At 44.2% G+C, this 1,153,433-nt stretch overlaps 1 protein-coding gene across 1 annotated transcript; it reads left to right on the top strand.

Annotated features, from left to right (window-relative positions):
* The first annotated feature begins 227,926 nt into the window (after positions 1–227,926).
* Positions 227,927–1,094,812, top strand: SYT12 (synaptotagmin 12). Its single transcript, XM_078682889.1, has 8 exons — positions 227,927–228,023; positions 543,036–543,097; positions 675,315–675,508; positions 812,036–812,428; positions 965,671–965,886; positions 970,782–970,902; positions 974,745–974,878; positions 1,089,198–1,094,812. The coding sequence occupies exons 2-8, from the start codon at positions 543,064–543,066 to the stop codon at positions 1,089,369–1,089,371; spliced, it is 1,266 nt and encodes a 421-aa protein (XP_078539015.1). The 5' UTR covers positions 227,927–228,023; positions 543,036–543,063; the 3' UTR covers positions 1,089,372–1,094,812.
* Positions 1,094,813–1,153,433: the final 58,621 nt, after the last annotated feature.

Raw genomic sequence — 1,153,433 nt, 5'->3', positions numbered from 1 at the left:
GGGCTGGCCCGGCTCCAGGCACACCAGCGCCTCACAATCGCGGCTTGTAGCGAAGTGCCTCTCCAACCTGCCGCTCTAGCTGATTCACAGCATCCCTCCAGCTCTCAGGCCGTGCAATCAGGCTCTCGACGCTGCCTGCCGCAGGTCACACCGCCCTCCCGACAGCCCAGCCCGCCTCAGATCGGAGTGAAGTGCAAATCAATATGGTAATTACATTCCCATGCTGAACCGCAGCCAGGCTGGTGTGTAATAGGCTTCAACACATTGACAAAGCCAACAGCTCTTACATAGGCGGGACCTGGCTTTGCCAATGCTTGCTATATATTTTCAGTTTTATATAGGCTATCTCGACCGAAGGTATTGGAGCGCTTTATATGAGCAGCGGTGACATCACACGCGGTCACATCCTATTTCAGGCACAGGAGATATAGTGGTGTGCCGAGGATCACAGGATGTTGAGACGATGCGAGACTCGAACTTGTTTCTTCAGTGCCACAGTCAGCCGCTCTGGTCCTTAGGCCACGTCCTCGCGGTGTTGCCTTCCCATCCGATATTACTCTTGTGGATTGTGGGGTACGCTTCAAAGCGCTGCACGTACCCCTCCCCCCCCCCCCCCTCCTCCATGTTGTCCTGTGGATGTGGGCGACTCTGAAGCCCATGGTCCGCTTCAAGGCGCTGCACCAGGGTCTACAGACATGTCCAAGGTCAGAGTCAAGGTGACCCCGTTGAACCCGGCTCCCTGGCCGTCCTCCGCCGAAGCCTTAACCCCAGCCCTCTCCCCCCGCCCCCACCGCGTTGACAGGCCAGAGTCTGTCTTCAAGGCGCTGCATTAAGTGTATACCAACTTTGGCACTTTCTATGCAGAGGGTGGGTGTGGCGGGAGCTCCGAGCCTCAAGTCTTCGCTTCCAGGCGCTGCATTGCGGTTACACCTTTTCTGATCCATTCTCGGCAGGCAGCGCTTGGGGACATCTCAGAGTCCCCGGTCTCGCTTCAAGGCGCTGCATTGCATACATCCTCTCCTTACATAAGTATCTTTCGTTCCCTTTTTGTAGGGGAGGAGGTGCGAAGCCTCTCGAGGCGCTATGAAGATTAATAAATGTTTTATATTTTTTTACTTTCTATGTCTGTCTGTTACATGGTTACAAGACGGGGGATCTTAAATGATTTTATATCTATGTATTTTATGGTCCCTGCCCTTTCCCAGCCTGTCCTCTCCCAGCCTGTCCTCTCCCAGCCTGTCCACTTCCAGCCTGTCCTTTCCCAGCCTGTCCTTTCCCAGCCTTTAAACTTCCAGCCTGTCCACTTCCAGCCTGCCCTCTCCCAACCTGCCCTCTCCCAACCTGCCCTCTCCCAGCCTGCCCTCTCCCAGACTGTCCCCTCCCTGCCCTCTCCCAGCCTGTCCCCTCCCTGCTCTCTCCTAGCCTGTCCTCTCCCTGCCTGTTGTCGTGTCCCGGCGGCAGCAGGCAGCAGCGTGCACTGCGTCCCCGAAGTAACAGCCCTAAAGCAAGCAAGAAGTACGCCCCCCTCCCACCAATCCCTGTTAGGTAGTGGAAACTGTCCAAACTGGGGTGCAGACAGCCCCTCTCACCTTTCGGCCTGGTACCACTGCACCAGCCGCACTACTTCCCGAACTGACCGTTCTCCACTTCAGCCCCGTCTAAATTACAATTCATGCTTGTGACCCTTTTGCCTGCTTGTGCTTGTTTTCATGACCCTGTTGCCTGCTTGTGCCTCCGTGTGCCCCTGTTGCCTGCTTGTGCCTCCGTGTGCCCCTGTTGCCTGCTTGTGCCTCAGTGTGCCCCTGTTGCCTGCTTGTGCCTCCGTGTGCCCCTGTCGCCTGCTTGTGCCTCAGTTTTCGTGCCCCTGTTGCCTGCTTGTGCCCCTGTTGCATGCTTGTGCCTCCGTGTGCCCCTGTTGCCTGCTTGTGCCTCCGTGTGCCCCTGTTGCCTGCTTGTGCCTCTGTGTGCCCCTGTTGCCTGCTTGTGCCTCTGTGTGCCCCTGTTGCCTGCTTGTGCCTCCGTGTGCCCCTGTTGCCTGCTTGTGCCTCCGTTTTCGTGCCCCTGTTGCCTGCTTGTGCCTCCGTGTGCCCCTGTTGCCTGCTTGTGCCTCCGTGTGCGCCTGTTGCCTGCTTGTGCCTCCGTGTGCCCCTATTGCCTGCTTGAACCTCCGTGTGCCCCTATTGCCTGCTTGTGCCTCCGTGTGCCCCCGTTGCCTGCTTGTGCCTCCGTGTGCCCCTGTTGCCTGCTTGTGCCTCCGTGTGCCCTTGTTGCCTGCTTGTGCCTCCGTGTGCCCCTGTTGCCTGCTTGTGCCTCCGTGTGCCCCTGTTGCCTGCTTGTGCCTCCGTGTGCCCCTGTTGCCTGCTTGTGCCTCCATGTGCCCCTGTTGCCTGCTTGTGCTGTGTGGGTGTGTGTGGAGGGCTCTGTGTGGCTGTGTGTGTGGGGGGCTCTGTGTGGCTGTGTGTGTGGGGGGCTCTGTGTGGCTGTGTGTGTGGGGGGATCTGTGTGGGTGTGTGTGTGGGGGGGGGCTCTGTGTGTGTTTGTGTGTGTCATTTGCGAGAGATAAAGCTAGTGGCATTGTAAATGACAATGCCATTATTTATGTTAAAAAAACATAAATAAAAATAATGTCAAGAGCAATGCCAATAGCTCTAACTTTAACAAAGGCAAAACCATTGCATTGTAAATGCTTGTTTCTTTCATTCAAGTGCTGTAGAAAGGGGATGGTTAGTAGACCGACAGAGGGCAGACTTGCTGTCCTTCGGTGTTAAGCAAAGCGGCATACTCGTGCTGCCCCAAAACTTTGTTTCCGTTATAGGCGGGGACATTTCTGTGTTTTCTAGAAGTGACAGTAGTTGCCAAAGAGTGAACGTGTGCGTTGCGGTGCGAAAACCGAAAATGTTAACAGGTAATATGTAAAGCCGTACTTCTGATGAGCTCCCCGTGGAGAGGAGTCACGAGGAGATATCATTCTGCATCAATCACATCGTATAAGGCAGTTAATGGCTAAGTAGTGAGCTCAATTTTGCATGGAAACCAGAGAATCTTGTATTTGCGGTGCCTCTCCTTTTGGCCCGCGCTTGTTCAACAAACAGAACACATGTATACTACACACGTACCCCCCCTTCACGCGCACAATCACTTTTTATGGTCTCCTTATGTGTAATGTATACGTTGTGTCGCCAAGCTCACAAATGAGCGATGCACAGCTGCCCAACTCAACTGCCTTCGGATGTTTGAAATGACACGGATACACGCGGTTAGTCCATTCAACTCGGTGGAAGACTAACACAAAGCCACCCGTACTCTTTAGTAAGTGTATTTCGAGTTTATTAATCGATTCATTTGAACTATTTTGTTTGTTTCTCAAAACTGCATCCTCCTTTTGCGGTCTCGCATGCCCACCATACCCACGCTGTCCCAACCCTGCTCACACCAGTCAGTCCATCATTGCCCCGGCTACATGAATTATGTGGGACAGGTGAAGTCTCCGACTCTGCCGGGGTGCTCTTTGGTATATCTATGATGCTACAATATCGCTCCCTGAGCACCAGTAGTTGTAATAGAAGCTGCAGGGCTGCTCATGGGATCATGAGAATAGCACCTTGGGTACCTACTATTATGTCTAGATATGCCTTAATAAAGGTGTAAAGTATCCACAGTGTGATTATCCTAGCCAAGGCACTGTTATCACAGCGGGCCCAGCCCCCGGATCAGTTAAAGCCAGCCCCCAGTTTGAAGGTCACTCCTCTACATATATGCCAACTTTGACACCCCCACCAATCCTCAATAGCACACAGTTCAGAGGATTCTGAAACTCGCCAATGAATACTCCACAACAGACACGAATTGCAAACCAAGTTTGATGTGGAGGAAAATATCGTGTGCATATCCAGATGTTCACTCATCCTTTTGACGCAGGGCCACAGCCTTGAATACTATTCCTTTGGGTGGCTGCTTGAATTGACACTTCAGGTGCCCGTGCTATCCACACCCCTGCGGAAGTGCCCTTCAGTTGATCAGCAGAATACTCTCCATGTTCAGTATAATGCCTGTGTGACAAGCAGGTACTTAAATCAGAAGGGTTACCAAAATAATGTGACAGTGGAGTATCGGATTGAGGCATGGTTGACTAAATCAAGCAGCAAGCAATGGTAAATTATGCACCACTTTTTGTTATTACTTCGTTATTTTGTACTTTTTAAAGATGGTTATACTGTCGGAAAAAATGTAACTTCATTAATGCTAGTTGACAACCAAATACTAGTGAACCTATGCAACAGGACCTTCCGCTGCACGTGAACACTTTGCCATGTTTTTAGTAACTTGTGATCAGTTTGAGCTAAAAACACTTTTTTGCTGGGATCTGCAGATAATGCAGTAGATGGATTAAGTGGCCAATGCAGCAAATACATGTTTTCCTGGAAAAGACTGTGCATCCACCTAATCCAATTATTCCAGGGGCCCTCACAATAAGCCGTGAAAATTGAAGAGTACTGAAAGTGTCTAAAGTTGTGTGTGGCACTGTGCAGATGCATCCGGCGTTTTCATTTTGCTGTATATAAATTTCAAAATACTAGATCCAACAGAACATTGACCACTCTTCCAACAAATGTCGAGGAGGGCCAGAAGGAGCAGCAGTTGTGGAGAGGTAAGCGGAGGTCCCCTTACATGAGACACAATCACAGGGACCCGGCGAGGGGGAAGCTCTGGGGTGAGTCGAGGGTCGCAAGAGGCACCAGGTGGAAGGAGCCTGACCCCAAAATGACTGCAAATCATGGGAGAGTTGCACGAAGGTGGGCCGGGCAAGGGCTGTGCCTGTCACTAAGACGGCGCCCGGAGCGAAATTTCGTTGCTCACATCAGGATCTCCACAGCGCAAAAGAATAGCAATGAGACGGTTTTTTACACTTAGTCCTACAACAGCCTCACTCACACCGAGACAATTGCGTGGGGCAACATCTGAGCGCCCTACAAGACTGGTCCTACACATTCTATATACCTGACCTTAAGATGGCTGTCCTGTCCCCTGGAAGCAATGCTATCGAGCATATCAACCCTAAAGTAAGTCTTAGGTCCCAATAACTCCGGGATGGGTGCTGCCAATTGATCTATGACGACTCCCCCTGGACTGAAACCTTGAACATTGTACTCACCTCGGAGCCGAATCAACATGGTCCATGCCCGGTGGAACTTTGATAGAACTTTTGATGGACCTTTGACGATGCCCCCTGGGCGGATACTAAAACTGTTTGTACTTACCTCTGTGCACGAGCAACCTTGGCTGATGCCCGGTGGAGCTGTCATATGCAGCTATAGAGGACTCTGGACCTGGTTTCACCCCTTCAGCCGTCACCTACCCAGCCGGTGAACTGACATTGTTTTTCCTCGTTCCCCGTTGTTTCCTTCCATCCACCCCCCCCCTACGTGATTCTTTGATTTAATTGATGTAACTATGTAACCTGTAACTCACTGATCCTCATGTAAAGCGCTCTGATACCTCCTGGTCTAGCAAGCGCTATATAAAACTTTTAAAATAAAAATAAATTTCTCGGTACTGCGCATCCCTTCAGAGTTCGAGTGTCATCGTGAGTTTACAAGAATACAATAAGTTTTGGTTTACAACTGTCCCTTCTGAAGTATAAACATAATCAGGCAATTTAACACACATTGGTACAGGTATGTTCTCACTTAATACCTCCCACTTTCCTACTAGCATCTAGCAGCTGGAACCCCTGAAAGTGCAGTGTTAAGCCCATGGTAATAAAAAAATAGGATGGAGGTTAATAAGTATTCAGATAGTCACTACTACTATGATTTAACTACTGCACCCAAAGTTACATAAAAATAATAAGTTGTTTGAGGTCTGATGTCCTGCAAAAATAAACATCCATAAGTAGAGATTTGAGTAATGTCTCATGGAGCGCCAGGAGGGTCTTAGAAGTAATAGTATTTAGATTCCAATCACTGGGTCACAGTAGAAAACCCCCCAAATAACAATATTGTCCTTCTTTTGCAGGCAAATAACCCTCATCCACAAAAGGTGCTGGAGTAACAGTACTGGTCGGTAAATTTATATCCAACAATGTATGCTAATCATGCACCTTACCAACTTAGAAGAATCGTCAGCTGTTAGTAAACCCTGTTCTATCCTTTCTGTCTCCGTAGGTACCCGGTGAGATTAGGAATACCTGTAGAATCACCAGGGAGACAGCAGTAGCTACATGCCAAAGCAGGACTAATACGAGGAGATTCACAGCGGATTAAAGTTGGAAGGAGAACAAACAGACATCAGCAATGTGGTAATATTGCCTTTTAGCAAAGAATTATAGTCACAAAAGACTCTTGGGAGCAGATTTTATATTGCTGCACCCAAGAATCTCGACTGTGACAAGTGCAGACTTCCTGGAGGCTGTCCGACACAGGGAGACACAGAAACATTAGACCGCGTCCCCAGCCTCGGCTGCCTCCTTTACTTCACTTCCTGGTTTGGCAGCGACACGTGCCCTGAGTAGTGAGGGGTGGTAGCAGCCATGACACCTGGTCCCGCCAAGCCACCTGACTGGGACCTGTCGGTTGGGTAACTCAGACTGGCGAACTTGGCATATCTGAAGAGGCTGGCTGCGGGCTGGAAGGCCTTCAGTTCTTCAGCAGACCTGCTCCCTCTGCAGGGCTCAGAATGTCTGATAGGACTCTTCCCTTTCTCTAGTGTAGCTGATGGTGATGAACTGTGGCTCAGAATGGCACCTCTCTCCGATCTGTGTCTGACACAGATCCAGTCACACATGACGGACAGGGACTTACGTATGCCCAAGCAACCCCAATGCACCTTGGTCTAGAGGTGAGGACTGAAATGGCACATGTGGGTGTTGGCCGCTCTTACTGGCTGTGTTGTTGTTTCCTGACCTCCGGACTTGTTGTTGTCCTGAGACTGGTACCTTCAACCAATGGGTCATGATGCCTAGTGCCCAAGAACCTGCTAGAGCCTTGCCATACACACAAGGAGTTATCCCTATCCAGTCCCCTCACTGTCATGAGTAATAGATTAACTGATCTGGGTCCACGGCAGAAGACATCATGCTGCTGTAGTGACACCATTGGGGTACATGGATCCAGTAAGGCCCTGAGACAATATCTATCCTTCTATACCATCATGAACTGCTGCTGCCCGGCCCAGCTGGGCTTTTTCTGCAGCACCTCCTACTCAATGCTTTTCTACCTGCTGCAGTGATGCCATGGGTGTACATGAAGGAGATAAGGCCCTGAGACAGTACGTACCTTGTTCTACTGGACGAATTAACCACTGAGCAGGTAGGCTGGGCCGCTTTGATGACCTTATAATCAACGTCCTCCAATTTGTCAAGCAGAGTCACTCATTGAGTCGGGCTGCTTGTGCAGCAGTTACTGGCAGTTATCTTTCTGCTGTGGGCCTATGGTGGGAAGTTGGACTGGCGCTAGCTACCATGCTCCATCCCTCTAATTGGATACGCTTCTAAATTGACACAGCTCACCTCCAGGCCTCCTGAGTTATAAGCCAGCAGAATCTTCTAGCACACTCCAGCACGTCTAAACGTCATGCAGAGGCTGAAGTTCACTAAATTGAGCACACACTTATCATCAGAATTCTAGGACCAGCTTAACCATTTTGGTTGCTTGCACACCCCAGTATATTTGTCAGCCACTGATGGGCATTATAGACAGCCCTCTTCATTGTTTGGTCTGTTGAGCCATTCACATTATTCTTCCAACCACTGTAGCATGGGCCAGTGGGTCAGGCCACTTCTGCCGTTGTCTAACTTCACTGTAAGTGATAGCATTGTGAATTGTCATAAGGAGTATGCCTGCGCACAAGGTAGGAGTCTTTTTCTGAAGGGGCTACTGTGTGAATGTGTGATTCTTGGGATCAAAGCTAGACTTTCAGGAAATTATTTTCATACTGGCAATGGCCCAGCAGCTCCTGCAAGATTAAAGGATTGCATAAGCCATGACAAAACGAGCATCAACAAATAGGTATAGCGACTGCTGCCATGCTTTTGACATTGCAAATAGTTGTTTAGTTATCTGATTTGTTAATGGAGGACACTAATGGAGGACACTAATGGTTACTAATGGTTATGCCTGAGCCTAGTTTTTAACCCTGTCTGAACACGGTATAGAAATAAATCTGCTTCTTCTGAGCTAGAGGCTCTGTTTTTGACAGAAACCTGGTTATCCTCAGCATCAGAACCGGATATAGTTCTAGCCCTTCCGCCAGGCTACCTAATCCAAAGACATGACAGACCCTCTGGAATAGGAGGGGGAGTCGCGATTATTTACAAAAACCATCTGTCCTGCCGGTTCATAGACAGTCAGGTTCAGGACTGTGAAAATATACACTTCTCCATCCAACTCTCCCCGTTAAAATCTCTCACGGGCATCCTTATCTACCGCCCTCCAGGAGCACAAGGACAATTTTGTAGCTCCTTGTTGGAAGCCACCACCTCGTACGCCTGTGTGTCCCCCAATTTTACTATATTGGGAGATCTAAATATTTACTTTGATGATCCAACAGACAAAGTGGCTGGAGACTTAATGTTAGATCTTGCCTCCTATAACCTTCACTTGAAAAATCATCGGCCTACTCATGCTAAAGGCCATATTTTGGACCCCATCTTCTCGAACATCTCCGAATTAGGCACAGACGAGCCCCTCCCGATCCCCTGGTCAGACCACTGTCTAATCCCTTTCAAGTGCCAAATTCACACTGACGCCCCAGGCAGACCCCCCATGCCACCCTTCTCGCCCATGGTCGAAACTAGATATGGAAGATTGGACACATAAACTTGAAACCACAACACCAGCCCTCGATTTAGATCCTGTCCTAGCTGACCAGCAACTTTCCATCTGGATCCAAAAATCCCTAGACCTAGTCCTGCCAAAAAAACCTCGCCCCAACAAAAATGGCAAATTTTAAATCCCCCTGGTTCACGCTAGAGTTGCGTGATCTAAGGAAGCAATGTAAAAGCTCGAACGTCTATGGAGGAAGGATTGGTCCACCAAGGGTAAAGGAGAATATAAATCAGCCATGAGATTGTACAAAGTCAGCCTAAAAAAACACCCAAGCCGCCTTCTTCGAAGGAAAAATCCAAGCCGCTGCCAACTCTGCAAGGGAAACATACCGCATCATCAGATCATTGATAAAAGTCCCAGAACCACAACCGACCACCGATCCCTCAGGCCTAAGATGTAATCAGCTAGCCGAGTTCTTCTCTACCAAGATTCTCACTATCCTAAAAACACTCCCGACCCCCAACCACCCCCCAGACTCTCCTTCCTTTGTCCCCACACCAGACACTCCTCACCTTGATTCCTTTTCCCAGTTAACTAAAGAGACATTTGTCACAATTTCAAATTCAATCAAGAGTGGATCACCAACAGACCCTGCACCCATTAACAAACTAAAACTGGTAACTACCACTGGGACCCCTCTCTTCACTAATCTAATAAACTCTTCCCTTGGTCAAGGCATCGTCCCTCCCAACTGGAAAAGGGCCACTGTCAGAGCATTGCTAAAAAAATCTCACCTCGACCCCTCAGATCTGGCCAACTATCGACCAATATCACTCGTACCCGGAATCAGCAAGGTTGCAGAGAAGTTTGTTAATCAACAGCTCTCCACCTTCCTTGAATCCAACGGTCTCCTGCGCCTCTCCCAGACAGGATTTAGGCCAGGGCAGGGCACTGACACCGCCCTCATAGCAGTGGTCGAAGAGGCGAGATCCATCTTGGACGCATGGGGATCAGTGGCAGTGATCCTCCTGGACCTTAGCGCCGCATTCGACACGGTGGACCACGCCATCCTTGTCCACCGGCTAAGTAGGGCTGGAGTCACTGGACTTGCTCTGGCCTGGCTCGAATCTTTTTTAGAGCACAGAACCTTTGAGGTCGCGGATGGAAACGCCCGCTCCAGAGCGTTGCCCCTTCAGTGTGGGCTCCCCCAGGGCTCCTCCCTGAGCCCCACACTTTTTAACGTGTATACGTCACCTCTGGAAGAAATCGTGACACCTTTTGGCATGAAGGTAGTTATGTATGCCAACGACACTCAACTTGTTGTCTCTCTAAACCAGTCTGCCCAATGTCAGGAAAACCTAGCTGCGTGCCTCAAGAACATCTCAAAATGGATGAGCGAATCTCTCTTCAAACTCAATGGGGAGAAGTCAGAGATTCTACTGTTGGGCTATCCTTCTAAACCCCCCACTAAGTTTCTGTGGCCACCCTGCATGGGAATACCCCCCACTCCAAAAAAAGAAATAAAAAGCCTAGGTATCTGGCTTGACAAGGACCTTAACTTTAAGACACAAGCCAGGAAAACCGCTGGAATATGTTTTGGCCTCATGCGTACTGCACGCAAAATTCTCCCCCTCATACCCTCTCAGACCAGGAAACTTTTCATTCAGGGCCTTATTATATCAAGGCTGGATTATGGAAACGCCTTATACCTGGGCGCTTCAAAACTGGTCATCAATAAACTCCAACAGATCCAGAACGCAGGAACCAGACTGCTTACTGGTACTAAACTTAGATGCTCTGGAAAACCCGCTCTCAATTCACTACACTGGTTGCCAATTCAGGAAAGAATCACCTTTAAAACCCTCTGCATTACCCACAAAATCCTTCACGGCAAGGGCCCCCCTATATTGAGACCCCTCGTCAAACCATATAAAGCCAGTAGACAGCTGAGATCCAACATCCTCTCCTTGGCTAGTGTCCCCAGAATCAAAAGAGCGCGTCAGGGGGTCGTCTTTTCTCATACAATGCCCCTAAATTATGGAATGCCCTACCTCTCAACATCCGGAGGGAAACTAATCTATTAGTCTTCCGTAAGCTATTGAAAACCTGGCTGTTCCCTTGAATCACCCCGCCCTGGATCTAGTCTGACAAGTCACAGCGCTGGGACGCCCACGGGTAGCTACGTGCTTTAGAAATCCAAATCAAATTCAAATTCAAATTCTGACTCAGTTTGTTTTAGTTGTTTCCCTCTTAAAATTGTCTCTGCTGTATATCAGTGCCATAATAAATAAACAGTGGCTGGAGCGAGCTCAACCCTTCTACTTTGTAGCATGCTGTGGTATTAGGTATGTGTTAAGGTGAAATAATACTTTGCGGTCTTTGGTCTTTTTTAGTGTCTTTGGAGAAGTTGCAGCTGCATTGATAAGCTCAGGGCTTTTTTGCTTTTTTACTGCCATACACATCTCACAGACATGCACACTCAATAAGCTAAGAGCTTTTACACTTTGTCACAAATAACTCACAGTTGCACACACCCACCGACTGATTTAGAACTATAATTCTGCCTACTAAGTAGGACAGTGTTTTATAAGAAAGGTTTTAGACAGGTTTTAGACAGTCAGGAGATGGTGTCTTGGATGATGACTGCTGCCCTGCCCTAACTCTGGCTATTGGGGACAGCTCTGAGAAAAGGATCAGATACTGTGACAGGAGCTGAGGGAGAAGAAAATGAAGCAGAATTTGGAAGCAATTTTTCAGTTGGTGGAGTTCTATCTGATGACTGGTCTTCCAGTGAGTTTGAGGAACATGGTCATGACACTTCCAGTGTCTCTTCGTAAGCACAATCTGTGCAGCGGAAAGACAGTAGCAGGGTGGACCAGCCCAGAGAGCAGGCACATACTGCGGCATGTAAAGACCAAGTGCTCTCTTGGCAATCCCTTATTTACTACATCTTCAAATTCCTCCGCTTACTGCGGATCCTGGATGTAAAGGTGATAGAGAAAATGTTTTACCCATATACAACGGTCATCTCTTTTTTGAATGTTGACTTCCTTGAGGAAATTGTGCATCAAACAAATTTGCATGCCAAATAGTTACTGAAGGAGGTACCCCACTTCACTTCGAAATTGAAGACATTTCTGGGTCTTAGCCTCAAAAGGGGGTTAGGCACAACTCAAGCATACAACCATATTTGTTTACTCACATGGTTTGGGTAATACCCATCTTTGCAACAGTCATGAGCAGAGGTAAAAAAAAATATTGCAGCATGTGCTGCATAATTCTACTGCAATGCCCCAGAACCATCTAGACCATGACAGGTTGTTATACATTCAGCCTGTCATGGAATATTTGTCTGCCAGGTTTTCAGAGATGTATACTCCTGGAAAGAACATAGCCATTGATGAGCCCTTGACCTTTTGAAAAAGGACGGCTGCTGTTCAGGCAATACGTTCCTAGTAAAAGACCTTGTTATGGCATCAAATTGTACATGCTCTGTGAGAGCTCTATACAGGGTAGGACTTAGCTTTACATCTTGTAGGTTACCCTGCCATGCTAGGGGTCATAGCAAATATTGTATGAGAGTTTGTCCTACCTCTACTTTATAAAAGATATAAACTGGATGTCTACAAGTTCTATACAGTGGACGAGACATATGCAATGTTGTCCCTGAGTTCACTAACGATCTTAGTAGCTTAGGAAGTGCTCTTTAGTTAACAGAGGATAGTCTTTCCAACCATGTTTACCTGAGTTTCAAAGTAGATAGGCTCACTCAGTTTGAGAAATCCAGACATCAATGAATCCTCGGAAACCCCCCAACTCACATCCATAAACCGGAACTACAGCGAGTGTGCTAAAAGCACAGTAAAGATGCATCTTCCTGAGCCTCAAGTGGTGCTCATGGGAGCCATAAATAAAGGTCCACTAAGCATGCATGTGGTAACACTTGACGGAGACAGAAACTTGACAGGCAGTAAAACTTAGTCAAACTCTTTTCCTTTGTGAAGGTTGTTCAGCCACTAATCATTAACACCTTATGTGTGTACAGGTTTGCTTGTGGTGTCTTTGTGTGCAAGTTGGTTGATAACTGGGTGAAAGGTAACTGAAGTGGCCAAAAATATTCCTTTTACGACTATTCCGGGGGTGACTGATCGTGTGATTCCCAACCAAGACCGCAGGCTAGAATTAATCATAAATGCGCATGAGGGTGTAGCATCTACCCATGCTGGTGTGGCAACAACGATTTCACTATTATAAAAATGCTATTGGTGGAATGGTCTGTATGAGCAGACAAAACAGTATTTCCTTAGTTGTGATATCTGCCATCATTTCACACAACTGCAGTCATCAATTCTAGTTTCAAACATACTGCTCCAATGCGTGCACCTAGATCATTGGGCCCTCCAAATATGGATGGTGCATTTAAATTGATTCTACTTGCAATGGATTCTCGCTCCAGATTTCTATGGGTGTGGCCATGCTCTCACTGTTATTAAAGGTTTGCAAGTATTCATCGGGACATATGCAGTATCTGCATTCCACTCGGACCAGGGCCCTGTTTTCGCTTTTAAGGCTTTCAGGGAAACTATGGCAACCATGAGTGTGGCTGCGAATTATTCCTCATCCTATCAATCTGAGGGAAATTCAATAGAGTAGAGGAAGAAACGTGACTTAAAGAAGTACTTTACATTTACAAAACAACAAGAACACCCTGTATGTCCATGCAAACAGGGGAATCAAACCTACCTTAGCAAATGTTCATATGAAACTCATTTTTAAGAAACAAATATTGGTTCCCAGCCTTTTGTGTACAGAATCATTCAATTAGTACACTTTTTTTTAAATTAAATCAGTACTACTCATGAATAGAGAAGTCTAGGAACGAGTCAGTGTAGCCAGTACTTCAAACAAATGCAGTTCAGCCAAACCGAGTTTAATTAGGACAAGAAATAGTAATTTGGACATATAAATGTTAGTGTTTCTCAAGGAAAGTGAGTGTACCCCAGGTGAAAAGATAAACCAAAATCAAGTATGAAAATGAGAAGGTGGGGGGCAAGTATAAAAAAAAATCGTTATATTGATTGCTTTAAAATGAAAGACAGCAGATTTCCCTTTCAGTGAAATTCAGGGCATAACAGAATAACATGGTCTGGGACTGCCGGCCACCTCCCCCCTTAACACACTGACTGAGTTACCTGATTCAACCAGTCAACACATGGGGTCTTTGGAAGTCAGGGGGTACAGGCCCCCCCCCGGCCGTATTTATTAAAATATAAAAACAAATCAAAAATTTTAATAAAATAAACATTTCTGACAATTATTAAAAAATGCACATTTCAGAACATTAGATTGACATCCGTTTCGACATGGTATGATGGGCTAACCTTAACAAATATCTAGTACAGCGTGTTTCCTAACCGAATCTAACATCCTGAAAATTAAAAATGCATTCTAATAATAAAGTCGTACGGCAAGGTCGCCAACCGGTGTCAGATCCTTTTACAGCTGCGCTCTCATGTTCGAAATGCGCATGCGCAACCCAGGGCACGTTTCACCCACGTGCGCTCCCTGAACTCCATTTAACCATAACAGGAGGGCCCAGACACTCGCGCACCTTAATGACGTCATAGTGTTGTGAGGGGTGGCTACCAGCCTGAGGAAAGCGTAGACTCCCTCCCCCGCAACCTTTAAAATACTGGATATCATATCCTGCCCCTGAAGTTCTGAGAGAGACCAATGGCCCTCCCGACGGGCGGCCCCTTTCGTGAATGGGCCCGACCCCCGTAAGGACCTTAAAATGCTGCTCACCGATTAATGACCTTACCGCCAGACACACATAATAAATACGACATTGCTATACTAAAAGGGAAAAAAGGCCTAAGGAGAAAATTTGTTAATACACAGCAAAGCACAAAACATATACATATATAGATATTCCTGTAAGCGGGAAAAAGGCCTAAGGAGAAAATTAGTTAAAATATCACAGCAATGCACAAAACATTTACATCTGTTCATTCCTCCAGTAAACGGGAAAAAGGCCTACTGGATCAAGCATAATATTCCTATAATCCGGCACATTGCTAAACATTATACCTACCATTGGCTGGCCCCAAGGTCTGCTAAAAAAGGGGATGGAGGGTGGGGAAAATTACACAGCCCCACGGTGGGGCGAGGAGCGAGCCTGGGAGCGCGGGCACAAAGAGGCCGCTTCCCGCGCTCCCCAGGCTCTTAACCCTTTCGCCGCTGCGGCCCCGCCCCCTCCTCCGGAAGCGCACAACTACTTCCGGGGCGAGGGCGGGGGCAAGCGACCACGAAAGGAACGGGGTGTGGGAGGGGCCGGGCCCCGCCATGCCTGCGTGGGGGCCGATTGGCCCCCCCCTTCTCTCATGGTCTGGGACTGCCGGCCACCTCCCCCCTTAACACACTGACTGAGTTACGTGATTCAACCAGTCAACACATGGGGTCTTTGGAAGTCAGGGGGTACAGGGCCCCCCCCTGGCCGTATTTATTAAAATATAAAAACAAATCAAAAATTTTAATAAAATAAACATTTCTGACAATTATTAAAAAATGCACATTTCAGAACATTAGATTGACATCCGTTTCGACATGGTATGATGGGCTAACCTTAACAAATATCTAGTACAGCGTGTTTCCTAACCAAATCTAACATCCTGAAAATTAAAAATGCATTCTAATAATAAAGTCGTACGGCAAGGTCGCCAACCGGTGTCAGATCCTTTTACAGCTGCGCTCTCACGTTCGAAATGCGCATGCGCAACCCAGGGCACGTTTCACCCACCCCCAACTCCATTTAACCATAACAGGAGGGCCCAGACACTCGCGCACCTTAATGATGTCATAGTGTTGTGAGGGGTGGCTACCAGCCTGAGGAAAGCGTAGACTCCCTCCCCCGCACCCTTTAAAATACTGGATATCATATCCTGCCCCTGAAGTTCTGAGAGAGACCAATGGCCCCTCCCGACGGGCGGCCCCTTTCGTGAATGGGCCCGCCCCCCCGTAAGGACCTTAAAATGCTGCTCACCGATTAATGACCTTACCGCCACAGGCCAGGTAGTTGACCGACTATCTGGCCCCCCCCAAAAACACCCCTTGTAGAAAGGTCATACTCTCCCTGCAAAAACTCCCACCCATGCCAGGATATTTCTTATAAAAAGGGCATTCCCCTCCTCTGTTAAGTGGACCCCGTCCCGCAGGTAGAAGTGCTCTCCCCAGATGCAACCATGAGGAATGGTCTGTAAGACCGGAGTTCTAAATAACTTGTCCAGCTTGTTGTTGACCCTCTTTAACGAGTTATTCAACGCGCTGACTGAGTCCCCCCCTCTCCATTGCATTCTCGGTATCAGCTGTGACCATACAACCACACTCCCCGGTAACCGCTTCGCTAGCCACCCTGCTGCTGATATAATCTCTTCCAGGAGGACCCTTCTACCCAGACCTGTCAGATCATTCCCCCCTAGATGAAGGATCACCGCCGAGGGAGGTGTAGTATGTCGTGTTAATAAGTCCGACATATAGTCCCTGAACTGATTGAGGCGGAGCCCCCCCTGCCATGGAAGGAGACCGTGCACCCCCTGCTCTCCACCCTCTGTTTACCTGATCCTGCAAGAAAAATAGGATTAGCACGCTTGACATACGAATGCCCCACTACCCAAACTACCACTGTCTTCTGCCTGTCCTCCTGGTTCCTCCGTGATGTAGATAAGTTACCTTGATGATCCGTGGGTAGTTTCCGTCCTGCGTTACAGGCCCGAGAAACTGTAAATAACCAGAAAAACAGCAGGTGTTAGAAATACTCCACATGGCGACAGCTCTCACAACATGTGCAACCGCACGTAACGTTTATAGGCACTTGAGGACCATCTCCCAATCCTTTGCACCCTAGTTGTGGTCAAACCCCTGGCCGTTGCTTCAGTGGCTGCCCCTATCCGGAAGGAGTGCGTCCCAAACTCTTTGTGGTTATAACCAGCCCTTGCCATACTCATGGCTAGTACCCTCTGAAACTGAAATCTGGTCAAAGGGGTCCCATCCCCATGCATTAGCAGTGACCCCCCACACTCCTGCGCCCGCTGTCTTATCAGTTCCTCCACATGTGTCACCGGGCAGCAGGGATTGTTCCTTGCACGATGTAACGCCAGGCTTTGGCCCCTAGCTTCCTGATCAGTTTTTGATTTCCTGATTATAATCCACATAGTGTCGCCCTTTATGCTGATATCACGCAGCTGAAGGCCGCCTACCCTATCACCTTTGTTGGCCGCCACCAGTTCGCCCACCCTGAATGCCCCATAAAAAGCTAACGAGAATGCTGCTTTAAAGAGGCCCACCTCGGACGTAGAGCTACATGTGTCCGGTAGAGCGAGGAGAACTGCTGATAAGCGTTCAAAACCTATTGGTTTCCTAGAATCTGTGGAAGGGGGCTGCATGCGCCGCCATCCCTTCAACGCCTTCTGCGCTAGGAAGCTGTTCGTAGGGTCCCGTCCCCCTTTAGCACGTGCGAAAAAGGAGATAGCCGCCTTGTGCCTGTTGGCTGTCGCCGCCGTGCGCCCTTCTCTGTGTAAGGTGCCTATGTACCCATTGAAGCTAGCTTCCAGAGTCCACGTACTCTCCCAGCCCTGGCCCAGAAAGTGACAGTAAGACCTGAACGCCCCTTCGTATGCCGTCCTTGTCTTGGGTGCTAGGCTGGCTGCCACGAGGTCATGTAGTTGGGGGCACCAATTTGCCAGAGAGTCGACGGGAAGTGGGCCGGGGTTGTCTCTGCCTCCGGCAAGTGATCCCTGAAAACCTGCATCTTAAAGCGAGAAAGGGCATCAGCTGCATTGTTTAACACCCCCGGGACATGTTTCGCCCTGAAAAGTATATTCAATGTCATGCAACACAGCACAATCTCCTTGATCAGGCGTAGTATGAATGGACACCTTGCAGCTTGTTGGTTGATGCATTCCACCACTGTCATATTATCTGACCAGAAGATTACAGATCGGTTGGCCAAATCATCCGGCCACACTTTCAGTGCCACCCAGATTGGGAAGAGCTCAAGGAAACCAATGTTCACCGTCAGCCCGCTCTCCTCCCACCAGGCGGGCCACTTCTGTGCCACCCACTTCCTGCCAAGGATTGCACCAAACCCTACACTGCCTGCCGCATCGGTCCACAAACCAAGGTCCTCCGAGGACAGCGTGGGTGCACCCCACAGCACTCTGCCATTGAAGTCCTCCAGGAATGCGATCCATATCCGCATATCCTGGCGAACCTCAGCAGATAGCCGTGTCCGGTGATGTTTCTCCCGAAGACCCCTCATGGCCTGTGCAATTGAGCGTGAAAAGGGGCGTGCCATGGGAATTACTCTTAATGCAAAGTTTAACTGCCCCACTGTCTGCTGCAACATTTGTAGAGTCACTTTCTTAGCTTGTAGGCATAGTCCTAGTGTATTCTTGAATCTTTGTATCTTTTCCTTTGGTAGTCTGAAACAGCCCTCTACTGAATCCAGCTCAATGCCTAAAAATTCCAGGCATGTTACTGGCCCCACTGTCTTCCCCTGCGCCAACGGGACCCCGAAAGAGCGCATGAGCACGCAAAATTCCTGCAATGCTGATGCACACTCCCGTGAACCCGCCGGACCCAGGAAAAGAAAATCATCCAGGTAGTGCATGACCCACTGGTGACCCGTACATTGTCTTAGGGCCCATTCCAAGAAAGAGCTGAACTGCTCGAAATATGCACATGAAATTGAACAACCCATGGGCATACACTTATCCATGTAGTACTTCCCCTCGAAAGAGAAACCTAAGAGGTGCTGGTCTTCTGGGTGAACAGGGAGCAATCTAAAGGCTGACTCGATATCTGATTTAGCCATCAGTGTTCCCGCGCCCAAACCCCTCAGCATGTCAGCTGCCTGATCGAAAGACGCATATTTAACGCTGCAAACTGATTCATCAATAGCATCATTCAAGGATATACCCTTAGGTGCAGACAAGTTGTGTGTGAGCCTATACTCTCCCTTCTCTTTCTTTGGAACCACCCCCAAAGGGGAGCATACAAAATTCTGAGTAGGAATCCCATGAAAAGGTCCCGCTACCCTACCTAAACGCACCTCCTTTCCTATTTTTGTCGCCACTAGCGTGGGATTGGAAAGGACTGACAGCTGATTTCTGCACTGTGGTGTCCCGACATAACCCCCAGCAGGAATTCGGAAACCATGTGTGAAACCCTCTTGCAACAATCTAGCAGAAGTGTGATTAGGGTACCTATTAAGCCAGGGGATCATAGCCGACAACTGAATGGGAGAATGTGCTATGATGGGATGAATCTTATTATTCAGGTTTCTTCCTACCCCTATTACCCGCTCCACTGCCTTTATTTCGGCATGTCGCCTCTGGGTGGGAAGGGTGCCCGCATAAGCTGCACGCGTGTCTGAACTTACAAGTGCCCGGTGCCCTGTTGCATGTCCGCCTGTTGAAGTCCCAGCATACCCCTTTCGTACCTCCGTTGCCCCTCTGTTTTTGGCCTGTCTCCCCACCCTGTGCTGATCGAAAGGGCTGCTGGAATGGCTGTTGTGGCCTGGGGGAATAACTCTTGTTCCAGGTAGTGCTAGTGCTTGCGCCCTGACCCTTCTCAAATTGCGAATGCCAAGAAATAGAATCCACGTTGTCCCATGTCAAAGACTTATCGAACTCTTTAGATTTTCTGAAGGCTATATCATATTCTTTCCAAACATCCCCCACATGATTCTCATGGTACATTGTGATTCTACTCTGATAGCAATTCATAGCTGGTTGCATTCCGGGAAAACGTTCACCAATTACTGCACCGTACACCGCAAAGGCCCTCACCCAGTTGATGATGGTTTCTTCCACCCTAAATTTGTACAATTTTGCTCTCCATTCACTAGGCAACATCATATCCTTCTGTGATTTAGCATACTCCCATTCCCTGTTATCTATCAGTAATGAAAAAATATTAACATATTTGTCAGCCCATATCATTTCTTTCACACTTTGTGACACATGTTGCGCTAGGCACTCCCCCCTGGAGGGCATTGTGCCCTCGCCCAGCAGTGGCAGGGCAATCTCCTTACCATTGTCGTTGGGTCGCGTCGCTTCGCCGCTCTTGGCAGCACCACCATCGTTCGTAGGACCTGTTTGGGGAGAAACTGGTGCGGGTGGCGTGCCGCCCCGACCACTAGCCAACAATATCTGAGTAATCAACGTTTGTTGTTCCGCTGTGAGGCTCTTATTGTCCGGCAACGCTCCCCCACCTAACCAGGGGAGGACAGCTGCTACCTGGGCTGCCAGTTCTCCCGAGACTGGACCCGGCGCGGCCAGGGAATTAGGGGCCGTACTTGGTACCGGCTCCCCTACGGAAACCGGAGTGGCCGGTGGTGCCGCTGGCGCCACCGATGCCGCCACTGGAATGGCCGGCACGACTGGCACTACCATTGGCACCTGGGGTACCGGTGATGGGACCACCACCGGGCCCGGAGGGGGAGGTGCCGCTGGGGGTACAGTCGGAGTTGGACTCTGCGGACGACCCCCCACCCTCCTATTTTTTGCGCGCTTGGGTGGTGAATCAAATACGCCCCTTGGTTTGGACGGTACTATCGTTCGCTTAGGTCTTCCCGATGGCCCGGCCTGAGCATCTACCCTTGCACCCAATTCCGCTACAGTCTTACCCAGCTTGTCAACCTTACCCAGTCGCTTATCCATTGCAGACATTCTGCGCATCATTTTTTGAAACATTAAACCCACGTTCGCATTCCCATGGCCCCTTCTTGCAGACATACTTATGAGCACACCGTGCTCCGTACCTGACCCAGTTGAAGGCGCCCGAGCTGGTATACACGGAAACAAGATCGTAAGCTTTGATTACCTGAAAATAGAAAATACGTTAAACTACAATCGTGGCAATTTATAACTTATTGACTGAACAGTCGACGCCCTTCTGACGTTTTGAGCAAACACACTACAGATCACGTGCTTATTAAATTGTCGATCAAACCTCTTAATAAATGCAAACTGAATTCAACACTTCGTTATGTGCCTTTAATTGCCACTTAAGTCAACTCCTTATATGCGGAGAGACAAATAAATCCCTTGAGAGGCCTGACTACGACCACCCCCTTTGTAAGGAGCACCACCGGTCTTGCATGTGTTTAAAGAGAGTGGCAGGGCACTTCACATATCACCAATTGCATCACATGGAAATATTTCTATACGAGGATTTAAAAGAAAATAAGCCTCTAGTCACGTTGCACATTTTAGATAATCTATGCAAAAAACAGTCTAGCCCTTTGCTATGACACAGCACAGTTATTCATTGAAAAGCGTTAAAACTGTAGAAAAAGCAAGTCGAAACAACCCTCACCAAGAGCAGGCCCCCCTGTAACTGAACAATCTAAAAACCCCCACACAAGGCAGCGCTCACGTGACTCGCTTGTACTGTATTTCAGAAATGCTAAAAACAGGAACACTTAGAAAAACCGAGCCAAGCCTGCCCCCGCGTTCGTGAAATGTTACAACAGGAAAACGAGTCTAACACTCCCCCACAAAAGGCAGCGCTCTCCCGACTCGCTTGTACCGTATTTAAACTGCTAACACAAAAAGTAAAGCCGAATAAGCAGCTCACTTACATGCGGTGAATAACCGCTGAGGGCACTTTCCAAACCGGCTTTCTACCACTGCTAAGCCGGTGTCTGGCCGCCCACCCGCCCCGCAAAATACCTCGTGTCCCGATGCTCCGGTAACCCCCGCTCGGCGGTGCGCCGCTGGATCTCCTCGCTCATTGGTCCCGGCCAAATTCTCCCCGCTCCGTCAGTGGGCAGCAAAGACGTTGTCCCGAGATCCCCCGACCAAAACACCGCAGTCCTCAGTCGGTCGGGCCCTTCAAATCGTCACGCCTCGATCACGGCAACACTCTCCTGTTCCACCACAACGCGTCGGCCTCAGATAAGGACACCCCCGCAGTCCTCTACCACGAAGCACACCTGCAAGAACAAAAAGAGAAAATTACACAGCCCCACGGTGGGGCGAGGAGCGAGCCTGGGAGCGCGGGCACAAAGAGGCCGCTTCCCGCGCTCCCCAGGCTCTTAACCCTTTCGCCGCCGCGGCCCCGCCCCCTCACCCCGGAAGCGCACAACTACTTCCGGGGCGAGGGCGGGGGCAAGCGACCACGAAAGGAACGGGGTGTGGGAGGGGCCGGGCCCCGCCATGCCTGCGTGGGGGCCGATTGGCCCCCCCTTCTCTTTCATTGTATCACATTTAAAAGAAACCATCTGTCTTTGTACATTTGTCGATGACATTTCGGCCCTTTGGTGAATAATTAGGGCCTCATCAGGACTGAGATGCCTGGTGTTTGGGGGGAAAAGTGGAGCTGGGGCAATTAATGCTTTGAAGCTGGGCAATGTGGAATAGGAAACAAGATGAAAAATAAGAATACGTACTGGCTGTGAGTAGAAGCCCATTCTGTGAAAGGAGTACCAATCGGTAATAGATCTTAATGGATCAATTTCTTGAATGTCAATGGGTGGGGTAACAATCCCCTATTATATCCCAAGGAAAATGCAAGAGAAGTTAATGGGAGGACTCTAGATGAAATGCTAGCTGAAATGTAGCCCAAGTAAATCTAATGACCGAGTATGGCTCAACTTACTCGAAGAGACTTGAAGAGAATTGGCTTAAGTGGGCTTTCTTTAGAATTGGAGAGATCGTATATGCCAGGGGATAGCCTTCAATTAGATATCGGCAGAAAACCTTCGAAAATAAAATAAAAACAAGGAAAATAGGAAGGGAAGTACTTGGTAGACAGATGTTTTTTGTAAGTGTCACTTCCAAATAGCAATTATTACAGAGGAATCGGTGAATTCTGTCATGAAGAAAGACGTACAGTTCTGCGTAAGTTCGGCTGTCAAGTGTTCACACTGTGCCTTCAATGTTGCAAAGCTATAGAAGAGGATGCCACTCGCGTAGCGTCCTCATGGTAGTGCACGTGGCAGGGGGAGGAGAGGGGCGTGTCGGTGGGTGCGGCCCACCGTGTGTAGAATCTGAGCATAGCTCCTAGCAATGGTGTGTGGACAGAGAGCTAGGGGCAGAAACCGACTGCTATTATCAAGGATAATGAGGTGTGAAAATTGTAATAAAAAATGTATATTTCGAAGTTGAGGGAGAATTAAAAAACTAAAATAAAATAAATTATTATATTTAGCGAGGATAGCGTCATTGAACCCTGGGTTGTGTAGCATTCATCTGAGTTCTTTGGGCAGCCTGATGATTGGCTACAAAGGGAGTAGTCCTCTGTGTGGGTTTCCATCAGGGAAACTGACAGGGAAAGTGGAGAGATGCGGGAGGGAAAATTGAATTATGCACCCCCTTACTGCAACTTCTAGCGCACTGTACAACCTGCCCTAATAGTGGCGAATAGACAAGAAACCAAAGTATTTCGGCGTATTTGAACCAAAGAGAGTACGCAAGCCTATTGCTTTGCTTGATAGCACAAGTACTGCCAGTAAGTGGGTATTGCCATTATTCTGGTATTTAGATCCTGCTGGTATATGTCATCGGATATCAGTGGTTGCAAGGAGAAAACATAAGACAAAAGACATTGTCACATTTACATCAGGTATTAGTTTTCACCAGTAGAAACATAGAGGAGACATAAATCAAAAGGCATTTGTCACATATACATATGAGTTAAGTTTTACAGATAGAACAAGGGGAACATCACTTTAAGTATTGGCAGATTATTTCATTAAAGTCACAAAATTATGCCATTCTTTAATTGAGTTTAAGCCTTTTCTAATTGCATCACAGGAATATATTCATTTTCATTCAAGTCTCTGTAGTAGATATTTCATATCTTTTCCATTTGGTGGAAGAGTCGCTTGTTCCAGAACTTGTCATTTTATGTTGTTCGCAGAGTGGTTTTTATCCAGAAAATGAGTCACCATAAGTGCAGTGACCACTGCGCATCGAATTCTGCTTCTGTGTTGGGAAATCCTTGCCCTGATTAGTGGAGTGGCCTGCCCAATATAGTTTAACTCACAAGGGCTCCAAATACATTAGACAACATTAATTGATTCACAGTTCATATGTTGTTGTAACGTGATTTGGACATCTCCATGTGTAAACGTTTTTGTGTTGGTGGTGAATTTACATGAAGTGCACCCACCACATTTATAGTGGCCTCTAATAGGCTCAAGGCCCCAAGTAGAAACTATGGTGTTGTTCTGTTTGCTCTTGTTTTTGTTTGCATGTACTAGGGTGTGTTTGATGTTCTTTCCCTTTCTAAAAGAAACAAGAGGAAGTTTGTTAAAGGGATGCATGGCTGAATGTGTTAACCAATGTTTCTTAATGAATTTCACAATTTTGGTGGTTTCTGGACAGAAAGTGGTCACACACACAATTTTGTACATTTTGGGTTTCTGTTCAGTTAGCAAAATCTCTTCCCTCTGGCTATACCAGCCTCTTTTCCATAGGGTTTCTCACGAGCCGCTTGGAGTATCCTCTATCACGGACTTTGAAACTGAGAATGGTACCCTCTCTGAAGAAATCTTCCTTGAGAGTACAGTTCATGCGCAACCGAAGGAACTGTCAATAAGGATGGCCGTCCTTAAGGGCACTTGGGTGAAAGCTCCTGTACTCTAGTAGGGTATTCCGTTCAGTTGGTTTCCTATAGAGATAAACAATCATGTGATTGTCGTTGGGTTTTATCTCTAGGTCAAGGAAAGGGATACATTTTTTGCTATGATTGGATGTGAATTTGAGGAATGGTTGGCATTTGTTCAGGTATTGTGTGAATGCAGACAGAACCAACTGTGTTCCCTTCCATACCAAAAACATATCATCGATATACCTCTTCCAAAATTGGATATTTGTTAGAAGGGGCAATCTCAGAGGGCCAGGTTATGCTCACCCGGTCACCCCAAGACCCACCTCTCCCACAGATCTTGCCGAGTCTTATCGTGAGGTCCTCACCGGGGAGGACTTCGAGTCTAGGATCGTACACACTGAGCTCACACCACACTTACGAACAGACACCACACCGTTGGGTTCTTAGTAACAAGTTCTTTATATAAGAAAATAAAAGAAGGCAGCACTCATATGTACACAGTGATCGACGGATCACAAAGTCGTTGAGGGTTCAGGAAGGGGAAAGCAGGACAGTCTTTTAGTCTCTGGGGCAGTACGGGGCGTACCCTACGCACAGCTCTCAATCCTCGAGCCGGGGGGTACGGACGATGATGGTCGTACTGACTGCTTCACCTCCGTCGAGTCGGCTCGGTCGTGATGGTGGTCTCGATGGTCCAGCCGGACCAGAGTACTCCTCGAGCCGCGACGAGGTCAGCAGGGCTCGATCTGGAGAAGTTCGTGGGGAGCCGCGACAGCGTCAGCAGGGCTCCGGTGGTCTTAGAGGTCGAGCCGCGACAGCGTCAGCAGGGCTCCGGTGGTCTTAGAGGTCGAGCCGCAACAGCATCAGCAGGTCTCCGATGGTCTTAGAAGTCGAGCCGCGACAGCATCAGCAGGGCTCCGGTGGTCTTAGAGGTCGAGCCGCGACAGCGTCAGCAGGGCTCCGATGGTCTTAGAGGTCAAGCCGCGACAGCGTCAGCAGGGCTCCGATGGTCCAGTTCCTGGTTGCGAGGAGGGAGCCGCGACAGCGTCAGCAGGGCTCAGAGGTTCAAGATGAGTTCTTCTTAGGGTCAGCCGCGGTCAGATCAGCAGGGCTTCAGGTCCAAGATACAACTGCCCGCTAGTTGTCAGGCTGGCCCAGATATAGTCCATTAGCCCTTTGATGTCCGGACCCTCGCAGGCGGAGGTCGCAAGCCCTGGGGGCTGGTCGTGGGCGAGGTCCGGCGGTCGGCTCTTTGATCCCTTTGAAAAGTAGGGTCCGGGAATTCCCAGACGCCCAGCGGGTCTGGAGCCAGCACTCGGGGAGGCCAGAGGTGCGATCGAATCCGGCCCACAAGGGAAGGCCAGAGGTGTGAGAGAAACCAGGCTCCCAGGGGAGGCCGGAGGTGCAATCGAAACTCCTTAGTCTTATCTCACTCAGGGAGCCCTTTACCCCCCAGCCGGGACTGGCGCACCGTTGGAGTCTGGGTTTCGCTGGGGGCCGGGGTCACGCTAGGCCCAGGGAGACAGGGATGTCGGAAGGGAAGATGGCGTCCGGGCCTTGTGGGGCATGAAATGTTAAGTGCTCGGAGCCGGGCGTGGGACGGGAAAGGCAGGCCTGGTCGAGGTGCTAGGGGGATCTAGGCTTAACTGGAGTAGGGCGACCAGGCTCGGGGTGCAGGCTACGCTAACAGGGGGGCTGCGCAGGGGGTTCGGGGTACAGGACTACGCTCACGGGGTGTGGAGGGACAGAGGCGAACCACGCCACGAGGCTGGGTCCAACACGCGTCCCCCCCAGCTGAAGGCGGGGAGAACTACCCATCCTCTTGGGGGTTCTCTTCGCTGAGGCGGAAAAATCGGGACAGGCCGTCTGCGTTGGCGTGGTCAGCACCAGGCCGGTGCTCAACAGTGAAGTCCATCCCCTGGAGGGAGATGGACCAGCGCAGCAATTTGGGGTTCTCCCCTCTCATCTGCATTAGCCACCGGAGGGGTCGGTGGTCGGTCTGGACCCGGAAGTGAGTACCAAACAGGTAGGGCCTCAGCTTCTTCAGGGCCAAAACCACCGCGAAGGCCTCCCGCTCGATGGTGCGCCACCTTTGTTCTCGAGGGAGTAGCCTCCGGCTAATGAATGCTACTGGTTGGACTAGGCCGCACTCGTTCACCTGGGATAGAACTGCTCCGATGCCATGCTCGTACGCGTCCGTCTGAACGACAAATTCTCGGGAGTAGTCGGGGGCCTGTAGGACGGGGGCAATGCACATGGCGTCTTTCAAAGTTTCGAACGCCTCTTGGCAGGTGGGGGTCCAGCTGACTTTCTTCGGCTGGTTCTTGGAGGTTAACTCCGTGAGGGGGGCTACGATGCTGCCGTACCCTTTGATGAACCTTCGGTAGTACCCCGTGAGCCCTAGGAATGCCCGCACTTCCGTCTGGGTCGTGGGGGCCTCCCAGGCCACGATTGCATCGATCTTGGGCTGGAGGGGGGCTACGAGGCCGCTTCCGACCTGGTGCCCGAGGTAGACGACGGACCCTTGTCCGATCTGGCACTTGCTTGCCTTAATGGTGAGGCACCATTGGATGGATAGCTCGTGCTGACTTGCATTTTCAGATCCTTCCCTCTCCTATAATCCCTGAAGTTGACTACTTGGTAGCGCGCTCGACCTCATACCAAACCCCTTTGACCTGCGTCCTTGTCTACCGCCCCCCTCAACTCACTTCATCTTTCATTCCTAGTTTTCAAGATCTCCTGGCTACTCTGGCGATAAATAATTCATCAGTCTTAGTCCTAGGGGACTTTAATTATTGGCCTAACGACCCAGCCGAAACCTCTTACTCCAAGGATTTCACTGACCTCATGATTAGCCTCAACTTTGTACCTCACATTCATAGCCCCACTCATATTCATGGTCATGCACTGGACCAAATCTGGGCCCTAAATGTCCCTACAACGCCCCCCACCATCTCTCCCTGCCCTTGGTCGGACCATTCTCTCATTTCCTTTTCCTTTGCACTATCCCCTGAGGTTAAGCCCCCGCTCCCCAAGAACACCTGGATCAGGAAATGGGGCAAAGCCGATATGCCGTCCCTCTGCTCGTCCTTGTCCGAGTCCAGCCCTGACCTCTCAGGTCTTGCAGCCTCAGACCAATTGGAATCCATCAATAATTGGCTGATTCAATCGGGCGACGAATTCGCTCCCCTGAGGCGGATTACGGTTAAGCGAGCCCATGCAGCTAATAGGTGGTTCCACTCTGACCTTAAGGTGAAAAAACTAGCTGCACGGAGAGCTGAGAGAGCTTGGAGGAGAGCCTATAGCCCTTTACTGAAATCCGCATACCATTCTGCCTTACAGACTTACAAAAAAGGCATTCTTGAGGCCAAGACAGAATACTACTCAGGAAGGATTTTAGCGGCAGAGTCCCAATCCAAAGAGATCTTTGCTACCGTCCATGAATTGGCAGCATCCGATAGAGTTACGACAACAGTCCCTCCTTCTCAACATCTCTGCGATTCGCTAAATGAATTTTTCATCGAGAAGGTCGCACAGATAAAAATTAATATACCACCTCTTTCGCTAACCTTTGTTAACCCGCCCCCTCCCCCCTCTACTTCCAAACTGGCTAGCATTCCTCTGCTGACCAAGGACTCACTCCTCCCTCTGCTTCGACGGGTGAAGTCGGGCTCCCCCTTGGATTTTGGTCCCGCCCATGTTTTAAGACAGATCTTCTCGGCCTGTCCTACCCCTCCCCTCACGTTTCTTAACGACTCACTAAGCAATGGTGTGGTTCCCTCCTCTCACAAATCAGCAGTCATCATCCCGATCTTAAAAAAAACTGGCGCTGATCCCTTGTCCCCAGCTAATTACCGCCCCATCTCCCTCTTGCCCTATTTGGGAAAGGTCTTAGAAACCCACATCACGAGTACCCTGAGCACTTATGTGGAGGCAAATTATTGCCTCTCCCCTTGCCAGGCGGGCTTCCGACCTCTACACTCCACAGAGAAGGTAGTGATCTCAGTGATGGACGGACTCCGCGAGGGCATTGACATCAACCTCCCGCAAGCCCTTGTTCTCTTGGACCTGTCCGCCGCTTTTGACACGGTGGATCATTCCATTCTTCTCACTCGTGTCAGGGCGGCGGGCATAGAGGGCTCTGCCCTCTCCTGGCTCAATTCCTTCCTGTGTGACAGGGCACAGGCTGTTCATCTCGCTGGTTTTACTGCCTCCTCACGAAAGGTGGAGTGCGGCGTCCCTCAGGGCTCTTCCTTATCCCCTCTTTTGTTTAATTTATACATCTATCCCCTTATTTTTTCATTGCAGCAGCTCGAGGTCACAGTGTTTAATTACGCCGATGACCTCCAGCTTATCTTTAATCTCTCTCACTCCCCCTCCTCTGTTCAGAATTTTCAAACCGTTATGTTATTCATCCAAGATTGGATGAACTGCAACCACCTTAAACTCAACCCTGACAAGACAGAGCTGGTCTTGACAGGAGGTGGTTGCAGCCCCTGGTCCCCCTCGTTTTGGCCCCTTTCACTTGGTGTCCCCCTCCTCCCGGTTCCTAAAGTTAAAACCCTTGGGATCTTTCTCAATTCCCAACTATCTGTAAACCCCCAGGTCAGTTTGGTGGTTTCCTCTTGCTTTTTTTCCCTCCGGATAATTAGGAAGATATCTCGCTTCTTCTCCCTCCCGGCACTGAAAATAATTGTGATGGCAATGGTGCTCTCGCGCCTTGATTATAGGAACATAATCTATAACGGCGCACCGGCCTATGCCATACACCGATTGCAGCTAGTGCAAAATCAGGCTGCCCGCCTGATCCATGGGCTGCCCAAATTCCATCGAGCAACCCCACTGCTGAAATCATTGCACTGGCTACCTGTGAGGGAGCGGGCCTTATTTAAACTAGGTTGCCTCACCGTCCAGGCTAGGATGGGCACTGCCCCCGAGTTTATATGCTCAGCCATCAAACCCTACCTGCCGGGCAGAGAACTCCGCTCCACCCACATGGCACTCCTGGTCACACCTCGCTTTAAGAAAAAGAAAGCAGGTGGGGCGAAAACTGCGGTCCTTGCACCTGTCTTCTGGAACTCCCTCCCCATGACACTCAGATCCGCAACCTCCTATTTGGAGTTCCGGAAGAATCTGAAAACCTTCCTTTTTTCCAGAGCTTTTGCTGCCTAACCTGCCCCTCTTGCTGCTGTTGCTAGTAGTAGCTCCTATAGCGCCATGAAACCGCTGGGTATAAGCGCGCTAAATAAATGCTTTTAAATTCAAATTCAAAGTCAGCACCGCCCAGAGGTGCTGGAGGTGCTCGGGCCAGTGGGAACTGTAAACTGCGATATCGTCCAGATACGCAGCACTGAACTCTTCTAACCCCGCCAGTACCTGGTTTACCAGCCTTTTGGAAGGTGGCGGGGGCGTTTTTCATCCCGAAGGGCATCACCCGGAAATGGTAGTGACCATCCGGGGTGGAAAACGCGGATCTTTCCCTAGCTCCCTCGGTGAGGGCGATCTGCCAGTATCCGCTGGTCAGGTCGAACGTGCTAAGGAAGCGAGCAGCCCCGAGGCGATCAATAAGCTCGTCTGCTCGGGGGATGGGATGTGCATCGGTTCTGGTGACCGCGTTGAGCCCGCGGTAGTTGACGCAGAACCTCAGCTCGGGAACAGCGCCGGGGGCGGCTGCCTTCGGAACCAGGACCACGGGGCTAGCCCATGGGCTGTCAGAGGCTTCGACCACCCCGAGAGCTAGCATCCTAGAGACTTCGGCCTTGATGCAGGCCCGCACTCTGTCAGGGACGCGGTAGGCTCTATGCCGTACTGGTGGGCTATCCCCGGTGTCCACGTCGTAGACGCAACAGCTGGTTACACCGGGGGTGAGGGAGAAGAGGTCCGAGAACTGTCCCAGTAGCTGGCGATAGTCCTCACGCTGCTCGGGAGAGAGGGAGGAGGAGAGACTCACACCCTCTACGGAGCCATCTTTTTCTTTCACGCACAGGAGGTCGGGGAGAGGCTCCGTTTCTTCTTCTTCTCCATCGTCCGTGGCAAGGAGCAAGCTCAACTCGGACCGGGCGAAGTGGGGCTTGAGGCGGTTCACGTGTAGGACCCTCAAGGGGTTCCTGGGGGACTGCACATCAATGAGATATGTCACCTGACTCTTACGTTCCACCACCTTAAAGGGTCCTGTCCACTTGTCTTGTAGGGCACAGGGCTCCACGGGGGCCATCACCCAGACCTGCTGCCCGGGCTGAAACTCGACCAGAGTGGCATTCTGGTCATACCACCGTTTCATTTCTTCTTGACTAGCCTCGAGGTTGGCCTCGGCCAGTTCTCGGAACTTCCTAGTCTGGTTCCTGAGGGCCAAGATGTATCGAAACACATCGGGAGGGGGCTCTAGGGCCGCCGTCTCCCACCCTTCCTTAACCAGGCTGAGGGGTCCCCTGACGGGGTGACCGTAGAGGAGCTCGAAGGGGCTGAACCCCAGGGACTTCTGGGGGACTTCACAGTATGCGAAGAGGAGACAGGAAAGGAGGACGTCCCACTTACGCCTCCGGGGCTCTTCGAGACCTATGATCATTCCCTTGAGGGTCAGGTTGAATTGTTCCACCAGACCGTTACTCTGGGGGTGATATGGAGTGGTGAATTTGTACGTCACCCCACACTGTTGCCAGAGGGACTTCATGTATTTCGAGATGAAGTTGGTCCCTCGGTCGCTGACGACTTCTCGGGGGAACCCCACCCGAGAGAAGATGGCCATGAGGGCCCGCCCCACTACGGGGGCCGTCACCGTTCGGAGGGGAATGGCTTCGGGGTAGCGGGTGGCATGGTCCACCAGGACAAGGATAAAGCGGTGGCCCAGGGAGGTCCGGGGGTCGAGGGGGCCCACAATGTCGATTCCCACCCTCTCAAAGGGGGTACTGACCACGGGGAAGGGTTGGAGGGGGGCCTTGCGCTTCCCTCCGCTCTTTCCGCTGGACTGACACGTGGGGCAGGACCTACAGTGGGCCTCCACATCGGAGCGCATGCCCGGCCAGTAGAAGCGGGTGACTAGGCGGTGATACGTTTTGTCTTGCCCCAAGTGTCCCGCCAGGGGCACGTCGTGGGCCAGGTTCAGGAGGAAGCCGCGGAAGCGTAGGGGTACCACCAGCACTCGGGCTGACCCTAGCTCGGCAGACTTTTGTTCGCTATACAAGAGGCCGTTCTCCCAATAGACAAAGTGGGAGCTGGACTGGTCACCGGCGGCCTGGGCGGCGGCCTGCTGCCGCGGCCCAACCAAGGATGGACAGGAGGTCTGTTCTAGGCAGAATTCTTCTCGGGACGGTCCTCCTTCCTGGCGCCACTGGGCCAGCTCAGGAAGGTCGTCCAAGCTCGGGGTCGGTTCAACGCCAGGGCCGAGGGAAGCTTTCCCCGGGGAACAGCTCAGGGGTCTCAGAGAGTACAGGGACCTCGGGGTCCTCGGGGGTAGCCGGTGCTGCCTCTGGGGTCGCCCCTCGGGCGGTCATCGACCGGGTGTTCACACAGGCCCATTCGGGCAGGCCCACCATCTCCAAGTGGGTCCTTTTCTCAACCCGCTGCCATGGGAAGCTCTCTAGATCGTTGCCAAGCAGGCAGTCCACGGGCATGTCGGAGCGGACCGCCACTTGTAACTCTCCGGAGACGCCCCCCCCATTCGAACGGGACTTGAGCTATCCGGCAGGTGCGGACGGAGTTATCAGCTGCGATCACCCGGCAGGAGATGTGGGGAACAATCTGGGCTTCAGTGACTAGGTGTCGTTTGACTGCGGTGATACTGGCACCGGTGTCCCGGAGCGCCCCTATGTGGTGGCCATTGACAGTCACCTGCTGTCGGTACTTCTCGGTGTTGTCGGGCAGGGGGGCTCCTGGGACCATCTCCCTATCACCCAGGGAGACTAACATCATGGCTGCGGGGTCAGCTCCCTCGAACTCCTCTTCCCCCTCCTCTTCTAGGGCTACCGAGGTGATGTGGCGCACGGGGGGCCCTGCAGCGGCAGGCTTCTTGAATAAAGGGCAGCGGGGGTCATTGACATAGTGCCCTGGTTGCTGGCAATGGAAGCAGGCTTGGCTGACTCGGGCCCTGGCTTGGCTGGGGGGAACCCTGCGCGCGCTGTGGGAGGCGAGGTGCCGGGCTGGTTTCTGGGGGGACTGCGCGGGGACCCTACCTGGGACCCTCTCTGTCTGTTCTGATTCCCCCCTCCCCTCTGGCCGGAAGATCCATGTTCGTTACGGCCAGAGTCTCCCCCGGGCCCCCGGGGTACTCTGGTGCTCACCCAGCAATCGGCCTCGACGGCCAGCTTACGGGGGTCAGCCAACTTGCTGTCCAGGAGGTGCTGTCGGAGTTCCACAAAGCAGTTCAGAGACAAATGTTCGTAGGCAATGAGGTCGATGAGCCCCTCGAAGGTGGATACTTTGCTGCCCTTGATCCACCCTTCCAGGGCCCGGATGTAGAAGTTGACATATTCCACCCATGTGGTGCCGGGGATCTTCTTACATTCTCGGAAGCGTTGGCGGTACATTTCAGGGGTGAGTACGTACCTTGTGAGGAGGGCCTCCTTCATGTGGCTGTAGGAGGTCTGTTCGGCGGAGGGTAGATCGAGCAGGGTGTCTCTCCCCTCACTCAGGAATCGCCCCCACAGCCCGGCTCCCCAATCTTTCTGCGGAACTCGGTGGGAGGTCATGGCGACCTCGTAGGCCCTGAACCATTGTTGGATATCATCGTTTTCATAATATTCTTTGACCACATCTTTGGGGATGTGGACCTTGGGTTCCACCGGGGGAACGGACTCTCGGGTCGCCGATGTTAAGTGGTCTTCGGTCCTGGCTTTTAGTTCGATCTCCTTCATGCTGCGCTCGTGCTCCAGCTGGAGTATTTTCCCTTCGTGTTCTCTCTGGAGTTTCTTCTCCTCCAGTTCTCCCTGCAGCCGCAGCTGCTCGATGGCTAGCTTCTTCTCGGCCAGCTTGAGTTCCCCTTCCATCTTCAGACGGGCTAGTTCTAGCTCGAGGGTTCGGTCGCGTTCTCGGTCGGTCATATCTTCTCGAGACAGACCTCTCTCTGTGCTGTGAGTCCGCGTCGGGGACTCTGCTCTTTCTTGCTCTGGGGCGTGGGTTTCGGTCAGGGGTGCTCCCCCTCCATCGGCTTCTGTCGGTGCTGGAGGTTGTGCTCCGGCCTCCACCCAGGCGGTTAGGGCTTGATGAAAGTCTTCTTTGGTGTTTAATCCTGTTGTCGGGATGTGGAGATCTTTGCAGAACTGCTTCATTTGTCGGTGCGTATAGTCCTTCAGGAGATCCACCCGGAAGGTAGTCTCGCCTTCCGCGATGCTCATGGTTGTTCTTCTTTGTTCGGGTAGTGTGTCAGTACTGTACGATCCCTAGACGTAGGTTCTTATCGCGACGCTGCCACCAATGTTAGAAGGGGCAATCTCAGAGGGCCAGGTTATGCTCACCCGGTCACCCCAAGACCCACCTCTCCCACAGATCTTGCCGAGTCTTATCGTGAGGTCCTCACCGGGGAGGACTTCGAGTCTAGGATCGTACACACTGAGCTCACACCACACTTACGAACAGACACCACACCGTTGGGTTCTTAGTAACAAGTTCTTTATATAAGAAAATAAAAGAAGGCAGCACTCATATGTACACAGTGATCGACGGATCACGAAGTCGTTGAGGGTTCAGGAAGGGGGAAGCGGGACAGTCTTTTAGTCTCTGGGGCAGTACGGGGCGTACCCTACGCACAGCTCTCAATCCTCGAGCCGGGGGGTACGGACGATGATGGTCGTACTGGCTGCTTCACCTCCGTCGAGTCGGCTCGGTCGTGATGGTGGTCTCGATGGTCCAGCCGGACCAGAGTACTCCTCGAGCCGCGACGAGGTCAGCAGGGCTCGATCTGGAGAAGTTCGTGGGGAGCCGCGACAGCGTCAGCAGGGCTCCGGTGGTCTTAGAGGTTGAGCCGCGACAGCGTCAGCGGGGCTCCGGTGGTCTTAGAGGTCGAGCCGCGACAGCGTCAGCAGGGCTCCGATGGTCTTAGAAGTCGAGCCACGATAGCGTCAGCAGGGCTCCGGTGGTCTTAGAGGTCGAGCCGCGACAGCGTCAGCAGGGCTCCGATGGTCTTAGAGGTCGAGCCGCGACAGCGTCAGCAGGGCTCCGATGGTCCAGTTCCTGGTTGCGAGGAGGGAGCCGCGACAGCGTCAGCAGGGCTCAGAGGTTCAAGATGAGTTCTTCTTAGGGTCAGCCGCGATCAGATCAGCAGGGCTTCAGGTCCAAGATACAACTGCCCGCTAGTTGTCAGGCGGGCCCAGATATAGTCCATTAGCCCTTTGATGTCCGGACCCTCGCAGGCGGAGGTCGCAAGCCCTGGGGGCTGGTCGTGGGCGAGGTCTGGCGGTCGGCTCTTTGATCCCTTTGAAAAGTAGGGTCCGGGAATTCCCAGACGCCCAGCGGGTCTGGAGCCAGCACTCGGGGAGGCCAGAGGTGCGATCGAATCCGGCCCACAAGGGAAAGCCAGAGGTGGGAGAGAAACCAGGCTCCCAGGGGAGGCCGGAGGTGCAATCGAAACTCCTTGGTCTTATCTTACTCAGGGAGCCCTTTACCCCCCAGCCGGGACTGGCGCGCCGTTGGAGTCTGGGTTTCGCTGGGGGCCGGGGGCACGCTAGGCCCAGGGAGACAGGGATGTCGGAAGGGAAGATGGCGTCCGGGCCTTGTGGGGCATGCAATGTTAAGTGCTCGGAGCCGGGCGTGGGACGGGAAAGGCAGGCCTGGTCGAGGTGCTAGGGGGATCTAGGCTTAACTGGAGTAGGGCGACCAGGCTCGGGGTGCAGGCCACGCTAACAGGGGGGCTGCGCAGGGGGTTCGGGGTACAGGACTACGCTCACGGGGTGCGGAGGGACAGAGGCGAACCACGCCACGAGGCCGGGTCCAATAATATTGATTTGGAACGGGTTTTGCTCATGCATGACAAAGTCATCTTCAAATTTGCCAACATACAAATTGGCTAGATTTGGGGCAAAAATTGCTCCCATGGAAGTGTGTGAGCACTGTTGTTAATAGTCATGGTTGAACAGAAAGTAGTTTGTGGTGAGAGCTATCTCCAGGAGCTCTATCACGGAGTCAGTGGGCTCTTTGGCCGGTGCTGGACGGGTGTCAAGGATATTTCTTATGCCCTCAATGCTGTCTTGTTGAGGAATATTGGTGTAGAGCAACTCAATGTCAAGAGTAACTAATATTTCTTGCTCTACATCAAGGATAAGCCTTTAATTAGATTGATCATAAAGGTACTGTCACAAACATGTGCATCAAGGCACGGTAAAAAATCTTTGATGAAAACATTTATATATTCACCCAAAGGTTCCAGAATAGAGTCACACCCTGATAAAATAGGTCATCCCGGTGGGGAATTGTAATTTTTATGGATTTCCGGGAGAGTGTAAAGAACAGGAATCCATCGGGATTTCTTGTTGAGAAAGTCAAATTCTTGTTTTGTGAAGAAACCAGAATTCAAGGCATGGGTATTTGCTTCCAATATTCTGGTTTTGATCTCCTGTGTCAGATTAGTTATTAGCTTTTTATAATGATCTGTGTTGGAAAGTTGTCCTTTTATTTCTAGCTCATAGCATTACCTATTGTGTATGACGCCTGTCTCTCCTGTAGTGTGATGTTATATGGGGTGAACGATCTTGTTGTTCTGAGAATGTGCACGTCATTGAGCACTGCTTTTTCAAAAGCCAGTATTTCTGCTGGCATTCTGACATTCGGGGAATATATGTGGTGGGAGACCTCAGGAGGGAAGCAGAAGGGGGGGGTTGTCAGGCAGGAAATGTTTGAGTTTATTAGTTCTGAAGAATCTGTTTATAGTTCATATTGAATTTGAAAGTAGTCTATGTTTTCAACAGGAACAAAGGAGAGGCCTGTACTAAGTAGTGATATTGCCCCTGTGCCCAATGTGTGATGGGATAGATTGAAGATAGGAATACATTGTGAGGTATCGATGTACTCTGTTCTCTCTGGAGTTTGTGAACTGGGCAATGTTTCTGATAAGAAATCAGTATGGCCCTCTATTGCCCATATGGGCCCCATTTGTAATCTTGGCTCCGAGTCTGGCGGCCTCCTGAGTACTGGTTCCAGATCCTGCCCCTGTTCCCCCCACCTCTGTCTGTGACCTTCGTGGTTTGGCCTAAAAATTGTTTGGTCCTTGGTTGTGAGTCCTTTCTCCTAGATCATCTGAACTTTCTGTCCCTCACAATTATTCAGAGAAGGTCAGCCGCCTGTTGTCCTTAAATTTGCCCCAGGTCACTTGTCTGCATGTTTGTTGGGCCTGAGTATAATAGTTGTCAAGAAGATATAGGTATGCCTTTTCTTTACTAAAATTCTTAGTGTTCTTCTGGACTTTGTCTGCTTTTTTTGGAAGTTCAATTGAGCTAAACTCTTAAATGTTTCCATAAAGTTTATATTGAAATTTAACTGCCATGGTTCGACAGTTCATTCTTTACATCACGTTCATAATGTTGGTTACATTGCTTTGTTCTATCTGCCTAACTATCGCAGCTCATTATTTCTGTGCAAGATTACAATTGTTTCAATAAATATATCTTTCCTTGTGTTTACCATAAGCATGAATTATTAAACAACGAAAGGAGTAAGATCTGTTTCCGCTATTCCCTGGGGGATCAGAGTGTCATGTTTGAGGTTGCCAAAATGACCTGCCACTCCAAAAGGATTCGAGTTTCAGGTGAGGCATTGTGAGCTAGCTGGGAGTTGGGTAAACAGTCTCTGATGATGTAGATGGACTCAGTCGCTGCACTCTGATGTCCTGTTGTCCTAATATGCAGTCCTACCTTTTCTAGTGGGAACCGTACAACAAAGGTATATGTGTGGATGCGTGGTAAAGGTATATGCATGGTAAAGACATGTGTGATAACAGAATTGCGTAATAAAGGCATTGCATGGTAACGGATGTGTGGTAAAGGCATGTGTTGTAATGCATGCGTTGTAATGCCATACAACCCCTTTTTCCTAATGCTAGCCCCTCCTATTCTTGATGCGCCGTATTCCAGTCACCCTTCAGCATGTGGTATGGGATGATCCATCTTTGGGGTCTTACTGGTCTGAAGTTCTGGGTAGGATAACTGCTATTAACGGTTTAGCTACCTTAATGAGCTGGGAGACACATTCTTTAGGGCTGTTTAGTGACAGAAAAAAATTAAAGTAGCTGCTCACTTTCGTGACCTTGTTCTAGTTACTGCCAATCAGGCAATCACAATAAATTGGAAGGCTGTAGTACCTACCAAACTAGGTGCATGGTGTTAAGCCACTATTGAGTGAGTCGAGGCCAAGAGTAAAGCTATACACAGGAAAGAGGCCAGAGGCTTGCATAGGCATCCATTTGATAGTGACTAGGGCACCATGCTTCTAAACTTCATAGAATGGTGGGGATTGGATTGGTGAGGGAGTATCCTGCATGGAACATTGTGTGGGTACTAATTGGGAAATCCATTGGCAGTTGCTGCTTGGGTGTCGAAGTTGAGAGGGACTAAAGTGATTACTCCTACCGTTGAGTCAAGGAGCTTCTGTTCAGTGGCGATGAGGATGGGATTTCGGCGCGCTCCCCTGGTGTGCCTCAGTGCCCTCACGTTGCTGGTTAAGAGTGCAGTGCTTCATTGGATTTTGAGACTTCAGGCCTGGTGTGGAGTATGGCATTTCATGGCACGAGTGAGGTTTACTCCTTTGTTTTCTGATGGCCGCTTTGTGCCAGTATATGCCTGTGCCAGTTTGGATTTGTCCAAGTAAGCGAGAGCCGCATAGCAAATCGCTCGATGTGCTCGAGCACCAAGCCCTAGTGGCCATAGAAGCACTTGCAGGCGCGCACATCCTCATTGACCATCTTGCTTAATCAGGAAGCCGCCCTGAAGTCATCTGGCAGTATCGGCCGTAATAATATGCACTAATGCGCGCACTGCCGCAATCATTTTAACTGATTATGAAGCTCCCTGAACTGCACCCTACTCACTGTAGAAACACACACATTCCATGTGCAAAGTGGCAGCCATTTTTGTTGCCTTGGACATCACTGCATCTTTTGCTACATGAAGATCTTATAGCGTCCATTTTGAGTTGGGAATTAACTCATTAAAACTAGATGTCACAACCAGCCGCGGCCCGGGGAGGGAGTAACGGTGGGGCAAGAAGGCGGGGAGGGGGAGGGGCAGGGTGGAGGGTACTAAAAACCGGCATATGGATAATTGCAGGTAAGTAAACAATTTATTTAATAAAACGAATTTCGTAGCGCGCACTGCATCGCATTTTGCGATGCAGGTAACGCTACGAAATTCGTTTTATTAATTAAATTGTTTACTTACCTTCAATTATCCATATGCCGGTTTTTAGCACCCTCCACCCTGCCCCTCCCCCTCCCCGCCTTCTTGCGCCACCGTTACTCCCTCCACGGGCCGCGGCTGGTCACAACGTATATCGTGAGGCCTGCACTAACGGCGACAGGCACGCTTGTAAATTAGGAACCTATTGAACTTTACCATCATTATAGACACTAGGAAGCCTTCATCAACATTCGGTGACAGGTGCACCTTTGTTTTTTAAAGATGTTTTCACACAACTTAAAGCATAAAACATATTATCAAGAACCCAGGACTAATTACCTGTGATATGTTCTCCTGTGCAAATAAGAGAAAGCTAAATCCTGTCCGTTTCACACACAGCATCCAGGACAAAAGTGGTTATTATGGTTAAGATCACATTTTGCGAGTTTTATCCTGCATACTGTGAGGCAGCAACTCACCTACTGTCGCATTGTAGAAAGAATATTGACACCTCCGCCATTTCTTCAAGTTCCAGGCACTCCTCCATTAAAGTGTCAACAGTGGAAGGACATTTTTTAGGCTTATTTGAAAGCGGTTGATGGGGATATTTTCCATCAAAAAAGAAAAAAGCACTCTTAATATACAAACTGGTCTGAAGGAAGAAACATATTGAAAACTCTACTTTTAGAAGTAGTTAGAGTTCACTCTGGCGGAGGAGAAGATGATGATTCTGAAATGGTGGTTGATGATTATGCATCTATCTTCAAAACGTTGGATAAACGATTCAATCCCAGGCAAAATATAGTTTTGGAATGCCATAAGTTTCTTCAATGTTCTCAAATTCCTAAAGAATCAATTGACGATTTTGTCACCACTTTCAGAGCTCTTGCTGCTGCAAGCAATTATAGGGAAATCATGGACTAAATCATCCAGGATCAGTTGATCGAAAGGACAAACAATAAGAAAGTTCAAGAGAAAATGTTGTCTACTTAGGACCCTGATTTAGAAACAACTTTAAATCTAGCCAGAATTATTGAACATTCTCAATTTTGCAAGAAAGAAATGAACAAATATGTTAGCTCTAGTGAAGTGAATCTACTCAATTTGAAATAGAAAACAAAATAGCCTGGGAAAGGAGCAAGTGCCAATATTTTGCACAATGCTGTAATCATCTCATCTGGTTGGCCAGAAGGAAATCCCATGCCATTTGCACCAATGGGCTGGTTTTGCATTTCCTAAATAGCGATTCACCCTTTTTTAAATAGGTCTTTGTTATGCCGTGTATGCTGTCAACCTCTAGAAAGTGAACACTTTTCAGCCCTATTAAAGCACTGGTGGTGATGGGCTGCAAACATCAGAGCATGCAAAGTGGGTAAAACACCAGGACTTTAACATTATGGGGACCGAGTGTCAGCAGACACTGTCTGGTGCTGGCACAGTGCTCTAATTATAGATCATAGGGTAGAGGGACTGAAACTTGTCAAACAGGTCTAAAGGGGGATGGGTGAAAAGTTTCGGGGTGATTCATAAGCGGGGGCAGAGAAAAAGAGGGATCCTGAAACACCTTTTCCCAATGCATTTTTCCCTAGGGAAATTGAACAGTGATATTGCATTATTATTTGAGGGGAGGTGGGTGTAAGCCACCCCTCCCCGAGCCAATACATGGACCCGCGGACCTCATTTCCCGGGGCCTAAATAAACAAAAAGTTCTGTGGGTGCAATGCGAGACCATAGATAATGAGTAGAGCCCCTTGGGCCCCTGCAGCACTGACATCTCTACCTGCACCCATCCCAGGGGTGGTGGGAGTTGGCTGTATTGGTATGCCCCTGCTAGGCAGGAGCAGCTTTTCTATCTGCCACCATTGGACTGACGCAAACCTATGTACCCTGCCTAGGAGAGTGCAGGCAGGGAGTAGGATTTGTATTTCCTGCCCGCGCTCTTCCTGGCAAGGACAAATTGAGTGTTCTAGGGGATGAGTTTCCTGGACACTGCTCCCATCTTGCCTTGGGGGTTGGGGTTCCTGCGGCCAATATATGGTTTGGGGAGCAGGTCCCCACTACCCAAATGAAAAATACTTTGTTTAGGCTCATCATGACCATAGAAGTGAGTTATGTGGACTTCTCAAAAAACGGCTGTGTGACCAAAGGAGGTTTCTGCATGACATCGACTCTCCCAGAGTTGAGGGGACATCACATGAAGTTTTAACTTCCTGCTGGAGGGTATGGCTAGTACCTAGAAGACTGCCTAAATTCTTAGAGAGATTTGGAGGGTGCCTGGTCCTTCAGGAGACGAGACTTTCCAGAAGGAGAAGCCCAGCACGTTACCAGAGTGAAAATACCCAGAAGAAGCTGGCTCCAAATGGGAGTGAAATTAGTAGTTGTCTCTTACCAAGAGGATTCCCCTGGTCTCCTTGAGTGGTGCTCTTCAAAATAATAGGGGAAGGAGAGTTTTTAGAACTGTCGAGCACACATCTTCTCTGGGTATAGTAAGACTCCAAAAATCTTGTAAGTGTTCCCTTCCGTATGATCACCAAGTCTCAAATCGAGCCAGTGGAACCAAAAATATGTATGGTCATGAAGGGCATCCTTGAAAGGATGCAACAGCCCTGACCCACCGAAGTGGCATGCTTTAACATTGGGTTGTGCTCCCCACTGCGTGGGTGCTGCAATACCTAGCAGGTCCCACATGATGGCTTTTTAAGCAGATGTTTTTGTACTCCCTGCCTGGTATTTGCCACAGCAAATGATGGTGCCCTTTGTTAAGAGTTATTAGCAGAGTGGTAGATTGGGTGGTAAAGCAGATCAAATTAGGCAAAAGAGTGGTATGGCCCTTTCCACCATTGGATCAGACTTCACTCGCCAACCGAAGGAAAACTCTGCCCTTAGGGACAACAACCAACAGAGGTCACTGACAGCTGTCAGTGTCAAGAGCCATGGGCTGGGCCACCCACTGCCAGGTGAAGGATTGAAGTGGGAGCCTTGGGCAGGCCTCACTTGCAGCCATGTGGCCTGCAAAGAGTTCCCTACTTGGCCCTGAGGTTTCCCTGACATTTTGGGTTTCTCAGAGTGGGTGGCAACAGCCCTAGGTGTTAGGCACCCTACTTCCACTCTCCTTCCCACCAGCTCATGGATGGGAGGTATCCTGAGGCTGGCCTCTTAGCCACGGGTGTTAACCCTGATGCTGATTAGATACCTGGCCATCCAGAACTTCTCGGGGGAAAGCACCACCCCCCTCAAGGGTGACACACTCAGACTGTTTCATGCCTGGGTCTGCATGGTGCTGGTCCCCTGTCCTCTGTCTCTTTTTGGGACCAAGAGTCAATGTTGCTTTTAGATTAATGAGGGGCAGACACCTTCGCCATAACATAACTAAACATGTATTGACAAAGTCAAAAACTATTGGTTTTCCCATTCTTCATTTTCTTTTCTGTGACTTTCTTACATTAAAATTCAATTTATTAAATGATATGGGATTTGGGAATAACAGTTGTTAATTGCTTTAGAATAATAGTGTCTGTTAGGTATAATACTCCCAGCCTCCTGCTTAGACTATGTTATTAAAGGTGAGGCAAAGTTACCCTTAGTGAAACCTTTGGTGTGTTTTCTGTGTGGGAGCTTAGTCACAGTGAGTTTCCGACTTGTATTTATACCTGTAACTTGGCAGCTAGATTTTATATATCCTTCTTGAATTTAAAACAATTGCAGTTATCACTGTACAGACCTCATTAAGAGCGAGAAAGGAAAGGCAAATAATTGACATAAGTGAGTGAAATATTCCACACAGTGTGCCGGTCATTAATTAGATAGATAGCTATACGTTTTTACAATAAGCAATAAGGAGAATTCATCTAAATTGGCTGCACATACTTCCATTAAAACATATATATATATTTTTTTGATTTCTGTAATTTTTTATTGTAAAAATATATATATATTTACAGTGGAGGGAAGAGAGGAGAGGAGAAAAGGGCCAAAGGAAGAAAAAAGAGAAGGGTGCGGGGGGGGGGGGGGGGGGGGGGGGGAGAGTTAAGTGGCCGGGCATTCCCATTTAAATTCCATCTCGGGAACCGATTCTCTGAGAATGTATTACCAGTTGGAACCACTAGGTGGGGGTAATGGCGTTGCAAAGAATTCTCTAGGTAGACAGTGAAATGCACACTTAGTATAATTGGAATAATTTATTAGCTGAAAGTAAAGTAGTGAATTAGCAAAGCATTTAAATCTCTCTATTAATCAATGCAGCAAGACGACCAACGACTTAATCCATTACAATATGCGGACACTATACAGCTCATGATTTCATACAAACTAAACTGATGTGATTGGAGGCTTTGAGGTCCAGCGCTGCATACTTGCACAAGGCAAAATGTGATTTACATGTTACCGTTTTCGCAATGAATATGACAGAATATGTAATTTCCTACTTTTGCTCTCCTAATGCTTGAAAGTTCGCTTTAAATGAGTTCTTTAAATAAGCAAATGCTAATCGTGTTTCTTGTATGTATTTTATGAGTGCTGCGTATGGGTGTTGAGAGAGGATAAATAACAGGGGTGTTTCATTATCGAGATGGTTATAGTAAGTGTGAGAGTGTTCCTCAGCCGGTTGAAACAGGTTTTTCTGAGAGAAGGCACACTGCACTATTGGCAGGTAATCCGCAAGAAAGAGAACAGCACCAGGCCCTCCCTAGTACAGCGAAAAGCACGAACATTTAGGGTCAACTCAATAATTACAATCATTTCTGCAACCAGAACGCCCCTAATAATGTAAGTTATACAATTCGATTTATTACTGCAACTTCATGACAAAGAGAACCAGGATATGAAACTGTTCCTACTTTATCAGGACCTTGTGTATTTTTCAAAAATTTGGAGGGGGCTCCTTTGCCGAACTGCTCCTGTACAGTTGCCGGGATCCTACCACAACTGGCATTTTGAAATGTACTTAGTTAGGGGTGTGGAATTTAATAAAAAATGTACTTGTCCATGGGGCAGGTTGCTTCATAAATCTGCTTGTCCTTTAATAAAATCCACTTGTTCCTTTTGTTCCAGGCGGTGCAGCGGCAAATTATGGCAGCAATCTCAGTATATGAGAGCTATGTGTAGTGATTGTATGTTTCTTTAATGATTAATGGAATTGTATTATGCAATAGAATCTTGTTCATGGTGTTCTGCAGATTGTAAGAATGTCATGACTTCATTATACTGCTACCTGCTTGATCTGCTGCATGCACTTTTATCTCCTGTACCACTCTTCAAATAAATACTTACTATAATTTCCTATGATGTCATCTTATTAATGAAGAGGTCACTACAAATTTGGCGACGAGGATGGGATTCGAACCCACGCGTGCATACATGCAGCAGAAATTTCATGAAGCATTAGTTTAATAATGGGTCACTTTGTATTTCTTTTTGTTTGAAAAAAGATCTTTTATGAAGATATAATTCACGAAGTGGTCGTATTCAATATTCAACAAGTACAATATTTTACATGTTGTAAGACATCATTCACGAAGTGGGCGCATTTGATGATTCAACAAGTACAATAACTAACGAGTTGTTGGTTTTTTTGGTATTCCTTTTACATGAAGACATCATTCATGAAGTGGTTGCATTCAATTTTCAACGAGTACAAGAACTAACAAGTTGTTATCTTTGGTTTTCCTTTATATGAAAACATACATTATTCACAAAGTGGTTTATTCAAAATTCAGCTGTTGTTTCACGAAGACATCGTTCATGAAGTGGTTGTTTCAAATAACTGTCTAGTTATTGTGTTAGGTGTTTCTTTTTCACGAAGACATCAGTCACGAGGGAGTTGTTTCCAATAACTAACCAGTTTTGTTTCAGGTATTTATTCTCTGTAAAACGTTCAATTATGCCACTGACAGCGAGCGGATCAAGAACAGTTGCGACCAGAGACAAAAATCCATTGAGTATACAAAACAATTCCCCTAGAGAATTTTTGTCAATTTTTGGAGAACCGGCTGTTTCCTGGTTGGATTGGAAAGCATGTTTCTTAAATTACATTGCAAACTTAGAGGATGTCTACGGTACATTCTCTCCTGAAAAGAAGAAACAAATGTTATTATACTCACTGGGTCCAGAGGGTTTGCGCATTCTTGAAGTAATGCATACGCATGAAAAAACAGTAGGGGATTTGGATGTTTTTGAAAATGCATTATTAAAGTTGGATGATATTTTTTCTCCCTCAGTAGGTGTTGCTGAATTTGTGGAGGAATTTACTTCAGTTTTGAAAAGGTTAGCGAGGAAATGTGAATTTGCTAAATTTTACAATGATCTAATTCTTGACATAGTAGTAGGGCATACCAGGAACATATTCTTACACGACAAGTTATGGGTTGAGGGTTATAAATGTCTTAAAGATATAATTGCCTTAGTTAGGAAGACAGAAATGTCTAATCGTTGTTCTAAAGCTACGTTATCGCAGGGTAACAGGATGCAGGAGAAACTGTGGGGAAGGTGGTAGAAGAGGAAACAGGGTATGAGAATCTTGGAACCGATAAGTTTGAGAAAGTGAAAACTGATTTCCATGTTAGGAAGAGATTTGGGGATATTGAGAAAAAGAAGTGTAGCAACTTAATTTGTTTTGGATGTGGTAGTTATTCACATGCTGTTTTCTTTGAGAAATGCCCTGCTAGTTCTACCAAGTGCTGGGAGTGCGGATTGGTTGGACACTTTTCGCGAGTGTGCAACAGAAAGAACAAGAATGTGTTAAAAAAAAGGTGATGTATGTCCGACACAAGGGTAATTTTTCTTCATCAAGGTTGGACAAAGTGGATTTGGATGCCTCTAGTTGCTCATCATTTAATCCTTTTTGTGATGTTTCTTTGGGTGGAATTACACTACAATTGACGGCAGATTCGGGTTCACCGTTCACTGTAGTGCCACAAGAAATGTGGAAAAGTCATTTTGTGGACAAAATAGGAGGGTGGTTAGAACCCAATGATGTTACTGCCGAAAGTTTTACAGGCGGAGAAGTTGATATTCTAGGGTTTAGAACCCTCGTGTTTCGTTTTAAGGGAAGGCATGCTATGGGAAAAGTATATGTTGCAAATAATGGTCCACTTGTATTAGGGTGGAAAGACCTAAAGTTACTGGACATCAGCCGCTAAAGTTTTTCAGAGGTTAATGTCGAACCTTTGTGGCCACTTTTCTCAGGTCGTTGTCTTCAAAGGCAATATTCTGATTATGGGCATGGATAGATTCAGCAGGATACCTCTTTAAGGGAAGTTTTGTCCATTTCTCGTTGTTTTGGTTACTGAAAACAGCAATACGTAGCTTTCTTGCACTCATTTAGGGCAGGACATTTTTCTTAAGGTCAGACCACAAAACTTTAATTAAAACACTAACTATGGAAGATTTATCCTAAGCATCAACTAGAATAACCAGGATGTCTATAAGTCTCCAAGTTTTCGTTTATAATGTACAGTTTGTTCCAGGCATGTCAGTAGGCATTCCTTACCGATTAAAGAAATTGTCTGAGACCCAAAGCATGTTTGGTGTGTGATGCAGTATTTGAAGATACTCTCTGTCTAAGCTTATCTGCAGATGTTATGTTGCATACAGTTTCTAGTAAATTTATTCGGGATGGTATAAAAAGGTTAAAATAGAGTTATTCTGGAATGGTGTTTAAAAAAAAAATTTGAAAAATGTTGAACTTAGTCCCAAATTTAAGGTCATCCAAGAATCTCTTGGACCAAAAGATGTATTAAAATGTATTGATGTGAACATAGATAGACATGTTCGTAATTGTTTTTAATGTGAAACTTCGGACAAGGCACATAATTTTTTTTTTTAAATGCTTAATTCACTGTCATCTTCGTACTAGTTGGCCATAGCAAAGTTTTGCTATGGATATTATGAGTCTCATGATTTAGCTGCACTGAGTATTAGTGTACATTGTAGCAATCGTAGACTTATAGTTTGACGAACAATGGTGTCTGATTTGAAGCAGAGTTGATGTAGAGTTTCGTAACTAGTACAGGTAGTGAACAAGAATGTATTGCTTTACACTGTCCCAGGAGAAATTATATGGTTGAAAGAGTAGAATAGAATAAAATTGCTCTAGTAGGGAATATCTGTGTGTAAAAGAAAGATACTGCTAAATTAGAAAGAATTTATGTTTCTACACATAGTTCCATTTCTTGGGGCTACACGGTGAGCAAGTTTGTGAGGATTTAGACTCCTTTATCGGTGAAGTTAGGCGAACGCAAAAAAAATAAAAAAAAATAAGGAGTTCCTTGATAGCAAACATGGTACTAAAGAAGTTTCTGTGAGAGTTGGACAGTGGGCAAAAAAAAAAAAAAAATCTGAGAAATTGGAACCTAGATTTTTTTTTAATCCTAAGCTTATCACTAAAGTTATGCAGTATACTGTTCAATTTGGTAGATGGTAGCATACACCACATGAGTCGTATAGCTCTGGCAAAGGCTAATTTTGAGTCAGAAGACGTTGAGGATGGTTGTAGAGATTATTGGTGGTTAAATGTTTTTTTTTCTTATTTTAAGGAAGGGGATGTGCAGGGTGTGGCAGAGGCTTCTGAACACAATTGGTCAATTGGTGGTGTTAGTTCTGGTCCAGTTACCTCCTCTTTTAGTTCCACACATGTTCCAGAAATTCCTGCAGATGAAGTTACCCATGTTCTTTCTGCAGATGAGATACGCAATGCTGGAGTAACAAAGTCAAGCAGTTTTAGAAGACCTATTCGTACTCCAAGTAAATTTGATGATTTTGAGCGTTTGTAAATATTTAATAATTTGTTTTATTGATCTTATAAAGAAGGGGGATGTGTAGTGATTGTATGTTTCTTTAATGATTAATGGAATTGTATTATGCAATAGAATCTTGATCATGGAGTTCTGCAGATTGTAAGAATGTTATGACTTCATTATACTGCTACCTGCTTGATCTGCTGCATGCACTTTTATCTCCTGTACCACTCTTCAAATAAATACTTACTATAATTTCCTATGATGTCATCTTATTAATGAAGAGGTCACTACACTATGCTATTGCCTCTCTGATTATGCCAGGGCTCATACCATAGTAGTGTTTAAATGTGCTATTGCAAACTGGAAGCCAAAGGGTTTGTGCTGCAGGGGGTTGTGCCTACTTGTCCCAAGGACAAAATACACATGAAAACTTGTTGCCCTTGATCCCACACAATATGTCCTGGGCATCGGGCTATAGGAATTCCACATCCCTGTATTATATATTTAATGGTGACGAATGTTGGCACGTTTGGTGAACTGATATGGAGAGGATGCCCCGGTTCAATACTATGACACAGACTAGATCAGCTGTCAGATGAATAACAGTCAGCAGGACCACTGCACTAACAGAGAAAGCTGCAGAGTAAAGAAAATAGTTCTGAGAAATAGATCTAAACACTCCGAGTAGTGGAGCGGATAGGGCTGGCTTTATGGTAAGACGGTTTGCAGAATGGGAAGTCTTCTGGTGTAATGGAAAATATTACAAAGTTGTACAAGGCCTCCGCAGGCCAAAACATAACCTAACACATGACATCACTCAGTGGCGTCCCCCACTTAAAATCCCCCCATCCCCTGAAAAATAAAATGGTAATTTATTACCATTTTATTGTTCTTCCCCGTCCCGATCAGCAGCATGACACTCAGCAGGGAGCAGGGTTGGCTGGTATGGGCACTGTTTAACGGATCCAGGTGCTTAGTAGGTGCGGGTGGTCAGAAGCAACAGTCAAAGAGCCAGGTCTTCAGTTTCTCTGGGAATGTTGTGAGCCTGGTGGTTGCTCTGATGTCCTGGGGTAGAGCATTCCAGGTCTTGTTGCTAGGTAGGAGAACGAGCGGCCTCCTGTCCTGCTTCTGCGAAAGCGGGGTGTGTGTGAGAGTGATAGCTGGGTTGATCGGAGGATCCAAGTTGGTTGGTGAAAGTTTAGTCGGTGGTTGAGGTAGGCGGGTCCCTTCTGATGCAGCGTTTTGTAGGCGAGGGTGAGTATCTTAAACTGGCAGCATTTCCTGACGAGGAGCCTGTGGAGTTTTCGGCGGTGAAGCGTGTTGTGTTGTGGGAGCGGCAGCGACAGTTGAGAACCAGTCTTGCTGCAGCGTTTTGGATAGTTTGGAGCTTATATGGGAGGTGGGTGGAGATTCTGAAGTAGAGGGCATTGCTGTAGTGGGTGAGTTATGGTTTTCATGTTGGGGCACAGGTTATGGTTCGTCGTAGCACACTCTATCTGGCCAGTTTCAGGTCTTTTTATATTGTACTGTGTAACCATACCTTCACTTTTCCTGTACTTTTTATATGCAATTTCAGAGGTTTTTCTAACATATTTTGCGGTGTTGTATGCAGAAGAAGCCCTTACTTCCCCTTCACGTTTTTCAGAGTTTCAGTTTTTTTTCTTAATATACTATATCCATCTTCTATGAAAACTGCGCTGCTGCACATACATTTTACCATTTGTCAAATGTTGCTAGCTTTATAAGCAAATTTAAAAAAATCCCCCTCTCCTAAGAGATCAGATAATGTTCTGAAGGCGTGTACTTTTGAAAATGCCTACTTATCACAGTTTGTCACATGTAGATACACTTTACGAGTCAGGCTCCTAGAGGCCAGAACACTCTAACTGAAAATTCTAGTGCGTTTGTGCATGGTATGCAGTATGGGAAAACTATACACTTCATATGGTGGAGCAATTTTGTACAAGCTAGAAACTATACTGTGTAGTGCTTTTGTACACTCTAGGCACTGGTGAGATACAAACAGTTCAGAGAATATAACCTTTACTGCCATGCTAGGCACTACACAGGAGACCCAGAAGCATGCAGCCAGAATTGATCCCCGAGCTAGAGCTAAATTGTTTAGAATTGTATCTAGGAAGTGGTGACACAGAAGGCTGGCACTGAGCCAGTGCCCCGCCGTTCCATTACTGACTGTCCTGGCACAACGACTCTAGGTACTCAGTGGAAGTAGGTGGACAGTGGTACCCTGATGGTTGCCAAGGACTCACAGACTGTCAAGCCCAGGAAAACTTTCTGTGTCCAGACAGTGTCAGCTCCATGAGATACCTACTGCAGCTGGACAGATTGCTGAACTCATGTGCTCATGTTGGCAGATCTCTGGGCTGATCTGGGGCTGTGAGGTCTAGTTTGGGAGAACAGAGGCCTCGATTTCTGTGAGAAGACTCGACTAGCATAAGTCATGCCCAGACAAATGCTGACTGCATCCGCTCTCATATCAGAAGATGCAGGATGCTTTCATATCTAATCCGCATCGTCTAAGACAGCTTCAACATGCTGAGCAATGAGCATACATATAGAATGAATAATGAAAGATGGCCTGATCTGGGGGGAGCTGATCAAAGCCATATTGGGCAGGGCTCCCTCCGGGGTATGGGCGTCACAGTGTTTGCCACCTTTTTCTGCAGGAGTGAAGCAAGATATGCTACAAAGTCCACCTCTAATACTAGTCAGTCAGTCAGAGCGGGGAGTGCACTAGAGTGAGGGCTTCCCAAGTGTACGTGCGCTCTCTCAGACCCCGGGGTACATTGACGCTTGGAGCGATGTCTGGAAAAAGAAACAAAAGAGGGGGGCTCATTGTTTGCACCTGCCAATCCTTCTGCCTCAAAAAAGAGTGAGCCCGATATGGCAGTGGCTCCAGACCCAGATTTGGCAAAGGGGGAGTGAAAATAGTGAGGCAATGCTGGAGCGCCACAAGAAGGTTACCAGCCTGGACTCTACTATTCTCTCCACTGAAGGGGTGCGAGACAGGTTCTAGACCACACTTTCAGATGAGAGTACTCATCTGAACCAATTGTCAGTGGAGCCTGGGGTTTTTCATATACGATACAATTGTGGCCTCTTGCTGCTCTGACTTTCAGCAATACACAGTGTGTAGCACTTCAACACGGAGAGCAAAAATAAGCGCGACTGGAGAACCAAGCAAGGCAACCAACATCAGAATCCGTAAAATGCACAACATGGACAGGGCCGTCTCAAATTCCCTAACTAAAAACCCAGAGCCTCAGGGTGGAGGTGTGTGAAGGCCAAGGTTCATGATGGAGCAGGGTCAGTACTGATTTGCATTAGGTGGGCCTCTGTCTAGAGTGGCACAGTGGCTGAAAAATAATAGGCTGGAATGCTATTGATTGCCACTGGTTAGCCTATTTGCAAGTATTCATCCAATCACTTTGTGCTTGTTTGATTGGCAGCAGTTTGCATGGAAACGTGGGACTGGCACAGGTTTCCAAGTCTACTACTGCCAATGTTTATGATTTACAAAAAGCAGTACATTTGCACCATTCAAGGAGTGCTACTATTGGTGCAGATTTACTACTTTTTTGGCAAACCTTTCACTATATATATATATATTTTTTTTTTTAAGATTCCAATAAAAACAAGCATTTGCAAAGCATCAGTCCCACCTTTGGGACCTTATTTTTTTCCCAGACTTTTATATAGCGCGAACTAGACCCAACCCGAATCGGGTATCAGAGCGCCTTACATAGCACCAGTTACGTTACATGAGGACAGATACACATTCATTTTAGGCCCCGGGGAGATTAAGTGTTTTTCCAAGAATCACAGGAGGTTTTTTGGCGTCATCACTTTTGTGACGCAAACACAACGTTAAATCTTGCTAAATAGACCCCTCAGCGTTTGGTTACATGTATGTGGCTTAGCGTGGCTGGCTTAATAACGCTGGTTCCGACAGTTTGAGTTTGCTCGGCATTGGGACACACGTGCTTTGGCACTTTAGAAAAAGAATATGGCTCGAATGAAATTCGGCGAGTGGTGTTAATTCAGACCAGTCTTCTGGATACGTGATGTCAAGATATTAGATAGATCAGCATGCCATGGTGAGCGGTCAGAAGTGGTTAATAGTTTCTGGGTTTTAAACCAGCAAGATTATTTTCTCTAAGTGAGGGGGAACCCCAGGGTGAATGCGCCATGTTGAATTTGTGGGAATATCGTGGGTGTCCAGAGCATGGTAATGATGCAGCAAGTTGGGGTCACCTTTTGGACACGGACCTAGTAAACTAATAGAGTGTAACTGTACTAAATATGACTTTTGGGAATAACAGATGTTTTTTAATTTACCGTGAAGTGTTGCACTATGTCGATAGAGACTGTTTCCTAACAAACATGCTTCACAAAAAATGTGTTTTTGTGCTTGTACTTTCAGATGCCCCTGACCAAGGGAACCTTTTTTCCCGAAATGCATTGGGTTATGATAATAAATCATGGCATGAGGAACCCACCTTTTGCTGCTGTTGTTTTGTGAACGTGGACTTTAAGCTTTGCTCGGATAAAATGGATTGAATAAGTAGACAAGTATGAAATTGAAAAGCATGGATGAAAGAATATGATTAACTAAAGAGGCAAACTAGATGAATTTGATTCATTGGATTCAAGCAGTCATGGCTGTGCAGCTTGGCGGAACCGTAACTGGTTCCTTCGTATTTTGGCTTAATAAAGTGCCAGATGCTTATCTCAAGATAGGTGTGTGGCAATAACACATTATTCTACCTCATATAAAACGCAACATACAAAAAAACCTGAGAGTGGGTAGAGGCAAGCAACATGGGCAACAACGGATGGAGAGGGTGTGTGGGGGAAAGCAACACCAGCAACAAAGGAAAAAGGTGGCAGGTAAGGGCAACAATATGAGCAATAGAATGAAGGGATAAATGAGTGCAAACAATACGGACAACAACAGAAGGAAGGGGGGAGGTGTGGTGTGGTGGGGGCAAGCAACACAGACAACAATGGAAGGAAGGAGGGTGGGTGAGGGTAAGTAGTATGGACAACAACTGAGGCAAAGAGGGGATGTGGGCGGTTGAAGGCCAGCAACACAAACTACAATGGAGGAGGGGATGTCAGGTGTGGGCAAGAAAATAGAAAGCAGAGACGGGGCAGAAGAACACGAGGGAGCCATAGGAAAAAGACACACTCTAAGAGAATGCTTGAATGAAAACGTTGTGAAAGGACACAAGTTAAGAGTTCATGATCCAGAGGAGGTAAAACACATTATTAGGAAGGAAGCCTACAGAAGCAAACCTACAGCAAGCAAGCAAATGAGAGTCACAATGAGGCCAAATAATGGTAAGCAATGGGCAATCGCTAAGCTCACTGATAGAAAACAAAAGGTCTTGAAGAAACAGCTCATGCGCTATCTAGGCGAGATCAAAAAGAATAGTGCAGTAATGCTTGTCAAAAACATATTTTGCATAGGTACATGAATTATGGCAATATGAATGCAGTGCTCACTTTGTTAAAAAATAATTGCTGGGTCTCAGAAGTCTAGTCCATTGCTGACAGATGTCAGGGTGCCAAATACCAACGTTGCATAGTCTTGATTCCACTTTATGCCTCTTTAGTTCAACACCAGATATTTCCTGTTCCTTTTATCTCAGTCTTGATGGCTCTTTTACATCCCTAATTTCTTCCTTTGTCATTGTTTTTCTGTCTTTCTCTCCCCCTTTTTTGTTTTTCTCTCTCTTATTCTTGGTGAAAGTCTGAAGAGGAAAAAAAAGTGCTGGTCCTCACGAATGCCCCAACTGCAACTACTGGCTCACTATCTCAAATAGGCACTGTATGTATTTAGGTTTGATGGGTACTTATAGGTCCTAGACTATCCGTTATTAAAAACCAACTTTGAAACGGTCCCTATTGGGGCCTGCATTTATTAGACCTGGGAGGAATTATAATTCTGCTTGTGGGGTGACCTAATTTGGGTAACTCCGCATTATGGGGCTCATTAGGATCGCGGATTTCCCGCATCCTCCGGGCCGGCGGAAGCCACCGCCAGCCCGGAGGATGGGGGAAATCCGCCGCGGATGTTTTAAAGACCCACCGCCAAATTAGGATGGCTGGTGGGTCTTTGAATCTGTCCGCCGCTTTTCCGCCGCGGTCGCCTTCCGACCGCGGCGGAAAAGCATTAACATGGCTGGCGGTGTCTATCAGACACCGCCAGCCATATTATGATAGAGTAAAAAGTATGCTTTTCCACGGCGGCTTTTCCGCCGTGGAAAAGCATACGGACCTTCACTTCAGGGGCCCGTTGCGGGCCCCCTGGGTGAAGGTGGGGTGGGTGGTGCACATGGGGGGTACCTATGGTACCCCCCTGCATTTGCGTGTGCAAAGCGGCAGGCACCGCGCGGTGCCTGCTGCTTTGTGCACGTAAATGCCGTGCATGCATTTTTAACATTGCGGCGGGTGCAGCTTGAAGCTGCACCCACCGCAATGTTAAAGATAGAGGATGTGACCGCCACCCTGGCGGTCACATCCTAATCTGCCCGGAGGGACCGCCGCTGCCCCTGCGGACGGTCCCTCCTACTCTATGGTGGAGGACAGACTCAGGTCCGTCCGCCATCATAATCGGCTCCTAAGTTTGTAATATGGAGCTCCTGTGAAATTACCCCAATCAGAACATGGTGGAATAATTCTGCCATTCGAGACTTGTTGGGAAAATGCAAGGCTTCACAGCGCTCGCTTGCAAACGCAAGCGAGATTTGCAGGCTCCTCGTGCAATTTTCGGTCACGACAGAGCCTTCCGGTACAATTTTATAACACCGGCAGATGCAAGAGGTCCTTGTCAGCGAGGGCTGCCATTCAAGTAAAGCTGCGGCAGCTCGAGTAGATTTTCTACTTGAGTGGCAGCAACATCAACTCAAATGGCTGCATGATCTTGCGCAAAGCATGGTGCCTTTCGCGATGATTTTCAGCGCTGCAGCCACTACCTCCCATAAAACTGCAGCATGTACAGATTGAGCTGCATATTTCTGCACAGGGGTGTAGCTTGGTCAGTGAGATTGGAGAGGGGGGGGGTTGAGCTTCAGATATCCCAACCATCAAGCTGGCATATCTTTTTAACATACATTATCTGAGAAGCTGGACACGAGGGCGGCTTATGGAGTAGTGAAAAGGGACAGCAGTGCGGATTGTTAGGCTATTTAAAACAAAATATTTTAATATATAACCAACATTTTTAGAACTTCAAAATATAGAAGAAAGGGAGTGTGTGTGTTTTAGTCTGTGTGTAGGTGAAGCAAATCCTAGCTGAAATCTCACAGCCACCTCACCAAACCCGACTGAAAACTCCCGGAGTTCTGCCCACATCATCATTTCTCTATAGTAACTATTAAATCCTACAAGGTAATACATATCAGTGATGTGGCCTGTGTTTACATTTCACATGTTTTGACTTTATCTTACATTCCTTTAGGACATTTGCTTTTTCCAGGTGTGTTATTAGAGTCGTTTTCATTCAGTATCGAGGTAAGATTGAGTGCACTGCTAGCAATGCAGGTTTCTCACAGTACCTGTCCATGTGTCATAAAGATATTTATTTATTTCACAGGCTCATATATTTAGAAGTAAAACATGTTCAAATCGAATTATTTATAACAATACCATTATTGTTACTCATTTATCTGAAGCAGCTAACAAGCATTGACAAAGCCAAGAAGCATGCCATTTTTAGTGAGAAATACATTTTTGTGTAACATGTCTGGATGTGGTAACAAACATTTAAATCACAGAGAAGCATCTTTTAGAAGGTCAATGAAAATAACTGTTTTGTTTTGAACGTGTACTTGAAGAATTAATATTTCCAATGAGAAATAAGCCATTAATACAGAATGGATTGATTCTACAGCAAACATCTGAAGCTAAAACAGCACTGACTTTTCCAAAAGTTATTTGAAGACCAGAAAATAATACCATTAGTTCCAAGCACCACATTCACTCTGGAAAGGAAGTTGTTTACAAATGTGGTGAAGTCATGAATTTAATAAATAGAACAGTAATTATAGAAAAGACTGAATTGTTTATTTATGTAAATATTTTTATTAGCACAGGAATCTATATTCGAGATGCATTAACATTTATGGACTAAAGTATTAGTCACTTTGTCAATATAAATATTAATAGGAGTCCACAGCAGCATGAGTTGTTCCTTACATTTTTACATTTCTCTTATGTCTATTTAGATTGATTTAGTTAATGTTTAAATATATATCCATAGGAAAAACATTTTTTGTTTTCCTAATAACTTTGGTGCAGTTTGATGAACCTTCGTAAAACTTCCCCCAAACAGTTCTTCCAGCTCAGTTTCTTCCTGGAACGTCCCAAAACACGTTTTCCCTATTCCTTTTTTCATAGGAACTTAAGTCACAGCTACAGCTCAAACCACTTAACGGATTTACACCAAATTTAGCAAAAAGCTAGATCTTGGTCCAGAAAGAGTGCTGTTTGTGATAATTTTTGAGCAGTTAATGCTCTGAAACTTTTAATATTTCATGCTGTGGAGGATCCGCGGGGCTGACATATCTCATGTAGAGATCTGATTGGCTGCCATCACATCAACAACAATGAGGTGGCAGCGATCTTAGCACTCAGAACTAAGTCCTGAGTCATAAAAAAATTGTAAAAAAGACACAAGGGGTCATAGTAGGGATACTCTGACCCCCTAGGCTTGTTGGTGGGGTGAGAGGGGCCCCGCCTGGAACCAAAAACATCTTTTTTAAAGAGAGGTCCTACCTGGACTCGAAACAAGCCTCCTGGGATCCATTTAGGGGTTTCATCCCTCATCAGCTAGTATGCTTGTTTCCAGTCCAGAGAGGACCCGGCCTGGCAGTTTGAGCTGGACTGTTCCTATTGGGCGCAGGGTCAAGACTGATCTGCATATGGCTGGGTTGAAACTGAAATGGCATGGGGAGCAAAATAACGATGGATTTAGGCCCGGATCTCTGTACTGGGGTGAATGTATGACATTGTTCTGCATTCTGTTAATCAATTGTTCTTTTTAAATTTGTCACCCCGAATGGGATGGGTATGCCCAGACGAGGGTCCCTTGCGCTCTATGTCAGTGGAGTCAAGCTATCCTGGCTGATGAGGGGTGAAACTGTCTTAGGATGCTTGTTTCTGGCCCAGGTAGGACCTGGCCTGGCAGTTCGGTCGGGACTGTTCCTATTGGGCGCAGGGTCAAGACTGATTTGCATGTGGCTGCGTTCAAACCTGAATGGCATGGGAGCAAAAAGAAGATGGATTTAGGCACAGGTCCCTGTACTGGGTGAATGTAGGACATTCTCCAGCATTCTGTACATCAATTGTTCTTTTTGAATTTGTCTCCCTCAGTGTGATGGGCATGCCCAGACGTGGGTCCCATACTCTCCATGCCACTGGAGTCAAGCCATCCTGGCTGATCAGAGGTGATCCCCCCCGCTCCCCCCCCACCCCCCGAAACCGTTCCTAGGATGCTTGTTTCCAGTCCAGGGATTACCTGGCCTGGTAGTTTGGGCTGGACTGTTTCCATTGGGCAAAGAGTCAAGACTGATTTGCATATGGTTGCTTTCACCCAGAAATGGCCTAGATCTCTGTACTGGGGTGAATGTATGACATTGTTCTGCATTCTGTCCATCAATTGTTCTTTTTGTACCTCTCCATGATTAGGCCATCTTAGAGTCCCTATGCATCTGTCCGCGTCTGAACCGGGCCCAGGACCCATCCTCCTGGTTGATCACACCCTGAAGGATCACTAGGTAAGAGTTACTCCAGAGACCAATTGGTAAAGTTTTTAACTGTATCTTATTGAGCCCTACTACACTAGATATTAATCACTCCTGTACTGCGTGCAATACAAGGGCCATCTATTAGAATGCTTACAGGTGATTACACTAAATCATTCTCCTTGCCTTCCACACTAATTCAAATTAGATGGTCTTTTTATCACCACTAAAAGTGTTCGAAGGGAGCAAAACAATGCAAGGTTGCTTTCAATTTACTCATGCTTTTGAAGGACCACAGATTTCAGTTTTGTGGGGTTCATTATAAGGCCAAAAATAATTGAATTTAAACCCACCTCAGTATCAGAGTATAAAGATATATAAAAATTAATACAGAGCCGATGCTACGCATATAATTCATTCGGCACAAAAGGCAAAATATGATGAACTCCAAAACCAAAATGCAACAAAGAATAGAAGCTGAGTCCAATTCTCTTCTCATTAGAGAAGAAAAGAAAAGTATCTTTCCCTACACTGCTCTACATGGAAATCCTACCTATTTCCCCGATTCTATCCCAAAGGTGCCAGCACGTGTTGACTTCCTAAGAAGTACTCATGTCAAATCGGTCTATTAGCTATGGAGCTCGTACTAGGATGATCCTTCTCCTCTTAAAATAAGCAGAAGTCTCTCGAATCTGTCCCATCGCATCATACAAAAAGGCAATGTTCAACCCACAATACGTCATAAGCTAAACTTTTTAATTTGCAGCATTTTTCAGTAGGTTTCCACAGAAGCTCTAATTAAATGTGTTCAATGTTCAGTGACCTGGGTTCTCAGATAGGCCAGTCATGAAAGGGTTCTCAGATAGGCCAGACATGAAAGACATCCTCCCTTTTAGGCCTTCCAGCCTTCTTAAAAGATATTCCCGGTATCTCCTTAAATCTAAGAATAACAAGGTTGAATTCCTGCACCTGTAGTAGGATGAGAACATACTGTCTTTGAACAAAAAAAGGATTCATTTAAATATAACTCTTGGGCAACCAAGGAGAAATGAAACTCAAAACAACCAGCAGTTTAGGCCTACGATTCAGGCAACTTAAACTAGACACAAATTACATTGCTCAAATATTATTTCATCCTGCAAATTATGCGTACAGAAATTATAGGTTTCTTCAATACATGCAAAGTCCTACTTAAATGTGCACACTACATTTCGATGCTAATATAACTTTGATTAAATGCATCTTAATAATCATGAAACACTGCAAACGATAAAAATACATGTGAGTGCGTTTAAAACATGAGTATAGTGCACCCATCAATTTAGAGTGATGTAAGCGCTCTATCAGTTCCCCCTCTTATGACTCGTGTCATAACACCAATATTCTACCCTCTCACAGTTTTTTCCTTGTAGAAAAGACCGATTTAAACAGAAAATGTAGCTTTCCGTCCCTGTCTAAATCTTTCTAACCCTTTAAGGTGCTGATAATGACTGTCCTGCAGTCGTTTCAATTGCTGCTCTCATTTTTCTCAAAGAATTTTCATTATGACGTGCTCTTTGCCATTTGTAAGCCTTGATGACTCCCAATAGTACTATTATACCAATGACAGCTATTATGATAGGTTTTAAGATAAATCCCTTTATTCCTTGTCAAAGGCTTCCAAACCAGCTTCCAACCTTTCTGAAACTCTTACCAATGTGTTCCCAAAGTCCCTCGGCAGCCAGATCAACCAAATCTTGGTGTATCTCTGAAATGTTACTAATGTACTTACTTATATCCCGACTATTGTCAGGAATATAAGTACAGCACTGTTGAACTTTCAATAATTTACAGACTCCTCTGGCTTTTGCTAATAACACGTCTAAGGCAAGACGATTTTGAAGAACCATAGCCCTTATCGAAACCATCTCCTCATCTACAAGTAACACGTTTTGAGCAGTATTCAGAGAGATTATCCACTAGCTTTGCCAATTTTCTAATTTTAACATTATTCAAAATCACACTCAAGCTAGGTATCATGGCACCAAACACATCCCCAACAATTTCTCCTGCACTTACACTACTTTTCCCTCTGTGAGATCTTTGCCCTTCCAATGGCCATAAATCATCCACATGGAAGATTTTAGGAAATACCACAGCCAAATAAACATACCATATCAATTCTTGGGCAATTTCACATAAGCACTTTTTCCACACACAAAATACACATTTGGCGCTATGGTTAATTTATCCAAGAGTGCTTCTCTTATTGATTCCTCAATTAAGAAAATGTGTTCACAATCACTCTCACCCACATATAGACCCTTATTCATTCATTCATGCACAGTTTGCCTTTTTGCTGGAAATCTAAAGCTATTGGACCAGTACTTCCCTTTGCTTTAAGATCTAATTCTTCCTGCGCCTATGGAATAACTTTATGCTTTGGATGTGGTCTAAATAAAGTCTGCCTATGCCAATCTTCTATTTGATCTAAAAACTTCTTCTCAATGTCAGATAACAGGGAAGCATATGCTCGTTTGTTGTATGAGTATGTTGATACAATGGAAGCGAAAGACTGCTATCAGTTTCCCTGATCATATCTCTATCTTTTGTAGATCCCTCATCTATATCTGAAGCAGGTGGGATAGATGTTGCCTGTTCCCCCTTCTTTTCAACATCGTGAGACCCAACCAAGGATGTAACAATCACCACAGTTATGACAATAAGCATCACAACAATAAGGGTACCAATTATGCACTTCTGCTTGCGTCCTGAGTTTCCAGACTCCATTTTGAACCACTGTTGGATTTCTTGAGGCACAAACGAAATCAATAAAGTCTTTTTCCTTCTTTCTTTGCCTTATCCTGTTATTTACAATGTCTTTTTATTTACAAGTTTCCATTCGATTATTGCAATTGTCAGTCCAATAATACTAATCTGTTGAAGAGATGCTTCTTAAATTGAAAGTCCCTTATTTACATCTTCTTCCACTGGGGCCTAGGTTATCTTCTTTCTAAGGCTAATACGTTCTTCTTTCACAGTTAAAGCTTCATCGTTAATGATATTAGATCCAAGCTTTGCAAGAACAAGCTGTAGAATTTCTGCACAAATCTCTCCCATTTCCTGTGCAGGGGGCTGTCGACCAAGGGTAGGGAAAGCAACCTGGTTAAGGATCAGGAATCGCAAACCACTCACCCTAGGTGGATCAGGAACTGTCAGAGTCAGAATTCCAAAAGCATCAACTACAGGGACCAGCAACTAAATATCAATTGTCAGAGTGTCTTCTCCGTGACTCACTGTACTGGTCCCCAGCCTCCCGGATCTCCCCGGTCTCTGCATCTGCAGCCAGGTATGTCCTCTCAGAAGATGCATACTTTTGAGACCATACTCTCTCTCTTCTGGATCGCCTTAGACCATCCGGTGTCTCTTCTGTTTCACTTTGATCTGATTCGGACGTTTCAAGAATCTGAGCGAGATTCTTTTCAGGTGCAAGCCTTGCACCTGTGGCGCCGCGGCCAGGGCGACTGATGCTGGACGCTGGAGATCATGGTTTGATCCCTGGCTCCGGCGGCAGGGGTCTGCCCATCACCATGCGACTCTAGGCAATAGCTCGCTTAGTCTTCCCAATGGCCCCCAGCGCCGAGATACCCCTTCGGGGGTGATTCGTGCGCTATGCAAGTACTGGATTTACATTTACATTCAGTCCCTCTTTTCTTACTGGTCAAATCTCTATTTTGGCACCTGCTCTCCTCTCTTCTTCTCGATCTGATACTTCTGCACCAGGGTGTTCACTCAGATCTGGTTCAAAGTTCACTTCTGCAATCTCATCTATTTCAGAATCTGAACTCAACTCTAGAGCAGCTTGATCTCTTCTTCCTTGTTCAGTTGATTGTCCAGCCCCATCAGGAGTTTGTACGACTTGACTCGTTCCTTCCTCTCCTATTGCATTTTCAGTTGCACTTCTGAGAACAAGGGGAGTTGTTTCTTCCACAGGCTTTGGAACTTGACGGGTATGCGAAGCGTGGATCCTATTTGGCAATCCTCTACACTTCACCACTGTACTTGTGACCAAAATCACCTGGTATGGCCCTCGCCAGCGAGCATCAAGGCAGCTCTTCTTCAAGTGCTTTTGGACAAGCACCCAGTCACCAGGGTTAAGGTCATGCAGCAGGTCTCTTTCATATTTTAATATTTAAAAAACCTATATTTTTTCTAATTGTTTTTTTAATATTTTGCAACTCTATTATCCTTTTCTTTTACTTTAAAAATCATGTACTGTTTTATATCTTCCCCCCAAAATATGTATATCATTTATTTTGGGGGGGGGGAACCACAGTCCCGTACCGGTAGTCTACCAAGCTCGATCAGCATGCGAATCCTATCCACCACATTAAAATGATGCGCATTTCGTATCCAAAGGGTTTGTGGCACCACGTCCTGCATAACAACATATATATATGAGGTTGCGCCGGCTGCTACTTTGGTATGCTACGGGTAAGCAGTACCAAGCTGCGTGTTACATCATGTACGTATGGGGTCGTGCCCCCTGCGCGTTGCGTATGTGACGAGTGCACACAGCCACGCCCTGTGTTAATTCATTGACGGTGTCGCGCCACGTACGCCATTCCCTCAATTTTGTTTGTCTCAAAACTATATCTAAATAACTTTAAAGTGTATATGAGAGCAAGCGATAATCAAAAATATTTTAAACATTTATATATTTCTAACTGTAATAAACTCATAATATAATAAATATATTTACTCAAAATAACGCCAGGTACGGTCTCCTTGCGCGCTGGGTGCGCGATTGCCATGTGACCATAAAAAAAAGCATTTAATTAGTTCATAACATTTCCCATTGTAACAGTTGGAAAACACCACCCATTTTAGTCAATCTCTGTACTGTATTTGATGACACACACCGCTTCTGCTTAGAGAGCTTTTTACTAAACTTTTTGCAATGTACACATATCTTACACACAACATGCATCCATCATCTTCATCAATATTCATACTTTGTAAAGTAGCCTTCCACCTGTGATAGCCATACACCTGAAAGTCACATAACCGAAGTTTTTCCAACTACCAGAGGTAACATGGTTGCATACGCTCTCCACAGCACAATGTAATGTAGTACGGCCCAGAGGCAGTATCATGCATAGATAATAAACACAAAGACACATATAGATAGTGCAAGTGGGTACAGGCACGTGCGCTCGACTACTTTGTATTACCAGGGTCACATATCCAGTGACGTCTGTTCTGGATGCGTGTGGGGTGAGTGTAAAGCAGCCCTCAGGGAATGGTTGCTGCTAGCATCAACTACAACAGTAATCATTGGATCACACACAGAGATTCAATATTAAAAGAATCAATAATTTGTGCTGCAGCAAGGTAGGGACAGTAGATGTGAAATAATACAGAAAAAATTATATCGTAAAAGAACCACAACTTGTGCTATACTGAGACACAATCAATAGATCTGAAATAGTACACAAAAAGATTATATCATTAACGTTCCATCAGTTCTAGTGCACTCACATAGCCACATCAAAAGCATTCAGCATGTGCACAGCCAGCGATGATGCGTGCAGCAGGCGGACCGTACTAGGAGCAATATCCGTTGCCATCAACACTGCATCATCTGCAATAGCAACTCAATCTGAATTGTTAAGACCAGAGGCACTATTCATTAACGCCTCACAGCCACGTACCTTTGAATTCGAAAGCATGGAGTTGGTTGCACCAGATCGGAGAGGGTACACAGAAATAATCACAGACTTGAACTTCTGACATCCTCAATCATAGAATCAGGACCCTGTTTCACTGTTCGGACCTGCTGTACCGCGGTGTACTCCACCGACTGTTGTCAACCAAGCACAATAATCATGTGCAACAATTAGCTACTCAAGCACAGAGTCTGATGCACCTCAACGGAGGGATTTCTATGAAAACCAAGCAACAAGTAATATCGGACATCTTCCATTTTAGAATCAAAACACAGTTCCACTGTTGGGACCTAGAGTTGGTTGCACCTGATCGGAGGTGGTACACAGAAATAATCACAGACTTTAACTTCTGACATCCTCAATCATACAATCAAGACCCCGCTTCACTATTTGGACCTGCTGTACCGCGGTGTACTCCACCGACTGGTGTCAACCAAGCACAATAATCATGTGCAACAGGTAGCTACGCAAGTAAGAATCAGATGCACCTCAACGTAGGGAGTTGTATGAAAACCAAGCAGCAGGTAAAATCGGACATCTTCCATTGTGTAATCAAGACACCGTTCCACTGTTGGGACCTAGAGTTGGTTGCACCTGATCGGAGGTGGTACACAGAAATAATCACAGACTTTAACTTCTGACATCCTCAATCATAGAATCAAGACCCTGTTTCACTGTTCGCACCTGCTGTACCATGGTGTACTCCACCGACTGGTGTCAACCAAGCACAGTAATCATGTGCAACAGTTAGCTATGCAGGTAGTTATGGAAAACAAGGGTACCCCATTATGCGAACCAGGGGTTTAAGTGCATGTAAGAGAGACAATGTTTCAGGGGTGGCCTAAATAGGTCCGAGTGAGAGCAAGGAGTTTTTTGGTCTAGAAACTAAATCAAGAGGGAGCAGAATAAGTAGGGCAACATGTGTAGTTTTTAATCACACTTAAACAGAATCAAATTATGAAGATACGTTCAGGTGCTCACATAAGTGACAAGGTGTGTAACGTGACTGAGTGGGAGTGAAAAATATACGAAATATCACATATACAACAAAAAGAAATCCACAAGGAATATATACAACGAGGGGATTTTCATTGAGGGTCGACAATGTTTCGATCTTTATCTAGTCAAGATCATCATCAGGACAGGGTGAGCAGTCGAAAACTGGAGTAAAGGGAAGCTTAGATTAGCACTGTGCCCTCCTAGAAGTTTAGTTACAACAGAGCTTCTGTGCTCCCAGTGTCACGGAAATAACAGTTGACATGCATACTGCTTTCTGACTTTAATTACTAATTATTTCCAGGTGATTTGAAGACAGAGTGGGGCATTGATGGCATGCTGATCATCAATCAGTTCAAACTACACGCCGCGTTCCTCAGCTCAACTTACTATTTGGTAAAGGTAAATGAACAGTGGGGATGGGTCCGTAGTTCTCTCAGTAGGTTTGAAGAGTGAAGATTGCTTCACTCGGGATCGTGAAGGATCTGGGATGTGTAAGGAAAAAGTAGTGGTCAACCTGCTTAATTATAGTTAAAAAAGGAAATTGTGATAGGGGATATAATTTAGCCTCTTACTTTGTATTTACTTGACATGGGTGAACCTTCACCGATTGGTTCATGCGTCCCAGATGCTTAGGTGTGCTAGCTATAGGAGAGAGCAAGAATTCAGTGCCCACACATGGTTCAGATTAGGGGATTGAATAGTTGGTTAAAAAAATAATTAGGTTATCCTTACTCAGGTTACAGTTGAGGGGATAATTAAGATTGCAAGCGGGGTCGGTCATCTAAGTAAGATCCTAAAGATAAGCAAAAATTGCATAATTAATGTCCACACTTGTAGGGACTTAGGGGAGTTTCAACACGTTTATTTAACTGTGAGCTGAAGTGCATATATATAAAAAGAATTTAGCCCTGGACAGTCCAATCTGGTTTAGGGCATTATTTACTGTTGGAAGGGTACTTCCTTTTTTTAATTTTTTTTTTTTTTTTTTAATTAAAAGTTTTTATAAGTTTCCAGCATATATCACCCAATGTTACAGCACATTTATATGGTTTATAACATAACATATCTTATTCCTGCATTAAACATTCTATAATCAACTCTTTATGCATGCACTTTCTATTCCTTATGATCTTTAAGATTGAGTTATAGGCATAAACATGTTCATAAACATTTGGAGTCCTTACTACATCCACGCTAACCATAGTTTCTAAGCATTATGAACATCTGAGAACCTTCGCTATACCAATACGCCATTCCCCTCTTCCATCGATCTATAGGGTTCCATCTCTTCTCCCCCAGTACTCTAGCTCTCCGCCCTTTCTTATCGTATATTGCCTTCTCCAAATTAGTCATAGCAAGTAACCTAGCAATCCAGGTTCGAAACGTTGGTGGAGCCTTATCCAACCAAGCCTTAGCAATGCATATTCGATGCACTGCCATAGCAACAAATAAAAACTCTGTGAATTGGATCTCACCCTCCCCCGAAAGCCCAAGCAATATTAGTTCTGGTGTCATTACTGCTTCAATCCCTAGTGGTCCTTGTATAAAGGCATTAATTGCCGTTATTAATGAATGCAGTTGTGGACATTCCGCGAACATATGAACTATATCGGCATTCATTGAATCGCAGCGTGGGCAAGTTATTCCCGAGGTGCCGCCCCATTGTGCTATTCTGGCAGGAGTATGGTATAGGGAGAACAGCGTCTTGTAGTGCTGTGCCTGTAGCGTTGCTGAGCATAGCACAGTGCAACCTAGATCTAAGGAATCTTGAAAGATCTCGATAGAGGAGCCTATTTTCTCTCTCCATTTTGTAGCAAATTTTTCCCTATCATCTTTTTTCAGTGAATGTAGTTCTGCGTACAGGTACCGAATCGTACAATGTTGACTACGCTCTATATATTCCATTATCTGGCATTGCCCAAACCCTAATGTACCTCCCTTTTATTCATAAAATAGCTTCTCAGCTGCAGATATTTGAAAAAGCTCCCACTGGATAACTTATGCTTTGTTTGTAGCTCCTGAAACTGGAGGATACCTTCCTGATCATACAGGTCTCCTATTTTCTTAATACCCTTTTCCTCCCAATCTCTCATAACTGAATCCCTAAAAATATCCGCAGGAAGTGACTGATTAGTGTATAGACGTGTATATCTGTTATACCTTCCCAGTCCTAGTTTTTTTGAGACTGCCATCCATACTTTATATGCCGCCCTCAGTGTCTTAAACCTTGTGTGCTTAAAATAGCTAAAGTCAATTGTGTTTAGCAAGCCGTTCACCGCGTCTCCTCCCAGCAGTGCACTATATACATTTGTGAACATAGGTCCATTACCCCCATGCTCTATCCCACCTCCCCCTATCATCCCCTGGAAGTATTGTAGGGCCGCGGCCCAGTAGTAGAGTCTAAAATCTGGGGCACCCCATCCCCCTTTCCCTCTTGGAAGTGTGATGTGTCGATATGCTCTCCTTGTTTTCCCTTGTGCCCATATAAGTCTATTGAGGATTAACTCTATTTTGGAGAACCATAAGTGATCAAAGAAAAGGGGAATAGCTCTGAAAATGTAAAGAAATTTGGGAAAGGTGACCATTTTAATGAAGTTTATGCGGCCCATTAAAGTTAAATGCAGATTGTGAATTCTCTCGGTATTTTTCTTCACCTTGACTATTAGAGGCTCCATATTTATTTCCACCAACCTTTCTAAATCCGCAGTCACCTTTATCCCTAAATAGGTTGCCTCAGGGATCACCCCCACGTCCTGATGTACTGTGTTGTTATTCTGTACTATCTGTGTCTTCCCCTTATTAATCTAATATCCTGAGATTGCCCCAAAGTGTATTGCCTCCTGCTCAATTTCCACGATAGCCCTCCCTGGATCTGGTGTGATAATGGCCACGTCATCTGCGTAGGCGAATACCTTAAATTCCATATTGTGCAGTTTGACGGGGAGGATAGTAATGTTGCCTGCCAGCCTACGTAGTAGAGGATAAGGCGAAGAGAAGTGGAGAGGCGGGGCAGCCCTGTCGCGTCCCGCGCCTTATTCGTACTACTTCAGTATAGCCTTTGTTGATCCTAACCCTAGCTGTTGGGTTTATATATAGGGCCTGAATTGCTTGAATAAATCCCTGCCCAATACCAAACCAGGCCATTACACTCCAGCGGTAGTTCCAGTAGACCCTGTCGAAAGCCTTCTCCCCATCGAGAAAAATGGCCGCGACAGGGTCTCCTGCAACCTCGGTGGCGTCCAGTAAAGTTATCATTTGTCTTGTGTGTTGAGTGGTCCCCTTCCCTGAGATAAACCCGTGCTGTGAACTAATGACCAGGTTCTCTATCATCCTACCTAATCTTTGAGCCAGTGATTTAGAGTAAATTTTGGCGTCCGCGTTCATGAGCGTGATTGGCCTATAGGATCCTGGGTCTAGTGGTGGCTTATCTTTTTTTAAAATGACTATTATATGTGCCCCTGCCCAGGAGTGTAGAACAGACAGCCCTCCTTGTGCCTGCCTAAAGGTCTCGTGCATATCCTTCCCCAGAATGTTCCAGAAAGTTCCAAAAAATTCTCCTGGGATTTGGTCCGGGCCCGAGGCTTTTCTATAGGGAAGTTTCTTCAAAGCGTCATATATTTCTTGCATAGTTAGCTGATGAACTAGCTCGTCTTTTCCCTCCCCCGACAATTCTGGGTGTGGCAGTTCTGATAGGTATTCCTGGGTCTTTGTATTATTGTCAGCGGGCCCTGATCATATAATTTTTCGTAAAAAATCCTAAAGACCTCTCTAACTTCTTCCACCTTATTTACGACCCCGCCTAGCCCATCCTTTATTTCTTTTATTTCTCCCAGTGACGATCTTTGTCTTGCTCTGATTGCTAGCAAATGCCCAATCCTCTCACTATATTCGTAGCATTTTTCTTTCTTAGAGAGATAGTTTCCCGCAGCCTTCCTTGCTATGCTTTCGCTTGCTTCTGCCCTAGATATCTCAATCTTTAGTAAGATGTCCTCTAGAGGATCCTGTTTGACTATAGCCTCAATAAGTAGTTCTTCCAACTCCGCCACTTTTTTGATCCTTTCATCTATCTTTTACCTTTCCATCCTATCCCTATGCAGAGTGTAGCTCAGTGTCTCCCCCCTTACTGCGGCCTTGAACGCATCCCAAGTTGTACTTGCCGAAGCTGTTCCTCTGTTTGTCTCCCAAAAGAATGCAATCCATTCCTGCATATGCTTGAGATAACCTTCTTCCTTAAGAAGCCCTCTCTCGAAAGTCCACGTTTGTTCCTTCCTCGTTTTCTTGCTGAGGGCTATTATTAGGATGAGTGGGTTGTGATCTGACAGTATTCTTGGTGTCCTAACCAGCTGACTACAGCTTACCAGGGAGCTTGAAATAAAAAAATAATCTAACCTAGCCACCATCCTATGGGGTGCTGAGTAATACGTGCTCCCTGTACCAGGTGGGTTATTCTGTGCCCATAAATCCACAAGTGCATTGTTACGTGACAAGTTCCCAATCGCCTGACAGGTCTTCTTCTTTCTTCCTCTATATACTCCCCCCCGATATGCCTAGCCCATCCATACCATTGATGTTGAAGTCCCCACAGCAAATTATTGGTTCTGGCCACAGTGACAGTTCTGCATCTAGAAATTCAAAAATCTCTGGTTCGTCATCTGTGGAACCATAAACAGAGACTATAGTGCATCTCCCCGCATCCGTTTCACCCTCCACCATCACCCATCTTCCCCATTGATCTTCATTTTTCCTGATGACCCTGACCCCCCCTTTCTTAGCTAATATGGCCACCCCTCTTGTCTTTGTACATTGTCTTGTGTGGGCCAATACCTCGAAGCCTACCTGATCCAGCATAAATTTGTTTTTTCCCTCAACATGAGTCTCCTGTAGGCAAATCACATCTAATTTTAACATTCTAAGCATAGCAGCCACCTTCAGCCTTTTGCCTCGGTCATTCATTCAGACCGCAAATATTTATAGAGGCAATCCTCAGCGCCATATTTGTTTATTAAATTTTTCCTTTCCTACTACCAGCTTCCCTCTGCTCCTACAATGTGCATTCATCACCAAGCAAATATGTCCTCCATCCTTGTGCTGTAACAGTCCTATCAAAACCACCGTCCCCACCACCAGCCCCCCTCCCACCCCTGTCCCCCCGCCCTGTAAGAGACTCACCCCCCCTGCTACAGGCAAATAGGTCATACATGACCTATATGTGACTGCTGTAGTCTGTAGTGTCGCCTCCCTCTCCTTCCCTTTACCAATATGCAAAGTGACTTCATCTTTTATTTTTGTGTTGCATCCTCCCTACGTTGCCCTGACCCTTTCGGCTTTCTGTAAGCTCCGCTAAGAATTGGCTGGCTTTTATTTCTGACTGAAACATCTTGACCTCCCCTCTGGTTATAACTTTTAATCTTGCTGGATATAAAAGATATGCCTCTGAACCTTGAGCTTGAAAGGGTGCAATTAGCTGCCTAAGCCGCCACCTACTCTCAACAGTGACGTGGCAGAAATCCGGTCTTGAGAAAAAGGTGACCCCCTCAACTGTTTTCTTAGCATCTAGTCTGGCTTTGTCCATAATCTCCTGTCTCACCAAGAAGTTTCCCAGAAAAACTAGCATTGCCCTGGGTAGGTTATCCTGGTTACCATCCCTTCTCTTTTTGAGTGTGAGTGGGAATCTATGTGCCCGCTGGACCTCGGTCTCCCACTGCCAGTGTGAATCAGGGATAGCTCCTTTAAGTAACTTAATGACATATCCTCTGGGATCCTGCCCTTCCACCCCTTCTGCCAGACCTAGAAGTCTAATGTTGTTCCTCCTCTGGCGGTTTTCAAAATCCTCCATCTTCCATTGGAGATCCTCCACCCCTTTCTCCTGATCTGCTTTGAGAGTCTGCCAGTCCGTCGCGTCATCCTCCAACCTGCCCGTTCTCTCCTCCACTTGGGTCACTCTTTCTTCCACTTCTTCATACCTCCTACTCATCTTCCTTAGTGTGCCTTGAATCTTTTTCGTTGCTTGCCTTGCTCTCCGGCTTTCCGCTCTGGCTTCCCCCTGCATCTGTTTTAAGGTGCCGAATAGTAAGTCCAGTGTAGCATGTTGTGGGGATGAACCCCTCTTATTCTCTGGTGCTGCCTTTTCCATGGTAGTGCTCTCTTGATACACCTTTGAAGTAGCTGAGTAATCCCACATCAGCTTTTTACTCAGACTAGCAGGGGAGCCGCCTCCCGCCCGTCTCACCGCAGACTTCCTTCTTTTCTGCGTGCCTTTTTCCCCCGAGCCTGTGAGGCTCAGGTCTGAATCAGACCTCTCTCCCGTGTAGCTTCCCCCCTCGCTTGATGTTATATAGTCCGATTCCTCATTCACTGAGAAGAATTTGTCCAACTCCGGGGAGCCCCCACCTCTGGCCTCCCTATTCTCATCCGGTTCCTTTTGTAAATCCAGACTCACCAGGCTCCCCATTTTGCATGTGCAGTCTGCCTGCCCATCAACCCTGCCTCCACTTGCAGTATAGCATCCAGCATCTGCACATTGTTGGGGTTCTCTCCCACGTGAGGCACTGCTTCTGCCCCTTCTGCCCCCTCCAGTGTTCTCCCGCTCACCTCCTGCATGTTGTCCGTACGTGGTGTTGGAAGGGTACTTCCAGTAAAAGAACGTGCTTAGGTGACTGTTAACGTTCCAGCCAGTTTGTCGTGATGTGAAGCGGGAGTTGAATCATGGTGAAAATTAAATAAAAATAAATATTTACCCGTCCAATTGCGAAATTGTACCTCGGGTGTTTTAATCTGTGGAGAGAACCGGGGGGATTTAGGGGATGATCTCAATCCACAGTGTGTTTATTAATAAAGCATTAGAGGCCGAGTTTTGAGGGGGGGACACTTACTTTAACCTCGAGCTACGCAGCAGCAATGGCCTTCCTGGTCCTTGAGGCGAACTCCTCCGACGCTGTCAATGCATTAGGAATAATGGAGGGGTTGGCCGTGAGGATAACCTCTTCCGGGGCCAAGTTGAGTTGCGCGCATGCGCTGTGGTTCTATGGCCCGCCCCTATCCTGGTTAGTGTTATAATTGCGCGCATGCATCCTGGGTGAAGGTACGGCAGTGGTGTTCACGCTGGAGGTTCGAGGAGATTCTAATTCCCTTGCGCCGTGCAGACAATTGGTTTAAAGGTGCCAGGGCGTAACGTGCTCTTTCTTACTATATCATTCTATGTGACTGACAGTTGCATGAGCAGGGTTGGATAACATCTGCTGATGCTGGTTGGTGAATACTAAGCACACATATAAGGAGGCCATTTATATTAAAAAAGGGGATTAACATTATTAGAGGCATGCAGTGTTAATATACATAATTTCCATTAAGGGTTCTGGGCAAAGGAACTATTCAGTGGGTGTACCATGCTGCAGCACATAGCGAAGTATTGTAGCCTGCATAGACTAGTAGGTCCGTGGCGAACCCTTACAGACTATATATAGTCCTTACATTAGTTAAAAACATTGTAACATATGGATAGGTCAAGCATGCATAGCCTAAAGGAAACCTGTAGGCTATGTTCAGTCTTTTCATGACAACCACATTTTTCAACAGTTAACTGTTCGAACCTGCAGTACCGCAGTGTAGTCCAGCGACTACAGTCAATCAAGCCCAATAATCATGTGCAGCAGTTAGCTACGGAAGTACAGAGTCGGATGCACCTCAACGGAGGGAGTTCTATGAAAACCAAGAATCAGATCATATCGGATATCGTCCATTGTGGGATCAAGACACCGTTCCACCGTTCCACTGTTGGAACCTAGAGTTGGTTGCACCTGGTCGAAAGGAGTACCTTCATCTCCACTCTCAGATGCAGGTCTAACATCGTCCATTGTGGGATCAAGACACCGTTCCACTGTTGGTACCTGATGGATTACTGTGTTAGTAGTTTACAGAGTACTCCATGGTAATGTGCCTCAGGCTGGGCGCTGTGTTCCTGTGTCGCGGTAGCCAGCGTTGAACTCAGGAACCTTCTGACCTCGCAGACCTCGGCCCAGGAGCTTCCGCCGGCACGTGGTTTGCACTCTTTCACATAATGCGGTAGCAAAAGGTCAACTGTGGGGCATATGTGCGTTGCAGCGGCCATGACAGCTTCTGAGTACCAGCAGGCTGAAAGCATCATTCACGCAGCCACCTTCGCCAACGGGGTCAACCTCATGGCGGTGTAAGCTGCGCAGACCTGGCAGACACGTTCCCCATTCCTGAGCAAAACCACACCCACAGAAATGTGCCTTTTATTCGTACTCCTACGCTAGCCTTGCGTACGCCGAGCGAGCCCACTACGCTAAAGATTTGGGGAGCGGCGGGGGCACGTACAAGCTATGTTTTCGTAATCTTCCCTATTGACTGTACTATCATGGTTGCGTCCACTGTCTACTTCACTCAATAGACCATCAGTGTATGTTCACATGTACATGTCTGTGCTCTGCATACTCAAGTCTGTCCGGCACATCCCCTCAACACTTTGCATTGTATACTTTTATAATCGAGAATCACTTTCCACCTTTGCACATACTTTGCTACCCGCATTCTGCATTGTGTGGCAGAGGTGCCATGCCATGTTTGGTTTGTATACATGGCTAGCCACGGTCTCCACAGTACGTAGAGTCGTTGTGTCTGCTAAGTGTACATGTTGTTTGTTGTGTTGCATGTGATTATATAATGTAGCGCGTTTATTCACAAGCAGTGGTTTCTCCCATTTACACATTGTTGTCTTAATGAAGATACAGAACTTTTTCTCACAGGTGAAAAATGCGACCACAATGGCACTCATTGATTACTATACAAGAATGTCCAACTGCACGACGCTTCTAAGCTTACAGCCCCAAATCTTGCGTGCTTTCTTAAAACCACGCCAACTCCCACAATCAACCCAACATTCACACAGCTTTCTAATAGCACTTATCTGCTTCTCAATAACATGTACTCATGCGGAGCTGGCATACCGTCTGTCCATATTGTTTCAAACTGCGTAATTTCCTGTGGCAATGTCTATTCCCACCCACACAAAACAACTCCTAAGCTTCAACTTGACCTTCAAAACCTATGAAGTACCACAAAATAATATAAAGGGCTATACCTACCAATAGCCCAATCCCATTACCAAATAATCAGTCAGTTGGCAGTGAAGAAAGTTCAATCGTTTATTAAGCAATATACTCTATAAAGGATACCTATTGGTTCAACACACATATTCACTGTAAAAGAAAAAACACCAGTTGGCCCTCGAGCTCCAGGGAAGGACCATATATGGCACACATGATTAGTTTCAAAGCTTAACTATTTATTACTGGGAAGGTTCGTCTTGGTGCTCGGGAGTGTAGGGACGGCGCCTAGAGGAATGCGCTTATCGCACCCATAGCCAGATGCGACCTTCATTCCCAGGACAGTCGAGAAAACAATCTACTTTCAGCTGCTCTCAGGAATTCAAATGAACTGGGGCTTGACAACTGCCGAAGAGTACCACGTGATTACAGCCCTTGTTCGAGCAAATGTTCGAAAATGGCGTCTGTATGGTTTTTCGGCCTGCTCCTGTTATCAATGGATATGCTAGGAGTAAACAAATACTGTCCTTCCTAAAAAGCATATATGTATATATCAGAAGAAAAGGTACATGTAGATACATCATGCTAACATACTATAGGTCCGATACTCCTGATGTAAGGAAAATCTAATTTTTATCTCTCACCTACTTTGAAAACAGATTTCATTAAACTAACCAAACTGAAACAGCTTTTGTTCAGAACAGAAGTGTGAATCCACAAAAGAAGATTTCCCCTAGATGGTGTTCCTTAAGGTATCTTCAGAGTTAGGGGGAGATGTGTTGCCAATGGGGGAATCTCATAAAAAGTTACGGACTGGCCTCACACACTGCCCGGTGTCATGCTTCATCATCGGCTGTCCTCGCCCTCTAAAACTTGGTTTGATAGAGGGCGGGCATACACCTGGAGAGAGGGATGCACTTCTAAATCTAAGTGATGGCCGTGGGGGGAGTGAAAAAGTGTATTAAAAACCATTACCCTTGTCCATAACCTAAGTTCATTCAGGGATCAAAGGTATGGTAGTTAAAAGAAGTGGTCGGTGATATGGGACATTAATCTCCCTTCACAGTGTTATAAAAGGTCGACATGTTTCTGCTAAAGTGTCCCTGAAGGGTACGCAGCATTCTTCAGGACCAAAGGGGAGGTTATTACCTAGTGGTCCACTTCCCGGCATCTAGTGTCAGAAAAATGGACCTGCTACTAATGTGTGAAGGGGCTGCGAATTACAAGTACCCCTCTTGGTGTAGTAACCTAACAGAACGGAAATGTCCCTCACTTATGCAAAAGAAATGTATTGAATGCAGATAACACGAACTTCAAGTAAAATACAGTCCCTTTTAAATACAAACCTCCCATTACACTTTGTGAATTGTTATACAATTTTCAACACATCTCACACTCAAGGTCTGGCACACTTTTTTAACACGGTCTCCTCCGGCCTTCTCACGCTCTTTCAAACTGTTTTTGGTATAATACCAAACTTCATTTATTCGATCATCTATGGAATAACATGAACAGTGCCCATAATTCTCCCTCTCTTTGCGGCCATCCTACTACTATTTTTGCTTGTAAAAAATGGCTGCGCTCCCCGTGCTAACAACCATGTCCGACAGAATACGTCTCTACGCGAAGCTACATCAATACTGTCAAAAAATTGAACAACTTTTCGGTTGCCTGCCTCTATCTATTATCGGAGCCAGCTACAACGTGACATTTATTTACACATATGCAATCTGCGTACAACCATCTTTTTATTGCAAAACTTGCCTATTCGACTGGCGAATGGATCTATGCCTTGTCAACATCCCAACAATCGCTCCCGATATCCAGCATGTAATGGAGTATCTTGAAAACCATGAACTTGATTGTTCAGGCAGTGGAGAAATAGCAGATGCAATGAAAAAAGGTATTGTGGCGGAATGGGATTTCTGCGCAGCAGCAAAAGATCTCCTGCAATGTGCGACCTTTGACAACATTGCAGATTGCCTGCCAATTCAAATTGCCGCTCCAACATTCGAGGAACATTACTGTCCCTTCGAGGATATGAATTGGATGGCTTCACTTTTCTCACATGATGGCAACCATGACCTCTTGGAACATTACGTATCTCAAACTGCTGAAGAGCTTCCGGACTGCAATCTCCAAGACTTGTAAGAAATTCACATTATTCTTGGATTGATTTTTTCCAACTTTTTTGACTTTTTCCTTTACATTTTTTTAATAAACTTAAATTGAATTATTTGCATATAATAACTTTCTAAGTATGCTCATGCATTTGAACTCTGTTTTCATTATTGCCCCTTACGTCTCCACTCTAACCAGGGATCGGTGATGTATGGCCTATGCAAATACGCTATTTAATTGCTAAATTAGCCTAAACCAGACATCCATTTTGAAACCATGTCTATTCTTTGTGCATACGTCTCTCTGCCTGACTGTTATCCACAAAGCCCTTTCACGCAAATGTACTGTTCCTCAGCCTGTGCTCATAAGCTGGCGATCAAAATCAAAAAACACAACATTGTTTAGGAACTGGTTGGCACAGAGTGGTAATCGTATCCTACCTTTATTTTCATTATACAATTTAGTCATTCATGTCTAATAGCTATTGTTCATGTCATATGGAAATGTAACATGTAATGTGGAATTCACTGATGCAGGACCTTCAGTTTGAATACAGCAGAAGCGGTTGGAGTTTTCCTCAGCTCGATGCCTTATCTCTCTGCACAATACATTTTTTTTTAAATAGCTGAAGACAATAATGTATGGTTTGACCAGAAGGGTACTGAATGTGCTTCTCAGAAGCGCAATGTTTGTATGCCTCCTCAAAGTACAAATGTGGGTAGAACTATTCCCAATTCTGACATGCACCAGATTGAATCCACTGTACAACAGATTCCTGACTGTTCTACTGTTGATAAGTTTGTGTTACGAAAAAGCAGTACCAGGGTACCTAAAAAGTGTGATGATTACATTTTGCAAAATCTTTTTTTCCCTTTGTTTTCTAAAGGATAGACGTGGTAATCATATCCTACCTTTATTTTCCTTATAGAATTTAGAGTCATACAAGTCATGTTTCATTCATGTTTATGTCACATGGAACTGTAACATGTAATGTGCAATTAACTGATACAGGAGCTTACGTTTGAATCCAGCAGAACAGCTTATAGTTTGCCTCAGCTGGATGCTTTAGCTTTTGCACCAGTGGGTCCATTTATGGCACTTAAATAAAGACACTTTTTATATAACTTTGAAACTCCATCGCTTTATTACACACAGACACTTGCTTAGACACACCTGATTTCACCATTTGTCTTCTGTGGCATTGCAACATTCTGCATCATATTCTTCATGATTATTTCTTTATTCATGCTTGCTAAAACACTGCATTGGAGTCTTCAGACCGGTAGGGGTGAGTAGTTCGCTTCCCAGTCCCTGTATACTATAAACGCATACTAACACTACTTACACAGGTATGCTACAGCGGCCAGTATCCTACAGCGCCCACAGCACATCACTTTACAGCAACCAGCTCATGACTTAGACTCACAGTTTCATCCCAGAGTCTTCAGAGCGGTACCGGTGAGTAGTTTGCTTCCCACTCCCGCTATAGTCTAACACCACCTGCACAGCTATGCTACAGCGGCCAGTATGCGACAGTGCCCAGAGCACACATCAGTTTACAGCACTCAGCTCACACCTTAGGCGCACATTCTCATCCCCGAGTTTACCGGTACCTCACCTCAGCACCATCTCAGTCTAGGCAAAACAGCACTTTCACACCAGTAAGGATAAATACTTAGTTTCGGCCAGTATGCTACAGCGCCCACAGCACCTCAGTTTACAGCACTCATCTCATGGATTAGGCGCACGCTTTCATCCCCGAGTGTATCGGCACCTCACCTCACCACCATCTCACTCTGGGCAAAACACCACTTTCACACCGGTAGGGGTAAATACTTCGCTTCACACACCCTCTATAACACACCCTACCACCCTACAGCGCTCACAGCTCTCCTACCCTCCTCTTTCCTCCTCTTTTCACCCTTTTTTCCCCTTACTCGCATCAACTGAATCACAAAATGGCGGCACTTCCTAGTTGCAACCGCTGGCACCGCTCGCAACCAATGAGCAGCAAGCTCGTGCTCGTAACGCCTCAGCCAATCAGATGGCAGAATTCCCACATATAGATATCTGTATATTTAGATATTTCTCCAAAACTACTGAACAAATTTACACCAAATAAACAAAAGCGTGCTTTCTAGACCAAGGCCCTTCTTCCTGCCAAATATGGGGTAAATCCGTTCCCCTTTCAACCTGTAGCCTTGTCTAAAGTTTCCTATGGAAATTAACATTGAGAAAACACATTTTGGGACCCCCCTTTTTTCCCGGCTCCCCTTGGCGAATCACCCCCAAACTTTCAACATAGTAGCTGATATGATCAAAGAATTAGTTTTGAAAATTCATGAAGATTCATCAAACAACGCCAAAGTCATAAGCAAAACAAAAAATCCTCTTTCTATGGAAACTTGGTCCTAACTATAACTACCTACTGGCGACCGGTAGTAGGTAATATATATATATATATATATATATATATATATGTATATATATATATATATATATATATATATATATGAATCACCAAATGCCCAGAAGCTTTCAGGAAGGCACACAGCTGGAAGCCGACCATCCAGTCTGCAATGACCAGCGAACAAGGCGTCTGAGAACGCCGAAACGCGTTTGTATATCCTTTTTGGAATATGCACGTTTAATTACCATGTAAAATAAACTTTACCTGCGGCTGCAGTAAGAAGAAGAAACATTTTGGAGTCCGTCTCTCTTTTTTCCAAAATATTGGGACGCCGCGCGGCAAGCGGCGTGAAGAGTGGTCTACTGATATATATATATATATATATATATATATATATATATATATATATATATATATATATATATATATATATGAATCACCAAATGCCCAGAAGCTTTCAGGAAGGCACACAGCTGGAAGCCGACCATCCAGTCTGCAATGACGGCTCTCCGCAATGTGCCTCAGTTATCCGTTGTCGCCTGACGCGTTTCGATGCTATCAGCATCTCATCAGAGGCTTGCTTGTTACACTTCCTTAGAACAGGCTCTCTTTTATTTCTATTGTGCGCATGCATTGTCCACATGGTGCTAGGATTTTGTTGCATGCTGGGAGGTGAAGTCCATTTCTGAGCCAAAATATCTTCCCTAAGTGGGTTTCTATGGGAAATGTATTTTATTAAAAGCATAAGTTCTCCTTGGTAGGATTTGGCACATCTCGGAAAGTCTCCGTACTTGGCTTCCAGCGCCGTACTACCGCCGAACAGTTCCGCGGCACGGCCCCTCTTGGAACAACAATGAGGTGGTGCTCCTCCTACGACAAAGGCCGCCGTTAGAAAAATGAATCACCAAATGCCCAAAAGCTTTCAGGAAGGCACACAGCTGGAAGCCGACCATCCAGTCTGCAATGACGGCTCTCCGCAATGTGCCTCAGTTATCCGTTGTAGCCTGACGCGTTTCGATGCCATCAGCATCTCATCAGAGGCTTGCTTGTTACACTTGTTACTTGATATGGACGATATCATTTAAATTATCATGGTGTTTACCATGAATGTCATTTGGACAATATATAGAACTAGTTTCACTGCTGAGCTCAATCGTGATGACATCCCTCAATAAGAATTGATTATGAGGTAATAGTGCAATGGGTGGTCTAAGCCGATACACGGCTAAAATGAAATGTTTTGTTACAATTTTTGACAAAAGTAATTGAAAAAAGTAATTAATAATCACGTTTGAAAACTGTATGTGATTACCAACTTTGAAACCGTTTTTGACTACTCAAAGATGGCGCTACCTCAATGAAGTTTGTAACCAGTCCGCTTTCCATTCCATTTTGGCAACCAAGTGTGGTTTAAAAATGGCGCGGCGTCATTTTCGATGTTGAACCACTGACGAAGGGACGCAGTCCCGAAACGCGTTTGCTTAAAGAATAAAACTGTTGCTGCACTATTCTGAGCCCGTGAGTGCTGTTTCTTCTTTCCCAACCCGGCTGGGTATGGCTGAAGGAGACTGGAGCTATAATTTAATAATGCGGTACACCGCCGCGTCTTAACGGCACCCGACACGAAGAGTGACCCACGGTTTCGGTGTATCTGGAGCCTTAATCTTTGTGCGTGGGTGCACCACCGTCATCTGCAAGCGAGTGAGGAGGGGATTGGTAATCCACCATGTTTTGCAGTAGAAGATCTGGGAGAGAAAAATCTTTTGCACCGGACTTTGAATGACAATACGAAAGGATAAGTCAGAAGAGGAAGTGAGCGCTCCGCAACGAAGACGAGCGGTAAGCAGTACTCAAGTACTTCTCCTTAACTTTTGTTCGGGGCACTAGAACTTTGAATCAAATAATTTTTGACGGTGTGTCGAGGGCTCAATTTGATAAATAGCAGCAACAAAAGGAGGGAGATAAGGTTCCGGGCTCGGGACGCTAAACTCCATCAAGCATTGATAATGTTCAACATGAGTGAACGCAGAGACGCAGCGGGAGGTATGTTTAAAAACAAGAACCCGGACATAATGAAACCACCACCCACAACCACTGGTGAGGTCAAAAGGACCTTGGTTATACAATTTCAAAAACTAGAAAAACTATACGAAAAAGAACTACGAAAGTGGTGGGAGGGAACATCACTTCAGGGTTATATTGAAGTACAGCGAGTGCCCAGGGGGTTACGAATATTCACCGTCCCTGCCTATGAAAATCCCGACCCTCTCCTGCTAGAAGCTTGGGCTGCGCATATTGCCTTATCCTGTAAAGAGATGCTGGAGATTCTGGTGCAATTTGCCTGGAGTGACCGGGACAAGACGGTCAAGGAAATAGAGGCCCTAGAAGAAGAAATACTCAAGAATCCAGAGAAGGACGAACAAGATCTAATGTGCACAGCTATGAAAAAGAGACTACAAAAGTATGAGTCAAAAATTAAAATAAGAAAGCAGGAAAAATTTGATCGGGACGAGCATGATTATGCGATGGGCAGAGTACTAACTTTTGCTAAAAAATATGATCAGCCACGAAAGGACCTGGCAAAGAAAAATCTAACGCCATGGCCAACGTCCGAATCGAGAATAGAAACCTCGGACTCTGACGTCATTGTGAGTGAATTCTCTGGGGATGAAGTGACAGGCCCTTCCGACTCATTAGACAAGACTCCTTTTCATCTGGAGTTCAAAGTTATCAAGGAGAGTTGGTTAAGGGGCGGCAAAACCAAACCACCAGAAGAGGCAGACAAACAAGACGAGGTGGCTGGAAGAGGAAGGGGCAAAGGAAAAAGCAATACAGCCTCACGCACAACAAGAAGCAAGAGAGTAAACCGATAGTGAAACAAGATTCCTTAACGATTGTCAATCTCTCAAAGAGAGTCCTATCCCCTTGTGAAGAATCTGTTTTAAAACTCGGACTTACATTTTGCCCTAACGTACATATGGAATACACGCAAACAAGGATTGACCTTTACAAATTCACCAGGAAGGTCAAGTTGCATAAATATTTCAAAGTGAAACCAACAGCCAGAGAGGCTAAATATCTACGTGGCAATAAGAAGGGGACGGATCTCTTAACACTTAAAGATCTAACGGCATGTGAGCTTTTGGAGAACTTACGCCAAGGAAATGATTGTGAAACAAGTGTCTCAAACACGACCCTCACTCAGAGACTAGTGCATATTGGTGTTGATCAAGAGGTCCCGAACAGTGGTTTTAAATTACCTTCCAAATTTGTACCACAAACCACAACGGATGCAATCGACACATTCTCCGATGCTGTCATCAGGGATCTGATGACCATGAGAACAGGGACCAAAAGAGTGAAGGACAACTTCAACATCACAAAAAAGCAGAGAATGGCAATTAAGACCTTGGCAGATGACAAATCCATTGTTTGCAAACCCTCCGACAAAGGGGGTGTTAGACCTAGGGTTATTCTAGTCAACAAGTGGGTAACGTGTGCAAAGTGCTAAGGCTGCTCCAAGGAATATGCGTGTAAAGCTTGCGTAACCTTTCAGGAACTCAGAGCCCATCCATACCAAAAATGACACTACACCTTCTTTTTAGAAAAATAAGGTTTGTACTTTATAAAAATAGATTTTGTTCTCTTTGCTTTGTTAGTTCTCTCGTTACATCAGTACATCACCTTTTTAAATTAATGCAGATCAAAACACTTATTACCCTTCACATTAATAAAGTGAACAATCTTTCCTCTTTGCAGTTCAATCAGGTGAAAACATACAATTAGTTCTTCTTGACCTTGTTCTTAAATAAGGCAATACAATACCAGAGTAAGAGGTTCTCTCAAGACTGGGGTTTCCTGAAGGATAACCACTTGATACTTTACCCCTACGCGTGCAGGGTCAAGCGCTCTTATTATTCTTGGTATACAATACTTCAATAGTTCACACTGTTGCCTCACTGGAAGAGAATGAGTAAAATTACCATCACACTTTAGTTGATTCCTGTTGACACTCCCTCATTCTAGAAGGGCGACTTGGCAGGGCCAGTATACACTTATGCTGTACTATGGGATACTGCTACTCCTCCTTCTCTTGAACCGGAAGACCCAGCTCCCTAAGACTGGTACTTTTTAAACTGAGCCCCCCACTCTCTAACCTCCAACACCTCCCCTTACAGTTCGTTAATCCCTTGTCACTAATTCCAGTGAAGACAGTACTTAAGTTTCTTGAGACAGTTTCTAGTTCAGGTGGGAGGAATAATGCTGCTAACGTTTACTCCCCTCAGAGTTCTGAAGACACTCTGGGAAGCGCTGTCTCTTTAAGCGTCGCCTTCGCCCTCCACCCGATGAAGACCCAGCTTACTTTAACTCCGCTGGTGTCTGTCAGTGCTGAAGAGATTCGGCCTCCCCTCAGAGTCTGGCGATGGTCGAGCAGCGCTCCTCTTCCTTGGCTCAGATGCACCGGCGGTACCTCTTTCTACTGCGTTCCCAAGGCGCTGCTCCTCCCTCACTGCTGACGCCGGGAGTCACCTCCGGAAGCCCCGCTCTCGCTGGTGTCGATTCGCCAGTCTCCTTGGTGACGCCGCGGGTCGGCTCCTCCCGCCGGGGAACACCTCCGGAAGCCTCTTCCCTGCTCCGCTCCCGCTGGGGCCGGTCTGCCAAGCTCCCCTTCGTCACCGCACGACCGCTCCTCACGCCGGGAGACACTGGAGACTCTGCTCTTCACTCCGCTTGGTGAGTGTTCGATCACGCACCCAAAGCCGGCTTCGAAGCTGGAGGGCCGGCTCCACAGCCGATGAAGGGGGGGGGTTCTGGAGACTTTGAAGGGTCGGCAGTCCTCACTAAATATTCTTCCTCCCACTGCCAACCTTCAGAGAGGGTTTTCTGTGCACAAGGCTTGTGGTGAGAATTAACAACTTTGGACACAAAGGTTAATCAGGCTTCTGCCAGGTCAGGGTTTGGTCATCACCAGAGGGGTAGTGTCAGAACAGGTGATTGCCGGCCCACGAGTCGATCGTCCACTTGTAGAGCACCGTCCTCCTCTCAATGTTGCCTCTCTCCTTCCCTGGTCACAGGTTACTCTTCACAAAATGGCCGTGCTGGCCACTGGCCTTTTATAGGCGAGGTCCAGCCGGTGGGAAGGTTCTGGGGAGTTCTGGAACCTTCCTAATGTAAGTCAATGGGACAGCTCCTTTAGGGTGGCAGTTGGTGGCCACCATTTTAGGTCCCATGTATCTGTCTAACTTTCCATGAGGGTAACTAGGCCTCAGGGAGGTAAGGTAAAACATCCTACCCAAGGAACACCTAGCCCCTCAGACATTGCTGACAACAAAAAAATTCCAGGTGGACACAAAAGAAAAAGATGAAAATAGTGAGAGGCTAAAGGGGACAAAATAAATCATTTCAGTGAAGGGATCCTCAGAATCAGACAGGTCTCACACGGGGTAATATCGTGATTATGTCACATGAGAGCTATGTTGAGGAAGCCCAACGCCAACTAAAAGACACACACTGTTATGCAGAGATTGATTAAAAGGAATATCTAAAGAGCATTGAGACTTTGCATGAACTTTTGAGGAAATGGCATTGTAAACAACTGTTGGAATTGGAAGAATACTTGTTTTTAAAGACCGTTAACCCTATTCTACCCACATTTTACCATTTGCCAAAAGTTCACAAAAACATTGACAATCCCCCTGGGAGACCAATCATTTCCTCCATTGGCGGACTAACAGAGAACCTTTCCAAATTTCTAGATCATTATCTTTTCGAGTTTGTTTTGGATTTGAAGTCCTATATTCGAGATACCACAGACTTTATTGAAAAAATTGAGAAGTTGACATGGCAACCGACCTATGTAATGGCAACGCTTGATATAACAAGCCTATACACATGTATAGAGCATGAACAAGGACTTATCGCTGTAGATTACTTCCTGAGAAAGAAACCATTGAAATATGCAATGCATAATAAAATGCTATTAGAGTTAGTAAAGTTTTGCTTACACAATAACATCTTTCTTTTTCAGGAGGTTCTATATAGGCAACAGTCGGGGACTGCGATGGGTTCCTGCTTCACCCCCAGCTACGCAAATTTATTTGTGGGCTGGTGGGAGGAGCAGGAGGCTTGGGGTCCCGCAAACGCCACATGGAGTAACAAGGTGGTGACCTGGCACAGGTATATTGATGACCTGTTCCTGGTATGGAATGGGTCTATTGACGAGGCCAAAGAATACATTGAGTTGCTCAATCAGAATGTCTGTAATCTCAGGTTCACTGGGGATGTGAGTAAGACACAGGTCAGCTATTTAGATCTACAGGTGACAATTAAAGATGGTAAAATCTCTACTTCCCTTTACCGTAAACCAACGGCGGGGAACAGTGTTCTTTTTGCAACAAGCAGTCACCCGCGCAAATTGATCAATAGCATCCCCTATGGGGAGTTCCTCAGGTTAAAGCGCAATTGTACCCATGAGGAAGACTTCAATTCTGCAATTTCGGGAAGCATTGAGAGATTTTTGGAAAGGGGGTACAAATTGAACCTTCTACTTGACACACTGAATCGTTTAAAAAAAACTGCCACGTAGCAGTCTATTTGTGAAGAAGGTAAGACCAGATGTAGAAGGAAAATTTCGCATGGTTACTACCTACTCAGCGAATTCCGCTAAACTTAGAACAATCTTGACCAAACATTGGCATATTTTTAAAACGGACCATATAGTGGGGCCAGACATACCCCCAACCCCACAACTCACCTTTAGGAAAGCCAGATCCTTAAAAGACCAAATGGTTCAGAGTTATTTGGAACCTCTACGCAATACCAGAGGCACTCTGAAGGATGCAAAGGGCTTCTTTCCATGCGGAAAGTGTAAGGCTTGCGCCTTTAGCAAACGCACATTAACTTATCAAGTGAGGGGATGTCGGGGTGGAAGAAAAATCAATAAGTTTATGTCCTGCTCGACAGATCATGCTGTATATTGCCTTATGTGTCCATGCCAATTAAAATATGTTGGTAGCACAATCAACCCTGTAAAATTGCGAGTTTTAGAACATATGAGAGCAATTATGAACAAGGATTTCACCTACCCTGTTGCTCGGCATTTCGCAATTAAACATGATAGCAACAGGGACCTGTTGCGATTTTTCTGTTTGGATTGTGTTCCGGAAAGCCCAAGGGGAGGGAATAGATTATTGACTCTGAGAAGACTTGAATCACGCTACATTGTTGATCTCGAGACCAAGGCTCCTGGAGGCCTCAATATGGGAGAGGAAATGGGAACTCATCTTCGATGAATTATTCGTTTTTGTAATTTATGCAGTAGATTAAATTGGATTTTATAATTGTTTGATAATGGAATATGAACTGAACAATGAAACAAAAAACACAGGAAATATTGTATATCTATTGTGGGCGGTGATTATTTATGTCTGTGGCGGTTCTGAACACAGAATGGTTAAAATAAAATATTGAGAGGTGACCTCCGAGAGAGATAAGGCAGATGAAATTTAATGCAGCCATGAGGCTGCAATTGCCGATACACGGCAAGATAACAATATGGACGATATCGTTTAAATTATCATGGTGTTTACCATGAATGTCATTTGGACAATATATAGAACTAGTTTCACTGCTGAGCTCAATCGTGATGACATCCCTCAATAAGAATTGATTATGAGGTAATAGTGCAATGGGTGGTCTAAACCGATAGACGGCTAAAATGAAATGTTTTGTTACAATTTTTGACAAAAGTAATTGAAAAAAGTAATTAATAATCACGTTTGAAAACTGTATGTGATTACCAACTTTGAAACCGTTTTAGCCTACTCAAAGATGGCGCTACCTCAATGAAGTTTGTAACCAGTCCGCTTTCCATTTCATTTTGGCAACCAAGTGTGGTTTAAAAATGGCGCGGCGTCATTTTCGATGTTGAACCACTGACAAAGGGACGCAGTCCCGAAACGCGTTTGCTTAAAGAATAAAACTGTTGCTGCACTATTCTGAGCCCGTGAGTGCTGTTTCTTCTTTCCCAACCCGGCTGGGTATGGCTGAAGGAGACTGGAGCTATAATTTAATAACGCTGTACACCGCCGCGTCTTAACGGCACCCGACACGAAGAGTGACCCACGGTTTCGGTGTATCTGGAGCCTTAATCTTTGTGCGTGGGTGCACCACCGTCATCTGAAAGCGAGTGAGGAGGGGATTGGTAATCCACCACGTTTTGCAGAAGAAGATCTGGGAGAGAAAAATCTTTTGCACCGGACTTTGAATGACAATACGAAAGGATAAGTCAGAAGAGGAAGTGAGCGCTCCGCAACGAAGACGAGCGGTAAGCAGTACTCAAGTACTTCTCCTTAACTTTTGTTCGGGGCACTAGAACTTTGAATCAAATCATTTTTGACGGTGTGTCGAGGGCTCAATTTGATAAATAGCAGCAACAAAAGGAGGGAGATAAGGTTCCGGGCTCGGGACGCTAAACTCCATCAAGCATTGATAATGTTCAACATGAGTGAACGCAGAGACGCAGCGGGAGGTATGTTTAAAAACAAGAACCCGGACATAATGAAACCACCACCCACAACCACTGGTGAGGTCAAAAGGACCTTGGTTATACAATTTCAAAAACTAGAAAAACTATACGAAAGAGAACTTCGAAAGTGGTGGGAGGGAACATCACTTCAGGGTTATATTGAAGTACAGCGAGTGCCCAGGGGGTTACGAATATTCACCGTCCCTGCCTATGAAAATCCCGACCCTCTCCTGCTAGAAGCTTGGGCTGCGCATATTGCCTTATCCTGTAAAGAGATGCTGGAGATTCTGGTGCAATTTGCCTGGTAAAGTAATTGAAAAAAGTATGTGATTACCAACTTTGAAACCGTTTTTGACTACTCAAAGATGGCGCTACCTCAATGAAGTTTGTAACCAGTCCGCTTTCCATTTCATTTTGGCAACCAAGTGTGGTTTAAAAATGGCGCGGCGTCATTTTCGATGTTGAACCACTGACGAAGGGACGCAGTCCCGAAACGCGTTTGCTTAAAGAATAAAACTGTTGCTGCACTATTCTGAGCCCGTGAGTGCTGTTTCTTCTTTTCCAACTCGGCTGGGTATGGCTGAAGGAGACTGGAGCTATAATTTAATAACGCGGTACACCGCCGCGTCTTAACGGCACCCAACACGAAGAGTGACCCACGGTTTCGGTGTATCTGGAGCCTTAATATATATATATATATATATATATATATATATATATATTTAGAAATTCGTCACACTGCAGACTGAACTGCTCCCATCCAAACTGACGAAGAGTGGACCCAAAAGTTGCTGGTGCAAAAAAGTGAATTTTATTTAATAATTGCCAGCCCTGTTATATATATATATATCCAAGCAAGCAAACTCCTACCTTTAACCAGGAGACCATGCAAACAGTCAAAATAATACGCGTTCTCAGTAAAAACCATATCCTCACTTCCTGGCTTTTACTGAGAGCGCATATTATTTTGACTGTTTGCATGTATATATATGGCAAATGAATTTTCTATATGTGGCAACATTGAAGACAGACTTGTAGTTTTAAACGTATGAAACTGTTGTCTATGTCTATCATTTTTGTATGCCATTCTACATCAATGTTAAACGTCAGCAAATTGTAAACTATTTAAACCAATGCCGAACCTTTTACTTTGTCATGTGATCAAGGCCCATGGGAAGGGCCGAAATGCGTCATGGCGACTTGTGGCAATGATTAAATAAACCAGCACTCATCTGTGGTCCGTATCCGCTTCTTTGCCTGCGAGAAACTGCGCTAGGAAATCGGAGCTACTTGGTACATATGTACAAAAAGATGACGACGCCGTGTGCAATTTAGCAATTTTTATTTGCTGCCGCTACCAAAAGCGTTTCAACTGCCCCGCAGTCTTGTTCACGGGGTAGTTGAAACGCTTCTGGTAGCGGCAGTAAATAAAGATTGCTAAATTGCACACGGCGTCGTCATCTTTTTGTACATATTGAAGACTCGACTCGAGGAGTCCTTTCGACGACGCAACTCTTGCCAGGAAGCAAGGAATGCTCGAGTAACACGAGGTATATATATATATATATAAATATATATATATATATCCACACAAAGTTTACCCTGAAGCAAGGATGCAACTTCCCAGCTGGTTGCTTTTCAAAAGCCTTTATTTTCGAAAACCGGCCTTTTCAGCTCCAAACATTTACAAATCCTGACGCGTTTCAGAGCCCCCAGGCTCTTTCATCAGAGGATGACACTGCCAAACTGAAATGCAAGGTAGGCGCCATTGACTGCATGCATATTATATAAAGCCCACGTGGGCTTCTCATGTGAGTCACAATTGCAGCATGCTGGTACCTGTAGTTTTCACTCCAAGCAAAATCTTCCCCATGTGGGTTCAGTTAAGTGGCAATGTCCTTTCTTTTAAACGAATAAAATACCACAATGGGTTTCGGAATAAAATCCCCAGTTTTCTTTTTCCATAACACAGCTGCGCCTAAAGGTCATGAATGTTCAAACCTCTCGGGCCCCATTATGACTCCATGGTGAGGCATCCTTCTCGGCCAGGCTGCCGAGTTTAAATCCACACAAAGGTTGCCCTGAAGCAAGGATGCAACTTCCCAGCTGGTTGCTTTTCAAAAGCCTTTATTTTCGAAAACCGGCATTTTCAGCTCCAAACATTTACAAATCCTGACGCGTTTCAGAGCCCCCAGGCTCTTTCATCAGAGGATGACACTGCCAAACTGAAATGCAAGGTAGGCGCCATTGACTGCATGCATATTATATACAGCCCACGTGGGCTTCTCATGTGAGTCACAATTGCAGCATGCTGGTACCTGTAGTTTTCACTCCAAGCAAAATCTTCCCCATGTGGGTTCAGTTAAGTGGCAATGTCCTTTCTTTTAAACGAATAATTATTGCGGGTTTATATAGCGCTAGGAATCGACTCCCGGAGGAGTATCTCCACGCTTCGACCGCTGGGGAACCCGTCCTGGCTCACCCTGAGAGATGGTCCCTGATGGGTATCTCTAAGGTGCGACCAAGCATCCCCGGTGGTCTGGGGGGGCCGTTGTGAAGATGAGGCAAGCTGATGCCCAGAGTTGCCGAGTGTGGTTTCTGACTAGAGTAGGCACCGAGGGGAGAATTATCGAGTCCGCTGACCCTGGTCCACGACCCTGCCGCGTCGGGAATCGAACCCTGGTCCCGGGCCGTTCTCTGCTTACGGGTCTGCCGCCTCTAACCAGTGAGCCACACTTCTCCTCATACCACAGTGGGTTTCGGAATAAAATCCCCAGTTTTCTGTTTCCATAACACAGCTGCGCCTAAAGGTCATGAATGTTCAAACCTCTCGGGCCCAGGATTTGTAAATGTTTGGAGCTGAAAATGCCGGTTTTCGAAAATAAAGGCTTTTGAAAAGCAACCAGCTGGGAAGTTGCATCCTTGCTTCAGGGCAAACTTTGTGTGGATTTAAATTCGGCAGCCTGGCCGAGAAGGATGCCTCACCATGGAGTCATAATGGGGCCCGAGAGGTTTGATATATATATATCATCTACCATATGGCTCCCTCCTTTCCCGTGAAGGCGCTGCTGCTTGTGGTCGCGTTATTCCTGCAGTTGAGCCCAACTGCTGTCAATTTCAGCAAGGGTTCCCCGCCTCGGGGGAACAATGGAGTCGCAAACAAATAGAATCCACAATCCACTGCGGTTACGTTTTTTGTTGTGATTTATTTATCCATGGGGTCAAAACAAAATAACCAACGTGTTTCGACAGCGTCCGCTGTCTTGATACGGTCAGTATGTGTAGATAAGCTCACATATTTTGAATGTTCAACCATTTCCTGAAACTAAAGTCACGCCCCTTGGTGGGTGTGTCCAAAGAAACATCAAAATCACAATTTGTGATGTCAGACAGATAGGGATTGTGGGAATTGTAGTTAAATTTTAACATATCCTAAACTTAACAATTAAACACTCTTAGAAATCCGTTTCCCATGAACCTTGTCAATTTTATCGTCGATGTTGTTTCCAGAATTAAGTTGGATTGTATGATTTTAGCGTGCACTGAGTACCGCCCTCCAGTGTGCCAATTTATATCATTTTATGAAAGATGTTGTAGGTGTGAGCATAAGTTGTCCAAAGTGAGGGAAAATAAGGTGAAATTAAAATTAAGTGAAAATAAATAATTGAATTAAAATTAAATTATAAGTGATGTTATTTTAACATGTTAAGCGGGATGATATGCAGGGAACACAATATTTACACTATTTTTTTACAGTTCTCAGAGATGTATATACAATTCTTCCGATTGATTCAAGCCCAGCTGAGTCATTGTTCTGAAAGCCAGTATGTGTCTGGACTGTTTACGTCGTAAAAGTTTTTCATTGTGGCCACCCCTGTCTGATAAAGTCATTGTTTCCAGTCCCCAGAAACGTAATTGTTTCCAGTCTCCATCATGATTAGCCTCCATGTGTTTTGCAACGGCGTTGCTACTGTCCTTGTGAACCGTTGCGCGCACATGTTCCAGGATGCGTTTTTTTAACTCGCAAATGGTGCCGCCGATGTATCTCAGTTTGCATGGGCATTCGATCATGTATATAGTGTATTTGCTGTTGCAAGTTATACATTCTCTGATTTTCCAGATCTTTTTGTTGGGCGTAGTTATTTCCGTCGTTGGTTTTGCAATATCACATACCTTGCAATTATAACATTTTACGAAACCTTTAGTTTGTAACCATTGTTTCTTTTTGGTGGTCTTTTGAAAGTGACTGTGAACCAGTTGATCTTGAAGGTTTTTTGCCCTTCTGTACGTGATTACTGGATGTTTGCCCATTTTTTGGCCCATGGTTGGATCTAGTTGTAGGATTTTCCAATTTTTTCTCAAAATCTGATTTATCTGTTTGGATTCCAGACTGTAGTTCAAGATTAATCTAATTGGTTCCTCTTCCGTGGTGGTTTTGTCCTGTTTCTTTTTCAAACATTCTGATCTTGTTGCCTGATTAGCTCTCTCCCAACACTTTTGTGTAATCTGTTTATTGTATTTCCTCCTATGGAAACGTTTGATGGAGTTCTTACTCTGATTGTGCCACTCAGTCTCTTCGCTGCAAATTCTCCTTAAGCGAAGGAATTCCCCGCAGGGGGACCGGCGCCTAGCGCCGGTCCCCCTGCTTCTTCTTCTATGAAAATTACCTGGACCAAGTCTCAGCTTTTACAATTGAGACAAGCCATCTGCCCTTCAGGTAGGCGCTGCTGCCCCCACAGTCTAGAGAATCTTCCTTATAACTGTCCGTCTTGTGAATTCACTATTAATTCCTTGCAGAGCCACCATACCTCCTTAGGGAAGACTGTTAACCCCCAGAAGCCCCCGAGGTTGTTAAAAGCGGCGTTAATTAACTGTCGCTCTCTGCCTCGTCATACTAACGAGATTTGGCTATCTCTTGATACGCAGAACTGGGATATCCTATTTCTTACAGAAACTTGGATTAAAGATACTTCCAATCCTGATATATACTTAGCCACTCCCCCCGGCTATCGATTGACTAGTATCAATCGTGAAAATGACAAAACCGGAGGGGGCCTTGCCATTATTTTAAAATCACATTTCAACTTAACAGTCAAGAGACTAATGAACCTAGGGCTTATTGAAGCTATGTACTTTACAATTTCAGACTCTACTAGGATTATCTCAGCAGGTATCTTAGTATATAACCCACCTACTGCGTCTCCTTCCTCACTTACCACCCTGTTGCATTTAATAGCTGATCTCTCCTTAAAACATACTTACTTCACTGTTCTAGGAGATTTTAACTTACATGTTGATAATCCTTCCTGCACACAAGCTTCATGTTTGATTGATTTTATGTGTGGATTAACTTTGCCCCAATTAATTAAGGGCCCCACACACTTAGCGGGTCATACTCTTGACCTACTTTTCACCAACCATCCCGGTATCACTTCCCTTCCAGCTATACCCCTCACTTGGTCTGACCATTTTCTCCTTCCCTTTGAAATTACCATGCCCACTGCTCCGCCTGCTTTCTCTCGAAATAGAGAGAATGGTCGAAAATGGTTTAAAGTCACTTGTGATACAATTGATCCCTGTTTTTCTTACCTGTTTGACTCTATACAGATCTTAATGAGGAAGTTGTTAGATACAATACCGCTATCATTGACGCCCTGGATGTTATCGCCCCTCTCGCCCCGATTGCGTCTGCTAGATCTCGACCATCTGCGCCTTGGTTCTCTCCCTCTCTGCGGGAGGAAAAGAGCCGTTGTAAGCAGCTTGAGCGCATTTGGCGCCGGACCTATGACGTTGAATCCAAAACTATCTACAAAGCTGCTTTAAATAAATTCCAAAAATTAAAGCGAGCTACGATGAGAGGACACTTTGCACAGCTTATTCATGAAGCTGAGAATTCCACTAAAGCCCTATTTAAGATAGTGAAGGATTTCGTCCATCCCTCTGCCATGAAGACCCAGAGTGCCCCCAGTCAGACCCTATGTAACGGGCTCTCGGATTTTGTTCAGGACAAAATTTTGAAGCTATCCTCTTCATTTGATTCTACCTTGTCCTCTCTGCCAACTGTTGAGTCAGATCCTCAGCTATTCTCATTGAATTCCTTTGAAGAGCTCACGTCAGAGACCGCCACTGAGCTACTTGTTCAAGTTAGCTCAGGATCACCGCTGGATCCAGTCCCCGCCAAGGTAATGGGCAATCTCGCACCGGTTCTCATTACTCCCCTTCTCTCCCTTTGGAACACTTCTTTAAATCTGGGTCAATTCCCTACAGTATGGAAACAAGCCTTACTGGTGCCCATTTTAAAAAAAAGCGGATGCTGATCCTTTACAATTCAGTAGCTATCGCCCAATATCCCTCCTGCCCAAACCTGCTAAAATCTTGGAGAAGGTGGTGCAGAGGCAATTGGCCCACTATCTTGAAATAAACCACCTGTTGCATGACTCCCAGTCGGGTTTTAGAGCTGGTTTCAGTACAGAGACGGCTTTATTGGAAGTATCTGAGACAATACGTGAGTGTGCGGACAGAGGTGAGGAGGCCATGTTGGTCCTCCTCGACCTGTCCGCCGCTTTTGATACTGTGTCTCACAACATTTTATTAGATCGCTTACAGCAGCTGGGAATCGGAGGCACTGTACTTACCTGGATAAGATCGTTCCTTACGGGGCGGTCGCAGAGAGTACTCCTTCGGCCCTTTCAATCAGAGGATAAACCCCTCCTGTGTGGAGTGCCACAGGGTTCTGCCCTGAGCCCTCTCTTATTCAATGTCGATCTAGGCCCGCTTGCTAGGGTGGTTGAGGCATGGGGGGTCAGAGTGGTTTCCTATGCTGATGATACTCAGCTTGTGTTTTCTTTTAGAGACCACTCTGACTCCCATTTCTCAAACTTCCGCAACTGCCTTAGCAACATCTGTTCCTGGATGGCCTCTAACCACCTGGTTTTGAACACGGATAAAACGGAGGTCCTGTTTTTTAATCAAAAAACTACTCTCTCTGCGACCCTTTGGTGGCCTACTATTTTGAATCCCCCCCCGACCCCTGTTCAGGCGGCCCGTAATCTGGGCTTTCAATTTGATAATGCTATGTCTCACAAGGCCCAGATTAATAAGGTTACATCTGCTTGCTTTGGCAAACTCCGCATGATCAAGAAGATCTGTCCGTACCTTCCTTTGGATTCACGTAAAACTATTGTCCATGCTCTGATTACGTCACACCTTGACTATTCAAATAGTCTATATGCCGGTGCCCCCTTGTACCTTATTGAAAGGTTACAAGTAGTTCAAAATGCAGCGGCAAGACTCATCGGAAATATCCCTCTTCGTCAGTCTGTAGCAGCATATCGGAAAGAACTACACTGGTTACCTATCTCCTGCCGTATACAGTTCAAAGTCTTGACCCTTGCTTTCCGTGCCATTAATGACTTGGGCCCGGTCTATTTGAGAAAAAGACTCAAACTATCCTTATCATCTAGATCTTTGAGATCCAACAGCTTGCGTCTCTTAGTGGTACCTAGATTCCGCCGCTCCAGGTGTGGGGGAAGAACGTTTGGAGTAGTTGCTGCCAAGCTCTGGAACACTCTTCCTTTAGATCTAAGGTTCTGTGAGTCGGAACTAGTGTTCCGTCGCAAACTCAAGACTTGGCTGTTCACTACTGCTTAATATAGTTCTTCTAATGATCAGTAATCTCCAGCGCCGGGACACCCCCTTCTGGGGGTAGCCGTGCGCTTTACAAGCTTCTTAAATAAATAAATAAATAAATAGGGGATACTTGATATCAGTGACTGTTGATGGAAGCTGGTTGCTTCGAGGGTCGCGTTGGTTGCTGTACATTTTCGGTGGAGTGTGGTTTCTATGTGGTTGTTATTTACATATACCTCTGTATCCAAGAAAATAGCTCTGGTTTGGTTTATGGTGTAGGTGAATTTTATGCATAATGTGCTGTTGTTTAGTATGTTAAAGTATTCCAAGAATTTTTCTTCTCCACCATTCCACACTATAAAGAGGTCATCAATACACCTTTTCCAAGTTATGATGTATTGAGTGAAGGTTTGATATTTTTCATCCCATGCTATTGTCTCCTCCCACCATCCCATGGCTGTACAGGCATAATTTGGGCTGAATGAGAAGCCCATTGCGGCACCATTTTTTTGTCGATATAGTAGATCACCAAACATGAATATGTTGTTTGTCAGTAGGCTCTTTATCATCTCCATTAGCAGACATTGTGGTTTTGATAATGGATGTTCCGTTCATTTAGGAAGTATTTGCATGCACTCAAGCCCATTTCATTGTCAATGTTCGTGTACAGGGAGATCACGTCCATGGTAATCATGAGGAAGGAAAATAAATAAATATATATATATATATATATATATATATATACACATCCTCAATCAATTATTCATCAATATCTCCATGTATCCATCCTTTCGCCCATCCACTCATTCTTGTCACATTTCCTTACTTTCTCCCCCTGTTTTCTCCTCTACCCATCTTTTGTCTCTCAAAATTTACTTTTTCATCCCTTTCTCTTTTGCTCACTTTTTGTTTGTCCATTTTTCTGTAAATTTCCATATTGTAATCATTTTCTCACTTCTCTGTCTCCGTTTACTTGGCTATCCATGTTAGTTCACCTCCCACAGCCCTCGGTCATCATATTTCCTAAGGAGTATTGTTTACAAGCACTTAGAGCCTGATTATAGGTATTGTGATCCTAGGACTGCCAGACTCACTGCGCGCGGTGGTGGAATTCCAGCCACCACCGCACTAGCGTACTGACCGCTCTGTTACACTTTGGGCAGTCAGACCGCCATCGCACTGCTGCAACTGCAGGGGATCAGCGTTCCCTGGCAGTGGCTGGCCAGTCATGAGGCTGCAATATGCTGGCAGGACTGTCGCGGTCCTACCAAGAATATTACGAGTTTCCTCTGCAACACGGTTTTCATGGCAGTTTCTGCTCCATGAAAACCATGGTGGAGAGGAAACAAAGGGGGCTTTACAGGGCCCCCATTGCATCAGGGCCTTGGGGTGCATGCAGGTAGAACATTTTGTGCCCCCTTGTGTGCATGCACTCATTACCCTGGCAGCATGGACTATACCAGTCCATGCCGTTCAGGTACTGTCGTTGATGTTTCCATTGATGTGCCTATTTCACAGGCACTGCCATGGGACCACCGAAGAACCGCACACCAGTGATAAAAGTTGTAATCTGGCGGCTGGTGTGCAGACCGATTTGGCGGTGCAGGAGCAGGCCACTGGCATGGCAGTCTTGCTCCTGCACCATCAAACATGTAATCAGACTCTTAATCTGTAGACCTGCACACAGAAGAGGCAGATACACAGGTGATTCGCATTTTAGTAGGGCCCAGCTCCCCAGCCCATTGGGCCATTGGCAGCCCCCACTAAAGCTGCTGAAGTGGGAGGGTCATTATGCCATTACCCACGCCTCCTATCCATTTCACAAGGCCTGATTCCAGCCTAGCAAAGTATACCAGATCATTAATTGTCTTTTTGTGTGCTCCTTGATGTTTTCAGAAAATATACAATTACTGCCACTAATTAAAAATCTAGGACTTAGTCTGTTCGATCTTAAACATTTTTACCAATAACATTGTTGCCAGACTTCTTCAGATTGAAAAACAATGCCTAGCTAAATGTTTAGCCACCTACCTAGGGTGTTTGCACCTCTCGGATGAAGATTAAACAGGAGTTTTTGAGACCACACTACAGAGTTCTGGCTACTGTCTTTCCTGCATGAGACATGGAGGTATGAAGGTGAATCTGAGAGCCTACAATATCTTGGCCTGTTCATCGCATTTGACATGGTCCACGATACCTTGATTTTTGACCGTCTCTGTGCTACAGGACTTGGTGTCTCTGTGCTAAATGTTTTTCCTCCTTCTTGAAGAAGTCGACTGAAACTGCATCTCTTCCTCTCTGTAGCTTTTCTCTCACCTACCATAGTCAGCTTGTATATGCAGCCCATAGGGCAGATCATTATGTCTTTCGATTTGCCTGTGCTGATGGCAAACAACTTTCAATGAAATCTGATCAAACTTCTTCTAACTCCATTGCTCAACTTAAGGCATGCCTACTTGGCATTGAAAACTAGATGCCTACTAACTATCTGAAACCAAAAGGTAAAGAAACAAACTCCTTATAATCAGGGAAGCACACTCGTGAGAAAGGGCTGACTTTGAAAGTCCCCTTCTGACTTTGAGTGCTTCAGCCAAGAACCCGTGGTTCTTGATTGATCGAGCCAATCTGGAAGGGATGGTATTATGGTTTTCTGTAGCTCAAGCTGGTAAAGAAAATCCTGCATTTTATTTCTTCTTGCATACACTTCTCCACCGTTGGTTCATACATACTTTTAGATCTTGATAGGCCGAGCCTAGGCAGTGCATGCACTGTCTCTTCGACACATACTGTATTCACTCTGTGGGCTTACAGCCTGCCAATTACCTTTTCATTCCTCCTTTCAACTGTCATTCAAAAATTCTTGCTTGCGAGTGGTTAATCCTTCCTCTTTGTCCATCCTTTTTGTGTTTGGTTTACTCCCACAGAGAACCACCTAATTACCGTTAACACCGTTAACAATATGCTTCTGTGTTTATGTGTTCATTTGAGGGACTATTTTTTCTTTGATTACTGCTCGTGTCACTGTTTGCCCGTCTTCAGTGTTTCAACTTTGGTGCACATCATTTAATCTCCCCGGCCTATTCAAATACCAAGATGAAAAGTTAGATGCTTCAGATGCTGTTTTGAAAATCGCCTCTTTAGTTTTCTTTGACTTTAAAGTCCGAGGATTTACCCCAAACCCCTCCTGCTTCACTGCTTGGTGCTTTAGCAAGCCTTGGTCACCAGACCTTCAGCAGCCCAACCTTGCAGCACAGTTATTGGCAAGGGTTGAGAAATTCCTGTCGTATTTTATCTGACGCTTGTTTAATGTGAACTCGAGCAACCCAAAGGTGTTGGAGTGCTATACATGAGTGATAGTTGCATTACACTGTCTTGCCTTGCCCTCAAGATAATATAGACTTCCACAAAATACCACTCCTACATGGTGGCTCAGACTCGAGGCAGGAGACATAAAACACAACAACACCTAGAAAGGGGTTTCACTTTACAAAATGCCAAGTCTCTCTTTTTAGAATAAGGTTTGGGGTATATATATATATGCTTTATTGAGCATTTCTGTCCTGCTGTTTCAAGTGTGTGTTTCTTGTATCCCCTCTCCCTCAGTATATATCGGCAATCTTTTTTTCTCCAGGGTACTGGATTTACTCTGACCCACCGCATCCAGAACCAGCTCGGACGCCGCTGCACAATTGCAGTCCGTGACTGCACGGAGGAGTCTTGGGTCACTGCACCCGGGAGTTCAGGTCGGCTGGTTTTGGGATTCATGTGGTTAAGGCGTTTTGGGGACACAGGAGAGAAGCTTTCTTTCAACGTCGATACTTTCCAGCAAACTTGAGCCACGTTCCTAACTCTCTCCAGGACCCAGGATGGGACACATGGAAGCTGAGAGGAGACGCTTGCCCTGCACACCGCGTGAGGTGTATGCTGGGACCTGTAGTTTGCCGATGCAGCTACATTGGACTGTGGACTCTGACTCAGCCCACCTGGAGGCGCCACCAATGGCAGAACGGATGGCAACATATCATAACAGAAAGCTATATATATATATATATATATATATATATATATATATATGTATATATATATATATATATATATATATATATATATATATATATATATATCAGAAAGCTATATATATATATATATATTTTCAATAGCATCCAAGTTTTAACGCACTCTCAGAAGCCAGGGTTGTACACAGTGTTGCTTTATTGCTGTTACGCGCTTCGGTTATCATGGGAGGAATATGTGGTCCTAAAGAAAGATTATCCAAAACTTCCGATAATCTATTTTCTCCCGAAGATCCATAAGAACCCACTAGCACTGCCAGGGAGACCTATAGTGTCATCTGTAGGAAGTGTCTACGAAAATGTAGGAAAGCTCCCGTCGTATGTAAAGGACACTCAAGATTTCCTAAAAAAAGTTAACAACATAGACTGGAAACCAGAATATCTATTGATGACAATGGATGTTAACGCATTGTACACCATAATTGAACACAAACATGGTATTGATGCATGCATGCACTATTTAAATGAGCGTAATATAATGTACCTGGAGCACACGAGAATGATAGGGGACATGATAAGAATATGCCTAGAGAACAATGTGTTTATGTTCAATGGTGAGCTGTACAAGCAGACCACAGGTACTTGTATGGGTACGAGCTTCGCGCCGAGTTTCGCGAACTTGTTCCTAGGAAGATGGGAAGAGGAAATCCAAACAGACCCCCAATACATGCAGGCATTCAAAAAAGTCAAAGTATGGCTTAGGTACATAGATGACCTGTTTGTGGTATGGAGTGGGAGTGATGTGGAAGCTGAAAACTTTGTGGAACAACTCAATGCTAACAACTATAACATAAAGTTGACTCACCATAAGGACAGATATAAGGTTGAATATTTAGATGTTGAGGTCAGGGTGGAAGGAGACCGATTGGCAACTAAATTGTTCAGGAAGGAAACTGCAGGCAACAGTGTCCTCCATGCTCTTAGCAGCCACCCAGATACCCTAAAATGGAGCATTCCACATGGGGAGCTTCTAAGAGCAAGGAGAAACTGCTCTAATACAGAAGAGTACAGACAAGAGAGCAACAACATGATACAGAGATTTAGGGAAAGGGGCTACCCTAAATGGGTCCTAGATAGGGCCTTATCTAAAATGGAAAGTATAACAAGAGAGAGTACTTTGACACCAAAGGAATGTAAGGATAAGGAGAATGATACCACCAGAGTAATCCTAACTCATAACAGGGGGTCCCAAAATGTGAAGAAAATAATTTCAAGGAATTGGAATATTTTGAAAAGCGACCTCATTGTTGGCCCTAAACTGAGTACAAGACCAGCAATTACATACAGAAAAAGTCGGAGCTTGAGGGACATAATCACGAAGGGAGATATCACAGACTACAAGGATAGGAACCAACATAACCTTGTAGGATTCTTCCCGTGCGGGCACTGTAGAGCCTGCAGGTACAGTTCGATGCGAAAGGATTTTGAGATCCTTCATGGAACGAACAAGAGAAAGACTATTGGTCAATTTCTGACATGTAGCTCAACACATGTAGTATATGTACTTGAGTGTCCCTGTCAAAAGAGGTATGTAGGCAGCACAACAGTAATGGCTAAGAATAGAGTTATGCAGCACCTGAGGGCAATTACTAACAGGGACTCCCAATACCATGTTGCGAGACACTTTGCCCAATATCATAAATCCAATTGCAACTTATTAACATACTTTGCAATAGAACAGGTGAACCTGAACCTGAGAGGGGGCAACAGAGAGCTACAGCTGAGAAAGAAGGAATCCAAATGGATCCTAGAATTAGAAACAAGACAGCCTAATGGGCATAATGACCACGAAGAGCTAGCAGTACACCTGTATGATTCCTGAAGCTGAAAATTATAATACTTCATCAAGGGGAAATACTGTATCAATTGAAAAGTACTATGAATGTGTGACTCATTGGTATTAGAAATGACTTAGGGCTATCATGTTTAAGAGTTTCTCATCTATTGGTAATAAGAAATGCTTGAAAATTTATATATGTTTTTAACTGTGATGGTAGCGCATTTGTAATTATACGTTTGTTTTACTCTAACAGGTAGAATCAAGGAGCTCAGAGTAGATATCACGTGCACTTCACGAGCAATTGAACCTGTCACCTGGAAGAACTCATGACAAGATAGAGTAGAAGATCATGTCACTCAGTAATGTAATGATTTATTCACTTTAGTTCACGTTTGTTTCACTTAATGTTTTTATCAGCACTCCCCAGAGACATTGGACCCTTATGAAGCCACTAGGCGAAAGAATAGGGGTAACGAAACATACTAGCGCATTCAGCCACTGTGGCGAAGGAATGAGAGCGACAAATAATAATTGTACTTAACTTAGAGAAGTTTTAGGATTTTCTTGTAAGAAAAGTAAGACATCATGAGAAAAGAAATAATGTGAAATGGACACACTCAAAGATGTCAGCCAAAATGAAATGTGCAGTCCTGTTTCTATAGCCAGCACGAATTGTGTATGTAACTGGTGGAGAGCAGATGTATTGTTGTGTGAGCAAGGGAGCAAAGGCTTCCGAAACGCGTAACAGCAATAAAGCAACACTGTGTACAACCCTGGCTTCGGAGAGTGCGTTAAAACTTGGATGCTATTGAAAATTGAATATCTGGCGGGGCTCTGCCAGCACGACGCACCACCAGACTACGGGCGGTTTCCCCTGAAATGAGCCGCGGAGAGTGTAAGCATATATATATATATATATATATATATATATATATATATATATATATATATATATATATATATATATATATATATATATATATATATATATATATATATATACACATATATATATATATATATAGCTTTCTGACTTCTTGCAGGACGTCCAGTATTATTTGCTGCTTGTTTACTCATTATTATTATTCATGCATTTAACTGTTGCATTTACCAAGTGTGTTATTATTGCTGCATATAAATATTTATATATATATATATATACTGAGGGAGAGGGGATACAAGAAACACACACTTGAAACAGCAGGACAGAAATGCTCAATAAAGAACAGAGAAGATCTGATACAAAACAGTAAGACCTCTCAATCCAGACCTGACAAACACAATGATGGCAAGCCCAGAAGGATCACAGGCTACAGCACATATCATTCCAATCTGCGCAAGATCCTCTACAAACATTGGCCGATAGTGCGCACTGACCACACCATAGGGGCTTCTTGTGCCAAACTCCCCCAATTGACTTTCAGAAGGGCTAAGTCTATGAAACAGGAGCTGGTAACAACAGCGCCCTCACATGTAAAAGGTCCAAATTGGCTAAAATCCCAAAAAGGCTTCTACAAGTGCAGTAAATGCAAGGCCTGTAGACATGGCACCAACACAAAGACAGTTCCCTTAGATCTCAGAAAGACACCACTGGAAATCAGGGAGGACTTTACGTGCAAAACTGACTTTACTGTATATGTTTTAGTTTGCACTTGCAAAAAACTGTTTGTGGGGAGCACCATTCACCCAGCACATGTGAGGATCCTACAACATATACGGGCAATAGCCAACGACGATCCCACATACCCAGTGGCCCGACACATTAACACACAGCATGGTGGGAAAACAGAAGACCTCACATACTTTGTCATTGACAGTGTCAAAAAGAACACCAGGGGGGGGCAACCGACAACTGGCACTAAGAAGATTAGAGTCCAGGGGCCAGATGTAGGTAATTCTATTTTACCGACTCATAAATACCGAATTTTACCGATTCGGTATTTATGAATCGGTAAAATAGAAGTACCGAGATGTAGGTAAATCCAGATGTGGATTTACCGAATCTTTAAAAGTCGTATTTACCGATTCGGTAAATACCGACCGGTAATGCCCATTCATTCCTATGGGCTTTGAAGCCCATAGGAATGAATGGGCATTACCGGTCGGTATTTACAGAATCGGTAAATACCGATTTTCACAAGGGTGCAGGGGGTGTCACTTTGACACCCTCTAGCACCCCCAAAACAGGTCCGGGAGCCATGTGGCAGGCATACCTGCCCTAAGGGCAGGTCTGCCTGTCATATGGCACAGGTGTGCATGCACACCCGAATCGGTATTTTACCATCAAATAGAATTTGATGGTAAAATACCGATTTTGTAAGGCTTGTGGGACTCAGAAGAGTCCCACCTACATATCATATTTACCGAATCGGTAAAAATACCGATCGGTAAATTTACAGAATCGGTAAATTTACTGAACGGTAAATTTACCGATTCTGTAAATATCTGTCCCTACATCTCAAATTCCATTTACCGGTCGGTAACGGCCGAATTCGGCCGTTACCGACCGGTAAATGCCTACCTACATCTGGCCCCAGATATATTATTCTTCTGGACAGCAAAACACCCAATCCCTGACCCGCTCCCCCCTTTACATCGATCTCACATGTTTATACACCCAACACATAACTAACCCCACTACACCGTTCACGTTACCCTTTCCAAGTTTTCACTTCTTGAAAATACGGATACTTATGCACTTTTTTATACCGACTACCTGAGACCGCAATCACACAACCACGAGCACCCTCATTGGACGTCCTTTATGGCATCACAAACCTGCATGTAATAATTACTGTAAAGTCTAAGTCCCCCATGGGCAAAATCCTCTAAGGAACTTAGAATTTTTCCAGCAACATGCCAGTACAATTCCGGATCACCATCCTAGTATGATACAAGACACAACTGAGCTCGTGTGAACAAACAAACACATAACCAATGAAATGTTACCTACACACATAATCGAGTAGGCATGTGGTGTGTGACATATGTATTTACTTATTTTGTATCTTTTCAAAACTTATTTGTTTTTGTCACACTTTAAAATGTGTATTCGGGTTGGTGCCTTATTTAACAAATGTGTGTACATTTACATTTATATTTAAATGATTTAGTTTCTCCTGACAATTTCCTTTGTATTGGAGGGAACACTGCACAAACTCACCATGACCAGCATTTCTCGTTTGTATGTATTTTTTCCATTGCTTTGGCCGTGAAGTTGGTAACCATGACAATTCAGTTTTGTTTACACCTTGTTTTCTATAATACACTGCACTGTAGTGAATAGCGATGTTGTGAGCAAGGCGGACACGTACGCCGAAACGCGTCGTCCATCACGAAAGGAATAAAGACTTATCCTTGAAAATACCACATCCCACGGAGTCAGCGCCTGTTTTGTCATTGTTTGAATCAGGATTGGCAACAATATATATATATGATGAAACCATCCAGTGAATGTGTGTCTTTCTGAAAAATAAATATGTTTTATATATGTATATGTAAAAGTTGATGGAAGAATAAATGTTTAAATAAGTGTTTACATGTTGATTGGTTAACTGGCTTATTAAGTGTATCTTAGTGAATACATATATTAGTGAGTAATGTTTAAATATTTAAATATATGTATTAGTGTTTCACTTTAAGTGGCTGCATGGGTTGGTGAGTAGCTACATGTGTATGTATATGGGTTATTACATGTTTTTCTTAGTATCAGTATGAGTGTTTGTATGGTTTGGTGGGGGTATTACCAAGCACATAGATGCATGAATGACTGACTCTCTCTTTGTATGTGTTTTAAAGACAGCATATGTGCAGGGCTGTATGGGTGGATGGAGTGTGTATATGTGTGTGTTAGTGAGTGAATGAGGGTCTCACTAGTGTCTTTATCAGTAACTACATATGTATTAATCTAGTGTATGTGAATATTAATGTATATAAGTGAGTATATGTGAGAGTAAGAGATTGTAAGAGTTCCTGTTTAAATTAGTATGTGTTTCTATAAGTGATTGTTTAAGAGAGTAAGTATGTGTAAGTTTCTTTAGAAGCAAAGTGGTAGTGTGTGTATAGCTGTATATGTAAATAAATGGATGTTTAATAGTTTATTTGCATGTGTGAGTATGTGTCTTTTAGATGACTGTTGGTGTGTAACAGGATGTATAGGTGTATCACTACATATAATGAGTGAGTATATGTATGAGTGACTATATAGAACTGTTGGTGAATAAGTGGATGTGTATATAGATGGTGGAATTATTGAATTGGTTGTTGTTACTAGTATGGGTATCTCCATTTTTTGAAAATTTTAGTTTCTATTATTGAATATGTGCTTCAAGGGTTACATTACAGTGAAAGGAGGTTTGTCACTCTGTCACAAGGATGGTGTCATCAGTGATGTCATGAGTGATGTCACTGACCATCTCATGAGTGATGTAATATGTGACGTCATCAGCAGTGCATTGCACGCGCAAGTTATAGTGAGTCCAACTAACTATAACGTGGGAATTTCAATGGTTTTATGAGAGTAAAATTTCCAGCTAACTATAACTGGTGTGAAACCTATGGTTTTTTTCAGTGAATTTAATAGTTTTTTAAATGCTAATTCCTAACTATAACTGGTGTGAAACCTATGGTTTTTTCAGTGAATTTCAAAGGTTTTTTAATAGCAAATCTCTATAGGTATGAAATGTAATATTTTGTATAATGAATTTTATATTGTATAATTATGTAATACTATTTTTTTTATTTATTTATTTATTTTTATTTTTTTGCCCCGGAGCGCTCCCGGGGCGCGTACCGATGCGCTCACCAGTGAGCGCAGTGTTACGGCGCGTACCGGTGAGCGTCCCGTTAGCGCTATTGCCGCGAACGAAAACAACATTGTGACGTTTCGCGTAGCCGCGTCATGCGTCTTATGATGCATGGCGTAAACGCACCCGGAAGCGCCCGGACGTATACGATCGCGCAACGTCCTGACGCGCTTACGCTACGCGCCCCCGTAGCGTAAGCGCGTCGGGTCATGTGACCTGAAAATAACACTTATCATTGGTTGAGATCAGTTTTGGTTTCCAAATGATGAAGGCCCGAGCCATGTGACCTGAAAGTAACACTTTTCATTGGTTCAGGACAGTTTTGTTTTCCAAATGATGAAAACCCCACCTATTTTCCTCATTCTCACTTTGTACTTTGAGTGAGGAAGACCTGTTGAAAAACCTCTCTGTACCTATTTGTCTGAAAAATGGCTACAGTAGCAGCAGCTACAGGAGCATCTGCTCCACCTCCACCACCACCACCACCACCACCATAAGGACCACCCCAACACCACAGTGGTGTAGACCAAGAAGAGGAGGACGAGGAGGACCAAGAGGAGGGGGGGTTCCTACCAGAAGATAATACCCCATGTAAGCCAAAGGAGCACTTTATCTGGCAGTTTTTTTCTATCCCAAAGGACAAGAAGAAAGTTAATGCGCCAAAGGCGACTTGTTTAATCTGTGGTTTTGAACTTTCAAGGGGGAACCCTAACAAAAAATACTCTTTTGGCAACAACACCATGATTCGGCACATGCAACGCCGGCACCCTAATAACTATGCTAGGGCAGAGGTCAGAAAACTTGCCAGAAACCCTGCCCAATCTTCTTCCAGCACCTCCCAAAGTAATCAACCCACCCCATCGGGTCCAGAAGCGAGGGAGATGAGCACAACTATTCAAACCAAGTTTGCCAATTTTAAAATCGTTTGTATATTTTGTGGAGCGACAATATGCTATGGTGAGCAAAGCATTACACTTATCACCCGTGCTTGGGATCACCACAAGTGCCCGAAGAAACATTAATTTTTTCCAGTTTTTTTTTTTTGCTCCAGTTGAGCCATTTACAATTCCCTGTTTTTTGTTTCTCCCCATAAAAACTACAAAAAAATAAAAAACTGTTCTGAAAAGCCAAAAAAAGTAAAAAATGTTCCAAAAAAAATAAAAAAAATATAAAACAACAAAAAATAAAAAAAATGTTCTTTTTAGAACTACCTCCAATTTATAAAAAAATGCTACATTTTTTGGAAACTCTGTCATTCTTTTTTCTCCATGGTACGCTCCCCAGTACGCTCCCCGGTGCGCGTACCAGGCGCTCCCCCCCCACATCAAACCTAGGGGGTCAGGGGGGGTCTACCCTGCCCCCTTATGGTCATTTCCCCCTTTGTTTTTGCCACCTCTTGTGTCTCGGTAGGATCGCTCCGGACTGTTTGGAATGTTGACAGACACCCGAGAGCCAATCAGCTTTCCGCGCGCAAACTCGCGTTGCGCGCCGGGTGCGCTCCCCGGTGCGCGTACCGGGGCGCGCTCATAGATATATATATTTTTTTGAACCTAAATTACTCAAAATCCTCTGGAGCACATATCTTGAGACATAGCAAAGGCACATCGGGTTACCAGTCCCTACAATTTTGCCAAGTTTCGTGGGAATCCATTCAGCCATTCGGGCTAAAAGTGAGTCCAACCGCCCTACGGAAATTAACATGGGGAAACCACGTTTTGGGACCCCCCTTTTATCTCGGCCCCCGCTTAACGAATCCCCCCCAAATTTTCCGGGAAGGAGCGGAGCTGGCCACTTAATTTGAGAAATTTGCGGAAATTCGTCCACCGGCGCCAAAGTTATTCCCAATAGAATGTTGCGGATTTCCTATGGAAACTAGGTCCTAACTATAACTACCTACTGGCGACCGCCAGTAGGTAATATGTATATATATATATATATATATATATTCACTGAAAAAACCATAGGTTAGAGACCATATATAGTTAGCTGGACATTTTATTGACATCAAACCAATGAAATTCCATATATAGTTAGTTGCACTAACTATATATCGCGCACCTGCAATCCACTGCTGATGATGTCACATATTACATCATTCATGACATGGTCAGTGACATCACTGATGACATCACTGATGACATCACTGATGACATCACTGATGACATCTCAAATGACATCACTGATGACATCACTGATGACATCTCATTTGACATTACTGATTACATCACTGATGACATCATTCATGTGATAATACGATGAACCTCTTCAGACTCTAATATAACCTTAGATACACTCAGTGTAAACAGAGACTAACAGACTGTCACTCATCCATGAAGTTACACACACACCTAGTCAGTCATGCAAAGAATCAATCACACCTCCATTTTCTCAACTATACAGTTATACACACCTTACTTATTCAAACATATACTAACACATATTTACTCTCTTATACAATCCCGGATACAAGTTCACAATGATCCATACAGCCACTCACACATTCACTGGCTCTTATGCACAGTTATTTATATATGTCAACTCTCACATGTACTGTGTTTTACATATGTACTTACTTTGACATGTAGCACTGAGATATCCATTCATTCACCAATACACTCATGCACACTGTCAACCGCCCATACAGCTGTTTCCACATGCACTTTTGAACCCATACATCTAGTGAATCAACTGCTCAAACATCTATGCACAGAGTCATACACCTCCCAGCCACCCACACACACACTCAGTCTCCCATACAAATACTTGAGCAACCAATCAATAACCCATATAGTTACTCATATAGCTACTGATCAACACATGCAGCAGTTTACAGAACAACAGACATAATGATGCACAAATTAAAACAGTTTAATCACTAACCCATGCACTCATTGAGACACATTTAATCACTCATACAGTCAGTCATGCACCTACTAAATCCTTCATCCAGACACTTATACATCCACTCATTCTTCAATATGTAAGACATATTTTAACTTTACAGAAACATACAGTCACTGGATGTAGTCATCAGTGATGTCACCAGTGATGTCATTTGAGATGTCATCAGTGATGTCATCAGTGATGTCATTTGAGATGTCATCAGTGATGTCATCAGTGATGTCACTACCATGTCATGAATGATGTAATATGTGACATCATCAGCAGTGGATTGCGGGTGCGCGATATATAGTTAGTGCAACTAACTATATATGGAATTTCATTGGTTTTATGTCAATAAAATGTCCAGCTAACTATATATGGTCTCTAACCTATGGTTTTTTCAGTGAATTTTCAAGGTTTTGTAAATGCAAATTCCTAACTATATATGGTCTATAACCTATGGTTTTTTCAGTGAATTTCATTGGTTTTTTAAAAGCTAATATCTATAGCTGTAAAATATATTCTTTATTACGTGACGTATCACGTAGCCACGTGAGACGCCTCATGACGCGTCGCATAACCGTGACGTATCGGCTCTGCAGCGCAAACAAAACCCGTAACGTAAGCGTGCCGGAGCACGCTTACAGATATATATATTTTTTTTAACCTTAATTAGACAAAATCCACACCTGCACATATCTTGAGGCCTTGCAAAGGCACATCAAACAAACAGTCCCTACAATTTTGCCAAGTTTGCTGGAAATCTATTCGTTTAATTTTTTTTTACTGTTTCTCTTGGTTTTCCCCTTGTTACGCTTACCGGGACGCTACCCGGTACGCGAACCGGACGCTCCAAAAACACAAGATGGCGGACTCCCGTTATGCTGCCGGTTAGCTGCCCGGTTCGCGTACCGGGAAACGCCTCTACCGCGAAAAATCTCAAAATTTTAATTTTTTTATTTTTTGCCCCACGGGGGACTTTAATATCCCCCTCATCAATCCTAGGGGGTCAGGAGGGGTTTACCTTGCCCCCTTTCCTTCATTTTCCCCTTCGTTTTTCACCACATCTTGTCTCTCGAACCTACCGAGAGACAAGATGGCGGCCGCTCCGGACTGTTTACAATGTTGACAGCCAATCAGCTTCTCCTCAGACTCCCGTTACGCTGCTGGTTAGCTGCCCGGTTCGCGTACCGGGAAGCGCCTCTACCGCGAAAAATCACAAAAATTGGCGGCCGCTCCGGACTGTTTAGAATGTTGACAGACACCGGAGAGCCAATCAGCTTCGCTTCGCAAAGTTCCGTTACGCGTCAGGTACGCGAACCGGGGCGCTAACCGGAGCGCTGTTACAGATATATATATTTTTTTGAACGTTAATTTATCAAAATCCACTGGAGCACATATATTGAGACCTAGCAAAGGCACATCGAGCAAACAATATCTACAATTTTGCCAAGTTTCGTGAAAATCCATTCAGCTGTTCGAGCTAAATGTGAGTCCAACCGCCCTATGGAAAATTGCATGGGAAAAACGCGTTTTGGGACCCCCCTTTTTTATCGGCCCCCCCTTGACGAAACCCCCCCAAATTTTCAGGGGCTGCTCAGAAACAAAATGTTCCATTTTCCTGAAAATTTCAGCCAATTCCGTCCTCAAACGCCAAAGTTATTCGACATAGAATTTTCAAAAATCCCATAGGAAAAAAATCCTAACTATATATACCTACTGGCGACCGCCAGTAAGTAATATATATATATATATCAAGTCCAATATCTGCACTCCTTGCTGCCCAGAAAACACACAAACACCTCTTTGTGGAAAAACAGCCTTTATTTCCCTTCAAAAGGCATGAGTTTGTTTGCCTTTTGAAGTGAAATAAAGGCTGTTTTTTCACAAAGAGGTGTTTGTGTGTTTTCTGGGCAGCAAGGAGTGCAGCTATTGGACTTGATTTATGGGATCGCAACCCACACACGAACCGCCTTCCGAAGGGGCTGGGAGCATAGCGAGGCTTGGCAGCTGCCAGGCCATTTGGAATTGATATATATATATATATATATATATATATATATATATATATATATATATATATATATATATATATATATATATATATATATATATATATATATATATATATATATATATATACTACTATTATAAGAGAGAACAGAAACCTTTTGGCAAGGTAAACTCGGGAACCACAGCGCCAATCCACACACCCAATACATTGTTGTAATCCTCAGGGTGTGTAGATGGACATAGGCTGCATAAAATAAAAAAAAAACGTAAATAAAAAAATTAAACTTCAAAAACAAAGTAGTCCCCTAAAAGTGGCGCCGGCCGCGACGTAGCGCTGGCCGCGACCTAGCGATGTCGGCAACGTGCGTGATGACGAAAGGTGGGGAGGAGTGGTGACGAGCAGCGAGGAGTGGCGGTGAAGTCCGGAGCGCGGGGAAGAGCGGCGGCTCAGGCAAGGCAAAGGCAAAGGCGAGGCGGGAGGCGGGAGGTGGAGGCGGGAGGGAGGCGGGAGGGAGGCGGGAGGGAGGCGGGAGGGAAGCGGGAGGCGGTCTGGGCAATGTCGGGGCGGGCAAGGGCCAGGGCGGGAGTGCACCCAAGCCTGAAATGTTGCCCCCAGCCCCCTTCTGCCCCGGGAAACGCTGCCGCAATCCAGAAATGCTGCCCCCAGCCCCCTTCTGCCCCAGGCAACGCTGGGGCGGGCTGCTAGTATATATATAAACACACTAAATACATGAAATGGTTACTTTGGATGTGCACTCTAACTCACTCACACATCACAAAGAAAACACCTCAAATGACTGAAGCCACTGGAACCACGCATCACAATGGCACTAGTCACAAAAAATCACCTCACCTGATCGTTCACTCAACATCCTTGCCAACTCAAGCTGGAGGAGCCCGTTAACAGCCAGGCAATGGACTCGCAATCAGGACTCAAATCCAGATTCTTTCTTGTGGCAGTACGTCTACTCCACAAGTGAACTCCCAGACTGGCTGTCAACAACCCTCAGCTTTATAAAACACACTAGAAGGTTCACAAGTCTTCTCCCCTGCACCAACGAAGCTTACGAAGCCCTTCCAGGGTACATAAAACAAACTCTCACAAAAAAACAGCCTTGAACATGATTAATCCCAACAACTTTGGGCAGGGGGCTTGCTGGTAAACGGATGGGCGAGCAGTGTTTTGAATGCAAAGCTCTGGAGAAATGAATACAGGCCTAGGGGAGGAGGGATGGAAAGTCTCAATGGAAAGTACTTTACTGCTTTTTTTCATAGGCTGTTTAATACTCTAATACGCTATTGATGCAGTCACACACAGAATGTTATAGTGCTGTTGACCACTTCCAGTCACTTGTGTTTTTGTCTGTGCATTAAAAAGCCTAAGACTGTGTCAAGCAGGTATTCCTGAATCACACTACATGACTCAGTGTGTAGTAATTGTATATCTCTTCAATCCCTGGTGGCACAGCACCCAGGATAATGTGCTGAACGGCTAAACCCTTATAAGGTCCCAAAAGCGAGACCCATTGGCTATGCTTATGCTTTTGTTCATTCCAGCGCATTACACTCCATAGCAGACACGGTGGTTTCCTCCCCCTGCGTCTCGGGGCCACTGTGTTCACAAAGAAAGCAGGAGTTTTTTCTGCATCAAATGCTGCTGGTGAGATGTCATTTAGTAATCTGCAATCCATATCTGGGTGCTATCTGTAATAGAATGAGACTGGAGCTCCTGCTTTGATAACCATTATGAAGATGTATTGAGTACCTATAGATGATAGAAAGAAATTATGACATTGGTTTGTTTCTGTTTTTCATATTATTATTAGATACATAATTTGAGGGTGAAGTGCCTAGATTTACCATAAAATGACATTGACTAGAGACATATCTTTTAAATTCTACTACATAATGGTATTTTGCAGCATTAATACATTCAATGAATGCTACGGAGAGTCTTTACTTCCACTGCATTAAAAATTAAATCCTGCTAGCGAGGCAGAGTGCGCCAGGATTAAAAGCAATTCTGATGCTTTTTAAAATTAAGGCAAAGAATATTTCTCTTGGTGTGCTACATCTCACTCATAGGGGAAAGAATGATAAGGCAGCTTTCTATCATTAGGTCTGGTGTTAACCAAGGCCTTTTGCTTTTACTAAAACTGTATGTATAATACTTACTTAAAGGTCATTTCAGTCACCTCTTTTCATCCATCGGTCGTTTGTGTTATTCACATTTTTTTTACATCCACTATAGCATGAGACAATGGGTCAGCCTACTTCAGCCACTTGTTAATTTCACTTTGAGTGACGGCATATCATGCCACACAAGGTAGTTCCCTTAAGTGCCAGTGTTTTTTGTTTTGACTTGTAATCATTTAAATGTTGCTTTTGTGTTTAGAGATTAAGGTGAAAGTGTTGAAGTTTTTTTTCTAAATGTGCCGTTTTGGGTGGCACATTATTATGACAAACATAGTTATAACCGATGAATCATTAATATGCACTTGAAACTATTTTATTTGGAGGTTTAGGAGTGGTTTTTAAAAGGAGTTTAGTTGTGTCACATTTTTCTGGAGATTCCAGTTTATAAATATAAATGCTGTTTTAGTGTTCTGTTAATTTTGGCTCCTGCTCTAACCATTCCCAATCAATTCCCCCATGTGTGCCTTCCCTCACCACAGTCATTACAGATCACAGGTAACTGATGCAATTGACTATTTTCCTTAGAGAGTATGTATTGGGAATTAAGTTTTCTTCATGTACTGGATGTAACAGATTCAAGGACACATCCGCTGAATGGAAGTCCTGAAGTAGGCCTGCTAGCACATCCTAGAGTATGAGTCTGTTTTTGGAAATGTTTCATATTGTGTTGTAAATCTCCAGACTGTGCTGTTGCTGAGGAAGGTGATGGACTTTTCTTTTTTCTTAGAAATGGGTTAGTGATATATTTATGTTTATGATAATCATTACTCTGATTTGCTCAATGTGTGTTATCACTAGTCATGCCATCCTGTATTTGCAGTTTTTGCTCATCTTGTATTCATAAAATGTGTATACAACCCTTGGGAGTGAGCCAAATGTCCTCCCTTTCCACCAGATACTCTATCTTATTTATTTCTTGTATGTACCTATATTTAGAGATTTCCTTTCCATTTGAGATGTTTTTATGATTTTTAGCTGTTTTTGGGACTTAGAATGATGGTAATTTCTGACTCTGTACTCTGTATCTGAGCCTTCATGACATTTATTTAGCATCTTTGTGTATTGCCTATTGTGAGATTTTGTAATACAACCCTTACATGTTTTATTGATATAGAACTCCGTTATTGAGTGGTTCCAGTTACTAGTTCATTTACTGTGCTAATTTGTTAGGCATGGTGTTGAATAGGGTGGTAACTTTTATTTTCTAGACCAAGGGTGCAAAAGGTGTGCCACATGAGGTAAAGGTTTTAGGTAATCCAGAATATTGAGGTGCAGTCAAATATTGTGATTAAGCTCCCACAAAAGCAGGACAGGCTTTATATCAGATGAGTGCTCAGGCCCATTCCATGCTTTATCAGTTCCTGTCTCCTGACAATGCTGTTGTAAATTCCTTTTGAACTGTCCTTTATCTAGCTGCTGGCATTTCCGAACATAAGATTGTCCATTTGAAAGTATTCTATATTAGGTTACCAGTTTTGTTACTCTGCATGCAGTACATCACTATATCTCCCATCATCCACCTGCATAGGAAGTGACATCACTGAATTACCCATCATCTGCATAGGAAGTGACATTACTGGTTTTCCACCAAAACCTCTGTTAAAAGAAGCCAACCAAGATTACTTAAATTCCCATCACTCATCAACATAGGAAAGGACTTTAGGGCACCCTGAACTCCTCCCCCTCCCAGGACTTAATGACAGCTGCAGCATAGACATGCAGCAGAGGCCCACAGCAGACACGCTCAGCGGGCGTGAGGCTGATGCTCCAAAGGTAGGCTTCTCTGCAAACCCACTTCAACACCCACTCGTATGCAAGGCACCTATATATGGAACCTGCTTAGCAGCGACGCACCCGACATCCTCTTCATCACAGAGACCTGGCTTAACCCCTCAGGATGAGGACTTGCTGTTATCTACAAGGAATCCATCAAATGCACAACATCTACAAAGAAAGCCAACCCATTTGTGAAACACATGTACTTCAAGCTGCAAATGTCTGAAAACGTCACCCTGAACTTAACCCTCTACTACTAACCACCCGGACCTCAATTCACCTTTACCAACCTATTCACCGACTTTATTGCTCCACTCATCATCGACTCCAGGGCCTACATTCTCCTCTGGGACCTCAACCTTCATGCAGAAGACAGAAAACACCCCCTGCTCCACAGCACTCTTCAAAAGCTTGACCAACCTCGGCTTCACCCATCTCGTCTTAGAACCAATGCACACCACAGGACAAACACTGGAACATATCTTCACCACAGGCGACAGCATAAAATAGAACTCCACCACATCACTCACATGGACCGACCACTCCATCATCCACTTCCAAATCAACACACCGCAATCAACACCCTACCAATTTCAGCATTCCAAGGCCCAGCTGGGGCAAAATCACGGAATCAGACTGGCTCAGTGCCCTCATAATGGATCAACCTAGCCCCACAGACATCCTCGACAAAGACGTCAACAACTTCAACAACTGGATCAAGAACTGCGCAGACTCCATTGCACTCATCAAACCCAACAAGCATAGTATGTCAAACAACCAAGTCAGCTATTTCACAAAAGGCCTACAACACACCAAGTGACACTCTAAACAGTTAGAAAGGAAATGGAGAGCCAGCCACAACACCGCCAACAGAATTGCCCACAAGGCTGCACTAAGACACTAGCAAATAAGAGACACCAAGAAAAAAGCGACCTCATCGAAAGAAGCACCAACAGCTGTAAGGAGATCTTTTCAATCGTGAAGGATTTCACCGTGACCTCATCCACAGTCAACTTCTCTGCCTCTAAACAACCTTGCAACACCCTATCTAACTTCTTCCACATCAAAACTGCAACCATTTACAGCAACTCTCACACCTACCCAAACCCAGAGTACTCATTGCTAACTTGCCCACCATCAATAAAGATGGCCACCTGACCGAATAGACAACCCTCACTAGAAACGAAAATGCAGCAATCATACAGACCATCCACTCAGGGGCCCTAATGGACCCATGTCACCACCACATTTGCAACCTAGGAAAATCACCAATCAGCACCATCCTGACCCACATCATCAACACCTCCATTACATCTGCCACTTTTTCGAATGAATGGAAACGCCCAGAAATCAACTCCTCCTCAAGTAGCCCACAGCCGTCCCAAATCAATGTAGCAACTTTTGACCTATCTCCCTCCTCCCCTATCCGGCCAAAGTGATTGATAAGTCCATCAATAAGCAACTTATAGCCCACCTCAAACATCACCATCTTCTAGACAATAATCAATAAAAATTCAGAAAGAACCACAGCACCAAAACACCACTTATCTCGGTCTCCGACGACATCACCCTGGACCGAGGAGAAACAGTGACCCCCATCCTGCTCGACCTCTCTGCAGTCGTTAATGCTGTCTCCCATATCATGAGAAGATTCCACGAGACTAGCGTACAAAGCACCTCTCTCAAATGGATCTGTTCCTTCCTCACAGGAGGAAGTTAAAGAGTTAGGCTGCCACCCTTCACATCAGAGACTAAAAACCTGATATGCAGATTCCCACAGGGATAATTCATCAGACCCATGCTTTTCAACATAGATGTGACACTGCTCCCCAACATCATCCTATCACAAGGCATCACTGATATGCTGATTACACCCAATTCATTCTCTCCCTGATGGAAAAGACAACCACCACCAGAACCAACTTCACCAACTGCATGACTATTGTAGCAGACTGGATGCGAACCAACTGACTGAAGCTGAGCTCTGACAAGATGGAAGTACTGGTCTTCATCAACAAGACCTTCTCATGGGACTGCACCTAGTTGCCATCAGAGCTAGGACCAACACCTACATACTTTGCAATAAATCTAGGTATCATCCTAGAAGACAAGCTTAACATGACAGCTCAAGTTAATGCAGTGCGCTCCTGCTGCTTCCACATAAAAATGCATGCTGTGAAAATCTTCAAATGATTTCCTCAGAACACCACATAAGCACTCATCGCAAGCATGCTGGCCTATGGCAACACTCTATGCTGGAATCTCCAAACAACTCCTACACAGACTCCAGGCCATCCAGAATATTACCGCAAGCCTCGTACTCTACCTACCACGCTACAACCACATTACACTACACCTAAGGAAGCTTCACTGGCTCCCTATCCATAGCCAATTCACAGTTCTCCCTCACACATACAACGCCCTACACAACTCAGGGCCTGAATAGCCTCTTCTACTTTCACCAACTCACCAGACACCTACATTCTTCCTCCCTCTCACTCACACTGCCTGCATCGGCAAAAGCAAAATGTGAGGTCGCTTATTCTCCTACATCGGACCCAAGACATGGAACAACCTCCTTCAACACATCAAAGCCTCCTCCTCACTTCATGAGTTCTGCAAGAAGCAGAAGACCTGGCTCTTCGTATAAGCACAGCGGGGACCTTACACCTACACACCTGCCCAAGTGCCTGGAAACCCTCTCAGGTGATTAGTGCACTATACAAATCAACATAATGTGAATTTATAGGTGCACAATTCTTCAGAACATGTTTACTTTGAACTCAATTTATCATATTCTAATTTGCAGCACTTACAACACTTTTTAAATGTATTTCCTTCTTTCCTGCCTTCTTTCTTTCTTTCCTTCTTTCTTGCTTTCTTTATTTCCTTTTCATTTTCTTTCTTTCCCTTTTTTCCTTTCGTTTTTCTTTTTCTTTTCCTCTTTCTTTCTTTCGTTTCTTCTCTCCAAACTTCTTTATTTCCTGCTTTCTTTCCTTCTTTCCATCTTTTTACCTTCTTTCCTTCCTTTTTTCCTTCATACATTCTTTACTGCCTTCCTTTACATTTTTCTATCCATCTTTCTATCATTTTTCTTTCCTTCTTTCCTTTCTTTCCGTCCATCCATCCTTCGTTCTTTCTTTTTTTCCTTTCTTCCTCCCTTTATTCTTTTGTTTTTGCTTTCATTCTTGCCTACTTTCAATCTTTTTCTTGTACTTCTTTCTACCCTTTCTTTTTTGCCTTCTTTCCTTCTTGTCTTTCTTACCTTCATTCTTTCTTCCTTCTTTACTCTCTTTCTTCTATTCTTTCTTGCTTTCTATCTTTCTTTTTACTTTCTTTCTTCTTTCTTCCTTCTTTCTTTCTTTCTTCTCCTTTGGTTGTCTGTGTGTTTCTTGCTTTCTTTCTTACAGGCAATAGGCTGGCAGCCAAAAAGTATGACATTTTTAAGGGTTTTCAGCCACACTTCTTTCATTTGTGTGTAGTTGCGGCAATCACGTTTTTCTCAAACCCACTCAAACATGCATCAAGAGAGGATGCATCAGCCCCCACTTCAACCATTGGCTGACTTCACTATGAGTTACAGAGTATTGCCCTTTCAAAGGGATCATATCCACACACAAAGTAGTTCCATTTAGTGCCAGAGAGCAGTATTGTAATGTGTGTTTTTTTTAAACAAAAAAACATGTTTTTTTGCCTTCAGACAATTCCTTTTTAGACTAACAAACGCCTGGAAGCTTCCAGAACAAAAACATTTAGCAAAAACCATGAAAAAACAATAATTGCCAAAAGGCTGTTGGACAAAGTCATACCTCTTGGCTTTGCCAATGCCTGTTTTCTTTATTGCATTGAGGCTACCCGTCCCCAAATCACCATCACTAAGCAACATGCCTAGTATCAAAGTAGGAAGAATTATAATGTCTTGTGCAATAGACCTATTACCCTCATTCTACTGACTGTTGCCAAATGATGCAGTAATATCGCAAGTGGTATTACCGATAGGGCAGGGTTCCCTGGGTGCAAGGTGAAGTATTACAGTATTATTATGAGTTCCACAGGTCTGGGGGGTAATATGGTAACTAAGCATGTTTTCTTGTATTCCACGCTGCAAAACTCAAAACGATCCCTGTATTTGGTATGCACACATTCCACCAGGTTTGACCTGGAGATGAGTGTACTGGTATAATGCACGCTATTTTTGCACTGCATGGAATCCTGATCCAAGTGTAAATCCCTGTTTAAGTGCACATTGGGATTACTGGCCTCAGTCAGGAGTAAGATCAATATTTGCTAAAAGCACCGGGTGCACATACTTACACACAGTAAGGGTTTGGCAGAGCAGGCAGGCCTTATGATGCGCGCTGAAGTGTAGATTTGTCTCTTTCCACTGTTTTCTTTATTAATTGATGCATGTTTGTTCATGCAAACTAAGGACTCATGGCTTGATGGAAGGTGCTGTGCTCGGCCACGTCAGAGATACTGCACTTAATCCACTGTCTGCAGGAGCAGCCAAGGCAGGCTCACTTCCGGGACCCGTTGTCTCATCACATTGGGGAAAGGTTACATGGATGATGGTCGCCAGGTAATCAAGCATTAGCAAAGTCAATAGGTCTGGCTTTAATGTGATAAAAAAGGCGAAGACAGGCATGTACAAGTCACAAGTGATGTTTGCATGCAATGGCACATTAAAGACTGTCAATTCACATCCAGTTTTAACAGAAGGGCTTTTTATTTTGCTGTACATACACAATACAGGTGGTTTTCATACTGCCAGAATGTAAGAGTGAGTTGCACATGTCTGAGGGTATGCAGATATAATGTACAGTGGGATCAGTTCATTTCTGCATAATATCTTCATACCACGACCCTTCACAAACAGGGAAAGACGGTAGACCGAACAATGCTTCTCTTATGGCTTAACTAATCAAAACTATGCATGCTCCAAGATGTTGGTGCTAGTGCAGCCTCAGCGACATGGATGGTGTGTGTGTGTGAACCAGGATAGAGGTGGAAGTCCAGCCTCAGCGACATGGATGGTGTGTGTGCATGCCAAGATGTTGGTGCTAGGGCAGCCTCAGCGACATGGATCGTGGGTGTGTGTGTGCACCAAGATGTTGGTGCTAGTGCAGCCTCAGCGACTTGGATGGTGTGTGTGTGTGCACCAAGATGGTGGTGAAAGTTCAGCCTCAGCGACATGGATGGTGTTTGTGTGTGCACCAAGATGTTGGTGCTAATGCAGCCTCAGCGACATGGATGGTGTGTGCACCAAGATGTTGGTGCTAGTGCAGCCTCAGCGACATGGATGGTGGGTGTGTGCACCAAGACGTTGGTGCTAGTGCAGCCTCAGCGACATGGATGGTGGGTGTGTGTGCACCAAGATGGTGGTGGAAGTATAGCCTCAGCGACATGGATGGTGTGTGTGTGTTTGCACCAAGATGTTGGTGCTAATGCAGCCTCAGCGACATGAATGGTGTGTGCACCAAGAAGTTGGTGCTAGTGCAGCCTCAGCGACATGTATGGTGTGTGTGTGTGCACCAAGAGGGTGGTGGAAGTCCAGCCTCAGCAACATGGATGGTGTCTGCACCAAGATGGTGGTGGAAGTCCAGCCTCACCGACATGGATGGTATGTGTGTGCACCAAGATGTTGATGCTAGTGCAGCTTCAGCGACATGGATGGTGGGTGTGTGTGCACCAAGATGGTGGTGGAAGTATAGCCTCAGCGACATGGATGGTGTGTGTGTGTTTGCACCAAGATGTTGGTGCTAATGCAGCCTCAGCGACATGAATGGTGTGTGCACCAAGAAGTTGGTGCTAGTGCAGCCTCAGCGACATGTATGGTGTGTGTGTGTGCACCAAGAGGGTGGTGGAAGTCCAGCCTCAGCAACATGGATGGTGTCTGCACCAAGATGGTGGTGGAAGTCCAGCCTCACCGACATGGATGGTATGTGTGTGCACCAAGATGTTGATGCTAGTGCAGCTTCAGCGACATGGATGGTGGGTGTGTGTGCACCAAGATGGTGGTGGAAGTCCAGCCTCAGCGACATGGATGGTGTGTGTGTGTGTGTGCACCAAGATGTTGGTGCTAGTGCAGCCTCAGCGACAAGGTAGGTGGGTGTGTGTGCACCAAGATGGTGGTGGAAGTCCGGCCTCAGCGACATGGATGGTGTGTGTGTGTGTGCACCAAGATGTTGGTGCTAGTGCAGCCTCAGCGACATGGATGGTGGGTGTGTGTGCACCAAGATGATGGTGGAAGTCCAGCCTCAGCGACACGGATGGTGTGTGGGGGTGCACCAAGATGGTGGTGGTAGTCCAGCCTTAGCGACATGGATAGTGTGTGTGTGTGTGCATCAAGATGGTGGTGGTAGTCCAGCCTCTGCAACATGGATGGTGGGTGTGTGCGTGCCAAGATGTTGGTGCGAGCAAACTAGTATGAGAGAAGCATTGGGAATGATTTTGGAAAAATCAACAGAAGACAAGAGATCGAGGGAAAGTAAGAGGGGTGAGGGGAAGGGATGAGGGGTGGCGGTGGGGGTATGGGAAGGGAAGGGAGGTGGGAGGAAGGGGGAGAAAGGGGGAGAAGTGATAACGTGAAGAGAGTGGGTAGAGTGAAATGGAGTTACAAGTGTGGTGGAGCTGGGAAAGTTGGAAGAATTGATCTCTAGCAAAGGAGTTTAAGGCTGGATCTCCTGCTGCTGGCCAGGGATTCCATACTTAGAGAGCGTACTAATGAAAGACATTGCGATACAACTAAGAATGCTGTGCTACTCAATGAGTCACATCGATATCTGTGGCCTTTCTAAGGGTAATGGCTGCAGGACATGAATAAAATGATGTTTGCTGATCAGGACGACCCTAGTCTAAGGCACTTGATCATGAATGGCCATCTTGGGGCCCTACTGGATCGGTGTGCAAAATAACATCCTATAGTGTGCCATGACAGGGTCAGGCATACAATCAAGAGCTTTCAAAACCATTAAAAACATGTTGCAGTGCGAAAAGGGAATTCTTTCTGTTTTAATACATGTATGACTTAATAAATTAACCCCTTGGCTGCTGGGGCTATTCCCCTGCTGTGCTGGGGGGCGGGGGCGCGCACAGCGCCCCCATGCTCATGACGAGCTCAGCTCGTCATGAGCTACGGTGCTCCGGTGCTCATGACGAGCTGAGCTCGTCACGACCACGCCCGTTTAATGGAACGCTCAGCACAGCAGGGGAATTAGCCCAGCGTGCGAGCGTTCCACGGGCCATGACGAGCTCAGCTCGTCATGAGCACCAGAGCACCGTGGCTCATGACGAGTTGAGCTCGTCATGAGCATGGGAGGGGTTAAATGACAGTTGTCTTTGTATGCCTTTGCGATATAAAACAATCCCTTATGCATTCTAATGGAGGGAGAAGGATACACCTAAACAGATTCAAGATCTTGAATGTCTCACAATCGTATTCAGATCTGCCATTCTTTCAGCATGCTGCAGGATACTGTCCCTGTCTCTGTAGTAGGGCACAATTACAATGATAGCCCAGTGGGGAGCGGGGTGGAATCCAGGAGTCGACAGAGGAGCCAGGGCTCTATGTGCTTGCTCAATTACAAAAAATGCTGAGAGTCTTTCAGGTTCGAAGCTATCCCTGCTCTAATGTTTGGAGAATTGTCCTGCAGACTATTCTGCTGCTCGTTCTTTGAAGCCTACAAACCAGATATTGTTCCAGCATTGTTAGAAATGGGGTTTCTGGTTGACTAATCGTGATTGCTGAGACCTCGAAGGCCCCGCGCCCTTTTTCAACCACTCGGCAAATGCACCTCCTTGCACACTACTGGTTGGGGGAGGAACTCTCCTTAGCTGCTGAGGGTCCTTGTGGGGCAAAGAACCCCTATTGTTGCCACCAGTTAGTCCCACAAAGCAGGATTGCTGAGACCTCATCGGAGGCCTGACTCCTTTTTACAACCACTTAGGAAACCCACCTCCTGACACCCTACTGGTTGGGGGATGAAGCCTCCTTGGATGTTGAGGGTTGCTGGGGGCAAGAACCTCTATTATTACCACCATTAAGTGCCCAGCAACAAAATTGCAGAGACCTCATGGAGGCCCCGCCCCCTTTCTCAACCACTCTGCAAATGCGCCTCCTGGCACACTACTAGTCGGGGGATGAAGTCCCCTTGGCAGCTGAGGGCCATTGGGGGGACAAAAAATCCTATTGTTACCCCCACTTAGTTCTGCACAATGGGATTGCTGAGACTTCATCAGAGGACCTGCCCCCTTTCTCAACCACTCTGCACATGTGCCTCCTTGTGCACTACTTGTTGGAGGATGACGCCCCCGTGGCTTTTGAGAGTCATTGGAAGCCAAGAACCCCTATTGTTACCACCAGTATGCTACCCACGGCTGGATTGCTAAGACCTCGTCAGAGACCCCGCCTCCTTTCTCAACCCCTCGGCAAATGCACCTCCTGGCACACTACTGGTTGGGGAACGAATACCCTTTGACTGCTGTGGGTTGTTGAAGGCCAAGAACCCCTACTGTTGTCACCAGTTAGTCCCCCACAGCAGGAATTCTGTGACTTTGTCTGAATCCCTGCCCCTTTCTCAACCACTCTGCAAATGTGCCTCCTGGTGCACAACTGGTCGGAGGATGAAGTCTCCTTTGCTGCTGAGGGTCGTTTAGGGGCAGGAAACCCCATTTGTTGCCACCAGTAAGTCCCCCACAGCGGCACTGCTCAGAGCTCATTGGAGGCCCGCTCCCTTTCTCAGCCACGCTGCAAACAAGCCTCCTGGCGCAGTACTGGTTGGGGGAAGAAGTCCTAGCAGGGGTTTGTTGGGGCCAAGAAACCCTATTGCTACCACCAGTAAGTCTCCCACAGTGGGATTTCTGAGACCTCATCACAAGCCTCCCCTCCTTTCTCAACCACTCTGCAAACACTCCTCCTGGCACACTACTCATGTGGGGATGAAGTCCCCTTTGCTGTTGAGGGTTCAAGAAACCCTATTGCTGCCACCAGTAAGTACCTCACAGTGGGATTGCTGAGATCTTTTTGGAGGTCCCACCCCCTTTCTCAACCACTCATCAAACAGGCCTTCTAGCACACTACTGGTTGAGGGATAAATTCCCCTTGGCTGCTGAGAGTCGTGGGCCAAGAACCCATATTGTTACCACCTGTATGTCTCCCCCAGCCTAAAACAAGGATACCCTAATCAATACCTTGATGCTATACTGTAGAGGTACTTGCCAGTTCTAAACCTCTCTGAACCCAGCTGGATCCCTCTGTCTAGGCTCCATGGGGCCACTCAGCTAACCCATGGGAATCCTACTCCTTACCTGTGGACCCATCTAAACTTGAGGTTCCGTAGACATCTTAAAACCTGGCTTTTTTAGCTTCAGCCTACAGTTCCTGTTTTGTGTTTCTGTCTGGAGGATCTACAAGCGCTCTGAGACCTTCGGGTGATTTACGCGCTTTATAAATGCATTTTTACTTTTACTTTTACTTACTATACTATTTTGTTCACAGATGCATCTCAGTAGGTAGACAGTACCACCATGTCCAAAAAAGTGATGCATTCCATTCCACCCCTGGGGTCTGACTTCTGTCCCCAACTCAAGGAAAACTCAGTCATAAGGACAACAAGAAACAGAGGCCACTGATACCTGTCAGTTTCAACAGCCAAGTCCCAGACCATCCAGGGGTCTTGGTCCTCTGGAGTTTCTCAGAATGGGGGCAGAGCCCCAAGTGCCTTGCATGCTTTTTCCACTCCACCTATCACCACTTCAGGGCTTGTATCCTACAACTGGTTCTCCAACCCAGCGTCTGTACACTTGGGCTCAACAGGAGTCAGGGGTGAGTCCTTCCTCCCTCTCCCTCTGCTCCTTCATCTGGGGTTCTGTACACTCCTTTTGGGAGTGGTACCCCCAGGAAGCTGAACTATCAGTTTGCTTGTGGCGACCGCTCCTCCCATTTTTCCTGACACTGGGGGACAACTTATTTCCCAGAATACAGACAATTGGCATCTGGGGAAAGTTATGACCCTTCTCTGGGTCAGCTCCCGACCTCACTCTAGGGACACCAGGGACACCAGGGCCATAGGGTGGAAAAAGTCCTGCCCATGGGCTAGAGTCACCGGTGTACTGCCCTGGGGAGACTAGCTCTTCCACAGCCATGGTCCTGCTAACCCCAGTAACCATCAGAGAAGTGGGTGTGATCCCATGCACTCCCACCTGGTGGAAGTGACGACTCCCACCCCCAGGGACCACCAACGTACCCTCTGAGTCTATCTCCTAGCTGAAGAAGATCATGGCATTTTCTATGACTTGCCCCTGGGAACTACTTCCCCCTAAAGCCACACTGGCCACCCCTGTAGGGTTCCCACCAGTGGGTGGTTTCTGTGCACAGACTCCCACTGCTTGTCTCCTAATTGAGAACAATTAAAGCAGCGGGTTGGAAATGAGGCCCCTGGGGCCAATGCCCACCAGAATCTCACTCTCTCTTCTTGGAAGGGCCATGGGAACACTTTCTTTTGCCCTTATTTCAATCAATCAATCAATCACAGTACTTGTATAGCGCGCTACTCACCCGGGAGGGTCTCAAGGCGCTTGGGGGAAGGGGTTCGCTACTGCTCGAACAGCCAGGTCTTGAGTTGCCTCCTGAAGGCGAGGTGGTCCTGGGTCAGCCGAAGGTGGATCTCTCCAGATCTCCCCCTCACTCTGTTTGGAGGAACCTGAACCACCCTTTTTGGGGTCACCCCAGGTACTCTTGTAGACACTCTGGTGTTGACTCAGAGATCCGCCTCCTGAACAAGCTTCCTGGAGTAAGAAAGTTTACTATCCACTTCGCGCTCCTCAGTAACAAATTACAATTTAGTTGTACAACTCTGAATAATCATCTACTTTGCTGACCCTCTTCTAGCCCTTCAGTGCCTTACCAGCATATTATATGCAGCCAACTCAGCTCTGTGTGGATAGTTTGCGACTAGGCCTGAATCTCTGTTGGTATTTCTCATGTGGTAACTCAAACTTACTGATCAAAATTGGTTTTATTAGCAGTGTAACATGTCTGGTCATTCATCTCTAGTGTAAGACTGTCCCTCCCCACTGTGGGCATCTACCTCCATATAATACCACCCCCAGAACTCCTCTGGGACTTTGTGCAGGCTTAGAGCCACTTCATAGGCTGCAAACCACTTGTCAACATCATCCACCTCTACATAGCTATGCACCTGATCCTTGGGTATCTTGACATTTGACTTGAGTTAAGACACTGCAGGTATTCCTCCACCATTACTGTTGCTGGACCCCACTTGTAGGGCTCTTGTGTTTAGCTCTCTGAGACTAAGCTCATGGGACATCTTCCTTTGCTCCAAGGCTCTTCTTTTCTCTTTTACAGCCTGCCTTTTCTCAGTCAAAGCAAGTTTTTGCTATGGCTCCAACTTAGCCATATCTAGTCTCAGGATCCTTCCCTCCTGTGTGCTAGCTCCTCTGGGGATAGGTTTCTGGAGGAGACACTACACCTGGCTGGGGGAACCACTATTGGTTCCTGCAGGTCGTTCCTTCCCCCACCCCAAGAAGTGGTAAACCTCCATTTGAATTTACATTCAGATTATCCTCCTCCCCAATGATCTCTTGTTCCTCCTCCCCTGTATTGCCAGGTCCTGCATCCTGTGACAGCGTAAAAGATTATTAAGGAATTCCCAATGCTACCCTATGAGAGGATTAGGCCTCACAGTAGTAAAAAACAAAATAGGCTGTTTGTCACTACCAGGACATGCAAAACCTACAGGTACATGTCCTACCTTTTACTTACTTGCCACCTTGCCCTTAGGATTACTTAGGGCCTACCTTAGGGTCGACTTCTTTGTGATATAAGTTCAAGGCTTGGCAAGTCGTTTTAAATGGCAAGTCGAAGTAGCAGTAAACTGCACTCACACGCACTGCAGTGGCAGCCCTGAGATAGGTTAGAAAGCCTAATTCCGTGAGTGGCACAAAGAGTGCTGCAGCATGCTAGTAGCATTTGAAGTACAGGCCCTGGGTATATGGTATACCACGTTACAAGGGACTTACACGTAAATCAAGTATGCCAAAAAGGAAGTAAATTAATTATACCATGTTTCGAGGAGAGAGCATATGCACTTAAGCACTGATTAGCTGTAGTAAAGTTCTCAGAGTCCTATGGCCAACAAAAAAATTCAGCAAAAAGAGCAGGAGGAGGTCTATTTTCCAACAAGCGCAACCTGCCTTCAGTGTCTTCCAGCTTAAAATCATGCAGCGGTATCAGGTACACTTGGGTCTCCACTGTCTCCCTTAATCCCTTGATCTCTGTTTTCATGTCCTTAACTTTTTTATCCGTTCACAGGAACCATTCATTTACTTTGTTTATTTACTTGTGTATTTACTTACTTTACGGAAAAGATTCAATTCTATTGATATAGTCTCTATTTTATGTTCCAACCCATTTCTTGATTTATCTGTGGCTTCCAGTATTGACGAGCTGGTTCCTGCAACGTTTCTAGAGTCTCAACATTGGGGGAGGCCCGCGGTCCCTGCAGGGGACCCCATAGGAGGGAAAACCCCATAGTAGTGCGCAGGGAACCTCAGGCCCGCCTTGGGGAGGGTGGGTGGGCGGGGCCGGACATACAGGCCACCCCCCTTTCTTTGCTGACTATATGGGGCGCACGTCCTCCTTGGCGCCCTCTTTGCCGCTGCTCCTTGTCCCCGTTGGTCACTCCCGGCTGTCCCCGCCAGCCCAGTCTCAGGCCCCGAGCCCCCTCCGCTCCCTCACTTCCCCCCACGACGCCGGACGCGAGGCCCGCAAATTCACTCCGTTTGGAGGTAAGGGATCATTTTAGGCCTCCCCCCCGAGCCCAGTCCCCGGAATATCCGGGTCGACGGGCTGCGTGGTTGTACCATGGGGGAGCCCAGGATCCAAGTGGTTGTGTGTGCCGAGTCGGCGTCTTGAATGCTTTGGGAGGGGGGGGAAGGCGCAGGGTGTTATACGGGGGAAATAAATGGTGGCGCCGCTAAGTGTGGTGTGTCCATCCGGAAGACGGGGGCTGTGGCGGGGATCGGCGTGTGGGTCCGCCGCCACTGGCCATTACGTGACGCTTTATTTGAGTAAATTTAAGGCGGTAATGTAAATGTAAGGGCAGCGCTCCAATATGCGCGGATAATGGTCCTTTTACCACCCCGCGGTAAAGAAGACACGTGGGGTAATAAGGCCTAAGGCAACGGGCTCCAGCGGCGGGGCGGGTAATCGCTTAGTCTAAAGTGGTATTAAATGTATAATTATTGGGTGCCTGGCAGTTCGTCGCACCTCCCCCCCCCCAGGCCGGGCGGTTTATGGGTGCTGACTGTAGGAACCAGGCTTGGCCTTGGGAGCTCCTGTAATGCGCGCCAGTACCACATCCCCCCCCCGGGCCGGGTAAAGGCGCCGCTCTCTGGGCCAGCACCCCGCCACCTCCCCAGGCCGCACCCTGTGCTTCACGCGCCCTTTTCGGGTTCAAGAGGCGGTGCACAAAAGAAACAGGTTTTCAGGAGTGGCGCTGAGCCGCAATTACTGTCATCAAAGCTTGACGAGCATTACCTAGAAGCACTACCGAGCGGTGCCCCGGGGGTCCAACTCTTCTTACGTCCATTAATTCTCCTCCCTGTCGTTAATGTGCGTTTTTTACGGGGTTTCCCACATTATGGCAATGCCAATTTGTCTCTAAAGGCCGTTGGTATGCGGCTGGTTCGTTTTCATTCTGTGCCGGAGACTATTGCTTTAAATGGACCTATAGAAGTGCAGGTACTCCCTATTTAGAGTACCTTTTTGATCCTTAAAGGTGCCGGCTCTCTCCCATTAAATGTATTGCAGCAGTGCACGGGTGCCGCTCAAGGCACAAGCGCTGGACTTGGCCGAGTGGTCTAAGGCGCTGCGTTCGGGGCATGGTTTACTCTGGAGGCGTGGGTTCAGATCCCACTTTGTGGCCGGTCGCATTTGTTGTTGCGAGTTCTAAGTGGCGGAGGGTCGTCGGGGGGGGCCGTATGCTCCGCCGCGTGGGGCCCGCCACCAAAATCACCGCGTGGGGCCCGCCTCCGTCACCGAAATCAGATTGGTGTTGGTGAGGCGCATGTACATTTGCCCCGCTGCAACAGTACAGGGCGAACTGCAGTTAGATCACGCGGGCCTCATGCTGCTCGCCGTATGTGCTCCGCCGCCGTCATCAATTTCAATGATGGCCGATCGCCATTGTTTGTGGGAGTTCTCTGTGGCCTGGGTCGTGGTGATGCGCGCGATGGAGGGGTTATCTGCCGTCTGGGTCCCGCCGCCGCCATCAAGCCATCAACGAAAATATGGTGGTGGTGATGCGCGCGACGAGAAGGGTAGAGTGGCCTCGATGAATTACCCGCCACTGGCTGCATATACAATGGTCTTGCAAACGGCCGCCAAATTGGCTGATTTTACCGTCTGGGTCCCGCCGCCGCCATCAAGCCATCAACATAAATATGGTGGGGGTGATGCGCGCGACGAGAAGGGTAGAGTGGCCTCGATGAATTACCCGCCACTGGCTGCAAAGACAATGGGTCGCAAACCGCCGCCAAATTTGTCGACTTGATCAACGGGGGCGATTTACATATGCGCTGATCTCCGCGTGGGGTCCGCCGGCCGCATTTGAAGGGCCAGCATCGTCGGGGGGTCACGGGCGGTGAGGCAACCCCCTCCCCTTTTTTAGCAGCGTGGTCGGGGCAAACAGCGGCGCTGCAGTGCGCCTGGCCAAGCGGGGGTTGTGTGCATGGGCTGGTGCAGCTCCTGCTGCTGCTGCTCCTCGCTAGTGTTGCCTCAGTCTCTGCTCCCACTCAGGAGGAGGGGCGGGGCGTCTCGGCGCTTCGCAAATGGCACCCTCGGTGTGCCGGGGGAAAGGCAGCAAAAGTAAAGCCAAACGTTGGTGAGGTCCGTGTCCTGACTCTCACTGCTGGGACAGCTCCGGCTACTGCTGCTCCTCGCTGGGGTTGCCGCAGTCTCTGCTCCCACTCAGGGGGAGGGGCGGGGCGTCTCGGCACTTCGCAAATGGCACCCTCGGTGTGCCGGGGGCGGGGGGGTCAGATGGGCAGCTGTGTGCGTCTCTGTGGATTCGCGGTGGTCAGCAATCAGCGTGGGGCTGGAGATGGGACCGCGCTGGTCTGACTGTGGTCATCTGGTCAGGGGCACCATCTGGTCAAGGGGCATCAGGCTCCAGGTAGCACAGCCTCGCTCCGGACAAGCCAGATACGAGTCCCAGCCCCTTAGATGACCGCCACCCCCTAGTTCTCCCTGGACTGCTTCTACCTCCACTCCACGAATTTGGTTCACCGCTTCGAATTGCGGCAGGGCCAATTCACTTTCATCCTCCTGAGGTCGATAAACTGACAACAATTCCGTGGTAACTATACACATGCAGCTGTTTAACATCAACACGCCGCAAGCAGTGGGCGTGCAATTTTGCTTTGCACATGCCTGCTACTGGAGGGTGTGTCTGTTAGAGGTAGAGGAGCAGGACAAGGGTGGGGGAGGGCAAGGTTGGGGACCGCAGGCAGCGGCTGCTTACATCCTGACAGCACTGTGCCCGCATTCCCTGGCATCCATGCCGTAGCCCTTCCTCGTGGGCTCGGCGACCCCCCCCAACACGCCTGTGCGGCAGGCTAAGGATCCATGTTTACTTGAAGACGTGGAAGAGCGCTGAGCTGGCTGGGCCACCAACGCGCATTTAAAGATAAGGCCCCCTTTGGTGCCACCCCCCGGTGTCCTGGCTGCGACTGTATCGGGGGACTGAGCCTCCTCCCCCATTTAGCCTCGGATTAGTTCAGGTCGTTGCACCCTTCGTGGTCACGAGGGGGCGAGAAGTTTCGGGAGCTGTTATTAGCCTTGCGACGATCAATTTAGGTTGCGCATCAAGAGGACACGCGAATAAGAGGGGGATTTACATGATAAGAATTTAGGTTGCAACATAGACAGTGAATCAACTTTTAACGCTTACAGTGGAAAGTGTCGTAACCACTGGAATACATACCGAGGCAAATGCAAAGGTTCATGGCAAACATGCGACCAAAAACCCCGGAGTTTCACTTTTAGAGGCGTCAATTGCAGGGCCCGTTTGAACTCACACGAGAAAGGGGATTGAGAAAGGAGATTAATTTCTATTGGCGTAATTTTCAGCCTCTGTGACGCCGTCGTTTCAGCGTCGGTTACTAACTGAAAGGTTGGGAGTTCGAGCACAGCCAACTCCAGTTGGTAAACTCAGGCTCAAATGTCGGTGTATAAGTGAGCGAGACTGGAGTGGTTTCTCATTTACCCAATGGGAATGTGTTGTTGGTCCTCAAGATTGGCGAAATTGCTTTTAAAGAAGTTAGTAGCATGCATACATTATGTATTATGTCAACTATAATACCATGATCAGCCAAATACACAAGTTGCTGCTCACTGCTATTAAGACTTGGATGCTAACATAGGCCTCGAACAGGCATCTTCAAAGAATGATATCCATTGGGATCAAGCCCCGAGACCACGGATATCAGGAGCGGTGCAGGTAGAACGAAAGAGTAGACTGGGGGTAGCAGCTTCACCTCCTGAATGTACCAAATTGACTTCATCAGTGGGGGTAGTACTGCAACCCCTGGTTAACTTTAAAGAGACTCAATGGTCTAGGCAGATCAGGCCCCTAACATCTCCTGCTATCAGGAAGGACACATTACTTCATCTGGCCTTACATATTCATGGGCAACTACTGCCACTGCAAGCCATGCACACGGAAATTACAGTGCTTATGGCGACATGATACATAAATTTTCACAGAACTCAAGAGGGCATATATTATGCAAAGAAAGTGCAGTTGTAATTGAGTGTTCCTCTTTAAGCCGGAAAGTTTGCCATTCAACACACGTTCGTCCTGGGAAGCACCCCTCGACTTCTTCTGGGCTGCAAAGATGTACAATATTACATAATGTATCAAGGGATCGGCTGGTGCGGCCATTCATGTTTGCAGAGGGAGACGTTATGGAACGAGCTCCTCAAAACAGATACTTTTAATTAGGCCCGTCAGAGTAGGAATCCACTCTGGACTTTGCTAGCTATAAAGATTGTATTTAACTATACCTGCACATCCTGCCCATAGACAAGATGGAATCTCATTACAGATTGGAATGAACGCATAATTTATCTCAGTAGTTTCCACGTGTCCTCAGAGGACCCACAGCGGAACTTGAGCGGTGTTTTGATTCTCGCGGTGGACGAGGTCCGCTGCTTGAATTGCATGCACCCAGTCGGAAAACCCCCCGGGTTGGACGCACGTGCTTCAAGAAATGCAATGACCTTGAAGCCGTTTAGGCGTTAGGTCTCCATAGGAGGTCTACAGTGGCAAATAAGAATGCGGTAATGCACTTTCGGGCCGTTTATTCCAATTTTCAAATATCATAACGTCGAACGGGCTGGGGAATAGTACCGATTAATGTGCGGGTGCCTTTGGGTTTTAATGCACATCTTGTTAGTTAAAGTAATATTGGCGCTTCACAACTGACGGTGGCACACTTCCAAATATATGAGAAATGTTTCTAAATTTCCCGAACAGCAGTGATGCGGCTGCTCCAGGCTGTTCTCCAGTCGCGACGTCATAGTTTACTGCATGAGATAGCGCGTGGACATGAGATGGGGTTGGGGCTGGCACGAGGTGCGCCCTCTACTCTCGCTCAAGGGCTTGCACATGGAAGTCCTTGCACTGCTGTGAACAGCAAACTACCCTTATAGCCGCGTCTCCCTCGCGCCTTCCTCTGTCATCTGTCTTAGCCCGAACAGGAAGCAGGAAGCACCTGGTACCTCATCGCCACTCGCAATGCTACAATACCTTTGTGCTTATTCGGGGCTCGAACACGCAGTAGGAGCCTGGATGGGTTCCCCACCCCGTGGAGAGGGCGAATGACTTCTCCTCATCTCATCTGTGAGCTGCCCTGCCCCGCCTGCCTGCCAAGTTGCAGCAGCAGGTGATGTCATTGGGTTATTGTCAGTTACTGCCAGCCATGGGGGGAGCGCTCCCATGCCTTTGCGGAGACGCCGCCACAGGCCGGAGATGTGTACTCCGCTGCACCTCGAGGAGTTAGACTCCACCACCGACATTGAGGGGTATATCTTTGTGACTCAAAACTGGGTTGTAGATCCCCCCACAATCTACATTTCTTCCCTGGTCCTCGTATTAGACTTAGGGCTGCCGTGTCATCACACGTGCGCATTGCCTTATGTTATTCCTATTGAATTAAGTAATTGAACACTTCAGAACTTCCCTTCCTGTCGCACGTTACTTTGCCTCGGATGCAGTCAGTAAGTTACATTACATAATGACCATCTTCGGCTCCCAGGTAGGCAGTATCACCGTACAGTTGAAATCCCTGCAGCACCTGCCTGTACCTTCATCATAGCGATGCTGATGAACTGAGTTCATCGGGCCGTTTAACAGTTGCATCTGTTAGTTGTAGTGCTGTGCAGTGGTAAATTGACAAGGGCGGGTTTATAAGCAATTTATTTTAGAATAGTGATCATCCCTTTTATGCTGTGTATACTTCTACACTTGCTTTAGCTAAGTTATATATAATGGTGTTTCCGCTTTCGGTCATATGTTGTGATGCATTATAATGGGCATCAGCAGCCGGCATGGTATATAAGTTATTCCGTCCATGCAAGGGTCCACGTATACTGACTCTATTCGTGAGCGTTGATGTAGACATGCTCGACTCTTTCTCTGCCAAACGGTTATCAACAGTGAACTTGGGTGAATTAAGGCACTCCCAACGTTATGTCTGGGAATGTAAAGATCTCCGGGTTTACCGGGCCAAATTGCAGGGATCCTGGTAGTGTCACCGTTACTAAGAGCGACGCAGTATTAACAGCCTAACAGAGTCGCGGTAGTCATGCCAGATTTTGCGGGCACACCTCACGGTGCCCTGATCTGCAAACAATATAGACCAGAAGACATCTATATGATCTGGGGGTAAACTTCCGTTAAAGCGAAAGCAACGCAAAAGACACAACAGATTCAGTTTCCTCTAGTAATTCGCACAGGAAGGTCCTATCACTTGGCGCGCTGACGGATAACAGATTTATTATAAGATTTACCCAGAATGCTAGAGGCAGGACACGGTCCTGGTCAATACAACAGAAAGCACACCCCCCGGTTCACATAGAACCACCCCAGCATCCCAGACAGCTTCCATGCGATAATTGAGGCGAATTACCTCTAAGCTCAAAGTCAACTATGGGTTTCATAGCCTTGCTGCCCTAGATCACACCTGGAGGACAGGGTGAGAGCACATAATACTTTACCTGCGTGCCAATTGGGGGAACAACCACCAACTTACATTAGCCCTGACGGGATGCTCAGGTAAACAGTAAACTAGTTAAGCTATAGGATGTTGGTAGCCCAACCCTGCCAGAGCTCCTGGGTGATTGAGCTATTGCCCCCGTGCAGGCAGAGCAGCACCCTCAAGGGACTCATCATTAGGAGAGCTGCGGGACAGGTGTCCTTAGGGCGGTTGCAAACCTGTGCAACGAAGGGTTGCCGCAGACTTAGGGCGCCACAGACGCTGGCTAGTTAGAAGAAATAAACGGACTGCAGTTGACGTTGGAGTTCTCCAGTTAAGTAGGCGGTGAGCTTCTTGCAATGAGTTCATGCAACCAAGTGGGACAGGGGGACGACCTTGATATCCAATCATCAAGGCTCTTAGCACAGATGGTTATCCGCAGCAGAGATGAGATGATACAGCGAGGCCCCATGCAACCTGGAGAGTTTTGGCTTGACATGGGTGTCAGCAATTTAGAAGGCCGTTTTCATGCTTCAAGGGCTTTGGGTTAGGAAACATACCAGGGCCAGTTATAACTGGACAGGCGGTGTGCCCCACCACCTCCGTCCCAATGCCCTTGTCTTAGCTTCAGCCCCCTTTCAAATTTAAGTTGAGGCATGCCGGTGAAAGAGGGTAGACCGCTGCCGCGCACCGGACTCAGCGCACTGAGCAGTGAACTGGGATCACGTGCCTCTGATGGTCTGGAATGACTCCTGGCCCCATATGGAAAGGGGCGAGCTACCAGGAACACGGGAGGTTGCTCGCATGCGCTTACACGCATCCATGCGCAACTGGGAAGCACTACAAACATCCGGATGCGGATAAAAAGCTAACTAAAGTAACTAAGTGGGGATGTCGATTTTCCTCTTAGAATTGGGGGAAGCGCTAGAAAGAGCCGGACGTAGATAGAGAGGGAACTAAAGGCTACGTAGTGGGGGCTCTGGGCGCAGCGGGTGCCACGCCCAGGGCTGTGGAAAAAGGGAAGGCGACCCCCATACAGGACAGGCGCAGGAACAGGACCTGAAGCCACAGTGCGAGAGGCACCATACTGAGTCATACATAGCCAAGGGGCCCTTCTTGGGGACTTGGTTCAAAGGCACCCCGTTAGTCCTTAGGGCGGTTGTAACAAGAGCAACCGGGGGTTTGCTAATAACGCCCCTCCTAGCTGGGCAAGGTGTGAGTTGACTCTCCCTTGTTCAGAGGTGGGCGGGGCAGGTGGACGATAGGTCCACCGGGGGGAGGCTTGCCTCCCCGGTCGACACGTGGCCAGGGCCACTAGTGTCTGCTTCTTTGGCTCTACTTCAGGCGCCCTGCAACAAGGGGTTGCGGGGTGGAGGGGTCGCCTGTCAGTTAACCCGCTCTGTTATTTGTATCACAAATAAACCTGCAACTTTTTATTCCCAAACATACTTGTCTGTGTATTATTTGGGTGGAGGGTTGTGGGGCAAGGGTACCGATGCAACTACTATGCGGGAGGCCCGCGGTCCCTGCAGGGGACCCCATAGGAGGGAAAACCCCGTAGTAGTGCGCAGGGAACCGCAGGCCCGCCTTGGGGAGGGTGGGTGGGCGGGGCCGGACATACAGGCCACCCCCCTTTCTTTGCTGACTATATGGGGCGCACGTCCTCCTTGGCGCCCTCTTTGCCGCTGCTCCTTGTCCCCGTTGGTCGCTCCCGGCTGTCCCCGCCAGCCCAGTCTCAGGCCCCGAGCCCCCTCCGCTCCCTCACTTCCCCCCACGACGCCGGACGCGAGGCCCGCAAATTCACTCCCCTCCCTACCGCTCACCCGATGGAAGGGGGGAAGTGGGGAGGGGGGAATAGTAATGATGTCTTTGTCTTCCAGGTTGCAGGAGGAGTTACAAGGCGACCCCCATACAGGACAGGCGCAGGAACAGGACCTGAAGCCACAGTGCGAGAGGCACCATACTGAGTCATACATAGCCAAGGGGCCCTTCTTGGGGACTTGGTTCAACGGCACCCCGTTAGTCCTTAGGGCGGTTGTAACCTGAGCAACCGGGGGTTTGCTAATAACGCCCCTCCTAGCTGGGCAAGGTGTGAGTTGACTCTCCCTTGTTCAGAGGTGGGCGGGGCAGGTGGACGATAGGTCCACCGGGGGGAGGCTTGCCTCCCCGGTCGACACGTGGCCAGGGCCACTAGTGTCTGCTTCTTTGGCTCTACTTCAGGCGCCCTGCAACAAGGGGTTGCGGGGTGGAGGGGTCGCCTGTCAGTTAACCCGCTCTGTTATTTGTATCACAAATAAACCTGCAACTTTTTATTCCCAAACATACTTGTCTGTGTATTATTTGGGTGGAGGGTTGTGGGGCAAGGGTACCGATGCAACTACTATGTATAACGTGTCTTATGTTCCTCATACTGGCAGCAAATTGTTTCGTTTTCGCTTGCTGTGATGGGCTTGTCCCTGCTTATGATTAGTTGGAATGCTCTTAACTATGATCAAGATTCCCTACAGTCCCTGTCAACTGAGGGGCAGGAGGGTGTAATCGTTACTACCCCACCATCCAGCGTTAGCCAATTTACCACTTACAGCTTTTAGGAGGTGCAGGTCAAGCACCCTGATGGATTAGTTTCCTACTACAAGCTGGCCAGCCTCTTTTTCTTAAGCCGTAGCTGCCATGTGCTGTCCTGAATTCACACGGCCTGGCCCCATGAGGAGTGCAGATGCCTCCTGCAAACCTCGCCCCAGCTCCTCCTGTAAAAGGCCTCAATCTCGTGGCACATGGAGGCACGCACCTGCACCACATTGCATCCCCTCTTGTCCTCTCCTCCACTCCAAGTCCCTGGCTCTAGCAGGGCCACATCCTCTCTCATGCAGCCTGGAGCAGGCGATGAACCTCTCAATTTTTTCATTTATTCATATTTTGTTAGTATCAAAACATTCAGATCACAAATATATACATTTAAAAGTTATTTCATGTCTCGGATAAGTGCTGTCAATACATAGGTAGAGGCCCATATTAAAGGGACAAGGTAAATGAGGAACTCTACATATACAAAAACAATATATACATAACAATGACTCAAAATGCAAAAAACAACACAGAATGCAAAAATACAATAAATTGACGATGCACATGAAACTAAACAAAACAAACGCATAAGCGCGTTTCGGAACAAAAAAAACACATGATTCCTTCTTCTGATCGAAAACACATTTGTAGATGTATGAGGTGCCATCTGAACATAGTGGAGCAACCACCGGATATGTGGTATAACAGCTCACCAATAGTCAATTGGGTACGCACGAAGACAAGTCTTTCATCCCAAAGGGTGGCCATATGATACCAGTGAGGGCTCATGCAGTAGTCAAAATGTGCAGCGGTCCTGAGATTAAGCCAAGGATCCCGATAGTTCATAAAGGGCAATGCATGATAAGGTACCTGTACCGGTCAGTTAATAAAGGGCAATGCATGACAAGGTACCTGTACCGGTCAGTTCATAAAGGGCAATGCATGATAAGGTACCTGTCCCGGTCCACTCAGAGAGGAGATAAGAGCGTTATTGAGTAAAGGCGATCCTAGCCGGGCGATACAGTATGAGTCCCTCACACGTAAAAAGGAACCAGTCCACAGAATGAGTAAGGGGCGGACTCTTCACGGCATGATTGGAAGTAGTAGAAGGCTCTCACTCCCAGCCGAACAATGCATTGTAAAATGTCCAACGGGCGAGGTAACCAGGGCCGCAGTACCGGGTTGATCAAACGCTCCAGGAAGCGAGGTTCTGTTAACAAACGGCTAGGCGCAGAGAGGAGCGTTTCATCAACCCGGTACTGCGGCCCTGGGTTCTTGTGGTTTTTGGGGATTAGGTAAAGTTGGGGTAGTACGGGATAGTCACATTTAAGATAAACTCTTGTTTTGTGAGTAAACCAGCACTTTTCCAGTCATAGAGAGCTTTGTGAAATCTTTCTTTGATTCCTACTATTATGTTCGGGCTCACATGACTGTAACATTCTTTGTCTGATAGTTGTTTGTGGGCTTCTGTGTTGTACTGTTCCAAAGGCCAGAGGAGAACATTTCCCCCCTTGTCAGACCAACGCACTACCACATCTTGTCTCTGTTTGATTTTGTCGATTAACTCATTGTACTTTGTCATTTTGGTACGATAACTGCTCACAAACTCTCTGCTACTCTTGTATGCCGGTTCCTTGAGATCTTTGGGGACATTTTCTGCAAAAATATCCAAGCCATCCTTGGGAATCATGGGCATGAATGTAGATCTGGGTTTGAATGGTGTCTTAGTAGTACTGGATACTTCTAGGCCTGATGTTATGGCGAATTCCATTATCGTTTCTGGATTTACTGTGTCTTCCGTATTGACAAGGTCTTGTAAAAGGGCCATATCCCTTACTTACAGTTTGAGTTTTCTCACAAATTGAAGAAGGTCCACTCTAGTTTGAGCATAGTAAAAATAGTTTTTCGTGCAGAACTTGAGGTCTAGTGAAAGGGTCCTTTCTTCTTCTGATGAGAGCTCCATGTTAGTAAGAATAATTACTGTGTTCGCTGTGTCTATGTGGGCACTCATATATATATTTTATTATGTATGTGCTTAATTAAGTTAATTTATTATATTTGTTAAAATGGATATCAAATCTAATTTATTTAAAAAAAGTTATTATTTAATATATTTCATACTTATTATATATATATATATATATATATATATATATATATATATATATTATCTCGAGCTCCGTGGTTCCAAACCCTCCCGAAAAAGCACTCGCAGCAGGTTAACTTCTTTTTAGCAAAGTTTATTGCGCAGGGAATCAAATAAACAAACGCGTTTCAGCTTTTGCCTTCGTCAGTGTCAGCTGGCGGCGGCAAGGCGGAAGCGAGATAAAGCAAGACCCATTGAAACAAACAATGGACTATAAACTAAGATATATGGGCGCCATCTTGAAATGGTAAATAACCCAAAATTATAATGCACAAAGATCAAGCAATGTTTTGACCGGTCAACACAATACTATTAATCAAACAGCTCTATTTCATAAGAAAGAGCAAATATCTATACAATATATATACAGAATTTTACAAAATTAAGCCCTGGATGGGCTAATTCATCTTGTATATAAGCAATCCAATCTATATGGGTCGACCTGACCCTCATTGCAATAAATCATTACAGGTTCTCAAAGGGGAAGGGACATATCTAGGCTGAATAATACCATATAGCCTAAAACTAACATTTAATTAACAGAAATGCTGTGTACCATTGATGACATGCATCCTTATGTGTACTCTTACTAAATACCTAATGTCATGATCTACTACTATATTTAATAGCCCCTCCACCAACAGAAATTCCAAGTTAATTTCAAAAACTAAACAACTTATTCTCAGGGAAGACACAGTCCAATTCCAATCCATCATTATCAAATACTGTAACTCAAAGGTGTGATAAGAGTTCCTCTCCTGCATTAAGGCCTCCGGGTGATTTTGTCTGCAGGTCCACAATGTATCTGGACTCAAGTCGCCTTAATTTCATTTTCAGATCCCCGCCCCTTATACTCTGTGGGACACAGTCTAGGCTGAAGTAGCTTAGGAGGTTCCTATCACTAGTGTGACACAAGGCAAAATGTCGGGCCATCGGGTAGCTCTCATCTCTGTTAGCGATGGCCCTTTGATGTTCCAAAACACGTAATTTAACTGCCTTTGTCGTGCTACCCACGTATCTAAGTCCGCAGGGGCATGTTAGACAGTAAACTACAAATGTAGTCGAGCAAGTAATAAACTTGCTGATCCTAATCTTACTCTTTCTGTGTGGAACCACATATGACAGTACTCTCTGGCTGTTATTGCATGCCTTGCATTTCCCACACGGGTATGACCCATGCATGGCACGTAAATCACCCTTAGGCTTCTCTTTCTCCAGGTGACTTGTGACCAACCTGTCTTTAAGTGACCTTATCCTTCTAAAGGTGATCATGGGGTGTCTTTGTAGGTCCTTCCCTATTACGGGGTCGGATCTCAAAATGCCCCAGTTTTTGGACATGATGGCTCGAACTTTATTCGCTGCCACCGAATAGTTCGTTATCAGCCTAATGATACCACTCCCACCTCTAGGGGTTACTGTCTTTTTGTCAGTCAGCAGAGTTTGCCTGTCAATGGTTTTCACCTTGTGTTCAGCTAGTTGGAGTGTTTTACCGGAGTAGCCGCGTACTTTGAAGCGTGATATGCTTCTGCCTGCGGCTTCCGTAAAGTCCCTGTTCAGTGAGCTGTTGCGCTTGATCCTCAACAGCTCCCCGTAGGGGATACTCTTGATTAGGGAGGCCGGGTGGCTGCTCCGCCCGTGGAGTACAGAGTTACCCGCCGTCTCCTTTCTGAAGAGGGCAGTTTGAATTACGCCAGATTCCACAAAAACCCGGAGGTCTAGGAAATTTACTTCAGATTTGCTAATAAGATGTGTAAAATGCAGGTTCAAATTGTTCTGATTGAGTATATGTATATACTCTAAAGCAGAAGACTCTGACCCTCTCCAAATCAGGAAAAGGTCATCAATGTACCTTCTCCAGCATATTATTCTCTCAACAAAATCAGTTTTGTCATCAGCCCAGGCTACCTGCTTCTCCCACCAGCCCACGAATAAATTCGCGTAGCTGGGGGCGAAGCAGGTACCCATGGCAGTCTCCCTAATTTGTCTGTATCGTTGGTTCTGAAAGACAAAAATGTTATTCATTAGGCAAAAGGACATAAATTCCAAAAGCATTTTGCTGTGCTCCAGGTGACGTGCCGGGCGTAGATTCAAAAAAGTCTTTGTGGCTGCAATACCATCTTGATGACTGATGCTCGTATAGAGACTTGAAATGTCCATGGTTATCATTATAAAATCCTCTTCCCACTCCACGTCCTGTATCTGCCTGAGGAAGTCCTTCGTGTCTTTGGTATATGAGCTCAACTGAGCTACCCATGGAGCCAGAAAAGAGTCAATAAATCTCGACATCCTTTCGGTCAATCCTCCTATGGATGACACAATCGGCCTCCCTGGTGGTGCTGTGGAGTCTTTGTGTATTTTCGGGAGATGGTAGAAGCTTGGAAGCCTGGGCTGTTTGTTTTGTAGAAAGATATACTCTTCCCTTCCCAGTATGCCTTTTCCGTACCATTTGTCTATAAGAGAGTGATAGCCATGGATACTATCCAAGTATTCCTTCTCAGTCGCTGGCATGTAATTGTTTCTGTCCTGTAACTGACGAAGCGCTTCCTTGCAGTAATTAACTCGACTCTGAATAACAACGTTGCCGCCCTTGTCCGACGGCTTGATTACTATTGAGTCGTCCTGTTCAAGGTTGGTGATGGCCTCTCTCTGTTGGAATGAGAGGTTCCACCTAATTTTTCCTTTTTGATCTTCTTCGAGTCTAGACAAGTTTCGTAAGTCTTGAATGACCGCTTCAGAGAAAATGTCCATGGCATCAGTCGGTGTCTGGGGGAGGAAGCGAGAGGTCGGCCTGAAGGTACTCTGTTCCCCTACTTGGCTTATACCTAAGGTGATACCTCTTTCCGTCACATTCATAGGTGATATAGACTGGGAGCCACTTTCTTCTAGCAGATCCTCTAGTACAGCCATGCTCTCGAGATCGTTAATATTCATCTCTGTTGAAATGGTTTCAGTTGTACCTTCCACCCTTGATGGGGTCACGTTATCTCTCAAAGCTTTTTGTTTGAAATACTTCCAAAGTTTTAATTTTCGAACAAATAGGAACAGGTCTATCCGAGTCTGTGCATATTCATAACGGCCTGTTGGACAGAATGTAAGTCCTAGTTTCAGGACACTCTCTTCATTTTCTGTGAGAACTCGTGGTGATAAATTGATTATATTCAAATTTTCGTTTAGTTCTTCTTGGCCTTGGTCTGCCGACTCCTCAACCTTCTGGTGCCTCGCCCTCTGTCTCCTCCCTCCGCGCCTTGTGATGCGTCTCCGCTTGCAAATGAGGATTGGTCCGGGGGACGCTTTTTTCCATTCCTCAGCCAGGTCTGGTGGATTAAATCGCATTCCTCGCGAAAAGAAGGCGACTCGCGTCTTGCTCTGGTTCCTTGCTCTGCACCTGTTCTCTCCTCTTCAGATTGCTCCGCGCTAGTGGCTTCAGATTCGGAGGTGTCTCTGGATACAGGTGGTTTCTGTTGTCTCGCCCTCAAATCTCGACGGGGCGCATCGTATTTTCGTGCGAATGTTAATATCCTTCCTTGTTCGTAGTCGCGAGCATCGCGTTCAAACTTTTGTTGTTTTCTCAATTGTATTTTTTTCTCATAACTCGTGAGTCTTTTTTTCATGAGCTCCTTTTCCTTGTCTAGTTGCTCTTGGTCCGTCAGTTCTACGATCTCTTTCTCCAGTGCATCAATATCTTGTAATGCTCGCTCCCTATCTTTCCAGGCAAACTTAATGAGCAGTAAGAGCATTCCCTCGCATGAATGCGCTATATATTCGGCCCATTGGCCTAGCAATTCAGGGTCCGGATTCTCATATGCCGGAATTGTGTAGATGCGGAGACCGCGTGGGACCCTCTTAACCTCCACGTAGTGTTGCAGCGAAGTGGCCTCCCACCACTTCCGCGTTTCTCGCTCATATAGTCTCTCCAACAGTTGGTATTTATTTTTGAGTACAGAATGGGCTGTGTCTAATCCCTGTGAGGTGTCTCGTGCCTGCGGCCCCGGACGTCCCCCAAAAATGCCACTTGCCGCCTCACGGCGCGCTGTGTCGCTGAACAGATTTGTATTGCGCTGCCTGCTTCAAACGTGCCACAGAATCTCGGAGGAAGTCGGGTATCTCCTACCTCACACAGCCCGTCCGGGTTGAGCCGCTGCAGCAGTCCGTGACCCTCAGGACCAGTCCGGGTGATGTCGACTTCTCCTGGCGGTGCGTTCTCCTTTTCTAGTTCTCGCTGCTCCAAACTCGCCACTTGGAGACCGCACTCAGCCGAGTGGGTGCTTTTTCAAACGGCGGCGTGCCGTTTCATATGTCTCGAGCTCCGTGGTTCCAAACCCTCCCGAAAAAGCACTCGCAGCAGGTTAACTTCTTTTTAGCAAAGTTTATTGCGCAGGGAATCAAATAAACAAACGCGTTTCAGCTTTTGCCTTTGTCAGTGTCAGCTGGCGGCGGCAAGGCGGAAGCGAGATAAAGCAAGACCCATTGAAACAAACAATGGACTATAAACTAAGATATATGGGCGCCATCTTGAAATGGTAAATAACCCAAAATTATAATGCACAAAGATCAAGCAATGTTTTGACCGGTCAACACAATACTATTAATCAAACAGCTCAATTTCATAAGAAAGAGCAAATATCTATACAATATATATACAGAATTTTACAAAATATATATATATATGAAAATCGATATTCTGTACAACTATATTTTTTACATAGATATTTTTGGGGAGATTTTTTGTACTTACCTGTTTAAGTATAGGGAGTCGATATTTTTGCTTTCTATATTTTTACCTCAATAGTTTTTTCCTCTATGTTTTTGTAGTCGATATTCTGTCAGTGATCTACCACAGCGAATTGCGCTGCTTTGTCTTACTCCTTATCTATGAGGCTATGCAAAGCCATGCAAAGTGGCTGTGCCTGGCCTCAGAAATTAGAGTTTTGCGCTGCTGGAGCATCAGAAAAAGTGACACTGGTGACTCAAGCCTCTCATAAATAAGCCCCTTAAAGTCTTATGTAGGCTTTGGCAGGCATCCTGCGCTCCAGTCAGGGAGGCAAAGGTTGTTATTTCCGCTCCTCTGGCAAACAAAAGCCCACAAAATGTGTCGATCCACTGCCTGCCTGGCGTGAATCTGTCTAATGTAAAGGGAGCTGTCACCGTTGCTGCTCTCTTCACAACACTCAAGTTTGCTGAGTGGCTGCCATGTTTGAAGCGCCCACTCGTCATTTTTGTTGCAGAGACAACAAACTCCCAAAGCGGGAACGTTTTTTTTCTGAACAAAAACTAAATGCTTCTCCACCCAAGGATTTTTTCCTTGTGCATGGGGCTACTTAACTTTTTCCCTGTGACGGATGGAAAATAGGTGAGTGTTGTCCCACTGTCAATATTACACGAAACCATAAATAAATCCCTTAGATTAAACACACAAGACTATTAATTATTTTTTTTAATGGATGAAAAATTGAAAAGCGGGTCGGATCTTTAGGCTTCCTAGATGGGCTCACGCTTCCCCCCTGCTGCAGCAGCTGCACTAGCTCCCCATTAAACAGAGAGCAAGGTTCAAAGGTCTCTGCATTGCCCATAAAGCTGTTCATGGCCAGGCCCCAGTATATATCAAGGAGCAAGGGTACTATGTACCGGGACGTACACTTCGGTCGTCCGAGGCAGGTCTTTTGGCCTATCCACGGTTCAAAACTACATCCAAAGGTGGCAGAGCCTCTTCTGTTTTAATTCCTCAACAATGGAATCGACTGCCCGAGAATCTACGCAAGGAAACCACACTCCTCCCTTTCAGGAAACGACTCAAGCCTCTTCTGTTTAGGAAGGCTCTGGACACAGCATAAAGCCCCTCCAAGTGTTGTATTTGTGACCGTTGGTGGGTTTTGGCCACTCTCTCGAAGCACTAAGAGACCTGCTAGTGATTACGCGCTCTACAAATCCCACTTAACATTAACATTAACAATAGCAATGTAACGTTTTAGCCCAAAGTCCTGGCACTAAAGAGCACTTCTTTTTAAGAAGGTGTGGATATTCCACCAGACAGAATGCTGTCATTCACAGTACAAGAGATGCAATGTCTAAAGTGAGCAGACCCACCTCCTCACACTTTAAGCTGTGGAGGTCAAAAACTAAATGTGAATGACAGTTGAAGAGATCTGCGGTTGAAAAGTGCTAATTCGAACCCACTGTACTAAGTCTATATGCATGATTATCAATGATAGAAAGAAGAAGAACTTGCAAGTAGAAAGTGTAAAATGGCAGGGACAATACTGCTGCAAATATGGCCAGTCACTTTCCTTATTACCTCTTCTTTCTCTGACAAATTCTGGCAGTTGTGTCCTGGTTGCAACTCTATGTCTGTGAATACCATGCTCATTAGAAAGATTGTTGTGCCTACATTCATGACACATGTTATCTGCTGTATTGTGCTACGCTGGACTCTCCATCTCTGCCACCAACTACAGACCATCCAGAATGCTGCAACAAGACTCAACTTTGACCTCTCACGATGCACCTACATCACACCACATCTCAGAGAGCACCATTGGCTTCCCATACTTATGTATGCCAGTGCCAATTTAAACTGCTCATGCATGCATACAAGGCTGTGCACAGCATTTCAACAGCATAACTTAACAACCACCTTCACTTCCACCACCCCACCAGACACCTGCTCTCAGCCTCACTCTCACTCGCACACACCCCTGTATCTGCAAACACGGAGCAGGCGGTCTAGCATGCTCTCAAATCCCAAAACCTGGAATTACCTCCCTCTACACATCAAGGTCTCTTTCTTGCTTCTCGAATTCCGCAAAAAAGCTGAAGACATGTCTTTTCACCTAATTCTCTGAGGCTGACTTCCTACACCCTCAGTCCCACTCCTTCATATATGCTTGTTCCAGCGCCTGAATACCCTATCAGGTAATAAGCTGTGCTACATAAATCTACTTATCATAACATAAAATGGAGAGAGGAGGGACTGCTGTCTGTTTTCTCTTACCAGCTTGTATTTTTGCATCTCACAATCTTTACAGGTCTAGCTTTTATTCGAAATGTGGGTACTTTTGTGTGATCTTGTTTTCGCCTGTGAGACACCTGCTGCTGGTGTTTTTGTCAGTGGATGATGTGTATGCATTTATTTTATAGGTTGCTCAATAGAGCTAGCATAGATTGCTGGGATCCTCATGGAATGAGTGGTAAAGAAAACCTGCCTGATATGTCTCCTGTGCACATGTCTTTGTAGGCATATTTTATGCATCCTACAATGACATTGGTTTAGTGTTGTGGGAAAATCGTTACTAAATTCTACTTCTCCTGTGATCTTAGATTTGGTTGATATTGGTGAGTTGCCATAATATTTACATTATATTAGCTTTTGGGGGTCACATAAGCCCATATTAAAAACTCTATAGATATTACCAGTGTACCATCCCTCTAAGACATCAGTCTACGAGTGACTTTGAGCTGGAAAAGTGTTGCTTCGTTGCAGTAGGCACATAAGCCTTACTGACGGACATGAGCCACAAGGCACATCTACCATGCTCATTCACTCTCTGTTGTAACACGCTCTATCTCCTGCTCTCTTTTCTATATTCTACATTTGTGCACATTTTAGTTCACTTTAAAATAGCTTTACTGGGGAGTGGGGGAGGGGGTGGCTCGATGACGTTTGAGGATGACCGAACCTAGAGGAGCTGAATGATGGCTGCAAGGGTGAGTCGGGCCGCTTTATTTACAGAGTCTGCAAGAGACTCCCTGTGCGGCGGAACATGCAGTGACCTTTTTTCCTCATAGGCAATGGGAAAGCTGATGGAGATATTGCACCCGCCATTTTGAATCTTCACAGAAGCGGTTTATAAACTGCTCTGTGCTGCATTACCTCCATTTTTTTTTTATAAGTTGTATGAATGTATGCTTTTCAAGTAGAAGGCATTGATTTCCCTGACAATTCGGGCCCTCACTTATAATTTTTACTTCAGTGCTCTACATTTTTATGATACCAGGATTAAAGTTCTTGTCACAATAGTGTAGCATCACCTAGCAACTTCTGTATATCTTGCCTTATCGGGAAAAACAGACATTTTTAATTTCTTCCATCTACTATGCCTGTTTCTGTACATATATTTGCGGTAGGCACCACTCACTCATTCTCTGCTCTGACTAACATTATGGAGGGCTCATGCCAGAAGTCTGCCTCATCACCAACTTCTTCTTCTGCTGGGAATAGTGCTGCCACTATCAAAATGACATCCATGGTGAATTTGAACAAACACTATTCAAATCAACAAACAAGAAAAAAAAGATCCTCCTTATCCCGTTAAGCCTCCTACTACTATCTCAATAGAACTTTGACTTGAAGAAATACTCTCTTAAACCCTATATAGAAGCAATCAACAATAACCTTCTACTTGTGGATGATAAATGGTCACTCATGAATAGTAGAGTTTTACAAGTGGAACAAAGAGTTAGTGACCTTGAGGATTCGAAGCAAGCACTTCAAAATCTACACTCTTAAGTGTCCTATTTGAAAAGACACACTGAGGATTTGGAAAACCTTGATATAAAAAACAGCCTTCGCATTTATGGTTTGGCAGAAGGAGTTGGAGACTCTGACCCCATCTCTTTTATTCAATCCTTTCTCCTTAAGGTTTTAGATATTCCAGTCTCTTTATTGAATATACAGCAAGTACACAGACTGGGACACTCTTCTATTCATCCATAATCTTCGCAGAAACCTAGAGGAATTATCATTTTCTTTTCAGAATATGTTGTCTTTCTCAAAGTTATCAAAGCCGCTAAGGCCAAAGGTTGAATTTCATGATCTAGATCAAATTTATTTTATGCTCAGGATTTTGCCAAGTATATACAGTGGACAGGCAGAAGAGATTCCTGTGTGTGCAACCAGCTCTACGTTCTTTGAATGCCAGATTTGGCCTTTTCCATTCTAGTTTGTTTAAGGTGACTTACAAGAATAAGACTACAACATATGAAGACGCTCACTTTTGCAGCATTTTATTGATAGTTGCAGGGGAGAAGAGACACATACTTCAAAATTCACTCACACTTGATGTCTGTTCATTGTAGCGTTATGTTATGCTTCCTCTAACTACTTCATTGGCTTTAACATTTACATGTATGCAATTATTCTTTTCTCCCAGTGTGGAAACCAGTTCTGATAAACTATCTTTATCTCCCTTTAGGTATTCTTTTTTCATATGCTCCGTTTTATGTGGTCTGGTCTGCCCCTTGTCAGCGTTTTTCAGGTGCCAGCTGTATCCCTTTAATCAGAGGCTTCGTTGCTGGAATTTGGATGAAAAATAAGGTATGAAGGAAAATGCTGGTGGTCCTTGCGTGCCGTCCATTTGCTCAAGACCGCCCATGAAGAAGGGGAACAGCCCGAAATGCGTAGACGGTGAATTTGGATGTGACCGCGAGTGTGGGATTCCAGCAACGATTAATGTGTGCCTCCACCCAAGGGGAAACTCATTTTTTGCATCATAGTGACCGCCCCAGTCACGGATGGCACCCTCACTGAACTTGTGGGTCCGCTGTCGCCATAGATCAAGAGCAGCAATTGGAACAACTGTTGCTGATATTGTTTTTCCTACACTTTTGTTGAACACCCCAGTGATTATTTTCATTTTATTACAGATGGACGCTTTTGGCAGCACCTCATTTGAGGCTAAATTGTATGGTTGAACCACCAGTCCCATAATTCCTGTGATGACCAATTTCAGGATGAATAAAAAGAGATGAAGGAAAATGCTGGTGGTCCTTGCATGCCGTCCATTTGTTCAAGACCACCCATGAAGAAGGGGAACAGCCCGATACGCGTCGGTGATGAATTTGGGTGTGACCGCGAGTGTGGGATTCCAGCAGCGATTGATGTGTGCCTCCACCCAAGGGGAAACCCATTTTTGCATATATATATATATATATATATATATATATATATATATATATATATATATATATATATATATATATATATATATATATATATATATATATATATATATATATATATATATATATATATATCCCAACAGACTTGCCTGCTGTTTAAGATGACCACACACAGGCTAGTTCCATTTCTTGTTACCATTTATTCATCGAGGGCTGTCACAGTAGTCCGACATCACAGCATTTTTGTAAAATGTCCCGACGCGTTTCGTGCTGTGTGAAGCACTTCTTCATGGGGTGCTGCAATGTTCAAAACCAGCAGTTTCTACGCACCACATTTAAGCAATCATACCCCGCCCAGAAGGGCGTGGCCAGTCCTATGGCCTTGTGGTTAATGTAGTGCTGTATCTTACTTCCGTGAGTTGCCAGTTTAAACACGCTCTGTATTGATCAAATGATTCCTCAGTGGGTATGCTTGCAAACGCCAGTCTCTGAACAGCCTTATTACCTCGGCGAATCACACTCTCCCGACCTTCACGCTGAAACGCCCTGTGGCACCTCAGCAGGACTGTGTCAACCACAGCGGGGTCATTCTCACGGCTCAGGCAAACGCCGCATCAAATCCCAACAGACTTGCCTGCTGTTTAAGATGACCACACACCGGCTAGTTCCATTTCTTGTTACCAATTATTCATCGAGGGCTGTCACAGTAGTCCGACATCACAGCATTTTTGTAAAATGTCCCGACACGCTTCGTGCTGTGTGAAGCACTTCTTCATGGGGTGCTGCAATGTTCAAAACCAGCAGTTTCTACGCACCACATTTAAGCAATCATACCCCGCCCAGAAGGGCGTTGCCAGTCCTATGGCCTCGTGGTTAATGTAGTGCTGTATCTTACTTCCGTGAGTTGCCAGTTTAAACACGCTCTGTATTGATCAAATGATTCCTCAGTGGGTATGCTTGCAAATGCCAGTATCTGAACAGCCTTATTACCTCGGCGAATCACACTCTCCCGACCTTCACACTGAAACGCCCTTTGGCACCTCAGCAGGACTGTGTCAACCACAGCTGGGTTGGCAGTAGGGCAGCACGATGAGAAATTTCCAAGGGTACCAGCCGGGACTCTGTGGCTATTTTATTGCTATTTTCAGTTTAGGCACTCAACCATGCCGCACTTTGTTGATATATATCCTTTCCAACTGAATCTGAGTCCAAGCATGTTCGATATATATATACTTAAAATTTTGTGAACAGATTCATGTGATCAACTACATTGTATTTCACTTGTTATATACGACCTAGAGTATACTGATATTCTCTACTGGTGTACTCACACAGTAATTTAATACCACATATACTGAAACAGATATATACCTGTTTGCAGATTGGAAATTCCAATGACTTATCAGTTCCAACAGATGGCCCTCCGTGTTTTGCCTCGAACAAGTGCTGCCAATTTCTACTTCTAAGAATTTGTAATACCAATGTTACTTTAATATCTCACCATTGAAAATGATGCATGCCGATTGCTTCTGTATTTGACAGGGATTTGTCTTCTATTCTTCACATATTGAAATTTATGCATTTTTCATTGAATTAAGTGTGGCAACTATATTATGAACAAGAGAGGCAATCTTCCCTGTGGCATGATGCCAATAACCTTTTTTACTGACCATTCCAACATGTCTGCCATTACTATTACTTTCTGTTAGTCCTACCTTTGTGTTGACTATTGGTCTGTAGCACGTAAAACTTTATTTAACGCTGGTGTTCACCTTGTGAGTTTACACGTGAACAAGGCTTCTTTGCTGAAACGCGTTGTGTAATAAACTGCTTTATTGACATTTGGGATCCCTTTTGCCTTTTTGCCTGAGAGCGCAAAGACACTTATTCTGTGGATATTTTGAATACATATATATATATATATATATATATATATATATATATATATATATATATTACCTACTGTCGGTCGCCAGTAGGTAGTTATAGTTAGGATCGTTTTCCATAGGAAATCCGCAACATTCTGTTGGGAATAACTTTGGTGCCGAATGAGGGATCTGCCTGTAATTTTCCTTAACTTTGCCTCGCTGCGCTCCGCTCCTTCTCTGAAAGTTTCGGGGGGATCCGTCAAGCGGGGGCCGAGATAAAAGGTGAGTCCCAAAACGTGGTTTCCCCATGTTAATTTCCATAGGGCGGTTGGACTCACTTTTAGCCCGAACGGCTGAAAGGATTTCCACCAAACTTGGCAAAATTGTAGGGACTGGTACCCCGATGTGCCTTTGCTATGTCTCAAGATATATGCTCCAGTGGTTTTTACGAAAATTAACTTTGAAAAAATATATATTGGGCTACATTGGGCTATATATATGTTAGAGCCCAAATGTAGCCCAATGTAGCCCAAAGATGGCCACCAGAGACAAAAAAAAACAAATGTAGCCCAAATATCAGCCAGATGTAGCCCAACTATAGCCCAATGACAGAATGTCCCAGAGTGGACTAAAGTGTTAACACTTAAAACATTTAATTTGCAAAGGAACAAAATGAGGGGGTTCATTTTGCCATAGAAATTATGATTAGTGCTGAAGAAAGAAAAATTAGGGTACATTTTGAGTGACTTCTCAAATCCTCTTATATTTCATTAAAGAAATTCTGATATGCAGTCTCCCAAGATGGCCACCAGAGACAAAAGAGCCCAAATGTAGCCCAAATATCAGCCAGATGTAGCCCAACTATAGCTCAATGACAGAATGTCCCAGAGTGTTCTAAAGAACAACTAGAACGCTAACAGTCTTACTTATGACAGAAGTATGGCACACCTGAAGTCATCTTGATTGGAATAAAGTGGTAACACTTAATACATTTAATTTGAAAAGGAACAAAATGAGGGGTTTCATTTTGCCATAGAAATTTTATATATACAATCCTTATCGTGGTTGAAGGAGGAGAGCTAAACGGCATCGGGGTAAGCAGCACGAGTGGCAGATTACTTACATTCGGCAGCGTATACCTCGTAACATTTCGCATTATTATAATGTCGGTTGACAGCGTGAGGGAGCGGGAGGCTCGAGTCCATGCCATGTTTTCAGAGGAACTCCCAGTCGCGTCTGCTGATGTACGCGATAAGACAGACACACAGGATAATATCAACCCTGAATCGTTACACAATAAGATTAAAGCCCTTGAAAAGAAGTCACGCCAGGAACAAAGCAAATGGTGGGAGGCGAGGTCCCTGCAGAAGTATGCGGAAGTAAACAGGGTGCCGAGGGGACCACGAATTTTAACATCACCCACCTATGAAAATCCTAACCCGGATTTGATGCGTGAATGGGCGGAGAACAATTTGGAGGCATCGAGGCGCTCAGTCTTGATTCTTATTAAATATGCTGAAATAGATCGAGCTAAATTGCTAGAGGAGATAGCTGCTATGAATGAAGAACTTGAGGCATTAGGTGAATCCGAGGAAAAAACAAAACTCCTGAAAGAAATGTCTATTCGCCTAAAAAAAGAAGAAGAAAAGATAATTGCTCGCAAAACATACAAGTTCGCAAGAGATAGACAGGACTATCTTCTGGGGCAAATTTTCACTTTCTCGAGAAAATACGATGTAGTGAGAAAACCAGCTGCAGGCATACAACATAAGGCACAAGGAAAAAGGAATTACAAACGTGCACAAGCCAATACGGAGGACACAACAGCATCCGATTTCAGTTCAGAACCAGGAAGTGAAAATGAGCTGGAAGCAAGAAACAACGATACCACGGGCAGTAGCAAGAAACCATCTCCGGGTGAAGAAATTATTTTTTTATGCGAGGAATGCCTCCGTTCCCTAAGACCAGGGACGAAAAAAATTACAAAGAAAATGGAAAAACTACACCCGCAGAAGAAGGAGGAGGGCAAGGACATGGGCAAGGTCAGAATCAAGGCAACACAAATCAACAGAAGAGAAGAGGCAGGGGTCAATGGCGCAAAAAATGAGCGACTGCACTGATCAAACAATAGTCAATTTAACATCAATGACATTAACCAACAGGGAGGAGAACATCCTACGATTAGGTTTGTTTTATGCTCCCAGAACCAATATGAACTATGCAGCCACACGAGTAGACATTTATAAAGCAACTCATAAACTAAAATTAAAAAAGTTTCATAAAATGCGCCAGGGCAGCAAAATTGAGACCAGCTGCGAGGCGGAACAAAATTTCTCCTTAACTCAGGACCTTGATACCTTATGGACTAATGAAGGCAATGATTCCCTCAGCTATAATGAGAGCGAAGGCAATAGAACAACAACATTGCCTTCAATAACATCGTCCATATCAAAGCCACTTACCCCTTTCAAACCTCCATCAACGTTCTGCCCCATCATGCCGCGTGATGTAATTGATGTGTTTCAAGAATATTTAGTGAGCGACCTCAAGGATCTGCATGGCAAAATCAGTAGAACAAAATACAAATTTGACCAAACAACTATGGACTTTGAATCATTGGTGAATAAACTCAAGAAAGACAACAAAATATTTGTCCGCCCCAGTGACAAAGGGGGCAATATTGTGCTCCTTACTAGAACAGACTATGACAAGGAGGCCTATCGGCAGCTCAACAACAGGGACCATTATGAAAGACTCAAGGGGGATGAAATTAGGAAAATGCAAGAGGAATTTCATCTTTCCCTGCAAAAATGGAAATCACAAGAACTACTTAGCAAGTCAGAATATGAATATCTTAAGACGGACCACCCAGTGATACCCTCCCTATATTTCATCCCAAAGGTACACAAAGACAGGAACAATCCCCCTGGCAGACCCATCATCTCAGCCAGGGGGAGTCTATTGGAACGAACATCAATCTATATAGACTATTTCCTCCAGGAATATGTCCAAGGATTAAAATCCTATGTTAAGGATACGGGGGATTTCCTGTCTAAAATCAGCAACATACAGGTACGAGAGGGTGATTGGCTAATTGCCCTTGATGTGACATCCCTCTACACGAGTATCCGCCACTCAGATGGGGTGGCAGCTGTAGAGTTTTACTTGGGGAGGAGGGATGCAAAATTTCGTGTACACAATGTAATGCTGATTTCAATGCTGAATTTTTGCCTCAAACATAACATCTTCATGTACAACAGTCTGATCTACAGACAACTACAGGGAGTAGCTATGGGGGCCAGTTTTTCTCCAAGCTTCGCGTGTCTTCACATGGGAGCTTGGGAAGAACTGGTCCTCCAGTCCCGTTTCCAACAAGTAATGGAGAACCATGTCATTTGTTGGCACAGGTTCATAGATGACTTGTTTGTAGTATGGAGGGGGGAAAAGGAGGAGGCAATTACATTCATTGAATGTTTAAATGACAATGAATTCAATATCCACTTTACTGCTGAAATAAGTCAACAACAAGTACCCTTTTTAGACACTTTGGTATACATACGGGATAATGCTTTGGAAACAAAATTATACCGCAAAAGTACTGCAGGCAATACCACACTATATGCAGGGAGCACACATCCAAGCCACCTCATTATGAGCATCCCGTATCGGGAGATGCTGCGTTTACGCAGACTGTGCAGCAACGATGATGATCTAAGGGTAGCCCAAGAAGCAAGTGCCACAAGATTCAGAGCAAGGGGATATAGTCAGAAAACCATTCAGGAGGCAATCAATAAAACTGAGAAACTTGATCGCCAATCCCTACTAAATAAAAACAACGTATCCACTGACACGATCACTGAGAAAACAACTACAGATATCAGCCCTACTGCAGGAGTTGATGCTTTTAGGATTATAATTGGTTATAGTTCCCACCATAAAGAGGTGAGAAAAACTATCAATAAAAGCTGGCCCATGGTGTTACAAGACCCTATAATAGGTCACAATCTTCCGAAACGGGCCAACATCACCTTCAGCAGGGCTCCCAACATGCGAGATAGACTAGTGGATACTGGACCTGAGGTCATTGCCAAAACAGTATGGTTTCAAGATAAGGGAGGATTCCACAAGTGTAAATCTTGCAAAGCCTGCACTCATGGAATCAATCGTACCAGCTATCGTGATGGTTTCTGTAACAAGGAACACAAGATCACGAAAACCCTTACGTGCAAAACTGATTTTCCCGTATATGTTTTGGAGTGTGCATGCCCACTTCAGTATGTGGGCAGTACTAAGTTACCAGTACACAGACGCATACTCCAACATTTACGTGCAATATCAACTCAGGATAATACTTATCCTGTTGCACGGCATTTCAAGACACACCACAATAGTGACAACAAAGATCTCAAATACTTTGTGGTAGATTCTGTTTTGGCTAGTAGGAGAGGGGGGAACAGGGAGGCAAAATTGAGAAAACTCGAGACAAGTTATATACTACAACTCAATAGTAAACATCCAGGAGGTTTGAATGTGACCGAAGATCTGTACACCTGTTTACATTGAACTAAACTATCTCTGTAACAAGTTGTTATTTATAAAAGCCTCAATTTTGAGTTCATATGATACTTCTGATTAGTTGTTGGTATGTTTAGCAGATCAAATGTAAACTTGTGTTGTTGTTTTTAACAGCTCTCTCTGTGGACCTCCTAAAATGTTATCATCTTTGGGGAACAACCTCTAGTATGATTTAAAGAACTTACTCCCATTATACGAACTATCAATTGGCTATAATTAGCCATGAAGTATGGGTTAAACATGGAACGGAATCGTTTTTACGTCAGCAGAGCATGATTGGAGTTTGTAGAATTATCTACACAGAACCAATGTAACAATGTATGAATATTTTCAAGGTCTTTTGATATTATGTGTATCTGACGTAGTCTGCATTGATCTGATGTTCTCTTTAGGAGTGAAGTATAGATAAAATAATTTTAATTAACTGGGCCCAGTTAAATAGGTATAGGTAACGAAATGTCTGCAATCGCATCAGCAACACTGAATAGAAACAGGGTGAAATAGTAAAGAAACAAATCTCTGAGAAAAAGACTATATAAAAAACAAGAACAATTTGAATTGTGCACTAGTCACTTTGGTATTAGATGTGGACAGAATAAATTGTATTAAGTCAAATTTATTTTATTGATTTGGTAAAGCTATTAGGGAAAATGAGGTAATATCACTTTTGGATATTAACATTAAATAATATGGAAATATTAGCAGGGTTGGACGCAGGATATACATAATAAACTAAAAGAGATGATACTGTAGTAACAAAGTCATAGGAACTATTCAATCCGGTCCATGTATCAATACATTAAACAGTTGGAAATGAGGTATTTTATTACATGTATTTTAACTTGATATGGTACTATTTGATGGATGTAACAACTTCCTGACACAACAGTATAAAAAGAGTATATATATACTTTTCATTTTTTCATCTTTACATGTATGTATATTGTATATATTTTATAGGTATTATGTATATAGATTATGTCAATACGTATATATATTAGAATTATGAGCTGTTTTGCTATGCCACTGTATTTTACAGTCAATGTCCCCCTTAGAAAATGTTTTCTATTTCCATTTTTACTTTTTTGAATTATCCAATCACAATGGAGCACGTGCACTTTAAATAAGTCACTCTTACTCACTTTCGTTGTCATGTGAGCAAGGCACAGGGGTGCCGAAACGTCATGTTAACGACAGGCGAATAAATAATTGAAAAGCCGTAACTCTGGTCCGTGCTTTGTATATCTGCGCTAGCTGGGATTGCTACGCGCGGAAAATACTTTGGTTTTTTGGATATATATATATATATATATATATATATATATATATATATATATATATATATATATATATATATATATATTACCTACTGGCGGTCGCCAGTAGGTAGTTATAGTTAGGATCGTTTTCCATAGGAAATCCGCAACATTCTATTGGGAATAACTTTGGCGCCGAATGAGGGATCTGCCTGTAATTTTCCTTAACTTTGCCTCAATGCGCTCCGCTCCTTCCCTGAAAGTTTCGGGGGGATCCGTCAAGCGGGGGCCGAGATAAAAGGGGGGTCCCAAAACGTGTTTTCCCTATGTTAATTTCCATAGGGCGGTTGGACTCACTTTTAGCCCGAACGGCTGAATGGATTTCCACCAAACTTGGCAAAATTGTAGGGACTGGTACCCCGATGTGCCTTTGCTATGTCTCAAGATATATGCTCCAGTGGTTTTTACGAAAATTAACTTTGAAAAAATATATATTGGGCTACATTGGGCTATATATATGTTAGAGCCCAAATGTAGCCCAATGTAGCCCAATGTAGCCCAATGTAGCCCAAAGATGGCCACCAGAGACAAAAAAAACAAATGTAGCCCAAATATCAGCCAGATGTAGCCCAACTATAGCCCAATGACAGAATGTCCCAGAGTGTTCTAAAGAACAACTAGAGCGCTAACAGTCTTACTTATGACAAAAGTATGGCACACCTGAAGTCATCTTGATTGGAATAAAGTGTTAACACTTAAAACATTTAATTTGCAAAGGAACAAAATGAGGGGGTTCATTTTGCCATAGAAATTATGATTAGTGCTGAAGAAAGAAAAATTAGGGCACATTTTGAGTGACTTCTCAAATCCTCTTATATTTCATTAAAAAAATTCTGATATGCAGTCTCCCAAGATGGCCACCAGAGACAAAAGAGCCCAAATGTAGCCCAAATATCAGCCAGATGTAGCCCAACTATAGCCCAATGCCAGAATGTCCCAGAGTGCTCTAAAGAACAACTAGAACGCTAACAGTCTTACTTATGACAAAAGTATGGCACACCTGAAGTCATCTTGATTGGAATAAAGTGGTAACACTTAATACATTTAATTTGAAAAGGAACAAAATGAGGGGTTTCATTTTGCCATAGATGTTATATATATATATATATATATATTCACTGAAAAAACCATAGGTTATAGACCATATATAGTTAGGAATTAGCATTTACAAAACCTTGAAAATTCACTGAAAAAACCATAGGTTATAGACCATATATAGTTAGGAATTAGCATTTAAAAAACCTTATTTTACTCACACAAAACCATTGAAATTCCATATATAGTTAGTTGCACTAACTATATATCGCGCACCCGCAATCCACTGCTGATGATGTCACATATTACATCATTCATGACATGGTCAGTGACATCACTGATGACATCACTGATGACATCTCAAATGACATCACTGATGACATCACTGATGACATCATCCAGTGACTGTGTGTTTCTATAAAGTTTAAATATGTTTTACATATTGAAGAATGAGTAGATGTATAACTGTCTGGACGAAGGATTTAGTAGGTGCATGACTGAATGTATGAGTGAGTGATTAAATGTGTCTCACTGAGTGCATGGGTTAGTGACTAAACTGTCTTAATTTGTGCATCATTATGTCTGTTGTTCTGTAAACTGCTGCATGTGTTCATCAGTAGCTATATGATTAACTATATGGGTTATTGATTGATTGTCCAAGTATTTGTATGGGAGACTGAGTGTGTGTGTGGCTGGCTGGGAGGTGTGTGACTCTGTGCAGATCAATGTGTACTTGTATCAATGATTCTATAAGAAAGTAAGTATGTGTTAGTATATGTTTGAAAATGTAAGGTGCTCTATGTTTAACTGTATAGACAAGAAAATGGAAGTGTGATTGATTCTTTACAGGACTGACTAGGTGTGTGAGTAACTCCATGGATGAGTGGCAGAGTGTGAGTGTCTGTATAGATGTATGAGTCCATATGATAGTGTTGTAAAGATGAGTGATTGTATGTATGAATGATTGTATGGGTGAATGAGTGAATGTGTGTGTAGACGTAGGAATCAGTGAGTACGTATGTAGTAACTAGTATTGGTGTGTCAATGGTTTCAAAAATTATACTCTGTTTTTAACACTTGGTGAAACAGAGGTTATATTAAAATGTGAGGAGATGCATTGTATTGTCACATGAATGATATCATCAGTGATGTGGTCATTGATGTCAAATGAGATGTCATCAGTGATGTCATCAGTGATGTCATTTGAGATGTCATCAGTGATGTCATCAGTGATGTCACTGACCATGTCATGAATGATGTAATATGTGACATCATCAGCAGTGGATTGCGGGTGCGCGATATATAGTTAGTGCAACTAACTATATATGGAATTTCAATGGTTTTGTGTGAGTAAAATAAGGTTTTTTAAATGCTAATTCCTAACTATATATGGTCTATAACCTATGGTTTTTTCAGTGAATTTTCAAGGTTTTGTAAATGCTAATTCCTAACTATATATGGTCTATAACCTATGGTTTTTTCAGTGAATTTCAATGGTTTTTTAATAGCAAATATCATAAGCTGTCGAATGTCAAGTACGTGGTAAGTGAAAACATTTTCGTGTTTATGCACACTGATCTGCTTTGAATGGTGCCCCCCCCTCATTTCTATTAGGAGTACTCTCTCTTTGCACATAGTGAAGGGTAGTTAACGCAGGCCTTTGCCCCCGTTGTAATATGTCGTGCCTGCTTCTCTCTCCATTTGATTGATTGTTATCCAAGTATTTACTGTTTTAGAATTGGTTCTCTTTGGTTCATTCTCTATTTACAAACAAACACAGAGTCGCAATACTCTGTTTAGTCTTTGCAGATAACGAAAAATCGTGTAAAAAAAAAAAGAAAAGGAATCGAGCAAAATCAGTAGGCCACTAATGGGATCTCTTTTTGACCTCGCTAAAATAGAAACATTAGGAACAACCCCTCATGACAAATACAAAACTAGTGAAATGAACTGAACTCCACACAATGATGGCTGCAAAACAGCTCGGCTCCGCCACCCACCCCGCCCAAAATAACGATAAAAAGCGGCTGCCATGATTGGTTGCGGAATGGCCACGACGGAGCTACGAAATGGTGCTGCTCTCATGCTAACCCCAGCTTCAGTCTGAAACATCCAGAAACACTGTAGACTACCAATTCGATCAGTTCTGGTAGCGCCCCAATGTAACCCGGTAGAGAAGAACTAGCCCTCCCCTCTTTGACTAATGGTTCTTGTTGCCTGTCCCTTCTGTTGTCATTTAACAGAACTATTCAGCCTGCTGAAAGGGGTTGTGTTCCGACCGCTGGTTGGTGGACACATTTTGACTATATTCTGGACCTGCGTTGTCGCGTAATGCGTCATATGACGCGCCGCGTTAGCGCATCCGGAAGTCATCCGGGGCGCGCAACGTAAGCATAACAAGTCATGTGACTTGTTAATAAAACTTTTCATTGGTTCATTTTACTTTTCTTATTCTAATGATGAAAGGCTTGGTCATATGACCTAAAAATTACGCTTTTTATTACTTCCGAACATTATTTTTTCTTAAATATATGTTATAATGTTCCAGGCTAATGTACTTTCCCGGAAAATTTACAACTGTCCTGCAAGTAAAATATATTCTTTTTTCGAGAAAAAGAGCGTTTCTTCGTCCCATGACGGAGCCGTTGAGCAAAAGAGGGTCGACCTGCTGTCTTAGTCGCCGATACACCTGAATATGAGATTCTTATCGATCACTTTATGTTGCAGGAATAGAAAACACAACAGCCCTTGACCATTTATCTTTACTGCGTTCCTTCGTATTATACCTTTTACCCTTCATGTAATTGGTCTGCTTTATTTCACTTGCCTTTTAATGATTCTAAAACAGTGACTATTATTAAAAACTTTACCAATGTATATACTACTACCATGTTTTCTTTTAAAAACCTTTATTGTGAAAATTTCATTATACAAATACGAGCCTATAACCACGTGGGCCTGCCACAGAGCAAACTGTAATCGTATATGATGAATAGACATTTACACTGTAGAGGAACGTAACGGGTGGGCCATTAGGTTGCAAGAACTAAGGTGTCTAACAGTTACGGAATCGGTGGACGTACATTTTATAATTAAAATACGACAGGGCCAGTTACAATAAAATTATCTAGATATACATTTGCGGGCAAGTACCATGGGTGACGTTAATTCGAACTTTAAACAGTACAGTAATCAATAACACATCAGAACTTAATATCAATAGGGATGTCGAAATATTCAATCAATTCTCGTCCCCGCCCGCCATGTGCTTCAAAACTGCATACGTATCTCGTGATTTCAAGGTTCTGCAACCAGTACACAACAAGGAGTTACGAGTCCCATTTATTCCGGCGCCATTTTGGGCGAGGACGGGCAGGTCCAGGATATAGTCAAAATGTCTCTACCAACCATCGACTATGATGACGTTCATATGCTGTATTTATTAGAGTAACACTCATCTGTCCACATGAAATTAATTTGCCACAATCTAAACATGTCATTTTAATCTTTCCAAAGTTCTTCTAAATATTTGGGACCGTTTCCCTTGCCTCTGAAGCTCTCAGTGCCACTTCTTTGATGAATGTACTAGCAGGTCAGGGGTTCTCCTCCAAATCTCTCTTTTATGCAGCACTATAATTAATTGGTGCCACCTCTCCATATGACGATGCATGGTATAGTTACCACAACTATATTTTTTTTCGGTTCCTCTGGAGAGTTCATCGTGGCAGATGAAGCGTGTAACGTACCGGGCATTTACCTTTTTTTGCATGTACAGGAAAGGAAAAAAAAAATCGAGCGTCCGAGTTCTAAGGTGTCCCAGGGCCATTTTAGTGGACCAGGCCCAAATCCAAAGAACAGGCCGCCATTTTGAGAGTCCTCTTGCAGCCGCCTGTCGCTGTAGCATCAAGAGCAGCCGAAACTCAGCTGAATGGCAACTGAAACGGTAAAGGGGCGCCCCACTACATTTCAGCATTGTAGGATGACCACACCAGTACAGCAACTTGCTAGACATCACCTCGGTGCCATCCGGATCTCGGCGCCCCACTGCAGATGAAGTGCCTCTCAACTATGAAACCACCACGGTGACATCCGGATCTTGGCGCGTTGTGCTGCCTTCGGCCTATTCGCACATCGGTCCGCTACTGACGCCATCTCACAGGCTAATGGGGCGACCCACGCCGAGTTTCAGCATTGTAGGATGACCACACCAGTACAGCAACTTGCTGGACATCACCTCGGTGCCATCCGAATCTTGGCATCTCAACGCCTAGTGGTATCTTCCATACAGAAAATCTTGTTACGCTGCCTTTGGCCCCATTCGCACATCAGTCCGCAACTTAGACATCACCTCGGTGCCATCCGGATCTTGGCATCTCAGCGCCTTGTGGTGTCAGTCAGAAAATATTGTTGCGCTGCCTTTGGCCCCATTCGCACATCAGTCCGCTACTGACACCATCTCACAGGCCAACAGGGCGCCCCACGCTGACTTTTACCATTGTACGATAGCCACACCAGTGGCACAACTTGCTAGACATCACCTCGGTGCCATCCGAATCTTGGCATCTCAACGCCTAGTGGTATCTTCCATACAGAAAATATTGTTACGCTGCCTTTGGCCCCATTCGCACATCGGTCCGCAACTTAGACATCACCTCGGTGCCATCCGGATCTTGGCATCTCAGCGCCTTGTGGTGTATTCTCTTCAGAAAATATTGTTGCGCTGCCTTTGGCCCCATTCGCACATCGGTCCGCAACTTAGACATCACCTCGGTGCCATCCGGATCTTGGCATCTCAGCGCCTTGTGGTGTCTTCTACTCCGAAAATATTGTAGAAAATATTGTTGCGCTGCCTTTGGCCCCATTCGCACATCAGTCCGCTACTGACACCATCTCACAGGCCAACAGGGCGCCCCACGCCGACTTTTACCATTGTACGATGGCCACACCAGTGCCACAACTTGCTAGACACCACCTCGGTGCCATCCGGATCTTGGCATCTCAGCGCCTTGTGGTGTCTTCAAATCAGAAAATATTTTTGCGCTGCCTTTGGCCCCATTCGCACATCGGTCCGCTACTGACGCCATCTCACAGGCCAACGGGGCGCCCCACGCCGACTTTCAGCATTGTAGGATGGCCACACCAGTGCCACAACTTGCTAGACACCACCTCGGTGCCATCTGGAACTTGGCATCTCAGCGCCTTGTGGTGTCTTCAATTCAGAATATATTGTTGCGCTGCCTTTGGCCCCATTCGCACATCGGTCCGCTACTGACGCCATCTCACAGGCCAACGGGGCGCCCCGCGCCGACTTTCAGCATTGTAGGATGGCCACACCAGTGCGGCAACTTACTAGACACCACCTCGGTGCCATCCGGATCTTGGCGCGTTGTGCTGCCTTCGGCCTATTCGCACATCGGTCCGCTACTGACGCAAACTCACAGGCCAACGGGGCACCCCACGCCGACTTTCAGCATTGTAGGATGGCCACACCAGTGCTGCAACTTGCTGGACACCACCTCGGTGCCATCCGGATCTTGGCGCGTTGTGTTGCCTTCGGCCTATTCGCACATCGGTCCGCTACTGACGCCGCCTCACGTGCCAACGTATTTTCTCCGCATTTTATACCCTATGCCGCATAACAGGTCAACTTTTCATTGGTTCATTTTACTTTTGGTTTCCTAATGATGGAAGGCTTGATCATATGACCTAAAAACAACACTTTTCATTGGATGAAAACTTTTTTTTTTTCCCAAACGATGAAAGCCCCACCTTGTTTCTGGATGTTTCAGACTGAAGCTGGCGTCAGCATGAGAGCACCACCATCTCGTAGCTCCGTCGTGGTCATTCCGCGAGCAATCATGGCAGCCGCTCCCCACCAGAAGCCTGCAGGAGTCGGGCCCCCAAAACTTTTGATAAATTCTCAATGCGGAGGGGACGCTTTCGAGAATGGGGTCCAAGACCTAGCAGACAAGCGTCCGATTTCCAAGGTGTCCCAGGGCCATTTCAGTGGACCAGGCCCAAAAAGGAAAGAGCCTGCCGCCATTTTGAGAGTCCTGTGACAGCCGCCTATCGCTGCACCGCAAGAGTGGGCGCAACTCAGCTGAATTGCGGCTTTTGACACAGTGGACCAAAAACGGACGGAATGGCAACTGAAACGGTAAAGGGGCGCCCCACTACAACAGATGACACTCCACCTGGAGAGGCCCGTTCACACCGCCTCCCCCGGGGCGCCCCACGCCGTTATTCGGAGCAGCATTGTAGGATACCAAAACCAGTGCGGCAACTTACTGGACATCACCTTGGTGCCATCGTTCTGCTGCCTTGGAACTATTCGCACAACAGTTTGCTACTGATGACCCACCCCCCGCGACGCCCCAAGCCGTTATTTGCTGGGTGGCAACTTACTAGACATCACTTTCGTGTCCTCTAGATTTCGGCGCGTTCTGCTGCCTTGGAACTATTCGCACAACAGTTTGCTACTGATGACCCACCCCCCGCGACGCCCCACGCCGGAAATCTGGACGTTGTGCTGCGTTGGGACTATTCGCACAGCCGACCGCTACTTCGTTGTTTTTCCCTAAAAATGTTTATATGTTATTACTATTTTTGTTTTCTTGTATATATTTATAAATTATTAAAGTTTTATAATCTTACTACTTTGTCGGAGTGCTATATATTTTTAATGTGACACATAATTGTAAAAACTTTGATGTACAAAGAGTCATCCCTGGAATCTTCCGCTTCACGCTCGGTCCCCTCCCCAATCACAATACAGGATGGTTTTCAGATAATAGCAACGCTTCTGCTGTGACGGATCTCATCGAGTGTGGGCCTTGATCTACTATAACTCCTTTGAAGAGGGGTGATTCTTTACAGCTGTGGCCATAAACTACATCTGCAGGGCTAGCTGATAGCCTAGGACCGGCCTGGACAATCGGACACAGAGGAAAAGGAGTGTCAGAGGGTGCGGTAGTGAATAGGGCAAAAGGGAGGTGTCGGGCGGGCACAGGGTGTGATTCTCAGGGAAGAGCAGCGCAGATGGGGGGAGGTTTATTACCCATGCATAAGACAGAGAGCGGGGGTGACCACTGCCTGGGTGAGATGCTTGCGAGGGTGGGGAGCCATGCTAAGGATCGACAGCGTGCACAGAGTGGGTCTGGTCAAGGCATCTAAAAAGGCTGCCGTGCACGACAAAAGTGTGGCATTTGAAAAAAGACAAGATGGCGCAGACAATGTTTTTCAACACTTCCTGATTTCCTTCGAATAGAACGTTAACAGACGTTGGGGCATATTACCAAAGTTAAGCGATATTTATCCCTAACGATGCATTGCAAAGATTTTTTTACCGTCAGAAATTATCGCACATAAACCTTGCTATTATCAAGGTTTATCGCAAATACGATAAAAAACGACCGCAATGCATTAATATCGCTGAAAACTCAGCGATATTCATGCATTACCGAGCTAATGCTCTTAGCCATGTTATCCACCTCCCATTGGATAACATGGCTAAGAACTGCTCAGGGCAGCTGTTACTTTTTGGAGATATTCGCGCTTATCTCGAATATTTCCAAAAGTTGATAATAGGAGATAGCGATGTTAGCGACTGTTTCCAGTCGCTAACATCTTGGCATGCCCACTTTGCATGTCATTAGTGATAAATATCACTCACATGCAAAGTGGAGCCCAAGATGGTCGCTATCTCCTACTAGCCGTCGCTAACTGGTGTTAGCAACAGCTAGGTAATACAGATATAATTTTATCTCCGCGAAGCGGAGCGCTGTTACAGATATATATCTTGTTTTTGAACGTTAATTTCTCAAAATGCACTGAAGCACATATATTGAGACCTAGCAAAGGCACATCGGGCTACCAGTCCCTAATATTTTACCAAGTTTCGTGCAAATCCATTCAGCCGTTCGATTATTATTATTATTTTTTTTTTTTGCCCCGCGGGGCCCTTTTAAAACCTCCACATCAAACCTAGGGGGTCAGCGAGGATCTACTATGCCCCCTTATGGTCATTTGCCCCTTCGCTTTGGCCTCCTCTTGTCTCTCGATCCTACCGAGAGACAAGATGGCGGCCGCTACGTACTGTTTGGAATGTTTACAGACACCGGAGAGCCAATCAGCTTCGCTTCGCAAAGCTCCCTAACGCGAAAAGTACGCGAAGCGGTGCGCTGTTACAGATATATATCTTTTTTTGAACGTTAATTTCTCAAAATCCACTGAAGCACATATATTGAGACCTAGCAAAGGCACATCGGGCTACCAGTCCCTACAATTTTGCCAAGTTTCGTGCAAATCCATTCAGCCGTTCGATTATTATTATTATTATTTTTTTTTTGCCCCGCGGGGCCCTTTTAAAACCTCCACATCAAACCTAGGGGGTCAGCGAGGATCTACTATTCCCCCTTATGGTCATTTGCCCCTTCGCTTTGGCCTCCTCTTGTCTCTCGATCCTACCGAGAGACAAGATGGCGGCCGCTACGGACTGTTTGGAATGTTGACAGACGCCGGAGAACCAATCAGCTTCGCTTCACAAAGCTCCGTTGGGCGAAAAGTACGCGTCCTGGGACGCTGCCCGGTCCGCTGTTACAGATATATATCTTTTTTTAAACGTTAATTTCTCAAAATCCACTGGAGCACATATATTGAGACCTACAAAAGGCACATCGGGCTACCAGTCCCTACAATTTTGCCAAGTTTCGTGCAAATCCATTCAGCCGTTCGGGCTAAAAGTGAGGCCAACCGCCCTATGGAAAACTCAATGTTAAAAACACGTTTTGGGACCCCCCTTTTTTCTCGACCCCCCCTGGACGAAACCCCCCCCCAATTTTCAGGGGCTGCTCAGAAACAAAATGTGCCATTTTCCTGAAAATTTCAGCCAATTCCGTCCACAAACGCCAAAGTTATTAGACATAGAATTTTCAAAAAACCCATAGAGAAAAAATCCTAACTATATATACCTACTGGCGACCGCCAGTAGGTAATATATATATATATATATATATATCCACACAAGCTCCTTCGCAAGAAAAGAGTGGAGGCCACACCTGGGGACAGAATGGAAGCATTTATTTTTACAGGTTCGGCGAATGCATTTCGGCTTTGATTTGCCTTCATCAGCGCCACAAGTATCCTGGAGGCTTCCATCCACAGAAAAGTATTGTTCTGCTGCCTTATGTAGCCATGTGACTAAGGCACCACCCTCGATGTTAGAGCCCCACCTGTTGCAGATCATAGGCGTAGTCCTGAACTGCAACTCCCAGAGTGCAGCGCTTTGCCCCCAGGTAGGTAATGGAATGGAGTGTAAACCCAGTGGTCGGGTGGGAACGCAGGTTAGTAAGGATGGAATGCGACCCAGCTTGTAATAAAAACAATGTGCCTCCTTGTGCCCCCATACCGCTTCAGCCACAAAGTTCAAGTCCAATAATTCACGGGGGCCGCAGTGTCCGTGCACGCAGCCCAAGGCAAGGATAATATCCCTGCAACCGCTTTCATCATCTCCGAACATCGTGGCGGGCCCAGGCCATACCAATCCCTTGGTGTCGTAGAAGAGCCGAAGCAGAGCCAGAAAGAGTCCGGGCCCATTTGACGAAGCGGGGGCCTCCTTACTGCGTCTCTGGCACACACGCAGAAAATATCCACACAAGCTCCTTCGCAAGAGAAGAGTGGAGGCCACACCTGGGGACAGAATGGAAGCATTTATTTTTACAGGTTCGGCGAATGCATTTCGGCTTTGATTTGCCTTCATCAGCGCCACAAGTATCCTGGAGGCTTCCATCCACAGAAAAGTATTGTTCTGCTGCCTTATGTAGCCATGTGACTAAGGCACCACCCTCGATGTTAGAGCCCCACCTGTTGCAGATCATAGGCGTAGTCCTGAACTGCAACTCCCAGAGTGCAGCGCTTTGCCCCCAGGTAGGTAATGGAATGGAGTGTAAACCCAGTGGTCGGGTGGGAACGCAGGTTAGTAAGGATGGAATGCGACCCAGCCTGTAATAAAAACAATGTGCCTCCTTGTGCCCCCATACCGCTTCAGCCACAAAGTTCAAGTCCAATAATTCACGGGGGCCGCAGTGTCCGTGCACGCAGCCCAAGGCAAGGATAATATCCCTGCAACCGCTTTCATCATCTCCGAACATCGTGGCGGGCCCAGGCCATACCAATCCCTTGGTGTCGTAGAAGAGCCGAAGCAGAGCCAGAAAGAGTCCGGGCCCAAGTTTCGTGCAAATCCATTCAGCCGTTCGGGCTAAAAGTGAGGCCAACCGCCCTATGGAAAACTCAATGTTAAAAACACGTTTTGGGACCCCCCTTTTTTCTCGACCCCCCCTGGACGAAACCCCCCCCAATTTTCAGGGGCTGCTCAGAAACAAAATGTGCCATTTTCCTTAAAATTTCAGCCAATTCCGTCCACAAACGCCAAAGTTATTAGACATAGAATTTTCAAAAAACCCATAGAGAAAAAATCCTAACTATATATACCTACTGGCGACCGCCAGTAGGTAATATATATATATATATATATATATATATATATATATATATATATATATATATTCACTGAAAAAACCATAGGTTTCACACCAGTTATAGTTAGGAATTAGCATTTAGAAAACCTATTAAATTCATTGAAAAAACCATAGGTTTCACACCAGTTATAGTTAGGTGGAAATTTTACTCGCATAAAACCATTGAAATTCCCACGTTATAGTTACTTGGACTCACTATAACTTGCGCGTGCAATGCACTGCTGATGACATCACATATTACATCACTCATGACATGGTCAGTGACATCACTCATGACATCACTCATGACATCTCAAATGACATCACTGATGACATCATCCAGTGAATGTGTATCTTTCTGAAAAATACATATTTTTTATATATGTATATCTAAAGGTTGATGGAAGAATAAATGGGTAAATAAATGTCTAAATGAATGTTTTTTTTGTGTAAAATTGATTGGTTAAATGACTTATTAGATGTATCTTAGTGAATACATATATTAGCGAGTAATGTTTAAATATTTAAATATCTGTATCTGTGTCTCACTTTGTGTATAAGTGGCTGCATGAGTGTGTATATGGGTTATTAGTTGTTTTTTTGAGTATCAGTATCAGTGTCTGTATGGTTCGGTGGGGGATATTACTTAGAGCACAGATGCATGAATGAGTGACTCACTATTTGTACGTATTTTGAAGACAGCATGTGTGCAAGACTGTATGGGTGGATGATTGTGTGTATGGGTGGGTTAGTGAGTATTTGTTTTTATAATTGATTGTTTAAGAGAGTAAATATGTTTCCGTTTCTGTAGAAGTATGTGTAGTGGTGTGTATATAGCAGTATAATCAAGTAAATGTTTTTTGGATAGTTTATTTGCATGTGTAATTTTGTGTGTGAGTAACTATATGGATGAGTATTAGTGTGTAACAGGATGTATAGGTGTATGAGTACATATGATGAGTAAGTACATGCATGAGTGACTATATAGAACTGTTGGTGAATGAGTGGTTGTGTATGTAGATGTTGGAATTACCTAATAAGTTGTTGTAATTGGTATTGGTTTCTCCTTTTTTAAGAAAATGTTAGTTTCTATTTTTGAATGTGTGTGTCAAAGGTTATTTTATGCTGATAGGAGGTCTGCCACTTTGTCACAAGGATGTTGTCATCAGTGATGTCATTTGAGATGTCATCAGTGATGTCATGAGTGATGTCACTGACCATGTCATGAGTGATGTAATATGTGACGTCATCAGCAGTGTATTGCACGCGCAAGTTATAGTGAGTCCAACTAACTATAACGTGGGAATTTCAATGGTTTTATGCGAGTAAAATTTCCACCTAACTATAACTGGTGTGAAACCTATGGTTTTTTCAGTGAATATATATATATATATATATATATATATATATATATATATATATATATATATATATATATATATATGAAGACAACAGTCCTGAACCACAGCGCTTATCCAGCAGTTAAATCAAGTTCAGACCACAGAAGCGCGATAATTTAGATTCTCAGTGCTTTATTTCTCCGAAAAATCAGCATGACGCGTTTCGGCTGCGTCACTGCAGCCTTGTTAACATCATATATATATATATATATATATATATGAAATACATTTTAGATATCCAAATCATCTCACAATCCTGTGATGCAGAGGGATGGTGGGTTTTAGCATCGTTAACCATTCATAAAACATATTGTACTATTTTCAATATCTATGCCCCACCCATTTAGACAGGTCTTTCTGGCCCGATATTTTCACTAAATTATTGACCATCACTGATGATAATTTAATTTTTGGTGGTGATTCTATTATGCTAGACCCCTTTATTGATCACAAATCCGAAACAACATTTACTCCATCACCTTTGCACTCAAAATTCACTTCCAGTATAGCACAAAGATATCTAATTGATACGTGGAGACTTTGCAACCTTATATTACAACAATATACTTTTTTCTCCCAATAACATTTTTCCCCTATCCAGGATTGATTATTTTTTTCTCTAAACATCTCTCTCAACATATCATGTGTTAAATGCTGAAGCTAGATCCATATTAATATCTGACCATGCTTCTGTATCATTAGGTTTAGACCTTCTCTCTGTTAGTCTTCATAATAAGCACTGGAGATTTAATAGCTCCATTCGGCTCTATCCCACATTCACCCACAGTTTTGAAACTTTTATCACTAACTTTTTTCAAATAAATGACACACCAGAAATTCCCCCCTAGATTATCTGGGATGCTTTCAAGGCTGCCGCTAGGGATTTTAGAATCATATTGAAAAAATTAGAGCTATATACTTCACTTCTAAGTCTCAAACATGTTTCGGTGAGTTGATTAAAGTTACTTTTGAGTTTAATAAACATTCAATGAGTGATGGTGCCTCATTTCTTCTTCAATCTAGTGCTAAGTACAAAGGAGGACAAAACAAAGATGGGAATATTTCGCAAATTATCTTGAAGTAAAGAAAGATCGTATTAGGGTAGACTCTATTTTGTGCTATAATAATTACACAGTTCACAAAGAAGAATATATTTTAGATACATTTATCAATTATTATCTGTCCCTTTCTACTTCTGACTCAAATGCTTCTCAAGATTACATTCTCTGGTATTTGTCCTTCTTACAGATAGACCCACATAAAGAAATGCAATTTCCTCTTTAGATGTTGATATTACCTTTCAAGGAATTCTTACTGCCATGCAAGCCATTAAGAAAGTAAAAGCCTCAAGTTCTGATGGATTCCCTATAGAATTTTATATCCACTTCTACAAAATGTTACTTCCCAAGCTTAACAAACTTTTCACACAATTTACAACCATTAATACTTCGGTTGGCTCCTTTCAAGATACGTTTATTTGTCTCATCCCCAAAGAATATAAAGATCCAAAGCTAAGCAAAAATTACAGACCAATCTCTTTTGTTAACTTAAATTATAACATTTTTGCCAAAATTATTGCCCAACATATTGATCCTTTATTCCCTAAGTTAATTTGTAGAGAACAATCAGGTTTCATTAAAGGGAGGCACATCTCAGACAATACTATACTAATGACATTTTGAGGAAATCTAAATCCTACAAACACTCCTTAGAAGCCATCTCTTTGAATGCTGAAAATGTGTTTGACTGTGTAAATTGGCCTTTTATTTTCTCTACTATGTCATGGTATGGACGTGGCCCAAAGTTTATAAACGTAGTACGCTTATTATATTCCTCTCCCAAAGTCCTCATTTTTGTTAATGGGTAATACCATTTTCATTGCATAGAGGAGTCAGACAGGGTTGCCCCCTTTCACCCCTGTCGTTTGTTGTAGCCTTAGAACCCTTTCTATCTAAAATTCAACAAAATCCAGATATCCAATGCTTTCAACATGGGGGAAAACAAATTAGATTCTCTGTATATGCTCATGATATTCTTCTATTTATATCTAATTCACAATCTTCTTTACCAACTTTTCTGACTGAAGTTCCTAATTTCAGCTCTCTTTCGGGATATAAACTAAATTCTGACAAATGTGAAATATTTCTGCTTAAAATATTATGTTTCCATTCAGATTTCACCTCTAATAATTTTTACTGGAATCCTTATAAAATCAAACATCTGCATCTTTGGTTCACTGACTCAATAAAAGAGACCGTCTCTATTCATAAGAAGGCAGTTCTACTGATTTATTCATCCCTCACTTCCAAATGGAATCCTTGACTTTTATTGTGGTGGAGACATCTAGATACATTCAAGGTTATGTTAGTTTATGTGATTCTTTTTTGTCTCTCAAATATTCCTAATAATATACTGTCAGGATATTTTAGAAAAATATATTCAATCCTCTCAACTTTTTTGTAGAAGAACAAGAAACCTTGCCTGTCTCTTCAAATGCTTAAAAGACCTAAATAAGGGGCCTATTAGGATGGCGGACGGACCTGCGCCCGTCCGCCACCCCCGAGGTGGAGGGACCGTCCGCAGGGGCAGCGGAGGTCCCTCCGGTGCAATTAGGATGTGACCGCCACCCTGGCGGTCACATCCCGTATCTTTAACCTTGCGGCGGGTGCTGTTTGAAGCAACACCCGCCGCAAGGTTAAAAATGCATGTTTTACATTTACATGCACAAAGCGGCAGACACCACGCGGTGCCTGCCGCTTTGTGCATGTAAGTGCTGGGGGGTACCATAGGTACCCCCCATGTGCACCCCCCACCCCCCGACACCCTGGGGGCCCGCAACGGGCCCCCAAACACCAAAGACCACATGCTTTTCCACGGCGGAAAAGCCGCCGTGGAAAAGCATGTGTCAATGCACATCCTAATTTGGCTGACGGTGTCTTGCAGACACCGCCACCAAATAGCCCTCCACACCCCGCGGATCAGCGGCGGACGGACCTGCCGTCCAGCGCTGGTCCCACCGCTATCCCACCGCCATCCTAATCTGGCGGTGGGTGATGTGTGTGGCCGCGGCGGTGAATCCGCATCCTCCAGGCCGGCGGTGGCTTCCGCCGGCCCGGAGGATGCGGATTCACCACCACCCTAATCGGCCCCCTAAATTGGCTAGGGGTGTGCTAATTTACTTTTGTTCCTATCATGCTGCATTTTGTATGAAACAAGCCTCTTTTTCTATATCTGATGACAAATCTGTTCCATTTCCCTTATGGGTAGACCGTAAAGCTTTCTTCTTTCATCCTTTTTCCTTTCAGGAGTTTCTCTCCTTTACACAGAGATATTTATCTACGTCTCTTCCCATTCTTAAAAACGCAGGTAAAATTCTCAAGCCTATGTTTATCTTCTAGCTCTCAGATACAGAACAACTTCTTCACCCCCTCAATATGGTATAATAAACACATTAAAATAAATAACAAGATTATATTTCGGAAATCCTGGTATAAGAAAGGTTTACTTGTGGTACATCAACTTATTGACAATGATTCATGCCTCTCTTTTATTCAAGATAAATTACACTTTCCTCTTCCTCTCTCTTATAAAACTAAGCATTTTTCATTAATTTCTGCAATATATACAACATACCACCAAATTCAGTTCAATCATACACCTATTGCTATTTCTTCCCAATTGACAATACTGTTGGTATTCTCTCCCTCAGCCTCCCAAATTTATAAGGCAATCACCTCCTCTCCAGATAACCGAGATAATATAGATATTGAAACACCATGGGAAAATTAGTAAAATATCTTTCTTTCAGTCCCTTTATTGGATACAATTTGGCTTAAAATATGGAAATGCTCTAGGGCAGCTAATACCACAAAACTTTATTTTTCATTTATACCAGGCGTTTGATGAGTCCTAATACTTTGTATAACATGAGCTCAAACTTTTCTCCCTATTGTTAGTTAGGGAATATCTGTTCAGCTGGCTTAAAACATATGTTGTTTGATTGCCCTGCCAAACTATCAATTTTGGAACAAGTTTTCAACATAGATACCTAGCACCATTCACTTTTAAGAAACATATTTCTAGGTAGCTTATCAAATGATTTGTGTTTTTACCCAGCAAAGATCAATATGTGGGATTTATTACTTGCAGTTGCTTTCCAGCATATAACTAAATCATGGAAAACAGTTATAACATCTCCTTTTAAATCTGGAGGTATGATGTTTGTTACAACCATTGACTTGATAAACCATATGACAACGCCTTTTCGATTACTATCAAAAGAGATAATCTTTTGTTGGCAACGACGATTTCTTTGGATTGTCCTGCAAAATTCAACACATCACATAGTTCGCAGACCAAAGAGGTACCCAACCTTTGTAATATATGCTATTCTTCCTTATTGTTGTTGCTATGTTTTCAAAGCAATGAAAATATTTATATGTTATTCTATAATGTCCTATTTATATCCCTATCCCTTCTTATTTTTCTCTATTATCATATTTTATTTCAATCAATCTGTACTTGCTTTAATCGGCACATAAATAGCTGTAAAAGGTACAACAAATGAATAACAGCATCCCCCTCACTTAACCCCAAAAGAACCACCTAAAATCAAAAACTTCCATAATCATAAGATCTAACAGGCAATACCCCAAATAAAATAACTAGTGCGCTACCTTGTTCTCCTGGACTAACTGCGGCTTTTGAGAAAGCTCAAACCCTTCATATGTGTCTAAGAGGAGTGATCCAGCGGCGTACCAGCAACAGATACTCCAATACCATATTCTCACCTGGGCCCATAAACACACACACAATTTGAGTAAACCGCTGGAGTCAAAGTTTATAAATTTTTCATAGTTCAAGATTGATTATATTCTTACTCCTAACCAATCTTTCACTGATCAAAAAGGTCTTTCCACTGGTCGATGGACCATTAGTTGAACTAGGTGATGGTGAAAATTAACTAAATTCTAACTTTTATACTTTAAATTAAATAACCACAGCCTCTGGAAAGTTTAAATCTTTATCTAAATTATTTGCATGTGAACCGCTTCAAAGTACAGCACCTTTCACCATTACTCATAGGAGAGAAGGTTTAATTAATCAAATCATCAACAAAGACTCCAAACTTGCAATGACTTATGCTCAGAAACAAGAGGACAGAGATAAAAGAACATCTGCAAACTCACAAATTTGATATTTACCTAGAATGGTGTGAAGACTAACCCCCTGGCCAAAGGGCTGGTAGGGGTCCCCCGGGATATTTCAGGAGACAAAGACTTCAGGACAGGATTCAGGACAGGATAGACGACCTCTCTAGCACTGATGGTTACATCACAACCCTCTCTGACACCCTCTTCCTCCTCAAGATCCGTTCGCGATCTTCTTTCATATCCTAATAAATTTGGAGATTAAGCTCTGCATTCAGTTCTTCACCAGTATCACTAGCTACTTCGACAGCATCCAGAGCTCTGCAACATTCAGCATCGACGTCTCTCAAACTAACTAAAAACAACCTCAATTATACCTTTTTGTTCATCATGTACCACCCATTAATGTTTCAATTTCGTAAAAATACTAACTCTGATTGGTCAGGCAAGGGGGGAAGATCATCACACCATGCTTACATATCACTCTTTTCAGTTAGCCGTTTGTTAATAAACCCATCCTCTTAATTTGTATTCATATTTTATTTTCCCACCCGCATTCACATTACATTCGATACAAATGTTTAACTTTAATGTGTGGTCTTATTAATTCAGGTCTTGTACTGCCGGTTCTCAGGCTTCAGGCAGGCTGTGGCCTTGTACTCTTCTTGAACGACACGTCATCCTTCTGGGCTGACTTCCACTTGCCATGCACAAAACTCATGTGACACAGCTCACTACAGACATTCCCAAAAGCCCATATGCGCACTAATAATAAAGTCAGAAAGACAGATGTTACTTCAAGAATAAATGGTTTCACTGTATACCACCCATCTCTACTCTAATCCCCTTTACTTATTGATACTTTCCCCGCATTGGCATTAGTAAATTCACTCAATTTAGTTTCAAGCAAGCAGATGCAAAGCATGTGAGTCTTCAAGACTCCATATTAGTACCTTCTGCTCATGCACAAGAATTTCCCTCCAAGCGATAGCTCGTCATACTGCATAGATGCAGTTGACGCATGCGCAATAAAGATTTCCCATTCACGGCCATTTTAGAAATCCGCTCAAGTTATTCATGTTAGCAAACACATATGCAAGCTTCACTAACCCTCGTTTTTAAGTGGTGCGTATTAGTTTACACAATACGTAATTAGTAACATGTTAGGGAGTTAAATGAGAGGATTGCTTCCGAGCAAGTCTCTTTACTATGTGTCCTTGCGCCATCAGGAGGATGTAAAACAGTGCATCCTTACACATCCTAAACCCCAGGATTTTAAAATTGGTTTAATAAACAGTTTAAAATATGATCCGAAGTAAACACAAAAGAACATAAAGTGCATCATAGGTTGAATGAATGACTATCACAGGGGTTGGCTCCCTCTGACAGTGCCACCTGAATATTCATACTCAGGAAGTTCAGAAGCCTGACCACAGTGCCATCCCCAAAACTGACAAGCCAGAGACCGTTCCCACTGCAACCAAGGTATTCTGAAGTACAATACTGTCTTCCAAATTCATTAAGAATACAATATGTTTCTACAGTCTCCTTACTTAATTCATTTTCAGGTCTCAGAGAGTGTCCCAAAACTGAAAAAGCAGAGACCGTTCCCACTGCAACCAAGGTATTCTGAGGTACAGCACTGTCTTCCAAATTCATTAAGAATACAATACGTTTCTACAGTCTCCTTATTTATTTCATTTTCAGGTCTCAGAGAGTGACAAAGATCTACAAACAGTGACTTTACCTTCATTTATCAGATTTCCTGACTGTGAGTGGTGAATCAAACAGAGCTGGTGGGTTCAGTGCATCACAGGTTGTACGTTTATAGGCCAGCCATGGAATTGAGAGACCCTTATCCAGATTCAGGCAATCCTTGAAAATTTCCCTATTCAAGTTTCCCTTGGGATTAGACCACACCCTGGCCCACAATAAAAGGGGCACCAATTCGATCAGATTTTCAATATATGTAAGCAGGAGATCTGAATGTAAGATAAAATTAGAGTTTGCAGGGAGTAAATGCAAAATGTGCCTGCATATGCGGCTTTCCTCTATTTGAAAAGTAATGCTGCTACCAAAACTCCAGACCCCTATCCCATAAAGAGCTGCAGAAACACACTCTATGTTCTAAATAATGAGGATTGAGGAAATAGTACCCCTTACAACCAGTGGCGTAACGAAACATGAGGGGGCCCCCTGCAAAGTACATGGAGTGGGGCCCCCCACTTTCCGGACCAAGTAAGGAGCTTGCAGGCCAGCTGTCCACAACCATTGCGCAGTGCCAGAGAGGCCCCCTGGAGTTCGCTCCCCACCCTCACCTCACCATGGAGGTTGCAGGGGCTATTGTTACCCCACTGCTTATTGCCTAGGCTTCTAGAAAACTCTTTGTTCTGGAGTTATTTAGAAAATGCTAATTTGTAAAGTAAAAGAGAGCCCTAATCGGAGTGCAGTAGCCCTTATGTCCCTGGGTCCTGGCGCCACTGTTCCTGCTGCTCTAATGATAGCTAAGTCCCCTATTTTAGATGACTAAAGTGATGTACATATGTTATAAAATTGGGAATGTAGAGGGTTGCTTTTGCAGGTTTACAAGTACAAATCTGGGAAACGTTTTCTTGAGAGGTATCTTCTTCACTTGAGTATTGTTTACCCTTCTATAATCTTGGATTCCAAACTTTTGTGTATTTTCTGCTTCATTCCAAGTACTCAGGAAGGAAACTGCCCATGAGCTGAAAGCACTCCTAACGGTTACATCCAACCTGACTCTCCTTGATTCTTTCTTGTTCTTGGCTGCCTTAGCAGTCAGACACTGACAACCCTGTTAATGCCTGTCAGCAGTGCATTGAAACTCCATCACCTGACCTTAAAGATCCTGCCAAGGTAGTTGAGTTGTTACTTTCAGAATGTATTCATCTAGCCCTGGGGCCATTACATTGCTGGGGTTGGGCTTATTTCAGTACTTTATTGTTAAATGAAAACAGGATCATCTTAAGTAGGCAGCCTGAGAGGGCCTATCAGATTGTTCACAATAACCAAACTGGTATTATCAAGTAAAGCACCTCCCAAAAATATTCACATCTTAAACAAAGCAAACAACACTTAACCACAATTGTGCATGTTATTAGACATGCAATCACCAAAGGCACCACCAGGGGCTGCCACTGAGGCTGCAGCCTTCCCACATTATTCCCCAGACAATGCTGTGTCCTCAGCCCTTGCAGCCTTAGTTTCCTCTCTGAGCTGAGCACTAACCCTTGAGACTGCTCTAAAGGACTCCAACTCCACACCCAGTCAACATTGATCTGTGTTACTAATAAAAGTATTGCGCTGAGTCCCTTTTTACCTGCTCAGAAGCATCTGATCCAGTCTTTCTCTGAAGAGAAGGTATCTGAGCAGGATATTTAAATACCCACAAACCTTTATGTCACATCTACATTCCCACAATCCTTTCTTCTATTGCTGCAATCTTTAAATGCGATTTTCAATAATTAGGCTGACTTTTCCTTACATTGTAACATATTCCAAGTGTTTCATTTATATTTAAAATAAGCCACTGTACCTTTCAAAGGTTTATCTTTTTCCTGAGATGACAAGCACTAACCTTCTTTTGTAAAATAAATTAATAATAATACAAAATGTATAAAGCGCCTGGTTACTCCACACAGAGTGTTCCTGCGCTAGAAATTAATTATCCAGTATAGAGCCAAAATTCAGTCTACCCGCCCTAAATTTGTTTAAAAAGCCAAATTTTAAGTTTCTTACGAAAGACTAATCCTGAGCATTTCTGTCTCAGATCCAGAGGCATGGTGTTCCACATTTTGGAAGCCAGAAAACTAAAGGACCATCCTTCCACGGGTGCTTTTGGACGGCTCCTGCAGACTTAAGACTTCTTCTGGCTCGATAAGGCTTCACCAGAGAATATAGGTAATAAGGTACTTTGGGGCAGATGTATCAACATTCCATTTTGCGAGTCCATAATTGCGATTTATTGCGAATCGCAATTTCGGATTCGCAAATTGGGATGTATGATCGAAATTGCGATAAATGTGCGATTTCTTAAAAATCGCAGAATAAATTGCGATTTCCAAGTGATTCCTTAATTTGCGAATTTCGCAAATTAAGAAATCGCAAAAACTGGATCATGCAATGCAGGAACAGCCTAATGACATCACAACCAGGAAGTTCCAGTGATTGCTTGCACCTGCTTCCCAGACCCACACCCAGTGGCAGTTGGAAGAGTGTTGTGAGGCAGAGCAGACCTGTTGGAGAGCATAGGAGTCACAGAAGGCACAGGAGGAAATGACAGCTGAAAAGAGAAAAAGGAAGCAAAAGTTTTCAGAAAAGGAGCAAGAAATCCTCATAGAGGAAATGGTTTGTAACCATGAGGATCTGTTTGGAAAAAAATCACTAAAAGTTCCTCACTCAAGGAAAAGGAAAATCTGGCTGGAGATTCAGGAAAAAGTGAATTCAGTAGGAACTACCACTCGCTCCATTGAAGAAATCAAAAAGAGATGGTACGACATGAGACAGAGATCAAAAGAGAGACTGGCAGATAGAATCAAAGAGGCAAACAAAACAGGTGGTGGAACTTCTTCTGTGGACCAACCAACACCCCATGAGGAATTGATAGAATCAACCCGGCTACCAGAGAGTGTGAGTGGAGTGGCTAGCATTGATAGCTCAGACCCTACAACAACTACACAAGGTAAGGTGCATGCAAATTAGTTCAATGAATGTGTGTCATGAATGTGTGTGTGTCCTGTCCTCATACTCATTGCCAGATAAGTAGTAGTCCAGTTCCACTGTAAAACCAGAACTGAGCAATGCATCATGGGAGTTGTAGTGCAATAACGATATTCACACTTATCATCATAGTAACACATGTCTTCCATGCAAGTAGTACTTTGGGTTTCTAAAGCAGTGTAGTGCAAGTTTTTATTTGCAATGATTTCAATTTATTTTGAAGAAGCACAAATTCATTTTTCACACTCTACATCCACAGAACATACAAGTGACTACAGGGCAGAAATATTGGCTGATGCACGCTTTTCAGAGAACTGAGATCTTTACTCACTGCCATAAGCATTCAGCTCAAACCTGGGCTTGAGCCGTCTGATTTTACCAGTGCAAGTTTCTAAGGGACCATTTAAGTGTCACTCTTAATACCCAAACACCTCTGCACCCAGAGTTACTGGTATCCTGGGTATTGATAGCTTGGGAGAGAGATAGAGGGTGGGATGTATGTATTTGCTTTATTTCTTAATCAACTAAGCTCCGGCACACAGTTAAATCTTAAAAACATAAAAATGAAAACATTTACACATCACGTTGACCGCTTTTATTGTCTCTGTTTCTAATTGGCAGCCAACCGTACATTACTGTTGCCCATTACTCTGCCTGCGATGTGTTAGTCTTGGTAAATGAATGCTTTCAAATGGAATGTACCCTTTCATTGTTCTCTTTCCAATGTGTTTTCATTATCATGATTATGAATAATGGAAAGTTATTTTGTCTGTTTGTCGTCCTTCAAGGGTTCTGTCAACATATACTATTCCTACAACGAGGTGATGGTGTTTAAATTGAATCATTTATGTTGGTGAAATATATGCAATGTACATTTCGGAACTGAAAAAACAGTAATACCTGATGCAGTGTGAAACTGCATGTTACTTCAAAAGGAGTATCAAGTGGTGCAGAGGTATGTAGTCAGCTGAATTGAGATAGAGTTGGGCTAGCCATTGAAAGTTGAAGCCTGGATCTGGCTCAACTCGAGGTTCCATTGGAACCTTGAGCCAAAAACGATCCGAGCCTTCATATGCCTTCTGCCTGCCACCCTCGCTCTACCTTTATGGACAAAGAGGTGAAAACAGAACCTTAACATTTGAGATAAAAAGGAGAGATAAACAGATACCCATTCAGTGAATGATTAGTACAAAGTGGAACCAGAACACTTGGATTCAATGCGGCTTTCCCCGTAACTCAATTGTGTGATCTTAGGCAGATATTTCTTTTTACCTGCTTTTTCTTCACTATTGCATATAAAAGCACCTTCAAAAACGTGCAAACTGTCTTGCCTCTTAGTTCATTAATAGCACTACTGCCAGTGTGGGGGCAGGGGCAGAAATGGTTATAAATTCAAGTTAAAAACTATCACTTTTGATAAGTACGTCTCAGACAGTGTTTCCATGTGATTTATAATGTCACAGCTTCCACTTGTTCAAGAAGTATGATTTACATCGAAAACGTGTTCGCGGCCCTGCTCGTGCACGGGCTGTAAGAACCACCCAGACCCTTGGCCTGGCTCTGTCTTGGATCGCACTGTTAATTTATTGGATTGCTCACCCCTAAGTCGTGGATTCGTCTACCTACCTTCCATGAGATCATTCATAAGTTATTGTCTGTTTACTCCCTCTAAGTTCCATGTTTAACTTTCCAATGATGTGTTCCGAGGGAATAGTCCCATCGTTTCCCAAACCCCAAGAACCCCAAGAACTGCCTTTCGTGGGTAACCTTAGGCCTGCCTTCCGTGGGTAACCTTAGGCCTGACAGGCATGAACAGTAGTTGCCCGTTCGATTTCCTGAATACATTCTATGACGTTCATCACAAACAACACTGTTTCTTTAATTTATGGACCAAATGAAACTTCGAATTGAAGAAAGGTAACGGATATATTTCTATGTAGAATGTGTAGAACTGTGTCATGGAGAGCCCCCCTCTCATAGCTGCCAGGGTTTCAGATTGCTATGTGTGACATTTTCATAATTTCAGTGGGATTAGGAGTGACTTTTCAATGACCATGAGTGACACTATCTCAAGATCAAAATACAGCAATGAATAAGAGGGAAATATATAAATGTCAGAATTTACAGCCATATGAACAACGAGAAAAGAACTTTAAAACTACTGCAAAGCATCACTAGAAATTAGAGGGCACTAGTGTCCTTATAATGTGATCGTACTGTAAAGCTGGGCAGGACGGCCCCCCTGCTGGAGAGATCTCGTTTTATTTGGCGCTATAATGAGGCTGAGGCAAATTGCATACAATGCTCGACGATTAGTACGGAACCCCCTCCCGACCGACGATGTTACACTACACGCAGGCCCGGCTCCAGGAACTTTTCTTTGGGTGGGCCAAGGGCGCATTCGGGTGGGCCACTGCGGGCCCAATTTGTTGCTTCTGGAGGTAGCCTACAAGCCGTGATTACATCATATGTATTTGCAAACAGGCAGCATGATACAACGGATTGCTTCTGTGTGTACAAAGAGCATATGGAGAGTTATTTGAAAGTATGACCATGGTTTGGACCTAACTGCAAACCCTCGAATTCCGTCTGCCCAGGCAGTAAGAGCAATGTCTGGACCTAACTGCAAACCCTTGAATTCCAGCAGGCCAGGCTTCGACACAAGTACTTGAATGCTAAGCATATTATAAAGCGTTCAAGATTAAGGAAGTCCCTATTACTAAACAAAAGCCTTGACACCAGTTCCCCTCATCGCTCCAAAGCACCTCCCCCTCATGACCTCCTCCTCGGATTCCCTCCTTGCCATCCTCCACCACTGCCCTTCATCTCTCCGTAGCTTCTTCCCCTCATGACCTCCTCCTCAGACTCCCTCCCTACCACCATCCACAGTGTCCCTCATTTCTCCATAGCCCCTCTCCCATGACCTCCTCCTCAGACTCCCTCCCTACCACACTCCACCAGCTCCCCTCATCTCTCTGTAGCTCTTTGACCATGACCTCCCCCTCATACTCCCTCTCTACCACCCTCCACCAGGGCACCTAATCGCTCCAAAGCCCCTCCCCCACATGACCTCCTCCTCGCATTTCCTCACTGCCACCCTCCACCAGTGCCCCTCATCGCTCTATAGCAAAATCTAATTATACCTCATGACCTCCTCCTCAGACACCCTCCCTACCACCCTCCACCAGTGCCCCTCATCACCCCAAAGCACGTCCCCCATGACCTCCTCCTCAGACTTCCTCACAAACAACCTCCACCAGTGCCCCTCATCTCTCCGTAGCTCCACCCCATGACCTCCTCCTCAGATTCCCTCATTGCCACCCTCCACCAGTGCCCCTCAGTGCTCCATAGCCTCTCCCCCCATGATGTCCCCCTAGGATTCCCTCATAGCCACCCACCAACAGTGCCCATCATCTCTCCGTAGCCCCTCTCTAGTATGCATTTTATTTGTTGTCTAGCTCTACTCGTAGTGTAGGGTGTCACAGTACTTTACATCATGCACATATTATGCAGAGACAATGAATCATACAAGTTTGTAAATCAGCCTATAGGGAATGTCACATAAGCTAATGAGGATTACAAGGTGTAGGAATCACATGTCATCCATACTGCTGGGCAATATGTTTTAAGAGGGTTAGGTCTGGAGAAACACAAACACAGGATTTAAAGCATACCCCAGTGGTTGGGGGTTGGCTTTACTGATTAGAATGTATAATGCTCAAATACACTATTTATTGCAACTTTAGAATTATGGAAGACTGGGAAAATGTGAACTAACTAGCAATATACAAAACAAAAAAATCGAATTATACCAGTGGTTCCCAAACTGTGCGCCGTGGCTCCCTGGGGGGCCGTCAAACCTAGCCAGGGGAGCCACGCACCAAGCACTTTAATGTTTTTAATATTGAAGTGCCTGTTTGCTTCAGTTAAACAAATTAGACTTAAACGCATGATGTAGATGATTTGTAAGTGACATGCCTAAAGCTGTAAACGTAGTACTTAATTGATGACATGTCGCGGGAGATGACCTCCATATTTCACTGGATCCCCACGTTCCAACACTCCCAAAGTAAGCGAAAGATGCCCGATTAATTATTTTAGACTCGTTTACTTTTTTTCCAAATGCATTTCACACCAATGCAAATTATCCGAAAAGTACAGTTGTCCTGTCTATTAAACACACAAAGTATTCTTACGTTTTGAAATTTATACTTGAATCATAGGTACTTCCAGTACGCATTTCTTTCAGTACACACACATTTACAGACAGGCCTGCTCTTTCCTTGAGCACAGGGTACGGCATAATGCCATCATTTGGAATCAAGATAGAAGGACGCTTAAAAAACAAAATCAGAGGAATTTATTATGCTTGCATTGATTTGAAGGCAATTTTAGTGGGAAGACCGAAATAATAAAACTGTATGTGGTTTAAAAAATCGGGAGTCACACTGCTGAGACAGGTATGACATGGGTAGAAATGGCAGTGCATGCAAATATTCTTCAAGCACAGAAACACTTTGGTAATGGAGCCTACATGCATAGGGGTCCTAGCTAGCACTGTAAGTGGGATTAAAAAGTTTGAGAGGGTAGTCTAAAAAAGGCATGGGCAAAGAAGTGTAACTGGGAATATTTTATTAGAGGCGCCGCCTTAGTAATACGAAACACACTGCGTATATGATTATAATACCTTCATCAGCTTCATCCCAATTATTTTCAGGTAGAAAAATGCAAGTACTCCCAAAGCCAAGCTTACATTCCCCCCACCCTCCAAAAAAAAGTAACATTGGGGAGCCACTGTCAATGGGCAATGGGTCAAGGGAGCCGCGGGTTGAAAACGTTTGGGAACCACTGAATTATACCATTCTGGTTTGAATGCAGGTCTTTGATGACAGTCCATAGGTCACTGTCCTATGATAGGATTGTAACTTCTGAACTGCAAGTAATCAAAGGATCTCTGTGACAAAGGCAGTAACCCACTGAGCTACCCACGTTAACTACAGTTTTTCTGCATTTAAAAACTACAAACAGACAAAAGTTTGCTCTCCAGCAGGATCATTAATCCCCAGAGTTATCTAGACATTTTAATAGTTGTGGTGCCTCCTTGGCAGAACAAGTCATGATAATGATACTAACGATTTAAACAAACGATTTAAATAAAATATTCACAGCACACAAAGTATGTCTTGCTCACAGATGAAAAAAAAACAACAATAGCCACACATTCTCTTAACTGCTCCTTACAAACTCTGTCAGAGCCCAATCTGAGCAGCTCAAGGGGTCAGGAAAATGAACCCGCATAAACAAGCTCCTCTTCACCAGTGCCAGTGCTGAAAAGAATGAAATATCCACGCAGCAGGACCGTACACAAATCCAGTGCCAACGAAAGGATTTGTCACCTTGGCATTGCCCCTATTGTACCTGCATGAGTGGGTGGGGACACAGCTCACCTTTCTAATAGGAGATGCAGATGCGTGATTGGGGGAGCGAGCTTAGGACCAACACACAACTACTAAAAAAGGAAAATAACATTCAGAGAATGTTTTAAATTGCAGTGGCCATTTTCTGTCAGCCTTGCTGATGTCACTGCCAGGGCCAAGGTTCATGTTTGGGTGGACCTGGCCCACCCGGCCCACCCTCTAGAACCGGGCCTGCACTGCTGAAGTAGAGAGAGGCTGCTTGCTGCACAATAATTCATAGAGTAAATGAGATCATAGGCAGCCCAATGAAGGGTAATTTTTACATTTGAACATATATTAAAAACAGTTAAAACATCATACTTTTCCTTGCATGAATTGATTTGTATAGATAGGTAGCAGTATAAAAACACACATCGGGGTGATGCATATTAAAAAGCAGTTTCATAGAATCATGAACAGTGCGGACTCCATATTTTACAAAGATTGGTTTTAGAAAGGCTATGCGTACATTTCTGTACAAATTGCATATCAAAAGAAAGTGCAATGTACATTGTACTGAAGTGTCATCACATGGGCAAGGGTCAACTGGATGTTTTTTAGGAGACGGAAAGGCCACCAACTGGTGTACAATCCCGAGCCTCAACCTGGTTAGAATAAACTGATGAGTGGCTCTGGTCACTTGGCTTAGATACATTTGATAGCCTTCGTTACCCCTGAATTTATTATAAAACATACAGGTCGATAGTTGGCCACTACTACTCTTCCGTCTCTCTTCCCTGTAATTCATGAATGTATTCTTCATTTCCTGTTTTGACAATGCTGTAGCTGCATAGCGATCAGCAACAATGTTAATACCAAACATTTCCTGGAAACTACAGATAGTATATTTTAACCACGGGATCTTTAGGTGATTATCAACAGAGAGACAGTCATTAATAACTGCTCTGTTCAAGGCTGTCTCATCCTTCTGCCAGATCGAACACCATAACATTAGCGGCCTTAAAGATATCAAGTCTGACAGATAGTTGATCCCTAGCTCTCTGTGGGTTAAATCATTTGGGGCAGAGTTGGGTAGGCACAAACGTTTTTTGAGAAAAAGATTTTCCTCAACTTGCAAGCTACTGTTGGAAACGTGTCCCCACGCCCCACCCCATAAAGGGCGATAGACACGCATCGCGATTGATAAATCTGCAGCATATCCCTAATGCGTCTATCCCCTATTTTAGTCGCAAATTTGAATACCCCATGGGCACTTTTTGCCATCTTAGCCCGTACATTGATAATTTCATGTGTCCATGTACAATCCTTTGCAAATGTGATTCCCAAGTAACAAAATGTGTCAACTTGGCGAACCTTGTGCCCATCAATAAAATAAGTATGGGGTCTCCTGCGACCAACCACACAGGTCATGGTATAGGTTTCAGTTTTATTTATAAGTAGTTTCCTGTCCTTAATAAAAATGGAGAACCTATCCATCAGACGTTTAAGCCCAATTGGGGTCCTTGACAGTAACACGGCATTGTCCGCATATAACAATACCGGTACGTCTAGGCCATTAACCTTGGGGCATCTGCACTAATTGTTTTTAAAACTGCATCTACCTCGTTAATAAAAAGGGTGAAAAGCAGGGGGGCAAGTACACATCCTGGTCTTATCCCACGTCTAACCTTAAACTTTGGGGTACACTCCCCATTTGTACCGTACCGTACACTAGTGCGAAGGTTATCATATAATCGGGCTAGGAAAAAGACAATACTTTCTGGTTCCCCTATTTCTAACAACTTCATCCAAAGAATCGAGTGGTCTACCAAGACAAAAGCACTGCTTAAATCAGCAAAGCAGGCCCCTTTTGGCCTGTGTATACGTGCCAATGAGACGTTTTAAGGTTAAACACTGGTCCAGGGTTCCCCGCCCTTTCCTAAAACCGTACTGAGTGCTGGCCATAATACCGTTATCTTCTGCCCATTCTTCCAGCCTTACCAGTAACACTCTGCTCATAATTTTCCTTTCAACAATTTTGCATTTTTCACATCTACATCACAATACAAAAAATTCTTATATTTGCTAAAACAATCCACATCATCAATCCATACATACTATCATTCATCCTGATCAAACATTCAAACCCATCAGTCTCATGATCACAATACGCAGTATTTATTTACAAATCCTCTTTTTTGGTATACTTTTTACAATCTTTAACAAAAAACCATAGCAAAACAATTTAAACAATTGTATTCTCTGCTTCAATAATTTGGAACATTATTTTTAGATTTCACGTTCTTATGGCTAAACACAAGTTGGTCTACGCGTTTCGAACTCCTACTTGCTGTGGAGTTCTCATCAGGACCCAAAAGCTGTGAAAGAGAACAAAAAATCCTTCTTTAAACCTATAGCTCCTTAACAAAACTGATCAGCACTCACCACTTTTAGCTTGAGTATGTGCTTCTTACCTCTTACAATGAGAGCCTGACTGTTAGAAATGGGGTAGCCAATTCTACGGGGGTAGCATGGTACAGAGCGGGCAGGCCAAACTCCTGAGGACATGTGTGAAGCATCCACCCAGTACGCACAGACGACACACCAGGCACACCACAAAAGAAACACAACACCACTTTGGTTGGAAAAAGAATATTTTTGTATTAGGTCCAACCTGCAAAAGTAATCACAATAATCACAGTGGAGCGCCAACGGGCTCAGGGCAATGTGTACCAGGTGGATAATTTACAGGGGTAAGGGGAAAAAGAAGAAAATGGTACGTCCGTTAGATTTCAGGGCTGAAATAAAACAAAGCATTATCACATGACATGAAATATCAGCAATATCAATGCGAGGGAAAGAAACACTAGGCATGAAAGCCCATTATGCATAAACTCCTTAAGCCAGCAACACTGTGCGCATAAACATGGCATCAACATTAGGCACACTGGTGCAGGGGCAACATTACCATGAGCCTGGCACATTAGGCCTAGAAGGGTAACAGGGACACACTAGGCAGAAAAACATTCGGCTAGGCAGGGGCAAGCCACATTAGTGGGAGGCAATACAGTGGAACCCGGCATCCATACTTTAGGCAACATTTCCTTGGGTAGGCATAGCTAACAACCTGGAGCCTCAGCAAAATCAGTAGAACAGCATGTCATTAACCTTAACTCAGCTTCCTGCTAAGGGCAGGCTGGAGAGAGCACTCCCCTAGCCAGGGGTAACTCTTCCACAAATCTAGTCACCAAGGCTTAATTCGGGCTCTTGCCCCGTCCAGAAAATTCCATTAGTACAACTAGGGCCAACGGGGCCCAATGGCAGTTTCCCAAGGGGAGGGGTGATCTCGGTTCCTCCTCCTGGCTCCCTGGAGGCCCGCATTCACTCAAGCTGGCCGCCCTCCTCCCCCAGGGGTTACATTGTTCTTCGGGCCTACTCGGGCCCCTTGCGGCGGATCTGGCGGCTGTTGCAACACCCGGGGGGCACGTGCTCACTTTCACACCCTCAGATGGTGTCTGGGCCTCCTGGGGGTGTGGCGCCCCTCCTGGGCTGGTAGTGGCTGGTGGGGGAGCTCTCGCGCTCTCTCCGAGCGTCCACGCTGGTTTCTCTCCCAGTCCCTGGCCACCAGAGGCTTCCCGGGCCCAGGACCAATCACAGGCGGCAGAAAGGAGGCGCGCCCACGGCCTCCAATAGCAGCGCGGCCTGTGGGGGCGTGTCGGCCTCACCGGCTGCAGCCGGCAGCAAAGGCGGGCCGTGGCCGATGACGCGGCCGGGCGCCCCGTCACGTGAGGGTGATGGTGGTGGCTTCCGGGATCGTCGGGCCTAGCACAGCCTCCTCGCAATCCCCCAGCAGCTCTTCCCAGGCTCAGGGGGCCGCGCAGGGGAAATCACTGGTGCGGAGCAGGTCAGGCGCCAACAGAGGTCACGGCAGTGGGCACCCGGGTTGCGGCGGTGATTCGCGGCTCCAGGCGCACTCAGCAACAGCGCCTAATGACACCAGTAAACCCGGGGTGGCGGTGAATACCACAATCAGGGCTTCGGGGACACAGCGCGATCAGGGGCACAGCGCTTCGATGAGGCAGGGCTTCGATGGGCCAAGGAGCGCTTGCCCAGTATAGCGCTCAGGGACACCCAGCAGCAGTTCCCAGGGCAAGACAGCGCTTTAACACACACACAGCAGGGAAGTCTTGGTCACGGCGCACTGGGGACACAAGGCAGTCTCCTGCAGGCCAGCGCTTCCAAGGGCACAGTTCTAGGATGGGGAGCGCTTCCAGGCACACAGCGCTTCTTCTAGGCCCTGCGCTTCCAGACACACAGCGCAAGGGGCGGACAGTTCCAGCAGCAAGCCTCAGGGGCCCCAGGGTAACACTCCTCACCTCCTGGGGGGGGTCCAGTCCAAGGCGCTCCTTCCCTTCCAGGCACTTTTAGGTGCAGCGCTTGCGTGGCGCCAGGTCCCACCAACCTCAGGGACCTAGGGGGGCCCTCCTTCTTCAGGGGGCCGGGGGTCAGAGCAGCAGGCACTACTGGGGACAGGTCAGCAGTTAGTGGGAACCATCCCCCACTGTAGTGTGGCCCTCCTCCTACACAGCAGCCTGAACTCCTGCAGTGGGGCTTCCACTAGCCCCGGGGGCAGTAGAGGGGTTCTAGATGGGTGCAGGGTCCAGCACACAGGCCCAAGTGGCGGTTTCCCCTGGCAGCAGGTCCCCTCACGTTCCTGTCCCAGCTCTGTCTCAGCAAATGGTGGCACATCCCCCTTATTTATATCCCCCTCACCCCACCTTCCAGGCAGTGCCAGAGCCTTCGAGAATTCTCAGGCGAACTAGTTCTAACTGGCTCAGGGGAAGGAGTAGAGCACTCTGGGTGCCAGGCTTTCCCTCCAAAAGCTAGGATGGCTGGGTAGCAAACATCTAGAGCGCTAACCTACTGCAGTCAGGTGGCACAACGCTCAGCCATGGCATCCATTTTAAAAATTGGCAGTTCACCAGGGAATCTATGGATATCATGGGATTATCACAGGTATGCACACCATTGCATTACATGTTCATATTACACAGGGCATCTCATACCACACAAGGCCTATATATGTCTTTACCATGGGGAAGATATCCTACAATGGGGGGTGAAAAGCAAAATATTTTGGGGGAAAGGGGCCAAGTCCAACACAACTCCCCCCCAGCCAAAAGCCAGGGTAGACCAATCATTGCCTTGATGGGCTTCCCTGCTTGGGGGTGGAAAAAGGTGGACGCAGGGCTGCAACTGCAGGGGCATCTGAAGGTTCTTTGCCGTTCTGGAACCCGATGGTTCCCTCGCTCAACCCTCCCTTCACCAACCAAACCACCCCACTGAAGCTCTCTAGCGGGATGTGGCCAGGTCTGGCCTCTAGGCCATCCAGATGTCTCTGGCCCTTGCTCTCTCACAGAGAGGGGGGCAGTAGCCCCAGGCCCGTAGTACCAGTTGACCACTCTCCTTCTCCTCCGTGCAGTTCCAAACTGCCACTGGTCCTCCCACCTAGGGTCCGAACCCTCAGGCTAACTAGCACTCAGGGGCGAGGCTCTCCTCCCCCTACCTCTTCTTCTGGGGTTCCACCCGCTCCTACTACGCGGGACACCCTCAGAACACCACTCTTTCCCCAACCTGGAGTCGAAACCCTCAGGTTGAACAGGTGACAGGGGCGAGTCCTCCCTCCCCCTGCACACCCTCCCAGAGTTCCGCACCCTCCTAACTGGAGTAGTACCCCTGGAAGTCAATTTTGGGGGGACCCTGATTACAGACTTCCCACACGTCAGGTCAGGCAACCCCTGAACCTGGCACCCCAGTCCAGGATCTAAACCCTGCGACTGGTCAGACCCCCGAACCACTGGAGCTCCGATTACAGATACTCCGGGTTCTCCTGACACGAGGGGATCCCTGCCACTGGAAGGCACATCCGGACAGCATAGGCTCCCAACCTGGGGTTCCCTTCTGAAACTCTCCAGGCCATGTGACTGCGGGTGGGGCACCTCGGGACACCTCTCCATCTCACTCCTTCCTGTAGATGGGATGTGAGGCCCCATAACCCTCTCACTATCCTGGGACCTAGCTGAGCTATTCCTCACCTCTCCCGCCTCGCTGGGTCGGAAGATCCCTGCACCATTCCCTTCTGGATCACTCCCCAATGCCCTCTCAGACTCTCTGGCACTTACCCAAAGGTCTGCAACAAGTGATGACGCAGACTTGGGAAACAACTCCTTAGCATGTGCTCCTTGATAACTACATGGCTCAGCCCTTCCCAATCCTCTACTGCTCTACTCACCACCCAATTCTCCAATGCAGTCCAACACTCCTCTGCAAACTCACCCCGGGACTGGAGGGACAGTTTTCCCCTGCCCCTGAACACTAGTCCGTCCCCCTCTTCCTGGGAATCAGGCACCGCGTCCTGGGCTCTGGGAGTGGGACTCCCTGCACTGGAACTACTCTCGCTGCCACCACTGGATCCCACCCTCACTGGTGAATCCAGACCACAAAAACAACCACTCTCAGGGGACAACCTACCCACCTGAGCTACTCTCTCTCTGGCAAAGGCCCTCTCCGCCTCTGCCATCCTCTCTTGCGCTAGGACCTTTTCCGTCTCTAGCCTTTTCTCTTCCACCCTCAGCTGCGCTAACTCCTTGGCATTCCTGAGCTTCTCCAGCGCCAGCTGATGCTCCCTATCTTTCCTCCTATCTATCTACTCTTCTGGGGACAGGGAAAGGGATGGGGCAGTGCCCCCGGGACTGGACCCAGTGCGAGACTCCCTATCTATGGTGTTCTCATCAGCTACTGGCGTCTCTGCCCTATCAATGGCTTCCTCCTCTTTATCAGAGTAACCACCCTCCAGGGTTATGGACTAGGAGCCCTCTCTCTGGTCTCTACCAAATCCACCCTTCAAATATGCAGAGGGGTAATCAGACAGGTCCCCCCAGGGCTCTAAGGGTTCCCCCTCTTGAGAGCTTCGTAAAGGAACAACTTCCTTCTAATGTTGCCTACTGGGGGTATCCTTTCTCCTTGCAGAAACACAAAACTTCCTGGTCGGTGTAATCAATGAGGTCGTCCTCATTATAAACCAACCCCATCCTGACAAGGTACACCCGGGACACCACCACAGTGTAAAAAGGGGACAGAATTCAAAAACACTTTTCAGGAGGAAGTAATAATCAGAAAAGTGAGAGAGCACAAATCTGAAAAATGTATAAGTACACCGTATTTACAAGCACGTAGTGTTAGTTTAAATTGTATTGCACAAGAGTGTCAACTTATATGGTGAAAATATATGAGTGTTTGTTTTATTAGAATAGATACATATATATGTGTGGAAAACTAATGTAGAGATTGTGGAAATGTTAAAATGATGTTGGGGTCACACGTTAAATGAATAAGTGAAAACGAAATGTAATTCTGCAAACCATGAAAATGTGTAGGCCACATGGCATTTCACAGGAAACGAAAGATGCTGCTACACTTTTAGTGACGTGGATTTTAATGTCATTAGAGTGCAAATGTATTATTAGGCATAGTATTGAAGTATATGTTTTATAGATGTGTTGCATTATAGAAATGTGTGCTAGTTAAAGAATACTGTTTAAACCGAGTTAAATGTTTTCAGAGTGCAGGGACCCGCTTCATGTAAATCAAGTAGGCCTGAATAGATAATGTCGTTTCTTTGATCTGCAATGTGCTCGTTAGAGAAGAGGTCGAGAGGCACCAAGCACAAAGTTTTACACATGTTTTATGGCCTATAGATATAGTGGAGTCTGGAATTTGAGGCCCACTGTAGGATGGTCTGAATGTAGGTGCGAGGGGTCCTAATCAGTCGTAATGAATGGAGCCTTGTTCAGCGACGCCTGGCGCAGGCCTGGAGGAGGTTTCAGGAATTTCAGGGGGTACCAGCGAACTAAAGAAGAAGCCTGGGAACCAAGGTCAACTTTAACGAGGGTCCCGAAGAGTATCATCATGGAGTTTTGCCGCTGAAATCGGTACCACGTGAGGGGCGTCCCGAGGGGCGTTCCTATCGAAAATTTGATTTTGTATTAGGGAAAGCGACCCGGGGGGAGACAGAGCAGATGATTTTGGGAGCTTAAGAAAGCGGTTGGGTAGGCAGATAGGCTGATCACGAGAGACCGATTTACGGAAGAGACTAAGAGAAGTGCGTGATCTTCTTAGGAAGTCACCACAGCTGACACCTTTTTAGGTAAAGATCTTGTTAAGTAGGGATGTCACTTAGTCTAGTGTAGGGACAGACTAAACCTGTATTTTTCCTTTCTGTAAATGACTCTCAGGTTGCAACTCACAGCGATTCTTGCAACGCTCATGCTCTTTGAAGTAGTTTTGATAATTTCCTTTTGTCGTTTGAGGATATTCAGAGAGTATCTTTTTGTACTAATACCTGTATACCTTTTGAATCTTCTTCTGAGATGTTTGTATCTTCAGATACTTTTGACTTTGAATTAAACTTTTAACCTTTCCCAGTGGTAAGTGATTCTTTAGAGTGGTGTAAGTTCTTAATTGACTAACCTAGTAGTAGATTGTCTTTTACTCAATGACAGGTACCAACGATTCAGTCGACATGATTTGGGATCTGGTAAGGTAACTAGAGACCAGAAACCCCGCGTTAACAGTTGGTAGCAGTTTAGGATGGTTATCTTCTTGAGGAAGGTAATCTAGATAGGTTAGTTTACCCCAAGGCCCCTAGACATCGAGAGACGCGCAGCGGAAGAATCGTGCGCCGAAGGTGCAGACGGGGCAAGAAAAGCAGCAGTATCGGAGGAGAGTGAGTATAACAAGGGTCATGCGTGAACAGATTGCGGTGTTTGTGTGGTAATTGGATTGTAATGTCTTGCGGAGTTGAATGCCTGTAGAGTGATTGAGAGAAGGTTGTAAGCGCGCGCAACCTGGTAAACTGGTTACCTGGTAAACGGGTGAACTGGTGAATCTTAAGTTCAGGCCAGAGCTTAAGTGGTTTTGGGTGTATCGAACATCCAGAATAGTTGTCGACCATAGTGCGGAAGTCATGAGGTACCATTGACCGCCGTGGAACCGAGATAGGGGGAGTGCAAGAGTGAGTGTGTGAGTAACGGACGCTGGTCGAAAGTTACTGTGTGTAAGTAACCTATCAGAGAAGGCGATTATCTGGACGTAACGGAAAGACATTTCGTCAAGTTAAGGTGACAACTACAGAAAGACTGTGGGCGTACAGTCAAGAAAGGTGATCGCTTGGACAGAAGTAATCATTTTTCAGAGTATGAATGGGATGCACGCATGACCGAGGAGACGAGCTGAAAAGGGAGGGGAACTCCTGCGAAGGGGGACGAGTGACGTCGGTTAGAGCCGCGCTGTGATTGAGCGGTTGGTGTGACGTTAGCTAGAGCCGCGCTCTGGTTGGGCGGCTAGAGTGACGTCGGAGGACAGCCGCGATCGGATAGGCCAGTTAGTGAGAACAGCGCGGTGATTGGTAGATTGTCATCAGGAAGTAAACAAACGCGGAGAAAAGAGAAATCATGAAGTGCTTTAAGTGTTTGAAAGGGATTTTTAAAAGAAAAAGAAGTGAACATTATTACGGGGAAGAGGCACCGCCGGAGGGTACACCAGCTCATTATATGGCAGTGAATGTGGGGTTGCATACGATATTATGGATTGGGGCTTGGAATAAGCTTACGGAAGGAAATGAAGAAATGCAGTTCCCTAAGTATGGGACGTTTAAGTTAGAAGTGTTACATAGGTTAAAAGCAACCATGTCCTCGTTGAAACCCCCGCCTAGACCAACCCAGTTTGAGGCCCTTAATGCATGGATTAGGGCGGCGCACGACAGGAATTTGAACAGGCGTCAACAAAGATTGACTCGTTCGGTAAGAGCAGTGCGAGATTCTAAATGGGACGAAGAGGCAAGGAGTGGAGGTACAGACTACAGACGATGACGCTACCTTCAAGGTAGCCAATTCAAAATCTTGCATAGAACTTTATCCTACTCTGACTGTAGAAGATCTTCCCCAGGACCTACGAGATGCTGTGGCGTCAGGGGTATGGGATTTCACAGGCGAGGAAATAGGATTGATCAAGGGGGTAGAACCAGTGAAAATAATGGTAAAGCCAAATGCCGAGTATCCCAGAACGCCTCAATACAAATTGTCCCAGGAAACGATTGCAGGAATAAAACCTGTGATCGAGTCAATGATTCAACAAGGAATACTACAAGAAATCGTGGGAAGTCCTTGTAACTCCCCGATTATGGGTTTGCAGAAACCTAGTGGGAAATTCAGAATAGTTCAGGACCTTCGAAAAATTAACAATATAGTTGTCTCATGTTGTCCAGTGGTACCGAATCCATCAGTGATACTGTTTCAGATACCATGCCAAGCAGAATGGTTCACAGTGATAGATCTTTGCCAGGCCTTCTTTTCAATCCCATTGGATGAAGAAAGCAGGTATCTTTTCGCTTTTAAAATGGAAAATCGCGTCTTAACATGGTGTCGAATCCCACAAGGATTCACAGACAGCCCATCAATCTTCAACCAGTTGTTGAAGAAGAATCTCGAAAATCTAGTACTGCCGCAGAATTCGGTTCTGGTTCAGTACATAGATGACCTACTTGTTGCGTCAGAGACCGAGGAAGCTTGTACAACAGATTCCATTGCCTTGTTGAACCATTTAGCTGAAAATGGACATAAGGTATCTCCGAGCAAGTTACAGTACTGTTTGACAGAAGTACAGTATTTGGGGCACCGGCTAGAAAAGGGAAAGCGTAAGGTGTCTCCAGATAGGATTGAGGCGATAATGAAGATGAATGCGCCCACGACACAGAGAGAAGTTAGGATGTTCCTAGGAATGGTTGGTTATTGTCGACAGTGGATAGTTAACTTTTCACTGAAAGCAAAGCCCTTACGGAAACTGACGCACAAGGAGGTGAGTGATCCGGTACCATGGGACGATGAATGCCTAGTGGCATTCCTGCAGTTGAGAGACGACTTGTGTCGTGCTCCGGCTCTGGGGATGCCCGATTACGAGAAATCTTTTTCACTTTACTGCTGTGAGAGAGAGGGATGTGCTTTGTCAGTCTTGGCACAGACCCATGGAAATGCCCGTAGACCAGTTGCCTACTTTTCGGCTACATTAGATCCGGTAGCCGCAGCGTTGCCCGGATGTCTCAAATCCGTTGCTGCAACGGGTGTCAGCATTGAAAGGTGTGAGAGTATTGTCATGGGACACCAGTTAGTGGTGTATGTACCACATTCAGTAGAATTGTTAATGACCAGGACCAAGACGCAGCATCTGACCAATAGTAGGCTCACGCGCTACGAGCAAGTTATCCTTGCTGCGGAGAACGTGACCCTTAAGAGATGCTCTGTCTTGAACCCTGCTACTCTGATGCCACTACCAAGTGTAATAGAAGGCGAAGATTGTGAAGACCACGATTGCCTTGATGTGACTGAACTATGCACGAAGCCCAGACCAGATATCGTGGATGAGCCGTTGACTGACCCTGATGAAATATACTTTGTCGATGGCTCATGTTTAAGAGACGATACTGGTCGGTTGAGAGCAGCTTATGCTATTTGCACCATTACTGGAGTTGTGGAAGCCGCTTGCCTGGAAGGAGTACATTCCGCACAGGTAGCAGAAATCATTGCATTAACTCGTGCCTGTATAGCAGGTAGCGGAAGGAGAGTCACCATATACACTGACAGCCAATATGGTTTCGGTGTGGTTCACGATTTCGGGCAATTGTGGTCTCAGAGAGGTTACATGACCTCTTCTGGTTCGCCCATTCGAAATGGAGAATTTGTGCGACTGTTGTTGGAAGCATTACAAGGTCCAGCTGCCATTGCTATTGTAAAGTGTGTAGCTCACACTAAGAATACAGATTTTGTGTCAGAAGGTAACCGTTATGCAGACGAAGTCGCCCGCTATTGTGCGGAGCAGGACTATTCCTTCACAAAGATAGAAATAGAAGGGGCGGAAGAGAAGACAGAATTGAGCATGATGTTGGAAACAGTAGACACTTGGGAGGATTTAAGAGTGATGCAGGAGAACGCACCTGAAACAGAGAAAAAGGCATGGGAGATAGCAGGTTGCGTGAGAAGCGAGATGGATTTTTGGATTTCAGCAGATGGGAGGGCAGTGTTACCTGAGGAACTAGCGAATCCAATGGCAAGACAAATACATGGTCCAGTACACCTAGGAAGAGATGCTATGCTGAGAGTGTTTAGGCAGACTTGGTATTGCCCTAAATTTAGGATAGCGGCAGAATCAGTATGCAAGAGATGTGTTACCTGCCAACAGTTAAACATAGGGAAAAGAACACCAGTTACACTGAGTCACATTGGGAGGTCTGGGGGGCCTTTCAATAGAATGCAATTGGACTTTATTGAAATGCCAAAAATCAACCGCCTTAGGTATGTTTTGGTGGTTGTATGCATATTTTCCAGATGGGTTGAAGCATACCCCACACGCAGGTGCGATACACTCACAGTAGCCAAACTATTGCTCAGGGAGTTGATACCACGCTTCGGGGTGCCTGCCTCTCTGGAATCGGACAGAGGAACACATTTTAACAGCGAAATTGTGAAGATGTTGTGCTCTGCATTAAAGATCGATCAAAAACTGCATTGTAGTTATCGACCAGAAGCCTCAGGGATCGTGGAACAAGTAAATGGCACCCTGAAGAGTCAACTAGCTAAAGTCTGTTCATCCACATCTTTGAGTTGGCCAGATGCTCTTCCTTTAGTACTCATGAGCATGCGTAGCACACCTGACAGGAGGACAGGTCTCTCTCCACACGAGGTTCTGATGGGGAGGGCCATGAGACTTCCCACTGTTCCAACTGCTGCCTTATTGAACATTACGGATGATCTGATCTTGGATTACTGTAAGGGACTGTCTGACGCCATCCATTCTGTGTCCCTTCAGGTGCAGGCGGCTGAAGTTCCATCATCAAGGAACCTGTGTCATGATCTGTGCCCAGGGGACTGGGTGCTGGTCAAGAAGCAGGTCCGGAAGAACTGCCTAGATGTACGTTGGCGTGGGCCCTTTCAGGTAATCCTGATCACGAATACCGCGGTGAAGTGCGGAGGGCTGCCAAATTGGATCCATGCATCCCATACTCGGAGAGTTTCAGCACCTCTAGAAGAAACAGCTCCTCTCCCAGACGAAAGTCCAGTCGTGGAAGAAGAATCCCAAGAGGGGACCAGATCAGCTGTGGGGGTGTCGGAAGGAGTTGGGAACGCATCTGATCCTGAAGAGGAAGGAAGGCAGGACGGCAGTGAGACCGAAGACGCAACTGAAGGAGAGAGCTGCAGTGAATACGACTCAGACACAGATCAGTACCAGAGTGATCAAGAACCGAGTGTGAGGACGAGAAATAGGAGAACAAGGCGTGGAGCAGCCACCTGGCCGGAAAGAAGGAGGAGGCTAAGCTTAAGGTCAGCTCGGGAAGAAACGCTTGTTCCTATATCTGAAGACTCGGATCCGGAAGAAAATACCCAGGATCAAGTCCAGGAAGGTCCAAGAAGATCAAGGAGGGTACGAGTACCTAACAGAAGATACTCTACTCCTGATTGGACCTACCTTGTCGCAGATGTCCGTGGAGGGTCAGGGAAGTGAGCCTGATCAGAATTGAACCAATTATCACAGTGCAATTAAGGTTCCTGCTACCAGGAGTGGAGGCCGAAAGATTGCTGACACTCAACATCGCCTATCCTCCTCTCCTGAGCGGAATCAGAAAATTGATTTTAGAGACGGTTGATTTTCCGGTTTGTTGTTCACAATATCCAATATTGGAGGGAACTCTTCTTCGTTTGGAAATGCTTGAACGAGTAGTGGAAGTTCTTGGAACACTCATTGTCTTGGATTAACACTTTGTTGCGGATGTCTTCAAAGGGGCGCAGAACTGGGAAGGTGAAGAAAGTGATCTTGGTCAGAACGGACCCCTTTGTAACGGTGGATGTAGAGTTGATAGTACCAGGAGTGGAGATTGAAAAAACATTAACTCTTAATTTCGTTTGTCCTCTTGTCCTGAGTGAAATAAGAAGAATAATCCTAGAGACAGTCGAATTTCCATGTTGTTGTACGAACTGCCCAATACTTGAGGGAATCCTTCTTCGTATGGACATTTATGAGGATGTGGTGGCACTTCTTGGAACACGTATAGCTTCAGATTGATAAAAGACTTTTGAAAAGAACTTTGTAAATATTGTTGCAAGATAACCTAGCGCCGAGTGGAAGAAGAAAATGGTAGGGACTTCCTTTTAGCGGACGGAGAAGGGCTAGGGTTGTCTATTTTTACAGGACTTTAATGTTGTTTGCGGAGTAAACTGTCAGCTTCCAGGTGTTCAAAAGAAGAAACACTGTTCGAAAGAGAGACTTTGTTCGGAGCGAAGGAGAAACTGGTGCTAGAAGAACACCCAGAACTACACTGTTTGAGAACATGGAGGCCGGCAACCCGAACCGCAGGGCAAAATGTATAGTTGGCACACTTTTAGGGGTAGTGATTTCTCTTATAGTTTTAGTAGTTACTGTATCATATATAGTGGGACATGAAAATGAAACAAAGACAAGATTAGAAACAAAGAAAGCATCAACACAAAAACCTATCACTGTTGCTGAGGTAAAAGGAGAAAACACTGAGAAAGAAAAGGCTTTGTTAGATGCTGAGATCAAAAGATTACATCAAAGGGGAACTTTAGGTCAAATGCTTATGCCAAGTTGCTTTACGAATACATTGATGTCATGGAGGCGAAGAATTGCTACGTTTGTATGCAATTACCAGCTTCGGTAGATGAGGGTATCAGATACCATCATCTTCCATTGACATATGGAATCACATGTAGTTTGTTGTTAAGCATATTCTATGGACGAGATGGGTTTGAGTATTATTTCTCGAATTTTGACTCGACCTTGCCAGAGGTCCCAAATTATAAGCATCTGAACAAGTGGGACTATTACAAGAGCGAAGACAGATTACAGAAATGGTTCATTCCATGGAAAACGTTAGATACTTCACATGCCCGAAGAAATAATCTGACTTGTCAAGTGTCAGAAATTGAGAAAAAGTTTATAGGGCAGGTGGATACTAGATACAGGAGGCAGAAGATTCTAAAGGCTTCAGGACAATGGGAAACAGATTGGACCAAGGAAGAAAGGATACAGCAAAGAAAGGGTAGCTTTGGTCCAATTGCTTTAGACAAAGAGAAACGGGGGAAACTGTGCATTCACAGGAGTTACTCCTATTATGAGAATCTGTATGTAGGTCAAGTCAGTTGTGAACATGCTTTCCAATTGGAGTACTACTCCAAAGATTTTTTGAAAGAGATGCAAGCAATTCCAAATGTATATTTTGTATGTGGAAGAAATGCATATGTGAAGCTACCAGATAATTGGTACGGATCATGCTATCTAGCAATTGTCTTCCCCAAAATATATCATGTTGAGAATTTAGAAACGACAAAGAGAGGAATACCAACAAGAGGGAAGAGAGGGCTAGGTGCTGAAGAGGTAATTGGGGATGTATTTGGTGCTGCATTCCCTATCTTGGGATTGATACTGAATGACATCAAAATTAGAAGATTGGCTACAGTCGTAATAGGTTATCTGCCAGTACTGCTAGATCCTTAATGCTGGTGGAGGGAGAGATGCAATCGATAAGGGCAATGGTTCTTCAGAACCGACTTGCTTTAGATGTTCTGTTAGCCAAAGAGGGCGGAGTCTGTAAGGCCTTGAAGGTCCAGGAATGTTGCACTTACATTCCAGACAATTCAAAACCTCTAGAGAAGTACATACGAAACATTACTGCAATTCACCATGAAATTGAGGATCTGACAAAGGTAAATGTGTGGGAAAAAGTAGGTCATGGAATGGGTAAAGTTGGAGGTTGGTTTGCCAACCTAGGAAAGGGTATCGTTTGGTACATATTGAAACCCATCATCATAATTGTGATTTGTGTAATCACTTTGTGGGGATTGGTGCGATTGTATCAATGGTATAGAGCAAACAGGTTGCAGAGATCTATGAGAGAACAGGAGAAAAGACTAACGGCGATGCAAGATACACAATATAAGAGTCTGAAGGCATTGGAGACAATGAAAAGAAGTGGTACTGCCATGACTTCACTTTGAAGGGTCCTACATTTTAGAGATGTTGTTTTGATGGTGATGACGCCTGAAAGTCATCAAAGGGGGGACTGAGAGAGCACAAATCTGAAAAATGTATAAGTACACCGTATTTACAAGCACGTAGTGTTAGTTTAAATTGTATTGCACAAGAGTGTCAACTTATATGGTGAAAATATATGAGTGTTTGTTTTATTAGAATAGATACATATATATGTGTGGAAAACTAATGTAGAGATTGTGGAAATGTTAAAATGATGTTGGGGTCACACGTTAAATGAATAAGTGAAAACGAAATGTAATTCTGCAAACCATGAAAATGTGTAGGCCACATGGCATTTCACAGGAAACGAAAGATGCTGCTACACTTTTAGTGACGTGGATTTTAATGTCATTAGAGTGCAAATGTATTATTAGGCATAGTATTGAAGTATATGTTTTATAGATGTGTTGCATTATAGAAATGTGTGCTAGTTAAAGAATACTGTTTAAACCGAGTTAAATGTTTTCAGAGTGCAGGGACCCGCTTCATGTAAATCAAGTAGGCCTGAATAGATAATGTCGTTTCTTTGATCTGCAATGTGCTCGTTAGAGAAGAGGTCGAGAGGCACCAAGCACAAAGTTTTACACATGTTTTATGGCCTATAGATATGGTGGAGTCTGGAATTTGAGGCCCACTGTAGGATGGTCTGAATGCAGGTGCGAGGGGTCCTAATCAGTCGTAATGAATGGAGCCTTGTTCAGCGACGCCTGGCGCAGGCCTGGAGGAGGTTTCAGGAATTTCAGGGGGTACCAGCGAACTGGAGAAGAAGCCTGGTAACCAAGGTCAACTTTAACGAGGGTCCCGAAGAGTATCATCATGGAGTTTTGCCGCTGAAATTGGTACCACGTGAGGGGCGTCCCGAGGGGCGTTCCTATCGAAAATGTGATTTTGTATTAGGGAAAGCGACCCGGGGAGGAGACAGAGCAGATGATTTTGGGAGCTTAAGAAAGCGGTTGGGTAGGCAGATAGGCTGATCACGAGAGACCGATTTACAGAAGAGACTAAGAGAAGTGCGTGATCTTCTTAGGAAGTCACCACAGCTGACACCTTTTTAGGTAAAGATCTTGTTAAGTAGGGATGTCACTTAGTCTAGTGTAGGGACAGACTAAACCTGTATTTTTCCTTTCTGTAAATGACTCTCAGGTTGCAACTCACAGCGATTCTTGCAACGCTCATGCTCTTTGAAGTAGTTTTGATAATTTCCTTTTGTCGTTTGAGGATATTCAGAGAGTATCTTTTTGTACTAATACCTGTATACCTTTTGAATCTTATTCTGAGATGTTTGTATCTTCAGATACTTTTGACTTTGAATTAAACTTTTAACCTTTCCCAGTGGTAAGTGATTCTTTAGAGTGGTGTAAGTTCTTAATTGACTAACCTAGTAGTAGATTGTCTTTTACTCAATGACAGGTACCAACGATTCAGTCGACATGATTTGGGATCTGGTAAGGTAACTAGAGACCAGAAACCCCGCGTTAACAGTAGCAATAATCAGCAAAACAATAATCTCCAAGGAAAACTGTGATTACTTCTCAAAGCTCAATTTGCAGTGTAACCCATGGTCGCTGCGGTACTGCGCAAACACAAGTGCTATCCCACCGCTCGCCAACAATGTTAGAAATGGGGTAGCCAATTCTACGGGGGTAGCATGGTACAGAGCGGGCAGGCCAAACTCCTGAGAACATGTGTGAAGCATCCACACAGTACGCACAGACGACACACCAGGCATACCACAAAAGAGACACGACACCACTTTGGATGGAAAAATAATAACTTTTGTATTAGGTCCAACCTGCAAAAGTAAGACACAGTAATCACAGTGGGGCGCCAACGGGCGCCAGGGCAATGTGCATCCATACTTTAGGCAACATTTCCTTGGGTAGGCATAGCTAACAACCTGGAGCCTCAGCAAAATCAGTAGAACAGCATATAATTAACCTCAACTCAGCCTTCTGCTAAGGGCAGGCTGGAGAGAGCACTCCGTGAGCCAGGGGTAACTCTTCCTCAAATCCAATAACCAAGGCTTAATTCGGGCTCTTACCCCGTCCAGAAAACTCCATTAGTACAACTGGGGCCAACGGGGCCCAATGGCATTTTCCCAAGGGGAGGGGCGATCTCGGGGCCTCCTCCTGGCTCCCTGGAGGCCCCGCGTTCACTCAAGCTGGCTGCCCTCCTCCCCCAGGGGTTACCTTGTTCTTCGGGCCTACTCGGGCCCCTTGCGGTGGAACTGGCGGCTGGCGCGACACCCGGGGGGCGCGTGCTCACTTTCACGCCCTGCCACCGTATCTGGGCCTCCTGGGGGTGTGGCGCCCCTCCTGGGCTGGTAGTGGCTGGTGGGGGAGCTCTCGCGCTCTCTCTGAGCATCCGCGCTGGTTCCTCTCCCGGTCCCGGGCCTCCAGAGGCTTGCCGGGCACAGGACCAATCACAGGCGGCAGAGAGGAGGCGCGCCCGTGGCCGCCAATAGCAACGCGGCCTGCGGGGGGGTATCGGCCTCACTGTCAGCAGCCGGCAGCAAAGGCGGGGGCGGGCTGATGACGCGGCCGGGCACCCCCGTAATATGAGGGTGATGGTGGTGGCTTCCGGGCTCGTCGGGCATAGCGTGGCTTCCTCGCAATCCCGCGGCGACCTTCCCCAGGCTCAGGGGGCCGCGCGGGGGAAATCACTGTTGCAGAGCAGGTCGGGCGCCAACAGAGGTCACGGCAGTGTGTGCCCGGATTGCGGCGGTGATTCACGGCTCCAGGCATACTCGGCAACAGCGCCCAATGGCACCAGCAGACCCGGGGCGGCGGCGGCGGTGAGTACCACAATCAGGGCTTCGGGGCCCCAGCGCGATCAGGGGCACAGCGCTTCGATGAGGCAGCGCTTTGATGGGCCGAGGAGTGCTTGGCCAGTATAGCGCTCAGGGATACCCAGCGCTTGGAGGCACAACAGTGCTCACAGCGCTTGGGCCAGCAGCAGTTCCCAGGGCAAGAAAGCGCTTTAAGACACACAGCAGGGCAGTCTTGGTCACGGCGCTCTGGGGACACGAGGCAGTCTCCTGTAGGCCAGCGCTTCCAAGGGCACAGTTCTAGGCTGGGGAGCGCTTCCAGGCACACAGTGCTTCTTCTAGGCCCAGCGCTTCCAGGCACACAGCGCAAGGGGGCGGACAGTCCCAGCAGGAAGTCTCAGGGGCCCCAGAGTAACACTCCTCACCTCCTGGGGGGGTCCAGTCCAAGGCGCTCCTTCTCGTCCAGGCGCTTTTAGGTGCAGCGCTTGCGTGGCGCCTGGTCCCACCAACCTCAGGGACCTAGGGGGGCCCTCCTTCTTCAGGGGGCCGGGGGACAGAGCAGCAGGCACTACTGGGGACAGGTCAGCAGTTAGTGGGAACTCATCAAAACAGGTCGGTAGGTTTTCACCATACCCCACTGTAGCATGGCCCTCCTCCTACACAGCAGCCTGAACTCCTGCAGTGGGGCTTCCACTAGCCCTGGGGACAGTAGAGGGATTCTAGATGGGTGCCGGGTCGAGCACACTGGCCCAAGTGGCGGTATCCCCTGGCAGCAGGTCCCCTCACGTTCCTGACCTAGCTCTGTCTCAGCACATGGTGGCACATCCCCCTTATTTATATCCCCCTCACATCACCTTCCAGGCAGTGCCAGAGCCTTCTAGAATTCTCTGGCGAACTAGTTCTAACTGGTTCAGGGGGAGGAGTAGAGCACCCTGGGAGCCAGGCTTTCCCTCCAAAAGCTAGGGTGGCTGGATACCAAACATCTAGACCGCTAACCTACTGCAGTCAGGTGGCACAACGCACAGCAATGGCATCCATTTTAAAAATTAGCAGTTCACCAGGGTACATTTCTATCATGGGGTTATCACAGGTGCGCACACCATTGTATTACATTTTCATAATACACAGGGCATCTCATACCACACATGGCCTATATATGTCTTTACCATGGGTGAGACATCCTACAATGGGGGGTGAAAAGCGAATAATTTGGGGGAAAAGGGGCCAAGTCCAACACTGACGTTATGCTCGACGACGAACACTGTGAATCAAAACATGAATCAAACAATCAGTACTTGAAACAGTCTCATTCTGGGCTACCACTCCGTAATGACTGATCTCATAATTAACTTACTTAAAAACACCCATACAAGCTCTTCAGCAATTATTTTCCAATGATGTAGGTACCTTGGGAGCAAAAATACAATGCATTTTTGAAGATGGTCTTGTATTTTGGGAAAATACTGTGCAGGGGACTAAAAATCCGATGGACTCACTTGTTTTACTTCAGAAGTCTCCTTACGCTATTCAGTTGTTGCACACGCTCAGGGCCGACCTAAAGTTGAAAAATGAATAAGGGGTTGTAAGTGCGATGTTCCATTCTTCGCCAAATAGCTGGTAGATTGAAAACGGGTGGTCTCACTGGATCCTTACCTCTTAACGTTGCTTCTTAGGCGGACCGCTTAGAAAGGCTTGTCTCTCCTTAGCATTCTACGGGAACCTGCGAGGCCATTGGTAGTCAACGTAGTAAAATTCTGATTGGAGGGATCATGGGAGATGTAGTCTAAAGCAATTTTCACGATGACCGATGCTGAAATAAAATATATATTTGCACCATTTCTCATGAGTGATAGTGGAAACAGATCAAACCGCTACTGTTTCCCACATTTTGACAAATTTTGTGTGTACATTAACCATTCATCATAGTCCCTGAACGTGGTAATTTCCTGGTATGAAAATAATGGGAAATGTAGTCTCGTATGAGTTTCTAATTTATTTATTAAACTTATCTATTACCTGTTTTGGAAGCATCACTACACCATTAGCGCTCCACTACATATTTATACAAAAAATGTTGGGGGGGCTTCCTACCGTCGGTTGTGACATCATAAAATCCCCTGAAGCCCATAATGCACTCTTTGGTAAGTTGTATCTTGGGGAACCTAAGCAGACCGTATTTATTCATCCTGTTGCAGCTGTAAACTTGTTAAGTTGGGCGAATTTTGCAAATCAGCGGTTCGCAAATTCGCCCAAAAATCCGCGAATTTGCAGATTTTTCCGCAAAATCGCGGATTTTTTTGCGATTTGCACCATACTTAACTGGAGTACTTTCTACTGGCTAATCAGTAAGTGCTACCTCGTTGGGTAAACCTGTATCGTGCTTTTCCTACACTACAGCTGCGTAAAGGCCCAGAAGAGTTGTCTCCAGTGACCCCGTGTGTCTGTAACTTTGCCACCACGCTCATAGGCGCCGAGGTCCCTCGAGTGAGCTGTCCATCACAGTGGGGGAAAGGGCGGGAAGAGGTTGCATAGCCTAGTGTGTGTGGACTGGGGCCGGGCTTCTGTGCGAGTTCACACGCCTCAAGTTTATAAAAGGTCAGAGGCCGATCAGCGCAGCAAATGAGGAGAAAGCAGTAAGTGCTACCTCGTTGGGTAAATGTATTGTGCTTTTCCTGCTCTACAGCAGCGTAAAGGCCCGGAAGAGTTGTCTTCAGTGACCCCGTGTGTCTGTAACTTTGCCACCACGCCCATAGGCGCCGAGGTCCCTCGAGTGAGCTGTCCATGACAGTGGGGGCCTGCTTCGAGGGTCAGAGCAGGGTCAGAGAATAATTGCAAGTAGGCAACGAGGCGCCGCTCAGGAAGCACTTACAGGGTTACAGCAGGTGCCCAAGTTGAAGTTAATTTCTTTGTAACCATTTTACAAAGAAATTAGCTTCAATTTGGGCACCTGCTTTAATCCTGTAAGTGCTTCCTGAGCAAAATTCGTCCCGCTCGCAGATTCGCGGATTTAGCTGCGATTTCGCGCGATTCATGGATCGCGAAATCACGGAAAATCCGCAAATTCCGCGAGCGGAACGAATTTTCCGCCCATACTTAAAACTCGTTATCAGATCCCGAGCATACCTATTATTTTTTGGATTACTGAGAGCAACTTTGAGGGTGCCTTTTGATGGTGGACTAATGGTGTGGGGCCTAGATCATGATCAAAAGGATGTGTTTAATTCAGTTTGTAAATCTCTGTTATCTCATTTAGGCCATCGACTGCAGAATTGAATTTTACAATTAGCATAGCTTCTCTTCTGGATAACTTTGCATCCAGGTCTCCTCCCCTGAAATCATTCTCAACTTTCGAGATTACAGTCCATTTTAAATCAGTATCTGTATGATTATTCAGGCGCCAATGGTTGACTAATGGGGCCGTTTGGATGTTCTTTTTAATTCTTGATTTGTGTTACGTGATTCTTGTTCTTATTTCTTGGTTTGTCTTGCCAATATACAACTTTTTGCAAAATGCCCTTGCGAAAGATCCAAAAAAGAATAGGTATGCTCGGGATCTGATAACGAGTTTACAGCTGCGACAGGATGAATAAATACGGTCTGCTTAGGTTCCCCAAGATACAACTTACCAAAGTGTGCACTATGGGCTTCAGGGGATTTTATGATGTCACAACCGACGGTAGGATGCCCCCCCGAAAAAATTCGGTACAAATATGTAGTGGAGCGCTATTGGTGTAGTGATGCTACCAACAACAGTTAATAGATAGGCTTAACCACGAGTGCGGGAAACATCTGTTGCATGAGGAGCTTATTCACTCTCCTCTCAATAAATTACGATACCTTCTCGCACTTCCAAATTAGAAACCCATACGAGACTACATTTCCCATGATTTTCATACCAGGAAATAACCACGTTCAGGGACTACGATGAACGGTAAATGTACACACAAAATTAGTCAAAATGTGGGAAACAGTAGCGGTTCGATCCATTTCCACTAACACTCATGAGAAAGGGTGCAAATATATCTTTTATTTCAGCATCGGTCATCGTGAAAATTGCTTTAGACTACATCTCCCATGATCCCTCCAATCAGGATATGACTACGTTGACTACCAATGGCCTTGCAGGCTCCCTTAGAATGCTAAGGAGAGACACGCCGTTCTAAGCGGTCCACCTAAGAAACAACGCTCAGAGGTAAGGATCCAGTGAGACCACCCGTTTTCAATCTACCGGCTATTTGGCGAAGAATGGAACATCTACTTTAGGTTGGCCCCGAGCGTGTGCGACAACTGAATAGCGTACGGAGACTTCTGAAGTAAAACAAGTGAGTCCATCAGAATTTTAGCCCCCTGCACAGTATATAAATGTAAATGTAGAGTATTTATATAGCGCACTTCTACCCGGAGGCCTCGTAGCGCTGTATTCATACCGCTGTGGAACTCATCCTGGCTTTCCTGTGAAAAGTCCACTCCTGGGCACCCCCAAAGTGAAGCCAACCATCCACAGCACTGCAGGGGCCGTTGTGGAGATTAAGCAAGCTATTGCCCAGAGTCACAGAGTGGGACCCATGATTAGACTAGGCACCGAGGCGAGAATTATCCGGTCCGGGGAAATTGAGTCCAAGAGCTGCCGAGGCGGGAATTGAACCCTGGTCCCGGGCCAGACCTCTGCATCAGGGTCTGCTGCTCTAACCATTGAACCACGCTTCTCCACAATATAAATTCCCCAAATACAAGACCATCTTCAAAAACGCATTGTATTTTTGCTCCCCAGGTACCTCCATCATTGGAAAATAATTCCTGAAAAGCGTGTATGGGTGTTTTTAAGTAAGTTAATCATGAGATCAGTCATTACGGAGTGGTAGCCCAGAATGAGACTGTTTCAAGTAGTGATTGTTTGATTCATGTTTTGATTCACAGTGTTCGTCGTCGGGCATAACGTCAGGCGCTCATTGTAAGAGGTAAGAGGCACATACTCAAGCTAAAAGTGGTGAGTGCTGATCAGTTTTGTTAAGGAGCTATAGGTTTAAAAAAGGATTTTTTGTTCTCTTTCACAGCTTTTGGGTCCTGATGAGAACTCCACAGCAAGTAGGAGTTTGAAACGCGTAGACCAACTTGTGTTTAGCCATAAGAACGTGAAATCTAAAAATAATGTTCCAAATTATTGAAGCAGAGAATACAATTGTTTAAATTGTTTTGCTATGGTTTTTTGTTAAAGATTGTAAAAAGTATACCAAAAAAGGGGATTTGTAAATAAATACTGGGTATTGTGATCGTGAGACTGATGGGTTTGAATGTTTGATCAGGATGAATGATAGTATGTATGGATTGATAATGTGGATTGTTTTAGCAAATGTAAGAACACCTCAAGACCTGGCTATTCGAGCAGTAGCGGCACCCCTCCCCCTCCCTTCAGCGCCTTGAGACCCTCACGGGTGAGTAGCGCGCTTTACAAATTGATTGATTGATTGATTGATTGACTCGTAGTGATGAAGATTACTGCTAAGTAAATGATCAACTTCTGTAACACCCTGGGAATCCAGGGTATTGGTGGAAAACAATATAGGAGACCCCTTGGCCTGGGAATTGAAAGGGCATCCGTGGCACAGGCCTTCTGAGAGGGAATCAAGGAGCAGAAGAGAAGAAGGGCATTGAATTCCGTGGCTAACAGGTTTAGCCAAGGGAACCTGAACTTCAAACATATCTCCCAAAAGACAGTAGGGGAGAGACACAGAGCAGTGGCTGGTGACATTTGAAAGTGGTGAGGCGTAAAACAATTGTCGTACTTCACTGGGGCGAGCGAGCGAGCGGAGCGAGCGTGAACCACCTACGGAGGGGAGGGGGTTCTTTGTCCCCCCGAGAAAATTTTGAAAAAAGAGTGTAATTTACTGTTTTAAAATATAAGAAAATCAATGACAAGATAGCTGCTGAGCATTTGTGTGCTTGCTTAGAAGGCATCTGATGTAAAAAAAAAACATTGATAAAGGCAGTAGGTCAATGCCCAGTACAACAAGTGAGACATATTGGCTTGACAATGTTTTTTTTCTTCCTAATGATGCACAATCATACAGTTTGATTTAATCATCTATCAATAATACTGCTGTGCCATTCTATACTGATGTCAAATTTTGCACACCAAAAAAGAGCATTTCTGGTGCATAATGTGGTTCAGGAAAGGAATGAAAACTGGAGAGTTCAAGACTGCACGAAACATGGGGAGAAGCTTGAACGACCGTGCAAATTGGATTCTAACATTCCATTAACAATTCAAAAACCCAACAATTCAACTCTTCTGCAGCGCTTTGAAGTATTTGAAAGGAAAGGTGAAATGCAGCGCTTTATGAAACTCTGAAATGCGCTAAAATGCCATTAACAACAAATTACCAAACCATAACGCGACATAACATACCACATAACACAACATGACCTATCAGACCATAACATCCTAACTTGCAGCACAATTATCTGGATAGAATACAAACAACAGTGCAGACACGTACTAAGAGTACGGACGTGAAGGGACAGCCAGCCTACATTAGATCTGACATATGATGCTCTCTGAAAGCAGAAGGGAAGAGGCTTTTACAAAGCCTTGGCTCTTCCGGTCTTTTGTCCACACACTAGCTGAATGTGGCACACCGCACATAAGTTGTACATCTGAAGTAGGTTCATGGCGTCAAACATGCAAACGACGCAACAAACACATTTCCTTAACCCCTTCCCTGTAGGGCATATTCCCCCGCTGTGCTGGGGGGAGGGGGGGCGCACGCAGAGCCCCGGTGCTCATGACGAGCTCAGCTCGTCATGAGCCACGGTGGTCTTGTGCTCATGACGAGCTGAGTTCGTCATGACCACACCCGTTTCTTTAGAACGCTCGCACAGCAGGGGAATTTGCCCAGCGTGCGAGCGTTCCAACAGTCATGATGAGCTCAGCTCATCATAAGCACACGAGCACCGTGGCTCATGACGAGCTGAGTTCGTCATGAGCATGGAAGGTGTTACATTCCTGAGGGAAAAACAGAAGTTATCGGGAGACTATGTGCTAAGAAACCCGCCGTGTTGAATTTAGACACTTTGGTGTCCCGGGTTACATGAGCTGCAAGTAATAAATGAAGTTTCTGCCAGGAGGGGTCAAAACACAAAACATACACAGTTCAACTGTAGGGCGTTTACAGAGGCATGAGGTAGAATCCAGACTGCACAGCCTTGGTATTTAGCATCCGACCTTCGAATGCGCCAGAGCCAGGCTTCTGAGTAAACTCCCTTGCACTTATTTTGTCACTGTCCAGCGGAAGTCCTCTACCCCCCCCCTTGATTTCGATCTTGCCATTACCCTTAATTTCTCCCTCACTGTCATTTCCTGATTTCGACCTCACTATAACCCACTGATCTCTACATCACTCCCTCCTCCCTTTTCCTTCAATGTCTTCCTCTGATTTCTAACTCATAGTCCCTTGCTGATTTCTTTAGCACTGTCAGGCCCTCATTCCTCTAACAGGCAGCCCGATGTCTATCTTTATGTCAGACGGGGATTTCTCTTCCGACTGCCAGGCCACGATTCCTCTCAGTGTCACCCCGATTTTGCCTTCCCTTACGACCGCAGGCTATGTCTCCTGCGGCTATCACCAGAATTTCAAAGTCTATATTACTGTGTCGCCCCCTGTTCCTTGATTGGCATGTCACTTTCACCGCTGGTGCCGCGCGCCACCACCTGATTTCTAGCACTCAGCATTCCCGAGTCCTTAACTCAATGCCACCCTCCGATGTCTCATGCAAGATCCCCGTCTGCTCTTGTTTTTTTTTACTGCACCGCGCACCAATCACCTTCGGCCCACTGGCCGCGTAACGCATGGAGTGCACTGGGCACGAGGTACCCGGGTCAGTGCACAGAACCTCTATTTAGCTGCCACACGAACCCGAAGCCTTTGTTCCCAGGGCTACCGAGGTAAAAAGCCAAAGGCATTAATCCATCACTGCAATGTTTGACAGTGAGATAGTCTTCTATGAACTGTCTGTCCTTTTTCCGAAATGACACGACGGCCGGCGCACCTTTCACCTAGTTGAACTAGCCACTGTCGCGAGACCTACGCACCAAGGCCCGACTAGATACCAATAGTAACCCTGGCCAAAACTGTTCAAGCCAGTCTGACACTGCAGGCAGTCGCGATTAGAATAGGCTACAACAACTTCTACCACTCAAATTGAAAGTTCTCAGGAAAATACAGACAAATGTCCACTGGCAAAACCAGGAAGCACACAACACGGGGGGGCCTGGGGAATGAAAATAAAAATAAATAAACGTACCTGACTTCCGGTCCTGGGCCCTTGGCGCCTTGTTCACGAACAGCACTGGTCCTGGAGTGGCAACCCCTCTCAGCCAAACCTGGCGCTGGAGCAGCGCCAGGATTGGCTTAGGGCACCGTTACTCTCTGCCCGCCCGCCCGCCCATTAGGAGACCGAGGTTTGAGCCTTTGCTCAACCCTCGCTCTCCTAATGCGCAAACGCAGCCTCAGCAGACACTAGTACGCATGACTGGGCACGGTGGAAAAATTCACCGCCCTTCCCCAGTCATGCGCACTTGTGCATTGTGCTGCTGCTGCCTGCCCCTGGTGACGGTCTGACATCGCAATGCATGTCAGTCAACATGACGCCAGACCGCCCACCCACTTCAGACTATGAAGGGAGTGGGCGGTCCGACATCATGCTGACTGACATGATTGTCAGTTTTCCCTCGGCCTTTCTGAACTTAAGTAAACTAAGAGTTTACTTAAGTTCAGAGATGCAGAGGAAACTGCGGGCGTGGGCAGCTTGTGGGGCAACGCCCCAGCGCCCTTAATGGACGCACCGCCACTGACACAGAGGGACTGACGATGGGAACTGCCAACTGAGCTGGTCCGCAGGCCCATTCTCCCTCCCCCAACGATAGACCGAAGTCAGATAAAGAGGATTCTGCACTGCCCATAGCTCAATCTCCCGGGCTAAGATAAAGAGGGAGGGAATCATCCCCTCAGATGACATACATAAGACCTTGTCACCTGATTGTCTGTCTGGGCACACACGTCCCAACCCCTAATGGAAGGGAGGAAATGAAACAGAGTTGCTTGAACCACAGCCAGCTCTTTCCAGTTGGAAGAATGGTGAGACTTCCCCCTGCTCCACAACACCTGGGCAGTAAGACTTCCCAGGACTGTACCCCACCCCCAACTGCTAGCATCAGTGGAGATGGTCACAGGAGGGGGGACACGCAACTGATGACCTTTGTTGAGGCTGTCTGGGTTCAACTACCACTGCAAGTCCAGAGCCACCTAGCGAATAACAGGTACACAGGCCCGAAACCCTGAGACACAGGATTCCAGTGTTGCAGAACAGGATGCACCATGGGATAGAGATGCAGGCAGCTCCAGGGGACCATAGCCAGAGTGGACGCCGTCTTTCCCTGACATCTTAGCCACAGCCTCACTGGAGCAGACAGGTGAGGCAGGAGGGATGGTAGGTGCAACATCGGCTTGTCCCTGTGTGCTGGTGCCAGAAAAACCTCCCCCAAGTCCATCAGGAAGAGGGCAGTTATAAACTGCAGAGACAGGGATGAGTTTTGAGCAGAAATCCAAGTGTGCACTACAGGACACAGTCTTCTTCGACATCTTGGCAAGCTTTAGAAAGAGAAGAAGAGGCAATTAACCAAATACTGAGGTAGGGAAAAACCTGAATACCACGAGAGTGCAAAATACCCACCAGGGGAGCCAGCAGCTTGGTGAAAACTCTGGGAGCAGATGCCAAACCTAAGGGGAGAGGGCGAAACAGGTAATGGTGTCCCTCCACCGAAAACCTTAGGAATCGTCGATAAAGATGGCAGATTGGGACATGCAAATACGCATCCAACAGGTCTAAAGATGCGAATAACAGGAATTGTTTCAACAGTGGAGCGATACTCTGTAGGGTGACCATTCTGAAAGTCCTTGTGACCAGGAACAGATTCAATACCTTCAAATCCAACTCAGGGTGGTACTCTCCTGAAACTTTTTGTACTAAAAAAAGAATGGAGTAAAAGCCTAGCCGGTGTTCCCTCTGGGGAATCCTAACAACTGCCCCTTTGTCTAGGAGTTGCTGAATCATGTCCAACAGGTCAAGGCAACATACCATATCTTGTGGAAGTGGGGTCTCGCAGAAGAATGATCCAGGATTCTCCCCAAACTCCAAGCGATACCCCTCGGACACAACCTCTAAGGCCTAGGCATCTCAAATGTCCTTCTGCCACTGGTCATGAAAGTCCAGAAGGTGTCCTCCCACTGGAGAGGCACTCAGGAAGTCATGCTTTGGGAGGCTGGGGGCTAGCAGCAGAAGAGGAAGACTGGAACTGGGATTTGTCTGGATTTGGGGTGCCCCGGCAGCAACCCCCACCATGAAAGGGCTGAATTGAACCCCTCGCAGAGCTGGAAAAATCCCTTTAAACACAAAACCTCTGCCTCTCTGAAAGGGTCTTGCTGATGTCACCAATTTCTGGTTCTCTACCAATTTCTTGACCATCTCTTCAAGCGGCTGCCCAAACAGCTTAGGAACCTCAAACGGCAGTTTCATTAAAATAGCTTTTTGACCTGCGTGAGTTTTCCAGTTGCGCATCCACAGATGTATATGAGCAGCAACAGCCACCAATGAGGTAGCTGCAGAAGTACACAAATTGTCGAAGGACATGTCAGATGAAAAGCGACCTGTTGTTCCATCAGTGCCAGCAGATCCAAACAATCCAAATCCTCATACTTACGATCTGCCAAGGTCTGAAAGTCTTTGAGCAAAGACTGCATTGTATAAGTTATGTAAGTGTTCTCACAAACAGAGTAATTGGTAGCAGCAGTTCACCATTTAACAGCATCATCCACCTTCCTATCCGCCACACCAGGGGGGAAGCATCTTTGGAAACAACATTCCCCTGAGTGGACATGCCAGCCATCAGATTATCCAGCTTGACCAAATATGGAAATTCCTCTGCAAACTTGTCCGCTGGATAATGCGGTGATCGAAACCGAGGGAAAGCTGATTTATTCATTTCCTTCAACTCATGCAAAAGTACTCGCCTGATCACATTATGTAATGGCACAGTCTCAGGCTCCACCTGCTGATAACTCACCAAGGAATCATCCTCATCAGCTGAGGCACAAGCTGCAGGGAGACTCAAGTTTTCCCTATCATGCTTCTAGAGATCTGCCAGCTCTGAACCTTTTGAACAAAAGGGCTGTGCACCGCCTGTTCTTCTCTTTGTTTTACTGTGCAAACACGGGAATCACTCCCCTCCTGGAGTGTATCTGTAAAATCCTACTAGTTGCACACCTATGAACCCATAGGTGTATCTCCCATGGCACCAGTGTCAATGCTATGTCTACAGCTTTAAATTTAAGTCCAAATGACAAAGCTTCAAATAAAATTTTCTGTTGTTCAACACAAATTTATTTTTCAATCATATTCCAATTTGTGCGTGTTATTTAGCGACTTTCAAGTAGTTCCAATGCATTTCGGTGATTATTTCACCTTCTTCAGGGAACATCTACAAATAAACACAAATGTATACAATGTAATCGCTAAAACATAATTTTGTTACATTTCACATTCTCAATAACTCGTATCAATCTAGTTTGTACTCTCAGGTTATTCCTTTAAATTCATATACATGACTTCAATGTGACTACTATTTTGCTCGACATCGAGTGTAACTATCACCGTTATCAATAGACCCTTTTATACGCTCTGCCCAACCTGTTCGTTAATGTCTAACTTTTGACTTAAATGGTTCTCTGAGGGCGTGGGCCTTTCGTACACTCTGCTTGCCGCTTACGCGTTAGCTTGTGGCTGCGTTCGAATGCTTACCCGTTACTCAAATGCCGATTACTCTATGAAGGTTCCTCCCGCTTAACGCGTTCTCTCTATAATGGAACTTCCAACTGCCGCCGTGCTCCTAGCGCATGCGCAGGTGACCCTCTCTCTGATTGTTTTATAAACGTAGCCCGTTTTTTTTGAAACAACAAAACTTTAACAATCTGAATCTTATCTTCCCTGACATCTAGTTTAAATCGAAGTGGATTTGCGAGTAGAGATTAAGCAAAGACTCCAAAAGAAATATTGACATAACTAATAACAATGTTGATTAAATTCTGTCATTAAAGGTAAACAATGCTAATTCATAAATAGCACAAAAATTCAGTTCGTTCATTCAATCCATTCGGCTTGAGGCTGTTTAAATGATAAATCCAGTAATTCTCTCGTTTTAACAAGTTCTTTTTGTTCAGAGCCCCTTCTTTCTTGGGTACTGTTTCTAGTACGCATGCTCTCAATTGGTTTAGATTGTGTCGCTTTTCTGTAAAATGTGTCGGTACCGTGGATTTCGTGGAATGAGTTCTGATGTTGCTTTTGTGTTCTGTTAATCGCACTTTTAATTTTCTTTCGGTGTGTCCCACATATACGCTTCCGTATGGACATTTTAATAGGTATACCACATTGGTGGAATCACATGTGGCATTGACTTTTAAAGGTATTTTCTGACCTCTCATGGGGTGGCTGATGTTGGTGCCCTTAATGATGTTATGACAGTGTGCACAATTTAAACATGGAACTGTTCCTCTATATTTTTGTTTTGGGGTGATTTGCTTAGTTTTCTTCAATAGTTCACCTAGATTTTTGCCTCTTGAATGTGCGAATAATGGTTCTTGATCAAAGATTCCTTTAAAATCCGGCTCCATTTTGACTATTTGCCAATGTTTATATATTATGCCTTTGAATCGGGCGCTTACATTAGAAAATTTACTGACACATGTTAGTCGTTGAGGTTTTGTAACTGTTTTGTAAGTTAGTAACTCTTGCCTTGTTTTTGTTTCTGCTCTGGCTTGGGACTTCTTTATCATATCTCCTGGGTAACCTCTGGACACGAACCTTTCTGCCATGGTTTGCAATTGTTTTTGGCATTCGTTCTCCTCAGATACCACTCTCCTAACCCTGAGAAATTGTGAGTACGGGAGGTGATTCTTCAATGATGCTGGGTGGTGACTAGTATATTGTAACAAATTGTTCTTATCTGTTGGTTTACGATATAGGTTTGTGGTAAATTTCCCATTGTTCAGCGTGATCTCCACATCTAGATATTGAATGGTTGTTTTGTTGATGTTCCACGTGAATTTTATTCTATCATTTTGATCATCCAAAATTTTTAATTGGTGTTCCAAGGATTCCTGTGAACCTTTCCATATGATGAACATGTCATCGATGAATCTCATGTACGCTAGTAAGTGTGTCGCCCATTCTTGATTATGGTAAATGTGTTCCTCTTCAAAAGATGCCATAAACAAATTCGCGTACGCCGGAAAGGCGCAATTTCCCATAGCTGTTCCATTTAGTTGAATAAACCAACGTTTGTCATAAGTAAAATAGCTATTCATGAGGGTAAACTCCATCAGTTGCATCAAGAAAATTTGTAGGTCTTGTGGATAAGTACTTTGTAACAAGGCTTTTTCTATGGCTTCCAGGCCTTCTCTGTGTGGTATGGCCGTGTACAACGTTTTGACATCAATGGTCGCCATGATACAATCTGTTTCCATTTTTACTGCTTGTAACTTGACCAAAAAATCAGTCGTGTCCTTGATATAAGAAGGATTTTTTATCACCAACGGTTGCAGGTACTTATCTATGAATTTTCCAACCGGCTCATGGATACTCATCTTGGTGGACACAATCGGTCGACAAGGTGGTGTTTTTGGATCTTTGTGTACTTTAGGTACTAGGTATATGGTTGGACTTTTAGGATTCTCTTGTATCAGATATTTTTAGTTTTTTTCTTGAATGATGCCTTTTTCTGTAGTTTGACTTAATATGGTTTGTAATGTCTTGCGTATCTCTGTAGTGGGATCCTCATCTATTTCCATATATGTATTTCCGTCCCCTAAATGAATGTTCATGGCTTGTTCGTAGAACTCCTTGTTCATTACTACTAGTGCTCCTCCCTTGTCGGCCTTTTGGCATATGATTTGTTCGTTGTTCGCTATACTTTCTATAGCGCCATATTCCTTGCTCGACATGTTTGGATTTTTGACTCTCTTATTGGTATTGATTTGGTAGATTTCCTGTTTGCATAAGTTCTCAAAAAGATCAATTGTCTTGTGTGAGATAGGTGGCATATAGTTACTTGGATTTTTTAATCCTTTAAGGTCATCTTCTCCTGGTGTTGTTTTTTCTGTGATTACATTCTCGAAGAAATGTCTCAATCGCATCTTGCGTGTTAATTTGAAGAGGCTCACTTCTAATTCCAATAGGTTAGTGTGGGTACTGGGTACAAATGACAACCCTCTTTGTAATGTTTTTATCTGAAAATCGTTTAAATGGTAATCCGATATATTCAACACTAGGTTCTCTTCTATAGTTAATGTTGTTTCTTTCTGTCTTTCCTGGTTGTTGCGTTTCTCGTCTGTGGATGGCTTGTTTCTTTTGTTCTTGTTGCGTCCCCTCCTGGGTCTTCTGTTGCTGTTGGGCCTACGTCTAAAAAAGGCTCAGAGGTGGAGGGTTTGTCTGAGGGTACTTTCCTTGTGCTGTCTTTTCTTTGGTCGGTTCTATCACTATCTGTTGAAGAAGTATCTGTCTGAGATGTGTATTGCTTGGTTTGCCGCCTTCTGGCGTATACCTCTGCCCATGTATAGACCTCTTGTAGTTTATAATCGAGGGTATCTCGACGATATTTTCTTAGTTTACGTTCGTTTACTTCCTGTGTGTGCTGGGCTAACTGTGATGAGATGTGATCAAGAATTTTTTGTAATTCTTCTCCAGTGACTCCCTTTTTCAATTCTTCTGTTACTGTATCGATTTCTGTTTTTAGTTCTTCCAGAATTTTGGCCAGTTCTTCGATGATGAGGAGTATTAAATCCAAACTGCATTTGTTTAATATCGCAAACCATCGCTCAGTGAATGGTTTGGAGTTTTTGCACAAGGATGGTTTCAGGGCTATTCTGAGGCCTCTGGGGATTCGTTGTGCCTTGTGATATTTTATCATTGTATTCGCATGGAGTCGTTGGTTAATTTCTCTACGTGTCAGATACATGAGTTGTTTAATTTGTTGTTCCTTATTTCTCGTTACTTTTGGTTCCGTTATTCCTGCTTGTATCAAAGAATATATTTTTTCACTGGCTTCTGCCGTATATGCAAACGTATCAGCTCTTTGATCCGTAGAGTGCGTAATCTCTTCATATTGCATGTTTAACTTTGAAATAGGCGTGCAACTTCCCTAAGTGGGGGGAATTGCTACAAGCTTTTGAACAAAAGGGCTGTGCACCGCCTGTTCTTCTCTTTGTTTTACTGTGCAAACACGGGAATCACTCCCCTCCTGGAGTGTATCTGTAAAATCCTACTAGTTGCACACCTATGAACCCATAGGTGTATCTCCCATGGCACCAGTGTCAATGCTGTGTCTACAGCTTTAAATTTAAGTCCAAATGACAAAGCTTCAAATAAAATTTTCTGTTGTTCAACACAAATTTATTTTTCAATCATATTCCAATTTGTGCGTGTTATTTAGCGACTTTCAAGTAGTTCCAATGCATTTCGGTGATTATTTCACCTTCTTCAGGGAACATCTACAAATAAACACAAATGTATACAATGTAATCGCTAAAACATAATTTTGTTACATTTCACATTCTCAATAACTCGTATCAATCTAGTTTGTACTCTCAGGTTATTCCTTTAAATTCATATACATGACTTCAATGTGACTACTATTTTGCTCGACATCGAGTGTAACTATCACCGTTATCAATAGACCCTTTTATACGCTCTGCCCAACCTGTTCGTTAATGTCTAACTTTTGACTTAAATGGTTCTCTGAGGGCGTGGGCCTTTCGTACACTCTGCTTGCCGCCTATGCGTTAGCTTGTGGCTGCGTTCGAATGCTTACCCGTTACTCAAATGCCGATTACTCTATGAAGGTTCCTCCCGCTTAACGCGTTCTCTCTATAATGGAACTTCCAACTGCCGCCGTGCTCCTAGCGCATGCGCAGGTGACCCTCTCTCTGATTGTTTTATAAACGTAGCCCGTTTTTTTTGAAACAACAAAACTTTAACAATCTGAATCTTATCTTCCCTGACATCTAGTTTAAATCGAAGTGGATTTGCGAGTAGAGATTAAGCAAAGACTCCAAAAGAAATATTGACATAACTAATAACAATGTTGATTAAATTCTGTCATTAAAGGTAAACAATGCTAATTCATAAATAGCACAAAAATTCAGTTCGTTCATTCAATCCATTCGGCTTGAGGCTGTTTAAATGATAAATCCAGTAATTCTCTCGTTTTAACAAGTTCTTTTTGTTCAGAGCCCCTTCTTTCTTGGGTACTGTTTCTAGTACGCATGCTCTCAATTGGTTTAGATTGTGTCGCTTTTCTGTAAAATGTGTCGCTACCGTGGATTTCGTGGAATGAGTTCTGATGTTGCTTTTGTGTTCTGTTAATCGTACTTTTAATTTTCTTTCGGTGTGTCCCACATATACGCTTCCGCATGGACATTTTAATAGGTATACCACATTGGTGGAATCACATGTGGCATTGACTTTTAAAGGTATTTTCTGACCTCTCATGGGGTGGCTGATGTTGGTGCCCTTAATGATGTTATGACAGTGTGCACAATTTAAACATGGAACTGTTCCTCTATATTTTTGTTTTGGGGTGATTTGCTTAGTTTTCTTCAATAGTTCACCTAGATTTTTGCCTCCAAGTAACTATATGCCACCTATCTCACACAAGACAATTGATCTTTTTGAGAACTTATGCAAACAGGAAATCTACCAAATCAATACCAATAAGAGAGTCAAAAATCCAAACATGTCGAGCAAGGAATATGGCGCTATAGAAAGTATAGCGAACAACGAACAAATCATATGCCAAAAGGCCGACAAGGGAGGAGCACTAGTAGTAATGAACAAGGAGTTCTACGAACAAGCCATGAACATTCATTTAGGGGACGGAAATACATATATGGAAATAGATGAGGATCCCACTACAGAGATACGCAAGACATTACAAACCATATTAAGTCAAGCTACAGAAAAAGGCATCATTCAAGAAAAAACCAAAAAATATCTGATACAAGAGAATCCTAAAAGTCCAACCATATACCTAGTACCTAAAGTACACAAAGATCCAAAAACACCACCTTGTCGACCGATTGTGTCCACCAAGATGAGTATCCATGAGCCGGTTGGAAAATTCATAGATAAGTACCTGCAACCGTTGGTGATAAAAAATCCTTCTTATATCAAGGACACGACTGATTTTTTGGTCAAGTTACAAGCAGTAAAAATGGAAACAGATTGTATCATGGCGACCATTGATGTCAAAACGTTGTACACGGCCATACCACACAGAGAAGGCCTGGAAGCCATAGAAAAAGCCTTGTTACAAAGTACTTATCCACAAGACCTACAAATTTTCTTGATGCAACTGATGGAGTTTACCCTCATGAATAGCTATTTTACTTATGACAAACGTTGGTTTATTCAACTAAATGGAACAGCTATGGGAAATTGCGCCGCTCCGGCGTACGCGAATTTGTTTATGGCATCTTTTGAAGAGGAACACATTTACCATAATCAAGAATGGGCGACACACTTACTAGCGTACATGAGATTCATCGATGACATGTTCATCATATGGAAAGGTTCACAGGAATCCTTGGAACACCAATTAAAAATTTTGGATGATCAAAATGATAGAATAAAATTCACGTGGAACATCAACAAAACAACCATTCAATATCTAGATGTGGAGATCACGCTGAACAATGGGAAATTTACCACAAACCTATATCGTAAACCAACAGATAAGAACAATTTGTTACAATATACTAGTCACCACCCAGCATCATTGAAGAATCACCTCCCGTACTCACAATTTCTCAGGGTTAGGAGAGTGGTATCTGAGGAGAACGAATGCCAAAAACAATTGCAAACCATGGCAGAAAGGTTCGTGTCCAGAGGTTACCCAGGAGATATGATAAAGAAGTCCCAAGCCAGAGCAGAAACAAAAACAAGGCAAGAGTTACTAACTTACAAAACAGTTACAAAACCTCAACGACTAACATGTGTCAGTAAATTTTCTAATGTAAGCGCCCGATTCAAAGGCATAATATATAAACATTGGCAAATAGTCAAAATGGAGCCGGATTTTAAAGGAATCTTTGATCAAGAACCATTATTCGCACATTCAAGAGGCAAAAATCTAGGTGAACTATTGAAGAAAACTAAGCAAATCACCCCAAAACAAAAATATAGAGGAACAGTTCCATGTTTAAATTGTGCACACTGTCATAACATCATTAAGGGCACCAACATCAGCCACCCCATGAGAGGTCAGAAAATACCTTTAAAAGTCAATGCCACATGTGATTCCACCAATGTGGTATACCTATTAAAATGTCCATGCGGAAGCGTATATGTGGGACACACCGAAAGAAAATTAAAAGTGCGATTAACAGAACACAAAAGCAACATCAGAACTCATTCCACGAAATCCACGGTAGCGACACATTTTACAGAAAAGCGACACAATCTAAACCAATTGAGAGCATGCGTACTAGAAACAGTACCCAAGAAAGAAGGGGCTCTGAACAAAAAGAACTTGTTAAAACGAGAGAATTACTGGATTTATCATTTAAACAGCCTCAAGCCAAATGGATTGAATGAACGAACTGAATTTTTGTGCTATTTATGAATTAGCATTGTTTACCTTTAATGACAGAATTTAATCAACATTGTTATTAGTTATGTCAATATTTCTTTTGGAGTCTTTGCTTAATCTCTACTCGCAAATCCACTTCGATTTAAACTAGATGTCAGGGAAGATAAGATTCAGATTGTTAAAGTTTTGTTGTTTCAAAAAAAACGGGCTACGTTTATAAAACAATCAGAGAGAGGGTCACCTGCGCATGCGCTAGGAGCACGGCGGCAGTTGGAAGTTCCATTATAGAGAGAACGCGTTAAGCGGGAGGAACCTTCATAGAGTAATCGGCATTTGAGTAACGGGTAAGCATTCGAACGCAGCCACAAGCTAACGCGTAAGCGGCAAGCAGAGTGTACGAAAGGCCCACGCCCTCAGAGAACCATTTAAGTCAAAAGTTAGACATTAACGAACAGGTTGGGCAGAGCGTATAAAAGGGTGTATTGATAACGGTGATAGTTACACTCGATGTCGAGCAAAATAGTAGTCACATTGAAGTCATGTATATGAATTTAAAGGAATAACCTGAGAGTACAAACTAGATTGATACGAGTTATTGAGAATGTGAAATGTAACAAAATTATGTTTTAGCGATTACATTGTATACATTTGTGTTTATTTGTAGATGTTCCCTGAAGAAGGTGAAATAATCACCGAAATGCATTGGAACTACTTGAAAGTCGCTAAATAACACGCACAAATTGGAATATGATTGAAAAATAAATTTGTGTTGAACAACAGAAAATTTTATTTGAAGCTTTGTCATTTGGACTTAAATTTAAAGCTGTAGACACAGCATTGACACTGGTGCCATGGGAGATACACCTATGGGTTCATAGGTGTGCAACTAGTAGGATTTTACAGATACACTCCAGGAGGGGAGTGATTCCCGTGTTTGCACAGTAAAACAAAGAGAAGAACAGGCGGTGCACAGCCCTTTTGTTCAAAAGCTTGTAGCAATTCCCCCCACTTAGGGAAGTTGCACGCCTATTTCAAAGTTAAACATGCAATATGAAGAGATTACGCACTCTACGGATCAAAGAGCTGATACGTTTGCATATACGGCAGAAGCCAGTGAAAAAATATATTCTTTGATACAAGCAGGAATAACGGAACCAAAAGTAACGAGAAATAAGGAACAACAAATTAAACAACTCATGTATCTGACACGTAGAGAAATTAACCAACGACTCCATGCGAATACAATGATAAAATATCACAAGGCACAACGAATCCCCAGAGGCCTCAGAATAGCCCTGAAACCATCCTTGTGCAAAAACTCCAAACCATTCACTGAGCGATGGTTTGCGATATTAAACAAATGCAGTTTGGATTTAATACTCCTCATCATCGAAGAACTGGCCAAAATTCTGGAAGAACTAAAAACAGAAATCGATACAGTAACAGAAGAATTGAAAAAGGGAGTCACTGGAGAAGAATTACAAAAAATTCTTGATCACATCTCATCACAGTTAGCCCAGCACACACAGGAAGTAAACGAACGTAAACTAAGAAAATATCGTCGAGATACCCTCGATTATAAACTACAAGAGGTCTATACATGGGCAGAGGTATACGCCAGAAGGCGGCAAACCAAGCAATACACATCTCAGACAGATACTTCTTCAACAGATAGTGATAGAACCGACCAAAGAAAAGACAGCACAAGGAAAGTACCCTCAGACAAACCCTCCACCTCTGAGCCTTTTTTAGACGTAGGCCCAACAGCAACAGAAGACCCAGGAGGGGACGCAACAAGAACAAAAGAAACAAGCCATCCACAGACGAGAAACGCAACAACCAGGAAAGACAGAAAGAAACAACATTAACTATAGAAGAGAACCTAGTGTTGAATATATCGGATTACCATTTAAACGATTTTCAGATAAAAACATTACAAAGAGGGTTGTCATTTGTACCCAGTACCCACACTAACCTATTGGAATTAGAAGTGAGCCTCTTCAAATTAACACGCAAGATGCGATTGAGACATTTCTTCGAGAATGTAATCACAGAAAAAACAACACCAGGAGAAGATGAACTTAAAGGATTAAAAAATCCAAGTAACTATATGCCACCTATCTCACACAAGACAATTGATCTTTTTGAGAACTTATGCAACCAGGAAATCTACCAAATCAATACCAATAAGAGAGTCAAAAATCCAAACATGTCGAGCAAGGAATATGGCGCTATAGAAAGTATAGCGAACAACGAACAAATCATATGCCAAAAGGCCGACAAGGGAGGAGCACTAGTAGTAATGAACAAGGAGTTCTACGAACAAGCCATGAACATTCATTTAGGGGACGGAAATACATATATGGAAATAGATGAGGATCCCACTACAGAGATACGCAAGACATTACAAACCATATTAAGTCAAGCTACAGAAAAAGGCATCATTCAAGAAAAAACCAAAAAATATCTGATACAAGAGAATCCTAAAAGTCCAACCATATACCTAGTACCTAAAGTACACAAAGATCCAAAAACACCACCTTGTCGACCGATTGTGTCCACCAAGATGAGTATCCATGAGCCGGTTGGAAAATTGATAGATAAGTACCTGCAACCGTTGGTGATAAAAAATCCTTCTTATATCAAGGACACGACTGATTTTTTGGTCAAGTTACAAGCAGTAAAAATGGAAACAGATTGTATCATGGCGACCATTGATGTCAAAACGTTGTACACGGCCATACCACACAGAGAAGGCCTGGAAGCCATAGAAAAAGCCTTGTTACAAAGTACTTATCCACAAGACCTACAAATTTTCTTGATGCAACTGATGGAGTTTACCCTCATGAATAGCTATTTTACTTATGACAAACGTTGGTTTATTCAACTAAATGGAACAGCTATGGGAAATTGCGCCGCTCCGGCGTACGCGAATTTGTTTATGGCATCTTTTGAAGAGGAACACATTTACCATAATCAAGAATGGGCGACACACTTACTAGCGTACATGAGATTCATCGATGACATGTTCATCATATGGAAAGGTTCACAGGAATCCTTGGAACACCAATAAAAAATTTTGGATGATCAAAATGATAGAATAAAATTCACGTGGAACATCAACAAAACAACCATTCAATATCTAGATGTGGAGATCACGCTGAACAATGGGAAATTTACCACAAACCTATATCGTAAACCAACAGATAAGAACAATTTGTTACAATATACTAGTCACCACCCAGCATCATTGAAGAATCACCTCCCGTACTCACAATTTCTCAGGGTTAGGAGAGTGGTATCTGAGGAGAACGAATGCCAAAAACAATTGCAAACCATGGCAGAAAGGTTCGTGTCCAGAGGTTACCCAGGAGATATGATAAAGTAGTCCCAAGCCAGAGCAGAAACAAAAACAAGGCAAGAGTTACTAACTTACAAAACAGTTACAAAACCTCAACGACTAACATGTGTCAGTAAATTTTCTAATGTAAGCGCCCGATTCAAAGGCATAATATATAAACATTGGCAAATAGTCAAAATGGAGCCGGATTTTAAAGGAATCTTTGATCAAGAACCATTATTCGCACATTCAAGAGGTAAAAATCTAGGTGAACTATTGAAGAAAACTAAGCAAATCACCCCAAAACAAAAATATAGAGGAACAGTTCCATGTTTAAATTGTGCACACTGTCATAACATCATTAAGGGCACCAACATCAGCCACCCCATGAGAGGTCAGAAAATACCTTTAAAAGTCAATGCCACATGTGATTCCACCAATGTGGTATACCTATTAAAATGTCCATGCGGAAGCGTATATGTGGGACACACCGAAAGAAAATTAAAAGTGCGATTAACAGAACACAAAAGCAACATCAGAACTCATTCCACGAAATCCACGGTAGCGACACATTTTACAGAAAAGCGACACAATCTAAACCAATTGAGAGCATGCGTACTAGAAACAGTACCCAAGAAAGAAGGGGCTCTGAACAAAAAGAACTTGTTAAAACGAGAGAATTACTGGATTTATCATTTAAACAGCCTCAAGCCGAATGGATTGAATGAACGAACTGAATTTTTGTGCTATTTATGAATTAGCATTGTTTACCTTTAATGACAGAATTTAATCAACATTGTTATTAGTTATGTCAATATTTCTTTTGGAGTCTTTGCTTAATCTCTACTCGCAAATCCACTTCGATTTAAACTAGATGTCAGGGAAGATAAGATTCAGATTGTTAAAGTTTTGTTGTTTCAAAAAAAACGGGCTACGTTTATAAAACAATCAGAGAGAGGGTCACCTGCGCATGCGCTAGGAGCACGGCGGCAGTTGGAAGTTCCATTATAGAGAGAACGCGTTAAGCGGGAGGAACCTTCATAGAGTAATCGGCATTTGAGTAACGGGTAAGCATTCGAACGCAGCCACAAGCTAACGCGTAAGCGGCAAGCAGAGTGTACGAAAGGCCCACGCCCTCAGAGAACCATTTAAGTCAAAAGTTAGACATTAACGAACAGGTTGGGCAGAGCGTATAAAAGGGTCTATTGATAACGGTGATAGTTACACTCGATGTCGAGCAAAATAGTAGTCACATTGAAGTCATGTATATGAATTTAAAGGAATAACCTGAGAGTACAAACTAGATTGATACGAGTTATTGAGAATGTGAAATGTAACAAAATTATGTTTTAGCGATTACATTGTATACATTTGTGTTTATTTGTAGATGTTCCCTGAAGAAGGTGAAATAATCACCGAAATGCATTGGAACTACTTGAAAGTCGCTAAATAACACGCACAAATTGGAATATGATTGAAAAATAAATTTGTGTTGAACAACAGAAAATTTTATTTGAAGCTCTGAACCTTGAACATATCTCCCCCACCAACTCTCCTCCTCAGGATCAACCTCAGGCATCTCCATCTTCTGCCTGGGAATCTTAGGGGGAGGCTGCTCTTCCCGGGCCTTAAAATCTGACTTACCTGCAGCTTCAATCAAGTGTTGCAGTGACTGTAAAGAGGGCTGTACCGATGGACCAGTGTCATCCTCACAGGCTCCATAGTACTCAACTCCAAATGACAAACTCCGAGGATGCTGTGACACAAAGAATACATAAGCAAATTCCTGTTTTATACCAGCAACCTAGGACACCAGGTCACCTGACAATGGCCCTATGCGCCTCACAGGGGAAAGAGCTTGCCAGAAATGCCCCCACCTGCCTGCCAAAAGGACAGCCCGCAAGTCCTGGCTGGAGGAAATCTCAAAAATTCCTGCAAGTAGGGTGACTAAATCAGAAGAACTCCAGCCCAAGAAATCAAAATGCCTGAGTGCCCCTGGCCCCGCCTGCTAAAGCACAGAACCCATTGTGCGCAGGAGTTCACGGTCCCCATCAGCCCCGCTAAATCCAGACACCAGGAGGCAAAACACGCCGTGCCAAAGCACAAGGGTGGACAACTTAAACCAAGCCCAGCCAGCTACAGTTGTGCAAAAGGGTAGACCCGAAAATGAACAAAGAAATGCATAAAATTGCAATTTACCAAGAGAATGTAGACATTAACACTTACCATAAGTTGCAACCGAGCTTCAGACTAGGGTCTGTCCCAGAAAGAAAAAAACAGGAAGTGCTTTGTTAGTTGCTCCCTTTTTTTGGTGGCTCCTGGGTAATGGGGGCCATCTTGGGGAACTTTTTGAAAGACAAGGAAGACCAGGACTATGAGTAATGAAGATTACCAGTAAGTAACTGGGGCATCAGCTTCTACCATGAATGAGGCCACCTCGAGAGAGAGTGGGGCTTCGGTGCCCTACAGTGAAAATAGTGTGAAATCCTTACCTGGGCAATTCATGATTCTGATCGAAACAGGCACTTCATTTGCTGTTCACACTGTTACTGACGACTACTAGGCAAAGAACACGTCTGCTTTGAAACATACTTAGAACTGCTCAGTTCATTTATACCTTATCACAGCGTTTTCTTACGGGTTAGACCTTCCCCTACAATGTTCTTTTATTTTTGGCTTCAGTCTCTAAACCATTCGCACAGTAATACTTTACTGTTGTAGATTGATATGATGATGTAGTAAATACATTACCATAGGGGACAGAGAGATGTATTTATTCAGTACCCTAAAAAGTGAGAATATCTTGCAAAGTCTGGGAGTTACACAATAATCAGAAGATGGCTTCCTACTGATCAGTGAATTGAGGCATATCAAGCAAATGAGAAAGGAAGAGGCGTAAGGGCCAAAGCTGCTGACTGTGGACTGAGGAACTGGGGAATCAAGTTCGACTCTCGGCGTTGGCTGCTCATCCTGTGATTCTGTGCAAATCACTTAATCTCTCTGTGTCTATAAAGAATAAAAGTGAATGTGTCCTTGCATAACGTCATTTGTGCACCGTGGGTCGAGTTCGCGGGTTATAAATATGTAAAAAAAAAAAATGAATTACCCAGGATCACACAATGTGGTTCAGCGGAGAAGCTACGATTGTAACTCCTCGGATTTCCTGGTTGTACATACAGGCAACTGTGTAACCACTAGGTTTAATTTCTTTCACGTAGCAACAAGGGGCTTCCCTCAGATTAGATCATGTTTGTCGATGCTGATATTCCTTAAATGTTTAATGTTTATGAGCAATAAGAAAGTAACTTCAACCTTATCTTTTCTTTCTTTCCGTCCTGAGAAACATAACAATCCAATCTTATTACAGCTAAAGGGAAGATGTATTTATAGCCTTTGATATCAATGTATTGCTCAATACTAGAATTGTCTAACAGATTTAAACATTGTCTGCCGTGCCTTGACAATCCCGATGCCTGCTTTCATTAGTTTCACCTGCAGACCGAAATCAATCTAACGTCTTCCAGTGAACTTCCCTTTGAAAACACAGAGAAACTCTTGTCATACAGAAAATAAAGCAATGCGAAGGTGCCCGGTTTGGATGGAGACATCTTTCTGTCAGAGGGTTGGATGCTCGCGCCGCATTTCACGGAGGCTTCCCTGGAAGCACCGACATGTTGTGCTCTCTTCCCAGCCCCTGAGCTCTGAGCATTGCAGGGGTGGGCCTTCTGCAGTCAGGGGGTGGGCTTGGACGGACGTAGTGCTCGGCATCGCCCCCCTCCCCCGGCCGTCACGGGCTGGAGCGGGTCTGCTCAGTTATTCATCGCTCGGTGGTACCCAGGAGCCGAGCTCGCGCGGATGCTGCCGCTGCCGCTGGGGTTGTAGAGGGCGCGCGGGGACCGTCTGCAGAGAAGGCGCGCGGGCTGAGCAGGGATGAGCCTGTGAGGAGCCGGGATCAGCTGCAGATACAGAGCATCGCTGGTGCATCACACTCCGAGCCAGGTGAGGGCACTTCTCACACTGCAGGGCTGAGCTGAGACCCACGGGCACAGCGCGGGCATCACAACAGTAGTGAGAGGAATAGTGATTCCGAGTGTAGACAGAGCGTCCCCTGCTCTGCCCGAGAGGCTGGGGTGGTGTTTTTGAAAAGTGCCTGCGAGACGCCGTGTTCAGTGGAGGGCAGCACGGTGCTACTTCGGATGAATGAAATCACGACTGGCGTGTGTGCACTACACTAACGGGGAAGAGGGCTCTGCACACTCACACTAAAAGGCACACAGACCAAACATTACCCTGTTTGTGTACTTTCAGCACAGCACTTGGCTGTGCGACAAGTCAGCGAGAGGACACCCATGCCTGTGTACCTGCTGTTTAATCCTGAAGTGTCCAAAGACGGCTCCTGCCTTGTATGGGAGGATTAAGTGTGGGTCGTTGTTGGAATTGTAGACAAACAGGTATACCTTAAGATGCGTTGGGTGTTTTATAAGCTTCATACTGCTGTCCATGCGCGAGCCTGAGCCCTCTCAGAGAATGTAAACAAACGCTGTGTCTGAGACGGATCCAGATGTGTCCTCCTCTGGGGAGACCTCTCTGCCACCCCCTCCCTCCCCTAATCACCTGATCCCAGCCCTGCTGTTTTGGTCGTGGTCCCCTTTGCCTCTGGTGGGATCACGAGGATAGACTCGGGTTATACTGGTGTATTCTGGGACTTGTAGTCTTCTGGCTTCACTTCAACTGAACCAAATACTCATCCTCTGCAATGGATTGTAAAAATAAAGGTCAGGATTTTGAAATGGTGTCCCCGGTGACGCAGAGTCCTGTGGTAACCCTATGATGGAAGGTTCTATCGAGCAAAGATGATAACTATTGTGGAGAAAGATTTGTGTTATTGTACAGACTTTGCAAGAAATTGTACATATTTGTTGAGCAATAAGCGTTACCAGTAATGTGCAAAGGTGCGCAAAGGGGAGAGGGGTTGGCCTAACGTGTACACCCGAAGGAAGCCATGTTGGACTGTGCTGTGTATCATTGTGCCCCCTGTCTCTGCCGAAAGCAGCAGCACAACAGACACACACTCCTCCGGGCCAGGCTGTTCTAGTTTTTGTTTTCTCTTTGTGGAGCCCTGGCGCTTATGCTTATCACTTCCTGATTCGAGTGGGCTCTTTGCAGAGTTTTGCTGCTGGGCCCGCGGGGACCCACAGATTGAGCAGAGGGTTTCCCTTCCTGCAGGCTGCTCACAGCCTGTGCCTCACGCATAGTTTCATGGAGAGGCAGTTGGCACATTGCCAGCCTCCCTGTGTGGAATGTATGTGGTTATGTGTTCTTGGGCTATTGGTGGTCGAAAGCAGACTGTTCACCAATCACAAGAACAGGAAGCTGACAGTGTTTGGTATTTAAAGGCGACGAGAACGTCTGCTTTCGGCGGCGCTAGTATTTCTAGTTGCATGTCTGAGCAGCAGGGACATCATAAGGATTTGGGGGGCCCTGGGCCAATGTAATTTGGAGGCCCCTGTTTGGAACAGCTTTGAATTTATGATCCAGTTTCAGCTCTTTCAAGCCCTCTTTGGTCAGATCACTGACAGTGCACATCCACACTCGTCCAAATTCTAAATGTCTTTACATCTATTTTTAAGAGATAGTGATGTGTGTTTTCAACATTGTTATCCCACAGCTGCTCATTAATATTACTGCAAATATTCTCTGTGACACTCTCCCATTTCTCATATGTGAGGCCCTGTTGTGATCTAGAAGAAACTTTGTTATGCATGTTGTATGAAACATAAACACATTTGTCTGCAAAATGTCAGTACTGGACACATACATCATATTAAACATAAATAAATAAATAAGGAAAACACTATTTAAAACCATCTGTTTAAGAATTATTCAAGGTCATCAGGGCAAGACTCTACCCAGAGCAGAGCTGGCTCTATCAGGGCACTCCTGAAAGGCTGGGGACCTCTTTTCCAATGCCTTAAAGCGTCTCTGCTGAGCAGGGCGGCTTTTGGCATGGGCGGGCTGGGCCCAGGACTCTAATATTCAACAGGGCGGAAAAAAAACCTGCCAGCATAAGGGTCATATAAACAGCAATGCCCCTGTACCATAGCTCTAGTGATTTCCTTTAACGTGCTTCTAATCTTTTTTAATATGCCACTGCCTCTCATTTAGGGACTGTGTTGTAAATATGTTACACCTTTTCTGTGTCTATTGTTTAAGAATGCTTGTATGTATTCTGTATTGAGTGTTGGGATTATCTACAACAGACTGTCCTATGTAAAGGGGCTGCTGTCTCATTTCATTTACGAGAACCAGCGAGGGTGGCACATGTTTATTTCCACCCAAGGGCTAGAGCAATTAGGGCCCGGCGCTGCCCCTGACACCTGGCCCTGGTGAATCTGCCAACGGAAAAGGGTACTTCTCGGTGTGCCCTTAGCTGCCTCGGCCACCTGGCCTCACTAAACCCTTGTGCAGGAGGCCGGCCCACCATACACTCACTGCCGGGTCCCGTAGGAGAGATAGGTCCTTTGGAGGCGAAAAAACATTCCTGAGAGCGGTGTTGAAACTGCCTCGAAGGCCCCTTTCAGAGACCCCCTCAGCGAGGTCCTTCTACTTCATGTCATCAAAGTCTCCGTCTCTCCGACCACTGTTGGGATTAGCTTTTTTTACTGCCCCTCCCCCCCCTGCGGTGGCCGAATGCCCCAGTGAGGTAGATGTTTTATTTAAATGCATATGGGGACCGCATTGACCTAGCAACTGTCCCTTCCAGAACACTGAGCCTCTCTCCCTACGGCAAGGCAATGCCATACCTGCCTCATCACTCTGGGAGTCAATCGTCACACTGCGGAAACAACTGCATGGTAGGCCAGAAGAGGCTCACTCACCTGGAATGGAAGAGTTGTTCTTGTCAGATTATAACCCCCCCCCCTCCACACTTCCAGCTCCTGTCTACTACTCACAAGACTGCTGCTCTGCCATGAATATATGTCTTTACCACGAATACAAATACTCCGCATGGCATTACCACGCGAATTTTACTTCACAAGTGGCTTTACCACGCAGCTTTTTAGTACGCAGGTTCTAACATCGCATTTTAAAAACGTTACGTTCAGCAGCTCTTACTTCCATCCACCATCGAAATATGCGAAAACACGTCTACCAAAACTAAAAAAGGACTACAATTTTGACGTACACTGCCACGTCTTTGGTGCGGCTCTTTTCTTTTACTTTTTAATGACACTGTAGTGCGTTTTTTTCATTTATGTAGCCTGCTCGTTTTTTTTTTTTATAATGGGGGGGAGACCCCCCCTAACCCCCCCAACGTCACGTAGAACTTACAAGCAGGACGACCAAAAGGAATACCACTTGCGTGGTAAAGACGGTCGTGGAAGGCACCCGCGTTGAAGAGACGTTTGCTGGGTAAGTGGATCGTTGATAACGTCATGCGTGGAAAAGACTTCGTTGTAAATGATGTTTCCCCTCTGCCATGAGTTAGTAGCCGAGGGCACAGGTGAAGTGAGTGGCAACCACCTCAGGTCAACTCAAAGTAAACATTCCTGCACATCACATGAGGTGGCACCATGAGCACCTCTCAGGGCGGCACCCTCGCCACCGAGCGGCTACACACAAACGTATTCTTACACAAAGCCCAGTTTTATATCTCGAGGCATCGAGTGACTTTGCAGAAAATAGGTAGGACATTTGATGGCCGCTCACATGCTTCACCACGCCATAGGTACAGAGACAGACACACCATATGGCCTGGGTCATGGAATGGCCATAGCAGCCTCTGCACGCAAATGAAGCACTGTGTTTGGAAGGGGCATCGCTCCTTGGCTGCAAAGGTTTCTCCACCCAGGCTTCACTTTTGGGGTTAGTGTAGGATGTGCGAATTTAGGGGCCTGCGTGGTTGGGAGTGGGGAGCTCATTCTGAAGGCCCAGTGCACCATGCAAAAGACCTCTATGGATGACCCTACCAGTGACACAAAGCACTGTAGAGCCTTTACAGGTGGGGTGATGTTTGACCTCCTTGTATTATTCTGTTGAAAGGCAGTCAGGCCTTAGTCACCAATGCACTTACTGTAGTTGCTAAGGTTGAAAGTGCCCATCCTCTCATTCCAAAACACAGGTCTTCACGCATGTCCTCTCCATGCACGAAAACACTGGGAAAAGGGAGGCATAGTACCGGCGGAGATCGTACCGGAGCGCTGATTACAGGTGTAACCTCTGCACTGGAGAAGGTTACTCCGACAACACACCTTCAATTATTTCGTAGAGCAGGGGTGTCCAAGCTAAGCTGAGAGGGCTGGATCCATGTCAGATTTGCAGGATAAATACAGATTATGTAAATAATTTCCATAGGGAGTCACTGTATTAAACCATTTCTTTTGTGGATATCTGAGAACCTGGCATGGATCCGACCCTCATGAACCACCGTTTGACATCCTTGTGTAGAGGTGCCACTTGTCTTTAAATGACATTATTTCGGTCTCAGGGGGGACCGGGAGGTGGAATCCTTGATGCTTTAGTTCTGACCTCTTCGCACAGACGTAGGCAGCACAACACTTCTTACTCTTCGCTGGATATCACAAGGATTCCACTTTCCACAAACTTGCAATTTACCATCTCGCTCCTTCATGTTATTTTTGGACTTTCTTGGTTACATTTTAACAGTAAGCTCAGTATTCAGGGCTTAGCTAAGGCAGAGCATCTGTTACATGTTTGATCTCAGGATTCCTGTTCTGGTTGCTGCGGGCCGTCTTTCTGCCCTGCTTTCTTAAGGAAACCTCAAGTCGGAGAAAGAAGAGACTGAGACAGATGAGTCTGAAACAAAAATAGCTACAGGGGTATCCTTCTTCCTTCACCCCGTCCATTACAGGTGAATCGCTGTCATTTCCTGTCTTTATCGTCCTCCTACCATATACTGTTGTACCTTTTCGTTTATACCTGTGGTTTATGGCTAACCCTCTTCTATGACGTCTTCTCCCATTCAATGTATCTTTGACTGTTGGTATTTATTGTAAAGCACCCACATACCTTGCTTTTCTTGAGCGCTTTGTAAAACTGTTAATTAAATAAAAAAATCGCCACATTCTAGAAAAAAAAACAAAGGGTAGTACTGTATAGGCTTGGGATTTAAAAAAAAACAGTCAATGCCTGCAACAACACATGTGGGTGAAACATGTGGCGTTAGACATATGATGAGTGTGAGTCAAAAGAGTGAACAAAATATATATATATATGAAACTTCGCCTCAACACGTAAGACTCCGTCTTATTTAGAAGCAGAGCACTCCCACCCAAGAAGGGCCAGACCTAGGCTTTTTACACCCCCTCAATGCCCCAAGTCAAATTCACATCATGTTACTATTTTTCAGAATTAATTGGGATAGCATGGTAGGGTGAGCGCCTTTGACTCAGATGTACATATGTTTTTTCTGTGTTACTGTCAAATAAGAGGATCAAACCCCAGAACTCTGATGTAAATCAAACAGATATTTTGCTGGGGGAAGCACCATGAGTCAATTCACACAGTGCGGTGTGTTCCTTAGATGGTCAATAGTGTTACTGTTATTATGAAAGAAACGTGTCCCAAGTACCTTGTTTGCACTTTGTTTGTGATACTGTGTGTGCATGACCTTGTTACGTCTACTGGTTTGTGCAAGGGGAACTCTATCATCAATTGGACCTCTCACAGGAACCCACAGCTGCAGACCCAAAGAGGCGCCTTAGTACTACCATTTTGATCTTGTTTGTGTATACATTTCTACATTTTCCTTATCATTGCTCTGCTGTGATTGTTGCTGTGTTATGCTTCTCAAGGATTGAATTTCTGTTGAAACTTTACATGGTTTTCTGTGATTTAGAGCAGTGGTTCTTAACCTTATGACTTCTGTGGGCCCTCACTTAATCATTTCTGGAACCTGGAGACCCCCAATGAATCATTATTGGAATTCGGAAATCCCAACTGATTCATTACGGAAGCCGGGTGACCACAGCCTATTCGTTTTCAATAACTTGAACCACAAAACACTACACAAAAATTAAAGACACAACCATTCATCAAACAAATTTACACATTTTTGAATATTTAATTTTATTTTCAAACGCATATCAAAATGTAAATTTTAATGGAAAGGTTAGAGATTTTCTAAATTCAGTTCATCATCCATACTATATTCCTATTGGTGCCCTTTCTCGGCTCCCAAGAATCAAACCGAGGATGCCAACTACATCTTTAGCCTCCAATTTCCAATTCCTTCATCTTTATAGAATGCTTTAAAATGTTCAGTTTTGCTTGCTTCTTTATTCATATACACTTTATTAATCTGTTAATACAATTTCATTTTCTAATCAGAAGTGTACCCCCTTAGTGGGCTTTGCCGCTCCTTAGGGTCACAGGACCACAGGTTAAGAACCACTGATTTAGAGTAATTGTTTACCTATCTTTACAACTTAATTGCCTTCCTTTGGCCATAACTTAAACATTCAATACTGTCGATGTCTGCAGAAAATATCACCCACCCACTTGAGATCCGAGCTCGCTGCCTGTCTGGCCGATCGCAGCCAGTGCATGATGTACTGTGTTGCTAAAATCTACATCTGTGTCTTGATACATCGTCAATATCATATGCAAACCTCATGTAGGTTTCCTTTCTTTCTCCGACATCACAATTGTAGCAAGCACTGAGCTTTGTTCAAACGACAAACATAGGGTCTAATATGCAAATCCCATGTGCAGTGTCAAACCCTACGGTTTGCAAAATCACAGGATTTGCGACTGCAAAAGGATTGGTTAGAATGTACAAAAGCCCCTTTACAAATTGGAAAAATTATTTCTGAATTACTTTTGTGATGCTTTCTGAATTGCAAATAGAAGTGAGCATGAAATGGGTGTCCCCCTCCATTATCTGATTCTGAGAGTTGTATTGCACTCACAGACGCAAATCAATGACTAGTTACTGACCACAGCGTTGGGGGGGGGGGGACTGATTCACAAATGCTGATTCTTTAGGCTTTCCTGATTTCAGGCTTGGCGGACCGATATTAATGCTACCAGTGCGATGGAGTAAAGTACTCTGTTGCCCTGAAGGAGTACCTGCTTTCTAAATTTTGAGATGTCTGCCGACCCAGCTGATAACGTTTGCATTTAGAGGGACTGCCGTCACTGAGGTTACTGTAAGTAAATTAAAAGTTTGATGGACTGCCCCATCAACAACATGGAGCCATGCTGCAAAATTTCATTTTTTTTATTTTCAAAAAGTAATCCAAAAGATAGATTTTAATTTTGAAATAACAAAAAAACACTGTCTTCCTCGCCAATAAAGTTTTCACCCAAGGTGTGAGGGTCATTTTACAGTTTTCACTGTTCTTTACCACTAGGATTTACTTGCTGCTGATAGACAGTGAGAACTGGACATTTGTCTAGCCACACTAAATAAGGCGAGCAGACAAATGGCCAAACCTCTGATGGCTCTCACTGTCGAACTATCGGAGGTGTGTGTTGGCAGCGGAGGCGGAGTAGTCTCCACCGTTGATATATTTAAGGTCTGTTTGACTTAAAATGAGGTGGGCTGAACTTCAGTTTGGCATAGAAGGTACCTTCTCCGTCAAACTATAAATCGGGGCCTTTGTTCTCTTAATGTTCATTAGGCTGGTAGTTATGCACGCCCCTGTGACTCGAGATTATGCAACATGACCTAATGATACATAGGTTGCATTGCAAAATCAGAGATAGGTCACACATTTTCAATCTGTCTCTTTGAACATCACGCTCACTGTCATGAAACTGACCTCTGTGCTGAGCTCTGGTGCTTGTTATACTGCTCCACATCACTGCTTACCACCTAAGGACATATTTGTGAGTGTCTCACTAGAACCAGGCAGTAAAACGACAGTGGGAAAACCATTCGAGGTATTTCCACTGGTGGCTTTAGCACTTGATTCTGAGTTTTCCCACCAGTAGTAGGGAATAACATACCAAACAGCCTTTGTTACTGGAAAAACTGCACAGTATTCTGCCTGCCACACTGTTTTTGGGGTGTAAGCAGTACACATTTTGTTAACTCCTCCAAGTAATATCTAGATGAAATTGCACGGCCAAAACTGAGGTCTAACCAGATCTCCCCTTCCTAAAAGTCAATCACTGTTCAATGGCCTCCATGATAAGAATTATCCTTGCCCTGTCAAATATAAATATACGGTGGCTGGCTTTTAGTATGAAAGATAGCACTAAATGAAGATAATGCAGATGGAGGCAGCAACACTTTTGGGCACCATAGTGCCAGTCATAAGCACACCATCACTGATGAACCAGCTGGGAAGGAATTTAGTTGTAGAATTAACAAGACGTTAGACAAAAAAATGCCTCTGGTATTAGAGTAGTTAAAATGTTCACACATTGATAGCATTATGTGAACGGTTTTTGCAGCTGTTGTAAAACAAGGACTATCACAGTAAGTTAAGGGATGCACACCATTATGTTATAAAAGTAGATTAAATCAAGTAAAACACCATTATGGATTGTAGAGGTGGCAGAGATAGGAGGAACAGACAGGTGGAATTTTAAAGAAAGACAGCCTGGGTTTACAGAAACCTATATTTAAAAAAACAGACACAAGTCAAATTTGTTAATAGAACTGTTAGAAATGGGGGTCTCTAGTTGGCAATGGTTTGCACCTTCATCCAAATAGGGACCCTTGCTTCTAGTCAGGGTAAGGGGCTACACTCCTAAAATAACCCCTGCTCACCCCCTTGGTAGCTTGGCACGAGCAGACAGGCTTATCTCAGAGGCAGTGTGTAAAGCATGTGTGATTATATACAGTAATACAGTGAAAACACTACAAATGGGCACCACACCAGTTTAGAAAAATAGGTTCACTTAACACAAGACCAAACAACAAAGATCCACAGTACTGTAATCAAAACAAGTCTTTAAGTCTTTAGAATGATAGAAATAGCTTAGTTCAATGTAGATGGTAAATGCGACCTTGGATACACCACGCAAACAAACAAAAGAGTCACAGGGAAGGTGATACATCGGTTACTTGCTTCAGGGGAGGTGATGCGTTGGTTCCTTACTGCAGCGCAGGGGAGGTGATGCGTTGGTTCCTTACCGGAGAGGAGGTGACGCGTCGGTTTCTTACTGCATTCCGGTTACAATGCGACAAGATGGCACCGTGATGCGACAATCCGGTGCAATGCGACAAAATGGCGTCTTTGATGTGATGTGACAACTTGGATGAGATGCGTGCACGCCCAATGCCCATGCAGTGAAATCGATTAACTTTGGAGCCACGACTGCAAGCCAACCCTAAACAGTCACTATAGCAGGGGCAGTCTCCTCCTTCAGCTTCCTTGGTTCTTCTCCTTGGCAAAGGTTTGCCTTGATTCCTAGAAGTGATCTAAAGTTCTGGGGTCTGGGCCCCAATATTTATACTGCAAAATCCTCTGTCCTCTGAAGGCAGAGGGTGCCTGTGCCCAGCCAAAACCAGTTCTGACCTCCGGGGTGCAGATTCCTGGCAGGAGGAGGAGACAGCATTGTTTGAGAGCAGACTTGGCCGAGGTAGCTGAAAGGAAATCTCCTCCCCCTACTCTCTATTCTATGAGGGCTCAGGTCAGTGAAAGGAAATCTCAGCCCCTACTCTCTATTCAATGCAGGTTCTATTCAGCCCAGCCCTGACCCATCAGACTGCTGGAGCCAAGGCCCTCTCCAGCTCCCTGTCACTCACAAACCAGACATGGAATACACAAACCCAGAAGAGACATGCTGGATGGTTAGGCAAGAAAATACCTACTTTCTAAAAGTGGTATTTTCAAACACAGAATATAAAAATCACTGTCACTAAAAGATGTATTTTAACATTCTGAGTTCAGGCATACTAAACTCGAATTTCTAGCTTGTTCCCTAGGTTATTTAGGATTATAAGATGTTATAATCAAACTGCCCATTTCGGCATATATGAACAGGTAGCCTTGAAATAGTGAAAAATGAAACTGGCTGTAATTCACTACCAGGACATGCCACACACACCAGGGCATGTCCTACCTTTTACTTACAATGCACCCTGCCCATGGGCCTACCTTAGGGCACACATGGTGCACTGTACTAGGGTCTGACAAGTAAATCAAATGGCCAATCATGGAGTCACTAATCCATTACAACAATTTACAATAGGGAGCACTTGCACTTTGGCACTGAATAGCAGTGGCAAAGTGCCCAAAGTATGTAGACCAGCAAAAACATGGGCAGCAACAGCAAAAAATGGAAGGGAGACCCACGCCAATGGTGCCAGGTCTAGCAAGAACCAAAGCACACACAGAGGTGGAAACTGAGGATTCCCTGAAGCACAGACACAAAACATATATAGGTATATTAATAGAAGGAGAAGAGGTAGTATTGTGAGGGTGAAGACAGCACGCAGACTACCACTGGGAAGTTCCTGAATGCAAAATGTAAGATAGGTTTTTGCATTCACAAAGTGTGCATTAGGCTTAGGAAGATGCTGAGAGTACAAATAACAAATCACAATGCATTATGGTAAGATTATGAATCACAAATGGGTTTGCATCTCACAATCTCCACATCACATTTACTTTTGTAAGTACAGAAAAATGGATTGGAGTGGAAAGTCTCCCCGTCGTTGCAACCCACAAGCCAATGCATCATGGTTTATGACTGCTCATGCAGCCGTAAACCATTGATAGAGTATCGTTAGGTGAAAACAGACATATCCCTTTTCAAAGCGGAAGCAGTTCATGAGAGACCCTTAATGCTGTGTGCAAATGCCAGCTGTGGCCAAGAAAGGATGCTGTCAGTGGGCTTGCGAATGCTTCCTTCGCTCTGTACCACAATACACTTTTAGTGATATTGCAGACTGTGCCCATAAAAGGGAAAGGTGCTGTAATAGTTATGATTGTGAATGCCAGTACGGTGGTCTGATTCTAGCCTTACAAGTCTGTATTCAAATCCTTATTATTGGCAATTTTTCCGCAGCATTAGTACATTAAATAGTAAAACAAATATTTGGTTTGTATTGGACCCAAACATAGCACATCTGGCCCGAATCTTTATAACAATACTATTATTTGGTGTTCACAAACCAATGTGACGGTAGATGCGATCTCATTTACAAAATGCCTGTGAGTACACAACGTAAGGCACATAAGTAAAAACGTCTCCCTAAGGGGTTGGCCCTACTGTTAGCAAACCATCATTTATCAGTAGAGTCAGGATATCAAGTGACTGACAAGACCATTCATTTATCAGAAGAGGCATGTGTCAAGTGTTTGGCAAGAACTGGTGGCATGGTTGTCGAAGAGAAGAGAATATTGATAACAGAACTGCTCTAGTTTACACAGGCAGTCAGTGGAGAAAAGGGATATGATGGAGAAGCTCTGCACAAGGTGACAAAGAAAGTCACAGTTCAGAAAGAGGAGGCACTCAGCAATCAGAACATCTAACACCGAGGGCATGCAATACATACATTAATAGTAAAGAGGATGTGGAGTAAGACACTCAGGAGCACCATGCGGTAATACTGAAGCGCAGTAAGGTCCTATGTTGTTAACAATTCCCATGGCAAATATACACATGATCCACAACATGCAAAGGCAGGTTATGTAGAGTTATTACATATGGTTGTGTTATAAAAAGTAATATGAAGACAATGCTCATAGTGAAGGCAAACACCAAGATGTGTGTCAATTGTGCCTACAAATCCTGGCATTCACACAGGAACACTAAAGGCAGTAACAGCAAGGGTATAAAACACATCCATGATAGATTTGGAGCTAGAGAGAAGTAGTGCTTAACAACAAGGAAGGAAAACACATGGATCACTTGGCAAAACACAAGCAACAACAATGATGTTAGGATAATGGGAACTATGGCAGGCAGAACACTTAGAAATCAGGCAGTGGCAAAAGTAAAAGAAGGGTGGTAAAAGGGAAACTACGGAAGAAGTGAAAGTTCAAAGAATCGGGAAACACTGAAATACTGCCAACTCAAGAAACAGAGAAACACTTCAGGACAGTGGAGAATCAGGAAACAAGGACATATTATACATTAGTGAAGATTCTGGAAGCTAGCGAGCACTGCAAGGCAGTGCTGCTTCAAGGGACTAGGACACACTGAAAAAAGTGCATATTCAAAAAACAAAAAAGCAATAGTTCAGGAATCTATGGAAACAGGTTAGTCAACCAAGAACATTGCTACAATGACCAATGCTGGACCGAAGGAAGTGGATTAAAAGAGCTCACTGCTAGTGATCACATGCCTCACCTGCGATGAAGCTCGCACCTTCCAGCCACAGTCAGGGCTGGACTGGCCATAGTGGACACCGGGCGTTTCCCCAGTGGGAATGAAGGGTGGGGAGCGGTTTTCGACCGGTGACAGCTGTTTTTAGGTCTCGCTAGAGTCAGCGCATGCGCTGCTCTTGCGAAACATTTAGTAGCTGCTTAAAAATGCGCTACCTTGCCGGCCACCAGCGTGCTAGAACGCGCACAAGTGCGCGCGACGTGCACAGCACTTTTTTCTATCGCACGCGCGTGTGCGCACCACTGCCTTTTTAAACATTTTTTTATTGCCGTGCGGCGTTACTTGTACGGCCGTGCGGCTAAAGCTTCTTGTACTCGCTGACTCCACTGTTCTCTTCATTTCAGATCATTAGTGCACCGCTTAAAAGTTGACCTGGGAACAACTCATGCCCAAGCTCCTTTGCCGCTTCTCGAGCCATCACAATTAGGGCCTGCAGGTCCTTGTCTGCCTCACACTCTTTCCCAGGCCGGTGTGTCTCCTCCTATGCCATCTCTGTGAGCTCCTCTTCCTTTGCCCTGTATCGAGTGGGTTTCCGGTGCTTCTTCCTAACCCCTGATTCCCTCCTCACCATGCTCGGCATCCTGCTCGTGCCTTCCTGCTTCCGCCTTCGAGCCAACTGCATCTGCTCCCTCTGTGTCGCTTCGTTCACCCGAGCACTACACCTTTCCTTGTACTGCTTTCAAAGTTAGCAAAGTCATGCTTCCTTGATGCCACTGCTCTTCTGCGGGCAGTCATATGTTGTGGACTTCGGGAGGGGTGCCTGCTTTTGAGTCCACTGTACCAGCTTCAACGTTAGCAGGATTGGTGTACTTCGGCTGTACTGTGCCGGTTTTATGACAGCAACCTGACAGCAACTCTAGCGGTGAGCTCCGATTTCCGGGGATGAGCAGCTCAGTAGTACCAACAGCGATGATCTGTAACAGCAACATGCTGCCGCAGAGCTGTTCCCTCCTATCTAAGTCACCGAGAACAACATAGAGGTGTGTGTTGGACTTGTAAATGTAAATGTGTTGGACTTGTAAAGCGCACGGCTGCCCGTAAGCATACCGGCGCTGGAGACCGCTGGGGAACCCGTCCTGGCTTTCCCTGTGAGATGGTCCCTTCTGGGTATCTCCAAAGTGAAACCAGGCATCCCCGGCGTCTGTGGGGGGCCGTTGTAGAGATGAGGCAAGCTTAATGCCCAGAGTTGCTGAGTGTGATCCCTGGTTAGAGTAGGCACAGAGGCGAAAATTATCGAGTCCCGGGCCGTTCTCTGCTTCCGGGTCTGCCGCCTCTAACCAGTGAGCCACACCACTCCACCTGTGTCCTGAAGAAGCTAGAGTGAACTTCTAGCGCCACTGAAACATCATGCCGACAGCTACTAACTCTTATTTAAAAGTGCCTAAATTATGAAATGATGTGATGAATTTATTGGGATGTGAGTTTTAAGTTTTGTGATATAACAATGTAATAATGTATATTTGCGTCATGTAAAATTCTGTTTTACGTTGTGAATGTTTTTTTTTTACATTGTATAGTTTCCCTTATATATGAACATATGAGTAATTTATAATGCACAGCTAAATAGAGATTCACAGAAATTATTTTTGTGTACTAATATTAGGTCGTTTTCGATCCATTATTATCTCAAAGGGGAGTATTATTTGTTGCTCTATTTAGGGCATTTCAACACTGATGTGCCCTACCTGGGTTCACAATGTGAAGAAAGGCAGGCTCAGACCAGGCAAAACACTCCCAACTGCATTAGTGACTTTTTAGGTTCTTTCGAGACAACCTCCTCACTGCCCCCCACACACAGACTTTGGCGGCTTGTTTCTGTGAGACATAAAGATAATGGCAGGCTGCCATAAATTGGGAGCCAGCCAGCATTATGTTTTCACTGAATGTGTGTTCCCGTAATGTCAGCTAGAGCGTGATGGGAACACTTCCAGACTCCAATATTCTGCCAAAGATCTTTAAGTATAATGGGTGGTTCTCCGCCAAGTTGATGGAGGGAAGACCCAGTTGCTGACACCAGCTGTAGTGTATTGTAGTGCATGGAGGCACAGCGTGCTGATGTACACATCTACAAATAGTGACACCCTGCACAGCATGTTTTGACTACAATGTTGGTGGCTGAAATGCTCCGAAATTGGAAGGCACTGATTTTATATGACAGATGCCTGATACATGCCTTATCTAGATGGAGCCCTAAAATAAATAAGGTGGTTACTTTGCTGTGCCGTGTACCTAGCTGAATATGTGTTCAAGCTGCAAGTGGCATGGCTACCAGGTGATGGAGTGAGATGTGGCCTGCCGGAGCTCCTGGCAGGGCCCCTGCATCTGACCCCATCCTGTTGCTGGTATTTGGCCTCCAGCGGTCAGTGGCTCCTACTTCTACTGCTGGAGCTGTTGGGACAGTACAAAATGGCCTCTGAACTATCTGGCCGCTCTCCCACTAACCGCCTCGTATACTCCTGAGCTTAAAATTGTTTCCGGCAACTCTCTCCCCAGAACAGCATGTGCCAGATGCGAGTAGCGGAGACCATCGAAACACTCATAGGGCACTTACGGTTGCTCTGCCTCGCGAAGGCCCCCTTGAGACTCAGTGACTGTGTGATGGCCTGGTTGCGTGCTGTGTGGGCCGTGAGCCCACACTGGTTGTGGTGCAGAGTCCCTGGGGCACTACAGGGCTGCCAATCCCCCAGTGATCCAACAGAGGGTGGCGAGTGACTCATTCGAATCGAGTGGGCCCCTGAACTGTGCCAGCTGTGGGCTCCATCGTTTGTCGATGAGGCCGCACTGGGTGGTGTTGCTGGCTTGTCCCCTTTATCATTCCTCCTACGTGGACTCACCTGGACAGGGGGGAACACTTCTGAAGGTGGTAGGGGCTGGCTGGCTATCCTTCTGGTGACCATGGGGGACTTGTTACCCACTCTGAGCCCGCGAGGGATTGGGAGGGCCTTGGCCTTAACCTCTGAGAGACCTTGCAAGCAGAGGGCCTCATTTATGTACAGTGTCTTATCGCTACGTGAAAGCAGCGATGCAACACGTTTCATTGTGCCCTCCTTTCCTTAGCCATCGATGTGCCGTATTTACTGTATGGTACTCCATGTAGCAAGGAATGACATGCTTCGGGAAGAAACAAAAAAGAGTGTACACTGTTCCCCTAGGGTTAGACAAGTAATAAGGTCTCTCTCACAGCTAGCTGCAAGTCAGCTAGAGAGTGTGGGGGTGCCGGGTAGTCAGCAAGTTCCTTGACGGAACTAAGGAAGCCTCACACAACTGATGAGCTGGATGACATGTCTCATTCAGCCTACTGGGGATGTTGTTTATATCATCGGCTTCCTGCTCCTGCGTCGGGCCGGCGCTGCAATGCCCGACGGGTAACAACAAGTGTCACACTTTTGCGGAGGTCTTTTGTTCCTTGCCGTGATAAGTAGAAACTTGTGAGGCTTAAAAAGTGAGGTAGTGAGCAAAACGGTGAAAAATTGTTAAAAAAAGTTGGATAATCCACAGGGAAGTCTTTATTCAGGTGGTTAGCCACTTTATTAAAAGGTATAGGGAGGGGTACTGAGGACCGACGTAGCTATTGGTGTGGCCTCGTATCGACCCTCCATTTGGTCAACATGTTTCATGCCCAGCGGGGCAATTCGTCAGGACCGAAAAAATGTGCTCATATAAACCTAATGTGCCCCAGAAGGTGAGCTACAGGCTATTGGAACCCCTGTCACAATTTTGCGACGTGTTCCTACAGCCATTAGTGAAGAAAATCCCTTCCTTCCTCCAAGATACCAGAGATGTTCTACGTCTTATTGAAGATATGGACGGGAGGGAGAATGTTGACCTGATAGTGACCCTGGACGTAGAGGCACTCTACACTAATATCCCCCAGCAAGCCACCTTGGAAGCAGTGGAGAATGCCTTGAGAGCTGAGGAGTGGACTTCCTGCACGCCCATCTCTTTCATCATGGCCCTTGCGAGTATAGCCCTGACGGAAAATTTCTTCAGGTATGAATCGCAATTATACCACCAAATACGCGGGACATCCATGGGTTCTACCTTCGCGCCGAGCCTGGCGTGCCTTTACATGGCTTCCTTTGAGGAACAGGTCATCTATCCTGCGGCAACCAACCCCTTTCTTGAACAGCTGACCCTCTGGCGTCGCTATATCGACGACATCTTGATCCTGTGGAAAGGGGATAAGACTAGCTGCGAGGCTTTCTGCTCTTGGATTAACCTGCAGAACCCGCACCTTAAATTCACGGGTACCATTTCCGCCACTTCCCTTCCCTTCCTGGATCTTACCATCAGGCTGGAGCCTTCAGAGATTACCACCACTCTCTATAGGAAAGAAACCGACAGGAACAGTCTCCTCCCCTACCGAAGCCACCATACTCGAGCCTTGAGGGACAATCTCCCGTTCGGTCAATTTCTCCGGATTCGAAGAAATTGTACATCACTGACTGATTTTGTACGTGAATCATCGATCCTCCAACACAAACTCCAGGACAAGGGCTACCCAACCAGACTGTTGAACGCATCTTTTAAAAGGGCACGTAACAACAACAGAGAAGCTTTGCTGGAGTCAACTCCGAAGCCCATCAGTGATGTCATTACCTGTGTAACAACGTACACCAGGAACTCTACTTTCATCAAGAAAGCAATTAACTCACATTGGGGCACCCTTAACTCTGCTGGCCTGGATATCCCTCGCCCACGGTTTGCTTTTAAAAGAACTGCTAACCTCAAGGACACCCTGACCCACACTCGACCCAAGAAGGCAGGCACCCACCATGAGAACCCCTTGTGGAACCTGCCACCCGTGGTCGGACACTATAGGTGTGGCAGCTGCATCATCTGTCCACAAACCATACAAGGCAAAGATATCAAGCTGACCACAACGTTCACCTGGCACATGAACAGACACACTAATTGTAACAGCAGCCGCTGTATATACATGCTCGTTTGTCCCTGTGGGCTTAAGTACATAGGCATGACTATGCGAATTGTGAAAACAAGGATCATTGAGCACAACAGCAATATCCGCTGTATGAAAACACACACCAGGCTCTACGATCACTACAAAGAAGCAGGACACAGGGCAGACAACCTTCAATGGACAGTGTTGGAGTGTCATCCATCCATTAACGAACAAGCACTATATAGACTAGAACAAAGATGGGTGCACCGTCTCCAATTGGATACCTGTGGCCTGAACGATTCCATCCCGTGGAACCAACTGACAAGATGATTCCTCCCCCACCCGCCTGCCTAATGCCTCCGAGACTGGTCATCCTCCATTGAAAACACGGGTGTACCATGACTCTGCACGAGCACAACATATGTAGAGGCAGTCATTTTCTGAGTGGTCTATAGATCTCTGCCACCCCTAACATTAGTATGGCCAGCTAACTGTTCACTACATCCACCGGTCTACTAATCACATGGGCACAGCAGGAGCATCCCCGTCACTCCCTAGTGTTATTCGCCTAGCCACCCATGCCTCCCAGTACTAGTCTGGGGTTACTTTACCATCCCCGACTCCATATGCCATACACTGTGCTATTGTCCACCGCAGCGAGTCACTTGCCCTTCCATCATAGGCGGCCCACACTCGGGCGGCCCCCCCAAAAAATAAAACCCCCCCATTTATTACTGAGCAGGATGCCTACGTAGGTACAATGAGAGCACTCACTCTGACTGCGCTCTGTCCCATCAGGCTCGCGTTTCAGTGTTGTACGCAGTACCAGTTGAGCCACGGTATACCAGCCTGCTCTTGCCTCCCCCTTCCCTGCCCCCCCTTCCTCCCCACCGTACACGCCCAATCAAGCGCTTCCAAACATGCACCAAAGAGGTCAAGGGACTACATCTCCCATGAGCACCGTGATGCGGGCTCCGATTGGCGCTTTGGGCACACTGTCACCGCGGGCCCGCCCCCTCTCGGCCGGCACCCGCCCCCACCCCGCCCCCAAACAACCTGTTCTTAATGGCGGACGCGTGGCACACTCCTGACCGGCTGTTCCGCGGACATCACACGCCGACGGTGTGGGGGTAGGTGATACCGGCGATTATCTCACGCCGCTAAGGTAAGCGTTGCACCTCTGATTTATTGCTGGCCGCCGTTCCACTATGACGGCACTTTGGCCAAGGCTTACGGAGGGCGCCCCGCCTCGCCAGATTGTCCGGGTCATGACTTTAGCTGATTTTCAGCCGCCCCCCTTATGCACCCTCCCTGTCTATCTAGCGACTATTGGTAGACTTCCCGAGGATAATATCTACTCTGGTGCCTGCGAGCGGTTGATCCGTACCGCCGCTTTCCCACAGATCCTTGGCACTTGATGGCCTGGCGAGGCGGGGCGACCGCTGCACCGCTGATAACTTCTGGTCATGACTTTGGATCATGGCCCCCAGCAATGACATGCTGTTTAAATACTCCAATCCTTTTTCCCTTCCCTAGGGCTACATATCCCTAGCGCAGTCCCCACAGGAACTAGCCGCGAAGACTGCCAATTGGCTCATTAGGGTAGGTCTAATCATTGATACTGAAACCATCCCACTGGGTGCCTGCTGCGCCGCGCCCCCCCCCCATGTGGCTGAGTGGCTTTTGATTTATTTATTTATTTGTGTGTTGGTATTATTTTAGTTCTAGTGGCTCCATTGTTTAGTTAAACAACTGACCACCCTTGCTACAATTAGCACTCGCACATGCCCTGAACTCCCCGGGGCTATGTCCTGTTACACGTAATATTGGTCTCTCTCCACTCACCCCGTTGCACTCCATTAGCCCTCATAGACACCTAGTTTAATTTGGATAACTGGGTATGTGTTTGACTTTTGGGGTGATTTCACAGTGTTGCCTGCAAACGGTATAATCACTATCGGCATATTAGCAACTGTGATGTCTACTGTTCCCTTAGGTCTGACGGTGATGCAGTGATCCTCGCCTTCCTTAGACCTAGACCTATCAGGTTGTATCTATAATAGCCTGTAGCTCACCTTCTGGGGCACATTAGGTTTATATGAGCACATTTTTTCGGTCCTGACGAATTGCCCCGCTGGGCATGAAACATGTTGACCAAATGGAGGGTCGATACGAGGCCACACCAATAGCTACGTCGGTCCTCAGTACCCCTCCCTATACCTTTTAATAAAGTGGCTAACCACCTGAATAAAGACTTCCCTGTGGATTATCCAACTTTTTTTAACAATTTTTCACCGTTTTGCTCACTACCTCACTTTTTAAGCCTCACAAGTTTCTACTTATCACGGCAAGGAACAAAAGACCTCCGCAAAAGTGTGACACTTGTTGTTACCCGTCGGGCATTGCAGCGCCGGCCCGACGCAGGAGCAGGAAGCCGATGATATAAACAACATCCCCAGTAGGCTGAATGAGACATGTCATCCAGCTCATCAGTTGTGTGAGGCTTCCTTAGTTCCGTCAAGGAACTTGCTGACTACCCGGCACCCCCACACTCTCTAGCTGACTTGCAGCTAGCTGTGAGAGAGACCTTATTACTTGTCTAACCCTAGGGGAACAGTGTACACTCTTTTTTGTTTGTGCCCTGGACAAGTACACTGGACCCCTCTAAATATTGTCCATCTCCGTCCCCCCTTGTTGTTTACATACTTAGCGTGGGTTGCCCCCACGGGACTATTAGGATACCAAGAGTGACACTTTTTCACTGTCTTGGCCCATTACTGGGTGTTATCCCTTCCCCCAGTACACCGCACCTGCGGTTCTAGATTTTGTAAAATTTACATTCACCGACACTCTAATTAGCCACACCCTAGCCACCATGGAGGATGTACCAGGCCTCAGTTTTGATGACGATGCCATTGATGAAGCCCTACGGGCAGCCCCGAGTCTAATTACACTATCAGCTACGGCTACCTCGAGCGCCACTAATGACGATTGGGCCATACTCACTGCCCTTAAGAAAGAACTCATCAGGATCACTATGCATGGGATTATGATGACCGAGTACCTGCGAAATAAAATTGCCCCATTGGGCCTTATCGTGAATATCATTCCAAGACTCTTCCTTGAAGATAAACAGTTCAAGGTCGAGTGGGTACAAGTCTCCTGGAAATGTACCAAAGACCTGCTTTTCCTCATCGTACAAACATCCAAACGATTAGCAGAGGCCCTACAAGAGAAAATCTCAGCCATAGAAGCCACAATGAGAAGTACGGTCAATAAGAACACAAAGGCCAACTTTACCAATAAACTAGCGGAGATCAACCAAGAAATGGGAGACCATCATGAATATCTCCTCAATCAAAAAACTGCTAAATTACAGAAAGACATTACTAAGTTCGAGAAGGAGAAAGTCTATCCTTATTTGAAGGATGGCTTCAAGAATAAGAAGACATCCTACTCCTCTGATGAGAACACGGATAACAGCCGGCGAGGATCCGCCAGCAGTGACTCCAGTGGAGGATACAACTCCAGGAACAACCGGGCTCCACAACATTCCAACTGGCAACCAGGTTACCATCAAGGACCGGCCTTTCATGGCCCTCCACATATGGCACCCCCATGGCAATACCCCTTCTATCAACAGGGCCCGCCACAATTCTTTCCCTCTAATCCTCCACCTTTTCAAGGCAGAGGCTGGGGCAGAGGAAGAGGGCGAAAACGAGGCGGACAGAAAGGAGTACAGTGGCAGGACCAACCAACACCACAGACATCAGTGGAAACCAGGAGCTCCACCAGGGGGAGAAGAGTCTGACGGTAAACCTATCAAAGAAAGTGCTGACCCCTCTTGAGCTTCAAGTCCTGGAAAAAGGACTGGGTTTTGTCCCCACTCCCACCCCTGACGCTTTTCAAGAAATGATCGAGCTCAAACAACTGTTCAGAAAGATACGCTTGAAAGCTTTCTTCCAAGACAAACCAGAACCGGATACTTCTGATTCAGGTCTACGGAAACCTTCCACTTTTACCCCCACAGATGGGATGGTTCCCCCTGAGATCCTGACCTTCGAGAGAGCAGTCCTCCACACTCTCAATAACAAACCTCAATGCAAACAATTCAACAATCTAACCAACCTGGAGAAACAGGCCTGCCAGGCCCTGGGGAACGATAACACGATTGTCGTCAAACAAGCAGACAAGGGGGGCGCAACAGTAATTCAGGACTATGATGCATATGACCTGGAATGCAGACGCCAACTTTCCAACAGTACCCACTATAGACCCCTCACAATAGATCCTACCAAACGCCTGTCCACCACGATCATGAGCCTTGTGCTAGAGGGTGAAACCAACGAATGGTTGTCAAAAAAAGAGGCAGATTTCCTCATCACCACTGAACCAGTCACACCCTATTTCTATACCCTCCCTAAAATACACAAGGGGGTCATACCGGTACCAGGAAGACCTATCGTGTCAGGTATAGGCTCTCTTTTGGAACCCCTGTCACAATTTTGCGACGTGTTCCTACAGCCATTAGTGAAGAAAATCCCTTCCTTCCTCCAAGATACCAGAGATGTTCTACGTCTTATTGAAGATATGGACGGGAGGGAGAATGTTGACCTGATAGTGACCCTGGACGTAGAGGCACTCTACACTAATATCCCCCAGCAAGCCACCTTGGAAGCAGTGGAGAATGCCTTGAGAGCTGAGGAGTGGACTTCCTGCACGCCCATCTCTTTCATCATGGCCCTTGCGAGTATAGCCCTGACGGAAAATTTCTTCAGGTATGAATCGCAATTATACCACCAAATACGCGGGACATCCATGGGTTCTACCTTCGCGCCGAGCCTGGCGTGCCTTTACATGGCTTCCTTTGAGGAACAGGTCATCTATCCTGCGGCAACCAACCCCTTTCTTGAACAGCTGACCCTCTGGCGTCGCTATATCGACGACATCTTGATCCTGTGGAAAGGGGATAAGACTAGCTGCGAGGCTTTCTGCTCTTGGATTAACCTGCAGAACCCGCACCTTAAATTCACGGGTACCATTTCCGCCACTTCCCTTCCCTTCCTGGATCTTACCATCAGGCTGGAGCCTTCAGAGATTACCACCACTCTCTATAGGAAAGAAACCGACAGGAACAGTCTCCTCCCCTACCGAAGCCACCATACTCGAGCCTTGAGGGACAATCTCCCGTTCGGTCAATTTCTCCGGATTCGAAGAAATTGTACATCACTGACTGATTTTGTACGTGAATCATCGATCCTCCAACACAAACTCCAGGACAAGGGCTACCCAACCAGACTGTTGAACGCATCTTTTAAAAGGGCACGTAACAACAACAGAGAAGCTTTGCTGGAGTCAACTCCGAAGCCCATCAGTGATGTCATTACCTGTGTAACAACGTACACCAGGAACTCTACTTTCATCAAGAAAGCAATTAACTCACATTGGGGCACCCTTAACTCTGCTGGCCTGGATATCCCTCGCCCACGGTTTGCTTTTAAAAGAACTGCTAACCTCAAGGACACCCTGACCCACACTCGACCCAAGAAGGCAGGCACCCACCATGAGAACCCCTTGTGGAACCTGCCACCCGTGGTCGGACACTATAGGTGTGGCAGCTGCATCATCTGTCCACAAACCATACAAGGCAAAGATATCAAGCTGACCACAACGTTCACCTGGCACATGAACAGACACACTAATTGTAACAGCAGCCGCTGTATATACATGCTCGTTTGTCCCTGTGGGCTTAAGTACATAGGCATGACTATGCGAATTGTGAAAACAAGGATCATTGAGCACAACAGCAATATCCGCTGTATGAAAACACACACCAGGCTCTACGATCACTACAAAGAAGCAGGACACAGGGCAGACAACCTTCAATGGACAGTGTTGGAGTGTCATCCATCCATTAACGAACAAGCACTATATAGACTAGAACAAAGATGGGTGCACCGTCTCCAATTGGATACCTGTGGCCTGAACGATTCCATCCCGTGGAACCAACTGACAAGATGATTCCTCCCCCACCCGCCTGCCTAATGCCTCCGAGACTGGTCATCCTCCATTGAAAACACGGGTGTACCATGACTCTGCACGAGCACAACATATGTAGAGGCAGTCATTTTCTGAGTGGTCTATAGATCTCTGCCACCCCTAACATTAGTATGGCCAGCTAACTGTTCACTACATCCACCGGTCTACTAATCACATGGGCACAGCAGGAGCATCCCCGTCACTCCCTAGTGTTATTCGCCTAGCCACCCATGCCTCCCAGTACTAGTCTGGGGTTACTTTACCATCCCCGACTCCATATGCCATACACTGTGCTATTGTCCACCGCAGCGAGTCACTTGCCCTTCCATCATAGGCGGCCCACACTCGGGCGGCCCCCCCAAAAAATAAAACCCCCCCATTTATTACTGAGCAGGATGCCTACGTAGGTACAATGAGAGCACTCACTCTGACTGCGCTCTGTCCCATCAGGCTCGCGTTTCAGTGTTGTACGCAGTACCAGTTGAGCCACGGTATACCAGCCTGCTCTTGCCTCCCCCTTCCCTGCCCCCCCTTCCTCCCCACCGTACACGCCCAATCAAGCGCTTCCAAACATGCACCAAAGAGGTCAAGGGACTACATCTCCCATGAGCACCGTGATGCGGGCTCCGATTGGCGCTTTGGGCACACTGTCACCGCGGGCCCGCCCCCTCTCGGCCGGCACCCGCCCCCACCCCGCCCCCAAACAACCTGTTCTTAATGGCGGACGCGTGGCACACTCCTGACCGGCTGTTCCGCGGACATCACACGCCGACGGTGTGGGGGTAGGTGATACCGGCGATTATCTCACGCCGCTAAGGTAAGCGTTGCACCTCTGATTTATTGCTGGCCGCCGTTCCACTATGACGGCACTTTGGCCAAGGCTTACGGAGGGCGCCCCGCCTCGCCAGATTGTCCGGGTCATGACTTTAGCTGATTTTCAGCCGCCCCCCTTATGCACCCTCCCTGTCTATCTAGCGACTATTGGTAGACTTCCCGAGGATAATATCTACTCTGGTGCCTGCGAGCGGTTGATCCGTACCGCCGCTTTCCCACAGATCCTTGGCACTTGATGGCCTGGCGAGGCGGGGCGACCGCTGCACCGCTGATAACTTCTGGTCATGACTTTGGATCATGGCCCCCAGCAATGACATGCTGTTTAAATACTCCAATCCTTTTTCCCTTCCCTAGGGCTACATATCCCTAGCGCAGTCCCCACAGGAACTAGCCGCGAAGACTGCCAATTGGCTCATTAGGGTAGGTCTAATCATTGATACTGAAACCATCCCACTGGGTGCCTGCTGCGCCGCGCCCCCCCCCCATGTGGCTGAGTGGCTTTTGATTTATTTATTTATTTGTGTGTTGGTATTATTTTAGTTCTAGTGGCTCCATTGTTTAGTTAAACAACTGACCACCCTTGCTACAATTAGCACTCGCACATGCCCTGAACTCCCCGGGGCTATGTCCTGTTACACGTAATATTGGTCTCTCTCCACTCACCCCGTTGCACTCCATTAGCCCTCATAGACACCTAGTTTAATTTGGATAACTGGGTATGTGTTTGACTTTTGGGGTGATTTCACAGTGTTGCCTGCAAACGGTATAATCACTATCGGCATATTAGCAACTGTGATGTCTACTGTTCCCTTAGGTCTGACGGTGATGCAGTGATCCTCGCCTTCCTTAGACCTAGACCTATCAGGTTGTATCTATAATAGCCTGTAGCTCACCTTCTGGGGCACATTAGGTTTATATGAGCACATTTTTTCGGTCCTGACGAATTGCCCCGCTGGGCATGAAACATGTTGACCAAATGGAGGGTCGATACGAGGCCACACCAATAGCTACGTCGGTCCTCAGTACCCCTCCCTATACCTTTTAATAAAGTGGCTAACCACCTGAATAAAGACTTCCCTGTGGATTATCCAACTTTTTTTAACAATTTTTCACCGTTTTGCTCACTACCTCACTTTTTAAGCCTCACAAGTTTCTACTTATCACGGCAAGGAACAAAAGACCTCCGCAAAAGTGTGACACTTGTTGTTACCCGTCGGGCATTGCAGCGCCGGCCCGACGCAGGAGCAGGAAGCCGATGATATAAACAACATCCCCAGTAGGCTGAATGAGACATGTCATCCAGCTCATCAGTTGTGTGAGGCTTCCTTAGTTCCGTCAAGGAACTTGCTGACTACCCGGCACCCCCACACTCTCTAGCTGACTTGCAGCTAGCTGTGAGAGAGACCTTATTACTTGTCTAACCCTAGGGGAACAGTGTACACTCTTTTTTGTTTGTGCCCTGGACAAGTACACTGGACCCCTCTAAATATTGTCCATCTCCGTCCCCCCTTGTTGTTTACATGCTTCGGGAAGACACAGATGATGCCGCCGGGCGGGGCCCCGGGAGAGTGCCACTGTACTCCCCAGCAGCAGGAGAAGGAGGGGGTAGTGCCGCAACACTTCTCGAGGCCCCGCCCGACCAGCGACATCTTCGTGTCTGCCCACAGGATTGGGCAGACCAGAATGAAGAGCCAGCTCCCATGGCATCACGCAAGGGTGCTAGCCAGTCGGGGAGCCGTCGAGGGCAGCCGGGGGTGGGTTCCCCGAGCTGCCCTCCAATCTCACCTGGAGGCGGGGTGCCCAGGTGGGACCGGGCCCCCAAGAAGTTGTGATGGGCGTGAGGCCGCCCACAAAGGCTGCGCGGCTCTCCCCTGGGCAGCTCGGGAGCCGCTGCTTAGTTATTCACGCCATGTGTGAAAGCACCCCATAATGCCTTGCACAGCATACAGCAGCCGTCAGGACAACCTGCCTGTTTTTTTGTTTGTGGTGGCCCCAGGAGGATGGGACCACCACCATTTTCTGGCAAATGTGCAGGGGGAGCTGCAGGAGCAACGCAGACTTCCCCAGCACGAAAGTGAAATGTCCCCACCCTATCTGGGGATTGAAAGAAAAGAACCCCTCAAGGGCTCAGCCATTCTTCAACACCATCCTTGGGCTGGAACATTTGTTCTACAGCTGGGTGTGGGTGTTTGGGACTGCACCAAGGTATGAAGGGCTGAACTTGGGATGTCTTTGGAGAGGCATCCCCTAGAGGTGAAAAATGCTAATTAAATTGCAAATGTGTTGGTAGGCATTCCTGACAGGGTGCCTGGTTCTGTTATTATAAATGGGATGCCTTTTCGGGGCTGTGATTAACTTACATTATACCTGTTACCATATATCATAAGTACTGTCATTCTAAGTGATGCCTAGACATGTATTCTTGCTACTGCGTTAGTTGAACACCCCAACTGTCAGCCACTGTGATAAGTGGATATACTGTAGGGTCAGTATGAGATGCTCAGTCAGGGTTATGTGTCACTTTGGCAGGTGTTCCCATTATAAATGCTTGTGGATATAATGAGGGGGGCGCCACGGGATGGTGCCAGTGGGAAGGCCCCTCGCACAAGGTTATAGTCAACCCACTGCCTTTGGGGGCAAGGTGATGTGCATACATGTGAGTGGTGGTACTAGACCCCTCCCCCTTGCGGGAGGGGTGGGAATGTAATGCAATGTCAAAAATTATTTCCAGTAGTGTGTGTGTGTGTGTGTAATAAATGTACTCTTCCTTTTATAAAGAAAAGTACAGATTGGACAATTAATTAGTTAGTGTTATTTCTGCGTACCTGTAAATGGTGATTACTAGCCCACACCACCTTCCTTGAGTAAGCCTTAGACTGCTCTGCAACGTTACCCTCTGAGAGTCAAGCGCTAAAATGGAGTGTTTGGTTCCCAGTGAAGGACAAATGTAGACATATTTTTTATGAAGGCCTCAAAACTAATGCATCATTTTCCAACACTTTTATCTTGGTTATTGTTATTTATTTATGAGTACATTTCGCTCTGAGTGTGTCCAATTTTTATTCATCTCCTCATGTGTTGTCAGTGTCTCCTTTTTGTTTAGCTTAGTCCTCTGAAAGAATTTTATTTGAATTGTGATCAACTGCAATAAAATGTGTTGTGGAGAATTAATTTTGGCTAGAAGGTTTGGACCGAGCTCCTAATCGGAGGTTGTTCCTTCTTTGGGGGAAAACTAGGAGCAGCTTTCCTCAGCGTCACATGACTTCTCTCATATAGGCTCTCTAAGTATGGGCGGGGAAGGTTTTATTTTTTCCAATTTACTGAGCCAGTGTTTCTTTCTTTACATTAATCCATTTATATATTGTATTTTGTGTGGGTTTGTTTTCCTGGAAATCTGACTGTCATCTGTAATCAGAGAGGGACACAATTTATCTTGCTGCTGCGTTGGAGTTTAGATTATATTGCTTTGATCCTTTTTAATGAAATGGGTTTCAAAACCTCTATAACATTCTGGCCAACAAATGTTTATAATTTAATAATTTCTCACTTATTAGCTCATCAAAGTATTTTTGGTTTTATTTCCTTTCTTATTGTGAGCTTAAGCCCTTTCTCAAATCTAGTATATCTGTGTATTATTTTCCCAGTGGTTTTGTGCAATCTTTATAATTGACTCTCAGACCCACTTGCTTTATTTTAAAGTGTTCTTTTTGCCCTTAATTAGAATAATTAATTTTTCATTTATTTTCATTTATCTCGACTGTTAAGTATACCTTTCTGTATTTCCCCAAGGCTACAGCTTGTAATTAAATTGTACGCTCTATTATTCTCAGTTTGTGAGCAATAAGCTCTGGGCAACTTAGTGGCTGTCTGGGTGACCAAGAACCTCCTGAGGAAACTTATGTTGTACTTCTCACCTCCCAGATACTGTAAGAACCGCCTTGGCTTACAGGTTCAAAAAAGTTCATTACACACTCCGGTTATGGGAAATCTCCAATGTTAGAGATGGTGCGCCTTCTTTATATCTCCTGCCTCTCTCGTCCCTGTACTGTTTGTCTCACATTTCTCTAAGGCGGTGTTCTCCATCACTCCTGCCTGCTGCAGCTACAGTTTGCAATCTTTTGGACAGGTTAGCCGGTTTTGGGGTTCGGGATTCAGCCTACCGATGGTTGGAATCTTTTCTATCTGGGAGAACACAGAGGATCCAGCTGGGAGATAGGATATCAGGAGTGGGAGACCTGACATGTGGAGTCCCCCAGGGCTCAGCACTGTCCCCACTCCTGTTCAACCTATACCTTCAACCTCTGATAAACACACTAGCTGAAATGGGCTGCCGTGTGTTCAATTATGCCGACGATACACAGTTACTGTTGAGCATAGACAACACTATACAGGCTCAGTCACACGCACAGGAGGTGCTCAGATATACAGTCCATTGGATGTCCACGAACCTCCTAAAAATAAACTCCGAAAAAACCGAGGTGCTGATAGTTTCATCAAACTGCTCGCCCTGGAGTGACTTATATTGGCCTCAGGAATTGGGCCCGACCCCTAAGCCAGCCGACGCAGTCAAAAGTCTAGGCATTAAGATAGACAGTGCCCTCTCAATGGTCAGTCAGATCTCCACTGTGGTTGGAACCTGCACTGGCCTCATAAGGCAGCTGCGCAAATTAGTTCCACTTCTTTCCCAGTCAATGCTTCGCACGGTAGTTTCTGCCACCATACTATCGAGGCTTGATTATGGAAATGCGCTCTACCTGGGCCTACCGAAAACTTTAATCAATAGATTGCAGGTGGTCTTAAACGACGCGGCTAGACTCATCTTCAAACTCCCAAGAAGAGCACATGCCTCTCCGCTATTACAGAGCCTTCATTGGCTGCCAGTTGGGCAAAGGTCAGTCTTCAAAAGCCTCTGTATAGCCCACAAATCCATCTATGGACAAGCCCCGGCGTACATTAAGGAACGGCTAGAGATTTACAGACCTGAAAGAAGCCTCAGGTCCTCTGACGCCCAACTGCTTGTATGCCCCCGGTTCAGACTGGCCACAAAGGGGGGAGATCTTTCTCCGTCCTATTACCTAAGCTCTGGAATGATTTGCCTGAGGCCCTCCGCAAGGATGGCAATCTACTCCGTTTCAGGAAAGCCTTAAAAACAATTCTTTTCAGAGCAACGCTCAGCCCAGTCTAGTCTTGCCCAGTTCTTCCACTCCCTTTCGGCTAAATCGGTTGTTGTGTTTTACGGTCAAAGCGCCCTGAGACCTGCAGGTGAATTGGCGCTATATAAGCTGACAATAACAATAACAATAACAATCTTCAACTACCCTGCTCTGTTCTGTTCTGCTCTGCAGGATCTGCAGGTATCCTCAGTAGTCAAACAGAGTCCACACTTTCTCCTTCTCCATGTGGCCCCTTGTGTGCCATCTGGGCAAAGATCCCTGGGGAAGATTGCTCTATAAACAAGCCAGACCAACTACTGACCAGCTGTTGTTTCAGCTAAATTGAAAGGAAGAGCTTGTTCTAGGATGTCGAGATGTGTCACTACACTCGACCAGCGTCTTCCATCCCCTTGAGAAACCAATGACAAAGGGTTCCTATACACTTTACAGACAGGATGCTCTTCCAGATGTCAGGTCAAAAAGACCCATTGCATTTCAAATATTTATTATTAGATTTTTAAAATGGTGAGAGCAGAATATTGGTGCTTGAAGAATGAAGAGCAGTTTTTCAGTAGTCTATGTATAGGACTGTAGCTGCAGATTGTGAACTTCCAGGTTAGTCTGAATGGATGATAACTGCTTCACTAATGTATCCATTATTCAGGAACGGCATTCTTATACATCAATTTTACAGAGACACGTAGGACCAATGGCAGCAGGAAAATATATTCTGCAACCAGATTCCCAGCCTCAGATACCTGATTCTTGGTGTTTTGTTATTGATGTTGGGCATTGAATTGGAAGAGTGAGGGGTAAACAAAATTATCAGAAAGAACTGAATACTGCTTCCTTTGCATTGCAACCACTATACCTGCATCTTCTGGGTCACTCACCTTTTGATCAAGCACAACCTTGGAGGTATCTGCATAAAGCGACCAAAACATTGTAAACTCTAAGTCCTGCCACTGAGGAAATGTAATTGTTTAAACTGAGATCCCCTGATTCCAATATTCTGGTCTGAGTGATCTTAGAAGTTTGGGACCCACTGTGTTGTATGGTTCAGAGAGGTCTATTAAGATCAATGTAGCTGCCTATCACCAAGCCCTAGAAGCTATTCTCACAAACATAGTACCATTGATTCTATAATACTGTTAGGACAAACACCCAGTTGACAAATGGCCAAACCACAATGTTTCTAAAAATAACATAGAATTTGGTCTAATATTCAGGCTTTTAGAGCTTTGTCTATGTATGGTAACCGAAAAATGGGATGAAATGTTGTCACATTGTTTGGATCGGCTGTTTTGCAATGATGATATAGTCCTTATCTAAGTCATTTGATTCATGACCCACTCAATCATCAATTAAACAAGTGTGGCTATATTCAGTTTCCAGACTTATCAATGATCCTCAGTGAAGAGGTTGCTTTTAGCATTCTAGCTCATTTGACCATAAACTGTAACATCTGTATTGTGAAGAACATTTATTGTTTATAGAGGACGGACAATCTCCAAGGCTCTTCTTTGATACTCTCCTTGATTTGTCCAAAGTGTGCTAGAAATAATTTGAAAGTGGATTACAGAGTTTAAGGTCTTTGTCATTACATGATTACTTACAGAGATTTTCAAAACCGATTTAAAACAGCTCAACACTTTCATTTTTAGCATGAATCTATTCGCTCAATAATGTCTCGATATTGCCCTTTATGCCTTCACTATAAATGTCTTATTTTATGCTGTGTGCAGAATATGTCCAAAGGCATCTCCTGATTTTAGCCAAATAAGCTCCAAACTTCTTCCTTCAACTTTTACTTTCCTAATATCTAAGAAAGCCTTTGATTAGCTTTTTTCCTTGCATGAATCATTTTACTTCATAGGCATAGTGGCCCAAAGTGTAAGTATGCTTCTAGGAGAAGGCATTATAACATTTCAGGAGTTTGACCCTCCCTTATGTCACAGTCTGTGCCCTTCCCAGAGGTACAGGGGTCTGATTTCTAACCCCCTGTGCAAGTACTTAGTTCAGCGCAGCAATATGAATTAGACATTCAGTTGGACTACAACCCGTACACAACCCACTTAGCAGTAATGTGCAGGAACTGTTTTCTGGTCATGATCAGTCCCACTAGATGAGTTTCGGGACACATCAGAACTTCAAAATCTCTTTAGTTAAGGAATAGCATTTAAAAAACTGCAGAAATACTTTGAAACTTTTAAAATGCAAAAATCAATGCAGCAAAGCATGACATGATCAGTGTAAACAATATCAACATTCCTAACATGGTTAGCATGTTCCTGGCATCCTAACACCCTTTAGCTACCTCTAAATTGTATGCCTAATTTTAGCAGAAGTAATAAATAGCAAGATTGTAAATCGGGTTTCTTAAAATGTAACACACAACATACCTTCCCTCAGTATATAATAGCTGTTTAGCTATTCTCTCTTGCAGCTTTTACCTGGGTAAGATAAATAGTGCAAGGCTGAAGGCAACTTCTCTGCACCACTCTTAGAGTTGTCTCCCATTAAGGCTGGTTGTCACTGCAAACTAAGCCTGGGCAAAATTTAAATTACACCAGTGTAATTCATGTAATTTGATGTTACACTTGTTATGTGAAATGTGAATAAATGCACTATACACCACTTTGCGTAATAACGTGTCATTTTCCTTTACAGTGTATTGCGCAATTTACATTGAAAACATGGGAATGCAAGCCTCTGTTGTTCCTTGATGGTCTTGCCATCCACTGTTGTTCATGAGCGTTTTGTTTAAGTGCATCTTCACACCACAAATCGACACGAGGAGGAATTTTGAGCTACAATGTGGTGAAAAACGGAAGATTTGCATAAATGCACCCACTTTTAATTAAAAATTCTAGCTCTCATCAGCACCCAGTATGGCAGGGGCCGCAGGGGCTTCTAGGCTCCCTGTGCTGCCCTCAAAGATGTGGCCGGATGTAGGTGACCTTGCTGGTCATCAGGGCACTCACTGCTGAGAAAAAATGTGGGCTCCTTCATGCACCCGGTATGGGTACTGGTGGGAAGATGGCAGGGTGGGCACCGGGGTAACCAAAAAAGGAGTAAAAAAGTCTAAAAAAGAATAATAAATAAGCTGCAGATACCGCTCATTTAGTACTCACTGCTGTGGCAATGTAGTGCCCTTTAATGCCCCAGAGCTTTTTTAAAAAGAGAAGCAGGTGTATCACCAATCATTATCTCAATCAGTGATGTCATTTGAGATGACATCAGTGATGTCACTGACCATTTAATGAGTGATGTAATATCTGAGGTAACTATAACTGCTGAATTTCTATGGTTTTGTGTGTGTGTAGTCTCAGCCTAACTATAACATCCCTGTAACCTTTTTTTTCAGTGAATGTCTAAGGTTTTGTTTTAATTCTATTTCCTAACTATAATGTCCCTGTAATCTTTGTTTTTTAGAGAGATAGCAATAACTTTAGTAATATCAAAAAGTCTTGGCTATTACCAGATGTAAAAAGCAAAAGTGGCTCTTGATTACTCAACTGGGATGTGTTCGGTGTTGGATCAAATGATCACTCACCTGAACATATAAATACCATGATTTAAAAAGCAATCACATAACGTTCCAAATGTTAGCACAAATCTTCAGGTCTTGTCATGAAAAATTTAGACATTTCTTGCATTATATGGTTCAAATTTTATAAGTGACACATTGGCAAAAATTGAAATCTCCCAAATCTGAGAATGTAAAAAAAATGTATGCATAGACAATACATAAGAGGTGAAGACATGATACAACTTTGTAACACTCCATCACCACTACTTCAGGATTATCAATTGGGCTCTTATAAAGGAGGCCCACACTGTTTAGGCAGTCACAGATTGACACGTTGATCAACTATTCCATACTGGGTCCAGACCTGCTTGGGCCGAATGATCTAATTCGAACCAGGTGAATCTGCTACCACGATTCGCCTATTAATTTATTTGCCCTGACGAAGTTCAATCTTTTGAACGAAACGCGTTGGCTGATGCTTTGCACAATTTGATGGATTATTGAAATAAGATTTACTTTTTCACTAAGGAATTGACCGAGCTTCATTATTGAAATATACGTATCTGGGAGTGCACCGCTCCATTGTTCATGAAGTATTGTATATCTGCTCAGCAGTTTGAATCTCTCAATGGCTGGTGCAGGGGCTGATTGTGCATACCAACTTTCATCACACCACTGACTACTACTTGGGGAACATCGCGAAGAGGTGCGGCCTCTGGAGTCTGCCGTTGGTTCTTACTCTTTACTATTTGTTACTTAGATGGTTGAATCCTGAAGTCTTTAGAATCATGTTTGAATAACAGTAAAAGTCTCAAGGTTTGTATGTCACTCAGACTAGATTTTTATCCAGTGGACTGATGAGACCCTCTATTCAGTTTATGTAGCTCTTCAGTGAGTCATTGGGTGGGGTGGCTTGGTGAGAAATAACTACGATTCTTTAAACTGTTGTAGGTTGTCTGTTATATTGTTTAATAAACTTTCCCCTGATCTCAAGGTGTACCTTGCAATCATAGTCTTAGTATAATTAGCTGTGGAAGGCATAATCTCTCCCTGCGTATATTCAAATCTTCTGATTACACCCCTCCCATCGACATTAACCCTTAATCAACCACAGTTCTTGGTGAGCAAGATTCGTCATTCTTAACTCTGCCTGCTCGCTACAGTTGATTAGCTGTGGCAGCCTGCAATGTATGTAACTTAGGCTCTCATTATGAGTAGCCCTGGTTTATTTGCGAAAAGTATCACACACAATACAAACTGACATTAGGTGCAGATTATATTTCCTGTTATGATATTTTCCACTAAAATGCAGCATATTGTGTGAATTTATTGTGCTTACTGCACCAAAATCTGCATGTCCTGGCTTTTACTAGTCCTTTTCCCCTGATAAATATTGGCACGTTTGACCTGCAAAAATATTTCCTGGGGATGTGCTTTTTATCATCTCCAGGATGTGCCATGCACGGTTGTCTCTCCCTGCCGGATCGGAAGACTGGGGAGGACAATTAGGTCCCGTTACGAGTGAATTGTAAAGAAAAGATAAAGGAAAAAGATTTATATTTTCCATTGCGGCGTCCATGTGGGAACCCTGACCTTCCATAAGCAGGAATTTGCCAAATAGAAAAGCACATGCCCTGGATGGGAGCGTGATTTGCCAAATAGAAATGTACATGTCCTGGATGGGAGCGTGATTTGAACCCTAGAATATAGACGTTTCACGTATTGTTGATAAGAGACGTTGAGCCCTTATCTAGCTGGTGGCCCAATTGGAACACGGCCCATTACTCAGCGCGTTGCACCGGGACATTGTGTAACAAAAACAGAAGGAGAAGATTTATTTATAGGTTTGTCCAGGTGAAGGTGGCCGCATTGAGTTCATCCACTGAAACGCGTTGACGCTGAGGCTTAAGTCAAATTTGTGAAAGACGGAAACACACGGGGACCGAGGATTTATTCTCCTGCTCTGTGCTGTCTATTGTTTCAAATTAACGACCAGATGACAAATTAGAGTGTCTCATAATAATCTTTCCCGGGGGGTTGTTTCTATTCGAATATTTTATGAAGTTGGAATGTACCATGTTTTTAATTATATCTCTCTGAATGTATTATGGTGTATTTTATTGTATGGTTTTTTTTTTTAATTGTCTGAACTTTTATTAAATAAGCTTATAAGTGTTACATCCACAGTTAGTGTGTTCCCTTGGTGAGGTGTATTTGATTGTGATTATGTGTTTGATCCAGAGTCTCTAAAGGGATATTTATTTTTTGACTGATTAGTCTTCCTCCCTAAACCAGTAACCCAACTTCTTACAGCGATAAATACAGCAAAACTCATAATTCCAATATTGGTGGTAACTGGTTACCGCGCATATCGGAAGTTACTAGGCTACTCGTAATGAGGGTCTTGGCTTATAAAACAGAGGCTATTCTAGGCAGGTAGGGAAGACCAGCATAGGACAGGGGATTCTGTTATATGCATCTGTCTCTTGTACCCTCATCATGCAGTTTATAGGGCCAATAGCAGCATTCGCATGAACTTTAGACCCTTCAAGGGAGGCTGAATAACAGGCGAGGCATAGTCCAAATAAAATATATAATTCAAGATAGCTTCAATTACTCGAGTGGGGGTCCAGCAACTAAGCCCTGTAGCTTATGTTGAAAAAGAGACACAGTGATACCGTGAGACATGGATTATTCACTTTATACCGTTAGCGTAATATATGGAATGGTGATATGTTTTCTTGTTGTGAATTAAGAAATTAAATGAATTATAAAAAAAAATGCTTCAGTTATTCCACATTGTAGCCGTCCTCTGTCATGCATGTAAACAATATCATTTATTATGGAGGAATGGCTGACACTAATGCAAATTGCCGAACAGCCTTCTGTGAAGAACGGCACTTCGCACTTTACAAGCCCAGATATCATCATTGCCTATAAAACTGCAAGGGGATAGGTTATATTTTCCTGTTGAAGGAAAGAAAAACATGAAAAACTACCCTTAGTTTATCCGTGCCTCCAGAGAGAGAAAACAACCATTTATCAAGGATGGTGAAAGCTAGCCTCAAGTTTCTTAAAAAGATTGAGCAAAGGTCTTACTTGGTTCTCGGCAGCCACAAACACCATAGTTTGTCCTTGTCAGAACAGTTCTGAAATATTGTCCATAAAAAAGAAAGATTGAAGAAAGATTGACCTGGATATTGCTTCAAATATGAGCCTATAACATGTTTTTGCCCCTTACGTAAAGATTTGTGTCTGCTGAATCTGAACAGGATATAATACTATCTAACACAGACACTTGCCTTGGAGGGTAATGTTGATTTAAAATACGGCATTATATGACCCCTTCGGAAAGACTTTTCGTATTAGTGTAATTTGTTGCTCAATTCAGTGGATTTTAGACTTGCTTTCAATTTTAATACAAACATTAACCATGTAAACAGTGCACCATGGATTCAGAACACAGATGTTCATATTGCATCTCTTGATATTTTTTATTCAGAAGTCACAACTTGTTTACTGGAAATGATGAAAGAATATCAATATCAAATTTGTATAACATTGTGACCTTGAACAGAATTTTAATGACCCTTAACATTACAAAGAAGCACATATGGGAATTTAGCACATCTCATTGTGAAGGTGTGGGCGATCAAAATCTCCTGCTGTGTGTATAAAACAAATGGTGTTACTACTTGTAGCAGCTTCTGGCTTGAAGTACAATAGTATATTCAACATATTGAGGACTTTCCTGCAAAAGAAGAAGTCTTCAACAAATGGAGGTTTTTGCCATCTATCTAGAACTAATGCAGGGTCTCGTCAAGCAAAATAAAGATATGTAGTAACATGGTTTCCTTTACAAATAACAAATTATTTGAAACAAATATTTATATAAAGAGAAAACTATACTACTTATTAGCACTGGAAAGGCCTAATCTACAGCCGACTACCAGTTGAAGATGAAATGGAAATAAAACAGGCGGGTTCACAAAACAATTTTTAAAAGGCAGCAAGATAGTCCTACGTTTCAAGAAGGCATGTGACTTTTTAGGTATTCACCTCAAATCCCCCAAAATACTATACAAGTTGTACATTTCCAAGAACACCTCTGCTGCCCCTAACTTACTCCTGTGGATTGTCCTTTAGGAGGACAGGCTGAAGTGGACAGCCGGCAGGAGTGACTGCAGTACAAATGTGCACGAGCACACAGAAGTGAGATTCTCTTGTTTCTCCAGCAGGAACATATCTCTCGAAAATATAGCTGCAGTTATGTTATTTATGCCGTTTGTACAACTCCACGTGCCATTTCTTAAACCACAGTTAACTGCACAAAATAGATGAAAAAACATTTTGAACAGTTTGCAAATACCAACAAATTTAGGACTTTTGGGACGATCACCTTAATGTAGTATTTTCACCATATTTTCTCGGGTGATGGTGCGATTCAGAGTTATAAAATCATGTGATCCTGACATTGTAAATAGGGATTTGTGACTCTAAACAAACATTTTGTAGACATTACTTACATTTCCAAAAGTGATTGTGAATCACATTCCGTGTTGGTACAAATGGCTGCTTTTACCATTGTTAAAATTAGCTGAACTTTAGATTCTTCCTTTATCTTACTTAGAAATCGATTTCACATTTGAAATCCCCCAGGCAGCAAAACGTTTATTTTGTGGCGCATTGATGGGTTCTACTGACTCACAGAGTAGTAATACAAGAAAAGTTGTATCCCCCTCAAGTTGATATGATTGTGTACAGGAGCATCTCTGTTGACCATTTGTAAAGTTAGTAATTCATGTGGAGTGTGAATCTTTAGGAGCACCGATGGGATATGACCTTCCCTGTTAGCCAGAAACCGGTGACAGGATGCTTGTTTCCGGTCAGGGGAAGACATGGCTTGGCAGTTCGGCCTGAACTGTTCCCATGAGGCACAGGGTCAAGACTGATTTGCATATGGCTGTGTCTGAACTGGGGTGGCAAAGTGAGCTAAAGAACGATGATGGATTCAACCCAGATCTGTGACTGTGGGGTGAGTGCCTGAAAAGTTCCAGTGCTCCATCCATCATCTCCATGTGTTTTCTTTGTATCTCTCTACCCCACAGCTTTTCAAACTTTTCATGTTGGTGACACACCTTTTTGTGAAAAAAATTTCAGGGACACGGTAACGCGAGGAAGCGCAGAGAGGGAGCCCGAACCACCTATGGTGGGTTCGGGCCCCACACACAACCCCACACAGATCACCCCACAGACACACCACTCCACAGACACACCACCCCACACACACACACACCCCACAAACACCCACAGCCCCCCACACACACAACCCCACACACCACACACACCACACCCCCCCACACACACACACACACTCACACCCCACACACACACCCCACTCCCCCCACACCCCCACACCCTAGCACTCGGATTACTATATTTCCTATGGTCGTTATGCTCCAGGTGAAATATATTCCCCTTTTAGGGCTGCCAGAGTCTACCAATATGTGGGAGGTTGAAACGTGTTGAAACTCTCTTACTGGACTTGTTTGGAAAGAATTTCTCCATTATTTTCATTACTGAAAAAGTCCACAGAATGTTAGCACAAACTCCTGTGCCAAGGTAGAGCAACAACCAATACTTGCGGACGGCCGACTGAATTAAAGAGATAAAGATGTCACCCGGCATATGACCAGAGAAAATGGAGCACTGACGCCTCAAGATCTGAACATCTTCATGTAACCAGATTTTACATTGGTAATCCAGGAGGCTAAGAAAATATTTGCACCTGTCAAAAAGAAACTACAATAGCAGGTAAAATATTCTAAGCCTAGCGTCGCTGCAGTGGAGAAAGCTTTTCGCTGCTCTTTTTTGGCACTGTTCGATCTTGATTCAGCTGCTGACCGCATGTTGATGAATGAGTAATAAGATTAGACAGACCCATCTCTGAAATACTGTAATTGTTACATTTTGTTCGATTTGACAAAAGGCTCGGGCGACGAAAAGGTACCACACAACTTGAAGACATATGTCCTTGCTAAATTTACAAGGGGATTTGTTTAAAATGAGAGAGCTAAGCAAAAAAAAATGCCTGTATATCACCTTCACCGTGAACAAGAGAAAACAAATACAATTAACTTTGTTTAATGTTGCTGCATGCTCGATTTTCAAGGGTAAGAGCTATTCAGCGTCTGTGACTTTCGGAAAAGTACAATTGGACTATTTTTACAACCTTGCGTTGTACGCACGACAGGTATTACATCAAGCCATTCATATATTGAGACACTACTAGGCTCACAAAGCAAGAATTGAACAACGGCAAGACCCATCTTAACAAGTGTGAAAGAAAAATCCATCACTCCAGACAGTAAAACTTTAAGTAGAACAGAGACGGTTCTGATAATATTTCTACAAAACCTCAAGCATCTACACTCAAATAGATACCTTGTGCTGTTTAGTTACTATCCACCACAACACTAAGTACACGTCATCTGACAGTCCATGTCCATCAACCCACAACTCCCTCAGGGCTCAGAGGTAAATATGCAATTGCAGAATGTGGAGATCAGGTTAGAAAAGACTTCTGCCCTCATTCAACAGAAGTGCCAGAAAGGAAGGCAGCTTGAAGACATCTCCCTGTGGAGAAGTCAGGGATCAATGTACCAGATAGCCCTGAACCTGTTTGGAGCATTCAGAGTCATTGTGGTCCAAAGCTGTCAAATTCTGTTGAAAAAAATGTGGCTGATTGAAGAAGGTGGGAAGGCATAACAGATCATTGTTCCAGTGGACAAGCATTACATCACCTACAGCACTCTGCCAAAGAAACTCCAGAGAGCAGAGCAATCCTCGTTCTTTTCAGCTTCAGAGCTGTCCACCTGTGGATACTCCTGCATCCTACAGGGCTTCAGCCGCCCCATCCCTCGTCGTGTGTGGCATCCCGGGACCGCTCACAGCCGCACCGAGCACTTCACAGGTCTTTAAAGACCTTGTGCATGTTAATAGGGCTTTGCTGTTGTTTCACCCCTTCTAAGAGGCCCTGCAGCCTGGCTCTGCCGATTACCGGGCAGACATCAGATCATCGCATCACGCGACACACCTACATATGGGGCCCGACAAAGTAATGTGTCGCCCCACACAGTTTGGAAAGCTGTGCTCTATCCCATGGGACGGCATGTGTTTTTTTGTTGTTTTTACCTCGCCTAGTTTCTCTGTCCTCCCCGTGTGCTTTTTTCCTTTACTATTGTCCTCCACCATTCTGTTTGTCTCACTCCGTAACAGAATATTTTTGTAATTGTTTTATGAGGAGCCCTCAATCCTATTTTTTTTTGGCCCCTCCCATTCTCCGGCTGCCATAGCTTAGGCCCTTCTTTCTTCCTCGAACGTATCCCACTGCTCCGGCCCCTTCCTTTTTCATCTGTTGTGTGCATCACTTCAGTCCCTCCTCCTTTACTCTGATCTCTTCCCTGCTGCCCTTATCCCACACCTCCCTCTTCCCCGGTCTCTAGTCCACCACCCTTCATCCTCTTCACCCTCTTCCCATTTCTCATACAGCAGCCACTGCGGAGCCTGCTGCGTGAAGACAGCCCGCATCCTGACCTTCTCCATGCTCCATACATGCATAGACCCTCTCACCCACAGTAAACCAAGGCACACAACCACTGCATGTAGCCACACACACAGCTGATGCATGCAGACAAACAGACATATACAAAAGCTGCAAGCACAAAAACACATGTGCAGTTCCTGTAAACACAGACACAGACAGCCACTGCAAGGAGAGACACCCTGTAACCACTGATTCAACACATGCTATAATCCTCATTGAAAGGGATTTTAGATCTGGTCTCGATAAGCTACTGTTTTCCCCCAAAAAAACCATACACAATATGCATACTTGGTCATTTGGTCAGTTGCACCACCCATTGGTCTGTTAAACTGTCATTCACATTCCGCTTCCACCTCACCAGCATGGGGCAGTGGCTCAACCCATTTTACCTTCTGGATCCATTCACTTATAGTGAAAGCACAGTGCTTTTGTACATTGTTCAGATATTCCTAAAACAGACCCTTTTCAATTGCAAAACTGTTTCAAAGCCTGAGCAAGTTACCGAGCAATGCGAATCAATTATTCTGATTGCCTATCACATATACTGATTACTGTCACATGATTCATATCATATAACAATCGATTTAATGCACTGTGTATGTGATGTGAATAGTGGCATTAATCAATATATGTGATTGATTACTGATTTATACATTATTTCTTTCCACATATATCCAGGTCCCAGGCAATCGGAATAATTGAAACTCTTTGCATGGTAACTTGCTTCCCAAGAGATTATATCTGCATGTTATAATGTTGAGATGACCACCACGTTTCACAGTATTGTGGTTCCTAACTAATTGCCGTCATCTATTTTGATTAATGGCCTTTCTGTTTGATGATACAATGAAGTATATAAATGTAAATTGACATTGAGAAAGGTAGTATGCCGAAACGCGTCCATCGTTTGTTTACATGGCAATAAACACATTTTAGAAAAGACCCCCATGAGTGCATGACTTTCATTTCTATTTGGGAACGATGTACTGATATATATAGTCATACAACTATTCGTGGCACTGACGCTGCTGTTGATAATTCTTGTAAAGAGCAAATGTATTCCACCACTTATTCCTCTACCCATCCCACTCTCTTTTAACTCCACCCTTTTCTCAAAATCTCCACATTTATTATTATTCTTTTTTTAGGGGCAGTTGAAAAGTGCTAGTGGGCCGCTCACTTTTTTTTTTTTGCACAGTTGTGTGCTTTTTCCTACTTTTAAAATGTTTTCATTTTAATTTACCATTCCAAGCTTGCCTTCTGCATTTTAAAATAAGAAAATGGTCGCAGGTGCATCACAATGCTTGCGTTCATCACAATGCACATGTGTGCAGGCATCACGACACATGCACAAATCTGTGACCATCTTGAAATGTATTTCTTCAACATGAAAAAAACACTCCAAGATTGCCGGCTATGCATTCATGTGCATTCCTGTGCTAATAGCAATAAAATAAAGCCAATAGATTGGCCTTTCAGAGCCAAGACCTATTGGTTTTTCCAATGCTTCTTAGGTTTGACGTGTAATGGCACTTGTGCCATTCATGGTGAATATATTGTATTCCGTACATACTCTGTGGTGCTTTGGTCCAGCTCCTTATCCTTCTCCACCTCCCCTTTATCTACTAAGCCTCCAGCCCCTGGCTTGAGACATTGTCAGTCAAATCTTGATCAACCCACAGGAATATTTTAATTTCACCTTGTTTTTACTGGATGTTTTTGTGTATGCTTTCACCTCCACTGGAATCTATGAGAAACTATTTCAGTCTTCCCATATGTAGTTCTTTATCGCATGCATATACACATGTTATTTACACAGTGCAATGCTCATTTTAATGTTTTTAATACTGCTGCACACAATTTATAATGGCTTTTGTCAGTGGTTGACTGAGTGTCGAATCCATTGACTTTGCCAATGCTTGTTGATTGTTAAACAATTCCAAATGTCATGTGTGTGTTTAGTATTGGTACTATCATACTATTCTTCTTGGTTGCTTCAGTATTAAAGAAACGGGAGGACATGTGGCCTAGTGGTTAGAGCTGCTGACTTTGGAACATTGCGAACCAGGTTTAAATGCCAGCCGAGGCTCAATATCTTGTGATTCTGGGCAAATCATCAAATCTTTCTGAGCCTAAAAAGGAAAATAAAATGTGTAATGTTGTCTTGTCCTATTGTAAAGCACTCTAATGCCCTTGGGTCAGGTTTGCTCTATAAAAAACTGCAAAAAATGAAAGAGGGGAGGTGACCAATATCACAAGCACTGTAATCCCTTTTAGTTGATGATCATTAATCTTATTAAAACACGTTGCTTCAAAATCATTTTATAGTTCCAGGAATCAGTGCAATCATGCACAATACATTGAACTCCATGAAGTGGAAAGTTTGTGTGATTAGCAAGACTCTGAAAATCAACATTTTCAAAGTCTAGCTGGTTAAAGCTGGTCAAACCCCCAAATACTGCTGCATGCATTTGTTTCCTTTGCCTCTCCTACTTTTGGAACTCATATGTTAGTGAAGTCTCAGGATGTGAACGCAAGCTGTCAATTGTAGTACGTATATCACTGAGATAGTCTACATTAGGCCTGGGTGAAATTTTAACTACGCCAGAGTAATCGGAGTCATTTCAGTAATTACACATTACTTTTGTGTTGCGAAATTACTGAAATTACGCTAGTATGCCAGCTTGAGTAATTAAGAGTAATTTGGGGTTAAAATCCTACCACAGAAACGAAGAACTTAGAGGGAACCAGCGGCTGCTGGCTTCTGCTGTTTGTGTCCTGTAGAATTTGTGTTATTTTCTTAGTGCAAAATACATAATCTGGCCCATTTTGAATGCAAGAGTTTATTTTGCACTACAAAAATAGAGCTAAATGCTGAATTATGTATAAGAAAGTGCCCTCTTTTTGCATGGTTGACCCCACTTTTTGCTGAACTGCTGATTTCCTTTGACTGAGTGTGCCCAGGGCTCCTGCCAAACAGGTACCGAGGGCCTATGTTCTTTGCCTAAAACTGCATTGAAAACAAAACCCAATTGGCACTCTCTTGCCACAGGTACCCAGGGCACTGTGACCAGAGAAGGCCTCTTTTAGGGCTGCAGCACTTATTGTGCCACCCTTAGAGGCCATGTACCTTTACACCCACACACCACCTTTGCATCCATGTGTGCCATGCCTACAACCTACTGCTCTGGCATAGATCAGCCACCCCTCTAGCTGGGTGAACTATGCCAGCTGTGAGGGTACAGCTGCATGAGCCCTGTACCCCTACAGTGTCTAAGCCAATTCTTAGACATTGTAAGTCCAGTAATGCCATTAAGAATATATGGTGCTGGGAGTTTGTCATTACGAACTCCACCTTACCATATTGGCTTTACTGAAAACTGGGAAGTTTGGTATCAAACGTCTCAGCACATTAAACCCACACTGATGCCAGTGTGGGATTTAATGAAAAATGCACACATAGGGCATCTTAGAGATGCCCCCTGAAAAATGACCTACCACTAGTGACCAGGCTGAGTGGCTACTCATCAACTGCCACCACCAGACATGTCTCTGGACCCCTGGGCCGAGAGCCTGTTGCCCTTGGGGCCCCAAAACAATGCACATTCTGGGACGAGGTGCCAAGCCTCCTCGCCCAGGATGGGCAGGGTCCACGAAGGGGAAGCTTCAAAGGCTTGCTGCCTTTATGAGCTTTACCAGGCCTTTTGCTGCTATCAGCAACTTGTCCTAACCAGTTCTGACCCCAGTTTTGGGTGGGAGTACCAGCGGGAAAACCAAATGAGGAAGGGAGGCGTGCCCACCTTTGCCAACCCCACCCCTCAGATGGGGGAGGCGAGGTGAAGCACAACTCTCAGTACCTGCCTACTTGCAGATGAGAGATGGGGGACACAGCCAACCAGAGTGAGGCATATGCCCCACTCCCTGGAGGGTAGCTTAATAGCGGGTGTACCCACCCCAAGGAAGGGATCCATTGGTCCCAACCTTTACTTACCTGTAACACCCCCGTAGGCTAGTATTTAGGGGCACCCCTGAACCTTGCCTCCTCAGACAACAAACGGCCAAGAAGAAAAGAAGAATGAATGAACAGCCGTACTGAAGCTAAGAAGAGGAGGACACCCACTGGCTTGGCCCCAGCCCTACCGGCCTGTCCCCACCTTGAGCCTGCAGAAGCAAAACTCCGGTATGTCCTGCAGCCAACAACTTCAAGAACCCAGAGGACCTGCCCTGCCTTCCAAAGAATAGACGTTGTCCCCCGTGAACACCGGATTTGTTCACCCACAGACTCTGGCTTTGGCCAAATCCTCGAGTCTGCACCACTCTGCACCTGTCGCCCACTGCCTGAGTTTGAGTGGCCCAGCACCATGACGAGGTCTCCTCAGTGATCCTGACCTGAGATCTGGTGATCTCTGACCTGCCTCGAAGCCCCCAGCGAAGCCTGCAGCCTCTTTCTGGAGAATCCAGCGACCGGAGCTGGTAAGAGAAACCCGATGCCTAAAGACACCCCTACACTCGAAGTCCCAAGGCCTTGGGTGGCCCAACCAATGGTGTACGAGCATTTCCAGGCATCCCAACTTACCTCTCCAACTGGTGGTCACCTCTAGAAGATCTTCGTCCCCGAGCCTGCAGTCTTTATTGAAACCGGAGAATCCCCATTGAAACCAACAGGGCACCCGATTCCAAACAGTACCCTGCACCCAGCCGCCGCTGCGCCGCTGCAGGTGTACTTTGGGTGCTAACTCAGATCCCCCTTTGCTCAGAGCCTAACATCGGGAGCTTTGCTCCCACAAACCAATGGCCTGCTCGTAAGCAGCCACCAACCGGAGGCCACCTATCCCCTATTGGGTAACATTGGGCCTCAGCACTCTGCAACCAGCTGCCCTAGTGCTGGTGAGGGTGTTTTGAGAGTGCATCCTTGACCCTGGGGGAACCCTTGTTCGAACCCCGAAACCAACCCCAAAGACCGAGTACATACCTGGTAACCGATAACTTCATTTTTCTCCATATGAATCCATTGACACTTTTTCTCAGAAAAATGTTTCAAGTGTGGAGTTGACTTGTATGGAAACCTGAAAAATGTGCAAAACTGATTTTTCCTTACCTTTTCTCTAGGAAATGTCCCAGTGTGATATATAGGCACAATCTAGGCATATCACACTGAGTAGAAAAAGTAACAACAAATAATCTAAAAAGTACCTAAAAAGTAATCTGTACAGTAATTTCAATACCTTGACTTACCTGTATTTCAAACAACTGCATTTGAACTTGAATTCACTTGTAAACACTGCATAATATTTTGCAAAGCATTTATTTCACTTACCTGGCCATGCTTGGCTTGGTTCTGGAAATAAAATAACTTAATAATATTTTTATACAAACTAAATTGGTCTGAGTTCAGTCTTTGAGTGTGTGACATTATTTCCCGATTGAGTGTGTACAACAAATGCTTAACACTGCCCTTTGATAAAGCCTTACTGCTCGCCCACACTACCACAAATAGAGAGTAAGGTGCTATCTACTTTTACCTCTGCCTACCTTTGAGGTTCCACTGGACTCTGTGCACACTACACCTCATTTTGGTACAGTATTCACAGAGCCAGCTTCCTACATTACGCTTCTCACATAATTATGCATAATTTTGAGTAATTTTGCAGTAATTACTCTAGAAAGAATTATGCCAGTTATGCCCACTGCTAGTCTGAATAGTGTGCACTCAGCATCTATGTTGCTCCTAAATAAATTGAAAGGGATAAACAGTCAAGTTGCAGTCACAAATACATTTACAATGGAAAGACTCTTTGTGGAGACATTTTAAACCTTAACAAGATAGAGGTGATCAGTTTGGGAGACCAACACGTTTGATCAAAAGAAAATAGACCAGAAGCTTTGTTCCCACTGTTTTAGATTCAGATAATAATTTAGGGTTAATCATGGACAATAAAATGCATATGATACCTCAGATTGAAAAGGTATCCAAGACATGCTAGTTTCACATGGGGACTCAAAAAGTAATTTCACTTGTATTACTCTCCTAAGCAACTGCCTAGGATGTCATTGGGGAACTCACACATTGACAATGCAAGCAGTTTGAATCTACATATACCGGTCACTGGAGTACCCTACTGAAATAAAGGGGCAGATTTATTAACATTTTGTACCGGGTTTATGTCACAAAAGTGACACAGACTGGTACAGAGTGTATAATTAGAATTTATTTTCCAACATGCTGGAATGTGCCTGAAAGTAATAGACAGCAGCACTTCGTGTTGCTTTACATTACTAGAAATGAAGGTGGTGTTCCGTGGATGGTACATGGGTGACCCATGGAACCACCCGGGTTTAATTTATACAAAGCCCCATCTCTAACAATTCTAGATGGGATTTTCTGCTAAAAACACTTAAACGCCTCTATGACTTTGGAGTATACTTGGTGAATGCTTTTAATCCTCTAAACTGTTCTGACTTTCCATTGTGCTGCATGTACAGCACACTTCCAAAGTTGGGACAATTTTAAAGTTTGCCTTGTCATTTGTCTAGTTATAATATTTTGTACTTGAAGGGCACCATATTCTAAGTATGTATGTGCCACTAGGAAGCCTGTTTATGCACCATGGCTAGGGAGAGAGCAGGGCAGTTCTGCATTTTAGTAGGCATGGCACTTTCTGCCTCTCTCCATCTCACGCAGTGCAGCACAGCACAGCAACTTTGATTGCTGCCTTCTGTTGTGTGACATCTTTGTAAATCTGGTCCTTAGTATTTTAAGAAGAGATCAGCCTACTTTCTGTTCAGCTAATGTGGGTGTACATTTCCTTCGCACAATGGAACCAGTTCTGATCACAAGCAATCCTGCGAAAAGTTAGAAATATACTTCCACATGATTACCCCAGACAATAAGAGATGAAGAAAAATCCCGACACGAGAGTGGGCCCATCTGCGCCCATCAGAGTCCAAAGGAGGTTGGGCCACCCACCTTGGTTCATGTGAAGAGGTACTTTCTAGATGGGGTTATTTTGTGGCTACATAGGTTCACTCCCCATGGATTAAACATCTAATGCATCATAAATTGTTCAGAACATTCTGATCATTGGGGGTGACGGGCTGGGTGTCTATCTGAGTGCTTGCTATTATTGATTAAGCTAACATTATAGTTATAAGGTTCCATAAGGCTCTTGATTAATTGTGATTGCCGACTTGGCCGGTAGCATGGGAAAACGCAAGGCATCTGAGCCAGTCCAGGGTGCTTCTAAACACTGAAAGGCTACACATCACTTTGCAAATCAGACCGTGAATAAAATTGATTGAGGAGGTGGAATCTGTCATAACTGCTGTCACGGCCCATAATTGTGATGGAAAGGAAAAAGGTAGGGAACTATCCCACAATATAACCAGCTATTTTGGCAAAATAACATTGACTCATGAGGTTTCTAAGCAAGGATTGGATCCGCCTGATGCTTCCTTCCCTCGCTTACCTATAGCATATGAAAACCATTTTCTTCCCTTAGTGAAGCTGAATGAAGACCCAACAATTGCTGTCAACAGACCTGTACAGGCTCCCACAACTGAAGACCCATCCCTGGTACCAGCCGATAATGATAATTATGTCCAACTATTAAGGAGTTAATGGTGGAGGTAGGGGAATTAACATTGATAGTTGGCCATTTAACCACCAAAGTGGATCTGATTTTGTCATCTAAGAAAAAAACTATGCACATACAGGTACAGATAACCCACAGTTGGGACTAAAAACCAATGCTACCTCGCAAGATTCAACTGTTAACCTTGTAAAAAAAAGTATAGAGGAAGTCTCCTGCGTCCATCATGTCTTACTCAGGCCACATCTAACGACCCTTGCAACAATAGGGCAGCTAATAAACAGACACCCTTTGGGGAAGCATTTGGTTTTAACAACAGGAACTAATCTCTAACCCCCTTATAAATGAGGAAACTCGGAATAGGACTCTTCAAACAAGTAGATACTGTCCCACAGTGCCCGTTTAGTTATGACCAACATCCCGAAACTGCCTGAATCAATAGACCAGAAGATGAGGAGTCCATTAAAAAATAACGTAATCTACAGGATAAGGCATGTTAGGGGTTCCTGCTCTGACATTAGAGATGACAGGGCAGATTTTCAAGCCCCTTGCGCCCCTTTTATGCCGCCGTTGCGTTACTTTTGTGACGCAGCAGCGGCGCAAAAGATGCGGCATGGTGCGGTGTACTTAGAACGTGGCGCATCTGGGAGATGCGTCACGTTGTAAAGCCCTGCGCCAGAAGGAGGCGTTTCTGCGCAGGGGGCGTGTTCCGGCGCAGGAACGACTCCTAAAAGTGGCTGAGTGAAATCTACAAGATTTCACTCTGTCACTTTTGGGCCCATGCTGTGTCAAAACCCTGCACCTGCTTGAAGCAGGCGTAAGGATGGACGCAGCATTGTAAGAATAGGGCCCCCCAGAGCATTGCTGGAGCTGCGTTGCGCTTGCGACATATTAGACCTTGTCCCCCTAACAACTCGAGCATTCAGTTTAAGTATATGGGGCAGGGCGACTGAAGACAGCCTGGCCCAGGGAATGCAGCTATCCTGCTTGTAGTTCAGTCTGGACTGGACAATAATGACTGACTTTGTGGAAATCGAGGTAGTTGCATCACAGATGGTGGCAACTTATATGGCACCAGTTACTCTTCTAATGTACAATCCCCAAAAATCCTCTCTCACGTCCACCTGCATGTCAAATTGAGGGACTTAAATAAAGGCACCAAGTTGAGTTCAGCTGTCACCAACAAAGGGAATAGTACCTATTACAGAAGGAGAAGGTCAACAACTTTAACATACCCTTGGAGGACGTTTTGCAATAGTCCGTCAGCTGTGACATTTTAGAGGCCACACCCAATATGGCTACAGTTGACTCTCTTTATCTACGCAATATTCAAATAGATTTTAGCACTTCTGATATTTTATTTAACATCATAGCAGATTGTTCTGGCCCTCCTATTAGCCCCCTGGCTAATCTTTCATGATCTAAGGCCAAGCTGATGTTACCCCACTAGTGCAAATTTGTTGAACAACATGATATATGCCTCTTTCAAGGGATATGGGGTATCGAACCCCTGTGAAAACCTGGGTATCTACAATACCAGAATTTAGAAAAACTCAGCACGGTAGGGTGGGCTAGTAACATGAGTGACATAATCTTCCCTAAAATGTAAGATCCGGCAATTAGAGTCTGAGAGCCCAGATTTTCTAGGCATTGAACTATGTCTGAGGGGTTATGGGTGGCCTTGCAGCCCCAACTATCCAATTGCTTGAAGAAAACTAAGTGCTCTAAATTACTGTGTAACCCTGAGGATCTTTAGAACGGACCCCTATCCACTGTTTGTGTGTGGGGTGGCAAACTATCTGGGCTCGATGTGGGTGAAAAGAAGGTCTGGGCTTAAAGCTTTAGCATAGCTTTGGCATAGATCTGATCGGCACAACATATTCAAGAAGCTAGTGTGATATCTTATGTCATATCTCAATAGGTTTACAATACACTATTGTAAATCTAATATCAGTGCAGATTACATGTTTTGCTGCTAATTTTTTATTATTTTAAGATTGTACATATTTTATTTTGTTTTTGACATATTTTGTGATTTTATGGCTGAAGCCAAAATAAAGCTATATTTGATTTGATTTGATTCGATAGCAACTGGTACCATTGAGGTCTATATTTCTGCCTGTGGGTTTTAAGAGAAGAAGAAAATAAGCTCCTGCAGCACTTTTACAGATATATTTTACTTACAGCAATTCCAAAATAAGGCTACTATATGAGATATTTTGGAAGCTGATGAGTAGGTGTATCTTTGTGTGAGAAAGAGCATCCTCCGCTGTTGGGTCGGAGATCCTGGGCGATATCTGCGAGAAAGAGGGGGCAGATCGTAAGTGTCTGGTCGATTGGTGGAAGATCATGTGTTTTATGTATGTTGTTCCTTCGTCGTGCAGGTCACGGTATGCGTAGGTCAACACTTGAACTGAGATCTCTTCTAGATCAGGAGCCAGTGTAGCTTCCTGAGGAGGGGTGTGATGTGTGTCTGTCTGGGGAGGTCAAGGATTAGTTTTTCCGCTGAATTTAGTATTGTCTGTAGTCTCTTCAGGAGGCATACAGTGATTCCTAAATAGAGTATGTTCTCATAGACCAGACTGCTGATGACAAGCAAGGACTTGCCTGATGGTCCTTTTGGTGCCACCTGAAGATCTTGGGGAGCATGCATAGGGTGTGAAAGCAGGTGGATGGGACTTTATTTAACTGTTTCTTCATGGAAAGCTTGCTGTCCAAAATTATGCCGAGGTTGCAGGTGTGGTCTGTAGGGGCAGGGGGTAGGCCGAGTTCCGCAGGCCACTATTTGTAGTTCCATGGTGAGGTGTTGTTCCCAAAGATGAGGACTTCCATCTTGTCCGTGTTGAGCTTGAGACAGGTGTCCTTCATCCAGTTGGCGATGTTCATCATACATCTGTGGAAGCTAGCTCTGCTGGTGGAGGGTCTACTGACAGCGAGAGGATGAGCTGGGTGTTGCTTGCATTGGAGATGATGTTGAGTCCATGTGATCTAACAGTGTTAGCCAGAGGGGTCATGTGGGTGTTGAAGAGAGTGGGCTGAGGGACGATCCTGGGGACTCCACAGATGATCTTCCTGGATTCATGGCATATTGTTTCCTGCAGGATTTCTATTTTTCACACATTCCTAGCGTCTGCAGTAGTATCCACATATAAATATCACTAATGGCATTTGTTTTAGAAAACACCTTCAAAATTAGCTTTTCATTATTTTGGCAAGACGCAGTTCCAAACGCATTCAACTTCTAAAACCCCAGGGCTACAATGCAAAACAAATCCTTTGCCCATTTCGTTATGATTGGACAGCAGGTGATGCATGCCCTACTTCTTGTACCTACTTGCACATTGCATGTCTTCATTTACTGTTTAATAACTATTCAGCAGTACCATTGCATGCAGTATCAATTTGCAATGAGAAGGGTTTCTTTATTCGGATCTCTTGTGATGAGCTTACCTAGTACTTATCCGTATAACATTATCATGAAGTAGTCAGACACACAGTGTATACCCCATCTGCAGAAAATCCATCTTTTTGCCATATTTCTCTAAACTCGTTTGATTTTTTAACTTAACATGACCAGTGTTTTGCCACCTGGGCAGTTAAGCCTGCTAAACCGCTTCCATGGTCTTTCCTATAACTGAAATTATTTGCAATTCAATTGTCTTACTTTGCACTTTAGTAAGACAGCGGTATTGTGTCAACAGATGGTGCAAGGCGTACAAATGTCGAATGTAAGTCTGCAGAAAAATATTTCTCCACTTACATCTGGAGCAGAGTCAAAAACTGAAACATGGACTTACACTTGGCTATATATCAGCTGTTTTGAAGTGGAAAAGCCAAACAATTTAGTATTTAAAATGCCAGATTTACCTCTATGTTAAGCCAGTAACATACATAACTTATCAGCATTTTCTATGCAATGATGCAGCCAGCTCTTGCCTTTCATTAGTGTCATTTTAGTTTAAAATCTATTGTTCCTCACCGTTTGAGAATTGTGTAAAATGTAAAATTTGCTGCACATATGTATTAAAGAAAATAAACTCAAATTAACTCCTTGAATTTTTATTATCTGTATTGCTAAGATGACTTTTGTAAAGCTGTCTCATTAGTTGTCTAAACGTCTGACTGGTATGTAAATGGCGGCTTAGTGGCTTCGTTTAAATTGACATTCTGTGGCTCAAAGGTAATTGCCGGTGAACACACATCATTATCGCGCGAAGAGAAAACTTACAAATTTCAAAGCCTTCACCACAGAATGACCTTCCTGTCAGTGCAGTCTAGCTACATCTGTCTGCCAACCTATTATATGACAGTTCTTTTCTCTAAGGAGCCCTTATCCACATTGGACGTGAGGAGATGTGTGCAGAAGTGGAAAGTTGTTTGTCCCTGTGGGGGCCCGAGGGGACTGGCTGGGAACACCGTTTTGAGACAGAAAGAAAGAGAAATCTAAGCAATACTTAGAACTTCGATTTTAGGAAACTTTAGCACAAAGGATTTTTTTATTGTTTTTACGGTAAAGCACCTTGTCGGGACAGGAACTGGATTACAGCGCTTTAAAAAGGCAGTGAATGAGTGGGATCTTTAGTGGGACTCTGTTAGAGACCTTGGCAATCACTGCTATCTTCACTTCGCTTTTGAGATAGGCTTGAAAAAGGGAGAAGAGATGTCGAATGCTATTTACCAGAAGAATTCGGATTTGACTGGTAAAGGATCCAGGCTTACTCTGAATCTCTGAACCTGTAATCAGGTCTAGAGGCTAAGAAAGATAGACTCTTCTGACTCACAAGGGCAAAGGAGGCAAGGTATTTACACGGGCCCAATTAAAAGTCATGATGTTGGGGAGGGTTGAATGGGTGCTTGGCTGTGCTTCTGCCTACATCTTCTGACCTGGGCCCATATTCGATGTTCCAATATTCCTTTCCACGGCCATGGAATGTGGGTCCTTTGTTACAGCACCTACTGATTTCAGATGCAGGAACATGAATCAATGTGTGACCAGGTAGCGCGATATCCCCTGCTGCCCAAATGTCATTGAGCCCTTAGTTTGATTCAATGCTATTAGAATTCTGTTTTACTGTGAAAGTTCCAGTGACAGTTGTGCACATGGAAGAAAAACACCAACGGTGGCAACTGAATATTTGCTTGTGAACTTGGGTGAGAGTTGTGGGAATCCATTTCACGATGTAAACCCATCCCATCGCCTGGTGTCCAAGTAGAATTCTCTGAAACTATGTAGGGCTTTTAGATCACCAAACAAAAAGGTACAGAACGTTTCAGTGATGGTGACATGTCCTTGAAGCATGATACTGCAGACTGGTCTGTCTGAAGAACCAATCGTGAAGATCTAGACATTTTTTTTCAGCAATTGTTTAAATTAGAACATATGGGGGAAAGAGTATGGAAAAGCAATCCTCTAGAAATTACTCAATGTTAAACATATTTCCAGGGAATGCCCTGCTTTATTTCATTGGCAAAATCAAATTCACTGCTGCCATCCTAGTGGCCATTTTTGAAAATCAATTGTTTAATGTTCTTCCAAAGGCTGTTGATTGCTTCAAAAAACAACTCAAACAATTTTTATAATAGTCCCAGATCCCAACAGTAGAGGTATTTCATTATTGCATCAGTTTAATAAATACGTTTTTTTTCTTTTAACTAAATTAGTTTGGGTAATTTAATTTGCTTATTTGTTAACTATAATTTTATTTAGGTGTTGATGTTCATATACCACATGCAGTTTTCTCTAAGTAATGTCTTGCTACTTGTGCCTTTCCTACCAGGGAAACTCTAGGATTCTTCAAATAAACCTGCTTACTTAATTGAAATTATAACATTTTGATTTTGTAGGAGCTCAGTCACATCACACATTAAAAATGTGACCTCTCATTTCAATAGTTTAACAACTTTGATTCCTACATTCAAAATTAGCTATCTTCCGTGGTGTTAGCATATAATACTAAATCCATTTTTACCCATTTCATTTATTGGACTGCATGTAATGGAGGGCCTGTTTTATTGTGTTGACTCGCACGTGTGCACTGTAAGATTTTGTCTCAGTGCATCTATTTAAACCTTCTTATAGTATTTAAAACCCAATTAGTAGGACTGCACGTGGCAATAATCTGCATTGTGATTGTTCTCTTCATTTTGTGCCCTATTCGCAAAAGCAAATTTACATGTGTAGATTTACTCATGTGTAAATTTACTCCTGCACCCATGTGTAAGTGTACACTATTTCTGTAGTCACCATATATACACTTAAGTGCAGTCTTATTTGTCTCTGCCCCTTGAAATCAGAGAGTGGAGAAATCTGAGACAGAATTTAGGAGTGTCAAAATACTACAAGTAACTTTTTACATACAGGCAGAGAGCTTGGGCATCGGGATGGAGATCTTCTTATGATAGGGAAAAATACGTGTTTTACTTCTTATCAAATAGAAATATTTTAATGTGAAGTAAAAGAAAATGAATTTAAAATCATTATTAATAATCTAGAACTAATAAAATTAAATGCTACAGCACTACCGCACCTCAATTGAAGGTTAAATAAATAATTAGATAACTAAAATATATTAATTTAATGTAGAAGTATAACTTTTATAAAACTTTAAAAAAAACTCTGATAGTGACAGTGATATATATATATATAAATTCACTGAAAAAAATAAAATTTACACGGCCAATTTTTTTGTATTTTATTTTTTAGAGTTTTATATGCGCGAACTAGACCAAAGAAATGGGTATCTGAGCGCTTTACATGAGCACCAGTTTCATTACAAATGGACACATTCATTTTTTTAGGCACGGGAAGATTACGTGATTTGCCCTGAATCACAGGATGTTGAGCGTCGCTGCCGAAACTCGAACCCGGTTCCCCAGCTTTGAGGTCGACCGCTCTAGCTCATACAAAAACATGTCAAGAGTGATGTAATATGTGAGGTCAAAAGCAGTGCATTGCGGGGGCTTGAGTTATAGTTGGCTCTTCTAACTATAACTGCTGAATTTCACTGTAAAAACCTGAGCCTAACTATAACGTCCCTGTAACCATTGTTGTTTTTGTGAATTTCTAAGGTTTTTTAAATTCCATTTCCTAACTATAATGCCCCTGTTACATTTGGTTTTTGAAGTGCATTTCTATGTTTTTTTAACTAGTAGGCGCGTTTGCAGAGTGCTGGAAAAAGGGGGCTGGTCCTCTGCCCAGCACTCGAATCCTGCTGTGCAGGATTAACAGGAGGTACCAGGAGGGCTTTTTGGCCCCCAAGATCCCTAAGGAGTAAAGTGGACATCATCCCCCAACCAGTAGTGCACCACGAACCACGTTTGCCGAGTAATGGAGAAAAGGGCGTGGCCTCTAAAGACCTCATAGCAATCCTGCTGTGTGGGACTTCTTGGAGATAGCAGGGGGTAATTTATCGCCAATGATGTCCTTGGTGGTCAACTACCCCTCCTTTCACCTCCACAGAGCAGGATTGCTGAGACCTAGTAGCAGGCCATGATTCTTTCTATACCCCTCTGCAGACACGCCTCTTAGAGCACTACTATTATGGGGATGAAGTCCCCCTGTCTATTGAGGATTCTTCGGGACCAACTAGCCCACTGCGTCTCCTGGTGTGCTGCTGGTTAGGGGAAGAAGTCCACTTTACTCCTGAGACCCTCGGGAGGCAAGGGGGCCTCATCCCCCTACCAGCAGGACGCCGAGAGGCACATTTGCTGAATGGTGGAGAAAGAGGGCATGGCCTCCGACCATCTCCCAGCAATCCCACTGTGTGGGGCTTACTTAAGGTAACAGGAAGCCTAAGGACCCTCAGCTCAGGGGACTTCATTCTCATTTCGGCCTAGGGACACCATCTTTCCGGGCTTCCAGCAAGCGAGAGCATTTTTGATCTCGATTGCTGGAAGCAGAGAGTTTGCTATGGCTTGGTGGGAGGCCATAGCAAACTGCAATGTCCCAGGGGTGGGCCCCCCGGTACATTGCTGTAGCTGGCCCTGGGGGGTGGGGGTCCTCAGGGCCATCTTGGGCTCCAGGAGTGGTCCCGCGTAACTCCCCTCTAATGTAATTAAGCCCCAGGTGGTCTGTGCAGCCCTGTACTTTATTTTAAAAACTTGCCATGGGGAGGTGGCGGTCCTCGGGGCCGCATGGAGGGCCGGAGACCCCTCACGCATTTTTGTTTGAAATAACCCCAGGGAGGTGGCTGTGGTGGGCCATGCAGGCCCCTGCATCCCTTTTCTTATCTTTGCCCTAGGAGGATGCTGTCCCTGGGGCAGCGGGGGAGGCTGTGGGGCCTCCCCAGCATTATTTTTTAATTTGATCTCTGCCCCAGGATGGTGGAGGTCCCCGGGCCATTATTTAACAAATTGTCGGAGACCTCACTTTGTTTTTTAAAAGATTTGGGTGGGAGTAGCGGATCCAGCGCGACTCCCACCCAAATCTTTTTTTAAAAAAATGCTTTTTTGGCCTCTCCAGATGCCTAGGGGGGTATTTTTCTTGTTAATTGGTTCGACCCAATCACATGATGGCTTCCTGGTTTGAAGTGTTGGCAGCCTATCAGATTCTTGCACGAGATCGTAAGGGTTTGTAGATCCTTCGCATCCCTAGATATACAACTTGGATTTTCTTTAAATTTCTCTGCAACTACTGAACAAATTTACACATGTTAACAAAAAGTGTGCTTTCTGGAGCAAGAGCTACCTTTCTGTCAAATTTGGTGTAATTCCATTAAGCAGTTTGGGCTGTAGGTGTCCCTTCCTGTACATAAACAAACCTTACAAAAAATGCCATTTTGTCACTTTTATGTGTGCTACATGAAAGTGACAGAATAGCATTTCTAGGATTGTTTATGTGCAGGAAAGGACACCTTCCTACACCTAAACAATTCTCCCCTGCATGCAGACATCCTTGCATGATGGTGCAAGGGTGCTTGCTTTGGGGCTAAGTTGCTTAAATTAACACCATTGCAGGGGGAAATGCAAGGCTGACCACATTCTTATAAATATGGTGCAGTCTTACGTTTTAGATGTGGCGGAGCGTGGCGATAAGCCAAGGAGGCTAACGCCACGCTCCACCCCTTCCTTGTACATATCCCCCCAGAGTCTCTCTGATTCAGGGCAACCTTTATGGGAATACCTGTGGAGAACCAGAGCTTCAAAGGTCACGAAAAAATAGCACCATCAATGCCTCAAATTCCCATCTGACTGATAATTCGGCTTTTTCAAATGCATTCCAAGTGAATCAACAGGTTGTGGAATAAAGAGTCTGTTTTGGTTAATGTGTCCTTCTTTAAAGCCCTGTCCTTACCTGCATAAGGACTGAACTAAACATATGACAAAGAAACCTCTCCGCTAAGGCATACTAGATGTTTGCGAGGTTGGTTGCACGGCTTTAGTTATTATTATTTCTTTCTTGTAAACATACTGGGTACTCTTAGGCACAGCCAGCTAGTTATTTGAGTACAAAGCAAACTCAATGGATACTTAAGTTGATGAAAATTGACTTTTTATTTTTGGTCTAATGTCTTTTAGCTTCTAAATCTAGTTTTCATCTTGAAAAAAGAATAAACATATTTAAATGCGAGAGTAAGTGCTTTGCTCAAAATGCAAAGTGCACAAAGTATCTTCTCCTTGTGTTCAGCGTGTACCAGGACAAATGCCAGGCATTTATTTCTTTCCTTTCACAAACAAAGCCACATCAGCGAGTACACTGGGGTGGCAGCAGGATCAAATTTGTGTGTGTCATTGAAATGTCAGCATATGCTCTTCTTTTTACAGTTTCCTACTTACAACAACTAAGGAGCCCACTTTATGTTCACTACTGGATTTCTTTAACTGGGGGAATCCATGCACCGTAGCGATGCACAGTCATGATCTAATTTTTCAATGAATGTAATGTACGTGCTATTTGTCTTTTTAGCCGCTGTCTGAGGCTCAGCCTGTAAGATTGCTGAAATCTGTCTGCTTAAAAACATTCATACACTCACCCACCCACCAATTTCTCCATCCACACACTTATTATTCAACCATTCCCATTTGTGCTTGCCCAGCTATATACTCTGGGCCTTACACCACCAGAACGTCACTTTTTGTGACGTTCCACAGCGCAGGAGCCTGCTCCATATTTACGAGGCAGCATTAAGCAACTTTTTTGGCTTAATCCTGCTTGTAAATATCGTTCTCTTTAACTAATTTTTCTTCATTTAAGGGGCGTGCAATGGGTGTTGCTGGGGGTGTTCCCAGGAACATCCATGGCATTTTGACACTGCCCAGATTGACGAGAAATTGAAAATCTGATGCAGCGCTGTTGGAAGAGAGGGTCCTTATCCCTTACCGCCACCACCAAATGCTGGCGGCGGGAGTCCCTGTCCCACAAGGCTGTCGCGAAGTGCGAGATCCGTACTCATCGTTTCAATGTTAGACTAAGTAAGGACACCGTCTGACATAGCCCTGCTCACCCCCTTAGTAGCTTGTCACAAGCAGCTAGGCTTATCTCCCAGGCACGAGTGTACAGTATGTGCAACCAAGCTCACAGCAACCCATTAAGTCACCACAAATAGACTCCACACAAGTTTTTATAAAACAAGTATAATCTTTATATAAGAAGATATACGATATGACCACACAATACAAAACCAACATATAATAATGGGTAGCATACTTTCCGGTGGATTGGTAGGTTCTAATCCCAACCACTGCTTCTAACCAACAGTTAAGCTTACTTCTAACCTTTTCCAAAAGGTTAAGCAAGTCGTATTGCTAGAATCACACACGTTGCAAAAGAAAAGAAATACTGCAATGCGCAACAATATAAACCTGTACTGTACAATAGAGAAACAATGCCATACATAGAGCCACAGTCATGAAGGAATAATGCAATGCGTATCACTACGAGCATGCCCTATGCAAGGAAGAAACAAAGCAATGCGTCATGCTACAAACATGTACTGTTTAATGAAGAAATAATGCACTGTGCCCCGTTATAATCAGGTACTGTTTGATGAAGAAATAAAGCAATGCGCCATGTTACAATCATGTACTCTGCAAGGGAAAAATAACGCAGTGTGTAGCGCACCGAGCATTTAGTTAGTCAGGCACAAATAAAGTCAGGCCTAATACAACAGTTTGATAGTTCGTTAGCAGGAAATAATGCAAAGTGTAATACGACAGTTTGGGTGCTCCGTTAACAGTTGCCCCCAATATGGATCGATGAGGACACAAAAGTACTGCTTCTCACTCTGGCCCAAGTACTGCCCCTCCTTGAGCCAGCATGGGCCTAGATCCGAGCCAAAGCAACAGGCTTGCGCAGCTGACAGAAGCGAGAAGCTGAGAGTGTCCCTCCGGGCCTGCACCTCACCCCAGGTGGTGATCCATGTTACCTGAGGGGGCGCAACCCCACTCTCCTCTCCTCCTTCAGCGACTTGGGCCTTGATCCAGAGCTCCATCAATGGGCACGGCGAGCTCAGACCGGCAGCTCAGCTCCTCCAGGGCTGCCGGCCCGGGTCGCTGCTGTTTTACTCCGAGGGCCCAATGACCTGGCCCTCATTCCGGCAGTCTTAGTGGACACCGAGACCCACCCTCATCACTGTGGAGACTTACTTCAAATGCGATGCACACACTACCCAGGCACTCCTCACCAGCGCCTCTGGTTGCACCTCAACATGCACTCTGCGCGTCCGAGACTCGCCTCTCCTCTGGTGCACACGATGACCAGGTGCTCTTCACCAATGCCTTCGGCTTGCATCTTCATACGCACCCTGCATGTCCGAGTCTCACCTCTTCTCCCGGTGCACACAATGACCAGGCGCTCTTCACCAACGCCCTGGCTTACACCTCGACACGCACTCTGCACATCTGAGTCTCACCTCTTCTCCAGGTGCACACGATGACCAGGCACTCTTCACCAATGGCTTGGCTTCTTGGCTTACACCTCGACACGCACCCTGAGCGTCCGAGTCTCACCTCTTCTCCTGGTGCACACAACAACCAGGCGCTCTTCACCAATGCCTTGGCTGCACCTCGACACGCACCCTGCAAGTTCGAGACTCAACTTACTCCTGCGTGCCCACGATCACAAGGCACAACTTCTGAGGGTGTCAAGCTGCAAAAGCATGCACACACCGCGTTGCTTGGGACTTCCCCGGAAACGTTTATGTTCCTGTGTTTACCAACAGGGAGCCATATCACCTCAGGCCCATGGGATTCAAGACACTGGCACAAAGCACAGTCTTCGTCAAGCAGGGGCACCCAGCGCCTCCAAGCACAGCGCCAACAGCCATTTCCTTGGTTAGAACAGCAAACTGCAGACCTGCCCAGACCACGAAGCAAGAGTTGGTCTTTCCCCCGCAGTCTCTGCAGTTGCTCCTTCCTTATTAGAGGTTCCTCTTGACCATGAAATGGGTCCAAGCCTTTTCAGTCTCAATCCATTTCTGTTTCATTCCAACGTTCAGGTGTTTTAGCTTTCATAGTTATACCCCTTAATGTCTTTGAAGTTTGTTGTGCTCAGGGGTCCCTAACCCCTCCCTAAATAAGTTCTGGGTGCCTCCCTCCCAGTGTCACCTTTCTCCCTTTGATACTGGGGGTCTGGATCCTTAATCACTCAGCAGGAGATGGGTCAATTGGTTTATAGCACCAGCCCAGGCCTCTTTACCTCCCGGTCTCTCCTCCCTCTACTCTCCAGATGCAGGGCAGCCTGCTGCCATCTCAATCCCTCCCTGGGTCAAGACCTCTCCCAGCTCCTCTCACCTCTCAGATCCAGACAGTCAAACCACATTCCGCAGAGACACACAGAAATGCTTAAAGCGCAACACTCAGCCACTTTCTAAAAGAGTGGTTTCTGAACACACAGTGACAAAACCATTTTCATAGAAAGATGTGTTATGACACTGTGAGTTCATACATAGTAAACTTCACCTCTCCATTATAAACGTACAAAAAACTAGGTTACCAAAACACAATACCCAGTCTCTCCCATTCTGTCCTATGGGCAGAATGGCCTTTCAGCAGTGAAAAACCAACTGGAGTGTTTTTCACTGTCAGCACATAACACACATCATAGTATAAGTCCTGCCTTTTACCTACACTGCACCCTACCCGGGGGGTACCCAATGTGTATGAAAAAGGGAAAGTGAGACCTGACAAGTGGTTGCACTTGTCAGGACAACATGCTAACTTAGCAAGCTGTGCGCAGGCCCTACACTGCAGGCCTGAGTTCCCTTCTCCACACGCCTTTGCATTACTAGCCCTGTCACACACAGGGCACATCACTAGGGACTTTACTAATAAGGCCAACATACCAATCATGGCCAAACAATTACCATTAAACTTTACATAGGGAACACTTGTACTTTGACACTGATCAGCAGTGGCAAAGTACCCAAAGCATCTGAATTGGCAACTCTATGTCAGGTAAATGGTCTAGGGGGAAAGCAAAAAGTTAGGAGAACTTTAGCCAAAAAGGCCAAGTCCTACAAGAGCTAAAAACGTACTCCTCCCCGCGGAGGTGTAAGAGATGGAAAAAAACTAGGAGAAATATCTTTATTTTTCCTTATTTTTCCTCTGCAGCACACATCGAAAGAGTAACAAGTCTCTTGTGGTTGTTTTCGTGCAGGAAGGTTTTCCTTTCTGCACAAAAATATTCATCCCCTCAATGCAGGCACCCTTGCATCATGGTGCAGAGGTGCCTGCGTTGGCGCACGGCAGCCCACTGTGCGTCAGCGCAGGGGAAAAGGACAGAATTGTGCTGCATCTAATAGATGCTGCACATTCCTGCCCTTTTCTTTTGCTGTAGGGCAAGAGTTGTGGTAGTGCCCTACGGCAAAACCTCATAAATGAAGCCCTCTGAACCCACCAGTGGCTTAGCTAGACCTTTTGGTACCCCTTTGGAGGTCGGGGCGTTTGCCGCCCGCGACGGCCGCAGGTGAGAGCGGGAGGGAGTGTGGCGATGGTCCCTGCTTCTGCCACCCCGCAACAGAGCAGGTAGGAGCAGGTAAGAGCGGGGGAGGGCACGCTGCCATCCCGAAACTCTTGTGCCACCCGGGGCAGACCCCCCACATCCCCCTATGCAACTGGAACCCACTCATTCTTTCATCCACCCATACACTTGTTGACAATTGACTCCTTATAAAATTCACCTACGTACTCTACCACACAACTGCATGGGCTTCCAAACAATTAAGAAGTACTTCGACTTATATAACTCGGCCACACCTATTGGCTCCGCCAATGCTTGTTTTCGTATGTAGTTTAGAAATTCCGCATGCTATTGTAAAATACTGTTTCTAACCATGCTGTGTTTACTCTATGATTTATGTAATGTCAGGAGCTGCCCTCTCCTTATGGCGTTGAAAACACGAACAACACGACGATTTCAACAGCTCAGCTGCGCACTCTTATCGTGAATCCGACCCTCGGGTGGGTGTGTGAGACATTTCTAGCCCTGAGCTAGACATGGGCTGCTCTGTCAAAGATAACAGAGCGCACGGCGTGAAGAAACACATTTATCCTTGCGCGTCAGTGGACCATCTGTGGTCCTGAGTGAATTTACAGATATTGGCAGTGTTCAGCATTTCTGTCACGCTGACTATCACTAGCAGTCCATCTTGCTAGAGCAAATGAAAGCTGGCACTGTTTTCTTCCGATTTTACGTTTGTATTGTGTTTTAACCCCTTTACGATGTTTTCTACTTTTTTCCCCAAACGCCTTGGCGTTATTTCTGGTGGCACATGTATGCATGCAAACCTGCTGAAACTGTTTTCGATTTAAGACACTCAATTGGTGTCCTTTGTTACCACAAGAAAATAGCCCGCCTCTGGATCCCAGGGGCAGTATGGCGCTCCGAGCTGCCTCCACCTCGCGGTACAGTACGGAAGCCCTGCCTTAACTCTACTTATGAACGTCCTGGCTCTAGTGATAGACACGTTAATGATAATAAGAATATGCATTGTGTTAATCAGTTTCCAAAAAAAGGCAAAACTTAAAACAAGACTATGATAATAAGCGAGGGAAATATTGCTTTTACTTTTCGTTCTAAGTTTGATGTCGTTTTAGCTTTTCAGTAACAGGAAAGTTGAATACATAAATAAAACAAAAATCAAAGGTTTTTTAGGGCTTTAGCGGCTTGTGCCCATGTGAATGCACTGATCTGCTGATATGGTTAGGAAAAACCATGGGATAATCTAATATTATTATTAAACCATGAAAAAAATATATCACTGAGCAAGGGTTGAGAAAAGATGATAAGAAACTTTATTCGGTTGCTCACAATGCCCCTTCCTCCTCTTAACATTGTTAATAAATAGCAAATGATATCCTGCACTTATGGTTTATTTCATGGCATTTTTCATGTGTATTTGTTTTAACAAAAAATAATCAAACCCTGAAGAGGCCTCCTGTCTATTAGGCATTTTGTTTATTGTTGTATTATTGTAAGAAACTGGTATTTTACAATTGGACTGCAGTAATAAATTAGTGAATTTTCCTTTATTACTATGATATTTTGAAATAACATAGTATAGGGCCACATTTATTTTATTATCCATGGCATCGTAGTATTAGTCAGGTCTGAGTTTACTAAGGATTTTTTTTTTAAATCTAGTTTGAGACATCAAGCGAGGGCCAAGAAAAAAAGGGGGGGGGGTCCCAAAAATGCTTCTGTCCATGTTAATTCCCACTGGAAGATTTGAACTTCAATACAAAAGAACGGCTGAGCAGAATTACACTAATTTTGGGCAAAAGTTAGAACTTTACTCAAAAAGTATGCCTGTGGTGATTTGGTGTAAATCCGTTTTGCTGGTTTTGAGAAATTAACATTTAAATTAGTGCTCAAATTGGGCTGAGAGGGCTTAACCATCAGAAAAAGTTAGATATATATGGATGGTTGGTCCTGAAGTAGTCCTGCGGTACTCCAGTGGTACCAAAAAATAAATAAGCCCTTTTAATTGGCTGAGTGACCTCATGCTCCCATCTGTCATTTTGGTACCGCGATACCAGAATGATCTGATTGGCCCAGGGGCATTTGGCAGAGAGCCTGGCCAGAGGTCTGACCTTACCATCAATTTCCCACTGTTCATGACCAAAGGCTGTGTGCAGCGGGAAGTTGGGCTCTGTTGGAAGGTGGGTTATTAATAGTGGTAAATATGCATCTATCACTGGTAATAAGGCCACTAACATGGTCTAGGACTCAGTATAGGCCTCAATAAATTATTCCCATGCTCAAACCTTCGTACCTTGGCTGCGAGCAGGCGGGCTTATCTTAGGAGACAGGTATGTGAAGCATTTAAAAACACCAATTCAGTATATAATCAAGGCACAACACACAATACAAATCCCACACCAATCTACATAAATAGGAAGCAATTTTATCTTTAAAATGACACCAGAATGTCAAAAATCCAACTTAGGGAAGTAGAGATGAATTTCTAAAGATTTGGCACCATAGAGCACTTAGAAACCTACAGCGCCACCGTGGGACATTTGGTTGCACTTGGCAAAGTCAAAAGTCAAAATTTAAGGCTGACTGCGATGGAGACCTTCTCGGACACCCCTCGCAGTAGGCTTTGGTCAAGGTTTTACCTTCTGACTTAGAAACTTTTTGGGAGCTTTTTCTGCCAGGGTGACTTGATGCTCTTCACCAGTCCTGGTTTGATGAGAGTTCTCCGACTTGCTTTCTAGGGAGTTTCCAGTCAAGCTCTGGAAGTCGAACCTCTGGAGCTTTTCAGCAGGATGAACCAGCAGGGCAGGCCAGCTTGCGGTTGAAGGTGGCCAGTATGGCTCTTGTTTTTGAGTCGGTCCCCATTTTAGAGCCTTTTTTCAAAGTTGCTCTGAAATTTCTCCAAACATCTGCCACTTCTTCCTGAAATTCCTCTTGAGGGTCCAACGTGTCCAAAACACAAGACAAATGTCTGTAATCTCCAAGATGGTCCTTGAAAGGTGGGGACTTCAGTTCCAACAATCCACTGGGGCAAAACCCTTGGAAATCCACTGAATCCACTCCCGGTTGGGGATTCTTGGTGGTGATGATCCAGGTGAGCTCCCTTAACCTGCAGCTTGCAGGGAGTCCACTCCTTAATGCTTTAGAAGCCAGGTAAGTCCACAGGGGTGTAGTTCCAGATTGTGCAGCAGGTGCAGTCAGTCAGAGTGCAGGGCCTGATGGTGCAAATCAAATTCCCAGCATGGAAACCCTTCTTCTTCTTCTTTTAGTTTCAAGCAGCAGATCTGAGTGGCTCTGCTCTATATTCACAGTCACCTCTCACATATTCACTCAGTGTTCTATGTGGGTAAGCAGGAGATCACTCCTGTTCAATGAGATGCAGGGCAACACCCCAGAGGTTGACCAATTTCGAAGTGTGGCATAAGCTTCTCCAATAAAGCACTTTTCCTCCAAAATTCAGTATGGCCCAAATCTCAGCAGAGGAACAAAAACTAGTTAAACAAACTTCCAATATGGCTCATTTACATAGTTCTCTCATCTCCGTACCATCTGCAAATTCCTGCCTTAAGAATACTATCTTGTTGGGTCAGAGGGGCTTGTGTGTAGATGGACTTGGCATTCCCTGCCTGTCCTATTGCCCTTGGAAACTTCATGTTTTACAACCCCTCCCCCAGCGTAGGCACTCTTATGTAGCAGAGCTCTCTCCAACAAACAGCATCTCTCTGGGTGAGCCACTTATCTCTTCATCAAAGCAGCCTGGCTAATCCTGTTTACTCTGACCAATCAAGGAAGACCACAGGAAGGGTGAATTTTGGCTCACAGACAAGAAAGTCTTCTAACTTCTTTTTTCGTATACTTTAGGATAAATTAAACAATAGAATATTGTTGGATTTATCAATACCATTCGCCTAAGTCCTTGAATTATATTTTCTTTGATTCCTAGCAATAGTTATGCATTCATAAACTATTGCAATGTTATCCTATGTGGACAGGGATCTACAATGGGGAAAATGAAATATGTAATTTCTCCAACACCAGGGCATATAAAACATGTTTTATAAGCACCCTGCTTATAGCTACATGAACCCTGGGACTCCCAGGAGAGACTTTAGTCATGAATATGCAAAAATAGTGTAGATCCTCATTCCACAGTTCTCCTAGCACCATAGTCGATTTTGGGAGTCACTTTACTACAATGGGAAATGTGAAATGTGCAATTTCTCCATTCCCAGGGCATATAAAACATCTTTTATAAGGGCCCTCCTTATAATGACCCCAACACATTGGACACCAAGGGGATACCCTGGGGGTACCTGAAATGCCATAATATTGCAGTTTATCACTTTTTAAGTGCCCCTACCAGCTAAGTTGAGTTTGGTCACAATATACATTGAAAAGCAGTGCTGAAAACCGCAGGGCTGCTTTTAAAATGACCTCAGGCTCTCAGCACTGCACACATGCAAGTGCAGAAAAGGCTACTGGCCCAAATGAACATTTTGTGCATTATGTCTCAGATAGACAAAAAATGTAAGTGTGAGGAGTTGCATCATATATTAAACGGATGATGTCATCAGTGATGTCATCAATGATGTCATTTGAGATGTCACCAGTAATGTCACTGACCATGTCATGAGTGATGTAATATGTGACATCAACAGCAGTGCATTGCGGGGGCGTGAGTTATAGTTAGCTCAACTAACTATAACGGCCCAACTTCTCTGGTTTTTTACAAGTGAAATGTCCAACTAACTATAATATCCCTGAAACCTGTGTTTTTTTCAGTGAATATATATATATATATATATATATATATATATATATATATATATATACATACAATACCCTTTGAGGCATAGAGTGACACATAAATTATGCAAAAAAGAAGCAGAGAACTCTGGGTAGTTCTCAAGTTTAGGTGGAAAGCATCTCCTCTATAGAGCACCCTCAACACCAGCGACACACTAGATCTGCTCACCTCAAATGTCTGCTTTTCTATTAAAGTTTTTAAGCATAGGATTAGCACAGTAGAATCCACGCTGAGATAGAAAGGAACAAAGTCTTTTGCCATTTCTACAGCAAAGTTTTTAAGCATAGGACGAGCATTGTGTCTGTCCATGCTGAGCTCTAAACTGACAAGTCTTTTACCACTCCAGGCAAAGTATTACAGCTTTGAATTGGTAAAATACCAACCAAGTCAACCTGAAATTAATAAAAGCAACCCCTGACACGTGTTTTGCTCTCATTAGAGCTCTTGAGAGAGGTATAGCTTTGTCGAAACACAAGGGAGCACCCAGTATAACTCAAAACAATACCCTTTCAGGCATAGAGTGAAGCATAAATTAGGCAAAAAGGAAGAGAACTCTGGGTAGGTTTCAAGTTTAGGGTTTATGTACTCTGGGCACTTTAACACTGCTGATCAGTGCTAAAGTGCAAGTGCTCCCTGTGTAAATTGTGATTCTGATTGTTTATCCATGATTGGCATATTTGATTTTATGGTAAGGCCCTAGTAAATGCACTCTGTGCGCCAGGGGCCTGAAAATGGAGTGTCACTAATGGGCCTGCAGCACTGGTTGTGTCACCCACATGAGTAGCTCTGTATACATATCTCAGGCATGCCAGTGCACTGTCTGTGAAAGCAGTTTTGAGCTGTCATGTTGACCTGGCAAGTGCACTCACTTGTCAAGCCCAAACCTTTCCTTTTATTACATATAAGGCAACCCTAAGGTAGGCCCAAGGTAGTCCCATGGGCAGGATGCAGCGTATGTGAAAGGGAGGACATGTGCTGGTGTGTTTTATACATGTCCTGATTGTGAAATACTGCCAAATTTATTTTTCACTATTGCAAGGCCTGTCTTTCCAATAGGTTATCATTGGAGCTGCCTTGGGGAGAGATAGAGATCTGTAGTTTGGGCACCCGGCGGTCAGAATTTAAAAATACATTTTTTAGTGAAGTTGGTTTTTAAATTGTGCATTTGAAAATGCCACTTTTAGAAAGTGGGCATTTTCTTGTTTAATCATCCTGTGGAATCAATGTCTGGTTTAGATTGACAGGGGCTGTTTGTGCATTCACTCTAGACAGTCAAACAAAGGGAACTTTGCCTCTTGATATTAGCAAAAGCTAGCACATTGAGATGTTTAGTGCCTTTTCTTCTGTAATTATAAGTTGGTGCTGTTAAGGTGACCACATATCGAAAACCAAAAAATATAAAAACATTTACACAGTAGTAGAACTACACATTTACATCAACTGAGGTCTACAGAATTAATTATTTGACTGAACTCATCAACATAGAAAACACACAGAATGAAACAGTAAGCGAAATTAACACAAACATTTACACAGGGCACCATTTGAGGTTACCTATATTGCTTTTTATTAAAGTATTATTACTAATTCTGTACTGGAACATATGAAAATATGGCTTCCTCTGCTAAATATACTGAATTTTGCCAGGTCAGAAGGACAGAGAGACTGTCAGAGAGAATATAGGACACCTATTCACCCTATGTTTGTGCAGGTCACACACATACAGCATACAATTTATTGTAGCCCGGAGAAAGGTAAGCCCCATGGCAAATAGCGTTCTTTTGATATTCCCATTCACACATATACTGCTCCTTTATATGCAGCCAGGATAGCACAGGTTTCAATTTGTTATCTTTACTTTGTCTGGATTTGGTACTGCCATGACCCCCTGTAAAAAGTGCTGTAGGCCGTGCCTCCTTGAAACACTCAGTGTCAGTAGCCTGACTCTCCCCATCAGTAGTTGGGCTAAGAGAGTTCAGTGCACGCTGACCCACTCCAGGGTTCTTTTTCAAGAAAAATTCCATTTCGATTCTGATGGACTGATGCATCGTCAAAGCAGTCTCCTGCCAGTGCTTGAACGCTCTGCTCCTCCGTGACCTTTGTATGGTTCCGGAGCACGAAAGGCATGCGTATAGTCCACATATGCATCTATGACAGAAATTCTCCTCTGCGGCCCTTGGTTCCTCTGCTCCAATGACATATAGGGCTTTCACCTTTCCAAAAGAAAAATACTGACCATTAGTTCATGTTTTAGGGGTATGCAAATGCCCTGATGTAATGCTTACATTGGACTTTATGTACTATCATCTGTAAAAATGTGTAATATGACTTTTCTGTCTTTGTTTAATTTAAATATTAGTCAGGGATCATTAACACAGCCCAGACACATATTTTAAAGTGCTTTCTCCTTATATTTGCAGTTTGAAGTTTGTACTGCTAAAGGGGAAAAATACCACTTTTAGGTTATTTGACACATTTTTGTATCATCAGGGACATTAAAATACTGGGCATGCCAGGTGAAACACGGCCAGGTGGTAACCCTATTGACACACTGAATGCGAATCATCGCTGTGCAATATTGAAATACATGTATACAGGGCACCTACTGAACGATATTTGTACCTACAGAGTAGCTACTTAATAGAAAGCACTGTGGGGCATATTAACAAGAAAGGGCGTTACATTATCGCCGCTTTTATCGGCCGGAAACTGCCGATAAATCGGCGATAATGGGCTTAATAATATGCTTTATGAATTCCAATAGAAGCCCATGTTAGATGTGAAGACATCTAACATGGGCTTCAATTGGAATTCATAGCGCATATTATTAAGCCCATTATCACCGCTTCATCGGCAGTTTCCGGCCGATAAAAGTGGCGATAATGTAACACCCTTTCTTGTTAATATGCCCCTATGTTCATAGCAAAACAATGCACTGTACAAAGCCAGCTGCACAGGGAAATCCATAGAATTACAGATCAGCAACTTGTGTGTTTTCATCCAAAGGGTGCCAAGGCCAGCATAGAAAACAATAGCAAAGGTGACTTGTCACATTACTCACCTGGAATCCTGAGGTAGAAAAGCCTGTTATGTATGCCTCCTCTTGTAAGCATATATATATATATTTAAAAAAACAGCGGTGCAATGGAGAGGAGGCTTACGAGAGTTGCATACAAAATCTTATTTCTGAACCCCCCTCTCCGCTCTTTTAGTGGTCCTCCTCCTTTACATATATTTAAATAACTGGTCTTCCTCCACACTCTGGACAACACTCCCTCCTTCCCTTAACAAATCAAATGAAGATATCTAACTTTCTCTCATGCTCTTTCACTAAACATAGACAGGGTCTCGTGGCTCAGCGGACTAATGTGCTCACTGCAGGGATCTGTGTTTATTCTCATTATCACAGGTTCAAATCCTGTGTGGTCCTCTCCGCCTTCCATCATTTCAAGGCCAATATAATGTGCACCATTGAGTTGGGTAAACAATTACCATTTCAATGTCAATATATCCTATGTCCTTTATAGTGAATGTGTGCTTTACAAAAACGTATGCAATGTTATGATGGATGCAATATCCCAAATATTTAAAAACTTGTATCTAGTGACCTTTACCCTTTACTTCCCTCCATCACCCGAGCTTCTGCTCTCAATAAAAGAATGGAGAGGCAGCAGCTCTGACATGGCCACTGTCCGCATACAAATAATTCCCTGCCATCAGGTGAACTGTGCTGATTTGAAGGTGTACAGAGATGGGGTTTTGTGGTGCCAGAGCAGTATCAACTATTCCATTGACTTTCTCTGCTCTGCATAGATCTGCAAGAGGTAGATGAAAGTGGTGAAGACAGCTGATGGCCGTACGTTCCACCACTAGTTTCAGGACCACAGTGGCCTAAGGAAGTAGCAGCATTTAGCATGCCCTTCCACTGATTGAATGTTTGTGAATGTCATATCTTCCTAGAATGTTTTTCTGGGGTTTTTCATATTACAGTTGTGGTACACTTCAAAGAGGCCTCCCTTGTCTCATGCAAATGTTATCTGACACTTGTGCATTGTCCTCTTTTGTCTACCAAACCAAAGAGTCCCTGATCACAGGGGGCCTCTTTGAGACATGACTGTGTCAAAGCCTGTTTGACAGGTCTGCTGGGTTTCCATAGAACATTTGGGACACACTTCAAAGGGCAAAAATAGGATGTCAAAGCAATTCTTGTGTATTCCCTGTCTGGTTGCTGAAAGTTCAGCTTTTTTCTACCAAACGTCTGGCTCTGAGGTTGTTGTGGGTACAGTCCCTACCTTAAACTGGATTTTAGTGTTCCATATGGGAGGCCATTAGGATTCTCACTATAGACTCTCCCCCGCACCCCTCCCCCCACACACACAGCCCTCAAAGCCCAATTTGAGTGTGGTTGAGGGCTTTGGCCATCTTGAAAAATCCCAAGTCTGGAAGGGTTAGTCCTGGGAATCTTTACTTAATCACTGTCATTCCTACCCCCTAGCTCCTGCCAGGAATAAATGTGATATCTCCAGGAACCTTCTTCAGAGAACTCCTGAACCTCAGAAAGATAAGAGGACTGAACATGTGGTCTGCAGCCTGAGAAGAGTCATGGAGAGTGGGACCTGCTCTATCTCTTGTACCCAGAACAAAGAAGTTGGGTCCAACAGTCATAAGGCTTACCTCATGTTCAAGCTACAGGGATAAAACAAGCTCTAAATGAGTTTTCCTGCAACTTTTTAATTGATTGGAGGCTATTGGACCTGGACTTTACTGTATCTGACATCTTATGAGTCTATAAGAGCTTCCCCTGATGTGGTGGGGGCCTCAAAAGTGCACTCCAGCAGTGTATTGGGACTTAAAGGACTAAGGGCCAGATGCATCAAGCTAAAAACCGGTCGCAAAGGGGCAGATTCTCAGAATCTGCCCCTTTGCGACCGGTATTTTTGCATTTGGGATGCATCATCCCAAATGCAAAAATCGCTAATAGAGAATTCGCTAAATTGCGATTGTTTGCATTTAAGGAATCTCAAATTGAGATTCCTTAAATGCAATGCATGAATGTTTCAAAAATAGCGAATTCGCTAATAGGGCACGCAAATTACCACGAAGTACAACTTCGTGGTAATTTGCAAAAACTTAGAAAAATGCACTTTTGTGCATATTTTAAAGTTTCATATTGCGCACACACATGCCCTAAGGGCATGTGTGTGCGCAACATATGTGCACAGATCAAAATCAGGGGTGCAACAGGGTGTCCTTTGGACACCCCTGCACCCTTGAACTCGCAATCTCAATTTGAGAATCGCTAATTGCGATTCGCAAATTGAGATTGTCTTCCCATTCATTCCTATGGGCCTCTGGGCCCATAGGAATGAATGGGGAGGTATTCATTAATTGCAACTCGCAATTTGCGAGTCGCAATTAAGGAATTCTAAGGAATCGCTATTTTTGTAGTGATTCCTTGATGCATTCCATTTTGCTATTTCTTATTAGCGATTCCTTATTTTTCGCTAATAAGGAATCGCAAAATGGATGCTTGATGCATCTGGCCCTAAACTCTGAAGGTAAAATCCTTGACCAGGATGAACCTGGTTAGTGTTTTCGACCCACTTTCGATTGCGGGCAGCGTCAAATTACACTTAGGTCCTGTTCTACCACTACCTTTGACTATCATTGGCACTTTGTGCATCTTGGCACTATTTTTATTTAAACTTTAAAAATGCAAATCCCCAGTTCCCACAATTAGATTTTTGTCATGTTGGTGTCATTTTGGGATTTGTATTGTTTAGCATTACAACTTTATTACTGTTTTGGTACTGCATACATTTTTTGACATTGTCTCAAAGGTAGGCATGTTTGCTCTATGCCATAGCTAGCAGAGGGTTGAGCTAAGGATAAATTAGTGACTTTGCAGGTTCACCCTGACAAGGAATGTGGTTATAACCTTAAGTGGGCACCTACTTCCTCAACTAATACCCCAATTTCTTACAACACCATAAACTATTTATTTAACAGTGTTTGCAAATGTAATGCAAACAAAAACAAAAAAAGAATCCCACAACATTTATGCAAACATAGTTGAGGTACAATTTTAACACAAAAAACAATCAATGAAATGTTTCATACATGACATGTATCAAAAAATAAGCGTATATAAGAAGCAAGATAATTTTGTCTCTGAATATCATGGGATCTCTTGATTTTATGAAACGTATTAAGCACATGCATGCTCTCCTAGTCCCATCTGGCCTTATGCATTAATGTTTTGAAGTGCCCTTATATTTCATTAAAATGTGTGTTCCCAATTCTTTCAGAGATCTATTTTTGTGACCTTTTCACATGTTTTCACAAAAGTACCAGTCTGCTTAGGATTGTCCGAGACTTTAATACTTATTGAAAATCTTATTTGATCTACGCACTGTTCAAACCCTAATGCATCTTATCCTCTGTCTGCATGTGAGGAAAGGTGTCTTGCAGAATGATTTAAAATGTAACAGAAAAAGAAGAAATTACTATTCTCCTTTATAAAGAAATTATTGAATACATTTATTCATGCTGTTAATCAATTTTTGAATATTTCATAGGATGTGCTAACATTACACAGCTGACCTTACACCGCAGGTCTTACATAGGGAGTTATTACATTGCAGGTAGGTCATAGTTAGGTGTGGTAATAGGATTTCAACTTATGTTTACAAAAAAACTAAATGTCCAACGAATAAACAAAAGTTAACTTCATATTATACTTAGGTGTTGAAATAAGATATACATTGATAAATAATAACCCACCCAAAAAAACCTGAGATTTGCCATTTATTGTGTACTGAGCTATTACTTTCTCCCATACATTTTGTGCTTTTAACCTCACATATTACATCACCCATTACATATTAAATTACATAATTGATGGCATTACTGCATTTTTCCATTGTGTTGTAAATACCATGGAGCAGAGAAAGGACTGAACTGACATTGGTCACATAGAAATGAGGTGAGATGGCAAATTGTGAATATTCAAGAACATCTATTCACCAGCTGGGATTTTAAAATAATTAGATGTTTATTTAACCCTTATCTACTTATTTTAATATCAAATTATGACAGGATTAACAGTTAACATGGCACCAAAGCACATGATGAAATCAAATTTAAAATAGGTACGGGACAAAATTAATACACAAAGGTAATATAATTTTACCATAGACGATCCAGTAGTCGTAGTAATATGAAAATTGGGAGGTCAGTGGTGTTGCAGAATGTAAATGTAAATGTAGTTGAGCTTATATAGCGCACAGCTACCCGCAGTGGGTTTCCCGGCGCTTGCTTAGGGAACCCTTCCTGGTATTCCCCTGTGAGATAGCAGGGTATCCACAAGGTGAAAGTCAGGCATCCCGCCGCGAGGGGCCGTTGTGGAGATTAAGCAAGCTATTGCCCAGAGTCGCAGAGTGTGAACCCGTGAGTCGAGGAGGCACCGGGGCGAGAATTATCGAGTCCGTGGAATTTTTAGCCCAAGACACGCCGAGGCGGGGAATTGAACCCTGGTCCAGGACCGATCTCAGCTTCCGGGTCTGCCGCCTCTAACCCCTGAGCCACACTTCTCCAAAAGGAAGACTGGATCTGACTCCCACAAGTCCTAATGAGAGACAACAACGATTGATTAACAGTGGCTCTCCCAAGACACAATAACAACTCCGCACTATACTTGTCGCTATGTTGCCAGGCTCTAATAACTGTGTAACCTTTGTAACAATGTAACCTGCAATTATGGTCTGATACTCATGTAAAGCGCTCCGATACCTCCTGGTCTAACCAGCGCTATATAAAACCTTTAAAATAAAAATAAAATAAATGAACTTTTGTTTGTGGAACATAGGTGGCTTAGCACATGAAGAAAAAGTGAATTTCCTTTATCTTCCTACATTGAACATTACAGCCCCACTCAGAGGACACCATCCAAAGGACACGTAAAAGGAAAACTCACCCCTTATATTTCTGCACACTTTGCTTCTGAAGTTTAATTTGTTCAAACAAGTAGCCCTGCAATGCTTCTGATAAAAATATGGAGATAAGTATTGCATAAATAAGATACTGCTTGCTGATAAACATCTACATCAGCCCATTGCATGAGTAAAGGAAACTCATGACTACTAGTTACGGGTGATTTTACCTCCAGTCTCACTCATGCATTTTCGGAGGGTGATATAACAAGTTGGGAAGATTATATCTGGAGTACCCCAATACAATTGATATATCCTAAAAGTATTGAATGGAGGATTCTGAAGTGACAAACCAATGTCAATTCATTCCTCCATTAATAGTCATCAAATGGTAGACTGCACAATGGTTTACCTCTCCTTATTTTACTCAACTACTTCAAAATAATCAAACAATGCAAAAGTGATCATTTCCGCAAACAATTTTCAGATGACAATTTACTTTCCAGAGCTATTGGAAACTCATCCATGTGCTTTCCTACTTGTTGAAAAATGGAAAATAATCAGCTGAGTTGAGAATATTGATTTGCCTTTTTCACTCTACAAACACATTATATTAATTCATATGGGATATGATGACTCAATTGGCACAATCCATCAAGTTTAGAAATGGGAAGTCATAACAAGCTTGTTGATTGATGTGATTTATGCTGGTCTGAATAGGAATGGAGTACTAAACACTCAACTAAAATTAAGCAGAGTTGATTCTCACTCCTTTTTTCCCCTCATATCGACAAAAAGCATCTGCAATACTTTGTATAGCCGCCCTTCTGACCTGTGCGCCCTGCGGCATCTGCATTTGCTTCAGTCTGTAAACCTCACCAGACCCACACCTTTGTTGGTGCCATGGTGTAATCATCGGATCAAGAAAGCGAGAAGGAAAAGTCGAGCCCCAAGGCTCTACTCCATGTTACAAAGTCTAGCCAGATATTAAAGTTAATCTCCGTTCCCACTGCCTGATCCAAACGTGCAATTCTGCTGGCTGCCTTTACCCAATATTCCACCTTTGGGGATAGGGGATCCCTCCATTTTATGTAGGTTTCTCTCTGGGCTATCAGGATCAGGTATAGCAACAGCCCTCTGTGTACATTCTTCAGCCTCTTACTAATTATATCATCATCATCATCAAGTGCCAAGCTCAGAGTGATTTCTCTGCCGAAAATCCCCCTAAAAGCATTCTCAATTCCACCCCAATAGTCTCTCAGCTTCGTAAATTTGAAGACTATATGTAAATCATTGGCTCCTATAGAGTTACACCTAGGGCACTTGGGGGGTGGGGTAGGGGCAAACGTTGCTTTCTTGGCCGGTGTTCAATATAGGCGGTTTATGGTGAAGAATAGTTTTTTTCAGGTTTTCCGGTTTTACAAATGTATATAGGAGCCTCAGGGAGTATTCCCACACTGCCTCTATATCACAGTCCAGGGCCCCATTCCAGACTGAGTGTTGCAGTTGGCACTCCTTCTCATCTGCCTCCAAAAGCTTCTCATACCACTTGGATATCTCATTATTTTTAAGGTTAACATCTTGCAGAGAAAGCTCCAGCTCCCAGTCACTGCCAGGTTCTTTCTTTTCGGACTTAAACCAAGAAGTTAATTAATCCTGGAAAAAGAATTCCCTATCTTATCTCTTAGGACCTCCCATGGGTGTACACCCTGCCATGATATCAGGTCTGACCATTTCATAATGCCTGCATTTTGAATTGGTATGCTAAGGCTGTCTTACAGTTATAGCGGGGTCCCCGGAGATTCCCAAATAGGGGCAAAGTCTGAATAATAACCTAGGCCCCACCTGCTCCTAACTTTGTACCAAAGATAGAGAGCAGACTCCGGTATTTTTAAAAACACCTATGGGCCCCGAATTTATACAAAAACACTCCCCACACTCCTGCCTCACCATTTCGCTCAGGAGTCTCCCCCAGTTGAGTCGTCAGCCTTACCAAGCAACATCCGAATATTTTTAAACTGAAAAGCAGCACAGTACCAGTTGATATCGGGAAGAGCCAGTCCTCCTTTAATAAGCCTTTGTCTTAGCTTCTTCCATGCCAGCTTCGCACCCTTATAGGCCCATATAAAACTTACAATCTTCCCCTGGATTTTACTGATGTCTAACTTGGGAAAACCGAGGGGGCTGGCATTAACCAAATAGGTTAGCTTGGGTTTGGAAGCAGAAACCCGTATAGTTGGAGAAGGGAGGCCGCATTTAATTTTACCGATGGTCATAATAAAAGACCCGTTCAGGAGGACATCCCCTGATGATAGCGCATTTTGAAAAACCTGCAAAGACTGGATCTAAATACAGCGCTTTGCTACCTACCCGATGAAGGCGTTTTAAAGCCGAAAAATGAAACGGCGCGTCGACAACTGTTCTCTTGGAAATATTTTAATATGGATGTGTTTTTATGATATTGTGACAAGTGTTCGCTTAGAACCATTGTTCTCTGGGAAATATTTTAACAAGGATATATTTTTATGATATTGATTTGTGCAGAGAATTGTGTAATGTATGTAATAAATGATGTATTTGTATAACCGATTTGTTTTTTTTAAAGTTTTTTAAATTTTATTATACTTTTGACACTGTCGCATTGTTGTTTCATATTTGAGCTCTGACAACCTTAACATTACCTTATTGTAAAGGCCTGTGGATTTTCTCTGTTGTAGGGACATTGCAATTTTACTGTACTCCTCCCCTGTCCCGTATTGGATATAAAGGGGACCTCCTTCGTTTTTCCTCTATATATTGATCAAACAGTAAGGGAGACATGGGACATCCCTGTCTTGTTCCTCTCAATATATTAAAACTAGATGTCAAGATCCCGTTTAACAATATCCTGGCTGAGGCACCTTCGTAGCATTTTTCTAACGTGTGCATAAAAACAGAGCCAAAACACATTGTTCTCAGCACTTCCCACATATATGCCCAACACACTCTGTCGAATGCTACCACAGCCAAGGGCTAAACTCGTTCAGATGAAAGATCTATTGTGCCTATGAGTTGTTGGGTCTGTTCTTGAATATATCCTGTGGGGATAAATCCCTTCTGATCTGGATGGACCAATTGTGGTATAATCTTATACAATCTCCTTGCCAAAATGCTCAAGAAGATCTTATAATCTGCATTCAGCAGGGAGATCGGACTCTAAGAGTCTGCTCTAGAGAGATCTTTAGCGGGTTTCAGGATAAGCACAATGGTTGCCTCTTTCCAGGATCTAGGGACTTGACCCCCTAATTGGTAGATCTAGTTGAACAGAGTTTCCATTATCGGGACTAACTCCTCTATAAGGAGATGATACACTTCATTTGTATGTGCATCCGTGCCTGCTGCCTTATTCCTCCTACTTTTTCCGAGACTTAAGTGAATCTCATCTCTAAATATTGGGGCGTCTAGCAGTTCACAGCTGTGTGGTGTTAAAGTAGGTAATAATTTTTTCCTAAGCCAGATTTTAAGGGCCTCAAGGTTTGGGAAAACATCTTCCTTATATAGCTCAGAGAATAAGGTGAGTAAACAGGCTTGCATATCCTCAGGTTTATTAGATGTATATCCATTCTCATTTATTATTAATTCATTTATATGATTTCTAGACTGATCCGCTCTAGCCTTCCAAGCTAGGTGCGCCCCTGATTTTTCCCCATACTCAAAGTTTTGCATTGATTTTGCAAACCATTGTGCTTTGCACTTCTTGACATCCAGCTGCCTGTAACTTTGCCTCAGCCATCCCTGGGTTCAGCAGGGAGAACTTTGTCTCTATTTGGCCAATTTTGTCTTCCATTGTTTTAAGAACTTGGGATTCCCCTCTATTCTTGGTGCATATGAGACTATGTAAGGTGCCCCTCAAAAAAAGCCTTAAAAGCATCACAATCAAAGTCAAGAGAGGTAGACCCTATATTGACTGCAAAATACTCGAGACATGTACGTTTAAGGTCTCCAGCTATCCATGGGTCCATCAATATCGCTCTTTTAAGTGTCCACCTAGGTCTTGACACATGGCTTCTTCCTACTAAAGAAAAGGCAACAGCTGATTGGTCACTGTCCCCAGAGTGAAGCGAGCCAGAGTGAAGCGAGCCAGATCTGGGGGTAGGATGTTCTCTTTGAACACCGCCAGGCTCTGGAATGCGCTCCCCATCTCACTCCGATCCAACCCAGACCTCCTCTCCTTTTGGAAAAATCTAAAAACACTGCTGTTTGCTAAATCCGAAGTACCTTAGCCTCCCGTGCTTCCTTGCCTCAACCCAGCGCTTGGACGCCTACGGGCAGCAACCGCGCTTAATAAATATCGTTACAATTACAATTACGTTACAAGTCTGATATATGGCTTGGATGCACTTTAATCGATGTTATTGCCTTCATGATAGCTCTATCTGCCAACACATAATCTATTCTTGAGAAATTACCATATTTTCTGCTGTGGAAAGTAAATCCATTAATTCTTCACTTCTTAGCTCTCCATACAACTGAGAGTTCCATATCATGTATCATATTATTTAAAGCTTAATGGACCCGAGGCGCCCCTACATGTTTACTCTGATTCAAACTATCAAGCAAGGGGTTGAGCAAAACATTAAAATCCCCCCTATTATTATAGGAGCAGTTATCTCCATTAAATTCCATGGTAGTTTGCATAGGCATGCAGGGTCATCTATATTTGGGCCATAGAAATATATACAGGCTAGCACTATTCCTCCAACATCTAACATAGCTATGATCCACATCCCAGTATTGTCAGTTTTAAAAGATTTAATTACAAAACCAGCCAATCGTTTAATGAGAATAGCAACCCTCTTGCAGTGGACAGTCTGCTCTGATATACAAAAGAGTTCTATCCAGGGATATCGCCTGAAAGTGGAACGGCTCTCTAAAATATCAAATGAGTTTCCTGGATTAAGCAAAATTTGGGCTGAGCTCTGCTCTAAATATTTCATGACTAATCTCTGTCTGCGCATACATCTTAAACCATTAACATTCCATGAGATGAAATTTAAAACCTTAGCTCCCATTAGAAATAGTCATCCCTCCATGGATTGTGCTAATCACAGTTATAGTTATTGCGATGGTCATAGGGCTGGCTTCCTGATGTGATAGAGGATTTTTTTTTTAATATGTTCCCACTGCTCCCCACCCTGTGTTCCCCCCGCTTCCCCTCCCTCCCTACCCGGGTGCCCCAATCAACCTCCCGCCCCCCTGGGTAGCCCTCCCTACTATACTGGGCTAAAAGCCTAACGGGTCTCGCCCCTCCTGAGCAGGTTAATTCGTTACTTTTTTCACATTTTCCCTCCTCCATACCTTTATTTCACGTGATGTTCACCCGCAAATGCAGACCTTGAGTCCTTGGGGTGTCTATTCTTGTGAATACATTTATTTTAACTTCACAAGTACTCTTTGCCTCATTCCACTCAATCTGCTTCAGTCACCTGCAGCTGGCCAACCAATCCCACAGGTTTGCTATACAGAACCACAGTTTCCTATGGGGCTGCCCAGCGTGGTATTGTTCCATGTCCAACTTTCTACCTAGACCAAGATATATGAACAGTTTACTTTAAACTGACGGAGGGGCTACTCTGTCAATCCAGGCAGTGCCGAACCTCTCAGCAGGGCCGGCTTTAGCGCTGGTGGCGCCCAGTGTGACAATCATTTTTGGTGCCCCCATTCCCCATGACCGCCTACTCAAATTCTCTCACTAGCACCGGGCATAAGTGCCCCTTATCTCTCCAGTCATAAGTTATTGCTAAACGCAGTGCCCCCCCTGAAGTCGGCGCCCCCTCCACAGGGCAGCACCCAGTGCGGCCGTACTAGTCGCACTGCCCTAAAGCCGGCCCTGCCTCTCAGATTCATGCCTACCGGAGGGATCACAGTACTTTTATCTTTCCCGTACTAGACAGTTGCTATTGTTAACACTTCGGGAGGTATTTTTGACTGTTTTGATTTTGAAAAGTTTTTATTAAATTTCAATAACATACAACCTCGCTTGATAGGCACATGTGGAAATTATTAGCAAGAGCCCTTCGGGGCCTGGCAGAGCCATCGGCAGGAACACTGGGGGGTAGGAACAAGTGAGACCATTGCTCGCCAAGGCCGAACGAGCGACCTCTTGTACACAGGCCGCGAGCACTGAAGCAGCAAGTCACCGTGAGGCCTTTACGGAATTATAGAATTAGCTCTGTTGGCACCGGGGCGGGTCGGTGTGTTTCCTGAAAGTGTCCCAAGTGCCTGTAATGCATGCCGGACAAAACCGGCTGACGAGACACCTTAGCGCTGCGAACTGGCCAAATGATAGAGAAAGAACAAGCGTCAATACGGGAACCACCATACTCTGACGGCCTGCAGCGGAATGACTGCATTACTGGCAGGGCTTTACGTGGGCCGGGTCTCACCGGTCCTGAGCACCGGCAGTTTTTTCAAAGGGGGTTCGAAACGGGTTTCTATCGGGCTCTGTTTTGTGCCCTGGCACCGGCGGTCCGTTTTTTTCTGGACTGCAGTGACAGGCACATCGATGTGCGCGTGCTCACACTGCTCACTTCTCCCTAGTGGAGAAGTTACAGCATGACGTTATGCCAGGTGAGTTTTGTAGGGGAAGGGAAACCCTTTAAAGAGAGTCACTTTCTCTATGGATTCCCTTCTCTTTTTGAAATTTAGGAGCAGCAACATTGTTGTGATGTCACCTGGGCTTTAAGGGGCAGCTTTTTCAATATTATATGCAAGCCATAGTTGCTGCTTACTGATCTTATGCAGCTAACAACCATTCACAAAGACAATAGTCCTGACTTGTTGTAGGTATGATGTACCTTGTTGTATCATATATCTGGATGCAATGACAGAAAACAGTAAAATACAAGTCGGGCGGCACACTATGCTAAGCACAGATTTTTAGTTTATGTGTTTAAGCCGCGCCCTTAATTACATTGGCCACGCCCCAATGAGACCCCCCAGTTTATTTATCCCACTTACAGCCCTGAATTTACTGGGAACAACGACACACCTCTGTTTTGCACTATCTGAGTTGTTGATGACTTTCTAGATAGCGATAAGAATGAAACTATGGCAAGAGCTGCAGGAGCACGAGGTACCACTGACAAACAGCGCCTGAAAAAACGGGTGAAATTGACACAGGCCCCACAGGTGAATGAATTGATATAGCGTGATATATAAGTGCCCCAGGGTGGTCCTCTTCAAGCAGCCAGCCCTTGTTAATTGGCCCGGTGTAGAGGTTCTGGTTAACAATCCAAGCCTCATCTTACTGAAACACCGACTGAAAAAGACACCTACCAATACATCGTGCTACAACAAAAACACTCCTGACCCCAGTTTGGCGTAAAAGGCCATTTATTAGGACATGATTGCACATATTAACTTTATTAAATTTTAACATCAACTTTGCAACAAAGGCACGATCCCCCATACACCCATTCCCATTTCACCAACTTCCATTCCCCAACATCATACTTCGCTCCATCCTTCCCTGATCCAATCCTTACGGCCTTGCTGTCTCCCCATTTTCTCTTTCGTTACCTCCCCAACCCCCTACCCTGCACTTGCTCCTCACTCGCCATGGTACTGCATACTGCTTTTTGACCTGTGTTCCGTTCTTCTTCCCCTCCCCCAAGGGTGTGTAAGAGCCCGCATGTGATTCTCCACCCCTCAAGACTTCAGCCTGCGCCGCATGCAACCTATCCTAACCTTAGAAAATGCTGACTATATCAATTCTCCTGCACCACCTGTAATTGTAAGGTGGGAGGGCGGACAACTTTTCTTAACTAGCCCCTCTCAGTGATGTGCACGGTCTGGAAGAGGGAGCTCATGCCCTTCCGGACCCTTATATCCCCTTAACTAAACCAACTCCTCCCCCCCCAGCCCACCTATCCCGACCCATGTCCTGTTTTGGGCACGAATCCCCGTGGGCAAAGAGTAGTCTGCGACGTGCTTTTCCCCAGGAGCCAACATTGGCACCACCACGCAAACAGTTAGTCATGGAGCTGTAAAACAACCCAAATTGCAGTTCAACAGTAGGAAATTCCTGAGAACACAGGAAGGAGATGCGGTGAACAACTCAGTCCACATAATGGATGGAGCAGATAAAACACTTTCAGACCAAGACATCAAAGTTCTCCTCTTTGAAATAAGGGGCAGCTGGCATCCATGGACAATAAGTTAAATACTTAAAAAGCTCAAAGAACCAATGGAGAAAGCACACAAAGCAGGGATTAGTATGGTGGAGAGACGCATTAACCACACATTCAGATCCGCTATTTCTTACTGTCTCCATGCCTCTCAAGAATCATGACAACTCCCACACTCAACAATGGCACTGAATAGCTTATATAAATAGCACATTACACTCTGTACATCTGCATATACACCAGTTTGCATTGATTTACTTTTATTATTGATTGAAAGGAAGAGTCAATGAATTCAGAATGTTGTACTATTTATAGATACAATTTGTTAGCGGGATAAGCCCCTTACATTAAGGTCTCCAGCTTTACACATGGACCTTCTTTGAAAAGTGGGACTCCCTTTGGACTGGTTGTGTGCCACTATGCACCATCCTACTTCCCCGACGTGGAACACTCCGCAGTCTCCACAAACTAGTCCTTCCAGGACCTCACCCCGAAGCTGCCTGTTTACTCTTTTATTACATGTTTTTGGGGTTGGGACTGCCCTATATCCGAATCCGCGTGAAACACCTGTTGCACACACTTGCAATCCTCATGTAAGGCCTCTTTCAACGACGGAGCGCGCAGGGCCTGCCAGTGTCTGCTATTCAAATAAATACATCAATTAAACGACCTCTGTCCACGTCTTTCAAACACACGCCAGCATTAAACAGTTAGGAGACGCAATTCTCCTAAAACGTGCGATCACTTCCATTTCCTGCGTGCCACAAGTTAATTGGCTTCACCACTTCTCAATCAAGTTTCAAATAATGATTCTCCATAGTAACCACTTTAGACCGCCTCAGTAGGAGAAATGGCATTGCTGTTTGGTGAAAGATGTCCGCTTTAAAATGTAATACACATCCCATAATGCTTTTAAGTACGTAATACACATCACTCAGCTCTTCTTAAGTATAAACTGCAGATTGAAACAGTCCCAGTGGTCTTGGAAAATAGCTGTCATGCTGAAGCAGGTGGGAATCATTCATTTTTACTGATCAAGGCCTGAACGAGCTGGAAACCTACGATAAAGCCACGAGGACAAAATGTGAAAGTAATCTCACAGAACTGTTAAAGACTGTTCTGAAATGTGTGTCTTCATTCCTCACCCCTTCTGTTGGAGCCGTTTCAACACTGTGCAGCCGGAACCAGGCTCGATGCAGCCTCGCTCTCTTTCTCCAATTACAGACAGTTGTAGCAGGGCTGGCCGTTCCCTCTCTTCTGCACAGGCCCATCCCCCGAGGCCGCCAGGAGAGATGCGTTCACCACTTCAAGGATGCTCTGGGGATCTCTCTAACGTTTTGCAATTGCTGTGTACTTTTAGAATGTGCATTTTGCAGAGGGTTTAGGATGTGAAGCGTTTCTCTCCCTAGGGGAAGCGAGGGGTCTGGATGCCTGCCCGTCCTTCACTATGGAGCTGATTACCACAGGAATAGGATATTTAGGCAGTGTTCAGAGTTACCCAAAATGATGCACAGATGATGGTACACAACACAGAAGAGGCTGCATCTCAAACTACACATCCAAAAGTGGGGTCGAGCATTGCTGAAGCTAGTGTTGAATAAGTACAGTTCCAGTGTTTAAGTGTGGCGTGAACCAGGGAAGGACACAGAGACCCCCAAGCAGCAAAAGGAGAAATGCTCAAACCAGTCCTGATGTTACTTTTTTCCTCTTTTATTTGATTTTCTCTTTCTCTCTCTTTTCTCTCCCCCCTCTCTTTCTTACTTTTTTCTCTCCGTTTTCTTTCTCTTCAACCACGCTGTTTACGCCTTCATACACTCCAGGGCCCCAGAGAGAATGATGAGCCCGCTGTCATGGTCCCTAATGCTGGACCACAAGGTTTCCAGGCCACCTGCGAAATGTCCTGTATGATAATTGATAAATGGCCAGTTTGGCCCTGCTGAGGAGAAGATGTACGCACACTTTCCTATTGAAACAGGCCAACAACTTCCACATGTATTTAGGACTGTGTCATTATTTTGCTGAGAAACCTTAACTTTCTCACTTGTGCCACATCTAGGAATTGAATCTGCCAAAGTGCATCAACACAAAAGGATGGAAACTATGATGCTGGATGAGTGAGGGTGTGGGCGGGGTCACAAGTGTGTCTAACAAAACAAAATATTCAGTAACTTTTTCAGTCTTTCACCTTCAGGTAACTACGCTATCGTACACTATAAAACCTCTATTTGTTTATGCACCCCAGTGGTCTGTGTCTGTAACCAGAAAGACTGAACCCTGGTTGGTGCAGTGGAGAATAGTGACTTGTGTATGTTTAGTGATGGGAGGTCCCAATCTGTGACAGAAAGCAGTATGAATATGTAAGTCATTAAGTTTAAACTTGCGTTAAACACAGTAGAAGATAGGCTGCTATAAAATGCGCAGAAAGGTTTAAAAAAAAAAATGGACTTCCAAAATATAGATTGTAGTAATGCTCAGACTGTACATAGTGCATTTTTTTACAATTCTTCTTTAAAAGCATACATTTCAGAAGTCTGCTGTTAAGTCCCTTTGAATAACACTCAGAAAGAATAAATCTGTGTTATCAGGAAGCTTCAAGTAATTCCATCAATTAAAGCCACTGCTGGCTTCCAAACACCCTTTACAATTGCAGATTAACCAGCTGTGCACATTTACATTTCTTTTAAGCAAGCAAGCATCCTGGCAAGAATTCTTGTTTAGCTGCCTGCCCCTCCCTCGGTTTCTCAGGACTCGAGACTACCTGCCTTACACTTCAGTTAGACACACAATTGATGGATGGAATGCAGAACAAATACACCCCCAGTCAAGAGATCTGGGTTAAATCCATCATTCTGTTGCTCACCATGCCACCCCAGTTTAGCCCTCATCATATGCAAATCAGTCTTGAACCTGTGCCTCATAGGAACGGTCCAGCCCGAACTGCCCAGCCAGGTCCTCCCGGGACCGGAAACAAGCATCCTAGGACCGGTTTCAGGGTTTCACCACTCATAAACCAGGATAGCTTGAATCCAGTTGCACAGTGAGCCTGGGAACCACTTCTGGGCATACCCGGCACACTTTGGGCGAGAAAGCAAAAGACACACCATTGGTGGACGGAATGCAGAACAAATCAAAACATTCACCCACAGTCAAGAGATCTGGGTTAAATCCATCATTCTTCTGCTCACCATGCCACCCCAGTTTAGACCTGGCCATATGCAAATTAGTCTTGACCCTGTGCCTCATGGGAACAGTCCACCCCGAACTGCCAAGCCAGGTCCTCCCTGGACCGGAAACAAGCATCCTATGACCAGTTTCGGGGTTTCACCCCTCATCAGAAATGATAGGTTGAATCTAGTGTTACTTCAGTTAAAGCATTTCAACTGTTGGAATTAACCGTCCCAGGCAGTTGCCTTTTCATAGAAGCGGTTGAGTAACTCTTGTTTTTAAATTAAACATGTATGGGCGTGTCGTGCCCCTCAGATCCCCCTCACTTCGACAACTGGTCACCAACATGACAAGGTTCTGGACCATGGGCTCCTTCCCTCGATGCTGCTTCTCAAATGTCTTCCTCTTCACAATAAATCGCATTTAATTTCACTGAAGTCATATGGAGGACATGATAAAGACAGGGAGACTCCACCTGCAAGTAGGCCTGGGCGGTAAATTCCGTTCCGCTCGCGTAATTTGCGTAATTTGGGTAATTTTGCGTTTCGTGGAGAATGCAAAATTGCCCAAAATTCCGTGTTCCACGACATCGCGAAATGTTTTGCTTGTTTGCGTTGTCAAATGCGTGTTCGCAAGATATTTCCCCCCGAGCACGCAAACAGCTATTGCGAACAGTAAAAAAGCATCGCGAACAAGCAAATCCACGTGTTCGCAGAATTCTTTGGTGTTCGCAGAGATTTTTTACCGTTTCGCAGAGATTTGCGTAACGCGATTACGCACATTCCACCCACCCCTACTTGCAAGAGACGTGCAAAAAGCATGTTAAATCAGGTTCACCCTGCTAGAGGGATTGAAAGTATTGATTTGGTTTTGTGTAGTGTTGCTGGGTTCTATAACAAAAGGGGTGATGTGGAACATTTTTGACTGAACCTGATGTCATTGGGCATAAGGAAGCTCGTTTAATGATTTTGAAATAGAAAGTTTGGAAGTATTTTTATTAGTGCCGAGTGACCCAAAAGAGGAGACTTGGGGAAGTGGGGAACTAAATCTTAGGAATTATTTGTATTGTGGCCCGGCCAAGGTATCTACGTAGTAGTGAGAATGCCTTGGGTATTTCGCTGCCTGCAGTAGAAGAACAATAAATGCATTGTGCTGCTGGTCATTAATATATATATATATATATATATATATATACATATATATATATATATATATATATGTATATATATATATACCGACACACACACACACACACACATATATATTTATATATATATATATATATATATATATATATATATATATATATAGCCCTCAGGGATGGCCGTTTTACTTGTCTACGGCTGGCCTCTTACTGACCATATGGAGAAGCGAAAGTAATATAACCACAAGCACCCGTCAGCAACACGTTATACTAGTCCTATCTCCATCGAGAATTTGTATATTTGAATTCAATTTTGAGGAACATCGAGAGCAAACTATGCCTTTTGCAGCACACTTTTTCAATTTTTTTTTCCAAAAGGCCTTATAATTTCCATATAGTTTTTAGGGGTAACTATGAATTATTGGAAAACGCGAGAATATAACATTATACCTGGGATTACTGTTTCTCCCCTGCACAACCAATGCAATTTCTTTCAAGAATATTGTGTGCCAAACCTTGTGCCACAGGAGAAGCAGTGCAAATGGGACACAGTGTATCCACCAAACGTGGGCCTCTATTCCTATACAAAATCCAAAATTGGTGTTCAGAGGACCCATAATAGCCCTGGTCACATGTGCCAATGTACCTGCTGCATCAGTGATGTCTACTCAACACCCCTGGTAACCACTGAAACTAGCATTGACATAGCCAATGGGTCTCGCCTTTGGGACCTTATAAGTGTTTTAGCCATGTAACAGTTGATGTTGTTACACCAATGATATTGTGCTTGCATAACTAAATACTTGTAAGGTCCCAAAATCGAATTCTAATGGCTATGCCAATGCTTGTTCATTGTGTTGTTATTGCCCACATTTTTGCTGAATGTTTATGTTTGGGTATTTCTGAAACATAGTGGTAGTGCAGCAGACACCTGTATGCACATAGTATAAGTGCAGCAGACACCTGCATGCACACAGTGGTAGTGCAGCAGGCACCTGTATGCACACAGTGACACGCTAGTGCAGCAGGCTTAAGTATGCACACAGTGTTAGTGCAGCAGGCACCTGTATGCACACAGCGGCAGGCTAGTGCGGCAGCACCCGTATGCGCACAGTGTTAGGGCAGTAGGCACCTGTATGCACACAGCAGCAGGATAGTGCAGCAGGCACTTGCATGTCCACAGGGGTAGTGCAGCAGACACCTGCATGCACACAGCATGTGGTCAGTGCAGTAGACACCAACGTGCATAGAGTAGCTTTTTTAATGGAGTAGGCTTCTGTCTGCAGACAGTGGCAATCTAGTGTAATAGATGCCTTCCTTTGAAATGCCCCATTTAGTGCAGCAGACTGCATCACTTGTGCAAGGCACCCCTTGTGATCTACTTAGGGTTTAGTCACGTTTCCTACCATTTTAGTTAAAAGAAAAACATGTTAAAGGACAATATAATTGTAAACCGATTTTGCATTTCCTGTGGGAAACGGCAACGCTTGCACATCTTCGGAGTAGATACAGACCCCTATATCCCCTAAGAGGCAACCCCAGTTCCTGTTGTGTGTCTAAATGTGTGATGTTTTAATGCTCCTGAGAGAAGTCAGTGGGTCACATGTGCCTTTGTCACGCAGGCTCCCCTGGATGCAAAGAAAGTGCACATTGACAACATATTAAATACATTTTTCATAAAAATGGAGAGCCAAACACTGGATCTTAACAATATTACTACAGTCAAAGCCATTTGACCTTTATCTGGCCTTTAGCTTCATGGCTTATTTTCAATTACCCAGAAAGGGCAGCTATAAGCAACTATGAAAGGGCAGCTATTTCCTTTACAAACAAACCAAAAAAAGAGTACTTTGCCAACAAAAATGTCACGACCCTGCTGACCCTTTGCTGAACCCCCGGGTACTCCACGTCACTTTGTACCCAGGAGTGCCTATTTTCCAGCGGTTTACGCTGGGGCCAATGTGTGGTGGCTGGTAGTCCCCGGCTGCACTTCAGAAACATGCATCGCGGCGCTCTGGTGTCAAACTGGTGGTGGTTTGATGCGTTCCCAGGGACCTGGCACCGCTCCTTGCCATGCCTGCGCCTGGCAGCGGTGCCCCCGCCAGCAGCACACCTTATTCGGCCTAAAGCGGCCTACAAAAATCTCGGGTTTACTCAGCCCATGCATGCACTGTTCTCCAAATATACAGCAATGTTTAAAAGAGCGACCCCCGCAACTCGATATTGGAGCCGAGGGCCCCACCGGCTACGTATTGAACAATTTGTTTACAATGCCTGACACCTGGACATGAACCCGTGGTGCTTAGCGCGGCGTGCCTGTAACATTATTACAAAGTGGATGCTAATATGATATGGAGCAGCATGTATAGATGCTAAACACTAGACACCATTGTATGTTACATAGGGACGACCGCATGTTACGTGGAGGAGGTTAAAAAAAGATAGTGGTGAATCAGAAATACTGAGTAGGAAGAATCAGATGCAGGGTATCCAATATGAAAGAATATAGTGCACAAGAAAATAATAAAAAGTCATATGGAGTTGGAAAATGCTGTATAAGTGAATAATAAAATGTTATCCTGGGGAATGCGAACATATGACGCAAGAGGCTGTCAAAATATGAGACCTGGAGGATCCAATGCAATATATTAGTTAATGTAAAAGTGTACGAGATGGGCGTATATTATACAACAATAAAAATGCGTCTCACTCTCGGCGTAGCCCGCTGACGCAGGGTGAACAAGTGGGAGGGGAGGGAGAGTGCAGCCGAGAGCAGGGACACGCAGCATTTACCTTGCGGGAGCGAGCACACTAATTGGTAACACATGGCGACGCTCGCTTCCGCAAGGGAATCGCCAAACGTGCACGCGTTGCCATTGAAGGCATTGCAACGCGTGCACATTTTTAAGCAAAGAACCAAACCAATTTCAAGAGGTCTTCTCCTAAGCAACAAATGCGTGCTGCCTATGCGAGACCTAAAAAATGGAAATCTAAAATTACAAGCTGGGGGAAACCAGTCTAGTTTTGAATAGTGTCCCAGATGTGTACAGAACTAGGCAGTAAGAGAGCCCTCTGGAAAATAAAATACAATCGGATTTGATGTCGTTTTATGCTATGGTACTGTCATCGTAAACTTTGTGCTGTAATTTAACTTTTCAGTAAAAACAATGCTACAATAACTTTAGGATAGTTCACAAAACGTTTTGTTTTTGAGATGGTCAGTAAGACCAATTGTCGACTTTTCCAATGATCGTCAAAGCAAACTTTGTATATGAGCCTGAGTGTGGCTGGCTGCATAACTAGACCAGTTGTCTTGGTTCTTGTGTTTTAAATGCTTTCAAAAATACATTAAACACATATTGCAGTGTATTGGGCCTAGGACTCTGTAATTTGACCTGACTTTTCAGCATTTAAATCTGCACTTTTTATTGTTGTAGAGTTGTTGTACGCATACCTAGCACCACAACACTCTTGGGGCAACTGTTGCACTTTAAAAATAGTTAACATAACATGTCTACTTCTTTAATGACCTCTCATTGGGTGAGAGGCTTACCTTTAAGCACAGCTTCACTCTTGACTGGTCTCAGAGGCATTTGAATTAAATGGAGTATTTTGTGTGGCAGCAATCATGAGATCAAAGCTTACTAGACAGCATAGCTGTCTAGTTTGTTAACAACTTCTTGGGGCATTTTGAAAGCTTCCCTGGGAATGCATTCAGCCTATTGCTTTCCATTAACTTCGTGGTTTGTATCTCACAGTTGCTTGATTTCTTTTTACTGGCTTTATTGGTTTTTGGCTGTCCGGCTTGAGTTTGTCCCTCCAGTGGAGCATAGCATATTTACTGTATTTTTCTACAAGTGCTCACTTTCATAAGCAGGCCTTCAAATCTTGTTCTTATCTTGTCATATATGCTGCACATACAAAAAAAAGGTAAAATGTCAGGGTCTGTCTTCTGAGGGGGATTGGTGTTTACTTTTCTTTATCTGACTTCAAAGTAAGAGAATGGCGATTCTCCAATTACCTTGCGGAGAGAATCTTGATTTCATTAAAGACAATGGAAATTAACATTAGGCAATAACCTTTTATTGCTGCCCCCAACATGCAGCATTTTATAGAATATTCAATACACCAAAAGTAAAACATTCCAACATAGAATGTCGCAACATCATATAGCTCCATGACAACTGTGAGTCTTTCTCTTCAAGCTGCGCCAAAAACCATGCCTCACTTCAGTTCCCTTTGAAACTTATTGCAGAGTTATTTGAAAATAAAACGGAAAACAAGTGATACTGATTGGAAGTAAAATTTTGTGTTGCAAAATGTAATCATGGAAGAGATAGAAAACTGCATTATCAATCTTATTGTTAAAATCACTACAAGTTGTAAACAACATTATTAATTTATCAACATTTGTCTAATAATACTGTATTCTGAAAAAGTATTCCTAAACATTTAGGCATAGTAATGTTCATAACTTTAAAAGTTCAGAAAAACTGCATGGTGGGAGGGTTAATGTTAGCCTCCGTTGTCTTTAATTAAATCAAGATTCTCTTCGTAAGGTAATTAAAGAAGCGCCATTTCATTACAAGACCAGAGGTTACCATTACATAAATTTAAAGCTTTTCAGGGCCACATTGCTCACGTGTTCTACAGGTCTAAAGTAAAAATTTGCAAAAGAGCTAGCACTTGACCAGTCCGCTGCTTTAAGAATCTCTACAAGTGTACCTCTTACTGAGCATTGCAGCTCTTGAGGAATGTGTTCCAAATCTAGAAAAATATATAACTGCTTAGGACATCACTGTCCTCACCCATCTAGAAATGGTAGCTGATGTTACTGCTTTGAATGGTTTAACATATAAAATTTGTAATTGATCTTTGCCATCCGGTCTGTACTCTAACATGGTTTGTTCTTAAACTTTAATGCAACTAACCACACAACTTTTAGCAGTCCTCAAAAGCTGGATACAATTTGGTTTCTGATATTGTTTTTTTTCTTTTCCATATCTCAAAGTGAACCCCATCTGGAATGTAGTACCTATCACAAATCTCTAGGTATGTTATATCTGACACCCATCTAAATGATATTAAACATAGTAAGTTTGCCAATTTTAATGATATTTGCCTTCTGGAGAGGAAGCGGTTATCAGGTCAAGATACAAATAGATCATATACCAAATTGACATTCCATAATTAATTCTGCCTAGCCTTAGGTGGACATCTAAGTCTTATACCTTCATTACCCTGCAAACCAAGAGATCGCTACCAGTCGCAAAATCATTCATTAAAGCACATCCTGCCGAAATAGCTGACATGTAACAGTTTACCGTTCTGTAAGCCAAACCCAACCTCAATAAAATTGCAAGATCATTTGCTTCTTCCACTACAGGAGCTTCCACGGAGTCCACATTCCGCTCTAAGAACCAACTACACCATTTCTTCCATACTCCTGAATATCTCTTCCTAGAGCCTGGTGTCCATGATTCGTCCAATAAGTCCTTAGGCTTTCCTGAAAGCCCTGAATATCTTTTGGGGTTCCTCAAATCCTCGAAACAAGAAAGTTCAAGCTTTCTACTAGAATCAGAGGATGTTCCTCCCCATCCTGTCCTTCTAACAGACCTACAGTGCCCAGTATAAAGTGTGGAATTTCCATTGATAGCTCTATCACTCCTGGCAACCACACTTGTGTGTTGCAAAATGACATCACTAGTATGATTTTGAGACCTTCCTTCTGTACTTTCAACAAAGTTGAATAAGTGGGAAAGAAGGGAAAGCCTAATTGTTCCCTCCTTTTCAATTATGGAGTAAAGCATCTACTGCTGTGGCCTTGAGGTCTGGTCTCTAACTGTAAAATCTGTCTATCTGGTAAGTCATTCTGCTCGCAAACAGGTCTACTGTAAAGGAGCCCCATAAATCCTGAATTTTCCTATAGAACTTAGGGTTTAATTTCCAATCACTGGAATCCCAAAGATAACTCAAGTTCTCTCTGCTCTTTTGTTCAGGAGACCCAGAATAAATTCCGCCTTCAATAAGATCTTTTGACCCACAACAAAAATACCAATTATTTTTGGCTAGGTCAGGAAGATGTCTTGCTCCTATCAGGCGGGTGATATAGGAGACTGCTGTAAAATTGTTCTTTCGAGTGCCCTTCAAACTCATCAGGGCATTCAAGCCTGCTACCATCTCCAAGCAATTTCTGTGTAAGGAGACCATTTTGCCCCAGTCTCCATCTCTCTCAACCTCACATCCCAGCCCAGGTTGCTGATGTACGATTTTATTGTAAACTCTGGGATATTTCTAAAAATTGCTTTCCCATTCCAACTGTGCAGATTGCTCAACCACCATTGGAGGCCCTCTCGAACCTCATGGGATAATGGGACTGAGTCTGTATACCAAAGACCCGTCCTTAAACCCAAGGTCTTCAGTCTCTGAAGGGCCCTGTAATGCAAGGGTCCCGGGGAGACAGCTTGTATTGAGGAAGACAGTGATCCGACTACTCTCGCCAAACCTTTTACACTCACTCCATCTTTCGAAAGAAGTTACCTCTTTCTTTATTTTTGATAGCTTCTTTTGAGGCAGAAGCAACTGAGAGTTGATGGTATATGTAAATGTAAATGTGGGATACTTGTAAAGCGCACTGTTACTCTACCCGAGTGTCCTGGCGCTGTAGACCGCTGGGGAACCCGTCCTGTTTTTCCCTGTGAGATGGTCCCTTTTCTGGGTATCTCCAGGGTGAAACCAGGCATCCCCGGCGTCTGTGGGGGGCCGTTGTAGAGAGGAGGCAAACTACTGGTCATCCTAAGACTTTGATAAAGCATCAGGGGCAGAAGAATGAGCAAAAAGGAAGACTACGGAAGTGGTATAGAGCACCCTTCTGACTGAAACATAAATATTTCTGACTGTGTGGGTCTATCGAGATTGTGAAGTAAGCATCTTTAATCTCCAACTAGACAAGCCAGTCTCCCTCTTGCAAGATGTCCCTTAGAAGACGGATTCTACCCATCTTGAAGTGTCTGTAAATCACAAATTTATTTAGATCTTTCAGATTGATGACTTTGCCCTTGTCTTTCTTTTTCACTAGGAAAACTGTACTTACAAAACCTCCCTTTGAGTTGGTCACTTTGGGGATTGCTCCTTTGAGTAACAATTGCGTTATCTCTGAATCTACTAGAGCAGAATGCTCCTGGTCTAGGGAAAGTTCTCTTGGTTTCTTCAGTTGGTAAGGCATTTTGCAAAAGTCTATTTTGAACCCATGCACGGTTTGTAATACCCATGAATCTTTTGTTATGTTTGACTATGCATCTGGGAAATAGCTTGATCTCCCCCCTACCTTTAAGCAGGAAGAACCAAACTGAGGACAAAATCTTACCTTGATCACCAGATCCCTGGTATCTGCCCCTGTTGTTGCAAGAGCGTCGATTTCAACCTCTTTTCGGGAAGAAGTTGTTGCTTCCACAGTAACTCCCTCCATAACCCCGTTGGTCATTGCAATAGAATTGGGATATTTGCTGACCACGACAGACAGACAGTCCTCACCTGTTGGCCTGGCCAAAAACTCTACTGCTGAACATGCGTCACATCTTCCCCTGGTGCTCTGCTAAATGTTAAGACTGTAGAATCACATTTTCCTAGTTTTAATAAAGTAGTACGTAAGGCATCCCCCTGAGAATCCTTGTTGGCCAGGTCATCCACTTTTGGGTTTATTCTCATCAGAAAAGCTCTTTGCTGTTCTGATATTAACCCGGATTTAGCACTGTCCAGCTGAGAATCCATGTATGCCATGTCATCCAATTTTGGGTTTATTCTTATCAGAAAAGCTCTTTCTGAGATTAACCCGGCATTAGCATAGCACAGCAGACATGGAATGCGTTGGCTCCAACCCAGGAGGAGTTTGACATCCACTGGTACTCCCTCACATGAAGCTTCCTCGGTCATGTCTATAATCTTGGCAAGTGGACCTAAAGTATCAAGAACTTTATTTTCAAACTGTTTGAGACAGCGCTCTAGATCCTTTCTGCGGTCCCTTCCTGTTTTAAATAAAGTCATCAACTCCAGGTCTAAAGGTTGGAGTCATTCTGCACTCATCAGATGATGTGTTTCTTTGTCAAGTGAATTGCAAATCCACTGCTTGTTAAAGGCCATGACATGGTCCATAGGCCATCATCTGGACCCTGTAGGGTGTGTGATACGGGTGGGATTAAACATTTAACACTGGATGGGTCTCTTATGGCCATTGAGGTGGAAGGTTATTGTATGTCGCTGTCCAGGAGATCGTTATCAAACGTTTCTGTTGGGTCAAATATATATTCATCTACCTCTTCACCCTGATCCGTGTCAAAGGGGTATTCCTCATCAGTTATGAAACTCCGTTCCTTTGTGCCATGAAGGGTACTTGCTCCTTTTGTTCCGCGAGGGCCACTCATACTATTGCGTCAAGAAGTCTGCTTTATCTTATTGTGCCGCTATGGACAACTTGATCACCTGTGGCGCTCTGGCTAACCAATGATTGATCTAGTTCATTTGCAGTCTATGTTGTGTGCCCTATCTGAGAGTTGTTTAGATTTCTTTTAGATAGAGGTGCATCCTCTTATAAAAGATAATAGGGGGTCTTCCTCAGTTATAGTGTTGCCTTTTACCAAGTACAGCCTCGACCGCCTCCTTTAAGGTAGACTTAAATTCACTCTCAAGAATTTTTTTAAACGTATCTAGGTTAAGTGGTGCACCAATTGTGTCTTCTATGTCACTTTTTGACATTCCTACCTGGTTAAAACACCAGCTTACGTTCCAAATATATATATAATTATCTCTCACCTTTCCCTAGAAACCTTAGTAGGTAAGTAGGGATTTTATATTAATAAAAATACTTTTTTTTTTTGGTGACTCAGCTTACTTTCCTTTGAGACCGTCTGGGTCCATATTGTTTAAACAGTGCCACAGCTGACAAGCTGGTTGTGTCTGTTCGTCTTGGCTTAAGCATTGCCAAGTAACAAGCTTTGTTTGATGACAATGACTCCAAGTACGTTGTCTTACCTCTATTCAATTCCGCTTATTTGGGACGATTGTCCTTTATCGCGCACCGCTCCCTTTCACTGCTTCAAATGCAAGGTCAGCAGGAGGACACTTCTGTGTGAGAATTGTATGGCTCTGCTTCTCCAAGGCCCACTGGCAGGTAATCGCCAGTCAGGTCTCATCGGAGGCTGGAGGCTGCGGGAGGCGGTTCTTCTCCTGGGTTAGGAGGGCAACGCCTTACCTTGTCTGCTCAGCCGCGGAGCGCGGCTTCCACATGCTACTGTTGTTAAGTCTGTAGCGTCTATAGCTAAGAGCGAGCTCCTAAAATGAAGCGCTCAACAGGCATTCAATATAAATGAAAAATGCTCAAAATTACTCCAGCACATTACCCAACTATAAATTGGAAGGTAACCCAATGTAAGCTTCTATCTGTAAATCAAAATACACATATAAGACATGGTATAGTCTGTAGACAAATAAAAATGAACGTAGCTGTTTGAGGAGCAACAAATAAAAGAATGAGACTCACAGTTGTCATGGAGCTATATGATGTTGCAACATTCTATGTTGGACTGTTTTACTTCTGATGTATTGAATATTCTTTAAAGTGCTGCATGTTGGGGGTGCAACAACAAAAGGTTATTTCATAATTGTTGATTCTGGTCTTGTAATGAAATGTATGTGACAATCTTGCTGTGAAAGGAAAGGATTCTTTGTAGAACGCAATAAAATGTAGATGTCTGTAAATGAACTGGGTTGATATTTCAGAATATATCAGAATTAGGAAAGTACAAATGAAGTACATTTCTTGTAAAGCAATACACTAGGTGATGACATTTCCACACATTATCGTTTGTGCAGTGTAAACTGTATGTCTGTGTGTTAATGTAATGGCCATTTTAATTGACAATGTGCTGTATGTTATGGCAGTGCACTACCACTCCATGCATACATCACACTATACCACTCCATTCTACACCACTCCACTCTGTTCCACTCTATGCCACACCACTCCATTGTATACCACTCTACTCTACAACACACCACTCCACTCTCAATGCCCCATATCACTTCACGACATGCCAGTCCAGGACAGACCAATCTACTCTATGCCACGCCTCTACAGGACATGCCATTACACTCTACTCTATGACACTCCAGTGCTATATTACACTACAGGTCACAAAATTACAATTTCTTATACCGTCTCAAATACCATCAGGTAGGCACATATGAAGTGCTAGGAGAAGGGTACATACACGAGTACTGGGAATTACCATACAGATTTAGATGTAGAAATGGAGACAATAAAGTTTTTCTCAGCAGTTCAAACTGTGAAAGTGTCTTAAGTGGGTCCTTAGTTTACAAGGACATTTTGCTTCATGGGGTTTGCAATACTTCAGTTGCAAACTTGTCCCGTTACTTGAAGGGTTCCCCAGCTGCCGTGACTCACCCAGTGTTCAAGCTGCTCTCAAATGGGACTATTTGATGCTGAATGATCAAGGCTGGTCTGAGATGGTACTGGGCATTGCATATCTGGTCACAGTAAGTTCCAGTGTTACTTGTTGTATGCAAGGATTGTTTCCGCCCGCCCATACAGTTAGGGAGGCAATGCTATGGCCTTCATTGAATGTTTCCTTTATATGGTTTGATTCTCTGAGCAGACGGAACGCCATGCTTTTTCACAAAGATGTGGCCTTAACCCCAGCCTAAAAGACTTTTGATTTCTAGGTTTCAAGGTTTTCATCTGAAATACAGGCACTAGTCCATACTAACTTCCCACTTTTCAGACAATCTTCGGAGTCGTTCCAGCATTCATACACTCGTATTGGGAAGCGGTGTTGGAAGGCTTTCGCTGGTCCTACTACTTGTAGTGGGTACCCTGGTTTTAGTTTTCCTGCTTTACAATGGGCATCCCAGTTCATCGATAGATGGAAAAAGCACTGCTGGTGCTATGTTGTTGTGAACTCATGGTGCTCCATCAGGGCACATCTCGGCTTTGGGAGCTAAGCGAACATTGGTTCCTAATGTTCAGACCATTCTGGTTTGACTGCGTCTTGCCTGTATTCCGCTGCCTATTGTGCGGATACGAATGAGCGTTGGACCTATGTCTGACCCTTCCATTGGTTGCGCCACAGGACATAGACTTACTACTGGACCCTTACAGGCCCTTGTGCATCGGTGTCCTAAGCGTAGTTCCATGATGGCGTTCTTAGACCCTCCACAGGATGCTTCAGCTCCTGACGCAATGGACAACGGCTCTACAGCAGGCTCACAGGTGTCGAGAGCTTCCTCAGAGGCTGCTGTGGGAACTGGAGAAGATTACCTTCGCTCAATTGACCTCATACAGATACCATCGTCTGCGAATGCGAGTGACAGTGATGTTACATCTCCCACACAGGACACATAAAGATGTTGCTGTCCATGTGATGGGAACAATTAGGCCTTTTTTCCAAGACAAGCCAAATTTGAATGAGAAACATCGTTTTGTTTAATTTTCTCACTGAGGTACCATGGCTTTCGATGTGCTTGGTCAGTCTAATCATATATTGACTCTTTAGTGGACGTGTATAGCTTTTGAATTTTAATAGCATCTTTTTCTGTTTTTGTACATATAACATGTTTTTAGAGTTTTTAGACACTGGTTTTATGACAATGTGTTTATGCTTTTTAGCAGGCTTATTTTAGCATTAGTAACCTTGTCGACCTTCAGATAAGGAGTGGGTGTTATGTTTCCTAACCTAGGCCTAAGTAGCAAAGCAACCTTTTACCTACATTTGTCCTAACATGCTCTGCAAAATGGTTCTTGCAATTGCATTTTACCCAGTTATGTGCTGAATAAATTTCGATTGGTTTCCTTGAAACTAGCCGAATTTATTATGCAAGAGGATTCTTAGCATCATATCTTAATCCCCTGCACATGACGTACATAACAGGATTCACATGCTCTGTTGAAAAAGTCATAGCTATCTTCATCCTTGGGTGGCAGGGCTACTTTGCATAGTACAATTATTGATTTAGGCTCATCTACATAATCATACTCTCAACATATTGATTGTTGTAGAACCCCCAAGGTTACCTTTTTGGTATAAAAGAACCGCACCTTCACTAGATAAGGAGAGGAGACGCTTCTACGCTGACACTGGCATGGAGGTCCCTGCAGGCTGAGGCTTCAACATGCAGCGGTCTGACATCCCTTGCAGGGTGTCCAACTCGTGACCCAGACGGGGTCCTTCATTCTCTGCCATCAGGTAATGAGGTTGGCTCTTACCTGGGGATTCTTGGCTTCATACTCAAATACATGCTATGTAAATTAAGGTACACTTAGGTGGGGTACTCCTAGTACGGTAAGATTACTATTTTTATATATGCCTGCATATATTCGTTGCTTAGCACCATGGTAGAAATGTATCTACTGTTTACTCTGTCGTTGCTTGTAATCTCTTACATTTGCTTATGTCTATTGATTGTCGCAGCAAACATGTTTCATATTGGCACAGGTTCAATAAATACTTATTGAAAACGTCCCCAACGTTTATTCTGTGTACCTCTCTGAGATACGATTGACTGAGCGAAAAGTACCGTAATGTTTCCACAATCCCTGAAGGGTCAAGGGTTGTCATGTTTAATGGTTGCCAGAAACTATTTACTCCTTGGTAGGGCTCGGGGGCTTATAGTGGCACTGTGAGCTGGCTGGTTTTAGGCTGACATATCCTGTGGGGGTGTCTGGAATCCGTCTAGACACCAATCCCTCAGTTTATGTTGTCCAACAAACGCGCAGATCCTATGTATTTTTAGGAACTACATGACACCTGGACACGTCACTCCACGACATGCCACCCTACTCTACGCCCTTCCACTCTGTGCCCCTCCACTCCACAACACTTACCCCACTCCACACCACTCCACTCCAATCTACTCCAATCAAATGTACCCTGTTCTAAACCCACTCCACTCCAATCTCCACCAAATTTACTCCATTTGACTCCATCTTAATCTACCCCAATCCACTCCACTCCAATCTACTCCACTCCACTCTACCACATAACACCCCACTTCTCTTTATCCTGCACCATTCATTCAACCCCAATCTAACCCACTCCATTCTAAACTACTCCACTCCAATCCCCACTCCAATTTAGCCCACTCCACTCCAATCTAGACAACTCCAATTTACCCCAATCTACCCAACTCTTCTCCAATGTACTCCACTCCACTATAATCCACCTCAATTTACAAAACTTCAATCTACCCCAATCTAACCCACTCTAGTCTTCCCCACTCCACTCCAGGCCACTTCAATCCACCCCTCTCCACACCACTCCAGTTTAGCACACTTCTCTCCACTCGAATCTACCCGACCCTGCTTCAATCTACCCCACTCAAAACTGCGCCACTCCAATCAACCCCACTCCACTTTAATCCACCCCACTCCACTCCAATCCACCCCACTCCAATCTAATCTAGCCCAATCTATCCCACTCTACTTTAAACTACCCCACTTAGCACCAATCTCCACTCCAATATATCCACCTCAACTGCACTCCAATCTATCGCACTCCACTCCAGTCTATCCCACTCTTCTACAATCAATTCCAATTGACTCCAATCTACCCCACTCCACTCTAATCTACCCCACTACAATCTATCCCAATATACCCCATTCCACTCCATCCCAACCAACTCCACTCCAATCTACCCCACTCCAGTCCACCCAATCTACCCCCACCCACTCCACTCCACTCCACTCCATTGTACCCCACTCCCCACCAGTATTTACTCCTGTCTACTCAAATCTACCACACTCCACTCTAATGTACCCTACTCCACTCCAAACTACCCCACTCAAATCTACCACACTACAATCTACCCCAATCTACCCCACTCCAAAACAATCTACCCCACTCCACTTCAATCTACCCCAGTCTACCCCACTCCAATCCACCAATATACCCCACTCCAATCTATCCCACTCAACTCCAGTCTACCCCATTTCACTCCAGGGCTATCCAATTTTGCTCCAATCTACCCCACTCCACTCAACTCAAATCTACCACAATCTATGACACTCTAATCTACCCACTACACTTCAAACTACCCCATTTTGCCCCAATCCACCACACCCCATCCCCCGCTCAAGTCTACTCCACCACTGTCTAGTCTACCCAACTGCAATCTACCCCACTCCAATCTGCTCTAGACCACCCCAATGTACCCCTCTCAATTCTATCCCAATCTACTCCACTCCACTCAAATCTACCCCACTCCACTGTACTCAACTCAATCTACCCCACTTAACTCCAGACTACCCAACTCCACTCAACCCCACTCCAATCTACCACAATCTACTCCATTTCAATCTACCCCACTCACTCCAATCTACCCGAGTTCATTCCACTGCAATCTACCCCAGTCGCCCCCAATACCTTACTCCACTCCAATCTATCATATTCTTACACACTTAACCCCAATCTACTCTGCTACAATCTCCCCCACTACACCCAACTCCACTCAACCTCAGTTTACCCCGTCCACTTCACTCCAACTCCAATCTATCCCACTCAACTCCACTCCAATCTATCTCACTCTACTCCACTTCAATCTACCCCACTACACTCTACTACAATTTACCCCACTTTATCCCACTTCAATCTACCCCTCTACACTCTACTACAGGTTATCCTAATCTACCTCACTCCAAACTATCTCAATCCACCTAAATTTACCTCATTACAACCTACTCCATTCTACCCCAATCCACTGCACTCCACTCTATCCCAATCTACTCCACTCTACTCTGCCCCAATCTGCCACACTCCCCCAATCTGCCCACTCCACTCTACCCTACCCCACTCCAAACTACCCCACTCTATCTCAATCTACCTAAATCTACCCCACTACAATGTACTCCATTCTATCCAATCTACCGCACTCTGCTCTATCCCAATCTACCCCACTGTACTCTGCTCCAATCTACCACACTCTTATCTACCCCAATCTGCTCCACTCCACCCTACTGTACCCCACTCCACCCCACCCCACTCCAATCCACTCCACTAACCTTGAGCCATGCTGAACAGCAGCCACACTGGTGTACAACATGGCTAAAACACATTGCCGAATCAATTGGCTATCGCACAGCCAACACCTTTTTGGTTTGCCAATGCTTTTGTTTCCTTTTTACAAATGTTTTGTACTCACTGCTCAAATGTCACACATTTCGACTCCTCCAGAAACGTGAAATTTATGACCACTGTTTCTTTGGCAAAGTATAAGCCTGGCTATTATTTATTTATTTGAACTGCAAGGAAGAGTGAAGGAGTGAAACTGTGTGAAACATACTATTTAGTGTAAAGTATTTGCACAGCTCTCCTAATTCTAATAGTTGCCACTGTGTTTTTGCTTCAAAAGATATTCAGTCAAAATTGTTCAGATGTGATGTGTACAAATCGTTCTGTCACACAGAATGCACTTGTCTGTTCTTCAAAAAAGATTACCTACTTTAAAAAAAAAAAAGTAGAAGATATGGAATGGGTGTCTATTGGATATTATATTGTAGTAGATATATGTAAGGTCTGATAAGACTGCATCTGTTCCAGCCCTCCAGGTGGGCCACACTTTCATCCTTCAAACACCTAGCGCCACATTACAAATTGGCACTTGTGTAGAAGGTGAGATTGCAGGCCGAACATTACTGATTCTGGATGTTATGGTGCTTAAAAGCCAGGCATTCTTAAATGTAGTCCCCAGAATGGGGAATAAACATGAACACCAGGGATTAAAGGGTCTATTTCTTCTGTCAATCACATTTTTAACACCTTCTTCTCTTAGATTTACAACCTGCTTGATGTAGATTTGAGGGGGTTGGAGATTGGAGGTGGTGAGGAGGTGAGAGGGTATAGGCGAGCAGGAGAGTTTCTACTAAAGTGGTGGAGAGTATTGGATGCTACCCCTGTGCTGTGAGAGAGGGCCTGTAAGGGGCTGGGCAGATCTTCGGGCCCAGTATTACCCCACTAGGTGGTAACAGGTGTGAGAACCAATGGCGGCTGGTGCAGGTAAGAGCGGTGAGGCGGGCATGGGTGGGGCAGGGTGGGAGGAAGGAAGTTGACAGACGATGGAATAGGTAAAATTAAATAAATAAATAAAACCTATTCTGTCGTCTGTCGACTAAACACCTGCCCGCCCCTCTCCATCGCCCCACCACCCTTACCTGCACTGGCCGCGGCTGGTGAGAACACAGGCAACTCTGAATCATTCAGGACTGTATTACCCCCAGGATACTGCTCTGTCCGACTGGTGATAAGGGCCTTACTTGAACAAGTGTGCTGATACTGGACATTGAGGTTTGAAATGCCTGACAACCGTAGTGTTCCACCAACAAGTGATATTCTTACAACGCCACATTCAGGAAAGGAATGCATAATGTATCATTAACCCAGCTGGTATTGTAATTAACATTTGGACACCGGGTAGGAATGTGTACAATCTGTTCCACTAACAGCCTTAGTTAACAGCGAATGTACAGCTATCGAGGTTACTTGTTTCAAAACTTTGCATACTTTACTCTCCTTTGTAATACGCTTATGTGATGATTAATGGGAGAATTATATCCTCCCACAAAATCCTCCAAGATTCCAGGAAATCCTCCTATTTCATGGTTCAACAATGAGTCCCGATCAAATAAGGTGCATTTGAATACGTTTGTTTGAGGAGGGATTCTATCATACTCTCAGATAATTTCTCTAAAACAAATGTATAGAAATCTGAAAATATTTAAAATCTTTTGGTATTAATTTTAGAGTCAGCTAAAGAAAATGATATGGTCTAGCAATGGAAACTGGTGGTAAAGGGTACTGGGAAGCTAAACGTTTCATTTGATCAGCAGGTTAACCACTTGAAAACTGTTATATTTATCTTGGGCACTTTTCAGTTTCAAGAATGAAATGTACCTCTTAAGTATCTTACTTTCTTGAAAGCCTCCCATTTTGTTAAATTGGACAAGGCATAGGATCCCTGAGATATGGTGACCATACAATGTCCATCCCTGCCAAATGGGGCCTGCAAATGGGATATAGTGGACATCTCTAGTAATTGTCAGCTAGCCAATGTATTGGGCTGCAGAAAAAATGTGACGTTTTGTGTTGTCACCTAAATTTCTTTTGCTCAATGTTATTGCGGTTTTTACAGTCTGCACACTGGGCCACTACTGTCTAGTTCCCAGTGTATGTGTTCCGGTCCCTAAAACATGTATATATTGGTTACGCCTTTATTGGCTTATTTAACTTTCTTTTCAGGCCATAGTATATGGTGCAGAAAATACACCTATGGCGTAGAAAGTTGAAATGTAACTTCTGGACTGCACTGCCTATTGTGCAATCCACCTGTGTGACAAAGCAAAACATGGCTTCAGATCTACCATTGTACATCAACACTAAGAAGGAGTGAGAGGTTTGTAATGGGGCAGACCCTCAGCTTCCCAAACTATAATCCAAAAAACTACACTAAGGAGGGGTTGCCTCAATCCATTGTAGCCTGACTGCTTCAGTGTAAAATATCTAGTGCACCTTGGTAAAATAACCACTGTTAAGAGGTAAACACCTCCCTTTCAAATATTAGCAAATCACCACTGTGTAAGCCTTGTAGCACACCAGACAGTAGGAATGATATTAACGGTGTGACATGCAGAAAAGTAATATTACTATGTTCCTACCAAGGCTCTAAAATCAATTTGATCTGGCAGGCCTACCTGTCCTATCTAGATTATAATACTAATCCTGTAACCTGGGGATGGGACCAGCTAGAAAATTAATAAAACCACTACTTTTAATAGTTATCAAAAGCCAAATTCAATGGTGCAGTCAGCTTTTTAATAAGTATTATGGAAAGTTACTTGTAGAAAGTTACCCTTCACCTGCCTGAACTGTCAGCTGCTAATTGTTATTAGCCTCTATCAACTCCCAGCCTGTGCTCAGCCTGGGAAGACGTGTGAAGTTCCTACCTGAACAAAAAGAATAGGCTGACCTGAATGAACAGAGATGCCACCTCTGAGCTCAATAGAATATGCATGGTTGGGGCTGTTGACATTCTGCTGACACCACATCCTCAAAACTTGCCTGGCAGGTCTGTTGAGCAACAGGTACAATTTCGGCACTTGAAAGGGAAAGAGAGAACAGGATGAGAGGAAATTTGATGTGTACCCCCTGTCTGGTTGCAGAGGGGCCATGTTTTTGTACTACCCGACTTCTGTCTCTGGGATTTTTTGTGGGTACTGTGCCTACATCAAGATGGATGTTGGTGCAAGATGTGAGAGGACACTAGGATTACTATGGTAGACTCCCCACCTACACCCTCAGCCTCACATTCCAGATTTAGGGTGTTCAAGAACCTTCGCCATCTTGGGTTTGCCCTGACACATTGCATTTTGGAATTGTTTCCAGTGAAGCAAGCAGGAACTACTGCAAAAGTAGGTAGTTTAAGTGTGGGAACCTTTACTCCATTGGTCAGAGAGGAACTACACGTGTCTTAGGATGTTCCCCACCCACAGGCTCAGGAACCCTTAAAGGTTGTGTCCTCGCCTAGCCTTCCTCAGAACACTGATGGACTTGAGAATCAGCTTTTTCCTTTGACCGTCAATCCATTTTCTAATGATAGAAACCTTGCAAAACGATTGAAGCTCTATACTCAAGATGTTATCTGTGCACCATCCACTTGAAACAGGTTTCACTACTTTCTTCAAAACAACATTACTCTGTTTCTTCATTCAAATGGCCTTGTCTGCACACACATCGGTATCATAAACTCTGACAATACTGCATTATTGAATTTCAATATCACTATCTCCGTCATTCATACTCTTTCAGTGGAAATCTGTAAAAGAAAGCACCCTTCACATTTCTCCCCTAAAATTCATACATTTTAAAGTTGAACTCCACCGACATTGTAGATGGCCTTGCTAGGTTTTGCAGTGCACATTTTGAACAACTCACCCAATAGGATATTAGCCAAAGGCCGATTGTCAGTTCTTAGGAAAAACAGCCATTTCCAAAGCTATAACTTAAACTTTTCCACTCTGCAGACACAATACCCTCTTTCGACTTCCTTCATCGTTCTTGAAGCAAAATGAACTCTGGCATAGAGTAGCTCCAGCTAAGGGTTTCTGTCTATGGAAATCAAAATGGCAGTCCTCCTTTAGCATGGCCTCATTCACAAAATATGCGTATGAAATAAAGTTATTAGTGAGCCAAGTCTCCTGTAGACAAACAATAAATGTTCCTAAGTCAGCAAGAGAGGCGATTTTCTGTTCAGTGAAACCTGCCAGATTCCAGGATATTATTGTTAGCTTCTTACTAAAAAGGTATCTTAGAGAACTTTTTTGCTTTGTTTTCATTGATTCATCTGGCAAGCCAAGTCCAAGAATCCTCCTTGTCTGCAAATACTCAAGATTTAAATTCACAATTTCTAACTTGTGTACCATTAAAGTTAACATGAATAATTAAATAATTAAAATGACTCCAATTACCTGTACAGCTGGGTACACTTTCAGGAGAAATCTACCTAGGTGCTTCTATGTGAAATATGCAACTGTGGAAACTTTTTACATTTAAAGGAGGAATAATGCATATGGCGTAGCCATTTTTATGTAGAGTATCACACTCCTTCATGATTAACGAATAACCAAAATTCTACCCCTACCATGGACATATCATGTTTTTGGGGAAGGAAATCAGTTTTCATTTTGATGAAGAAAGGAATTGCAATTGAGGGTGAGTGTTTAAAACTTGAGGATTCTTTGTCTTTGTTACGGACTATTGTGATTTGGACAAAGATCTATAATTTCAATTATCAGTTAGAAATCAAATTAATTTATTTTTTCTACTGCTGTATTCATTGTCTCCATATTAATTGTAACTGCAGGGTCTAAAGGTATAAGTGGTCTAATCTCTGGTACTAAAATAATTACTTTAAATCCTGGAGCTTGAGAATTTACCAAGCCACCTTCATCAATGTAAGTAGGAGATCATTTAAAGGTATCTCCTGGTCCATAGGTGGTTCTACATTAATGGGGGATAGATCCTTCTTTACTTTGTGTTCTTCCTTTAAGTTGAATCTTATCCATTTTGGACCTTTTCTAGTGGTTCTGTGCTTGTGCTATCTCTTTTTCTGACTTCTTTTAATTGTCTGTTCATTTTCTGAGATTTCTGTAATATTTGAATCTATTTCAACTACCCCTTTTAGTTCATAACAATGTTTCCTGTTATTTATAATAGGTTGTTGTTTTTGAATATAGAAAAATAAGGAGTAGAAGTTGGATTTTGGCAACATTGAGAATCTTGAGTCTCTTCAGAGAACATTTTACGCTATGAGAAGCCTGCACCTAAATCCTTAGATTTCTGCTGATTTTTGTAACTCACTCAAACTTTCCCTATTTGGGTAGACCATGTTCTTCTTTGTTTTAAATCATTCCCCACCACTTTACTTTCCTTGTTCTGATCCTTTATTTGTCCACCCAGCTCACTTTCCTAGGTCACCTTTGATTGAATAGGGATGATCTTTTTGTGACGTGAGAGAGTTCGAAATTGCTGTTAAGGTTTCCAAAATATGTTCTGAATTTACTGTAGTTTTTTTAAAGAGTTGCATCATTGAATCTAAAATTCTCTTAAGAACTTGGGGAGCATCGGAGAACACAATCTCCTGAAGAATGATAGGAACAATTACTAGAAGGTTAAATGAACAAAAAAAGTAATCCATGTGGGCAAGTTCATCACTTATAGTGCTGTTGTAGAGTTTCAATGTCTCTTTTGGAGTTTTATTTCCCCTGCATAAGTTAATGTATTCTAGTCGAGATCTGGTAGAGTATAATCGATAGGAAGTACACCTGGTTGGTGATATTGATTGATTGATCCTGGTTTTGTAAGATATGTTTACAGGAGATGGTACATTTTTGTCTGCCAATTTCAACTGGGATTTTTCCTGAAAACCATCCTCTATATCTGTTATTCTGTGGGGTTCTTGTGAGTGAAGATCATTTTCAGCGTTTACTTTCCCTTGCAAATTCAACTCTTCTTTTTGAGCTGAGTTTTAACTTTGAAAAGATATCTGGAATGGAAGGAAGACCATCTAAAGAGCCAATATGAAGACGTTCTACGCCCTCCGTTTATTCTTATCCCTGCTAGTTGCCTTTCCACTTGAATAGATCGACTTCTACGTTTTTTAACAGTCATAATTCCTTCTACTTAACAGTACAATAGTGAGTATAAGTCCCCAGATGAGGAAGGAATTAATAAAGCTCAAAATCAAGATTTACTTCCCCCTTTAGTGTCTATGATCGCCACCTCCACCCACAGGAAAGACTACTGCAGAAGTGATGAAGGTAGAATAGGCACACCAATACTTTTTTAGGTCGAGCATTCGAGACCTCTTGTATATACTTTAGTATATGCTTATATACTTTATGTGTATGTGCTGGGCACAATAAAGACACTCTAATTTTGCACCAGTAATTTTGGGTCTGCTCTTTGTCATTTTGCTGTACGAGGAAAGCAAGTGGTGGTGGTGATTTTCTACATACCTTTATGTGTATGTACTTTGTGGGCTCTGGAGATCAGCCCTAGGACTTGTCTGCTTCCCCTTAGGGACTTTTTTTCTGTTCAACTGCCTCTATTTAACTGACTTGATAGAAAACGACCAGCAGAGAATAGTAAAATACCAGTATTGCTTTCTTCTGAGGGGCTTTCTTTTTTTTACATTTTTCTGGCAACTGCCTCTATTTAGCTTTCTTGGTATGAAACAACCAGCAGAAGTCAGTAAAATACCATATCACGTTAGCATTCTCTAGAATCCAGTCCATATAAACTGTCTTCCAGGAGCACCCTTAGACAATAATATTTTTTTCAAATCTTGTATTTTTAGTGATATGACCACCGAAGTCCCTGATTTTATATTAAAAACAGAGCTTGGACTATACCATTTCCAGATGAAAGGCAATATTTCTCTCCACGTGTTCGCATATCTGTCGTGTTATGCAGTTTAGTGCTTACTTTCTCTCTATGTTAAATAACAGAATATGCTTCAGCACCCAGGCTAAAGTGCTGCATAGCTAAATACATATAAGGTCGCAAAGGCGAGTCCGATTGCATTGCAAATGCTTGTTGCTTATTTTGATTCTTGCTTAATTATCAGAGGTATTTTGTCCTCTTTGCAGAGACATAGCAACACTTGGTCCAACAAAAAAACAGCCAGAAAACAAGATCTTCTTATCGGCCTCCCTATTTCACTCCTGAATTTTCTGAAGATTAGATACTCCCTCTTTTTAAGCACTGTAGAACTGCAGGTCTGCGGTATGTGCCTGACCTCAGCTCTCTGAAGTTGGATCACAATTCTCAGTGATATCCAGTAGTCTCGGGGCAGTCGTAGGAGCTGACAAGAATCTATTGGAGGAGGGCCCCCACTAAGGAAGCACTTATGAGAATGGCTCAAGCCTGCCGGCTGAGGGACTCGGAGGCAACACCAATGTCAAATGCTCCGTTGAGCTCCATTGGGTGCTTCGTTAAATAGTCCAGGGGATGTCAAACATCCGGGGCGTCTGTGTATTAGTCCGATAATCTGGAAATCTAAGAAACACTTTGGGCACTTGTGCGAATGTTTTTGTTGCTGTTACAGCGTCTCTGCTGCTTGCACACCTGAGAACCATGGTCCCTGCCCACAGGCATTTGCTGTTTTTTTTCACCACTCGCAAATCATATTTGGTGTTTACCCTGACAGACAAATGAGATTTCTTGTTTTTACTACATCAATAGGTGTTTGCTTTATTTTTGCTATGCAACGCGTTCATCCTGCTCACAGACATTTTCCAATGTTTAGTGCCACCAACCAATGTTATCATAGATAACCCAAGCTTAAGCCTGCATTTGAAAAGGGCAGCAGAGTATTTGTGACAACCCCTTCCCTCAGGCTGAGTAATCCCTCTCCTGCAAAGTACATTAAGAAATATATCCAGAACAAAAGATCAAACTATTGGAATGAAGTTGATTTTGGAAATTACCTTTCAAAAAAACTAAATAATCTCAAACCATTAATTCTCATTCTTAAAATTGTATTTTGTGTAAATTGTATTAATCAACATAATATGCATAATATTAGGTTTTCTTTTTACATCTGGCTGATTGCAAATGCCTATTAACAAACAAACTCTGGTCCAGAAGACACCTAGAATGTTAGTCTCATCATCTGTATATATTCTGCGTGTTTCCTGCTGCTTTCATTCTTTCACTCTCTGAAATAATTTGATTGATTCAATTTGCAAGAAAGCCTGGAGGAGAACCAATCCATATTGCATTTTCTCCACAGTGACTCACAAAACTGGCGCTTTTGCTCCCACCTCCTTCCCTCAGTTAAGAACAGATGGAACAAGACAGTGACATTTCAAATATTTCTAGCACTGGTTGCTGCTATTTCCACAATCTCTTCATCACATTCGTCTAATGATCTCCTGCCTCCCTCCCACCACACTTGCTGGATCGAGTTCAGAATTATTGTTGCAGGCCCTCTTATTTTAGCATGAAAAAGTTAACTCTAATGTTTGACTCTTTGTTACTTTTGTTGAAGTTCTATATGTTCTATAACACACTAGAAACATATACCAAGGGCCGTATTACATATAGTGCCCCGAGGGGCGCAATGGGCATTTGCGCCTGCTCTGCATGCCCCGGGGCACTTTGGTATTACAGAAGGGGCTGCAGACGCTTGTGTGTCCCCTTCTGTAATACTAATAGCACTGGCGCACATGGGCCGCCAGGCGCCAGCACTATCTTCAAGGGGGCATTTCTTCATTTGCATGGGGGCGTGCCCAATGAAAATGAGGGAATCTCTTTGCCGCTGTGCCTACGCTGTATTACCGATGCAGTCGCAGAGGCAAAGAAGCCCTCAGGAGGTGCACTGACAGTGTGCCACCTAAAAGGTGGTGCACTGTCAGTGTGGTTCGTGAGAGCTGCCATCTGCGGGGGATAACGTGGGTCCCATGGACGTCCCTGATATCCCCTTGCAGGCAGGGACAGTCACTGACTGAAATAGGGGGCTCTTATCATTTCGCTATGCCAAATTAATGTGTTCATTCTTTTTTGTGTGGAACTTTTGGGGGGGGGGTTGTTTTCCCCTGGCTTCACGCATTTACGATTCTTCTACTAAAGATGTTCACACTATTAAAGCCCCATTCACTGTCAAGATAAGATCTTTCCCATGGAAAAGGCAGACAGCTTCTAACAGTATGGTGGAATGCTTGCTTTTTATTACTTAGTTGTGTAAAGCAGATGATTTAGCTTTAGAACATATGTGGCATTTCCTATTGACTCCGCAGTTCCTTTCTTTGCACTTTGTAGGCATTATTGGATTGATTTATTCAGCTTAATCTATTTGGTCATTATGATGAAATTATAAATGTTGTAATAAACATTGCACTTTATAAATAAAGTTAATATACTAGAACTTTTCTACATTTACTACTAAACCTTGGAGAAAACAGGGTCGTGATTTGAATGGTGCAGAAGGTGCAGTAGCACAGGGCCCAGAAGTTTGTCAGAACTCCTCTAAACACATAATATTGCTATATTTGACTAGTAAGGAGGCAGTCACAAGTGAAGTTACCTTGCAGTTAAAAGGGACTTGATTTGAATAGTGCAGCTGGTGCAGTGGCACAGGGCAAAAAACTCTAGGGACCCTACTAAACCTAGATTGTTGCTACATTTTACTACTAAACAAGTAACAAGTGCATTTATCTAGCAGACAATAGGGGCATGATTTGAATGGTGCAGCAGGTGCAGTAGTAGCAGGACCAAAAGCTCTAGCACCTCACTAAACACCTGATATTGCTATCTTTTACTACTAAACAGGCATTCACAAGTGCAGTGAACTTACAGTCTACAGGGTCATTATTTGAATGGTGCATCAGGTGCAGTGGCACCAGGGCCAACCGTTGCCATAACTCCTCTAAACACCAAATATTTCTACATTTTACTACTAAACAGGCAGTCACAAATCCAGTTATCTTGCAGGCAGTAGGGGCATGCTTTGAATGGTACAGCAGGTGCAGTGGTACAGGGCCCAAAAGTTGTCAGAGCTCCTCTAAACACATAATATTGCTGTTACATTAATTAATTATAGTATTTCCCATTTCATTTTATTTGACAAAATTCTGCTATTACTTACACACACTTAAGTCACAGTACAATACATTGCCTTTTGGGAAGAGGTGTGGCGCCGCGGCCAGGGCGACTGACTCCGGAATCTGGGGATCACGGTTCGATCCCCGGCACCGGCGGCAGATTATCCCAGCACCATGTGACTCTGGGCAATAGCTTGCTTAATCTTCCCGATGGCCCCCAGCGCCTAGAGACCCTAACGGGTGATTGTGCGCTTTACAAATGTGGATATTATTATTTGTACATAAACAAGTCAAAACACTTTAACAGACTTTCTGAAACTTTTATTGTACAACTACTCAGCAAGCTTCAACTTTCAACAAAAAACAGCTTATTAATATTCACATAGGCGAAATCTAATGCATTTACCAATGCTAGTAAGGACTGACAGGGAAGAAATCCTGGTTTGGCTCTGGTTGATTGCTTTAGGAAAATCTACTAAGTTATAAAGTGTACGAAAGTCCTGTACCAATGTCATGACAGTGACATTCAGCCAGCCCTGGTTTTTCACCCAACAGCCATTGACCTGAAGGCTCGATATTTGGGAAAAAAATGAAAGCTACTCGTCAAAGCATCATACGTAGGAAGTTGACTAGAAAGTCCAGAGTGGCTGAAAGTCACCTTCATAAACTGTGGTCTGTTGACAACATAGACTGATAGCTAAATGGAATGGCACGAACCAATGTTCAATGTGGTTCTTATAAAGTAAAAGCTTATATTTGAGGACATTCTGAGCAAATAGAATGATAGAAGGGTAGCTGTGAATAACTGTGCTGCTTTCCACTTAAGGCTTTCAAGTGAGATCAAATAAACAACAAAAGAGATCTTCGAATTGTCTATGGTCTCACTTGGAACATCAAGATGGAAAATTCTACATTATTGCCAACCACCAAACTACAATTGTATATTGTGTATAATCCCTTCCAGCATATCCCACCTTCTAAATCATCCTCTTGAATCATCCCTAGGGGAGCTCTCCCCGCCCAACCCAATATAAATACATATCTGGCTTCCTGCCCCTCTGCATCCACCCTTCGCAGTACTGGCCCCTCATCCTTCATACAACAATTAAAAAAAATGCATCTGGTACCACTTGCCATCCTCCCTTTAACCTCTGTATCATTCCACCCCTTCCCAGCGCAACGCAGTGCTCTTGACTCTTAATTTGAGTGCATAGAGCTACTTCCATGCTGCCAGCAGCTCAGCGACGCTGTTCTCTGGCACAGCATCCATTGCCTGTCAGCGTCCATCAGCCCAGACCTACGGCTGACAGGAAGGCAGCGTTTCTGGGGACAAGAGTGCCACTAACAATCCCCTGGGTCTGTTGAGATGCTGGGGAGGTGGTGGGACCCTGTCCGACAGGGCATCAACTTCAGAGCCTGCCGTGTCTCCGCTCAGACGTCAGAGCAGTGAATAACTAGGGTTTGAAACCAGCATTTGTGATAATGATTCTCAACGAGAGCCATTCAGAACTCGTTCAGGGAATATATTCTTGTTTAGCAAGGATTATAGATCTATAATTCTAGAACGACAATTTGTCTTTTTTCTTGTCTTGTGTCTTGGGAGCACCGTGCGTTGCAGATGTTGCTCCAACCCACACTGACAGCTCCTCTCTCATGCTGTAATTTGGAAGGACAGATTTACGCATGTTGTTTGGCCTGATGGAGCGAGATAGAAAACAAAATTTTGTTTAAACTCGCAAAGTCACATTTCCATAACATGAATAAAATTATTAATGATTTGTGATATGTCGTGCTAATACAACTTAGATTAAACTTTACACGTGGGGGGACTAACATGTGTGCTCATAAACGTGCATATTTGTTGCATCTTTTTGTTCGTGCAAAATGATAAAATAATTTATTGTTTTCGTTTTTGTCATTACTAACTGCTGCAAACTTAAAAGAAGCATGTGCTTGTTTTGCTTTTCCTTGTCTGTGTGATGTCATTTCTACTATTCTAGGTGCATATGGGTCTCATAGAAAAACGGAGACTGGTAAATATAAACGCTGCTTTATTTGTTTGCAATGGCTAGGTAACATTTTGATTAATCGGGTGGGTTAATTAATTAGTAAACCATGGGGTGGATACAGAATATACTTTATTTCTTACATTAATACTTTTCTTGTGTTTGTTTTATACTAGAAAACATAAGTTGCCTGCTTTTGGGCCTAGTCATTTGAGCCGCAGAAAAAGAGCTAACCTATAATTCTGCAGAAAGTCACGAGACGCCCATTCTGAATTAAAACGATTATTGAAGCTGCATTCACAAAGCAAAAACTGATGAGCTGACATCATTCTGTCGGACATGGCCAAGGTCGAAAGTGAACATTTTGTCAGTCCTTAACTTGGCATCCGCGGAAGTTGTACTGAATGTCTATGGAAGCTGCGAGGATGACTTAATACAAAGTTGCAATCGCAGGAAGCTTCTGGCTTCACGTGGAAGAGACAATGGTCTTTGTAAGACATGATTTTGTGGAACTTTTTGAGAATCGGGTGACCTGTCACTTGTCACTCTCAGCCAATGGGACGTCGAGGATTTCTGAAAACTTTCCTTTGCTAGTTTAGTTAGCGTAGAAAGGTATAAAAAGTCAAGCCCTTAGGGTTGGGCTGGCTGCTGCTTTCTGACTTTCCGATGAGGGTGATGTGCTGCTGGACTTTGCGTGGAGCACGTAAGAATCCTCAAAGAATTTTACTTTAATTTCTGTCTATTTAGCTCAGTTAGGGAAATAGGTTTTAAAAATGCTTAACTTTATATATTTTCTTTAAATTTGATTCAATTGCTTAAATTGTATTTTCCTCTTATTTCTTACCATCATGCTTGCTTTATTGCAAATAAATTTCATTTATAAAACTTTCAACTTATATACCATAATTTAGAAAATAAAATCTTACTTTTGACAAACAAGCTGGTCTTGGCTATTCAGAAGTATAGGTTACCATTAGCTAGATCACGTCGCCTATGGTGGTCGTTTAAAAGATTTGGTTTTATTCAAATGACAATATTCTTTCTGCAAATGTATAAATATGTATATAGTTTGTAGATAATGTGTATATAGATTTATTCTGACCACCTGATTCAGTAGGCCCAAAATATATCAGGTTCATAATTGGGTCCATATTTAGTATAGAATTTTGTTTATAGATTATGAAGTTGGGTAGCGTAGTTTATGATATATTTTCTATAGCCCGCTGGATCAATTCTCTGGTAGCAGAAATTGATGGTTGCTAAGAGGTAACCAAGGTAATATGTTGGTTGCTAAGGGTTACGTCATGGTATGGAAATAGGATCGATGTTTTAACACATGTTAAGTTCGTTTTTCGTGCCTATCTGTAAGCTATACCGGTATAGATTGTGTGGCGAGAAATTAGTCACGCAAGCCATCTGTTCTGTTTGTAGTGATATCGCCGAATATCACAAGAGGTATCGCCGTGTACCATAGTGTTGTCGCCGAGCAGCACAGTTTTAGGGCTAGGTCTGAATCTTGTATAGTGAGGGTTTTCTAAGAAATCAAAGCAGCATGAGAATAGGGACAAAGCGCCTTCCATAAAACTCACTGTGATGAGAGTATTAGTTATATCCGAGCTTGAGTGAAGGGTAAAATTAACGTCGGTGCATGATTATCTATAAACAGGTTAGAGTCCTGTACGGGTACATGTTTCATATCTATAAACAGGTGAGAGCCCTGTACGGATAACGTCGTTATTTTGCTAACGGTGCATGATTTCTATAAACAGGTGAGAGTCCTGTACGGATTTCGTGTGTGTTTGAATTTAGGGAATTTTCCGTGTAAAAGTGCGAGTTTGAATTGTATTTTATGTTCAAGTGGAACTCTTAGAACTTTCACTTCGCGGTGGGTTCAGAGCAAAGCGAGTTCATAATTATACGTGTTAGAAGAGTGGGGTAAGGTTACTCTACTGACAATTGAATATTATCCTTAGTGTGAATAGCGCCGTCTATTCCGAAGTGTGGATACTTGAATGTATGTAAACTATCCTAATTAGTGAAACGAACAGATGTTGTCTTTATAGTGATTGTTAAGAATTAATTTACACTGAAAAGTGTCCTTAAAATGGCGCTGTGAAAAGATTTTGTGAAGGAGGGGCAAGCGCCTGGAGTGAGAAGCGAGAAACCGCAGCTGCTGTGTACGTCACAGAGCCGCGCTGGGATTGGGTGACCTACGTCACAAGCTGTATTCTGATTGGCTCCTGAGTCTCTGACGGCCTGTGAGCTGATTGGTCCTTCGGAAAATCTCCAAATTTATTGGTCGAGCTGAAAAGTGACGTAGCTCAACTGCCATTGGCCTGTTGGTGTGTTTCGCACACGGATTGGTTGTTTTGCGGAACATCCCGGAAATATTTTACGAACGATTTTGTGAATTAAATTTAACTTTTAAAAATGAGTTATCATTTTAAACATGTTGAGAAAAAGACAACATTATTTCAGAAATTCAAAAATTTATTTTCACCTGACAAGAAAATCGAAACGCGAGGTGGTAAACTACTTCATAAGTATAAAACACCTGCAGCGTACATGGAAGGTGAATACGGATATCATACTGTCTTATGGTTCGACAGTTGGAAACGATATACTAAAAACGATGGTGTTTTAGCTTGGCCTGATGATGGTTCATTTAATGTAAGAGTTTTAAGAAACTTACGAGAGAAAATGAATGCTCTTGTTCCAAAACCGAGACCAACTCAATTTGAAGCTTTAGTTGAGTGGGAAGACGAGATGTATCAGTTACAAAGAGAAGCTAGTGGAATTAAAAGACCTTCTAAAAATCCATCATGGAAAAGAGAAACTCATGAAGATAGATTGCGAATGTGGAGACAGGGAAACATGAGTGAAGGATTGTATTTAATTCATGAAATGGTAATGGGTTCTCCTACAGGGAAATCTATGGAAAGTGAATCTGAGGATGCAGTTATGGAAGAAATATATACAACTGCTAGAAAGAAACAGCCTAATCAGCCTTTGAGACCTCCTAGATCATGGTCTACTCCGGTGGTTTCTACTGAAACTTCACCGAGTGCACCTCCAATTAGTGAAGCTCCTAAACTTTATCCAAATAACTGTGAAATCACTGAAACTCCTAGAAGATCAGAATTCGAGAATGCTCGAAATGAAGGTAGACATTTTTCAATGACTCCAAGAGCAAGGGAACCTCCAAAAGATTATGCAAGAGAGACAAGAAATGTTGAGGATGTTGATTATAATGAATATATAAGGTCTAAAGAAGAATTCATTAAAAGAATGACAAAAGGCATGGAAGCTGTCACAGTACCAGTAACAATAGGTCCTGTTCAGCCTGTATTTGATCAAAGAGATACAAACAAAAATGGATTAACTATTCCTTTAAATACAGAAACTCAAAAGGCTACTGAAAAATTTTATTCAGACTTAACTGAATTAAACACTTCTAGATCGAGAATGCCTGATTTAACCTTTAATGAAGATTTATCTCCAAAAACACCAATGGGTGCTATGTCAGATATAGGGAGTCCTGAAGTCAGGGTAACCACACCAAAACTTGATGTGGCCAAATTAAAAGCGAATATCGAAGAATTAATAATTGGAACAATTGGCCCTGATAGTTTAAATTACTATCGGGATGATGAACTACTATTCATTTGCAAAAGTATTCAGTGGAAAACGAAAAATAAATATGATCAATTAGAGGACCTAGCTGCAGAACTTGAAATCGATGTAAGTAAACAAAAGAATTTTGCAAAGCATTACAGATTAGACTTTTCAGAAAGTGACATTGAGAGTTTGAACTCAATGGGAAGAATAGTTCACATTAAAGATTTGATTGTCTATATCAAAAAGCTAGGAGAACTGAACAAATGGAGAGTGAAATGGACCAAAAGAAAGGAAGATGAAAGATTGGAAAAATTGTCAAAACAATTTCCAATGAGAGAAGTTGCAGGTGGAGGATATGTTCATGTCCCATGGTCAAGACAAGACATTCTGTTATTCACAAATGACTTTCCAAAATTGAGGGAAAAACCAGTTGAGTGGTACAGGCAAGTTGATAGATTTATCAAAGTGTCAAAAGTTCTGTGGATTGATTTAGATGGATTTTTTGACATTGTAGTTCCATCTGATCTTTGGACAGAATGTAAAATATCTATTAGTTGGCCAAAAGCAGAACCTGAGCGAATTAAAGAAACAGGTGCCCCAAATCCACTTGTAATGGATTTCTATGAGAAAGTAATTGTTTGGATGAAAAACAAAATTCCACCCAAAGAAGTCGATTGGGTTAAAATAGAAAGAACAGAACAGGAAACAAAAGAATCAGTTCATTCTTTTTATGAAAGACTACTGTTAATTTTTAAACAATACAGTGGTTATGAAAAATTAGATGAAAAAGACATGAGTCATTTTATCTATAGATTTGTTTATGGACTAAAACCTGAAATTGGAGAAATGATCAGAACTAGTATTGTCGGATGGCAAGCACTATCTGTAGATGATATTCTAAGAAAAGCAAAATATTGTAGCGATGAATTAGAAGTAAAACAGAAGAAGCTGAAGGAGAAAGCCATGTGGGCTCAGGTAAAGGTGGCTGAGCAACAGATTGCCAGCATGGGAAATAAGAACACTAATTTTGTTCAAACTGGAAATACAAACCAGATACAAGGAAAGTTTAAAGGTAATAATTTCCCAAAGAAATTTAGCCCAAAGATAGAAGAGCTGAAACAAAGATTACCTTGTTTTAATTGTGGCGAAATTGGACATTGGAGGGACGAGTGTCCTCATCCTCCTAAAAACTTAAAGAATCCCTTATTGAATCCACAGATGCAGAATGGTGTTAACCTGCAGCAACAGCTACAGATGCAACAGGGGTTAAATGAATTTAATATTCAACGACAGTTACAACAACAGCAACAACAACAGGTGAATAATCGTCAAGACCAATTACCACAACCACCTTTTCCGAATTGTGGGGGAGTTCAAAAATATAATCCAAACGTGGGATTTCAGGGATGTGAACAGGTAATAAAACCACAAAAACAGCAAAAGCAGCAAAGGGTTCAAATGCAAAATGCTTCACAACAATTTTTATTAGCAGAAAGTCAAGACAGTGATTCTGATGATTATTGCTGACGGTGCCCGAGAGAGGAGGAAGAGTGTGTTGTTGGAGCCACTCTTGAGGTTGACCAGTCTGGTCCTTATGTAAACGGGAAAGTTAATGATGTAGACATCACTTTTCTAGTGGACACTGGTGCTACCCGTTCTACTGTTAGATCAGTGGAAATTGAAAACCTACCTCTCTCTGGGGATACCATCCAAGTTGTGGGAGTAAGTAATCAGCAAATTAAAACAGACTTAACTGATCCAGTACCAGTTGAAATTGGAAATTACAGAGACAAACACAGATTTGTGGTTTGTAATAGTAGTCCAGTAAATCTATTAGGCAGAGACATCCTATGTAAAATGAATTGCAGAATATACTGTTCTCCTGAAGGAGTTGAGTTACAAACAATGGAGGAAGATGGTTTGTACAGAATGACAATGATGATGATGGAAGCAGAAGAAACAAAATTGTTTCCTGCATTCGAAGAAAAGGATTTACCTGAAGAGCTAAAAGAAACAGTGAAATCAGATATATGGGATTTTACTGGGAATGAGATGGGTCTGATGAAAAACGTAGATCCTGTAAAAATTGCATTGAAACAGGGAATAGAATTTCCAAACACTCCACAGTATAAAATGAAAATAGAGACAATTGAAGGTATTACACCTATAATTGAAAAGTTAATCAAGCAAGGTGTATTAAAGGAAATGAAGAGTAGCTCTTGTAATTCACCAATTATGGGAGTTAAAAAGTCTAATGGAACATTTAGGATCGTACAAGATTTGAGAAAGGTTAATCAAATTGTTATTCCATGTTGTCCTGTGGTTCCAAATCCAGCAGTAATTCTATTTCAGATTCCACATGATGCTGAATGGTACACAGTTATTGACCTTTGCAATGCATTCTTTACTGTTCCCTTACACCCAGACAGTTATGAAATCTTTGCTTTCAGATTCCAAGGTAAGACCCTTGGATGGACAAGAATCCCTCAGGGCTATACAGAAAGTCCTTCAATCTTTAACGAACTGTTAAAAAGATCATTAGAAGATTTAGACTTACCAGGTAGGTCTACGCTGGTGCAGTATATTGATGATTTGTTAATAGCTGCAAAGACAAGAGAAAATTGTGTAACAGACACAATAATTCTGTTAAATCGCCTTGCAGAAGAAGGACATAAAGTGTCTCCAGCAAAACTACAGTTTTGCAAACAAGAAGTAAAATATCTTGGTCACAGAATTGCAAAAGGAAAAAGACAAGTAACAATAGAGAGAATAAAAATGATTCAAGCAATGTTACCGCCAAGAACACAAAGACAGGTCAGAATGTTCCTGGGAATGGTAGGTTACTGTCGACAATGGATAAGTGGATTTTCAGTAATTGCAAAACCACTACAAAGACTGACCAAATCAGATGTAAAAGATCCAATTATTCTCAATGATGCTGAGATGGAATCTTTTGAGAACCTGAAAAAGAGCTTATGCCAAGCTCCTGCTTTAGGTATGCCAAATTATGAGAAAGATTTTGAACTGTATTGCAGTGAGAGAGAAGGATGTGCATTATCTGTATTAATACAGAGACATGGAAATTTAAAGAAACCTATTGCATACTTCTCTGCAGTTCTTGATCCAATTGCAAAAGCATTACCAGGTTGTTTGAAAGCAGTTGCAGCTACAAGTATCAGCCTTGAACAAAGTGAAGGAATCATTATGGGATTTCCTGTGAAAGTTTTTGTGCCTCATTCAGTTGAAATATTACTGACAAGAGGTAAGACTCAACATTTAACAAGTAACAGATTGACAAAGTATGAGAAAATCATACTGGGAGCAGATAATGTTTCGATTTCAAGATGTTTGAATCTGAATCCTTCTACATTACTGCCTGATTCTGAAATTGTTGATGATATTGAAACTGAACATGAATGTTTAGATGTCATGGAATTCTGCACTAAACCAAGAAAAGACATCAAGGACAGACATTTGTCTGAATCGGATTTTGTCTACTTTGTAGATGGCTCATGCTTAAGATCCGAAGGAGGTGTCTTGAAAGCTTCATACTCAGTTTGTACAGTTGTAGATGTTGAAGAAGCATCATGTCTTGAAGGAGTTCGTTCAGCACAAGTGGCTGAATTAATTGCTTTAATTCGTGCATGTGAAATATCAAAAGATATTAGAGTTACCATCATTACTGATAGTCAGTATGGATACGGAGTTGTGCATGATTATGGACAACTCTGGTCACAGAGAGGATACATGACATCAACAGGATCACCAATTAAAAATGCAGTTTTCATTAGAAGATTAATTGAAGCAATACAATTGCCAAAAGAAATTGCCATAGTCAAGTGTGCAGCGCACACTAGAGGAACTGATTATATTTCCAAGGGAAATGCCTTCGCAGACGAAACAGCAAAGTACTGCGCAAGGAAAAATTATTCATACAATCGGGAGAGGAGTAAAGAAACTGATTCAAATTCATTAATGCTAACAACTGTTGTAGAAACATGGCATGAGATTAGAGATTTACAAAACGAAGCAGATGATGAAGAAAAAGACCTATGGTTAAGATCAGATTGTAGACCACGTGAAAAAGATGGAGTGTGGGTTTACAAAGATGGCAGAATAGTCTTACCAAATTGCTTGATTGCTGACATGGCCAGATTATATCATGGTCCTGCACATCTAGGAAGAGATTCTATGGTCAGACTTTTTAGAGAAACATGGTTCAATACCAAATTTAGAACCATTGCTGAATCTTTTTGTCAAAGGTGTTTGTCATGCCAACAAATGAATCCAAACAGAAAATCAGTGGTGGGGACAGGAATAATTGGTCGAGAGGGTGGTCCCTTTACCAGGTTACAAATAGATTTCATTGAAATGCCCTTACACAACTGTTTGAAATATGTACTTGTAATTGTATGCTTATTCTCAAGATGGGTAGAGGCTTTCCCTACACGACATTGTGATTCAATTACAGTAGCAAAACTAATGCTCAGAGAAATCATCCCAAGGTACGGTTTTCCAGTCACTATTGAGAGTGATGGAGGAAGCCATTTTGATAACAAACTGTTGAAGTTAATTTGTGAAGCTTTGAGCATTGAGCAGAAAATACACTGTGCATACAGACCAGAGGCATCAGGTGTAGTTGAACAAATAAATGGAACTATCAAAAACAGAATTGGAAAAATGTGTCTAGAGACAGGTGTTAAGTGGACTGATGCTCTTCCACTTGTTTTGATGTCATTAAGAAGTACACCAGATAAAAAGACAGGTTTGAGTCCTCATGAAATTTTAATGGGAAGAGTTATGAGGCAAGCTTTTGTACCTGTAGGTAAACTGTTGAGCATAAATGACAGTGCAATTTTGGATTACTGTAAAAGGTTATCTGATATGGTAACTTCTGTGTCTAATCAGGTGGGAACTGAAGCTCAATCAAATGAAAAAGTTTTGACTCATGATCTGAGACCTGGCGATTGGGTCAGAACGAAAGTACATCGGAGAAGGAATTGTCTATCTCCTAGATGGCAGAAACCTAGGCAGGTAATCTTGATCACTACTAATGCTGTAAAGTGCAGAGGATTGAAGCGCTGGATTCATCCAAGTCATACTATTCCAGTACCAACTCCTGAGAGTTCTGATGTTGAAAGTGATACCACAGATGATTCTGATTCTGAAGCAGAAGATAGAACAGAAGGTGAAGTAATTCCAGATACTGAAGATCGACAAGAAAGTCGACATCTGGAAACTGTGCCAGTGAATGGAAATCTGACAAGAAAAGACTTAGAAATAATTGAAATAGATTCTGAAGGTGAAGAGAATCTGTTAAAAGGAAAGATAACTGAGGATTCGGTTGTCTCTATTGAAGACAAAGAAGCTGAACCAAAAGAAGTTTCAGACCAGGAGAGTATCGAAAGGCAGAGAAGAAGCTCTGAAGTAAGGAACAAAAATCCGAAATCTGGGAAGCTAGAGGTAATTGAGGAAGAAGAGGAGAATGAATTACCAAGTACCAGTGATGGAAGACAAAGTGAAGTTCCTGAAGGAGTGAAATTGCCGAATAGAGAAGTTCCTGAGTCAATTGAAATTTCAGACTACGAAACTGAAGAAAGTGACGTGGAAGGTGGAAGTGAAAACGGAAAGAAAAGGACTTGGAAGTCAGAATCAAATAATTCTGAACCAAAGAAGAAGTACGTGAGAAAAGCAGACTACTGGCCTGGTGGAAGATTGAGAGTAAGATTGATCAAAAAGCCAATAGAACAAGTTGAAGAAATCAGTAGTCAAAAGAGTCCAGGAAAAGAAGTTGGAGTTGGAAGAAAAATTGAAGTGATATCGAGAAAAGGGAAGAGAATAATTAGACCAAACCAGAAATACAAGTCTCCTGAGTGGACTTACTTAGTAATTCCACCTGTTATTGACATATATGATAGTAGTGAAGAAGAAAACGAAATCCAAGAAATTAGTGACAATGATTGAAGTACAAAATTATTAAATTGGCAAAAGGCTGAAGAAATCCTGTTAGTTGACACAAGGTCGAAGAAAAACTGTTTAGTTGAAGAAAACTTATGTATGACATAAGGTCGAAGAAATCTTGTTTAGGATTATAAAAGAAAAATATATTTTAAAAGGGGGGTGTATATAAATTTTAAAATTTATTTTTATTTTTGAGGCTAAAACTAACCTAAAAATGCCTTATGTTAAGGAGAGCACTTCAAAGTGTTCTGTTTTTAAAAGATGCTGTAAGATGACTCTGGTATGTCTGCTCATTTTAGTTCTGCTCTGGTTGGTACTAGCTGTGATTATCCCTTTAGAAATGAATAGAGAATTACACAAAGTTAACATAACAAGCAAAGCTCTGGTTAGCCAAACTAAACATAGTGCATCTGCAAAAGTTATTGATCATCAGCCTAACATTCATCAAGATAAATCAATAGGTGATTTTTCAAGCAATACATTCACAAAGCTATTGAGTGAATATGTAAAGGTAATGGATGCAAAGGACTGCTATGTCTGTGTTAAGTTACCTGCTTCTGTTTCTGAGGGAGTAACATATAATATGCTTCCTCTCACTTATGCTGTTACATGTAGTGTATTAACTAGTTTATTTTATCAAACTGGTCGTTTAGAATATTACTATTCAAATTATGATGAAATTTTTGCTAATGTTAAGATTGATAATGCTTTAAATAAGCATAAGAAAGCAAAACAATTGAGAGAATATTTCCTTGTTACTAACGAACTCACTTACGAGTATGCTTATAAGAATAATCTAACATGTAAATTAAGTGCTGAAGGAAAGAAATTTTTGAATATGGTTGAGGAGAGAAGAGCAATTTATAAGAGAAATGAATTAGTCAAGCAGACTAAGTCATCCTTCTGGCAAAAAGAGGATGAGAAATTAAATGGCAAAATGCTTGAAAATATTGCAATTCACATAGACAAACCTATTAGTGGAAAACTTTGCATTAGAAGAGATAATACACTTTTTGATAATTATTTTGTAGGTGCAAGTAACTGTGAAGATACTTATCAGATTATGGGAGGTTGGGGATTTAAAGGTGGAAAAGATCCTATCTTCCCTGGAATTTATTTTGTTTGTGGTGACAAAGCTTACTATAACCTTCCAGACCATTGGTATGGAACTTGTTATGTGGGAATTGTTTTTCCTAAAGTGTTTCATGTTGACAGAGATTCAGAAGGATTGTTTAAAATTCATAATTATGTAAATAGAGCTAAAAGAGAAACTTTTACTGAAGTTCTGGGAGATATTTTTCAAGCTGTAATACCTTTTGTTGGTATAACCCTAAATGCAGGGAGAATCAGAAAATTGTCCACTATAGTTGATAGATTATCAACAGACACTGCTGATGGATTTCAATTAGTGAATGTTGAAGTTATTGCAATTAGATCCATGGTAATTCAAGATCGTCTTGCTTTAGACATACTTCTAGCAAAAGAGGGAGGAGTCTGTGGCATTTTACATGTCCAACATTGCTGTACATATATTCCTGATGAAAGTAAGAATATTGAAATGTATATTAAGAATATTACACAAATGCATTCAGAGATAATTCCTTTAGAAGAAGAAGATTTTACAGGGAAACTTTCAAAAAGGTTTCAAGCAATTAAAAACTGGTTTCATAATATCGGAAGTTCAATTCTTGGCAAGATTCTGGCACCTTTGATTATAATAGTATTCATTTTTATTTTGACTAAAGTAGGTTGTTTGTTACATAAAAGAAAGAAACAGTTGAGAGAAAAGAAGAGAATCTATAAACTCAGAAAAGAAGAGGAAAGGGAGATCGAGTTACAGGAGTTACATAGAGAGCGTCATGTTAATTGCAAAGATTATGCTGAAACAGACTTTTAGGTTTTCTAATACAAATGAATTTGAATCGATTTCTTAAAAATTTAATTTACCAAAATTTTGAGTGCTGGTGTGGTGATTTGTTAATCACCAGATGAGGGAGTTGATGGAGCGAGATAGAAAACAAAATTTTGTTTAAACTCGCAAAGTCACATTTCCATAACATGAATAAAATTATTAATGATTTGTGATATGTCGTGCTAATACAACTTAGATTAAACTTTACACGTGGGGGGACTAACATGTGTGCTCATAAACGTGCATATTTGTTGCATCTTTTTGTTCGTGCAAAATGATAAAATAATTTATTGTTTTCGTTTTTGTCATTACTAACTGCTGCAAACTTAAAAGAAGCATGTGCTTGTTTTGCTTTTCCTTGTCTGTGTGATGTCATTTCTACTATTCTAGGTGCATATGGGTCTCATAGAAAAACGGAGACTGGTAAATATAAACGCTGCTTTATTTGTTTGCAATGGCTAGGTAACATTTTGATTAATCGGGTGGGTTAATTAATTAGTAAACCATGGGGTGGATACAGAATATACTTTATTTCTTACATTAATACTTTTCTTGTGTTTGTTTTATACTAGAAAACATAAGTTGCCTGCTTTTGGGCCTAGTCATTTGAGCCGCAGAAAAAGAGCTAACCTATAATTCTGCAGAAAGTCACGAGACGCCCATTCTGAATTAAAACGATTATTGAAGCTGCATTCACAAAGCAAAAACTGATGAGCTGACATCATTCTGTCGGACATGGCCAAGGTCGAAAGTGAACATTTTGTCAGTCCTTAACTTGGCATCCGCGGAAGTTGTACTGAATGTCTATGGAAGCTGCGAGGATGACTTAATACAAAGTTGCAATCGCAGGAAGCTTCTGGCTTCACGTGGAAGAGACAATGGTCTTTGTAAGACATGATTTTGTGGAACTTTTTGAGAATCGGGTGACCTGTCACTTGTCACTCTCAGCCAATGGGACGTCGAGGATTTCTGAAAACTTTCCTTTGCTAGTTTAGTTAGCGTAGAAAGGTATAAAAAGTCAAGCCCTTAGGGTTGGGCTGGCTGCTGCTTTCTGACTTTCCGATGAGGGTGATGTGCTGCTGGACTTTGCGTGGAGCACGTAAGAATCCTCAAAGAATTTTACTTTAATTTCTGTCTATTTAGCTCAGTTAGGGAAATAGGTTTTAAAAATGCTTAACTTTATATATTTTCTTTAAATTTGATTCAATTGCTTAAATTGTATTTTCCTCTTATTTCTTACCATCATGCTTGCTTTATTGCAAATAAATTTCATTTATAAAACTTTCAACTTATATACCATAATTTAGAAAATAAAATCTTACTTTTGACAAACAAGCTGGTCTTGGTTATTCAGAAGTATAGGTTACCATTAGCTAGATCACGTCGCCTATGGTGGTCGTTTAAAAGATTTGGTTTTATTCAAATGACAATATTCTTTCTGCAAATGTATAAATATGTATATAGTTTGTAGATAATGTGTATATAGATTTATTCTGACCACCTGATTCAGTAGGCCCAAAATATATCAGGTTCATAATTGGGTCCATATTTAGTATAGAATTTTGTTTATAGATTATGAAGTTGGGTAGCGTAGTTTATGATATATTTTCTATAGCCCGCTGGATCAGGCCCAATGCTCACTTCTCCTTCATGCTACGCGCTTCTGGTTTTCACATCTCATTTTTTAGCTGTAAGGGGCAGGGAACATTTATCTTTCTTGACTCTCATTCCAGGTTCTGCAGAACAGGGCAGGGTATTTAATATAAAAGATATATTCTATTGCTTCAGGGAGTGCTATTCACCAGATGTGGTAAATACCTCCTATTCAGACTTTTTTTAGAAAGGAGACATAACATGCAGTGTTGGTATTGAACAACAGTAAATTCTGCATGGTTGACCTTTTTCCAACCCTTTTGCTGTGATAAATATGGTTGGTTTGACCTGCTGAAATCGGACTGGGAAAACCGCAGGGGTGTGATAATTATCACAGAACTCATAATTCTGGTCCCTGCTTGCCCAGGGATTGGAATTAAGCCACGACCCTGTAATCATGGCCCTGGTGAGGTAAATACCGCACTCCATTGCATACAAAACGGAATCAGGGTCATAGATTTCAGCAGCTCAAACCTGCTGATATTTATCAGGGGAAAAGTCCCAGATAAAATGTAGAAAGCTCAGAATAGGAGATATTTACTAGACACTAAATACAGTACCCCGGTGAAATGGTATTTAATGGATGCAGTAAACTCCACCCACCCCCCCTGTTCCACACATGTCGTAATCAGGGTCTATGAAGGTACAAAAAGCATTTGGACTGTTACAAAAAGCTATTGAAGGGCCTTTAAATAAACTGCTACTATTGGGCCTGCTGCACTGATTGTTCCACCCACACGAGTAGCCCTGTAACATGTCTCAGACCTGCCACTGCAGTGTCTGTGAGTGCAATTCTAAACTGTCACGTTGACCTGGCAAGTGAACCAACCTGCAAGGCCCAAACCGTTTGTTTTACTACATGTAAGGCACCCCTAATGTAGGCCGTAGGTAGCCCTAGGGGCAGGGAGCAGTGTATGTGAAAGGCATGTATTTTACATGCACTGATAGTGTATTACTGCCAATTTCATTTGTCACTATTGCAAAGGCTATCTCTACCATAGGTTATCATTGGAACTGCCTTGTAACATCTTCCAATTGTAACTTTAAATTGGGAAAAAATAGAGATTTGGAGTTTGGGTTCCCTGTACTCAGGATTTAAAAATACATATTTTAGTGAAGTAGATTTTAAATTGTGTTTTGGAAAATGCCACTTTTAGAAAGTTGGCATTTTTTTTGCTTTACCATTTTGTGTCCCTGTCTGCCTGTGAAATGAACATCTGGTTTAGACTGACAGCTGGGTTGTTTGTGCATTCGCTCTAGACAGTTACACAAAGGGAGATGAGGGTTGCCCTGCATATCCTGATGGCCCTCACCAGCCTGATGGGCATTCATAAGCTACAGTGGTGTTAGGCATTCTCACTGACACCTGAATAGGGCTGTGCCCGGTCTCTCACAATGCTGTCTTCGCTCCCCTGTAGTGTGTCTGAAACCAAGGCATGGCAGGGCAGGATTTTATGGACAGCAGAGACTTTCCTTTGAAGTATGCCTACTTGAAATCCCAAAAGGGGTACAAGTATTAGACCTATAATCCCACTTCTTTAGAACACTTCTGGACTGAGGACTTTGCCATGAAGAAGAGTTGAAGAGCTATCAGGAGGAGTACTGTCCCTTTGCTGTTTGTTGCTTTGCTGAGCTGGGCCATTGCTGCTTCTGTCTGTGGGCAGTAAAATAACTGGACTTTGCTTTTGAATCCTGCTTTTCCAAGGCTCTCCAAGGGCTTGTGTGCTCTTGCCTCCTGTTGGAAGTCTCAGGGCCATCAAAGACTTCACCTGCACCATCGCTGAACTCCACTGCTGGGAATTCTGGCCTGCCAAGTGGTGCTAATTCCAGTTCAGGGCCCTTGGAGGTTGTTCCAGCTGCAATAAACTGAAAAATCGACGCATCACCCTTCCAGTGCCTGTTTTTCCTAGGCAACAGAACAGTGCGGGAATAGTTTCCATGCACTGCCGCCCTGCGACCAAAGAAGTCGACCCATCGCCTGTTCCCAGCCGAGTAACCGCCACAGCCCAAGTCCAGTTTACAGTGTCGCCAATGTCCGAGACCACCGCGCCGACTCTGACACAGGCCCTGCTGTGTGGCTGAAAGAATCAATGCATCACTGATCTGCAGCTCAAAGAATCAACACATCGACCTCCAGCGCATCCGGATTTCCATGCATCGCGCCAAGTCTACCACTGCACCACCCGCAGACCAGAACTGTCTTCGGATTTTGATGCATTGCTTCTCCTTACAGTCCGAAACCGACGCAACCCTTCTCCTGTGTGCAGCAGAACTGACGCACCACTTCCCCCGGGGCCTCAAGAACCAATGCATCGCTGTGTTTACCGATGCTTTTTTCCTCTACAGCTGCTTTTCTTATTGGATTTTAATGCCTCAAATGTACTTTGTGCTAGAATCACCGCATCCATATAAATCTAAGGATAGAATTGCTTAAACCTTTGCAAAGTGATATTTTGCAATATGTATGTTGGATTGTTGTCGTTTTGGTCTTGTTTGGATAAAGATTGGTTATTTTTCTAACCTGCTGTGGTGTACATTTTGTAGTGTTTTCACTCTATTACTGTGTGTGTTTTGTAGAACTGCTTTACACATTGCCTCTGAGATAGGCCTGACTGCTCTTGCCAAGCTACCAAGAGGGTGAGCAGGGGTTATCTTGGGTGTGTAACTCCCTTATCCTGACTAGAAGGAAGGGCCCCTACTTGGACAGAGTGCATACCACTGCCAACCAGGGACCCCCATTTCTAACAATGTCCTTATGTGTTATAGTAGACAGATTACAGAGTGCAGGGTAGGAGTAGGCAAAATGCCTTTGGAACGCTATCTTATAAATACAGGTCATTATACTTTCTCTGTAGGCAGCAGTAAGTAATATTATTTTACGAGGTGCTACTTCAATGTATAAAGTGCACAAGTGCAGATCTTCTTGGCACTCACTTCTTACTTAAAAAAAATTGATGTCATCAATATTCCTCTCTAGCCTAGTATGTTGTCCTCCTTTATTACTACTTAAACTACAAAATGTAAGACAGATATTTAACAGCTCACGTCAAGTGGACTGAACGTGGTCATTTTGCTTATATAGGGCCAGATGTACTTAAATTGCAGTTACAAATAATGTGATTCTGAAAATCACAGGGTTTGCAACCGCAAAATGACATGTAAGTATTTACTTACACCCATGGGCATTTCCAAATTGCAAACGTGGTTGTGTGACACATTCCAATTTGCAATTAGGGTGGTGCATGTAAGGGGAGTCAATTCAATTTGTAAATCACAATGAGATGTATTGATGGTTTGCGACCGCAATTGTTTAGTTATGTGAGTGATGTGAATACTAGTATGAGTGATGTGATTGATGTGAGCTATGCATGTAATATGAGTGATGCACACTTTATATGTGGTCAATATGTACAATGTGAGCTATATAACACAAATCTGCCCATGCCTGTTGTAAAGCCTTCTCTTGGGGTGGTGGGACTGATACACTGCGTGGACTGCAGTGTGCCAGGAGGAACCACCACTTTGACTGTGCCTTGGGTGTGCTAGTCTCCTGGTGAAAATATCAGGGATACAAAAGATTTATGGGAGAAAGACCCTTGCTGGGTCTAACGGTAACAAACTGACCTCCTTTCTTTAATCTCCCAGGAGACTGTATGGAGTGCTCAAGGGTGCTCCCCTCGTCATTTCTGCAGCCTCAAAACCAAAAGTGCGTGTGAAGCATTACCTATACTGTTCAGCACGTGTGAACCATTTAGCTGGTGCTACCTTGCCGCCCTTTACTACTGAGGGATGGGAGGGGAGAGCAGAGGCAGGAGAAGCGCGCTCCCTCTTCCTGGCAGCTGGCGCATTCTCTGACAATAACCTGCAGCCGGGGCTCTGCTACGTGGTCCCAGGCTGCAAATAATCGTGACTACAAGCTGCTGATCCCACAGAAGCCTGGGGAAGCTTCCTCCACCTTCCCATTGTCTGGCCCTGCCCACTGGGAAGCCTGGAACCACCAGCGTTGCTTAGCATCGTCCCAAGGCCGGGAATGGAAGCCGCAACTCGCCACAGCCCCAACAAGCAGGACAACTTTGAGTACAGAGAGCGGTGAAGACACTCTCTGAGCACAGGACCCTCACCACCGTGCGGGGAGACTGGAAGCCCTCTGCCTCCCCCTCGATGCAGCTGAGGAGGTGCAGACATTAGGAAGCAGCTGGAGACCGGTCGAGGTCTCCCACCTCCCCCAGGGGTCTCCACAGTGTGCCGGTTCCCTGTGAGGGCCCTTGGTGAGGGCCTACCGAGAAAGGCCCGGCTCTGCAGTGTCATAGGCCGGGGAGGCACTGAGGGCATTTGTTGTGGTTTGCTTCTCCTTTCAATGCCTGCGTAGCAGTCCGCAGGCCCCAGTCGGCGGAGGAGGGGTTCTCCGGACACAATCCAACTTGGCTATTTGAATTGCGGCAAGGCTGCCTTGTTAGGGAGTGGCAAGATCGTGGGCAGCGGCAGGCTTGCCTGCTGTTCGGATGAATTGTTGTTTGTGGGCAGCTACAGTTCACTACCAGGGGCCTTTGTGAGTAGATGTTCGCCCCTAGGCCTAACAGGGGCCTGATGAGGAGGAGTGTGGCTCACTGATTAGAGCGGCAGACCCTGATGCAGAGGTCTGGCCCGGGACCAGGGTTCAATTCCCGACGCAGCAGGGTCCAAAAAAAATAAATGTCCACGGACTCGATAATTCTCGCCTCGGTGCCTATTCTAATCATGGGGTCCCATGCTGCAACTCTGGGCAATAGTTGCTTAATCTCCACTACGGCGGCCCACCCGCTGCGGGATGCCTGGCTTTCACCCTGGGGATACCCAGTAGGGGTTATCTCACAGGGAAAAGCCAGGACGGGTTCCCAAGGCAAGCGCCTTGATGCCTTCGGGTGATACGTGCGCTATATAAGTCGCAATACATTTACATTTACATGAGCTGAGGGCCATGATGTGTGCACCCCTTTCCAGTAGGTTACTAAGGATGACTATGGATTACGTGCATATCTAATGCGTTATGCTCCGAGGTGCTATAGGAAGTCTGTGGGCTAATGTACAAATAATATGTACCGGGTGTATGGTGGGCCTGAGGTGTTTAGGAAACGTACATACTGCAAGTGTTTACTTTGGTGCACTGTTGCTAATTATGTGTATGCATAATGTACTATGATAGGTGCTGTTATTTGGTTTGTGCTTGATTATGTGTGCTAAACACTCTTACCAGTAGTTACTGGATGCCCTACCTAACTTTGGTTTAGGTGATTATGACAATGGCCCGATTGGCCTACTGGTGTACATAATCACTATAAATTCATGACAAGTGCCTGGTGGCACAGTGTATATATGTGGTATGTTGTAATGTGTTTTATGGATAATACAAAGGCTATTTTTATATAACCTTGTGTGGAGTTTCTTTTGTGGTGTGCCTAATGTGTTGCTGCTGTGTGAGTGTGTTGCCTAAATGCTTCACACATTCCCTATGGGATAAGCCTGACTGCTGTGCCAAGCTACCAAGGGGTTGAGCAGGGGTTATCTTCAGTGTGTAACTCCCTTGCCCTGACTAAAGTGGTGGTTTCTGCCTGGCTTAGGCGCGTGTGCATGCCCTAGCCAACCAGAAATCCCATTTATAACAAGGTGCAACACAGGGCAAGGTAGCGTAGAGAAACTGAGTGAAGTACCCCTAAGAAACACAACCCTGTTATGAAATGGGTGTAGTGATTTATAGCTGTCCCCTATGCCTGCAGATCATTGATGTTGCTCATATTAAGCTCACTTATAAAATTGTTACTTATGTAATTTCTTGCCAACAAGTGACCTAAACAGGACTCTCCCCGCATGGAGGCAAACTGATTGAGTACCTCCACAGATTCAGCATATCAGCTTACAAACAGTATATAAAAAAAACATATCGAGAAAATGCATGATACTGTCCGGGCAGGGTTGAGTGCGATTACTGTGTGTACTACCTAACCAATATGTGCGGTGATCCTCAGGGAACAATAGAAAGGCATACAAAGTAATCAGTGGGCAGCCTCACAGCTACACAGAGGGAGTCAGTGCTGACAGAAATTGGTGAGCATGGAGCACCAAGCCTCCTTTTGAATCGGGTGAACATTTTAAAATGTCACTGAGATGGCAGAGATCTTAGAAAGGGGCTACACACATTTGCTTTTAAATAATTAAAGAATACTGCGCCACACATGCACATGTATTTTAATGAGAAAAGTATTTCCAACAGCAAGACTTCATTGCAGGGCAGGGACATAGAATATCACTCTCAAGGGGAAGTATGTGAGGTGCACAGAGTAGGTACTTTCAGCTCGATTCCTTTGTCTGTGTGGACGCGGGAGACAATTTTGACAACCCAAAACTTTACTTTCAACAGAAAGCCCACGATGAATCTGAAACGATTTTAAACCTTAATTTCATTGGACCATGTGTTATCAACATATCAGAAATACAGTCACTTAAGTAAAAGGGCCCATTCAATAACAGACTTCTTGATCAGCAGAACAGTTTAAAAGATTTATTCCAAAATTTCAAGAGATAAGTGGTACAGAGTCAATGCCATGAAGGCTGTCAGCAAATAGGTTATCACAGAGAGGGCCAAAATCTCAAATGCGGAGCAAATTCAATAAGGAAAGTGCAAGTATCCCTAGAAGCATCTATGTCTTTTGCAAAGTCTTCTGCCTGACCCCAAAAAATTGAGGATTTTTAATGAATATTTTCACATATAAAATCACCAAAGCCGCATATTCATCACGGGAATGATCAAATCAATTACATTCTCAGCAAAGCAGAGCACAGTTTGATTAATTGAGAATAACATGAACAATTACATTAAAAATATAAAAACACGACTCTGCCTGACTATGTGCTGCAGAAATAACAAACACTGAACTATGCAGAGGGAACACAGGGAAGGCCTCCATTGTGTAAAGCATGGCTGCTAGACCCAAATTGAGTCCTAGTTAACAAGGTCCAGGTAAACACACTTCTACACATATTGGACATTTATTTTAAAGATAGCTGTACTATATCAGTGTGTGCATTTGTAATTGAATGTACCTTTATATTCTGTGTGTTGCTAATAATGCACAGAAACATGAACAGCATACATTCTCAGCCCGTGTCAGTGCTCAGCTGTTCACTATACAGACTGTGATAGTAGACAGGCAAAATTGCATCACTCAGCTAACACAAGAAATACTGAGCGGCAGTCCAGAGGACAGAATGAAACGTTAATGGCAGTGGCAAGCAAGCTAATGACTGAACAGGGCTAAATAATTGCACCATCCTCTATATGCTATTTAATGGGCTGATTCAACATGTGAACAGCACTCTTAACTTAGCAATGGCTACCCTTTAGGTATATGCATTTTTATTTTACGTAATATTATTTTTAGTGATTATGTGAGGCTGGCAGACAACTAAAACTTCCTCTAGGCAAGACCTAAATAACCTCTCTATTTTCTTTAACCATGCTACTTCAAGGTTCTGGAGAAGGGAAAGCCCTTTAAATTGCCTAGCAACCACTTCCCTTACAAAACACAAAGGAACGTGGCTGTATTTAATCTCGAATGTTTTCTAATAAGTGCTTATGTATCTATCAAGCTATGAACCAGCTGATATATTTTGAGAGGGTGCTGGACTTTTCTTACCATCAGTCTCCTGTCGATAGACTGTTGTAGTAGCTTGAAAGGTAAAAGCGATTAACATCAATTTAAATTTCAGATTACAGTGTGATTTGATTTTTAAATTTCTAAAGCTTGCATTTGCCCTCAAGCGTCTTGAAGCTGGCATATTTCTACATCCAACTTCAAGACCGAAAATAATGAGACACTAAGAGCTACAGAATTTTAAAGAAAGTGAAAAAAGACAGTTTTTAAATGCTTACAAAAGTAAAGAAACCTAGCCTACTTTTAAGCTGCTGTTGTAGTCTATTCCAAAGAATGCATGTGGAATAAACAAAACTGTGACAAGCTCATGTCAGTTTCTCAGTTCTGGGAATGATCACTGAACTTGAGAAGGCTGATCATAATAGAGTTTTGGGGGAGTACCATCAAAATTTACTTTTGAGATAACCAGGGCCTGAGCCATGTCTGAGCCATGTAAAGATTGGTGTGCCAAACACACGGCTTTAAAGGCAATCCTTTTCCTAAAAGGGAGGCAATATTGTCTAAATATGTCTTTATGACCAGTTAGTAAAAGTCTAAAGTCTGTAGGCAAGTTTAAGAGATTTCAGACTCCAAGTCAAGCATATATAAATGAGTCACAGAAATATACTGTAAAATACAGAATTACTAATGGAAAACCAAAGTGTCTTTATCCTCAATAACAGGAAGCATACGAGGAGCTCAGTTGCCGTAATGCGAAATATGAGAAACAGAATCTGATGATTAGATTACAGGTTTCGATCCTCTTGTCTGTACCTGAGGATGTCTAAGAAAATCTAATAAGTCCTATTCTAAACTTGGTATCAGGAAAGCCATATTTAAATCAGGGAAGAAAGAAAGTAGTCAGCATAATAGAGACTTCAGTACAAGTTCTCCAAGTCAAGGGGAGAGCATAGCATCAAGTCACACAATAAGAAATATAGGAAGTGGTCTGTACCTCTACAAATCTAAAGTGCATCTGCTGTCTGACTAACAATACAAACACCTATGAACATATTCAAAATCTGCGTCATTATCTCCAGTAAAATTCCATCGTCTTCACAATAGAAATTGGCTACATCCTTTAATTCTCCCACCTTCCAATTGTAACATCAGAGCGACCATGAGCATCCATTTCAGCGATGGGAATCGGTTTTCCACTTTGTTAGCAAATCTCCTTCTTTCCAAAGTTCTCCTCCCGTACCTCATTATTTCTACAATACACAATACACCTTTCTCTAACTAATGAAGCCTTGAAACTGCACCTGCAGAGGAGAGAACATGCAAAGCAGGCAAACGTTCCCATTGAAATAACAATACAGAAGTCCAAAAGCTTAAGCCTTTTGGTCATGTTAACTTTAGCAAAAAAAAACTGTGCACCCCAATTTAATTATATATGACAACCATTCACAGTATTATAGCGAATATCTGAGGTTAGCTCAAGCAGGAATTATGATTAAATGTGTAATACAATTTCAACTAAATATTGCAGAACTTAAATTATACATGTGACCACATATGAGAACTAGGATTTCCTGATTAACTTGAACATTAATATGTGTATGTTAATAAATCTCTAACATACTATGATGATGCATTTCAGAAATACAATTGAATACTCCATTCTCACTAATGACATAAAGACACACTGAGTATATAAAGTGTTAAATGTACATGAAGATTTACATTTTTGGGACGTTTAGGGGTAAAACAAATATTACTCTGCTTCAATTTAAAAGACTGAAGAAAATTAAGCTTACTTCAGAACTTAAAATGTGTGAAAATAGAATGCTTTTCTGCTCAAAGGATAAAATGATATAAGTTGTATTAATGAATTAAAAATGAGTGAGAATAACAAAAGGGTTTTGGATACAACGGCTGATGTATAGAAAATTATAGAATTATTATTAGTGTTTTTTTTACAAATTAATTAAAAAGTGTGTGAGTACATTGTGGTGTCATTAATAAAGAAGACAAATGTGTACCACGTACAATGTGTTTGTTGTTCAGCTATTCTAGCTTTCCGGACATCGTAATACATGTAAATTTCCAGTTAACCTTAATACTGGATATACACATGCATGTGTCTGGTAAATAACGGTAGGTTTTATTTCAGTTTTGTGAAAAGCAGGAGAAGCACAATCTTTTTTTATTTAATGAAATGTTTTTTACAATATTTTCATTCAATCAATGTGGTTTGCAACTCACACACCCATACACACACACATACATATCTGAAATTGACAAACCCAACACATTACTCTTATACACTACTTTGCAGGCATACCTACGTCATCATTATGAGGTTTCCTTGAAAATTGGATATGATGGGATACATTTTATGCGAGTGGGAAAAGCATTTCAATGTTCTCTGGTATTTTTGTATGAAATTACTGTTGAGGTTGGCCATTTTCATCAAACTTGGTGTCCTGCATCTCAGAGACTTGGTTTGGCTGAGCAGTTCCAATATAAGTGATGAGTGTTGGGAAGAATTTAAGTTTAGGGTTTTGTATGGGAAGCATGTGGTCTTATTGGTAGGAAAAGATTTCATTTTACCAGTTGAGGGACTTAAGGATGTGGAGTGATGCTGTCTAATATTCTAGGCTACGAATCTCAAAAAAAAAAGAAGCTTAGTCTGAGCACTGCTGAATTAGAAAGTGTTTTAAATGAATTTTACTGTGCTCCACGGTTTTCTCCCCACTCAGGAGAAACGAGTAACAAAAAAGATCAGGCAAGTCTTTATTCGGCTTGACTCCTTGGGCACCAGTTCAGGCTGGATCCCCAGCAAATAAATCTCTTCAATTCAATTCCTTCGTTTCAAAAAGGTTTTTTTTATTTGTTATAATCCTTATTTTATACCACAATCTTTCACATGAGTTCATATCACTCGTGTAGTCATGATTACGATAACTTCATCCTTCTATGCATTTTCTATAATTTTATGTAAGAGTGGCCTCCTAATGCATTTCGGCGCTATAGCGCCTTTGTCAAGGGGTCTGCAAATCAAAAAATGAGGTTCATTAGTACCACTGTACTCTCGCCCACAACATCCTGCTAATAAATAGCTTCTAACATGATTATTTGTTCAAAAACATATAAATTCACCTTCTATACAAAACATTATACATTTGTAATTCCTATTTAAACCACTTAGCTGTTCTCAAGTTGTACATACCCTGTAACTCTCATTACCTTCTAAATATCGCGCATTTCAATATAACTTTCCTTAGCTCTCAAGTAGGATAAACACCGATAACATAAATAATTATCGTAACCTCTGTCACTTCGTTAACTGTTAAGGCCTCTCCCGGTACAAATTGTTTACGCTATCCTAACGTGGTCTTTCCATATGCCGCTTACCGTTATTCAAAAAGCTCCGCGTCCTGGTTTAGTTACTGCTCCGACGAACTCCGACCTTTAGATACAGAGTCGCGGGCGGGAAAATATATTCAAAGGGTGTTTGCGGTGGGCTTCCGCCTACGCCTACATGCTAAGAATGCCGGGAGGTTCTCCTTAAATTTAAAGGGCCAGTGTTCTAATGCGCTATGGTGACTCGGGGATGTGATCCTTACTCTAATTAAAGAACCAATGTTCCAATACGCTAGGGTCGCTAGGATATGTAACTCACCATGTATTTAAAGGGCCAAGGGTTTAATGTGCTAATGCGTCTTGTTGCATTAAAAAAATTTTTTGGTACATAGGTGACATAAAACGGTCAATACAATGTGCCATGACAAGGAATTCATAAAGTTCACATCCATCTAATCACAGGTAACATAAAAATTCCACTCTTTCATTAAGCCCCCCCGGTTTCAGAGTTCTCAGATGGTAAATCCAGTGGTTCTCTCTTTTCAGTAGTTGTGACTTGTTATTTATACCATCGTGTTTCTCTACAATTTCAAGAATGCATGCTTTCAATTGAGTTATGTTGTGGTTTGCTTCCATGAAATGTGTGGCTATCGTAGACTTTAACATTTTCGTTCTGATGTTACTTTTATGCTCATTGAGCCTTACTTTTAATTTGCGTTCCGTGTGGCCTACATAATATAGGTTGCAAGGGCAGCTTAATAAATAGATAACGTTTGTTGTGTCACATGTTCCATTGACTTTCAAATGAACTTTTTCTTTGAGATTGGAGGATTGTAACTCGTTACCTTTCATAATGTTAGGACAGTTGTGACAGTTCATGCATGGTTGGGTGCCCTTAAATTTCATAGTGCTTGTCCTCTTGCTGCTGGATTTCAATAATTGTCCTATATTTCTGGACCGAGTGTGAGCAAACAACGGTTCCTCAGCAAATGCTCCTTTAAAGTCTGGTTCTACACGCAAAATTGACCAATGTTTTTTTATGATACTTTTGAAAGCTTGACTGGATGTTGAAAATTTACTAACGCATGTAATGCGTTGCTCTCTGGTGATGGGTTTACTCGCAAAAAGCTCTTCCCGCGTTACCATGCCAATTCTTTGTCTCGCTTCATTGAGTATGGGCTGGGGGTAGCCCCTTTTGTGGAATCGTTCTGTCATTTCATTCAGTTGTTCCTCTGCTTTTTCTGGTTCCGAGACGACTCTTTTAACCCTCATCATTTGCGAATAGGGTAGGTGCCTTTTCAGCGATGGCGGATGGTGGCTATCATATCTAAGTAGATTGTTTCGATCTGTGCTTTTCCTGAATAGAGAGGTGGTAAATTTGTTCCCTTGTCTAGCAATTACCACGTCTAAGAAATTAATTTTCTTCTCACTCATCTCCCAGGTGAACTGGATACGGTCATCAATCTGATTCAATTTCTGAATTTCAGGTAGTAGTTGTTCTGTGGTGCCTTCCCAAGCAATAAAAATATCGTCTATAAATCGCACATAAAGTTTTATGTGTTTCTTCCAAGAGTCTTGATTCAATATGTGGGTGTCTTCAAAATATCTCATAAAGATATTCGCATACGTTGGAGCTGACGCGTTTCCCATGCTCGTGCCACTCTTTTGTATGTACCATTCCTCGCCATGTTTAAAATAGCTGTGCATTAAATTGAAATGTAAGAGTTCCATGAGGAAGACTTTCATGAGATCATCATACTCGCTGTTTAATAAAACTTTTTCGACTGCCTCCAGGCCTGACATGCGAGGAATAGACGTGTATAACGCCTTAACGTCAATGGTGGCCATCATTAAGGGTTGTTGTTCCGTGATATTAATCGAAGAAAGTTTTTTTTAAAAATCGGTAGTGTCTTTGATGTATGACCTAGCTTCCATCGCAAATGGTTGAAGATACTTATCCAAGAACTTACCAATAGGTTCATGTATGCTATTGCAAGTAGAAACTATAGGTCTGCATGGAGGGTTTTTTAAATCCTTATGTACTTTGGGTGTCATATAGAACGAAGGGCTCTTAGGTTCCATCTGTATAAGGTATTGCTTGGTTTTCTCTGTTATTGTTCCATTTTCAACTGCACTGGTCAGGATTTGTGAGAGGATGTTTTGAATTTCTTTCGTGGGATTTTGTTGTAATTTCATGTACAGGTCAACGTCCGCTAGGTGTTCCTGAATTTGAGATTCATAGTAGTTGCGGTCTAGTATCACCAGGGCACCACCCTTATCCGCTTTTTGGCATACAACAGTTTCATCTTGGCTGATGTTTTTAATGATTTTGATTTCATTAGATGACATATTCGTATGCTGTTTTTTATGACTACATTCCAGTTTTTGAATATCTTGCTTACACAGTATTTCAAATAAATCTATTGCCTTGTGGCTAACAGGGGCCATATAGGTGCTTTTGATTTTCAATCCTTTCAGTTGATCTTCAGTGTCACTAGTTCTGTCTGTTAAGACATTGTCAAAAAAGTTCCTTAAACGCAGTTTTCTAGTCAGTTTAAACAAACTTATCTCCAATTCCAAGGTATCGGTTCTGGTAGTTGGTACATAAGAAGTTCCTCTTTGTAGCGCTACTATCTCTTTCTTTTTTAAGGATTTGTGTGATATATTAATGACCAGATTTTCTTGATCAAACTCTCTTGTTATTATTGCATTAGCACATTAAACCCTTGGCCCTTTAAATACATGGTGAGTTACATATCCTAGCGACCCTAGCGTATTGGAACATTGGTTCTTTAATTAGAGTAAGGATCACATCCCCGAGTCACCATAGCGCATTAGAACACGGGCCCTTTAAATTTAAGGAGAACCTCCCGGCATTCTTAGCATGTAGGCGTAGGCGGAAGCCCACCGCAAACACCCTTTGAATATATTTTCCCGCCCGCGACTCTGTATCTAAAGGTCGGAGTTCGTCGGAGCAGTAACTAAACCAGGACGCGGAGCTTTTTGAATAACGGTAAGCGGCATATGGAAAGACCACGTTAGGATAGCGTAAACAATTTGTACCGGGAGAGGCCTTAACAGTTAACGAAGTGACAGAGGTTACGATAATTATTTATGTTATCGGTGTTTATCCTACTTGAGAGCTAAGGAAAGTTATATTGAAATGCGCAATATTTAGAAGGTAATGAGATTTACAGGGTATGTACAACTTGAGAACAGCTAAGTGGTTTAAATAGGAATTACAAATGTATAATGTTTTGTATAGAAGGTGAATTTATATGTTTTTGAACAAATAATCATGTTAGAAGCTATTTATTAGCAGGATGTTGTGGGCGAGAGTACAGTGGTACTAATGAACCTCATTTTTTGATTTGCAGACCCCTTGACAAAGGCGCTATTGCGCCGAAATGCATTGGGAGGCCACTCTTACATAAAATTATAGAAAATGCATAGAAGGATGAAGTTATCGTAATCATGACTACACGAGTGATATGAACTCATGTGAAAGATTGTGGTATAAAATAAGGATTATAACAAATAAAAAAAACCTTTTTGAAACGAAGGAATTGAATTGAAGAGATTTATTTGCTGGGGATCCAGCCTGAACTTGTGCCCAAGGAGTCAAGCCGATTAAAGACTTGCCTGATCTTTTTTTTTTTTTTTTATATTCTAGGCTGCCAGCCAAGAAGCATAGTTTTTAGCGGGGCCTTTTCACATTCTCCTAGCCTTTTTCTGTAACCTGGTGTTGGAGATATATGGCCTCTGAGCACTTTAGCACTGTGGTCCAGTGTAAAGTGCGTGCACTCTCTGTGCATGTGTGGTGAGATGGGCTTGCCCTCCCATAGGAATGCATGGGGATATGTGTGTCCATGGTAATTCCTGGTATGAGGGGAGTGCAGGGTCGAGTTTAGTATGTATAAACTTGTGAGAATAAATGCTGCACAGATTTATGGTGACTGGTCGAGAAATGCCAATTTTAGAAGTTAATTACAAAAAGGGGGTGGTGATGCACCATCAGGATTCAAGCAAGCCGGGCCGAAGACGGCTGTAATGCCAGAAACCGGTCCCCGGAAGCTTGTTTCCTTTCCAGTGAAGAATTGGCTTGGTAGTTTGGTCTGCCCTGTTCCCATGATGCACTGGGCCAGGGACAGACTAATTTGCATATAGCCAGGTTCTGAACTGGGATGGTGCAGTGAGCTAAAAAACGGTGATGGATCAAGCCCTGATCTGTTGACTGGGTAGGAGTGTTCTGATTAACTCAGATACTCTGTCCATCACCACCCCCTTTTTGTAATTATTTTGGCCACCATGAGTGTGGAAGGGTATGCTCAGACGTGAGTCCCTTGCTCATTGCACCATCAGGATTCAAGCAAGCCGGGCCGAAGACGGCTGTAATGCCAGAAACCGGTCCCCGGAAGCTTGTTTCCTTTCCAGTGAAGAATTGGCTTGGTAGTTTGGTCTGCCCTGTTCCCATGATGCACTGGGCCAGGGACAGACTACTTTGCATATAGCCAGGTTCTGAACTGGGATGGTGCAGTGAGCTAAAAAACGGTGATGGATCAAGCCCTGATCTGTTGACTGGGTAGGAGTGTTCTGATTAACTCAGATACTCTGTCCATCACCACCCCCTTTTTGTAATAATTTTAGAAGTTGGCATTTCTGTGTGCTGTGTGTCTGCCTGCCTGATGGGAATTGCACGTCTGGTTTGTGATTGACAAGAGCTGAGAGGTGTGGGTGGCTCCGGGAGACAGGTTGAGTCAGCCCAGTGGTGAATAGAGAGATCTGCATCTAGATGGGAGGGAGGAGTTGCACCAGGGACTTGAATAGGGCTGTGCCTTCCCTCCACAATGTTGGCTTCGCCCCCTGTGGTGTGTCTGATCACTGAGCCCCCACCTGACATAGGGAAGAGGAGCTGGGCAAAATATAGTGCTCCAAATCCCCCCTAAACCAGTTCTGACTGGTATCCCCAAGCCCTGTGCTGTGACACAATGGGAAATGTAGTATAAATATAGGGGCTGTGACCCCTTGAAAATGTTCAGTCTTGGTGTTCCGTTCCTGCTGGGGGCGTGCTGCGGCTGGCCCCCAGGGAGATCTGCCATGAGGCCTTGCCTCCCTGGGCCCTGCCTTGCCCCTGGACCTGGAAGACCTTTTAGGGACCCTATTTCTTTCTTTGTCATCTCCAGGACCTTCATGGAACTTTTGCTGCACTTTGGCGCCCTGGGAGCGCTGTGCTTTATTTCTTTTGTTTGCCCCAAGAGAGGAGAGCCTGGGGGCTGTGCAGCGCCGAGCTGCAGCCCTTAGAGAGGGAATCCCGGTGTGAGGGATTCCCCCGTAATGCCGGAATTGCGGGTGCCCCCCCTGCGTCTGCTGCATTTATCGCAGGTGCCTACCCCTCATTTTGCCACTTTGAGCGGGTGCCCACCCCGCTTTGAATTTTGAATTGAGAGGGAGCCTACCCCTCATTTGCCGACAGAAGAAACAAAATCACCGCCGCGGCCCGAGGGCTTTAAAAACTCCTTCTCCAGGCTGCCATCAGCGCGACCCGGAAGACAGGCGCCATTGCCTGGTTGGGGGCGGGCCAACTGGAAGCTGCGAGGGTCGCCCAATCACAGCGCGGCCCCAGGAGAGAGATCCCGGCAGTATGAGGAAGTGCTGCGGTGGGTAGGTGGGGCTCCCGTGATGAAAGGAGAGCCCCGCGTCCAGCAGCCCATGGAGATCGAGGTGGAGGGGGCTCAAGCCACATTGTCGGTGCCTGCCCCCGCCGCATTACAGAAGTGGCACCGGTCACGAGGGGTGGAAGGAGACCGGGTGAAGCCACAGAAAGGAGCGGAGTCCCGAGAGAGAGCCCGGTGAGTAAGGGCTGATCTCTATGTGGAAGCCGCATTCATGGTACAGAGACCCGTGGGCATTTCTCTGGACCCACCTGTGTAGTGTGCAGTGTCTTAGCGGCCCCACATGGCTGAGGGCCGCTCCAACGTGGACCATATTTTGTTTAAGGGCCCCAGTGGGGGTCCCAAGGGCCAGTGTGCCCGTGCTTCCCCGTATTGGCCATTTTTCTCCAGCTGCCCCACTTGGCTAGAGGGCAGCCGCAACACTATGGGGGCAAATTTAATTTAAAAGCCCCAGTGAGGCCCCGAAGGCAAAGATGTGCCAGGGCCCCTTTCCATGATTCTCAGCTGCACCGCACCAGCGTGGGCAGCTGCAAAGTTGGGCAAAGTCAGTGCCAGTGCCCCACACTTGGTCTGCACAGCTGCCCAGCAAGTAGTGGGCAGCTGCAGCGTTTAGGCCTGCGCAAAGTGCGCACCCTTGACTTTCGCTGCATAGGCAGCAGCCCTGTCATTCTGGACACAGGGCGTTTGAGCCCCTTTGAGAAAGCCAGTTGGCAAGGGGGACGGGGAGGTTTGTAGGGCGCCAGGCCCTAATGTAATTTATGCCTCTACTATGGTCTTTCTTAGGAGACTATGTGCTAAATGTGATTTATGTGGTGCCAAGAAATGCGATTCATGTAGTATGATTTACGCACCCTGATTGATGCCTCTAAATGTGGTTCTTATGATTATGAGGTTGTTGTGCATATCATGGTTTATGCTAAGATTATGTTCCACTGTGATTTATGTGTTATCAAAAGAGACTAGCTTAAATATGACCAATATTGTTAGGACTCTGATTAGATTTATCATGGGCACCTCGTTGGTGAGTTCATGAAGCCCTCACCCACCAACCTGGTTGGTGGCATGCTTCACCATCGGGCCCACCCAGTGACACCTAATGTGTCCCGGGTGTGCTGCGACGCCTGATTACAGTGGAGCTGGTATTTTACTGAGAGTGCAGTGTGAGGTGTAAAATGAAGTGTGAGTTAAAACGGCTTGGCGAGGGTCCCAGTACCCGAGGGTAAATTAAATTCTAATAACTGGGCTCCCATCAGCGGTTAAAATAAGGCTTGGGGATGTTTAAGGGAGGCGAGTTACTACCTCCTACATCCATCAGTTGGTCGACATGTTTCAGCCAGTGCCTTAAACTAAATCTGGCTTTCCTCAGGATCTTTTTAAAATAGAGTGTAGTGCAGGTTAAAAAGGAGTGTAATCCATGCTATGTGTTACACTCACTAAGGTGTTTCTCTAAATGTGAGAGGGGGGATTCCCTTCTCATATATGCGCTTGTATTTACAACTAACTCTGCATGTATTAGGCTTGTAGGAAAAGAGAGAGTTGACATTGCCAGTTACTGGGGACTATTTAAAGTATTGTCATTTTTAGCTGTTTATGAAAATTGTAGTATATTTACTACTTTATATGTCTCCCCTCCCCTCTACCCATGTATGTCTTACTTCACCTGTTCACATTATCTGTTCACAGGTACATTGAGACCGAAAACAAGAAAAGAAACAGGTTGATGATTTCCCTTCTTTCTGTTTTGTGCTTGCAATACTAATTGTAGACCTACGCCACTCTCACACATTTTTCTAGATTGGTCCTGAAGAAAGCCCGCAAGTCCGAATTCCGGCAAAGGGGCTGAAACATGTCGGCCATTTTACCTCACTAAATGCTAGTGCGCTCTGAATTCCTAGTTTTTCGATAGAACGCACATCTAGAGCATTCCCCAATCAGGGGCTACCCGAATCTAGATTAAATAAAGTTCTATGCTGGCTGTACGGGTATTTTTAATCTACACTTTGTCCACATCACTGGGTCACTACTGTATTTAAACCATGGGTAAGATCCTCCTGGTGGAGGCTGCATATCTAAAACGAACCCTATGATTATGCACACACGTGTCATATAGCGGAGAACCAAGATATACCGCTACCCAGACTACCCAACACGTGCATTACCGGAGACACACTACCCAAGTCTTGCATACCCTGGTTTATGCAGGACAAGTGATCCTTCCCCATTGATTACCCGTATAAAAACCTACCCTCACCTGGGCCACAGACATGAAACACTTTGACTGACTATTTATACAGCTAGGTGGAAGACAGGGGGGGCTCCTCCGCTAAGGCGGAGGAGCCTTGCCTCATTGCTCTGTGAGCAGGTGAATAAGGAAAAATAAAATGCTGATAACTCATTGTTATTATCATTTTATTTTTCCGTCCTTGCTCAACTGGGTAAGGGAGGGACGGGGCTGGTGTAGTAAGCTGTCATTTTATTCTTCATAGTTTATTGTAGTGTTTACTCTTCGCTGGTATCTTTGCTTGTGACAGGCACATTGTGTCTGGATATTAATGTTGTTTATAGGAATTGGATTTGTCTGAGCTTACCCCACAAGTGATCCTTATGATTGTTTCCCATCAGTGTTACTAAACTTAGGACCTGTTGAAAAGTATGTGATTACCCCCAGTTCCCTTAAGTCCTTGTCCTATTCATTTCAAATGGAGATACACCATCTCCCAGACAGAAAAAAAGAACAAAGGGAATGCTGAGCCCCCCCTACCCCATCCGTGCCGACATAATTGGATGAGGAATGTGGTGCACTGCTCCTGCTGGGCTGGAGTGGCACTGTTTCCTGCATTGCCGTCCTGCCTGCATGGGGGTGGAGGTGGTGGTTGGTGTCATGCCTCCCAATCTGCTGGGCTTACTGAGAATCCCGGGCTGTGGCTGCCAGCTCTTGGCAGCTAGTGTGGTTCCAGGGTCATGGTGCAAAACTTCCTGATTACTGGGCTAGGAGGAAAACATGCAGCTCCTGGGACTCGTGGATTGGTGTGTGGAAGCACGTGGCTGGGTGCGCCTCCTTCGATGCCTCTCTTCCGGTTGGGATGGAAGGCTGTGGCTCAGGCATGCCCAGGGCTGAGTGTGTGCCTGGGCTTTGCTGGACCATCAAAAATAAAAGGGTTGCTCTATGTCCTTCAGAACCTGGGTATATAATGATATAGACTACAATGCGTGCTGTCGGGTATTGCAATTGTTTTGTGTGCAAAAATAGTGTCTAAAATATATAACCAATTTATACAGATCAATGTATGGCCTGGAAAACCATGGAAGAAGTGTGGGGCTATATTTCTCCAATATTTCACACCCCATAATACAATTAATGAACAAGGATAGAGAATACACAACACAACCATTAATTATTTTGTATATTCAAAATCATATATGCAAATAATATGCATAATTTTCTTTGTATGTGGCTGCCATGAACATAGACCATAGAAATAATAAACAATGTGACTTGGTGAAAAGGTGACACAAAGTGCAAAAAGTGCTTGACACAACACAATACCGTCACCTACCGAGCCGGACATTGTTTTTCACGGTTCTTCACAGTTTTATCTGTCTCTCTCTTTCACTGCTTTGACTGCTGTGTTCCCCCTGGCGTACTTTCACCCTTAAGATTTACCTGACTCTGTCTGCTTTTCACTCCCCTGTGTACCTTCCCCCCTACCTTCCATTCCCCATAAGACGTGTGTCTTGGATATGCTATGCGCTAATATCCTATATTATTGTGGAAGCTCACGTTTTTCTCCTAAGCATATACTGGTAACTGCAACTGTAACTGTAACTGATGTAACTATGTAAAAATGTTCTGAAACAATATCCTATCTCATGTAAAGCGCTCTGATACCTCCGGGTCTAGTCAGCGCTATATAAAACTTTTAAAATAAAATAAGTGAAGAAAAAAAATGCCCAACATACATGTCTGAACTGGGGTGGCAGAGTGGGCTAAAGAATGGTGATGGATTAAACCCAGATCTGTTGACTGGGTGTGAGTGTTTGATTGGTTCAGATGCTCCGTCCATCACCACCCCCTTTTGTACCTCTTTGTTCGCCATAAGTTGGCAGGGTATGCGCAGACGTGAGTCCCTTGCTCACTTTGCCACTGGATTCAAGCAAGCCTGGCTGAAGACGGCTGTAATGCCAGAAACCGGTCCTAGGAAGCCTGTTTCCGGTCCTGGGAAGGCATGGCTTGGCAGTTCGGGCTGAACTGTTCCCATGAGGCACAGGGTCAGACTGATTTGCATATGTCATGGCTGAACTGGGGTGGCAGAGTGGGCTAAAGAATGGTGATGGATTAAACCCTGATCTGTTGACTGGGTGTGAGTGTTTGATTGGTTCAGATGCTCCGTCAATCACCACCCCCTTTTGTACCGCTTGGTTCTGCTTTCCCATACAAAAGGGGATGATGGACGGAGCGTTTGAACAAACAGTTCCAGCCCTTAGTGTGGCAGGGTATGCTCAGACGCGAGTCCCTTGTTCACTTGGCCACTGGATTCAAGATAGCCTGGCTGATGAGGATTATGAATTCGAAACCGGTCCCAGGATGCTTGTTTCCGGTCCAGGGAAGACATGGCTTGGCAGTTCGGGTTGGACTGTTCCCACAAGGCACAGGGTCAGACTGATTTGCATATAGCCATGTCTGAACTGGGGTGGCTGAGTGAACTAAAGAATGGTGATGGATTAAACCCAGATCAGTTGACTGGGGGTGAGCGTTTGATTTGTTCAAACGCTCCGTCCATCATCCCCTTTTGTATCGCTTTGTTCGCCCTAAGTGTGGCAGGGTATGCTCAGACGTGAGTCCCTTGTTCACTTGGCCACTGGATTCAAGATAGCCTGGCTGATGAGGATTATGAATCCGAAACCGGTCCCAGGATGCTTGTTTCCGATCGAGGGAAGACATGGCTTGACAGTTCGGTTGGACTGTTCCCATGAGGCACAGGGTCAGACTGATTTGCATATAGCCATGTCTGAACTGGGGTGGATGAGTGAACTAAAGAATGGTGATGGATTAAACTCAGATCAGTTGACTGGGGGTGAGTGTTTGATTTGTTCAAACGCTCCGTCCATCATCCCCTTTTGTATCGCTTTGTTCGCCCTAAGTGTGGCAGGGTATGCTCAGACGTGAGTCCCTTGTTCACTTGGCCACTGGATTCAAGATAGCCTGGCTGATGAGGATTATGAATCCGAAACCAGTCCCAGGATGCTTGTTTCCGGTCCAGGGAAGACATGGCTTGGCAGTTCAGGTTGGACTGTTCCCACAAGGCACAGGGTCAGACTGATTTGCATATAGCCATGCCTGAACTGGGGTGGCTGAGTGAACTAAAGAATGGTGATGGATTAAACCCAGATCAGTTGACTGGGGGTGAGTGTTTGATTTGTTCAAACGCTCCGTCCATCATCCCCTTTTGTATCGCTTGGTTCTGCTTTCCCAGCCTCAAGTTTATGATGGTTCAGTGTCCCTGAATGGTTCCTTACTTCCGCTCTCCTCTGCGGTCTGTTCCGTCTCTGGCTATCCCAAGGCTTCGGCTGTCAGTCTGGAAGTTGAGGAGAGGGGTGTTGCAGACAGAGGGCTTCCTAGACATCTAGCTGTTGCTATCTAGCAGTCCTTTAGGCCTTTCACTTTAACATTCCATGAGAGGCATTGGGGCCATTTTCAGCATTCGTGTGGCTCTCTTCAGTGACTCCCCTGGAGTGTTCTTTGATGGATGTGAGGCAGTTTTTATGGGACGGGTTTGAAAAGCGTTTGGCGGTCTCTACCTTGCCGGTCCAGCCAGCTGCCATAAAGGCATTTCGTTCCCCTTGGAGTAACCTGGATGATGGGAATGATATGGTGGCTCAGCTTTTACGTAACTTCTCCCTTTCTCATCCTTCGGTGAAGCCCATGTTTCCTTTGTGGGATTTGCCTCTGGTATTGAAAGCTCTGGTGTCTGCTCCCTTTGTGTCTTTGAAATTGGTGGCGATTAAGGTTTTTCACCTTCAAGGTGGTTTGTTTGGTGGAGGGTTGGCGAATTGGGAGTTTTGATTTGATGGCCAGGGATCCCTATTTGTCATTTTCTAAAGAAGGAGCGGCACTGCGTTTTGACGCCTCCTTTGTGCACAGGGTGGATTCTTAATTCCATAAATCTCAGGAGATCGTTTTACCTGCCTTGGTGGTTGGTTCTGGATCTGCGTGGGAGTTGGCTTTGTCCCTGTTGGAAGTGAAGAGGGCTTTGCAGGTCTATTAGGAGCGCACTCAGTCTTTTAGGAAGTCTGAGGGATTGTTTGCTTCTTCAAGGGCTTCCTCTCGGGTGGATAAGGCGTCTTTGCTGTCTATTAGTTTGTAAAAACAACAAGTGATGGACTGAATGTGGATCAATGTCACACACTCCCCCAGTCAAAAGATCTGGGCCCAAATCCATCGTTTTTTTGCACTCCACACCACCCTGGGTTAGACAATGGCGATATGCAAATCAGCTCTGACCCTGTTGCCCCATGGGAACAGTCCAGTCCGAACTACAAAAGCCATGTCCTTCCCAGAACGGAAACAAGCATCCGAGGACCAGACCGGTTTCGAGGTAACACCTCTCTTCAGCCCGGCTAGCTTGATTCCAGTGGTGTGGAGTGCCTGGGACCCACGTCTGGGCATCCCCAGCGCACTTAGGGCGGCAATTGCAAAAACAACAAGTGATGGACTGAATGTGGATCAATGTCACACACTCCCCCAGTCAAAAGATCTGGGCCCAAATCCATCGTTTTTTTGCACTCCACACCACCCTGGGTTAGACAATGGCGATATGCAAATCAGCTCTGACCCTGTTGCCCCATGGGAACAGTCCAGTCCGAACTACAAAAGCCATGTCCTTCCCAGAACGGAAACAAGCATCCGAGGACCAGACCGGTTTCGAGGTAACACCTCTCTTCAGCCCGGCTAGCTTGATTCCAGTGGTGTGGAGTGCCTGGGACCCACGTCTGGGCATCCCCAGCGCACTTAGGGCGGCAATTGCAAAAACAACAAGTGATGGACTGAATGTGGATCAATGTCACACACTCCCCCAGTCAAAAGATCTGGGCCCAAATCCATCGTTTTTTTGCACTCCACACCACCCTGGGTTAGACAATGGCGATATGCAAATCAGCTCTGACCCTGTTGCCCCATGGGAACAGTCCAGTCCGAACTACAAAAGCCATGTCCTTCCCAGAACGGAAACAAGCATCCGAGGACCAGACCGGTTTCGAGGTAACACCTCTCTTCAGCCCGGCTAGCTTGATTCCAGTGGTGTGGAGTGCCTGGGACCCACGTCTGGGCATCCCCAGCGCACTTAGGGCGGCAATTGCAAAAACAACAAGTGATGGACTGAATGTGGATCAATGTCACACACTCCCCCAGTCAAAAGATCTGGGCCCAAATCCATCGTTTTTTTGCACTCCACACCACCCTGGGTTAGACAATGGCAATATGCAAATCAGCTCTGACCCTGTTGCCCCATGGGAACAGTCCAGTCCGAACTACAAAAGCCATGTCCTTCCCAGAACGGAAACAAGCATCCGAGGACCAGACCGGTTTCGAGGTAACACCTCTCTTCAGCCCGGCTAGCTTGATTCCAGTGGTGTGGAGTGCCTGGGACCCACGTCTGGGCATCCCCAGCGCACTTAGGGCGGCAATTGCAAAAACAACAAGTGATGGACTGAATGTGGATCAATGTCACACACTCCCCCAGTCAAAAGATCTGGGCCCAAATCCATCGTTTTTTTGCACTCCACACCACCCTGGGTTAGACAATGGCGATATGCAAATCAGCTCTGACCCTGTTGCCCCATGGGAACAGTCCAGTCCGAACTACAAAAGCCATGTCCTTCCCAGAACGGAAACAAGCATCCGAGGACCAGACCGGTTTCGAGGTAACACCTCTCTTCAGCCCGGCTAGCTTGATTCCAGTGGTGTGGAGTGCCTGGGACCCACGTCTGGGCATCCCCAGCGCACTTAGGGCGGCAATTGCAAAAACAACAAGTGATGGACTGAATGTGGATCAATGTCACACACTCCCCCAGTCAAAAGATCTGGGCCCAAATCCATCGTTTTTTTGCACTCCACACCACCCTGGGTTAGACAATGGCGATATGCAAATCAGCTCTGACCCTGTTGCCCCATGGGAACAGTCCAGTCCGAACTACAAAAGCCATGTCCTTCCCAGAACGGAAACAAGCATCCGAGGACCAGACCGGTTTCGAGGTAACACCTCTCTTCAGCCCGGCTAGCTTGATTCCAGTGGTGTGGAGTGCCTGGGACCCACGTCTGGGCATCCCCAGCGCACTTAGGGCGGCAATTGCAAAAACAACAAGTGATGGACTGAATGTGGATCAATGTCACACACTCCCCCAGTCAAAAGATCTGGGCCCAAATCCATCGTTTTTTTGCACTCCACACTGTGGAAAAGTAAATTTTGCCATGTTCTGTGTCCCTACGTGTCATCCATCATATGTTATGTGTGCATGATTAAATATGCATATGTATTCCCCATGTCCGATTCAAGACACAATTACAGTTGTGTCCACCTCTAGTATGCCAGTTTCCAGTCCTCGTGAATACTACGAATGTCAGGCCTATGTAAAGTTATGTTGCCACGTTTCTCAGTGTGCACGTTATTCCATTATAAAGTCCCCGTTTCTAGGCCTCAAAAGGGCCTGGACACCAGATTCAGCTCCTGTCTCCTGAAGCCTCGCTGAGGAGGGATACAGCCCCCACCTGTATCCTCGACCCTTCACTTACTTCCTGCCTCGCAGTGCCCGGTGCAGCCTGGCTCAGTCTCTGAGTCTGCCAAGAATATGTTATGATTCCAGCTATCAGTTTAGTCCTCCTTCTCTGCATTCCTAAGCTACTGAACTGCATCAATAGTTTCCGTCATTGTCTAGCCTATTCGGCCCCATGTTAAGAGAAATACTGTATTTAATGGTCATTTAATATTCTTCATCACGCACTACATGTAGAATAAATGCATGCTCTAGCCTTAGAGTCTGTTAGCTTTTCCCCTCATGACTTCTAGTTTATATCAACATGTTCTCTAAACATTAGATACCAGATAGGGTTTAGGTACATGTCGCTCCGACCCTCCAGACTTTAGTCTCTGCTCCTAGCACAGAGTTCATAGCCCCCAGCTTCTCCTAGTAACACGTCATTGCCAGTTTGCGCGCACCACTAGGTTAGAGGTCCCGGCTCCTCAGGTAGCCCCCTCCATGGTTTCCGCCCCATTCATGACATATCCTGTTACGTTTGCATCACATGTCTATGTATACGCCCAGTTACACCTCTTTTCCCCCTTATCTTTCGCGACTGCTACGCGTCACGCCTTCTGCTCCACCCACTGCTACGCCTACTGCAATGTAATGCTATGTGTTTGCGTTATGTATATATGCTCATGTATTGTTATTGAAAGTCAGCGCGCTCATCCCAGACCCAGCCCCAGCAGCTGCTGGGCCCTGTCATCCTATTCCCATGCAGGTTGTCCTGTTCCTGTCCTTATGCTGTATTAAACCTGCAAACTCCTACTACCTCGAATCTTGACTCTTATTTATTGAGCTATCTGTTATGATATATGTCTAGTCAAAAATAGGGTATTATTTATTTATTTACCACATAATGGCGCCCGAATAGGGACTTGCCCTTTCCCCACGCGTCGGTGAAGCCACGCCGACCCCCTGACCCTCTGCAGTCGTGACGGAACTCTTCTGCGCAGTGGCAGATATTTCTGCTCAAGTATCCCTCAGGCCCACGGAGGAGACGGAGGAGGCGGTCCAGCATCCAGACGAGACGGTGGAGGAACGCGGCGAGTCCCGACCAGAGCCCAAGCCAAGAGTCCAAGGTCCGAGGTATCCGGAGGTCCACCCGTAACTGAAGTCCGAAGTCCGAAGTTCGTCGTCATCGTCGTAGCAGTCCAGTCCAGTCCGAGGCTTTCCGTTCTTGCTGCCCGGTGAGTACCGTTACTGGGGTGGTATCTAGACAGGGTCAATTTGATTGACTCTGGTCTGTGGGTTGGTGGTACACAGTCCCACAAACGAAGTGTTCACTTCGGTGGATACGGGTCCTGACGTGTCTCTTTAAGAGACCGGTAAGTTTCGTACTGTTTCAGCAGTGCATCTAGTTTCTGTTCTAGTCAGTTTCTGTTCTCGAGAAAATTCACGTGTTCTGTTCTCAGTATTTCCAGGTAGTATTCTGTCCGAACTGTTATTTTAAATGTTTTTCATGTATTCTAATGTCGTGGTATGAATGGGAAATAAGTATCGTGTTTATTGTGTATTGTATTGTGTCCAGATTACAGTTCAGTCATGCCCATATTTTCCAAGTTACGTCAGTTAAAGACTAGAAAGGGTCTGCTGGAAGCAGCAGTTCCCGTCCCGCCGAGGGACAGTCCAGGTCACTTTATGTATCAGAAACATGGCATAAGTGCCATATTGTATCTAGATTTATGGGTAGAGTATACCAAACAGTTAGAAGAAAAGTATAGATGGCCCGTATCGGGTACATGGGATGCCGAATGCATCATGCGAGTAGAAGAAGCATTATGGAAAAAGAAAGCCAGACAGTCACAGAAAGATGCCATCGAGTTATGGCGTAAGGAAGCTCATAAAAGAACTGAAAAAGAAATCAGAAAGTCAGAATTAAGTAGAGAATCCCAAGAGCGAGCCCAAGAAAAAGAATTAATCGAGATAGGTGAACAAGTCAAAGCCGAACAGTCAGACAGACAGAGGCATGCCCTTATTAAGGGTATGTATCCTCTTCTTGCCGAGGGCTTGCCAAAAGCGACCCCAGAGGCATCCAGTAATTTCCCGCCACCACTAGTCCCGACCAAGCTACGTCACAAACCGACGGCAGCTGATATTTTTATTTCGTCCTATCTGGACGACACAGTCCCTGAATATGCAAATCCTGTTCGCGCTCCGCCAGTCCCAGTAAATCAGGCACATCCTGCTCCTCCAGACACCGGGGCACCCCTTGCAGTACCTGCTACGGTACCCCCGGTCCAGCCAGCATTTCAATTTCCCGCTCCGCCACGAAGAATATCAGTCAACGATTCTAGTCTAGGGGCCGCAGGAGGAGGTCCTCCTCAAACCCCGCCGCCACACAAGCGTTTATCAGCACTCGAATTACATGCTCAAGCATCACAGCGTACTCCCAAGAGTAATAAGTCTGTTGCAGAAATCAGGCAAGCCCTTGGCGAATGTGCCTATGACCCAGTCCCAGGCGAGAATAATATGGTTTTATATTCAGTACGCGTAAGGAGGGTGACCGAGTATCTAGTCACCCTACCCAATATGAAAGAAGATCTAGACAGAATATATCGTTTCATCCGTACAGGGGATGACCCACAAAGTATTAGTGATGCCATGTCTCAAAGGAAAGCCGAGATTCAGCGTATGATATTAAAGTTTTTAATTAACTGTCTAATAAGAGAACAAGATTACCCGTCTAAAGACCCGGATGAAATGAAAACTCTAACAAAGTGGAGTGATAATATAGCCGAAGGAAAGCACAATACCATTGGTGCCATGGAAAGTATGTACAAGAAAATCCGTAGAGAGATAATAAAGATACACGAACAGCGTAAAGCAGCACAAGTAAGCGAGAAAGAAAGTCACTCTGATCCTGAAGAGGAAGACGACGAGAATACCGCCAGAATAGCGTATGTAGGAAAATCTAGATTTCCAGATCGCCATTTACGCCTAGAACACAAGCCAGTTTTCCATCATTCAGCACCAGAACAAGGTTCCCTAGAACAAGTATTCCAAGCTACCGATCACATTCTGAAATCACGAATCGGTTACAGTGAGTTAAGTACCATTCATGAACAAGAACTAGCCCGATCAGCAGTCCGATGGATTACTGATTCTACCACTTTTCCAGACGAAATAGTGGCACAAATGTTTCTGAAATTGCCCCCAGCCGAGCAACGACTGGTGGGTATGTATATGACCCAGCACCTCATTACTCTGTATGAGGGTCAACATTCTGATCCAGGCCCGTTACATGATATCCTGAACGAGTTACTCCAGTATAGATGGAGAGGTCTAGGTACCGATTTAATTAGTGTCATTCTAGAACAGCGCCACAAATATAGAACGTTTCTGAACCCGCATTTTGTTCATGTCTCACCCCCAGAAAGTAAACCCTTTTACATAGAAAGACAGAACCCGTTACGAGAAGTGCATCCAGTTAAGACAGAGGACGGTGAAATGCAACGAGTGTTTGTATACACCCCGATTACAAAGATGGAACTCCTCGAAATGAAGAAATTAATTCCCTGTCATGACAAAGATCCAGCAGGGTTCCATAGAGAATTAAAAGACATGCTCCGTATGGGAGAATACACTTACCCAGATATCATTAAAATGTTAAAAGTCCTGTTGCCCGCCGGGGTGTATGAAAAGCTCAAAGAGAAAGAATGGGAGGTGGGAGAGAAAAAGATCGATTGGGCAGTTCTAGAAGCTGAAGACAAGGCACGAGTACCAGGTACCGGTCTAGGAGAGAAATGTAAAGAATTACCAGAATTATTGATTCAAGTTCTACCCAGATTATTGACAACTAGAAAAGAAGACTGGGATGCAATCTCAGCCTGTAAACAGAAGCAAGATGAGGATATTAGTGATTTTTATTCTAGATTTGAAAAATGTTTTAGTATCAACAGTGGCCTCAAGACAAGTAGCGAGTCATACCCTCACCTTTTTGTTACTAAATTGGTCGAGAATTCAAGTCCACAAGTTAAAAATCGAGTTTTGAAAGTCGAAAGCACCTGGCAAGCTAATACTCCGTCCCAGATGCTCCAGATGCTCCAGTATCACCAGAATAGAATCAGGGAAGAGCAAGAACACGAGAGAAAACGTATGAAAGACACGAAAATGAAAGTATTAGTTGCACAATCTGTTCCTCAAGACAGTCAGAAGAGGGGTCCGAATCAAGCCAGTCATCCTGCAGCTCCCGTTAAAGGGAACTGCAATTATTGTAAACAGCCAGGTCATTTTATAAACGAGTGTGCAGTTCTGAAACACAACATAGCTACTGGTAAGACTAAAGAAAGACCACGTCCGCCTAGACAAGAACAAGTTTCACAGACTCCTCAGTCACAGAATGCACCACAGACAGTTACAGCACCGCAGCCTATTGCTGCAACACAGCATGTTACATCGCAGATGTACCAGTATGCACAGTCTGAGTATCCAGAGTACCAGCCATATTCATGAAACAGCCTAGAGAGGGAGGTAGGCTTGCCTCTCATCGAGATACCTGTAGATCAAGAAGGTCCCTATGTTCACAGTCAAGTATTAGGGAAAGACAGAAAGTTTTTGATTGATACAGGGGCAAGTAGGACCACAATTAGTCATGCCGAAGTTCCAGGGGCTCCGCTCTCAGGCTCAAGAAATGTTTCCCTTGGATTTTCAGGAAAGCCTATCGTTAATGAGATTTCAAAGCCAGTCACTCTAGAAGTAGGTCCATTGTCCCGCACTACTGATCTGTTACTTACTAAGTCATGCCCAGAAAATCTATTAGGCATTAAAACACTGAAAGAGTTAGGTGCAGTTATATGTTGTTCCCCAGAGGGAATACGTCTGTTCCTACGTGACTTTAAGGGTCACTATGTATTACGAGATTTTGATTCAAGACTGTCTAATGTTCCGCAGCATTTATGGGCGCAAGGTCCAACTGATGTAGGTTACATGCAAATCACACCCTATCGTGTGACTCTCAAGCCAGGTGTAGTGTTACCACGAATCAGACAGTACAGATTGCCACCTGAGGCTGTAGCAGCCTTATCCAAAATTATTGACGAGCTCATCGCTCAAGGAGTAGTTGTAGAAACTGACTCCAATGTATGTAATTCTCCGATCATTCCAGTCATGAAACGTACTGATCCAAATGCACCCCCAGTATATCGATTAGTGATCGACCTACGAGAGCTTAATAAATGTATTATTCCACAGTATCCAGTTGTTCCAGACATCTCTTCCCTATTGACAGCCATTGATTCCGAAGCCACGTTCTTCACTGTCATAGATCTCAAGAACGCATTTTTTTAGTGTCCCTATTCATCCAGACAGCCAGTTTCTTTTCGGATTTTGTTTAAATGGAAGGAGCTATATGTTTACACGCGCTCCTCAAGGTTTCACAGAAAGTCCTAGTATTTACAGTCAAGCACTTAAGAGACAACTAGACAACATTCACATGCCAACTGACACTGCCCTGCTCCAGTATGTCGATGATCTATTGATCACAGCCCGTTCCGAACGTGACTGCGAGCGAGCATCCCTTACGGTTTTGTATTTCCTAGCCGAGATGGGGCACAAGGTGTCCCCTTCGAAGCTTCAATTCTGTGTCCAGCAAGTGGTCTACTTAGGACACTTACTGTCCAAGAGGGGTAGGCAGTTGACACCAGACCGTATCCAGTTAATAGCGAGTCTTCCTCAGCCCAAGACCCAGAAGGAGGTACGTGCTTTTATTGGCCTCACTTCTTACTGCAGACAATGGATTCCTCAGTATGCATTTCTAGCCAAGCCACTGATACAGTTAACGACACAGGAGGCAGCCGTACCGACTGTCCTCCCTTGGACATCTGAACATACACTTAGTTTCAACGAGTTAAAGAAAGCCCTATGCCAAGCTCCAGTTCTAGCGACACCGAACTACAGTAAGCCTTTTACACTTTTCGTTACTGAACGTGAAGGTACAGCATTATCAGTTCTCACACAAGATCAAGCAGGACAATACAAGCCCTGTGCTTATTTTTCTAGCACATTAGATCCAGTCGCCCAGGCTCTGCCTGCGTGCCTCAAGTCAGTTGCAGCCACAGCACTAGCTATCAGACAAAGTGATTCCATAGTTTTAGGACATTCCTTGACAGTACAAGTTCCACATTCCGTGGAAGTTCTTTTGAACCGAACACAAACTCAGCACTTGACAATTGCACGTTTAACAGGTTATGAATTGACACTGTTCCAGCCACACATAGAAATTAGACGCTGCAACGTCCTGAACCCTGCTACACTGTTACCATCAGTTAATTCAAATCCTGACCCACATGACTGTGTGGAAGTAGTTAACATTACGACAAAGCCAAGACAAGATCTGACAGATATTCCGTTACCAGACCCCGACCTGACACTTTATGTGGATGGGTCATGTATGAGAACTAGTACAGGAGATTTAGTTGCCGCGTATGCAGTGACTACTGACACTGAAGTTATTGAGACACACCGCATTGACACTCTGTCCGCTCAAGCAGCAGAGCTAGTTGCTCTGACACAAGCCTGCATACACGCCAAGAACCTGAAAGTTAATGTTTACACAGATTCACGCTACGCATTCGGAGTTGTACACGACTTCGGAGTGCTCTGGCAGGAGAGAGGTTTCATGACTTCTCATGGAACCAAGATTCAGCATGGTTTCCTTATCCAAGCTCTGTTAGATGCCATACACTTACCGACATCCATTGCTATTATGAAATGCAAAGCACATACGAAAGTCACTGACATTATTTCCCAAGGTAATGATCTAGCAGATCGCACAGCCAAGCTTACAGCACAGACTCTAGACATTCCAGTCAACATGACACATACTCCAGATCCGATTACATGCATGACAGTTAAGGACCCTACACAAGATGTCATAGATATCCAGTTACATGCTACTCCCGAAGAAATCAAGAAATGGTCTGAACAAGGAGGGGTCCAGACAGATCAAGGATGGTTAACAAAGGGTAGAGCCACATGGTTTCTCCCCGACTCTATGGTTCAAGTTATCATTAATACCGCACATAGTCCAGCACATTTAGGAGAAAAAGCTATGTTAGACAGTATCCAGAACATTTGGTTCAACAAGCATTTACGAGCTGCAGCTAAGCAGAAAGTCCGTACCTGTATGATATGTTGTCAGTTTAATCCAGGTAAAAGTGTCCCGGTGGAACAAGGTGGCTTCCAGCCCCCTGACCACCCTTTTGAAGTCCTCCAGATGGATTATATTCAGATGGAGCGATGTCGAGGTTTCAAGTATGTTCTTGTAGTTGTATGCGCTTTGTCCAGATGGACAGAAGCATATCCAGTCCCAGATTACACAGCCGCGACCACTGCCAAGCAGTTGGTTCGTGAATTCTTCCCTCGATATGGACTCCCTAGAGTCGTATATTCTGATAACGGTCAGCCATTCTCATCTGAACTGATGAAGCACGTTTCCCTGTTGTTGGGGTACCAGTGGAAGTTTCATTGTGTACGCCATCCTGAAGCAGCCGGTCTAGTCGAGAGACATAATCAGACTCTGAAAATCCGAATTGCCAAAATATGTAAAGATAAGGGTGTGGACTGGCTAGTAGCTCTGCCAGTTGCTTTGTTTTATATGCGCATGGTCGCACATTCCAGATCAGGTCTGTCCCCGTATGAGGTCGTTTTCGGCCGCCCCCCTAACATGTGGGGTACTCCTAGACCCCGAAGTATTACCGATGTTTCAAGTAATATGCTGACAGATTACCTAGCTTCCTTGATGTCTGCCCTCAACTCATGTCGTTCACAGGTTGCCGCCTCATTTCCAGACAATACCGAGGTGGCACCGCATGAAATCGTTCCAGGATCCATGGTGATGGTCCGCAACTTTGACAGATCAAGTCCGCTGGAGCCTCGATGGAAAGAGCCCCGACAGGTCCTCCTCACCACCCGTACAGCCGTGAAGTTGGAGGGACGCAAGGGCTGGGTGCACCTTTCTCATGTTAAACTTTTTAAAGGACTAAAACCCGCCTTAAAGAACATTTCCCAGGATTCGAAGGATTGTCAAAATATTGTTTTCAAGGACTGTCCCGCAAAAGACATTGCTACAACCCCTCCCATGTTAGAGAAAACTCCGCAGCAGGAGTATAAACAGAAACTACGGTCTAGTAAAATAAGTCAGCCAGTTTGATTGTCTAAGTCCTCCCCTAGGTGAAACGGTTAGACTGTTTCTGACATGTATAAAATAGACCCCCATAGTGAGAGAGTTAGTCAAAACTCAATCCGATGTATCGTTTTTCTATGTTTCATATTGTTTTCCAGCCTTATGATTTCCTGCACCAGTTATGCATTTTTTCTATGTTTCCCAGTTTCACATGTAAATAAGTCTGCTAATGCTACAGTAGAGCACACGTTTAGTGATCTGCCCCCTCATGAACTGTCCTACCGCCTCGCTATGCGTAACAATACTTTTATCCGCATGTTGCATTATTCACACCAGACCAGCAATGCCACTAATTGTTGGGTGTGTGGTCGACTCCCCCCTTTCCAGACGTCAAAGGGAGTTCTGCCACTTTTTCCTTATCCTTTTTCACATAATGGTTCATGTGGAGCATGGTCCACGTTAACGTCATCCTTAACAGATATGTCTTTTCTTAACAGCACATGTTTCCCAGACAAGCAAGGTCTCCCTCACCGAACAGGTTTAGATCTAGAAAATGAAGTGTATAATTTAGGTAATTATTCGTCGAATTTCATGGTCCTGAATGTTCAGTCTGATACTACTCCAGACTTACCTGCTATTTCAGTACTACCAGTCAAAGGCGAATTATGTGTCCGAAATAATGGTTCCGTACATGTAGGACATAGTGATTGTACTACTGTTGTCAAGTATAGTGACAGTGGGAAATCTATTTTCAAAGCTTCACGTCATTCTTATTTTGTTTGTGGTCAAACTGCATATGTTCGTCTGCCCCTCGATTGGGAGGGAACCTGTTACATTGCCTTCCTACTGCCACCTGTTTTCCTAGCCCCACCTGACTACCATAGGAATTCCTTCCTAGTACATACTAGACACAAGAGAAACCTCCCGATTGTCGATTATACTGAAACTGCTGCAGAACAATTCATTGATATTGATAAAGGTGTGTTCCCTTATTTAGGTACAGTTGTAAACAGTAAGCTAATCCGTAGGTTAACAAGAACCCTTGAAGCAGTAGTAGATGAGACTGCCTCCGCTCTAGGTAACTTAACCGAAGAGCAATCCTTTATGAGAATTGTTGTGCTCCAGAATCGTCTCGTCCTTGACGTCATACTGGCCGATAGGGGCGGGGCCTGTAGAGTCATCGGATCTAGTTGCTGCATTTTCATTCCAAATAACGCGCCGTCTGTTTATTCAGCTATAACCAGACTCCATAAAATTGCCCATCTGTTACACCAAGATCCAGGCACCTGGACATGGTCCGGTTGGTTCTGGAATATAATTTCCGCCTGGGGATGGAAAGTCTTGTCCCTCCTAGGTATTGCAGTAGCGATCATATTCAGCTGCTGCCTCTGTATACAATGTGGCCCTGCGATTTGCGGCATGTGTGCTACCTCTTGTATTCCTAGTCCCAAGCCCCGTTCTAAATCCCGTTCTAAGACAATTCGAGATGAACAAATGGTCCTGTATGAAATGATAGATGGCATCATGAATATTGATGTTTCCTGATGGAAACGTAGTGACAAGGAGGGAATGTGGAAAAGTAAATTTTGCCATGTTCTGTGTCCCTACGTGTCATCCATCATATGTTATGTGTGCATGATTAAATATGCATATGTATTCCCCATGTCCGATTCAAGACACAATTACAGTTGTGTCCACCTCTAGTATGCCAGTTTCCAGTCCTCGTGAATACTACGAATGTCAGGCCTATGTAAAGTTATGTTGCCACGTTTCTCAGTGTGCACGTTATTCCATTATAAAGTCCCCGTTTCTAGGCCTCAAAAGGGCCTGGACACCAGATTCAGCTCCTGTCTCCTGAAGCCTCGCTGAGGAGGGATACAGCCCCCACCTGTATCCTCGACCCTTCACTTACTTCCTGCCTCGCAGTGCCCGGTGCAGCCTGGCTCAGTCTCTGAGTCTGCCAAGAATATGTTATGATTCCAGCTATCAGTTTAGTCCTCCTTCTCTGCATTCCTAAGCTACTGAACTGCATCAATAGTTTCCGTCATTGTCTAGCCTATTCGGCCCCATGTTAAGAGAAATACTGTATTTAATGGTCATTTAATATTCTTCATCACGCACTACATGTAGAATAAATGCATGCTCTAGCCTTAGAGTCTGTTAGCTTTTCCCCTCATGACTTCTAGTTTATATCAACATGTTCTCTAAACATTAGATACCAGATAGGGTTTAGGTACATGTCGCTCCGACCCTCCAGACTTTAGTCTCTGCTCCTAGCACAGAGTTCATAGCCCCCAGCTTCTCCTAGTAACACGTCATTGCCAGTTTGCGCGCACCACTAGGTTAGAGGTCCCGGCTCCTCAGGTAGCCCCCTCCATGGTTTCCGCCCCATTCATGACATATCCTGTTACGTTTGCATCACATGTCTATGTATACGCCCAGTTACACCTCTTTTCCCCCTTATCTTTCGCGACTGCTACGCGTCACGCCTTCTGCTCCACCCACTGCTACGCCTACTGCAATGTAATGCTATGTGTTTGCGTTATGTATATATGCTCATGTATTGTTATTGAAAGTCAGCGCGCTCATCCCAGACCCAGCCCCAGCAGCTGCTGGGCCCTGTCATCCTATTCCCATGCAGGTTGTCCTGTTCCTGTCCTTATGCTGTATTAAACCTGCAAACTCCTACTACCTCGAATCTTGACTCTTATTTATTGAGCTATCTGTTATGATATATGTCTAGTCAAAAATAGGGTATTATTTATTTATTTACCACCCTGGGTTAGACAATGGCGATATGCAAATCAGCTCTGACCCTGTTGCCCCATGGGAACAGTCCAGTCCGAACTACAAAAGCCATGTCCTTCCCAGAACGGAAACAAGCATCCGAGGACCAGACCGGTTTCGAGGTAACACCTCTCTTCAGCCCGGCTAGCTTGATTCCAGTGGTGTGGAGTGCCTGGGACCCACGTCTGGGCATCCCCAGCGCACTTAGGGCGGCAATTGCAAAAACAACAAGTGATGGACTGAATGTGGATCAATGTCACACACTCCCCCAGTCAAAAGATCTGGGCCCAAATCCATCGTTTTTTTGCACTCCACACCACCCTGGGTTAGACAATGGCGATATGCAAATCAGCTCTGACCCTGTTGCCCCATGGGAACAGTCCAGTCCGATATACAAAAGCCATGTCCTTCCCAGAACGGAAACAAGCATCCGAGGACCAGACCGGTTTCGAGGTAACACCTCTCTTCAGCCCGGCTAGCTTGATTCCAGTGGTGTGGAGTGCCTGGGACCCACGTCTGGGCATCCCCAGCGCACTTAGGGCGGCAATTGCAAAAACAACAAGTGATGGACTGAATGTGGATCAATGTCACACACTCCCCCAGTCAAAAGATCTGGGCCCAAATCCATCGTTTTTTTGCACTCCACACCACCCTGGGTTAGACAATGGCGATATGCAAATCAGCTCTGACCCTGTTGCCCCATGGGAACAGTCCAGTCCGAACTACAAAAGCCATGTCCTTCCCAGAACGGAAACAAGCATCCGAGGACCAGACCGGTTTCGAGGTAACACCTCTCTTCAGCCCGGCTAGCTTGATTCCAGTGGTGTGGAGTGCCTGGGACCCATGTCTGGGCATCCCCAGCGCACTTAGGGCGGCAATTGCAAAAACAACAAGTGATGGACTGAATGTGGATCAATGTCACACACTCCCCCAGTCAAAAGATCTGGGCCCAAATCCATCATTTTTTTGCACTCCACACCACCCTGGGTTAGACAATGGCGATATGCAAATCAGCTCTGACCCTGTTGCCCCATGGGAACAGTCCAGTCCGAACTACAAAAGCCATGTCCTTCCCAGAACGGAAACAAGCATCCGAGGACCAGACCGGTTTCAAGGTAACACCTCTCTTCAGCCCGGCTAGCTTGATTCCAGTGGTGTGGAGTGCCTGGGACCCACGTCTGGGCATCCCCAGCGCACTTAGGGCGGCAATTGCAAAAACAACAAGTGATGGACTGAATGTGGATCAATGTCACACACTCCCCCAGTCAAAAGATCTGGGCCCAAATCCATCGTTTTTTTGCACTCCACACCACCCTGGGTTAGACAATGGCGATATGCAAATCAGCTCTGACCCTGTTGCCCCATGGGAACAGTCCAGTCCGAACTACAAAAGCCATGTCCTTCCCAGAACGGAAACAAGCATCCGAGGACCAGACCGGTTTCGAGGTAACACCTCTCTTCAGCCCGGCTAGCTTGATTCCAGGTGTTTCCTCGAAACCGGTCCGGTCCTCGGATGCTTGATTCCGGTCTGGGAAAGATATGGCTGTTGTAGTTCGGACTGGACTGTTCCCATGGGGCAACAGGGTCAGAGCTGATTTGCATAAAGCCATTATCTGACCCAGGGTGGTGTGGAGTGCAAAAAAACGATGGATTTGGGCCCAGATCTTTTGACTGGGGGAGTGTGTGACATTGATCCACATTCAGTCCATCACTTGTTGTTTTTTGCAATTGCCGCCCTAAGTGCGCTGGGGATGCCCAGACGTGGGTCCCAGGCACTCCACACCACTTGGAGTCAAGCTAGCCGGGCTAAAGAGAGGTGTTACCTCGAAACCGGTCCGGTCCTCGGATGCTTGATTCCGGTCTGGGAAAGATATGGCTGTTGTAGTTCGGACTGGACTGTTCCCATGGGGCAACAGGGTCAGAGCTGATTTGCATAAAGCCATTATCTGACCCAGGGTGGTGTGGAGTGCAAAAAAACGATGGATTTGGGCCCAGATCTTTTGACTGGGGGAGTGTGTGACATTGATCCACATTCAGTCCATCACTTGTTGTTTTTTGCAATTGCCGCCCTAAGTGCTCTGGGGATGCCCAGACGTGGGTCCCAGGCACTCCACACCACTTGGAGTCAAGCTAGCCGGGCTGAAGAGAGGTGTTACCTCGAAACCGGTCCGGTCCTCGGATGCTTGATTCCGGTCTGGGAAAGATATGGCTGTTGTAGTTCGGACTGGACTGTTCCCATGGGGCAACAGGGTCAGAGCTGATTTGCATAAAGCCATTATCTGACCCAGGGTGGTGTGGAGTGCAAAAAAACGATGGATTTGGGCCCAGATCTTTTGACTGGGGGAGTGTGTGACATTGATCCACATTCAGTCCATCACTTGTTGTTTTTTGCAATTGCCGCCCTAAGTGCGCTGGGGATGCCCAGACGTGGGTCCCAGGCACTCCACACCACTTGGAGTCAAGCTAGCCGGGCTGAAGAGAGGTGTTACCTCGAAACCGGTCCGGTCCTCGGATGCTTGATTCCGGTCTGGGAAAGATATGGCTGTTGTAGTTCGGACTGGACTGTTCCCATGGGGCAACAGGGTCAGAGCTGATTTGCATAAAGCCATTATCTGACCCAGGGTGGTGTGGAGTGCAAAAAAACGATGGATTTGGGCCCAGATCTTTTGACTGGGGGAGTGTGTGACATTGATCCACATTCAGTCCATCACTTGTTGTTTTTTGCAATTGCCGCCCTAAGTGCGCTGGGGATGCCCAGACGTGGGTCCCAGGCACTCCACACCACTTGGAGTCAAGCTAGCCGGGCTGAAGAGAGGTGTTACCTCGAAACCGGTCCGGTCCTCGGATGCTTGATTCCGGTCTGGGAAAGATATGGCTGTTGTAGTTCGGACTGGACTGTTCCCATGGGGCAACAGGGTCAGAGCTGATTTGCATAAAGCCATTATCTGACCCAGGGTGGTGTGGAGTGCAAAAAAACGATGGATTTGGGCCCAGATCTTTTGACTGGGGGAGTGTGTGACATTGATCCACATTCAGTCCATCACTTGTTGTTTTTTGCAAGTCTATTAGTTTGTGGCACAAGCAGTTGATTGAGTTGGCTTATTCTCTGGCTGGGTCTTCTCCTCCTGCGGGTGCGCAGTGATGCTAGAGTAGGGGATAGCTGGCTCCTGGGCTGAATTGAGAGGAGTATAAATTGCTGAGGTCTGTTAGGCTGCCACTTGGGTTTCATCCAATAACTTTGTTTGCCATTATAGTATCCTAAATGTGTTTGGGGATAATGCAAAATTTCGGTTGGGAGTGTTGCAGGCTGTGTGCTACCGATTGTTTTTCTTTCCTGTACTGTTTTGAATAAATCACTTTGGGTGCTGCCGTATGTTGTGGTGTCCATTGGTGATTTTCTTTTTAGTATAAAGGACGGGTATCTGGCTTGGCTCCATTGGTAATGAATGGGACAAGGACTTAAGGGACCTGGGGGTAATGTCCGGTTACTTACTGGTAATATTCATTACTCCTGGCCCTGTTGTCCTCGTCTCATTCATTACGCTCCACCCTCCTTCCCAAAAGGCCGGCCTTCATATGGAGGGCTTGGTAGTTCAGAACGAATGCTGGGTAAGTATATGTTAAGTATTTCCCGTGGGAGGAGGTGGGGTAGAGGGATCAGCATTCCTGTTGTTCTTTTTTCTGTCTAGGAGATGGTATATCTCCATTTGTAATGAATGGAAGGAGGACAACAGGACCAGGAGTAATGAAGATTACTGGTAAGCAATAGGACATTTCATTAGGTGGAATAATAGTAGATTAGTTAATTACACAGTCAGTGTAAGCATTATCTAAACACTGACAGTAATACCACACTTCCTACATCGTTTGCCAACAAATTGCAGCCGCTTTTGCACTCTACCCTTAAAAGTATGCAATCACAGCTCTGTGCGGGCGTTAGGCTTTCAGCAGCTAAAAGCTCTTACCGTAATTAAGTTGTTAATTTTATATCCACATGGGATCTGCAAATAATAAGCTATTGATGAATTCAACCTGTGGGTCGATTCTAATCAAGATTTTGGGACGTCGACATTTTTTGGCCTTGGGCACAATTTAGACAAAGTAATTGATGAGGGAGTGACCACTGCCACGCCATATTGTGACATTTGTCTGATAAAAAGGGCCCGTATTATGTTTGAAGACATGTGCACTACTTGTGTAAGGTAGCCTACGAATTCAAAACCCACAGACGTGCAATCCAAGAAATGGGCATTTGATCATAATCTTTATTCAAAAGGGTATTCTGGACAAGGGCTTTTTAACCTAAATCTTAAAGCCCATTCTTACAATTATGCAGCACAGATGTGTACATATTTCTAAGGTCCCTCTTCCTGTCTTAGTTTTTTTTTTTAACAAAGACAGGGGCGTAGCTGCAATTAGTGCTGCAGGTGCTGCGGCGCCAAGGCTCGAATGTTTTAGGGAATTTACCCACATTATAGCTATCTGTTTCTTCCCAAGATGGGCACAAGGAGTAATTCCCTTCATTAAAGTGTGACCAACAACAACCTTGAGCAAGTGTTAGGTCTTCTTTATTCCCTCTTAGCTGGTCATTCACTCTCACCGCTCTGTCTGAGGATGGAAAATATATTCAGAATTCGTTTGAACACAAATTAGGCCACTGTTTTCAGCAAATCAGAGACCATGCTATGTTTAGAAAATCTTTGAAATCCTATTTCAGAATTTGAAGCCCTCTATAACAACTCATCAAAAATATATAAAATGGAAGCAAAGCACTACTCAAGCAACCAGACCCTGCGACAATCTCCTGCCAGACCCTCCAATTCCACTCTCTCTTGTCAAGAGCAATGACAGACTCAAATAATGCATAGCAGGCGTTCATTTTCATTATCTTTGGCATGTTTATTATTGTTATTATTATTTGACCCAAAGGTTGAAATAAGCAATAGTGTATTCTTATTCTAATCATAATATTCTTCTTATTAATGATAAGAAAAAGAAGAGTAAGAATAGTTATTAGAAGAACAATAATAATACCTGGTCTTTACATAGTGTTTCATATTGTTTTTTATGCTGTCTCTTTTTGTTTCAAATAACATGTATTCCTCTGACCGTGTTTTGTGGCACTTCTGAAGGATAGAAGGCTGAGTTGGCCCTGCCGGGGTTGCACCCAAAGGCTACAGGTCTCAGCGTACGTCAAGGGTGAGCTTTTAACTCTGTTTGCTTTCTCGTCATCCAGTAGTAACAAACCAACTGTAAACAAGCAATCAATGGAATGGAATGACCTGGCTAAGAAGCCGTCACGTCACATGAATGGCCTGGCCAAAACGCAGTCACCTCGTTATCACCAAGATTTCCTTGAGCAGGGAAGTGCGGATGTCAGAGTGAAGCCCTGAAAGGCTCATGCTTGCGAGTGCTTTAAGTCTAGCGACGGGAGCACGAGCACATGCATAGAAACGAGAAGCAGGAACAGATCTGGCCCATATTATCAGGCCACAGTGGACAATAAAACTTTTCTTGTCCTTTTTATGCATCTCTAGAGAGGACATAGATCAAATCCATGCGTGTTGAGGGAAGTGTTATGTGGTTTATTAAGTTGAGTAGAACATCATGTTTTTTGTGCCCTGTGCACATAAATCTTTGTGTCGCTTACAGTATCTGCTGGAAGAAATACTTGCACTCCAGCTCAGTGGCAATATTTCCCCCTGTGCACGCAGGAATTACACATAATTTGCTTTTTCCTAATTCTATGAAATTCTGGGGAAACGGGAAACGGGCATTTAGCGCTTTATTTTAGTACACAATGTACCCTCCCATCCATTTTGGATGCAAGGATGCATTTCATGCTAAAACAATAGTGCAAAAAGCAAATGTACATATATACACATACATACGGGAGCTGGTGCAATCACTGCCCCCCAAGTACAAATCCCATCCAAGGACCAGTGCATGTTACCTTATGATCTGCATTGGGACTCACCACCCAGTTCCGACACTGGCACCCAGGGAGGGTGATGGCAGGACAGCAGCAGGGGGTAGCCCCAGTGTCTCGCTCCCAGAAAGTGCTGGGAGTCTGCAGAGGTACCTGGTCGTCTATTCAATAAAATACAAGGAGCTGTAGAAGTGACATCATGAGCCCTTTGACCCTGGTGACATCATATAAACTGACCTCACATGACCTTTGACATCACAGAAAGTGTCACCGAAAGCGTCACTGATATCACATAAAATCCAAGTGCAACATTTTGAAAAAATAACAAGGCAGGTGTTAATGTTATCCACTCCCCATATATTAACTAGAATGTTACCACAATATGACAGGGGCTCACGCACGAGCTGGGAAATGCCTAGAATCGTGTACTGTATGAGGTGAGATTAAACGCGCACCTCTGTGTTTGACTGCGTAATTATTATGGAAGGCATGTTTAAATGAATGCAGCACAACACGTTTACTAAATATATAAAGACATCATTTACATCCCGGGGGAGTGCAGGGAGCAGCTAATGGCAGCAGGGGGAGGATCCGTCAGTTTAAGGTTCAGAATCATGACCCTTAATCTGTCCAGGTGTCAGCAGGCCATGATGAGCACAGATCGATTAAACCACAGGAGGTGCGCGCGCTGTGACCACGTGACGGGCGCGGACGTGCTCCGGGGATTTAAGGGGCACGTCTTGCGATGCCACGCGGCACAGACACTGCCTGCTACCAGGAAAACAATAACAACCCTGACGAGCGAGATATCAGTGTGTTAACTCGGATACAGCTTTCTTGGGAGGGAGGGGTGGGGGGGAGTGAGCAGACCAGGACACCAAGTAGAGTGTGAAAAAGGCCGCTTTAATGAAACAGGTGCACATTTACATAACATAACATAACCTCGGCAAATGCCTAACAATCTAAACCTTTACCAAATGATTGTATTATTTCTCCAACCTCCAAAACACCCGCCCCCGCCCCTCACCCTTCGTCAATCCCGCCCCCCACCCGTACATACCCCATCACATATTAAAACCATACAACAGCCTCCTTAAAATATTATAACTTCAACAGACCCCAAAACCATATCTCAAAACCCCACTTACAGCCAAAGCCAGACCAGATCCCCCAGCCTATGCCTCTAAACCCGAATTCCACCTAAACAACTTCCCCTGACAAAATCCAGATTCCAAACTATCAACTCCCATCATGCCCAACACTGTCAAATCCAAATAATCCGCCACCCAGAAAGCAGTGGGGAGGAACCCCGAACCCCACCTTTCTGCCCCCCAAACCACGATTGAGCCTCAGGGGGTGGGGGTTGTAGCCAATGCAAAAACAGGCTAAAGGAAGAAAAAACTGCCTAACTTAAGAAACTTTGTACCTTCAAACAGCGGGACAGCACCTCCCGCAGTTCGAGGAGATATAAGTCCATCCCCATCCGGGACAGATGAACTCCGTCACTGTGAAAAAAGGCTACAGCATCATAACGGATGTCACTATGAACAACCCGTTCAAACCCCAAATCTCTACAAAACCGAGCCACTTCCAGGTTAACCTTCCTGCGAGACTTGTCCACAGCTTTAGGTTTAAGCGCGTTCCTCCAACATCTCCTAGGAATCAATTCCGTCCAAATGACGTGACACCCAGCCCACTGCTGATGCAACAACGAAAGATCCTTCTTCATGGTTCTAAGAAGAACAACACCTTTAACCGAACACAAATCATTCTCCCCAAGATGTAAAACCAAAATATCCGGACACACCCCACCCACTAACCAAGAGTTAAGAGCCGGGATAAGATCCTTCCATAACATACCCCCCCTACCCTTCCAAACCACATTGAATAAACGGTCATTAAATCCAAGCTGAGCGCCAAAATAACTCAAACGAGCTTGAAGTTGGGCTCTTTTAACGAAGGAATGTCCCACAATCCAAATAGTCAGGAAGGCAGAACGCGGACCAGCCACAGAACCTGCAAGAAAAAGAAGTATCAGATAGGCAAAACAGAAGAAGACGCAGGCGCATCCGTAACTCCACTTCTTACATAGCGCTGAAAACAGTTGGAAGTCCAGCGCCCCAAGCGCATTATGTCCTCCCTCGACCAACCCCTGTTAAAAGCCTCTGTCGCAGCTCCAATCCTAAAAGAATGTGTGCTATAAAGTGATTCATCAAAACCCAGCTGACGCAGCGCTTTCCGCAACACCACGCGCAGTTGGTATGTAGTAACTATAGACCCATCTAAGTGTTGAAAAACGTTATGTTCCAAACCCCCCCCCCGATAACTCCCACCAGCGCCGCGCCCAACGCAATGGGCAAGTCTCCAATGTAGAAACAGCTTCCAACCAAATACCCTTGCCTTTTTGTCTCTGATCCGTCTTGGAACGAGAAAGCCAGATATGACCTCCTCTACTCGACAAACGAACATCCCCCCACAAAACACCTTTGTTAAACCTGTTACCCAACAACTCGGACACCCTAAAGGCTCCAAAAAACATCCATACCATCAAAGTGGCAAAAAGGCAGGCTTCCGACTTATCCCTGCAAACCACCGGCAAAATCGACACTATACTTGCCAACTTCTGCCAAGACAAAGGAGACCTTACCGCCTGAACACCTCCCCGCTCCCGAGCCCACCCCTCCAACATTCTCCTACCCAACTCCCCCGCCGACGGCGAGTAACCCCAAAACAACTTACCCATGAATGAAACGCCCGCTAACTTCCCAGCAATAGTAACTCTGGTCAAACCCTTATCCATTAGGCACAAAATAAACTGAACTACATCCTCCGACCTCTGCCACTGATGTTCTCTCATACAAGCTCCAGAAGACAAAAACTCTTGCCACGCCAACTCATAAGCTGTTCTAGTAGAAGGAGCCAAGGAACCTACCACCAGCTGAAGGACCCTGTGTTGCCTACCGTCCAAAGATGCTCCGGCATGGGAGTCGGCGTCTCGTCTGCCTCCAAAGCTAGCCCACGGAATCTCTCCCACTGTGAACGAGACAAAGCATCCGCAATGTCATTGTCCACCCCAGGAATGTGCAAGGCCCTAAAGCAGATGTCAAATCTAAGGCATCCTAGCACAAAGACCCTGAGCAATTTCAGAACTTGTACATCCTTTGCAGATTGTCTATTGATTACCTGTACCACAGCCAGATTATCAATCCTGAAAAGAACCTTCTTGTGGGCCAAATCCTGACCCCACAACGTAACTGCCACAACAACTGGAAACAGTTCCAAAAAGGCAATGCTCCGTCCACCATTCTTCCAAGTCTCAGGCCACTGTTGCGCACACCATTTCCCTTGCCAGTACAAACCAAAACCCTCGTTACCAGCCGCGTCAGAAAAAATCTGCACATCCCAGATCCAATCAACCTCCCTGTACAGCGGAACACCATTGAAGGAATGTAAAAAGGTGACCCACATCCGCAAATCCTCCTTGACTCCCGCAGACAGACGAATCCGGTGATGTGGCAAGTAACGACCAGACAGAGCCCTGCCCAGACGCCTACAAAAAGTCCTGCCCGCCCTGACCACCCTACAACCAAAGTGTGACCAGATTTCTGTGTAAAGAACCATTGTAGAAACGTACTAAACGTTTCAAACAACGCACATGACATGGAGCAACCCATTGGCAGTGCTTTGTCCACGTACCACTTCCCAAGGAAATGGATACCCAGAAGATTCCAATCTTCAGGATGAACTGGAAGCAATCTAAATGCGGATTTAATATCGCATTTTGCCATTAACGCCAAAGGGCCCGCAGCTACTACCAACGACATGGCCACATCCACAGAAGAATATGAAACAGAAGCCGCCTCATCATCGATAAAGTCGTTCACTGACCCACCTTCCGGCCATGACAAACGTTGGATGAGCCTAAACTGCCCCGGTTCTTTCTTGGGGACCACTCCAATGGGTGAGATGATTAAATTCTCCACAGGCCAATCATCAAACGGACCTGCTATTCTGCCCTCACACACTTCCTTATTTAACTTCTCCTGAACCACATCCTTATGTTCACCTGCTGATTTAAGGTTCTTTGACCACCGCCTCAAACGAGGCCCCACATAACCTAGATGAAAACCGTCCCTAAAACCTGACACCAAAAACTCTCGCAACTCAACTGACTCATAACCTTGTAACGCTTCCGACAAATGCATCACATTAACCGGTGTATGAGCCTTTGGACCCAAAACCTGATGAAGATTTCCCTCCCCTGGGAGCTTGAGGTGGCTGTGGCGTGGTGTGATGTCCTGAACTCTGTTGTGACCACTGTGGCCCACCTGGCGGCCTAAGCCCCCAACATCTAGACAACGGGTGGCTCTTCTTCCCACACTGTGAACATTCATGCCGGAATTTACAAAATTCTCTATTACATGTCCCTCGATTGAAGTCCCAGCAGGTCCCCACACCCGGCTGAGCTGATGTAACTGGCCCCACCCCTCCCCGGGTGGGTCGCGCCTGAAAGGGGCAATATAGCAAAGGCAAACCGCTGGCCGTAAAGACTGTTTTACCACTGGTTGAAGCACCCATGGTGTGTTGCCAAAGGTCTGTGTCCAATTCCCCCCATTTTGCCTCAGGGTCCCAAGCCAGACGCGCCCTAAATTCCTCATCATATTGCGCCCACGCAAAGTCAGTCCTCGTGAGTTGAGCCTTACGAATCACATCCATGTACTTAAACAGTGAAACGCAGCGCTCAGGGAACTTCTCACAGTATACACTGGCATAAATCAAAAAGGCCGCTGTCCAGTTTTCGATGGTCAATGGTACTTTAGGGCGCTTAGCTAGTTCGTACTCCTCCTCTTTGGAACCCTCTTTGGCCCGCACCTCCCTATGTAATAATTTTAAGAGTTCCACATACTCACCATTCCAAATTTTTTCTTTCGTGCTCAACATTAGATGAGCCCCCAATGGCTTAGTCACGCCCATATAAGGCAATTTTCTAATTTTCAGCTCCTTGCTATGTAAAACCTTTCCTGTTTCCACACCAACTGTAGGAGTCCCAATGTCCAATTTGGCACCCACCACCTTATCCATCCCCTCCGTACCAACACTCTGGTCTTTCATGTAACGGCCTTTGTACAGCGTACATTCCGACCCCCCAGACACTACATCGTCCCCAATTCCCACAGATACCATTTTGGGCTGTGCCCGAGGCTCCACATTCTCACCTGGACGTAACAAAGGAGGCTGACTCGACTCCGCTCTCCACGCCACCTGTGAAACTTCAGCAGCCTTCCAAGGAGCCCTCACTGAGGGGCCGAGCTCTCGTGATCTGGACAACGCCGTTCTAGCCTGCACCACCGGTGCCTGTGAAGAACTAAAAGATACATGAGACTGCCCCCCCCTAGACACATTGTCACGCACTTCACCCTCTTCAGGGCTATCCTCATCATAGTCCAGAATTAGCGATTCATCTAACTGTGTAGGGGCAGGCACCACCGCCTCCCTCTGAACCCGTTCCAGGGTCTGAGCACGATCACGGGCCTTACCAACCCTCAACTGTGAGCGAGGCGGGGAAACTGACTGTACACGCCTGTACACCCCACCACTAGAACCGCTCACACCACCTTTCTCCACCGGCAAAATTTGAAAACCTTGCGGAGCAAGAGAAATCGCGCTGGACTTGCTCTTGGGAACTGCGGTGTAATCCCTCGGTGGAGCCAGCGAGGTCGCACTTAACCTACTTACGCTGACTGCGCTGACATCCCTCGTTGGGGCCCCCGAGGTCGCACTGAACCTGCTTCTACTGGCCACGACGGGCTCCCTCGCTGTTACGGGACGTGCCGCGCAAGGCTCCCCCCTCTCTTCACCTTGGCGCAAATGGGCTGCCTTCCGCCCTACCAAGTCCGCTGGTCCAGACCGCTCCCTAACCTGAAAAGAAAAAGGCCGGACTGATGTGCCAGGTCCCTCACTACAAAAATAACTAGCAGGTGTAGGCACCTCTCCTGCCACCCTACCAAAACTCTTACCAACCTCCTGAAAATCAATTGAACCAACCAAATCCTTTCTTTTATGAACAGCACTCAAAGGAAGGGGAGGGGGGGAAGGCCCACAAACCTCCTCCTCACTACTCCAATCCAACATAGCCTGCAACACTGCGGACCCCGTACCTTGCCCCTGCGTACCCTGCCCCATGCCCTCCTTCCAAGCACTTGACAAAGTACTCCTCGCACCCACCTGTAAACCAGGAAACTTCAATTCCCCAGACCTCCCCTCTGCACTCCCAAACCCCCCACTCTTCTGTAAATTAGAAACGTCTTTCAACCCTTCTGCCCAGGACGGAAAGATATCCAAACCCCCCCATGACCGAACCCTAACCCCAGAGTGAGGACCACTCGACTGGTCCCCCACAGGAGCCGACCCCCCCACCCCTCTAACTACTGCCCCAGAAACAGCAGGAACCTGTGACACCATCAAAACCTCCTCCTTGCCACCAGGCTGTAAAATAAACGAACCCTCATGGCCCCCCATCTGAGCCCACTCACCCTCACCCACAGAACCACTACACACAGAGAACACCTCACCCCTAGTAGATAAAGAGGGAGAAAACAACAAAGGGCTAACAGGCACCCCAACAGAATCATCCACAACAACCCCCTTTGCCACAGAAACATTATCGATAATTGTTTGAAAAGGCGCACTGTGCGTGCGAGAAGGAGAAACCAATAACTCCCTGATAACCTCCCCTGGCGCTGACAAAGCCGTCTGCGTAGCCATGCCCTGAGAGGGAAAAAACACCTCATTATCCTGTACCACACGACCGCCCTGCCCTGGCGAAAAAGCTCCATCTTCACGCTCCAATACGGCCTCCACCGCTCCCCCGCCAGTGACGTCACTAACTGTCACCGCGGAGGCCGAGGCGGAGCGCCGCGTACAACCACGCTGCCTAGACACCCGGCGACCTCGAAGGACAGGAGCCGAAGCCGCTCTGACATGTACGGCTGCCCCCGGTCCTGAAACCGGCACAGCCTGAAAGCCTCCCGCACTCGTGTGCCCGTCCAACGAACAACCCTCTGCGCTCTGAGGCTCCGGAAGCCCAGAAACACTCCCCCGCCGAACCCTCACACCCGGGGCCGCTCGCCTGGACCTAGAGCGGCCTCGGTCACTTACCCCCTCACGACGCCTGCGCTTCGGAGAGAAGCACGCCGCCACCACCGCCGACACTCCCGCAGACGCGGAACGTTGAGGGCGCTGCGGTCCCGCCTGCTCCCGGTCACCTATGACTAGATCCAAGCGGCCCGCCTCGCTAAGAAGGCGTATCGCTTCAAGAACGCGATAATCCTCACCAGCCATGCCGCACAAATAGCGCACAAATTGACGACAAACAAAAGCTGACTAAGATCACACCCGGCCACCAGGTCACCTAAGCCTAAAATGGTGGCCGGGGGGAGGAGCCCATGACCCTTATATGTTGGGCTCCTCTCAAACTAAAATAAAGCCCAAAACCAGCCCAACGCCAGGCTGCCTCAAAATGGACCCCCACCCGCCCCTCCCAAACAGCCGGGGGGGGGACCTCCCGAGGGTCGGCTGCCCCCCCCCAAGCCCCCCTTAATTAACAACAGATTCAGAGCATGATGCGTTTTCGCTATGGTGTATCTGAAGGAGAAAGTAACAAGCTTCAATAATGTTTCCGGGGTTCTGTGGAGGAAGTGATTGCTTCCTTACCCCACCACAAGTGTTGCACAGATATTTGGAGTTATAATTATACATGCACAAACAAAGGCAGGGACATCTTAAGGATTTTGAGGTCCCTGGGCCAAACGTATTTTGGGGCCCCCTGTGCAGATTGTAGTGACCCAGAGTCACAGTCAGCAGTCTAGTGTTTTGTATGCCCTACACTAAACACCCACCCACCACTGATGTCACTGGTCAGGTGACACAGCTTTAATAAAAGGGGCCGAGCCCACGTGCTCTGGGCCAGTGGCGCCGCGGCCAGGGCGACTGACGCTGGAATCTGGGGACCACGGTTCGATCCCCGGCTCCGGCGGCAGGTTAGCCCAGCACCATGTGACTCTGGGCAATAGCTCGCTTAATCTTCCCGACGGCCCCCAGCGCCTAGAGACCCTTACGGGTGATTGTGCGCTTTACAAATGTGGACTTTTACCATGTAGCTCACGGTGTCTGCGTCAGTCCTTTCCAGCATGAGGGCCCAGGGCCCCCAACATTACATTGGCGACGAGGAGGGCGGACGCTAGCCACGCGTGCCGCAGATAAAAGAAAATCCCCGGAAAGAAGAAGGGAAGTGCCCATGTGCAGGGCACCCTCCCGGGGAAGCGCCGCCGCCCGCCGAGAGGCCTGCAGGGCGTAAGCCGAGCCCCGGGCCTGTCTGCAGACAAGAAGGTGACCGGGAGCCTACCCCACACCGTCTGAGCCAAGCCTGCACGGCCCCCTGCGTGGGGTGAAGAGGAGCGGACCGACCGGAGCACACCCGCGTCAGCCACGAGAGAGTGACCCCCACAGAGTGAAGAGCGGGCCGACCGGAGCCCACCCGCGTCGGCCGCGACTGAGCCCCCTGCCTGGGGTGAAGAGAGAGCCGTCCAGAGCCCACCTGCATCAGCCGCCACCGAGCCGAAACTGGATGCCCCACAGACGTGGCAACCACGGTGAGACCTCCGCGGAGCCCACCCGCGTGAAAAGTGAAGGCCTGTAGGCCGAAGGTGAGCCTGTAGAAGTGACCGATATCGAAAGCGGAGCCCACCCGCAACGGTCAGAACTGCATAGTGGCGGACGCCAGCTAGCGCCGCCGAGAACACGTGCAAAGCGGTGCCCACCCGCTACAAACATATACTGTGCCCCAAAAGTGCGAATAACGCCGGCTACTGCCCCCGTTAATGAGGCAAGACTCGCGGAGCCCACCCGCGGCCTGCCTGCAGCGTCCCCCGCCGCGCAGCGCGTGTGAAGTACAGCAGCGGGGGAATAAACTTTAAAGAGCGCCCGCAGCATAAGGAGAGCTGCCGGGCGCCGAGTAATTAATGCGGAGCCCACCCGCGATGTAATGCCCACACTGTCCCTGAACTTGGCCCCAGCCTCCCCCCTGCCCGCGCAAGGACTGTGTGAGGCTGGCGGGCGGGGGTAGGCGAGAGGAGTGCACACCCGCACAGAAATGCGAACACCTCCTCACCCCGCATAGCGTGTGGCTGCGGTGGCAGGGGAGGAGGAGTGAGAATCCAGCAATCCCGTTGCAGCCTAGACAAAGTAAATTACCGGAGTTGTAAGGGGAAACCAACCAACAAGCCGTGGCCGCCTGCCTCGCCTCACCGCAGATCCGTGCATGCGTGGCCAGGACAGATAATGGCCCGGAGAACACCGCCGACACCCCTCCCCCGCCGCACAGCGTTAGGACGCGGCGCAACAGGGTGCGAGAGTGCATAAGCAGCATCCAGCCTGTGGCCAAATGGAGTGAACCGTCCCCAGCGCCCTACCTGCCTCAGCACAGTGGGCAGCTGGCGGGTGCAGCACAGTGGGCAGCTGGCGGGTGCTCAGAACCGCATCCAAGGGGAAGGCAGAGCACGACAAAGAAGCACCCTGGAGAGGCCTGCAGTGTGAGCTGAGCTGCAGAGGCCTGCGGAATACAGCCCCACAAGAGGCCACGAGTGCCTGCAGCACGAAGAAAATCGAACACCAGCCGCCATGCGTGGGGGGGCAAAGGTGAAGCCTCACAAAGTGAAATCACACGCCACAAGGGACCGGGGATTTGCTCCCTGTACACCATAGACAGACATGCTTCAGCCATAAATCTCCCAAGGTTTTTGTGCCCTCCTGCCCCACGTGTGAAACAAGCTTACCGGAGAAGAGGTGGTGTCCTGCTCAGGATGCCGGTGGTCAGCAGTGGCTCCAGCCCCCTCCAGCTCACAGCCAAGCACCGGCAAAACAAACAGGGGCAGAGTCAGAGACAAGAAATGGATCCAAATCTCACGAGCAAGGAAACCGGCCAAGGACTACAGGGAAAGCAACACTGCCATCTCGGGACCAATCAAAGGTACTGCACCCACTAAGCAAATACACTGACTGAACCCAGGGATTTCCCCAGCATGAAACCCTGCCTTTAACCACAGCCCTGGTCACAAGGACAGTACCCAAGACAAGCCCGCAGCAACACAAGCCGAGGACGGCAACCACCACGGTCACTGCGAAATGACTAACTGCAGCGGAAGGCCACCACAGGAACACGCCAGAACACAGTGCAGGAACGCGCAAGGAGTGAAGAAACTCCACACCTCAGGACAGCAAAGCATTGCGCAGGACAGCGCAAGGAGTGAAGGAACTCCACACCTCAGGACCGAACAGCACTGCGCAGGAATGCACACGGAGTGAAGGAACTCCACGCCACCACGACCGAGTCACGCAGGGATCGCGTCCTCGGAGACCTGTCAGTAGGTCACAGCGAAGATGACTTGCCAGAAAGTCACCGCAAGATGCGGACCAGTCAGATGGTCACCCGGAAAAGAAAGGAAAGAAGACGCGGACCAGTCAGTTGGTCGCCCGGAAAGAAAAGGAGAAGATGACCAGTCAGATGGTCGCCCGGAAAGAAAAGGAGAAGATGATCAGTCAGATGGTCACCCGGAAAGAAAAGGAGAAGATGACCAGTCAGATGGTCGCCCGGAAAATGACCAGTCAGATGGTCACCCGGAAAGAAAAGGAGAAGATGACCAGTCAGATGGTCGCCCAGAAAGAAAAGGAAAAGCGACAGGAAGAAAGGTGCGATGCCCGGTTTTGGTCATCGGAAGAAGAGAAGGCGTGTCCTAAGGGTAGGACGCAACCAGGGAGACACGTGTGGAGTGCACGCCACACGGAGATGGCCTGGGTAGTGAAGATAAGAAAAGGGACCGACCACGTCGTGAAAGGAATGGAGGAGAAGAAGGGTAGTGAGTGCCACGGTGCCACTAGAAGATCACAAGAAGAGAAGAGGTGTGACCAGTCAACACACACACACCAGAAGAAGATGGTGACATGCACCAGAACACCGGAGTGCAGCGGAGAACAAGGCCTGGCATGAGCACCGGTGGCACAAGTCAAAGATATCCACCTACAAGCCATCCATCCAGGTGGCGATCGCAGAAGAGGGCAAGTTTGGACTGTTGACAACAATTTACCTTTGGGGTTGAGCGGAAGATTGGATGGTGAGAGTGCTCACACATCCGGCTGAGGAACTGACCACTCCACACCAACCCGTGGCAGCCCGAAAAGCAAAGGCCTCAAGGGACTCTGGTGGCAGCAAGTCCCGCAAGAGAGACAGATCTACAACGGTGCATCTGCAAAACCCACTGAGAGGAAAGCTTCACGTGCAAGAAAAGAGTTGACAGCGTAACCTTCAGGTGGAACTAGGACACAGCGGTGAAGATCGTGGAGCGCCCCGCTCACGGCCCGAAGGCTATGGTGGAGCAACACGACCGAGAACACCAGTCCAGTGGAAGCCTGGCAAAGAGGTCCTCCCAGACATCCTGTGAGAGAGGAATACCGGCGAGAGGGGCATCCTAGTGAGAGGGATGTATGCACCTACTCCTTTCATCTGCCCAGAAATACTTTGAAGCCTGCCCAGAGACATCCTCAAGGACCAGGACGGAAGAGGAGAACCGAGAAGACAAACAATACTCAGATCATGTCACCCTTCTCTCTAACTACCAACTGTCACCAGTGGTGCCAAGCAAAGGCAAGACCGAGAACAAGTCCAGGCGGCGCAGACAGAAGATAGGACCCGCCGAATAACGGCAAACCATGCCACAGTGACTCATGAGTCCTGGATGTAGCAACTACACCATCTGCGACCTGCAATCCACCAAAGAGACTCACTTCAAATCATACAGTCCAGTGTTATATTGTATGTACATTTTATTTCCCACAGGTTTGAACTTTGTCGTGGGGTTTGCGAACTGCACTTTTTCTCCCACAGGTTGGACTTTCTTTTGTTTTCATTTTCCCCCAAGTTTGGGAGGGGTGTAGTGACCCAGAGTCACAGTCAGCAGTCTAGTGTTTTGTATGCCCTACACTAAACACCCACCCACCACTGATGTCACTGGTCAGGTGACACAGCTTTAATAAAAGGGGCCGAGCCCACGTGCTCTGGGCCAGTTGTACCATGTAGCTCACGGTGTCTGCGTCAGTCCTTTCCAGCATGAGGGCCCAGGGCCCCCAACATTACACAGATCAGATTTGAATTTATGATCCAGTTTCAGCTCTTTATTGTCCTCTTTGGCCAGATCACAGTCCACAGACAAACTGGTTCGACATATAAATGTGTTTATCGTTAATATTCAGAAATAGTGATGAGTGTTTTCAATATTGTACCACACCAGCAGCTCACTAATACTACTGCAAATAATCTCTGTGACACCCTCCCATTTCACATAAGTGAGATCTTGTTTGGATGTAAAATATTTTTTTTAAGGATGTTGCATGAAACAAAAAAACATTTGTCTGTAAAATGCCTGTAATAGACTCACACCTTGCCAAATTAAAAATAAATTATAGGAAAACGCTATTTGCAACAATCTATTTAAGAATTATTCATGGTCATCAGGGCTAGACTCTGCAGAACAGAGCGAGCTCTATCAGGGGCGCTGGGCCAGAGCCCACTATGCCCATGCCTTAAAACGTCTCTGAACAAAGGTCATTAGAAGCGGAGCAGAAGTTTATGTCCACAGGAGAGGACGTGTGGGCAGGGATCGATCTCTTATGAGTGGCCCATTGCCGTGAAAATCAGCTGATTCAATGTGATGGTCTTTGTCCAGGAGCATCCCTGTGGCGTGTGATTTCACAGATATTTGAAATGATGGATGTTACCAGGTACAGGTGGCCATAAAAAGAACTTGAGCACCTTCATTCTTTTGGCTAAAAGTAAACGAAGAAGGCTAATACCAGAGGCCACAAACAGTGGAATGAGATTGCATTTTGTATGAATCAGATGAAAAAAACACAGGTTTAGATGGTGCCGGGTGCATGAGTTAGATGCCCCGTATTTGCCTTGTTTTTAATATTGTTGCGTACTTATGCTGCTATAATTTTTAAAATTTGCGTGCTACATGATTTATATGTTGCATAGGAATTTTTAAGGGTATATATGTAACCTGCACACCACAGTTTATGAAGCCTATATTCGGTTTCCTATTTGACAAATTGGTGCAGACCTGCTCCCTGACTAACCCCTGTCAGGTCTCTAAAATAACTGAACTCACAGACACAACTGTGTCTCATGCAGGAATGCACTGTTCAAACTTGCTCAGGTGCAACACGTTTTGTAGCTCTCTTTCAAATCATGTATCAATAAATGTGTGAGCATATACAATTAAATCCTCGTAAATTCCATTTTCTCAAATATCATTCTCATAACAAGACAGCAACTCAACATACTGTGAAATTCATTGTTATTTGTTTACTTTGATTTATAGCAGTACATGATTGTTCTGGTCTTATGTCTTACAAACGTATTAACAATTAATTCTCATTGCAAATATGGTTCAAATATTCATGACGAATGTCTGGTTAATACGAAAACAAGACAACAATTTCATCTGTGCTTGCGTTGATTCCCAATGCATTTCGATGCATCTGCATCTTCGTCAGGGGAATTACTGTGTGAAAAAATAATAATGATTTCAAAATAGTAGCCATTTATCCTAATGTAATCACTTATCATTTTGAACCTGTTATCTCATAAACAAAAAAACACATTGTTCCTCTAGGGAAAAAGGACATACTCTGCTGTATCCAAACATGCCAGCTGCCCAAGCAATAATGCAACAATTCCTACTGTGGTATCCCCTATCGAAATGCATTGGGAATCAACGCAAGCACAGATGAAATTGTTGTCTTGTTTTCGTATTAACCAGACATTCGTCATGAATATTTGAACCATATTTGCAATGAGAATTAATTGTTAATAAGTTTGTAAGACATAAGACCAGAACAATCATGTACTGCTATAAATCAAAGTAAACAAATAACAATGAATTTCACAGTATGTTGAGTTGCTGTCTTGTTATGAGAATGATATTTGAGAAAATGGAATTTACGAGGATTTAATTGTATATGCTCACACATTTATTGATACATGATTTGAAAGAGAGCTACAAAACGTGTTGCACCTGAGCAAGTTTGAACAGTGCATTCCTGCATGAGACACAGTTGCATAGGAATTTTTAACATTTGGCAAAACTGTGACCTTGACTTTGTGCAATTTCGCGCTCCTTGCCGCCACCACACCGCCTCTGCCAGCACCCAGTTCCACCACGGAATATCCCGCTTGTTGTGGAGGGCGCCGGCAAATATTTACCTCCCCTGCCCCGACGGGCTGTACAGAGTCATGTGGGCCCTGCTCCGTAGGAACACCGTTATTTAACCCAGATGTCTCTCTCCGCGAACAGCAGACACACACAGCGGGCGCGCGCCGAAGTCGCACCAAAGTCCAGCCCGTCTGCGCCCGTCCGCGCAGAGGATGGGCTAGGGGATGGGGCAGACGGGGAGGAGGCTGAAAATTTCACCGGCCCTCGAGTAAGTTTGACCTATTCCTATCAGGATTTTGCTGCACTGAAACCCACAATCCTGTCCTGCCATCACATTCTTCCCCCTGAGGCCTTCTTCGGGTCTCCCGGATGCCGTTGCTTTACCAGAAATGGTGAGCCTAAAATAGCTGATTATCTCGATATGTGGTCTCTAGCTAAACCCTCTATTACGTCTGCATTTCGATGCATCTGCATCTTCATCAGGGGAATTACTGTGTGAAAAAATAATAATGATTTCAAAATAGTAGCCATTTATCCTAATGTAATCACTTATCATTTTGAACCTGTTATCTCATAAACAAAAAAACACATTGTTCCTCTAGGGAAAAAGGACATACTCTGCTGTATCCAAACATGCCAGCTGCCCAAGCAATAATGCAACAATTCCTACTGTGGTATCCCCTATCGAAATGCATTGGGAATCAACGCAAGCACAGATGAAATTGTTGTCTTGTTTTCGTATTAACCAGACATTCGTCATGAATATTTGAACCATATTTGCAATGAGAATTAATTGTTAATAAGTTTGTAAGACATAAGACCAGAACAATCATGTACTGCTATAAATCAAAGTAAACAAATAACAATGAATTTCACAGTATGTTGAGTTGCTGTCTTGTTATGAGAATGATATTTGAGAAAATGGAATTTACGAGGATTTAATTGTATATGCTCACACATTTATTGATACATGATTTGAAAGAGAGCTACAAAACGTGTTGCACCTGAGCAAGTTTGAACAGTGCATTCCTGCATGAGACACAGTTGCATAGGAATTTTTTACATTTGGCAAAACTGTGACCTTGACTTTGTGCAATTTCGCGCTCCTTGCCGCCACCACACCGCCTCTGCCAGCACCCAGTTCCACCACGGAATATCCCGCTTGTTGTGGAGGGCGCCGGCAAATATTTACCTCCCCTGCCCTGACGGGCTGTACAGAGTCATGTGGGCCCTGCTCCGTAGGAACACCGTTATTTAACCCAGATGTCTCTCTCCGCGAACAGCAGACACACACAGCGGGCGCGCGCGGAAGTCGCACCAAAGTCCAGCCCGTCTGCGCCCGTCCGCGCAGAGGATGGGCTAGGGGATGGGGCAGACGGGGAGGAGGCTGAAAATTTCACCGGCCCTCGAGTAAGTTTGACCTATTCCTATCAGGATTTTGCTGCACTGAAACCCACAATCCTGTCCTGCCATCACATTCTTCCCCCTGAGGCCTTCTTCGGGTCTCCCGGATGCCGTTGCTTTACCAGAAATGGTGAGCCTAAAATAGCTGATTATCTCGATATGTGGTCTCTAGCTAAACCCTCTATTACGTCTCCGCATTCTCAGAGGGGGGCTTCCTTATTAATGCAAGATCATTGGTAAAGAACAATATCGCATTTAGCGATTTTGTTTCTCTTAGGAAGCCCTCATGGGTTTTCATTACAGAAACTTGGGCCTCCGACTCCTCTGGTCCTGAACTTGTGAACGCTATCCCAGTGGGCTATGCGTTAGCCAGGATGGACAGAGTGGGACGTAGGGGAGGAGGACTGGGTATCCTGTATACGGTTTCCTCCATCTGTCGCGTCAAAACTGTCTCCTCCCCGTTAGATTCCTTTCATTTCTCTATAACTTCCTCCCCCTCAGTCTCTTTTTCTGGTCTTCTGATTTATAGACCTCCGGGCCCGAGATCTGATTTTAGTCAGAATTTACTGAAAATTCTAGAACCTTATTTTGGTAGTTCCCATCTGACCGTTATGGGAGATTTGAACTTCCATTTAGAGGATTCAGACTCTAGTGAAACCCGCCTTTTGGTGGATTCCCTGGCCGCATGCGGTCTTCGGCAACTGGTAGACAGCCCCACTCATCGGGCTGGTCACACATTAGATGGGGTTTTTTCCAACGACCCCAAACTCACGACAGGTCCCCCCATTCCCCTGGTGTGGTCTGACCACCTAGCTGTCCCCTTGGAATTTAAACTCCCCTTTCCTTTTACTCTGCCGAGGGATCCCAGGATAAGGGAACCCAAGCGGAACTATAGAAGAATTTCCAATGACACCTTGGCCCCCTTGATGGCCAAAGCCAGGATAGCCTCCGTGGGGGATGTCAGTAGTGCTGCACTGGAGCTTTCCAACTCCATTGCAGGAGCAGTGGATCTTTTGGCCCCCGCCTCATATCGCTACTGCACTAGGAAGAGACCCTCGGCCCCCTGGTTTTCAGAAACACTCAGGCTCCTAAGGCAGGGCTGTAGGAAACAGGAGAGGCTCTGGCAAATGAGCTGGGATCTTAGGGAAAGGGAAAAACACAAACTCCTTCTTAGAGAGTATAAGGCAACAGTAATCAGGGAAAAACAGGCTCACTTCTCCAATCTAACGGCCCCCCTCACTTCCCCTAGGGAATTGTTTAAAATTGTTGATTCCCTGTGCACCCTGCAAACTCCTGACCCCATTGTAGGTTCGCAAGAGCTGTGCGATAAGACCTCTCTATTTTTTAATTCAAAAATAGTTGACATTCATGCCACTCTTGAATCACAAAGGGTTTTGTTGGCTTCTTCTCTCCCTCTGGCCCCATCTTTTATAGCATGTTGTAAAACTGATCCTCATGCGAGCCTGTCCAATTTCCCTCCTCTTTCCCTCCAGCAGTTAGACCTGCTTCTAAATAGGACTAAATCTGGATCTCCTCAGGACCCATGCCCTCTTAAGATCCTGAAGGATTGTAGGAAAGTCTTCATGCCCCTCTTCCTCGAGGTGATGAACCGCGCTATGAAGGAAGGCATCTTTCCATCTTCTTGGAAAAAGGCAGTGGTCAAGCCTTTGCTATGAAAGCCGACATTAGATCCAGAGATATTAAAGAACCTTCGCCCAATATCTCTGCTCCCGGCTCCAGCAAAGATGCTAGAGACACACCTCAACCAACATTTAACGGCCTTTCTGGACACCTCTGGGTACCTGGACCTGTCTCAACACGGTTTCCGGAAGTTCCATAGCACCGAGTCAGCTCTCACTGTGGTCGTAAACAACATTGAAGGTCGACCAGGGCCAGACCACTTTTCTGGTCCTGCTTGACCTGACAGCAGCTTTCGACACCCTGTCTCCCTCTATTTGAACAACTCGCCTTAGGGAGATAGCGGTGGAGGGCCCAGCGCTGAGCCTTCTGACCTCCTTCCTCAATCAGAGGGAGTAGAGGGTCAAGCTGGGAGAGTTCCTGTCCCCTGTTACACCTGTGCAATGTGGGGTCCCACAGGGGTCGGCCTAGAGCCCCACACTCTTTAACATCTATGTGGCCCTACTTGCCAGGCTAGTAAGATCCTTTGGGATGGAGGTGGTGTCATACGCCGATGACACCCAAATTATGGTGTCCCTCTCCCACTCGGTGAGTACCTCCGCTCTCAGCTTCAGGAACTGCATGGAGGCAGTTTCACAGTGGATGATCTTGAATTCACTGAAGCTGAACAGAGAGAAAACCGAGGTCCTGATTTTCGGTGGAGATCAGGATATTTGGTCAAGCAACTGGTGGCCCCCTTCTCTTGGAGCCTGCCCATTGCCCACGATATCTGCCCGGAATCTGGGCGTGATGATTGACACCTCACTTGCTATGGTCCAGAAGGTAAATAGAACGGTCTCCACTTGCTGGGGTGTTATCAGGATCTTGCGGAAAATTACCCACTACCTTTCCTTGCAAGCCCGCAAATAGATCGTGGTTGCCTTAGTCGCCTCACGGCTAGACTATTGCAACGCGCTCTACGCGGGCATCAATAAAGGCCTGATACAACGCTTGCAGACCATCCAAAACGCGGCAGCTAGGTTTGTGCTTGATTTCCCAAGCTTTTCCTCTGCCACCCCAGTTAGGAAGAGCCTGCATTGGCTCCCGATTCAGGCCAGGATCTCTTTTAAAATCCTGTGCCTTGTCTATGGGGCTCTGTCTGGCGAAAGCTCTGAAGGCATAAAATCTCTGCTGATTCCATACGTTCCCAGCAGAAACCTTCGCTCCGCCAGCAAGAATCTTCTGTTTGTTCCTTGGGTTCGCAGAGCTAGGTGGGGAGGAAGGGCAATTTTCCTCCTTGCCCCCTAAGCTGTGGAACACCCTCCCCCCTGAACTGAAAGCACAACCCTCTATTTTGTTTTTCAGGAAAGCATTAAAGACATGGCTTTTGCCCGAGGCATATCTGTAATCTGGCACTTGGCTCCTATATCATAATTATTTTTTGTTAGGCGCCTTGATGCCCGCTGGGCTAAGTCGCGCAATATAAGATGTCTTTCATTCATTCATTCATTCATATCTGAGAACCCACCCTAGACTAAGCACTTTATATGGATATCATCACTCACTGTCTTTCGCCAACTCACCCTGCACCTCAAGGATCACCTGTCCACCACCAGAGTCAATTAGCAAAGCCAGAGCCTGCCACCAGCCCTTCTCTGAGGAGCAGCCCCTGCACCTGCTGCTATCTAGTGATCCAGCGGCCTATAGAAAATATATCATAAACAACGCTACCCAACTTCATAACCTATAAACAAAATTCTATACTAAATCATGGACCCATTTATAAACCTGACATATTTTTGGGCCTACTGAATCAGGTGGTCGGAATAAATCTATATACACCTAATTTACAAACTATATACAATATTATACATTAGCGGAAAGAATATTGTCATTATAACAAATCCTAACTATTTAAACGACCACCATTGGCGACGTGATCTAGCTAATAGTAACCTACACTTCTGAATAATCAAGACCAGCTTGTTTGTCAAAAGTAAGATTTTATTTACTAAATTATGGTATTTCAATTGATAGTTTTATATATGTAATTTATTAGCAGTGAAGCAAGTATGATTGTAAAGAAATATGAGAAAAATACAATTTAAGCAAGTGAATCAAAGTTAAAGTAAGAATTTAAAGTTTAGCATTTCTAAAACCTAAGTCCCTAGCTAAGCTAAACAGATAGAAATTAAAGTAAAGTTCTTTGAGGATTCTTACGTGCTCCACGCAATGTCCGACAGCACTTCACCCTCATCGGAAAGTCAGAAAGCAGCAGCCAGCCCATCCCTAGGGGCATGACTTTTTATACCTTTCTACACTAACTAAACTACGCAAAGGAAAGTTTTCAGAAATCTTCGACGTCCCATTGGCTGAGAGTGACAAGTGACATGTCACCCACATTTCAAATCTTCCATTAAGTCACTTTTCTTAAGGACCATTGTCTTTTCCGTATGCAACCAGGAGCTTCCTAGGTTTGCAACAAATGTACAATAATGTTCTCGCTGCGTCCATTTGACTTCCGCGGATGCCAAGTTAAGGCTGACAAAATGTTCTTTTTCGACCTTGGCCACGTCCGACAGAATGATGATAGCACGTCAGTTTTTGCTTTGTAAATGCAGCTTTTGACGAACACTTTATTTCAGAATGGGCGTCTCGTGACTTTTGCAGAAGTAAATTTCAGCTTTTAGCAACTCGAGCAAACTAGGCCCAAAAGCAGGCAACTTATGCTTTCTAGTATAAAACAAACACAAGAAAAGTATTAATGTAAGAATAAATGTAGTTTCTGTATCCACCCCAGGATTTACTAATTAATTAACCCACCCGATTAGTCAAATGTTACCTAGCAAATGCAAACAAATAAAGCAGCGTTTATATCTACCAGTCTTCATTAATCCATGAGACTTACGTGCACCTAGAATAGTAGAAATGACATCACACAGACAAGGAAAAGCAAAATAAGCACATGCTTCTTTTAAGTTTGCAGCAGTTAGTAGTGACAAAAACGAAAACAATAAATTATTTTATTATTTTGCACGAACAAAAAGATGCAACAATTATGCACGTTTATGAGCACACATGTTAGTCCCCCCATGTGTAAAGTTTAATCTAAGTTGAATTAGCACGATATATCATAAATCATTAATATTATTATTCATGTTATGGAAATGTGACTTCGCGAGTTTAAACAAAATTTTGTTTTCTATCTCGCTCCATCAACTCCCTCATCTGGTGATTAACAAATCACCACACCAGCACCCAAAATTTTGTAATTTAAACTTCCGGGAAAATGATTCAAATTCATTTGTGTCATTTAATTCTAAAATCCAGTATCTGCAAAATCCTCGGAATTTGCATATCGTTCTCTATGTAATTCCTGTAACTCAATCTCCCTTTCTTCTTCTTTTCTAAGTTTATAGATCCTTTTCTTCTCTTTCAACTGCTTCTTTCTTTTATGCAACAAACAACCTATTTTGGTCAAAATAAAAATGAATACTATTATAATCAAAGGTGCCAAAATCTTGCCAAGAATTGAACTTCCAATGTCATGAAACCAGTTCTTTATTGCTTGGAATCTTTTAGAAAGTTTCCCTGTAAAATCTTCTTCTTCTAAAGGAATTATCTCGGAATGCATTTGAGTAATGTTCTTAATGTACATTTCAATATTCTTACTTTCATCAGGTATATATGTGCAACAATGTTGTACATGCAAAATGCCACAGACTCCTCCCTCTTTTGCTAGGAGTATGTCTAAAGCAAGGCGATCTTGAATTATCATGGATCTAATTGCAATAACTTCAACATTCACTAATTGGAACCCATCAGCTGTGTCAGTTGATAATCTATCAACTATAGTGGACAATTTTCTGATTCTCCCTGCATTTAGGGTTATACCAACAAAAGGTATTACTGCTTGAAAAATATCTCCCAGAACTTCAGTAAAAGTTTCTCTTTTAACTCTATTTACATAATTATGAATTTTAAACAATCCTTCTGAATCTCTGTCAACATGAAACACTTTAGGAAAAACAATTCCCACATAACAAGTTCCATACCAGTGGTCTGGAAGGTTGTAGTAGGCTTTGTCACCACAAACAAAATAAATCCCAGGAAAGATTGGATCCTTTCCACCTTTGAATCCCCAACCTCCCAAAATCTGATAAGTATCTTCACAGTTACTTGCACCTACAAAGTAATTATCAAAAAGTGTATTATCTCTCCTAATGCAAAGCTTTCCACTAACTGGTTTATCTATGTGAATTGCAATATTTTCAAGCATTTTGCCATTTAACTTTTCATCCTCTTTCTGCCAGAATTTTGACTTAGTCTGCTTGACTAATTCATTCCTTTTATAAATTGCTCTTCTCTCTTCAACCATATTCAAAAATTTCTTTCCTTCAGCACTTAATTTGCAAGTTAGATTATTTTTATAAGCATACTCATAAGTGAGTTCGTTAGTAACTAGGAAATATTCCCTCATTTGTTTTGCTTTCTTATGCTTATTTAAAGCATTTTCAATTTTAATATTTGCGAAAATCTCATCAAAATCTGAATAGTAATATTCTAAGCGTCCAGTTTGATAAAATAAGCTAGCTAACACACTACATGTTACACCATAAGTGAGAGGAAGCATATTATATGTTACTCCCTCAGAAACAGAAGCAGGTAACTTGACACAGACGTAGCAGTCTTTTGCATCCATTACCTTAACATATTCACTCAATAGCTTTGTGAATGTATTACTTGAAAAATCACTAATTGATTTATCTTGATGAATGTTAGGCTGATGATCAATAACTTTCGCAGACGCACTATGTTTAGTTTGGCTAACCAAAGCTTTGCTTGTTATGTTAACTTTGTGTAATTCTCTGTTCATCTCCAAAGGGATAATCACAGCTAAAACTAACCAGAGCAGAATTAAAATGAGCAGACACACCAGAGTCATCTTACAGCATCTCTTAAAAACAGAACACCTTGAAGTGCTCTCCTTAACATAAGGCATTTTTGGTTAGTTTAGCCTTAAAATAAAATAAAATAAAACAAAATTTTTAAAATCTAAATTTATATTTACACCTCCCTTTTAAAATATATATATATTTTTTTTTTTTTTAAAACCCTAAACAAGATTTCTTCGACCTTATGTCATACATAAGTTTTCTTCAACTAAACAGTTTTTCTTCGACCTTGTGTCAACTAACAAATTTTCTTCAGCCTTTTGCCAATTTAATATTTCTGTACTTCAATCATTGTCACTAATTTCTTGGATTTCGTCTTCTTCTTCACTACTACCATATATGTCAATAACAGGTGGAATTACTAAATAAGTCCACTCAGGAGACTTGTATTTCTGATTTGGTCTTATTATTCTTTTTCCTTTTCTCGACACCACTTCAATTTTCCTTCCAACTCCAACCTCCTTTCCAGGACTCTTTTGACTACTGATTTCTTCAACTTGCTCTTTTGGTTTCTTGATCAACCTGACTCTCAATCTTCCACCAGGCCAGTAGTCTGCTTTTCTCACGTACTTCTTCCTTGGTTCAGAATTATTTGATTCTGACTTCCAAGTCCTTTTCTTTCTGTTTCCACTTTCACCATCCACGTCACTTTCTTCAGTTTCGTAGTCTGAAATTTCAATTGACTCAGGAACTTCTCTATTCGGCAATTTCACTCCTTCAGGAACTTCACTTTGTTTTCCATCACTGGTACTTGGTAATTCGTCTTCCTCCTCTTCTTCAATTACCCCCAACTTCCCAGATTTCGGATTTCTGTTCCTTACTCTAGAGCTTGTTCTCTGCCTTTCGATACTCTCCTGGTCTGAAACTTCTTTTTGTTCTGCTTCTTTGTCTTCGATAGAGACAACCGAATCCTCAGTTATCTTTCCCTTTAACAGATTCTCTTCACCTTCAGAATCTATTTCAATGATTTCCAAGTCTTTTCTTGTCAAATTTCCATTCACTGGCACAGTTTCCAGATGTCGACTTTCTTGTCGATCTTCAGAATCTGGAATTATTTCACCTTCTGTTTCGCCTTCTGCTTCAGAATCAGAATCATCTGTGGTATCACTTTCAACATCAGAACTCTCAGGAGTTGGTACTGGAATAGTATGACTAGGATGAATCCAGCGTTTCAATCCTCTGCACTTTACAGCATTAGTAGTGATCAAAATTATTTGCCTAGGCTTCTGCCATCTAGGAGCTAGACAATTCCTTCTCCGATGTACTTTCGTTCTGACCCAATCGCCAGGTCTCAGATCATGTGTCAAAACCTTTTCATTTGATTGTGCTTCAGTTCCCACCTGATTAGACACAGAAGTTACCATATCAGATAACCTTTTACAGTAATCCAAAATAGCACTGTCATTTATGCTCAACAGTTTACCTACAGGTACAAAAGCTTGCCTCATAACTCTTCCCATTAAAATTTCATGAGGACTCAAACCTGTCTTTTTATCTGGTGTACTTCTTAATGACATCAAAGCAAGTGGAAGAGCATCAGTCCACTTTACACCTGTTTCAAGACACATTTTTCCAATTCTGTTTTTAATTGTTCCATTAATTTGTTCAACCACCCCAGATGCCTCTGGTCTGTATGCACAGTGTATTTTCTGCTCAATGCTCAAAGCTTCGCAAATTAATTTCATCAGTTTGTTATCAAAATGGCTTCCTCCATCACTCTCAATAGTGACTGGAAAACCGTACCTTGGGATGATTTCTCTGAGCATCAGTTTTGCCACTGTAATTGAATCACAATGTCGTGTAGGGAAAGCCTCTACCCATCTTGAAAATAAACAAACAATTACAAGCACATATTTCAAACAATTGTGTAAGGGCATTTCGATGAAATCCATTTGTAACCTGGTAAAGGGACCCCCTTCTCGACCAATTATTCCTGTCCCCACCACTGATTTTCTGTTTGGATTCATTTGTTGGCATGACAAACACCTTTGACAAAAAGATTCTGCAATAGTTCTGAACTTAGTATTGAACCATGTTTCTCTGAAAAGTCTAACCATAGAATCTCTTCCCAGATGTGCTGGACCATGATATAATCTGGCCATGTCAGCAATCAAGCAATTTGGTAAGACCACTCTACCATCTTTGTAAACCCACACTCCATCTTCTTCACGTGGTCTACAATCTGATCTTAACCACAAGTCTTTCTCTTCATCATCTGCTTCATTTAGTAAATCTCTAATCTCATGCCATGTTTCTACAACTGTTGTTAGCATTAATGAATTTGAATCAGTTTCTTTACTCCTTTCCCGATTGTATGAATAATTTTTTCTTGCGCAGTATTTAGCCGTTTCATCTGCAAAGGCATTGCCCTTGGAGATATAATCAACTCCTTTAGTGTGCGCTGCACATTTGACAATAGCGATTTCTTTCGGCAATTGTATTGCTTCAATTAATCTCCTAATGAAAACTGCATTTTTAATTGGTGACCCTGCTGATGTCATGTATCCTCTCTGTGACCAGAGTTGTCCATAATCATGCACAACTCCATACCCATACTGACTATCAGTAATGATGGTAACTCTTATATCTTTTGATATCTCACATGCACGAATCAAAGCAATCAATTCAGCTACTTGTGCTGAACGAACTCCTTCAAGACATGATGCTTCTTCGACATCTTTAACTGTACAAACTGAATATGAGGCTTTCAAGACACCTCCTTCGGATCTTAAGCATGAGCCATCTACAAAGTAGACAAAATCCGATTCAGACAAAGGTCTGTCTTTGATGTCTTTTCTTGGTTTAGTGCAGAATTCCATGACATCTAAACATTCATGTTCTGTTTCAATGTCATCAACAATTTCAGAATCAGGCAGTAATGTAGAAGGATTCAGATTCAAACATCTTGAAATCGAAACATTATCTGCTCCTAGTATGATTTTCTCATACTTTGTCAATCTGCTACTTGTTAAATGCTGAGTCTTACCTCTTGTCAGCAATATTTCTACTGAATGAGGCACAAAAACTTTCACAGGAAATCCCATAATGATCCCCTCACTTTGTTCGAGACTAATACTTGTAGCTGCAACTGCTTTTAAGCAACCTGGTAATGCTTTTGCAATTGGATCAAGAACTGCAGAGAAGTATGCAATAGGTTTCTTTAGGTTTCCGTGTCTCTGAATCAGCACAGATAATGCACATCCTTCTCTCTCACTGCAATACAGTTCAAAATCTTTCTCATAATTTGGCATACCCAAAGCAGGAGCTTGGCATAAGCTCTTTTTCAGGTTCTCAAAAGAATCCATCTCAGCATCATTGAGAATAATTGGATCTTTTACATCTGACTTTGTTAGTCTTTGTAGTGGTTTTGCAATTACTGAAAATCCACTTATCCATTGTCGACAGTAACCAACCATTCCCAAAAACATTCTGACCTGTCTTTGTGTTCTTGGAGGTAACATTGCTTGAATCATTTTTATTCTCTCAATTGTTACTTGTCTTTTTCCCTTTGCAATTCTGTGACCAAGATATTTTACTTCTTGTTTGCAAAACTGTAGTTTTGCTGGGGACACTTTATGTCCTTCTTCTGCAAGGCGATTTAAAAGAATTATTGTGTCTGTCACACAATTTTCTCTTGTCTTAGCAGCTATCAACAGATCATCAATATACTGCACTAACGTAGACCTACCAGGTAAGTCTAGGTCTTCTAATGATCTTTTTAACAGTTCATTAAAGATTGAAGGACTTTCTGTATAGCCCTGTGGGATTCTTGACCATCCGAGGGTCTTACCTTGGAATCTGAAAGCAAAGATTTCATAACTGTCTGGATGTAAGGGAACAGTAAAAAATGCATTGCAAAGATCAATGACAGTATACCATTCAGCATCATGTGGAATCTGGTATAAAATTACTGCTGGATTTGGAACCACAGGACAACATGGAACGACAATTTGATTAACCTTTCTCAAATCTTGTACGATTCTAAATGTTCCATTTGACTTTTTAACTCCCATAATTGGTGAATTACAAGGACTACTCTCCATTTCTTTTAATACACCTTGTTTGATTAATTTTTCAATTATAGGTGTAATACCTTCAATTGTTTCTGCTTTCATTTTATATTGTGGAATGTTAGGAAATTCTATTCCCTGTTTCAATGTAATTTTTATTGGATCTACGTTTTTCATCAGACCCATTTCATTCCCAGTAAAATCCCATATATCAGATTTCACTGTTTCCTTGAGCTCTTTAGGCAAATCTTTTTCTTCAAATGCAGGAAACAATTTTGTTTCTTCTGCTTCCATCATCATCATTGTCATTCTGTATAAACCATCTTCCTCCATTGTTTGTAACTCAACTCCATCAGGAGAACAATATATTCTGCAATTCATTTTACATAGGATGTCTCTGCCCAATAGATTCACTGGACTACTATTACAAACCACAAATCTGTGTTTGTCTCTATAATTTCCAATTTCAACTGGAACTGGATCAGTTAAGTCAGTTTTAATTTGTTGATTACTTACTCCGACAACTTGGATGGTATCCCCAGAGAGAGGTAGGTTTTCAATTTCCACTGATCTAACAGTAGAACGGGTAGCACCAGTGTCCACTAGAAAAGTGATGTCTACATCATTAACTTTCCCGTTTACAAAAGGACCAGACTGGTCAACCTCAAGAGTGGCTCCAACAACACACTCTTCCTCCTCTCTCGGGCACCGTCAGCAATAATCATCAGAATCACTGTCTTGACTTTCTGTTAATAAAAACTGTTGTGAAGCATTTTGCATTTGAACTCTTTGCTGCTTTTGCTGTTTTTGCGGTTTTATTACCTGTTCATTTCCCTGAAATCCCACGTTTGGATTATATTTTTGAACTCCCCCACAATTCGGAAAAGGTGGTTGTGGCAATTGATCCTGACGATTATTCAGCTGTTGCTGTTGCTGTTGCTGCAACTGTCGCTGAATGTTTAACTCGTTTAACCCCTGTTGCATCTGTAGCTGTCGCTGCAGGTCAACACCATTCTGCATCTGTGGATTCAATAAGGGATTCTTTAAGTTTTTAGGAGGATGAGGACACTCGTCTCTCCAATGTCCAATTTCGCCACAATTAAAACAAGGTAATCTTTGTTTCAACTCCTCAATCTTTGGGCTAAATTTCTTTGGGAAATTATTACCTTTAAACTTTCCTTGTATCTGGTTTGTATTTCCAGTTTGAACAAAATTAGTGTTCTTATTACCCATGCTGGCAATCTGTTGCTCAGCCACCTTTACCTGAGCCCACATGGCTTTTTCCTTGAGCTTCTTCTGTCTCACTTCTAATTCATCACTGCAATACTTAGCCTTTCTCAGAATATCATCCACAGAAAGTGATTGCCATCCTACAATGCTATTTCTGATCATTTCTCCAATTTCAGGTTTTAGTCCATAAACAAATCTATAGATAAAATGACTCATATCTTTTTCATCTAGTTTTTCATAACCACTGTATTGTTTAAAGATTAACAGTAGTCTTTCATAAAAAGAATGAACTGATTCTTTTGTTTCCTGTTCTGTCCTTTCTATTTTAACCCAATCGACTTCTTTGGGTGGAATTTTGTTTTTCATCCAAACAATCACCTTTTCGTAAAAATCCATTACAAGTGGATTTGGAGCACCCGTTTCTTTGATTCGCTCAGGTTCTGTTTTTGGCCAACTAATCGATATTTTGCATTCTGTCCAAAGATCTGATGGAACGACAATGTCAAAAAATCCATCTAAATCAATCCACAGAACTTTTGACACTTTGATAAATCTATCCACTTGTCTGTACCACTCCACTGGTTTCTCCCTCAATTTTGGAAAGTCATTTGTAAACAACAGAATGTCCTGTCTCGACCAAGGGACATGAACATATCCTCCACCTGCAATTTCTCTCATTGGAAATTGTTTTGACAATTTTTCCAATCTTTCATCTTCCTTCTTTTTTGTCCATTTTACTCTCCACTTATTCAGTTCTCCTAGCTTTTTGATATAAACAATCAAATCTTTTATATGTAGTATTCTTCCCATTGAGTTCAAACTCTCGATGTCACTTTCTGAAAAGTCTAATCTGTAATGTTTCGCAAAATTCTTTTGTTTGCTCACATCGATTTCAAGTTCCGCTGCTAGATCCTCTAGTTGATCATATTTATTTTTTGTTTTCCACTGAATGCTTTTGCAAATGAACAGTAGTTCATCATCTCGATAGTAATTCAAACTATCTGGACCGATTGTTCCGATTATTAATTCTTCGATATTCGCTTTTAATTTAGCCACATCAAGTTTTGGTGTGGTTACCCTGACTTCAGGACTCCCTACATCTGATATAGCACCCATTGGTGTTTTTGGGGATAAATCCTCATTAAAGGTTAAATCAGGCATTTTCGATCTAGAAGAGTTTATTTCAGATAAGTCTGAATAAAATTTTTCAGCAACCCTTTGAATTTCTGTATTTAAAGGAACAGTTAATCCTGTCTTGTTTATTTCTCTTTGGTCAAATACAGGCTGAACAGGACCAATCGTTACTGGAACTGTCACAGCTTCCATGCCTTTTGTCATTCTTCTAATTAATTCTTCTTTAGATCTTAAATATTCAGTAGAATCGACATCTTCAACATTTCTTGCCTCTCTTGTATAATCTTTTGGAGCTTCTCTTGCCCTTGGAGTCATTGTAAAATGTCTACCTTCATTTCGAGCATTATCAAATTCTGGTCTTCTAGGAGTTTCAATGATTTCACAATTATTTGGATAAAGTTTAGGAGCTTCATTAATTGGAGGTGCACTCGGTGAAGTTTCAGTAGAAACCACCGGAGTAGACCATGATCTAGGAGGTCTCAAAGGCTGATTCTTTCTAGCTGTAGTATATATTTCTTCCATAACTGCATCTTCAGATTCACTTTCCATAGATTTCCCTGTAGGGGTACCCATTACCATTTCTTGAATTAAATACAATCCTTCACTCATGTTTCCCTGTCTCCACATTCGCAACCTATCTTCATGAGTTTCTCTTCTCCAAGGTGGATTTTTAGAAGGTCTTTTAATTCCACTAGCTTCTCTTTGTAACTGATACATTTCGTCTTCCCACTCAACTAATGCTTCAAATTGAGTTGGTCTCGGTTTTGGAATAAGAGCATTCATTTTCTCTCGTAAATTTCTCAAAACTTTTACGTTAAATGAACCATCATCAGGCCAAGTTAAAACACCGTCGTTCTTAGTATAGCGTTTCCAACTATCAAACCATAAGACAGTATGATATCCATATTCACCTTCCATGTACGCTGCAGGTGTTTTATACTTATGAAGTAGTTTACCACCTCGCGTTTCGATTTTCTTGTCAGGTGAAAATAAATTTTTAAACTTCTGAAATAATGTTGGCTTTTTCTCAACATGTTTAAAATGATAACTCATTTTTAAGAGTTAAATATAATTCACAAAATCGTTCGTAAAATATTTCCGGGATGTTCCGCAAAACAACCAATCCGTGCGCGAAACACACCGACAAGCCAATGACAGTTGAGCTACGTCACTTTTCTGCTCAACCAATAAAAATGGAGTTTTCCTAAAGAACCAATTAGCTTACAGATCGTCAGAGACTCAAGAGCCAATCAGAGTATAGTTTGTGACGTAGGTCACCCAATCCCAGCGCGGCTCTGTGACGTACACAGCAGCTGCGGTTTCTCGTTTCTCACTCCTGGCGCTTACCCCTCCTTCACAAAATCTTTTCACAGCGCCATTTTAAGAACACTTTTCAGTGTAAATTAATTCTTAACAATGACAATAAGGACTCATCTGTTCGTTTCACTATTTAGGATAGTTTACATACATTCAAGTATCCACACTTCGGAATAGACGGCGCTATTCACACTAAGGATAATTTTCAATTGTCAGTAGAGTAACCCTTACCCCACCCTTCTAACACGTATAATTATGAACTCGCTTTCCTCTGAACGCACCGCGAAGTGACAGTTCTAAGAGTTCCACTTGAACATAAAATACAAATCAAACTCGCACTTTCACACGGAAAATTCCCTAATTTCGAACACACATGAAATCCGTACAGGACTCTCACCTGTTTATAGAGATCATGCACTGTTAGCAAAATAACGACGTTATCCGTACAGGGCTCTCACCTGTTTATAGATATGAAACATGTACCCGTACAGGACTCTAACCTGTTTATAGATAATCATGCACCGACGCTACTTTACCCTTCACTCAAGCTCGGATATGACTAATACTCTTATCACAGTGAGTTTTATGGAAGGCGCTTTGTCCCTATTCTCATGCTGCTCTAATTTCTTAGAAAACCCTCACTATACAAGATTCACACCTAGCTCTAAAACTGTGCTGCACGGCGACAACACTATGGTACACGGCGATACCTCTTGTGATACTCGGCGATATCACTACAAACAGAACAGATGGCTTGCGTGACTAATTTCTCGCCACACAATCTATACCGGTATAGCTTACAGATAGCACGAATAACAAACTCAACATGTGTTAAAACATCGATCCTATTTTCATACCATTACACTTTAGTAACCCTTAGCAACCAACATATTACCTTGGTTACCCTTAGCAACCATCAATTTCTGCTACCAGAGAATTGATCCAGCGGCCTATAGAAAATATATCATAAACAACGCTACCCAACTTCATAACCTATAAACAAAATTCTATACTAAATCATGGACCCATTTATAAACCTGACATATTTTTGGGCCTACTGAATCAGGTGGTCGGATTAAATCTATATACACCTAATTTACAAACTATATACAATATTATACATTAGCGGAAAGAATATTGTCATTATAACAAATCCTAACTATTTAAACGACCACCATTGGCGACGTGATCTAGCTAATAGTAACCTACACTTCTGAATAATCAAGACCAGCTTGTTTGTCAAAAGTAAGATTTTATTTACTAAATTATGGTATTTCAATTGATAGTTTTATATATGTAATTTATTAGCAGTGAAGCAAGTATGATTGTAAAGAAATATGAGAAAAATACAATTTAAGCAAGTGAATCAAAGTTAAAGTAAGAATTTAAAGTTTAGCATTTCTAAAACCTAAGTCCCTAGCTAAGCTAAACAGATAGAAATTAAAGTAAAGTTCTTTGAGGATTCTTACGTGCTCCACGCAATGTCCGACAGCACTTCACCCTCATCGGAAAGTCAGAAAGCAGCAGCCAGCCCATCCCTAGGGGCATGACTTTTTATACCTTTCTACACTAACTAAACTACGCAAAGGAAAGTTTTCAGAAATCTTCGACGTCCCATTGGCTGAGAGTGACAAGTGACATGTCACCCACATTTCAAATCTTCCATTAAGTCACTTTTCTTAAGGACCATTGTCTTTTCCGTATGCAACCAGGAGCTTCCTAGGTTTGCAACAAATGTACAATAATGTTCTCGCTGCGTCCATTTGACTTCCGCGGATGCCAAGTTAAGGCTGACAAAATGTTCTTTTTCGACCTTGGCCACGTCCGACAGAATGATGATAGCACGTCAGTTTTTGCTTTGTAAATGCAGCTTTTGACGAACACTTTATTTCAGAATGGGCGTCTCGTGACTTTTGCAGAAGTAAATTTCAGCTTTTAGCAACTCGAGCAAACTAGGCCCAAAAGCAGGCAACTTATGCTTTCTAGTATAAAACAAACACAAGAAAAGTATTAATGTAAGAATAAATGTAGTTTCTGTATCCACCCCAGGATTTACTAATTAATTAACCCACCCGATTAGTCAAATGTTACCTAGCAAATGCAAACAAATAAAGCAGCGTTTATATCTACCAGTCTTCATTAATCCATGAGACTTACGTGCACCTAGAATAGTAGAAATGACATCACACAGACAAGGAAAAGCAAAATAAGCACATGCTTCTTTTAAGTTTGCAGCAGTTAGTAGTGACAAAAACGAAAACAATAAATTATTTTATTATTTTGCACGAACAAAAAGATGCAACAATTATGCACGTTTATGAGCACACATGTTAGTCCCCCCATGTGTAAAGTTTAATCTAAGTTGAATTAGCACGATATATCATAAATCATTAATATTATTATTCATGTTATGGAAATGTGACTTCGCGAGTTTAAACAAAATTTTGTTTTCTATCTCGCTCCATCACTAGCCAGTGACGGGAGTACTGGCATCATTTCAGATAGCCCATCTGCCTCCTGGAGAAAGGAGGAAGAAATGGACCCTGATGGCAAACAGCAAGAAGTATCACATTGGTTGAAGGCTAACACTGGGATTAAGATTGCATAACTGAGTGCAGAAACTTTGCATGAGAGTGTTAGCACTGCATCTTTTCTAGGGCCGGCTTTAGTACTGGTGGCGCCCTGTGATGGGGGGTGAGTGTCTGAAAAGTTTCAGCGCTCAGTCCATCATCTCCTTGTGTTTGCCTTGTCCAAGTGAAGGATCAATATATTTTTAAACCTACTATTGAAACATATGCTTTAACCTACTAAAGGTACTACCCTTTCAAGATGGCTAAATATTTAGATTTTTAGCAGTTAATTGTATACTCACAATTTACAAAAACATTGGATTATTCAAATACCGAAACTCCTTCTTGTTGTATTTGCTCAGTTACTGATAATTTATTCCATATGCCCACGCGTTATCTGAACACAAATAATCTAACTAGAACTTCTTAAACTACCCCTCGCACCCACCCTAGGTCCCACTTCAGCTAAACTGGAGACTCTCCACAATTTAGTGTTGAGTGGTGCAGGCTTACTTTTAATCATATTTTTGTAACAGAGAAAGATGTAGCACACATTTTAATTCTTTTACTTTGGGTTGCAGAATTGTCATTTTATAACCTGGTTCCTGTAGCAGGTTTTCTCTCATGCACGTTCGGAGACACTATTCGATGTTCTGGAACTTTAAAGCTTCAGTCTTGTCAGTTGTGAGTGTCCCTAAGAGAAGATTAGTCGCCCCTTTTGTTGAGTGGCAGAAAAACAAGCACTGGCAGAGCCAATAGGTCTCTACTTTGGGACTTTGTAAGTGTTTACAGAGCTACTGGCTTTGCTAATGTATTTAAGTTATGTTGAAGAGCAGTTTGGTTTTTCCAGCCTGTTCAAAAGTTATAATAAAAAATTGTTATAAGCTTTTCTGTTTCCTTATATATAACCAAGAAGGCGGTCTGTATTACTGAATGACCCTATTAAAAAAAGAAACAACAGTAAAAATGTATTATAGTTTTTTTGTCTGTGCTATGCTGGCAAATTCTTCCTGCTTGTTGTAATGCTTGCTTTTTATATATGTATCTTTTTGTTATGGGGGCTATAGAAAACAGGAGGGTGGAGTTTGTGAAATAGTGTTTGTATTATAACATGAGTAGCAGAAGGACACTAGGAAAGAATGAAAATATGCCACATTCCGAGGGCAGACTTCATTCATGGCAATGGGTCATATTAGAAACTGTGGGGAATGAGTCTGAAATCAGTATAATTTAATATATATAGGAGCATTGAGGCCAGAGATAGAGAATGATGAAATGAAAAAGGGTATTTGTAGAGAGCACGGCTACTTCACGGAGTGTCCCGTCGCTACAGGACCAAAAGACACAGAGTAGTCAGAGTTCAAAATGGTCGTACTAAAGCCATAACAGAGGCATTATGTCAGGAAAAGCCATGTCTTGAGCTGTATCCTGAAGGCCCCGCCTAAGATGCATGGGTAGCCAAGACATAGGCGGGCTGCCAGCACTTGGAATGAGTGCCCGTCTGCCCGTGAGCAGGAGAATTTAGGAGTAAGCATCAGGGCTTGATCAGAGGACCTCAGGGCACGATGTGGCACATAGTGTTGAACCTGTCTCCTAAAATAAACGGCGCCCCTGCCATGAAAGGCCTGAAACGCCAGAACCAATGCTTTAAACGGGATTCTTCTACTTATTGGGAGCCAGTGCAGGGTTTTTAGGTGAGTAGACATGTGTCCTCTGGGTCCCACCATGAGAATAGCTCTAGCCGCTGCATCAGAGCCACCTGCAAGCGGTTGAGAAAGTACTCAATGATTCATTGAGTTAGATGGGTGTGTGAAGAGGCGAAGAAATAAACATGTTCAACACACAAGTTGCACTAGGCACAGCATGTTTAACACACGAGGCACTGAGCATGACGTGGTTAACAGGCAGGGTGCACTGAACAAGGAAAGTTCAGCACACGGGGTGCTTTGAGCATGGCTTGTTTAACACACAGGCGAACTGAACATGGTATGGCTAACACACAGCGTGCACCAAGCGCTGCGTGTTTAACATAAGGAGTGCTCTGGGCGCTGTGTGCATAACACTATGTGGTATCATCAGTGGGTATGTGTTTATTGCAAAAACCTATCCATATATGCATGTCTCCAGATAAAAAGTGAAGTTTGTAGGTAACTGCCTTATTTATCTAGTGGTAGTGCGAAAGGTTCAGAAAGTGTAAATATATTTTAGAAATTGGTGTAATTAATAGGGTGTTGATTTGGTCTAGTGTATTTTAATGGCCATTTAAGGTACTGGTTTTGTAAAAGCGCAGTAAAACATATTGGTATTATTATTATAACTGGTATTTACCCAAATGAACAAGAGCCTACAAAAATTCATATGGGCACGTAGGAGTAACTAAGAAAAGGGGTCAGTATCCATGAGGGGTTACAAATGAAGACATGGCCGTACTAAGGAGGGACTAACAGCCTATTAAGGAATCAGAAGACAGCATTTACGAAGGACAAAGACACAAGCCAATGAAAATATGGGCAGAGGAGTGGGTGGGGCTTCTCTCCCGTACTGTACTACAACAGTTCATCGCCAGATCATTGCCATAGCAGCGCATGCGCGCTGGCGCGACCGAAAAACATATTGCATGCATTTAGTCCAGTGTCTTTGGGTTTAATACTGGCGACGAGTTGCCACACAATGGATGCAACTCACGTTTGTTACCACTGCAACGGACATTGGTGGATTTAGAGCAGCATTTCAAAGCATGCCTGAGTCGCAGCTTGGCCAAGGATTAAGTTCGTTCATTGAGTTCTGCTGCCCTCTGTGGGTGTGATGCACACCGAATGCCACTGGTTTTGGGAGAGAGACACAAACTAAAAAGAATTTCAGCTCTGATCAGTCAAGGGACTATGGCATGATGTGCAGAACCGGCAGCACAACTGTGACATGTCCTGTGTCTCCGCCTATACATCAGGGTCATGCAAGCCCTGACGTGTTTCCTCTTACACAGCATAGGTGGCTAAGTCACACTTGAAAGAGCCATGCTGTTATCTCGCTGACAAGCTTTCGCTTTACATGCCATTGTGCCATGTAACAATGAGGAAAGCCACAATCTTTCTTCAGGCTTTCTTCTGATTGTGATCGCCGACGACTCCACTGCACATGTGCCACTGGAATATACAAACCTTCAAGTCAACCGATTTTACACCTTGGATCCACCTGGTAAAGTTTTGCTTGGGCAACTTTAGATGGCTTACCCAGTCTTCATTAAATTTCGAATGCACAAAGATTTTTGAGGTAAAGGCACCACTAATTGGAAAGAACAGTCTAAAGCTTTTAATAAGCAGCTAAATGCTGTCATCTACATGTGAGCATATGTTTGTAAAAATGATATTGATCATTAATTTGGGAATTTGCAAGAAGATTTTTTTTATCTGTACTACCTAGAATTCCGGGCAGAGAGAAATGTTATCGAAGGGATCAACTGGGGCACATGAGGCCGAGCTGCAATGGCCGCTCTTATCACAGAATAACAGTAGTGATACATAAACAGATGTACTCTGTTTTTTATAGCCGCTCAACATAGTTGCAGTCTGTGTTTACCAATAGGAACCTGCAGTAGTTAATTCGTACAGGAAAACCACCAGGCCCAAGTTCCAAGTCTCAAAGCCACCCAGTGACTCCCACTCCAGAACAGAATACACCAAGCTCGTGTGCTATTACGATGCAAATATGTTAAGTGGTGCCTGAGGAGAGAAATCCTTCTGAGAGATGTGTGTAGATGGGAGAGTTATGAATTTTTGCATCTTCTTCAGAGCAGGACTCACAAATTGTAGTGAATGAGAGGTATGCCCGGGGTGGACTGCCACCCTATCAGGGTCAGACTGGCCTACAGGGCAATAAGGCGGTGCCAGACAGGATGTTCTGACAAGTCAGTGTGTGAGCTTTTTTTGCTGTTTGTGGCCTAATTTATGGTCTGCTGGGTCCATTTTTACAGTAATGTTCCTGATATTAAAACAAGCATTGCTTGCAGCAAGCTCAGTCTTCCATACCATGCAAAACACCTAAACAGCGTGTCTTTACAAGTTCAAAACTACCCCAATTTGTACGCGTGCTTTTTGGCATTCTAAGTCACTAATGGGGGCCATTTTTATTTGGGTGCTAGGGCCTATTTTCTGTCCGAGCCCGCCCGGCACCTCACATACCTATCTCAATTACCTTGTTTTCTAAACATTTAGGGAGTTTCAAATTAATTACAGCAAGTGCACTATGATGTACTTTTCTCTTCATGGCATTGATATGCTTTTCTTAGTGTAGTTTCTCTGGTGTTTACATCTTTATGTTGCAGACATTTGAAAATATTTTTTCGGACTTTTTCAAATGTTTCTGCAGATTTTTGCTACCTGTACCCATAAGTGTAAAAGCAGATGAGCATTGCCAAAGAAACATCCTGTAGCCCTGTATGTGTGTATTAGGCGTATCATTGAGTGTCAGTCATATTATCAACTATTAACAACATGTTGCTTTTTGCACCCCCTATGAAGTTGAAGAACAGACGTATCTGGAGGACAGGTTTTTGGCAAGAAGGAGGGTACTCATCCTTTTGTTTAAAACCCCTCACTCACCAACCTAGTGGTGACATGCTTCATCATCGGGGTCCACCTTGGCGTCCTAGCGACACCAAGGTGTGCTACGACACCTGTACTACAGTGGAGCGGGTTGTGACTGTGGGTGCGGAAAAAAATGTTAAAAATTGTCCTGGTTGTACTCAAAAATATAGTTTTAATTATAGAGCAATGTATGAACAATGTTTAAAAATACGAGGGCGAGATCCTGGTAGGGGAGTTACGACCAAGGGATCTCTATATGTGTTGAGTGGTCAACATGTTTCTACCTTAAGGGCTATTGCCCGGTATTCATCAGGACCAGAAAAACAGGTGGACAGGAGGTGCGTGCTCCCTAAAAAGCACACCCGTGCCTTGATCCCCTGTGTGCCTACTGGCAAAATGGCCAGTGGTATATGCTGCTCAATAAAATAAGTGAGCAGACGAAATAGTGAAAAAGAGACTCGAATATGAGCTCTCTGGGCTTCAACGGGCAGGGCGTAGGTTCAATGCCTTAAGCGTAACATATTAGTTACTGGCAGGAAAGATCAAGTCCGACCTACTCCTAGCGTCCTCTGCTCGGCTAGTCGCATATACCACTGGCCATTTTGCCAGTAGGCACACAGGGGATCAAGGCACGGGTGTGCTTTTTAGGGAGCACGCACCTCCTGTCCACCTGTTTTTCTGGTCCTGATGAATACCGGGCAATAGCCCTTAAGGTAGAAACATGTTGACCACTCAACACATATAGAGATCCCTTGGTCGTAACTCCCCTACCAGGATCTCGCCCTCGTATTTTTAAACATTGTTCAGTTGCTCTATAATTAAAACTATATTTTTGAGTACAACCAGGACAATTTTTAACATTTTTTTCCGCACCCACAGTCACAACCCGCTCCACTGTAGTACAGGTGTCGTAGCACACCTTGGTGTCGCTAGGACGCCAAGGTGGACCCCGATGATGAAGCATGTCACCACTAGGTTGGTGAGTGAGGGGTTTTAAACAAAAGGATGAATACCCTCCTTCTTGCCAAAAACCTGTCCTCCAGATACGTCTGTTCTTCAACTTCATAGGGGATACTCCTCTCATTGTTTTTGATACATTTCCTCCCAGGGGAATAGGAGAAATCTCTAGTTCACTTTTGAGTGAACAAACTCCCTTACTCTCTTTTCTGTTTGTAACACGCTTTTTGCACCCCATCTGAGCTGCTTTGAACCTCATTGCTTTCCCAATCTCACCACTAGTTTTCCAAGAGTAAAAATATATTTACCTTCTGCTGTACAGTAGCATGTTGCAGAATCACATTTCTATGAAAGAGTGTTTTGAAAAGTACAATTCCTCTACATCTTTATCAAGGTTGTGTGATGTCACTTCCTGTGATATCATTGCTGAGAACAGAGCTTATATGAGGTCAATACTACCACTATTTGTCTTTGTGAAAATGGTAAGCATGAACTTAATAGCATTTTCAAATAGCCCACAAATCTCCAATGCTTCTGACAAAGACACAATAAATTGTTCATGTTTCTTTCTTGGGAAAAAATGGTCCTACACTATTTGTGAGTGCCAGATCCAACATGTTCCCATGTGCCTTTTATGCTGGTTCAGGAGTTTACCCGAGAAGCCTCAAGAATGCTCACTGTGCACTATGAGGCACGAGCTTCTCTTTAAAGTGCACAATGTGTCCATGCAATAGGTGCCCCCCCGCTGCTTTCTTTCCCTTTCTTGCCATTAGTGTTAGGGATCAGAGTCGCGATGGTGCTGAAGCCTGAAAAAGAATTGTTAAGTCTCTTCTGCTGCTCACATCGGATTGCATTTCATATTTTATGGCGGCTGGGAGTGAGTAATGGCAGCTAGCACAGAGAGACTTTGGTTTGTTGCCAGATTGATTCTAATCGGCAGCCCTAGAAAAAGCCCAGGCCTGAAGCGAATGCAGACGCTCATTGAATGTCTGAAAGCCACTTACACTGAGAAAGATAAATAGCTTCAAATAAGGTTTAAAAAGCGTAAGAAAGTAATTAGGTAAAACGTGCTCCGCTATCCATCTGCATAGAAGCTCACAATCAATTATTTACACCAGCTAGAATCAGGTCATGTGATACGCAGGGAGCTCGTGTGAAGACTTTAGCATACCAGGTTAAGTGGTATTTTGTCTCTTCCATTCTTAACAAGGGGCAATCTATCACTCCTACCCCTTTCAGACAGGGAGTGCGAGCAGGCAATGCAGGTGCGTGCCCCATGTTATTGCTTGGTAGCACAGGCCCTCGCCCATAAGGGGCTTATTTGCAAGCCCCTTACGCCACAGTATCTCACTTTCTCCCATATTAAAAGTGACACCTCGCAGGGGCGGCCTTAGGCACGTGCAATCTGTGCACCTGCACAGGCCTCCAAACCCCAGGGGCCACCACGCCAATATATATCCTTAATATAATAATCCTCTGAGGATGGATACATATTTGCATGGCGGGCCCTGGCAGGGATTTGGCGTCCACTTCCACTTCCAAACACCCCGATCCCCCCTTTTCACTGGCCTCCATGCTCCGCCCCCCCCCCCCAACCACCTCTTCTGGAGCCCCCTACCTACGCTCCCTGCCCAGGGCCGCCATGAGCCTAGAGCCGCCCCTGCGCCACGGCAGGGCAAGGGGCTTGTAACCCCTAAGTGCTTCACAGAGCCGTTTCAAAGATTGTCAGTGACAATTAAAATAAATCACAAATTACATTTATACAACCCCAACTACACCTGGCTGCTGGTGACACCAAAAACGGAGGGCCCCCTCAGAGAATGAGCTAAGTTTCGGAAGAGGCAACGATGATGTAGACAGCTCAGCTAACAGTGCGGCAAACAATTGTTAAACTCTATTCAGTTTTTGTCTTGCGAAGGAAACTGTCATAATAAATGCATCAAATGCACTCAGAAAGGATGTGAAGGTCATCTCACTTTCTATGGGGGACATCATCAGGAGGAGTTGTTGGTGCTGACGTGGAGCTCTATTAGGCATTCCTCCCAATCACCTGGAGCACGCGCAAACTCTTTGACAACACACAGTAACTGACACTTCCATAAACACACACACCTTATATATCTGCACATTGACAAAAGGCGAGGATTAAACTCTTCTTGAAGAATGACTTAGGCCCCGATTATGAGTGGCCAGGAGGGAAGGTGCAATGTATGGCACCCACTAAAACCTGTTTCCGGGGTTCAGAATTTGTACTATGAGATAACTTGCATCAAAATCTGCATGTCACAGTAAATACTCTTTTCCCCCTGTTAAATTCCGGCATGTTTCATCTGCTTAAATTATCAATGTAATGTTTGGGTGCGGGAAAGTTCACACTCCTTATTCATGCCCTCTGAAAACTCTAGCTCTCTCATATTCAGAGCCGTAGTCTCAGATCTAGACACAGTCTTTCATTTTGGTGCAATTGGTTCTATCTTCACACAAGATGATTTCAGTCTGAATGTAGTTTTTTAACGCAGTCGGATGTGTTGTAATGAAGCTCGCAATCTTCCTAAAATGTATTAGTGATTAAAGAAACATGAAAAATTTATAACTGTATATCCTGCCTGAGTGAATGTGGATTCAACACACATGACATGAAGTAGCTACAGGACTCTTTCTATCGGAATTATAAAGCACAAGCGGAAGAGGTGTAGCGAAGTGGCGAAGTGGCCAAGGTGATTGACTCCGGAGCACGGGTTCAGGGATCGATCCCCGGCGCTGGTGGCAGTTTAGCCCATCATGTAACTCTGGGCAATAGCTCGCTTAAACTTCCCAACTGCCCCCAGGGCCGGGACACCTCTCCGGAGGTAGCTGTGGCTTTACACAAATACTGATATTTCATTTCATTTACATTCCGGAGAGCACTGAAGATTAGTTCTGTGTGGTGCATACAAACGGACACACCCAACATAGGTGCACAAAGAGAGCGCACACATGCAACCTACTCCTGTGGACATAACGTTCACAAAGTACAAAGTACAAGCACACAGACCAATGAATGTATACCTGAGTGCACAAAGCCAACAGGGATGACATGGTGTATATCGGGGGGCACAAGGTGGAGACCATGAAGAGAGCAGTGAAAGATGTACATCCAGGGAGTGCAGAGTACAGTGTACAAGGTGAGCACACACAGTATTGTGTACCAAGGAAGCACTAATAAAGTATCTCAGATGATTATTGGATTATCCGCATCAACGGTGCTTTGAGTGATGGTTACAAAATTATTAAAAAAGACGAAAACATAATTAGAGCCCACCTGAACACACTAATTGCTTGCTGAAAAGCTACCCACCACAGACAAGAACACATCTCTGCCGAGTGGAAGCCAACCAGCACATTTGGGTCTCAAATTTCCAGTAATAAAAGACCATGCCAAAAAAGGAATACAAATAATCTAAAAACATAAAGATCTATAACATAAACGTACTTCACTGTAACCAAAAACCTAAATATGTGTCCTATTGAATTAGTATCTCATATACAGAAAAATGTGAAATCACTGAAAAACCAACAACAAACAAGAAACCTTCAACAGCTGCCAAACAAGAAAAACGAAGGCTTATATAATTATAAAAATGACAACATACGTAAAAAAAATATGAAATTAAATGTGTGGTAGTTTATTAATCGACCAATAGCATGATCATAAAAACAGCATAAAACAAAATACAAATACACATTATCCCATAGCACATAAGTAGAACATTTCATCAAGTTTTGGTTTTGAAACCCTGCCTTAAACAGAATCTATATTATAAACATTTTTGGTATTTAACAGTTCTAAGTAAGTAAATATTTATTTGTTGATTAATTAAAATCAGTACAAGCAATAAAAACCATACATGAACGATAAAAAACGACAGTATAACTTCAAAGTCACAAAAAAAAGGAAAAAGACTTGACCAATTCCTGTTTTAAGCAGCTACAGTGTAACATTTCATACGGCTAACATCTACAAAATCATTATGTACACAAATAAACAACCTGACACAGTTAACTTAGCAACAATAAGAAGCATGAGGAATAAGCAATATTTGTGGTAACAGTTCTTAACAGCTAAAATATATATTACATAAACCCGCAAATTAGATGTTATCAATAAACTTTACAATCGAGGTAAATTTACAGTTCTAATATAGCTATACAGAAATAAAAAAGACATGTTTAAATGGGTCCATCCCTGGCAATATTTCACATCAGGGCTTTCAATCTCTGCCACCAGGCAATAACAAATATCTTGTAATTGCAAAGACAAGCCATTGTGTTGTATCTGATTGAAATATACATAATGCTTCCGATGGGCGGGAAAAGGAAAGTAATCGGCAAGCTGGGATAATCCATGTTTTCCATATGTTACTGTACGCAAGACACAAAAAACAAGTGCTCAATTGTCTCTTGTACAGACAGACATATGTGTCACATAGGAGTGGTTGTAACATTGGCCCATATTCTTTTCCAAACATTTAGCGGTAAGGTCCCAAGCCTGAGCTGAATATAAAGTGCTCGTGCCCATGGTGGTTCAATTTCATCCATGAACATGTTAAAGTCAAAACAGCTCTTAACATTTAAAAATTGCAAAGTTAAAGTGCCACGTGCTACGGTTTCATTGCTGCAGGAATTGATAACATCCCAATATCTCTGCTTTAGCAGGGGGGACATTCTTTTTGTAATACAACCAGGGGCCTCCCACATCATATCCGTCACTTTTCTATTTGTCTTGGCTCTCCACTTGCTGGACTTGAAAAGCGTATCCCGGACTGTGTTTTACCCCCTGAAATCGAGCAGGACAGCAGGGGTTGCAGAGGGACGATCGTTGGAGGGACTACGAGTCTCAGGACCCTTTGGGCGCTCACACCTGTTCCCGCTCGTGTGCACCGCCCTACTGTTGCTGACGCCTTCATCAACCTCGCGGCACCCGCTTTGCGGGTGCCGCAGCATCACTTTCCTATTTTGTCTTGGCTCTCCACTTGCTGGACTTGAACAGCGTATCCCGGACTGTGTTTTACCCCCTGAAATCGAGCAGGACAGCAGGGGTTGCAGAGGGACGATCGTTGGAGGGACTACGAGTCCCAGGCCCCTTTGGGCGCTCACACCTGTTCCCGCTCGTGTGCACCGCCCTCTATCTTATTATCTATATTTAACTAGTCATCTGACCCGCTGCGCGGCAGCGCCGCGGAAGAAGCCCGGGACAAGGGCGGGGCCGTCAGTGGCCGTCAGGGGCCGGAGGAGGCCGGGCAGGGCCACCTCCCTCCCACCGTTCTAGCCTCTGTGAAGTATTTTATAAAGTGTATTGCTATTTCATTATTAATGTAACATAGGGCATGTTGTATCACCACACTATACGATTATTTTACATGCCAATGTCTACATGGTCAGGAATTGGTAGGAGGGTGGGGGGGGTTGCGTTAGTGGCACGCTAGATCAGTTTAATACCCGAGCATACTCGGTTCTTGAACACAAAATTGCTATCACCGAGCGGCGCCTTTCTACTGAACCACTGAACCGTAAGCGTTCTTCTTTGGGGCCACTAGCGTTGGCTGTCTCCCCTGCCAGCATTGATGAGCGCACTGAAGGCGTTTCACTCAGCAATGTATTGATTAGCTCATGCAGCACAGGGGTGAACCTTGAGAGGTCCGTTGTGCAAGGGCCTATAACCCAGATGGATCCCTTGATTCCATCGCAGACGGTCACCTCAAACAGGGAATACGAATGCACCAATAACACTACGCCCCCCAGGGTACTTTAGTGCAGTCAGAGTCACTGAATATTACAGGGCCTAACATAGCTCCTAATAAAAGAAAAAGAGTCGGTAGCGGCCAGAATGGGGAACGTCCAAAAACCTCTAGGAAATTTGAATAAAAAAAATATAATGTAAGCGAGAAAACAATGGGCCCGGGGAGGTTAGTAAAACCCATATTATTATCATCAAGAGTCGAATTGCCTGCCGGTAGTCCGGTTTCTCGTAACTCATCTGAGTCGCTGACCCCTTGCTTAAAGCCACTTTCTTCTACAGGCACTATACCCCAGACTCCTCTCATTGGCCATATAGAGCAAATTGCGAAATCACTTATACTTCTGATACTTGAGAGGGTAAAGGTATTGTCGGAGAGGCTGGATAGATTTGAACAAGCCACACTTGATAATTTTTTTCCCCTCAAGACATTAATTAAACTTCATTCTAGAAATAGACAGGATGATTGCGAACCAAGACAAAATGCTCTGGTAGATTCCACACCTATACTTGTGCTGGCATCGGCAAACACAGCCGCAACTTCTGGGCCTCTGTCCGAAACGATTCCTGCAGCAATAGACACTCCAACACATAGTGGCCAGCCTGGTAGAAAATCCACGACTTCAACCTCGGCAAAAGGGGTAAAAGAACTCCCCCGAGGCGCACCTGTGCAGGGCCGGGAAGCAGATAACAACCAAAGCCAAACAGCCAGGCATCGTAGCGATCAACTTACATTAAAACAAAAGCCTGGTATGGCAACGTCAGTTAACCAAAGTCCAACCAATATCAATCTGCCGCCCAAATGTCTACCTTATGTAGTGGTGTTAACTGGAGTTCCGCAGCTTAAAGACGGTAAATCGGAATCTTACCACAAACTCAAAAATAAAACTATTTATTGGTTGAATAAGAACAGACCGCTCCCGAGCCAAATTGATGGTCAGGTCCTCCTTGTAAGAAGGGTAAATTGGGTTGGCAACAGGATTAATGATACTTTTGGGGACTGTATCCTTGTTAATTTTAGGGAAGTACGTGTTACGAGGTTCATATGTAATCAACAGTTTGGCCACGTTTGTAGTGGAATTGGCATCTATGATCTGAGCCACTTCCACTTGCAATCTGCCTACCCACAGCACTTACAGAATCCCCATTACCAATGCTGGGGGGGTCGCAAGGTGGGCCTACCTTTAACAACCACTTTACCCACATGGCACCTCCCCTTAACAGAAGCCCTGACTTTTACGGAATAGATTGTGGATACTGACATGGTGACTACTGTCCCTTTAATTTGTCACTAAATGCCATTGATAGGATTTGGTCTGCTGGTAGCAGGATGTTTGCAGAACAGCAAGGGATCTTCCAAACCTCTGATAGTATTCTTCCAACTAATGTTGCTTGCCGCATAAATAGGCTAGTGTCAGAACCACCAATCACCCAGAGCAGCTGTGGGAGCCCTGAGAGAGAGGGAAAACCTCAGGAGACTGTCATTGGGATCGGAATAAATGGCATTCAGGCCATTTGCGACGAATCCCTTGAAATCAGTCCGACCCTGACAGATCAACTTACTAGGTTGAGAAATACTCCTAGCTTGCAGGCTATTACTCTGTTGCACTCGGCAACAGAGCTCACTGGGTCACGAGGCAGCTCATATCTAGTGCCAATACATATATCCCCGGATTTAGCTGTAGCTGACCCTCCTATAAAGATTCTGAGCTGGAATATAGCGGGCATTTCTAAGAAATTAAATCTGCCACATTGGAATATCTTGGTTGAGTCTCATACAATCTGTATTTTCCAGGAGACCTGGAGCCTGGTGCCCCACTATAAAGTCGGCTATAGCACCTTTTTTTTACCAGCAGTATCCCCTCCCACAGGGAGAGGCCGCCCTTCAGGTGGGCTCCTAATATGGGTTAGCATTTCCCTGGGATGTAGCACCAAGCAAATACAATGTAATTCCCCTGACATTTTAAGGATTTCAGTAAGTGGTGCACGGAGAGGGAGAACATTGGAAATATTTAACATATATGCCCGAGGCACTAAAAGTGGTGCTCCATCCTCCATAATTACACTTCTGGAAAACGAACTCAGGCAATGCCACCACAGCACGCATGTCCTGGTTGCAGGGGACTTCAATTGTACATTTGAGCCCCTTGCGGCAGAGGACATCCTAGATATCGCCGAGGATGATGCTAGGAGGGGTATTCCTACACTTGCAATCCAACCGATAAAGAGGTGGTCGCAACGGGCTATACAGTTGAACACACTAGTCATGGAGTTTGGCTTTAGAGCAGCAAATGGTAGAACTGTTTCAGATCCATCTGGGGCCCATACGTATAATAGGGTTAATCATTCCACAAGGATTGATTATATTCTCCTTGATTTTAAGCTTTGGCGCTTCATGCAGAACATGGAAGTTCACCCGACTACCGATAGCGATCACAATTTACTTTCTTTGAGTCTACACCCTCTGTGGCCGTGTGCGCTCGGTCCAGTAGCACTAATTGAAACAATGTCAACCTTAGAAGTCCATCCATCCAATTGTGGGAGGCGCCTGAAATGGTGCAAAGTTTCTTTGGATGAGGGGAAAGTCAAGAATATTGGGGCCCTCTTGCTAGCAGCCCACACTAAGTTGGATATGACCCCTGTAGATCGTTATGATCCATCTAGGGTGTCGGTAATATTTCAAGACCCCATTAAAGCGTTGGGTAATCTATTTTTAGTCCAAAAAAAAGGTGTGGCACAGAGAGAGCCCCATAAGCCTAATGGCAAAGAGAGAGCCCCATAAGCCTAATGGCAAAGAGGGCTGGTATACAACAAAATTCCGACATAAGAAATCTGCATTAATTAAGGCAGTTAAGTGTAAGTCCCAAGCACTGATCCAGCTGGCCAGGAAAGAGTATAAGCTGACTGTATTAGAAGCAAAAAAAGAGTGGGAGGACCAGTATTGGCAAGCACTTGGGAGAAATGCTAGCCGCTTCTGGAATATTATAAGATCTAAGAATAGACCTGTTAACAACCTTATAGCGTGCAATATTACAAGCCAAACGTGGTTCGACCATTTCTCAAAACTGTATTTGTGTCCACAGGGTGGCTTAAATTAGTCCATTTCTCAAAGCTTCTCGGCAACCTTTGGGGAACCTAACAGCTACCCATTTACAGAGAAAGAAGTGAAAAATGCGATTACGTGCATTGTGCCACATAAAGCAGCAGGTCCCGATGGTATCCCTGGAGACCTTCTTCGATCTGACCTGCCCAAATGGGGAAAGCTTATTTCCATCTTAATTAACGCCATTGATAACGGTGCCACAATCCCTGAGTCGTGGAAGGGGGCAGAGGTCGTCCCAATTTTTAAAAAGGGGCGCAGGGACGACCCTGCCAATTACCGTCCAATAAGTCTGATCGACTCCACCCAGAAGGTCGTTGGGAAGGTGGTACTCGAGAGAATTTTGCAATGGGCTAATGAAAATAAAATTCTCTCGGACTATCAAGCGGGATTTAGGGCTGGCACTATAGAGCAGGCATTTAGATTGCTACTTATTTATTGGAAAGTGGTTCTTATAGGAAAAGGCAGTCTTTACCTCTCGTTTATCGACTTAAAGACTGCCTTTGACATGGTGCCCCAGGTACGTCTATGGGGGATGTACGACATTACAACGCATGCTTTTACATCGCATGCTTTTACAATGCGGTTTTTACATCGCATACCATTACAACGCCTAGTGCTTTTGGGTGTTGGATAGTGAATAGTTTAATTTACTATTCCAACTCCAGTCCCCGTGGATAGTAGGGAAGGTTATTGGATAGTAAATTAACCTATTCCCTATCCTAGAGCGCCCCCCAGCGCAATGCGTTGTAATGGTATGCGTTGTAACAGTTGCGATGTAAAGGCACTGCGTGGTAAAAGTTGCATTGTAAGTGATGTTTCCCGTCTATGGGGAGTGTTGTCTGATATGGGAATTCCCTTGAATATTCTGTCAATATTAGTGAGGCTCCATAATGGTAACTTCGCTCAAGTGAGGTGGGGCCCACAGGGGCAGAAGACAAATAGAATTCCAGTGAATAGGGGTGTCCGTCAGGGATGTGTTCTTGCTCCCACTCTGTTTTCACTTTATGTAGGTGGAGCACCTGCTGAAAAGTCCATCTGATGCGCCATCCCTGGCGGGTGAGCGAATTCCAACTCTCCTATTCGCTGATGACACCCTCCTTATTTCTAAGTCCCCTGTGGGCCTCCAGAGCCTCCTAGATAGTTTCCAGTCCTTCTGTATCCTGAGAGGGCTTGTAATAAACACAGATAAGACCATGTATTTGGTACTGAACCCACCAAAAAAGCTTTCCCGGCCCCCAGTCTTGAACCTTGTATCATTGGAAAGGGTTACTGTATTTGATTATCTTGGCATACGCATATCCGACACCATGCAGTGGAACCCACACATTCAGAAAATGCTTTTATGCCCCAAAAGGGTAGTGGAGGCTATCCTCAAGACACAACGCTCTTCATCAACTAGACCCATCGCCCCGGTTATCGAAATATACAAGGCAAGAGGAGTGAGTTTGGCCCTATATGGAGCCGAACTGTGGGGTACAAATAATATGGAACAGCTAACAAGATCTGAAAATAAATTCCTTAAAGACCTAATGGCACTCTCTCAGAGCACCCCTTCAGTTCCACTGTTACTTGATCTGGGTGTCATTCGATTAATGACCTGGCAAAAGTCCGACCGCTCTTATTACGGGCTCGGTTGTGGCGAGTACCGGAGTCAGCAAAGTACGTGGAGGGTTTGTCGGAAGTAATATCCATGATGGGATGGCATAACATTAAGTGGCTTAAAGATGTCAAATCCTTGCTTTGTGATTTGGGCCTCAACGACGCAAGGGAAAATAGATCTGCCCCACCAAAAGCAGTATTGAAGAAACTTTATTGGAGTTGGGTATCTAGTAAAGGCAACTCTGATCCCAAATTAGGCAGAATAACGGATGACTTTTTGAGGATCAAGGATGTTGCATTTTGTGAACCCTATCTTGACATTATTCAGAACCCCTTTGATAGGGCTTTGTATTTCAAATTTAGGGTTGGCATATTACCAATACGTGAATTGACTGCTCGTTGGAAAGGCCCTTTTCAAACATCTCCTTTTTGCCCAAATTGCGAGTCTAGAATAGAATGAATCAATCGCACACATCCTGTTTGCATGTCCGGCATATAAATTGCAGAGGAACTGCTGGCTTAAACCGTTATGTAGAGAACTGGGTACTAGACACCATTCTGTAGCGCTGCACATTTTTAAGTCCGACACTCGATTATTGTATGTATGTGGTCTGTCGAAGTTTTTGAGATGGGCCTGGTCCATCAGATCGAAAAGGTTAAGAGAAAATATTTAATCAGTGATTTTACTTTTATGTGCAAGTAGTTCTTATTTTTCTACTTTGCATTTTATCCCTGATGTAATTTGTGTATTTTTTAAGAAAAATTGTGAGAAGTTGACACCTAGGTGTTCATGTTGATGAAAAACGAATCTTTTCATGATGTTAAAGTATTGTTTTATGCTCATGCTTTTAAGATATGTTTTTATCGAAATAAAGCCTTTTTCATACTCATACTCAAACACATCATATCCAGGCCAAGGCGATACAGCCATTCCCTAACCCTCTAAACCCAGAGCAATTCACCTTTCGTTTTTATAGGGTTAATAGTTCCACCACTGCCTCTTTTACATTGATCTCCGTATTATTAAGCGAGATTCTGACCCAAAACATCAGTGCTCTAAGGACAGCAAAGTGCGAGATAGATTCAACTCCTAAGTCGAGGCGCAGGGGTAAAATTGGGGTATTGATTGGGACATTAAGTATTGCCCTAAGGAATTTATTTACCACTACCTCTAACTTTTTAGTGTTCTCCAAACCCCAGAATTCGGCGCCTTACAAAGCTGCACATAGCCCTTTGGCCCTATGTATCTCCAATAGAGGAGATATTGGGCGATAGGTTGAGCATCTTAGCTTCCTTGCTGTTGCGCAGTCCACTAATTGTAGTGACAAATCACTCTTTTGAGTTCGGGGAGTCCATGCTAAGTTGTCACTAATTCTTACTCCCAGGTAGTCAAATACCTTAACCTGTTCTAATTGTTGGGTGCCCAATATCAACTCCCCCTTTGAACGTTTGTAGGGGTTAAAGACCATATATTTAGTTTTGGAGCATTTAATTTCAAGGCCCCGGTCTTTGCAAGCTTCTGCAAACTTATTTAAGGGGTTTTGGATACCCTTCTGAGTCTTAGAGATAAGGAGTGTGTTGTCTGGAAACAACAAGGAGGGTAAGGGACTGCCCACTAGTCTAGGAGGATCGCCTCCGCAATCATATAACTCTTGGATCAACCCATTGTTGTACAGGGTAAATAGAGTTGGGGCAAGCACGCACCCCTGGCGTACCCATTTGGAGATTGCAATACTATTTGAAAGGCTGCCATCTGACTTCCACCTAATTCTCGCACAGTTACTATCATGCAGGAGGACCAATAACTGGAGAAGATCATTTGGTAGTTCTAGTTTCCTCAATGTGGCCCACAATTTGTTACGATCGATAGAGTCAAAGGCTGTTTTAAGGTCAACAAAAACAACATATAGAATCGATGGCGCTTCAGGAGCTTAACTTCTTCCAAATTAATAACAGAAATCTAAATGCTTGGTCTAGGGTGCTTGTAGATGACCTAAAGCCAGCCTGCAGGTGGGAGATAACATTATTCTCTTATATCCAATTTTGGACACAGAGCAAAATAACTTTATAAAAGAGTTTCTTGGTGACATCTTTAAGACTTATCAGTCTATAATTTGAGGGGCCCCCTTACTCTCCTTTTTTAAAGATTGGTACTATTTCTGCTCCTTTCCATGTCGGGGGAATACCCCACCCTCGCTGGATGGCATGTAAAACCTTTTGAAACAAAGGACCCAAAATATAAGGCTCAGCTTTATACAAGTCTCCTGGGAGTCTATCTAAGCCAGGAGCTTTTCCTGCCTGGAGTAGGTTAATTGCTGCTATGATTTCATTTAGGGAGAACTCTTCAGTATTTCCCTTTATTGGCGCCAAGGTAACTTCCCCTACAGCTGCCATAGTTTCTTCTTCTAAAGCGAGGGGGGCCTCTCTCGTATAGAGTTTTTTAAAATAGTCTTCCCAAACCTGTGGCTGAATATAAAAGTCATCTTTACTGACCTGACTAACTGAACCTTTAGCAAGTAGGTGCCAGAATGTTTGACTATCTTTCTGTTTGGAGGCCTCAATCAATATATGCCAGTTATTGGCCTCCCAGGTCTTTTTTGCTCCAGCTTGTGCCCTCTTGTACAGCGTTCTACTATTCATGATGGCGTCTTGAACTCCTTGCTTTACTGCTTCTGTTAGGTTAGCCTTTGATAATCTACAATCCTCATTGTACCATGGGGCGTTGCTTCGTTTAAAAGTGTTAAAGCTAACAGATTTTCTACAATATTGCTTAATGCTATTGGACAGTTTCTGGTAACTAGCTAAGATAAGATCATCCTCATTGTGGTCTAAGTCGCTAACTTTCACGAGGGAGTGGGCCACTTCTTCATAAGTTTTTGGTATCGATTGACTTTCAGCTACCACACTGGGCCTTTTAACACATCTATTATTGTTTGTCGTTACAGTAGGTACTATATTGTTAGGGGTTTGACTCTCAAAGATTGGAAGACCAGTTAGCTCCAAGCAGAGAGCATTGTGGTCACTATCATCACAGGTTAAGACAGTCATATCCTTGACATGAGACCACATGTCAAGGTCCACCATGATGTAGTCTATCCTACTCTGTGTACTACCCTTCTTTAAAGTAAATTCTGCTGCCTCATCCACCGGTGTCCGCTCATTACAGGCACGTACCCCATATGCAAGGGTAAGGGACAGTACCTGCTGACCCACTTTAGTGAGTCTTTTAATGGGAGGATTAAGTTGTTTTTTAACACCCCTAGCTTGCTCTTTTTCCTGCACTAGCTCTTGGATATACTCCACCGGCCACCGGCTCGTAAGGTGTGTTAAAACCACCCGCAAGAATGAGAGGAGGGCCTCCACTACATTTCTCTAAATAGTCAACTAGCGTTGTTATTGTTTCTGAAGGCCTATAGTGGCTACTGAACCTATTGTAGATTTAATCAGTCTAATTTGAACATTCCTTTTTGACCATGACAGATCAATACAAAGAATCTACTGAGAGTCTACCCCCAGGATCTTGATGCTACAGTTCAGCGTTGTCCTGACCCAGATTATCAACCCTCCCGCAGGACTTCCCACCTTTGATGATCTGGATTCAATGCTAAATGTGGTGAACCCCACCCTGTGTACCTGCTCTGTTGCCCAGGTTTCATGGAATAGGCATAAGTGGTGACTATCAACCATCCTGCCCCATTCTGGATCACTTAGGGGCCGATTATGATAGCAGTTTTTCCGCATCCTCCGGGCCGGCGGAAGCCACCGCCGGCCCGGAGGATGCAGAAAAACCACTGCAGAGCCTCAAAAGACCCGCCGCCATATAAGGATGGCGGTGGGTCTGGGATTCCATTCGCAGCTTTTCTGCCGCGGTCGCCTTCCGACCGCGGCGGAAAAGCTCTAACATGGCTGGCGGTGTCTATCAGACACCGCCAGCCATATTAGGATGGTGTGAATGACATGCTTTTCCGCGGCGGCTTTTCCGTCGTGGAAAAGCATACGGAGTTTCACTTCGGGGGCCCGTTGCGGGCCCCCTGGGTGAAGGGGGTGGGGGGTGCACATGGGGGGTACCTATAGTACCCCCCTGCATTTGCGTGCACAAAGCAGCAGGCACCGCGCGGTGCCTGCCGCTTTGTGCATGCAAATGCGATGCATGCATTTTTAACATCGCGACGGGTACAGCTTGAAGCTGCACCCACCGCAATGTTAAAGATAGAGGATGTGACCGCCACCCTGGCAGTCACATCTTAATCTGCTCGAGGGAACGCCGCAGCCCATGCGGACGTTCCCTCCTCCTCAGGGGTCGCGGACGGACTCAAGTCTGTCCGCGATCCTAATCGACCCCTTAGTTTAGATTTAAAATCGGTAATATTCCATGATATGATCTGTAGTGCTTGATCAATCCACTCACTTCCCCATTGCCATTCACTCATTATGGAGTTCACATTTATTGGTGTCTGGGAGATTTCATGGGAGTTTTGCCCTATGAAAGAGATAATAACTAACTCTTTACCCATTATGTTATCAATAAATGTGTTTCCCTCAACATGAGTGATTATAGCTGCACTATCTACCGAGGCCCCTCTCCCTCGATTTAGTCAGTCAGGGCTATCTAAGTCAGTGAGAGCTTCAAATCTATTACTGACTTCCAGGGGAAAGTGTACTCGCCTTCTTACTGGATTATGCGATGGGTGGGCAATTTGCCGGGGATTTGACCTGGTCTGCTTAAAATGCCTATAGAAGAAGCCAAGGGGAATTAATTCGATTTTATATTCTAGTTCTTGTCCAGGTTGTTTCCTTCAGCTATTGAGTAATTGTCTTGCAAAGTCTGGTGGTCTGAAATGAATCACTACACAGTCTCCCTTTGTTGTCTTCCGTAGGGGTCCTATTCATTTTTCTCTCTTTTAAGTGGTGGTACATTAGTTAGGATCACCACGTAAGGGCAGCAGTCTGGGGGAGTTACATCATTGTAGATTCCTTCGCATAAAGGAACATCATTCAATTGTATATTTAAATGCCTAGATGGAACCACGTCTTTCCTATTCTGTGTCAAACTAGTGCTAGTAGGATCTGTATTTCCGTCAAATTTACGTTGCCTGGTGTTAGCCCTACTATTATCTACCAGTTTGAGCTGGTCACTCGTTTGTTTACTAGCCTTCACCAAGGGTTGCACTAAGTTACAATGTTGTCTTTCAACCTTATTGCTAACTTTCCCGCTGGCTTCACCCCCTTAATCATCTCCTCGTTGGATTACAGACCCAGAGCTTGATAAGCCATGATTAATCCATGATTAATTGGCTCCCTGGTTTGAATTGAGAATATCTTTTTTACGGATGTATGACATTACAACGCATGCTATTACAACGCATGCCCTTACGACGCAAGTTTTACTACACAAGTCGTTACAACGACTTGCTTTGGGGGGTGCTGGATAGTGAATAGTATAATTTACTATTCCAACTCCAGTCCCCGTGGATAGTAGGGAAGGTGTTGAAAACTATTCCCTATCCTAGAGTGCCCCCCAGCGCAAGTCGTTGTAAAAGTTGCGTTGTAATGGTTGCATCGTAAAGGCACTTCGTTGTAAAAGTTGCGTTGTAAAGGATGTTCCCCCTTTTTTACACATTCCACATCATTTCCTAAGTTATCAAGCCTATTCAAAATGGGTAGTAGTCTATTTTGCCTTATTTCATCAAAACCATCCAATAGAAGCTTGATGTCATGTGGGGATAAGATTGTAGGTGACGGAATCATGGGACAGGGGCTCATTTCAAATGGTGATACAACAATAGGTCTGTTACTATCCCCAGTGGGGGCCTGTCTCTATTTTCTCTTTGATCTGGTATTTACTATTAATTCAGGTTCTAAATGTTTAAGCTTCCTCTTTCTTTTAGCTGGGGGACAAGGTACTGTAGCTGCTTGGGAACGATTGGAGGGCAGTTCAGGGCTAACTAAGTTGTTTGTCAGTTCTTCTAAAATATTACTCTCTGGTGCAGCAGCCCTTTTTTGCCCATCAGTTGTTACAACCTGATTCAAACATATATCATAGACCCCCTCTATTGATAGACGTTGTTGAACTACAAGTATTTCTTTATCTATAATCTTTGCAGCTCACGTTAAAAAACTGTCAAGGGTTGAGTTCTGCATAGACCTTGGTGTACTCTCTCTCTCATCCACCCGCCATGGTCCAATAATGCTCAAGTTAAGTCAAGGTAGAATAGGAAAAAGTTGGGAGTGTTACGTGCTGCTTGGTGAGAGTCCCCATAGTCCCAATAGTTCACATAAAGCAGTTTCAGGAGAAAGTGAGCGTTAAAGTTTGGTTCAGTAAACAGGACTAAGAGAGTGGGCCCAGCCCAGCCTTATCCGGGCTTTGATGGGTGCAGACAGGCCCGCCCTTGGCCCGGGCTTTGTCCGGGCACCTCCCGCGCAGCAGAGGTCGAGGCTGCGCTTTGTAGCGCGATGGACACGGCTCCCTTCGAGGCAGCTGCTGGCGATTAGCACGATGCACCCTGCGACTTCAAGTCCTTCCAGGGTGTTGTATGAGCAAGGGTCAGTGCAACTCGGGGCACGCAGTTGACAGGGTGACAGGGTGTCCCTTAGCCCAGGAGGATCCCGTTGCAGATGTGTCAGTGGCCCAAAGAGCGTCCAGCGCCGCGGAGGTCTAGGCTACGCTTTGTAGCGCAATGGACATGCCTCCCTTCGCGGCAGCTGCTGGTGATTAACGCGATGCACCCTGGGATTCTGAGTACCACCTGTGTGTTGTAGGAGCAGGGGTCAGTGCAACACAAGGCACGCAGTTGACAGGGTGTCCTTTAGCCCAGGAGGATCCAGTTGCAGCTGTGTCAGTGGCCCAAACAGCTTCCCGCACCGTGGAGGTCGAGGCTGCGCTTTGTAGCGCGATGGACACACCTCCCTTCGCTGCAGCTGCTGCCGATTAACGCAATGCACCCTGGGACTCTGAGTCCTACCAGGGTGTTGTAGGAGCAGGGGTCAGTGTAACATGGGGCACGCAGTTGACAGAGTGTCCCTTAGCCCAGGAAGATCCAGTCGCAGCTGTGTCAGTGGCCCAAACAGCATCCCACACCATGGCGGTCGAGGCTGCGCTTTATAGCGCGATGGACATACCTCCCTTTGCGGCAGCTGCTGGCGATTAACGCGATGCACCCTGGGACTCCAAGTCCTACCAGAGTGTTGTAGGACATGGGGTCAGTGCAACACGGGTCACGCAGTTGACAGGGTGTCCCTTAGCCCAGGAGGATCCAGTCGCAGCTGTGTCAGTGGCCCAAACAGCTTCCCGCACCGCAGAGGTCGAGGCTGCGCTTTGTAGCGCGATGGGCATGCCTCCCTTCGCGGCAGCTGCTGGCGATTAACGCGATGCACCCTAGGACTCCGAGTCCTACCAGGGTGTTGTAGGAGCAGGAGTCAATGCAACATGGGACACGCAGTTGACAGGGTGTCCCTTAGCCAAGGAGTATCCAGTCGCAGCTGTGTCAGTGGCCCAAAGAGCGTCCCGCGCCGCGGAGGTCAAGGCTGCGCTTTGTAGTTCAATGCACACGCCTCCCTTCGTGGCAGCTGCTGGCGATTAACGCGATGTATCATGGGACTCCAAGTCCCACCAGGGTGTTGTAGAAGCAGGGGTCAGTGCAACACGGGGCACACAGTTGACAGGGTGACATGGTGTCCCTTAGCCCAGGAGGATCCAGTTGCAGCTGTGTCAGTGGCCCAAAGAGCGTATTATTTACTTATTGCAAAATGGCCAAAACACAGATAAAAGGGTAGCCTCTCTTAACATGCCTGGGATAAGTAGAGCACCACCAATCAGCAAACGCACTTGAAGTGGATACATATTATTCTAGCAGGAAGAACATAACCATCCCCCAAAATAAGCAGAAATCATAGTAATAAATATAATCACAACCTTAAAGAAGCTAGCACTAGCTCTTCAGCCCATACAGAAGCAAATATACATGACTACGTTTGTAATGTTCCTGAAGAAGTAAATGGATAATTACCATTAATCATAATTTAAAAAGAATAATATCAACAACTCGAGAGCAGAGAGATGACCCACAACTGCTCCTGAAAGATTTGTTAAGCTGACAAGTAGTGATTTATAATTGGCATTAATTACGGAATTGCTAATTGTGAATCGCTACTTCTAATGCATCATACCGTCTATCTCTAAATAGCAGTTTGTTATCATTCACAATTTTAGTTTACAGAATTGAAAAATGTGAGTCAGTAATTCGTGAATGGCATTTGTTTAGTTTTATTCAAATACATAGAAGGAATTTTGTTTCTTTCCTTCTTACATCAAATGTAAACCGGTGGAAAAAACAGGAACATTTAGGGTGAAGTATAAAACAGGAAACATTGGTTGGCCTATATTATGTTTTTCTAAACGTTATTACATTATATAACAGTAAAATAACTTACCTTAAAAATAGTTGTTTGTAATGGCTGTACTGCATGCTTTTCCAGAAGTAGTTCAAACAGCATCTTGACCTAAATTGTGTTGAGGTGGAGCAAGCTGGGTTTCTTCATCATCTGATTCATCATCCTTTGGGACTAATGATATGCATTTTCTATTAGCTATGTTATGCAATATTGCACAGCAGGCTGCCATTTTGCATATTGTCAATGGTATACACAGTGATGCATATCACTCAAAGTTATCCCTTAATCCTTTGTGTATGGTAACTGTCCGACTATACGCATAACCTTGAACAGAAGACCCTCATTAGGTAAGTTATTGACCCTCACCCACCCTGGTGTCAAGCTGTATCGTCTGGTCTCATCTTAGTTCCTACAAACCAGTATGGGCTCAATCATCTTGCAGTGTTCAATGGGTTCTACTAAAAAAACCTGAAGGACACCACAGTTTCTATTTAATATTTTGTTTCATCAGTATGGTTAAAATTCTCAGGTGGGCACTTTTAGAGGATACCATGTCCCTACAGCTTGATGTGCATTAACACGTTTCAACCCTTGCAATTCGGCCACTATGGGTCAGGGGCTTTCTTTGGGACCTATGAAGATGCCCTGGTAAAATGTAATTTCTATCCCTGTTTTCCCTGTACTGTACTTCAGGGTCACTGTCAGACAACACACAGGATATCATATATAAACAGCCCTATTTGCCTGTTACCTTGATGACATATATTAATACCTGTAATAGAAAAATAATCATAGGTAGAGGTAGCGAGTTTGGCATATCAATAGAGGTATGCTTGACTAAGACAAAATGAATACCCTCACACTTGCATACACTGAACGCATTAGAACAATCTAATATATAGGACAACCAATGCATCTTGTCACCTTCATGACAGACTTGTATACACATAAACTGAGCACTAAATTCCTGTCATAGTGCATTATCTAAAAAGTATAAGAAAGAGTGTCCTGCATTTCTTACCCTTGATGGTATATGTTAGTGTCCCGCCAGATCCGGTGTAAGGCACGCTCCTATCGCCACACTCTTGTTTGATACGGGAAAGTAAGTATCTCGATTATTAAACACAAGTTCCCTGTTGTTACAGTATAAACTTGTAGATATTAGAAATCTGACTTGGGACTCACCAGTCCAAGGGTCCCGTGCAACACCGGTTCGATCCCTGCTCTGTCTTTCGCTATGTTTTAATTTCTGTTGGGGGCACCATTATGAGCCTTTGTTTCTCAAAAGTGTCCCTCTCCTTCTATGCACTACTGGATGGGCCATCATAACGTGCATAGTAGCGTGTGCAGATTCTTAATTTGAAAGTGCCAGACTACTCTGCTGAGATGATTTTGGAGGCCCCCGTTCATTTCAATGATTAGGGCATAAACAAATCTCATGTATATGTATCAATATATTTTCTTCTTGGTACTTTATTCGATGTTTGGTACAAAAAGAATCTTCTATTCTTCAGCAGCAGAGCAGACAGCACAGATTATGCCAACACGTGTTTCCCTCCAGGAGTAACCGAGGACTTCCTCAGGGCGCTGAATCTGATATATAAACCTTAAGAGATGAGCTCAATGGCTACTTTCAAGAACCTTCATCAATAAAACCAGCATCCAATTGAAGCAGAGTCAAACGAATAGTCAAATAACATCCTCAGTTGATAGCAGCCACCATGTAGACCATTAGGAATATGACAAGGAGATTATTTCCCTTACTTATGAATACTGATTTGCCTGCCACAAAAGTACAATTATTGGATTTCTCCACTGAGGGTGACCAGGATACTATTCCAAAGGGCAAATATATGCAAGGGTTACAATACCAGGAATTGCTAACTCACATTAGGGAGATCCTGGGATATGAGATGGTCTTTCAACTGAGAGAGGAGGGGATTTATGTCCAATATGAATTGCAATCGACTGATTACTTGTCCTTTCATGATATATTTAAGAAAATGTTGTAAAAAGAATGTGAAGATATAGACAAGTCTAGGTGTCCTCAATTTCTCCACAAGATATATCTTCTGCAGTATTCTGATACAGGTTTTCATCAGATCCCCAAAGTAAATGCATTTTATTTTCAGTATGGAGTCTACCTCATCTCTGGAATCAGTAGTTCCTGTTGTCTGAACCATGTGTTAAAATAGTTGGCTTTGCTTTGAAATGGTCCTATGCAGCTATGAATATTGCAATTAAGATCTGTTCATGTGCAGCATATGCAGCACAGGTGCTGTTCAAGGACTTCCAATCTCTGTTTGATAGCCTCCAGGAGGGTGAAGAACACACACAGATATTGGCCAACATGGAACTTTTAGCTATGTTCTTATCTGATACGACCTTTAATTCCTTGTGGTCCTCTGAAACATCTACAGGTGCTTCTATAGCATCGAGGAGGCTCTTACAGCTGAAATTGTGGAGGCTGGATGCAGACTAGAGGTTACTGATGTGTTATGTTACGTTCTGTCATGCTATGCTATGCTGTGTTATGCTATGCCATGTTATGTTATGGCTGTGTCTGGGTCTAGGTAAAGAGGCCTTCCTTCAGTTTCTTGCAGAAACATAAGGTCTGAGGAGGCGGCTCTGATGTTTGGCGGGAAGTAGTTCTAGGCTCCAGGAGAAAGGTATGAGAAAGTTCGACCACTAGTTCTAGCTATGTAGATGTGGGGGGGGGGGGGTATGTGAGCAAGACACCAGCCATGCAGAGGTTTCTGGCCGGGGTGTGGAAACTGATGCAGCTGTGGAGGTAGAACAGGCCTAGAATCTGTAGAGATTTGAATGTATGCCTGAGGAGTTTAAAGAGTGTGCGTTTGTGAACTGGGAGCCAGTGGATGTGTCGTAGGTGAGAGGTGATGTGCGTGCTCCGCGGGAGCCTGAATGTGAGTAGGATTGCTGCGTTTTGTATGGTCTGAAATCTTGTGCTCACTTTAGTGGTGATGCCGACTAAAACTGTACTGCTGTATCCAGTGTGCTGTCGATATGTGCCTAAGTATGGTTCTGTGGGTGTTGATTGGGAGCCATTTGAATATTCTTTTGAGGATCTTGTGGGTGTAGAAACAGTAGGAGGCAACTGCATTGACTTGGGCATTGCGAGTTCTTTGTCCACCACTATTCCTAGGGTTTTGGCTTGGGAGGGTGGACTGGGTGCAGACATGAGATCTGCTGGTCACCAGGTGGAGTTCCATAGTGTGGTGTCCTCACCGGAGATCACCACTTCCGTTTTGTTTGTGTCAAGTTTCAGACAGTTCATCTTCATCCAACTGGTGACTTCAGAAATGGAGCAGGTGAAGTTGATCTGGGTGCTGAATGTTTTGTCTCCCCTTTTTTCATCATGAGCTTTGTGACCCACAGCTGAATGAGCTAATTCAGAAAACAACGGAAAAGCTCCATAAAAAATCTTTTCTCCAGAGACCCAATAGGCCCAAAATGCTCAACTGTCACAGTGTGTCTTTCGGGGCTAAGCCTGTGTTTTTTGCCTCTGGAAGCATGATTATGGATGAGAGAGTGTAAGAGGAAGAATCTGGAAACTGTACAGCAAGTGAAATCAGCTAGTGAAGGCCATATGTGTTGCATTACTTTTAAAAGATGGATATACTATAGAACTATAGGGAAGTCAACTATAAATATTTCAGGAAATCAACTTTCCACAAAATTCAGTGAAGAGAGACTCTATACTTCTTGGGATCAAAAATGTACCCATAAAAGAGAAATTATTGAATATCCCCATCTACAAACACATCTGGGAACATATTACATTATTTTCCTATTACCTTAAACAAATGAGAGATTTTGCCCAGTTCTGGATCTAAAACTGGTGGCACAATTGCATAAATTAAAATATAGTAGGATGCAGTTTAGGGAAGTCTAAACACTGAAAACACACATGAGTAATTTATCAAATAAAAAATGGTAGTTGTGATGATATTTAGTATATATTTTTCAAAGATATATACACAATATAGCATGTCCTATGATAAACAGAACCCAAGGGGAGCACATACATGAATTCCTTTACAAAACAACAATATACATTACAAAAACTGAAAACAAAAGGTTCCAACGCCCAAAACTAACAAACTCAATTTGGTTAAAACAAAGGGTTCAAACCAACCCTTCTGTTAAAACAATTAGGCTACACAGTTTGTTAAATATTGTCGATGACGTTTTGATGCTCTGTAGTATATTGGATTTCATCAGGACCATATAATGTGAGGGACACCTGTTGAAAGGAACACAGAAAATAACTTAATAAATGCCAACCTAAAGCTAAAGTCATTGGGAGAAGCCCGTTCAGGGCCATTATCATTGTGGAAATAGTGTGGCATGTGCTTTTAAGTCTGACTTTAAAATGTTTGAACATGGTGCAGTTAAAATAGATTTGTTGTTTTTGTCCAACTGTAACTCCAGGAATATCTTATCGTCAATTTGGTGCCCTAGTAAGTATAATACACTTGTTTTTTAATATTGTTGTGATAGATCAGAAAAACCATGATTCCCTGTAGCTATGTGCCAATTAGGGCAACTTAGAAATGTGGTGAAATAACATGCATGGGCTTCCACAAACGCATCACAAAATATGTAAAATTGAGTATCCATAGACAAATGTCACCAGAATATGGATGTTATACTGTATTGAAATGGCATATAGTGGTACAATTGGGATTGTTTTCTGTTTTAGCCCCAATGTAGTTGTAGGGTTACACCCGGATATGACTGAACAAATTTTGGCTAAAGTCTAAAAAATTAGAGCTATAGGATTTTGGGATCAATTTTGGGGGAGTGGGTTAAATCTGCACACTTTTAAAGCAGCACGTTTGGGATACTAGAAGGATTGAGATACTGTGTGATTTTATTGTGAGCAGCAGGTCCCCATCAAATCACCCATCTCTCAGTTTAAGAAATAATTGTTATTCACTTATTAAATAACTTCCCAACCTATACCCCTACAAACCTAGCAGCCCGCACCTAAAATAAAACTTACAAAATAAGTATTCTATAATTTACATATTAAAACTCATTGAAATAAAAAATTAATTAATAATGAAACTTCAAAACTTATTCCCCCTACAAACCTGGTAGCCCACCACTAAAATGTAAGTACAATAAATTATTATTCCATAATTTAAATGTTTAAAATTCAATTAAATAATTAATTTACAAATTACCATTGACAATTAATTAAATATTAAGTAATTTACTTCCTACCCCATACCCCTACAAACCCAGCCTCCTGCAACTTAAAATAACCGTTTAAATAAATCAGTATTCCATATTTTACTTAAACACGCATACATACTCCCACTTACATGCAGACTCCAAAGAACACACTCAAAACGATCAATATAAAAGTCATAAAGGGTGTTTATCTTTAAGTTTGAAGTGGTGAAGTGCTGTACTAAAGAGGTTTTATCATTACCAGGATACTCATTACATTGGCCATCTAAGAGTATGAACTCTTTTGTTTTTATTGACTTTAATGACATTACATAGTATGAAAAATATCTAATCAGTACTTGCAAATTATATAGTGAATGAGTACATGCACATGAAAATAGATCTAGTATTCCCTTAAGCAGTAAGTATGTAATCACACACACATATGATAATGGCCATATAGCTGGGACATCATATGGGGATGATGCAGTGAAAAAGCTTACCAAATTCTTTCCCTCCCAGTCACAATATATCAATATCTCTGGGCCCATTTTCTAACACCATCCAGATCTTAAAATTCTGTTATTCTTTACCCACTATCACCATGACTTAGGTCCTCTGATGGATCTTTTTGTTGAGCTGCTAGGGACTACAATACTCGGAAGATGCAAATAATTATCTTATGAGGACCTAGGAATAGTTATTTGTTAACGTAACCATAATTTTCTCAAGATTTTTTTGAAACAGAACCTTTCTTAGCCACACACGTAGACTCCTTGTGATAATAGATATGACCAAAAGAATGATACAGGATCAATAAAGATAATTCAAGAAAAACATTTATCTAATGCCTCAAATAGCATAGACAGATCAGGAATACATTTCAAGAACAGATTTTAATGACAAATTGTTAATGTAAGTAATCACACAGTTTAGCACAGATAATTTTGACGGCACAATACAGCCTATAGAGAGCATGTGGAAAAATACAAATTTAGCTATTAATTATACAATCCAAAGCAAGGCAGTTCGCTTCAGGTCTGTCTTCGAGTCAATCAGTTCAAGTTAGAGCTACAGCACCACTTGCCGTAGCAGGAGTCAAATGACCTCTCAGCCGAAAGGTTAATTCCAGCACAAGTTTGCCGGCCGGCAAAGAACAGGATTTGGAGTCACAGTTAAAAAGTTTAGTTCATTAGAGACAAATCCAACAGACCAAGTGGATAACGGATTTAGAACAAATAATAGGAATCAAGAGTAAAACTGGCAGCATATCAGGCCCCCGCCTCCTCCTCAGATAGAGCAATTATACTCCAAATGTTCCAGGATTACATCCATTAAAATATTTATTTCATCAGTTTATGGGGTTTCATTGGTCACTCACGGTGGGTGAGCGGTCATGGGGTGATCAGTAGATCATACAATCCCGTATGAATTAAATACTCCTTTTTTGTAAGTCTCATTAAAATTAATTATGCTCCATTTAGTTAGCATGTGGTCACTTCCACAGAAGTAGGAGGTACTTGTATTTGTCCATAGTCAATACGTTCCCAGGCACCTTCCCCTGGGTTTGCAACAATAATTGCAACATTTCCATCGAATATGCTTCTAGTGAGAAGTGAGTCCATTGTTAGCTCGAACAGAAGTGGAACTTTACAGAAAATCCTCAGAGGGCTTAGGTGACTGTCTCACATGATTTTACACTAGCTCAAGGAGAGAGAAGCTTTTGAGGCCTACATAGAATTTTTTTATTTTTATGAACGAAATGGAATCCACCCACAGGAAATAGGTGAAACAAAATGTATAGTCTTAGGTTTGGCGTGTTTCCTACTTTGGTGGGAAGCACATTGTGTTTTTAAAATACCCCTCACACACCAAAAGGACCCTTGCTTTTCATGCTTCAAAATAGGGGTCGTTGCGCACCTCTACGAAGCGCGGCGTGCTACTAACCAGCGGGTTAGCAGGAGTTTACCACTATGTGTAGTGTGTGAGGGTGTGAGTGGTAGGGTCAGGAGTGGATGAATAGTGAGTGTTAAAAAATACCTGGCAAGTGAGGACTACACGAATTTTAATAAACCTCCCTGCTGGTATTATTGAAAACTGTGAGGTGGAGGTTTGATGTATTTAATGTACAAAACCACCTGTGTGTATTTGTGTCAACATCTTTCGAAGCGTGGTGCTGCTTCTTCTTCAGGACGGGTACAAAGATCCCTGCCCTACTCCTATTAGACAGTTTAATACCATCAGCACATAGGGAATACTATGTGTAGCAATATATGTGTAAGATATTCCTATTATGGTCAATATTAATTGCGACAAGGTAATACCAAATTGTAAATTCATTATTTAGAAGTCCACGGCCTCATGAGCCTTCAGAGAATGCAGGTAACCCCTGTGCTAATTGCACTATGTGTGGGGATGTTACCTCAATCGGGCGTCTCCTCGGCGGCTCCGTCCGCTTCAACAACGGAGCCATGGAAGGGACGGTCGGGTGGACGGAGGTTTATTAAAAATTCTTTTTGTCCTCAGTTGCCAGGTATTTTTAACATTAACTATTCATCCCCTCCTGACCCTACCACTCACACCCTCACACACTACATATAGTGGTGAACAACAAGTGCTCCCACGTACCCGCTGGTTAGTAGTACGCCACGCTCCTTAGAGGTGCGCAAAGACCCCTGTGATGAAGCATGACACCAAGGGCCCTTTTGGTGTGTGAGGGGTTTTTTAAAAACACAATGTGCTTCTCACCAAAGTAGGAAACACACCAAACCTAAGACTATACATTTTGTTTCGCCTATTTCCTGTGGGTGGATTCTATTTTGTTTATAAAGTTATTGTCAGGGGAGACTGAATCCACTCCCTGTGTCCGGCTGGACACATTACCTCTCCACTCCCTCCTTTGGTATTTAAGCTACATAGAAAAATAGCTGAATCACTTGTTGTGTTAATATTATTGAAGAGCACAGATTTGTAAATGCATTTGACTTTTCTCATTAATTCGGTTATAAGTTCTCTTTATGATATACATGTCAGTGTTGAGTACTACTAACATTAGCACAATACGTGACACCTTTCAGTGCATGTACTATTTTCAGATGCGTTACAAAAATCCCACATTCATTCTAAGTCAGTTTTCTTTGCAGAAAGCATTTATCTACATTTCTCTAGTACCACTATGCATATATGCTTTCATTTTAATGCACATTTGCATATAGTTATTCACGAAAACTCTTCATTTTAATTTATATTTTCAACACTTAAATGCATTTGCAAGAATTTTTCGTTTTTTTCTCTTTGTTTACATTTTCATATCATCATTGTCTAAAACTCTGCATGCTTTTACGATGCAGTATGTGATCTCATGTTTTTGACCAAATAGGTTAACATGTCTCATCCAGTAAAAAGTGTCATGAATGATGTATCCAGGTAGGAATTGGTAAAGGTAGATGCCAGATAACATCTACGCTCCATCAGGGAAAAACTTGATGGCCTCCGCTTTGGCTCCCCAAGTATCATAGATCACTATCATGGGTCTTCCAGTCTGTCTTCTGCAGGTAGAGCAGTCTGGGAAATGGAGGTGTCCAAGTCAAGCTGTGCCCGATACGTTGTGAGCAGGCCCAGATGTCTTTGGGCCCGGACTTGACAGGTTGAAGACATACATACAGTTCACATTGATCATTGTAGGTAATCAAGTCTCGTAGCCAGTCGTACTTGGCCAAGACCTGCGTTCTACAGCAGCGCATGTCTACTCTCAACCTAGCCAGCAATAGCACCATAGCTACATACCTATGGGTGTGCTGTTGCACCATTTTAACATAATCTAGGAGATCCAGCTCTGAGTTTGTTGTTATTCTGCAACATATCATATCCTTTAGCGTGCAGAAGATCTTGCACCAATACTGATGTATAGAGAGGGAAGTACAGGCTAGGTGGGAAAAATCTACCAAATCTGCTCCACACCTCGGGCAGTTATAAGTTCTGGATGGGTGAATCCTGTGTTGCTTAGCAGTTATAGGATTAGTGTAGGAACTTGAAGGGTAAGAGCGGATTACAATGACTGAGTGCTATTTATCGAGTTTGTGTACAGCAATATGTCCATGTAGCTTCTGTAATTTTGCCACCAAGATTTCTTTACCAAACTGTTTATGATGTAATGAGTCCCATTTATGGAGTTTCAGTACTATCACATAGAGCCAAGAAACCAACATAATCACATTTGGGGACTTAATTACCTATGTCAATGGATCCATCTCCTGCGGCTCTTTTGGAAACCCCAGCAGATTTTCCTGAGCCATGTGTCGAAGCCTCATGTATGTGTAGGTGGTGGGGAGTGACCAGTCACTACGTTGAAAAGATTTATCGTGAGACAAAAATGTCCAGTTACTGTATAAGAGGTGAGTTCTGATAGCCCTGTACTCGTCAAAGAGCTCTGAACGCTGATCGCTTTCATTAATGGGACTAGAAGGTTATCTGCAAGTCTAAGAGCTGTGAAGTACAAGAAAGAAAGCCCCTCCATGTGTTTCATCTTCATCCAGGCCCAGGACTAGGCAGAGGTGCTGACATTGGCAGCACTGGGCCGGTGAAGTCCTGAGATGCCCACGGGGTTCCTGTATTTTGTTCTTTCTCTGGAATAATATATGGCAATCTGCTATCTGGGTGATATCACCATCTAATAAAATGTCCTTGGGCTGTTAGTTAATAAGGGGCTTATTTACAAACCCATTGAGCCGCTGGTGTACCCCTTTTTGAAGCACCTGCGACACAGTGTGCCTGCCCATATTTGCAATATTTGCAAGGCCATGTAAAGCCACCCTGCTTGGCTTTTCATTACCTTGTAAATATGCCCCGCTTTCATGCATTACTCTGCATGAAAGGGGCATTCTATGGGTGTTGTTGTGGATGTTCCCATGCAACATCCATGGAACCTGACGCATTTCCAGATTTCCAAGGTCTTGTAAACCTGGGAATGCGTCAGATTCCTATGCCTCCCCTGGGAGGCGTGAATGAGGCGCAATGAGGCGAAATACCTATATTTCTCCTCGTTTTTCCTTTTTGTCTGAGTGCTGCATTTTGCAGCACACATAGAAAGGGGAAAACACCTCTCATGAGGTGCAATAAACCAAGTCTGTATTCTTGGAAAAGCATCTTAGTTGTTAATAACAAATACAGTCATCTGATAAGGGGACCCAGATGGCTCTCGACCTCGAGGAGAGCTAGTGTGGGCCAGTGTGTATGTGTCCAGATGTCTGCTGTGGGAAGCGCGTGATCACTACTTGTGGTATGCCTGTTGTGTCCTGATTGGCTGAGTGTTCCTAACTACACGTGGCATCTTGCTATGTGGTATTTTTGGGAACACGTGCCTTTGGCCAAATGTGATTTATTGGGGCCAATTTTCCTCAGACCTGTTTGAAGTGCAACTCTATCTGTGGGATTGATCAGGGTTTTCCCAGGGTGCGCTTATTCGACCTAAGTGAGACCCCGCCTATGACCTGTAACTTGATAGGGTTGGGCCTGTCTGACCATGTATCTCTGACTCGGGATTGGTGGGGAGGTCACCATGGGTAAATCTGACAGCAATGATACAAGTGCATTAGAACGTCTACAAATAATGTGGTTATAATTGTTACCGAAATCCACAGTATTGTGCATACAGTTAAATTACATCGATATTGTCTTTACTGATATTGACATTGGTATGCATACCTATATCAGGGTGTATATTGACATTGTTTCTACATGTATCAACATTGTTATGCGTGCTTGAGTGTGGCATACATTGATATTGCATTTATTGGTATTGACATTGTTATACGGGCATAGTTTATGGCATACTTTGGCATTTCATGAATTGGTATTGCCGTTGTCGGGCCTGCAAATATCAGGGTATACATTGATATTGTATTCACCCATACTAACAATACGACAAAGATAGGTCATAATAGTAAACAGCAAAAGTAGCAATGACCTCCTCACTAGAAGTTCACTCAGGCCCATCAGGCGTGGTAATTCCGAATATGGATACGATGGTGACCCTTCTCAGTTGCATGGCCCGAGTACACCCCGGTCGTTTCCATTTCCCGTATCTTCGAACCTTCGCAAATCTGCTCAAATAGTGCACCTCCTTATCTTCCAATTCTGTACATTAATACAGGAATGAGTGTAGGTGCTAAAGAAGGTTTTCCCATGTGTCATCCAACAGCTCATCCTCCAAGTTTTTAATATTATCTCTGAGGAGCTGCAGCTGCCTCTGTATGTCTTTGAGGATCCGGATTGTGTTGCAGTGGCCATTCTCTGGATATGTGGTGTAAAGGCCTCCCACAGGGTGGCCATGGACGAAACGAAGCCTTTGTTAGGCTCAAAGTATTCAATGAAGTCTTCATTTCCTCTTGGAATATAGGGTAATGTAAGGTATATTGGCGAGGCACGACCGGGCCATTGTGATCTGCAGTTATACCGGTGAGTGATCAGAAAATGTTCTAAGGTGATGTGATACCTCACCCAGGAGCTTGTATCTGGTGTAATCAGCCCAAAGTCTATTAGAGAGGAGGAATTATCGGGTGGAGAAAATAAGGAAACCTCAGTGCTCGTGGGTGTATGTGCCTCTGAATGTCTACCAAGCAGAATGGGCCCGTGATCACAGTGAGCGTCTCCATGACTTGTGAATGTCTAGGACCCAGCCCGCTGGAGCAGTAAAAAGTAGGGAATTGTTATAAATTGTTGTAGTAAATTGAAATCACCCCCCACTTCTCCCCAAATAATTGTTACCCTATCAAAGCATTGTAAGATGGTATAAGTTCCAGAAAAAGTCCAGGCATTTGATGTTTGGAGTATGTGTATTAAGAAGCAACAGATTCTCATTTGCGGAATGTTCCTTGATGAAGAATGTATCTTCCCTTCCAATCTGTAACACATTTCTTAAGTTTAAAATCAATAAGTTTGGGAATAGGTATGCAGACACCCCTCCTAGAATAGGAGTCATATGAAAAGAAATATTGGTGTGGTTCCCATCTCCTGACCAGTTTAGTGGAACTCATTGGTGAATAATGTGTTTACCGGTGCATAGCAATGTCTATGTGATAGCGTTCTAGGTATGCACGTAGTCGTCCAACCTTACCACTGGTTTCAAAGCCTCTAACATTCCAGGTTAACAGCTTCAGAGTCTGGCTATCCAGTGACATGGGATTAGAGCAACAATATGGGCTAGCTAGGCTTTAAGCTATGACCCAACACCAGTGGTAGGGCTCTCTCTTTAGGTACTGCAAGGAATAGAAAGGAATGATGTCAAACTTTCAAACTTTCCCCATTTCCAACTATCAGTGCCATGAACACTATAAACTGAAAACCTAAACCTGTTCAGGCATTCATAGGATGATACACACCCAGTGCGTGGCCTTGTGTCAACCATTTTCGCTGGGCCTTGGAACAATTATAATTACAATGGAGTAATTAGAGTAATTTCATTAATTGTGCATTACTCGTGTGATGCAAAATGACCGTAATTACATGAGTACACCATCTTGAATAATTAAGAGTCATTTTGAACATACATCCTACCACAGGAGCAAAGGAACGACAAACTAAGAGATTGTGAGCAGATGCTGGCTACTGATGTTTGTGTACCATAGCATTTAGTGCTATTTTCGTAGCATCCTCTGGCCCATTTTAGATGCGAGAGTGCATTTTGCAGTAAGAAAATAGCGCTAAGTGCCTGAGTATGCTTCTCACATAATAATGCGTAGTGACAATTAATTTTGAGGTAATTACTCTCTCTAGAGAGAATTACACCAGTTATGCTCGCATTGCATTCTGTGGCCAACAGGTATCTTAAGTTGGTAAGTAATGGCATTGAGGGGCATTACAAAACGGCCAGTGGGGCCCATGGGGACAGTGCGATAGCAATCCATCAAATAGTAACAAACAGTAGAAAGGTAATTTCTGTGTCATTCTACATCACTCGTGGGGGCTGGTAGAGTAGGTGGCCCGCTATACCCTGCAGCACAGTTACAGCCTTGTGTGGATCCGGGGAAGCCAAGACATTTCTTACATATCTGCATAGCATCTACTGCTGTTGAGAAGATCTGCATCCTGCCGTTGAATCCCACTGACAATCTAGCTGGATACAGCAGAGTATATTTTATGCCTATGCCCATGCACTTGATGTCCATGACACAGCGTCGAGCTTCCTGCACATCTGGTGTGAAATTTGGGTGGATGGATACCTCTGAACCCTGATTTTGTAAGGTACTCTTCTCCTTGGCTAGGTGGAGCATGATGTCCCGGTCCCAATAATTCTAGGTCCTCATTGGTTGCTGCCAGCATCTGCATTTGATTTCGAGCAGGAAAACCTTTTAGGCTGTGGCAGCAGCGTCATCTTCATTATTGGAGATCCTCCAATCAATCAATCAGGGATTTATAAAGCGCGCTGCTCACCCGTGAGGTCTCAAGGCGCTGGGAAGGAGGGGAGGGGGGGCGCAGGGGTGGTTCAGTCGAAGATTCAGGTCTTAAGGTGCTTCCTGAAGGTGTGGAGGGTGGGGAGCATCTGACGTTGACAGGGAGCTCGTTCCAGGCATTGGCTGCGACATAGGAGAAAGTTCTTCCGCCTGCTCTGGTTCTGAGGATGCGGGAGTTTCTGCGAGGGTGAGGTCTGCGGAACGAAGGTTCCTCTTGGTGATGTGGAAGGCAACTCTCTCGTTGAGGTATTTGGGTCCAATGTTGTGGAGTGATTTGAGGCGTGGGTGAGTAGTTTGAAGGTTACTCTCTTCTCGATGGGTAGCTTGTGAAGAAGGGTTTTGTTGATCCCGGCATAGAGGGCGTTGCCGTAGTCCAGTCTGGTGGTTATGGGAGCGTGGGTGATGGTTTTTCTGCATTCTGAGGGTATCCATTTGAAGTTCTTGTGGAGGATCCGAAGGCAGTTGAAGCTGGTGGAGGTGATGGATTTGATCTGGCAGGTCATGGTGAGAGAGGAGTTGAGGATGATGCTGAGGTTCCGTGTGTGGGGTGTCGGGGTGGGTGATCTCCCGAGGGCGGAGGGCCACCAGGTGTTGTCCCAGGCGGAGGTGGCGGGTCCAAGGATAAGGACCTCGGTCTTCTCCGAGTTGAGCTTCAGGCAGCTGCTTTTTTCATCCAAGCAGCTACGTTCCTCATTCCTCCTGGAAGCAGTATCTGGTGTCTTCGGGGTTCTTTGTGAGGCAGAGGATGAGCTGGGTGTCGTCGGCGTAAGATACTATGCTGATCCCGTGTAGTCTGACGATGCCGTCCAAGCACATATTTTGCATGTCCAGGCCCTCAGTAAGCAAGTCAAGGTGTCGGGTCATAAAGTCTATTTTACGTTTGATCGGGCCAGCCCTGCCTTTAAGTCGAGTAATAGGGCTTTAGTATAGACCCAAGACTGGGAGCATCATCCCCCAGAACCCCCATACTAGTCTTTTCAGTTTGTGGATGTATAGCCACCAGTCACATGGCTCTCGAAGTTAATCCTGTTCGGTTTCTTCCAATCAGCCCTGCCCATGGCTACAGGTGATGGAATGCTCTAATGGGCCACACAGAACAGAAGATGAAGGAGCAAAAACTATCGCCTCCAAGTAAGGATGCAGTAAAGGGGTTTGACAGGTTTCAGAAGGTATGGAAAATCAGCCCATTAAGGAATGCAAAATTACTATTTTCTGGCACCTAGGTACGCATGCAGAACGTAGCACGGCAAAGGCCACACATACGGCCTCATAGAATGCGTGCCCCTGGTCAAGGATAGATTGTATGCAATCATACTTTCCATTAGAAGAATCCAAACATTCCTGGAAACACCGGCAATGCGTACGGTGTCATGAGCCGGGAACCACCGCGGACCCCTCTGCCATGGTTTGCTAGACACTCTGCTGCTCACCAGCCGACCATGCAGCCGCTGCCTTTGAGAGGAGAGGTTCAGGTGCAATTGAGGGCTGCCTCCAGGGCAATGCTCCTCTAAAACCCCCCTCACCACAGCCACTCGATTTGTTGAGTGGCGAGCACGGCAGCCTCAAGCTCGCCAGCGACCACTGTTATGGCTGGGCCTCCGAGGCCTGCTCATTTATGGCGGCCAGGCTCCACAGCATGGTCAGCACTGAGAGCGGAGGGACCGCAGGGAGCCATTGGTGTGTCCCACTGCATGTAACAATGCAGGATATAGCGAGGATGCACTTAGCAGGTGGCCATTGAGGCTGTGCAGCAGGCCACACACCCAAATACTATGTAATCTTGAATAGTAGTAAACATTTAGTTTAGATTTCTGTTTTGAGGGGAGCTTCTTTGCTGGCATTAAGTTTGTGTAAGATACAAATGATGCATGTGATGCGTCATGCTGATAGGTGGAGGGGGCCATCTTGAGAGTTTTTTCCAGCAGAAAGGCCCAGATTTAATGAAAGGGTGACTAGCTTATATAAAAGCTGAAATGAACACATAAGCATCACTTTCATGGGAAAGATATTTAAGAGAGGTCTTTTATGTTACTAGATGGCAATCAAAATCCATCCGTGCAGGTTAAGAAGTCTTTCAGCCAGCTGGAAGCAAGTGCAGAGAGAGAGACTCAATGTTGGGACTGGTAGCAGGCCATTACTGATTGATTAGTGAATATACAATCAGACGGCTGATGCCTCAAAATATTAGTGGGTTTACTTAGAATTTTGAGGCTCCATCGGTGCAACCACATTCTAGGAGATACTCCTTGCAAAGGATGTTTGCCCACGAGTGAGCATGCTAGTGTATCCCATTGTTTCACAGCTTCTCCATATTCTTTCCAGTGTTCTGCATTTCTGTATTGCAGTATATCTTGCATAAACCATTTTTTGCTTTCTGCTTTCTAGACTGAACTTTTTTGTATTAGAGCAAGGTGTCACTTTGCCAAATAGTGAAAATCGTGTCTTGTTAAAGATTTCAAGCAGCTTTCCACACGAATGTCTGTGATTCACATTGACTCTAACAAGCAACAACAAGCTGGAAAAGACTTCTGGCATGACCTATTTCTTTACTATTATAGTCTGTTTGATAGGTGACTATTGTCACAGTAAATGTTGGAAATGTGCCCTTCTTGCAGGAACACCCAAAATTGTTGCCTTCTGTTGCTGAAACACTTTTTGTCAGCCATACAACGCTGTAACCGTGATCCATGCTAGCAAAAGATAATGCTCCTATGCTCTCCTTTATTTTAAACATGGTAACATTGGAAAACACATCATTAGCACTTAAAATTACTATATGTCCCTAGTATATAATACTCAGAGATCCCACGGCCTGTAAATTAAATGCTACTTGTGGGTTGTAGCACTCATTGCGCCAACCACTAAAGTAGCTCTGTAAAAAATGTCTCCAGCTCTGTCCCTGCAGCCTGGGTGTGCAATTTGTTTGTGTTTACTCACCTTTATTTATGAAGCAAGGAGACACAAATATAACATATGTAAATCTGGAATCAACAAATGTATTAACAGTGTAAAATGAACTAAAGCGGTTTATCATTTTTATATTTCAGGGGAAAATAAGGGTGACAAATAGGGGGAAGGAGGGGAGGGAAGGGAAGTATAAACCAACAATCGAAGATCGAATAGCAGAACGTAGTAAATCAATAAACTATGAATCCTTAAAGTACATGATTAATCAAATAAAGTATATTGACAAAAGAGCTGAGTAAATTACAGATTACAGAGGTTTACGTTTCAGAATGGGTAGAATTAACATGTTGCTTAGTAACAATATCTAAGAAATGTGATCACCATGAGGATGTCTGCACGAGGCTTTATTATACACATTAGAGAAATTAGCTATGCATGCAGGTGTATGATATAACTTATGATAAATAAGAACATAGATTGAGTAGTGGAGACTGATCTGGAGATTTTAAGTAACCTACACCAAATGTTGTTCCAGAATAAATTGGCACATTCACATCCCAAGTTTGCTTCTCAACTAAGTTCTATCTTGTTTTTAGAACAAAAAGGATTTTGGATGAAAAAATAGATCAAAATAAGGGAGGCCTTGGGAGAAAGAGTAATAGGGAGACATCTGTGTATGCCAAAAGGAGTGAGGACAACTAAATGATTTTTGATATTGAGGAAAAGAGCAAGATTCAGTACCGTCAAAAAAGTCTCGGACCCACACTATATGCTTTTGTCTCCAAGACGTCCAATACAGAGGCCCATTGTTAATAGTGATCAGATGATTGTACCATAGAGGCGAATGCACAAAAGAATACCTGGAAAGAGTCTGTGGTTGATAATAAGGTTTCAAAAGTAGACATGTATATTTAAATAGAGGTGAGGATATAATGGTATTTTTAGAAGAGAAACAAAGGACTTCTTTGGGAGAGAACGGTGCAAGTAGGGAGTGTTCGATATCCAGCAATAGAGGTATTGATGAGGAAGAAACTGGAAGGGGATATTTAGAGACCTGTCTCAAACAGAAAGCTTTGTGATAGGACCGAAAGTGCCGAAAGCTGCACCTCATTCTGTCTTGGATTTCTCAAATTGCAATATAGAGATTCTGGATTTTTCTTATTCTAGAGAAATTTGGATAGAAGAGTCTATTCTTTTAAAGTATGTACGTGGTAAGTGAATTGGGATCATGAACATTATATATCGAATCAAGACGACCCCACCAAGACAGGAATAAGGGATTCCCAGAAGAGAGAAGTTTATCAATTCTGTTTAGTCCCTCTTTCATATTTATTATAACCGAACCAGAAATAGATTTGTTAAACTAGATATATTTAATGTTTCAACTACTTCAGTTGAGACCAGTAGAGTCAGAAGACTGTTTAAAACAGAATTTTGTAATAGGCAAAACTTCTGTTAATTTTATAACCTGAAACGGAGGAGAATTCAGAGATTTCAAGAATAAGAGCAGGGATTGTAACATCCAGATTAGAAAGGAAGCGAAAAGCTTCAGATGTTTATCACCATATTGAAAAAAAGACGTAAGATGATTCTTTCTAATTCGAGTTAAAATGGTTCAAGGGCTAAAACAAACAATAGGGGAGTTTAAGGGTAGCCTTGACGAACCCCGCAGTGCAATGGAAAATATTGGGAGACAGGTCCATGGATCAACACAGAAGCCATTCAAGCTGTATAAAGTAAATATATGAGTGAAATAATATTGGGGCAAAAACCATGCCAAGTAAAGATTTAAGGAAAATGCCTTTTTATCAACAATAGCAACAACAGGTAATGAATAGGAAAGAGATGGAGCTTTATTTAATATTATTTAATACATTTTAAAACTCAGTAGACCCTTAACAAAACCAGACAGTTACGTATCTATCAATTTGGGCAAAAAAGGTTCAAGTTGCAAGGCAAGTAGCTTGCCAAAAATGTTATATTCAACATTCACTAGGCATGCAGTCGGTAAGATTGTTGATAAAGCTCTAGATCTCAACGCCAATGTAAGCTCTTTCACTATCATTTTTGGCATTTTAGACGCTGCTGACTCCAGTTAAAAGCAGAATCACCTGCTATTTATGTCTATGTTATTGGTTTGACGAGAGGTGTGTAAAAATTGGATTCTTCCATCACCTCCTGAAGTAGACGATTGGGTTAGGACTATGAACAAATTTAGAAAGCTGGATGAATTGAGAGGAAACAGTTAACGTACGAATTATTGGGAATTATGGGACAGGGTTAGGTGGTAGGGCATTGAGGGAAGTCCAATGATTTAAACATACACGATCAAGCAAGTTCTTTCTATGGTGGCACCCCATTGGCACAAACTCGATGGATCTTGCTGGTTCTTATGACATGGCTCATTTCGCCTCTGTGGGTATTCTCCTGTGCACGATTCATAGGTGACCCTGTTTGCCATTAGCATAAAGATCGTATAAATGAGGACAAAAAAACATTCACCAGAGAGATGGGTCAAAAGTGTTTACATTGGGAAGGATCATGCCCGTCATTGTGAATGAGACACATTGTTGCTTCCTGAAAAGCACCCCTGCTGTAATAGAATGATAGGAACATTGAAAAAGATTAGGAAGTAAATCCATCTGGGCCTGGAGTTTCTTAAGTGCATTTTGTGCTGTTAGAATTTATTAGACCTATTAGACCTTTTCAAGGGGAGTGAAATTAAGCTTATCATGGGCAGGAGGAGGAGTATCATTGAGATAAGCCACTATGAAAGACGTTTGGGCTAGAGATTCAGGAGTATACACATTTTCATACAATTTCATAAAGTCCTCTCAAATACCCTGATTTTTTAATAAACGCTATCCCGTCAGATGATTGAATAGATTCAATGGAAGTGCGCTGTTTCCGAATTGTCATATAATTGGCCAAAAGTTACCCTACTTTATTACACCATTCATAATAACAAGCACTACTCTACAGTACAATGGAGGACACATAATCAGTAGTTATTTTTTTAAAGTTTAGCTTAGCACAAACAAGTTTTTGGAACTTAGAGTCCGAGAATTCATGTTCGAGATGTTTAACATTCTCTAATAAGGACGTGCGCTGTTTATCAAAGTATTTCTACTTTTTATAACCAAAATCAATATTAAAATCTTGGGCCACAGCTTTAAAGGCATCCCATTTTAATTGGGGAGTTGTTGCCGCACCTGCATTAAGCACAAAAGATTCATCAGCAAAGGAAATGAATAAGGTAGAGAAAACAGAAAAAAGTAAAAGAGAATTACTAAACCTGCATCTAGTCGATTTGGGATGTCCCTGGAGAAAATATACACCAGCAACAACAGGGGCATGGTCAGAAGAAATGACATTAGGTTCAATTTGGGCAGTAGTGAGATTTTGTGCTAGTGATTTACTGAGAAAAATATGATCTAAACGAGTGAGGGAACCATGTAGGGGAATTACAAAAAAAACTCTTTTGCAGGAAGATTCCATAATCTCCAGTCATCTAGTAGGTGATTCTGGGAACCAATAGATTGAAATGTTTTGAGTTTTGTGGGGAATAAAGCGAGCTTAGGTTTGTCTATCTATAGAAAGATCTATCATCTGCTTACAATCACCACCTAGAATGAAAAATGTATCTTTATATTGCAAACATTTCTCAGTAATATTATGCAAGAATAAGAAGTCTGGCTGAGTCAGACCATAAACATTGAAAATAGTGAGTGGAATATCATTAATCAGCAATTTAACAATCAACAATCTGCCTTCAGTGTCTGTTTCCTGAGTGAGAACAGTACATTTGAACTTTTTATGACATAAAATAATAACCCAATTTTTCTTTTTATGTGTAGGAGAAACAAAAACTGAGTCCACCCAGTTATGCTTAAGCTTTAAGGCCTCTGCATCTGTGAGGTGATTTTCTTGTAGGAGAACTAAGTCAGGATTTTCAAAAGCTAAATGGGATAGAATTCTATGCCTGTTTATGGGGTTAATAAAACCTTTTACACTTCAAGATCTAACCCTGAATGTAATACTCAACAAATAAATATAGAACTATATGATCATCAAAATGGAATAATAGGTAAAAGGGAAAAAGCAGGAAAACAGCCGAAGTACCAGATAATGACCAAAGGGAAACAGGATGATAGGAACAGAAAGAGGAGCCGAAAAAGGAAAAATAATGGAGCTATAGAAGACAATAAATGTCAAACCTGACGACTGAAATACATACCTTAAAAAGGAACAAGAAGGAAGACTGGGTGTGGACACACAGATAAAGACCAACAAGGGACAATACACCACTCCGGAACATCAAATAGAACGAATGTCGATAGCCTACAGGAGGAGTAAAAAGGAAGAGATCTGTACAACCGAAAAACAGTCAGCTTTTAACAACCTCAATAGGAATCAATAAAAGTTAGAGAAACAATAAACTATTGCATAGAAGGCAACGTGAGGAAGAAGGACCAGCAGGATCCATCTATAAAGTTGAGTGAGAGTTAATACGTCCAGCTGGATCATTAAAGGTAGTCGTATTATTCTTGTGTGTGACCTTGAAAGTACATGGGTAAAGTAAGCTGCAGCATGCACCTAAAGCTTGTAACAGAGGATGAAGTTCGAGGAATTCCTTCTTTTGTTTGGCTGTAGCTGTCAAAACACTTTGTGTCAGGAACATTTTTGCACCAGATCAGATAAATTGTTTCTTTAAATTGACAGCATTTAGATCTTTCAAGAGGTCTGTGACTTCTAAAAACAAAACAATCACTCCACGGGGTTTGGTTGGAGCAACTAAAGAAGACAAGTCAGGGCCCAGTCTCTGAGCATGCTGGATATTTAGATTACTGGATGAAGGTAAGTCCAGAAGCTGCAGTAGAAATCAGGTTAAAAGAATATGGGATCTTAGCTCCCCCAATACCTTCTGGAAGGCCATACAGACAGAGGTTAATGTGCCTATTCCTATTTACAAGTCCTTCTGTGCGCTTTTTAAACAAAATGACGTCTTTTTCTAGATCTGGTATTTCTAGTACAAATATACTGTATATCACTCACACGTTGCTCTACAAATGGAGGATCTTGTTTGATCCTTTTTATTGATAGAAGATGGTGAGTGTGGTTTCAATGGTGTAAGAGCTGAACCTGTAGAGTGACTTAGCCATGACGAAGGAGGAACTTGGTCCACCCACTACCCGTACTGCAGGGGATAAGCCTGAGCTTGATAAATTTATGGGCTGACCTTTGCTAGAATATAATATTTTCTTTAATCTGCCCATAAATTAAACAGCCGCATATAAACCGGAGGGCAGAATAACAAAGTTAATAGACCAAACAGCGTCCTCTTGGTCAAGAAATAATATAAAAGGTGACCCTAATACTTTATGACTGTGAAGTGAGACCCCAACTGTAAGCTGCCATAGAAAGTCACTGAATGAGCTTATGTATCAAGGAAAAATAAGAAGATTAGGCTCCTTATCATAATTACATGTGACAAAACTTAGATAACAACATGGAAAGAAACCCGTTGGAACACCACCTGCAGGATTCCCACATGACTGGTTGAAGTGCGCTTCACAGATTCTACCGGACGATGTAGAAATCAAAATGGAAGCCGCAACACTCAAAGCAACACCGTCCGTTCATTTCAATATAGGAAATACCTGAAAGGCAGTCAGGCAAAGCACACGTAGATCCCTAACTTCAAGTGAGGTGCGGAGCCTCACAGCTAGATGGCCATCTTTTATGGCGTCCTAGCCATTCCCCCTGGGTTTACAATTTTAATCTGCCATTTTGACCTGGCAAAACAAACCTTTGATAGGGCTTTCCCCTACCTAAGTTATGCCCTAAATTCTGACAGGGCGAGGTGCGTGGTATTTAAAAAGTAGGACAGGTATATTCATTGCTTTACATGTCCTGACAGTGAATATCCTTGAAGGCTTTTTTATAACTGTGGTAAGGCTTTCTATACCATAGGAAAACCCTAGGTTATACTGGAACAACTTAAAGTGCTCACTTTCAATTTTGGCGCAGCTCATAAAAATGGTTCAAGGATTCATTTTAAAAGTAATTTAAAACCCAACTTAATGGTTAAGTCCGATTTTACATCACTATTTTGTAAATCACACATTCTGAAAATGCAAATTTTCCTGTTTAAGACAAAAGCTAACCAGTACCAACTATACCTGCCCTGGACCATGCTTCTGGCCCCTGTTGGAATGAGTCCTAACACCCCAAGTGGTGCCCCTCATTTCTTGGACCCTTGGCTAGTGTAAAAGTGTACTCCTCCTGTCCCCAAATGGCAAAATGTGGGTCTTAGAAACTTTTTGCCAAGTTTACAACAGGGAAACTGATGGAGACCGGAATTGCCATCGAAGCTCCAGCCGTTGATGTTGAATCGTCAGTCAACCTCATCTTGCTGCTTTGCCCTACTGATTCATATTTGACTTCCTGAAAAGTTTCAAATTCAAAAAGTAGAGCGTTTCATTGGGAAAGATGCCGAGCAGCAACCTGTCATCATTGAGGCCTTCCTGTGCACATATGTGCCTGTGATGTATTTACTATGGGTACTGTATCGATCCCCCTATTTCTGACCCTTGTCTGGTTAATAATTAACTAGCAGCCATTCAACTGCACAAAAACCCGTTATCTGATTAGCCATACAACGGCACAGAAGCCCGTTATCTGATTAGGTCATAGCGCATGCCATCTCATTAGGCAAGCACTATTTCTCCAGCCCCCTAATAGGCATACGGTGTTCTCAAAACAAATCAAACCTACAGCGACCTGGGAAATCCCCGTATCAATTGTTTTGATTTAGCCGAGAACTTCAGTAAAGAATGTGCGAACGATCAGTTCGTATGACATCCTTATTGACGTATTTATGTCCATCCTTAGGTCAATCTCGGCACCTTTCAGGTATAAATAATACCGACATTGCCTTAAGCAAACACACGAGGTGGTGACAAGATTGGAGCAGCGAGACTTGCCGAGGAGCCCAGCTGACAGCGAAGCCCACAGACGCTGCCCCTCCTTTCTGACGCGCTGAGAGAGAGAGACGCTGCCTTTTCTCCTGCCGAGAAATCCAGCTCCGGCGCTTCCAGCCGCCCTTGCAGGCAGCTGGGATATCAAGCCCTGAGATAGAGATACCAGCCCTCCAGCCTTCTAAATCCCAGGTACTGAACTGAATAACCACTTGCAGAGAATTCTTGAAGCAGACTCTTGGCAAAGCAAACTTAACTTAAACTGCTACTTATCTACTCCCGCCCACATATTAGGCTTAGGTCAGGTACATTGGGGTAGGCGTAGTTAGAAGCACCAGTTGAGTACGATTAGTCAATGTATATATGTATGTGTCTATTTTTATCCATTTTAAGTATCATATGGCTAAGATATACAGTCCTGTCTAGGTAAAGTACCCGCAAAACGGGAACAAATTCCATTCTGGTTAGCACAAAAAATCACTCAAATAGAGGCAGTGTTCCCTGATACCACCTCTGTTGAGAAACAAAGAATTCTGACTATCTGTCTTCCAATGGGAATCGCACCACATGTGGAGGACTGTGACACTTGGGGTACGGTCTTTGCTTCCATTTACACAAAAACACATGGTGTCCCATCCATGTCAGTAATACCAGATGTGCTAAAACAAATTCAAGATGAATACGGTCCAGAACCTGCTTTAACTCTTGGTATGAAACTACTAAAAGACTTCAAGCAGGTCTCGGCAATATTATTAGCCAATATAAAGGGAGAAGCAGCAAATGTGGCGATCCGCCAGAGGTTGAAAGAAACAGATATAGCAGACCAACCATTTGAACTTGCCAGAATCATAGAAAAATCCTATGAAGAACTAGGAAGAGATAGTTTGGGTGGGAACCCAGTGAAACCCCAACTAATAGAAAATCCTGAAAAAGTATTTATTAAAAATAATCTAAACACTAAGAAGATCTGGGATGGAAATAAACAATCCACTCCCAAAGAAAAAAGATTCCAGTCCAGAGGAAGGTCTCCTCGGCGGAGAGAAAGATCTCCGGACCAAGGACACAAGTCTCCCCAGAGGGAGCCCTCTGAGAAAAAATACAACCTTAGAAATAGGGATAATCTGAAGAAACCTGATAGATATCAAGATATTGATACACGTCCCTCTCGATCTTTTCAGACTTCCTCGCAGAAATCGGAAAGAAGAGGACGGTCAGAAGACAGGGAAGAGCACGTCAAGTCCAAAGACAAGGAACCTGCTCATCAAAATAAAAAATTACAGTTTCCAAAAAAGAAGGTAGCCAGTATTAAAGTAATCAACCATGCTGAGAATACTGAGGACACAGCTGAAAAACAGAGAATGGGCTCAGACAATGCTAGACAGCGCAGCAGAAGTGAGCATAGCTCGCAAGATCCTTATGACTCATCTGGAGACAGTGGACACGAATGAATACATTCAGGTGGAAACTGCAGATACCAGAGTTAGCAAACCTCATAAAATATATGAAATAACATTGCGTATAGAGGGGGATAAGACTAGGAAAATAAGGGGTCTCTTTTGGGATAATCTCTCCAAGGGCTATGACATCCTTCTAGCTGAAAGAGACTGGCCACCAGAGTTTGTCAGGGAGTGCCCTCATGGCGAAGAAATAATTATGCCTGCCTTCTCAAATCATATTCCAATTCATAAAAAATATACACTTGCAAGAAAGTGGGCAGTAGCCCAAGCTCCTGCATTATATAAAAACCATGTGGGATGGGATGAGGACTCTCCTCCTCACAAAATCCAGTTAAAATCACAACCTACTGCACAGAGGCAGTACCCAATTAAGCAAGAAGCTAAAAAAAGGGTAAAAGAGATCCTAGATCAACTTGAATACCAGGGGGTGATTGAAACTTGCACCTCACAAATGAATAATCCTTTGTTTCCTGTCTCCAAACCAGATAATTCATATCGTCTTGTTTTGGACTACAGACACCTTAACTCATGTTGCAAAACCTTTGCAGTACAAACTCGCATAGTGCTGCACTAATGAATAACATAGTGCGCAAAAAATACAAAACAACATTAGACATCTCTAATGGATTCTTCTGTCAAAATATAGCACCAGAGAGCAGATATTTGACCGCGTTCTCAATAAATGGCGCGCAAAAAATTTCTGACGTTTGCCCCAGGGGTTCAAGAACAGCCCAGGATTATTTTCAGCAAGAGTAACAGAGTTACTACAAATATATGATGATGAGGCATTATCTTATGTCGATGACATCTATGTAACAGATGATGACTTGGATACTCACTTGAAGAGAGTGAACACCATAATACTTGGGTTCGCAGCAGAGGGTTACAAATTCAACTTTAAAAAATCAAGAATTACCCATCTAACTGTCCTGTTTTTTAGGATATGAACTATCAAGTGAAGGCAAAAGCCTGGCTGACAATTTCCTAGAGAAATGTGCTGTAATCCAAGCACCTAGAACACTAAAAAACTTACAATCAATTCTAGGTTTCCTAAATTTCTGAAGAACTTACATTATAAATTATGCAGAGAGAATTAAACCTCTCTATGATCTTATAAAACCAGATTTTAAAAGAATCAATTGGACTAAAAAACGCACAGAAATTTTGAGATCTTTACAAACAGATATGTTAGTTAAAACAAAATTACAAACACGTGATAACACACACAACCTTGTGATTCGAGTCATCCCAGGAAGATGCGGATTCACGTACCTAACCTCTAATGAGGGAGAGAAGGTACCAATTGCATACAAATCACATTTGTACACAGAAGCTGAAAAAATGTTCAGCATTAAGGAAAACATTGTTCATGCGGTTCAAACAGCTGTAGCAAAAGAAAAATACCAAGCCGACGGTAGACAGGTTAAAGTCAGAACAGCAGAATCAGCTTTTGAGGCATTAACAACACCATGTAATTTACCGACAACGGCACTGAATCCAGAATGGATACAATGGGTAAATTCTGTTGCTACAGACAAAGTAAAATACTATTTTGACCCGGAAATGAAAGAATTAAAATATCTAGAATATGAGAGAGAATACCCTCTGCCAATCGACATTCTGCCTTTACGACAGTACGCCTGTGTAATATATACAGACGGTCATGCTCAACCTTCAGTCTGGGGAGAGCTGGCTTACAACGCCACATGCGAAATTGTAAAAGACGTGTGGCGCGGAGGTAAATTGAGACCTCTATTTACAAAAACACACTCAGTGGAAAATAATTCAGAACAACAAACTGAAATAATAGCGTTAAAAATGGCGCTAGATAATGCCGATCGCGAATTCCCGACACTTATAGTGTGCGATTCGTATTACTGCGTCAAATCATACAATAACGATTTACAGAAATTGATTCAAAACGGTTACAAAGATGACACAGGTGCAACAATAAAGCAAAAAGTGCTTTGGGAACAAGTAGTTCTTTTACAGAAATAACTACCAAAAACTCACGTGATATATTCACTGAGTCATCAGCGTGATGGCGTTCACGTTGCAGGGAATTCATTGGCTGAGACAGCCACAGCGGTAGCAACTGAATCGGCTTCCGTAGCTACAAAAAAGCGTGCAGTAAAATACATTGACGGTGAAACTGTGCTGGCAGTAAAAACGTCATCAAAAGGCGACTGCTCAGCGCTACCGATCAATTACCCACTCAATTATACATACATAATCGATGCAAACTCAGTCCCTTTTGGGGGCGCTAGGGGGCGCACGGCGGAATGGCTGGGTAACTACACAGCTCCGCCAGACGACTCACGGACAAACGTGTTGAGTGTCCGAGTTGGCCACCCCTAATGATAGCGGGCACAAATTCGGTGGTATGAAGATCCCGGGCACTGAATAGCGCGGACACCGGCTGTGCAGAGGTGCGTCCTTGCTTTTAAAACGGCGAAGATCACGGGAGCCCTGGACAGGATCCCGCAAGATGGCGGCGGGCGCCAAGTGCGCTGAACAATCGAGGCACCGTTAGGACCCCCACAGCCCTGGCGACGGCATTTACCAACAACGCCAGGTGAGAAGTATCCGTGCAGGCGCGACCCGGATGACATTTGGGGACAATAGGGTAAAATGCCTGTGCTCCGCTGCCTAACATGTCAACACGGCCCCTTTAATTGAGACGGACCGGTCGCGCTCAAGATGGCGGCGCCCATGTACCAGATGGGGTGCGCGACGCGGTAATCAGCAACGGAGTGAGATCGCGCATAGCTACCAGGGAGGAGAACTACCGCGCGCACACAGGGGCTGCCTACAACTGCGGTATGCAGTGGGAGGAGAGCGTGTAACACCTGGCAGACTGAGACACGCATGGAGGACACGGGTAGCTGACATCGGCGGCCCCACCCCCCCCCTGCTGGCGTGTTGAGGATTCCGACGGTCCTGGTCTGGACGAGTAGTGAGGTGTCTCCGCGGCCACGGCGGGAGGAGAGGTCGGAGGGGACAGTAAGAACAGGGAGATCAACAGCCAGTACCGGAGAAATAGGCGGGCGGTCGTTGCCCAGTTCACCATAGGAGATGTCAGCGCAGCCCTCTCAATCTCACGTGGTGAATCAAGTCATTGTGCCATGTGGAGGCGTTCCCTAACGTGGCCCAAGTTCTCTGGCACGTGTGAGGCCCTCTAACGCTTGGCAATAATTACCCCCAGCACTACACGGAGGAGAGGTCCTACCACACGCATCAGTGACCACAAGAGTACGATAGCCCTGCCGGGGTACATGATGGTGGTACTCCCATTTCCCACACGGGCGTGAGAAGCAGCCCTTAGGCGGGAAGTCACGCAACTAAGAACGAGGGTGAGAGGCGCAGGGAAGCTGGAAGCCCGAGGAACAACGAGGTCTTCCACAAGACTAAATACAAGGAGTACAGCCGCAGCAGCGTTCATCAAGCCCACAGCGCAAACGACGACGCCGCAGTATAAGAATCACCCGACACCGCCAGTAATGGGGAAACCAGATAGGCAGCAGCCGAAGATCTCCTTTGACAACAGGAAAGCGTCGAAAGGCACGGAACAAGCGCCAGAAGGAGAGGGAGCAATGATGGCGGAACCTACGTCCACCATGGAAAAAATATTGCTGTCCATACAAGCTAATGTGCAGGACATTAACGGTAAATTAGACATTCTTACTTGTAGAATGGACGGGATGTCGAGCAAACTGGAAAAACATGATGAACGACTGGATGAGGCCGAATCGAGAATCTCAGCGGTGGAGGACGAATCACACGCCACGACTAGCAAGTGCACGGGTATGGAGCGTATCCTGGAGGTGATCAAGGCACGGGAGGAGGATTTGGAAGCCCGCTCCAGACGTAACAATGTACGCATAGCTGGCCTGCCGGAGACGACCAACACGGGCAAAATGGAGACCTACATTGAGCAGCTATGCAGAGACATTTTCGGGGCAGAAGCCCTATCCCATATCTTCATAGTGGAAAGGGCCCACAGATCGTTGGCACCCAAACCTAAAGTTGGAGCGACACCGAGGCCAGTGGTGGCGAGAATACTCAACTACCGCGATAGAGACACGATTCTGCGTCTTGCGCGCGAAAAGGGCAAAATCACGCACCAAGGCAACACTCTAGAGTTCTACCCGGATCACACCATGGCGGTCCAACAGGCGAGGAAAGAATTTGCATCTGTTAAAACTAAACTCAGGGACCTGAACGTGAAGTACTCCATGCTGTATCCAGCGAGGCTCCGAGTGACATGGAAGGACAAGATAGTGATTCTACAGACACCGAAAGCAGCGCAAGACTTCGTAAAAAAAATCATACAACACAACAAACAACGTGTACGCGAGGAGCAACAAGAGGACTCGGACGTGGCGGAGTGACTCGACACGGCCAATGCATAGGATATTTGCAGCCTTGTGCTCTGTTGGTGCAAGGACAGGTGAACGGGACAAACCTTGAGGAGGACGGGATAAACGTCGCATGCGCCTGAAGGCTCTTTTCCTCTCAGGCCTGACTAATGATATTTACTGCTATGAGCATGCAGGACACCTGAAAAGTTGGAGGTGAGACATTTAACCTCCTTATGTTGAGTCGTGCTGTGGAGATGAAACGACGGCACAAGACCGAGCACAACGGAGCTGGCTGAGTAGACATTGCCGACCCGGCCAAGTGAGCGAGGACTGGCTTCGAAGGAGGGTAACGAGTATGAAGTCGAATACTGCCAAGTATTGTATGTTGTTGTCCGGGGACAGCGGGGGGTGGATGAGAAGGACACGAATATTACACATGGTAATATAAACACAATGTGAGTCGTCTGCATCCACTACTGTGGGTGTAGAGTTGTGCCCCTGGCGGACCTCCAAAAGGGTATACCCCACCAAAGTTGTTCACAGGGTACGGTTAGTTGTTAAAGTTTATAAATGGGTCGATGGCTTCGGCAGAATTGGGTTGCTGGAGTGGGTGGGGGAGGGGGGAAGAGGGGGGTTGTTGAAGTTTTGAGACTGAGACAGATAACACGAGTGTATTTGTGGTGTGATGGTGGGCTGGGAACCGGGAGGGACCCCCTTGTTTGCGGATGGGTGTTGTGGTGCCATGTGGTGCGAGATGTCCTTCCAATGTCAGGATTGACAATTCACTCTCACTCATGGAGCAGGTAACAGGAGGCCACAACAAGAATCACATTAACCTCTTGACATGGAATGTACGGGGGTTGACTAACCCAAAAAAAATTCGTCAAGTTTTTGCTTACCTGAAGAGGTGGGAAATAGATATAGCGATAATACAAGAGACACATATTGCGCCACACACACGTGCTCAGATTGGAGGTAGGTGGGCGGAATCCTCCTACATGGCTAACTACTCCACCTATGCGAGGGGGGTGATCACACTGATACGGAAAGGAGTGAACTTCACAGTAGATAAGGTGATCTGCGACGCATGTGGTAGATATGTCATTCTGACAGGCACACTCAGGGGTCAAAAGATAACACTTCTAAATGTATATGGCCCCAACACTGACACCCCGGGCTTTTATCAGGAACTATGGTCACACATTCAAACATTGCCAGATACTCACATAATCTGTGGGGGGGACTGGAACGTAACATTGATGGAAGGGGTAGACCGCTCCTCTAACTCCCTAGAACCACATAAACATGCCAGGGCTACGCTGCTTCACATGATTTCAGACCTATCACTGACAGACATATGGAGGCTCAAATACACAGCTGAGCCGGGCGCAACACACGTTTCTGCGGCTCATAACAGCTGGTCACGTTTGGACTACTGGCTGGGATCGGATGCCATTGCATTGTGGACGACGGAGATTAAAGTCCTGCCAAGAACTCTGTCGGATCACAATCCTGTGAGACTGTCACTGGCACTACCGAACTATATCGCTCCTCCCTTTCACTGGAGATTCAACTCACGCGCACTCACAGACACGGTCTATACAGACACTATCCACGAAGCGATCAAAGAGTATTTCCTAATCAACAGGCCTACGGTGGAAGACTCGGGTCTTTTGTGGGAAGCATTCAAGGCCACATTACGTGGGGTGTGCATGAGCACGACGATTGGCATCCTCAAAGATATCAGACGACAAATTGCACGATGTGAGACACGCATGAGGGAGCTAGAACAGGCTTATGAAACCACACACAATGTCGCACACCTGGGCGAATTAAGAACTCTACATTCCGAACATCAGTCATTTGTAGAGGACGAAATCAAATACCTTGATAGGAAGATTTCAGCCAGATCGTATGGGGAAGGAGGCAGACCAGGTAATAGGTTGGCGGCCAAAATCTGTGAGGGTAAGGGCCATAAACCTGTTTTACGTGTTAAGGCAAAGGATGGGTCGACACACACACAGGCTACTGCCAATGTGGAGTGCTTCGCTGGAGAGTACGAGGAACTGTACAAATCAAGGCCGATCGCATCCAGAGAAGACACGTTTACCTATTTAGATGATGTGGCGATAGGATGGCTCTCGGATGGGCAGAGGGAAATGTTAGCATCACCAATAACAGTTGAGGAAGTGACGGACATAATCACCTCTCTTCCTAACGGTAAAGCACCGGGCCCTGACGGGTTTACTAACGAGTTCTACAAGAAGTATGCTGACCTCCTTGCTCCGCACATGGTGCGCATGTATGGTGCAGCGTTCGAGAACTCGGAACTCCCACCAACATTACGTGAGGCAGCCATCATAGCGCTACTTAAACCCGGTAAGGACTCGGAGATATGTGAGTCTTACAGGCCACTCTCACTTATGAATACTGACTCTAAAATACTGGCGAAGTTATTAGCGACACGTCTGAAGCCAATTATGACGAACTTGGTCTTGCCAGATCAGGCGGGTTTTATACCTACGCGATCCACTACCCACAACACTAGGTCGTTATTTGCATTGTCTCACTATCTCCAGCCATCAACCAAAGCTGTGGCGGTCATGTTAGATGCCGCCAAGGCTTTCGATTCCATCGAATGGGATTATTTACTCACTATCCTGCTCAGAATGGGGTTCCCCAAGCGCTTTGTACAATGGGTCACACTACTATACACTAATCCATGTGCAAGGGTGCGAGTTAATGGGTATGTCTCGGAAGTCTTTAAGATTCAACGGGGCACTAGACAAGGGTGCCCGCTCTCACCACTACTTTTTGCACTAGCACTAGAACCTCTAGCTTGCATAATACGGCAAAACTATAAGGCCTCGGCCTTGCAATTCCCATCCAGACCTTTGCATATCTCCTTGTATGCGGATGACATGCTTCTGTACATACGCGACCCTAACACCCACTTAAATCCAATTATGCGAGAATATATAAAATTCGGAGGACACTCTGGTTTGATGATAAACTGGGCCAAATCCTCTATTATTCCTTTAACAGACACGACGACCTCGCACGATACGGACTACCCATTGGAGTGGCAGTCAGAGCCGGTGAGGTATCTGGGCGTAATGTACCACAGAGATCCTGAGGTGGTGATTAGATCAAACTACGGCACGGCTGTGTCCAAATTGGACGATAAAGTGTCGCGCTGGATACAACTGCCTCTGTCATTGGCGGATCGAATAGCAATCGTAAAAATGAATATCCTGCCAAAGTTACTGTACCTCTTCAATAATATCCCGATTGAACCGCCTACGGCAGTTTTCAACAGCATCAAGTCCCTGGTTTTAAAACTGATTTGGGCGGGAAAACAAGCACGCGTGCCCTTACAGACACTCACATTGCCATACAACAGGGGAGGGTTCGGAGTACCTGATTTTCTGTTGTATTATTTATGTGCTCAAGCACAATACGCGGCATACTGGTTCCACGAAGTACCATATTTAACGCACACGGCCATTGAGCAAGGAGATGCGGCGCCCATCCCGCTGTCATCGATGCTCTCCCACACGCGCCCACCTCTGCACAATCGCGATATTAACACAATTGACACCACTGTTAAAGCTTGGAGGAAACTGGCAAGATTAGCGCACAAAGAGCCATTATACGCATCAGCGATGCCACTGCCTTACCACCAGGAACTTTCAGTCACGGGGGAGAAGGTGGGAATGTCGTTATTGCAACAGGTCGGAATAGGGACGATGGGAGACATGTTCCATGAGGGGCACTTTGTAGAAACGGACGACATGGAGTATATTCGGAATAAAACACCACTGTTCATATTCACACATTACCGGTTAAAACGGGCCGTGCAGACATACTTCCCCACTTTTCCAGAGGAACCGGAGAGCCTGGACTCCCTCCAAATGATCATCACTTCTCAAGACACATCACACCTGGTGTCTAGATTATACACAACAGCGCAGGCTGAAATACCAGGAGCGGGGGACAGGGCAAAAGAAAGGTGGGACAAGGTACTGGAGACATCACTAACGGAGGAGGAATGGCAACAAACATGCGCGCTAACACAAATCCTAACACCAAACGGCAATTTACGTATTATTCATTATAAATTTATTCATCAGGCATACTACACGCCGGCGCGTATGTATAGATTTGGCCTTCAGGATAATGACAGATGTAAACGGTGTAATATAGGGGAGGCAGGGTTCACACACCTGGCATGGGACTGTGCAGCGATACAAACCTACTGGGGGGAAGTCACTACTTTGCTGGCTGCCATGTTGGGAGTGGAGATGGAATGCACTGTTCGTGTTTGTTTACTGGGAATTATCCCACATTTGAGGGCCACAAAACGTAAATTCTGTGCAATAGCGCTGTTATTGGCCAAGAGACAGATCGCACAATGCTGGCATAGCAAACACAAACCCACAACGAGCAAGTGGATACTGGATATGACCAGCTGTAGAGACAAACTACAGACCTATGAGGAAGAGTTACCGGCAAGATCTAGGCCCAAAGACTTCTGGTGCTATCTTACAGCATATTTATTGTCGCAGAACACAGACGAAGAAGGTTGATTGTGAGGTGATTTAGATGGTGGGAATCAGTTCAGCAGTGGGACCCCCCGGGAATGGGCCAACATCGCTCCACGACACATTGGTACTAAATTGACAGAAACTGTAGACGTCTCAATGTTCTTTTGTTCCTATGGTGGATAGTTGTAGGTCCACAACTGTCGGGTTAATCTTGTAACTGAAAATTTCTGACTTTAAGACCTGCGAACTAACTGATGAGTCTCTATGCACATGTATGAGATGTTTTAGCCGCCGGCCCCAGGGTTGTAGGCACATGGCTGTGTATACCTGACTAAGTGTAATAAAGGTCTTTCAAAAAAAAAAAAAAAAAAAAAAAAAAAAAAAAAAAAACTCAGTCCCTTTTGCTCGAATCCCTGGAGTGGGGGATAGAGTAATTCCAAACACGGACAAGAGAGTCTTGTTAATAGTAGACGCACATATTGGCGAGGGTCTAAGACATCGCACAATTAAAGATTCTCTAGCAGAATTACAAACAACATACTGGTGGCCAGGAATGAGTCTGGACCAACACCTATTCACGAGGAACTGTCCAAACTGCAACAGAGATCGCAGTGGTGAACGAAACGGTATATTCCCACGGCTTTTCGCTCAATAAGGAATAGGTTACCAACATAAACACACCCAGTATGAATAATGCGTCATATTAACATGTAGAGACTATTTTCACTTATAATGTAAACCCCAACTTTCGGCTGACGTCGGAACTGTTATTCAAAGATTGGCGAGTCTATAATGGCATATACGCTAGAAGCATGTTACGTTCTGACCAAAATCTTTCCTTTAGCTCTAAAACAGCTTATGGGGGGTGCCTGGCCAGAATGAACATTGCATTGCGGGACTCTTCTCACTTCCTTCCTGAGGGAAACGGGATGGTGTAAAGAAAAAACCAAGGCATAAAGCAATCTATAACAGCAAAGGTATTAGGTTCGGGAGCTGGGTGGGTCAAACATTTAATAAGTGTCCAACGTAGTCTAAATAACCTGCCAAGAAATTCTCTGAGAGGTCTCAGTCCGTACGAACTATTGTTTGGGACTAGAATGTCAATCCAGGACTTAGATAGTCAGACTTCAGTGGTTAAAGAAAAATGCTTTGATATCAAAGATCGCTTGGCTATTTTACAGGACTTAAATGAAACAAGAAGAGACCTGAGCAACATAAAGTTGAAACAACAGCCAACAACCACTGAAGAAAAACCACCTGTCCCAGCAAGGCCTGTCTGGATTCCAAAAGTCGGGGATCTGGTCAGAGAGAAGATCGCGGTAAAGAAGGAATTTGGGCCTTCTTAAAGAAAAGCAGTTCCTGTCTTGTCTATCAACGGGACAAGATCAGTAGTACTACCGCCCCTTGCTGGTAAAAAGGAGAACCGAGTCATATCCATCGACCTGGTTAAACCACAATCATGTGGCCGATAACAAATAGTAGGCCAAGTGGACTCCCAAGAAGTAGCAGAACACCAAAGTTTGCTACATCCACAGAGGTTCAAACTGAAAGACTGATCACATTTGAAAAATCTACAGTGAAACAACAAGGACTATGCAACAAAGCAATGGAACTTAAACCTCTTAAACCCCAAATCAAAGCATTTCATCAAGAAACACCGACCTACGATGATGTAACTACAGACTTTTCTAATGAAACAAAGCAAAATCCAAAAGCAAAAAGTAATCCAGAAGCAATTGGAACAATTGACAGAACGGCATCCGGCTACTTCATCAACTTCGATGATTTTTCTGAAGATCCAAGTGAACCAGAAGTACAGCCATCAACAAAAACTTTTAAAGACAAAGCAAAGGAACTTTTTCTTCAACTAAAGGGAACCTATCTGACTTCTCCATGGATTGAAATTTGGGTGACATTAGGTGCATTTGTCCTCATACTTTGGCTCATCATGGAACTATGCTTGGGACATTTCATTGAGGGAAAATATGCTAAAATGGACACAGCAAGCCAGAAAATCAACTTGGTCCTTAAACCACACACATCTTCACACATCAAGAAAAGAGAACTTTCTTCAGTGAACTTCACAGCCAATCCTATACCAGGCGGTGTAGCATGGGACAATACTGATTATGAAATCTATGGCCCGGTTGAAATCCTGAAGTATCCACATCAATTTAAGATCTCGTTAAGTGACTTTGTAAAACCAAGCACATTTGCTGATGATTGGGACTTTGAAAGTATTAATGATATGATGTCTGACCTAGTAATGTCTGCTAAATTTACAGAACATGATTATTTGCAGGGTTCGTCTAATTATGATCAAATGTTCTGCTACAACCACTATGGAAACCATTATCTCCATAAATCTGCACAACCTAGAAATGTTTTAAATTATAACCAATGGGAACATTGTGCTACTCCTCCAAAGGGTAGTTCTAAAACATTTTATGATAAATATTCATATTTTTCAGGGTTTAACACAAGTAATGCAGAAACATTTTATTTCAAATTGTCGAATAGACACGTATGAAGACCATGCTTACAAACACGAAATTGATATATTCAGATTCATTTTTTGAGCAAATGAATACATTTGGTTTTGATTTCTGGAACAATAACATTGAAGCAAAAACTGTTTGGGGTACAAAAGATTGGCAAGTACAAGGTATAGAATCATTGTTCAGAGCCTGCATGATCCCAGAACAAATTATATTTTTGAATGACACTATTCAACAAACTACCTGTCTTGGCTTAGCCAAAATCAAAGACTTAAACAAACCGTCTATTCCAAAGCCAACAACGAACAGTAATAGCTCTATAGATGTTGAAATAGACGTGAACCATATTTTAAACCAAAACAGAACACATCCTGATTGGAAACAATGGTTGATCTGGCCCACAGACACAAATAACTGTCAAGACAGATTCCTGAACAAAATACAGGGGTTCAAATTGACCAGGCCAGACCCTAGATATTCCCAAAGACAACATCCAGGGATAGTAACTACTTACAGTGTGGGCAAGCTCTGCCTTCAATGGCTACACACATCCACACTGGCAGAAATTAAGCAACACCTAACTTTACTTCAAGAGGGTGCTGACTTGCGTGATTTCATTATGGGACCACGCAAACAGCGTCAAAAACGTTTCATAGCGGCCTCTATATATGCAGCTTACAATGAAGCTTGGAAAGAAACTCAAATTGAGACAGCAGAAAAACTACGGGAAATTGACCGTATTAATTTGGAAAAATCACTTTCTGTTGTGGACAATGGGTTAATGACTCTGTCCTCCAGAATATATTCACTGGACAGTATTGTGTCTTCAGCAATCGATATAATATCGCAAGACTTACTGATGTTACAACACGGTCAGTCCCAATTGCGTTCTATTGTACAACTTGGCTGGACGTTACAAAATCTGCGTTCAGGCTATGTGCCTTGGCGTTTAATCAACACAACGTCACTATTTAATATCTTTAACCTTACTGATAAACAAATCAGTTTGGCACAGAAGGGTGCTGACTATACAATTCTGAGCATTGAAAAACTTGAGAGATTACCATTGACAATGTCAGAACGACCTGTCATTGAATGGATAATACATGGGATAATTAATATCCCGATAACAACTTTCCAGTTTCAATACTGCCAAAAATATATACAGGCAGGCCAGTATGAAAGGTTGGGTAAAGGGTACATTAAGTCAACATGAAACCTGCCCTTTACACACACATGTGTTAGTAATAAAGGCCAGAATGTGTTTCTTAGTGGCAATAATTGTGCAAGGTCACTAAGCGGCACACTTCTGTGTCAGGGTATTAGTTTGCATGGAGCCTGTGAAGGGACTACAAATAACCTTTCATGTCACCAGCTAGGCACACCTGCAACACAAATAGAACCAATCTTTAAAAGACTCTCGAACAGGAGTTACATTCTAATTGTAGATCGCAGATGTTGCAGTCTGCTGCCCGGAAAACCTTATCTCATAACCGTGACTACGAAGGTCATGTGCTGTGAACGAGTATTGTTCCCAAACGATGCTCGAGACAGGGAGGCAAGGTTATGGCCCAGTTTGAAAATTTCTTCTATTTGAATTGATACTTTAAGCAGAATGAAGACTGTGCTCCTACAGACGCCAACCCGGTTAACGTCATCAAAAGAAACGTATGATCTCCAAGTTGCAAGGACAACTGCAGAGATTCATTCGCTGTTATCAACCAATTCCCCCATACATTTCGCAGAAATACTGAGCGAAATCTTAAATATTTCTGATACAAGTGGAATCTCGAGTGTATTTAAGACAGTGTTTTCGGGAGCTTTAACCCCATTCAAAGCCATCCTGGGTATTTTTCCTGATTTTGTCCATTCCATCTTTGGCGGACTTCCTCTCCTTTTGGGACTAGTGGCAGGCATCCTATTTTTGATCCTGTTACTTCGCTATGGCAAACCACATCACAGACAAGACACCAGCGACAATGGAAGAAACGATCCTAGCCATACGCTACAGGGACCGCATAACTAAAGTCCTTGGAATAGCCCGGCTTAGAGACCTGAACATGACTTGGTTTCTTTCATTTAGACTGATGTGGCAAAGTTGTGTTATGCCTGCATTAAGGTGCTTGCTATGCGGCTAAGAATGCGTGTTGGACACCTGTCTGACACTACAATCGGATGTGCCAATGGACGCAGAGACTTTGTTGGGTCCGGTAACGGCTCATGCATTGTACTGTCCCCAGCGGCTACCAATCCTGATGACGGCATTCGTGGAGACTTCACCACTACGATTGAAGAGTAGTGAAGTACAAGATGAAAGCAGCATCGATCAGGTACGACCTTCTGTCAGCTATGCTGATCGAAACATCAATGAAAGCAATCATGCTCATGAATGCATGTTAATTAATTTTTCCGAGTTAGTGGAACTTTCGCAAGAAGCAGTTGACAGTTTTTTCGAAAGTCTCAACAATATGATGTTTTCACCAGAGCAGAAAGAATGACTTTTAGCAAACTAGCACACGGCGTTCCCTACACCCTGAATTTGGCCTTCAACTTTGAAAATAAAGCAATAAGACATTTTCTCACCAGTTTTTACGGAGAGCGGGACATTTTTTTTTTCTTTCCATTTCCAAAAATATTTACGATTTTTTGGGACACTTATCTTCTGCTTAAAGTAAAACTATTCTTAGAGAACAAAATTTCTATTTTTAGCTACTCTAGAGACATTAGCTACCCTCTAGCATGTTCACAAGTATTTATGATTTTGTGATGAGATGGTCTCGAATTTTTTCTTCTGTATTAAGAGACATTTCATGTGTAATTTCCGCACTTCGTTCATGCTGATTTCAAAATATGCGTATTAGATTTTGCATTATTATACTGCTTGAAGTGCATATAGTAACTATACTCATCTTTTCGTGTATTTCGCATTTCCAATTTTCAAAATGCATTTGATTGTATTTTGGGGTGGTTCGGTATACACATGCACTACTAGTTTTGTTTACTATGCCTAGATTTGTAAATATGGACATAGATTACGTGGAGTGGGTGTGATGTATTTACTATGGGTACTGTATTGATCCCCCTATTTCTGACCCTTGTCTGGTTAATAATTAACTAGCAGCCATTCAACTGCACAAAAACCCGTTATCTGATTAGCCATACAACGGCACAGAAGCGCGTTATCTGATTAGGTCATAGCGCATGCAATCTCATTAGGCAAGCACTATTTCTCCAGCCCCCTAATAGGCATACGGTGTTCTCAAAACAAATCAAACCTACAGCGACCTGGGAAATCCCCGTAGCAATTGTTTTGATTTAGCCGAGAACTTCAGTAAAGAATGTGCGAACGATCAGTTCGTATGACATCCTTATTGACGTATTTATGTCCATCCTTACGTCAATCTCGGCACCTTTCAGGTATAAATAATACCGACATTGCCTTAAGCAAACACACGAGGTGGTGACAAGATTGGAGCAGCGAGACTTGCCGAGGAGCCCAGCTGACAGCGAAGCCCAGAGACGCTGCCCCTCCTTTCTGACGCGCTGAGAGAGAGACGCTGCCTTTTCTCCTGCCGAGAAATCCAGCTCCGGCGCTTCCAGCCGCCCTTGCAGGCAGCTGGGATATCAAGCCCTGAGATAGAGATACCAGCCCTCCAGCCTTCTAAATCCCAGGTACTGAACTGAATAACCCCTTGCAGAGAATTCTTGAAGCAGACTCTTGGCAAAGCAAACTTAACTTAAACTGCTACTTATCTACTCCCGCCCACGTATTAGGCTTAGGTCAGGTACATTGGGGTAGGCGTAGTTAGAAGCACCAGTTGAGTATGATTAGTCAATGTATATATGTATGTATCTATTTTTATCCATTTTAAGTATCATATGGCTAAGAAACCATATCAATGCTTTTACAGTATTATTTTATAATTCTGTTTTTACTGTATGCACTCTACTTAACAATAAGTATTGCAATAATAGCGATTCATTTCTCTTGTATGAGAAAAGAGATTGATCAATAAATAACATCTTTTATTGAACACGCCCGTCTCTTCCTTTTCTCTACAATCTGGTGAAACTAAGAATGCACTGAACTGACTGAGTAAAATAAGTTGTCTTTTGTTTTCACACGACTCTAGAGATACACTCTTGATTAGGGGAGAGCAAAGTTGTCATGTTCTATGGTTGTCAGAAACTAAATCCCTTCTTGTCTATCCAGGGAGGTTAAACTCCTCCTTGTCTATTCGAGAACGTTTCTAGTGAACTCTGAGCTAGCTGGCAAACACTAAACTTTAAGTCTAATATCGTCAGTAGAAGACCTAGTTAACCTCTGTCCTACGTCTATACTATTGAAGATATTATTCCAATGCGCAGAGCCTATTGGGATAATAGGAACTACACTACATGCCCACTTGTAGCTTTCCCACCGTTGTGATGACCAAACCGGGACCTCGCTCTTTAGCAACGTGGCGTCATCGAGCCCCGCTACGGATCCAGCTTGCCTCGTTGATGACCACTTTTTCTCCATAATCATTTTTAAGTCTGAAAGTAAACTTTTAATTGGTACACACCTGGTCCCTGTATCTGACCCATGCTCCATCGCAGTCGACCTTAACTTTTAAGTTTGACCCAGCATAGCGACTAGATAACCACGGTTGGCATTTTGGCAATATTTTTAATTCAAACTTTAATAATTTATATCTTTACCTCTACTAATTGGATTTTGTTGTTTGGATGTAATTATATTTATTAAAATGTACACTATCTTTCTAAAATGGTTTGGGATATTTCCTGTGTTGTCTTTTCACTATATTAATTTTTGAGTAGTGCATAAATACTTAATATAATGCCTATAAATTAAGCCTGTCTGTTCGTGCCAACTACCAGAATGGTAAGCACAGGTTTATTTTAGTGACTTTAATGGTTCACCCTGAAAAAGATTGCAATTATTATTTGAGCTGGCTTCTCACCCCTTCAACTAATACTCCAATTTCTTACACAACATAAGAGCTAAATTAAACTGTGATCTGACTATGATAAAGTTACCATGATCAGCGGAAAGAAGTCGAGCCTAAATATCACTATCTAGTCAAGGAGATTTTCCACTCTTGTATATGTGGCCTACAGGATATGCTGTTGATATTTTAGATCATCAACTATGTATTGAAACGCACAGGTGATGTTCTATCAGAGACAGAGGCGCAAGACAGGGAGGCCTCACTTCCCCTGCTATTTGCTCTGGCAGTGGAGACACTTGTAATATAATTGCGAGGTACGCTGCAGAAATGGGGAATCAGGATCGGAAATAATACAAATATTGTCTCAATGTACTCACAGAGAACGGCCCTTCCTCTGCTGCAGGAGCTGGGCTCATTTGGAGCCACTGCTGGACTCTGTATTAATAAAAACAAAATGGATATTTTTCCCCTGACCGGTTTGTTGGCAGTGGTGGCTGGTGACTTTTGAAAGTGGTGGGTGGGCGTAACAGTTCTTTCCAACCTTCAGGGTATGAGCGAGGCAGCCACACTCTCCCAAGGTCTGAACTGCACAATGCAGAAGCACAAATCCTGAGACCAATTCTGGTTACCCCACTTGACCAAAATGGATGATCCTAGGCAAATATTTTATTTCCCCAACCCTCCCTTTCCTTCGTTATCATATTGGTGCATTTGCTCTGCAGAAAGACATTATGCTTGATTTCATCGAAAATAAGGTTGCTTCATGTTAATATTGCTTAATGTATAATAAAAAACCTAGGCCACACACTAGTATTGTCATTGAGGTGTGTTCTCCTTTTCGATAGTCACAGTGTAAGTTTCATTAAACAGGCTGGCACACATAGATGTTTCTAAATGTACTTGAATCACGTTTAAAAGATCCATATTTGAAAACCAGAGCAGACACACATACTCTCTCTCATACACGTGCTCGCTTACACAGACACACAAATCTGCGCAAGTCAGCCACTCCTTATTGATTTGTGGGGCAGCTAACACCGGGGCTGAAATTGCTGTGCTAATTAATTACTGTGAGTGAGTAAGTCTGTGTATGCAACTCAAACATCAGCCTGCGGAGCGTCTCCTCCAAAATTTAGCAATGTTTACAAAACGCCAACTCTTAATCAGTATCTGTTCCCCTTTTGGTTTCTGGTTCCGAGGCCAGGTAATTGCATTTGACTCCTGCAGTTTACCACTGGCTCAGGATGTAAAATTAGGGTTGCAATGACAAGTAAAGATGTATGTGAGGGTGGGCTCATATTACCACCAGAGCTAAAGCCAATGTCTGCCTCAGGTCACCACATGCACACTCTACACATAAAGATCAGTTCCAGCCGCAGCTTGCTCTCGGAGAAGCATGTTAAACGGCATCCCGTAGTTTATACAGAAAAGTAGAGTTGAATCCGCAAGTCACTAACTCTTCTCATTGGTTTGTCAGCAAAGAAATAGAAATAAACTCACATACAGTATAGTGTGACTGCGGGCAACAATGCCAAGATCAAAGGAGAGTCGGTGGAGATGCTGGGACTGAGCCGCCTGCACTCCGCATAATTTCGACCCAGTGACTGCAGCCGGTGCCAGTGTCTGTCCCAAGCAGCAAACACATGGAATACAGCACACCTGCTGCGTACCTATTTTGCCGAAATTAGAGCTGCGCAGCCAAACTCTTCCACAGCCAACGCCCCCAGCTCCCATCATCCAATAAGGAGGCCTAAAAGTAGCACGAAGGCATGGGAGTGCTCCAATCATTGCCACCCACTACTCTGTCTTCAGATAGGCCAGCCCTGCCCCTTGCCATTCATTTCAATAGCGCGCTGCTAAAACCGCCTGGGCCGCAGCATAAGCGCCCCATTTAAAACCAACCCTTTGCTATTTTCTCTGGCCACTCCCTTAAGGCTGACATCACTGTTCTCGCATGTGCTTTGAGGGCGAGCAATAGTCCTTGCCCCGGCCAGCACATGCACAGGAGATCTCTGACCTCATCCCTTCCCCCCCAAAAAACCTGAATTTGTAATCACACGCAGCAGTGAGCACTTCATTTAAAGCTGCTGCATGGCATACAGTCTCTCTCTTTTATCTCCTCCCGTCGCTCCCAAAGCTAGTTCCGAAGTTCAGTTTGCACCAGGCCCGGCTCCAGGAATTTTTAATTGGGTGGGCCAAGGACGCATTTGGGTGGGCCACTGCGGGCTCGATTTGTCGCATATATGACTAGGCAGGCCTGCTTCAGGGCCCTCCTTTACCTCTTCTTAGTCTTACAAGGCCCAGTAAAACTCACTCTTTTCCAAATCTCTTTTTAATGTTAACACTCACAAAAAGTGTTTTTTCTATGTAATGTTCCTTTGATGGGAAGAGGGGGTTTCTGAGGTGGGAGTATCAGGCAAGTGACACTTCTCGGGCTCCCTCTGTGCGAGCCTTCAGGGAGAATCCCTCTGCATTACTACCTCCACCTGACCACGGACTCTTCAACGCACTCCCTTACAAGCTTGATTAGCCACTATTCCTCTCCAGTGCACCTTATCTCACAGATGACCTTGGGCCCCGCCCCATGTCAGGCACCATCTACCGGTAAAAACATTCGTAAAATCACCTTCATACTTTTGAATAGAGCAATAAATATAATTAGCACGCACTTTAAAGTATGTTCCACAGTGGCCCTATGGCCCGACTGCTAATTAAATAAACAAAAACAGAAAGGCCATGACAGGGCCGGCTTCAGCGCTGATGCAAAAGTCTTTTTTGGCGCTGCACCAAAAACCTCTTTCTCCATAAATACCTTTACTACCACCTTCCAACAGTGTACCTCATCCATCCATGCCCCCCCTATTGACATCTTCCTCGGATTCCCTCACTGCCACACGCCACAAGTGCCCCTCATCTCCCCATAGCCCCTCCCCTTTATGACCTCCTCCTCGGATTCCCTCACTGCCACCCTCCCCCAGTGCCTCTCGTCTCTCTGTAGCCCCTCCCCCTCATGACCTCCTCATCAGACTCCCTCAATACCACCATCCACCGGTGCCCCTCATCTCTCCCTAGCTCCCCCTCCACCCCATGACCTCCTCTTCGGATTCCCTCACTGCCACCCTCCACCAGCGCCCTCATCTCTCTGTAGCCCATCCACATCATGACCTCCTCCTTAGACTCCCTCACTACCACCCTCTACCAGTGCCCCTCATCTCTCCCTAGCTTCCCCCTCCACCCCATGACCTCTTCCTCGGATTCCCTCACTGTCATCCTCCAACAGTGCCCCTCATCGCTCCATAGCCCCTCCCACTACCTCCTCCTCGGATTCCCTCACTGGCACCCTCCACCAGCGCCCCTCATGTTTACGTATCCCCTCTCTCATATGCATTTAATTTGTTGTATAACGCTGCTCATATCAATGTAGTGTGTGTCAGTACTTTACACCACGCACACACTTACAGAGACAATGAATCGTGCAAGTATGTAAATCAGTCTACAGGGAATGTCACATAAGCCAATGAGGATTACAAGGTGTAGGAATCATAGGTCATTCATTCTGGTGGGTAGTATATTTTAAGAGGGTTTAGTCTGGGGAAACACAACCCTAGGATTTAAAGTGTATTCCATGGGGGCCAGCTTTACTGATAAAAATGTATATCTGCCAAAACATACTCATTTTAGCAACATTAGAATAATGAAAAGACTAGGGAAGTTCTAACTATATAACAAAACAAAAAAAGCGAAGTTCTAATTATACCATTCATGTTTGTTTGCAGCTCTTTGGTGGCAGTTCATTGTTCACTGCCTTTTGTTAGGATTGTAACTTCTGAAGTAACACAAGGATCTCAGTGACAAAGGCAGTAACCCACTGAGCTATCCACATAAAATACAGTGCGTCTGCATTTAAAAAATACTAACAGACAAACGATTGCTCTAAAGCAGGATCATTAATCACCAACTTTATCTGGGCATTGCCATTTTGTATTGTTTTATTGTTGACCAGCATCGGCTATGATGAAATGATAAAAACTGTTTAAATGAAGCACATACGAAGTATGTGTCCTGCTCGGCCTGTGCAGATTTTAAAAATAATTTTTTTTGTAACTCATTCTCTTACCTACTCCATTAGTCATACTTTGTGTCACAGCCTTATGTGATAAGCAGCTGCAGGGGTCAGGGGGTGACTAGGAATAAACAGACCACTTTTCCCCTGCGCTGCATAGATAAAGAAATATCAACGCAGCAAGACTGTAGGCAAAGGTTACCAAAGGTTACCGTTGTCAAAGAAAGGATTTGTCCCCTTTCACCATGCAGAGATGAAGGGGTGAAAAAAGTAAACAACGCCTAGTTAACACGTTAATGGTCTTTTAAAGACCTGTTAAGTACTTTGGTGCGGCTGCGATAATCTTAAACTGTCTGTGTGTGTGCGCCCGGGAAGCTGTCTCCCCGGGCTGACACACACGACCTGCGCGTTGCGCGCCTGCCTTCAAGCCCTCACTGCGAGGGCCAAGGCTCCTGTTTGGGTGGGCCAGGCTCATCTTTGGGTGGGCCGGGCCCACCCGGCCCACCCGCTAGAACCGGGCCTGGTTTGCACACAACCCAAGAGATCTTTATGCACATAATATGGGCAGGGTCCTTTGGGGTTGGGGAATCCATAAAGTTTTGGTGCACCTTACCACTGTCAGTTATGCACAGGATAGTCCTTAGTAAAATGATATTACTACCCAGATACTTTTATGTTAAGCAAAACTCCATTTGTTTACTTCCTAGCTCAACCTTCCAGACATTTATAAACATCTTAATTTGCTTTGTATAGACCCGCAAGAGAAGCAGGGTAAGCTTAGAGACCTTGAAATGGATAGGGAACAAGGAGGGTTAAGACTCCCAGGCCTGCATCTGTATGTATTACATTGCCAGATTACTCCAGCCCGCAACACAATGGTGTGCTTAGGGACCAACCTGGGGAAAAAAAACTGCTGGAAGGTACGTTGGATTGAGGTGTGATCCCTGATATCTTATAAGTGGACCTGTGTAGGAGAGGAATGCCCGTTTGTGGTGCGGCAGGTTGCAGAAACTTGGAAAGTGGCCATTAAACAGGTCATCTAAATGTAAAATTGCTGATTATATGATGGCTACGCCATTCTGTCTGATGGGTGTAAGACAATGGATGGTGGGGGCTGCCAGACATTGGGAGACCTGTATATGGATGAAACATGTCTTACTTTTGACGATGCAAGACGGACATCTCAACCGGGCCAGGGGCACTTTCTCCAGTCTGCCAAACTATCTAGAATAGGATATGCAATTTGGACATACAGAAAAATCCATGCAATTTGGAAATCTTTCCCTAAACCGCAAGCATTAAAGTTGATTCGCGATGCAGCGTCCATTATAGCCATCATTTCATGTCCCTATCTAGATTTAAAAAAGGGCAAAAGACACAAGCCATTTAAGGGGTGAAGTCTATGGATCATCGACCTCCCGGACCTGTTCATGGTTAGGGGATGGGCCAGGGCATGTGCACTGGGGCAAGATATGCCCTACTAGGTCTGTGGCTTGTATAAGGTGTGGTGCAAGAGAAGCAACATTTGTATATATGACCGGGGAATGCAACACATTTCAGGACTACTGGGCGACAGTGGTTAATCAGTTCAGGGGAGTGATGGTCGTGAAGGTGGAGATGATGATTAAATATTGTTACTGCGCTTGGTACCTAGGCCACAAAAAGGATGCAAAAGCAGGAATAGATTTGCACATTTGTGGTTGCTACTAGCTAAGATGTGACAATCCATACACTTTCTCTTGCCCACCCTCCACTCCTACGGGCACCAATATTCATGAATGGGAACCCTCAGTTGCGAATGGATGAATATTCAGAGCAGTATCTTGGGCTTTGGGGTGGAGGCGATTTCTCAGCTGTTAGAGGCTCCATCAGACCCATGGAACAGTGAATACCTAGATGGATAGTCATCGGAGAGTGAAAGATCGAATTGGGGAGCATGTGAACAGATGTAGACCAATATGTACAAGAAGCATAGGGGGATTATAAAAAAGTGGAAATTGGAAAGAAATTGACTGTCAGGTGTTAGGGGCCTGAAAATGTTTGCATTCGGCTAATGTTCCCCCTTGACCCACTTCACTCGACAGACAGAAAGAACTCAAACGGTCAAACTGGACAAACTGGAGACAGAAGCTTTCTCCTTATCTTGTGGAGTCCCCCAGGTGTCCTCATTAAGTCTGACGCTTTTTTACATTTATGCGTCCTCTCTGGCCCCCCTCATTGAATCCTTTGGTTTTAGTTTTAGTATGAAATCCTACGCTGATGACACCCACCTCGTGGTGGCAATACAACCTGAGCTGCTACAAGACACCGCATCTAGCCTACAGGACTGTATGAACGCAGCAGGAAATTGGATGGCACAGAACTGTTTAAAGTTAAACTCCAGTAAAGCTGAGGTTGTGCTCTTTGGCAATAATTCTATTTTCTGGACTCCGGACTGTTGGCCGAACTCACTAGGACCACTGCCATCCCCGAACAGGAAGGTGCAGAACCTGGGAGTTTGGATTGATGACACACTTAGCTTCAAGGACTAGGTGAATTCTGTGGCATTCACTACTTCGTTCATCCTCGGATCATGTAAAAAAATAATGCCTCTACTTCCTAAAGACGCATAACAAACAGTGGTCACTGCTTTAGTAATGTCCAGATTAGACTTTTGTAATAGTCTTTACCTCAAGCTACAAGAAGGATCAATGAATAAATTACAAATTCTGCAGAACGCAGTCGCCAGACTCCCTACGGGAACTCGTAAGTATGCATCTATCACAGCATCAATCAAAAAACTTCACTGGCTGACAGTCAGGAAGCTTACCCTCTTAACATAGAGGCAATGTATAAAGTATTTATACAGCACTTGAGCAGTAATAAAGTAAAAGCACAACACCATAAAAATCCGACGCCAATTTAGAGAAATAGAGTCAAATTTAATAAACTATTGGCACCAAAATGACAAAACTTCAATCAGTGGAAGCAGAGTTATGCACTTTCAGTGGTTAGGTGAAATAGTGTTGAGAAGCACAAAGCGCCAACTGCAGTTATCTGGCCATGCCGGACTTGGTCAAAGTCACAACTGCAGGTTGACCGCAATGGAGTGCCAGACGGATAAGGGAACCCAGTTAGTCATGCTGAGAAATATACCTTAAGTCCTAGTTGTGAAGCTTTGCACCATGCAGCAGCATTCCTGGGGTGATGTGTGGTCCAGTAAGCATCATGCAGCTGCAGTTCAAATGAGTTGTGTGGGCTGCAATGCAGACTTGCATCGAGGCTGCGATGCGCTCTATGAGTGCCGATGATGTGGTGCGAGGTCGAAGTGTCTACCAGCCCAGTGAACCCTGACAATGCTGATTGTACTACCCCTCCCAACAGTAGTCAAAGGGGCAATTTCCTTGCCCATGGCATGCTTGCTACGCCAACACAGGACACATGAGAAAAAGCTTTACAAATGGTAGACACTTTAAAGTGTTGGAAGAGAATACAGGACTAGGTTCTAAGAGAGGTTAGAAAGTGTGGATAGGTGCAGGATATGTTATGTTATGTTATGTTATTTATCTTTTGTACCACGCACAGCTGCCCCAGCAAAGGGGCGTCCTGGCGCCTTTAAGAAGGTAAACACAACACATCATCTAAAACCAGGAGCAAATTCCGTCAGGCAGATTAGGCAAACAGAAAAGTTTTTATTGCCCGCCTAAACTGCAACAGATTATCCATCGCCCGAAGCTCACCAGGCAAGGAGTTCCACAATTTTGCGGATAGTAGAGTCAATCAAATACAGGAGATTGTACAAAAAGCTGCATGAGAGTTGAAGTTGTAGAGTGAGAGTACAAATAACAAGGAGGAGCTACAAGAGAGGTGAATTGGAGGGGAAAGGAAATGTGGTGTTTGCTAGAATAGAATGGTTTGACAGTGGAGTTACAAGTGGAGATTAGATCAGTGAATGGAGACTTATTTGAACAACATCACATCCCAGAGTGAGATCTGGTGGAGTAGAGTGTCAAACGTGGGTCTGTTCTCTGAGTTAGTGCAGCCACCTTTACCGGACCTAATAAACATGATCCTGGCACAAGTACTTTTTTAGCTCTGTTCTGCAGATTTCAGAAGATGTGGAAAACCTGAAGCAATTGTGAAAAGATTTTTTGTGACATGTTGTGTTAGTAATGCTTGAAAGGTATTATTGGGGACATTATAGCTACATTTGCTTGACTCACATCTGGATATGGCTGACAATGTTTGCAACTCAGCTTCACATGCCATGGGGACGGGTGGCATTGTAATGACATAGGGATTGTGTGGTACAAATAGCAATGTCCTTCCTTCACAGAGCAAAACTATTACTGTCTCAGCCTCTGAAGGCTGTCTCAGGTGATAAGGCCACCTGTGGACTCTTAGTTACCCGAAGCAATCTACTGCACCAAGCGTGCCCAGGTTGATGTTGAGTCTATCTCTGTCAAGATTGTGTGGGAATTGTTACACATTGCCTGGTGGGGGTGCCTTGTGACACCTGGAGGGAGTTGCATACCTGACTGCTTTATTGGTTGATATTATCCGAATAAGGGGGGAGGAGCTGATTATCCCGTCTAAAACCTGGGCATTTAATGGTATTGCAAAGAACGGTTTCTCTGTAAGGATAAATCAAGCAATTAATTTGTCAACAATAGTCAACTTGGAGGTATGTCTAAAGCAGTGGGGTTTATGGGTCTGTGTAGATTGGTGTCATCCTCAATCACACTCTGTGTCATTTTTGGTGAGTTAGGAAAGTCCTAGAAAAAAAGAAAGATATATTTAAGTTCTGTGTTTAACTTGTCACAATTGCAGGTGCTTCAAAAAAGAGGTCAAATGTATGGCTCTGTCTTCTGACAAATTGGTGCTGGACTGATGTTTTTTTTTCTTTCTCTGACTGCAAGTGAGAGGAGTTTTTAAAGTGAGTTATGTGAAAAAGTGTAGGCAGCTTGCTCTGTATGATATTGCCACTAGGTGGTAATACTGAACACAGAGTCCAGGGGTTCCCCAAACATGTACAGTGCTCAATGTAAAATCCAAAATGCTCTATTAATAATGATTGTGTGGGCGAGCAGCTTTAGGCCTAACACAGAGGAGTGTAAGACATTTATTGTGCAACCTTGATCAATAGTGGACACATGACTCAAAAAGATCAACACCAAATTTAGAAAAATATACTTTGTTTGTATTTTATTTGAAGACCAAGATCTTCACAATCAGATAAGTACGTTTTTAAATATGAATACTTTTCACTTTCAAAAGTCGACAACTAGAATATTTTCGGTTCAAAGTTATCCTATGCAGAAAAATATATTGCAGATAAACAGGTAAGTATAACATGTTAAATTTACAGTCTTTGTGACCAAGTCAGCAACGGCAAAGGGTCAGGTGATTACCAAAACTTCACCACCAGCAGCACTGGGGCGGCTGGTTGAAGAGGTCAAAGTCATAGTTTGGCACAATGCATTTAATTGAAGACTGAGGGGTGCCTTGAGCCACACTGTTTGCAGGTTAGTAGATTGGTTGAAGGGCCTAAGCTTTGGGGGTAAGCACAAGCATGAGGGAGCCACAAAGCAGCACCAAATATACACCTCCGTGGCACAGGGGCGGCTGTGTGCAGGGTGACAATTTATCGCCAGGCCCCCAATGCTTCTCAATGAAGTTTCTTCTTTTGACAAACCGCTGCAGGCTTTGTATCGGAGGTTGCAGGAGGGAGATAAATGACAGCAGAGGTAAGTAGAGGTATAGGGGGTTGTAGGGGCAGGACAAATCCACCCGTAATAGATTAATGACCTTGAAAGATTTAGAAAAGTGTCATTAGAGGTCAAAGATCAATAGACATGATCCCTGAAAGCCAATTAAACCAATGAAAATGCAAGTATTTATCAAGACAATTACAATAATGCAACACTAGCAACAGATGATCCACAGGTAGTGCAATAACAACCTTGAAACACCTAAACAAGTATAATTAGAGGTAAAAAACTAAATAGGATGTAAGCACTCATCATGACAATTCAAGTAATGCCTCACTTGTAACAAATGATCTAACAGTAATGGATTAATGACCATGAAACACTTAGAATAGTGAGAATAGAGGTAAACGGTCAAATCATATGACCACCGCACCAATTTAACCAAGAAAAATGTAAGTACTTATCATGCCGACTCAAACGCTGCAATATTTGCAAAAATAATTCTAACCATAATGGAATAAACCCCTTGAAAAATTTAAAAATAAAAGCAAATAGAGGTCAAAGGTCAAATAATTTGGCCTCTCCAACAATTTGAACAAGGATAAAAATAGTACTTTTCATGTCAAGTCCAATAATACCACACTTTCTGAAACTGATCCAAAGAAAAACTAAAAAAGGGTTAAAAATGTGTATTTGGGGGTCAAAGGTCATGGCTTTATGACCTCTTATCAAATTTGACTAGCTGACCTGTTAGATCAGACAATGACCTTTTCAATGATACCTCACTTTGCAAAAACAATTTCACTGCTACAAAGATACATCCTTTGCACACTACCAGGAACTACCATTCAGAGTCAAAGTTCAAGTACTGTGACCTTCAAGAGACTATGCATGAAATCATATGCCCCCTATTCACAAAATATGCATCACTAATGTGCATAAAAGTCAGAAAATACATTTTGAGATGTTGACCATATCTGCAATAACAACATATGAAATACAACAACAGACGAAACAGCATGTTGACCATTTTGTAATATGTAAAGTGCTGTCAAAGGGAGCAAAAATATGTATATTCAAATCTTTGCTAGCAGTAGTCTCTGAAACATCCACTTTACTTCTGAGAACCAATTCTGCTAGGCTTATAACTTTAGATTCTGCACAACAATAGAAACACATAAAAAATATATGTGCTTTATATCGATGCCATAGTATGAGAAACAGCCATAAAACCACAAAAAGAAAATCGAAATCTGCCTTTTTACCTGATGAGCAAACAAAATAATAACTATTTCTGCTCTTAGAAAATACTATTTTTCTAATTACCCTACAAACACGGTCTTAAATTGTCATGTGACTTTAGGGTGTTTTATAAAAGTATGTTTTATGAATAAATTCATAGAACAAGAAGTTCTGAATCCAAAAATATATATTTTCCCAACATTATAATCATAAGCAAACACACTACAGCACGTTAACCCCTTGCTTGGGGGGCTGATTCCCCCCCTGTGCTGGGGGGAGAGGGGTGCGCACAGCACCCCTGTGCTCATGACGAGCTGAGCTCGTCATGGACCAAAGTGGTCGTGTGCTCATGACGAGCTGAGCTCGTCACGGCCACACCCGTTTCTGTAGAACGCTCGCACAGCAGGGGAATTAGCCCCGCGTGTGAGCGTTCTAACCGTTATGACAAGCTCAGCTCGTCATGAGCACACGGAAATCGCGGCCCATGACGAGCTGAGCTTGTCATGAGCATGGGAGGGGTTAAAGCAAACCACTCCAAAATGTAATTAGACGGCTTGGCACTGAAGGATTTTCAATGGGCTCTAATAGGATTTACAGAATTATCATCAAAGAGTATGTATACAGAGAGATTAATTACTGCTGCAGCATAGGACACATTTGAACCACACAATTTTAAACAAGCATTGGCAAAGCCAATATGTCTGGACTTGGCAAAAATTATGTTTTTATTTCTGCATGTTTTGCAAATATATACAATATACATTAAAGGTGGATGAGTAATAACAATTATAGCTACTGCCATCTAATCGTGGCATGCATATGATTGCAAAAATGAAAGTAAAAAATTACACAGCTTAAATATTAATAAATGGTAGAAATAAAAGTAGAGAATGGCCAACCAGCCCTGACAATGTGCAGAGTTCTTTCTAGGCACAGATGCACACATGCAAGAGAAAAATGCCATCACATACATTAAAGAGAGCCATTGACTCATGCTTTTGGCCGTGGTGCGGATAAGCAGACCAATGGCTGAAGAGGGTGGACCAAAGGCCTCACTAGCTATATATAAGTATGTTTTAAAACAAATTTGGCTGGTGATAAAGCTAAAGATGGCTTTGAGCAGACCTAAAGAGTATGTCAGTGCAAAGGAGGCTCCATATATATCTAAAGCATGTTCTGCATACCCTTTTGCCTAGGGCTTTCTCCCAGAAAACAAGGCTTATTGCAGCTAGCAGGTTCTGGATCAGTCATCAAAAGTGCTGGATAACGGGACTTAGCAGTGTTCATCTATTACAGCCACTCCAGACATTTCCCAGCTCTACCTGAGCACTTGAGCAGTAGCACAAGGGTACCAGATATGTATGAGCGCTACAGTCTTCTGCCTGGCAACAAGCAACATTGGTGTGACTCCTTGGAACCCACAGGTCTACCTGGAGTCAGACATGTACCGCATGGTTCCCCCATTGCCTGCAGAGAGTATGTGGCTGCTGCTGCTTGGACAACCACCACCTCTGTCCCCCGCAATGTGTGAGCACTCGTAGCTGGGAAAATAGGACAATAGGAAACTCAGCAGCTGGAATTGGTGGTGTTGGATGAAGGAATGAGTCATCTACCAGAGAAATCTTTTATATATTAATGAGCGAAGTATGCAGTTAACCTATATTTCAATCAATCAATCAATCAATCAATCAGTCACTTGTAAAGCGCACTACTTACCCATGAGGGTCTCAAGGTGCTGAGGGGAGGGGGATTCTGCTACTGCTCGAAGAGCCAGGTCTTGAGGAGTCTTCTGAAGGTGAGCAGGTCTTGGGTCTGTCTGGGTCTGTCGCAGGTGGGTAGGGAGGGTGTTCCAGGTCTTGGCAGGGAGGAAGGAGAAGGATCTGCCGCCAGATATTGTTCGTTGGATGTGGGGGATGGCTGCGAGGGCGAGGCTTGCAGAGCGGAGCTGGCGGGTGGGGGTGTAGAAGCTGAGTCTGCTGTTCAGGTAGGCTGGTCCGGTGTCGTGGAGTGCTTTGTGTGCCTGGGTGAGGAGCTTGAAGGTGATCCTCTTGTTGACGGGGAGCCAGTGCAGGTGTCTCAGGTGGGGGGTGATGTGGCTGCGATGAGGGATGTTGAGGATCAGTCGGGCGGAGTCGTTTTGGATGCATTGTAGTCGTCATAGGTGTTTGACAGGGGTTCCTGTGAAGAGTGCGTTGCCGTAGTCCAGCCTGCTGCTGACGAGGGCTTGGGTCACCATTCTTCTTGTTTCGGTTGGGATCCACTTGTAGATCCTGCGAAGCATGCGGAGGGTGTTGTAGCAGGCTGAGGAGATGGCGTTGACCTTCTCCACATGGAGACGGTGGAGTCGAGGATGAATCCTAGGTTGCGTGCGTGGTCTGTGGGTGTTGGTGCTGTTCCCAGTGTGGTCGGCCACCAGGAGTCGTCCCAGGCAGAGGGGGTGGGGCCGATGATGAGGACCTCTGTTTTGTCCGAGTTCAGTTTCAGGCGGCTGCTCCTCATCGACTTGGCAACGGCCTTCATTCCCTCGTGGAGGTTGGTTTTGGCGGTGTGCGGGTCCTTGGCGAGGGAGAGGATGAGCTGAGTGTCATCGGCATAGAAGATGATGTTGAGATCGTGCTGGCGGGCCACTTGTGCGAGGGGGGCCATGTAGACGTTGAAAAGGGTAGGGCTGAGGGGTGAGCCCTGGGGTACACTGCAGATGATGTCGGTGGCTTCAGATGGGAAGGGTGGGAGGCGGACTCTCTGGGTTCTGCCAGAGAGGAAGGACGTGGTCGTGGTCCAGGGCCTTCTCTCCTATTCCAGCTTCTTGGAGGCGTGTCTTTAGTGTGCGGTGGCAGACCGTGTCGAAGGCGGCTGACAGGTCCAGGAAAATGAGGGCTGATGTCTCGCCGTTGTCAAGTTGGCCCTTGTTGTCGTCTGTGGCGGCGATGAGGGCTGTCTCGTGCTGTTTCGTGCTGAGGTTTCGTCTGAATCCGGACTGGGACGGATCTAAGATGTTGTTGTCCTCGAGGTGGCAGGTAAGTTGCATGTTGGCAATTTTCTCGATGACCTTCGCCGGGAAGGGGAGTAGGGAGATAGGCCGGAAGTTCTTGAGATCCTTGGGGTCCGCCTTGGGCTTCTTGAGGAGGGAGTTGATTTTGCCGTGCCTCCAGCTTTCCGGAAATGTTGCTGTTTCGAAGGAGATGTTGATGATCTTCCTTAGTTGGGGTGCGATGGTTGCATCCGCTTTGTTGAATACGTGGTGTGGGCAGGGTTCTGATGGTGATCCGGAGTGGATGGAGTTCATGGCCGTGCGCGTCTCGTCGTCATTGACGTTCGACCAGAAGGTCAGGTGGTTGGTGCTGGTGGTGTTCGAGGGGGTGTTGGAGTCTGGCGTTGTCGGGCAGCCGCGGTGTTGAAGCTGTCACGGATTTCAGCTATCTTGCGGTGGAAGAAAATGGCCAGTGAGTCGCACAGATCTTGTGAGGGCGGGATGTCGTTGGTGTTGGCGCTGGGGTTGGAGAGTTCATTCACTATGTTGAATAGCTCTTTGCTGTCGTGTGCGTTGTTGTCCAGACGGGCTTTGAAGGAGGATCTCTTGGCTGTTCTGATGAGGTGGTGATGTCTGCGGATGGCGTCCTTGTGGGCTTTATGGCTGTCCAGTGTACGTTTGTCGAGCCATTTGTTCTCCAGTTTCTGGCATGTGCGTTTGGAGGTCTGGAGCTCCTCGTGAACCATGTGATTTCCTTGCTGGTGTGGTTTTTTAGTTGCTACAACTGTTTCCTTATATACATATATATACAAATATATATATTATATATATCCTCCAACTGTTTTTCCCTTTGCTTTGGAAACGCACTCAATGAAGCAAGCAGGGCCCCATCATTCTTAACGGAGTCCTTTAATAAAGTACAAACCCGGCAGTCCCTTTCAAATCTAATTAAAAAGCCCTATGCGTTTCGGTGCTCCTACACCACCTTGGTCACGGGCTGGCACCACAGGTTTCCAGGAGATTCACGCGGGTGCCAAGTGCCTATCTTTAAATAGCAATTACCTGCCCCCTGGTGGGCGGGCTCCGGTGCTATCAATTGCAAGGCATGCTGGGACTTGAAGTATTCCCTTGTGTGATTTTCTCCTCCAGTGGGTTCCGCCGTCCCCTGTTCATTTTGTGCACATTTCGTACCTTCCAGTGGGTCTTTGAAGGGGAGTCCGGTTTCAATTGCGGTTGAAACTTGTCATTCTGCTGTTTGCTGAGGTTCCAATACCTCTCAGCAGCGCATCACCTCTAGACGGTGGTGCGCTCTCCACGACCAAGGACTGGCCGTTTATATGTCCTCCAACTGTTTTTCCCATTGCTTTGGAAATGCACTCAATGAATCAAGCATGGCCCCATAATTTTTAACGGAGTCCTTTAATAAAGCACAAACCCAGCAGTCGCTTTCAAATCTACTTTAAAAGCCCTATGCGTTTCGGTGTTCCTGCACCTTGTTCATGGGCTGGCACCACAGGTTTCCGGCAGATTCACAAGAGCGCCAAGTATCCATCTTTAAATAGCAATTACCTGCCCCCTGATTGGCGGGCTCCAGTGCTATCAATTGCAAGGCATGCTGGGACTTGAAGTGTTCCCTCGTGTGATTTTCCCCTCCATTGGGTTCCGCCGTCCCCCGTTCATTTTGTGCGCATTTCATACCCTCCAGTGGGTCTTTGAAGGGGAGTCCAGTTTCAATTACCGCTGAAACTTGTCATTCTGCTGTTTGCTGAGGTTCCAATACCTCGCAGCAGCCCATCACCTCTCGACGGTGGTGCGCTCTCCACGACCAAGGACTGGCCGTTTATATGTCCTCCAACTGTTTTTCCCTTTGCTTTGGAAATTCACTCAATGAAGCAAGCAGGGCCCCATCATTTTTAACGGAGTCCTTTAATAAAGCACAAACCCGGCAGTCCCTTTCAAAGCTACTTAAAATGCCCTACGCTTAATAAAATGCTTTAAACCTAAAAAGCCCTACGCTTTTCAGTGCTCCTGCACCTTGGTCACAGGCTGGCACCACAGGTTTCCAGCAGATTCACGAAAGCGCCAAGTATCCATCTTCAAATAGCAATTACCTGCCCCCTGGTGGGCGGGCTCCTGTGCTATCAATTGCAAGGCATGCTGGGAATTGAAGTGTTCCCTCGTATGATTTTCCCCTCCAGGGATTGCTATTTAAAGATGGATACTTGGCGCTCTTGAAATTCACTGAAAAAACCATAGGTTTCAGGCACGTTATAATTAGAAATTAGCATTTAAAAAACCTTACAAATTCACTGAAAAAACCATAGGTTTCAGGGATGCTATAGTTAGTTGGACATTTCACTCGTACAAAACCATAGAAATTGCCCAGTTATAGTTAGTTCAGCTAACTGTAACTCATGCCCCCGCAATGCACTGCTGATGACATCATATTTACATCATTCATGACATGGTCAGTTACATCACTGATGACATCACTGATAACATCTGAAATGACATCACTGATGACATCACTGTTGACATCATCCACGTGATAATAAAATGCACCTCCTCACACTCTAATATAACCTTTGATACATCCATTGTAAAATACAGACTACCATTCTCGAAACCATCCACACACCAATACCAGTTACTAAATACGCACTCACTGATTTATAGGTCTACACACACATCCACTCATTCACCCATACAATCACTCATACATACAGTCACTCATCAATACAACACTATCATATGCACTCATACACTTATACATACACTCACACACCGCCACTCATCCATGGAGTTACTCACACACCTAGTCAGTCATTCAAAGAATCAATCACACTCCCATTTCCTCACCTATACATTTATACTCACAACACCTTACTTATTCCAACATATACTAACGCATACATACTCTCTTATACAATCACTGATACAAGTACACACTCATCCATACAGCCACTCTCACAATCACTGACTCTCACGTATGGTCATTTATATACTCCAACTCTGACATACATTGCCCTTTACAAATATAGTTACTTGGACATGTACACTGAGACATCCAATGTTAGTTATGTTATGTTATGTTAGGTGTTTTTCTATAGCGGCGCACAGCTGCCCCAGCAAAGGGGCGTCCCGGCGCTGCAAGATCTAAGTAGCACCAACACACCCATACACACACTCACCCACCCATACAGCTGTTTTTACATTCACTCTTGAACCCATACACCCAGTGAATCAACCACTCACACATCAATGCAGAGAGTCACACACCTCCCAGCCACCCACACACACACTCAGTCTCCCATACAAATACTCAGGACACCAATCAATAACCCATATAGACACGCATGTAGCTACTGACCAACACAACAACAGACATACTGATGCACATATTCAGACAGTTTAGTCTTTAACCCATGCATTCAGTAAGACACATTTAATCACTCACTTATACAGTCAGTCACGCACCTACTAAATCCTTCATCCTGACACTTACACACCCACTCATTTTTCAATACACCATGGCATATATATAAAACATATTTAAACTTTACAGAAACACACAGTCACTGGATGATGTCATCAGTGATGTAATTTGAGATGTCATCAGTGATGTCATTTGAGATGTCATCAGTGATGTAATCTGATTACATCAGTGATGTAACTGACAATGTCATGAATGATGTATTATGTGATGTCATCAGCAGTGCATTGCGGGGCGCTAGTTATAGTTAGCTGAATTAACTATAACAGGGGAATTTCTATGGTTTTGTACGAATGAAATGTCCAACTAACTATAACGTCCCTGAAACCTATGTTTTTTCAGTGAATTTCTAAGGTTTTTTAAATGCTAATTTCTAACTATAACGTGCCTGAAACCTGTTTTTTTTGTGAATATATATATATATATATATATATATATATATATATATATATATATATATATATATATCAATTCCAGCATCTCTTCCATTCGGATTCGAAAAACAGGACAGAGCGGGGCTTCGTTCTTTTCAAATCTTTATTGTCAGGCTAGCATGACCGGTTTCGGCAATACGCCTTTTTCAAATGCTGAATGTCCCGACATCTCTTCTCCCACTCTTAATTCTAATTGGCTCCGCCTTACACAGTGGTGGTTGGCTCCCCTGCACTTCACGCTCTCCTTTGCAATTAACAAGGCACTACCAGTCCCATAATGCTGCAAAGTGAGGCTTCCGTGCAGTGTGGTGGGATACGTGATGTTCTTAACATTATTCAAAATTATTTCACAAATCTTCATGCCCCATACTTTCATCCACCAACCTCTGTGTTCGAAAAAGTTCTCTCGAGACGCGATTTCCAGTGAAAGCGTCTCTGACTCTGATGCCAGTTCGTTGTTTGTAGTCATATGTGACTCTGCAGAGGATACGGTGGAGGGCCAGGTAATCATTCCGCTACCACGGTTAAAATCATCCAAAGTTCCCATGTAACCTTGGCCGCTTGTTGGAAAGGGTCCTGCCTGCGCGTCATAGGAAACGCGCTGATATCAATTCCAGCATCTCCTCCATTCGGATTCGAAAAACAGGACACAGCGGGGCTTCGTTCTTTTCAAATCTTTATTGTCAGACTAGCATGACCGGTTTCGGCAATACGCCTTTTTCAAATGCTGAATGTCCCGACATCTCTTCTCCCACTCTTAATTCTAATTGGCTCCGCCTTACACAGTGGTGGTTGGCTCCCCTGCACTTCACGCTCTCCTTTGCAATTAACAAGGCACTACCAGTCCCATAATGCTGCAAAGTGAGGCTTCCGTGCAGTGTGGTGGGATACGTGATGTTCTTAACATTATTCAAAATTATTTCACAAATCTTCATGCCCCATACTTTCATCCACCAACCTCTGTGTTCGAAAAAGTTCTCTCGAGACGCGATTTCCAGTGAAAGCGTCTCTGACTCTGATGCCAGTTCGTTGTTTGTAGTCATATGTGACTCTGCAGAGGATACGGTGGAGGGCCAGGTAATCATTCCGCTACCACGGTTAAAATCATCCAAAGTTCCCATGTAACCTTGGCCGCTTGTTGGAAAGGGTCCTGCCTGCGCGTCATAGGGAACGCCCTGCAATCAATTCCAGCATCTCCTCCATTCGGATTCGAAAAACAGGACACAGCGGGGCTTCGTTCTTTTCAAATCTTTATTGTCAGGCTAGCATGACCGGTTTCGGCAATACGCCTTTTTCAAATGCTGAATGTCCCGACATCTCTTCTCCCACTCTTAATTCTAATTGGCTCCGCCTTACACAGTGGTGGTTGGCTCCCCTGCACTTCACGCTGTCCTTTGCAATTAACAAGGGACTACCAGTCCCATAATGCTGCAAAGTGAGGCTTCCGTGCAGTGTGGTGGGATACGTGATGTTCTTAACATTATTCAAAATTATTTCACAAATCTTCGTGCGCCATACTTTCATCCACCAACCTCTGTGTTCGAAAAAGTTCTCTCGAGACGCGATTTCCAGTGAAAGCGTCTCTGACTCTGATGCCAGTTCGTTGTTTGTAGTCATACGTGACTCTGCAGAGGATACGGTGGAGGGCCAGGTAATCATTCCGCTACCACGGTTAAAATCATCCAAAGTTCCCATGTAACCTTGGACGCTTGTTGGAAAGGGTCCTGCCTGCGCGTCATAGGGAACGCGCTGATATCAATTCCAGCATCTCCTCCATTCGGATTCGAAAACCAGGACACAGCGGGGCTTCGTTCTTTTCAAATCTTTATTGTCAGGCTAGCATGACCGGTTTCGGCAATACGCCTTTTTCAAATGCTGAATGTCCCGACATCTCTTCTCCCACTCTTAATTCTAATTGGCTCCGCCTTACACAGTGATGGTTGGCTCCCCTGCACTTCACGCTGTCCTTTGCAATTAACAAGGGACTACCAGTCCCATAATGCTGCAAAGTGAGGCTTCCGTGCAGTGTGGTGGGATACGTGATGTTCTTAACATTATTCAAAATGATTTCACAAATCTTCATGCCCCATACTTTCATCCACCAACCTCTGTGTTCAAAAAAGTTCTCTCGAGACGCGATTTCCAGTGAAAGCGTCTCTGACTCTGATGCCATGTATATATATATTATATATACATATATATATATATATACATATACATGGAGAAGTGTGGCTCACTGGTTAGAGGAGGCAGACCTGGAAGCAGAAGTCAGTCCGGGACCAGGGTTCAATTCCCGGCTCGGCGGGGTCTTGAGTCCTAAAATGTCCATGGACTCGACAATTCTCGCTCCGGTGCCTACTCGATTCATGGGTTCACACTCTGCGACTCTGGGCAATAGCTTGCTTAATCTCCACAACGGCCCCTCGTGGCGGGATGCCTGGCTTTCACCTTGCGGATACCCTGCCGGGGTTATCTCACAGGGGAATACCAGGACGGGTTCCCTAAGCAAGCGCTTAGAAACCGCTTGGTGATTTGCGCTATATAAATTCCTGTACATACATACATATACATATATATATATATATTCAGTCCAAAGTGCCCCAAAGCAACGGAAGCGCACACGACATCAAAAGAAACCTGTCGGTTTATTCACAAAGGAAAACGAGTTACAGCATTACTGAAAAGTTCATCTCCGACGCGTTTCGAGGCTCCTGCCTCTTAATCATGGATCATTTCATAGTGCGTGGCAGATTGCTCTGACAGCCTGCTCCTTTAAATACCTTTAGTGGGCCTCATTGATTGAGTAGTTTGTTACGTTGCAGGCTGGGACTTGTAGTCAAGTTCAGAGTGAAAGTTTGTCACCCTTCAGTGGGTTCTGCTAAGCACCTGATATTCAATTTATTGTTGCCCTCCGGTGGGCCAGCATGCTGAACAAGTTCGATTTTTCCTCTTTTGAAGTGCTTTCACGAGTGCAGGCACAGTTCCCACTCGCAGCCTCTCTGTCATTGCAGGATGGTGCAGCTTCCCACGGCAGGGCTGCCGTGTAATATGTTCAGTCCAAAGTGCCCCAAAGCAACGGAAGCGCACACGACATCAAAAGAAACCTGTCGGTTTATTCACAAAGGAAAACGAGTTACAGCATTACTGAAAAGTTCATCTCCGACGCGTTTCGAGGCTCCTGCCTCTTAATCATGGATTATTTCATAGTGCGTGGCAGATTGCTCTGACAGCCTGCTCCTTTAAATACCTTTAGTGGGCCTCATTGATTGAGTAGTTTGTTACGTTGCAGGCTGGGACTTGTAGTCAAGTTCAGAGTGAAAGTTCGTCACCCTTCAGTGGGTTCTGCTAAGCACCTGATATTCAATCTATTGTTGCCCTCCGGTGGGCCAGCATGCTGAACAAGTTCGATTTTTCCTCTTTTGAAGTGCTGTCACGAGTGCAGGCACAGTTCCCACTCGCAGCCTCTCTGTCATTGCAGGATGGTGCAGCTTCCCACGGCAGGGCTGCCGTTAATATGTTCAGTCCAAAGTGCCCCAAAGCAACGGAAGCACACACGACATCAAAAGAAACCTATTGGTTTATTCACAAAGGAAAACGAGTTACAGCATTACTGAAAAGTTCATCTCCGACGCGTTTCGAGGCTCCTGCCTCTTAATCATGGATCATTTTATAGTGCGTGGCAGATTGCTCTGACAGCCTGCTCCTTTAAATACCTTTAGTGGGCCTCATTGATTGAGTAGTTTGTTACGTTGCAGGCTGGGACTTGTAGTCAAGTTCAGAGTGAAAGTTCGTCACCCTTCAGTGGGTTCTGCTAAGCACCTGATATTCAATTTATTGTTGCCCTCCGGTGGGCCAGCATGCTGAACAAGTCCGATTTTTCCTCTTTTGAAGTGCTGTCACGAGTGCAGGCACAGTTCCCACTCGCAGCCTCTCTGTCATTGCAGGATGGTGCAGCTTCCCACGGCAGGGCTGCCGTGTAATATGTTCAGTCCAAAGTGCCCCAAAGCAACGGAAGCGCACACGACATCAAAAGAAACCTGTCGGTTTATTCACAAAGGAACACGATTTAAACGAATTATCTTCTAACAGCCATCACACCCAGAGGAAGAAGCGGACAGCTTCGAAACGCGTTGGTGGAAGGTTGGGAAAAGACGGGTGAAATGCTACCTTCAAACATGAATTAAAGTATGTTCACATACCTGCTGCTGTCGAGTGCTTCTTTGCTGCAGGGCACTTTGGAGAACATATATATATATATATACATATATATATATATATTCACTGAAAAAACCATAGGTTATAGACCATATATAGTTAGGAATTAGCATTTACAAAACCTTGAAAATTCACTGAAAAAACCATAGGTTATAGACCATATATAGTTAGGAATTAGCATTTAAAAAACCTTATTTTACTCACACAAAACCATTGAAATTCCATATATAGTTAGTTGCACTAACTATATATCGCGCACCCGCAATCCACTGCTGATCATGTCACATATTACATCATTCATGACATGGTCAGTGACATCACTGATGACATCACTGATGACATCTCAAATGACATCACTGATGACATCACTGATGACATCTCATTTGACATCATTCTTGTGCTAATACGATAAACCTCTTCAGACTCTAATATAACCTTAGATACACTCAGTGTATACAGACACTCACACACTGCCACTCATCCATGGAGTTACTCACACACCCAGTCAGTCATGCAAAGAAACAATCTCACCTCCATTTCTTCAACTATACAGTTAAACTCACCTTACTTATTGAAACATATACTAACACATATTTACTCTCTTATACAATCCCTGATACAAGTTCCCAATGATCGATACAACCACTCACTCATTCAGTGGCTCTCATGCACAGTTATTTATATATGCCAACTCTCACATGTACTGTGTTTTACATATGTACTTACTATGACATGTAGCATTGAGATATCCATTCACTCATCAATACACTCATGCACACAGTCAACTGCCCATGTAGCTGTTTCCACATGCACTCTTGAACTCATACACCTAGTGAATAAACTGCTCACACATCTATGCATAGAGTCACACACCTTCCAGCCACCCCCACACAAACTCAATCTCCCATAGAAATACTTGGGCAACCAATTAATAACACATATAGCCTCTCGTATAGCTAATGATCAACACATGCAGCAGTTTACAGAACAACAATCAATCAATCAATCAATCAATCAGGTCATTTGTAGAGCGCACTACTCACCCGTAGGGTCTCAAGGCGCTGGGAGGGGGGGGGGTGCCGCTACTGCTCGAACAGCCAGGTCTTGAGCTTCTTCCTGAAGGAGAGGTGGTCTTGGGTCAGGCGCAGATTGGTCGGAAGTGAGTTCCAGGTCTTGGCGGCCAGGTAGGAGAAGGATCTTCCTCCTGTTGTCGCTCTTCGGATGCGGGGGACGGCGGCGAGGGCGTGGTTGGTTGATCTGAGGAGGCGCTTGGGAGTGTAGAAGTTGATCCGGTTGTTGAGGTAGCTCGGGCCTTGGTCGTGTAGGGCTTTGTGCGCGTGGGTGAGGAGCCGGAAGGTGATTCTCTTGTTGACCGGGAGCCAGTGCAGATCTCTCAGGTGTCCGGAGATGTGGCTGCGTCGGGGGATGTCGAGGATGAGTCTCGCCGAGGCGTTCTGGATCCGCTGGAGTCTCTTCTGGAGTTTGGCAGTGGTACCGGCGTAGAGGGCGTTGCCGTAGTCCAGTCGGCTGGTGACGAGGGCTTGGGTGACCGTCTTCCTCGTCTCGGTGGGGATCCACCGGAAGATCTTACGTAGCATGCGCAGGATGTTGAAGCATGACGAGGAGACGGCGTTGACTTGTCTGGTCATGGAGAGACTTGTCTGGTCATGGAGAGACATAATGATGCACAAATTAAGACAGTTTAGTCACTAACCCATGCATTCAGTGAGACACATTTAATCACTCACTCATACAGTCAGTCACGCACCTACTAAATCCTTCATCCAGACACTTATACATCCACTCATTCTTCAATATGTAAGACATATTTTAACTTTACAGAAACATACAGTCACTGGATGTTGTCATCAGTGATGTCATCAGTGATGTCATTTGAGATGTCATCAGTGATGTCATCAGTGATGTCACTGACCATGTCATGAATGATGTAATATGTGACATGATCAGCAGTGGATTGCGGGTGCGCGATATATAGTTAGTGCAACTAACTATATATGGAATTTCAATGGTTTTGTGTGAGTAAAATAAGGTTTTTTAAATGCTAATTCCTAACTATATATGGTCTATAACCTATGGTTTTTTCAGTGAATTTTCAAGGTTTTGTAAATGCTAATTCCTAACTATATATGGTCTATAACCTATGGTTTTTTCAGTGAATTTCAATGGTTTTTTAATAGCAAATATCATAAGCTGTCGAATGTCAAGTACGTGGTAAGAATTTTTTTTTTCGTGTTTATGCACACTGATCTGCTTTGATTGCTGCCCCCCACCCCTCATTTCTATTAGGAGTACTCTCTCTTTGCAGATAGTGAAGGGTAGTTAACGCAGCCCTTTCCCCCTTTGTAATCCGTCGTGCCTGCTTCTCTCTCCATTTGATTGATTGTTCTCTTTGGTTCATTCTCTATTTACAAACAAGCACAGAGTCGCAATACTCTGTTTAGTCTTTGCAGATAGCGAAAAATCGTGTAAAAAAACAAAAGGAATCGAGCAAAATCAGTAGGCCACTAATGGGATCTCTTTTGACCTCGCTAAAATAGAAACATTAGGAACAACCTGTTGAAAATAGCAATGCGTATGTATATAAGCGGCGTTCATTTGTGTTCACAGTACCCCTTGTTGATTGTTTCAATCGAGCATTGAATTGTTCGAAGTTAATTCTCTTAACGATCTTCTCTACCTGCAAACGAGGAAGAATAGGAATATTCTATCTCCCTTTGCAGATAGTGAAGGGTAGGTAACGCAAGCCTTTAACACGTCGTACCTATTTCATTCCTCATTGATTGATTGATTGTCCGAACATTGACTGTTTGGGAATTAGTTCTTTTTGGAGGTATTCCCTGTTTGCAAATAAACGTAGGAAAATCTTTGCAAGTAGTGAAAGGGTACGTAATGCGGACCGTTCTCCCCCGTTGTAATCTGTCATGCCTATCTACTCCCCACTGATTGATGCACCTTTTTCACCCGGACCATTTACTAGAGATACGTCATCTGGCCCGACCAGAGAGCACCCCTAGTGAAAAGGACATATGCAATAATAACGAAGTGATCACTGTATCCTGTTAACAGAAACTTTACCATGAAACAACCTGGAAAGAAAAAAATAGGAAAACAAAAATCAGTAGGCCACTGATGAACATGAACTTTTATTAAACAACGAACAAAGAAACGATAACATAACGTAATGATAAAACCTATTAATGTCCTAGAAACAAGAAAACGTTAAAATATGCCAGTGGTGAGAGACCAGAAAAACAGTAAGAGAAACCAAATCACCCCTCGCTGTCCCACCGCCTGCCACGCCAAAAAAATCGATAGACTAGGGAAAATGCAAGTCAGTAGAACATCCACCCCCACTCTGGAAACTTCCAAGGTGGGGCAGGGTTCCGGCTACGCCCAGCCGGGAGCAGCCCATATAAGGCAGGTCCTGCTGCCACGCCTCGGCCAGGAGATCCTAACGTAGGGTGTAGCCGGAGGAGAGGCCGAGACCAGCGGGACCCGGCCAGGGGATTGCCTTTACAACGCTGAACAGTTGCAGGGGGGGGGGATGTCTCCTCGACCCTCCCCTCTCTCTCCCAGTCCGGCCGCGGTGGCCCTTGAGAGTTGCAGGTAGTCCCGCCACATGCTCTTCCGGTCCGACCACCAACGGTCGGGGGGCCGAGGCCGACGGGATCCGGCTGCAGCCGATAAACCAAGAAACCCGTTCATGGGGCCAGAGCCAGGGGCGTCCGGCCGACATCCACCGGAAGCCCGGCCCGAAGACGGACGGGACACTTCTTTCTTTTATAATGGCTGCGACAACACTGGAGGGGGATGTCTTGCACATGCCTCCGACCCCCCCCTCGTCCTCATCGCCTGGTCCGGCCATAACAAATCTCAAGCGAGACGCCGTGGGGTGCACTGGGAGGGAGAGACGGTGCGAACAGGCCTCTCCCGCCTCCCCAGGTGGAGGCTTCCCAGCTGCACCCTCAGCGCTCCAGGCGGTGGCATCCTAACAACTACAGTGCTGCACAGTTTCGGAACGACCTAGATAACGGTTCTTCCACTGTGGCCATGCTGCAACGTCTCGCCCGGCAGGGTGGAGCCCGTCCGCTCATGTGACCCCGCGATCGCCGGTAGCTGCCGAACTCTCAAAATGGCGGTCGACCTGGCAAGAGCGGGCCCAACATAAAGAAATGGCCCGGTCACTGGTTGACTCCACCACCGTAGTCCTCCACGACCTTGAAGATTCTAGAGGAGCCGCGGGAGTCTCCGACCCCCGATGGGGAATGACTGCCATGATCGCCCGTGGAGTGACGAAACTGTATCCGCGGGACGTCGGCGCTCCCATGCTGGCGCCAGCCTCACTTTGAATTACTACAATCCTGCAGACCTTACTTCCGGTGAAAGCACAGTGTGACCCGGTAGGAAAAATTATTGCACCCCCTCCCCTTTTTGACTGATAGTTCAAACCACCGATCCTTTCCTTTGCCCTTTTAACGGAACTTTGGACTGCCTCCCCCTCTTTTACATTTTCTAGAGAAAACAAAACATTAACCACTACATTAGCATAGCAGTTGACACCAGAACTGTTTTCAAATTGAAAACCAACAACATCTTCAACAGAATCCTTTTTGTTTCTGCTGTGACCCTGCTACAGCACAGGCATTGTCCCCAGCAGTAATTCTGCAATGCCGGTAAGAATAGCTGTGGTGCCTACTGGACTCACTCACCCCCGCGGCGCCCCACGCCGTTATTTGCTGGGCGGCAACTTACTAGACATCACTTTCGTGCCATCTAGATTTCAGCGCGTTCTGCTGCCTTGGAACTATTCGCACAACAGACCGCTACTGACAAGAATATTTCATTATTGGTGCTGTCAATTTCAATAAATCTATTGGATAATTAAAAAGAAATTGCCACGGTCTCTTCGTTGTTTAAATGTTTTTACTGTTTTTGTTTTGTTGTATATATTTATATGTTATTAAAGTTTTATATTCCTACTACTTTGTTGGAGTGCTATATATTTTTAATGTGACACATAATTGTAAAAACTTTGATGTACAAAGAGTCATTCCTGGAATCTTCCGCTTCAGGCTCGGTCCCCTCCCCAATCACAATACAGGATGGTTTTCAGATAGTAGGAACGCGTGTGCTGTGACGGATCACATCGGGTGTGGGCCTTGATCTACTATAACTCCTTTGAAGAGGGGTGATTCTTTACAGCTGGGGCCATAAACTACATCTGCAGGGCTAGCTGATAGCCTAGGACCGGCCTGGACATTCGGACACAGAGGAAGAGGAGTGTCAGAGGGTGCGGTAGTGAATAGGGCGAAAGGGAGGTGTCGGGCGGGCACAGAGTGTGATTCTCAGGGAAGAGCAGCGCAGATGGGGGAAGGTTTATTGCCCATGCATAAGACAGAGAGCGGTGGTGACCAGTGCCTGGGGGAGATGCTTACGAGGGTGAGGAGCCATGCTACGAATCGACAGCGTGCAGAGAGTGGGTCTGGTCAAGACATCTAAAATGGCTGCCGTGCACGACAAAAGTGTGGCATTTCAAAAAAGGCAAGATGGCGCAGACAATGTTTTTCAACACTTCCTCATTTCCTTCGAATCGAACGTTAACAGACGTTGGGGCATATTACCAAAGTTAAGCGATATTTATCGCTAACGATGCTTACCAACCAATTTTTTACCACTAAGCATCGTCAGAAATTATCGAAGATAAACCTTACTATTATCAAGGTTTATCGCAAATGCGATAATAAACGGCCGCAATGCATGAATATCGCTAAAAACTCAGCGATATTCATGCATTACCGAGCTAATACTCTTAGCCATGTTATCCACCTCCCATTGGATAACATGGCTAAGAACTGCTCAGGGCAGGTGTTACTTTTTGGAGATATTCGCGCTTAGCGCGAATATCTCCAAAAGTTGGTAATAGGAGATAGATATCTTGCATGTTGTAATGCAAGTTATTGTGGTATATGGAACTCATACCATAATCTCTCAGGAAAGCAGAAACTGATCCTTTTGGGACCGCCTAAAAAGGCCTAGGGGGTGAGGAGTACTCTACTTTGCCCCCTTTTCACGTTCCGAACTATTTTATTTTACTCTCTTCTGTAATTACACAAAATACCAGCGATAAGATGCATCGGAGACACACAGTGAGAGAAAGGAGGCCGGAGATGAAGAAGACATGTCAAATACACATTGGAGATAATATAGTGGCAGAAGGGAAGTAAATATGAGTAAACTTACCATGTAACATAAAAATGTTGCACTCTATACTATAAGTCTCATTTTATACTACAATCACTTCGCTACAACCTCATAAATTAAAAATAAAAATAAATAATGTCTCAAACAATTTTTGATTTCTAAATATAAATTTATTCTTCAGAATTTTCTAAATTTGAAACAACTAGTAACATGTCCTCATCAGTAATTTCCTCTTCAATCATCTCATCTGGAATCTCCTCATTAAAAGTCTGCAATGATGATTCTTGTAACTCTATGGTCTCCAAACACTCGATAAATTCGCCATCAAGAGATTGATCAAAAAAATCATTCAAGTCATCTCCTCCTTCTGACAATATTTCATTATTGGTGCTGTCCATTTCAATCAATGTAGTGGAATCATTCAAGTCATCTCCTCGTGACAATATTTCATTATTGGTGCTCTCAATTTCAATCAATGTAGTGGAATCATTCAAGTCATCTCCTCCTTGTGACAATATTTCATTCTTGGTGCTGTCCATTTCAATCAATCTAATGGAATCATACAAGCCATCTCCTCCTTGTGACAATATTTCATTATTGGTGCTCTCAATTTCAATCAATGTAGTGGAATCATTCAAGTCATCTCCTTGTGACAATATTTCATTCTTGGTGCTGTCCATTTCAATCAATCTAATGGAATCATACAAGTCATGTCCTCCTTGTGACAATATTTCATTATTGGTGCTCTCAATTTCAATCAATGTAGTGGACAATTCAAAAGAAATTGCCACGGTCTCTTCATTGTGAGCCATTTTATTTTGAAATTGCTTGCTGTAAATTGCAGAAAAAAATAATCACTTTCATTTATCGTTTTTAGTAATACATAATATAAAACTAACTTCATCAAGTATTTAGTATAACAGAAGGACTGCAAATAAATAACAGAAAACATTTTTCAAATTATCTTCAAGTGTACAACATAGTTCCCCTTACAAATTAACAACTCACCTTTTTAAAAGTAGCAGAAGTGTTAGTACTGTGTAAATCAAACACCAGAAATTCACCACCAAAAATTCCTCACAAATGTACCTCAGACAGTAGTATCACAAAATGGCTGTGGTTTCCTCTCATTTGACATATATACATAACCAATTAACTTTCATCACACACAAATACAAAACCAAAGTAACATTTTAATTGGTTCTAAATTTCAACACTTTCAAATGTGTTTTCCCCATGCAATTTTCCATAGGACATTTACATACGTCTACAGCCTGAATGGCTGAACGGAATTACACCAAACTTGGCAAAATGGTACATCAAACCTAAGAGGTCAGGAAGGATCTACTATGCCCCCTTATGGTCATTTCCCCCTTCGCTTTGGCCTCCTCTTGTCTCTCAATCCTACCGAGGGACAAGATGGCGGCCGCTACGGACTGTTTGGAATGTTGACAGACGCCGGAGAACCAATCAGCTTCGCAAAGCTCCGTAACGCGAAAAGTACGCGAAGCGGAGCGCTGTTACAGATATATATCTTTTTTTCAACGTTAATTTCTCAAAATCCACTGGAGCACATATATTGAGACCTAGCAAAGGCACATCGGGCTACCAGTCCCTAATATTTTGCCAAGTTTCGTGCAAATCCATTCAGCCGTTCGATTATTATTATTTTGTTTTTTTTTTGCCCCGCGGGGCCCTTTTAAAACCTCCACATCAAACCTAGGGGGTCAGCGAGGATCTACTATGCCCCCTTATAGTTATTTCCCCCTTTGTTTTGACCTCCTCTTGTCTCTCGATCCTACCGAGAGACAAGATGGCGGCCGCTACGGACTGTTTGGAATGTTGACAGACGCCGGAGAACCAATCAGCTTCGCTTCACAAAGCTCCGTTGCGCGAAAAGTCCGCGAACCAGAGCGCTAACCGGTCCGCTGTTACAGATATATATCTTTTTTTAAACGTTAATTTCTCAAAATCCACTGGAGCACATATATTGAGACCTACAAAAGGCACATCGGGCTACCAGTCCCTACAATTTTGCCAAGTTTCGTGCAAATCCATTCAGCCGTTCGGGCTAAAAGTGAGGCCAACCGCCCTATGGAAAACTCATTGTTAAAAACACGTTTTGGGACCCCCCTTTTTTCTCGGCCCCCACTGGACGAACCCCCCCCAAATTTTCAAGGGCTGCTCAGAAACAAAATGTGCCATTTTCCTGAAAATTTCAGCCGATTCCGTCCACAAACGCCAAAGTTATTAGACATAGAATTTTCAAAAAACCCATAGAGAAAAAATCCTAACTATATATACCTACTGGCGACCGCCAGTAGGTAATATATATATATATATATATATATATATATATATATATATATATATATATATATATATATATATATATATATATATATATATATATTCACCAAATCTTCCCCCAGCAGAGGAAAGCAACGGGTCGCACAGCCAGTTTAGATTTACACAGCAATCCTTTTTATTTTGGCAATTCACAGGGCAAATAGCGCATTGATCTACGCGTTTCGGTGTCACTCCACCTTGCTCACGATCACCGGGTTTGCCCCACCCTCAAACATTTAAACACCATGTTTGCATTTTTTTCAACATTTCCTGTCACATGTACTAGCTAAGGATTATGGTCCTTGTAGTTTTTATGAATTGTCTGAAACAAAAGTATTAATAAATTTTGCACCAATTTACAAAATCAAAACTATTCAATAATATTCAAGCTGCAACACCTTCCCCGCCTTCAAATAGGCTGATATATCACGTTACAATTATTATACTGCCTTTCAATAGGCTTTGACTGTACACATTTGCAAAAGTGTTCACTTGATTCCTAATTGCCTTTAGCAATATTACAGGTGCACATGTAGTTCTTCAGATTGATTCAACCCGTTCGGGTGCATGGTCCTCAGGTTAATGATGAATCTAGACTCAGCTCGCCTCAGTTTTCTTGCTCGGTCACCTCCCCGCTCTCCTTTGGTGATTGTTTGTATGCCATAAAATCTTAGTTTTAGCCAGTCCCCCTGATGTAATTGTTCCATATGTTTAGCTATGGCATTTGAGCGGTCCTTGTGTATTGTTGCACGCATGTGCTGTAGAATGCGATTTTTTAATTCTCCAGTTGTGCTTCCTACATATCGCAAAGGGCACGGGCATTCCACTATGTATACAGTGAATGGTGTCTTGCACGTGATGCATTGTTTTATTTGCCATTTCTTTTTGTTGGCCAAAATGATTTCTTTCGTTGGCTTAGCGATCTGACACATTTTGCACCCGTGGCATTTCACGAACCCCTTAGTTTTCAACCAATCATCCTGTCGTTTTTTCTGAAAGTGGCTATGTATTAGTTGGTCCTTCAGATTTCTAGCACGCCTGTATGTAATTACAGGGTGGGTACCCATCAATTCTTTTGCGGTGTTGTCCAATTGTAGGAGTTTCCAGTTTTTTCTGAGAATTTTGGATATTTTGTCACTTTCTTGGGAGAAATCCATTATTAACCGGATTTTATCCGTTTCTGTGTCGTCCTGTTTGTTTTTTCTCTTGAGACATTCTTCTCTTGTTTTCATTTCCGTTTTTGTTAAACTGTTTCTCACTGTTTGTGATGGGTATTTCCTTTGAATGAATCTTTTCATTGTTGTTTCACTGTTTCTCTTCCATTCATCTTGCTCACTGCATATCCTACGGACTCTCAAAAATTCACCGTACGGTATGCTGTTTAGTAATGTTTTTTGGTGGAAGCTGGTGGCTTCAAGTGTGGCATTAGTCGAAGTTTGTTTGCGGTGGAGAGTTGTGTGTATCTGCTGGTTCTTGATATAAATTTCTGTGTCCAGGAAGACAACTCGTTCCTTACTCATGTTGTAAGTGAATTTTAAATTTTTCACACTATTATTCATTACTTGAAAGTATTCCTGGAACTCAGATTCAGTTCCATCCCAGATAATCAACAAATCGTCGATAAATCTCTTCCAACTCACGACTTTATTCACCGATGTTTCATTCATTGAGTTCCATGCCAATTCCTGCTCCCACCAGCCCATCGTAAGACAAGCGTATGACGGGCTGAAGGAAAATCCCATGGCTGTCCCGCTTCGTTGTTTGAAAATTTCTCCTCCGAAAGTGAAAATGTTTTGTTCCAAGCAGATTGTTATCATTTCTAGTGCTACTAGAAATGATAACAATCTGCTTGGAACAAAACATTTTCACTTTCGGAGGAGAAATTTGTCTTACGATGGGCTGGTGGGAGCAGGAATTGGCATGGAACTCAATGAATGAAACATCGGTGAATAAAGTCGTGAGTTGGAAGAGATTTATCGACGATTTGTTGATTATCTGGGATGGAACTGAATCTGAGTTCCAGGAATACTTTCAAGTAATGAATAATAGTGTGAAAAATTTAAAATTCACTTACAACATGAGTAAGGAACGAGTTGTCTTCCTGGACACAGAAATTTATATCAAGAACCAGCAGATACACACAACTCTCCACCGCAAACAAACTTCGATTAATGCCACACTTGAAGCCACCAGCTTCCACCAAAAAACATTACTAAACAGCATACCGTACGGTGAATTTTTGAGAGTCCGTAGGATATGCAGTGAGCAAGATGAATGGAAGAGAAACAGTGAAACAACAATGAAAAGATTCATTCAAAGGAAATACCCATCACAAACAGTGAGAAACAGTTTAACAAAAACGGAAATGAAAACAAGAGAAGAATGTCTCAAGAGAAAAAACAAACAGGACGACACAGAAACGGATAAAATCCGGTTAATAATGGATTTCTCCCAAGAAAGTGACAAAATATCCAAAATTCTCAGAAAAAACTGGAAACTCCTACAATTGGACAACACCGCAAAAGAATTGATGGGTACCCACCCTGTAATTACATACAGGCGTGCTAGAAATCTGAAGGACCAACTAATACATAGCCACTTTCAGAAAAAACGACAGGATGATTGGTTGAAAACTAAGGGGTTCGTGAAATGCCACGGGTGCAAAATGTGTCAGATCGCTAAGCCAACGAAAGAAATCATTTTGGCCAACAAAAACAAATGGCAAATAAAACAATGCATCACGTGCAAGACACCATTCACTGTATACATAGTGGAATGCCCGTGCCCTTTGCGATATGTCGGAAGCACAACTGGAGAATTAAAAAATCGCATTCTACAGCACATGCGTGCAACAATACACAAGGACCGCTCAAATGCCATAGCTAAACATATGGAACAATTACATCAGGGGGACTGGCTAAAACTAAGATTTTATGGCATACAAACAATCACCAAAGGAGAGCGGGGAGGTGACCGAGCAAGAAAACTGAGGCGAGCTGAGTCTAGATTCATCATTAACCTGAGGACCATGCACCCGAACGGGTTGAATCAATCTGAAGAACTACATGTGCACCTGTAATATTGCTAAAGGCAATTAGGAATCAAGTGAACACTTTTGCAAATGTGTACAGTCAAAGCCTATTGAAAGGCAGTATAATAATTGTAACGTGATATATCAGCCTATTTGAAGGCGGGGAAGGTGTTGCAGCTTGAATATTATTGAATAGTTTTGATTTTGTAAATTGGTGCAAAATTTATTAATACTTTTGTTTCAGACAATTCATAAAAACTACAAGGACCATAATCCTTAGCTAGTACATGTGACAGGAAATGTTGAAAAAAATGCAAACATGGTGTTTAAATGTTTGAGGGTGGGGCAAACCCGGTGATCGTGAGCAAGGTGGAGTGACACCGAAACGCGTAGATCAATGCGCTATTTGCCCTGTGAATTGCCAAAATAAAAAGGATTGCTGTGTAAATCTAAACTGGCTGTGCGACCCGTTGCTTTCCTCTGCTGGGGGAAGATTTGGTGAAATACTAAGCGGCTGGGTTCTGCCGCAGGATACCGCACATGTGAGAGCGCTGCACAAGCTCCCGAACAGGAACCGCTTTGGAGGATATATATATATATATATATATATATAGATTTTCAATATCAAAAAGTTCACGCGGCACACTTCTTGGCAGATAAATCACAGTTTAATCACACAGGTCTTAAGCAAAACTCCTACGCGTTTCGAACAAACGTTCTTGGTCACGGCAGTGTTCTACAATTAGTCCTTCTTTCATTTCTCATTTTATACTTTCACCTTGTATCTCGTGGCGGTGATGCATTATGGGCATTGTAGTTTCATTTACAGTTTAGTAACCTTTTGTTTTGTTTTTAACTTTATTTTCAGTTAATTTAAGTTGGGCATTTATGTGGGGAGAAATCTAAAGACTCAGTCCCAGCTAATACGTATTTGTCCTTTAGTAGGACATTTATTACGTATTATAATTCACCTTTATGTGTTTAATGTCGTTTGCGCTTTGTTATGCGCTACGATCTCAGGGATGTCTGATCCTTAGATTGAGTTGTTACTAGGGCTGAGTGCCCTTTGCCCCACATATGTGCCCATTCTGATATTTTTAATATCATTAGCCCATGTTATTAATTAAGTAAATTCACCAACTTCAGAGGTCCGCATTGTAAGCAAAACATACTGTATCTCATTTTTAACTTTACTACAATTCTTTTACAAATGAACATGCATTCTAAAATGTTAACAGATATGATTCGAATGTGTTTGTTTAACAATGTCTTTTTATTTAACCAAAAAATGTATCAACAGAAGTGCGGCACGGCCATGGGAGTTTCCTTCTCTCCAAGCTATGCGAATCTCATGATGGGGTGGTGGGAGAGGAACATAGCTTGGAGAGAGGAAAACGACCCACACATGGCAAAAGTAGCACTATGGGTGCGTTTCATTGATGATTTGTTTCTGTTGTGGAAAGGAACCACAGCGGAATTTGAGACCTTTTTCAACATCTTAAATTGCAATGATGTGGGTTTGAAATTTACATATAACATCAACCCAAAAGAAATTGAGTTTCTGGACATTAAAGTGTTCATAAAGGATAACAAGATTGAAACGACTACCCACAGAAAGCGAACGGCAACGAACAGCATCCTCCATGGTCAAAGCTTCCACCCCAAAAAACTGATAAAAAGCATTCCTTACGGAGAGTTTCTTCGTATGAAGAGAAATTGCTCAACAACAGAGGAAATGGAGAAAAAGTTTAAAGACACTGAAAGGCAATTTCTAGAAAGAGGCTACAACCACACAGACATAGCACATGGAGAAGAAAAAGCCAGACAAAAAACAAGATTGGAAACACTTACTAATAAAAAGAAAGACATTGAAAACGCAATTGAGGAACGACCACGAATGATTGTTACATACAACAAGGAAAGTCACAAGATTCAGAAAATTCTTTCAAAATACTGGCATATCTTAACAAAAGATCCAGATATTGGAAAGGACATTGGAACAGGCCCTCTAATTTCATATAGAAGAGCGCCAAACCTTACAGACCATTTGGTAAGAAGTCACTTTACATCAAACAAACCTACAGACTGGCTTAAAAAAAGAAGCAATGGATTTACAAAGTGCATGACCTGCAAAGCCTGCAAAATAGGTCAAAACACCACCATACTAAAAGACCCCTCTGGAAAAGATTTTACAATCAAAACAAAAATAACCTGCGAATCATCATTTGTGGTATATATGCTGAGGTGCTGCTGTGGAAAAGAATATATAGGCAGTACGAAATGCCCTTTGAAAAAAAGAATATTGGAACATATTCGAGCGATACAAAATGATGACAATGCCTATGCCATGGCAAAACATTTAAAACAACATGAAGGAAAAACATGGCAGGACATAAAATATTTGGGATTAGCGACAATTCCAAATCAAGAACGCGGGGGGGATAGACTCTTAAAGTTGAGAAGATTAGAGTCTAAATTGATAATTAAATTCAAAACAAAACACCCCAAAGGCTTGAACGCAGATGAAGAAATGCATGTTCATTTGTAAAAGAATTGTAGTAAAGTTAAAAATGAGATACAGTATGTTTTGCTTACAATGCGGACCTCTGAAGTTGGTGAATTTACTTAATTAATAACATGGGCTAATGATATTAAAAATATCAGAATGGGCACATATGTGGGGCAAAGGGCACTCAGCCCTAGTAACAACTCAATCTAAGGATCAGACATCCCTGAGATCATAGCGCATAACAAAGCGCAAACGACATTAAACACATAAAGGTGAATTATAATACGTAATAAATGTCCTACTAAAGGACAAATACGTATTAGCTGGGACTGAGTCTTTAGAATTCTCCCCACATAAATGCCCAACTTAAATTAACTGAAAATAAAGTTAAAAACAAAACAAAAGGTTACTAAACTGTAAATGAAACTACAATGCCCATAATGCATCACCGCCACGAGATACAAGGTGAAAGTATAAAATGAGAAATGAAAGAAGGACTAATTGTAGAACACTGCCGTGACCAAGAACGTTTGTTCGAAACGCGTAGGAGTTTTGCTTAAGACCTGTGTGATTAAACTGTGATTTATCTGCCAAGAAGTGTGCCGCGTGAACTTTTTGATATTGAAAATCAACTGAGACACGCTCCCGGTCTCACAACGCGGGCACCAACAGAAGTGTTCCCTCTGTGACGGGGACAATTGAGAGGATATATATATATATATATATATATATATATATATATATATATATATATATATATATATATATATATATATATATAAAATGAAAGTCACAGAGGTTCACCGCCGCCGCACCACTCGTCCTGGGTGCAATCCTACGCGGTGGTGAGCCACGATAAATGTAAACATGACATTGAGGAAGGCGTTCTACGCCGAAACGCGTCTGTCAGCATGAGAGGGGGGGGAACTTTGATAAATAAAATCGGGCCGTAGGAATCCTTGAGTGCGCCTGTTTTTGTTCGGCATAGACTTGCCGCTGTGTTTATTTATATATATATATATATATATATATATATATATATATATATATATATATATATATATATATATATATATATATATATATATATATATATATATATATATATATATATATATATATATATATATATATATATTTAGCCACTGAAGTCCGTTTCTTTTTCTCTTCAAATAACATCCAAATACGCAGATTTTTTTCAGGATGTGCCCTCCTCGACACCGAGAGGGAAGAAGAGATTGTTCTCCCGGTTTCCTTGACAACAAATCACCACAATGTATTTGCTCTATTTACTTTCATTCTGTGGAAAGAAGACAATGTTCAGATTAATATTACATTACCCTTGGGTCTCTGCTGGAGCCAAGATCAAGTTTCTGTTCACAGTAGATGACAAAGCCATTCCTTCAGCTTGGGAAGAGTTTGTAAACTGCCTGATCTATCCATATAGTTTAAAGAGTGATATTCTGGTGTGGGACAGTTGCAACATTTTAGATGCACAAGAAGTTTGCCAATAGATCCAAGTTATTGGTTCTTGACATTTCCAATGACTACAATGTAATGGGATTTGCATTAGAACATGTTTTAGAAAGCGTATTAAAGTAAAGGAACCCCTAGCATCATTTGTGAAGCAACTTAGAGTTCACCCGGGCAACTCCTATATCTCTGCACAAAACCTGTGTTTTCCAAACTTCTACTCAGGTGAAGGGATATACTTACAATCATCTTGGGCTAAAGAATGCCCAGGGGTCTTAGAGAAATTAAGATACTCATCTAAATGTAGAATTACCAAAGGGTTTCACGTCACCTGGACCCAGTGCATTTCGTTTAACAGGAAGTAGATTAGTTTCACTACGACTGAATGATGGCGACTAATTTACAAGAAGCTAGTGGTCTGTGTATGGAAAGCATGAGAAACCATGAGTTGTCCTAATTGTCAAGGGATATTTTGGTTACTGTCCTTGAAAGTGCTATCTAGTTTGCACTTTAGTTTCCTTGTTTGTGTACAGTACAACATTTATTTGGTGAAACAAGTGGGTGTAGGTAAAACAAGCACATTTAATGTAACAGGTGTTTCTAGAAAACACACACATGTATACCCAAAAGTAACATTAGGATTCTACTATTAGACCATTCAACTATTAGAACGGTGTTTGTGTGTGTGTGTGTGTGTGTGTGTGAGACATAGGAATTAACTGTATTAATGACAATATATATATATATGTGTCATATGAAAAGGTTATGTGCAGTAATGTGTACATTAACAAACAAAATGTGACCCAGGTGTATGCTCACTTAAAGGAAAATACTGTTGTGGTATTAGGTAATTCAATATGTAATCTTCCAAGACAGGTCCATACAATTCAGCCATTAGGCAGCAACAGTCACACGGAAATCCCACCACTCCTCACCATTCTAAATCACATGCGCATCTTCCACATTTCCCCAGTCCAACCTTACACTTCCCACCCACTTCCACCCGCAGGCAAGCATACAAATTCACCCAATATAGAAAAAGAACATTTGCTATAATAAGCAAAATATACAACTATGCTAGAATACATAACTATGCAGAAAAACACAGTCCCCAGTCATCAGTACACCTCACACTGCAGCAGCCAAAGCCACGGGTGAGCCTTATATCGATTCACGCATATCAGGTATCAAGGGACGCTTGTAGTTATTCTCCTCTTGTTTAGGACTGCTCGAGGAGGTCGTTGTGCCCATCATTGGACACATTAACATCCTATTTTAAAATCTTTGTTACATTCTCTTTCTCACAACATCTTTTACTCTACACCTTTACACTTTCTATAAGTGTCTCATCCTCTTTTATCCTTTCTGACTTGGACAATTTTCTTTCCCCCTTCCTTACTCTTCGACCACTCTTTATTCTGATCAAATCTCTTTCCTTACTCTTATTTCTCGTGTTTCTTTGTTTGTATTTCTCCTGTACTGCTCTTCTGACATTTTGTACCACCTTCAATTTGTCAATTGGTTCAAATTTCATGCTCATCCCTTGTCTATTGAGCAATCTATCAGTTATGTTGCCTCCCAATAAGAGAACTGGGGGCATGCCTGTACTGCTCTGCAGTGTGGTACATGCTGCTTTCACCAATTTCTCAATTCTTCTCACCAATCCAAACCTCTGACTAAAGCAAATTGAGATAGCTTGTTCATTTCCTGCTCAAATTATTCAACACATCTGGTACTTCTGGCATGATACAAGGACGTTCTAACATGCCTTACCCATATGGTGACCAAAACATCTTCTAATTCTTTGCTTACCAACTGTGGACCATAGTAAGTCACAGTCTGTTCTGCTTAGTATTTCATATTAACAACTTAGTTTAAGAGTTCAATGCCAGTCTTTATGGTAACTTTATCTACAAATGTTTACCTCAGGCTGCATTTAAGGTAGATCGAACATTCCCCTTTATTCCAAAGGGACCTCATATGTCGAAAGTCAGCTTTCCCCATAGTTGGTCAGTGACATCATGAGTTCAACCGAATGAGGAACAGCGACTTGAACTTATAACTGAAGGCAGATGCTATGCTTTCATGAAGTGTTCTACTGATTTATCAAGAGCCAGCCAACAAAGGTTTTCTCACATCCTATGCTTCTTGGGCTTAATGCACAGATGCTCTTCAAGATGAGTACCTTCAGTCTCCTTCCATTGGGTGCTGCTGGCCAAACCCAATCTCCTCTAGTTAACTCATCATCCACATGCTGATTGCTGATAAGCCCTTGCCCATTCAAATATATCTATGTACATTTACTAGATCAATATCTCTTTGCAATTCTGCCAAACATTCTTTTTTCCTCAAAGATCCCTTAGAAATACTTCCCACACTACTTATTACACTGATATTCCTCTACATCTTCTAAAACCAGTTTTACTTTAAACTGTGGTCCGGGGACCCCTGTGGTCAAAGAAGGTTACTCAAGGGTCCGCTACTGATTTAAAAGTTAAATAATATTAATAGTTTCATGAAATTTATATAAATAAAGAAGCAAAATGTAAAACTGAACATATTATCATGTGCTGGTAATGTGAAGAAACTTGAAATTGGAGGTTAAAAGTTAGTTGCCTCAGACTGAATCGTGGGAGCAGTGTAAGTGCATCAAACAGAATACAGTATGGATGATATGTGGCCTCAATCCTACCTTCACATTAAAATTAACATTTACATTTTTTTTCATTTGTTTGTGAATTAAATAAAACATTTAATCATTTGTGTATTTGATTAATGCATTTTTCTATTTTTGTGTATTATTTTGCGGTTTAGCTTAAATTGCTAGGGCCAGAGTCCCTGTCTTCCAGTAATGACTCAGTAGGAGTCCTCGGTTTCCAATAATGATTGAGTGGGTGGTCCCCGAGTTTCAAGAATGATTAGGTGGGGGTCCACAGTAGTCAAAAGGTTAAGAACCACTGTTCTAAAGCCTTGTTATTTATTTTCGGCAATGGCAAATATGATGAGCTGCTGGCTGTAATATTTATCTAGCCTGGAACATATTCTGGTTTTTAGTTGATTTTATATTGTCGATATTGTCATTTAGCTATGCATGTGTATCTCTGACAACTCCTTAGGGACTAAAGAGCTCAAGCAAATGTTTGTGGTCCTCATGGAGGACACATTCTGAGACCCACAGTCATATTCTAAAATTATACATCCCCATCCTATTTCTATTGCAGAAGAACTTGACTCTGCTCCACTCAGTACTCTGGAAACAAATCCCATACTTTAGTAAAAGTCCCATAGGGGCATGTGGTCGACAAAACAAGGCATAAGCAGAAGACAAAACTCCATCAAGCCTAACAAATAACTAAAAATAAAGTTTACTTTCTAGAGTGAGTCAATACACATATTTTCTTAGTGCCAGTGCCTCACAGTCTAATCTACAGTATCCACTTCAATTTTATATTTCTCTATCCTTCTTGTCACTCCATTGGTTTGCAAAATAGAAAATACTCCTTCTAATATGTAGCTGTGCTCCTTCACAATTGTACCAAAAACCTGCAAGTCATCCTGAAAATATGTAACTCCTGCAAGATCTCGTAGTAAGATGGGCATGCCCTCTGGAAACAGCTGAGGCTGATGCTAGCCCAAAGAGCATTCTTTTCTACCAGAGGACTCCCACTGAAGTCATGAAGGATGTTACGAGACATTACTCAGTTGTAGTTTTCCCTGGTGGTAGGCTGATGATATGAGCAATATGATGAACACAGTTGGCAGCCTGAGAAGGGTTAGTAGTTCCATGATGTTGGGTAGCTGGTCATTACCCACCCATGTACTTTTATTTTTGTTCATATCACGTAAATAAACACACATTCTTAGTTCACCACCCACTTTGTGTGCAATTATCATGGCAGCCAACTGCTCAGAACTTTCAATCTTTTCTATGATGTCTTGTCCATTACTTTCTCAAAATTCTTCTGGAAACCCTCATGCATGCACACAGGAACTTATTTCACTTTGTATGCATAGGGTACAATTATATCCTTCAATTATATATATATATATATATATTATTATATATATATATATTATATATATATTTTTTTATATATATATATATAAAAATATATGTATATATATACCATCTATTTCTCCCCCGTTGAGCCGCACACGGTACACCTATGCAGTAAGCATTTATTTTGAGTAATTGTTGGGCAGTATCCTAACGCGTTTCGTTCAAGTCTCTGAACTTTATCAAAGGTCCACCCAGGCAAGCAGGAACTGAGCGTGAGCCACAGATGAAGTTGATTTATTTATATCGTTTCCGGCCCTCTAGTGGATATCCTTGGTGTGAGGATTCGCCAGGCATGATGGACTCTGTGGTCCCGCGTTTTTAGTTCATTGGTTAAAAGCCCTTCCATCGGGTGATGCCCATGTTTTCAAATTTGTCTCACTGGAATTGAAGTTTCCAGAGGTGTGCCTCCTGTCGCAGTTCTATTTTTGAGGCCGCGTGGAACCATTCTAGACTCCGGTGTCTGGCGGCAGCCGATTACCCTGGAGTTCGTGTTACCGAGTCATCAGAGGTGGTCCAGAGTCGGGTAATCATCGGCGCGCTAGCTGGCGGTGCGTTGCTCTGCGACAGGACCACGTCGCTTAATATACCATCTATTTCTCCCCCATTGTGGAAAGAAGTTGAGCCGCACACTGTACACCTATGCAGTAAGCATTTATTTTGAGTAATTGTTGGGCAGTATCCTGACGCGTTTCGTTCAAGTCTCTGAACTTTATTAAAGGGCCACCCAGGCAAGCAGGAACTGAGCGCGAGCCACAGATGAAGTTGATTTATTTATATCGTTGCCGGCCCTCTAGTGGATATCCTTGGTGTGAGGATTCACCAGGCATGATAGACTCGGTGGTTCCGTGTTCTTAGTTCATTGGTTAAAAGCCCGTCCATCGGGTGATACCCATGTTTTCAAATTTGTCTCACTGGAATTGAAGTTTCCAGAGGTGTGCCTCCTGTCGCAGTCCTATTTTTGAGGCCGTCTGGAACCATTCCAGACTCCGGTGTCTGGCGGCAGCCGATTACCCTGGAGTTCGTGTTACCGAGTCATCAGAGGTGGTCCAGAGTCGGGTAATCATCGGCGCGCTAACTGGCGGTGCGTTGCTCTGCGACAGGACCACGTCGCTTAATATACCATCTATTTCTCCCCCGTTGTGGAAAGAATTTGAGCCGCACACGGTACACCTATGCAGTAAGCATTTATTTTGAGTAATTGTTGGGCAGTATCCTGACGTGTTTCGTTCAAGTCTCTTATATATATATATAATTTTAGCTTACTCAAGTTTTACAAAAAAAACTTTGATACATTTCCAGCCCCATTTATCGTTTGACACATATCTGATCTATTTGGAACATATAACTTGATCAGAGTGGTTGGGATCTAAAACTATAGCTAAATTCTTCTGCTCCTGCAAAAGACAAAATTCATCCTTGCAACATAAATTGCAGCTCCGCTCATGCTATTACCCTTGCAGCTCAGTCTAGCTTGGAACTCCCCTACAAACTAAGTTTACTTTTTGTAGTATGCAAACCTCAAAACCTGGACAGCATTCCCTCATTTAGCTTCTCTATTTCCTCATCATCAATATAAGAGTAAGGTGATTGAGAATCAACCATCCTTTGTTTTTCCACGTTTAAAATGTTCACTATGAAATGTGGGTGATTCCCTTTTTTCCTCAATGTCCTGTAAATACATATTATTCTCCTCACATTCCAACAACTGCGCAGTTTGTACCCAGACATTATTGGACTCCCCAACCCAGTTGTTTTCATTTCATTACCTCGTGCCCTACAACACGGCACGATTTCATTTATTGCAGGATTGGTCCATCCTGCCCAGTTTTTTTTTAAATGTCTGCATGTCTTTTACTGCCACTACAGTAACAGAGGCTATATTTGTCCACACTGAAACATTTCTACCTGGTGGAGTCAAATTTAAATTTGCCACGTGCTCTGATAACCATTAGCTATTGATTATCATTACTTGAAGTTATAGATTTTTTTGCAATTATGTCACAGCCTTCTCAATTTCTCTAGCAATTTCCACAGCTACTTCTAGGATAGTGTCTTCCATGATTATAAAAGACACTCCTGCACCTTCTTGCTGTTTGCCATTTCTATTAATTGATATAATTTCTTCTGTGATTGTACCTTGTATGCATGTATCGGCTGGGGATCGAAGTGTGGCATATAGTCCTCTACCAGTACCCTTTGTAAAAGTGCATGTCTTTCTAGAACAACATTCACTTTCAAATATTACATTTTGTCAAGCATACCTGTTACAGTGGCTATTCACCTACTATAACACCATCTTCTTCTTCCCTTATTGTCACTTCCACCTTAGGAAGATGCATTAGCACATTTCTTCCTTCAAGCCCTAAATAATGAATAAATAGGGATAGTTTTTTTTCTTCTGAAAGTACACCATCATCTATGGCATCTAAATACATGTAAAAACCTTTCTTTCTTTGCTGCCAGTAAGGCATAGAGGAGGACCTGGAGTTGATAAAATTGTGCTAGAGGACTTCTTGATTTATCTTAACAGTTATAGTTGCTGACCCACAAATATGCTGAAAATAAATGACTCTAATAGCATGATCTGCTTTGGAACTTTAGAATATAAAGACACACATTCAAAGATTGCAGCGCTGTATTGTGTATGAACACATACTACAGTTATATGTTAGGGCCCAAATAAAGACAGGTTGCTTAATATTCTGTGTTGTCTCTTGGTTAAGCTTGATTGAACCAGGGAATTTCGTTTCTCTCGTTAAGATGTAATTGACTGGGAAGACACTCCTTAGGATGTTATCTGCTTATTGTGTGCTAAGTTCCACTTCACTATATTACTAACAGCAGAATGTAGTTTCCTTTACTTGAGCCTTTTTCCCTCAAATTGTACAATGTGCTAACAATATGGTCATAGTATTCGATCAAGATCGGTTGTAAGCAATTGCTAACAAAACTAAATGAGTACGATAGAGAAAAATATCTTCTAGTTAATGCTATGAAAACAAAATGTATGATTTTTGGAAGGGATAAAAATCCTAGCGGCATGTGAATAAGCATAAAATTGGGGAAATTCCAAACTACAATTATTAAGAATTTTGTCTAAGTGACAGAGGAACATCTGCTACTATTTATTCACCTTGAAAAGCTTCCATTTGACAGTTGCTTTTCAGAGCTTGAGTAAGAAATTGCCAGGTTCTTTCGCTGAATCCATGCTAGAAGTTATGCAGGCCGAGTTAATGCTCACTCTTTCTTATGGTCAAATGGGCTATTTAGGATCAATTGCCCTCGGTTTAAAGATGTTGGCATACTACATAGCTTTTAGTTTTATTTGAGGATAATGTTTGTTGCAATTATCCCCCTCCTTTTAACGATACCTAGACAGGATCCAGTGTTGAATGACTGCACATTATCTTCAATTTGAGCCCAAAAAAATGAGGTCCTACTTATTTCACTCTAATTCTCCACCACACTGGTTAAAGACTGGCTGGCCTCTACTAATATTTTAAACTGAACTATGAACTTAATGGAAATTGCAAAATTGATTTTGTTTAATTTTGGACATTGCCTGAATCTTCAAAAACACATCAATATCATGGCCAGAAGACCAATTATAATCTCGGACTGATTAGTTGGATAAACCTTGTTTTACCAGAATAGGACCTTAAAGCAGTAAATCAGGCTTTGTTCCTCCTCAGATTCTGATTATCGATTTTGACTTGTATTTCAAAAATTCATGCAGAGTCTTACAGACCATCCTCAAATCTATAGTTCATGGTGAAGCCTGAATTAATTCTGGGACAGAACCCTTTAATCACTGTATCTCTATATTGATTATTCTGAGCAGTTCCCCATTGAAGCCAGAAATATGTGTAAGCCTGTGTACTTAGCACAGTACCTTTTTCATTCTGACCACTCCCTTATCTGCCATGAAACCTAAGGTTTCAGAAGGACTTCATCAGCTTCAGAGGTCTGCCATTCTTCTCCTTGAGATAATTGATTTCAACAAAAATGCATAATAAATCTTTCTCTGTCTGTGCACTTAAAATGTAAAACAGTTAGTCCAATATCTGTGCTTTTCCACCCGCTTCTTCAAAAAGTACTGAAAAACATTTTTCTCCCCCTCTCTCTCTAAATCCTTTCTTTCATCATTAAATCTGGAGTATAGCATTTATTACAGATGCTACCCAGATGGGGGACTTTGTTTCAATTGCCGAAATCAGATCTACTTTGAATTTATTGTGTTCTTGTACATCTGCCTCGCTTGTTATACCGGTTACATCTTATTCTCTATTTTATGGGGCCTTTTCCATGTATGTACCTATGCTATATTGCTGTATTAGGAGCTGTGTTGTATGTTAAATATAAGTGTATAGTTCTAACTAGCACTATAGATATATGTATGTAGGAATAGTCTTCTTTAAGAAAGATCTGATTATTCGCATATAAACTTTAAGTGTGCTTTAAGTGTATCACTTCAGGTTTTTCATATTTGTTTTATACTCAGTATTATTGGCACTTCTGCAGCATAATTTTATTATGCCAATGATCTATGTGTGTGCTGCGTCACTGGTGGGTCTAGGCACTACACAAGCAAATGCTAAATACATTAAAAAATAAAGACATTAGTTTTTCAACCTGAGCCCAATTGTTCTCTGAACGAATGCAGCAGGAACTAGTAGTACATGTTCACCATATGCTGACAGATCTGTTGGTAATCAAAACACACAGCAGTTCATTTTGTATTACTGTGGATTAGCGTAAGGGCTAGAAACAAACAGCAGAATATCATATTGTTACAAACATTGGTACCTCTGAAATATTATTACAACATTGTAGTAAACTTAAAATGAATAATTGTGTCCAATTTACTTGATGTTCTCAATCCTGTCTTAACAGCTTAACTTCCTTCCGCAGCACACAATTTGTATATTTCCATGTGCCTTATAACACTTTATTTTGCTCTGATTGTTCTCTTTTTTCATTATTTCTTTATTCATAGCTTCATTTCTTCCTTCAAAAAACAGATCTGCATTTATATTTAATTAAGCACACAAATGTGCATAGCTTTATGTTAAATTTCAAAGCAGTAGCCCAAAATGCCCCAGAGCTTATCCCACCATCAGCACGAGAAATACTGGAGCATCAATTCACAGGTGGCTAGATTAACAGATTCAGCAAAATAATGTGTCTCATTAATGTCCATCATTAAAGTAACAAGCCATATCTTTATTACAGTGATGTAAAATATTGATATGAAAGATTTCTGATTTTCTTCAACATTGATCATATTGAATATCTTCTTTTCAGGTGCAGAGTACAGCTTGGAATACTTGCCATGGACAATAATGTAGAAGCTTACCATATAAGTAGTAAGTACAAAACATTGTTTAATGTATATAAATGCAATATAAAATAGAAAAAGTGACAATAGATGTGAATACTGAGCCAAACAGTTTGTAATGGGAAGTAGTGCTAGATTAAGTGCCAACGGTTTAAGATAGGGTTAATTACAAGTCAAGGTTGAATACATGAAAGGCTGCTTGTATTACAGAACGATAACCGACAAATGGGTGCGATGTGCTAAAAAATTTAGCCAACAACAAACAGACAGCTCAGCTAGATATAATTGGTTTTAACAAAATACATGCTTTAAGTATTTTATTAAATTTATGATGAAAAATGTCCGGACAAAGGGTAATAAAGACCAGACTCCACAATTTGTCTGCTAAAAAGCAAATGATCTTTTTGCTGCACTGATCTTTTTGCTGCATGGTGCCACCAACAATCAAGCAGAAGAAGAACATGGAACCCAAGAAGGGAAGTACCTAATAAATTTGTCCTCCAAGTATTTCTGTACTGTTAAATTTACTTATTTAATTTATATAATTTGACTGCCCTATGTGTCAAGCAAAGTGCCACAAACAAAATTCGTTTTACTCCAAAGCAAGCGCTTCTGAATCAAGAGTGACAAAGTAAAGGTAGCTATAAGCTCTTAGTTTTAAACAAAAAAGAAACACATTTTTTGAACAACTTGTAGCTTTGTCAGTAATAAATTTAGGGGCTCCCCGGGTACAATAGATTCCTATAATCTAGACCGTGAAAGCATCAATAGTTGCACTGTTGACTAAAAAAAAACCCCAGAAAGGAGTCGATTCACAGACCTAATCTGAGATAAATTCCTAAATTTAGTACTTTTGGTATTCACAGAAGGCATTTAGAAGTAATAAAGTTAGGACTCCTAACTTTACTACTACTAAACTGAGATAAAATCCTAAATCTGTTACTTTTGGTATTCACAGAAGGCATTTAGTTGTAGTAAAGTTAGGACTCGTAACTTTACTACTACTAAATGCCTTTTGTGAATACCGAAAGTCGTAAAGTTAGGATTTTTTCTCAGTTTTGTAGAAGTAAAGTATGGAGTCCTAACTTTACTACTACTAAATGCCTTCAGTGAATACCAAAAGTAGTACATTTAGGATTTTATCTCGGATTAGTTCTGTGATTCGGCCCCTCAGGGTGAGTATTTTTCATAGTAGTTTGAGATATAAGAAACAAGTAGAAGTTACTTTCTTCACCTGCTCTGATAAAGAAAGTTTATGATCAAACACAAAAGCTACATTCTTAACAGATAAAATTTAATTTGGATGTCCAGTAAATATATTGACTCTGACCAGAATGAATAACTGACCAGAAAACTTAGCTGATTGAGTTGCAGAACCAAGAAACCCTAAAACAATGTTGACCCATGAAAGGAAGATTCTCATTTTACAGATCTTATGATTATCTTTCTCATGACTACAAATTCAAAACATGTCAACACAACATGTCATGGTCCCTGGCTGCCCCCATAACAGTACTTGTTTAATCCTTCTTTAATGTGCTCTCCCTTCAGTGGGTTAGAATGCAGTACACTAATTGCTCATTACAGGGATTTAATAATGATAAGGTATTAAGATCACATCAGAAAATTATTTTGATGAACTATCTTCCAACAGATATCGGATACCAAACCAAAAGGGAACTTACTATTTTTAGGAAACAATATATAAACTTGAATCATAGTTCCTGTTTATGTTCTAAAGATACACTTTTTTTAAAGAGTACATAAATACATGAAGATTAACAGTGTTATCCAAACCACACACGAGTAAATATGTGAGAATGGAAATTCATTGTTCCTGTAAGGAAAGAGTTAATATACACACATATATAAATGTCGAGGTTACATGGTAAATGCATTTCCTATATTGCTTTGAGTGCACTGTCCTCCTAATTATTTTAGATCACATGAATACATAATGCCCTAAGTAAATGTATATGTGGCCTAATCAATCATAAAAGAGTGGAACCAAAATTGCACTGCTCCACTATCTGCAATCATTGTAGATGTTGCAATTCTAATAGTTGTGCATCTGCTACACAAAAAGCATAAACTATAAGAAACACTTTTAAGAAACTAGACGTGGACAGCCTTTTCCATCATTCATTAGCTTATCATTAATAGCATAGGCGGGTACCACAATTCTGCAGGTCCATCCCTACCCAAACAGGAGCAGTCTGACATAAAACGATAGTTCTCTTCTCTTCACCAGAAGACGACAGGACACACCAGATGTTTTTGAACCTCAGTGAGACTTATGAGGGAGATTTTGTCTGAATCTCAATTGACATAATGCGAGGAGTTCTCGTCATATTAAAAATATGATGACAAAACGGAGAGAAATAAAATTAGGGAAATGCTTACGTATTGTCCAAGAACTTGGAATTAAGCTATACAGTATTTTTTATAATCTTTTCGGTTCATCTGTGCCACTATAGATTAGTCACCCATTGGCAGATTAGGCCAAAGCTGACCCAAAAGGAGTAGGCTTCCCCGATCTGCCAAACCCCATTCTCTCTCAGAGAGACAATGAGCGACCTCAGACACATTCTGTCTCATTAATTAGCTTAATAAAGCTTTGTGAAGGCTTCTTGACAAATGGACTTTAATTATTCATGAATCTTCATAAATCAATACCAGCAAATCTAGTTTTTGTAAAACATGCCGTTGATACATTTTTCTTGAAGAGATTACATAATTCACTTTTTACCTTTCGAATGATTTTAATTTTGAATTTTAATTTTTTTCCAGGCTTATATAATCCGAAAATAGCTACAATGTCCTCCTAATTTTTGTTATAACTTAGGTATCAATGTAATTCAGGGTAATAACAGAAAAATGTCCAAAAACATTTTGACTAGGTATCTGGAGATGACCCCCATCGCTAAAAAGTGCAAGCATTGTCACTGCCAATAAATCTGGCTTTACAAGAATGTTGTATGGAAATGTGAAGCATGACAAGTAAAACGCATGGAAATGGTTATGTATCTGTGGAAGCAAAGAACTGTGGATTAATATTGGTGTAGGTTAAAAGGTCAGGTGACAGTTGCACTGTCAAGCCAAACCTAAATATCCCTCCCATCTGTTCTGTTGCCAGAGAAAAACACCATACATTATCTAGTTATCTAAGACAATTTAATAGCATGACAATGTCTTGTGTGTTCAAGTTCAATCTTAGGCAACTGGATGAATAAACAGCTGTGTGGAGGGCAAGCACTTTTTTGTGTGGAAGCACACAATTTATGCCCAATCAAAACATGTACTGCTGGCTCCCAACATGTGGGCGGAGCCAAACCCCTTCTCTAGTAATAGTCACATAATTGTCTGGAGGCAGTCAGACCATAAAAAGGAATAGAAGCAAATCAACCAGTGAGACTTCCACATGGTTGCCTCTCCTTCACATTTAGCAAGCTTGCCACAGTGCCACCCGTTTATGTATTGTTCTCCTGTTTACTCACAAGCAAGGGGAAAAAATTACTGAAGAACTGCTAATGAACTGCTAGTTCATTAGCCCACCAATGGCCCACTTTGACTTCTTGAAGCCACATCGCATTTTCGTGGCAAATAATAGAGAATTCCAATAGAGGCAGGAGCATGAACGTTGCTTTCCTCTCTCTCTCTGTCTCACACACACACACACACACACACACACATACATGCACACACACACACACACTTATTACATGTCTGCTTAGGCTCTTTTATTACACGAAATGCTCTGGTATTTCACAGGCAGTCATGTAATATTTTCCATGTTTTTAAAGACGGCGTGTGCAGAGTTTCATCAGTGCCCATTTTTTTTTTATTACATCGGCAAAAATGCCTTCATGAAACCTAAACCAAAACGGGAACATTCAAAATGCAATTTGGGCGCACTGATTACTGAACATTGCAGGAAAAGCTTCAACAGTCTCTGAGGGAGTGTGCAATTACTCATTAAGACAACATTATTAGGCACATTTATTGACCCAAAAACCCAAGGCAAACAAAAGACAGGTTTGAACGTTTTTTTCGGATGGGAAAGATGTATTTAAAAACACGGAGGTGTGATGGAAGGCTGTTTCAGTGTTTAGCAGTAGCACGGAAAAGGCCCAACTGCCCGCATGGATGGACACAGCGGTGCAATGGAAGCAGCACTGATTTAGAAGAAGAGGGTCTCAGGGGGCAAGAATTGGTATAATGTGAAAAATTATTTTAATGATAAACAGGACCAGTTCATGATAGACCCAATGAGCCAAGCACTGGTGCTTAAAGCTGATTCTTTTTGTGATGGGGAGTCAATGCAACGATTGGAAACGTGGAGTGATGCGAGAATGAGACTGAAGGCTGAAAATCAATCTAACAGCTGTGTTTTTAATTTGTTGTGCTGGAGTTGCACAATTAGGTGGTAACTAGAGCCAAGATAACAGAGAGTTGAACTAGTCATGCAGCTTAAAAAAAACACTTGTACTACCAGACAGCGAGCAATTGGAGATAACAAGTGGATGAGATGTTGTTGACCTCGAATGTAAGAGACAGGTCTTGAATGAAACAGACACCGAGGAAATGGATGGGGGTGGCTGGAAGGTGCAAAACACCGAATTAAGAGGCCAATAACCAGCTGGCCAAAACTGAAACTAGTCTTTACCACTAATCAGAATTATATCAGTTTTATCTGTGTTGTGTTTGAGGCAACTGTCATTCATCCATGAGATGAAGTTGAAAATGCAATTTTTAAATCTTTCCTTTGCCACAGAGGTTTGATCATCAAGTTCGACCAAAATTTGAATGCCATATGTGCAACCAAATCAAATGAAAATGGAGGATTGAGTAAGTTGAGCCAGAGAGAGAGCGCATACCGATTAAACATAGTGGGGCTGAGGACAGAAACTCTGTAGGACCCCATGACAAAGTGAAATCTGAGCATAATGGGGGAAGATAGAATGCTTGGGCACGATTGTGAGGATATGAGAAAATCCAGAGAAGAGCTTCTCTCTGAATTGCAGATGCAAAAAGATGGTCTAAAAGATGGTTAAGTAAAACCGTATGGAAGAACAGGAAGAGATCCAGAAGGATGAGGGTGGCGTAGCTACCCTTGTCCACTTGCATGAAAGGGAGTATTATTAGACTGAGAATGAGGCAGATCCAGTACTTTTCGAAGGTCTCAATAGTAGCTGAGCCGTATCAAGAATATGATTGGACTCCAAAAAGGTATTCTGTTATTTTCATGCACTTTGATAGGGAGAGGAAATAGAGAAATGGGTCGAAAATGACTCAAGGCAGATGGATCTGCTGAATATTTCTTTAACAGAAGAAGCCCTAGGGCTTGCATCCAGGCAGTAGGAACATAAGATGTAGAAATAAATCTTATGTGAAGAGATGAAGACAATGGATGGGGTAGGGATCCCGAGGGGATCCAAAATGCATGAATAACCTTGCTCTGCATGGTCCAAAACTAAAGTTAGAATTCAGGATAGGATGGAAGCCCACCAGTTGCAGGGTAACAGGTGTGACGTTATCATTTCTAGCTGAAGATACAGGGAAGGCTTTGCAAGATTCAATGTTGTCAGCAAAGGTGGTGTAAAGATTGTCAAAGAGTGCTTGTGAGGACTAAAAACTGGCAGAGCAGCATTAGGGGTTGGGTAGAGAATGGACAAGCTCAAAAAAGTCATTTCTGGAATTGCGAGAGTAAAGGATGCAGGTTGCAAAATAATTGAATATAGAAGAATTGAGCATAGGTGGTTTTTACAATGAAGTTTGGCATCTCTGAGCTGTTGTATATAAAAGAGCACTGGAGGAGGAAGATGGTGTCCTCCAGAGGTGGATGCTGGAAATGTATATTGCAAAAATAGATCAATAAGGAGTGCTTAAATAAGAAAGGTCCAAATAATATACACCTTCTAGGCTCCTGTTCTGTTTTTGGTAGATCTTGCTTTATAGGAATGCTCATTTTACTTTAGTAAGCATCCTTCTTGTTAAAATAAATGGGCTATAATACATGCAAAGGTTGAAAATATATGTGTTATTATGTCAATGTAATTATCGTGTACAGTTTGTGATGAATATAAATGTGTTGTATATATATATGTATTTGTTGTGTATATGTAGTTTATTGTACAACCATAAAAAGAATTCTTTCTGTCTATGAAAAAATAGAACAGTAATCAAAAAATAATAATAATAATAAAGAGCTACTTAGTAAGTTCTTTCTGTGTCATTTAGTTTGGTTTCAGATGAACATAAAATATAGATTGGTTCCGATATGATTCAATTCAAGTAGGAAGGGATAATTTATTTTTCTCTGTCCTTGAAATAGATTGATTATTATTTCCTATGCATCAGTTTTTGTTGAATAAGGAATTCTATTGTTCAGCACACCAGCAATTCAGTTTTTACATTTGGCAAGGTTGTAATCTAAAGATGAGTTGAGATGGGGGGTCACATAGATGAGAGTGAGGCAGAAAATTCTTTACAGCAAGGTTGGACCAAGGACTTCAATTGTTTAGGCCTTTGGCACTCTTCGGACACAGTGGCTGGAGCTGTACATGGGAGGTGTGCAAACAAATGCACATGGGCTTTAATTACCAGAATATTGTCCTCCCATCCGACTAATTTAAATTGTTGCATGTTCTAAACTTTGAGGAACGAGGGCTGTGGCCAAGATGCTGTTGCTAGCCAAACAATGTACATCAGTAAAAACACTCAATGTAACCATCACGGAACAGGAAGACTACAACGAGAATCACACTGGAGCCCAGAAACTCTATGTGCCAAGACCGAACTTTTAATATGCAATACCTACTGGTAAAGTGAATTAAAAGTTAAAATACAAGTTAGAAATAGAAATACATACAATCAATACATTCAATAAAATATCGTTCAAGCACAGCCTGCTGGTGAGGTACTTCCAGAATGGAGGATTTAAGTAAGAGGGAGTTGTGGACTCTTGTGGAAAATACAAGGAAACTCCAAAAAATAAGGAAATAATGTTGACCAGAATTTTAGAAACACAAACAAACGCAGAGGGCGCTGTCATGCACAGGCGATTCTCACTGTGATTCCTATTTGTGGAAGCAATGGAAAATCTGAACATTCTAATGCAATGAAAGCATGCTATTAGCTTTTTATTTCTGGTAGTAACTTCAACAGTCTGAGCATAACTGCTGTCTATTGTGTAATCAACAGTCTAGTTATGAAAGCTGAGCATTCTAACGACATTCAGGGTCCAGAGTACACTTTTCCTTGCTGGTAGTGGCTTCAATAATTTCTAATTGTGTTTGCTAGGGTAGTATGTTGTAGCTGAAACCATATATGCTCAGCTACATAAAAAATACTTTTCTTTACACTGTTAACAACATAATAGTATAGTCCAGTATTCCAGTTACTCTTTGTAAAAAGCCTTTCCCTGTTTGAAAAATAGGTTTTCTTTCATGCTAATTGCACACAAATAAACAGCTAAAATAAAAATTACGGACATGTAATTGTTAGAAATGGGTATCTCTAGTTGGCATTAGCTTGCACCCTGTCCGAGTAGGGACCCTTCTTCTAGTCAGGAAAAGAGAGTTACTCACCCAGATAACCCCAGCTCACCCCCTTGGTAGCTTGGCATGAACAGTTAGGATTACCCCCCAGAGGCAATGTGTAAAGTATTTGTACATAACACACACGGTGAAACACTGCAAATGGACACCACACCAGTTTAGAAAAATAAAGTATCGTTATCTAATCCAAACAAGACCAAAATGACAACTATCCAACATACACAACTCAAAATATGACTTTTAAAAGGTTTCAAGCAATTCTGTCCATAGAACTCAATGAATGCAGTGATTTTACACAAAGTAGCTGAGATGCGTCAAAATCCACAAGACAAAACATCTGCAGAGGAGGGAAGTGTCGGAAAACACAGAGATGCACGGGAGGCGATGCGTCAGTTCAGTGTTGTGTCGAATCTGGACTGTAGGGGGATGCAACGTATCAAAATCTGGTTCTGGTCTGCGGGTGATGCGTCAGAAATATTTGCCACATAGGTGCGATGTGTGGAAATGCGGTTGCGCTGGACGATGATGCGGCGCCAGCAAAGAGACGCGGTGTCGATTTCTTCAGCTGTGGTTCCACGATGCAATGATTCTTACAGCAGGGCTTGCGTCAGACTCAGTGTGGGGGTCTCAGACTTTGGAAACATGGTGAGCTGAACTCGGACTGCGTCAGTTTCTTCAACTGCTGACAGGCACGGCATCAATTTGTTCAGCCACAGGCCAGTGGTGGGTGAAAATTGCTCCTGCGCGACGGCACTGTGTCGGAAAAAACAGGTGCTGGAAGGGCAATCCATTGATTCTGATGGTTTTAAGCAGGTCTTTGCAGCAAGAACAACTTTCAAGGGCCCAGAACTGGATTTGGCTCCACAAGACAGGCCAGAACTCCCAGCAGAGGGTTCAGAGATGCTGCAGATGAAGTTGAAGTCTGTTATGGCCCTGAGACTTCCAACAGGAAGCAAGCACACACAAGCTCTTGGAGAAACTTCACAAGCAGGTCCCAAAGCAAAGTCTAGTGTTTTCCTCTCCAAAGCTGAAGCAGCAACTGCAGGCCAACCCAGCAAAGCAACACACAGAAAAGGGAAAGTACTCCCCCTCACAGTTCTTCAGCTCTTCTCATTTGCACTGGTTCCTCTTGATCCAGAAGTATTTCAAAATTCTGAGGTTTTAGGTATGATACTTACACCCCTTTTGACTTTTGAAGTAGGCATTCTTCAAAGGTTTGTCTTTTGTTTTGCCTGGTCTTGGCTCCAGACACACCTGAGGGGGTGGAGACAGCATTCTGAAAGGCCAGGCACAAACCTATTCAGTTGCAGGTGACAGCTCCTTCCACCAATGTAGCTCAGGAAGGCCCATCAGCCTGGTTATGGGCTATCAGGATATGCAGGGCACACCTCAACTCCCTTTGCGTAGCTGTCTAGAGTGAATGCACAAATTGTCCAATGTCAGTCTAAACCAGACGTTGATTCCACAGGCACACAGACGCACAAGATGCTTAAACAAGAAAATGCCCGCTTTCTAAAAGTGGTATTTTCTAACACACAATTTAAATACCACCTTTACTAGAAGATGTGTTTTAAATCCTGAGCTTGGAGAGTCTGCTACAGCGGGACTCCAAAAATCATTTCTAATCAATACTCACCATTTCCCTGAAACCTTTAAACACACAAACAATTCGTCAGTGGGGCCCATAACACTGCGCGTTTACTCTGTTCACTTACACTAGGCTTCAGGGCTTTCGGTGAACTACAATGGAGAACTGCTGTAATATTTGGTGGAGTGTCTGAATCCTATCTAGTCAGTTATTATTTACACCTACAGTTTAATATACTTTACCATGGTTTATTCAAACATTTAACTATTCAGACGCACCACCATAGTGGCAATGGATCTGCTAGAAAGAAAATTAGGCGTAGGAAAATCACAAGACCAGCTTTTAAAATTCCATTTTCCCAATTTTATTAAAAGCAAAACTTTATTAATTATGACATTTATGTATTGATTAATTCTTTATTCAGTAAAATCTTAAACTTTATTTCAAAATGATCATTTTATTTAGAGCTCAGAAAAAAATCACTTATTTTAGAAATCAGTTAAAGTTTAGCAAAGAACAGATAGTTCCAAATTAATTCTCTCCTAACATCCCTAACTAATACCCTCATCTTATCCTTCAGTCCTGTAAAGCAAACAAATATATTCAAAGAGTTCTTACATCCAGGAGTCAGTCTTCAGTCGGGCAGCACTTCGAGTGGAAATCGAAAAAGCGACCCCCTCTAGACGAAACCAGGGGTTTTTATACACTAATTTCCTAACTTAATCTCTCTAAAAACTATCTACTATTACTTATTCAGATTCTGATTGGACAAGTTCGGGGTGGGTGAGCATCTCCTCACCATTACAACATCATTTTCACAACGATTCAGCAGAAAAATAAAGGGGCTTTGTTTTAGGACAGTCCATGGCCTAGTCATTTCCTTCAGTGGTAACATCAGGACCTTTCCCCAGGATCAGAACATTCAAACGTCCATGTTTGGCACCCATCCTAGGTTCCGGGGCGAGGTAGCCTTGAACCTCCCCGAGCACAGGCAGTTCACTCTGACTTGCTGGCTTTTGGCACGCCTGCGCTGTCCAGCTATTGCTCACGGTTTACCCGAGCAGCCATCTTTCATACAGGCCTCAGAGGCCACTTTTTGGAACTATCATAGAAACAAACACAAATTCATGTTAAATATAGAACTAAAGCCCTTTTATTTACCTCCCACTATACTAATATTTCCCCATTAGTTGTTACCTAGCAAATAAGCCACGCAAATGCGTTTTATACTTACATAATCGACCATTTCTTAGCGCAAAACGTGTACAATAAGCACATTTAAACTGCGTTTGTTTATATCTAAGCTGTGCATTAATTCACAACACGACAATAATACATATTAGTTAATTTTATTGCAACGTGCAGGCAAAATTAGTACTCCCGTGTGTAAAAATGTATGCATCTTATACTATAGTTGATTAGTTCACAAAACATACCATTAGTAAATGTGAACGTTATGGAACATTGACTTTGAGAGAGGTACACAAATTTTGTTTTTACCACCTCGCTCCATCAATTCCCTCATCTGGTGATTTTATCACCAAATATCTCTCAAAATTTTGATAAATGTAGCAGAACATGTTTCGAATTCTCTCGTTTAATATTATCTATACTTTTGTTTCATTCTCCTTCGAGTCTTTGAAAATCTTTTCTCTTATTTCTTCCATTTCTATTTCATTCTTTTCTCTCATTCTTGCCTGCTGCTCTTCATTCCTTTTTCTTATTGACTTTCTAAAATCTCTTCTACCTTTGTATAAACAGCATAATCTTATCACAAAAATTACTATCACTAAGATTGTTATCGGTATTAGTATTTTACCTACAATTGAACTACCTATTTCTTGGCACCAATGCTTAATTGCTGAGAAACCTTTACCCAGCCTTTCAAGGACACCTTCAACCTCCAGTGGTTCAATTTCCTTATGCAAATCTGTAATATTTATAATATACTTTTCAATATTCTGACTTTTATCTGGGATATAAGTACAACAATGTTGCACCTTCAAAATCCCACGGACTCCTCCCTCTTTTGCTAAAATTATATCAAGGGCAAGTCGATTTTGCATAACCATAGCTCTCATAGCAACCATTTCAGTATTGACCATCAGGAATCCTCCTGCAGTGTCTGTTGATAATCGATCAACTATTGCGGACAATTTTCTAATTCTATTTGCATTGAACTAAATTCCCACTGCTGATATCAGTGATCCAAATACATCACCTATTATTTCTAACACACTTTCTCTTCTTTTTCGACTTAAAACTTTACCTATCTCATGCTTTCCATTAGTGATTCTATCTACGTGAAAATTTTTAGGAAAGACCAAACCCACATAACATGTCCCGTACCAATGGTCTGGAAACCTATAATAAGCTCTATTCCCACAAATAAAATAAATTCCAGGAAAAACAGGATCATCTCCTCCTTTAAATCCCCAAACCCTTATAATTCTATAGGTGTCTTGACATTGACTTGCACCCACAAAATAATTGTCATACATTTTATTGTCTCTTCTAATACAAAATTTCCCTAACATTGGAGCGTCTATATTAATGGCTACATTCACATTCTTATCCTCAATATTCTCATCATCAAAAGTAAAATATTTAGATTTTGCATGTTTCATTTTCTCATTTCGTTTGTAAGCAATTCTTCTTTCCTCAACCATGTTTAGAAATGCCTTCTCCTCAATTCTCTTTTTACATGTCAAATTATTATTAAATTTTTATCACTAGGAGGGTTTTGTCCTACGAGTCCTGGCTGGACAATATACGTAGTATCAACAAACAAGAGTGCCAGGGCTCGGGTTCAACTCACAACAGCTTTTTATTTAGCTAGTGTGTACCTTCTTTTTATCGATTCCGAAGGTTTGTATTTTCATTTCAACATTTTCAAATTTCAAGATTATTTACATTTTGTATATGCTGCAGAGGATTAAACATTCCTTAAACAGTCAAAACAATACAAATATAAGTCATAAATAACAATACTTTCAAAAAGGGACAAATCATCACATTCATTAATAGTTGCACGAAATCAAATTTTTTATGTGGTCTTCAGAAAAGGAAAGTGTTTCCTCCTCTGACATGTTCCAACAGGTTATATTCTATAACCCGTTGTCCAAATTGCTGGAATGTTGTTATGGCTTGGTTGCCGAAAAACCCGTATTGTCCAGCCAGGGCTCGTAGGACAAAACCCCCAGCCATAACAACATTCCAGCAATTTGGACAACGGGTTATAGAATATAACCTGTTGGAACATGTCAGAGGAGGAAACACTTTCCTTTTCTGAAGACCACATAAAAAATTTGATTTCGTGCAACTATTAATGAATGTGATGATTTGTCCCTTTTTGAAAGTATTGTTATTTATGACTTATATTTGTATTGTTTTGACTGTTTAAGGAATGTTTAATCCTCTGCAGCATATACAAAATGTAAATAATCTTGAAATTTGAAAATGTTGAAATGAAAATACAAACCTTCGGAATCGATAAAAAGAAGGTACACACTAGCTAAATAAAAAGCTGTTGTGAGTTGAACCCGAGCCCTGGCACTCTTGTTTGTTGATACTACGTATATTGTCCAGCCAGGACTCGTAGGACAAAACCCTCCTAGTGATAAAAGTAGAAAGAGCAGGCAAAGCCTGCACGGGTTTTTCGGCAACCAAGCCATAAAAACATTCCAGCAATTTGGACAACGGGTTATAGAATATAACCTGTTGGAACATGTCAGAGGAGGAAACACTTTCCTTTTCTGAAGACCACATAAAAAATTTGATTTCGTGCAACTATTAATGAATGTGATGATTTGTCCCTTTTTGAAAGTATTGTTATTTATGACTAAATTATTATTAAAAGCATATTCATGTGTCAGCTCATCTAATTCAAAGAAATACTCTCCCATTTCCTTTGCAGGTTTTCTTTCATTCAACGTACCATCAATTTTTAATTTTGCAAATATTTCATCTACATTGGAATAATGATATTCCAATTTCCCAGTCTTATAAAACAAACTTGCAATTACACTACAAGTTACTCCATATGTAAGAGGAAGGTGGTGATATGTCGCCCCTTCTGACACTGATGCTGGCAATTTTACACAAACATAACAGTCATCAACATTCATAGTTTTAATGTACTCAAGCAACAACTTTGAAAAAGTATTTTTAGTAAAGTCACTGATAGATCTATCTTTGTTCGCCCTAAGTTGGCAGGGTATGCTCAGACGTGAGTCCCTTGCTCACTTTGCCACTGGAGTCAAGCAAGCCCGGCTGAAGACGGCTGTAATGCCAGAAACCGGTCCTGGGAAGCTTGATTCCGGTCCAGGGAAGACATGGCTTGGCAGTTCGGGCTGGACTGTTCCCATGAGGCACAGGGTCAGACTGATTTGCATATGGCCATGTCTGAACTGGGGTGGCGGAGTGAGCTAAAGAAAGGTGATGGATTAAACCCAGATCAGTTGCTTGGAGGTGAGTGTTTGTATTGTCAACGCTCCGTCCATCACCACCTTTGGTTTTTCTTTGTTCGCCCTAAGTTGGCAGGGTATGCTCAGACGTGAGTCCCTTGCTCACTTTGCCACTGGAGTCAAGCAAGCCCGGCTGAAGACAGCTGTAATGCCAGAAACCGGTCCTGGGAAGCTTGATTCCGGTCCAGGGAAGACATGGCTTGGAAGTTCGGGCTGGAATGTTCCCATGAGGGACAGGGTCAGACTGATTTGCATATGACCATGTCTGAACTGGGGTGGCGCAGTGAGCTAAAGAACGGTGATGGATTAAACCCAGATCAGTTGACTGGGGGTGAGTGTTTGTATTGTCAACGCTCCGTCCATCACCACCTTTGGTTTTTCTTTGTTCGCCCTAAGTTGGCAGGGTATGCTTAGACGTGAGTCCCTTGCTCACTTTGCCACTGGAGTCAAGCAAGCCCGGCTGAAGATGGCTGTAATGCCAGAAACCGGTCCTGGGAAGCTTGATTCCGGTCCAGGGAAGACATGGCTTGGCAGTTCGGGCTGGGCTGTTTCCATGAGGCACAGGGTCTGACTGATTTGCATATGGCCATGTCTGAACTGGGGTGGCGGAGTGAGCTAAAGAACGGTGATGGATTAAACCCAGATCAATTGATTGGGGGTGAGTGTTTGTATTGTCAACGCTCCGTCCATCACCACCTTTGGTTTTTCTTTGTTCGCCCTAAGTTGGCAGGGTATGCTCAGACGTGAGTCCCTTGCTCACTTTGCCACTGGAGTCAAGCAAGCCCGGCTGAAGACGGCTGTAATGCCAGAAACCGGTCCTGGGAAGCTTGATTCCGGTCCAGGGAAGACATGGCTTGGCAGTTCGGGCTGGACTGTTCCCATGAGGCACAGGGTCAGACTGATTTGCATATGGCCATGTCTGAACTGGGGTGGCGGAGTGAGCTAAAGAACGGTGATGGATTAAACCCAGATCAGTTGACTGGGAGTGAGTGTTTGTATTGTCAACGCTCCGTCCATCACCACCTTTGGTTTTTCTTTGTTCGCCCTAAATTGGCAGGGTATGCTCAGACGTGAGTCCCTTGCTCACTTTCCCACTGGAGTCAAGCAAGCCCGGCTGAAGACGGCTGTAATGCCAGAAACCGGTCCTGTGAAGAATGATTCCGGTCCAGGGAAGACATGGCTTGGCAGTTCGGGCTGGACTGTTCCCATGAGGCACAGGGTCAGACTGATTTGCATATGGCCATGTCTGAACTGGGGTGGCGGAGTGAGCTAAAGAACGGTGATGGATTAAACCTAGATCAGTTGACTGGGGGTGAGTGTTTGTATTGTCAACGCTCCGTCCATCACCACCTTTGGTTTTTCTTTTTATCTTGATGCAACTCTGGTTTGTACACATGAGTCTCATAAATCTTTTCTTTCTCACTTGGCTTATTTGAACTCACATTTGTTTTAATTCTGTTAAATTGCTCTGAAATGGAATCACAATAGCTAAAATTACCGACAATATAATCAACAATCCCATACATATTGCAAAACATCTACACCATTTTCTAAAAATAGAAGATTTAGTTTTATGGTTGTTCATTGCCATTTTCCCTAACACCGTTTCTTCGACCTTATGTCACTTACAAGTTGCACACCACTCAGTACACTAACAAGTTTTACTTCGACCTTGTGTCAATTCTATTCTGGATTATACTATAATTAGATTTTTCTAACAAGTTTTCTTCGACCTTTTGTCAACTCCGACCTCTCCTATATTTACAATATCCGTCTCACAGGACTTCAGACTTTTTACTTTAATATCATATACTTTTAGCACCTATCTACTATTTCTTAGTTGACTTCTTTACTCACTTTTTTCCAATAGGTTTTGGGTTGTACAGATTTTCTTGACTGCTATTAACCTCAACAATTGGTGGTAGGACAAAATATGTCCACTCAGGTGATTTGTACCTCTGATTTGGAGGTCTTACTCTTTTTGGCCTTTGTATAGTCTCTATTTTCTTTCCCAGTGTTTCTTCCTGGCTAGTAATCTCATTTACTTGCTCTTCTGGTTCTTTTGTTTTGTTCACTATTTTGAATCTCAATCCACCAGCTCCTTTAGGACAATTGTCTCCTTTGCAGACTTTTTTAGTCCTTGGCTCTACTGTGTTATGCTCTACTCTCCAAGCTCTTTTTCTTGGGCTTTTTCTTAATGGAGTTTCGTCTGCACTGTCATCAGTTTCACTTTCAGTATCTTCAACTGTATCATTGATTATGATTTTCACAATGTCTTTGTCTTCATCAGACTTAGCTTTCTCTTCTGTTACTCTGTTAGGAACACCTTCATAACTGGTACTTGGAATCTCATCCTTATTGTGTGTTACTTCCTCTTCCTCAGTCTCAGGATTTCTGTTCCTGCTTTCAGAGTTTTCAGTTTGCTTTTCAGTTTTCTCTTTTTCGACAGCTTTCTCTTCACTTTCTCTTGCATCTTTACTGATGTCTGTCTTTACCGATTCTCGATCTTCAGGTTGATCTTCTGAATCTAGTATTTCCACAATCTCCCTTTCACCTTCATCTTCAGACGCAGAACTGGCTTCTGATACTTCCAGATGTCGACGTTCCTGTCGATCTTCAGTATCTGTATTCTTTTCTGGTTCAGCTTCAGAATCAGAGTCCGTTGTACTTTCACCGTCGTATGGGTATTCAGGTTCAGGCACACGGATGGTGTGACTAGCATGAACCCACCTTTAAAGTCCAGCACACTTAACTGCAGTAGTACTGACCAAGATAACTTGACATGGTCTTTGCCACCTTGGTACCAAATAATTCCTTCTGCAGTGGAATTTCACTCGTACCCAGTCCACAGGGACTAGATCATGAGCTGGATTTTTCTCTTTGGAATTTGATTCAGTTCCCACCTGGTGGAGCACAGAAGTTACCACATCAGACAGATTTTTGCAGTAATCCAGTATGATGTCATCATTAATTGTCATCAACTTATCAACTGGTACATAGGCCTGTCTCATCACCCTGCCCATCAAAATTTCATGTGGACTTAATCCAGTTTTCCTGTCAGTTATGCTTCTCAGTGTCATTAAGACAAGTGGCAAAGCATTAGGCCACTTTAGTCCTGTTGCTAAACACATTTTTGCAATTCTGTTTTTAATTGTTCCATTCACCTGCTCTACCACTCCTGAAGCCTCAGGTCTGCAAGCCCAATGCAGCTTCTGGCGAATGTCCAGAGCTTCACAGATCATCTGCATAAGTTCATTTTGAAAATGGGGGCCTCGGTCTGACTTAATCGTCACCGGAAACCCGAACCTTGGTATTATCTCACGCAAGAACAATTTAGCAACAGTTAATCCATCATTTCCTCACGTGGGGAAAGCTTCCACCCATCGAGAGAACAAACAGATTATCACAAGAACATATCTGAGTCTGTTGCATGGAGGCAGCTCAACAAAATCCATCTGAACTCTTGTGAATGGACCACCCTCCCGTCCTATTGTTCCCAAACTTACAACAGTTCTTCTGTTTGGATTAAATTGTTGGCAGACTAAGCATCTTTGACACAGGCTTTCAGCAATCATTCTGAATTTAGGATTATACCAATTCTGTCTAAAGAGACGAATCATAGCATCTCTACCGATGTGGGCCTGACCATGATACATCCGGGCCATATCTGAAATCATGCTATCGGGCATTACTGGTCTTTCATCTTTGTAAACCCAAATTTCATCTTCCTCCCTTTGTCTGCATCCTGATTTTAGCCAGATATCCTTTTCCTCTGCTTCTGCCTCTTCCTGCATCTGTTTCACTTCCTGCCAAGTCTCAACTACAGTGGTTAGCATTAAAGGACTCGGAACATGTTCTTCGATTTTTTCTCGATTGATTGAAATTTGATTCTTTGTACAGTGTCTCGCAATTGCATCTGCATAACTGTTTCCACGAGTGATATAATCTTCACCCTTTTTATGTGCAGAACATTTCACCACAGCCAATTTTTCAAGTAATTAAATCACATCTATTAGAGTTTTCACAAATTCAGCATTCCGAATAGGTGTTCCTGCAGAGGTCAAATAGCCTCTTTGGGACCAAAGCTGTCCATAATCATGAACAACTCCATAACCATATTGACTATCAGTCACTATGGTTACTGAAGCAATCAATTCCCCTATTTGAGCAGAATGAATTCCTTTCAGACAAGATGCTTCCAACACTTCTGCCACTGTACAAACAGCATATGCAGCACTTAGAACACCACCCTCTGTTCTCAAGCATGATCCATCCAAGAACATTACAAAATCTGATTCAATTAAAGGTTCATCTTTAATGTCTGGGCGAGGCTTTGTACAATACTCCAAAACATCCAAACACTTGTGATCAAGCTCAACTTTCACTTCTGCCTCAATGGTATCAGGTAACAATGTCGATGGGTTGACATTCACACATCTGGCAACAGTCACAATCTCAGCTCCCAAAATTATTTTCTCATAACGGGTCATTGTGCTGTTAGTCATGTACTGTGTCTTTGCTCTAGTGAGGAGAATCTCCACAGAATGAGGTACATACACCCTCACAGGAAATCCCATCACAATTCCTTCACTTTGCTCCAGACTTAAACTTGTTGCTGCTACTGCTTTTAGACAACCTGGCAAAGCTTGTGCAACAGGGTCCAAAACAGCTGAGAAATACGCAATTAGTTTTCTCATTCTTCCATGTCTTTGAATCAATACTGACAAAGCACATCCTTCTCGCTCACTACAGTACAGTTCAAATTCTTTCTCGTAATCAGGCATTCCCAAAACTGGTGCTTCACACAATTTAGTTTTCAGCTGTTCAAATGCTTCCATCTCTGTTTTGGTCAGAACAATAGGGTCTCTGATTTCTGCTTTTGTCAATCTCTGCAATTGTTTTGCAATCAATGAAAATCCACTTATCCACTGTCTGCAATATCCTACCATTCCCAGGATCATTCTTACCTGTCTTTGGGTTTTAGGTGGCTGCATTCCTTGTATCATTTTAATTCTCTCAATTGTGACCTGTCTGATTCCTTTAGCAATCTTGTGGCCTAAGTATTGTACTTCTTTTTGACAAAACTGTAATTTTGATGGGGACACTTTATGTCCCTCCTCAGCCAAATGATTTAACAATGCCACTGTATCAGTTACACAGGCATCCTTTGTTTTTGATGCAACCAAAAGATCATCAATGTACTGCACTAACACAGACTCTCCAGGCATGCTCAAATTTTCTAGTGATTTCTTTAGTAGCTGATTAAAAATCGATGGACTCTCAGTGTACCCTTGCGGAATTCTACACCATGCTAGGATACAAATTTGGAAATAGAACACAAAAATTGTTTGGCGTTCTGGACGCAACGGAACAGTAAAGAACGCATTGCACAGATCAATCACAGTGTACCATTCTGCATCATGAGGTATTTGGTACAAAATCACTGCTGGATTCGGAACAATTGGACAACATGGGACAGGAATTTTATGAACCTTTCTCAGGTCCTGCACAATTCTAAAAGTTCCATGTGGCTTTTCAACCCCATAATTGGTGAATTACAAGGACTGCTCTCTATTTCTCTTACAATTCCCTGCTCAATCATTTTATCAATTACTGGAGTTATTCCTTCAATTACTTCTGCAGACATTTTATACTGAGGTATATTTGGGTAACTTGCACCTTCTTTTACTGTCACTTTCACAGGATCAACCCCTTTCATCCACCCTATATCTTTTCCAGTAAAATCCCACACTCTTTCTTTCACCGCCTCTTTCAATTCATCAGGAATTTTCTCTTTATCAAAAACAGGAAACAGTTTATCCTACTCTGCTTCAATTATGAGCATTGTCAATTTATACAAGCTATCTTCATCTGGAGTTTGCAATTCTACGCCATCTGGTGAACAATATATGCACAGTTCATCTTGCACAGTATATCTCTGCCTAACAAATTAACAGGACTGCTATCGCACACCACAAATCGATGCATATCTTTGTATGTCCCAATTTCTATTTCAACCGGTTTTGTCAAAGGAGTATTTATTTGCCTGTTAGCTACACCTACAACCTGGATTGTCTCACCCGAGAGAGGAAGATTTTGAATTTCCACTGATCTAACAGTAGAACGGGTAGCACCAGAGTCCACTAGGAAAGTTATTTCCACATCATTCACTTTTCCGCTCACAAATGGACCTGACTGATCTACCTCAAGAGTGGCTCCAAGCATGCACTCTTCTTCCTCCCTCAGGCACCGTCAGAAACTTTCATCCGGCTCACTGCCATTCTCCTCTTGCAACCAATATTGAGGACACAGATTTACTCCTTGCGGTCTTTTTACCTGCTCACCTCCACTGAATCCTATCTCTGCACTGTATCTCTGCTGATTCCCACTGTATGGCAGTGGCAGTTGCGGCACCTGACTTTGCTGATTTGCTATCTGCTGTTGTTGTGGTTGCTGCTGATTTACCTCAAACTGCACCTGCGGATTCAATGACGTATGTTCCCCATTAAGTCTAGACGGACATTTACACTCTCGTTTCCAATGCCCTAACTTGCCGCAATTGAAACATGGCATTTTCTTTTTTAATTTGTCAATATTCCCTACTAATTTAGGTTTGCCTTTAAAACTAATTTGATCCCCTACATTCTTACTCTCCATCTGTGCTACCTGTTGTTCTGCTACCTTTACTTGTGCCCACATGGCTTTTTCTTTCAACTTTTTCTGTTTTGCATCAATTTCTTCACTGCAATTTTTTGCTTGTCTCAGTACCTTATCTACTGAGCTCGACTGCCAATCCATCATGCTGTGCCTAATCATGTCTGAAATTTCCGGTCTTAATCCATATACAAACCTATACACAAAATGGCTCATATCCTTTTCATTCAGTTCCTCATAACCACTATACTGCTTGAAAACTAACAACAATCTTTCATAGAATGAATGTACAGTTTCTTTCGGCTATCGTGTGGTCCTATCTATCTTTACCCAATCAGTTTCTTTTGGAGGTATTTTATTTTTCAACCGCACTATCACTTATTCATATTTTCTCATCACATCTGGTGATGGAGCTCCTGTTATCGTGTCTCTAGGATACTCCTCCCTGGGCCAATCCACAGATATTTTACATTCTGTCCATAAATCTGTTGGCACCACTATGTCAAATAACTCATCCAAATCGATCCATAATACTTTTGACACTTTTACAAATCTGTCTACTTGTCGATACCACTCTACTGGTTTCTCTCTCAATCTGGGGAATTCATTTGTGAATGGCAATATATCTTGTCTACTCCAAGGAACAAGTACATATCCTCCTCCAGGAATTTCTTTCATAGGGAATTCAGTTGCCACAGTTTCTTTTTCTCTAATCGGAAAAGCTAAGGTGGATTTATCACTGTTTTCTTCTTTCTTCTTTGCCCACTTGACTCTCCATTTACCTACATCACCCCATTTGCGCAGCAGCAAAATCAAGTCGTTTATCTGAACTAGTCTTCCAGCAGTGTTCATGTTTTCAATGTCTCTTTCTGCAAAATCTACTCGATAAGTCTTCTGCAATGATTTTATTTTGGAAAATTCTATTCCACATTCACTTGCCACCTCTTCTAGCTGATCATGCATTGTCTTAGCTTTATTTTTATGTTAAAGCATAGTGTTATGCTTTTACATAAAAACATGAGCTCATCATCCTGGTATGTTTTTAATCTGTCTGTCCCGATCGTTCCAATTATTATTTCTTCCATATCTACTGTTAATTTTGCCACATCCAGCACTTTTGATTCCTGCTCTTTTAATTTTAAAGTTTTAATCCATTCACTCAATTCTTTATCTGATGGTCCTACAGGTGTTTGCATTCGATCTATTTTGTCTACACTTCTCTCTGGGGTTGGAGAGTCAGATTCTGCTCCTGTCGGGTATCTGCATGACAAACTTTGATTAAAAGTCAATTCTGGTGGATTTACATTTGTATTCCGCCTTATTTCTGACAAATCAGGATAAATATTCCCTTTTGCTTTCTGCAGACCTTGTTGTAACGGAATTGGTAAACTCGGCTCTTTTATTCTTTGATTTTCAAATACTGGTATCACAGGTCCTATCGTTACTGGGACAGTTACAGCTTCCATATTTTTAGTAAGGTTTTGAATCAGTTCATGTGCAGAACGTTCATAATCAGACATATTTGGCTGCACATCATTTCGTCTTTCAGCACTTAGCACAATTGTGTGTGAATCATTACTCTGTACAGGAGTACCTGTAATTCTAGCTTCTCCTATCGGTGTACTCGGGACATATCTTGTTTATATTCTCTCAGGGAAATCTCGGAAATTTGATGGCTGTCTTGGCGTTTCATTAACTCTTTCTTCTGCTATTGGGGCATTCGGGGTAGTCCATAAAGAACTCGGTTGATATGGTGGCGGTCTCCTATTTAATAGTTCTTCTAATACAGCATCCTCTGATTCGCTTTCACCATAACCTTGATTCCTTGACTCAACATTCTTTTTCTTTTCTGTGCATTTCCGTCCCTCATATTCTTCTACTAATCTGACTGGATACATGCCATCACACATGCTCCCATTCCTCCATCTCCACATTCTAGTCTCATGTGTTTCTCCCCATAAATCTCGACCTTTACCTCTTCGTCTGAAATGCCTGCTCAACCTCTCGCTTTCCATTTCATGCATCTCATCTTCCCACTCAACCAATGCTTCAAACTGAGTTGGTCTAGGTCTCGGTTCAAGTTTCATCATTTTGTCTCTTAAATTTCGCAAAATTGCCAAATCAAACGATCCTCCTTCTGGAAAGGCTAACACACCATCATCCTTGGTATACTGTACCCAATTCTCCAACCAAACACACGTATGATAACCATATTTTGATATCATATAAGAAGCAGGTGTTTTCGGTGAAGGAGGTATTTTTCCCTCTCTCGTAACTACCTCTTTGTCTTTTACAAACATGTTCTTCAGCTTTTTAAACCATGAAGGTTTCTTCTTGTCATCATCATAATAGTAGTATGACATTTTCAGTAAATTTCCCTGCTTTCAAAAGATCGCGTACTATTCTGTTGCTGTTTCCGTAACACCAACCTATCACAGCGCGATTCGCACTAATGTACCAATTAGAACACGATACGTCACTATAGTACTTAACCAATAGCTTTTGCTGCTTTTGTGATGAACCAATCAGCTCCTACTCTGTCTCAGTCACATGGACCAATCCCAGCGCGGCCCTTTTGACGTCACCAGTGCTCCGGCTTCTGCAGCGCCGACTGACCCTTCCTTTACAGGGTTTTTCAAGAAGCCGTATTTACAAGGTATTTTACAAAATCCGTTAGTAACTTACACAAAACAATACCATTTGCCTGTTTCGCTAATAAAGTGATAGATTTCTCAATCCCACAAGTATTCTGTAACCGGAGTAGACGACGCTTATGTCCTCAGAATTTTTAGACTCGTTAATAAAATAGCACTACCCTATTTTACCCTTCTATCAAGCAATAACGAACTTGTTTCTCCAGGAAAGCACATACAGAGATCCTTTTCACCTCCTTAGAGACAATCCCAGAGTTTCACCAGAACGCGTATTGCAATTTCATTTACACACGTTCATGCAGAAAACCCTATTCATATATACATGAACTCTGTTTTACCAGTAGGCAGTGCTTCTATCTAACCCACCACAGAATTAATCTATCGTTAGTAAAGTAGACGCCGCTCCTTTACCCTTCTTTCAAGCTCGGGTTAAGTCCTACTATTCTCCCAGCAGTAAGTTTTAATCAGGATACGCAATGATCCCTGTGCTTGAAGGCTAAGATTTCATAGACTGTCCTCACTATACATTTATCCTTTCACACCTAATGTCCCTAAACGGTGATATGCGACAATACCACCGCAGTATTCGACGATACTCCTTTTTTGAAACAGAGCAATGCACTGTGCGACTTTACTTGCCACACTTCCACTACCTGCAGACAGAGGCACTAGCTTCACGCAACACTTGGAAGCCTTTTCAAAACTACATATAACGTAATACGTACTCAACAGATGTTAGTCATAAATCTATACATCAAATTGTATATAGTACTTTATACATAACCCTAGCTAATTTCCTTAGCAACCACTACTCTGCTACCAAGATATAACTGCTACAGCGGGACTCCAAAAATAATTTCTAATCAATACTCATCATTTCCCTGAAACCTTTAAACACACAAACCATTTGTCAGTGGGGCCCATAACACTGCACGTTTACTCTGTTGACTTACACTAGGCTTCAGGGCTTTTGGTGAACCACAATGGAGAAATGCTGTAACATTTGGTGGAGTGTCTAAATCCTATCTAGTCAGTTATTATTTACACCTACAGTTTATTACACTTTACCATTCAAACATTTAACTATTCAGACGCACCACCATAGTGGCAATGGATCTGCTAGAAAGAAAATTAGGCGTAGGAAAATCACAAGACCAGCTTTTAAAATTCCATTTTCCCAATTTTATTAAAAGCAAAACTTTATTATGTCTGACATTTATGCATTGATTAATTCTTTATTCAGTAAAATCTTAAACTTTATTTCATAATGATCATTTTAATTAGAGCTCAGGAAAAATCGCTTATTTTAGAAATCAGTTAAAGTTTAGCAAAGAACAGAGAGTTCCAAATTCATTCTCTCCTAACATCCCTAACTAATACCCTCATCTTATCCTTCAGTCCTGTAAAGCAAACAAATATATTCAAAGAGTTCTTACATCCAGGAGTCAGTCTTCAGTCGGGCAGCACTTCGAGTGGAAATCGAAAAAGCAACCCCCTCTAGACGAAACCAGGGGTTTTTATACACTAATTTCCTAACTTAATCTATCTAAAAAGTATCTACTATTACTTATTCGGATTCTGATTGGACACATTTGGGGTGGGTGAGCATCTCCTCACCATTACAACATCATTTTCACAACGATTCAGCAAAAAAATAAAGGGGCTTTGTTTTAGGACATTCCATGGCCTAGTCATTTCCTTCAGTGGTAACATCAGGACCTTTTCCCAGGATCAGAACATTCAAACATCCATGTTTGGCACCCATCCTAGGTTCCGGGGCGAGGTAGCCTTGAACCTCCCCGAGCACAGGCAGTTCACTCTGACTTGCAGGCTTTTGGCGCGCCTGCGCTGTCCAGTTCTTGCTCACGCTTTACCCGAGCAGCCATCTTTCATACAGGCCTCAGAGGCCACTTTTTGGAACTATCATAGAAACAAACACAAATCCATGTTAAACATAGAACTAAAGCCCTTCTATTTACCTCCCACCATACTAATGTTTCCCCATTAGTTGTTACCTTGCAAATAAGCCACACAAAATGCGTTTTATACTTACATATTCAACCATTTCTTAGCACAAAACTTGTACAATAAGCACATTTAAACTGCGTTTGTTTATATCTAAGCTGTGCACTAATTCACAACACGACAATAATACATATTAGTTAATTTTATTGCAACATGCAGGCAAAATTAGTACTCCCGTGTGTAAAAATGTATGCATCTTATACTATTGTTGATTAGTTCACAAAACATCCCATTAGTAAATGTTAACGTTATGGAACATTGACTTTGAGAGGGGTACACAAAATTTTGTTTTTACCACCTCGCTCCATCAAGCCCAAACTCCAAATCACTAGCTGGTCCTAATAGAAATGTACACTTGTAAAATGTTACAAGGCAGCTCCAATGATTACCTATCGGCGAGCTAGTCCGTGCAATAGTGAAAACGAAATTGGCAGTAAAACACACCAGTACATCTCCTACCTTTCACATACACTGCACCCTGCTCATGGGCCTACCTTGGGACTACCTTAGGGGTATCTTTCATTTAGTTAAAGGGAAGGTTAGGGTCTGATAAGTGGGTTTACTTTCCAGGTCGCCATGGCAGTTTAAAACTGCACTCATATACACTGCAATGACAGGCCTAAGACAAGTTTACAGGGCACTCATGTGGGTGGAACAATCAGTGCTGCAGGCCCACTAGTAGCATTTGATTTACAGGCCCTGGGCACACACAGCGCACTTTGCTAGGGACTTATCACTAAATCAAATATGCCAATCATGGAGAACCAAATAGAATTACAATTTACACAGAGAGCATATGCACTTTAGCGCTGATTAGCAGTGGGAAGTGCCCAGAGTCCTAAAGCCAACAAAAAAAGGGTCAGAAAAATAGGAGGCAAAAGGGAAAAAGTCAGGGGATAAACTTGCAAAAAGGGCCAGGTCCAACAGTAATTTGTTTCAGGTGTTCCTATATTGCCATCTGTGGGTTCTGGTGATATTAACAAATGAGTGTTTTTTTGGCCTTATGATTGTTAAATGCCACCAGAACTCCTTGATATCAACGCCACTTCATATTACATAGTTATATCATGGTGAGCATTCCCGCACAAAAAGCGAAACGCTGGAATTTCCTCCTTTTTATTCTGCCCACAGAGCAGCTGTTACGTGGATGGGAACATATATAAAAGCACAGTTGCTTTTTGAAGCACGGTTATAGCTGGGCAATGTATTTACCTGAATGCTGTCTGTGTTCATGTAAATAGTTACATTTTTCGGACCCCTGACAGAGCACTTCAAAGCAAAGTCCCCAGCAGGGAAGTCCGTGCGTAGCGCCTGCTTTCATGGACCCTCTAGCATTCAAGATCCACACTCAAGCACCCCTGGTGAGAAGAATGTTTCCTTGAAGAGCACTGTCAGGGACCAGGCAATAAAATAACTTTATATAATTACCAGTAGGTGAATTAGGGTGGCCGACCCCAGACAGTGGCGAATGGCGCAATAATTTTCATTGCTTGCAATCGTCAATGCCCCCTTCATTCCTCCCTTTTTTCGATCTGTTGCATGTGGATGTGGAAGGATGGAAATTGGCCACAGATCCACATCCCCTTAACTCAGGTGGGAAAAAAGGAGTTTCACCCATCTCTAAATTCTATTTGTATTCTACCTTTTGTATTCTACCTACTTGATATTCAGCAGCAGGATGCCCACATGTGTGATAGTAGGCTTTATAAATACACATACCATAACATATTCAATGTTGAGCTATCAAAATTTGCATTTCAGGGGAATATACCTTATTCTGAGTAAAGCTATTTTTACCTTAAGGTGAGCAAGCTGAAGGGTGTGTTGATCATTTCCAAAGTTCCCTAATGGGTGAAAGCTTTAGGTATTTGTTGACAAAAGATTTCCTTCCATTTTATTCCATGTCCTCTCACTGTCATCGTCTTTTTGTGAAAAGGGTGGCACGGATATGTGACAAATTGTTTATTCCTGTATCCAGGGACATTTTAATGCATGGGCAAAGCGAAAGATTGCACAGGGTCCCCACCTGCCAAGGGGCCCCCTGATAAAGTGAATGGGACAGTCGAAATTCCTGTCATGATTACCTTGCTCATAAAAAACATTTTCATTTTCTAATTTTGCAGCCAAGCATGCTCAACAGAACCTTGGGCCTGGATTTACTAAGGGTTTATACTAGGGCAACGTCACATAGAGTGACACAAACAGGGCAAACTCTTTTAGGGGTATTTAGTTTCCAGTTCAAGAACATTTTTTCAATGCAAAAGTGCCCTTTTCTCAGTGCAAATATTGTTTTGCAATAATTTGCATTACGGGCCGTTACTTGAGTGTTTCTTGGACAGATTAGAGCAAAGCCAGAACTACTGAGATAGCCAGACTGCTGTGCATGAAAAAGCCTGCTTGAAGCAGGCACAAACACGAAGAAGTGCTTTCGTTTCCCCAAACATTTCACACATTGCATGTGTGCTGCACTGTACAGCACACATGCAATATGTGGAATGTTTAAGAATTTTCTAGTCATAGGATTTTTCTGGAAGAGTGCCCTTACAGCAGACAGCATGCACATACCTCTGCACAATGGTGCACAGGTTGTGCGTGGTGCTTGGCCACCGGTTTGTGCATCAGCCCAGGGGAAATGACCAGCAGTAGGCCATTTTGAATAAATATGGCACTGCTTTCTCCCCTTCGCACAATGTAGCTCAGCAACTTTGGTTGCTGCACTGTATGGCACTAAAAATAATGTATCTGCCGTAAGTGTGTATGCCTGGCCTGTCCAGCCTTAACCCACCCTCACACACTCAGGCAGTTGGTAGCAATTAAATTAAAAAATAATCTTTCTGCATCATTTCTCCTTCTTACTTCACCTCACCTCTTCTACCTTAATTAGCCCTCTCTCTCAACCTTTTTATCTCTACATTCTGTGCCCCTTCACCCTCTCCATCACAGCTCTCTCTATCTCACCTTCAACAACCTTGCCTCTCTCGCAATTTATACAGTATACCGGACTTGACTTCATCTCCCTCTACCTCTTTCATGACCTTGCTCATCTCTCTATCACTCATTGTGCCTTTCAATCCTCTCATATTTCCCATACATGAGCACCAGTTACACAAGGACACATTTAGTTTTGGTAGGCATTTATTTATTTAAAACTTTTATATAGCGCTGGCTAGACCCGGAGGTATCACAGCGCTTTACATGAGCATCAGATCATAGTTACAGGTTACATCGGTACAAAGGTTACACAGTTCTAAGAGCATGGCAACATAGTTACTTGTAAGGTCGAGAAAAACAATAAGCACAAAATACGTAAGGGAAAAAGAAGGCAAGGTGAGAGATTCAGGGGGGGTTGGAGTAAGGGAAGTAGACAGATAAAGAAGGTGGGAAAGAGGAGGGGAGGGGAGGGTGAGAGACATAGCCTGGGGAGAAGAGGGGAAGGGTGACGGGGACACAAACCGGTAGACGAGTCAAGGCAACGTCCAATGTCCAGTAAGCTGTGATCCCAAGGCATGGGGAGATTAAGTGATTTGCCCAGAATCACAGAATGCTGAGCTGACGCCGAGGATCAATCCGGGTTCCCCTGCTCCAAAGTTGGCAGCTCTAGCCGTAAGGCCACATCCTCTCCTCATTTCTCGCTCTACCTCACATGCTCCTCACTACATCTTTCTACTCCGCCGCTCTCTTGGAAGCCAACCACTCAATTTACCTCACGATCAGTTCTCTGCCTCTACTCTTCACATCCCCTTTCTCTTGGTCTACCTGTGATCCCTTTCCACCACCTCTAAATATCGTACTCCATTCTGTCTACCCATTGTTCTCGATCTCTACCCCTTTTTCTCTATCGTCAACTCCTCTCTGTCTCTCCCTCTCTCTGTCTCTCCATGACACAAACACATCTCTCTCTGGACCTCTTTTTACATTCCAACTTATCCCCCCACTTCAACTGTCTCAATCTCTTTCTCTCTGTCTCACCATCTCCTCCTTTTTCAACTCCTTAACTCTGTATGAACCTGACCTCTCTTTCTTCATTTTAAATAGGTCTCTCAATTTCCAATTCTTGCTTTGTACATCCCTTTCTATCCTTCACTCCTCTCTCTACCTTTCTCTTTTTCCCACTACTCTCTTTATCAGGCCCATTTTTCCAAACCTGTTGGTATTTTACTCTGTCTAGCATCTCTTTTTTTCCTGAAGTCTCTCCATCTACCTCTACCTGTCCTACCTCTCTCAACACACCCCTTGGAATACTTTTCTGTCGCTCTTTACATTTACTTTACTGTATCTATAACTCTCTTTCACATTCTAAAAGCTTGCCTATTTTGCAACCTCTTTTCTCTACCTACATCCTCCTCTTTCTGTTGCTTTTCAACTTTCCTTCTAGCTACCGCATGGGCCTCTATTTACTTTTCTTCTCTCCCTCTCTCCCATATCATTCTACTACATCAGCTTTATTACTTCTCCATGTACTTCATATCTCTCACTACACTGTTCTCCTTATGTCTCTGTCACTCTCATGTATCCTACCCATTCCGTTTCTCATACTAAGCAGGGTAAGCATGGGCGGATTTTGCGGATCCACGATTCGCGGATTCAGCGGATTCACGGATCGTGGATCCGCAAAATCCGCGGATTCGGCGGATTTGCGGATTTGGGGGCGGGGCTTCCTCGGGCGTGTGGGCGGGGCCAAACGGACGGGGCTTCCACGCGAGCGCACATGCCTCTTGTGTGTCTAAAAGGTCAGAGACCGATCAGAGCAGCAGATTAAGAGACAGAAGCCCCTGGTCACAGGAACAGCACGGGGGTTGTGCTCGTAAAAGTCAAAGATGCCCAGCCTCCCAACGCTCACGTTTTTTTTTGGGCTGCTGAATGAGTCACTGCATTTGCGCTTCAACTAGTTCCAGCGACCAAGTGTGTGTCACTATGCAATCGCGCCGAAGTGCGCAGGGGTCCCTTGAGTGAAATGTCCATCATAGTGGGTAAATGGCGGGAAGACGGTGCACACCTCGAGTGTGTGGGCGGGGCCAAACGGACGGGGCGTCCATGCGAGCATGCCTCTTGTGTGTATAAAAGGTCAGAGACCGATCAGAGCAGCAGATTAATTATTTAATTGTGCCAGGTCCGTCGTGCCCGAATGAACCCTGCCCTTCATATTTATTCAAGACGCCACTGTTGAAGTAATTTACGATGGCGCCGGCAAGCTGCCAGCGCCATCCTGCAAAAGTTACTTAATTAGCTTCAACAGGAAGCTCCAACTGCTAAAATAAAGCAGGCGCTCGAGCCCCTGCTGTATCTTATCTGTTAGAGCTTCCTGTTGAAGCTAATTAAGTAACTATTGCAGGATGGGCGCTGGCAGCTTGCCGGCGCCATCGTTAATTAGGCGCGCGCGCTTGAACTTTTGACCGCAAAATCCGCTCCGCTCGCGGATTGCGGATTTTCGGCAAATCCGCGAGAGTTCGCGGATCGCGGATTTGCCGAAAATCCGCAAAATCCGCGATCGGAGCGGATTTTGCGCTCATGCTTAAAGCAGGGTCACTGGGAAAAATCCAGAGAAGTTCAGACATATAAAGGAGAAAAGGGACAAGGCAGGTGAAGAGAAATTAAGAGACATATATTAGATTAGTGTAATGGTAATGGTGAAAATCCTCAGAAAAGGGCTTCTATTTTCACTGTTGCAGCAAAATGTCAGTAGTGAAGGGGATATATTTGTGCTTACAAATATTCAGCAACTAAAGCTACAATTCCAAGTGCTTTGTGCATATGTCATATTTTAATAAAAAGTACTAGTCCAATAACCATCTAACAAGTCACCCTGATGTCACAGATGTACCCACCGTGGGGGTCTACAGGGTACCCGTTCAAAGCAAAGGTTGAAGGGTGCACATGCAACAACTGGCACAGCGTCTTTGCAGCAATCCTGCCAAGAATGTCAAATTGGAGGTTACCAGGCGTTGCAACTGCGACCCCTAAGCCACCGTTTGTGGCCTCTGCGACCTTGCTAGCAAACCCTGGCAGTTTGGCAGACTTGGCAAGCACTCAGGTGGCATAAAATCAGCTGCAGCGTGAGCAGCAGTTGATTGCACTGCTGTGCTGAAGCTCTGCCTACAGAGAAATCATGATGGCCTGCAATCTGGGCCTGGGTGGGGGAAAGAACTCATATCACTCGTTGCTGTGGTGACTCTGGGCCGGGCTGGCTGGCGCAGTCCTTGATTTGATACATTGTATGTATCTGCTGCGGGCCTGGGCCAAGAAGGTCTGCAAATGAGCACAAAGCGCATGCAGCATGGCGGAGCATAATTGGACAGTAATTCCACGTGTCCAGTAACTCCCCGCTCTGCAGTTAGGAGCACCTGTGTGTTAGTGCAGGCGTGCACCTGCTGCAACCTAACCTGGTGCAGTATGTGTGCCACCGTGTTGTGGACCGCTGACCGGGTCACAGAGCCATCAATCTGGTAGCACAAAAGCACTACCAATGATGATGGCCCTAGCAAAAATTATTGACCAGCACCCGCGTGCCAGTAAAAGTCAAGCTGACATTGCACGCCCTCGGAGTCCAATTGGACTCATGCCTGCTGCATGGGAGCTGGGTGCCTAGACTCTAGAGTGACTGACTAAAATCACTGAAGTTCGGTACCGGGCCATTACTGATGTGCTTTACTTAATTGTCACTCTCTTGACGGTCGGACCTCGGGCGGGCCACAGAGCAGTTGAGGTCGTGTGAGAATGAGACTGACTGAGTCGTCTCATCGACTCAACTAGAGTCTCGACTCTCCAACTCCCCTTGTTGTGGTTTCCCAGTCCTTGTGACTCCTGTCAGCTGTGGGGCAAACCTCTATTAGAAGCAACAAGTAATATAAGATAAGATTATCTGTTTTTGGAGTTGACACAAGATTTTCAAATGCCCTGCTGCAAAACTTCCGAAATTGTTAAAGAGCACATATTTCAGGTTCAACGCTTCTAGCGGTCTAGCCATTGTTTAAGTAATGTGAATGACACATTAATTGCCATTGTTTTATGGCGAACACTGTATCCGTGTTGCATGTGCAACACATTGTTTGTTTTGGGCACCACTAAATCGAGAATGGCCGTACCGGGCACTTGACGAAGGGTGGGTAGTTTCACAGGAGCCTGGAAGGTTGGAGGGGGCTGGTTTTGTTAGTGGGGGGCTGGTTTTGTATCACTGCATCAGTTTTAAAAGCACTGCAAAGTTCCCTGTATATTCAGCAGCTTTCGGGCAACAATAAAAATGTTGAGTTAACTCTGGTGATTTATTAATGTGCCTTTTGGGGAGAGATGGGAGTTTTTCTAGTAGCATTTTTCACTTATCTATGGTAGCGCAGTGGATTAATATGCCTGCTGCAAAGAACGTGTACCATGCATAACAAAGAGCAATGTTTTATGTGGATAGCTAAGTATGTTACTGCTTTTGTCACAAAGATTCTGTTATTACTGTGCTGTTCATAAGTTACATTCGTAATCTACCACAGTGGGCTATGAACTGCTGTCTAAGAGTTGCATGCAAGCTGCATGGTACATGTTAAAAAGTAATGTGTTTTCCCAGTCTCTCTATCCTGATGGTGCTAAGAAAGGTTTGTATTGGCCGAAATAAATTCTTATTTAAAAAAGTCAACCCTAACCACTTTGTTATTTTCTGAATCCTCAGTTTGACCTGCTCCAGAACAAGCACTCTAAAAAAGGGCCAACCTGCATGAATGCAGTGGTGTAATGAAACTTGAGGGGGCCCCCCTCCAAGGTATGTGGAGGGGCTCCCTCCCGCAGTGGCGACTGGTGGCATTTGAAAGTGATGAGGTGTAAAATTTGTTTTGTAATGCATCACGGTGAGCATGCGAAAGCGAGCAAGGCCGAACAACTTAAGTGTTGTATGGGGGGATTCTCCTCCCAAGAAAAGTTTGAAAAAAGAGTGGGCAAATGGTGCATATTCAATCAAATTTGAGAAAGCAAGAAGGTTAATAAAGCAATTTGAAAGTGCAGTTATTACATTATTAAAGAAATATCATATAATAACATAGGTAGCTGCTTATTCAGTATAACCACAGCGCTTCATAACAGACTTCTCGATACAATGCTGAGTACTTCACACAGTTTTTTAATTAGCAAACACCCAACTACACAGGTAACAAACTAGCAGCATTCAAGAAGACATTTTCGGATTAACGAATTGCCTGCCTAGTGATGATGGGGATATGATACTCTACCTGGCAAATCACATGCCATGGGGCGGGGGGAGGGAGATAAGAGAAGATATGCATATTGTGGACTCATTTAGTTCACCATTCAAAAGATCACAGCAGGAGTCACAGATCCAGACCAGAAATATAAAGATATACAAAACTGATGCAACGACTTGAACATCCAAGCATTGAAACCATTGTTGTGAGCTTTTAGAGTCTGGGTATTGTAATGATAGTGACAGCAGGATATGCATACGTTAACGTATCATCGGTCTTCACCTTTACTTTACTTTGAAATATATAACGCCTTAGCAGTCGCCTTAGCCTACACTACAACTACAGTGTACACACTACACACAGCAGTATAAAACACAATTGCATGAGAGAAGGGCTATGGAGAGATAAGGGGCAATGTTGGAGTGCCAATGTGGTAGTGGGGGGGAAATCTGTGGAGAAGGGTTTTTTGGGGGTGGATCATGGGAGGGGAGTGTGCCAACAAACAATATTGCCCCAGGCGCCATCAGTGCTAAAGCAGGCACTCTCGCTGATCTTGTCTCGTCACTCGTGCCCAATGCCCAATTGATTCACACCAGAAAAATCTAAAATCCCTTCATAAAGCACCAAGCTGGCTTGAAATGTTACAGTAACTTCACAGGTAGAAAAATGTGTATCTAAAGTTTTGCTTTGACTTAATGTTACAATTGGATTCCATAACTTCCGTTGTAAAAGCTGCAGTTAAAATCAACAAGGATTTGCAATGCGATAGGTCTCGCATTTGCGAGAGATAGAGCTATTGGCGTTGTAAATCACAATGTCTTTTACCTATGTGGTTTTGCATGGAGCGTGATGGGTGCATGTAAGGTTGTGACTAAGTCAGTTACCTATAAAATAGTTCCCTTATAAACTACCAGTTAGGGTGAAGCAGCCAGTGTTAAAGGCCATACATCATTGTGTCTGCAAGAACAGTTAACCATGTGTTAGATGTTAATGGTAGACTGAAAGATGATAGACTTGGTTGGGGGTGATAATCATTCCTGCGACTGCAGTGTAAGAGCCTTATTTGTGTTAATATACTTAGTGAAAAAACAATGTTGAGAGCAGCAGAAATTGCATAAATTCACGATTGCAACTGGGATTACCTGACAGCAATTTAATTATTGGTAAATCCAATCAACAAGTACTGTATTTCCTAATAAATGCAAATGTGAAACATATGAAAAAATGGAGTTTAAAAAAGGTGGAGAACAAAAAGCAATGAGGGTTGATAGTTCAAGGGTGCTAGCGGCGAGTCGGGGAGGTCATGAGAGATATGAAGACAAAAAAATGGAAGAAAAATAGTTGAATAGAGAATGGAGTGGAGATTTAACAAATACATTGGATGCTGGATGGGAAGGAGGACTGGGATTCATAGTGGGCAAAAAAGCAGATATGTGGATGCAGGATCCCATACAAAGCGTTTTCAGAATATTCAAGGAAGTCTGTTTTTTAGATTGAACAAAAGGCATGCATGTAGTCAAAAGTTGAAGGTGGCTGGAGAAGAAAGTAGATAGAATTCAAAGATGAAAGAGTGTAGGGTGGTTTGCATGGAGAAGCATGAACAATGGTCAAGAACTGACATGGTTGTTAATGTATTCTTAACAAAGCGAGCATAATAAAAATGCCCACAATGTGCCTTGCCTTTAAAATGTGCCTTTCTTGTTTTGGTGATGTTTGGATGAGACTGCACAGTAGAGGTTTGCATCAGCTTCACCTCATCTATTTATTTAACTAAGCTATATGAAAGAGTGTAGTGCTGTTGCCAGCCATGTACACAGGTCTTGTCTAGTGTCCTGGTCCTGACTTTGCCACATGTAGTGGCTGGTTTCATAGCTGTAAAGAAAGCAGACAGCATGAAGCTTTGGATTCAAACCTCACATTTGATGCACATGGAGCACCATGGAGGAGGAGTCCACTCTCATAGATCATTGTGTGACATGTAGCTCTTTATGCCAAATGCTATTGGACTGCAAGATTTGCTACCTTTACAGACACAGTACACTCATTTTATCACTCTTGGGAGGATGAAGGTCTAAGTCTGTCTAGAAGGTATTCAGACCATAGCCTTTAGGTTTAATGCAGTGTTCTACTGATACTTTAACCCACTAAGTAACCCTACAAGAAAAGCAAGGGACACCTGGAGTTCTGGTGACACCTAATTCAAAATTAAACCAATGTGTCTGTAGCGTTACGCAAGCATGCCCCCGAAAGGAAATCATTAAGTGTTACATGACACCACCTAAAACACAGGCACAAGTATCAGAACTAGAAAAAATGTGCCATTGCAGGGATTTTCAGCTTTAGTGTGAAATGCTTTACGGAGCACTGCCTCCCAAATCACTTTAGTCCAGGAGCGATTTTTAACACAGCGAGTGGTTTGGCAGATGGGAGGAAGAGGTTTGCCATAGCAGAGATTGAGGGTGAAAGGCAATGGAAAATGGGACAGGAGGAATACCTGTGAGGCTGTGACTCCTGAATTTTTATGTCTTAAGTCCGGGCAATTTCTTTCTGAAATGCACAGGTGTTGCACACTGAGCATATGTGCCTGGGTGAGCGTTTAGGAGAGGCTCGAGTGTAGCAGCAACATGTATTTAAAAAACTCTAGGTCTTCACAGATTTTTAAAATTTACAATCTCCACAAAATTTTGAGACTTTTAATTGTGGACCTTCAATGTGCCTTACAGTTCCATATTCGAGCTCCAAAGCCCCATACAGTGTGGAGGCCTTGTCTGAATCAGTTCCAGAGTTCTAATACTGGCTTCAGCCTGCCACCCTTTCTGAACCCAGGATGTGATGTTACGTCCAGAGCTGCCTATTTAGGAACTGGGGAACCATGTTTAATTCTTACTTGAATTGTCTGCATTTCTGGGCATATCAGTTAATTTCACGTGTCTATAACAAGCATTTGCAATGCAATAGGTCTCGCATTAGGAAAGTTTGAGCTATTGGTATTGTAAATGACAAATTTTGTATTTATGTGTTGGTTTTGAAAATAGCTAAATTAATAGCTTTGTCATTTACAATGCCAATAGTTTTAACTTTCGCAAATGTGACACCTATAGCATTTGTAATGCAATATGTGTTGTATTTACGTGACTTAGATGTATTGATATTACAAATAACAATGGCTTTTATTTTTTTAATTATTAATATTTAAATTAAAGTTATTGTAATTTATAATGGCGATAGCTTAAACTTTTGTAAATAACTTTTGTGGAGATTATGTTCAGTGTATTTTATTGTGACGGAAATCCAAGAACAGAAGTGAAATATTACACTCTTTTTGTGACATCTATACTACTATAATAAAGTAAGAACTTTCAGGCTTTGAGGCGGGTAAACTTGGGAACCACGGCGCCATTCTAAACACCCGATACACCGTTGAAATCGTCAGGGTGTGTAGATGGTTATAGGCTATATAAATATTAAAAATAAACGTTATTTACAAAATGTATATTAAAAAAAAGTAATCCCTCCAAAGTAGCGCAGGCCGCGACGTGCGTGCTCACGTCAGGAGCACGGGGAGGAGCGGTGTCTGAGGAGCGGCGGACATGGCGCGGGGAAGGAGCGGTGACGTGAGGAGCAGCGGACAGGTCAGCGGCGCTGCAAGCAGCGGAGAGGCAGACATGGCGCGGGGGAGGAGCGGCGGTGGACAGGCGGTGAGGAGCAGAGCGGCGAGGAGCGGTGAACTAAGGAGCGGCGGCTGAGGTAAGGCTCCGCGGCGGCGGACAGGCGGTGAGGAGCAGAGCGGTGAGGAGCGGTGAACTAAGGAGCGGCGGCAGAGGTAAGGCTCTGGGGATAATGTCGGGGCAGGCAGGGGTCGGGGCAGGTGGGGGACGGGGCGGGCGGGGGCACGGGCTGCAGGGCAATGTCAGGGGAGGCAGGGGTAGGGGAAGCCTTAATGCTCCCGGACAAGGTCGGGACGGGCTGCTAGTTTGTAATAAAGCTTGAAACATTGAGAGAACATATTTGAACTAGTTGTTGTTGAATGGTTGCACAGATTGATGCTGTGGTGGCGCTGAGTGATGTTGTGTTGGCGACGAGTGATGCTGTGGCGTTCAGTGATGCTGTGGTAGCGCATAGTGATGCTGTGGTGATGCGATAGATAGAGGGAGGGTGATAGATAGATAGAGGGAGGGCGATAGATAGATAGAGTGAGATAGATAGATAGATAGATAGATAGATAGATAGATAGATAGATAGATAGATAGATAGATGGTTGTGTGTGGTTGTTGTGTGTTGTTGTGTGTGGTTGAGTGTGCTTGTGTGTGTGGTTGTCTGTGTTGTGTGTTGGTGTGGTTGTGTGGTTGTGGTTGTGTGTGTGGGGTTGTGTGTGTGTGGGGGTGTGTGTGTGTGGTTGTGTGTGTTGTGTTTGGGGTTGTGTTTGGGGTTGTGTGTTGTGTGTGTGTTTCTGTGTTTCAGAAAGTCTGTGGTGCAGTCATTCTCCAATGCATGGCTTGGTTCCTGAGCCCGAGGCCACAGAAGATTGCTGCAGGCTGCACTTCCATAAGAACTGAAGACCTCCTAAGCAACACAGCTACTGAAACATTTTTCCACCTTCATAACATAGGCAAGATTCGAAACACGTTAAATCATTTAATAAGTCATTAGTATTCAGTACACCAGAATACTTCAGAAGTCAATTATTGAGCCCCCCACTACTCCGTCACACCACTAGACATGCTACTAAATTTTGATAGCTGAACTCTATAATTTACTCAGGCATACCCCTGCGTAATCATACCTTCACCTTCATGAAGTCAGCTGTCTAACTTTCATAAACAGAGCCATGTACAAGCTACTGAAACTGGTAAACAAAGAAGTTAAGGTATTGGTTCCTAACTACCTGACACCATGTAACATTACACACCAGGTCAAACTTCGAGTTCCACTAAACAGAACACCTTCCGGTCACAATCACGTTTCTGCCCAAATTTCAGTCATTCTATCTGCCAGAACCACAAGCATTGCACCACCCAACTACCAGACATCTGTGGCACCCCTCTTCTCAGAGTTCAAAATAGCATTATTAGTACATTTAATTCTACTCAAAAGAAGTGATTACTAGCCCCTTCTTTTATGAATCTGTACAGTATGTATTTGCTGCATTAACTAGAGAAATAATTGTGGTATATATGGGTCTTCTTCACCAACCATTGTCAAACAGTCAGCACAATTTCTCTGCACCTCAACTGTTATTTCTCTAATCTATGTTAACCACCTCACGATCATTGATTTGTGGATGCGATCTTAAACGTTTCTAAAGAAAATGTTATTGCGGCTCAATAAATTAGAAAAATCACTCATATGTTAAGGGGGGCGTTACCAGTATATCATACTGGGAATTTTGTATTACCTTGAGACAAAATACAGTAACGCACTGCTGGCAAATGTGACAAACTCGACTGAAAATAAAGGAGTGCATACCTCATCTATTACAAAATACATTAAAGTTTCAAGTCGCACAATGTAATGCATTGAAATATCACAAATTTAGTGACTGAGAATTTTTACTTTTGTTAAGTATGTGCATTTGTTTGAAACATACCAACACATGAAGCTTTGGAATTAATGAGGGGAGAACATGGCGGCAGGCGGCTGAGCTGTCGTGGTGCTCCGTGAATCAAGCTACCGTTTGCCCCACCTGAACCCTGACGAGCTCGAAATGGCACGTATTTTTTCTCTACCGATTGATACACTATCACGGTGTCTCAAACTGGGTACTAGGACGCAAAAAAGAGCAAAAAAGCAAGGGTATCAGGCGTCTGCTTGGTAACTCTTCACAGGCACTGTGTGAATATACCTGGAGCGAGGTCTGTTTTCTGTTTCCATGACGGGACTCTTCGGCAGCATTTTCGGCGTTGGAAAGGGCATCGGTAGAGGCAGTGGCAGCAGTGGTGCAGTGTCCGTTCTTGTCGCTCCCGACCCCACAGGAGTTCCGCTGGTCCTGTGGCTGTGGTCCTCAGCCGCCCTGGAGCTGCGGCGTGGCAGGAAGGCACGCAGTTTGGTGCGCGCTTGGTGTACCAGTCCCACGAAGGCTCGGCTCCTCGAGTCTGTCTCGCAGGATACAGTGGAGGGTGTAAAGGCTTTGGGAGAGCCAGACGGCATTAAGGAGAAGTAGAAGGAGTCCTGTGTGGATAGGATGTCGGGTGATTCCGAAGAAGAAGGTTTGCACTTCCAGCGTTACCAGCAGCAGTCTAAAGGTAAGGGGAGAGGCACCCGCAGAAGGGGCAAGGCGCTTGTTAGAGCACAATCGAGGGAGCCTGCCCCCAGCGCAAAATCAATCAGTAACGTCGCTTCACCCACTGGAGGTAAGAGAGCCTCTTCTTATCTCTCGACCGAAGTTAAATCCAAGGGCGCTAGAGGGAAAGCTGAACTAAAACGGAACCTTACTGCTGTGTTTGATCCAGGTTCCAAAATCACGCCATCTCTTCGCTCTTACTTCAAAGTAGTCCCACAGGTTCTTCATCTCACAGAGGCTCAGGGCATGTCTACATTGATTGAGTCAGAGGTAGCTGTTCATGACTCTCTAGTTCCGGTCCCTGCTGTCCTGTCCCCTCCTGGTGGTGGCCTGGTCCCTATGCTAGCCGTTGACGCGTCTGACGGGTCCTCTGATGATACCACTATGGCATTGTCAGTTGTACCCTCACCTAGAATCGTATCTACTGATGCAGTTTCACCTTCCATAGAAGGTAGAGATAGTTTGTTAGTTGACAATGCCTGTTGTGGTCACGTGAAAGTAGGAGATAGGGCAGGCGGTCCTATTATGCCAGCCCCTGTGAAACTCGTGCACGCAGGTATGGGTGGCATCGAAGTGGAAGTACCAGATTTACCCTTTGATCTTGCCCAGCAGCAACTTTCAGGTCCCGCCCCATCTTTGGAGGAAGGTGGCACAACTACCAGCATCTCGGCTGCCTCTCTGCTGGCAATGTTTTCAACCCTGTCTCGGGACATAAAAAGGGGGTTTGAGGAGTCCCCGGCTTTTCAGCTGGAGATTTGGAACTACTGCGTGTCCCTTGACAATAAGATCGATGGGTTAACATCAAGGACAGAGTGTTGGAAGAGACTGTGGCTGCGATGTCGATACATTTGGATAAGGCTGAAGAGGACATTGGTAAACTTAAGAAAGAGGATCAGGCCCTTCTAGACAGGATGGAGGTGTTGGAGAACAGTGCTAGAAGGGGGAACATTCGCATTCTTAATATTCCAGAGGGATCGGAAGGTTCTGATGTCAAACAGTTTGTTGTCCATTTACTGAAGGATTCATTACGTTTGGATCAATCCTTGGAGGAGTTGGCCACTGACATCCAGAGGGTCCACAGGGACCCATTTAGACAGAATCCGCAAAGGTCGAAACCGCGTAAAATCCTGGTTAACTTCCACACTTATGCCCTTAAAGAGCAGATCCTTAACTTAGCTCTAAAGCAGAAGTCCCTACCCAGTAAGGGGTTCACTTTCCTTATCAGGTCAGACTTATCTAGGGTTACGCTAGAGAAGCAGTGGGAGTTTGGTAGGTGGCTGGACGCCTTTAGGAAGTTGGGTGCTACTGCTCAACTTATGTTTCCGGCCTCGTTAAAGGTGATGTACAATAATAAGATGGTTAACATCAGGTCAGTCCAAGCCGCTGATGAGCTCCTTTTAGACCTGGGCAATAAGGCGTCGGGTAAATAGGATTTGGTTCTTTAGTGACAAAGGTCAACTAAAGTATGTGAATGTTATCATAGATATATATAGTCACCATTAAAAGGTATAACAAACAAATGAATTTAAAATTATAAAAATATCAAAATATTAAAATATAAAAAAATACACTTTGTTATGGAACACACACATTTTCATTTCTTTAGCGGTAGGAAGCTCACTTTGGTAGGGAATCTTGGTTCAGGGTTTGGGGGGTATAGCGGGAGCTTGAGGTAGGGGTGCCATTTATTGGACTTGATCCGGTTAGATACACCACGGGTTCTCCATGGGAGGGGGGGGGCGGAGGGTGGAGGGTGCACGGGGTTAGGGGGGGGGCAAAAATTCCATAAAAAATTCCTCACTTGCCAATTTTGTGTCTTATTTCATCACGTTGGCTATAAGTGTTTTCATGTTGTGTTGCCATTTTTTATAGGGGCAGGGCAGACTAACGTTGTCTCTTGCATCAAATTAAGGTTGGGCGGAGTCTGGGACAGTGGTGATGACTAGATTAAAGTTAATGTCTTGGAACGTCAACGGCCTGCGTACTAAACCTAGGGCCAGAACGTTGTTGCAGTATCTCCGCGACTCAGATGCACAGGTCATCATCCTCCAAGAGACGCATTTGATCCAGGCTGAAATTGACACGTTAGTTAAGGGGAACAAATGTATTGACTTCGCAATTTCTACCTCTCAGTCTCTGACCTCTAGAGGGGTATCGCTCATCTTCAAGAAACAACTTAAGGCTAGGGTCTTAGACTCTAAGGTGGACCCTGCTGGTAGATGGGTTATTGTTTCTCTGTCTATTTTGGGTGCTCAACTTACCATGGTTGGGTACTATGACCCCAATCAAGACGATTCATCATCCTTGGAAGTCATCTTTTCCCATCTCTTCTCCTTCCCCGAGCCTGTAATATTTGCTGGAGATTTTAATATTGTCTTAGACCCGGTTTTGGACAAATCTCATAATAATCGATCCCGGGTCCCGTCGAAATCAAGATCCTTCTTGTTGAATGCAATGAAGCAGTATGGGTATGTGGATATTTGGAGATTAAGGGCAGGCCAACAGCAGGGCATTTCTTTCAGGATCTATAAGTATCATCATCATTCCAGAATAGATTTCATATTAATTAATCAGAGGTTGGTTGATGCCGTCAAGGTCATTAAATATCTCCCGCTACATTTATCAGATCACTCTGCAGTAGTGTTGGAACTCATGACCCCTCTTGCCGCGCCGGTAAGGGCTTGGTCTTTTGATCGTTCTTTACTTTCCCATCCTGACAATGTTCTCTTTCTAAAGGCTGAGGTGGCACTTTTTTTAAAGGTAAATGTAGGTTCGGGAGATGTAGGAGTGGTGTGGGACTCCCTTAAAGCTTTTTTGAGAGGCCTTATCACAGGTAAAGTGGCTTATAGAAGGAGAGAGTATAGAGAGGCCGTGGCCTCGGTGGAGGCGAATATAGCTAAGATCCAGCATGATATTGATGCTAATTCCGCCGCCACGGACGCTGTCTTAACACCTCTGCGCAAAAGATTACTTTCCCTAAAGGGCCAATTAGCCTCGATTCTTAATCAGCAGATTCAAGAAAGATGGGAGGCCAGCAAATCTCACATTTTCACTATGGGGAGGAAGCTGGGAAGTTATTGGCATGGAAAGCCAAAACGGATCAGGTCCGTAATAACATCGACCTGATTAATGTCAATGATGTCCCTCTTTCCTTAGATGTTGATATTAGATCAGCCTTTAAAGAATTTTTTCGATCTATTTACAATGAGGACAAGAAGTTGGACCTTGATATTATTAAAGATTGGCTTAGTAAAATCACCCTCCCAGGTCTTTCTGCTGATCAGAGTGAGATGCTAGAAAGTGAAATCTCGGAAGGAGAGGTGAGGAAAGCCATTCAGAATGCCAAGAAGGGGAAAGCATCAGGGCCAGATGGCCTACCTGCTGAAATTTATAGAGCTTTGGAGCAGGAACTTGTCTCTTTTTTGGTAATATTGTTTAATCAGATTCTACTGGATGGTGTCCGTCCTCCAGCGTCATGGGACAATGTTTCCATAACCGTAATTTTAAAACCAGGGAAGCCATCAACTGCATGTGGTTCGTACAGACCAATTTCGATCCTAAATGGGGATTACAAGATATTTTCCTCAATTCTTGCAAACAGGCTGGCCCTAGTCGCCCCCACTATTCTACATCCAGATCAGAAAGGGTTTGTCAAGGGGTGACAGCTTTTCGAATTAACCTTTGATTTAATAGGAGCTATAGATCTGGCTGTTTTGGAATCTCTTCCCTTGGCGGTTCTTACGTTGGATGCCACCAAGGCCTTCGACAGGGTCAACTGGTTGTACCTGTCGGAGGCCCTGGCAAAGTTCAACGCGGGAGAAAGATTTCGTCGGGCAATTAGTCTTCTTTACCAGAACCCTAGTGCATGTGTTCTGGTCAATGGTGTATTATCCGAGCCCTTTAACATCTCGAGGGGAACATGGCAGGGCTGCCCGCTCTCTCCACTCCTGTTCGATCTATATGTTGAACCATTTGCCCAGAGTTTGAGGGACAGTGTTAATATCAAGGCATTCGCGTATAGGGGTTGGGAGAGAAAGGTGGCCCTCTATGCGGACGATATCCTCATCTTTACGTCTCATATGGCCCTTCCTGCAATATTTAAGCTGGCTTCGGAATTTGGGGAGGTCTCCGGTTACGAGATTAATACGTTAAAGACAGAGATGATGACTTGGAACATCGACCAGAGCTTTTTTAGCTCTGGCATCCGGCCGGGAAAAGGGATGAGGTATCTAGGCCTCGACGTTGTAGGGGATATTGACCAGATCGCCACCAATAATTTCTCGAAGGTGGCTAAAGAATGTCGTAAGCTGCTTCAAACTTGGGCTCATCTCCCTCTATCCTTTTTGGGAAGGGTCAACCTGGTAAAAATGTCCATTTTGTCCAAGATCTCTTTTTTATTTAACATTATCCCCTTATATTTTGATCCTTCTCTTATTAAAAAATTACAGGCCGAAATTAACACCTTCATTTGGAATAAACACCTTCCAAGAATTTCTTGGAAAAAAATCAGGAGACGCAGAGAAAAGGGGGGCTCGCTCCCCCGGACCTATAGATATCTATGCCTGGGATTTCCAGATATCTCATGCCAGGATGTTATTAAAGAATCCATTTGAGTATGGAGTGGGTTCTATGTATTCTATGTTGCTGATGGGAGAGGGGGTGAGCCAGTCAGGGTTTCTTTTTAAATTTGGGGATCCCAAATTTTTCAAAAAAATTAAATTGAAAGTCTTACGGGGAATGGCAAGAATTTGGGCCCAGCTAACTAAGGCTATTAAAATAGGGTACTATGGAAGCAGGAAGCCTCTGTGGGGTCTTCCCGACAGCCCGGCTTGGTTGGGAGATACACTTGCTGTATCTATGAGAGAAGCTGGGTTGGAGGTGTGGGGAGACTTATTTGTTGACGGCGTCCTGCTTTCCTGGGAGTGTTTAAGCAATAAAATCGGCCCAAACTTCGCCAGGCTTAAATACCTGCAAATATCCAGCTGGTCTAGTTCATACACTGCTCAATCTTCTCGAGGAACCAAATTTCCCTTGGGTGCGTATAGCGACCTTATAACCCTTCTAGCTGATAAACTTCCCGCTAAGAAGGAGATTTCATCTTGGTATAATTTAATCTTGGAAGAATTGGATGGTGAATTCCTGTTACCAGATGAGCTTTGGTCATCGCATGTGAGTAACTCTAATTTGCAAGACCTTTGGAGTTCATCATGCAGAACGATGTGGGACATCGTCAAACCGGCATGGTTACACAGGAACCACCTTTTTACCATTCACCGAGCTTACTACTCACCCCTTCGACTGTCTAAATTTACTCAAGGGAATATGGTGGCATGTGCGAGATGTGGGCTGGTGGCCGCTTCTGACATTCACATGTTCTTCGAATGCCCTCACTTGTCCCTATTTTGGGAAGCCATAAGTTAGACTCTTTCAATATCAGTAAGCTCCAATATCGTTCGGAACCTCTCTTCGGTAATCTTTGGACTTCTAGAAGGGGTTCCCACGTCGGCGAGGAAGTTAATCTTTTATTCTATCCTGCTTGCTAGGAGGGAGATATGCAGGAAATGGAAAGACTCTCTACCTCCTTCCATTAATGACTGGTACGCCTCGGCCTTGCAGGTCTCCAGTTTGGACTTGGCCAGAGCTGGGAACCCTGATAAAAGATCCTTCTGGCATCTCCTGAAGTGGGATCACTGAGAAGCTGCCCCCCCGAGGTCCAATGATTAAGCCATCATTCCCATCCTTGGGCATAGATGCTCTCACCAGTATCTTGGCTGCACTCCTGTGACCTCCGTAAGGTTTTATTCCAGCGATCATTGGTGGTTGAAGCACTATTGCTGAGGGATGAGGTCTACCATCCATTTCTGTCCCCACCAGTTGAAAGAACTGAGGCAGCACGATGCTTGTAAACCTACAGATTGCACATTTAAAACCTAGGTGGCAAATGAGGACTACAAAAAAAAAAAGCTTTGGAATTAAGGAATGTAGCTTCGCGTAGGCTCGAGTCACTGGAAGCCCATTTTGCATTGTAAGTGCATTTAAATTGCACACCGTTGTGTAACCAGGAACAAAGAATGCTGTGCCAGGAACTGGAGAAAAATAACAATTATACTAGCAATAAAGTGTTTAAGAAAAAAAAGTGATTGTGGTTTCCGGGCATAGGGCACAATGAACAACAGTACGGAGAAAGAACTCGTAGGGAGCAATGTGATAACAACGCGAAGATGATATCATACGAACGCCACTCCATACTGTCTGTGTGGGGGAAGAATTATAAGAACTCAAGAACAAAAAGCAATAGAAACAAAATTAGAAATGCCGATCATACTGACCTGAAGAACTGAGGCGACATCGCGGAAGTCAGGCAGCCTTCGTTGGGACGTGGGCGGGGCCTGCAAAAGAAACAGGAAGGAACCGCCGGGAGAACGTACGGAACCCTGAAGGCTCAATGCTGAAGTCCCTGACCCCATCAGAGGGACTGGGCAAAGACTGCATGGCCCCAGAGGCAACACGGGGCTCCCGAGACGGGCAAGGACCGAGCCGGTAAGTGAGAGCTTGCAGGCTGATTGAAGACAAGTTGCGTGCACTGGGTGGGGGGGGTGTGCACCTGTGTGTGTGTGTGTGCGTGCTTGCGTGTGTGTGTGTGTTAGTTAAAATATAGCTATTGTAGGAGGCTGACTTGCCTCGGAAGCGGGACAGGAGATCTGCACGGCGCGTGGCTGTACGTGTGCATGCACCTGCTGAAATCGCCGAAAGCTCGTGCCCATCCCCTGTCCCACTTCCAGAGCAAGTCGCTAACAATAGAGGCTTCGTTGGACAGCAGCTCGACCTAAAAAATAAATGTAATGTAACTGGTTCTCATAAAGCGCTTTATTTCTTTGGGTCGAGTTTGCGGTATATAAAAACTGCAAAAAAGAGGTTGAAAACAAAGCCTTAACATAATGAATGACAAATACTCATTTAGTGGCCAATTTGTACAAAGCGAAACCAGAAAATATTGATAAATCACGGCTACCCCACTTAAATGGTGTGATCTTCGGCAAATATTTTATTTTACCAAAACTCCATTTTCTTCATTATCATGTATGCATGTACTTTTAAATATGTGAGTTGTACAAAAGTTGTGGTTAGAAAAGCCAAAATATTATGGAAGCTTTACCATCAGGTAGCTACACATAAAATAACTTGCAACTTAAATCATTTAAAAAAAATATATATAATAATAGTGTCAAATGCACTGTCGTACATTATGAAAGTCTATTAGTTAATACACTGCAGAGCTCTGTGTGTAACCAGAGAGCCACAGAATTACATCTTAGTGCAGTGGAGAATAGTTACTTGTGTATTTCTAGTCTGTGACAGAGAGCACTGAGATTATGTAATTCACTTTTTTAAATTTGTAGTGGGAAAGGAAGAGAGGAAGGGGTTTAGGGAGGGAAAGTGAAGCAGATACTCCGACACCCAACGAGGACTAAAAACACTCACCCGTCACTAGTAATCATATTGCCAGGTGTCGGTGTCTCATCAGAACAGTCCACAGTGCTTCCTTTCAATGAGGCCCTGCTGCAACTCCTGAAATCGCCTCTTAATTATAAATAGAATACTCGAGGCACAGAAGCATGCGCCGTGTGACTGTTTAGAGCACATGACCGTTCTGATGTCAGGCCAGTTTCCAAATGCTGCAACCCCTCCTTTCCAAGACGTCACGATGTGACGACTTTGCCTAACGTCTGTAAGGGGCTGTGATGGGCCCTAGGCCCACATGCTATCAGGCACACAATCACTGACGCAGGACACACTGGAGGTCTGGTGCAACTGGCCCAGAGCACGTGCGCTCGGCCTCTTTTATTGATGCTGTGTCACATGACCAGTGACATCAGTGGTGGGTGGGCGTTAAGTGTGAATACAGGTTTCAGCACTAGACTGCTAACTTATGCTGGGCATTACATCCCTTCCCAAATTGGTTAAAAACTAAACCAAACAGAAAAAGTCCAAAACCTGTGGGGGAAAGAAAACACAGAAAATAACACTGGATTTGCGTTTTCAAAATGAGTTTCTTTGGCTGCTTGCAAACCGCAGGCAGTATATTCTGGACTTGCAGTTCTAGGAGGCACGGTCCGCAGTTGTTCGGCGGGTTCTTTCCTTGGCTGTGCTGTCTGTCGGCTGTTCTCAGCCCTGCCTTTGCTTTGCTCCGTTGGTGATGAGAGATAACTAGATAATACGGGTGTTGACAGTTTTCTGGTTTTGTTCTCTCTTCTGGCTTCGTTATATTCTTCCGGGCAGGCTTTCATGTTGACTCTTGGCAGATGAATAGAGTAGGTGCACACATCCCTCTCACTAGGATGCCCCTCTCGCCGGTATTCCTCTCTCACCAGATGTCCGGGAGGACCTCTTTGCCAGGCGTCCACTGGACTGGTGTCTTCCGTCGTGGTGCTCCACCATAGCCTTCGGGCCGTGAGCAGGGCGCTCCACGAGCTTCACCGTCGTGTCCTAGTTCCACCTGAAGGTTGGGTTGTAGACTCTTCTCATCGCTCGCGAGGCTTTCATCCCCTTGGGTCCTGCAGACGTGCATCGGTAGACCTGTCTCCCGTGCGGGACTTGCTGCCACCAGAGTCCCTCGAGGCCTCCGATTCTGGTTTGCCACGGGCTGGTGCGAGGTAGGTCAGGTCCTCAACTTGCAGAGGCCTGAGTAGTCTCGTCATCCAAATCTTCCGCTCAAACCCCAGAGGTTGATGTCGCCAACCGTCTAGCTTGCTCTCTTCTGCGATCGCCATGTGGATGGATGGCTCGTAGGTGGTTGTCTTTGGTCTGCACTGCCGGTGCTCTTGCCAGGCTGTTCTTCCTTTGCACCCAGGTGTTCCAGTGCTTGTGACTTTGCTTCTTTCCGCAGGGGCGACTTCTTCTTGCAGTGGCAGCGTGCCATTCCGATTTCTCCTTTCTTCCTTTCTTGGGTGGCGGTGTGCCACTACGATCATTCTTCTTCTCTTCTCCTTTTCTCACGACGTACCCTGGTCCCTTTTCCTTCATCTTCTCTGGCCAGGCTTCCCCATGCAGTTGCGCACTCTGCACGTGTCATCCTGGTCTTGTCCTAGGACACTGTCTTCTTGTCACTCACTTCCAGGGTTAGCGTTGCGACCTTTTCTACTGTTCCTTCTTCATTTTCATTTTGGCGTCTCGCCCTTTTTCTCCTTGTTCCTTCCTGCGACGTGATCTGGTCACTGTACTGCCTTGGCCTCCCCCGCCAGTCTTCTCCAGGTAGCGTGCACTCCACCTGTTTCTCTCTGTTCTGGGCATGGCTCTCAGACGTTGGTCTTTTCTTCTAGTGACTGGACCGGTTGTCGCCATCTTCTCAGTTGATTTTTTTCTTTCCTTGGCGACCATCTTGGGTGTTCGGCTTTCACCTTCGGCATGAGTAGTCATGCTGTGCTATCTTTTCCTGTTCGCTCTTCACCGTCCCGGTGTCCTTGGCGCGTCACTGTGTAGCGTCACTTTGGCGCACCTGATTCCTGGTTCTCCTGGCACGTTCCGTCGCAGTGCTGCGCGGTCCTGTCGTGCGGGGTGTGGAATTCTTGCACTCCTGTCGCATTCTTGCGCGGTCTCCTGGCGTCTTCCTCACGCTTTCTGGAGAATACCTGCCCTGTCTCCTGGCGTCTTCCTCACGCTTGCCGGATAGTACCCGTCGCTTCTGGCGTCGCGGTACTGACCTTCATTCCTCGCTCTCCTCTTTGAGCACTTTGGGCACTCCTGGTGCTTTCTTGCACTTGACCACGGTCACTGCTCTTTCATTTACGCAGCTCCTGGCCGTGTCGCACTTTAGATCCTCCTCTTACTCCTTGCGGCACTCCTGGTGCTTTCTTGCACTTGACCACGGTCACTGCTCTTTCACTTACGCAGCTCCTGGCCGTGTCGCACTTTAGGTCCTCCTCTTACTCCTTGCGGCACTACTGGTGCTTTCTTGCACTTGACCACGGTCACTGCTCTCTCACTTACGCAGCTCCTGGCCATGTCGCACTTTAGATCCTCCTCTTACTCCTTGCGGCACTCCTGGTGCTTTCTTGCACTTGACCACGGTCACTGCTCTTTCACTTACGCAGCTCCTGGCCGTGTCACACTTTAGATCCTCCTCTTACTCCTTGCGGCACTCCTGGTGCTTTCTTGCACTTGCGCTCTTGCGCTGTTGTGTCTCTTCTGGGCACCCATTTGCCTCGCAGTCTCTTGTCTCAGATTACCTTGTGGCATGTAACGTTGCTGTCAGTGCCTTTTATTGTGCAGGTGCAATTTTGGATTTTGGCCACTAGATGGCGGTGCATCCTTTATTTCTCGGCTTGCAAACCTCGGCGGGTTCTCGACGCTGCAGGCTTCATGCTGACACCCCTAATGGACTTTGGCTCCTTTGATTGAACCCTGATGGGCTGCGATTACCCAGCAGTGTTCACATTGGCCCTTGCAGCTCTACATTTACTGCGGTCCTCGCTTCTCTGGGGTATAGAGTCTTTTACTGCTTTTGGTTTCCCCGGGCTACGCTGGGGGCCACAATGCAAAGTTCAGTGCTCGGGGAGGGGGGGGAAACCTCTTTCCCTTCTATCTTAGGCGGCTCACGTCTCGGCCACACACAGTTCCCACTTGGATACTTCACGGCGCAATGGGGCACTTATTTGTGATTGCGCCTCCCTGCTTAAAGCCTCCGCTCAGTCTTTCTCTCGCCCGGCAGCTCACTGCATGCTGCGGGCGCACCAGTTCCTTCACTCCGCCGCTCACCCTCAGTCTAGGCCGCCTCTCCTCTGCCTCACTGCGGGTCAGCTCCGACAGACAAACGCTGGTGCAGGCCGCGGGGGCGGCTGTCGCTCTTTTCACCGGCTGCGGCCGGGTGCCGTCATTGTCGCCTCCCCTCCCCCACCGCCGCAGCCACACTTCATACGCGGCGCGGGCGGGGAGTCATCAGCGCGATTAGCGCTCCGCTGCTACTTCAGTTTAGCTCACTAGGCACCCAGCCGCTCCCCTCACGCTGCGGGTGCTTTCTTTTAAAATTCCCCGCCCCGCCGCCCCATTTAGCACACGTTGTGCGGCGGGGGATGGGGGACGCCGCAGGCAGGCCGCGGGTGGGCTCCGCTGGTCCTGCTTTCACACTCAGTTCTTCTTTCGCCGCCGCACCTCATCCACGCGGCTGGGGACGCTACAGGCAGGCCGCGGGTGGGCTCCGCTGGCGCTGCTTTCATTAACTCTCATTCACCCTCGCCGCGGCCGCCTCTCCTCACACGCGGCGCGGCGGGGGGGGGGGGGACCGCAGACGCTGCAGGCAGGCCGCGGGTGGGCTCCGCGAGCCTTGCTCAATTAAAGTCAACTTCTGGGGCACAGTACATGTGTGTAGTTCATTGCGGGTGGGCTCCGCTTACATTGCCGGTCACGGCCGGGGCTCACCTTCGGCCGACGGGCCTGTTCAGCCACGCGGTTGGGCTCCGCGCTGGTCTCTTTCTTCACCCCAGGCAGGGGCACACACGCGCCGGGCACAGGGTGAGATCACCTCTTCCTTCTCCTCTAGGCCCGAGGCTCTTGACACGCCTCGTGGGCCTCGCGGCGGCCGGCTGCTTTCATCAGGGGTGTCACTGTGCCTTCACTGCTGGCAGTTCCCCTTTCCTTTCACCTTGAAGTTTGTGTTTGCTTAGCTGGCACGCATGGGCACAGCTCCGCCTCGTCGCCAATGTAAGGGGCTGTGATGGGCCCTAGGCCCACATGCTATCAGGCACACAATCACTGACGCAGGACACACTGGAGGTCTGGTGCAACTGGCCCAGAGCACGTGCGCTCGGCCTCTTTTATTGATGCTGTGTCACATGACCAGTGACATCAGTGGTGGGTGGGTGTTAAGTGTGAATACAGGTTTCAGCACTAGACTGCTAACTTATGCTGGGCATTACAACGTCCATCGACGCGTTTGATATATTTAAAAATAGGATGGTAATTGCTTTTATAATTACCTTCCACATCCATATAGTGCATTAATAATTGGAAGGGCGTAGCCCCTCCGCCCACTCCCAGAAACCGCCGCCTCCCAACTCAATCAGGAGCTCTCTGCATATCTGCCAAGGTTTCAGATTGCTATGTGTGACATTGTCATAATTTCAGTGGAATTATGAGTGACATTTAAACGACTACGAGTGGCACTTTCTCATGAGCAAATTCAAGCAATGAAGACAAGGGAAGGGAAACATGCAATTATCAGAAACGACACCCATTTGAGCAACGAGAAACTCTTAAGAAGATCTTAAAACATACGCTAACCTACTGCCCTTGTAAACTGATTGGTCAGTGGAAGACACTCTGCATCGGGCATGCCTCAGGAGAGTGAGGCTGAGGCACACATAGGTCACAGCCAGCCAGGGTGCTCATTGCTTCTTTCAAGCCTGTTCATACTGGACAAATGCTCAATCAGCAGTGGAGTCACTAAGACAGGAATTAATTCAATTTAGTTGTATGACCTTGACCATTGCAGAAGAGCACTCTGCTTTTTGTCACCTGTATGTATATTATTATATCCAGGCCTGGCTTGTTTGTTTGTTGACGCCCCCAATGACCACCTTCACTACAGATTCCATCACTACCAACCTTTAACAGTGCTCCTCAAGTCTCCATAACCACTCTCTTGCTCAGATGCATTTAATTAGGTTTATAGTGCCACTCATACCAGTGTAGGGTGTCAGAGCACTTTACATCACACACACATTACACAAAGACAATCAATCATAATGTGTAAATCAGTGTATTGGAATGATACATAAGACAGAGGACTACAAGGTGTAAGAGTCACATGTCAACCATACTGATACACAGTATAGTTTGAGTGCTTGTCTAGAGAAGCACAAACTCAGAATTTAAAACATTACACTGTGCATGGGGGTTCTCTTTAATAATAAGAACTGATTTTTTGTTTACTAAAATGAATCTTTCTGCAACATTTTAATAATGAAAAACTAGGGGACAAATCATAGAGCTCTAATCGATACCTTGCAATTTACAGGCAGCTCTTTTATGACAGTTATTAGCACACTTCCATATTGTGATTTTAACTTATGCACTGCACGTAAAAAAGGATCTTTGGAACAAAGCACTGACCTATTTACATTATATGCACTCCTGATCTAAATGGAACAGGTACTTAGCAGCAGGCATATTAACCCTTTGCTCTATTAATCAGTCAAAACTTCCACTAGCCTAAATTATCACATTCCAGGAAGAACATTAATCACAGAGTTAGCGTGACATTTTTATCATTTTATGAGCATTTATGGAGGAGAGTAAGGCAGCAGCAGGTGCTTTTAAAACTAAAACACTTGCAGACATGGCAAACACTACTTGTAATCATTAACAACGTATTGGGTCCTAATTGATTGTAATCGTGCTCCATTGACAAAGTACAGCAATCCATAGTTACTTTCGAGCCACGTAAACAATCCTACTGGAACCAACTGCCCACCCAACTTCGGTATAGCTCTAAATATTTGGGGCCAGATGTAGGTAGGCTTTTACTAGTCGGTAACAGCCGAAATCGTCCGTTACCGACCGGTATAAGCCTTTTCCTATGTAGGAGGCTATTTTACCGATTCGGTAAATAACGAATCGGTATTTACCGATTCGGTATTTACCGAATCATCATTTACCGATTCGGTATTTACCAAATCGGTAAATGAAATGTAGGAAGCACTTCAAACAGTGCTTCTGGGCTCAAAGGATTCGTTATTTACCACCAACTATTAGTTGGTGGTAAATAACGAATTCCTATGTAAATGCAAATATGCGCATTTACACCTGTGCCATGTGACAGACATACATGCCCTTAGGGCATGTATGTGTGCCACATGTGCACACCAGCACTAATCAGGGGTGCAACAGGGTGTCAAAGTGACACCCTGCCACCCTTGTCTTTTTCCCTATTTTACCAAATCGGTATTCGATTCGGTAATTGACATTCATTCCTATGGGCCTCCAGGCCCATAGGAATGAATGGCAATTACCGAATCGGTAAATACCGATTCGGTAACTACCAAATCTTAACGATTCGGCAATTTTTACCGAATTTTTATCTACATTGCAATTACCGATTCGAAAATACCGAATCGGTAAAATTCGGTATTAATTACGAATCTTAACGATTCGGCAATTTCTACCAAATTGTTATCTACATTGCAATTACCGATTCGAAAATACAGAATCGGTAAAATTCGGTATTTTCGAATCGGTAATTTGCAATTACCTACATCTAGCCCCTAGTCTTCAGAAAGCTGATAAAACCCACACCGTTTTAGCGTTCGCTTCCTGTTAAACAACGGCAGTCACAGCGCGGAGATACCCTAGCTGGGGTGATTCGGGCACTCTATGAATTATATAAATAAATAAATAAAAGTCTAATGAATAAATGGATATTTAAATATGGCTCTGAAGGCAACCATAGGGAATCTTCCAAAGGCTAACAGGCCGGAAAAGGAGAACAGTGTCACGAGGAAAAATCTGAGGCTAGAAAATATAAAGGTTTACCAAACACAGGAGCAGAAGGTGAAAGAAGCCAGTACAGTCAGAATATGTGCGTTTCTACACAGAAAATGTTTGCTCCAACCGAAGACTGAATTTAGAAAAAAATCAATTGATTAAGGGCATTAGCCACTAGTCATCTTTCAACCCAGTGTTAGAGGATAACATTTGCATTTCATTTAACACAGAGCCTTAGAACATGATATAGCACTTTACATTTTCAGTTCAACAAGCTATTAAAAGAAAATATATAGCGCAACAGCTTTGCAAATTAAGATGTGTCTAATTAAATTACCTTAATACCAGCGGTGCCTTTATGTCCTTGAAGTCCTGACCCAACGGGTGCTGCCAAAACATGTTACCTGTAATATTGGCAGCTAGTGGCATGTGTAAGTTTGCAGATACGGCCCAACCCCTGCCCCGCGCCAACGCAACAGAACGCCCGGCCATGACTAATGATGATCCCGAGGGCTGGTGTTCTCCTGCTGGGCCCAGGTGCACCGTGATCAGCGCTGCCATTATTGCCTCTCAGTCCAGCAAACAACTTAATATCAAACCTGCGCAGAGTGCGCACCCTTGTGCCTGTCTCAGGAGTAGCCATCCATTGGGCCCCTCCTGTGACGTCAATTAACAGTTCTGCCATGGCGCGCGCAGCTACAGCTGCTTCCGTCAGCCAATTTGAAAGAGTACAACGGTGACGCAATGGGGATTTGGGGGGGTGGCCGACCAACGGGAGGCTCGCCCCCCCGGGGAAGTTTGGGGCACCAGGGGAGGGGGGGGGAGGGGGAAGCTTGACACTTGGGGATCGCCGTAGCGGCGTTTTTTGGGCTGGTTGGGCGGTTTGGGCTCCTTTTGGGCTGCATCTGGGCTGGGGGCTATATAGCCGGCCATTTTGTGTCACCGCGCACGTTTGTGGTGCGGTGACACAGCAGCCAGGTCGCAGATTAATTTTGTGGCGTGGGAGTTGAGGCCCGGCGGACTGTGTGGCGGCGGTGCGCGGTTTTCCGAGCCGTTTGTCACGCGTGGGCGTGTGGGGTGCTCAGGCGGTGTGCGGAGCAGTGACCTGTGTCGGCGGTAGGGGGCGTGCAGGAAATCGATGGCGGCGACGGACCCGCGGGTGTTGGAGGCGCTGCGGCTATTGGAAGAAGCGGGCCGCATGGACTTGATGCGGCCCGACTTCAAGGTGAGGCCGCCGCGGCGCGCTGCCATCGGCGCCGCGGCAGCTGTGGCGGTGTGCGACCCGCCGAGGTCGCGGGCTGTGCAGCGGGGGGGGAGGGGGGGCGGCCGGGCGGCGGAAAAGGCTCCTGCGAATGGAAAGGGGGGGGGCGCGGAAGGCCCGGCAGGCGGGTCGGAAGAGGCCGCTAGTGTTTGTGACAGGGGGGGAGGGGGGGGCGGGGGGAGGACGCGAGGAGGTGGGAGCAGGGATGGAGGCACGGTCGGGTGGCCTGGAGGGTGTGGGGGAGGGGGGTGGGGCCCGGATAGTTTTGGCTGGGGAGGGTGGGAGCACGGGAGGGGGGGGCGGGGGGATGAGAGTGCGGCGGGGCCCGCGGGGGGTGGGGCCCGGATAGTTTTGGCTGGGGAGGGTGGGAGCACTGGAGGGGGGGGGCGGGGGGATGAGAGTGCGGCGGGGCCCGCGGGGGGGGAGGGTCCAAGTGGCAGTGGAGAGCACGGGGAGCTGGTGGAGGTAGGGCTGGGGGGGGCGGTTTCGCCGCTGCTCATTGAGGAGACAGATGTGGAGGAAGAAGGGATGGGGGAAGACACGGAGCTGGACTGGGGTGGGTCATCGGCGGAGGAGGGGGGGTAGGGGCGAGGGGGCGGTCGTCGCCGAGGCAGGAGGGCCGGGGGGGGGAGAGGGGCCGGGGTGGAGGGCGGGGTGGGTCGGAGGCGCTGGGAGGCGTGAGGGGAGGTGGCGGCTCGATCGGCGAGGGGGGTGGGTCGGGGTGGGCCGGTGGGAGGGGCGGGTTTGAGGAGGGGGCCAGGAGCAGGGTTGGGGGTCCGGGCGGACTGGTGGCGAGTTTTGGGGGGGTGCGGGGGGCAGTGGCGTGGCCTGGGGGGAGGCAGGGGGAGTGGGGCATGGAAGGGGGGGTGGGGCCGAGTTGGGGTTTCGGGGGGTGGGGCGGTCCGGGGGGATGGGCGGGGGAAGGGGGTTGGGAGCTAGGAGGAGGGAGTGTCCCGTCGCGGCGCGGAGGTCATTCGGCGGGATGGGGGAGGGGTGCGGCGATGGGGTGGGGGTTTGGCGGGGGGGGCAGCGCGTGGGGGGGCGACGGGGGTTGTTTTTACCCTGGCATGCTGGACTCCACCTTTTTTCCTTGGCAGGAGCTGTTGGTAAGGCGCTCGGGGGAGCAGCATGCGGCTCCCACCCACCGAGTGGATGGGCCGGCTCTGTTTGGTGCGGACGGCCGAGCTCCAGCGAGGGACCTGGCTCAGGGACTTGGCGAATGGAGGCGAGACGCGTCTCCGCCGGCCCCTCCCCGATGGGTCTCTACGGCCGCCGGGGGTGGGGGAGTACGGATGGACACGACTATTTCTGAGTTGCCTGCGAGTGTGGTGCATGGGAGGGGGAGTGTGGACTTGATGGATTTAATGCGGGTGTGTCGTGAGAGAGCGGGTTTGAGCCGGGTGGAACTCCAGTTGGGGGGCCGGGGTGGGGTGGTGCCGGCGGATGGTGAGTCTGAGGAGGAGGGAGAGATTCGGGAGGATGGGGGGGCTGGTAATGGTGTTGGAAGTGTATTTCAGGTGCCGGCACGGCAGGAAGCACCCAGAGTGACGGCCCCCTCGGCTCCACTGGTTAGGCGGCGGGATCCAGCAAGGACGCCGACCTTGACGCCAGGTAAGACAGGTGACGGCGCGGGGAGCGCTAAGAGGCGTTGTGTGCAGGTGTCCGTGGGGTCTGGGGGCGATGGGGAGGATGGGTGGCGGCTGGTGCGGGGACGGTATGTACAGGACGCGGGAGTCGGTACGGACGGCGCGGTGTCGGGCGGGGCTGCGCCGGGCGCGGGAAGCGGGGTTGAGGCGGCGGGCGACAAGGTGTCGGGCGGAAAGGAGGCGGCGGGGGGAAGTAAGGAGAGTTGTGTGATTCCGGTGCGGAAGCTGCCGTACATGGGGTTGACCAAGCCGCTGGGGGCACATCTTTCCGCGGCTACGAAGGAGAAGATTTGGAAGGGGGAGTACATCGATATTTTGAAGCTGCTGCATAGGGAGTTGACATCGAAGGAAGGGTCAAAAGAGGAGGAGCAAGAGTTGGCTAGGCGCCCGAAGGTTACCCTGACGCTGGACAATTGGTCTGCGGCGTTCCTCATTTACGCGAGCGTGTATTGCGAGAAATTCCCGGACAGGTGCGTCGCGCTGTTTAAATACATGGACGTGGTCCGGAGGGCGCAGGTGACATACGGCGGGTATGCTTGGTCGCACTACGATGAGGAGTTTCGGGCGCGCATGGCGGGGGACCCGGAGGCCCAGTGGGGTGAACTGGATTCCGACCTATACCAGCAGACGATGGGAGGGGCCAAGTTTGGCCGCACCATCTACACGGCCAGCGGTTTGCCGCTGGCGTCCCCCCCCTTTGCGGCGCGCCCCACCCGTGGGGGGGTGGGTCAGGGTGCCTCCGGCAGCCAGGCCGCGGTCGGGGCCTGTTGGGATTTCAATAGGGGTGCCTGCGGGCGGGCGGCGGGCCGTTTCCGGCATGAGTGCTCTTCGTGCGGACGGAACCATCCGGTGCTGCGGTGTTGGGGCACCGGGGGCCCCCCAGGCCAGCTGCCTCCGCAGGGAGGTGGATTTGCCAGAGGGGGTTCAGGCGGGGGGAGGGGTGGGGGTAGAGGGGGGGGAGCAGGGGCTCTGGGAAAAGGCTCGTACGCCGGTTAGAATCGAGCGGATGGAGCCCTGGTTGGCGGCGTATCCGCGGGCGGAGGATGCTGCAGTGCTGCGCCGGGGTTTTCGGGAGGGTTTTCGGTTGGGGTACGAAGGTCCCCGAATTGCTCGCTGGGCGGACAATTTGAAATCAGTGAATGCGCACAAGGGCATAGTGAGAGAGAAATTGTTCAAGGAGGTCAGAGAAGGGCGGATGGCGGGCCCCTTCACGGCGCCGCCTCTGCCAGGGTTGATCATTTCCCCCATCGGGGTGGTGCCTAAGAAGGAGGAAGGGCAGTTCCGACTGATACAGCACTTGTCCTGGCCGGAGGGGGAGTCGGTCAATGCGTACATCTCGGCGGATTTGGCGTCTGTGACGTATTCGTCGGTGGACGTGGCGCGACGTCTGGTTGCGGCGGCGGGGCAGGGCGCGCTGTTGGCAAAATGCGACATCAAGTCGGCCTTCCGACTCCTTCCGGTGCACCCGGCGGATTACCAGTTGCTGGGGATCCAGTTTCAAGGTCACATCTTTGTGGATAAAGCGCTGCCGATGGGGTGTTCCATTTCATGCGCACTGTTTGAGCGGTTCAGCTCCTTCATTCAGTGGGTTTTTTCCAGGCGCACAGGCTCGGAGTCAGTGACGCACTATCTGGATGATTTCTTCCTGATGGGGCGGCCCGGTGCGGCGGACTGTCAGCGGCTGCTGGATGGTTTGGCCGGGTTGATGGGGGACTTTGGGGTTCCCTTGGCGCCAGAGAAGACGTGCGGTCCCAGTACGGTGTTGTCCTTTCTCGGTATCGAGCTCGACTCGGTCGCCATGGAAGCACGCCTGCCGGAAGACAAACGGGTGGCGATGTTGGATTTGGTGGGTGGCATGTTGGCGAGGAGGAAGGTGACGGTGCGGGACGTACAGGTGTTGTTGGGACATTTGAATTTTGCGTGCCGCGTGGTGCGGGCCGGACGGACGTTTTGCCGGCGTCTGGGGCTGGCGCTGTCGGGTTTGCCATTGCCACATCACCATGTGCGCCTCTCGGCAGGGATGAAGGAGGACCTGCGCATGTGGCGGGCTTTCTTGGAGCGTTTCAATGGGGTGCCGATGGCGCCGGCGGAGGACTGGGAGTGGGAGGTCACCATGTACTCGGATGCGGCGGGCGGCGGAGGTTTCGGTCTGTACTGGGAAGGAAAATGGTGTGCGGAGCAGTGGCCCGACCACTGGCAGGCGGGCGGGAGGAGCATTGCGTTCCTGGAGTTGTTCCCCTTGGTGGTGGCGGTCACGGTGTGGGCAGGGGCGTTGGCACACAAGAGGGTGCTTTTTCGAGTGGACAACATGGCCGTCGTGCAGGTGGTGAACAGGCAGTCGGCTCGGGATCCGCAGGTGCTGAAACTGATGCGGGTGTTTGTCTTGCGGTGCTTGGAAAATGACATACTGTTTCAGGCGCGCCACGTTCCCGGTGTGGACAATGACATTGCTGATGCCTTGTCTCGTTCACAGTGGGAGAGGTTCCATGGGCTAGCCACGGCGGCGGAGGAAGTCAGGACGCCGGTGCCGGAAGAACTGTGGTCGGTAGGCGAGGCCGGGTCTTTCAGTTGGTGAAGACGTCGGTGGCTGTGTCTACGTGGAAGGCTTACGAGCTAGCATGGGAAGAATTCCTGCGGTCAGGTGCGGTGCGGTGTGGGGACAGGTGGCAGCGCGAGGAACAGGTGGTAAGATTCATGCTGGCGCTCATGGACAGGGGCTTGTCGCGGGTGTCGATTGCGGGTAAGTTGTCGGCGGTGGCTTTCATGGGGAAGATGTGGTGGGGTTACCCTCCGTCGGCAGGGGAGCTGGGAACCAGGCTGCTGGAGGGGTGGGCGAGGGAGAGTGGGGCGACGGTGCGGCTGCGCCGACCCATCACGGCGGTTTTGCTGGCAGGAGTGATTGGCGCGCTACCAGAGGTGTGCAGGGATGTGGGCGAGACGGTGCGTTTCTCTACATTGATGTCATGGCTTTTCTTTGGGGCTTTTCGAGTGTCGGAGCTGCTGGGCGCGAGGGGGAGGCGGGGGGTGTTGTGGGGAGAGGTGGAGGTGCGGGCCCAGGAGGTGGCAGTGTGTTTGAGACGCTCGAAGACGGACCAGCGGGGGGTTGGTACGTGGGTGGTGCTGGGGCTGGGCGACAGGGAGGGGGTGTGCCCGGCGGTGTGGGGCAGGAGGTTGATGGCTGAAAGTGGCGTGACGGAGGGGGAGGTTTTTGGGCGGGGTGGGGGGGGAGGAGTGACGGCGTCTCAGGCATTGTGGGTCTTGCGGCGGGCACTGCGGGTCCTGGGGGAGGATCCCCTGGCGTTCGGGACGCACTCTTTTCGGATCGGGGCGGCGACGGAGGCGGCACGGAGGGGTTGGGGTAAGGAAGAGATACAGAGGCTGGGTCGGTGGAAATCGGACTGTTACAGGACGTATGTGCGGTTGAGGGAGGCGGATGGTGCGGTGTCGCAATGATTCCCGATTTTCATATATGTGTCTTTGCAGGTGCTGTGGCGGGGCCGGATGTGGCTGTCCTGAATTTGTTTATTGTGGGACATTCGTTCGTCAAGCGGGCAGAACGAGCGGAGTGGGACAGGCATCAGGCGCTCAATTTGGGATTGGATCCGGGGTTGTATAGATGTCATTGGAGGGGGAAAGGGGGTAGGCGTTGGCATGAGTTATTGCCGTTGTTAAACACGTTGGTGAAAGGGGGGGTGTGCCCGGATGTGGTGGTAATTCACCTGGGCGAGAACGACTTGGTGCAGTGCAAGGGTTTGGCGCTACTCAAGCAAATGAGACAGGACCTGCAGGAAATCAGGAGGCAATGGGCGGGCTGCCATGTCATATGGTCGGAGTTTATTCCCAGGCGGGTGTGGAGGGGAGCTGAGCGCCCTGGGGCCATAGACAGGGCTCGTAGGAAGATCAATCGTGAGATGCGCGCTTTCTGCGTCAGGGAGGGGGTGGGGAGGATGGAGCACCCGGAGTTGCGCTATGGTGCAAACTATTTCTTCTTGGAGGATGGGGTCCACCTGTCCAGGTACGGCATGGAGCTGTATATAGTGCAGCTAAAGGAGGCTTTAGATGGGGCCCTGGGGGTGGTCAGGTATCCCAGGAGACAGGAGTCCTAAGGGGGGGGTCGAAAGTCGTAAGCGACTTTCGAGTGGCGCTGTCCTAAGGAAATAGGGTGGTGTGGCTGGAGGCCTGGGACTGCATGGTAGCGGGGGTTGGGGTCATGGAGGTCATTAGGGGCATCTAGTAGAGGGGCAGGTTGATGAGCGTATGTTGTTGTATTACTGTTGCAATGTTCGGGTTTACATTTAGGGGTGGGGGTGGGGGGCTGTTAGGCAGTTGTTAATTAGTGAGCAGTAGTTTTGTTCGGCACAGGCCAAGGGGGATGTGTTATACGTGCACCTGATTCCAATAAAAGCGGCCTTTTTCACACACTTCTGGTGTCAGTGTCTTTGCTTCCCCCCCCCCTCACCTACTGGTGTGCCCCAATGGGGATTTCGGGGGGTGGCCGACCAACGGGAGGCTCGCCCCCCCGGGGAAGTTTGGGGCACCAGGGGAGGGGGGGGAGGGGGAAGCTTGACACTTGGGGATCGCCGTAGCGGCGTTTTTTGGGCTGGTTGGGCGGTTTGGGCTCCTTTTGGGCTGCATCTGGGCTGGGGGCTATATAGCCGGCCATTTTGTGTCACCGCGCACGTTTGTGGTGCGGTGACACAGCAGCCAGGTCGCAGATTAATTTTGTCCCTCCCTCCCTCCCTTTTGCACGGTTTTTTCGGCATTTTTAGTCCCGAGGGTTGTTTCCCTTTTCGGGGGGGGGGGGATGGGGTCGGGGATATGGTCCTGAGGGGCTTTTTTGGTTGATGGTGCACTGTTTAGGTTTGAGGTTGTGTTTTTTGTCGCTGGAACAGGTGCGTTGTGGGGGCGCTGTCCTAAGGAAATAGGGTGGTGTGGCTGGAGGCCTGGGACTGCATGGTAGCGGGGGTTGGGGTCATGGAGGTCATTAGGGGCATCTAGTAGAGGGGCAGGTTGATGAGCGTATGTTGTTGTATTACTGTTGCAATGTTCGGGTTTACATTTAGGGGTGGGGGTGGGGGGCTGTTAGGCAGTTGTTAATTAGTGAGCAGTAGTTTTGTTCGGCACAGGCCAAGGGGGATGTGTTATACGTGCACCTGATTCCAATAAAAGCGGCCTTTTTCACACACTTCTGGTGTCAGTGTCTTTGCTTCCCCCCCCCCTCACCTACTGGTGTGCCCCAAACGCCCTGTAAATTGAAAGCGGTGCTAACAGTTCAGTTAACATGCCGCTGCACGCTATTACGTCCAGCCCGTCTCCCGACCCGACCACTGTGCTGAGGGGGCCCCATGGAGCTAGAGGGCTGTGGGGGCCTGTGTTACGCTCCTGCATGAATTATATGTGAATCCTACACCTTGTAGTATCCTTTGCCTTATGTAGCATTTTCTATACACTGATTTACACATGTATGATTGTCTCTGTATCTGTATGTGTATATGTGGGATTAAGAAAATGTGGAACGTTTTGCTTTAGGAGCCGTGATTAAGTGCGAACTGTATCATCTGCATTTGTAAAGCAAGCATTCATGCCTTTGGGCAATCTGGCTGCTAGATAAGATGTTTGCTGCAGGTAAAGTATGCTAATGCAGGACAAGCATATTATTGATCAACACAAGTACTGTACCAGTGATGGCACATGTTTTCTGTAGAAGAAATGAATGATAGTAACCTGGAAAGGTTCAATGGCTCCACAGGTTTAGAAGTATGTATACCATGTCATGGAAAGGTAGGTTGCTGGGAGAACTTGTCCTTCATTAAATAGCACTGTTATCTATGTTCCAAAACTGAGATTTAATTACATGGTACTCTTAGTTTCTAAAACAAACGATGAAGTGACATTGTTTTAGACATTATAGGGCCATCAACCTTCCCATTTTGTAAATTGTTTGATATTGATAATGGCTGTTTTCAACTTGACTAGTGTATTTTGCATTGTTGTACACTATTTGATAGGCTCATAATCATTGCTACATTATCTTAATTTGGTTGAAATATGCTTTATTTCGATACATAAATATCTTAAAAGCAGTACATACATTAATAGAAAATACGTTATCAAGGCCAACAATAAAATACATTTGTAATTTAAAAAGGATAAAACAATCGAACTGTTACAATAAATAGTTAAAAAATAATTAAATTGAAATGGAGAGCCTTTTTGAACGAATCAACCATGACCATTTTAAAAATTTTGAAACACCACAGACAATAGGGGAGGATGTATCAGTCAGTAAGATGCGGAGGGCCACCAACTGCTGGTGTGTACCTAAAAGTCTACACAATGGTATGAGCCAGCGCCTCCTTGGTGCACAATAGTCCGGGCATTTAAAAAGAATGTGTGCCACCGTCTCCACCCGTGTCAAACACAAAGCACAGAAGGGCGAGGACTGGGAAGATGATTTCCACCTGGACACCAGGTTGCCTAGAGGTAAAATGCCCACTCTGAACTTAAAGTAGAGAGCCCTATCCATTGAAATAGAGATGAGGTCCAGATAAGGCTCATATGCCACCACATCTTTGATTTTTAAGAATGCTGCAGTCGAATTGCAGTGTCGTGGGTTGCCAATGAGTTTGGAAGATACCCAGTCCCAGTATAGTTTCTTCAGGGTGGCCTTGGGAGGAGCAGATAGAGTAGCCCAAGAATCATCCAGACCCAGCTCCCCCAGGAGACTCTTGACATCCCTCAGCCATTTTATTCGGTGCCATCCCTCCATTGCAATCACCTCAGACAGACCTGCTGCATATGAGGCTAGCTCAGGGACCCTCCACAAGCGAGCCCACAAGAGCAAGGGCCGGAGTCGCGCCTGGTCCGCGATTGGTCTGCAGCCCAAGTCGAGAAACACCGGCACTGTGGGTGTGCTCAATGGAAGAGCCATAAGTTCTTTCAGGAATTTACTTTCCGCTTTAGCTAATACCTCAAGGTTAGAGGTGCCCCACAACTCCGCCCCATGCAGGGCGGCAGTAACCCCTCTAGCTTTGTAAATGTCTATAACCGGGGAAATGCAATGTTTAGAAGAAGAGCGATGTTCCCTGAGTAGGACGCCAGCCACCCTTTTGTGGCTGAGCAGCATCTTGTGAATGTGTGGGGTCCAACTCATGGAATTGCTAAGGAGGATCCCCAAATAATCAAACTCACAGACCCTCTCCAGGGGGACAGTATTCAAAACCGGGGGGCGCCCTAGTTTTTTGGGAGGATTCATGGTCAGGTATTTGGTCTTATCTACATTGATCGTCAAGCCCCTGAGAGAGCAGAACTCCTGGAAACGGTTGAGGAGCTTTTGGAGACCCCGGGGTGTCTTTGCGATGAGAAGGGTATCGTCGGCAAAGAGCAGGGTGGGGATCCGAATGCCCGCCAGGGACGGAGCATCTGCTGGTTCTTTAAGCAGGTGCTCTACCACACCATTCACATACAAAGAGAATAGTGTGGGAGCTAACACACATCCCTGGCGGACACCCCTGGACACCGGAATCCTGTTGGTTTTCTCCCCATTCGTACCCCACCGCACCTGTGGATAGTTGTCTGTATGAAGTCTAATCAAAAGCGACAGGATATAGGGGGGCAGCCCCAACCCCTGCAGAACCCTCCATAGCTCCTCCCTAGGTACTAGGTCAAAGGCAGTCTTCAGGTCAATGAAGGCCAAGTAAAGACTGCCCTTGCCCAGCACCACCACCTTCCAATACAGGAGCATCAGCCTAAAGGCCTGTTCGATCGTCCCAGTGCCTGAACGGAATCCCGCCTGAAAGTCAGACAGTATCTTATTGTCATCAGCCCATTGAAGGACCCTCCCCAAAATCACCTTCCCGACCACCTTTTGGGAAGAGTCGATGAGACTAATGGGCCTATAATTAGCGGGGTTGTCCCGACACCCCTTTTTGAATATCGGGACAACCTCTGCCCCCTTCCAGGAATCAGGTACGAGTGCGCCCCCCACGATTGCATTTAGTAGCGTAGCGACCAGATGCCCCCATTCCTTGGGTTCGGCTCGTAGCAAGTCACCTGGTATCCCATCCGGCCCAGCTGCTTTTAATGGAACCAGGGACTTAATTACGGCCTCCACCTCCCTCGCGGTAAAGCTTTCTATGACACTAACATTTGCATCATCCCCCAAGGAAAAAACTCACTAAGGTCCCCTTCGGGTCAAGAGTACAAGGCCTCGAAGTGGTTGTACCAGTTCTGAGCGGGGATATTACACGTGACCAGCGATACATCTGGCCTATTCCTAGTTCTAACCAAACTCCAGAAACCCCTTGCATCCTTTCCCTTACTTGCTACCAAAAGGTCTTCCCAAAACTTCTCCTCCCACTCCTTTTTCGCCGCCCTTAAGGTGAGGGAGTAGTCCTTCCTTGCTGTCCTAATTGCTAGATGGGACTTAGATTTGACTGCCCCTATCAAAGCTTTTTTCATGGTCCTGCATTTTATCGTGAACCATCCCTGTCTATTCATGGGTTTAGCCCTGTTAGTCGCACCAGAGAAACTACTAGGGGAAATGAAGAGCTTACTTAGGGCCCTAATTAGATCACAAAAAATCTGCGTGGCCTCCTCAGGCGCATGAGTCAATGAGCGTAGATTGCTCTGAGCTGCAGCCAGCAATGCCCCTATGGCTGCAACTTTCTCAACAGATAAGACGAGCTTGGCCCACTTCAGTCGTCTCCCACAGTTAGATACACTGACCATCTGGAAGTTGGATGCCGACGGTGGTTGTGACCCAGCCTTGCCCTTGAGCCACTCAGGAGATAAGACTAGAGAGAGAAGATTGTGATCACTCTCAGTGGTCTGAATAATCTCCATGTCACTCAGGGTGCTCCATAAACATACGTCCAGAAGAATGTAATATATTCTAGACATATGATTGGGCCTATTATAAGTGTGTGCACCAATTAAGTCGGATTTGGACCTCCCGTTAACCGCCCTCAGATCAAATTCCATATTAAGTGCATTGATCTGCAACGCCACTTGTGACCACCTTTTAATGGGGGGCAGAGCCAGGGCCGGAATCCCCTTTCTCGAATCCTCCTCTACTATGCCTAGCATATCATCAAGGCCTAGGGGCTCAAACGTACAATTCAGGTCACCCGCCACCAAAATACACGATTTTTTTGACCGCTGCCTAAGGAGATCTTCCAAAAGAGCAATGGTGGGCGATTGTACACCTCCCCTAGTACCTCTAGCATAGATATTGTCTTAATTGTATATCTGAAAATACTACCTAAAACAATTTAAGTAGCTGCATTTACAATAGGATTTAAAGTTTGTCTGTTTATAGAGTACTTCTTTTGTATCTGTAGAGATTTTCCAGCCTCTGACTGTGATGTGAGTAGCCTGATGTTAGATGTATCACTTCCTGTGATAAACCAAGCCAAAGGTCATGCAATGCACTTCCTTTGATTTCATGGGATGCAAATTTCACATGATGTCACTTCCTGTGATGTCATCAGTTCAAATTACTTGCAATGTCACTTCCTGTGACTACATCGGGGTGGGTCAAATGCAGGTGATGTAACTTCCGGTGATGTCACCAGGTGAAAGTTTGTGTGATGTCACTTCCTGTGACATCAGGCAGGGGTCACATGACATGTGCTGTCACTTCTGCTACCCCATACACAACCCCTCATTTTTTAAATCAAATATCCCGCTTATGGTGTCTCCTTATCCACCCTGTGATTGACTGGGTTGCAGCACTCCAGAGGCATTTAAAGTGGGCTTAGGGAGAGGTGGGGAGGGCTTTCTGGTTAATAGGGTCAGACTGGGGCCAAAAATAAAAGTGGCCTTATTAGGGAATTAGATAGCTATAAAAGCGGAACGTTTGCAAATTGAGGCAGTTCGGAACTTGTGAACTTGTAAAGATACGATGTGTAAGTGTTTGGCAAGGTATGGCAGACTGCATGGATTTTAGCTTGCTGCAGGCAATGTTTGTTTTAACACTAGAGAAATCAACAGTAAAAACAGGCTCTAGCAGACCATAAAGCAAGCCCACAAACAGCAGAAAAAGGTCCCTCTCACTGACCGGAGAGGCAGCCCGTCGTTTCGCCAGCCTGCTGGTTAACACCCACTGCTTACCATGGTTCTTTAGTCTCTTTTTGCAGGTGAAGATTGGGGGGCATATTATCAAGGGATTTATCTCTGCTTTTTTTGGCTTTAAAATCCAAGAAAGCGGAGATAAAATTATCTCCCTATCAGCAACAGGGTGCTAACACGCAAATTCGCATGTTAGCACCCTTTTTCTCTACGCTTCCCCTTGCATCTCTAATGAGATGCAAAGGGGGCGTTCCAGAGAAAAATAATAGGAGAAATGTTGTTAAGCGACATTTCTCCTATTACCAAGAATTTCGCTAACCCTGTTAGTGATACAAAATGCAGCGCTAACCGCGGTTAGCACTGCTTTTTTTTACACCTGGTATTTTCCTGACTTAGCCATGATATCCTATGGAAGGTGGATATCATGGCTAAGTTTGTGAGCCCCTATCATCAAGCTAACGCCAAACTTCGAGAGATTATCATTGGTTTTCCAGGGATAATCTCTCATTTGGCAGTTAGCGCGAGGATTTTTATCACTTCTGAGATAAACCTTGCTAATAGGAAGTTATCTCTGCAATAATTTCCGGCGATGCTTAGCATTAAAAAATTTGTTGCTAAGCATCGTTAGCGATAAATATTGCTAATCGTTTGTAATATGCCCCTATGTTCGGATTCAATAATTCTATGGCATAAAAAATTATGCTGATTTGTGAAACTGCAGGCCCTTCTTGCCTCCTGTGCACAAATCGACATGCCAGAGATTTGACACTGCCTTCTCGAACCTCATTTAACATGAAGCCTTTCGGGAGCCCTTGTCTTGTCTGGAACACATCAATCAAGACCAATACAATAGGTTACCCGTTATTAAAATTATTAAGTATAGATATTTACTTTTCATGAACCACATGGCAAAATCCATATCTGCTGCCTTAGAAGCCATAGTAAATGATTCAAACAAATATTATACTATAACATTTATATCAATCTTTATACCTTCTTCTTTTATTACACTTGCTCCTATTAAAAAAATGGTTGTATCTGCAGTTTGTGTATATTTCAACACATAAGAAATATAAAGTAAAATGACCAGAAGTTGCTGTGTTCCGAGGTCAGTGCTGGGAAAAGAGTTTGAAGGGCGTTTACATTACTTACAGCCTGGCAGGTAGGTTAGGCTGGGTCAGCCAGAAAAGAAACTCATTTGGGTTGTTATGTGCAATCTGCAAAGACTTGCAAAACTGAGCTAAGCTTATTTTACTGGTGATGCCAGGGACAGCACCCTGAATCTAATCTATTGTGTTTAACTTCAAGGAAGCTTCCCTTGTCAGGGGCAAAGGTTTGTTAGGAAATGTTAAGATGCTGTTATTTAAAGCTATTCCATTAGCACTAGGAATGAACCGAAATGTGAATAATATGATGTAGTCAATGAATTCATGCTTAGAAGTATATTGGGCTTTTAGGCTTTAGGAATAAGTGTAGTTTAGGCTAGTGAGGATTTCTTAGCGGCAGTGATTCATGGTGTTTTGGGGTTGTGAGGGATGGATTGTGCTTAGGGGTGGTGAGAACACCAAATTAAAAGCATACGAAGGAATTGTTTAACCATGTAAAAGATATAAATATGAAATATTATCCCCTGAAGTAAAGCACTGAAATAAATATCTCTGACAAAATTGTTTCTGAAAGTAAGACCGGCAACCCTTGTATTTTTTGGTGTTGAGTCTCTACCCCTACACTACTTCCCAGAGAAACCTTTGACTGATTGACCTGGCTACAGAGAGAGTATCAAGTGTGGAAGGGTTGTACTTGACCCTCTTTGTAGAGACATAGTAGGATGGATGACCAGGACACCGGAGGCAAATTACCTCCAACATCACAGTTGTGGCCACAGCTCGTGCTTCTTCTGTGGTCCCTCAATTGGAGTCTGAAAATTTAATTTAGAAATCTTTCAAAAATACTAATTAACGGTCAAGGTGAAATAGGACAATTGGATGGGATCTGTAGGAGTCACACTGAGAATATTAAACTCCATTTGCTAGGAGGCATTTATGGAGGTTGAGTTTGAAGATAGTTAATATTAATGTTCTGCTTCAACGTTCAATTCAAAAGTTGCACATTTATCCTGGCTAAACAATTTTTGGTGATTCTCTAATGGTTTTTAAGTGGCAGTTCCCTGTGTTAAAAGGGTGGCAAACCATATAAAAAGGGAGATACAGGTATAGAAGAAAACCTCATGCACCCAAGGGGGCTTGTTTTGCAAATAAGAGAGCATCCTATACTGGACTTTAACAGAGACTGGAGACAGAAATAGCATATGTCCTGAAGTGATGGCAGATCTTGAAAGGCTGCTGATATACGAATAATTTTGTTTTGAGTGTTACAGCAAAAATTAATGATGGACGGAATGCTGACAATGCAAACATTCTCCCCCAGTCAAAAGATCTGGGTTAAATCCACTGTTCTTTTGCCAACTACACCACCCCAGTTTGAACACAACCATATGCAAATCAGTCTAGTCCGAACTGCCAGGCCAGGTCCTCCCTGGACTGGAAACAAGCATCCTGGGACCGGTTTCAGGGTATGTCACCCTTCATCAGCTAGGCTAGCTTGAATCCAGTGGCACAAACAAAGTCAGTCTTAACTTAAAGGTAATGTGTAAAGTATTTATGCAGCATTACGGCATTAATAGAGTGAAAATACAAACTGAGTTATGAATTTATTTTTTTTAATGTGAAAATAGATCCAGGAAGCACAATTAGGATTGCGGTCGGAAAACCATCCCGACCGCAAGGGTAGCGGGAAGGGCATGGTGAGCAAAACAACTATGGATTTAGGCCCAGATCTCTGTACTGGAGTTTTAGGGGTACTGGGGTATGACATTGTTCTGCATTCTGTCCATCAATTGTTGTTTTGTAATTTCATTTTGAGCACAAAACTGTGTAAGTCTGACTGGCATCTGCACTCCAAGCCACTGAAAACACTATTCTGTTCAATCCCTTCTGCAACACTCATTCCCTTTTGATACTTTCATTGGAAACCATTTTTTCTTTGGGGAGATAAGAATCCTGGAGATCTGTGAGTTTTCTTCCCAGAAAGTTCTGTGATCATTTTGGTGGGTCAAGCAGAAGACCAGGACCTTTTTTCCTTTTGTTTTTTTATTGATTTCCACTTTTTCTTACACAAAGTACAGTTACAGAGCCAAAGGAATACAAAGTGGTAAAAGAGCATCAGCATACAGTACATCGTAGGCAAAGTTAACAAAATACAGGACACAAACAGATAAAAAAAACAAAGAACACAATTGACCCGTGACTAAGTCTTAAATATACATAGGAATAAATTAAACAAATTGACATCATTACATACAGCATATGGCATACATGTTTACGTAGCATCCGTTTCATGTGGATCAGGCTGAGCTGCAGTACGCAGGTATGTGACCAAAGGCTCCCAGATATCGTTTGGTCGCGAGGACGATGGCAGCTCCTCCGCATACAGGACTACATTTTCTCTACAGAGTCACAGATCTTTAAGCCACTGTTCCACTGTGGGGCTCAGCGTACTATCCCACACCCTCGACACTCGACGCTTAGCCACAAGCAGTACTACGCACCTTTTAGGAAGGGAACTAAACCCAGCAAGCACATCAGTGGAGAGCTTTGCAGTGCATCCCAATAATCTTTGATAGCGTGGTAATCACTGCAGCCCAGTATTCCGTTACCCATCTACAGGTCCAGGCTAGGTGCCAGAAGTCCGCCCCCAGAGCCCCACATCGCTTACATGCATCTGTGTCTCGGGTACCCATATTTGAAAAGCTTGTATGGGGTGTAATAAACCTGGTGTAAGTATTTAAAAATTATAATACGGAGATTCCCATTCGAGGTGAAGGCGCTAGTAAGTTGACAGCAGATTTCCCATTCCTTCTGCGTTAATGGTGGGTCGAGATATGTATTCCAAGTGTTAAGACTCTTGTCACAATTGAGGGGCTTGTCTTCCTGAACTTCGCGATACAGCTTAGTGACTGACTTGTGTCGGGTAGGGGCAATGATAAGTGTATGCAGCGCCAATGCCTCTGGTGGCTCTGAGGGGAATGTGGGATAGTGAAGCTGCAGCGCCTTTTTTAATCTATGCATGTAAAATACAAAGAGCGGTGTTTTATTTTGAATGTAATCCATGTCACTAGGAGTCAGCTAAGTGCCACCTGGAAATAAATCTATCAGCTTGATTATGCCTACTTGCTCTAGTGTATGCAGTGCTCCCTGCTCATGTGTTTCAGATACATTCGAGTGGTAAGCCACCGGTAAGAGCGGGGAGTATAATGGTAGTTTTCCGGCCTCTCGACCCAACGCCTGCCAGGCGGCAATCGTAGTGTTAATGGTGTTGAAAGTATTACGGGGTGAAGTCCTGTGGCTGTGAGGTAATCATGAGCGCAGTGGGCTGGGGTGTGCATCCCAATGCTCCACAGCTACATGAGGGACAAATGCATGCAAAGAGAATGAGAAATGTGCATATTGTGCACGCGCACACAGATAATAAAGATAAAAATTAGGTACATTAAACCCCCCATGTTTGTAATCCAGTGTGAGAGTCCTCCAGCTCACCCGCGCCAACGGCCACCTCAGATGAGGCGAAGCACCAACGTGCTCAGAATTTCAAAAAAATTGTTGCATAAGTTGAATCGGTATATTACTGAAAAAATATCAAAAATTGGGTAACATCACCATATTAACCAATACGATACGGTCTGCAAGCGAAAGCGGGAGTTTTACCCATCTATCCACTTGTTGTTCCAGCAGCGCTGTGGCAGTTCCGTAATTCTCACGAATAACGACCTCGGGATTGTGGTGAATCCACACCCCCAAGTATTTTACCGAATCTGTGGTCCACACTATGGGAAATTCGAGTTCATGCGGGATAGTGCTCTCCTTTGGCGGCATCACTACGGACTTGGACCAGTTAATATTCAGGCCAGAAAAATGGGCAAAATGAATATATTCATGTAGGACTGGTGCTAAGTAAGTGTGGGGCTCTCGTATAAAGCAGCATATCATCTGGGTAAAGACATTTGATTACAGGTCGATGTATAAAGTTGAGAGCCGCGCGTTTATGAGATTGTCTAATAAGACAGGCTAGGGGCTCAAGTGTCAGAGCAAATAACATCAGTTAGAGCGGGCACCCCTGTTGAGTGCCCCTAGTGATTTCTACCAGATCTGATGTGTAGCTCTCCACCCGCATGAGCGCCGATGGTCCAACATACAAGAGACGCACCCAGTTAATGAATAGGGGCGAAAAGCCCATCCTATGCAAGACATAAAAAATATATCCCCATTCTATAGAATCAAATGCCTTTGCGGCATCCAGCATGATCGCTGAAGCCAGCAATTCAGGATTAAGTGTGTGGAGTGTGGCAAACAGCGTCCGCAAGTTATGTGAAGTAGAGCGCTCTGGAATAAAGCCTGATTGGTCAGGCAGGACTAGATTTTGCATGAGTGGCTGGAGGCGATTAGCCAGAATCTTCGCTAACATTTTTACATCTATATTAATGAGTGACAGAGACCTGTAAGACTCACAACTAGTAGGGGATTTGTCTTTTTTGAGTAGTGTTATTATTGGTGCCTCGTGAAGAGACATAGGTCTTATAAAATTCACATGTGAAGCCGTCAGGGCCCGGCGCTTTTTTATTCGGTAACGATAGCCTCTTTACGGGAAGCTAGGGTCGACTCGCAAGGCGCAGCTTCATATTCCTGTTTTAGTTTTTTAAGTGTGGTCTCGAGCTTAGACAGTTGTCCTCTCAGATCCTTTAGTATACCTGATGTTGTGCTTATGCAGATGCCCCGAATAGTGGCTTTAAACCCCTCCCAAAGCACCCCAGCGCTAACTACTGACCCCTTATTAAGCTTGAAGTATTGTGTTATGGCTTCTCGGATCGTCTCCACGTAGACAGGGTCCGACAGCACTTCAGACCGAAAGAGCCACGTCAAGGCCCTAGGACAGCCTGCGGGACAGAGAGTACAAGGCGGCCAGGACAGTGATCTGAGAGTGTACGCGGTAACCCAGCCACGTCTACCACCCAGCCCGCTGCCTCCTCACTCATCAACCAGTAATCGAGACGGGACCAGCTACTATGTGCTGTGGAGATGTGTGTGCCCTCCTGTGTGTCAGGGTGCCTATGGCGCCAGACATCTACCAATCACATGTCTTCCATTCCATTTTTAATCGCAATCACTGACCCAGGAGTGTGACCCACCCTGCCGCTGGACTTATCTTTAGTTGGATCTAAATGTGTATTAAGGTCACCACCCCAAAGAATGATAGCCTCCGGGAGTGCACGGAGAACAGCAAAAATACTCTCATACAACATAGGATCATCAATGTTAGGACCATAGGTATTAAGAATAGTAACCAGCGTGTCCATCAACCTCCCATGCAGAATAGCATAGCGCCCTGCTGTGTCAGTAGGACTTTGGATTGCAGTGAATGGGATACCTTTTTTGACAAGGGTGAGGACACTGTTGCTATTGGAAGAATATAAGGAAGCAATCCGATATCCAGCCCAGCGACTTCCCATCAGCCTATCCGTTATTTGTGTCAGATGTGTTTCCTGTATAAGGGCAATGCCAATACCATGGCGATCTAAATGTGCTAGAAATTCTTGAATCTTTTTCGGCAAATTTAGCCCCTGTACATTCCATGTTAAACAGGAGATGGGCATCACAGTACTATGGACACTTCCGGTAAGTTATATCTAAGATGCACATAGCCCATCGTATCAGAATGCCTATTCTCACCAAGAAACGAGTACCGCTATGAGTGTTTTAACGAACATACATGCCGCTGTTAAAGGTTGTAACAACAAGAGCAGTCACAGTAATAGTCCCATCACAACCCCCACCCACCAACACCCCCCACCCACTTCACTGAGCCCAACATGCCAAAGCCTTCCCGAACCTCCCAAAACAATTCCTGAGTGTAATACCATGGGAGAAGCCAATTATGGGGATCACCCATGAGGGGGCGCTTGAGCACAAAAACCCTCCCAGTTAGAACATGAGGTGGCCCAGCCATCGTTAGAACATCCACATGCAAATTCGTACAGCATCTCGCAAGAACAAAGCTATTAGCGCATAGCAGATATTTCCAGTTAACAGCAGTGATAGCATCGGAACATTGCATGGCAATCAATAACACATTGCTATTTAAAACCAACGTGGCATCATAGTTAAAGGACACAATGCAGCTCAGTAATATTAAAATAAACCAAGTTGAGACATCACATGCGGATAGTAGCCACTATCCTTCATCCGTCAATTCACTACTTCCTTCTGCCTCGTGTCCCGCACTAGCGGTTCAGGAGCAACTGCGTCTTGTACTCTTTTTAGCAAACGTCATCGCCATCTTTGGGCCGGGGAAGATCTTGTACTTCCAATTGTCCTCTTTGCGCAGTCTTGCGGGGTATAGCATAGCGTACGGTATTTTCGCCGCAATGAGAAGTTTCTTCACAGGTTGATACTCTCTCCGAGCCTCTAGTACTGCCATTGTGAAATCAGGGTAAAAGGCTAGACTGTTCCCTTGATATGTGATGGAGCCCTTTTCACGTGTCACCCGGAGGACAGTGTCCCAATCTCTATAATTCAGAAGGCGGGCAATGATGGGATGCAAAGGCGGACAGGCAGCCAACAAACGATGTGCACGTTCCACTATCTGGACCTGCGACAGCTGTTCAGCTCCAAAGAGCTGTTGAAGAAGATTCTCCACGTAGGTATCTAATTGTCCTATATTTGTGGATTGTGATAGGCCCGTAATGCGCACATTATTGCGGCGTGATCTAGCTTCCAAGTCTTCGTTATGGGCCTGTATGACTGCCAGCACCTTTTCCATAGAGGCTGTTTTGTCGTTAACTTATTGAAGACCATCCTCCGCGTCCGATATGTGAGTCTCCTCTTCACCCAGACGCTGCGCATTCTTATCCAGTTTTGCAGACATGTGGCCCATGTGTAAGTGCAAATGATCAATCTTACTGCCTATGGACTGAAGACTTGCCTGGACCGCTAGGAGAGTTTTGTCAATGTTTGTGACATGATCTGTGGGAGCGTCCGCCTCAGAATCAGAGACGGCATGTTGAGAAGCTTGGCTGGTCTTATGTGGTTCAAACATAAGTCCCGGCTGGACGCGTTCGGATTTACCCATGGTGATGACTCAGCCAAGAAGGGTCAGAGCAAGGCCTGGACCAAAAATTAAAAAATGATGTGAATGTCTCTATGCCCAGTGGTATGTCCCAGAGGCCCAAGGCGATAATGAAGGGATGGAGATACTGCGCAGACTGCAGCACAGCTTTTAATCAATGTGCACCCAGATCTCCACCGATATCAACTACCAGGCCCGTCCGCAGTGTACAGTGCCAGTCCGACCAACCGGGCCAGCAGGAGAAGTATAGGCCTTTACGTGAATAAATGCGAGGCCTAGATGCGCAATGGAGGAAACAATGCAGCCACATACACCAGCCAGTCTAATGAGAAGCCGAAGTTCAACGAGACCTAGATGTTAATGTTAATCAGGCAGGGCCGTAAGTCCACAATCACCTACTGGGCGCCAATATGGGTCTCACTTTGTACATAATCTACAGCCACAATATCGAGGGAGGAGCAAATTTGCACAGGAGAAGGACCGCACAGGACGAGTTTCCACTGCACCTGGTCCACTCCAACGCACCACTGCAGCACAGCACTCAGGGTTCACATCGGAAGTATATAGGTCATATATGGCACCTGCCCACAGACCACTGCGATCTTCTTACAGTGCTTGGTGCTGCAGCCCGTATTGGGGAACCAATCCTAGGCAGCCACAGACAGCAAATTCGATCTGGCATCTTGGAAGATCATAAGCGCGGAGATACCCTTCGGGGTCGATTCCTGCGCTATAGAAGAACATAAATAAATAAATAAATGCGGTCCCTCAGCACGAGGTCTATCGCACATCAGCGAACACCACACACCACAGAGGGGGGGCTGCCGTGCCAACACCGGGGAACCGCTACCTGACCCTGCAGCGCCAAAACTAGGCAGCCCCGTAAGGTGCCGGCCCACAGCTACGAGGTCGGAGAGCCGAGGGCGGCCCACTCCCCCAGCCCAATGCCTCGCAGCGGTAGGCGTTTACCAGCCTTCACCCCGTGCCCGTGGTCTCCGGATCACAGGCTGAGCAGCGCCATGCCCCCAACAGCAACGCAGCCCCATGCCAGCTCCCCCACGGCCCACACCAGTCCTCACTGCAAAGCCTAGATGCAGTCCCCCACGCCGCTGCTGCAGGCCCTAGAACCTCTCTTGCCTCTGACCTGCCTTGAGCACGGTTCCGCCGTCTGCAATTTCTGGCTGTAAGATTTGTTTGTGCCTTCACAAATATGTAGTTTGCCGAGATGGCCTGAAGCAAAGGAGGAGGATACAGGAAAATAAAAGGATTATGGGCTCAGCCGGCATAGCTGCTATACAGAGCGGCCATCTTGCCGTGCGCCCCACCGAAGACCAGGACCTTAAGCATCAGAAAGAATAAGACTAGGACCTTCATCCTCGGAAAGGATAAATGTGTGCACTTCTGGGTAACATTGAATGGCTTATAGTGTTAAATATTTAAAATATTTCTTCATGACCAATTTAATCAATGTTTTGAGTTGGTGTTTTTGACAGCAAAATTAGATTCCACATATCCCACTCCCATTCCATAATTAAAAATGTAACCTATTGATCACACCATTCTTTAACATTCAGCCTACCTGATACTCAAACAAATATTACTTTACATATCTCCATAACAAAGTCTTGGTTTTAAATATTACATTTTTAAAATTACACTTTCATTTTATAAATACTACGTTTACTGTTTCCCATTAAAGCACAGTGCTGAATTCAGAATATCCTAGTGTTTGTATTTCTTATTGGTCATGTTATGATTTGACAAGCCAAATTCTCCCAAAAAGAGTTGCACCTGAGCATACGTGTATAACTATTTTTGCTAGATGCATTCTTTGACATCCTATATTGTTGGTTGTTGATACTGTCAAATAAAAGAAATTGCGAGTTGATGTTATCACGCTTTAGGATCAGGCCCCACTACAGAACTGGTCTGAGTTTTGCCTCTATTTGAATGTATCATTCATTATCAATTATATGACAAAATCAGATAGCACAAGCAAACGATTATTTGATTATGGCACTAACAAAGTGTTATTTTACAATTTCAATAAATTGCTTTGCCATCTTTGTTTATTGTGGTGGTTTCTTAGACCTGGTAGAATTTGGTGGGGACCAATGTGTATACCAGATATAATTTGACTTCGTCAAGTAAGACTCTGCACAAGGTAAGTAGGCAAACAAGGCAGACCAATGGTGGGTTCTGGAGGAGGAAGGTGATAGGCTCTATGGATGCAGTAAGTGAACCCACACACTGCTGAAACAGAAGGACCCACCAAGGAAAAATATTTTCATTAAGGGTAACCTTTGCTGAACTGTATTACCTTCCTCTGTGCAGCACCACATCTCCAATGAAGATGTATAAACTAAGTCGCCTGTCTAACAAAACAGCGAAATAATAATACGGTACACGAAATATAACACATAATGGACAAAAAAGGTTTATGTAAAAAGATACAAATTTAAGAAGAAAAATGTCACAAAATGAAGAAAAGCTGAGTCCAAAGTTTAGAAGCCGATGAGAAATAGCCTAATTAATTTCAATAGTAAAAGGCTGTTCATTGGTAGCTAATGTTAACTCAAGAACAAAGGGTAAAAATGTCTGTCTTCTTGGAGATCCAGTTTGGACTAGTTGAAGCAGGTATCATGAAGCATGAGTTTCTCCCATTTAAGAGCTTTTATATTTAAAAAGATTTTGGAGCAAAATTCAGTCTTGCAGGATGAAGTTTAAGGCCACATATGAAGTAGAATCCAGGACTACGTATATGATGTACCACCAAACAGTGTTACAATCAGGAAGCGAATGCTGACACATGATCCTGACATGGAGGTGGTTTGGCAGATCATTGGCAGGGGTGGAAATAGCATCATCCTTTTAGCACTAGGTGAACTCCATCACTGCATAGAAATTGTCAGTCGCGCAGGAACTGGCACATTGGCAGACTCCCTCAAGCCAGGTTTAAATGAAAATGTTACTGTTCAATATTATGATTGAAAGAAAGAAATATTCTATTAGCATATATTTAACAAATGTAAAAGCCAACTGTATATAACAACATACAGATTCAAATATTATTTGATAGATAACCTTTTGTGGGTTGCAATTCACCGGCATGCATACTCAATAGACTGGAGTACTTTTTTATTTTTTCTTAATCTAAGAATCACACTAATTCATAAATCCTATTAGATTTTGACATAAGTTAGCAATATCCTTCTCTACGATCATGATTTGTGGGGTCGTTGGTCAGTTTACCCTAGATTTAGTTACAGGTAGTCACCATTGTTCAGTGAAATGATGCTATCTGTGCAGGGAATCCAGAGTGCCTTGAGAGGCTTTTTATTCCACTGGGAATTTCCTCGCTGGGCTGGTTTTGAATGTCCAGGGGCACTCCTGGTGGGAAACAACCTTTACAGCGCAGTCATTACATCGCAGTACCTTTACATAGCAGTCATTACATCGCATCATTCTTTACATAGCATGGCATTACAATGCAGCTATTACATTGCATGTCACTACAACCCATGTAATTTCAACACATGTCACTACAACGCACGCATTACATTGTAAGTCATTACAATGCATACCATTACAAAGCATAGTACCCTTACACTATCCAACACGTACCCTACTGTTGCACTCCCTGGAGTTAGAATAGTAATTTTTACCCCTACACTATCCAACAGTTACCCTACTGTTGCACTCACTGGAGTTAGAATAATAATTATTACCCCTATCCTATCCAACACTTACCTTAAATGTGATGTAATGGTATGTATTGTAATGGTATGAGTTGTAGAGGTGTACTGTGATGTAAATGAATGCGTTGTAAAGGTAGTTTTCTGAAAATGCGATGTAATGACATGCAATGTAAAAGAATGTGTTGTAAAGGATGTTGCGATGTAAAAACTGTGTTGTATAGGCATGCATTGTAAATGTATGCATTGTAACATCATACATTCCTCCTGGTGAGAAGAGTGGGAGATGTGGAAGGGAGAGAAAAAGCGATCAGAGAGAGAGAGAGAGTAGAGAAGTAGAGGGAGAGAGAATGGACAAATGGAAAGAGAGAGCTAGTGTGAGGAGATAAAGGGAGCTGGGCTGTTTTGAGCATTTTTGTCAGGATTGCTTTTAGTTCCCTAGTCCAGCCCATACTCTGAAGAGGGAAGGCACTCTACTGGATGGCAAAAAGTCTTGCTGTAAGTCTTGATTTGCAGTGAGCATTATGATAGGGTAGCCAGTGCTCCACTTGAAGGTGATGTGGTGAAGGTGATGTGGGGTCGAATTACCTTGATGTCCATATTCAATATCAATAGACCTCTAAAACGTGTACGTTGAATAAATATAGCAGATCTAACTTCTGGTTCACCAATGTTAGGATTACAAAAGACACATATTGTGAAGAGTTTATTGATAAGTCAGCATTGTAAAATAATCGATTTGACTTTCAAATCAGCTTTGTATCACTCAGTCTGAACTCGTGAGATGAAGTTTAAAATACTCACCTTAAATAGAGGGAGGAGACGATACTCAGAAAGTGTAAAGTGAGAACTTCTTGAGAGTCTCATGATCTTAATCAGCAAGGTGGGCATCAATAACCTCATTATACTGAATTCAATAGGGCGCATACGTTGTGTGACTCAAGTCTTTTTTTATTTCTAATGCCATTAATACTCCAAACCGCACTCTTCAGCCCATCTCATGCCAAAAAAATTGCAATAAACATTATAGCCCCTATAAAAATTCATACGTTTCTTTACTTTCTATAGAACACTTAACAGCAGAAAAAAACATGGAAGGCAAACGCCTTAGCTGGAATGAATGCTTTAAACAACAGTTATGTTTTTTCTGACCTTCAATCCATCAACTTGAGAATTTCAGTTCCTGCCAATAGCTTGCTATCGAGATAGGTACCCTTACCCAAATCATGATTGTATTGAAAGGCATGGCATCGTAAGGATATTTATGTTGCACTAGGTCCCCCTGACGACTCGTTAAACCACTTTGCTGGCTACTACTCTATGTGAGCACAATGTTAATGATTTGTCACATATAAGCTATGCGGGTTGTAAGTAGAGGAGACTGGCGCCATGTGGTGGGGTGAGCGGGCCATCTTTTCCTCACAGAGGGAATCAGAGGAGGCTTCATCTCTGGGCTGCTTTGCTGAAGGAGAAGCCAAATCATTGCAAATGAAAGTGTTCTAATAGTTAGAGAATTGAAGTGCGCTGGACACTGTTAGTCCTTGTATGGCAGTGAGAATGTGTACAGGATTCGATTCTAGTCGCACTTATTGTATATACTGCAGTAAACCCAGAACACTCTGCAGAGTTCCACCTAAATATTGACTAAAACATTTTGCCGGACCAGTATTTTGTGGTAAGAATATGATGATTACGAAACTATTGTGGATCAAAATATCCAGGACAAACATACTCTTTGTTAACAGTTTTTTCTGTAGTAGCAAATATTTAAATAATTGGTATTGTATTGTTTTATTATTTTAGTCAATTATACACGTTATTTTAAAATTAATGTAAGTTGTAAGATTAATATTTTTTTAAAGAAAATGTTATGTTTTTGAGTTGTGCTTAAACAGGGTTTAGTTGGGTAGTGTAATTTATTATATATTAATTTGTGCTAATTAATGTGTTAATCATGTTTTTTTCTTTTATATTGCTTTTTATTTGTTAAAACATTTAACAACTTTTCAAATTATGTATTACACTTTTATTTGGGGTGTTGGGATATTTAAGATTTGGGTAGGTAAAGTTGTTTTATTGATTATATTTCAGATTAATGCTAATTTTTTATTGGTTTAATTATTTTACATACTATAATGGTAGTTCTTTAACTGTTTATTGAAGTTTTCATGTATATATTACATTTTATGTTTAGTATGTGTGGTTTATTGGGGTAAGAGGTGGTATTTTTGTTTTTAAATGATATATTCATTTATGTTAATATGTTGTTTTTTACATGTGTAAATTGTTATTTAATTGTTTACGTTTTATAGTTTATATTACATTTAAAAGTTAGAGTGTGAGTTTTATTGGATGTGTAGGGGATTTAATAATGTTTTGGTTAGTATTTTTAAATTGGCAATTAATTGTAGTGTCATTTATTTGTACTTAACAAATAATATTTTATAGAATTTATAAAAAGTGTATTATCTTTAAAGGAAAGTTTTGTATTTTGTGGGGTTTTTCTCGTATTTTTATTTCAAATTATGTGCAATTAATTTAATTTTATCTTTTAGATGTATTAGGTTTTGAGAGGAAAAATGATTTGTAAATATTTCATGATAAGGAGACCTGTTTTATTTTTTTGTGTTTTATGGGTGGGTTTACTGTGAGTTCTGGATATAAAGCATACAATAAAATTACACCTTAATATAGCAGCAAAAATATTCAGGACAAGAAAATTGGCAGGTACGTATGTATAGATCTTGTGTATCTAACTGTCCCAGGCCTGAACGTATCCTCAGGATCGAACCGATGCTCTATGGGGTCCACCTCTCAACAGCCCCAAGTCTGGATATATGTACACAAAGACTAAAGGGTGGTTAAGCGGGGAAAGGAAGGATGGGGACAGCAGGGAGGGAGACATGTAACGAGACACAAAAGAGATATAATTACTACTTGCTCTAATACTCCTCTCTATCACTTATATACTCTTGTCACCCATACTTCCACTAACCTGTAAAGGAAAATACGTAGTCCAAGAATACAGGGGGTGTTGAGCTTGCACCACTTATTTTCATACAGAATGCTGGAATATAGAAAGAGAACTATTAGAACAAGAACTTCCAATGCATAACACTTAACACCACACCATGGTCCCCTGTGATGTCTACCTGTGATAATGAAGTACCAAATGAGGCTCAAAACAGACTCTCTCTTCAGACACCCCTGTGGAGGAATACAAGAAAAGCAACTTAACAACGATGAGCAGCAGCAGAGAATGTCATAAAATATTTGGAATCTGCACACAAGGAATCGCACTCCAATAGTCAGCAATGTTCCAATGCAGCAAGAACAGTTAGCACCAGAGAAAACAAGAAGAGTTACATCACTCTCCCCGTTAGGTAATAGCACTCCAAACAGAACTGAATAGGATCCCCTACAACAGTAAATTTCTCTGAGAGGTAAAGACTTTCCCCCGTATTACCTTTGAGACTGAGGAAAGTTCACCAACGTAAGGAAATCTATACCCTCTGAAATAAAGGTAAACGTATGTACAAGTATTCAGGCCAAATAAAGTGTCTGAATCTATCCCTCGCAAGAACTCTGTGATAGTGCTCATGAACTCAGCCAATGAAGGGAAAAATCGTGTATTGCCCACTCCGGAGAAATCGGAGTCACACAATGGAGTACTCAACCGAATTAAGGGGGTCATTAGGATGACGGGCGGACTTTGTCCGCCCGTCATCCTACTGGTGAAAGGGACCGCCCGCCATAAGGGCGGGGGTCCCGTGGCTAGCATTAGGATGTGCCCGCCACAGTGGCGGGTACATCCTGCATTCCTACCATTGTGGCGGGTGGTGCACTCATCACCGCCCGCCACAATGGCAGGAAGGCATGCTGTGCACTCCCATGCACAGCATGGCAGGCACCGCGCGGTGCCCCCGGAGTCCATGGGGGCCCGCATCGGGCCACCAAAGCAGACTCCGCATGCCTTTCCGTGACGGCATTGCCTCCACGGAAAGGCATCTGAAAAAGCCCATTGTAATATGGCTGGCAGTGTCTGATAGACACTGCCACCATATAAACCCTTTTCCGCCCCGGTCGCAAGGCGACCGGGGCGGAAAAGTGGCGGACGGTCTTTCTGTCCGCCGCGGACCCCCCAGCTATACTAATATGGCGGAGGGTCATTCCGGCTGGGATGGCGGGGGCGATGCGCCCGCCATCCTAATGGGGGCCTAAGAGTCCAGAAGTGGTAAAAGGAAAGCGGTGCACAATGCACCCTTACCCGACCATGGGAAACAGGAACTGCAGCCAACAGGAAGCTCCAGCAAAGCGGAATAATCTGCAGCTTCTTCTCCCCGCCACCTCGCTATGTCCGCATTTTCGCATCACGTGAGATGCGCTGAAAGACGCAGCGTCTGACGGGAGGCGCTTGCCGAGGCTGCCGTGAATTGTAGTCTTTTCCTGGTTCAGCGCGTACCTGCGTCCGCTGTGACCCCTAACACTAACTTCACATGTAACTTGATGATAAATGTATCGTCAAGGTACATAGAGGTGGAGTTAAGAAGAGTAAATCTATACATCTTTCTATGTTTTTAACTTTTGTTCCCCAACTTTTTGGTCACAATATTAATGTATCACGAGATTCCTGTACTCAACATTCCAGACTACAACCAGTGAGCTTAAAGTAAACTGTTTAATGCATTTTTTATCAAAAATCCTAAAAAATGTATTTAATTGTTTTTATATATAGTAATGATTTTTAAAAATGTTAACTGTTTTAATATATTTGTAAGAGGAAATGAAATTATTTGGGTGTATGTGTCCCCCACAACTCCTGCAATGTATGCACTTTTCCAAGCATTTGTTAGGAAAGTGTTAGAATAGTAACTCTGAACACCACACCAATGTTTGCACTTTCCCAAACATAACATTTGCTAGATCGGAGCTAGAAGAGTAAATCTGAGCCTCCGCCCCTCATGTATGCACATTCCCTAGGCCGAAGTTAGAATAGTATATTTGAATCCTAATTAATACATTTTGCTCAATGTCTCTTTTTTTTGTGGATTTAGGACATAACATTTTATTCTTTCTCTCCAAAATGTACGGACATTCCTGATGTTTGCAGGCTTGTACGCACAGTAGTGCAATTGAATATATTTTCTTTGTTTACAGTTTTGTTACTACTTTATACTTCTTTAGGTTTTATTTATAAATATTGTAAGTGTTTTTAATTTAAAAGTATAACCTTTTAAAGTTGTTTTCCTCTTTTTTCTACATAGTGTTTTTTAGCTTATTTTGTTATGGGGTTTAGACTTTGACATTTACTAGTTTTACTAATGTATTTGTTAAAAATATTTTTATTGGTGTAATATTTATATAGTTTTACATTTTTTGTTACAGTTTTAGTAATATTTCGACATATACTGATTAGTATTATGTAATCTAAATTATCATTATTTGTTTTATTTGAAAACAATATTTATTAGTTTGATGCATGTATTTTAATTTATGATTAAACTTTATAATATATTTATATAATTTTTTTAATTGATGGCAAACTTACGTGTATTTGTCTGAATTTAGATGTTTTACAAGTTGTTCATTTAACCTTTTACATTATGTATATTTTATTATGCTGCAAATTAACGTAACTATTTTTGGCCTGTTACAATTATGATATACACACATACGCACACACACACATGTTTTCAAGCCTGCCACGTCTTCTCGGCTCAACAACCTATTGGTGCTGGTGCAGGGGGAAGACAGTGCTGTAACTGCTATATATTCAAAGGATTCTTCAAACAAGAAATAGTGCCCACACTCCAGGATACTTTTCCTCGAAGTTGTTTATTTCTGTGAGAGATATATAATATATTTGAATCTGCAATGCTGATATGTTGGTCCACAATATTTTCTAATCAATATATATATTTTTTTGGTTGCTATTCTGTCATACTACCAACTGTGCTCTTCTAACCTGGTTGACAAGAAGGTTGAAAGTGCCTTGAAGAAGTCCTATGCAAGTAACAATTTAGCAGTGCGGGGGGGGCACCTACTCAGCTTACACATCACAACTTCTGATGAAAGATTGAGAGTTTTCTGCAGGGGTCATGAAGGAAAAGGAAGATTGTGCAGATTTATCTCTTCATGTAGCAGCAAGCCTGATTTGTATCTGATATTTTCTGTGATGATGTAAGAGCTTTTCTTTGATTGGTGGAAAGTTACAAGCAGTTCTTCTGGCTTTGTTTTGCTCGGGCCTTTATCGGGGAGAACAGTTTCTGGAAGGTTAAGCAATTTAGCTGGCAAGACCTATAAAAATAAGTGGTCAGGCTACAGTCCCTTTCTCCTTGTAGAATTGAAACACTGATTTTTCAGTGAGTACAGGTCTCTATAATGTCCGTTCAGATAATCTTAGCAGAAGGTCCCTATCCTCTCAGGGTTCGTGCCAAATGCCTCAGTTTGCTATGATTCTGTCAAAAGTGGGGTGCCAGTGTTGGATGTTTGCGACTCAAAAAAAGTCTCTTCCTTTTTTCTGTTCCAGTCTTCAGGAGGAGCCAGATTGGGCGATAGATGCTCTTTCATTCTTATTTGCCTTTCCCACATTACCTCAAATTTTGACACAACTGTTTAGAATAAAGAGATAAGGAGCTTTAGTAATTTGGATTGCTCAGTCTGGGCCCCATTCATCCTGGTTTACTCTTCTAACTCAGGCGAAGACTTGTAAAGAGTGGATTTTTTTCCACTGTGTTCATCTTCCCTGGCTTTTCTAATACATCTGCAGAAAACTCTGCAGACAACTCTAATCTGATTCCAGTTAGCAGCCTGGAGTTTGCACAGGTTAAACTGCAGAGGATAGGCTTAATCAGATAATTAGCGGTGGCTGGACAAGCCTCTAGGAGACAATCCACACATGATTGATTGATTGATTTAAAACTTGTATAGCGCTTACTGTCACCCCACGGGTATCTTGGCGCTTCCGACTAAAAACTGAATCACGATTAAATAGATCACATCAGCCCTAACCTGAATAGGGGATTCCTGCTAGGCTTTGGGAAAGAGCCAGGTTTTCAGGTTCTTGCGAAATTCTAGCAGGGCGCTAATCTGTCTAAGGCTCTGGGGAAGTCCGTTCCACAGCCGAGCGCCGGCTACACTAAATGCTCTACCTTCTAGCCTGGCCCGTTTGAACCTAGGCACCGTGAGTAGTGAGGCACTAGATGATCGCAGCTGCCTGAAGGGTTGATACCTAGAGAACCTTTCCTGCATAGGGACTGGCCCTAGCTCATGTATCGCTTTAAAAACCAGGCACAGGGACTTGAAGCGAATACGTTCCGTCACAGGTAGCCTGTGCAGCTCCCTCACGGCCATTGTTGTCAAGGAGCGGCGTTGCCAGCCAAGGGTAAGTTTTGCTGCTGCAGACTGGATTCTTTGGAGCCCTTGTAGAATGTATAATGGGGCCCCCGGAGACAAAGAGCTGCAGTAATCCAGCCTGCTACCTACTATGCTACTTACTACCAGTGGACGTGCCTCTATAGGCAGCAAGGGAAGAATTTTACGCAGCATGCGTAGCAAAGCAAAGCAGACATTGGCGGTCTTATTAGCCTGTGATTCCAACTGGAGGTCCTTGTCAATCAGCACCCCCAGGTTACGTACTTTGCTCACCGGAATCAGTGGTTCCTCCTCTGGGGTCAGCCTAAATTCAGATGGAAATTGTCTAGGTGGCCTACCCGAGGAGCAATAAACCACCTCGGTTTTTCCTGCGTTAAACTGTAGGGAGTTCCTACTAAGCCAGTTGGCTGTCTTCCGCATACATTCCTGGAACAGATCAAGGGATACAGCATTGGCACCCTCCAACGAGAATGCCAATTGTGTATCATCCGCGTAATTAACTGTGCAGACTCCGGCAGACTTTATAATGAGGAGCAAGGGCTGCAAATAAATATTAAATAAGATGGAACTGATTGCAGACCCCTGTGGTACCCCATGGGTTACTGATGTTTTCCTGGCAGTGAAAGGAGCCAGTGTTACCACCTGATGACGTCTTACCAGGTAGGATTGTAACCATTGCAGTGCCTGCCCCCCACTCCCAAATTCTGTAGTCTTTCCAACAGGATTAGATGGTTCACCATGTCGAATGCGGCCGACATATCGAGAAGCACTAACACAGTCGCATTCCCGTTGTCGGCACGCATCCGCAGGTTGTTCAACATTGTGACCAAGGCCATCTCTGTTCCGTGACCGGGCCGGGGCTCCAAGCAAGTAGTTCTCCTCCAGGAAGCGCGACAGTTCCCTACTAACTGTTTTCTCCAGAATCTTCACTGGGTAAGGTAGTAGAGAAATAGGTCGGAAATTGGGCGGTACCGAAGAATCCAGGGAAGGCTTTTTAATCAGAGGAGTCACCATTGCCAGTTTCCATTCCTCTGGGACCTCTCCTTTCTCCAGGGACTGGTTACAAATCTGTCTCAGCCAAGGGAGAGTGTCCCGGCCAGATGACTTCCATATTCTGGAGGGGAAGGGGTCATTTGGGGAGCCTGAGGATACACTCTCTACCAGACTATCAAAAGCTTCTTTTGGCAGGGTTTGGAAATTATTCAGGGAGGCCTATTTTGATTGAGCTTCCGCTCCCATCTGTACCGAGATAAGTTGGTCCGCTGTGTTGTTAACAGTGAGACTGTCCACGATCTTAGTGATTTTGTCTTGGAAATGTGAGGCAATCGCATCACAAAGTTCTTGTAATGCTGCCACTTTATTGTCCAGACATTTAGGGGCGGACAGCGCTTTAGTGATTTCGAAGAGAGCTTTTGTCCCGTTAGATGCATGGGCAATTGAGCTAGTGTAGAAGTCAGCCTTAACCTTAAGGATACTTTCCTTATAGTGCAGCTGTCTCCATCTTAATTCCGTTTTATCTTCCTCCCCATACCCATTCCTCCATTTCCTTTCCGCCTTCTTACGAAGCAGCCGGAGCTGTTTCAGCTCCTCATTGAACCAGGGCGCCAAAGCCTTCCTCTTATTTTTTATCCTCTTCAAAGGGAGTACCTGATCTAAGATGGCAGAAATATGGTTTGTATAGATTGAATAGTTCTCTTCTACTGATATCATAGGGTCGAAGTGCGTGTCCTCCGGGTCAAATATTGGGGATCTGCAGTGGCCCAATTTCGCCCATTCCCTGCCTATTCTATAAGACCTGTGCTGATCTTCACTATCCCTAGTGTGCATCGTCCTGATGCTAAACAGGACTAGGTGGTGATCTGACCAGGTCTGAGGCATTACATCTAATATCCTTGTTGTAATTGATTCGAGAATAGCAAACCAAGGACGTGCCCCCCCTCATGCGTCGGGCCTTCCACCATCTGGATGAGATCCAGATTGGTACATGTATGTCTTAAGTCCCGCAAGTGGTTATTAGCCTTCCCATCCTCCCAGAGATTAAAGTCTCCAAGAATAATCATTCTGGAATGAGCCAGCGTAAAATTAGTAATAACATCAAAGAGACTCTGATAGTCTGTAGAGCCCCCGGGGGCCTATAGCATAGGAGTCCAGTAAGTAGATTCCCGCTAAAGGAGTGTAGTGCAAACCCCATCATTTCTTTGCCCTGCACTTCATTAATCTGTAGGAGTCTAAAATCCTTAAAGTCCCTTAAAGATTACTCCCACTCCTCCCCCTCTGCCCTTGGTCCTAGGCTTATGTAAAATTTTATAGCCACTAGGGCAGGCAAATCCTAGAAAAGCGGTGGACTCTGAGTTCAGCCATGTTTCTGTTAGGAATATTATGTCGAGGCGCAGATCCTCAATCAGATCAGAGACCTCAGCTGCATGTTTTACAATTGATCGGCTATTAATCAGCCCTCCCCTGAGAGTCTTCCCCTCATCTTTCACCACGGTCCCAATCCTACCTAACTCCAGAAGTCGGTCTCTATCGTATTGTATCCTCCTTTGATCGACTCCCCGTCGGGCAGCGTTTCCTGCGCCGTGCGCCTCCGGGGCGCGGACGGGCGCAGATGGGCTTGCACTTGCATTTCCCCCTTTTTATATGATGGGCCGTGTACTCCGCCGAGCAGCACCGACTAGAGCGCCTCCCAAGATGGCGCCTGCCGATGGTCGTGCCCCTGCCTCTCCCTCACTCAAGATGGCGCGGTATCTGCCTAAGGATTTCAATTCACGCAAAAATAGCGTGTGAATGGTAGGTTTTTTAATGTGCAAGTAAGCGGGTACAACACCACAATCAATCCACAGTTAAAAATAGCAATACCACGTAATGTTAAAAACAGCGATTTTCGAAATATGCAAATTACTTCTTCTAAAAATGATGTGCCCTGCGAGATCGTCCTGCAGTTAGAGTCTAGCTCATGTTACAGCCCTAAAGAATTCAATCAATCAATCAAAATGTATGTTTATTATGACCATAGTCTTTAAACAATGCAATGAATATAGTAAAGAATTGGATCTTGTAGAGTTTGAAGGGGTTCATATCCTTCAGAACAGTTTTCAGTTGGGCTTGAATGTTTCTATACTTAGGCTTCAGTGGGCTTCTATTAAAGCATTTAAGGAGTCGTGGAATGGAGTGGGAGACTTTGAAACATTTGCCTTCTTAAATGTTTAGTGTTGGAATATCCTTCTAGTAGAACCCTTGTCCCTCGTTGGGATTTACTATTAATCTTGGAGTTTTTGAGTCATTCTTTCCTTGAACCTCTAAGCCGCTTAGGAATAATTAAAAGTGTAAATCAATTAAATCTTACAAGAATTCCCTTTATATTGTGAACATATTGACAACTTATCTACCTTTGCCTATATAATCCCCCAAATTTGTTCCCCAATGTCAACACCTAATTTCTCCTCTCAATTTTTCTATAAATGTGGTTTATTGCTAGAGCCTGCCTAATTCAGTGTATATGATGGTGATTCCTTTTACCAAGTGCCATGTCTAGTGAATAAACTGTTTTAGGATGCCACATTGAATTTTAACACACTTATATCATGCAGCCATCCTTAATTAGAAGTGCCTCCCCCTTCCAAGTGTAGGCCTGCTCTCCGTTAAACAGAGGTTTTGGAGAGAGATGATTGTCCTATGATGAAGCATGACACCTGGTGGTGTGTGAGGACAATCCGTTACTGTTTTTGTATGCCAAACACTTGTACTGAGTAGCATTGGGAGGGATAGATCACAAAACATCTATATAAGTTTCAAAATTCTTGGGAAGCTTATTTTGTGTACATATGTTTTGTTGGGAGGCCAGCTCATTCTTGAGACCCCAGAGCCTTTAATTCCCTACCGGGGTACCTCCTGGGGGAGTGTGTTCATAATTATATTATATTCCTTTTTAGACCCTTCTGTTGCTAAAAAGGAATTTAGTGGTGTTTTCTATGTGATTTTCTTTTTCCGTACTTGGGGGCCGATTATGATCGCGGACGGACTTGAGTCCGTCCGCGATCACCGAGGATGAGGGAACATCCGCATGGGCTGCGGCGTTCCCTCCTGTGCTATTAGGATGTGACCGCCACCCTGGCGGTCACATCCTCTATTTTTAACATTGCGGCGGGTGCAGCTTCAAGCTGCACCCGCAGCAATGTTAAAAATGCACGCATTGCATTTGTATGTAGAAAGTGGCAGGCACCGTGTGGTGCCTGCCGCTTTCTGCATACAAATGCAGGGGGGTACCATAGGTACCCCCCCATGTGCACCCCCCACCCCCCCTTCTCCTAGGGGCCCGCAACAGGCCCCTGCAGTGAAGATACGTAAGCTTTTCAACGGCGGTAAACCCGCCGCGGAAAAGCATATCTTGGCAGCAATCCTAATATGGCGGACGGTGTCTGAGAGACGCCGCCACCATATTAGAGCTTTTCCGCCGCGGTTGTAAGCCAACCGCGGCGGAAAAGCGGCGGACGGAAACCAGGACCCACCAGCCATCCTAATGTGGCAGTGGGTCTTTGGTGGGTCCGCTGCGGTTTTTCCGCATCCTCCGGGCCGGCGGTGGCTTCCGCCGGCTCGGAGGATGCGGAAATTCCGCAATCATAATAGGCCCCTTGTTGGTCTGGGCCCAGCACAGTGCAGACATTGTGTTGACCTGAAATTATCGAAGGAGTTAACCTGAAACCCAATATTTGATCCCCTAATTTTTGCCAAAATACCTTGTCTCCAGTGTATCCAGTTGATCTTGCGATTTGAGACTACACTCCTCATCGGGTAAGCACAATTTAGCGTTGAACAGAATCAAATATTAGAAGCATAAAGGACTTAGTACAGCACCAAATTAAAGCAAAAACTTGCATTCATTATTGAATAGTCAAAATGCAGTACAGAGAAAAATGCATAAATTGCTATGAAGATCTAATTACAGACATAAAGATAAATGCAAAATCCTAAAACTATATAAGTCCTATTTAGGCAGAATTAAGGCAAAACAAATCTAAATGTCAAACTCATGAAGAGCACTGACAGCAAAAGAAGCAGCGGCAGCTCCTCAACTACGGCAAACCCCCATCAGAGTCAAAACCTTAAAAAATAAAAGTGTTTATTATCATTTTATTTTTCTCACACTTATGAGGTTTGGGAGCGAGCATTCATGGAGGGGGATTGGTGAGCAGGGCACTGTTGTCTCTGTGTTTGATGATTTGGCCAGCCGTCTCAGGCCGGCCAAATCATCATGCTCAGTGAAGCTCTCTCCAGCCACAGCTGCAATGCTTGGTAGGAAAGAGTGTAAAAAAGGTCACGGACAACTGATAAACAAAGATCCTTAAGGATTGCCCGGCGGTGTCGCCTCTTGAACCCACAATATATTAATCAATGAAGAGGCAGGCGCTGGAGACTGGAAGGCAGGAAACAAGGGTTTTTTATTCTCTCCGGAGGAGAACACATCAGTTCGGACAGCAAGTATCGTCACGAGGTGCTCCAACCGCATCTCTGAGGCCTGGCCTCTTATACACAAGTTTATGATCTTTATTGTAGGTAACACATTCTTGCAATGCTTTGAAGTATGAAAGGACATCCTCGGAATCCCCCCTTCAGGCCCGTTCCCACACACATTTACAGTTGGAGTCCCCACCCCGGTCACAACAGGTGATAATTATCGCGCAGCTGGACATTCCGCCGATTCACGGAATGTGTGGGGTTGATCGGATCTCATAGGGTGGGGGCTTTGATCAATTCGAGGGTCCTTTAATGGGGGAACTTCCTACTGTATGGGGGGGGGGCAATGAACAGTATCCGCAGGGCCAGGTGGCGGCCTGGGAACGAGGAAGACAAACGGGCACACAGGAAAAAGGGGTTTGTTATCAAAGGGCCTGGGACCATGAAAGGAATGATGGGAGGTGTCGCGCTGGGAACAGGATGGGATTCCGGGGCAGAGCTGCGCTGAAGAGGGGGGTTTACGACCCAAGGCATGTGAGAGTGGGGGGGGTTGTCAGCGTGTGGGGGCGGGGGGTGCCTGCGAGGTTGAGAGAGAGAGAGAGAGAGACGCTCTGGCTATCAGCGAGGGGCAGGGAGGCCATGGTGCTCAAAATGGCTGCCGCTTACGTGCACGAATGGGTTCAAGAAGAGCAAGATGGCGCCGATAATGTTGACGTTTGCAGCCTAACTTTTAACAGTCCTCCCTTTTCAACATATCTAGCCAACTTGCCTACTCAATGTCAATCTTCATCAAATTCCTAACCTCGGCATCATATAATGCTCCCATGCATTCGTTCCCAAAGTCCACAGTCTTAGGGCAAATACAATTTGTACATAATGAACACAGAGGTGGCAGACATTGAATTCCTAAGCATAGACCGCATATCACAACTACAGGAATCAGGATAATGGTGAACAGTCTCCAGCCCCAGTTCTTAACGGTGTTCCAGAACCAACCACCAAGCGACCATTCTTCCTGATCCTGGTGGACTTCTGAAGAGAGTCTGTGAAGGTGTTCGATGGCTCTGTACACTGAGGGTGAGTTGTCTGGTATGTATGTACAGCAGCTGGACCCAATAATGCGGCATGCTCCACCACGGTCCGCAAGAACCACATCTAGGACAAGGCGGTTCTGGAGGGCCACCAAGCGGACCGCTTGAAGCTCGGCAGTGTTGTTAGCAAAGATACCAGCTGTGATGTTCATTGTTGTCTCAACTGCCTGAGTCAGATGTCGGATGGCACGGCTGTTTGCCATCGGGCCCCAGAGGGGAACAAGTCCCTTCATGGCATCGAGGAACTGCGCTCCTGTTGAGTCAGCTTGTTCAATGTCCTTGGCTCGTTTTTGTCTATGATGGTTCGCTGGGGCCACATAAGTCGGAGGAAGGATGAAGGAGATGAAACAAGTGCCCCCCCAGCCTTTGGGGAGCCAGGTGTAGGCCTTTGTGCCGCAGATGAAATACATGTTTGGGGACGACACAAAGGAAGGTGGATCCGTGGAGTCCAAAGTTCTGGTAAAACGGCAAGCACTGCGGCCCACCAGCTGTGTCCCACGTCCTTCTATGCACATGTGGCCTGTGACGTTGATGACTGACAGGGCCACAGTCAGAGTGGCAGCCGTTCGTTTCCGCAGGTAGGAGAAGGTGGGTCTGGTTGGATTGTTGAACACCTGCATTTCGATTCGTTCTTTGGCAGGGATGTCCATGTGGATTGAGTCGTTGGAGGTCTGCGGGCAGAAGTGTGCCTTTGTGTTGTTCCGCCAGACCCCGTGGAAGAAATGCGTTACGGTTTTGCTGGAGGTGGCATTGTCCTTATAGCTTTCTTGCAGGAGGATCAGCCAAGCAAGGCAGGAGCCATGAACTGAGAAGGGTGAGGGGATGAATGGTATCGAGTGTCCAGTGGCGTGGGGTAGCAACCCACAGATCCAACAGTTGGTGGCATTGGTGGCGAGATTGTGCTGGTGAAGTAGCTGTACGAAAGAGTTATTCCAAAACTCCTTTCGCCTCTCTCTGAGTTGAGGAGAGAGCGAAATCAGATAATGTTCCTTCATGGTGGTAGGCTGAGCAGTGGTCAGGAATGTTTCGTGAGCAGGTGCATTTTCTTCCACAATCCAGAGTGTGGTCATGAGGAGAAAGCAGAAAAGGGTTGTGATGAAGAGTGCAATTGTCTTTGAGCTGTGGAGTCTGTCTGTTCTCGGGTTTCTGTAGTGGGTATTTCCTGTTGCCTCCATCATCTTCTCATTTGGCGCTTCCATCATCTTCTTATCTGGCGCTTCCATCATCTTCATCTTCAAGGTGCTCGGTAGTGGGCAGAACCACAGACTTAGTTTAGCTTCTCTCCAGGTAACCCTTGGTTGCTTTGGGTCACCGTTCTGAGATTTAACTTAGTTCGTGGTCTACTTAGCCGAAGCTCCCTCCTTTCGACGCAGGAAATACCCTTCTCTGGATGGTACAGTGGGATCAGAGAATTTTGAAAGTTCAAGTGCTTCGGTATCAGGATAGCAGGTTAGTGACGGTCGGTCCTTGTTCAGGAGCTCTTCTTGGTTGTCGATGTTTTCTGTCGTGGCCAGGGTCGAGGAGACCTTCTTACAGTGGTGTGCGTGCAGCCAGTGCCGTTTCCCCTCCACACGAAGAGCCGTCCGGGTGGTGATTAACACTTGCCTGGGGCCCGTCCACCGGGGTTCCAAACTCTTCGACCGCTGAAAGTTTCGGATCAGCACGAAATCTCCAGGTTGGATGGCGTGACCCGGACCCCTGGAAGCATCGGGGATGGCCTGCTGCACCTGCTGATGAATGACAGACAGAGTTTCAGTCAATTTATACAGATAATCAGACATTAGGACGTCCGGGACGTCATGAATGGAAGTTGGTTTCGGTGCAGACCAGACACTCATGGGTCGACCGAAAACGACTTCATAAGGTGTTAAGTGATGTTTGGTGGGGGTGGAACGCATCGATAGCAATGCCAGTGGGAGGGCGTCTGGCGATTTCAGACCCGTGGTAGCCACTATCTTGGCCAGTTTAAGCTTTAGTGTGGCATTGTGTCGCTCAACAAGTCCGGCAGACTGGGGGTGGAAGACTGCGTGAAACTTCTGCTTGATGCCCAACCCCTTTAAGATGAGCTGGATGACGTTGGCTATGAAGTGGGGGCCATTATCGCTCCATAAAATACGACAAAGGCCGTAACGGGGGAAAAACTCCTTTAACAGTACTTTTGCAGTGGCCATAGCAGTGTTGTCACGGGTTGGGTATGCTTCCACCCATTTGCTAAATGCGCATACCACAACAAGTACATATTTCAGGCCTTGGCATCTGTCTAGCTGGATGTAGTCCATCTGCAGGACTTCGAACGGGTGATTTGGGACCCCAAATCCTCCCCGGGGTACTACAGTTCCTTTTCCGGGGTTGTGTTGCAGGCATATCAAGCATTGTTGGACCAGACGTTTGGCGGAGTCTGTGATTTTATCATTGTGCCAAATTCTGGAGACAAGTTCAATCATGGGGGCTGATCCTATGTGGGCAGGGGAGTGTGCCATAGTCAGTATGGGAATCAGGTATGAGTCAGGTAGCAACCATTTGTTTGTGTCTCTTGTCCGCCAGCAGCCTTCGTCATCTTTTAACCCCACCCGTGCCCATTCAGTCAGTTCGTGCTGTGTGCTAGCCATTTGAATGTCTCTAATAGTGTCCCTAGCATCAGTCCATTTTTCTGCTTGTGACCTGGTCACGTACATATGTGTTGTCGTCCTATTTTCAGCTGTCGTTCGGGCAGTAATGTCGGCTAGTGCATTTCCCTGCCCAATAGTGTCTGTCACCTTTTTGTGTGCCTGGCATTTAACGACTGCAAGCTTCGTGGGGAGGACAGCTTCGATCAAGGCGGAGACTAGATCCCCGTGCAAAATGGGGGTGCCGTGTGAGGTCAGGAATCCCCTTTCCCTCCAAAGGAGCCCAAAATGGTGGACCACCCCGAAGGCATACTGGCTGTCGGTGTAAATGTTCGCTGTAGTTCCTGCTGCCAGAATGCAGGCTCGTGTCAGGGCAATCAGTTCCGCTGCCTGTGCAGATCGTTGCGTGATGCGGGCTGTCTCGACTACAGTTCGAGCCGTGGTGACCGCATAGGCAGCGGAAGTGGTGCCATCAGGGAGTTTGATGCATGAACCGTCCACCCACAGCTCTCCGTCAGGGTCAGGAAAAGCCGTGTCTCTGAGGTCAACCCTACTTCTAGTCTGTTCGTCCGTAAGAGTCACGCAGTCATGTACAGGGTGCACATTGGGATCGTTCTCTGGCAAGGGTAACAGAGTTGCCGGGTTCAGTGTGGTGCATCTTTTCAGGGTGATATGGGGTGCAAGCAAAGTCAGTTCGTATCCAGTCAGTCGTGCACTCGTCAGGTGTTGTGTCTTGGTTTGGTTCAGGAGGGTGTCAACTGCATGGGGTACCAGTACCGTGAGGGAATTCGAGAGTACGATCCCCTCACTCTGTCGGATAGAGATTGCAGCAGCAGCTACAGCTCGAAGGCAGGCAGGCAAGGCTCTGGCTACAGGGTCAAGAGTGGCAGAGAAGTAAGCGCACGGTCGTTGCTTTGGGCCAATGGGCTGGGTCAGGACAGATAAAGCGCACCCCTCCCTTTCATGAGTGTAAAGGGAGAAGGGCTTTGCGTAATCGGGGGTACCTAGGACAGGGGCCGAACAAAGGGCATCTCGTAGTTCCGTGAAGGAGGTTTGACACTCAGGGGTCCAAGGGAGTGGGAAGGGGACGTCTTTAGCTAGCAGAGAAAGTAGCGGTTTCACAATGAGGCTAAAGTTTGGTAACCACTGTCGGCAGAAGGAGGTGAGGCCTAGTAGGGAACGAACCTGTTTCTGGGTTTTAGGGACAGGAGTTTCGAGAATGGTTTGGATCCGGTCGGGAGTGAGTTTCCTTCCTTCTTTGGACAAAAGGTGGCCTAGGTAAGTGACCTGGGGTTGGCTGAATTGCAACTTCTTCTTGGAGACCTTGTGGCCATTTTCCGCAAGGAAGTGCAGGAGTTGAATGGTGGCTGTAACTGCTAATGGAGTGGTGTCGGCTGCCAAAAGGATGTCGTCGACATATTGCACTAACACCACTCCATCGGGTAACTGGACTTGATCCAGTTGTCTCTTGAGGGCCTGGCTGTAGATGCTAGGGCTTTCTGTGTAGCCCTGAGGTGCTCGGCAGAACCTATATGAGCGGGCTTTTAGGGTGAAGCCGAAGAGATATCGGCTGTCTGGGTGGATGGGGATGGAAAAGAATGCGTTTTTGAGGTCAATGACAGTGAAGGTGGTGGCAGTAGAAGGAATCAAAGTCAGGATGGTGGTGATGTCTGAGACCACAGGGTACTGGGGTACCACCACTTTGTTGATCTCTCGAAGGTCAATGATAAAACGGTATGCTTTCTCATCTCCCTTTCCCTGTTTCTTGATGATGGGCAAGATAGGGCTGTTGCAAACGTTGCTAACCACTTCCTCTACCACTCCTGCGTCTATCAGTGACTGAATAATCTTTACCAATGCCTTCTCGCCCTCGGGCGATATCCGATATTGTGGAAGTTTTGGGAGTGTTGCGTCTGGTCGGACAGTAATGTGCACTGGGTCAATCAACATGCGCCCTACATCCGAATCCGTCTTGGCCCACAGATACGGAGGCAGAGTGTCAAGCAGGGATGTGTCAGCGTCGGTGATGGAAAACATGCGTCGGGGAGGGCAATGTCTAAGCAGAACGGGGTTGTCGTAAAGGAAAACTCGAACTCCGTCTTGAGAACATCTGATCGTCGCTCGGAAGTGTTTCAATAAGTCAAGTCCCATAATGGCGTCAGGGCTATTGGAGGAAAGCAAAAACGTGGTGTCAGTGGTGTTGTTTTCTAAGTCGAAGAGGATCGGGGCGGACAAAGGGTTAGTGGAGGGCGTTCCATCGAAACCTGTCGATGTTATAAGTGAGCCAGACAAGGGTGCCCTTGGAATCAGTCGTTTAGATAACGCACTACGTGTTGCGCCAGTGTCTACCAGAAATGGAGACAGGACCTTAGCAGTGACGTAAGGGCCTTGCTGGTCAACATAGAGCTCGACTGGATCCCTCCCTTGCCCTTGGCAGTCCTATGCAAAGTTGTGGGCGTCATCGTAGTCAGATTGCTGGTATTGGTTCTGTCTGGGTCGATCAAATGTATTTGGTCTGCCTGATCTGTCGTTAGTCGTGTCATTTGGGGGCCCTCGCTGTTGTCCCTTATTTCTCGGTCCACTTGCTATGTCCTTGGGGTCTTTGTTTCTGATTATTTCCAGAAGAACTGGGCACTGGGATTTCCAATGGCCAGTTCCTTTGCAGAAAGCACACTGGTCCTCTCTAAGGTCTGTACGTCCACTGTGGGGAGTCAAAGTGCGGTCCTGGGGAAATGCAGTCTTAGGGACGTTCGTCTGGTAGTTTCCCCGGTGTTGGTCTCGTCCTATAGTCACCCCTTGCAGTTGGGCAATCATCACCCTCTCTTTCAAGTCCTTCTTCTTTTTCTCTGTTGCTCTATCGTTTTCATTTTTCTGATGTTCATAATATTGGGCCATCTGGAGGATAGCCGTAGGTTTGGAGGCTGCCCAACTACTCTCGCTAGCCTGCAGTTTCTGGGAGACCTCCGGTGACAGACCCTTAACATAATTCTGGACAAACAGATGGTGTCCGGTTGCAGTGGTCATGTCCTGGCCGCTGTAATCGGAGAACACCGTTTCAAACCGGGAGAAGTATTCTGATACATCCTCCTGGGGTTTCTGGCGACAGGCCGTTACTATCAACCAGTCCACTTTCTTTTCTGGGATCAGGGTTTTGAATTTCAGTACGATTTTATCTGGGAGGTCTAGAATGGATTTCAAGGGCTTTTGTCCAGGTCCTCGTTGTTTATCAATGTCATCGAGTTGTGACCAGGTATGTCCAAACAGCTCAAGGTGGTCGACTTTCCGGATTTGCTTCCACACATCAGCTGGTAGACATAACCCGAAAAACAAGTCGATGTCAGCCAGGGTCATAATCGTTGATCCTAGGGCTGTACCCAATTCAGTATAGAAGGCAGTGGGGTTTTTACGTAGGTCAGGCAGAGATTTCCAGAATGTCAGAATCTCTTGCCGGTCCCAAGGCTGGTAGACCCAGTTGTACACTACCCTTCCTTTTGCATCTTGGTGGTTTGCATCATCGTTAGTCCCTGCACCTCGTGGAGGAACCCAGTAGGGGGCAGCCTCTCGTATCGGCATCATGGTGTTAGACTGCTCAGTTTGTGGTTCGGTCGCTAAGGATGTCGTGGGTTTAGTTCCCGATTCTCATTCAGTGAGGTGGCGGAAAACCTCAAGCGTACCCGTAAGGAGGTCCGTCACATCACACTCGCCCTCATCCCCGATATCGACCTTCCGGTACAGAGTCGTTAGGCTCTCGGGACCTTTGTCTCGATATCGGTCCTCGTATGCGTTCAAGACATGGTAACACAGTCGTACGGTAAAATGTCGTCTGTGATTCCCTGTATACGAGTTAAACATATCCGTGATGTACTCTTCATCTTCCTTTCTTTCTACCAGTGTCCGTGCTATCTTGTCGATCCCTGCTCGCTCATCTTTGCTTAGTCTGCTTGTTCTTGCAGAACCAACCCTTCGGGTATCAGGGTCGCCTAACGTTGTCGTTTGTGTAGTATTTAATACAAGGGGTTCGGCTGGCACAGAGGCCATGGGGGCCGAAGCTGTGGCGCTACCCTCGTTTGTACCTGGGGGTGGTGGGTGCTGTGCTAAGGGTTAGGAGGGGGCATATGGAGGGGGCATGTAGATGATCGGAGGACCTAATAGCAGATCATCGTTGGCTCGTTGTTTCGAGGGTAAATCAGGGTAGAGCATGGAGGACGTTCTAACCGGACACTGGTTTGATGTCTCTATTTCTAGTTTCTGTTTGGCTTTCTCTCTTTCCTTTATCTCTTCTTCTAGTTTCTGAGCAGCTAGGTGGGCTGCTTTTTGCAGCTCTTTTCCCAACCTACTCTCAGTTTTCTTTTTACGTTGTTCAGTTTCTTTGCGCCACATGCCGAAACTATCAAGCATAGTGGGCGTTGTCTTGTTTTTACCAAGGGCTGTTTCTAGCGCGTTTATTTTGTCATCATCAAAGGATCCTATCAGTGGCCACTGACTTTCTCGATCCTTTTTCGTATATTTATGCCACAGTTTGTTATAGGCTATAGCGATCAATCCATGCTTCATGAACATGTCCTTATTAGGGGTGCCTTCCAGTGGAGCCGGATGGTTCATCTCTAATAAGCGGTCCGGGCTAAACAGGCTACCAATCAGTGGGGAGAAGACAGACATGACGGATCACAACGGGGACAAAAGTCAGCACTGCCTATCTTATCACTGCGTGCAAAGACTAGACAGAATATTCCTATTCTACGTTGTTTGCAGGCAGTGAATACCTCATGAACCAATATCGAATAGTCAACGTACGGTCATTCAAAACAATTCAGTGGGGAGAATAAGTAGGCCCGCAAAGGTCTGCGTTACCTACCCTTTCACTATCTGTAAAAAGGGGGGGGGGGGCTCTTTCCTGTTTGCAGACAGAGAATCTCCAGAAAACAGTCTGTGAACAATAGTTCAGGTTCAAATAATTAATCAGTGGGGGAGAAAGATAGGCACAGCGGCTGCATTACCTATCCTCCACTGCTTGCAAAGAGAGAGCCTGTTGTTTCTCCGTTTGCAGACAGCGAATCTCCAAATAAATCAACAAAGAGTAATACTAGTATTTTCTAAACAAAACAATCATTTCGCAATTCGTCGTGTTTACACGACCTTACCCGGACCGCATGGACAGTTTCTTGTCTTCCGAATCCAGCGCCCGATCGTCCTCTTTTCTTCGTAATCCTCGCGGCACTCCTGATGGTTCCCAGTCAGGACCGTAGATCACTCGAGAGAGGTCTGTTCGGAACCAGTGAAGTTCGGATGATCGGCTGTCAGACAAGGGTCTATCGGACAGGTGCACTTCCCGATCGTTGCAGTCGTTCACTCTGTCGTCAGGACCTCTCCCACTGGATCCACGAGTCACTGATGGGCCCCACGTTTGGGACGCCAATTGTAAAAAAGGTCACGGACAACTGATAAACAAAGATCCTTAAGGATTGCCCGGCGGTGTCGCCTCTTGAACCCACAATATATTAATCAATGAAGAGGCAGGCGCTGGAGACTGGAAGGCAGGAAACAAGGGTTTTTTATTCTCTCCGGAGGAGAACACATCAGTTCGGACAGCAAGTATCGTCACGAGGTGCTCTAACCGCATCTCTGAGGCCTGGCCTCTTATACACAAGTTTATGATCTTTATTGTAGGTAACACATTCTTGCAATGCTTTGAAGTATGAAAGGACATCCTCGGAATCCCCCCTTCAGGCCCGTTCCCACACACATTTACAGTTGGAGTCCCCACCCCGGTCACAACAGGTGATAATTATCGCGCAGCTGGACATTCCGCCGATTCACGGAATGTGTGGGGTTGATCGGATCTCATAGGGTGGGGGCTTTGATCAATTCGAGGGTCCTTTAATGGGGGAACTTCCTACTGTATGGGGGGGGCAATGAACAGTATCCGCAGGGCCAGGTGGCGGCCTGGGAACGAGGAAGACAAACGGGCACACAGGAAAAAGGGGTTTGTTATCAAAGGGCCTGGGACCATGAAAGGAATGATGGGAGGTGTTGCGCTGGGAACAGGATGGGATTCCGGGGCAGAGCTGCGCTGAAGAGGGGGGTTTACGACCCAAGGCATTTGAGAGTGGGGGGGGTTGTCAGCGTGTGGGGGGGGGGTGCCTGCGAGGTTGAGAGAGAGAGAGAGAGAGAGAGACGCTCTGGCTATCAGCGAGGGGCAGGGAGGCCATGGTGCTCAAAATGGCTGCCGCTTACGTGCACGAATGGGTTCAAGAAGAGCAAGATGGCGCCGATAATGTTGACGTTTGCAGCCTAACTTTTAACAAGAGCAAGTACAGGCTCCCAGTATCACTGGAAGTGCAAATCCCCGGCAGTCAGGCCAATCCTGATGCTGCTTTCAGCATCATGAAAGCAGCGTCAGGATTGGCCATAGGGGATTCTGGGAGCCTGTACTAATGGCTACGGAGCAGAAGAGCGGAGAAGCGGTGAAGCGGTAGGTACGTTTTATATTGTTATTTTTATGTCTCCTTTGTGTCTCCTTTGTTTGTGCTCCGTCCGCCCCTCCGCTCCCCCACCACCACTCTGCCAGGACACGAGCCACTACTAAAAAGAGGAGCAAAGCAAGATGCCCACGAGGAAAATAGTAAAAGAATCCCACGAAAGATAGAATCTCACAAGGTATTAATAGATTCTACAGATTCAGCATGGTATGAGCATTGTAGGGTCTCATTTGGCAAATCAGAAGCAACAACATAATAATTAAACACTATGCAAATATTTAGCACTAACCCATTTCTTAAAGTAAGAGAAATCCTCATAGAACCCGTTCTCTGGAGAGGATCAGCAAAAAATTAAACATTTCTTAAACAATGGCTCATAGAAATAGCACCAACATGTCATCAGGGGAACTTGCAGCGCAATTCTTTGAAAAATATACTTTTACAATGGAAGTGTCATGTTTTCAAACAATATTGTATGCTATTACATTTAAGTCATTCACTTGCTGCTCCACAGAAACAAGGGGAGAGATGGCTTTGCAGTGGGACACTGACTTGGAGGGAGAATGAGCAGGATAAAGTTGACTAGAACACTATTATGTGCATCCATTTAAAAATTATGGCAAATTCCCAAAAAATGTTGTATAACTATTCGTAGCATTATTCACACTTCTAGGTGAACTAAGTAACTTGTTTCAGGCGCACCATCAATAGTTCATCTATAGCATCACTAAAAACACTAATTTTATCAAAAATAATTTTCACACAATATTTGCTCATTTTTCGAAAATGCTGAAACAATAAAAGTTCACTTCGTCATATTGAATATGTGGATTAATAGGTGGTCAGCTTTGTTGCTTACCTCATAATATTTTTGATTTATGAACAGTATTTGTGCTTCTGTGAGCAAGATTGTTCTAACTCACCCTTTGCCTTTCTCAGAGCTGTACAGGGAGATGGGAAGCAGCCATTTTGTGTTTAGCATCTTACCTCACTGCCTCGGCCTCCAACTCTACCTTCTCTTATTTAGATATTCAGACAAAGTTGGCTGTTCTAAATATTACATTTTCCCTAATGACTGCATTTGCAGAATTTTTGGTATCTAAGGTTTCTTCCTTTGTTGGTAGTGCACAGTTAAAAAAGGAGATAGTCTGTTAAATAAATATTTTTTTTATTGTTTTAGTCTTTTATCATGCATTTCATTCTACAAACTCAATTCCATAAAGCCTTTATTATAGTCTTCTTTAAAATTTAAGGTAGTATACTTTTATAAACAATCTTATAGTGCTTCAGGCATTCTGCTCTCCTTTAGGAGAACACACTCAGTAATTGGTGTCTAGTCACTTTTACTTATTGGTATTTCCATTGCTCTAAGTCCTGTGCCCTCATTTTAGTACTACATGCCCTCTCTCCCATCAATTGGTCTGCCAGTTCAACCAGGGACGGATGAGAGGGGGGTAGTTTTAATTTTTGCATTTCAATTAGGAGGCTGAGTGAAATCTAATGAATCAGCGTAGGCTGGCCTGCGTCCCTTGATGCTGGACATCCAATCTCAGTTGGCAGCACTTCAGGTGGAGGTAACCTTATTGCGCAATCGGCTCAATGACCCTAAAGGCAGGGCCAGATGCAACAATATTCGTATAATGGGGTTCCGGGAGGGGGCTGAGGGCCCCACATGGACCTTTTCCTTGAGGACTCGCTGCTTAACATGGTGTTAGATGGATGGAGGTCTACTTTCTTCTTCATGGTGCGCGCTCATATAGTGCCTGGCAGGCCACTTCTTCCTGAGTCCGCCCTTGGCCAGTGGTAGCACAGCTCTTTAATTATCATGATCAAGACCACATACTTCCGTTTGCATTGACGAAGGGCCCCATGCAGGTGAAAAACAGCTCGGTAAATATTTACCTTCATTACACTGTGGAGGTCCAATCCCAGTGTCTCTCTTTCATGCTGATTAAGCACCAGGTTCGTCAGATGGGCCTGCGTTACTCTCTTATGTTTCCGGTCAAGCTGCAGGTGTTGGACCCTGATAACATTCATTTCTTCACGTCCCCAGCCTTAGAGAAGCTGGACTCAAAAGGAATGTTGCCCCTGTCCACGGGACACAACAAACCTTGGTGGAAGACGCTAGAGGCACCCTCCCCTGCTGGGGGCGATGTGGCGGCTCACCCAGGGACAGATCGACTGAGGAGCAGGCCATGAGGGAGAGGACCCCTGTGGTGGACAAACTAGAATCCCACCATAGCCACACCACAGGCTTCCCCACTCTATCCCTCTCCTCATTGGAGGGAGAACAGACACATGCCTTGGTCGACATTCCCCCTGAACTGCATGCTGACCCAGCTCTAACCCTGATGACTGTGAACCTGGTGATCTGAGTGAAGGCTTTATATCATATTGCTTTTATTGCTGGAGAACTGCTTGGCTGTGCACTGAGGGTTCTGGGGGTATCCTAAAGCTCTGATGAGAACTGGAACTCCTGCCTCCTTTACCTTGGCGGACCTTGTTTAACTTGTGTTCCTTAATGGTTTGTAATTGGTCAGGGGCTTGTTATTGCTTCAACCTGGGGAGTAGAATTGGGGCACATGTTCTTGAAATTGTAAGTACATATGTTTTATTTTTTTTTGTCTGTGAGGAACTGTGTGCATGTTGCTAGAGAGGAATTGGTCATGGAATTGTGAGGGACTTGTGGGGGTAGTGGGTTTTGGGGGAAGGCGCTAATGGTGATTCACTGATGTTGATAAGACTGACTGACTCACCCCCATATATAATTTCCTACCCTGGAATGTGAGGGGCCTGGGGACTCCCATGTGCTGATCACAAGTGTATTCATCCCTGAGGTGCAGTCACATATACATTGTGTATCTACAGGAGGCACACATAACATCAGTTGATTATAGCATTTGCAGCACTGGTGGAGGGGTCAGGTGGTGGGTACTGGGTACTTGGCATATGCCACAGGGGTGCTGATTTCTGTGGCACAGGCAGTACACTTTCAGATAGTGAACCCGGAAGGTCAGCATGGGATAGTTGTGGGGCAGTTGAGTTGAATGGCGTGCCCATTGCTCTTGTGGCTCTTTATGCATCCAACATGGGCCAATTTCACTTCCTACAGAACCACTCACCAACATTACTTCATGACCTACAGGCACTGGGTCTTTGGGGGGAGATTTTCTTTGTGTACATGACACCCACATGGATCTGCCCACTCCCCTCTCTGAGATGCGCAAGCGATCAGGACTTGTAATCCTTTGCTAATTGGCGGGTGCATGGTATACTCCAGGATATGTGGCACTTTCTAGTTCCCCTTGCGAAGGAATATTCTCCTTTTTTCCCAGGCCCATCAGCTCCATACGAGGAGCAATCTCCTTTTCAGTAACCCCGAAATTTTCCCCTTAGTTAGATGGGCTGAATATTTAGGCTGCACATTTTTGAACCACAGCCCTCTCCTGGGTGTGTTTTATTGGGGTAGGCATCAGACCCTGATTCTGACATCGAGGCTGCTTACGTGCGCACTGTTTCTGGAGACTGTGGGTGTGGGTACACATGTCCTTCAATACTTTGAACTTACTGCAGATTCTTTAAGGTGGTCCTACGTGGCCTGTGCATTAAGTCCAAATACGGCGTAAAAGTGACACTGCGGCATGAGTTGACAACGGTGGACGCTGCGATACGAGCAGCTGGGGTGGATATCAGCGGGATGTACTTACGTCCCTTAGGGCGGAGCATTGGACACTGTTGGACAGACTAGGGAGTCTGGACTACTCAGAATACACTGCTAAACAACATGCGGAGGACGACAAGTCAGGGAATGTCTTGGTGTGGCTGCTACGCTCAGAGAATGAACGACCCCAGTTGACAACCATTAGGTACTCGACAGGTGATATACTCACGTCACAGTTGGCCAATAACAAGGCCTTCTTCGACTATTTGAGCGCCCTTTATCTGGACGACGCTGGGGTTGGTGAGCCCACAGGATCCTCGTACTTGGACAGTCTGCTGATTCCTTGCCTAGCCCCCTCACCACTGAGCTCTTGATGCTCCCCTGATGCTTGCCAAGGTTTGCCTGGCACTCGATCAAATGGCACACAACAAGACTCCAAGGACCAATGGACTCCCAGTAGAGTTTCACATGACATACCGGGCCACACTTGCCCTGCAGCTTCTAAGGTTGCTCAAAGCAAGTAGGTGGCGGGTGCCCTTCCACCACCACTATGAAAGGCACTGACAGTGGTCCTCTTCAACGCAGTTAGGGACCCACTGGATGTGTGCTCCTATTGACTGCTCTCACTGTGCAACACAGACTGTAAGGTTCTTGGAAAGATTATCACAAACCGCTTGCTGCCACACATCTTCGGTTTCTTTATGCCAGGTATGAACATAGTCCTCATGTCTCTGCCTAATAGTTGAACAGCCAGTTGAGATGACCACTGGCATGGCAATTTAGAAGGCTTTTGATTCTCTGGGTGGGGTGTTATGGCATATGAGGCTGGGTTCAGAGGTATTACAATGGATAGATCTACTTTATAAGTAGTGACTTGCGAGAGTATGCACTGGCAGGGTAATCTCTGACCCATTTTGAATCAACAGGGGCACCCATCAGGGGTGTCTGCTTACACCACTCCTCTTTTCAATAGCTTTAGGGTCACTGGTGGACCTCTTCTGATGGCGGAGTCCACAGTGGGGTATATTGAGTGGTATCTCATGGGAGGCGATCTTTCTTTACTTGGATAATGTGTTAATATTCCTCTGTGGCTTTCAACATGACTATCCTGGGTTGATGGAGGCACTGGACGACTTTGGAGGGGGGTCAGGACTGTGCCTGAATCAGTTTAAATCATGTATTTTTCCCCGGCGCAGTATCTCTGAGGCAGAACGTGCGGGTCCCCGCCACTCTGGCTTTCAGTGGCTATTCTTCACCTTTCGTTATCTCTGAGTTCATGTGTATCACGCGGAGCAGGATTTGATAGACCGTAATCTGGATGGATCCCTGGCTAGAGCACATCATTTGCTGAGTTTCTGGAATTCCCTGTCACTCTCCCTAATGGGCAGGGTGTCTATTGTGAAGATGCTAGTATTGCTCCAGTTGTTATATCACTACTTGCCGGGCCTCGTTTCCCTGCCCGGGTGCTTTTTCAGAGACTTTTATTCATTCCTCACTGCTTTGATATGGGGCTCTGGGAGGAAGAGAGTGGCATTACAGAAGTTCACCCCTATGGAGAGGTTGGGTCTGGGTGCACCGCATTATGAACTCTATTACACAGTTGCTCAATTACAGTGGCCCATGCGTCTGGCTTGTGCTGGGCTCCACTCCTGAGCGGGCTTGTGGCATCCAAGATTTGGTCAGACAGACTATCCAGGGCTGGCTCATGGGTCCTCTGCGTAATGAGCGTCAAATGGGGCGACTGACCAGGGTGGCAAAGTACTGCTGGGATAGATAGTAACCCTGCTCCACTGCCCAGTCCCGTATGCCTCCACCTTGCTGTTGTGGGTCCTCCTGGTCTTTCTAGAGATTGTCATGGCATGGATGTGTGGTCAGATGCCTCTGTTTTCACACTGTGAAATCGTTATGTGAACAAACTCCTGATGTCCAACCAGGATCTAAGGGAGAGAGTTGACATTCATGAGGGTCAATTCTTGACTTATAATGGCCTGGTTGCTGCGATTGGCGCTGCATGGGGACCCGATTGTGCTGAACTTGCGACGTCCCTGGCCCTACAGGTGTTGTTAGGACACTTTTCGGTAAATACGCAATCACACTGCTTTATGGTGGATTGTTAGAATCCTCTTTACCCATCCTCCAGGCCTTAAGATATAAATGGGCTCATGCTCTCTGGCAGGAGTTGACGGATGGGCTTCTGATTCGGACACTAGAATTGGTGCGAGGGGCCTCTAGAAACTCCTGAATTAAATACACCCAATTTAACTATGTCCACCAGGCCTACCTTAATCCTGTGCACCTTCATTGTATCTTACACGGTGTCTCTCTGTATTGCCTCCGTTGTCCCTGCATAGAGGTCGACTTCCACCACAAAGTCTGGGATTGTCCGGAGATCACCAGCATCTGGGCGGATGCCATTCAGACCTTGTCTGAGGTTATGGACTGCCCGCTGCAGTGTGACCCACTTCCCTGCCTGCTGGGGCTGACCACCTGGATGCACAAGCATAATTAGGTTGTTAAGTTCACAAATTTGGCGTTCATTCTCCTGAAGCGTCCGAGTCCATTGCTTGGAAATCTGCTGCAATGCCATTATGGTTGAAGGCCTCTGGTTGAAGGCCTTTTTTTAAATGGGCTACTGCTGGGACAACTATGTGTAGGTTTTTACCCTTAACATGACGGTGGTGCCATCTCTGGATGCATGGGATGCTTATATTGAAGAACTTGCAATTAAAATGGATGAGAGACCACCCTGAGCTGGATAGAGGTTTATTTGTGAACAGTGGTGGGTACCAGCATGTAGATAACGTGGCCACCACTGGGTGCTTCCATTGTCCCTGGCCCCTAGGTCCCAGGTGAGGTCCTCAGCCATGCACCCATTTCCCTAATGGTGCTAATGACTGGGTTTGATTGTGGTCCACAGACTGTCAGAAGGCTCGATTACCCCCAACTCCAGCATCTTAGCTACCTCAGCCTTGATGCTGGCTCTGATATGGTCAAACAACCTGTACAATTTGTTTGACAGTTGGGCTGTCACCAGTGTAAATGTAGTGTCCACACCGCTTTGTGATGCCTGGGGTTAAAGAGAACAGGCCAGCAAACTGCTCCAGCACCTGCTTGCAGTCTCCGTGCTGCTGGTCTGTCAATGTGGGAGAGAGTTCCACTCCCTCCACTGACCCATCTTGCACATTGTTGTAAAGGAGGTTGGGTACTGGCTCAGTCTTTTCCTCCACTCCCTCACCTGTGACCAGTAACATGGTCATATCTGCCCTGTCATGGTGGGGTTTCAATCTATTCAAATGCAGGACCCTATAAGGGATCCTGGGGTGCCAAGGTCGACCAGGTAGGTAGCCTCACCCTTCTTTTAAATGATTGGATAGGGCCACTAGCCACATGCTCCAACACCCACACCAACTGTCCTGGGGTATACTCAGGCATAGGAGCCTCCTGATCATACCAGTGCTTCATAAGCTCCGGCTGGCCTCCAGTTTCCTGCCTGCCTTGTGCCTTGTGCATGTACTCTGCCATTCTTGATCTCAGGCCTAGCCCATTATCCTTTGTTTCTGTGAGAGGCTTCTCCAAAGACTCTCTCAGCAAGTACAATGGCCCTCTCACAGGGTGTCCAAACAACAACTCACAGGGACTGAACCCCAGCCCTTTTTGTGGTACCTCCCTATAAGCAAACATTATGCAAGGGAGGAGAACATCCCATTTCCTCCTGAGTTTGTCAGACAACCGATTTATCATACCATTCAGGGTCTTGCTTAACCAGACCACATGTGCCCAAATTCACTCTCAGATAGCTGGACAGGAAGTTTGTGCCCCTCTCTGAAACAACCTCTTTTGGAAAACCCACTCTAGTGAACACACCAAGCAGTGATCTCACCACTGCAGGAGCATCTATGGTTTTAAGACGGATTGCTTCAGGGTACCTAGTGGCATGGTCCACTATCACCAAGACATACCTATTCCCTGACGCAGTAGGTGGGCCCAGGGAACAAACAATGCCCATCCCCACCCTTTCAAAGGGAAACCAACCACTGGCAGTGGTATTAGGGGGGCCTTTGTCCTGCCCCTTGCCTTGCCACTGGTCTGACAGGTGACACAGGAGCTGTAAAACTCCTCTACCTTTTCAGACATGTGGTGCCAGTAGAAATGGTACACCAACGGGTTCCATGTCTTTGTCTGTCCCAAATGTCCTGCCAAGAGGACATCATGACCCAAGGTCAGGATGAACTCTGTACTTTTGGGGCACCATCAACCTCCTGGGGGGCTCTTCCTTAAGGTTTCTGCCTCAGTATAAATCAGTCCATCTTCCCAGTAGATTCTGTGAAATCCACTGTCATCTTCCTCTTCTTTCTTAGAGGAAATCCTCCTCCAGCTCTCAAGGATGGGACATGCTATCTATCCCTGACAGAACTCTGTCCTGGAGGGTCCTTCTGCTTCTGTCAGTTCTGCCAAATCTGACAGCTCTGGCGGGATGCTCAGGTGACATATCCTCCTGCCCCTCTGGGGTTCCCTGGGCTGACTCACCAAATCCTATGCCCATGTCCTGGGACGTTTGGCCCCTTGTTCCAGGATCCAGTCACCCAGCCTTCCTTTCTAGATATTCTATGACCTGGTCACAGCACATACCCACTCAGGGAGCTCCAATGTTTTCATATAGAGCCGTCTCTCCACCTCTGACCACTCAGATGCTTCACGATCCTTGCCCAGTAAACAGTGGACAGGGATAAGAGGAGTCTCAGCCACTTTCATAGGGCCTGTCACACCTCCCCATTCCAAATCCACCATAGCCATAGGATGGAGTTTAGTACTGTTGTCTGCATAGGTCACCTGGTGAAAGTCACCAGGTTGCAATCTCTCTTGAAGCACCAGGGTATCTAGGACCATAGTCACACTAGCCCCTGTGTATCTTATAGCCTCAAACTCAGCCCATTCACTTGAGCCTCTACCTGTACTTATCCATGTTTGAAGGTAAGGTGGCCAGGGTTGCAATATTCACCCCACCCAGGGACACTAAGGTTGCCTCTACCACCTGCCTACCCCTCTCCAGGACACTCCCCACACTTACACTAGCAATCTCTGGGGATGGCCCACTAGTGGAGGGCTTCTTGGTGCAGATAGCATCTCCCTTCTTGTGCCCTGGCTGGTTACAGTCAAAGCACTTACCCACCATTCTTTTCCTGATACTTCCTCCCTTTGAATTTGGGTTGGCTCGCCCCCCTCCTTGTTCAGGTGTTTGTGGGTCTTTGGAGTACTCCTTCTGTTTTTGACCTTCTTTGGCTTGGGCTTTCCCCTGGGAAGGGCCCTGTCCTCCTTTCTTCTGGTCACCCCTGGTGCTGACTGGAAATCCGGGTGCTCACCCATCAGCTGCCGTGACTATGTTTCCAGGACTAGACAGCGTTGAGTCCACTAGGTACTGGTGTCTTCAACACAATGAGTCAGACTGTGTTCTCTCAAAAACAAATTATACAATCCATCATATGTGTCAACTTTGTTACCAACGATCCAGCCTTCTAGTGCCTTCTGTGAGGTGTTTAAAAAGTCTACCCACAACTTTGTACTCATTTTCTGGGTGTCTCTAAACTTCACCCTGTATTGCTCTGCGGTCAAACCAAATTTCTCAAGTAAAGATTGCCTCTTGTGAGTGTAGGACTTCGCCTCATCCCCATGCAGGGCTGGGAACCTATCCCTTCCCGCTATTCGGAATCAGTTCCCATAGAAGTGATCCACACTGCTAGGGGTGGACGCCCCACATCTTTTGGGCCCTTTCAAATGCAGTCATCTATTTGTCAATGTCATCCCCCTCTGTGTACCTGGGTATTATACCCTTGGGAAGCTTGTGGTCAATTCCACCACCCCAGACATCTCAATTTCTTCACTGTTTTCACTGCCACCATTTACTTTTTTTCCCTACTCCCTATCCCACTTCTTCTCAGCTAATTCCAGTTTCCTCTGCTCCAAAGCTTTCAAAGCTAGTTGTGCCTCAAGCTTTCTCTCTGCAATCTACAGTGGCAGTTCCTGAGTTGTGGATCCTCCCCTTCTCCCACCATCTGGATATACATAACTACCCCAAGAAGCAATGGAGGAGGCATCATCCTCACCTTCCTCCTGGGTGAGGTTGAGAAGGGTCAACATCTTCTCCCTTTCTTCTCCCCTTCAATCTCTTCAGCTGCCCTAGCCCAGGCCTTCAGGGACTTGAGCAACCCTGCCTTCCTAATCTTGTTGGATGCAGGCAACCCTCCGAGCCTACACTGTGTTCTAAGCTCGGCCCTCTGGAGATAAGTTAGTTTAACTAGGTCCAGCTCCATGGCAGCCCTAGTTTTGTGTCACAACAACTAGCAAAACAGACTTAGAACAATTTTGGAAAAATCAAACCAGTGGATTAAAAACAGTTTAGTCCAAATTCCCCAAATCTAACTCAAATGTTTTATTTGAAGACAATTTAGAGGATCTTTGCAATCTTAATGCATTTTACTGAAAGGTATATTTTTTAAACACCTCAAAGCCCTCATTTCACCGCTGCCACCAAATGTTGGAAAGTGGATTATTAGTAGTGGTAAATATGTATGTATCACTGGCAATAAGGCCATTAATACAGTCTAGGGCTCAGAATAGGTCTCAGAAGATGTATATCCATGTTCAATTCTTGGTAGCTTGGCTGTGAGCAGACAGGCTTTACTTCATAGACAGGTTTGAAAATCATTTAAAAACAATGATTCAGTAAACAATTAAGATACAACACAATAAAAATGGAACACCAATTTCTAAAGATAGGAAATCATTTTATCTTTAAAATGACACCCAAACAAAAAGAATCCAATGTAGGGAAACAGAGATATTAATTTTCATAAATTTAGCACTATATAGCACATAGAAGCCTAAAGCACCTAATGGGAAATCTGGTCCCTAGCGCCAGCACCAGTCCCTGTAGTGCAGGATCAGTAGGAGTTCCTGCTAGCCCAGGCCCTTCCAAGTATGCAATGTAAACCTACGCTGGGTCTAATGACCTCGTAATGTCAGATATGCATGTTAAATTCACCAGCACAATTGACCAGGTCTTCCGATTTACACTACTCCATTGGAAGACAGTGCTTTTGGGCAAGGGCAGTATTTATACGGCATTCGTGGACTTACGTGCCGCTTTCAATCTTGTCCCATGTGCCAAGTTATGGGCTGTCTTAAAAAAACTGAGTATGCCAGATGAAATCCTGACCTTGGTCATGAGGCTCCACGAGGCCAATTATGCTAAAATCCAGTGGGGTGGCCAGGGGAATGTCACTTCTGAATTTCCAGTCGAACGTGGAGTGCGTCAAGGCTGCGCAATGGCCCCTACACTCTTCTCGTTGTGTGTCAATGGAGTGGTGGGCCGCATGACATCAGTAAACACAGATGCACCTAAGCTGGCTGGGGTCAGGACGCCAATGCTATTGTTTGTGAACAACACGCTCATTGTATCCAAAACTCATAGTGGTCTACAACGTGCTCTGGCAGTGTTCGAGGAATTCTGTTTTGACTACGGCTTGGAGGTTAATGTAGCTAAATCCAAGCTCATAGCATTCAACCCACACTCAAACTTTAGAGGAAAGTTCTATATGAGTGGGCAAGCTCTGGAAAGGGTCAACGATTTTGTGTACCTAGGTATGCACATAGAAAAAGGTAGCAAATGGGACAAACACATAAGCATGGCTGCCCTAAAACACCGCCAAGTCTTGGGGGTCTTGAACCTGGAACACAGTAAGTCGTTAACCAAGCCAATTAAGGCAGTGCTCCAGGTCAATGAAGCAAAAGCTCTGAGCTCAGCGCTTTACGGCGCTGAGCTGTGGGGCTTCGAAAAACTGACTCCGCTATCTCTCTCTGAAAATAGATTTCTGAGGAATGTCACTGGTATTCCACAGAGTACCCCATTGAACCCATTAAGGTGCGATTTGGGAAGAAGGGCTGTTGCAGATATAGCAAGGCTATGCCCTGTTCTGTACTGGAGAAGAATTTGGACTACGCCGGAGCTCTCACATTATGCTGAAGGCCTCATGGACGTCATTAATGTGGACGTCTTCCATAAGATTGGCTGGCTAAAAAAAACTTTGTGAGACCCTGACGGGAATGGGCATGCGAGAGCTCTGGGAAGACCCGATGGCAGCTTTGTTTCCATCAAAACAGATATTAAAACAGATCTATTGGGAACGGGTGGCATTCTGTGTTTGGAGTAACGCAGATTCCTCTGGAATCACGGGGTGTTTTTTAGAGGCAAAAGTTACTCCCAAATTGGAACCATACTGGGATTCCATCACTAAACCCGGTGATAGGAAGCTTTACTTCCAGCTTAGAGCTGGATCTTTGCCACTAAAATCCTTTACTGGAAGGTGGGCTGGAGCAAGTGTGGACACTTGCCTGGCTTGCCAGAGACACTCAGAAACAGTTGCCCATTTTATGTTCGTTTGCCCTGCCTATGAAGGTCCCAGACGAGTTTGGCTAACCCCAATGTGTAGAACCATGGGTAGAAAAAGCAGTGCAGTAGCACTAAGAATAATGTGCACCAGCACTTTGCCATTAATTTTGACGGCGGTAGCCAAATATCTGGGGTGGGCTTCGGCTATAAGGCTGAAGCCCTTGCTGTGATCTTTTTGGTTTTTTAGGCTGAGCACGAAGCTGGAAATAGGCTCCAAGGGTGAATTTTACACTAATGCTTTTTAATTGTACCTTGACAGTTTTTACATTTTTTATTGTGTACAATGTATTTTTATCATGATCTTTTAGAATGTATACATTAATCAGTTTTAACATGTTTTAAGGTGCAGTCCAGGAGACAATTATTATTTTCTACTGTGTGCTTTTATGAGTGTAACTCGAATAAAGCTGAAATTGAATTGAATTGCATGTTAAAATGTGTAACGAGAGGATGGGAGCAACCATTGGAGCGCTTCGCCGATATGTTGAGAGGGGGGTAGGGCCAGATGCGGTTGGGAAAGGGTGGGAGGGACGGGTTAGTTTACTTACTCCATTTCAGTTACCCTCTCCCCAAATCCTCAATTCTTCCCGCAATACAGTAGAAATCGGACAACTTGGTAATGCATATGAACAACACCGGTTATCAAGATATGGCCAACAGGACTATGTAATGCTGTAAAATACGTATGATGACACAACCTGTAACCCACAGTGGCGTTCCTAAATCAGACTGTATTGCGAAAACTGATGTACCTATTATAAATGTCTGATTTCTAATGGATGTGATTTGTTAAAAAAAACAACTAATAAAATATGTTAAAAAAAATATATACTAGGGACTTAAAGGGTAGATCATGCAATCATAAGGGTACTCTAAACCCATAGTGTACCCTAATGTGTGAGTGTTTTCACAGTGTTTTCATTGTGTTTTCACCATAGCACTGGTCCTGGGCCTCCCTAGCAGAGCCCTGGATACAGTCAGAGTCAGTTACACCAGTACTAGTCAGCGAAAATTGGGGGGCCCATGGCACAGGATGTCTGTGCAGCAATTCTCTTCTATACCGCCCCCCCTGGAGCTCTGAATACTGGTGTCTAAATCCCTACATCCTCCCACCCATCACCCAATGCTCAGTATGCACTCGTGCCTACGTCGGGCATCACAGACAGTTAATATCTTCTCTTTCTTTCAGTTACAGTTGCTCCAGTACAGCTCCTTCCTGAGCCTATCGATTGTCTCTTCCGGGTACAGCACAGTTATTTTTTTTATTTCCTTTGATTAGTGCCAACATTATTGTTGTTGACGACTGAAGTGCAGTTTTAACCAGTTGCGTGCTGCTGTTGGCCAACAGCCATCGCGCGCACTACCTCCATAGTGCTGCGCACGTCCGTTGGGCGACGCGGCCCCGCCCACTCATCAAAGCCGCCGTATGGTGACGGAATTGCCGCCGCGATAAAAGGGTTAAGGGTTATAGATGTTATCCTGGGGACACTGTTTATTATGATTGATTGTAGACAATGTATCTGTACTGTTCAGTATTGAACACCAGGAGATAGATGCTTGCTAATTTCCTGACAAGAACTTTGATTTTGCTTATGATACCAATGTTCCAACATATAAAAAACAATAAAGAGCTACTTGGGGAAAAAAAGAGATTTCCCTTTAATTGTAAAGTTGGTGGGTTGTTGATTCATGAAAAATCTTGGCAAAGTATCAGACAATATGTGATTTTATGTCTGTCCTTTGCAAGATATTGTACCCATGTAGCTATTTTTCCAAGTTTAACGACATTAGGAGATCGTTATTTTATGGTGTGATTATTTTGATATAGAACCGATATGGCTTATATTTGTTGTAGATGAATAATTTCCTTTATTTGTGTGATTTGTTTCTAAATTACAATAGTAGGGTATTTTATTACACTGATACGTTACAGTCTGATAGCCTCACATCTATAGTTTTGGTTGTCCAGTCAGTTCCTTAAATATCACTGATAATCCTCCTCTGGTTTTGTATTGCTAGCTTTGTGTATGGCTTTGGTGTCCTGATGGTATTGCCTCATTGAGCAATGGCACCATGTCATTTTCCAGCTATGGTTCCTTCTTAAAAAATAACTAGACCTGAGTCAATTGTTAGGCACATTGCTTGTACATTGAATCAGCTTATATAGTTTTGGTGGGGGTCTATTGAGTGAAGGGAAGGGTAAGGATTAACTGGTAGGAGATGAGGTAGAAGTAGATTTTGCATTTAATGTAGTTGTGGCTTAAATTGGTGCATGGGTTTATAGGTGTGAAGCTAGTTAGATAGGTTACATGTGTTAGGGTTGAGGGTGCAGAGAGTATTGTTGTGATGCATTCAGTATTGTCATAGTGTTTTTTTTCTTGCTCCTGGAGACTTAGAGGAGATTTATATGGCCTGGTTGAATGTGGTGTATCTGGTTAATGCTTATTAAAGGCTTTGGAATTGTTAGTATTTTTCATAATGGATGAGTGTGATTGTGATAGTTGTGGTAAAGTGTGGGAAAAGAGAAATATTCAAGTGGGTAAGGTGAGTTGCTTTCTTTATTTTTTTGCCTACGAAATGTGAAAGCTTAGTGTGCGAATGGTGGTTTGAATGGGTGTATGTCCAGCTTGAGGTCTCTGAAAGCTGTGATTGATTGTAGTTGTACATTTCATTCTGTGTAGCATACAGGTTGTGGTGATGTTAATTAAGGCTTGAGAGGTTTTTGAAATTTGGCTAGGTACACCTTTAAAGGTTTACTCTGGTGCAGATTCTTTAAGCAATGGGGGAGGGGGCAAGGTTTGACAGCCTTGATGCTATCTGAGATGGATATTAAGTAGATGAATGTGTGAGAATGAGGTGTGTGGTGAACAGGTCCGGTCTTCTGGGAGGCTGTGTGTTCAGTGGATGAGAAGAGATTGGTGATGCACTGTTGTGTCATTGAAAGGAGATTAGGTGGATTGGAGGTAGTGAAATGAGAAAGGAAAGGGGAGCACAGGAGAAGATTGAGGAAGGTGGGCATGTAATTCTTTAAGGAAAATGGAGACCAAGTGGAGCAAGATTTGTTCGTAAAATGGTGGAGGAGAATATACAAGGCATGTGGATTAAAAGAGGGTTGGGTGAGTACTTGGACAGTTTCAGTTGGAAGTGTATCGTGGTGTGAGGTGAGTTGGAGAAATTAGAGGTGTTAAATTGAATGTCAGTGAGGAGCAAAGGAAAGTGGTCTGATGGACTGGTAAATTAAGGGGAAACAGAAAGTGGATTGTGATGACATAAAACGGCTGAGAGAGGAGTTTGGATTGGCATTGCAGGAGCATTGGTCGCGTATATGTGTTGAGGTTAATAGTTGTGACAGAATGGGATGTAGATAGCCTTGTCGATCAAGTATCTTATATGGGGGTGCATAATTGTTTAACAATTTTGTGATTGATTTCAGTGGCTGAAGAGCGTAACTTATGGGTGCAGGGTAAACAACTAGAAAACAATTGGAATGTCAAAATGCCCAGAAGTGGGTATAGAGCCGGAAGCCATAAGGTGAGTGTTAAGTTTAGGATTTTTGTTGGTGTTTGCATAACGTTCTTTGAGGGCAATACCCGTAAGCAATTTAGGGTGCTTTATGCATTCTTGACAAAGGAGCACTAGATTAGCATTGTGGGATATATTCTTATTACATCCTTGTGCTGCCATCACAAAGTAAGTGGGGAATGACATTCTGTAAATGAGCACACAGCAGCCAATTCACATTGGTTGTGGGAAATGTAAGTTACTAACTCCACTGTAAGGTGCTCTCATATGTCAATTGCTCATTTCTGGTAATTTACAGAGAATCGCTTAAGGAATATGAACGAATGAAATAGGGAATGAAATGAACACTGAAATGTGTGATTTTTAAAAAATACCACTTTGGGCACAGGCGAGTTCTGAGCAAGGAAGTTACACATGGTTGAGAAACCCATTCTGCAAAATTGTATTAGCTGTCCTTAAACGAGGAAAACTTTCTATATTTAAAGAGTCCGTTTTTAAAAGTGAAGTGACAAATATGACTTTTCTAAGTTTTCTAAATGAAAAGGCATACTTTTTAAATGAGAATATAGTTTCTCTTTGGGAAACAAGATTGCCCCAGCTAAAATATCCTGTGTATACCAGATTTAAGAAGGCTTACTTTACTGCTGGGAAAAACACAAGCATACGGGGTGCTTCTGTTTTGTGACCTAACACAAGTGCTTTCGAATATCTTCCTCATGGTTGGAGATTATCAATTGTTTGCATACAGTTAAGTGGGAAACGTTGTGTTAATGTAAATACAAGTCGAGTATGAGCAGGCCACACTTACTCATTTGTAAAATGCTCATCTATACTTTGCGTGAATATTTCGGTGGCAAAGTTGTTTTATGACTCAGCCCCAGAAATACTTACTTGGCCTTAGAAGATCAATGTCCGGGTAAACTGCCAGACCTAAAAACGTGTGGGATGGGCAGATTCATACAGGGAATGTATTCTCTGCTACAAGCCCCAAAGGATACTGCCTCTCACCTTTTTATTGGCCCTGTCATAAAGTTATTTAGTTGTAGCCAACGTAGCTTTTATTCTAATGAAGTAAGTCATGGGCATCTGTCGGATGGATCTCAAAACGTGTAAAATATCCCAGCGATAATGGATAATTTTTGAGAGATGTCTGTCTTCGAATGAGAATAGACAATGTTAAGGAATTCTGCCTGCAGCGGATGACATTATTGTGAAGTTTTGTTGGAAATCATTAGGGCTGCAAAGGACAATTCCAAGTAGAAACATGTATAAACACGACGTGTTTGTGCTTTATTCGTGGTCTAAAATTCCTCCATATACAATGAAGATTAAATACATTGAAAGCTGTAAATATTAAGCTTCACATGGTCTAATAATATAAGGAAGAATTGCATGTTTTCCAAAGGTTTATCATTAAACCCAAAGCAAATCGTACAGTAAACTGTTAGTGAGATGGACTGACAATAACAAGGAGAGGCATTTAAATGGCCGCATTAGCTAATGATGGCATTGGATGACGAATTGCTAATTATCCAGCTTGCATGAGTGAGTCACTTTGTTTCAAGTTTTTCAATCAATTGAGCTCGTTCGTGGAATAACGTCGGCCTCTGCCTGCCATTTGTTTGCAGTTTTTGCCAAGAACCAAATAAAGCAGTAGAATAAATGACTCATAGGTTAGCTGGTATTTTTAGTTACCTCAATAACCTTTGGATATAATTAGTTAACATGAAGGAGTGATGCAATCACAATCATCTACTTGCATTGATCTAGCTCATTTATTTCTCTTTCTTTTAAATATCCCTTGACTGAACAGCATGCTCATGGCTATTTTCCTCCTGACTGAGTGTTGTAAAGTATGCAATTTTTCGCTGTACTTTCATTTAACTGATAATGAAGTATGTAAAAACAGGCTATATGTGATTGTTTCAAATTTAGCACAATGTGTTAATTAGACCTTGCAGGCCAATAAAAGTGATGCATGTCACATCTGTGGAAGTGCAGTCCTCCAGCATGGGGCCCTGTAGAGTCACTCATTGTGCAGAATATTTCGACTGTAAGATGAAGGATCTCGCAAAACTGTAGTTCCAATTGCATTTTGGGTGATGGGGCAAAATAAGCGGGCAAACCAAGCAAATCTGACTGTTTTAAGCGCTCCACCACAGGGAACCCCGATTATAGACCACCCTAACGGTGCTGTAAAATTAGCCCCCCCACTTCTCAGTCTGGGAGAAATTGGCTTTTGGGTGGAACCAAGAATGTTTTCTGGACTCTCTGCCACTTCAGGCTTGTATCTTTGTTCCCCGCACACTCAACCATGGGTGTATCCATTAACCATCAATGATACCACAGTGCAGTTTCTTGTTCTGCCTTCAACCCAATAGCCTTAAGTTTTCATTTGAAGCTCCAGTGTCAAGGGATGGGCGAGGAGTGCAAATGGCAAACCCTTGTTTACTTTCTGTTCTGACTGGTGATTTCATTACACCCGGAAAGAAGTGTAGCAAAGGCAGGAAATACACATGGAAAGCTGGGATCAGTATATGCACCAGTGGCTACCCTTAAGTGATATCCTTAGCAACTAACCTTCGCAAGTGGCCAGAATGCCTGTTATCTATGTTTATTTGAGCCAGGAGCATTTTAAACTGAGGCTTTGTAGAAAGGCAAACATAGATCTTATGAACACTGCTAGTTGATTGCATTTAAATAGAATCAGTGATGAAACATGATTGTGGTGAAAAAGGTAGAGACAGTTACAATATAAATATTCAACAACTAACTTAGAATACATATTACATTGGGATCATTGAAATACAGTGGCTGTCAGGGCTAGGCACTAGAGAGGTTCTGCCATACCTGTTCTTTAGCCAACAGTGTTAGAGAGGGATGGCTTTTCATCACAGGGTTCCAAGAAGGTTGAACTTGGGAACAAGGATGTATGGGTACTGCTCGTAGAAAACAGCTGGCAGAGAGCAGTGGTTGTGAGGGAGCATTGTAGAAAGGTTCAGTAACAGGCAATGGGAGGAGGTTGCTTTGGATGCCTTGAAAACAGGAGTAGGGAATATGTACAGTTCATCAGCTATCCATATGGATTGGAGTCGACAGGGAGAATTAGTTTTGTGTCCAGGAGGGATCAGAAGCATGCAAAACTAAAGTTGGTATTTTTGTCAGAAGAAAAAAGGGAGTATTGTGGAAGCCTGGCAAGACTGTTTTTTTAAGTAGCACTGTTTGCTGAAGACCTGGGTGTTGATGAAAGATCTGGCAGTTTGGAAAGGAGAGACACCGGCCATGTGGTAATGTTAAACCCAACAATCATATGATCATGACATCAAAGTTAAACAAATTAACGCAGAAGGGTGATTGGTGAATGTATTGAGAGAGGCTTAAGAATCCAAACAACTTGCACTTTTCTAAAAAAAAAAAACTATAAACCGTAAATTAAGCTGTTGCCTGCCAGTCTGGAAAGGGTGGCGAGGGTTGACTTTTCAACCATTCAGTAGATGGACCCTCTTACTGGTGCACTGAAGAAAATGAAAGTTTAAAGGTCTGTGGTGGTGTTAAACTGCATGCTGACATTCTTGTTTGAGGACAAGAAAGAATTTCAAGAGGGGAATGATAGGTGTGAACACTATGATCTATGTACAGCACACTAGAAAGCAATTCATCTAAATCTTTATACCAGTTTAACATGAGTGATCGAGGAGCCATTCAATGTTGAATGCCTGTTGGAAGTTCAAGAGAGTGGTGTCCATTTTTGTCTCTAGGTAGCTTTAAGTCAGCTTCCTGAGTTGCTCAAAGCATTTGTCGCATTCTGAAAGATTTTCTTTCTTGTAGCTTTGTCTGGCATTGAATTGGTCAACCATCTCTCTCCCAGTGTCAACGTTTCCGCTGTCTGAAAACAAGTCTGAAATCGTGAAATTCGGACTGGTAATGTAGAAGGATTTTATCAAGTGTCTGGACATCACAGACTTCCCATAACATACAATCGCTTTGTTTCACTCCACTGCTTCGATAGCATTCCATGCAGCTGTCATCTAATAAGCATGATCAGGAATTTTTGCATTATTACCACTAAAACTAGTTTTATTAGTGCCACAGGGCCATTCAACAATGCCTAAACTCAAACCTACTGATCTCCAAATCAGTGTCCATTATACCGGAATCTGCTGAATTATAATAGAAGCCTCGCCTTGGGTCTCACACGATCAGATGTCGACTTACAAAAAAACAAACCTGGGTTGCCCTTGCCTGGATCTCTGTTCCTAACAGAGCTCTAGTCAAATGTCTTTCTATTTATCACTGAACTCTCTAGACGTCAAGCCCTACTTTTCTTGAAACCTTTTTCAAGTAGCATACTTCTCTTGTTGCCTTCTGTCTCCATCTGCCTAATTTGTAAAGCAGAAAAAAGTGCTAGGGCCCTAGACAGTACAAACACAGCTACTAACCTTCACACTCCTACAAATGTGACAATTCAGACTATTCCAGGCCCCCAGAGCTATAAAATAGCTTGAGATGAAAGTGTTAGTCATTTTAATGTATATTGAATTAGGAAACAACTGTTGTTGTGTTAATCTCTAAATCAGGCAAACACTGCCACAATATGGCAGACTGTCGTAAGTGTCAGTGTTGAAAACGAATATCCGGTGCCGAGCACTGGGAACCACTGCTTCAAATTAAGCACTGGTTGTTGGATAGCTGACCTCTGATTCTTCTTTTCCCCCACTCTGCTTTTCTCTGCTATTGTTCCTTTCAATGAGACAAATGAAGAGCCCAGCAATCATTGGAAGATAATGGGGAGGGCTTGCTTCTTTGTGTCTGATCTTTCATATTTGTCTGATTCTTAAAGTAGGCACAGCGATACCAAAGGGGATGATGGATGGAGCGTTTGAACAAATCAAACACTCACCCCCAGTCAACTGATCTGGGTTACATCCTTCATCATTCTTTAGCTCACTCCACCACCCCAGTTCAGACATGGCCATATGCAAATCAGTCTGACCCTGTGCCTCATGGGAACGGTCCAGCCCGAACTGCCAAGCCATGTCTTCCCTGGACCGGAAACAAGCATCCTGGGACCGGTTTCGGGTTCATAACCCTCATCAGCCAGGCTATCTTGAATCCAGTGGCAAAGTGAGCAAGGGACTCACGTCTGGGCATACCCTGCCAACTTAGGGGGAATAAAGCCTTGATTCTTAAAGTAGGCAGAAAGGGCTTCCTTTGTCCTAGGTGCTAAACACTAATGGTGAGGCAGCCTGAATTGAAACTCAAAAGCTTAGGACAGCTTACATTACTCTAGGGCGTTATTGATTGTCAGACTGTCCCTTTAGCTGTTGGGTCAGCTCCTGTAGTTCTCTGTTGGAATCTAAATGATCTTGTGGGTAGACTGTTCATCTTGGAACAGAAATAAGATTGATTTGCATATGGCAGTTCTCTGAAGTGTCATATTTGGCACAAAACCTAATCAACAGTGGGTGAGGTAAATTGAAGCATTCCACCCATCACGTTTTTGTGTTTCTAAGTGAGTCGCCCTAAGTGTGACATGTATGCATAAATGTGGGTCCCATCACATGAGGCCGGGAGAAATTTGTGTAATTTTCTTTGTATAAATTATGTAAAATACCCCCAAAATTACCCGAAATGACACTTTATTTTGCGAGATGCAGATCTGGCATTTTGCACTATTTTTAGCGAAAAAGGCATCTCCATCTCAATTTTGGACATGAGGGCATATTTCCTGCTAAAAAAATCTCAACTTTGCACTCGACACCAACAATGATTGTTTGTGTCCAGTTCGTTTGTGTTGCTCCTGTACTCCCACGATATTTACTCAAATAAAAGCTCACAATAGCCCTACAAAGGAGCTCAATTACATGACTTGGCATATAAACATAATCTTGTGCATTTCATGTAGCAGTCGTAATAAGAAATGCTGGACATTTGGCAAGATTATGCCGGCGTAATCAACATTATAGAGAAGAGATTATGGAAAGTATGTCGATAACAGAGCCTACTCTGGCTCTGTTGCTGACATACTCCTGCAATGGCTCGATGGATTATGGGCTGTTGTAGATTAGCCATCCAATCACCCATTTGGAGTGGGCAATCATTAGCTTTTTTTCCGTTGTTCATCACCATATAGTTAAACAAAATAATGACCTACCCATGATAAACAAGCCTTCATGGTGTGGAAGTCATTCGTTTTTTATTTTTCATAAACAAACTCCTGCTTTGATAGTTTTTTTTTGAAAAATGAAAAACTGTAAATGTTTGAGGGCAGCCATCCTATTTGATGGAGCAAATCCGTCAAACGTTTATGACATTGGCAGGAATTTTGGTAACACTCCAACTCACTTTCTCTTCCTTCTCTTCCTTCTCCATACTTCCCTTGCTTCTCTCCACCTCCTCTCCTTTCCTTACTACCTGTATCTCTTCATCTTTTTATTTGTGCTCCCCTCTCTAGCTCTACTCTCCTGTACATCTGTGGACGCCCTCATGTCTTTGTCTCCCTTAACTCTCCAACCCGCTCTACCTTGTTGTCTCCTGTGTCTCTCCATTCCTCCAGGTATCCACCATCTTTAGTTTGATCTCTACTCTCCCTTTTACCTCTCCATGCTCACCTGTCTGTCTCCCTTCTTTTCTGCACCGCTCTCTGTTTTTCATAATCACCAGCATCACCCAACCCTTCATTATTTGGCCATACACCCTGGTTCTGCTCCCCATTATTGTTTCCTCTATCTCTTTTCTACCCTGTTTCTCTTCATTCTTTCCTTCCCTACCCCTGTGACCTTGCTCATCTCCCCCCTCAGTCTTCCCCAGGGGAAAACACAGAGCCAGGTATCAGATAGGGAGTAAGAAATACATCTGTGCTGGTGGCCTGTTAAGTAAACTGTAGCTTGTAGAGGGAAGTCTGAGTCCCCATCCCTCTGGGCCCCAGTGCCACTGCCTCGGCTGCAGTACTCAGCTGCTCCACTATGTCCTTGCATGTCGCCTCCCAGCACAACCTAGGAAGATTGTTTTGTCCCATGACCTGAAATTTTGTCTTGAAGACATTGTTGAGAAACAGGAGAAAGCTGGTTCTTGAACTCGTCCATAGAGGCATTTGGACCTGTGCCTCCTTGGATACCTGCCTATTAGAAGGACACTGGAAAACTTTAAAGTCTTGAAACTAGAAGATGCTGTTCACTACAAATAACTCTGAACCAAGTGAAATGGGGGCTGAAAATCCAGCATTGAAGAGCTCTGAGAAAGAATCTGAACAGTCCTGTGTAGATGTGAGAAGTCCTTCAGTCATGAGAGAATTACATGCTGTTTTTCATTGAATAGAATTGGCACAATAGGCCTAAGACTTTTTGTGGTGCCTCTAGGATAGCTGATCATTGCGGAATTCCCATTTGTATCCTTTCTCTGTTCTCCTCATCAGAAGAGCAGTGGGCAATATCTCAAAGTAACTGCCGGCACCCCTGTTCTTCTCATGTGTAGTTTCTTGAAGCATTATTATGGATTTAGTCATATTTTACACCATTTTATTCATCTTTCTTTTTCTTACCATATCCGAAACATTTTTCTCAGCACGGTCTTGTATTTTTGTCTAAACTTCAAGTGGTTTATTTCTTGAGTGCATACATTCGGCTGCTCTGTCACTTGACAAAATAGGCTGTATAGAGTTTGAACATCGGGGGTATTAAATAAATTCCAAGCGGATATTTTTAGTATTGAAATATTCTCCTGAGAGCTATTGAGTCTAACCTAGATATTTGTCAGCAGCTCTACAAGCAGTTTAAACAGCGTATTATGAATCCCTTAGTTTAGTCAGCTTCCTCGAGAGGAGCCTGTGGAGCTTTATGTGTAAGCCACATGTGAAGCAATAATGCAAACATATATCCTGCGCCCTATGGCAATTGGGTATTTTCAGTTAACAAAGTCAATGCCATAATATTAATTGTTGTACCACCGTTACAGATGTCAGAATGATGCACTAATAATAAGTCTCTTTTCCCTGCCCATGCTACTAACCCTTCAAATGAACATTTGGGGGCATATTATCAAGAAACGGAGTTATAATTATCGCCGCTTTAGCGGCAGGAAACTGCTGCTAAAGCGGCGATAATGGGCTTGATAATATGCCCCTTGGTAAATAGTCTCCTTTGGTGTCCAGGAGAGCTATCAGTGCCCTTTCGGGGGATTCTGTGTGATGTTTGAACATGCTGTACCTTAAGGAGTCACGAATTAGTCGGTGAGACATTATGGGACTGATTCATAATAGCATTGATAAGTATGGGACAAATACGACAGATGTACAATTTTACATACTCATACATGCCTTTGTGACTAAAAGGCACTGAAACATTCAACTTCCTATTAGTAAAGGTGCAAAGTAGGCATCTGTCCTTTTCATTTGTATTAATAGTATTTGAATAGGCCCCTAATATTCCCATTTTATTCTCATTTTAAATGGTTTGTGCCGATTCACAAGGACACGTAAGAGTACATAAGAGTAATCCGGGTGTACGCTTATAGTCCTAATACAGGCCAGTGTGAATCTGCCCCAGGGCTATTAAAGACTGGAGAAAGGAGCAGTCCAAAATGTTGGATCATGTTTGAAAATTTTCATGAGTATTCCATTGGGTCTGGTGCTCTTCGTGCTTGTTCGAAGCAATAGGATGCACAAAACCCTCTTATGCCCCATATTTGCCACTGAGCAATGGAACTGCAGTCCCATAAGGGCCATACAATATTTTGTGTTCTGTATTTATAGGCGCTGTTTATGCCTATGATAGGCAAGGGCCTTATTCCTTCCGGGAAGTAGTCTGAGAAACAGTGCTGTTAACTCTGCTTTCTCTCCCTCATTATGTAGAACTGTTACTCTCACAAGCACTGTCCCGGGATTGACACGTACCCTTTAAAACTAAAAAAAAAAAGTTCACACTAGGGGGCATGTTTACAAGGAGCTATCGTGAGTTAACGGCACTTAATCGCAGCCAAACTCGCGATAAAACCATCGTCCCATTCACAAGCTGGTGCAAACAGCCCATAGCACAAGTTTACCTGCGATAGCAGCCGCAAGAAACATTGCCACAGATGACCACGGCACCTATCGTTAATGAGATGCAGAGTAGGCGTTCCTGTGCCAAAAGCAGTGAAAATACCACTCTGCAACATTCCCAACGACCAACCAGATCGGCGATAAGATCACAAAACATGCGTTAAGGTGCCTTAGCAGCAGGAAACTAAAACCTGCTCTGACCTGGTGTAAAGTGGGACCACAGCCTGCACCACAAAAGGTAGCCAAGCCCAGAGCCACACCTAAAGAACAACAGATGCCATGGAGCCAATGATCGTGCAGGTCAGAGCCCGAAGAGGGCCACAACATCCACCGCCACCACCCCCAGCATCCTCCTCACCGGCACCCCCCAGAACAAAGACATGCCACATCAACTACATTCAAACATGTATCAAATAATCTGCATGGTGTCACACAATCACATCTGGTGATATGCATGTGTAATCACAAAAATTAGCAGCACGCATTCACTTTCGAAGCAACAAATGAAATTGTTTTAAAATAAACACTGAACAGAAATGAAGACACATGGCGGGTCCCCTGCGGACAATCTGTAGGCCACAGCCTGCAAGACAAAAATCATGATGAGAAGGTGTGTCCTGCGCACATCAAGGGACAGAGAGAGAGCAAAGGAGTGAGAGAGGAAGAGAGGGAGAGAGAGAGAGATATAGAAGAAGAGAGGGTGAGAGAGAGAGAAGAAGAGAGGGGTAGAGAGAGAGATAGATAGATAGAAGAAGAGAGGGGGAGAGAGAGAGAAGAAGAGATGGGGAGAGAGAGAGAGTGCCGCCCCTGTGCACCCAGGCCACACTGCTTTCCTGCTGCCACCTGTGTGTCTCCAACCACGGGCCGGTATGTATTGCAGTACACCAGGTCACACATCTGAGACAGAGTTCAGATACATGAATGGCGCAGTACAAACAATTGCACAAGACATTATTGCCTGCCCACCCCTGTGTACCCAGGCAGAGGCAGCCCCTACCACCGCCCATCGTAATATGCCTGCCCGTGCACACCCAGGCCCCACTGCTCACCTTCCGCCCCCTGTGTCTGGAAAAGATGTTCCCCCATGTGCCGCTGCAAGCCACAAGCCCGGGGCCTGCGGACATGGCGCCCTCCACATCATGCAGCGCCGCTCCGCAGGCCACCAGCTCTCACATTTGATGTTGGGTCTTGATTACGCCATGGCAGAGGACGTACTAGTGCACAGGTCATCATCACAGGCTGCACACCCGCTCAGCCCAAAAGGTGCCACTAACTCTGTGATCCCGGATGTGAGGCCACGTGGCGGTAGGCCCACTCTGCCTGTTGGTTCTGGCCTACACTGCGGTTCAGCAGGGAACACGAACCTGAGCAGTACGGACGGCCGGGACGGGGCATCATCGCATGCCGCACACCCGCTCAGCACTTATGGTGACCCTACCTCAGTGCATCCAAAGTCAACGTCCCGTGGCGGTGGGCCTGTGCTGGCCGCCAAGCTTCGGGTGCCACTAACCCTGTGCAACCCAAGTCAGTGCCATGTGGTGGTAGGCCCATGACGGCCGCATGGCTTCATGTGCCACTAACCATGTGTGCAACAACTCATGGACACTTCATGATTGAGAACGGTGGATCGTACGTCATACAGTCACCACCGGAAGAAGGGAATGTGACGTTGTCGGCCCCTTATTTTGGCGGAGTCACATGGCCTGTGACGCATGTGCAGGATGGGTATGGTGTGCGTGCAAACCTGCCCTCGGGGAGTGGCCGTGTCATGCTGACAACTAGACCAGTGACCTGCACAACACTAGCGAGTACGCCTGCGGCTGGTAGCAATGGGGCCCCCTTCGGAGCGTAAGCTGAGTGGTCTGGCCTTGCGTACGCTGGACCAGCGCAGGGCAGGCAACAATGACTTGTGGGCCCTGGGCGTGGTCCCGTCCATGTACGGACAAGGAAGTGACTGATGCGCGTGTCCCTGTTGTGGTGTCCACGGCACTCGGGACACAATAGCCAATGTAGCACCCTGTAACTGGCATGCCACAAGACGAAATTCAATGACGCAAGGGAAACACTGTACCTACATTCATCCACACATTCATACCTGACTGATGAAAGACATAACACAGCAGTGTGTTACTGGATGTTTATTGCACATCCAGTGGAGTTCAGCAGCTGGAGCGGTACAGGGCAATGCCAAGCACACTACACAATATGGGCCCGTGGAGTGCCAGCCAGAGTCCATCCAGGGATGACAAGTACTGTGGGGGAGGAAGAGTTCAGTCCGCAGTGTGGTCGCCATGTCATTGGTCATCAAACAGGATATGGCAGTCTACGTCGCTGTCCAAGGTGAGTGCAGCGGAGTGTATCGGGGTCAGTGGAAGGTCATGGGGCCATGTGCGGCACCAAGCAGAAACAGGCCAGGTGGCGTAATTGAATGCTAGTGCCTCCTTCTGATCAGTATCCCACCCATGTCCTCGTCCTCGGATGTGTGCTCTGCCCCACCTGTGGGTGTTGCAGTACCAGCTGCGGCACTGTGTGCAACTGACACATCAGGAGCTGATGTGGATACGCTTGCCGCACTGGGAGGCACTGACACACCAGGGGGCGTGGATGTTGAGTGTGTGGGGGCAGCAGAATTCAACATCGCCACACCTTGTGGCAACAATGCCATGATGAGAATCTGCATGGCATGGTACATCCCAGCGTTAACAAAAGGGGGAGAGAGATAATTACCTTGAAATGTATTCGTTCTCCCTGAGTTAGTTTTATAAACAAAAGGAATCCATTTGGAAGTGGGAAGGAGGTGTCCCTACAATGGTTGGGAACACACTAGTTGTTTTTGGGTACCCCTCACACACCAACAGGCCCCTTGGTGTCATGTTTCATCATTGGGGTCCTCGCACCCCTCAACGGGATGCGGCGTGCTGCGACCGACGGCTGCGTGGGAGCACTTATATTGGCTATGTGTGGTGTGGGTGAGGGATTTTATAAGTGAGTGCTGTGGTGGGGTTTGAAAGTGAGTGGAGTTTTAAAAGTGCCCGCTCGTGGGGTAGCAAAAAAACTTTAATTGGCCCCCGGGCTAGTACTGATAAAAGGTGAGAGAGGAGGTATTGGTGTAACCTATGTGCACCACCTCCTATGTGTGTCATCATTGGGGTCCTCGCACCCCTCTACGGGATGCGGTGTGCTGCGACCGACGGTTGCATGGGAGCACTTATATTGGCTATGTGTGGTGTGGGTGAGGGATTTTATAAGTGAGTGCTGTGCTGTGACACACATAGGAGGTGGTGCACATAGGTTACACCAATACCTCCTCTCTCACCTTTTATTAGTACCAGCCCGGGGGCCAATTAAAGTTTTTTTGCTACCCCACGAGCCAGGCACTTTTTAAACTCCACTCACTTTCAAACCCCACCACAGCACTCACTTATAAAATCCCTCACCCACACCACAAATAGCCAATATAAGTGCTCCCACGCAACCGTCGGTCGCAGCACGCCGCATCCCGTAGAGGGGTGCGAGGACCCCAATGATGAAACATGACACCAAGGGGCCTGTTGGTGTGTGAGGGGTACCCAAAAACAACTAGTGTGTTCCCAACCATTGTAGGGACACCTCCTTCCCACTTCCAAATGGATTCCTTTTGTTTAAAAATTGTTACATCCCAGCTACATTTCACTGATGTGCAGTGGTGGCTGCCATCTTTTCCGCCTCCATCCTCACCATGTCCTCCATGAGCCTCTGCAGGTGTACCAGCTCACGGCTGGAATCGCTGGAGCCAGTCTGAGCAGAAAGGTGTTCTTCTATCCTCATCATGACTCCAGTGATGTCAGTCAGGGCTTGTTCGAGACCATGGTGGGGCCATGGATGTCCATTAGGGACTGGAGCTGGTCCCTGATGGTACCTAGACACCCATGGATGGCGTCCAGTTTGGTAGCCATGAGGGTGAACCCCACCAGCACCTGCTCAGCCGTCTCCCTCTGGCCCTCCAGCACACGGGGTTGGAAGGCCATGTGTTGTTCCTGGGGGTCTTGGGAGACAGCCGGGGCTGTGGGTGCCTCCTGCTGTGTGGTTTGGGTAGTGGGTTGGGTCTCCTCGATGCAGCTGGGCTGCCCTGATCCTGGAGGTGAGTTGCGGATGTTGTCAATGATGGATTGGAGGGCTTGGGTGTCGATGCTGGGGTTGTCCTCCTCATCATCAGTGAAGAGTGGCTGGGACTGCTGTGCAGGAGGTGTTGACGGTGCCTCTGCAATGTGAAAGGGAGATGGTGTATTACAATGTGTCCATATGTCTGTAGCCACATGGTACATGGTGACATTCAGACCGCATGGCATTGTACATTGTGCGAGTCTGTAGATCTGACAATGACCCAGAGTCATTGTGAGTGTGCACTGTGCTGTGCTTGATTGTACATGTGTGCCATTGTGGCCATCCCCACCCGTCCCCCCAGGACCTGGTGGTCACTCACCCTGTTGCGGTTGTTTTGTGTCCTGTCGAGCAGTGTCCATTCCCCCGACTCCGACCACAGTCTCCACACTGATGACTGTAGACACCAGCACCTCCATGTCATCCAGCTCCAGCTGTGGCGCTGGGCCCCCACCTCCAGTCTGCGTTGCTGCCTTCTGGTTGGCTGCGAGTTTCTCCTTGGTCTTTTGCTTGATGTCATTCCATCACCTCTTGACCTCGTCCATTGACCTCTTGTGCTCTCCGGCAGCATTCACCTTGACAACGATGTCCCGCCATATTCCATTTTTGGTGCCAAATGACACGTTGGAGGTGACGAACAGTTGTTGATGGTGTTCCATCACCTCTGTGACTATGATCATGTTCTCCTGCGGACTGAACTTCCTCTTCCTCTTCTTCTTGTCCTTGCCTTTCCCTGTCCCTGAAGTCCCAGGCTGGTCCTCCGGGGTGCTTGTGGTGTCGTCCTCTGCGCCTGCCTCCATGGTGCTTGGGTGTAGGTTGGTTTGTGTTTGTGTGTTTTTTCTACTTTTATATTGGTTTTTCCCTCTGGTTTTTCCCTCCTGCCATGTGTGTTTTGCAGGCATGGCGCTAGTTATTGCTGATTTCCTCATCGCGCTTTGGCCCATCGCAGGTTTTTTGCGCGTTGAGGTTTGTGTTTTTATCTCCATCGAGGTGGTTGTTTCGCAGCCATTGGCCGCGGTTTCGGCAGACTATCGCATGGTACACCATGTTTTTAATTCCACTTTGGCACAGGGTTATTTTCCCGCGATGGGCTGCGATGTGTAAAGTTGCGTTGGCATTTTTTGGTGATGTTTAGCACACGTTCTTGTGAAAATACCCCTAAGTTTTCTGCGGCAGACAATAGAGCACATTGCACTTCCTTAGCATCTTATCCTGAGCCATCTAGGTCTGGAAAATGATGTCTGGCATCATTACTGTACAGTCTGACATATTATTTGTGATTCAGTGTTTTTGTATTCCATTGTCAAGTGTTTAACTTTGCGTGAGCACAAAAGGATTAAATGTAACACATGCAAATATATTTGAACCCCGTCGAATTGCTTGTTGGACTTGAAGTACACGTGCCTAACTGGCAATTAACCTAGCTATGACACAGGGAATTAATCTCCATGCCATTTACATTTTACACCTTAGGGCAGGATTTGTGGAAGGATTTACAGTGAAAATCAAATAATTGGTTGTTTATGCATGCTCCCAGAGCACATGAAAATATAATAGGATATATCATGAGATTGCACGTTTTGACCTTTCCTCAGGCTCTCCATGTACATCAATGTATTGCACACTTCATATGAAATGTTGATAAATATTTTGTGTCGTCAGATTAAAAGCTCTGCATTGATAACTGCCTTCTTTTTCAGCCATTAAGCGCCCTCCTGGGTGGGAAGTTGGCATCTACATCACCGGTGCCCTGACTCTACTTGGAATAGCTGGCATAAATCTCTGGAAATTGTGGAAATCTGGAAGTCATCCGGCGCCATCACCTTTCCCGAACTATGACTACAGATATCTGCAACAAAAATACGGATGCTCGTATTCAGAGGTGAAGCAGAAGGTAAAAGAAAGTACAATGAAATTAAAACATGGTGCAAATTAATGATAAAGCTTTAATTCATGGTCAAATCAATCTAAAACCACGAGAGATGCACGCTTTATAATTTTGCTAAAAAGCAGCTCCTAGTTTCTACCAAAAGGGCATCTTTATTAAGCTTCAGATGTCTGCACAGATTTCAAATCCATTAAAATTCACCGAGCTTGTGGGATATAAAGGTCTTTCATACGATTGAAGATGATCTTCTTAACCTCTTCAACTTAACTGCGAATTTTACAATAATAAAAAATAAGAAACTGTGAATTCCTCTCTCCCTGGGCTAGCGTCATCACAGGCACCCTTGCATCATGGTGCAAGAGTGCCTGCATTGCAAGCACGATTGGTTTTGTGCAGGAAGGGACACCTACTTGCACAAAAACAAACCTCTGCAGCTTAGAAAGAGGAAAAAAGTGAGAAGAAATAAAGATTTTGCCTTGTTGTGCCTCTGCCAGGAAGGTGTAGTCTTTTGACGCATTACCAGTGTTACCAATCTTGGTAAAGCAGAGAATGCACCAAAATCCATGGGTGTCTGATTGGGAATACCCACATTCCACCTATGGAGCTCCTTCCCTGGGCAGATTAACACAAGGCAGAGACTTGTGCTCCCTTTCGTTACTCCAGATTTACCAAGCAAATCATCGCCATGCAAGGTGGCCTTGCAATGCTTGGTAAATCTGACTTAAGGATTGAGTTGTCCTTGCAACACCATGCGTGACACAAGGTATTGCAATCCAATTATAAACCTGGCTCTCCGTTCCTTAAAGGTAAATCATCAATATACCTTAACATTGTTATACAGTAGTGAAATAGCAGCTAACCATGGTGTAATGCGGCTACTTTTTCATTCAATTATATTTATTTGAATGTATGGTAGATGTTCTCAGCAGTCTAGGTTTGCATACTTACGTGGAAGTATTTTAAATGCATTTTTAAACCTGGGTAATGACATTTCATCACACTGCATGTATTTAATCCCATAAAAGCTATTTTTGCTCCCGTGCAAGAAACTAATTAAGTAGTGACATATTTTTAGGCTCGCCAAAATCTTATTTTTAAACCTTACTAATGCACTGATGTAACATCCCCTTGACAAACAATACAATGGATGTATGAATTGCACAGCGATTGGTTTGCAAACAAGAATGCAATTTGTGATGCAAGCTATGTGCTAGTAGTTTGAATCACAAATGGCTTATTTGCACACTGGGATGCAAAAAGCTGAAAAAAGCTCCAAGCTGTTTGAGAGACCTAACTTGACAAGCCTCAGCACAATACCCAGGTCATCTGGATGTGAGAAAAACGAACTACTCCTACTTTTTCCAACTGCTTGGAAAGTTCCTTCCGGTCAGTGTGGCAGAACCTAGCTCCTCATGGAAGGTTTCTAGGCACTCGTGCTCTCTCTAGCCACGTCTCCTGCAGGGTCTAGTCCATTGTGGCCTGTGGGCCCTGTTGTAGTCAGGAATGCTGCGTTTTGTGATCCTGAAGTAGCCGAACAAGATGCCAACCACTTCACACTTGAAGAGCAGCTCCAGTTCCTGATGCCTTTCAGAGAAAGTTACCCTTGAGCCTCGGTGTGAGTCTCTTCTTCCAGCAGAAATCAGGAATCAGGGGGCTTTTTTCTTTCACTTGGTGGAGGCTTCCAAGGTCAAAGAATATTTTGAAGAAGGGAAGGTTGAGGTTCCAGATTTACCCTGTGTACTAGCTAGCTAGCGGAAAAAGTCTGCCACCCAGTCATATTGTTTCAATGTCACAACACCATTTAGTGCAGCACTCCCTCTCTGCCTCACTGAAAAATTACCCAGGAGCCCTTGTTTCAATATGGCACACCTGTTTTGCCACCAATCAGACCTTTCCCCTATCTATATGATCACTCCTTCCACTTGAAAGGATCAAAACATGTTCTCTCCACACTCTAGCAGGAGCCTGTCTGATTGTTTAGAAGGGTCCTGGGAATGACCAGCAGAAGTCCTCCCTGGCATAACTAAGTCACAGAGGTAGTGCTAAGGCTGTACTTTGTTCTGTCAACTGCGTTGATCCACTTCTAGATAGGGGCTGTGCACAATTCTATTATTTTGTATTTGTGTAATTATATAAAATGTTGGCAAAATTATTTACACACGATAAAAAAACTGTCTGGTGTTGCTGAATTTTAGCTTGAAAGGTGTCCTCATGTCACTTAAAAAAGTAAAAAAAAACAAAAGCACCAAGAACAACTGCCGCTGGTGTTCTGTTGTTTGTGTTGATCCTGTGAATGCGCGACTGACGCATTCACAGTAATTATTTTTTTAATAAACAGTATATGATTATGCACGTGGCAAAATAGTTTCATGTCGGGAATTTTGCAGAACAAGAATAATGCAAAATTACAATATTAAGGCTAATTACGCCAGCCTAATGCAAATATCAATCTGGATTACTACCAGAACGATAATCCTTGCTAAGTGTTCATTAGTTAACAACACCCTGCCTTCTTAAGAGCAGAGACAGGCTACTGCCCTTTTAGCCAGGGCCATTAACTCTCCTGCCAAGGATTTATTTTCTAGCTCTGGAGATATGATAAGTAGTAAAATTGTTTTAAGCCAGGTCTGGCTCAGGTAGCCTAATGTATATTTTTATGAAGTTACTCTTTCACTTAAGTTAGCAAAGGACTGCTATGCCTATTAATCAACTTTTGAAAATTACGTAGAAAATAACTTTTCATGACTTTGCTGGCATGTTCGCAGGCAGAGATATTTATTTAAATATTTTGATCACACCTAGAGCTGTCCTATGGAGAATGTAGTTGAACCTACACAGTGAAATAGCTATAGATCTGTAGTCACTTAGAGGGCACACTTTTAAAATATTTAGTGTTCCTGTTTTTCATATATTAGTCTCTCTGCTTTGTGGGCATAAAATGGGACTAATATGCTAAAGAGTTTTTGTACATAACTGAGGCCCTTCTCCTGACCATGTTTTATTGCAGTGTCTTTAAACTTCAATCCAGTCAGGGCACAGTAGTGCTCTATCCAGCTATATATTTTTGTCATATATGTGTGAGGTGGAAATACTCACCTCACCCCACATACGACTGGGTCAAACCAATTTTACCAACATTTGTTTAAGACCAGAGAACACACTCTCTGGCAGTGGATAGCAACGTCACAGTACAAACAGTCACAATAACTGAAAAGTAGAGTATATAAAATGGTGAAAAATATGTCTATGCAGAAAAGGTGAATTTGTGACATATATATGTATTGTCTATGCCCAACAACAGTCTAGACTCTCAGATAATTCTTTAGGAAGATATTGCTTATTTGATTCCTGAGTTGAGCTTACAATTAGACTAATACTGGGCAACACAAAATCATGTGTGCGTGGCCAGAGTTCATTTCCTTACATCTGGTACATTTAAAACTGAAATTGTGGTACATCTTACCAACTGTTTGCGTTGTAAAGTAAGCTTGATGGATGGTCAATAGTCGGTGGCGGTGAAATATGGGATCAAATAGCATCTTGTATATCATACTAATACTTTGAGAACAGCACCACCCCCACTGTCAACTCGGTTACACATTCTGAATTAGACATATGAAATTTCTTAAAGAATTGTATATCAATTTTACTAGAGATCTATGATGAATATATTGCTTCTAGGAGCTGGTGTGAGGGCAGAGATAGTCTTTATTAAATATTCAGAATAAAGTCCTGCTCTAATTGATTATTGTACTGTTGTGATGTTTTATGACAATATGATGTGACATTATTTAAGTCAATCATGTTCATCCACTAGATCTTAAAAATAGAAAATGAAATTCTGAAACTGTGAATTCACAGATTTTTATATTACAGGGAATTTACAGTTGTCTCAGATTGCTGTAAATTTGATTCTTATGTAAATGTGCTGCCCACAAAAAAAATGTTTAATCTGCGCATCTGCTTCCTTTAGAGCATGATACAATTTGCTTCTGTCAATTCTTGGATTGGAATTAGGCAAAATAAATCTATCTATTTGGGATTCTAGTTTATTTATTCTAGCTATTTATCAAGGATATTAGTAGGTGGCTTTTGGAATTTGAAAATACATTTTAGAAGAATAATCATTTTTACAAAATTAACCTGCTCTGTTAGTGAAATATGTGAATTCTGATTCTGGTCTAGAATCATATTTACTCTGCCCATTTATTAAGCTTATTAGCAGGGAAGATATTTTCAATGTGGCTCGATATCTGTACAAAATAATATACAAATACAAAGTAAATAACACACGTGCTCAACAGGCTTCAAGTCTTGTTCTCGTGTTTTTTTTTCATTTTAATTCCATCAGTTTAATCTGCTAGTTGAATGCTGTAATATTGTCAGCTGTAAGGGGTTGTGGGCTGAGCTGATTCATATTTTTGGTTTACGCTGCATTGCTTAGTAATATTCTGCAGCAACAAAGAAGTAATCAAACCTTGAGTACAGTGCATGAGGATGTTATTAGAATGTAAAACCATCGACATCCTCATTTGCATGGTTAACAAACCAGACATATTTCAGTCCCAAAATCTAAAACGGATTTCTAAATGTGATTCTCACTTAGGGAAGTCTGTCAGATCTAGCCGGGTTAGTAACTAAAGTCAGTTGCAACTGCTGAAACAGTGTTCTATCTGCAAATAAAATATGTGCCTCTTGTAGGCAGACAATATTACATGTAAACTTGTCCAATTCGGACTTAGGGTTTTATTATGGGTTTGGCGGTCTGATGAACCACCAAACCCATGGTGGAAGTGCACCTATCACCACACCAGTCGTTTGCTGCCCTATCATTAGCAGGGTGGTTGGACTGCTATAGGACCACTGCTGTGGCCAGGGATCCGCAATCCCTGGCAGTCATGCAGCAATCTGAGACTGCTGATATGCTGCCAATGCCGATGCAGCACTGCCATACATATTAGGAGTTTCCTCACAGCTGCAGTTTTCATGGCGGTTAGCCTGCTATGTAAAGTGTGCCAGTGAGGAAACAAAGAGGGCCCCTACAGGGCTCCCTGTTGCCTCTGTACCAGGAAATACATGCAGTGGAGCACACAGTGTGCCCCCCCGTAAGCATGCACCCCCAGTTCCTGCAGGGCATGGACATAATAGTCCATGCCCTGCAGGAACTGCCTTTGACGCTTCCATTGCAGTGCCTTTTCATAGGCACCACTGTGGGACGGCAAAGAACCGCCAGCCAGAGACAAAAAAAGTTGTAATCTGGCTGGTAGTTTCTTTGGCGATCTTTGAGAGGGGTGGCAGCATTGCAGCCCTGATCCAAGACTGCCGAAGTCATGATAAGGCCCTTAATCTGTTGTGTTTTAGTGTGTACATTCATACAATTGACATTCCAGATATGAAACCTTATTGACTCAATTTTTAAAATACTATAGCTAGAAAAAAATAGTTTATGAAAACAAAATTTGATGGTGAATGGCCTTATCCCCTAACATTATAATCCTACAAACACGAGAGCAAGTGTTAATTATCTCATTTTTCTCTTTTTTCACCCACAGGCATACCTAATTAATCCTTCTCCCTTGACCACCTTCCCCAACATTGCCCATCTGAGGTTCTGCTGCTGACTCAGCCCCCTGGATATCATTATTTCTGAGGATTTAGGACAAATCAAACATCCCCCCTACTACAGATGTGATTAAATGCATGCAAATGCAGCAAGGTGCATATGTTTAGGCACACAGCTAGACCCCTAACAGACTAGAACTGAAAACCTATCATTAGCCCTGATTCAGTTTGCCAACGGAAACCTGTGTTTCTTCCACTGTATATTGCACTATTTATCTCCCTTTCCACAACATTTTCAAAATGGTCTGTTGGATAATCCGTGTCTGTTAACCGATTGGTCTGATATCAGGAATCAAAGCATGCATAACTGTTGCACTGTTTCAAATTACATATCCTGATAAATAGGAAACATAAATCCTGCAATAGCTTTGGAGCTATTTTTACTCTTTGCAGTGGTCAAAAAATATTTTATTTCAAGAAAAAGCCTGAAAAACAAACAAGAACAGTGTGTGGCTTATCATTCTTTTTGTCACAAGGCAAGGTACTATGTCTGCTCTGAAAATGGACACATCTTGTTGTGTCTCATTAAGTATAACCACCTTGTTGGACATTGCATTCGAGATTTTTACTACTTCTATACCTTCAGGTATCCCGACAATCTTTAAATTACCACATCGTAATCTGGTCTCCAAAATTCTCATTTTTTCACTGGAGTTTAATAATTGCAGCCTTTGTCTCATCATATCTAGATTTGCATGTAGTGGTGTTCTCCTTTGCATCCACATCTAAGGCGTTCCAAATAGCCATGAAAATATGCCATTTTCAGATCTACTTCTTCAAGCTTATTTCGCAAATAGTGCACTTCTGTTTCCATAGCCTACTGATTTTGTTTAGTGTCAAGTGTTGCTTTCAGTATTTTTTGTAATAGGTCCTTATGTTCAGTGGGAAGTAGGGATTGTTTATTGTCAATCATCCCTACCCATTCTATTGTGACTGGTCTATATAAAGGGGTATAGTGTGATCTATCCCAGCTCCCTCTGGGAATTCTGTAGCCAACCCTGCCTGCCCCCCATAGCTGTTTCTCCATAATTCAGGATAGCACTATCTTCATTAGTACCACACAAAGAGCCATTATTTACAGCAGTGTCTGGGTCGAACACCAGCTTCGTGAGCAACTCGGTCACTCATGATGGACCATCCTCACTGCTTGAACAGGCAGGCTTATAAGTAAGTAAGATAAGCACCTCTTTCTCATGCTCAGTCACGAGAGTAGCTAGTGTAGTCCCTTCTATATCAGAGAGGTCAACTGGGCAGATTTCCCAGTGCGGATAGGTATATATGCCATCAGTACGGGTAACAATGGCAGTATGGAGGTGTGTGGAATCTGTGAATATGCTTTCAGTTTTAATTAAACTGTCTGCAGATTGTGGCCTTTATTTAGATTCCCCGCAGCTTCAGGGTAGTTATGTACAAACGCAAACTATTCTGAGTCCTTAAATGCCTGTCTTCGGCTTGTGTTCAACTCTTAACTCCTATCATACTCATAGGAACTCTGAGCAGCCGGAACCAGTGTCAGCATTTCAGATAGTTTCTGGCCAGTCTGCGCAGGATAATGCCACTTATACTGAGTGCTTTGTCGGATTATTATGCCATTTTTGCATTGTGGTCAAGCTGGGGGACGCTTACAATTGCAGTCCCTGTGCTCAATGAGCACCCCCTACTTCTACTAATCAAAGGGCAATTGTCTGATTGCGGCAAGATTTGGCCATAATCTCTCCCAGCCAGTTTCCTTGTAAGCATGCCTGCTTTTGAGCAAAGGGTGAGTGGGGCAAGTGGAATCAGACCATTAGTGAGCAGTCTCTGCTGCGTTTTTGGTGCCCAGGTCTGCTTGCTCCCTCTCAGAGGCTCTGATACACAGGAAAGCAGCCCTCACTATCTCTGCTGTAAACGGTATCTGGATCCTCAGTAGTAGCAATCTGACTCATTGTAGAATTTAGTATCAAAGTAGCATAAGTGATGCTGTGGCTGTTGTGCACTTTTGTCTTACAGGAACTTCTCAGTCACTGTCTCACACCTTGCATCCATAAAAATATATGGATGCAAGGCTAGGTAATTACTCTGGTTAGCATTCCATTTCATCTTCTGTATTTGCTCATTATGTAATTACAGATGGGCTCCAACCATATGCATATCAATCTTGGTACCATCACAAACGAAACTGTCCAATCTGACCTGCTATGCCATGTCCCATCTGAAAGGGAACACAAGCAATGCCAGACTTGTTTTCGCCATGGTGGTTCTCATTTGTTTGGTGCTGTTTCACTCCTTACTCTATATGAAGCCACTTTTGAGATAGGGTGACCAACTATGAAAAACAATGTATTAATTTCTCTGTTGTCTCTCCTTTCGCCTATCCACTTCTCTCCATTTTCATTTTCAAGCACTGGTTTTCTTTTCACCAAAGTGGTCTGTTTGAATTGCTTATAATATTGTTCTAATCTATAGTATCACTTTGCTTGAAAACATCTAAGGTACTATGGGCCCAATTTATGAACTACATATAAATAAAAAATACATGCTATTTTATGTGAATATAATTTAATAACCTTTTGTATATTTAAAAATAGAGAATGTAGGTAGACTGAGTGTGTACGGTCTCCAAAGGGCGATCCCCGAAGTGTTGGCCTTGGGTACGTAAAGGTGCTCCAAGGGTTCCAGCACCAAGAAAACAAGAGGTAAGATAACGGGCATTCCTGGCGGGTGCCCATCTGGATTGATATGGGATCTGAGATAAGGCATCCAATTTTATCCATGGCCGTAGAATTAGTCGGAAGAAGTGAGATCCCAATTCATACCGGGTGAATACGTCAAATAAGAAGGGTTGAGTGTGTCTATTTTTCCTTCTATTGACTGCAGGCTATTCTGTATCGCCAGGAGTGTTGCCTCTAGCGCCATGGCACCCTTTTCCTGAGGATACTGTTCCGAGTCTGAGAGCGCATGCTGCTGGCTAGTTTTCGCTCTTCAAATAAGAGGCATGCCTGTTGTTTATCTGTTTTCCCCATAATGCCAGTGGAACAAGAAGCCCCCACATGCCAGCCTCTCTAATGTTAATATTATTGTGGCTATATCATAGGGCTCGACCAGCTCCTGTACCGCAGACCACTCTTTCTGTCCTGCATCTGATGCTTCGTTTTTACGGTAGCTGCACCACACTCATTCTACTTCCAGAGGTGCAGCCTACTGATCAATGGTAAAGCAGAATCAAGGTGTTCAATTCTCTTCTCCTGCCAGGATCAGTTTGTACCCAAGGGGCAGGATCCTCACTCCTCCTCCGATCAGCTATCAACAGCCTAGCCCAGGGACCTCCGCACCTCAGCCCAGGCCGGCCTCCATTATCCCCCACAGTCCAGCAGATCGTCCAGCTCTGTCAGTTGTGCAGGAGCCACCACCTCGGAGCAAGCGGCCTCACAAACAGTCATTGTGCCGCAGTCACAGCCCACCACACAGCTGATGCACACTGCGTCCACAGGGCCAGCGTCCGTTCATCACTCATCTGCTCGTTCAAGGCTCCGCGTGGCAGCCAGTCTCCCTTCTTGGTGCACATAGCTGAGCCACTTCGGTTTGCAGCCCCCTCTTGAGCCATCACTCATCTCCACCACAGCTGCAGCCCCTTACCTTACTGTGCGCAGGTCGGGCGTCAGCAGCAACCCAGAGCTGTTATTGTTTGCTGTGCAGCTTCACCAGTGCTCTTTTGCCTGTTCAGCATGGTCGAGGGGCCGAAGTTTTGCTGCTTCATTTTTTCACCAGGGTAGCCACATTGGGGCTGGAAATCGACTCCCAGCACCGATTTCACAGAGCCAAGCAGACACACCTCAGTCCTGCCACCTATTTAATGAGAATCCCCGACCCACAGACACTGATGCATACCAATCCCAGGATTTTAGACGGAGCTCTGCACTCAGCTGGCAGAGCTGCACTAAGGCGAAGTCATCTTGACACGGGCCTTCAAGCGCCCTCCCGCCAAGGATCTTCATCTTTGAAGAGCGAAGTTTCAAGTAGATGTGTGGCAGGTAGTCATTGAGTCTTTAAGTGTCGAATTTTAAAGTATCATTCAGTTTTAGAATTACATGGGTGTCATCAGGGTAGATATAGCAGGTAAATATGGAGGAACCAATTGGCTTTTGGAGTATAAATATTCAAAAGTCGGGAAAGACTAATCAGTCCTATGTGACTCCTACCCTATGGGTGAATGGTGCTGAGGTTAAAGAAGGCAGTGTAGCGATTTGGACTCCGTCTGCCAGCTATCCCATTTGGGATAGTGCCTTGAAATCCTACGCCACTTGGTCTTTGGAGTAATGGTGGGATGTTGACATTGCTAAAGTCTGGTTACAGGTTCAGAATGGGTATTGCGACAACATCATTAGAGACTAAATTGGTCTCGCGGTTGTTGATGATTGTAATTAATGCACATTCTGTAGCTCTGAATTGGAACCCAGTATGTTTGTGTGAGGAAAGATGAATTAAAAAAAAAATATTTAGAAAATGAAAGATTTTAATGAAGCAGACTGGCATTTAGTTTGTTGGGAACATTGTCGCCTTTTTAGTACTTGATCTAGGGTGTTTAGATCCTACGTTTAGCGCCTCCGTACACCTAAAAAACTAAAAATTGACTTTAGCTCGTGTTATGCAACTGGCGCTTTTGTAAAACACTCCAATACCTTTGGGACAATCAAGTTTGTGCTCCATACAATTGCTTCCAAAAATTAATCTGACCTGGTGTAATGTAAATAGCGCTCATGAAAAGCGTCTCAAGACCTTTGTGTTGCTCAAGTTCACATTATATATTAAAATATATATCACAAGCCCTGGGGAGCTACCGTGAATGTGCTTTGATATTAGAGCTCTGCCACTGGGAGGACAAAGGGAAGGAGGTGGAAGGGACGAATGCCGCTGTCATTTTTCTGTTTGATGGGAAATAATGAGAAGAAGGGCAGCGTTTTGCATCACTTAATCTCTGTGCAGCTAAAAACTAAAGAAATAACCTGACCTTGTGTAATGTAACTAGCGCTTTTGCAAAGTGCAACAATACCTTCGGGTCAGTCAAGTTTGCACTCTTTAAAAATTCCCCCAAAAATGTATCCGACATAATGTAACATAACTAGCTCTGAGGTAAAGTGCTTCAACACCTTTGTGTCACTCGAGTTCACATTATATAATTAAAAATGCCTCACAGTCCCTGAGGAGCTACCATGAATGTGCTTTGAAATTAGAGCTCTGAGAGTAGTATAACAGGAAGAGGGAGCGGGCAGGCATGCAGCAACATAGGAGAAGTTGGAGGGACAAGTGCTGCTCTCATTCGTCAAGTAGAGGGCAAATAATAAATACACTGGGGCAGCGGCGGCATCACTTAATCTCTGCGCACCTTAAAACTAAAAAATTAACCTGACCTTGTGTAATGTAACTGGTGCTCTTGTAAAGCTCTTCAATACCTTTGGGTTAGTCATATTTACGCTCTATAAGAATTAAGCATGGGTGGAGTTCAAGTGACCAAGAAACTCTGTCGCGTTTCACGGACTTCTGCAAGCACAGAGTGCGCTTGGTAATGCCTGTTTGCGTTGATTTTCAGCATCAGGTGTTTGTCCTGCCCTGGAAAATCAATATGAATGGCACCCTGTGCCGCGCAAGAGGGCGCTCGAGTAGATTTTCAATTCGAGCTGCAATTTTCTCAACTCGAACACCCGCAACTGCCCGCATTGGGAAATCCGTCTGGCCGCATTGAGAAATCTTGTCAGGTGGTGAATTTTTCTCACTTGCACTCGCCAACTTGACGTTGGGTAGTGCAAGCGAGTACAGAATCTTTTCAGAACTTCAAGTGCTCCGTGGAGGGCAGTGTGCGGAAAACTCTGCAAACTCTGCTAAAGGAGCAGAGTTCACAGTCTGGGCTTAATAAAAATCCCCCCAAAAATGTATTTGACATTGTGTAATGTACCTAGCGCTCAAGCAAAGTACTACAACACCTTTGGGTCACTCAAGTTCACAACATATACAAAAGCGTCACAGAAAATGCGATGGGAGTTGCCCAAGCCTTGCCTATGAAAGGGCGAGATTTTGATCGATACCTTATATCTATTGATCCAAACCTCGATCTGGTCGACTGAACCTTTATTGCCTGTCTTGGAAGGAAACAGTACACCTATCTGCAAATTAGTTCACCCAAGAAAGGACTCTACTCTCAAAGATCACGGACAACTTCTAGGTTTCAAAAGTTTATTGTAAAGATATAATGAGCTGCAAATACAAGCATCTCAGAATGAGATTCACGAGATACACAGGTCCAATTACATACATGTGCTCTCGAAAAGCCCTCAGACGAGCAACAGAAATCACTAACACAAGTTCTAAAAATAGCAAAGCTATCAGCATAGACGCATATCTCTCCTTCATTTAGGTTGGAGGAAAACAAACACAGGTTAGGCGTCCCTACCCTGTTCTAGATGGTATCCCTACTTAACCAAATCCCAACCTAACAAAGGTGTCAGCAATGAATGACCCCCAAGGGAAGTCACCCACTCTAAGTCTCTTGGTGAAAACCTAAAATTCTCCAGTCATGACCCCTCACTGCCTACCCATCCGCTCTCTAAAGGGTCCTCAGGTCTCTGCTCTAACTCCACCCAGGGGTGCTGTCCCTAATACAAAACAGTCAACAACATTTGAGACGCCCCTTGCGAAACGCCTCTCACGTGGTGCAAAACTTCAGGCTTTTTCCATGATGCTTTGTATTGGGCCTCAGACGTTAGAGTTGACCTTGCTTCTCAGTCTCTTCTCCGGCCCGCTGATACCCCTTAAACATTCCAGAACCCTCCTCCATGTCTGGGCCGTCTACTGAACAGACCTCTATTCATTCACTTATAATTGGATCCCCCCTTTCCTGTTGCAGACAGATATCTGCCGCCAAGAACCCAACTCTCATAGACTTCTAAAAAGGCTTGCAACATTTCTCAGCCCAGACATGTACGTATAAATCACTGCTAAAACATTTCAGGCCTACAATATTTCACATTATGATTATAGCATTCAAATTCTTCATTTAATTAAAGCATGTTAAACTCTTATTCTATTATTTAGAAAACATTACTCTAAATCACGGCCCATTAATGCAATGACCAAAAACGTTAAACAATCTGTGTCGTGAAAAGAAACACCTTCCCTTTTAGCTCCAGCTCTGGCCCTGAGGCCTACCACGTTCTGCGTTTTACCACAGACCATCTTATATGTTAACAGCTACACGACATAGATTCAAAATAATCACGTCTAATAAAATCATATAATGTCACACATTTCTGTATTAGTTCCACTTCTACTTAAATCTCTATATTAGCTATACATTTAGAATATAATTTCAGATACTATTAGCACTCATGGCATTTCTCATCATGACTTGTGCTTACTATAGGTAAGTGTGATGTACTCATACATTTATATCAGTTTGCGCTCTCTCAGTTCCCCCCTTTGATGACCTCTCGGGGTCATCACTAACATTTAAACTGCAGTTATTGCTGGCATTCTCTGCGCTTCCAGAGCTCTCAGGCTCCTGTACTGATTATCTTGTATGGCAGCCAATCTCTGCAACTGTTCTCTTTGGGCCCTTTCTGACCTTCTTGCTCTGTACCATTTGAATACCCTCACCAATCCCCACAATACTATCCCACAGATCAATATTATGATGATAGGCTTTAGGATATACCAAATAAAGCTTTTGCCCAAGGTGGAAAACCACCCTCCAACTGTACTCATTCCGTGGCCCACCTTTTCCCAGACATTTTCTCTACTCAAGTCTTCGATCTCTTTGTGTATATTAGTTATGTTCTTAATAACTTTCTCAAGGGGTTTTGAAAGGTCTGGAATGTAAGTGCAACATTCCTGAACCTTCAAAGCCTTACAGACTCCGCCCTCTTTCGCTAATAAGACATCTAATGCAAGCCGATTTTGAAGAACCATAGCCCTTATCGATTGCATCTCTCCTTCTACCAGCATTAAGGACTGAGCAGTGCTGGCAGACAACCTGTCGACAACTGTTGCCAGTCGTCTAATTTTAACATCATTAAGGATTATTCCCAAAAGAGGGAACATAGCTCCAAAGACATCTCCAACCATTTCTGCATCGCCTAAATCTCTCCTTCCCCTCGATGATGTCTGGCCCTCAATGATCAATAAGTCTTGTGCATGATATATTTTGGGGAAGACAATTGCCAAGTAACATGATCCATACCAGTTGTCAGGTAGTCTCACGTAAGCATTTCTTCCACATACAAAATACACATTTGGAATTACTTGCATTCCCTTCAGGAAATCCTTAGTGTAGTACTCTAAATTAAAAGCATGTTCACAGTCAACTTCACCCACGTATACATTTTCATAATACGTTTTGGCTCGGTGAAGACATAACTTTCCTTTCTGCGCTTTATCTAAAGCTATTGGACCACTACTACCCTTTCTCTTATGTGACTTCTCTTCCTCGGTCCAATCTAATTTCCCTTGTCCTGATTTTTTCAAAATCTTTTGTCTCCTGTAACGATCATCCACCTGCCCTATGAACTTTTTCTCGACTTCTGACACCTTGCATGTCAGATTATTTCTACGGGCATGTGAAGTATCTAAGGTAATCCAAGGAATGAAGAACTTGGCCAATCTGTCTTCACTCTTCCAGTAATCCCATTTATTCATCTGCTTATAATTCGGGACTTCTGGCAACACAGAATCATAATTGGAGAAATAGTATTCAAAACTATCTCTCTCATAAAATATACTAAGCAATAAGCTACATGTAATGCCATATGTCAGAGGGAGGTGATGATATCGAATTCCCTCATCTACAGACGCAGGCAACTGCATGCAGACGTAGCAATCCTTAACCTCCATGGCATCCACGTATTCATACAAAAGTTTAGCATAAGCATTTGACCTAAAGTCTCCTTGGGACTCGTCTACATGTAACCTGCGGGCTTCTGCAGCCAATAACGCTTTCTCTTGAGTGTTTTCCCTTTTCTCACCTGCAACAGTGGGTGTAAGTGTTACTACAGAATTCGCATCAGTTACCTTTACCTCTTCCTCATGTCCCTTTACATAAGAAATTGTTACCACTAAAGCTATTAATATTATCACTCCTACTATTAGTGTACCTATTATACATTTAGCTCTGCGGTTCGGGGTGCCGGCCTCCATTTCGTCAGACAATCTAGCTTTCCCTTTCTCTTTGCAAAAAAAGTTCTTTTCCTCTCGTTCCTTTACAGTCTCTTTCAATCCTTTTTTTGTCTTTAGAATCCACACAGCTGGAGGCTGACAGCCTTTTTCGCAAAAAGTCCTTTCACAGTTCAAAAAGACAACCCTAGCCCTTCTCCATCCACTCAAGGGGTTCCCTAAAATTCTCTGCTTCCTGGGCGCTAGGTAATCTTCTTTTCTTCTACTTGCTTTATTTACAAAGTCCTTTAACAATCGACTATTAGATTTGTGGTTGCAGCTTCAATAGCATAGTTCAATATTTCCATGCGAAGAGTATGCTCTTCATGTGCTGTTATCGTGGTACCAAAGTCGGGGAATTTCAATTCTGTAAGAAACATGTGTTTTAACTTGCTGAGGCGGGGAGGTCTGGGGAGCACGAATGTTAGTGACCCTTCTTGTTCGACACCGGGTACCAACAGTTGTATTTCCACGGTGATAATGGGCTCAGAACTGGACACCACCACCGCTCGGATCCTCCCTGTCTCCGGTTTCACAGACATTTGTCGCCAGATATGTCCACTCAGGTGTGGAGTATCTTCTGTTAGGCACACGCACTCTTCTTGACCTTCTTCGGTCTGGTGCTTCAGCGCCCTGAGCACCTTCTTCTGGGTCTGAGTCTTCTGATATCGGAGGAAGGGTTGCTTCTGGAGTCGACCTCAGGCTAGAACTTCTTCTTTGCGGCCAATTTGCTTCTCCACGTGCCCTTCTACTCCTTCTCCTTCTGGTCTGTTCTCGCTCTCTTTCAGACCTGTCAGGGTCAGACTCGTACTCCCAGCTGTCTTCTCCTTCTGTAGCGTCTTCTGTTTCGCTGTTGTACTGACCGTCCTCAGCTTGGTCAGACTCGTTCCCTGCTTCCACTGGCACCTCTACAGCTTGGCTAGCCCCCTCTATGGCTTCTTGGTCCTCAGCTGGACGTCCATCCGAGAGAGGAGCTGTTTCCAGAGGTGCTGGAACCCTTTTCGTATGCGACGCGTGTATCCAGTTGGGCAGGCCTCCCACCTTTACAGCTGTACTTGTGATCAGGATGACCTGGTAGGGCCCACGCCAACGAATATCCAAGCAGCTTCTTCTCACATGTTTCTTCACCAGGACCCAGTCCCCAGGATACAGGTCATGGCAAGGGCCCTGGCACGCTGGAACCTCTGCAGCCTGCACCTGAAGGGACACAGAACGCATGGCGTCAGACAGCCCCTTACAATAGTCCAGGATCATATCATCTGTGATATTTAACAGTGCAGTAGCTGGAATAGATGGCAGTCTCATTGCTCTCCCCATTAACACCTCATGTGGTGACAACCCTGTTCTTCTGTCTGGGGTACTACGAAGGCTCATGAGTACCAATGGCAGGGCGTCAGGCCAACTCAGGGTCGTTGAGGAGCAAACTTTCGCTATTCTGGACTTGATCGTGCCATTAATTTGTTCCACAATTCCTGAGGCTTCTGGTCGGTAACTGCAATGGAGTTTTTGGTCTATATTCAGTGCAACACAAATCATCTTCACAAGCTCGCTGTTAAAATGTGTTCCCCTATCTGATTCCAAAAAGGCCGGCACCCCGAACCGAGGGATAAGTTCTCTAAGCAGTAACTTAGCCACTGTGAGGGTGTCGCACCTACGTGTAGGGTATGCCTCAACCCATCTGGAGAACACACAAACAACCACCAAGACATAGCGGAGGCGGTTGCATCTTGGCATTTCAATGAAATCTATCTGCATTCTGTTGAATGGACCTCCAGACCTTCCTATGTGACTTAGTGCAACTGGTGTTCTTTTCCCTACATTCAGCTGCTGGCAGGTCACACAACGCTGGCACACTGCTTCTGCTGCTATTCTAAACTTAGGATTGTACCAAGTCTGTCTAAACACTCTCAGCATAGCATCTCTCCCTAAGTGTACGGGACCATGTATGAGTCTAGCCATTGGACTCACCATCTCATTGGGCAACACTGCTCTGCCGTCTGCTGAGACCCAAAAATGAGTCTCACCCATTACACATCCTGCCTTTTCCCATGTTTCCTTTTCTGAATCAGGAGCATTTTCTTGCATGGTTGACAGTTCATCCCAAGTATCAACAGTTTCCAGTATCATGGCTAATTCAGTTCTCACATTTATTCCACCCACATCCACCTCTGTGAAAGAGTAACCTTGTTCTGCGCAATACCGCGCAACTTCATCAGCATATCTATTGCCTTTCGAAACAAAGTCCTCATTTTTGGTATGTGCGATGCACTTTACAACTGCGATACTTGCTGGACATTGCAATGCTTCTAACAACAAGCGCACAAACTCTCCATTGCGAATGGGAGAGCCTGAAGAAGTCATGAACCCTCTTTGAGACCATAACTGCCCGTAATCATGAACTACCCCAAACCCGTATTGGCTGTCGGTGTAGATGGTGACTCGAATTTGATTGCCTGCTAAGCAAGCACGTGTTAGGGCAATAATCTCGGCTACCTGAGCGGAGTGTACTCCTTCCAGGCACCCAGCTTCCACAACTCCTTCAATTGTACAAACAGCATAAGCTGCTCTCAACTGCCCAACTTCGTCTCTTACACATGAGCCATCGACAAAGAAAACTTCATCTGGGTCCGTCAGTGGCTCATCCACGATGTCGGGTCTGGGTTTGGTGCATAGTTCAGTCACATCGAGACAGTCATGGTCTGTATATTCATCATCATCATCAATATCATTTGGAAGTGGCATTAAGGTAGCAGGGTTCAAAACAGAGCATCTCTTGAGGGTCACGTTCTCTGCAGCAAGAATAACTTGCTCATAGCGCGTGAGCCTGCTATTGGTCAGATGCTGTGTTTTGGTCCTGGTCATCAACAGTTCAACAGAATGTGGCACGCACACCTCTAACGGGTGCCCCATAACAATATTTTCACATCTCTCAATGCTGACACCCGTTGCAGCAACGGATTTGAGACATCCGGGCAACGCTGCGGCTACTGGGTCTAAAGTAGCCGAGAAATAAGCAACTGGTCTACGGGCATTCCCATGGATTTGGACCAACACAGACAACGCACAACCTTCTCTCTCACAACAGTAAAGAAAGAATTGTTTATTGTAATCAGGCATTCCCAATGCCGGAGCACGACACAGGTCCTCTCGCAACTGTAGGAACGCCATCAAACAGTCTTTGTCCCATGGTACCGGATCACTCACCTCTTTGTGCGTCAGTTTTTGCAAGGGCTTTGCTTTCAGTGAAAAGTTCACGATCCACTGTCGGCAATAACCCACCATCCCTAGGAACATCCTGACCTCTCTCTGTGTTTGAGGCGCGTTCATTTTCATGATCGCCTCTATCCTGTCTGGTGACACCTTTCGTTTGCCTTTCTCAATTCTGTGTCCCAAGTACTGCACTTCTGTCAGGCAGTACTGCAATTTTCCCGGGGATACCTTATGCCCATTGGCAGCTAGGTGATTTAACAAAGCAATGGAATCTTCCCTGCAAGCTTCTTCTGTTTCTGACGCCACAAGGAGGTCGTCTATGTACTGAACCAGAACTGACTTCTGGGGCAGCACTAGACTTTCAAGATTTTTCTTCAGAAGCTGGTTAAAGATCGATGGACTCTCTGTATACCCCTGAGGGATACGACACCATGTTAGGACGCGATTTTCCAGCTTAAATGCGAAAAGAAAATGGCTATCTTCGTCCAAAGGGATCGAAAAGAAAGCCTGACAAAGATCTATCACAGTGAACCACTCAGCTTGGAATGGAATCTGAAACAGTATCACTGATGGATTCGGTACCACTGGACAACATGAAACGACTATGTTATTAATCTTTCGAAGGTCCTGCACTATCCGAAATTTCCCATTTGGTTTCTGCAGACCCATAATCGGGGAGTTACATGGACTACCCACGATTTCTTTCAGTATTCCCTGTTTAATCATGGACTCGATCACGGGTTTTATGCCTGCAATCGTTTCTGGAGTCAATTTATACTGGGGTGTTCTTGGGAACTCAGCATGCGGTTTCACTACAATTTTCACTGGGTCCACCCCTTTGACCAATCCAATCTCTTCCCCAGTGAAATCCCATACCTCTGATGCCACTGTCTCTCTCAAATCCCAGGGAAGCTCGTCTACTGTCAAAGTAGGGTACAGCTCCACACATATTCTTGAGTTTGCAACTTTGAAATCTGCATCATCATCATTAGTCAATACCTCCACTCCCTGGGGTGTACAATATATAGTACAATTCAATTTGCACAACAGGTCTCTTCCTAGCAGACACACAGGGCTTGAATCGCAAACCACAAATTGGTGCTCATCGCTGTACTTCCCTATTTTCACCTGTACCGGTTCTGTCAATTGGCTGGTTATTCTCCTGTTTGCGACCCCTACCACCTGTATGGTCTCTCCAGACATGGGCAGGTCTGGAACTGCAGCTGATCTGATCGTGGATCTAGTGGCTCCTGTGTCCACCAGAAATGTCGTAGGGCACCCTGCTACTTCTGCTTCCACATAGGGTCCCCTCTGATCTACCTCTAAGGCTGCCCCGAGGGTGCAGTCTTCTCTTTCCACTCTCTGTCCGGTTAATGGGTCCACATAATAGCATTCTTCACCTTCCACAAACAGGGGCATTTGTCTATAGGTCTTACCCATACTCCCTACTCGAGGAGGTTGCGGGAACTGGGCTCGGGGAGGAGCCCCCCCCCCTTTGAGCACCTTTCCTTGGTATGGCGTCGCCCCTCTTATAGGTGCGCTCTGGACCTCTTCCTCCTCTATCTCTTGCTCTCCTATCTCTACATTGTAAGGGCACTCGCGTTTCCAATGCCCCAACTCGTTGCACTGGTGGCACCTAGTCGTTTTCTTCAAGGTAGCTATGTCTACTCTGGGTCTGAAGGTAGTACTCTCCTCATTACCCTTGTTCTGACTGTACTGCTTCTTACCTCCTGTACCTGTCCCTTGCTGCTGTTGTTGCGGTCCCCCCTTTCCTGCTGCCTGCAATTGTACCACCATCAGCTTCTCTTTTAGTTTCTTAGCCTTGGAGTCTACCTCATCACAGCAGTACCTGGCATATCTCAGTATTTCATCTAGGGGTCTACTTTGCCAACAAATCGAGTGTTGCTGAATCATTAAACTAATATCCGGTCTCAGTCCCAGGACGAACTTGGACACGAATTGCCCTATGTCCTTTGGATCCATTACATCCAAGCCGCTATACTGTTTAAACGCCTTCAGCAATCTCTCGTAATATTCATGGACTGTCTCTTTGGGTTCCTGTCTCGTTCTGTCTATTCTGACCCAATCTATGTCTTGCATTGGCACTTTTTCTTTCAGCCAAGTCATCACTCTCTCGAATTTTGCCATCACGATCTCGGACGGCCCATTAGTCCTAGCATCTCTCTCTGGCTCCGTTGTGGGCCACTCAGCGCTAACCTTGCATGCTGTCCACAGATCTCCTGGTACTACAATGTCAAACAGCGTGTTCAGATCTATCCATAGGACTTTTGAGATCTTTACAAACCTCTCGACTTGCTTGTACCACTCCACGGGGCTCTCTCGTAACTTGGGGAAAGATGTGGTAAAAGCAGCTAAATCTCCCCTACTCCAAGGGACATGTACATAGCTCCCATTGGCAACTTCACGCAAAGGGTAAGCTTCTATTCCCCGCTGTCCTGGTGTTATACCAATCATGCTTCTTCTGCCGGTCCCTTTCTTGGACCACCTCTCTTCCCATTTATCTAGTGCCCTCCATGTCCTTATTCCAGTAATCAGTTCCCTTATGTGTGTTTTCAGCCCAATCGTTCTCCTCTCATCTAGATCTCGATCTGAGTAATGTAGCCTGTGGTTACCCTGTAATGCTTTGGTTCTTGACAAGTCCACCATATATTTGCCTGCTAGTTCGACTAACTTCTCATGGACTGCTCTCGCTTTTCGTGTGATGTCCTTTGCCATATACAGTATTTCATCCTGTTCATACATTTCCATTCTTTCTAAAGGCAGGGTACCATCTACCATGTCATCCAGATCTGACCTTAAGCTGGAGACATCAAGTCTCTTGGCTTTTATCCCAGCTCGCAATATGTCTTTCGAAGGGGGCTCACTGGTCTCCCTACCATCCCAACTTCGAGCTCTGCGTTTGGGCTCAGGAGAATTAATGGGTGCCCTCCCTTGCTCCCATCTCTCCAGGTCCCATGCTCGTCCATCCGATCTAGGAAGGTGATGGAACACGGGCCTGTTACCCCCACTCTCTCTCTGCCCACTCTCTTCTTCTTCTCTCCTCTCACCGCACACCTCTCTGTTATTTTCCCTCTGGTCGCTACACTCCCTTTGCCTCGTATCGCTCAGTATCCGATACGATCCTTCCTGGTTCCCCATATTCCCTGGGCTGCGCTCATTTCTGTCATCACAGGGACTATGGTGCGACCTCTCACAACTCCCATTCTGTTCTCTGGTGGCAGGCACACAGTGTGGACACTTAAAGCTGTTCCTGTACTCTTGCGCTCTCCTCTCCCCTTCACTGAGTATTGGGCATGCCACCCCTTCACTCCCGGGGCCCCCGTTTTCCAGGTCTGTTCTACCTCCATTCCGGGCCCAATGGGTGACTCCCCTACTCCCTCTACAGTCCCACTCCGGGCTACTCTCTCCAGCCCCGCAGTGAGTCCGTGCTCTGCTGTCCTGACTTTCCCTTTCTGCTTCTGCAGCATTGATGCACTTTTGAGCCTTCACTGCCCCATCCCACTGCTTCATGTACTCATTTAGCTCTTGAAAGGATTTTCGTCCAGATCCCCTCAGATCCATTGGCCATCTAGGGCCCCCAGGATCTCCTCCTGGGTCCCCTGCTGTGTGCATCGGGGTGCTCCACTCTCTGGGTATCGGCATCTGACTTGGGGAATTAGTGGTATCGTTCCTCCTTGCCTGCTCTGCTCTTTCTCTGTCTTTCCGCTTCCGTTCTTCCCCTTTTGCTCTCTCTTGGTCATATATCGATATTATAGGACCTATGGTAACAGGTACCTGTAGTGCATCTGGTAATGGGTAGGATGTGGCGCTTTCCGTTTCCGGCGCTCTTTGTACCACAAACCTACCGACTACCTGTTGCACCTGACTAGGCTGGAGCAACTCTTTCTTTGGCTCAGGATCCCACTGTGAACTGGGAAGCGGTCTATGCTCTCCTGCATTGCCCCCCTTTTCTCCTTCAGTATTCTCGACCTCTCCCCCTGCTCTATTATACGGGGGTGGCCTGTCTGTCAGTAATCTGTTTATCAGGCTGTCCTCTGTTTCGCTCTCATCATCTTCTTCTATGGGGCTTTTATTTACTGGCGCCTCTAACACTGGGTACAGTTTATTTATTTCCAAATTATGCACTCTCCATCTTTTAGCATCCGCATCCCACCTGGCATCCTGTACTGCCCTTACCGAGCGTTTCACCCTTTCTTGTCGTCTGTTCATATTCCTTTCATGCGCTGCCCTAAGCCATGCCTCAAGGGCTTCGAACTGGGTTGGTCTAGGCAAGGGTCTCTTTGAGGTCATGACTGATTTCAATCGATGTAACACCTCTAATCTGAACGTCCCGTACTTCGGGAACGTCAGTTCCTCGTTTCCTTCAGTAATCTTACTCCACTCTGATATCCAAAGGATCGTATGCAACCCAACATTTACTGCCATATAACGAGCTGGCGTACCCTCCGGCGGGGCTTCTTCCCCTTCATACGATCCTCGCCTCTCTTTCTTAAACAGCGCTTTCAACCATTTAAAACACTTCATAATTATGCGCACAAAATCCAGCCTCGCTACTCTGTTTACTTCCTGATGACAATCCACCAATCCTGTCGCGGCTTTGCTAGCTTGGCCTATCACAGCGCGGTTTTTCTCCTGTCGGCCAATCACGTCGCGACCCTGTATGACGTGTTCGCTAGCTGGCCTATCACAGCGCGGTCTTTCTCCGGTCAGCCAATCACTGCGCGACACCACCTGACGTCTCTTTTCTCCGCTTCGCAGCAGCACCCCTCCTTTCTCAACTCGTCTCCCGGTTATGCATGCGTCCCATTCATACACTGAAAAATGACTACTTCCGACCAAGCGGTCACTTCTCTCGACTGTACGTCCACAGTCTATCTGTAATTGTCAACACAACTGACGAGATGTCTATCGTCTTTCTGATAGGTTACTTACACACACAGTAACTTCCGACCAGCGTCCGTTACTCACGCACTCACTCTTACGTTCCCCCTATCTCGGTCTCTCGGGTGATCAATGGTACCTCATGACCCCCTTCACACTAGTTGACAATTACTCTGGGTGTCCGATACACCCGAACCACTTAAGCTCTCTTTGAACTTAAGATTTCCACCGGTTGCGCGCGCTCACAACCTGTTCCACAGTCACTCTACAGACATTCAACTCCGCCAGACATTACAACATAGATACAATACAAAAACACCGCAATCTAACACGCATAACCCTTTATACTCACTCTCTCTGATACTGCTGCTTTTTCTGTCTCACGTCATCCGGATCTTCATCTGCGGGCTGTTCTTCCGATCATCGATTTCTAGGGGCCTTGGGGTAAGCTAACCTGGCCTAGGTCACCGTCCTCAAGAAGGCAACCATCCTCTATAGCTACCAACTGAAAGGGCGAGATTTTGATCGATACCTTATATCTATTGATCCAAACCTCGATCTGGTCGACTGAACCTTTATTGCCTGTCTTGGAAGGAAACAGTACACCTATCTGCAAATTAGTTCACCCAAGAAAGGACTCTACTCTCAAAGATCACGGACAACTTCTAGGTTTCAAAAGTTTATTGTAAAGATATAATGAGCTGCAAATACAAGCATCTCAGAATGAGATTCACGAGATACACAGGTCCAATTACATACATGTGCTCTCGAAAAGCCCTCAGACGAGCAACAGAAATCACTAACACAAGTTCTAAAAATAGCAAAGCTATCAGCATAGACGCATATCTCTCCTTCATTTAGGTTGGAGGAAAACAAACACAGGTTAGGCGTCCCTACCCTGTTCTAGATGGTATCCCTACTTAACCAAATCCCAACCTAACAAAGGTGTCAGCAATGAATGACCCCCAAGGGAAGTCACCCACTCTAAGTCTCTTGGTGAAAACCTAAAATTCTCCAGTCATGACCCCTCACTGCCTACCCATCCGCTCTCTAAAGGGTCCTCAGGTCTCTGCTCTAACTCCACCCAGGGGTGCTGTCCCTAATACAAAACAGTCAACAACATTTGAGACGCCCCTTGCGAAACGCCTCTCACGTGGTGCAAAACTTCAGGCTTTTTCCATGATGCTTTGTATTGGGCCTCAGACGTTAGAGTTGACCTTGCTTCTCAGTCTCTTCTCCGGCCCGCTGATACCCCTTAAACATTCCAGAACCCTCCTCCATGTCTGGGCCGTCTACTGAACAGACCTCTATTCATTCACTTATAATTGGATCCCCCCTTTCCTGTTGCAGACAGATATCTGCCGCCAAGAACCCAACTCTCATAGACTTCTAAAAAGGCTTGCAACATTTCTCAGCCCAGACATGTACGTATAAATCACTGCTAAAACATTTCAGGCCTACAATATTTCACATTATGATTATAGCATTCAAATTCTTCATTTAATTAAAGCATGTTAAACTCTTATTCTATTATTTAGAAAACATTACTCTAAATCACGGCCCATTAATGCAATGACCAAAAACGTTAAACAATCTGTGTCGTGAAAAGAAACACCTTCCCTTTTAGCTCCAGCTCTGGCCCTGAGGCCTACCACGTTCTGCGTTTTACCACAGACCATCTTATATGTTAACAGCTACACGACATAGATTCAAAATAATCACGTCTAATAAAATCATATAATGTCACACATTTCTGTATTAGTTCCACTTCTACTTAAATCTCTATATTAGCTATACATTTAGAATATAATTTCAGATACTATTAGCACTCATGGCATTTCTCATCATGACTTGTGCTTACTATAGGTAAGTGTGATGTACTCATACATTTATATCAGTTTGCGCTCTCTCACCTATAACTGTGCTGCAAGATTGGGCTGCTGAAGGTCTGGTGAACACAGCACGCTAAAGCAACAAGTAGTGAAGCAGGAAGAGTTTTGGGGAAATCCTCACACTTTGAAGTCAGAGAAATTAGAGGCAATTTTGAAAACAGCATAGAAGAGTCTGACATTTCGTCTCTGTATTTGAATGGGACAGGGATATAAAGTGATGGGCGCCAAAGCTGAACCACCGAAGATGGGCAAACAGTGAAATGAGCAGGAATCAATGAAGAAAATAGCCCCTCAAATGAACGGATAAACACAGAAATGTAATGTTAACAGTAATTGGGGGGGTGCTCTGTGGGAGGAAACCAAACATAAAAAGGAGGGGCAAAGAGGAAGGATTAACCACTAGCAAGCGAAAGTCCAAAGGGACGGATAAAAAGGCAGTGAGTGGATTGTAAGCACACAGAGTGAACACAGAATGTCTCAAAGAGACAGCACAGGCACTGCCTAGGCTTGACCTAAAAAGGAGGGGGATACAAAATTACAACATTACAAGCAGTAGCCATCTCACCCGGCCCTAGCCCCATACTGTCAGTCGAGTTTATGTAAATAGAGTCAGTATTATAGCCCTATATTCCTTCTTATTCCACTAGAAAAACAATATTGGTCTGGCAAGAGTACTCTTATAGTTATTGTTGTTTCCCCCCTCACTCTTGGACCTAAAAGCATTGTTAGGAGGTACCTTTTCTGATATGTGATCTAGGCGGTTTTTACCGCAGGTTTGCTTAGTTACTGTGTAGAGATTTGGTCAGGTGACTATCCGTGGTGCAACATTACTGCTGAAATCCATCCCTATAACCCCTTTTCTTTTTTCTCTCTTCTTTTTTCTCTTCCTTTTTGTTCCCTTCCTTTCTTTTCTGTAATTTTTTTGATCATTCATCAGTGCTAATTAGTTGGGTAGTTAGTAGACGACACATTTATTTTTATTTTTGTCAATTGCAGAAACGACTACTAGTCGGAGGCTACCCCAAACGCTTAGTGAGACATGCTTTTAAGGGAGCTAAATATTACAATAGGGACGCGCTGATTTCAGGACAAGTGAAACAAGAACAAGAGAAATTAGTATGTGTTGTCAGCCACTCTAACATCAACTACAACATAAAACAAATCCTTGATAAAAACTGCAAGACCCTCAATGTCAACTCAGAAGATAGTTTATGTGTTGTGGGGAGTGGCTCCTACCCACTCACAATTGCGCACAGTAATCAATGAAACAGATGAGTTTCTTCACGAATTTCCATTTATTTTCTCCAAATTTTTCACCGTGTAGGAGAATCGATACTTCAATAATTATTCAATTCCATAATTATTATCAACATAATCTTTTTGAGTATCACATTTAATTTCCAATGGTCAACAAATAGCGTCCACCTAATGCATTTCGGGTCCACTGTAACGGACCGTTCGTCAGGGGTCTACAAAAAAATGAAACAGGACCAATTATTTCACTGTCCCTCTAATCTATGATACAGTGCTAAAGCTTAACAATGATAATGTAATAGCAACATGGTGGAGATTGACATGTAAATGAATGGTTTGGAGGACATTATAGATGAAGGCCAATATTACGTGACCTAAATAATGACGGTGGTGGCTCTTATTCGTAACTTGAATGTTACTCCGGTTTCTATAGGTGCTTTACGTGCAGTAATTATCTTTAACGCTAGCGATTGTACTTACGAGGGACCAGGGGGTCTCAGTGTGCGGATACCCAAACTTCTCGTATGGAGGTTAGTTTGCGCGCCAAATGTTGGGAGTCTACAAGAATCAAATGTCCGGTCATGTGATCGGCAAGAGAACCAATCGGCTGGGCCGGAGTGCGAGTGACACTAGTCATGTGATAGGGTGTACAAAGGCTTCACGGAAGGGAAGGGTTCTGTTATTCAAAACAAACTCGGCAATATTTACGAAAACAAAACGATGTCGAATGTAATCTATCGCATTAAAACGATTACATTTTCAAAGGTGCATTATGTACAGAATGAAAACATGACATTGTTACCACAGTTTGGTGAAGCCTGGAATAAGTTTTAAGTCAATGCTGAGATGGTTTATATTCTATAAAAAACATGAATGTTCGATACGATCATTAAGCCCAATTGGGTGGGCAGAGTTCAATTTTTTAATCCAAAAATATACAGATTTTAGTCTCTGTTTAACTGGATCCTGGTCTTGGCGTTGTGTGACTTTCTCTAATACTATGAAACGTAGTTGAGCAATTTGGTGTTTAGCTTCCATCCAGTGATTTGCTATAGTCGACTTAGTGTTCATTAGTCTTATGTTACTTTTGTGTTCTGTTATACGTGTTTTAACCTTCCTTTCCGTTTGTCCCACATATACCTTGCCACACGGGCATTTAATGACATAAACACAATTGGTGGTGTCACAGGTGCTGTTGTGGTTGAGTTCAATTTGGTGTCTTTTGGTAGGATGGGTAAATCGATTTCCTGTCATAACATTCCCACAATGTATACAGTTTTGGCATTTTTGCATGCCTCGATTAGTTGTGATAATTCTCTTAGGAGTGTTCAATAGTGCCTTAAGATTTTTTGACCGTTGAAAGGCGAATGTAATCTTATCATTATACAAGTCTTTTAAATCAGGTTCTAATTGAATTAATCTCCAATGTTTATTGATGATTTTTTTGATCTTGGGTGAGTCTGTGGAATATTTCAGTACACATACTGTTTTGGTTTCTTGTATTTTAGTCTTTTCTTTTAACAAGTTGTCACGAGATTGAATAGCCACATTTTTCAAAGCTGTTTCCAAAATCTCTTTCGGATAGCCTCTTGAGCGATATTTGTTTGTTTGTTCTTGTAGGGTAGTTGTCAAATCTATCTCATTGGAGGTGATGCGTTTCATTCTGATGTATTGCGAAGTGGGTAGATGCTTTTTAAGTGATTCAGGGTGGAAGCTTTGGAATAGTAATGATGAATTTTTGTCAGTCTTTTTGTTGATAATAATTATGGAATTGAGTAATTATTGAAGTATCGATTCTCCTACACGGTGAAAAATTTGGAGAAAATAAATGGAAATTCGTGAAGAAACTCATCTGTTTTAATTGATTACTGTGCGCAATTGTGAGTGGGTAGGAGCCACTCCCCACAACACATAAACTGTTTATAAGACACGGATGGACGCCGTGTGACACAAGTTGCGCCAAATTCTAAAAGTTCTAAATATGGAGCATAACGTAAAGAATTGAGTGCACGGGGATAACACTTTTGTTGTCGTTCAAAACTCAGAAGATAGACCACTACAGAAACCCACTGTGGCCTATAGGAGGAATCCTAACCTCAAAGACAAATTAGTGCATAGCAGACCTCAGCTCAAGAGAAGCAAGCAACAAACAGCGATTGATGGTCTCCCGCCCATCAAAGGAAATCACAGATGCGAAAATTCTAATTTCCTGTGACTCCGCCATTACCACATTACAATGGGACTATTGAGATAAGACAGGACAGCTGAGAGACTTGACGAATTGCAGAAGCTCTAACATTGTCTACCTCATCCTCTGCCTTTGTGGCATAGGCTACAAAGGGTAAACAGGAAGAGAATTTTGCACACGCTTCTCGGAACATAATTCGGTGATCAGAATGTTGAAACTGCAGGCACCCTTGGTGAGACACTGCCTAGATCTCAGACTCACTGGAGCTGAGTTGAAATGGCTCATCCAGGAGCGAATTAAAACAAAACCAGGAACTACGGCTGAGAAAATCCTCAGAGAAAGGGAGACCTTTTGGATTTTCATTTTGGACACAGTACCGAAAGGCCTTAATGAGGAAATACTGTGGATAGTGACATGAAGGGGGCCCCCGATGTCCAACACATCTGGGCTTATTCCATATGAACGTGGCACTATTTCATCACTGATACGGATAACATGATATTGCAAGTTAGATATTAGACTCTCTATTGAGAGGTTATCCTTACTGTAGGTTCCTGTTAGCTTGCCTATACATGATGTGCGCACATATGAATACAATTTATGGGATTCTTGCCCAATGATGATAACATTCAATATAGCATTTCATGAGTGCATGAGTTATCACTACAAATAGAATTTATACTCTTCATTGTCTCTTAGATATGATGAGTATGCACACGAGGTTCAAGTTTGGTATATAACTGAAGGTAGTGGCTATGCACCCTCGGTACATATTGAGGCCATTGCAAGATGGCGCCCAGTGCAAATAAAGTAGGACGATCAGCTTTAAAATAAATAAAAAACAAAACAAGAAGAGTCATATTTTTGACTGTCCTTAGCTTGTTGCTGCCTGTAGTGGTTCTCCATTTCACCATTTGGGAACAAATGTGAAGGTGCGGTACATACAATAATAACTGACATACTCCTTACTGCCAGGAATTGAATAAAATTCCACCCAAACATGGCGTTATTGTTTGAGACATTGCCGGCGCCTCTGGTACAGAAGACACGTCAGGTCTAGTGTTAGATGACGCATGACCAGTTCACATACCATGTGATGCCCCCTTGAATTTGAAAAGGCATAGTAAAAAAACTCCACTCAAAGATGGCATCGTCGTTTGAGATGCTGCTGGCACCTCTTGGGTGGAATAGGCATCTAGTGTTAGACAACATGTGACTGGTTGACGCACCATTTGATATGCCCTCGAATCAGAACAGGCGAAGTATAAAAATTGCGGCACCTGCAGACAAACCCATTGCCATCTCAGCAGGTGGGGAGCCAGCTGCACAGTCACTCGTAGACATGAAGAATCGTCAGTAAGTATGCATTGTACATAGGGAGGGACCCTCGATATATCCAATGCGGGTGGGCGACTAGTATTAGTACATTCTTCCTTGCTAGTTTTATGTGCGGTCCCCCACTGGCCCATAGCAATGTAGGGGCTTGTGCTGTCCTCATTTGTCCCCCCTTTTATTTGTTTCCAACCCACACCTACGGTGCATGTCCCCTTTAAAAGATGCACTCACTAAGAATGGCACTGTGGAGGACACCACCTCTTATGGGCGGACCCTATCTATGGGTCACTTCAGCAATACTTTTGTTCATGCATTAGGCTGAGGTGTACCTCAATATGTTTGTTGGGAGACATTGTAGCGTCTCCTAGATTATACCTGTTTGACCTGGCACTATTGGCGTGGGTCTGCCTTCAATTTCTTTGCTGTTGCCCCCTGTATTTTTGCTATGTTTTTGCTGGTCTAGATGCTTTAGGCACTTTGTCACTGCTATTCAGTGCCAAAGTGCAAGTGCTCCCTATTGAAAAATGTTATATTGGATTAGTGATTCCATGATTGGTTTATTTGATTTACTTGTCAGACCCTAGTACAGTGCACCATGTGTGCCCAGGGCCTGTAAATCAAATGCTGCTGGTGGGCTTGCAGCACTGGTTGTGCCACCCACAGAAGCAGCTTGTAAAATGTGACTCAGGCCTGCCATTGCAGAGCCTTGGTGAAGCCTGGGGCTGCCATGTAGACTTGGCAAGTGCACCCACTTGCCAGTCCCTAAACCTTCCCTTTTCTATATATTAGTCACCCCTAAGGTAGGCCCAAGGGCAGGGTGCATTTTATGTAAAAGGTAGGACATGCCCTGATGTGTGTCGCATGTCCTGATAGTGAATTACTGCCAATTTCATATTTTCACTATTGCAAGGCGACCTGTTCCCATAGGCCAGAATGGGCAGTTTGATTATAACATCTTATAATCCTAACTGACTCAGGGAACTAGGTAGAAATTCGAATTTAGTATGCCTGAACTCAGAATGATAAAATACATCTGATAGTGAAGTTGGTTTTAACATTCTGTGTTTGAAAATACCACTTTTAGAAAGTAGGTATTTTCTTGCCTAACCATCCAAGCCTGCCTCTGCTAGGTTGTGTATTCCATGCCTGGTTTGTGAGCGACAGGGGCTGGGGTGGCTCCAGGAGACATGGTGAGTCAACAAAAGGCTGAATAGACCTATCTGCATGAGGAGTGGTGGGAGAAGTAGTACCTGGGCCTGAATAGGGCTGTGTCTGCCTTCCACAATGCTTGCTCCACCTCCTGTGGTGTGTCTGATGACCCTGGCCCACACTGACAAAGGAAGAAGTTGTGCACTGGCAGAATGCACCCAGAACTGGTTTGGACTAGGTACAGACACTCTCTGCCTTCAGAGACAAAGGATTTGTGTGTATAAAAAGGAGGACCAAGCCCCCGAGATCTTTAGATCACTTCTGGGAATCAAGACAACCCTTTGCTAAGGAGAAGAACCAAGGAAGCTGAATGAGGAGACTGCCCCTGTGCTGTGCTGTTGGGGTTGGCCTGCAGTGGTTACTTTATTGCCAAGGAAAGGAGAAAAGGAAATTTGGTGTACTTTTGCAATCTTGAAAAAGAATCTCCAAGGGCTTGAAATGTGCTTGCCTCCTGCCTGAAGTCTCAGGGATACAAGACTTCACCACCAGCTCCCCTGAATTCCCTTGCTGTGGAATTCTGCCTGCAGAGAGGTACCTACTGTTGTTTGGGCCCTCTGAGAAGACTGCAAATCGCTGGGAGCTGGAAGCGCGACGCAACAAGGAGAAGCGAGTCGCCTCCGCAGCAGTTGCCGTCGCATCACCGAAGAAGCGTGCCGCGCTGCAGCTGTTCACTGTTTCATCATCAACGAAGCATGTGACGTCACCGGATAAGCGTTTTACCGCCGCAGAGGTCGCCATCGCATCACCGGAGAAGCGTGGCTCAGAAGTTACTGAGTTCGCCGCACGGCCATCTGGCGTGCACGCATCACATCCAACGTTGTTGCTTTGCATCAAGACACCATTTTGTCGCATCGCACTGGATAGTCGCATCGCATCAAGGCGCCATCTTGTCGCATCGCACCGGATCACAGTAAGAAACCAACGCATCACCTCCTCTCCAGTAAGGAACCGGTGCATCACCTCCCCTGCGCTGCAGTAAGGAACTGACGCACCACCTCCCCCGAATCAAGGAACCAACACTTCACCTTCCCTGCGACCCTTTCATTTGTATTGTGTCACGCATCCAAGGTACTTTGAGAGTAAAGTGTGACATTTACCATCTACATTGAACTAAGCTATTTCTACCATTTTTAAGTCTATTTTTGATTACAGTATTGTGAATTTTTGTTGTTTGGTCTTGTGTTAAGTCTCGTAAAGGTTACTTATTTTTCTAAACAGGTGTGGTGACCATTTGTTGTGTTTTCACTGTATTACTGTATGTGTTCACAAATGCTTTACACACTGCCTCTGAGATAAGCCTGTCTGCTCATTCAAAGCTACCAAGGGGGTGAGCAGGGGTTATTTTAGAAGTGTATCCCTTACCCTGACTAGAAGCAAGGGTCCCTATTTGGCTAAAGGTACCTACCTCTGCCAACTAGAGACCCCCAGTTCTAACAATACCTGTAGAGCAGCATTTTCTTTAGCAAATGGCTAGTACCCCAAATGCTCAGTACCGCATAAATAGAACCTGTAGGTATGGGACAGTATCGGTTATCATAATTTTTCTGCATGCATTGTAGGCCTATGAGGCACTTGCGCATCGATATAACAGTGCAAGTTTTGGTAACAGTTAAAGCCTAGGGGTCATTACCATATAATAAACCACTTAATATGTCCTCTGCAGAAACAATATATTGCCACTTTTGGCACCGCCTGACTAAGTACACCGGCCTATGACGTTATAGTCTTCCTGGTGGAGGAGCTTGCACACTAAGCAAAGGGTAAGATTACAAGAGGCACATGTAATTACTGCATGTTGCCAGTCACACCTAATGGAGGCTCTGAAAGCTCATGCCATTAATATTGTCTTACAGAGCTGGACATAGTTGTATCACTATACACATGTGATTTATAAGGAATTACTTGCCTTGAAATGCATGACACTCAGATATAGTGTCACTTCTGCCGCCTGCGACCTGCATCCCATTGACATGTACCAATGTGATTGAAGATTTACATCTTCTGTAAATAAGGTGACAGAATAGAGACATGTTGGCCTCTTTCTTTTTCTTTCTTTCTTGTCTCATTCTTCTCTTTTCTTCTTCTTTCCTCTCTGACGGCTTGGACAAAGTTCTCTTCCTCTCTATACCCTGCCCTTTACACCCTTGGGTTCAACCTATATCAAGACACATGATATGGAGCAGCACTTTGGAGCACTCTTAAAGGTCTTTGTATAGTGACTAGGGTTATAACTTCACAACTCGGGTATCACCTTTTGGATTTCAGCTACAAGCACTTGTCAGGTTTTTGTACCAATGGGTGCTAATCCTCCAAATCGATACCACTTCTGGCTCATTTAGCCTTGGGCAGTTCCCTTTAGTATTGAAATTTAAGAATACATTTGTATTTTTTTGTCATTCCACAGATAACCCCTATCCACTTTTCTTAAATTTAATTTTATGGAGTGTGGTCCTGGTGAAGGTGGTTGTAATGCCTATCCACCGACACATACGTTGATCGACCATATGGGGGAAATCTTCTAAAGAGAACACATCAGTGGACACTTTTAAAATTAACTCAATCAATAGAATTTCTGGCAGTGTATGACATAAGTAGAAACAGATATTTCCCTAGGATTGCTTTCTGTGTTTGAGTGCACTGTGCGTGTGAGAGTATTTGGATTGCTGAGAGTGATTGATGGATGGTTGTTTGTGGGTTTACATGTATGAGACTATAATGTGAACTTTGCATCTTTCTTGTAATGTCTTTCTGTAAAATTGTATCTGTACATAATATCACTTTATTTTTGCCAAATATATGTTTTCTAATAATTTGACATTTGAAATCAATTGTACATGTCTGCACAGATTGCATTTCTACGAAAAACATCACAATATATTGCCACATTTTTTTTTTTGCACATGAAAAAACCTTTTAATATAAAATAAATGAATTTTGCATTACTCTTGTTGGAAGGATTCTATGTTGTGGGATTGCCCAGTTAAAGAGTCTTCTTAGGCCACTAGAAAAAACAATATAGGTCTGGCAAGCGTACTCATAGTTATTGTTGTTTTCCCCCTCACTCTTGGACCCAAAAGCATTGTTAGGGGGTACCTTTTCTGATATTTTAAAGCCCTAGTACTGCAGTACTTGGCTACCTCTCTGTCTGTCCTTTTCCTCATACAATGTTGTCTACCCTGCTTAAGGTGATTTTGATTGTAGGTTGATCTTTTCGAAACTGTTCGATTATTCAGAGATGAAGTTCGCGTTTATTTCTTCCCTTGAGGATGTCAGCAGGTTAAATTGTGCTCTCTTTCAAGTTTGCCGGTGCATTTACATTTAGTTCTTTCTCGAGTTTGCTGCTGCGTTAGGCAGTGCTGCCAACATTTTTTTTGATTTGCGCCTTTTAAATACTTGCATGTGTTCTTTTGTTAACTTGGGTTTGTCAGTCTTGTTCGATCCATTACTACACTTTTTATAGGTACCCCTCCAACATAGATTACAATGTGGCTGTTTAGAACAGGGCATACTTGATCTCCCATCTTTCTCAGTCTCTTCTTGGCCTAGACGAAAGAGCCCTATTGTTGTTGTTCGACAGTTGCTCTAAAATCAGGGGAAAGTATGTCCTTTACACAGTAGGCAATTTCTTTTGCCGTGCATGTTGTAAAATTTGATCCCTGTTCGGTGCTCCTGGTAGGGGTGGCAATGCCAGTACCACAGAATGGTGATAGCCACATTCACAAATATGTTATTGTACAACTCCCTTCAATTTTTTCACACCTCAATGTTGTTTTGCCGAGACTGTCCTTCCGAGTCCTCTGTTAGATGTAACCGATATTGCCAGACAGGTTTCACACTTGTTTATTTAATTCTTCATTGATTGATTTCTTCTCAGTCAGGGCTGCTACAGTTTTACCCTAAGGAGTCAGTCAGAATATCTTTATTCGACTTGTTCAAAGTCATACAAAGAAAAACAATAAAAACATTACATGCAAAGCTTTTTCCTACATTTTCCTAAAAAACAATGATATAAATATACAGTTTAAAAAGTATTATACATAGTTAAACAAAAGGTATTTCATTCAGAAGTAAAAATACGTAATAAAACATTTGCTTTAAGGCGAAGTTTGGCCGACAGCTTTCGCCCTTGCAGCGGCTACCAGAAAATTAGCAATGCAGAAAGTAATGCGGGGATTAGGCATTAATTGTAAAAAGAGCAGAGCCGGTCTCACCTGTGTGAAGCCGGCCTCTTTCAAAATGGGAAACAAATATTTTTTCCTCTGCTCTAAGTACAAACCACAAAACATAACAAAGTGCATTGTATCCTGCACAGAAAACTGGTCACAACTACAGGGAGGGGCTAGATCTGGCTTCTGCCAACTCTTAAAAGAACCTAGGTAAAAATGTAACAAATTAAATCTAAACTTAGTTAATAAAAACCTGTGATAAGGGAGTGTAACAAAACTAAGATAAGATGCCAATGAGGATGAGCTAACCAGGAGGCTATGTTCCCTTACCGATGGTTTCACCAATTCATATTCCTCACGGCATGCTTCCTTCCTTTCCCTAAATGACTTTTTTATAAAGTCAATATCATGTGCTTTAATTTTCTCTGGGAATGAAAAAAGCTCCGGGCGACCCAGATCTGTAAATGTTTTAGCTAAATAGGCCAGCCATGGAATATTGCTAAAGTTGTCCAGAGATAAAACATCGTGCAAAATTTTGTGGTTCAAGGGAAGATCTTCGTTCAACCACATTTTCAGCCACAAAATCAGAGGGGACAAACTCAGTGTGTCTGACAAATAAGGTAGGCCCACCTCTTTGTGGATAGAGTAAGTTGGGGTTGACTGTGGTACAGAAAGCAGGGTTCTAATAAATCTATTCTCTGCTCTCTGTATTAGGTCTAAATTTGCATACCCCCACAAAGCGGAAACATATAGCGCAATGGCCACAGGTTTACACTTATAGATTTTTAAGAGGGCTTCCATAGGCCTGGCTCCTATCTTACCAGCGAAACCCAAGAGAGCTGATGACGATCTAATTACAGACAGCCTCTTTGCTCTTATCTGTGGGCCCCAAGATCCTTTCTGGTCAAACAATACACCTAAATAGGTAAATGTTGATACCTTTGAGACAAGGTCCCCCCTGCAAAAAAAAATGTTATGTCTTTTTTTTGTTGCACTCACGCCCCATTACCATTGTATGTGACTTAGAGACATTTACCTTAAGGTCCAAATTTTCTATAAATGAACCGAAGGCGTCCAAAAGATGCTGAAGGCCAACACCAGTACGAGCGATCAGCACGGCGTCATCCGCATACAGAAGTGCCGGGATTTGGGCACCTCCTGCATACGGGACGTCAGCTTCCTGCCCCCGCAGGTGTGCGCCCAGACCATTGATGTAGATGGTAAAGAGCAAGGGGGCTAGTATACAACCTTGCCGTACCCCCTTTAAAGATTTAAACAGTGGGGTACGTCTACCATCATTTGTTACGCGCACAGCTGCAAAAAGCTCTTGGTGCAGAGTGGCCATGAACGCAACCAAGGCTTCGTCGATGCCCATCTCCAACAAGATCAACCACAATTTTGACCTATTGACCAAGTCAAACGCCGAGGAGAGATCCATGAATGCAAGAAACACGGACCCCTCCTTGGCTACAGTATATTTGGAAATAAGCAAATGCAAATTAATGCACTGTTCAATGGTCCCTTTTCTTTCTCTAAAGCCGTATTGTATTTCGGACAGCCCGCCACAACTCTCAACATTCTCCCTCAATCTGGATAGAAGTACTCTACCCAGGATTTTTATGGTTGAGTCCAAGAGGGATATAGGCCTATAACAGGCGGGATCATCCCGCTGGCCTTTGTTTTTGAAAATAGGAACAATGGTAGATGTGGCCCATGAGGCAGGGGCTGGGTTACCATTAGCTGCATTAAACACGTTTGTCAAAACCTCCGACCACAATTTTGGTGAGTACATGAAAAAGTCAGCAGGGTCGCCGTCAGGGCCGGGTGCCTTGTGCTTTGTAGTAGCCAATAAAGCTTTTTCCACTTCTTGGGGATTAAAGATGATGGGGTGTACGGCTGCAATGACCAGCGGGACATCTTTGATTTCTTCGTCCTCGCCCCCGTAGATATTTTTAAAATGAGACAGCCATTTTTCATCGGTAATCACGCAGTCCATGGGTTCATTTTTATCTTCTGAGAATAAAGGCTGTTTAATAATCTCCCAAAATCTCCTACTGTCCTTCAGCACTGCCGCTGAGAGGAGATTTTCCCATGTTTCGCGTTTGATGGTGTCCTTATGATTCTTTATGGCTGCCTTGTAATTTTTCCTTAATCTGGAAATATCATCTTTTACCCTAGGAATGTTTTTTAAGGCTACCAGCAGTGATCTATGGGCATTTGAGCATGCTGAATCAAACCAGCGCTTATTTCCAGGGGTTCCCTTTTTTGGCTTGACTAGAAGATCCTTTGACACCTGGCCGCATATTGCCACATATGCCTCTACTATTTCTTTGCTTTGAGAGCAAGATTTTTTGCAGATCTCTACCTTATCTTTGATTTTAGGAAAATTTTTTGCATAAAATTTTTCCGGGATCACTTTAGCCCATTTCACTCGCCTATCTTGATCAGTGGTCCTCAAGGGATGTGCAAGTTTTACTGTTATTGGCGGTACTCCCATCTGGGCTCCCCAGGCCACTTCGAGTACTACCGGGTTATGGTCACTAAAATGTGTTGGAACTGTGCGATAATCCATAGTCCGGTTTAGAATGCCTTGTGAGACAAAAATGTAATCTATTACTGTGCCATGTTGGGCGCCAATAAAAGTTGGCATTCTCAAACCCCAGTCAGGTTCATGCAGGTCAAAGTTAGCGAGTAATTCTTCTAACTCCTGCCCCTCTGTGGAATGTTCAAAGTGGGGTCCCTGTGGGCCCACATCACCTTCATCATTGTCACTACTTCCCATACAGACTAGGTTACACAAATGAATATTAAAATCGCCTAATAAAATAAACTCAAAAGCAAACTTGATATTCTGGCAGACTGTGTTTAAAAAGCTATCTAAGTTAGCAACGTTGCAACCTCTATAGTCACTATTCCCTGAATTATAGAAGTTTACGTATAGGGTCCTGCTAGTGTTGTTAATCACCCTTTCAACCAATAAAATGTTGTGTGAATCAGTACTGATCGCCTATAACTTCCTTTTAAGTCTAAGGAGAACAAGATTACCAGGCCACCTTTGGCTCTACCCATACGACTAGGGACCGCAGGTTTGGTGAAACTAGTGAACCCATCCCACCAGAGGTTGGCGGATGTGTCCCAGGTTTCTTGTAGAGCAATAATGTGATGATTTAAAACAAAGCTCGACCAAGCCTTATCCTGTCGTTTTGCATTTAAGCCTGCTACGTTCCAGCTTATGATCTTGCAGGAATCAGTGGGTTTCTTGAATTCTTGGACTCCCGCAAGATCCCCTTCCACTATTCGTGGCGATTGTATCCCCTCATTTATTCCCACTTCAGAAGGACTCTGTGTATTATTGCTGACCAGGCTCTGAATTGCACAGGCCTCCAGCCGATTTAGTATAGCAGGATCGTCACAATTTAGCGTCACTTGGCTCTCTAACGCTTCCTTATGGATGGACTCACTGGGGTCTTGGACAATGCTATGTTGACCACTCTTGGATGATGGCATATTCAAAGCGTCTCTTGCTGAATCAATTCCTACCTTAAGTCAATCACAGTTATTTAGGTCGGATAAGGGGCCATACCCGTTCCCCATTCCAAATCCCCAATCAAAAGGGGTAGCTACCTGGCCCCATCCACTGGCTGTTGTATTCCACATAGGTTGTGGGGTATTTGGGCGTATCAAAGACTGGTCGTTTCCCATCCGGGGTATAAACCTGTTACCCCGGCCTCTATGATCATATCCCGAGAAACCAGAACCCCAACCATTTGTAGTAGGCTCATGTATCATAACTGTTCTGGCGTTTGGCTCAATCGGGTAGTTAAATCTTCCTGTCTCGAAATTGGTCATAGGCTGGAAACGATCATTAGTATATCGAGGTCTAGTATCCCCTCCCCAGCTAGTAGTGTTTATAAATCTCTTGGATCTGGGGATATTGGGGAAGATGGCAAGCTGGTTCTCGCTATAAAAGAATTTTAGGGTGAGGGGGATTATGGAACCACTTCGTCGTTGGGGTGGAAAGATATTGGACAGAATATTTGGGAGAACCTCCGAATTGGCAAAGTTTAAGATTACACAGTCCCCCTTAAACTTTTTTGGCTTGTTCCCAATCCATGATACCCTCCTAGTCATGACGATATCCCCTGCTAATTTATCAGACCCTTGATATGCCATATGCATGTTATTGGTGAGCCAATGTAGCGCTTTGTCCTTTAGGGCTTGGTTGGACTCTGTTTTACCTTGTGATAGAGCAGGGACGTTTGCCAATATGAGTACTACTGGTGAGGCTTCCAAAATGAATTGGGCTGAGTCATCCTCTTGTTGCAATCCTGCTGAGACAGCAGTTGGAATGGTGGAGAAATCTCCTACTACTTCCTGGCTAAGTGCAGGTAATGATGGAGTTGGTAGTGGCTGCCCTTGTGGGATGGTCTGTGATAAACTTTCCATGGGGGTGACCTCCACATCCGTGGCCACAAGTTTAGTGACAAGAGTAGATAGATTCTCCACCTCTTCAGTCAGCTTGCTATGTACCCCGCCCAACTTTTTAACCTCAGAAGTTAATTTGTCCAGTTTCCCGATCAGAGGCTTAATAATTGTCCTTATTTTAATGTCTATCATATCTTGTATCCTATTGAATAGGTCATCGTCAATAATGCGTCTTGACTCCGCGTCAACGTCAAGCTCCACGTTTTTCCCTTCGCGTCTTAGTGGTGGTGTAGCCGGCTTTTTCCTACCTTGCTGTTTCCCCCCCCGCTTTGCCTGAAATTTTCTACAGGTTCTCACTGCCCGTGGTACAGGCAGCAGGGGTGATAGGACTTCATCCACTATATCTATCTGATGATTGTAATCAGAGACGACGTTAGATGACAAATCTGCTGGTGGATCTGAGTCTTCGTCCTCATTACCATTATCTTGGGAATTAGGATCTGATATATTTATAGAAGGGTTTTCAAGCGGTATGTCAGGCATCACTATGCTTAAAGCACTTGTGGAAGGGCTTTCTGGGGGCAAGATTGGCGATTGGCTCAAGCCTAGAGATTGTCTTCTCTCATTGTTAATCTTGCTGACCACTTGTACTAAATAAGAGTCTAAAGTATTAAGTGGCTCGGTGGCTGCAGGTACCAATTTCTTCCCCATATTTACTACAGACTTTTGAAGGCTATCAGATGGCTGAACGGTTTTCAGGGTGTTGACTCCAATGGATTCGAACAATAATAATAGCAGGACAATTGGATGTGACTATCGTGCAACGATAACGCTTTTTGAATAAGTTCTAATCAGCACTTAGGCATGTGCTAAAATACAAAACAACGAGTAAAGTACCTTTACATCTCGAAGCAGCTATTGTCAGGGGGGTGGCCTAGCCTGGCCTTCTCGTGCCTCTGAGGGCCACAGAGGGCCCGCCCTTTGCCCGGGCTTCGCCCCGGGCGTCCCGCTCGCGTCCCGCGACTCTGAGGGCTCTGTATCTTAAAGGCCCCTCCTGGCGCTCTGGTTGCGTCAGGGAACGCGCCGCCGCAAAGGCTGCCGGGATCTGTGGTCCCGGGGCGGCGACGCGGCTGGTGGTGTCTGGCGGCGTCTAACGCCGAGGTCGGCGGTCTCCACAGGCTCTCGCGCTCCTGCGCTCAGCTCACCCACTGCTGCTGCGGTATTTCAAAGTAAGTAAGTGCCAGATTCGTGTTCTTGGGCTCCCACCCGCTCCACCGAGGGCTCTGTATCTTAAAGGCCCCTCCTGGCACTCTGGTTGCGTCAGGGAACGCGCCGCCGCAAAGGCTGCCGGGATCTGTGGTCCCGGGGCGGCGACGCGGCTGGTGGTGTCTGGCGGCGTCTAACGCCGAGGTCGGCGGTCTCCACAGGCTCTCGCGCTCCTGCGCTCAGCTCACCCACTGCTGCTGCGGTATTTCAAAGTAAGTAAGTGCCAGATTCGTGTTCTTGGGCTCCCACCCGCTCCACCGAGGGCTCTGTATCTTAAAGGCCCCTCCTGGCGCTCTGGTTGCGTCAGGGAACGCGCCGCCGCAAAGGCTGCCGGGATCTGTGGTCCCGGGGCGGCGACGCGGCTGGTGGTGTCTGGCGGCGTCTAACGCCGAGGTCGGCGGTCTCCACAGGCTCTCGCGCTCCTGCGCTCAGCTCACCCACTGCTGCTGTGGTATTTCAAAGTAAGTAAGTGCCAGATTCGTGTTCTTGGGCTCCCACCCGCTCCACCGAGGGCTCTGTATCTTAAAGGCCCCTCCTGGCGCTCTGGTTGCGTCAGGGAACGCGCCGCCGCAAAGGCTGCCGGGATCTGTGGTCCCGGGGCGGTGACGCGGCTGGTGGTGTCTGGCGGCGTCTAACGCCGAGGTCGGCGGTCTCCACAGGTTCTCGCGCTCCTGCGCTCAGCTCACCCACTGCTGCTGCGGTATTTCAAAGTAAGTAAGTGCCAGATTCGTGTTCTTGGGCTCCCACCCGCTCCACCGAGGGCTCTGTATCTTAAAGGCCCCTCCTGGCGCTCTGGTTGCGTCAGGGAACGCGCCGCCGCAAAGGCTGCCGGGATCTGTGGTCCCGGGGCGGCGACGTGGCTGGTGGTGTCTGGCGGCGTCTAACGCCGAGGTCGGCGGTCTCCACAGGCTCTCGCGCTCCTGCGCTCAGCTCACCCACTGCTGCTGCGGTATTTCAAAGTAAGTAAGTGCCAGATTCGTGTTCTTGGGCTCTAAGGAGTCTCTTGTGGGGGCAATGGCTGCAAGGATAGGGTCTGGCTTTGTCTCCATTCCCGGTAGGGGGAGGTTGGCAGTCTCTAATTATAAGTTCTTGTTGTTGTTCAGTTGACTGTTTCTTTAGTTTTTACGTGTTTCCCTATTGTTAATGCTGCTCAAATCTGCTGTAGCCTGTCTTAATGTGTTTGTGTATGCTGATTTTGGTTGTGAAGGGACAATTGTGTAGCTGTGGGGAGAACTTGCAGAGTTTCACTCTGCGGAAAACTGCGCAGGTACAGGAAAACTTTGCAAGAATTCCACGTAATTCTACCAATGGACAGAATATATGCAGTTGTGCTGTAATTTAGAATCAGTAGCGTGAGCAGTGATGAAAATCAGCGCCAACCGCACCATGCGTTGCACAAGAGCACATGGCCATTTGAGCTGATTTTGCTGCCGCTCAAGTAGAAAATGTACACAAGAGGCAACAAATCTACTCGTACTGCAGCCCTGTGATCACAACTGCTCGTGAACTCTGGTGACCGCCAAGGTTAGAAATTCGCACCAGGGGGCGCCAAATTGTGTACACCAGCTTGCATATTCTGGAGCCTCAAGGAAGAAAATTTCTGCCATGTGGCAATTGGTGGAATTTAGCCAGAACTTTGCTTTAAAGAGTAATGTGGAGTGGCCAAACTTTTGCCAGTTCAGCAGCAGAATGGAACATTCTGCCCACCTTTACAAATGTGCTCTTCTCTGCTTCACAGTCCCATCTCTCTTGCTGGGCGAATAGGGATGTTTGGGGCCACTTCCCGTGCAGTATCCTTTCTGCAAGGTGATTAGTGATGTTTGCGTATGCAGGCTCCATCGTTCCTTTATCAATGACAGAAGAAACTAGTCATTTATTTCCAATGTAGTAGGGTTGCCCTCTCATATCTTCAGGTACTAGGTATAATGTGCCTTGATACCTACAGGAGTGTCCTCTAATATTGCATGATAGTCCTTATATGGGGCAAGGGTAGAAGAAGAGCACTTAGTCTGTCTTACGGGCTTGTGTGAGACCTTGTAGTGCATCGCGCCCTCTTTCAGTCCTACAATCTCTACCGGAGAGTGCTACTTTGAAAGCATGGAGACAGGGAATCTTTCTTTCCATTCTAGATTTCACCAGGGCTCCCTACACATGTGGTGAACCCATCTGCAGTGGACCCAAGCAGACTTGGGGCACCCTACTCCCCCATGCACTTTGCTCCGGCATCTGCACCTTGCTGCTCTTAAATCCCTACTGGATGGATGTGCCTGTCGCTGCACCATAGCCCTCAGGCCTAATTTCTTTCAGAAACACTTGGCAAGCGACTCAACTGAAGGGGCGGTCAGCTGTGAGGGTCCATGATTGACCCACTGCACAGAAGAGAACGTCGTTTGGGGTCCTGGACTCACACAGTCTCATCGTAGCTGGCATCCACTCGCTTCGCTTCACAGGTTAATTCTTGCCATTTTGATCATGCACAAGGTTTATCCATCGTCAGAAGGAGCAGCAGTCCTCCTTTTGAACCAAATCCAAGGGGCTGCATTGACAATTCTAGGTTCATGTAGCTATTCGCTTGTATATAGGCAACATCATTATTGCTGATGTATTGAATATTAATCCAATACATCAACAATAATGTTGGCGAAAGGGGGCCACAGAGCCTTGAATCTCTGCATCAGGTGTCATCTCCAACTGGCCAGCCACGCCCCTCATTTAAGATTCACTTGGCCTCTCTGTCATGACTCCTTATTGTGTGAACCAGCTCAATGCTCCTCTGACGAATGCAGTGGTGGGCCCAATACTCACCTGGGTCATTATTATTATTGTTATTATTATTAGCGGGTTTGTAAAGCGCTGGAATGACCTCTCTCTCTGCCTTTCGTTGTTTCCCTGTTTATATTACAGTTAATCCACTTAACACCCATGGCTTTAACTGGGATGAAAAAAGTGTGGGGGTGGTGGCCCCTGAAAGAGTGGGGCCTATATAATTAAGGGTGTGGCTAAAATATAGAAACTACATTTCCGCAGGGTGCTATACTACCCACACATTTGCGTACAATTACAACTGCATCCGGCATACCTGAGGCCATTGCTCTGTACGCTCTCTACAAAGGACAAAGATTGGATGACCAGGTATTCTGAGCACCTGTTTGCCCCTGACAGGCACTGATAGAAACTGCCACTGCCTTTAGTCACAACTCAATTGTGCCCCGTTATAAACGCCTGAATGCGTATCAAATAAAATTAAGCTTTAGACAAGCCTAATATGCTGCCTGAAAGAAAGTAACATCATCCTGGGAAAGGCAAGTATTCATAGGTAATGCAAGAATAAGTAAAGAATGTGAAATATGAGCAGGAACGACATGGGTTATCTCAATATTTTTTACACTCATTGTTCAGAAATCAATTACTGCCTTTGGCTGAAAAGTTAAGGACATGAATACTGTCCTTGAAAGGGACCCGTTTCAATGTCCGTTCAATACCCCTGACTTGCCCCTTGCGACCCCTGGCCTCAGAGTGGGCAAAATCACTGCCAGGAATCCAAGGGCAGCTCTAAATTATGGGCGTGAGTTCGTCTCCACTTTCCTTGTTTTCTGTGAATTTTGTTATCACAGTAATAGGGAAAAATATTTTACAATTACTGTAATAAAGAACGGATTACAATTAGCTGGAACATAATATAAAGTACGATGAACGCTGGTTGAATAAATAACTTGTAGATTTATTTGCAGAATATAATATTGGAGCACAGCACGTCCGTTATCTCCAGGTTTCCAATCAAACTGTTAAGTATGGAACTTGGAACCTAGGATGTAAGATGCAGGCACGCATCTCACATTCCAGGTGCCAGAACCACACAGGTTAATGCACATGTAAATAATGGAATGTAACACATCTCACCCCTAAACAAAAGAACATTAAACAAAAGAACATTAATCTAAATACCTGCTAGGAACTACCTTTTGTCTATTGCAAGCTTTCACTCTGGAAGCAACAGATAAGTCACTTTGAACCAAATTCTGCGAGTATTTTGAGGAATCAATATTTGGTCCAGCTTGGCCATTCCCAGGAGCAGCAATAGGAGAATTTTGTACATTGCTTAAATCTCTACATCTTGCCACTCTACGAACATTCCATACTCTACCATCTTGCGTGACTACACTACTTTTAAAAACTTTGACCACTTTGATGGGAGGAAAGAACTTGGAAAAACCTTTAACAAGAAAACCAGGTTTTTTTATTTTGCACCCATTCCCCTACCATAAAATCATTGACCTTGGATTTCATCCTGGAATCAAACAGAGTCATCATTTTTTGTTGTTTGTCTTCACACGTTTGGCCACACACGCAAGATCCACCTCAGAATTATATCCTTGGTCAAGTTTTTTAATCCACCAAGGGCATATAACAGATGACGGTTCTCTTCCTTTAAGAAGTTTGAAGGGACTGACACCAGTGACAGAGTGAGGTGTGATGCGATATGTCCATAACCTTTTCCTTACAACATCCAGCCATCCATCATCCGATACATGCATACCACTTATACAATCCTTAAGGACACGATTAAAACGTTCAACTTGACCATTTTCCCTGGGTTCATACAAGGATGTAGTGTAGTGCTTAATACCACAACCGCTAAAAAACTTTTCAACATCAGCAGAAATAAGTTGAGCACCATTGTCCGTAACGCAGGTCTCTGGAGCACCCTCCCTCGCAAACACTTCTTTTAAGAAAAGAATAACAGCTTGAGAAGAAGCTGTACTAACAAATTTCACCTCGGGCCACTTTGAGTGGTAATCCACTAGTACCAAAGCATAACGAGCATTGCAGGGTAACTGTTTGAAAGGGCCAGATATGTCAAATGCCACTTTCTGCCAAGGAAATTCTGGCCAACTCACAGGCTTGAGAGGAGCGGAATTCAAATGAAGCATTTTATCACTATTGACACAGTGTGAACAATCCCTTACTAGCCTGTCGACCATCTTGTCAACACCCGGCCACCAGAAATTTTCTCTAATAAGACGTTTCATTGAAACATTCCAATGTGACCCTGATGAGAGAGTAGCAAAATCTTTTTCTGTAGTGACTGGGGAGGAATGAGTTTGCCAGCTTTAAATAACAGACCACTAAATTCTTCAATCTCAGTAGACACCTGACCATACAAAGCTAAGTCAGCTGAGATATTTCTATTAGCTGGCCATCCTTTTCTTACAAACTCAAAAATTTTTGACAAACCAGATCCTTACTCAATTGAGCAAACCATTCCTCTTCACTCAAAATAAGGAATTCGTCAGAAACACAATCACCTACAGAAGCTACCACGTCAACTTCATCATCCACACTATGAACATTGTCACAGGGAAATCTCGACAGAAAGTCAGCTGTGACATTGCTTTTACCAGGAACATATACAATGTCAAAGTCATATTCTTGAAGACGTGAGGACAAACGAGCTATACGCGCTGTAGAGTTCCATCCGCCCCCAGGAGACAGGATCCCTACCAAAGGCTTATGATCGGTCCTTAGTGTAAACCGATTTCCCCACACATAATTCCTGAAGTGCTCAACAGCCCAAATACAGGCAAGAAGCTCCTTTTCTATGACTGAGTATCTTCTTTCCGTAGGAGACAAAGTTTTTGAAGCGAACGCGACACACCATTCATCCTTACCAGAAGACTGACTCAAAATTCCACCAATGCCATATAAACTAGCATCAACGGTAATGATGCATTTCCTATTAACACAGTAAGATTTTAAAGTAGGTGCACTAACAATCTCCTCCTTAATTTGCTTAAAAGCTTGTTCTTGTCTCTCCGTCCAAATAAACTCAACAGAATTCCTTGTTAACTCCCTAAGAGGTTCCATTTTACTAGCAAAATCCTGAATAAACTTGCTGTAATATTCACATAATCCCGCAAATGAGAGTAATTTTTCTTTATTATCCGGAGAGGGAGCTTTCACAATAGCATCCACAAGATTTTTTTTTGGCACAACACCTTCTCCAGAAAGAGAATGTCCTAAGTACTCTACAGTTTTGCAAAAAAACTTACACTTACTGGCCTTAATAGTCAAACCATATTTCTCCAACTTGGAACACACTTCATTAAGATGAATATCATGTTCAGCAACATTCTTAGAAAATACCAGTATGTCATCCTGGAAACACTTAACGAAAACACCTAGATCCTTAAATATGTGATACATGGCCCTTTGAAAGACCGAAGCGGCCGAGGCCAATCCGAAAGGCATTCTTTTAAACTGAAACAACCCATGAGGAGTTATAAAAGCTGTAAACTGCTTAGAGTCTTCCGTGAGTTCGATCTGATGATATGCAGATCGCAGATCTAGCGTAGAAAACACACATGCGCCATCCAACATACACAACATTTCATTTATATTAGGTAACGGGTGACAGTCTGTAACCAAACACCTGTTCAGAGCCCTCAGGTCCACACACAACCTAATAGTTTTGTCAGTTTTAATTGCCAAAACAATAGGCGAAACCCACTCTGAGGACTCTACCTCCTCAATGACACCATCCTTCACCATAGTATCCAACATAACTCTAAGTTCTTCTCTAACACTGATAGGAACACCCCTTAATTTTTGTTTAACAGGGACTGCATTGGGTTTGACTTTAATTCTATGAGTAAAACCCCATAACTTTCCAAGTTTGTCAGAAAAAACTTTAGGGAAAGAGTCTGAAATTCTTTTAGACATAGATAAAACATCACATTCTCCATCTGATATTGCAAGAACAGATACTGGATCTTTTAATCTGGGATTCAACGTAATTCCTAACTTCGCTTGATCCCTCCATCCTAATACATTCACACCATCCCATGCAACATACATTTTGATAATAGCAGAATTACTTTTTATCGTAATGAGAACCTCCTTGAATCCTATAACATTTATTTTTGATTTGCTAAAATTGTAAGCAATGATATCTGGTTCACTTAATGAATTTAGATCAATCAAATCTCCAAATGACTCTAGACAATAATCACGAGTGATTATAGTCCATGGTGAACAAGAATCTACCATGAGTTCAAGGACTTTACTCAAAATGTTTACAAAACTTTTAGGAGATGGTAAGTTATCAGCTTGTGTCACATCGAATGGAGTTTGTACAGAAACTACAATCCCAGGTTCTACAGAAACTACAATTCCAGATTCCTTAAAACCAGAATCACCATCCTTCCCTTCTTCATTAACATAGGATACATTCCCACTGTAACGTTTAGGACTCGTAAAAGAAGGCTTTTTGTACTCGTTAAAAGATCTGTTAGGAGTTTTACACATTTTAGAAAAGTGTCCAGATCTTCCGCATTTATTACATTGTCTGTTGATAGCAGGACACTGTGGATAGGAGGCAATATGATCAGGATTCCCACATCTGAAACAATAAAATAGCTTTCCCTTGTTATCATATTTATTAGGGCCCTGAGTCTTTGCTCCTTGTGTATTAACAACACAAACTTCACTGCTAGAAGTAGAAGGAGCAGTATTAGCCAAAACCTTATCTAAAGATTTGATCCACCTATCTGATTGTTCCAGAGCTTTAGCTGTACTTATAGCTGTTTCTAAACTAGGATCCCCCAAAATCCACAACTGTTCCTGTACCTTTTTGTTTTTCACATGTACAACAATTTGATCTCTAATCATCAGTTATCAGACCAAAATTGCAATGTAAAGAAAGCGCACGTAAAGCAGTTAGGAAATCGTCAAAACACTCACTTTCATCCTGTACTCTAGTATAGAATTTAAACCTATTCAAAGCAACACTGGTAACAGGTTTGAATCTACCCTCTATCCTTTGTACCGCTTCATCATACACATTAATGTCACCCCCAGACCTGACATGAGGCAAAGTTCTAAAAACAAGTTGTCCTTCTGACCCGAGACAGTGTAAAAATATATATTTTTTTCTCTCTGCTGACATTCTTTCTCCATCCATAGCTTTAAGGTATGTAAAAAAAATTCTTTCCATCTCGTCCATGGAATCGGAGGGTCTCCTTTTGTTTGCAAAAACTTGGATGGAGGATCGAATTGCATGTTTATAGGTTAAAATCTTAGCTTATAGTATGGATATCGTCAAAGTTTAAATTCTTTTTTTTTTTTTTTTTTTTTAAATGAATGAATATAAATTGAACTGTATGTATTGGTATAAATAGCACTGTAAATTGAAATTATTAAAGTAGAGGGAATTCTTTCAAAAATACTCCAGTGCAAATTTATAGTATATAGATCCACAAAATGAGAGTCACGTAAAAGAGTTGAGATCCAAAATGCTAGAAATTTTCCTCAAATGAATATTCCAGTCATAAATCTCAAACGCCTTTAAGTAAATGGTTTCTCGGCTTGTGACACTTTCCACAGCACAGTACCTTTTGTTTGATGCTCACCTCACGCGCTCCGCAGCACAATACTTTTAATTTGATGCGTACCGCATACACTTCAATCCGGCTTCGCCATCTCCGGTAACTCTGAGATGATTGTTACCATGGAGATCCAAAATGGCGTTGTTGCGTAGTGCGCAATGACAGAGCCGTGCAATGCGTATTGAAACGTGAAGAAAGCGTCGTCAGGGACAATGACGCGTGTCGTCACAGGCAATGACGTTCTGTCTCGAGCGTTTCAAGTCTTACCCGTCTCGAGCTCTCAACAGCGCTAAAAATGGCGAAAGTACTTTAAAATCCATAACTTTGGTTTACTTTTACCTCTCACCGCTGGAGTTACACGTCCCTTGAGAGTAAGACCCCGCCTGGCTTGCGAAGGTAAAATGGGTCCTTTTCAATCCTTTTTTCCGTTTTGGGTTCGTGAATATTTTCAGTTTCTGCTTCTGTGCTCCTATAAACGTGGCAGAAGTAGTACGATGTCCTCGTCGCCAATATAAAGTACGATGAACGCTGGTTGAATAAATAACTTGTAGATTTATTTGCAGAATATAATATTGGAGCACAGCACGTCCGTTATCTCCAGGTTTCCAATCAAACTGTTAAGTATGGAACTTGGAACCTAGGATGTAAGATGCAGGCACGCATCTCACATTCCAGGTGCCAGAACCACACAGGTTAATGCACATGTAAATAATGGAATGTAACACATAACCCTCCATGGCAGCTAAGGCAAGTACAAAATGCTTTAAAATATATGTTGTGTGCGTGTTTGCGGGTGAGAGCATGTTTAAGTGAGTGAGTGTATATGTGGGAACGTTTTTGAATGTGTAAAAATGCATGCGTGTGTGAGCGAAAGTAAAGGTTAAATGGCATGTTCTGTCACTTCCGCACACCTGGTGAATTGACGTTCATGAACACCTGCTTCTCTCAGGTGCAAATGTAAGTCATACAAAATGGCGGATTCCAAGCCAGAAATCGTGAGCTATTTTTAATAAATGTAACTACTGCTGACCTCACCAACGCTCTAACCTAAATACCTATCTACAGCTTGCTTAGCAACTCACTAAACCTAAGGATTATAATAATAATGCTTTTATAGAGCTTTCCTGCCATTTGTTAGCGCTTGTAAGCAATGTAAACAGCGCTTATTTTTACTAATTAAACTGTACTTAATGTATCAAACTCAGAAGGTTAGAAAACTGAATGGGCTCTGTTGGGGTTTGAACGTGCACGTGCAAGATGATAAAATGCTTCAGCAGCAAAATTTCAACTCACTGTGCGATGCTGCCACCGCTCTCCTCTTGTGTTCACTCACTAAACAACTGTTCTTATCACACAAGTTGCTGCCCGGCAATCATGCACACAAGACCACAATCATTATAAGTGCGCACTTATTTACCAACTAAGGTCAGTCATTACATAATTAAAGCGTGTAGAAGAATTGCCCCCTTATACCTCAAGGTGGGTGTGGGAGTTGTACTGGTCACTAGCCATTCATGCTAGCATGGATCCCATTGCTCGTTCTGCCTTTTCTTAAAGGTTCTTGAAAGAACATTATGCACAAGGCTTCAACCACTTATGACTCCAGGTAACACCAAATGCTGCTTTCCAAGCTCTGGGCACTATTTCTAGCAGTCTACTAAAAGGTTTTACTCAGCATATTGGGCCTGATTCACAGAACTAACTTAAGACAAAATCCTAAACCTACTACCATTTTGGTATTCACAGAAGGCACTTATTCAATTCGGTATTCACAGAAGTTAGGAGTCCTAACTTTAGGACTAGTAAATGCCTTCTGTGAATACCGAAAGTCTTAAAGTTAGGATTTTTCTCAGTTTAGGAGTAGTAAAGTTAGGACTCCTAACTTTAGGACTCCTAGATGCCTTCTGTGAATATCGAAAGTCTTACAGTTAGGATTTTTCGCAGTTTAGGAGTAATAAAGTTAGGAGTCCTAACTTTACTACTCCTAAACTGAGAAAATCCTAACTTTAAGACTTTCGGTATTCACAGAAGGCATTTAGGAGTCCTAAAGTTAGGACTCCTAACTTCTGTGAATACGAAAATGAGTAAGTGCCTTCTGTGAATACTAAAATGAGTAAGTGCCTTCTGTGAATACCAAAATGGTAATAAGTTTAGGATTTTGTCTTAAGTTAGTTCTGTGAATCGGGCCCTCCGTCTTTGTGTAGGTGATTCAATAGACTACTGTCCCGGCTAAAAATGACAAATAAAATAATGTTAACAATTATAAAATATTAATAACTAATTATAACATTTAAAACTGCAGTGCATCAGAACATGAATGGCCAAAGGCGGCATAGTTATGATACTCTGCCCTATGTAAGACCTTGAAGATGTTCAGTATTATTCTACAGATCATCATTCATCATTTCACATAAAACGTCACATACATTTCAAGCGCTCGACCCTAACTGTGACAAAGATGTATGGGGCAATTGGGCTTCTCCTGTTTTAACACAATCAAGCATTGACAATTGTATTGCTATTGATTTTCTATAGTGACATTTTTACCAAGTTTCACTAACAAGGGTAGCAGTTTGTGCTTATAAACACACACCCACACGCACACACACACACCGACAAACCAGCAGTAGCAGCACATTTGTAGAACACTTATTGTGCAAGCAATAGAAGATGATACTTCCTCACACACACAAAAGGTGCTGGATGTGCACCAGTGTAGGGTTTCCTCACACACTATGTGCATGGGTGCATGGGTGTGTGTTTGATTCTATGTGATGCCCCATGGAATGATGACGCGTGATCGGACCATTTGATGCTGTGTGTTAACGTGGTGAGGTGATGGTTGTTAGATGATTAGTATTGGTAGGATGTCATGTCTTGGAATGATGGTTAATGTGAACTGTTTTCCATTGCGCAAGATCTAAGCCACCCTAACATGACCAACTCCGCAATTCCTTTTTCCTAATTGCTCTATGATGAAGTGACCATATTGCTTATGGATAAAATCATGAAGATACATGCTCTTTTTCCTAACAACAAGAGCTTTAATAGCTCCTTTACAGATCTCCCATTAGTAACCAGCTCTGCCTCCTTACTGTATGAATTTCCCCCTCTGTCCAAGGACCAGGCTAATCTGCTGCTCAAAAACAACAAATCCATTTTCCCGCTAAATCCTTGCCCTCTGAAATCTCTTCAATTAGCAGCTCACTAGATCTACCTTGCCTGATGGCCATCTGCAAAAAATGGCTTTCTACTGCCATTGCTCTAATTAAAACATCTCCATTAATAAAAAAAAGCCTTCAGCCGACCCTTTCTCACCATCCAATAAATACCTCCTCCCTTTACTGCCGCTACCAGCTAAAATCGTTGAGAAGGTTATAAACAGCCAGCCATCTGCCATACATAGAGAACACTTGGGCATCTCCCAGTCTGGTTTTAGAAAAGCACATGGCATCAAGTTTGCATTGCTGTCCATTACCGGTGTGACCAAAGAAATGCAGCAGCTCTGGTCTTACCAGAACTGTCAGTGGCCTTTGACATGGTCTTTCACTTGGTGCTCCTGTCGTGACTAGCTGAGTTTGGCATCAGTAAGACAGCACCTAAATGGTTTCGATCCTATCTCAGTGATAAAGGTCAGGCAGTCATCACCCATCCAGTACCCTAACTTTACTATTTAATATGAAGTGCCTTCAAGTGAGCCCCACCCATTTTAATACATACCTGGCACCCCTAGCTACATTAGTGAGAGCACATGGCTTTCGCATTACTTTCTATGTTGGCAATACTCAAAGTATCATCTCCAGAATAAAATATATAGTCACCATTCAATCCACTTTTTACAACTCAGTGACTTCATTGGCTAACTGGATGTGCCTTAATTCTCTCAAATAAACGATCTTTGGCAATCAGTCTTCATTCTAGTCCACAGATCTGTGTCCAGTGCCCGTGAGCTCAGCCAGAAACTTGGGCGTCCTGTTTGACGACAAACTCACTTTAACCTTACACATCACTTTCACTAAAAGGACTTCCACTTGTTTCTTTATTCTTCATCTTCTGTGGAAAATTCTCCCTTTACTTCCCTTTACATCTCATGAAACAGTTTTACACGCAATAGTCTCTTCTTGGCTTGATTTTGCTAAATCTTTCTATCTTGGCTTTCCTTGTCATGTTGTCTTTGTCAGGTTTCAAATTGTCCAGAAAACCACTGTCAGGCTACCACTGAATATTCCTGCTCAGGAGTACATAAAACATCACTTTCAAGTATTTTACGTTCCACTTTCAAGGCACTTAACCAATGAGGTCCTTCCCACATACAGCAAAAAATGTCCATCTCGTATTTCACGTCGCTCCTTATTGCACTTAGCGAATGTATTTTAAGATCAAGCTTTGTAGGCAAGGTGGCAGATCCTTTTGCCACGCGCTGCCAAGGATTGGAACCTTCTACCCCTTCCTATTAGGCTCGCATCTGACTATTTTCTCTTCAGGAAGCATATGAAACGTGTCTTAGGCGAGTCTTGAGCGCAGGACACCTTTGGGTATTTGTACACTTCACATAATTCAAATCAATCAATCATTTCACATTTAGAATTCTCATATAAGTACAAATATTTAAATATACCATGTCAGGAATTAAAATACCAAGAACATGTATTGTAGTAGGCCAATTTTTAAAACAAATTGCATTGGTTCATACCTGACAGTCCTTTTGTGAAATAGCATCCTACCGAAAATAACCCCCCTACCCTTATCATTTTGAATTCAGTCTGTTTGTCGAGTACATGTCATGGGACGGACAGAACTGCTTGGGATCTAGGGCGGTGTCTCTGGAGGTGCAGCCTCAAAGGGTTACGTTGTTGGTGGAGAATGAGCACAATTTGTCTGTGCCGACTGTGAGATGTAGTGTGGGGCTAGCTAGAAGGGGGAAAGAGTGCTGAGCTACTGCTGAAGAAGGCAGAGTAAAATTGGGGTGGCCTGTTGGCCTTATCTCTGTTTCGGAGTATGCCTGTACTTTTTGATTTGCTTATGGTTATTATTGTCCGGCTCTGGTCATCCTAGGATTTGAAAGAGGCCAGACAGTCAAATGATCGACTGTTTACCACATGGCTCTTCAAGCGCATATGTGAGATAGTGGCCAGTGCAAAGGATGCACAGGGACATAAATGGGTGAGCACTTACATTGGCAGATCTCTCTGACTCTGAAAGGCTCTAAACTGAAGAATCGATTATACAATAGTGTTTTCTATAGTGATTCCAGACAGATAAGCTCTCTTGGTGTTACAGAATCAAGTTCCTGTGGAAGTAAGGATGAGCACAACCTTCTGCAGAGATGATAACAGAGTGACCATTCCTGAACGTTCTCGCCTTCTTGCTTAACCCCCAATGTAACTGCCAGTCCCCCTCCCCCGCCTCCAAGCAATGCTAGCAGTGGACTAGACATTGGTGTGCCTCTTATGTTTACCCGAGTAGGGACTGTTTGGCACCTGTGATTCTGGTCAGTGTACAGGCAGCATCCATGGTGGTATGGTGCTGCCAAGCCACTTCACCTGTGTATCCCCTCCTAGAGGGATTGCTTGGCAGTTTCCTCCTATACGTTTGCAAACTGTTCGCGATGTAGATGCATGTGCAGTTATCATTAACTTTGCCTGGATTCTGAAATGAAGAGGTGTCTGCTGTGGCCATTTGCAGCGTGTGGAGTGATCGTCTAGAACACTACTGAGGGAGGTGCCACTGGCTATTTTGAGTGCCGTCTTTCTATGAGGTTGAAGGCTGAGTGCATGCATTGTTTTGGCTTGGTTAAAGGGTATAGCTGGACGCACTGCCGTTTTGATTGAGATTCAACAATCTGTGTGGTGCTCCGGGGTATCGCCCTCTGACTGAAGGCGTAATGTAAATATGACCTCAGGTAGCACCCCCTAGACCTGGGGAGTGTCCCCCGGGCTCCCAAATGTCCTTATATAAAAGGTTTCATCAATGCTTTTCAAAAAGTAAACGTCAAATGCTTGCTTTGACAAATTGTTCGTTTTTTAATTCATCTTGTTCTATTCACAAGGAAATGTTCAACTTTCACATAGGTATTTCTTCAAATTCCAAAAAAATGCACTCTAGTAATCCCAATGCATTTCGGCATAGACTAAATGCCTTCTTCTGGGGATATGAGTTCTGTCAACAAAAAAAAGAAACATATTCGGTATACATGATGGTGTATTTAGATGTTTAACTGGCGTTTAACTGCACGGATATTAACTGCAGGTAAGTTTCTATGGGGTAAAAATGCTAAAAAGATGCTTCGGGAGTGAAAAGATATTAGCCGTGTGGACGTTAACAAGGGCTGCACCGGTGAATACTGGTGTGGCGTGAGCTATAATATACTGAAGTAGTCTGCCCGAACGGCATGCTTTATAGCCTGATGTGATAACGATTGTGACACGAAGTGGCTGTTCGAATAATAATGGCAGGTCTAAACAAGGTGCTATGGTACACTGTGCTTCCGCATGCATACCGCGTACACAGATTAAACACAAGCGGTTAGGAGGAAAGCTTACCGTGGCGTGCAAACGCTGGAAAGTGAAAAAAGGTGTGGCTCTTCCCGTGCCGGGTTAGGGCGTGACTAAACCCCGGAAGTATTTTAAGTTCCGTGGGTTGCTAGGTGACGGGTAGATGTGAAGCGTGATGAAGTGATTCTGAAATGTACTACGTAGGTTAATAAAAACCTGTGTGGTCTGTTGAATGAATGTAAAAGCCGCATTGTTAACACGAAATAAGAACGGTGAATTAAGAACGTGAAAAATTTTTGAAAACTGAAATAAATGAAAACCTGACTGATTTGTGGTATAAATGTCTACAATTTAAAGTTATATACCCCTAAACAACTACAACAGGCTGCATGATATAGCTGAATGGCTCATGTTAAATAGAAACATTGCCGCAATGTACCATCAATGTATACACAATGTCTAGCTGATAATAAGGCTATTCATCACTCGCACATAAGTAACAGTCCTCAGATGAATTGTGTGTTTATAAATAGCATGAATATTCCACACGGTCATTAAGACCGAATGGCTTCATGCTAGATAGTGTGAAAATCCAGTAGTTCTCTCTTTTCAACAGTTCATTATGGTTGTCTTTGCCTTCTTCTTTGGTGACTGTTTCCAGTGCGCAAAAGCGCAATTGGCTGATGCCATGACCTGCTTCTAAAAAATGTTGAGCCACTACGGATTTAACTTGTTTGGTTCTAATGTTGGACTTGTGCTCATTGAGACGTGTTTTTAATTTTCTCTCTGTCTGACCAACATAAATTTTACCGCATGGGCATTTCAACATATACACAACATTAGATGTATCACATGTCGCGGTCGCTCTAATCTTGATCTGATGTCCTCTCATGGGATGATTGATGGTTTGTCCTTTCATAACGCTGTTGCAGTGGTTGCAATTCCAGCATGGGGTTGTTCCTTTGAATTCAGTGTTGATGCGATTAGAATGCTTGATGAGTTCTCCCAAATTTTTAGCTCGCGTGTAGGCAAAGATAGGTTCGGAGCTGAAAATGTTGTTGAAGTCAGGTTCAACTCTGAGAATGTCCCAATGTCTCTTGATGATCTGCTTATACTTTTTACTGGATGTTGAGAATTTAGAGACAACCGTGATGGAATCTTTTTTAGTTAACGTTGTTTTAGTCAGTAGTTCATTTCTTGTTTTGAGTTCACAACGCTGTTTGGCCTGCTCGAGGATCTGGTGTGGGTACCCACGAGACTTACATCTCACTGTCATGTTATGAATCTCTTGTTTAAATTGAGTGGTGTCGGATGCGATTCTTTTAGCTCTGATGAGTTGGCTATATGGCAAATGATTTTTGAGAGGTTGCGGGTGAAAACTTGAGTAATGTAGGGTGTTGTTCCTGTCAGTTTTTTTCCTGAATAAACTGGTTTCAAAGCCGGTGGTGGTGTTGGTAATCCTGACGTCGAGAAAGGTTATGGATGAGGTTTGAATTTCATGGGTGAACTGGATTCGTTGGTCGATGGAATTGAGTAGATCAAGTTCTGTTAGCAATGAGTTTTGAGAACCTTGCCATATTATGAAAATATCGTCGATAAACCTTACGAACATTCTAAGGTGGTCTGTCCATGAGGCTTTAGAAAGGATGTGATCTTGTTCGTATCTATGCATGAAGATATTCGCATAGGCAGGAGCTGCCGAATTTCCCATTGACGTGCCTGTCATTTGTTGATACCAGTCTTCTTTCCAAACAAAATAACTATGGAATAAAGTAAATTCCAATAGTTCCATAAGAAAGATTTTGAAATCATTGTCCAGATCCGTTCTTAAAAGGCAGTATTCTACTGCCTCTATGCCCATGGAGTGGGGAATGGATGTATATAGGGATGTCACATCTATCGTGCATAGTAGAAGGTTGCTCCAATTTTCTATTGCTACATGATTGAGTTTGTTGAGAAAGTCAGAAGTGTCTCTTATGAAGGTTGGTGTGGCGGTGACAATTGGTTGAAAATACTTATCCAGAAACTTTCCCACCGGTTCGTGGATGCTCCCGCATGTAGACACTATGGGTCTGCATGGGGGTTTGTGAAGATTTTTGTGGATCTTAGGAACCAGAAAGAACTTTGGACTTTTTGGATGCTGAGTGGTGAGATATTTTTTGGTCTTATCCACAATCACTGCTTTTTCAAATGCCGAATTAAGAATCGTGTCCAATCTATCCTTGAACTGTACGGTTGGATTCGTCTGTAACTTGTGATATGTGTTGGTATCCAAGAGGTGAAGGGATGCCTGGTTGTCATAATAGGAAGTATTAAGAATGACGATTGCGCCACCTTTGTCGGCTTTTGCACATGTTACTTCCTTGTTGTTTGAGATGGACTTGAGAATGTTGATTTCCTTGATGGTGTAGTTTTTATTCCTTGATCTGGATTGGCAATTGAGTTTCTTTAAGTCATTCCTGACTAAGGTTTCAAAGGTGTCTAAACTTTTGTGTGAAAGCGGTGCTAGGAAAGTACTTTTGGGACGTAGTCCTTTCAGTTGATCTTGTTGAATTACGACAGGCGTTTGTATCACATTGTCAAAAAAATGTCTTAAGCGTAATTTCCTCATGAGTTTAAAGAAAGAAATTTCCAGTTCCAATTTGTTAGTTTGGGCCGTAGGAATAAAAGACGTGCCTTTTTGTAAGGTTTTAATTTGTGTCGTGTTGAAATGAAAGTCTGAAATGTTAATAACCAAACTTTCGGTTATTTCACTTTGGTTTTGTCCTTCTTGCTTGTAACATTCCGCGTCTGGGGGGGCTCTTTTGTTTTTTCTTTTTGCCCTCCTGGGTCTTCCTGCTGATCCTGGCCTAACTCTAAAAAAGACTCCGTAGATGTAGAAGGAGTTTCAGTTGGAGCTGTGGTACTCTGAATATTACTTGTTGGTTTTTGTGGGGGAAACCGTCCTCTTCTTGCCTGTTGATTCCCTGTATCTCCCTCAGAGGAAGACGTATCAGTATTAGCCGTGTAAGGTTTGTTTTGACGTCGTTTGGCATAAATGTCTGCCCACGTATAGACCTCTCCCATTTTGTAGTCGATTTTTTTGGGAATTTGAAGAAATAACTATGTGAAAGTTGAACATTTCCTTGTGAATAGAACAAGATGAATTAAAAAACGAACAATTTGTCAAAGCAAGCATTTGACGTTTACTTTTGGAAAAGCATTGATGAAACCTTTTATATAAGGACATTTGGGAGCCCGGGGGACACTCCCCAGGTCTAGGGGGGTGCTACCTGAGGTCATTGTTTTGGCTTGGGACATTTCTGGTTGGCAGTGCTTTAGATGAGGGAGAAGTAAGTTGTATATATTCTCCGAATGTGCTGCTTATCCCTGGTCTGTGGATGAGGACTTGGTTCCACAAGGCAGTGTGCCTGGGGCCAGAGATGTAAGTACTTCACGCTGTGATCTCTTTTCTTACTTGTTTCAAACACAGAATCCCGCGAGCAATGGTGGTATGAGAGGAGTGGGTGCACACAATCTGGGGTTCTCCCAATCCAAGCCATTGCTATTCAAACTTCTCCAAGAAGTGATGACATCAGTGTTGTGTCAAGATTTAATGATTGTTTATAGTTATTTGTTAGGGTTGCTCTGATTGCTGTATTGCATTCAGTGTGCTGTGTTGATCAACTTTTTCTAAGATAGAATGCTTTTATTTAAAACTCAAAGTCAGATCAGTCAGTCAGTCAAAGTACACTTTATTCGATTTAAAAAAAATCATAAAAGGCACGTACAATATATATACATTAAAATCAACAATTCATTTATGTACAAAATCAGTGCAGGTCATGATTAGACTGTTCTACATCGTATTTGGCACATAGAGTTAAAAATCTGTTAAAACGATACCATGTTTACAATGAGGTGTTCAGTGGTACACGTTTATTCCTAATTCTAAAAGCTTCCGCTAGAAAACTGGCAACGCTAAAAGTAATGTAAATATTGCCCAACATCTGGAGGTAAATTAATGAGGGTCTGACTTGAATAAAGCCAGCCTCCCTCAAAACAGGTAACAGATGTTTTTTCCTAGCGGCGCAATAAAACCCACAAAACATCATAAAATGCATGATATCTTGTTTTGAAAAATTATCGCACTCACAGGGAGGGGCATCTTCTGAATTAGCTCATGATGGGTAACAACCTAAGGAGAATTGAATCAAGTTAAACCTGAATCTTGCTAATAGGAATCTATGAAGAGGTCTTGTAACAAATTTCAGGTATGGTTCCAGGGCGGGAGTAGTGATTAACATAGAGTGTGCTCTTACAGATGGTTTCATTATTTCCTTCTCCTCTCTATTAAGACGCACCCTCTCTAAAAAATGGGCCTTGATCCATTTTACATCTTCTCTCCTAATGTTAGATGGAGATAAAAAAAGTTCCGGTCTACCTAGAACAGAAAATGTGTTTTTTAAGTACTTCAGCCAAGGTATTTTCATGGTGTGGTCCAAAGAAATGACATCCTCCAGAATAAGATGGTTCAGGGTTAACTCTGAATTAAGCCATGTCTTTGCCCAGAATAAGAGGGGTGCCAGGTTCAACTTATCTGCAATGTAAGGCAAGCCCACTTCCTCGTGGACAGAAAAGGTAGGGGTAGATTTGGGGACTGAGAGCAATTGTCTGATTATCCCGTTTTCTACCCTTTGGATTTTATCGTGGGTAGCGTAGCCCCACAAGGCGGCCCCATAGGTGGCAATGGGAATACACTTGGTGTTATAAACCTTTAAAAGCGCTTCCATCGGCCTAGCCCCCAACCTTTTTGGAAAACCCAACAGTGCAGATGTTGAACAGGCCTATGATAGACTCTTCGCCTTTATCTGGGGGGCTCAGGACCCCCTTTCGTCGAAAAGGACCCCCAGGTAAGGGAAGACCGGAACCCTGGAAACCACCTCGCCCTTGCATGTGAAGATTTTAGATCTAAACTTTCCTCTCTGTTTGCCCACTATCATGGAATGAGATTTTTTGGCGTTTACTCTCAAGTCAAGGTTTTCCATGAAGGAACCAAAACGATCCAATAGTGTCTGTAGACTGATACCTGTGCGTGCAATCAGTACGGCGTCGTCCGCGTATAGGAGGGCTGGAACCAGCAGTCCTCCCACACGCGGAACGTCTGCCACCCCCTCCTCTAGATGTTATCCCAGCCCGTTGATGTAAATGGTGAAAAGGAGGGGGGCCAGGATGCACCCTTGGCGGACCCCTTTCTCCGACCTAAAAGAGTCCGTACACCTCCCCTCGTTTGTGACCCTTACCCTGGCAAATAGCTCCTGGTGCAAAGAGGCCATGAATGTGACCAGGGAAGGATCTATCCCCATCTCAAGAAGGATTGACCACAGTTTGGACCTATTTACCAAATCGAAGGCCGAGGAGAGGTCCATGAAAGCCAAATAAAGAGACCCCTCCCCGGCCACCGCATTTTTGGCAATTAACAGGTGCAAATTCGAACATTGGTCCAGAGTACCTCGTTTCTCTCTGAACCCATATTGTATATTTGAAAGCCCCCCACAGACCTCCAAATTTCCGCTCAGTTTAGACAATAAGACTCTGCCTAAGATTTTGATGGCAGAGTCAAGGAGGGAAATAGGTCTGTAACACCCCGGGTCCTCACGTTGTCCCTTTTTAAAAATTGGCACTATAATGGAGGTCACCCAGGTATTGGGGAACACGTTGTCATTTGCTACCCTGAAAACTTTAGTTAGTACCTGAGACCAAATTATCGGGGAGTGTCTGTATAGGTCTGCAGGTACACCATCGGGGCACGGAGCCTTGTTTTTTGAGGTCTCCAGGATGGCCTTCAACACCTCCTCCTCAGAAAAATCTACCGGGGGGGACACCCGAGCTACCATTGGGCTGCCCGGGGCTGGACTATTCTTGTCACCATAGACGTCTTTAAAATGGAGAACCCACTTCTCATACGGAATAACGCAGTCAGTGGCTGCGTTATCTGCCCCAACAAAAAAAGGGTGATTTATGATCTCCCAAAATTTCTTGCTGTCTCGCAAGACGTCGATATCGAGAAATTTGTCCCACGCTTCACTTTTGATTTCATCTTTTCTCCCCTTTAAGGTCGATTTATATTCCCTCCTCAAGTTGGCAATAAGAGCCTTGTCCCTCGGTATGGCTTTTAACGCGCGCTTCAGGCGACTGTGCATTCGTGAACAGTCGGCGTCAAACCACTTAGACGTCCTAGGCAATCTCTGGGTGGGCTTGACTATCAGGTCCCTCGATATTTGGGCACATATAGATTCAAAGGCCTGTGTGATTGTATGGTTGGAGGCCTCTTGATTTAAACATGTCTCTATGTCTCCCTCGATTTTAGGCAAGAGGGTTGCCATAAAATCATCTGGGACCACCTTGCTCCACTTGAGCCGCCTACCCTGATCAGTAGGCACAAGTGCCGCCTGCACATGGGGGCGGCCCAAGCGCTCACGTTTAAGGTCTCCCCAACACATCACCAATAACACAGGGTTGTGGTCAATATAGGATGAGGGAATGGTCCTATAGGTTTTCACCTTGGTGTTTAGCCCAGGGGTGGTGAATATATAATCAATTATGGACCCTTGAGCCGTGCCTTTATAGGTGGGGACTCTATCCCCCCACCTGTGTTAAAAGATTCATAAAGATTAAAACTAGCCAACAGTACTTCCAGCGCTTCACCTGATTTTGTGTGTTCAAAGTGGGGAATAGACGCCCCTAGAGGGCCCACGTGTTCACCTATATAGCAGGGAAGGTTACATAAATGGATGTTAAAATCGCCCAACACGATGAGCTCAAAAGCAGTGTGCTTATTAAGACTGAAATTATGTAAACATTTCTCTAGGGGTGCAATGTGTTCAGTGTCCAATGCCCTCTCCCAGGAATTGTAAAAATTAATTAGTAGAATGGAGCAGATCGGTGAAACAGTCCATTCCACAATTAAAAGATTAGGGGAGCCTGACTCTAGTTGCTTAAATGACCCCGCAAGATGTGGGGAAAAGAGAAAAATAAGACCCCCCTTAGCTCTCCCCGCAGAGCTGGGTGTCGCAGGTACGAAGAAGCTAGCAAAGCCATCTAACCAAGTGTTTGCTAAAGTTTCCCAGGATTCTTGGATGGCTATCACGTCAAAGGAAGAGATAAAATTGATCCATAAAGGATCTTCCCTTTTAGCTCTCAAGCCTGCAATGTTCCAACTAAGGAGTTTGCATAAGGCTTTGTCCTCCTCCTGCGAGGTCCCAGTTATGGAGGCGGATGGTGTGATAGTGAGTGTACTAGGGACTCGCCCCAGCTCAAACTCACAGTTCAGTGAGGATTGATCATCAAAAGAGCTGCCAACAGTAGGTTGGATAGTTTGTTCTAGTATCAGGGCTTGCGATGGAGGGCTAGGTGTGACATTGGCGTCCTGGTTTACATTTGCGGATCGCTTGTTGATGGGAGGTCCCGCTTGTCAATTGCAATCATCAAAATCTGAGAAAGCATCAAACCTGTTTGCGACCTCCAACGGAGTGAAGGGTAGCAGGTGATCCATCCTCCCATTTCCTTCAAAGTGATCAAACCTCTTGTTTCCATTTATGTGGCGCCTAAGAGGAACAGTTTCCCACCTAGATGCATTTTCAGCAATCATGGGATCAGGTGCCTGCATCATATACCGGTTGTTATATGGTATAGTTGGTTTGATCTGCGGGTACGCCGATGCCCCGGGATGGAATACAGGGTTCACAAGAGATCTCGGGTAAAAGTAAGTCAGATCACAGGGAACAATGGAATTACCAATGCTCCCAGGGATCCATTCTAAAATATATCTTACAGCCCCAGGATCTCTAAAATTGATGATAATTACATCCCCCTTTATATTTTTCACTCTGTTTTCCAGCCAGGAAAGTCGACGAACATGCAAAATGTCTCCATTAACATTAGGGGGCAGTGGTCGGTTTTGGTTAAGCCAATATATGATTTTATTTTTCAGCTGGAAAAACCCCTCTCTCTTACCAACCTCTAATGTCGGAACCCCCGTCAAGACAACCACAAAAGGGGCCGCTTCAGGGGGTAATTCGATATGGCGCCCCCTACACTTCTCCGTCCTAGCTGTACTAATTGTTCCCCTCTCCTCTCGCTTATTTCCCATGAGGGATTTATTCCCTTCCTTCAGAACTTCACTAGCTGTACAAGGTGATAACTGTTGGACCGGTTTAGGGGGTATTGCCCTCTGTTTTTTATGTTTGTGGGCTTGCTAGTTTTATTTGTACCTGTCTCAACAGCAAGAGTGGGAGATGGCAGTACTGCTACAGGGGGTGGGGCTAGCTTCACAGGACCCTTAGATGGTGCAACATATTTGCTAACGGCCATTTCTAAAACTCCTAGCCTTTCTTCTACCTTCTTCAACCTCTCTATTATGGGTAAAGCAAAGGACCTAATTAGATGTTTAAAACCTTCAAGAGGAACGGCCGGCACTGTTATCTTAGTCGGGGAGTTCAGGGGGGTAGCCAAACCAGAGGGAGTTGATGCAGTCTGTGTAGGGGATTTTAAAATTAATGCAGTGTGCGTAGGGGCCGTTGAAACTTGGACATTGGGTACAGTGGCCTTCAGTGTAGATGTAGGTATTGTGTTCCCCTTAGTGATTTTACCGAAGTCAGAGTGGTGAATCCTGCTTCTAAGCGGCTCACCACCCCTTTTCCTTCTCTTGTTAGGTGGCGGGCCATAAACTTTGGGCATGGCTGGTTTCCTAGCCTTCTTATTCCTAACGGTCTCAAGTACAGGCACAGGCTGCTCAACTATCACATCTGTGCCTGCAATGGGATCGCCAGGAAGGGGTACAATATTCATAGATAAACTATTGGGAGAATCAAGTGAGGGGGACGTATCACGTAAAAGTATAGGAACATTGTCAATAGAAAGAATGTCCTCGTTCTCTGTGTGGTTAGTAGCACCAGCTGATGTAATACAGGGCACCCCATCCAAGAGAGGTCTACTTTTCAGGCACTCAATAGAGCGACACCGCTCCGCTCTGCGATCAGCCAAAGTACTCTCCTTATCAAGATCAATGACAGTCTTGAAGAAATAGTTTTCCAAGGTACCCTTGGTATTCCCGACAATACCTCCGGAAGTGGGTTTGTCTCGTGTCTCTGCCATGCTCAGGAGGTAAACAAAATGTAAGAAGGTATAAACTTACACAACACGTTAGTGTATAGGCCCGGCCCGGCCTCGTCGTGCCTCAGAGGGCCCGCCCTTTGCCCGGGCTTCGCCCCGGGTGCTCCCGGGCGCTCCCACGCGCGTCCCGCTCTGCGGGAGGAAGACCTGGATTTATAGTGCGTGTGACGGTCAGGGGGCGGGGCTAGCAGGGGGCGCAGGCCAGGTCACATGGGCCTCGCAGGGACTCCTGGACAAGTGAGTCCCTGCAGCGCTCCTCCCCTACTACAGCAGGTCGCCTCAGCTTGCCCCCAGAGTCCTCCAGCAGTCTTAGTGCCACGAAGCGACGAAGCGCTACGTCCGTGGGAGAGCTCAGACTCAGACACAGCACCACCACCCACACAGCAGCTCAAGGAGGGGTCCACAGCCAGGTAAGCACCAACAGGAAGGTCTGCTTTCAGTTCGTGTTGCACTCCCAGGTGCCAGAGAGAATGCGATGTTTTTGGCGAATTTTCCGGTCAGGGGGCGGGACTAGCAGGGGGTGCAGGCCAGGTCACATGGGCCACGCAGGGACTCCTGGACAAGTGAGTCCCTGCAGCGCTCCTCCCCTACTACAGCAAGTCGCCTCAGCTTGCCCCTAGAGTCCTCCAGCAGTCTTAGTGCCACGAAGCGACAAAGTGCTACGTCCGTGGGAGAGCTCCGACTCAGACACAGCACCACCACCCACACAGCAGCTCAAGGAGGGGTCCACAGCCAGGTAAACACCAACAGGAAGGTCTGCTTTCAGTTCGTGTTGCAACGACAGTTGATGACTTACCTGGAGAAGCGGCTGTTTTTTCCCAGGGGTGCAATAAAGCACAAGGTTTCTACAATTTACAGTGTAGACTTAGCCGTACATTTTGGCGATGAGGAAGGAACATGCGTGACTTTTGTGTGTCAGCTGCAGTTTTTCTAATTCTTCAATTTCCTTTTGGGTCCATTGCATTTGATGTGGAGCTATTTTTACCTCACACGGCTGGATACTATTTGCAAGCACTACCGGATAACTGTGTGACCCTTGACAGGGGAGATTTTGCTGCATGTTGGCTGGAAGACCATGGGGGTGTGTGTAGCATACGGTTATTGCTTGTTGTCCCACGTGTGGGGAAGCTTGCACGTGCTGATGTCAGCACTCGAGTAAGTGTTAAGGTCACCCCTCAGCCATTTTGTTTACACTGTTGTGTAAATTGTGACTTATTGCTATACAATGTACCCACACATATGTCAAACCATCTGATCAGAAGGAAGAAGTAAGAGCTTATTTTGCAATTTCTTGAATTCTCATAAAGTACTTGGCCATCAGACTGTATGTTAATAATTTAGTCAGTCAAATTGGCTTTATTTCGATATAAAAATATCTTAAAAAGCAGTACATACACATTACAACAAGAATTAAAGGATAAAAGCCTAGCCATAAAATACAATCATACAGAATACAATACAAATGGCGGCAATAAATTACCTAAAGATGGTCTGACAAAATGACCTAAATTAAACAATGTGCATAAGCCTTTTTGACCTAATCAGCCATGCCCAGCTTAAAAACTTTGCTAAACCACATAATAATTCAATTGTGCTGAATTGCTGGCAATTAGGAACTGCTAACTTGAAGAACTTGATAAAGCAACTGCAACTTATTAGTGAAACTGGAATTTATTGACTGATCATTCAACTATGTGTGTGGATTAAACCTACTCATTAACTCCTCCTTCCTTTCATGCCCCTAAAGGGGAAACCTTCTATTAAATAGCCTGAATGGAAGGAATATTTTATTAAGTATTTTGAGACGATTGATGATGATGACATTTCACCAGAGAGGATGAAGAAAATTATTTTGCACCCTGTAGGTCCAGAGGGTCTTAAAACATATAACTGCACTGAAAAAAAAGCAAGAACCAGAGGAGATGTGTTTTAGCTTGCGTTAATACATTTGCATAACTGCTTTGCCCCTTGTATGTGTATAGCTATAGATAGGGATAATTCCTTTCACAGAAAGCAGGAGTGAGATGAAAGCCTTGAGGACTATGTATCAGCTATTAAAATGTAGCACTTACTTGCAGGTTTGGTAACTTACATGATGAGTTGATATGAGGCCAAATTATTATGCATGTAAAAAACTAAGTAGTTCAGGAAAGGTTGGGGTTTATGGGGATTCTGAGCTGAAAGATGTTATTGCTGTTCTTCACAAGGTTGAAATTAACCCTTGGCGGTGAACTCCGCTCCGCTCGCGGAGTATCCCGCGATACGCGGAGCTCGCGGGATTCCTAAAAACTCCGCTTCGTGCAGCGGAGCAGAGTTTTTTTCCTTGCTCGCGTTCACCAATGTCAAGTTGACGAGCGCGAGCCAGGAAAATCCACCTTCCAGCAAGATTTTTCCTCGGTTTCGATCGCCAACATCAAGCTGGCGAGTGTGAGCATGGAAAATAAACCTCCCGTCGAGAACATTGGGGGGGTCAGGTTTCTCATTACGAGTGGTCGCGTATGCTCATGACCGCTCACGTTGAAAAAACTGCCTGCTCGCGTTGAGGGTTAGTTGAAATCTACAGTAAATGTACCAAAGCAATTATCAACAACAGTAAAAATGGTTTGAGTGGAAATAGGGTGAGTAAGATAGGACACAAGACAAATAATAATAGAGAAGACATGAGAAAGAAATCTGAGTATAAGCAAACTACAATTTAAAGTAAACGAGTGACAAGAAATGTGCTAAATTTGTGGAATTAAGAGCCACTTTGAGAGAGAATGCAAGCAAAATCAGAGTAAAGTAAAGGTTGTGAAACAGTGAGTCATCAGAGGAAGTGAGGAATAATATTCTTAAGGAGCAAGGTAAATACAAGAAAAGGTTTGATGGGAAAATATGTTTATAAGAGAGTGAAGTGAAGGAGGATGACTGGCTCCGTATGAAGAAACCTTTGATGGTGCAGAAAGGGGAAAGTATGTTTTCTGAACCCAGGAAAGTAGTGAAGGAGTGCGAAACTGCTTCTGACTGTGCAGGAGACAGTACTGATTCAGATAAAGTTAATGTTGCATTCTTAGTATTGAAAATGAGAGCATGTGTGACCTTAGTACTAAGTTAAGGAACAAAGCAGTTTGTAAAATTAAATTGGAGGGAGTGGAAATGTTAATAGTGGCAGCTTCCAGGTCACTGCATACCATTATTGATTTTGATACATGGAATGGAGAAATTTGAGGGTATGTTGGTGGAAGATTATTAACGCCTGATGTAATACCTAAAAGTTTCAACTGGGATCCTATACCTATGGAGGCGTTTTGCAGACCTTCATTTGAGTTGAAAAATTGAAAAGCACATGGTAAACTGAATGTTGCTAAAGAGGGACCACATCTGTACTAGGGACCACATCTGTACTAGGTTGGTTGGATTTCCTAAAAGGAAAACGGGATGCATTTAATTATTTTTTAAATGAAACGCTTTTGTTTCATTTTTTAAGAACAAATATTTTAAAAATATTTTTTCATTCATTTGCAAAGGGGAAGCGGTCCCTTAGGGACCCCTTCCCCTTTGCAAATGCATTATCACCTACTTGAAGTAGGTGGTAATTGCGAGTGTTTTACAATTGCAATTACAGTCGCAAAACATTAGTACATGGTTTTGAGACTCGCTATTTGGAAGGGAACGCCCCTTCCAAATAGCGAGTCACAAAACCTACTTAGCGAGTCGCAAATAAATTGTGACTTTGTACATGGCCCGTGATGTTTTTGCATGCGCAAACGGGTTTGCAAACCCATTTGCGCATGCAACAATGGGTTGTATATCTGGCCCAATATTCTTAAGGAGTAAGGTAAATACAAGAAAAGTTAGGATGGGAAAACAGATGTAAAAGAGAGTAAAGTGAAGGAGAGTGATTGAGTGCGTGTGAAGAAACTTATGAAGGTGCGTAAAGGGGAAAGCATGTTTTCTAAACCCAGGAAGGTTGTGACAGTTTTTACAATTTCAGCAAAGTTAAGTAATGGGAAGGTGTGGTATTTTAATGGCATGGTATAAAAGAGAGTGTGATGTGGAGAGGTGTGAGAACAGTCATGATCAGGATTCTATGTGTAACAAGGATTTCACTTGGCTAGATGAGAGTGTTCAGAAGGGTGGCAAGGAGCATGTTGTGTTTCATCCTGGTGAGTAGACAGAGTCTCATCCTAGTTATGTCAATCATCCGAGCGGACCAAGTGAAGTGGTGGATTCACAACCAGTAGTTAACCATCTAGTTGTCAAGGGTTTCAAGTGTACATGTAAGAGCAAATGTTGACATGTCATTATGAAGCTAACCCATTTAAATGATTTTGATACCTCATAAATCCTTCCAAGTTTTGAAACATTACAAGAAATACATGGTATAATGTTGTTATTCATGTTCCCATTATTAGAATGAAGGTACTTTTGTTATAGATAAGTCAGGTATAATAAGTAATTCATCTTATTGATGTATAAGTATTTTGTTTTGGGGAAAGTGTTGTGTCAAGATGTAATAATTGTTAATAGTTATTTGTCAGGCTTGCGATGCTCGCGGTATTGCGTGCATCATACTGTGTTGATCTTATTATAAGATGGAATGTTTTTACTTAAAACTCAGAGTCAGTTCAGGAACTTACCTGGAGGAGCAGCTGTGTCTTCCCAGGGATGCAATAAAGTACAAACTCTTCCACAATTCTACTGTGTGGGCGCATCCATACAATCAGAAGCCATTGTGAATATTCTTATATCACCTCTCAGCAATCCAAACCTGCTACACATTTGCATTGAGAAAATATTGTATTGTCATAACAGAACCTTGATTCCAAGGGTCAGTAAGAATGTTGTAAATTGAACGTTGAGGCTGGCAAGGGGAAAGTCACGCTTTGTTAGGGTGAATTAAAGAGCATAAGGCTTCAAGTGCGTGGCCTGACTTCATTTACCACAGTTTTTGGCAGATTTTCAGGAGAGAGAGTTTCCCTCATATTTTGTTGCCTGATAATGGCACCCAACTAGCATCTTGTGAAATGAAGGAGTTTCTATCTTTTCGTGGTAAAATGCATCACTGTACCACCTTTTATAACCCACAAGGCAATGGTATTACACAAAGAATGAATCGCATTGTTAAGGGTACTGTACTGTTGGCCATACAGGGTGGTATGGATGTTGCTGTAGCTGTCCAGAGAGCTGTGACGGCACATTGTACCACTGTCAATATGGGACTCACCAGATCTCCATTTGAGGTTATGAGGGTACGCAAGGCAAGGACTATATTCGTTCCTGATTGTTTGGAATGCACAGAGGAACCATTTGTGAACCTTGGAAAAGGTCTAAAGAATCTGAGACTCAGAGAGGAGACTGGGTGAAGGACAAGGATTATCGTATTGGCAGAGGTCTATTTAATTTTAGGGGTCCTTTCAAGGTCAAGGATGTGTGTGAGTGGGATAATGTGTTGGAGAATGGAAGCAAGTGGAGCAGACGCAGAGCGCTTTGAATCAGCAGGTAGGCAAATGTAGCAGATTGGAGGTGGAACGTGATGTGGATTGTAGTGGTTTTATGCTGGCAGCAGAAGGTATAGCTACTTCCATTACAGAGAAGGACAGGACAATGATGATGGTGCTAGTGGTGTTGGAAAAGCTTTGCAATGAGAGGGAAGGGATTGTTGCATGCGAAGAGAAAGACAGATCCCTGCATATTGACAGGATTATGCACTCTGTTCTTTTGGTTTGTATTTGTTCATACTTGCTAGTTGGGCTGTGTGTTGCTGGTCCTGAGGCGGAAGCCGGGACCTTGTTAGAAACTTTGCGAGTGCTTGACATAGTGGCTGCTAAATTCTTCTCAGTTGCTGCTAATTTCTTTTAAAAACGTAGTTGCTGTTTAGCGGTTTTAAAAACGTGTATTGCGCTTTTGCACAGAAGTCCTTACTTCATCCTTTGAAGACCTCTCCCCCCGTGGGTCCCGCCATCTTGAGTGAGGAGCCAGCCGGCCGAGCAGACTAGTGCTCCGCTACTCCCACCCCTACCCACATAAAAGATCAGACCCTGACACACCCCCGCTGATTGCTAGTTGGGCTGTGTGTTGCTGGTCCTGAGGCGGAAGCCGGAACCTTGTTAGAAACTTTGCGAGTGCTTGACATAGTGGCTGCTAAATTCTTCTCAGTTGCTGCTAATTTCTTTTAAAAACGTAGTTGCTGTTTAGCGGTTTTAAAAACGTATATTGCGCTTTTGCACAGAAGTCCTTACTTCATCCTTTGAAGACCTCTCCCCCTGTGGGTCCCGCCATCTTGGGTGAGGAGCCGGCCGAGCAGACTAGTGCTCCGCTACTCCCGCCCCTACCCACATAAAAGATCAGACCCTGACACACCCCCGCTGATTGCTAGTTGGGCTGTGTGTTGCTGGTCCTGAGGCGGAAGCCGGGACCTTGTTAGAAACTTTGCGAGTGCTTGACATAGGGGCTGCTAAATTCTTCTCAGTTGCTGCTAATTTCTTTTAAAAACGTAGTTGCTGTTTAGCGGTTTTAAAAACGTATATTGCGCTTTTGCACAGAAGTCCTTACTTCATCCTTTGAAGACCTCCCCCCCCCGTGGGTCCCGCCATCTTGGGTGAGGAGCCAGCCGGCCGAGCAGACTAGTGCTCCGCTACTCCCGCCCCTACCCACATAAAATGACACCCCCACCTAGGATAAGAATCAAAAAAGGGTCTTGACTCCTTACTCAGCAAGGCTGAGTCCAACAATATCATCAAACAAAACAAAAGCCAATGCTGGGACTCCCTGTTCACCAAACAATATTCTTCAAAATTAGCTGTTTTGAATTAAACAAAAACAACCTATTTTTGATTTAACACCATACGGGATTTATTCTCTTTTAATAGAATTCTTTTCTTTTTTGAGCACACTATTTTTTGTGCATGGAAAATACAAAATACAACGAACTTTTTATATACAATATATACATACGAATTTATAAACAGTATTATACAAATTTCATACACACTTGGCCATACAGTCATACACAAACCATTCAAACAACTGGAAGTGAGAAAACAATAAGTCCACGTATTGGTAAATTATTTGATGGAAACTAATTCTTTTCGTGATTTTCTAATTCTTAAAGTCTGTTTTAGTCACAGTTTTACCAAAGTCACTCATGTGAACACATTAATGAAAGGACTGTTCAAAAACACTAATGGTAACCAAATACGGGACAAGACTGGTCGACGCGTTTCAAACCCCTTCGCCTTGGTGGGGTTCTCCTCAGGACCGGGTAGGTTCTGTAACAATAAAAATGGCTAGCTTAGGATTGCTTATTCAAAAAATAGAAAAGGACGTGCTCCAGTGAACCCAAGCGGCTCCCTACCTTGATCTGATAATCAATAATCGCAAACAGTGATGGGCAGGTGAATTCCCAAAGTCGAGTCTAATTTGTATTTCCCCAAAGGAGTGATCACAGGGACTGTGTGAGGAAAAACACAAACGACATTCAGTATTTGATCAAACATCCCAGCTCATTCATTCTGGTCATCTTAAACAGGGAGGAGGGGGGCGTCCTACTCACCCGCTAGTAAACAGCTTGTGACTCGCTGTTCTGTCTTCATTTGCTCGGGAGCGGCCGCTCCTTTGCTGCAAAGAGAATGAAAATTATGTAAAAAACCTGCGTCTCAGGCGCGGCGGCGATGTAACTCAGTCCAGCGGGGTTACACACCGATTAAGGAAAAAGGCATCCGTCCTTCTCCTCGGTTGAAACGAATGGATCAAACGAATGGTTCCCTCGAGTTAGGAACTTGCCAAAAGGACTTCCTGGTTAAGGGCACAGACCCGATGGTTCTGGGACTTGTAGTTCTGTAACCAAATCACACGGAGAATGAAAATGGTAGACTGGATTGTGGACTGGACTAGGCGGACTCACTTATCTAGCGCGGCTTAAGCGTTAGGCTTATAGATTTCTGAAATTTCATTTAAACCTCGTATCGCGGTATTAAACTTCATTATAAGCATTGCTTCGCGTTGTGATAGTTTAGCATCGAGGTCGCCGCCCCTTGGATCTTTCTCAATTTTAGATAACACTGTCCAACGCAAATCAGTTTTCTCATGTTTACATTTTGTCCAATGGTTAACTAGTGGGGCATTCTCCACTCCTCTGCGGATACGCGATTTATGTTGCGTTATCCTGTTCCTGATTTCTTGTGTGGTTTTCCCAATGTAGACTAGAGGGCATGGGCAGATGATGGCATATACGACATTTTTAGATTTACAATTCGTAAAAGTGTCGTGCTTCCAATGGATATTCTCAAATGTAAATACTGAGTCCTCAATGGTTTCATTACAGCAAGTGCATGTACCACACTTATGATGTCCTTCTGCGAGGATGATTACTGTTAAAATGCAAAGCTTTATTCCTATCTGAGGGTTTCCGGAATAGGGTTGTACTTAAGCCTCCCTCAAAAGGTTCCACTTTCACATCCAAGAAGGTGATCGATTCATTGGATGCTGTGACAGAGAACTGAATGTCAATCGTTCTCGAATTCAGCCAACACACGAATTGGCCCAAATCTTCATTTCCTCCTGTCCAGACAAGGAATATGTCGTCAATGTACCGCATGTAATGGGAGATGCAGCTACCGTAAGGGTTTGCATGATATATGAATTTCTCTTCAAATAGCCCCATGAACATTATGGCTAGCTCTGTCACAGCATCCAATGAATCGATCACCTTCTTGGATGTGAAAGTGGAACCTTTTGAGGGAGGCTTAAGTACAACCCTATTCCGGAAACCCTCAGATAGGAATAAAGCTTTGCATTTTAACAGTAATCATCCTCGCAGCTTGAAACAGAATTTACCATATGGGCAATTTTTAAGAATTCGCCGAAATTGTTCGAGTAAGGAGGAATATTTCAAACATGCCGACCATCTAAAAAACCGACTCACTCAGAGAGGCTACCCCAAAAAATTATTAAAAAACTCCCTCAAACGAGCCTGGTGGACTCCACGAGAGACCTTACTGGAGAAAAAAATCAAACAAGATGTGAGAAGGATGGTGTGCGTTACCACCTTCTGTCCAGCTGCAAACCTACATAGGAAACTCATTATGTCCAATTGGCATTTACTAAAAAATCTGCACGAGGATTTCTCAGCACCGCCACTTTTTGCATACAAAAAGGACAAGAGCGTAGCCAACCATGTTGTAAGGGCGGCATTACCAATTGTGAAGGCACCGACATTACAAAGTCTCTTTGGATTACCTCCGCCCAAAGGACATCATAAGTGTGGTACATGCACTTGCTGTATTGAAACCATTGAGGACTCAGTATTTACATTTGAGAATATCCATTGGAAGCACGACACTTTTACGAATTGTAAATCTAAAAATGTCGTATATGCCATCATCTGCCCATGCCCTCTAGTCTACATTGGGAAAACCACACAAGAAATCAGGAACAGGATAACGCAACATAAATCGCGTATCCGCAGAGGAGTGGAGAATGCCCCACTAGTTAACCATTGGACAAAATGTAAACATGAGAAAACTGATTTGCGTTGGACAGTGTTATCTAAAATTGAGAAAGATCCAAGGGGCGGCGACCTCGATGCTAAACTATCACAACGCGAAGCAATGCTTATAATGAAGTTTAATACCGCGATACGAGGTTTAAATGAAATTTCAGAAATCTATAAGCCTAACGCTTAAGCCGCGCTAGATAAGTGAGTCCGCCTAGTCCAGTCCACAATCCAGTCTACCATTTTCATTCTCCGTGTGATTTGGTTACAGAACTACAAGTCCCAGAACCATCGGGTCTGTGCCCTTAACCAGGAAGTCCTTTTGGCAAGTTCCTAACTCGAGGGAACCATTCGTTTGATCCATTCGTTTCAACCGAGGAGAAGGACGGATGCCTTTTTCCTTAATCGGTGTGTAACCCCGCTGGACTGAGTTACATCGCCGCCGCGCCTGAGACGCAGGTTTTTTACATAATTTTCATTCTCTTTGCAGCAAAGGAGCGGCCGCTCCCGAGCAAATGAAGACAGAACAGCGAGTCACAAGCTGTTTACTAGCGGGTGAGTAGGACGCCCCCCTCCTCCCTGTTTAAGATGACCAGAATGAATGAGCTGGGATGTTTGATCAAATACTGAATGTCGTTTGTGTTTTTCCTCACACAGTCCCTGTGATCACTCCTTTGGGGAAATACAAATTAGACTCGACTTTGGGAATTCACCTGCCCATCACTGTTTGCGATTATTGATTATCAGATCAAGGTAGGGAGCCGCTTGGGTTCACTGGAGCACGTCCTTTTCTATTTTTTGAATAAGCAATCCTAAGCTAGCCATTTTTATTGTTACAGAACCTACCCGGTCCTGAGGAGAACCCCACCAAGGCGAAGGGGTTTGAAACGCGTCGACCAGTCTTGTCCCGTATTTGGTTACCATTAGTGTTTTTGAACAGTCCTTTCATTAATGTGTTCACATGAGTGACTTTGGTAAAACTGTGACTAAAACAGACTTTAAGAATTAGAAAATCACGAAAAGAATTAGTTTCCATCAAATAATTTACCAATACGTGGACTTATTGTTTTCTCACTTCCAGTTGTTTGAATGGTTTGTGTATGACTGTATGGCCAAGTGTGTATGAAATTTGTATAATACTGTTTATAAATTCGTATGTATATATTGTATATAAAAAGTTCGTTGTATTTTGTATTTTGTATTTTCCATGCACAAAAAATAGTGTGCTCAAAAAAGAAAAGAATTCTATTAAAAGAGAATAAATCCCGTATGGTGTTAAATCAAAAATAGGTTGTTTTTGTTTAATTCAAAACAGCTAATTTTGAAGAATATTGTTTGGTGAACAGGGAGTCCCAGCATTGGCTTTTGTTTTGTTTGATGACCCCCACCTAGGAAGCGCAGCGGACGAGCGCAGCGGGCGTGCCGATGGCGCGCCAAAGGCGAGCCCGTCTGAGCTCGTCCACTTCCGGCCAGGGCCAGGGGACATAACCCCTACCTCTCACATTAAAACGATCAGGAGTTATACATTCACTGAACTACGAGAATTGAACACACAGGCAAGCTCGTCCTGCGTACAAAAATATCTTCCCCCAGACATACCTACCCAGTGTAGGAAATGCAATATACATCTTATATCAAAGCCCCACTTAGACAAACAACAACTATTCAGATTATATCTCTTAAATTGTAGGTCCCTGCCAAGACACTGCATAGAAATATCACTGTTACTTGACGAGATAAGGCCTGACGTACTCTTTCTCACCGAGACATGGTTGACTCCGCATTCTGACCCTGAGTTGGTACAAACTTTGGGGCAGGGCTATCAAATTGTAAGGCAGCACCGCATAAATGAAAGGGGGGGCGGTTTAGCAATCATCTTTAGAGATTGCTTCACCTGTCGTTGTACTCCTAACCCCTTTACGAACTGCAAAAGCCTGTCTTTCTCCCTGGAATTCTCCCCCAATACAAGTTTTTTTGGAGTACTTATATATCGCCCACCTGGTCCTGCCAAACAGTTTTGCGATTCACTGTCCCCCTTGGTCGCAGACCTTGCCCTCTCTCCCTCTAACTACACACTATTAGGCGACCTGAACATCCATTTCGATGGAGCAGATGACCACATCGCCAGGAAATTAATTGGAGATTTCTACGCTTTACAGATGCCTCAGTTGGTTCTATCCCCCACGCACATCAAAGGTCATCTGTTGGATCCGGTGTTTAGCAACTGTCCTAATCTGAAGGCATGCCCCCTATACCACTTCCTTGGACAGATCATGCATTAATCCCGCTAGAATGGAAGACTGATAAACTCTCGGCTCTCACACCGACAGTGCGAGAAACGCGCAATTGGTCCAAAATCCCGTTGGATCAGTGGACCCATGAGCTACAAAACTCAATTCCATCAACTGGGCAGACTCCAGCTCTAGCCAATCAAAGGTTCAATGAGTGGATAAACAATTCTCTAAATGCCATACTCCCCATTAAGAAATCCATCTTAAAAAGATCTAGGATCTCTGCTCCTTGGTACTCGAATGAGCTCCGGGAGAAAAAGTGCCACTGCAAAAGACTGGAGCGGAAATGGCGGCTGGGATACGCCGAAGCAGATAAAATCATTTATAGAGAGGCCATCAGAGCCTATAAAAAAGCCATAAAGAGCGCCCAATCCCTACATTATTCTCTTAAAATTGCAGAGGCCAGCTCCAGCTCAAAGGAGATTTACAAAATTGTAAAGAGTCTCATTAACATCCCAATGCCTCCTTTAATCGATCATAATCCTCAGCTCCGCTGTGAAGACCTGGCTAATTTCTTCTTCCAAAAGATCGATCTTATATACTCTTCCTTTTTATCTTCAGAGCAGATTGAATCGAAGGAGATACCTCTAGGTCCCTTACAAGATAATAAACCCAACTGTCCCCCGGTGTTGGCGGAATTTCCTCTGATGAATGCGGACCAACTTACTTCCCTGATGCGACAGGTGAAATCGGGTTCCCCCAGTGACCCAGCACCTCCTCATATTTTAGCCTCTGTCGCACAGACCATTCTTCCCATCTTGTTAGAAGTACTTAACATCTCGATCTCCACCAGCACAGTCCCAGTGGCCTGGAAACAGGCCATGTTGAGGGCCCTGGTTAAAAAACCCAACTTGGACACTAAGAATCTGACCAACTTTCGCCCGATTTCCCTGCTGCCATGGGCAGCCAAAATACTTGAGAAATATGTAAATGGTCTATTAACAACCTTTCTTGAACAAAACCAGTTGCTCGATCCCTCCCAGACAGGCTTCCGGCCCAAGCATGGGACCAAGACTGCATTACTGGCTTTCACAGAGGAGTCCAGGAGAATCTTAGATCGGGGAGGATCGGTGGCAGTTATCCTCCTCGATCTGAGCGCTGCATTTGATACCGTTAATCACGGCATCCTTCTGCAGCGTCTCCTGGACACTGGAATATCTGACAGAGCCCTGGAGTGGCTTAGGTCTTACCTGGATGACAGATCTTTCCAGGTCTATGAGGGCAATACCACCTCCACCAGTAAGCCTCTGGGCTGTGGAGTCCCGCAGGGATCCTCGTTGAACCCGACGTTATTCAACGTTTATATGAAGCCGCTGGCTGAGATCGTCCATCCGTATGGTATTAAGATCATTACCTACGCGGACGATACTCAGCTGGTGGTCTCGTTGGCTCAGGAAGAGGGTTCCTCAGCGGGTGTGGATCTTGCAGGCTGTCTGGAGATAGTCAAGAGCTGGATGACCAAGTCTTGTCTCAAACTCAATGGAGACAAGACTGAGCTCATGCTGCTGGGTCGGCTTGCACCAGCCTCCATCGATGCTTTTTGGCCACCCTGCTTAGGCCCTGTCCCGGCACCCAAGGATACCATCAAGAGCCTTGGTATTTGGCTGGACAGGTCATTGTCATTTGACCAGCGGGCAATAAAACTATCTGCCATCTGTTTCGGCATCCTCAGAGTCATCAGAAAGATCCTCCCTCTACTCCCCTTTGAAGCAAGAAAGACCGTGGTTCAGGGCCTGATACAATCCCGCCTGGACTTCGGGAATGCCCTATACCTGGGAGCCCCCAACTTCACCTTGCGCAAACTGCTTACCACCCTGCCAGACAGCTGCGCTCAACTCATGCCACCCTGGCCATTGTCCCTAACATAAGGAAAACTAGATCGGGAGGCCGTTCTTACTCCTACAATGTGGCCAAGATGTGGAACGCGCTTCCCCAACATCTAAGGTCCAACCCCGATCTCACTTCATTTCGCAAGCAGCTGAAAACGCTCCTGTTTAACAATTAGTAGCAGGGTGGATATCTTTCTCTTAAGCAACCATAGTTCTCAACTGTAATCCCAGCGCTTGGACGCCTCAGGGCAGCTATGTGCGCTTTAAAAAAATCATTTTCATTTCATTTCATTTCATACTTCATGCTAATATTCCAAAATGTTGTTTGTTTTCTTCCTGTTTCTTTCTTTAAATGCTTGTGCGGAATGTCTATGTTTACAATTTGTTCAGTTATCTTTGTTGCATTTATTTTCTGTTCTGTGCTCTTATTGTTTATTGGTACATGAAAGGGGTAAGATGTGTCATATTTGTATTGTCAGAACAGAACTTTGGTTCCAAGGTTCTGTTAGAATGTGGTAATTTGAATGATGGCCAGTTTAAGCTGCGGCGGGTAGGGGGAAAGTCATGCTTCGGTGGGTAAAATTAAAGAGCTTCAAAAGACTTCAAGTGTGTAGCCTAACTTCATTTACCACATTATACATTGCTTCAGTGAAGCGGAAATCTGATATTTCTGCTTCACAACATTTAATCTGCAATCTATCGTTCAATCTGTCTGGCAGCTGCCAGAGGAGATGCTGACGGACAAAGGTATTATGATGTATTATGGTGCCTTTTTCAGTATCAAGCAGCAGACACATCAGCTACATCAGCTAATGCTCTCTGTTATTGCCAAATGATTGTTTAACTGGAACAGGAGTAGGGAATTTGAATTGTGAAGGACATGAGAGATCTTGGTCAAGACTGTCAACTGGATTGAAGGGGAAGCTGAACATCACCAGGCACTGGAAGAAAACAAGCAGCACTGAGCCACTGTGGGTTTGTTGCCATATGAACATCCTGCAAAAGAAGAAGGGAAGAAGGGGAGAAAAGTCAAGACCTCTGGTAACAGCCTATCAATAAATAATGCACTCCGGATACAAAGCATTCTTTCATGTACACAAACATTAAGGTCCATTAACTATAAGAAAATCGACACAGCAAAGAAGGATGGATTAAAAATCGTTCACCACTTATTGTCCTTATTTAAAGCTCAGATTCACTGAAGATAGCAAGGCCAATCAGCAGCCCTAAGGATGTCATCCAGTCATGTGCCATGGAGGAAAGCCCCTGCAGCATTGGGTCCAAGAGCGGAGTGAGTTCCAAAGGTGGAAGTGCTGATTTATGAAGCAGCTGTTTTTTCCCCGGAGGAGAAATAAAGCACAAAGTTTCTACAATTTACCGTGTAGACTCAGCCTTACATTTGGCGATGAGGAACCAGCGTGACTTTTGCGTGACAGCTTCAGTTTTGCTACTTCATCAATTTCCTTGTGGGTCTATTGCATTTGGTGTGGAACTATTTTTACCTCGCACGGCTGGATACTATTTGGAAGTACTACCGGGTATCTGTGTGACCCTTGGCGGGGGAAATTTTGCTGCATGCTCGTTCTGGCCTAAGAGGCCAAAGTTGGATAAGAGACTGGACTGTTGGGCCCCTATGGGAAGGATTAAGTTGGTCAGAAGTTTATGAAATATCCTCCTGAAAACAGGAGATGGCACAAAGAGTAAGAAATGAAAGGGTAGTAAGCATAGAGGATGGAACAGGAACCATCTTGGAATGTGCTGAAAATGTAAAATATTGCCCCATCAGGCAAGAAGAGCACAGGAGGGAGAACAAAATGGAGACACCTCAGATGGAAGACTGAAGAGTTAGGGGAGGCCTTTGGAACAGATGCCCTAGATGAGGTGACATTCGATGGGTTCTTTACCCAAGGAGACAGAGTTAAAGAGAGAGGTGATCAGCGATAGCTGAACAATAGACATTAATAATTTGATAAATAAGACCTTTAGCAAAAATACCTAAGAGAAAATTGGCTAGGTAAGAAGTAGATTAAGTTAAAAGGATCCAGCTTCTGTCCTATGCACCAACAAAATCAAACTTTTCAGTCAGTATTATAGGCATGCTGAGTTCCTGCAGCATAGGACTCATCGACCTGCGTGTAGTGACCTCTGAAACATCTGGTCATCTCAAGCACCTCCAGAGATTCTCTAAGCCAAAACATGAAGCTGATGCTGTCCTATGAGGTCATCTGGGTCTAAGAGAAGAGAACCTATAAGAGGAAAAAGAGCAGTATAGATGTGACCAAATCAGATTGACCACTTGCAGAAGGACGCAGCATCTAGATTTGGTGCTTGGTGCTTGGTAAGCCTTTGATGGTGAACATACCTGCGAGGAGTTCTAAGGTATTGATGTGGAGCTTTTTCTCGCATGACAACCACGGGTCCTTAGTGGACAAAGCACTGACACTGACACCCCATCAGGACCTGCTGGCATCTGAACTGATGACCAGATTTGGAAAGAAACAAAGATGGCTTGGCCATCCCAGGGCGCACGTTGAGAAGCCACCAAGGCAGCTATGGAGGTGTGATCTGGGTATCTGAAGTCCTGAGGAAGGAGATAATTCTAAAGGGCTAAGTAGTAAGGAGGAGCAAGAAAAATGGTCTGAATGGAGGCTGTGAGACGTCCAAAAAGATGGAGAAGAGAACTGAGCAGAAGGTATGAGCTTTAAGGGCAGGCCTGAGTTTCCCCTTGGTAAGAAACATTTTCTACAAGGGGAGCTTTAGGATGCAATAAACTGTGCCTATGGAGAACCCCAGGAACTCTGGTACTTGGGAAGGCCGAGCAGGAGGATTTCTCAGAATTGACAAGGATATGTAGGTTGTGAAGAAGGGTTACTGTCCAGTATAGGAGTTGCAATGGGTGCTACAGAAAACTGCATTAGAAGGATGTTGTTGAGATAAATATTCGGTCATTCCTCCCTTTTCCACAGGTGTGCAAACACCACACAGAGAACCATGGTAAAACACCATAGGGCAGAAGACAGACCAAAAGGAAGGCCATGAAACTGTCACATTTGGTGCTTTCAGTTACATTTTTTGAAAGGATTGATCATCCGCTTAAACGGGGAACAGCCTTTACAATGCAACTCAAAACACGCTGTGCCCTTTACAACGCAGTCTGAGCAGAAATTCGTCTTTATAACGCTTTCCTTTACCACACAAATCATTAGAAGCGTTTTTGGACTGATGTTGGACTTTAAGTCAAACACTTTCCCTACTGTTGCGCAAACTGGAGTTGGAATAGTAAATGATCCTATTCCAAAGTACAGTGATTTCCCCAAGGCAAGTCGTCGTAACAACTTGCGCGGTGAGGGAATGTGTTGTAAAGATGCATTTGTGGTTTGGACAGCGTTGTAAAGGCATGCGTGGTAAATGCATGCTTGATTCGAACATACAACCTCTTAATCTGGAGTCACGCAAATCTCCAGATAAGAGTGTCTTGCAGAAGATAGATGTCTTCCTTCTTGAAGTTTTGGAATATATTGTAGTTTTGGTCGTTATGGTCACTGTGACATAGTATATTTTATTGTGGAGTTTTGGGCAGGTATGATTCTCATTCTGGCAGCTGAAGCTGGTACTTAGAGCTGGGAAGATGTCACCTTGTGCTTCTCATAATTAAATCATTCCAAACCTTTAATCGTGTATGCAGATATCTTACGGGTTTTGGTGATGAGTTTAATGGATTACTTACTTAAGCTGTTGATGGATTTTCATTGAATGCACTGAATTGTTGTTCTGCAAGCTTCTGCTTCGTTTTTGTGCTTTGAGGGAGTTTGACGAGCTGCTGCTGTAAAGTGAAACCTTTTTCCTGCTCCAACTCAGCTTACAAGGTTTGTGCAAGATTTCTACCACAGTTTCTTTTTGCATATTTCTAGGATTGTAACACCAAATCATGCCTTGATCAACTGTCTTCGTTGTCCATGCCTTGACTGAGCTGCTGCGAGATGCATCTATGTGAGAAACTACTAGAGCGCTCACTGCGTTCTATTCTGTGACAGCGACATAGTATGCTTTCCCTCCACAGACAGAATGTGACTTCATCACACAGGTCACATTACGTGACCTTTGCAACGCCATATTGTTTATACAGGATCAGCAAACATGCACTCGAGCAGGTCTTGACCTCAGAACAGCAGCCTTTCACCAGTAATAAGTAACATAATTTACTACATGTTGGAACACGGAGCTCAAGGTTTCCAACATATTCAATTACCAACACGCTTATGACAAAATTATTGCTTAATAAACTTTCTACAAATTTTAAAATATACCCATACTTCTAGGTTTACTTACTCAATATATTTTCAACATCTCTTTAGTAACTGAAGTACATTACTGACATGTATGCTGCACAAACATGTTCACTCCCCCCTCCCCAAGCCCTTTTATCAGTCTCTGGTAAGCCTCTTAGGAAGTGGGCTGAATGGAAAGAGTACTTGTCATTTATATATCTATGAATGAAGATGATGCCAATGAGGATTTTACACCTACTAAGAAAAACAATTGTGTGGTACACACTAGGACCAGAAGGTATAAGAGTTTTAAAATAAAACTGGGAACACCTGCGAAAACTGATATTTTCCAAAATGTTTTAGATGACCTAGACAATTATTGCATACATACTATTTGAGTTTCCGTCAATTGTTCTATTTTTGTCCAGCGGAAGCAAAATGACGCAGAATCTGTTGAAGGGTATGTGTTAGCTTTATGGAAATGTACAATTTCCTGCATGTTTGGAAATTTACAAGAGGAATTAATTCCCTAGCAAATCACTATGTAGACTACTGGCTCTAATGTGGAAAAGAGATTGTTGGCCAATGGTGACTCTAGTGTTCATAGGATTCAATAGGGGAGTAAAAAAAGTGAGAACTTTCAAAAAGTCGTGCTAAGGAAGCTTTAAGCAGTTCTACCAATTTAGACACTGTTAACAAAGTTACTCCTGTGAGAGCTTATTCTTTAAAGAGAGATTACAAACGTTTACTGTCAAAAACCTAAAGAGAATCCTATCCTGCAAACTTTGGTTAAGAACTATTACTTGTTTTACAGATGTGGGAATAAAAGTCACTTAAGACAAGGGTTGCCCCGCTGTTAGACAGAAATGTTCCTTTGCAATACTATGGGCAATTTTGCAAAACTATGCAAAGAGAATTATTTTGCAGAAGACTTTAAATATGTGTTCTAGAAAGCTCAACGAGGTACACTTAAAAAAATATTGACAGTAGTAATGACAATGGTGTTTTAGGTATTGAATTGGATGTTTTAGGTAGTGCCAAAACAAACCTGTATGTACCATGGTGAATGGCAAGGTTCTGATTAATATTGTTGCTGATTCAGCTAGATGGGCATATGGCCATGTTTGACTCTGTATTGATTTAAGTGACTTGAGCAACAACATACTTATTGATGTCTCATTTGCCCAATGTAATTGATGTCATAGCTATGACCAAAGATATCAAGTGGTCTCTTGATCTAGCCTCAGCTGATCACCAGATAACACTCCATTCAAGCTGCACTAATTACATAGCTTTTATTACACCTTCTGGTTCTTAAACATGTTATTTGGCTTAGTTTTAGCTGCTGTTGTATTTCTGTGATTATTGTATCAACTTTCAAGGACCAAGATGGGGTCATTTTCTTCTAAGACAACATTTAGTCATGGATAAAGACAGGACTGAACATGATTACCAGTTGAGGAACGTTTTGTGAGTGTTAGAGCAGAAGGGAAGGCAACGTATCTCTGATACACGTCTGAGGAGGGTGACATCTGGGCTTTGTGTATTTTCCCTAGACAGCCACACACAATGGGAGCTTAGGTGTGAATTGATGGGCCTCGATGAACCATCCTGGCAGGATGGGAGGGAGGAGCTCATCACAACCTCACACTTACACCTGCATAGTCTGTGTCCTGTCCACATATAAAGGGATCCCTGCAGTGAGACTGTTGACAGGGCAGGAAGAGAGGACCTTTGTGCACTTCAAAACCCCTTCTTTGAAGTTTCCCCCACTTCAGTGGTACCACTGGGTATAAGAACTGGACATCGGACCCTTCCTCTTCAGTAGACTTCTAGACCTGAGAACACTCTGCCAGGAAGAAGGACTGCTGTACTGCGAAATGACTGCTACTCTGCTGAACTGCTGCTCTGGAAGAACTGCTTTCTTGCTGTGCTGACCTGCTGCCCTCCTGGTCTCGGTCAGATGGACTGACCTGCATCACTTGGCCCCCAGAATCCAGAGTGACTCTAAGGGCTAGTTGGTTGACCTCCTGTACTGAAGTCTTACAGGCATAAAAGACTTCCAACTAGCCTGCTTCTGCACCTGGACTCTGCCATCTGTGAGTCAGGCATGTAAAGTGGTGCCACACCAGTCCTGGACACTTGGAAGTGGGCCTATGATGCTTGCTTCAGTGAAAACCCACGCTTCTTGTCTAGAACCAACGCATTGGAACTACTGAGTTGATTGGAACTGACGCATCACCCCTGTTGCATCACCAGAACCGGTGCAGCCCCTCTGCTGTGAAGATCAATGCCTGCAGAATCAGCACTGTGCAATGCTTACTGAGGCTCAAGGTCTTTGCATCCCCATCGATGGCAGCCTCGACTACGTGAACTCCGCATTGCAGCCCCCGTGTTTATCAATCTGAAACATCACCTTTGCTGGCTAGATCACGGGCAGCACATTGCAGCCACTGCGAGTATCGAGACAGATGCATCACTTCCACATAAACGCATTGCTTCGCCTGCATCCTGCATCCTCCTGGAGACAGGATCTTCGACGCCGATGCAACCCGGACTAAGAAACCTTTGCTCAGTAGGCCCAACCTGGTCCCTGTAGCCGGCTCGCGCTCCATTGTGGTCGGCCTGAACTTTTGACTTTTCCCGGGTCCAGAGCATCCAGATGTCCCTTGTTGACTTGTAGTACTTTTTTGCACTATTTCCACTTATTTCTTTAATATTCAATATCTCCAGGTGTATTAGTTAAATTTTTGTCGTTTTGGTCTTGTTTCATTTATTAAATTAAGAGCTATTTTTCTAACTTGGTATGGAATCTTTTTGTGTGGTGTTTTCACTGTTTTACTGTTTAAAGTGTTGCACAAATACTTTACACCTTGACATTTAAGTTAAGCCTGACTACTATGTGCCAGGCTACCAGGTGGTGAGAACAGATTAATTTAGAGTTTGAGGGTGGCTAACACCGACAAGGATTGTGTTTCCTGCTTGTACAAGGTGTGCATCTCTGCCAACCAGAAATCCAATTTCTAACACTGTTGATATTTTAGGGCACATTTTAGATTTATGTTGGGTTCCTAAATATGTTTTTGTTTTGTTAGATTTTTTCTAAATGACTGGAGTTTGTAGTAGTGAACAACACAGATTCTTTGCATTTGTTTACTTTGTAGATTATTTTTTTTATGTGAAGACATTGCTAAAATAGTATGAAGTGGTAATGGCCACCAGTTCGTTACTGAGATAGTCAAAAAGTTTTATAAGAGAAATTGTATTAAAAAAAACTGATTTTAGTTTATCATCCACCAGGAAATGGTTTATTGAGCTTGAGTGATCATGGGCATTGTGCAATCAGCTATTAAAAATGTCAATAATTGGAAGGCTGAGATAAAGAGAATGGTTTGGGTTTATTGGATAACTCAAACGGTCACTGGGTTCAGTGCTTTCAGAGTACTTAAGGTAGATTACTACCGATAATATGGTTTGGATGAATCCTGAGTGTTAGGGAAGTGTATCCCTTACTGTAGTGACAGATAATATAAAAACACTAAGGATATGTATGAGGAGTATTTTGACCATAAGCAAGGAGGCAAAAGTGAGGTTCTTGAAACTGGTGACTAGGTAATACTTCCATAATATACTCATTCCAAAAAAAAGGTGACAGCAAATTTTCTGCTGCTTGCAAGGTGGTGTAACTGTACACTAATTCTGCTAATTTGTCAGATGGTAGAGTCTTTTAGTTGATTAGCAAAATGCAATAATATCGTGAACTAGACTATTTCTAACAAGGAAAGCTTTGCAAAGCACAATATTTGTTACTAAATGAAGATGAGGAAAGTGTATCTGATGGCTCCCGTCAAGATTGCATTGAGTCATCTCATGATTTGAGAAGAGGGTGCAATCATACTGGTGTGCAAATAGAAAGTGGAAATTTAGATAAGTAAACTCCAAACAACATATCCAACATTGGTATCCATACAAGTAATGTACTTAAAGAGGAAGATGAGCTTGCAAGAAGTTCTGTTGCAAATTCTGTTACTACCAATAGATTTCTCTGCCCAGGTGATTTAAAAGATTTGTTTACATGTAAAATCAATCCTAATGATTTTTGCTATAAACGTATTTATTATCCCTATTTCTGTTTCTCACTTGTATGTTTAGTACTAGCTGTATGGTGGTGGAAGTGTAGTGTTGGTTGGCATAGTCATTGTGATTAATATAGTATGTTCTATTTTGGGGTTTTTGCCTGGTGGAATTCTAATCCTGGCAGTTGGATCTGGGACTTGGAGGTACGAAACCACACTTGAAAGGTGTTTCCAAGACTTCTTGATCCACCAAAGTAGACATTCCCCTGGCAGAAAAAGATGAGGAGAAGACGCTGGGTTTGAGAAGATGAGCACAGAAGTCTGTACTGTAAGGGGAAATTGTTTGCAGGACCCAAGAGTCTGAGGTTATTTTGCAGCAAATTAGGAGGAATTGGGCAATGTGCCCCCTGGTATGAGTAAGGAAAAGAGTCTTACTATGCCTACCTTTGTTAGAAGGAGGACGTTTTGGTTGCTTAAATCCATGACTGAAACCTCAGGTGTGATGACTTCTCATGTGCAGAAGGCACTTGGGGGCAGAAGGAAAGGTTGGAATCCCACCAGAAGGGTCTGCACTGGAGAACCTATACCTTGGGTGGCCAGGACAAGCCCCTCTGGAGATCACTATCTGGTGAGAAAAGGCTTTCGGGAAACTTTCCACTTCTGGACTGAACTTTGTCAAAGGAGGTAAAGGCAAAGCTGCATTTGCAGAGTGACTTGATAAACTTGTACCAAACAGAATGCCATCAATGGAATACAGTTTGGGGTCAGCTGGTAGTTCAGTATTTTTAGAATCAAGGCGGGAATCGACCAATGGCTTTCTACAAAGATAAAAGAAAAGTGTGTATTAAACCTAGCCGCGAATGGCATTCACATCAGTTTAGTGGATGCCGTGACACGTCATTCAAGGGCATCCAAGAAACAGATGAGGAGGTAAGACACAAAATTGGTAACATCTAAGGGTGCTCAATGCGCCAACCAGAGTCTCAACCTTGATGTTGGAGAAAGGCTAACAGATGCAGGTCGTTCTCAGGATTGGTGCATACTTTGAGAATTGATAGATGGGACATTTAGAGTCAAGGGTGACCATAGCCAATTTCTGTAGTGAGACTGGCCCACCTGCAGGCACAGTTGACCATATGGGGAGAGGGGAACCAATCCCGGAAGTTTGGGTGTCTTAACTTAAAGAGGATCAAACAGAATCCAAAATGCATGATTTGAAAATGGAAGGAGCACACAGAACCATTGTGGTTAGGCAGGCTCAACCTCTGTTGGACAGAGAGGTACAGGAGAATGAATCACACTTCTCCTCATCAAGCACATTAATCTCCCTGATTTGGGCATGGGGTGAGCACTTGGGCATTTCTACGATGCAGCGCCTCAGTCTCTTCTAGAGAGGTGAACCCCAGGTTGACACCTGCTGTAACCTGGGGAAGGTCTCATATAGGTGCTTATTTTTTAAATATGGATTACAGAGTTTCAGAGAGGTGGACTCTGAGACTGCAGTGGTGCAAGAGAAAGCAATGGAAAAGGGATTACACTAGGTGGACACTAGCTTATCCAGAGCTTTGTCTAAAGAACATTGGATTTGGGCCTTAGAATCCATACTTGCCTGGTGCAGCTGGCGTTGTTAGACTGGTGTAGGGGAGGGGAAAGAGTCTCCATTGGAGGCTTCAACAGGTATATTATTATTCTCCCATGGAGGGCTGACAATAGGCAAACGAGCTGTGTCCACTTACTTCTAGACAATATGAAAAATGCCTGCTTTTCTCTTAAACCCATTCATTCTCATCTCTTCCTCAACCTTTCTGTTTTCCCCCTGTTTGTGCATATTATTGCCTTAAGAAATTAGAGTATCAGTAGGAGGTGAGAACCCACCTCAAATAATACCACAATCCTTGTCAGGGTGAAGCACCAAATTCGTTAAATAAACCTGTGCTCTATCCTCTGGTAGCTTGACACAGAGCAGCCAGGCTTATGTTTTCAGGCAATGAGTAAAGTATTGATGCAGTAATCAAACAGTAATAAAGTGAAAACACAAATAAATTCCAAATCAATTTAGAAAAAAGGAAATATTTTAATATATAAAATGACATAAAAATAACAAACATCCAAAAGGGAGAACCAGAGATATATTTTTTTTTAATTTGAGTAAAAAACAGCACACAAAAACATAAAATGGCAACTGTGGGTATCAGGTCACGCTAGACCGGGCTAAAGTCAATAGTTAAGGCTGACAGCAGTGAATTGCTGGTTGTATACAGGACCAGGTTGTATTCAGAGTTAAAAGGGTTTTATGGAGGTCAAAAGTCTTCAGTGCGGACAGGCCTGATGATGATCTCAACAACAATGGGGAGCAGCACTGCAAGATGTCAGAGCTGATGGAAGGCTGCTCAGTATCAGACCTGGTGAAGCTATTAACAGAGGTTGTCAGGGTTGCTTGGATGTTGCTCTACATTGAGTTTGTTGAAGATATCGATCAGGTGCTGCTCGGTGTCAAGTCCAGTGAAGCCATCGGCAAAGAGCGTCGGAGGCAATGCTCAGCATCGAGTCTGGTGAAACTTTCATTTAGGCAGAAAGGCGTACACTCTGATCTTAGCAAGGGTCCAAGACCTGGCATTCAGTACTTGGGGGTCAGAAGTGACTCCCACAGAGGCCAGCGAAAGGGACCAGGTCAGGTCCAGTTAGGACAGATGAGCTGGAAAGCAGGAAAAGGCCTCTGGAAGCTTGTTGTAGCCCTGTAGCTCCAACAGGAGGCCAGTCAGCTGACTCTTGGAGTAATTTCTTGGGCCCTGAAGTGAAAGCAAGCAAAAGGTTATCTTGACAGGTCGAATTGGCAGTTTAACACTGCGCACTGAGGCTGCAGTGGCAGATCTGGAGACCGGTGTTTACAGTTCTACTTTACTGGGTGGCAGAATGAGTGCTGCAACCCATTTGTTGCACTTAATTTATAGGTTCTGGGTACATGTAGTTCCAAAGACTAGGGACTTGAAAGTAAAATAAATGTGCCACTCAAGTGTATACCAATTTTGACATATTTTAAAGGGAGAGGACAAGCACTCTATTACTGGTTAGCAGAGGTAAAATGTGCAGAGTCCTACGGCTAACAAAAACAGATTCAGCAAAAGAAGGTAACAATCTGCAGGACTACCATGGAAAAGATGGTTATTTCTAATAATTGCTAATTTCCCTTCTGCCCCTTCTTTATCTGTCATTCTTTCTTTAAAATAATGCCCTCCTTGATGATTTGATGCAATCACCTGAAGGCTGAGGAATACACGTATGGGGGCAAAGCACTCCAACTATGAGAAAGGATATGCAGGTCATGATTTGTTGGCTTCAGGCTTAAGAGATCACTTAGGTGCTACATTCTGATGCTTACTGTTAGGCTGTGAGCAGAGGGTGATGAACTTGGTGCTGTGGTTGCTACAAAGTAACTGAATTTGAGCAACTTACTATGACAATGATTTATATAATTGCCATCTCATCATAGAGACTCAATGATGGGTGGCCACAGACAAGCAGCTATTCTGAGCAACTAATGGGGAGTTGGGCATTCTGTTGGTGAGTTTGTGAGATGGTGCACTTATGCACACATTCATGCCACATTTTAAGGCAAAGATACGTTACAGTGAATGGGATGCAGGTGTGCTTGCTGTAACCCAAAATATGAACTCAGCATTTTTCAGAGAGACAAACTGAAAGGTCAGTGGAGGAAAACTAGTTGGGGTGATGTGTGATGGGCATGCTTGGTCCCAGAAAGGCAAAGGAAGCACCTGACTATTATAAGGCAACACAGAGAAAATGGGGTTACAGGTAGAAAAGGAAAGGCAATACTGGAAGGAAAGATTAATAATGGGCATTTTGAAGTGCCTGACTAACACAAGAGGGCGCCTAGGACTAGAAAGAGAATGTGGATAGAGAAGGTTTGGGTTAGGAGCCCAGACAAGCCTAGGAAGGATATAGAAAAACAATTAAAGAGGGAGCCTGAGGTAAGTACCTATCTGTTGTGAGGAGCAGCAATAAGAGAGGGTGTAATGCTGATCAGTCTGCTACTTTATGCTGCCAGTGACATCATAATACCTTTGTTTGTCTCATCATCTCTTATTGCTGCTGCTGCTGCTCATAATGAAATACATACTCTCCCATAGCCACTGGAAATAGGAGTGCTGGTGGTGCTACAACACCCCCAGAAATAACCAAATAACCATGCTGGAATTCAGAAGGTGAAAGATCAATAAATATGCCTTTACATGTTGCACTTATCATGTCACATTTGCTGTGCGTTCAAAGACAGAGGTCAAATGTGAGGGTCTTCTGTCAAACTGCTGCTTATTCCTTTAAAGTGAGATTGAGGTTTCTGTTGTATTCTGATTTAATTTATGATGTGCTTTCACTTTAAACTTATGTTCTTTTTAGATATTTGGTTGTAGTGATGTTCCATGTCTTGGTTTTACTGGCAGTTGCCTGCTAGCCTTGAATGGGATACCAGCTTACTTCTGTTGTGCTTAATAAATAGATTACATTTTAATATATTCCTTTGTGGACATTATATCTTCCCCTACAACAACTGGCGACGATTGGCTAGCAGGGTGAGGAAGAGACATGAAGTGAGTTTCAGCAACTCGGCTGGTGTGGAGAATCCCGCGTGCAAAGAAATAAGGGAAAAAAGAAAAGAAAAGAAATTCAAGAAGAATTTATTACGGGCGAGTGTTTTGCTCAGTGTAACTGGATTGTACTGGAAAAGTTGGAGATCTTCGTATTTCGGAGAGATTGTCGACAAGGAAGTCGAGCAGAAAGTGGTGAAAGTGCTCGCAGTCCGAAGTAGAATAATTTTGGGAAAATCTACAGAGGTTGCATCCTGATCGGAAGGAAAGATAACCAAGGACTGTTTGTTGACACAATTTGGAGACAAAGTGAGTAATCAGTCTAAGGGAGATTATTGTTAGCTGTTTTCTCGCGGACTACATGTGCGACATTTGAAAATAAAGGTGCGCTTACCACGAGCCAGAGAGCAGGAGCTCAAGTTCGTGTGAACGACATGTCTCATCCACGAGGAACGACGTAGTAGGTGACGTAGTTGGTCACAAACGTACGGAAGAGAGCGGAGGAAAGTGGTGACGCGGCACGTCAGGAACGTGCGTGGTGAAGCGCCACGCAGCGGCCATTTTGTTGCTGTAGTAGTGTTGCTCTAGTAGAAGTGCAGGGAAAAGGAGCGGACGTGTCCGAGTGGAGTCGGTCCATTGTGAGCTGAAGTTATCGGGTAGCTGTGGTTTTTATACATACTGGTAAAGAATTGCATGACATATTGAAGAGAAAGTTGTTGTTTTTTTATTTTAAAAAAATGAACACGTCGAGTGGAGTGTTACATTGTAAAGCAGCGATTGTGCATTCCTTTGCAAAGGGCAGACCAGTTTGGGAAATTGAAGAGAGAACTTAGTAACAGACTATTGTGAGAGTTTGTGCAGGCATTATGGAGAATCACAATGTGATAATGCCACCCCTATTTTTGCAGCAGAGTGGTGATCCACCTATTGAATGGGAGGAATGGATTGAGATATTCGAAAATTATATTGAGGCTCTGGATGGAAAGGAGTTCAGCGCAACAAGAAAAAAGGCCCTATTGTTGAGTACTTTAGGGAAGGAAGGTCAACACGCGTTTACATTTTTACCTTCTGGAAATTATGCTGATGGAAGAGTTATAACAAACGTGCATTTGGAGGCTAAAGCAAGACTTAAAAAACAATACTCAGAGGAAGTTAACATCGTGATGGCCCAACACATGTTTTACACTCAACCACAAAGGCAGGATGAGACAGTTGATCAGTTCGTCACTCGCTTGCGGGAATTGTCGATTAAGTGTAATTTTGGGAACATCAGGGATGAGATGATAAGGGATCAACTTATAGTGCAGTGTAGAAATAAGAAGATGCAGGAGAAGCTAAGGGCTGCAAAAAATCCTTCACTACAGAATGCGATATTGCAAAAGTTGTTGAAGAATCGAGTGCATGTATGAAAGAAATGGAAAGGAAGGAGAGTATGAAGGAGGGTGTATCATGTGTGGAACAAGTTGAGGAAGTTGCGGCTGTAGGTGGTAAAAAGGTATATGAGAGGAGTGAGAAGAGTGTTGGAAGAATGTTAGGAAATCCTTCAAATTCTAATGATCAGTACAGGAGTCGGGACAAAATGTGTTCGAGGTGTGGGAGTACGTACCATACTGTGGAATACAAGAAATGCTTTGCATTAGATAAGGATTGTAAAAAGTGTGGGAGGCGAGGTCATTTTTACTAGATGTGCAAGAATGTCACTAGAGAGAAAGTGGCAGTTGTTCAGGATGAGGTTGTCAGTGCCTGTTCAGGTGCCGGAGTAGAGGGAGCAAAAAAGATATTGTGTGTGAGTGATGATGAGTCTAACATGGAACCTGGGAGAAGAGTGAGACCGAAAGCAATGTTCCTAATTGAGGGGAAGGAGATTGAGCTGATGGTGGACTCTGGTTCATTTTGGACCATAATACCAGAATGTTTGATTAAGGAGAAATGGGCAGATGTTGTCTTGCAACCAAAGGATATACATCCAAGTGGGTACCAAGGGGAGAGGATTGACATCATTGGATACATGCTTGCTGACATTATATTTAAGAGCAGGTCGGTTAAAGGAAAGGTTTATGTAGCGCAATCTGGTCCACCGATTTTAGGGTGGGGACACCAGTACGACTTGCATATCATCATCAATCCGAGAGCAAAAGATCAAGTGATGGTTGTGGAAGAAATTTCTACGAATCTATTGTCAATGGGATGGCTGAGTTGTTTAAGGAGGAGATTGGAGAATTGAAGGGGTACGTTCACAAGATCATGCTCAAGCCTAACGCAGTTCTCATGCAACATAAGGTCAGAAAGGTGCCCATGATTGCTAGGTCTGAAGTGAAAAAGATGTTGTGTGAAATGTTAGCCAGATAATAGGAGTCAAGAGGGACATAAAGGACTAGATCGCCCTCCACTCAGTCAAGCAATAATCATAAATTGACCCAGTCCTCAAGGCAAACAAAAATTTAGAACTGTAAACAGCTATAGATTGTCAAATGATCATTCTAATTATATCTCTAATTATAGAGATTATTGCTCTGTTTCAGTCCAATGCCAAAACTAAAAATTAGCCCGTCTCTGATAAACAGATAACCAAACAACACAGTACAAACATCCACTAGAAGGACAACATTAGAAAAAAGTGTGAATAGCTAGATGACACCTCACGGGCGCACCACCAATGGGACCCCTGGTTGGTACTCACCAGGTTGGCCCTGTTCTCATCATCGGTGTCAAATAGCTTAACGTAAACGTGTCCGAAAACCCAAAGTAAAGAGAAAGACAGTGAATGGTGCAAAACGTATATGTGACACGGACTAACAACGTTCAACATATAACACACACAATACTGCGCAACAAGATGCAACTATCTCTTTATTTATATTTTCTTGTTGCTTACAGTAAACACATAATATAAAAAAGGGGGGGGTATGAATACTACCTATCGATTCATACTCAGCCCGCAGCCGACATGTTTCATTGCCTTAGGTATTGTATCAGGCAATTTCTTCAGGGCAAACGAAAATTTAAGGTGCCACTGCCAGCGATACTGTGCTTTAAAATGCTGTAAATCAAAAAATAGAACACATATATGTATATATATGTAGACATCTGCCGGTAGCTGGATCAGCGCGTTTACCAGTGGAGGGACTTCAAACAGCGTTTATTTGTGCTGGTATTTCATTAATACTGCCGTTTCTACATTGCGCCTATTATCTGTAATGGATAAGAATTGCTTGGCATTTTCGGATGCACAAATAGCAGCCATCCTAGCAGGTCCTTCCCTGTTCAGTGATAATCCCTTGGCAGGGTCTAATAAAGTAAGGGAAGAGTGGGAAAAATTAAGTAACTTGAAAAAGAAGCACATAAGGATTGCATTACATGGAGCCCTTATGTCAGAATATTATCAAGCAGGAGCTTCCCCTGCCAGCCTCATAGTTCGAATCGAACCGCGTATCTTTTTGGACGATAAGCAATTCCGATGTGATTGGAGTTATATCGCCAATAAGTGTACGAGAGACTGGCTAATTCTCATAATTAGTACAGCACAACGCCTCAGTGAAGAAGTTCTAAAAGAAATTGCTGAACTAGAGGAAACTATAAATCGTGATAGTAGCTTTGTTGATGCCAAGGAACATCTAGAGAAGATCAAAACAGATCTAGAGGAATACAAACAATACATGGTGACACAGAAAATCAGAGGTTTGCAACGTAACCTCCAACGCTACACTCACGAGTGGGCTTTCCCATATACCAACGACTCCTATTACCAGTCAGCCCAAGAACAGCAACCACTTTCTGGTGGCAGCAGAAGTGGTAAGGGAAGTAGATTCCAACAGCAGAAAAGAACTCCCACTAACTGGTCCTTTGCGAATACATCTAGTGAAGAGGAACCTGAACCAGCCCCGAGTACCAGCAGAGTGAGATTCAACCAGCCCGCACCAGTGAATACCGATTTAAACACCCTGTTGAGAAATTTTTTAGAACAGGGCCAAGCATCCAACAAAGGCCCGGGATTCCAACAACAGCAAGGGAGAGGAAGAGGACGGGGAAATCGACCTCAACAACAACAACAATGGCAAACCTCCTCACCACGAATGACGCGGAGCAGAGGAAAGAAACCACTATGACGAGTATCGTGGTAAATCTATCTGACCATCATCTGACTACCGAAGAAGAGAATGTGTTAAATAAAGGGTTAGGCTTTGTGCCTACACCGAACCACGATGCCTTCAAATGCCGGACCGAGTTCCACGAAACAATGCGCCGAATCAAACTTAAGAAATTCTTTTGTAAGCAACCAACTGAAGAAAGCAGAGGTTTTAATTCCAACTTAAGAAAACCCTCCACTTTCTGCCCCCCAACTGCAACGCTCGGCCCAGAAACCGCAGTGTTTGAAGCCAAAGTATTGGAAGAAATTAAAGACATAGAAAACAAGAACAAATCTATGGGTTTCAGAAATATGACGAAAGAAAATTGGAACTCCATTAAATCCTTGCAGAACAACGACAAAATAACCATCAAGAGCGCGGACAAGGGCGGCGCTATTGTGATTTTAAACACGTCCGATTACGAAGCGGAGGTTCGAAGACTCTTAAACGTTAGAACTAATTATCAACCTCTCGCTAGAGACCCAACACCAGAATTGAAGGATATCATTACAAAACTCGTTGCCAATGCAAAAGAAAAGAAATGGATAAGTGCAAAAGAGGCGGAGTTCCTCATTAACACCAACCCGAGGACTCCTGCCTTTTATGTCCTCCCAAAAATACATAAGCCTGCCAGGCCACCCCCTGGCAGGCCTATCGTGTTGGGTATCCAGTCAATTCTGGAACCCTTGTCCCAATTCGCAGACTACTACCTACGCGAATCCGTAATAACCCAAGCCTCTTATGTCAAAGACACCGCGGATATTTTAAATGTTCTGGACTCCATGACCTACAACCCAGCTACTGAGTATATCGTGACCATAGATATCGAGTCGTTATACTCGTGCATTCCTCAAGAAGCGGCCCTAGTAGCAACAGCTAAAGCACTCAGCAAGCAAGAATGGTTTTATGATGCGCCACAGAGTTTTATTCTACAATGTGTAGAATTAGCCCTGACACGAAATTTCTTTGGCTATAAAAACGAGCTCTTCCTCCAAGTGACGGGGACGTCGATGGGGGCTACGATGGCACCGAGTGTGGCATGTATTTATGTGGGGCAGTTTGAGGAGCACGTCATCGATTCAGATAATAATCCTTTCAAAGAACATCTACGTCTGTGGAGACGTTATATCGATGACGTGCTCCTCATCTGGTCAGGAGAAGAAAATCGTCTCCTCCAGTTTCTCAACTGGTTAAACACGCAAGACAGGAGTCTGCGTTTTACTTGGAACTACCATCAGACAAGTGCAGTGTACCTAGACTTGGACATTGAGGCCTCAGAAGGAAAGTTTGCTACTAGTGTACACCAAAAACCGACAGATAGAAACTCCCTTCTGGCTTACCAGTCTTACCACCCTAGAGCACTCAGGGACAATCTCCCGGTGGGCCAATTCATGAGGTATAGGAGGAATTGTTTGACGACTGAGGTCTATAAGGAACAAGCTAAAGTCCTGAGTAGCAGGTTACAAGCTCGGGACTACCCACGTAAAATAATCCGCCAAGCTAATAAAAGAGCGTTGAATACACCAAGGACAGCACTCTTAGAGTCACATAAAAAAGAAAAATCTGAGTGTCTACCAGTGGTCATGACCTTCGATCCGCTGGCTTCGAAGATCCGACAAGCTATCAGAAAACACTGGCCGCTCCTCAGCACGCAAGATCATAAGATGCCGCCACCCCGTTTTGCTTTTCGAAGGGCCCCCAATTTAAAGGACAAATTGGTTCACACCAGGATGATAGAGAAAAAACTGCCAGAAGCCTCGACGGTGCCTAATGGCCACTATCCCTGTGGAAATTGCTCTGTGTGCCATATCACGAGAAAATGCAATACCATTCAGCTAAAATCCGGAAAAATCTGGACGTTAAATCATTTTAGCAACTGCAACACTACGAATGTAGTCTACAGATTGAGTTGTGAGAACGGCCTTGAATACATCGGCCTTACGACACGCAAAATCAAGCTTCGGATCCAAGAGCATTTAAGTACGATACGACAGGGCAAACTGACTACAAAGTTAGTGCAGCATTGTCATCGCAACAAACACTCCTTCACGTGGGTAGTGCTGGAAAGAGTGGTGGGCGAGGCACAGTCTTTGGAAAAGCGCCTGGCAACTAAAGAAGCACGCTGGATATACCAGGAATCTAGCGAACAGCAAGGACTAAACGAATTATTGGAATGGAATAAGTTACGATGATATAGCTGTTCTTTGGCTCAACAATCTAAAATCCGATGACATTCTTACTATACTGTAAATATTGAAACTATTCATTTTCCTTATTCTATTTGCCACAAGGTGTCTTCATAAACTATTACACCAGATACCTACTGTGGATAGTCCTCACTGATGAGGTTCAGTACATGAAACGTTTTTAATTGTAAATACTGAAATCATTTATTCGCCTGACGCCGAGGGTCCATCACATTAGATACTCATTGTAAATCTGACCAGAATGGTTATATCCCTTTTCAATGAGGGTCTCCTCAAGGAAATAGTAGCTCATGAAAAAAGCCTGGTGGGTGATAATTAACAGGCATATGTGTGCACCTCCCTGTATACAGCTATAGCTTCATTATGTGAAGTTATACCGTTCCAAGATGGCGCCCGCTTTTTCTGATGCCTATGACGTGGTGCATGTGCCTTGGGATCGGTAGCACGTTTTGATCCTATATATGCCCCGCCGAGCACGCTTTGATCTGATTTTATTTTTGCCCCGCCGAACAAAAAATGTAATACATTGCCAGTGTATAAATGATAAATGAAACATGAGGTGCAGACATCGGTGGAACTCGCTAGCTGGTATAGTCACGTGACCTGTAAGACCAATCAGCGGCGGGCTATCCACGTGACAGCACGGCCCAATCAGAGCCAAACAATGCGGAAGCCAGACGAGGTAAATAAACCGCGCGTCTTAGCCTCGGCGCTCCGGTGCCGAGAAGACGCCGTTTGAAGTCCCTCCACTGGTAAACGCGCTGATCCAGGAAAACATAATGCTGAGACGGTGAGACTAGATTGGCTGATTTTAATGTGCGCCCGTATGGCGTCTTCCCTTTATTTATTTTTTCCGTCAGATGAACATAGAAGGGAGGCAAGACCACACTTACCGATTGGAAGTGGGTCCAAGAGTTTCACAGAGCCAAATTGGTAATGGTATGAAAGCTAAAGGTGCCCCCCAGGTAACGAGCATTTTTGTCTATTACTGGGTGCAATGTAGTGTTAAATACGCAGCAATGCTACCGGCAGATGTCTACATATATATACATATATGTGTTCTATTTTTTGATTTACAGCATTTTAAAGCACAGTATCGCTGGCAGTGGCACCTTAAATTTTCGTTTGCCCTGAAGAAATTGCCTGATACAATACCTAAGGCAATGAAACATGTCGGCTGCGGGCTGAGTATGAATCGATAGGTAGTATTCATACCCCCCCTTTTTTATATTATGTGTTTACTGTAAGCAACAAGAAAATATAAATAAAGAGATAGTTGCATCTTGTTGCGCAGTATTGTGTGTGTTATATGTTGAACGTTGTTAGTCCGTGTCACATATACGTTTTGCGTACACTGCACCATTCACTGTCTTTCTCTTTACCTTGGGTTTTCGGACACGTTTACGTTAAGCTATTTGACACCGATGATGAGAACAGGGCCAACCTGGTGAGTACCAACCAGGGGTCCCATTGGTGGTGCGCACGTGAGGTGTCATCTAGCTATTCACACTTTTTTCTAATGTTGTCCTTCTAGTGGATGTTTGTACTGTGTTGTTTGGTTATCTGTTTATCAGAGACGGGCTAATTTTTAGTTTTGCCATTGGACTGAAACAGAGCAATAATCTCTATAATTAGAGATATAATTAGAATGATCATTTGACAATCTATAGCTGTTTACAGTTCTACATTTTTGTTTGCCTTGAGGACTGGGTCAATTTATGATTATTGTGTGAAATGTTAGAACAGGGTGTGATTGAGCAGATTGAGACATCGAGTTGGATTTCGCCTGTGGTTATCACGACGAAATCGGATGGAAAGTACAGGTTCTGTGTTGATTTGCGCTCATTGAACCGCAACATAATTGTGGATAGTTTTCCATTACCGAACATTAACAAGCTGGTTCTGTTATTAAAGGGTTGTAGGTTTTCTCGAAATTGGATCTTCGGAGTGCATACCACCAGATTAGACTGCACGAAGAGTCTAATTCTTTGACGGCATTTATTACTTCAGAGGGTATTTTCCCATTTACTCGTATGCCATTTGGGTTGGCGTCGGCCGCTGGGGTTTTTCAGCCCACGATGGGATCTGGGTTGAATGGGATAAAGAATGTTGTGTACTTTCAGGACGATGTATTGTTGTTTGGGGAGAATAAAGAAGAATATAATTTGATTCTAAAGGAGGTGTTGAACAAGATGGAATGTGCTGGTTTGACCTTGAAGAGAGAGAAATGTAAGTTTGCTGTTGAAAAGGTTGAGTATTTGGGTTACACTTTGTCAGCGGAGGGGGTCAGGCCTAAGGGTGATTTGTTGGAGTCGATAAGGAGAGCGCCTGCGCCTGTAGACCGAGACCAGTTAAGGTCGTTTTTGGGGCTTATAGAATATTATGCAAAGTTTGTGCGAAACTTTGCAGACAAAACAGAGAAAATAAGGGTGTTGCTCAGGAAGGGTTGCAGATTTGTGTGGGGTGAAGAACAGGAGAGAGTGTTTGTGGGTATAAAGGAAGAGATTTGTGGGGCTGGAATTTTGACACCGTTTGACACCAGGTTGGAGTCTGTTTTGACTGTTTATGCTAGTGCTGTAGGGTTGGGTGCGGTGCTTGCACAGGTACACCCATCTGGTATCAAGACTGTGGCGTTTGCTTCGAGATCCCTAACTGGTTCTGAGAGGCACTACTCCAGTATCGAGAGGGAGGCTCTGGCGGCTGCATGGGGCTATGAGTACTTCAGGATGTATTTGTGGGGATTCACTTTTAGGTTACAGACGGATCACAAACCGCTGGTTAGTATATTGTCACCGGGTGATGCAGGTAAAGGTTCAGCGAGATTGGCACGATTGGCTGCTAGATTACAGGAGTTCTTGTACAAAGTAGATTATATCCCGGGTCGGAAGAATAATCAAGCAGATGGTTTGTCTAGGCTTCCGTTGCCATGGGAGGAGGTGGATCGATTGGGAGTGGAGTCACTTTTGTGTGAGGGCTCAGTTGCGGCGGTAGGTGATGTTGTTGACTTTGGTTTGGGCGCAATTGGAAGAGAACAGTGGGATGGAGTGTTGCGTAGCGTGAAAGAGTTGATTGTAAAGGGGGTAAGGCATGAGAGTACTCTTGAGGTTGCTGTTAGACCGTATGTAAAAGTTTTGGATGAACTGTCTATTTTTGATAAAGAGGAGAATATAGTGATGAAAGGGGATAAGTTTATACCGCCACAGGAGTTGAGACTTGTGTTGTTCAAGATAGCACACGAGGGTCATTTAGGTCAGTCTCTTACTAAGAAGCGGTTGAGGAAATACTTCTGGTGGCCTGCAATGGATCAGCATGTTTCAGATTGGGTTAAGAGGTGTGCAGAATGTTTGGAGAGCGAGAAGAGGTTGAAGGTAGGCAGTCAGGGTTTGCATGGGATGATTGAGGATCCTCAATCTCCTTGGCATACGGTATGTATGGATTTCATTGGACCTTTTAGTGGACTGAATTTGGAACTGAAGTTTGCCTTAGAAATGATTGATGTTACCTCTAAGTGGTTGTTTGTAAAGTTTTGTAGGGAGACAACGACTAAGTCTACTATTTGCTTATTATCAGAGATTTTTTAGAGAGGAAGGGTTCCCTATTAAGCTGATAACGGATAATGGGACTCAGCTAACTTCTGATGAGATGGTAAAGTTTTTGAATGTTTGTGGGGTTGTACACAGTAGGACATCATTGTACAACCCACAAGGAAACGGATTAGTTGAGTGAGCGAATCGTATGGTGAAGGGAGCAATCCAGATGGCTTTGGCTAGTGGTGGTGCAGTCAAGAATATGGTAGATGATCTAGTCTTTTAGTGTGATGAGGGGGCGTTCTGCTGGAACAAAGCTCATTCCTCCTTGGATGAAGGATTGTATTGGCTTGGCTAGTTTAGAGAATGTCAAGGAAAAGGATGGTGTAGTTCAGTCGGGGAGGAATAATATTATGGTGAATGATTGGGTGAAAGTGAAACCTGGGAGAATTGCTGGTGGTTTGACAAAATTTAGGGGGCCATTTAAAGTGAAGTCTGTTCACAATAGATTCATTACTTTAAATAATGGTGAACATTGGAATCTTAGGAGGGTGGCCTTGTACAAGAGGTGTATGGATGGTGGAAAAGATGGTATGCTTGTGAGGAGGAAGGATGTTGTTCATGAAGATTCCAGAGAAAGAAGTGTTGGTGGTAATATGGAGTCCTTGGAGAATGTAGATGATGACTCTTCTGCTTCAAGCCGGAGGAGCAGAAGACCGCCTGCTTATCTACAGGACTATTATTGTGATGATGCTTGAGTTTTTTTTTTAATGTTTTCTTTAATTTAATGGAGGGAAGAGGATATGTTGTATTCTGATTTAATTTATGATGTGCTTTCACTTTAAAGCTTATGTTCTTTTTAGATCTTTGGTTGTAGTGATGTTCCATGTCTTGGTTTTACTGTCAGTTGCCTGCTAGCCTTGAATGGCATACCAGCTTACTTCTGTCGTGCTTAATAAATAGATTACATTTTATTATATTCCTTTGTGGACATTATATCTTCCCCTACAACAGTTTCCTTATTCTCTGACTTCAAAGTGAGAGGGTTTTTAAAGTCACCTGTGTGACAATCTATCTGGAGTACAGGCAGTATGAAATGAAAGCATGTAGGATGTTATTTTTTTCTAACAACATAATTTAAATACCTGTACAGTAAATTCAAAACATATCAGCAAATCAGGAACTACAATTGAAACACTTTGTTTTGTAATTCTGAAGTGATATGGAAATAGATATTTTAATAGGACCAAAACAAATCAAGACACTTTCGTTTGTAATGTCCAAATGATAATTATTCACTGAAACCCGATTACACACATTGTCATTTGTGCGCCATATAGTTTTATCATTAAAACGTGATGTGTTTGCAAATTTAGTGGTCATTTCCATAGAAAACATGTTGCAAATGACAGTGCACTACCACACCATGCTTTAGAAATATATTTGTAATATTATGCTCAAATATGCACCGTCAGCTACATGCCACACTCTTATCACTCTCCTGCTGAATGGGTGGCTCATTTGCTACACTTGATTTTGCGTGATGTTTGGATTTTTTGCAATCCTTATAACTTGGGTGATGTAACACTGATGGCAGCACACCCAGTTCCAAAATTGTTCCAGCACCAGTGTGGTCTCCAGAGTTCTCTGTCAGCAATCATTCTTTTCAACTACAGAATGCATTCAGTTCAAGGCCTTTCTGTTAAATGTTTCAAGACAAGAGTGTATTTCTCTGCCCTCTGACAATCTGACCTCTATTTGAAAGAGAAGATCATGAAACCTGTTGTCACATTTATAGCAGCTCGACGTGAAATAGCAACACACTGTGCTCTGTCAGGGAACTGGCAGCAGCTTCCAGAAATGTGTGACTTTAAGACATTTTATTTATGCTTCCCTTCAAATCAACTGCCTGCTCATCCTCGTGCTTCTGACATGAACAAAGGTCATGCTGACCTTTAAAACTAGCAAGTGTTCATCTGGGATTGGTATAATTGGGACAATGACATAATATAAGCATACATTGAATGAAACACTTTATCTTTTTTCTTCCTACATTTTTGTAACTTTGACGAGTGACATTTCTGGTTCACTCATACTCATAAAGAAAAATATTGGTTTTGTTTCGTTATGGAGGTGGTTGGTGGCAGCCTCTCTGCCTGCTACTTTGCTATGCTGCTAGTCCAGCGGCAGCAGGGTATAGAGGGGTGCTCTCCCTTCAGGGACTCTAGGGTGGGAGGGGCTGTGGTCAGGGGTGGGTTAAAAAGGGGGAAAATTCTATTGCAAGAAGGAACGATGGTTAACTCTGACAAAATTAAGTCAATTTTTTTAAATATTTTTTACATACAGAGGAAAGCTAAATATATGACGATAAGATATGTTTTTGATTAGATGTCTAGTCAGGAACGTTGCTGGTCTTAATAGTAAACAGAAGAGGAGACTTGTACAGGAAGAACTAAACATGTATAAACCTCACTTAGCGTTAATCTCAGAAACTCATATTGGGTGCCAAGATAGAAAGCTTCTGGCTCAAATGGGCTACGAGCTCGTGGTCTGTTCAACTCTAGGGGCATCTATCCGGGGGGTGGCTATCTTAAAACAGAAACATCTAATGATGGAAATTATAAACACTGCATCTGATACACAGGGGAGGTGGGCAATTGCTCAGGTGCAATTTGAACACAAGAAATATGTTTTTTGTCTGGTATATGGGCCTAATATCGATGAACCTAAGCTATATGAACAGCTAAGTATAGAATTATTGGAATGGGAGGGGGAATTATTGGTTATGGGGGATTTTAACTGTGTTATGGACTATAAGATTGACTCTACGAGGCAAAGTACTTCATTTAGGATGTGCAAAGTTAGGGCTGCAATTGTAGAACTCGGTAGGCTACATGATTTGAAGGATGTCTGGCGTTTTAAACACCCTAGCATAGCAGGGTACACGTACTACTCGGCGCCTCATAAAGCTTGTTATTGAATAGACATGGGGTGGACAACTGATCGAATCATGGAAAACTGTAATATAGAACTTTGCCCGAGAGTCACATCGGACCACAACCCTATACTGTTAGAATTTGATATCACTGACCGGAGGCAAACGGTCCGACATTTCACATTCCCCAGATACTTATTTACAGATCTTTATTTTGTTGCACAATTAAAAGAACACATTAAAGAATTTATAGAATTGAATACTAATTCTGCAACGATTAATATATTGTGGGATGCTTGTAAATGTAGCATAAGGGGCTTCGCCCAACAATATATCTTAAAAAAGAATGCGGAAAATCGGAGAGATATAAAATTAACTACTTCTCATATTCTACCAGTGGAACAACAACTAGTTGAGGCTCTTACGCTAGGGAAGGCTAATGTTGAGGAGCTAAGAATTGAGTTATTGAAATTACAGTCATTAGTAAAAAAGACGCTAAGGGAGAGATATAGGCCCCGATGTAGGTAAAATAGATTTACCGATTTTTAATTACTGAATTTTACCGATTCGGTAATTAAAAATCGGTAAATCTAAGGGGTGGATATGTAGGAACATCCAGATGTTCCTTTTACCGAATCGGTAAATATCTGTATTTACCGATTCGGTAAATACCGACCGGTAATGCCCCATTCATTCCTATGGGCTTAGAAGCCCATAGGAATGAATGGGGCATTACCGGTCGGTATTTACCGAATCGGTAAATACCGATTTTGACAAGGGTGCAGGGGGTGTCACTTTGACACCCTCTAGCACCCCCAAAAAAGGTTCGGGGTGCCATGTGGCAGGCATACCTGCCCTAAGGGCAGGTCTGCCTGTCATATGACACAGGTGTGCATGCACACGGTGTGTATCACTTACAACGCAACTTTTACGTCGTAATGCTGTTACAACGCAGCTATTACAACGCAGGATCCATTACATCGGATGCCATTACAACGCATGGCATTACATCGCAGATGCTATTACAACGCATACTATTACATCGTAAATATTGGTAAGTATATAATTTTTTTTTATTTTATTTAATATTATATAATTGATTTAATAATTATTAATTATAAATAAAAATAAATAAAAATATTTATTTATGTTTTTAAATATTATAAATTAAATTTATTAATTTAATTAATTTTTTTAATAAGTATGAGTATAGGAGTATATGTTTTGGGGTGTTTGGGTATTTTTATGTTTTAGGGCAGGGTTTGGGTTTTGGGGTACAGGGGTGTTTTTAGGTTTCAGGGCTAGGTTTGGGTTTTGGGGTACAGGGGTGTTTTTAGGTTTTAGGGTAGGGTTTGGCTTTTGGGGTACAGGGGTGTTTTTAGGTTTCAGGGTAGGGTTTGGCTTTTGGGGTACAGGGGTGTTTTTAGGTTTCAGGGTAGGGTTTGGGTTTTGGGGTACAGGGGTGTTTTTAGGTTTCAGGGTAGGGTTTGATTTTTGGGGTACAGGGGTGTTTTTAGGTTTCAGGGTAGGGTTTGGGTTTTGGGGTACAGGGGTGTTTTTAGGTTTCAGGGTAGGGTTTGGGTTTTGGGATACAGGGGTGTTTTTAGGTTTCAGGGTAGGGTTTGGGTTTTGGGGTACAGGGGTGTTTTTAGGTTTTAGGGTAGGGTTTGGGTTTTGGGATACAGGGGTGTTTTTAGGTTTCAGGGTAGGGTTTGGGTTTTGGGGTACAGGGGTGTTTTTAGGTTTCAGGGTAGGGTTTGGGTTTTGGGGTACAGGGGTGTTTTTAGGTTTCAGGGTAGGGTTTGGGTTTTGGGGTACAGGGGTGTTTTTAGGTTTCAGGGTAGGGGTTGGGTTTTGGGGTACAGGGGTGTTTTTAGGTTTCAGGGTAGGGTTTGGGTTTTGGGGTACAAGGGTGTTTTTAGGTTTCAGGGTAGGGTTTGGGTTTTGAGGTACAGGGGTGTTTTTAGGTTTCAGGGTAGGGTTTGGGTTTTGGGGTACAGGGGTGTTTTTAGGTTTTAGGGTAGGGTTTGGGTTTTGGGGTACAGGGGTGTTTTTAGAGTTCAGGGTTGGGTTTGTGCTTAGGGCTAATTAAATTATAATTACCATTTATAAATTAATTAAAATATATTTATTAAATTAAATTAATTAAATTATAATAATTACATTTTTAATTAAATTAATTAAATTAAATAAATTATTTTAATTAATTTAATTTCATTACAATTTTAAACATATTTAAATTAAAATAATTTCATTATATTAATTAATTAAAATTAATTACAATTTTTATTAAAATTAAATTAAATAAATAGATTTAAATTTATTAAATTAAATTAATTACTATTTTAAAATGTATTTAAATTAAATTAAATAAATTAAATTAATTAAATTAACTTAATTACATTTTTTTTTAAAAGTATACTTACCTATACTTACGATGTAATGCCATGCGTTGTAATAGCATCTGCGATGTAATGCCATGCGTTGTAATGGCATCCGATGTAATGGATCCTGCGTTGTAAAAATTCCGATGTAACGGAATGCGTTGTAAAAATCAGCGTTATAGTGACACCAATCCATGCACACATGTGCATGCACACCAGAATCGGTATTTTACCATCAAATATATTTGATGGTAAAATACAGATTCGGTAAGGGTTGTGGGACTCAGAAGAGTCCCACCTACATATCAAAATTACAGAATAGGTATAAATACCGATTCGGTATTTTACAGAATCGGTAAATTTACCGATCGGTAAATTTACCGATTCTGTAAAATATGTGGTTCTACATACCATTTACTAAATACCGGTCGGTAACGGCCGAAAATACCGATTTTCGGCCGTTACCGACCGACCTACATCGGGCCCATAGTGCAAAAATTCATAAATACCAGCTGGCACAATATGAAGGAGGGGATAGAATTGGTAAAGTGTTAGCATACAAAGTAGCAGACAAGAAAGCTAGAACAATGATTAAAATAATTAAAGGCTTTGATTCTTGTAGCTACAATCAACCAGATCAGATTCTTGATCAATTTGCAAAATATTATCGGAATCTATATACCCCAGAAAAAACTCCTACTAAAGATAAGATCTCTCAATACCTTAATAAACATATGCCTATTCAACAAGATAATAAAGCTGTTAAGCGCCTTAGCTCAAAAATACCAGCAATTGAAATAAAAACAGCTATCTTAGCCCTACCCTCGGGAAAGGCAGCTGGAGAGGATTGCCTACCTATTGAGCTCTATAAAATATGCTCCCTGGAACTAATCCCGCTCCTAGAGTTAGTAAAAGATTCTATTGGTGAATCAGGAAAGGCCCCCACATCATGGAAACCTGCTAAAATTGTTTTTTTTCTTAAAATGTGGCTCATACCGGCCGATCTCTTTGATCAACGCGGATGCTAAAGCTTTCGCAAAAATGTTGGTTAATCATTTGGCTCCCATTATGCCTGAATTAGTTAACATCCAACAACACGGATTTGTGATGGGGAGAGACACCACTGCCCATATTATTATGGCCATCACAGCGTTCAATGTCGCATCGACTAATCTCACCCCACTCGGAATGGTTATGTTGGATGCGGAAAAAGCATTTGACCGAGTGGGGTGGGAGTACCTGTGGGCGGCGTTGAGGACGTATGGTATCCATGGACAATATCTCGGATGGGTCCCCTCGCTATACGACCATCCAACGGCTAAGATCAGCTATGCAGGAACAGATTCGGCGAACTTTTTGATAGAGAGGGGAACAAGGCAGGGCTGCCTTCTGTCACCCTTGCTTTTTGCCCTCTCTCTGGAGCCGTTTTTAAATTCATTGGTGGCTCAAGACAATATTATCCCTGTGCAACATGGTGGGAAGAGTCTAAAAATAACCGCTTTTGCAGACGATATAGCGATATTTACTACTGATCTAGTAAAAGCTATTCCAGAGATAATCAAAGAAGCGGCAAACTTTGGAGACGTGTAAGGATACAAATTGAACGTGAGTAAAACTCAGGTCATTGCCAATTACAAACCGACAGAACCGATTCTGGGTCTCTGTCAAAATGCAATTTATCTAGGAATAAGGATAGCGGCTGATGTGGATAAGGTAATAACATTGAACTACGATTCGCTGCTGAAGGAAGTAACCTTTATTTTAAGAAACTGGCATAAGATACCACTCAGCCTGGTGGGGCGCATAAATTTAATAAAAATGAAGATTGTGCCCAAATTTCTATATCTATTTAGATCCATTCCACTGCAACTTAATAATCTTTTTTTTTTTAAATTGGATGGTATCTGTAGCAGTTTTGTGTGGGGATATAAAAAAGCGGGTAGATCAATTAGGCTTTTGAAGTTGCCAATTGAAAAGGGAGGTTTAACTTTTCCTGACTTTAGGTTATACTTTTATGCTACTTTCTTTCGCCGTATACGTAGTCTCCTGAAAAACGATAGCTCGTTATTTTTTCATCAATTTATGTTGGGACCCGACTGTAATCAATTCTTAATTCGAGTTCAAGATCCAAATTACTTTAAAAGAGTGAAATTCAAGACTGCCAGGCATATTAAGAAAATTTGGGATCAAATTATGACTCTAGATAAGATTTCTTTTTATAATGCTGAACTTCAACCATGGGGGAACCCAGGATTACCCGTTATCTTCTCGGATGGAGTAGGGACCTTATGAGCAGGGCACGGTATTAATACATTGGGGGATCTCTATGGTTCAAATGGCTTCTTAAGCTTTGCTACATTAAAACTCTTATTTAAATTAAACGATGGTATGTATTTTAAATATATCCCGATCCGAGACTTTCTTATTCGAAAAATGAAAATTGAAGAAGTAGTTCATTCAGATACTTTAAAATGTTTGTACTCGGACAGAACAAAGTCGCTCATAAGTAAGAGTTATAGCTATTTAATTTCAGGTAAGATAGGCGACTGTGGGAAAATAGCAGCTAAATGGTCGAACAGATTAGGAATAAACATTAGCTCTAATCAAATTTCAGCTTCACTCTGCCAAATTAATCAGGTAGTCCGATCATCCAATTTAAGGCTTCAGTTATATAGAACTATTAGTCAATTATATTATACCCCACAAAGAATTACTAGTTGGCTATCAGGAAACCAATCAAACGATCAAACCAAATGTCCGAAATGCAATCTTGAAGCAGCAGGTATTGAGCATATGCTTTTTTCTTGTCCGGAGTTAACCCAATTTTGGAAGGGAATAACGGACGCTTTAAGCAATAAACAAATTATAACCCCGCCGCTCTCTGCGCATTTGATCCTATTAGACATCCAAGACGTCCATTGTCATCATAAAGACCTGATATCTATAGTATACGCTTGTGCAAGGCTAATTATAGCTAGGTCCTGGATCTCTAAGGAATCTCCAAGTGTAATGGAGTGGTGGAACTTGATTAATGAAATCTACACAATGGAATTAGCATTAGCAAAACTAAGAGGTCCCAGGGCTCTAAGAAGGAGGGAAAAAATCTGGGGAATGTTCATTTAATTTTTGAAATACGGATATAAATATCTGATAAGACCAGTCTAAATTTGAATCTGTATTTGTCAAAATATATTTTGAAACTATGTATTGCCGCCCTCTGTCTTATTTACAAAACGGTAATTTATATTTTTGTTTTTCTATGTTTTATTATGTAAGTTTAACGATTATGCTCTTCTTGCAATAACAATAAAAATCTTTTTTTTTTAAAACAGCATGTGTGCAGCACTGTATGGCTGGATGAGTGTGTATATGGGTGTGTAAGTGAGTGAATGACTGTCTCAATAGTATCTTAATGAGTAACTACGTTTTAATCTAGTATATGTCAGTATTGATGTATATAAGTGATTATATATGACAGTGACAGATTGGAAGAGTTCCTGTATAAATAAGTATGTGTTTCTATACCTGATTGTTTAAGAGAGTAAGTATGTGTACGTTTCTGTAGAAATAAGTGTAGTGGTGTGTGTAGACCTGTATATGCAAGTAAATGGATATTTGATAGTTTATTTCCATGTGTGAGTATGTGTGTGAATAACTCTATGTATAAGTGTAGGTGTGTAACAGGATGTATACGTGTATGAGTACATATGATGAGTGAGTACATGTTTGAGTGACTATATACAACTACTGCTGAATGAGTGAATATCTATCTAGATGCTGGAATTACTAAATAAGTTGTTCTAACTGGTATTGGTATCTCAATTTATTTGAAAATGTTAGTTCCTATTTTTGAATGTGTGTATCAAAGGTAATATTAGGGTGAGAGGAGGTCTGCCACTCTTTCACAAGGATCATGTCATCAGTGATGTCATTTGAGATGTCATCAGTGATGTCATGAGTGATGTCACTGACCTTGTCATGAGTGATGTAATACGTGATGTCATCAGCAGTGCATTGCGGGTGCGTGAGTTATAGTTAGCTGAACTAACTATAACGGGGGAATTTCAATGGTTTTTAATGAGAGAAATGTCCAGCTAACTATAACATGGGTGAAACCTAGGGTTTTTTCAGTGAATTTTTAAGGTTTTTTAAATGCTAATTCCTAACTATAACTTGTGTGAAACCTATGGTTTTTTCAGTGAATTTCTAAGGTTTATTAAATGCTTATTCCTAACTATAACGTGGCTGAAACCTATGTTTTTTTTCAGTGTATTTCTAAAGTTTTTTAAATGCTAATTCCTGACTATAACGTGCCTGAAACCTATGTTTTTTTCAGTGAATATAAATATGCACTGGAAAACTAAACACCCACTTCCTTTACAAAGAAATGGAAAGCTTGCATCTCCACAACCTCTCTAAATTTTCAAGTTTTTCATCTTCCACTCAATGTACACATCATCCACACATACACACATCGAATTGCTGCATTACTTAACTGTGATTATCAACTATTCTTCTATTTTATATTCATATTCAAAGGGCAAGCCCTTTATCAAGCCTTTTTGTTGTAACTTCTGTTCCAGGAATTCTGCTCATACACAGAACTGTGCATAAAGACTTAGGACCTCAGTGTATTACGGTGTTCCAAAACCCACCTTACTACACAAACAACCTACCAGACTAGCAATCAGTGACTCATTTGTTCTGGATCTTCGCCTTTGAACAGTGTTTCCCAAACTGTGGTCCGCGGACCCCATGAGTCCCTCACACATTCCCAGGGGGTCCGCAGGCAGCAGTTTTAAAAGCACTGCAAAGTATCTTGTTTCATTACCAGTTTTCAAAGAACAATAAAAATGTCAAGATAACAACAGTGATTGATTTCCCTGCTGGAGAGACATGAGAGTTTTGTCCAGTGACAGCTGTGACTGAACTAATGTAACACAGAGGATTAATATGCCTACTGCAAAGAAGTGTACCATACATTTTAAAAAACAATATTTGATATGCATCGGTCAGTGCGTTACAGCTTTTATCACACAGATTCTTTTGTTACACTGCAGTTCATAAGTGACAATCGTAATCTAGGACAGTGACCAAAAAACTGTCATCAAACAACTGCTTGCAAACTGCAAGGTACAAGTTAGTGACATGCTTTTTTTCAGTCTTTCAGTATCCTGATGCTTCTAAAAAGGTTTCTTTGGGTGGAAATACATTTTTATTGTTAAAGTCAATGCTGACCACTGTGTTATGTTCTTAATCCTGAGTTTGTGCTTCTCCAGACCAGCACTCCTTAAGTTTATGCTTCTCCAGACCAGCCTCCTTGGCTTCACAACCCACTCTACTACTTCAGAAACGCAAGGCTGCACCATATTTACAAGAATATGGTGCAGCCCGGCGTTTCCCCTGCACTTCCGCTACATTTAATAGAGGAAGATTGTTTATGTGCAGGAAAGTCCCCCTTCCTACACATAAACAATATTGAAATGTCATTTTGTCACTTCTATGTGTACTGCTTAATGCAGCACACATGGAAGTTACAAAATTTCTTTTTTTTTAAAGATTGTTTATGTGCAGGAAAGGTCGCTTTGCTGAACATAAACAATCCAAGGCGTTTTACATAAACGTGGAGAAATGAAGCATTTCTCATTGTTTCGCCAAGTTAAAACCAGGTTTTCCCTGGCCTTAATTTTGGTGCTGCTTCCCATTTATGCTGCTCTTGTAAATAGGTGGCAGCGTCAAAATCAAAGGGTGTCGCAGAGGAAACGCCCACCACAACACGCACTGCCCACCGCTTTCACGCTAAGCATTGTGTCAAAGGGAGTCTTATTTACAAGGGAAGGTTAAGCCACGTTAAGTGGCTTAACTTTGCCTTGTAAATATGGCAAAGCCCCTATCGCCACAGAAAACTCTCAAAAAGTGATGTTCCCATGGTGATAGGGGCTTGTAAATATGCCACTAAAATCATTAGTAATTGGAGTATTTGTTTTGTGTGCTCATATGTGTTAATTTTTTCCGAATTATGGTTTTAATGTTTGAAATTTAAATCCTACAAATTGCTTGGGGGTCCCCAGCTTCCAGTGGTGACTCTATGGCGGGTCCTCAGGAGTCAAAAGTTTGGGAACCACTGCCCTACAACAAAAACACCAACAACTAGTCAACCCAGAATATGCCACTTAGATTACATGAAGTAACTTGGATAACAATAGCACTCTTTCATTATACTCTTACACCAGTCCGATACAAGATGTAAATAAAGAAACGCGCAACTTTGAAATGTTTATTTCTAACGCCAAAATCTCATGCACAGTACCTTAGATAATACAACCAAACATATTATCACAAACAAGGTTGTCAGCATTGTTACTATTCTATAAGATACAAAGGAAAAAGCATTCTATAATACTAAAGCTAAACAAATTTAAATATACCTACATTTCACCCTCCCTACCTAGCAGATTAGTTATAACTACAGAAGGTCTCATAGGATTGCATGGTCAGACCCATACCTCTGGTACTCAGCAGTAATAGATCACATTCAGCACTCCACAAACTATCAAGTTAAGAATGTTCTCCAACTGCGTGTAACTTTTCCTCCACAATGCATTATGAAAAGCGCAAGTATCAAAGGTGGACACAACTGCATATGTATTTTGGCTCGAACTTCCGAGGATCATTCTGAACAGACACAGTATTCAAGATAACTTTGATGTTCCATGCTCTCACTATACACACAAAACTAGCGAGGCACTTTACAAATCTAGCATACCAAATTATTCTCATATAAAACCAAATGCTCAGCCTTCTCTAAACAATATCACAAGTATGTGTCACGTGCAAAGCAGAACAGGAAAGCAAAAATAGCGTGTAAGCTTCTTATAAACCCATGCTAACTTAACAGGGTGTGACTGAAAGCCTCAGCCCCACGGCACCCTTTCTTCTTCAAACCACGTGATATAAACGTGTGCCACTTAGAAACGCACACTCCAAGACTAAAAACCACAGTCAAGTTCACATTTCCCCAAAAAAGTTATTCGCTCTTTGATAGAAAGCAGTAGCTAAAAAATAAAGAATACGCAGAAAAATCAAAGAGTCTTAATCCAACAGCGTGTAAGCACAGTATGTAGCAACAGCCTCCAACAGGAAGTCATTGTTCTCATCTGAAAACATTTCAGCCATCCAATTCAATAGTGGGAATGAATATACATGTTCCTCAACGACCGGAGCCTCTATCACTATCGGAGGAAAACTCGGGTCATCTTCAATGTAACTGCGTGCCAAGAACTCAAGCGCCGCTGCAAAAACATTCCAACGTCCCATTATTCCATGTGTCGCTGCTAAGGCCATAATCCCGCCGCCAGAACAGAGCACGTCATGAACCACTAAAGGACTCATCAACTGGTCATAATCCGCGTTGGGAGACACCGTACTGCAGAGACACAAATCCAGGGCCCAGTCGAAATCACAGCTCAGGCAATGGAAGACAGGCTGAATGCATGTAAAAAAGGAGAATCGAAACGATAATCCATAAGCTGCACTCAACGTTGCAAGAGGCAGCGCGCCATAGTAACTAAGCATTCGGTTGCGGAGCAGCAATAACCGAGAAATATTGTCGTCTGCTGCAAGATGTGCATCCATTTTTAAGTGAGCAAACTAATACAAGCACACCGGCAACTAATGTGACCATTAAGCACAATTCACCAAAGATGCTGCAAAAAATGCAATGAAAAAACACCGAAAAGACACCAAATATACTTTCTACAGTAGTCACAAGACCAATTCTTATCATTTAAAAAAAGTAAGCTAACCCCCTACTCGAGGACGCATTAAAGATAGTCTAAATTAACTCCCCAAAATTCCACGCCACGTCTGTATTTAACAAAGCATACACTTCTGTGTGGGTGTTTGCTCCATGAAGGACAAATGTTTCTCTAGCAGATGTAAGAGCGACCTCCTTTTGAGACAATAGCGCTCTTATACGACTCATTTGGTTGACTCTGCTTTCAAGGTCGAAATTGACAGCCAGATGGAAACATCCAGCTTCCCATGCAGAGGAGTTAACACAACTTCTTTTTACTCAAACCACACGCTCAGTTACCGTAATCATGTAAGCATTGCCTAACATCGCACAATAAGACACACCGCTGAATCGGATCTCCAATGAGTGGCCACTTCAAACTATTCACATAACGCGCCCTGTGCTCTCATTTGACAGTGAGAGAGTGATCGCACCATAGTTTCTACTGCTAATCATTATCAGCATACGCTATGAATACGATAAAACGTCGATCATTTTAACACCGGTCCTTGATAATATGCCCCGAATTTCATAACGTGCCCTGCATCGCAAAATGCCATGCAGGGCACGGAACAAAGCGGCATATTATGAACAACATAAGGCGATACATTATCGCCGCTTTTATAGACAGAAAACTGCTGATAAAGAGGCAATAATGGGCTTGATAATAGGCCCTTGCAAATTCCCATAGCAACCCAGGTTCTAGTATTAACCTGGGCTTCTATTGCAATTCACAAGGATATATTATCAAGCCCATTATCGCTGCTTTATCGGCAGTTTCCTGTCGATAAAAGCGACGATAATGTATCGCCTTTTGTTGATAATATGGATCATTGCTCTTTTTCTGACCAGTAAACTTAGGTGCATATTATCAAGCACCGGTGTTAAAATTATTGCCGTTTTATTAGCAGGAAACTGCCGATAAAACGGCGATAAGGAGCTTCATAATACGGCATTGTTATTTCCCATAGAAGCCCATGTTAACACCAGAACATAGGATTCTATGGGAATTAACAAGGACGTATTATCAAGCCCACCCTCCCAACATTAATAAAAAACTCCAGACAATGCAGGTACCAGGAGGTGGAAGGTCATTTTACAAATCACTGCCCCAGAAAGCTGGCGTTCTCCGCGACGTGTACGGTGAGAGAGGGAGGGAGAGCTCAAAACATATATTTTTTTTAAAAAGACCCGAGGGGTGCCGCTCCCCGAGACTGCGGGGAGTAGGACCGTAACCCCCCCCGCATACTTCAAAATAAAACCAGAGAAGTGCCGTTCCCCAGTGCTCGGAGAACCTTACAAGCCCCCATTATACAGAAAAATTGCCCCCGTAATTTGCCCCCCGGGACCTAATGAATAAAACGGACTTCTACTTTTTTTTTCACCTTTTCCACTGTGTACAAGTACTGCACGAGTACCCCGCCATTTTTATTTAAAAAAAATAAAAATGAGCCTAAAGATCCATGTACCACCCCCTCACCAAGACTATAGGCTCAGAATGTTTCTACCCTGCCCCCTTTCCTTATTTCTCAACTTTGTTTTACTGTTTTCTTGTGACTCTGCTCTCCCGACAAACAACATGGCTGCCAACACTTCCTGGTTTGGAGTATTGACAGCCAATCAGCATGCAGCTCCTGCTCGTAATTGTAGATATTTACATACGCGTACGCCGCAATTTTTCTTTAAAAAAAATAAAATTAAATATAGAGCCTAAACATCCATGTACGGCCCCCTGAGCAAGCCTAGAGGGTCAAAATGTCTCTACCCTACCCCCTTCCCTTATTTCTCAACTTTGTTTTACTGTTTTCTTGTGACTGGGTTCTAGCGAGGCACAAGATGGCCGCCAATACTTCCTGGTTTTGATTGGTGACACACAGTTCACAGCCAATCAGCATGCAGCTCGCGCTCGTAATCGAACAGATTTCAGTACGTGTACTGAACTCCGACTCTAGATATCGCTATGATTTTACTTTCAATTTTCTCAGAAACTACTGAACGGATTTACACCATTTAACAAAAAGCACAATCTGCGAACCGAACTCTACCTCTCTGCCAAATTTCATGTAATTCCGTTCAGCCATTCGGGCTGTAGCCCTGGCTAAAAGTCCCTATGGAAAATTGCGTGGGGAAAACATGTTTTGGGACCCCCTTTTTTCTCAGCCCCCACTTGACGAATCACCCCCAAACTTTCAGGGAAGGAGTGGAACTGAGCAGGCCATTTTCTTGGAGAAATTCATGAAGATTCGTCCACCGGCACTAAAGTTATTCCAAATGACTGGTGGCCAGTAGGTAGTTATAGTTAAGACCTATTATCAATAGGAAATCTGCAACATTCTATTTGGAATAACTTTGGCGCCGATTGACGAATCTTCGTGAAATTTTGAAAACTGATGGCCCGCCCCGGTCCGCTCCTATCCTGAAAGTCTCGGGGTGATTCATTAAGCGGGGGCTGGGAAAAAAGGGGAGTCCCAAAACGTGTTTTCCCCATGCAATTTTCCATAGGGACCTTTAATCGCAGCTACAGCCCGAATTGCTGAACGGAATTACACCAAAATGAGCAGAAAGGTAGACCTTGGTTCAGAGTTGTACCTTTTTGTTAAATGGTGTAAATCTGTTGGGTAGTTTTTTAGATATTAAAGGAAAAAAAACATATATATCTGGGCGGAGCCTAACCACACATCTCATCGTGAGATGTTATTGGCTGTCAGCTCTTCATCCAAGAAGTGTTGGCAGCCATCTTGGGACCAATATACATGATAGCACCTCTTTAAAAGCATTACAGTTAATAGAAGGTTTTAAGACGTTAGTTACATTATAAATCATTTGTTGATGGTACCATACTCATTTTAGGAATTGTGGTGTGTTCTAAGGTGATTTTACCATGTGAAAAATACTTCTGCTGGAATATCAACTATTTTCGCATGCTTTTCCCACAGAGGTTTGGAAGGTGATCTATAAGCTAAACTGAGAGCATATTTTCTGTAAATTCACATTATCTTTCTCAGTCATGTGAGAATGAAGTCTGACATTCACAGTAAAACATGTACACCCAACAAGGGCAGAGACTGTCGGTTGATTCCTTTGTGTTCTACTGAAGCTTCCCAGAGTGCTCTGAAGAACAACTCGAGCGCTAACAGTCCTACTTATGACAAAGGTATGACACGCCTGATGCCATCTTGATCGGAATAAAGTGGTAACTCTTAAAACATTTAATTTAAAAAGGAACAAAATGAGGGGGTTCATTTTGCCATAGGGAAAAATTAGGGCACATTTTGAGTGACTTCTCAAATCCTCTTCTATTTCGTTAAAACATTCTGACATGCAGACTGAAACATGCACTTTCAATACCAGCAGCAGACTTCCCTGCTGAGCAGTTGCTTTACTACAGTGATCTAATAAGCAACTAGAGTGCTAACATTCTGAATTTATGGCAAATGTGTGACACATCTGAATGCCTTCTTGATGGAATCAAAGTAAAAAATTGAAAGTATTTCCTACTGAGGAGACTGCAGTAAATGAGGAAATTAGGAAACTTCATAACAAATAAGTCTCCTATGATGGCCACCAGAGACAAAAGAGCCCAAATGTAGCCCAAATATCACCCAGATGTAGTCCAAGTATAGCCCAATGAAAGAATGTCACAGAGTGTTCTAAAGAACAACTAGAGCGCTAACAGTCTTACTTATGACAAAAGTATGGCACACCAAAAGCCATCTTGATTAGAATAAAGTGGTGACACTTAAAACAATTAATTTCCAAAGGAACAAAATGAGGGGGTTCATTTTGCCATAGAAATTATGATTAGTGCTGCAGAAGGAAAAATTAGGGCACAATTTGACTTCTCAAATCCTCTTCTATTTCATTAAAAAATTCTGACATGCAGACTGAAACATGCACTTTGAATACCAGCAGCAGACTTCCCTGGTGAGCAGCAGCTTTACTACAGTGATCTAATGTGCAACTAGAGTGCTAACATTCATAATGTATGGCAAATGTGTGACACATCTGAATGCCTTCTTGATGGAACCAAAGTAAACAAGCATTGAAAATGCAATGTGTCTCGCCCTCGTTTAAGTTAAAGCAATTCTGTTTGTAATTAGGTGGCTTTTTAGCTTTGCTTTTATGTGTTTTTCAAACTTTCATGTACATAACATGCATATGTATGCATATATGTATATGTATATGTATGCATGCATATATATTTGTATTTATATAGATATGCAGATTATATATATTTTATATATGTATATATATATATATATATATATATATATATATATATATATATATATATATATATATATATATATATACATACATATGTATAAATGTATAAGTATATATATATGCATGTATATATGTGCATATGGTTGCTTGTAGAGAGAGGTAGAGAGAGGTTGAGGTGTAGAGGTAGAGCGGTAGAGGTAGAGAGGTAGAGAGGTAGAGGTAGAGAGGTAGAGAGAGGTAGAGAGATAGAGAGTAGAGAGTGAGTAATAGAGATTAGAGAGTGAGTAGTAGAGAGAGAGTAGTAGAGAGTGATTAGTAGAGAGAAGTAGAGAGTGAGTAGTAGAGAGTAGTAGAGTGAGTAGTAGAGAGTGCATAATAGAGAGAGAGTAGTAGAGAGTAGTAGAGTAGTAGAGCGTGGGTAGTAGAGAGTGAGTAGTAGTGAGTAGTGGAGTAGTAGAGAGTGAGTAGTAGAGAGTAGTAGAGAGTGAGTAGTAGAGTGAGTAGTAGAGAGTAGTAGAGAGTGAGTAGTAGAGAGCAAGAAGTAGAGAATGTATAGTGGAGAGTGAGTAGTAGAGAGTGAGTAATAGAGAGAGTAGTGGAGAGTGAGAAGTAGAGAGAGTAGTACAGAGTAGTAGAGTAGTAGAGAGTGAGTAGTAGAGAGAGTAGTAGAGAGTGAGTAGTAGAGAGTAGTAGTAGAGTAGTAGAGAGTGACTGGTAGAGAGTAGTAGGGAGTAGTAGAGTGAGTAGTAGAGAGTGCGTAGTAGAGAGTGAGTGGTAGAGAGTAGTAGAGAGTAGTAGATTGAGTAGTAGAGTAGTGGAGAGTAGTCAGTCAGTGTCAGTCAGTGTCAGTCAGTCAGTGTCAGCCTGTCAGTCAGTGTCAGTCAATCAGTGTCAGTCAGTGTCAGTCAGTCAGTGTCAATCAATCCGTGTCAGTCACTGTCAGTGTCAGTCAGTGTCAGTCAATCAGTGTCAGTCAGTGTCAATCAGTCATTGTCAGTCAGTCAGTCAATTAGTGTCAGCTAGAGCAGCTCTGCTGACCTGGTTCTCAGGCTCTAAAGCAGCTCTGCTGACCTGGTTCTCTGGCTCTAAAACAGCTCTGCTGACCTGGTTATCTCCACCTAAAGCAGCTCTCCTGACCTGGTTATCTCCATCTAAAGCAGCTCTGCTGACCTGGTTTCTCTGGCTCTACAACAGGTCAGCTGACCTGGTTCTCTGGCTCTAAAGCAGCTCGGCTGACTTAGTTCTCATGCTACAGAGCAGCTCTGCTGATCTGGTTCTCTAGCTCTACAACAGCTCTGCTGACCTGGTTCTCTGGCTCTAAAGCAGCTCTACTGACCTGGTTTCTCTGGCTCTACAGCAGCTCTGCTGACCTGGTTCTCTCCCTCTAAAGCAGCTCTGCTGACCTGGTTCTCTGGCTCTAGAGCAGCTCTGCTGACCTGGTTCTCTGGCTCTAAAGCAGCTCTGCTGACCTGGTTTTCCTGGCTCTAAAGCAGCTCTGCTGACCTTGTTTCCATGGCTATACAGCAGCTCTTCTGACCTGGTTCTCTGGCTCTAGAGCAGCTCTGCTGACCTAGTTCTTAGGCTCTAGAGCAGTTCTGCTGAACTGGTTCTCTGGCTCCGCAACAGCTCTGCTGACCTGGTTCTCTGGCTCTAAAGCAGCTCTGCTGACCCGGTTCTATGGCTCTAAAGCAGTTCTGCTGACCTAGTTCTCTGGCTCTAGAGCAGCTCTGCTGACCTGGTCCCTTGGCTCTAAAGCAGCTCTGCTGACTTGGTTCTCTGCCTCTAAAGCAGCTCTGCTGACCTGGTTCTCTCGCTCTAAAGCAGCTGACCTGGTTTCTCTGGCTCTACAGCAGCTCTGCTGCCTGGTTCTCTGTCTCTAGAGCAGCTCTGCTGACCTGATTCTTAGGCTCTAGAGCTCTTAGGCTCTAGAGCAGCTCTGTTGACCTGGTTCTCTGGCTCTAAAGCAGCTCTGTTGACCTGGTTCTATGGCTCTAAAACAGCTCTGCTGACCTGGTTCTCGGCCTCTAAAGCAGCCCTGCTGACCTGGGTCTCTGTCTCTAGAGCAGCTCTGCTGACCTGCTTCTTAGGCTCTAGAGAAGCTCTGCTGACCTGGTTCTCTGGCTCTACCACGGCTCTGCTGACCTGGTTTCTCTAGCTCTAGAGCAGCTCTGCTGACCTGGTTCTCTGGCTCGAAAGCAGCTCTGCTGACCTGGTTCTATGGCTCTAAAGAGCTCTGCTAACCTGGTTCTCTGGCTCTGAAGCAGTTCTGCTGACCTGGTTCTCTAGCTCTAAAGCAGCTCTGTTGACCTGGTTCTCAGGCTCCAGAGCAGCTCTGCTGACCTGGTCTCTCCCTCTTTAGCAGCTCTGCTGACCTGTTTCTCGGCCTCTAAAGCAGCTCTGCTGACCGTGTTCTCTGGTTCTAGAGCAGCTCTGCTGACCTGCTTCTTAGGCTCCAGAGCAGCTCTGCTGACCTGGTTCTCTGGCTCTACAACGGCTCTGCTGGCCTGGTTTCTCTGGCTCTATAGCAGCTCTGCTGACTTGGTTCTCTGCGCTCAGGATGCACGCACTCGACTTCGCAAAAATATATTTAAAAATAATGTAAGTTTATTATAAGCACAAATATATTATTTTTATGAATATCTTATATAATCTCTTGCCCTAATATGTATATTAAAGACACATATATAGCATTTTGGAACATACATTTTTTTGTGGGAGTCGCGTACCCAGCGTGGCCCAGCACGTATATGATGTCATGCGGGACCCACCACCGCTCAAGCGTCTCGTACCGTAATGCGCATGTGTCGCAAATGCGCAGGAGCCGGAGTCGCGGACTGGTCGTATACCAATCACACACATCACGTAATATTCAATGTATATGAAGTAACGGAAAAACATGCAGCCATTGCACACCTTACGCAGATCCTTCACGACTTTTCTAAAAAGGCGGCTAGAATCTGCGCACCCACCGTGATGTGTACGCTTTGAGTGCGCAACTCCGAAAAAATTTGGAAAACATATTTTTTTAAAGATAATAATATAAATATATTAAAATAAAAAATGAAAAAAAAATGTATCAATATTTTAGTTTACATTTTATTATTTTTTTGTGTGCAATTTTCAGAAAAATATATAATGTTATTTAATGAATAACATATTTATAAATAAACAGTCAAAAACTGTAGAAAATCAGAACAAAAAAAATAGGTATAACTACTATCACACTTAAAATTTGCATTTTAAAAACCTTTGAAATTCACTTCAGGGACGTTATAGTTAGAAATTACCATTAACAAAAGCTTTGACATTCACTGAAAAAACCATCAGTTTCAGAGACGTTATAGTTAGAAATTAGCATTTAAAAAACCTTAGAAATTCACAGAAAAAAACATAGGTTTCAGGGGTGTTATAGTTAGCTGGCCATTTCACTCGTACAAAACCATAGTAATTCCTCCGTTATAGTTAGTTCTGCTAACTATAACTCGCGCGCCCGCAATGCACTGCTGATGATGTCACATATTGCACCATTCATGACAGGGTCAGTGACATCACTGATGACATCACTGATGACATCTCAAATGACATCCCTGATGACATCATCCACATGACAATCTGATACACCTCATCATACACTAGTATGACCTTTCATCACTCACTGTAAAATACACAGGTCCATATTTGAAACCATTGACACGCCAATACCAGTTACTACATACCCACTCACTGATCATAAGTCTACACACACAACTACCCATTCAACAACAGAATCATTTATACATGCAGTCACTAATTAATAGAACACTATCAAATGCACTTCTACACATATATAGACATTGACACATCAGCAGTCATTTTAGTCGGTTATGCAGTCATCCTACTCACTCATGAAAAAAACATTAATCACACTTACATTTACTCACTTACACAATTATCCAACAACACCTCATTTATTCAAACACATAGTAACTCATATTTAATATGTTAAAAAATCACCAGTACAATTATACACTCATACATATAGTTACTCTCACAATCACTGACTCTTACATTTACTTATTTATATACAGCAACTCTCACATAAAATGCTTTTTATTTTTTTACTTTGTTGAAGATGTACAACTAAAACATATATTCGCTCATCAACACACCAATAAATACACTCAGTCACCCAAAGAACTGTTTCCACATGCACTCTTAAACCTATACACCTAGTCAGTCAACCATTCACACATCTATGCATAGAGTTTCACACACCCCATCCAACCACACACAAACTCAGTGTCCCATACAAATGCTCACCCAACAAATCAATAACTAATATACACACTCATGTAGTTAGTGACCAACTGATGCAGCATGTTATACAACAACAGAGACAGTGATGCACACATTCACATAGTTTACTTACTAATCCATGTATTAAGTGAGACACTTTTAATTACTCACTTAAACAGACAGTCAGACAGCTACTAAATCCTCCATCCAGACAGTTATATATCCACTCAATCTTCAATACAGATTGTTATATATATAATACATATTTAAATTTCAAACTAAGCCACATTCACTGGATGATGTCAACAGTGATATCATCAGTGATGTCATTTGAGATGTCGTCAGTTATGTCATCAGTGATGTCACTGACCTTGTCATGAATGATGCAATATGTGACATCATCAGCAGTGCATTGCTGGCGCGCGAGTTATAGTTAGCAGAACTAACTATAACGGAGGAATTTCTATGGTTTTGTACGAGTGAAATGGCCAGCGAACTATAACACCCATGAAACATATGTTTTTTTCTGTGAATATATATATAGGTATATATACATATATGTATATATATATATACAACAGCACTTAAAGATAAATGTACTACAAATGGATGACTGTATTGTATATATACATACATACACAAGTGCTGAAAAACTGTAATGTAATATTACACAAGTTTTGTTTATATACAACATTATTTATTATTATTTTTTATTTATTTCTCTGCACAAGCACTTTGCACTTTGTTTGTTTTGTATACTTTAAAAAACACACTATAAGATGGCTGCCATACATGCTGTCTGAAGAAAGTATCGCAGTAATACGTCTTTTATGTCTATGAAAATCTATGACGTAAGGTGGCTTTAAAATGTACACTTAGTGCACTAACAAACTGACATCGAAAAAGCCGCGAGCGAAACGCGTCTGTCTTAGGGGGGTCCTTGCACCAATAAAGCATCTTGCTTTGGATACTTCGTGTGTGCCTTTTCTCTTGTTCGAGTCGGATAAAGATTTGATGTGGAAGGAATCTATAAGCGGCTCACCACCACTGAACTGTGCACCCGGGAAAACGGAGCGACGGCGGTGAGGGTTCGGTCTTTGAAATCAATATGGCCGTCAGCCCGGAGGATCGGCAATAAAGAAAAAACGCCGTTAATGTTTTCAGCGTTACAAGGAGCATACAATCAACTTGAAATAACGTATGACTGTGAAGGGTTTGCGTTACAAGAGCTGTGCTGGAAAAGTGAAACAACTCCTGTGCGGAGGCTGCGCGCCGACCTACCGGTGAGTGAGCGCGGCCCGTTTTAACAGAACTGTTTATATAAAAAAGCTCCGATCCTCTATCCCGAGAAGGAGAAAGCTAATGGTGCAATAAGGGTCCCCCCGCACGAGTGCAGCAGCGTGTGCAGTACGCCTGATAAGAGCCACCATGTCCAGCATAAGCGAGAGGGAGGAAGCGGCAACGGACATTTTGAAATCAGGGTCCAAAAATAGACAATCAGAAGTGGTCATTGCGGCAGTTGCAGAAACTCCCCCAAACAATTTAACAATATTATTCCAGCAACTTGAAAAGGCCCACGAGAGGGAGCTTAGAAAGTGGTGGGAGGCCACCTCTCTGCAACGATATGTGGACTGCGACCGCATTCCGAGAAGACTCCGAATATTTACAGTGCCCGCGTATGAGAATCCAGACCCCCAACTTTTGAAGGATTGGGCAGCATATACCACGGAATCAGCCAAAGGGATGGTAAAAATGTTGATCCACTATGCGTGGAGTGATCATGAAAAGTCTCTGTTGGAAATAAAGAGGTTGATGATTTAATCAGTAAAGAACAAGATGCAAAACACGTGAGCGACTTAAAGACTGCAATGTTAAAACGTCTAAAGGATTATGAACAAACCATAAGACGCAGAAAACAAACAAAATTTCAGCGTGATGAGCAAGATTATAAATCTGGTCGTATTTTGACCTTTGCCCAAAAATATGATGGTGCCAGGAAAAAACTTAACAAAAGCGGAGCAACAGCCAGCGGAGGTCGAGAAACATCAGAATCCGAGGCACCCGAGGGAGAGCAAACAGGAAGCAAAGTAGGAAAAATAGAACAGATGAAGAAACAACAGTGGCAATGGAATCTCCGTTTTTTCAGGAATATCAATTAATCAGGGAAACACGACAAAGACCAGTACCAAGAACACATCCCCCATCGCAACACCAATCAAAAAACGTAAAAAAGGAAAACAAGGAGGGGAAGAAAAAGCGGCAGAAGAAATGCCCACCCCGAGGATTACCAGAAGCAGGGGGAGAAGGGGCAAATGGTGAGCCAGACGACAACAAAAACAGTTGTGAACCTTTCAAACAGAATTTTAACAGACGACGAATTAAAGATATTGCAACTGGGACCTAGCTTCTGCCCAACCACCGGATACAACTGTGCTGAAGTCCGGATAGATCTTTTCAAGTATACCAGAAAATTAAAACTACAAAAAATATTTCTAACTAATCCAAGAAATGAGACTACCACTACAACCGAGGTAGATGATCCTGATGAAGTTGAGGAACTCACAGAAGACAATTTTCGAGCCTTGACAATAATGCAATCACTGGAAACCATAAGTGCTGGCGAGAACGAAGTAAGAAACACTCAAGAATTTCTTGAACAAGCAGGAATCACCCAGATCGGTGGACATACCAAATTTAAAAGAAAGTCTAGAACTGTACCACAGACTATGTACGATACCATTGATGTATTTAATGATGCAGTAATAGCAGACCATAAAGATCTAGCGAAAAAATCTTGTGCTGGAATCCAAAATTACAACATGCCACGAAAATATTGGGACGACATGAAGTCTTTAAAAGACGATAAAAATTTTGAAATAAAACCATCGGATAAAGACGGTAATATGGTGACAATGAACAAACAACACTACCATAAGGAGGCTATGCAACAGCTGGAAGACGAAGAATGCTATACCCCTATTCAACGGAAAGAATATGTGATATGTATAGAACAATATCACAAAATATTAGCAAACTGGAGAGATGAAGGCATGTTAAACCAAGATGAATATCTGTTCTTTTATTGTGACACACCAACTCTCCCAACATTTTATCACCTTCCAAAAATTCATAAACATTATCCAATCCTCCGGGCAGACCAATTGTGGCATCTATCAACAGCCTACTAGAGAACACTGCTATTTACATAGACTCCTTCTTGGCCTCAATAGTGAAGGATCTGGCATCTTTTATACAAGATAATCAAGATTTTTTAAGACTAATTGAAGGAGTTACCTGGGAGGATGACATGCTATTGATAACTTTGGACATTACTAGCCTATATACTTGCATCCGGCATACAGACGGATTGACAGCAATTAAATGGTTTCTGGGGAAAAGACATCCTAAATTCATTAAACACAATGCCATTATACTAGACATGATTACCTACTGTCTATACAATAACATCTTTACCTTTGCAGGACAACTGTACCGACAAAAACGGGGTACAGCGATGGGTACGTGCTTCGCCCCGAGCTACGCGAATTTATTCGTCCCCTGGAGGGAGAAGCACGTAGCCTGGGGGGAAACCAATGATATATGGTTGGACAAGATTATATTTTGGTCAAGATACATCGATGACCTTTTCATCGTCTGGTGTGGCACTCGTTCCTCGGCTGAGGAATACATTGCTACCCTGAACGATAATGTTTTGAACCTAAAATTCACAGGAACAATTAGTGACAAAACAGTAAATTATCTTGACCTGGAGGTCTATGTAGAGAACAATACAGTACTGACACGTCTTTTCAGGAAACTGACGGCGGGGAACGCTGTTCTCCATGCAGGAAGTCATCACCCTAAAAGTTTAATCAAAAGTATACCCTACGGAGAACTCCTGCATCTTAAACGCAATTGTACCACGGATATGAGCTTTAACATAGCCAAAAAGGAAGCATTACAACGCTTCAAAGAAAGAGGCTATACTAGGGGAGATTTAGAAATGGGAGAAACAAAAGTACAAAATATTGATGGAAAAAATCTTCTTTTGGCGAAAAATAAGAACATAAATGCCAGCGGAACCCCTGTCCGCATGATTACTGAATACAATGAGAAATCAGCCAACATAGTTCACATTTTTAAAAAGAACTGGCATATTCTCCAGACAGACAAAGTACTAAAATATCACCTCCCAGATCGCCACCCCATTACTTACAGGAGATGCCCCTCCATTGGGGATCAGTTAATTCATAGCCACTTTAACCAATCAGGAACTGTAAAAAATAAATTGGGAGTTAATGGCTTCTTCCCCTGTAAGAACTGCAAAGCTTGTAAATTCAGTAACAAGAAGACCACTTTTGAAGGCAGACAGGGACCCCAGGCCTGTCCGTACCATCAAACAGTTCCTTAATTGTAATTCTGATTTTACTGTATACTGCTTGACGTGTCCCTGCAAAAAAAGATACATTGGCAGCAAGATCAATGCAACCAAAAAGCGTATATTAGAACATATGCGCGCAATTACAAATAAGGATACTGCCTACCCTGTTGCTCGTCATTTTGAAACACACCACCAGAGCAACAGGGATTTATTGCAATTTTATTGCATAGACAGAGTAGAAAAACATGAGAGGGGTGGAGACCGGGCTAGGAAACTGAGGGCTCTGGAGTCCCGCTATATAATTGATCTACAGAGTATGAGTCCAGAAGGACTTAACAAAGATAAAGAATTGTGGACTCACTTAGATTAAAAACTGTCTTGAGACCCGAGAATCTGTAAAAAGTCATTTGTAAATATGAACTGTTGTAGGAAAAATTTACATATTGCCTTTTGTCTTCTGTGTCTTTTCCTCCTGTTCACCATTCCCTCCTCTTCCCTTCTCCTCTCCCCCTTTCTTTTCTTTTCTTCCCCTCTATTAACTTTATTGTTAGAATATAACTCTAGGGGAGAATAAATTGTACAAAACCCTATGCTGGACTAGAATTGCCCATCAGGGCACAGTTATGAAACAGCACTTAAAGATAGATGAAATACAAATGGATGACTGTATTGTATATATACATACATACACAAGTGCTGAAAAAACTGTAATGTAACATTACACAAGTTTTGTTTATGTACAACATTATTTATTATTATTTTTTATTTATTTCTCTGCACAAGCACTTTGCACTTTGTTTGTTTTGTATACTTTAGAAAACACACTATAAGATGGCTGCCATACATACTGTCTAAAGAAAGTATCGCAGTAATACGTCTTTTATGTCTATGAAAATCTATGACTTAAGGTGGTTTTAAAATGGACACTTAGTGCACTAACAAACTGACATCGAAAAAGCCGTGAGGCGAAAAGCGTCTGTCTTAGGGGGGATCCTTGCACCAATAAAGCATCTTGCTTTGGATACTTCGTGTGTGCCTTTTCTCTTGTTCGAGTCGGACAAAGATTTGACGTGGAAGGAATATATATATATATATATATATATATATATATATATATATATATATGTGTGTGTGTGTATATATCATGTGTGTGTAAGCCACCATGCATAGGTCTGCAGCTCCCTTAATGGAGGAATTGTTTGCTGCGTGCTTAGACATGAGAGCATCACCCACTTGCCTCCATGTCACTAGAGGAATTCCAAGAGGTGAGTAAGGGATAAAGGAGCAACATGTGGCCGCTTCATTTTGATTTTGTGTCCCTCGGTTTTTTACCAGATAATTTTTATTGTCGTACTGTGCATAAAAGAAATGGACACAAATTTACGGAGTCACTTTATTTCACCAGCATAGTTGAACTTGGAACCTTAAAAGCTATTGCAGTGTCCTGATGGTATTTGACACCGCACGTATGCTACAAACTTGAGTATTCTATTCAGAGTACATGCTGGTTGTATTACTTTTGGACTACTGGGGCACATCGCAGCCTGCATTTAAACCGCATGGTTACCTTACTTGAGGGCTCATTACGATGGCGGATGGACATAAGTCCGCCCACGATCGTTGCGGTGGAGGGACCACCCCACCACACATATTAGGATGCGCCCCGACCCATAACATTGCGTACAGAGCTGTTGGATGCAGCACCGTTCGCAGTGCAGGGAAATGACCAGTGCAGCAACACCTCCCCCCGGAACAAGGGGGGCCCGCAACGGGCCCACAAACCCCATCCCCGCCAGCCTTTCCATCTGCATTGTTTATTTCACCCATGCGGCACTTGTTGGCACATTTCGGGTTATACATAGCTTTGCTCACAACAAAGAATTGCATCTTGCCTGTGCTCTTTGCTCAGTTTTCCAATGTGTCCAATAATGGACATAAAAACATACTATGCCACTATTCCTTCATATGGTGACTTTGCAACTTTTTGATATTATGTCCATTTAACATTCCATTTGACAAAATCTTAATTTTAAACAAAATTAATTGATTTCTGAGCAGCTTAATAAAGTTGCGCTTTACAATTCTTACTACATAAAGCACCAGTGCACTGTTCTCCAATAAAAAATCCATCATCACAGTCACAATGGGTAGTTTGTCGAGTCCATTCGCAACTTATAAGCTGCCCGATCATATTAAACCCAAGTGGGCAATGATCTTAAGTTCACATGATCTGGTAAAGTTACCCAGAGGGCCAGCTTTACTGCTGGTGGCACCTGGTGTGGCAATGTGATTTAGCACCCCTCCTCCCCATGGCCTCCTTGGATTCCACCACTACCACCCAACAAAAGTGCCTGCGCTCCTCATCTCTTCATAGCCCCTCTCTCACATACATTTCATTTGTTTTAAAGCACTGGTAAAGGCTGGTTTTACTAATCCACTCAGTTTACCACATAAAATACAGATCTGTTCTTTGCAGGAGGTATACTAACTTTCTGCACTAGTTTATGGCGAGTCAAAACTGCCACTAGACAAAACGCTGATCTCTCTCTCTAGCAATTACATTAATCATAAGAATGATCTTGACATTTTTCTTGCTGCCTGAAAGTTAGACACACAAGGAACTCTGCAGCAGGTGCCTTTAAATCTTACGATATTGCTAAACACACCTCCCCCTAAGGTCAGTTCCCAGCGCGGCCACACCTTGTAGCGCCATCCTAAAGCTGACCCTCATTACCCACAATAATCACCTCTCTGCAAACAAACTAAATTAAAAAACATTGAATTCTTAAATCTCTAGCACTTGCAATGAAGTTTTAGCAACATGTAACATCACAATTATTAAGGTTCTTTATCAATATGATGTGGTTCTTTTGAATCAAAATCCAGGATGTACCTGGATTCCAGTCTTTTGCAAGCACCTGGACACCTCCTCCTCCAATATTACTTTGCACAATATGGCCTCCGATGCACACCAGTGATGCATCCTCACAATGGCCACGATCATGTGTCATGACTCATGTGCATGTGTGCATCATCATGCACAAATTGTAATGCATTGCAGTCATTTTATTTCCCATCAACCAGTCAATCAATCAATCACCAATTAATAATAATAATTCCTATATGTAAAGTGTGAACATATCACCCATTAAGGGTTTCAAGGCATGGGGACCGCCAGGGAGATTAAGTGAGCTATTGCCCAGACTCACATGATGCTGAGCTGAGCTGCCGCCATCGCCGGGGATCGAACTGCGAGCCCTGCACCCTGGAGTCAGCCGCTCTGGCAGCTAAGTCACACCTCTCCCACAAAGCGCGTAGCTGCTTCAAGCAGAAGCGTTCCGGCACTCAAAATAGACAACAGAAAGCTAGCCATGTTATCATAAGAAACTAGGCAGAATCAAACAGCCAGGCTTTGAGTTTCCTTTTGAAAGTCGCCAGTGGTACAGATCAGTTTACATTTGATGGCAAGCTGTCCCAAAGTTTAGCTGTAAGAACTATAAAAGAGCTTCCTCTATGGTGTGTCTTAAAATATTTTGGAATCTGCAGCAAACTGCATTTGTTAGACCAAAGCACTCCCTCTTGAGTATACAGGGTCAATCTATTCCTCAGGCGACGTATAGCATCTCAGCGGAAAGTTCTGAAGACCAGCATCAGAGCATTAAATTTAATGCGCTGTGCCACCAGAAGCCAATGTAGCTATCTCAGATGTGGAGAGATATGTTGACGTTGATGGACTCTCCTAATAAGTCTGGCTGCTGTATCCTGGATTATCTACAGTCTTCATATCAAGTTCGTAGGTAGGCCAAGGTAGAGACTGAGTAGTCCAAACCAGAAGTTACCAACGAGGGGACTACCGTTTTGCAGGTCTCGTTTGGGACCAAATGAAGGAACTTCCTTTAGTTTTTCATTTTCAGGAAGCAGACCAACAAAATTTGGTTGATTTGAGTGGAGAAGGAAAATGGAGAGTCAAATACAATGCGAATGTTTCCAGCAGAAGGAGGCTATGGATTATGTTTGAAAGGCCACCAAAGGGTGGATGGTGGCGGTCCTTTTTGACTGAACCCCAAAACTTTTATCGGAATTTTGTTTGGCAGTTTGCCTCTATCCGGACCGTGACTCCTTTCAGGCACTATTTGAGGCTACAAAAGGCTGCCTTTGAGTTATCTTGAAAGGAAAAAAGCAATTGAGTGTCGTCAGCATACAAAACTTCCTTCAAAACCCAGGTTTCAATCAAATCTGCCAAGGGTAAAAGGTAGAGGGTGAAGAAGAGCGAGGTCTGGGCTCATCCCTGCGGTACTTCACACAGCAGTGGTTTGGGTGATGAAGATAAAGAGTGTAGTTAGGATCACATGTTGGGATCTGCCCTCCAGGAAGGATTTGACCCACGAAAGAGCCTTGCCTTGAATGCCTAGGTGACTGAGTCTGTTTAACAAGATTGAATGGGACACTGTGTCACATGTCACTGACTGGTCAAGAACCAGCACAATGACAAGTATGCTATTATCAAGATTCTCCCTAACAAACTCTGCCACCTCCAGAAGAGCCGTCTCCGTCTGCACGGAAGCCTGATTGAGAGTCGTGAAGGTTGGAATTCGCTGCCACAAAGGTTGACAGTTGTTGGTTGATCAATTTGTCCAGAATTCTTGCAGTGACCTTGAGAAGAGAGATGGGCCTGTAATTGCTCAAGACACCAGGGTCTGCATTTGGCTTTTTAAGGTGCGGCAGAAGAGACTCCTGTTGCCAACGCATAGCAAAAACATAGAACATCAATGAAACATTCCAGGTTTGAGGCTGCATTGCTCCTTGGGGAGAAAACACACGATTAGGGAGGAAAGCCACTAAATCAGGAGCAGACACCAGAGATGGTAAACAATGCACAATAATCATGAGAATGGGGCTAATCCAAAGACCACTTTACGTATATGTTATGCATTGAAAACCATGTGCCCGCAAAATAAGGCTAAGCTGTCTCAAGCCGAGACTTAAAAAACCAGACCAAACATGCATGTAACCTGCTCGTCAGAACTAGGTCTTACACCACTCTAAACCTCTATAGTCTTCTGAATCATAACAATCCTTAAATGAATTTGTAACTATCATGCCTTTACGTCTGATAGCCCTTGGCATCAGGGCCGAACTGGGAGCTGAAAGTAGCCCTGGCAATTTTGTGGACCAGCCCCCCTCCCCAAGGACAGGGGGGGAGGAGGAGGGTGCTCTTCTGCTTTTGTTACTGGGGCCCGATATTGCGGCAGTGCTGCAAAACCGGCCCCAGTAACAAAATCGGCCCTCACCCTTCCAGCCTCCCTGGGAAATTCCCGATGCTGCTACAGCCAGTCCGGCCCTGCCTGGCATATGCATTCAAAAGTCTATATTGACTCTTGGGCTAAACTGCAGGCTCCACACGTGTGGTGCTTTGTGCCTGATTCCCCCTTCAGTGATAAGGCATCTAACAACTCTAATTGCTGTAAATGATATAGCAGAAAACCTCTTTTGAGATAAATTGCTGCAAAAAATACCATTGCCCCTACAAGTCGAGTACCTGCTGTGTAGTGCACAGCAGCTTTTCAGGCTTCTAAGCGCAGTCAACTTAGACTGTAAGTGGGAATGTCTTAAGATGACGTTTATTTATACTTTTTTGACAGTCTTAGATGCAGTTGCATCCTCCCATCCTTCCCTTAGTTCGTATTTTAACGTTATATATATTATTAACATTCTCACCAAATAATGGGGCAGATTTATCAACACGTTGCACTGCCATGAAGTCAAATAAAATTAGGCAAAGCAGCACAAAGTCATGATAGGGTATTTACTTTCCATAGATGGAAAAGTGTAGACAGAGCTTGTATTCTTTTAGTTAAGTGTGTGTTCCTTGCATGAAAGTTGAGCATTCCAGCACAGTCTCAATGGTTCTTGATGCAGTGCCTGACCTACTTTGTTAGACTAGGTTTTGCATCAAAACATAACACCTCCTTCATGCAGGTGCAACGTTGCAAAAATCTTTTTATTTCTTCTTACATTTCACACATTGGATGTGTGTAGTACTGTAGAACACACATCCAATGTGTGAAATGCTTAAAAATAAATTGCCAGGGTATAGACTTTTGTCCGGGAACAGTACACTTCTAGTATAAAACTTACACTAGACATCACACACACATTTGCACTATCATGCAAATGTGTATGCATGGCTTTAGGCAACTTGATTGTGTGCCAGCACTGAGGAAGAGAGTAAGATGAGGTCATATTAGCAAATATGACTATGTGCTATTTTCTCCTCCTTGGTTTTTGCGCTGTATGTGGACTCCCAGGCTTACTCAAAATGGTGACACAAAGCACAAAATGGCCACATAAATACCCCAGCCCAAAAGGCATAGCCCAAAAGAGCCCAATTTGGCCCAGGCCGCACCATTGGCCAAAACCCACAGGGGTGCAAGTGTCCCGAGCGGTCAACCACCACCCCAAAGCCCCACTGAAGCCAAAGAAAATAAAAAGTTCAATTTTGTCAGCTAAAATGTCTTACTAGTCTACCCAACTCTAATCTGATTAGAGTTTGGAGAGTTAATTTTCTTATGCTAAACAGCTCACATTCAAGTTTTTGCTTTCTGAACCACAGTACACAATAGTTGAAAAAATCATGTCGTGAGCTTACAAGAGAAAGCTTTCTATAGATGCTTAGCTAATATCCCTCCAAAACATCTATCAAATATCTTTAACCGTTTACTGACCATCCAAACTGTACTTGCTGGTTTGTTGATCACTACTTCCATATTGTTGTAGTTTTTTTCATGTTTTCCATTGCAGGCTCACTTAGCAGCCAATGAATTCTGGACCTACCACGATCAGGCCTTAAGGTCTTGTCTTATTTATGTTGACAGTCAGAAATTGTTAATTGTTAAATCTTCAGTGTACAGTAACACCGACAACTGTACAGAAGCTAGTTTAGATGGGAAACCTCACGAATGCAGGGGGATTGGTCCTATGCACATTAGAGAGAGTTGCGACAAACACACATCCTTGATGGAAGCAATTCTCAGATTTAAACTCTCCAGTTGTGGCCCCATGCCCCCCAAGCTGCACCTTGACCTACATTTTTGTGTGAAAGGATTCAATGCGACAGAGCAGTCCAGAATCAATCCCCAACTGTGCCAGCTCCTGTCATAAAAGGTTTCCATTTGAACGGGACGAAAGTTGTTATAAAGCAGCCTACCACACAGAACCATCTTTTTCATCACATGCCAAGCAGATGAATGCCACAGAATTATAGGTCGCACAACTGACAAATTATTAAACAACAACCAAGTGTACAATTTTCCTATCCGATCTATTAGCGCATTCAATCTAACATTGGTAGGGCAGAACATGGAAACTTGTTTTGTATAGGCAATGACAGATAAATGCCCTACAAGGAATCTGGAATGGTGCAAAACAGTTTACAGCTGCAGCACTACTTGTCTTTACTTGCTGTATTACTTACAATTGGGTTTAAGTGCCCATACCTAGGCCCTATTCATGAGAGGCCCCTAAAAACCATCATTATGTCTCTGCCCAGAATTACCATTACTGGAGGTCCCGGTAACCCTGTGGCCAGGGAATTAAAAGGGATTATAACATTCTGGGGAATGTTGCTGATTGCCACACGTTTTGTACCCAAGTTTCACACAGAACAGTCGAAATCTCTGTGCTAGACGCATATAATTTGCAATTCTTCAAAAATGTGTTACTGGGCCCAGGAGAATTTTCAGAATTTATGGGCCTATCGTAATGGGAGCCCTAAAGTTCTATTTTGTTAACTTCCCATCTAGAAATTAAACATATTTACAATCTGAAGGCATTTGGTGATACAGAAAGCCAGTATGCATCACCTTGACCAATAGCTGCGCGTGCTTGGATTCATAGTTATTGTGTGAAAAGTTTTGAGGTACATCTAAGTCCTGGCAGCCCATGATGCCCCTTATAAACAAAAACACTGGATTAGCGAATGTGCCTCCAGCTGTGTTCCCATTGAACCATACGCCCCTAGAACACCTTCACATGTCAGCCTCTATGAAATGACCTTTGTTAAGGTCTTTAGCTTCTGCGGTTCGATCCATTCTGATTCCACACTCAATACCTGCATAGGCGGCACTTGTTCATGTCAGTCTCCAGGTGATGGCCTCTAGGTACTCGAATTTCACCCTGAAGGTGAGATCTTTGACTTGAAAACAAACGTTGCCTTATAGAGATCGTGCACCACCACGCCATGGACATTGTCTTTTAATTCAAGGACAAACGTGCCAGAACGGCTTGAACTGACTTTTCTTGCATTACTCTAGAACGAGGCTTCTCTGGTCATTCCACTGGGTTGAAATAAAGGTCGCAGGCAATAAGAGTCCCAAACATTCATCAGGCTTGTTCAAAATTGGAAAATGGACTTCTTACTGCACGGAAGTGAACCAAAACCAGCAATGAAACACATATTAAACTGATTGCAATTGACAGTGGGGGGGGGGTCCAAGTTTATTGATCTGGGGCTTGCACTAGCATGCTGAGAAATTACGATGACCTGGAAGGCCACGAACGCCCGTCCACCTGGCCCTGGAAACTCCTACTCCAGGAATGGGCAATGATCAACGATTAGGTCACCAGAGGGGTGCGATTTAGGGCGGAGGAAGTCCTGAGGATCAATGGATGGGACATCATACTGATGGTTCTGGAGCCAGGCTCTGACCTTAGGCCACCATAGACGGCGGTACAGACTGCACCACTTGCCTGACACAGTAGGGGTCACAGGAACCAACATCATCACTATCCCGTGCCGCTGCACCATCTATTTTATCTCCCCCCACACGGATGGGGTAACCCTTTGGTGACTCTGATTTGAAAGCGCGCAGACCTCCTTAAAGGTGGCACACACCCACCCACGTGGACATTTGTTGTGTATATAAGAAAGTAAGTTTGTCTCGCTCTTGAGAACTGCTGTTGTGTCCCTCATACTCTGTTTATGTGCCGTCTGCAAACATATATCCCGGCGGGTTCACTCAGCCTTTCATCCATTCATGAGGTCGATAAAATGAGTACCATTGAGTTGGGTAACAATGAACATCTGTTATTCAGCGCCAAGAGACCTCTAGGTGACCGTGCGCTTTACAAATACACATGTTATGTTGTTATGTTATATGCATGGGTTTTCGGTACAGTTTTTTTAATTGCATTTCACACGTAGTACTTTCAATAAGGCGCAATTGAAAAAACTGTTTGCAATTGGCAACAATTAATTGCATCTAATTTATTAACACGAAACGTTTAGGATGTTTGCATATTATAAGATCGATTCAAACAGCCACTCATTAAATCATTGACTTCAAGTAAACCTATGAAAATCTCGAATATGACATGGTAAACATAATTTGAAGTGTACTTACTGTGTTGAGTAGTATTTGGTTCACCATTGAACACAGTTTCTCTTCTTTTTGCAGAGGAATCTGGTTTTAAACTCCAGGAAGGCTGCTGAAGGCATGACACCGAGCCACAAGTCAGGCCTGAGGATGGACGACACATTTGAAAACATCAATGAGCTTGGGACCTTGGAGCTGATGAGCAAAGACCTTGAAATGACTCCCTATGGACCACTTAAAAGGTCTATCTCAACTGACTCCCTTAGTTCCATCTCTTCCATTGGCAATAATTTTGGGCAGGATTTTACGGTGGGGCAAATAGAAGTCAACATGGAGTACAACATGAACTCAAATTCTCTGCACGTGACTTTGGTACAAGGCAAGGATCTGATGGAGAAAGAGGATATCAATTATGAGTCCTGTTTTGTGCGCATAAGTTTACTTCCGGACGAGCAGATTGTTGGCATTTCCAGGGTAAGTATGTGAGGCCATTGTTTCCACTGTTATGTATATCACACGTTTTGAGTCACATAGCCCCATGCTTCATCACAATGTTACAATGCATTCTGAGAAGAAAGACACTTGCTTAAATCACAAAGCGTGGACAGTTTCTGAGAGTTAGAGTTGCTTATGTGTTTTGGAGCAGTGGGAGGTTACGGAGAATGACAGCTAAAGATTATAGACTCCGGAAAGGACAGTCCAAGTCTTTAAATGGCACAGGACCTTGGCATAACTTAGGCAGTTTTTATACTGATTTCAGTTCAGTCTGTATGGACTGATGCAGTGGTTAGTTTTGACCATTCTAAAAACATGCAGTGACTATGAAACAGCTTTTGTATTTCACGCCATAGGGCAACAAAAATCTAACCACGTACTTTGAAAGAGAAGCATAAATATATGACAGATACATATGTTTTTTCAAAGTTAACCAGGAGCAGGTTTTGTGTTTGCCTTTACAGTTTACCTAGAATGCTTTGCCACGAGGTAGGCATTTAAAGCAGCAAGGCATGTTTACTATTGCCACTCACAGATCAAAATTGGACAGTTCTACAAAACCCACATGTGTGCAAGAGTCATTCATTCTGCCTCTTTAGAAGCAAGCTGGTGAATGCACAGATATATATTTTACAGTTTCTGGGCAATGATGAATGATAAAGGTGGTGTTCTCAATTTACAAAGAGGTGTACACCAATCAGAATGTAAACCGAACATCTGACCGTTGAGGTTTTAAAACAATGGGCAGCAGAGGGCTTGACATCTAAGGGGAAGGCTGGGGATGAAGCTGGTAATAGTGTGAGCTCGGTCGGGATGGATAATGATGTGGGCAAGTTGGAGCATCAGTGCAAGAGATTTAAAGAGAGATCTGCCAGTCAGTGCCAGATGTGGCAGGTGGCCATTTTTTATCTTATTTTATTGTATTTTATTTATTGCGATTTTATATAGCGCAAACATTACCCGAAGGTGCCAGAGCGCTTTACAAAAGAACCAGTTGCGATACATAAGGACTTAGGATTAAATGAGTTACATAAAAGATACAAACAGGCAAAAAATTGCAAATGTACCAGTTGTAAAGTCACACAGGGAAGAGATACAAACAGAAAAAATTGCAAATGTACAAGTTGTAAAGTCACTCAAGGAAGGGATACAAATGGATAAACACTAAGAATCACATAGGAATGGTAGTGAGTAAAAGGTCTACTACATATACTAGTGGTTAGAGTTATCTCTATATACAATGGAAACAAAGCAGGGGGATCCCAGGATCAAAAGGACAGTAAATTAAAACAAAAGCAACAAAATCCATTCCTAAGAAAGATAAGCAGGAACCCCAGCTTGAACTGAGCTGGTCCAGTCTTGGAGTGATTGCGGCAGAAATTCCAACTGAAAGAAGGAGCACTTCTCAAAAAATATGTTACTCTAACATGAACATGCCGAACATAAGGTTCTATACACAGAACACTAGGCTGTATATGGTGTCTGGTTGGGATAGATTACTGAAACATGAATGCAATAAACACACATTTCAGGCACTATACATTTGTATTTTAACATACAATTTGAGGCAGATCGCTATAAAGATGTTTTCTCTGGTTTGGGTCTAAATTGCTATCGGCCAGGTGCTGAAAGGTTGATAAATATACGTACATTAGTTACCAAGAAACATTATTTTCAATCAATAATGTGATGTTGCATATTTGAGTTGGATGTCTGAATCATTGATTCATTTGTAAAAGAATAAGTGTCTGGACTCCAAGTTTTGCTCAGAAGTCTATGACAGTTACTACCAATAGTGGGGGTGCTGAATACCAAGACAGTGCAGACTTGATTCCACCTCATGCCTCTTTCATCCACCACCAGACACTTTCTGACCCTTTACTTCACTCTTGCAGGTTAATTTTCATTTCCGCGTTCTCGCTTTGTCACTGTTTTTTTCATCTGTCTCTTCCTCTTTTTCTTCCCTTTTGTGTTCTTCTCTCTCTTGCTCTGGGTGAATGGCTGAGGAAAAATAAGTGTTTACTCCCAAAAATGAGTGTTGGTGCGCCCCTCTTGCACTCGCCAGCTCAAATTAAGCACTAGTTTGCTAAAACTTTAGGCCATATTATCAAGAAAGGGCGATACATTATCGACGCTTTTATCGTCAGGAAACTGTCGCTAAAGCAGCGATAATAGGCTTGATAATATGAACTTGTGAATTCACATAGAAGCCCAGGTTAACACCAGAACCTGGGCTTTAATGGGAATTCACAAGGGCATATTATTATGCCCATTATCCCCACTTTAGCGGCAGTTTCCTGCCGATAAAAGTGGCGATAATGTATCGCCCTTTCTTGATAATATGTCCCCTTGAGTCTACATTATCGGGTGGCCAAAGATTTATGAGGCAGAGAAGGTTATGATGATTGGACGAAACCTCTGTATTTACGGTTCATTTTTATTGGATTTCGGTTGAGGATTTTCCAGCTCAATAACTTCACCCATAAATGGTGAATGCTTTCTTAGCTGGTGGGTAAATATCACTATTCAAAACAGGAAATAGGCGTTGCAATTTTGAAAAGTCATCAAAGTGATTTACATAGACTCCACTAATGTCAAATTTAAGTTGCCTGTTGGATGTCGAAGGAAAGGGGTGTATAGACATTTTGTAATGGGGTGATTAGATTTTGTTTTATAAATAGTAGGTTTTTATTCACCACTGGTAACAGAGAAGATATATTTTCTTCTTTGAAGTAAATTTCGTTTTGGTTGCACAGATTATATGCATAGTTTATTGTACATTTAGATTTTATGGATGTCTTGTCCAAAATAATCTCAACAACTGAACACTCTTCTATAGATTCACAGACCTTCTTTAGGCAAATGGTAGATCTGAGATTAGACCACATCGCCTGGTAGGAGTTTGTCAGGAAACCGTGTGATATGAGAGTGTAGCCCAGCCCTGGGAGAAAAACGGCAACAGGAATGCAAAGGCACAGCCCTGGTAGAAAGAAAGTAAATACAGGACCTGGAGTCCACGCCCAGGAGAGAAAAGCAGGAATATGGCAACTAAGACGGGAGACCATCCCCAGGAAGAGGTAGCTGGGAACTCAAAGCAGACGTAAATTGAAAGTGAAAATCTACCAAGGCAGAGAAAGAAAAAAAAACAGCTGAATGACCACTGGACTGTTGTCCTGAGAGGAGAATGTGGAGCACAAACCTAGTTGGAATACTTGTGGTTGGCATCCCCAGCACCTCTTGGACTAGTACCAGCGTGCAAGTCTGGTTGGGAGTTCTAATTTTTCTTCCAGAATTCATTAAAATCAACATTAGTGCTGATTGCTCATCCCATACATGTTCTCAGTTCATGTCTGAGATATTTCATGCTGAAAGAAGATGTTGTTCACTTTGTAGCCTACAGTACCAGTAATTGCAGCACTCCACTACTGATACAGAGGCATGCATCACAGGCAGGTATCCACCCTTTACTTTCCCACCACTGGCTCCAAGTCAATGAGCAGACAGGTAGTGTACATTACTCAAGGACATCCATGGACATACTCCGTGAGCCAAGCGGCTGCCACCCACACCCTTGGAAAAGAAACCTGACCATCAGATTTCTGATGAGTTTGGACTATCAAGCAGTATAGAAAAATAAATCTATTTTGGCCAATAAACTCCTGCAGTTTTACAAATCCTTAGTTAATATTGCTGTCATATAAGAGATTAAGCCAAATTGCTGATGGTGGGTGTCATCCTTTTGATATGAGATGAAGGTAGAAAATACATTTGTGGTTGTGTACATATAGCACTTACATTCGCCACTTATGTCAGTGCTGGACCAGAAAGGCACTGAAAAGATTTTTGCAGGTCCAGCTAGATCGCGAATCGGGGTTTCCAGCATAAAAAGGGCACACTAAGGGTTTTGCCTGATTTACCCTTATGTAGCATGAATATTATATGTAAAAACACACATGGTTAGATTACTGCATACACATATAACTACATCAAGAACACATTATTATGTGTTATGTATCCTAGGGTATGCAATAGGGACATGTTGCACAGTTTTGTTCTAGGAATCATGAGGTTTCTTTAAATAGGTCACATATCACATTCTTCATCGTATTTTCGATTGGAAGAGCTGGAATAAATCTGAAAGGTTTACAGAAGATAGAATTATCTTTCCTATATGCACAGCTGAAGCCGGTTATGTAGGAGGTTATTTGTGCTTGTATTATTCTAAATTTGCTTTCACTTCCTGCAAAATCCTATCTTCACTACATTTGCAGCTAGATTTCACGCTGATGCGATTATCATCAAATGAAGAATGTGAAACACATCAATCGGTCTCCTGTTACATTGTTTATGTTAAACATTGGACTGTTGTTTGACTGGGGTGTGAGGCATGGTCAAGGAGCAACCACAATCCTAGTCAGTGAAAGGTATAAGCAAACACCAAATTAACCTCTGCTCAACCCCCTAGAAGCTTAGCACAGGGCAGTCAGGCCTAACTTAGAACCCATGGAAAAAGTATTTGTTCAAAATTTCAAACAGTAAAACTGTGAAAACCTCATACAAAAAGAAACCACACCAGGTTAGGACAATAGAGCTTAATTTAATAAATAAAACATGACAAAAATGACAAAGATCCAATCAGTAGAATTCGAGTTAGGAACTTTTAAAGAATAAATGGTAAAATGATGCCTAGAAACAGAAAAGTCCAACCGCTGCTGTCTGGTCGCGCTAGGCTGGGTCAAAGTCAAAAGTTCAGGTTGACCGCGATAGAGCATGAGTCGGATACAGTTCCAGATTTGTCCAACTGAAGGTTTACCTTCTCAAGTTTTGTGCTGAGAGTCCTGTTTGCATTGGAGAGGACTTCTCTCAACAAGTGAGAGGGGCACCTTAAAACCAAAAGAGGTGGAGCACCAAATAGACTAAGATCAAAAACAAGTATCCTCTTTGGCAAAGTCAGACAACTCAATTACAATCACACAATATATACATACTGAATCATCAGAGCATAAATGTACAAAATCTAAAATGCTTAAAGCAATATTTATGTATGTCATAAAAACAATTTTACTAAAACAAATGTGTGTTGAAAAACTTGAGAAAATCTTTGCATACTTTATGTACACTCAATTGTTATACATACAAAAAAGAACATAAAAATACATTAGATCAAAAGAGAAACATATACCAAACACTTATACATTTCCACAGTATTTAAGCACAAAAGTGGGAGAGAACAGTAGACAAAAAGATAATATCATTGTATAGAAACACCAGTGGCTATTCGATTATCTGTCATAGTTGAAATACTCTACATAATCTTTTTCATTAACTCGCAGATATCTTAGCGATCTAATGTCTATACATAAAAGGCATTGACATGTTTCGGTGGGTAGCAGTCTATTAAAACCACCTTCTTCAGGAATGTTGATATCTCCCAGCTATCAATTGTAGAATATTTCCAGGTTTATTTCTGAAATACGCAAATTCCTGAATATTTTCTATGTACTCTAAGGCTTTTAGAGACGTGTGACCGAATTTCTCTTGTCCAGTGTCCCAATAAAAAGTTTAAAATCTGTATATTTCAAAGATGGCACCCTGTGCCAGTAGCGATCAAAATGGAGGTGCGGTCCCCCTGTTATTTCAAGAGAAAAAGCACAGGAATCTTGATGTAATAATCCTGAAATTGGAAGGGACGCGGTTACTGAATTGTGAGGACTGTAACCATCTGTAGTATAGTGGAAAAATCATAGTTTACAGACATTTGTTGTATGGAAGAGAGGTGCTGACCCCTCCATTTTTATCGCTACTGGCACAGGGTGTCATCTTTGAAATATAGAGATTTTAAACTTTTTATTGGGACACTGGACCAGAGAAATTCGGTCTCACGTCTCTAAAAGAACAGAAATTCACCAGTTATAGTTGGTTGTATGTGATTTTGTAGAAAAACAATTTCATGGAATACCATTACTGAGAAACCAGTTAATCTAAACTGCTTAATGTAAATTTTCAGAATGAATAGCGTTTACCTTTAGATAGAAACCAACTCATAAAATGTCCTTTTGTTCGAAATTGGGTTTGAATGCTTATATTTTAGGTTTAAATTGAATGGTTGCAGGTATAACTTTCAGAAACAGTTGTGTTGGAGATATTTATTTCAGTGCTTCACTTCAGGGGATATTATTTAGTATTTATATCTTTAACATTGTCAAACAATTACTTTAGATGCCTTTAATTTGCTGAACTATCAACATCCGTAAACATCATCCATCGCTGACCCCGCAGAACCACTAAACACTATCAGTCCTTGCCCCCTAAAACCCCTCATCACACCTAAAATAAACTCATCCCTGAAGCCTAAAAGCCATTTGTGCCACAAAAACCCCATCCCTGAACCAAAAAATCACTCACTACCCCTAACTCCACCCATTCCTGAAACCCAAAAAACCCTTTCTACGCCTAACCCCATCCATCTCATACCCCTTAAAATACCCCACACACCCAAACTCCACCCATCCCTGAACCCTAAAAGACCTTCACTGCCCTTAAACAGTAGCCATCCATGACCCATACGAACCCCTCATCACCCTAAACTACTCACACCTGAACCCTAAAACCCCCTTTCTACATCTAAACCCATCACTAAATCCTTAAATCCACTCACCACCTCATCACCCTAAACTCCACACCCTAAACCCTAAATACTCTTCACCACCCTAGCTGCTACCTATAATTGAACCTTAAAAACCCTCACCGGTCTAAACTCCGCACATCCTTGAACCATAAAAACCCCTCAACACCCTTACAATCCACCCATCCCTGAAACCTAAAAACACCTCACAAACCTGAACACCTCTTACCTGTAAACCCTAAAAACCCCTTACAACCCTACACTCTACACATCTCTGGGCCATATTATCAAGAACGGCGATAACATTATTGCTGCTTTAGCGGCAGGAAACTGCAGCCAAAGCGGCGATAAGGGGCTTGATAATATGCCCTTGTGAATTCCGATAGAAGCCCAGGTTCTGGTGTGACCCTGGGCTTCTATGGGAATTCACAAGGGCATATTAGCAAGCCCCTTATTGCCGCTTTAGCAGCAGTTTTCTGCCGCTAAAGCGGCAATAATGTTATCGCCGCTCTTGATAATATGGCCCTCTGAACTTTAAAAACACTTTCTTTGTCCAAACTCCAATTATTCCCCTAAAAACACCTCATCACCCAAAACATTACCCATCCCTGATCCCAAACCCCTACTGTAGTCCTAAGCTTCACCCAAGTGTAATCTGATTTTAGATATTTCCTTTAAATTATCTTTCCTTTAAATGTTTCCTTTGATTTTCAATTTTTTTGTCTTTCCTTAAATTTGATTCTTCATTCTTCATGATTTGGTTTCCACCAATGTGTTTTCTCAGTTTTTGTTTTACATTAATTCACACGCATCAGTTATAGTTAGGAGAGCTAACTGTAATTTGTGTACCTCGCCATGCCCTGCTTATGACCTCACATATTTCATCACTCATGACACGTTCTATGACATTGTTTATGACGTCACTGATAACATCTCAAATGATGTCATTGATAACATCACTGATTACATCATCCAAAGAGTATGTTAGTTTGTTTTATAGTTTACAGAGTGACTGGTAACCACAATATTAATTTTCTTCCTAAATGTGTCTAGCCTGTGTCCAGCTAATGGGTGTAAGTGTTTAAAAAATGCATGTGCTCCTAATTAGGCCTTAGAGGATTTGTGGATGTTCACTCTAAAGAATTGTGTGGAATTACAAAAAACTTAGCGAGATTCTGCGGAATTTCGCAAGCAGGTGGAAATAGACACATGGAACTGTTCGCTCTGTGATTTAGTGCTGGGAGCTTGTTCCGCTATAAAAACTTAGAGCTAATGGCACCACACGGCGTGCCACAGGCTGAAGCATCTCAAGTCCATTTTGTTGCCACTCAAGTCAATTTTCGACTCGAGCGGCCGCTTTCTGACCCTGATTGGTCACAAAATCTCACCAGGTGCCCGCCTAGTGATGGACAGTCATTCTAGGGGATGTAAAATCTCGCTCGTCAACTTAATGGAGCATGAGAAAAATTCCGGCATTCAGCAGTTGGCGGAATTTGCCCGGAACTCCATGTTACAAGCATAACGAGGAGTGGCCAAAGCTCCACCAATTCCACTGCAGAAGGAAAATATACTACCCACTCCTACTTCTAATGAATCATATTTGAATAGTGGTTTTGAAAAAGGTCTATAGCCAAGTAACAAAAATTCTTTTTTGATTTCGATATCTGAGTGTTTGGATATATTAACAAGTATAGTCCAACTGTAGTAAAACACTTCAAAAAAGATAGCTAGTTTGATATTAGATTTTATTAATGATTTATGTTTTACATTTGATAAATGTTTATATATATTTTTTGTTTTTTATATTTTATATATTTCTCTTTTTTTGTCAAATTTGTTGTTATAATGAACAGTACCATTTATAAAGTGACTAATATTGTACATAAAACTCGTGTATATTACATATTCATTTACATTCACAAAAGGTTTAAAAAAACATATGAAAAAAAGGGAGAAAAGACATAATCAATGGAATTAAAAACTCAACAAAATGAGTTGAAGGCAATACGGTATCTACCGTATTGCCTTCAACTCATTTTGTTGAGTTTTTAATTCGTATTGCCTTCAACTCATTTTGTTGAGTTTTTAATTCCATTGATTATGTCTTTTCTCTCTTTTTTTCATATGTTTTTTTAAACCTTTTGTGAATGTAAATGAATATGTAATATACACGAGTTTTATGTACAATATTAGTCACTTTATAAATTGTATTGTTCATTATAACAACAAATTTGACAAAAAAAGAGAAATATATAAAATATAAAAAACAAAAAATATATATAAACATTTATCAAATGTAAAACATAAATCATTAATAAAATCTAATATCAAACTAGCTATCTTTTTTGAAGTGTTTTACTACAGTTGGACTATACTTGTTAATATATCCAAACACTCAGATATCGAAATCAAAAAAGAATTTTTGTTACTTGGCTATAGACCTTTTCCAAATGTCTTGTTCTTTCCCTATGTATAGCAAGTAGAACTATATTATATAGGGGTCCCCTTTTTTCAAAATAGTGGTTTTGAACACATAATAAATCTATCGAACAGTAACTCTGTGTGCAGGTGACAGTTGATGACTTGAGTCCAGTATTTTCCACACATTCAGTAGAGAACACACCCCGGGGTGTATTCAGTAAGGGAAGTAGGGCCCCCCTCCCCAAGTCATCAAAAGGGCCTGGGGAGCACACCCAGGCTCAAAATCCTGAAGAAAGGGGAAGGTATTCAATGCAGCCCCCTTTCAAGCGATTATGGGCCCCAATAGACCTCCCTTGCGGCCAAAACATGCAAAAAAAAGGGATTGGGGCCATGGCCCCCCTTCCTGTGCCTCTTTAGGCCCTGGGGACCCCATTCCCCTGGGCCTTTTTTTAAGAAAGGGGAGGGGGACGGCGTCAACCCCCCTCTTCGTGCTTTCGAAAGAGATGGGGTGCCATGTGGCACCCTTCCCGGGCTTCCTAGCCCGTGGTGTCCCCATCCTCCAGGGCCATTTTTTCAATCAAAGGGGAGGGTGGCCATGTGGCCCCTCTCCGTGAGCAATGTTAGGCCCGGGGGACTCCATCTCCCCAGGGCTGCTACTAAAATTAAATGGGAGAGAGGCTGTGTGGTTTCCCTTCCTGAGTCTTTTCCATCCTGGGGGCCTGCATTGTTAAAAGTGGGTGCCCACTCAGGGCATCCACCATACATGTATTGGGGCTGCGGGGTGCCCCAGGTCCCCAGTGGCCCCAGCCGGCTCACTGCATGTAGTGGTAGCCAGCATTACTCCCACCAATAGGAAACAGCTACTAATGCTGCTCACTCTGGGCAGGAGCAATATTTTCATCTGTTTCTGTTTCTTAGCCCGCTTCAGCGAGGGCAGGAAAACCGATCAAAGGTCTGCCCCAGCTGGCTGGGACATTTTGAGTTTGCTCCCGCTTGGTGAGAGATCAAAAACTGCTTCCCCTAGATGGGAGCAAACACAGGCTTCCCTGCCCACACCAGTGTGGGCAGGGAAATTGCAATGTCCCTCGGGACAAAGCTAGTGAGCCGGCCCAGGAGATAGGGTCCCCAGGGCAATCGAAGGCTCGGGGAGGGGGACCAAGTGGCCCCCCCTCCCATTAAATTCTAAATAGCGGCCCTGGGCGATGGGGCCCCCAGTGTCTTTTAAAGGCTCAGAGAGGGGGGCTTAGTAGCCCCCTCTCCATATTTGAGCATTTCAGTCCTAGGTATGGGTTTTCCAGGACCTATACTGGCTCTGGGAGGGGGCTGCGTGACCCTCCTGGCCCTTTATCAAAGAAATCAGCCCCAGGGGTGGGCTTTGCAGGGCCTTTAATGGCTGAGAGAGGGGGGCCACCCTGGGCCTAGGGGGCAGGGTATCACTACCCTGTCCCTCTATATCTTTTTCTTTTCACAAGTTCAGGACAGGATTCTAAGTCCCCCAGTCCTGTAATTGCAGCCAATTAAAGCGCTCTCTCCGTGGGAGTCTGACTCTCACAGTAGCGAATTGGCGTAAGGGGAAAAAAAACTGCCTGGGCCTATTAGAATGCTCCATTTTTAAATTGGCGCTACTGAAAGAGTCTCTCAAGCCTCTTACAGACCCAACCATCCAGATAGTTATATTTTTTTTACTAATATTTCTCAAAAACTACCGAACGGATTTACACCGAATCACACAAAGCACAGTCTGTGTGCCGGTATCTAACTTCCTGTCAAATTTGGTGTAATTCCATTCAGCAGTTTTTGCTGTCGCCTTGTCTATGGAAAATGAATGGGGATTTCGTGTTTTGGGACCCCCCCATTTTTGTCGGTTCCCTGCTTGATGGATCATCCTAAAACTTTCCATGCACAAACTAGTCAAAAAGTAGCACCTTTTTGGACAGTTTTGTGGAGATTCATTAAACGGGGTCAAAGTTATTAGCAACACAAAAAACGCTTTTCCTAAGGAACAGTTGGCCTAACTATAACTATCCAGTGGCGCAAGCTGCTGGATAAAAAATCAGCAAGATATGTATATGTGGAGTTATGTATCGAAAATCTACACAAACCTACCATTCGATATTTTTCCTTTGATATTCTTGTCATGATATTTCATCCCATTTATATTCTGCCTGCAACATTCATGATCTACACCTTTGTAGTGTTGATCAAGGATATGTCCTGGCATACAGGGCTGCTTCAGCCAGCTTCTGGGCCAGCTCGACTGTGCTCTTGATGGATTAAATATAAATAATCATCTTCATGTGGCTACCTCATTTCTGGTGTACTCACTGGGCATCATCTTACTGATCGAACATGAGTGGTATTACAATGTTCAAATGATGGTTCATCTGGTGACCATCGTTAGAGAGTGTAAGAAATTAGGTTATTAGTTGAGAGGGGTGGAAGCCCCACTCAAATAATAAAAACAATCCTTGGGCGGGCAAGATGGCCGAGCAGACGTAACCTGCATCGGCTCCCGGTTCGCGCGCTGTCTGGCTGCACTTTTCGGCTGCTTTTACCGATGGAATCATCCCCACAACATACCCACGGTTGGCGGATGCTGTGAGGCTTCGGCGGCGAGTGTTTTGGCAGCTCTCCGCGATCCCTGGGAGTCCCCACACGCTTGACTCGGCTGCCGGAGGGGGACCCCGAGGCTAAGATGGCGCCGTCGATCCACGGTGAGCTGCAGCGAGTAAATGCCGCACCGCGGATGCCGCAGCGATATCAGAGGGCTGCTGGAGGAGTCGGAGCAACGGGGGCAATGGCAGTGAGCTCCGATCAGAAGGTGGAGAAGTAGAGCCTCGGCGGATGCCACGAGTCGGTAGGCTTTACCTTTGCCTGACTGTAAAATGGCGGCCGCGGAGGTTCCCCGCGGCGATGCGGGACCCTGAAGGCTTATCTCCGTACCCCCATATCTGAAGGCTGTGCCCCGGGCTGACTGTGCTGGAAGTGGGCTTTGAAGATCTACCCCCTGGTACCCTTCTACTGCCACGACCGATGGGCAAAGGTGATTGCGGACGGGGAGGCCTCCCGCCAGTATAACCTTTACCACGCGTGACCCCCTGGGGGGCACACCAGCGGTCGCGTGGTCTCGGGGCCTTCACCACCGCTCCCGGGGCACCACCCCTTGCTGCTGCTCTGCGTTGGAGGGCCTCTATTGCTCTGGAGCCGAATGTGGCCTGCAGCTGTAGTTTTCTGGTCGCGCCACCTACCCAGCACATGACGCCTAGCTCCTAAGCTGACGCCCGCTCAGACAACCTGCTCCTCGGCGGATGGTGGGGCGGCCCCCGCTTGATCTTAGGGGAAGAGCCGGGCATTGGAGTAGGCTCTCAGTACACCTTCCCCTGTGGCTGCGACAAGACCTGGAGGGGTGACTTTGCGAGGCCTGGGGCTGTTGGGCCATGTGGGGCCTCCTCCTTAAGCCGCTGAAGAAGGGGACGAATAAGGGGACCAGCAAAGTATCGAATTTCTTTGCCCCCGCCTACAAATGCCCAGCCCTCAGGGAGGATACCGACAAGGTGACCATGGCTCTCTCGAAAGCCGATTTAATGTCCATGCTTAAAGAATTTAAATCCGAGCTCCACACTGAACTCTGTCAAGACATCAAGTCCTCCATAGATCAATTGCGAGCGGATTTGTCAGAGCGGTTGACCTCTCTCCAACAGTATGTGGACTCGGTGGGCACCAGAGTCCTGGATTTGGAGATGCAACATCGGGAACATAAACAACTCACCGGGAAGTGCCGAGACGATATCCACGCTCTTAAGGAACAGCTGCAGCAGACGCAACTTAAGGCCGAAGACCTTGAAAATCATGCACGGAGGGAGAACATTCGGATCAGAGACCTGGAGGAAGGTGCGGAAGGGTCGGACATAGAAGCTTTTGTAGAGGGACTTTTCGCGGAGAACCTGAGCCCCTAGAAACTCAAGATAAAACTGGACAGAGTTCACAGAGTAGGTCCCCTGCAGAATTGTGATCGAAGGAGGCCCCGCGATGTGTTGGCAAAGTTCCACTCCTATAAAATCAAAGAAGCGGTACTACAGGCAGCCAGAGCGAAGGATTCCATCTCCTTTCAGAATTATTCTTGTGCCATTTATCAGGATGTCGCCCCCTCCACGTTGGCGCGCAGGCAGACACTGCAACTTATCACCACCAAGCTACAGGCGGAAGGCATCAGGTACCGCTGGACATTACATTACATTACATTAAAATTATTTATACCGCGCACTGTCACCAACGGTTTCATGGCGCTCGTTGACAGGTACAGTGATCCAGGGCAAGGAAGTTATTCGTAGGCGGATTGGAAGAGCAAAGTTTTTAATAGTTTGCGAAAACTGTCATAGTTGGGGCAAAGACAAAGTGGGGGTGGCAGAGAGTTCCAAGTAGAGGGGGCCAGAGCAGTGAAGCTCAGACCGCCATGCTTTTTCCGTTTGAATTTGGGGACCACAAGGAGGTTGAGAGATGCTGATCGAAGAGCTCTAAGGGGAATGTGGCGAGTCAGGACCGAAGAGATGAAAGCGGGGGCTGCACCCAAAAGGGCCTTAAAGGTTGAGCATGCCAGCTTGAAGGTGCAGCGTTTAGAGACCGGGAGCCAGTGCAGACTACGAAGGAGGGGAGTAACGTGCTGATGTTTAGGCTGGCGGAAAATCAGGCGGGCAGCCTGATTCTGCACCAGCTGCAAGCGGTGGAGGTGGCATGCCGGAATTCCCACGTACAGCATGTTGGCATAGTCAAGCCTGGAGGTGATTAGTGCAATGATGACTTGGATCAGGGCTTCTCTGGTGAGAAACCTGCTGATCTTGCGAATCCGCCTGAGATGGAAGATACAGGCTGAGGTGACAGAGGTAATTTGCGGTCTCATTGAAGGGTCTTCAGAGATGATCACCCCAGGAGACAGTCTCAGGAGACTCCGGGGTTGTTGGTCGTTCTGGACGTACCCTTTTGGACTTCGTTTCGAATACCGAAACAAGCGGCGGCACATCACCGATTTAAGGATGGTCCGAATCTTCTGGGCCTCCCATCGGAGGAGGGGGGCCCCACTCCAGAGGCATCTGGAGACTCCTCCCAGGGTGCACCATCCACTTCGACTTGGGTGCCGAGTTCGAGAAGAGGACAACGCGGACAACGAACGAAAGGTGGCCCTGCAGGTTAGAGTCTACTTGGCCCCTCTGAGGGGCTCTGCTTTGCCCTGAGCCACCATGCCTGTGGCGAGGGCGTTCCGAGGGATCTGGGGCTTCGGCGAAGGTGAGACTGTGTTCTTTCCCTGTCAGTAGCAACGCACCTTCAGACTGCTTCTTCTTGGTTCCTATGTGAGGGTGGCAGGATCCTCTCAGGAGACTCCGGGGTTGTTGGTCGTTCTGTGAACTCCTTGCAGGAGTCTTATTCTTTATCATTGCCATTCCCGCGTGGGTGGTGGGATGGCCTACTCTTCAGGATGGACAGATCTCTAGAGGTTATAAGCTCAGTGAATGATAGTCTGCCTTCCGGCTGGGACATTCAGGGTACATTTGTGCTGTCTTTGTGACACGATGATTCCTCCATGAGACCTCGCCGAGATGGGGCGCGGACTGGGTCCCTGGACCCGTGGTTCCCCCTGGTCCATGTGGGGGCGTATTTGCCCTGCAATGAGACTAGCACTGGTTTCTGTTTTGTTTTCTGGTTTGCTCTTGTTTGTGTTTTTGTAGGGGTTTGGGGGTGGGTTGGGGGGGACGTGGTGGCGGCCTTTTTCTGTTTCTTTGCAGAGGGTTTTTGTTCAGGTTGCCTGTTTCCCTGGTGAGAGCACTGAGGGGGAGTAGGGAAGGTAGTGGGGGCGGTATTTTATTTGTAGGGGTGAGGAGACATATGGGTGGGCTCGGGGCACAGCGGGACACTCAGAGAGGGGTGATGCCACCGTAGGTGGCTCCACACTATCCACCCGGGATGGGGGTGAGATGGGGCTATTCAGGGCGCAGTGACTTGGTCTTCAGCTCTGATGCCGATTGCTATTGGGACGTGGAACATTAAAGGGCTTAACTCCCCCCAGAAGCGCCAAAAGCTATGGAAGTATGTCATAGACCACCAGCTGGACATAGTAGCCCTCCAAGAGACCCACTTGGTCAAGTCGAAGGACACACGCCTCAAACACAAACACTTTCCACTCATTTATCATTCCTCAGCCTCTACGAAACAAAAGGGGGTAGCCCTCATGTTTCATTCTGCCATATAATTCCAACCTCTGGGGGTTCAGTGTGACAAGGACGGTCGCTGGGTCATGGTTAAGGGCCCTTTGCGGGGAAAATTTGTACCTTCGTAGCGGTATATGCTCCCAATTCTGGTCAGGCTGGGTTCCTCCACGGGCTCCTGGGGAAGGTCACAGACTTTGCTGAGGGGCCGTTCTTTCTCATGGGCGATTTTAACCTAGTGTGGCAGAAGGACCTTGACAGCACCCACCCACAGTGCTCTGACATGGGCTCGTTTTCCTCAGACACACAACAGCGGATTCGAGACCTGGTACTTTTGGACTCCTGGTGGACTTTGTACCCCCAGTCCCAGGACTACACATTTTTCTCCCACGTTCATCGGTCCTATTCACGCTTAGATTAAAAAAAAATTAGCCAGTCACTACAGGGTAATCTACAGGAGGCCAAGATCTTCCTGCTGTCAGTCTCAGATCATAGTCTATTCTCGATCTGTCTTAACTGGGGGGTGGGTGGCCAGGCCGCCCCCAGGTGGTACTTCCCGGCATCGTTGGCTCGTGACAAAAACTCTTGTGATACACTGAGGGGGCCATCGCTGACTTCTTCTCCCTAAACGACCCGGAGGACACATCAGTGTACAACACATGGGACACCTTTAAGGCGTTTTTTAGAGGGCAGTGTGTAGCCCTCAATGCTTCTCTCAATAAACTGCGTGGCCGGGAGAGGGAACAACTGGAGGAGGAACTGTCCACCCTTGAGAAAGCCCACAAAGCAAATCCCACTAGACAGACACAACGTAATATGACGGCAGTCAGGGGCAAACTTCGGGCGCTCTACAATAATAGGGCGGAATACACCCTAATGAAATTGAGGCATCTATCCTATTCTCAGGGCAATAAGGTTGGTAAACACCTCGCCAGGCAGCTGCGAGATAAAAGAGAGCGGGAGTATATATCCAGGGTCTTCCGAGAGAAGTCACACACACACAGGGATGAGGTCAAGTCTGAGCTCTTCGGAGCATTTTACAAGAACCTGTATTCAGGGGATTCTTTGGATCCGGCTCAACAACGTAAGTACCTGCAGGCACTGCCTCTGCCCCAGGTTTCTGCAGAGTGGAATGAGGTACTCTCGGCTCCTATCACTAGAGAGGAGGTGGTCTCTGCTATTAAAGCTTTGAGACCTCATAAAGCACCTGGGACGGATGGCTATACAGCTATATTCTACAAGACATTCTCCTCTGACCTCAGCCCACATTTAGTCCGCTTATTTAATCGAATGGCCGACGACGGCAAGACCTCTGGTACTATGGCGGAGGCCATGATTTCGGTCATACCCAAACTTGGGAAGGATCCTAGCAGATGTGCCTCCTACAGGCCCATTGCCCTACTTAATCTAGAGGCGAAGCTGTACTCCTCAATAATTGCGAAAAGGCTTAACGATCTAATGCCAGCTCTCATCCATCCAGACCAGTCTGGATTCATTAAAGGATGCCAGACTCACGACAACACTCGTCGTATAGTACATCTGATAGAGAAGGCCAATAAGTTTAAAATCCCGGCAGTACTGGTGGGGCTTGATGCTGAAAAGGCATTTGATAGGGTGGATTGGGTCTTTCTATTTCAGACTTTGACAGCGTTCGGCTTTTCTTCTAAATTTGTATCCATGATTCGTGCCAACTATTTATCTCCCCGGTTCAGAGACGCGGTGAATGGGTGCCAATCCTCTTTTTTTAATCACTCTAGGGGCACTAGGCAGGGGTGCCCACTTTCTCCTCTTCATTTTGCCTTAAGCATCGAACCCTTGGTGCAGGTGATCAGAGCTAATTCTGATATACATGGTCTGCCCTTTAAGTAGAGTCACACAAAATCACCTTATTTGCGGACGGTGTCCTTTTATCCCTCTCTGATCCAGCCCACTCCCTCCTGTTTGTGCAGTCAGAGTTGGAGCGATTTGAAGCAGTAGCGGGCTTTAAAATCAACCTAGACAAGTCGTACATACTCAACCTCACTCTCCCCCAATCAGCAGTGCTCAGACTTTAATCACTCACGCCTCTGCCATGGGCAGGTGCCTCCATTCAGTATCTGGGGGTACATCTGACGCCTACGCTGGGGAAATTGTACTCAGCCAACTTCCCCCCTATATTGACATGGATTCAGGCTGACCTTGCTCGGTGGAAGCCTCTGTTCATGTCCTGGATGGGTCGGATCCATGCTATTAAGATGTCCCTTCTTCCTAAGCTGCTGTACCTGGTCCAGGCCCTTCCCATTGAACTATATGGGGACTTCTTTAGGCGAGTGAAGACCATGATTCTTCGTTTTATCTGGCAGGGAGGGCGGGCACGCTTTTCATTTTCTATACTGCGCCGGCCACGGAAGGAGGGGGGGCGGGCCTCCCGGACATTCACTTATATTATAAGGCAGCACAGCTTCCGGTGCTGGTAGGGTGGACGCAGTTAGAATCGGAAAAACATTGGCTGCATATGGATCGGAGTGTAGCAGGGAGGACCATCTGGGATTTAGTCTGGAGACCCAAGTGTGACAGGCCTAGGAATGTGTATATCAGTACCCCCACTTGCACAACTTTGAGAGTGTGGGACTCGGTGTCCAGGGACGATAGGTGGACAACCTTTCCCTCCCCATTTACGCCACTGCACTTTAACCCTGATTTTCCCCCAGCGGTACAGGAGGGCCCATTTGCGGCGTGGAGAGAAGGAGGATGCCTCACACTAACACACCTTATCCATGGTTTCGACCCCCTCTCTTTCGATAATTGTAAGCAAGACTATGGGGTGGGGGACTCAGAGAGGTACCACCATGCACAACTACTCCATTGGGCACTCACCTCTCAGGTGAGGGAGGCGGCTACGCGCCCCCTCACAAAATTTGAGGCCTTTCTTACTAGGACCTCTTCGATGAAGGGAGTCATCTCATTCATACATGGTTTCCTGCTTTCCACGGCACTCACACCCCGGCCAAGATACATGTCCATGTGGGAGGGAATTCTTCAGCGAGATATCACTGACGAGGAGGAGTGGTCACAATTATGGTCGGACATTTCAAAATTTAACCACTCCTTAGAACTTAGAGAGGCCCACATGAAGACCATGATGGACTGGTACCTACACCCGTCCAAGCTTCGACAGATTTTTCCCGGAACCTCCGATAGGTGTTGGAGGGGATGTGGGTTCTTAGGGGATTTTCAGCATATTTGGTGGGATTGCCCTATTATCCGCCCCTTCTGGGAAGAGATTTTAGCTCACATTAAAGAGATGCTGGGTTACCCCATCCCCACTTCTATGGCTAATACCCTTTTGGGCCTACGAGACCCGGCCTTGGAACACCAGACTACAGCGGATAAAAAGATCATGTGGCTCAGTATTGGAGCGGCTAAGATCACCCTGGCGGCGGCATGGAAGAGAAGAGAAGCGCCGGCCATCTCCATTTGGCACTCCCGCTTATGGAAACTGTTAAGTCTAGAACGCATGGCTGATATCTTTAGGGATGACTTTAAGAATTTTGAGTTTCGATGGGGACCTTTGGTATCCTTCGTCTCGAGGGGCCTCCCATCAGCAGTTTGCCCTTCCAGTGTCAGGGCCCTCCATCTTTTCCAGCTTTGAGGCCACGGGTTTGTAAGAGTTTGTTTTAAATGCCTACAAATAAAATGTAAATGTAAATGTAAATGTAGTATACTTGTAAAGCGCACAGCTGCCCCAGCAACGGGGCGTTCCCGGCGCTGTATAACTCTGGGGAACCCGTCCTGGCTTTCCCTGTGGGATGGTCCCTTGCTGGGAGTCCCCAAGGTGGAGCCAGGCATCCCCGGAATTGTTGGGGCCGTTGTGGAGATTAGGCAAGCTAATGCCCAGAGTTGCCGAGTGGAACCCCTGATTAGAGTAAGCACCGAAGCGAGAATTATCGAGTCCGCTGACCAAGGTCCACGACCCTGCCGCGTCGGGAATTGAACCCTGGTCCCAGGCTGACTTCTGCTCTCAGGCCTGCCGCCTCTAACCAGTGAGCCACACTACTCCAATACTACACATTGCCGCCGCCACGGGGGGGGGATAGTTTTTTTTTTTCTATCTTCATTCTCTTTTTTACGACAATGCCCGCAGGTAGCACTAATCAGGGGAGCTCTCCGCCTGGCGTCTCAGACCACTGCGAACGTCGCCTTCTGCTTGGGACGCGCAGGACATTCTATCTGACGACAAGAGTCTGGATGCCACGAGGTATTAGTACTTGCCTTCTTCATGGGGAAGACTGCATTGCAAACCCCGTTCTTGTTAGAAGCTGAAACCCTTGGTAAGCTGCTCTGTATGCAAGGGGTCTTTGTTCAGATAGGTCTTTTTGTATGTCCCGGTCATTTGTGCTATAGCCTTACCATGACTGCTCCCCCCTGCGTGGGAAGATGTGCGGGATTGTCGCATGTTTCTTGTTAAACCAATAAACATATCTTTGAAAAAAAAACAATCCTTGGGAGGTTCACTAAATGAACCATGCTTAAGCCTCTGTTAGCTTGGCACAAAAGCAGTAAGGCTTAACTAACAGGCAATGTGTAAAATATTTATGCAGCACTCAAACACTAATAAAAGAAAAACAAAATACAAGAAAAAATCCCAAATCAGTTGAAAAAACAGAGCACATTTTAATAAATAAAATGACACCAAAACAACAAAAATCAAATCAATAGAATCGGAGAAATCCGTTTTTCATGCTTATGGTAAAAGTAGTCCCAAGAAGGATAAAGTGTTACTGGCAGCTGTCGGGTAGCGCTAGATCTAGGGAAAGTCACAAGTTTAGGCTGACTGAGATGGAGTGTGGATCAAATGCAGGGACAAAATCCACATAAAGAGTTTCATTCACGTTGGTGGGTGCCATGAGAAGGCCGCTGTCGGATTCACTGATAAACCAATAACATAAAATATTTAAAATAACAAACCATTAAATGAAATAAAAAAGTAAACAACATAAATTTCTTACAATTCTATAACCATATTTTACACATTAAAAGCATTAATAGTTATAAATATCATAATTTTAAACAAGCCAAAACAGAATATAAATGATAACAATTTCAAATAAATTATAGAATTTCCCATTTAATACATTTACTATTTCCATTACAATTTATACAAATGTAGGCAAAGTGTTCTACTAAAGATGTCTAACATTTACTACTACCACTTAACAAAATGCAACAGTAGGAAAACTGTCACATAACTCAGGGGGAACATTTACTATTCCCACTCCAGTCAATACAACACTGGAGAAAAAATTGGATTGCAAAGGTATCAAATGTACTATTCCCACTCAAATCAGTGCAACACTAGGGATAATGTTAGATTGCGGAGGGATAACATTTACTATCCCCACTCCAGTCAATGCAACAGTGGGGAAAATGTTGAATTGCAGAGGGATCAAATTTACAGTGCAACAATGGGGAAAGTGTTATATTGCGGAGGGGTAAAATATACGATTCCCACTCCAGTCGGTGCAACAGTAGGGAAAGTATTGGATTACGGAGGAGTAAAATTTACTATTCTCAATCCACTCGGTGCAACAGTAGGGAAAGTGTTGTATTGCGAAAGGGTAAAATGTACTATTACAACTCCAATAAGTAATACAGTTGGTAAAGTGTTGGCTTGCGGAGGGGTAAACTTTACTATTCCCACTCCACTCTGTGCAACAGAAGGTACAGTGTCGGATTGGGGAGTGGTAAAATGTACTATTCCAATTCCAATAAGTACAACAGTAGGGAAAGTGATGGATTGTGGAGGGATAAAATGTACTATTCCCACTCCAATGAGTGCAACAGTAGGTAAAGTGTTGGATTACGGAGGGGTAAACTGTGCTATTCCCACTCAAGTTAGTGCACCAGTAGACAAACTGTTGGATTGCAGAGGGGTAAATTTACTATTCCAACTCCAATAACCTCAACAGTAGGGAAAGTGTTGGATTATGGAGGGGTAAAATGTACTATTCCCACTCCAGTCAGTGCAACAGTAGGGTAAGTGTTGGATTGTGGAGGGTTAGAATTTACTATTCCCACTCCAGTCAGTGCAACAGTAGGGAAAGTGTTGGATTGCGGAGTGGTGACATTTACTATTCCCACTCTACTCTGTGCAACAGTACAGAAAGTGTTGGATTGCGGAGGGGTAAAACTTACTATTACAACTCCAATACGTACAACAGTAGGAAAAGTGTTCGATTGCGAAGGAGTAGAATTTGCTATTCCCACTTAATGAGTGCATCAGTAAGGAAAGTGTTGAATTGAGATGGGGTCAAATTTACTGTGACCATTCCAGCCAGCGCAACATTAGAACAAATTCTCTCCAGCAAGAAAATAATTGCAAAAACTTTGTAAACAAATATAAATATGTAAAAAAAGACAAATATTTTATAGGAAAATTAAATAAAATATATATATATTACAATGTTAAAAATATCATAGATAACTACAAATAGTATTATAATTAAAATATAAAACATTTTCAAATTAAATTATTGTATTTAAAAATTAGGTATTAACCAAAAAATATTTACTAGGTTTTATTCTAGTTACTTCCCACCCTATACCCCTACAAAACTCAACCCACACCTAAAACTTAACTTTAAAAACACGAATTATTTACACTTGTAAAATAAATATTTATCAATAAACAAATTATCATTAATTAAAAAATAATGATTACTTAATTATAATTACTTTACTTCCCACAATATACCCCCACAAAGCACACAACACACTCCTAGAATGTATCTTAATAAAAAACTAATTACACACTTCGCATAATTAATATCAATTTAATAATGAATATTAATGAAAACATTGACAAATTAATTATGACTTAATTCAAATTAATTTACTTTTCACCCCATCCCCCTACGAAACCCTCAGCCCACACCTAAAATGTAAGTAAAGAAATGTAATTGCACAATTAACATTTCAATTACTGGTTTAACCATACCGATGCCGGCCCCCACGCCACTGAACTGTTTGAGGCACTCCTCAGCTTAAACCTGACCCAGCATGTCACCACCCCTACTCACATCGGGGGCCACATTCTGGATCATATCTGGACGCAGGGGGTGTCGCTCTCCTGTCCGAGTATCTCCCCCTGCGTCTGGTCCGACCACTCGCTGATTGAGTCCTCTATTCTTGTAAAGGGCCTGGTCAATCCACCTCCTCTGGAGGGTGGGATCGCCCGGAAATGGAGTGCGCTTGATTCCTCTGCCTTTCTCTCCTTTCTTGCGGAGACTCAGCCCCTATCCAGCAATGCTCTTGGCGTCAATATACTGGACGCTAATATCGCTCATTGGCTCACTACTGCTAGCGACCAATTCGCCCCCCTGTCCCGTTTCCCTCGCTCACGCCATAGCAAATCCCACAAATGGTTCAACTCAACACTGAAATCACAACACCTCGAGCTGCGCCAATTGGAGCGCAGGTGGAGGCGTAAATATTCTAGTGCAGACAGGGAGTCGTACGTGCTTGCAGGTAAAGCATATAAAAAAGCCATCATCACAACTAAGTCTGTTTTTTTTTTCTGAGAGAATATCAACAGCCCCTAACAAATCTAAAGAGATTTTCAAGGTTCTCTGTGAATTAACATCGGACACCAGGACACTCCCGAATTTGCCTCCCTCCGCAGAGTCATGTAATGCCTTGAACACCTTCTTTATCGATAAGATCTTGGCAATCAAAAAGTCTATCCCTCTTTCCCCTCTCTCAGCTATTGCGGTAGTCCCTTCCATCAATACCTCCACTCTGACTTGTTTCCCCACACTCGATCCCGACTCTCTAGCCAAGTTGGCTACTCGGGTGAAATCTGGCTCCCCTAAGGATTGTTGCCCCCCTTCTGTGTTCTGTGACATTTGTCATGCTCTACCGCACTGCATCCTACCCCTACTCAACTCCTCCCTCAATTCTGGCACAGTCCCCAGTTCTTTTAAGGAGGCCGTACTGGTGCCCTTGCTAAAAAAAACTGGCGCAGACCCAGCAGTCCTCGCCAACTATCGGCCCATCTCTCTCTTGCCTTACCTGTCTAAAATCTTGGAGGCACATGTGACTACTTTCCTCTCGCAATTCATCGAGGAGTCCATCTTCCTGGAAATGAACCAGGCCGGTTTCAGACCAGCCCATTCTACCGAGGCTGTGATCCTCGCCGTGTTGGACAACCTCAGATGTAATGCTGATAGAGGACGCCCCCAGGCATTGGTCCTATTGGATTTGTCGGCGGCATTCGACACGGTGGTTCATAACATCTTACTCCACCGTGTCGAGTCCGCCGGAGTCTATGGGCTCGCCCTGTCCTGGGTTAAGTCCTTCTTAGAGGGTAGATTCCAAGCAGTCAGTTTGGGTCCCTTCAGCGCCACCAGTGCACCATCAGCTTGTGGGGTTCCCCAGGTCTCTTCTCTGTCCCCCCTCCTTTTTAATTTGTATCTTCAGCCTCTTATTCACTCCCTGGGTAGTTGGGACGTCACCGTATTTAATTACGCTGACGATTTACAAATTATTTTCCCCCTTTCCTCTCCTGATGCCGTCACCAACTTTAAGGCGGTCATGATACACATCCAGCATTGGATGAATCAAAATCAATTAAAGCTCAATCCTGGGAAAACTGAGCTCCTCCTCCCTGGGAGAAGCCCCTCCCACTGGGGCCCCCAGTATTGGCCATCTGAGCTCGGTCCGTCTCCTCTTCCTGCTGGCTGTGTAAAGAGCCTCGGTGTCATCATTGACTCTGAGCTCACTCTCAAGGCCCAGGTGAGCGCCGTAACATCTTCCTGTATGTTCCAGCTACACAGGATACGGAAAGCTGCTCACCTCTTGACCCCTGAAGCTTTGCTACAAGTCCTAATAGCATTGGTGATGTCCCGCCTGGATTTCTCCAATTCCTTGTATCTTGGCCTCTCCAAATCCCTGCTGGCTAGGCTACAGATCATTCAAAACCAGGCTGCCAGACTGGCATTTAAAATCCCCAGATGGCAGTCAGCCAAACCTTTATTACATCAACTACACTGGCTTCCAGTTAGTGAAAGAATAGCCTTCAAGGTTGGCTGCCTGGTCTTTAAAGCCTTGACTGGTCCCTCTCCTGTCTTCTTGAAGTCCTTGGTTAACCCTTACTGCCCTTCCCGTACTTTGAGGTCCACTCACCTTCAGCTCTTAGTCACTCCCCGGTTTAAACTTATCAAATTAGGCGGCCGCAGCTTCTCTCATCTGGCTCCCAAATTATGGAATTCTTTGCCACTCTCACTCAAGACCTCATATTCCCTCTTATCATTTAGGAAATCTTTAAAAACTCTGCTTTTCTCACACTCCCAATAAAATCCCTCTTGTACAGTCTTAGTATCCTATCAGCGCCAGGAAACTCATGGTGACAGTGCGCTCAACAAATGCCCATTAACATAACATAACATAACATAACATTTAATCATCAATTAAAAACTAAATATTAATTACTTATAATTAATTTACTTTCCATCCTGTATCTGTGTAAACCCCACAACCCACACCTAAAATTAAACAAAAACACAATTAACATAATTATTTATCAAATAAATAATTAATATTAATTAATAAATAATTATAAATTATTTACTTCCCATCCTGTACCCCTATAAACCCCACAACCTATACCTTATATAAAATAATTATCAATTAAATTAATAATATTAATTAACAGCTAATGATTAATACATTAAAAATAAATTAATTCCCAACCTGTTACTCTCTAAACCCCACAACCCGCGCTGCAAATTTAAATTAACCCCACAACCTGCTACGGTACTAAAAATCACAAAAAACAGGTACATTAAATTTCATAACTGCTAAAAAATTTACTAACTATATTAAAAAACATAAACAATAATTATACAAAAAATTCACATCATATACATTTAAAATACATACTAAAATACATAACAATAATTAAAAAACAATATTATATACAACTATATTGTTGTAAACAATATTAATGACTTAGGTATTTTAAAAATCTAAATTATTGACCTTAAAATTGATATTCTTGACAACGATATTCTTGCAGACGATATTTCTATATCGCGATATTTTAGAGACAATATTTTGGTATGACAATATTTTTATTTCAATATTTTCTTCGAATAGATCGCTGTCGGCGCCAGGAGAAGGTCAAGCATGACAGATGGCTGTTACTGTAGTGCAGTGGAACTTCGTGCTGGTAATTGTTGTGGGCTCTCATTGTCAACACAAATTGCGGGTCTAGCCTTGCCAATTGTCACGGTCGTTTGTTGTGGGCTCAAAGAGCAGGTCCCACTGAACTTTCACTTTGGTGGTTGTTGCGAGTGACCAAATCTTGGTGCATGGAGGTCACTTTGTTGTTGCGAGGAGCCCAAAACTTCAGAATGTTCACCTTTTCCTCAAGAGAAGTTCAAACTGATACCAGCCACAGGTCTAGGACCTGGGGACACTTCTTGAGGAAGCAGCAAAGCCCTGGCAGGTCCCAGGGCTCTGGCAGGTCCAGTTGGTGCTGGTCAGCGTGGCAGTTGTAGGATGGCCTCTGGAAACTTGTCACCTGTAGTTCAAACAGAAGGTTAGCCAACTGACCCTTGGCATCACTCTGGGTAGACTGGGTTCAAGGAAAGCAGGTTCAATCTTCCTTCTTCAGTCAGCAAGGCAATCCCTCTTCCTCATACAGCATGGCATTCCTCCTTTTGACTCTTCATCTGTTCTAGGAGTATTATGATAAGAGTTACCTTGACCTATCCCCAAAATTGGCGCTGGTCAGTTCTTCCTCTTCCCCTGGGTTTGACTCCAAACTGTGTAGGGTGACAAAGGAAAAGGCAAGCCGTTAGCAGGGTCCTTTGAAGTGTAATCAGGGCATGGTAGGAGCTGATGAGCCAAAATGGTTGTCAGGTAAAACACTCAGTGAGACAGCTCAGCGGTAGCTGTTCCCCAACATGCATCATGACCGTATTAAAGTAGCTCTTTCTGAGCTGAACGAGAGCTGCTACTCTCCCCGTAGTCCACCACCCAACAAATTAAAGACCAGAAAGTGTAGTGGAGTAGGACTGGGATGTGTAGAGGTAAGTCTGTGGTCGAGGGGACAGAGTCAAGGAGTCAGGCGAGTGGACCAAGCCTGCGGGCTGACAGGCACTCTGAACCACAGTCCAGAAAAGGTGTACCACAGCAGGCCCTGTTCAGGGAGGAGAAGTGGGAAGGGGGAGTTTGAGTGGAAACCCAAGGTCACCAGTATTGTCTAGAGTGCGAGTAGTGAGGCATCTGTAAAGGCTAACGAAGGTCTCGGGAGAACAGCCTGCCACTCCTTCTCCCCCATCTGCTGGCCTAGGGGTTTCCACATAAAAATGCAATGATGCGGACTGCAGAGAACTCGGAAGAGAGGCCCAAGTGAACAACAGCATAGTGGACCTTGAGCAGAGGCTTCCCTCAGCTTAAACCGAGAGGAGACAGCTGAACTAACATAAAAGGGCAGGTTGGCCGCCCCCTGCATCGTGTGGATGCCCAGAGTGATCCAGACAGCCTTGAGTGAGCAGAGAGCAGCTCCTGTGTAAACTGGTGAAGTCCCAATGAGTCCAATATAGTGGGAGTAGCCCAATGTACGGGCCCCTGGTAATATCCATTGTGGGGTCAGCTGACTGCTGTACACGGTGCAGGGTGCAGCATCTTCACCGAAATGGAGACTGTAGAGATTAGAGCAACCACAGAAGGGAGTCAGTCTGGAGAGGGCCACTGAAACCCTAAGTGGGAGGCTACCCACAGACAACACTGAGGGGTCGCATGTACAGAATGACCTCACATATGCCCCATGGTAAACAGCGTGGAAAAGTGCTCAAAGTAGCTGAGGAAAAACCGCAGTAGGCATGAGGCAGAGAGACAGATCCACTACGGTGTTTCTCCACAAAACCCCTGTCTAGACAAGGAGTGGAAGAGCACATCACTAGCAGTGGACAACCCCATATAGATATGCAGAGTGAGTTGGCGAAGCTGGTAGTGATTATGCAACATAGCAAGTGATCCCTCCCCCATTCACAAGGCAGACACCATCATGATCAAACTGTGCCTGCCAAAAGGGGTGGTAATCCACTTAGCAATCAAGCCGCCTCACGTGGTGATCCAGAGGGAGACTGACAGGACTGTAATACACAGCTCTCGACTCAAACAAGCCAGTTTGAACGGCTGCTTAGAGTAATTCGGCATAGGACCTCCTTAGCACTTAAAATAGACATGGTGGCTCTTGATATTGAACTATTAAGGGCAGATCAGGCAAAACTGAAAGATAGAGTTGAAAACACAGAATTCTCCATTGAAACGAAGAGCCCCACATTGGATCGTCTCCAAACCCAGGTCAAGGCACTGCTGAAGGAAGGAGCCTTCCTCAAGGTGAAAGCTGATGATGCAGCGGGTCATGCAAGGCACAAAAATGTACACATCATTCATCTCCCAGAAGGAGTGGAAATACCTAGCATAGAGTTATTCTTGGAGGACTGTGATGCTAGAAGAAAAACAATCCATCTTCTTCTTGATTGAACGTGCTCACGGAGTGTGGACACCCTACCCCTCTGGGGCCCCACCTAGACCAGTGGTGGTGCACCTCTTAAACTACAGAGACCGAGACCGCGTGTTACAGATAGCTAGGAACAAGGGTGCATTGCACGTACAAAATGGTACAGTAAATATTTTTACAAACTACACTGCAGAATTTCAGAGAAGATGAGGCTCCTTGATGGTAATCAAAAGACAGCAGAATCAACTAGGCCTTAAATTCTCTCTCATGTACCCAGCCAAAATGGAAGTTACTGATGCAGGGAGACCAACTAAGGAGCAGGATGCACAGGAGCGAGCAAAGGCGGTGGCTGAATTGGAACTCCACCGCAGCCCAGAGACCATATCCACTGAAACCATGGCGGATTCACAGAGAGAGTCCATATGACGAGACTGTCGTAGACAGAGAACTGGAATTTCAATCCTTTGGGATGGAAAGAGGTAGGGACGAAACCGCAAGAGAGAAAGTTTGTAATGAAGGAAGAATGCAGCAGCAGCCTGGGGGTACGCAATTGAAGAGTGGGCAATGTAGCGAGCCACTGCATACACAGACTTGTACGAACAAGGACATTTGGCACCCCTGAGATTGAACTTTTTCTAATTTTCATTTTCATAGTTTGCACAGGGTCATGGGCTCATTTTGGCCAATACCTGAGGAGGGAAGTTGGGAAATGGGTGAGAAAGAAAGAGGGCCTGCCAAAGTTGCACACCATGACAACACAGAACGCTACACAACTGACACAATTCTGTATTTTAACCTGGGGAGAGAATGGCGAATCCTAAACTGTTTATTAGATCTCTACAAATCTAAAACACAGACAGATCAATGTAGAATTCCTGCTGGAGACTCACAAGATAGTTACTGAACTGACTATCCTCACGAAGTGCTGGAGGGGCCAAATAGTGTGGATCACCTACTCGGAGTACATGAGGGAAGTCCAGTTCCACAATATATGATGGAACATGCACCCCGAAATTGCTGGGCACTCATACTACTCCCACGTACATCACTTACATACCGAAATTGACTTGCTTCTATGAAATACATCAGTGGTCCTGCACTTACTTATTACAGAGTATTTATGATGCAAGATATCCAACCATTACATGCTTGTGATGGGTATACAGTGGACAGACACCAGGCCCCAATAGCTACATGGAAACTACAAACACAAGCAATCTATGATCCCATATTTCGAGATACAACTGGAACGTAATTAGATCAATACTTCGAGGAAAATAGGGATCGGTTCAGTGTGATGTGGTTGTGGCATGGGAGGTCAAGTATCAGTTTTGCAGTGGTGTTTTGGCTGGTCTGGAGTCTGTCTAGGAGTTGTTTGGAGATTTTCGGCGTAGATATTGTTGCTGTAGTCCAGCCTTCTATTGAGAAATGCTTGTGTGATGGTCTGCCTGGTGTTCAAAGGAAACCATTTGAAGATTTTCCGCAGCATGCGTAGGATGTAGACACAGGAGGTGAAAACAGCATTGCCTTGAGCGGTCATGTTGTGCTTGTCGTCTAGGATGATCCATACATTTCTTTCGTGGTCTGTGGCAGTTGTTGTTGGTCCTAGCTCCAACAGCCAACAGGTGGAGTCCCATGGGGAGGTCCTGTTAAGCTTCAGGCAGTTGGTTTACGTCCAGTCTGCTACCATGGACATGTAGTTGGTGAAGTTGATTCTAGTGGTTGTTGTTCTATCTGTCAGAGAGAGGATGAGTTGGGTGTCATTGCCGTAGGAGATGACGGGGATGTCTTTTGTTTGGAGATGTTGCAGAGCAGTGTCATGCATATGTTGAAAAGGGTGGGGCAGAGGGATGGTCCCTGTGGTACTCCACATATCAATTTGTTGGTCTTTTATGTGAAGGGTGGAACTTGAATGCATTTTTTGCACTCTGATGGTAAATAAACCATGTAATAAATTACCTATTTCACATATGTTGTGAACGCATGTTGGCATGGTTTTCCCATTTCACAATGCCACCAGTGGAGAATTCAGTTCATTGTCCTTACAGGTGAAAATGCTCAGCATGTACTTAAGTGTGTGGAGTGGGACTTCCTCTGCGTGGAATTTGTGGAACTAGATATTGTCCATGGAATATAAATTTTATTAAAGGATCAGTGGTTCACATGCACTTCTTATTGCTTTCAAAATACAGGTCACAATGACCAATAGGTCAGTTAAGAAAATTCAGATTTGGAGTAGGTAGCATTCCAACCTACCTCATTAATATTCATGAGGTAGGTCACAAATTGCGATTTACTCCAATCAGAGAACATTAGTCATGGTTGCCTGCTGGGATCAGCAAACCACCATTAATGTGACCGCGTTTAAATTATATATTTTTTAATTCAGCCTGTTTCCCTTAAAGGAAATGGAACTGCGTTTACACAGGACAGTTTACTTTTTTTTAAGTTTGTTTGAGAGCTAGCAGTGGTCCCATGGGCCTTTGCCTACTCCCCAACAATTATTTGTTTTCTTTCACAAAGGGGAAGGTGTCCATTTGGGACCCTTCTTCGTGAATGAGATAGCACCGTAACTTGGGGGTCGGTAAGTTTTGAATCACTTCTGAAACATATAGTCATAATAAGACATCTTACACTATGCAGAATTTAGCCGGACTAATCCTGATGAAATATTATTACATATTGTGTTATATGATTTCAAAGAATCACAGTGATCCATCTCCAAATTAAAGCTGAGATGCAAAGATTGAGATCTTAGAAAGCGTTGGAGGTGCCTGGGTGACCCTCCCTTTAAAAGATGCAAATTGCACTGAAAATATTTTAAAGCTCCAGACAACATTCCCCCTCAAAATTGTGTGGGTTGCAGTATTATACAAATTCCCAAGCAGATATGTAAAAAAAGTACTTGGGGTGTTCTGATTGAATGGTGTGTGCAGGAATATAAGAAATGTCCAGGAATTTGCTCTGAGAATATCCAAATTTCTTTATTGATCAAATATAAACGGTTCACAGAAAAACAGGGAATTTCAGCCAACACGTTTCGTTCTCATAGAGAACTTCATCAGGGCTTCTCAGGGAAATACCCTTCTTGAAGGAGAGGACAAGTAAGTTCTCCTAGACTGCAAGTACAGAAATATCATGTACAACGAACCGGAAATTACTTGGACAGTGGCGAAACATGAAAAACAGCGGAATTCCAACTGTAATTGCACTCCCGGACTATGTGAGGAGATCCAAAGGAGTATCTTCCATCAGCAAAGTTGTAATCATTCTAAGTTCGACGAAATGATCGAATAACCGTCACTGTCCAAGTTACTTTAAAAATGACATCAGATCACACTCTATATATTGGAGAACGATAAATCATAGCATCCACCTGTGTATTATGCCGGAAGAAACGCCTTTCTATTGTAAGGCATCCAAATGAGGAATCCTTATTCGTGTTTAGTAATTCTGCTAATAAATATCACGCAGCCAAAATGTCTTCCAGAAGACTCCAGGTAATACCTCTGAAGCCTAGAAAGGGCCCTAACCCAATGGCCACGATTAGGCCTGACGGCACCCAGGACAGTGTTCAAATAGCTTGGGGTGTTCTATATCCCCATTGAAAAATGTTAGCTAAAGATTGCACAAACGTACCCACTATTCAAAGTTCTAGCCTTAATAATTGAACCGGGATAGCTGAACTTTGTGAGCAAACTTTTCTCAGAATTTTCCTTTCACACTTGTTTAGGAATGCCCAAGATCAAATTAGAATCTGGTCTAAAGTGTAGGACAATGTAGGGGTGAATTGTTGTTTTATAAATTCGTTTTAGGTGATCAAAATGTCTTCTTCCCATAGAACAGTAAAAGATCTGTAAAGAGTTTGCATGTGCCTTCTTACATAAATTTGTTGTATGCACCACATCCTTTAGATTTTCACAAAATGTATTACCAAGATATGTATATCGGTTTAGATTCCCTATTTTTTTATTTTTTAAATACCAGTTGTATTTCGGGGCTTTTCTCTTCCCCCTAAAAACAACAATTTTAGTTTTAGTTTTATTCACTTTTAAAAAGTGCTTTTGTGCAAAGTAATGTGAAGCGTTCAGACTTACCCGAAGACCAATTGCAGGCTGATCAATTTAAAACTGTTCTCCGTGTACAAAAGAGTGAGCAAGCATTTAGAAACTATTTCTGTGTGTGGATAGAATTAGAACGGTCTTTTTCCCCCGCAACAGCATTTTACATCTGGTAGAGGAATGCAAGGACAATAGCAGGTGCAATAAACCATTCAGTATCCCTAGGACAGATATTTTCTGCCATAAAGTCGGTAATCAAATGATGTAGAAAAGTCAATGAAAGCTATATATAAATATGACTTATTTCTTACCATATACCTATCTAATAAAAAATGTAAAACCGCTATATTACTGGCTGGTTTTCTCTAAAATCAGACTGTTCAAAGGCAATGATGCATTCTTCCTGTATCAATTCTGCACATGTTCTAAGACACTCATTGCAAAGAAATTCCCCACTGCATCCAACAATGTGATCTGCTGATAATTCCCTGGCAACAATGTACTTCCTGTCTTATGTATAGGGACGACGGCACTCCCCCTCCAGGATTCTGGCATATAGCCAGTAAAATATTAAACTTTAAATAAAAGAACAAGACAATTGGCCCTCAAATGTGGATTATTTATTAAAATCAAATTAGGAACTCCATATGGCCCACTTCCACAAGTCCTCTTGCTTCCTTAATGTACCCTATTATCTGAATATAAGTAGGTAACTGAATAACTTCAGAGCTTTGCGGAGTCATTTCAAGAGAGCTTGTGACCTTATTTGATTTGAATAACTCCGTAATTAAATCATACTAGATTGTAAATGGAATCTCATTTGGTGCCAAATCCCTTTTTATGCTAGACGTTTGTGCAATTATGCTCCAGAAAACAGATGTATTATTTAGTGAAGCTGCTTACTGTAGTGAGATCCAGAGAAGATCTTGTTGCTTAGTCTTTACTGCTCCTTAGTGCTGCTTCCTTTTCTCTCTCAGGGAGAAAACAACATTCCCCTTCCAAACAGATATTCCATATCCATTTTTAAATCCAGTTTAAGAATTGGAAAAAAGATGCCAACTCCTAAAATGGGCTTAGGTCATTGCAAAAAACATTTTTGCAGTTGCTAACATCAAATCGGTGCATTTGCAATCTCAAAAATGCTTTGTACATCTGGCCCTATATGCTTCTCCTCAATCAAGAACCATGGTTATTAATTTATCTCCAACTTGTTTAATATTACTAGCATTACTCATCATGAATGAGAATATCTCCATTTTATTTTGTCATCTTTGAGTACCTGATCCTAGAGATTCAAAGATGTAATTGTTTTTGTCACAACGTTCTCCAGGTTTATTTCTTTATTCAGTGTTTTCTATAGCTCAAACACGACCCAAAATGTGGGTGTCAGAGAGCTTTACAGTTCAACCAAATTCAAGTATTCCAATAACAGGGCATATGCTTACCCTTGCACAGATCACACAAATTGAAGATTACTAGAAATCAACTTGATTTATAGTAAAACATGCAATATCGTACTTAAATTTCAAAATAAAACCACTGTTGAAGATACTACGTATCAACACTGGTTATATATTGCTAGTTTAAACACACACATGTGGATTAGTCAAGGGAACCTGTCATTAGATCACATCCCTGTTGACAGGAGCAGGGACTAAATGTATCCAACCTAGCTGAATATGGACAATACAGACAAATCAATAAAAGCAAACTGGCTTGTGCAATGCCCAGCTTCTTTGTTCTGCTATTAGCAGGACTTAAATCCTGCTTACAGTACCCTACAGCTGAATGTAGAAGATTCAAGGATTGTCTGCAGTGACAAAATGCACTTGATGCCTAGGAGTCACTTTCATTACATAATTTCGACATCAAGTTGATCTGCAATGTTAATGATCACTAACCCATTTGAAATGTCATATTCAAATTGGGATAAAGTTAATCTTATGCTAATTGAAAGTATATCAGTTTATAAAATCATGATATGACCGTGTTTATGCTCTCTGTTGAAGGTACTTCCTTCAGTAGTTCTGAAAGCCTTTGCAGGAGCACTCTATTTTGAATTATTTTGTCGTGAGGGGCAAGTGACACATATCACTTGAAGGAACCATTGGCAACCCAGAATTAAATGAAAATCAATGTATCCTAATAAAATACGGCTATTTTAGAGCTGCGCATTTGTTAAAAAATTGTTTGTTACTTAACCCCTCCCATGCTCCTGACGGAACCACTCCATCACGAGCCTCGGGTGGGCTGTGCTGGTGACGGAGCGGTTCCGTCACGGCCCGCTTGGCGCGCCTGCGCGGTGCTGATTTCGCGCCTGTGCGTTGCGTTCTATTGAGCGGGCGGGGCTGTGACGGAACCGCTCCCTCACAAGCACAGCGCGCCCGAGGCTCGTGATAGAGCGGTTCCGTCACGAGCATGGGAGCGCCGCGCGGCCCCCCCTCCTCCCTAGCACTGCGGCGGAATTGCCGCCGCAGCGAAGGGGTTAAATGCTTTGCTTGAGTTCTCCATAGGTTTTCCAACATAAAACCATGATACATTATAGGTTTTTCTACATAAGACTATGATACATTCAAATAGCCTAAACAGCTACTTTCTATATTCTCTGACCCAAATTACTGTTTAAAAGTTGTTTTTAATGTTCTGCTTTTCCCCTTGCAATATAACAAGAGATCCCAAGATACCTGGAGATTGCCTTTTGAAATTATGATGGAAAGCTTGTATTTCCTACTCAGTTCTGAACTGAAATTTGTTAATCAGTGGTCTCTAAAGTCTAAAATCGCTAAAGAGATTTTTCAAAAGAAAAGTCCGGTATCATCTAGATTTTGACACTTCACCTCTTTGTACTCTATTACCTTTTTATAATCTTATTATCTGAGCCTAAAATTCCCTTTAACTATAAGTGAGAGGGATTCTGCAGCTAACAGAATACTGTACCCCCTTTCACTAAATTGCACTTCGCAAATTTCTATCAACTAACCTGGTTTAAGGTTATATGGGAAAATACCCTTATTAAATGAAACTAGCTATGAGATCAATATTTATTTTGATGTTCTCAATCCCTGACATTCATGGAAAACTATCTAGTATTTAATTGTGTTCCATATACATCATACTCTTGCCAAGAGAGTTAAAATGCAGGGCTGTGGGTAATAGAGGTGTTTTATATGCAAGGGACAGGCACATTAGTTTGTATGATTCTATGATCCCGGGTGAGTAGCGCGCTATACAAATGCCTGATTGATTGATTGATTGATTAATTGATTATGATGAAATATCCCACCCAGAAATTGTGTTACAAATGTATCATTCTCAAACCAACCAAAACAGTGACTTTACATGTATATAAAGTACATGAATATCATCTACGAAAGTGGTGTGTGCCAAAATATTGATCAACGTTGTATTGTTAAATATGTGCAGTGAAATGTAATTAACCATTACAGATTTTTTTAAAAAGCTAATCCATTTTCTAAAAAGTAATAGATTTAAAAATGTCATAACATAAAAAACAATAAATTATTACCTTTTAAAACATAATTCTTTAAAATGTATGTAGCCTTGAATAAACTTCAAATCTAACATTAAAATATAATTTAAATTTTTGTACAGTTAGAACTTGTAAATCAAACATATAATAATAATGCACCCAAATAATAAATAATAGCATCAGCATTTATAATTATTAACAATTAAAAAAATTGTCAAAGCATATATTACACAATAAAAAGTATATTTTGCAAATATTTAATAAATCCTAAAAATGTTCTACTATAAATCACTTAAGAAAACATAGGACATCATTTTAAAAATGCAATAAACATAATTAAAAGAAATAGGATAATCTTAAAAATATATACTTCTATATGAAACTCTGTCGGAATATTTTATTTCAAAAATCCAGAATGAAGTAAGAATAACAATTTAGGTCCAACCTAAAACATTAAAAAAATAAACAAGGAAAAATAATTCATATGCACTACCTTAACAATGGGGAATATACAGCCACAGGGGTTTCAGTTCTATTCTAACTCCATCTGACAAATGGGGAAAATACGTATATTTGGCGTGGCGGCTACTATTCTAACTAGAGTTTAACCACTAATGGGGAAAGTGCATACTTTGGGGGAGGTAAGATTTACTATTCTAATTACAGTCTATGAAACATTGAGGAAAATGCGCACATGGGGTGGGGTCAGGTTTACTATTCGACCTCTAGTTCAGAAACTTTGGGGAAATTTCATATATTGGGTGAGTTTGATTTACTATTCTAATTGCAGTCCAACAAACATCGGAGGCACAGCATACAAGGGGGAGAATGTGGCGGAGTGGGTTCAGATTTACTATTCTAACTTTGGTCTAAGAAACCTTGTGTAAAATACATACATGGGGAGCACAGTTATTATTCTAGTTCTAGTTCAGTAAACCTTGGGGAAAGTGTATACAATGTAGGGTCCATTTTATTATTCTAACTCCAGTTTCACACACATTGGGAAAGTGCATTGATTTAGGGGATTCAGATACATTAAACTTAAAGAAAGTAAGTACCCATTAAGAATTATTCATTAAAATTACTTAAAACATTTGAAAACCCAATCATTCATTATAATACCTTAGAATTGGAATAAATCTGAAAACAAAAATTCATAAATGTTACAATTTCGACAGAATTTTTAAACAGATATAGAACTGTTAAAACAATTAAATAAACAAGATCTCTCAAACTCACCTAAAAAGCAAACCAAAGAAAAGTTACACTTTTTGAAAAATGCTCAGATTTAAAATATTTAGGGCGTCATAAGGATTTCTGGCACACGGGGCATAGATGTTTAAAAAGTTCCCTTTTTCCACTGAGGCCACAGCACAGGCCGCAATGGAAAAAGCAATGATTCCGATCACCTAAATTATCAAGTGTCAAAATTATTAAACTGGAAAATAATTAATTGTATATTTAATTATTATTAATTATATGTATTTTAACCCCTCCCACGCTGGCGACGGAACCGCTCCGTCACGCCCCTCAGGTGGGCTGTGCTGGTGACGGAACGGTTCCGTCATGGCCCGCGGCGCTGATTTTGCGCCTGCGCGGCGCGTTCTATTGAGCGGGCGGGGCCGTGACGGAACCGTTCCGTCACAAGCACAGCTCACCCGAGGGCCGTGACGGAGCGGTTCCGTCACCAGCGTCGGAGCGCCGCGAGGCCCCCCCCGCTCCTTAGCACTGCGGCGGAATAGCCGCTGCAGCGAAAGGGTTAAATAAAATGTTATATTTGAATTAGTTATGTTTTATACTGAAGAAATGAGTGGGTATTTTTTTAATAAATTAATATTTTCTTTATGATTAGGGGCCTGATTGCGATGGCAGTCGATTGACTGTCCGTCCACCATCGCAACGGGATTGGTACCGACCGACAAGTAGTCGGCAGGCCCCACCTGCCAAATTATGATAAGATTGCCATCAGTGGCGGTTCGCTGAGGGAGTGCTGCAGTGCGGTGAGGCGGGTTGGGGGAGGTTCAGCGTGTTTGGGTAGAGGACTAAGGTAAGTAAATAAATAAATAAAGCAATTTACCTTTTGCGCTCTGCTTCACCGAGTTGACAATGCAGCACGCTCAAGGTAAATGTAAACGTCCGGAACTGTGTAAGACTCGGACGGAAATTCAGCCTCTGAGTCGGATCCTCTAATGCTGAACCCGATTCGGTGTCCTACCGACCGAGATCGGAATCGGCCCCTTAGTCTGAGTGTGCATTAATAATTCGTTTTTGGGATGAATTGGAGGGAACATATTTTATAAAATAACAAGGGAGCAAGCAGAAGGTATCCCAGATCTTTGTGAGGATCAAATGAAACCGTAGCCACAGAATTAGTGGATCTCAGGTATTATAATTTGCTACCACACTGGTGAGGTGTTTGATTCTCTAAATGCAGGGAACAGAGAAGGTTTCGGTAACCAAGGAGCAATGCTCGGAATTTTTTTCAGAATTTTGTGGAAACACTACAAGAGAAAGGTGGAAAGCATCAGTCGAAGGCGCGAACCCTTTTTGAAGTCAGCAAAAACATGCACAAAGTGTAATCATTTTATGGGAGGTTTGAGACTGCATAATCATATTTTCAAGGCCGTTGACTAATTGCACAAAAAGCCTAGTGAACGAAGATTTAATTCAATTCATTTCAGTATGCAAACAGCCACACCACCGCTCCGCCGAAGGTCGCAGCCCGCCAGATTATGACTTTTCAGTGGTCTGACGCATGGTGATCCTAAGACGGTGCCTCTTTCAAAGGTGGCAGTGCCTTTGAAAAAGGAACCGCAATGGGACTGCACTACAAGGTTGAAGTACGGCATGGACTCGAAAGTCCATGACATGCAGGAACCTAGGTGCATGCTCACAGGGGTGCACATTTTATGCACCCCTGTGTGCATCCACATGTGGTTGAGGCACTGTAGGACCCCCTAATGTAAGCCTTGGAGGAGAGGAGACTCGTAATATGCTTTTCGGGACCGAGGTGCGAATGGCGGTTCTGTTTCAGAGTTAGCGGTCCTAGGCGTTCCGACTGCCCAACTCCTGATGGGGTGGTCCAAACGCCTTTGTGGCTGTGGCTGTGGCTGGATCTTGTAATGACGCACCATCACAAGTCCAGACTCATAAGAGGGCCCTGAGAGAAATAGACATCCAAAGAACATTTTTGAATATTTTTGAAACGTGAATGAAGATATGCAGAACATATTTTGACAGTAATCAGTGAAACACAGCAAATATACAAATCAATAAAATAAAACAATAAGCATACATGATAAATATTAATTCAACATACAATTTTTTTTCAGTCTAAAAATGTCCTTAAGTAATACACTAATCAATTAATTTATATTTCTGTGTCTTTATATAATATATATTTAAAAACCTATTGACAAAATCTTCCAGTAAACCTCTATTTAAAAATATAATTACATGAATATTTAAAAAAATATTATTTAAACCAATAATAAATAAAAATATTAAATAAGGAACATATTTATCAATTATTTTTAATTAAGATATAATTATAAAAGCACAATCCACCCAATTCTCTGATAATCCAACTACCTGAAAAGATGTACATTACTAGAATTTTTTTTTAAATAAAACACATTTTACAATAAATATATAATTAAAGGAAAACATTATACATTAGATTAAAACACCAAAATAAAAACAATATTAAAGTTAACAATATTTTAACTATATACTTACATTCAATATTTTGCCCCATGATAGTTTTGTAGTCATTATATTTTGACCATGATACTTTGGGAAGATTCAATTTCTGGATATGATGAAGTGGCATACCAATTCACATAGGGGCACATTTATCAAAAAATCATGCAGCAAAGCAAGTCTCTTTGGGGCACTTGGCCCCGTGATAGGAAAATAGCAGGAATACGCTGTGCTTAACATTATACAGCTCATTACTGGAAGGGGAGGAAGGGGTCACTCAGAAACAACAAGAGGCTCGCCCCTTGTTCTCCCTTCTCCGCCCCCAGGGCTATAGCCCTGTTTAATCAACACTTGAACACATTTTATTAAATCATAGTTTACTAGTCTCTGTGTAACTGGTCAACAACCATCAAAATATGATTCTGTCCACTGCACATGAGTTTAGAGCTATCACTCAAACCTCCAATGTATTATTTCCCTTTGTGCATGCTTTTATTCTCTCCAAATAGATTGACTGCCTTCAACTGATGCTTCCCACCTTTGTCTTGTAGCATTCCTGCAAAATGTAGTTAATCTCTCCTCGTTTGCTAGAACTTTATCTGTTTTCTACATTTAGAGAATCAAAAGTAGAAGCAAATTATGGTGCTGCTCATCCACTAAATCTAAGGTCACTATTTCACTATATCCCACAAAGACCTGGGATACCTTTAGCTTCTGCTTGTTTTCCTGTTGTTTTATAAATTATTTCCTCCTATTCTTAACTGCCTCAGTAACTACTACCCGTAGCCAGCCCAAGTGAGGCGTCGAGTAGCAGAGCATGAAGTAATGCCTTAATGGTTTCCTACTCTGGGCCCATTTGTGTTCTAGCACATTTTATACGCACCCAATGCATCTCTTGAAACTTCCTATGATTTACCTTGCTAGCTAGCATTGAAAACTAGCACATTTTTATTCTGCTGTTTGTGAGTATCAAACAGGACTGCGTTTTTTCACACGTTTATTTATTGAGTTGTTAAGCATGTATTGAGCAAAAACATATAAGCAACAGGTTGTCGTACATGCAATTCTTTCGCGAAGCTGGTGTTTCGCTCATATATTATGACCACTCACAATATGTGTGGTAGGGAGGCTGGGGGGAGGGACGGTAAAGATGAGTGAGGGAGATAGTAGAGGGTGACATAATCGCTAGGGGTTACGAAAATCCAAGTCCTGAACCAAGCTCAATCCCTCTGGGAAGCACCCCCCATGAGAGCTAGTGGAATCCTGAGAAAGCTGTTGGTGCTTTGAATTATGATGTGCATTTGTCTCCAGTGTGCACATCCCTGAATCAGCTGTAAGCATCGGCCCTAGCTATTTTAGGCATCCAAGGAATTCGTGGGGGGGGGGGGGGCAGCAGAAGGGAGGATTCCTTTGTGGTACAGGGGTCATGTACATCCTAACTGTGGGCTAGGGGTGGGTCCAACCTAAAATCCCGCTAGGGGTGTAAGCTCTATTTCATGTGGGCTGTGGGGATGTGGACTTCACAGTTGTGGCGTCTAATGAAGAATCCAGGGGTGGATCAATCAACTGGTAGTAGTGTCTCCAAACCTTGGGCCATCAAGCTGGAACACAACCCTTTGGCATCTTCTCTTTGTAAATCCATCAACTCTGCTTTTCTTTATCGGGTGAATATGCCCTGCCATGGTTCTGGGCAAGGCGGGGTTGGAAGTTTTTGGCACATTGTTATCAGCTTCTTGGCCAAGATAAGGCTATGCCATCTTATGATTGCATGATCTTTCATAAATACCCAGTGCTCCTGCCTCCCACGATGAAACACCTGTGATCTCTGTGACTTGTTCCATTGGGTACAGAAGAGTGTTCCAGTAATTACAAAGCTATGGGAAGTCCCACAGCATGTCTCCGGTCATCTCCTGGAATTCCACACCCTGTCAGCAGTGTTCAGAAATATGCGGACCAGCCATTTAAAGGAGAGGAATGCCCCGTGAAGGATATAGAATTGGATCAGTTTTACACAATTGTTATGTAACACTTTTCCTAGACATGCCAGGTTCCTTTCCCATTCCTTATTGTGAAGCGGCCTGTCAAAATTGGTCTCCCAAGTGTCCCTCAGGGGGCATAGCAATGTCTGTGTGTGTGTGTGTGTGTGAATAGGTTATGTTATGTTATGTTAATATCATTTATTTTGCGCACAGATGCTCCAGCTAAGGAGCGTCCTGGCGCAGGGAATGGTGGACATAACACAACGCTGAAAGGAACAGAAAAATAAAAATGAGGAAAATTTAAAACAGATGAGTTTTCAGGGCCCTACGGAATACTAATAAGTCCTCTAACAGGCAGATTTCTAAAGGGAGAGCATTCCAGAGGGTCGCAGCTCTCACACGAAAAGAACGACCGCCCATGCGGCTAAGCCTGAAACGCGGGACCACCACAAGGGATTGCCCGAGAGATCTAAGAGAACGGGTCGGGACATAGGCGGATACGAGATTATTAAGTACCTCAGGTGCCGACCCTTTTAAAATTTTGAAAACAAGGCTGAGGGCCTTGAAATGAATTCGGCTTTTGATCGGTAGCCAGTGTAGGGACCGCAAAGTATTAGAAGTGGGACAGAACCTTGGCAAACCGACCACTGCTCTTGCAGCCGCGTTCTGTACGCGTTGTAAGCGAACAATCTCCGATTGGTTAGCTCCCAGTAGGAGCGAGCTGGCATAGTCCAGCCGGGAGATAATCGTCGCTTGGATGACCAACTGTCTTGTCGGAGCATCGAAAAATTTGAGCACCGGCCTTAGCCCACGCAGGACACCAAAACAGCATGCCGCCACTCTCTTAGTATGGGTCGTAAAGCAGAGGGTGTGATCTAACCACACTCCCAGGTTTCTGAGTTCCATCACTGGTGAAGGGGCCGGCCCTAACTCAAGAGGCCACCAGCTGTCCCCCCAGCAATCCGCTCCTCTCCCGACGATCATCACCTCAGTTTTCTTCGCGTTCAGCTGGAGACAGTTGTTATTCATCCAGCTGGCCACCTCTCTCAGCCCATTTCGGAACCTGGGGGCATCCTGCTCGACATCCCCGCTGATCGTAACCGCTAGCTGCGTGTCGTCGGCGTAAGAGACCATGGTTAGGCCCCACTGCCTGGCGACATCAGCCAGCGGCTGCACGTACAGATTGAAAAGCGTGGGGCTCAGCGAGGAGCCCTGAGGGACCCCCAGGTCCAACTGATGGTATTTGGACTGGAAAGAGGGGGTGGCAACGCAGAAGGAGCGGTCGCTGAGGAAGGAGCGGAACCACTGCAGAGCAGAGCCACAGATGCCAATGCCCTCCAGGCGGTGCAGAAGGATGCGATGGGACACCGTGTCAAAGGCAGCGCTAAGGTCTAATAAAATAAGCGCTGCCGTTTGACCTGCATCCAACACAATCCGCAGATGTTCTACCATTGCCAGAAGGGCAGTCTCCGTGCTGTGACCAGCACGGAACCCATTCTGCGTGGGATCGAGGACATTGGCCCGGGTCATATGCTCAGAGAGGGCCAGGTTGACGTGAGCCTCCATGACTTTGGCCGGCCAGGGAAGCAATGAAATGGGGCGGTAGTTTTCCGGTTTTAAAGGATCCAGAGATGGTTTTTTCAGGATCGGAGAAACCACCGCCTGCTTCCACTTGGCAGGAACAGTACCTGAGGTCAGGGAAAGGTTAATTAGCGAGCACACTACCGTGCGTCCCTGAAAAGAGGGGTCTCTAAAGAGAGCAGGTCTGAGGGGGTCCGCGGGAGAACCGGACTTGACTCGCTGTGCCCACTTGACAGACTCATCCCAGGAGAGAGTAGGGAGAGAGTGTAATGCCGGACAACTACAGGGACCGTTCAAAGGATTAGAGGGCAACGTCGCACTGGGGAACGACTGATAGATGTTCTTGAGTTTGTCCAAGAAGAAAGCGGCTAGAGTCTCACAGTGGGAAATAGAACCATCCATTTGCGGATCAGCTCTCTTAACCATCAGATCTTTAAGGGTTTTGAAGATGGTCTTGGATGGATTGAGGCTGTTGCGGAATTCCGTCGCGTAGAACGCCGCACGGGTTCTACATATGGCTCGGTGGTAGAGCTTGACGGAAGCCAAATACGTGTTTTTTTTTTACTGCATCATATGTCTTCAGCCACTCCCTTTCTGCCCGTCTACATGAACCCTTCAAAGCGCGAAGAGCACTGTCATACCAAGGGCTCGACTGCCAGGAACTGGATTTACTAGAGATGATAGGTACCAGTGCATCAAGCGCCTTGGTAATCCAGCTGCAGAACTGGTCGTAGCCCGAGGTAGCATTAAGCAGAGGGCCTAATGGCTTTTCAGCCAGGATGTGATGTAGGTCCTCTAGCCTAAGCTTGTTCCAGTGGCGCCAAGGGATCCACTTAGGAGGTGGAATAGTAGGGGTTACGGGAAAGGGTAGCCAGACGGACACCAAAAAATGGTCGGTCCAAGCCACAGGAGAAACAGCCAGAATTTGGGCATCCGTTAAGTTAGTAAAAAACGGGTCCAAAATGTGACCAGCCACATGTGTGGATTGAGTAACAAGTTGGGCCAGCTGAAGGGCCTCCAGATCCGCCAGGAAGCCACTGACAGCCACGATCTCTTGCTTGTCAAAATGGAGGTTGAGGTCACCTAAGATTGAAAAATTGGCGCAGCCACTAGCCAGCATGCTAACCGCCTCAGGGAAGGCTCCCCTGAATGCTACATCACTGCCTGGGGGGCGGTAAACAACCATCCCCGACAACGAGAACTGGGGGCTGATAGTGATCTTAAACAGGGCGCTTTCGCACCCAGCAATATGCAGACCCGTCCAGGTGCACGCAAAAGTAGATTTTACAGCTAGGGCGATACCTCCTCCTCTAGACAAGCGGTTCCACGTAAAAAGTGAATAACCTGAAGGGCAGGACAGGTTGATTATGGCTGCGTCAGTGTCCTGGAGCCAGGTTTCAGTGATGACAAACAGATCTGGCTCCTCATCAGTAATGAGGTCGAAGATGGACAGGTGGTGTTTTACCAGAGATCTGGTGTTAAGGTTTAGTGTCCACAGACCATGAGCAGAACTCTTACTCAGCAGAGGCGCACGAGTGCGTTCCCGCGGAGCCGGAGAGGTATCATAGTCCCGAGTACCCGCTGGCAGGTCAAGCGACCATCCCTTGCAGGCACATTGATAAGGGCCACACAACGGATGGTGCGGTGCAAAAATGCACCGCGGGAGAGACTGCCCAATCGCCCGGAGCAGTGCACTGGTATATACGATCATCCTGCCTCCCAAAAAGATGCTTACCGGGAGGGGCCCGCTGCGCCCCGCGCGTCCTTAGCGCGGACGGGCGCAGACGGGCAGACTCTGGCTTGACTCAGGCGCGAGTCAGGCGCTACCGCTGCGCGTCACCGCTGCACGGAAAGTGTGAGCATTAAGTAGATGCTCACCTGGTCTCCTCTCTGAGCACTAGAGCGCTCAGGCAAGTGGCAGGCTGAAGGAACATCAGCCCCAAGATGGCGGCCAAGCGCCACGAGTGGGCAGTGAAGAACCGATTTAGTCCGCTCTACACGCGGTGAGGGCACAATTTAAATGCAGGTATGTGGTCGGGCAATGTTCAGTTTAAAAACAGGGGCTAAAAAATTAATTACAACCAAGATAGAAAAAGCGGTATTTTTAAAAAAATAGAGCCTTATTATGCCAGCTAATTAATTTACGGCCATTGCCAATAGTATACAGTGTTTGCAGTAGTTGGTGCGTATCTGGTTCGGTCTCTTGAGCTGCCCAGGTGTCCCCTAGCAAACAGAAGGAGATGATGGACGGAGCGCTGAAACTTTTCAGACACTCACCCCCAGTCACAGATCTGGGTGGATTCCAGTATCATTCTTTAGCTCGCTTTGCCACCCCAGTTCAGACCAGCCATATGCAAATCAGTCTTGACCCTGTGCCTCATGGGAACAGTCAAGACGGAACTGCCAAGCCAGGTCTTCCCTGGACCGGGAACAAGCATCCTGGGATCGGTTTCGGGGAAACACCCCTCATCAGCCAGGCTAGCTTAAATCCAGTAGCAAAGTGAGCAAGTGACCATTTAGCACCATTTATTGACACGTTTAGGTGGGGCTACTCTGAATAACCTCTGACTGCTCCTGAGGACCTGGGCTCAATGAATACTGTAACCAAAAACATTCTAATTTGAGAAACTTCTGAGTGTGAGTTCCAGTGCCTTTCCTATCATTTGGCATCACCAAAGGGAGCTCCTCTGTGTTTTGCTATGTTTTATCCTTCCCTGCCTTAAGAGGGCCTTTTGTCTTTTAATCTGGAAGCAGGTCAGACACTAAAACCTACCTGACACCTGTGATGTGTTGGGGGTTCAATTTGCACTTTTACAATTAGTGAGAGGTGCAGTGATAAAGAGTAAGTCAAACAATAGAGGAAGAAAGCTGACATAGAACTTGAGAAGCACTCTGGAGCTCAAACATAAGGGAAAGAATGAGCAGCTAGCAGGTGAATGAGAGAGAAAAAAGGAAGAAACAAATGAAGGGGAGATGGATGTAGAGACACAAGTAGAGAGCTATATTAATGCAACATTTAGTGGGAACAGACACCGTGCCAATGTTTGCATTAAATCATATTACATGTGAGCAGACACCCTTTAGATATACAAGCTGGTGTCTATTGATGCTCACCCTTTCTGTAAATAGGTATTTCTTGAGGCACAGAGAGTCTTTAAAGATTTTTCATGAGTTGAAATCTCTCTAGAACATCAGCCTTTTATCCTTCAACGGTCAATGAAACGACCACCATTAAATTGAGTATTAATAATGCCTGTCATTTAAAACCATTAGGACTTATAAAATGGTGGTATTGGCAGCTATATAACATCTAAGTTAATATTACAGGTTAGCAGTGGTGACTGGTGAACGCTGACATTAGTGAGTCAGGCACATAAGTAACAAGAGCAAAAAAGGATTGGCATAGCCAATAGGTCTTGCTTTTGGGACCTTATAAGTATTTAGTTAAGCAGCACAATATCCTTGGTGCACCAACATCAACGGTTGCATGGCTAAACACTTATAAGAAACCCAAAGGCAAGACCTATTGGCTATGCCAATGCTTGTTACACTTGACTCTCCCAAGGAAGTGATAGTAAGCAGAGCATACAAAATGTGCAGTAGTCGCTGTACCTAGCATGGTCCACCGCTGTACCATTTATGCTTGTTATTTCCTCCTACACTCTGCATACACATGCGCAGAACAAACAGCCTCTGATGTCTCGAGGCCATTTGCCTTGCGTGTTGCCGACCATAGAGTGGTCCTTTCTGCACACACTGTAACAAACAAGAATCAACACTCTCTTTAGCCACGCAGAGTAAAGAAAAGTTTATCGCTGAAAAAAACATTCCAAAGTACCCTTGCAAAAAAGTCTGCATACAAATCTGTCTACGTGGAAGCCGGAGGAGAGAATATGACATGCTTAACCCTTTGCCTGCTGCAGGCAATTGCAAATACACAACGAGGCAATATCTGGCAACTGAAGATTCCCGAAGCGTTGGCCTTGCTGCTTGCCAGCATTCAGAGAAACCAATATATCTATTACACTGACCTGCAGGAGTTTAACTGATAAACAAGTGACAGGAGAGGTAACTGTAATTGCATCTGTACAGCACCTTATACCCCCCTTTAAGGCGCTCAGCAGCTGCGTCCTCAGTCCCACAGCGCTATAGTAATAATAAGTAAGTAAGTAATAAGTAATTTATTATTTGCATAGTTACTTAAAACCATTGCAATACAAAGCTTTTAAAATAAACAGTATGACAAACAGAAAAGGAGGAAGGAGGAAACAGTATATCAACTTAAAAATTTTCCTTCCTAAGAAAAGTCATGAAACCTCACGATTTCGTTTGCAATAAATAATATAGATCCATTTAAAAAACGAACTAAAAACAGTTAAAAACAGGTTTTAGCCAAATTCTTTCCCTCAACCTTCAAAAGTTTAACAAGACTACAGTTTTGCTGAAAGTCAGGTAATACCAAAATTATTTAAAAAACAGTTAAGAGCATGTCATATGGTTTTCCTTTCTAGTACCTTACTGAGCTTCACAGCGCTATAGGCAGTGGGGTGCTATACTTGCAAAGGTACAAAACACAATCCGTATGGAATGTTCACATTTCAAGCTGCACTAATCTCCACCGAAACATACCACCAGCATGAACTCCAAGGAGCAGGGACCCAGCACTATGAGGAGAATGTGAAAGTCACAGCGACAGGGACAAGCATAAAAGACACAAGAACGTCACTGATGCTTATTTTACTGTTGCACTTTAGCAGGCTGCTGTGAATAACATCTCTGAGCCACCATTCTGCATTTTGTTTATGGGCAAGAATCTATTTTTAGACAACCAAGGGAAAACTTTCTCCTTTGGAAAGTAACACGAGGTAATCCAGATTGTGGAATGTGGGAAAATCAGCAGACTCGGGCAAAGCCAAAAAATATTTGGGTACGGGTGTGGGGGCGAGGGGGGTTGGATGGAGGACATACAAAGTTAACTGAACAAGGACATGGTTACCGGCTTTAAGGGTGGGGGTCCAAACAGCTGGTGATACTTGGCAGCTGTGAGATAGCTCTCTGTATTGAGTTCTTTCTGCTGAAATCTTCAGGTCATAGCGGCCCGGATTCTGGGAAAAGTAATTGTGTTTGTGTAACATAACAGCAAACACTTTAAGGACTACAGCTCTGGCCTTTTTTCCTCAAAAGAATTGAAATAACATGTCAGGGAGAAGTGGAAAGCTTTTTCATAACACGTGACTCAGGACAGACACATAGGTGTGCGCTTCGACAAATGTGTAAAGCCAGTCTTCAAGAGGTCCTTGGGTGAAATGTTGTCGCCATTGAAAAAAATAATCAAGTATTGCCACACAGCACCGGCAGAACTCGGTTTTTCAGTAGCCCCTGTTCCTTTACCTCTCTTTTTCAATACACATTGAGTGTGTGAGGAGCAGTTTTCATTTTAGTGCAGCGTTCATCCACAGGTACCTTGGCTGTGCGAATAATGAAAAGAACCGTAAGCCGTCCACCGTCAGCAGGGCCAGGAAATTATTGGCCCAAATGCGCGCTTGGTACAAGAGCGTCCACTGACTGACAAGATCTGACCACCACCATCTTAGACACAGGCTGACTGACGTACATAAACCTGTGTAAGCACAGAACGGCAATGGGTGAAAATGGCCACTGGTTAGCGGGGGTGGGATGTGGAGGGGAGTTGGGGGGAGAAGGGGGCGTGCTAAAAGAAAAGAAAAAAGCACGCGAGTGGTGCGCGCACGTGAAACGCCAAAAGTGAAAGCAGGCTGGCGAGTGGTGTGCGATGTGCGCGCACCATGACGAGAGAGGAAAGCCAGATGGTGCCTCTGCTCATCATTGTGCACGTAACCGCACGCTCTATACCAGCCAAAAGCTTGCGGTAGTACTTTTAAAAGTCCACACACTAAATGTCTCGCAGTGCAGCGCATGCGCTGGCTCAGGCGAGACCTAAAAAGTGGGACTGCTAAAATATATTATTGGATAGCTAGAGGAAATGTCAATCCATTGCTTTTCCAGCGCACACTGCAGATGCAACTCCTTCCTTCACTTTGCATCTGTGGAGTGAAGTGCCCTGGAAAAAACAATATGAGGAAAGAGACCTGAATTTTTACCCTATCAGGCCAATAATGTAATTCAGCAGTCCCATGAGGTTTACAGAATTCCAAACAATTAACCTTTCATGTGATGAGCAGAGGGGTTTTTACTTTGAATCACTGAATCCTGATACAGTTGAAAGTGCTTGTCTGTCTGGACAGCTCAATTAGCTGCTGTTTGTTCCCCGTCATTTTAGTACTACCTTAACTGACGGTGCAGAAAGACAGCCCATGAAGCACAATGTGTAATAATAATAATAAAGAGTTTTATAGAACGCGAACAGTTGCCTCACAAGGAGGTATCCCGGCGCTGTAGGAACAGAATGGCCATAAAAGTTGTGTGGCGTAGCTTAGCGTTGTGAGGTGAAAAGCCAGGTTTTTAGCAATCGTTTAAAACAGGCTTCAGAAGGGGCCTGTTGGAGAGCGGAAGGAAGAGAGTTCTATAGCCCCGCCACATTGGCCGAGAACGTTCTTCCGCCCAACCGTGCCCTTCGCATTCGAGGAACCACAATCTTCGCCTGCCCGTTGGAGCGGAGGGATCGAGACTGGTGATACCTGGGGAGTCTGACTTTCAGGTAGTTAGGGCAGGTGCCAAACAGGGACCTAAAGGCCAGCGTCAGGGTTTTGAATTTAACCCGGCTGGCGACTGGGAGCCAGTGCATTGCCCGTAGATGCGGAGAGACAGAGTGTTTGAAAGGAATGCACCTCAGCAGTCTCGCAGCCGCATTCTGCACCGTCTGAAGGCGCTGGATTAGATAACGGGGGAGGCCCAGATAGAGTCCGTTAGCGTAGTCCAGCCTCGATGTTATTGTAGCATGGACCACCATTTTGCGGCACTCTACTGGCAGAAGTCTCAAGATCTTGCGTAGGTTTCTCAGCTTGGTAAAACAGCAACCAGCAACCTGCTGAATATGGGAAGCGAAGGAGAGACTGCTATCCCAGCGGACTCCCAAATTTTTAGCGCTCGGGCTCGGTGACGGAGGTGTTCCCATTACCATCGGCCACCATAGTTCTGCAGGGGGAGGCAACCCCTTGCCAAAGAAGATAACCTCAGTCTTCTCAGCATTCAATTTAAGTTTATTGGCGTTCATCCATCTGGCCACATCTCGGAGGCATCCCTTAAAAGTTGCAAAAGCCTCTTCCGACACCTCAGAGTATGGAAACACCAACTGGGTGTCATCAGCATATGAGATTGCTTTGACCCCCCAGTTTGAAATAAGTGTGAACAGAGGAGCCAAATAAACATTAAATAGTAGCAGGCTTAGTGCCGACCCCTGGGGAACACCACATTTTAACTTGGAGGGTTTTGAGACAATCTGATCTAATGCCACCTTCTGTGTTCTTAGTGATAGGTACGACTGAATCCAGCTCAATGCTTGATCTTTTAGCCCTATATCAGCCAGCCGTTGTATGAGCCTAGCATGATCCACCGTATCAAAGGCGGCCGATAGATCCAGGAGAACCAACATAGCTGATTCCCCGGCATCCATCGACCACCTCACTGATTCCACTACTTCAATCAAAGCAGTCTCCGTGCTGAAGCCCGGTCTAAAGCCCGATTGCGTCTCATGTAGGACATCATTGTCTTCTATGAACTTATTTAACTGACGCTGTATTAACTTCTCCAACATTTTTCCGGGGGCTGCTAGGAGAGAGATTGGCCGCAGGTTGCTCAAATCCAGCGGGTCTCCATTTGCTTTTTTTTTCAGTGGAAGGAGAGTGGCATGCTTCCATACGTCCGGGAATGATCCCGAGGTGATGGAACCATTCCAAATAGACTGAAGAGTGGGAGCCACGAAATCAGTGATAGATTTCCAGAGTTTTGGCGGGCAGGGATCATCAGGAGACCCCGATTTACATTTTTGGAGCTCCTTAATGACTGCATCCAGGTCTATCAGATGGAACTGCTCAAATACTACTGCTGGCCCTGTTTTTACTACAGTGTCCGATCTCTCCGTACTAACCTCCGGGCCGAAGGAGTCGTACACTTTTTGTATCTTGCACTCAAAGAACTCTGAGATGCTGGTACACAGTGACATGGATGGGGAAACCTCTCTTTCTATACAAGTGGGCTTAAAGAAAGATTGCACCACTTTAAAGACTTCCTTGCTTGAGTGCTCTGCTTCTCGGATACTGGTAGCGAGGTAGGCTTTCTTTGCCTTTCTCACTGCTTTCTGCAGATTTTTTAGTGCAGCTTTATACAGATCCCTTTCTACGTCTCCATATCTTACTCTCCATAGCCTCTCTAGTTTTTTGCATGCCTTCTTTTCAGCTCTGAGATCACTCGAGAACCAGGGGGCCGATGGAGACTCCCTATGTGAAATTACGCGTTTAGCGGGAGCTACTGAGTCCATCATGCTCTTAATCCAGTTGTTAAATAGTAGCGCGTTAGTATTGCTATCCGTAGTTAACACAGGTTTATTCAGGTCCAGAACCGGGCCCATGGCTGAAGGGATTAGCTTACTCCAGTGCCTTTTAATATAAGTGCATTTGGACCTAGCTGGCCTGGGCGTATCTATTTCCACCGAAAAAGGCACAAGAAAATGATCTGACCAAGTCAGTGGAATAGCCGGTTTTGCTCTTACAGTGTCCCCATTGCTGATGATCAGATCTAGCGTATGGTCTGCTCTATGAGTGGGACCCTCATTACACAGCGTCAGACTAGCAGTCAGCAGTGTAGTAGTAAAGGCCTGGTCTGACAGGACTCCTCTCCTTGGACTGGGCTACACAGTTAAGCACCCGGGACTGTGTTTAATTGATGCAACAACTCAATAGCTTCCAGATGCCTCTTTCTTTGGAATTCTTTGCAGAATGCGCTGTTCAAAAGTAAGCCTTGCAGCATGATGCAATCTGGTGAAGTTCGCAGAGTTTTGCCCACTCCGCCCTCCACTTGGAGCACAGAGTTTTGCCAAACTTCATGAACTACCGCGTGGCAGAGTTTTTTTCTAGCATGCTGCAAGCGAGAAAATCGAGCACTATACTGCCTCCCTGTGGGATTTCTAAACATGGACAGTTGCGGCCGATTGCTACCACTCGCATTGAGAAAACTGCAGCTCACATTGAGAAATGACTGCTCTAGTAGAAAATCTACTTGAGTGGCAGATAGACGCAGCACCCTCTGGCACGCCACGTTGTGCTGTCTGCACAGATTATAGAGCACCGGTGCTAAAAAATCTGTGCAAGCAGCACGACGTACTAATCTCCGCCACTCACAGAACTCCACAGAATCTTGCGGACTATCTAGATAATTCCACAGAATTCCACAGAATGAAACTCCAAGTTCCGCCTACCCCTAATAATGATATAAATGCACACTTGTATCTGTACTGCCTGAGAGTGGCTGCCTATATTTAAGAGATGGCAGATTATAAGGAGTGGGTGGAGCCGCCCCTACAAGTTTAATGTTATAGCATTTAGGGCTGTATTCACACTGCTTGCCAAGTCTTTCAGAATTATTCATACTTAAAGGGTATTATTAGTCGGTTAGTTCAGTACCATGTCAGATGTATCCACTACAGGAGTGTGTGTTTTGGTCAGAGACTCAGATCCCAGGATCCACGCAACCATTTACCCTTCCCATATTAATAAAAGGAGCACCACTTAGATGGGTAACAATATATATTTTTCAACAGTGTCAATTCACCACTTCAGCAGTTATAAAGCACTTTACAAAATAAACATGTACATTCTACTAAACAATTCCATTGCCCCATCATGATTTTCCCGATAGTCTTGTTAAGAGACCTGATATTCTACCTATAGCATAGTGGCGAGCAAGGGTATATCTTGGTCAGTAAGATGGGTGGGTGGACTTCAGGTTATCCAAACAATCACGTTGATTTATACTGTTCTAATACGTTAGACAACAATCCGGGCATGAGGGAGGCTTAAGTGACAGTGGAAAAGGAGAGGAATATGGATTGTTAGGGTTACTAAGTGGAAAGAAATACAATATTTTATAAAAATAACTTGCGTTCTAGAAGACCTTCAAAACAGAGGAAGTAATAAAGTGTGGGGGTTTTTTTTGTCCTCATTTGCTTTAGCCCTCTTTCCAAGAAACGCCAACCACCTTGCGTGTCCTACTTTGAGAGACAGATAAGATCTTAATCCTCTCCCATCCCGGACACGATGACCATATTGGCGGGAGATGAAACCGGAAGACACTAGGAGGGAGGAAAGGGGGGAGTGTGGACCAGCAATTACTCCAACTAGGTATTTTTCAACCTGTTGGACCAGTTACACTGACCGGCGGAACCAACAACCCTAGGTCCATGGAGTGTAGTAGGCATAATCATAGGACCCGGGGAAAAAAAAACCCAAAAAAACGGAAATCCTATCTCCATTGAACCAGCAAGTTCCAGAAAGACAGATTTCGTTTGCTGCAGGATCTGGTCAGGTCCACCTTAGATGTTTCGTACAGTGACGTCAACCAGCCTGCATGCGATGGTGGCGTGGTATCAACCCAAAACCTACAAATTTGCCGTCTTGCCAGAAGGATTGCATAAAAAAGGAGAGACTTTGCTTGGCCGGTGATACTTTCGTCCATCCCAAAAATGATCAATGGCAGAGTAATAGACACTGTAGTATTAAGGATAGACTCTAGTGAGGACTTTACTTCTTCCCAAAATAAACTAATTGAAGGGCAATCTTTAAACATATGTAGATTGGATGCTTCAGGGGGATTACATTTGTTACAACACTTTCCTGGCTGGAACTTTGATAACCTTAGAGGGGAGAGGTAGGCACGATGTAGTGTGAAGAGGTGGTTACGCCTCAGCCAAGCTGGTTTAACAGTTTTATACAGAAGAGAAAAAGATCTCATCCATAACTCCTCGCATTGGAAACCTAAATCACCTCCCTAAAGCTTGTCAGGAAGGGTAAACTCCCCGTCCTCCTCCTCCAAAATATTCCAATACCAAGTGGCCACCTCTTTGCCTTCCTCTTGCCTTTCTACCAGCTGTTGTTCCAGGTTGCTAATTTTCCCCAATTGAACACCCTTCCTACCCATAGCCCTTGCCCAGCTGTCAATCTGCATATGTTTGAATCTGGACAGGGCTGGACCTACCCTATCACACAGTTCATCCCACTCTACCATTGACCCCCCTGATAATAACTCACCCCATCTTACAATCCCTGCATCTTTCAAAAGGATTGCGAGACTATCCTTCAAGCACAGTGGAAGCCCTGGGGAGTCCCACAGGGGGGCAAAATTTGAGAAGTAGGAAAGCACTATTCTCTTTTTAATCTGTGCCCAAGCTCTTGTCAAATATTGTAAAGTCTTTAGCCTCACCTTCTTAAAAAACTTCTGGTCCCCAAATTTAAATAAGAAACCATCAATTGGCAGGTCCGCCCCTACTAACATGGCCCTATACATTGACCCTGTAGAGGAGCTTGTTGGTGTTTTCAGGATCATTCCAGAATGGGACATCTGAAACGCCCAAGGGTAATATTGTAAATCTGGTAGTGCCAGCCCTCCCTTTTCTCTCCTCCTTCTCAACTTCTTCCAGGCCAGCCTAGTCGCCTTATAGTTCCATACAAATGAGTTGATCTCACGCTGACATTTGTTCAGCTGTTTAGGGTCAAAGGCCAGGGGAATGGTGTTGAAAATGAATGTAAATTTGGAAGAATGGACATCTTTATTAAACTCACTGTTCCTAGTATGGTAAGTGGAAGAAAAGTCCAAGACTTTAATAACTTCCGACATTCATTAAAAACCCGAACTAGGTTGGTCTGTACAATATTTCCAACCTCCTGAGTGATCCGTATTCCCAGATAACGCATGGAGGGAGTCACAACTAGCTGTGTATTAGCGATGTTCCAGGTCATCACTTCCGTTTTGCTTGAGTTGATTTCGTACCCCGAAATCCGCCCAAACTCCTCCGCCCTTTTAATAACCATGGGAAAAGATCGATCTGGGCCCGACGTATATATCAGGATATCGTCACCATAAAGTGCTATCCGCTTCTCCTACTCTCCAAATTAATAAAGTGTGGTTTTGTCTGTGTGTATGTGAAAATCCCAGGTGAAATCTGACAGATACCTCACAATACGGGACTGAGAGCAACTGTTTACTAGAAAATACATGTATTACTGGGTGTAGCACCACAAACATCAACCCCCCCTTGAAGCTATGCACCTGGTAGCTAGTCGTCCACAGCTACTCTTCCTGCAAGTTTTCACCCTAAAGTTGTGGAGAACAAGGCTGTGTAGGTCTACACTGTTGTACTGATGAGGAAATAAATGGCACATCTGATGGGGCAGCACTCTTAGTCCAGACTATCACACATACAAAGTTTGTATTGTTTTTTAGTGCTGATGTACTAGTGCTCTATGAAAGACAGGAACCCAAAGATATGTGGCACAGCTCTCTATGGCATTTTAAAGCCAGTGGCATGACTTTTGCAGTGTGTTGGATAGTAATAACAAGTCATTATGCGGCTCAAGCCACATGGTGATAGACTGTATTTTAGGCACTGAGCTGTCAGTCATAGTGTAACAGTGACAAAAGGCCTTTCAAGCTGAAGGAAGAGCAAGGTTCGATTGGCAGCCAGAGTGGGACTTGGTGATAGAGTGAGTTTATAAAACGCCTTGAAAGCTGTTTGTGCGTGTGTTTGTAAGAACATAAGTGAATGTTTGCACGTGTACATGCTTTAGGGAGATCTTATAATGTGCCCACCCCTACGAGGCCTGTTGATGCCCAACCTTATTATAATATTTACCCTTCTATAATAACGGTAATTCTGGCATATTTAGTGCATGCTTGGCATGATAGTGCTTGTACTTTTTATGATGGTGGTCCTGGTATGCTGGTGGTAGTTCTTGCTTATTGTGGGTATGTATGGCATGATGGCACCAACTCCGACTATAGTGCTGAGCAAAGATAGTTTTTGCCATATTTTGGGCACACATGGCATGACAGTGCCTACTTCCGATGCAATACTGGCGCTAATATATTATGTTAGCATTCAATGAGAACTAGCTTTGGTTGAAATTGTTTGTATGTCTGCGGGTGGAGGAAAACCATTAGGTTTTATGAAGGCCCTCACCCACCAACCTAGTTGGTGGCATGCTTCATCATCGAGTGTTACAGGGGTTTGTATGAGTTTGTCAGTGAGCTTCTCACGAAGCCTCTGCCCGGACAACAGGTTCATTGCGGGCCCAGCGACATCGCGCAAGTGCACATGGTCCTGGCCCCCGGCTGAGCTCCATGCTGAGTTGTTCGCTAAAACCAGGTGTACAACTCGAGAGGAAATACCTCTTGCATATATAAGCACCGTAACGTGTGCTTTACACACAGGGCACTGACAAACTCATACAAACCCCTGTAACACCCTACACATATAAGGTCCTGACGAAAGCCAGTAGAAGAAAAGGCCTGGCTGAAACGAGTTGACCGCACAGGACGTCGGAGGCCATAAGCCTACCGTGCATGTCCGAAAGCCTTTGTTTTATTGACTGCCTGGGGCCCACCATTAAAACAGTCTTTGGGACACCCAGGACAGTATTTTAAACCTCACTCAGAGCACACTCACAACACCCTCACAAACCAAAAAACCCGCTCTGCAGTAATCTGGCATCGAAGCACACCTGAGGTACACTCGGTACCTCGGGTGGGGCCCGATGATGAAGCATGCCACCAACTAGGTTGGTGGGTTAGGGCCTTCATAAAACCTAATGGTTTTCCTCCACCCGCAGACATACAAACAATTTAAACCAGAGCTAGTTCTCATAGATTGCTAATATATAAACTGGGGAAACGGACTAGCCTCTCTAGTTCTCCTCTCTCTTTTTGATTACAACATACGCTAATATATTGTGTGCATCCTTTGCTTGAGATATTGATAAATGGACATGCGAGGTACAATCTACACATGTGACATATTAACCCCTTTGCCACGGCGCGAATTCCGCTGTGGCGCGGGGGGCTAGGGGGTGAGCGCGGCACTTCGGTGCCTATGATGGCTCCACGCCATCATGAGTCCGGGCGGCGTGTGCTCATGACGTCATGACCACGCCCGCTCATTAATTCGCCCACACAGGCGAGGAATTAGTGCTGTGTGGTCGGAGCGGTAGCGGCATGACGGAACCACGCTGTCATGAGCACATGCCGCCCGTGACTCATGATGGCGTGGTTCCATCATAAGCACTCAATGGGGTTAATACATGTAGGTACCAATCATGCATTTACTGGAAAATGAAAAATCTGGTTTTAAAGATGAAAATTCACTTTTATTGTATGTTGATAACTTTTTGGGGGAGGAATTGCATTTATTTTGTCAAAATGAGAAACTAGTATTTGCTAGCAAAGTCTTTGTATTCTCATAATCATATAAAACAGACGTTTAGGGATGTAAGGGCTGAAAGGGCAGTGGTAACCCTGCTAGTTTCGCTTTGCCATTTAAAAAAACGCCAAAGCACCCACTTCTCTTAGCAATATATGTAAGTCTCCTCAAAGGAAGGCCTATTGGGACTTAAGGAAGGGAGCTGTATTTTATTAAGTAGGACATGTATTTTTACACGTCTTAACAGCAATACTTCTAAATTGTTGTTTTCAAACATGCTTTGTTCCATCACTAGAATCATAAAATCAATGTACAACAAACATGCAAAAGTGTTAAAATTATACAATGATTCACATCAAGTTAAAGCATGATCAAACTAGATTTTGATTTGCTAAATTCATAAACAATTGTATGTAAGAAGAAGGATACTAGTAAAAGAGGTAAGTCCTGGGTGAATATTAAGAATTATAAAAACAAGAATGTATAAAACAACGTAGGGAGAAGCATTACAGCACCGCCAAGCAGTACAAACTTTACAAGAAACACTCATAAACAAAGAGAATGTATCTCAAGATAGGGCACTCTGTTTTAAAAAACATATGCAATCCTCCCCAAGGTACAAAACTAGTGAAGTCTGCAACATATTGCAATAAAATGTAAGAATGGAAGAGGAATTGCCATTATTACTTTTCACTTGGCATATGAGAGCCCTTCAAAGCAATATGTCTGATGATCCAGGCGCGACTCAAAAACTTTGCCAACCCAAAAGTGAAAAGCATGCTTGGGTCAGTTTTGAGAATACGCAAAGCGACCCTGTGGTCACATGGATTTGCAAATTGGTTTTATCCATTTGGACCTGGCGATAAAGTAAGGTGGGCAGGCAAACAAAACATGGCACACACTCTCCAGCGGAGCTCTACAACAAGGGCAATTGTTGTTTTGCTGTGGAAAGGATAGTAGCCCCAGTGGCTAACACAGGGTTACCAGCTGATCACTCAGCCTGGCTAACTTTTGAATGGGACTACCTAGCTGGGTACTGTAAGGTATCAAATTAATCATGGCATTAAACCTGAATTGATGTCCAAGCTGAATTTAATGTCATTATTGAAGAAATGCAACTTTTAGAAAGTTGCCACTCTGTGACCCAGTCATACGGTCACTGGCCACTTGACAGCTTTCTGCCCATCTGGGGAATCATGTGAATGACTCCGAGGCTTAGGAACAATAGACGCCTGCTGCAGACGATGTGTTACCTCCTCTTCGTAAGAAGCAACTAAGGGTATTAGCCCAAAAGGTGAGCTTCAAAGACAAAGTCACCTTTGGTGGGGAAATGGCATTCACACTGCCCTTCCTTTAGGTAGACAGGCTGGAGACAGAGACAGAGAAGGGAGACCACTGCCCAAGCCAGTTTTCCTGTGGGAGTGTAGCCCACAGGTAGTCCCACCTCTAGGGGGGCCTACCAAGCTCCTAGCATGGAAGTAAGGGTCCAACATCCTGAGAGGTGTGCACTCTGGAATTTCTAGATGCCACACACAGCCACAAAGTCATCACCAAGAGGGAGTGGAGCCGGTAGCCCATTGGCTAATGACTGCATTCTCCGCACAGGGCAATTTCTGGGAATAAATATGGCACATCTGGGCACCCTGAACCTTATGTCACTTTTGAGCTGGAACAATGACTGAAAAAGGACTACCTTGCTGCTCCATGGACTGCACAAAGAGAGGTTGCACCATCGGTTGGACTGAGCCTGCTGCACTTTGGGCTAGCAAAGAGATCATTGTACCTGTGGCTCCTGGCTCAATGGCATGCCCAAGCCCCAGACCAAATGAGTGACTCAAAGGAACAGTGGACTAACCCCCTGGAGCCCGCACCATGGTCAGCACAACTGAATTAGCTCACATCTGAAAGTTGGCAGCCATCATGGAAGAGTCACTACTAGCTGCCATTAGGCACACCTAGAGACCGATCCTTGATGGCTACAAGTTGCACTTGAGTCAGCCGGACACAGGAGTGGCGTCTGAGTCCAGATTTGTCACTCAAAAGGGACACCAGTCTCCACCAAATTATTTCACTAAGACCACTGTACACAGAGATAGGTAGTCCAGCCACACCTAGCTTACCATGGTCTTAAAGAGGACTTCGAGGGAGCCCGACCTCTGGGGCCAAAGTTGCCCCACCTGATCCGTGGCCTGAGAAATAACTACAAAGCCACCCTCGTTGACAGCAAAGCACCCAGAGCATTCTTGAGTAGCTTCACCTCCAGCATCAGGACCATTCCATTGAAGTCTATGGTGGTCGGGCTATAAAGTTTAGAACTGGAGTGCAAAACACTTTAGTGGACAGGTAACTGTCCTGATCTACCCCTATTTGCCCCCCAGACCTTCTTTGTTGGATTTGGTTGCACAAGCCAGGCCAGAGAAGCCGAACTAACTTTTGCAAACTTTTCAAAAGTTCATAAACTTTACAGTTTCCACTGCTTGTTTGCGTTTGGATTAAAAAAAGAAATCTTTGGAAATCTGTATCTCCGGATCCCTCTGGTGGATTTTGTTAATCTTGGATTCTAACAATTCATAAAACATATATTCTATTTGTATAAATTGGTGTTGTGTTTCTTTCGTGTTGCATGACTTTCTTATTTCGGTTCTTGTTTGGTACTGTTATGTGCTTTACACTAGTTCCTTTGTTCAAACCTTCCTGTTCTAAACAATAATTACTAAAGGTTGAGCTTGAGGTTGTACAAACAAGCATGACTGGACCCAAGATAGTTTTGGCAAGTGTATTCCATGGTAAGGCCCTGCAGCCATACCATATTATACACTCAGATCCTTACATCAATCAGGGATTTGTAAAGCACACTACTCACCAGTTAGGGACTCAAGGTGCTAGGGGTGGGGTGGTGTAGTTCGGTTAGGGTCATCTGAAGAGCCAGGTCTCAAGGTCCCTCCTAAACTGGAGCAGCATAGGGCTTTGCCGGAGGTAGAGTGGGAGGTCGTTCCAGGTCTTGGCTGCGAGGTAAGAAAAGGACTTTCCACCCGCTCTGTTCCTGTAGAAGCGTGGGATGGTGGCCAGGGAGAAGTTGGATGAGCGAAGGTTTCTCTTGGGGGCGTAGAAGGAGAAACGGTTGTTGAGGTATTGTGGTCCAATATTGTGGAGGGCCTTGTACGCGTGTGTGAGCAGCTTGAAGGTGATCCTTCTTTTGACTGGGAACCAGTGCAGATCACAAAGGGGTTGGGTGATGTGGTTGCGCCTGGTCTGGCTGCAGCGTTCTGGATGGTCTGGAGTTTGCAGAGGAGTTTTTTGTTGATTCCGGCGTAGAGGATGTTGTGGTAGTCCAGTCAGCTGGTGATGAGGGTGTTACGGAACATAATTCTTACATTTTTAAATATATACTTTTTTTATTGTATTAAATCTTTAATGGCAATACCTTTGCTCAGAATAATAATGGTAGCTGCTGATTAATATTGGTGCAGATTTGTGGAGCTGTTTAAGGATGGAAATAAATTATTGGTCACTGTGGGGGGTTTCCAGATCTAATTATTGGTGGTTGCTTATTGGGTGCTATCACATACAATGGAGCTAATAGAGGGCAGCTGGAACTAATATACAACAATTCTAAAATTTTCGTCTACCAAGCTCATATCCTCTATATAACTGATATTAAACCATAGCCAATGTACACTAATTAGTTTCTGAAAATTGTTTTAAAACACAGCATTCAACATATTTTACTCTTGGATTCCTTGAAGTATTATCCCTGACCTATAAAGTTATCCTTTAATTCTATCCAGTTTTTATCAGTTACTGATCCATTGTATTTCCAAATGTGAATTTGGAGCTGATTTTCTCAAACGATCCCCAAATCCCCTGTAAATTTGTACTTTATGATTTTCCCAATGCCACAACTCATTAAAAAAGGTCTGTTTCAGTATAACCTCCAAAAACCCTGCAAAGTTGTCATTAAATCTTTCGAATTTTGACCAGTTTAACTGACCACATATGTTATATGCACAAACAGGGACAATAGTGTTCCCTTCTATAAACTGGGGAAATTGAAATCCCTCTCTTTAGATGCCTTTAAACTATATTAATTTTAGACTAACATGCTTTTAAATAAACCTTTTGTCACCCACTTTCACTTCAAAATAAAATGAGTTGTGTGCTTTAAAATCTCAGTGTTAGTACTGTATTTTTTCAAAAGCTACCACTCTTGACCTGCACTCTCTCCACCCCGGACCCCCAACATCTTTCTTGTCACTGATGGGGGCTGTGACCCTCCCCAAATATAAACTCCTAGCTACGTCCCTCGGCTTAAACAGGAGGATCTTTGGTTAGCAGCATTTAGAAGTTACTGTCATACCACTACTGTGTATAACATTGAGAAGTTATTGGTATAACACTACTGTGTACAAAATCTGCATTTATCATAAAAATATACAAATAGGCTTAATCACTCACCGAACACTAAGAGAAATGGACACTCATAGAAGATTTTTAAATCTTTTTGAAAAGTGAATGAGGATATTCAGTACATGTTGTGACGGTAATCATTGAAACAAAACATACCAACAAAAAACAAGTAAAGAATGTATCAGAACCGCCACACCACCTTTTCCCTTAATCATTTTGTAAAATGCTATCCTTAAGTGTGGCCATTATCTGTACCCAGAGTGTTCCCAAAGTTTCCTCTAAAGTGTTATCCATGAAATCAGTTTGCCACTGGAGTAGCAGGAGATGTATTGCACCTACTCCCAAGGCAGGAGGACTTAGAATGAGTTATGATTAGACGGTGCCTTGCAATAATTAATACTCCTTGGGTAACTTGAAATGTCATTTTACACTATGGTATTGCATGTCACAGAAAGTATTATCCCTGACCTATAAAGTTATCCTTTAATTCTATCCAGTTTTTATCAGTTACTGATCCATTGTATTTCCAAATGTGAATTTGGAGCTGATTTTCTCAAACGATCCCCAAATCCCCTGTAAATTTGTACTTTATGATTTTCCCAATGCCACAACTCATTAAAAAAGGTCTGTTTCAGTATAACCTCCAAAAACCCTGCAAAGTTGTCATTAAATCTTTCGAATTTTGACCAGTTTAACTGACCACATATGTTATATGCACAAACAGGGACAATAGTGTTCCCTTCTATAAACTGGGGAAATTGAAATCCCTCTCTTTAGATGCCTTTAAACTATATTAATTTTAGACTAACATGCTTTTAAATAAACCTTTTGTCACCCACTTTCACTTCAAAATAAAATGAGTTGTGTGCTTTAAAATCTCAGTGTTAGTACTGTATTTTTTCAAAAGCTACCACTCTTGACCTGCACTCTCTCCACCCCGGACCCCCAACATCTTTCTTGTCACTGATGGGGGCTGTGACCCTCCCCAAATATAAACTCCTAGCTACGTCCCTCGGCTTAAACAGGAGGATCTTTGGTTAGCAGCATTTAGAAGTTACTGTCATACCACTACTGTGTATAACATTGAGAAGTTATTGGTATAACACTACTGTGTACAAAATCTGCATTTATCATAAAAATATACAAATAGGCTTAATCACTCACCGAACACTAAGAGAAATGGACACTCATAGAAGATTTTTAAATCTTTTTGAAAAGTGAATGAGGATATTCAGTACATGTTGTGACGGTAATCATTGAAACAAAACATACCAACAAAAAACAAGTAAAGAATGTATCAGAACCGCCACACCACCTTTTCCCTTAATCATTTTGTAAAATGCTATCCTTAAGTGTGGCCATTATCTGTACCCAGAGTGTTCCCAAAGTTTCCTCTAAAGTGTTATCCATGAAATCAGTTTGCCACTGGAGTAGCAGGAGATGTATTGCACCTACTCCCAAGGCAGGAGGACTTAGAATGAGTTATGATTAGACGGTGCCTTGCAATAATTAATACTCCTTGGGTAACTTGAAATGTCATTTTACACTATGGTATTGCATGTCACAGAAACGTTTTTATGTGTTATATTTAATTCGTATGTTTTCATATCACCAGAGCTCTAGGCAGGTGTCTGACTTCCTTTCACCCAATTACAAGTGGTTTGCGAATTGTAGGTCCGGTGCCAATTATGCACGCGTACCCAGGTTCACATGTACTAATACGTTTTATTAACAAGTTTAGAGACAGAATGTGAAACCCTTTGCTACATTAGGCCCCCCACTTGTTGCCATTTGCATGGGACCTGATAATTAGCTGGTGCACTATCTACACATGATTCGAAGTTGTCAATTTCAGAATTTAGACATTTATGATGGTTTCACCTAGTGCCTTGTGCGCATGCCAGAAACAACCTGCACCTGAATTTTAATTCCACTTTGGGTGCACCTAAAACCGAAGTAGCTGCTCACATTAAACAGGGACTCTAAACCCGATGTTACGCCCCAAATCCTCCTTCTTGTTGACAGGAGGTTCAATGACTAAAACTAGCTCCTTGGTGTATCGAAATCGATCTCCCCACAATGGCTTAAACGCTCTGCACGTCCCGCCATTTTAATTGCTGGCTTCCGTGCCTCGAACATTATGGGATTTGGATGCTGTGCAGCAGTTGCAGAGGCAAATGAGAGAGGAGCGCGCGGCGCTGACGAACAGAGAGGAAATGGAAATGTCCCCGTGGGTTTGTTGCCAGGCTTTTTGACAGCCTGAGTGCTGCGTGGGCGCATCTAGCCACGCTGTGGAGTGCAGCTACCGACGCTTGCACGTCATCCTCCGAACTAATGACCGCGTGCTCGCCGCTTTTGCCTCGTTCTCGTCTGTCAGCAATTCTTGCACCCTCTTTCCCACTTCCATTAATTAAAACGAGAGCCATCGTCTGAGGACTCGAGATTTACACCGGGCTGCTTATAGATCAAAAAGCTTTTCCAATGAAAGCCCATTCCATTGTATTACAAGGGAAACATAATTTACCACGAAGGCATTACCACTACTCACGTTTACCACGTGACACTTACCACGCAGGGTGCCTTCCACGCAGGGTACCTTCCACGACGTCTTTACCACGGGCTAGGGGGGAGACGTGGTATTCCTTCAAGTCGATCTGCGTGGGCATGGGGGGGCAGAGGGAGGGGGGGCTCGGAGGGGGGCTGGGGGGGGTCTCCCCCCCAAAAATAACAAGCAGGTTACTTTAACAAAAAAACGAACATAATTGGAATGGACGCTAATTATACTATTTATTGTGCTTAAACATTAATAGACGCCACTTATGTGAAGCGAGGTGTTGGAAAGATTCTTGCGTCACCAGATCTAGACCAAGATTCCCTTAATAATAACTAGGCTTCCAGTTTTCAGTTTTTGCTGTTTTTTTTACAGATGAATACAGACAGAAAAAAAATACTTCCTGTAGTATTTGTTTAAAAGTAGAAAAACATAGAAAATTGTGCTTCTTGTGAGTGACACCCATGAATTCCAGACCAACTGCTAAGCAGATAGACACCATGGAAATTTAAAAACAGGATGAGATTACCTTAAATGGAGGCATGTTAACATATATTTGTATATAATGCTAATATTTATTTACCTGTCGGAGTGTTATTTTGAGCGGGGACCTGGGGAGAGCCGTGCGCGAGCCGGTCTCTCCCCGGGTGTGTTCGCGCGGGTCAATGGCCACGGCAGGTGAGATGCTGATTGGTGAGGGCCAGGTGGGGGAATTAGGGCCAGCGCAGGGCAACGGAGCATTGTGCACTAGGGAGGCGGGCGGCGAGGTTCGTTTTTGTGGTGCAGTGTAGGAGTCTGCGGTGGTACGGGGGGCCATTCTGGTCCTCCGTGGAGCGGGACACGTGGACCTTCTTTTCCCTGGAGTTTCTGGTGCGGCGGGGGTCGGGCGTGGGCGCCCTTTCCGGAATGCGGCTGGAGGCGAGGCTATGGCGGCGCCGGCCTTTTTGGCACCGCAACGGGACGGAGAGCATGTCGCTGCTGCCATGCCCCTTTGTGCAGCTGGATGGGGTCTGCCGAGTCCCAGTGCCAGGTCAGTTTATTGTCTCAGGAGAGTGCTCTTTTTATTGTACTCAGCAGCAAAGAGTCCCGTGCGTTACTGGGGGCTGGTGCTGGGGGCGTACTCAAAGGGGATTAGTGCTTGTGGGAGCGACCGGTGGATTCACACTTAAGCACCAAAAATTAAGTAATAGTTTGGTGTTTTTCCCTCACTTTGCTATTAACTCATTTCGGAATCCAATCCATAGCATAGAACTGGGATTTGCTCGCAGTGTTTGCTATGTCCGACCTTTACTCCTCAATCCCGTTTCCTTTGTCCATGTTTTCCCCCTTTGCACTCAGGGGCTTGCAGCGCTGAGTGTCACATTTCAAACGGACAAACGGCTGGGATTGAAAGGAGCTCACGCACACACGGACGTGGGGATGGACGATGCAGGCTGTGCTTTTCCTGCTTTAACGTTCCCGTGTTCGTCAATCAGTCATAGACATCTGGGAAAGGAGCACTCCTTCCTGAGGTATAGCACCCGTCCTCTTTGGTCTTTTAATTTTATTTTCCCGTCTGCTAGTAGACGTGCCTTCTGCCGGGCAGGGGGCAGGCAGCGGGTTGCCACGCCTGCCCAGGACACCACAGGGTGCATAGAAAGCAGTGGCCTTAGTAAGTCGTCCCAGTTTATTCACTTTTTTGTGGCACTTAAGTGCGAACTCTACATGGCCGTAGTCCCCGTTTCCGGGGAAGCGGGGGTTTATGGGTAGGGTTTGTTTAGTTGGGACCCTCCCCTGGGTCTGATGGGCCCACCCCTCGCCCCTGTGTCTTCCTGGACTAAAAGTAACGATCTGCGCTGTCCCCTCTGGGAATCGCCCACACATGTTCAGGGAAGCGGTGTGTGTTTGGGGGAGCAGCCCTCGCTCGGTTGTTCCTTTATTTCCTTCTCTCTGTTTTCTTGATGCTGTTTTGTGTGGCGGGGTTTTTTCCCTGAGGGTGTCGGAGCAGTTTGCATGGAAGTCAGATTGCTACTGCTGTATTCTCTTTGTACTCATGTTGGGAACCTTTTTGTACCCTGCACACACCTTTTTTCCCTTGTAACACACGGTATGCTTCCTCTCAGATTTTGTTTGCCTTTGATACTTGCAGAGGTGCCCCCATTGCCTACGTTGTGTTTGTGCTTGGGCCTGGTTGTCTAGCTTCTATTGCAGTATTATGCCTCTACTTGTTCTTTGTTTTCCTTTGTAACCTGCGCATTTGTAACTTTTTTCCTCCTGGCGCTTTTGCTACCCATGTATTTTGTTTTTCGCACAATTGTCGCTTTTACCTCATGATGCTTGGCGTCTGCTTTTGTACTCTGTTCACGTGTAATGTTTTCCTCATGTATCGGTCCGTTCTTTTTGGGGAGCGCTCTGGCGCCTTCGGTTGGGGTTTGCGCTTTCTGGAACTGCGGGAATGGCTGACTAACTACATACATATATAACTTTCAGTTTTGCATGAGTTGCATGGGGGATGCACAGAGGGAACTTGTGAGGGTGCAGGCTGTAGGGTCGCACAATGAGGAGGCTGGTGCTTATAGTTATCTCTGTATACATGGGATGGGATACGCATGGGTATCCTCTACGTGTTACCTAGGAATTGTAGAGTACAGAGGGCTAATGCATATCCTAGTGCTTAGACTTATCTCTCTATACATAGGGAGGGGATACGCATGGATATACTCTAAGCGTCACATCGGCATGGTTCTGGGTACAATGGCCCCTCCTCGTGCCCCTGTTTCTCCGGTGTAGTGGGGCTGGCCCGGTTTCGCTACGTCTCTCTGCTTAATTGGCAGGGCTAATGTGCTCCATTGGTTCAATTGTTTCCTCTGTCGGCTTGTTTGTGGGGCGTGGGGGTGTGTTGCCACCGAGCTCCGCTCCTTTTCCTTTGGGAAGCAAGGTGGTTGGGCCTGACTCTATGCCTGCTGCGGTGTCCTTGTCTGGGAGCCTGCTCCAGGGAGCGATTCATGCGCGGTTGTTTCCACTGCTGCGGCGGGGGTTTGTGGGTATATCAGTATGGTGAAGTCTGGCTTGAGCGGCTATGATGGCAAGGCTACGGCTACGGTCGTTGGTCCTCCGCTGACAGGGCACAGTTACGGGCTGCGCAGGGGGCGTTTCAGTCTGGGGCGGAGGGCTCTGGAAGGGGATCTGGAGCGGATTTCTCTCCTGGTTTTTGAGGCGCAGTGCACAGCGAAGTTATCCGAGGGCATTCCAACGTTGGTGGACTTGGTGCTGGCAAGTTGCCTAGGGGCTGTGGGGTTTATGTTGGGCATGATGATGACCTTCTTTTGGATGTCTCTAATGATACCATGGAGGGGGGTGGGTTGGGCCAATCTGTTGCGGGCTGCCCCAACGGCGGTTTTTGGGGAGGGGAGAGCGGAAGAGGTTTCTGGAGCGGATTCCTCTTTTACGGAAGTATTACGATGGAGGTGTGGGAGATGGGGAGATTCTCGGTGGAAGTGGCAATTTTGTTGGGGGGTGAATTACGAATTGAGGATGTTGCACATGTTTAAGTCACAAATGAGAGGGGTGGGTTGGGGCAATCTGTTTCTCTCAGTATTTTGCAGGAGTCATGTGCGGACCATGCAAAGTCAAGTCTCATCATCCATCGAGTCGCGTCCAGGGGACCCTGAGTTGTTTCAACAGCGACTGTCGCTGTGTCGGAAGGTAAATAAGGCTGGTGGTCTGTTTGGCACCAGTGGGAGAGTCTCCCAGTTTCGTACTAGCTCTCTTGGTATTGGGGATGAGGTTGTTGGGGAGCAAGGTGCTCTTCAAACGCTGCTTGTGCGGCAAGCTGATGTGAATACTAAGTTTGGAGGGGACGTTGCCGCCATTTCACGTGAGCGGGCAGGGGACTCTGTTGCGGGCTGCCCCAACGGCGGTTTTTTGGGGAGGGGAGAGCGGAAGAGGTTTCTGGAGCGGATTCCTCTTTTACGGAACAGGGCGCAGAGCGCAGTGATGGTATCCCATGGGAGTATTACGATGGGGGTGTGGGAGATGGGGAGATTCCTGGTGGGAGTGCACACATTATGTTGAGGATGATGTCTTGACTTGGGATATTGACGTTGATGATTTGGAAGAAGGAGGTGTATGTGCTGGGGAGGTTGGAAATGTTGCCACGAGGGGTTGGACAAGGGGTTGTTCGGCAATTCCATGTTCGTTTTTGCAGGAGTCTGGTGTGGCCCACGCACAAGTGGGAGTTCTGTCTTCCACAACACTACGCCAAGGGGATTTCTGCGGTGTTTCGACAAACGTTGGCGCAGTTACATAAAGGTCAGGAAGGGTGGTGGTCTGTGTGGCAACGAGGGGAGAGTCTCCCCGTCAACCGTACTCGTTCTCTTAGTGTTGGGATGGGGATGTTGGCGAGCAAGTTGCTCTTACCAAGCTGTCTGAGCGGCATGCTGCTGTGCATTAAGTCACAAGGGGATGATACCGCCGTTCAAGTGGGGCGGACATGGGATGATGCTCGCACACTGACTTCAAGTGAAGGGGACCAGTCTGTTCACAGAAAGTTGCTTTACTCTAGATTTGGTATGCCGTTTCGGTTCACACTTCTCGGAGAAACCTAAGTCTAGGTTTTGGAGTAACGAGTTTGTTGATGTTTTTGGCTAATTGGTGGGGGTCTCTTTTTATGGGCTGCTGCGGTGGGGAAGAGATCCGGAGGGGGGTGTTGGTCAAGGTTTTGAAGGGCCTGGGGTAGGTTGCAGTCTGTTTCCAGGTGTTTGCGTCGGCCGGTCCCTTTGGATTGCTCCAACACATGTTGTTTAAATTAAGGGGTTGCTGTTCTGATGAGTTTGAGTATTTCAAATTTAGGTTGTGTTTTGTGTGATTGTTTTTCGGGGGGGCCTTTTGGGCCTCTGAGCTTTTGGGCTTGCGCACCAGGGTGGGCATGACCAGTGAGGAAGTGTTTTTTGACCCAGATAGGTTGTGCGTCTGTTTGCGCGCTTCCACAACTGACCAGCTGGGTAAGGGTTAGTGGGGTTTTCTTGGTGGGAGGGGTGTTGTGGCTTGTTGCCCGGTGTGTGAGTGGGAGTGTTTTTTTTTTTTAAATCTTGTGTTTTTCGTCTGCTGCACTCTTTTGTCACGCTGATGGCAGTCTCGTTACAGTTGTCCAGTTATTGGCTGTGTTACGGCAGGTATTGTTAGCTCTGGGATTGGAGCCTTCCCAATTTGGTGCACCTTCCTTTCGGATTGGGGCGGCGACGGAGGCTGCCCGGCAGGGGTGGGACTGGTCTCAGATCCGGAGCATTGGGAGGTGGAGGTCGGGGGTGTTGCGAGCAATATGTGAGACTGTATCACATCTTTGCTTCGTTAATATGTCTTTTTCTACTAGGTCCCTGGCTCAGGATGGCTGGCTTACACCGGAGGGTGTGGATTATTGGACACTTCTTCTTGTCGTGGGCTGCATTGGCTGCAGAAGGACAACTTTGTGGGCGATCTTTGGGCCTTAGCGGTTTGACGCATGAGGTGGTTTGGCATGGTATTGGAGGATTGCGTTGGGGGGTTGTTTCTTTTGCTGGCTACTCTTGGTATTACGGGTGGGGGCCCGCCTGACCTGCTAGTGGTTCTTCTGGGCGACAACGACCTGGTCTCTTTATGTGGTTTACCTTTGATTAAAATGGGACGACTGGATCTGGAGGTGCTCGGAGACGCATGGGCGTGCACCATGGTGATCTGGACAGAATTTGTGCCTCGACTTCCCTTGGCTGGTGCACGGACTGCTTCTGCGATGGACAAAGCACGGACGACGCTGAACCGTTCAATGAGACTGTTTTGTACTGCTTTTTGTATTTATGCTTTGGATCACCCTCCTTTGCAGGTTTCGGAATGGCACATATTTCGTGCGGATGGTGTCCACCTTTCTCGCATGGGTCCCTCATTTCATCTTTTCGAGTTACGCGATTTACTTGCACTAGTTCTGGATTTTCAATTGTATTGCTCTCAGAGTTCACTGTACCTGTTTGGGTGGGGCAGGAAAACTCTAAAGGTTTTCCTGGGTGGCGGATTTTAGTGGGGGGTGGGCAGCCTGGAGCGGGTTGGTCCATCCTCAATAGGCAGTTGTAGGAAAGGAAGGGGTATACATAAGAGTTAGGGGCTTCTGGTTTGGTTAGGGTTAACTTGGTGGGGGGTTTATTAGTGGGTAGGAATGATCTGTTAGGCTGAGAGCAGTTTGAATGAGTAATTAAATAAATAAATAAAGAAGTGGTTTGATGTGTTGTTTATAACCTGTCTTAATAAAGTGGCCTTTCTTGCTGACTAAGAAGTTGTGGATAGTGACTTTATTGCGCGAGGGGGGACCTGGGGAGAGCCGTGCGCGAGCCGGTCTCTCCCCGGGTGTGTTCGCGTGGGTCAATGGCCACGGCAGGTGAGGTGCTGATTGGTGAGGGCCAGGTGGGGGAATTAGGGCCAGCGCAGGGCAACGGAGCATTGCGCACTAGGGAGGCGGGCGGCGAGGTTCGTTTTTGTCCCACCCACCCTCCCCCTTTTTTCTTTAGGCCTTTTTGTTTTTCCAGTGCTTCCGTGCTGGTTTAGTTGGGTTTTTTATTTTGCCACTTTAAGACAGGTTGTTTTTCTTTTTAGGCGGATTTTAGTGGGGGGTGGGCGGCCTGGCGCGGGTTGGTCCATCCTCAAAAGGCAGTTGTAGGAAAGGAAGGGGTATACATAAGAGTTAGGGGCTTCTGGTTTGGTTAGGGTTAACTTGGTGGGGGGTTTATTAGTGGGTAGGAATGATCTGTTAGGCTGAGAGCAGTTTGAATTAGTAATTAAATAAATAAATAAAGAAGTGGTTTGATGTGTTGTTTATAACCTGTCTTAATAAAGTGGCCTTTCTTGCTGACTAAGAAGTTGTGGACAGTGACTTTATTGCGCGAATATATTTGGCTGCTTAACTTGCTAAAATGCGACAGGAATCAAAGTATGAGTGCATGTTTATCAGTTAAAACATCTGGAAATATATCATTTTACAAATCCATTTATTCTCAAAACATAAAATAAATATTGATATATACCAAAAAATGGCCCAAACCTAAATATGGATAAATAGAGACTGAAATGTTTTTTAAAAATACCATAAAACCGAGAGCCCTAATAATAACTGAAACAAATGAATAACAAAGTATTCTTTTTACACAGTGCATTATATTTTTGGAAATAGGCACAAAATGTTTCTGTCTGCACAACGGAAACTTTCCAAGTGATGTCCATGCGCAATGGTGAAACTTGCGTAGTGATACAAAGACCCAACAATGCCTTTGCTGCAACTCCAGTGTTGGTGAATGTGCTTGAGAACATCAAGGGGTCGATACCGATTCGGGAAAAACCGCTCCGAATAGCCGTTCGGAGCGTTTTTCCCATACGAATCGTACCCTGCAATGTCCCCCGTACGTACGACGAAGTACGATTCATACCAGGAGCCGTACTCCGTACGAGTCGTACAAGACACCGTACGACTCTAATCTCCGTACGATTCTCCCTCAGAACCCGCTGTACGCGACATCTGTACGGTTCGCGGCTGGTTTTTACGACCCAGCAAGTACGATACGTGCCGGGTATGCACCGTACGAACCTTTTTCTACGGGAGCTGAAAACAGCCGTAGAAGCAGAGTTCGCGCCAAAACAGGTACGAAACGCCCCCCCGGGTACGGTGCGTACCCCCCCATGATTGCAGGGGTACGCACCGTACCCCTGCGATCATGGGGTGTACGAGCCGTACCCCCATTGTACGATCGGTGTACGAGCCGTACCCCCATTGTACGATCGGTGTACGAGCCATACCCCCATTGTACAATTGGTGTACGAGCCGTACCCCCATTGTACGATGGGTGTACGAGCCGTACCCCCATTGTATGATGGGTGTATTGGCCGTACCCCATGTACGATGGGTGTACGAGCCGTATCCCATTGTACGATCGGTGTACGAGCCGTACCCCCATTGTACGATGGGTGTACGAGCCGTACCCCATGTACGATGGGTGTACAAGCCGTACCCCTGGGGGTACGGCTCGTACACCCATCGTACATGGGGTACGGCTCGTGCACCCATCGTACATGGGGTACGGCTCGTACACCGATCGTACAATGGGGGTACGGCTCGTACACCCATCGTACAATGGGGGTACGGCTCGTACACCCCATGATCGCAGGGGTATGGTGCGTACCCCTGCGATCATGGGGAGTACGGACCGTAAGGTGTGTATGTGTTTGTGTGCTTTTCCGTAAGACTAACCCTTACCTGATGTGGACCGTACGAATCGCGTCCTCATACTCCGGTCCCGATCGTACTCGTCGGGTCGTACGGCATGTGTACGAGTCGTACGGTATGTGTACAAGTCCTACGGTTCACGGTTTCAGCCTTGCAATACGTACGGATCGCGACGATTCGGACGGATTCACAGAATACGGATCGTACTTCGCGACTCGGACGGACGGGTACGATTCGTACGTAGAGGGCTCCGGATACAAATCGTACGGACGGTTTTTTTCCCGAATCGGAATCGACCCCCAAGTGTGCAATGCGGACACAAATGCAGAGTGCTACTGGGCTATATAAACAGTGGCATAGCCAGTGTGTCATGGGCCCTAGCACAAGGAAGGAAATGGGCCATTTAGACACTGTTTGAACTGTGAAAGGCAGCAAGAAGCAGGGTTAAGTGGACCCCTCAGGCCTCTGGGCCCGGTGCCACTTCACCTGCTGCACCAACAAAAACTACGCTCCTAGCTATATGAAATTGTAGGAAGAAGGTCAACACTCCTGCTGCTCCTGACTCTTTAGGAGTCGAGAGTCCAGGAGTATGTAGACATGGAACCTACAACCAAAAAATAAGCCACCCCACCAGCACCTACAATTCAAACAATGTGGAATTTACCTAATGTAGTGGGGAACTACAAATGCAGCACCTGCAAGGCCTGTGTCCTGTGCTTGGAGACTAAGACTGTAACACATAATAACATCACCATCACTCTCAAAACATTGACAAACTGCAATAGTAGTGGCTTGATTTATGCTATATTCTGTCCATGTGGGATGATATACATAGGCCAAACAAAGCAGAAGATCAAAAACAGAATTCTTCAGCATTGCAGTAGAATCAGATGCCAAACCACAGGGGCACCTTTAGTTGACCACTTTCAAATGAAAGCCCACACACCTGAATCGCTCAAATGGGTTGTCATTGAGAAGATCACATTAGGCCCAAGGGGTGGTGACCTTGATTCCATCTTGAATATAAGAGAATGCAAATGGATGCAGCGATTTGATTCTGTGAAAAATGGGTTGAATGAAATAGACTCGACTTTCTCCCAAATGGCCCTGCTCAATCGTGACTGAACTCGAGGGCACGTACCAGTATGTTCTACTATGATTGTATGCTATCTGTCCAAAATTGCCTACATTACAGTCTAAACACACACAACTGAATGGCAATTTAGTATTCATTGGTATTATATACAAGAATGTGCATGCCCATGCTTTGAATGTATTGCGACATTTCTAATAGTGTATTCCCTTGTAAACTCTTTGAATGAGATGTTGAAATACAGGGATCCCCTTTTGAAATTTATGACCTAGCCATGCCAGGTTGGCCACACATTTGATGACATTCCTTCATGTAATATGACTCAGATTGAATCCGCCTGCCCCCATCCCGGTGGATACTTGTTTCAGATATAAATGTACCTTTTTCCAATACAGTGCTTATGGGATCACCCTGTGATATATTGTAGATCATTGGCTGAATAAGCGACCTACCATGGTTATGTACGAGAAGCAAGACACTGCGCCTGCTATGCACTGTCTGCAACCGACGAACTGAAAAGGGTAGTTTTCTCCCCTCCTTCACCCCGGGTCATCGACCTAGGTAAAGACCACAACAGCCCTGCGCTATAGTGCCGAAGTGCCGTAGGCATACTTTGACCGGTGACATGTTGAACCCATGACACATTGGAACCCTTAGGTATGAGTGATTACCACTTTATAATCATTCGATCTTCAGCCGGTCGCTAATATGCTACACCTAACCTGAAGTATCACGTTTTAACCACTCGCGGCCGTTTTTACATACTCCCTAAACGGGCCGGAGTTGGCTGCCTGTGATTGGTCCATCTGGACGAGCCCCCGGCAGGTATCCAGCGCCTGCACCTCGCGCTCGCTTCACTCGCGGTCAGGCTGTGGTGCTGCTAACACCCGCGCAGATGTGGAGCTGCGGGTAAGACATTGTTATTTTCACCCGCATGGCGGGCTGCCTTTAACCGATTTCTTGACCAATCTTGTACGCGTTAGATTATGTGTACGTGACATTGTGAAATTCCGCTTTTCATGCACTTAACTAAAAACGATGTCCATGGACTATGATTCCTTAGTCGTGCATGCATCTTTTCATATTGACCCTGTACATATGGCAATGTGTGATGATTAGCCAAATATTTTCGCCTTTCACACATTTTTCTTAAACCGTTTTCTACGGACTATGGTTCCCCAATCATTTACGTGGCTCTGAGATACCATTCATCTGACGACTAAAAAATTAATCTCGGTTTTAGACATTCTTTTTAAAGCTATGCCCACGGACCATGATTTCCTGATTAATCACGGATCTTTTCATGTTGGTTTTCTCAAACTCTCAGATATTCATCTGGAGGAGCGGAAACCAAGCCACAACGGTGTGCCTGATTGGAAAGCCCCGGATGCCCTAGTAAGTCCCCGTATGCGATCATACTTTTTGTGAAATTGACAGGGTTACTCCCTAACCCACTTCCTAAACCAATATCCTCTATTTTCGAATTATTTTTAGATGAATGGCCACGCCTGAGGAACCGGAATAGGTCCACTAGCATGAGGTCACTGAACGGCCTTTTTTAAGTAAGAGATTTTTCCCTTCTGAATTGAATTAATGTAGTACAATTCTGCTTAAACATAATTCCTGACGATTGCCCTTTGTTTCAAATTATGTCACTTATAGGCGCTCCATGTACTTCCGTCCTGAAGAAGACCCCAGTATGAGGCTTCAATCAACCCTTGCTCCGTAGGGGTCGAAACGTAGACCGCATTGTTTCCCTTGACTTAACATAGGAAGCAACTCATTGATATAGACAAACCCTATGTTAAAGTTGTTTTACGGAACTAATGAACTAAATTAGTCTGGAAAGGTTGCTTTCATCACTGTGATTGTTACATGGTCACAACATCCTTTACCCAGTCCCCACCACCACCCAATCACACCCATCCCTCTCAAACTGTCTCCTTTCTCCTTCACTTTGAGCGCTAATTTCATTGTACTATTATATGTGAAGTTCTAATATGATTGTATGAATCCACAAGGACTATGTTGAAACAATTATGTTGAGCCTGTTGTTTTTGTTTCATTCAATGAAGAAATTGTTTGCCTGAATGTGGCTTATCTTGTGGGATTCCGGTAAATACCTTACCATGCATATTAATTTTTGAAAATTGGAATAAATTCCTTGTACTACACCAAAGTAATTGCTTTAAGATGGTTGTGATTTAAAGATTGCCCATGATGAATTCTTGATCTATAACTAACACAGACACTGACCAATATACACATACCTAAAAAATAAGCCTAGACATGTACAGCCGATCTATAGAACAATACTGGGCAAGCATGTTGGGTAAAAACTAATGAGGGCCACAGTTTGTCAAGTACTGTGCCAATAGATGTGTGCTTCCGGAACTCCCTGTCTCCTTCTGCAGTGTACTTTTTCTCGAGTCCCTTCAATAAAGAAATGACGTACCTCTTGTAGGATATTGGGTGACTGTGATAGAGTATGGGCCGGATTTAGGGATCCAGTTAGGCTCACTGAACAAAGTACCTTAAATTCTAGATGCAGAGCATTGCAAGATACAGCATTGAGGTTGGGTCTCACAGTGGCGGTTCTGAGGAGCAGCAGGATGCGATGCGGAGTGTTGCGTCTAGGATGCATTGCACAGCAGCAGTTTCAAGGAGTTGTGGGATGTGAAGCGAAGTCCTCCATTGAGTATGCCTTGCGCAGTGATGGTTCCAAGGAGCTGTAGAGCTGCGATGCCAAGTCCTGAATCCAGGATGCTTCATGCAGTGGCGTTTCTGAGGAGTTGTGGGACCCTGGTCGGAGATGCTTTGTACCTTGGGGGTTCTGATGCAGAGCTGCGAGCAGAGGCATTGCGCTACGTTGGTTTTACCCACAGGACCACATATGGCCTGGCAGGGCACCTTCAATCCCACTTCCACTGGTCTGTCTAGGACTAGTGTGGCACCACTTGTACAGAAGACAGAATCCAGGTGATGGGTTAAAGGTGGTTGGAGCCTTTTCTGTCCTTGAGACTGTGATCGGGAGGCCAGCCAACTGGCCCTTGGAGTCTTTCTGGTGGGCCTGGGCTCAAGATGCAGGTCCTGTCCTCTTCACTCTGGCAGCAGAGTAGCAGGCCGCAGGGCAACAGAGTAGCAGGGCAGCAGAGTAGCAATCCTTTTGGCAGCAGAGCAACACAGCAGTCCTTATGATTTTTCCACAGGCCCAGATGTGTACTGAAGGTTTGGGTCTAAGGGTCCAATACTTTTTCTTTGTGCCAGCTTTGAAGTAAGAGACGGTAATGGAGGTTTCCTCCGCCAGAGGTGTTTGTGATTTAACTGCCTTGCGGCCCAGACCAAGCTTGTCTGGGGGCACAAAAGACTAGTGTGGAACCATTTGTGAGTCTGCTGAGGCAGAGCCTTTGTGATGTGCAAGTGTGGTAGGTGACAGCCCCTCCCCCTATCAAGTCAGAGATGGCCTATCCAGCAAACACATAATCCTCCTTTGACTCACTGTCTGCCAACTTCCTAAAAATTGCATTTTCAAATGTGTAATTTAAAATCTGACTTTACCATTAAATAGGGTTTTGAATTACAATTCTTTAGACACCATATTCAACACTCCTAATTCACCCCAATTGAAAGTTATCACTTATTAAATGTAATTAGGTAACCTACTGTTATCATATGGAGGGGTAGGCCTGGCAGTACTTGATAACAAACTTAAGAGTTGTTTCACTACCAGGAATGTCAAAGTTAAAAGTACATGTCCAACTTTTTAAACACATTGCATCCTGCATTATGGGCCATTTAGGGCCTACCCTAGGGAAGAATTATATGTATTAAAAAAGAACGCTTAGGCATGGCAAAATGTTTATTGTGACAGGTCAAAATGGCAATTTAAAACTGCACACACAGGCTGTAATGGAAGGCCTGAGAGATTTAACAAGGTTTCTTAGGTGAGTGGCACAATCATTTCTGCAGGCCCACTAGTAGCCTTTAATTTACAGGCGTTGTGTACAGACAGTACCACTTTACTAGGGACTCACGTGTAAATTAAATGTCTCAATTGGGTTTAAGCCAATGTTACCATGTTTCAGGGAGTGAGTACACACACTTTAGCACTGGTCAGTGGTGATAAAGTGCTTTGAATCCTAAGGCCAACAAAAACGAGATCAGCAAAAATGGAGGAGCAAGGCAAAACATTTCGGTGTAGATCACCCTAAGGCTGACAGGTCTAACTCTGCTCAGCTGGAAGAAATGTATTACAGGTGAGCTCCGAAGTTATAATGCCTTCTGCCAGACCAGAAGCCAGGGTGAAAGGCAGGCCACAGAGCATACTCAAAGGTGAAGATTAAATAGGGAAAACAAAACCCGCTTTTCCTACTTCTGCTCTCTTTTTCTAGCTGAACAGTAATCTGCTGAAAAGAGGTATTCATGGTAGAAAGTTTAATTTTGGCATGCTTTAGGTAAATGTAGAAAAGACAAAATGTATCTGCATGTTTGTGCACATTTTGAGCTTTAGTATTTTGAAAATCTTTTTATTGAATAATAAGGAACATTACAACAAAACAAAAGAAAAATTAAGTCTCAGGCAAAAGTGTGCGAATTCAACTAACTGGTCCAAATGGCACAATACAGAATCTAGTAGATGACAGTTAGCACTGGGGTCAAGGGGATTCCTGTGCTTCTAAGTCAGGCTCCGGCATGGGCGGCTCGCAAAGTCCCCCGCGGTAACTGTTCCATGCTCCCCAGATCTTCCACCATTTCCGCGGGCAAACCCTGGCCACATATACCGATCTTTCTCGAAACATGCACCAGTCAAGGTATTCCATCCACTTGCCAATGCGAGGCGGTTGTCCAGCGCCCCAAAGCTGAGCTGTATTACGCTTGACCACCATATCTGATAGCGTGACCCACTGCTTTTGCTACTCATTCAAATCAGTCGGCTCCCACACATTCAACAAACATCTCCGAGCTTCAGGCCACATCTCCACCCCCAACACCTCTCTCAACTTGTCATGAATCTTTATCCAATACGTCTGTATCAAATCACAGTGCCAGAGGATATGCATCAAGGTACCCATTTCTCCGCACTCTCTCCGGCAGTCTCCACTCTCAGCTCGCCCCATTCGCACCAGGCGCGGCCCGGTAATGTAGGACCTACGCAATACCTTCAGCTGTACCAATCGAAGCCGCATCTGGATAGCGATTACTCTGGGGGAATGACACCGCCTCCGTCCAATCTTCATCATCGAGCTCTAACCCATCCGCACTCCACTGAGTCCTGATCTTCAACAGCGGGTTTTCAGAGTTATTGACCAACTTCTGATATCAATGAGATAGCCTTCTCTGGGAGATGCCCGTCCAGTACCCGGTCCTCGAGAGGAGATGCCCCTGGGAATGTGAGCGGCAAGAGCATGCCTCACCTGCAGATATAGGAAGTATTCGTTCTGGTGCAGACTATATTGTTTGACAAGGGAGTCGAACGTATGTACAGAGTCCTTCCCCCACACATCCTTAATCTGGGTAATACCTATAAGGTCCCACCTATCGAACCCCTTGGTCTTCCTCAGACTGCCCAACCTCTCAGAATTGAACAAAGGGGTAGTAAGCATCAATCTGCCCTCCCACCCAAGACATTTAGTGGCAGCGTGCCATACATGTACCGCATGAGCAGTCGGACCTGTCAAACGAAACCTCCCTGGCTTAGAGTACAAAGCTCTGTCTATCATTCCACCCGGGGCCAATGACCGATCCATCGCATAGTCCGGATCTTCAGGGAGTCCGTAGACTATGTGGTTTACTGCAGCTAATTGCGAGGCCCAGTAGTGCTTCCGCAAGTTCGGAAGCCCAATCCCGCCATCATACCACGGGAGAGGCAATTTATTGAAAGCGATACGGGCCTCACCATTCCACAGGAGCTGCCTCTGCAGGGCCTCAATTTCCTTGAAATACGCAGTCGGCACCGGGTCCATTGAATTCTGCAAGGCATAGAGAAACCGAGGCAAAGCCATCATCTTAAATAGAGTGGCCCTGCCGAGCAAAGAGAGCGGAAGGGTCCTCCAGCGCTCCACATCTTTCCTGCACCTGCCCAGCGGGGAGGCCAGGTTATTATCGTACCGTAACTTAGGGTCAAGCGTGATAAATATACCCAAATACTTAAATCCTGCAGTTTCAATGTGGATAGGGCACGTCTCCGGGATCACCGGCGGATCTCCGGACAATACAAATATCACTGACTTATTCCAGTTAATGGCTAACCCAGAATACCTCCCAAAAACAGCGAGCACATCAAGGAAGTTACGAAAGGAGGCCCTAGGGTTGGTGAGATAAAGGAGCACATCGTCAGCGTATAGCGAGATCTTGTCCTCCCAGTTAGGTGTCCACCGCAAGCCGCGTATAGTGATATCCCATCTGACCCAGGCCACCAACGGTTCCATCGCAAGAGCGAAGAGCAATGGAGACAGTGGGCAACCCTGTCTGGTTCCTCTCCCCAAGGAGAAATCCCTGAATTTACAGTTATTTACGACCACCCTCGCGAGGGGCTTCGCATACAGCAGGCGCACCCAACCGATAAACCCACTTCCAAAGCCTAGCTTTGTCAATACTGCAAACAAATAGCGCCACTCCACTCTATCAAAGGCCATCGTGGCATCCAAGGACAACAGGACTGCCTGTTCCTGCAGCTTCGGGGACATTCCAAGAACCCCATGTAGCCTACGCAGGTTTAGCGTTGTGTTCCGGCGCGGCATAAAGCTGTATTGATCCGGGTGTATCAAAGTCGTGATTACCTTGACAAGTCTAGTTGCCAACAGTTTCACCAGTATTTTTGGCTCCGCGTTGAGAAGCGATATGGGCCTATAAGAGGAACAGGATGTCTTTGGTTTGCCTACTTTGTGTATGACTACTATGTTTGCCACACGCTGATCGTATGGAAGCTCCCCTCTCTCTCTACTTTCCACGAACATGGCACCCAGGTGAGGGGCAAGTTTATTGGCGTTCAATTTGTACATTTCTATAGGTATCCCATTAGGACCCGTCGCCTTGCCGGACTTAACCTGCCTAATTGCCTGGGCAATTTCGTCATCCGAGAGCACTGTAACAAGATAGCGCATATCGTCATCGGATAGGCGTGGCATAATTATATCCCTGATCATGTCACTGTTCTCCATTTCTGTAAAGTCACTACCCGCCGTGTATACCTTCTGGTAATAGTCAGAGAACTCATCCGCTATGGCCTGCGGGTCGGTGATCCTACGCGACCCCATCCCCTCTAGTTCAGGCACTAGCCTAGACGCTCGCTTTCCATGCTCGAGCCAAGCAATCAACTTGCCCGCCTTATCTCCATGTTCGTATATTCGGCTCTGGACCGCATTATGCTGGGCCACCGCGCGATCCCTAACGAGAAGTTTATATTCCTCCTCTCGGAGTCTCAGCAGATGAAGGGCAGCTGGCGCGTGTGACTCAGCCACCTTCCCTTCTGGAAGCAATACCTCCGCCTCCTTTTTAGCCACTTCCGCCTGTCCCTCCTTCCTCTTCCTCGACACCAGAGATAGTACCTCACCTCTAGCTACTGTTTTATATGCTTCCCAGAGAGACTGGGCAGAATCTACTGACCCCTCGTTCTCCCGGAAGTACCAGGCCCCTATTGGCGCCACTCTGCCCACAGTCGTCATCCCGAGATCGAGGCTGAGCCACAGAGGGGAGTGATCTGAAATTCCCCTTCCAAGATATTTAATTTTGTGGATCTTGGACACCAGAGCCGCCGGAAGCAGCACATAGTCCAGCTGTGACAGGCTGCCATGAGCCGCCGAAACGTGGGTGTAATGTGCAGATGCCGGGTGGCGCACCCGCCAACCATCCACCAGCCCCAGGGTGTCCAGGAAATCATAAAGCCATCTCTGTGCCGTCGCGACCACTCGGGGCAGGCTACGGTCCACCTCCCCATCTAATACAGAGTTAAAGTCAACACCCAACACTAAATCACCAAGGAGTAGCATTAGGAAGATAGTAGTGAGGTCTCGGAAGGTCTCAGTCAGAAGGCCAGGCAGCACATAAATGGACAGGTGTGTGATCGTCCGGTCCCCCACCTGCCCCGAGACACCCGCATACCTGCCCCTCTGATCAATCCAAGTCGACTGCACTGACAATGGAAAGGAGTTCTTGACCAGGATCCCAACTCCCCTGGAACCGGACGTAAATCCTGCATGCACCACCAGCTTATACCCTCCCTTATTAAGGGCCATGCATTTATTACCAACCAGGTGTGTCTCTTGAAGCAGGACCACATCCGGGGAATGCCGCCTGAAAAGTTGACCAACCATCCCCCTCTTGATCTTATCACCCAAACCGTTCACATTCCAACTCAACACACTCATACCCGACCCTCGACTATATTGTGCCGCCGAACCCATGTGGAAAGCATGTCAATGAATTTTTGTCGCCTGAGACTAAAAAAGTAATAACTGAATAAACCACACACCCTCGTCTTCAATCCCCACATCCATCTCTCCCCCTCTCCCCCCACCATGCACCCCTGCTCACGGCAATCGCCAACCCCCAACTCGCAGTGTGCCTGTCGCCCCAGACTCTAACTAACCGACTATCTAAAAGTAGATCTAAGAAGGAGTTTGGTGTCCCTCCGCCCCGCACACCTCTAGCATAATATCGCATCGATTTCGACTCCCCTTCCAAAGGATTGAGCTTCAGTATTTTAAAAAAAAATCTGAATGGAATTAAACTGATTCTAATATCTTTTTGCAACAAATATCTATCTTTTGTTTGGTGTCTCTACTTTTGCACTACATATTCTACTTTTTATTCTTCATGTATGCAAACACCCTATCACTTTTATATGAAAAAGCAACACACCAAGGAGTTAAACCGTTTTTGGAAAGGGCTATGGAGTGACCATGTACTTTTTGGACAAGTACCACCTTTCATTTTGTGAGTACAGCAGTTTTCAGGCAACAGTTTTAGTATTTTAGAAATACTGTGCCCAACGTGCTACATACACAAGGAAGCAATGTAATAACAAGACTCCGCTCCATAAATGGAAATGTGATTCTTGCTAACACAAATTTTGCTGCGCCTACTAACGGCTGACACCTGCTTGACAGCTACTCTTATCCAGGTTTGCTATAGTTTCCTACCACTTAGAAGCTAGTGTGTGTGTATTTTTATGTTTGTACTCAAAGTTTAGTCATTAGATCTGCCTTTTTCTGCTACCTAAAGATAGACTTTCAAAATGATTCCCGCCAAAGTTGATAAGGTGATTTGTAGGGATCACTGACATAATATAGAATGACAAAATATAGACTTACCAAAATATAGTCACCAAAATATAGAATGCCAAAATATCGAATTCCTATCTACAAACAGGTAAGTACAAAAATATCGAATCCAAAATATAGTCTGTAAAAAATATAGTCAGTCAAAATATTGAATTTTTTTAAATGTCTTAAAAGTAATTTTAAATTAATGAAATAATAAATATAATTAACTAAAACATACTTAAAAATACTCAAATAACCTTAAAATTAAGATATAATTAATTTAAGTTATTAATAAAAAATGTACAATATTTTACCGTAGGATAGCAGGAGGGTAACATTTAATATTACCACTCCAGGGAGTGCAACAGTAGGGAAAGCGTTGGATAGCGTAGGGGTAAAAAATAATATTCCCACTCCAGAGAGTGGAACAGTAGGGAAAGCGTTGGATAGCGTAGGGGTAAAATATACTATTCCCACTCCAGCGAGTGCAACAGTAGGGAAAGCGTTGGATAGCGTAAGGGTACAAATTACTATTCCCACTCCAGAGAGTGCAACAGTATGGAAAGCGTTGGATAGCGGGAGGGTAAAAAATACTATTCCCACTCCAGTGAGTGCAACAGTAGGGAAAGCGTTGGATAGCGTAGGGGTAAAAAATACTATTCCCACTCCAGAGAGTGCAACAGTAGGGAAAGCGTTGGATAGCGTAGGGGTAAAAATTACTATTCCCACTCCAGAGAGTGCAACAGTAGGGAAAGTGTTGGATAGCGTAGGGGTAAAAAATACTATTCCCACTCCAGTGAGTGCAACAGTAGGGAAAGCGTTGGATAGCATAAGGGTAAAAATTATTATTCCCACTCCAGAGAGTGCAACAGTAGAGAAAGCGTTGGATAGCAGGAGGGTAAAAATTACTATTCCAACTACAGAGCGTGCAACAGTAGGGAAAGCGTTGGATAGCGTAGGGGTAAAAATTACTATTCCCACTCCAGAGAGTGCAACAGTAGGGAAAGCGTTGGATAGCGTAGGGGTAAAAAATACTATTCCCACTCCAGAGAGTGCAACAGTAGGGAAAGCGCTGGATAGCGGGAGTGTGAAAATTACTATTCCCACTCCAGATAGTGCAACAGTAGGGAAAGCTTTGGATAGCGTAGGGGTAAAAATTACTATTCCCATTCCAGAGAGTGCAACAGTAGGGAAAGCGTTGGATAGCGTAGGGGTAAAAAATACTATTCCCACTCCAGAGAGTGCAACATTAGGGAAAACGTTGGATAGCGGGAGGGTGAAAATTACTATTCCCACTCCAGTGAGTTTACCAGTAGGGAAAGTAATGATTTAATATATTATTAAAAATAAATTAAATATCAATACCAATAAAACATTAATTGAAATTAATAACCAATTTAATATTATGTAATAATTAATTAGAAATATAACTACATATTAGTTATTAAAAATGAATAACCTATTCATAATTATTTAACAACTAATTAATTTTCAATAACAAAAACTAATTAATAATAAAAATTAATACCAATTAAAAATGAATAGTAAATTAATTATCAATACACAAAAAGTATTTTTAATATGTAATTAATTACAATTACATTACTTCCCACCCTATTCCCCTATAAACCCACATCCCACTACAGAAAATACATTAATACAATTATCATAATTATCAAATATTTAATTAATACAAAATAATTACCAATTAATAAAAATTAATTGCCAATTAATAGAAATTAATTACCAATTAAAAATTAATTAACAATAAATGTAAAATCAATACCAATAAATGGATTTTTTTTTTAACTTAATTACAATTAAATTACTTCCCACCCTATTCCCCTATAAACCCACAACCCGCTACAGAAAATAAATTTAGTGAATTAACATAATTAACAATTAATCAATTAATACAAATTAATTGGCAATTAATAAAAATTAATTACCAATTAAAAAATAACAATACATTCAAAATGAATACTAATAAATAAATAAAAATATTTAATTAATTACAATTAAATTACTTCCCACCCTGTTCCCCTATAAACCCACAACCCGCTACAGTACTAGAAAGCAAAATTTAATTAAAAATTATTAATAATAGCTAAAAATTAATATTTAATTTAATATAATTAAATTACTTCCCACCCTATTCTCCTATAAACCCACAACCCGCTACAGAATTAAATTACGCAAAAATTAAATAACATAAAATTCATTGCTTAAAATACATTAAACATGTGGGTGGGGCTGGTGGGGGGTGGCCCTGTTACTCATCCTTTTTTTTTAATGGACTTTGCAATACAGATGAAAATGTGTCATGATGCTTGGTGGTGTTCTCCTGACTGTGGGGAGCCACGTATTTCATTTTGCTTACCTACTCAATAAAAATTTGTTGTGAAAAAAAAAAATACATTACAAAAATTAATATACACTTTTCACACATATACTAACATACAAAACACTTTAAAAAAATTTATATTATTAAAAAATAGATATATTTAATGCCTATATTGTATACTTCGATATTTTGACTTCTATATTTTGAAAATCGATATTACTTACCTTAAATTCGATATTTTTAACCACTATATTGTGTCCATTCGATATTTTGTCCATTCTATATTTTTACTTCGATATTATGTCCATTCTATATTTTGGAATCGATATTATGACTGTTTACCGATTTGTAGACAGAATGAATTGAGCTTAAAAACCTTGTGGCCTCGAGTAAGTAGTACAAAGCTGAAAGTTAAACTAAGAGGTGATCCTACTACGAGGCCCTCATCAGCAAATAGCAGCATTTTGGACTCTTTGTTCTCCATTATGGTTTCCCATTAGGGCCAGCAATGGGAATTATCGGCCACCAGAATGACAAGAACTCTACTTTTCATTTTGATACGTTGTCTATCGAAAGCAGTCAACATGTCTGGGTGAGAAAAAGGAAAAATGTGGGAATCATGAACAAAAGTAGTTCTGCTCCTCACACCCAGAGTTACCAATGCCCGCAAAATGCCTGGCAGAGGCACTATCGGCCTGTTTTCTGGAACATTACAATTGGGACATACACGTCTTCGAATAAGAACGGCAGCGGTGCTCTGATGCTGAGTAGTGCAAAAACAAAAACAACAGGCGATGGACAGAATGCAGAACAATGTCATACATTCACCCCAGTACAGAGATCTGGGCCTAAATCCATCCATTGGAGTCAAGCTATCCTGGCTGATGACGGCTGATAGCCAGAAACCGGTCCTAGGATGCTTGATTCCGGTCCAGGGAAGACATGGCTTGGCAGTTCGGGCTGGACTGTTTCCCATGAGGCACAGGGTCAAGGCTGATTTGCATATTGCCATGTCTGAACTGGGGTGGTGTGGAGTGCAAAAAAACGATGAATTTAGGCCCAGATCTATGTACTGGGGTGAATGTATGACTTTGTTCTGCATTCTGTCCATCAACTGTTGTTTTTGCATTTGATGCTGAGTAGTAGCAGCGGAATGTTGACATTATGGCAGCGACTGATGATGCAACTCGAGTGAAGATGAACTAAGCAAAATCCTCATAAAATATCGCATCAGGTTTATTGGAATTTAACTTCGGCTGGTTGTCATGCATTAACAGTTCAACTGTTGAAAGAGAAGCCTTAACTAAACCTATTTGCCAAGGACCCCAGCCCAATATGCAGCTTAACTAGCAAGCTGGTTGGTGTCATTGGCATACAAGTAATAAAGGAATCTAAAATATCTAGAATGGAGCAGTCCTTCATGACCAGATTGAAGAGTTCTAGTGGGGGTCTGTGCACGAAATAGCAAGTGACTTAGAAGTGAAAGGAGGACTGGTCGTGGTATGGGTGACGTAAACAAAAAAATGAAGCAACTGACAATTAACGAACCCTCAAAGATGGCCCTAAATAGGCAACCTAAAGTTGTAGTTGACCATGACAAATTCTGATGACAAATCTTTAAGAAAGAGAGCACAGATATCACCAGCAAAGCGGGCGCGATGAATTGACTTTGTATGTTTGCCCGTGTTTGTTTTACCGTAACCTCTGTTGGCGGTATGACCTGCTAAAAGGATCTCAAACTCGTGTGCTGTGCCAATACGTGTGAATTTGTTTTCTCGGAGCAGCCTTTACGATTTCAGTCCTGTCCTGACTCCATTCCAAAACACTAAGCCAACAGTCATGTCCAAAATATGAATAGCCAGTTCCTTCTGCAATAACAACCGTCAGTTTTATTGCATAAGGACAGTTTTAAAAGATATGGAGCAGGGTAAATCACGCCCACAGGTTTGCGTGTGCTGCATTCTGACTACTGTGCTGCAGAACGGTCTCAGACAAATGTCTGTAATTTCACTTTTAATTGGGTTCTAAGGTTTTGCAAATGTAATTCGCCTAAACTTTGCACGCTAAATGTAACCTGGCTCCAAAACAAGTCTGTAATGAGTTTTAAGATGCCTCTTTTAGTTTAAAGATTTTCCAGACACTGGTTATTGTGTGCCTCGTCCAACTTTTGTGGCCTAATTAGATTCTTTTTGTGACTGGAGGCCTTTACTGTTATTCATACTTATTATTGACCCAGCTGAAGAGCCAGCTAGGGGTCCAGACTTCAAAGGGCACACACACACAGCACCTTTGGGAAGGAGGGGGAGAGACATCGTGAACTTAGCTCTCCTGCATCCATATGTGATTGACTCTGCCTTTGCCTAGTTTCTATGCTCTGGCAGAGTCTCTGGCTCCAGTGCCCAGCATAACTTTCTGGAGTAGTGGTAGTACAGGTGTAATACTTGCACATACTCACATTTTCACAATCACTGACCCTCACTCATAACTAATGATGCACAGGGGCTCTGAGTTAAGCTACAGTGATGAAGGTGTTCTGCTTTAATAGTGCAGCAGGTGTCGTTGCACCTGGTCATCTGTGTCCTGGTGCAGCTGCACCTGTTGCACAATTGATACAGAGACCTTGGCTCACTACCACTACCACTCCCTCTCACAATCTCCCTCTCACTCACTCATTCAAATTCACTCACACAGCTTATCCCCTCCCTCCCTTATTCATAACCACTCTTGCTCACACCTTGAGCCAATCAAGCCAATATATCCACATGGGATTTATATATAACGGTGTTAGAACTGGCCCTTTTTTGCTGGGTTATCCCCAAACTTTTTGCCTTCCTCCTGTATTTTTTCTGACCTGTTTTTGTTGGTTTTATGACTCTGGGCTCTTTAACACTGCTGATCAGTGCTAAAGTGCATGTGCTCTCTCCTGTAAACATGGTAAGATTGGTCTACACCTGTTCGGCATATTTAATTTACCTGTAAGTCCCTTGTACAGTGGTATGCCATAAACCCAGGACCTGTAAATTAAATGCTACTAGTGGGCCTGCAGCACTGCTTGCGTCACCCACCGAAGTAGCCTTTTGAACCTGTCTCAGGCCTCTGCCGGTGCAGGGCCTGCCTGCGCAGTTTACTGCTGCAGCGATGTGGCATTTAAAGTGTTTGCCACGTCTGAAACTCTCTTTTTAGTATATATAGGTCACCCCTAAGGTAAGGCACTAGGTTGCCCTTGAGGCATGGTGCTGTGCAGGTAAAAGGTAGGTCATATGCCTTTACTGTGTGGCATGTCCTGGTAGTAGCAATCAGCCTATTTGTTTTCTCACTGCTCTGAGGCTGTCCTCACAGAGGTTTGCATGGGGGATTCCTTTATATATACTTCAGCGGTAATTTCTGATATGAAAGGGGTAGGTTGGGCATGTTTTGTATGTTTGGATTAGTAGTGTTAAATCCTGCTTATTGTTGAAAGCAAATTTGGTATTACTATTTTAGAAATGCCACTTTTAGAAGTGGGCATTTCTGTGTGCTTACTACTCTGTGTGCCCTGCTTGCTTGTGTATTCACCGTCTGGTTCTGACTGACAGGAGAGAGGAGATTTGCATTCACTCTAGGCAGTCACAAGGGGGGGGGGGGTTGAGGTGTGTTCTGCCTTTCCTGGATGGCTCAGCGCTCGGCTGAATAGACCTTGGCTGCATTTAGAGTGGTGGGAGGAGTTGCACCTGCACCTGACTTTCACAGTGTTTTCTCCACCCCCCTGTAGTGTGTCTGGGGCCAGGGCTTGGGATTGAATGGGGGTGTTGTGAACTTCTAAACAAGAGTTTGAAGTGCCCCCAGAGCAAAGACTTGTGGAGTATAAGTATAGGTGCCATGACCCCATATTTTTAGACACTGGTTGGTACTTGTAACCAGCCGCTGTTGGTTCTACATGCTGCACATTGTCAGGAAAAACTGTTGTACTGCCAGGTGGAACTGCCATCTGAACTTGCTTGCTTTGCTGACCTGTGGCCTACTAGGTCACAAGAAGCACAGTCATTTTGCTTGAAAATGACCCTGATGAGCTGGCCTGCTGGTTGTTGCCTGCTCTAGTGCCCTTCCCCCCAGTTGTTCTCAGGGGATAGTACAGCCCTCCCTGTTTGCCAATAGTGCATGGTGAGCGCTTTGGAATTCTATTGTCTGAGGAGTGGGCTCACCCTGCCTGTAAAAAACAGAAAGGAGCGCTTTTGGGTTGCTGTACAGCATGTGTAGTGCTGCACTTCTCTTGTGGTGGGTGAGCTTTGTCGAGGGAGGGCTACAGCAGAAGAAGAGCTCGCCCTCTCGCTGTCGTGTTCCCTGCATCATTTTACTTTGGTTTATCTGCAGCCGGGGCTCTGCTACGTGGCCCGGGCTATGAAACAGCACACAATCAGCGATGAATCCTGGCCTGTGTAGTCATCTGAGTTGCCTACCAATGTCAGCATCACTGTGGGCGGGGCCCAGCCTTTGTGGAAGGCCGGGCAGAAGAGAACGGTACCGACAGGGACTTCCCTCTGTGTCCCGTCGCCCCAGGGAGGCCTCGTCCAGCCTTGCAGCCCAGAAGGATCAGGGAGTCGGCGCACCTAGCTGAGGTAGAGCGGTTACACCGCATTGTTGCGGTCAGCCATGGTCAAAGGGTGTAGGGCGGAAGTCTCTGGCCCAACGGAAGCTTCACTTTGCACTGAGGGTTGAAGGAGAGCCCGGGGTGCTAGAGCGGAAGGCTCTGCCCCGACGGAGACGGTCTCCTCGGCGAGGTCCCACACCACAGCTCTGAGCTGATAAGGGCACGACAAGTGCCTCACTCTTCCACCCAGTCCTGAGGGGCCAGAGTGGACGTACCTTTTGTTTCTTACCAGCACACCAGCCATACTACTTTTTCTCAGTCCCAAGGGACCGCTGTGAGTACATACACTGGTGCTTTCGCATCACCTAGATAATTACTGCATTCCCTGTTGTAGGCGGGCAGGTGGCACAGACGCCTACGGAAAGGGCACAAGGACACCAGATATCATATAAGAGGAGCACAGGTGGCGGCTCTTGGTGTTGTTTTAACATGTGGTAATGTGGATATGCTGGAAGTAATTCTGCTGTGGTGTGCATTCCCTAACCGCTTGGTACCCGTGCCATGATGTGATAATTTCTGTCATGTATACCGTGCATTTATCAGGATAACAGGTATTACTTCCGAAGTTGCAGTATGTGCACAGTGATGGTGTTATGCATAATGTTGGCATGATATTTTTATAATGTGTGTAATCTATAAATATTTACTGGTTTGCACTAACTTGTAATGTGATGGCAATTGCCTGGTCGGCAAAGTGATTGATACGATCTGTGTGACGTCATGACAAGGGCCTTATGGCACGGTAGTTTATGTGATTATGGTCTAATGTGTGTAATGAACAATACAAAGGATATTTTTATATAACCTTGAGGGGAGTCTCTTTTTGTGGTGCGTCTAGTGTGTTGCTGGTGTGTATGTGCGCAAACGCTATACACATTGCCTCTGGGATAGGCCTGACTGCTCTGCCAAGCTACCAAGGGGGTGAGCACGGGTTATCATGGGGTTGTAACTCCCTTACCCTGACTAGAGTGTTCGGGTTTGCCTGGCTTAGGTGCAGACCCTAGCCAACCAGAAACCGTATTTCTAACAAACGGCACTTGGGAAATCAGATTTGTGTGCAAACCCTACCAACACTCTAAATATATTTACTGCATGGAGTTTATAGTTATTACAGATTTACAGTTGGCCAGATTTTCTAGGGGAGGGTGCAGATTCATTGTTTTTATCTTCCATAAGTCCGGCATGTGCCCAGTGGGCGTATCTCCATAGTTTGTTATCTAGCGGGTCTTGTAACAGCTCTCCAGTGCATGCACTCTTTCTAAAGCACAGGGCTGCTGACGCCTTCATGGAGAGTAATTGAGGCATCCGTCCACAGTGGCCCACAATTGCAGTGGCCTGAAGAGGCTCAAAATGATGAACGAGTTCTGCTCTTGGAAAAGAGCTCCACCCACACAGCCACCGAGTGGTCAACAGTAAGGGCAGCAACTGGGCATCTCTATCTCCCTGATAAGTGGGGAGACTGAGATCATTTCAGCAATGCAAGGATTGTACGCTGAATAAATAATTCAAGAACGATACAATAATTGGAAGTCCTCTTCTCGGTGTATTGAGGATTGAACTGAAGAGCTATGTCTGCATAGGCCCCTTTAAAATAAGTGAACAAAACAAATGGATAAACCTGTGAGAATTTGGTCCTCCGCCAGAGTTATGTGAAAAGTGTGCATTGGTATTTGCTGACGTCCACGCTGCATATGATGTGACATTACATTTTGGTGATGGTCCTATATGTTTTTAATGCTATGTATAGTAAATTCTTCACAGTGCTGGTGGTGGAGTGAGGATTAGTAGCAGCACTTGTAATGTGTTGCAGAATTGAATTGTTCATATTTTGGCCATATTGGCATATTTTTGAACTTATGCTGGCAATTGTGCTTTGTGCATTATTTGATAAGTTATGTTTATTGACTTGGGCTAATGACTGTTTAAAATGAATTATAGGATTGAAAATGCAGACTTTGGTCCGAAGGCATTATTCGGGCCATACGTATGATTTAAATCCCATTGCCAAATGTCAATGGACGTTAAAACTCCAAAAGAGAAATTGTGTTAATCCTTTTTCGACGGTGGTTATGATGAATAAAGATAACTAAAAGCTGTAGAAGGGTCGTAAACTATAAAATGGCAGCTGAAATCTTGTGACTATGCGTTCTGCAGAGTAAGAAAGGGAGTTTGTAGTCTGTGGCGCCATTAAAAGTGTGTGAGACTACTCCATCGATAATTGCACACTCAGGAGTATGTATGCTGCTAATATCGGTACTTTTCGGTCACAGGAATACTAGTATACTTACAAGACTGAATCTGTGAATGGGGAATAACATACAGCAGTTGGTACTTCCATACCGACTTCCACATGTGATTCCTTGTTTACCTGCTGCTCTTCCCATTGGTCTTTAAATTCCTGAATCTCACATTACCAAACGTTGCTGGAATAATGGGCCACCTAAAACAAGTGCGTATGGTGAGAAACCTCTGAAACCATCCAACCTAACCCGCTCAATGCACACCTTCCTCTAGTATTGTGCACAGGAAATTTATGCTGAGTTTTTGTGTGTTCTTATTTACACACTTTGCTTTTGGTTTGATTTTTCTGTGTAAAGCTTTTTTTTTAACTTTTCATTTTTTTACTTTCGAATTATTTTTTAACATAATCTTTTTTTCTTAATAGCGCTAACTTAACCTGATGGTGTCAGAGAACTTTACATGAGCACCTGTTGCATTTTAGTCAGACACATTCATTATTTTTTGATAAGCATTGGGAGATTAAGTGATTTGCCCACAATCACAGGATGTTGAGCGTCTCTGCCGAGACTCGAACCCGGTTCCCCAGCTTTGAGGCCAACACTCTAGCTGTTAGTCCACATCCTATCCCCTTTTGTATTTTTTTTTTCTAGAGGTGTTTGTGTCCTTTGTTAGGTTGATCTTCCATAGTCTTGGTAAATGTTATTGTATTGTTTCTCTAGCGGACACAACTTGTGGGCAGTGCCTGCAATATGCAGTGAAATGTTGCATTCTGTCATCATCTTCCTCCAGGCAGTCTGTTGTTCTTCTAATTTTAGGACCGTCTCCTGCAGATGTCGATGGAATGACATGATGATGGGTCTGGTTCTGGTGGATGGTATGTTTGGTGTCTCTTGGGGTCCAGTTCTTTCTGAGGCCATGATGGAATGTGATTCTATTCACACCAGACTTTTGAGGCTTTTTCTAAAGGATGTGGCCATTTTTTTTAATTGTTTCCTTGATGTTCTGCAGGTACCGCAGCACATATAGGGGACCTTCACAGGAGAGCTGAGTGCTGTGTTACTCCTGTGAGACATTTACTTACTCTCAATTAAAGAATACTGACGTAGCCCTTCCACAAGAAGCATGCTTACCCAACCCAACCCAAATAAACTTAGAAGGGACTGGGTAGGCTCAGTCCAATGTCCTTCTTAGCAGAGCAATCATTCCTCTGCAATGTTTCTGTTCGCAAGATATTGGAAAGGGACATTTCTGATCATTGCCTCGTTCAATGGGACTGGGTCCTGGGGCACATTCCTTCCCCATACAAACTACCCAAAAAACGACAGCGATTCCAAGTCTTAAGATATCAGAGTTCTGTGCTGAAAGCACCCCAATGTGCAACTGCTGAACTCGAGTCCTCACAAAAATGGCGCATGTACAAGGGTAAATGCCAAGCGCAAATATGGTTGCACAGACAATGAAGTATAATATTCATGCAGGCTTGATACAGTTTTGAGTTTCATCAGGGAGTCTGTTTCATCTGTGAAACTTACTTCTCATATTCTTTGTTGAAAGATCTATTTAATGTTCTCATAGTACTCTCATGTTTACAGAGTAAGCATATCAGCACACAAAATACATGTTACAGAAGAATTAACATATGCTAAATGTTCCTGGTTACACTTTCAGACAAGTAAAAGTTACAGTTCTCTCTACAACTAACCATATCATGTTTTGTAGTGGCAGGACTATCTAGTTCTGATAGTACTCTCATAGTCGGAGCCCAGCAATCTAACAAGACAGATTTTAGGTAGAGCTTTTGAGATCTCTTGTATATACTTTACTTTATACTTCTCTTTTTAGATCGAGCTTTCAAGACCTCTTGTATTTACTTTAGTATATACTTCTCTTAGTGGGCTTAAAGTCTGGCCACTGCTTTTCCTTTGATTGTTTCAGTGTCCTTGCTTGCTAGTGGTCAACACTTCCTCTTTGTCCCACCTTTTTGGCTTTTGTTTCCTTCTGTGGAGCAGGGACTAAGTATTGTATCTTTACACTTTGTTGATTTATCTGTTATTCGGGGGCCTATTTTTTTTTATTTCTTTCCTGCTTATACTGTGGTACTGCTCAGCTTCGGCGCCCGTATTTTATTGCATCTTCCCTCCTGTTCACTCCTTCCCTGGTTGTTGCTGCCTTTTCCTCACCTCCCACTCCGTTACTTGTTTAAGCAAGGAGGGATTTCAGCGCAATACATAATCATGCACGAGTATTGTGCTTTCTCTCCCGTGTGCACCAATGGCGGCCACGCACCTAACTTTTATCTGCACAGGTACTGCGCTTCATGTTTCAGCACAGCGCCCGCTTTCCTATTTTGCAAACGTCTGTTTAATTTATTTCACGCTTAAAAATTAAATTGATTTTCTTGGTTGTATTCACTGTCATTCTTGTTATGTGAGCTCGGCTTGCTTCGCCATTTTTTCACATGCCTTTTCTTGGTTCACCCTTCGTCTGCGTCATTTGCCTTGGTCCCCTACTGCTTTCCATTTACCTTTGTCTCCCATGTTGTATTGTTTTCCAGCCGTGCTTCTCCCTTCGCCTATTCTTTCTGCTTTTTCCATGCCACTCTCCCATTCTAGAACATTTTCGGAACTGTGCATCGTATGGTAGGCGTAAAGTTTGTAAAGTCCAGGCAGTATTTAATTGTTGCATTAAAGGTTTGCTAGCGTGCCATATGTTCCGAGGAGAATATTTTTATTTAATAGGAAATTTGATCATTTTTCTGGTTCTATGGTTGAAAATATAATTGTGTTATAGGTTGGCTTTCAAGGTGAACTCATGTGCCCTTGTACGAGTTATCATGCATTGTTTTTTTTCTAGTAGTGACGGGAGAGGCTTCGTTAGGTTGGGGGTCCTATTTTTAAAGGTGTCATGTTTCTAGGGGTTACTGCACATGAATGCTTAAGGCGACAGACACTCCATGGAAGTTGACCACAGTAAACCAACTTCAAAACAGATGTGGAATTGATAACGTGTTCTATGTTGCTTAAACCTATGGTACTGATTTGTCGACCTTGCAAGGATGAATGGTAGGTAGTGTGGACCCGCTGCGATTCGAACCATGGCAATGGAGATGGACACATAACCCCGATGTATGAAACCGGCGTTTGTTACACTGGAAGTTCCTGTTTTCAGCCAGCTATCTTTGCGTTGCTTTCGTTAATAACTCAAAAACAGCGAGGCAGGCACGACTACGTTACTGTGAAAGAGAAAAGCAATTTAATTCATTTTGAAATTCCCAACCAACAATCCTCCAAGTCAGCCAGCTTCTCTGTAAAATATCCTGAATCCCAGCCCAGATCTCCCGTGAATGTTCAGCGCTCTGTCGCTTTCAACAAATACATGCAGGGTTTAATAGGAGAGAGCCACCAGGGAACACCCCAGCGATCATACACCCACACCCAGATCTCACATTAGTGAATGCAGCACAGAATGTTGAGTTGGGGTGCCAGTGTTGACCTTGAATTTAGAATTTCTTTATTGTAATATTTCAAAATAAGACCAAAGATATGCTGGTATAATCTGGTGCCAGTCTATACTGAGTCTGAGCACAATAGAAAACCACAAACGTTGCAGACCATTGACATATAAATCTGAGTTAAATTGAGTCAACATCATAATATCAAAACCAAGGCATACTCAACACTGTCTTGACTTTTTTTTTAACATTCCCTTGAAGTACAGGTTTGGTGTTACGATTTTTAACAATTTTGACAATCACATTTTCCTTCCCTCCTCTTCTCGCATTAGGGCAACATTTCATATATTTAGGGACTGGTAACGCTAACGTATTTCTCTAGAGTCTAGACCCTGCGCTGATGCACACAGGATAAAGTGTTTTATGCACATGTTGGCAACTTGCACAGATGGCAGTTTGTTGCACGCATATTTGATTTGACCCCTTACATATTTGAAGGTACCTTGTGGCAGACCTGGATGGTTAGTGTGGCATACAACACCACACAATTCACTGCCACACAATTCAACACCACCCAAAATAATTACACTTCACATAATACCACTTAACGCAAACTGATTCAATTGCACTTTACTTAATACCACATAAATACACCCCTACATAAAACTGCTCTATGCCACATAGCAACAATACACATAAATGCACTCCACACTATGCCACATAATCCAATCCACATCATTTCACTCATCGCTACACAGTTTCGCGTCACAAAATTTAACACCACACGTTTCCATTCCACATCACATAATCAACAACAAATCAGATAATTAAACTCAACAACACAAATACACAACACACAACATACATCAAATCCACACCACAGAATTCAACATCATGCCACAAAGTTCAACTGCACACCACATAATTAAACTGCACTATATGCCACTACACAACACAGAATACCTATCCACATAATTGCACTACATGTCACACAATCCCACTCTACATAATTCCAGTACATTCAATACCACATAATTACTATTCACATAATTCCACTGCACACCATGCCACATAATTCCACTACACAAATCCACTCCACATCACACTATCCCATGCCACACAATTCCACAATTACCAATTCCAATCTAACTCACTTAATTCCACTCCACACCACATACATTCACTACACCCCATAACACATGGGTAAAATACATTGTCATTTTCAATGCCAATAGCTCTAACTCTCGAGAAAGCAAGACCTATTGGCTTTGCCAAAGCTTGTTTTAGTTACCCCTGAAACCAGTACTTTAATTTGGTTTGGAGTTTCAAGCTCCCTTTAAATAATAACTGCCAAGGTGGTACGATCACTATGAAGGTGATTACTCATATGTGAGCTACACATTTGAAAACATCTGGAATTCACAATTCCCCAAATATTGACAGCTGAGATGAAGATGGATGCAAATGAAATAATTTCCGCAGTCTAGTGCAATCAATTAGGTCCAAATATGTAATAGAGTGAGTGCTTAATACAAGGATCAAAGTGCATAAATAACCTGTTACTTCAACATGAAATACCTTGGGAAAACAAGAGACAAGAGGCATTTGGCAAAACAGGAACAATTTGTTTAATTAAACAGTGCGGCCGGGAGATCAGCCAAAGGCATACGGTCAGAGGACTGTCTCAATATACAATCGGTCTAACATGGGTTCTTATACAGTTCATTGAATGCAATATTACCATTTTTGGTCAGAAATGTGAACCTCTGACTTTGGAGTCATAATTTAATGTATTGGATAAGGAGTCCAGGTGGGCTTAACTTTGCGTGGACACATTACGGCCAATGGGTAATTTGTCCAGCTGTCCAGCATAGGGTGCTCGTGATCACTGTGTGTACTGTGTGCGATGTGACATGTGGCTTTATGGTGGTTTGAGAACGTGCCCACCCCTTCCGCCATGTGTGCTTTATTGGGGCCAATTTCTCTTGACCATTGTGGTGTCACAGTGCATATACATGGGTCATCTGGGATTTCCAGTTTGCCCATTTGTCTGTTGGCTATGTGCCACCCCACCTGTGACCTATCAATCAGTGACCTCAGGCCTGGGTCTCAGAGCCTGCTACTCGGGTATTTCTGAGTTGGGGTTGACGTGGAGTTCACAATGGTCAATAAAGATGCGATTTCATTTTTATACATGAATGTATTGTTAACCTTTCCTTCAAATACTTTTAGGAGAAGCACCAAAAATGCACCTTCATTACCATCATCTTAGTGTTGTTCTTTGTAAGACCGTTATAAACTGCCAAAATATTCAAACCATCTTTTCAGCCTGAACGGCGTCTAGTCAATTAATATCATATCATCAGCACAGTTAATTAAAGGAATTGCTATGCTATGAAAATGTGGCGTAAACATCTGCTGATGGCTGAGAGGTCAGTGAGATTTTGTATCACAATGAGCCACTCCCAGTCATGGTGTCACTGGTGTAAGTGCAGTGTTCCAATTGTGAGTGCTGGCATCTCACAAAAAGTGAAGGACTGGTCTCACACACCACCGGTGTCATGCTTCATCATTGACCAGTCCTCGTCCTCTAAAAACGTGGTTTGTTAGGGCGGGAATACAGCTGACGACAGGGATGCACTTCTAAACTAAGTGGGGGCCCAAAGAAAACTAAAGAGTGAATTAAAAGGCCATTATGGTTGTCAGCTTAAATGTAATTGTGCCGGCAACTATATGGTAGTTTAAAAGAAGGTGATCGGTGTCATTGGGATATTAGTGTCCCCCCACCGCTGTGAAAGGGGTCAACATGTTTCTGCCTTTAGGCCCATGTGGGTCCCCAGCATTCTTCAGGACCATGAAAAAACAGGCTCCACTCTTACCAAACAATGGCCAGAGGGTTCCACTTAGTGGGGTGATAGCGATCACACTCCACTCTGAAATGGCTAGATCTTTATTGCCCTAAAATGAGGTAAAAATGGGCCCATAGGAGGGAAGTGGTAGATGAACCCTTTAGGTCCAGGAATGTTCAATGACGTGGTCTCCGCCTCTATGCCTATGTCTGCATGCCTTCGCTCCTCGCTGGTGAAGTGAGTTTGATGCTGACTCACATTTATACTCTAAGCTGCAGCTCAGAGTGGAGTGTGATCGCCAGCACCCCACTAAGTGGAACCCTCTGGCCATTGTTTGGTAAGAGTGGAGCCCGTTTTTTCATGGTCCTGAAGAATGCCGCGGACCCACTTGGGCCTACAGGCAGAAACATGTTGTCCCATTTCACAGCGGTGGGTGGACAATAATATCCCCATGACACCGATCACCTTTTTTTAAACTACCATATGGTTGCCGGCACTATTAAATTTAAGTTGACAACCATAATGGCCTTTTAATTCACTCTTTAGTTTTCTTTGGGCCCCCACTTAGTTTAGAAGTGCATCCCTGCCCGCCCTCTATCAAACCAAATTTTTAGAGGGCGAGGACTGGTCAATGATGAAGCATGACACCCGGTGGTGTGTGAAACCAGTCCTTCACTTTTTGTGAGATGCCAGCACTCACAATTGGAACACTGCACTTACACTAGTGACACCATGACTAGGAGCCGCTCATTGTGATACAGAGTTTATGTTGGAGGCTGCTGTCTACCAGTACCCCGTGCCTCTGGTTCCCTATGTCCAGATTTATCTTGCCTTTTGTGGTTACACAAGGTCAGTGAGATTGACAATGTGAAGACTAAAGCTGGGGAACAACTTGGAAACCCTACAAAGGTTTGTTAAAAGTATTGATTTTATTGGTTAATGGCATTTGACGATCTAGCTGCACCAGTACTCAAGTTATTGGGTACAGGACATAAATTAGAGTTAAAAAGGATGAATCAGTACCCAATGTTGACTACTTCTACAATATTGGCCTTTCTACCCAACCAAAAGCAGCACTATACTCCACTAAACAACGTGCTGAGCAGACAGAGCATTGGAAGCCATTCAGTACTGGGCAATCACATTATCGACTGTTGGTGCACCCTTCTGGAAACCGGTTGTACCCTTCAGGATTATCCATCTCACTAAATTGTAGAAGGGGGCTTAAGCAAAATGTATACTTTCAGAATCACTTTGATTAATCCGTAGTTGGTTGCAATCGATCTATCATCTATTTTCATCAGTACACTGCCTCTGAAAGATGCTGGGATAGTCATCCAATTCGTCACTGCCATTAATAAATGCTTTAATTCCGAGAAGTGGGATTCAACTTAAATGCTGTTAAGGCAAAGATACCTGGAGTTCTTTGCTTTTTAATTAGAAACTCAGAAAATACAGCTCAGACTGAAAGTAAGATCCAAATCTTTTTTTGGTAGACCATCTAGGGAAGCAACCTGGGGAGGAGCAGCCAAATGCTTTGTCAGTCAGAAAACGGTGATAGATGATCTTGCCAGGAGAAGTATGAAATGTAAAAAATCTTTCCTAACAACTGTGAAGATCCAATACCAACCAATGGCCGAAGCTTGTGGGAATCCCCGAGTGCTGAAACCCCTTACAACCTGCACCTATTGATGTTCTTTATATGTTGTCTTTTATCCACCAGCGGCGGCTGGCACATGTGAACGTGGTGAGGGGGTGGGGCAGGGCAGAGTGGGGGCATGGCAGGATGGGAGAGGGAAGCAGACAGGCAACGGAATAGGTACAATTAAATCAATAATACCTATTCCGTTGTCTGTCGGCCTCCCCTGGCTGCGCCCTGCCCCGTCTCACCACGCCACCACGCTTACCTGTGCCAGCCGCCACTGTTATCCCCAGTCATGCCTAGACCATGTGTTTTCTTTTTTCATGAACTGCCTCAAGTGTGTGAAAGGGCTTTCTTCCCGATTCCACAGTCCACAGAGGTGTAAACTAAGCATGGCCCTTGGGTGACACCTCTTTAACAAAAGGAGATGCTGGTGTAGTGAGCTTCTCTTAAAATGGTAAAAAGGAGCGCATCTTGGATACCACCATCCGTTCCTGACTGAGGTCTCTCTTTAGTGCTCAGCATTTGACTCCACTCATGGTTAACTTTCTCTGTATTAGAGATAAAAAAAAAAGCATTGGAAGCCTGCACCCCAGGTAAGGCGCCTGGGCCATATGGAGTTCCAATTGACCCCTTTCAGCAGAATTATAATGGATGTATGACATTACAACGCATACCATTACAACGCATAGTGCTTTTAGGCGCTGGATAGTGAATTGTTTAATTTACTATTCCAACTCCAGTCCCCGTGGATAGTAGGGAAGGTGTTGGATAGTACATTAAACCCATTCCCTATCCTAGAGCGCCCCCCAGCGCAATGCGTTGTAATGGTTTGCGTTGTAAAAGTTGCGTTGTAAAGGCACTGCGTGGTAAAAGTTGCGTTGTAAAGGTTGTTTACCAATTATAATATGTGGGTGCCTTTACCTACAAACATTTTTAATAGCATCCAGTTAGTAAGCCCGCCTCTCTCTTGTAACCAGATTCTAATTGTGCCCATTTTAAAAAAAGTTGACAGGGGATCCCCAAAGAACCATCGTCCCATATCCCTCCTTGACACTGCTGCCAAACTTATGGGATGGGTTCTCTTGGCTAGATTGGAGGACTGGGCCGAATTGCACAATATTTTTATGAAGGAGCAATATGGGTTTCGTAGAGGAATGGGGACTGTCAATCAGTGTTTAAACCTCTCCCTAACTATAGGGAAATACACTAAGACAAAAGCTGGCAAACTGTAAATGGCCTTCATGGACCTAACCTCGACCTTTGACTGTGTGTCACACCCGAGGTTGCGGTCCATGTTGGAGGGCATGGGTATCGATCGACCAATAATTGGTTTTATACGTAAATTGTACGCCAAAGCCACTGCCTGTGTAAGGTAAGCCAGAAGGGGGAGTGCACTCGTCTCTTTAAAATCGAAAAGGGAGTAAGACAGGGTTGTGTTCTCGCCCTGTTCTTTTTTTCAATCTAAACGAATGGGGTAGAGTCCTCCCTGTTTGCTCTTCCGGTGTATGTGCCTAAGTTTAATCATATCCCCCTTCCGATTCTGGTGTTCGCTGATGACTTAATATTGGTGGCCAGATCGGGCTTAGCCCTACAAACGCTAATCACAGCCTTTTCTGCCTTTATGGCCTCCCTTGACCTAAAGGTCAACAAATCAAAATCATTTATAATTGTGTCTGGAGCTGCAAGAGGTGAGAAACATCCCCATTTCCAGTTGGCAGGCAAGAAAATCGAGACAGTCGACTCCTTTTCATACCTTGGAGTACTTTGTGATAAAGACCACTCATGGTCTAATTTAGTGGCAGCAAGAGCCCAGGGCATGCAAAGGAGTGTTAACGCTGTCAAAAGATTTGCTAAGAAGTAGGGAGGCAGCCCACTGGATGCAATTAAGAATATATATTCAGCTAAAACAAAGTCCGCTGCAACATATGGGGCAGAAGTGTGGGGTATGGCTAACGTTGCACCGCTACAACAAATAGAAGACGCAATCAGCCCCAAACCATATTTTACTCTGTGAATTGGGGCTTCCTTATTTGAGAGACAACATAAGACTGGCTCCAGTTTTGTTGTGGCTATCAATATGGTGGAGGTCTACGGTGGATTTGACTCAAACCATTATCAAGGACTGTTGTAAATTAGATTATTATAAAAGAATTGGATGGTTAAATTATGTAGAGGTCCATCTGAAAGCGTTGGGGATGGGAGAAATATTTCAGGACCCTGAGTCCTCCAAAAAGGTGTGAAAGGAAAGAATAACTGATTTATTCATTAAGAGATCAAAGTATGCCCAAAGAGAAAAGAAACGTATTCCTCAATCCTCCATTCTTTATGATTTGGTACCACCAAGATCGGGGGAAGGTTTTTAGTAGTTATCACGCATAAATAATGCGCAGCACAGATTTATCCTTTTGCGTTTCCGCATGAACATGATCCTGCTACTCCTGGGAAACATCCAAAATAAATATAAATTAGCAGACCTCTCACCCTGTAGCAACTACGCAGTCTAGTCAGATCTACACATTGTACTATTTTGCAAAACCTATACAGAGGAAAGGAAAACATTCATACTCCCTATCCTGAGGTACCACAATTTTAGGCAGTGTTCGGTGGCCATGTACTTTTTAAAAACTCTACGGGACCCATTTGTATGCTGTTCTGTCGCCTCATTTTTGTGGGCTTAGTTTAGGAAGAGAAAAATGGTGGGACGACATTTTAGTAGCAACAACTAATTAATTAATTTTAAATTCTGAACTGCTTTTTTCATAAATGTTTTATATGAATTTACCTGGATCACGGCAACTGTTTAATTCTTATTTTAAATGTGTATATGTGTGCATATATTGTGTTGGAACTTTTACATAACTTGTGCTTTTATGATCCGTTTTAAAAAGATAGAATAAAGCTGTGTAACTATGACTATGACTCCACTCATCTTTTAAAACTGCTTTGTCTTTCTGAAGTGCTTCCTTGTTCTTTTGTCTGCCCAGAATAAGGGTTTGGGCCTTAGTTTTCAGAGATAATTAATAATACCTAGCAGTCCTTTCATTTCACTGCATTGTAAAATTAATGCCGTGCTTCCTACGCCTGTGTGGGGAACTGAGGCCCTCACCTATAGGGTAGCATGTTAGAATATAACAAGTTAGACCCTATATCCCACAGCACGAGTCTATGTGTAAAATGCATGTCTCCAGTTAAAATACCCTTTCATGATTAACGAGATTAACACATTTGAGATGCCTAAAAAATCTACTAATTAAACGTCAGAGCCAGATCACTTAAATTGCTGTAATTCTGAACCACCTTAACGATCTGGACCAAAGAGACAATTCAGTGCATTGTGTACAGTTAGTAGGTAGTTGTTTCATTGCTTTTTTATCTGCCAAAACATCGTTTCACTAGATAGCTCTGTCCACGTGTGTTCGTACACTCCTATCTTGCTCTGTAGTCTTACTCTGTAACCATTTGGTCGTATTATAATTAATCAAAATGTTGGCAGTGTGTATTATTTAAGCATTCCCAACTCCTTGGCTACCTGTTTCAGTTATGCATACTGTTTGTGGTTAGAAAATAATTTTGGGATAGTGCCTACACATGTCCTTTTTTGTAATTTTAACTCGGCCTCCCAAAGTTTGTGGATTACTCAGTCAGCACGTACACTTTGGCCTTTATTACATTGCACCGCAAACCTTGTTTAAGGCTCAGACACACGTTTGTGTTCAAAACACCCCTAAATGGGACAGCACTTACCTTGGTTTTTTTGTCCTCCTGAATTTCAAAAGGTATAACGATGTAAGGGGCAAATATGCTGAATTTCCACATTAGCCCGGGTGAACTGGAAACTGTTGAAGGCCTTCATTTAGCCAATAGTTCATCTCTAAAAGTATCATGCCGCCAAGCAGGAATATTCAGCCTTTCCACCTGACTGCCTCTCAGAGCTAGAAAACTATAGAAAAGGAAGTTCTTTTTGTTGGATTTCGTTTCAAGTCAGAAAAGGCTTGATAATGCTTCAATAGCCAAGGAGGAATTCGCTTACCTTTGTTAGATGTCAACATTGTAGTGTCCATCTGGACACGTTTTAGTGTCTCAGCAGGCACCAATTTGCCAACCACCCCATGACGGCCGAGCCATACACCTGTCCCACAACCATCCAACACAGGCGTCACAAGACCTTTCTAATAAAAGGGCCAGAGCACACATGCTCGTGGCCAGTTCTAGTAACCATACACACTGTGGCAGGGTCCATTATTTATTAGCATTCGTGTCTAGGGCCCACGAATCAAAGAAAGGAAGTTAAGAGCCTTTGATTACCGGTGGGAGGAGGAGGTGTATGGCCAGTGACTGCCGGAGAACCCCCCCTTCCGTTAACAAACATTATTAACATGACATGAGAGGGATTTCTTTGGAGGCGGGGGTCGTACAACCCCCACCGTATTTATTAAAACATAAAAATAAACAAAATTGAAATAAACAATATTTACACAATTACGCAGAAAACGTTCCATGACATTTGATTATTTATTTATTTTTATTTATTTTGCGATTTCTAAAGCGCCTGGTGACCCGTAGGCATCCCCGCGCTGTAAATCTGAAAAGACCAGGAGAGGGGCAGAGGGAGGGAATTATTTGGGAAACAGAAGAGTTTTGAGTTTCTTACGGAACAGAGTGTGCGAGGGTTCCAGACGTAGACTGCGAGGGAGTGAGTTCCAACCTATGGAGGCTTTGACCGCAAAGCGACGACCGCCGGTGCGAGCCTTCCTGAATTTTGGTACAGTGGCCAGATGTTCGGCGTCAGAGCGGAGGGATCTGGGGGCTTTATAAGGGGTGACCATGTGTCTCAGAGCGGCAGGGCCAACTCCATTGATAAGCTTGTGGGTGGTGCACAGGGCTTTGAACTCCACTCTATGGCGGACAGGGAGCCAGTGTAGGGCTTTGAGGGCAGGCTTGGCTGAAACTCTGGGGGGGAGGTTCATAATAAGCCTGGCCGCCGCATTCTGGATACGTTGGAGTTTGGCCAGGGTGTATTCCGGAGCCCCAAGGTAGATGGCGTTACTGTAGTCGAGCCGGGCTAAGACAAGTCCCTGGACCAGTAGTTTCCTGGATAGCGGGGGGAGAAGGGATAGGATCTTGCGCACGGATCGCAGGAGACCAAAGCAGGTACCTGCAGTCTTGGCCGCCTGCGTCTTCATGGTTAAGTTGGGTTCCAGCCATACTCCTAATGTTTTGATCTCCTTTTTTGGGGAGGGGATTTCACCAAAGGTGTCAGGCCAAACAGTTGGTGGGATGGATGTCCATTTGTTGCCCAGGAGCATGATCTCGGTCTTTGCACCATTCAGCTTCAAGGCCGAGTCACACATCCAGGAATGGATGTCCTGGAGACAGTTAAGCAGGCTGTCAGGATGGTTATCCAGGTGGGACAGGGAGACGACTAGTTGAGTGTCGTCTGCGTAGTTTATTATTTTTATACCATAGGGGGCCACTACGTCTTCCTGGGGGGCCATATAAACATTAAACAGGGTGGGGCTGAGTGACGACCCCTGGGGAACTCCGTTCTTAAGGGGAAGTGGTTCTGACCGTGAGTTGCAGTCCCACACCTGAAAGGAACGGTTGGAAAGAAAAGATTCAATCCATGCTCGCGCCGTACCCTCAATTCCTGCCTTGGCCAGGCGATGTAATAGGACACGGTGATCCACCGTATCAAAGGCGGCACTGAGGTCCAGGAGGATCACTGCCACTGATCCTCCTGAGTCCAGAATGCACCTTGCCTCCTCGATGACAGAGAGGAGGGCAGTGTCCGTGCCATGGCCGGGTCGGAAACCAGTTTGGGATTGGCGCAAGAGATGGTTAGTCTCGAGGAATTGGGACAGTTGCGAGTTGACTAACTTTTCCGCCATCTTACTGATACAAGGGAGCAGCGAGATAGGTCTGTAGTTAGCCATGTCGTCCGGGTTGAGTAGGGGCTTTTTCAGCAGGGCCTTAACGACTGCATTCTTCCAGTTGGGGGGCACCGTACCTTCCGAGAGGGAGGTGTTGATAAGGTCCTTGATGATAGGGGCTATGTTGTGGGAGACCTTCTTTAGGAATCTAGCCGGGGCTGGGTCAAGGGGAGAACCACTTTTCATTTTCTCCAGCGTGGCAGATACCTCAGTGAGGGAGACTGCTCTGAAGGTGTCCAGCTGTGGACTGTTGTTGCCGTCCGCTATATCCGGAATGGGAGGGGGGCTAATGGTGGGAAGGGAGTCCAGTATCCGCAAGATTTTAGAATCGAAAAAGTTGGCCAGATCCTTACTTCTGTCTGGGGAGGGGGAGTGAGAAGAGGGTGCTGTTGGAATGTTTAATAGTTCTTTGACTATTCGGTATGATTCTTTTGAGGAGTTTGTCGCGGTTTTAATTCTGTTGTCATAAAATGTCGCTTTGACTAGCTTCAAGGCTGTTTTGTAACGTCTTACCGCGTTATGATATAGGTCTTTGTTACTATGGAGCCAGTCTTTCCTCCACACTCTCTCGGTCTTTTTACACTCTTTACGGAGTGCTCTGAGTTCGGAATTATACCATGGTGCATGGCCCTTAATCTTATTTTTTACCTCTCGATTTTTGATGGGGATGAGGCTGTCCAGGGAAGAGGAAATCCAGTCTCTGAACTGGGTGTCCGCAATGGCGGGGTCAACTGAGAGACTGGGGGTGGTAGCGTCCAGGGCCAGGGCCCAGTTTTCCACCGAGAGTCTGGCCCAAGATCTATCCTTGATGAAGGTTGAGGGTTTATAGGGTTTCTTAAAAGAGCCTGGGAGGAGGACCGAGACCAAGAAGTGATCCGACCACGGGAGGGGGAGGGAATTCATGAACTGAAGGGAAGGAATGTTCGAGAAGACAGGGTCGAGCAGATGACCTTTCGAATGCGTGGCTCCTGAATTAGCAAGGAAGAGGCCAAGGGCGCCCAGATCACAAATTAAGTCAGATGCTCCTGTGTCTAATGGATCATCGAAATGAATGTTGAGGTCACCTGTAATCAGGAAGTTAGATGTAAGGAGGGCCAGGGAAGAGATGGTTTCCAGAAAAGCGGCAGAGAAGGGGCCGAAATGCCCTGGGGGCCGATAGACCAGAAGGCCTGACAGAGAATTGGTCGGGGAAAGCTGGAGCGTGAAGAGGCAGCTCTCCGACTCCTGGCTCTGAATATCACTAGAGCGACAGGTGAAATAGTCACGGTAAATGATGGCTAGTCTGCCTCCTCGACCAAGAGGACGGGGTTGGGACATGATAAGGAAGCCCGGGGGTAGGGCTGCGACTATGTTGGAGTTAGAATGACCGGAGATCCATGTTTCGGTTAGAAAAAGTATGTCCAAATCGTGATCGACGATAAGATGGTTTATAAGTAGGGCATGCTTAGGCAGCGATCTGCAATTGAGTGTTGCAATTTTGAGACCTGGGAGTAGGGCAATCGCACTGGGAAGGAGTACGTTTCCAGTTTTGCAGGTGTTACAACCAATGAAGGGGTCGTCGGGGTCGTATATTGCATGGCAGTTGCTGTTTCTAATAGGTCTAAGGCTGAGGAGATCTCGACGGGAATAGTGTCTCCTTGTGGCGATAGGGTCGGGCATCGAGTAAGGCCCTAGGCCCGGTCGTGCGCGGACGGGCGCAGACGGGCTTGCCTTAGGCGCGCCTTCGGCGCGCAAACGGCGCTCCCGCTGCGCTCGTCCGCTGCGCTGGTATGGCCGGCACATTTAGGGAGAGGGCTTGTGGGCGTGGCCTGTCTGGTGGGCGTGGCCTCGCTTCTGCTGCGATGGCGCTCGTGAAAACAAACAAACAAACAGTGTCCCTATACAGCGCTAATTCCACTGAATAAGACTGTCTGAGCGGCGGTTTAGCCCGGAGTAGAGCTCTGGTTTAAAGTGGCAAGTTTAAAAGGTGAACAACAATAGAACACAAAAAGATTTTAAAACACGAGTGTAACCTCCGGCTTCCGCCTCAGAGGATCAGTTTCAGAATGGGCGCGCTTTTAGTCAGCGCAGGTTATTATTGGCTAGGCTTGTGGGCGTGGCCTGTCTGGTGGGCGTGGCCTCGCTTCTGCTGCGATGGCGCTCGTGAAAACAAACAAACAAACAGTGTCCCTATACAGCGCTAATTCCGCTGAATAAGACTGTCTGAGCGGCGGTTTAGCCCGGAGTAGAGCTCTGGTTTAAAGTGGCAAGTTTAAAAGGTGAACAACAATAGAACACAAAAAGATTTTAAAACACGAGTGTAACCTCCGGCTTCCGCCTCAGAGGATCAGTTTCAGAATGGGCGCGCTTTTAGTCAGTGCAGGTTTTTATTGGCTAGGCTTGTGGGCGTGGCCTGTCTGGTGGGCGTGGCCTCGCTTCTGCTGCGATGGCGCTCGTGAAAACAAACAAACAAACAGTGTCCCTATACAGCGCTAATTCCGCTGAATAAGACTGTCTGAGCGGCGGTTTAGCCCGGAGTAGAGCTCTGGTTTAAAGTGGCAAGTTTAAAAGGTGAACAACAATAGAACACAAAAAGATTTTAAAACACGAGTGTAACCTCCGGCTTCCGCCTCAGAGGATCAGTTTCAGAATGGGCGCGCTTTTAGTCAGCGCAGGTTTTTATTGGCTAGGCTTGAGGGCGTGGCCTGTCTGGTGGGCGTGGCCTCGCTTCTGCTGCGATGGCGCTCGTGAAAACAAACAAACAAACAGTGTCCCTATACAGCGCTAATTCCACTGAATAAGACTGTCTGAGCGGTGGTTTAGCCCGGAGTAGAGCTCTGGTTTAAAGTGGCAAATTTAAAAGGTGAACAACAATAGAACACAAAAAGATTTTAAAACACGAGTGTAACCTCCGGCTTCCGCCTCAGAGGATCAGTTTCAGAATGGGCGCGCTTTTAGTCAGCGTAGGTTTTTATTGGCTAGGCTTGTGGGCGTGGCCTGTCTGGTGGGCGTGGCCTCGCTTCTGCTGCGATGGCGCTCGTGAAAACAAACAAACAAACAGTGTCCCTATACAGCGCTAATTCCGCTGAATAAGACTGTCTGAGCGGCGGTTTAGCCCGGAGTAGAGCTCTGGTTTAAAGTGGCAAGTTTAAAAGGTGAACAACAATAGAACACAAAAAGATTTTAAAACACGAGTGTAACCTCCGGCTTCCGCCTCAGAGGATCAGTTTCAGAATGGGCGCGCTTTTAGTCAGCGCAGGTTTTTATTGGCTAGGCTTGTGGGCGTGGCCTGTCTGGTGGGCGTGGCCTCGCTTCTGCTGCGATGGCGCTCGTGAAAACAAACAAACAAACAGTGTCCCTATACAGCGCTAATTCCGCTGAATAAGACTGTCTGAGCGGCGGTTTAGCCCGGAGTAGAGCTCTGGTTTAAAGTGGCAAGTTTAAAAGGTGAACAACAATAGAACACAAAAAGATTTTAAAACACGAGTGTAACCTCCGGCTTCCGCCTCAGAGGATCAGTTTCAGAATGGGCGCGCTTTTAGTCAGCGCAGGTTTTTATTGGCTAGGCTTGTGGGCGTGGCCTGTCTGGTGGGCGTGGCCTCGCTTCTGCTGCGATGGCGCTCGTGAAAACAAACAAACAAACAGTGTCCCTATACAGCGCTAATTCCGCTGAATAAGACTGTCTGAGCGGCGGTTTAGCCCGGAGTAGAGCTCTGGTTTAAAGTGGCAAGTTTAAAAGGTGAACAACAATAGAACACAAAAAGATTTTAAAACACGAGTGTAACCTCCGGCTTCCGCCTCAGAGGATCAGTTTCAGAATTCAGAACAATTGACAAATAATGATATCAGATGGCTAACCTTAACATAATTCTAGTACAAGGTATTTCCTATCCTAATCTAACATATGAACCATAATCATACAGTAATTATTTTCTGCGTATCCTATTTGGGCCTACGGCAAGGTCACTAACTGGTGTCAGATCCTAATCGATTAACTACGCCCTCCAGTCGGAGTGCGCATGCGCAGAGGGCCCATTTACCGTGAGCGTACTTCCCCCCTAGTTCCCCCATATGGTCTATTAACCACGCCCTCCCGTCGGAGTGCGCATGTGCAGAGGGCCCGTTTATCGTGAGGGTACTTCCCCCCCTCCCGGTTACCCCCGTACGCTCTATTAACTCCATTAAATGGGGACCTTGCATCTATGCGCTGTTTACTGATGTCATTGTGCACGTGCGGGGTGGCCAACCAGCCTAGAGAAAGCGTGACTCCCCCCTCCCCCGCACCCATCTAGTCAACAGGCTGTAACTGACCCTGGAGTTCTAGGAGAGACCACTTGTCCCTCCCTTGGGCGATCCCATTCAAGAATAGCGCCGCCCTCTAAAGACCTTAATTTTACTGCTCACCATTCATGACTTTACCGCCTGACCAAGGAATAGCAATAAATACGACGATTGATGACCTGTAAACGGGATGACATAAACATATTTGTACGAATTTGGAACAAACCTTTGAAAAAACCTTCATAAAACACAATACCAATCATCTGCTTCAGGGGATGGTGGGTAGGTAAAAAGAATTACAGCCTCCTAGAGGCTGGAGTGGCAGGCCGTGGAGCGCGGAGTCAAAGAGGTAGAGTCCCGGTCTTCCGGGCCTTTTAACCCCTCGCTTGCCAGGCCGGTTCTAACTGACCTGGCCTCTTTGCTCCCCAGTGACCCGGAAGTGATTCAATCACTTTCGGGTTACTAGGAGACCCGGAGTCCAAACAGGGTTAGGGCACGCCCGCCATGTCATTGTGATGCGATGGGGTGTGCCCCACCACAGAGAGGTTGGTGGGGGCCGGTGTGCCCGCCATACTTGGGGCGGGGCCGATGCCGGCTCTGCCTTTCTCTTCTCGGTGCCTCGACCCCGTCCGCACCCAGCAGAGCGAGTATTGCAAGCTTCTCGAGCGTCCAACAGATGAACTGCCTGTTATCTGCTTGGAGTGGATACCCTGGGGCTTATTTACAAGGCCCTTGCGCCACTTCTGCGTCATTATTAACATGTGAAAAGTGACGCAAAAGTGGCACAAGGGGCTTGTAAATCTGCCCCCCTGTCTCCAACATCACTCACCTTCTCCGGGAAGAAGTCCGTATGGGCGCAAAGAAGTGTGGGGCAGGCGAGAGAAGTCTGACGTGCAAACTTGCTGCTGGCATTTAAATTCAGCCAACGCACTAAAGTGAGAAGTACACAGCCAGGAGCCCGAAGCTGAAACCTCATGGAATAACCCCACATTACAGTGACAATCTGCTGCGCCCGCATGTGGGGTAAGGCCCAAAGTCTAATGAAAGCTGCCATGGCCTTGTGAAGTTGCTGTACTTGTTGTAGATGCTTGCTAAATCACACCCAAACACAGGCGGCTGCAGCCAGAGTCTGAAACTCAAGGGAAGGCCCCAGAGAGACTACAGTCTTGCAGTGGAGCCTTGGATCAGATTATGAAGGGGACTGTCTGGAACAAAGTTGTAGTGAACCGAACAGGCTCAGAGGTGAAGAGAGTGGGTGAAGCAGCTGGGTGACTTGAAAGGGGGGTTCCTAATTTAAGTTTAGGGACTCAGAATCCTGGAACAGATGAAAATATTACCACAACTTACACATATGTACCAGTATATTAGCAGCAGGAGGAAATGGGTAATAGTTTACCTCCCCCTCGGACCTTGGATCTGCCACCCGATTGTGTACCTTATGTGGTTGCTCTTGGAGGTACTCCCCGGACTCCCATAGATAAGGCTGAAACCTGGAGGGAACAGCAAAATAAATGTGTTCACTAGATAAGGGCAGGGCTAGATTGGAGGGTGTGAGTGAGCTGTTCCACAATATCATTATGGTCAGACTGGTGAGTAGAAGAGAGAAATCTATTGCAGGTAATTGCATGATTGTGAACTTTCACAACCCTGCTTAAGCTGAGAGGGTTTTATATGCTTGCGGGTCTTCCGAACTGTTGCCAAAATAATATTTCAGTTGCCCCCTTGTTTTTTTTACTATAGACACAAGGGTGCAGCTTTAGCCCCTCAGAACCCGTGGATGTTAGTCAGGAATAGGAGGAGCACACGGGTTGGGGCACAGTTAGAGATCTCTGGCCGCCTAAAAGAACCATGGAGATTTGTACACCGTTTCTAGTGTCTATCTGAGCTGGATGACCAGGATTGACTTGACCTGAACAGGGTATTTTAATAGCTATGAGAGAATAGGATAAAAGTAAAATTCCTGTATTCCTGTGTCCCTGACCCGTAAGGAGCAACATGTTGTACTACCAGAAAATGTAAGTCTGCTGCGTGACTCCAGGCGAATGAAATCGCGGGTCAAACGGTAGGACATCATATACCCATACAGTCAGGGTTGGGCCTCATATTGTGGAAGGTGGCAGGGCTTAAAAATAGGATCAATATACCCGATTGGCATAAATTAATAGCTGGTGCCCAAATTATTGCCTACAGGAAAAATGGGAGACAATAGCTCACCCCATTTATGAGTATATGGGATTTTATACACCGGCCAACCCCTTGGCTATGGGTAGGGCGAAGGAGGGCCTAGTGACATAAATTTGAAAGTCCATAACTTGGAAAATCTTGACATTTATTAATGAATCCTCTTATTTTCATTTATTGGTATGTGAGGTGGGTGAGTCATGGGACATACTTTTAATACATTTTTATAATTGTTTTGACAACTTGAGATCCCAAATAGTGATGAATTTGGAGTTAGTCATCCAGCCATGTCTTCACATTACAAGCCTGTAAGAATTATTAGGGTAGAAGATTTTATTGCCCACTATTGCTCATTTTTATATAAACCAATCTGCAAAGTTGTAGACATGAAAGGTGAGACCCTCGCTCATTTTAAACATGACACCTATGGAATTGTTCTAAATAGCTCAATGTTGAAGCAAAGCCTTAAGCAGTGCAATAGAAAGCAGAATGAGAGTGAAGGTATAGCAGCTACATTTTTCCTAAATAACTATGGGTACAACATTGATTATATCATGGCGTCCAAAGCCTTAGACACAGTTATTAAAGGCTTTGGAACCAGCCTTTCTGGGTATAGCGACCATGCATTGTTAGAGGTTATTTCTATGTATTTTATGTTACTGTAGAGTAACGAATAAAGTTGTTTCTTACTGACTGGCTACAGCACGCACCCACCCACAGGGGAGAGTTTTGCAGCCTGAGACCGACCTCCTGCACTGAATGCCTCAGACTGCAGCCATATTGCAGTGCTAAAGCCACATTGCAGCGCAGCAGTCACCCGTAGAGCACCGCGGGGTGCATGTGTAGATGTGCCACGATTGCCGAGAGACATCCTGCCGTGGTACTCTCAGGCCCGGACTGGCCGTTGTGGGCACAGGGCAATCCCCCAGTGGGCCGCAAGGGTGGGAGCCGGTTCTGGGCCCCTGGGGGCCGTTTTTTTTATAGGGCCGTTTTTGCAGCGTTGCTGCAAAAACGACCCTGTAACAAAATCGGCCGAAACCCGGCCCTGGCAACGAGCGCGGTCACACCCTCAACCCCCCTAGGGGGTGGGAGGCAGGCCGAGCACTTTGCCAGGGCCGGTTTTAGTTCTCAGTCCGGCCCTGGGTACTCTCCTGTTTGCTGTGAAGTGCAGGACCGGAGTCGCACCAGCATTTGCGTGTCCGCACCGGCACGTCCACTCAGCAATCAGGAAGGCTGCTGCGACCACTGCCCCTCATTATTGCACCGCACCCGTAAGTGACTAGCATTAAGCAGCCCCGACGGGCCAAAGACTTCAAAAGGGGACAAGCCACCCTGCTGCCCAGCATTAGGAACGAGACAGCAATGCCACAGGGACAATAAAGAGCACACATGAGCTTTCGAGTCTGCATCACCTGTCCCAAGTCAACGAGGAAGCAGCCTCGCCTCTCTCCAGGCAGTGGTAAGGGAGGTCGTTCCAGCACAAGCCAATGCCTTCTGCCATCACAGCAGGATGGAAAACAGACTGTTTTGTCTCTTGTGCTTATTTTTTAGTGCCTGCAGTGCATCAGTGACTTCAGCTTAAACGAGTAAGCCAAAGAGACTGTAAGCGAGTCCTGAAGCGCCATCCCTCAGTGCCTGCATCGGCAGAAACAGCAAGGACAAGAGGCCCGGGTGGGAAGCTTCCAGCTCATGCCTCCACCCAGAATGCCTGACACTGGAAGAGTGTCACTGGCAAGCAACAAACAGCAAGCCTGAAAAGTAGCCACGTAACCCCCCCCCGCACCGACTTATCAAAGGTGGGCAGTGTACTGCACAGATCCCTGTCTCCAATATTGCAGCAGAGACAATCAGGACTAGCTGAGAAAGCGCTGCATGCCCCCTGGTGGCCATTTTTGCCGCTGTAAGCTACCAGACAACTGCCCTGACAAGAAAGGAGAAATTGATTGTCTCTTGTCTCTCTCCGTCAAGGGGAAGAAAGCATCAAACACCCCTGGTGGCAAGTGGCCACCACTGCCAGGTAGAAGATCAAGTATGCCAGGAGTCAGCAGAGGGCACCCATGAGGACTATCTACTAGCCCCACCACTGTCAAAGCAGGGGCCATGCCTAGAGGACACATAGACAAGGCATGGCTTGATGTAATGAGCGGCACCAGCTGGCTAAGCAGTACCGCATGGTCACTTTGGCCCATCAAGGAGAATGTCACACGGAAGTACCAACCCTGCCGAGCATGCACGAACCTAGGCTAGACCGAGCACCGTGATGGCACAGCCTTGAGGCGCAAGCACTGCGCCCTCAAGCAAAGAGAAGGTGTACTGGGAGCCAGCTGAGGGCATCCCTAAACAGACTTTGCCAGTTACAGAAAGCGCCTGATTGCCTGTCAGGTGTCTGCAAGAGACGCTGACACTGATCTTGAGTTGCACCCAGAATACATTGTCGAAGAGAAGAAAGGTATGGAAGTGGCTGCAGACTAGATCCATCAAAGCACACCTACGTCCACTGCCGTCCATGAAGTGACTGACACACATGCAAGAAAACACCCAGTCCTACATACAGGAAAGGACCTGGGAGTGGTCCAAGACGGGAGAAGATGCACAGTCCAACAAACGTGACGAAGCTGGCAGGAGGTCACAGTGAGGAGAACTGACAAAGCATGGCTGGACACCACACTGCAAGCAAGAACTGAGGAAGAAGGACAAGGGTGTGACCAGACCTGCCACACTGTAGAAGAGCGTGCGACCAGACCTGTCCCACTCAAGGACTAGACGACAGCAGATGAACAAGATCACAAGATCAAAGGGTGAAGAAACTGAGGACTCGAGCCATTACCGGAGAGTGCCCATGCAGACACAAGCCAGCCACTGAGGCAGAACGACGCCCCTGGTAACAGCACAGCGGGAGAACCAAACATAAGCTGCCTACAAGCGCAAACTGTGTCTCTACCCCATGCTTTCCAGAGTGACTTCCAGTTCCTACGCGTCAGCTGCTTGAGACAGATGGCTCGCCACAGAACATGCCATTGTAGAAGAACAGCACCCGCAAAGATACCGAGCCACATGGCTGCAGAGCCCCATCCAGTCATCCTCACTCCAAGCCAGTCATCACCACCTGCCGTCCAGATCATAAAATGACAACCACACCATCACTGCTGTGTGCATCACCCAATCCAATGAAAGAGCAACTCAGTACCATGGTGGAGCCTTACATCTGCAAAGCTGCAAGCAACCAAGGCACCTCTGGCAAAGTGAGAGACCAAGTGTCCAAAGACTATCTGGCAGCCCATCTGCACATGGGTCCTGCTGGCAAGCACACTGACCATTGTATCACCTACCATGGTGGTTGCACGAACAACTCAGCCGTGATCCTGTCAGTGATCCTGCAGCAGTCCACAGGTGGCCCACAAGCAGCCCAGCACAGTTCACGCTGTCCGTGCCAACCCAGTGAAAAGGGAATCAAAAAGATTCCTGCATGAAGGAGTCCTGGTACGAGAGATGGTCTGGAAGCTGCTCCACCAACAAGGTACCAGGAGGCACCGGGGCTTCAGAGGAAATGTCACAGGCAATTGTCAAAGCCATTTCAGTCCTGGCAAGACTTGTCATCACAGTGCCAAGATGCCCCAAGAGTATGGTATGCAGTGGGACTCCACCAATGCTCCTGATGCACCAAATTTTAACTGTTGACACCAATCGCATCACAGCAAGAGACCGAGGACTGACCATCAGTGTGTGAATGGACACTGACCCAACTCACATGCTGTCAAAAGATCTGGACTAACTCTACACAATGTTCGTGCCCAGTGGTAGCTGTTTAAAATTATGGACGCGTGTGGAGATGCCTGAGTGCTTCCAGTTTCACCCGTCCACCTCTGTCCTGCACTGCAGACTGCCTCTCAAGGCTGTGAGACTGTGCTGTTTTAGTTGTTTTCATTCATTCCCACAGGTTGGACTTTGTTTTGTTTTCAATAAAGTTCGGAAGGAATGTAGTGTCCTGCTGGATACGTTCCAGTGTCTCAGCAGGCATCAGTTTACCAGCCACTCCTTGATGGCTGGCCCAGACACCCACACCACACCCAACCAACACAGGCGTCACCGGTCAGGTGACCCTGCTATAAAAAAGGCCTGAGCGCATGTGCATGTGGCCAATTCTAGCAACCATTCACACTGTGTCAGTGTCCATTATTTATTAGCATTTGGGCAAGAGCCCTCGACTTTACAAACATAAACACCCGTGTTAGACTGGTTGCACGAGGTGATCAGCTGAATTCTGCATAGACCAAGGTTAGGAATTCAAATGAATTAGTACCATTTTCTGTAGAGACCTTCCTAGTGTTTGAGTATTTGAACAATGACTAAAAGTTTGTTAAATTGATTGGCTGTATATTTGTCATAAAAAATTATAAGGTGCAGAAAGAAATGGGTATTTTCCCCTGACAGTGATGCAGCTGTGTGATCTGAATGCCACATGCTACCGGGGCAGTGCACAGTGGCATGGCGAGTGTGCTGTGGGCCCTGGTGGAAGTCAAGATGATGCGCCTCTCTATCCAGCGGTTGGGTAGTAAACCCCATATTTGGGTAAGTGGGCCCTTAGGGCGCCTTTGCCTCGAGGCTATGGTACCTGCTACACTAATGTTGGCTACCCCCCCAGACACCCCATGTTCGGGGTGAGTAATGTAGCACACAGGTGTTGATATTTTTCGGGGAGTCGTTTTAAGGCTTCCCTTATTGCACTTTGGGGCCAGTTTTCCGTTGCTGTTGACCTATGTGAACAAATGGAGGAGTACCCCCAGGAGGTGCCTTTATGCCTCCGTCAGAAGAGTAGAGGTGCACAAAAATGCCTGAAAGGACAAATTCATCCTTTGTTAGAAGACCCCTCACTCACCAACCTGGTTGGTGACATGCTTCATCATCGGGGTAGCACCCGGACAGCCGAGTGCCATCCGGGTGTGATGCGACACCTGACTATAGGCCCATGTGTGTGCCGAGGGGATTTGTAGGTTAGGCGAAATAGCCGTTTAGGACTGCTCACAAATCGTGGCAGGATCTGGTCTGTGCAAACCCGCGCCCATGAGTCGTACTACTATAGCGCTTCAAGTTCTTTTTTTCTAGGAACCCTGGAGAAAGAAATTCTACCACTTAAAAATGTTATGGTGGTTTTTTCACGTTGTCAAGGGCAGGGTACCCCTTAGCGAGTGTAAACTACCCAGGCTGCCACCACTGGTCCTGACGAAAACCCAATAATCATAGCAGCGGTTAAAACATGTAGACCATTTTTATTTTCACTACGAAATCCTTCACACCATAGTCTTACCTAATCTGGCATGGTGTCCAGCTTATAGAATTTTTATTGTTGCCCAGACACTCCAGAATAAAGTTTTGATAGTGAGTAGCTTACTGGACAATTTTGAAATCACCAACCCCTTTTTTTACTCTCACAAAAAATTTAAAAAACGAACCCGTTCCACTGTAGTCAGGTGTCGCAGCACACCTGGATGGCACTCGGCTGTCCGGGTGGGACCCCGATGATGAAGCATGTCACCATCTAGGTTGGTGAGTGAGGGGTCTTCTCACTGGTTAGAGGCGGCAGACCCGGAAGCAGGAGTCGGCCCGGGACCAGGGTTCAATTCCCGATGCGGCAGGGTTGTGGACCAGCGTCAGCGGACTCGATAATTCTCGCCTCGGTGCCTACTCTAACCAGGGGTCCCACTCGGCAACTCTGGGCATTAGCTTGCCTAATCTCCACAACTGCCCCATCAACGCCGGGGATGCCTGGCTTCACCTTGGGGACTCCCAGTAGGGACCATCCCACAGGGAAAGCCAGGACGGGTTCCCCAGCGGTATACCGCGCCAGGATACTCCGGTAGTAATTGAGCGCGTTACAAAACAGCTTATAACATAACATTATAACATAATAAAGGATGAATTTGTCCTTTCAGGCATTTTTGTGCACCTCTATTCTTCTGACAGAGGCATACAGGCACCTCCTGGGGGTACTCCTCCATTTGTTTGTTTATTTATATATATATAAAAAACTTTCTCTCTTACTGTTTTCCCAACCTATGTGAACAGACATGTTTTAAGTAAAAACTTGCTTTGCTTTGACCACTTGGTCTGACAATTATATGGACTTTAAATGCATGTATACTGCACCATTTGTATTATTTGAAAGGTCTTTGTTGGAGATTGCCTCTTCTCACGTTTAATCTAGAATCAACTCGATAGGACTCATTCACAGAAAAAGTTTGACATCTGGAATACATTTCTGACCATTTTGGAACTCACTCAAGGGAGTGGTGTGGCTCACTGGTTAGAGGTGGCAGACCTGGGAGCAGAGGACGGCCCGGGACCAGGGTTCAATTCCCGACGCGGCAGGGTCTTGGACCAGGGTCAACGGACTTGATAATTCTCGCCTCGGTGCCTACTCTAACTAGGGATCACACTCGGCAACTCTGGGCATTAGCTTGCCTCATCTCCACAACGGCCCCCCACATACGCTGGGGATGCATGGTTTCACCTTGGAGATACCCAGTAGGGACCATCTCACAGGGAAAGCCAGGACGGGTTCCCCAGCGGTCTACAGCGCAGAGATACTCCTTCGGGAGTCGATTCTAGCGCTTTAGAAACCCACAATTAATTTAGGAGTCTAGGTGTCCTCCTGGAAAGCTTCAGGAGTTGCAAGTTACCCGGAGTCCTGAAATACATGCGCCAGTTCTTATGTAGACTCAAACAAAAAACATTTTCACATGTAGATGCAGATAATGTACATTTAAACACGTGTACATGGAAAACAGTATTTAAAAACGTTTTTTCCCCCTTTTCGCGGGAACAGTATATTACTCCATATGGAAACAACGCCCTCTATAACTTCACTAGTTTTGGAGTTGCTCGTTTCCTCTTCTCACCAGGGTCACAGATTTACTTATACCCTTCATAGAACCAACTCCAGGGTGGGAATGAGCAGCAGCAGACTTTGCAAAGGTTTGTCAATACCCAAGAGCTATATGGAAATGCACAACAATTTCAAAAGACAACTCCACTCCACCCTTCATGCTCACTCTCCGCCCCCTGGTTATTGGATATGTCCACGCGTAGAAGCCATTCCTGTCCAGACCCCATTGCCACGCATGCATAACGACACAACTTTCAGAGATTCTAAGATAAAATGTGTCTTTGATTTAAATAATCTCCATCATGTTGTCTCCCTGTACACATGTGTCCTAGTAGTGCTCCATATATGCCATGATACCCCAACAGCATCTGAAATGTTCACTTTAAAATCGTCTATTTCTGGATAACAATGGTGGGATGTCAAATCAAAGGCTGCACCATCAGTCTTTTTGTAGGTCACCTTCCTCGCTCATTATTTAGAATCTCATAAAGCATCCTCGCAGCAGCACATTGTCAAACACTCCTCTAGGAATGACTTGAAGCACTGGAAGCAGCCTGATTAAGATCCACTCAGTCCACCTCGAGTCCATAAATAGTGCTGACCCTTCTCCTTTTTACTGCTTTCTATCTTTAAAGCTGTGTGCCTTCTTCTTGTTTTCCCTGACAGAGACTGAGCAAAGCCTTGCTGATGAGGATGGTCAACTGAAAGGCCAGGACTCTTCTTCCCTTTGAGTCTCGTTACCATTTTATTGAGATTGCTAACCATCGTCTTCCATTTCAGTGCCATTATAATTGGGGAATCTTTAAAGCTCCTTCTTGTGCTATACTGCAGAATGATATTCACACGGGTCTCTGGGACACTAGCCCAGCACAAGAGAAGGAAGATGTCAACAGACATCTGTGTGGCATAGGGTGCACACACACACACACAAATACAGACACTGTACATATGGGCGTGGGGTACCTCAATGTTACCCCAAATGTGCAAGCGCACTGTATGTGAGAGAGACAGAGAAAGAGAGAAATTGATATAGGGTCGAGGTAAGTGAGTGAAGAGACCGCCACAGCTGTTGTGTTTCTGTGCGTATAGTGGTGGGAACATATATTTGACGTAAGCTCCTACACGAGCTCTGTCCTGCCCTCAGGTCACTGCCTCCTCTCATCACTGGCTGAATCACAGCCACTGAGAGGAAGGATGGACCTGTCAGGCACAGTGATCATGGTAGCTATTGGTGCCCTCCAGGCCATCAACACTTCCTTATGCCAAGTAGCCTCTGAGAGAGCGCAAACTGATATAAATGTATGAGTACATCACACTTACCTATAGTAAGCACAAGTCATGATGAGAAATGCCATGAGTGCTAATAGTATCTGAAATTATATTCTAAATGTATAGCTAATATAGAGATTTAAGTAGAAGTGGAACTAATACAGAAATGTGTGACATTATATGATTTTATTAGACGTGATTATTTTGAATCTATGTCGTGTAGCTGTTAACATATAAGATGGTCTGTGGTAAAACGCAGAACGTGGTAGGCCTCAGGGCCAGAGCTGGAGCTAAAAGGGAAGGTGTTTCTTTTCACGACACAGATTGTTTAACGTTTTTGGTCATTGCATTAATGGGCCATGATTTAGAGTAATGTTTTCTAAATAATAGAATAAGAGTTTAACATGCTTTAATTAAATGAAGAAATTGAATGCTATAATCATAATGTGAAATATTGTAGGCCTGAAATGTTTTAGCATTGATTTACACGTACATGTCTGGGCTGAGAAATGTTGCAAGCCTTTTTAGAAGTCTATGAGAGTTGGGTTCTTGGCGGCAGATATCTGTCTGCAACAGGAAAGGGGGGATCCAATTATAAGTGAATGAATAGAGGTCTGTTCAGTAGACGGCCCAGACATGGAGGAGGGTTCTGGAATGTTTAAGGGGTATCAGCGGGCCGGAGAAGAGACTGAGAAGCAAGGTCAACTCTAACGTCTGAGGCCCAATACAAAGCATCATGGAAAAAGCCTGAAGTTGCACCACGTGAGAGGCGTTTCGCAAGGGGCGTCTCAATGTTGTTGACTGTTTTGTATTAGGGACAGCACCCCTGGGTGGAGTTAGAGCAGAGACCTGAGGACCCTTTAGAGAGCGGATGGGTAGGCAGTGAGGGGTCATGACTGGAGAACTTTAGGTTTTCACCAAGAGACTTAGAGTGGGTGACTTCCCTTGGGGGTCATTCATTGCTGACACCTTTGTTAGGTTGGGATTTGGTTAAGTAGGGATACCATCTAGAACAGGGTAGGGACGCCTAACCTGTGTTTGTTTTCCTCCAACCTAAATGAAGGAGAGATATGCGTCTATGCTGATAGCTTTGCTATTTTTAGAACTTGTGTTAGTGATTTCTGTTGCTCGTCTGAGGGCTTTTCGAGAGCACATGTATGTAATTGGACCTGTGTATCTCGTGAATCTCATTCTGAGATGCTTGTATTTGCAGCTCATTATATCTTTACAATAAACTTTTGAAACCTAGAAGTTGTCCGTGATCTTTGAGAGTAGAGTCCTTTCTTGGGTGAACTAATTTGCAGATAGGTGTACTGTTTCCTTCCAAGACAGGCAATAAAGGTTCAGTCGACCAGATCGAGGTTTGGATCAATAGATATAAGGTATCGATCAAAATCTCGCCCTTTCAGTTGGTAGCTATAGAGGATGGTTGCCTTCTTGAGGACGGTGACCTAGGCCAGGTTAGCTTACCCCAAGGCCCCTAGAAATCGATGATCGGAAGAACAGCCCGCAGATGAAGATCCGGATGACGTGAGACAGAAAAAGCAGCAGTATCGGTCGAGAGTGAGTATAAAGGGTTATGCGTGTTAGATTGCGGTGTTTTTGTATTGTATCTATGTTGTAATGTCTGGCGGAGTTGAATGTTTGTAGAGTGACTGTGGAACAGGTTGTGAGCGCGCGCAACCGGTGGAAATCTTAAGTTCAAGGAGAGCTTAAGTGGTTCGGGTGTATCGGACACCCAGAGTAATTGTCAACTAGTGTGAAGGGGGTCATGAGGTACCATTGATCACCCGAGAGACCGAGATAGGGGGAACGTAAGAGTGAGTGCGTGAGTAACGGACGCTGGTCGGAAGTTACTGTGTGTGTAAGTAACCTATCAGAAAGACGATAGACATCTCGTCAGTTGTGTTGACAATTACAGATAGACTGTGGACGTACAGTCGAGAGAAGTGACCGCTTGGTCGGAAGTAGTCATTTTTCAGTGTATGAATGGGACGCATGCATAACCGGGAGACGAGTTGAGAAAGGAGGGGTGCTGCTGCGAAGCGGAGAAAAGAGACGTCAGGTGGTGTCGCGCAGTGATTGGCTGACCGGAGAAAGACCGCGCTGTGATAGGCCAGCTAGCGAACACGTCATACAGGGTCGCGACGTGATTGGCCGACAGGAGAAAAACCGCGCTGTGATAGGCCAAGCTAGCAAAGCCGCGACAGGATTGGTGGATTGTCATCAGGAAGTAAACAGAGTAGCGAGGCTGGATTTTGTGCGCATAATTATGAAGTGTTTTAAATGGTTGAAAGCACTGTTTAAGAAAGAGAGGCGAGGATCGTATGAAGGGGAAGAAGCCCCGCCGGAGGGTACGCCAGCTCGTTATATGGCAGTAAATGTTGGGTTGCATACGATCCTTTGGATATCAGAGTGGAGTAAGATTACTGAAGGAAACGAGGAACTGACGTTCCCGAAGTACGGGACGTTCAGATTAGAGGTGTTACATCGATTGAAATCAGTCATGACCTCAAAGAGACCCTTGCCTAGACCAACCCAGTTTGAAGCCCTTGAAGCATGGCTTAGGGCAGCGCATGAAAGGAATATGAACAGACGGCAAGAAAGGGTGAAACGCTCGGTAAGGGCAGTGCAGGATGCCAGGTGGGATGCGGATGCTAAAAGATGGAGAGTGCATAATTTGGAAATAAATAAACTGTACCCAGTGTTAGAGGCGCCAGTAAATAAAAGCCCCATAGAAGAAGATGACGAGAGCGAAACAGAGGACAGCCTGATAAACAGATTACTGACAGACAGGCCACCCCCGTATAATAGAAAAGGGGGAGAGGTCGAGAATACTGAAGGAGAAAAGGGGGGCAATGCAGGAGAGCATAGACTGCTTCCCAGTTCAGAGTGGGATCCTGAGCCAAAGAAAGAGTTGCTCCAGCCTAGTCAGGTGCAACAGGTAGTCGGTAGGTTTGTGGTACAAAGAGCGCCGGAAACGGAAAGCGCCACATCCTACCCATTACCAGATGCACTACAGGTACCTGTTACCATAGGTCCTATAATATCGATATATGACCAAGAGAGAGCAAAAGGGGAAGAACGGAAACGGAAAGACAGAGAAAGAGCAGAGCAGGCAAGGAGGAACGATACCACTAATTCCCCAAGTCAGATGCCAATACCCAGAGAGTGGAGTACCCCGATGCACACAGCAGGGGACCCAGGAGGAGATCCTGGGGGCCCTAGATGGCCAATGGATCTGAGGGGATCTGGACGAAAATCCTTTCAAGAGCTAAATGAGTACATGAAGCAGTGGGATGAGGCAGTGAAGGCTCAAAAGTGCATCAATGCTGCAGAAGCAGAAAGGGAAAGTCAGGACAGCAGAGCACGAACTCACTGCGGGGCTGGGGAGAGTAGCCCGGAGTGGGACTGTAGAGGGAGTAGGGGAGTCACCCATTGGGCCCGGAATGGAGGTAGAACAGACCTGGAAAACGGGGGCCCCGGGAGTGGAGGGGTGGCGTGCCCAATACTCAGTGAAGGGGAGAGGAGAGCGCAAGAGTACAGGAACAGCTTTAAGTGTCCACACTGTGTGCCTGGCACCAGAGAACAGAATGGGAGTTGTGAGAGGTCGCACCATAGTCCCTGTGATGACAGAAATGAGCGCAGCCCAGGGAATATGGGGAACCAGGAAGGATCGTATCGGATACTGAGCGATACGAGGCAAAGGGAGTGTAGCGACCAGAGGGAAAATAACAGAGAGATGTGCGGTGAGAGGAGAGAAGAAGACGAGAGTGGGCAGAGAGAGAGTAGGGATAAAAGGCCCGTGTTCCATCACCTTCCAAGATTGGATGGCCGAGCATGGGACCTGGAGAGATGGGAGCAAGGGAGGCCACCCATTAATTCTCCTGAGCCCAAACGCAGAGCTCGAAGTTGGGATGGGAGGGAGACCAGTGAGCCCCCTTCAAAAGACATATTGCGAGCTGAGATAAAAGCCAAGAGACTTGATGTCTCCAGCTTAAGGTCAGATCTGGATGACATGGTAGATGGTACCCTGCCTTTGGAAAGAATGGAAATGTATGAACAGGATGAAATACTGTATATGGCAAAGGACATCACACGAAAGGCGAGAGCAGTCCATGAGAAGTTAGTCGAACTAGCAGGCAAATATATGGTGGACTTGTCAAGAACCAAAGCATTACAGGGTAACCACAGGCTACATTACTCAGATCGAGATCTAGATGAGAGGAGAACGATTGGGCTGAAAACACACATAAGGGAATTGATTACTGGAATAAGGACATGGAGGGCACTAGATAAATGGGAAGAGAGGTGGTCCAAGAAAGGGACCGGCAGAAGAAGCATGATTGGTATAACACCAGGACAGCAGGGAATAGAAGCTTACCCTTTGCGTGAAGTTGCCAATGGGAGCTATGTACATGTCCCTTGGAGTAGGGGAGATTTAGCTGCTTTTACCACATCTTTCCCCAAGTTACGAGAGAGCCCCGTGGAGTGGTACAAGCAAGTCGAGAGGTTTGTGAAGATCTCAAAAGTCCTATGGATAGATCTGAACACGCTGTTTGACATTGTAGTACCAGGAGATCTGTGGACAGCATGCAAGGTTAGCGCTGAGTGGCCCACAACGGAGCCAGAGAGAGATGCTAGGACTAATGGGCCGTCCGAGATCGTGATGGCAAAATTCGAGAGAGTGATGACTTGGCTGAAAGAAAAAGTGCCAATGCAAGACATAGATTGGGTCAGAATAGACAGAACGAGACAGGAACCCAAAGAGACAGTCCATGAATATTACGAGAGATTGCTGAAGGCGTTTAAACAGTATAGCGGCTTGGATGTAATGGATCCAAAGGACATAGGGCAATTCGTGTCCAAGTTCGTCCTGGGACTGAGACCGGATATTAGTTTAATGATTCAGCAACACTCGATTTGTTGGCAAAGTAGACCCCTAGATGAAATACTGAGATATGCCAGGTACTGCTGTGATGAGGTAGACTCCAAGGCTAAGAAACTAAAAGAGAAGCTGATGGTGGTACAATTGCAGGCAGCAGGAAAGGGGGGACCGCAACAACAGCAGCAAGGGACAGGTACAGGAGGTAAGAAGCAGTACAGTCAGAACAAGGGTAATGAGGAGAGTACTACCTTCAGACCCAGAGTAGACATAGCTACCTTGAAGAAAACGACTAGGTGTCACCAGTGCAACGAGTTGGGGCATTGGAAACGCGAGTGCCCTTACAATGTAGAGATAGGAGAGCAAGAGATAGAGGAGGAAGAGGTCCAGAGCGCACCTATGAGAGGGGCGACGCCATACCAAGGAAAGGTGCTCAAAGGGGGGGGGGCTCCTCCCCGAGCCCAGTTCCCGCAACCTCCTCGAGTAGGGAGTATGGGTAAGACCTATAGACAAATGCCCCTGTTTGTGGAAGGTGAAGAATGCTATTATGTGGACCCATTAACCGGACAGAGAGTGGAAAGAGAAGACTGCACCCTTGGGGCAGCCTTAGAGGTAGATCAGAGGGGACCCTATGTGGAAGCAGAAGTAGCAGGGTGCCCTACGACATTTCTGGTGGACACAGGAGCCACTAGATCCACGATCAGATCAGCTGCAGTTCCAGACCTGCCCATGTCTGGAGAGACCATACAGGTGGTAGGGGTCGCAAACAGGAGAATAACCAGCCAATTGACAGAACCGGTACAGGTGAAAATAGGGAAGTACAGCGATGAGCACCAATTTGTAGTTTGCGATTCAAGCCCTGTGTGTCTGCTAGGAAGAGACCTGTTGTGCAAATTGAATTGTACTATATATTGTACACCCCAGGGAGTGGAGGTATTGACTAATGATGATGATGCAGATTTCAAAGTTGCAAACTCAAGAATATGTGTGGAGCTGTACCCTACTTTGACAGTGGACGAGCTTCCCTGGGATTTGAGAGAGACAGTGGCATCAGAGGTATGGGATTTCACTGGGGAAGAGATTGGATTAGTCAAAGGGGTGGACCCAGTGAAAATTGTAGTGAAACCGCATGCTGAGTTCCCAAGAACACCCCAGTATAAATTGACTCCAGAAACGATTGCAGGCATAAAACCCGTGATCGAGTCCATGATTAAACAGGGAATACTGAAAGAAATCGTGGGTAGTCCATGTAACTCCCCGATTATGGGTCTGCAGAAACCAAATGGGAAATTTCGGATAGTGCAGGACCTTCGAAAGATTAATAACATAGTCGTTTCATGTTGTCCAGTGGTACCGAATCCATCAGTGATACTGTTTCAGATTCCATTCCAAGCAGAGTGGTTCACTGTGATAGATCTTTGTCAGGCTTTCTTTTCGATCCCTTTGGACGAAGATAGCCATTTTCTTTTCGCATTTAAGCTGGAAAATCGCGTCCTAACATGGTGTCGTATCCCTCAGGGGTATACAGAGAGTCCATCGATCTTTAACCAGCTTCTGAAGAAAAATCTTGAAAGTCTAGTGCTGCCCCAGAAGTCAGTTCTGGTCCAGTACATAGACGACCTCCTTGTGGCGTCAGAAACAGAAGAAGCTTGCAGGGAAGATTCCATTGCTTTGTTAAATCACCTAGCTGCCAATGGGCACAAGGTGTCCCCGGGAAAATTGCAGTACTGCCTGACAGAAGTACAGTACTTAGGACACAGAATTGAGAAAGGCAAACGAAAAGTGTCACCAGACAGGATAGAGGCGATCATGAAAATGAACGCGCCTCAGACACAGAGAGAGGTCAGGATGTTCCTAGGGATGGTGGGTTATTGCCGACAGTGGATTGTGAACTTTTCACTGAAAGCAAAGCCCTTGCAAAAACTGACGCACAAAGAGGTGAGTGATCCGGTACCATGGGACAAAGACTGTTTGATGGCATTCTTACAGCTGAGAGAGGACCTGTGTCGTGCTCCGGCATTGGGAATGCCTGATTACAATAAACAATTCTTTCTTTACTGTTGTGAGAGAGAAGGTTGTGCGTTGTCTGTGTTGGTCCAAATCCATGGGAATGCCCGTAGACCAGTTGCTTATTTCTCAGCTACTTTAGACCCAGTAGCCGCAGCGTTGCCCGGATGTCTCAAATCCGTTGCTGCAACGGGTGTCAGCATTGAGAGATGTGAAAATATTGTTATGGGGCACCCGTTAGAGGTGTGCGTGCCACATTCTGTTGAACTGTTGATGACCAGGACCAAAACACAGCATCTGACCAATAGCAGGCTCACGCGCTATGAGCAAGTTATTCTTGCTGCAGAGAACGTGACCCTCAAGAGATGCTCTGTTTTGAACCCTGCTACCTTAATGCCACTTCCAAATGATATTGATGATGATGATGAATATACAGACCATGACTGTCTCGATGTGACTGAACTATGCACCAAACCCAGACCCGACATTGTGGATGAGCCACTGACGGACCCAGATGAAGTTTTCTTTGTCGATGGCTCATGTGTAAGAGACGAAGTTGGGCAGTTGAGAGCAGCTTATGCTGTTTGTACAATTGAAGGAGTTGTGGAAGCAGGGTGCCTGGAAGGAGTACACTCCGCTCAGGTAGCCGAGATTATTGCCCTAACACGTGCTTGCTTAGCAGGCAATCAAGTTCGAGTCACCATCTACACCGACAGCCAATACGGGTTTGGGGTAGTTCATGATTACGGGCAGTTATGGTCTCAAAGAGGGTTCATGACTTCTTCAGGCTCTCCCATTCGCAATGGAGAGTTTGTGCGCTTGTTGTTAGAAGCATTGCAATGTCCAGCAAGTATCGCAGTTGTAAAGTGCATCGCACATACCAAAAATGAGGACTTTGTTTCGAAAGGCAATAGATATGCTGATGAAGTTGCGCGGTATTGCGCAGAACAAGGTTACTCTTTCACAGAGGTGGATGTGGGTGGAATAAATGTGAGAACTGAATTAGCCATGATACTGGAAACTGTTGATACTTGGGATGAATTGTCAACCATGCAAGAAAATGCTCCTGATTCAGAAAAGGAAACATGGGTAAAGGCAGGATGTGTAATGGGTGAGACTCATTTTTGGGTCTCAGCAGACGGCAGAGCAGTGTTGCCCAATGAGATGGTGAGTCCAATGGCTAGACTCATACATGGTCCCGTACACTTAGGGAGAGATGCTATGCTGAGAGTGTTTAGACAGACTTGGTACAATCCTAAGTTTAGAATAGCAGCAGAAGCAGTGTGCCAGCGTTGTGTGACCTGCCAGCAGCTGAATGTAGGGAAAAGAACACCAGTTGCACTAAGTCACATAGGAAGGTCTGGAGGTCCATTCAACAGAATGCAGATAGATTTCATTGAAATGCCAAGATGCAACCGCCTCCGCTATGTCCTGGTGGTTGTTTGTGTGTTCTCCAGGTGGGTTGAGGCATACCCTACACGTAGGTGCGACACCCTCACAGTGGCTAAGTTACTGCTTAGAGAACTTATCCCTCGGTTCGGGGTGCCGGCCTTTTTGGAATCAGATAGGGGAACACATTTTAACAGCGAGCTTGTGAAGATGATTTGTGTTGCACTGAATATCGACCAAAAGCTCCATTGCAGTTACCGACCAGAAGCCTCAGGAATTGTGGAACAAATTAATGGCACGATCAAGTCCAGAATAGCGAAAGTTTGCTCCTCAACGACCCTGAATTGGCCTGACGCCCTGCCATTAGTACTCATGAGCCTTCGTAGTACCCCAGACAGAAGAACAGGGTTGTCACCACATGAGGTGTTAATGGGGAGAGCAATGAGACTGCCATCTATTCCAGCTACTGCACTGTTAAATATCACAGATGATATGATCCTGGACTATTGTAAGGGGCTGTCTGACGCCATGCGTTCTGTGTCCCTTCAGGTGCAGGCTGCAGAGGTTCCAGCATGCCAGGGCCCTTGCCATGACCTGTATCCTGGGGACTGGGTCCTGGTGAAGAAACATGTGAGAAGAAGCTGCTTGGATATTCGTTGGCGTGGGCCCTACCAGGTCATCCTGATCACAAGTACAGCTGTAAAGGTGGGAGGCCTGCCCAACTGGATACACGCGTCGCATACGAAAAGGGTTCCAGCACCTCTGGAAACAGCTCCTCTCTCGGATGGACGTCCAGCTGAGGACCAAGAAGCCATAGAGGGGGCTAGCCAAGCTGTAGAGGTGCCAGTGGAAGCAGGGAACGAGTCTGACCAAGCTGAGGACGGTCAGTACAACAGCGAAACAGAAGACGCTACAGAAGGAGAAGACAGCTGGGAGTACGAGTCTGACCCTGACAGGTCTGAAAGAGAGCGAGAACAGACCAGAAGGAGAAGGAGTAGAAGGGCACGTGGAGAAGCAAATTGGCCGCAAAGAAGAAGTTCTAGCCTGAGGTCAACTCCAGAAGCAACCCTTCCTCCGATATCAGAAGACTCAGACCCAGAAGAAGGTGCTCAGGGCGCTGAAGCACCAGACCGAAGAAGGTCAAGAAGAGTGCGTGTGCCTAACAGAAGATACTCCACACCTGAGTGGACATATCTGGCGACAAATGTCTGTGAAACCGGAGACAGGGAGGATCCGAGCGGTGGTGGTGTCCAGTTCTGAGCCCATTATCACCGTGGAAATACAACTGTTGGTACCCGGTGTCGAACAAGAAGGGTCACTAACATTCGTGCTCCCCAGACCTCCCCGCCTCAGCAAGTTAAAACACATGTTTCTTACAGAATTGAAATTCCCCGACTTTGGTACCACGATAACAGCACATGAAGAGCATACTCTTCGCATGGAAATATTGAACTATGCTATTGAAGCTGCAACCACAAATCTAATAGTCGATTGTTAAAGGACTTTGTAAATAAAGTAAGCAGAAGAAAAGAAGATTACCTAGCGCCCAGGAAGCAGAGAATTTTAGGGAACCCCTTGAGTGGATGGAGAAGGGCTAGGGTTGTCTTTTTGAACTGTGAAAGGACTTTTTGCGAAAAAGGCTGTCAGCCTCCAGCTGTGTGGATTCTAAAGACAAAAAAGGGATTGAAAGAGACTGTAAAGGAACGAGAGGAAAAGAACTTTTTTTTGCAAAGAGAAAGGGAAAAGCTAGATTGTCTGACGAAATGGAGGCCGGCACCCCGAACCGCAGAGCTAAATGTATAATAGGTACACTAATAGTAGGAGTGATAATATTAATAGCTTTAGTGGTAACAATTTCTTATGTAAAGGGACATGAGGAAGAGGTAAAGGTAACTGATGCGAATTCTGTAGTAACACTTACACCCACTGTTGCAGGTGAGAAAAGGGAAAACACTCAAGAGAAAGCGTTATTGGCTGCAGAAGCCCGCAGGTTACATGTAGACGAGTCCCAAGGAGACTTTAGGTCAAATGCTTATGCTAAACTTTTGTATGAATACGTGGATGCCATGGAGGTTAAGGATTGCTACGTCTGCATGCAGTTGCCTGCGTCTGTAGATGAGGGAATTCGATATCATCACCTCCCTCTGACATATGGCATTACATGTAGCTTATTGCTTAGTATATTTTATGAGAGAGATAGTTTTGAATACTATTTCTCCAATTATGATTCTGTGTTGCCAGAAGTCCCGAATTATAAGCAGATGAATAAATGGGATTACTGGAAGAGTGAAGACAGATTGGCCAAGTTCTTCATTCCTTGGATTACCTTAGATACTTCACATGCCCGTAGAAATAATCTGACATGCAAGGTGTCCGAAGTCGAGAAAAAGTTCATAGGGCAGGTGGATGATCGTTACAGGAGACAAAAGATTTTGAAAAAATCAGGACAAGGGAAATTAGATTGGACCGAGGAAGAGAAGTCACATAAGAGAAAGGGTAGTAGTGGTCCAATAGCTTTAGATAAAGCGCAGAGAGGAAAGTTATGTCTTCACCGAGCCAAAACGTATTATGAAAATGTATACGTGGGTGAAGTTGACTGTGAACATGCTTTTAATTTAGAGTACTACACTAAGGATTTCCTGAAGGGAATGCAAGTGATTCCAAATGTGTATTTTGTATGTGGAAGAAATGCTTACGTGAGACTACCTGGCAACTGGTATGGATCATGTTACTTGGCAATTATCTTCCCCAAAATATATCATGCACAAGACTTATTGATCATTGAGGGCCAGACATCATCGAGGGGAAGGAGAGATTTAGGCGATGCAGAAATGGTTGGAGATGTCTTTGGAGCTATGTTCCCTCTTTTGGGAATAATCCTTAATGATGTTAAAATTAGACGACTGGCAACAGTTGTCGACAGGTTGTCTGCCAGCACTGCTCAGTCCTTAATGCTGGTAGAAGGAGAGATGCAATCGATAAGGGCTATGGTTCTTCAAAATCGGCTTGCATTAGATGTCTTATTAGCAAAAGAGGGCGGAGTCTGTAAGGCTTTGAAGGTTCAGGAATGTTGCACTTACATTCCAGACCTTTCAAAACCCCTTGAGAAAGTTATTAAGAACATAACTAATATACACAAAGAGATCGAAGACTTGAGTAGAGAAAATGTCTGGGAAAAGGTGGGCCACGGAATGAGTACAGTTGGAGGGTGGTTTTCCACCTTAGGCAAAAGCTTTATTTGGTATATCCTAAAGCCTATCATCATAATATTGATCTGTGGGATAATATTGTGGGGATTGGTGAGGGTATTCAAATGGTACAGAGCAAGAAGGTCAGAAAGGGCCCAAAGAGAACAGTTGCAGAGATTGGCTGCCATACAAGATAATCAGTACAGGAGCCTGAGAGCTCTGGAAGCGCAGAGAATGCCAGCAATAACTGCAGTTTAAATGTTAGTGATGACCCCGAGAGGTCATCAAAGGGGGGAACTGAGAGAGCGCAAACTGATATAAATGTATGAGTACATCACACTTACCTATAGTAAGCACAAGTCATGATGAGAAATGCCATGAGTGCTAATAGTATCTGAAATTATATTCTAAATGTATAGCTAATATAGAGATTTAAGTAGAAGTGGAACTAATACAGAAATGTGTGACATTATATGATTTTATTAGACGTGATTATTTTGAATCTATGTCGTGTAGCTGTTAACATATAAGATGGTCTGTGGTAAAACGCAGAACGTGGTAGGCCTCAGGGCCAGAGCTGGAGCTAAAAGGGAAGGTGTTTCTTTTCACGACACAGATTGTTTAACGTTTTTGGTCATTGCATTAATGGGCCATGATTTAGAGTAATGTTTTCTAAATAATAGAATAAGAGTTTAACATGCTTTAATTAAATGAAGAAATTGAATGCTATAATCATAATGTGAAATATTGTAGGCCTGAAATGTTTTAGCATTGATTTACACGTACATGTCTGGGCTGAGAAATGTTGCAAGCCTTTTTAGAAGTCTATGAGAGTTGGGTTCTTGGCGGCAGATATCTGTCTGCAACAGGAAAGGGGGGATCCAATTATAAGTGAATGAATAGAGGTCTGTTCAGTAGACGGCCCAGACATGGAGGAGGGTTCTGGAATGTTTAAGGGGTATCAGCGGGCCGGAGAAGAGACTGAGAAGCAAGGTCAACTCTAACGTCTGAGGCCCAATACAAAGCATCATGGAAAAAGCCTGAAGTTGCACCACGTGAGAGGCGTTTCGCAAGGGGCGTCTCAATGTTGTTGACTGTTTTGTATTAGGGACAGCACCCCTGGGTGGAGTTAGAGCAGAGACCTGAGGACCCTTTAGAGAGCGGATGGGTAGGCAGTGAGGGGTCATGACTGGAGAACTTTAGGTTTTCACCAAGAGACTTAGAGTGGGTGACTTCCCTTGGGGGTCATTCATTGCTGACACCTTTGTTAGGTTGGGATTTGGTTAAGTAGGGATACCATCTAGAACAGGGTAGGGACGCCTAACCTGTGTTTGTTTTCCTCCAACCTAAATGAAGGAGAGATATGCGTCTATGCTGATAGCTTTGCTATTTTTAGAACTTGTGTTAGTGATTTCTGTTGCTCGTCTGAGGGCTTTTCGAGAGCACATGTATGTAATTGGACCTGTGTATCTCGTGAATCTCATTCTGAGATGCTTGTATTTGCAGCTCATTATATCTTTACAATAAACTTTTGAAACCTAGAAGTTGTCCGTGATCTTTGAGAGTAGAGTCCTTTCTTGGGTGAACTAATTTGCAGATAGGTGTACTGTTTCCTTCCAAGACAGGCAATAAAGGTTCAGTCGACCAGATCGAGGTTTGGATCAATAGATATAAGGTATCGATCAAAATCTCGCCCTTTCACCTCCCACCTGCCCGCTTGTCCCTGCCTATGTGAGTTATAGTGCTTCGAACTCGTGTTGAATTAGGAGGTAGGAAGCTGATGCAGGCTGCAGCGCTTAATCTCCGGAACCCCGGCCAGGCCTAGCAACAGGCCATGTATTTTGGCACCAGCTCTCCATATTGGGTCCTCACCCTTTCCACAACTGCTTGTCAAGCAGCATGGCTTCTACGACAGGAGGATGCACAGCAAGGCAACCACCAGCATCTATATGTTGCATGTAGGTAGGGGAAGTCAGTACGGTGCTGAGGTACACTGTGTATATATGCATGAGTGAAAGTGTGTATATGTGTGTGTGTTTATATGTGTGCCTATCTGCCTGTGTTCGTGGTGTATATATGAGTGAATGTGTTTCTGTCACATCTCTTAGATGTGGAGTGCTACATATGGCGGCCATTGCATAAGGTACCCATCTGTCGGATATTGTCATCTTCTTTGATCTTATATCGGACAGCGTGGAAAACTGTTGGCCCTAGAACGTCGTGGTTTCAGAGACAGGGGGCATTCCGATCACCAATTGCAAATGGATAAAGTGTACATAATAGGAATGTGCCCCTAACTGGAGGTCCCTTCGTGTGAATAAAGAAATATTCAATAATAATGCACCCGTGGTTTATATATAGAAGCATTTGCTGGCTTAACAATTATGTAAGACAAATAATGTATTTTTCAACAACATGGGTAATAAAGTCTACATTTGTAATTTGAGAATACGTTTCAAAGTATCTTCAAATAAACTATACTGGAATATTGTGCTGAGCAAAAATGTTTCAAAGCTACTGTATGGCATATCCTGAAAATGCATTTGAAACCCGCAAGCACTTGTTGCTAAAAACATTCACAGGGTGTGAATGATAAATGAGGAATAAGTGCTGCTCGAAGCACCATTAAACCAATCAATTAGTTTATACCAATCTATTATCATAGTTTACTCTTTCAACATATCTTTATAGATTATGTCATAATTTCAGCTCTGTCTAGGTTACTTCCTATGGCCTTCATTGTAGCTTTGAAAATCTTTATATTAAATATTATTACAAGGAGCCACAGAAATTAACAGCTTAAAGTCTAGTAATACAAGCGTGTTGGCAGTAGTGGCTCGTGGAGGGAGTGCCACGGGGCAGTGGGGCAGGGCGGGGGAGGGACAGGGTGAGGGGTAGTAAACTCCGGCTCACGGCCGACCGGAATAATGTACACAAATAAATAAATAAAACGAATTTCGTTGCTCGCGCTGAAAGTTTTCATTAGTAGTTTACTACCCCCCACCCTGCCCCTCCCCCACCCGCCCCGCCTCACAGCTCTGCGGCACTCCCTCTACGAGCCGCTACTGCGTGTTAGGACTGGCCGTTTTTGCAGGGTGACCCCCAGATTGTTGCCTTCTGTTTCTGAACCCATTTTGTTGGCATTAGGACTCTGTGGACTTTTCCCCTGCTAACCACTGGTAAAGTGCTTGTGCTCACTCTCTCAGACACAGTACAGTTGATATCTACCTGTTTGGTACATTTAATTTACTTGCAGGTACCAAGTAGATGGTGCTAAATATACTCAGGCTTGTAACTTAAATTCTACTAGTGGTCCTTTTAAGACAGTTTTAAACTGCCATTTCAAGCTTGCAAAATATACCTTTTGCCGTGCCTAACCTTCCATCTTCACACCTGAAAGTCACCCCTATTGTGGGCTCTAAAGGCTCATAGGGGAGGCTGCATTGTATTTAAAAAGTAGGAACGGTGTACTTAAATTGTAAAATGTCCTGACAGTGAAAACCCGTAAAGTCGCTTTTCACTGTTGTAAGGCTTATCTCTCCCATTGACGAACGCAAGGTTACCTTATTACATTTAAGCACTAACATTAGATTGGGAGTAGATAGAAATATGCTATTTACACTTAAATTAATTGTAATTTAAAATTCTCCTTTAGAGAACCAACTGTGCCTTACTCCCAGTGTCCAGGGCCACATGACTGTGAATGGCTCTGCTGTTGGTGTTTGTCTAATACTTCCAGGCAGTGAAAGAAAGGAGGCTTAGATGTGGTGATACTCACTGACCAGTGGTTCTCCCTAAATCAAAAATCATTATATATGTTTGTGAGAAATAGGGGTTCCTGTTTGGCCAAGGTATACACCCAAGACTAGATACACAATAAAGATAACCTGTGCTCACCCTCTGGTAGTTTGGCAGAGATCAGTCAGGTTTATCTAAAGAGACAATGTGTAAAGTATTAGTGCAACATTATGATTACAGTAACACAGTGAAAATACCACACAAAGACTCCACACCATCTTAGAAAAACAAAGAATATTGATCTAATTCAAATAAGACCAAAACAAAAAAACATCCAACCGGTAAATGTCAGGATATTGGCATTTAAAATATGTATGCAAATCAATACAAGTGAAAGCGCCTGTGCAGTTCTATTTAAGTATTTACAGTAGGTTTTTTGGAATTACAAAGATCCCAGTGGCTGATAGACAGATGGACCTCTTAGGTGTTGGAACAGGAAAAGCGGTGCTCCACAAGTACTTGAGTTGGACTGGATTGTACAAAAGGGCACAAACTCGGTGTGCACACGAGAGACCTCGCTCGGTCCCTCAAAACCATGATTTCGCGTATTAATCTGCTCATGAAAGCGCAGTGCAGCTGCAATGGTCAACTGTACTTTCCTTCTGGAGCATGTGGGGATGACAGCTCCGCTGTTCGGGCCCAGGGCACTAGGAGTCTTCTTAAGCGAGAATGAGATGTGGCGTCGGCCTTGTGGGACCGTCCTCGGCAGCCCGATGATCCAATGGCACTCCTTGGCAACTTTCTCCTTTTGGACTACAGGCATGCGGTCTACATTGGTGCACAGTGTTCGCTTAGCATGCACGTCGGCCTCTGAAGATGCTCTGGTTACTCTGTTAACATGAGGGAGGGGGGACCGCTCTGCCAGGGGCTTCCCTCAATGACACACCACCTCTTTAGCAGCAAAGTCAGAGGCTGCAAGAGGCACACCTGGAAGTTGTACATGCAGCTGGCAAAGCAGCCCAGGATTGAGGTGCATGCCCTGGGTGCAACAAAGCACAGAGCGCCGAACTCCCTGCAGGTGAGGGCATGCACTAGTCACTAAAGTTGTACGCTATAACCGTAAGAGGCATCCACTGCAGTGTGGATGCAGGTGGATTTTTTGATATCTCTGAGACGTCTAAGGGGGCAAGTCAACAAACCCTTGAAGATGTTTCAAGTTGCAAGAGGTTGTAGAGTAGGGTCAGTCCTTCTCATTGCAAGAGGCAGCAGGCCAGCACAGCAAAGTAAGTTACAAAGTGGTAGTCCTCCTGGTAGCACAGCTCCTCTTCTTGGCAGGGTCTCCTCAGGACCCAAAATTGAACTGAATTGGGGGTGTCAAGGGTCAAGTACATATACCCAATGTGCTTTCGAAGTGGGGGAGACATCAAAGAGGCCTTTGAATCTCACAAGGTTCCTGCCCATCCTTCACTGGCTCCAGACACACTACATGGGAGTATGCAGCTCTTTGGGTGAGGACAGGCACAGCCCTATTTAGGTGCAAGTGTCAGCTCATCCCTCCCAATCTACGTCAAAAAGCCCCATCAGCGTGGTGATGGGCCATCAGGATGCAAATGTCACACCCCAGCTCCCTTTGTATGACTGTCTCAACCCAGGACGAACCCAGCCTGCTGCAGAGCCACCCCAAAGGGCACCCACGGCCCCTTTACCTGCCAGAACTGCTGCTTCTCCAGCATCGAAGACGCAGAGACACCCGCCACGACAAAACACAACCAGCTCCTATGCATCCTGATCAACACCCGCTCCTCCCATAAACATGCTGTCAATCTCTGGGACCTACTCGACACCGCATCTCCAGACGTCGCCTTCCTGACCGAGACCTGGATGAACGAAGCCTCCTCCCCAGACATCGCCATAGCCATCCCCGACGGATATAAGATCGCCCGCAGAGACCGCACCAACGGAGTTGGAGGAGGAATCGCCATCGTCCACAGGAAAGCCATCAAGGTCTCAACAAACACCGACGACACTCTCAGCGCCGCCGAACACATGCACTTCCAGATCCACACGGACCCCAAGACCACCCTAAGAGGCACCCTCATCTACAGACCACCCGGACCCCGACCGCAATTCTGCGACTCCATCGCTGACTTCATCAGCACTCACGCACACACCTCCACCAACTACATCCTCCTCAGAGACCTGAACTTCCACCTGGAGAACAACAACGACAGCAACTCCCCCACCCTGAGAGATAACCTCCCCAACCTCGGACTGGAACAGCTCGTCACATCGCCAACCCACATCGCCGGACACATGCTCGACGCCATCTTCTTCTCTAGCCCACACGTCTCCTTCAGCCACATCTCCGAACCCACCTGGACCGACCACCACTGCATCCACTTCACCTTCCCAAAACCCGTCGCACCTCACCGCACCCTCCAGAACCCCCGTCGCTGCTGGGGCAAAATCACCGAAGTACAGCTACAGACAAATCTCGCACTCAACCCACCGACCAACCCCGACAAGGGTGCATGCACCCTCAGACGATGGATGGACGACTGCGCCAACACCTTAGCCCAGCTGAAAAAACCAACCCTCAAAGACACCAACAAGAGAGCCAACTGGTTCACCCCGGAACTCCTAGCGTCAAAGCGCACCTGTCAGAAGTTGGAGAACATATGGCTCAGCGAGAAGTCGCCGCACAGCCACACAGCCCCCGAAGACGCCATCCACAACCACCACCACCTCATCAGCACCGCCAAGAGAACCTCCTTTAAAGTCCGCCTCGACAACAACGCACACAACAGCAAGGAGCTCTTCAAAGTCGTGAAGGGACTCTCCAACCCCAGCTCCAACGCCTACGACATCCCACCGTCACAAGCCCTATGCGTCTCCCTCGCCTCCTTCTTCTACCGCAAGACCGCCGACATCCACAATAGCTTCAACCCCTGGATGTCCCTAACAGGCCCCAACACACCGGACAACCTCATCCAACCGACAACGACCCCCTGACAACCTGGGCCAACGTGAGCATCGAAGACACAATCAAGACCATTGGCACAATCCACTCCGGCTCGCCGTCTGACCCTTTCCCACACCACATCTCAACAAAGCCGGCAGCTCCATCGCACCCCACCTACGCAACATCAACAACCTCTCCTTCGAGATCGGGACCTTCCCTGAAAGCTGGAAACACGCCGAGATCAACTCTCTACTGAAGAAGGCCAAGGCGGACCAGAGCGAACTGAAAAACTTCCGGCCCATCTCCCTACTTCCATTCCCAGCTAAAGTCATCAAGAAGATAGTCAACATCCAACTCACGCGCTACCTCGAAGACAACAGCATCCTGGACCCCCCCAGTCAGGTTTCTGCAGCAACCACAGCACCGAGACCGCCCTCATCGCCGCCACAGACGACATCAGGATACTACTGGACAACGGCGAGGCAGCGGCCCTCATCCTCCTGGACGGCTCCGCCCCCTTCGATACCGTCTGCCATCGCACACTACGCACACGACTCCACGACGCAGGGATCCGAGTCAAGGCCCTGGACTGGACCTCCTCCTTCCTCTCCGGTAGAACCAGAGAGTCCGCCTCCCTCCGTTCCAATCCGAAGCCTCCAAGATCATCTTCGGCGTCCCACAGGGATCCTCCCTCAGCCCGACGCTATTCATCGTCTACATGGCGCCTCTCGCACGCATAGCCCGACATCATGACCTCAACATTATCTCCTACGCCAATGACACGCAACTGATCCTCTCCCTCACCAAGGACCCCCTCACTGCCAAATCCAACCTACACCAGGGAATGAAGGCCGTCGCCAACTGGATGGAGGATAGCCACCTTAAACTGAACACAGACAAGATGGAGATCCTTATCCTCGGGCCCAACCCCTCAGCCTGGGACGATTCCTGGTGGCCCACATCACTGGGGACCCCCCCGCACCCACCAACCACGCACGCAACCTGGGAGTCAACCTTGACTCGAAACTCACCATGACCAAACAAGTCAACACTTTCTCCTCCTGCTGGTTCAACACCCTCCGGTTGCTTCGCAAAATCTACAGATGGATCCCGACAGACACAAGGAAAACAGTCACCCAGGCCCTAGTCAGCAGCAGACTCGACTACGGAAATGCCCTCTACGCCTGAGCCCCGACCAAGCTCATCAACAGACTGCAAAGAATCCAGAATGCCTCTGCATGCCTGATCCTCGACGTCCCGCACCGCGACCACATCACCACCCACCTGAGGAACCTGCTTTGGCTCCCTGTTGACAGAAGAATCTCCTTCAAGCTCCTAATCCATGCACTCAAGGCACTCCACAAGACCGGCCCAACCTATCTCAACAGTTGACTCTCCTTCTAGGTACCCAACAGGAATCTCTGCTCTGCAGACCTCTCCCTGGCTACCATCCCACACATCCGCAGAACCACAGCCGGAGGCAAATCCTTCTCCCACCGTGCCGCCAAGACCTGGAACACCCTCCCCCTCATCCTACGACAAACCGAAGACCTTCTAATCTTCAGGAAACAACTCAAGACCTGGTTGTTTGACCAGTAGCTACAGCACCCCCTTCCTCCCTACCCCTCAGCGCCTTGAAACCCTTGCGGGTATGTAGTGCGCTTTACAAGTTATATGATTGATTGATTGATCTCTAAATTTGTGGGACAGAGTACCTTCGGGATGAAGGAGGGAATGTCCTCCTCCATATTGACGAATGTTACTCCGTCCGACAAATACATAATATTGTTGTATCTAAATCTAGAGATATATGGGACCTCCTCAGACAATATTTGCACTCTGTGGATTACACCTGAAACGCTGTAAGAAAATGGAGTATTAGTAGACGGTGTGAGAACCCATTTCAAATAATAATAACTGCAATACTTGTCAGGTTGGACAACAAACGTCACTAAATACACCTGTGCTCAACCCCCTGGTAGCTGAGACACAGAGCAAGTCAGGCTTAACTTTAGAAGCAGTGTGTAAAGTATTTATGCAGTACCAAAACAGTAATAAAGTGAAAATACAACAGAAGAAAAAGAACCAAATCAATTTAGAAAACTATAGAATAGTTTAATAAATAAAATTACAAACATCCAATAAGTAGAACTGGAGATATGAATGTTTAAAGTTTGAAGTAAAAATAGTGTTAAAAGGCACAATGCACCAACCACACATCTGGTCAAGCTAGACCAGGTTGAAGTCAAAACTTAAGGCTGACTGTGATGGATCACCAGTCAGATACATTGACAAAGTTCATCCCGATCAGAAAGTTGCCATCTGCTTAGAAATCCATCCTTACCATAAAATTGTTTTTCAAATTACTATTAAAACAATACTTTGAATTAATTTTCTAGCTGTTCCCAAACTGAATTTAGCACTTATTCACTGTAATAGTTTAAACCAGTATTAGCCTTTTGGCATTAAAGCCCTACCATAGGGGTGACTAATTAAAGTATTAAAAAGGAATATTCGGGCATGTCAAAAGAGTTGTTTTGAACGGATGTAATGACAGTGTAAAACTGCACACCTAGGCTGCAGTGGCATGCTTGTAGACATGTTTTTACAGTACTACGTTCGTGAGTGGCACAATGAGTGCTGGAGCCCACGGGTATTATTGAATTTACAGGCCCTGGGTACATGTATTACTATATCCGAGGGACTTACAAGTAAATTTAATGTTCTAATCATATGTATATCAGTTTAAACAGGTTGAAAAGGGAGAGCACAGCACTTTATCACTGGTTAGTAGGAGTAAAGTGCACACAGTTATATGGCCCACAAAAACAGTTTCAGCAAAAGAAGGCAAAAATCTGGGGGAATAACATTAGAAAGATAGTCAATTCCAACAAACACACTACCAGTCTCCAGTTAACTATGGAAACTACTAGATATGCCAATATTTTTTCAGCATAGCCTAGCTGAATTCTTATGGAAATGAAATGTATTTAACCGTCATCTTGCTCAACACTGTACAATGTTCTGCCGACGTAGCCTTATCATTAATGCATGACATTATGGTAGCTTGTTGATTTAACCAATACATCTTATGTATGATATTTTTGATGACTGCGGCAGAGTTATACACTCTTTCAGCCAAAGATGGGTAGTGCACCTCTGGAGATGAGCTGAGTGACAGAACTGGGTCTATTTGTAAATGAAGTGATGAGTCGCGCACTCCTGTTTCTGCTGTACACTATTCCAATGCGTTGAGCATGCTGGGTGGGAAATGAGGTGGCACTGCCTCAAACTCAAAACTCTGAATCAAAATTGATTCAGAACTGGGCCTATTCTAGTTCTGGCTCGGACAGACAAAAGAACATTTTTATACCTTTTTTTGCTTTTGTTACCAAAGTTATGATTGCGCAATTAAGGCAGATTTTGAAAACTGAGCAGCACCAAACTTTGAAGCATTTTACTAGCCCTTTCCTTTGTGGAGGAGGGAAATGAAGATTTAAATCCCACTTAGGCAAATAGGGAAAAGCCTTGCGAGAATAACACCGTGAAATAGCATTTGGGTTTTATTTCACTGTGAGGGCACACTAACCCCAATATGCAGCGGACCCTGTTTTTATATATCAGCACTCTGCCCTGTAGGATTACAAGGTGATTTTATGAATATGTAAAAAAAGACTTTCCTAATAGGCAAATGCACTTTTCTCTACCTCATATTCACTGCTGTACTGTTAAGCTGCAGTCCAGCCACATTGTTGCTCTTGGCAGACGTACTTTTTTGCCATATCTGCGGGTGTTAAAAATACACACTACAGCCTACTTACTAGGAGATAGGTACACTTTAGACACAATTTATAATGGACTTATAGGGAAGTAAATTAGGCCACCTTTTAGAGGGGAAGCTCAGACACCTTACTACTTTTTAGCCATGGAGAAGTTCACAGAGTCCTAAAGCCAGCAGAAATAGGCGTCCAGAGAAAGGTGAAAAATATGGGATGACCATGACCTAAAGGTGTATTGGCTACACTAACATGCAGATATGCTCTGCCTCTCTCAATAATAAAGCAGAACGCACTCCTGGAAATAATCTATCCCTTTTGTCCTGAAGCAACACAAATGGATTTGCGAATCTGGCCGTAAATAATACAGTGGTCCACATTCTAACTGCATTCAGGAAGCGAAAGCATAAAAAGTATTTCTAAGGAAATACTAAATATGAATGCTGCTAAAAGAGTAACTTTAGAAAAGACTCATTAGTGGTATTTTTCTTGGATTGGAAATAAAAATGGTTTCAGCATTTTATATTCTGAGTGCCCAATTCTTGCAAACTACCAGAGAACGGGTTTTATAACAGCAGGTCAAACATCGCATTCAATGTAAACACTTGTTGATGTAAACTCTTACTGGAACCATCTCTGTAGCATGCAAGATTCACTGAGGTAATTCTGGGTATTGCTATGGAAAATTGGCCTGAAAAATCATTTTGAAATGTGGCATTGATCTGGCGTATATTCTCTCATGCATATGACAACGTCATATTGGACATTGTTTCACAAGTTGTAAATGCATAGAAATAATATGCAACTGTATATTATTTACTGAGTTATCTCATCAAGCCACACATATGGGAAGCTTTCATAATTAAAATGTTGATGATGTACTTAGTAGGAGTGGCAATAACACTTTTGGTTCAATCTGGTTACCTAATTTACAAAGCCATTAAACATATGTATTCTTTATTCTGTTCTTTATAATTCCGTTCTGTCTTTAATCAGGAACATTCATGATCTCGAGAAGAAACCTTGGCATCCACTGTATTTTCTTATCTGGACTTGAGACATGCTCAGTGGGTGTGAACCGGCTCCATGATCCCAGTAGATACAGAAATGGAACTAGAAGGCAGCGAGTGCTTGAGAGAGTTACTCAATCCTAAACTAGAATAAGGGACAAACAGGCACATGCATCAATATTGCTTTTTGCGATTCCTTAATTGCGAAAAATAAGGAATCGCAATTAAGGAATCGCAAAATGCAATGCATCAAGAAATCGCAAAAAAAATTGCGACTTCTTAATATTCCTTAATTGCGACTCGCAAATTGCGAGTCACAATTAAGGAATACCTCCCCATTCATTCCTATGGGCCTAGAGGCCCATAGAAATGAATGGGAAGACATTCTCAATTTGCAATTCGCAATTAGCGATTTCAAGGGTGCAGGGGTGTCCAAAGGACACCCTATTGCACCCCTGAAATCAATCTGTGCACAACATGAAACTTCGAAAAATGCACAAAAGTGCATTTTTAAAGTTTTCGCAAATTACCATGAGGTTCAACCTCATGGTAATTTGCTCCCCCTAATTGCGAAATCGCAATTTTTTAAGATTCATGCATTGCAAAATGCGATTCCTTAAATACAATTGCAATTTGAGAATTCGCAAATATTTGCGAATCTCAAAATGCGAGGACTTCACCCTTCATGCATTCCAAAAGCAGATTTTGCGATTGCAAATGGCCGATTTTTGCGATTCGCACCGTTTGCGATCGCAAAATCCTTTGATGCATGTGCCTGAAAGGAACGTGGGAAAAAAACTCTGCCAGTCACTTACTTTTAGGTTAGTGGGAATGCAATCCCATGAGGAAACGTAGCTTACATTATGAGAAACAAACATGGAGCCAGTGCTAATACCCATTTGATGTATGACTGGGATGGATCTCTGAATACAGAACCCGACACAACGATCTTTGGCACCTCTGCAATGAAATAAGAGAAAGGAGTAAGTCTGCCCTGAAATGTCATCTTGTAAATACTCCCACCACCATACACTTATGTTTCCCTTAGGCTCAAAGCAAAAGGGACAATATTTAATCTATTATATCTTGAGCCATAACTCCTTTTTCTTATTTTTGTCTCTCAACATAGTTAAATCCAGGGCAACTTCTCCTTTAAGACAGAGGAGCGTCACCACACTACTCTCTGAGCAGTGCAAAAAGAAAAAATGAAATGATATTGACACAATATTATTATGATTATATTTTTCAGTGCTGTGGCGGGGCAGGGATGTGCTCTCCTGATGGACAGCAGCAGCCAGCAGGGAATAGGAGTGGTAGGCACCATAAGTGTTCATGATGGTTTGGCCGACTGTCTTAGAACGGCCAAACAGGCCCAGTCTGTGTGGTGAACCAGGACAATCAGACCAATCACGATGCTGCTGTAATGCCGGTAATGCTATTACCAGCATGACAGCAGTGTCATGATTGGCTCAGGGGAGTCTGCAAGCCTCTGTGCTGCCTGGACTCAGGAACAGAGGAGGACAGAGGAAAGGCAGCTGTACACAGGTAAAAGATACTTTATGTTTACTTTTCAATCCTCTACCCTCCCAACCTTTCCCCCCAACCTGCTGCAGCGCCATTTCTGGTCACCAGCAGTCACCACCTCTTATAAAAAATAGCAGTACATAAAATTAGTTTTGGCGTGTCATTTTCTTAACAACCATGTGAGTGAACTGCCAGGTCCCAAATTGCTGCCATTCGATTCTGCATGGCACTTGCTCTGCTTTTTATTTATTTCCTTTACATCACAATCAATGTTGTCATTATATTTTAATATTTGCACTGTGATTTTTTACAGCTTCATTATTTATTTATGATGTTTTGTCAGGGTGCACACCTTATGAATCTGATGCACAGACATGTGAGGCTTGATTTAGATAAAGGCAGGCAGCCCGTTTCTCTGTCAGGGAGACGGAGTAGATTACTCCATTGCTGTAACGGAAGTGCCAGATTGGCGGTCATTTCTAAAGCACTGTCAAGGCAGTTCCTGCCAGTGCTGTTTACAGTTTAAAAATGAAAAAGAAAACAGTTTGTTCCAGGTCTCCATCCACATGATGGAGCCGTGTACCAAATTGTTTTCTTTCTAATTTTCAAAAAGAAAATGTTCTCCTTGCCATGGGAGTACTCTCATGTGGCGACGGGAGCATTTAGAAGTTTTCACTGCCCCTTACAGCCAGGGTTTTCCTGTTTGTGATGGGCAGTGACAATTGACCTCTGATTTTACCCATCTAAATTAGGTGGGACGAATGTCCTATTACGTATGGTAATCTTCATTACTCCGGGTCCCGTAGTCCTCGACACCTTCGTCTACAAGTGAGATAATTCTATTTCCGACAGAAAAAAAGAAAGAAGGAATGCTAGACTTACCCCCACTCACCCTCCCACCGGGAGTACAAAAGGGTACAAGTCCCAGCATTCCCTCTGAAATACCAAGCCCAAGATGAAGGCCGGCACACAAAGGGAGGGAGGGAGGGAAGTCACGAAGGTGTCGAGGACTACGGAACCCGGAGTAATGAAGATTACCATACGTAATAGGACATTACCCCCAGGTCCCTCCGTCCTCGACACCTTCGTCTACAAGTGAGACATACCAAGCAGCAACCCGGCATTCATCCACAAGAAAAAACACAACAAACCACCAGGACAGCACAGAAACCCAGAGATTTATTGGAAATACAGAAATCAAGGGCGAGCACAACCCAACACCCCTAAAGCAAAACCACCCTCCACACCCAGCAAATTGGGAAGGCGATAATGCTGGATGAAAGTATTGGGAGAAGCCCAAGTGGCCGCCCTACAATTCTCAGAGATTCCCCTCTAGTAGAACGACCCTGGACACCCACCAGAGGAGGGGAACCAGAAAGAGAGTAGGCCAAAGAAATGACCTGCTTCAGCCATCTACCAATCGAGACAGAGGAAACCTTGCGGCCACGGGTGCAGCCCCAAAGGAGACAAAAAGGGAATCCGAAACACGAAAGGCAGAAGTGCGTTCTAGATACACACGCAGAGCCCTGCACACATCCAGCAAGGACCAACAAGGACCCCCCGGGGAATCAAAATCAGGGCCCAAAGGAGGCAAGACCAACACCTGGGCCCGGTGAAACTGAGAAGCGACCTTAGGCACAAAAGCAGAATCAAGGCGAAGAACCCCCTCCGAAAAGGACAAGAAAGGGTCATGCGCCATCAAGGCCCCCAACTCACCAAGGCGTCGAGCAGAGGAGATGGCCACCAGAAACACCACCTTCAAGGTAACAAACTTCAAGGCCATGTCCGACAAGGGCTCAAAAGGAGGATCCAGCAAAGCCCGAAGGACCAAAGGCAAATCCCACAAGGGAAAGGAAGGCCTGGACACAGGACGAGAAAGGGAAAACCCACAGAGAAGACGAGCAACCAAGTCCTCATCATCCGACAGGGTCCCCCATGGGGAACGAAATGCCCTCACAGCCGCCCACTGAGCCCGCAAAGTGGACACAGCCCAACCCCTCTCGAAACCTTCCCACAAAAACTGAAGCACAGTCTGCAAGGAACACAGCAAAGGGGAAAGGCCCAACCCCGCACACCAATGACTGAAATTACTCCAATGACGATCATAAGATCGGAGGGTAGAAGGTCTACGGGAACCCTGAAGAGCCACAGCTAAATGCTCAGGGAAGCCACGTCGCCGCCACCCCTGCCTCTCAACCTCCACACCGACAGCCGCAACCGGAGAAGAGACAGGGACAGGGACGAACGCAGGGGAGACGGGGACAGGGGGAGAAACCAAGGGCCCTGGATCGCCAACAGACGAACCGTCGGAAACCAAGACCTACGAGGCCAAAAGGGCAGGACCACAACCACATCCCGAGACTCCAGACACAAGCGCGCCAGAAACCGAGGAATCAGCGCCAGGGGAGGAAAGGCATAAAACAGGCACGGAGGCCAAGGAACCGACAGGGCATCCACCCCCAACAACCCACCTGCTGGAATCGGGAGCTGAAGCGAGACAGCTTCACATTCTGCCGGGAGGCAAAGAGGTCCAGAAAGGGTCGCCCAAACCTCACGCTCACAAACCGAAACGCAACACGGGTGAGAGACAACTCCAACGACCACGGAAAGCAACGACTCAGGGCATCCGCCACAAAGTGGTCCACTCCCCGAATGTGAATCACCGTCAGAGACAGAAGGTGACTATCCGCCCAACAGAACAGGGGAACAACCACAGTGTTCAGAGAGGCCGAACGGACCCCCCCTTGATGGTTCAGATACGCCACAGTCACCACATTGTCGGAACGCACCAGAACGTTCCGACGCAGGAGCAGGGCACGAAACCCCATCACAGCCCGACAAACCGCCGCCAGTTCCCTCCAGTTGGAGGAGCGGTGATACTCCAGGATGGACCAACGACCCTGAAGGGACTGAGACCCCAAGGTCGCCCCCCACCCCAGGGAGCTTGCATCTGTAGTCAAAACCAGAGAAGGGGAAGGCTGCAGAGGGAGACCCCGAGACAGATGCAACCCGGTCGACCACCAAACAAGAGTCGGGAGGACCACGGGAGGCACAGGCAGAAGGAACTCCAAATTCCCAGACGCAGGATCCCAATGGGACAGAAGATAACTCCACAGGGGGTGCAGGCGGAACCGAGCCCAAGCCACCGTAAAGACCGTCGCTGCCATCAGACCCATAAGCCGCAACCAGAGGCGGGCCGGAAAACAACCCCCAGCCCGAAACAGCCGAGCCAGGGAAACCAGGGTCAGGACACGAGGGACAGGCAGGAACACACGGTTGAGGTCCGTACGAAACCGGGCCCCAATGAACACCAAGTCCTGAGACGGGGACAACTGACACTTCGGGATGTTGATCAGGAACATGTGCTGACACAACGCGGAGCAAACCAACTCCAGCGCCTCCAACAACAGGACCCGGGATGGAGCATGAATCAGCCAGTCGTCTAAGTAGGGGTACACCATCACCCCCTGAAGATGAAGCCAAGCCACCAAGGGAGCCACCACCTTCGTAAAAACTCTCGGGGCAGACCGCAGACCGAAGGCCACACACGAAACTGGAAGTGACGCCCCTGAACACAAAACCTCAGGAAGCGACTGGACCGAGGATGCACCGGAACGTGGTAGTAGGCATCCTGAAGATCCAGGGTACACATGAAGTGTCCCGGAAGCACCAAAGGAATCACCCTCTGCAACGTCTCCATGCGAATGGGAATTCTCAGAACCCACCTGTTCAGAACCCTCAAATCCAGAACCAGACGGTAACCCCCGTGACCTTGGGCACCAGAAAAATCAGGGAATAAAAGCCCGACCCCAACTCCGCAAGAGGGAGCTCCTGAATGGCCCCCTTTAGAAGAAGATCCTCCACCCCTCGAGAGAGATGAAACCTTTTGGATCGGCATGCAGGCCAAGGAGTTGGGCGGACACCGGAGTCCGGGGGGGCAGAGAACTCCACCAGATAACCCTCGCGCAAGATGTCCAACACCCAAGCGTCGGAACAGGACTGAACCCGGGCATCCAGGAAGAAGCGCAGCCGCCCTCCTACCAACAACCTGGGAACCACAGCCAAGGAGTCAGGAACGGGGTTTAGCAGAAGGAGGGGACCTAGCCTTACGATTCCGACCCCGACCAGAAGAAAACCTCCCCAAGCCCTTCCGAAACTGCCTACAAGAAGAAGGGCGGAAGAAAAACCTAGGCTTAAAGGAAGCAGGGGCAGCAGAAGAAGCCTTAAAAGAAGAAGAGTGCTTCTTTTCCTTAAATAGCTTGTGCAATTCCCCCCCAAACAGCATAGAACCCAGGAAGGGCATACGCAGAGCACAAGACTTCTGCGCAGAGTACGTCTTCCAGTCGTTCAGTACAAGACTGCAACGAGCCACCACACAAGCGCCGCCGGAGAGGGCAGCCGCCCGCACCACGTCAAAGAGACATCAGAAAACAGCTCCACCTGACGCTCGATGTGTCCAAGAAGAGTGGAACAGTCCGTGGCATCATCCATAGACTGATAGAGGGACTTAATGTCAGACAGCAAGGACTGCGACACGTAAGTACCATAGACACCAGCCCACAAGGCCAGATGGGAGCCAGAATACACTTTCCGGAGAGCAACGTCAGCCTTCTTGTCCACAGGATCCTTCAGCACAGCGTCCTCCGACAATGAAGTGCGACCCACCAAACTTGCCACAAAAGAGTCAATGGGGATCGAATCCGGGAGCTCCGAAGACATATCCTGCAGGGGGTAAAACCGGGCCACAAAACGCGGAACCAGAATACGATCAGGATCAGCCCACTCCCGCTTCAAAACATCCTTAATAAAGGGGTGCACCGGGACATCCACCGTGGCAGAACTTTGGAACTGCCTCAGCAAAGAACTACCAGAAGTACTGGGGGTAGCCACATCAGCGAAGCCCATGTTCTCCTTGACATGACGCAAAATATCCGGCAGAGCGTCCTTGTCAACATACTTCGCCTTGAGGTCAGAGTCCCCTGCCACCGCAGACTCATCCCCAGAGGAGTCCGAAGAAACAGGAGCAGAAGCCGCCCCCCTGCTGCGAGCTCTGCCAGCACCCATCTTAGCAATGGTCTCCTTAATTAAGTGCTTCAAACGCGCATCATCACCCCCATCAGGGCGCCTGGACTTGGCCCTAGGAGAAGGAGAATGAGATGAACTCGAGGAAGAGGAAGACGACCTCTCCCTATGGCATCGCTTCTTAGAACACTTGCCCATCTTCAGAAAACAGCCAAAGAAGCACAGCACAGCAAACAGTAAGTAGCAAGAAGCAGGAATCGCCAAAAAACGCTACGCGGTACTCACCACTGCCCCGCCATTTAAGCACCAAACAATTAGCCCGGGACAGGAGCGCCTGACCTCCATGAGGACGGAAGTCAGGCAGAGGAAACCAGAAGGCGACATCACACCACAGTCAATCCGGCTTCGAGCAGGAGGCCACGCCCCCCAGAAAGCCAGGCAGACCGGGAGGGGCGACCATCGGGCAAGCGCTGGACCATGCGGAACATCATCCACGCGTGGCCATACCAGCGCGAAACAGCCCCACGCCACTCCCCCCAAGCACGGCAGGGGGGGAGAGGCAGAAAGATCCAGACGACAACATCCAAGTAAGTCCAGCGCGGGAGCCCCGAGCTCCTCGCGCTTCAATCTCCTCTGTCAGAATGACAGAAAAAAAGAAGAGAGGGAATGCTGGGACATGTACCCTTTTGTACTCCCGGCGGGAGGGGGGGTGGGGGTAAGTCCAGCATTCCTTCTTTCTTTTTTTCTGTCGGAAATAGAATTATCTCACTTGTAGACGAAGGTGTCGAGGACGGAGGGACCTGAGGGTAATAGAGGTCTGCCTCTCATGGCCCTTACTCAATAGGGCCATTGGAGAGGTTTAATCACGGCAAAGACAGAGAAGTCTTCGTTGTGATAAAACCAAATGTCGGCCTGCATGTAAATTTGGCAGGTGGACCACATTCTCTACGGTTCATCACCATTGCGATGGAGTATCCTGACTGCCAAGAATTAAATAAGGTACTTAGCCCTCGATGCAAGGATTCACCCGTCCTTATTTAGATACATTAGCCTCATTTACGAGGAAATGAAGCTGCGCGGCGCCACAAGCTACTTTGCTGCACTGAGATGCATCATTTTAAAAGCACAAAGATGAGCATTATTTACAGCAATACGGTTCATCCCTGTGCTCTCCCCTGCACCGGCGCAAAAACAGCAGCCATGCGCCAACGCAGGCACCCTTGCACCATGATGCAAGGGTGTCTTCATTGCAGGGATGATTTTTGTTGTGCAGGAAGGCTTCCTGCATAGAAACAATCTGATGGCATTTTTCATTTTCTATGCACACCGCAGAATGCAGCACACGTAGAATGAGGAAAAATGAAGAGAAATAAAAGGATTCTGGGGCATTTCCAGGTTTATGAAACATAAATCTGGGAATAGGGCAGAATCCATGGGTTTTGCATGGAACACCCACATCAACAACCATGGCACGCCCCTTTCATGCAAAGTAATATGTGAAAAGGGGCCATATTTACATGGCCATAAAAAGTCAAGTAAGGTGGCTTTGGATGGCCTTAAAAAATATGAGCCAGCACACTGCGACACCTGTGCATCAAATAAAGTGACACACCGGTGGTGCCATGGACTTGTAAATAAGACCCGTGTTTTTTGGCAAGCTATGCCAGAATGATGGTCATATCAAGGACCTCGTACTGCACTAGGCTACGCAATGTCTTCATCAGTACCATTTTCTTACTTATTTTTGCCTGGGATAATTACAGTTCTTTCACGTTTCTATACATGTGCATTGGGATCATGAAAAACGTGTGGGTGCGGACTTTAATTTACTGCATCAGCAAATGCTGATGCAGACTTCTTGGTATAAACACATATTTAATTATTTGAAATTTAAATTCCTCTGTTTACTTGCATAATAAACCACTGGGCGAAGTACCGTGATGTGAACCGCGTGTGAAGAACATGTATTGCTTGAGTATGATAAAAGAACATTTTTTTCATTACTGGAGTAAAAATTGATCACATATACAAAAAGACTGGCGGTCGGCACAAGGTCATGTCATTGCAGATGATGAACCCGCATAATGGTTCTGTGAATCGTGAACAATGACATTCATCACTGACTGCAGGCCTTGACCTTCTGGCAACCTTTGATATTAACATGTGTCCTTGAAAATGAATCCATTTGCTTGAAATACATGTTCAATATTTGTGCTCAAGGACCTTACACATGCCATCTACCTCCATTCCAGTTACAAGGGATACAGAAAACCATGACTTCAGCCATGCGTCAGGTATCTGTACTATAAATTCATAGTATAAATTATGCAGTTACTACGAAGCAAAGTATGTGAAGGTGCTGAGGCCAGAGCTGAACCATGAAGTGGGTGCTTTCAAAGAATACTCTTGGATGCTCTGTATCCGCGATTACCATGGATTTTTATTTGTGTGCTAGAACCGCGCTGATGGGGAAAAAAACTAAAATTGAAAACTAACCTGGAACTGAGTGACAAGAGTTGCCATTCAATAATACAAGGGCTCCTACAAGCAGTTTGGTCCTTCACCCCAGACAGGGATGACTGCCAGAATTACCTATAGTAGCAGCTATTACCAGCATTAGTTGGTTTCAGACACCAACCATTGCGAAAGGAGTGTTTAGAGCTGATTCAAAGGCACCCATAATCAGTAAATAGATTTGCAGTCACTCTAAAACCTGATGCTTGCATTTCAGTTAATATTCACCCACTTTTCTAATACTTTCAATCATGAATTTGGTCTTTTGCAAAGGTGAATAGAACAGCAATTGCCAAAATCAAAATATGTATTATTGCCAGATATATTTTGTTCTGAATTTGGGTCATCTAATGACACAAAGAGAGACAATGTGTATGATGGCAACTTTAGGGAGCCACCAAGTGATGGCATTTATTACTGAGAAAGTCAATCAAATGACCTTTCGTCAAAGAATGTGGAGCACTTGATTAACCAACACACTGTTTTACCTGGAGCACAGTAAATTCTTGCTATAAGCTGTATTGCTATAAGGAATCCAAGTATTGATTTCATTTAACCACTGACTCACCATGGAAAAAGTAGCCATTTATGCACTGTAAGTCTGACATCAACAACTGTTAGGGGGCTTTCTGGACCATGTGTTCCGCATTTAGATCTCCATGGGAAGTCTAGGTTTTCTTTCGGTCCTAAATCCTAAGGGAGACCCACATGCCGACCCATGAGTCGCAAAGGCCAGAAAAAGTATGCGGACCTCTTTGCATATGTAGCTAAGACTACAGTCAGCAGAAAGGCATTACATATGTGACTAAGAAATGTTCTGCTTACACAAGGCCTAACATGTTGGTTGTTAACAGAAAATACCGTTGTTTTTTGCCGAAGTTGAATATTCGACCAGTAGCCCTTCAATGGTCGTTACTCCAGTGTATTGTGAAAGAAGTGCTCATTTGAGCGTCCCTGGGGATACCCGTTGAGCCAGTGGTCCACTGGACTAAGCAAGAAATACTACAAGACACTTTTTAACTTGTTCCTTTTCTCTCTCAACAGATTCAAAGGAACGCGTACTCTGTTTTCTTCAATGAGAGGTTCTCCATTCCCTTGGATCCATCAGCGTTGGAAGAAAACAGCCTGAGATTCTCTATATTTGGCATTGACTCAGATGATAGAAACGTCAGCACTGGGGTGGCCGAACTGAAGCTGTCCGACTTGGATTTATCCATTCGCCCGTTTAATGCCTGGTTATACCTGCAGGATATAAACAAGGTAAGGAAGACGCCGCCCATACACCAGGTACAGCTTGGAAGGTACGCTGTCTGTTGTAGGACAGGGCTGTTGCTACAGCATCTGCACGCACCTCCTTTCTTCTATTAATGACACAATCACACTCTCTATTTCTGAAATATACACACGTCCCTTTGGGTTGTACGGTACAGACACTTTTATACACTCTGCTCTCTCTCGCATTCATGCTTTTATCTCTCTCTCTCTCTCTCTCTCTCTCTCTCTCTCTCTCTCTCTCTCTCTTTCTCTGTCTGACAGTTAGTCTCTAGTATTTATATTACAATGGAGAGAGTTGACCTTTAATAGTAAATTGCTCAATATGAGATTTGGTTCAAATGTAATCCTCTGCCCTGCTGTGCACTGATTCCAAGCTGAAGTTCCTAGAGTTTGGAGGACCAGATGAAGGGGTGTCTCTTGGCTGCTTATGTCTAGTTCATGCTTTGAAGACTCAGGGAGGGATGTCTACCACCCAGCGTCTAATGTTCAAACGTGGATTTCTCTGGTTGGTCTGAAAGGTGGGAAGTGAGAGTAGTGACATCCATGAAAAGGTGATGAGTGAATGTTTACACACTCTAACAAGGACATGAGTTCGCTTCAGTACTCTTCTCCTGAGAAAAAGGATTGTCCCTGCCAGAGGATTTTTTAATGAAATCAGCAAGGAAGACTCTCAAACACTGATGGTGATATCTATCAGAACGTTAAGACTTCCTCCGTAGTATATTGCTGTCTTTCTTCTGGGTTTAGTTAAGAACATAGCTGCTGTTGGAGGACTGTCACAGGAAAGCAAAGTAAAACCTAAAACCTTGAGTAAGGTTGACAAAAAACATTGCCCTGCACTGTAGTTTGTGATTATCTATAGATTTAAATGGAACTCAGTACTAAGCTGATTACTAGTATACCAAAGGTAGAGAATGATGAAAAGCCAAAAGGAAATGGGAAAAGTGAGTGACGATTGTAGCTAAATATGACCACCGCAAAAAGTGTATTCATAGTACGGACTTAAGGCGTCTGCTGTGAAACAGCACCGGTTACTTCTAGTTGTTAAAGTGGTATCCTTCTTGCTCGTACCTGTAATTTAGCTGATTTCTAAGTTTAGCAGTAAAACCTGGGTTGGTTGTAGGCTCAAAATCAGACACTCCAGGAAAGTAAAATTCAGTATTGCTTGCACTGAATCACAAATGAAAAAGCAAGGTATATCGTTCTTGGAATTAAAACCACGCAAATATTTAGAACTCCCTATAAATTAATCTAACACAAAATTACCATTTGGGTCCTCATTTAAACCAGTGTTTCAACAAGGGTCACTCATACCAAAGAGCCAGTGGTCTATCCTACAATCATATAATATCGTAGGGTTCAGATAATTTTCAATACAATGCATATATACCATAAAAGTAAGGGCCTGTTTTAGAGTTTGGCAGATACAGGACAACAACCAAAAGTGGCAGATGTCCTGTTCCACCCGTTTTAGAGTGTATAGAGTTCCTATACGCTCAAAAAAGGGCAGACTGGGCATCGACCACTTTTTGGCAGATTCTTGCATCGTCAAACTCAAAATAAGTACTATGGGCCTCATTTAGAGTTTGGTGGAGTGGGTGCATTTCCATAAAATAGCTGTGCCATCCCTCACCAAACTAGTGGTCCTGTTATTTCTGTGCTGAAAACTGAGCTTAGAGGTTACCAGAGGAAGGAGAGCTGCTAACATATTCAGGATGCACATTCTGAGACACTGCACTCAATCACACATCGAGTGCTAACACCCCTGAACCCCTTGCGTCTCCCTGTTCATGGTTACCTCAAGAAGTTCTCCATGAGCTGCCCTGAGAGCAAGTCTTGAATGGCAGTGGCAGGATTGCAGAATGAACTGCTGGTGGAAAGATGTAGACCTTGGGCTTCTTCATTTACTCTGTGAATGCCATGAATCTTGAAAAGGAGTGTGCACATGCCTTATCACTTTTGTTCCCAAGATGGCGGTTTGCCTATAGGATGTTAATTGAGTGTATAAATCTAACATGAGACAGAGGGCCTGATTTAGATCTCTGCAGATGGTTTACTCCATCACAATGGTGACAGATAGACCATCTGCCAAAATCTAAATCCCATTATATCCTATGTGATTTAGATATCGGCAGACAAGCTATCCGTCACTGTCATGACAGAGTAACCCATCCGCCGAGATCTAAATCAGACCCAGAGTCTATTTCTGTGATGTCAGTACCATATGTAAGAAGCCATTTCCAAATGAAAGATGTGTCGCAACACATTCATTCCCTTATTTTATGTCATGTGTATCATACTTTTGTTATCATTTTTGTCCCTGATTTTTGCTCTTTGCAGTTGAAACTTTCTGCTTCCATCTCCTTCTGTAAACGTTTGCCTAGTTGTGTTCTGGGACTGGGGCTGCTAACTGGAATCCTTGTAAGGAAATATATCAACTTTCCCATACATTGATCTGTGCAGGGTTGGACCATGGCTATTAGGGGGAGTCACCCTTTCCATCAGGCAATCACAAGAAGGGGACTCAGTAAGCCTTCCCATTGTCCAGTCCTTAACAGGTCCCCCTGCTCTATTTATAGTTGGAGGAAAGTTACATTCACCCCATCAGAGCCTTCACTAGTTCAGCTAAGGTAAACCTCCGAGCTTGTAGATCTTCCACCAAGTGGAACACCACGTCGCAGCACAGCGGCCCCTGCCAGGCAGGGATGATTAAAAAGATGGGATTTCTAGGGATGGTGGACGGTCCTGCACCAGTGTTGTGGAGGCCATTGCCTCTATCCGTCCTCTCCCAGCAGATCAATGGACGATCTATCAAGGCCTAAATGATCCCTAATATGTTTAAATTGTACAGTCTATTCATTCATTGATTTATTCATTCAAACTAAAAACTGATATTCCCATACATTTATGCTGAGAACTACGCATCTCATGATCATAAATTTGTTGGATTTTTCTTCTGAATTTTCCTTAAATTTTCCAAGCATTATAACACCAAACAAGACTTGTGATGAGTATGTATAGGATTATCTGTCAGTTAACCGTTGTGGATTGAGCAGGGATTTCCTAATTATCCTTTAATTTGATTTAGCTAAAGTGTTTAAATTCCTTCTATACACAGACAAAATTCTTGGGAATGTCGAGGGTTTTTCTGGTTTCAACACACATCTCAGATGGTGTTTATAAAAATTGCTGTAGAATGAATATCATATTATTTTTATTTTATATTATTCCTAGATACAACTACATTTTGCAGTGTGCCAAATACATGCAAAACAAACAGAGATATGTTGACATACTTAGAAATATTTAGTTTACGGATCACACAATTCTTGCTGTTAGTAACACATTAATATTAAATATACTGCAGGTCCTCGATTTATAATAATAAAATCCAACCTGATGCACCCCTGCCCCCCATTGAATTGTGTGCCTACATTTTACCCCTTTCTGTAAATCAAGGTAAGAGTAAAACTATCTTTAAAAAAAATTCAGCCTGGGAACAGAACTATGTGCATCACATGTTCCATCTCCTCATACATTTCATACATTCAAAAATGAAAGATTGATATGGTAGCTACATCTTTTTGAATGTCTTCTCTTTAAAACTGGCAGCATGAATTGTCTTCTCAAAAAAATAAACATAACAGTTCATGTTTTAAAGTCTGAAGATTCAGTGGTAGTTCCTCAGCGCATTTCCTAGCAACCTCTGTACGAGTTAGAAGAGCCATGACAAAGATCAAACCTTGCAAATTAAGCTTCCTGTAATATACGGTAATGTTAAATGAGATTCATCTTCACTGGTCACAAAAGATATTGATTCAGAACTATTGCAAAGCTGGACAGGATGTTAAGATATTAATTATTCCTACATATAACAGAGGGCAAAGAGGCACATGGAATCCTTCTCCATCTTCCAATGCAACTGCCTCTTAGTGGTATAAAAATATGTATAGTTTAACAGTTTAGCATTTACAAAGGTGATTTTAACAACAGTTATTTTTTATCTATTTCTAACATTTCCTTACCCATCATATATGCCTATATCAGTCGTATTGCCATGTCCCTTTTTATAATTTCCAATAAAACAGTGTAGACAATTGCATATCTCTTTTGTTATTTAAATGGTTGCACATGTGAAGGAGTTTGAGTCTTATGCTCTACTCCAAACCATTGGATGTAAGCTTCTTAGATGGAATATCGAATGCTTGAATGCAAAGCATCCAAGTGGTCTGATCTGTTTGCAGAGGACCATTCTGTAGCGCTGTAGACATCATTTCAAGATGTAGATGATTGGCAGTCACATATGGAATCATTTACATTTGGCTGTTTTGGGGGTGAACCCTACTGAAAGGCATAGCAATATATTTACAAGTAAGACTGTCTTCCTTCATGTTGCTTATTTTAATAACCGATTGCAAAAGATATGGCTCAATATATTTGTTTTTCAGTGCACTCTCGACACAAATTAGATAATTTAATTAAACCGAGAAGGTAATATTTGCCATTAACCTCATGATTGTCATGACATATTGCACTTATATTTGCAGAGATACTGGATTCACATTTTCGGCTTGTAAAGAAGTATCCTTCCCTTTGTGTACTTCATCAGTGGCTATGGTGGTGCCTGTAGTTTTAAGACTACATATATGTTGATTACTGGCAAGAAGCAAATCTACTTGTCTGCACCTATTAATACATCTAGCTTACTTTATGGGCATACAACTCAGATCATCCTATTGCTTAATAACATTACACCTGACGTTTTTGAGGAGCATATTTGATCATGGTATAATCACTATATTGTTACACAGGAGACAACCAATTCAAGATATTGCTACAGAGTTATTTTAACTGTATGCACTAATGTCTTATTGTCACAGGCTGTTGACTCAGTGGGAGAGATACTGCTGTCACTTAGTTACTTACCAACTGCAGAGCGACTAACGGTAGTTGTGGTAAAAGCGAAAAACTTAGTTTGGACGAATGGAAAGACAACTGCGGGTAAGCATGGAGAACTTTGTATTAAACATCCTTCCATCAATGGAATTGGTAAAAAAAAATCTTGATAATGCTGTCAATGTGTTTGCAAGTGGTGTGTGGGCTGGAAGTGGGAGGGCTGAAAGTTTTTTCGATTACAAGATTTCTTTTTTGCAATCTTTTACTCAATGTCAAATTAAAACTGCTATTTCAATTGATCCGCAAGAAGCATTGTTTCAATGTGTATCAAGTACTTCACAAGAATATTTGCTTGTTTTCAAAATTGCACTTCTGCCATTTCATAGTGCCTTAAAACGCAGATGTGACCATTATCCATATTAAAGTTACTAAATGTATCGATCTCGGGAGGATAGAAGGCTTGAGATGGCCTTGCCAGAGTTAACACTTGTAATCTGTAGAACACTGCATGTCTCAACACAGTGGTGAGTGTTTATGTGAATAACCCACCCTCCCTGCTGCCAAATCTCAAACAGGATGACATGCATTTGTGATTGCTGCCCTTGTCATATGTGGGATCTTATGTCTTATAAGCAGGGTTTGTACCCGATGAAGCCTTCCCCTTGGAGGCATGGGTTTAATCAAAGCCAAAACGTTCATTGTTTCATTGCTTAAGACTTATTTGCCAACTCAACTCCAATAGTTTTTCCAAACATACTTTTTAGGTCGAGCATTCAAGACCCCTTGTATATACTTTAGTATATACTTATTAGATACTTATATGTTTATGTACTTTGTGGGCACTGGAGATCAGCCCTAGGACATGTCTTCTTCTGCTTAGGGACTTTTTTCTATTCAACTGCCTCTATGTAACTTTCTTGATAAAAAACGACCAGCAGAGGTCAGTAAAATTCCAGAATCACTTTAGCATTCTCTAGATTCCAGTCCATAGAAATTGTCTTCCACGAGCACCCGTAGACAATAATATTATTTTCAAATCTTGTATTTTCAGTGATATGACCACCGAAGGCTCTGATTTTATATTAAAAACAGAGGTTTGGACAATACCATTTCCTGCTGAAAGACAATATTTCGCCTCATGTGTTCCCATACCTGGCGTGTCACGCAGTTTGGTGCTTACTTTCCCTCCATGTTGAAGAACAGTAGATGTTTCCGCACCCAGGCTGATGTGATTGCATCGCTAAATACAAATAAGGTCCCAAAGGCGAGACCGATTGCATTGCAAATGCTTGTTTATATTTAGTTTCCAACTAACTCGAATTAAAAAATCTACACCAACTGGCATTGATGCCTGATTCTCACACACTAATCACCTCAATGTCATAATTGCCAATGAGATGAAACATTTCTAGCAAGATTTCATTGCTATTATTTGTGCACAAATATGCTAATCTAATGAGGTATGATAGACTTGGTGTTTTATGTAATTATTTTGCATATGATAGAAACAAATATAGCTGAGGCATGTAGGAAAATCTTTAGAAGTAGTAGACCTATTAGTTGAAGCTAGTAAACACAGCAATACCTTTGTCAATACGGGAGAGTAATATGGACTTCAATGGGAATTTTTGTCCAATGGAGGCAAGAAAGACTTTCAATTTGAAAGTGATTTCAGTTGATAGAAAGCTCCTTTTGCCAGTTGTTTAGGTGTTACTAGCTTACTTGTCTTATTTAGTATGAAGCATAATGGTTTGGCAGTGATTACCTACAAGGCTAAAACCTGTCTTTAGTATGTATGATCAATAGTTATACAAAGAGATACTGAAAAGGAATGTCCACAAAATGTGAAAACATTCAAACAAAGTATTTCCTCAGAGTATACTAATACATTGTCCGTCCCTGTTATTTAAGATAAGGTCCATAAGATTTAACATAGAGTGTTACTCTATGTTTCTTGTAACTTCAAGTGATCATTGCTATAAGAAACTCAAAAACTCAACAAAAATTATCTAAACTTTCAATTCAATTAATCTAAGGTAGAAGTAAGCATTAAGCATCTTAGAAACCTAGTTAACTGAATTACAATCAAAATTGTCTGGGACGATAGAGAAATACCAGCCTCAGCATGATAGACAATACCACTTCATATTGAAGAGTTTTGAACAATGCCTGCTTTAGTTATATTTAGTTTAACTATCAACAACATAGAATCTTGCCACACCCGTAAGACATATACCCAGATGTAAGGCTAAAGAAGTCATATCTTACCATATGGCATGGCACTGCAGGGGACTTCTGTGTTGGAGTTACAGACATGTAAACCTCATTGATGAGTAGGGCAGAGATTCACCCACTATAGGCAGCTGATGCACCTTGTTCTTAAGAAGAAGACAGTATAGAATAAGGTAATTGCCATGGCATTGATACTTGCTGAAGGTTAATTATAGTGATCTGGAAATGCCCTGAAGCGCCTCAGGTCAGACCTGAATGGCAGAAATATTAAAGTGGATGAAGACAGAAATGTAAGGAATGCTGAATCAATGACAATGGAAGAATGTGAGTTTAACAGAATGGTACTCAATGGCACCAATTCCAAAAAATAATGATATGCCTCATTGATGCAGCTTTAGCATGGGCTGGCACTTATAGAAATGGAACAAAACATGATGATAGACAATGTGGACCACACAATTATTAAGTGGGTCTGATCTCTGGGATAGATAGGTGCCCATAGGTGAGGCGAATGTTAGAAAACTGACACATTTAGGAAACAGACAACCCAACATTATTGTTTATGGTTAGTTAACTTTTAATGTTTCATTTGAGATGCATCTCATGTGTAGTCTCTTAATTTATGATAAAAAACACATAACCAGGAAAGAAATATTGGAAAAAATTATATGCTTTTTTAAAGTTCTATGTAGACAATTGCACACCAGGCCAACGAGTTACAGTTTCATATACAGCCCTTAGACAAATCCACTGTTTCTTAGAGGCAGATAGTCTACTGATAGGGGTAGGGAGTGAGTCAGGGCACTAGGTAAAATACAATTGAAGTGTGAGTGGTCGTGGAGCAAAGGGTCAATGGAGAACTTTGGGTCAAAGTTTAGAAGCTATAATTGTATTGGTGTGTGTTGAAGAGAAACATGTTGAATTTATTTATTTCAAAATGGCAATACAATGGAATTGAAACATTGCCAATAATATTAACATTAATGCCAATTTGAATAGCATGCACTGCAAACTATATTGCCTGCTGGCACTAACAATTAACATTATCAAAACTCAACTTTATGGTTCTTTTATGCATGAACATTTCTTTCCCTTGCTTCTCACTTATTACTTTTTTTAAGGACAAGCACTGGAGTGTTTAGCATCAATTTCCATACTTCTTAAAATCATTAAAATGTTGTATACTGCCATCATTTTTTATGCAGAATGCTGTCCTTACTTGCTATGCTGTGTACATATTCAAATATTACATTGGTATTATTTTAGCAATTAAGAATGTTTGCTTACAATAATGTTTGACAAACCGTATGTGTACAGCTTTCTCCTTTATGTGTGAAATGCTTTCAGGTTTTATGTTTTTCTATGTTATGTTACTGATATTGTGCATGCTACTTGTTTGATCTGCATTCAAATAATTAAAAATATGTTGTAAGTATCTAGAGCTCTGAGTTATAAGACCAATTCCTATTATATAAATATTATGATAAATGTTCAGCGACTAGTTACTGTAGAGTAAATGAGCCATACGAAGAATATAATCAGCATGTGGGGCAGATAGTTGGAGGTTCCATTATTTATGAGGTTTATATTGAATGGTCCTAAATCAATTTCATTTTGCTACATCTACAGATCACTTTTAATATCAGTGGCTTTGAATTAAACAAATTTAACTAGTTTAGGATTCATCTAAATTGTATGTTGTATACCTTTTTTAGACCCATTTGTCAAAGTGTATCTTCTCCAGGACAACAGAAAAATCAGTAAGAAAAAAACTGCGGTGAAAAGAGATGACACAAACCCAGTTTTCAATGAAGCAATGATTTTTTCAGTACCTGCCATTGTACTGCAGGTGAGCATTTTACATTCTTAAAAGACAAACATTTTTTAACCTGCTATACAAAAAAGGATCTACTTAGTACCCATAGTGGAAGATGTCCGATGCACTAAAACTGAGCATTTCATGGAGGCTACCAGATCAGTGGTACCCAGCTTTTATTTTAATAGTGTACAGGCACTACCCACATCATCGATCAATAGCTGTATATACATATATATGTGTGTGTGTGTGTGTGTGTGTGTGTGTGTGTGTGTGTGTGCGGGTGTGCGTGTGTGTGTGTGTGCGTACACACGCAGTTTCAGTAGTTAATCAGTAGTGTTATGCAACAATGCTGCCTTGTGGGGATATCACTCCATCCAGGGTTTGCCTTGTGAATACAAGGATATTTTGTCACTAAATGTTGCAGGTTAACCATTGCATTATATTGGGGGATTTATTTAGTATTTTATTGCAGATTAACTCAGGTCAAACATATTAATCAAATTGTGAATACAATTTTGCTTTAGAACACTGTGCTTATAGTAAGTGGTTGTGGATTTTTTATTGAGCCTTTTATTAAAGCATGTCATCTGTAAATTCATCACTACTGTTCTTGGATTTCCATTTGAACCACTAATAGTATGGAAAAAATGGTTGATGCATTCAAAACATTTCTTGGTAACATTGGTGCTTTCAACTTTTGACCTAAAAGAAATAAATGCCTTTTACGTCTTTCACTAGGATTTGAAAAAAGGGTTATTTACAATTTGTTTGGTTTTAATTTAAGGTCAAGTTATGAATAACTATCAAACAACATTTAAGAAACTGGAAACGTACGTTTATGTTGTGCCAAGTAATTTTGAAACTGATTGTCAATCTGAAAACTTTACAGATCAGCTGGCAAGGAAAGAATGTATCTTTCATTGTACAGTCAAAAGTATCAAGCTAAACATGTTGTCTATGTTCAACCCATCTTTAGAAGAGAGTATAAGGACAGAGACTTCTCAACATCTATTTACAGAAAATGACCACATGAAGATCTATTTTGTTTGTGCTGTGCATCCTAAAAAGTTAAAAATGGGGGTAACATTTCAAGTTAACAATAGGAAAAAGATTTTCAAGCATAGAAATGTATTTGGGTCCCAGGCATATGTTAAAGAGGAAAGATGTTTGTCAGGCAAGATATGCCAAATGCAGATTATGTAATAAGTTGGGTCATTTTGCCAATGTATTCCAAAGCACTAAACAGGTTATGAATAGAGGAACATCAGTAAAATAAAGTGTCCAAGGCCAAGTGAGTTGGATCAAGTCAAGACAGATTAGATGATGTTTTAGTTTTAGGAGCAGGTGATGGGAGAAGAAGTAATATTTTGGAGTGTGTATTTTGCTACTAAGACATTAAGGTTGAGGATAAGACATTACATGTATTGGTTGACGCAGATGCAATGTTCACCAACTAACGTTTTGATAATCAGAAAGTTGCACTGGCTCCCAGTCAGGAGTCGGATTAAATTTAAGGCTTTATGCATAGCCTACAAAGCCATCAATAATCCAGGTCCACTGTCCCTAAAAAAAGCTCTCTGCCCGCTTGAGCATTCAAGAACCTTACGATCATCAACAGCCCATCTGCTGAAGGTTCCACGCACAAGAAAGACCAACTGGGGAGACAGATGCTTTACCATAGCGACAGCCAAACTGTGGAATACGTTACCATTCCGTATTAAAACCGCTCCCACGCTTCTGGACTTTAGAAAGAAGCTTAAGACCTGGTTGTTTTCTGCATAAACTACCACTTTTCTTCTCAAGAGAGAGTTCTGTTACGCCAGCGCCGAGACACCCGTAAGGGTATTTGCCCGCTTTAAAAATCGCATTAAATAAATAAATAATACCTGAACCCCCTGACATGGTACTTCTATCCCATGAAGGCAGACGAATAGAGTTACTCTTTTTTTGAGGACATACTTGAGTTTAAGGGAGGGAAAATTCAAGGGAAGATCTATGTAGCAGTAAAAGGGCTTAAATATAAATTTATTTGAAGTGGTATTGAGACCAGAACAAAAGAGCAGGTTTAGTGATAAGAAAATGTTTTTGGTCATATTTTTAGGACAACTAATAGGGATAAATGGCTTCATTGAAGCTATGTCAAAGTTGGTGTGGTCCCAGTAAAACCTAAGTTGCAGAGTGTCCCATTTAGTATTCGCGATGACCACATAAAAGAACTTGACAGACTTTGCAAATGATAAAACCTGTTGAATCCTCTTTGTGCAATCATGCTGGCAGTCACATGCAAATGCATTGGCAAACAAGGAATATGCCTTTACCTTCACAGTTCAAACAGAGAAATAAGGGTGGACTCATGTCCCGTGCCTAATATACGTGAAATGTTGGCCAATTTTGGAGAAGCAGGAAGGCATTCAAAGCTCAATCTGGCTTCTGCTTACAATTAGGTCAAATATAAACAAGAATCCCATCATTATACTGCATAGGTTTCTCCTTTCACCACGTTCTAGTATTGTTGAACGCCCTTTGTAGTGGCTTTAGTCGATTCTGTTTTTCTACATATAATGCATCAATCAATCAATCAATCATGCCATTTGTATAGCGCACTACTCACCCGGGAGGGTCTCAAGGCACTTGGGGGGAGGGGTATGCTACTGCTCGAACAGCCAGGTCTTAAGTTGTTTCCTGAAGGCGAGATGGTCCTGGGTCAGCCGAAGGTGGATGGGGAGGGAGTTCCAAGTCTTGGCAGCCAGGTAAGAGAAGGATCTTCCTCCGGCGGTGGCTCTTCGGATGCGTGGTACGGCTGCTAGGGCGAGGCTGGTGGACCGTAGCTGGCGGGTGGGCGTGTAGAAGGTCAGGTGGTCATTGAGGTACTTGGGGCCCAGGTCGTGGAGAGACTTGTGTGCGTGGGTGAGGAGCCGGAACGTGATCCTCTTGTCGACGGGGAGCCAGTGCAGGTTCCTCAGGTGGCTGGAGATGTGGCTGCGTCGGGGGACATCCAGGATGAGTCGGGCGGAGGCGTTCTGGATGCGCTGGAGTCTTTTCTGTAGCTTGGCTGTGGTTCCGGCGTAGAGGGCGTTTCCGTAGTCCAGTCGGCTGGTGACGAGTGCCTGGGTGACAGTCTTCCTGGTCTCGGTCGGGATCCAGCGGAAGATCTTGCGAAGCATATGCAGGGTGTTGAAGCACAATGAGGAGACGGCGTTGACTTGTCTGGTCATCGAGAGGGAGGGGTCCAGGATGAAGCCCAGGTTGCGTGCGTGGTCGGTTGGCTTGGGTGCGGTGCCCAGGGCTGGGGGCCACCAAGAGTCGTCCCAGGCGGAGGGCGAAGATCCCAGGATGAGGACTTCCGTCTTGTCCGAGTTCAGTTTCAGGCGGCTGTCCATCATACAGTTATATCAGCTCTTAAACTCTACTACCAGCAGATATTATAAACGTGGGTACTAACAGCAGCGGGGAAATCTTTGCCACCATCAAAGATTTAACCATGCCTCCTGCCACCTCCACCAACATCCCTCCCATCCCTCCTATCACCAAGACCTTTGCAGCATGGTTTCTAAAATCTTCTGTAACAGAATCTTTTCCTCAAACAGCAACTTCGATCCTCGACTGGACCCGTCACCATCTTAACTCAACTTCCCATCACTGCCGAAGAACAAAATCCTGACCTTCTGGTACATTATCACCACCAATGAGACCGCTGCTACCATGTACACCATCCACTTGGGGCCCCATTACAGTCAGTCAAACAAGCTTTATTCGACATAGTCATGAAAGCATTACAGATAAAAATATTATAAAAATAGTGTTAAAATGTACACAAAAATTTAAAATTCATTACAATAAAAGGATATCATCATGTTAAAATACATCAAATATTCAGGAAATGTAGTTATTCAACAGCCTAGCCCTTTACATTTTTATTTCTAATAATCCAGGCCCATCCTAAACATTTCGCCACAGCTATATATGTTAAAGGACTTGGGTTTGTACAGATGATTCTAGCAGCCACAATTCCACTCCGAGTACCCAGCAGTTTAGCCATGGGCCGCAGCCAGACTCTGCGCGGGGCAGAGTATGCAGGGCACACAAAAAGTAAATGACTGACTGTTTCTTTGGGATCTAGTCAAGATGGACAAGAGGCGCTTCCACCATTAGACCATCTGGATGTGAATGCTCTGACAGGGATACTACCGAGTCTCAGTTGGAAATAGAGCTTTCTGTCCAGTGGCTTCATTATGTCGTCCCAGAATGACTCAAAACGAGTCTCATCCTTGAACTCCATAAACACCCCCGCTAGTGAAAGTGGGGGAATGGTCCTAAACAGTTTTAAGAATATCATCTCCCAGTACAATCTCTTAATTGCCTTCTTTGAAGGAAATATAGCATTGGTTGGGTCTTTCCATGTCTCTGCCAGACCCAGCTCTCTCAGAACCACTCTAATTCCAGAGAGCCATTTTATCTGGTGAAAGACATCACTTTTAATAATGTCCAGGAGTCCCATGGCGAATATTTTCAGCTCCGGCGTTACCCATATTCGCCTCCAGTATAATACTGGGCGGAGGTTTGCAATGATCTCGATTGGTTTCATGCCAAGGTCCTGGAGAACCGGGCCCATGGGGGTACTATGCGGTAGCATGATAAGATTACGTAGGAACCTATTTACCCATTACATGCTTGCTCCCACCACACTTTCACCAAAGGACTCCTACCAATCAGTGAATGCCTCCTGGACACATGGAAGCATGCCACTGTTATGCCTGTGCTCAAGAAAACATTTGCTGACCCAGGCAGGCGTTCCAACGACAGACTTGTCTCCCCTTAGCATACCCATCAAAGGTCTTAGAGAAAGTAATCTACAGATGGCTCACTGACCACCTCAGCAATCACCAGCTGCTCAATGCCACACAGTTTGGATTCAGGCTTACCAGAGTACACAAACAGCACTCCTCACAGCCATAGACAACATCTGCATGATCGTTGAAAGAAGAGACACAGCAACCCCCTTTACCCTGGACCTCTCTGCAGCCTTTGAAATGGTCTCACACCCAATCCTTGTCAGGCACCTGCATGAGATTGGCATGCAAGGACCCACTTTCCGCTAGATCTGCTCCTGCTTACTGGATAGATCACAAGATGTCAGCCAAGCACCTCACCCCTCAGAAGCCCGCAAATTCATCTGGGGAATGCCTCAACGTTCATTGCTCAGCCCCACCTCCTTCAACACATACTTAATCCCTCTAGTGAACGTCATCCGTGCATGTCATAAACATCCTCTCCTACACCGACGACACACACGTCTTGGACAAAGCTTCCAACAAAAGAAAAAAGTTCAGTGCCTGCAAGGCCGAAGTCGCTAACAGGATGAAAGCCAACTATCTCAAGCTTAACATCAACAAACCAGATGTAGTGATCGTTCGCAAGAACACCTCACCATGGAACTGCAACTGGTGGCTGACTGAACTAGGAACCACACCCAGCACCCATTCCAGGAACTTTGAAATAATCATCGACAGTAAACTGAACATGACTGCACAAGTCAACATCGTCCATCAGTGCATCCTGCTATCACACCCTGAAGATGCAGAATAAGAGCTTCAAACAGCTCCCAAGCAACATTAAAAAATCTGCACTCACGCCATTGTTGAACTATGGGAACACCCTCTACTCCAGGATCACCAAGCAACTCACAAAACAAAAATCATCCAAACTTCAGCAGCCAGACTCCTACTCATTCCACTCATAACTTATAAACTTATAAAACACTACACCTTAGGGAGTTCCACTAGAGAAACACACTCATTTCAAACTCCTCACACACACATTGATGGCACTGCACAACATAGGCCCTACCTACCTAAACAGTTGCATCTCCTTCCAACAATCACCCAGACAACTCCACTCTGCAGGACTCTTACTGTCACACCTCACACACATACAAAGAACCAGATTGGGAGGACGGGCGTTCTCTTACATTGCTCCTCAAGCGGCATCCCACACCACTTACAATTTCACAAGAAGCTGAAGACCTGTTCAATTAACCAACCTACAATAGGGAGGGCTGGGCACACATACCTGCTCAATGCCAAGATACCCTTACAGATGATAGTGTGATTTACAAATACACATATCATACATTTAGGAACATCAAAGGAGTTGTAGTTGTTCAGTATGAAAAACTTAACTTTGCACATGATCGCACTGATCATGATCACACATTAGGCTGAGTTTTGGGGATTCTTTAGGACACAGGTGCTGTAGTGAAAAGGGAGAAAGATGGGACATATGGTAATGGTGGAGGGAATTGAACCACATTACGATTTGGTGAGAGTCATTCAGGAATCACTTCTGCCAAAAGACAAGGTTGGATAAACCTCCTTCTGAGGGTTGTGTGAATTGTATTCATGTTCCACACAGGACTATGCCATCCATGTAAAGTGTCTCAACAACAATTTGAAGAACAAAAGTGTTGTGCTTGAATGAAGCCAAAAGTGTCAGCAGGCGTTTGAATAGGTAAAGACCAGATAGTAAGCACCAGCTAGACTGATTTTTACCTGCCCTGTTGTGTGACTGTGAATGCCAGCAATGTTGCTTTTGGTGATGTACTTCCTCAAAGTAAGGGCAGTGAAGAACACAGAGTGGAGTATGCATCACAAGTACTAAAGGCATCTGTGCTACTCCAGTAAAAGAGAGAAAAGGAACTTTTACCATTTTCATAGGCTTTGTAAATACTGTTGTGTAATTACTTGTGTGGGGAGAGGTTTATCTTTCAGTCAGATCAAAAACAATTAGTCTTCATGTTGAGTGGACAGTATGTCAAAAACTACACATCAGGGTATGTTAAACTATTGACTATGCCCTTGCAATACCAGTCTAATATTAAACAACTGCTGGTGGAGAAAAATGATGGTTCTGATTATTTGTCACGGTTCCCAATAGATAGTGATGGGGTATATGAAAGTGAGGAGGACTTGGAAAGTTGCTTGATTGCTGCATAGAGTGTTGAAGTGTTGCAGTTGGTAGGATGATAGGTTGTAGAAGGCTGGCCATGAGAGGGAAACTGCATGAGTTACAGTTGTATGCCAAGGTGCCAAATGACTTGTTAGTAGAAGGTGGAGTTTTGATGAAATCTGACAGGTTATTTCCTCCTGAAAAGCTGATGCCATAGGCTATTACTAACACCCATGAGATAGATTTGGGTACCACTATGATCAAACACAGAGTCTGTACTACTTTTGGTGGCATGGTATAGAGGTGGAGGAAATCGTGACAAATTGTGGTATCTGTTCTAGTTGTGAGAAAAAAACAGAAGTCTGTCATCCTTCCCTACAACTTATTGAATTGTCATCTGGGCCTTAGGTAAAGGTTGGGAGTGATCTTGCAGATTCTTTCAGTGCGTTGCAGTCACTGGGATGGTTTGCTCTTGTCATGATGAACCACTGTTGAGTAAGTGGCAAGGATTTTTGCTAAATCCAGCTCTGGAAGACTAAGGCCATTTGTAAATGGTATTTTTGCAAGATGGGATTTTCCAGAATTTTTTGATTTCTGACAATACAGTATAATTTGTGAATAAGGAAATAGTTTCATTTTTTAAGTCTGTTGGGATGAATTATTTGAGGAGCTTTATCATCCCCCAAAAACCTACAAGTTGAACAAATTAGCAGCGTTCTAGATGAGTGCAACCAGTAGTAGCTTGAGAATACATGTGATATTTTGGGTGCTATTTGGTCCATGTTATGGTTTTACCGGACAACCCCACATTCAGTGACCAAGGTTTCTCCATTTGCATTGTTGTGGAGACAAGCAGTCACGGCCGTGCAGGTAAGAACAGTTGGGCCGGGTTGGGGGGGAGATTCGACAGACGGCCTTGAGAGAAAACTAAATAAATAACTAATTTTCCTTCGTCGTCTGCCAAAATCCACCCCCCACCGGGCCCCACCGCCCTACTGTACTCACCTGCAAATAGGTCCAAAATTGTGTCCTACTTGAATGTCAAGGTGTTTGGAGGTGGAAATTTGGTACGAAAGATGGATGTTTTAGTCAGAGCCAATGTTGTAGAGGAACACAATAAACAGGTTTTGATTGACTTTAAAAAATGGCTATGGCCCTTCATGTGCATTGGATAATGCACAAAAAGAATCCGGGTCATGTCAAAAAAGGTGAGGTAAATTTGTGGCCCCTCTTGTGATTGACAAGCTTTATGAGAGTACAATCAGAGTGAGAGGACATAATTAGTACAGCACAGAGAGAAAGTGGTTAAGGAGGTCCAGGTTTTGGAGACAACTTCTAGCTGTGATCAGTATGAGGACAGTGTTGCTTTAAACTTTCAAAGCAGTGGCACTTCTGTCACTTTCTGCAAAATCTCTTGCATATGCAGGCTACCTCTTAAACTCAGGCAAGCTACTGCCAATATAGGTTAGATAAGTATGCTCTTCTCTGCTGAAGATATATATATATAATATATATATATATATATATATATATATATATATATATATATATATATATATATATGTATATATATATATATATATATATATATATATATTCACTGAAAAAACCATAGGTTATAGACCATATATAGTTAGGAATTAGCATTTACAAAACCTTGAAAATTCACTGAAAAAACCATAGGTTATAGACCATATATAGTTAGGAATTAGCATTTAGAAAACCTTATTTTACTCACACAAAACCATTGAAATTCCATATATAGTTAGTTGCACTAACTATATATCGCGCACCCGCAATCCACTGCTGATGATGTCACATATTACATCATTCATGACATGGTCAGTGACATCACTGATGACATCACTGATGACATCTCAAATGACATCACTGATGACAACATCCAGTGATTATGTGTTTCTGTAAAGTTTAAATATGTTTTACATATTGAAGAATGAGTGGATGTATAAGTGTCTGAATGAAGGTTTTAGTAGGTGCGTGATTGACTGTATGAGTGAGTGATTAAATGCGTCTTACTAAATGCACGGGTTAGTGACTAAACTGTCTGAAAGTGTGCATCAGTATGTCTGTTGTTGTGCAAGCTGCTGCATGTGTTGATCAGTAGCTATATAAGTAGCTATATGGGTTATTGATTGGTTGCACAAGTATTTGTATGGGAGACTGAGTGTGTGTATGGCTGGCTGGGAGGTGTGTGACTCTGTGCAGATCAATGTGTACTTGTATCAGTGATTCTATAAGAGAGTAACTATGTGTTAGTATATGTTTCAAAAATGTAAGGTGTTCTGTGTTTAACTGTATAGATGAGAAAATGGAAGTGTGATTGATTCTTTTCAGGACTGACTAGGTGTGTGAGTAACTCCATGGATGAGTGGCAGAGTGTGAGTGTCTGTATAGGTGTATGAGTGCATATGATAGTGTTGTAAAGATGAGTGATTGTATGTATGAATGATTGTATGAGTGAATGTGTGTGTAGACATAGGAATCAGTGAGTGCGTATGTAGTAACTAGTATTGGTGTGTCAATGGTTTCAAAAATTATACTCTGTATTTAACACTGGGTGTAACAGAGGTTATATTAAAGTGTGAGGAGATGCATTGAATTGTCACATTAATGATATCATCATTGATGTGACCATTGATGTCAAATGAGATATCATCAGTGATGTCATTTGAGATGTCATCAGTGATGTCATCAGTGATGTCATTTGAGATGTCATCAGTGATGTCATCAGTGATGTCACTGACCATGTCATGAATGATGTAATATGTGACATCATCAGCAGTGGATTGCGGGTGCGCGATATATAGTTAGTGCAACTAACTATATATGGAATTTCAATGGTTTTGTGTGAGTAAAATAAGGTTTTCTAAATGCTAATTCCTAACTATATATGGTCTATAACCTATGGTTTTTTCAGTGAATTTTCAAGGTTTTGTAAATGCTAATTCCTAACTATATATGGTCTATAACCTATGGTTTTTTCAGTGAATTTCAATGGTTTTTTAATAGCAAATATCATAAGCTGTCGAATGTCAAGTACGTGGTAAGTAAAAACATTTTCGTGTTTATGCACACTGATCTGCTTTGAATGCTGCCCCCCACCCCTCATTTCTATTAGGAGTACTCTCTCTTTGCAGATAGTGAAGGGTAGTTAACGCAGCCCTTTGCCCCCTTTGTAATCCGTCGTGCCTGCTTCTCTCTCCATTTGATTGATTGTTCTCTTTGGTTCATTCTCTATTTACAAACAAGCACAGAGTCGCAATACTCTGTTTAGTCTTTGCAGATAGCGAAAAATCGTGTAAAAAAACAAAAGGAATCGAGCAAAATCAGTAGGCCACTAATGGGATCTCTTTTTGACCTCGCTAAAATAGAAACATTAGGAACAACCTGTTGAAAATAGCAATGCGTATGTACATAAGCGGCGTTCATTTGTGTTCACAGTACCCCTTGTTGATTGTTTGAATCGAGCATTGAATTGTTCGAAGTTGGTTCTCTTAAGGATCTTCTCTGCCTGCAAACGAGGAAGAATAGGAATATTCTCTCTCCCTTTGCAGATAGTGAAGGGTAGGTAACGCAAGCCTTTAACACGTCGTACCTATTTCATTCCTCATTGATTGATTGATTGTCCGAACATTGACTGTTTGGGAATTAGTTCTTTTTGGAGGTATTCCCTGTTTGCAAATAAACGTAGGAAAATCTTTGCAAGTAGTGAAAGGGTACGTAATGCGGACCTTTCTCCCCCGTTGTAATCTGTCATGCCTATCTACTCCCCACTGATTGATGCACCTGTTTCACCCGGACCATTTACTAGAGATACGTCATCTGGCCCGACCAGAGAGCACCCCTAGTGAAAAGGACATATGCAATAATAACGAAGTGATCACTGTATCCTGTTAACAGAAACTTTAGCATGAAACAACCTGGAAAGAAAAGAATAGGAAAACGAAAATCAGTAGGCCACTGATGAACATGAACTTTTATTAAATAACGAACAAAGAAACGATAACATAACGTAATGATAAAACCTATTAATGTCCTAGAAACAAGAAAACGTTAAAATATGCCAGTGGTGAGAGACCAGAAAAACAGTAAGAGAAACCAAATCACCCCTCGCTGTCCCACCGCCTGCCACGCCAAAAAAATCGATAGACTAGGGAAAATGCAAGTCAGTAGAACATCCGCCCCCACTCTGGAAACTTCCAAGGTGGGGCAGGGTTGCGGCTACGCCCAGCCGGGAGCAGCCCATATAAGGCAGGTCCTGCTGCCACGCCTCGGCCAGGAGATCCTAACGTAGGGTGTAGCCGGAGGAGAGGCCGAGGCCAGCGGGACCCGGCCAGGGGATTGCCTTTACAACGCTGAACAGTTGCAGGGGGGGGGAATGTCTCCTCGACCCTCCCCTCTCTCTCCCAGTCCGGCCGCGGTGGCCCTTGAGAGTTGCAGGTACTCCCGCCACATGCTCTTCCGGTCCGGCCACCAACGGTCGGGGGGCCGAGGCCGACGGGATCCGGCTGCAGCCGATAAACCAAGAAACCCGTTCATGGGGCCAGAGCCAGGGGCGTCCGGCCGACATCTACCGGAAGCCCGGCCCGAAGACGGACGGGACACTTCTTCTTTCATGAATAATGGCTGCGACAACACTGGGGGGGGATGTCTTGCACATGCCTCCGACCCCCCCCCCCTCGTCCTCATCGCCTGGTCCGGCCATAACAAATCTCAAGCGAGATGCCGTGGGGTGCACTGGGAGGGAGAGACGGTGCGAACAGGCCTCTCCCGCCTCCCCAGGTGGAGGCTTCCCAGCTGCACCCTCAGCGCTCCAGGCGCCCGGAAAAGGGTTCTTCCACTGTGGCCATGCTGCAACGTCTCGCCCGGCAGGGTGGAGCCCGTCCGCTCATTTGACCCCGCGATCGCCAGTAGCTACCGAACTCTCAAAATGGCGGTCGACCTGGCAAGAGCGGGCCCAGCATAAAGAAATGGCCCGGTCACTGGTTGACTCCACCACCGTAGTCCTCCACGACCTTGAAGATTCTAGAGGAGCCGCGGGAGTCTCCGACCCCCGATGGGGAATGACTGCCATGATCGCCCGTGGAGTGACGAAACTGTATCCGCGGGACGTCGGCGCTCCCATGCTGGCGCCAGCCTCACTTTGAATTACTAGAATCCTGCAGACCTCAGTTCCGGTGAAAGCACAGTGTGACCCGGTAGGAAAAATTGTTGCACCCCCTCCCCTTTTTGACTGATAGTTCAAACCACCGATCCTTTCCTTTGCCCTTTTAACGGAACTTTGGACTGCCTCCCCCTCTTTTACATTTTCTAGAGAAAACAAAACATTAACCACTACATTAGCATAGCAGTTGACACCAGAACTGTTTTCAAATTTAAAACCAACAACATCTTCAACAGAATCCTTTTTGTTTCTGCTGTGACCCTGCTACAGCACAGGCATTGTCCCCAGCAGTAATTCTGCAATGCCGGTAAGAATAGCTGTGGTGCCTACTGGACTCACTCACCCCCGCGGCGCCCCACGCCGTTATTTGCTGGGCGGCAACTTACTAGACATCACTTTCGTGCCATCTAGATTTCAGCGCGTTCTGCTGCCTTGGAACTATTCGCACAACAGACCGCTACTGACAAGAATATTTCATTATTGGTGCTGTCAATTTCAATAAATCTATTGGATAATTCAAAAGAAATTGCCACGGTCTCTTCGTTGTTTAAATGTTTTTACTGTTTTTGTTTTGTTGTATATATTTATATGTTATTAAAGTTTTATATTCCTACTACTTTGTTGGAGTGCTATATATTTTTAATGTGACACATAATTGTAAAAACTTTGATGTACAAAGAGTCATTCCTGGAATCTTCCGCTTCAGGCTCGGTCCCCTCCCCAATCACAATACAGGATGGTTTTCAGATAGTAGGAACACGTGTGGTGTGACGGATCTCATCGGGTGTGGGCCTTGATCTACTATAACTCCTTTGAAGAGGGGTGATTCTTTACAGCTGGGGCCATAAACTACATCTGCAGGGCTAGGTGATAGCCTGGACAAACGGACACAGAGGAAGAGGAGTGTCAAAGGGTGCGGTAGTGAATAGGGCGAAAGGGAGGTGTCGGGCGGGCACAGAGTGTGATTCTCAGGGAAGAGCAGCGCAGATGGGGGGAGGTTTATTGCCCATGCATAAGACAGAGAACGGGGGTGACCAGTGCCTGGGGAAGATGCTTGCGAGGGTGAGGAGCAATGCTACGAATCGACAGCGTGCAGAGAGTGGGTCTGGTCAAGGCATCTAAAATGGCTGCCGTGCACGACAAAAGTGTGGCATTTCAAAAAAGGCAAGATGGCGCAGACAATGTTTTTCAACACTTCCTCATTTCCTTCGAATCGAACGTTAACAGACGTTGGGGCATATTACCAAAGTTAAGCGATATTTATCGCTAACGATGCTTACCAACGAATTTTTTACCGCTAAGCATCGTCAGAAATTATCGAAGATAAACCTTGCTATTATCAAGGTTTATCGCAAATGCGATAATAAACGGCCGCAATGCATGAATATCGCTAAAAACTCAGCGATATTCATGCATTACCGAGCTAATGCTCTTAGCCATGTTATCCACCTCCCATTGGATAACATGGCTAAGAACTGCTCAGGGCAGGTGTTACTTTTTGGAGATATTCGCGCTTAGCGCGAATATCTCCAAAAGTTGGTAATAGGAGATAGATATCTTGCATGTTGTAATGCAAGTTATTGTGGTATATGGAACTCATACCATAATCTCTCAGGAAAGCAGAAACTGATCCTTTTGGGACCGCCTAAAAAGGTCTAGGGGGTGAGGAGTACTCTACTTTGCCCCCTTTTCACGTTCCGAACTATTTTATTTTACTCTCTTCTGTAATTACACAAAATAGCAGCGATAAGATGCATCGGAGACACACAGTGAGAGAAAGGAGGCCGGAGATGAAGAAGAGATGTCAAATACACATTGGAGATAGTATAGTGGCAGAAGGGAAGTAAATATGAGTAAACTTACCATGTAACATAAAAATGTTGCACTCTATACTATAAGTCTCATTTTATACTACAATCACTTCGCTACAACCTCATAAATTAAAAATAAAAATGAATAATGTCTCAAACAATTTTTGATTTCTAAATATAAATTTATTCTTCAGAATTTTCTAAATTTGAAAGAACTAGTAACATGTCCTCATCAGCAATTTCCTCATGAAAAGTCTGCAATGATGATTCTTCTAACTCTATGGTCTCCAAACATTCGATAAATTCGCCATCAACAGATTGATCAAAAAAATCATTCAAGTCATCTCCTCCTTGTGACAATATTTCATTATTGGTGCTGTCAATTTCAATCAATGTAGTGGAATCATTCAAGTCATCTCCTCGTGACAATATTTCATTATTGGTGCTCTCAATTTTAATCAATGTAGTGGAATCATTCAAGTCATCTCCTCCTTGTGACAATATTTCATTATTGGTGCTGTCCATTTCAATCAATCTAATGGAATCATACAAGTCATCTCCTCCTTGTGACAATATTTCATTATTGGTGCTCTCAATTTCAATCAATGTAGTGGAATCATTCAAGTCATCTCCTTGTGACAATATTTCATTATTGGTGCTGTCCATTTCAATCAATCTAATGGAATCATACAAGTCATCTCCTCCTTGTGACAATATTTCATTATTGGTGCTCTCAATTTCAATCAATGTAGTGGACAATTCAAAAGAAATTGCCACGGTCTCTTCATTGTGAGCCATTTTATTTTGAAATTGCTTGCTGTAAATTGCAGAAAAAAATAATCACTTTCATTTATCGTTTTTAGTAATACATAATATAAAACTAACTTTATCAAGTATTTAGTATAACAGAAGGACTGCAAATAAATAACAGAAAACATTTTTCAAATTATCTTCAAGTGTACAACATAGTTCCCCTTACAAATTAACAACTCACCTTTTTAAAAGTAGGAGAAGTGTTAGTACTGTGTAAATCAAACACCAGAAATTCACCACCAAAAATTCCTCACAAATGTACCTCAGACAGTAGTATCACAAAATGGCTGTGGTTTCCTCTCATTTGACATATATACATAACCAATTAACTTTCATCACACACAAATACAAAACCAAACTAACATTTTAATTGGTTCTAAATTTCAACACTTTCAAATGTGTTTTCCCCATGCAATTTTCCATAGGACATTTACATACGTCTACAGCCTGAATGGCTGAACGGAATTACACCAAACTTGGCAAAATGGTACATCAAACCTAAGAGGTCAGGAAGGATCTACTATGCCCCCTTATGGTCATTTCCCCCTTCGCTTTGGCCTCCTCTTGTCTCTCAATCCTACCGAGAGACAAGATGGCGGCCGCTACGGACTGTTTGGAATGTTGACAGACGCCGGAGAACCAATCAGCTTCGCAAAGCTCCGTAACGCGAAAAGTACGCGAAGTGGAGCGCTGTTACAGATATATATCTTTTTTTGAACGTTAATTTCTCAAAATCCACTGGAGCACATATATTGAGACCTAGCAAAGGCACATCGGGCTACCAGTCCCTAATATTTTGCCAAGTTTCGTGCAAATCCATTCAGCCGTTCGATTATTATTATTATTTTTTTTTTTTGCCCCGCGGGGCCCTTTTAAAACCTCCACATCAAACGTAGGGGGTCAGCGAGGATCTACTATTCCCCCTTATGGTCATTTGCCCCTTCGCTTTGGCCTCCTCTTGTCTCTCGATCCTACCGAGAGACAAGATGGCGGCCGCTACGGACTGTTTGGAATGTTTACAGATGCCGGAGAACCAATCAGCTTCGCTTCACAAAGCTCCGTTGCGCGAAAAGTACGCGTACTGGAGCGCTGCCCGGTCCGCTGTTACAGATATATATCTTTTTTTAAACGTTAATTTCTCAAAATCCACTGGAGCACATATATTGAGACCTACAAAAGGCACATCGGGCTACCAGTCCCTACAATTTTGCCAAGTTTCGTGCAAATCCATTCAGCCGTTCGGGCTAAAAGTGAGGCCAACCGCCCTATGGAAAACTCAATGTTAAAAACACGTTTTGGGACCCCCCTTTTTTCTCGGCCCCCCCTTGACAAACCCCCCCCAAATTTTCAAGGGCTGCTCAGAAACAAAATGTGCCATTTTCCTGAAAATTTCAGCCAATTCCGTCCACAAACGCCAAAGTTATTAGACATAGAATTTTCAAAAATCCCATAGAGAAAAAATCCTAACTATATATACCTACTGGCGACCGCCAGTAGGTAATATATATATATATATATATATATATATATATATATATATATTTATTTATTTATTTTCACAGAAACAAAAATAGGTTTCAGTGGTGTTATAGTTAGCTGGACATTTCACTCGTACAAAACCATAGAAATTCCTCCATTATAGTTAGTTCTGCTAACTATTACTCGCGCACCCGCAATGCACTGCTGATGCTGTCACATATTACATCATTCATGACATGGTCAGTGACATCACTGATGACATCACTGATGACATCTCAAATGACATCACTGATGACATCATCTAGTGAATGTGGTTTAGTTTGAAATGTAAATATGTATTATATAGATACCAATCTGTATTGAAGATTGAATGGATATATAACTGTCTGGATGGAGGATTTAGTAGCTGTCTGACGGTCTATTTAAGTGAGTAATTAAAAGTGTCTCACTTAATACATGGATTAGTAACTAAACTATGTGAATGTGTGCATTACCGTCTCCGTTGCTGTATAATATGCTGCATCAGTTGGTCACTAACTACATGAGTGTGTATATTAGTTATTGATTAGTTGGGTGAGTATTTGTATGGGACACTGAGTTTATGTGTGGTTGATTGAGGTGTGTGTAACTCCATGCATAGATGTGTGAATAGTTAATTGACTAGGTGTATAGGTTTAAGAGTGCATGTGGAAACAGTTGTTTGAGTGACTGAGTGTATTTATTTGTGTGTTGGTAAGAGAATATATGTTTTAGTTGTACATCTTCAACAAAGTAAAAAAATAAAAGGCATTGTATGTGAGAGTTGGTGTATATAAATAAGTATATGTAAGAGTCAGTGATTGTGAAAGTAACTATATGAATGAGTGTATAATTGTAATGGTGATTTTTTAACATATTACTATGAGTTACTATGTGTTTGAATAAATGAGTTGTTGTGTGTATAATTGTGTAAGTGAGTAAATGTAAGTGTGATTAATTTTTTTCATGACTGAGTAGGATGACTGCATAACCAACTAAGATGGCTGCTGATGTGTCAATGTCTATATATGTGTATAAGTGCATTTGATAGTGTTCTTTTAATTAGTGACTGCATGTATAAGTGATTCTGTTGTTGAATGGGTAGTTGTGTGTGTAGGCTTAGAAATCAGTGAGTGGGTATGTAGTAACTGGTATTGGTGTGTCAATGGTTTCAAATATGGTACTCTGTATTTTACAGTGAGTGATGAAAGGTTATACTAGTGTATAATGAGGTGTTTCAGATTGTCACGTGGATGATGTCATCAGTGATGTCATTTGAGAAGTCATAAGTGATGTCATCAGTGATATCACTGACCATGTCATGAATGATGTAATATGTGACGTCATCAGCAGTGCATTGCGGGTGCACGAGTTATTGTTAGCAGAACTAACTATAACAGAGGAATTTCTATGGTTTTGTATGAGTGAAATGTCCAGCTAACTATAACACCCCTGAAACCTATGTTTTTTCTGTGAATTTCTAAGATTTTTTAAATGCTAATTTCTAACTATAACGTCTCTGAAACCTATGGTTTTTTCAGTGAATTTCAAAGCTTTTTTAAATGCTAATTTCTAACTACAATGTCTCTGAAACCTATGGTCTTTTCAGTGAATTACAAAGCTTTTTTAAATGCTAATTTTTAAGTGTAATAGTAGTTATACCTATTTTTTTGCATGGATTCTTCACTTTTCCACCTGGAGAGAAGAAAGTAAATGCAAGAAAGGTGACGTGTAACATTTGTGACCAATTCCTGTCAAGAGGCAGTGAAAAAAATACTCTTGTGGCACTGCTTCTATGTACAAGCATCTCTAGGCCACACATCCTCACAATCAGTAAAGGTATTTTCCTCTTTCAATGTATGCTGTGGAATGCAGCATGCATTGAAAGAGGAAAAGATTAAAACAGTTCTTCCCGTTGCGCCTTGCTACACCAACTCTAGGATGGTGCAGCAGTCACACACATCTCCAGATTTACGATTTCTCATAAATCTGGAGATGTGTCTTGTTCCATGGGTGTTGGGTGGGAACACCCACAGCAACACCTATTGAACACCCCTTCAATGCAAAGTTCTGTGTATGAGGGGTTTGTATTTACAAGGAGCGGAAAAGACATGCAGGGTGACTTTTCCTCTCCTTGTAAATATAAAGGAGTGCCTGGTGCCATCACTATGTCACAAAAAGTGATGTACTGGTGGCGCAGGGTGCTTGTAAATCTGCCCCATAAGTGCTTAGGTATTGGCAGACTGATAGAATAAGAACATAGTGCTGGATGGGTGATTGAAGAATTGCATGAGACTACGCTGCATGGGTACTACTTCAGTATTTAATGGAGTGGACCAATAGTATGTATCTGCTTAGAGATTTGTAGGGATTACGCACAGAATATTTTATGTTTACTTGTATTGGTGCCTAGGTCATTTTATAAGAATACCACTAGTAACTGGAAAGATGACAGTGCTGCAAACAGAGTGAACACCTAATTTATAAGTGCCTACGTATTGGTGGAATGATAGGATAAGTAGATAGTGGTAGGTAAGTGATTAAAGAAGTGCATGGGACAGACTGGACGATTTCTACACTGCATGAGTACTAACTGGGTATTTAGAAGAGTGTATAAATAGTATGTAGCTAGTTAGAGGTCTGCTTGGATAGTGCACAAAATATTATAGCTGTACTTGTGTTAGTAGCTAGGCCATTTCATAAGTTAATGACCAGTAACTAGAATAATTAGGTTGTATGTCATTACAATGCATTCCGTTGCAACACATGCGTTACAACAAAATGCTTTTTGTTCACATAACCTTTTCCACGAATATTCCTTTACCACGCATGGATTTACACCGATTTGCGTTGTAAAGTTATGCATGTTAAAGGCATACTCGCGTTAATGGTTATACCCCTCCCCTGTAGCCTTACGTGACCCCCAGCCTCCAATCCTTCTTATATTTATCCCTGTCCTTAACCCTCAATCTCTTTTTGTAATCTAAAATTCCCCTTACCTCTTCACGTCGTCTCCTGTCCTTCATCATCCTTTTTGACGTCGGACATCGTAAAGAGGAAGCAAAAGTTTCTTTCAATTTCCTCTCTAACTACGCTGATTGCCTCCACTTCGCTTCACATTAGGTGCATTTTTTGGGGGGGGAGACCCCCAAACCCCCTTTTTATTCCCTCGCTTTTTTGAATTTTTGGGGGGAGACCCCGCAAGCCCCCTTTTTCAAATTTTCAACCTTTACCACACATGCCTTTACTACATATCTCATAGTAAAGGTATGCATGGTAAAGGTAAACGTGGTAACCATGCATGCATGGTAAATGTTTGCGTGGAAATGGTTGCGTTGTAGTGGCCGTTTCCCGAATAATTACAGTATTACAAACAGAGTGTATAGTGAATTTATAAGTGCTTAGGTATTGGTGGGGTAATAGGATCAGTAGATAGTGCTGAATGGGTGATTGGAGAAATGCATGGGACAGACAGGAGCATGCCCCTGCACCCTCCTTCTTACCCATCATAGCCATTGTGCTGCCACTAACCCTCCCGCTTGCCATGCATGATCTTCTGTGCTGCTACGGCCCTGCCCACCTTCCCTGTGTGGTCAGCTAGCTGACCCTGACCCTCTCCCACCTTCCCACCATGGTCTGTATGTATGCCATTATAGTCTCACTGTTGCTCTCCATGGTGTGTCTTGCTTCTAGTGCCCATCCTTCCTGACCTCCATGGTCATCTTGCTGCTTCTGGCCTGCCCCTTTGCCCCCAGCCCTCTGTTTCCATGTGCAGACACCTATTCCCTCCCTCCTGGCTTGTCTGTTCCATTGTAATGCCCCTGATCCGTCCCTCCTGTCCTTTATGGTCTGTTATGCTGCAGCTTTCTCTCCTGTCTGTCCATTATGGTCAGCTAGCTACCATTGCCTCTTTCCCCTCTGTTCTCTGTTGTCCAAGTGCATGACCATGTCCCCTCTCTATTGCTTTCTATGGATTGTTGTGCTGCACTCCCGTCCCACGATCCAATGTACCATACTTGCTAACATTTTGAACTTGGTAAGAGGGAGATTTTGAAAAAACCTGGGGTATTGATTTTCCCCTTTGACTTACATTGAAAAAGAGGAGATTGCAGACAGGAGACAGATCAAATAAAGCCAATTTGGGCTTAAAAACATAAGACATTTCCTGGCTGAATCAGGTCTGTTGGCATGTATGGTTGTACTACCACTGCCTCTTCCTTCTGCCTACAATGGTCTATTAAATTGCCACAACCTCTCTTGCCAGTCCTGTATTGTTAATGTGTTGCCCCTGCCCTTTCCACTGCCCTCCATAGTCTGTTGTGCACCCACTGCCCTTCCTGCCTGCCCAGTGTGGTTAAATTGTTGCCTCTGCACCCTCCTACCTGCCTTCAATTTTCAGAGTCCATGCCCCTGGCTTCTGCCTCTCAACAGTATCCTAATGAACAACTAGATTGCTAACATTCTATATTTATTACAAAAGTGTGGAACGCCTGACGTCATCTTGATGTAATCAAAACTGTAATACCTAGAGCATTTCCTTTAGAAATTACATATATGAGAGGGTCTTATTTGCATCAAAACTATGGTTAATGCTCTAAAAATCTAAAATGAGGACATATTTTCTGAGTTTTCAAATAGCAACAAAGCACTTTTAAATTATTTGTTATATTTATGTTTTTTTTTATCCAGTTGACCACTTGGTTAAATGTTGCACTTAGGGGAGAGGATGTGATGTTACCTCAAGAGCTGCAGACTTTGCAACGGGGGAACCACGTTGGAGTTTCTGCTTCAGCTCGACATCCTGTGATTCGGGTCAAATCACTTAATCTCCCCATGTCTAAAATCAAAATGAATTTGTTCTTGTGTGATGTAACTAATGCTCATTTAAAGCACTCCAATACCTGATAAGTCTGCACTATATAAAACTGCAAAAACACAAAAAACAAAGTGTTTTGCACACTTCTGTCATTGGACTACATGTCGGCTACATCTGGGTGATATTTGTGCTACATTTGGGCTCTTTTGTCTCTGGTGGCCATCTTGGGAGATTTATGTGTTATGAAGTTTTCTAATTTCCTCATTTACTGCAGTCTCCTCAGTAGGAAATGCTTTCAGTTTTTTACTTTGATTCCATCAAGAAGGTATTCAGATATGTCACACATTTGCCATTAATTCTGAATGTTAGAACTCTAGTTGCTCATTAGATCACTATAGTAAAGCTACTGCTCACCAGGGAAGTCTGCTACGGGTATTCAAAGTGCATGTTTCAGTCTGCATTTCAGAATTTTTTAATGAAATAGAAGAGAATTTGAGAAGTCAAAATGAGCCCTAATTTTTCTTTCTGCAGCACTAATCATAAATTCAATTGCAAAACGAACCCACTCATTTTGTTCCTTTGCAAATTAAATGTTTTAAGTGTTACCACTTTATTCCAATCAAGATGGCTTCAGGTGTGCCATACTTTTGTCATAAGTAAGACTGTTAGCGCTCTAGTGGTTCTTTAGAACACTCTGGGACATTCTGTCATTGGGCTATACTACATCTGGGTGATATTTGTGCTACATTTGGGCTCTTTTGTCTCTGGTGGCCATCTTGGGAGACTTATTTGTTATAAAGTTACCTAATTTCCTCATTTACTACAGTCTCCTCAGTAGGAAATACTTTCTGTTTTTTTACTTTGATTCCATCAAGAAGGCATTCAGATGTGTCACACATTTGCCATACATTCTGAATGTTAGCACTCTAGTTGCGTATTAGATCACTGTAGTAAAGCTATTGCTCACCAGGGAAGTCTGCTGCTGGTATTGAAAGTGCATGTTTCAGTCTGCATGTCATTCAAAATGTGCCCTAATTTTTCTTTCTGCAGCACTAATCCTACTTTCTATGGCAAAATGAACCCCCTCATTTTGTTCCTTTTTAAATTAAATGTTTTAAGAGTTACCACTTTATTCCAATCAAGATGGCTGCAGGTGTGCAATACGTTTGTCATAAGTAGGACTGTTAGCGCTCTAGTTGTTTTTTAGAACACTCTGGGAAGCTGCAGTAGAACACAAAGGAATCCACTGACAGTCTCTGCTCTTGTTGGATGTATATGTTCTACTGAGAATGTCAGACTTCATTCTCACATGACTGAGAAAGATAATGTGAATTTACAGAAAATATGCTCACAGTTTAGCTTCTGGAGCGCCTTCCAAAACTCAATGGGACTAGCATGTAAAAATAGTTTTCTCTCAAACATGATTCATGATATCCCAGCAGAAGTTTTTTCACAGGGTAAAATCACCTTAGAACACACACCACAATTCCTAAAATGAGTGTGGTACCATCGAGAAATGATTTATAATGTACGTAATCCGTGGAGGATTTATAATGTACCTAAAGTCTTAAAACCTTCTATTAACTGCAATGCATTTTAATGAGGTGCTATCATTTATATAGGTCCCAACTATATATATAGTTCACCAAGCATAAATGTTACGCAGATGCACTCCACTCCAAACGTAGTCACCACTCCATATATATATATATATATATATATATATATATATATATATATATATAGGTTTTCTTTTTGTTAAATGAGTGTCAATGTAATATCTCCCTAAGATGAAAGTTTTTAAAGGCAAGAGATGTGGGAGGTCTTTTGTACATTGTATGTACTACTTCTTAGTGCATGTAGAATGTTTAGAATTGTTTGCGCTCAGTGTTGGAATGTTCCATAAAGTATGTTGATGCTTCAATCTCCTCCCAGTTGGCACTTACATCCAGTGTCTTTGCGCATTTGGGCGGCTCGCTCTGCATTTACATTTTCTTTAAATGTTTGTATATTGTGCACTTTGATGACCTATATCTAGGTCCTTTAATAACAGGTAGTGTGATTAACTCATTCAGTGACTCTCTTTATATCTCCCTGAAAGGAACAAAGATTTAATTTCCACTTTTGGGTTTCAAACCAGTGGCTTGGCAGTCTCTGGATGGCTGTTCAGCACATGGAGCACTTGCCCTGTGTCCACAAAGAGCTCCGCTTATGACCAATCAAAGATAGTAGACTTAATTGAATTCACTGTTAGGGCTTGTATTGATCAGTTCTTTAAATAGGAAAGCAATGATAAGCATGCTGACTAATGCAACCATAAATGAGGTCCCTCGTCCCCCCAGGCTGACATTCCCAAATGGCAAAGAAAATGCAAATGTTCACAATCCGAATAAATCTGGCTGCTGTTTGCAGCATGCAATAGAAATTTATGATGTAAGAACATTTGTAGTGTAATCTATTTGGAGGCAATTGTTTACGGAATAAAAGGAAAGGAAACATTTTAGTGTACGAAAAGTGACCCGTCTTGGAAGTTACACGTTTTTTAGAACAAGTAGAATATTGATGTTGCAGAGTTGAAGCATTGAAGCCTTTCTAATGGTTGTGGGATTGTGGACCTACACAAATTCATCATTAGTATATATATTCAATTTTCAAGTCAGCAAAAGTTTAGCCGTCTTAACTATTAATAATAAAGCTTTCTTTGAGAGTAGTGAAACCAGTTATACAAAAGAAAACCCTTCATGGGCTCAATTTAGAGTAGAACACCAATGTACTTTGCAGATCATTGTAGTGCATTGTTAATTCAACTTGTGTTCAAAATTTAGTTTTTTTGCAAAAACATGAATAGCAAAATCATTAATAGTTTGCAGGCACCACAGAACGAAGGTAGTAACAAAAGATACACTTTAAGGCTATTTTGCAAGAAGCAAGATAAGTCTGAATGAAGAGCAATTTCTTTTACCACCACAGAGTGAAACCTGCACAAGTGGCTTCACAATCAAAAAGATATTAAAATAGCAGGAGCAGAGAAAACTCTTAGAATATATCAAAATAAAAGATCATCAACTGCCTTTTAAAAATAAGTCTTAAACAAAAGGGAGACTTCCATGTGGATTTTTCCAGGTATGAGAAATGGCTCTAGACAAATAGATACTACCCACACACTAATGAAAAAAGGCATTCCACCATTTACTTCTATGCTTTTGCTTCTTCATTTCCCTAATTAATAAATGTTTTGTATGGGATAAAATACACCATATAGCAGCGGCAGTGAAAAGGGCTATAGGGAAAAGTCTGACAATCCTTCCTTTGGAATTACTTCTACAGTTGAAGCAAATTCCTGACTTTTTTAGGATTCACAAATAATCTTTAGAATACTCTTTGAAAACTATAAGAGTGGAAACTTTCGTGGAGTCCTCACATGCCAAAAAGTATTCATGTGGACAACGCAAAAGGTAGAATCACAGTTATAACTCAAACTTGCATTTACACAATTAGGTTTTTCAGTTTCACCACAGGAATATATTTTCCCCATGAAGGATCCCCTTCTCGTTGCCCCTCATCAAATATAGAAGAGTTTCCTCCGCATTCCTGGAAATTTGTCGAGCCATTAAAGGGTAGGAATCTACGCACACATGTAGTTTTAATACAAACCAAAGGGTCTTGGGCTTTTTTATATCTGTGCAGGTAAGACCATACAAGAATGCCTATAGCCCCTCCCACAGACCTAAACTTGCAAATGGAAGAGTTCAACTGCACTGACTGCATTTCTTTATTCACATGTTTTCTGAAGGCGAGTGCCCTTCAACAACAGAAGGCAGAGTCCAAATGTTTGGTCAATGGTTGCAATATTTTTATGACAACTGACTTGGAAATAAGTTAAAGTCTTGTTTAATTCAACTAAGGCAGCCCAGAAACATTTTCCAAAATACATTTTGGTTTGTATGAACTATACTAATAGGCCTAAATTGGCTGGATTGTCACAACAGGTCGTTTTAAAATAGGTGAAATCTCAGTGCCAAGCATACTATAGAGGATATGTGTCGCAGTAGCACGTGCCAAGAGAAGCAGATGTGCCCCTGCTGTGTCTAGGGGGATCTGGCAGGAGCTTGACACATCAATGTGTCTAATACTCCAACTATTCAATTATGCTTTTAGTCGAATTTGCAATGGAAAAGGACAGAGCATTAGAGCCTGCACTTTTGTCGATGGAACAAGAGTTGCCAAAGATGCTGGCAAAATGGAGGTTTTGATCTGAATTAGTCATACAGTACAGTGGAACATGGTCAATGGAGTTTAGGTCTTCCTCCCATTCTTGATTGACAAGGGGCATCTGAATAAAGTAGTGATCCTCCTGACATGGATGATAACATCAGCCCTAATAACCAGAAAGTAATGCATTGTGTAGCGCATGAATGCACTGGTTGGCCAGCTTTGTTGGGTCTTGCTTTTTTCCAGATTTTACTCACCATAAACTTGGTCCCCAGTGTTTCTCTCTGTGATAAAATACCTCCAGTGAAACACACACAAAGGGCCATATCAAGGTGTTCTGCCCTCAGGTTTGCGCCTCTTTGTGCGTGCATGGCAGCGTGAAGCTCAGGCCGGCTCATCAGGAACCTGCATGGGCCCTCGCTATCTTAAATTGTGCCACTCTTCCGTTTTTTCAGCTTTCTTGTGGATTGGTGCTAAACTGCTTAATGTGAAAGTACTGAATTTGTTTTTCATTCTCACCACCTTGGAGATTTCCCACTCCTTGTTTATTCTATGAGCTCCTGTTATGAGTGGCCCAAATTTAAGTGCCAGTATAATTCACTGACACCAATGGCATATAGATGTTAAAATTTAGGGGTAACAAAATGGAGTTCTGGAAGAAGCATCAAAGGAGTAGGCGTGCTGAGAAAGTAAACGTCAGCAGCGCTACTGGTCAGGAGAAAATATCGACCTCTCCTGGAACTGCCCATGGCAGCTGATGTAACTCAGTCTCCAAACCAGAAGGTTGTGGCTGATATTATTTCATGTTGTTAAAAGATCCTGCAAAATCAGCATTAGGGCCTATTCAGAACAAAAAGACACATTTTCTCCTTTGGCTCAGGGTACAAGGGGTGGTCTGTAGCAGTGCTTACTTTGCATAATAATAAGGACCAGGTCCAAAGAATTGCTCAGAAGGCTACGGCCTGTGCTACTGTATGTCAGTGTGTCGCATACCAAGGCTGTGTAGTCTTGATTCCATCTCAGGACTCTTTCATCCACCACGAGCCACTCTGCCTTTGTCTCACTCTTGCAGGTTCCTGCTTTCTCCCTTTATCACTTTTTTTTATCTTTCTCTTCCTCTTCTTTTCCCCCTTGTATGTTTTTCTCTTCCTCTTTCTTTCCCTCTTGTGTGTTTTTCACGCTCCTGGTCTGAGTCTAAGTCTGATAAGGTAAAATGAGTGTTGCTTGGGCCCCACCCTGAATTTAAGCACCTGTATTTAGGCATGACATAAGTATCTTTTTAAGTTTAGGAATGAAGATTAGCTACTTTTTTTCCAGACTATGGACAATACATTGTTACACAGACCTTGAGAAGACATAATGACAGTCCTAGGCAGTTTTACAATAAACTATGTCAATTATCTTGTTACATGTATGCATGTATGAAGGCGACATATTTATAACGCAAACCTAGCCAAAAGGGGCCAGCGAAAGAGGATGTAGGCAGTTGTATCCTCTCTCTTTGCTCGCCCTTAAGCCTCTATGTTAGGTTTTGCAGCTTGTGTGGAATCCAGAGTATTATCACTCCCAATCACTGAGTCTATGAGGTTCTCCTTTCAAAAGAATCACATTTTTATTATAACACTTCCCAGTTCGCGAGCAACTACTCTTTTTCACTTTTTGTGAACCAAGGCTTTGCCATTAAAAAAGAAAACAATTGCTGGGATATAATAACCATATAATTTTAGAGAGGAAATTGAAAGAACACAGCAGATCCTATTGGAGAAAAGCACAAAGCGCAGTCACAGACAACAGGGTCACAGCACAACCAGTTGAACACAGCACGGATTGCAGTCGGTTACAGGGAGAGGGCCCCATGTCCTAGAGGCAACAATGTGTGAGGTGGGACCCAAGAAGGAATAGGCCAGTGTAGCAAGGGCTTCTATGAAGAAATTAGCAAAGTGCCAACTTGATTTCATGAAGAGAAGCTTTATTGCTGTAATGTACCCACGACAAAGTGCTTGACAAATGACGGTGTTGCAATTGTGAGGCTACGAATGCACTTGAGCTCGATGTAGAAAAGATCAAGGTGTGTCTTCCGGTTTTTCTTACAGTGCTTAAATGGATAAAGTAGCTAGAAATTGAGGGACAGCTTTATCATACTTTCACACTGATACAGCGGTAATTTCACTGTAATTTCTCAATGCAAAACCTCATCTACCTCTATTTTACCGCTGAAAAGGTGTTGGGCCCTTGACACCATGTATTACCTTCAGGAGACTTTACATAAACATGAACAGTCAAAAATGCAATTATTATTTAAGCCAATGAAGAGAGTTGTTGATTTTTTAAAGGGTTTTATTTTCTAGTCAAAAGTAAATTTTTTCTCTGACCCTTTTTCATTAATAAAATCTCAATCAGGTTACAGAATTTGGAAAACAGGAAAAATAGCATTAATACAGAATATATTACAGTCTGCATATAAGTATCACATAAAGAAAGGAAAATGTGGCGCAAATGTCAGTCAAAACTCTTAAAGAGTTTCTAAAAAAAAGAGTCTTGCAAGGCTATTCAATAATTAATAAAAATCTCCCATTAAGAGAAATAAATGCATAAGGCAAATAAATCTTTTGAAAACAAATTAATTAGTCAAAGCATAAACTTAGAATGTTAGCATCTAAACCTCAAAAACCCTTTGTATCTGTTGTTGCTCTCTGCATCTCTGCCACTCTGAGCTACACAAAGAGTTAAATAGCCCGCCCCTCACAGACCACAGAGGAATGTGATCTTCCTTGCCAAAAATATGACCTGCAAGTACTTCTCTAAAAAAAATAATATGAGCAAGAAACTCCTCCTGTCTCTCGGACGCAAATCTTCACCCAGGCTGCAACAATCTCCTCCTGCGACGTTTCTCGTACCTCACCCATATGCTGTCTGGTCCAATCTGTTCCCTCTCTCAAGAGCTCACACGCCCCCCTAAAGCCTAAGAGCGTAAAACCCAAAGAGCCAACCACGCCTCCAAACAGGTCATTATTTATACTCTAATTCTTGGCAGAATACACAAAAATGTTTCATATTCAGAAAAGCTTGTACCTGATTGGTTAGCCATGATGGCATGATCTCTCACTATCCTGACTCATTGAAAATTCTAAACCATACCAGTTTTAACAAAAGAAGTGTAAATGCTTAATACATTTAGAGGTTTAGCAACATTTACTAGGAAAAAAAAGGAGTGAAAAGTGTTTGGATGACGGTTGGACCTCAGCGGGTTGAAAATAAAAAGTTATCCTGCTTTTTCTGCCTAAACCAGTGGATTCAGATGGGCCTTGGCCAATGGTAATCCAACTTTGCTGGATACAGTCTGCTGTCTTGCCCCACTGGAATACTTCTTACTCCATTTCTCAGACTAAATGGAAAGGTGAAATCCTTGAATGTGCCATACTGATTGGTGTATCTGACTTCGAGATTGATCACAGTTGGCCTCAAAGTGCATCTAAGTTCCAGTCTACAACAACCATAGACTATCATTGGCGCCAGTATACCACAACTATTGACTTGCATTGGTACTTTGTGCTTTTTGGTGCTATTTCCACTTAAAACTGTAAAAACTCATATCCAGGTCAACCTATTGGATTTTGGTCACTTGATGACTTTTTGCATTTTAAATTTTACACCATTTTTTTTAATTGCAGTCAGACTTTTATTATTTGGTGTTTTGACTATGTTACTGTTTTGGTACTGCATAAATTAAGCCTCACTGCTCTCTGCCATAACTGCCACAGGCTGAGCTCCCATTAATTTAGTGACATTTGGGGTTCACCCTCACAAGTGAGTGTTATTGTTTCTCAAGGTGGACAACCGCACATTCAAAATAATGATCCACTTTGTGACAGTCATTGAATAAGGACCAAAGATCAGAAACAGACAAAAAGCCATCTAATCATGAGCAAGGGATTGACCCAAAATCCACTCTAAGCATTGTATTGGAGACAATTGGCCTAAAATGTAAAATAATAATAACCGCAATATCTACTGAAAAATGTAGAACCTGGCCTCCATTTTCATCAGCTACAGTGAAAAGCTACAATGATGTGCTGATGTTGGGCATGGTTCTGAATTATCATTTGTTCATTGTTGAGCGAAAATAATCATGTATTTGTACATTTAGTATGACTGAGAGCTAATGGTTGGTTTTGCTAAAGCTTTTCCTTGCCTTAACACAATCTTAAGATTCCCTTAAGCAATTAAAGATGGCTCCAATTTATGAAGCAAAGCAGACCTTATATTGTCTCTTCTGCCTTAAAGCAGTATTAAGACCACCTAAAGAAAAGAAACAATCCCCTTCACATACAAATATATAACGCTTGTAATAGGTCTAACAACTGGTAATCACTCGGGGCAGCATTCCAACCAATTGTTCCTTTGCCCACCATGCCACCTCAGTTTGGACCCAGCAATATGCAAATTAGCCTTGGCGTGCTTGAATAGAAACATTCCAGCCCGAACTGCCAGGTCGGGTCCTGCTTGAACAGGAACACAAGAAATCAAAGACCAGTTTCACCCAGATTGGGGCTCGCCAGTCGGTTGCAGCTTGGCTCCAGGTTCACAATGAGCACTGCACCCACACCTGGGCATACCCTCGGCCTATTAGGGCATTATATTAAGCACACAAAAGGTGATAGGAGGAATGCTAGCAATAAGTCTAACCACTGGCAATTTCTGGGTAGCATTCCAACCCATCTTTCTTTTGCCCATCGTGCTAATTCTGCCACACTTCTCGTTTCCACTTCCCAACATGAACTCGGAACACCTGGAAGTTCAAGACAAAAATGTATCTTTTATTTGGCAGTTGAGGAAATCAACGCATTTTGGTTGTGCCTCAACCTTGTTCACAATAGGCGCCATTTTGGATTCTTTCATTATTAACCATTTCATTTTCATGTGTTAACACAAAAACACAAACATCACCAAGGAGTGAACATGGCAACAATACGAGTAATATATATAGCGGCCATATTGGAATGTTCATGAGATATGGCATAATTCCTTCGGCAATCGGTTATATCAGATAATACATTTTTTTTCAAATATAAAATATATAGTCATATGCTGTATACAATCCTAATTCCATTGTAGATTTCCTAATATGTTCAAGGTGTTTGTATAAGGACCTCATATTTTACATTTATTTGCCTATCAGGTATCTTATCTTTATATTTAAAAAACGAATGTACTTGCCTAAATATGCAATCTCATTTATACAACTGCATTATAAATAAAATTCAATATTCATTAATCATATTAAGCCCCAGTGGGCCTATCTTTCGATCTTTGTACCCGTAACGGTTTTACCTCATTCTGCTCTATGAGCTGTCAGCATTTTCAGCAGTGGGAAGATAATAACTTAGGTACCCAGACCTATATACTGGTTCGACACTCCAGGTTTCCTGTAGGATGCAGATATCAAAGATTTCAATAAAATCATTTCAGTGAGGCAGGGTCAATTTGGACTTCACCCCCACCTCATTCAATGAAATTGCTGGAATTTCTGGTGGAAATTCAACAGTGGGAGCGTGTGAAGAACTCATGGCCAAATAGATGTCCGCTGCCAAGGCATCATCATCAATCGTATGATCTATCGGGTCCACAACAAGGGGAACACCTTGGGCCCCAATCGACCCTGCTTGTCCAATATGCCATCAGAATTACTCCCCCACACACAGTTCCTAGTAGAAGTACTTGCAAACATTACAGACTCTGTGAGGCAGATGAGAATAGGGGTAGATGGAAATGGTTTTAAGAAATCCCCAACAATCATATTGCTCTGACTCTGGAATCAATCGTTCTTACCCATGACGGACACATTATCTAAATGGGCAGTTGGAGGATGAGGGGCGAATACCAATACACTTGCTACCGGTTGGTTCTTGGACTGAATATTGGATGCTTTGGGAGGGTTAGTCATAGCATCCAAGGCCACCAGGATATCTACCAGACTCCTGTCTGCCAAATGTAGCTCAATACAATCAGTGGAACTTTTGGAGGATGCATATCTTCTGGCCCTCGTAATATCTTCTCCGATTATAGACCTGCAGCTTAACTATGAAAATCGTCTATTTTGATCCACTCTTCGAGGCCCCTTGGGGATTAAAATCCTCAAGTCTACATCCAGAATCCCAGCCTCCATTATTCTAGCTGAGTTCTTCTGGGTACTATATCGATCAAGATAATTTTTCTTCAGAAAGTTCTTAATTGTCCAAACATTGTGGATTTGTGTTTTCATCTCCTGGATAAAATGCCCTTATCTGGTTCCACCTTGGATTTATATCTGGATCATGTTTTCCATGGTATTTTTCATGTTCATGTGGATTGGAACGTTCTACTGCAGATCTTGTGGACATGGTGTTGGCCCCACATTCTTCCTTGCTTAAAATGAAAAGAGACCAGTCCCTTGATAACATTTCAATGGTCCCAGTCACTGATGGAATTGTATGGGATAAAGTACCATTCAATGTATTCATTCTTACGGAGACCCTACAGATAACATGGGCCATCTGTATCAAACCTGGAAATAGCAATTACCTAATTGCGATTTTCTGAGAATCGCAATTGGGTAATCACTATTTCTAATGTATGAAACTCCATGAGTTTCATATAGCGATTCCTAGTGGGTCGCAAACTAGCTTACCTCATTAATAATAATGATGTAGATCACAATTTCCAACCCCCTAGGAATCACTAAAATCAAGGGCTAGTGGCCTGCTGGGATCAGCAAACACCTATGTCCATGATTGCTTTTAAATAAAGCTATCTTTTTTTGTTGTTAAATACAACCTGTTTTTCATGAAGGGAAATTAGTTGCTTTTAAAAAATAAAAAAAAGATTTCTTTTCATTTTTCAAGAACAGGCAGTGGTCCATGGAAATACTTTAAATTGGTTCCCACTCTTTCGATAAAATGTATGCTTACTTAGACCAACTTAATATATTAATCCTTTTTATTGATGATTTATCCCTAAAAGGATACGATTACTGGAAGAACAATATTGACTTGGAATCAGTATGGGGCACTAAATCGCAGCAAGTCCAAGGTATAGAATCAATATTCCATGCGTGTTTTATACCTACAGAAATTATCTTTCTTAATGACACGGACCACAGACTACGTACCTATGGTTGGCTAAAATTAAAGAACTGAATACTCCCACTCTTCCATCCTTGGCCTTGTTTGATAATGGCTAATCTTATACAAATTATACTGAAGACCAACTAAATAGTATGATACAAAATGAGACATTTAATTCTTCTATTATAGCTGGGAATGGGTGGTCATTATGGCCTTTGAACATGAATGTTTGGCATTTTCGTTTCGTGAACACTACTTCTGGGTTGAAATTAAATAGACTTGATCCATGTAATCATCAAACACCGCATTCCAACACTATTACTCCTCATTCCATAGGTAAATTATGTCTAGAATTATGGCTAGAACATTCCACATTGGCTTTCCCTTCTATCCAAAGATATAAACTTATCTGATTTCCTTTTGGGTCCAAAAGACCCAAGTTCAAAATGACTTATGTAAATGTACAGGAATTTATATAGCGCAAATCACCAAGCGGTTTCTAAGTGCTTGCTTAGGGAACCCGTCCTGGTATTCCCCTGTGAGATAACCCCGGCAGGGTATCCGCAAGGTGAAAGCCAGGCATCCCGCCGCGAGGGGCCGTTGTGGAGATTAAGCAAGCTATTGCCCAGAGTCGCAGAGTGTGAACCCGTGAATCGAGTAGGCACCGGAGCGAGAATTGTCGAGTCCATGGACATTTTAGGACTCAACACCCCGCCGAGCTGAGAATTGAACCCTGGTCCCGGGCTGACCTCTGCTTCCAGGTCTGCCTCCTCTAACCAGTGAGCCACACTTCTCCACAGTCATGCTGCATATATTAAACTTTTGAAATTGTCGCAACTGGAAGCTGCAGTACATTTATGCCAAATTGATCAGGATCTTTTAGATGAAGTGCTTTAGATAAAGTGCTTGCTGTTGTCGACAACAGTATTAATACATTGTCATCTTATATTTACTCTTTAGATAATATTGTGTCATTCATAATTGATATTGTGCAAACTGAGGTGTCTATCTTGTATCATGGTTAGATTCAACTTAGATCAGATATGCAATTCGGGTAGACACTGCAAACACTTAACAATTATTCTTACCAAATAGTTTGACACATAAACAACAGTCAATGGCTATGAAACTTGAACAACTTCTCTTTACTGTAGCTGAAACTCATTCTGTTGTATGGTTAATACACAAAGTTATCTCGTTGCCCATCTCGATGTTTCAGTTCACTACCTGCATGAAACACTTCCCAATAGGTAGAAATGAATCCCGTGGGAGAAGCTACATTCATGAATTATGGTCTCTACCCTTTACATATTGTTGTCAATGAGCGAGGAGAGAGGTTTTTCTCATAGGGGAAGGGTACGACTCTACTGCCGGTCATTCCCTTGTGTGTCAACAAGTAAAAATCCACAGCGATTGTAATGTTTCTGCCCCCAATCTGGCTTCACACTTCTTTACAATGGCAGTTATCTCGTACTTAATAATCAGGACTGTTGTGGTCAGAGGGTGGGAATCCCATGCGTGGTGTCTGTTTCCCAGTTAGTTACTTGTTGCAAGAACGTCCTGTCATCCCCCAAAAACACATGGGAGTGTAGGTAGCTCATTATGGCCTTCTATTCCAACTTTGAAAACAGATTTCAACTAAGTGACTCTAACTTCCGCAGGCAAGACCTTCGAATTACAGGTGGCGAGAACGTCTAGTGAAATATAGTCATTGTTAAACACAAATCTACCACAACATTTCGGGAAATTGCACACTTTTTTAAAGTTTTGGGCCATGGCGATGTGGCATCATTTCAAACTATTTTTGGAGTAATCCCAACCTTTTTACAATCTGTTTTTTCTAGTGTATTTGGTGGGTTCCTGATGATGCTCATCTTAATTTGCGGCATCATTGTGCTGTTCCTGCTATTCCGCAATGGCTGCTCCATTTGTGGTCCTTACCGGACAGGCATCACTGAGCAGTACCATGAGGAAAGCTATAACTTTTTCACGTGGTGCCCTTAGACGCTCTGGATGGTGGACTTTGTCTAACCTTCCACTATACACAAAACTACAGAGTAGAGTAGGGCCCAAGGGGAATTATTATTATAGACCTACATGCACCTTGTCCCCCAACTATACATATTCAATCCACGGAAGGTGTTATAGGTCTTTCATGCAATCCAGGCACACTAGGGGAATCTCAAAGGTATTCCACAACCAAGGCTGGAGTAACAGGATAGATAGAAGGATACAAAAGATGTGAAAAGTACCCATCAGCCCACTCAATAGTGGAGGCTCGTCATTTGGGATTTTCAAATGTAGATAGTTGGTGTCCAATCAGCACTGCCTTCAGTGAATACTGAGGCTAGCATAGGACCCAAAGGTTGAACCTTCAACCTGAACAAATGACAGCACAAGTGGCTGAAAAGGGCTTAGTTGCAGTGCTCAAAGATGTGAAAAAAGGAAGATGATCCAAGTGATTGTAAAAATGCCTATCTTGACGTCAACAAGAAAACTTTATTGGGTGTGCCCGTCAAGATGGTATGGTTAAAAACAGAGTGACAATAGCAAGAAAGATGATTAGCTATTTATCCGAGATGTTATCTGGTCAACATGTTTCAGCCTGTAAAGGCTTTCGTCAGGACCTACGTATCACTACTGCAACACTTACTTAGTAACGTGTGAAAAAAGAAAGAATAATCTTTTCATGGGTGGTGTATCCCCTCCCAACTTTGTGGGATCAGGAGCCTCACCTCACCTGGCGACAGCTCAGGCTAAAGGAGGCCACGCACTCTCCGTCGTTGCCTCTGGCTTAAACTGAGCCCTGATAACATCTCGGATAAATAGCTAATCATCTTTCTTGCTATTGTCACTCTGTTTTTAACCATACCATCTTGACGGGCACACCCAATAAAGTTTTCTTGTTGACGTCAAGATAGGCATTTTTACAATCACTTGGATCATCTTCCTTTTTTCACATCTTTGAGCACTGCAACTAAGCCCTTTTCAGCCACTTGTGCTGTCATTTGTTCAGGTTGAAGGTTCAACCTTTGGGTCCTATGCTAGCCTCAGTATTCACTGAAGGCAGTGCTGGTTGGACACCAACTATCTACATTTGAAAATCCCAAATGACGAGCCTCCACTATTGAGTGGGCTGATGGGTACTTTTCACATCTTTTGTATCCTTCTATCTATCCTGTTACTCCAGCCTTGGTTGTGGAATACCTTTGAGATTCCCCTAGTGTGCCTGGATTGCATGAAATAACCTTCCACTATGCCTACTTCACCTGTGTGAAACATGGGCCCTGGACTTCTGCCTGGCTACACCACCTCAAGCTACCCTGGAATTTGTACTGTTGATGGGTCCCTTAGTGGTCTATAATCAGGACTGTTGCTTGGGTATACAACTTATGTAAATCCTGCGTGGTGGCCAGTGGCCCTTGGTGATTCCGGCGCACATGCGCAGAGCATTCTGGATCTTAGTTTCATCTAAATCATCACAGGTTTGTCTTTCATGGATTTTTCGACAACTGGATACGGGGAGCGCATTTGTTCCTTTGTCTTGCTCAACTAGATGGCTGGCATCTCTAATTTGGAAGGCTCAGATTTCTTATTGGAATCCTTGTCTTTTGACTAGGCATCCAAAGCCTCGTGTCCCGGCGATATGCTGTAATTGGATATATTTTTCAGCAAAAATCCCCCTTTTCATCATTTTTTTAATCTTCTATTTGACCAAAGTCCGTAGGGATACACTGACAACAAACTGTTGTGAATGCTGTTGTGCTGTTTATCACATGATTTTTGTCATCATTTTGGTGCAAACATCCTGACCAAGGGGGGTGCGCTATGTAGCGTGCCACTTGAAGCCCCACTCCCTTTCAGCAACTCTGCAACGGGAGCTTCTGGCGTTGGGGCCGCTTTATGGTTGATTCCCCTGTACTCCTTTGGGTCTCTGGGTGCCAAACACGCCTCTTTTTCTGGCACTGTAATCCCCGATTATAGTTGTTTCAAGTAACTCTAACTTGCTCCCTTGCCAAGCACTGCTTAAGAACTCACATAGTACAACACTCATGACTTTGTTGTGTGACATCATTGATAACGTTATTGATGATGACAGAACAGACATAATTGTTGTTAACACTGCATGACGGGTTGTGTGTTTTAGTTACTTGAAGTTAACATTTTCACCTAACTATAACATCACATCTCCTTCAGTGAAAATCTGAGATGCAAAGTAAGATATTATTACCATACCTAACTATAAAGTCACTTTAACCTTATTTTTCCTTTGAATATACATATATAAACATATATATATATATATTCACTGAAAAAACCATAGGTTATAGACTATATATAGTTAGGAATTAGCATTTACAAAACCTTGAAAATTCACTGAAAAAACCATAGGTTATACACCATATATAGTTAGGAATTAGCATTTAAAAAACCTTATTTTACTCACACAAAACCATTGAAATTCCATATATAGTTAGTTGCACTAACTATATATCGCGCACCCGCAATCCACTGCTGATCATGTCACATATTACATCATTCATGACATGGTCAGTGACATCACTGATGACATCACTGATGACATCTCAAATGACATCACTGATGACAACATCCAGTGACTGTATTTTTCTGTAAAGTTAAAATATGTCTTGAGTGGATGTATAAGTGTCTGGATGAAGGATTTAGTAGGTGCATGACTGACTGTATGAGTGAGTGATTAAATGTGTCTCACTGAATGCATGGGTTAGTGACTAAACTGTCTTAATTTGTGCATCATTATGTCTGTTGTTCTGTAAACTGCTGCATGTGTTGATCATTAGCTATACGAGAGGCTATATGTGTTATTAATTGGTTGCCCAAGTATTTCTATGGGAGATTGAGTTTGTGTGGGGGTGGCTGGAAGGTGTGTGACTCTATGCATAGATGTGTGAGCAGTTTATTCACTAGGTGTATGAGTTCAAGAGTGCATGTGGAAACAGCTACATGGGCAGTTGACTGTGTGCATGAGTGTATTGATGAGTGAATGGATATCTCAATGCTACATGTCATAGTAAGTACATATGTAAAACACAGTACATGTGAGAGTTGGCATATATAAATAACTGTGCATGAGAGCCACTGAATGAGTGAGTGGTTGTATCGATCATTGTGAACTTGTATCAGGGATTGTATAAGAGAGTAAATATGTGTTAGTATATGTTTCAATAAGTAAGGTGTGTTTAACTGTATAGTTGAAGAAATGGAGGTGAGATTGTTTCTTTGCATGACTGACTGGGTGTGTGAGTAACTCCATGGATGAGTGGCAGTGTGTGAGTGTCTGTTTACACTGAGTGTATCTAAGGTTATATTAGAGTCTGAAGAGGTTTATCGTATTAGCACAAGAATGATGTCAAATGAGATGTCATCAGTGATGTCATCAGTGATGTCATTTGAGATGTCATCAGTGATGTCATCAGTGATGTCACTGACCATGTCATGAATGATGTAATATGTGACATGATCAGCAGTGGATTGCGGGTGCGCGATATATAGTTAGTGCAACTAACTATATATGGAATTTCAATGGTTTTGTGTGAGTAAAATAAGGTTTTTTAAATGCTAATTCCTAACTATATATGGTGTATAACCTATGGTTTTTTCAGTGAATTTTCAAGGTTTTGTAAATGCTAATTCCTAACTATATATAGTCTATAACCTATGGTTTTTTCAGTGAATTTCAATGGTTTTTTAATAGCAAATATCATAAGCTGTCGAATGTCAAGTACGTGGTAAGTAAAAACATTTTCGTGTTTATGCACACTGATCTGCTTTGAATACTGCCCCCCACCCCTCATTTCTATTAGGAGTACTCTCTCTTTGCAGATAGTGAAGGGTAGTTAACGCAGCCCTTTGCCCCCTTTGTAATACGTCGTGCCTGCTTCTCTCTCCATTTGATTGATTGTTCTCTTTGGTTCATTCTCTATTTACAAACAAGCACAGAGTCGCAATACTCTTTTTAGTCTTTGCAGATAGCGAAAAATCGTGTAAAAAAACAAAAGGAATCGAGCAAAATCAGTAGGCCACTAATGGGATCTCTTTTTGACCTCGCTAAAATAGAAACATTAGGAACAACCTGTTGAAAATAGCAATGCGTATGTACATAAGCGGCGTTCATTTGTGTTCACAGTACCCCTTGTTGATTGTTTCAATCGAGCATTGAATTGTTCGAAGTTAATTCTCTTAAGGATCTTCTCTACCTGCAAACGAGGAAGAATAGGAATATTCTCTCTCCCTTTGCAGATAGTGAAGGGTAGGTAACGCAAGCCTTTAACACGTCGTACCTATTTCATTCCTCATTGATTGATTGATTGTCCGAACATTGACTGTTTGGGAATTAGTTATTTTTGGAGGTATTCCCTGTTTGCATATAAACGTAGGAAAATCTTTGCAAGTAGTGAAAGGGTACGTAATGCGGACCTTTCTCCCCCGTTGTAATCTGTCATGCCTATCTACTCCCCACTGATTGATGCACCTTTTTCACCCGGACCATTTACTAGAGATACGTCATCTGGCCCGACCAGAGAGCACCCCTAGTGAAAAGGACATATGCAATAATAACGAAGTGATCACTGTATCCTGTTAACAGAAACTTTACCATGAAACAACCTGGAAAGAAAAAAATAGGAAAACGAAAATCAGTAGGCCACTGATGAACATGAACTTTTATTAAACAACAAACAAAGAAACGATAACATAACGTAATGATAAAACCTATTAATGTCCTAGAAACAAGAAAACGTTAAACTATGCAAGTGGTGAGAGACCAGAAAAACAGTCCGAGAAACCAAATCCGAGAAACCAAATCACCCCTCGCTGTCCCAACTCATGCACTCTGAAAGTTCAAAGTTTTGAGGAGTGCTTGTAACATTGTCTGAAGCCTATTTGCAATTGCTTCATCTTCACTATTCTTAAAGTAAGTGGGGGCTGTTGTGATGCGGTGCCACCCTGAACCGCTTGACGGAGGCCCCCGAGGGACGGTGTCATGTCGCGGACTCGGAGGGGGCGCTTGGCTCCGGCCCCCTCCCCAAGTCGTGTTGCCCTGGTGTGGCCTGAGATCGCCCCCGACATAGGTGGCCGGCTCCCGGGGTCAAGCGGAACTTTTTTCCTTTTGGTGACTCTTCCATTCTTCACCTTGTCCCACAATCCGTTTCACCTAAAGACACGCTGTAGTGGGGCACCCCTTTTCCGTTTCATTTGCCATTCAGCCCGCTTTTGCTACACTGTGCCTCTTCCGCTATTCAGCTGTTTACCGCCCGCTCTTTCGACTACAGCGTCTCGCTCACCATGTACTTGAGTTGCTCCCGCTCTTGCGGCGCAGCGATAGGCGGCTGCCACAGGACTCTCAAAATGGCGGCCATCTCTTCAGATTTGGGCGTGGTCCACTAAAATGGGCCTGCGACACCTTGGAACTCGGACGCTTGTCTGCTAGAGCTTGGGCTCCATTCTCGAAAGCGTCCCCTCATCCTTGAAGATTCTACAAAAGTCTTGGGGGGCCCCCGACTCCCGCAGGCTTCTGGTGGGGAGCGCCTAGCATGATTGCTCGTGGAATGGCCACGACGGAGCTACGAAATGGTGGTGCTCTCATGCTAACGCCAGCTTCAGTCTGAAACATCCAGAAACACTGTAGACTACCAATTCGATCAGTTCCGGTAGCGCTCCAACGTGACCCGGTAGAGAAGAACTTGCCCTCCCCTCTTTGACTGATGGTTCTTGTTGCCTGTCCCTTCTGTTGTCATTTAACAGAACTATTTAGCCTGCTGAAAGGGGTTGTGTGCCGTCCGCTGGTTGGTGGAGACATTTTCACTATATTCTGGACCTGCGTTGTCGCGTAATGCGTCATATGACGCGCCGCGTTAGAAAGTTTAATAAATTATTAAACACAATAAACAATCCTTAAAAAATAAAAGTCTATCATTCATTTTTCATTGCAGTACGCTGCCCAGAAAGCTTCCCGGTTCCCGGACCGGGCGCTACCCACGCAAAAAAACAAAAAAAAAATTATTTTTTTTTGCCCCGCGGGGCCGTTTTAAAGCCTCCACATTAAACCTAGGGGGTCAGGGAGGATCTACTATGCCCCCTTATGGTTATTTGCCCCTTTGTTTTGGCCTCCTCTTGTCTCTCGATCCTACCGAGAGACAAGATGGCGGCAGCTACGGACTTTTTGGAATGTTGACAGACGCCAGAGAACCAATCAGCTTCGCTTCACAAAGCTCCGTTGCGCGAAAGGTACGCGTCCTGGAGCGCTGCCCGGTCCGCTGCTACAGATATATATCTTTTTTTAAACGTTAATTTCTCAAAATCCACTGGAGCACATATATTGAGACCTACAAAAGGCACATCGGGCTACCAGTCCCTACAATTTTGCCAAGTTTCGTGCAAATCTATTCAGCCGTTCGGGCTAAAAGTGAGGCTAACCGCCCTATGGAAAAATCAATGTTAAAAACACGTTTTGGGACCCCCCTTTTTTCTCGGCCCCCCCTTGACGAAACCCCCCCAAATTTTCAGGGGCTGCTCAGAAACAAAATGTGCCATTTTCCTGAAAATTTCAGCCAATTCCGTCCACAAACGCCAAAGTTATTAGACATAGAATTTTCAAAAAACCCATAGAGAAAAAATCCTAACTATATATACCTACTGGCGACCGCCAGTAGGTAATATATATAGAAACATATATATATATATATATGCATATGTGTGTGTGTGTGTGTGTGTGTGTGTGTTTGTGTGCGTGAAGAAAGAGTCAGCCATAACCTGCACTTTTTGGAGTAATAAAAATTGTGAACTTTTCACCTAAACAGAGCTATTGCTGTTCCATCTTCTTCTTATATATAACAATTTGTTTTTCTATGGCAATTGTGGAGGGGGTGGCCGGGGGTGGCCATGGGTGCATGCTTCTCCCCCAGCTATGCATGTTTACACGTGGGCTGGTGGGAGCAGCAGCTACTCATGGTGGACCATCATGTAGATTGGGAGGAACGTGTGGTGTGCTGGCTGGACTATATTGATGATGTTTTTATTATTTGGAAAGGGACTGTGTATAGTGCTGAAAGCATTGTGGATAAAATCAATCTGAACGCAATAAATTTTGGAATTCAATGCCCATATCAACACACACACCTTTGAGTTTCTAGATGTACAGGTCTTCATTACAATAAAAAACTTGAATCCAAATTACATCGCAAATCAACTGCCGGAAATTCAACACTCCATGCCTCCAATTTTCACGCCAGACATTTAAAAATAGCATCCCTTATGGGGAGATGCTGAGACTATCTAAAACCGAGGTTCTCCTTATTGGCAGTGACACTCAGAAGTGGGATGAGCAGTGGTGGCCCTCTACAACTCACTTACCCTTAAAACCCATGCCAAAAGAGTGGCTGGCACTTGCTACGGCCGCCTACGTTCTCTTAAACCCATTCTTAGTTTCTTTGAACCCCCCATTCGTCAAACAATCGTCCAAGCTATGGTCTTATCCCATCTAGACTATTGCAATGCTCTTATGCTTGGTTCCAACTTGACAGTCACTAAAAGACTGCAAAGGGCTCAGAACGCTGCTGCCTGCATTTTGTTCGGACTGCCAGAACGCTGCCATACCTCCCAGGTTCTGCGTAGGTTGCACTGGCTGCCTGTTAAACAACGCATACAATTTAAAACCCTTTGTCTCATTCATAAAACGCTTTATTGCCTTGGCCCCCAAATCTTGCAGGGACTTTGCTCCTTCTATGTCCCGTCGCGTGCTCTGCGGACCTCTCTCTTGCCCGTACCATCAAGATCCGGAGGTGCAGAGCAGGGGGCTGGTCTTTTAGGTATCTGGCCCCAAAACTCCGGAACTTTATCCCCTTAAGTGTGCGCACTACTTCTAACCATCTACTCTTTCGAAAACATATTAAAACCTGGTTGTTCTCTTCTATATAGGGTTTCCCCTGTGATTTGGCACTCTGTCGCCTCTATTCTGGCCGTACTATAATTAGGCATGTCCGTAAGCGCTGGGACGCCCTGTTGCTGGGGTAGCCATGCGCTATATAAACAATTATAACATAACATAACATAACATAACTATGTAGGATCTGTAGTCAGTAAACTGATTTTTTTAACTTATTGCCAAAATTAGGATAAACAGATATTTATAGATCTAGGTTACTCAGCCAACACCACTGCCCATGCCATCACTAGAGTTAACAAAGAGTCTGGGGAAACATCTTATTTGGGGACAGTGCAGGCACTAAGAAGAAACAAGGAGGACTCACCTTGGTTCTTTTGGCCCGCAACTTTGCCCAGGATTCCTGTTGGGGGCTGGTCAACGCATCACCATCGTCCCTGGAGCGTGGAGGGGATCTGTGCCCTCGACTCCTGCTATCTGTGCTGGCCGCGCGCGGGGTTGCCTTGGGCTCTGGAACTACATCTCCCAGGCTCCCCCACGTGGCGCGCACCATCGTTGTCATCTTCAAGCGCCGAAGGCGCTTAAAATCACTTGGCGCCTGCCCGGACCAAGGGCGGGCCCGTCCGCGCCCGTCAGCGGCAGGCAGCTACCCCTGTCACTTTTTCCCCAGCCACAAGGTACTGTTTTTACGCCTATCTGTGGGCCTGTTTGCTGAACAATTTCGGAACTATTTTAACAGCTGCTTCCAGTTTGGGGAAGGACCATTGACTTATTGTTAAAAGTAGCTGGGCCACAAATACTATGGGGAAAAGGAAAGCAATGGAGGGAGAGGGCTTAGTTGGAAATAAGAAAGGGAAAAAAGTTAAGAAGTAAAATCATGGGGGAAACAACTGCGTCCTAGACAGAATAGAGGTTTTAGTTTCTGAATGTGAAGAGATCCTGGGGCCTAACAATGTAGCAATTAATATTGGCACATACTTGCAAGAGAATGGACCAGTTAGTCATCCCCAGTGTACAATTCCATCAATGTTTAGGAAACAGGCTGGCTCAACTACAAACCCAATTATTCATAGTCCTGTGGTTGAAGGCATAGGGAAACCCAGTCAGCCCTCACCTCCCATTCTAACACTGAATCAAAATAATTCAGGGGCAACAAGTGATAATCAAGAAAAGGCAATTCTTTCCCCAATTCACTGTGCTAACAGATTTGCAGAATTGGAGCATATGTCTGAGGATCTGCCTACCACGGAATTGAATGACTGTAACTCTGCTGGTTCTGGTACCCTGGCAAATAGTTGTGCCTATAGGGGTTTAAACGAGGATCTTCAACGGAAAGTGGAGCTGCTTCAAAATGAGGTGGAAGTCTTAAAGAAAATGGTGGCAGCTTTAAATTCTAGATTTGATCCTCTCATAGTTGCAAAAACCCAATCATCTCATTCTCTTCCCTTGAAACGGCCTTCCCATTGGGATATTATGATAAATTGTGCACCTCAGGAAAGGCGGGAAGCCATGCCTTCTAAGTCATGCGATACAATCAAAGCTACCTTACCTCGAGTCTCAGATTTGAATTTGAGTTCCAAAAAAAACCCAGGTTGTTCCACTAAAAATATCCGGGGCTCGACAAACCACATCTCCCCCTAGTTTTATGAGGTATGAGGTGCAACTCCCTTTGACCACTTCTAGGGACTCCCGGGCAACAGTTCATATGGTGAAAGTCCCTAAACCCCTGAGTAGACAGGGCTACGAAAGTAGTGAGTCTTTATGTAACAAGGTAATACACTGGCTACGCTACGTAAGGGGCTGCAGGTCTATAATCCGCGAGGACATCCTCAGAGCCAAGAGGATTACTTCGCGAAACTCAGACCTAGATTGTATTGAGCTAAAGCTAACAGATGCAGTTCTGGCTGATAACTTGTTGGCCCTGGAGTTCCGCACTTCCGCTCCCGAACATTCAGCGATTCAGATTAGACACCTTCCACTCTGGCCATTATCGGGGGTGGGCAGTCCAAGAGGAATTTGGGCAGAGGGGAGGGGGTTCTGGGCTGAATAGGGTTGACTGACTAAAACGCAGGGATAGTGAGAGCAGTACCCCAATCATAATTCAAGAAAGGTCAAGGGAGTTAGAAGTCTTGGACACACCTTTGCTTACAGGAATTTTGTTAGGTCAAGGGATGGAAGTAGGTAGTGCCCAGGCCAATATCTATTGATGCAAATAGTGTAGCAGGGGAAACCACGAGCATAAAGATTAATCCACCAACTCTTAATATTCTCTCGTGGAATGTAGCTGGGTTAGAGAAGAAGTTACAGCTCCCTGAGTGGAATAGAGTTGTTGAGAAACAAAAGGTATGTCTATTTCAGGAGACATGGAGCTTAATTCCTTTACATAAGTCTGGCTACATTTCTTATTGTATCCCTGCAACACATTCAGGTAGAGGGCGCCCATCCGGGGGATTACAAATCTGGATAAGTATTGCACTTAACTGAACCATTCTTACCCATTCTTGTCCATCACGGGAAATTCTGCATCTGACTGTAAAAAGTCTACACAATGGCCCAGTTTTAGAATTATTCAATATTTATGCAAGGGGCTCTCCGGGTGCCCAGACATCACCCACCATATCCTCCCTAGAAAATATGTTATCTTCAATTTCACCAGATTCCAATGTCATACTGGCTGCGGATTTCAACGTCACATTTGAACCCTTGAGTATGGATGATTTGTTGGGAACTGCTGAAGAAGATGCAAAATGGGCAATCCCGCCTCTTAGATTGGTTCCCATTACAAAATGGGTCCCAGAGAGCCATTCAAATGAATGCCCTTAATATGGAATATGGCCTAAGAGCAGCCAATGGCAGAACGCGCTCTGACCCACATGGTGCTAATACTTTTAATAGGATAAGCTCCCCATCCAGAATAGACTATATTCTCATTGATGTCCGACTTTGGGAGGATCTACAAGACATGGTAGTTGTGCCATCAATAGACAGCGATCATAATCCGCTTTGTCTTCAATTAAATAATATATGGCTATCGTGTGGGCTGAAGGTATGTAACCGCCCATTGATGACATCTAGAGAGGTAACCCCCACTAATTGTGAGCGCCGACTGAAATGGTACAAAATCTCCCAACAAGAAGACAAGTTGCGAATTATTAGGGAGACGGTTGAATCTAAGAACCGACAGTGAACACAATTGATAAGCTAAGTTTTTTTTTATTGTAGAAATGAAATCGGCCCTGAAGCATGATCGTCAAAGGTCCATGAACCCATGGTACTCTCCTAGTGGTAGGGAAAAAAGAGTGGCTTTAGCCCTTGCAATCAGGATGAAGGATCCACCTGCAATTAAAATAGCCAGGAAAGATTATTCCAAGTCGTTGGTAGAGGCAAAACGTAACTGGGAGGAGGACCATTGGCAGGAATTAAAGCAGGCCTCAGTACAGAGGGATGCTACCCTATTTTGGGATCTTATTAATCGTAGGGATAGGAAAATATCTGATCCAATCCCTTATCACATAACGGGCCAGCAATGGCAAGAGCATTTCTCTAATCTATATTCAGAAGACGAATGCCTTGTATCTCCTATCGCTGAGATTCCCCCAGATAATATAGATGCCTCCGAGATAGTGGACAGTTTTGAGCTCCACGAGGTGGAGCGAGGTATAAACAGTATTGCTCCGGGTAAGGCAGCAGGTCCCGATGGACTTCACGGGGACTTACTCCTATATGATCCCAAGCCATGGGCCCAATTCATCTTACTAATCATGAACCTGATAGCAAGAGGATTTCCTGTTCCAGATTCCTGGAAAGGTGCGGAGGTGGTGCCAATATTTAAAAAAGGGTATAGGGAGGACCCAGCTAACTACAGACCGATCAGTTTGATCGACGTGATGCAAAAGGTGGTTGGCAGGGTCCTTCTTATGAGGATTAGAACCTTGATAGAGGATGATAATATCCTGTCCGACTTCCAAGCAGGCTTCAGGCAGAAAGTGGGAACTATGGATCAGGTGTTTAGATTCTTCATGATCTATTGGAAGGCAGTCACTATAGGGAAAGGTAGTTTGTACCTCGCCTTCATAGATCTGAAGACTGCAATCGACCTGGTGCCACGGGACAAGCTCTGTCATGTTGTATATCAACTGGGCATTCCCCCTCAGATCCTTGATTTTTTGAAGAGGATGCATAATGGTAATTATGCAAGAGTTAGGTGGGGTTCTCAAGGGGAGTTGACAGAGAGGATCGCGGTAAGTAGGGGGTACGCCAGGGTTGCGTGTTGGCCCCCTCCCTGTTTTCACTTTTCATCAACGGGGTGGTGGATCACCTAAATGGGGAGCCGACAGACGCCCCTACCCTGGCGGGGGGAAAAACACCTACCCTGCTATTTGCCGACGATACTCTCTTGATCTCCAAGTCACCTGGTGGCCTCCAGAAGCTCCTAAACAGGTTTAGCTCATTCTGTAATGAACAAGGGTTGATAGTCAATACTAGCAAAACCAAATTAATGACTATCAACCCTTCGAAACGCTTCAGAAATAACATCACAATGAATAGTGCCCCTCTGGATGTGGTGGATTCCTTTGATTACCTGGGAATCAGGGTCTCGAAAACCATAAAATGGTCTTTCCATCTGGCGAAGATGCTTTTAAATCATAAGCGGGTTTCCGGGGTAATTGTGAGAGAACAACATCGGTCTGTAAGCAGACCAATCGCCCCGGGGCTCGCTATTTATGATGGTAAAGCACTACCTTCGGCACTATATGGGGCAGAAATCTGGGGCATGTAGAACACCAGCGAACTGGCTAAGTCTGAGAACGAATTTCTAAGAGATCTCACCTCGCTTCCCATCTCTACTCCCCTGAAGCCCTTATTTTATGATTTGGGGAGGCGTTCTATCCAAGATATTGCACGCCTGCGCCCCTTGCTTTTTTGAGCACGCTTAAGAAGAACTACTGAGCTGTCCAATTATGCTGCCGCCCTTGACGAGCTGATATCCATTGACGTAGGGAGTAGAGTAAAATGGATAGCGGATATTAGACAGCTCTTGGTCGAAATTGGTCTTGGAGAGACATGGGCATGTCAGACCCCACCTTCCAAGCAGGCATTAAAGCGTGCCTACTGGGATTGGGTACAGATGCGCGATCTATCCAACCCAAAAACTGAAAAACTTACTGAAGGGTTCTTTGAACATAAAAACATCTCTAGATTGGAACCCTATCTTGACTTCATACAGGTTCCCAGGGACAGGGCCCTATATATGAAGATGAGATTAGGGACCCTGCCACTTAATAATGTGATATCATCATGGAAGGGGTCTAATTTAGTGCCTGCACCTTGCCCATGTTGTGCACACCATACTGAGTCCATTGCCCACTTTTTTCTGGCATGCCCTGCTTACGAGAGGGCCAGAGCTAAGTGGATTAAACCAGTATATAAAATGTTGGGCCTTACAGATTACCGTGCTGCATTACGCATCCTGAAAACTGATAGTATGCGGAGTATCCAAATTTCTGGGCTGCGCCTGGTTGTTGGGAACAAAGCACCAGGCAAGAATGCAGCAGGTCACAACACCTGATGGACTTGAGGGTGAAAGACCTGTAAATTGAATGTCGGCCATGATTATCGATCCAAAGCTGCTATCCTATTCCTTATTGCTTATATGCACAGTGCTTTTCATTATCCATTGTATATAACTTCTATTTTTAGTTTGTACATATTGTAGTTTTTTAATGGTTGAGAAATGATTTTATATAGGATGGTTTTTAAGTGACAAATGTTATCATGGATATAAAATGGATGCTTCTTGTTATGCTTTTATGATAAATCGTTTATCGAATAAAGCTTATCTACTACTACTAACAAGATCTCATTTGTAATCAGGATAGTGATGAGATCAATGTCAGATTAAGCACCACCTATTCCAGACAAGAGAAGCAAATCAGGTCCATTCTAAACAAAAAATTGGCCAATAGTGCTAACGAATCCAATTATAGGATCCCTACTCCCCCAAAAAACCCAATATAACATTTCGTTGAGCATTCTCAATGAGTAGCGCCTTAGTTAAGAATAGTCCTGAAGTAATCCAAACTAGCAATTTGGCTCTCATCTAGGAAGGGATTCTTTAAATTTAGCGTGTGTAGGGCATGCCCTTTTAGGGTCAGCACGATGCAATATCACACGGCTTTCAATATGAGACCAGTAAAACTAGCAGGTTTGTATACTTGCAAAGCAGAGTTTGCTGTTTAAGTTCTAAAATGTACTTGTAAACTACAGTATGTGGGAAGTACCAAGATATAGGTGCATTTAAAAATTCTACAACATTTGAGGGCGATAGTAAACTCAGATCCCTCGTACACCCTGGTTCACCATTTCAAACAATTTCATAGTAATAACCTCCATTGTTTGAAATACTTTGTTATAGATACTATTTCCAATTGGAGGAGAGGAGGAAACCGTGAAAACTTACTCCGAAAGCTGGAGACCCGATATATCCTAGAGTTAGACATCAAATCCCCTAATAGGGTGAACATCAGTAAATATCTCCTTAATTTCCTATAGTTTTAAGGTTCTTGTTATTGAATCTGAATACCTGTTCATAGTATGAGACAACTAGTTTTGTTAGAAATAATCACTGTACATAATATATGCCGCAGCATAATTTCTTTAAAAAAATTGTAATGCACTTTTAGTACATAGCACTCTTCTTAGGGGCATGGATGGTTAAAAAACAGCGATGAGTAGTATGGCAATTACAGCTTGTGGTTTAAATGATATTATTAAGTTGGGCCGCAATTTCGAATTGATGGTGGGGACAGTCTTGCGGTAAAACACCCCCCTTTTCTGTGGATCTATATAGAAATTGTGTGCAATTTGATATTTTGAGGTGATGTTTTAACAATCACGAACGTGTCCAGTGACAATGATTAAGCTCACTACGGGCACAATTTTGTTCTATGGGGAAGATATAGGCATTCATTTATTGCCTTGTTTTTTTAGTACAACTGAACACATGTACAAATAATTCAACAAGAAGCCTGTTTCCCCTAGGATTGACCACCTAACGTCAACATATAGTTTTAACAACATAAACTACAATATTATATATTTTGCACATATTTATATGAGATTACTATGGCTTTTAAATGATACTATTATTCGTTCATTGTAAGTTAATATATATTACTAAGAAATGTATTGAATCTAATTATTGTACAGAACGTAATTTTGGCCTTGTACTCATATATACATACTTATAGTATTGTTACACCGGTCTGTCTTTTCTGGATAACATGTGCTCTCGACAATGAATGAGTCTGTTGTCATCTACCATCATTTGTATGCCCAAGTCTCATTCATATAGAACATATATATCATCAGCTCATCATTCTTTTATTAAAACAACCTTCGTGCACACTGCAATATGATTTCATCCTCCTCTCCCCCTGCAACAGTCTTGTGGTTAGGAAGCGCGCAATCAGAAGCACAAGTACAAGTGTTCCTGTAGACGCAGTCAAAAAAATCCCAAACTTCTCCATGCGACTGATGCTTGGTAGAATGGCGAAAGCACTTCCGCGAAGAATCAATTCATTGCTATTAGGTAATTAATGGATTCCACTCTCAGCTGACTGAAACCGCTTATGCTGCCGATTATAAAATCCCCAAACGATTTCTCCCTTCGCAAAAGCACTGATGCAGGGACACATCTGACCAAGCCTAACAGACAGTGTTCAGGGTCATTTAACTAAAATCCATTTGCTGGACCGGAAAGTGATCTATCTCTAAGCCTGTGTTGCTCTTTGCAGTGGTGTGCAAAAGATTCCGGAGTTTGAAAGCTCTTTCAGTCTATCAGCTTTAGGTACTATACTGAACTCCACTGCTCCTACACATTCTGTTTCTCTTGCCTCAATGCCCCTTTTTCTACCTTATAAAGCAACACATCCCTGGTGCTGACTTAATCAATGGCATAGTTTAGCTTAAGTTGGTGTCTGCTGTAGCATGGTTAAACATCATGCAAAGTACTTTGGTCCAGATTTATTTAACTTTCACGCAATGCAGCAAGGGAACTTGCGCTGGCTGCATTGAGTGTAAGGGAGAGAGAAGAAATGCGTCATATTTACAAAGATATGGTCCCATCTGCTCTATACTTGTGCTGGTCCATTTGTGGCAGCCTAGCGCCAATGCAGGCAACCTTTCGTCATGCCGCAAATGTGCCCGTGTTTTTGTTAGGGTAGTTTTTGTGTTGCAAAGGATACCTACCAGTAGAAAAATGACCCTTAGAGGTGCATTCCTCCTTGTATGTGTGCTGCAAAGAGCAAGCAACAAGGAGAAATAGAGGCATTTCTTCTTCTTATGCTGAAGTCAACTAGGTGCTCCACTTTGGTGTAATCTGGGTTTACTGACTTTAATGAGACTTGGTTCGCATCAAAATACTGACGCAAAGCTGCTTAGGCCCAACTCCATTTTAAGCAGACCATTGCTCAATTTTAGGTAATGGAAGTTGCCATTTTCTTCAAATTATGAAGAATCATTGTTATGTCTGCCATTGACATAGATGTCTAACCTTATCATTCCAAAAACTGTGAAAGTGTCAATTCATTGAGACATAGATATCACACCTGATGCAATAATAAGTCTGGCACAAGGGTCTAGTTATCACAGTTTCAAGGTAAATAAGAGCAAACACAGACATATAGCCAAAATAGTGGAGTCTGAATTGACGTCCATTTAACTTAAATGTTTATAAGTATACATCTGGAAAGCACACCTTGACGCATATGATCTCTGTAAGACATTTCTAACCGGTGTTGGATCGTTACATGTGTGGCCAATGCAATGTATGTCCTTTGACACAAACGTCTAACGTCATCCAGCTTAATGACAACTTGACATGGTCACAGAAAAAGCACACTAATTGCAACACACATATTTGCATATATTTGATCACCTGCCCATGTCAGTTAAAATATATAGGGAACAGTAAAGGTGTGAATCACAAAGCACCAGAGTAACATAAGATGCAAAAAGTTTAACACCAAAATGAGTGCACATTTTACAACAATCAGTCATTCCCCTGATGACCTAAAATGGACTATCCTTGAGACATACCCATTAATGAGACAGAAAGCCCTATTCAGAAAAGAACAAAACTGGATTTTCAATTTAATTCAATTCAATAAGTCTTTATTGCGATTATTCATCGTCAAAGACAACATTATCCAAAATTAATACAAACACTCCTACACTTAAAATTCATCGTAATAATCAGAGATATTAATCAAGATACTTTTCCACATCATCATAAGTTAATAAATAAATATATATACATATTAAAACTGGTTCTTAAAACCGGATTTTATATATAAACCAGCGTGCAATCTTAGTTCAGCATCAATTGATTTTAAAAGGAAACAAGTTATCTTCCATACAATAACAATAACAAAGTGGTTCAGAGGCCAACTCAAATTCCTTCTTAATAGGGCCCATCATTACTCTAAATACTACTTCTATACCCCCCCCCTTTTTATTATGAATGGCCCATGCCCAGCTCAAAAACTTTGACACTCCAATCACAGTAAGGTTGCAAGTGTCTGACTTTAAAATTCTTCTTGCAACCATCGTCGATCTTGTGTTTATGGGCAAGCATACTGGTTTAAGCAAATGTATCCCAGGCAGGTGGTACGCAGGGCATACAAATAGTAGGTGATCTATATTCTCGCTATGATATTAACAGAATATACACTTATCACTACTGGCGGGGTTCCATTTACTTGTAAAACATCGTAATGGAAGCGTGCCTATTCTGAACCACCCCCTTTTCTGTATCGTATTCTGAACTGGTGGTAGAGCTTTCGATCATAAGGCTTAGTAATAAGATCCCAATAATCTTCTAAAGTGGCTTTGTCCTTAATATCAAGGAAATCCCTCGACAATGACTGACTTATGTGGGAAGAGTATCTCTTGGTTTTAACCATCTCCCAATATGCTGCTCTATAGATCTTCTTCGCTGGAAATTCTGCATCCTCTGGATGTTCCCATAGATTTCTCATCCCCATTTCGGTCAACACGGACCTGATAGTAATCAGCCATGGGATCTTATATGATCGGCTCAGCCTCCTCACTTCCAATAAGGCCTTAACATACAGGTAGAGTTCCGGTGTAATCCAGGGACACCTCCAGAATGCCAGCGGTCTGTAAAGTGCCACATCTTTGATGGTATGACAACCCAGGTAAAGGAACAAGGGTAATAGAGGAGATGATTGCGGTAGACCCACTATTGATCTCATGAACTTATTTTGGGCTATATAGAGAGTGGAGATAAGTTACTAAAACCCCAAATTACAGCACTGTATAGAATGGCTGGGCTAATTTTGGTTGTATATATCTTTAGCATGGGGGCAATGGGTTTGGTTTGGGACAGCCTGTGCTCCTTAAACAGGGCACCGGCTACCTGAGCATGTTTTAGCGCCAACATTTCGACTTGGGGTTTCCAACTTAGTTTTTCATTAAATATAATACCCAAGTAGGTAAACACGTCAGTCTGCTCCAATAATACACCATCCATATAAACTCTAGCTTTAATGGACTTAGTTTTATGAAGCACCATGAACTTTGTCTTCCCTATGTGGACCACTAGTTCATGTTGGCGGCAAAACACCTCAAAATGAGACAGTGACGCCTGCAGCCGCTGTCTCGTCTTAGATATAAGCAAGGTGTTGTCTGCGAACATGAGCAATGGTACTTTCATGCCAGCTAACATTGGCGCATCAGTTGGGTGGTTGGCAAAGTACTGGACAACCCCATTTATAAATAGGCAAAACAAGGTAGGAGCCAGCACATACCCCTGACGAACCCCTTTTGACACCATAAACCTTTCTGTAATCTCTCCTGGTTTGTCCCAACGAACCTTCACATATGTCGATTCGTGAAATTTGACCAAAATAGCCACCAAACCTGGGGGCATCTTCATTTTCAATAGTGCCCTCCACAGTTTCATACGGGGAACAAGATCAAAAGCGGATTTTAAATCCACAAATGCTGCAAAGAGCGTACCCCCACCTAAAACCACCTCCTTCCAATACATTAATACAAACCTAAGGGCCTGGTCAAGAGTACTTGTGTGTGACCGAAACCCTGCATGTAGTGGTGTTAAGATATCGGTTTCAGTCATCCAGCCCTTTATTCGCCCAAGCACTAGTCTGGCTACGATCTTCTAAACCGCGTCAATAGGACTAATGGGTCTATAATTCGCTGGTTCAGAACGATCCCCCTTCTTGTAGATCGGTAAGATCTCAGCACCAGACCAGGTTTCCAGGAGCGGGGCACCACTTACTATGGAATTTGCTAAAAACGTTATGTATGGCACCCATAGATCTTTATCTTGTCTAAACAGATCTGCAGGAATACAGTCGGCCCCGGAGCCCTGCCACTCGGGGCTATTTTTAACACAGACTCAACCTCTCTGCTGATGAAATTCTGTGATTCATTAGTTAGAATTAGCTGGGAGGGCTCCTCACTGCTGTATACAGACTTGAACTGGGCCTCAAAATACGTCACCCACAGTTCTGGTACAACATGATTGCTCAGGGTCTGTGACTGCGGACTATTGCCCCATTTAACTAAGTGCCAGAATTGGGTCATATTTCTCCCATTGCATGTCAATAACACGTTCTGCCATCTTTCTTCATCCCACTATCTCTTTCCTTGTCTCTGTACGGTTTTGTAGAAAGCTCTAGACTGTTTGATGTTACCCTGTGACCTTGATCTAATCGCTTCCACAAGGACTTTATAGGCCTTCCTGCACGCATTATTGTACCACATACTTGGCTTCAAGGGTCTATTCTTTTTACAAGAGCTTTTTTTAATGAAGAACTTTTTCAGTCCCTTAAAAGGTTCACCTTGTACACCCGGTAGGACGGCATTCAGCGCCTCCTGAGACTTACAGTCGGAGAGTTTAGAGAGAGATCCCAAGACCATGTCCCTCATCTGTGCAACATCCCCTTCGTTGTTAGCAATCCTTGCCCACCGAACCCTTCTTAAGTCGTTGGTGACAGTAACCATTTCAGTAACTAGTTCACCTTCCTTCTGTATAGAACTACAAAAACTTATATCGTTAATTTTTAAAACCAGAGGGTTGTGATCACTTTCCGGCCTCCCCTGAACCTCCATGTCAAGTACTGAGAGCCAGAATTTCACATTAACGAGAATGTAGTCTATACGACTACTGGTGCTACCGTTATCAAAAATGTTTGTGCCCTGCCTGTCTGACTGCATCCTCCCATTGACTGCCCTTAGACCCCTTTCCAAGCAAAGCCCCTTCATTTGTAGGGCGGCCTCAGACCATTTTCTTATGGGTTGTAAGTCTAACTGTGGGATGCCCCATAGTGCATCCACCTCTTCACTGAGCCTACCATCTTCAAAATCCAGGGGTTCAAAGCTACAGTTGAAGTCAACAGCAATGATCATGTTACTAGTAACTACATCATGTACCAGATGGCTTTCAAGAACTGTGATAACATTTGAACCCCTTCCACCCGGCTGTCCCCGAGAGTAGACATTAAATATCGTTATCTCTAGGCCTTTTGGTGAACTAACCCATATGGCCATGATGTCAGGACACTCAATAGATAACTCAACCACCCTTATCCCCTCAAATTGTCTCACCCAGCAGGTCAACCCACCGACTGGTCTACCCCTCGGACCCCTTAACAGAGCCTTGGAGAAATTTAGGTAGCCTGGATAATAGACTCCCTCTGTAGACCACGTCTCCTGAAATATCGACACATCAATTGTCTCGATGTATGTTGACCATTCTGTGGACTTTATTTTTGATGCAATTCCTGCTATGTTCCAGGAGGATAGAGTCATGTATAATTTAGGTGGACTAGTACCAACTTTCTCGAAGCTAGTGATTTCCTCCTCAATATTAGCATTGGCTATTAATGGCAAGCCTCGCTAAGGGTGTTAAGAGTGGAGGGGGCACAGTCACCTAAACTTTTGGGGATAGCAGGCACTACACCAAGATCCAGATTGGTAGCGTTTACGAGCGATTCACATCCTATGTAGACGAGCCTTGTACCATCAATCGGTGTAGCACATGGAGGTACAACCTGACTAACCAGCATGTTTCTAGAACAGTCTTCCAGGTACCCATCAACCACCCTTGTGACTCTACACCCTTCAGTCCCCAGTAGGGTGACACTCCCTCTCAGTCAGTCAATATCTTCGAGAGATGAAAGTAGCTCGAAGCGATTACTGATTTGGACTGGGTAGTCAAACGGATTGTGAGCCCTAGTGGGGACCCGCTGAGCCTTGTATCTAAGTGTCCTTCATGGATTGTAAAAGAACCCTAAGGGAAGTATTTTATTGTCATCTACTACAGTGGGGTAAACCAGCCGTTTCCAGAATATGGTGTACCAGAAGGGGTGATCTAAACCTAAGTACCACGCAGTCAACAGCCATAGATTTATGTGAGTGGCCTGGATTTTCATATTATCCACACATAGGGATGGTTTGAACTATGACATACTGTGGATAGAATTAAATAAATAATCAAGCTATCCGGGTATGTCTACCCATACAGATGTGATAATATGCAAAAAGAGAGTTACTACATTCCATTGTTAATAGTAAACACACTTCTTCTGTCATTTCACGTAATTAATCACACATGACAAAATCCCCAATGGACATACCAATTGCAAAACGCACTCATGGTTTTTGACATTTGATGGGAATCGGAAATCACCCAATGAGTATTAACAGCCACCATCCATCCTAAATTGAAGAAAAGGATACCTTCATACATCTCTAATATGATGGAGCCGTATTTGTAATGAATCCTTCCAACACTACAGAAAGGTAAAATTGCTAGCAACTCCTGAAGTGAGGTTAGGTATCTGAAAAAGACGGTTGGGCATTGCTGACATGACTAGTACACAAGCCCGTCTTCTGTTGTCCTCATCTTCTCCATTAACATTAGAATGATAAATTTCACCTCTTTCAACATGGTGGACGAGGTTGCCTTTCTATTCGTTGCACACCCTTAGACTGGACTTGAAGAGGATGCAAAGAAAGAGACCTTCCCTCTCGGGGCTTACATCTCCATGAGGAAGTAGGGCCTGGGTAAGTCTTAAGGCAGACGCCGATTCGCATTTGAATAAGTACAAATCAGAGGTGAGGGTACCCGCAACAGAACAAGGGTAAGAGGATTGCATTCTCACGAATGTGTTTTGCTTGTTCCCCATAGGACGCCAATAGGCATTTCACTCTGCTCTAGCCTCCTGGTTTCCGATCAGGCCCTATTGAGGGTGAGGGTTCTTAAAATAAATATTCGCTTGCAGACAAATTGTTCCTAGTCACAAATTATCCACAGCACAATTTCATGACTGGCGGTGAGTGAGCAAGTTGTTTTCAATCATTTTAAATCACTTGGGACATGCAACCTCCCCCCCATAAATAGAACTCCACCCATGTAACACCTCCCTTTTTTTCTAGAGCAACAGCACACCCCTGTCTATGATTAGATTTCTAAACGTGTCAGAAACTCTAATCTCCAGTGAGATTTAATATATAAGGACTGCCCCTTGACCACTTGTCAGGTTCTTTTCCCAGATTATTGCACAAGATACTGTCTTAACTGTTGCCAGTGCACCAAGAAGATGCTACATCGCAACGATGCAGATAACTAGCTAAGTCCAGAAAAAATTATGCTACCGTGGCATGTGTCTTCCTTTCGCAGGTAACACTGCTTTCAAGCCTCTTTGATTACCACAGCTTTGGCTGTCAACAAGGTATGCAATGCTTTGCTTCTCCCTAAGAAAGTCTAGACTGCAAGTTCTACTTTCTATGCTCTCCTAGCGTGGGGCATAGTAGTAGGTTTTAGAATACTAGAATTTACATAACATTTTAACTGTGTTAGAAATGTAAATTTGATTCTCATTGTGCACAACATGCCTATTTGTTGTTTTTATGATATTCTGTGTGGTTGTTTTAAATGTGCTGAGAAACAGTTTAAACAGGTTTCACATTGAAGGACAGTTAAACATGCATGCGAACTGCATTACATAAGCAAGAAACAAGGAGACTCACTGAAGATGGTTAAAGGCTGTTAATCGCCAAGGTTTCATCAAACGGAATTGCACAAGGGCATACAGTTAAAGCAGCACTGTACAGAAGGAATCTTGTGACAACCCGAAGGCACTTGGTGTGTAGTGATATATACAAGTGAATAAAAAAGTGACGACGCAAGTGAGCAGGGTGAACAGCGTGAACGGCGCAAAGTGAACAATGATGAAAATATATACAGGTAACAAATATCTACATTAGCAATCATTATTTGTCATTTTCATTCAGAACAGAGGAATTGCGCCCAACAATTGCGCTGTGGTGTCGACGACGTTTCGACCCTCGTTACTTGGGGTCGTCTTCAGGACAGGGTTGTCAATTCATAAGAGTGCTGTGGGAGCAATCAACCATGGAAAACCAGGAAGGATCCGCATAAGTTGGTCCAGAGGCGACTGTGAGTGTGACACCTGTACGAAGTACGGAAATTCAGGAGAGGGGTAGATTTATGTGGTCCTGTCCGGTCAGGGCGATGCCTGATTCAATCGTGGCGGCTCGCTGGAGGCTGAATCACGGGTCCGGGACACGGCAGGCAGAAACCTCAGCACGGGGCACCGACTGCAGAGTGAGGTGCCCCGTGCGAGCCGCCACGATTGAATCAGGTGTCGCCCTGACCGTACAGGACCACTTAAATCTACCCCTCTCCTGAATTTCCGTACTTCGTACAAGTGTCACACTCACAGTCGCCTCCGGACCGACTTATGCGGATCCTTCCTGGTTTTCCATGGTTGATTGCTCCCACAGCACTCTTATGAATTGACAACCCTGTCCTGAAGATGACCCCAAGTAACGAGGGTCGAAACGTCGTCGACACCACAGCGCAATTGATGGGCACAATTCCTCTGTTCCGAATGAAAATGACAAATAATGATTGCTAATGTAGATATTTGTTACCTGTATATATTTTCATCATTGTTCACTTTGCGCCGTTCACGCTGTTCACCCTGCTCACTTGCGTCGTCACTTTTTTATTCACTTGTATATATCACTACACACCAAGGGCCAGATGTAGGTAAATTTTATTTTCCGACCTCTTAAATACCGAGTCATACCGACTCGGTATTTCAGAGGTCGGAAAATAAAAATAACGAGATGTAGGTAATTGCAGATGTGCAATTACCGAATCGGAAACAGTCGGTAATTTCCGATGCGGTAAATACCGACCAGTTAATGCCCATGCATTCCTATGGGCTTTGAAGCCCATAGGATTGATTGGGCATTTACCGGTCGGTATTTACCGCATCGGGAAATACCGACTGTCACAAGGGTGCAGGGGGTGTCACATTGACACCCTCTGGCACCCCCAAAAGAGGCTCGGGTGCCATGTGGCAGGCATACCTGCCCTAAGGGCAGGTCTGCCTGTCATATGGCATAGGTGTGCATGCACACATGTGCATGCACACCAGAATCGGTATTTTACCATCAAGTATTATTTGATGGTAAAATACCGATTTTGTACTGCTTGTGGGACTCAGAAGAGTCCCACCTACATACCAATTTACCGGAATCCGTAATGTTACCGACTCGGTATTTTACATACTCGGTAAATTTACCTATCGGTAAATTTACCGAGTCTGTAAATTACAGGGACCTACATGTCAAATTGCTTTTACCGGGTGGTAACGGCCGAATTCGGCCGTTACCACCCGGTAAAAGCCTACCTACATCTGGCCCTAAGTGCCTTCGGGTTGTCACAAGATTCTTTCTGTACAGTGCTGCTTTAACTGTATGCCCTTGTGCAATTCCGTTTGATGAAACTTTGGCGATTGGCAGCCTTCAAACATCTTCATTGAGTCTCCTTGTTTCTTGCTTATGTAATGCAGTTTGCATGCATGTTTAACTGTCCTTCAAAGTGAAACCTGTTGGAACATTGTTTCTCTATATGCATACACTACCCAGTTCCGACGTGGTTTATGGGTCCTACTCCTGTTCATTTTCGCGAGAAACAGGTTAGCCCATAAACAGAATTCCACCCATATAACACCTCCCAAACTCAGGGTAATGCAAGGCAAAGTAAGGAGCTGCCTTGCTTTACTTTGCAGATGAAAAGTGACTCAAGGCCACATAAACATCGATTTGTATAACTCTGCAAATGTCACTTGCGTGAAGCAAGGATAGCACAAGTGCTTAGTAAATCTGGCCCCCTATGTTTATTGGGTGCTTGTGATTGAGACAGCAACTGATGCAAACAGGAATTACCAATGTTTTTCTTTATTCTTTGATTTTCCTTCTAGAGAGACTGTCTAGTCAATTTAGTAGATTTTCATTATCTTAACAAACGTATGCATGCTTATATATTTATGCGTGTGCATGTCCAAAAAGACAGTGAAGCAATAGAAAAAAAACAGGAATCTGGGTGACAGAAGGATAGATAAAGAGACAAAACAAGCAATGTCAACGCCAATAAATCTTGCCTATGATACCAGGCTCCAACCTTTTGGTTTTCTAATGTTATTTTTGGGGTTTTAGACAGATGACCTGTCCATCACAAGGTTGCTCCTCTGAAGGTGCACAAACACACTGTAATTATCTGATGCTTTTTGAAAAGCCATCACCAAATTGATGCCATATACACTTGGACATGCATGTTGATCATCTTGCAATGGGTTTTCAAAAAACATAAGAAAATCCATAACCAGATGAACACAAGGGTTGGACATGCATGCTTGACAGCAGAGGTAGGCGAACCAACACATTAACAGGGAAAGATATGCCATGGCGAAACCAACTGTCTCGCTTGGCTCTAAAAGACCATTCATAAGCCGATCCCTGAAAATAGTTGGTATGTAAATAATACAACAATCATACTGAAAAATTATGTTATATTTCTTTCACACACACAGAAGTGCTTTACCTTATGACATCAGATTATATCACTGCATTGAGAGGTATTTTTTAAAAGTGATAGTTTTTAAGCATTACCTTAGAAACAATTCAGCCAGGACTTGGCTATGACCTTCTTTCCATTTTAACATCAAACGTTTTGTGCTTTGTTTTAATTTCTTGTCACATGAGGGTAGTGCGTGAGTGACAGGCAGAAGTCACATTAACACCTTCGCTGCGGCGGCTATTCTGCCGCAGCGCTAAGGGGGCGGGGGGGACGCGTGGCGCGCCCATGCTGGTGATGGAACCGCTCCGTACCCAGCCTCGGTTGAGCTGTGCTGATGATGGAGCGGTTCCGTCATGGCCCCGCCCGCTCAATAGAACGCGCCGCGCAGGCGCGAAATCAGTGCCGCACAGGCCACCGCGGCTGATGACGGAGCGGTTCCGTCATCAGCATCGAAAAGGTTAAAGTTTGGCTTGTTTTGGGTTCGAGGATCCAAGAGGATCTTAAGCTGAGCCAGAGCCATAGCTAGGCCTCTGGCTCAAGTCTTTCCTGAGCCGTGTAGTTCTCTGTTTTAATATACATGTTATGGTCTAAAAACTATGTAAAATGTCTATATAAAGAGGTTTTTTTTTACGTTCACATGGTCATTTGTCTTGTTTGTTTAACAGTACATTGGATAGACTTAATATTATTACTTCAAGTACATTTTATTTACCTTATATAGTAAAAACTATTGTGGGCGTTGCTGTCCTATACATTAGATTCAATAGTGCCACAACAACTAACACCCTGACTCAAATATGTAATAATTGACTATTGTTCACTTTTGAATTAAAACAATTGAAAATGCAATTGAAAAAGCTCAAGTCATGGAGAATATAAACAGCTAGATAAAACCAGGTTTGTTCAAGTGCTGAACAAATATCACTGTAAGATTAAAGCTGGGAAGAAAAAGTATTACTCTAAAAAATAAATTGAATGTCAAGTTTTTTTTTAACACAATAAACGTCCTGACCCTCTTAGCTGACAAACTTGCTTCCTGACATGAAATGGTTGATAATTAGGTCAGTTTCTTTTGCAGAGAAGGTAGCTAATGCCAGAGAGGAGATTATAGCCAGCCTAAGGAAAACCATCAGAGCAAACCTCGGTTGAGACTGTTCTAACAGCTGGCAACTGTAAATGTATTGACTTTTCATTAATCTCTGTGGAAGACTGTGAAACCCTGAAAGGTCGCAGTAAGCAAGCAGTCTCACTGTTAGCCATCTGTTCAGCTCGTCTGCTGAAATAGATCAGATAGGGGAACGTTAGCCAAACTTTGGAAAGTGGATCCTGGTTTTCGTTACCTCGGAACCAAGTTCAGAAAAAGGCTGCACATATGGCCCACCTACTGGTAGAGCAGAGGCTACCATCCTTTGTCTATCTTTTCGGTCTGTAGGTCATCATAAGCAGAGTTATTTTTCTAGGTTCTGACAAGATTCTTCATGTGAGTTGATGTGTGCCTTATACGTAAACGTAAATAAATAAAACAATCCAACGTTTTATGTACCCTTGCTATCCAGGTGACTGTTTCTTCTGAGCTAGGACCATATGTGTCATACTACCGTTTTGCGCATTCCAAATAGCGAATTGTAAGGAATCGCTATTTGGAATTCGCAAAACGGTATGTATGTACAAAATCGCTATTAAATAGCGATTCTTTACCATTCCTAATTTGCGATTAGCAAATTGCTAATCGCAAATTACCCATTCATTTCTATGGGCCAGGAGGCCCATAGGAATGAAGGTGCAATTTGTGATTAGCAATTAGCTAATCGTAAATTATGAATTTCTTCAAGGGTGCAGGGGTGTCTCAAGAACACCCTGCTGCACCCCTGAAAAAGACATTTGGGGGCATATGGCGCACATACTCACTGACGCGCCATATGGCACCTTTTGTTTTTTGGAAAAAAGCTTTTTGAAAAGAATTCCACCAACTAGAAGTTGGTGGTAATTTGCGAATCCTTAATGGCATTTTTTGAATATTTTTTGTTTGATACATTGCATTTAAGGAATCGCAAAATTTGCGATTCCTTAAGTGCAATCGCAAAATAAGGAATTGCAAATTTTGCTATTCCTAATTTTGCATCAAACATGTTTGATACATACCATTTGTCAAAGTAGCATTCGCAAAGGCCGAAATTCGCCGAATTTCGGCCTTTACGAATGAAATTAGCTTGATACTTATGGCCCTAAGTCTCCAAACCCGACCAATGAATTCTGAGTTTACCACACAGAGCACCTAGTCGTCACCCCTCTTTAGTAATACTTCATTTGTGTTTAGCCATAATCTTAGGAACTGTATTTTCTTTCATAAACACTCAAGAGGTTTCATGTCTTGTATCCCAAAAGAAAATATACATGAATAATGCTATCCAAATGTATGTTTCCTAGTAGTTCTATTCAGAAAAAAAGAAAATTCCCGAAATCCCCTCCTATTTGGTGGTAAATGAGCATTTCATGGTTCAAGATCAAACAAGTCATTTAAAAAAGAACATCAAACTTCTCCGTGCAAGTGAAGGCTGACATGTTTGTGATGCTTGAATTGAGGGGCTAGTTTACAATATTTTGACACATAGCGGCGCAGCAAACCTTCCTGCTGCGCTGCCATTAGTCAAAAGAAAAGGGCAGGAATGCGCCGTATCTACAAGATACAGTACATTCTTGCCCTTTTCCCCTGCACCTGTGCACAATGGACTGCCATGCACCACCGCAGGCACCCTTGCACCATGGTGCAAAGGTGTCTGCATTGTAGGGTTGATTGTTTTTGTGCAGGAAGCGACATCTTCCTGCACAAAAACAATCGCAAGAGGTGTTTCCCTCTCTATGTGTACTGCAAAATTCAGCACACATACAAAAAGGGAAAATGAGGAGAAATAAAGGTATTTCCCCTCCTTGCGCCTCACTTCTGCCTCCCCTGGGGAGGCATAGGGATTTTAAGCATTCCCAGGTTTAGGAAACCTTGTCCATCTTGGAATTCGTCACGTTCCATGGAGGTTGCATGGGAACACTGATAACAACACTAATGGAACGCCTCTTTCACGCAGAGTTATGCTTCAAAGGGGGATACTTTTACAAGCTCATGGAAAGCCACGCAGGCTTTACATGGCTTTGTAAATATGGGCAGGCACACTGCGCCGCCAGTGTGTCCAAAAAAGTACCGGCAGTGCGATGGGCTTATATATAAGCCCCTAAATGTGGATATTAATCCTTACTTGTCTTCAGAGCAGGTTTTGTAAAGGACACAATTTCTAGAGAGGTGTTCTCATTCACCTGTTTTCCCTGAGTTTTAGATGGTATTTATACCCTCTGGGCCTAATCTCTCACCACTTGTATCTTAGAAATGTTCTTAATTTGCAGGTAGGTTTGTAGGCTCAGTGAAAACCATTCACCTTATCCCAGGTCTTTGCCACTTCGCAGTGAGGAAGCAGCTACGGCAGAGGAAAATGTTATGGTGGGAGAAGAATGTGAAAGCGAAGAAAAGAGGAAGGAAGGGAGTGAGAGGTGAAATACGACCTCTGACCCTGCTCGCAGGCAGGTTGCTCCCCACGCCACCACACGGCCACCAGCTGCCACGTACCTGCTCCCTGCCGCCTGCCTGTTTTCCAACCGTCCACCCCGCTCCCGCCTCCCAGCTGCACCTCCCTCCCTATCCCCCGCTGCACAGCGCCGCGCGCAACGGGCGCGCCACTGGCGCATCGAAGGCCAGCCTGTCTGCACCCGTCCGCGCCTTGACCGTGCCAAGTGCAGAACCCCTGGACCCCGCAAACGGCACAACACCAGACTCCGCTATGACGCCATCACCCTCTACGCACTCAACGCCGGCCGAAACCACACCTGCTTCCAAGCCGCCCGAAACGGACTCACGGACCTTTCTCCTGCCACACCTGCAGCTTCACCTGCGACAGAGCCACCAAACCTCCAAGTACTGGACCCAACCACCTCTGCTGCATACTCCTCAACACCCGCTCCGCACGCAAACACACCGTCGAGCTCTGGTATCTGCTCGACACCTCCGCCCCAGACGCGGCCTTCCTGACCGAGACCTGGTGGAACGATAGCCACAGCCATCCCGGAAGGCTACAAGATCACCCGCAGGGATCGCGCCAACTGAATCGGAGGAGGAATAGCCATCGTCCACAAGTCCACCCTCAAGGTCGCCACCCACGCAGACGACACCCTGAACACCGCCGTACACCTGCACTTCTGGATTCACACCGACCCCAACACCACCCTCAGAGAAACACTCATCTACAGACCCCCCGGACCCCGAACTCAATTCAGCGATTCCATCGACGACCTCGCCAGCACCCACGCACTCGCCTCCATGGACTACATCCTCCTCAGGGACCTGAATTTTCACCTCGAGAACAACAACGACGCCAACTCCGCCACCCTGATCGACATCCTCGCCAACCTCAGCCTCAGACAATTGTCACCGCACCCACCCAGGCCGCTGGCCACACGTGGGACCCCCGTCTTCTCCACAGGCACCCACGTCACCTTCGACCACACCACCGAACTCCACTGGACCGACCACCGCTGCATCCATTTCACCTTCAATAAACCAACCACGCACCGCCGCACCCAACAGCTACCTACCCGCTGCTGGAGCAAAGTCACCGAAGACCAGCTGATCACCACCCTTGCCCAAAACCCACCCACCAACCCCACCAACCCGGACACCGCAGCCCGCAACCTCAGACAGTGGATCGACGACTGCGCCAACACCCTCGCCCCACTCAAGGAACCCTCCAACAACCACGCCAACAAGAGAGCCACCTGGTTCACCGACGAGCTGCAGACCTCCAAACGCGCATGGCGGAAACTGGAGAAGATATGGCTTCACGAACGCACTCCGGACAACCACGCAGCCCACAAGAACTCCACCCGTAGACATCACCACCTCATCAGATTAGCCAAGAGATCCTCCTTCAAAGACCTCCTGGATAACAACGCACACAACAGCAAAGAGCTCTTCAGCATCGTAAAGGAACTCTCCAACTCCAGCGCCAACAACATACCGCCCTCACAAGAACTGTGAAACTCACTGGCTATCTTCTTCAACCGCAAGATCGCTGACATCCATGACAGCTTCAATACCATGACCGCCCGACTACGCCAGACCCCACCTCCCCTGTGAACACCACCAGCGCCAACCGCCTGACCTCCTGGTCCAACGTCAATGACGACGAGACACGCAAGGTCATGAACTCCATCCACGCAGGATCTACGTTAGACCCGTGCCCACACCACGTATTCAACAAAGCAGACGCTGCCATCGCACCCCAACTATGGAAGGTCATCAACATCTCCTTCGAAACAGCGACATTCCCGGAAAGCTGGAAACACACCGAAATCAACGCCCTCCTCAAGAAGCCCAAGGCGGACCCCAAGGACCTCGAGATCTTCCGGCCCATCTCCCTGCTCCCGTTCCCAGCGAAGGTCATTGAGAAAATCGTCAACATGCAACTGGCCCGCCACCTGGAAGACAACAACATCTTGGACCCATCCCAGTCCGGGTTCAGACGAAACCACAGCACCGAGACAGCCCTCATCGCTGCCATAGATGACATCAAGCGCAAACTAGACAACGGCAAAACATCAGCCCTCATCCTCCTGGACCTGTCAGCCGCCTTCGACACGGTTTGCCATCGCACTCTAAAGACACGCCTCCTGGAAGCCGGAATCCAGGAGAAGTCCCTTGACTGGACCACATCCTGCCTCTCTGGCCGAACCCAGAGCGTCCGCCTCCCGCCCTTCCGATCCGAGGCCACCGACATCATCTGCGTCGTCCCCCAGGGCTCATCCCACAGCCCGATGCTGTTCAACGTCTACATGGCCCCCCTCGCACAAGTGGCCCGCCAACACGACCTCTACATCATCTCCTACGCTGACGACACCCAGCTCATCCTCTCCCTCACCAAGGACCCGCACACCGCCAAAACCAACCTCCACAAGGGAATGAAGGCCGTCGCCGACTGGATGAGGAACAGCCTTCGGAAGCTGAACTCAGACAAGATGAAGGTACTCATCCTCAGACCCTCCCCCTCAGCCTGGGGCGACTCCTGTTGGCCGACCACACTGGGAACAGCACCGACACCCACCGACCATGCACACAACCTAGGATTCATCCTCGACTCCTCCCTCTCCATGTACAAACAGGTCAACGCCGTCTCCTCCTCCTGCTACAACACCCTCCGCATGCTCCGCAGGATATACAAGTGGATCCCGACCGAAACAAGAAGAACGGTGACACAGGCCCTCGTCAGCAGCAGACTGGACTACGGCAACGCACTCTACACAGGAATCCCAGCCAAACACCTACGGCGACTACAACGTATCCAAAACGCCTCGCGCCTGACTGATCGTCAACGTCCCCCGCCGCAGCCACGTCACCCCCCACCTGAGAAACCTACACTGGCTCGTCGTCGACAAGAGGATCACCTTCAAGCTCCTCACCCAGAGACACAAAGCACTCCACAACTCCGGACCAGCCTACCTGAACAAGCAGACTCAGCTTCTACACCCCCACCCGCCAGCTCCGCTCCGCCAGCCTCGCCCTCGCTGCTGTCCCCCGCATCCAACGAACGACCTCTTGTGGCAGATCCTTCTCCCACCTCGCCGCCAAGACCTGGAACACCCTCCCTAGCCACCTATGGCAGACCCAAGACCTACTCGCCTTCAGAAGACTCCTCAAGACCTGGCTCTTCGAGCAGTAGCGGCAACCCCTCCCCTCAGCGCCTTGAGGCCCTCACAGGTAAGTAGAGCACTTTACAAGTACTCTGATTGATTGATTGATTGAATACAGAATGGGGACGTGACCTGGAGTAAGAAGGACACAGGAGGGAGTTAGACAGGAAATGGAATGATATGGTAGAAGAATGAGCAGGAGACCGAGGAGATCATAATGATATATAAAGGGATAGAAGTTCAGGAGGGAGTGAGATGGGGCCTGGAGAGAGTGGCAAGAATCATATTAAAGAAATGAGAAGAGCCAGAGGGAAAACAAGTAAATGGGTAATTTTAAGGCTATAGAGCAAGAGAAGCGGTACCAGAGAAATAGTGGGGAAAAAGGTGAGCATTTTAGGAAAGAAAAGAGAGGGATGGATGAAATTGGCAAAAATAGGAAAGAGGGAGCCAGACAACTCTTACGATGATAAGGAGAAAAGCTTGTAGTTTGTAAGAGCCAATGAAGGGAGTGAGGCAGAGTTTGAGTCAAATGAAGGGAATCGACAAGGCAGTATTTATATGCTGATAGTGACTTAGTAGTAGTGTGGAGGGTAAACCAGGATCGGCAGCAATCCGGGCCAGACTGGGAACCAAACGGAGCCCTAATACAAATGCTCAAACCAGTCGCATGTTATACAGAACTTTCAGCTCGCGAGTTTGAACATATCTGCCATGTGCTATGTTGTCAGTTGAATCTCACAGTTGTGCGATTCCATGGCATTGTTTGAGACTGGACGTTCCTTGAGGGACAGTTGACTACTAGCCAGCAAAGAATAAGTTTGCTCCTGGTTGTTGTCTGAAATAAAACCACTTACCTTTCTGAATCTGCATTGTTCTCTGAGTATCCTTCATAACAAATTTGGCAAAGGACTGACCAGTAAGGTGTCCGGACAACAGCAGTTCTGGAAGAGTGGCTGAAAGCAGAGCGCACATTGGCTGTGCTGCTTACTCAGGGAAAAAGAACCTGCCGAGGACTGAGCAACAGTGGTCGCAGTTGTGTACGAGCACTATCGTGCAGAAGAATTGTGTGTGGCAAGTACCTCAGACGAAGTAAATGGGCGGCCGGGAATACGTCTGAGAGCCCAACACCCACCCCTGGATCAGTCGCGGGCTGAGTACATGTCATGTCACATGCAAACGTTGGCCCCAGCGGCCATTTTAGGATACCAAACTGTGTTGAGAGAGCACGGTCTAGCTATTCTCTGATGTAAGACGCTATCACCAGTGCTTTAAATGGGAATAAATAAGTGCAGGTACTCATTAAAATGGGGCTAGAGGTGTAGTGAGGGGGCGGGGTTAGGGGCGGCGCTAAGGGCAAGACATGATGTTACTTAACAACTTCTATAATAGTTGCAGCACATACCAAAAAACATGAGAAGTGTGTTTATATAAACAAAGCAGGTTGACTCATTTCACAAAATGAAAGGGAAATGTGATAATATTTTTGCAATAGTTGCACCTGCTTAATGTCATACTGTTAATTGCTGTGTGGCACAATACTATATATTTTTAAGCATGCAAGTAGGAAGAAACTGAAAATATCCCCATGTCGCAGCAAAGCTCTTATGACACCAAGGAATTGAAGCAACTCACCATGACCCTCCCCAGAAGATATCTCTTGTCCTCTTCCATCAATCTATCCATTCATCCTTTCATCCTACCATTTACCTGCTGATGTCCACCATTTAACCTTTACATTCTATCGTCTATTCAGTCTTTCATCAGTCATTCAGTCTATCCACCCTTCATATCCAAACCTAGCCATCATCTCCAAACCTATCCATTCATCCTTACACTCATCCATCTCTTTATCCACCCTTTCCCTCATCCATCAATCCTTTCACTCATCCATCCATCAACCCTTTCACTCCTTTATTCCATCCACCCTTTCACTCAATCCCTCCTTTCACTCGTCCATCATCCACTTTTTCATCCATCCTCCCTACCTTTTATTCATCCATCCAATCTTTCACCTATCCACCCATCATCTGCCCCTTTATCCAATCATCTTTCACCCATGCTTGCTTTCAATCATCCATCCATCCATCTATACACCCACCCTTGCTCACTCATCCATCAACTCACTCATCCACTCACCCACCCACCAACCCTCCCTTTTAGGTTATTTATGAATCTTTGTAGCAGAGCAGACATGTATAAAGTTTTTCTTTAAAATACCTCCTAAGAGTGTCTTGATACTCTCTCTCTTTCTTTCACTTTTTTCTTACAAAAACAGACATTCACACAAACATAGCAGACACACAAAAGACTCAGGTATGATAAAAGCCATCTTCACCTACCATGCATTTTTGAATGTCCCCCAGGGCCAGACTGGCCGTAGCCTGATTGCCACTGGCAGGGGACTGACATGAATCCTGTGCTTACAGGAATGCACAGGATAGTGTGAATGTGATTGACAGCACAGGGCCTGAATGGACCCTGCTCTGTCAAGCACAGCATGATGGTGAGCACCCGGACATTATTCTAATGAGCCCTGCTGAATAACTCAACTGGGGCTCAGATCGGGGCTGCAGAAGCGGAGCCTTGGCTGCCAGAGACACGTTACACTCCTGCTTGACAGCCAATGAGCCTACCTTTTCACGAGTACCGGTACTCTCCAGGGCAATAGAGAAGTGCCGGTACTCAGAGCGATAAATCTAACAAGTGCCGGTACTCAGTACTGAAGAGTACCGGCCCATTTAAAGCACTGGACTATCACAATGTGATGGCCGTCTTGTGGGACGAAACAAGATCCCCCTGGAGACATGTGTTGTTATAGTAACCAGTATGCGCAACACGAGATTGTTTGTATTGTAGCAACATTTGTGAGATGCTCACCTTCAAGCAGCGGTTTGCAGCAGAGCGGTAACAGCGCATGAGTCGGTGATGCACACACCCCATTGTCTTCAAGCATAATTTGTGCACGTTTTGAAATGACGCATTCATCAGTGATGCGCACACCTCGGTGAGTACTTCATTTGTTTACAGACATCGGATGTTTATGGTTGCATTAGTGCATACATCGGTGATGTGCACACCTTCTTCATCATATCTTAGTTGTGACAATAGGTCTGTGATGCGCACACACTGGGGTGCATACGTCTAAGGTTAATGAATTTGGTTCCATTCAGACAATCTGTGTGTGGTCTTCTTAACCAGTGTTATGGCAATGTGGATACCTGAAAATACTAATTGGGACCTTTACAGATTTATTTTTTTATTATGCTGGCATTTGGGCCAGTGCTTCCATACATTGTTACACATTTTTAGTTTGCTTCGTTTTGGTAGGTATATTGGAAGCTTCAGGGAGTCCTCACAGTAGCATTGCTGCGGTTGTTCCATCTTCTCCTGTCTCAGTTATTCCGCCATAATGCAAGCTGGCTCTCCACCGATACCTTAGGAGGACTGAGTTCTGAGTTTGATAATTATGTAGAAGTTCTTGATGGGCAGTAAGAAAGCATTGTTGTTGAGTGCTCTAGTAAAAGAGGGACAACGAGTTTTTAGGTGTTTGACGCCAACCAGGGAACCTGATGGAGAACCATTTCAAGACGCATTTAAAGAGGCCGGGTGTAGGTTGGAGATTAGATTTGCGAAGTGAGAAAATCTAGTTATGACGAGGTATGCATTTTATACCCGACACCAAAAAGTTGAGGAGGCCATTGATGAGTTTTTATCTAGATTATGAGAAGTGTCAACCAAAGGTAGATTTGGCAATATTACAGATGAACTCATCACGGACCAGCTCATTGTACAATGTATAAACAAGAAAATTCAAGAAAGGTTGTGGGTGGCCAAGAATGCCACATTGAGAGATGTTATAGATTTAGCCAAGGTGTTATGTATGAGGGATATGGAAAGGAAAGGTCAGAGCAGTGAAATGTCAAAGATTGAGGCAGTAAGCAAACCAGGAGGGGAATCAGTCACAGTGTCAAAAACCAGTAACAAATTGGATAAAAACTTTGTGCCTTTTAAATAATCTGGCAAGGGTTGCATTTGCTGTGGGAGTGCAAGTAATTCCTCTGAGTAGAGTGCAGGCAGTGTAGAAAGCGTGGCCGTATAGGCCATTTTGCAAGAATGTGTAGAATGGGTAGCATTGGTATCAGAAGCTTCTTCTGGACCAAAAGACATGGCTGAAAGAACTTTGAGTGTGGGAGGCAAAGAAGAGGTGGTAGATGAAGTACAAAGGAAGAATAGATCCAAGTTGATGTTTAATATAGTTGAGTGTTGTGTACAGCTTATGGTGGATGCGGGTGTATGTACAACATAATTCCTAGAACTATGTTGGAACAGCAGTGGGAAGATACTGTTTTACAATCCAAAGACATTACTTGAGGTGGATATCAAGGGGAAATCATTGACATCTTGCTCACATTGTATTTGAGAAAAGGAGCATACAAGGAAAGGCGCGTCAGTGGATTGGAAGTTGGTTGATGGTCCAGCGGTGTATAGTGATGAAAATGAGAGTGCTGTTGCTTCTGTGCAAGATGTTGTATTGGAAGAGGCTGGTGCTTTTAGTGTGGATGAGTGGTATCAAGCTATGTATGCTGATGAAATTATTAGGGAAGTTACGTTTATAGTTGTTTCAGGGAAAAGGAGAGAGTTGCACATCAATTTCTGTGCGCCCTTTTGTCCGATGATGGACAGAATGCCGAACATGGTCAAACATTCACCCCCAGTATAGATGGCTGGGTCCAAAATGGGGTGGCATGGTGAGCAAAAAAACTATGGATTTAAACCAAGTCCATGACTAGGGGTGAATGTTTGACATTCTTCAGCATTCCACCCATAATCCTTTAGTGCTGCTATAGTCACCCTAAGTGGGAAAGATATGCCCAGACGTGGGTCCTGTGCTCACTATGCCACTTGATTCAAGCAAGCCTGCCTGATGAGGAGTGCTTGTTTTCTAGTCCAGGGAGGACATGGCCTGGCAGTTCGGGCTGGAGTGTTCCCATGGGGAGCAAGCTCAAGACTCATGTGCATATGACTGGGTCCAAACTGGGGTGGCATGGTGAGCAACAAAACTATGGATTTAACGCAAATCTGTGACTAGGATGAATGTTTTATAATGTTCAGCATTCAGTCCATTATCTTTCTGTGTTGCAATAGTCACCCAAAGTGGGAAGGGTGTGCCAAGATGTGGGTCCCGTTCTCACTATGCCACTGAATTCATGCTAGTCAGGCTAATTTGGGGTGGTATCCCGAAATTGGTCTCAGTATGCATGTTTTCTGGTTCATGGTGGACCTGGCCTGGCAGTTCAGGCTGTGTCAAGACTGATTTGCATATGGCTGGGTCCAAACTGGGGTGGCATGGTGAACAGAAAAACTATGGATTTAATCCAGATTTGTGACTGGAAGTGAATGGTTGACAATGTTCAGAATTCCTTCCATTATCTTATTGTGTTGCTATAGTCACTCTTAGTGGGAAAGGTATGCCGAGATGTGGGTCCCGTACTCAATATGCCACTAGATTCAAGCTAGCCTTGCTGATGAGGAGGCATACCCTGAAACCGGTCTCAGGATGCTTGTTTTCCTGTCCAGGGAGGTGCTGGCCTGGCAGTTCAGGCTGAACTGTTAGCATGGGGAGCATGGTCAACAATGATTTGCAAATGGCTGGGTCCAAATTGGGGTGGCATGGTGAGCAAAAGAATGATGGATTTAACCCAGATCTGTGACTGGGGGTGAATGTTTGACAATGTTCAGCATGCCGTCCATCATCTTTTTGTGTTGTTTGGGATAAATGACCCTGGCAGAAATTACAATTCCAGTGACTCAGTGGTGCTTTTCCTATTAGCATGCCGTTACTGCCCTGAAAGTAGACAACACAGGGCTCACTGCAGCATATCTGGTGTAATATCTACCTTGGTGAGGCATGGAAATGAAAGCATACTGCAGTAAGAATGTGACTATCAGTAGACATAAATCATCATTTGAGATCAGTTTTCTTTTAGCTTCAGCCTGCAATTAGGCAGTGTTATTTTATGCAATGCTATGAAATTAATTTATCAAGCATCATTGCAGCACTGAGGTAGTATATCTACTGTAGGAGGCCAATAGGAGTGATTAGTCAGGTATAAAGGTTTAGTTAGTCATACTGTTTCCATTCGGTGTCATGCCTTCAAGGCATATTATTGTGAAATTGTTCAGGTTCCGTATGTGGGGCTAAGTTAATATGCTTAAGGTAATAAAACGTTTCACACTATTAGTAACATTGTTCTGGTTATTAGATTGCGTTTCTTTTTCTAGTTTGTTTGTCATGCCATGGGCGAAGATGTCTTAACAATACTATTTAGGTGATTATAATTTGTTAAATAGAGCAGTATAGAGTGCCATTTAGTCTGATGAGTTGGAGGTTTAAAAACGGTAGTCAATTTTTTTATAAGTTGTTTTTGATTGAGCAGCAAACCATGATTCATGAACACATATTCATGTTTTTTTTTATGGTTCATGCATATTGTTTCAGGACCTCTAACTGACATGTAGGGTGATGCAGGATGTAAATATTATGCAATGATGATTTCATATTCTCAATTGGAAGTAAAACATTATTGGATTATGACAGTGGTGAGCTCCATCTTGTGAACAGATACACTTTTGTTATTTTCTTGGCCAATTTGCCCATTGTTTCTGCTATGGTTGATGTTGGCATTGAGAAAATGGATCTGTGGTCTCTTCATCTTGTTTGTTAGATGCTGGTGGGATGTTATTGAATGTCAGTTGTATGTGTTAGACAGTATTCTGTGGTTTCTATATAGCTAATGGTGAAGCAGAGTAAATTTGGTCTATTGCCTCCAGTAGATTCAAGTGGGAAAAATCAAGGTCTAGATGAGAGTTGGATCTAGCTGTAGCAGGATTTCTGGAGACGGAGCAAGAATCCAAGGGATGGAGCTAAATTCTAGGAGTAGAAGAAGAATTCCAGAAGACAGTGTCCAGCATGATGAAATTCAACCATCACAGTTACTGGAGAGTTTCTGGCATTCGAAATCGAAGGACCAGAATCCATAAATATGGAGAAAGAGAGGGTTGGCAGTTAGTAAAAACAGGAAGTGAAATACAGAAATTGTTCCATCACTGTGAACTGGGATAGTACTAAGGATAGTACTATTAATATAGCATAATTAAGAAGATATACCAGGTTGGAAACAAAACACCCTACTTTCTGTCATGTTACTAAAATGAAAATGGATTGTTACAGGGAAAGCAGTATGCAGTGTATTACCAGAGACATTAGAAATATTGATGACATAGAAATCTCACGACTGATCAAAAAAGTACAGTATTTAAGTAGAACTTAATCTCCTCAAAGATTGTTGAGTTTGAGACAGATCATGCATTCTGTTCCCATGCCCAATGCTTTTTATATCCTGTTGTCCAAGCATTATCACTGAAATGTAACTGCCTAGGTTATTGGGCGATGTGGAGAAAAGAAATGCTTGTTCCACAACTTTGGAGCAAGCAATGTCCCTGGTTGGAACGGTGTAGCAAGGACTGCATATTATGACACTATTTCATAGAAAAAGGTCACTTCCCTTAGTCAACAATGTATAAAAGTTTCTTCCCCTGGTGATGACAAAAGCCCAGCATATAGCAATGCATTACAGTTTCGATTTCATTAGTAGGGATTTTTTTCACAGCATCAGTAGGATTGCTATTGAATTCTGTGGACTTTTTCTCAAAGTTCATTCAACTCTGAGTCCCATTCTCCCTGTAAGAGAGAGAAATGGCTTTGGTCAGGAAATTCCACAGCAGATCTACATCAACTACTATTCTTACTCTCCTAGACCATTCGTCTCTGATCACTACCTTGTGTGCAAGATAGGGAAAGGGCTCAAGTCAAATCCCTCCCTTTCCTTCCAGCATCACTGACTTACTGAGCGTTGCTCTTTATATATCCTTTTGGGGTTGGATGGTCTACGTCTTTTTCCCAAAGGAGGGTTCTGAGTAAAGCTCCCTCATCTGTCTTTGTCCCTTTCTTGTGGTTCAAAGGGATGCTCACCCAATTAAAAGTCCAAACCCATGCTCTCTCTGTGAGGAGTGTGATTCTCCAACAGTGGTGCCAGCGTTTTGCATTCTTACTATCTGGCCAGGCAGGGTGTCCCGAAAGAAAAAGCCAGATCTTTTCCCAATAAGGAAATCAACTCCCAAACCTTCCAAAGACTTCCATCCCCCTTCCCGTGGCAGTCAACATGTTGGAAGCCGTACCATCAAATAACAGAGCTTCTTTATGTCGAGAAATTGAACGCAGTTGACTATTGTTCAACCTACCTGGTTGATCAGCCTCAAGAGGTCATTCCTTAATGTCCTAGGTGTATCAACTTTATATATATATATATATATATATATATATATATATATCACTTAAACTCGGGTGTTGGTGAAGTGCCATTTTGAAAGTGAAGGACAAATCTACACTAGACAGGGTTGGCCCAGATTTGTGCATGACAAAGAGGTGAAAGCCTGTAAAGCTAAAAACCAGTGTAACACCCTTTGGTTAGTTTTCTTTGTTTTGAACTGAAGAAAGGTTCACTAAGATCCTGAAAATGCGACTCTTTGCAAAATAATTCTTCACCACCTTATTCTACATGAATTGCTACTAGCTCCTGTCCTTGGTTTTGTGATTCCACCTCCTTGAATCTCTGTTTGAGCTGAAGTTGTGCTTTATAAATCATGTTTCAATTTCAATTACTTATGGGAGTCTAGCCAATCCAAAGGAGTGTGCATAGATTGTAAAGGGTCGGACTAGTCATACAGTAGAGTTTCTCATGCCCACTTGATGGACAAACACTCTGGGGCATATTCTCAAGGGCATATCGCTTAGTTATCAGCACTTTATCACATCAAAGTGGAGATAAATGTATTGCACCATTCACAAGCTGGTGCTAACAGCCGATATCACCAGTTTACCTGCAAATAGCAGCCGCCAAAAACATCACCACAGATGACCCCGACAACTATCGCTAATGATATGCAGAGTAGGCATTCCCGTGCAATAAAAGCTGCAACACCACTCCGCAACATTCTCAACGACCAGCCAGATCAGCGATAAGTTCACAAAACAGGCGATAAGACGTGTTAGCAGCAGGAATTTAACACCTGCTCTGACCTGGTGTAAAGCCGGACGACAACCTGCACCAGAGCCCACCTCAAGAACAACAGATGTCATGGAGCTACTGATCATGCAGCCCGGAGCCCCAAGAGGGCAACAACACCCACTGCCACCACACCCAGGCCCACCACCGACCCCCCCAGACCACCACCCCCCCCCCCAGACCCACCCCCGAACTACCACAGAGGCAGCACAGACCAAGACAGCGGACCTTCAGAAAACTCACCAGCCTCACAGACCCAACACCAGAGGATGTCATTGCCCACTGCAGGCTCAAAAGGACAACCATGCACCGCATCCTGAACATCATTGCCCACAGGCTGACAGTACCCACACAGCGGACAACCAACATCCCTCCACAGACAAGCTGCTGGTTGTGCTGCATCTGTCGGCCTCTGGTACCTTCCGACCAACAACTGCCAGATTCGGAGGAGTCTCAGAGCAAGCCCTATCAAAGTTCATTACAACTGTCTTGGATGCCATCATCAGCTTGGTACCCCAGGACCTTCACTTCCCCCACACTGCGCAGAAACAGCTGAAGACCAAGCAAGGCCAACACTGCATACAATTACCGCTACAGAAACCACACGCATTCCATCAATGCGCAGGCAACAGTGGGCCACCGGGTACTCGTCACCAATGTCATCACCAACTACCCAGGCAGTGTGCATGATTGCTACATCTTCCGACAGTCCATCATCAACCGGCGCTTCCAGGATGTCATCTACGGAAATGCTCTGCTCGTTGGTAAGTACCAAATGAACACACCACACACCCCAACTCCACAATCATGCAACTCACAACCATGGTAATGCACACGTTACAAACTCACATACAACATGCCAAACAACATGCCCACCCAACAGACACAACAGCACAACTTACTGTGATAACCTGGGCTAGTCATGTACATGAGCCATCAATGCATGGCATGGCATGGCACCTCAGCCACGCCTCGGCCTGGTCACCCCTACGCTCCCAGGACCTCCTGCTCCTACCTCCTGCCTTCTGCTGCTGTGCCTGCCTGCCTGCGCCGTCAGCGAGCGCCCCAGCCACCGCAGGGCCGCCCGCCAAGCCCGCACTCGCTTTCCCGCCGCTGCCTGCCTGCGGCCCCGCCAGCCGATCGGATCCCACGCTCCCGCCGCCCAGCTGACCCGCCCTCCCGGCTCCCTTCTTAAAGGGGAACCCGTCTCCGGCTCGGGAGTGACCACTGTGCCTCGGCCTGGTCACCCCTACGCTCCCAGGACCTCCTGCTCCTACCTCCTGCCTTCTGCTGCTGTGCCTGCCTGCCTGCGCCATCAGCGAGCGCCCCAGCCACCGCAGGGCCGTCCGCCAAGCCCGCACTCGCTTTCCCGCCGCTGCCTGCCTGCGGCCCCGCCCCCCCGCCAGCCGATTGGATCCCACGCTCCCGCCTCCCAGCTGACCCGCCCTCCCGGCTCCCTTCTTATGACGCCCCCTCAGCGACCGCGCAGCGGACACGCGCAGCGGGAGCACCGAATGAGCGCCGAAGGTGCGCCAAAGGTAAGCCCGTCTACGCCCGTCCGCGCCTGGACCGCGCCCAGTGCCAGGACCCCTGTCTCCCGCAGTCACCAGCCCTCCCGCCGGACCTACGCCGCCACCGACCTCTACGCACTCAATGCCGGCAGACTCCCGGGCTGCTACCGAGCCACCCCGAGACGCACCCACGGACCCTTCTGCTGCAACTCCTGCAAGTTCACCTGTATCCGGACCTGCATCACTCCAGCAGTGCCCAAGACCTCGACGAACAACAGCAGCAGCCACCTGAAGTGTATCCTGCTCAACACCCGCTCAGTCCACAGACACGCCGTCGAGCTCTGGAACCTGCTCAACACCACAGCCCCAGACGTCGCCTTCCTCACGGAAACCTGGATGAACGCCTCCTCAGCGCCTGACATCGCCATCGCCATCCCGGACGGCTACAAGATCATCCGGAGGGACCGCGCCAACCAGACAGGAGGAGGCATCGCCATCATCCACAGGAACTCCATCCGCATCACGACCAACACCGACGACACCCGAGCACCCGCCGAGCACCTGCACTTCCAGATCCACATCAACCCCAAGACCACCCTCAGAGGCACCCTCGTCTACAGACCCCCGGGACCACGCACACAATTCAGCGAGGACATCGTCGACGTCGTCAGCCCGCACGCCCTCCTCTCCGCTGACTACATCCTCCTCGGGGACCTCAACTTCCACCTGGAGAACAACAACGACCGCAACACCACCACCCTGCTGGACAACCTCGCCAACCTCGGACTCAAGCAACTGGTGACCACCCCCAGCGACTACGCCGGACACACACTCGACCCCGTCTTCTCCTCCAGCAAGGACATCGCCTTCAGCCACGCCACCGGACTCCACTGGACGGACCACAGCTGCGTCCACTTCAGCTTCAAAAGGACCACAATCCACCACCAACAGCAAAAGGTTGCACGCAGAAGCTGGAACAAGATCACAGCCGACCAGCTCACAACTTCCCTGAGCAAGAACCCACCCACCAGCGCAACGAACCCCAGCCAAGCGGCCACCAACCTCACGAAGTGGATCAGCGACTGCGCAGACGACCTCGCCCCTCTGAGGACCCCGCCTAACAGACCCGGCAGCAAGAAAGCCCCATGGTTCACCGACAAACTCAAGAACTCGAAGAAGAACTGCAGAGCCCTTGAGAAAGCCTGGCGCAGAGACCCAACACCGGACAACATGACTGCCCTCAAGCTCGCCACCCGAAAACACCACCAACTGATCCACACCACCAAGAAAACTGCTTTCAAGGAACGACTGGACAAAAACGCACACAACAGCAAGGAACTCTTCAACATCGTTAAAGAGCTCTCCAACCCCAACGCCGGAAACAACGACATCACCCCTTCGCAAGACCTCTGCAACTCCCTCGCCTCCTACTTCCACAACAAGATCGCGGACATACACAACAGCTTCAGCACTCAACCGACGCACGCCACGACCGAACCACCGCCCCCCACCACCACTCTCCGCGCCTGGACCCCGATCAGCACCGAAGACACCGTCCGCACGATGAACTCCATCCACTCCGGATCTCCGACCGACCCTTGCCCTCACCACGTCTTCAACAAGGCCGACGCTGTCATCGCACCCCACCTGCGGGACATCATCAACACCTCCTTCAACACCGCCACCTTCCCGTAGAACTGGAAGCACGCCGAACTCAGCGCCCTACTAAAGAAGCCATCAGCCGACCCCTCCGACCTCAAGAACTACCGACCCATCTCGCTGCTCCCGTTCCCCGCTAAAGTCATCGAGAAGACCGTCAACAAGCAGCTGGCCGCCTTCCTCGAGACGAACGGATCCCTCGACCTCTCGCAGTCTGGCTTCCGGGCCAACCACAGCACCGAGACCGCCCTGATCGCAGCCACCGATGACATCCGAGTTCTGCTCGACAACGGAGAAACAGCGGCCCTCATCCTCCTAGACCTCTCCGCGGCCTTCGACCCTGTCTGCCACCGTACCCTAGTACAGCGCCTCAGCAACGTCGGAATCCAGGAGAAGGCACTGGAGTGGACCATCTCCTTTCTCTCCGGAAGGACACAGAGAGTCCGCCTCCCCCCGTTCAGATCAGAAGCCACTGAAGTCATCTGCGGCGTTCCTCAAGGCTCTTCGCTCAGCCCAACCCTCTTCAACATCTACATGAGTCCCCTCGCAGCCATCGCACGCCAGCACAACCTCAACATCATCTCCTACGCCGACGACACCCAGCTGATCCTCTCCCTCACCAATGACCCCGCCACAGCCAACCTACACGAAGGGATGAAAGAGGTAGCCGAATGGATGAAGAACAGCCGCCTGAAACTGAACTCGGACAAGACGGAAGTCCTCATCCTGGGATCCTCACCCTCTGCCTGGGACGACTCCTGGTGGCCCCCCGCCCTAGGCAGCGCACCCAAACCAACAGACCACGCACGTAACCTGGGCCTCATCCTGGACTCCTCCCTCTCCATGACCAGACAAGTCAACGCCGTCTCCTCGTCGTGCTTCAACATCCTACGCATGCTACGCAAGATCTTCCGGTGGATCCCCACCGAGACCAGGAAGAGGGTCACCCAGGCCCTCGTCACCAGCCGACTGGACTACGGCAACTCCCTCTACGCCGGAACCACCGCCAAACTCCAGAAGAGACTCCAGCGGATCCAGAACGCCTCAGCAAGACTCATCCTGGACATCCCCCGTCGCAACCACATCTCCGGACACCTGAGAGACCTGTACTGGCTCCCGGTCAACAAGAGAATCACCTTCCGTCTCCTCACCCACGCACACAAAGCCCTGCACAACCAAGGCCCAGGATACCTCAACAGCCGCCTCAATTTCTACACTCCCAAACGCCAGCTTCGATCGACCGGCCATGCCCTCGCCGCCGTCCCCCGCATCCGAAGAGCCACCACAGGGGGAAGGTCCTTCTCCTACCTCGCCGCCAAGACCTGGAACTCCCTCCCGACTCATCTCCGCCGGACCCAGGACCACCTCACCTTCAGGAAGCAGCTCAAGACCTGGCTGTTCGAGCAGTAGCGGACCCCCCCTCCCCAAGCGCCTTGAGACCCTCCGGGTGAGTAGCACGCTATACAAATGCTTTGATTGATTGATTGATTGACAATGGAAAAATGTGGGGAGAGGTGGGAACCAGGGATGTGCGTAGGAGGCAAGTGACCCATGAATGAGAATATACACAATGCCAAGTGTGGCGTGGATGTGCTGGCCAGACTGCAGTATGCAGACCACAGACACATCCATGTCTACATACACTGCTGGTGTTTGGAGTGTAGTGGACAGTGGACGCAACCAATGTCAACCCAGCCAGTGGGGAAGATCGTGGAAATGTAACTTGTTATGTCCCCCCTGTAAGCGTGAGTGGAGTGGGCTGGCATGGCATACACCAGGCCAGCGTAGGGGTGTGAATAAAAAGCACGTAGCTCTGGGTGTGGTTCTCTTCCGGAATGGCCAACGTGTCTGCTAGAGCAGCGCCTCTCACCCCGTCACAAGGCCGTTGCCGTCGCCGTGATTGGTGTTGCCTGCCATCATATGCACCTGCTGCACCCCTGGCCGCTGGTCCCCTAACCCTGCTTGCCCGCCCCTGTGCACCCAGGCCTCATTGCTCACCTGCTGACACCTGCGTGTGTCAAAGAGGGCCCACCACGTGCAGGTGCAAGCTCAAAGCCCGAGACCTGTGACCTTGGCAGCCTCCTCCCACCATCACGGCCTCCGCAACACAGGCCCACAGTACTCCACTGCTGCCTCCGGCCTACACTATGTTCAAGTAGGTCACACATTTGGAACCGAGTCTTGATAACCTGTCTTCAGGCAGGTTGCTCCCCACGCCGCGCAGCTTCACCTGACTGCGCCTGTGTTCCTGTGCCCCCACTGCTTCCTGTGGGTGTTCAAAGCCTGCCTCCACCCGCAGGCTTCCACCTGCGCCTCATCCCTGGTGGCCAGTGGGCCTTAGGTTTGTTGTTGTTTGTTGTTGCCACTTGTTTTGTGCCCCCAGTGTCCTTCTGGGACCACCTGTATTGTGCCCCAGTGACCGCTTGCATTTGTGACCATATTGACCTCGAAGACAACAACATCCTGGACCCATCCCAGTCCGGCTTCCACAGCAACCACAGCACCGAGACCGCCCTCATTGCCGCCACGGACGACATCAGGATCCTTATGGACAAAGGAGAAACAACCGCCCTCATCCTTCTGGACCTATCAGCAGCCTTCGACACGGTCTGCCACCGCACCCTAACAGCACGCCTCCATGACGCCGGAATCCAAGAGAAGGCCCTGGCCTGGACCACGTCCTTCCTCTCCGGCAGAACCCAGAGTGTCTGCCTCCCACCCTTCCGCTCCAAGACCACCGAGATCATCTGCGGTGTTCCACAGGGATCATCACTCAGCCCAACGCTGTTCAATATCTACATGGCACCACTCGCCCACGTCGCACGACAACATAGCCTCAACATCATCTCCTACGCCGACGACACCCAGTTGATCATATCCCTCAACGAAGACCCCCACACCGCCAAAGCCAACCTCCACAGACGAATGAAGGCTGTCACCGAATGGATGAAGGTCAGCAGGCTAAAGCTGAATTCAGACAAGACGGAGATCCTCATCCTCGGCCCCACCCCCTCAGCCTGGGACGACTTCTGGTGGCCAACATCGCTAGGAACGGCCCCAGAACCCACCGACCCCGCACGCAACCTGGGGGTCATCCTCGACTCTGCCCTCTCCATGACCAAGCAGGTCAATGCCGTCTCCGCTTCCTGCTTCAACACCCTACGAATGCTCAGCAGGATCTTCAAATAGATCCCCCCGACATGAGAAAAACTGTCACCCCGCCCTGGTCACCAGCAGACTGGACTACGGGAACGCCCTCTACACAGGAACAACAACCAAGCTCCTGAGATGGCTGCAACGCATCCAGAACGCCTCGGCACAACTGATCCTCGACGTCCCCCGACGCAGCCACATCACACCCCACCTGAGAGGCCTGCATTGGCTCACCATCAACAACAGTATCACCTTCAAACTCCTCATCCACGCACACAAAGCCCTACAAAACGCCGGACCATCATACCTCAACAACCGACTAAGCTTCCACACCCCCAGCCACAGCCTCCGCTCTGCCAACCTCGCCCTCGCCACAGTTCCACGTGTCCGGAGAACCACCGTCGGCGGCAGATCCTTCTCCTACTTCGCCGCCAAGACCTGGAACACTCTCCCTACCAACCTACGTCAGACCCAGCACCTGCTGGCCTTCAGAAGACATCTCAAGACCTGGCATTTCGATCAGTAGCTGCCCCTCTCCTCCCCCTCCACCCCCCCAGTGCCTTGAGACCCTCACGGGTATGTAGCGCACTTTACAAATGATAATGATTGATTGATTGATTGATTGATTGATTGATTGATGGCCGAGTTCATAAGTTCATGGGATGTTTGATATCACTGTACTCCCTTCGATGTGGTGCCACCAACTCTGTGTATAGCATTCCAACCATACTTGTCAGTGGTCCCTCGCTGACTACTGCCTTCAGCCCACACTGCGGTCCAGTAGGTCACACATTTGGAACTGAGTCTTGATTTATTTATGGCAGAGTTTAGATCATTGAACAGGCCTCATCGCAGACTGCAGCTCCGGTGCCATCAACTTTGTGCCCCGACATTCATGGACACTCTCTCGTTTAACTTTGGTGGTGTCTGAGTCTATGGACTGGGGGTTGTCTTCATCATCATTTAGGTGATACTGACTTGGTTGTAAAAACGAGGCTGTAGCATTCCACTCCTCCATTTGCCTGTTTCTGCCTGCTTTTGCCCTCTGCATCATGCCCTAGAGGACACCTTCCACTGTCCCCCGCAACCCTCAGTGACATGCACCTTCGACATCGATGAGGACCCGCTCAGCTCACGTGGCCCTGCATCAGTGCACCGCAAGTCACCGTTCCGTGGCGGTGTGCCTGTGCCAGCTGCAGTCCATCCGGGCCCACTAACTTTGTGCAGCTCAAGTCATGGACCCTGTCGGATTGAATATTGGAGGTGATGCACACTTACAACGCAACTTTTACGTCGTAATGCTGTTACAACGCAGCTATTACAACGCAGGATCCATTACATCGGATGCCATTACAACGCATGGCATTACATCGCATATGCTATTACAACGCATACCATTACATCGTAAGTATTGGTAAATATATAATTTTTTTTATTTTATTTAATATTATATAATTGATTTAATTATTATTAATTATAAATAAAAATAAATAAAAATATTTATTTATGTTTTTAAATATTATAAATTAAATTTATTAATTTAAGTAATTTTTTAAATAAGTATGAGTATAGGAGTATATGTTTTGGTGTACTGAGGTATATGTTTTGGGGTGTTTGGGTATTTTTTGGTTTTAGGGCAGGGTTTGGGTTTTGGGGTACAGGGGTGTTTTTAGGTTTCAGGGCTAGGTTTGGGTTTTGGGGTACAGGGGTGTTTTTAGGTTACAGGGTAGGGTTTGGGTTTTGGGGTACAAGGGTGTTTTTAGGTTTCAGGGTAGGGTTTGGGTTTTGAGGTACAGGGGTGTTTTTAGGTTTCAGGGTAGGGTTTGGGTTTTGGGGTACAGGGGTGTTTTTAGGTTTCAGGGTAGGGTTTGGGTTTTGGGGTACAGGGGTGTTTTTAGGTTTCAGGGTAGGGTTTGGGTTTTGGGGTACAGGGATGTTTTTAGGTTTCAGGGTAGGGTTTGGGTTTTGGGATACAGGGGTGTTTTTAGGTTTCAGGGTAGGGTTTGGGTTTTGGGGTACAGGGGTGTTTTTAGGTTTCAGGGTAGGGTTTGGGTTTTGAGGTACAGGGGTGTTTTTAGGTTTCAGGGTAGGGTTTGGGTTTTGGGGTACAGGTGTGTTTTTAGGTTTCAGGGTAGGGTTTGGGTTTGGGGTACAGGGGTGTTTTTAGGTTTCAGGGTAGGGTTTGGGTTTGGGGTACAGGGGTGTTTTTAGGTTTCAGGGTAGGGTTTGGGTTTTGGGGTACAGGGGTGTTTTTAGGTTTCAGGGTAGGGTTTGGGTTTTGGGGTACAGGGGTGTTTTTAGGGTTCAGGGTTGGGTTTGTGATTAGGGCTAAATAAATTATATTTACCATTTATAAATTAATTAAAATATATTTATTAAATTAAATTAATTATATTATATTAATTACATTTTTAATTAAATTAATTAAATTTAAAAAATTATTTTAATTAATTTAATTTCATTACAATTTTAAACATATTTAAATTAAAATAATTTCATTATATTAATTAATTAAAATTAATTAAAATTTTTATTAAAATTAAATTAAATAAATAGATTTAAATTTATTAAATTAAATTAATTACTATTTTAAAATGTATTTTAATTAAATTAAATAAATTAAATTAATTAAATTAAATTAATTACATTTTTTTAAAAAGTATACTTACCTATACTTACGATGTAATGCCATGCGTTGTAATAGCATCTGCGATGTAATGCCATGCGTTGTAATGGCATCCGATGTAATAGATCCTGCGTTGTAAAAATTCCGATGTAACGGAATGCGTTGTAATAATCCGCGATATAGTGACACCAATCCATATTGGATGGCCTCTGGGTCGAAAGACTGGGGATCATTAACGTCATGTATCTGTGGGCCTGCGCTGTTCACTGCCTTCGGCCTCAACTGCGGTCCACCTGGGCTCACACTTCAAATTGAGTCCTGACCTGCCAGTACGTCGCATCACCGCAGGACGAACACGCCACCACCGCCAGGACCACCCCCAACCAACAACTTCCTGAGTTGGAAGAGTCTTACTGCCAGACTATCAGAGTTGCTCACACCTTTCGTGGATGCAATCATCAGCTTGATACCCTGCTCAGCTCTTCGGGTGCCACAAACTCAGTGCAGCACAACTCATGGACCATTTCTGATTGAGTTTTGTGCTGTGGACAGCTCATGCAGCAATGTCACCTCAGGTAGTGTGGAAGACCTGGGACGATGATGAGGAAGATAATGCAGGTGTATCACACCCCACTGAAGCTGCAGCAGTAATATCCCAAAGAGACACAATCCTAGACAATTCATTCACATGAGCACGCTCAGCTCTGGTGCCCCAACCTCAGTGCACTGCAGCTCACGGACCCTTCTGATTGCATATTGGGTGACCTCTTACTTGCTCCAGCTACCACCATGCTGCTTCGCAGTTGTTTCTGTTATGCTGGTGTTTTCTGTTTCCACTTTAATTGTGATCACCTTTCAAGTTGTTGCCAGCACCAACCACGAGGGCTGGCTTACAATCACCCGACACACATCCAGCACATGCGTCACAGTACATGTGACCCTGGCAATAAAGGTGCCGGGTGCACATGCCTATAGCCAGTTCCACAAACTATCTGACTGTGTCTGTGTGGTCATTATGTATGCATGAGGGCCCTGGGCCATACAACATTACATTGTGCTGTGTACAGCGGATGCAATCATGTCACCGCAGGCAGAGGGTAAGACCTTGGACATGTAGCTTTGTAGTCCCCCACTCAATATGTAAGAGGACTGGACTGGGACAGTGTATGCAGGTCCAGTGTGGGGGTGTGAATGATTATCCCGGGGCTCTGGGTGTGGTTCAGTACTGGAAATGTGCAAATGCATGGGTCTCCGTTGGAGAGTGTAAGTGGTCCCTGATGGGACTAAGATACCCACGTATGTGATCTAGTTCGGCTTCCATTAGGTCGAACCCCACCCGCACCTGTTCGGCCACCTCCTTCTGGCAGTGTGACACCTGGTCTTGGAATGAGATGTGTCCTTCTGTGGGGTGCTGGAAGCCAGCCGTGGTGGTGGGTGCTTCCAGCCGTGTGGTCTGTGCAGGGGGTGCGGTCTCCTCGATGCAGCTGGTCCTGCTCTTGGAGGTGGATTGCCTAAGATGTCCATGAACTGTTGTAGGGCGTCGGTGTTGAAGGTGTGGAGGTCCTCTTCAGCATCAATGATGAGTTGTCTGGTCTGCTCTGCTGGAGGTGTTGTTTGTCCCTGTACAATGTGAAGGGGAGATGCATTTTGACATTGAGTTGACATGTATGTTGACGCATTGTTCAAGTTTACATACAGACTGCATGACAATGTACATTGTGACTGTTTGGGAGGAGCGGACTATTTGATGCGGAACAGTGGATATTTGGACAACATCACGGATGTGAGGTTGTACACATACATTTTCATCTCACAGTTTCCTGCTATGTCAAATGTAATTGGCCAGTTTCTACGCACAAGCTGACCCAGTTGTGTCCTCTGTTCTGCAGTGTAAGTGTTGCCCTTTGTACCACATTGTCGTCAATGTGCTGTTATTATTGTGTGTGTGTGCTGCATTGTGGGAGAGTCGCCCCTACACTGTGATTTTGCTGCCCCTTATCCCTTTGAGGCAGTGTGGCTTTGACTTTTGTGCTTTTACGGTGCTGAGATGTTGGCCACTTGGGTCATTTGTGCTCTTGGATGATCTGGTACTCTTGTGCATTGTTTGTCTGCAGATATATTGTTGACATCAGGGGTTGTTTGTGCACGTGGATGTGTCAGAGTGTGACCTACTCTTTTACAGATGTGGTCCACACAGTGTTGTGGCGTGCCCAATGTCATAATGATTGTACTGCAGCCATGCTGATCGTCATGTAGTGTCACTTGCATTGTCAGTGTGGCTCACAAATGCGCATCTTTGCTGTGTTTCGCACATGTGCATGTGTTGGTTGTGAGATTGGTGATGTGTGGGTTGGAACCCCTTTGGGCACATGGTGGACGGGGGCCTACTAGCTGTTTGTATGAGTGCTGCAGTGTGCCACGGGGATCAGGGACATGATCCAGGGTCATTGTGGGTGTGCAGTGTGCAACACATGATTGTGCATGTGTGACATTGTGCCCATCTCCCCCCGCTCCCCCAGTCCCTGGTTGTTACTCACCCTGTTGATGTTGTGTCAGGTCATTTCGAGCTGTGTCCGGACTCCCAAATCCTTGGACCGTCTCCACACTGATGACTTTGGCCACCATTTCCTCTAGCTCCCCCTGTGGCGCAGGACTCCCACCTCCAGTAGCCGTGGCTGCCTTCCTGTTGGTAGCGGGTTTCTGCTTGGTTTTTCACATCATGCCAGCGCCTCTTGACCTCCTCCATTGACCTACTCGATGCTCCGGCAACATTCACGTTGTTCACGTTGTAAATGTAAATGTAAATGTTATGGTACTTATAGAGCGCACTGTCACCAGACGGTCACCTTGCGGTGCCGCCTATTTGGCTTCCTGGCGCTGATACTCATACCGCTGTGGAACCCCTCCTGGCTTTCCCTGTGAAGTGTCCACTCCTGGGCACCCCAGGGTGAAGCCAGGCATCCTTAGCGCTGTTGGGGCCAGTGTGGAGGCTAAGCAAGCTATTGCCCAGAGTTGCAGCGTGGGGCCCGTGATTAGAATAGGCACCGAGGCGAGAATTAACAGGTCCGAGGAAATTGAGCCCAAGACCCCGCCGAGGCGGGAATCGAACCCTGGTCCCTGGCCAGAATTCTGCATCAGGGTCTGCCGCTCTAACCATTGAGCCACACTCCTCCACGTTGGACTGGCATGGTTCCATTTGTGTTGCCAATGACACAGTGGAGGTGACGAATAGTTGTTGTTAGTGTTCTATCACCTCCCTGACGAATATCCGTTTTCCCTGCAGACTGAATCCCGTTTTCCTCTTCTCCTTGGCCTTCCCCGACCCCGAGGTTCCTTGCTGGTGGTTTATGAGGCTTGTGGGGTTCGCGTTGGCCTCTGCCCTCGGTCCAGGTGCATCCATGGTGCTACGAAGTATATTTTTTTCCCTTTTGTGTTTGTTCTGCTTTTATGGTGCATTTTCCCGCATGACACGTGGGAATTGCAGGCCTGTCGCTGATTATCATTGATTTTTGTATCACAATTGCCCTCATCGCTACTATTTCCGCGTTTCGCATTTTTTCGGCATCGCGTTAATTTTAACGTGGTCATTTGACACGTTATCGTTAGACTATCGCATGGTACCGCTGTGTTGAGAATACAACGTTAACACAGCATTCTTTTCCCACGATAGACTGTGATGTGAAGAGTTGCATTGAGCTAATTTTGCGATAATTATCACATGTTCTTGAGAATATCCACCTCTATTTTAGCATATTGAATTTCATATAGCAAACGTGTCTGGCTCCAATACAGAATAGGATGTATACCATCAGGGATGTTTTGTGAAAGAATAACACCCAAACCCACCCCAGAAGCATCAATTTATAGTAAGATAGAGAGGTCAAAGTTAGGACAGCAAAGCACAGTGTCAGAAGCCAAAACTTGTTTGAAATGATGAGAGGCCTGTTTTTTGTGATGAACCCATGAGAATCTGGTTAGGTGGATTCTTTTGTAATAATGCACTAAAAGGGCTGACCATTTTAGAATAAAGAAGGTGTAAGTTGTAAGGTGTAGGTTGTGGAGAAGTGTGGCTCACTGGTTAGAGGCGGCAGACCTGTAAGCAGAGAACGGCCCGGGACCAGGGTTCGATTCCCGACGCGGCAGGGTCGTGGACCAGGGTCAGCGGACTCGATAATTCTCGCCTCGGTGCCTACTCTAGTCAGAAACCACACTCGGCAACTCTGGGCATCAGCTTGCCTCATCTTCACAACGGCCCCCTCAGACCGCCGGGGATGCTTGGTCGCACCTTAGAGATACCCATCAGGGACCATCTCTCAGGGTGAGCCAGGACGGGTTCCCCAGCGGTCGAAGCGTGGAGATACTCCTCCGGGAGTCGATTCCTAGCGCTATATAAACCTGCAATAAGTCTTCTGTCTCTATAACTCTAAGGAATTCTCCACCTTCCTTTTTATTGGTAGGCTGCAAAATGGCGTTTAATCCCTCCAATTTACTGACCAGGGGTTTTGCTAGACCACTGGCCATAGTGTACCCAAGTCTGCAGCTATTACTCTGTTTTTCGGGTTAGCTACACGTCCTGCTACCTTAAATCTGTCAATACTCTCTCTAAATGAGTGACATGTTGGTCCCAAGCAGGAATGTAGATGATGAAGTCGTCCAGGTATCCAGCAACAAAAGAGTCAAAAGGCTGTAGTATATGATCTGGCAGTCTTTGAAATATGGCAGGGGCTTCGTGTAGCCTAAACAGCTGGACTTTAACTTGAAGCAAACCTCTGGGTATAAAAACTCCAGTCTTGTAGAAGTCTGGCTGATGTAGAGGTACCTGCTAATTCTCTTTGGTCAAATCCAGTGCTCTGATTAACTCCCTGTAGGATCATATCAGCATTAGGATAGCACAGGAAGTGTGAATGCTTTACAGAGGATCTTGTAAATGTAGGACATATAATACCAGGAATGTTTCTTCTTCTCCTCTTCCCAATTCCCCCCGGAGCATTGAACACAGGTCCTTCAGTGCAAGCAAGATCGCTTTGGTGGTAAAAACCTAGAGGGTGCCGCTGCCCGGCCGAGTCATCGGCTCCTTATGAAGCCGAGTGAGCTTGACCGGGCGAGCGAGGCAGCGTCAAGTCTAGAGCGCTGACCTGCAAGTTAATAATCCCCCTGGAATAACAAGCGCCGCATTTGTGTGTGCAAATACGCTAAGTGTGACATTTAAAATGACCACTATTTAAAACAATTTTTAAAAAACCCGGAGCATTGAACACAGCTCCTTCAGTGCAAGCAAGATCGCATTGGTGGTAAAAACCTAGATATGTTTTTTCCATAACTTAGGGTGGTGCGCCTGCCTCGCCAACGATATGTTCAAATCATATTAGCTATATTGAGTTAGTTCATAATACATACAATTTTGCTATCCCTGTATAAAAACTCATCTTTGCTTTCTTATGGTTCAAATCTCTTCATTAGGTTTGATAGGTATCAAATACACTCATCTACAACCAACAGCCGGTGAGGAGTGAAACCAGAACAATAACTTGGAAAAGAAAGATGGGGGGGCATCAGGGAGGATGATTCTGGGGATGAGAGATAAGAGAGGAGGGAGAGAAGACAGGTAGGAGGAGGAGGAGACCAGGAAGTAGTACTAGTCTGCCCTATAAACCAAAAGGAGAGGGCAGCTGAGAGCGCATGTCTCAAGATGAGCGATATCATCCTCACTGCTCTTAGGGTACATCAATAGTCAAACGAAGTACTCAAAGGTGCTTGGGACATTTGTGTACCCAAATGTTACTTGCCAGGAACTGAAGATACGGGCCTCACATTTGATCGAACTGGGGAAATGTTCCTTTCATCTATGCATTGATCTTTTTCCATGGCCAGCACATTCCACAATCTATGCAGCCAGTTCAAGTGTGTTGGCACTAATTTATTACACCAGTTCACCAGTAGAGCTTGGTATGCCACCCAAAGAGCCAGGGTGATCGCCTTGCCCCTAGTAGATCTCAGTGAATATGTCAGGGGTTAGGAAGACCTAGCAATGTGTAGCTTGGAAGGAGAGCAATGTCACTTTGAGAAGATCTCATCTATGTTTCTCAGGACCTCCCACCAGTACAGCTGAAGTTTGGGGCAATGCCAGAGAAGGTGGGTAAGGGTGCTTCACTGCCCACAGTGGCACCAACAGAGACCCGTGGCATTGTCCTTCCAACTTGCCACCCTGGCTGGGATGTAATGCCAGTGATGAGGCATTTTCAGTAAGAATTATTTTGCCGCTGCACTAATAGAGGAGGTGCGTGCCCTGTGCAGGATATCAGTCCACACCCGAGGTGTAAAAGTACGGCCTAATTCGGTCTCTCACCTTTATTGTACTGGGGATTTGCTGTTATCAGTAGGGGAGTTCAAGAGCATGTAGATGTTAGAAAGTAGGTGTCTATTGTCTGGTTTGGTAAGGAACAATTTCTCGAAATTTGTGAAAGGCCTACTGGCATGGGGATGGACCGACAGATGTGCAGCCCAGTGCCTACTGCAACATAGGCCTGAAGTGAAATACCTTGTGTGTGGATGTGCTCCTTGTGAAAGGGCAGAATGCAGTATGGGTCAGTTCATCACTGCCACACAAAGGCACTTGTTTTAGTGAGCCACTTGTAAGGCAACAAGTGAAGACACAAAGCAGAGAGCAAAAGTCTGTCAGCGTCAGGCCTTTCTGCGACTCGAGGTCTGTGTCCAATTCTAATGGGAAGAGTCTATGGGAAAGTTCAAGATTTGCTAGTAGTCTCCCAAGGTGTGTGTGACAGGGCAGTAGAGCTTTCTGGGAGTTTTAAATGAATGTTCTTAAAAAGAAAATGTTACGTGTATTCATTAGTTTTGGGTTATATTTTATGTAAAACAAGTAGTATTACACTGTTTCCACTCACTAGTACATTGTCATTATTTTTTGCTATTGTCATAGAACAGAAATCATTGTACTTCTGTTGCTGCAGCTCCTAGCTTTGGTCAGTGTTATTAGTATCTGGACCCTTCACGCTATTGATTTCCAGAGTTCCCATGTCACCAAAGAGTGAACCTGCCAAAGTTGTTTAGGTATATTTTTTCAATAGTGCTCGACAAATAGATTCAGGCCTGAAGTGCTCCGTGACTTTCACAATTCATACTTTTTTCAAAAGCAAACACAAGCCACGTGCATCACCTCAAAAGCGAGAATTCCATAATTCTTCAAAATGTGGATTTCAGTCCAGATCTTGATGGAATTTGTGAAATCACGGGAAATGTTATGTATGTCATACCCTTAACTTCATTCAGAGAGGTACATGAATTCACAAGGTTGCGTTAGAGCGCTATGAGGCATTAACTACATCGCCAACAGTACTACTCATTTTAAAAGGAGGCACCTCCTTAAGCGTAAATTCCATAATGTTAATAAAATGTGGGCTTGAAGTCCACGTGGAACTTGTGAAATCACAGTAATTGTATTTATGGAAGTGTCTAGGTTTTATTCAGAAAGCTACATGCATGCAGAGGGTGGGTTTGGATCACCCTGGAGTATTAAACATAGCACCAGGACTAATATTAATTGGCGAACACTGCACTATACATTACATAATCTTACATAAAGTCAGAACTGTGGCACAATAATTTCTGAGGGAATAAAAGAGAAGGGAACCAATGTATCATTGTTAACTGCAGGATCGTGTTTGTAACCCAGGTTATGGGAAGGGGATACGTGGAGGTTTCCAAAGCAAGCAGATGGTAAGGCTGCAAGGTCCTCAGGCTGTTTTGGATGAGCATTTTCTCATGTTCTGACAGCAGGATATAGAGGGAGAACGTTCCAATCATGACATGCCGGTTGATAAATTTCTGGTAAATATGTACCGACAGCACCCCCACCCCCAACTCCATCCTCTCCTTATATCTCTTGTGGTGCACATCATCACCATGGCTCTGCTTGCCTGTTGCCCCGTTAGGATAAACATGAGCGATGGCTCCTGAAAGCAAAATACATTTGACTCTTCACAGATGGATGCTGATCCAGCGCTCTCACCAAAATATTGCACAAATGACACTATTTACTACCACAAAACTTACACTACAACACTAGGCCCATAACAACAATAGAGCGCTTGAATCATGAGGCGATAAGATCTAAATATAGTTGTTTAAACCATCTGCAATAATCAAGACCAGCTTGTCATTTTAGAAAGTTTATTTTAACACATCTAGGAAAACTTAGGTTTTGGTATTTTATTAAACAAGCATTAGAAAAATGTCATAAAGAAAGATTTATTCAGTATTAATAAAAAGAGCATAAATCAAGAATTATTATTCATTAGCAGGAATAAGTAAAATTAAGCATTTCCCAAAATCCTAACTATATCTCAGTCTCTACCCTCATCACCTAGTAATAAAGTAATTAATAAAAACTCCTGTCCTCACGTGTAAAGTCCATCAGCATAACATCGTCCTCCAGAATTCTCGAGCGTAAGCCAACTATGTGTTCTCTGAACCTATTCTTATACCCTAATTTTAGCTGAGCTAACTATTTTTCACATTCCAGCAGACGAATTCTAGTTCTCCATTGGCTGAGCCACCTCGTACCACAGTAAACTGTGACACCTCCTTCTTACATGCCCGGGCAAATTCACTAGTCCATTGTTCATTTAGAAGTCTTGGCAGTTCTTCCTTAGGCTGCTACATTTTGTAGCGACAGCTTCCTTTTTAACCTTGAGCTTAGTCAGCTCTGAACTCCCGTGGCACGTTAGCAAACGTTAGCAAATTTCTCCAAAAAGTCATCTTTTTAGCAGTTCAATCCAAAACCTTTCAAAATAAAAGCTCAGAGGCCTTTTCCATCCTTCTTGGAATTATTTTCACTTGAGCCATTTTCATCATTAGGCCTTTTTCAGAAAGCGTCAATTTTCTGCGCCACCTTCCCTGCGTCACTTTTAAAAGGGTACTATTTTCCTGCAGCCATCTCTAAGCTTCACTTGTAAAACTATTATATAAACAAACACAAAGAATAATTAATGCAAGAAATACAGTTTGTTCTGTTGCCTCCCATCATTGCTAATAATTAACCCATTAGTCTAAATTACCTAGCAGTAAAGCACAAATAAAGCAGCATTTTATATCTACCTGTCTTCATGAATCCATAAAACCTTATGTGCACCTAGAATAGTAGAAATGACATCACATAGACAAGGGAAGCAAAATAAGCACATGCCATTATTTTAAAAACAGCTGCTATTAGTTATGACATGACAATAAACAAGATTAATTTATTATTTTCTACATACATGAGAATGCAACATAATGCACATTTATGAGCACACATGTTAGTTTCCCGCGTGTTCTGTGAAAATGCATCTTTAAACTAGGTTGAATTAGCACACACAGCACAAATTGTTAGCATTATTAATTTATTTATGGAAGTGTGACTTCATGGGTTTAAACAAATTTTTGTTTTCTATCCCGCTCCATCAACTCCCTCATCTGGTGATTAACAAATCACCACACCAGCACCCAAAAATTTAGCAAAGATTTTATCTAAGATGAACATGATTCAATTTCACCTGTGTTAGTATTTCTAAAGACTTATCTCATCAGTTTATCTACAATTCTCATATTGAGTTTTAAGAAACCCCTCTAGTTCAATTTCTTTCTCTTGTGTATCATACGACTGAGCTTCAATGAAAGTGTTGCAAAATTATAACTAATAAAATGTCTGTATCTTGCTTGTCATATAAACTTTAAACTTCTCCTTGATTATTTCTAAAAGAACAATAACCTAAATTATCCAAAGCAGAATTATAATTGCATTAAGCTTGCAAAGAAAAATAAAACAAAAATTTTAAAAATTTTACCTAAATTTTCTAAAAATTTCTAACACCCCCTTTTTCAAAAATTTTTTTTTTTTTTTTTTTTTATATACTCTTTAAACCTTCTAACAGTTTTTTCTTCGACCTAATGTCACAAATTAATTTTTCAGCTAACATAATTTCTTCGACCTTGTGTCACCTAACAAGATTTCTTCAGCCTTATGCCAAAAACAGAAACCTAAAATTTAACAGGTATGTACTTCAATCATTGTCACTTTTGTTTTCAATCTTTTCCTGACTGTGACTATTTACCTCCATTACAGGTATCACTTCTATTTTCTTTCCTCCCTCACTTTTCTTTTCAGAATCTTTTTGACTTGATATCTCATCAATCTGTTTCTTTAATCTGTATTTCAATCTGAATTTTAGGCCTTCGTTTTCTTCTGGCCAGTTATCACTTTTTCTTAGTAATTTCTTCTTTTGCTTGGTCACATTACATTCTGTTCTCCAAGCTTCTTTTCTGAATTTTCTTATCTGAGAATCTTCATCATTCTCATCAGTTTGAGTGTCAGAAATTTCAACTTCAGACTCAGGTACTTCTTTACTCGGCAGCTTCACTCCGTTAGGAACGTCATCTTTGTAGCTGGTACTTGGCAATTCATCTTCTTCTTCAATTACCTTCAACTTCCCAGTTTCAGAATTCTTGTTCCTGCTTTCAGAGCTACTTTTCTGCTTTTCAATACTCTCCTGGTCTTGAATCACAATCTGATCACATTCTTCTTCTGCTTCTTTTTCTGACAGATTTCCATCATTTTCTGAGTCTTCAGTCACAACTTTCAAGTCTTCTTCAATCAAGGCTTGTTTTCTTTTCGTGTTCTCCAGATATCGACCAACTTGTCGACCTTCAAGATCTGGATTCTCTTCAGGCTCTTCTTCAGAATCTGAATTATCAATTGTGACACTATCCTCATCAGGATTTTCAGGTGTAGATACACTAAAAGTATGGCCAGTGTCAATCCACCTCTTCAGTCCTTTGCACTTCTCTGCATTTGCTGTGACAAGACTGACTAGCCTCCTTTTCTGCCACCTTGGCACTAGAGAATTTCTTTTTAGACGAACCTTTTTCCTGATCCTTTTACCTGGTAACTGATCAAATACTTGTTCTTTTTCTCTTGTTTGCACTTCAGTTTCATCTTCATCAAACACAGAAATCATTTCATCTGATAAATTCCTGAAATTCTCTAAATTGATGCTATCATTGATAGTCATCATTCTTTTCTCTGGTATAAATGTCTGTCTCATGACCTTGTCCATCATAATATCACGTGGACTTAAATCTGTCTTTTTATCAATAGTACTTCTCAGAAACATTAAAACAAGTGGAAGGATATCTGTCCACTTTGTACCTGCAGCTAGGCACATTTTTGCATCTCTGTCTTTTATAATAACATTCTCATGCTCCTCAACATCTGAAATTTCTAGTCTATCTGTACAACGGAGCAATCTGTTTTCAATATGTTTTCTGTTATCTGATAACTTTGTAACAGTAATTTCATCATCATGTCGCATCTGAAATTTTTCAACCCATTTTGTAATCAAATAAATAATCACAAAAATGTAGCACAGTTTGTAATGCAGTGACATCTCACAGAAATCCATTTGTAATCTGGTCAATGAACCACTCTCCTGTAATTCAGTTCCCAATCTCACAATTGATCTCTTAATTGTGTTCACTTGCTGATATGACAGACACCTCTGGTAAAGAAATTCTGTAATTTTATGGTACATTCTGTCCATATCAGTAATCATGCTATTTAGCAAAACTACTCTGTCATCTCTGTGTGTCAAAATCTCATTCTCATCTCGCTGTTTAAAATCTGTACTCAACCATGTGTTTCTCAACCATGTGTTTTTCTCCTCATGAGTTGCTTCATCTTGAAAGTCTTTGACTACTTGCCATGTTTCAACTACAGATGTTAGTATTAGTGAACTCAAAGCATGTTCATCATTCATTTTGTATGCTGCACATATCACGACAGCAAACTTTTCTACCAATTGTATATCATCAATCAACCTTTTAATTAAATTTGCATTTCTGAAAAGTGAACCTACAGAAGTTAATGTTTCAATCTGTTGATCAATTGCATCCTTTACTTTGATGTCTTCACTCAAAAGAACATCATTTTCATACCAATATTCTGGAAGTGCATTTAATCCTTTTGGACTGTTTTCCTGTTCTTTATTTAATCCTGTATCTGTATTCTCTGTCTGTTCATTAACAAAAATTTGCAATGGCAATGAAGCCATGTCATTCTGCTGTACCATTACCTGTCGCTGTATTTGTAGCTCTTCATTCAGCTTATTTATTTCAATCTCCTTTTCCTTTGAGCATAATTTTGACTCGTCTGACTGTTTCAAATCAATCAGATCAGTATCAGACTTCTCACTTACCAGAACTGAAGTCATCTCTGTTTCTTGCTGAGTTGTAGTCCCTACTAATTCAATCTCAAGTACAATAGAATAAACCTTTTCAGTTAATGGGACCTTTAAATTTGCGGAATTAATTTCATATTTTCCCAGTGTAGGCACTATCTCTGTTTCCATATATTTCATGGACTCCTTTAAATCATTTGATGAATTTATATGATCAGGAATATTAATTCCAGATGTACCAAGCATTTCATCATGTTTTTCTATCGCATCAATTTTAGAAAAAGTCTGAGCTGGCACTTTATCAATCTGATCTGATACCTTTGGCGTTGCATTAATCTGCTCTAGGGGTCTTCGTGAATTTCTGTTCTGATCAATATTTACAACATCAATTGTACACTGATCAACATTTTCTACTTTGACACTTTTATTATTTATTTTCGCTAATTTTGGAATCTTTAATTTATTCTCACATTTAGCAACAACCTTTTTCATTTTCTTATACAAGGAAGACATTTTCTTTAATTAATTTGGTAATGTACTCTTTAAATTTGCCTTGCAGCGTTTGCTGATCAATTTTATTTATATGCACTTCACTGGCAGGGCATTTGACAACCCTCGCTTCACTAAACCAATGCCCTGTTCCTACACTAATGAGAAACCATGAGAGTACTGTGCACTAAACTCTCAGAATGTGTCTTCCTTTAATTCTGTGTCCAATCTTGCACACCCACTTGTAGCTATGTCTGTACTGACAATTATAAAATGTAAAATGCAAACTCCATAATATTTATTAGCTGTGACGTCAATAATATGGCTATAAATCAAAGACTCAAAACAGTCGCAAATGTTCTAAAGTGAAATCCCACCTCAGCGCTGTTAGCCAATTACAACCAATCACAACACTGTTTACGTGGCACATCGGCCAATCACAATACAGCAGCTGTTACTAATGTGTATGCAGTTGCTCTCCCCTCGCGCTTTGCTTTGGGAAGCTTTTTTAATAAGCGCGCAGTCTCTGACCCATTTTAGCTGTGGCACGCTTTTCCCTCACAGCTTAATCGGAGCGAGCGAGGCAGCCCTAAGACACTGTAATCTATGTAATAGCTAATAGGAGAGCCTCGCCCAATCGGAGCGGGGCTCACGGAGCCTCGCCCAATAGGAGCGCAGCCCTACTATGACACGTCGGCCTCTTGTTCAATAGGAGCGCGGCAGCCTTAACACACCCAGCTGCTGCAGCTCTAAACTTTCTCCTTTCGCGCTTCAAACAATACAAAATAGCGCAATAAGGAGAAAACATGAAACAGGGATTTATCTATTAATTCAAGTATTTTAATGAAAACTTGGGGACACTTATTAAATCTTTATTTATTTAATTTCTACCTTTGTGTACACTCGCTCAATATATCAATTATTACACGCTTCTCTCTTTAAAATATTAAAGCGTGAAAGGAAAGGGACTAAAACGGTGTTTTATTTATTTATTCAATTTCAAAACTCTTCTTCGGCAGACACAAAGCCCATACACGAGCCTCAACCAATCCGGTCGCGGCTCCTACAAACTCACAAAGCCTGGTCCAATCAGAGGACGGCTCCTGCTATGACGCGACGGTGTTTCATCCAATAGCAGCGCGGCGGCTGACGCAAGCAGCCGCTGCAGCTGGCAGCTCTCCCCTTGCGTTTCTACTCGCAGTAAACAGCCCCTCCCTTACAAATAATAGCGTCACAGGCTCACACAGCTGCTCCCTTTTACCACAATAGCGCGGCGAGGAAGGGAACAAAAACGGGGATATTTATTTATAGTAATTTATTCAGTATGCATCAGGCAGTCATTGCGCAACCACTCTAGACACAGAAACACTGTCAACGAATTACAGCGCTGTTTTGCTGTGCCTGAACCTATCAGAGAGCAGCTTTGCCAGAAGACATTTCAAACGCCTGAACCAATCAGAGCGCGGCTTTACTATTGACGCGCCTAACACTTCAGCAAATCAGAGCGCGGCAGCTCTATGACGCGTACCTCTACTACTGCCATCTCTCTCCCCTCGCGCTCAGGCCTCCGCTTTGGAAAATGTAATTTTGTCACTTGCCACACGTATCAGCTGCAACACAAAGGGAAACCAAAGCGGGGCTTCTTTACTCAAATGTGTTTATGTACCGTTAATCAGCCCATGCAGACAGCCGATCCAGGACGTATTCTTAATATGTATTTAACCTGGGACACTTACTAAAGGACACTTACTAAATATTACAAATCTCTGCATGCAGTGGTGACGCGCATTAACCAATTAGAGCGCGACCACTCTAAAAACAGGAAATGCTATCAACAAATCACAGTGCATGCTTTGCACAACGCCTCAGCCAATCAGAGCAGCTTTTTATTAACAATGCTGACGCTCTAGCCAATCCGAGCGCGGCAATTCTGACGTAGGCAGCTGCTGCAGCTGCAGGCTCTCTCCCCACACGTTCTCACTCCTAAAACCAGCCCCTCCCTTACAATTTTCGATCGGGGCACATTTTAATGGATTTAAACCTACGGAGAACAGTATAATACTATATTTAAAGTGTGGAATGTTTATAAAATGAATACTAATCGCTTTTTACTTATTTTAACGAGTTTAATAACGTGGAATACCTTAATTATTGCCTAATTAATACAAAACATTCTAAAATGCTCCTGAATGTTTTAAATTAGCACAGTTTACCTTTTAATACTTTTCAACTATGCTGAATACTTTTCAATTGAATTTTATTAGCGTGCAGAGCTTTTAAATGTATTTAAACACTGCACAATACTTTTAGAAAGTCTTAGAATGGTATAGACTTTATCCTGAACTTTCCTAAGTACCTTAAAATTACTTTTGGTACATTTTAGTCAATATATAAAACGAAACACATCTGTCTGCTTCTCTAATTAGGATAGTTTACATACATTCAAGTATCCACACTTCGGAATAGACGGCGCTATTCACACTAAGGATAATTTCCATTTGCCAGTAGAGCAACTCTTACCCTACCCTTCTAACACGTAAGAATATGAACTCATTTTGCTCTGAACCCACCGCGAAGTGAAAGTTCTAAGAGTTCCACTTGAACATACCTTACAAAACAATCACGCACTTTCACACTGAAAATTCCCTAACTTCAGTCACACATGAAATCCGTACAGGACTCTCACCTGTTTATAGAAATCATGCACCGTTAGCAAAATAACACCGTTATCCGTACAGGGCTCTCACCTGTTTATAGATATAAAACATGTACCCGTACAGGACTCTCACCTGTTTATAGATAATCATGCACCGACATTACCCTGCCCTTCACTCAAGCTTGAATATAACTAATACTCTTATCACAGTGAGTTTTATGGAAGGCGCTTTGTCCCTATTCTCATGCTGCTCTAATTTCTTAGAAAACCCTCACTATTACAAGATTCACACCTAGCCCTAAAACTGTGTTGCACGGCGACAACACTGTATTGCACGGCGACAATACTTCTGGTACACGGCGATACCAACAGTGATACTCGGCGATATCACAGAAACAGATCAGATATTCTGCATGACTACATTCTCATCACACAGTTTTTGTACCGGTACACACATAGCACAAAATAAACAAACTCAACATGTGTTAAAACTTAATCCTATGAATTTACCAACATATATGTATCATGCATGTAACATGTATGTCAAAAACAACATATATAAACCGTCCGATGGCTACCAGAAATTGATCCAGCGCTCTCACCAAAATATTGCACAAATGACACTATTTACTACCACAAAACTTACACTACAACACTAGGCCCATAACAACAATAGAGCGCTTGAATCATGAGGCGATAAGATCTAAATATAGTTGTTTAAACCATCTGCAATAATCAAGACCAGCTTGTCATTTTAGAAAGTTTATTTTAACACATCTAGGAAAACTTAGGTTTTGGTATTTTATTAAACAAGCATTAGAAAAATGTCATAAAGAAAGATTTATTCAGTATTAATAAAAAGAGCATAAATCAAGAATTATTATTCATTAGCAGGAATAAGTAAAATTAAGCATTTCCCAAAATCCTAACTATATCTCAGTCTCTACCCTCATCACCTAGTAATAAAGTAATTAATAAAAACTCCTGTCCTCACGTGTAAAGTCCATCAGCATAACATCGTCCTCCAGAATTCTCGAGCGTAAGCCAACTATGTGTTCTCTGAACCTATTCTTATACCCTAATTTTAGCTGAGCTAACTATTTTTCACATTCCAGCAGACGAATTCTAGTTCTCCATTGGCTGAGCCACCTCGTACCACAGTAAACTGTGACACCTCCTTCTTACATGCCCGGGCAAATTCACTAGTCCATTGTTCATTTAGAAGTCTTGGCAGTTCTTCCTTAGGCTGCTACATTTTGTAGCGACAGCTTCCTTTTTAACCTTGAGCTTAGTCAGCTCTGAACTCCCGTGGCACGTTAGCAAACGTTAGCAAATTTCTCCAAAAAGTCATCTTTTTAGCAGTTCAATCCAAAACCTTTCAAAATAAAAGCTCAGAGGCCTTTTCCATCCTTCTTGGAATTATTTTCACTTGAGCCATTTTCATCATTAGGCCTTTTTCAGAAAGCGTCAATTTTCTGCGCCACCTTCCCTGCGTCACTTTTAAAAGGGTACTATTTTCCTGCAGCCATCTCTAAGCTTCACTTGTAAAACTATTATATAAACAAACACAAAGAATAATTAATGCAAGAAATACAGTTTGTTCTGTTGCCTCCCATCATTGCTAATAATTAACCCATTAGTCTAAATTACCTAGCAGTAAAGCACAAATAAAGCAGCATTTTATATCTACCTGTCTTCATGAATCCATAAAACCTTATGTGCACCTAGAATAGTAGAAATGACATCACATAGACAAGGGAAGCAAAATAAGCACATGCCATTATTTTAAAAACAGCTGCTATTAGTTATGACATGACAATAAACAAGATTAATTTATTATTTTCTACATACATGAGAATGCAACATAATGCACATTTATGAGCACACATGTTAGTTTCCCGCGTGTTCTGTGAAAATGCATCTTTAAACTAGGTTGAATTAGCACACACAGCACAAATTGTTAGCATTATTAATTTATTTATGGAAGTGTGACTTCATGGGTTTAAACAAATTTTTGTTTTCTATCCCGCTCCATCAATGCCTATGATTTTTCAAAGAGAAATATATTGGAGCAAAATGTACCCCGCCCTTATGTTGGAAATATTTCTATGCTTTGTTAAGTGCATTTTATTTGATTTGTTTGTATAGCCCATTACACTGCACATGCCTAGTCTATTGGGGCTTAGGGTTGCTGAACCCTATATAGGGATATAATGGCCTCGCAGTTCCCGTCAGTGCCTGGCAATGCCTTATTTGAGGTGGAGCCCAAGGTCATAGATGCGACATAGGCACATCGTCATAGCCATGCCACGCAAAGTAGAGCAGTTGGATTATGGGAAAGCAAGCAGTGGGGAGTTCGCGGTGGGAAGGCAGATTACTATATTTTAAGGCTGACACACGCAGTCCAGAAGAACAACATATTCTTTATTTCATATAAAAGGCACAGAGTACTCCACGAACGAACAGCCACAACTGTAGCAAGCTGAGGCTGCCCACTTGTGTACCCCTAATCAAACCTGCAACTGAGCACGAATAAGGAACAGCTGTACATTGAGATAGATGGATTATAAAAGAAACCTCCCTCACTATAAAACACATTAAATACAAACAACTATTTAAGTGTTATATCAGTTCATGCAACCAAACCTCACAGAAACCTACCAATATTGGGACAAAATGAGAACATATCACCTCATCACAAAATCATAATATTTTTGGTGGTATCTTGCACCTCTTCCCTCTGGAGAGTCTTTCCTTCTAAAACTTCCGTCTACCTACTCCTCTGCCCTCCCACTCAGTCATCAACATCTCCTGATCTCCTGACCAGCACTGTCCTCTGCAAATTCCACAGTTTGCCATCTGCGGTTCTAACCTCATCGAACAATTTCTCTATCAGTTGAATTGGTTCTGAACATCCATCTCATTCCTTTTCCTTTCTGGGTAATGTCACCCTTATCCGATCTTCAACCTTGACCTCCACAAACTTGGATGTTTTATTTCAGCTCTCATGCCTCTCCATTTTTCATCACTGCTGCCTTATCCACGAATATTTTCTGTGCATATTTAATTCACCCAGGGCATAACCCCCTTGTCTATTTTCCTACCCTTTAGGGTTATTTATGGAATAATTCCAGTCGTGCTGTGTGGTGTTACTCTATGCTTGTAGCCTATCCTCCAACCTCTCCCTCCATTCTATGCCTACAGTAATTCCTATTTCAATTCAATTTTCAAAGTGCAGAGTAGCCTTCCTGCAAGACCATTGGTCTTGGGCTTGTAAGATGCTGAGCACCTGAGCTCTACACCATTCCTTGCTAGACAATATGACTTTTTAATCATAATTCTTTATTTATCATTTTCAATTCGGAGGAAATGAGTTCCCACGTTGCTTTACTCTTCCAAGTACTCGAGGACAACAGTACACCATCCCTAGTGAAACAAATAGAACCGTCTGAGATGCAGCAACACCATGGATGTGTTGAAATCAGGAACAAAGTTATGCATAACTGCACAAGTCCAGCCGGCCCTGCATGCCCAGTGTCTCACTAGTGACAGGTAACTGAGAGATCCAACTCCACAGGGCCAGCAGTCACCACTCTAGAAGGGATGCATTGCAGAATGGGGGGAGTGGAGGTCCAGGCACTTAGGACGGATACAGTGTATTGTTGGTGTATTGGGCACAAAATGAGTGGAGGGATGAGAGAAAAGAAGAGAAACTAGAGGAAAAGAGGGGAGGATCAAGAGAAAGCAAGAGGAGGATATGAATGATGGCCATTGTTTGCCATCACATAGCAAACAAGCATTGGCCTAGCCAATAGGTCTCACCTTTGGGACTTTCAAAGTGTTTAGCCATGCAACAGTTAATGTTGTTGCAGTAAGGATATTGTGCTACATAACTATATACTTATAAGGTCCCAAAGGCGAGATCTATTGGCTATGTCGATGCTTGTTATTTCCTGCTACTTTACTTTTTTCCTATTTTGTGTCTTTCTTTTGTTGGCTTCTTTTCTTCTTACTTTTTAAAAAATTGTCTGTATTAGTTTTCAATGATAGCAAAAAGACAACAACAGCAAGCAGTCGAATCACATCAACGAACATGGCATAATCCCAATGTAGCAATATTGCACCTCATTACAATGCACAAGTATAACAGTTTTTTATAGAATCAAACTGTGTTTGAGTGTAACATAGGTGGATGTCAGTAGATATGGGGGTTTCATTATGAATTAGTGGAGTCATGTGCAAGAGTGCAAAGGTATTAGCGGAAAGGCTGCCATATATATTCCTGGGTCGAAATGGAAGTGGTTGAAGAAGGGCATAATCTTAGCTAATGCTGTCACAGTATGTCATGCTTTAAACCACTCTGATGAAGTGGGCGGGTTGTGGCTACTCCAATAGAGCGCGATCTCCTGTTTGGCAAGTAAGATGACCAACGAGATAAGTTGGCGTATAGAACGCTGTATGTCCCTAGTGTATCCAAAAAGGGAAAGCAGAGGGTCTGGTGGAGCTCCAGGTTGGTCATGGCAGAGACATAAGAGAAGTCTTAGATCCAGTACGAGTAAATCACTGAGCATGTCCAGGTCTGATGTGTAAAATCAGCCCCAGGGAGCGACACTTGAGACAGCGATCAGATCTGGTTGGATCAAATTTAACTATGTCTGAAGGGGAGAGAGATATGATGGAGGAATTAAAAAATGTAAAAGTTTGTGTTTATGGTTAAACAAGATGCTTTGGATCTGTGAGCAGCAATATATCCATATCTTGTCCTGTAAGGGGAGTTCCCAGCCCCGCCCACACCTCCCTCACCCCTACAATCGTGTCAAGTTCTATATTAATAATTAAACAGTATAATCTGGAGATCATACTGACACCATCCGTGTCAGTCACCTCGAGTGCTAGGGGTGGAAAGTCCTCAGGTGACAGGGGGTAGGAAGGGAAGAGAGATCGGAGAGTATTGTGTAGTCTCAGGAAAAAACAAGCATTTACAATGCAATGGTTTCGCCTTTGGAAAAGTTAGAGTTATTGGCATTGTAAGTGACAAAATTTGTATTTATGTGTTGGTTTTTAAAACAGATAAATACATGGCATTGTCATTTACATTGCCATTAGCTTAATCTCTGCAGTCACTCTGCACTCTCTAGCACTCCCTACTCACTCTGCACTCTCTAGCACTCCCTACTCACTCTGCACTCTCTAGCACTCCCTACTCACTCTGCACTCCCTAGCACTCCCTACTCACTCTGCACTCTCTATGCACTCCATAGCACTCCCTACTCACTCTGCACTCTCTATGCACTCCATAGCACTCCCTACTCACTCTGCACTCCCTATGCACTCCCTATGCACTCCCTATGCACTCCCTATGCACTCTGCACTCTCCACTCCCTATGCACTCTCCACTCTCCACGCACTCTGCACTCTCCACTCCCTATGCACTCTGCACTCCCTATGCACTCTGCACTCCCTATGCACTCTCCACTCCCTATGCACTCTCCACTCCCTATGCACTCTCCACTCTCCACTCCCTATGCACTCTCCACTCTCCACTCCCTATGCACTCTCCACTCTCCACTCCCTATGCACTCTCCACTCCCTATGCACTCCCTATGCACTCTCCACTCTGCACTCCCTATGCACTCTCCACTCCCTATGCACTCTCCACTCCCTATGCACTCTGCACTCTCCACTCCCTATGCACTCTCCACTCTGCACTCTCCACTCCCTATGCACTCTCCACTCCCTATGCACTCTCCACTCCCTATGCACTCCCTATGCACTCTCCACTCCCTATGCACTCTCCACTCCCTATGCACTCTCCACTCCCTATGCACTCCCTATGCACTCTCCACTCTGCACTCCCTATGCACTCTGCACTCCCACAATATTCTGAAACTCATAGTTTCACCATTTACGTTAACCGTGCGAGTCACGACACGGTGGGGATGGCTAAAAACTCAAAATTGGCTAAAGGTTCCTCTACAAAAATAGCACCATACCAACAAAGAGTTTGTACTATCTGTCAGAAGAAACAGTTGTGTGGGATTTTTGGCTTCAAGGCTATTACCCACTGAGTCGACGGGATTTATGTAACTATTTTTCCCTTACAACAATCCCACTTGTTTGAAGATGTTCTTAAGCAAATGGGATATTCTAGTACAGCCATATGCCAATGTTCTTTCTAAATGACGCCATGCATCTATGTAGTTGACTGCGTTGTGAGAGATGCATTGTATTGATTTGTGAAACGCAGCACTGGCAAAAAGTGGAGTGTAGAAAGTAATTAGGGGTGGAGGTTCCGAGTGGTAGCTCCCCACATGCACTGCAAATCCGTGGTTAATGTATCCTGTAAAAAAAGAGCACTCCCGGATTTTGAGAATGGTCATGCTGGGAATTCAATTTCTATTGTTTACACAGTGCAAGACACCAACCAGCATGTATAAAAGGAACAGAGTGGCATGGAGGGCGGCAGTGCATTAGAATGACCAAAAGTCGGCCTACACAATGCAGGGCCTTTCATTGTTTACAAATCCATGCATTTGCGCTCACGCAGTTCTGCTTGGGTTAATAGCAATTAAGAATGTAACGTGCATCAGCAGACACGCTACAAATCAATACAGAGAGTGCTGTGTGGAAGAACAGCTGTTCGATCTGGAAATGTTAAGGCACACTGAGTGTCGGTGGCATTGCGATTAAGAACATCACGGTGATGTGAATACATACGTAAACATTTAAAATGTCGACGACAACGCAACCGCAGACAATGGCATCCGCCTCCCGACCAAGGCTTTAGAACATCCACACCCCCTGCAAATCTAGCACTTCGGCTATGCGCCCGAAAACGTATTTAACCCAAAATATAGCAGATAAATTTCCATGACCATCTAATCCCAACACATGTATCTCACATTATCTATACCTCACTACACCCTCACCTACACTTCTGCAGCCTCATTTCAACTGCACACATTCTCAGCCTACCACACATTTGGGGCAGTTTGTCAACAAAGGACATACAATCTCAACTAATACACGTTATATAAGGTCACACCGATGCGATCAATCCATAAATCCCTGAGCACGTGACATCTGCCCATCTCTACCTTACACATGTATCGCATCCCAAGCCAGCTTTGCCCTCATTAACGTTATTCAAATACACCCTGCCTATCCTCCTTATATTTTCCAACTGCCTCACATGCACGCATTCAACACGAACTTTTTGTTTGTGTATATATAGATATATACACAGTCACAGCAAATACATAATCCTTTAATACAGACTATTTCATCCTTTTCGCACATACGTATAATGACTTCAAATTTGCATCGCCTAAAGGCATCCCTAGCGCGAGTATCCTCCCACTAGTTTTCTAGACATTGCAGCTATTACATAAGGAAAGATATCATCGCATCATACGGCATATAATATACAACACACATAAACAGCTCATCTACCCATGTTAAGCCCCCCACCTTGTGTCTCACCTAAATGACCCAGGGCTTTTCAATCTGTGGGACTCGCTCACTTTATCCCCAATGTTACTCTGAAGGTTTTTAACCCTGTACACCCCCACCCATGAACCGGACTCTAGGTTTCCGGTCACAGTATGTATTATACCACAATTGAACGATATTCCTTCAATTCTCCCTCCATACCCCTACTGCTGCGAGCTATCCTAGTCACAACACAACCCCCTCGCTCTTCAGCTCCCCCTCCGTCATTTCTGCTCCACGTAGTCTGGGGGTGGGGGCTGGGGGGGCAGGAACGGACAGCGGGAGGGGGGGCGGGAACGGTTAGACGAACAGCGGGAGGAGGGGGGGGCGGGAACGGACAGCGGGAGGGGGGGGTCGGGAACGGGATAAAAATAAAAAGGAAACAGAGAAAAAGACATTAAGAGCCAAAACGTCAAAATACGTAAACTTACAAAGTAAAAACACATTTATAAACAAAATGCTCCTTACCTGATTGCCTCGTGGGAACTCGAATCTTGCAGCCAACTCCAAAACAAGCACCACGAGCACAGGGAGGGAGGGGGGCGGGAACGGCGCACGGATAGCGGGAGGGGGGGACGGGCACACGGAGAGCGGGAGGGGGGACGGCGGGAGGGGGGACACGGAGGAAGGCAGGACCACACAGCTAAAGGAACGGACAGGAAAGGAACCACTCACCTGGACTTCCTCGGTCGGCGGTCGGCCGCCAAATGGCCCAAACAAACCTCATCCAGCCAAACAAAAAGACCCGCCCACCGCCGCATGACGTGGCCAAAAGAGAAAAATTCTCGGGAACGCCCCCGAATCTGGTCCGGCCTTGACGGACAGATCCGGCACCCAATGGCTAGCCTCCATTTATGGAGCTAGCCAATGAGAGCCGGGGGACGTTCCCGAAGTCCTTATTGTAAGCAAAGGATTTCGCCTGCGCCGAAAAGCTGCGCAGAGCGCAGCCTTCGGCAGGCGAAACACAAAAAAAAGCATGTATGAAGTGCCCTGTGATTGGGAATCAACAGTGGGCTGTACAACATGGCCATTGGGGAAAATATCCCCATGGTAAGTAGATTATGACGATGGAGTGCACTTAACACAAGTTTTTCCAGCGTGAAATGTTTGAATCCTAGAGGGCCAACTAAGCTCTCCCTCCTTAAGAGTTTGATAAACTGAATACTCCTCAATGGGATTATGGTAAACTTCTTATTTACAGCTAAGAAAAACTGTAGTAGCAAGCAGTACATAAATAAAGTAATTACTAGAAAGAGTGTGAGACAAATAGGGAACCTAGCCACATCTTACACACAAGATGCCCTTATCATAGAAGCTTGAGGTACTCTATGCACATGGTATGATTATAAGAAACATCTGCTGAAAGTACATATGCATTAGGAACAAGACAAAAATTTTCAAGCTGACATTAAGTGAACTTAAATACCTGTGGGGTTCAACAGGGAGGGACTGCCGCCACCTTTGGAAAGCACTGCAATGGGTACTCCATACCTGTCATTTTGTATGCGATGGACTAAAGGCATTTTATATAAGAATAGCCCCTCGTACAGTCTTTGCGGGTATATTTACAAGGAGTTAGCGCCACCAGAACGTGGGTCACTTATTGTGACGTTCTAGTGGTGCTATGCCCTTCTCTATATTTACAAAGCGGTGTTAAGGTACTTTTTGTGGCATAACAACGCCTTGTATATACGGCCCCCTACATGCACTTTGCATGAAAGGGGTGCACAATGGTATTGCTGTGGGCATTCCATCGCAACACTCATTGCCTTTTGATGCTGCCCCAGATTTACAAGGATGTGTAAATCTGAGGCAGCTCAGAAAACTAATGCCATGCAATAGTAAATGTTAGAATGGTGCAACAAGGATAAATACTTTTATTTCGGCTTGTTTTTTCTTTTTCTATGTGTGCTGCACAATGCAGCACACATAGAAAGGGCAAAACACCATTAATAATTGTTTTTGTGCAGGAAGGTGTCCCTTCCTGCACATAAACAATCATTAAACAATGACAATTTGCTACTTCTAGCTGTGCCACATTCTGCAGCAAACATAGTAGTAACAAATCGCCATTATTGATTGTTTATGTGCAGGAAGGAGGACCTTACTGCGCATAAACAATCATTCCCTGCAACTCAGGCACCCTTGCACTATGGTGCAAGAGTGCCTGCCTTGGCACCATGCAGTTAATTTTAGCGACAGCGCTAGGGTAAACACAGGGGTGCACCGTATTGTTGTACATACGTTCATGCGTTTTGGAAATGTTGGAGCACGGTGCTGCCAATTTTGGCGCAGCTCCCTGCTCCGGCATCTCCTTATAAATATGCTCCTTTATCTGATCGCTTATTATAACTTTGATCTTCCGTAACAACAATTCAGGGTGCATTCTTTAAATGTTGTTGAAAACTCAGTGAACCTGAAAGTCTGCTTCGATGCCTCTGCCGTCACTCTTATAACACAAAGGTTACTCTGAGGTATCGCTTGTCGCAGCGTATGCACCATCTTCAAGGCAAGCATATACTGGTTCTCATAACACACGTGTACACATCTTGGAAACGGGGAGGCAGTTTGTAACTGTACATTGTCTGGATAACATGAAACGCTGTCTATGCAGCTATGGGGGGATTACGGGTTATATATATGTTTTATATGTTCTATTGCATGTTATTTACCTGATTATCCTTGAATCTGCTATCGGCACCTAACTATACACAAGCACCAGTGCAACCAATGACTTGGGATGGTAACACGTGCACTCGCATGCTGAGGCCAGCATCCACCAATATCTACGCTCCAATGGACACCTAACACTGCGAGATATGAATGGACTACTATGCCCAAAAAGCCCCCTTCTCTCCCCTTCCCTTCTCCACACCCCCTTACCTCAGTATTGGAAATGCGCTGGAAACGCACATATCATGTACCTATGTGAAAACCTAATAAAAACAGATTCACACAAAAAAAGCTTACTAGGAGGATTAAAATAAAATAAAAAAGAACATAAAATACATTTCGGATGCTCTGCTGACTTTTTTGCCTGGAATCCAATTAGTTTCTGACACTGCTGGCTGCCCCCCTCACGCAGTAGTTTCACAACTTTCAAGTTTAGTTGTATTAGTAGCAAAATATTCATGACAAACAAAAGTGACATTTGTTCTCAAGTTTTACTTCCCCACATCTTGGCATGCATACTTTGGCAAAAGTGGCGACTGTTGTGTATTAGGGAGGTCTGTATGTGGCAAACCAAGGGACTCATTGATGGGAATGTCACGCAGTGCAGGGCAGAAACTCCCCTTGATGCGCTGCGTTACAGGAAAAGGGCAAGAATGCACCGTATTTAAAGCAATATGGTTAATTCCTGTCCTTTTCCTTGCACTAGTGCCCTTTTGGCAGCCTAGCATCCAAGCAGCCACCCTTGCACCATGGTGCAAGGGTGCCTGTGTTGTATGGTGCAAGGGTGCTTGTGTTGTATAAAGAAATAATTTTTTTCGCTGGAAGGGACACCTTCCTGCACAAAGCAATCTTGGGAGCAATATTCCTATTTCTATGTGTGCTGCACAATGCTGCACACATAGAAAGAGGAAGCAACAAGGAGAAATAGAGACAAGGAGAAATAGATATATTTCTCCTTCTTACACCTCCCCTGGCAAGGTGTACAATTTTGGCGTATTCCTAGGTTTACAAGTTATTGTAAATCTGAGGATGCGTCAAAATTCATTGGAGTTGTGAGGGAACACCCACGTGATGCCTTTCCAGGGCAGAGTAACGGCCGCTGCGATTTACACTGCATCACATTACTCCAGATTTATGGAGCCACTCAGAACCAAGCAAAGTGGCTTTAGCGTGGCCTAAAAAATGTGTCTTAAGGTTTGCGTTGCTATTGCACCACATTGCATGGTGCAAGAACGATGCAAACAGCCTCAGAAATACACCCAAAGTGTGCAGTTACTGGAGTGATGCCGTATCACACTTCAGTTTCCTACTGTGAGCACTGACTTCATAACCGAGAGACAAGTGAAATGCCCAATGTTGTGAACTACAGGGAGATTATTTTGCTAGGACCAGTCGGTGTTGTGCAAAGGAGGAGCGACATGCGCCGGAAGTGTTGAATGTGGGTGGTGCAGAAAGAGCTTAACCTAACAATCAGCTTTATAAAATGCTGGAGCTCTATCACCATGCAAACTGAACTAAAAGCAGACTGAGAAGCCTCACTAGCATTTAATATTTAATTCCAGTGAAGTGCACATGCTTCCAGCCTACCATTTTATTCACGTTGAATAATAAATTCTTTCCATATTGTCACGCAACAACTGAAAACGCAGAATGAGACTGACAATTTTTAAAATCATATTAACAAAAGAAATGAAAGAAGATTTTGGATAAGTAAAGTATTTGCCAACCATTGGTGGCAATGTATAACACTTTTTTTAGACGGAGTGCATGTGAAAAGGCAGGAGGCAGTCACTCACAGTGCCAGACAATCAATGGATTACCTAGGCAGGACAACTGCCCTATGCTGTATTGTGTGGTGGCTGGAAGCAAAATGTGAATGACAGTCAAACAGACCAATGGTTGAAGGGTCAGGCTCAAACCCGCTCAATATATTTAATATTTTTAATTTTTTTAGAACATGATGCTGGGAAGACAGCTGCCATTAAAGTAATGGGGTAACCCAAAAGGTACTGGACCTGGGTATCAATTGGTATTTAAACAACAATGGTCCAAGACAGCTGCAACTGGCTCTATGCCAGACCTAAAAAGTAAAAAAAAAGGAAAGAACAAAAGAAAAAAGAAATATGGCAAAAAAAGAACTAAGGCAAGAAGGCAAGAAAAAGGGAAATAATGCAAAACAAAGAAGGCAAGAAAGAAAGAAAATAAGGTATAAAGGAAAGAAGGAGGTGAAAGAAGGAAAGAAAGAAAGAAAGAAAAAAGAATAAGAAAGAAAGAGAAAGACTAAAGGACCGAAGGAAAGAAAGAAAGAGAAATACTAAAGGAATGTATGAAAGAATAAAGGAAGACAAAAAAGAGAAGAAACAAAGGAAGATTGAAAGAAGGAAAAACGGCAAAAAGGAAGAAAGGAAAGAAAAAGGAAAGGTGAAGAAAGATGGAACGTAAGAAAGGAAGACAAAAAAGAAAGAAGGAAAAAGGAAAAATAGGACGAAAAGAAAGAAGGAAAGAAAAAGAAAGAAGGAAAGAAAAAGAAAAGAAAGTCAGTAGGTAAAAAAATTGATGGAAAGAAGGAATGAAAGAGGGTTCACAGTATAAAATACTGGATACTAAAACTCAAATTACACCCCACTTATGTTTAAATACAACTGTTGTAAGTGTGATGCAATATAAACACAATAAAGTTAGCTTTTTTTCTGGGAAAAGTTTATTTAAGAACCATTGGTGAAACAGAATCCTGGAACACAATATGGTATGCCATGAAATACCACCAGTCCACCTCAAAAGGAATTTACAACAGCATTGGAAGGAGGCAGGAACTGATAAAGTTGGTATGTGCTCTGCGCTCACTTCAAATGTGTCCTACTATCATATCAGGCAACACTGGCACTAAAGGGACCTAAACTTTGTGCAGATGTCCTTCTTGTGAAAGAGCAAAACACACTCAATCAAAGTGACGTTAACCAGAGGGTTAAAAGACTGACCCATTGCCCCATGCTGTTTGCTGTAGTGGGGGAAAAGGGAAATGGGAATCACACAACAGTAGCCCAAAAGAGAGACAAGGGAGACTGGGAAGGAACATTCACCGCAGATACGTGGCGGAAACATTACAGAGGGACATGACCTGCTCACATACTGCCTCGTGCTGCTTTAAAATGCCCTAGGCCGACTGCCAGCCTGCTCCTTTCTCAAGTAAATCGTACTTTGGCACCCTTTTTCTATTTTTTTAAAGTACTGCTCCAAGAGTGGCATCATCCACCTTGGAATGGTAAATGAAACAAAACTGCTGCTGCGTCATGAAATACGCTAGTCCATTTATTGTGACATGGGCATGCATATACATCATCACAACTTTTGGGACGCTGTTGATTTTTTTTCTCTTTGCTATTGTTAGCTGAACAACATTGATAAAAGACACTCGCATAGCCAATAGGTCTGCACTCCAAACCAAAAAAATTACATGTTGGCTTTGCCAATGCTTGTTGGAAAATCATGTGATATTCTCACTGTGTGTCACGAGAGAATCTGTTGTTTACATTATACTTTGGTATAACATATACAGACAGATTTTTACATTTTTGAAGCTTGTGAATAGTTCACACTGTTCACACGCCTGCATCATTCCTTTTTACAGATGTGCACATATAAACTGTGGTGATGTAAACAGCCAAAATTGCCATAACACTAGTACGCTAATTTATTGTTTTTAGGAGTAGCAGTTCCAGTTGTCTAGACATGAGGATCATAACAACATGTTTTTGTGCTTTTCAGGATCTGTCACTAAGGGTAACAGTAGCAGAGTGCGCTGATGATGGAAAAACGGAAAATATTGGCCATGTCATCATTGGGCCTGCAGTAAGTGGAATGGGCATGACCCACTGGAACCAGATGCTGGCGACCTTGAGGAAACCTGTGTCAATGTGGCACCCCGTCCTACGAAACTGATCGGAAAATCTTATGCACGGTGCCTATGTACTTAGAAAGCTGTAAATAAGATTGTGTATACAACATGCTATGGTACAAAAGTGCCATAGCATTTACGATTTTCTCAAAGATGGAATCTATGGATCTGTCTAGAGTTCCATGGATAAAGAATGCACTTTCAAAGGAACGAAATCAGGGGTATTACCTTTTCGCAAATGAACTATACGCATTAGGTTTCCTTATCATACTCAGATTTGTATAACATGCCACTGACTATTATAACATGCTATAGATATGTTGATGAGCATTGGTCAACCATTTTAAACACTGGCCAGCTAGACACTTAGGCATGGGATTGCGTTCTGCTATTCATTAGAAAGGGCAACATTCATACTCATAACAATATGGGGATAGTCAGTCAAATCTGTTATGTAAGAACAATGGGCCTTATTTAGTTTGTGGTGTAGGGGATACTCCATCAAACATGACAGATATCCTGTCCGCTATATTACTTGTGCCGTATGCTATATTTAATCCACTTGCAATATTGTGGTGAAATCTTCCATGTTTGTAACGGAGTATCCTGTCCGCAAAACTCTACCCCCATGTGTCCAAACACTTCTACATACCATGCCTATACTTTTTTGACATACCATATCTCGTTCTGTGCCCGTCTTCAACATAAACACATATTTATCTAGTTAGATTCAAACTTGTGACTTAGGAAAAGTGAAAACTCTATACAGTTCATTTACCCATAGTGCTAGTAGTTGGTAGAGCAAATAGTGCTTGACCTTTATCCCACTGCAAATAGAAGGCTGGCACTCAGTATTAGAGCAATTTACTTTTTTCGTTGTATAAATTCAACTTAAACACTGCATGAAATTCCACATATGGGTAAATCCCTTACAACTCAAACAATCAAATTTACACTTTGGAATTTCACTATAAGACTTGGAATAAAATTGAACATTCACAGTGAAATGTTATTATGTTTTTAAGGATATTTGATATGTGTATACTCTGCACTTGCCATGTGTTCTCATTTCCTTTTTTATTGTCAAACCCCTCTAGCATTTTTAAATGTACATATTTTGGAAATGTTGAGATGTCTGCAAAAAGGTTTTAAAAATAAGCAAAGCAATAATTATTTACACGTAGGTGATGTATATAATGTAGGTATAAATATATCTAGTGTACTGTTAGTAACATTAGTAACCTTAGTAACCTTTTGTGATTGAAGTCACTTTTTTATACCATGAGCATTCACCAGAAAATTTTGGAATGAAGCATACAGTATATACGGTCTGTTTGCCATGGCTATCAAGCCAGAGGTGCCAAAGGGCAAATACACACTATTGGTTGCTTAAGGTGTCATGCCTTTACTTTGTTTTTTTCTTATGTACCTTCTTGGACCAGAAAAAAACACATTTTTTGAGTGTTAGATGTTAGTGTGGTATGATAAATATATGTATAACTATTCCCTCGATTTACTGCAGTAATATTGTTGGCACCCGCATCATTCCAAAGACAGCAAATTTATACAGCTCTAGCATGTGCGGTGCAGATTTCACTCAGAATATATATCTAATGTTTCTTTACACTGCTTAATATACAGAAAGTTTGAGCTCTGTTTTTGTTTGTGCTCAACCATGGGGCATGTGTAATCACTGATGTAGTAATGTGGCTGAACATACTCTGTTACTACCATGAAGTCTCTTTCTTTGGATGAGGAGGGAGCTATTGCAAGAAGTGTTATTAGGATGTTGAATTACCTCTGGTTTTACATGACCAAAACGTACCTCATTTTTTGTTGTGGCATGCTGTGATATGCTGTGATATTTGTCTGTATTACTAGATGAATTTACAGCAGTCATTTTCTTAATCGCCACATCAAAATACCTTATTTCTAGGGTTTTAGTATGCGAGTACAGATTTAATTCAGAACATAAAAACATTTCTTTACACTACTGAATTCACAGATTCTTGAGCGCTGCTCTTGCTTTTGCTTAACTATGGGGCATGTACAATCACTGACTTAGTAATGTTGCTTCTTTCTCTATACTGCTCAGTTCCTTTTGACTTTTGACAAAGCTCTCAGTTTGACTGCTGAAGATTTCTCAAAGAACCATTTTTTCTTTACCTAATACAATCTCTGCTACTACAAAGAATATGCCGATTTTTTAAAAAGTTTGGTAGTATAGAATGGCAGATAAGGAGAACAAAAGTTGTTTCAAGTGAAGTTGAACATGTATTGTAGGCCCTCTGTGATGGAGAAGGAGCTAATGTGAAAAGTGTTAGGGGTATACAGAAGTAAGGCTTGTTTTACACAGACATACAATATTTGACGTATTTTAGACAGTGTGGTCTTTCAAAAATATTCTGTATAAACACATATACATATATTTATATCAATAAATATGTCTGCGAGAGCACACAAAATATACAAATATATAATATTTATTAATTGTGTTATTGATTATGTCTCTTTATACCACCAATGTGGTATTGCTGCACTTTATACTTGTCAATTATGAATACTAAGCCATTGGATTGTGGCTGCCTAAATAGGGTTGTAACATGAGGATGCATAAAGGAAAAGATAAAATGATTAGGCTCACCTTTAACCCAGAAGGAGAGAGGGATCTATTTCAGGATGGCCGAAGGAATACAAGTTTGAGAGAAGTGTTGGATCTTCATGCATTTTCTTAATATTAGAATGCCAGGGGTTGAGCAGGGCATTCCAGATGTTGGACAGTGACTATGAATGTTGCTGGTACTCCAAATGAGTGGCCAACTCACTAGGCAGACGTATTGTTAAGAATGCCTAGGTGGGTGGCAATGGTCGATATAGTTGGTTCGTTCTGGTTAAGAGCGACTAATTAATTGCAAAGTAAGTTTGTTCCTTGTGTATAGCGAATTAAATACATTGCATAGGTACTTGAACTTGAATCAGTATGTAATTGGGAGGCAAAGCACCATAGATCCCTGGTTCCTTCATCTGAGGCCAGAGACCAGTCTAGAAGATGCTTCTTTAATCCCATATTGTAGACATCTCAGTAATACACACATACATACACCGAAGTCAGAATATTGCTATCAGTAACACAGAATTAGGATGCCTTAATGTCACCACAAAACAAATTCTTTCATTTACTTTGAGTATTGGAGAGGGAGCTACAATGCCTTCCCATGATTTTCTGAGGAAAGAGAGGAGGTCAATACATTAGAAATACATTTAGACAGAGTCAATGATTTGTGATCAAATTCTAAGACAGGTTCAATCAAAGGGCTACAGAGATGTCTTACATCAACATGGTGTAATCTGTGACAGAAGAGGGCACTGGTCAATCTTGCTATAGGCAGAGTTCTGAAAGTGAAGGGGAAAGGGATAGATGATTTTACAGTCCTTTTGAGTGGTATTTAACAATTAACATGGAAGGTGAACAAATGTTTTCTTATGTTAAGTGAAATAATCTTCCCAAGGGCAGATGTACAAAGTCCATTTACTGCTACATATGCAAGATCACGTCAGGCAATCTGCATATGAGATTATCCTGAAGCAAGCAAATAAATGTGGTCATTGATTTATGAAATGGCCAATAGGTCATTTAACGACTTGGACATATCTGCACTCGTTGACAGCCGGGCCAGACTTGAGCACAGATGCTCAGTAACACACCCATTTATAATTGGGCTAATATGACAAGTTAGAAAACTAGCCAAACTCAGACATGTCTGATCATTGATATTCTTAGGCACTGGCATAGTTTATAGTTTGTCATATGGTTAGAAGAAACACATGCTATGACTGAGCAAGTTACTGCCTCATATATCTACGTTATTCAGTGTCTTTAGGTACCCATGTAAAATGTTCTTCAACATTGACACTCGGAGACAGTTTGACAAAGCATTTGATAAAACTGGCCAGATGAATAATAATTACAATGAAATTAAAATTAGGTCTAGTTCAGCTGGTATGATCTTCAAACATACCCTATTAAAATAATTTCTAAAAACAACTGCATTCAGCATCAGAAACGTTATACTAAAAAGGGTTAGCCCCTTGTTTATGTAGGCTTTTCAGTACATTCAATAACAAGACTAGTAAACTTTGAAGGATTTGCAGTTCTAAAAATTATTAGCAAATTGGTGTTGGTAAAATGATGCCAAGCCATTATGCATTATGGGGTGTTTTCTACTCATATTGCTTCCATTTTAACTCTGGCATTGAAGAATCAGCATCTATTAGACAGATATGAAGATGTAATATCAGAACTATGTTGGACATAAAATTGCTAAAAGATTAAATAAATAGTTTTCTGATGTGGCCACCCAATCACAATTATAAATGTTTTATGAACATAAACCTAGGGTATTTTGAATTAGACATGCATATTTTCATATTGTATAAAAGTCTTTAATGTATTAAAAACTTCAGTAGTTCCTTTATCATAAACCTTTTAACATTATTTATCCCGGAATATGACTCATTGAAAAGGTTTCAAACTGTACAGTACATTTATAAGTACGTACAATACTAAGATAACAAAAAAGAAAACATATATAATGAAATGTATTATTTTGATGATGGCCTGATTTGTTATGTGCACATTTAATTTTCAATGTTAGGAATAAATTAACATTAAAGAGTCTTAAAATTAAGCATATATTATAGAACGCAACAACCTAGACATCAAATTATCAAATCCTGCTTGTAGTTTAAATAGAGAAGGGAGATCAAAAGGTTCAAGACTAATTTGAATTAATTCAGTAGAAGTATTGGCATATTTAGTTATGTCATGAGTCACAAATAAATTTTTTGATGGCAAACATATTTCTAAAAAAATTAAAAAATTACAAATTCATAAAAATATTTCTGAAAGATGAAATGTTGCAAATACTTGCTTTTGCAAAAGTGTTTTTTAACAAACTTGTCATTTCTGACCTATTATTCGTGAATAGCCATACACAGTAGTTCTTCCGACTAAATGTGTGTTTAATTATTCTGGGCATTTGGATAAGGAAACGGTGTTGTATTTTGGATTTAATTGATTTAATGCCTTAGTGGATCTTTTCATTTTAATTGAATCAAAAGACACTAGTACAAGTAAACTACAATTATTAGGTTAACAAAATGTCAAATTAAGTTCCACACCTTTTTAATTCCACAAAAAGTTGCAACTTCTGTAATATACATTTGAAGTCATTTGAAGGTAAACAGATACTCAGAGAAATATGATATATTTGAACTATTGTAACATAACAAAGGTATTTAGTTATTTTTCTAAATGTTCTTTGAAAATAACTAATTGTATTACAAGAGCATAAATGCAGTTAGTGAAGCACGTGAATTTCACTACTAAATTTTAATAGGTAGAGAAAATTGCTGGTTGGCTTGGTGTTTAAGAACCTTTTTGTGAATGTAGTCTAAGTGGCGGTTCCTGCTGAGGTGAATTTTAAGAGGCATTTGATAATAACAATGACGTTATATCTGGGCTTGATTTAAGTGTCTCAGCACTGTTTCTTTCAGAAAGGTGTACTTGCAGTGCTTACAGGCGTTCCCGATAAAAGACTACTGTACTGTCTTATTTGTACATGTTCACAGATACTTTCACAGTTGTGCAAACCAATACATATATGCGTGTGCGTGTGTGTGTACAAAACTATTTTGTAACTGGTAAAAACAAGAGATTTCTGAAATTTAAAATTTTTGAGCTTGAGCCTTCAACTAATCTTGTACAGTGAAAACCATGTAACAGAGCCAACCTAATGCTGCTTTGCACTACCTACATCTGCAGGATTTACAACCAGTGCTCTGTGCCAAAGTTCCTGAATCAGTTGTATTACCTGATATATTAACTCAATAAAAATGTAATTTTTAAGTGCATGAGATATTGTTGAAAATTTTATTGACTGTCTGAAATACATGTGTACTTACTATTCTTATAAATAAAATACATCTGATGTTAACCGCATTCTGATGTTTAAGACTTATTTGCACATTGATGCAAAATAATACATGATTTTAATGCTAAAACAAATGGAAGAACTCAAACACACTGTACGAGCTGCCCCGAGTAATCACGGAGCATCACATTCAGCATTTTAATGGGGTGACGTGGTGTACAGGGTCTGATGCCTTTCTATTTATCACTGTCTGGTTTACAAGGAGCAGCTTTGTAGCACAGTCTGTGAATGAACTTTTTCACCAGTCTGTTTCAAGGAAAATTAATGTGCGTATAGTAGCAGCAGACTGACAAAGTTGAGTAACTGAGTCCTATATCAATTTGTGCAGTGTTTTGTGAACTGAACATAATTCTGACATGAAGTCTGTATTTGGTACAATATTTAAAGTTCTGTGCCAGAGAACATGTGTGTAGGTCGCCGCACACTAATTCTTAGTGTGTGTTTTCAAACATTAGTTGGTGTAGCAGCACAATTAGACAGTGTGTGTTTTGACCAATTTCCCGCTCTGTGCACACAAAATATGCCTGTAATATTTACAAATGATAATAGTAAGTCGCTGCACAATGGCACAAAGCCTTTGTTTAATACTATTTACCGCTCTGTGTCAAAAAAACGGGCAATATCTTGTAACACAAAGACACAAAGTCAGTGATTCAAAGCATTCATTGCGTGTGTCACAGAACCAGGGTGCAAATAGGCACACATTGATATGCAATCATTTTAGATCATTAGCCCAGAGCCTGGGTGTAAGTAGTTGCACAAAGACATAAATCTTTCATCCCTGTGTGCCTGTCAACCACGCATAAGCAATGCCATACCTCCTTAACACGAACTCTGTGATGTGAACCATGGATTGCTCAGAGAATTAGTAATGAAGCAGCAAACTGATACAGAATATGTGATTTAGGCAAAGGGACAACGATCAGGGGAGTCTGGAAGGCTAGGGCCCTTTGAACCTTTACGTTTACACTATCCCCTTTCCATCTTGGGACATCTGGCTTCAGTAGAACTGTGAATACAATCCATGCTGATGATTCACTTCAGAACTACAATGCTTAAGGCAAGATGTATGACCCACCAATTTGCGAGTTGCAAATTGCGTTGCCTTTGCGACTCATAAATTGGGATGCACAACAGTGTCTGAGACACTGTTTGCAATTCCTAATTGGGTCGCAAATTGCTTGCCTCATGCATATTAAGGAGGCTGTCTCAATTTGTGACCCCATTGGGAATGGCTGAAACTCCCAGGGATGATGGCCTGCTGGGGTCAGCAGACCACCATGTCTTGGACTGTTTTTAAATAAAGTAGTTTTTAAAAAATGCAGCCTGTTTTACTTAAAGGAAAACGATGCATTTCAAAATGAAACTTTTCAGTTACATTTTTTAAGGGCAGGCAGTGATCCCTGGGACCACTGCCTGCCCTTAAAAAATATTTTTAGAGCCACTCACAAGAGGGGGAGGGGTCCCCTGGGGACCCCTTCCCATTTGCGAGTGGTTTACCACCCTTCTGTGATGGGTGGTAAACTGTGACTGCTTTGCGACCTCAATCACGGTCACAAAACAGTCATATATAACCTCAGGATTCCCCATTAGGAAGGGACATCCTTGGAACGCCCCTTCTTAATAGCGAGTCGCTAATCCTATTTTGCGTGTCGCAAAGTGATTTGCAACCCGCAAAATAGGAAGGGTACATGGGTCGCACGTTTTTTGCTGTCGCAAAAGGGTTTAAAACCCATTTGTTTCCACAAAAAAATTTAGTACATCTGGCCTGAGAGGATCAGTGGTCGAAGTGGGTGAGGGCCCGTATTTTTTATTTTTTTAAAACTGTTCTACTTTTTGTGAAAAGACAACCGTCCTGGGACAACTAATCAGAGAGTTGAAAAGTTTCAGCCGAAGTGTAAGGCTGGGAGTCTATTGTGCTGTGAAACCAAGGGAGGGGCAGACAGCTAAAAAAAGCCTTCTTACCAGGGTGCCTGCTTGCCTGAAAGAAATGTAAATGTAAATGTGCGCTACTGGCTAATCTGCAAATATAAAGGTTGCTTGGAAGACAGTATTGGCTTTAACACAAAAAACTTGAATCTTCCTGATGTCACACATTTATTCTTTTTGAGAGGTATTGTAAGGGAGCTAACCGGTGAACAGTGAAGTGCGTGCTTTTCAAAGACAGTTATGAAAAATTGAACAACATACAGCCTGAACATTAATAAAAATCTATATTCTGGAAGCACTTATGTTATCTTAAACCTTTTTGCACATTTTTTAGCAGCCTATCTTATAATCGTGTAATGCAAGTTTCAAATATTGAAATATATTCAAAGTGCTTTCTGTCTTAGACTGACCTCGTAGCACTAAACGTACACAAGTCACTATTCTCCACTGCACCAAACAGGTTTCCATTTTGTACCTCTCTTGTTACACACACCGACCTCTGGAGTGCATTAACTAATAGAGGTTTCATAATGTACGATAGTCCATTTCTTACTGATTAACTTAACTTGCATTTATTTTTCATTTAAGCTGTGCTTATTTTATATGTAGCTACCTGATGGTGAAAGACCAAAAGCAATTACAGAATACTTTGGGTTTATTTAGCCACAATTTTCACCCAGCCTTTGCGTCCCTCTCAATTGATCGCAGCTTCACAGTTCCTACACATTTTTTAACGCACTTCAACCACTGGAGAGGAGGCTTCCAATTAATGCTTATTTGGTAATTATGTAAAGAACTAATCAGGCTCTCTTGTCTATCTCTCTCTCTTTCTCTCTCTCTACCTCTCCCCCTCTATTGGCCACAGTTTCTCTCTCCCAGTTCCTTTCTCTTTCCCTTTTATTCTCTATCTCTGTCTCTAATTTTTTCTTTCTTTCTCTGACGATATACAGCTGTTCTGTTGCTTTTTTAAGCTGAAGAACAATGTCATTTCAACATTCTTGTATTTTGGTGGGGGAAAGTTATACAAGAAATCAGAAATAATACCTACAGCCATGTGGATTTTTTAGTTTTGCTGTTGTCCCTCCTTCAGTATATTGATATGTTGTTTACTTACTTCTTCTGCGGAATACTACATTCTGTCGAATTCCTTTCAATTCAACATTTTAAGCTGTACTTCTTTATGAAGCCACATATTTGATTTCAGGACTCAAGGGCCTTAATAAGACTAGAAACAACGATGGAAGCACACTGCTAGCCTCTCCTATGGATCGCCCCTCTGCATTCTGGTATATGCAGTGCGTGTAACTTGAAGAATTTGGGAAAAAGTTTGTGAGTGTTTCACCAAAGTAGGTGCAAGTAAGTACTTGATATTTCCAGAATCTCCAGACACGAGACATGGCTTGTGTTTCGGGATAGTATCCCTCATCAGTAGAGAAAAGTTCTGGGGTGGTTGAGAAGGCCGCCAAACAACCGTCACAGGCTTCGTTGCGTCTTAGGCGCGCAGGTGCATCTCCAAAAGCTCGTCAGCTTAGGGGCTCACGGGAGCCCTTTTAACAGGAAACAACGATGGGAGCACACTGCTAGCCTCTCCTCCGGATCGCCCCTCTGCATTCTGGTATATGCCATGCGTGTAACTTGAAGAATTTGCGAAAAAGTTTGTGAGTGTTTCACCAAAGTTGGTGCAAGTAAGTACTTGATATTTCCAGAATCTCTAGACACGAGATATGGGTCGTGTTTCGGGATAGTATCCCTCATCAGTAGAGAAAATTTCTGGGGTGGTTGAGAAGGCCGCCAAACAACCGTCACAGGCTTCGTTGCCTCTTAGGCGCCCAGGTGCATCTCCAAAAGCTCGTCAGCTTAGGGGTTCACGGGAGTCCTTTTAACAGGAAACAACGATGGGAGCACACTGCTAGCCTCTCCTCCGGATCGCCCCTCTGCATTCTGGTATATGCAGTGCATGTAACTTGAAGAATTTGGGAAAACTTTTGTGAGTGTTTCACCAAAGTTGGTGCAAGTAAGTATTTGATATTTCCAGAATCTCTAGACACGAGACATGGCTCGTGTTTCGGGATAGTATCCCTCATCAGTAGAGAAAAGTTCTGGGGTGGTTGACAACGTCACAGGCTTCGTTGCCTCTTAGGCGCGCAGGTGCATCTCCAAAAGCTCGTAAGGTTAGGGGCTCACGGGAGCCCTTTTAACAGGAAACAACGATGGGAGCACACTTCTAGCCTTTCCTCTGGATCGCCCCTCTGCATTCTGGTATATGCAGTGCGTGTAACTTGAAGAATTTGGGAAACAGTTTGTGAGTGTTTCACCAAAGTAGGTGCAAGTAAGTACTTGATATTTCCAGAATCTCTAGACACGAGACATGGCTCGTGTTTCGGGATAGTATCCCTCATCAGTAGAGAAAAGTTCTGGGGTGGTTGAGAAGGCCGCCAAACAACCGTCACAGGCTTCGTTGCCTCTTAGGCGCCCAGGTGCATCTCCAAAAGCTCGTCAGCTTAGGGGCTCACGGGAGCCCTTTTAACAGGAAACAACGATGGGAGCACACTGCTAGCCTCTCCTCCGGATCGCCCCTCTGCATTCTGGTATATGCCATGCGTGTAACTTGAAGAATTTGCGAAAAAGTTTGTGAGTGTTTCACCAAAGTTGGTGCAAGTAAGTACTTGATATTTCCAGAATCTCTAGACACGAGATATGGGTCGTGTTTCGGGATAGTATCCCTCATCAGTAGAGAAAATTTCTGGGGTGGTTGAGAAGGCCGCCAAACAACCGTCACAGGCTTCGTTGCCTCTTAGGCGCCCAGGTGCATCTCCAAAAGCTCGTCAGCTTAGGGGTTCACGGGAGTCCTTTTAACAGGAAACAACGATGGGAGCACACTGCTAGCCTCTCCTCCGGATCGCCCCTCTGCATTCTGGTATATGCAGTGCATGTAACTTGAAGAATTTGGGAAAACTTTTGTGAGTGTTTCACCAAAGTTGGTGCAAGTAAGTATTTGATATTTCCAGAATCTCTAGACACGAGACATGGCTCGTGTTTCGGGATAGTATCCCTCATCAGTAGAGAAAAGTTCTGGGGTGGTTGACAACGTCACAGGCTTCGTTGCCTCTTAGGCGCGCAGGTGCATCTCCAAAAGCTCGTAAGGTTAGGGGCTCACGGGAGCCCTTTTAACAGGAAACAACGATGGGAGCACACTTCTAGCCTTTCCTCTGGATCGCCCCTCTGCATTCTGGTATATGCAGTGCGTGTAACTTGAAGAATTTGGGAAACAGTTTGTGAGTGTTTCACCAAAGTAGGTGCAAGTAAGTACTTGATATTTCCAGAATCTCTAGACACGAGACATGGCTCGTGTTTCGGGATAGTATCCCTCATCAGTAGAGAAAAGTTCTGGGGTGGTTGAGAAGGCCGCCAAACAACCGTCACAGGCTTCGTTGCCTCTTAGGCGCCCAGGTGCATCTCCAAAAGCTCGTCAGCCTAGGGGCTCACGGGAGTCCTGTTAACAGGAAACAACAATGGGAGCACACTGCTAGCCTCTCCTCCGGATCGCCCCTCTGCATTCTGGTATATGCAGTGCGTGTAACTTGAAGAATTTGGGAAAAAGTTTGTGAGTGCTTCACCAAAGTTGGTGCAAGTAAGTACTTGATATTTCCAGAATCTCTAGACACGAGACATGGCTCGTGTTTCGGGATAGTATCCCTGATCAGTAGAGAAAAGTTCTGGGGTGGTTGGAAGGCAGCCGAACAACCGTCACAGGCTTCGTTGCCTCTTAGGCGCGCAGGTGCATCTCCAAAAGCTTGTCAGCTTAGGGGCTCACGGGAGCCCTATTAACAGGAAACAACGATGCGAGCACACTGCTAGCCTCTCCTCCGGATAGCCCCTCTGCATTCTGGTATATGCAGTGCGTGTTACTTGAAGAATTTGGGAAAAAGTTTGTGAGTGTTTCACCAAAGTTGGTGCAAGTAAGTACTTGATATTTCCAGAATCTCTAGACACGAGACATGGCTTGTGTTTTGGGATAGTATCCCTCATCAGTAGAGAAAAGTTCTGGGGTGGTTGAGAAGGCCGCCAAACAACCGTCACAGGCTTCATTGCCTCTTATGTGCGCAGGTGTATCTCCAAAAGCTCGTCAGGTTAGGGGCTCACGGGAGCCCTTTTAACAGGAAACAACGATGGGAGCACACTGCTAGCCTCTCCTCCGGATCGCCCCTCTGCATTTTGGTATATGCAGTGCATGTAACTTGAAGAATTTTGGAAAACGTTTGTGAGTGTTTCACCAAAGTTGGTGCAAGTAAGTATTTGATATTTCCAGAATCTCTAGACACGAGACATGGCTCGTGTTTCGGGATAGTATCCCTCATCAGTAGAGAAAAGTTCTGGGGTGGTTGAAACCGTCACAGGCTTCGTTGCCTCTTAGGCGCGCAGGTGCATCTCCAAAAGCTCGTCAGGTTAGGGGCTCACGGGAGCCCTTTTAACAGGAAACAACGATGGGAGCACACTTCTAGCCTTTCCTCTGGATCGCCCCTCTGCATTCTGGTATCTGCAGTGCGTGTAACTTGAAGAATTTGGGAAAAAGTTTGTGAGTGTTTCACCAAAGTAGGTGCAAGTAAGTACTTGATATTTCCAGAATCTCTAGACACGAGACATGGCTCGTGTTTCGGGATAGTATCCCTCATCAGTAGAGAAAAGTTCTAGGGTGGTTGAGAAGGCCGCCAAACAACCGTCACAGGCTTCGTTGCCTCTTAGCGCCCAGGTGCATCTCCAAAAGCTCGTCAGCTTAGGGGCTCACGGGAGTCCTGTTAACAGGAAACAACGATGGGAGCACACTGCTAGCCTTTCCTCCTGATCGCCCCTCTGCATTCTGGTATATGCAGTGCGTGTAACTTGAAGAGTTTGGGAAAAAGTTTGTGAGTGCTTCACCAAAGTTGGTGCAAGTAAGTACTTGATATTTCCAGAATCTCTAGACACGAGACATGGCTCGTGTTTCGGGATAGTATCTCTCATCAGTAGAGAAAAGTTCTGGGGTGGTTGAGAAGGCCGCCAAACAACCGTCACAGGCTTCGTTGCCTCCTAGGCGCGCAGGTGCATCTCCAAAAGCTCGTCAGCTTAGGGGCTCACGGGAGCCCTTTTAACAGGAAACAACGATGGGAGCACACTGCTAGCCTCTCCTCCGGATCGCCCCTCTGCATTCTGGTATATGCAGTGCGTGTAACTTGAAGAGTTTGGGAAAAAGTTTGTGAGTGCTTCACCAAAGTTGGTGCAAGTAAGTACTTGATATTTCCAGAATCTCTAGACACGAGACATGGCTCGTGTTTCAGGATAGTATCCCTCATCAGTAGAGAAAAGTTCTGGGGTGGTTGAGAAGGCCGCCAAACAACCGTCACAGGCTTCGTTGCCTCTTAGGCGCGCAGGTGCATCTCCAAAAGCTCGTCATGTTAGGGGCTCACGGGAGCCCTTTTAACAGGAAACAACGATGGGAGCACACTGCTAGCCTCTCCTCCGGATCGCCCCTCTGCATTTTGGTATATGCAGTGCATGTAACTTGAAGAATTTGGGAAAACGTTTGTGAGTGTTTCACCAAAGTTGGTGCAAGTAAGTATTTGATATTTCCAGAATCTCTAGACACGAGACATGGCTCGTGTTTCGAGATAGTATCCCTCATCAGTAGAGAAAAGTTCTGGGGTGGTTGACAACCGTCACAGGCTTCGTTGCCTCTTAGGCGCGCAGGTGCATCTCCAAAAGCTCGTCAGGTTAGGGGCTCACGGGAGCCCTTTTAACAGGAAACAACGATGGGAGCACACTTCTAGCCTTTCCTCTGGATCGCCCCTCTGCATTCTGGTATATGCAGTGCGTGTAACTTGAAGAATTTGGGAAAAAGTTCGTGAGTGTTTCACCAAAGTAGGTGCAAGTAAGTACTTGATATTTCCAGAATCTCTAGACACGAGACATGGCTCGTGTTTCGGGATAGTATCCCTCATCAGTAGAGAAAAGTTCTGGGGTGGTTGAGAAGGCCGCCAAACAACCGTGACAGGCTTCGTTGCCTCTTAGGCGCCCAGGTGCATCTCCAAAAGCTCGTCAACTTAGGGGCTCACGGGAGTCCTTTTAACAGGAAACAACAATGGGAGCACACTGCTAGCCTCTCCTCCGGATCGCCCCTCTGCATTCTGGTATATGCAGTGCGTGTAACTTGAAGAATTTGGGAAAAAGTTCGTGAGTGTTTCACCAAAGTAGGTGCAAGTAAGTACTTGATATTTCCAGAATCTCTAGACACGAGACATGGCTCGTGTTTCGGGATAGTATCCCTCATCAGTAGAGAAAAGTTCTGGGGTGGTTGAGAAGGCTGGCAAACAACCGTCACAGGCTTCGTTGCCTCTTAGGGGCGCAGATGCATCTCCAAAAGCTCGTCAGCTTATGGGCTCACGGGAGCCCTTTTAACAGAAAACAACGATGGGAGCACACTGCTAGCCTCTCCTCCAGATTGCCTCTCTGCATTCTGGTATATGCAGTGCGTGTAACTTGAAGAATTTGGGAAAAAGTTTGTGAGTGCTTCACCAAAGTTGGTGCAAGTAAGTACTTGATATTTCCAGAATCTCAAGACACGAGACATGGCTCGTGTTTCGGGATAGTATCCCTCATCAGTAGAGAAAAGTTCTGGGGTGGTTGAGAAGGCCGCCAAACAACCGTCACAGGCTTCGTTGCCTCTTAGGCGCGCAGGTGCATCTCAAAAAGCTCGTCAGCTTAGGGGCTCACGGGAGCCCTTTTAACAGGAAACAACGATGGGAGCACACTGCTAGCCTCTCCTCTGGATCGCCCCTCTGCATTCTGGTATATGCAGTGAGTGTAACTTGAAGAATTTGGGAAAAAGTTTGTGAGTGTTTCACCAAAGTTGGTGCAAGTAAGTACTTGATATTTCCAGAATCTCTAGACACGAGACATGGCTCGTGTTTCGGGATAGTATCCCTCATCAGTAGAGAAAAGTTCTGGGGTGGTTGAGAAGGCCGCCAAACAACCGTCACAGGCTTCGTTGCCTCTTAGGAGCGCAGGTGCATCTCCAAAAGCTCATCAGCCTAGGGGCTCATGGGAGCCCTTTTAATAGGAAACAATGATGGGAGCACACTGCTTCCCTCTCCTCCGGATTGCCCCTCTGCATTCTGGTATATGCAGTGCGTGTAACTTGAAGAATTTGGGAAAAAGTTTGTGAGTGTTTCACCAAAGTAGGTGCAAGTAAGTACTTGATATTTCCAGAATCTCTAGACACGAGACATGGCTTGTGTTTTGGGATAGTATCCCTCATCAGTAGAGAAAAGTTCTGGGGTGGTTGAGAAGGCTGCCAAACAACTGTCACAGGCTTCGTTGCCTCTTAGGCGCGCAGGTGCATCTCCAAAAGCTCGTCAGCTTAGGGGCTCACAGGAGCCCTTTTAACAGGAAACAACGATGGGAGCACACTGCTAGCCTCTCCTCCGGATTGCCCCTCTGCATTCTGGTATATGCAGTGCGTGTAACTTGAAGAATTTGGGAAAAAGTTTGTGAGTGTTTCACCAAAGTTGGTGCAAGTAAGTACTTGATATTTCCAGAATCTCTAGACACGAGACATGGCTCGTGTTTCGGGATAGTATCCCTCATCAGTAGAGAAAAGTTCTGGGGTGGTTGAGAAGGCCGCCAAACAACCGTGACAGGCTTCGTTGCCTCTTAGGCGCCCAGGTGCATCTCCAAAAGCTCGTCAACTTAGGGGCTCACGGGAGTCCTTTTAACAGGAAACAACAATGGGAGCACACTGCTAGCCTCTCCTCCGGATCGCCCCTCTGCATTCTGGTATATGCAGTGCGTGTAACTTGAAGAATTTGGGAAAAAGTTCGTGAGTGTTTCACCAAAGTAGGTGCAAGTAAGTACTTGATATTTCCAGAATCTCTAGACACGAGACATGGCTCGTGTTTCGGGATAGTATCCCTCATCAGTAGAGAAAAGTTCTGGGGTGGTTGAGAAGGCTGGCAAACAACCGTCACAGGCTTCGTTGCCTCTTAGGGGCGCAGATGCATCTCCAAAAGCTCGTCAGCTTATGGGCTCACGGGAGCCCTTTTAACAGAAAACAACGATGGGAGCACACTGCTAGCCTCTCCTCCAGATTGCCTCTCTGCATTCTGGTATATGCAGTGCGTGTAACTTGAAGAATTTGGGAAAAAGTTTGTGAGTGCTTCACCAAAGTTGGTGCAAGTAAGTACTTGATATTTCCAGAATCTCAAGACACGAGACATGGCTCGTGTTTCGGGATAGTATCCCTCATCAGTAGAGAAAAGTTCTGGGGTGGTTGAGAAGGCCGCCAAACAACCGTCACAGGCTTCGTTGCCTCTTAGGCGCGCAGGTGCATCTCAAAAAGCTCGTCAGCTTAGGGGCTCACGGGAGCCCTTTTAACAGGAAACAACGATGGGAGCACACTGCTAGCCTCTCCTCTGGATCGCCCCTCTGCATTCTGGTATATGCAGTGAGTGTAACTTGAAGAATTTGGGAAAAAGTTTGTGAGTGTTTCACCAAAGTTGGTGCAAGTAAGTACTTGATATTTCCAGAATCTCTAGACACGAGACATGGCTCGTGTTTCGGGATAGTATCCCTCATCAGTAGAGAAAAGTTCTGGGGTGGTTGAGAAGGCCGCCAAACAACCGTCACAGGCTTCGTTGCCTCTTAGGAGCGCAGGTGCATCTCCAAAAGCTCATCAGCCTAGGGGCTCATGGGAGCCCTTTTAATAGGAAACAATGATGGGAGCACACTGCTTCCCTCTCCTCCGGATTGCCCCTCTGCATTCTGGTATATGCAGTGCGTGTAACTTGAAGAATTTGGGAAAAAGTTTGTGAGTGTTTCACCAAAGTAGGTGCAAGTAAGTACTTGATATTTCCAGAATCTCTAGACACGAGACATGGCTTGTGTTTTGGGATAGTATCCCTCATCAGTAGAGAAAAGTTCTGGGGTGGTTGAGAAGGCTGCCAAACAACTGTCACAGGCTTCGTTGCCTCTTAGGCGCGCAGGTGCATCTCCAAAAGCTCGTCAGCTTAGGGGCTCACAGGAGCCCTTTTAACAGGAAACAACGATGGGAGCACACTGCTAGCCTCTCCTCCGGATTGCCCCTCTGCATTCTGGTATATGCAGTGCGTGTAACTTGAAGAATTTGGGAAAAAGTTTGTGAGTGTTTCACCAAAGTTGGTGCAAGTAAGTACTTGATATTTCCAGAATCTCTAGACACGAGACATGGCTCGTGTTTCGGGATAGTATCCCTCATCAGTAGAGAAAAGTTCTGGGGTGGTTGAGAAGGCCGCCAAACAACCGTCACAGGCTTCGTTGCGCCTTAGGCGCGCAGGTGCATCTCCAAAAGCTCGTCAGCTTAGGGGCTCACGGGAGCCCTTTTAACAGGAAACAACGATGGGAGCACACTGCTAGCCTGTCCTCCGGATCGCCCCTCTGCATTCTGGTATATGCAGTGCGTGTAACTTGAAGAATTTGGGAAAAAGTTTGTGAGTGTTTCACCAAAGTTGGTGCAAGTAAGTACTTGATATTTCCAGAATCTCTAGACACGAGACATGGCTCGTGTTTTGGGATAGTATCCCTGATCAGTAGAGAAAAGTTCTGGGGTGGTTGAGAAGGCCGCCAAACAACCGTCACAGGCTTCGTTGCCTCTTATGTGCGCAGGTGTATCTTCAAAAGCTTGTCAGGTTAGGCGCTCACGGGAGCCCTTTTAACAGGAAACAACGATGGGAGCACACTGCTAGCCTCTCCTCCGGATCGCCCCTCTGCATTTTGGTATATGCAGTGCGTGTAACTTGAAGAATTTGGGAAAAAGTTTGTGAGTGTTTCACCAAAGTAGGTGCAAGTAAGTACTTGATATTTCCAGAATCTCTAGACACGAGACATGGCTCGTGTTTCGGGATAGTATCCCTCATCAGTAGAGAAAAGTTCTGGGGTGGTTGAGAAGGCTGCCAAACAACCGTCACAGGCTTCGTTGCCTCTTAGGCGCGCAGGTGCATCTCCAAAAGCTTGTCAGCTTAGGGGCTCACGGGAGCCCTTTTAACAGGAAACAACGATAGGAGCACACTGCTAGCCTCTCCTCCGGATTGCCCCTCTGCATTCTGGTATATGCAGTGCGTGTAACTTGAAGAATTTGGGAAAAAGTTTGTGAGTGCTTCACCAAAGTTGGTGCAAGTAAGTACTTGATATTTCCAGAATCTCTAGACACGAGACATGGCTCGTGTTTCGGGATAGTATCCCTCATCAGTAGAGAAAAGTTCTGGGGTGGTTGAGAAGGCCGCCAAACAACCGTCACAGGCTTTGTTGCCTCTTAGGCGCGCAGGTGCATCTCCAAAAGCTCGTCAGCTTAGGGGCTCACGGGAGCCCTTTTAACAGGAAACAACGATTGGAGCACACTGCTAGCCTCTCCTCCGGATCGCCCCTCTGCATTCTGGTATATGCAGTGTGTGTAACTTGAAGAATTTGGGAAAAAGTTTGTGAGTGTTTCAACAAAGTTGGTGCAAGTAAGTACTTGATATTTCCAGAATCTTTAGACACGAGACATGGCTCGTGTTTCGGGATAGTATCCCTGATCAGTAGAGAAAAGTTCTTGGGTGGTTGGAAGGCAGCCGAACAACCGTCACAGGCTTCATTGCCTCTTAGGCGCGCAGGTGCATCTCCAAAAGCTCGTCAGCTTAGGGGCTCACGGGAGCCCTATTAACAGGAAACAACGATGCGAGCACACTGCTAGCCTCTCCTCCGGATAACCCCTCTGCATTCTGGTATATGCAGTGCGTGTTACTTGAAGAATTTGGGAAAAAGTGTGTGAGTGTTTCACCAAAGTTGGTGCAAGTAAGTACTTGATATTTCCAGAATCTCTAGACATGAAACATGACTTGTGTTTCGGGATAGTATCCCTCATCAGTAGAGAAAAGTTCTGGGGTGGTTGACAACCGTCACAGGCTTCGTTGCCTCTCAGGCGCGCAGTTGCATCTCCAAAAGCTCGTCAGCTTAGGGGCTCACGGGAGCCCTATTAACAGGAAACAACGATGCGAGCACACTGCTAGCCTCTCCTCCAGATAGCCCCTCTGCATTCTGGTATATGCAGTGCGTGTTACTTGAAGAATTTGGGAAAAAGTTTGTGATTGTTTCACCAAAGTTGGTGCAAGTAAGTACTTGATATTTCCAGAATCTTTAGACACGAGACATGGCTCGTGTTTCGGGATAGTATCCCTGATCAGTAGAGAAAAGTTCTGGGGTGGTTGACAACCGTCACAGGCTTCGTTGCCTCTTAGGCGCGCAGTTGCATGTCCAAAAGCTCGTCAGCTTATGGGCTCACGGGAGCCCTATTAACAGGAAACAACGATGCGAGCACACTGCTAGCCTCTCCACCGGATCACCCCTCTGCATTTTGGTATATGCAGTGCATGTAACTTGAAGAATTTGGGAAAACGTTTGTGAGTGTTTCACCAAAGTTGGTGCAAGTAAGTATTTGATATTTCCAGAATCTCTAGACACGAGACATGGCTCATGTTTCGGGATAGTATCCCTCATCAGTAGAGAAAAGTTCTGGGGTGGTTGAGAAGGCCGCCAAACAACCGTCACAGGCTTCGTTGCCTCTTAGGAGCGCAGGTGCATCTCCAAAAGCTCGTCAGCTTAGGGGCTCACGGGAGCCCTTTTAACAGGAAACAACGATGGGAGCACACTGCTAGCCTCTCCTCCGGATTGCCCCTCTGCATTCTGGTATATGCAGTGCGTGTAACTTGAAGAATTTGGGAAAAAGTTTGTGAGTGCTTCACCAAAGTTGGTGCAAGTAAGTACTTGATATTTCCAGAATCTCTAGACACGAGACATGGCTCGTGTTTCGGGATAGTATCCCTCATCAGTAGAGAAAAGTTCTGGGGTGGTTGAGAAGGCCGCCAAACAACCGTCACAGGCTTTGTTGCCTCTTAGGCACGCAGGTGCATCTCCAAAAGCTCGTCAGCTTAGGGGCTCACGGGAGCCCTTTTAACAGGAAACAACGATGGGAGCACACTGCTAGCCTCTCCTCCGGATCGCCCCTCTGCATTCTGGTATATGCAGTGTGTGTAACTTGAAGAATTTGGGAAAAAGTTTGTTAGTGTTTCACCAAAGTTGGTGCAAGTAAGTACTTGATATTTCCAGAATCTTTAGACACGAGACATGGCTTGTGTTTCGGGATAGTATCCCTGATCAGTAGAGAAAAGTTCTGGGGTGGTTGGAAGGCAGCCGAACAACCGTCACAGGCTTCATTGCCTCTTAGGCGCGCAGGTGAATCTCCAAAAGCTCGTCAGCTTAGGGGCTCACGGGAGCCCTATTAACAGGAAACAACGATGCGAGCACACTGCTAGCCTCTCCTCCGGATAGCCCCTCTGCATTCTGGTATATGCAGTGCGTGTTACTTGAAGAATTTGGGAAAAAGTTTGTGAGTGTTTCACCAAAGTTGGTACAAGTAAGTACTTGATATTTCCAGAATCTCTAGACACGAGACATGGCTCGTGTTTCGGGATAGTATCCCTCATCAGTAGAGAAAAGTTCTGGGGTGGTTGAGAAGGCCGCCATACAACCGTCACAGGCTTCGTTGCCTCTTAGGCGCACAGGTGCATCTCCAAAAGCTCTTCAGCTTAAGGGCTCACGGGAGCCCTTTTAACAGGAAACAACGATGGGAGCACACTGCTAGCCTCTCCTCCGGATCGCCCCTCTACATTCTGGTATATGCAGTGCATGTAACTTGAAGAATTTGGGAAAAAGTTTGTGAGTGTTTCACCAAAGTTGGTACAAGGAAGTACTTGATATTTCCAGAATCTCTAGACACGAGACATGGCTCGTGTTTCGGGATAGTATCCCTCATCAGTAGAGAAAAGTTCTGGGGTGGTTGAGAAGGCCGCCAAACAACCGTCACAGGCTTTGTTGCCTCTTAGGCGCGCAGGTGCATCTCCAAAAGCTCGTCAGCTTAGGGGCTCACGGGAGCCCTTTTAACAGGAAGCAACGATGGGAGCACACTGCTAGCCTCTCCTCCGGATCGCCCCTCTGCATTCTGGTATATGCAGTGTGTGTAACTTGAAGAATTTGGGAAAAAGTTTGTGAGTGTTTCACCAAAGTTGGTGCAAGTAAGTACTTGATATTTCCAGAATCTTTAGACACGAGACATGGCTCGTGTTTCGGGATAGTATCCCTGATCAGTAGAGAAAAGTTCTTGGGTGGTTGGAAGGCAGCCGAACAACCGTCACAGGCTTCATTGCCTCTTAGGCGCGCAGGTGCATCTCCAAAAGCTCGTCAGCTTAGGGGCTCACGGGAGCCCTATTAACAGGAAACAACGATGCGAGCACACTGCTAGCCTCTCCTCCGGATAACCCCTCTGCATTCTGGTATATGCAGTGCGTGTTACTTGAAGAATTTGGGAAAAAGTTTGTGAGTGTTTCACCAAAGTTGGTGCAAGTAAGTACTTGATATTTCCAGAATCTCTAGACATGAAACATGACTTGTGTTTCGGGATAGTATCCCTCATCAGTAGAGAAAAGTTCTGGGGTGGTTGACAACCGTCACAGGCTTCGTTGCCTCTCAGGCGCGCAGTTGCATCTCCAAAAGCTCGTCAGCTTAGGGGCTCACGGGAGCCCTATTAACAGGAAACAATGATGCGAGCACACTGCTAGCCTCTCCTCCAGATAGCCCCTCTGCATTCTGGTATATGCAGTGCGTGTTACTTGAAGAATTTGGGAAAAAGTTTGTGATTGTTTCACCAAAGTTGGTGCAAGTAAGTACTTGATATTTCCAGAATCTTTAGACACGAGACATGGCTCGTGTTTCGGGATAGTATCCCTGATCAGTAGAGAAAAGTTCTGGGGTGGTTGACAACCGTCACAGGCTTCGTTGCCTCTTAGGCGCGCAGTTGCATCTCCAAAAGCTCGTCAGCTTAGGGGCTCACGGGAGCCCTATTAACAGGAAACAACGATGCGAGCACACTGCTAGCCTCTCCACCGGATCACCCCTCTGCATTTTGGTATATGCAGTGCATGTAACTTGAAGAATTTGGGAAAACGTTTGTGAGTGTTTCACCAAAGTTGGTGCAAGTAAGTATTTGATATTTCCAGAATCTCTAGACACGAGACATGGCTCATGTTTCGGGATAGTATCCCTCATCAGTAGAGAAAAGTTCTGGGGTGGTTGAGAAGGCCGCCAAACAACCGTCACAGGCTTCGTTGCCTCTTAGGCGCGCAGGTGCATCTCCAAAAGCTCGTCAGCTTAGGGGCTCACGGGAGCCCTATTAACAGGAAACAACGATGCGAGCACACTGCTAGCCTCTCCTCCGGATAACCCCTCTGCATTCTGGTATATGCAGTGCGTGTTACTTGAAGAATTTGGGAAAAAGTTTGTGAGTGTTTCACCAAAGTTGGTGCAAGTAAGTACTTGATATTTCCAGAATCTCTAGACATGAAACATGACTTGTGTTTCGGGATAGTATCCCTCATCAGTAGAGAAATGTTCTGGGGTGGTTGACAACCGTCACAGGCTTCGTTGCCTCTCAGGCGCGCAGTTGCATCTCCAAAAGCTCGTCAGCTTAGGGGCTCACGGGAGCCCTATCAACAGGAAACAATGATGCGAGCACACTGCTAGCCTCTCCTCCAGATAGCCCCTCTGCATTCTGGTATATGCAGTGCGTGTTACTTGAAGAATTTGGGAAAAAGTTTGTGATTGTTTCACCAAAGTTGGTGCAAGTAAGTACTTGATATTTCCAGAATCTTTAGACACGAGACATGGCTCGTGTTTCGGGATAGTATCCCTGATCAGTAGAGAAAAGTTCTGGGGTGGTTGACAACCGTCACAGGCTTCGTTGCCTCTTAGGCGCGCAGTTGCATCTCCAAAAGCTCGTCAGCTTAGGGGCTCACGGGAGCCCTATTAACAGGAAACAACGATGCGAGCACACTGCTAGCCTCTCCACCGGATCACCCCTCTGCATTTTGGTATATGCAGTGCATGTAACTTGAAGAATTTGGGAAAACGTTTGTGAGTGTTTCACCAAAGTTGGTGCAAGTAAGTATTTGATATTTCCAGAATCTCTAGACACGAGACATGGCTCATGTTTCGGGATAGTATCCCTCATCAGTAGAGAAAAGTTCTGGGGTGGTTGAGAAGGCCGCCAAACAACCGTCACAGGCTTCGTTGCCTCTTAGGAGCGCAGGTGCATCTCCAAAAGCTCGTCAGCTTAGGGGCTCACGGGAGCCCTTTTAACAGGAAACAACGATGGGAGCACACTGCTAGCCTCTCCTCCGGATTGCCCCTCTGCATTCTGGTATATGCAGTGCGTGTAACTTGAAGAATTTGGGAAAAAGTTTGTGAGTGCTTCACCAAAGTTGGTGCAAGTAAGTACTTGATATTTCCAGAATCTCTAGACACGAGACATGGCTCGTGTTTTGGGATAGTATCCCTGATCAGTAGAGAAAAGTTCTGGGGTGGTTGAGAAGGCCGCCAAACAACCGTCACAGGCTTCGTTGCCTCTTATGTGCGCAGGTGTATCTTCAAAAGCTTGTCAGGTTAGGCGCTTACGGGAGCCCTTTTAACAGGAAACAACGATGGGAGCACACTGCTAGCCTCTCCTCCGGATCGCCCCTCTGCATTTTGGTATATGCAGTGCGTGTAACTTGAAGAATTTGGGAAAAAGTTTGTGAGTGTTTCACCAAAGTAGGTGCAAGTAAGTACTTGATATTTCCAGAATCTCTAGACACGAGACATGGCTCGTGTTTCGGGATAGTATCCCTCATCAGTAGAGAAAAGTTCTGGGGTGGTTGAGAAGGCTGCCAAACAACCGTCACAGGCTTCGTTGCCTCTTAGGCGCGCAGGTGCATCTCCAAAAGCTTGTCAGCTTAGGGGCTCACGGGAGCCCTTTTAACAGGAAACAACGATAGGAGCACACTGCTAGCCTCTCCTCCGGATTGCCCCTCTGCATTCTGGTATATGCAGTGCGTGTAACTTGAAGAATTTGGGAAAAAGTTTGTGAGTGCTTCACCAAAGTTGGTGCAAGTAAGTACTTGATATTTCCAGAATCTCTAGACACGAGACATGGCTCGTGTTTCGGGATAGTATCCCTCATCAGTAGAGAAAAGTTCTGGGGTGGTTGAGAAGGCCGCCAAACAACCGTCACAGGCTTTGTTGCCTCTTAGGCGCGCAGGTGCATCTCCAAAAGCTCGTCAGCTTAGGGGCTCACGGGAGCCCTTTTAACAGGAAACAACGATTGGAGCACACTGCTAGCCTCTCCTCCGGATCGCCCCTCTGCATTCTGGTATATGCAGTGTGTGTAACTTGAAGAATTTGGGAAAAAGTTTGTGAGTGTTTCACCAAAGTTGGTGCAAGTAAGTACTTGTTATTTCCAGAATCTTTAGACACGAGACATGGCTCGTGTTTCGGGATAGTATCCCTGATCAGTAGAGAAAAGTTCTTGGGTGGTTGGAAGGCAGCCGAACAACCGTCACAGGCTTCATTGCCTCTTAGGCGCGCAGGTGCATCTCCAAAAGCTCGTCAGCTTAGGGGCTCACGGGAGCCCTATTAACAGGAAACAACGATGCGAGCACACTGCTAGCCTCTCCTCCGGATAACCCCTCTGCATTCTGGTATATGCAGTGCGTGTTACTTGAAGAATTTGGGAAAAAGTGTGTGAGTGTTTCACCAAAGTTGGTGCAAGTAAGTACTTGATATTTCCAGAATCTCTAGACATGAAACATGACTTGTGTTTCGGGATAGTATCCCTCATCAGTAGAGAAAAGTTCTGGGGTGGTTGACAACCGTCACAGGCTTCGTTGCCTCTCAGGCGCGCAGTTGCATCTCCAAAAGCTCGTCAGCTTAGGGGCTCACGGGAGCCCTATTAACAGGAAACAACGATGCGAGCACACTGCTAGCCTCTCCTCCAGATAGCCCCTCTGCATTCTGGTATATGCAGTGCGTGTTACTTGAAGAATTTGGGAAAAAGTTTGTGATTGTTTCACCAAAGTTGGTGCAAGTAAGTACTTGATATTTCCAGAATCTTTAGACACGAGACATGGCTCGTGTTTCGGGATAGTATCCCTGATCAGTAGAGAAAAGTTCTGGGGTGGTTGACAACCGTCACAGGCTTCGTTGCCTCTTAGGCGCGCAGTTGCATGTCCAAAAGCTCGTCAGCTTATGGGCTCACGGGAGCCCTATTAACAGGAAACAACGATGCGAGCACACTGCTAGCCTCTCCACCGGATCACCCCTCTGCATTTTGGTATATGCAGTGCATGTAACTTGAAGAATTTGGGAAAACGTTTGTGAGTGTTTCACCAAAGTTGGTGCAAGTAAGTATTTGATATTTCCAGAATCTCTAGACACGAGACATGGCTCATGTTTCGGGATAGTATCCCTCATCAGTAGAGAAAAGTTCTGGGGTGGTTGAGAAGGCCGCCAAACAACCGTCACAGGCTTCGTTGCCTCTTAGGAGCGCAGGTGCATCTCCAAAAGCTCGTCAGCTTAGGGGCTCACGGGAGCCCTTTTAACAGGAAACAACGATGGGAGCACACTGCTAGCCTCTCCTCCGGATTGCCCCTCTGCATTCTGGTATATGCAGTGCGTGTAACTTGAAGAATTTGGGAAAAAGTTTGTGAGTGCTTCACCAAAGTTGGTGCAAGTAAGTACTTGATATTTCCAGAATCTCTAGACACGAGACATGGCTCGTGTTTCGGGATAGTATCCCTCATCAGTAGAGAAAAGTTCTGGGGTGGTTGAGAAGGCCGCCAAACAACCGTCACAGGCTTTGTTGCCTCTTAGGCACGCAGGTGCATCTCCAAAAGCTCGTCAGCTTAGGGGCTCACGGGAGCCCTTTTAACAGGAAACAACGATGGGAGCACACTGCTAGCCTCTCCTCCGGATCGCCCCTCTGCATTCTGGTATATGCAGTGTGTGTAACTTGAAGAATTTGGGAAAAAGTTTGTTAGTGTTTCACCAAAGTTGGTGCAAGTAAGTACTTGATATTTCCAGAATCTTTAGACACGAGACATGGCTTGTGTTTCGGGATAGTATCCCTGATCAGTAGAGAAAAGTTCTGGGGTGGTTGGAAGGCAGCCGAACAACCGTCACAGGCTTCATTGCCTCTTAGGCGCGCAGGTGAATCTCCAAAAGCTCGTCAGCTTAGGGGCTCACGGGAGCCCTATTAACAGGAAACAACGATGCGAGCACACTGCTAGCCTCTCCTCCGGATAGCCCCTCTGCATTCTGGTATATGCAGTGCGTGTTACTTGAAGAATTTGGGAAAAAGTTTGTGAGTGTTTCACCAAAGTTGGTACAAGTAAGTACTTGATATTTCCAGAATCTCTAGACACGAGACATGGCTCGTGTTTCGGGATAGTATCCCTCATCAGTAGAGAAAAGTTCTGGGGTGGTTGAGAAGGCCGCCATACAACCGTCACAGGCTTCGTTGCCTCTTAGGCGCACAGGTGCATCTCCAAAAGCTCTTCAGCTTAAGGGCTCACGGGAGCCCTTTTAACAGGAAACAACGATGGGAGCACACTGCTAGCCTCTCCTCCGGATCGCCCCTCTACATTCTGGTATATGCAGTGCATGTAACTTGAAGAATTTGGGAAAAAGTTTGTGAGTGTTTCACCAAAGTTGGTACAAGGAAGTACTTGATATTTCCAGAATCTCTAGACACGAGACATGGCTCGTGTTTCGGGATAGTATCCCTCATCAGTAGAGAAAAGTTCTGGGGTGGTTGAGAAGGCCGCCAAACAACCGTCACAGGCTTTGTTGCCTCTTAGGCGCGCAGGTGCATCTCCAAAAGCTCGTCAGCTTAGGGGCTCACGGGAGCCCTTTTAACAGGAAGCAACGATGGGAGCACACTGCTAGCCTCTCCTCCGGATCGCCCCTCTGCATTCTGGTATATGCAGTGTGTGTAACTTGAAGAATTTGGGAAAAAGTTTGTGAGTGTTTCACCAAAGTTGGTGCAAGTAAGTACTTGATATTTCCAGAATCTTTAGACACGAGACATGGCTCGTGTTTCGGGATAGTATCCCTGATCAGTAGAGAAAAGTTCTTGGGTGGTTGGAAGGCAGCCGAACAACCGTCACAGGCTTCATTGCCTCTTAGGCGCGCAGGTGCATCTCCAAAAGCTCGTCAGCTTAGGGGCTCACGGGAGCCCTATTAACAGGAAACAACGATGCGAGCACACTGCTAGCCTCTCCTCCGGATAACCCCTCTGCATTCTGGTATATGCAGTGCGTGTTACTTGAAGAATTTGGGAAAAAGTTTGTGAGTGTTTCACCAAAGTTGGTGCAAGTAAGTACTTGATATTTCCAGAATCTCTAGACATGAAACATGACTTGTGTTTCGGGATAGTATCCCTCATCAGTAGAGAAAAGTTCTGGGGTGGTTGACAACCGTCACAGGCTTCGTTGCCTCTCAGGCGCGCAGTTGCATCTCCAAAAGCTCGTCAGCTTAGGGGCTCACGGGAGCCCTATTAACAGGAATCAATGATGCGAGCACACTGCTAGCCTCTCCTCCAGATAGCCCCTCTGCATTCTGGTATATGCAGTGCGTGTTACTTGAAGAATTTGGGAAAAAGTTTGTGATTGTTTCACCAAAGTTGGTGCAAGTAAGTACTTGATATTTCCAGAATCTTTAGACACGAGACATGGCTCGTGTTTCGGGATAGTATCCCTGATCAGTAGAGAAAAGTTCTGGGGTGGTTGACAACCGTCACAGGCTTCGTTGCCTCTTAGGCGCGCAGTTGCATCTCCAAAAGCTCGTCAGCTTAGGGGCTCACGGGAGCCCTATTAACAGGAAACAACGATGCGAGCACACTGCTAGCCTCTCCACCGGATCACCCCTCTGCATTTTGGTATATGCAGTGCATGTAACTTGAAGAATTTGGGAAAACGTTTGTGAGTGTTTCACCAAAGTTGGTGCAAGTAAGTATTTGATATTTCCAGAATCTCTAGACACGAGACATGGCTCATGTTTCGGGATAGTATCCCTCATCAGTAGAGAAAAGTTCTGGGGTGGTTGAGAAGGCCGCCAAACAACCGTCACAGGCTTCGTTGCCTCTTAGGCGCGCAGGTGCATCTCCAAAAGCTCGTCAGCTTAGGGGCTCACGGGAGCCCTATTAACAGGAAACAACGATGCGAGCACACTGCTAGCCTCTCCTCCGGATAACCCCTCTGCATTCTGGTATATGCAGTGCGTGTTACTTGAAGAATTTGGGAAAAAGTTTGTGAGTGTTTCACCAAAGTTGGTGCAAGTAAGTACTTGATATTTCCAGAATCTTTAGACACGAGACATGGCTCGTGTTTCGGGATAGTATCCCTGATCAGTAGAGAAAAGTTCTGGGGTGGTTGACAACCGTCACAGGCTTCGTTGCCTCTTAGGCGCGCAGTTGCATCTCCAAAAGCTCGTCAGCTTAGGGGCTCACGGGAGCCCTATTAACAGGAAACAACGATGCGAGCACACTGCTAGCCTCTCCACCGGATCACCCCTCTGCATTTTGGTATATGCAGTGCATGTAACTTGAAGAATTTGGGAAAACGTTTGTGAGTGTTTCACCAAAGTTGGTGCAAGTAAGTATTTGATATTTCCAGAATCTCTAGACACGAGACATGGCTCATGTTTCGGGATAGTATCCCTCATCAGTAGAGAAAAGTTCTGGGGTGGTTGAGAAGGCCGCCAAACAACCGTCACAGGCTTCGTTGCCTCTTAGGAGCGCAGGTGCATCTCCAAAAGCTCGTCAGCTTAGGGGCTCACGGGAGCCCTTTTAACAGGAAACAACGATGGGAGCACACTGCTAGCCTCTCCTCCGGATTGCCCCTCTGCATTCTGGTATATGCAGTGCGTGTAACTTGAAGAATTTGGGAAAAAGTTTGTGAGTGCTTCACCAAAGTTGGTGCAAGTAAGTACTTGATATTTCCAGAATCTCTAGACACGAGACATGGCTCGTGTTTCGGGATAGTATCCCTCATCAGTAGAGAAAAGTTCTGGGGTGGTTGAGAAGGCCGCCAAACAACCGTCACAGGCTTTGTTGCCTCTTAGGCACGCAGGTGCATCTCCAAAAGCTCGTCAGCTTAGGGGCTCACGGGAGCCCTTTTAACAGGAAACAACGATGGGAGCACACTGCTAGCCTCTCCTCCGGATCGCCCCTCTGCATTCTGGTATATGCAGTGTGTGTAACTTGAAGAATTTGGGAAAAAGTTTGTTAGTGTTTCACCAAAGTTGGTGCAAGTAAGTACTTGATATTTCCAGAATCTTTAGACACGAGACATGGCTTGTGTTTCGGGATAGTATCCCTGATCAGTAGAGAAAAGTTCTGGGGTGGTTGGAAGGCAGCCGAACAACCGTCACAGGCTTCATTGCCTCTTAGGCGCGCAGGTGAATCTCCAAAAGCTCGTCAGCTTAGGGGCTCACGGGAGCCCTATTAACAGGAAACAACGATGCGAGCACACTGCTAGCCTCTCCTCCGGATAGCCCCTCTGCATTCTGGTATATGCAGTGCGTGTTACTTGAAGAATTTGGGAAAAAGTTTGTGAGTGTTTCACCAAAGTTGGTACAAGTAAGTACTTGATATTTCCAGAATCTCTAGACACGAGACATGGCTCGTGTTTCGGGATAGTATCCCTCATCAGTAGAGAAAAGTTCTGGGGTGGTTGAGAAGGCCGCCATACAACCGTCACAGGCTTCGTTGCCTCTTAGGCGCACAGGTGCATCTCCAAAAGCTCTTCAGCTTAGGGGCTCACGGGAGCCCTTTTAACAGGAAACAACGATGGGAGCACACTGCTAGCCTCTCCTCCGGATCGCGCCTCTACATTCTGGTATATGCAGTGCATGTAACTTGAAGAATTTGGGAAAAAGTTTGTGAGTGTTTCACCAAAGTTGGTACAAGGAAGTACTTGATATTTCCAGAATCTCTAGACACGAGACATGGCTCGTGTTTCGGGATAGTATCCCTCATCTGTAGAGAAAAGTTCTGGGGTGGTTGAGAAGACCGCCAAACAACCGTCACAGACTTCGTTGCCTCTTAGGCGCGCAGGTGCATCTCCAAAAGCTCGTCAGCTTAGGGGCTCACAGGAGCCCTTTTAACAGGAAACAGCGATGGGAGCACACTGCTAGCCTCTCCTCCGGATCGCCCCTCTGCATTCTGGTATATGGAGTGCGTGTAACTTGAAGAATTTGGCAAAAAGTTTGTTAGAGATACCAAGTACTTACTTGCACCAACCTTGCATCTTCAAGCCACACGAACCTACGCGCCCAAGAGGCAACAAAGCCTGTTACTGTTGTTTGGCAGCCTTCACAGCCACCCCAAAACTGATCTCTACTGATGAAGGATATGATCCTGAAACACGAGTCGTGTCTAGCGATAACAAGTACTTACTTGCACAAACCTTGGTGAAATACTTCCGAACTTTTTTCTACATCTTCGAGCCACACGAACTGCATGTACCAGAAGGCAAAGGGGCGATCCGGCTGAGAAGGTTAGGAGTGTGCTCCCATCTTTGTTTTATGTTAAAGGGCTCTCATGAGCCTCCGTATCTGACGAGCTATTGGTGTTGCACCTGCACGCCCGAGAGGCAACGAAGCCTGTTACTATTGTTTGGCAGCCTTCACAGCCACCCCAAAACTGATCTCTACTGATGAAGGATATGATCCTGAAACACGAGTCGTGTCTAGAGATACCAAGTACTTACTTGCACCAACCTTGGTGAAATACTTCCGAACTTTTTTCTACATCTTCATGCCACAGGAACTGCATGTACCAGAATGCAAAGGGGCGATCCGGCTGAGGAGGTTAGGAGTGTGCTCCCATCTTTGTTTCATGTTAAAAGGCTCCCGTGAGCCTCCGTAGCTGACGAGTTATTGGTGATGCACCTGCGCGCCAGAGAGGCAACGAATCTTGTTACTGTTGTTTGGCAGCCTTCACAGCCACCCCAAAACTGATCTCTACTGATGAAGGATATGATCCTGAAACACGAGTCGTGTCTAGAGATACCAAGTACTTAATTGCACCAACCTTGGTGAAATACTTCCGAACTTTTTTCTACATCTTCAAGCCACACGAACTGCATGTACCAGAATGCAAAGGGGCAATCCGGCTGAGGAGGTTAGGAGTGTGCTCCCATCTTTGTTTCATGTTAAACGGCTCCCGTGAGCCTCCGTAGCTGACGAGCTATTGGTGATGCACCTGCGCGTCCGAGAGGTAACGAAGCCTGTTACTGTTGTTTGGCAGCCTTCACAGCCACCCCAAAACTGATCTCTACTGATTAAGGATATGATCCTGAAACACGAGTCGTGTCTAGAGATACCAAGTACTTACTTGCACCAACCTTGATGAAATACTTACGAACTTTTTCCTACATCTTCAAGCCACACGAACTGCATTTACCAGAATGCAAAGGGGCGATCCGGCTGAGGAGGTTAGGAGTGTGCTCCCATCTTTGTTTCATGTTAAAGGGCTCCCGTGAGCCTCCGTAGCTGACGAGCTATTGGTGATGCACCTGCGCGCTCGAGAGGCAACAAAGCCTGTTACTGTTGTTTGGCAGCCTTCACAGCCACCCCAATACTGATCTCTACTGATGAAGGATATGATCCTGAAACACGAGTCGTGTCTAGAGATACCAAGTACTTACTTGCACCAACCATGGTGAAATACTTCCCAACTTTTTTCTAGATCTTCAAGCCACACGAACTGCATGCACCAGAATGCAAAGGGGCGATCCGGCTGAGGAGTTTAGGAGTGTGCTCCCATCTTTGTTTCACCTTAATAAAACTAGGCCGTAGTTTGTGGGAGAGATACTGGAGAGCTGAATTAAGTCTACCCGCTGGTATCTCCACTGCAAAGTCTGGTAATAACGTTTTCCTGTGCCCCCAAAATGGGGAATACCTGTTTACTAGGTTACTTCCAAGCAGTTTTTAACCATTTCAGCTTAAAAAAAAAATAATGCTAAGAATTTCCACCTGCTCTGAGCAGGTGGAAAATGTGAGTGGGATTGCTGGTGGGGATGTTAAATGGGGTTGGGGGTGGTAGAGGTGAAGGGCACACTTGTCCAGATGAAACATTAACTGCTCCGCCCAGATAGCAACAGGCAGCAGTGGGGCTATGCAATCCTGTTTGCTGCAGTCCCAGCTTCTGCAGCTGGTCTGAGATGCCTGGTGTCTCTAAGCCCTCAATTATAGGGTTTAGATAATTCAGACCCCATAATGTCCGGCCCAGAAACACGTGCTTTTGCAATTTGCATGATCTCACTCAGAGGTATTACTATGGGTGAAATAACTAAGTACTAAAGGCATGTTTCTGTGTTGTTGAAGAGTGGTGAAACAGGGTGTGGGGCAGTTGGCTGAACTGTCAGATTGTGTACCTTTTTTGGAACATGCTCTTTCTTTCCTTACCACACCCCTGCATATTTCCTATCATGGTTTGATCCATATCTGGATCTTTGGACTATTGGTGTGGTGCAGGAGAGAGAACAGCTGTCAGGAAGAACCGTTCTCCTGTTACCTGTTGTTGATGGTGACAAATAAACCTTCAGTTCTTTTTATATGGAGTGACAGTTTCTCCATAACACTCGCGAAGAGTGAACCTGTTGTGCAGCTGGTCACCATTACCGCTATCAAGGGGAGAACACAGCTGAACCATAAACAGCTTTTTATAGATAAGACAGATGGGACCTTCGATTCCATAGCCTACTCAAGGACTTTGTTCTGAATTTCAAAATTGTACTGCATTACGCTTCCGTTTTCCAAAGCCCCTCTCCTACCTCCGTCTACCTTCATCTGGACTCACCATAGCCATTGTGTTAATGTGTATGCTATTGTGTAACTCTGTGTTTTTTTGTTAGAAATAGTGGCATTTAGGGAAATTAAATGCTGCTAACTTTCATCATGTTTTCCTGTGACGAGACACTCACCGGACTTGCGCATATTTACATGCAATGGGTGGAGTGCGGTATTAAACCAAAATTGGTAACACTATGCCGCAACAGTTTCAAAAGCAGGGATGCACAGTATTCACAAGAATGTGGTTCACTACTGCGTTACCCCGAGCACTGGGGCTAGAAAAGCTGCCCGGCGCCAGCGTAGGCCCACTAGCGCCATTTAGCTATGGAGCCTGTGAAGCTGGGGCAATTACTTATGTGTAGGAAGGGACGCCTTTCTGCACATAAACAATCCTTACAGGTGATTTGCTCCATTTATGTATGCTGAAGAATGCAGCACATGTGAAAAGAGAAAACTACCAGGAGAAATAAAACATTTATCCTCGTACCACCTACTTAAGACCAGGTATTCCCTGGCAGTATTCTTGCTTCTGCCCCATATTTTGTTAATATGGGGCAGCGTCAAAAAGCAATGGGTGTTGCAACTGAACGCCCACTGCAACACCCATTGCTCGCCCCTTTCAAGCCAAGTGTTGCGTGAATAGAGGCATTATTTACAAGGCGGTGCTAAGTGGCTTATTGCTGATTTATCAATAAGGTGAAGGAATTAACACCAACAGAACCTTGGAAAAAGTGACGTAATCGTGACGTTAATTCCTTGTAAAAATGCCCTTTAATGTGCTCTGTGAAATCTTGTTGAGACTGAACTCCTGCCAGTGCTCTCCTCTTTTGAGGGCAATGAGTCAAGCTGAATCAGCAAATCATGAACTTCAGTGTTTCCCTGGGACACAGTGAAGCCTATTTGCAAGCCCCTTGTGCGGCCCTTACACCACTTTTTCCCATATTAAAAGTGTCACACTGGCGGCACAAGGGGCTTGTAAATAAGCCCCTATGATTGTACAATAAGCGAAGCATGGGCTCTGAGTTCATGTGAGCGTCGTCTTCAGTCCTCAGTATGCCAGTGTCCCAGAAGCACCTGAGATTAGCGACACATAAGGGAGAATTTTCTGTTGGTTTTTCACCGTTTCTGGAGTGTCAATGCTGCTGCTTTAGGCATCTTCACTCCAGGGAATCTGTTGTTGCTGAAACACTATATTCATTCCATCAGGAAATTGCCCTTGGCGATCGCGCACTAATGCTTTAACTGTTTCGCCATCCACTGCTGGAGTCTTTAGTGGTTGTGCAATGCTGTAAAAGATGTTTCTACAGAACCATTACGTATTGTTCTAAACCTACAATGACAAGGCACGTAAAAATATTCTCCTCATCAACAGCTTACATTAAGCAGAACTCTTCAAAGAACCTTATGGACAGTTTAAATAAAACACTGATAACGTTTATTCCATATTCCTTAACTCTTATTGGTGTATGGCCACTGATACACACTCCATTAATTTCTAGCACATCTCTTCTCGATATCTGCTCCTTCTCTGTCTCATATTTCACCATGCTAGTATGAGCCACCCTTCAGCCCTTTCCTTAACAATACAGGAAAACCTACCTTGCCACGGAAACAATGGACAATATTATTTGAGAGAAATGTATTTGCCATAAGGAAGGTTGTGTTGAACGCACCCCCATTCAAAAACAACTTATATTACTATATAATTTAGGGATTGGGATTGGGCAAGTGTATGACGATAAAGCATAGCACCCATTTGTAAAGGGGTGAGATGAGCCACTGGATTGTTTATAAGTCAGTCATTGGATCTTTATCAGTCCACCTTCAAAAAAACGAGAATAACATTTTGTGCATAAAGTCAATGTGGTGTTAGAAAGACATAAATGTTTTGGATGCATCCAAGGGAAGAAGGAGGTAATTAAAAACTATATTGCCTAAGTGATGGGTCTGTCTAATACATGCACATTTGGAGACGTCTGTGATCCGCTAACCCATGAACAATTGGTTGGGCATACCAGTATTCCAAAAATTCAAGAACAATTACTTGTCAGCATCCCAGACCTGAAGTGAGCCTTAGAGATCACAAAAAGCTTAAAACACACAGTTGTATGCATGAGACAGATTTAAATACATAATGGACATACGTTGCTTGAGGTAAAGGATACAAATACAAACTATGAATATTTTGTTGTGTAGTTCCGACTAATCCATAGGATCTGCACATTTGTTTGGACAACATAAACTAGGAGCTTTGTGCCTAGACTGATTCCAGACACCCCGCGGAATATGTTGCCTATAGACCAGCTAGCTCACAGTACCACCGTAAGACCTCCTAACCTTACCAGGGAGCGAATGGTTTCTGACAACCACTGAACATGATGACCCTGACCCCTCAGCGATCATGAAAACATTACAGAACCTTTTGCTCAGTCACTCATGCTCACTTATTCTCAGAGAAGTATGCAGACAATACACAGTGGGACGTTTTTGATAAGTTTATTGAACCAACACTATTCTTGTATAAACTATTTGCGCTGCAATGATGAATAGACGGAAGCAGATAAAAGTGATTACAAGCACCAAAAATGTAAACAGTAAATATAGTTCTACCCTGGTGCTAAAGCAGTGTGTATATGCAGGCATATAAAACAAGGCAGTCATAGAGTGTACTCCTACTATGTGAACTGAACTCTAAGTTGTGTAGGTGAAGAGCCAAGAATCCCCCCGAGGGATGATCCAACCTCATTACCTGTTGGAAGAGAATGAAGGACCCCGTCTTGGTCACAAACTGTACACCTTTCATGAGATGTCTGACTGCTGCATGGAGAAGTCTCAGCATGCAGTGATCCTTGGTGTCAGCTGAAGTGCCTCCTCTACCAATCAATTGGTGTACTCACCTTCTATGATTGAAAGCAGCATCGCAATGAGCATATAGATTAGTGATATTATGGATATGTAGATAGCCCTGTCACCCCCGTGGTTAAAGCTAGAGATGACATTTGTACATAGTGCGGGAAGAAATCTTGTACAGGGCATTGTGATAATGTTGTGCAAAGTTAGATATGTAAACAAGTTTAGTTTCAGAGAAACTAATCCAACATTGCAACAAATATGTGCAAAACTTCACAGCTGGAATGTTATTGTGAGGACAATTAAAGAAATAAGCTGCTTCACTACATGGGCCTAACCCGGGAATATAACAATTTTAAAGACACAAATGTGGGACATTCTAAGAATGCTACTGATGCATCCAAAAAGAAATGCTTTAGGTGAGCAAATGCTAATCATTTAGCTAATCATTCTTCTTGCCCTGCTAGAAGCAGTGTTTCAAGGAAATGTGGAAGAAATGGACACTATGCTTGATGTTTAAGAGATTTCAACCATATGAAATTGGGTTGGTAGTTGAGGGGGGTGACTACCTACCTCAAGTAACAATCACAATCCTTGTCAGTCAACCCTCAAAGTCACTAAATTAACCTAGGCTCAACACCCTGGTAACTATGAGACAGAAAAGACAAGCTAATCTTAGGGCAACGTGTAAAGTATTTATGCAGTACTAAAACAGTTGTAACGTCCAAATGTAAAACAAACATTACCAAACCAAATTAGCAAAATAGAGGAAAAGTTAATAAACAAAATGACATCAAAATGACAAAAATTCAATAAGGGTAACAGGAGATATGAATTTTAAGATTTGTAAGTGGAAATAGCGACAAAAAACACAAGATGCCAATGATAGTCAGAGGGTGAAATAGAAAAAAGAGTAGAGAGGCGCACTCAATGAAATTAGTAGCACAAAAAGTCCATTAAATATGTAGATCTTCTGTTGGTTTCTTAGATATATTCTTTATTTTCGTTCACATAAAACGGCACAGCCAAAGCGTTTCATCCCCAATTGTGCCTAGGGAATTTCGTCAGGGCTGAAAGAAGACATTTACATGCATAAGTATTTGGTTTATCTTATGCTTAAAATTGCATATAAAATGGAACATGTCCAAGCTAGTAAGTAGAAAGATGTAATCTTTACAAAAAGACTAGCGAAATTAAAAAAAAAAAAAAACCAATAGATCCAGACATATTGGACAGATTTGATGTCTGCCATATGACAGAGCTACTTATCCCCTTACGGATGCATATGCTCCCTCACCAGTGCATTGCAACCATATAGCCAGTTCAAGCAATAATGCTTAGAGCTGGTGAAAAGGGACACCAGGCTATTGGAGAGATAGATGCCTGGAAGGAGTTGAATAATTATAACATGCATAAAGTTTACTGTGTCCATAAAGATAGTGTGTGGTCAAGAAGACCATAGTCCAAGATTTACAAATACAAGCCACACGTGAAAGTAAAACCATTAAAACACCCTTTTAAAGTGAAAAAGTCCACAGCCTCAGTAGCCCAGAAAGTCTTAGGGTATCACGAAAACGTGACTACATCTACATATCTACATAGATTCATTCCATGGCTCACCATATACTGAACGGTCAGGTTGATGCGGTAGTCCTAGAGAAGGTCGCTCTATGGAAGCTGTTGTAAAAATGATCGCAGTAGATCACAGTGTTTTCCTAAAGTAAAAATATGATATTATAATGTGATTTGTAATTCCTGTTATCCCCCATATTGGGGCAAGGTGTCCAGTACAAATATATATTACCAGACAAGATTGTATTCATGCTATTCCCATTGGGGTGAGTGTTGTCCCAACATACATGCTATCCATGATGTTCTACTTGAAAAGGAACCCTATGCACTCGCAAGGTGTAAATGCAGGCGTTCCCTAACCCAGGATATACCCTTAGCATTAAATAGAGAAGGGGGGGGCAGGGTAAGCAGAGACCAAGGTGGAATGGTCCCTTATGGCATACTTTGTAACCAAGGGAGACTGTATGGTACCTGGGAAAAGTATGCCGCTCAGGTCCGAGTAGGATAGAAGTTCATGTTCCCCTGGATTAGCCGAAGATATAGGTTGTGACGGACAGGGTGTCTGTAGATCCTGGACCCCTATACATAGTAAATGAGAAAATGTGTTAGGTAATGTACCGCACGTGGTTGCAAAAAAGGCTTGGTTGTCGAAATCCAAAAGTTAAAAAGGGGGAAGTCATGAGGTATAGACTTAAGGTTTAAGATATATATATATGTATAAACTTCAAGTTAAAATATAAGCACCCATTGCACCGTCTAATGCCTGGCGGGCTGGTATAGACGGCGTTCCTAGTAAGCAGACGGTCATAGGTGATCTACCTCGAGAGCCGATGATGACAGAAATCAAGGAGATGGAGGTCGCTGCAATGAGCAATAGATACCTCTATTTGCTAGTGCAATGGATATGGAGAGTTCTACATTTCCCCCCTCCCCTGCCGAAATTCACATGCCAGTATAAAAACCTCCGCTCCCCTAATGTTCAGATATCTACCAGCTTACGTCTAGTGCCTTGAGGGGACTTCCCGGCAAAAGACGTTCAGCGTTCTCCGAGGGATAAACGGCTCGTGTAGTTCCTGGTCTTCGCGGTATTGCGGAAAGTACCTACGAATGACCAAACAAACTCAAGTTGCCACAAATTGGAACCAAAAAATAGAAGCCCCGTGACAACCAGAAACCCCTGGCCGTTTCACATACCTTTGATATGGTACCCGTTCTCCGCCGCTCCTCCTCATGGATTAGTGGAAGCAGGGAGAAGCCAGTGCGCGCCATATTTAAAGCAAGGTGTGCCATTACTTTCAGTTAATCACGTGGTGCCGGGACCATCCCGTTTCGTTTCAGGGAATCCCGTGTCCACCAGGGTGGCCATTTTTAAGTGTGACAGAAGATGGCATATTTCTAATGTTAACGGTTGCAAAGCGTCACATTTTGTCGACGAATCGAAGCGATTACAAAATAAAATAATATTGCAAAAAGTTAGATTAAAAACGGAATATTCATGTATATCCTATGAGATATTATTTCGGTAACGATAATTTTTAATATATCGTAGCCATTTGATTGGGTTCAATTCAATCGGATTCGTATAATATATAAGAGGGGAGCACGATGTGGCCCTGTCATAATATCATAGGTATAATTCAATTTCCCAGAGTGCAAGCAAGCGGAACGCAATCCCCGCCGACCGTGGCGGCCATCATGAAATAGTCTAAACTATGCACAGAGCGCTTATAAAGTACAAATTCGGTGCACCAAATCGTATACTACAGAAGTGAGGCTTGGGACACCCCAAGGAAAAAGAAAAAGAAAAAACGAAGGGTGCGGTGAAGGTGTGTGTTCGGGGGGCCAATGTTGGTGCACCCCCAGATTGTTATAACACGACTGAGGTGCAAGTGAAAAATAAAAGTGAAATAATACTTACAGTGCATCCAACAGATAAAAGAGGACAGGTAAATTTAAGTACCGTGCAGAGAAAAGCGGGCATGCCCTAGAAGGAGCAAAGGCCCCTGTTGAGCAGTCCACAATGTAGCTGGCGAATTTCCACCCTAAGAGAAAACATCTAGCAACGGTCCAATATATCACAGGATACTTACAGTGTATGGAACGACAAAATCACAATGTCAGAAAAAACAATATTATATACACATTATACAAGGTATGTTAGAGTCCTAAAGAAGTCAATGTTACACACATATAGTGCAAGGTCGGAACAGAGGGAATCCATTATAACAGTTTGTTTCTTACATCATAATACAGTATACTCCCATCCATTCAGTTAAGCCCTCCGTTCATCCCCTGCACCTGGCGATGATGGGCCTCCAAACTGATTTACACATTCAAATCTTGGCGTCCGTAGCGTTAGTTAGGTAGGGGAAATGACACTGATGATATTGGCATTATTCTGTATTTTATGTCAAAAAGTGATGAAGCTCTTTGTCCGTGTTATGCCCCATTTGTGTCGCCCGCAAGCGGCAAATCCACTTTGCTTCCCTCTGCCTGACAGCTAGTTCTCGGTCACCCCCCCTTTTGTCCTGTGGTATATGATCAATGCCGTGGAACCAAAAGGAAGTGTCATGTGGATGTTTCTCATCGTAGTGTGAGCTTACTGGGTAACGTTTATCTTTGCCGTTGATTGCCCTTCGATGCTCTTGGATTCTTATTTTCAGTGGGCGGATGGTACTTCCCACATAAATGATATTGCACCCACATCCCAAAACATAAATTACGTGTGTGGTATTACAGTTAATAAAACTGTTTATTTTGTAATTTTTCAATGTGTTGTACCTAAAATTGGTGGTTTTGTTCAGACCCGAGTTGCAAACTATACACGATCCACACGTGTAAAAGCCCAAAGGTTGGGATGGAAACCATGATTCACGTGGGGTGGTTATGTAACTTTGACATAAGTCATCCCTGAGGGATTTGCCCTTTCTGTATGAGATGAGTGGTCTGTTGGGTATTAAATCCCGTAGACCAGGAGCATTTTGCAGAATCCCCCAATGCTTTCCGAGTACGTTATGGACTTTATTGCTGTTAGCGTTATATTGGGTCGTGAAAGTTATGCTACGGTCCTTCTTCTTGGGTTTAGTGGAGTTGGCATGAGTTGTCGTCAACAGAGTGTCTTCCCTGTGCAAGTTCTTTGCTTTCTGTATTGCTACATCCACCACTTTTTGATCATAGCCCCTCTTGAGGAACCTGTTTCTTGCATTGGTCAGATTTTGAGTATAGACATGTTCTTCGCTACAATTTCTGCGCAACCTCACTATCTCGCCGTACGGTATATTGTTAATTACAGAGCGAGGGTGGGCGCTGTCCGCATGTAATACTGCATTACATGAGGTTTCCTTCCTGTATAGGCTACTTTGTACCACATCCTCCTTGACATAAAAACAAATGTCCAAGAAATTGATGGTTTCTTTACTGTGTGTCATGGTCAATTTGACATTATGTTTGTTGTTGTTCAGATATATGTGGAATTGTTGTAGGGATTCCACCGAACCCGACCAGAGGACAATGATGTCATCTATGTACCTCCCCCAGAATACAATATGTTCAGTCCAGGGGGAGGCACATTTGTTCCAAGCTTGCATCTTTTCAAAATGGCCCATAAACATACAGGCATACGATGGAGCAGCCTTAGAACCCATAGCCGTGCCACGGGTCTGATGATGCCAGACAGAATCGTGTAAGAAGTAATTGTTGTTTAAAATGATATCTGTCATCTCTAGTATCATATTGTTAAAGTCATGCTTGTCAGCTGGTTCCCGGTCCAGGAAGGATTGCAGTGCTTTCATGCCGATGTCTCTGTGAATACAAGTATACAGACTTTCAACGTCAAATGTGACGAATGAAAGTTCATCTGACCATTGAAAGTTGTTTAACTTGGCAAGAATATCTTTGCTGTCCTTTATGTAGGAAGGAAGATCCACCACATATTTCTGCAAGTGGAGATCCACGAATTCTGAAATTTTCTCCGTAGGAGACCCAATTCCAGAAATAATAGGACGTCCTGGTGGAAAGGCCCCCCCCTTATGAACTTTAGGCAGGATGTATATGCAGGGGAATCTTGGCTTGGTTACCCTAAGATATTTTGCTTCATCGTCCGATAGGAGGCCAATCTCTTTCCATTCTAGCAATTTTGCTGTTATCATGCCAGTTACTCCATTGGTGGGGTTGTGGGGGATACGTTTATAACAGTTCTTGTCGCTGAGTTGGCGATTGATTTCGGTCATGTAGTCATCATGATTCATTACCACAACATTACCGCCCTTGTACGCCTCTTTGATGACAATTGTTTTGTCAGCCTTCAGTTTTTCGAGGGCCTGTCGCTGTTTGGCGGTAATGTTGTGGTTAGGAATGGTAGAGAGTGCTCCAGTGTCTTCTAGTTTGTATAGATCTGCAGACACCCTTTCATAAAAGGTATCAATACTTGGATGATAGTTAAACGTAGGAGTGAACGTGGACTTGCATTTAAGCTGACTATCCATGCTATAGTCCTGTTCTATTTCCAAATCCCTTAACATAGTAGTCATGTCCTGTTCGTATTCCTCATCCAGATTGTAAAGTAATAGGGCAGTGCGAATATCTGCCACTGTATGTGGCACTGGTAAAAGGGCCTCTCTCTGTGATGGAACCCTGGGTGTCTGGTGCGAGAAGAAATCTTTTAATTTCAAGAGTCTGATGAACTTGAAAAGATCAATGTGTACATGAGTCAAGTCACCATATTGGGATGGACAAAAACTAAGGCCTTTACTCAGGACAGATAGTTCATTTTCATCAAGCACTTTATTTGACAGGTTAACAATCTTTAGATCAGTATTACATTCTGAGGCACAAAATTCTTGGATAGGAATGGAAAGAGGTGTCATTTCTGTTTGGCTCCCATCCCTGTTTTGGGTATTGCTCCTGTTTCTATACCTGGCCGTTGCCCGCCTTCCGCCCCTCCTTGTCTTGGTAGGGCCCTTGGGAGTTTGAGTTGATCCTTTTTTTGCTGCAAACGATTGCTCGTGCGTATTTTTGCTAGTTCTTTTTGGAAAGAAGAGGCCCCCTCTCCTAAAGGGAGCTCAGTTATTGAGTTAGACCTGACGCTATTCATAGATGCATTGGAGGCACCACTCTCAGATCGCGTTTCCTCACTTGCTTCCCTTTCCTCACGCACTCTCTTTCTTTCCTCTGCCCCTTGAACCTGGTCAAATTTTTTGGCGAACGTGTATATTCGACCATCTTTATAGTCCCTGTCATCTCGCCTTATTTTTTTCAATTTCTTTTCTTTTAAATAAATTTGGTGTTCCTCCATGACTTTTTTTAAGATGGCAAAGTTCTTTTCTATAAGGTCTTTCTGTTCCAACCCAGCAATTTCCATTATCAATGCATCAACTTCGGCCATCAATTTATCGCCTTTTTCTTGGGCATGACGGATCAATATTCTCATCATGACCTCTGACGCATGTTCTAGATTGCCCTCCCACTCTTTGAGTAGATCCTCTCCTAGATCTTCAAATGTTGGGAATAATAGGTTTCTCAAGCCCCTAGGGACTTTTTTGTTAGATAGATATTGAGTGAGGGTAGCCCCATCCCACCAGCGTGAGAGTTCTAATTTTTTCAGACGCTCTAGTTTGAGGAATAGGGTTTTTAGACTGGATTTTCTAGTTTCTGCTAAGTTAGATGTCTCGTTGGATCTACTGGGGCCAAACAGGTTGAGAGCCATTTCCTCCCTCCCGTCTACAAATTGAGGCATGCTAATAAAGCCGGTTGTTACAAATAAAGTAGAGTGCAAAACAGTCAATTCCTAAGAATCTAAACAATAAACCAAAGCACACAGCAGCTGACCAAGGTTTCGCACATCAACTTTGCCTGTTTCAAAATTATTTGGTGGTGCTGCTACTCTCACCATCCGCTGCCAAGGATGTATATCAGCAATAGAAAAAAGAGTAGAGAGGCGCACTCAATGAAATTAGTAGCACAAAAAGTACATTAAATATGTAGATCTTCTGTTGGTTTCTTAGATATATTCTTTATTTTCGTTCACATAAAACGGCACAGCCAACGCGTTTCATCCCCAATTGTGCCTAGGGAATTTCGTCAGGGCTGAAAGAAGACATTTACATGCATAAGTATTTGGTTTATCTTATGCTTAAAATTGCATATAAAATGGAACAAGTCCAAGCTAGTAAGTAGAAAGATGTAATCTTTACAAAAAGACTAGCGAAATTTAAAAAAACAAACAAACCAATAGATCCAGACATATTGGACAGATTTGATGTCTGCCATATGACAGAGCTACTTATCCCCTTACGGATGTATATGCTCCCTCACCAGTGCATTGCAACCATATAGCCAGTTCAAGCAATAATGCTTAGAGCTGGTGAAAAGGGACACCAGGCTATTGGAGAGATAGATGCCTGGAAGGAGTTGAATAATTATAACATGCATAAAGTTTACTGTGTCCATAAAGATAGTGTGTGGTCAAGAAGACCATAGTCCAAGATTTACAAATACAAGCCACACGTGAAAGTAAAACCATTAAAACACCCTTTTAAAGTGAAAAAGTCCACAGCCTCAGTAGCCCAGAAAGTCTTAGGGTATCACGAAAACGTGACTACATAGATTCATTCCATGGCTCACCATATACTGAACGGTCAGGTTGATGCGGTAGTCCTAGAGAAGGTCGCTCTATGGAAGCTGTTGTAAAAATGATCGCAGTAGATCACAGTGTTTTCCTAAAGTAAAAATATGATATTATAATGTGATTTGTAATTCCTGTTATCCCCCATATTGGGGCAAGGTGTCCAGTACAAATATATATTACCAGACAAGATTGTATTCATGCTATTCCCGTTGGGGTGAGTGTTGTCCCAACATACATGCTATCCATGATGTTCTACTTGAAAAGGAACCCTATGCACTCGCAAGGTGTAAATGCAGGCGTTCCCTAACCCAGGATATACCCTTAGCATTAAATAGAGAAGGGGGGGGGGGCAGGGTAAGCAGAGACCAAGGTGGAATGGTCCCTTATGGCATAGTTTGTAACCAAGGGAGACTGCATGGTACCTGGGAAAAGTATGCTGCTCAGGTCCGAGTAGGATAGAAGTTCATGTTCCCCTGGATTAGCCGAAGATATAGGTTGTGACGGACAGGGTGTCTGTAGATCCTGGACCCCTATACATAGTAAATGAGAAAATGTGTTAGGTAATGTACCGCACGTGGTTGCAAAAAAGGCATGGTTGTCGAAATCCAAAAGTTAAGAAGGGGGAAGTCATGAGGTATAGACTTAAGGTTTAAGATATATATATGTATAAACTTCAAGTTAAAATATAAGCACCCATTGCACCGTCTAATGCATGGCGGGCTGGTATAGACGGCGTTCCTAGTAAGCAGACGGTCATAGGTGATCAAGCTCGAGAGCCGATGATGACAGAAATCAAGGAGATGGAGGTCGCTGCAATGAGCAATAGATACCTCTATTTGCTAGTGCAATGGATATGGAGAGTTCTACATTTCCCCCCTCCCCTGCCGAAATTCACATGCCAGTATAAAAACCTCCGCTCCCCTAATGTTCAGATATCTACCAGCTTACGTCTAGTGCCTTGAGGGGACTTCCCGGCAAAAGACGTTCAGCGTTCTCCGAGGGATAAATGGCTCGTGTAGTTCCTGTTCTTCGCGTTATTGCGGAAAGTACCTACGAATGACCAAACAAACTCAAGTTGCCACAAATTGGAACCAAAAAATAGAAGCCCCGTGACAACCAGAAACCCCTGGCCGTTTCACATACCTTTGATATGGTACCCGTTCTCCGCCGCTCCTCCTCATGGATTAGTGGAAGCAGGGAGAAGCCAGTGCGCGCCATATTTAAAGCAAGGTGTGCCATTACTTTCAGTTAATCACGTGGTGCCGGGACCATCCCGTTTCGTTTCAGGGAATCCCGTGTCCACCAGGGTGGCCATTTTTAAGTGTGACAGAAGATGGCATATTTCTAATGTTAACGGTTGCAAAGCGTCACATTTTGTCGACGAATCGAAGCGATTACAAAATAAAATAATATTGCAAAAAGTTAGATTAAAAACGGAATATTCATGTATATCCTATGAGATATTATTTCGGTAACGATAATTTTTAATATATCGTAGCCATTTGATTGGGTTCAATTCAATCGGATTCGTATAATATATAAGAGGGGAGCACGATGTGGCCCCGTCATAATATCATAGGTATAATTCAATTTCCTAGAGTGCAAGCAAGCGGAACGCAATCCCCGCCGACCGTGGCGGCCATCATGAAATAGTCTAAACTATGCACAGAGCGCTTATAAAGTACAAATTCGGTGCACCAAATCGTATACTACAGAAGTAAGGCTTGGGACACCCCAAGGAAAAAGAAAAAACGAAGGGTGCGGTGAAGGTGTGTGTTCGGGGGGCCAATGTTGGTGCACCCCCAGATTGTTATAACACGACTGAGGTGCAAGTGAAAAATAAAAGTGAAATAATACTTACAGTGCATCCAACAGATAAAAGAGGACAGGTAAATTTAAGTACCGTGCAGAGAAAAGCGGGCATGCCCTAGAAGGAGCAAAGGCCCCTGTTGAGCAGTCCACAATGTAGCTGGCGAATTCTCACCCTAAGAGAAAACATCTAGCAACGGTCCAATATATCACAGGATACTTACAGTGTATGGAACGACAAAATCACAATGTCAGAAAAAACAATATTATATACACATTATACAAGGTATGTTAGAGTCCTAAAGAAGTCAATGTTACACACATATAGTGCAAGGTCAGAACAGAGGGAATCCATTATAACAGTTTGTTTCTTACATCATAATACAGTATACTCCCATCCATTCAGTTAAGCCCTCCGTTCATCCCCTGCACCTGGCGATGATGGGCCTCCAAACTGATTTACACATTCAAATCTTGGCGTCCGTAGCGTTAGTTAGGTAGGGGAAATGACACTGATGATATTGGCATTATTCTGTATTTTATGTCAAAAAGTGATGAAGCTCTTTGTCCGTGTTATGCCCCATTTGTGTCGCCCGCAAGCGGCAAATCCACTTTGCTTCCCTCTGCCTGACAGCTAGTTCTCGGTCACCCCCCCTTTTGTCCTGTGGTATATGATCAATGCCGTGGAACCAAAAGGAAGTGTCATGTGGATGTTTCTCATCGTAGTGTGAGCTTACTGGGTAACGTTTATCTTTGCCGTTGATTGCCCTTCGATGCTCTTGGATTCTTATTTTCAGTGGGCGGATGGTACTTCCCACATAAATGATATTGCACCCACATCCCAAAACATAAATTACGTGTGTGGTATTACAGTTAATAAAACTGTTTATTTTGTAATTTTTCAATGTGTTGTACCTAAAATTGGTGGTTTTGTTTAGACCCGAGTTGCAAACTATACACGATCCACATGTGTAAAAGCCCAAAGGTTGGGATGGAAACCATGATTCACGTGGGGTGGTTATGTAACTTTGACATAAGTCATCCCTGAGGGATTTGCCCTTTCTGTATGAGATGAGTGGTCTGTTGGGTATTAAATCCCGTAGACCAGGAGCATTTTGCAGAATCCCCCAATGCTTTCTGAGTACGTTATGGACTTTATTGCTGTTAGCGTTATATTGGGTCGTGAAAGTTATGCTACGGTCCTTCTTCTTGGGTTTAGTGGAGTTGGCATGAGTTGTCGTCAACAGAGTGTCTTCCCTGTGCAAGTTCTTTGCTTTCTGTATTGCTACATCCACCACTTTTTGATCATAGCCCCTCTTGAGGAACCTGTTTCTTGCATTGGTCAGATTTTGAGTATAGACATGTTCTTCGCTACAATTTCTGCGCAACCTCACCATCTCGCCGTACGGTATATTGTTAATTACAGAGCGAGGGTGGGCGCTGTCCGCATGTAATACTGCATTACATGAGGTTTCCTTCCTGTATAGGCTACTTTGTACCACATCCTCCTTGACATAAAAACAAATGTCCAAGAAATTGATGGTTTCTTTACTGTGTGTCATGGTCAATTTTACATTATGTTTGTTGTTGTTCAGATATATGTGGAATTGTTGTAGGGATTCCACCGAACCCGACCAGAGGACAATGATGTCATCTATGTACCTCCCCCAGAATACAATATGTTCAGTCCAGGGGGAGGCACATTTGTTCCAAGCATGCATCTTTTCAAAATGGCCCATAAACATACAGGCATACGATGGAGCAGCCTTCGCTAGTCTTTTTGTAAAGATTACATCTTTCTACTTACTAGCTTGGACATGTTCCATTTTATATGCAATTTTAAGCATAAGATAAACCAAATACTTATGCATGTAAATGTCTTCTTTCAGCCCTGACGAAATTCCCTAGGCACAATTGGGGATGAAACGCGTTGGCTGTGCCGTTTTATGTGAACGAAAATAAAGAATATATCTAAGAAACCAACAGAAGATCTACATATTTAATGGACTTTTTGTGCTACTAATTTCATTGAGTGCGCCTCTCTACTCTTTTTTCTATTGCTGATATACATCCTTGGCAGCGGATGGTGAGAGTAGCAGCACCACCAAATAATTTTGAAACAGGCAAAGTTGATGTGCGAAACCTTGGTCAGCTGCTGTGTGCTTTGGTTTATTGTTCAGAGGGTGAAATAGACTGGTACTTAGGCACAATTTGAAGCTGATCCCGAGGGAGAGCGAGTCAGATACACCAACCAGGTTCATCCTGGTCAAAGATTTTACCTTTAGACTTAGGACTGATTTTCATTTCGGCGGACGGGTTAGTCCGCCACAAACGTCAGGTCCTTAGACATTCAAGTACCAATCCACCACAGTTTTACTCTTCTAAAGCCCTCCCAGGACCTTGGAGGAAGCACTTCGAGACTCACAGGGTGTTCGGTAGAGACCAACAGTTGTCCTGGTCTAGTTGTCACTAGTCAGCTGAAAACGTCCAGGAATAAGACTCTAGAAGCTGGTTGGCTCCAGTTGCCGCGGAGGAGGTCAGTGAACTGACCTTTGGAGTCCAGTTCTTTGTTCTGGGTACAAGAGAGAAACAGGTTGAGTCCTTTAGGTCTCCTCACAGCTCTCCCACAGCAGGCCCTGTCCTCTTCTGAACTTCTGCACATCCATAAAGTGTTCTGAAGCGGGTGCCTGAAGGTGCCAGATTTTTGCGCTAGTGAGAGGGAATGACTCCTGGGCATGCCCTAACCATTGAGTAAAAGGTCCTGGGCCAACCCTACCCACTTGGGCCATTTTCAAGATGGGAAAAATCTTTGGCCACACTAAACATGGGCTCTGAGGGCTGGTGGTGTGTGTGGGTATGGTAAACCTAGTGTCCTCCCACATCTAAACTCCAGTTTGATGCATCCACTGTACATAAAACAAACCCAGAAATAGATGTCTGGTGGGACAAAAGCAGAGTTCGTCAGCAACCAGACAGTGCATCCCCAAGAATTGTGGTAGCATCCTGTTCTCTCTTCTTTCAAGTGTGCCCCAAGTGTTATATGTGAACTCAGCAGGCCACTCAAGAAGGATTTGACACTCAGCAGGAACTGACACCAACACTTCAAAAAGGATGCCCACAACCCCTACCCTGTATATTCTGTTGAGTCCAGAGGAGTCACTCTGCCCATTCAGGTCAGCCTACTGTTTGCTCCTTGGAGGCAATTCCTACTTATTCACACCTATTCAAGACTATTAACTGGATAAAAGAAGCAGGAGAGACAGTTGAAATTAGCCTTCAAGAATTCCAAGAACTTCATTAAAAGGTACATTTCTAAAAGTTACTTTTCCTTATTGTTTATTTCAAATCGAAGTTCACCATTCAATTGGATTTTTCATTATTTAATTATTTTTAAATGATTTTTCTGGCTTGTCCTGTTCTTGACATACAGTATTAGCAGGGCCACTGGACTTATGTGGCAGGGGAGGGTGGAATTATGTAGCATGGTGAAGTAAAATATGTGGCCTGATGCAGCATATTTTCTGATGGTATTGCCTTATTATTTTTCAATGTATACCCTTGTTAACACTGTATGAGCATCTTTGTGCCTCATAAGTACCTGTTTAATGTTGTGTGGATACTCAAGCTTGTGCTCAAGTCACTTTGGAGTGTTTACCCTCTAGTCGGTGTTGCATTCTAAAGTGGGTGGTTGGGCATACAGAGAGCTGCTTGCTGGCAGTTGCGTCCGCACATCCCTGCTGTTTTGGGGGTTTAAGCTACGAATAAATGAAGTTATATCTTCACTTCATCTTCCTAATATTCTTCACAACATTTAACACCATAATATAGCAATAAGCAAAAGAAATTTGCCAGTCAACCTTCCCAAAGGGTATTCCACTACATGACAACATGGGTCACTGCATTTTTAGTAATTTTTGAATTATTTTAGCGAGAAGCAATTTGTTTTTGTTAAAAACAGAGATTATGTGGCAGAATATTGATTATGTGGCAACTGCGGCAAATCTCTAATTATGCAAACCTCAACACACAATCGCATAATTCCAATGGCCCTGACTATTTATATACTTATATTAAAAATAGTTTATCTGTGGGCCAGCCAGCCTTCCTAGAGTGAAAATAGCTCCTTGGTGCTAGTCACTATAAGGACATTAACTTTGTAAATGTCCTACTTTTAAAGACCATGCACCCTGTTTCGTGGGCTATGGGGCCTGCATAGGGGTGACTTACCCATATTTAAATGGGAGGTTTTGACCAATCAAAATAATTTATTTTAACAGTTTGAATTGCAATTTTATACTACTAGTCAGGCTACAATGGCAGGCCTGAAGTCATGTTTGCAGCGCCGCTGTAGTGGATGGCACAATAGGTGATGCAGTCCATTAGTTGCATTTAACATCCAGGCACTAGGTTCACTTAGTACCATAGACTAGGGACTTATGGGCAAGTTAAATATACTGATTAAAGGTATACCAGTTGGACCATGTTAAAAGGAGGAGCACAGGGACTTTATTACAGGTTAGCAGGGGTAAAGTGCATGCAATTCTAAAGGCAGAAAAAACATGGGGCCCGATTCACAGAACTAACTTAAGACAAAATCCCAAACTTACTACTTTTGGTATTCACAGAAGTTAGGATTTTGTCTTAAGTTTGTCTTAAGACAGACTTAAGACAGACTTAAGACAAAATCCTAACTTAAGTCTGTCTTAAGTTTGTCTTAAGACAAACTTAAGACAAAATCCTAACTTCTGTGAATACCAAAAGTAGTAAGTTTAGGATTTTGTCTTAAGTTATTTCTGTGAATCGGGCCCATGGGGTCCAGCAAAAGGTGAAAACCAGGCATAATTATGCAGAAAAAGCAGATTTCCTTCACTTCCAATAACGAGTAAACATTTGAGGAAGTTGTTGAAGGGATTTAGAAATTTCCGTTTCAGGTTCTTGATAAAAGCAAAATTGTAACACTACTTTGGCTGACCACAAGATGTTTGTAGAAACCTTTAATGTTAAGGAACCTTAAATACATCCTGGGGGTCACAATAAGGATCCCATACCTTTAGTTGGGGTGACAACAAAGCATACTTCATTCAAAGAATGCAGCTTGGTGGATAAGGTGTTTATTTCTGAACAAGGTTCAAATGTGTTGGGTTGTGTTGGGACTGGCCCTTTTTACAGGGTCACACCCAGATTATTGCCTTCTGTTGCTGAACCCATTTTTGTTGGCATTAGGATTCTGTGCACTTTCTACCTGCAAACCAGTGGTAAAGTGCTTGTGCTCTGTCCCGAAAGAACAAGTAACTTACCTTTGTTAACACTGTATCTAGTAGAGATTCTATGTAGCTGAAGATTCCTTCCCCAGGTGTCAAACTGGATTCAGAAATGATTTTGTGAGCAGTATCCCTGCATGCTGGTAGGCATCATCATTTGGCTCTTCTTGGCGTCGCCCGCGCCAGAAGTGATGTGCGCGGTGGCATATAGGAGTAACCCCAGCGAACTGACATCGCTTTTTTTCCACGACTTTCCACAAAGAGTACTGAACATTTGTATGTGAAAACTAGGGCCCTGAAAGGGGAAAATCCCAAAGTCTAAAAATGTGTTCACAGAGCTGGGAGAATGGGAGGGTTGGTATGGAATCTGTAGCTAGTCTTTAACAGATAAGGCATTACCAAAGGTAAGCAACTTGTCCATCTGATAGAGACTTCTAGCCATAGATTCCCTACCTTAGAATAGATACCTAAGCAATACCTCTCCAGAGGAGGGTCTGCAAAATGATGTCACACTAAAAGATGCTGCAAAACCGGGCAGGCAATGTGCCCCTCCTTCTGGACCTGACTGTCCGGGCAGTATTTCTTGGTAAACGTCTGCAGAGATCCCCATGTTGCTGCCTGACAGGTGTCCAGGACCAGAAATCTGCATGCTAATGCAGTGGTTGTAGCCTTGGCTCTGGTGGAACGAGTACGCAAAGCCTACAGAGGTTGATTCTTGGCCAATGCGTAGCAGGGTTTGATACAGAGGAAGATTCATTGGAAGATGGTCAATTTCTTAACCGTCTTCATTTTCTGGGCTCCGACATACCACACGAAGTGTTGGTTATGCAGCCAGAGCCCATTTGTGCGTTCAAGTTAGACAATGCTCTTTTTGGATCCAGCCAGTGGAGTAGCTTCTCTTCCTTAGAGAGATGTAGGTGGAGCATAAAAGGTAGTCAGGGGGAAGGACTCGCCTACATGAAAGACAATGACCACCTCCGGTAGGAAGGAAATGCTAGTGCAATGGACTAGCTTGTCTGGGAGGATGTTGAGTTTGAGTTGGACTGTTCCAGCGAGAAACTAGGTCAAGACTGATTTGCATATGACTGAGTCCAAACTAGGGTGCATGGTGAGCAAAATAATGATGGATTAAACCCAGATCTGTGACTGGGGGAATGTTTGCATTGTTCAGCATTCTGTCCATCATCTGTTCTTTTTGCTTTTGGCCCTGTGCGATGTTGAGGTACTGAGGCTTCGATGACAAACCCTAGAGCTCACTGACCCTCTGGGCAGATGTTGCTGCCACTAGAAAGGCATTTTGATCATGACAAGCCTGATAGGATAATTGTGTAGTGGTTTGAAGTGAGTGCAAATTGAAAACGTTGAGACTAAATTTAGGTTCCACTGAGGCATGATGAAGGGTGAAGGTAGGAGCGTGTTTTAGAGCTCTTTCAGAAAACTAGTACAATAAGGGACGTTGAAAAGGGATGACTGGCAACTGAAGAAATGCCAAGATGGCAGAAAGATAGCCTTTTAAGGTGCCCAAAGCAGAGCACTGCTGGTCAAGAAAAAGGGAGCAGAAAGGGGATCAACCTGTTTTTCTGCACACCATGCTACAAACTTCTTCCAACAGCATGTGTATACCATCTAGGTGGATGGATGCCTGGATGTTACAATGACATCACAGACTACTGATGGGTTATTGAAAGCTGTCAACTGTCGCCGCTCAATCTTCACACATGAAAGCGGAGCATTGACAGGTTTGGGTGAAGAACTCTCCCCTGCTTCTGCGACAAAAGGCCCTGCCGAAGGGGCAGCCTGATTGATCGGAGGACCAATGGCCATGCTCAACCCCTGAGAATACCAGATTTTCCAAGCCCAGTCTCGCACCACAAGAATGACCTGGGTCAGGTCATTCCTGGTGTTCTTGTGAACTCTAGGCAGGAGTGGTATGGTCGGAAAGATGTACAGGAGGCCGGAGCTCCACTAGAGATGAAAAGCATCTCCAAGCAAGAGCTGCCTTGGAAACTCCAGCGTGCAAAACTGCTGACATTGCCTGTTTTTGGCGGTGGCGAACAGATCTTACCAAGGCTCTCCCTCCTGTTGAAAGAGACCTTGCATCACCTCCAGATAAAGACGCCATTTGTGATCCACTAGGCATCTTTGACTGAGTTTGTCTGCTCTGGTGTTCAGAGATCCAGCCAAGTATTGAAACACAAGAGAAATGCCCTGACTTTCCAGCCATGTCCGAGACACAGGGCCTTTTGGCAAAGGGTCAATGACTCTACCCCACCCTGTTTGTTACAGTACCACATGGTGGTGCTTTTGTCTGTGAACACCTGAACTAGCCTCCCCTTGATGGAGGGTAGAAAGGCTTTCAATGCCAGTAGGATCACTCAGAGGTTGATATTGTGTCCCCGTTCTGCCAGAAACCAGAGTCCACTGATCTCCAACTCTCCCAGACAACTACCCCAAGGCCAAGAGTGATGCATCAGTCATTAGGTATGGTTGGGCAAGGTAGAGGAGTCTCCCGCTGACCCAATCGCCGTTCGTTAACCACCACTGCAGATCTTTGGTAGTGCCCTCTGAGATCTGGAATTATTTGGAGAGATTCCTCTGATGGAACTCTGACAAAATCTGGATGCAGGCACCCATGGGGCACAGCAGCCTCAGAGTCAGTCTCACCAAAATCCAAGATAGAGACTGAAACATTGGTATCATAGTCTGAATATCCCAGAATTGCTGTTTGGGACGAAAAGCCCAAAACTGCATGCTGTCCAGAAAAGCTTGAATGAAAGGGAGCATCTGAGAAGTGGTCAGATGTGGCTTTGCCACGTTGATAGTAAACCCGAGAGTGCAGAAGTTCCGACATAGTCTGGAGGCGGGGGCCGACTGCCTGGGATGAGCCAGCCTACAACAGTCATTTGTTGAGATAGGGCAAGACAGGCACCCCTGATCTCTGCAGATCCACTGCAACCCCCGCCATCACCTTAGTGAACACCCGAGTTTGAGTTTGAGTTTGAGTTTAAAATATTTCTTAAGCGCACGTGCACCTAGCGGTTTCTTGGCGCTGTATTGAGCTGAACCCCTGAGGGGAGCTGGAAAGGCCAAAGGGGAGCATGGTGAACTGAAAATGCGTGTGACCTACCGTGAACTGCAGATAATGTCTGTGGGCAGGCTGGACGGGGATGTGGAAGTATGCATCTTGCAAGTCCAATGCTACCATAATGTTTCCCGGGTCCAGTGCAGACAAGACTTGAGGGTGTGAGCATTTTGAATTTCTTTTTCAGGAAGAAATTGAGAGGGTACAAGTCTAGGATAGAACGAAGGCCTCATGCCATCTTGGGCATCAGAAAGTATCAGAAATAGCAACCTACTTCTGATGCGGGCACCCTCTCTATGGCTTCCTTGGCCAAGAGAGCTGCCACTTCCTGGCGGAGTAAGGCAGTATGGTCCTCCTTGAGCCCATCGCATGTGGGTGGCATGGGTGGAGGCGTAGTCACGAAGGGAAGGGACTAGCTTCTTCAGACAATCAGGAGAACCCAGCTATCGACCTCCATTGGTGCAGGTGTTGGTGTATCCTGCCTACCTCTGGGTTTCCATGATGGCCAGAGGGCAAACTAAAAAGGCCTGGAGGTTGCGGCTGCTGCGGTAGAGGTGGACTGGCCCGACCTCTGGCTACCTGACCCATGGGGTCTGTGGGTAGTGCATCTTCCCCAGCCACACAGTAGCTGGGAAGCTTGTGTGCTGTGGTGGCTGGGTGGGTAGAGAGGCGGCTGGAAGCCCCTTCCATGGCCACAAAAGGAGTGAAAGGTGGACTGTCCGTCCTTCCATCAGGAAGTGTGGATGTACTTAGTTCACCTCAACCCCCCTGAACAATCTTATGGAGAGTGGATTTCATTTTATCCTTGATCCCAAACATGTTCCATCCATTGCATCCCGTTGTCCGCACCTGCTGGCCACTGCATAAATACAAATGGTAGTGGATGACAATAGCATAACAGACATATGGCACATGAAACATTATCTGGCCAGGGAGAACACATACATGACAAGCACATTAACACATAGTTGATGTTAACTCCTGGACCATGTAGAGAAATTGCCTAGAACCCTAGCCTATCAAGCATCGCTCCCCCTTGACAGTACCCTTCTAAATCTAAGTCATAGAACTTAAATTACGTGCTCAATCCTACAAAGATTTTGACCCCCTTGACTCCTAACAGTCTAAAAAGAATCAAGGAACACTGGCTGCCACCCCTCTTCACTAAGGGAGGCCCTAATTGGGACAATTCTAAAACCTGATAAGCTCTCAGATAGCTGAGCTAGTTGCCGCCCGCTGTCACTAATTAATATAGACATCAAAATTCTTGCTAAAGTACTGGCCAATACAAGTCTTCCACTATTCCCCAATTTAAAAAAACGCAGATCAATCATGCTTCATTCCTGTACATTACACTTCACAAACTCTCTGAACTATGTTTGCCAAATCGCACCAGATAAACCCTGACCTAAATGCCGTGGCAGCATTGTTTGACACTATGAAAGCTTTTGATTCAATAGAATGCTATTATCTATTCAGAATCCTAGAGAGCACTATCCTTAACAAGAGATTTGTGGGGTGGGTGAAGCTCTTGTATGACCAGCCTCTGGGGTGAATATGACTGAATGGGCTTGCCACTGCACCTATTCTGATCAGTTGGGATATCAAGGTTGCCCACTATCTCCTATTTATTTGGTGTAGCCATGGGGTCCCTGGAAGTATGACTCCGACAACATCTTTCGGAAAGGGGATTAATTTTCTGGCTGGGCACTTGTTGGTGTCACTCTAAACCGATGATGTCACACTGTACATCCGTGACCCTGCTATCAATGTCTTGTTAGCCATCACAGATGATCTTAGATTTAGCTACCTTTCATGTATTGCAATTAACTGGGCAGGCATGCAATATTGACTACTCTCTTATAGGTACACATCTTCAGTGAAATACTTTTAGGTATGTGTGAGGACAGTCATAGAGCACCTCTGGCACAAACATTACAACAGTGGCATCAATAAATTGGAAGAAAAAATATGTATGCATATTAAAATGCCATTGTCACTAACAGGAAGAAGACAGACTTTCCTAGCTATAGTGAAGGAAAGTTTTCAATTGTATTAAGGACATAGAGGCGAAGATTATGCTTTCTCTTTACTTTGCTTTTTTTTAACCAAAAGAACAGCGGCACTCATCAAAATGAAAGAAGACTATGTTTCCCAGAAGTAAAAGAAGACAGTGTATTCAAGAACAACTAATAGGAATCAGCATAAAAGTATGACTGTTCTTTCTCTTATGACACCATCCGCTTAATCTGAACTGATTATCCTTGCTTTCTTTGTCTTCATACTTGCTTTTGGTCAGTACCTTAGAGACAATAGTAGGAGTTACCGCCAGTGCTTTCACTTGTGTCATGTTAAAACCATTAACAATACCAGAACATAACAAAACAATTTATCATTACCAAACATGATAGTGAAGTATTGTAGCCCCACCAGTAAAATAATTTAAATTATCACAAACTCAAAGGGGTTGGGTCCAAGACAAATATGTAATCATCATATCTTTTAGGAGAGATAATCCTTGAGATCATCCTTAATGGAACTGAAAACTGTCCATCACGATTGCTAGGAAATTTAGCATTCTATGTCAGGACTGGAGGAGAAGATTATGCTAATTCAAAGCTTATTCATTGCCATTACAGACACATTTCTACTGGTTTAAAGTAGGACTTTAAAGATTGAATCAGAAGACCAGTCCTCCACCTTCATGATGACATTTTGTTTTGCACCCGACAAAAACGCCTTATAGGTGATAGCACCTCTCACTAAATGTGTCCAAAATATGGAAGTGTCAATCCTCTTGCATTACCCACCTGACTCAACTGGCTGTGGTGCCTTAAAAGGCTTTTTTCATTAATAGAAATTAGCAATTAAATAACGCCTGAAGGCCTGATTTTTTCTGTCATAGCTTCATATGTCAAAACACATTTAACGAAACACAACTGGGGAAAGTAACGTTCAGGATAAGAAATCACCTCAGTATTACATTCTGTTCTTCTAGATATGGAAAACATTACTCCATTTTATGTTTTGTTACGTTATCTTTTGTTATGTTATGCAGATTTGTAGAGCGCATTACTACCCAGTAGGGTATCCTGGCACTGGTGGGGTGAGGGTATACATTGTGCTTGAATGGGAGGTAGTGTACATTTTGGCTGAAAGGTCTAGAGGGGTTCAGAAATATGAACCTATACTCATACCGTAGGTAACGTTTAAAATATGGGTCATGGTCTGACCCCACAGAATCTAAACCCAGTTCCACAAAGCCATCAACCCCACGCCGATTTGTATTTTTTAACTATGCTGTCCGCACAGGCTTTCCTGAAAAGATCTTCAGCTTGGTACAAAAGGCCTGGGAGCATCCAACATTCCCAGTGAATCTCCATGCCATGAGTTGAAACAGACTTTCACCTAATAGTTGATGGAATTGCCCTTTTCCGATTTGACAAATTGTTCTGTAGGCAGGGGAGACAGATCAGTAAATCCCCAGAAAGTTCCATGAATGAATGAAGTATGAGATTTATACCAATGCCAGCTTCTCTCAAGAGTGTTTCAGCACAAGGATCAAAGCAACTGCAGACTGAGGAAACCACTTTCCAACCCAAAAAAACTGATTTGTGGTAAGCAGATTCCCCTCTGTGGCTGTGCACCTTAACAGGGAGGCAACTCCTAGCTAGTGCTGCGAAAAAAAAGAGAATAAAGCACACCCATTCTATGTCTGTTTAATTTTAGGGATAACTACGAGTAAGCTGTCAGAGGAGTGTAAGGTCCTCAGGGCTGATAGTCTACAAACCACTTTGTAGGAAAAGGCCCCAAACAACAGAATCTCAGTCTTATCCAAGTTACATTGTAGATTACTGGCCGGCATCCATTCCAGGACCGACCTCAGACAAAGTTTGAAAGATTCCAAGTCATCCAAGTAATAATTTTCAAAAGAGAGTAATAGCTCTGTATTATCTGTTATGTTATTAGTTTTATAGAGTATGACAAATACCCCAAAAGGTGTCCTGGTGCTAAAGTAAAAGATTCCGAACAAAGACATGGCTACAGAAAGAGATTGGAGTGACTAAAAAGTATCGTCATGATAAAGATAGTTCGTCTCAAAAAAGGCATAATGCAAACTACTTGACCAAAAAGAGCCCTTTTTCGAACTTTTCTAAATTGAAATAGAGAGAGGATTTTCTGCAGATAAAATCTTATTTCACAGTTTTGCTGTGCAACTGGAGAAAACCTTTTCTCTTGTACGGCATTAGATGACCTGCAGTAGAAACAAAAGATGTGCGTCAGGGGAGAACAGCAGAAGGAAATGAGTGTACCTCTTAAATGTATACGCCTATTTCATGAGCTGCTTTATATGCAAGGCAGAGTGATTGACACTTCAGTCTCTATTCAACTGGAAGCTAGTGCGGAGCTGGCCTCTGAAGAGGATGACCAATGAGGAAGGCCCAATATCATCTTGGGTGCAATATTCTATATGCTTTGAAATTTCTTTAGCAGTTCCTTAGGGTTCAAGGTAAATGCCTAGACGTTTGACTGCCATTCACAGGAGCACGGTGTACCATCCGTTGAGGTAACGGGTTTTTAGGAACCCGTTTGGTGCCAGGGGATAACACCCGAAGACCTCTGAGTTCTCCCTGCTCCGGACCACAGAAACACAGAGTCTTCTAGTCGAGTCAGAGATCAAGTTTTATTGATAGCTACCAAGTAACAGGTGTCCTAGAAGCACGACAAGCACGGGTCATGTGTTCTCAGGAGACTGTTCGTTTTTACAGAACCAGCCTTCTCCTTATATACAAAAATAATAGCTGCAAGCAAGAATTCTTGAGTTTATGATATGGCTATACACATATTTCTACAATAATACAAAAGAGCGAAGTCATGTAGGCAAGCCCGTATTTTAGATGTCCAATTCGTGATAGATTACCTAGCCAGGCCCGGAACTCCCATCAGATATTGGTGAAACCCCAATAAAAGAAGGCACCTCCTAGTCATAAAACTGGCCATAAACAGGGAGCGTGGAGAGGTGTGTATGTGTGTAGAAAACATGATCTGTACGCGATGAATGGTTTGTGGTATGTTGTGCATTGATGCTATCGTGTTTGGCCACTGGGCGAGGAGCTGCTCAAACAGGTTTGGCTGGAGGCAAGGGAGTCAGTTGGGACAGGTCAGGGGGAAGTCAGGGAAGGTGGACGTGTCTTTTTAGATCAAGCTCGACCTTTAATTGACTTATCATGAGGGCAAGACACAAGATGGATACCGTTTACAAAATGGAGTCTGAGGGGTCGGGACGGAAACTACGATTCGGGGGTGTTAGCATGTCTCGATCATGATGCAAATGCATAGGGATGATGTCCTAATCATTATCGGTTCGTCGATACCAAATTCGTCATGGTACGTTGATGTTTCGGGACACGGGTATCGGACCTCGATACCGGGACAACAGTAGGGTCCAGAATTTCAGAACCTCAGACCCTCCTTTTGCCCTCATATAAGGCAATAATTCATGTTAATCCGAGTCTAAGTCTGTATGAAGGAATTCGTGGAGATGCTGCTGTAGCATCATTCTGTTGCTCAGTTCGTCCCTTGACACAGGCTTCCGTACACATGAGGTAGCACAGAGGCCACATAGTGCAGGAGCGCACTGTACACACAGGCAGAACATAAACAGAAGTGCTAAGATCATCCCAATGAAGATCAGTGTTTTCCATCCCCAGGTAGCGATCAGTCCCCAGAACCACCCTAGTAAGGACCAGTCCCCTTTTTCTACGTGAAGGGAACCAGATATCTTGTGTAACTTAGAGATGGCCTGGTACACTGTCAGTGCGTTATCAGGGATGAAAATGCAACAACTGGATTGGATCACTCTACACACACCACCACGATCGGCGAGTATGATATCTAGGGCAACTCGGTTCTGAAGGGTCATAAGTCGATCCGACTGAAGTTCGGTCGTCAAATTGCCAAGGGCTCCGGCCGTTGTAATCACGGCGGATTCAACTATCCTCGATAACTGGCGAATATTCCTGCTGTTCACCATAGGCCCCCAAAATGGCAGAAAACCCTTTGCGAAGTCAGCGAATTCCTGACCCGCGGTGTCGTCTTTACTCACGACACCTCTAGCTGTCCTTGTCCGATGGTAATCTGCTCTGGCCGTGTAGGTGGGAGGCAGCAGAAATGCGATAAAGCATGTACCTGAGAAGTCAGGGGGCAACCAGGTGTAAGCTTGGTCATGGCAGACGAAATACGTGCCTTTGGCTGCTAATAGTATAGGGGAAGTTCGGGAAGCGAACACATATGTTTCCGTGCATATACTCTTTCCTAATTGTGCTTTGGGATCCCTGCCGATACCTTGTAAACATAAGTGACCTCGGTTGGGTACTATCCAAACTGGGCGGGATTTCTTTGCTGTCTGGCTCTTACTCAGGTAAACCCCATATTTAGTTACGTTCCAACGAGTGTACGGAGTGAGTTCATCTTTGGGAATCGTAAGATAGGTGTCGAACTCTCTACTCATATTTCTTATCCCTGCTATTAGTGCCTTGTTACTGGAATCACTTTCAGTAGAACGGGTCGGGTATGGTTCTAGGGCGAATAGGAACATGGTCTAGAAAGCCCACAGAGAACCATAATAACTGAATGGCAGGATGAAGTACGGGATACCCTTATCAGTCGTGTGCAGCATGAGTCCGCATACCCAACAGTTCGATGTGTTCATTATGGACTGGTGTTGGTGTAGAAGTTGAATGAATGAGTTATTTACAAATTCGAGTCTTCTGGCAGATTCGTGTTCAGGTAGAGGGTGAAAGTAGTGTGGAGAGATAGTAGGAGGAGGCTGTGGCCGGGTGTCATTTGAAAAGGTAACTTGGAATACGAATAGAGTATAACCAGTCAAAAACATCGTTATGCTACACAACATTAAAATACATGTTATCAAAAACCTTCTTTTGGCCAGTACAGTGCATAATTGTCTTTCAATGTTCGGGAGTCTGGTAGGTCTCTTTACCCTAGGAAACTCCATCCTCTAGTTGCTGCCCGCGGTGGTAGGTTGGTTCTTGCCAGGGAGTGCGCTCTGTTCAGTCCGGGGTAACTCCCTTGGACCAACCAGAACCGTTGACCTAGACGTCCCCAGTTGCACTCCCCAGCCTTCAACCGCGACCCTAGCAGCAGAACCGGATGGCGGTTCGAAAATCAAAAATGAGCAAGTTTCCTGAGAGTGAGAGAGCTGAAAAATCAAAAATAGTTCTTGGTGGAAGGGAAAATCACATTCGTTTTTTTTTTTTTTTTATTAGTCTCTTTGTCTTGACCTTAGATTATATTGTTGTTTCTCAGGTACGGTGTGGTCTTCAAACAATGTCTCAGGTTAGGTAGTGTCCAACTGCATAGACGGTGGCACAAGTCCTTGTAAAATATGATCACTCTCCTTTTCGGTACCAGTTTCTTTTAAACGTGCATCGCTGAAAGGGATGAAGCGAGGTATGGATTCTGTCTCGGAGTTGGCAATTCCTTCGTTGACCCACCGGTCGTATGGAAGTTGCAGAGGGACCCGTTTACAATGGGTCCCGTGCACCCAGTTCTTTTTGCCTTCCACCCGAACCGCTGATCTCGTGGAAAGAAGTACCAGGTAAGGTCCGGTCCACCTCGGCTGTCCGTTGTTTGTGCGCTGGAAATTCCGCACCAAGACCCACGTGCCGGGTGCGATGGAGTGACCTGGATCGTCAGAGGCTGGTGGAGAGGAACTGTGAACCTGTTGGTATAAAACACAATTTAGTTGTCAATTCGCACAAATAGTCAAGCAGTACGGGGTGCTCTATTTCGCTGAGTTTGTTTGGTCTTGGCACGCCCCAGACGTTGGCTGGGCGGCCAAACACTATCTCATGGGGGCTAAGTCCTAACCTGGAATGGACTGTCATTCTGGTTGACAAGAGTGCCAGAGGCAAGGTGTCAGGCCATTTAAGACCTGTACAGGCTTGGGTCTTGGCTAATTTGAGCTTTAAAGTGCCATTGTAGCACTCTACTAATCCAGCTGATTGGGGGTGATTCGCAGAGTGGACCTTTTGGTGTATGCCTAAACACTCACACACTCTCTTCATCACGCGTCCTACGAATTCACTTCCATTATCACTCCAGACGATTCTAGGCATGCGGAATCTCGGGAAGAACTCTTTGACACGAGCTTTGGCAGTTGACAAGGCAGTATTGTCCTTAAGGGGGTATGCTTCCACCCACCTGGAAAAAGCGCAAACAACAACGAGCACATACTTCAGATTGTTGCATCTCTCCATGTGAATGAAATCGAGCTGCAAAACCTTGAACGGATACGTTGGAGGCGCAAAATGACCAGCTGGAGTTGGGGTTCCCCTACCGGGATTGTACTTCAAACATACCATACAGTTTCTGACCACATTCTCTGCATATTTCGGGATATTGCTATTTTGCCATACTGGGGCCAATACTTTACAGATTCCTTTCGAACTGATGTGCCCAAATCCATGAGCCATTGTTACTACTGCAAGTACATATGCGTTAGGTAATAGCCATCGCTGGTGTTCTGACAATTCGACCCAACAACCATTCGCATCTAACCTACCCTTACTTTCTCTCCATTCATTCACCTCTTTCTCAGTTGCCTCGGCTTGTATAGATTTCACGCTTTCGATGGTGTCCTCACACATTCCTACATCAGTAATCCATCTAGCGGGACCTACAACATACATTCGACTCATTGTGTTCCTTGCAGTCTCTTTTGCAACCTCGTCTGCAAATGCATTCCCGCGGCCAACATCATCCTGAATCTTTTTGTGTGCACTGCATTTTACAATGGCAACTTGTAGTGGCAAGGTCAGTGACTGGAGGAGCTCATTAACTAGCTGACCATGTTGTATCTTTGCTCCATGTGACGTAAGAAACCCATGTTCACGCCACAATCTCCCAAAACTGTGAGCCACACCAAAGGCGTATTGGCTGTCAGTGTACACATTCACTCGCTTTCCTTTCGCTAACACACATGCTCTGGTAAGCGCAATTAGCTCTGCAGCTTGTGCAGAATTATGGGAAATGCGCGCGGTCTCTATAATGGTGTGTAATGTCGTTACGGCATATGCTGCAGTCGTACCACCATTCGGCAGCTTGAAACATGAACCATCAACCCATAAAGTATCGTTGCATTCAGGAAGGGGAGTGTCCTGTAAGTCTACTCTCCCTTTTGTCTCTTCTTCTGTCCTAAAACAGCAGTCATGGTTATCAATCTTGTCTGTTTCTGTCGGAATGGGTAATAATGTTGCGGGATTCAGTGTATCGCACCTCTTTATGTGGATGTGACTTGCTAACAGTGTAAGTTCGTAACTGGATAGTCGAGCGCTAGTAAGGTGTTGTGTCTTCGTCCTGTTTAGTAAAATGTCTACTGCATGCGGAACCATAACGATCAGAGTATTATTCATGACTAATCCAGCGGATTGTCGAATGCAGACAGCTGCTGCGGCGGTAGCCCTCAGACAACTTGGTAGAGCTTTAGCCACAGGGTCTAGAGTTGCCAAAAAATACGCGCATGGGCGCTGTCTGTCCCCAAAATGTTGTGTTAAAACTGATAATGCACAACCTTCCTTCTCATGGACATATAATGTAAAAGGCTTACTGTAGTTGGGGTTTCCCAACACAGGAGCGGAACATAATGCATCACGCAACTTGTGGAAACTCGTCTGGCAATCTTCAGACCAAGGCATAGGACTTGACGTGTCTTTGCAGAGTAGTGCCAGCAAGGGTTTAGCTAGTAGTGAGAAATTCGGTATCCATTGTCTACAGTACGATGTAATGCCCAAGAAGGCTCGAACCTCTCTCTGTGTCCTTGGGGCACTCAGTTCTGCAATTGCCTGTATTCTTTCTGGTGTCAGTCTCCTTCCCTCCTTCGACAAGATGTGACCTAAGTAGGTTACTTCTTGTCGGCAAAATTGAAGTTTGGAAAGAGAGACTTTGTGCTTCATGTCACATAAGTGATGCAATAATGATAATGTAGCTTTCTTGCAAATCTCTTCAGTGTCTGCAGCGATCAGCAGATCGTCTACGTACTGAATCAGAGTTGAACCATTCGGTAGAATAATCGTGTCTAGTTGTGTTTTCAGGGCCTGACTGAATATTGATGGGCTTTCGCAGTAGCCTTGAGGAGCGCACTTGAAGCGGAAGCTTCGTCCTCCTAAATTGAATCCGAAAATATCTCTACTCTCCTCAGC

This window comes from Lissotriton helveticus, chromosome 3_1 (assembly GCF_964261635.1).
Source record: "Lissotriton helveticus chromosome 3_1, aLisHel1.1, whole genome shotgun sequence".
Classification (NCBI taxonomy): Eukaryota; Metazoa; Chordata; class Amphibia; order Caudata; family Salamandridae; genus Lissotriton; species Lissotriton helveticus.
Note: the sequence above shows the minus strand (reverse complement) of the source record. Positions and strands in the feature narration are given on the sequence as shown.

What these genes read in the sequence shown, in the direction of transcription:
- SYT12 (XM_078682889.1), top strand. Translation starts at nt 543,064, where the DNA reads ATGGACAATAATGTAGAAGCTTACCATATAAGTA. An exon ending in AGAAGCTTACCATATAAGTA is followed by an intron (nt 543,098 to 675,314) that starts GTAAGTACAAAA and finishes CTTCTTTTTCAG; the next exon opens with CCATTAAGCGCCCTCCTGGG. An exon ending in GAATGGAAAGACAACTGCGG is followed by an intron (nt 970,903 to 974,744) that starts GTAAGCATGGAG and finishes TACCTTTTTTAG; the next exon opens with ACCCATTTGTCAAAGTGTAT.